The sequence below is a fragment of the Cladophialophora carrionii genome, assembly GCF_000365165.1.
Source record: "Cladophialophora carrionii CBS 160.54 unplaced genomic scaffold supercont1.8, whole genome shotgun sequence".
Lineage (NCBI taxonomy): Eukaryota > Fungi > Ascomycota > Eurotiomycetes > Chaetothyriales > Herpotrichiellaceae > Cladophialophora > Cladophialophora carrionii.
In genome coordinates, this window is record NW_008481833.1 from 72,326 (window position 1) to 1,143,066 (window position 1,070,741).

Sequence of the window (1,070,741 nt, forward strand, 5' to 3'; positions counted from 1 at the left end):
ATAGACGATAGGAGACGATAGACGATAGGAGACGATAGACGATAGGAGACGATAGACGATAGGAGACGATAGACGATAGGAGACGATAGACGATACGATAGGATAGGAGTAGATAGGATAGGATAGGAGAGGAGAGCAGAGGAGAGGAGAGCAGAGGAGAGGAGAGGAGAGGAGAGGAGAGCGGAGGATAGTACTCCGTACCTAAGGTATAATCTGTTATGGTATTATAAGGATTGTATGATAGGATAGGATAGGATTACGCTGTACTCCGTATAGCAGGTATATCTGTCATGGTATCGTAAGGACTGTACTGTACGAGTAAGAACAGCCATGCGCTCCGGCTACCTCAGACCAGTCATCTGGCCAGCTCGGCGCACCCAACTCGATTCCAGTCTATCCTTCCAGCTCACTCACCCGCACGAACATACCCTTCTGGACAAACAGGCCGTAATTCGTGTTCTTCTTGATCGGGACGATGGGGTCAACCAAGCTCCAATCAAACCGCCTGATCATCTCGAAAAAGATCTTGTTCAGCTCCAACCGCGCGATGTTTTCGCCCATGCATCGGAACCGCCCGTTCCCAAACACGAGATGGTGCGCATCCTCCATCGCGGCCAGCCGCTCCCCGGACGCCTCCAGCCAGCGCTCGGGGCGGAAAACCTCGGCATCCTCGCCAAACACGACCGTGTTGTGCCGGAGCATGTTCCACGCGCAGAACGCCACCTCGGTCCCTGGCGGCAGGTACACGCCCTTGTGCGTGTCGCCGTGGGGGCCGACCACGCGGGGCAACAGGCCTGCCGCGGCCGGGTGGTGGCGCAGAGCCTCCTTGATGCAGGCCTGGAGGTAGGGCAGGCGGAGGGCCTGGGCGTACGGGATGATGGTGTCCAGGGGGATGTCGGTCGCGAGGGCTTCGGCCTGTAACTTGCGGTACACGTGCGGGTTGGACAGGATGGAGAGGAAGCCTGTCCGCACGATGGTGGCGGTGGTGTCCGACCCGGCGAGCAGCTGGAAGAGTGATTCGTCGGAGATTTCAAGCTCCGAGAGCCCGTGGTTCTTGAACGACGTGACCATGTCGTGGCGGGTGGATTTCTCAGAGGCGGCGGAGGAGGAGAACCGGTCGGCGATGATTTGTCGAGCGACTCTACATGGTACGTCGCCTTGCGTTAGTTTTCTGTGTCGCGTGTGACTTGGTCACGGTGTGAAGTATGGGGTGTAGGTAAAACAGATATAGACACATATAAGACTCCGGGCATCGATAGGATATCTTGATACCGAGATGATGTGCTGAACTGGGGTCGAGCACTGCACTTACGCTTTCACCTTTCCTAACCCGGTCTTCTCCTTCGGCGACGGCACAAGGTTGGCCTGCACGGTGGGAATCCTCGCGATAGCCGACAGCAGCGGCACGGCCGAAAAGACGTTCATGATGGGGAAGTTGTCCTCCATCGACTTCACGTACGTGTACTTGTCCGTGTCGTTGGCGACGAACCCGAACGGCTCGCCCAGGGACAGGTAGGTAATCACGTCGAGGGTGAAGTATTGAGCGAGTTCGGCCCAGTCGAGCGGCTTGAAGCTAGTCCCCACGGACAGGTATTTGCGCTTGATCAAGTGCACGACGTCCATGACCATCTGGTCAATGCTGGGTTCGCACTCTGGATTGTCCTTGCCCGAGTACTATGTCACCCCTTGGTAAGCAAACACTTAAGTTCTAACCACGTCGAAGTCGGCGTCCACGTACCCCGGGGGACAGCTTTGCGCGCATCAAGGAGTGCTTCTCGTCATCCAGCTGAGTGAAGAGGTTTTCTCGCTCTGCGTCCATCTTGAACGCCTTGTACCACTTCCCGCGGGTGTAGTCATTGATCCGGTGGGCGTTGGCTTTGCGGTAGAGGTCCAGATCCCACGTCACTACCATGTTCGGGCTGATCCGGGCAATCGAGCCTGGAGGTCTTGTTAGATGCATTGGACCATCTCCGGCGGACACGACACATGCGTACCATAGCGATCGCACGCATCTTTCAGCGCAAGATGTCCTCTTCCGGAAACGGCAGCACGGATCCACCACCAGTTCGTGAAGCTGGCGAGTGGTGGCCCGGGGATATGACGCAGCTTGTTGTATGCGATGGCGGTTGACACGAGGTACCATCCCAGCAGGGCGACGGCGAGAAGGACCAGGGTCGAGGTGAGGCTGACGCGCAGCGGGCCGGCAATCTGTTCGAGCATCCTGGTCGAATCTGCTGCGTGGCTTGATCCGGGCAGAGGCGACGACAAAGTACGAGGAGGGAGGCAATATCAAGGGGAATTTGACGGCTGTGTGAACTGTGAAGAGGCCGTCTAGTGCGATGGTCAGTGGGATGTGTTGACGTGACTTTGGTGGTGGAGCCGAGCCTACAGGAAATCCAGCTGTGAGCCCCATCTGAGATGCCAGTTGAGGGAAGCGTGAGTGGCAGGTGAAGGAAGGGTCAGTCGCAGGGACATGGACCAGCGCAGTATGGCCGCCCACCACTGAGTTAGCAGTCGTTCCCAGTCCACACATTGATACTGTCGTTGAAACGGGCGCCCACCCATTGGCGGAATGGACCAGGCGTCTGCCGCAGCGGCAGCTTTGGCGTGATCTTCCGGGCGCCCGCGGGGATGCAAGTTGCCATTACAGGCACTGAGGGCACGGCAGTTGAGCCTTTTCGGGATTGGTTGCTTGACCACTGTGTCCGCCAACCGAGGCCCTCTTCTGATTCTTCGGCGACGAGATGCATGAACTGAAGATAGCGATCGCAAATCCGGCCATGGTTGGGAAGTTATCCTCCACTGGAATGTGGCAGCGGATCGCTCGTGCATGAGAACCGTATGCGCCGAGTCTTCGAGACCTGCATCGTGCTGCATGCATCTGCCACGCTGTCGCCCGCTTTTGACAGTGCGACTAAGAACTGCGATCCGGACATGACATCGATCCCCGGAAGCGACGGCCCCGTAAGATTTTCTTGTTTCTGACCTTTAACAGGAGATCTCGCGGCCTTATGCCATCTGCTGACCTTCGGCGATAACTGAGCTTCTGACTTTTCGTCGCAGACATCAGGTCTCCTGTTCGTTGTGCGCCCTCTCTCGTCCCGATCAAGACCCAAGTCAGAGACCCGACATGTCTTCATCTCAGCCAGGAGCTCGCGGCGACGGACAGATTCGTCCCGCAGATGAAGTGGAGGTAGATCACGGGGTTGGTTCCACACTTCATCCCTGCTGTGCTCAAACTTATCATCGCCACAGTACGACACCGAGGACTCGGGCTTCGAGCAGGATTCTGTCTTGACCCAGTCCGTGCGGTCGAGTATCTATCAGTACAAGGTCGAAAACGGGCGGACATACCACGCGTACAAAGAGGGCCAGTACTTCATGCCCAACGATTCGGCCGAGCACGAACGACTCGAGTTGCAACACCGCGCAATGTTCCTCGCTGCCGGTGGCCAGCTCTTCTACGCCCCCGTCGGCGAGCTTCATCATGTCTTGGATCTCGGCACCGGCATCGGGACATGGGCCGTTGAAGTGGCCGACGCCCACCCCGAGGCCGTGGTCATAGGTGTAGACTTGAGCCCAATTCAGCCGTCGCTCGCTCCGCCAAACACCAAGTGGGAGATTGACGATGTCGAGGACGACTGGACATGGCCGACAGACCACTTCGATCTCATCTACAGTCAATTCATGCTGAGCGGGAGTATTGCCGATTTTCCCAAGTACTTTCGCCAGGCTTTTAGGTAATTCCCCACTCGATCCATGCATCACACCCGCGACACCAATGACTGGTTCTGATGCTTACCATTCCCTGCGTAGACATTGCAGGCCGGGCGGCTACTTTGAGCTGCGCGACCTGGCCACGTACTTGCGGAGCGACCACGTTCCAATCAGAGAAGACAGCGCCGTCGACGAGTGGTGTCGTCTGATGAGAGAGGGCATCACCGGCATGGGGCGCAGGCTTGATCTGGATTTCGAGCAGCTCGGTGATTCGATGCGAGAAGTCGGCTTCGTCGAGGTGGTTGTACGTCCGTTCAAGATCCCCATCGGTCGGTGGCCCTCCGATCCAAAGTTGAAAGAAGCCGGACTGTTTCAGCTGTACGCCATGTTGGAGGGCGTTGAGGCGCTGACATTGGCCATCTTCACCCGCTGCCTCAATTGGGAGCCGGAACGTGTCCAGGTCTTCCTTGCTGATGTACGCAAGGAGTTCAAAGCCACAAAACGCTATACTTACTGGCCGTGGTAAGTGGTCGATCAAGTCCAATCGATGGTGTTGTGCGGGGCTGACTTCCCGTTCGCAGTGCGGTCATTTATGGCAAAAAGCCTGTATCTGCGTCGTAATGGACTCTCACCATGAGCGACAGTAGTGATTGAAGGACCTACCAGGATGGACTAGGTGCAAATCGCAGCTGATAGGTCCCGGAACGTCGTTCTCCAAGACATTGCATGCACATGGGCGATCCCAGATCGAAAGATTGTCAGTCCAGTCGACCTGTTAACGACCACTTCGAGAACTCAATATCCCTGTTGCTCGCCCTAGGACACTGCCAGCATGACTCGGCGAATTTGACCATGTGCTTCAGAAGACCTATCCTTGAGTCATCGATCAACGCATCGGAAGACACATGCTGAAGTCATCGATCATCGAATCGTGGGCTGCCGGCGTGCTGATTCCCCTTGACGTGGCAAACGGACGGGAGGTCTCCCACCAGCCAGCGGTTGGACATGGCTTGCGCAGTCTCCATTGAGGCTAGCACCAAATCCAGATATGGTTCTTGGTCTCGCTTCTGCGGATTGTCGAAATCCCGATGAAGGCGAAGAAGCCTCTTATGAGGGAATACGTGGTAGCTCACCGGAGAACGAAACCACGACCGCCTAAGGTCTGCACAGCCTTCAAGAAGACTCGACACAATAAATCAAAGGGCACAAGCGGTCTTAAGCCTCCGTATGAGATCCTGCGCGGAATACGCCAGCAGGGTTTGTGCACGCGGGACGAGAAGCACCCAACCGAGCAGTTTCGCTTGTACCATTCGGACTGTCGCTGAAATGGACAGCGACATACCTGAGAGTCAGTTTGCCGAGGCAGTCTCATCGAAAGATGTAGCTCCAACGGGGCTCAACGGACTGGTTTGCCAATGTGACAGAGTTTCAGGGAAACAGGTGGATGGACAAGCGTGGCTCGAACGAAGCTGCGCCAAGCTGAGGGAGGCAGCTGACCTTTCCACCTTGAAGCTCATGTCTGAAAGGAATGAGACTAAGCTGTTGTTGCACATATCCGGTTTGCCCTGTTCGATGAGAGTTCCTGTGCAGGGGCGACCTTGTGTTGAGGTTTAGCCAGCGAATTGCATGGCCACGTACAGTCCCTTCATGCTCTCAGAGGGAGAGCTCCTTATCTTCTCAGCACTCCAGATCTCACTCAGTTCAGCTTGCCATGACCGGTAACCATGGAAGGTTGAAGCTGGTCGGAACTGGACTTGCTCCGCAGCTTGAGAATTAAGACTACAGACTTCCCAGCGTCAAGGCGTGCAAAGTGGAGTTTGTTGACAGCTCAGTGACGCCACGGAGGAGGAAGAGGCATGTGGTGCGCGAAGGAGAATGCGGCCAGGGCTAAGTCCATAACGGTCGAGGCGTGCAAAGGCTCGAGATCCCACAATCTCGACATCATCTAATGGTATGGCGATCGATCCTGAGTAACTCGTATGCCCTCTTCCCTTGGTTCGAGGTCGTATTGTATCGTCGGCGCTTTGTTCCTGCGGGGAATCGTCTTCTGCACCATCAGCAGCCAACATTCGGAATACAATGTGGTCGTCGCGGATGACACGTTTTATAAGTGGCACCTCATTCGTGGTGTACATCACGGCGACCACCTCGGGTACCTACTACCTAATAGGCCCATTGTCAACAGACTGTTCTGTGTCGTTCCTGTGGCTGCGCGTCCACAATTCACGGTGAATATCACGGCGACCACCTCGAGCACCTACGCGTACTACCTAATAGGCCCATCGCCACCAGACTGTTCTTCCTCTAGAGTCTTGTGCTCCGGACGAATTACATATTTCACTCCTGGTAAACTGTTGTGTGCCTGCGCTAGGGTTGTTAATCGATTGCCATTCAGCAAAACTTCTGGCAGGTGTAGAAACGTGCCCAACATGCCAACGGAGCGTGGTTCTGGCGCCGCGATAACTAGAGACCCCGCTTACTACTCCGTACCTTCTCTGACGAGGGACATGTAGTTTTTGGCTGCAGTAGACGACCAAGTCCTTCTGAAAACGAGAGTGAAACGTCACGTGCCAGTAGCCATTACGTTTCGTGCCCCCGAAATAAGACTAGCAGGACTCGCCTAATGCAAAATTATAATGGATATATTTCGTAGCAGAAATCTTGTCCAACAATTGGGATCTGATCCTACCAATGCGTCATCAGGACGCGTGGCGAAATGGTATCGCGCTTGACTACGAATCAAGAGATTGCGGGTTCGAATCCCGTCGCATCCTCTCTTTTTTGCTCTTTTTCGTCTTTCTCCTTTTTTCCCTTCTTCTGATCCTGCGGATCGTATATCTATAGCTTTCGACATGGTAAAGGTATTGTTCTGAACCCTAACCAAATACGCTGCAAATAAGGTCTCAGTTGGTGCGTCCGGAAGCCAAGTGAAATACATTCTTCCGCATTCTCTACTCCCAGGAGATATTGCTTAAAGTAGGGCAAAACAGTCGTGGAGACAAGGGGCGCTGTCGTGAAGGTGAAGGTAATTCTCTACTATACATCCTCATGCCAATGATTGTGATTCGTCTCTTTGTTCAAAGAGACATTTGATTGGCAATGAGTCACTGGTCTTCACTTCGACGAAGTTGTCCGGAGCATGTTTGGCGCCCGGATCTACTGTTTTATGGTCACGTAGGTTAGCCAGCCGCGTAAGGGCAGGGGGTCTACCAGACTGCCCGGGATACGAGCTTGAAGGTAGGTGTACACTATAGAGAACCGGTTGCTGGGTGGCCAGCTTGAGGCCCTCCTTGTACGGTATTACCTCAGTTGGTTGTTCGGAAAACGCCGAGTGTGCTTCTACCAAACCCTCGTTGAGCACTATGACTTCGAGGCGGTTCTGTCAACCGGCGGCAAGCTTTTGTGCAGCGAACAACATTGGAACTGTAGCCGAGCATGACCTACGAGCATCGCTTTGGTGGTAAGCATAAAGAACCAGCCAAGAGGCCAGAACGTGTCGCAGTGTCAGAAGAAGTCTCTCTCGATCATCCGGAAGGATTCTTTGGCGAGGTTTCGGTGTCCGCTATTCCTGGGTGTCGAGGTTGAGCTCATCGTCGTCGGGGCATTTCGAGAGTAGCAGTCCAGGATATCAGTTGAGCGCCGATGGGTAAGCTCAACGGCAGACGCGTCGTAGTGTGTCCGGTCGTGAAGGGAGAGCAGGTCGACGGAGGCTGAAGATTCAAGGTGTCGTTCCAACAATTGACAGTGTAGAGTCAGGCTTCGTACGACGTTTTCCAGTTCTTTTTCCACGAGGCGTCTTCCCGTTCTTGTAAAAGTCCTTTGCATCTCTGAGTTGATTGGTTCGGTTCGTCTTGCGGCACTTCCATGTTCAAGAGCGAAGATGAATGCCGCATCGGAAAATAGCTAGTCCAGCTTCTCCGATCTGGACGCACCGCACTCTGCGCCCACGGCATGGAAGAATAGGCACTTCGATATCGATCCTGTCTTTCAACCGGTTCTCGACCAGCTATATCACTGGCTGGCATGTGTCAACCCAGTACAGGGTGAATCAGGGGCAGACACAACAAATGCCGGCGGGGTACCGCCATTGACAGGGTTCTGATTGTCCCATACTGCGATGCTGGAGAGGGACAAGACTGGATCGATGCCAGTGTTCAGGGAATCACCACGGCGGGATTCAACAGAGGCGATACGATACTGGATAAGCCAGGGAAGGCACGGTGAAGAAGGGCACGAAGGGAAAGGTCTGACTTTCAGAATACGGGCATCACTAATCACGTGACTGTCATGTCTATGGCTAGAACCCGCGAAACGGGACATCTCTGCTCCATCAATAGCTCCGTTGTCATATAAGTACCAGCAACGTTCATACCAATTCTGCATCACATCCACAAGGTTACCAGCGGTAGTCGTATGCTCTTACCTCAGCGACTGATGATCTTGGAGATCCAGGTGTGAAGTGCCCCGTATGCTTCACAAAATGCTACACAAAATCTGACAGGAGAAAGACCTGGTTCGAGCCAAAGGATCCGTGACAATGCATCTGCCGACACTCGCATCCGATGGTCCTCGTACTGTGTTCTCGTACGAGGTACAGTGAATCATGGCGCCCGAGGCAAGGCTGAGATCTATGTGTTCCTTTGGGTAAAGCAGACCTCCAATGAACACGGCTGACCGTCGGGCCATCCACCCCACTACTGTACCATGCCCGCTTCCCACATTCTCGAGTGTTTGCTTCCCCGCGTATACTCCGTACTGCGTGTTTTGACACACGGATGACTCGACGCCGCAAAGAGCCCTCGCTCGGATGCTTGACTTTTCATACCGAGGTGGAGCTTGATCAGCGGAAGACTGAGCTCAGCGGCGCGGGCACTCGTACTCATCGAGTACCTCTCCTGGAGGGTGGAGTGTCTGGAACAACTCCCATGATTACTTCATCGTGGAGGCTAGCGAACGAGGACGACCGGATGTGCAACTGCATCACAACGTAAGCTCCAGGCTTTCCCCCAAACGCTTGACCGACATTATAGTCCTTGTTGGCTTCGGTATCGGTATAATTTGTCCCTGCCTTCTCCCACGGCTTTTGAGGAAGCGCCCCCATTGGGAGGGAAGACCGACGACCACAATACAGTACTCGATTTGTTCGCAATTCCCCGCCGTACGCGTAGTCGGAATCTCTCCGTCCACAACTCCAGACCGACGACCGACCGATTCGACCGGAAGAGTCCGTCTATTAGAACTGCCGGCTTCACGGATTCTCGTGTCAATTGCCGAAAGACAGCAATAACGGGATATGCGATTTGCCAGGCGCACAAAACCTCGATAATATCGATCCTTTCCAACAAGTCTGGGCCAACAAACGCGCCGATTGAATTTCAACATCGACACTTACACTATGAAGCTCGAGGTCGTCGACCACTCCGCCGCGGCGACTGGATCAACGACGAGCATCCTGATCCGATATGCCCTGTTGGCGATTCCAGTCCTCCTGACAACCCGCCTGCTCATCTTCGCCTACCAGTCATTAACCTCGCCGCTCCGCTCCGTCCCTGGGCCCCTTGTCGCGCGTTTCAGCCGCCTTTATTACTTATATCGGCTCTCCCTCGGCCGCTGGGAACACGATGACCTCGCGCTACACCGCAAATACGGCCCCGTCGTCCGCGTCGCGCCGGACATGTACAGCATCGACCACCCCGAAGTGGTCAAAAAGGTCTACGGGATCAACAGCAAGTTCGCCAAGAGTGACTGGTATTACGCATGGCAGCATCCAGACCCGAATCGGTGGACGTTGTTCCCCGATCGGGATATGAAGCGCCACGCCGAGACCCGAAAGCGATTCCAGTCAATGTACTCGATGAGTAGTTTGGTCAATTATGAGGGCTACGTCGACGCCTGCGCCGAGATCTTTGGGCAGAGATTGTCGGAGTTTGCAGCCAAGGGGGAGACCATCGACATGGCGCATTGGTTCCAGTGTTATGCGTTTGATGTCATCGGTGATATCACCTATTCGCAACGATTTGGCTTCTTGGACAAGGGTGAGGATGTGAGCGGGTTGTTAAAGGCGTTGCATAGTGTGTTACAGTATGGCACTTTGGTGGGAGTGTATGCCAAGTGGCATCCCTTGGTATTTGCGATTTCAAACCGACTGGGTCTGGGAGGCGGTGGAGGGAGGGTGACTTTGATGAATTATGCGAACCAGAGGATCAAGCAACGGGAGGAGGAGAAGAAGTCTGGCGTCGATGTGGAGATGATGGGCGAGAGAGATGAAACCGCACCCATGGATTTTCTGGAGAAGTTAATGAGAGCGAACCAGCATGATCCGCAGAAGGTCACGCCGTATCATGTGTTTATGATGGGCCTGTCGAACATCATTGCCGGTTCGGACACTACGGCGGTCTCCTTGTCCTCAATTCTCTACAACCTCCTGAGGTATCCGGATACCATGCGGAAGCTCCGGGACGAAATCCAAGAATACGAGGAACAAGGACGCTGTGGCAACCCAGCAGTTTCGTTCAAGGAGAGCCAGGAGATGCCCTACTTGCAGGCAGTGATGAAAGAGGCGCTGCGAATGCACCCTGCCACAGGCCTGCCATTATGGAGGGTTGTGCCGGAAGGAGGTGTAGAAATTTGTGACCAGTTCTTCCCGCAGGGGACCATCGTCGGGCTCAACACGTGGTGCGCTCATTACAACGAAGATGTATTTGGTCCCGACGCGAAGCATTTCCGACCTGAGAGATGGATCGAGGCTGAGAAAGAAGGAGGCCAAAGGTTGAGGGAAATGGAGAATTATTACTTACCGGTAAGTGGATGCCATCTACTGTAAGTTGGCACTGCTAACATCGTCTAGTTTGGTCTCGGGTCACGAACATGCATCGGCCGACACATTTCGTTCCTGGAGATGTCCAAGCTGATCCCGCAGCTCGTGAGGAGGTTTGATTTTGAACTTGAGCAGCCTGATCGAGAGTGGAACACCGTGAACTATTGGTTCGTCAAGCCAACAGATTTTCGAGTGAAAGTCAGGGCGCGTAGCCAACAGTGAGGTGCACCGCGCGAGCACGCAACTATTAGCTGGGCGATTGTGGCCAGTTTTGAAGATCCAGGTCTTTTTGTGACCAAGATGCCCATGTATCCAACTGCGGTTACAACATCAGTGCAGAACAGACCTCGCGTCATGAGCAAGCCACATTGGTGACCCCAAGTTTCGCCGATCTATTCCGTGCTTGATGTAACACGAGGCTGACGCAGCCACATCTGTGCGACCCTGGTCGCCGATGGGCCACGGCTCCCGGATCGCAAGGAAGGGACAGTAAGAGGTCATGGAAGCTTCTGTTTGTTTTCGAGGCAGGCTCGTCCCGCGGCCATGTGGTTGACATGAACACGCCGTAATGTTCAGCAGTCACTTCTAGTTCTGCTCAACACACCCATCCCGTGCCACGCATTTTCCTGCATATTTCACAACTTTACGGGGTACTTAGGGCTGCGTTTCTCAGAGACACCACATGCAGTTAGCGAAGGTCAGGTATCGCTTTGCGAGTACTGGGTATGGCAAATGTTCGACCAAAGAAGAGTCCCTCACCTTTTTCAGTGTGGAAACGGAGGAACTGGCGGCTAAACAGCAAACGGATCTGATCTATCACAAACTAGAACGGCCATTTAGCGTGGGGAGTGGTGACAAGGATAGCTTCCAGCGACCAACCGCCGAAGAGCTCGTGCAGGAGTGGAGGCTAGTGTCAATGAGCACACCCTCCTTATCTCAGACCGTTCTAGCGAGTCCGACAACTCCGCAAGATTCAGCGTTTGCGATTCGTGGGGTTGGCCAGGTGCCGTCCAAGCAATTTCCGCCCGAGCGCCTGTCTTGTGGCTAGTGGGCGCACCGGCTTCACGACGATTGATGCCCAGGTCGGTCGGTACTATCGTTGAGGATCTCAATCCGAGAGTGACAGCAGTGATAGCGCAAGTTCAGCTGTGGGAGAGGACGAGGACTCGGGCAAAAGTGGGTGACGTTGGCAAGACAGCGGCCAGGTACAAAGAGGCAGAAGTCGGAGAAATAGAGGCGACCATGAAAGGTGAGCAGGTCAAGAGGGCGTCAAAACCACGGGAACGTGAGGGCGCCCCGAAGAAAGAACGGGAAGACTGCTCCTGCCCAAGATGGACATTTGGCAGCTGCCAGTATCATCAACACGAGACTCGGTCTACACAATATGACCGCGTCAGCCGTACGGAGTACTTTTAGTAGCTAAGATGTCTGTCGTTCTCTGCAGCACGCCGTCCTTCCGTACACCTGAAGGGAGGAAGCTGGAGATGAGGTGCGCAAGTTGCGCCTGGAAGGCTTCTGGGGGGTCATTAGGGTCGCCCCGAGCGGCCAACAGGCAAGTGCAAAGCCGCCGCGGCTCCCCTAGAGGAGTGGGTGGAGTGTGCCTGCTTGCCGATCGTGAGCCAGTCAAGTCCATCGTCCCGTGGCCTTGAATCCCGATTCCGTCTCCAAAGCACAGCCAACTTCCCTTCACCACCGCTAATCAACCTAGACTAACTGCTCGACCTCTTGACTCTCTCCATCTGAATGTGAAATCGAGCTGTGACCTACTTCATCAACCATCGCTTCTCTGCATTTGCGACAGCGACGCGCCGCTGTCTGCATCTTTAGTCTTCTGAGCGACCGTCGCTTGACCAGCCACCGAGGCTTCCCTTGCCCTTCCCTTTTCCAGTCTCGGTATCTTTGGTCTCGTCATCTCTCTCGCCCCGTTCAGCCGCTTCAACCTCATCGCTAGCCGCTCACTCGACTGCCGCTCTTTCGCGCGCGACTAATCCCCCCATCCATCTCGATAACCTCCCTCAACGTTGCTCACGGTCATATCGCATGATTCTGGAGTGGTCGTATTCATCCGTCGGCGCTCACCCAAGGAGAACAGGCCGCTGGCCATCTGTCGCCCCACATGAGTGGCAGCGCTGCCACTCAGCCCTCGTCAGGTATGGCCACCATCACATCTCGAATCTGTTTCTCCTGATGGCGCACTCCTGTCTCTAACATGTCTCTGTTCAGGCGCCTCCCCACAAGTACCAGAAATCAGTCCCAATGACGCCGCTGTCACCTTGTCCTCCCAAGCTCCTGCCGAAGCTTCTCAACCCACCGAGACCATGACCGAAAAGCCCAAGCAGCCATCGGCGGTCAACATCCCTTCTCGCACCTCTTCGCACCAGCGATCGACCGAGCTGAATGCCGCTGCTCCTGCTGTGCCTGCGGCGCCCGAACCACCTCCATCGCCAAGGCGAGGCTCAAAACGAAGTCTACTCAGCCGAAGCAGAAACAACAGCAGGAGTAGCAGAAGGTCATTAAGAGCGGCTCGAGCGGCAGAGAGCAAGGACCCCGTGCCGCCTCTTCCCTCCAACATCGCTACTAAGGCGGAGAAGAAAGCTCGCAACGGTTTCCTCGCATTCTTGAACTGTTGCAGCCCGAGCGACTTTCCCGATGATGGAAAGTCAGATGATCCCGACGTTGCCGCGAAAAAGATAAAAATCCAAGCCCAGCCGCAAAGGACATCCAGAACACAAGACCAGAATGAAGTTGCGGAGACCGAGAAGGATTTACCGGCAAAATCGACGGAGAATGACACGAACGTACAGGGCAAAGTTGCGAACGAAGATCTATCAGAGAAGAGGGCGCTTGAGATATCCTCAGACGAGCCTTACCATGACAAAGTGACCGTTCCCAGTACGAGTGCAACGCTACCACCCGCGCCACTCTCGCAGCAAGATATAGCACCCCGAGGCGACGAAGATCAAATAAAATCGACTACTGTCGCCGTGCCCGAGCCATCAACAAAGCCGGATGTGAATGTCATTTCCGCAACACCGACAGAGTCCGAGCATCCTGCAGAATCCCAACTACCCGAGGAGGATGAGAAGACGTCGGGGGATGTGGACATGGTAGATGCTCCTCCCGCAGTGCCGGAGGTAGAGGAAGAACCCCTCGACGAACCACCCCAACCAGCTGAACTCCAACCGCAAGTATCACTACCTCCTCCACCTCCGCTGTCCAAACGACATGAACAGGTTGTTGGGAAAGAAGTACCTCCTGTGCCGGACGCATCCCCAGAGAAGCAAACATGGCTTTTACCTCCCGTTGACACTAGGTTGAAAGGCCGAAAATGTCTCATCCTGGATCTGGACGAGACGCTGGTACACAGCAGCTTCAAAATTCTGAACCAGGCGGACTTCACTATCCCGGTGGAAATCGAGGGTCAGTATCACAACGTCTATGTCATCAAGAGACCTGGAGTCGATCAATTCATGAAAAGGGTTGGGGAGCTCTATGAAGTTGTTGTCTTCACTGCCTCGGTTTCCAAGTATGGTGATCCATTACTGGATCAGTTGGATATCCACCACGTCGTCCACCACAGGTTATTCAGAGAAAGCTGTTACAACCACCAAGGAAATTATGTCAAGGTAAGAGAGTGAAGCGCGACTATCCTAGAACCCACTGTACTGACCCAGGATCAGGATCTGTCACAAGTCGGACGAGATCTGAAGGAGACGATCATCATTGACAACTCACCTACGTCTTATATCTTCCATCCACAACACGCCGTTCCGATCAGCTCATGGTTCTCCGATGCACACGATAACGAGCTGCTTGACCTCATCCCAGTGCTGGAAGATCTTGCAGGACCACAAGTACAGGACGTGAGCTTGGTATTGGACGTGGCCTTATAAGGTCGAGGATCCCAGCCTCGCTTGTCGCAATCGATTCTCTTACTGTTCATCTGTTGGTATTAGAAAAGCACATTACGGTAAAAAGTTCGTTTGGCATCATCTAGCGAGGCGTTCTTCATCTCATGCTTTCCACGATTGGGTGCACGAGGCATCCGTGCGAACGGACCTTTGCGCAACGGGTGCCAGGCCGAAAACGGGTTACAAAACCTGCGCAGTCAAAAACAATACAACTTTAATCGCCCAAGACGACTTCACATTGTCAGCTACCTTGAAGCTCTGACAGCCTCTCTGGCAGAGTGCGGGAGGACCCTTTTGCAGTTTCCCTTCCCGGCACGGTTGATGTTCCCTTTGTCGGGCCGGTTGTTTGGGGTGTGAATGGCATTGGCAGGCTTGCATTTGGCTTCAGCTGAAATTACGGGTTGAGACAGAAATGGAGTAAGCGCTGCATGTTTGTTGGAACGTAGGATACCTGTTTTGTACACTGAGTTGGGGCATGTAGTGAAGGCTTTGTGGATGGAGAGGTCCAGGATGCTGCAAGACTTGTGAGGGAAGATTATGGAAGGGAGCCGCAGCTTCGATGCAGGATCATCATGAGCTCTCCGCTTGTGCGCTGACTCTGGAGAATCGAGTGTGTTTTGATATCCACTATCCACTTAGCTGATAACGCATCAGTAGCAGGCAGACATCTGCGTACAAAGACGGGTGATCAGATCTCAATTCAAAATATAGGTATCTTGGACAACCAGCTCCTCATTTCTTGACTCCCATCAGCTCCAGCTAACCCACCTGACGTTTTGACTTGGGGGCCTCGAGTTATACCTGCTTGACTAGGGACATTGCTCGTCGGTCGCGACTTGCTCGGTATCGAGCCTCCAGCAAAGACAAGCTCGATCGCTTGAGCCGGACTCGGACAGAGTTTTGGTTCTTTCCCTTCACGGCTAACGAAGTTCTTGCATACAGAAACACGGTCGCAACGCTCATTCATCCGTTCGAAGGGACTCCTCTTCATTCTACGAGGCTACAACCCCTCCACAAACTCCCGTACAAGCTGTCCAACCTCATCGGGCGCTTCAACACAGTGCCAGTGGCCCACGCCACGCAATACCTCGAGCCGCTTCTTCGCTTGTTCCACGCCCAGGCGCTCAAAGACCAATTTACAGCCCTCCAGCGGTGCCGACTTGTCGACCTCGCCAGCAATAATCAGAGTCGGGACCTTCACGTCGTGGTACGCAGGCGGGGTGGCGTGCTGGATGGCCCGACAGTTCGCGATGTAGCCTTGGGGATCCTGCGCGAGGAGCAGTTCCCTGATGAACGCCTTTTGGAGAGCCGTGGCTGCGGGGCCGGTGGCCGCGTTGGGAATCGTGTTTGCCATGGATTCCATGCCGGCGGATTGTACCTTGGGAACGCGCTGTTTGAATACCTCGGCGACTTGGGGGCTGGGGTGCACGGGACCGATCAGGATGGCGGCCTCGACGCGGGAGTGTGAGGTTGATGCCAGGTGTGTGGGAACCCTATGTCGTGTGTCAGTTGGCGAGGTTCTTTCGCGATATAAAATTCCCTGTTAATTAAGGCATTGTCGTTTTGAAACTCACATCCCACCCATGGAGTAGCCGACTACGATCGCTTTGTCTACTTCCAAATAGTCCAGCAGGCCCAGGACATCTTTACCGATCGATTCGATCGAGGTCTCGGATCCGGCCTTGTATTCTGAGCGGCCGGCGCCGTAGTTGTCGAAGATTATGCATCGATAGCTCGTTACTGGGAGGTTTCTGTCAGTCGGGACGGGGATGCCCCAGCGCAGCGACATATCGTCCGCAGATGGGCAGGAACTCACGGTATTGGAAGATGGGGAAATAATAATTCTGGGTTGAACCAAGCCCATGGACGAAAATGAGCGTGTGTGGCGAGGACTGGCTTGATGACGACGGAGCGATATCCGTGTAGTGGAGGCAGTGGTTGTTCGCGGTTGCAAAGGGCATATTGATGAGGTTGCGATTATTCTAGACGTACGGATTATGTGGTTGTATTGTCCCACTAAAACTTCCCGACTGCCTTTGTACCGGTGGATTGTGGAAATTCAACGTTGCGGATTGACAGTTTCTCTTCTTACCTTCAGTGAGGGGGTGCTGAGGTGGGCTCGTTATTGTAGAGTGATGTCGTCGAGTCCGGATGTGTCGAGGATCACAGGGGCCGGCCCGAACATGCTTCAACGACAACAACAGACATTTCCCATGGCTCGTTATCATAGAACCTTCAAGACAGCTGACTTTGAACTCAGATATCTCGAAGTCGAAGTCGATTGCTTCTCTTGACCGCCACGACAGATCGTGGCCCACGCCACAGCCTTTTTGGACAGTCGAGGTATGTACGTAAGTACGAGTTTGAGTATCACGCAAGTTGCCAAGAGGAACGCGCAACTGAGCCTGCAGCATGTTTCAGACCGAATCAAGAGGGGGTCCCCATCAGGACAATGCTGCGAACCCAGTATGGTGTGATGTCCTGGGAGCCTGCTCTGCGTTTACTGTGTACACAAAGCGTGTTTGTTCACAGGGCACCCCAGGGTCAGCCGGGAGAAGACGACGGACGAATCAGCATGGCCAGACCCAGAGACTGAGTCAGAAGCTGAAAGAAAAGTCGCACAGCACAGGCGGTCCAGGGGCTGAGGAGGCCCATTTGCAGATGCGCCCGGGCCCCGACCCGAGGTTTGGAGGCTTCGATTGCTTCTGTCGTGTCCCCTGAAGTTCAATTTTAGGCATGGATAGGTACCCCGCCTCTGCGTGTGCTGCGTAATCGTTGGACCGCTGTCGAGGCGTGCGCCCAACCAAACGCGTGTCCAGTAACTGACCCACCGCAAGCGCGAAGCCCACTCAACGTTTCCGGTCTGGGCTTCGAGCAAGAGGATCCACGCTGATCTTCGATGCGAAATCGCGGAGCGTGAGCGCTGAGCCAGACACGGCCGCATTCTCTTCTGGCTTCTCGCATCTGCGTCTGGGAGTTGCATCTTTTCAACTGCATCTCGTCGTTGGGCCGAGCGAATCCCCATGCCCTATTCTTCTAGCTTTGATTGAGCTTGGATGGGTTGCAGATAGGCCTTCTTCACACCACCGCGATTATCTACATCTCGCATAATCATTTTCCTTCTTCCTCTCCTTCCTCTCCCCTGTACTTCCGCGATACGGCCTTCGGTGCCAATTCCACTCGCTCAGAGTAGTTCTGGAAACTATACGACATGCCCCCAGACGTCCGGCTCCGTGTCTCCTGGTTGAGCTGCGTGGCCATTTTATTCTCCTCCTTATCGCACGCCTTCTACATTCCAGGTATGCGTCGTCCGCATCAGGCCGACCTGCTCCCGTGAACGGGGCGACTGATATCTGACAGGCGTATCGATACGAAGCTATCGCGATGACGAACACATCCCACTACTTGTGAACAAGGCATACTCGGATACAAGCCAGTTGCAGTATGCGTATTTCGACCTGCCCTTCGTGTGCCCGCCTACGGGCAACAAGCACGCCGGCTTCTCCCACGCCAGTGGACACAGCGTGGCCCTCAACCTCGGCGAGGTCCTTCGTGGTGACAGGATCAAGATCTCCGACTTCGAAATCAACATGGGACAGGACATTGATTGTCGATACCTCTGTGACAGGGTCGTAACCCGCAAGGACGTGCAATGGGCGCAACAGATGATACACGGTGAATATGTCGTGGAATGGATCCTCGACAACCTCCCTGGAGCGACCTCGTTTGTGACAGTCGACCGAAGTCGGAAGTACTACGCATCGGGCTTCAAGATGGGGTACAGGGATTTTGACACGGTTACGGGCAAAGAGATGTATTACATATACAACCATCACAACCTCGTCGTGCGGTGGCGGCAAGCACCTGGGAGAGCCGGCGACAACGGCGGAAAGGTGGTTGTAGGGTTCGAGGTCTATCCGAAGAGTATCGATGGGGGCCACCGCAACGCCACGGGCTGTCCGTCTGATGTGTCTGGAGACGACTTGGAACCGTTAGCACTGTACATCCCAGGAAACACCACCGACCTGACCGAGCAATATGCCAATTCATCCTACATCCCGGAAAGTGCGGTAGACATGGATGACGGGGCAACCATGACAATCCCCTACACCTACTCGGTCTACTTTTTCGAACAGAAGGATGTGGAGTGGTCGAACCGATGGGACCTCTACTTCAACGACCAAGCTGAGAGCACGTTCACCCACTGGCTGGCCATCGTCAACTCATTGATCATCTCGGGGATTTTGGGCGCCATCTGCATTGTCATTTGGGGACGGACCATGCAAGGAGATGTCAAGGGCCGTGGCGATGGCATGCTGGAAGAAGCTCGCCTGAAGCTCGGCAAGCGCGAGAAGAAGAAGTTGAGCAGCGGACTCTTGGAGAAGACCACTGAGCCGAGCCTCGAAGATGACCTGTCTTCGGATGAAGAACCGCTGGAAGAAATTACAGGATGGAAACTGCTGCATGGCGACGTTTTCAGGCCACCCCCGTATGGCGGACTTCTTGCTCCATTGATCGGATCTGGGATACAACTTGTCTTCATGATAGTGGGCTTGTTGGGACTGAGCTGCGCAGGTATTCTCAACCCGAGCTGGCGTGGGGGATTCTGGAGCGTCGGTGCTGGCCTTTTCGTCTTCGCCGGTGGATTCTCAGGGTATTTCTCTGCGCGAGTCTACAAGACGTTTGGTGGCCAGAACTGGCGCAAGAACACAATGATGGTAAGTTCTTTCTCACGTGGGACCGGAAGCCGTATACTGACAGGTTGCACCAGACTGCGCTCCTTTTCCCCGGCCTCCTCTTCACGCTGGTCTTCGTCCTCAACCTTTTCTGCTGGGCGCAAGCCTCCTCTACCGCGCTACCATTCTCGACCCTGCTGGCCCTCGCTTGCCTATGGCTGCTCATCCAACTTCCTCTCGTCCATCTGGGCTCATATTGGGGGTTCTACAGGTCGTCGGCATGGGAACATCCTACCAAAACAAACGCAATACCAAGACAAGTGCCATCCCAGGCGTGGTACATGAAACAGCAAGTCACACTGGCCTTGGGCGCTGGACTCGTGGCCTTCGCTGTTCTCTTCATCGAACTCATCTTCGTGTTTAAATCACTCTACCTCGATAAATCATCCTACTACTACGTCTTCGGCTTCTTGAGCATCATTTCGGCTCTCCTCTCGATCACCATCGCCGAGACAGTCATCATTGCGACATACGTACAACTCTGCGCAGAAAACTACCACTGGTGGTGGCAGTCGTTCTTCGTCGGTGGGGCGTCGGGCTTCTGGGTCTTTCTGTACTCGGTGTGGTACTATGCCACGCGGTTGCATATAGACGGGTTCGTGAGCAGTTTGTTGTTTTTCAGCTACAGCGCACTCGCCTGTGCGGTGTACTCGCTGGCGACGGGGACGATCGGATTCCTCACGGCGTACATGTTTATTCGGCGGATATACGGGGGTGTGAAGGTAGACTGATGGTTCAGTCCTATTAACATATTCCCTTCTCTTCCGAAGAGTGCAAGGAAGACGCTTCTTTCGAGAGATGGCAACGGGCAACGTTTAGATTGTATAGCGATTACCACTACAATGTTCATCTACTTGATACGCCCGCAAGTCGACGAGAGCCCCCGCGAGACCCGTACTGAGGTATGTTCACCGTGACTCCCTGGTTTCATGTTGGTAGCCGTCATTCGGTGGGACGGTCTCAAAAAAAAATTCTCATGCCCCCACCCCACATTTATTTGGGGACCGCAACCTGAACACGTGGGTGGGTTTCGTCAAATGTCAACAATAAGCTTCAAAACTCCAGTGGAACGGATTCTTACTCAGCAGACGAAAACGTGCTTAATCCGCTCTCGGGAGCGCACTGGGACTGGTTGCGCTGACAAACAGAAACTGGAGAGATGGAGCAATGCTAGATCGCAGGGCGTACCCAGGTGGATTGTTTAGGCCGTCTGCCGTGGCTACTTGAGGCTGGGGTGACCAAAACATCCACTTGATTATCGCACAGAGCCTAGGACGCCTCCAGGGGCCACGGGCGGCCGCGAAAGGCCACATGGAAATATCGGCAGGGCATCACAAAGAATGCCCGAGGGAACGGTTATTGGCTCCCACAACGCGGCGAGGATCCATTTGTCGACGTCGTCCGCCCTTCGCGTCATTTGCATACTTACATATACCCATCAAGGGATTCAACGTGCTCAATGACTCACGTTTTAGGGTCCCTCATATGATGTCCCGCTACGCACGCCTTTCGCAACGTCCATTTTGACATGGCCCATACGCCCCTGTTGCCCACATACCGGTGAGTGGCTTACGAGATACAGGTACGAGGTATATGACTCTGGCGGGTCAGCATCAGAGCGCATACCAACATGACATATAAGTATACCCCGGTGTCAGTCTCGTCTTGGCCGTGTTCCTGAGCCTTCCTTTGTCCGTGCTATCCTTTATCTCCAATCAGTCACCGCCTTATCTTTTCCACCTGATCTTCCCCGCATTCTTAACGCTGTCTTGGAAAGCCTGCCAGCGACTCACTGTTCCAATCACGGCGCCCCTCGTTTTAGAGCGGATCGACGAGCTCCTCAGAGCCAATCCCCAGACACTGGGATTATCAAACATCTGCCCACTTTCTGGCCGCACTGACTCTCTCTTCACCATGAGCACGCCCAGTCCTACCATATCCGGCGAGATGCCTTCCTTCCTTACCAACGTCCCTGGCTACACTCGCTCGCGGTCGCTGGCGCTACCTGCCTCCCAGCGACGCGGCTCAGCGATCGCGAATGCCATTGGTCTGCGGAAGAGGAGTGAGCTCGATATCGTGCTGGACGGCGATGCTGATTTTGTGCACTCATATTCCACCTACGACGAGATCAAGGGTCACGTTGTGATCAAATTTGAGAAGGATACCCACTTCGATGACCTCAATGTCACCTTCGAGGGCCAAACCTGCACTTACGTCGAGAAGATCGCTACCGCGGCTCCCACGACAGGTCGCACGACAGGAAGGCACACGTTTCTCAAAGTCCAACAGCCCATTGCCGCCGGCCTGCTACCTGAAAATGGCCTGTTCGAAGCAGGTGTGACCTACACCGTCCCGTTCACCTTCGTCGTCCCCGACAGATTACTTCCTTTCATCTGTTCACACAAGGTCGATACCGAGCAGCTCCGGAGAGAGCATCTGCAGCTACCTCCCAGCTTGGGCGACCCAAGTGTCTCAGGAGATGGTCACATGCTGATGGACGATCTTGCTCCTGAAATGTCCAAGATTTCTTACAGCATTCGAGCCAGAATCGTAAAATGGAACGCCACCGGCAGAATACTGGAGGTGGCGGACAAGTCAGAGCGCATTCGGATCGTGCCTGCAAGAGAAGAAGCACCGCCCGTTGAAGTCGACGACATGGAGTCGAACTACATCATGCGCAAGGAGAAGAGCGTCAAGAAGGGTCTGTTCAAGATCGGTAAAGTCGGCCGTCTGACGGCAGAGACGACCCAGCCGAGGAGTATGCGTCTACCTCACCCACAGAAACGGCAGACTGAGCCCATCTCGACCATGGCCACCATCAACCTGCGCTTCGATCCCGCTTCTCCGGACGATTTGCCGCCACAGTTAGACTCGATTGTTAGCAAGTTGAAGGTCTACACCTTCTTCGGCGCTGCCCCGTACAGAGTTACGCCCGACGCACGGAGGCACGACAACTGGTCCACGCTGCACGGTATCTACCCTGAGAGCGTCTCGCTGTCTTCGCGTGCATTGTCAACCGTCTCGTGGGTCCGCCACGGCTCTGCAGGACGTGAGAGCTTCTCCTCCTCGGACTTGTCCCGACGGCCATCAGGATACTCGACAACCTCGACAACGTCAATCCCCGAACCATCGTGTGCCTATGAGTTCGGCTCACCTTTCTACACCGCGAGTCTTCCTGTCCCAATCGCCCTCCCCACCGCCTCAGGCAGCAACCGGCCAAAAGTGTTCGTACCGACATTCCATTCCTGCATCGTATCCAGGACCTACTCCCTTGAGTTGAACATCTCCTTCCGGAACCCTGGCACAAATGTCTCCAGCAGCCACGTGACCCTCAAGACGCCCATTCAAATCTCATCTGAGGGTGGAATTCCTCCGGTGCAAGTTCAGGAGACCGAAGCCGCCATCGCCGCCGAGATCGAGCAGCAATTCGGGCTCTACGAGGCTAACCAGCTCGAAGAAGCTGGCCTCGGGCTCGAAAGCCCCGTGTACGAAGAGACCGAGCTGAACCCGCTCATCTCGGGTACAAGACACATGAGTCTCGCACAGCCTGTCCCATCACCAGGACGTGCACCAGCACTGCACGCCGGCGTCGACGCCAGCGCCCCACCCGAATACCGAGCTGGCGCATTCAACACGTACAGCTCCAGGGATAGGGTGGGAGGGCCTAGAACCCAAGCTGTGAGTCTCCCTGCCCCCACGGCATAGATCATGCATTTGCGCACCGTCTCACATGTATCTTGTGTGAAGATCATCCCCATCCTGCCGTTCTTCGTGTGAAGCAAAGCAAATGAGGAGAGAGAGAGGTTCCCGACGCTGAGACGTGGTGCTGCAGTTGAGTGATGTTGACCCGGTGTGCGAGACGGAGTCGAGCGGAAGCGAGTCCCCAGAACCTGAGCGACCAGGGCAGAGGGGTCAGGCGTCCAAAAATCAGGACCAGGATGCCGACTTCGACCCCGACGCCGACACGCTTTTCTACAACTACTGTTGATGCCTGCATGTCAGTCCGCTTTTCATCATGACTTACGTGCGCATTTTGACACAGGCTCCGACCTGGCCCTGGCACAGGGGACCACATTACACACGACCACCCTTGTTGGCGGGTTTGATGGTGCTCACTCTCTAGCCACGGGCTGATGATCCGGCGTGAGCGGAGGAGCATCTGCAGCTTCTCCGGACAGCCGGCACCACATCTTGGGTGCATCGGCGCGTTGGCGCTCTGCCGCTGAGAGGCATTTCAATATTTCAACATTTCAGCATTTCCACATTTTGAATCGGAACAGTCGATTCAATTGCGATGTGTCTGTGGTATGACGGCCAAGAGTCGCTCGCAGATAACATCATGATGACACGGCGTGATGACAAGGCGCACTGGGATTTGGATATGGCATTGAATTGAAAGTTCTGGGCTGAGTTGGGCGTTGCACGGTACGGGTACAGGTTAAAAACTGCGCGCAAGATACCCACGTCCGTATTGATTTGATTTGATTTGACTGTCTGTTTGGTTCTTCTGGAGTATAATTGGATTACTCTACATGGCATACATGTAAATATGAATCAACATAATTAATGCATACCTACTAGTACCTAGTTATACCATCACTTTTTATTTTATTTCTTGGGTGTGATCGAAGCAACTTCCTCGCCTTCTTAGGTGAATCGAGGACCTGGCCACCTTGACCTGTAACGCGTGATCCGGGCATGCGGAAATGGCTGGCTGGTGACTGGTGACTTGTGAGGACGTGACCCCGTCGTTCGAGATGAGTGCAGGATTCTAGTGGGGACTCGAAATTCGAAATTTGAGAGCCGTCGACCGGTCCTTATATTCTCCCTTATAGTTGTCAAGTCTCGTTGCGTCACAGTCACCGTCACCGTCACATCTGGGCTCTGGGCTCTGGACTGCGGAGTAGTGCATTAAGATTATAAGTACAAAGTGCCGGCATAGGGAAACGGGGACACGGGGGGGACATTTGACATTTTACAGTGGCGGGCCCAGGATAGTGCCCAACCACGCCGTCTACCGACGTGTCTAGAGGCGGCTCTACAGGCGCCATCGAGTCATTAATGAGTCTGGCCCCCCTGGACATGCATTACAAGGAATGCCGTTTCTAGAGGGCAACTATGGTATCTATTAATGTGTGGGGGGGTGGGGAATATTCAAGGAAAAGCTTTAGAGGGCATAGGGTAGATCGACATGTTACTCTACTTAAAAGCTCTAATAACGAGACGAGACTTGACGAGACGAGATAAGATAAGACGAAATGTAACGAGACAAGACGAGGCGAGACGAGACCATGTAGATGAAATCATTACTTATTTTCTCTTCTTGCTACTCTAGGCGTGGGACGACGTTGTGCAGAGTGCCTTCGCTCGTAATTGGCGTGGGACTGCACACGCGCCCGGTCTTGATGGCCGTCTTCTCATGCATGCATGACCAAGCGGCGGGACCATCTCGACGGTGAGCTACTCAGCGGCGCGGAGGAGCTGCATCTCTCCAAGATCTCACCGGGCTCGGCTTTGGGCTCTGAGGAGGAGAGCAAGGCGCCGCGGGTCGGTCAACTTCGAGCTGAAAGGTCCGGCGGGCAACACGGTTGTTTTGGCATTTCGGTGTTCGTACGCAGGATGGGTCGATGTTCGACTCCGCGGAAGAGAGACAGCGAGGGGGGTTGTTCAGTTGTCAGTGACGTCTTTCCGGAACGGAGGAGACGAACAGGATGGATTGGTGTTCGACTTCGCGGAGAGAGAGAGAGAGAGACAGCAAGAGGGTAGTCACTGGCCATTGACGTCTTCGATGGAACAGAGGAGATGAAAGCTCGTCTGTGACCGTCGATATCCTTCTTGCACGGTTCTTTCTGGTCCGGTGGGCGGCAGCTGCGGTGGCAGGGGACCAGAAGCGAACGATCCGTGCAGCCATGACGGTTCACCTTGACGCGGGTAGCCGCCATCCATCTTTGGCTCGATTCGACTCAGGAGATATATTTGTATATCATTTTATTTTTGTTAGTGTAGAGATGTTTTCTCGTTGAATGCGATCGGAAATGGTTGCGCCACAGCGTCAGTGACGGTTGCCCTATTCTTGTGCGGCCAGGGGTGGCGCCCATATGGCTCAGGGACGGTCGAACGAGACTGGCAAAGAACGGCCTCCACCACTGTTGGGCGAGACAGGATTTTGTTTCACCCGGTGAGAAAGTTGTAACGTCACGGTAATCATGCTCTGCACCGCCTGAAGGTACCTGTCCGGGCAGAGCACGGAGGGAGAGGTCGATAGGACGCGAGAAGCGTGGGCAAATGATCAGTTTCGAGGCGTCCTTTTTGACCGCTCGGTTAGGGTTGGGACCCCAGGAGAGGACAACCGAGAACCACGGCAAGAAAGTGCGAAATTTCATTGAGCCGGCGGAACCCTGACTGGTGAATCAAACCGCTCCTTCAGGCGATTTATGCCTTCAAGCGCCGATGTGGTGATTCTGCTTCCATAGCTTGAGAGAATGTACTTCGGAAAGGCCCGGGCAATCACCATGGTACGACAGATTGCTTCGTCGTGTTTGCGACATACGACCTATCAGCAGACACACTGACGCCACATCGGACCTCTTCATCTCGCTGTTATCGAGCCCAGATGAACCACCGCCGAAGCTTTTGGCCGCAAGGAATGGCTTGATTCAATCGTTCGTTGATTCTATAGATGCGGGATGACCGGAAACTCGGGTACTTAAGTCGGAAGGTCTGGAGAGGTACATCTCTGTGAGATCTGGAACCCGATCAACCAGCTCCGGCGTTGGCTCTACACTCGAGCTGTCATTGTGGAAGACGCCCAGTGCTGCGGCCATACCTTCTGGTGGGCTGAGATCAGTAAGGCTTTGGTATAGCCTCGTCTGGACGCTGGGCGAGAAGCCTGCTGAGAGAATGTTCTGTCCGGAAGGTAAATCTGCGTCTTGACGGTCGAGGCGACACACCATTGTCTTTGGTCGAGGTTGCTTCCTTGACTGAAGGTTGCGGACATTGTAAGGATCTTCGACTCTCGGGTCTGGGAGGTGGTGGTTCACCCTGACGGTGAAAGGGCTTGCAGTGTGAGCCCTTTCCAGGGTCTCACGAGATGAAAAAAGAACCGTCATTTCCAGCTGCTCGCTCTGAGGTGCGCGATGGGGCTGAGGCATCTCCAGCCGAGGACACGCCGTGAAGGAGGCTACATGGCCGAAAGATTGCAGCCTCTTAAGCACTGCAGTTGATTCACCCAAGGTGGCTGGTGGAGGGGAGATGACCAGTCGAGTAGCAATGCATTGGAGCGAGCCTCTGGTGATAGACATGGTAGAAAGAGGGCTAGAGCAGAAAGGAAGAGCTCGAGAAGAGGCGAAGATTCCGTGCTGGCTCCTGCTCGAGTCTCAATCGCGAGGTATTTCGTGACCAGAGCACAATGCGCATGTCATGATCCCAAAATGGATATTGGACTCTACTTTGCACGTGTTCTACAGACAGGGCTGCGCTCCTGCGGTACCGTAGGACGCTCACGTGATCTGATTCCCTACGGTGCGGCAGACGACGAGTTACATTCGCTCCAGTGGCTCCGTTGTTGTTCGATCGGAGCCAAGGAGCGTCAGCACCGCGCCCCAAAAATAGCCTGAGGATTTGGCTCAGCAGCCTGAGGCAGACTCGGGTGTCACAAACTCCCAAAGACATACCCCAAAGAGATACCCCAAAGGAGGTACATGTCAATAGTAAAACAATGCGAAGGTCGCCAGCAAAGATATAACTATGCCTGATGGGAGCAGCGCGGATCTTCCAGTGGTCTACGGGGTGACTGAGGACCCAGACTTGAAGGACATTTCTCGCACGAAACACCGTAACATGGTCGACAAGAACAGTGAACTCAATCAACATGCCACGATACAGCCGTCAAAACGCGCATAACCCAGCTAAGCACAAAAAGGAAGCCTTGGGAAAATTCTTGCTCGGCTCTGGCGCAGTTGCGGGCGACTTCGCCCCCAGTCTTTTTGGCGGGATTGGATTATTCGCTCAGCCCTTTCAACCGTCACAGCGCCCTGTTCGCGTGCTCCTAGTCAGTTAGAGCTGACGAGACGTGCAACTGCAACTGCAACTGCAAACTGCGCTGGGCCCCGATCTTTCATCTCTGTCTGCACTCTACTCCGTACTCTCTCTCCTTTCTTCCATCTCTCGACAACACTCATTGCATCCAACTTTGCACTCGCTCCTTCACCATCGATCAATTGACCGTTCCCCGGCACATTCAGCGAGCCATTCGCCTGCTTAGGTCGCCCACTTGCCCGCTCCAGACCGCGCTCGGAACCAATCCCCAGCTGCATCCCCTCCTCGTTGGGTTTCAGCCGCACCCAAACTGCAAAGTGCCCCGAACCGAGTGCGCCTTCACCTCAGTACCAAGCCTTGACCAAGGCCGCGGACCCCGATCAAGTGACTCTCAGGTCCCCTTATAACACCAAAAGCTTCCCGACCTGTTATCGGTGGTGCGACTATCGTTATCTTCGGACCGTTACACGTCGCTGAGCCCGACCACAACGTCCATCAGTTGTGGAGACCCAATTGCGGAAAGCAGGAGTTCAATCATCAACTCCGCTCGAAGCCGCCAAAATTCGCGCTCACGAGGCTCGCGCTTCCCTCCTCGGAGGTCAGGCTGACAACTATCATCCTCTACCTGGAGGGTTCCACCATCGCGAGGGATATGCTGTAAAGGATTTTGAGAAGAGACGATCGACATCCATCATGTATCGACCCAACTCGAAATGGACATGGGCGTTTTCCATCATCGCCCTGGTCCAGGCTATGGTCGTTCTTGCATTTGAAAGGTGAGCGTTAAACCGATGGCAGGGTCTCAGTACGTCCTCTTCTGACGAGATTGCTAGTTATGTCTTCGCGCATTTCCAGATTCACCTCGAAGGCATCCCCAACAGCAGCGGCAGCACATCCTCGCGGACCATTCCCACCTTCCTGACCCTGTACATCTTCGGTTTTCTGTACCAATTGGTGCTCGTGTGGGATGCACTGCGCATGAAGAATACCATCCAAGTCATCGGACTGGTCATGTACAATGTTGGACTGCTCATCTACGGCGCCGTCCAGATGGACCAGATCAGGGACGCCATTCTGGAGCTAGCTGAAGATGACTATATTCGCAAAGACGTCTGGTCCGATACCGAGCCATACCTCATCGCCATTCCGTGCATCCTGGCCGTGGGAACGGTTCTCATGGCTGGCTGCGCCTGGAAACTCTACGACGAGTTCGCCTGGACCATCTACAAGCGCATCTCGGCCGATCTGAGGATGAAGCGGCGCTACCTCCAGTACCAAATCTACATCACCGTGCTGAAGTTCGACTTCTTCTTTTTCCTCGGATTCACCGTCCAATTCGTCGTCATTGTAAAGGGCCGGGGTGCTGAATTCGCTCTCACCATTGCCGCCATTCCCGTCACCATTTTCATTCTGCTGGCCGCCGCCTGGTTTGTGCGGAAAGAATCTCTGCTCGGCAGCATCGTTGTCATTGTAAGTCTAGCGACTATTGCCTCTCGCTCAATCACCCCGACTAATCTTGCGTTCTAGATCCTCTACTTTGGCGGCCTCGCCTACTTCGTCTTCAAGATGGTCCGCATGTACTCCCCGCACTGGAAAGATCCGTATCTCCCGGCACGAAAAGAACTGACTGCCTTTGCTTCCCTGACCATAATTCTCATCCTCCTTACCATCTCATACGCATGCATCTGCGCACACAACTATAAGACGGGTCTCAAGCCGTACGTCAACAAGCCACAAGCCATCGAGGACGATGAGAAGCCGATGGGAGGAAGTGCATATGCTCCGTATGCCACCGAGATGGAACCGAGTGGGGTTGGGAAGATGCCGGCTCCGCGACCGATGGCAAACAGGATGGAAATTGATTGAACGACAAAATACCGAGTCTTTACTGCTGTGGATACCAATGAGCGGGCGTTTTTGTTATATATATCTTTTGTCATGTTCTCGGAATGGGGGATTTGTGCCAGTGTGTCTGGATCCGGGGCGTTTTGAACCTTGTACTGGACCATGAAAAGGCCAGGTATAAGGTTATGACATATATACCTTGGATGAACCTGTTTGACTGGGGAAAATACGGCAGGTTACGGTGAAGGTGGCGTCAGCCATGGCTCCTGTCCGTGATGAGTACAGTACATTGCCCGAAGCCGGCGTATGGAATGAATGAATGGAACAATCTCAGCCAAGGTTGATATGAAGATTGGACTAGCACCAATCAACCTCTCTGCGGTTTTCTCCATTGCTGTCAAGAGATTTCACTAATCTTGGTTCCTGCCCAGTCAGCGTAGCAGACCTGAGTGAGCTGAGCAGAAAGTCTCGTGTCACTCCTACTGGTTTGCTCACGTCAACCACTTCTTCCCGCTTGAACGTCGCGTCCGTAACTCGTGTACGACGATACACAGAAGATGTGGAGATCCCGGACCATGGCAACTTGACGCCATCAACGCCGTGAAGATGAACATGGATATGACTTTGAATGTGAGCGTGAATGTGACAGTATGCCCTATGCCCTATGCCACACGCCGCGCCACACCACGCCAATCATCCACCGTGACGCCCATGAAGTATTCCTGCCTCGCCTTGAATCATGGATGATAGACAGAGAGGTCCTGTGGGGGTAGATAGATGACCTCATCCGTTCGTTAGGACTGGTCTTATGGCAGTCCATTCCAACCACAAACCACCGTATGTTATCATGTCTACGGCTTCCGCGCGGGCTGCGGCGGCGGTGTTACCTCATCGACCTCACCATCCTCAGGCCGCCTCCCACCTTGCGCAGGACCAAAGTACACAGTAACTGAAGAGTACTAGCTAATATCTCACTCGGCCATGAAGATCTGCAACACATTGGGCACGTCGCGCCTCTTCTCCTCGACCATGGAGTCGCTGATCTTCCAGAACGCCGTGGGACCCGCGGGCCCGTGGGCGTCGTAGTCCTTGTCGAACCAGTTGCCCAGGATGCCGCGGGCGGATTTCAGGCCGCCGATCTGCACGCCCTCGGAGCGCCAGCGTTCTTCGCCGTGGAAGATGCTGAAGCTGGTCCAGCGGATGGCGCCGGCGGCCGTGGCTTGGACGGTGCCTGCACGGACGGACAGATTAGTTAGGAGGGGGTTTTATCACGGTGTGGTGGTGGTGGTGGTGGTGGTGGAAATAAGTGGTTAGGCACCCGGGGGGGGGGGGGGGGTGGTAAAAATAAACATTGCAGACGGGTACTCATCCACAATCACACGCACGCACCCACGCACAGTTTAGTTGAGGGGGATAGAACAAGGTGGGATGATGGTGAGCAGGAGGGAGGGAGAGCATAAACACCGGGGGGGTTTGTATTGAGACGTCGGTGGTGCACACGCAACATACGTACGTACGTACCTCTGATGCGCGAATTCGCGTTCGGATCCCACGCCATAAAGGTACTGCGGCTGGTCCCCTCGAAGTGGACGACCGGTAGCAAAGGCTTGCCGTGCTCGTCGAGGCCGTCCTGTTCCTCGACCCGCGTGACCTGCAACTGCAGCTTGATCAGCCGAAACGCCTCCCTCGTGGAGATGGGGTCGCGCTCCTGGTCGGCGGGGATGTTGGCGCCGTGGGGGTCGAAATTGAAGCGGTACAGGTCGTTGTAGTCGAGGAAGCAGACGATGCGCATCCACGTGCCCGTCACGCCGTACGGGTCCAGCGCGTCCAGGTCCGGGTGGAGCGAGGGTTTCGGTTTCCCGTCCAAGGGCGAGGACACGTAGCTGTCCGGCGCGATCCCCTCGAACAGCCCTTCCCACGGTCTGAGCAGATTGCTCCGCGTGGAACTGACGTTGCGGACGGTGCTCTCTCCCAGCAAGGTGCGGATCGAGTCCGGCAGCCCCAGAGAGTCGGCGCCGATCAGGCCGCGTCGCTCCGTGTACAGTCGGTGGTTGTACGCCAGCACGACCATGATGGCTTGCACTTTCTCCCAGTCGATGCGGCCGGTGCCGTCGTCGAGGAAGGGACCCCACATGTTGGACTCCTTGTACCGGCGGAGGTCGTACACTCTGCTGCGCGCCCAGGGGTGCACGTCCCGGAGCGGGGTGGGATAGTTGCGCAGTCGAAGCCGCGTGTCCTCTGTGTCCTCGGGCGCTTCGGGCTCGGCGATCCCTGCATCGGAGCTGTCGTCGGAGTTGTTGTCGTACGAGTCATCGAAGACACTGCCTGCGCGGGCGGTCACGTGCTGGCAGGTTTGTCCTTCGGGGTCGGGCCACGGCGCGTCGATGTTCATGCCCGCCAGGACGTGTAGCTGGGCGGAGATCTGGCGGAGATCTTCTGTCGGTGCGGAGGGCCATTGTCGCGGTCGGGCACGGGTGAAGAGGCTGGAGCAGCAGAGGATGGTGTTGATGTTGAGGCCCTGTTGGTAGTACTTCGACAGGAAGGACGTGTTTTTGGGTGACGTGGCGAGGGTTTGCGCCGTCAGGGCCAGGGTCTGAGTGAGGATCTCGGAGAGATTGTTGGTCTATGCAGGAGCAGAGGATGTGTTAGGTTAGACAATGTCCCGTCGTACAGCATTTCAACGCACGGAGTAATTCATTGACAGGACAGGGGGACATGACTCGGATGTACCACGTCGTTAGCTCACCTTTACTTCTTCACTGTCCGACTCGAGGATCTTCTGTAAGTTGATCAGACGACTGAGTCGGGCTCTCCACGTCTCTGAATCATCGTCATTGGGAGGATCCTGAGAGTGGGATTGCTGTCAGTGGTCGTTGCGCGGCTTGATATCAAGACACGGGCATCGAGTCTCAAGCGGCGCCATCCTTACAAATAGAGAGAGATAGTGTATCTTCCAGAGCAGCTCATCGGTCTTCACCACACGATTCAAATGGCGGCAAGTCCTCGCCAGCCGGGCCAAGTCGACGGGCTCGACGTGCTGGAAAATATGGTGTAGAACCTCGGGCGCCTGGTCGAGGAGTCGTGCCATGGGCTGTGTGTGCGACGGCGATGGTGAGGCCGAATGTGAATGCGGGATCAGCTGCGGGGATGAATTGTCCGGAGACGGACGGCTCACATCGACTTCGGTGGTGGTTGCGTAGACTGTTGGCTTCCCAATAGCGCCGGCCGATGGCGGCACAGGGACGGAGACTTCTTGCATGGTTCAAATGTATCAAACACTGGACTCACTGATGCACCGAGGGAGATGCAGATGTGAGAGAACGACGATGAGAACGACAATGTGAACATGACGAGCTCGAATCGCGGTCGAATGCCGGGCCGAGTCATTGATTCACTGGCCGGAGATAAGGAGGCGTCATCCGGTGCTCGCAGCATGTCTTTACGAGATATAATAGTATATTGAAACGGATATATGTATGTACACATATATGTGCTATTATCTGCCCGTTTAAGCGGCCTCGAGATGAGTCACCTGCATGGCCGGTTCCAGCTCGTGCCAGAGCTTCGAATATCTCAGCTCATCGGCCTCGCCGGTCCACAGAAACTGGCTCAGAGTCCATCGGAACCGGTCGTAGTCTACTAGTCCATGCTTGACGCACGCTCGACCAAGCATGAAGATGAACGACGCATGCACGACCGGGGACAACGAGGTGGTCACCGCCCCGGTACCCAACATCCAGATGAGCAGCGAGGGAGCGAAATCCAGCTCCGTCAGGTCCTGGTCCATCGCTAGCAGCGTGTCGTAGAGCTGTATTGACAGGACGTTGAAATGCCGGTACTTCAGCGGATTGCCGCGCAAGTAATGGTGGGTGAACAGCAAGGCCGACAACGATACCGCCCTCCATATGGTCACGCTCCAGTGATTGTCCCCCAGCGTGGTATCCCCTTGGACAATGACCCACAACTTTCTCTCGATGCGGTGGAACATGTCGGCTCGGCGCATCCGCCCCTGGTCGTTGGTGAGCCTCAGGGGGCTGATCTGCTCGGCATCACAGAGGTCACGGATGTCGCTGAGGAGACCGACGACCTGGTGGTGAGGAACTCCGGCTGTATCGAGTTCTTCCCGGCTCAGGCCAGGCAATGACCCCGAGGTGGTCTGGCGCCGCTCAAGAGTTCCCCACGACTCGTCCCAGACTTCGATCGGTGGGAAGCGCAGTTTCTCATCAAACACTTCCGAGTATATCAGGTCGTTCCAGCTGATCAGCCGCTGGAGGTGTTGTTGAACGTTGGATTTTAGCGACGAGAGCCCCCCGCGCATTTGCACAATCGCCCACAGACCCGCCATGTGCTTGCTCGCCTCGGGGTAGGAGTCAATGACAAGGGCGATGTTGGTCAAGGCTGCAACCGCCGCGACTGTCTCATCATTCGCCGCCTGCTCCAAGTCGGACAAGCGATCGTTGATGAGTGATATAGCCGCTACCTTGTGCTGCAGTGTCTTCATTTCCTCCTGCGGATCGGGCACTGGTCTGCGGTGCCGGAAATGCATGCCCCAGCTGAACATTGTCGCGTGGAAGACCAACTGGTCGGATATCGCGAACGACGACCAGGAACTCTGGCCATTGATGGGACACCAAGGGTACCGCTCGTATTGCTGGAACAGGAAGAGCGAGGTCTCATCTCCCTGATCCATCTGCACCGGCAAGACTTTGAAAACGTCTATCTTGCGAGACCCCAGCCACGTCACGGGCATGCCTGGCACGAAGCCTGAGTCGGTGGCGACCTGTCGCTCGGTGATGGCGGATGATACATTTGCTGTCGAATCTCCTTCCCGCTCATCTTCGCTCGTGTTTCTTTGCTTCCTCTTCTTGCCGGTGCGGTACCGGTATGGGTGCCGAAGCTCCAATTCCCCGGATCGCATCCTAAATCTCATCTTCTGCCCGCCGCTCATGCCATGTTCTGAATCCCGACCGTGCGAATGCGCAGTGTTCAGCGCCACTCCGCCCGCTTTGTCGGCTTCGCCTTCTTGCTTCCCAGCATCCCTCCGCTCCAGGTAGTTGTGCATAACATGTCCCCGCAGGGTCCGGAGCTGTTGGCGATCCGGCTTCGTCTTGTGGCCTGTCGACGCAATGAACACGAACTGGGCCTGAACACGTGCGTCCATGGCATCCTGCTGGTCGATATCTGTGGCATTGACGACAGGATCACCCACCGCTTTGCTCGAGCTCTCGCGCACGCGAGCCATGGTCTGAAGTAGGTCGATAATTACACGACAGGCCAGATTCGCCGTCTCAATGGCCTACCTTTCATTTGCTGCAGATGCTAGCAGAAGACGAAGGCAATGTCACCTAGATATTGGGTGATAATATATTGGGTGATATCAACGAGAACACCACGACCTCCCAACACTATCCATCCGGCCCAGTTCATGCTTTTAGTCATCACGTATCATGGTGCAGCAAGCCTCCACCCTCAAGGCCGTATTCAACCAGCGTATTGTCTTTTCCCAACGACATTGTCTGGTCCGCTGGCGACAGAAATAAGGCGAAGTGGCTTGTGTAATGCGCCCGAGGATTTGTGGATTACTGATCAGTACCGTCTTAAGCCGAGCCGCCCCTGGAAACAAGCAGATCAAGCATTTTCTGGGCGAGTCTTTCCCTCTCTCCACGTACGTAGGTATCCTTCATACCATAGCTGAGTACTCCTTGGTTTACGGCAGTCCACCATCGGTACGTGCGCAATCTATACTGGGCATAGCTCCCAGGGGGAAAACATATTTCGCGCCGTGTTTTCTCTTGGCCCCGATGCTCGCTCAGCATCGTCAAGGTCTTTGCGAGCGCGAGCGCGCCTTCATACCGCTAGCAGATCGATAGAAGGACCAGGGCTGGAAATCCCTCCGCAGCCAACATACATTCTCGAACCAGTTATCAATCAGCGCGTCTCATAACGTAGCCGACCTGGGGCAAAGACGATGACGCATCCGGCGAACGGTCCATGACTCCGGATGTGAAGATGGCTCCGATTTCGCGTATAGAGGCAAGAAAACCTGTATCACAGCGCCGCCCGTAAAGATGCACCATGAGGGGCACGGCACAAGGCTGGTCGCAAGTTCTTGCGAGTTAACTAGGACCTCATCTTATCCTCACTGCGCGATATCGTCGAGATCGTGTAGGCGGCCATTTCAACATATAAACAGGTCGCTGGAGGAGTGCTCGAGCCCTGAGAGCGAGGCCGAGGGCGAGACCGAGATTCCTGGATGACCTTGTCCCACGTCGACACGTTGCGCGAGAAAGGTCTGGTAGGAGCGATGACTTGGCTACAGTAGGAGCAGAATACTTGATATTCTACCAGGTGGTTACAATACAGGACTGTACTGAGACATTTCAAAGGGACTCGTCAAATACCTGGTATGTATGCCTTTCCCCCCTATTAGCTGGTCGTGCGCGAAAAGTTGTCGAACCTCGATTTCAAAGGTTAAAGGGTCATGATTCCGTGGAGTCGATGCTCGTCAAGTCTTGCTGGAGGAGCCGAGTATTGTGCCACCGATGATCGGTTCATGCTGCGACTGCATGCTGCGACTGGCGGGAGCCTGCCTTCTTCAACCGCCTGCAACATCTCAAGCTTGTCCCTCACCTCCACTAAAGCGGAATCCCTGACATGCTGCGGGCCAAACCGCTTGACCAGTCCAAGATCAAACATGTATTGCAGATTCTCTGTCGCGGTCTTTCCAGTGTTGTCAAGGGCTTTGATGTCCGCGCCTTGGTGCAGAAGCATTGCCAAAAGACCTGGACTAGCTGTGATGGATGCGAAATGAAGCGGCGTCTCGCCGATTTTGGTCCGAGAGTTAACATTTGCGCCGCAATCGATCAATACTCTTGCAAGATGGTTGTCGAATTGCGTGGCTGCCACGTGCAAAGGTGTCCAACCTCCTTTGTCGATTGCATTTACATTTGCGCCAGCCTCGAGTAAGATCCTCGTTGCGGAATCATCGGAACGGTAGCAGGCGGTATGGAGCGGGGTCCAGCCTTGAAGGTCCCGGGCTGCGGTGTCCGCCCCAGCCCTAAGCAGAAGCTGCAGCATAAAATCCGACGAGCGATTTGAAGAAATAGCTTGATGGAGCGGCGTCTTGCCATTATGATCTTTTGCCTCTAGGTTCGCAGACCTTGACACGAGCAACTTCACCACATCTTCTCGATCATGAACTGCTGCGAGGTGGAGTGGCGTGCCAGCAGCGATAGAGGTATTATCGCGTTTGTAGGCGTTATTGACGTGCGCACCATGACTCAGTAGAAAGCGAGCAATCTCCATATTTCCTGACAATACGGCGATCGAGAACGCCAGGCTCAACATCCTGTCGTGCTGCCGGAATAGTATCAGCTTCCCAAATGTTCCGGGCCTGTGCCAATACTTCAGTGCTAGGGTGGAGATCAGCAGTGCTGTCGCAACCATGAATAGCGCGTTCGAAGAATGGAAGACATCGTGCAAGAAGTTCTTGTCAAAGTAATAACCAAGTCGCGACATGTACTCAACGAACCATGACGTTCCGGTAGCTTCCTTTTGACTGAAGAAGAAACTGAATGTACTATGGTTTTCTGGCCCAAAAGAGGGAGAAGCTCGCGCGTGCAGCGGCCAGTATGCGGTAGCATAGCTCAGGAAGGTGACGTCGCGTTGGAGCCGGAGCCGCTCGCAATCCAAAGCATTGCTGAAGACACTTGCGGACGGCCTCTCCTTGCTCAGGAACTCCAGGCATTTTACCGCAATCTCGGAGTTTGCCTTATCTGGGTCAATTTTGTAATATTCAAGGACCGGGTCGCCATCAAGCTCTGCGCGGAGAAGGTAATCTTTGAACGACTGGTGCACCAAAGTCACCGTATCACCATCCAGAACAAGAAGTCCCGAGCACAGTTGGAGTCTGTCTTTGGTTACTTCGGCGGGAGTAAGTGTTGCACAAGAGGGTGGCGCCAAGACCGTGGCCAGTTCTTCAAGCTTCAATGGTCTCAACGAGAGAGTAGCCCATCGCAGCATCGCAGCGACAAGGCTTGAGTTGGCCTTGCTGACCCCCCGCAACAGACGGCCGTAAATATCGTAGAGGCCTGCTGGTAAGGAATCGAGGCAGGCTTCTGTCTCGGAGATGCTGACCTTTCGTAGAATACCCACCGCGAATGAAATCCAGAGGAAGGTCCCTTCTGACCGGAGCTTCAAAGTCTCAAAGACATGTCGCTCCAACTCCAGCGGGTATCGTTTTACTCGAGAGAGCTCCTTGACATTGCTGCGAACGTAGGTGTCCACATCGTTGCTGACCTCTTTCTCAGAGTCTGGGTCTAGCCGAATTGTGGGATAATGGCCCAGCGCGTCTTTTATGCTCCGCGGGAAGTGACGGCTGAGAGCGATGACCTTCAATTTCGGAAGAACGAGATCCCGGAGCTTCGCGAGGAGGGTACCCAGGGAAGTATCTTGTAGTTCATCAATCCCGTCCAACACACAGGAGACGGATGCCACGTCTATCTCACGAATGATGTTTTCGAAAATCCTCCAGAGACTGTCAAACGAATTCTCTTCGAACAGATTGGTTTTTTGGATTTTAAAGTCGGGGAGCAAGTGAGATATCATATCGGGATGTGAGAGAAGGACTTGAAGAATGAGTCCCCTGATCACACAGGAAGCTTTGTTTCTTTTGTTGTCCTTGTTGTCGCAGAAGAAGTATAAGACTTGTTGCATGTTGGTGTTACTTTGCGCTGCAAGCTGTTCCAGTTCTTCTGTCAGGAAGACTGACATGATTGTTTTGCCCTTTCCAGGACCTCCCGATATCCAAAGAAGCGGCGATTGACAAGCCGGGTCTTTCCATGATCGATAGATCGGATGCTCGGTGATCCAAGTACAGGTTCCGTACGAGCGTTCCCCTTTCGTCCGGGTCAACATGGCTCTATCGTCAGCAGAATTCGTGATAAAGAGCTCAGCAAGACAATAATCTTGCCACTGCTCCGTGGTAGGGGCTGAGGTATTATTCGAGTTGCAGAGACCTTGCAACTGGGAAGAAAGGTTCCTGATTTGCTCGCTCTGGACTTGTCTATTCCACACGTTAATCCGGTCAAACACTTGCATATGTCGAAGCGGGAGGGCTCAAGCAATGAGTACAAGTGGTCGCCAGCGTAGCTTTTGAGGCGAAGCAGGTAAACTCACGCATCAATCCGAGCAAGACACAAGGCTAATGTCATTTTGTCCCCGTCAATCTGGTCGAGTTTGTTCGCCACATTATCGGTATTCCAGGTTGAGTTGAGTGCTTTTTTGATAGCATTCGCGTTACTGTCCCCAGGATCTGCTTGGAGCCTAACCAGGATGTCCGATAAGGCATTGGTTTTGGTGTTAATCGATGACAGGATTTCGGCCACCTGTCGAGACTGGTAGGACGGGTTGGCCTCGATGCTTTCCACAACGCTCGTCAGCTGTTGCAGCGAGGCGATGTGCTGAACCACCTCCTTCGGCGCATCTCGAATGGTTTGCACAGATTTGACAATTCTCACCAGCTGCTCAGCTATCTGAGACGCTGCAGCAAACGCTCCGAGGACTTCGAGCCCGCTCGCCATAGATACGGAGTGATCGACTTGGTGGTGGCGAGCAGGTCGTAGGAGTGAATTTTTTCCTCGCGGCCATCATGTTCGAGTGTTGAGTTGGCTGGCAGGCAGAAGATTGCCTGAGGTCGCGACGGTGAGGCTGATCATTGGCAAGGTCGAGTGCGCCTTGCCCCGCACTAAGTACTTCTGCCAGCACATATCGTCCTGGAAGCTGATATTACTGGCTCTGGAGACTTGGCTTGCCTTGACAATTGTGACGACGAGCAGAAGAAGCTGCCGTGACGGGCACAGCGGCTGAATGCTGTGTCTTGAATCCTGAAACACGAAACAGCCTGCCAAGCCGGCACGTTCCGCGCACAAGCAATTCACGTGACGTGGGCTGATTCCTCCCTCGCCTGCGCCGAGTCTGCGTTCTCACCGAATACTTACAGCATCCATCACCCATCACCCATCCCAGACGTCGAGCGAGCAAATCAGCACAGCCTCGTTGCACATACTCCAACTCAGCTCACGTTGGGAGCTTTGTCACCGGCTTCGAGCTTCGTGGCACAAGCATGCGCCTAAGTTAAGCTTAAGGTGCTTAGCGCCAGTCCTTCTGGCTGTCTTCGTAACAGCTCGGGTCAGATTCAGTGATACCTCGTAGTGGACGACGTGAGGCGTCGCTGACGCCCACTATCTACAGCCAAACGCCAGCTATCAACATCGCCCTTATCTGTTTGACCGCCACCCTCTCTCACTCAGGGACTATTCAAATTGCCTCTTTTGCCTCTTTTGGTTGCGAAAGATATGTGACCACCGTCTTAACACGACGCGTATGCGTTCACCTTCTGGACGTGGAGAAGATCCCAGCACCCTATCTGATGGAGGGTGTACTGGGATGCCCAAGGTACGCAACCGTCGTCTCTTATTTATTGGCCCGATCACAGAGTGAGAGTCCACTCGGTGGAATCTTGGATGCAGTACCGAGTACGAGTATTTCTCCGGTTGTATTTGTGTCTCGCTTGTCTCCTTCATGTCCTATTCCCCAGCACGACGAAAGTGTGATCAGGATACCTTCTACGCACCTTGACCGACACTTCCATCTGGACTCGTACACCAGCATGGCCAACCTCGAGAAACAGAAGTCAACCGAGACGCCGGTGGAAGTTCTTACCACTGGCGACCAACAGCCGTTATGTCCTTCGGAGGCGAGATCGTGAATGCCTCAGGTCATGTCGACCAACCTCCCCGCCAGTATGGCCTCCTAAGCATCTGCGGACTCGCATTGACGGTTGACAACGCGTGGGTCGTCCTGGGCACGTCGCTCGCCATATCAGTCTACAACGGCGGCGCCCCCGGGGTAATTTGGGAGCTCTGGGTGGCCACATTCTACTACAGCTTCCTCAACGCCTCGATTGCCGAATTCGCGAGCACAGTCCCTTCCTCTGGAGGCGTGTATCACTGGAGATTCCATCTCTGAAGGGCCGAGATGGGGTCGCCCAGTCGGATTCTTCGCCGGCTCGTTGAACTATTTCGGATGGCCGTTTGACCTAGCTTCCATCGCGTACATTATGTCCGAGCTTGTCGTCCAGATGTACGTTCTGTACTACCCCGACCATGTCATCAAGGCCTGGAATCTGTTTGTGGGACTAGTGTGCATTATCGTCCCGTGCCTGGCAGTCACCTCTGCCTCAACAGCAGCTTATCCTAGCTGCAACGCTTTGGCCTCTTCGTCGTAACGATCGGCGGGATCATCACCATGATCGTCCTCGCCGCCATGCCCTCACACCACGCCTCAAACAGGTTCGTTTGGTCTGACTTTCAGAACAACACGGGCTGGTCCGGCGGCGTGGCGTTCCTGACAGGCGTTTCTCAACGGCGCCTTCACCATCGGCACGCTCGACGTCGTGACACACATGGCCGAAGAACTGCCCAACCCGAAACGAGACCTCCCAAAGGCCATCTTCGCCCAAATCGGCCTCGGCTTCGTCTACGCATGGCTCTTCGCCATCGCGCTGTTCTACGGGCGTCAACGACCTCTCCGCCGTGCAGACCAGCATCGGCTCCTTTCCCCTGGCCGAGGCATTCGCCCAAGCAACAGGCAGTCAAGGGGCAACATTCGGGCTACTCTTCATCGTTTTCCTCGCCCTGGTTCCCTGCCTGATCGGGACGTTCCTGACGGTTGGACGCGCATGGTGGGCACTATCGCGCGACAACGCCACGCCCTTCTCGGGCTTCTTCTCGCGCGTCAACGAACACCTCAGCTGTACCGTCGAGGCCACGCTCCTCACAGGGATCTTGACCATCGGCGTGTGCGCCATCACGCTGGGCAGCAAAACGGCCGTCAACGATCTGGCCGGCTCGTTCGTCGTCCTCAGCAGCATCTCCTACGCGGCCACCATCCTTCCGCACATGCTCACCCAACGAAAATACATACCCCTCGGACCCTTTAACCTGGGAAGATTCGGATACCTGATCAACGGCCTCGCCGTGGGGTTTATCATCTTTTTCGACATCATCTATTGTTTTCCGGTGAGAGCGGCGCCTTTCGCCACATTTTCCTTTTCTCTGCCACCCCTTGTTTTTCTTCTTAGGAGCTATGAGTACATCCCGCGGTCCGAACTATTAACTAACCACGAGTAATTGGGTTTCGATCCAGTTCTCCCTCCCCACCACGGCCTCCACGATGAATTACAACTCGGCCATCCTCGTCGGGGTCGTCGTCCTCACGACATTCTGGTGGTTCGTGCGCGCGGTCCGGAAATACGACGAGCCCGACGTCGCTAAGATGGTCGAGGTGAATATGTCGCAAGCGAGGCGCGCGAGCAGGGTATAGGATAGAACAGCATAGAATAAAATAGAATGGGGGTTGCAGTAACTTAGATAGGACAGTGATACTGCTTAGCTTTTGGCTTTGGCTTTGGCTTTGGCTTTACTCGTCTGAAGGCCGAATCGCACAAAGTATACCGATCCGTGATGTACGGGTAACGACGTAGAGACTAGACACCCACTACCCGGTAGAGACGTCAACCGATCCTTCCATCAACCCATCCAAGCCTCCGCGGGCGTGAAATCCTGGCTAGAGAACTCGGAGACCAGAACTCAAACGACGTAATCCGTCCGTTCGAGGATATATATACCATATATGTACTAGGTATGCACCTATAGAGGAGATACCAGCGAACGTGAAGGTACCGTAATATTCCCGGTCTATCCCAATACCAGATCCGAACCACGCAACCCATTCCGAGGAAGTGGTATGCCCCCCACCCTGAAGCTCGAATCGAGTATCCAATCAATGTGTCCTGCCTCTAGGGTAGACCGAAGGGACATACAGAAAGTATACATAGACACAAGAGAAACTCCTTCGCCTAATCGAAGTATGTAACCCATTCATTTCCTGAACACCGCGCTCAAGTCCATGTTCGAACCAAATCCGAACCAAATCTAACCAAGTGTCAGGGAAAGCGACAAAGGGAAAAACGCCCAGCACGCAAGCTTCATCTCTCGTCCATCCGTTCATTCATTCTCCGGCCCCGTACCTATACGTCCCCACCAGTCCAAACACCCAGCCCGCCTCCCTCGCCCCTGCGAATTGGAGCATATACACCCGCTCCTTCCCCAACGTCACACCCCCCGTGTGTGCAATGACCTCGTCTTCGTTCCACACCTTGACCGCCACGCCGGTCTGCATGACGCGTTCAAAGCAGCTTTCTCCGAGCACCGAGTCGAGTAAGACGACGTCGCGGTCCTTGTTGCGCGTGATGAGAATGCGCTTTTCACGCCCATTCCCGTGGACGCGGTGCGGAGTGTGGCTGGAGCTGGGGAGCCGAGGGCCGCGCGTAGACGGTTGTCCCGCAGGGGTGAGGTTCGAGGGCGAGCGGGAGTGCCCTGGCGTGGCGGGTGGAGAGACTCCTGCGAGGACGGCTGGATGTTTCGGCGTCGTTTGGCCGCTTTGTGGTGGAGACGCCGGTAGCACAGTCAGCCGGGCGGCTCCTAGGTTCTCCCAGTGCTGTCCTTTTCTGACGTATAAACGGATCTTCATGTTGTTGACCATGCCTCCCCCTTCGGCTGCGGCCGCGCTAGTAGATGGCACGTTTGGTCCGTCGTGGCCGGGAATATAGCCAGCCTGGCTAGGGGCTGGAGTACTGGAACCCGAACCAGTGCGGGTGCCGCTGCTCGAAGAGTACAGCGAGCCACTGGTGCCCACTCCGCCATCCTTGCGAAGGACCGATGACCGGTTCAGGTTAAAAGCGTTGCTGACGCTGAATCTCTTGAAGGCGGAGAAAGCGCTTGTCGTGGTACCCGAGCTCTCGACAGAGAAGTCGACCGACGCCGGCGTTGGTGCAGACGACGCGCGATAACTTGACTTCTTCTGACTACCAAAGCTGAACCACGAACTCGACTTCGCCCGGGTGTTTGAAACTTGTCCCACGTTAAAAGTGACTGGCGGCTGCCGAGCCGGACGTGCCTTTTGAAGTTGGATGTAAGTGGGGTTGTTACAACGCGCCCAGTTGATCATGCCGTACAGTGCTTCACACTCCTCGGGATTGCGTGACCGAAACATGACATTGTTGGTAATCCTGATCCTCGAGTTTGGCGTTGGAGGTGACCGAATCGAAATATCCAACGCGGTTCCTCTCCGTAGTGGAACGATGGGAGTCAGCTCGAAAGCGACGAGTGGTTGTTGACTGGGCGAGGACATCCCCGAGTCGGAGTCGTCGGTAGGGCGGCTTTGCGGGACGGAATGGGCTGCTGACATCTCAAAAGCCTCAATTAAACCTGGAGATATGACAATGGAGCACTCGTCAGGGTGGATCTGTTCCCACATGCCTCTATCTGACCACGAGCAGATCAATGCGATTGTCCTCGACTTTTTGTTGGCTGGGACCGTGACAGATGATGGAACCCTGCGGTAAGGCCCTTGAGAAGCTGAATCCGAGGGAGCCAGCGTCCGTGTTCCTGTAGAGGCGCCTGTACCTTGATACGACGATGGAGGCATCGAGGGGGGCATGGATGGTTTGGACGCTCGCCGATCAGCCCCAGTGATTGCAACAAGAGGTGTTGGTACATCTCCATGCTCGGATACCACATCTTCCGACGTGTCAGAAGATGTGTCACTCTCGCTATCGTAATCGGAGTCGGAGGAGCTGCCGGAGCTTGTGGATGGCGCATATTCGTGCTTGAGAGGTGATGACGTCCGCCGTTTCAACGTTTTATCAGACGGGCTCGGTGTAGGCTTTAGGATGAGGTTTGGCTTATTGTTTGATACCGGCAGGAGGACTCCGGAGTGGTGAGGGGGAGTGGATGGAGGAGAGGGAGAAACACCAAGACTCAGTCGCAAGGGGCGATCTTGACGTTGGTGGTGGGAAGGCGGTGTTGGGATATCTTCTGTATAGATCTTGCTCCTCGGTGAGCTCTTCTGGCCACGGCTCGATTGATGTACCCGCGGCTCTTCCTTTGATGACAGCCGTTGCACCTCAGGTGATGATTGCGTTGTTTGCACCGAGGACGGCGTTTGGTGAGCCGGTTGAGTGCGAACCTTGTTGACAGTAGGGAGGTCTTTTGATGGTGTTGATGACAATGCTCGATGATAAGCAGGCCTTTGTGCGGGTGCCCCGGGTCCTGCTTTAGGCGAGGGTAACGAGGTGGTGGGCTGTTGCTTGGGTGTTTGCGACTGAGACTGAGCGGTCGCAGCGGTCGACTTCGGAGCTTGGGGGAGATGAGACTCTGGAGAAGACGGCCATCCGCCAGAGGCGTGCGCCCCTTTTTGGGCCTTTGAGACATTTTTGTTCTCGGTGCTCTGAATCTGCTTCCTTGTCTCTTCGGAAGGTCGTTGTATGACAGGCTGCCGGGAAGATCGAAACGCCTCGGATTTTTCTGTCTGGTCGGGCGGATATCCAGGTCTTGTCGATGTTGTTTTAGACGATGTGGTCAGAATTGTCGCAGAATCTCCGATCGAGCGATTCGAAATGGTGGATCGATCAGAAGACACCGCTGATGGTACAGGCTTTCTTGATATTGTGGTTGGCGGCACCCGATATTGCGGAACAGGCTTCGTGGCCAGTCCGCCTCCTAAACTCAGTCCTGGCGAGGGCCTGTGGACTAGAGGGACGCTGGGCCCAGACCCACGGCTCGGCTTGGTGTGGGCTCCGAGGACAGATGGCTCACCGATGGGGACCTCCAACTGTTCCGCGGTGGTTACCTTATCGGATATCTGACTATTAGCCTTTGCTTCCTCAGGATGAGATTCGACGGTTGCTGTGGTGGCCAATGGCGTAGGAGGATGCACAAAATCGGGGGTACGATTCAGCCTCGGCGGCAAAGGGTTGGAACCGAGCATATTCATCCATTCCGTCACAGCCTCCTTGTCGTCAGTCTTCAGTGCCAGCAGTTCGTGCCATTCCTTGCCTAAGCCGGCCAGGCCCCGAACCATAATGACAAGGTCGAATCCGTCCTCTCCACGTCTCGCGGATATGGAGTTCAGCTCAATGGGAGCGAAGAGGAGCCATTTGCTCGTGTCGTCAACTTCGCAAACAAGCACATCTCCACCAACGGGTTCGCCACGGGCATTGTCGCGAAAGATTAATTCAATACCGCAGTCCAGCCTTTGCCCGCTTGAGTGGTACACAGTGAGGTTGAAGAAGTCCCGCGCTTTCACCCGGCGGGTTCTGTTCACCTTGACTTGGGTCATTGCCGCCATTGTCCGTATGTCGCGCGTCCTTGTGGCATCAACATTCGCCGCTAGTTTGTCTTCTAATCGAGCCTGTTCTTCTTGATTTCGCCTCCCGGCTAGTGCCGTCAAGTCCGCATAGGTAGCCGCCATCTGGACAGCTAGAGGTAGGTCGGACTGATCTTGAATTCGGGTGAAGGCCTTGCTGAACGCCTTGACCCTGACCAGCGGTCTTTTGAGCAAGTAAGCCACATCTGCTTTCTTGCCTTCTCCATCTACCAGGTCACCCGCCTCGTCCCGAGAAATGCCTTGGTCGGAAGGACTGGAACTGTTAATCGGAGCAAGGTTTACCACAACATCCTCAAAGCCAAGTCTCCACGCATGTAAATAGTCCCGGTAGGCCCTTTCAGATGTCTTTGCCCAATTGAGCAGGCTGTCCACGTTCTCGAGGGGGATCCGCTTGTGGAGGGTTTTCAGTCTCTCCAACGCGATGCCCATCTCGACGATGGGTTTTGTCATATTCGGATTGTCCGAGCTACTATCCGACGAGAGGAACAATTCTGCTGCCGCGGCTGAGTCGGTTTTAGACAATGCACATTGAAGAAGAACCGGGATGACACCATCGACAAGGGTCTGTAGTTCTCGTGCATACTTCTGTTCATCCGCCACCAGTCCGTCCAGTATCTCCTGCGCAGAGCTGGAACGCTGTTTAGCTCGTGATCCTCTTGCAGTCCGTGCTGATCGACGGTTCCTGCTTCCTCTTGGCATAGAGAGGACTGACATCAGGTCTTCATGAGTCGTCAGCTTGCGTCTGAGTCCATTACTTTCTGGCGCTACAGTCTGGTCAGGGCGCTGCTCCAGGGACGGCTCTCTCAAAGACTCGGCAGATGCAGTTGCTACGGGCCGATGTTCGCCTACAGAAGGACAAGGTCGGACGGGCGGACTCGTAGGCGTGATTGTCGACTTCTCAAGTGAGGGATTTTCAGCCAGAGGACCAGCTGCTTCCGGGTGATCCCCACTTCTCATCATGTCTTGCCTGGAAATATCGCGGCGTCGACGGACTTTTGCGCCTCTCCGTCGCAGAGAGGATGGAGAGCCATCGTTGTCGTCTTGGTCGGCGGTCCGAGGAGTGCGAAGTCTTGGACCAGAATCTCGATCCCCGTTCGAAGAGGTTACTGAGTCACCATGTTTTGGTGTATCAGGAGGTCCGTGTCCATTAGGTGTGGAAATAGAGTCCCATATGTGATTCGGGTCTGCCAGGATAGGCTTTACCTCCGAGGTCCTCTTTCTGTGTGTCCGTTTCCGCAGCGGCTTGGGCATTTCCACCGGTGGCAGATCTTCTCGTTCACCATCATCCACAAAGGGGTCAGGTTGCTCCTCCAGCCATGCCTCGATACTGGGTATGCGATTGTTGGCCGGGGGTAGACTTTCCGACTTCATAAACCTATCTCGCGTTTTGTTCAGAAGCCCACCTCTTCTAGTTTTCGGCAGCTCCGCGGCTGCAAGTCCATCTCCGCCCCTGCCTAGCAGTTCCGCATATCTGCTGGATTTGCGTGTACTTGGTTCGTCACCGTTGGCGCTGATTGGTCCCCCAGGATACCCTTCGTGATCACCAGAAAATATCGATTGCGTGGTCAGTTGGCGGGCCAAGTCATCATCCGCTCTGCTTTCCACGTCGTCTTGGGACAGTAATTCCTCCTCTGGTGAGGGATCCCCATGGTCCAGCGGTTTTACTCTGATACCGTCGTCAAGAGGTATTGCCGGTTTGATCTCGGCGTCTCTAGGCAGTGGTCTATGCGACCTTGAGCGGCGAGATTCCTTGGTGGTGTCTTGATTGGATGTGTAGGACGGATCATACCGACGCGACTCTGGGCGTCGGCTGCTTGTGGGTTTAGAGCCTTTGTCTTTGGCGTCTTCCTTGCTTTTCCAGTGCTCGTCACTGACGATGCGGCGCCGTGGAGCACTCTTACTCCTGGCTTTGTCTGGATTGCCCTCGGCCTTCTCCCTAGCCCTTCCATCGCCGCGCACACTAGACTCATCACCGTATTCAGACCTCGGTCTCGCAGCGCCTGAAGGACATTCAGACACGGGAATTGATCGCACGCTCACCGCATCTGGAGCGAGAGCTTCTGCAGCGCCCTGGGCCTGCCACTGCCGAATGCGATCCTGGACGGTCGTCGCTTCGTAGGAACCAGTGCGTTGAGAGGACTCTACATTTTGGATCTTGGGAGGAGTGCGCCTGCTCGTGCGATAGGTCTTTGGGGTTTTGCGAGCTGGCTTTTTGGCCGAGTCCGCTGGCATTGACTAAGCTATGAGGGAAGCGTGGTTCAATGATGGCTTGTCTTCTCAGATTGTGGCGGCCGTTCGCTCTATCGAGGAAGTTTGCATTGGCTCCGTAGGTCGCTGCTTGGGCATGTTGGGCCTCGACGTCGATATAGGAGACAGCGACTCGTTCCTTGGAGCGGCGAACGTCTGAAGCGGCTGCAGGGGCGACGATGCACTTCGAGCAAGCAGATCAGATCCGGGTCTCATGCAAGGCGCGGTGGCACAAGTTTCCCGTGGCGCAGGCGATATGCGAGGCGGGTTGCGTCAAGGCGCAAGCTGTGTGGTGGGGTCGGATAAATACACCAAGCGCGTTTCCCAGAGCAACAACCGAGACGCAACAATCTCGGATCTATTGGGCAAGTCCGCAGCAGATGGCTCGATCTGACCTCTAACTCTAACCAGCGTGCCAGGACCCGTCCTTCCCGTCTCTTTGGAGTACGCTGGTGGCACCGCCGGCGTAGTAGCTAATTACGAGTACACTATCGACACAAGATTCTTGATGCTACTACAGCATCCCACTCACCACAGAGTGCACAGCGTGTGATGCGTTTTGGGGATATCTATTCTATTGCCTTCGCAGAGGCAGTTCCCGATTGAATCGATTCGCCCGCCCTTGAATGTCATCCTACTTTTGTGGACGTTTCTTGGGTGTGCTGATATGGCCATTGGCTTTTGGACCGGCTACCGTCCCGTTTCCCGCCACCGATTTCGCTATCGAGTTTAATGCCCGGAAGGCGCTAGCGATCGAGCTCATGCTGCTCGCAAGTAATACTGTCATGTTTCAGCTAAAGATCACCAGTATCGGGAAGGGCACTCACTGGCTGGAATGACGATCCAAAAGAAGTTCATCAGAAAGTAGTAGCCCCAGAAATAGTAGCCCTCCGGCCGACAATAGGTCAAGTTTTTGTGGTAATGGTCAAACATGGACGTGGCATAGTATAGCACGTCGCCGTAAATCTGGCCGAGCGAAACGATGATCTGGAGGGGGTGGCGCAGAGGATGTGAGACAACGACAAAGTATATCATCAAAAATGACAGAGGACCCCAGAAAGCCTGCGTCTGCGTCAGTGGTATATGGCGTATGATCCCGAACTCGATCTTACCGCGGTGATGGTCTCCATGCACAACACGAAAGGGTCCGACGTGAGGTATCTCGAGTCCGACAGCGAGTACTCTTTCCACAGTTGGCCGAATATATCTTGCATTCCGCCCATACGAGTATGGTTATAAGCGAAATAGCCCTCGAAGAAGAGGTGGATGAAGCCGCCTACTGCACATCAGTGTCCGTCCCCTGGCACAGGCAGTCTCTTCTTACACAAACAAAACCACAGCGCAGTCAGCTTGTCCGTCTTCTTCAGGCGTGGTGCAAAGCGGGACGCAAGGAACCATGTCAGGCCGAGAATCACCGCACAGCCAGCCGCGAATGTAGCAAGGAGTTGCGGCACGGTCAGGTCGTTGGCCACGAAGTTCAGGATTTCGATCTCCGTGGGATAGTACGGGTGGACCGGCTTGACGACGACAACAGTTGGTTCGGGAGGTGAGGGGGGCGTCGGAGAGCTCATCATTCTCTTCAAGAAATCCATGGTGGAAGTCAACGACTGGAGAGCGAGAGCTTCCCGAGACTCGGACAAGGAGCGTGTGAAGAGACGCAACAGAACCTATAATGAGGGAAACCCCAAGTAAATAGAATGGGCAATTGAGATCACAGTCCCGGCGCCAAACTCCCTGAACACAAGAATAATGAGCGGATGGTCATGTGTTGCGAGGACGAACTCGTCACCAGAGGTTGGCGACGGCAAGCAAATTGTCGCATCCAAGAATTTTGTTTAGGGTTTGCCCAATGGAAGAGGAGGGTTCCGCATCGTCAGTTTTCTCCCCCAAAGCACCAGAAAGGATCCCTAAGCTCGCCTGGGGCGGCGGGTTAGTTAACTAGCTCGGCAGCTAGGGCTCTCCGCACCCACAACTTAAATCAGAAGTCTCTCAATCGACTTGCCCACCGATTTCTCCCACGTCATGCCCGCCCACACCCATCAAGGTGTTCCCGATTTATGGACGATCGATGTTTGCCCCGAATTACTGTAGCAGGCGGAGAGGCACCGAAGTGTTGTGCAGCGCTTACATCAGTGGCTGCAGCACACTCCCAGAGCACATGCATTTTGGTACCTGAGTTGAGATCGATCGTGGTTCGAGATTTTCCCAGCGTTCCCATTCAGCTTGACCAGCCTTCCGCGCATGACACTTTGCCGTCTGTCCTTGTCTTATCGTACTTGCAGCTCCTACTGAGGACACGCCCTCCCACCCACATGTTCCTGAAAAAGTGGACATGCCGTTGTGCAAAACACCACCCCCCAAACCCTGTGCGTTCCTTCCAGGTTGCGGGGCCGGCCGAGAACTACAAGCGAATCGCGAACCCTTGGCGTCGCTCAGGGATGCCGTCGTGCCCGTCTACTGGCACATGGAGCAATGACGAATTTTTCACTGGCCTCTGCGATTCGTTACGCAAAGTGCCCCATATGATCCTAGTGAAGGAAGCCTTGCTTGTGGCGAGTGCTGAGTACGTATTGTTGCGACTAAGAGCCCGATTCCCGTGGACCGAGTTCCGCTATGAGGATTTCGTTGAGGCAGGTATAAGTAGGATCGATGGCTGAGATGTGTTTTACGGGAGCCATCAGGATATTCCTGAACCACTCCTACCGGTATCTCCACGACCTCGAAATATCTTTCTAGCCGACCGAAAGGGGCTATATCAACTCGGCCCGTTGGCCTTGACGTTCTCTTATCTTAGAGTGACATCAGACTCTCTCAGTTGACTTGTAGCATTGTTGCTGAGGGACAGCGCCATCATGGCCAAACCCATATTCTGTGCCACGCACCCCAGAGCCTGTAGCACGGCTTTTGAGCGGGTAAGACGCCAATTAACCAACCTGGAACCATCGAGCTGACCCCGACAAGGTGTTTATGACCAGGGAAGATTTGACCTCCGTGCACGAACCGTTTGGTGACGCATTTTACTATGGGTGAGTCTCTTCTCATCGCAAGACCTCGTCAGAGCTGACTTGGTGCCCAGTCCAGAGCGCATGAGCGTGCGCTACGAAAATGACGAAGAGACGAGAACGGCGTCAGGGTACGGCGATTCGACCTATAAAATGATCTTCGATACATTGAAAGACGAAGAAGCTAAGGTGAGATACTCGCTAAAACGGCAAATGTGAAAGGGCGTCTACGAATAGACCTTGGCTCACATTCGACTAGGGCAAACGCGTCTTTATCAAAGATATCCTCCATTATCTAGTGCCTCCGAATCAGCAAGCACCCAAATTGGCGCCCTCCCTGTACCCTCACAGGCGTGGCATTGGCACCGAAGCAACCTCGAACGGAGCGAACGGGAGTCATGGTAGGGATCACGCCAACGGCATAAACGGCGTCAATGGTGACCACCATGTCGCCACCAACGGTGTTAATGGAGACTATCATGGCAATGGCACAAACGGTGTCAATGGTGACCATGTCAATGGCACAAATGGCATCAACGGAAACCATGACACCAATGGCACCAACGGCGTGAATGGCACTGGACAAAAGGCTCCCTTCCCCTTCCCTACCGAGGGCGAACCTGGAAACCCGACAATCGTCCCTCGGGCCCTGCTGGAGAAATTCCACTTCACCTTCCTCATCCGTGATCCTCACTCGAGTATCCCATCTTACTATCGATGTACTATACCTCCACTTGAAGAAATGACCGGGTTCCACGAATTCTACCCAGATGAGGCTGGCTACGATGAACTCCGACGCTTTTTTGATTACGCACGAGAGACCGGGTTGGTCCGGGACAGAGACGCAGCTCTGAAGAATGGATCACGAAACGGAGAAATGCAGAACGGCCCTGCAGATATTCCTGAGGTCTGCTTGATCGACGCCGATGATTTGCTGGACGACCCGGAGGGTATCCTCCGAGCTTACTGCGCCAGTGTGGGCCTTGATTTCAAACCTGACATGCTGAACTGGGACGACGAAGAGCTTCAGTCGCGTGCCAAAGTCGTGTTCGAGAAGTGGAAGGGCTTCCACGAGGATGCCATCAACTCTACTGACCTCAAGCCAAGAACACATGTGAGTAGTCTCTTATGGCTCAATCTGGGCGGTGCTGACTAACGTACAGAAGAAGGCAGCAAAATCCGAGGAACAGTGGGACGCTGAGTGGAAGGAGAAATATGGGGAAAAGGCAGCAAAGGTGATCCGGAAGACTGTCGACCAGAATATGGCGGACTTCCTGTACCTGAAGCAGTTTGCCCTTAAGCCAGAGGCTTGAGTTCCCGGCTGTCTCGAAGGGGCTGCTCCTCTTGAACGACCTCCAGAATGTAACTTTCCATAGCACTAGCTCCAGCAAACGACAAAAGGAGAGAATGACCCAGCTCGATCTTGAGTGTACAATGTACTCAATTCAAAGTGTAACTGATTCACGAGTCAAGTTTAGTCCACGTCGCGGTCAATGACTGGTCGGGCACTGCGGAGGCGGCACATTTGTGGTGGATCTAATCGTATCGGCGTATCATTTACCAGCCGAAATGTCGTACAGTCTGCAGAGTACGTCAACAGTGACACCCAAAGGATACTCATGGATTGTGGTCTGATGCGAAACAAAAGGCAATCGACTGATGCAAGTGAAGAGGAACCACCCGGCAACTGCTGGATGACGCATGATTGGTCCAGAGGGTTCCTGAAGTCTCGTGATGGCGCCAAGCATTTCTAGGCAGTTCTGGAAAGCACTATGTCATCGGCCTCATTGGGTGCAGGTGCGATAAGTGCGGGAGTATAACAATCACCTCGCTGTCGACCGCTTCCTCCTCTTCGCGTTTCCCAACACTAGACACGAAATCTCACACGATTCCAGATAGAAAACACCTACCGAACTATGGCAGCGCCTCAGTTCACAGATAGAGCCGCAAAGGCTCTCGGCGACGCAGCAAACCTGGCAGAGCAGTACGCTCATTCCCAGATTCTGCCAGTTCACCTTGCAGTCGCTTTATTTGACCCTCCCCCGGACGAGTCGAAAGACCAACAGACTACAGTCAACGCCTCACAAGCTCACGCCTCAGCACCGCTGTTCCGACAGGTGGTAGAGCGAGCGCATGGAGACGTCCAGCTACTCGACAGAGCCTTCAAGAAAGCTTTGGTGCGGTTACCCAGTCAAGACCCGCCGCCAGAGCATGTCACCATGTCGCCAGCCCTTTCCAAGGTCATCAGATCCGCTCAAGAACTCCAAAAGACACAGAAAGACAGCTATGTCGCAATTGACCACCTGATCAGCGCCTTAGCACAGGACCCCAAGGTTCAAGAGGCGTTCCGCGAGTCCAACATTCCCAACAACAAACTCATTGATGCCGCCATCCAGCAAATACGAGGCACGAAACGAGTGGACTCGAAACAGGCTGACTCGGAGGAGGAGAATGAGAATCTCAAGAAGTTCACAATCGACATGACGCAGTTAGCACGAGAAGGAAAGCTCGATCCCGTCATTGGACGAGAGGAGGAGATTCGGAGAGTCGTCCGGATCTTGTCCAGAAGAACGAAGAACAACCCCGTGCTCATTGGTGAGCCAGGTGTGGGAAAGACGACCGTCATCGAAGGGCTGGCACAGCGCATCATCAATGCCGACGTCCCTGCCAACCTCGCCGCATGCAAACTTCTCTCACTCGACGTCGGTTCTCTTGTTGCTGGCAGCAAGTATCGCGGTGAATTCGAAGAGAGAATGAAAGGTGTGCTCAAGGAGATCGAAGCCTCCAATGAGATGATCGTCCTTTTCGTCGACGAAATCCATCTCTTGATGGGCGCTGGCGCCAGTGGTGAGGGCGGAATGGACGCAGCGAACCTCCTCAAGCCCATGCTCGCCCGTGGCCAGCTTCACTGTATTGGTGCCACCACCCTGGCCGAGTACCGCAAATACATTGAAAAAGACGCTGCTTTCGAACGACGATTTCAGCAAGTCTTGGTCAAAGAACCCTCCGTGGCCGAGACCATCTCGATTCTCCGTGGCCTGAAGGAGAGATACGAAGTCCATCATGGTGTGACTATCCTCGACGGTGCCATCGTTGCAGCTGCATCTTTGGCCGCTCGTTACATCACCTCGCGACGACTGCCCGACTCTGCGGTCGACCTCATAGATGAGGCAGCAGCAGATGTCCGAGTCATCCGAGAATCTCAACCCGAAGTTCTGGACAACCTCGAACGACGACTCCGACAACTCGAGATCGAGATCCACGCCTTACAACGTGAGACGGATCCGTCATCCAAGGAGCGTCTGGAAGAGGCTAAGCGTGAAGCGGCCAACGTCAAGGAAGAACTTGAGCCGCTCAAAGAACACTATGAACGCGAGAAGAACCGGTCCCGCGAGATTCAAGAATACAAGATCAAGTTGGAACAGCTCAAGAACAAGCGTGACGAAGCCGAACGTTCCAATGATCTCCAGACCGCTTCCGATCTGACGTACTATGCCATTCCCGATGTTGCCCACAAGATCAAGGAACTCGAGAATGCTAGGGCTCAAGCTGATGCTGAACAGCACACCAGACTTGGTGCGATGGGTGAGGTCTCACCGACTGACGCAGTTGGCCCGGAACAGATCAACGCAATCGTGTCCAAGATGACCGGCATTCCAATCACCAGACTACGTGCCTCTGAGAAAGAAAAGATCCTCCATATGGAGCAGCAACTCGGTCGCACAGTGGTTGGACAAAAAGAAGCGGTCCAAGCTGTTTCGAACGCCATCAGATTGCAACGTTCTGGCCTTGGCAACCCGAATCAACCACCATCTTTCTTGTTCTGTGGTCCTTCGGGAACTGGTAAGACGCTGCTGACGAAAGCACTTGCGGAATTCCTGTTCGACGACCCGAAGGCCATGATCCGGTTCGATATGTCGGAATATCAAGAACGACACTCGTTGTCGAGGATGATTGGCGCGCCTCCGGGCTATGTTGGACATGACGCTGGCGGTCAATTGACGGAAGCCCTACGACGACGACCTTTCTCGATCTTGCTATTCGATGAGGTCGAGAAGGCTGCCAAGGAAGTTCTGACCGTCCTACTCCAGCTCATGGACGATGGGCGAATCACCGACGGACAAGGTCGTGTTGTCGATGCCAGAAACTGCATTGTCGTCATGACCTCCAACCTCGGTGCCGAATACCTCTCGCGCCAGAATGCACCCGACGGAAAGATTGATCCAACGACCAAAGAGTTGGTGATGAATGCGCTCCGCAACTACTTCTTGCCCGAGTTCCTGAACAGGATCAGCGCGATTGTCATCTTCAACCGGCTCACTAGAAGGGAGATCCGGAAGATTGTCGACTTGAGGCTGAGCGAGATACAGAAGAGGCTCGAGAGCAACGACAAGAAGATCCTCATCAACGCTACTGACGAGGTCAAGGATTACCTGGGTGCTGCCGGCTATTCACCTGCCTATGGCGCACGTCCATTACAGAGATTGATCGAGAAGGAGATCCTCAACCGGTTGGCAGTGTTGATTTTGAGAGGTGCTATCAAAGACGGAGAGACTGCAAACGTCATCTTGGAAGATGGTCGGATTGTGGTCCTGCCAAACCACACTGATAGTGAGATGGAAGATGACGAGGATATGTTTGATGAGGATGATGCGATGTTGGAGATCGAAGATGGTCCCAATGGGAACATGGATCTTTACGAGTAAACGACCGAGTGATGCGTGATCAAGCATGGCGGCATTGGAAAGGATCATGATATTATGAACATTGATTGCATTGATAGCGGAAGGCGTTTGGTCGGTTATGTTTCATGGAGCAGCTCAGCAATGATCTGAGCGATTAATGAGATAGCCTCGCCGACCTTGTGATAGGCAGGGCCTCAATACGAAGATTTAAGAAATTTCCATTATGTGTACATCCTAAATTGTGCTCGTACTCATATGCACCACTCCGAGAACAACCTGGAATTCTTGCCCCGTCTTGGCCCGAAGCGGTCACGTGAAGCGCGTGATGTCCGACGCGTTGCCCCGCGTTTGGCTTCGGAGCGCGTCACGCGAAACATGGGCGCGCTTACCACTTCTATGACCGCCCAGTCGAGTTGATTGACACATACGGAGTACAGTCCACATCATACAGGGATATCCCGCAGTGACAGATTCATCGCCGACGACTTTAAAATACGGGACTGCGAAGCGTCAGCAATTCTCAGTCTCGCCGCCCCCAAAACAACCATGGCACCCACCGCACCATCCAAGCGATCAAGGCCTCCATTCTCGCCTCCTCGACCGGGGATATCCAAAGTCACAAAGTCTACGAAAGGGAAAGCCGTGAACGCCCAGGGTGCAGCGAAGCGGAAATCGGGAGGAAATGGAAACATAAACGCCGACTCAGCTGTGCAGAAGAGTAAATCAAAACCTAACCCGACGCCCACATCCGCGGCGAAAGAGAAAGAAAGGCGCAAGCGGGGGCAGAAGCAGAAACAGAAGCAGAAACAGAAACAGCGTGGAGCGGGTGGTACGATGCGCGCACTTTTCGACCGAGGCGGCGACGATGAAGATGACGATGCCCACAACAGACGAAAAAGGCACGCCGAAGAAGACGAAGACGATAATGATGATGACAATGATAATGAAGCCACTTTGAACGATATCGCCGCAAATATGGACACAGCAAGCGACACCGACGAAGATACAGACACGGACACAGATACACAGAACAAGACGGACGAGTCCGGCTCGGAAAGGGGCAATTTCGACGAAGACAGGGACAAAGATAGAGTCAGCCCGCGCGATGACGATGAAAGGGAAGGTGAGGATGAAGACGACCAAGGCAACGCGCTTTCTCCGTCCGCCGGTCTCGATTTCTCCAGCCCAGAACCGGATTTCATCCTCGCCGAAGTCACACACACGGACAAGCAGACGCATGGTCGGTCCAGAGGCGCCAAATCCTCCTTCTCCGCCTCCGCCTCCGCCTCCGCCTCGGTCTTGGACACCGAAGAATACCCTATCCCGTTACCGCTCGTGCATCGGATAATGCATGCCCATTTCGAAGACCCCGCCACGAAACTCTCCCAGGACGCGAGGGCCCTCATGGGTACGTACGTGAGCGTGTTCGTCAAGGAGGCGATCCGGAGATGCGCCGACGAGAAGAAGGAGCGGGTCAAGCGCGGGGAGGGCGGAGATGCGGGATGGTTGGAGGTTGAGGATCTGGAGCGCGTGGGATGTCAGTTGGTTTTGGATTTCTGAGGTACTATACCGTATGCACCTCGTACACGGCGGGCTCGTGCTCAGATTTGGATCCACTGCTGTACTGGCTGTGATGGCTGTGATAACGAGTCTGTTCTATCGTGGTGCGGATGGGACCGAAATCGGGTCAAGTCAGATCAAGTCAAAATACATTCCGTGTTTTGGGTCCTCGCCTCTAAGGAATGGAATATAATGTGTACGAAGCGGTCAGGATCCCAACGAGGCGCGTTAAGTCAATACCACCTATGAATAGAGAGTGTGTTTCGTTACTCCAAATTGAAGATTGTGTTTGGCTTGCCTCTGTCTGTTTAGTAGTCACCATCTACCATCTACCACCTATGCACACGCAACTCTATACACTTCTGATCGTGCAGTGGACTTGCCAGTACGGCGCAGTCGTCACTTGGCTTGAGGAAAGCAAAGATCCAAAGTCAAACACCCTCAATTGATTCCAAAAGTTTCCTCATTTTCGTCCTCAGGTCATGCATGGGTCATGCCTGGGTCATTGATGTTCTATACTGGCCTGCGATCTCCTGCATGGCGTGGTATCAAAGGGTGGGGGTTCTGCTAAGAGAAGAAATAAAGTACAGAAAAAAAAGTGTGGCGTCCCACAACTCCGGACCTGCAAAGTCCACGTCGACAAAGCTCCAATATATCCTTCGTTTCGGCTTCTCTTTCCATCATGACTGGACTCGACCTCGAAACTCGCGAGGGAGCTTTCCACCATACTCACTTGACGCACTTTTCCCCAAAGGAAGCCGTGGCCTTTTCATGTTGCATGCAAGACTCCACCGACTGGGTATCAAAACGGCTCACCATTCCACCAAAAAAGACATTACCACAGAGCCAAAAGCGCACCGAGAACAAGACCAGCCACACCTGTCGATGACTGAGGCACAAAGCCAGGCACAGCCGCACCAGTGAAGGTTGCAGGAGCCACAGCCGCTGGGCTGGACGGAGGGGTGACAGTCGCGACAGCTGGAGGAGGAGCGACTGACGAAGAGGTCTCAGCTGGAGGAGGTGCGCCGCCGCCGAACGCGGGAGGGGGCGGTGACGAGGCAGGGGGTGCTTCCACGGGGGGTGCTGCTGACGACGGTGGCGGCGGCGGCGTGCTGGCGATCGGTAGTTGGGCAGCCTTGGAGATGTATGCCTCGATCGTGTTAGGTGACGAATCGTTCTGGTTGATAACCATAGCCATGCCTTTTTGACAGTGGTTGGTCTGACCGCAGTAGATCCAGATGGGCTTGGTGTCGTTGATGAGCACGTTGTAGACGGGAGTGAAAGGTTCCATGCCGGTGACCGGGACGAATCCCGATTTCAAACCCGGGCGGGTTGGGCTGGTCAGATTTGAGGCAATGGGCTTGCACGGCTCTGCGAATGACGATTCCGTGATGGTGTGGTTCTATGCGACTGTTAGAACACAGAGCTCCGTGATAAAACGTAGCCACACAAGCATACCTTGGGGTGATATTGGAACTGCACGATTGAGCCGACTGGCGCCGTGATCTTGTCGGGGAAGTACTTCAAAGAGCCATTGGCATCGGAGACCGACACGACTTGCACGATCAATTGGCCTGGTTGAGTCTGCGCTGCCGGAGGAGGTCCAGTCGGGAATGGCATGCAACCAGCCGGGCAAGAAGGCGCCGCCAAAGCAGGAGGTGCTTGACCACCGCCGCTTGGCCAACTACTCCAGCCACCGCTGCCGCTATCGCCGCCCCATGATCCACCGCTGCCGTACGAGGAACCACCGCTGCCGTGGTCTGTCGCGATGGCAGTTGCCACGAGCAGTGTCGAAACGAGAAGAGTCTTGAGAGACATCGTGAGGATGATATTTCACTAATGTTGGATATCGGAGATGGACAGTGAGGTTGAGCTGTGGTACAACGAGCGACCGGCGCAAAGGCGAGAATGGAACGAACTGCAGTGCGTCAAGCAGCAGAGAAAGGAATGTACAGGACCGGTACTACCGAGTACGCGACCACAAACTTTTTGGTATAAGGATGGAATGAAGAGAAAGAGAGAAACAGATTCGAAACAGCAACACGACAGACATATGTATAGGCCAGCGAGGGGCGGGCGGCTGTGCACTCGGAACAGGCGAACACCCGCCATCTGAAAAGCTGAGATTATGGATCTCAACGAGCAGGGAGACGGCACCCACCGAGTCTCGTCACCTTGTCCAGCTTGCCCCTGGAGGAGGGTGAAGACATTGGGATCGAATTGTTACAGACTCGTCTCAGGTGCAGAAGGCCGGATGGGAAACAATAGGCCAAGCGAGCGAAGGAAACTTCGCGGTCGGCGTCAAAAAGGCCATAGCTAGGAATAGAGAAGCAGTCCAGGTGACAGGACGGGGTCGACAAGTGTCGCAGAGTGACAGGCGACAGGAGAATCCGAGGCGCTGGGTGGTTTGGGAAAGTGTTTGAAGAAGGAGAAGGAGACGCTGAGCGGCCGAGCTTGAAACTTCGCCTGTTGCAGGACGCGGCGCCGACCATTCCTTTTCGGGGCTGGCGTCCTTGGCTCCTTGGCGTTTCCTTTGCGTCTTTCCCCTTTGCGCGCTCAGTTCCCTCTCACTCACATCTCGTCTATCAGCCACGTCCCAATCCCAGACACCCGCTTGGAAACAGATCCCACGAGCAGGCCTCGATCTGGCTATGCTCTTCTTCAGGAAGGCTTGTCTCCGGAATCTCCACCTGTGCCTTTATCTGGGGCTGCAACTTCGGTCGTCCATCTTCCGAGTTTCACACGTACAATTCACTGCACGGCGGTGAGCTCAGCCACTTTTGCAGAGTAATTGCCAAAGCGAGTCTGAAGCCGGAATGATCCCTACCGAAATAGGACTGACGATACAGAGAGTGGCTTGCCTGCAGAGAAGTGTCCACAGTGGTCTGGACAACAATAAAGCCTGGAAGTCGTTTACTGCTGCCTTGTACGGAGTAGATGGGGTTGTGATTATCCGTGCTTGTTGGAGTCATGTACCAGTCTGCCACTGGTGCTTGTGAAAGCCTATTATGCCTGCACCTCCCTCCGCAAATCTATGGCTTTGTCGTAGAAATGACAGCATGTATTCATACAGTATCTCTGATGGCCAACTACCGCCAGACAGACCACCGATCCCAACTCCACGCTGCAACAACATCCATGTCAAACTCCAACCCAAGGCATCATGCTACGATCACACCTGTTGTGTTAGGTGATGAACGCCAGTCACGTCTGCAGAACCCTCAAAGCCGCTTTTGCTGCTGGGCTGCCACAACATCCTCCTAAGTCATTGTGTAGCCGGTTGGAGTAGGCGCCATAAAGTCCCATTGACCAGGAGGCAAGTTGCCGCGATTGGGAGTGTTGAAGGTCGGTGGGGTGGTTTGCGCGCCATCGGACATGTTGGTGAGGGCGGGATCGACTTCGTCTTCTGGCTTTCTCTTCTTTGGTCGGCCACGAGGGCGGGAGGTGTTTGGTGGATCTAGCACATACTCTTCCTTGAGTTGCATGGAAACATTAGGGTCGTAGCCGCGTTCGCGGGCGAGTCTTCGCAGTCCCGCCATGACCTTCGGGTCCATTCCGGTAATCTCTTGGATTCTCTCATAGGAAATACTGGCCTCAGCCAGCGCCAATGCTTGAATGCGCACCGCTGTAGTGTGATCCCCCATCTTTAGGACCTTGGGCGCCTTTGCCTCCGCCGACTTCTGTGCCCAGTCGGAGCTTCGGAAGAATGCTTGCGGATCAGCCGCTTGACGGGTGATGGAGGTTTCGATGCCTTGTTCTTTCATCGCGTTGAGGTAGTTCTGGCAGCCAAGGAGGTGGAGGCGCTGGCGGGAGGTGTGCTGTGCCATTTCTCTGCCACAGTACTTGCATCGTACCTGGGCGAGTTTCTGCGCAGCAGAGTCAGTGGGTGAGCGGTGCGCCTCGCGTTGTGAAAACCATAGAGCGCATACCTGAGTACCTTCGGGGTCTTGAGGGATAATATCCCATGCTGAGTGTGTCTCGGTGTCACCCGGCTTGTTCTTGTAGCCACCAGACTGATGTCGAGTTAGCCTGAGGGGACAATAATGGAAGCAAAACAGCCACTTACGCCTGGGCCGCCCATGTTGAGAATCTGCGCAATCAGTCTTGTTTTGGCGGTTGTAATGTCTGGAGGTCAGACTGGTGATAAAGGGACCGTGTGCGGGAGAGGGGGCGGGTGGAGATGGTCATCCAAAAAAGCAGCGTCACAGTTTCCCTTCAATTTTTGTGACTGACAGCTCAGATCCATGGCCAGCGCCGGGACACGTAGTGATCGACAGCACGTGATCAGCCTGTTTTGGGCCGTCTGTCAACACTGTGACCGCGTGAGGGGCAGGACCGCCACAGCCGCAGACGCGTTCGTTGACGTGGTTGAGTTCGTTGTCTTTCCTCCTCGTGCCGACAGACATGGCAGACTCGTCGCAAGCAGCCACATCGCTGCTGACAGAGCATCTCCAGTACACACCGTTGGTAAGTCAGAGGCAAGAAATAGGTCCGGGACGCGTAATTGACAAGTGATAGTCGCTGATCGACGACATCATCAACTCGGTCAACAACTTGGTGTTACAGGTCCTCGGTAGCCTCGAGACAGGACTGTTGACGACTCCTCCTGAGGAACTTGGCTTCCAGCCGGTTAAAAGAAGGAGAGAAGATGGCGCCGAGGAAGTTGAATTTCCTGATGCGAAGCAAGAGATCGAGGAAGGGCTCCATAAACTCGAAACGCTGTTATACTCGACCGTGGACAAGAACTTCGACAAATTTGAAATATACGTTCTGAGAAACATCATGTCCGTGCCGGCAGATTTGGTCAACTGGGTGCGTCTGAGTCACTACGAGGTAAGCCGCCCAGCACAACCTGCGCTGGGCTTCGAGCTGACGGCACAGAACTTGTCCTATCCACCTCCAAAGAACGCCCCGACCCTCGATGGTGTACAAGTAATGCGGAGTAAACTGGCAGCTGGACGAAATGCCTCGAGAGCCCTGCTGAAGGAGTACAACCGCAACCAGGCCATTATACAGCAGTTGCGCAGCCTGCTTGGTCAGACGCAAGCTACACCCGACAACCTCTCCTTCCTCGCAAACAGCACGCAAGCTCAATCACTCACCACCAACACGCATTTCGCGATCTCACAGTTACCTGCCCTCCAAACACTGCTTACGGAGCTGAGACCGAAACTTGCAGCCCTGAAACACGCCCGCATCAATGTTGACAGTGCCAAGGACGAACTTAAAGAGGAACGCAGAGGTTATATTGAGCAACGTACACGGTCACATCTCCGCCGTAACGGAGAGGATCTACAAGAACAGTCAGCTGCGATATCCGGCAAAAGAGTGGAATCGGAAGAAGTTCAAGCTTTGGAAAACGTCGCTGCGATATTTGACCCAGAATGAGACCTACGTGAGCACGCTGTGGATCACCCATTAGGTCTGGAAACCTCAGCCGCACCAGCCGATGGAAAAGCGTCGATCGGAGAGCATGTGACAGGTCATATTGATCTAAAAAGATCGTGGCAGACCAAGCATGCATAAGGTTGCGCTGGTTGACCTGGAATTCCTCCGATATACCGAAACCGGTGTGCAGGTTGCTCTTTTGGGCAAGAAACGAGCAAGTTCGTTCACCAACACATCAGTATGTTATGCATGAAGTGGAAATCAGGTGGTGGACCCAGCAGGCACCTTCGCGTCGGCAGTGAGTTGTCAAGCAGGGAGACGAGGCCAAAACGGTCGATACTGGGGTCTGTTTAAGATTTTCGCCAGGCCAGGAGTAACAGGACCCGTCTGGCCGCTGGTGGTGTAACCCATTCGAGCATGGCCTGTGGGGAGAGTTGCAGAACATGAGAACTGCTTGAAGGGAAGGATGGGCCTGGATCGATGCAGACTTGCATGCTGTGCGGCAGCGAGCAGAGAGGTGAAGGTCTAGCGCCCTGTCTATCTGCTCTGCGATGATTTGAGGTCGCGGGGTGAAGCTAGAACTCACGACGCCTGGGATGTTCAATGAAGCAAGTGAGCCAATGAGAGAGGGGTGTTTCCAACGAGACGCTGAGTCCATGACAGGCCATTCAGCGCCATTGACACCCCACGGCAGCCGCTGCAGTTGCAACAGCTCTGCTGGCAACCAGCCAATGATGGACACGCCACGGCAACGCTTGCGCTGGTCGGCGCGGTGTGGAAGAATTGTTATTGCAGTTTGTGTGAGCTGGCGAGGGAGATCGGCGGAGAGATTCGCCCTGGCTCCCTGGCCAGTGATCATTGACCAATGGCACTGACCACTGCCTGGTCACTAGCCAATGAGGGATTGCTGCTCCTTCCTAAATATACTATAGCGCCATGCGTTTGCGTATTGGCCAATGAGACGGCAGCACGATGCCAAGACACACCTTCCTTAAGCGCTCGGCGATTTCCTTTCCATTTCCAGTCGTGCGTCTGTCTTTTCCTCTGTTAATCCGGGCCTTGACCTCCTTGATGGCCTGTCGTTGTCGCCATCCATCCTGGCCTTTGTTTCATGAAACGATGTAAGCTGTCTAAGCGCCTGATGGATATTACTGGCAAGGAGAGTGCCACGATGATTCGCCGCCAGATGAGCACACAGTTCAATCAGAGGCGAGCCTCATCTCGGAATAGATTTAGGCTCTACTATGGACGAGCCTCACACGATCGAGGCGGGTAAGCAAGAATCACAGGGAGCCGCGCAGACACATGCGTGCGATATAATATACAGCGCGTCCGGAGCGGCATCTGTGATCTGTACGGCCTCTATTATTGCATTCGTTTTCAGTTACTGTTTGTCTGCGCTGGTGCCGCCTTCGATCATCATTACCGGCCGTCTTCATTTCTGCTTGTCCCGCTAATTCGCGCCGTCAGAATCATGGAGAATCATTTTTCTACCTCACGGCCAAGTTCGGAGAAGGAGCATCGTCTTAGCAGCAGTCCTTCGAGGTCACGGTCTAGCACGTCCAAACTAGAACCACCACCGCCCACCCCTGCCTATGATGCGTCGGCTCTTCTTATCCAGCCTTCTCCTCTCATGACCTCGTCCTTGCATTCCCGCAACTCAGCGACATCGGCTCAGGAATCTGCATATCTCCGCCAGGCTGGATCTCTCTGGTGGATTCGCCTATCGTTGACGCTCTTGGCTATCGCTACGGCTATCGCTGCTGTTGGCTGCGAGGGACACGTTTTGCACAGATACAACTCGACCCGCCTCGGAGATGACTTCCACTTGCCACCGCTCTGGCCATCAAATGTGGATGTGCGACCGACACTGGCTATCTTGATCTCAGCTTGTATCATTGTGGCATCCAGCGTTGTTTATCTGGTCTGGTCGCTGATCCCTACAGTGCGGCTTATCCTCTGTCTGAGTCACCCGCGAAATGCTGACTATTAAACAGCCATATTCTCGAACTCTCTTCTACAACTTTCTCTTCCTGGGCACCTCCATTGCGAGCTTGATTCTCACCGTCTTCGCCCTGCCTTTTGCCAACCTTCTGACCGGATTCAAGTCCCACCATGCTCGAGAATCCATTCAGTCCTGGACATGCAAATTCTCCCACGGTGCCTCACAATTCATGGCCGATGCCCATTCTCTACAGATCCCGGTCTACGTACCAAATGGCATGCCTATCCCGGCCGGATTCAAACGAGTCTGTCAGGAGAGCGAGGTTGGCCAGGGCCTCGTGGCTACGTTGTTAGCTTTGGAGGTCGTCAGCTGTGCTGTTGCAGTGGTGGGATTAATTGTCGAAAGGAACATGACGAAGAAGAGGAACGACAGATACGCCGTACACGGCGAGAAGGCAACGGATATGTCTTAGCCGTGGGCTAAGGTTTGGGTCAGGGTCATCAAGAGCATTTCTACATATGCTCTGACAATACCGAGAAAGCGCCCGCGTCACAGGATATATGTGGAAAAATTCTGGTCTGGTGGTAAGAGGAATGACTGGTTGGATGGTTTTAGGCTTTAGTCCCCCAGCGGCCCATGTTGGATTTTGACTCTGGTAATACTTCGCAGCGCTGCTTGTACTGGAGTACACACCAGGGGACTCCATGGCTTTTCGCACTTGAAGAGTTGTAGTGGAGAGGAAGAAGCTTGGAAGAAGCTACTGTGTACATAGTAAATGTCATTATGGGCAACGCTGCGTCATCGGCGACGGCGCTACTTCCACACTTGCTGGTGTTAATAACCCGGCCTCTCTTTTATGAAGGCTTCAGCTCTTACGGAGGACTTGGTCTTCTCTTCCCTTGTCTTCTTCCCGCCTGCTTGCCAAGATCAAGAACCAATCCCACGATGCTCTAATGGGGTCTTCTGCGCCCAGAACGCTGGCGCTGGGCGCAACGCTGGAGAGTCCGCCTTGCTGGTGCCTTGCAGCGCCTGCCAGCAACACGAGATAGACGGGCAAAGGTGCATGAGACCTGCGCCCGATGGGGGTGCGATCCGTCGTGACAGTGCTGATTTCCTCCTCCTGCATCCCAGACTCACTTGTCCCTCTCGAGTTCCCCCACCGTTCGGATTGTTGCCGGTTGCGACACATTCGATGCTCAACGACCAACATGAACACCTCCTCGATCTCAGCTGCTCTCATCTCCGGAAAGCAGCAGACTAACCTTGCCGGACTCGCAACCTTCAACTTTGATTTTTCACTGGTCAAAGTCGAGCCGCCTCTCGAATATCGGGACTTAAGCGCTTGCCTCTCAAAATGAACGACGAAAGGTCGCAGAAAACGGCCTACAACATGTCACCGCAACGAAACTTGGCGCCATATTCCGCTCAGTCCTACCGGAGGTCCCCTATCTCGTCAAAGCCTACAGGGCTCGTGTCTCAAAGATAGCAGAAAGCCCGACCGCCAAGCCTGGCAATAGCAGAGACAACGGTGCATTTGCCGATTTCGTTGGTGCTGATGGCAATTCGATTTGGGCTGCCACGACGTCAGGACGTGATGCCATACTTACTCATCTTCTGGCTTGTATGTTGGCCTTGGGAAGTTCTTCGAATCAGGTCGTTGCACAAAAAGATTCATTACTTCCGAACGGGGGCTTGCTCACCCTTGGGGTCAAATCCGCGTCTCTAACGCTACCTAAAGGGGTATTCTGGTCGCTACCCTTGGCCTATCTGCGATATTATGGAAATTCCGTCACAGTCACTAAAACGGTCAGCGACAACCATGGCTATGGCTCGATGAAAGATCTCGCACTGATAGCCTTGGGTGACCTGTTCCGAGACCGTGCCTTCAAGGGATGAGCCTTTCTCACTGTTGCAAGATTGATCTCCATGCTTGAATCCCATTTTGTGAAATCACATGCCATCAACAGAGGAGGCTCGACAAAGCCGTGCCCGTACTGGTTGCGGTTTCTCGCCCAAGCCGCCAACGAGTTGCTGAGTGTCCGGGAAGACGCTGCCAGAACCATGCTGAAGAGGGTCTCCTTCGGCAGTCGCAAGTGCGAGCAGTTTCTGTCACGGTCAAGTGTCTCGTCATACCCACTCTCCGTTCTTTGGCAGACCGAAACTTACTTTCAACTCCTCGGGAGCGTGGAGCTCAAGATTGAGTTCCTGCGGAAGATCGCCAGCCGACTTGTTGACAAGGGCTCGGACCAACAAATGATAATTGCCTATCGATCCTCACCTGGGCATCCTGTGTCTTTGGCAACGGCATTCCCTATTGCAGCTGAAGCCGCTGCTAAAGAAGATTCCAACACGGCTACACGAGAAGAGGCACAGCGTCGTCGCTGGCTCGGCGGTCCTCTCGAACCTCTGCCATCGATGTCGGAACAGTTCTCGGTACTTGACACCAGCAAGGCTCTTGCCACTTGCCCTTCTGCGCTAGCTTGGGTGGGTGCTCCAGAGCCTTTCACCAGCAATTGCAAGCTGGGCGATGGCGAAGGCTACAAAAGGCACTTCATGTCACCCGTTAGTTGGTCACAGCACGATGGAACATACTACTCTAGTACACACAGTGGAGTCTCCAGGTCCCTGTTCCTAGAAGTTATGGAACGCTATGTACCACTCGACACCATCGAGGACGACTTTGCAATTGTCGAAGAGCTCCCCGGAATAGCCATTTTCCACCGTTGTTTGGGCGACCCTGATTCCGCAGCACTATATTCCAGTACAGCAATTGGCGTCATCAATCGTTTCATCGAGCCTGAAGATCTGGTCGACCTTCTAAAGCGCGATGAGGTAGACACTAATCAGCGCTGCTCCTTTGTTGGTACAGAGAACGTCCTGGATGCTGAATAATTGAAATCAATCCAATGTCTATCTATCGCGTCGGCGCTCTACGACCAGATGCCTGGCGCAAGAGTCAATCTGGACGTCACTCAGCACACGATACACATTTGTCGCTGGGTGCAAGATGGCCTTGGACGCGCACATGAAACGTTGACGCCGTTACTATCGAGAAAGCAGGCGTTTGCATGCATAGCCTGGTTTGAGACCGGAAGCATTGACGGTTCACCGGCCGATTTCGACCAGGCAATGGCGCTTTCCAATGGCAATTCCTTGTTCGTTGCTGCTGAATTGCTCTGCGATCCTTCTGATAATTGCGCCCAATCTCCGGTGGCTCGAGTGGACGGAAATATTGGAAAAGGAGGCTTTGCCATTCTGGTTCCACCACCAGACCCGCTCTCAAAGAACATCAGCCATGAATCTTTCGACGTTGTGAACCACGCTCCGTACGATGGCAACTTCCAGGACAGCTTCGAACACACATGATTGCACCTCTCCTTGACAGATTATTCAGTTCCACTTGCTACAGAGCATAAAAGCTTTCGGGATGTTGAAGCTTGTTTCCAAGAGGCAGTTGTTTCCGTGCTTGACCGCTCCGAGCGGATTGCTGACCTGGATGTGTTGAAGAGTCTGGTCTGAATCAAGCAGTACAGCAGCGTAGCAAAGGGGCCACAGCATGTTTTCGCAGAGTGCAGGCTGTATAACCCTTTCGACGACGTGGGCATCAATCTGACCAGTGTCGACGCCTGGGAGGAGCTTATTGACCGACCACCGGGAGCTGCGGTTGTGCGGGCTAGGGGTAACTGGGTAGGTCGGTTAGCTGCAGCCTGTCTAAGTGTCCAGAAAAACCACGAAGCCTTGGTTCTACCCAGAACGTGGTGTTGCTGGTGTACGACCGCAAAGGACACCCACTCGATGGGGAAGATGATCAAGAGGGCGGCACGCGCGAACAAGCCGATCACCTTCATCCTGTGACTGACGCTGATTCCCAGAGTCTGAGAACTCCCATTCAATCCGCTTCAGAAGCCTTTCTGTTGGCGTAGGGCGCACGAGGCGGCGCGAGGCTGCAGGACGTGGAAATCGAGATCACCCAGAGGAACCGGATACGTTCCGCGTCACGTACTGTGTATGCTGCAAGCCATCAAATTTCCCCGGCGTCGCACAGCAGGACAGGCGCGCCCAGGTTCCCTTTGCAGGTTGCACAGGATAGTACGAGGACTCGTACAGAACACAGCATCATGCCACAAGGTTGGGAGTACAAGATCTCCAGTGCAGTTGGAAATCCGACTGACCTGGCCTGGCCCGCCGTCGGGGGTCAACAAGGCCAGGGGATGGGTGACGTGGGAATCGTGGGAAGCACAAACCACCCCACCACCCGGAGGCACTGCAGAACTGTTTAAATCCAAGGTTAGATTGACGACGCCTGAGAAATGACGAGTCGAATGCTCGGAGACGATGCGTATGTCGATGTAGCAAGCAACGGTTTCGTGGTGGTCAGGAACCCTCAGCTACGGCTATGGTGCACGCTCAAGCTTGAACTTGAACCTGGCGTTGAGTATCGTACTCCGTATAATATAATATAATGTCCTTGTCCGAACTCCGGGTCCCATGACCTAGATGAGTGAGGGTCTCCTTTTCATATCTCATAGCGCCGTCGCTGATCAAATTATAGAATAATGTAACCCAGTATCGCCTAGTGGTCTTTTCGCATATCTCATAGCGCCATCGCTGGCCATTTCAACTGTAATGGAAGGGCAGTGTGACATAAGATACAGTACCATGTCGAGTTGACCAGGAAGAGGAAAAAGAAGACAAAAATCCGATAGCGGCCATCATAGGCGGTGTGCCATATTCGTGAAGGATCAGACTCTGTGTGAAATGCATTTTCAATGGTTGAGGCGGGCAGACTGCAACTCGGTGTCCGGTCCATAATCCACATCACGCGTCTTCAGCGTGTGGTGAAGAGTACCTCTGGGGGCCCGACCCTCGCATACATGGTACGGTGTATGGCGGGTGGTGGCCTCAGTACACTTACGAGTTAGGCAACCAAGCATCAGAATATGTACCTCGTACACAGTACTCGTACGAGAGTCTGACACGAGATGGATGCCGGGCTCCGGGCTGGGCGATTTCGCTGACAGTTCACGAACAACATTCAGTAAGCAATACCCAAGCTTCGGTGTTCGGTTCCTTCGCGTTTCTTAGCAGCCCCCCAGCCGTCAGAAGAGCTTAGTGATGCGTAAATCTGACTTGACGAAATCAATCTCGCCCGCGAACATGGCTCGGTCGCGTTTGACGGAACTGGGGCGGTGAGGCGCGAACCAATCGAGGTTGACGTCGCCGTGGAAGACGACCCGTCTCTGATCAGGACTGACGTCCATGCTGCCGGGGGCGGTGAGTTTGGTGCCGGACACGGTGTCTCCGGTGCGCAGCAGCGTGTGGTGCGGAGAGAGTTGTTGTTTGGCTTTCAGCGCGTCCCAGTCACAGCCTAGGACGCCAGAGTGGGTGTCGACGCCGACAACACAGCTCACGTAGTCGATGCGGTAGTTTGGGCTGGCATAGCATCGGGCGTTGTACAGCAGGTAGTAGGTGTTGTTGCGAAAGACCATGCACGGCCTTTCGACGTTGGGGCCGTCTTCCTTGAAACTCTGCATGTTGGAGAAGAGGTAGACCGGCTTGCCGATCGGGGTGGTGAGGTCCTCCGGGTCCATCAGCTGGAGGTACAGCGGCGTGGGCTGCACGGGGGCGTTCGTGTTTCCGCACGCACCTCCGTGGCCAATGGCATTGCCGTCGACCTTGTAAACGAGGTAGCTCTCATTGTTGACGGGGTCGACGAAGAGATTCGGGTCGATGTTGCCACCGCGAGCGAGCTCACACACAATGGGATCCTCGATCGGCGTATAGGGGCCTTGCACGTCGGGCGAGGTTGCAGCTCCGATGCAGTGCTTCTGCGGGTGAGCACGCCCTACGGCCGCAAAGTACATGACCCAGGATCCATCGGGCCGTTGGTTAACGTCCGGTGCCCAGCTGCCACGTGCATTAGCGTCCTGCTGTATGCAAGATAAGGAGCAATATGGGAATTCACTACGGAGTACTGCATCATAGAAGGAGGCAGCCCTCTGCATAGATAGGTAGCTGAAAACTTACACGCCTGCGTCCGGTGGCTTGCGCGCCCAGGCTGGCAACGTGGGCAGAGCGTCGTAGCCTCGATGCAGCGTCCAGCTGGAAAAGTCTGGTGACGAGGCCATCTGGACGTTGATCTCGCCTGTCTGGGTGCTGAAGGCATACCAGGTGCCATGCTGGGAACCGTTGCCGCTTGTCCTTGTGCTGGTGTCGAGTGCCAGGCCTGGATCTGGGAAGTTGGAGGAGATTGCAGGCCCGATTCCAGCGGCGGATACCAAGGATCGACCGTGTGACGATGACAGTGATTGGAGCGAAAGTAGAACCGTTAAACTGGCGCTGATAGCGCTGATGCTGGTAGGAGCAATCCGGGGACCGAAAGGATTCTGCATCATCTCACTCCTGTCGCAGAAGGCGGAACGAGGTACTCCTCACAGAGTAATGATCACTGAGCAATAATAGCCAGACTATGGGCGGAGCTGAGTCGCGATCGATCACGCACGTGGCAAGGCAGGAGGAAAGGTGATCACACCAGAGGATCGCCTGTGACGCCGGGTCGATTACATTCCGCGAGGGCTCGAATCCTGCGAATTGATCTCGAGCCTCGAGGAAGGAGTTTATGAGTTTTCCGAGATCTCCCAAGACGCGGGGATGAGAGCTTGGGAAGCATTTTCAGCGTCCGGGGCGTTCGTCGATGCGAGCATTAGGTTCCTTGAGGGTGGTTCAGAGATGCCCAGCAAGGCATCGGTTGTGAAGAGAGTCTATTCTTGCCGAGTACTCATACACAATACTTTTCTCTGATGCGAATGTAATCGTCGCAGCGCCAGTGGTGCCAGGTTCATTTCAGCTGATGCAGCTCACGTGACGACTCACCTGCCTCTCACTTGCCGCTCACCCGCCTCTCACCTGCCACTTACCCACTATTCACCCACCACTCACCCACAGTTCCTCGTACGAGGTACTCGTACGAGCTACTCTGGACTTCGCAACTGTGATAACTTTAACGCTCGCATCGGAAGCAGCAAGTGGCTACAGTCAGCATCAGCAGTACGAGTACCCAATTCGTACGAGGTCAGGGACCCCCTTCGCCTCCCTGTGTCACTAGCACCAGGAGGGAATGGCCTCGACCGTAAGCATCCTGCTGCGTGCGGCCAACCGAGGCCTTCTTCCCTCTCGGCTCGTTCTCTGTCGCTCTTCCACACCCACTCGACGCGGCTCGTCTGCATCCGGTTCCCTGTTTTTGTCTCCGAGCCTCTGCTCCAACCGGATGGGCTTATTTTTAGGACTTTCGCCTGCGAATGTCACGACCCGTGACTCACCGCACCCACAGCTCGGAACAAGCACGGCTGTGCCTGCAGCTTCTCGACTGTCCCAGAATTCAGGGGCGCAACAAAAGTCTCCTGCCACTCCTCGCCGAGCCTCCGCATTGATATGGGCAGCGTATTGATCGCGATCCGCGCGTGGCAAGCCTAAAATGATTTCTAAGGACGAGCGTACTGGGTACAATGACGATCACTCTAATGATCCAGTCAACCATTCACCCAATGCTTGTCTCGCTCAAGATTTGGATGACGCTCGGCTGGCTGGCGGGCTGGCAGATTGAGTGGCCTGTTGGGTGCTTGTTTTGGGACAAGCACAAAGCATCCAGGCTAACAGGCCACCGGGCGTTGCGAGGCTTCGCTGGAGCCGGCGATAAATAGGCTGGAAGGAGCAATGGGGCGCACCTCAGCTGAGCGAGAAAAGCTTCTAGCCCCCGATGCTTGACGCCGCTAAGAGACCTTGTGGCGTGTTTGGCGCGGTTTCTTGTGGGTGTCAAGCTTCGCCAAGTGGGCCCGGTCGCGTAACAGGGCACAAACCACATCCCAAGGCTGGTGACACTAGGGTTGTTGTGTTTGTGGTCGCTGGGTTCATCCACCGACGATGGATCACACTGTCATCTCTGATTGAATTGCGAAACGGAGTGCTGCCCCCCCTTTCACACGCATAAGCTGGGCCGGATCCCTGTTTCCAAAGGACGACAAGCTGCCGTCTGTTGGGGCTTCCTGGTGCGCAATCTCAGCCAAACGAGATCGCCAGACGGTCTCATTCACTGAATGTGCTGGTCTTACACGTTTTCTGCAGAGAGCTTGTCCGTGGCGGCCGTTCACCAATTGTCCGTTCGTGTATGCATGCAGTTTAACGGCGCCAAAGGGGCCTCCGCGCTGACATCTTACTCGAGCACTGAGGCTGTCACTGCGTCCTACACTATTGATAAATGGGGAGAGGCTGGTCCGGCTCCAGAAGGCTCCATCTGAGTGGGTAGCATGGATCCCACTATCGTGAATGTGGTAAGCGGCCATGGCGAAGGAGGCTCTGGCGACCCAAAACACCAAACCTTGTCGCCGCCGCATGTTTGCCAGGATGGCTGGCAGGCCCCAGTCCTTCCAATCTGCAGCCACTTCGGGGAAAATAGCTTTGCTGGGCGCTGGGCGCTGGTCGCTGGAGGATGGATGCTTGTGATGCTTGTCTTGCTGGACATGGCTTGGTTCATAAGACGTCCTATTCCTCCCCTGCTGCCTCACTCCTTCTTGCTTGCCTCTTTCACAAACGATAGTTACCTCAGTCTCTCTTTCTTTGCTCGCTAGCATACTAATAATGGCGTTCACACGCCTTTTCAAGGCACTTGCTGCCATCACACTCGCTTCATCCATTCAATCAGTTGCAGCTGGCAGCTCAGACTCTGTCTGCTCGCAAGCCTCAGAATGCGTTCCTTTCGTTGTCGATCTTACCTGGGCCCCGACGGACCCGAGCAAAGGCATCTCTAGAAACGCCATCTTGACCAACGGCTCGCTGCCGGGTCCCCCTCTGAAGTTGAAGGTCGGCGACTGTGTCGACTTCACCGTCAACAACAACCTTCCCAATGTCACCGGCATCCACTTCCACGGTATCCGACAGAACGGCACCCCGTGGTCCGATGGTGTCCCGGGTATCAGTCAATATGTCATCCAACCAGGCACATCCTATCAGTACCAGTGGGCGGCAGTTGAGTCGGGGACGTACTTCTACCACGCCCACTACAAGGGACAGATGATGGACGGTCTCTATGGTGCCATCCTCATTGCCCCCGCCGACGATGCCGAGACTCCTTTCAGCCAGATCGACTCCTCGGCTGTTGATGCGCTGACCGCCGCATACGAGGCTGTTGAGCCGGTCTTTGTCACCGACTGGAACCGATACACCTTTGACGAGTTCTTCGCTGTGGAACAAGCCGCCAACATTGATTGGGCCTGCAGTGACTCCATCACGTTGAACGGCTTCGGTTCCCAGTACTGCCCCACCGCCGACTTCCTCGCCGCTTCTGCCGCTCCTCAAGAGTCCCTGATCCTGAACGGCACGAGCCTGACTGCCAAGGGTTGCGCTCCTCCCAACAACCCGGTCATCCAGGGTGGTCAGTACATTGCCCAGCAAAACCTTGCGGCTCTGCCCGATGATGCATACAACACCTGTATCGGATATGGCGGCGCCAACTATACCACTGTGGTTGACCCTTCCAACGGCTGGGCTGCCTTCAGCTACATCAGCTCTGCCGGCATTGCCATTGTCAAGGTCTCCATCGACAACCACAAGCTGTACATCTACGAGGTCAACGGCAACTACATCGTCCCCCAGGTCGTCGACCAGTTCAGCTTGAGCAACGGTGATCGTGTTTCCTTTTTCGTCAAGCTTGACCAGACACCTGGCGACTACACCATCCGCGTTGCGAACGAGGGTATCAACCAGGTCATTTCTGGCTTCGGTGTCCTGTCGTACAAGGGTGGAAGCAACGCGCCTTTGGGAATTGCCACCCAGAACTACGGTAGCCAGAACACCACGACCGTCGTGCCCTTCAACCCTGGCCTCGCCGCGCCATACCCTCCCAGCTCGCCCGCCGCATCGGCGGACCGAACTTTTGTCCTGGACATCCAGAAGTCACCCGTCGAACCGACCGAGGCCTGGGCTTGGACTCTCTCCGGAACCGACTCGTACGACCAGAGCAACGACGACACCAACCCTCCTCTGCTGTGGCAGGACATTTCTCAGATCCCCGCCAGCGACCTCATCCTGGAGACCTACAGCAATGAGTGGGTCGACCTGATCATCAAGGTTGCCGGCCCCGTGGCCGAGCCGCATCCCATCCACAAGCACGCCAACAAGTTCTACATGATCGGCGCCGGCGTCGGCGACTTCAACTTCACCAACACCGCCGATGCCATCGCTGCCGGCTACCCCATCAACACGCAGACCCCGCCCTACGTGGACGGCTTCACCAGCATGCCCGCTGAAGGCAATGGCACGTGGATGATCTTCCGGTACCAGGTCAACACCCCCGGCGCGTGGCTCCTGCACTGCCACGTCCAGACCCACTTCTCCGGCGGTATGGCCGTCGCCATCCTCGACGGAGTCGACAACTTCCCCAAGCCACCCTCGGACGTCGGCAAGGTCTGCCCTAGCAACGGCGTGAGCAACTACCCCGGCCTCGAGGGCACGTCCAGCCACTCCAGCGGCGGCACATCGACACAGAACGAGGGTGTCTCCACCACGAGCACCACCGGCATCGCCTCCTTCACGGGCGCGGCTTCGTCGGTGCGTGTGTCATTCGCGGGTGCGTCGCTCGGCCTGCTCGCCTTGGTGTTTGCCATGTAAATGCTTTGCTTGGTTTTGGCGAAAAGCGCGACGCCAGGGTCTCCGTTCTCGCACCGTTGTAATGATTTTCCTTGGTTTGGTTTCCCATGTGTGTGGACACAGCATTGGTCGTTCCACCTGGCATAGCATATAGTGCGCAATACAAAGCCTGTTGTTGATTTCATATACTAGTTCTTGTCTGTTTATTTGTACAGATGTGCAATAAGGAATAGCAATTGCAATGAAAAGGTGAAAGTTCGCAGCCAAGCACAATAAGGAGTACTCCATGGGGAAGATGTCATGAGTTGAGCAGAGCATAAGCTAGAGAGCATACCATGTACTCCGTATGTACACATTATACTGCGTATAAATGAAGGAGCTTTCACGTTGAACGTGCAGATACTCCGTACAGTCAGTATACTTTTGCATACTGTAGATTACTTCTACTTCGACAGCGCAGGCAGGAACCGTGAAGATGTACTCCGTACGGAGGAGGAACATAGGATTCGATCCCGAGCTGCCATGCCCGATACATTACGGAGTAAATGGGTTCACAGCGAAGAGACCATCTGCCAAAGGAAGACCCTAATTACAGTACCAGTGAGTGCTTGCCTCTTGGTTACGTTACCCTAATCACACGGAAGCAAGAACAAGAAAGCGACTGTCTTCGCGACCGAGTGTACGGAGTACAGGGTATGGAGTACACAATGTACAGCACGACCAGTCATTCCCTCTCCGTGCGAGCTATGTACGATCATTCGCTCCCTTTGCAATTTACGTAGTGTGTACTCCGTACTCCATAGCCTGCTTGAACCGCTTCGAACCAATTCGTCAAGGGGGCTTTACGCAGCGCGAGTCGTCCGCAGACCTGGTGGTCATCTGTCGAGTGGTCAGTGGCATACGAATCCTCGGTACTTGCGATGCATCAGGAGCGTAGGCTATCACGCCGCGAAAGCGCGACGGAAATTGGCGTCATCCATTTATGAGTACGACTCGACACTCGTTCCGATTATTGACTTGTTTCTACGGAGTGTCGATAGTGAGAACTCCGTGCTCATGAAGGACTGTCTACGTACTCCGTACTGTACCTCGTATGGAGCAATCACACTCCTGTCGAGCGAGGGAGAGGCACCCAAGAGGGTCGTGTCAATATGGCTTGCGTCATGCCCTATCTCGCTTCGGTGCCCCCGGCTCCAGTTGAGAAATGATAGCACGGAGTACTCGCGTGATGTACACTACCCCATGCAACACCAATCTCGTCTGTGGCCGCTAGTAAAAGGACGTCGTCATCTCTGTCGCAAATCTGGGGTTATGGATCGTGTTGTTTCACCCCAACCCACACTGGGAAATTTCTTAACGTCTGAGCGCGCAATCTCCAGTGCTGGGGCGAGTTGGACGCTACTCAGTCGGCGTCTCGGTAGACTTGCGCTGGAGTTGGGACGGCTTCTGTGGTGTCTGTTGGTGGGTCGGAGGCTATCTTCTCCCCAGTACGGAGTACTGAGTACGGCTGATCTCAACCATGTAAGCACCTCATCCTACTGTATGCGTCCCGTGCTATCCGTCTACATCGCAGGCAAGGGGAGGAAACCTCCTGACTGGGAGCAGCAAAGCTTCTACCGCACAACCTGCCGTGTGTTACTGTATGTGCACAGTGCCGTGTACGGGGGACGAGGTCTTCCGTATTGTCCCAGCGTACTGTTTACATTCTGCAGCATGACAACGTGATAGGCGACGCGCGGCTCCTGGAGGACCTCGTCCTCGCCAACCACATCCTCCACCACAACCACGTCGTGGACGCGCACGCGTTCGGGCACGTCTCCATCCGCCACCCGACCGACCCGTCGCGGTTCATCATGTCGGCGAACATGGCTCGCGCGCTTGTGCGCTCCGCGGCCGACTTGGCCGAATACAACGTCGGCGACGCGCCCAACCTGCCCATCGTGACGGGCCCCAAAGGGGCCTCGTGGAACGGTACATCCATTCGGAGCTGTACAAGCGGTACGCGGGTGTCGTGTCGTGTGCGTGATCCACGCCCACGCCGACGACATGCTGCCCTACACGGTGAGTGGCGTGCCGTTGCGGGCCATGGCGCACATGGCAGGGTTCATGGGCTTCCCAGCCCGCGCACGTGTTCGACGTGGAGCGGTGTTATCCGCGTCGTGGTGGTGGTGGTGGTGGTGGTGGTGGTAGTGACGCGCACGAGCACGAGCATGGCGACGCACACGACCTACTGATCAAGACCGTGAGGTTGGGGGCCGCTTTCGCCGGCCATTTCTCGTGGGGCAGGTCACCACGCCGACCTGCCGGAGCAGGCGGTCGTTCTGATGCGCCGTCATGGGTTTACGACGTGGGGGACGAGCTTGAAGGGGGCGATCTACCGAGCCGTGTATGCGACCAAGAACGCCAAGTTGCAGACGGCGGCGACGTTGCTGAGGGGTGCATTTGACGCGGACCCGAAGAATGCAAGGGGGGACTTGAAGGATGGAGGGCCGACGGGGCCCATCCATGCGTCTGAGCCGCTGACGCAGGATCAGGCTCGGGATGCGAACATCATGAACTCGAGGGCCGGAGAGCGGGTATGGGTTGTTTGGGTCCAGGAGGTCAAGTGTCAGGCTTTGTACACAAGCAGCGTATATCAAGGGTAGAATTCGACGGTGACAAGGGAGGGGTGGGTGACTGACCGACCCCCAATATGCTGTTCGCTATGTCTCGCAGTCAGTTCTGCTGTGGCCATAAAATATCCAGAGACAGCATCCACCAGTTTTTGACCAAGTCTTGTGTTGCACGTCCAGACTCTGCGATATACATATACGGGGCGCAGCCTCGTGTAAAACCCCCCTCCCCCCTCCTCTCCTGCCGCTCTCACTGTGGCCTTACAAGAACCCCGCACATGTCGGAATGTGGCCGGATCGTTAGAACATCCCTTCCGGCTCGTTCTGACTGGACATCCTGCAGCTATTCGCACTCTCTGACCAAGATGATGGTGGCCTCACGGAGCTGATGAAGGACGTCCCAGCGTCATATCCGAGGTCGCAGCATATGTAAACAGCAAATACTGCATTCGTCGGTGAGAGCAGTCAGATTGCTACCTACAGTAGCCGGGATTGAACCAAAGCCCAACTTTCTGGCCAGAAGCGTCGGAAGATCGCGTCTCGGTGTAGTACCTCAGCTCTGTCGCCAACATGTCCTTTCCTACTGTCGAGGAATCTCTGCCGAAGAACTGGAGGTTGTTCTTCGGCGGTAAATGGCAAGAGCCCCAAGACGGAGAGTACCTGGAGATCTACAGCCCTGGAGACGGGAAAGTCATCAAGAAAGTCGCCTTTGCCGGGGCCAAGGATACTGCTGCTGCCGTCGAAGCGGCACAGGCAGCCTTTCCGGCATGGCGGGCAGTTCCCTCGCTGGAACGGGGGAAGAAACTCAAGAAGGTGGCCGACATTCTCCGTCAGCACGCCGATGAACTGGCCCTACTTGATGCCTACAACACGGGTAATCCGGTTTCGATGATGAAGGCCGATGCCTTCTTTGCTGCCGACCATGTCGATATGTTTGCTGGTCTCATTCCCGCCGTGCAAGGAGAGACGACACATCTTGACGATACCACATTCAATTACACCTTGCGCGAACCATTGGGCGTGGTTGCCAGGATTGTGGCATCGAATCATCCACTGATGTTCACCGCCAACCGACTTGCGGCGCCCATTGCGATGGGCAACACGGTCGTGATCAAGCTGCCGGAGCAGGCGCCGCTTTCGGGGTTGCGGTTTGCTGAACTTCTCGATGGGATCTTCCCACCCGGCGTCCTCAACATCTTGTCTGGCGGGGTGGATTGCGGGAAAGTCCTTTCTACGCATCCGCTTGTCAGAAAAGTGACTCTCATAGGAAGTGTACCGACAGGAAAAGCAATCCAGAAGGCGGCCGCCGACACCTTGAAACTCACTTCGTATGAACTCGGCGGCAAGAACGCCCTGATTGCATATCCGGATGCAGATCTTGACCGCCTGACCAACAGTGTAGTTGCAGGTATGAATTTCGGTTGGTGTGGTCAGTCTTGCGGATCGACTTCGCGGGTCTTCGTGCACGAAGCTCTCCACGATGAGGTCCTCGACCGGGTCCGCGACAAGATCGCCACCTCCTTCAAGCCAGGTAATCCGATTGACCCGAAAACGACGATGGGCGCCCTCGTGAGCAAGGCAGCACAAGACCGCGTGCTGAGGTATGTCGAAGTTGGCAAGAAGGATGGTGCGCGACTTGTGCTCGGCGGCAAAGTCCCTGAGGGTGCAGACACCAAGGGCGGCTATTTCGTGGAACCGACTATCTTTTCCGGCGTGACTCAAAAGATGCGCATTGCCAATGAAGAAGTGTTCGGTCCGATCTTGTCGATACTCAAATGGACCGACGAGGAGCAACTCTTCAAGGACGTCAATGCGGTCGAGTATGGTTTGACAGGGGCGGTGTTCACTTCAAGCATCAAGACAATGCAGACTGCGGTGCGCCGAATCGAGGCGGGCACAGTCTGGGTGAACACGGTCGGCACACACTTTTTCGGTATGCCTTTCGGAGGCTACAAGCAATCGGGGATTGGAAGGGATGACTGCTTCGAAGAGCTGCGGGACATGACACAATGCAAAGCCGTGCATGTCAAGTTATAGGGAGCGCAGGGAAGCTCATATGGGTTACGCCACAAATTTACCTTGTGGCAGCTCTGGCAAGGAGGAACGAATTTCTCTGGAGCTCACCGAGTAGATAATGGCATACTTCTCTTCGGCATCTTTTGGACCTGGCTTTCCAAGATCTCATGGCGGAAGAGCGCCCATTGACAACAAAGCCACGGATCCATATTCGTGGCTGAAGCATCGTCACATATGATTTTGTAGTCCTGCTATTCTTTCAACATTACTTTGGCTGAAAAGACAAGTGCTGAAGAGTCGTCCCAGTGTCAAGCCCAGCGCCCCAAAAGCGGCATAATTCCCTGTTTGGAAGAGGCTAGCGGGACAGAAGAGCGTTATTCTGGCGAGCCGGTCGTGACTGCGGGAAAGCAACATGCGACCGCTATGAGGCAGCTCTCGTCACAAAGAGCTTCACTAGAAAGCCTCGACCTGGAGGATAACTGCAAACTCGACAGTGCACGTCAAATGACGGTGTGGTAGGGTTTGACAAGCCTTGAGGCGGTGGCAATGGCTCGGCGTGGTACGCCGGAAGGGAATGTCGTTCCATGAGGATACTCCTTCTGATCTACCGAGAGAGCTGCACGATAGAAATGGAGGACAGCCCGCTGGAGATGAAGGCGGAAGCGCCTGCCGCTGATGACCAGAGTGAGAACACCCCAACGTGCTCGGAAGGATGAATTGCTAATTTTGTAGGCGAAGCCTTCAGAGCTCGCATGGCGCAGTTCACATACTCCCCGTTGAAGGAAGCAGAAGGTCTGCGGCGCTCGGCCAGACTCTCCAGCCCACGGTCGGCGATTCTGTCAACGACCTCCAGCGCTTCCCCGTCCCCGAGAAAACGACTTCGGCTTCATGAAGCAAGTGACAGCGACGGCATCAAAGTAGAGGAAGAGCCGGGATCTATCTTGGCGCAGGATGATAGCACATCTACGATGCCAAAGTTGAAAAAGAGAAGAAGCACAACGAAGCAGCGGTCGGCTCAAGATCCACACTATCCACCCAACAACTTGGTCGACAGCTTGCGGCCCGGTCTGACGCTCGTGTGCATCGGCCTCAACCCGGGGCTCATGACGGCAGCAACCGGTCACGCATACGCCCATCCTTCCAATCGGTTCTGGCAGTTGCTACACGACTCGGGCGTCACCCCAAAGAAGCACATTCCTGCCGAGACTAGAGATTTGATGGATTTGTACAGTATCGGGAACACCAATATCTGTGCTCGGCCGACACGGAGTGGAGATGGTCTGAGCAAGGAGGAAATGGCGGAGGGTGCTGTCCTATTGGACAAGAAGATTGCGCTTTATAAACCAGAGGCGGTGGTTATCGTTGGGAAGAGTATCTGGGAGACTATCTGGATGGTCAAGAAGGGTCTGAAGCGCTCCAAGGACCCGGACTTCCGTTGGGGATGGCAGGACGAGGACATGCAGCTGGGAAGAACCTGGAAAGACGGAGAATTGACGTGGCCTGGAGCAAAAACCTATGTGGCCACATCTACCAGTGGCCTGGCCGCTACGTTGAGACCAGCAGAAAAGCTCGCCATATGGAAGCCCTTGGGTGACTGGATGACAGCCAAGCGGCAAGAAGCAAACGCGCCAAAATCTGAGTGAAGAATAGCTCAGCCTTGTGGCGATGCCAAGCCCCTGTAAAGCCTCGCTGCTGCGAGTGGCAGCAAGGGACCTTTCGCACCCCAACATAACCAGGCCAGGTCAACTCTGAGATCTGACTGGATACAGACAGCTGTCGTAGGTGGGAATTCGTATGCCCAAACATAAGCATCGCCAAGACGCACCGGTGTGAAGTTGCAACAGCGATTGGTTCTCACCTGCAGATGAAACATTGGCAGACTTCATCTGTCCCTCACCCTGGCTTCACCTCAGCGTCACCTTCCACGTAACCTCAACCTCGTCAACCTCGTTAAGCCTGCTTGCGGTTACAAAACCATCTCTGTCAATCTAGAAGGTAGCTATTTAAAGCTTCAAGCGTCGTCCTTATAAGTAGAATTTGGCTGACACTTGTGAGAGAGGCTTGAGATCGGCTTATTCCAGCTGTCGACAACCCCGCCATAAACACACCCGACACTGAAGGCTACGCGGAGAACACCATCTCAAATCAAAAGCCGCCATGGCTCTATCTTCCACTCACCTGGTCTTTCTCTGTGCCATTGGCATCATTCTCCTGGCGAGACCAGCTCATGCCTTTGGCGCAGGCAATATCGGATCCACCTCCAAGATCGAGGGGCAGAATTGGCGACATGGTGACCTTGAAGACACCCTACTGACCATCATTGCTTCTCGCGCCATGGGCGGCAAGGAATTCAGTAAACTTGACGTCAAGAGAGTAAGTCATCTCCCTTTACTGCCGTTGACCCAGCTCTGATCTGACATTCCAAAAGGTCTATTTCGGTAACTGGCTGCGGGATTACAGCCAGGCTGTGGATGTTGGCACCGTCAAGTATGTCAGCGCAGAGGCCATTCGAATCTTGCTCTGGGTCCTTGGGTTCATGTCTTTTGGATACGGCTCTGGCGAATTCGAAGTCACCACACAGAGACTCGGTTGCTACAGACCAGAGGAGCACATTGAGTGAGTCGCGTCTTTTCTCGTCTGGCCCATGCTAATCGTAACAAGCAATCCCAAGGACTATGCAGACAATCAAGACGCTAGACAATATGACCGTCGCCTCCGCGGCCCGGTGGATGAACGCCGAGAACTGTCCATAAACCCCAACACCGGCCTCAAGAACTACATTGCGTCCGAAGGTATGGGCATTGACACGTCGGCCGGGCTTGTGCGGAAGCTCCTCGGCCGGAGCATTGAACTCGGACGGCAGTATGCTCGGAACAAGAACAAGAAGGACCTCTACGAAGCGCTTCGCTTGCTAGGCACTGCCAGCCATTGCTTGGAAGATTACGCTGCACACTCCAACTACGTCGAACTCGCTCTCATCGAATTGGGTGAACGCGACGTATTCCCCCATGTAGGCCGCCGTACTGCAATCCAGCTCCGCGAGGTCCGACATCCTGTCTTCCCCATCGTTACAGGCACGTTCGGCGGTGTTGATTTCCTGCACTCGGTCTGTGGCGAGTTCGACGACAAGGCAACGCAATCCGAAATCGAAGAACTTGACAACACCCTGCAGCAATATCAGAATGGGAACCAAGACAACAGTATCCTCCAAGACCTCCTCGATAAGGTTCCCTCGGGGGTCTTTGGCGGCAAAGATGAATCAGGAAAAGCCAACGAGCTGAAGCAGAATGCTTTGAATCATCAAATGCAAAACACCAACATCAGCCCTCGTCAACCAGAGGAGTGGACTCGGTACATTAACGATGTGCAGAAGCAGATCTACCCCATTATCGAGTGGCACGATGAGATCATGCAGTCCATCACTGAAACCATCGAGAAGATCCCCATCCTGCCTGACCTTATTGAAAACATCCAGGAGGAAGTCAACAAATTTGTCTTCTCCCTTCTCGCGCCATATGTTGTCCCGATCATCAACCAGGTCAAAAACGAGCTCAACACTGGCTCGAATGAGATCATCCAGTCCAGCGTGGCTCAACAACATATTGTGTTCAACGATGACCACTCCTCTGATCCCACTCATTCTATGTTGTCAAAGGATCATTTCTCGAATGTGCTCAACGAGCCCGCAGGGAAAGTGGCGCGACAGACGGTGAAATGGGTTGTTCCACAGATCGTTGCATGTTGGGACGACGAGTCTATCGATGTCGAACGCACGCTCAATCGCGTCATTCATGGTGTGCTACATCACCCCGCCCTGCGTGATTACGGCCAGGACGGTGCCAGTGATGGTCGCCGTTTGATGTTCGGCGTGGTCGAAGAATGGTGGCGCAGAAAATCCGAGCGCGAAAAGGACGGTCTTCGCGAACAGCTCAGCCGTCGTGGAGTCGAGACCGGGAGAAACCACAAGCCAGGGGTTAAGGACCATGGTCATGGCAGCAACCGTCCCCTTGGCATGGCAAAGCTGAACTACAACACGAACCAGTCGTCAATTGGCGGTGGCATTGCAGGCGACGCGCTCGGCGCCATCGGTTCGGCGCTAGGAGGCAACAACCAGAGCAATCAGCGACCACCCAATGTCCAGAGAATCAGCGACCAAGCTGGCAGAATGGCGGGTGAAGCATTGGGCGGTGGTGTCCTGGGCTCTCTCGTGGGCGGCATCGCTAGTCAAGTCGGCGGCGATATCCTTGGCGGCGGTCTCAATCAAGGCCAGGAGACCTTTAAGCGAGAGTCATACAACCGCCAAGATCATTCCCGTACCGAGACTGTCACGCAAGTTGGACACTCCCAAGGTGGCGATAGATATGGTCAAGCGCAGTACTCACGGACCTATGGTGACAGCGGAGAGCGCCGGCACGAAGGATACAATCGATTGGAACAGCGCGAGACATCAAGTGGTGGTTGGCAGAGCGAGGTGCATCGTCAGGAGAGAAGTGGAGAGGGACGATATCATGAAGAGACAAGGTACGCATCTCCTCCACCCGGACCAGCTAATCTAACGGAGGTCTTTAGACGCTATGGCGATGATGACGATGAAAGCTCGCAGCGACACCGTCAGGAACACCACCAAGGGCGCCGTCATGATGATGATGATGACGACGACGACGACAACAACCACCGCCGCCACAACCGTGACGAGGAGTCCCACTCCTCCGGCGGCTACGGCGGCAGTGGTAGACGCCAGCAGACGGAAAGCTCCAGGTACGGCGGAGCCTCAGAGGGCTATGGTCACCAGGAACGCCGCGAGCAGTACGGACGACGCGACGACGATGACAACAACCGATTTAGTGGTGGAGACCGACGACGAAATGACAACGACAATGAGTATAGCTCTGGCTACGGACGTCAACAGGAAGGCGGCTTCGGCTCCGGAGGCTACGGTAGCCGTCGCGAAGAACCACAGTCCGGCTTCGGGTTCAGTGGCGGTCGTCGAGAGGAAACAGATTATGGCTCGGGTGGCTATGGCGGCGGTTCAGGTTATGGTCGTCGGGAGGAAACAAGCTACGGATCCCGTCAAGAAGAGGCCTACAGTGTCCCTGGCGCTTTCGGCAGTTCCCAGCAAGACGAGTATTCTTCAGGGGGTGGTCGAGATGATTATGGCCGAAGCCAGCAGCGCTATGGTGGAGGAGACGCGTATGGATCTCGTGGCGAGGAGAACGAGGGGTATGGTGGCGGCAGACGCCGACATGGTGAGGGTGAAGGCGAAGGTGAAGGTGAGGGATATGGCAGCCGTTATGGAAGCTCTCGATACTAAATGAGAGGGCCTTCGCGGTTGCAATGACGGAGTCAAGGAACCAGTCGCTGCACGACTATCCCAGCCAAGGACACAGTGCCACGAAAGGCAGTTTCTGTGCATGTACTGCGAGTGATTAGACAGATAGACATCAGCTGTAAACAGCATCCTACTGGTTGTGGACCGGCTCAGAATCCCGCACTTTCCTGTCGCACAGAACGTTGAGGCAACGTGTACTTTGGGCGGCGAGATGTTCATAAGTAAACTTGATTCTAGGTTTGTCGGACACGGACTCTTTGACCCTGGCTTCAATTCGCGGTGACAAGAAACTACGGCTTTGGGATGCAGATTTTCACGTCGGGAGAACTCGTACTGATTGACTGCGTTAGGCCTGTCGAAACTGATTATTTCCGCAAGACAGGAGTGACAGAGCGAGCCAGCGAGTCCCGCGCCACTGGCATGAGTGGCCGCACTACTGTTCTCGCGATCGGATCAACGACCAAGAGATATTGTCCTGGCGAGGTGATGGCCATGTGCAGTTCGGTACTTTGGGGTCCTTTCGTACCAAGTCCCGCCTTTTCGAGACGCCAACGCTGACGAGATGTGCTCAAGGGCGATCGACGGCAAGCACCAGTGGCTGGTTCCATTCTGTGGCTAGAGCCCCCATGCTTGCAGGGAAGCAAAGATGCTGCGCACGCAGAGTTATGTAAGTGAACGGGTGGCGTCAGAAACTGGTGCTTGAGCAGCCGGATGATCACTGATCGTGGTGATTGGACTCGCTTCCATTGTACTGGGTACGCAAGGCAGTCGCTAGTAGCAAGCACGGCTAGATGATCGCTGCTCCCCGGATTCGACTGTCTGCTGGCCATGTGCGGTGAACAGCGTGCGGTCGGCACCTCGCTACATCATCCTGCTCGTGCTTTTGCGCGCTCAACTCGGCATCCTTGGGCATCTGCGTACATGGAGCTGGACCAGCTGCCTTCAAAAGGCATCACACATGCCCCGTGGGCGGACAGCTAGCCATGTCCCTTTACACAATCTGACCTCCCTCCACCGAGACCGAAACAACGGCGCTCATCCATTAGACCAACCCAGCACCGCCTGCTCGTGGACGCCCACCAACAGGCCACCCTCCTACCCTGACCCGAAGGATGTCAATGCATGCCTCCGGAACCCAAGGCACTGTTGGAGCGCGGCCCAGCTTAGCTCCGGCGCAGCCTGAGACGCATGGGATTCCAATCGACGTCTTCCAGCACTACTCCGAGGAGTGCGAAAAGGTGGGACACAGTAAGGCGCTGCAATCAGCCGGAGAAGTCTTCAGAACAGCCTACAGTACAAATACATATGAGGGCAAACCGTGGGGAGCCGTCGCAGCCAGTCTCTCCGACTGTCTGTTCGACGTTTTCAAGCCTATCATCATCCACGAGTACACGCAGGGTCTTTCTCACAGGGCAATCGTAAAGAACCTAAAGGAGCAGGTCTTCTTTCCCTTTGCGTACGTTCTACCCCTGTCGCACCATCACACGCCGGCTGGCTGACCAAGAGCAGGCCGAGTGCGACATTGGACAAGATTAAGGAATGGGCAAAGGACCCTGTCAATGGCTTTGAGTATCGGTCCAAAAAGAATCCCGGCAAAACCCAACGGACAAAGCCGAAATCGACCCATGTCGTGCCTCCGACACCCGACACTGAGTATGGGAGAAATCCACATGATGCCTGGTCATATCATGCTGGATCAAGCGAGCTGGCCACACAGGAGATTGGTGTGGCAGCCGATCCAAATGTCCTTCTCGGCCTCTCCGATGGGGAACCTGATACATGGCTCAATGTCAACAATCCCTCCTTTTCCATGCACGACTTCATGCATAGCATTGACCCGGCAAGCGATCCTTTCGACGCCCAGCCCTCGCAGATACCCCATCCTGCGATGGACACAGGAGCTATGGGATCGTTCAACGAAACATTCCATTCTCAGTCGACAGCCAATTTCGGGGTGGGTGACTTTCCACTGACAGACCACGGTGATGGCAGAGCGGTTCACCCCCCAGCAACCCAGTTCTCGTCTCAGCGGCAACAGACTACAACTGCTTCTCCGCCCATGCAACAGGGCGAGACATTGGTGCAATCCTTGCAATTGGAAAATGCCCGGCTCGCAGCAGAGGGTGAGAACAACAAGAGGAAGATAGAAGCATTCAAAGCAGAGGCTGAGAACAACCAAAGGAAGATAGAAGCATTCAAAGCAGAGGCTGAGAACAACCAAAGGAAGATAGAAGCATTCGAAGCAGAGGTTGAGACCAAGAACAGGAAGATAGAAGCGTTGGAGTCTCGAAACAACGACCTCGGGCGCGAGAACGAAGACCTCAAGGTCGAGCGTCTCATGGCTGCGGTTCCAAGCTCGGAATCTCGACACGGCCACCCCGGGCGCCAAAGTGAAAGCTTCAAGGTCCCCCGTCTCATGAGCGCGGACGAAAGCGCAGAAGTCGAAAACGCGACAGCGCCAACGACCCCTACGCCCAAGGTCCCCCGCAACAACAAGAGAAAAGCACCCGGCCTGCCCAGGAGCAGCACTACCCACTCGCAGCCCGACCGCATCGCACCCCGTCAAAGTAGTTACCGTGGCGCATCGTCCAGCCAGGCCTCGTTTGCCTCGTGGCAGAACTTTTCTTCTCCAGCTCAATATACATCTGCCGTGGGAGACCAGAGCAGCATGGCTACATCGCCGTACAACAACCACGCAATGTCCTCCCAGGCTGACACACCTTTCTCGCCATTCTCAGACATTGTCCGGCCCCGACGTGACAGCGCATCTTCCACTGCATCTCGCTCAGATGGCGAAGTTGCACGAACACTGCGGCGCCGCCAGGACCATGTCGATACCTGTCTGGACATTCAAGCAGTGGAGAAATGGCGAGATGGCTCGCTGTCCCGCCGGCTGATCCGACAGAGCAGCGCAGACGACGAAAGAGATCTTGCAAAGTCCTTTGGAGGGTTGGGCTTGTGACGAGACCAGGTTTGAGTCGGCATCATGGTGAGCTGGTGGCGGCTTTCCAGTTTTATAGTTTGGCTGGATCGGGGCGTTTGTTCGGACGCGTCACGGTGAAAGATGACCCTATGCTGTTCCGAGATGAGATACGACATGACATGTTCATCGTATCAGTTATTGTCGCGAGACGTTGATTGACTAGATGCTATGACTAGAGAAACAGCGTGGTGATTTGGCGTTTTGGGATTTGGGATTTTGTCGTTTCCTTCCAGGTTGTACAAGGTCCATGGCATATTTGTTCTTTACGATACCCTGAAACAACTTGATACCTAGTATATGTGTATATGCGTATATGTGTATATATATATGTGTGTTAATAGACATCGTGTCTTTGCCACATACATACCCGTGTCAAGTGTCAACATCCAGTCAGCGAATGTCCAGGAGAAACAGAATAGACAATTGCTTCTACCCGAGGATGACGGGTGCGACGCTACACTACACTGTACTGCACTGCACTGTACAAGCAGAGAAGGACAAGCAGAGGAGAATGTAATCACGGGGCACGCATGCCATACACCTAGTAAACCTTTGGAAGCTTCTCAGCAGTACAGTGTACGAGGTACTGTGCGCGTGCGCGTGCGTGTATGATGCACTCGACTCTACCTAAGGTAGGTATACTGTATCTACGCACAGTTGGGGGGCCAGAGTAGCCTCCACAGTAGGCGCGTTCCTTCGAGATCCTGTCCCGTACATAGGACCGTCTTTCCCTCCCTCTCTCGCTTCTATGCTGATTACACCGTAACAGTGACCGTGACTGTAACCGTATCCACCCGTCGTCCTCATTCCAACCGGGAGATTTTAAATGTAGGTGAGCCTTCATTCCACTGTATACCGTGTGTGTCCATCAGTCGTCCTCGTTCACATTGGATTCAACTTTGTAAACGTAAATGTAAATGTCACCTGAAAGTGCCCTCTCCATCCCTCACGCGTAGTGAGTACAGCTCGTGGCGTGCGCAGTGTTGCCCTGCCTCCGGATCGCCTTGTAATCGGCACCGCACATGTAGCAGAACTCGAAGCCACAGCCACCTATTTACAGGCACAGTCAGAGTCAGCCCGATGTTGCGGTCACAGACTTTATAGCCAGGGAAAAAGGAGCGGGATGGAATGAGTTTGGGGATGGGAGAGGAAGGTAATGGATCAATGGTGGTTAAGAAACGGAACGCAACTCACGACTCCTCGCCTGCGAATGGGCGTCCTTGCCGCACACGATATGGTCGCACCCCTCGATCCGCTCGTACGGCGACCTGCACTGCGGACACTTTTTGCCCTTGGCCAGGAATGCGGCCGTGGCGGCTTCTTCGGCCCTTCTGCGTTCGGCGCCCAAGGCTTCTTCGCCGCGCGGACATGGTTCGTCGCGATGCCGATCGTACAGCTGGTTACACTGGATGCAGGTGTCTTTCCCACAGACCGGGCAGGCCACGATGGTGATGTCCTTGTCTTCGTCTTCGTCCAGCCACGCCGCGCCCGTGCAGGCTGGATTGGCGCACTTGAACGTGTTGGCGCCGTCGTGGAGGCAGAGCTGGGCGAGCGAGGCGTCGTACACGGCGAATCTGTCCGCCTCGGCGTACGCCTGGAGCACGCTGTGGCCGAGGATGTCGGAACAGTTGGGCGCCCAGCATTTTACTTTGGTCGAGGGAAATTTGTCGTTACCCTGCGGGAACATTTGTGACTCGAGGTAGCCTCGCAGGCAGTCTGTGCAGATGATGTCGTCGTCCCAGCCGTGGTTGGCTTCACAGGAGGGGGCCAAAGCGGCGTGAATGGCCTTTCGGTCTTCGGGCCTGTCGGAGCATACGGCACACTCTTTCTCTCTCCAAGCACGGCGGCGTGCTCGGATTTCCGGAGCCTCGAGTTCTTCTGGCACATTCACGGCGTCTTCCGGCTGATCTCCTTCCACGGCATAATAAGTCCGCGTGAATTCGAGTTCTTCTAGTCGAGCCAGGAGGTCCACTCGTTGGACGTCAGATAGTGGGATATCATTCCCCTTTTCCACCAAGCTGAGGATGGAAAGCATGAACCTGTCCTGACGGACGAGCGGCAACTCGGCGACTTTCATGGGGTGAAAATCTATCAAGGCGCTGAACATCTCGTAGGGATTCGACCCCAACAATGCCAGAGAAAGAGGCGAAGGCTCTCGGGTCCAGAAATCTGACGGCAGCTCTGTGTCGCACAAAAGTACTGTAAGTGTTACACCGAAGAGATCCTCAGCTATACCCGGGTGGTCAAACCGCAGAAAAGCCTCCAGTGGCGTCCCGTCAGTGAAAAGAGGAGAACGATGGCTGGGAATATGCTCGGCTTTGAGAAGTAGATGCATCGCCTCATGATGCTGCAGGCACGTCGCAATGTGTAAACTTCCATCATTTTCTCTCGCACCCTTCTCGATTAGAGTCTCCATTATATCGAGAGAATTCACAGCAGTGGCCAGGTAGAGGGCTGACCTTCCGTCATGGTCAGTTGCACTTGGATCGGCTCCAGACTCCAAGAGTGTGCTGACCAGCGAAAACCTCTCATGCTGCAGCGACAGAATCAGTAGTCTGTCCAGAGCCTCCTCTTTCAGCGCGAATCCTGTAGTGTCTGACCAAACGCCGGCAGCATTGAGTGCGTCTATCTGTAAGACCCGCAAGAGAACCTCGATTCGTTGCTCAGATCTTTCTCGTTCCAGCCTCGTCTCGTCACAATTCATGATGGCAGCCACAATCATCTGTTCCACATCGTTCTGGTCGTTGTCGCAACAGGTCCGTGGCGCGAGCAATCGGAGACCACCCCTCATAAAGAAGAATGAAAACATCAAGGTGGTGCCAACGCCTCGACCTCTCGGGTTTAACATTGCTCCAAGGAGACTGATAATGTCAGACTCCTCCAGCTCGACACATTCAGGTTCCGACGCGGGGAAGTTGATATTGTACAGACAGGCTTGGTCTAGGTCGTCGTTGGCCTTGGATATGTTCGAACCCACAGGAGCAGACCAATCCTGGTTCCGGAAAAGGTGATGTAGAGCTGAGAGCCGAGATCGCATGGGTGGGTTGCTCTTCGATACCAACGAGTGAATCTTCGGGTTATTGGACAATCTGCAGACGTGATAGAGCGGTGATCCAGCCCCGTCAATGAATCGGGCCCCGTTTTCTAACAACAATTCGATAATCTCCAAGGTATTGGGTTCATAATGACAAGCGCCGTCGTTTGAGTCACGCCGCGCAATCGCATCAAGGCTTAGATTGCGAGATTCCTGCGAGACTTCTCTTCTGAGGAGCGCGCTGAAGACAACCAATGATCCTTCGGCCTGGAGACCGAAGCCATTCTCGCCTCCTCGAAGGTAGTCTTCGCACGCCTTGTTCAAGAGCCCTGTCACGACAGATGTCTTGGTACATTGGGTGAGCAGATACGGGAACAAATGGACATTGCCATGCCTCCATGTCTGTTTCATGCAATCACCCTCCCTGTACTCGACGGATGCCCCACAGCTGACCAAAACCCCGACATGATTCACGGTTGCGAATCGAAGTCCTGAGAGCGACAGAAGAGCGTTGCTGAATGACTCGGCATGATCGAAGCCTGCCATACGGACCTGCTGGAACATAGAGCAAAGATTATCCAGGTTAGCTTTGGCTTCAGCGAGACGCTTTTCAAGTACTTGGTGTACTGCCTGGAGTCCTTCCAACGATCGATTGTAGGGAAGAAGAACACTCAGCATGTCGGTCTGATCGAGTGATGCGGCGGCTTTCAAGGGCTCTAGTCCATATGCTTCAACGGAACCACCAAGTTCCACAAGACCAGTAATCCAGGTAGGGCGGTTGTTTTCCACTGCTTGGAGGAGAGCAAAGTTGACCATGTTTCGCGTTTCGGAGCACGTTGTTGAATGTCGAGTAAGTTCTTTCAGCGCTCTGTAACTTCCGAGAACAACAGTGAGTTCGATAAGCGACTGTCGCCGATACACAAGAGGCGCTCCAGCGGTACAGAGAAGCTTGCAGATTTCCGGTAAATCTAAGCGAACCGCAATCGACAAGCCTTGACCAAGGACTGTGAAATACTCGGTCTCAGGAACTTCTCCCAGCGTTTTCAAGACTGGCTGGCGATTCTGATAATCGAACTCTTCACGTTGCTGAAGGGATCGCGGAGCTTGCCACTGGGCCAGGATAAGACTGACGAGATGCTCGTCATTTCTCCCAATCGCATCCATTAATGTTGCAACAACAGAACTCCCATCAGCACCGGCCTTGAGCAAGATTTCCAGAATGGTGAGGGATTCGCTGAAGTATTGCCGAGTAGCATGTTTCCAGAGAGTTTCAAGCTCACTGCTGGAGAAGCTGGTCGCGCCTAGCAAGGTGGAAACATATCCTAATTCCAGCTCGTCAATGGCTTGTTGCAAGGACGTTAGCACGTCCTTGATGCTTAATCTGTGGCGGGATCTTGTACATAACAGGATGGCCGCCTTGTGAGCATGCGCAAGGCAGGCGTGATTGAAAGCTCGTTGCACAACGTCTAAGAAGAATTCGTCCTCCATACAAGACATCGCTTGGGACTCCAGGAGCACTTGGAGAGTGACAGGGGTAAGTGAAGAGGTTTGGTCCAACAGAATGGAGGAGAGCGTGTTTCTCGGAAGTTGCCTGTCCAGCAGTGATTCAAGGACAAGCCACTGTTGAGAAATGATGGCCATACTCAGACATTCGTTGTACTCTGGCAATGTCACCTCGATTGGCTGAGACAGAAGGTATTGTGTCGTCTGAAGAGGCCAATGTTCGCCTGGCGGGACTGCCTGTGTGCATTGCTCGAGGTGCCGTTTCAGCAGTCTGGTCGCAAGATGACTTTCACACGCATCTCCTAGATGCTGGCGAAAGACTACTTTTAAGGCTTCAGCAGTCTGTGAATCCGAAAAGTCTGCGTGAGGTTGGCGCAAAGGAGGTATGTGGACATTAGAGAACTGATTCGACCGCTCACTGGACTGAAGGTTGACTGCAAGCCTCCGGCTAAAAGTCGACGACTGCGGTGATACTGGACTGCTGAGCGGTTTAGACCTGACGATTAGCTGGAGTCGATCAAGGTCGCAGAAATAAGCCGCCGTCAGGACAAGCTCTGTGACTATGATGCTGTCCATATGCTGCACCCAGGTGAGGCATGCTGATAGGAGCTCAATATCCTCTGCACCACTTTCAAAGAATTGATGAAAACATTCAACTTGGCGAGCGCCATCATGAGCGTCACACAGGCCCTCCGTTGGACCCGACTTGGACAGTATCATCTTCAGGCAAGCCGCGGACACCGCTACATGTTCGTCCCTTTCTTCAACGTGGTGGAAGAGGACCCGATGCCAGCTTTCAAGCCACTGCAAAGCTGAGTCGTGAAGAATTGTTTCTGAGAGACGTATTTTATCGAAAATGCTGGCATCTCGGTGTTCGAAGACTACCGTGAGCGAAATGTCGCTGCATTGGCCACCAGCGCTCACCAACATATCCACCAGGTCGGGGTCTCGATGGTAAGAGTAGTTGCAGAGTTCGCTGTTCAGAGCCTCGTCCAGACACTGCCCTGTGAGACCCTGATTTATAAAAAGCTTTGCGAGTAGACGACGGGGCAGAGTCTCCAACTGACAGACACCCGGGAACGCCGCTTGTAAGCTCCGCAAGGATACTGGACGGGATAAGAGTCGCTGAACGATAGGGATATGACCCAGTGACACAGCCTCCACAAGAGCAGCGCCGTTGTGATAATCAACCGAAGCATTCCCATTGATCAATGCCTCGACCCATTGCACCTGGCCCTCTGAGGCTGCCTTGACAAGTTCCCTGTGCTTCCACACGCCGTCAGCCCCAACAGCAAGCAAGCGACGCAGGATTCTCTGGCGCATCTCTCGTTGAAGTTGCCCCTGCAAATGCGAAATGCGCGTGACTACTTGGTCTGCTCCACGGATGTTACCAGCCAGCAGCGTATCCAGCATCCTCACATCTTGAATTTGACACACGAGCAGAAGTGGCTCGGCTGAAATTCGCACGCCGTAAGACACCAAGAGACGCAGGATATCTTCTTCTTGTGTTTGAACACAACGGCAGAGTGTCGACTGCATCTCGCGATCTGTGTGGGAAGAATGCGCCATGCCATCACCGAGACAGAGCAAAACTTCGAGCATGTCCTTCGCCAGGCAGCGGTCCAGACCCGGAGCCTCTAGAACTTGCAAAAACAGGCGGGCGTCACTTAAAGGCCAGCTTCTAGTAGCAGCAGCAATAGAGAAAAAGGCTGCGGTATCGGGAGAACTGATAGCTGTGGCGAGAAGACTGTCACGATGCCACGGGACTGTGCCATCGCGGAATACCTGATAATCTGAAATGCTTCGGAGGAGTACGTGGAGAGCAGCTGAGTCGCCACGTTGGATAGCGAAGAGACAGAGGTTTCCGAAAGCCTCAGGACGGAGAGGCCTGGGAGCTCGAAGGATCAGCTGAAATAGGCGAAGATCTGTTTCGGCAAGTCGAAACATGCAAGGGTGATCGAGCGTGTTCGGATCGGCGCCATATTCCAGTAGTGCTGTGACGATATTTTGATTGCCGCCGAGGACAGCAGATTCGAGGGCGGCGGTAACAGCCTCTTCCGCCGTGACTGGGGCCAGCAGACGCACCAGCTTGACATTTGCGTTCTTGATGGCGGCCAACAGTAGATCGTCAGGTACTTCTAGCTGCATACCAGACTGCGCGGCATCTATAGAAAGTCTGTCGATATAGATTTGCGCGACTTCAGCACAGCCGTCAATGTGCACATGGTTGCAGAGAGCGGTCAAAGTCACCGCCTTGTCCGGCCTGGTCAGTTTGGATTTCACTCTGCGGAGGAGCGGTTGAGATACCCGAGCCGCCGAAGCCTCTCGTTTTAAGTAGGATTCGGCCAAAGCCTTATCGTGCTTGGTGATAGTCTCAACGCGAAAGCGAGGCTGGAGGTCGATTCGAGGAGGGGCCGGTTCTTCCACATAAACCCCACCCGTCAGCTGTTGGATTCTTGCGCTCTTGTGAACCAGCATTGGGCTCAGATCATCCGTGTTCCAGAAATGCGATATAGGGAGACAGAAATCGCAGGAGCAGGACGCAAATCCGGCTCTCAGGCTGGGGTACAGAAGGGTTTGATATGGCTGCCACTAAGGGCGGTGTCGCAGAGCCTCGACAAGCCATGGTGCTTGTACGGTGTCATTAGCCTTTGCCTTGAGCAAAAGAAATGCAGACACATACGGCAGCAACCAAAAGCCATTGAGACAACGGCTTTAGGTATCCAATGGGCTGTTCCTCCAGCACGACTCGGGCGCAACAAGCGAGGCGTGACCTTGGAAAGCATCGACCCCTTTTCGGTCGAGCTGTGTGCCTTGTGCTAAATCGGGGGTCACGCCGCCAATCAGCGTTCGCTTTGCTCGGCAATGCCAGGGAGTGCTTGAACCAGAGGCGTCCATCTGCTCATAGACTCCGAAGCCCGACCAGTGGAAACTGGCAGCATGTGCGAGGCTGAAAGGTAGATCACAGCTTGTTTCCAGCTTGTCGGTAAAGGCGTAGGACCTCTCTCTCTCGCCACAGATATGTAGCTTGACTCCAGACGCAACCTGTCACGACCAGTGTACACCAAGCAGTTTCGATACAAGTCGAAGAATGTGCGGTGCGATACCTGTGGTGGATGGCTGGTTGGGTTGCTGCTAAAGCCATGATCACGCCCTTAGCGGAATTGTCCCCGTGTACCAGCAGAATCACCACAACCATCGGTTGGCGCCATTGGAACCATTTAGTCAGCCTTGCGAGGCGGTGGATGCCCAACAGGCGTCCCGGTGCAACCCACGATGGTGCATAACGGGGACATCACCTATCTGATCACGCATGGCCGCGACGGCAGACATGAGGCGACAGACTTTCCACCTCAAGATATTCGAGCGATCAGGTCCCGAGGCCGTTAGTTATGACCTTTCAAACGCCGACTGCATGACCATCACCCTGCCGGCTGCCTCCAGATGGACCTCGCAGTTACATTGGCACGAGACTCACACAGAGTTTCTCCAAGTTCTGCAAGGACGCGCATTCGTCCGACTGGGCGATCGAGCTGGAATTCACGGACCCGAGGACGGTGTGATTGAGGTGTCGAAATATACCGTCCATGAGTGGCACCGTGCAGGAGACGGGGATCGCAGCGACTTGATTGTTCGGGAGTGGACAATGCCCGGAGATGGCCAGAAGGAGGTCTTCTTTCGCAACCTGAATTCGTTCTTGACAGAACCTCAGCCCAGCTCTTTGTACGACAAACCCACAGTCATCCCGACGTGGGGCGCGAGGTGGCTGGAAAGTTGGATCATTCCGCTACAGTTGTGCTGCATTTTCCGTTCGTGGGACAATTGGCCAGTTCTGATCGGAGACGACAGCAGGCTCTTTAGTTGGACGGCTACGCATTTGGTACTGGGGTTCTGCTCATCAGTAGGGTTTGTGCTCGGACTGCGAGGGACGTATGATGAATACGTCGATAAGGCGCTGCTGCTAAGAGCCGGAACAGGGAGCGGTGGTAAGAAGACGCGGTAACTCAAGAAGATGGCGATACCGTCGGACCGATGACAAGTCCCTCGAGACGTCAGAGTCCAGTACGACGTTTTGCGTGTTTCGAATGTTAGGCCATGCTGCCTGCAGGCGGCATCAGTGGCCGAGATGAAGCACTCGTGCAATGCCGCAGTAGAATCGGTCGGTGCACGACTCAGGCTCAAAGTACCTAATTACAAGGTGTCTGTGTTGAGAGACTCGGGGCTGTCAGCCCTACAGATTTGGTTAGTGGGTGGCCCGTGGCTGCTGCAGACAGGCACCGTCTTGGGTGCCTCTCGCCTATAAGAGGGCCAGGGCCTTAGCCGGACGCAGCTGGCGCGCATAACACTGCCCTCTTGCGATTTCACCACTGCGCCAGCTTGGCCCTTGTAATACGACCTCGATGTCTTGTGTATGCCCGCCTACCGCAGCAACTACTCTTCTTCTCGTTCATTTCTGGCTCAATTTTCACACATAGTCCGTTTGAATAACTACTGTAGTCTTCGATCTTTTGTGCAGAGCTTACTTTTTGTATGCTGACTGAGCCATCTGTATTACACCCCACTTGAGGCAGTCCGCGCTCGGCAGCCTCGTCACCCCCGGAAGCCGCTACGAAGGACGAGCTCAGCTTCACAAGAATACCATCAGTCCTTAGCCACAGGTCCCCGCCTCGTTCGTGGATGGTCGCGATAATTTCCTCTCGCCTCTCGTGAAGGAGAATGCCACGAAACTACCAACGCATGCGCGAGACCCTCTTTGATCTGTACACCGAACGCGACGCCCTGCCTTGGTATTTCCGAACACTTGCTATCGCGGCCTCATGCCTTGCACTAGGTGGATATATTCTGTTCGCCCTGGTCTTCACTTCAGCCAGAGATAACATCAAAGTGTCGCGGGCCTTCCTGACGGTGCTGGCTTCCGCCCTTCTCGTTGTCGGTTATGCTGCCTCCGCAGTCATTGCATACCTCAGCCGCAGTCTGCTGTTCCTCTTCGACGCTGTTCTTCTCCCGATTCTCGCCTCTTCTTTTATGGGAGTGTTTGTCACGGTTATGAACCACGCCCTTCACAAGAGATTCCCCATACCGACGCAGATCTACATTTATGTGCCTCTGGTCATCGCATGTGCCACCACCCTTGGCGCGGGCGGATTGAGTTACGTGATGTACCGAAAGCTAAACAAAATCAAAGAGCTGGATAGACAAAGGCGACAGCACGTGCAACGGTGGGAAAGAGGCTCCTACGGCAACTATGGGGATGCGACTTCTACGACGGAACTGCTGCCGACGAGCGCCTGGACTGCGAACAATCTACCCGAAGACGAAGCCCAGCGGAGACAGTTGTTGCGGCTGCTACTCAACAGAGAAGCGTCGCAGGAGTCCCCCAATGACCATCGCAACTCTCAGAGCACCTATCACATAAACTGGCCAGCGGATGGCGACGACTCCCCCGGGTATGACGGACTGCAGGTTGTCCAGCCTGGCATGCGGCCTCGCAGTGGCAGCCTACCAGCAAATCCCAACAGGTGGAGCGTCTTGAGCAAGATAACAAGAGACCGGAGCCCGACTGTGGAAAGCCAAAGCTTCAAGAATCCTCGAGAACGACGACGGGAAGAAATCGAGCGTTCGTCGATCCTGCTGACACCCACGCCTGGAGTCGAGCATGGTGCATGGCCACAGACTCCCGGCTCGAGCAAATCTCCATCGTATTTCCCGTCTTCGCAGCCAGCTTGGGCAACAGGGTCGACGAGGTATGCATAGGGCAGGATGTATCTTCAAAAGTGTTTGGAAATTTAGCGAGGCGTCTGGGTCTGGGTCTGGGTCTGGCTCTCGGTATGCAATCTGGCGTGTTCCGGACAAACGAGGTCCGAGATGTATATACGCCTACAATATACGGACCCAGGGTACGGAGTGGATGGTACGAGTTACAGCATTCACAGTGTACGTGCATCATCCGGTGGAATTCGTCTATCGGCGTCCGACGCACATGCGCCATGGCTTCGGAAAATTGACGCGACTGCCTCGGCTCTTCTCGTCGTCGCCCAATCAAATCACGCGCGACGTCGACACACTGCAGTCAGCGATCGTCCGTAACTTCTGACCCGACTCTTGAGCTGATGTTCCGAGATGATGTCCCTGATGGTTGACTGCCCGTCCGACTCGGCGACAATAGAACGCGACGGCGTTAGCAGTCCTCGACCGACTCCCTCGAGCCCCTTGCCGTGCACTTGAAATAGGCCTGTCTTGCCCTGCCCTGCTCTCATCCTCACCGTCACCTCACAGTCCTCGACCTTGGGTCGCACGCGTCAAGATGTCGACACATGCTACCCTGATAAAGCCTCCCAAGGCCCTCCCTCACCACTCGCCGATTGAAAACGTCCTGTCTCTGCTGCCCCTCGTCGACATCGGCCCCGACATTTATACAAATGCTCGCCCACTGTGGCATCCTCCCGGCGCCCGCGGCATATTCGGCGGCGCCGCAATCGCGCAATGTCTGGCCGCCGCCCAAGCCACGATCCCTCCCGACTTCACCGTCCACAGCATGCACTGCTACTTTGTCCTGGCAGGGAACAGCGAGATCCCCATCCTGTACCACGTAGAGAGAGTCCGTGACGGCAAAAGCTTCATCACAAGAACAGTCCAAGCCCGCCAGCGCGGGGCTTGCATCTTCACCACAACGCTGTCATTTATGAGAAAGGACTCCGCCGGCGCGCTGACAGTCGAACACGCGGTCCCGATGCCCGCGGGCGTGATCGCTCCACCGGACCTTGACTCCGGCCGCCACCAACTCTCCGGCGACGATCGCCCGTTCGAATCCGTGCGTGCTCCCGCCGTCCACCGCGAGCCTCCCTCCAACAGGAAACTGCGGCAGTGGATACGCGCCCGCGGGCGCATCAGCAACTGCCCGCCCAACGTGCGCGAGGAAGAGCTGAGAAGTGGCCAACGAGCGAACCAGCCGGGCGATAACCACCAAGCGCACCTCTCCGCGCTGGCATACATGTCCGATTCGTACTTTATCGGCACCATCTCACGGGTCCACGGCTTGCAGCGCTTCGCCAACAAGGGCAACATCGAACGCATGCTCCAACGCTTCCCCGGCAGCGACGCCGAGCGCAAACAAATGGAGGAATATCTACTGCAGATCGGGCGCGAAGAGGAAGAGGAGGACGCAGAGCTCGACTCGACGCGCACGCCGGCCCAGCGACTGGAGCACCAGCAGGATAATCGGCGGGTCAGCATGATGGTCTCGCTGGATCATACCATCTTCTTCCACAATCCGCGGTCGTTCCGCGCCGACGAGTGGATGTTGACCGAGATGGAGACCCCGTGGGCCGGGGATGGCAGGGGCCTGGTCGTGCAGAGGATCTGGAGCAAAGAAGGGGTGTTGATCGCCACGTGCACGCAAGAAGGGGTCGTGCGGTTGCAGCAGAAGGAGAGTAAGCTGTAAGAACACGCGGGCGGTGTCCTTCCTTTGGAAAGACGCGCCTTCTTTGTACCCCATTGGATAGGCGGTGTTGGCGGCCATCTTGTCGGGCATGGCATGTATATGATGATAACTTGTGCTCTGGAGACGCAGCCACCCAGCGCGGATTTGGAGGCGGATGGTGTTTATGACGATCCCACGGCCATACAGAGCATGGCAATGGCAATGGCAATAGCAATGGGGCCAGTTAAGTCAGTCTCACTTTGAGTTCCTTCACTTCCGATCAATACACAAGTCGTGGCATAGTAGAAGTAGCGTGGTAGAAGTCGCCGAGTAGAGGTAGCGTAGCGTAATAGAACAACCTTTGCCCTTCCCTCACACCCCTGGGTGGGCTACGCCTCGAGATTGATCCCCCTCCCAAACCGAGCATACAGATGAGCCTTGAGGGTGGAGATCTCCCCCTTGATGCCCTCAAGCTGCTCCTCCAACGTCGACACCTCGCTCTCGACCTCGCCCGTCTGTTCGGCCAGAAGGTCCTGCGCCTCGCTGAGCGGGACGTGCATGAACGAGTCTCCGATCTTGTACCTAAGAAGCGAATCCACGGATTAGATTAGAATGGAATCGGAATAGAGATGCCGAGGGAGGCGAAATGCAAGCGCGAGCAGGATGTGGTAGAAGAAAATACTAAAAAAAAAATGGCCCAAACACACCGTATCAATTCGTCCTCGTCCGCCAGTTCGAGTTCCGTGGCCAATTCTTCCAGCTCTTCTTTGTCTTTCTGCGAGGGTGGTCAGCAGGGCCAGCAGCCAGCGGACAATACCTAGCCCCTGTGGAATGGAGATCCGGGTGGCGTGTCCTTGTACTTCGGGAAAGACGGACGACGACGACGACGACGACGATGACAGCCCGATAACGATATCCCGCTCGTCCTGTTCCGTATCGTCGCCGTCGCCGTCGCCGTCAGCGGGGATAATGAATGCCACCTACCTGTTTGGCACTCAGTTCCTCTTCGAGGGCTTTGCTCCGATTATGCAGCCGGGAGAAGGTGTTGATCTTGTCTTGGTCTTCCTTTGTGACTTCTGCGTCTGTGGACTCGGACTCTTCTTCGCGCGAAAGCTGCGAGAGTGGAATGGAATCGTTAGGATGAAGTGCGATGTGGTGGCAGAGGTGCTTGTAGGAATGTGGCCATGAATAGACTTACCACTCTTCTTGACAACATCGTGAGTGAGTGAGTGCCTCTAGGTTCGTGTCCGCTAGAGGAGAAACACTGTAGGTGATCGGGTCTGAATCCAAAGACACAAGTGGTAATGGTACGGTCCGCTGTCCAAGGAGGTGGGAAGGGAAATAATAGGACGTGGCTTTGGCTGTGCACGCTGTGCCGAGAGTGAAATTGAATGTTGAAGCGAATCATCCGTCTGAAGGAAAGAAACTGATGTGGCGGCGTCCAATCAGCTGGCGTGATTCTTCCGATTTACACGGGCTCGTTATTTGTCTCCTTTCCACAGAGTACCACTCAACATCTGCAGAGTATGGGCTTGTACACGACGCAATCTCAGGATCTCGCGGACTTGAGCATATTTCGAACGTCACCGCCTACGTTGACACCACTATTTCGACCTGATTGGGAAAAAAACTTCCAAGTGCAGGCAGGCCGGAGAGGGGAGCTCTATTCGAGCGTTCTGAAACAGTACTCTGAAGAGACGGTGATTGTCATGGGCCGCGTCCTTTTCGTGTTCATACCAGTGATAGGTACTTTACATTTGCATGACGCGTGTAGAAAATTCACAAATTCACAAACGATGCCTTGGAGAAGCCTCGGAAAAGCGGTTCTGAATATCATGCGACGTGGTAGACGAGTCTAGTCGAGTTACAGAGCCGCCGTAGTCACCACGGTAAGTATTTTCTCGCAGATGGCGTGCAGCGAGCGTGTCGAACCTCCAAGCTGGTCCCTTGGATTGATCATCGCCAATACGAAACGCGCCGGCAGCGATTAAGGGGACCAACAACAAGGCGGTCAACTGCGGACTTCTCGTGGATTGAGCGCAGCATGCTATATATGTACAGACTCCTCCGAAAGGTAGATTGTCTCTCCAAGCGCTCTACCATAAACTGCTTGGCACGAAAACTCAGTGATTTTTTGAACCTTGACTTCTTGCCGCTCCGGCCGAGCTTGGAGGTCGACAAAGGATATCTACGGCTCTTCACAAGCCAAAGACCTCTCGTCTAGCCATCCATCGTCTTTAACAACCGTGTCTGCAAGCCGGAGCTTGACTCCCCTGTGCTCGCTGAGTTCTCGCTATCCGCTTCCGCTGCCGGTTACTCAGCACCACTACACTTACGTACTTACTTGTGCGCAGCACACGCAGGGGACGAGCCAACATGCGCCTCCCAGGCACGATCTCAATCGGTCGACCACTGCACGATGCTTCATTTGCGCTGTCTGTCCAGTGCCCACTATCGCCTGTCTGACTGACTACTCGCTTACCATATCAGGTCTCTGCAAAGATGTTGCGTGAAGGACACATGTCTTAGTCAGTAAGCCCCTGCTGCTAGGCCCGATTCGGAAGGCCATCGCCCTTTTCATCAAGCCTCGCGACGTTGGATTGGGTTGGGTTGGGTTGAGTCGAGTTGAGCTGGCAGTATCTGCTTCAAGTCTGCCAGACATTGGGTCCTTGACGTCAGGAGCACGGTAAACAAGAGACAAGCAGTCCGTTACATTGCATTGCGTTGGCTTGCATACCTAGGTAAGGTAGATGAAGTGATTGATGACTGTGCGCGTTTCCGACCGTGAGGACCATTGACCAGGGAAAGACGCGCGGACCACGTTGCATCGTATATCTTATATATGTTGCGTCCGGGACTCTCACTCGCTCTCACATCGCTCTGAAGTTGTGCCCATCTCCCTACAAAACCAGCACAGTCCGCCAATACCGTTGTACCAACTGACCAAGGAATCAACTTCTCACCAAACCACCCCCCAGCTACAGTGCCAACAGCACAGCACCATCGCCCGCAACATATTCCTGCGCTTTACAGTTGTACAACGCCCACCATCATCCCTCCATCATGTCCTACGCGTCGTACCCGCCACCCCCGTACCGATTCGAACGGCTCGACAAAGACAAGGCCATCCTCCTGATCGTCGACCACCAGCTCGGCCTCCTGCAGCTCGTAAAGGACTACACGACGGCGGAATTCCGCAACAATGTCCTCGCGCACGCCGAGCTGGGCAAGCTCTTCGACCTGCCCACCATCCTGACCACGTCGGCGGAGAACGGGCCCAACGGCCCGCTCCCCAAGGAAATCACCGACATGTACCCGGACGCGCCCTTTATCCGGCGCAACGGCGAGGTCAACGCCTGGGACAACCCGGACTTCCGCGCCGCCGTCGAGGCCACGGGCCGCAAACAGGTCATCCTGGGCGGCATCGTGACCGAGGTGTGCACCATGTTCTTGGCCCTCAGCCTGCGCGAGGCCGGCTACAGGGTGTGGGCGAACACCGAGGCCAGCGGGACCGCGACGCCCAAGCTGGCCGAGGACGCGAACCGACGCATGGAGAACGCGGGCGTTCATTTGGTCAGTTCTCTCTCCCCTCTGTGTCTTCGGTCGTTCGATCTGATGTGATATGACATGACGTGACGCGAACGCCTCGAGTTTGGCCGAACTGACTGACATTCGTCTCTTTCCGGCTTTGGCACAGACCGGCTTGTTCGGCGTGGCCATGTTCTTGATGAAAGACTGGAGGAACACGCCCGGCACGGCAGAGGTGCTGCCCTTCTTGGACAAGGTACGTCGCGCAGCCACGCATCTCGCCGACTCCTGTCCCCATTATCCTCCCCTTTTCGAATATATGGCACGCACGCGCTCACAATATTCTCAAATAGTATTTCCCGGCGTATGGCATCGTCGCGCGAAGTCATGGCTCGGCGAAGAAGTCCGGCGAGATTGTTCCCGGCGAAGAACAGTTGTTGGGATAACGGCAAAGCGTGCAGGCCGACGACGTTGCTGCTTTGCCATGTGTTTAGAGGCCGCGGGTCTCGCTTCGGCGAGAATGAGAATGAGGACAAAACCGGTTCTCCGAAATCAGATCTCCTCTTGCGTGTGCAAAGGCGGACATTGAAGGACGTTGTATACAACAAAATAATACAGATATGTGGAAGTTCGAGTAAAGTCCAGGCGCCACGCTATGCCTCCCATTCCATGACCCCCTGGTGCCTGATCCCGTTTTAGTCAATACCGGTTCAGGTGTGATGTCGTACTACAGTTGAGCCGAATCTTGTGCTTCCTGCCCAAGTCGTCTTTGTAGCGACATTCAGAGCCGTATGGGTTCACAGGACCTGTTCCGTCTCTCCTATAACCGAATTATACAGCGCTATAACCGCCCCGCGAACCTCCTCCTGCCACTGTGTCAGCCACCTTCCGGGACCAGTCTTTGACCAGGTAGGGGATATCGCGGATGGTGTCGCCGTGAGGCAGCAAGTCCCAGCCACGTGCGCCGTAGCGGTTGTAGTTCAGCCAGGAACCAAAGATCAGGTAGGCGGCGATACCGAGGAAGGCACTGTGAAGTTCATATCAGCAAATGCCTGTAAGACGGATAGTAGGCGCCAGAGCCAGGGCAGGGCCTGCGCAGGAAGCGGACGTACATCAAGACAAACCAAGTAAAGAAGCCCCAGCCGCTCTTCTTGGCCTCGTCACTGTCGGCATAGTCCTCACAGGCATACTTGGTGCGCCAATTCAACCGCAAGACCTCCAACTTCTCTTTGCCCTCCACCTGGCCGTAGCTCACGAATTCTAAACTCGATGTGCTGGGTGGGTCGGCCTTGTCATCACCGTCTTTCTTGTCGTCCTTGTCGTCTCTTTTCCGCCGGCGTTTCTCCTCAACGCCCGTCCTGTCCTTGTCGCATTGTAATTGGATGACCGCCCTCTGTTTCATGTGGTTGTAGTTCCCACCGTTGAGTTCGATCTGTAGACCATCCGAGCTCGAATCCTGGGCTTTTAACCGCGAGACTTTCGGGTCGAGACTGGCACCGGTGCTAGACTCGAAGTTTCCCGCCACGGGGATCACGTTCTCGACCTCGACGTGTTTCTTCTCCGGGTCGTCGGCTGGGTTCCACGAGCGGACGACGCCACATACTATATGCCGGTCCAATGTTAGCGCCGTTGGACTTTATGTCGTCTTCTCTTTTGCTATTGAAATAATCGGCGCTTCGTGGATGCTTACCTCTCGTGCCTGCCGGGCATTGATCCTGGTCCCTTATGCCTTCGAGCTTCTTCAGCGGCGCGCACAGGTTCACTGTCCACGTTGTGTTGTATTCTGCCGGCGGCCTCGACGTGTCGTGGACACTAACGGAGTGTCGACCCGCGAGCTTCGAGAGATCGAACTTCTTGCCATCCACGCGGATGTGATCGCAGTCTATTGATACAGCGGCGGCGAGGTGTGACAGGGATAAGAGAATAGATAGTAATGGGTAGGCCGTTGCCTTCATGGCTGCGGGTCGAAGGTAACGGACGAACTGATAGAGGTCGACAGAAGTGCGGATGAGGTGATGCGCTGGTTGATCGTGCGGCTAACGGGCAAGGTTGAATTAAGAGCTTGAATGAACGGGAAGAAGGGAAGAGGCCCAAAGAGAGGTGGAGGACGAGGATAGCTTCGGGCAATTATCTCCAGCACGGTGCAAAGTACTCCGTACAAGAATGATCAATGATCAATGATCAATGATGCCCGCTTGCTTCGCCAACAGCGACGCAACGAGTAAACTGCATGATGTCGATTCCCAATCCATCTGCCAACGCACTAGCGGCCACCCTGTGGCACTAGTCCCTTTTCGCTACGATTGTACATTGCCGCACACGTGCATAACTGTTCGTCCGTACTCCATCCACAGTCACGACAGGTCATAGAGGCCATAGTACTCGTCCACGCTTGGCGCACCAATGCCATGCTCCTGCACGACCTGCCACTAATGACTTACTGGCTCCTCTCTACGGCTAACTTGCCATTGTACTCCGTACCACGTTCAAGACGCCCTGTTCAGCGTCGTACCTCGTGCCTTGCCCACTGTTTCTGTCGAGGTATCTTAGCCTGTGGGATTGACGCAATCTTGAGCGGGAAGTCTAAGGACTGTTGCTTACTTGATGCGTAGACAAGTGTACGAGGTAGTACGGAGTACATATGGACACTAAGGTTAAGCTCGATCGGGGGCCCAACTTAGGGTTTAGGGCCTAAGGCCTATCTCTACAAGCCCCATGTTCTCACTCCTCGATACCATGTCAACACGCTACCCACCCTTGGCTTCTGAACGCCGCACCGGCCGTGGTCTTGGAGAGCTAAAGTCACCATCCCAGACGGCAGATGGAAACAATGACTGAGAGCAAACAGCCATCGACAGAGGGAGCTGGGACAGGAGCGGGCCTTATCTACCGCCCGGCCGAAGCGCAAGAAGACGACCTCCTCTCAAGAATCCTCTGCAATGCATTTCTTCCGCTATGGTAAGTACGTATGCGACGTAGGCTGGACTACGACGAAAGACCCTTAAAAGGAGAATGAAGTACTCTCAGAGACTATTTACAACATCTAGTTGCACAAACACTGCTAATACTTGGTCCTCGCTCGCAGGAATCACAACTGGTTCCATGGTATATCTCACCCATTGGAGCCCGTCACGATCGGCACGACGGACAGCAATCCACCGATGAGCAGACTGCAGAGATCGCGAGTGCGCTTCTACCTCGGCTTGATCAAGGTGACCAGACTGATAGGCGGGGTTGTGCTCGTCGCGGAAGTCCCGTCCACTGCTACGGGCACGCCCACGGCAGCAGAGTCGGCCGACGCCACGAGCGCGACGCGCGACATCGGCGCCATTCTCTTGTGGCTTCCTCCCTCAAAGCGACTCGGCGGCTTAGACATTCCTACGCTCTGGCGCTCGGGCTTGCTGTCGCTTATGCTACCCTGGCACTATGGGCTGACGGGCTTCTACCGCATCGATCTCGTCTTCGAAGAGAACATTGCCAAAATGTGGGCGCGCACGCTTCCGGACCTCCCGCCACGAGGCTTCAAGGAAAGCGACTGTGGCTTCGTGCAGATGATCGCCAGGAATCCCAAATACGCGCGCAAGGGGTACGCTTCTGGACTGTTAAAGTATCAGATGGACCGGCATTTTGCAGAGTTTCCCGACAGGCCGGTGCTCCTGGATACGACGACCTTGGAGGGGATCAGGGCGTACGAGAGGTTGGGATTCAAGTTGTTGGCCGAGACCCCAGTGGACACAGGCACGGACGCCAGGGGGATGATGTTGACAAAGAATGCGAGCGAAGAGGTCAAGAAGGAAGCACAAGAGATCTGTGTACAGAGGGTGATGGCGAGGCTGCCGGGAGGAGATTTCTGAAGACGGCAGGAGTATCATTTGACCTTGCGACCACGTCTGAAGGCTCGATATGCTCGGGCTTGGGACGCATCGACATGATTGCTGTGCCAAGTCATCATTTTTGCAGCAAGCGATGTAGATGGTCAGAGCGCACGTACCTTTCGGACCCTACAAGATCACGCTGTTCGCCATGGTTGTGCCTGTTGAGGTGCCATAACGTCTTCCTCGGTTGAGTACCACAACCCTTGTTCATGCCATGGCCACCAGTTGCCCGATGCTACAGGTCCTTGCCCGAATCCCATTCCAGCTCGCACGGTCTAATAACTTTCGTCGAAGTATTCTCGATCGCGGCCTGAGTTCGCCATGGTATGGACGTTACAACGATCAATCAGCACAAAGTCTAATCTTCCGCTTCGGGATAGCTGGTATGGTACGCAGTACTAACTGGTATTGACCATGGCGACGGGGTCAACCTGCACTAGTGTCCATCCACTCTACACAGCAATAGCACAGGCCTCATGGCTGATGGGCTGAGGTGGAAAGATTCGCGACCGTGCCAGCCTCTTGATCCATTAACGGCGTGTTTGTCCTCCAACAGGGCTCGTTCCTGGTCGTTGCATTGAGGACCTCTCAGAGGTGAGGAAAGCGGAAAGCCCATGGTACTGGTATGATCACTCGAGTGTACGAGATCCATCCACTTGACGCGGGCGTTAAGGCCCAGGTATCCAGGTAAAGCTACTGGAAAGAAAGTGTTTCCGGGCCGGACGCCTCGACTTGCTATCAATCGCAGTGTTGGCGGGGGTCTGGCAAGTTCTGCGGCTGTCAACGAATGAATCTGGTCTCTGATGTCGAGATACCATGTGATTTGCGACTCGGCCTATCTACGAGGCGCTCTCGGGACGGGCACAATGTATCTGTCTCTGACACGGCGTAGGGTCCAATGACAAGGATGTATGAACCTTTTCTCAACGGTAGCCCAGCTGAAAAGTGCCGCGTGTAGTTGACAAGCTCATAGTGAGCTCCATGAAGTGGTGTGCTCTCAAAAGTCCTCCCTGAGACGGCCTTCAGGCCTGAATAGGGCTGCCCATCTAGTTTCTGAATCATTGGGCGTAAGTTGTGCTAGCCATCCTTGGCTCCAGCTACAGAGCGGGAGGTATCAAGTGCAGCATATGAGGCGCTATCATAGCATGCAAAAGGCCGACAAGGCCCCCCGGAACTATCGCGATCGTTCAAGCCTCCGTGCCTTGGCCACTCGTGCTGGCAGCCTCAGGCCCCCCGGGCTTACTCCGTTGTCGTGAAGTCCACTCCGCAGTGCTCGTAACGACTCACTTCTCATTCGCCATCGACGCTATGCAATGGTTGAACATCCAACCAAGTGATTTGCAGGGACGATGTGCAGGAATGAGACGTTTCTGTTCCGGCATAGCTGATGCAGGTTACAACTCTCTGGGCAGTATGTGGATCCAGAGTAGAAGGCATGGCACGGCCAGGGCGACGTTCTATAAAAATCCCGCATGGGGCAGCACCAGAGCGAGCGCGGTCTTTGCTCATTGAGAGAACCACTTGAACTGTGACAACCACAAACCCGAGTTGCAAAGCACCGAGAGAGAGACCTTTTTCTCTTCAAGTTCAACCGCTTCAACGCCAATCGAGCGTCGAGCTCAATCGGGCCAGATGGATTCCACAAAGGACACATTCGACTACATCGTAGTCGGCGGGGGTCTTGCGGGCTGTACATTGGCTTCCCTCTTGTCCAAGTCGCCGGCGTCGCCATCTGTCCTTCTGATTGAGGCAGGCGCCGACGTGTCGGAACATCCACTGACACAGGCACCTATGGGTGCCTTCGCCGCACATGGCTCTGACATCGACTGGAACTATCAGACCGTTCCTCAACCTCACCTCGACAATCGGAGTCTGTACAACGGGGCTGGGAAGGCTCTAGGTGGCGGTACCGCCATCAACTATGCAAGTTGGACCCGAGGCTCAAGGTTCGACTATGACCGGTGGGCTGGGCTTGTGGGTGACAGTCGGTGGGGTTATGATGGGTTGCTGCCTTATTTTGAAAAGATCGAAAAGGACCATATTACGAATGTGGCGGTGTCGAAGAGCAGTCCAAATCGCAAACACCCCTTGCGCGAAAGGGTGCTGCAGGCATGGCTCGATCTTGGACTGGAAAACATCGCCACTGCCAACAGCGGCGAGCCGATTGGAGTCGGAGAGTTTGTTGAGAATTGGCGAGACGGGAAAAGACAGCTTGCGAGCAATGCTTTCGACTTATCCAACGTCACTGTCATGACTGAAACGGTTGTACAAAAGGTTGTGCTTGAAGAGCGAACGGGAAGTCTCACCGCCAAAGGAGTGCAATTGCACGAAGGAAGGCAACTCTCGGCCACCAAGGAGGTCATTCTCTCGGCCGGCGCATATCGCACACCACAGCTTCTGCTGCTCAGTGGCATCGGACCGGCCGAAGACTTGCAAAAGGTTGGTGTCCCGGTGCATTCGAACTTACCTGCAGTTGGGAAAAACCTGCATGATCACCTTCTTGTTGGCTTTGCATTTCCTCTCAAAGATCCATCAGCCGGGTTTGCGTTGGGCGGCGCGGCAGGTCCATGGGCGGATCCAGCATATCAACTGGGCCTTCCTGGAGACTGGATTGCGACAGAAAACGTCCCTAAGTCTGCTCTGGAGCCAGCTGTGGAAGCCGACGCCGCCGTTGGTCTTGACCAAGAAAGCCGAGAGTATGCGAGCTCTCTCCTGGATTCTCGCGCAGCGCACCTTGAGACGGTTGTTATCTACGTGCCTGGAGGTCCCCCACTCACGAACACGCACGTACCGTTTGATGGCACACATATTGGCGCTGTCGTCGCAGTCATGTCGCCCACTTCACGTGGCCAAATCGGCATTTCGACGGCTTCGGCGTTAGACCCACCAGTCATTGACCCCCAGTACAACAAAACGGAGGTCGACCGAGCCCTGATGCGCTATGGCATACGGCGCTTGCTGAGGCTTGCTCGAATTTCTCTGGCAGACATCGTAACGTCGGAGAATCCTCCACCACCATTCGAGTCGTTAAGCGACACATCTTCTGACTCAGAAATCGACGCACGCGTGCGTTCGGAAGGTCGGACGTTCTTCCATGCAGCAGGCACCGCCAGTATGGGGCAGGTGGTAGACACGGAACTACGAGTTGTTGGCGTCGATAGATTGCGTGTCGTCGACGCAAGTGTGCTTCCTGTGCCAATTGGTGCACATCTTCAGGTCGCAATCTATGCCCTTGCTGCCCAAGCTGCAGACATGTTGGCACAAGCGAGCTCGTAGAAGGTTTCGCTGGAAATATGGACGCAGCCTGAACTCAACTATCCAGCCTGTCCGGCTGTTTTTCGATTGGAGGACGTGAGTTCAGACTGTGGACGCATTGGGGCTTTCTCCGTCTTGTACTTCTGCACATCAAAACTCTCTTCTTCGTCCTGCTAGGCCAATCAGAGGAATAACAACAGTTCTGATTCCGAGGTCCGAGGACTCCGAGGTCTACATCGATGACTGTCCCAGCCCCAAGACGCAGGAGGGGGGTGGAAGTCTCCTTCGCGTAAACAGGGAATGCCATTGTAGCGGAACGCCCAGGAGCCTAGAGCCTCGGTGGCAAGCTCGGTAAGCTTGGCAATCTACCCCGGATTTTTTGACTGAATCGAAGATCGGCAGAGTATATCGGCAGTAGAACCATGGCTCGGAAATCGCTTTGCCAGCCTCGCCCAATCTCCTCCCTCGAGGAAAGGCTGTGTTGATACTCGAGCCTTGGGCGGAGAAATATAGCTCGTATGAGACTTGCCGCCATATCGCCTTCCGCCAACTTGTATACCCAGATTATGTCCCTTTTGAACAGCAATGGAACTCCTTTATTGGCGGGAATTGAATGCTGGTCTTTTGGCTTGGCGATAGCGTGGCAGCTTCATATGATGAAGCGGGCCAAGGTGCCACGATGAGGGGTAGACGGCGGAACATGCTCATCCAGCACATGGTTTGCGAGACAAGGACTGCCAAGTCTCTTGGTTGGACAAGGTGTCTCGTGTTCCAATCCTCGCCATGACCTGGGCTTGCTGAATCATGAGATATAAGAAAGGTAATGCGTCCCACAGCGGTGGAACTTAGCTCGATCAACGCCAGCATTCCGCTTGCAAAAGCATCACAGGTGCTGTCTTCCAGTCCTTCTTCTACCAGATCCGCCCTTTCTTCCAGGCATCATGTCTGGTAGTGACCAGGAGAAATATAGCGGCTCGTTTGAGCAGAAATCGGATGTGGCCGCCCACGAACAGCCTGGTCCTACCGAAGATGCTCCTTACTATGACAAACATAGGGAGAACAAACTCATCCGCAAGATTGACTTCCGTCTGCTCCCAATCCTAGGGGCGTTGTACTCCATTGCACTCATCGATCGGGTCAATGTAAGAAGTTGTCGACTTCTACAGAAGTAACAGGCGCTGACGGAATCAGATCTCCAATGCCCGAGTTGCTGGTATGGGCGAGGATCTTCGACTAGATATCGGTAACCGCTATACCGTCGCCCTCGTCGTGTTCTTTCCACCCTACTTCCTGTTTGAGGTGCGGGATACTCTGTATCAGCTTGGTGGTGATCCCGCTAACCAGGTGGCAGCTGCCGTCGAATATCGTTCTCCGCCGCGTTGGAAGTGCCAACTGGCTGTCTTTCATAGCCTTCTCATGGGGTTGCACAATGATCGGCCAGGTAAGACTTTCCCTGATGGTGACCTGGGAATTGGCGCTCAAACGAAAACTAGGGATTTGTCAAGTCGTATGAAGCTCTCGCTGTGTGTCGCACAATACTTGGACTCTTCGAAGCAGGTACGGTTGAGTGTAAAGCTGCTTTGCGCCGTACTGACCGCATCGTCACCAGGATTCTTCCCCGGGTGTGTATACCTTATCTGTTGCTGGTACGTTCGATATGAGGTGCAGAAGCGGTACGTGACTCAAAGAATGTCCTGAAAGACGGGTATTGACCCCTTCAAGGCTGGCGTTTTTCTACATTCTTTCCGTGCTTGTCGGAGGCTTTTCGAATATTCTCGCCTATGGCCTAATGCAGATGGAAGGTGTTGGCGGCCAGCGCGGGTGGCAATGGATCTTTGTGAGTGCAGAGGAGCTAACTCGTTGATGGCCGGTTGAAACTGATTTGAGGCAGATCATCGAAGGTCTAATGACAGTGGTTGTCGCCGTCATCGCATGGTTCATCATTGTCGACTTCCCCGATAAAGCTGAGAAAAAGGGTCTCTTATCTCACGAGGATGCTGCATTCATCGTGCGACGGATTGAAATCGATAGAAACGATGCCGTTCCCGATCCTCTCACCTGGGCAAAGTTCTTCCAACATCTCCGAGATTGGAAGCTCTGGGCATTGTGAGTTGACCGCCGGACCCTGCGGCAGATGTGTTCTGACAAAGTTAGCGCACTGATGTTCATGTCGACAACTATGCCGGCATACGCCTTCGCATATTTCACCCCGGTCATCGTCCAGGTATGTGTCACTCTCCATCTCCGAGCCTGGGAAAGGCCTAATTCGTGGTAGGGTATGGGATATACCGCAGGAGTCGCCAATCTGCTTTCGGCACCTCCCGTTGTCTCAGCAGTAGGCAGTGCTTTGGGGTTTGCATGGATTGGCGATAAGTACCACGTTCGCGCTCCTATCATTGCAGCCCAGGCAGTCATCGTGATCGTCGGCTTGATGATCACGGCCTACCACAGCTCGAACGGTGTCAGATACTTCGGAATCTTCCTCGGCATTGCTGGATGCCAGGGAAACATTCCGGCCATTTTGGCATACCAGTCGAACAACATCCGAATGCAGTCCAAGAGAAGCGTAGGCAGCGCGCTCCAGATTGGATTTGGCGCGATCGGCGGCATCATCGCCTCCACTGCGTTCACTCAAAATGAAGCTCCTTACTACAGGAGCGGACTGTGGGCCACTGCCGCATTGCAGTTCTATATTCTGGGATCTATCGCTTGCACTTCATGGTACTTCTGGAAGAAGAATAAGCAAGTGGACGCTGGGACACTTGAGAAGCCGATCGAGGGACAAGAGGGTTTCAAGTACACTCTCTGAGCTTGGCCGATGCGTAGGAGAAATTGAGACAGGGTGCAAAGGAGATGATTGTATATTGATGCTGGTGCAGATCTGTGAAGTCGTGAGACGTACATGAGAAGGAGGATTGTATCTCGGACTTCGGAATCAATCGGAGGAAGAAGAGAGCAAAGATGGTGTTCCTGGTCACGTGCCAGGCACTAGCTCGACCAAGGCCCAGAAGAAGCGCGTCATGAGCTTATAATTCACTGCACTAAGTTCCGGCGGAGCAAACAGTCTCCTACCCGCTTATACCACGATGCCACTTTGACTCGACCTTCTATTTTCGCAACTGCAGCGATATTTTGAACCATTCCTCCAGTAGGATTCTGCTTCCACTATGCCCGGACACTGGGGCTGACGCAAGCAGACTTTCTCCGCTTGCGGCCCGGGCTTCCAAGTGAAGTGAAAGTTAGCGCGCGTTGAGTCCGCAAGTCCGCAAGCATGCCGAACAAGAAATCCAAGAATGCCTCCAAGGGCAAGACCACGGCGACGAGCACAACCGTCGCCACTTCTCATATTCCGCAAGTCCCACCTCTGCCTAGCCTGTCTGATGACTTCCGGATCAAGAACGCCGAAGCGAAAAGCCTAATAATGGCAACCCTCGTCCCCGGCAGTGAAGCGTGGAAGATCGCTGAACCCATCCCACTTGCCTCCACCATCATGAAGACGCTGGAGGCGAGATACGCGCCCAAGGACGCGGCCGGCAAGCCTCTGCGCGGCAGGGATCTCATGGCATGGACGGCCACCAACACGAGGAAGAATGAGCTGGTCGGCCTTCTTGGGCTGGATATCTACGACGGCGCAACCTCGACCGAGTTTATTGAGGACTTCGTGGCGGGCAAACCCATGGACAAGTATATGAATCTGTATAGGGAGAAGCTTGCAGTGGCACAGGCCCACAGAGCGAGAATATCATCGAATCGCCTCGCAGCAGATGACCCAAGGAAGACACAAATGGCGTCGATCTATGCGGATCCGTCGAAGACGAAGCTGAAGACGGATAAAGACGAAACGAGGCCGGACTCTAATCTACCGCCAACCCAAGCAATTGAATCACCTACTCCTCAAGCATCTAATGTGTCCCAGTCACAACCGCAAGCTCAGCCTCCCTTGCAGTCTCCAGACGACGCGGACCTTCCCATCCCAGAAACATTCGATCTCCACCCACAGCTTTCAACGTCCCCTCAGACAGCTGGCTCAACCTCCTCAAACTCGAAAGCACATCCTGTCAAACACGAGTCCTACCTCTCCGAAAACCAGGCGACCGGCTTCGCTCATGACGATGCCGGCCGCAAACAGCAAATTCAAGTCGCCGCCGCAAAGGCTCTCATGCAGAAACTCCCTACTCGCGATTTGAGGCTCCTCTGGGCCGTGCTGTGCGGTGGGGAAAATGCAGCTTGGCCTGAGAGTTGTTCGAGCGTGATTCCTGGAGTGGCCAGTTGGCAATGGGGAGGCAAGACTTACGAGATTGATCACAAAACCCGTGTGCGGAGTTGGAATAACAAGGCCGAGGAGAAGGGGTGAAACCAACAGCAGTGGAGGGAAGCATTTTGTCGTGAATATGAATATTCAACCAGTGGCCGAAAGGGGTATCAACAATGACGCTGCAGTACTGGCTCTGCATTCACATGTTCTTTCCAACAACCTCCTACGCCGACCGGACCCAGGCGATCATACAGGACCGAACTGCCCCAGCACAGCCAACACCAAGAACAAAACCAAAACGACAGAGTCCAGACTCGGCTCGTCGAACCTCCAAGCAGCACTCTTCTCCGTGATGTATGTCACATTCTGCGCTATTGAGACAATATCTCTCGTGGCGTGGCCGGTCTGCGCCAGTTGCCTCAATTGATCCCCAAAGGTCTGCAAGATCTTCGTACTCCTCCCCGCCGGGCAGAAGACGACTTCAAACCCTCCACCCTGGGGAATGATGAATGTCGATGTCTGATCATCATACGCGTAGCTGTATGCATCGGGACAGACCTTCTTCGCTTGCTGAGAGTACAAGCTGGGAGTGCAGGAAGCGGGTGTACCGTGCTTACCGGTACAGCAGTACTTAGCTTTATTCCACTTTGCGCAGGCGCTGAGACAGGGGTTGAAGATTGGCCGCTGGATATTGTCGTCCGGGTAAGGGTAGACTCCATCACCCGGTTTGGTGGGTGGTGCGAGTTGAAGGGGCCAGGGGCACCAGTCTTGCACAAAGGAGGATGTGATGGATTGATCGAGCGGTAAAGGGAAGGTTGAGTTGGTGCCGAACTCGGCGTCGCTGGTGTCCCCAACTGGGGCCAGAAGAGAGGACGTGCCAATACACACTGGATTTGTCAGGTTGGGAGGAATGTCCGTCAGATTGGGGTTGCCGCTTTGCCCGAGCAAGGAGATGATGCCAACCGGGATGTTGTAGCCATCCACCAGCGAGATGTCGTAAAAGGCTTGATTCGTGGCTGATGACAAGGTAAATTCGGCGAGCGTCGCTGGTGGTTGCCCCTGTATCCACAGAACTTGATCAGCCACACGCAATCCATCCAAAGTCACGCCAGGTTCGGTCTCGCTGATCACATCAAAAGACCGACCTGGGCAAAGAGTCACTCACCGCGCCCGGACACTGCAAAAACATCCCACAATCGCCCGTCTGGCAGGGAGCACCACCTTGCCCGCTCGAAGGCTTAGATCCCGTACCAGGGAAACTGCAGTTTGTGCGTGCCCACACCCGTCCCTTCCAATCTAGTCCGACTGTCTGCGGATTTGTTTCGCCAGGATTGAGAAGGAAGCCGGAGCTGGCGGGTGGAGTGCCTTCCTGTGTGAGGATGGCTGGCCAAACGGGCTCCTTGCAGTTGTTGGTCACTCGCAGGGGAAGCATGGTCACTGCTTGCGCTGTAGGAAGGTGAAGGATCGTTGAAAGAAGCAGGAGGGTGGGCATGTGAGTTCGGAAAGAGGAATGTCGCCTAAAGGGACTCTTCCCTCCTCGGGTTCGGCTGTCACGGGCCGCGGAACGTTGTGGTGTGAAGATATTGCCGGCCATTATGTGCATGCTGGGTCTGATTTCAGAGTCCGTTGTCGGGACTGTTCCCCTCGACTATCTCGTTGGGTCCAAGCTCAGGAGCCCAAAGGTGAGGGATTTTGTTTGCGTAACCTCCAGGCTATGTATTTGATAGTGCGTAAGGTGAGAGGTTGACGGCAAACGTCCCCTGTCCAGCATCCGTATCAAGAAGCCCTGCAAGGTCGTGCTATATCCCGCGGACCGAGTATTCTGGAAGTTAATGAAGGTGTCTGTTGACGTTTGGGCTAATATGTATGCTGCGATATCTGTATACTCTGAGTATAGAGGCGTATTATGTGAAATGACTGACTCGTTGCATATTTGTCGTTTGAGACAAGTGAGATGGCGAGATAAATATGGGCAGTCGCAATCAGGGCGAGGCGTCCGGAAGGCACGTGCCGCCTGACTGCTTCCCAGTTGAAGCTGATGTGTCTATCTCCAGGGCCAAAGCCACGTCCAACCCAGCTTGAATGGAAGGTGATAAGCCTCAACGGTCAAATCATGTGTTGAAGCACTTCACCCAAGGTTGAGATGTGCACAGGTCCACGCGTTCAGGCAGTTGACCAAACGTGCGTAGCGAGATAGCCACGACAGTGCCATGCTTGGTTTTCTATTGCTCGCTCTTGAAGCCAGCGATCGCCAACGGCTGAATCCTGGCACGTCCCTTGTAAGATCCATCAGAGGCCAGTTAGGTGCCAGTGAGGGACTGCTGAGTGATGTCACTGACGCCCACATGCTGTGGCGGTGCAGCACGTACCTGTACCCACTTTCTGGCACCTTTAACTGCGTCACCGTAAAGAGGCTGATACGACGAAGCATAGACGCCCAGGTACGCAAAACCTCCAGTCGAACATTTCTCGTTGGCGTGTCAGGCAATTAGTACGAGTATCCTTTGAAGGTAGCACTCCTCCTAGTTGAGCGCTGCTCATAGATCCAGACACCCGCGACGTTCGCGCTTGTCCGTGGGGCGGCATGCATCGAAAGGATTCTCGAACCCCAACAGTCTTGTCCATGTCAATCGAACCTCACCCAGCTCTCACCATGTGACAACATCCGTTGACGGCGGGTCTCTTCGACCAAGACAAATGTGTAGGACAAGCAGTATGGCCATGGTTGACCACCTCTGCTTGCTTGTGATCGGGCCACCCCCGCATACCGTCCCGCAATTGTCTCCCCCAGCTTTCTTTAGAGCCCTGGGACCCATCGGTGGGAAGTGGGAATCCCAGTGACAAAGTCCCACATATATAGTGACTGGTAATACTTAAGGTATAAATACCTATGCCGAGACGGGAATGTAGTCGGTGAGTAAAGGCCAGTTGGAACATCAATTTCAGGATGCGTATACTATGGTTCTACACTCTTGCTTTGGTTTCGGTCGCAAGTACCTGCTCACCCGGGCCTCTGATACCGGATCAGCATGAAGTCCAAGGATATATACAGCGCCGAGCCGGGTTAGCCTCTGCCACTCCTACTTCCAAGACTGGACTCCGGAATGTGCACATATTCAATGGACACACCTTCCGCTCGGGCTCGTTGGCGATGCAGGGAGGCAAAATCACTTTTGACTTGCACAACGTGGACAGCTGGATCGATGGCCAGGACGGATACCTCATTCCCGGCCTCATTGACAGCCACTGCCATCCGGCCTCGATCTCAGACTTGGCCACCCTCAGTAGCTATGGGGTCACCACAGCGATGAGCATGGGATGTCCGTCTTACCCGCTGTGTGCTTCGCTGAGGGACCAACCCGGCTTGACCTCCTTCTTCACAGCCAGTGCGGGTATCGTCGGCCCCAACTCGACACACGCCCTCGTTATGCACGTGGACCCGGACACGCTGATACGTTCGGCGTCCCAGGCACCGCAATTCGTGTCGTGGGCTTTTGGGAACAACTCGGACTTCATCAAGATAATTGCCGAGACGAACGGTCCGGATCAAGCCACGCAAGATGCGATCGTGTCTGAGACGCACCGGCTTGGACGGCAGGCCATGACCCACGCTGCGGACATACGATCGTACCTCCAGGCGATTGCATCGGGGACAGATGGAATCCAGCACACTCCCGGGGATGGGAACATCACACCAGCCATGATCGAAGACATGAGACATAATGGTCAATTCATCGTCCCCACCACTACGGTGGTCAAAGCCTTCCTGAACAGCGCAGTCCTCCCACTTTCGTCGTACAACAATCGATCCTGGCCAACTGTCATTGGGAATTTGAAAAGCATGCACCGAGCAAGGTTGCCGCTGGTGGTGGGGACAGATGCTGTCTCTCTGAACGATCCTTTTGCAGCTTTGGTCAAGAACCCACTGGGGAGCACCATGCATGATGAGTTGGAAGTCTTTGTGAATGAGGTCGGGTTTGAGCCTGCTGAGGCACTGAGGGCTGCAACGTCCCTACCCGCACGGCTCTTTGGGTTGGCTGATCGTGGACTGCTAATGGAGGGGAAGCGGGCGGACCTAGTGCTGCTAGGGTCGAATCCGTTGAAGAACATTTCAGCAACTAGGGATATTATGAAGGTATGGAATGGAGGGATCGAATACAATTCTGCCGCATGACCTGTTGCGCGACATGGACACAGCGCACCACTGGGATGAATGAAACACTATACTGACTTAGAGCCAGTTGGTTGGCCTAATACATAGCTGGTGAACCTCCAATAGCAATCTGCATACCTACAAGCCTCCGGCACGTCTATCTTCAGCTTGGAACCAGCCACTGATATGAGTTGAGCGGACCACCATTCAAGCGGAAGAAAGGACATCGTAAGACCCGCACTAAGAGCACACCAGTTCCACACCTAATACGCAATTGAGAATGTGCATAGCAGGAGGGAGAGAGCTGTCCGACAGGTTTCCTCGTCTATGGATGAAGTTCTCAACTCAATGCTCCAATCGCTCGGACTCCAGGTTCAGGACCCTTATATCGTCTAAAGCTTCTCGATTTTGATCTTGGTAGCGTTACCAGGTAGGACGACGTGCCAGTGGTGCTGGTGACGAGCTCGCGAACTGAAGAGTGCTCGACGGGCGCAGGGCGATTGGTGACGGAGCTCTGATGTGGGATCGATGTTGTCGTTCTTCTGACCTGGCCGGGGTCGGGACTGCAAACCTCAGCTGCGGACTCTCAAAGGAGGGGATTTGCATACAGCGGCTCGGTTGTCCCATCACTGGACGATGAGGCTCGTACAGCGGCAGGTGCTGTGGTTGTCGCCGGCATCGATAGGCTTTCAACAAGGCAAGCATGACTGGTGACAGCGCGACAACAACCGCAATGATGCCGGTAATTGTTTCGCTGGAGAGCGGCATCTCAAAGGTAAGCCGCCACGACCTGAATGTTGTGGAATTGAGAAGTCAGCATAATTCGAACGACTGGGAGAGTACACTCTTATGGTTGATCCCCTTTATCATCAAGGCGACTCAAGCTGGCAGGCTCATGTTAACAAGGACTGAACCCGACTGGGCCTTTACCGAAAGAGTCATCAGGGCTATGCTCATTGCGAGCAACAGTTGGGAACACTGATGGCGGGGTCAATTTGGCCACTGGGGTCGAATCCGCTGTGAGAATAGGATTGGTCCATGACAAAAAGTTCACCTGAAGACAGGACGTCCATGTTCGTAGTCTTTGGGACGCGTAGGTCAAAGTGCAAGGCGGACGTGCAAGGCCCATGTCCAGGGTGAAAGTGCGCAGCACGTCTCAATCAAGGCTCATGGAGCTGAGTACGAAGTACGGGGTACACGGGATTGGCAGGTACCGAAAGGATCACGGTCGCTGATGATAATGATCGTGCTGGCGCCGAAAGTGGCGAAGTTCGAAGGGAGTGAAAGATGTTTCGCGTGAACAAAGGGTCAGAGCCCAGTGTGCTGTTGACCTCTCCCGGCGTCATCGCTGGCATCCGCAATCCCAAGTACTCAGTACCATCCCGGCTTGAGGACAATGGAGTCTCGATCGTGTCGAGGCGGAAGGTCAGGCAACACGCAGGACTGAGCAATTGAGTGGTTTTCCACGCAGGTACGTGGGTTTCTTCTGACCTTTTCGGCCCTGACCACTCACATGTCCTGCAGGTTTCGACTTCAGCGGCAGCAACCACCGGTCCCGCCTTCCGCGCTTCCCCGTGGCATATTCCGTATGCATGACAGCCACATCTACAGCACATCAAGGGAAGGCGCGAAGCGACGCCAACGCGCCGCGGAAGCAGGAAACAAATTCGGCTGCTGCACCTTTCGGACACCACCAACCACAATCACTCTCCGAACGCCTCGTTTAACCTGGGAGTATGGTATCATCTGGGCCGCCTTTCCTGCTCGGTTCATTTGTGTGCTGACTGTCAGTCCCCGCTCTCAACCCCATGGTTGACCCAGTCCCTCATCAACATACATATTTGTCCACACGGAAAAATGGCTCCAACCCGACAACTGCCGGGCAAGCGCCCTGCCGGAGTCAACGCCGCGCAAACTCACGATGGCGGCATCTCCTGACACGGAAGACCAGAAGACCAGCGACTTAGATCGGCGCTGGACCAAGCATCGACGAACAATCCAGGACCTCTACGTGGTCCAGCGGCTTCCCTTGAGGGAAGTCCGTCAGCAGCTCCAGGAGAAGTGCTCATTCTCTGCCAGGTAAGAGACGTTACGGAAACAACATACATGTGACTGATAAGTCGGACAGTGACTCCCAATACAAGCGCAAGTTAAGAGAATGGGGCTTTACAAAGAACTTGAAGGCTTCTCTCTGTCAAGCAATTAGCATCAGCCTGGAAATACAGGGCGTCGACCACAAGAATGCTACAGCCATTGTTCGCGGTGTCCCCGTGACTTCCAAGCAACTCACTCGGGCTTTGGGAAGGCATCGACTCACCACGCTGGAACGGAAGAAGTTCATGTCTGGTATGTCATTCCAGCCGGCGAGATCTACCTTGGCTTACAGGATACCAGGGCAAAATCAGCCAATACTCAACGACGTCGAGATTTACGCCAACAACCTCAGTATTGCCGTTTCCCCAACCCCCGATGTCGAAGCTATTGAACAACCATGGTCGGTTAATCGCGTTGCACCCCGAAGTGGCAGAAGTAGTGGAAACTGCTGGACCGAGACCTCTGGAGACGGGGTGGATTCTAGCATCCTGCCACACACCGGCGCCTCCCTGGCTTCTCCTCGCCAACAAACTCCTCTGGTTCCGAGCCTCTTCCCAAATTGGACGGCGCGTTTTAGCAGTCAGGAAACCCTCGAGATCATTCTACCACGCTTAGCTAAAGAAGAAGCTACCACGAATCATATTCGCTGGCTGCTCGCCAAGGGGGCCAATATCGACGCATCGGACAACAAGTGCTGGACTGCTCTGCACTACGCCGTCGATTCTCAGAATGTTCCCCTGGTGCAGCTTTTGCTGAGATACGGTGCATCGCCAGAGGGCGTGAATGGCAATGCCCGTGCGTCCAACGCGCGACACCGATCTACGCGCGACCGAGAGACCCCGCTGGCTTTGGCAGTGGTGCTGGAAAACCTTACCATCTGCGAGATGTTATTGCGGGCGGGTGCAGACCTAAAAATGACGGCCATGAACCGACCCCTCTGCTCGCTGCCGGGGTATATCCACAAATCCCCTGCGGTGCGTCGAACTCCCCACTCTCACCAGCATATCCCGCTGGCATGCTGTTTCGCAAACGCCTTGCAGTACGCGGCAATAGGCAACAGAACCACGCTAGTGGAGCTTATCTTCAGATCCACCTCGAGTCGATGCAACACGCGCACCTACACTCCAGTTTTCCTTGCGATTTGGAAGGGACACGTTGCTATTCTCTCCCTCTTGTTGAAGGACGGCGCTGGCGTGAATGAGTTGTCTTTTTCTCACCTTGGACGGCTGAGTCCATTGCAAGCTGCATGCTACTACGGGAATCTGCAGGTCGTGTCGACGCTCGTTGATGCTGGCGCCGGCCTCAATGCTCGACCCAACAACACTAGAGGAAAGACGGCCCTACAATACGCGGTTGATATGGGCCACCAGCAGACAGTCGCTTATCTACTACAGCATGGCGTCGATGTCAATGCTCCCTGCGCAGAACCGCAAGGGTTGACGGCTTTACAGTCCGCCGTCTTTCAGCGGAATTACCATCTGGTTGAGCATTTATTGCTACAAGGGGCGGATGTTAACCAGCAGCCTGCGAGGACGGGCGGGCACACGGCATTATCTGCCGCTATTGCGACTGGATCGAATAGCCTTTTTCAGCGTCTCCTCAGGGCGGGAGCAGATGTTCAACTTGTCGAATGGCCAAACTGCGACAACCAAAACATTCACCTTGTAACTGCAGTCAGAAAGGGACATATCCAGTTCATCGTCGCTCTACTACACTACGGTCTGGATGTCAACGTGGTTTTGGCCACGGGAGAGAGCTTGGGTGAGCTCGCTCTGTTAGAGGCTTGTCGTCGGCGCTTGTGGCCAGGGGTCAAACTGTTGCTTCAGCACTGCAACATCATCAAGCCTTATGTGTTGTACGAGGTCTGCGACAGCATCGACAGTGTCATGGCTACCGACAAGGATTGCATCCAGCTGCTGCTAAGCAAAGGTGCAGACGTCAACGCTTTGGGCAAGGATGGTTCACTTTTTGAAAAGGTATTTGGAGCGGGCAATCTGAGAATCATTCACGAGATGCTTAGTAGTGGGATACAGCCATACCTCCCCTCCGACCGGTATGGCCAAACAGCACTACAGGCTGCAAGCGCTGCAGGAAACGTGCGCCTCGCAAGATTGCTTCTTGATCACGGAGTTGACGTCAATGCTGTTTCTGAGAGGTTTGGTGGACGAACAGCTCTCCGCGCCGCATGTGAGCAAGGGCATCATGAAGTCGTGGAACTCCTTTTACGGAGTGGAGCATGCATCAACCTTCCCGGCTATCCTCACAACGCATATATTGCTCTTCAGTCAGCGACCAGCAAACGCGCCACTCGGATTGTGCAGATGCTCCTTAGCGGCTTTTGTCTTATTGCAGGGGCAGATATCGCAGCAGCTCAAGCGCTTATCGGATGGAGGACGGCCATCAATATCGCGGCGGCAAGTGGCCGGCTGGATGTGGTCAAAATGCTGCTTGATCATTACGTCCCCAAGGACAACGAGACGCTGCCGGATGTATGTGCTGGAGCAGCTGTGGCTGCGGAAGAGCAGTGCCGATGGAAAGTCGTTGAACTTCTGGAAACTTACCAGAGAGTTGCAATGGGGCCAGAGAATAGCTGCTTCCGATAACCTGCTGAGTGTGGCTGCTCCGGAGTAAGGGGTTTCAGTTGGATCACATTCCATCTACCTGTCTGTGTCTCTTGGCATGAGGTGTTTGGTGGTCAGAAAAGTTTACATGAATATATCCTCTAGGTTAGAACTGGGTATCGCCATGACATCTGGGGCCATTATACGGTCCGCCAATGCAAAGATGATTCTGATATACGCCGTGTGACGAGGTGACTGTACAAGCGCCTCGCCGAACCCTGTCAGAGCGGTATATCCCAGTCTCCCTTGGTTCAGTCCCCCTTGGATCTGTTCCCCTTGGGTCAGTCCTCCCTGGTTCGGCACGCGCCCAGTCGCTATCCTTCATCTCCCGTATGCCATCCACCGCTCCATTCCTGCTCGTGGTGGCTATTGTCTGGCGCCGACATTACCAGGTTAGATGGCGGGGAACGTTCCATGGCGATGTGGCAAGCTCGTGCAGTGACGTTGGGTGTCGAAGAAGAACTGGGCTTGCACGAGCGACCAAGACGCTCAGGTCGTTGTTCGCTTCGGCCACTGCTACATACCAAGGGTGTCAGCGAACGGTGTCGGTGTTGCAATGCGCGTTCCCCTACCTCGGATGGTTCGTCTCGTGGCAGGCCGACGGGCCTCATACATAGGTAGGCCATGTTGCCTCGTCCGGTGTTGGTACGCTTTCACAAGGCCCAGCACGACGGGTGGGGTGGCAACAACGACAGCGATGATACCGACGATGGTCTCTGCGGAGAGATGCATAGCAGGTCGACCATGGACTGGTGGAACTCTGGGCAGACGGTGCAGATGAGAACTCGTGAGCGAAATATTGGGAAGGCGAGGACCGCGAGGCCCTATTTATCACCCATGACCTCTCTTGCGGTGCAAGATATTCTAGACAGGACGTATCTCCTGCCCGCGTGAATACTGACGGTGGATAATCTCAGATTGCATGGTGTCGAAAGTACGGGGTGAACCACGGTTAAGGCTGGGTCTGGCTGGGGTCTGACTGGGGTCTGGCTGGGGTCTGGCTGGGTCATGGTGCCTGGCTTTGATATATGCCCCGGTGCTGAGGTGCATCTGACGACGTCGTGTCTGGATGGCGATTGGAACGTTTCAGAGGTGCGATTCCTTCCAGCTCTTTGAAAACGCCTGTGCCGACTCACCAGAAAGACGTCAGGCTGGCCAGTCGCCGAAAACTAGCCAGGCTGTGAGAGGCCTCATCTGCTTATTGGCGGTGCATGAAAGTTCTCTCCTCCACCAATGCACATATTGTCATCGGATCATTCAGGTAGTGAGGTTAGCGGAGTGGCAGGCACAGAGGCACGCAAGTTGCCCAGATGGTGGCAGTGCGCGCTCGCTTGGCCCATTCTCGCCGGAGCACTTTCGTCCTTAACCAGTGGTAGAGCTCCTCACCAAACGGTGGGTCATAGTGACCTAGGCTTCCTTGGGCTCGCTGGGTCCCCGCGTTCCCTACCGCTCCATGTCCCGTTGATCGTCTCGATGGCCGGCCCGCACGCCCCTTGAACTTAATTAAAGTGCTTGCAGCAATGCAGGAAGCGACCACTGGGTGACGCTCGACACAGCACGGCACACTGCAGCTTTCGGCTTGCAGCTCAGCGTACGGAGTACTTCCGACAACAACCAATCAATTCCCCATCCACCCACGAACAACATCGAACAGCCGCACCGCTGGACGCAACGAAGGGCATTTTTCTTTCGAGGATATCTGAAGTCTGCCCAACCGGCCATTGGCTGAAGTTCATTATGGAGCGCGTCTTTCCGAGGCGACTCTGGTCCATGGTCTACTCTTGTTCCCCTCGAGGCGTTTGTCTTCTTGCACACGGTGACTTCCACACTTTACAGCTTTGAGCATGCGGTGCTTGCACTTCTTGAGTTGAGCCCGCAATGCCTGCAGCTGGACTCACCATCCCACGATCGCAATGGCTGGAACACCAGCAAACCATCCATGATCTCTATGTCACCCAAGGCCTCGAGTTGAAAGCCATTCGTCAACACCTCATCGACCACCACTCCTTTTCTGCAAGGTATGCTTGAGACCAAATCCATTTCTGAAGCCTTCGCTGACGCAACTGCAAAAGCATCCCACAGTACAAGCGAAAACTCAAGGAATGGAAATATGTCAAGAACCTCAAAGCCTCTGTCTGTCGAGCAATTGGGAGCGGATTGGAGCGGCGTGGCCTGACTCACGATACCGCAACCGCAACTGTAGGAGGCATCGTTCTCAGCCCCGAGCGCCTGCAACGTGCTTTGAGAAGACACGACATTCCTACCTTGGGGCGCAAGTGGAGTCTAGGCAAGACGGATCGTGGAATTCCACACTGCTCATACTGACGTGGTTCCAGAACGACGGTCTCCAACTCCAGATGGCGTTCAAATTCACAAGAAACCAGATTCTCCCGATTTATCGAGCTCTCCTGACGGCGTCTCGCCAGCGACGGTCTACTGCCCGCTTGATCTATCGACATCACATGTTACCCAGCTGCTAAGTCCAGATTCAATTCCAAGTCATATCAGGACGGAATTTACAACTCTTCAAGAGCCAAGTACCACCGACGCCTTCGTGTTTCAGGTTGGAAACGGAGAAGCAGACCATAGAAGCCTAGAATCCACCGATACATCGTCCACGCCAAGTTCGTCAAGCTCCAGTGGGCGGTCAGGATCAGGACAGGGGCCTCTGAGCTGTCCTGATTGTCACTATCGAGCAAAGACGCGATTAGAGTTGAAGTGAGTGGTCGCCTCTTCGATACGCCTGCAGGCCGCTAATCAAAAGCAAGTCAGCATCATCTTGAACATGAGACTCAGCATAATTGCACTCTGTCATCCTGCCCTCGGAGCAAGCGAGGTTTTGCTACAATCTATGAGCTCGAAAGACATCTAACAGAAGCACACGTCGAAGATCTGACGGAGGCTTTGTCCTATAAATGCTTCGACAGATCTTGCATCAAATTGAATGAGAAGTGGTACCATTGGAAGAGCTTTGAAGACCATCTAGTTCAAGTACATGGACAAGTTGCTCACCCACATTTTCTTCAGCAGTAGGATTCTCCGAGCTGACCTTAACAAATTTTACTAACTGTGCAAAGGTCTGCCGCCTCGTTTAAACGAACTTCACAGCAGAGGCTCGACACAACGTTCGATGATTTAGACATAACCGTTACTACCTCTCGAAGCACCTTTGAAGAAATTCGGTCAATGCTCGAGCACGGTGCGGACGTGAATGCGATTGGGCAACACGGCTCTCTGTTTGAACGAGCGGTTCTGGCACGCAATCAGGACTTGGCGCGCTATCTCCTCGAACACGGCGCAAGGCCCGAAGTCCCATCGGATCCATTTAAGCGAACAAGTATTCGAATGGCAATCGATTGCGGACTCTTCGAGCTTGCGAAATTGTTGATAGAGCACTGTGTTCGTGCCAACCTTCTACTTCCTGGCGACGGTGTCGATGCACTTGCAGTGGCTTTTCGCACCGGCGACGTGCCGATGGCCAAGATGCTCATTGATTACGGGGTGAATGTGAACACCCCTTCCTCTGATGGATATACACCTCTTGAACACGCCTGCTATCTTCGACCCTGAGTTGCTGGCATGGACCCTGCCAGCTGGCGCCAATGACGTCCTCGTACAGTGCAATTGGATCAAAAGCGAGTGCAGCCTTGACTATCTCGAGTGAAGGGCTGGCAACGGCTTTTACTACAAGCGTCTGATCCTCAACGCATTAGATACTACCCGTCCACGAAGAAACTACCAGCTCCGGGCTGTCAAGATACCCTCATCCTTTCATGGGACACATTGAGCGCAGCAGAACGACGTCGAGACCGAGACCAACTCCCTCGATGGCTTTGTTCATCCCTTGGCACCCCGATGTACCGCAGGGTCTCTCTGGTCCATCTCGCATACACGGACGCCCTGTTTACAGTCCATGTCGGATCTCCACAAAGCGCTACACAGCCAAAGCGGTCAGTCCTGGCCATGCAGCCCGATTTCTACCAATCTCTCGGGTATTTCGGTGGCAGTCGAGGTTATCGTATTGACATACAATGTACCGGCGGTGCATGCTTTGGGGTAGAACCGAGTACGCTGATACACGGAAGCATATACAAGGAGGTGGACCTTGTTGGTATATAGGTATGTAGAAAGACGGATCACTCGGCGTGCTGGCTTTGGATTGCCCCTGCCGTACCTTTTACTGCCTCATTAATTTTGCCCAAGCGTAATCGCCATTTCATCGAACGGGAAGTTCACGGACACAGACGTTCTTAATGTGGATCGAATGAGACAGGTCGGAAGGACTGGACTCAACGAATATTTCAGTCAAACTCTGGGGAGTCGCTCTGTAGGGGACCGACCCACACCACCTGACATGACTGTTGAAGACTGAAGCGAATATTGACAATCAAAACGAATACTCAAGACTGAAAAGAAGTTGAAATCTGACGAATTTAGCTACTATCAAGCAAAGGGGTATCTGTTCGTAACATTTCGAAAGCGGCATCACACGTGTCCTGTCCTGTCCTGTCCTGTGCTTTCCTGTCCCTGGCTCGTCCTCATACCGGCCGGCATTCCATTCAATCCCATTTCATTCACTTCACTTCAATCGACTCCAATCCAAGGTCAACCGAAAAGGTCATCCAACCCGCCCCCATCCCATCCATGTTTCGCGCGCACACTATCAACTCGCTCGTAACTCTCCGAGATCCTTGAATGACCATCAAGATCTCACGACCTTCGACCCCGAGCTCACAACCACAAACTCGACGTCCCGGCCTAGCGACCGCCATCGTTCGATCCCACCGCTGACGAGCCACGGCTGGAGGTTCTTGCATTGGCTGACGTCGAAGAGCTTGAGTTTCTGACACCCCTCGACCACGGACTGTACGCCCAGCCCGGTCACGCGCACGCAGCCCCGCACAGCGAGTTCGCGCAACGACGTGAGATGCAGGCCGATGGAGCGGAGCGAGGGGTCCGAGACGGCACTCCCGCAGAAGGAGAGGTTCAGGTGCGTGAGGTTCGGGCAGCCCAGCGCGAGGACTTCGGTTGCTGTGTCGGAGAGGGCGCAGCAGAAGGACTAGGTATTCAGTCTTGACGTTAGTTGTTGTTTTTTCCATGTCACTCTTGTTCACACGGAGCTGTGTGTAATAGGTGGGACAATTATGGTCGGGAAGAAAAAGAGAAACAGCAACGGAAAACAAACATGCGACTCACCAGGTCGAGTTGCCTCAGCCCGCTGCCCGCGCCGTTGACGAGCCACACAATGCTCTGGTCGCTCAAATACGTGCAGTCGGCGAGGCAGAGCTTCTTCAGGCGCTCGAACTTGACATTGCCCCAGAACTGGAAGCCCGCGTCCGTGATGGTCGTGCAGCGTGTCAGGTCCATGGTCTCGATGCGTGTATGCGCGTGCGTGGCGATATGCGCCATCGTCCGATCGGTGATGTGTTTGCAGTAGCTCAGCGTGATAGAGCGGAGGTCTGGACATCCGATAACGGTGCCTGGCGCGGGCTGCGGAGGGGGATGCGCCGCGTTGTTGCCGAGCTTGGTGTTGACGACGGGTCGTTGGGCGTGCGTTTTCGTGCGGTTCGAAGGAGCTTGAGGTTGGGCGGTCACGACCCAGCCGACGATACGGGCGAGGAGCGTGTCGCTGACTTTGCGGCAGTTGCTGAGGTCGACCTCCTGGAGGCCGCGAGCTCGGGTTGCCATCTCGAGAATCGCCGGCGCAGTCACGTCCCAGACGCTCTTCATACGCCAGCCCTGCACTGTTGCGGCACAGGTGTTGACTAGGGCACCGAATCCCTCGTCGGTGATGTGGAAACAGTTGCTGATGTCGATGAATCGAGGCCGCTGGCCGACAAACGGACATATGCGATTGATGAGCACATCATCTGTGACCCTCCGGTTGTAGCGCGATAGGTCGAGGTGGTGAAGTAGATTGGGGGCACCGTTGACAACGTTTTGCCAGTGCAGGGACACGCCTTGCAGACGCATCAGCTCGTGCAGGTCGAGGTACTCGAGAATCAAGGGCAGGACCTTTTCCGGAACAGTCCCCCGGTTTAAACCGCGGCTCGATCTAGCTCGAGGCTTGGGTCGTCCTCCCGAGGAGAAAGGGTCCGAGAAGGGGAAGCCTGTAAGGCCTTTATACTCGGATGTAGGCGAGGGTGTGCCAGACACAGAGGCTTTGGGCGATGGACTGGCCGTGTTGGTAGGAGACGATCGAGGAGACCGACGCTTCTGATCTTTTGAGGGTTCATCTGGGGGGGGAGGAGCGAGCGATCCTCTTCTTGACCTTGATCTCACTTTCTCTAGCCCCTCGCTCAGGAATGGATCCGGGTCCGACGGCTCCAGTGTGCTGGGCTCTTCTTTCTGGACTGAGGGCGCCGAACTGCTGATTTCTGCTCCCGCATCTGTGAATGTGACCCGAGGGCCATTGACAAGTTTTCGGGTCCTCCTCTCTTTCCCGTCTTCGATCTCTAGTTCGCGGATATCCGGTGTCGCGTCCGCGTCCTTCATGACAACGTCAGCTTCGAAGCTGAGTTTCAACCGATGCTTCGCCGTCTCTTCGATCTGCTGCAGAATGCTTGGTGGACATCGGTTCCAGAAATCGGCGAGCACATTCTCGGAAATCATCAAGCACTCAACTTGTGTGACTGAGCGGACAGTAGCAGTTCGACGATCTGCAAGACCCCGACTGACGACCTCGCCAAAGTATTGTCCCGGCTTGAGTCGGGCCTTGACCACCGGTGTTCGAGGTATTCCGTTGGGTTGGCCGGATTTGTGAAGCTTGGGGTGGGAGACTTTCCTCTCGTCGAGCACTTCCACTTCTCCACGGACAATAAAATAGATTTCACGCCCCCTCGTGTCTTGCTTGACAATATCGGTGAATGGCGCAAAGCTTCTCGGCTGAGCGCTAAGACCGAGAAAGTGAAGAATGTCAGGAGGGAGAGAAGCGAACAAAGGCAGCTCCTTCAACGTTGCTCTGATGTTGACAAGCCCATGTCCCAAGGCACTGGCCGTCGACACTTCGTTCGTCCCGGGACTAGGAGATTTGCGGCGCTTGCTGTTGGCGCTGCCATCACTGCCGGCCATATAGGCATCGTCTCCTAGCGTCGGTCGAGCTCTCTTCGAGCCTCGTCTCTCATGGTCTGGGACGTCTTCGGTTCCTAGCAGAACCTGGGCCTTCTTCTTTTCCAGCTGAGTCAGTCTCTCGAGAGCTTCTTCGCGTATGGCCTGTTCCACATCTGGATATTTCGGCAATATCTTCTTGAGGTCTTCCTTCTTCAGCACTACCACCATGCATCTCGTCCGTGCAACGACCGTCGCGGTGCGCGGGCGTTCCATCAGGATCCCGATCTCTCCAAAGAATGCACCCGGTTTCAGCTCTGCAAAGATGCTTTCTCCATCCCGGGAGGTCACAGCCACGGCGCCCCGAACAAGCCAATACATCGCTTTTGCGTCTTCACCCTCTATCATGATATAGTCATTCGTGTTGTACAATTGGGGTTTGAGGAGGAGGCCAATGTCGGCGAGGAAGTCGTCGGAGGTGGATTGGAAGAGAGGGAAGGAGCGAATGCGGTCGATCAAGTCCAGAGGCATTCCTCCGATTTGAGAGGTCGCCAGAGGAGACTGTCTCGCAGGTCTGGAGGGGTTGATTTTGGAGTCAAAGCTGCGAACCAAGGAGACTTCGGCGGAGGGAGGGGAGGCCGTGCGGCCATGGTAGGGCGACAGTGCTCGGCCATGGTGTCGGCGCATGGCTGTGGAAATGAGAAGGGGAGGGCTGCGTGTGTCTGAGCGCGTGTCCACCTGAATGAACTGCTGCTCGTGCCGGAGTGCCCCTCATCCCATGTTCCTGGACATACTCCGCGACTTTGGTTCTCGCAGCGTCAGGTACCTCTTTCACAACAAGCCGGAAGTCAAGCCCTGGTTCTTGACCAACAGCCGTGTCTTTGCTACGGTTCCAGTAGAGTGTCTGCGACCTGTTGTCTTAGTAACCCAGATTTTGAGATGGCACGAGGGCTGGACCGCACAACAGCAGGGTTCTCACGGATGTGCTGGGACGAGGCCGGGCGGTTGCAGATCACTTGGAGGGCAATGGAGAGCGGATGGATGTGGAGCGTGGACGCGAAACAACAAGCAACCCGGATTGCCGAAGTAGAAGAAAGATGAAGCGGGAGAAAAGTGTCGCGAAGGGTTGCCCGCATCCGACTGAGGATAGAACCTGGCACAGAAGCGAGGGCGGAAGCAGTCCACAGACTTGCATCTGCAGCCGGGGAGGTTTCAACCCTGAAGATTGGGCAGGACTGAACTGCTTGCTCTGCCGTCTGCCCATCAACTTGGTGGGTGGACATGGTGGGGAACCGCGGCCATCTTGGAGAAGCCATGGCTCCCCGCTAACGAGCTTCGAGAAGGGGATTAGAAGACGGCAAGACGGGAATGCAAAGGATTGGGGCACTCCAGACGATCACTGAAATTGAGCTGACAACCAGCAGCATGGGCCGCCAACATCGCGGCAAGTACAGAGAGATGCGCCCATCTGTGTTTCTTCTGGATTCTGCTATGGCCGCCTTGAGCCAGCGAGACACCCTCTCGTGGCATTAGGTATTGCTGCGTCGGGCTTGAGACAGAAGTAGACACACCAGTGACTTTGGTCTGGGAGGAGCGGGAAATGCGCACAAATAGGATGCCAGGATTCTCCCAAGACGGCCTCTCGAGGGTTTCACAACGACATATCTCGCATCCAGTCTGACCGCTTCGAAAGCTCTGCACCACCTGAAGGTGAGCAATACTGTAGATCAAGTCAAAATACCCGTACGTCAGCCAGTTCGAAGAGATGGCGCGATCTTGACAGGCTTGACAGCGACAGGAGTTTAGGTACTCGTAAGGAAGTTGGTGTGCTTGGTTAAGCGACCGGACCCTGCGGCACTGTCACTTTGGGAATCTCAGGGAACGGCCGCCAGACCGGAGCCTAAAACGCCAAACAAGGCGCATACGCCCTGCGCAAAGGGGAGCTTGGACTCCATCAGCCTTACCCGCCCAGCGAGGAGGCTTACCAAATGGAAGCCCTGCGTAAACTGTGCCCGGCTGCGCTAGAAGCCGCCCAGAACCCCGCTAAATTCAGGGACTCTCAGAGCCTAAAGACTGCAATTTTCCAGCCTTGCAGAGTACGTGCTCCGTGGCTCTTGAACGAGTGATGGTCAATGTTCAACATGCCATTTCCTTCCTATCTGCTCTGTTCCAACTCAACGACGATGCAGGGATGTGGGGACACACTTCAACCCGCCTCTCTATCTCGGCTGCCGTTCTTGAATCGTGTCGTTCTAGCTCTGGTGCAACACGCTCAAGGCATGTCCGCAAAGCTGATGCCTCCAAAGTTCCATTCTTCAATGATTCCATTATGGCTTAGGGTGAGGATGGGTATGCACAGTCCATCTCACGGTATCCATCATCCAACCCGCGCGCTTGGAATTCTCAATTGGCGCACGAACCCTGGCTGGTCGCGACTATCCGCTTCGAGGCATAGGGCAGACTCTTCAGCGATCAGTGTCAAATAGCCGAAATGCTCAGCAAGACAAAGGATGGTGTTGTCCTCATTTCGTAACCTTTTTCCTCAACCACAGGATGTATGCAGGGGGATTGCCCCTCAGAGAAGCAGCCAGATCTTGTATTACACCGTAAGCCAGCGACAATCTGAGCGCGCTTCTGGCAATCCCTGCGGCCGCGAAGTGATCGAGCCCTCTCTTCCAGCTGTAGATGCCAGCCACTGTCATCCCAGCAATGACCGTGCTTCCAAAGTCTCTCTGGCCAGTGGCGACATCATCGTCTCCGCGTGCAAACAGCCGAGCTCGCGAAAGATCAACCATCTCTTCTGTGGCCATAAACAGTGTCGCCCAGCCCGTGCAGACAGACCCAAATTTCGCGCCTTCTTTGATGCCGCCGAGCATGGCATGGTAGTTCTTGGACTTTTGATAGAGGAACCAGCCTGTTTGGGTCGTGGGTAGACGGTGTGCATTCTCTGCTCGATAACGATATGCGCCTTTTGTAGCGCCTTGTGACGCTCCCAGGCTGAAACCACAGGCGAAGGATGCAAGCACGAGGGTAGGAGCTCGTAGTATGAGGGGAATCGAGAGTCGTTCGTTTGGCCATCCAGTGAACCTGACCAGTGTCTCCTCCTCTTTCACTACCGGTCCAGGCTCAGGAAGAGGGCCTTGAGCAGGGCTGCCCATCGGTATGAGCGCGCCATCCTGAACCTCATCTTGCTGGCCGACTTGAGCAGATTTAAATGGCCACATACTCCAACCCGTTGTATTTCGCCTGCTCTCAAATTCCGAGTCCGCGGGGACTCTCTCAGCCTCGACTTGATCCCGAATGCAGTCCACAAGCTCCACGCATATTGAACATACGTAGTACAGCCCTGGCGGGAGATACCTGTGAGTTTCCACTGGCAGGACGGAGTGAACTAGGTCAATTACAGCTCACGCAGGTACCTGAATCGCTGTATGTCAAAGTACGGCGGGCCACAGCTCGTCGGAGTGCATATTTACTTTGCTCACCAAGCCGCCCCTCGATAACTATCCCTGGCTTCTGCCACCACCTTCGGTTCAACCACCGTCAGGCCTGTTCATCTGTCCAACCTGTTATCATTCTCTAATGATCCAGCGAAGCTCACTTTCAATGGTGTATCTTCCTGTTAGCGGTCACCAGTCGTGAGTAGGTACCAACGGAACCTCACATCGCTTTCGCTGTTCGAGCTTCGAAAGATGCTTTCCCAGCAGGTCGCTGCGAGGCCTCTGTGGGCGTCAGCCATGCTCAGCCTTATTTCTCAGCACCAACGATTGCTCCAAAGTGTTTTGAATGGTGCTGTTGGTCTTTTCCAGCCGAATGCTCAAAACAAGTCACGGATTTGGATTTGGATTGCTCTGTGAGCTGACAGATTACCATCATGAACCCTGTTCGATGTTTTTCAATACCTCCGTCGAGCAAAGTTACTTCTACGTCTTCTGGATGTCGAGGCCACTATCGACCGCGTTTCAGCAATGGCGACATCGTCAGCAACGCAGACTACGACCCGGCTTGTCGTCAATAAGTTATCTTACACAGACTTTTGTTTCACTCCCTGCCAGTTCGCGTTGGAGTTGGTGTTTGCCGATGTATATGGACAAGCGAGATCTTGCACCTGCAAGAGTGGCTCGACAAGATCATTTCGCGTCCAGCGGTTCAGAAGGTCCTTTAGACGGGTGCCGAGTCTGGTGGGTATTAGTGTTGGCATGATAAGATATGTAGTGGCCCATTGCTTATTGTGTCATTGAGAACAGGAGCACACATCAGTCATATCACTACTTGTTCTACAACCACCCCTGGCTGTCGTTTGTATAGGTACCACAAGTATCTGTGGAATCGGATGGAAGTCAATGATCATCAGGCGAGGCTGCGGGGCAGCCTTGCGTATTCACTTCCCCGCACCGACTTTTCCTTGCCTGCGACGCGCCCAAACGCGCTTCACTTGGGAATTTGACAAAACCATGCAGTCGGCAACTGCCCACCGAGCTCTGCAAGAGAAGTATCGGTCGATTCTGACTTGCTATTTTATCTTGAGCCCACAGTAATTGCCTGCAGACCATCAGCGGCAGCATTAGTCGCCCCGATAAAAGAACTTAGAGATGGCTTCTCATGACGAGCTTGCTACGTTGCCCACGCCGGACATGATTACACTTCTCTTCAAATGCCACAAGTCCACAGTAGCACTTTCGGTCCTCCCAACGACGCCTTTCGCAGAAGTCAAACCTCTCTTGCTTGGGGCCCTTCAGTCGCGAAACATCAAGACCTTGCCCGGTTCCGACACTCCTCTACCTGAAGACCCCGAGGACCTAGAGTTTGGAGTGTTAGCAGACAAGAAGGACGCCAGCAAGGGCTGGGTACCAATGGTGATCAGGGAGCAAGAGGTTACTGGGCCCCGAGGTCCGAAAAAGAAGGTTGGAGGCAAAGACTCGGTCCTCAATCAGAGTCCACGTGGGGCTGGTCTTAGTGATGGGGCTTGGATTGCATATCGGGTGAAGCCAGAGCAGAAAGAGCCAAACGGTGAAGCCGACGATGAAGCCGACGGCACCCCAAACATCGACGTAGAGGAAGATGTCGGCTTTGATGTGGTCATTCCAAGCTTTGAAGACGAGGCTGAGTGACAATCGACGCTTACTCACTGTCATGGACCCCCAATTCTTGGTTGCAAACTGGGAGAACGAGATAATACCTACATCATGAGTCAAATTCATGGTGCGGCCGCCCTCGGGAGAAGAAGCAGAAGCAACAATTTCTCACTTTCGCGCCAAAATGGACGAATGGCTTCAGTCGTATCGTTCGCCCTTTCTCGCATGAGGGCAGGCGTGCTGCAGGTTCGAGACCCGGTGGAAAATGTTGTCATTTCAGTTCTAGGCGAGGAGTTATTGCGCTCATACTGCTGTTGGCAGGATTCCAGCCCCCATCGGGCTTATGCACCCTCTCGCAACTGGGAATCTAAGCGACTGGTTAGTGCAATTGCAAAAGCAGGCAAAGAGCACGGGGCAGGGGGATAATGTGCCTGCCAGCTCGATTACGAAGAAAAGTCACCAGACGAAGGCGAATCCAAGCGGTTGCAAACACTGCGTATGAAGTTGTGTTCTATATCTGGAAACACAGCGGGACGGTTTCCCCGCAGTGTGACTAGAGGCTGACACCGGGTCAAAGTGTGAAAAAGACAGAGTAGCTATGTACTAGGCATTGACAGGTCAGGACTCAGAAAGACAGCAGCCGAGAGCTAGTTCCGTAGAGTGCGTAGCTAGAAATCGAGCCTGAGCGGCAATTGGGCGAGATTCAAGTCATTAAGCGGCATTGAGGAGAGGCTGAACAGGTGCACCTCTTGGTATCTGCCTCCCGCCCATAATCAGTGTTCAATCAGCCCGCCTTCAATCAGGGCGAGCATCTGCAGCTGACTCTTTGTTCAGCCCGTTCGATTGTCTCCGGCTCACCCAGTGCGCAACTCGCTGTAATTGACATCTTGTTTGTCTCGTCCCCTTCGCGGCGGAGGCGGCTTCAATGCAGCGGCTCTTCAAGACCAACAAGTCGCAGGCCTCGATCGAAGACCCCCAGGCTCATCAAGCTCACCCTGATCCACATCTCCATCAGCAACAGCAACAGCCCCCTCCAGGCGGACGCCAGCAGCAACTCTACTTTGACCCCCAACATCAACCCTACTCGCACCAGCAATCGCAACAGCAGCCATTTCCTCCAGACTCTCGCTTCCCAGGACAAGGACAGGGACAAGATCTGCATCATCAGACCCCGTCTCAGCCCGATTCCGGTGCCCCTCCTCATCTGAACCGCAGTCAGAGCAACCGCAACTCCTCCATCCCAGACGTCTATGGACCCCAGCGGCCACAAGTGAACGTTGTTCCACCGCTGTCTCAACAACACGACGCCTTCGTCCCCGAAGGTCCCGCGCCGGTTCCTGGACAGACTCAGTTCGGCAGGTCAACACAAGTCCGCACCATTGAGGACAAAGAACACAAACGGTCCAAGCGTAACATCATCTCAAGTCTGCTGAAAGACAAGAGCAAAGACGACGAAAGACATCGAGAGAAAGAGAAGGAAAACAACTCGGTCGAGCGCAAGCCTCTGGGGCGGTCAAGCTCGGTACATCTTCTCAGGAAATCTCACCCGCCTCCTGAGCAGCCTCCTCGCGAATCGTACTCGACTCAGACATCTCCTCAGTCACAGTACCCGTCCAGGCAGTCCGTCTATTATCCTCCACCACCGACAGAGGCTACCGACCCACGTGCAAGCCAGGCTGCTGACCAAACTACATACGAGCAATACCAGAGGAACCAGGCTCAATTTGACTCTCCTCAGAGTCAATTTACTCACCATTCCATCGAATACACCGAGGACGCGCCTCATTTCAGTTCGCAACAGGAGCAATATCAGGCTTATCACCAGTCCGAATCTGAGAATACCTCGGACCAGTACTTGCCCTACCAAGCCCAATCGTCGAGACCGGGCAACGTAGACTCTGACCATTACCAACATCTCAGGCCCCCTTCACAGACATCTCTGGGCCCACCTTCACCCATCAACACCCCGGCCCAACCTCAGACCGGCGGTCCCGACTCTCGGCCCTCCACAGCTGCCACCAATCGATACTCGGCGCAGTCTCCTCCTCAGGGGCAACAGCCACCCCCATCGGTCATGGCGAGAGGCGACCCTCCTAACGGGGGTATCCGCCAACAGCTGTCCCAGCGTGAGCGAGGCTCCGATGAGCAGGTTCAATATCAGAGCCAAAACCAAGCCGATCCGAGAGCGAGAATGTCCCAGCAGCAGGCCTCCGAACAGGGCCGAAACACGCCTCCTCCCCGGAGCCGAGAGGACATTACGCAGTTAGACTTTGCTTCACTTCTTGCGCGCCATGAGGAATTGCAGGCCAAGTACTCCAAGGTCAAGCGATACTACTTCGAGCGAGAGGCTCAAGTGACCCAGTTGCAGAATACTGTGGCAAATCAGCGCCTATCAATGTCCAAGACTTCTTTAGACGACGCACAGTACACGGCCAGATTCGAGCGCTTGAGTCAAGCCATCAATAATCTCTCCTTCAACATCCGGAAAAACTGGCGCGCAATCCCACCGTGGCTGCGCCATGTGTGCAATCAGGATGCTCACACAGTTGGGACCAAAGAAATGACTGCGGTAGGACGCGCTTGTATCACACGCTGGCTGTATGAGAGTATCTTCCAGCACACGTTCCATCCCGGCATTGAACCGTCGTTATCCGCGCAGTTGAAGCGGATTGAACACAATCTCCGTCGCGGAGGGCAAGCTGGCGCCATGCTCACCGATGAACAGCGAGACGACTTGACGACCAAGATCACGACCTGGAGGCTCACCACTATAGAAGGACTGCATGATATGCTGGGGTCCCAGCAAGCCGAACACTACACCGAGACCATGAACAAGCATTATACCCACCAGCTCACCGAGTCCTTGAAGGCAAACCTGACGGATCCCCCGCCACCGGGACTTGTTGAGGGCGTCGGCATGATTGTCGGACAAGCCATCGGCATCGCCTCCAACATCCCGCTCGAGTCGCGCGACATCTGCATCGAATACTTCATGCCTGGCACTCCTCTCAATGAGGCGTACATGAAGGTGGAGCCACAGATCGTCGCCCTGACCAATCCTGGACCCGACGAACGGATCCTGCAGCAACAGGCAGCAGAGGCGAAAGCACGGACAGAGGCACAAGAAGCCGATCAGATGAGCACTGCCAGCACAGACGATGGGCCCCGTGATGTGGAAGCCGAGATTCGTGAAGCTGCCGGCAAAGCGGCGTCGCAAACCGCCCAGCAGCCTGGCCAGCAAGGACGCAATGAAAGCGTGGCAAGCAACGCCAGTCAGGCAACCGTCAAGGGTTCGGGTGACAAGCAGTCCAAGAAATCAGGGTTGTTTGGTGGTTTTGTCAACAAGAAACCGTCCATGTCGTCGCGCGGTGGTGACCGTCCAGAAGTTGCTAACATCAACTCGGCGCGGGGCGAGGGTGATGATGAGCGTGGTAATGTTAGGAACAGCATGGCCGTTGATCCTGCGTCCATGGTGCCTCCCTCGATCGCGAACGAAGGACGTATCAGGTTTGCAGCTTTCGTGGCTGTTGAGGTCAGGGGCAAAGGACCAGGAATGGCGCCGACAAGTAGTGCAGCCAGCGGCAAGGAACCCGGGTCGACCGCGGCAGCAGCAAGCCCCCAGTCCTCGGTCAATGTCCTTTTCAAGGCGCCTGTCTACGAATACTAGATGAGCAAGAGCGTGTACGGCAGTGGGATATAAGGCATTTGCTAGCGATGGTGATGTCAAGGCAGCGATGCAGTGATGGGTTGGCTGGGGAAGCAAAATGTTTTGGGTATCCAATTGGACCTCTCCTACTTGTTTGAGCCCTTAAGCGAAATGGATAAAGTAGACGAGGACGATGTGCGAGATGACATGGTTTAAACCTGCGTGGGCGTGGCAATCCAGTCCCTGTCTGCATGTGATGTGTGCTCGGGCGACCTTGACGGCAACGCCTTCGGAGCATGCTTCAGGCTCGGGAAGGCCCCTAGGCTCCGCCCGGAGGCCAAGCGAAGGCCACAGGGGGGTGCGGCTCCTCCGTTCAGTGGCTGGTCGGTGCATGGGCTGCCCTTGCGCTCGCTCGTTGGGCCGCTGTTCCATCTGTGAGCATCGCCCTTTTTCAGCTCCCCGAATCCCATTTTCCTTTCCCCTTTGCCGTTTCCCGTGTCTCTTCAGGTTGCAACCTGACAAAAAGGCGGGGTCTTCGTGATGCCTTGCGTGCGCTGGGCAACATCGTCTCACCGATTGGCTCTAGGCCGTTCGTTGAAGCAGCCCTGGTGCCGTGCTTTTTCAGACGCCAACATTGCCATCTCAGTTGCCTCGAGAGCAAAATAGAGGCAAACTTCCCCATTTTGCTCCTTTCTTCTCTCTATATGGCTCTGTAGTGCTCGCCGACACCCTTCGTCTCGCGGAGCTCGTTTCCACCTGGTCTTCATGCCCACGTTAACGAATAAAATCGAGGACCCATGTCAGGAATGTCGTGGTATGTCGTCCCGTCCCATGGCCCTGGGCTGGCTTGTTGACTGATGGCTGCCGAAAGACCGCCACCTCAAGTGTAAGTCGACTGCATCTTCTTGTCTCTGGTCTCATGGCAGCCTCCACACGCTATCACGTCTGGGTGCTGCAGGCGTCGATTTCTGCACGAAGGCTGCGAGACGTGCCACAGGGACCAGCCGTTGCTCACCGCCCCTGTCATTCATTCTCAGCCCCGTTACTACCATCTCCACTTCCCTGGGCTTCCCTTCTTCCCGAGCTGACTTCCCTCAGGCGACGATAGCTATCCCAAATGCAAACAATGTGAACGGTTGGGCGAGAAGTGTCGGAGGGGAAAGGGCAAGCTCAAGTTCCGGGTCGGGTCGAGCGCAAAGTACGACGCTGCCTTTGCCAAAGATCAAACATGGCTGGAGCAGACCAAAAACGGTAAGTGTGTGTAACCTTTTCACAGAGTTTTCGGTGTTCGAGACAAAGAGCCGTGGAGGGGAGCATGAGGTGAAAGTCCTCACCCGTCCTTTATACTTCCCTCATGTACCTCCGCCACCACCGCCGCGCTCCAGCACGAGGTATTCATCTCGTGTCACACCGCCGGAAGCTACGCTGGCAGCTGCTGTGTACCCGTCCACCCCGCTCAAGCGCAAACTCCTACGGGCGGCTGGCCTATCAACTTGGATGCTGACGATGCTCTTTGGCAGCGAAATTTCAATTCGTCGATCAAGGACCCGAACTAGAGAACTATTATTCCCAGGATGATACCGTGATAAGTACGGCCAAATCGAACAGTGACGAGCAAAGACGGGAAGATGCGCCCGGTCTTCCGAAGCGGATAGAGCCTTCAGTTGAGACTGAGCTCTTTCCGACGACTCGCATCCTACCACCGACCGAAGCTTCTACTTTTCTCTCACCCGTCGACATCGCCCACGAGGCTGTGCTGGTGCACTCTCCCATCAAACGGAGGAGGACGGCAGACGAGACCAGCACAGGCTTCCGGTCTAATTCGGAGCGGGCATCTCATGCCGCGTACGACGCCATCCGTTCGCAGTATCGAATCTACGATTTTCCCAAGGTCTTTAACTCGGTCAGTCCGGACGGCTTCACCTATATGCCGGGGCAAAAGCACGTCCCCAAAGTAGTCGAGGCGGAGTACCGTCGACTGGCAGATTCGGCGGCCGCGGCCATTCCGGCGGAATCGCTACTCTCGCCCACCATATGGAAAGAGGAATTCTACTGGCCGAACCAGTTTACCACCATACAATGTGCTTGTTTGATGCGGTATTACATCGAAAATCTGGCGCCCTGGGTAGGCTCCCTGCTTCGCAGATCATGTGGCAGAGGCTGACGGGGCGCAGTTTGACGTAGGAGACCCTGCCAGACATTTTACATTGGCCGTGCCCCAACATGCAAGGCGATGTCCTCCATTGCTCAACGCCATCTTTACTCTTGCCGCCCGACACCTTGCGTCGCTCCCACATTTCAAGACGGCCGATGGAGTGATTGAGTATCAAAGCATCCGACTTCCCAAGTTGACCGAAGAGACTGCTGTGAAATACCATCAGGCGTGTATCGCGTACCTCATCAAATTGGCCACCGATCCCGAGCATGTGCGGGACGAGAACTTGTTGGCGGCTGCAGTCATCCTGCGCTATTATGAAGAGATCGACCCATCCTTGACGGGGGAAGATATCAAGACACTGATCCACACCTTCCAGCTGTTTGTCAACGCTCAAGCCAATCCGTACGCATATTCCATGGACGACGGGAAGCATACCGAGTACCTGAGACCAGGGTCGGCCGTGGGGACGTTCGACAACTGCCTCGCATACTTGAAAAGCTTCCAACATGCATCGTTTCGGGTGGCGCTGCGTCAAGAGATCACGATCGCTTTCTTGAAACAACGGGCCGTCCGCCTCCCACTGGAGACGTGGAGCGTGCTGCAGGGGTTTGACGAAGCCGAGGACTTTGTTTGGTCAGATCGGCACCTCTACCACTGTGCAAAGGTCTTGCAGTTTTGCTTCGGCGGTGATAACAATAGTGGTAAGACGCAAATTGAACGATGGAGCGAGCTTCGAGATTTCGAGACGCACTGGGATCAATCCAAACCCTTGTCGTTCATGCCGATCCATTATCAGGAGCCGGACCGCGCCAAGGGAGAATGTCTACCTCACATATGGTACATGGCCGAGGTCCACGTCACGGGGCTGTTGTCGCTGGACCTGGCTCGGATCTTGTTGACAGTATACAATCCCAACATTCCCAGGATCGGACCTGGAGTCACGGCCGCGCAGAGGCGCATTGCGGACGAGGTGCATGACGTCGTGATACGACTGTGCGGGACGGCCGTGTCACTCGGAGGCACGGCGGCAGCGACCCCTTCTTCCCAACCGGCCATGGTGCAAGCGTACGTGGCCATCGTGGTCTGCGGAGAGTATTTTACGGACCCTGTCGAACAGCGAGCTCTTCTGGGGATTTTGGACAGGTTGAAGAACGATCACGGCTGGCCCACGGCAAGGGCTGCCCTGCGGTTGAAACATGAATGGGGCTGGACTTGACGGGGTCCTGCCTGGACAGGTACCCGGGTTCGGTATTACATACTTTTGACGCACGACCTTGGCAGCACTTGAGCGTTTGACGACTTCTGCGACAGCGTTTGGTACACTTGTACTCATCGCATGAGATACCACGGGACAGCATTGGGATATGGGCGATGGAAAAGGAAAGGCAATGGGACTGGGACTGGGACTGGGATTGGGCATGGAATCAGGATCGCCAAAGGATGATTGAACTGGCCTCATCAGCCCGGAACAGGAACACGCAAGGAATCTACATGCGACGGCTGCCAGTTACGGAGGGGGTGCAGGGGGTGTTGCATTCTCACGCTACCTCTGCTGTGAGTCCCAAACGGTGCCCCACAGGCCTTTTTCTGGGAGCGGGCTCATGCCTACGAATAATCACTGTGTACGGAGTACTAAGTACGCGTATTGGCAGCTCGCAGTTAATACCTACCTACTGTAGCTTGTCGAGGCTTGCCACGCCTTCGGTGGATGATCGGCCGACTCGTGGCTCTCGCATGTTGACTTGATGCCGTCATCAGCAGGGAATGAATGCGACTTCCCCTCCTGGTCGCACCCCCCCCTCGATACCCCTCCCCTCGTTCTTTTGATCAGCGTCATTACTAATTGACAATAGACAGTGAGAAGCCAGACGCAGACTCGGGACTCACTGACGGGAACCAACGACCGGCTATGGCGCAATCTCTCCGTCCATTGATTCACTGATTCATTGACTATTGACTATTGAAGCCGCGTCTCCGTCTTCGCAGGTTCCTTTACTTTCCTCTCACTTCACACTGAGGAACGAACCTGCCCTGCCTGCCCTCATCCTGTTATTTTCTCTGTCTCAAGGAACGAGACCGTACCTGGGAAGCACCACACCAACCAACACGAGTTGGACCACCCTCGTCCACCCACCATCATGGCCAACAACCTCTACATCGCCGAGACGCCCAAGGAAGTGGCAGAGGCCAAAGGCCTGCACCTCATCACGCAGAACACGCCCAACGGCCAGGCCACGCAGATCCTCCTGGAAGAACTGGCCGACAGCTACGGCACGCAATGGACCACCACGCTCATCAACATCATGACCAACGAGCAGAAGAAGGAGTGGTTCCTGCGCCTGAACCCCAACGGCCGCATCCCCGTGCTGGTCGACAACACGCAGTCTCCGCCCTTCTCCGTCATCGAGACGTCCGCCCAGCTGCTGTACTTGCTGAAGTTCTTCGACAAGGAGGACAAGTTCGGCTTCAAGGACGAGTTGGAACGGAACGAGGCCCTGCAGTGGATCTTCTTCTGGCACGGCGGCGGTGCGCCGTACCAGGGACAGGTCAACCACTTTACGCGGGCGGCGCCGGAGAAGATCCCATGTACGTTTGACGTGTTGCGTCTAGCCGCTCCCGTGTGCCTTACCCGTTTGTGCCTGTACTGACGTGAGGTGTGCTCACGCGCATTCAATTAGACGCCATCAACCGATACAAGAACGAAACCCTCCGCGTGTACGGCGTTCTCGAGATCCGCCTCTCGGGCATCTACGCAGACGGGCCGCGCGACTACCTCGCCGGCAAGGGCAAGGGCAAGTACTCGGTCGCTGATATCAAAACGTGGCCGTGGGTCAAGGGCTGGGAGAGGAGCGGGTTCACCGCCGACGAAATGAAGCCGTTCCCGCATCTGATGAAGTGGGTTGACCGCATTGCGGCCAGGGAGCCCGTGCAGAGAGGCATCGGCGACAAATACGTGCAGAAGTAAGTGAGTGTGTGTGTCAGTCGGTCGATATTCTGCTTGCCACATGATCCGTGAGATGTGAGGTGGCCGTTCTGGAACGGTAGTGGTAGGAGAGGGGGGGGGGGGGGAAGACCGACCATCACATCACCTTTACGCATAAAGAGATGTGGGATAGAACAAGAGCAAAAGCAAAAGCAATGACATACGCAATGGCATATCACAACAGCATTGGCGACCGATTGATGAAACCCAGTCCGCGAGCCCAAACCGCGATCGACTGCAGTTCTGTGTCAGTTGCTCAAGACAAAGCATGCATTCTATGCACTCCGTTCTACACCCAGTGGCCCAGGTTTTCCAGTCAATGTTGTCGTTGTTCGCCACGCCTCAAACTATTGTATATCAACCACGGGCTAACATGGACGTGCTCTCTCATTCCCTGGGAGGGCACACGCTCGCTGCTCAGGTCGAAACTCTGATTCCATCATCCGACACGGAGCCTGTCTGTGGCGATTACGGGCAAATCCTGTAAGGCAAGACTGCAAGACGAATTCTGTGATCTATCAGGTGTCTATGTCTATCCCATGTGCTGATCCGCTTTTACATGATCCCAATCAATCGCGATACTTGACCATGACATCCTCTAACAAGCGCGTAATCTCTGCCTTCCTCTCACTCGAACACCAACTCCCCTCGATGGAATTGCGCACAATCCGCTCCCACTCGGCCGTACTCAGCCCAAACGCCTCTTGCACAGCACAGTAGTTATCCAAGATATACCCGCCAAAATAGGCCGGGTCGTCACTGTTGATACTGAACTTGACACCGGCGTCGAGGTAGCGGCGGACGGGCAAGTCGGCCACCCGCTTCACGCACCGCAACTCGACATTCGACAACGGACACATGGTGACCATGATGCCCTTTGCGACAAACTCGGCCATGACCGCTTCATCCTCGACGAGCTTGATCCCGTGGTCGACGCGCGTGACGTGCAGCTCGTGCAGCGCCGCGGCCATGTACGTGACGTCGGCTTCCTCGCCCGCGTGCGCCGTGCGGTTGAACCCGCGGGCCTCGGCGTCGGCGAAGATGTCGCGATACTTGGCCGGCGGGTTACCCAGCTCGGTGCTCGAGAGGCCCAGACCGGTTACGAAGTCGCCTGCCTGAAGATCCGGGATGGCGCGCCTGTACATTTCCAGACCGTCCTCCGGTGGCAGGTGGCGGAGCACGCACACGATCAGGGCGCAGGAGATGCCCAATTCGGAGCGCGCGCGGGTCAGGGCGGCGCTGAACCCGGCCACGACGGTCGCGTAGTCGACGCCCCGGCTCGTGTGGGCTTGCGGGTCGAAGAAGACTTCGGCGTGGACGACGCCGCCGTCGTGGGCGTGGTCGTGGGCGGCGGCGACGCGCGCAAAGTACGCGCTGGCCAGGGCTTCAAAGTCGGCCGCCGTGCGGAGCACCGTCATGCCGATGAAGTAGTAGTGCAGGAAGTCGTCGAGGGAGGTGAAGCGGCGGTAGCGCGCGACCAGGGCCGCGGGGCTGGCGAACGAGGCGTCGTCTTGCGGGAGGGTGATGTTGTTTCGGGCCGCCAGTTCGAAGAGGAGGTCTGGTTCGAGGGAGCCTGCGGACACAAACGGTAAGTATGTATGGGAGTGAGTCAGTAAGTTAGAGAGGAAAAGAGGGGTATTCTACGTATGTATGTATGTTTGTATGTGTGTATCGCCTGATCTCGTCTTGTGTCGTCTCGTGTTGTCTCTCGTACTCTGTATAGGAGAGCATACTATCTTCAACTCACTCTCTCACTCACTCTCTCACTTACTCACTCAGTCACTCACTCACTGACCCGTACACTCACTCATACACTCACTCATACACTCACACACTCACCCTCCCCCGTCAAGACGCAAACCAGGTAAACAGACAGACGGACAGACTCGCACGTCAACTCACCTTCCAAATGCATATGGTGCTCACATTTCGGCAGAGCCTTGAGAAACTCGTGCATCTGCCCTTGACACATCTTGAGACGGGAAGTGGTCGGAGGGAATGAGTAGAGGAGAGTTGATCCTATGTAGCACTCCTCTTCCTTCTTGCTTGGTCGTCGTTTCAGAAACTGTAATCAGTTAATTATGGCGACAGTGCTTGTGCTTCCAGGGTATCTAGGATCTAAGATCTAAGATCCAACCCTCCTCGAGGGTTCTTTGATCTGCCGGCTGGGAGCAGTGTCGTGTCGTGTCGTGTCGTGTCGTGTCGTGTTATACCGCGTCTTGTCGTAATCACAGGACGTCGATGAATTTCGGGCGTCGGTGCTTTGGCGTTGTCGTAATCACAGGGACGTCGATGAATTGAGAGAGTCGGTGCTTTGGCGAACCAGTGACGAGGTGAGGCGATCTCCCGCCACCCAAGCTACGTACGGAGTACCAATGTATTGATTTCCTTGCTTCTCTCTCTCTCTCTCTTTCGGCTAATTATCACATCAGACCAGGTCAGATACCGATTCTCAATAACAACGATTGAACCTCAGGCAGAGAAATCAACGTCGCTTATTGCTGGGTGGTGAGAGGGAAAAATCCTATGGGCAACCCCCGTCCAGTCCAGTCCAGTCCGGTCGGCAACCTCCGAACCTGACTGAGCAAGTACGAGGACATTCCACCAACACGCACTGGAATCCGCAGCGAAGGCTGCTTACATACCGTTCGCTGCTGCGGTCGTCAGATACGGGATATCATGCTACGTTAGCGCATGACACGGCTCGAGAATAGACATCCGAAACAATCGGCTGCGGACGGGACGTTGACAATAATGAGAGAGGATGAAGTGAATCAATTCTGCCTGACTCGACGGAGCCTCTCAGAAGACTCTGTACAGGCAGGCTACCATCGAAGCCCCTAATAAGAACACCACGGCTAGTATTTACAGCGCGTAGACGTCCTCTTGGTAAGAATACTTCTGTACAGCTCGAATGTCATCAGGCATCCAAATTCCGCCCGTTTGCTGCCTACCCGAGATCATCCTTCGACAACGTCGCTCATTTCCAAACTGGTGCGCGCATACTCTTTGCCCAGTCCGACCCCTTTCAATCTGGCATCAATCACAGCCCCGATACAGCGTCCCATTCCTTCAAGATCCCCCATGATCCCAACATGGCCGCGGTCGCTCTCCACTCGGCCTCCTTTGACGCACAGATATCCGTCTGGCAGCTGTGCCGCACTTGCGAGTACCACCCCGTCGCCGGCTGCAAAAGCCAGGTCATCAAATGCTTCGGTGTATTTGATCGCTTCCTTGTTGACCACTCGCACTCCGTACACAGTGGGCACTGTCTTGCCGAAGATGATCGCATGCGGTGGGTAGACATTGCTCGCCTGATGGCTTGGATTGAATTTGAGCTGCTGCTTGAAGACTGAAACCTCGGCCAACGTACGATCCAGATAGTCCATTGCAACGTCTTTCGGAATCGTCACGGCAGTCGCCACGCTTGGTCGCTGGTGTGTCTGCTTCATGGACATCCCAACCATGCCCTCCGCATTGCCCTCAATATCTTGCTCAGCCTCCAACGCCTTGTCGTTCATTCGCTGACCGAGTCCGTCCAAGGGTTCTCTAGCCTCTGCATGTTGCGATAGTTGTCCCTGAGAAGCTCCACCCCCAAGCCATGAACTACGCCTAGCAGTTCCGGTAATGCTATCGGAGAGATGGTCCATAATGCTCTTCCTACCATCATCTTTTCCTTTGATTCTGTGATCTAGCGGAGGATTGATACAGGGAGATAGTCGGTACTCGTCCCAGGTCTGTGGGTCAAAAAAGTCCAGATCGAATCTTTTGTTAGTATGCTTTTCGATGAAGCAACGGCCATCTTCTGGCAGCAGGGCAAAACTGGTCCGAATGGTGAAGTTGACTTGTGCAGTGAGTACCCTGGAACTCAAAAGGACATCGTCCCCGTTCCGCAGAGGTCCTAGGATATTGACACAATGTTGCGGAGTCCCAGCAAAGACCACACCGGCGAAGAGTTCAGGACGCTGATTCACCGCGTGTCGCGTAATCAAACCACCAAGGCTGTGTGCAATAACAATCGCTCCTCGCATTCTCCGTGGCGTCTCAGGATGGTTGGACTCGAGCGATTCCAAGAATTTTATCAATTTCCCACTGAGCAAGTCAGGACTCAATCGCCAATCATAGCCCCAGTTATGGACTCTGAGCTTGTTGTCGCGAGCATTCGGGCATTTTCTCATGTGCTTAAGAAGCCTCCTGCAGATATCAATTGGCCCGATATGTGAAAGAATGCCGTCTGGGATGACCGTCTGTTCCATCCGCTCTTCGTCCTCCCGTGTGAGGCCCACCTCAAGGTCCACTTTGCGTAGGTTGAGGCCGACCTTGATGGGCACCCAGAGTTGTCGATGAGGCGGTTTGGCCGATCTCAGGATTGACCCCCTGTAGCCACCAAGTATAACAATGTCGCCCTCGGCCTTAGCCAATGCCTCAGACAGCACAGGGTGAGCTCGTTGCTGGGGCGTTTCCACTTCGATGCTCTTGGCTGCGTTCCGCATTGTCTTCATTGAAGGATGTGGACGGCCTGGAGCGTGCCCTGGCCCAGTGGCAACATCATCGATTTCGCGTGACGCCTCGCTACTCGCCCGCCCTGGTGATGCCCGCCGTCTCGCACCAGGTCGAATTGCTGGAAGCCGCGGTAACTTTATCGTGGAATTCTGAAAGCTATCTGTGATGGCTTTGAGCCTCGAGTTGGCCAGATCGGTTACATGGGCAAAGGCACTAATATCATCAAAAGCGGACGCTCCAGAGACTCTCCTTCTTATGAAGAGCGAGCTCTCCGAATTAGACCGCGCACGACTGAGGTTCAATGCCGGGCTGGATGGCGAAAGGAGGGACTCCACATTGCCATCCACCTGGCCCCGGGATATAGTAAATTCATCTCGAACTGACGATTGTCCTGGCTGCGTGCTGCCGGAAAAATCGCCTGTTCCCCATCGCTGCAGTGGTTCTCGGATAGAGAACCGAAAACTCCTGGTCATTGGAGTGTTTTCACCGCTAGTTGGGGTTCGCTGGCCAGAGTCCTTACTGTTCGGAAAAGATAGGGAACTTGGACTCTTGTCGAAGTTTGCTGAAGGTAGTTCTGGCAGCAACCTGCGAAGGTTGGCTAGTGGGCCCGACAGACTTCGTCGTCGTCCACTGGCAACTCCGCCAAGAATGCTCTTTGTAATGGACCGCCGCGAAGGATGTGAGTTGTCGTAGCTATCTCCACCGCCTACAAGATGCGAGACGTCGGTTTCGGAGTGTCGAGGCTGCTGAGGAATGTGGTCTCGCACGGGTGGGGATGGCGGTCTCCGGGTGGGTGGCGGTGGGAACCGGTATTGATAAGGCTGAAATGCATGTGAATCTTCCACCTGGATCTGTGAAGGGTGCGTCGCTTGAAAGGAGATGTCAGAATGATCGACAGTTTTGCCATAGATCCGTTCTTGCCGATAGGACGATAGCGACTCTCTTGACCAGGACCTCCTATCCACTGCCTCGGGGGATGCGGAACTCCCGGGACTGCTTTGGAAGATTGCTGGTGGCCTGTAACTGCCTAGCCTTGTACGGGGTTGTGTATCATTTGCTTCGCCTGCGTCACTACCATGGTCGGCATCCTCACCTATGCTGAGCATCCGTTGAAGGTACTCGACCGTCAAGCCTGGGGCTCCCGCCTCCTCGGACGCCAGGGCACCGGTTTGAGTATTGTTTGCTCCGTCTGCGTCGTTATCCTGGTCGCGATCCTCAGCCATGCTGAACATTCTTCGAAAGTACTCGATCGTTAAGCCTAGCGCTCTCGCTTTCTCGGACGCCGGTGTATCTGGCGATCTCATCTGCGTCTGGACGCGACTCAAGCTGACACCGATCAGTTCGTCGCCATGGAGGTCTTCCGTTTGGAGACGCAGCGCTTGGCCATGGTTGCCTGAGAGGGTACCAATATCAACGAAGCCGCCACAGCCGTCGGTCACTGGGGAGTAGTCCTCGGCCGGACCGTGAGCGGAAGTGAGGTCGGCTCTCCCAGGAGCACTGGCTAAATTCATGATTGGACGGCGAACTCATGAAGCATGTGAGACTAGAGCGGGCTGGGTGGTGGAGGGTGCGGCACTTGTCGAAATGGTGTTCCGTCCCGTCTAAAGAAGGAGCCCGCTCGGGATAATATAAGGCTGATGGGCCAGGTACAGCGCGGCTCTTGAGCTGAGATACGGTGCTTGTTATGATTGGAGATGGTCGAAGCGATGTTCTGGGTTCCAAGCTCGAATCTGACAGTTGTGGGACTCGCCTTCCGTTGGTGAGGCTGGACCTGTACGAACAGGCCTGGTGAGACGAGCAAAGCCGATGCCATAAGCGAGCGGCCGAACCATTGGATCGCGAAACTAGATCTGATGGACGGTGACTAATAGTCTTAGGTTGCAGGAAGGGTCAGGTTCCAGACTTGAGAAAGGGCGTGGGGATTCCGCTCATTGCTGGATCAAGGAAAACAAGGCGCGATAAAGATGGACTTGCGAGGTACGATGAAGGCGACAGAGAAGAGAAGAGAGCGAGCGGACATGCGAATGAGCTGTCATGAAGCAGCGCAACCGTCTTTACGACGGCGGGAAAGAGCGGATCAACTGTGAGACGAGGTAGGAGGAAGCTCGTCCCGGAGGTGGTGGCAATCGCTTCGTAGCCATCACCGACGGCCATGACTTGGACCAAAGAAATGGCATGGGCAACAGCAAGCACGTCGAAGGCCTTGATACGGAGTAGCATTGCTACGGTATCTCGTCTCACCTGTATCTCACTTCGCCTTCACTTGTACGGAGTAGTTGAATTGGTTATCAAAGATGACACACTAAGGCTTGGACCGCCCAAGAAAGCAATCGGTCAGTCTGGGGCATCGCCGAGCCCCTAACTAGGTAAGAGTAGGTAAGTAGCTAGAGGGGAGCCCTAAGCTTTGTTGGTGGGAGCCCGCCCCTAAAGTCCACCGCAACTAAATCCCTACTTACCCTGCTGCCCCTGCCTGGTACCTATTGAATGTGGATTCGGTGCTTGCTGTGTATCCACTGTCGGCGGGTTTGCGGCCCTGCGAAGAAAAAAAGCTTGTCCTCTACTTAATTGATACTGGATCCCTCACAGCGGCGGTTAAAGCTCCCCTACAGGGTCCTTCATCCGCCAACAGCTGCTGTAGCAGAAAGTCATGGCAACCCCATGGCAAATAAATGGTTGTGACCTTGAGAACATATAATGCCAGGGAGTCACATCTCAATCTGGGATCTCGTCACGGGCACTGTAACATGAAGACCTTGTGCAGCGCTACAACTTTTCCCGGCCGCCCCTTTCAGCTTCAGGCGTGGACAAGGCTTCCACGGTACGCTACCACTTCGATGAACACGAGCCTGGTTGGTCGGGCACAGATCAGAGAATCGCTATAGCATGATATCTGGTTGACAGTTTCAGGGTGGTATTGCCTACACTTGCTGCAAACACAGGACAGGGCTACGGGCGACTAGATATTGGACAGACCGACCAAATCTTGATCTTGCGATTGATGATGACTGACTGAGACGTCTGGCTTGCAGCGACACTGTTCAATGGGGATCGCCGCGGGTAGGACTCAACCATCACGTAACTGGTACTGTTTGACCGGGCATACTGCTACCCATCCTGTTCTTACCGCGTCACCACATCATCAAGAGTCTGCCTGCCGCTTCTGGCTTGAACTGACTCAGATATATCGGGACTCGAGAGTGGCGGTCCTGGTCTCAAGGAAGGTCCGGAACTTCAAGGGGGCTGCTTCTAGTCACAGCATCCCTACGATGAATTCCCTGGGAACTCAACGCAACTCCAAGATACCAGCCAGGCGCAGCTGGCAGCCTCCGCTTCCCTCGATCTTTGCCTTGTACCTTTCTCAGTCACCTGCATCAACAACGATATCAGTTCGACGGACGGAGCTCGCATCTTCATACACTCTGTGGGTACGACGAAGGAAACAGCACAAAGCAAACAGGGTTATCCACGGTGTGACAAGCAAAGCACATGCATAACTTCTACTGGGCAGGAACGAACCATTCTCGTTCCGTTCACTTCTCGTTTGTTGTTAATAGTCACAGTGGACATATTACTCGTGTTCAATGGCATCCGCATTCTACTCATTATGGACAACCTCGCCATCAGTGACTAGCCGCAACCGGCTCAAACGGACCCAGTATACTGGTATATAGCTCGGGGATGGATCCCCGCCTGCATGGATCTCGTTTCCCACCACCTTGTTTCAAATGGCTAATACACAGATCTGTTCCTCGAAGAAAGAAAAACAATTTCCCGAGTTGAAACTCCGCTTCTCGGGCGGTGAAAACAGCGTGATGGGTGGCGGTCTGTTAGCTGAGGCTCTCTTGTCGCCGAGAAGATATCACAACCTACGAGTCGAACACAAGAAAGCACAAGACGCTAGAAGGGCCGCCACAGCTGCTGATGAGGGCACTACATCCATAAAGGCCGATGATGCTGGTGGTGAAGAGCTAGCAAAAGCCCCAGCCTCCAGGGCCGAGAAGGCTAGAGGAACCCCAAGTAATGAGAAAAGTGAGCAAGGTGAGACATCAGTGGCCACACAGTAAGCGACCTAACGAGACGACAGCATGCGATGCAGAAGCAACAGAAGCCGAGGCAGCTGAGCACAGGGACCTGGAAGCTAATGGTCAGGCACATAAACCAGCCAGGTCAGGTCCTTCAGAAGCTGGATCTGCCAACGGCGCAGGCAGAAAATCCAGCTCCTCATCGCATCACAGCAGCAAGCAGGGTTCAGCCCATGATAGCAAGCAGGGTGCCGCGAGAGACCCCCAAGTCTCTCTCGGGCTACGAGGTGGAGGAGGTCCCCTTCACCGTCACACATCGACTATAATTGCGGATGGCAGTGCGAGAACGGTCCAAACCAGCGGGTCTGGCATCCCGAGAACCCTCGATACTCGTGGCAACGTGGGTGCGCAACCACAACAGCAGCCGCCCTCATTTCGACGTCCATCGCAATCAGTCCCACGGCCTCCCCCGACCAGCGATTCTCGCCCGGCGTTGAACAGACCAAGTGCCCCGCCCACGATCCTCAACGCTTTGCGAGCGAACACCATTCGTCCAGAATCGGCCATTTCACAGCAGCTCACGGCCGATCCTGCGGTTCCGGGTCACGACCGGGCCACCCCCCTGGGTCAACACTGGCAAAACACGCGCGGCAGATGGGACGTGTCTGGAGAAAATGCTCCTAGTGCCATGATCCCGGAAGTGACAGCTCGGCAAAAGATCTCCAAGTGGATTGAGGGCCAGACCCAAAATCCACAGTCGTCTCAAAGCCCAGTCCCTCAGCTCGATATCACTGAACGAACCTGTCCCCGTTGCGGAGCTCGGTTTCCTCGCCAGTCTGCCTCACAAAACCGATCTGGAGCGCGACAACCAGCGCCGTCACAGAATCAGTCCACTCCCAAGAGCCATGCTCCATCTGCTCGCCAGAGCCATAAATCCCCGCAAACCCAGCCTCCAGGTCAGAGCAAATGTCAATGTCCACCAGGCCAGAAGCAAAACCAGAATCAGGACAACAACCAGAGCCCGTCCCAGCAAGGTGAGGAGACTCACCATCAACGAGAGCAGCACCAGCAGCGGGATTCCCATCCACAATTCCATGACAACGTCCACCCGAGTTCGAAGGCTCAAAGCCAGCAGACCTCTACAAGTAAGGCTCAGCCGCCGAAACAGGCCCCGATCGGCCGCCGCGAGTCCATGACAGGGCCACAAACAGCGCAGCAGAGTCGACCTCCGCCGACGTCTCAAAGCCAGCAGGGTTCCAAAACCCAAAAATCGAGCCAGGAAGGGAGAAACCGGAGCAAGAAGACCCTGAGCACGATCACTCATCCTGGTTCCGCCTCTGCTACTGCCGTTGCCTCCACCTCAGCCGCTCGGACCAAGCCATCCAATGCCGCAAAATCGCAGAAACAAATCATCCCCTACGCGCCTCAGCGAAGTCAACCGCCTCCACCTCCGCCTCCTCTGCTGCCGCCACCACCACCACCACCACCACCACCACAGGGACAACCGCAACCGCAACAGCAACAGGCACCTTGCTCTCCCCCTAACTCTCTATCTCCATCCCAACGCCTCCGCCGCGCCGCAGACCACGCCCCAGAAGGATGCTACCTGACGGTCGTACCACCGCACAGCGCCCCTGGCCCTGACCTTGGCCGCGGCCCGACCTCCACCCCACGCCTCCCACCATTCACGCTCGCTGCTAATCTAGCAGACATCGCGGCCCAGCAACAGCAGGATCTCGGCGGTCTGAACCCAGGCTTCGGCGTCAGGTTCGGCAATCTACGCGGCGGGCACGGGATGCCATCCCCACCGTCTCCCTCTCCGTGCCACGGCCACGAGAACGTCACCGACGAGGCCGCGAGAGCGACGGCATATTGGCATTGGAGATGTGATATCGAGACAGAAGTACACTTGGCACGTTGGGGAGAGATGTTTGCGGGATGATGGGTCCTGTTTCTCTTCCAGTTCTTGTTCTTGTTGTTGATCCCCGGTGGGGTGCCAGCGAAGGAAGCCTACCGAGTCTGCGGAGTGAGCACCAGAGCACTGCTGTGGTATGTAAGTCGGGAAGGAGAGGGAGGAAGGGCATGGACTGAAGTGCAACCAGTGCTGAGTGCTGAGTGCTGAGTGCTGAGTGCTGAGTGCTGAGACAAAGCAAGGTGCTCGCGCCGCGATCTCGTCCGCTGTATTCGTGCTTAAGCTCTTCATGTGATAACAGAAAGTACCTAGGTACCTAGATAGAAAGACAAGCACGATCTCCGACATACGAATACTGTACCGGGGAGACGTGACCTGATTCAATGTGGCCTCGGACCTGATCTGATCTGCTCTGAATCACTCACTCACTCACTCTACTGCTCCGATACCAGATTGAAGACATGTATGTAAATTATTCAAAATATTTCATGCACGAATAGACCGAATCTACGAGTCTACGTGCCGACAGTCCATGCCGGAACTGTGATCTTTCACGCCGTCATACTCCGTACCGAAGAGGAATATCCAGTGTGTACTGTGGCCTGTGGACTGTGAACCGTTGGAACCGAGATCCCTGATCGGTCGGCCGGCCATTCAAGGTCAATGAAGAAAAAAGTGGTATTTATCACTGGTAAGTGATGGATTGATGAAGTGATGGAATTCTACACGCGGCGTCTTGTCCATAATCGAATCTTTTGTCTACTCTCGTCTCCTTTCACTCTACTGCACTGAAAGGGTAAGAAGATAGTTGCGGTATCTGCCAGCTATAATCATATCGCTATGCAATTCAGTCATGGAGCCGCCGTCTAGTCACTGGTCTCCTGGACGCTTGATGCCAGAACCAGCACGAGGACTTTTCTCCATTGTATTCACCTCGACCTTGCGTCGTCCGCTCTTCTCCTCCCACATGACCTCGTCCAGTGGATCCAGCAACATGTGTCGGACAGAGTACTTCTGGACAAATACTTTTCGTTTGCCCCTTAGTGGGTCATTCCGCCGCCGTTCGTCGGTTCTGTTGAGGAGAGATCCCATGGACCTGCCCTTGTTTGCCCCAGCACCATCCTGACCCCGTAGGTCTTCATCTTTTGCTGTCCAAACCCAAATATGTCATTCATTAGCGTCGTGGTTCGTTCAGTGTTCCACGTGTATGTGGCAGCAGGCGATAGGCCCAGCCAACGTCCGCAACGGCCTCGGCGGCCGTTGCGTCGTGTCATCATAAGAAAGGGTCGCGCATCCGGCTCGACCTCTGTTATTGCTCCACTCTCGGGCGTTTGGTGCTGGGACCTCCCATCCCCTGAGCGGCACGCTCTTCACGTATTCGAATGGCTTCGGTGCCGTCGTCGACCAAGGTCTCCTTGAACCAGGGATGTTTGAGTGCTTCCTTGGCAGTGATTCTGTTCTTCGGATCATAGACGAAGATCTTTCGTAAAAGGTCGAGTAACTGCCTATTGAAGGACGTATTGGCCGGAATGAACTCCTGTAACAAAATCGTGTCAGCACCGCATTATACCATAAGTAGGCTCACGGGAATGGTAAAACGTACATGAAGATGCTTCATTGCCTTGACGTATTTCCTGGAAGCCTTTGAAGTTTCCTGGTTGGGATATTCCAGTTTGCCTCGGTTGAAGAATTTGGCAGCAGAGTTGGCGTTGGCACCGCGACCTCCCGAACACACTTGCTTGACGAGCTTGGCGTCGATTTTGCTACTGCAGACCGCCTCCATCATTGCAAGGTGCTCAAGATTGTCGTGAGTCTGGAACAGTGCGTCGCCGGTGAAGAACTCTACTAGTATGCACCCTATGCTCCAGATGTCACAGGGGAAACTCCAACCAAGCTGTAGAATAATCTCAGGCGCTCGATAATGCCTTGTTGATACGACCGATGAATGGTATTCGTCGTCGAAAGTGGCAGACCCAAAATCTATCAGGCGGATCTCGCTGTCCAAAAGCACCCTTCGTTGTCGAGCTGTCCTTGACGTGGTATGGGAGGATGACGGTATCGTACGGTTGTAGGTGAACGTCTGATAAGTATTGTGCACGAGAAGGATGTTTTCTGGCTTGAGATCGGTATGGATAAGGTTCAGATCATGGAGGACTGCAGCATGTCAGTGGCAAGTTCGCGCGACATTGGCAGACAACTTACAGGCGACGCTGGTGAACAACTGTCGAGCAAAGTTCTGTATCTGAGAGCTGGGGAACGGCACAAAGCCGTTTCCTTTGAGAAAGTCAAACACACTCTGTCCGAGCAGGTCTGTGACAATGCAGATGTGGTTTCGGAAGTCGAACGAGTCTCGCAGATGGATGCACTTGTTCCGGTTGTTCTTGTCATTGAGGGCCAGCGTAGACAGGACTCGCAGCTCAATCCGAGAGGCATCGCGGTACTTTTGCACTGATCGAATGATCTTGACGGCACATTTTGATTTCTTTTTGGAGTCGTATGCTTCGACGACTTTACCGAAAGTGCCTTGTCCCAGGAGTTTGATGATTTCATCTGTTCAATATGTTAGAACGACCTTGTAGCGTGAAGACTGTTGAACTTACATCGCTCAGCTAGTTTTGTGCCAGGCGTCACAATGTAGTGCCCGTCCTCGTCATCTACTTTCAAATTCTTGTGTTTCTCTGCATCCCGCATCACGGGGACGTGCACATCGGCAGCCTTTTTTAGAGGCTTTGGCGGCGGGATATAGTCAAGGAACGCATCTGGTACAGACTCCTGCTGTTTTCGCTTCGCTTGTGCTCGCGTCTCTTTCTGCGGTTGCACTCTCTTGCGCTTTTGTCCCACCCTGACATCTTCATAACTGTTGCTGGCAGTGTTGCTGCCATACGACTCAAGCGATGTCGGAGCCGTCACCGTCTGAAGGGAAGTGGTTCGATCGCCCGAGTGGTATGAGGCCGACGATGACGCAAACTTTGCTGGGTGTGTTGAGTACGTCGGGCTATCAGTGTACTCGACGTTGTAGCCTTGATCGACTTTTCGTTTCCGGCCCGTGTTTGTTTGATAGGCGGTAGCATCGTGTCTTTGTGGCCGTGTCGTCTGTGCATCAGGCTCTGGACTGTCGTCATCAATCACGATGATTTCTTTGGGAACTCCATTTTTGTAGAATTCATTCCAGTCCGGCTGTCTTCTCAGAGGATCCGGCAACACTGAAGTCGATTGAGAGGGGGCCATTGTGGAAACGTGGGATGGCCCTCTGTACGAGATTGCAGGTGATGGTTGGGGTTGTGGGTAATGAGAGGCGCTGGCGTAAGTCTGATAAGAAGTGTTCAGGCGTGGAGGCGCAGGTACCGTGTTGGTAGCGGGGTAGGTGCGGGTTGTTGGCGAGTAGGGGTTTATGTGAGCATAACCATATTGGCCGTGATGGGCAGGCAAGAGGGTGGTCGCTATCGAAGGTGTAGACATTGTGTTTCAGGCCGGTCGTTCCGCCAGTGGCTCGACAACACAGATGTTGTCGAGTGCAGGGTACGGCATATGAGGCACAGACGAGTGTGAACCCGTGAGATCGGCGTTAAGACTCGAGTCCAGGAGAGGGACGGGTGTTTTGGTGACGGACGAAGGATCAGGGTCGTGGAAGAGGACGATGAGGGTGAGATGGTCGTCGTCGAGGCGGAGTTCGTGGTTCGGGTGAAAACGTGGAGACACACAACCTCAGGCGGGAAACGCCTATTGCTGCACTTCCACGCTCATATCGGCGAGTCTAGCAGGATCATAGGGTGACAGAAAGGACAATGAATGCCGGGGACCGAGAAAGAATAATTTTCGTGCTGGTCAAGTCGAGGCAGGTTCAGTGGGAGAAGGTCGACGATGATGTAGACTGAGGTGTGAAGTGAGGTTTGCACTGTCTCTCTGCCATTAACCAAGCCCGTCGTAGCGCAACTCCAACTTGAACCCTGGACGCTCAGACGCTTCTCAATTTGGGCGTCGGATTGGGGACCGCGTCGTAGCCGGCCGAATCATCACAGTTAAACACCCATGACACCATCCTGACCGGCGACCAGCGACGAGCTGCGTCAGTCCATCGACTATTCGACTCTGTTCGACTCTCTTCACTGCGACCTCCAAAGCGTGCTGCGGCGCATACGCACACCTGACTACGTAGTCCAATTGCCCAACCATTATCGGCCACTGTGTGGTACTGTCACGCTGCCAGTCACTTAGCCGCTGCCCCGGCTTCGTGAGCGACTGCCCCAGTTTTTGCGCACGCGTCCTTGGTCGTCGCTTATGAGGCCTTCCAAGTCCCCGGGCTGCGGCAAATGCGGTAGGCGTACGAAGTATTATCTACCCAGTACGTTCGGATTTACCCAGGCGCTTCTCGTCACGCCAACAGCTTGCGCGGGAAGACGCACCCAGGCACTCACTGGTTTTAGCGTTGCCTTTACATTGACCCTGCTGTATTTATTTCATGGATGGACTGTTTTCTCCCACATGTCCATCTGTGCCATCCTACCGAGATGTTGTTGGGGACGAGATCATGCCGCGGATGACAAGTTTCCGCCACCGGAGCACCGAGTCTGGCTGGCGAAGGCGACGATCCTCCGATACCGTGACACAAGCGATCACGACATGCGACAAGACCCGAATGGCCGATTCGTGGTGCAGTAACGTATTTTGAGCAACCCTTCCGCCAACAAGAGCCGAAGAGCAAGCGGCCCTGGTGATACGAACGAAAGTCGGCGCACAAGCCCAGGCTCCCTCTGACGATGTCAACCCAGCCTGACATGTATCAAAGACGGCTCGTTGGCAATAGATGCGGCACATATGAGATCCTTCATCCTAATGCAGCCATCATGTCATTCTGTGCTGTGCTCGTCTTCCAAATCTCGCAATGAATTGTCGTTTTAAAAGCAATTATCTTACAGTAGGCATGCTTGTCGCCCTGGAGAGCTGCCACGGCATAAAATTCGCTCTCTTCCTATGCAAACTGATGGAAAGAATCTAGAAATGCACATCAAGAATCACTCTTCTCCGGCAAGCTGACTCCTCGGAGGAATGAGCGCGAGGCCCGCCCGTCACTCTCCAATATCAGCAACACGTCTCGAGCCTGGATTCGGGCGTCCTTGTCCTCATCCCAGTGGCCAAACTGATTGTCCTTCGGGGCTGCTCGAGCCCGTTCAGGCGCTGGGGTGCCTGCTGTCGACGTGGGACCTGATAATGGCGGTCTGCCAGGAGTTGCTGCTGGGCTCGCTCCTGCTTTGCCTGCATTCATCCAGTCAAAGGTCCTGCCTGCCTTTTTACGGTTACCCAAGATGCCTGCTACAGCCATCCGCGCGGCTTCATTTGCCGACTTGTGTTGCTGTTGTTCGGTAAATTTGGTCTCAGCCAACTTCCTCTCTTTCTTGGTGGTTTTCTTTTCAGCCTCGAGAGCGGCGCTAGCGGCATCCGGAGTGCTATCACCGGCAGGCGTAGCTGATGCTTCATCCTTCGCGACCGTCCTCCGTTTGACTCTCTTCTGGCGACGCATCTCTTCAGCAGATTTTTCCGTCTGTGACACCTTGTCGAACGTGGAAATCAACCGTTCAGGGACTTGCGCTGGGTCATTTGAGAATGATGGCTCGCTGATAGCTTGCGAGTGCGTGCCTGAGCTGGTCAGCAGTGACAATGCAACGGTAAAAGAGGGACACTCACGCTTTAGGCTGGCGCTGCCTGCTGGACTTGGTGCGCCGTCTAAAGGGTCGGCCACCGCCTTGGATGGCGCTGCTATATCCTGCCATTCATCTGGTACTTTTCCTTTCGAATGCTGCCGCCGTTCCTTGGCCAGTCTTGAAGAAGCACTGAGGAGACCGGTTATTCGAGACTGGGTTGCCAAATTAATAACTTTCATGATGTCTGATAACCGCTCGCCTTTTCCTTGAGTGTCAAGAATAGCTTGACCCTTGTCGATGACACGGGAAGCCCCTTCGAGGCCATTGACCCGCACTGTGGGCGGAGGCATATGCTTCTGGGTGTTCACTAGCACTCCAGACTGCGGATCAACCAGATGTTCGGTGATGCTGATGTTCCGTATCCTCTCGTTAAGCGCTCCTCCCAGCAAAAACATGTCCCATAACGGATGTTGACTGTGTCTTGATGCCTCCCAGTCGGCACGCTCTTCAAGCCTCTGCTTCATCTCCTCCTCAGACGGCTGGGGCTCCTGACTTGGATTCAAACCATCTGTTTGTCCCGATGGTGGAGCTCCTACAACTCCACTTGACCCTGGTTGCGGAAACGAGTTGTTGTTGTATTGAAAAGAGCCTTTTGCCGTCTGTGAATTTGAGCTTCCACCGAAATAGTCATTCTGGACCAGCAATCTGGACTCCTCCTCGATGTTGATTCCAGTGCCCGCCAAAATATCCTCATGGCTTCGATCCTCTTTATCCGGCGGCCGTTGTGGAGGAGGCATCAAAGTGGCCGTGCGCGCAGTGGGAGCAGGAGCACCATTCACGGGGGTATTGCTGGCCGGAGTGCTCGGTAAGCCTGTTGGCGTGCCTGGAAAGCTCTGAGCGGCTGATGGAGACTGGATATCTGGTGAGAGTCGGGGTCTTTTCGCCGCAGGCGGTTGGAAATACTGCTGGGGAGAGAAAGCCTGAGGTGAAGATGAGGCGTAATTCATGGCAATGGGAGGGGACTGAGGCCCAAGCGGGCTGGGTCTGCCGTTCGGGGCGGAGAAGTCGCGTGGGAAAGAAGTCTGAGTCTGGGGAAGAGGAGGCCGCGACGTCGCCGGCGGTGAGTGAGCCATGGTGGATGAGGGAGTCCAAGATTGTGTCAATTCCACCGTGGTGCTTCTCTCCCGCTCCGAACCTGACTCTGGATTCCGAGTGAGCGCGGTCTCACGCTCGACCCCGTTCTTGTCCCTAGCATCCCTGTGTAGGTTCCGACGACATCCAGGGGCCGCGCGTATTTGCTGGAGCCCGTGTATGGATTAAACTGCGGTGTAGAATGGTAAGTTGAGTGATGCGGTGATTGTTGAAAGTGCAAACCGCGGAAAGGATGCCTGCACCATATCGTCAATAGCCGCGGTCACGTGCCCATAATTTGCGCATCCATACGGAGTACTGAAGTCGCCCTCACTTCAGCTTCACTTGCATTTCTCCTTCACTTCGACCATTGCCCCCATCAAGTCAACCACTCGACGTTCGATGAGCGAATGAGGCCCCATTCGTTTCAACCTCCTCCCTGCTCCCGCAGTTCTGCGTCACTCCAAACAAGTCAATGACAGATCGGTATCCAGGATGAATTGCCCTTTCATGATTCTCTAGGGCAGGGACGTGTCATATCATTCTGTCTGCTGATGCACCTTCTACGAAACATCACTGCACTTGATCAGCGCTTGGCTGGGATTCTCTATCGCGCCTGACTTAGTACTGCCCACAACCTGGACCATGGCTACGAAAAGAAAGATTGGTGCCGTTATTGATGCTCAAGATGACGACCCCGTTGATCCCTCAGACGAGCTTGTCTTCACAGGATTGGGAGGTTGTCAAGAAGTCGGACGATCCTGTCATATTCTACAATACAAGGGCAAGACGGTCATGGTAAGGGAGAAGACTCCAAGGATGAACTCTCCGCTAATCAGTGTTTAGCTCGACGCGGGTATGCATACAGGTCGCGAGGGGATGTCAGCCATGCCCTATTTCGACGATTTCGACCTGAGCACCGTCGATATCCTTCTAATCAGCCAGTAGGTCACCCTCTGCTTCCTTTTCAGCGTCGTCTTTGGAGGTTGCGGCGCGAAAGGCGGGTGCAGAAGAAATGAGGTTGCGCCTCATCTATCCAGCGCCGCCATATAAAGGGCAAAGGATCCAGTAAACACCTGCAACAAGATCTTGTACCTATAGGCAGACATCAATACAAATTGTTGAACCACGATCCCACCATTTCTGCCCTTTCCGAATCTCCATCTGGCGTGTTCTGCCTCCATAGCCCAAGAACAAGTCGCTACCCCCAGACCACCTCTCGACAGAAGGCTAACATGGCTATTACACAGCTTCCACCTCGATCATGCAGCCGCTCTTCCTTATGTCCTGGCCAAAACAGACTTCAAGGGCCGAGTGTTCATGACCCATCCAACCAAAGCAATCTACAAATGGCTCATCCAAGACTCGGTTCGAGTCAGCAACACTACTTCGACATCCGACCAAAGAACCTCCCTCTATACCGAAGCCGACCACATCTCGACGCTCCCACAAATCGAGACGATAGACTTCTACACCACGCACACAGTCTCAGGAGTCAGGATAACACCGTACCCGGCTGGCCATGTCCTGGGTGCGGCCATGTTCCTCATCAACATAGCCGGGCTGAATATTTTCTTCACCGGAGACTATTCTCGGGAACAAGATCGCCACCTGGTAGCCGCCGAGGTGCCAAACGTGGCAAGCGTTGGCAGGATTGATGTGCTCATCACAGAGTCGACATTCGGCATCTCGAACGCACCACCCCGGGCAGAGAGAGAAGCTGGACTTCTCAAGTCGGTGTCCGGCATTCTGAATCGCGGCGGTAAAGTCTTGATGCCGGTATTTGCGCTGGGGCGAGCCCAGGAACTGCTTCTTATCCTCGAGGACTACTGGCAGCGTCATCCGGAGCTCCAAAAGATTCCAATCTACTACACCGGGACCACCGCCCGGAAATGCATGGTTGTATACCAGACGTATATCAATGCGATGAACGACAACATCAAACGCATATTCCGAGAAAGAATGGCCGAGGCTGAGGCGGCTGGCAACGCCAAAGGCGTCAGTGCTGGGCCTTGGGACTTCCGCTTTGTACGCAGTTTGCGAAATCTGGATCGCTTCGACGATGTCGGCGGATGTGTGATGTTAGCCTCACCTGGTATGATGCAATCGGGCATGTCTCGCACGTTGCTTGAAAGATGGGCCCCAGATCAACGCAACGGAGTCGTCATGACCGGCTACAACGTGGAAGGGACAATGGCCAGAACCATATTATCAGAGCCTGACATGATCCCGGCCATCATGAGCGGTTCGAACACTGGCCAGGCGGTAGGCCGCAGACACAGAGACGACGACACCGCTGTGATGATCCCTCGTCGGTGTACGGTTGAGGAGTTCCAGTTCGCAGCTCACGTTACTGGGGTGGAGAACGTAGACTTCATTGAGCAAGTGGCTGCACCCCATGTCATCCTAGTCCACGGAGAACGCTCTCAAGCCGCACGGCTCCGATCCAGACTTCTAGACCTGAACTCCAGAAGACTCGCGAGCAACCCCGGCGCCCATCAAACCAAAGTCTACAGCCCCGAAAACGGAGCAGAGATCAAAATTCCCTTCAAAAAGGACAAAGTCGCCAAAGTGGTCGGAAAGCTAGCCCAAATACCTCCGCCATCATCGACCGACGTCGATGAATCCAGAGTGGTCAGTGGGGTTTTGGTACAGAATGGCTTTAAGCTCAGCCTCATGGCGCCAGAAGACCTTCGAGAGTATGCCGGGTTAACAACGACGACAATTTTGTGCCGGCAACATATCACCCTGGCCGCAGCCGGTATCGACCTCATAAGATGGGCACTGGAAGGCACGTTTGGCAGCATTGAAGAAGTCGGCCACATCAAGTCGGAGACAAACGGCGACGTCAAGATGGAGTCGGCCCAGAGCAATGGCATAAATGGCTCCGAGTGGGAAGAAGAAGCCGATGAAGAAATTGTTGCAGAACGACCACGAACACTTCTCATCATGGGCTGCGTGACTCTGAAATGGTCAGGCAGACAAAAACAGGTCGAGCTTGAATGGGAGGGAAATACGATGAACGACGGTATCGCCGACGCAGTCATGGCCGTCCTCATGACAGTGGAGAGCAGTCCCGCAGCTGTCAAATATTCATCAAGCAAATCAGCACATCACCATCACGGCCACGAGCATAAGATACCGAAGAACAAGCACACGAACCTTTCCCCCCAAGATCGGTTCTCGAGGCTCTGCATGTTCCTTGAAGAGCAATTCGGGGACAATATCGCCCCAATCGAGCAGCCGCGTATTTCGTCCGAGCCCGAGCGAAAGGTCCCCACAAAGGGTGGCGAGGAGACCAAGCAGGAGGTCGACATGTCCGAAGATGAATCCGAAGCTGAAGTTGACATGGAAAGTGCAGCGGCTACTGAACGCGCCAGGCTAGCAGCCTTGGGGATCCCTGTTCCGGGGTTGGAAATCCGCTTCGACAAGCATGTTGCCAAGCTCTGGCTCGAGACGCTTGATGTTGAATGCGCCAACACCGTTTTGAGGGATCGGATCAAGGCTGTTGTTGAGCGCGCCGTTGAAACAATTGCACCCCTGTGGACGGTCAGCGAGCAGTAAAAGGCGTGATTGCTATTTCTCAGAGAAGCAAGAGACAAGTTCGGATCTTCGAGGCTGCACGTGCCAATTTTGCACAGCTATGCAGACGAAAATACGCCCTCGTAAGATGACAATAGCCACGACTACACGGCCCCATGGCTCTGGCTCTTCCCGTCGAATAGTCAGGACAGAGCTAGCAGAAGGACGCCTAAAGAGAGATGCCAGGGGACGTCGACGTTCCCCCTCCGCATTGGTTACAGCATGATGACAAACACCCACTTCAAGACTTGCGGGGAAAGGTGTGCTCGAGGTGTACGACTCGAAGTCCGCCTGTCAGAAACCGTTACAGTGCGGCGGACACCTCGGTACGCCCGTCAATGCTTCGGATACACCAGATGATGGTGGATTCGCGACCACGAGCTAGCCAATACTTGGTCTTTCCTCTTCCAGATGCAATACTATTCATGCAGTACTATAAGAGCTTCTGGCCTTCATCAGGAACCCAGCACCAATACATCCTTGACCCTTTCCTTTCCAGCCCGTGTGTATCGGTGTCCAGATTCCCTTCCCTTCCTACTGTCTTGCGCATTGAAACCTCCCAGTTGACGTACTCAGTGATTGATTGTACGTACCACAGTAATGGCAGACAACGTGAAAACAGCAATAGTAACAGGTACGTTCCCCCAGCTCGCACATCGGCGCGTACAATATATAGTATTCATCTCCTATGTCTATGTGGTGCCCACCCCCTCCTCTAAACACCTGCTTTGTGTATAGGAGGCTGCTCCGGCATCGGTCTCGGCCTCGTCCGCCATCTCCTCTCCGCCCCCGACGACCAACAGTGGCGCGTCGTCCTCGCAGACATCCGGCCCGAAGCATACGCCGCCATCTCCTCGAGTCTGGACCCCTCGCGGCACATGTTCATCCACACGGACGTCGGCTCGTGGGACAGTCAAGCTGCTCTCTTCCGCCGCGCGTACGACTACGGCGGCGGGAAGATCGACTTCTTCGCCGCCAACGCCGGCACGGCCGAGCGCGAGCATATCACGCTGGGCAATCCGTTGCATCCCGAGGATGTCGACGGCGAACCGACCCAGCCGAACATGCTGTGCACCCAGGTGAACCAGATCGCCGTCTTCTACGGGCTGAAGCTGTTTGTGCATTACACGCGAAGGACAGCGAAGCGGCTGAAGAGTGATTCTGCTGCTGCTGGTGCCACATCGAACGACAACGACAACGACAACAGCAACAGCAACAGCAACAGCGGTGGTGGAACCTTCACTCCAAAGATGGTGATCACCAGTTCTTGTTCGGCATTGTACCCCTTCCCGGTGGCACCCGAGTATTGTAAGTCGGTCAGTTCGTTACTGAAGTCTCTTCTGCGGTCGAATGTGGTTGTTGTCAACCCGCCACAATACCACCAAGTATACGTTGGGATATACTATACTGCACAAGTCACTGCAGCTAACGAGGCTTTGTCTATCCGTCCAGGCGCGACCAAGCACGCGGTCCTCGCCCTGACGCGAAGTCTGGGCCCCTTGTTGCATGCCACCGACGGGATCGGCTTGAACTGCATCATGCCGGCCTACGTGGCGACGAACCTGACACCGCAGGAAGTCACCGACCTGTGGCCCCAGGAGTGGATAACCCCCATCGAGACGGTGAGTGTGCTCTACGTGCGATGGACTGAGATGGATATCTCGTCCCGTTCAGTCGTACTCGTACACTCGTACACTCGCATACCTCCCCCCGCCCCTCTCTCTCTCCCCCTTACCCTACCGCTACGTCGCAGCCCGACGACTAACATGACGGGCGACCACCACAAAAGATGCTGCGCGCCTACGACGAGTTAACTTCCCCCACCGGCGCGGTGAGAGACGACGGCAAAAGCGACGGCGCAAACGGCACCGTCAAGACGGGCCAATCCGTCGAATGCGTCGTCGACAAGTTATTCTACCGCCAGCCTGTCGCGTACGCGGATGAAAGCCAACGGTTCCTGATCGAGCAGGCCGTTGACATGAACGGTGAGTGTCGTGTCAGTGCCCTGCATTGCCCATTCGTGATGTTTCTCATTTCTTGTTCCTCATCATTTCTTGACACCCTCCATGCTCGCGAGAGTATGAAGTCGAATGCAAGGAGAGAGCGAGAGACTCTCTGGGACTATTTGCCGACACTAGCTGGCTGGCTTCCTGGCTTGCTGAGTGGCTCCCTACATACTTAGCTGCCGTCATTTTCTTTCTCGCTGTCCGTACAAGCGTACACCGTACTTCGCTAATTTAAACCGATCTTCCGCAGGGGTATGGTGGCAAGGCATGCGCGCGCGGATGGAATCGCAGATCAAGCAGGGCAGGGATGGCGGCATGGTCTATCAAGCCGGCGAGGGCGCTTAGAGTTATAACTGTTGGGCTCAAAGTGGAACTTGCGTTCACGAAAAACGAAGCCAAACATCCTAAGCTTTTTTAACACTCGGTGGTAAGAGTAGAGCATGCCACACGAGGCCAGACGCCGAGGATGGGATTATCTATCAATCTATCAAACCGGGCACAGCACAGCACAGCACGGTACAGCATGGCACGGCACGGCACAGCATGGCACAGCAGCGCAGGGAAGCAAGTAGACCCAGTGAATAGATGCGTATGCATCGAGGTATGAATGAAAGACTTTGTCCTCGTCCAGACACAGCTGGAGGAGGTCGCATACATATAGCCCCATGGGCTGTTTTAACCTTTTGGGTCAGATATACAAATGAAAAGAGAGATGAGTAGGTTCCTTGGTCCAACAAGAGCCGGCCTCGCGCGCGCGCATTCGTAATTGTTGCTGTCATACGCGTATGCTACGAGGTTAAGGCCCTCTTGCTTCTCCAGGATATATCAACTAAGATCTTGCTTTTGCTGCCTTTCTCTTCCCTCATTCCGTCCTGTCTTGTTACCTCGTGGCTCTACGACGGATCAGACAAGACATGAGAGTGGCGTGCATTGGATGCTGCACCGGTGTGCCCTGTAGCAAGGACTCACGCTGGCTTGCATCGGCCGATACTCCGTACAAAACTGGGAACCGGTCACGTGCCACTGATGAATCGTCCCAGCGCGGGAATGCTCGACAGCAATGACGAAAAGGAGGCCCGGTTCGGCAGCGGCACCGTTCGTCTTGGCTGAAAACCAATCTTTCAGCTCTCTAAGGGACTATCTTCTGGCAAAGGAGAGGGCCTGGAGAGCACGGGTAATGGTGTGCATGATTCGAGATCAAACAGAAAGCAGAAAGGGTGGAACTATCCCCGAAAGGGTATCATGGCGCTGTCTTGTGTATCTAATCCGAACAATGCCTCTGGTCTGAACATGAATCCTGCCGGGACTGATTAATCTTGTCTCCAGATCCCTGGGGGACGTGGAAGAGGCGCCTTTTCCTGCCAATATCTTTCCTGTTGTACCATCACCTCCAATCCGGTGGTAGCGCCGAGCTGGTATCGGCATCTGGGGAGTCAACGTATCCATCGTAGCTCAGGATGGTGGAAGAGTACGACACATTTCTATTGGCAGCCGGTTGTAATGGTCCTCCTGATGTAGCAAAGTCGCGAATGGAAACGTTGTCAGGAGACCCAAATCCGAGATACTGCTGATGTTGCTGTAACCGCGATTGCAGATCAAGTGGAGGTACAATCGGACTCTGGGTTATGGCGCCAGCCGCGGGAGAAACATTGGGAGCATTCAGGTCGAGCCATTGCGATGATGAAGGCGATGCAATCAATGGGTGCGGGAGGAGGTTGACTACGCGATCGGTGTCGAGACGGGGAGCATGGATGTCACCTACGCCATGCAGGTGGCTCTCGAGGGGGTAAAGAGTGTCCACGTGACCATTCTCTCCATTTTGTGATCGGCCAGGATCCTCATCATCTTCCGGGATTCCGATTAAGGTGTCCGCTTCTGATGGGAAGTGGCCGTTACCTTCACAAATGGTGATCAGCGCTCTGACAGGAGTGGGTTGAAGGTGCTGTGCTGGGGCTGGTGCTGGTGCTGGGCTGTGTGTGGGCAAGGGTGGTTCGGGGCGGCGGTGATGGTGCCGGGGATCGTGAGTAACGCATATCGGGTATAAGAGATACTCTAGCATCAGGTTCATGAGGCATTCATGATAGTACCTTGATGTTGAGTCTGTCGTTTGACTTGTTCTCTTGCCCAACGTGCTGCGTTGATGGTTCGGGGGGTGAAATCGCGCGAGGTTCGAGTTTCCTTGATGAGCTTGAGAACCCAGTCCTGTCGATAGTAGTCGGCAAGCGATCCGCCGGGAAACGCTTCGCTGAGATCGCTGCAGACGGTTAGAATCGGTCAAACTTTGGTAGAGCAGTGTACTCACGCAATGATACCCATGCAGGCGCGAAGAAGACCCTCGTTGTGGTTCATGTCCTGGGAAACAGTCTGCAGGAACTCGAAGATCGGCGGAACGTAGGATTGAAGGATATTAACTGTCTCGAAGTTAGCATCAAGTCATACATGGGCCGGCAAGGTTAGCATACCCTTGTCAGTGCCTTTGAATGCAAGAATCAACCCTGACCAGGCGTCTGCGATACCTGAGCGTAGTGAAACAATGTAGTCAAGCATGTCAAACGAGACATCGTTGGCGACAGACACATTGTTAGCCTGTTGTAGAACACCAGCAACCACTGTGACATAGGTTTCAAAGTGTACACCGATGCTAGTAGCGATGTCTCCAAAGGTCTCTAGAATCGGGGGCTTGAGCGCGTTGGAGAGTTTATCAGACTGCGAAGAGTTGTCAGCAAAAAGGCGCACATCTATCTCGTTGTGGACTCACTCTGAGGTCGTTGAGCAGGTAGTTCATGAAGGTATCGCAGTATGGTCGGGCCTTGTCTTCCAAAGCACGGACAATATCACTGACCAGGCCAATAGCCAAGGAGCACATTTCCGGGGCTTCCTGGTTGCCCAGCGCGTTGTAAAGGTATGGCGCAAAAGAGTCCATGTACTTGAGGAAGTCGGCGGACAAGGCGTTTGCCAAACCGCTGACGATCTGGAAAATGACCTCTGGAACGCTCGTGTTCCCAGTGACGTTGAGCAGTTCCAAGTTGATCTGCATGATGCGATCGGCTTGTGGTCCAATGTTCTGTTCGAGTCTCTGAACGATAGCAAGCAAAACACTGCTAAGGCTGACTTGCAATTCCTCCAGAGTGATCTTGTCATCTATGCTGACAATCTGCTTCTGCATTGGGATCGTACTCTCGAGGCGCTGGATGATGACGTTGGAGAGCTCTGCAACAATTTGCAAGCTGTCATGGGCGGAATTTGTCACGAACCCACTAAGGACCTCGTACGCAGCCGTTCGGAGTTGGTTGTTTGCATCCTGCTTCTCCGTGACTGCGAGGAGTGAGGTGACACTGGCTTGGAAATGAGGTGTCAGCTGGTTTGAGGATGCGCCCTCCTCACCCACAAATCGCTCGGTCAGGTTGAGAAGAGCCAAGCAGCAAGAGGCGGCAATCTTGGGGTTACCCATGAGCCCAGCGAAAAGAGCTAGCATGAGTGGTTGCAGATGTACCGATGGGTCGATACACTCTGAGCAATAATCGCAAATTCTACTCAGGGCGTATGCTGCCGAATCCTGTACTTGCACAACCGGATCTTGCATCATTCCGATCAAGACGGAAAGTGCTTGTTTGACCAGAGGATCAAGGGTCTTGATATCTGGACCATCCATGATTGCGCCGAAAGATGAGACAGCAGCATCCCGGTGGGTCCAATCTTCGCTTCGCAAGTTGGCCTCGACGAAGGAAAGTACGGTCTGCACCACGTCGCCACCAATGGTCTGCGCGTAGAGCTGAAGGCACTGATATGCGGCGCGTGCGACGTTGTATTCCTCATCGGCATCATCTTCGGATACCTTCGTCATCAGCTGAAGGAGGACAGGGACGACCTCACGAGCAGCAACTCTGGCGAAGTTGAAATACGGTCGCAGCTCGGTTGAGCCCTCCTGCTGGGCTTGCTGGTTGTCATCTTCAATGCTGATTTCCTCTTCGCAGACTGTGCACCAGAATTCGATGGCCAGTTTGGCGACATCCTCCTCCTCGTTCTTCATGCCTGCAATAGTCAGACCGAACAAGGCCTTCTCCATGTAAAACCTCATCTTGTCGTAGTAGATGCCCATTATGCGGTTGAGACAGCCAAAAGCGGCAGCCTGGACCCGGGTATCTTGAGATTGTGTAGCCTCACAGACGACTTGCATGATGTAGTTGCGCTCGCCCTCGTTCTCGAAGTTGCTGCGAATAAATTCGGTGGCATCGCTCAGGGCCGACAGAGCCGAGAGTCGCACGTCCTGATTAGCCTCCTCTTTCCGGGCACCCTGGACGACGGCAGTCAGGATGGCGTTGGAGTATCCCACCAAAGATTCTCTCAGTTCGACATCATCCGACTCGCAAATGAAGCCGATAGTCGTCAAACTGGACTGCTTGAGTTTGTCATCGCCGGAGCCGACGTTGTGGACGAGAGAAGGCAACAAATCAGACCACTCATTCCGTGGTAGCTCGATGGCCGCAATAGTCGCAATCAACTGGGCCGCGGAATTCGCGGCTTGCGGTGTGGAAGTGAGGGTCTTGACAGCCAATTCCTTGACCTGAGCCTTGATTTGAGGATCGACGCCCTGTAGCCATCTTGCCTGAACTTCTCGTAATCTGGTGACGTCGCGATAGGTGAAAGCGTTCTTGAGGGCAAGGCCAGCGGCTTGTCGAACGGCAGGGCTAGCCTGGTCGTTGGCGAGTTCTTGGGAGAGTATGGAAAGGTATTCGGACTAGACATGAGGCAGTCAGTGGTTGCGGTTGAACTTGCGTGGAGGCGACGCACGAAGTTGCCCTCACGGGCCTGTCTGAGTTGTTCTTCAGCACCGCCGCGGATGTTTGCATCTGGACAAAGTCAGTACGCTGTCGGAATCTGAGACTGGGGATGACACTGGACATCGTACCTGGCGAGAAGGTGTTCTCTAAGACGGCTCTGACGTCCATGATGGCTGGACCGAGCAGCGGTCAAGGGGGGAGAGCGTGGACAAAATCAAGTCTGAAGACGCGGCACTGGTGAAGCCAAATTGAGTGAAAACCCGGGTCTGGAGTCAGGGAAAGAACGACATGCAGGGAGCTGAATGACCGGTGAGATTGTTGAGGAAGGAGGGAGACAAGGGAAAAGGCGGTTTGGAAGTTGCAAAGCGCAGCAAATTCGGTTTGCGTTTTGCACACAGAGAGTCGTGAAGTGGGATGGATTTGTTGATACAGTAATTACTGGATGCGCTGCGCTGCGCTCGCTCGCTGGACTCGCTGGACGCTGCCGGGCCACGCCAGGCGAGCCCGGCCAGGCACTGCGCTTCCTCGGCTGCCTAGCTAACCCGATCTGCCCCAACCAACCCAGCTAATACCTGTAGTTACTTACTACACAGGCCCCGAACGAGGTTGCAGCTTCTGCTCAACATGCCGTCACATCCCCATTTCCGGTCCGCTCAAGCACGACCATGACCCCGGCCTGGCTCCTTGAGGCTTACTTGGGACTCGCTGAATCTATTGATGCGACTGTAACTTGCTGTCATGGGTGTGTCGTTCCCGGAGGCCCGTTGACGGTGCCTGCAGTGGTTGCGCTTGGGTCGCCGTGGCAGCCAATCACTCCTACCGAGTGGCGCCGCGCCCCGTCAAAGAGAGCCTCACTTGCAATTTGACAGCCTGATCATCCATCATCCGAGCTTGGGAACCACGTGTGTAGAACGTGAGAAGAACTCCGCAGCTTCAATACATCGCCGCCGCCGGCCACTCTTTGTCTCTCTCAACCAGTCATGAACGAGTCCCCTCCGCCGTCCGTCTCTGCAGCATCATCCTCAGCATCGAGATCGAAGACGGCATAGCCGAGACCGTCCCTGTCAAGCACGGCGACCGCTCTCCTACCAACCCGCCCATTGACCTCGAGTCTGGCAGGTCTCAAGCCTTTCATTTGGGTGTTTTCGAAGGCATGGCGCCATCCCAAAGCTTCGTCATCCTCATCCATAATGTCGTGGCTGTAGATCCTCGCATTCGAGGCCGTCTCGACAAGTATGAGAAATTCCTTGTCGTCCACAAACTTCGTGTCCAGGATCCCGTGGGCATCCGGAATCGCAAGAGTGTACGTGTTGACCGTGTGTTTGAAGGTCTTTGCGGCACTCTGCTGTAGCGTGACCACAACCTGGAGAACGCGATGATCGTCTTGCCGGTCTCCAGATAGCGCGATAAGGCGGTACAAATCCATGTCGGTCTGATCGGGGATGACCTTGATGTCCATCTTGCTGCCATCGCACTGCCGCGGCAATGCCGTCAGATAGCTCTCGAGGATGCTCTTCCGGAAAGTCTCTGCAATCTGCGAGAACACCGACTCGCATTGTTTCTGCATCCGTCCAACCAGATCACCCAAGGTCGGCATCTTCTTGTGCTTCCTGCCACGGACTCTTCGTTTGATGTATTCAGCAAAGAACCCTATATCCGGGTCATCGTCGAACGAGGCCGGACCACCAGCTGGTTGCTCTTCCTCCTCCTTGACCAAGTACTTTTTCAACCGGCTTTCATTCATCGCGCCAACGACGTACTCCAGCACCGTCTTCAGCTCGCCTTCACCCGTCCAGCTCTCCCTCAACTCGGCAGCCCGTTCACTCCCCTCCTCCAAAGCCTCGACCTCGCATTCCCACTTCAACCACTTCATAAAGGCCGCAAATTCCCTCATCTCCAAATCCACGTCGATCAAGAGATCCTCGGTAAGAACCCCCATGCAGTCAACCGTCTCCGTAACTTTTGCTATACTTTTCTCGTCCAGACCCAATTTGCTACTCGTCGGCCCAAATCGCGCAAGCCCATCCAGCCTCGACAACACAATAAGACATCTCTCCAGGGCCGGCACAAGACACTCACTTGTCATCCTTCTGACCACTTCGAAACAGTCGCCCACCGCCTTCTCCCATCGCTTGAGCCCCCGTTCCCCAACTTCGTCGACGAGCCACTCCTTCAATTTCGGATCACAATCCCCCGTCACAGCGAGGTGATGCGCCGCAAACACAAAATCCGCACTCTCCTCGGCCTCAGCAAGGCTTTCGTTGACGTTGCGCAGAAACTTGGTTGGTAGATCGAACGCGGCTTTGACCTCGGCAACCAATTGCATCTGCACCTGCGAGATGTACCGCAGCAGATTCCCCAGCTGGGTCGCTTTCTTCGACACAAGCGCGAGGTTCAGACCAGTCTGCGGTATGAAGCTCAAATCCAGCCCGAGAAGATGCAATGACGAATCACCTGCACTGTTGGCAGACGCCATCTCAACCACCAAGAAGATGGTCGAAAGGAACGGGTGACTCTCGATCCTCACCACCCTAGCGGGTCCCCCCTCAGGCAGGACACCTCGCACGTCCACCGTCCCGACCTCAAAAGCGTCAAAGATCCTCAGATGCACCTTGCAGCCACTCTCGTCACTCAAGCCCACCATGAGAACATCCACCCCTCCCTTCCCACCCGGATCACCATCTCCGCCACCGTGGAAGATGACATCCACACTGCCCCTGCTACTAAAGACATCGTCATCAACGCCACCTCCTGTAGGCGGCAATGTCGCGAGTTTAGGCAGAGAAGTTTCAATGTCGACGGTGCTGAGGTAGTGGGGCAAGTCAGCCTTGAGATGCAGTAGTTTCTCCACATCGGCACGGAGCGAGAGGATTTGATCGAGTGACGTTGAGGTTGGCGTAGGCAGATTAGACCGGACTGCACTGGGCGAGGGGTAAGCGAAGTGCGTCGTCCAGGAAATGGAGGTGACTGTTGGGGGAAGGGGCGTGTGGGAGGGAAGTCTGGAACTTCGTCGGCGTGGGTGCGGCTGAGATCGAGACCCAGATTGTTGTGATGACGCCGGGGAAAGTGGAGGCTGCTGCTTGTGGGCGGATATGCGGTGTGCGATCTTGCCTGTAAAGGCATTGATGAGGGATATCGTGCCATCCGAGCAGGCGACGGCGAGAATTTGACCTGAAGCGAAGCAACACCATTAGGCTAATATCGGCAAGAAGTAAAGCGGGAGGACTGATGGTGACAGCAGGCTTCCCATGCCGAATACCTCGGATAAGTGACGGACGAGCAGAAGGAATGGCCATGTAGTGTGATAGTTCAGACTCACCGTCCCTCCTCCACACAACGCCTCTGACATTCGCGTCTTTCTCCTTCTCTCCTTCGGCCTCTCTGACCTCACCATCCTCCTCCTCATACTCCTGTTTGGCGAAATTGGCGCCAAACACTCTCTGCCCATTCAGTCTCCAGACATCCACACTATCCTTCTTCGTCGTTGTTGCAACGAGATCCATGGTCGGACAGTATGCGTAGAGAGCGGGCAGGAATGGCTCGATGGCCGTACGGGCGGATATTTGATGCATCTTGGCTTCTGTTAACCTCGACGTATGTGGTGAGGGTCCTGCCGGATCAATGAACGGAGTAGCGCCTCATCGACGTAGCAGCCAATCGATATGATTTGCGGGAGGAATAGCACGATTCTGCAAATCTGCGGCTACCTCTTCGAAAGCAATGAATGTTGTTATGGCAGACCGCACCACGTGCAACGCGTGAGGTTAAATGCAGAAGCACAACACTCTCTTCTAGAATCCGAGCAAGTCAATACTTGTGCAGAGATCAGAAACAGTCTGATTCGTCATTCGTAGCTCTGTTCTCTGACAGATGCTGGAAATTACTGGGGTATTTCTATGTCTAAGTGTCGCCTGTCCGTCCACTTCGCAATCGGTAGCAAGGTGATTGGAAGGCCATCCCTGCCAAGCCTCTCGCAGCCTCGTTAACAAATGACGAGGCTGTCATCCATCGCACTCGATAAGCTCACTCGTCCATCGAGAGGTAAGTCGTAACCTGAAAACCCACCGTCGATTCCTGGGTACATGATATCCTTGTCTTCGAAAGCTCCATTAACTGCCGTTTCCCTGCACATGCCACTCATACAGTTGCTAGCTGCACTATTCATTGTGAGATCCGCTCACAAACCTTGCTGAAGACCGCCATCACCATCTCAATAAATCGTTGAAAAGGAGTGGACTACAAGCATGTAGACCAAGCTTGTTACAATACAAGGGTCGAGCCCGCAAGGATGCTAATGCTGTTGAATCATATCGCCAAGATAACTCAATTCGTCAAGAAGTTGCTGCATGCTGCTGGAATGAGGAACAGAGACCTCTTGAACCCCACTTACTTGAGGTTGGTAGACACCTGCAGCATGATCATTCACAACAAGAGGGTCGACATGATCGACAGCCGATGTCGGCTTAAGCGTGTTGCCCGAACCGGCTTCTTCGGTTGGCAAGCTGTAATGTTGGAATTTGCTCCAGGAGAAATGTGCACTTTTGGCGCTGCTAACGTTGTCTTGCGAAGCCGGGGCTGTGGAAGAAGCGATCGAGCTGACAGTCGAGAAACTTGAGGCTGATGGGAGACCATCTTGTTTGAGAAAGCCGTACCCATGACGCTCCGACTCCTGCGGATCTTCCTGGCTGTCGAGCTGAAAGTGTAATGTCAGCCCGGGCGGTGGACTGATTGGCTCGAAATCGACAATGCTCGAGGCATACTCTGATTGTGGTGAAAACCGCGTTGGTGCATCTGTCCAGTCTGAGAAATGGCTGTTGTCGTTACGGATGTAACTGTCCGTACGTGGTTCAGTGTCCACGGTCGTGCAGGAGAAATGGCTTCGGAGATTCGCAATGTCTTCTGGTTCACCACCTTGAACATCTTCTTCTACCGCACTTGGCGGATACGCCGAGGACGGTGTATTTGGTAAAGTCGGTAACCTCTTCTCCAAATCGAGAGGCAGCCGGCCATCATCGATCGCGTCGTGCTTATCAACTTTCAGAGCTGTAAGCGGCCAGACAGGTGTATTGGCTGCAGAAGCAACCTCTTTCAAGGTCTCTAGGGGGTGATAGGGGACAGTGGTGTGGCTGAAGTTATTTGAGTCGGGAGACGTGTCCAGCTGTTGGGAATTGCGTAAGGATGAGGGCTCCCGCGACAGGGAGCGCTGTCGACGATGCTGTGCGAAGGATGAAATCGGCACGGCGGCCGAACTCTCAGTGTCGTCACTAAAATCTTTGCGCAACGCAAGTTCGCGTACAGGTGCCAAAGCAGGATTGCCTTGTCCTTCGGTCGTTGGCGGGGTCGGCCCAAGCGGAGCTCGCTTCGGTGTGACGCTTCTTGCGGAGGCGGCCCGTGAGCGAACCACTGGCGATCTGATACCGTCTGTGGGGGTCCGGCCTCTTTCTGGGAACCCTCCCGGGCTCATCAGGAGTGGAGATGCTAAAGCTCGAAGACCGCCAATGATGCCCACAGACCGGTTACTCCCGCGTGATGTAGACCTGCTAGGCTCTTGAGCAGATGGCTTCGGTCGAACGAGCGCTAGGATATTGGCACTGCCAGGCGGAGATGGTGCACGAGATGAGGTGGATCTTCCTCTCCTGCTAGACACCGAGGTCGCGCTAATTGGCGAACTGGAAGAGGACCAAGGTAGCTGTGAGAAAGTTGGGGAAGTCTTCAGACGCGGTAATGCTGGCTTTGCTGGGGCTGGCCGAGGGTTGAGGAATTTGTCTGTAGGATTCATCGTGCGGTACTCGGAGCTTGTCGAGCTCACACTGTCATTTCGAGACCGACCGCTGCTGCTTAGCGCAAAGGGCACGTTCAGAACGTTGATTAGCTGGCCGGGAAGCATAGGGCACGTGGTTGTTGCCGGCTCAGCTGAATTGTGGAATTCGATCTCGTCGTCCAGTGTATACTGTGAGAAAAGGTGTTGGTTGAAAGCACGTTCAGCATAGCAAAGTTCCACCTACATAGTACCAGTACGTCCCGCCCATCTTCAGTCCCCCTTCCCGAGGGGTATTGTTGCCCTCGACATCTCCATCACAGATGATGTTGGAGAAGCTATGACAGCCTGACCAATGTTCGGGGCCGGTACGACTGTCCCGCTGCATGGGATAAGGTGTGGAGAAGTTGTCCCAGGAGCCATAAAGTTGGACTGATCTGGTCGAAGGTGGAGTGCGGCTGCAATCAGTCAGCTTGTGTCAACAGCGACGAAGGGCTTGACGTACACTAAAAAGGTGATCAGAGTTGTTGGAGCCATGTTGATGTGTCTTAGGTGAAGCTGAAGGTCGAAACAGAAGCACAACTTTTGTCTTGTCCGGGCCAAGTCCCAATCGCCTTTGCTAGGGCTTGCTGTCCAGCAGTATAACCCGGGGTATCAAAAGAAGAAGCGCACAAAGGAAACGCTAATAGACCAGACCAATGGAACCGATAGCTCGTTATACAAGGCACCAGGCCACTGGGTAGACAGTATAGGCTCTCAGGGTAGAGAAGTATCTTCAGTGTGCCTTGGATGGGATGAGATATAGTCCAGGCCAAGGAAGGTGACGCCAACGGGATGGAGAGATCCGTAGGGTCCAGAATAGGTCTATTTCTGCACAGACGTTGAAACCGAGGTTGGCCTCAAATCATAGGCATGGCTCCAGCATTGTGCTCTGTAAAGGCAGCGTACTGACGGGCCAAGGTGGAGTATGCCCGTTTTGGAAAGCTGAAACTGGGTGACAATGAGCACCGGCAAGGTGCGCGTATGTTTGAGGATTGGACGAGCGATGACGAGCGATGTTGACTTCGAATCGAGTCCAATTAGAGGAGATGAGGTAGGCGTGAACAGCAGCAAGTCGAGTCTGGTGAGGCGCCTAATGATGGTGATTGCAGGAGAGCAGGAGCGATCAGGGTCCGGCGGTTACTGAGGTAAGAGTGAGGTTGTCTCGACCAACGACGCCTGTGAGTGCGGGGAGAGCAATTGACTGGCTATCGTTGAATGGAGCGAGTACAAGGAGTAGATTACAGTCAGAGAGTAGAGGACAGGTCCCTCCACATGGCAGACGAAGGTGGCTATATCGACAGCGGAGAGCAAGAGATTTGAGAAAGATGGAATCAAGGCGGGAGACGCCAGCTGTCGGCGCAAGGCCGGGTCGGAAGTAAACAATAAACTCGAACACGAAGAACTCATCTGAACACCTGCAGCTGAGGAATAGGAACGTACAGGTGCCCATGTCGACAAACGTCCCGTGTCACGTTGTGAATCTTGACAGGCATGTCACTCCTGGAGCGAACTCCTGCGCCCTCGGTAGCTCAAGCGAGACACCAGTCCTGGTCAACTCGAGACAGAAGTCGATCGGAAGTCAATCCAGGTCAAGCGCAGAGCCTAGGGTGGTCCACGCATTTCTGGAAGCGGCCAACGTGCATGAGAGATGGCCAGAAAAGGCGCATACGGGGTTTGATAGAGCACGACAGGGCGAGGCGGCACTGAAGCCGTGATGAAGTGGATGTCAACAAAGGACAAAAATCAGGGATCCAGCTTCAAATCCAATTTTAGAGCGACGCATGTGGCTTCTTGATTGGCCGGTACTGGTCTAGCGCTTGCCACAAGAGGGTTAGACTCGGATGACGAAGGCCGGAAACCAATGTGACTTTGTGTGCATCCAGCTTTGCCCCCCAGCCTCCATGTGCCCCTAACGCAGCTGCAGGCCGCTGTCACTTAGGCGTTATCGTGGACTGCTGTCAAAGTGCAAGAACAATAGTCACCTCCAGACCGAACAGATGGCCAAGTACAGCGATGAAAAAGGTTCACAGACTCGCGTCTCCCTTTCAGATGCAGGCCCCTATTTCATGTGTCAAATAGTCATCAAAGGGTAGCCGCCGACCTCCTTCCGACACCTCAATTTACCGCGGATCAGCCACTTAGAACGGTCAAGAGAAGGTCGGACCCTGGTGCCTGGATTCGTCCTGGCTCGCCTTGAAGCTTGAATCCTGTCGACTACGCCCACGTGGTTCCCGGTCTCGTCTCGGGTCTACCTCGTACGCAGTAAAGATCCCCCGCGAGTCGAGACCCGCAGCCTGGATAGGATTGTTTGTGCTCGAGACATCGTTTTGTACATACATGTTCTGTGGTTAGACAATCTGTGCTCCTGACGACCGTTGCATAGTGATTATCGCCAGGCGCCATGCACAATTCCGCGGTTGAGATTCTCGACACCTTGGAGCACCAATTCTCAATTTGAAACGCCCAAGACTGTCGCTCAAAACTGTCGCAAAGCGTATACATGTACACCATTCCGGGTGCTCGAGCTTGTCTCATCCTTGATGGGTGATGCAGATCATGCCCGCGGCGTGGATATCGCGCAGAGAAGCTTTTAGGAGAGATTTTGTTCATGAGACGACTTCAGTTGTCGCCGCCTGAAATGTGGAGGAAATTGTCATCTTCGCCGTCTTCTTCTCAACTCAAAGTCACTCTCGTCAAAATCGTATTCTTCCTCGGTGCTCAACTCTTCAGCTCCTTGAGTGATTCCCACGTTCTGAGAAGGAGTGCCTTGATCCTCATTGCCCCATACTGAACGCGGGTCGTCAACATTCTCAATGCCATGATTGCCCAACATCCATCGCCCCAGACCGACCACGCCCTCGTAAGCCTCTTGACCAGTCGGTAGAATGTGTGACCTTGGCAGCAAGAAGCCATATGTCCCGGTATCTCTGAGCTTGATTTGGAATGCGAGTTTCACGTCCAAATCGTGGTAGAAGAAATCCAGGGCCGAACCACCTTGGGCTTCTATCTGGACCCGAGTCTGTTTTGTTTCGCTCTGGAAAGCAACGTCGCCCTCGCAGGCGCTTTCTACGTTGTAGACATGTCCGTTGGTCAGGCGGAGCGATTTTGCGATGCCGAGCGCCACTTCTTCCAGATCCTCGAGATTGGGAGGAGCCGTGTCACACGTGTAGCTGTACGGATACAGCACCTCCTGCGAATAGGAGTGGAAATCGAGATATGACACGAAGGAGACATTGTTGTAGGCTGTCTCATTCCTGGCCCACTCTGTCAGTACTTGAGCTTCGACCGCAGCAAGTGGCTCTGGACCAGCATAGTCGTCACTACAGGCGTTATCCCTGTTCCAGTAACCGTCCCAACCGAAGCGAAATGCACGATCCAGATCGATGCCGGGACAGAATGGAATGAACGTAGATTGTCGGTTCTTGCGCCACAGTCGGTCAGTTGTCCAGGTGTACTCATATCCGTCAGGATTCAGTACAGGAATGAAGACCAAATCGAAATGATCTAGTATCTTGGTGACCTCGGAAAACTGAGGGTGACCATATCGGGTGACGAGACTGTAGGCGATGTAGGCGACTGTCGAGACTGAAATCCACTCGCGTGCATGAGTGCCTCCTACAATAAGCAATGTATGCCTAGAGTCATGAGAGTCCGCTGTGCTAGAATTAAAACGTGAGCCGATCCGTAATGCAGGGATATCGCGACCTTCAGCAGATGTGCCGATAGTGGTCAAAGATGCGTGGGTTGGAAAAAGGGACGCGAGCAGGCGCAGCCAAGGATACATGACACTAAGAGGCTGATAGTCCTGGAAGAACAGGTCATGGGGAGTGTTGCCCTTCAGTCGCCAGTCGGGCGCATCCATTAGGCTCGATATGAGCGCCCTTTCATGCGGCGACGATGAGTCAGGGTATGTGTCGTAGACTGCCCGCGCGATATCTTGTATCAGGGGGACGTATGAGTCGTGTAGCGATGGTGGAAGGAGTCCAATAAAGGAAGGCACCACTTCTTTGGCTATCCGTATGTCCACCCATTCATTCGTTGCTTCCCATATGTCCAAATACAGGATATCTGCTGCTTCCGATATGGCCTTAGCCTCTTCCTGCGTCCTCACTCGGAAGCGCAATACAACATCAGCGCCATAGCGGGCGCGAAAGCCTTCCGGCGCCTTTGGTAGTCTGGAGCCTGGAGAGGACTTGTAGGGTGATTTGCCAGGAACTGACCAAATCCGTTCTATAATGGCGTCACGCAGCCTGCGAAATGGCCCTGCCGGCTTATCTCGGTGTGTAAAGGCGACGTTCGTTTCAAGGGACGTGTGAGGCAGTGACTCGCTGGTCGGAATGGCAACGGTGGAAGTGATGATGGTTGCCAATATAAAGATGTCGCGGAAGAAAGGCGCCATGATGGGCTTAGAGAGACTTTGTTATCGTGTCATGAGAGGTGAGATGGCCAACAGAGCGATGTTAGATAGCCACGATAACTTTCTGAAGGGGAAACTGAGCACGAGAGCAGTTTCACGAAGTGTGGAGCGAGCGAGGGGAAGGAAATTGATAGAATCTGAGTGGTTGGTATCTCGAAGGCTATCGTTTTCCCTCGCAAAGCCGATCGTACTTGCAACACACCTGGTCAGTAGGTGGTGAGGGGAAGCGAAAGATATGACGACTTGGTGAAGAAAGTCTGAATGGGCTCTGGAGGCACCAGTCCGCAGTGCTGGGTATTGTTATGGAGCAGGAAACAGCGTTGCCTGCAACCCTCCGCCTCCTCCTTCGACAGCGACACCCAATCGCATGACGTTGCGTCGGTGGCTGTGGGGAAAGGTATTCTGTGACCGCCAATGGCAGTCTTGCCGGCCAGATCGCTGAGATGAGGTTTCGGCCACCTTGTCTTGCATGTCAACTAGTTTGCGGCTTGCCAATGCAGCACTATCAATTGTCACGGACCCAAGCATGTCGTGCATCTGACGGAAGCTAAGTCACACGTTACGACTCTGAATGTTCGGTCATATGCTTGGACGATAACAAGTTATCGCTATGCACCCACTGAAATTGAAAGCATCCAGCAACTGTCGACGTCTCATCTACACCTTGTATTCCTCGAGGCCCCATTTCCAGATGGTCGCATACGGAGTCATGCCATCCTCCCGGAAGTCGACCAGGACGTACATGCCGTTCTCGTCCATGGATTCACCCTGGTAGATATCGTAGTTTTCCCAGTTGCCTAGGATCTTCTTGGCTGCAGCTGGTGCTTCGGACTGGAACTTCTTGATGTCCTCTTCCGGAGTTCCCTTCTCCTTCAACTTCTCGGTCAGAGCCTTCATGTATTCTAGTGGGAAAGTCAGTCGGTGCCGTCCGGCCGCCTATGGATACCAGAACGTGCAACCTACTCTTGAGCTCAGCTTGGTATGCCTTCTTTGACATGCCGCCTTCAATTTTCTGTAGACGGAATTGATCGGCCAGATCGAGGACTGTCACCTTGGTCTCTTCGGTGCCTTCGTCGGCATCTTCACCTTCGGCAGACGGGTTGGCACCCTCCAGTGCTGGTACGCGACAAGTCAGCACAGGCTTCGAACCGGGAAGGGACGTGTGCGTCGTGACTGACCGAAGTTCTCAGACCCCTTTGTGACCATCTTGCCATCAATCTCCCACAGCCCGTTACCGGCATCGATGATCTTGGAAGTATCAGACGCAAGCTCGTCGCCGCTGATGATGTCCTAATGTGAAGAGCGTCAGTTTGCGACATCAAAGGCGGGGCAAAAATCTTCAGGAGTTTCGCCTGCATCTCCTCCATACCCTGTAAATGATCATTTTGACAGAACGCTGAGCAAGGCAGAGAAGTAGAGGAGGAAGGGGTGCGAAGGAGACGTCGAGGTGTCAAGTTGTCGAAGTGAACTGGCGGGAAAAAAAGATTCAACGCAGGCTGTCAACGAGGGGCTCGAAGATCGAATTCCGGTCCACTCGCAAGTAGTGTGGGGTTTCATTCACTGCCGCCAAAAATTTCTTTGGCTCCTCAATTTCACGTGACCGCAAAGATCTAATCTTATCCGTCACGCTACTCTTCACAATGAAGAGCGATTTGTTCGGGTGGCCAATTTCGCGCATCGTCACTATGCACTTCATCTCCGGCAACTCCTGAAGCCCTGGAGTCCTGGAGCCCTGAAGCCGTGATCATCTCAGCATTTGTTTTCTACATTCAAAGATCTCTCCACCCGCACCACAAGCTTGTCTCCTTCTCACACTCTCTCACTCTCCTTTTCTTCGCTCAGTGCTTCCTTTAGTTCCTCTTTTCGTTCCTCTATCGGGCCACCCGCAAGAGACATCCGTCCTTCGCCCGACATTCCTTGCACCTGCATCCGCGCCACCCGTACACGACTCCTATAAAACCATCGACATACCTGCACTCGGTACAACACGCACCTCGGATCATCCGTGCTCCTGAACCTTGTCTTCATTGCATGGTCAACAACATGGCGAACGTTACTCTTCCGGAGCTGCCTCCTCTCCCATCATATACCCTTAGACCCCGCCCACCAATGCTGCCAGGCATCTCAGACCCGGTACTACAACTGCTGTCGCCTGTCGTCGCCTACTGGGTCGTGTCTGGCTTCTTCCATATTCTAGACGTCTATGAATTGTGCTCGAGGTACAGGCTGCACACTCCAGCTGAGGTCCTCAAACGCAATCATGTCACCAGATACGAAGTGCTCAGAGATGTCATCCTCCAACAGATTATCCAGACAGCATTTGGGCTGCTTATCGCGCAGTTTGATCCAGTCGAGACTATTGGCAGAGAAGAGTATGATATCGCAGTCTGGGCTCAGCGCCTGCGGCTGGCTCAAGGATACCTCCCGAGTGTGCTCAGTGTCGTTGGCATCGACTCCTTGTCCTTGGGGAGAAAGGTGCAGCACAGCTACCCTCAGCTTGCAGGAGCATTATCTGGAGGGATATACCCCACACGTTCATTCGCATTGTGGGAGACAACAGCCGCCAAATTCATCTACTGGATCGGCATCCAGCTTGTGCAATTCACCGTCGCCATCCTGATCGTGGATACCTGGCAATACTTCCTCCACCGGGCGATGCATATGAACAGGTTCCTCTACACCACCCTCCATTCCCGGCACCACCGGCTGTATGTCCCCTATGCCTACGGGGCTCTTTACAACCACCCTTTGGAAGGCTTTATGCTCGACACGCTCGGGACTGGCGTAGCATACCTAGTGACGGGCATGACGGTGCGGCAGGGCATGGTCTTCTTCACTTGTGCTACAATCAAGACAGTCGACGATCACTGTGGCTACGCCTTTCCATGGGATCCATTACAGCATATAACCTCAAACAATGCCGCATATCACGATGTACACCATCAGAGCTGGGGCATCAAGACGAACTTCTCCCAGCCATTCTTCACTTTCTGGGACCGCATTCTTGGCACCGCATGGACTGGCGGAGATGTCTCAGCCCGCTACCAACGCGACAGAATCGCTGCGCAGAAGAAGTTAGACGCTGATGTCGCTTTGACTCAGCCATCAGTGGTTAATTCGCCCGAGATTGACGTACAGAATGCACAGCAACAAGCCCGTTCAAGTCAGAGGCAGGTCCTCGACGACAGACAACATGGCGGTCCTCAAATCCTCGAAGAGGAAGCTAGGGAGGAGAAAGAAGTAAAGTCAGCTTCACGGCGAAGCACCAGACGCAAGAGTGGCTTTGATGCCAAGTCAATATCCGACCATATTGCAGGACTCCATTCCAGAAGTCCTGCGATCCTCCATGCAGACGGCATGCATTGAGGAATTCTTTGTATAAACCAACTAATGCACGCGATTTTTCCATGGTATCCTTTTTGAGTCACGCACGTGAGGCACTGGTTTACGGCTTTCAGGAAAGGCTTATGTGCCTTCTCATGGTCCTTGCAGGGTTTTCGGATCATGATAATGTGTACGATTATGACTGGACCTAGGAAACTTGTGTCCTCAAATGGCATCTTAAAACAAGACTCAACTTCTACTCTATTCTGGCGGTCAATTATCCCTTTCGACGAGCACCAGACCTCAACACCATTACTTACAGTAGGTTCTATGTACGTGCTTGCGCAAACGGGGAACTTTGACCCATTACGCCGGGTCCTGGCTCCTTATCATTGATGAACAAAGAGCTGTGGACTTTCTGTGCTCCCATCCACAATGGATCCTTTGTGTCGTCCTTCAAGACCATCCTAGGGAGATATGGCGTCGTCCTTGTCGGATCTTCTTTGTCTTTTTGTCTTCCGCCACGATATTATCGGTTGTGCCTGTCTATAGTGTCAAGCCTTCTCATATTCTCCTTTACAAATTGCACGACTCAGCAAACACCATTCTGGACGGTAGTTTCCAGACTTGTCGCAATCATATTGAGTTCGAATCCGTCGCATTTTGCTATTCTTCACAATACCAACACCAACTTTCTGAATTACGACCAGGTGAGTGCCCTATAGCCGCTATCCCCGTGGAACATCGCTTACAAGATGCATATTCAAGATATTTCGCAAAAGTTTGTCCCGCCACTCGCCAAACTGTTGCAGTTCCGACCTAATGAGGATCCAGAGGCCCTATCACTGCGAATTGCTCAGGGTACGAAATCCCTACCCTCATCTCTCCGATCAAGCCGACTGGAGAATTTCCTGTTACCTGGCCGCGGCCATCTCTGCTCGCTTCACAAGTGCCTTCATTACGACGTCGTTCGATTAGTACTTCGTCATGTCCAGCTCGAAGTCGGAATTCGCCTCAATAATGTCATCTCCCACAGCGAAATGCTAGCCCCCGAGCTGTACAGTCGTATCAAGAGGCTACGAGAACTGCACGCCTTATGGCTTGACCCTAGAGAGTACCGGAAGACCTTCATGGCTTCGTCTCGGGATCTAAAGTGGAAGTATCAGACTGACGGGTGCGAAGCTTGCATGCTCTCGAAGATCACAAGCGATCTACAGATCCTTCTTGACATGAGGTGGGCGTTCCGCTCACGCGCGACCCGTGCTTTCGTCGCGAAATACGGCAATCCTAGCCTTCAGCAATGGGTTCATGTTTGGATTGCAACTTTGGCAGGATTTGTTGAAGAGACCACCGGTACCACCATCGATCTCGACGCGGTCATCCTGCACAATGATGAGGAAGCTATCCTGATGAAGAAGACGAGGGCTGAGATCGCCGCTCTGAGACAACACACCCATCAGTACCAGAAGAGCGGACCCGCCAATGGAGCATACATGACACAGGTCCCGTACGATTGGAGCTATCCAATCCATTCTGCTCCTCACCAACCGAGCCCGCAAAAACTTCCCGTCACCCAGGATGCGACTGGAGTTCAAGCGGAAGAATTCATTGGAGACACAAACGAAAGCCACCTCGAAGGTATGGACCCTTATGAAGCATTAACAAGCACCCCATATCTCCCCAGAACAACATACTCACCACCCACCAAGCAGCCCACTGAATCAGTTTTGACCATGAGCACCGTTTCCGCTGACCGTTCTTCCAAAGGCCGGAGCCCGTATCAGCAGAGAGTCTCCGAGCGAGAATCAGAGGTCAGTATCCGTGTCTACTTAGACGAGCGTCTGCAGGTTGTCACTGAGGATGAACCAGATGCCGCGCACGAGGTGGCACAGTTGCAGCAAGAATACGTTCACCCTCGTTCGACGTGGGAGAAGTCAACACCTCAGGAGCCGGCACTCACGTCGTCGACACTTCTGCCTCGTCCGGACGCAACTCAGGGCCCAACCCGTCCAAGTTCCGTGGTCTCAACCGATACCTGGGAGAGATCTACCAACTCATCGGGAGACTCCTGGGAGTCTGAACAATTCGTCATGGCGGATTGCGGTTCAAGCGTCTATTCATCCCCCCCGAAAACCCCCGGACTGAATGACTACAAGTCTCCGAGTCAAAGCTGGCGCAACCTCTCAAGCGTCGCTGGGGAACGGAGCACTTCGCGACAACGACGTTTGGTGAAAGCACAGAATCGCGATCCCGCACAGACGTACACTAACCTTCTGCATTCCTCGCCTTTCTCAGAGTCAACGGCCACTCTACGACAACCAAGCCAACAGCAACAGCAACAGCAACAGCGTCCGAGGCCAGTACAGGTACGTTCCCCAACCAACGAATCTAGCTCTCGTCCAGCCTCCGCGTCCGAGCTGTTTCTAAGTTTATACAGCGAGGACAGTCGTCCTCGAGACTCGTCCACTTTGAAAGCCACGTACCTCCGCAATTCGTCAGTTACGCCTTCGAGAGAGGTCGATCCCAGCGCGGATGCCCACCAAGTCCCATTTGAATCCAGATGTGGGCAATCGGAGCGATCTCGGCCAGCACCAGTCGCGGCGTCAACACCCTCCAAGCCAGATACGCCAACCACGCCACGCGCACCTCCCGCACCTCCCGCGACACAAAGACCAAAGTCGGATTCTACAGAACAGTTCCTCAAGCTCTACGATGAAGTTGTCTCATCGTACATGCCGTCGTCAGGTCAAGTGGTGGGGCAACAAGCCTCATTGACGCTCCCACAGTCGACCTCGACCTCCGTCTCTACGATGACGAAGAATCGGTTAGCACCTGAAAGACTCTCCCACCGGTCTCGTCCGACGCAGCAATCCGTGGACATCGACCGTATCGTGCGCAATACCGCCAGTGGCACCATCTCGGATGCTCGCGACGGGAGTCGAGCCAGAAGCATTACGGCGAGGACCGCGATTTTGACTCCATCGCTGGTCTCAGCTTCGACTTTTCCCAGCGACTGCTCTTCGAGTCCAATCCCGTCACAGAGGGGCCCATCATGCACGCATGGTCGTTCCTCCCGTAAGCAGGGAGAGAGGGGCAAGGATGGTAGCGGCAGTGATGAGAGTCGTCAGACGACTTGGAGTTCGGCCTACGCGAGTCAAGTCCAGGACCGGGAGGATCTAGGGTGGTATTACGGTAGAGTCAAGGGGAAAGACAAGAGGTAAAGCTAGAGCCCAGCGCAAGGCGCAGTAGATGCACTCCAGCAGCGTGGATTAGCAGAGCAGAGCAGGGCCGAGGAAGGAGAAGGGAAAGGAGAAGAGCGGCACGGTCTGTGGCAAAGCGAAAGGGAGATCGCCAAAGTACCCTAATGTGAACCAGGAAGAGGAACGAGGTTGACGTCTGCATCAACCTGGTACCTTTGTACTGAACACGTCGGGTTGAAGACCGTCCATACGTAAATACTACACACTTACTAGTCGTGGTAGACCAAAGAACCTATCGTACTCCGTATAATGCGGTATATGTCGTTCGGGTTGGTTCAGTAGCGTCCTTTCATTCAGCCAGGTTGGCAAATGTAAAGGTTGGAAAGGCAAGGGTCGAGATCTCCTGGTCCTTCCTTGGGGCTTCGAGTGTATTGTATTGCACTGTGTGTGTGCGTGTGCATGTTATGTCTTTCAACAGAATGCGAGTGCTCGACTTAAGGTCAACACTTGATACATAGTCCCGCTTGCCCGCTTGCTTGTTTAGATTTATACAGTGTTAGGAATCACGACAGGGCTCACCCCGCTATTTAACTTATATAACCCGATAGACCGATAGAGAGTAGCAAGGGTAGGAGGAGATGGGATGTAATGGGATGATGGCTTCTGACTTTGCTGCCAGTAGACGGACATGTGGAGGAGTCAGACTTCCCAATGACAAAGACATCGGCACGCGGGTAAAGACAAGCATGACTGATTGATCTGTATCATACGGAGTAGGGGGCAGTCTGGACGGGAGTCTTAGCGTTCATACCGAGTACAGTACCTGGTAAACATCGAAACGAAAGGATGCTTGTCAGTAGACGTGGGTGAGCTTGAGGAATTATGACATTTTTTTTAACCTGACGAGCAATTTGGCAGCTACAGTACATACATGACTTGTGAGCCGTGCTGCGTGGTCCATGATAACTATTTACTTATGGGCTACCGACTGAATGAATTAGTTACTAACGAACATTCCAGACCTGCACTGCACTACGCTACAAACCCAGACAATGAGAACGCATGCCGGATCTCTGAGAGACACAAGCCATCACTTCACTTCACTTCACTTCACTTCACTTCACTTCACATCCCTTTTCGTGGTGTGCCTGGACGGACTACACGCCGCCCCCCATCGCGGCTCAACATCCCTGCAGCCCATTGACGAACAGACGGGATACAGTACCACCCACTACAACGGCTTCGGCTGCGGCAACTTCGGATCCGTGACCTTGATGGGCGTCCCGTACTGCTGGACCAGGTACAAAAAGTCCTCCAACCAGAGCTGGAACTCGTAGATGGCCTCGTACGAATCCACGGTGATGGCGTACTCGTAGGTCTGGCGCGCGGTGAGGAGGCGGGCGAGATCGAGATCCTCGTCGTCACGCTTGTGCTTTGACTTTTCGATCGCGCTTGGGCCAGCGTTTTCGCTCTCGTCACGCTTGACCAGCTTGAACAGCCAGTCGTACAGGTTGTTGAGGTAATAGTCGCCTTCGTAGGCCCACAGGCCGTAGATTTCGTACGATTGGCGCGCGGCGAGGGCGGGGCCCGGGTTCGGGTTGGGTGCGCATTGCGTGGTCGTAAGGAGACTCGCGGCTGCGAGGAGGGCGGTGGTGCATAGCTTCATGGTTGGGAGTGCTTTAGACGGTATTACCCCGAAAGAGTGAGAATCTGTGGAAGGAAATGTTGCTTCGGTCGCTGAAAATGCTCCCGATATTGACAGCTCTCCAGTGTTCCTGTGACCCGTGGATCAACGCCTCCTTATAGCCCAGTTTCCTACCTGGCTTCACGACCGAGAGCTCTCCAAGGTCGCATGCTCATACAGACTGACAGAGGGATGAACGGAATAGGAAGGGCGAGACATCAGCTTGCTGCCGGCCCAGCAAGAGGAACACGAGCGGACACGTCCTGTTACAGACAATAAGCTTGTCATGTTTCCGGTGAACACGATGGTTGCTCCCCATCGAGACAGCGCAGTCGCCGCGAGACCAATCCCACTCCTGCGGAGGGAACGAGTCGAGTTGTGCTCGACACTTCAGACAAGTCGTACAAAGTCACGCGCTTTCAAAAGGCCTTCTGCTCGATACTGCCAAGGGTCCGGAGAAATTGCTATCCATTCTGCCGATACAGAGTGTTCGCATTGTTCCACGTGCCAATGCTTGCCAAGTGGAGTTGGATACGGGCACGGTCAGCCTCGTCAGCCGCACCATTCGGAGCGAGCCAGCGTAATTTCCCACCAAGAGAGCGCCGACGACAGCAGTGCCAGCTGGGTAGTCAGTTCATGAAGCCCGTCTTGGTGAAAGCTGGGCGTTTTCCGATTGCTCTCGAGTTGTTGGCGTGAGTCTTAAGCTACTTTCATGAGAAATGTTGGCTTTCGTGATTAGATTCTGAGGAACAGCTCGATTGGAACCTGTGAGTCACGAGACGGCCATTTCCTCCTCTTTCGGCACTTGATCGAGACTTAGCTTGTGAAGGAACAGCTGCAGCTGAGAAACTGGAAGAAGAGCTCGCAAAAGGGGAACAGGGGCGGAAAGTCATTCTGGAGACTATGTCGGGGACAACAGGACACCGCTCTAGACACAGGATGCTCAGCTGTCTGTAGACCTGCACACGAATACGCGGCGATGAGAACTAGAAGGGAACGTGGCATGTAAGAATCATCGTACGAGGTAAAAGCCTCTGCGAAGCTGAGATGCTGTGTGAAATCGAGATCTCGACTTCGGTAGAATCCCGGCTACTGACGAGGCTGCAGCCTCGTCTTTCCTGGCATTTCCCCCAGCCGCCTCTGCGACACCGAGGGAGCTGCTAAACAAGAACCCGGATGTTAACCAAGCTGAAACCCCATGAGGCTCATCGCAGCTCTGTGAAGCTTCCCTCCGGCTTCTGTCCCTAAGTAAATCACCCCAGCGTCTCTCTCCCTGCCTGTCACTTCCATCACCCGACATCACTTGTCGCCGCCGTTTCAAACCAACATTGTTTCTAGACCCAAACGTAATCATCCTCATCGAAGTGAGATGATTGCTTAGGCCGAATCGTCTTCTTCTTTCTTTCGACAACGACGTATTCTTCCTTGTCCTCATTACGGCGGGGTCCAAGCTGCACCGTTACCTGACGGCTCTTGGGCCGTGCAGTTTCCAGTCTTTCCACCGTCCACTGCTTCAACAGGGCAAAGGTCACAGCAGGATGAGTGCTCTCCATGAGATTTCTCTTGCACCACTCCGCCTTGGCTGGTTCAGGGTTCAACCAGGAATGGTCTTCTCTCACTGCTTCAAGGAGCTCCTGCTTTGTCCAAGGATAGCAGTACTTTTGATATGGGGGAAGGTGGCGCCATGGTGGCTCGGTCGGGGGGGAGGTGGCCTCAGAGCTCCGGGCGGCTTGGGTTTCGGGGGCGGTGGGTGAAGCGAGCTCGTTGTCATTGCCATTTTCGATGGGTTCCCAATCCATTGAAGGTGTTCGATCGCTGTTGGTGGCAAGGTCTGGACGTAGATCAGGTACGTGATCAACCATGAGAAGGTGGTGGGAGACTTACCGGCATTGCTTAATACTGGCGATACAGACATGGTTGCGAAAAGCTTGTAGCGAATGTTTCCAAGTGTTCGCTGCGGATGCGAAGCTGTTGGGCTCTATGTGGCTAGGTTTTCCGTTGAGCTCACTGCAAGGTAGGCTGTGTGGTAATTGTGAGAAATGGGGTCTCAAGTAGTCGGCACATTTCTTTGATGCTGAACTGCACTTGCGCAGTCGAATCTTAACTGAGAGGTGAGTGTGAAGACCCGCTCAATTGTGAATAAGTCGGACCTGCCTTAAGCAAGTCTGCGTCTTCAATTCCTTGGATCATTTCGCAAATTCTCGGCAGTTGACCTTTGATTGGGCTCTTCTCTGTAGAAATTGCCCTTCCCTTGTGGCTCTGTAGCTCATTATGATCTGCTAGAGGCAGTGCTTGTTGAGACCGCAGCGGCCACATTTTCCTCCAGAGGCAATAGCGAAGATCTTCGTACAAAAGGGCGTGTTGAAGTCATGCAGTACGTGGTAGGACGACACCTCGTTTCACTCCAACATCTTCTTCAACTCTTCAAACTCAGAAGTCCTCTTCTTCAGTGCCTCATTAGCCTCATCCACGCGCGTCTGGACCCCCAAACCTGACGCCTGCGCCTTCTGTTCCCATGCTTGAGCTTCAACCGCTGCCATATACTGCTCCATAGCCAGCTCCACTTTCTCCTTTGCCTCCCTCAATCTTCGAATGTTCCGATGTCGCTCCAAGACCTTGATCCGCGCAGTGACTCGCTTTTCACTTTCCATATCCTGCAGTAGACTGCGTTCCATGTCGTCAACCACTATGATGGCGTCCAATTCGTCGGTGATGTCTCTGAAGAGCAGGTCGTGGAGGTCGGGATCGGGATCTCTCCGACGAAGAGCAAGAAGTTCGTGGACGAGGGCGTAGATTTCGCCATCCACGATCGCTTGCATGGTTCTAGAGAGCGCGCTTCGTGTTAGCTTCCGAATGCGCTCGCTGGATCGACGGAAATATACTCTTTGTGACAGCCCAGAGTGAATGACGATGGCTCTGGGCGTGACCCGGGCAAATTGAATGTGGCTTCGCTGGATAGTGCAATTCGGTAGTCCGACTCTGTTCGATATGGTCTGGCGGAGTTGTGTTGGTAAGAGCCTGAGATAGAGGAAGTGGCTATACATGACTGCCTCGTACGTGAAGATGCAAGCATTGTGGGAAGACGAGGCAGTCGCGCCATCAATCCACTGCCCGGAGGCGCCTCGCCATCGCACGTTCAACTGAAGACAATTCAGCCTTGCCCTTGAAAATTTTCAATGCTGCAAATCAGTCCCAAGACAGAATGCTAGAGTATATTTGGATGGTTCTGCAGAGGTAGTGGACGGGAGCACATACCGAACCCGACATCCATGTCGAAGATCGCTATGTAGTTGACAGAGTTTCTCCGAGATTTGCGATGGAAACGACGCGCGACGCAGGTGATCGAAGGACCTTGAAACGCGCTGTTGAAGGTCAAGGGCCTCAAATGTAGAACGCGTCTTTATGATACAGTGTGCGGCAAAGCCTTTCCCATCATCAAATCAAAGGGCGATTACTTCGCTCGTCCTCCGCCGGTGCTGTTCCTAGGAGAGTTGCGCACACGACGGTGCTGGCTACGCATCAAGGAGGCGAGTTGCAGCTGGCCTGATTCTCACTCAGTCTTGCGCCGCTTCGCCGGACTCTGGACCTCGTGCTCCTTGACTGCGGTGGCATCATGAGGTTCCCATTTCTTAGGGGCGGAGCCTAATCGGTGTGGATTCTGGGCTGGGTCATCCTGCCTGTTCGCCTTCGCGCCATTGCCAATCTGGACGCCTGTGGCAGTCGCCGTGACGCTGGAGACGGCGTTCTCACCTGCATCGACACCGCTGCCGTTCACGTTCCTTGGCTCAGTGGCACCGTTTGCTATTGCACGCTCACCCTTCTCTCCTGGAGCCTGCGCCTGCGTCGTCCGAGTCTGCTCCGCATGGTCAACTGCTGGTCCACTGGCTTTTCTCTTGGTCTTCTTACTCGTCTTGTTATTTGCCTCCATCTGCTTCGCTCGATTTAGTTCGTCTTTCTTCTTCCTGTTCTTCGACATCGACTCCTGTCTCGCGGCACGTTTCTTTTCTTCCTCAATCTTGACCTGTTCAGCAGTGTCACAGCGGGCCTTCTCTCGTTTCTCCTCCTCAATCTCGAACATCTTGGATATGGCCGGAAAGAGTCTTCTCATGTCTTTAATCTGCGAGACCTTGATGCGCATGAGGTCAAACGCCACAGCAACAGGAAGCTCACGCGCAGCATCGGCTTCAACCCAGGAGGACGACGATAATGTAGGAGCGAGCTTTCGCGGACGCTCATCGGCACCATCATCATTTATAGGGACGGTGCCGTTGGTCATCTCAGCATCCACATCATCCAGAAGATCCTCCTCAGATACGCGCTCGGGCATCTTGACACTGCTGAATACGGGTATCTTCTGGTACCGCTGGCTGAAATGCGTTAGGATGAGATTCTTTGCGCGCATTCTCAGCGCAACGCCGACGGCTTCACCCGTTGTACTGTGTTTCTTGGCCTTTGCATCTCCTTCCATGCCATCGTCAAATGTTGCCTCGTGTACAAGAACATCCGAGTCGGCACCAATTTCGCAGAAATTCTCACTCGGTCGACAGTCGCCACTGTAGGAGAATTTGAATCCATTCTTGAACGTGACCGAGACGGCTTGCGCTCCATGGCAGTGATTAACCTGCACAGTCCGCCATTCTTTGATGTAAGAGTCGTGCTGCCCAATGTCAAAGGGCTCTCCACGGTGCGACAACCCCTTAAAGGAGTTGCAAGGTATCGGCGTGCAAAGTGCGTTGGTTGGCAGCCCCAGCACGGACTGGTACTCATCTACGTAGTCCAACATGTTGATCTCGGAGAGCAGGTAAGGTGGCGATAGAGACACACTCTCCGATCCGGCCAGTCTGCCCACGGTCTTGTGCACCTCTTTCAGCACCGAAAGAGTGCCGAGATGATGATCGGCGTGAAGGTGAGAAATCCATATTGCTCGCAAGTTGAACAAAACGTCGTCCAGTTGTTGTACGTCGTACAGTCTCTTCAACTGACCAAGGGTGCCTTCTCCGCAATCGAACAGGTAGTTCCCCATGCCTTGCGGCATGCGTAAAAGTACTGCTGAGACATTGCGATATTTTGAAGGAGCTGCAGAACCGGTCCCCAGAGTAATGATCTCTGGTTCTTGTAAGTCCGCACCTGGAACGAAAGCCGAAGTTGCAGCCCGGTACGAAGATATATCGTCCTGTAGCAATTCTTGGACCGCTGGTTCTAGAACAGTCGCGAACGAGGCAGAGTCGAGGTTCGAAGCTACCTCTTTCTCGTCGATGGCGAAAGTTGGCTCGATTTGCACTTTTAAGCCTCTTTTTGCCAGGACGACCTGTGGATCGGCAACTAAGGAGCGTAACTCGGCCCCATATTTATCCAGCGCAGGACGATACGCTTTTGAGTTGTCGAAACGAGGAACCGAGAATAGATTTGGGGCGATTTGAGCTAGCTGGCTTGAAGATAAGGCGCTGGAATCATGAGTAATGTGGTCATTGCAGAGGGACGCATCCGAGATGATGTGCCTCATGTGCCCCAGTCGATGCAGTAGACTTTGAAATTGCTCGGTCCCTACGACATCTTGCCGGGTGATCCAGACCGCGGCTTCTACACCATCCAAAAGCTGGTCCGTCTGCTTGTTCAGGTTCCGTACAAGATCATCAAGATGGACGACAGAGGGTACGTCGAACAAGGCAAGACCTCTCCCGGGTCGAGTTGGGCTTAGGACCATCTCCGGAGTAATCGTTGTGCCAGTACCATCATCGCTCTCGACCGATCTACCTGCTGCCAGTTGTGCGAACTTCGGGCCAGGTTTCATACCTAAGGCTATGGCTTTTTTCACATCGAAACTCCCGCGTTGGGGGTGGCCCTTGACGATATACGACATTGCCGCACCACGAGACAGACCGAATGCTGGGGGTAGCTCTCCGACAGTGGAGGCAGGCCAGGGATTGCGATGGAGGACATCAGAGTCTGGTGAGAGCGGCGTCGTATCGAGGTCAAGGACTGGGTAAGAGACTAGCGTCTTTGTCTCTGGATCGCGCACGTAGACAACGGCAGGAAGCTTGATGTCCTTCAGCTTGGATTGGAATAGTTGATCCCGTCTCCAATCCGAATCGAACATGTTATTGACGACTTTCTTCCGAATCTCCTGCTCGATTTCCAACTGCGCTTCATCGATTGCGACGCCATCAATGTTGTTAGAGGCATCTTGAGTCAGAAGTGACCATACGCGGATATTTTCATCTTCATGAATAGGCTGTGGGTCGGTGGTGGTCTTGCGGATATCAACCTCATGCACCGACAACGGCATCCCTGTCCGGAAGACAAATCTCCTCGCACATGCCAGCGAGTGCAATTGCATCGGACCTGCGTGTATGTCCAGTCTCGGACGCTTGACACCGTCTTCATCCAGCTCGGATTGCTGGACATCAGCCAGGCTAAGGATCATGCCAATCAGCCCTCCGTTGTTCCAATGTGTCTTGCCCGCGAGGAAGAGACCTCGAACCTTTTTCAGCCCGACCCCACGTTGTATACATGCCCTCTGTGTCCCCTCGGTGATCTCTCCAAGAAGATATCTCTTCGTCGCGAAGTGCAGAAGTAGGGTCGTGCCTGGGGTATCTGAGGTGGGAGTCGTAACGAGTTCGAAATGGAAGTTGGTGCGCACGCCTACAGAGCCGGCGCCCACAGAGCCGGCGCCCGCCCTCAGTTGTGCCATTCGATCGAACTTGTAGGCGCTCGGTGTAAAAGGATCCAGCGATAAATCCTGATCTTGTTCACCTCGCGAGTGGTAGGATCTCTGCAGCAATTTGGGAGGGTAGTGATTTCGAGGGTCGACGGAGTTCTCCTTCAGGCGGGCTCTAGGGGTATGAGGACTTCTTGCTCGTATGCCAGTCTTTGCTTCATCCCAGTAGCGGGGCCAGTGTAGCAAGGAACGATCTACCAGACTCGGGTCGAGCCGCTGCCACGGCCGCAAGACCAGACTGTGCGAAGGATTCTGAACAGGTTGCACTGGCCAGGACAATCTGATACAGGAAGAAACGGAGATTCGCTCAGAGAGAGCAGGATATCTCGCAGGGAATAGCCTGGCTGTGGGTGCCTGTCGAAAGACACAAGCCGAGATAGCCACGGCGGATCGGTTGAGAAGGAACGTGTGTTACCGCATATCACGACGCAAATAACTCTGTGAAGGAGAAGTTTTGTCTGAGAGCACACGATTACCAAATAGAAGGAGGAGTGACATCAAATGAGTGTCTGACTAAATCTGTCTTTATTGCAGTTCCAGTCTGTCAATCGTGTGTAGAAAAGTTGAGACTTGTGGACAAGGCTGCGATTTTGCCTTGCGTCACCTGGAATCTGCACCATCCACGGCATCCGACGCGAACAACTGAACGGACGATTTCTACATGATCGAGCCTTTTACAATACTTCGTACCCATGCTAAGAGACAACGAATACTTGAAGTGATAAATCATCTATAATTTCAAGAGCTCATCTATAATTTCAAGAGCTATGTACTGGCATCAATGAGATGAGCAGAACGAACCGTTAATGGCTCTTGAATTCCCATCCAGGCCTCAGCAACCGAAAGTATGAATCATTGGGGTAGGTCTTCATTCCATATGTGATGTCAACTCGGCGAGCTTCACACAGCTATCATCCAGATCGTCGCACATTCTTTTTAGGTTCGTCATGCTTTCCTCCTCTGAGAGCTCTGCGGGCTCTTCGGCATGACCGGGGTCATTCCCTTCCGACGAGCAATGATTTTCCGAGGCAGAGGAGTTGAAGTATAGTGCAAATGTGTTCTGGTCGAGGGCTATGGAGTCATCAACCTCCGGGGCTTCAACAGCAGTGGTGGTCATCATCATCGAGGGAGGCAGCTCTGGAAGTCGCGGGACTTGTTTCAACGCTTTTGAGGACCCCTTCTCAGGGTGGGACTTCCCAGAGAGGCTTTCTAGATCGAGCGTGGGGTGTGGGGGCAGCTCGGTCACAGCGTAGACATGATAATCGTTGGTTGGGACTGCGTTCATCCATCCATTTGATGGTTGAAGAACAGAGAAGTCGACGGGAGTCTCGGGTATCAATGCCATTCCAATTTGAGGTGGTTGATTCTGGAGTTGTTGAGAAGCTGCACTGGAGCCGACATCCTTTTTCATCGGCTGAGGTTGGGATTGAGCCTGAGCCTGAACAGGCTTCGGCTGTTGGATGTTCTTCTGGAGATTTGGTGGCGGCAAGCCAGATTGGCTAAGTTCTTGCAAAAACCCAGAGAAGGCTTGCGAAGACAACAGCATCCGAGTGAGGTCGGTAAGACGGTTGTTCTCTTCCCGGAGCTGCTGGTTTTGCACACGCAGATCGTTCGCTTCTTGAACTTTGGTGGCAACCTCTCCTTCGAGTTGGCTAATGTATTCTGTCAAATCAATTAGTACATTGGATGTGATACTTCAAGCAAGAAACCTTACCCTTCCTTCGAGAACGGAAAGCGCGAGCGGAGACCTTGTTTCTGAGCTGTCGACGTTCCTTGCTAGAGAGCTTCTTGCCCTCTTCACTCGCCAGAAGACGTTCGTCCTCGTCCATTTCATCCTCGTCCTTCTTGATCCGAGGCATGTTGGACATTCCACCGGAAGCACCGTCGTCGTCCTCAGATACAGAAGCCGCGCTGGCCTGTCTCATGCGATTCAGGACCTTGGAGATGCTCTCTTCGACGAGAGGATCCTTGGCTGGTTGAGTCTTTGTAGGGGATGAACCGGGAAGAGGCTTTTGTCCCTGTGGACGTTGCTGCTGTTGGCGGGCCAACTGTTCTTGCTTCTGTGCCTGTTGCGCCTTTGCAAGAGCAGCCTGTTGGCTATGCATGCCAGGGTAGATTCGTTTGATAGGAGTAGAAGAGGTATTGGTCGGGGCCACCAAAGTATTTGGGCTGACGAACTGAGCCGGACCAGAAGAGTTTTCGGGAAAGAACATTGTCGGGAGACCGATTGGCGAGTCATCAAAATCCATATCACCCGGATTGCGGGAGAAGTCAAGGTCATCAAGGTCGCTCAACGGCATGTTCAAAGTCTCGGTTGGCATTATAAACCCTCCATTGTTCTCGTGGTATTGCAGCCCAGTGGCCTTGTTGATGTTGAAAGTGCTCGCTAGTGCTCCTCGAGGAATGCCTGTCTGCTGATGGTACAGGTCGTATTGGAAGCTCGGGCCCGGAAAGGTAGGGGTTGTAGTCGATGGAGGGACGGACGATTGGGGTGTCAGCATCGGAACAGGCTTGATGTCTGGTGAATCGATGAGAAAAGAGTCGTAGTCGGTATTGAAGTTGGTGTTGAGTTCAGCCATGCTCGAGTGAGCCGAGTTGTAAGTCATGGCTGGAGAGGTGCGTGGCCTAGATGCCTGCGCGGGTCAATTGTGCCAAAAATAGGCACAAGTCGTTCGGATGGTCTTCAAACTCAATTCCACCTCAATTGTGCCCTTAGAAAATCGTCGTCGAGGCGCTGAGAGGTGGTATGAGGCGTATCGACGGCGACTTGGATATGAAACGAGGGAGTGATCGAAGAGAGTGAGATGCCGGGGAGCAGGGAACAAAGAGAGACGGAGGATAAGGGAGCAGAAAGTTGGCAGCATTGGATGTGAGGAGCCACTCTCAAACCACACACTCGGGGCCGACAGAGGCTGTGCTTCGCGAGATACTACCCACTTCAGCGAGACGGGCGAGTTACGAGGGCGCTGAGGGACATCGGCGGTTTATCGCTCCGTGATCAGCATGTCAGTGCTGCAATCTCCACCAATGATATAAGAAGTTGCCTCCGCCATTAGGCTACTATGATTCTTTAACCCAGAGTTGCCAATGTATTGGCATTGCTCGCCCTTTGATCATTGGCATCCACCGCAGCTGCCTCTTTCACGGCAGAGGCCAAGATAGACACTGTCGAGCCGCGGTCGAGAGCAGAGGCCAAGTAGCGGCCTCGCAGTGCGCAACATGAAACCCTTCTGAACCAGCAGTGAGAGGCGTCCGAGGGTCCTCACGTGACTCCGGTAAGTGTGCGATCAGCCGTTTGCGCGCCTCAAACATCAGGCTCATCATCCGCCGGTCTTCCGGACTGACATATGTTCCCAGTATTGAGGTTCTCTGCGTGTGCCTGTAGCGATTGGGAGTGTCTGGCTGACAATCTTTACCCGGTCGTGGATATTTAGGCGCGCTATATTCAAGAATGTGTGTTATCCACTTGGTCATCTCGTTCTCCTGTGTGCCTGTTTCAGCTGGGGACATTACCTGCACATGCGTTCAGGCAGAACCCGCCAGTGATGCCCGCATCTGGCTCATCTGGCAGAAGCCACGGAGTTACCGAACTGTGGCGCTGAGATGTGGCTGCTCAAGTCATGTGACGTGCCGACCCCCTTCTCCTCGTACTCCGTACCTCGTACGGACCTCGTGCGAGATCCGTCACTGCCGACGCAGCCAGTTGTTTGGTTTGTTCTTTTCCTCCATTTGACCATTTCAAGCATTAGTCACGGCTACAGCACTGCTTGCCTGCGGGGCGTGATTTATTCTCCCTAGCCGTTCAACAGAGGATGATTAAAGTCCATTTCCACGTTCCAGATGTCAGGAGTGTCCAGTGATCCTTCTTCCTCTTCATTATGGCTGAGGCCGGTTTCAAGCAGTTAATGGCGAGTCTCCTGCGCCAGACGAGGCCGCAGTCATTTCGCCACTCCAAACCACCTCGATATCCTCAGCGTCAGCTATCTACCGCAGCCAATGCATCTACGCCGCCTTCTGAGCCAGACTTACCCCAATGGCAGGCGCACAGAGTCGATTCTCCTCGCGCTCGAAGTGATCAAGTACCCGAAGCGAAGCGGCCGCGCCTCGACAAACTTCGAAGCGAGAAGGAGCCGCGACAATTCTCGTCCTTTCTAACCGACAATTATTCCCGCCAACATAATTACCTACGAATATCCATCACCGAGAGGTGTAACCTGCGATGTCTCTATTGTATGCCTGAGGAAGGCATTCAGCTCTCACCGCCAGCCCATCTGCTGACCACGCCCGAAATCGTATACCTCGCAGAATTGTTTGTTGACCAGGGCGTGGATAAAATCCGTTTAACGGGAGGAGAGCCTACGGTTCGAAAAGACGTATTGGATCTCATGCATCAAATCGGGAAGTTGAGGAGTAATGGCCTCAAAGAGCTGTGCATAACAACAAATGGCATATCATTACATCGCAAGCTGGACTCGATGGTTGAGTCCGGCTTGACGGGCGTCAATTTGAGCTTGGATACACTCGACCCTTACCAGTTTGCGATCATGACGCGCAGGAACGGTCACGAGGCGGTGATGAAATCTATTGATCGAATTCTCGAAATGAACAAGCTGGGCGCCGGTATCAAGCTGAAGATCAACTGTGTGGTAATGCGCGGTCTCAACGAACGCGAAATCTTGCCCTTTGTGGAACTTGGCCGGAACCAAGATGTCGAGGTTCGCTTCATTGAATATATGCCATTCGACGGGAACAAGTGGTCGGAGAAGAAAATGATGAGCTTCGGAGAGATGCTGGCTCTGATACGGCAGAAATACCCACATGTTGAGAAGGTACAGGACCACAAGAACGACACCAGCAAAACGTACCAGGTTCCCGGTTTCGCTGGTCGAATCGGATTCATTACGAGCATGACGCACAATTTCTGTGGCACGTGCAACCGGCTTCGAATCACCTCGGATGGTAATCTGAAGGTGTGTCTTTTCGGAAACTCGGAAGTCTCGCTTCGTGACATTCTCCGTGAGTCAAACGATGGCCGACCCATTGATGCGGAAGCCATGGAAGCCATCCGCCAACTGGAAATGGACCGTCGTCAGCAGCTGAGCGGAAGTACGGGCGCTCTGGGATTCTCGGAGAAGGAAGCCAAACTGCTTGATGTAATCGGCATGGCGGTGAAGCGCAAAGAAGAGAAGCATGCTGGCATTGGCGACTTGGAAAACATGAAGAACAGGCCAATGATCCTCATCGGTGGGTAAGCCTTGACATCCTAATCCATCCTCCCAGGTTTTCATGCAGTCACGACGGAATGCGCCATGTGGCAATGTATACGATGGCAATGAATATAGATCTACTGTGAACATAGATCTACCTCATTTCTGGTCCTTGTTCTGTTCAAGGCGCGCGCTTGGTCAGTGATCCCGCTGACTTTGATTTTCTTGTAGATGATGCTCCTGCCACCCAGCAACTGCCAGCTTCGTCGTCCAGGACAGTCCTTTCAAGACACCTCAGCCCAATCTCTACCTTCCGCCAGCCTCTTATACCAACCCACTTGCTCCACCCATCCGTTTCACCTCCTTCGTGGTCTCAAACGCGCTGCTTTTCCTCGCTCTACCCGGTCCTCCCCGCCGGATTCAGAAAGTTCAGTAATTCAAGTTCATTGACCAGAGCACGGTTGAGATATAGTGCATTCCGATATGTGCACGGCCAACCTACACATCGTCATATCCCAACGACGTTGGTAGATGATGTCCCAGCAACATCTAGGCGGACGCCGGGGCCCAGCCGAGAACCAAGGTCGTCAGGAGCAACGCCCGAGGCTGACATTGTTATAAAGGGTACAAAATTCAGGGAATACTTGACAAGCAACGTCGGAGATCGTCGCAAGCTGAAAATCGCGAGGGCTAGGGCTCGGGCTCGGGCTTGGGCTCGACGCCACTCAAGCACTTATGGTCGAGACAGATATCAAACTTCACCAACTCATCCACATCTTGGGAGCTCACTATCGGGTGGAATTTCTTCAGCCAGTGCACCAGTGGCTGTGGCAGACGAGCGACAGAGTGCGGCAACCCGCTCTGACTCGGGCGTGGCCAACGACACTGCAACCTCCACTGAAGGGGTCACAACACTCAGTCATCTTACTGCCGATGGCGAAGCGCATATGGTCTCCATTGCACAGAAGAAACCGACCTCACGCTCCGCGACAGCTACCAGTTTACTGCTCTTCTCGCATGAGGGCACTTACAATGTGTTATTTGCTTCACGGCTCCAAAAAGGCGATGCCCTGGCCGTGGCCCGCATCGCGGGTATACAAGCCGCGAAAAAGACCTCTGACCTTATCCCACTCGCCCACCCTGGGCTCAACATCACCGGCGTCACAGTCCGCCTGGAGCCCTTCAAGAGAGATAACGTGCCGTTTCCTCTCTCTGAAGCCTTCCAAGCGGACGCAGGGCGAACCCCACACGTGGCCGCCGACGTCGAGACCCTCCACGGCGGAGTCCTGGTCACAGCCACGGTCGCATGCGAGGGCAAGACGGGTGTGGAAATGGAGGCCATTACCGCCGCCTCCGTGGCCGGACTGACCATGTACGACATGCTCAAGGGCGTGGACAAATGCATGGTGATGACAAGCACTCGCGTCACGGCGAAAAGTGGAGGCAAGTCTGGAGACTGGGAATGGGACCATCAACTACACCAACGCATTGTCCGCCACGACCAAAAGCCCGCCAGCGAGAGCAGGGGAATGGGCTCGGGAGGTCGCCAACAGGCCACACCCGAGCCGCAGACGACGACACTCTCGCCACATCTTCTCCATCCCACCACGTCTGAGAACCCGAAATTCCCGAGTAAACAACCTAAGATTCAAAGCCTTGCGCAGGAGAACACAAGGACCGCCCCCGTGACGGCGGAGGACATGAAGATTCAACGGCTGAAGCGTTGGAATCAACACCACGAAGCCAATCAAATACATGCAAGATAAACGGTAGTGGCTCCGGGCATCGTTGAGATAGATGACCAGGCGTGATTGATCGCGGTGGTCCTACTGGGGGCAGATTACGTGCCGACAAAACCGGAGTGATTCTTGCGAGTTTCGCGATGCGCACTTTACTATCCTAGGCATGCGTTGTACGGAGTACATAGCAGGCATCTCTATGTATAGTACGGGGTATGTACATATATATTTGTATGTATTGTATGCGGAGGATGCATACCTAGGTACCACGCGTGACACGCACTTGACTATCCTAGGTATGCGTTGTACGGAGTACATAGCAGGCATCTCTATGTACAGTATGTACAGTATGTACGGAGTATATGTACATGTATATTTATATCTACTTGTATTGTATACGAAGTTCTTCGTATATGCCGGCATATCCATGTGTATATTTCCCCCGGTCGATCACGCCTCCTTTCAAATCATCCTCAAAGGCTCAGTACCTAGGCTTCAAAGGCCCAAGTATGCGCGTCTCCAGGAGCCTTTCACGCGATATACTGTACGTTGTACACGGCGCGATTACCTTTCGTGCAGTTTACTGTAATGTACTTACTTCCGTACAGCCGGAGCCAGTCTACTCGCTTGACGGGATTGATGAGGCTTGCCTGGCTGGCTGGCACATGCAGGATATAAGCGACTGAAAGAAACAGCCCGTGGACAAATTGTACGAGACCAGCGTACAGTACAGTACTGTGACTCGAGGCACAGAAAAGGGGGCCGGTCTAGACACGGGGGAGCCCCAGTACTGTGAGCAGCTGAGCAGATCAGAACTTCGCTGGAGGAGGTCGATTTCTGTGTATAATTATGTGTACGAAGTAGTCCGCACGTATCTCTATTCCGACAATGATGAAACACAGCTCCGCAACGAACTGCACTGCACTGCACTGTATTGTATCGTCTTTCCGTCCCGGCAAAAGTACCTAGGTAGTCTATAGGGTATCATATCTTAGCTTGTATATGCGCTGGTTCAAAACAAGAAATGCACGGAAAGGAAATGATGAAGAAACCAAGCGTCCGAGACAAAACGCAAAGGAAAGAACCAAATCAAGTGACCAAACTAGCTGCGTTACCCTCCGAATCCAACCATCATAACTCTTGTACCGAGTAACCAACGAGCAGATGCGAGCAAGTTTCAGATCCGTTGGGAGATGTATGGATAGAATGGAACGCACATGCATTCATTCACCACTTCATTCTCTCGTTGGCTCACTCACTCATCCACTTATCTCAACCACACCTGCTCGAAAACGCCACGCAGGGGTTTCTGCCCTGTGATCTCTTCCATGAACTTCTCGCTCACGGGCGTGATCAAGGCGGACCAGCGGTTGAATCGCGTCTTCGCCCAGTCGAGGCAGAAGTGGTGGGTCCTCAGAAACTCCGGTGGTTGAGACCGCATTGCGGCTCGTGCTTGCGGGGGCGGTGGCGTGGGCCTGTGCGTGGACATATAGAAGGCTGGCATGGAGGCTGTCGTCGTTGTTGTTGTCGTCGTCGGATGCGTGGTGCTCGTATTCGTGGATGTCGTTGCCGAAGTCTGAGACTGAGGCTCTAGCGGCGGTGTGATCTTCCACCTGCTTTCGTAGATGGTAGGGCCGATGGCGAGGTGTGCCAACGCTGGTCGCGCGCCACCGACCCGAGCAGGAAACACCCACTCGATGAACTTGGTCGCGTACTCTTTGATGCTGTAGTCGCCTAATTGGCTGAAGGCCTGATTTTCGGGGAAATTGCGTATATGAATGGTCTTGAGGTGCTGAAGGGTCGGCAGGGCCGTCTTTCTGAGCCGCACCATTTCATCTGTCCAGGGAAATCCCATGCCTAGCTCGACGAGGTTGGGACACAGTCGAGCAATGTCGTTGATGGATTCTTCCCACAATTCGTGGCTGTAGCCGCCGACACCGAACGGGCGGGATGTATCCAGTGACAAGTGCTCGCGCGGTTGGATGCGTGATTCGAAGACGAGGGTCTCAAGGGTAGGACCGTGCTCGGCGATGAATGTGCTAGGCCGCTCCAAGACGGCAGCATTCTCGAACAACAGTGACAGGGTGCGCAGGCCGGTGAAGGAGGTGAGAAAGCGGACCGTCGCGTCTTTCAGCGCAGTCGTGGGATTTTCGTGGCGGAAGAGGAAATGTTTCAGCGAAGGGGTCGCTTGTGGGGTTTGAGGTGCTTCGGGAGCCGTGGTGGCCCAATGGAAGGTACTCGCGATTGATTCCAGAAGTTCGATGCTGCCGGGGCAGGATTCTAGTACAAGCCGCTCGAGGCGGCAGAAGAAAAGAGCCTGCGGTATCGATGCTGGCCGGAGAAGACTCACGTCCAGACCGGACAAAGAGAGCTCGCGGAGCTGAGGAAATGAGTCCAGCGCGTATGCAGATGTGAAGAAAATCTCGCTCGGTTGAGGTATCTGGTTGTAGAGACCGAGTCTGCTTTGCTGGTATCGTTCTATCAGTTGCATCTCTTGTCCCAGGCACAAACTTTGTAAGGTCTTCTTGTTCGCAGATATGATCTTTTCCACCCCTTCTCCATCATTCACGGTGCGAGCATCCAAGCTGCTGAGGGTCTTAGGCACGAGACCCTCTTTCCCGGCTTCGAGGCCGTAGAAGGAGAGGTGTTGGAGCGTACTCCCGTGCCGTCGAGCGAGGAAGTCGAGCACTTGAAGAGTCATAGGTGTTTGGTGAAACAACCTAGAAAAAGATCAGCGACCGCATAACAACCCGACGGTAAGACCTAGCTTACTCGAAGCGTGTCAATTGATTTCTGGGGATCTTCTCCAGGAGGCCATTGACACCGGCGCTGGTGGAGCCTGCGTTGGAGATCCGTCTGCGCCTGTACATTGAATCCCTCCTTTGGGTCCGCCCATTTCGGATCGTGAGCTCTCGTACTGACTGGGTGACTGGCTCGCGGAAAGTCGGCTTGCGAGTCTGGGACAGTTCGAAGTCGACGGTGTGGTACAGTCGAGCCATAACCATGTCTTCCAGAATACGGCATGTTTGGGACAAGTTGTAGAGGTCTCTCCGGTTGTCCAGCTAGTCGCCTGTCAGCCAATCCGTACTCTTACCCGCAACTGCTTGCCTTGGACTTACAAACTCGACAATGTGGAGTTTGACTTCGGCTGGGAGACTCAGCAACCGACAAAGCTGTGGAAACAGGGATGCCTCCATAGTGACGGCCTGATATCAGATAAGAGGTTGTGATGTTGATGTTCACGTCTCCGGCGGTAGAGGACTGGGTCACAGCAACGTCTTCATGTTCCGTGCTTCAGTCAGGAAGATTCCGGCCTGGATGGGACGGGTCGCATTTATCATCAGCGGTGACATAGGGGTGGGTACTTCTGCGTGTAGCCTTGACATCAAGGGGCGCATGCCAAGAGACGGCGAGGCTACTGTAAACTGTCAGCATGCGTTAAATAACGTCTCATTATGTCAGACCAGCCATGTGTTAACGAGACGGCAGTCGGACCGGGAAACGAGCACTGACCCAATGTAAGCAGGAGGAATGAAAGGAGATAAGCGGAGCACTGACGGCGCTTTGTGCATGTTGGCGATGCGATCGAAGCGCATCTCGACCAGTCAAGGTGGCGCAATCATATTGTCCTCAAAACTTGTCAGAAGCGATGCGAGCGCAACTCGGCACCGTGCAGCAGAAACAGCTCGTCGACCATGCTCCCATCGGACTGGACTCGAATTGCCAGCGGAAGATTGATGATCTTCCGTGCAGCCACAGCATCCGCCGGATCTAGCACTGTCTGCACTGTACATTGTAAGTGGGTACATATGTAACTTGTACGTCGTACTGGCCCGGTGGGTACACTGCGAAGACAGCACGCCCTTGTCTATATTCGTTAAGGATTACTGATCTTGGATTAGACCCCAAGGCGGTCATCTTCAGAAAGTCCACCATTCACGTCTGCTGCACATTTCCCCGTTCGATAATTAGCTACTGGGTACTATGTACTCCTTACCTGGCAGGGCGTCCCGTCGTCGTCCTCACGACTGGTCGCAATCATTCCCATCACTGGTCCTGCCGAGAGCCCAGCCAGTGCAACTTCCCTATCAGGTCAATCGGCTAGACCTTTCCAAATGAAAGGGAATCCTTCTACGGAGTAGCCTTGCACGACTGGTGAGGCTGACCGTAGCCGAAGCGAACCTGCTCTCAGCTGGACCTCCGAACCCGTGCCATGGATAGACCTCTCCCAGTTAACTTGCACAGGACGACGAGACTGACCCTTCCACCAGACGCATGTTGAGCTTGTGTCCAGGCTCCTACTGGGCACACAACACTTCAGCTGATCCTTTGATGGAAGGGGAGAGGAGCCACATTCTAATGTTGGCATCTGTTAGCCCCGATGATAGTCCTGGCTGTGCTTCCTGTGACCTCTGCATTGTAGAGCAGTCGTCTCTTGCGTTTGCCCTGGCTCTGCAGCGCAAATTTCGCACTGCTTCGGGATGGTTTGCTCGTACAAGTTCCAAGCTGACAAGCGGTTGCAGACCTATTAAGGAGGGGGGATGGATGCTTCGGAACTGGGAACTCTTACATTCTCCAGCCAGACAGCTTACATTACCACCCCAAACCGAGCATGTCCTTGAGGAAAAGCTTAAACACCCACGAACTGCCCGAATTAGTGGCATAGGAGCATCCACGGTGGTGACCTGGGCATCCACAAGAGGCACACGAGCGGAGGATTATATCCTAATTGTACGACGGATCAAGAACAATTGCCGCAGACAGAGTGATACGAGATGTGTCGAGTGGAGTGACAGAGCTCACTGATTGTGGGCATCATATCAGCCCGTCAAGAGCGTATTCTAACGCACGCTTGGACTTGTGGCTCGGGATCTCAAGACTTTGTCGAAGTAGAGTATTACTTCCTGGCTCCCTGTCCCGTCGATCGTGCATTTGTTTGAGTTTATATTACTCCATACTTGCATTAGAGTTGCAGTTGTATGGTCTTCCCTTTCTCTTCCCAAGACAGACCTGGTCATTCCCGTCCTGGATCTGCTGAGGTCCACCATGCGGAACGGGGAGTATGTTGACGATTCCTCGGTGTCTGGAGCACATGTTGTAGGCTGCTGATCTGATGTTTGTATTCTTAGCTGCTTAGCCCCTCTCCTCTTCGGATCAGATGGACCTGGACCCGGCAAAGCTGAACAATTGATCTCGTTGGTTGCAGCTGTCGTCCAGTCTTGGGACATACGACGAAGTGAACGACATGGATGCAAACTAATTCAATGTTTGGTCGGGGTTTCGCATGAAGTAATAGGTCAAGGTAATTCTGGTTAATGAACAATTAGCAGGTTGATATAGCTGAGGTTTTTTGTTGGAATTAGCGCAAAGCCATTCTTCACGCGAGCTGCTGTCTGATCGAGCAATTCATGTAGATATGCCAGGTAGGGTATGGTGGATGTCCTCAGTGTCTTTTATCACGTCGTGTGCTCTATACCGAGTACTTCAATCTTACAATGGACATCTGAGATCGAAAAGACTTCGTTGTCTTCGAATTCGCCCACCGTATCGTGCACTGGTGTCTTTGTGCGTCGCCGGATTTTGGCTTTGCGGAGAAATATAATTCCACTGCATTCCTGCGCAAAGAGCAGCTCGAGGTTCGTCAAAGGTTCGTGCTACAGACCTACATATCAGGATCTAGGTCTCTCTCCGGCGACAGGCAATAGGTAATCTGAGCAGCAACGCAGACATTGTCGGCAGCTCATGTCGTCCACGCACTTGTTGTTGCTTGTAAGATTTTGATCCATTCGGCCATTCTCGTGCTCTCCGGACTCGAAGTTCTTGTTCGTCTGTGGGCTGAGGACTGTGGCTATCTGAAGCTGTGTTGGGCGCTGGGCTGTCGTCGTGTAGATGCTTGCTCTGAGCCGCTCAAACACTCAAGCATAATGCGCACTGGTTGAGAACAGGACCATGGGGTAGATGTGAATGGTGTGGACACTTGATGAGACCATGTGAGTATACCTCTCGAGACGTGAAAGTCATTGTCAGCTCCAGACTGGTCCCATTCATGTCAGTCCGCAGGAGGTCCAAAAGGGTGCGCAACAATGGGTGCGGCAGTATGCCAGATGCTGGGACTTTTGAGAGGCAGGATGATGTCGTTCCTTCTTCGCGCGCCAGCGACATCATCATCCCCTCGATTAGTCGTCGTCGCTTAGTCGCCAACCACCACGATGTCACGCCGAGGAGAAGACGACGCCAAGAGCACACAGAGTGTCGACAGCCTTGAAGAGCGTCTCAAATTGGCCCAGATCAACAGTCGCCTGAACGAATCCATTCCTGATCTTCCAGAGGCTGACTTTACTCATCCTAGAGACTTCCTCAAAACTGATAGCGACGAAGACCTGGCTCTGAAGGCGCACACTACAGGCAAGCGACCCTTTGTTCCACCGGTCGAGTCTTCTTCCTCTTCTTTACCACCAGAATCATCAACTCCTCAACCCCAGTCTCCGGCCCTACCAACAGAATCTGAGATGGATCGCCGACTTCGTCAAAGCAAGCCACGCTTGCTACTCATGGGGCAGCGCAGGTATGAACTGGTTTCACCGTCTCCTGTCCTCGATCACTGACACAAATTGTAGAAGCGGCAAATCGTCAATCACCAACGTCGTCTTCCACAAAACTCCTCCTCAAGAGACTCTGTTCCTCGAATCCACCACTCAAATCCAGAAAGATACCATGCACTCGTTCATGGACTTCCAGATCTGGGATTTTCCTGGTCAAATTGACTACTTCGATCCGACTTTCGACACCAACCAGATCTTCTCCGAAATCGGCGCGCTGGTCTGGGTCATTGACGCACAAGACGACTACTCCGAGTCGTTGAACCGGCTCACTACCACAATTCTCAATCTTCAGACCACTTTCCCGCACGTCAACGTCGAAGTCTTCATCCACAAAATCGACAGCTTGAATGATGAGTTCAGAACTGAAGTCTACCAGGACATTGCGCAACGTGTCGGTGATGATTTGAACGACGCAGGCTACATCAACCCCAATGTCACCTACCACATGACCTCTATCTACGACTACTCCATCTTCGAGGCATTCTCCAGGGTTGTCCAGAAGTTGATACCACATCTGGACACCCTGGAGAACCTCATGAACACCCTGGTGAACAACAGTGGGATGGCGAAGGCGTACCTCTTCGACATTTTGACCAAGGTCTACGTGGCCAGCGACACGCGGCCGGTGGACATGGAGGTGTACGAAATGTGCGCCGACTACATCGACGTCACGGTCGATATCACCGACCTGTACGGCCATGAGCGCAAGCATGGCGTGGTGTTGGGCGAGCAGATGGAGGAGACGGAGTCGTCCATGATCATTCATGACGGCTCCATGATCTATCTCAAAGAGATGAATCGATATCTCTGCTTGGTGACCATCATCAAGAACCCGGAGGCCAAGGACAAGAAGGGCCTGATCGACTACAACGTCCACTGCTTCCAGGACTCGTTGAACGAGTTGCTGGCGCAGGCGTGGCGCGAGGACAAGACGGGCGGAGAGGGCCAGAATGGCGAGGGTGCGGACCAGGAGGGTCAACAGGCCCAGGCCGAGAATTGAGGGACAGGCGGTAGGCACAGTCAGACGGTGAATAGCACCAGATTCAAGCGCAGGCAGTGAGCCTGCCTCAATGAACAAAACACCATGACCCAAAGCTTCGTCCCCAACTCATGACATTCCGTACTTATGCGGCGGCATTGTTGTTCTTCTCATTCCGTGGGCGCCGCAGGCGTAGGTCATTCCCGCCAAGCCCAGCCATTTTGCCTCGTCTGACGCCCGTCCACGCCACACCAGTAACAGAAGCCTCCATCTACATGCAGGCTCGCTTCTCATCCGAGGGTGAAACTTCTATCAGTCGACTGGGCGACGTTGACGGCATCGGACTACTCGCTGACGAGACTCAACGGAACCAGGCGACTGATAGTGCTGGCACCAGCCTGACCCGCAATTCGCTAAATCCACGAATCCAATTTTTACGCCTTTCCGCCGTCGTCAGAGGACGACAAGGCACGTTGGGGGCAACTCCTCCATATCAGCCGGTACCGCCATCTTTACATCGCCAATTGGATGTTGACGGGGACCAGAGTGAGGATCAAGCGGACACCAGGACGCCGTCGCCGTTGCGCAATCTCGCTCTCTCACATTGCTATTACGGGCATGACTCACAATACCGTCGCATAACCGCATCGCCTACCTTTCACACTCAGCCCGCAAATCCGGTCAGAAGAGCGATCAAGATGCCTCAGACGGGATTTCAGGCTCTCATCCTGTGCGGTCCAGGCATTGGACTCAACACATTCACCAGCGTTCCCGCCGAATTTCCCAAGGCGCTGGTGGAGGTCGCAAATCGGCCGATGGTCTGGTATGTGCTGGACTGGTGTTATCGCATGGGCGTAACAGATATCACTCTCGTCACGCCGCCAACATCGAAAGACACGATCGCCGCTGCTCTGGCCCAAAATCCATACCTCACGAGCCTGCCCTCGCCGTCGGCAGATCTCTTAGCCCCTGCGTCACTAGAATACACGACTCCGACGGCGGAACTACTCAGACTGCCAGAGGTGCAGGAGGTGATCAAGTCAGACTTTTTGCTCCTCCCTTGCGACCTGATCTGCGGTATCCCAGGCGACCAGTTCCTGGAGACGTATTTCACCCGGGTGGGTGGGCCTGGCGGCATCGGTGCAAGCTCCGGCCTGGAATCAGATACGTCACGAACCGAGCTATTGTCACTCGGCGGCGAGAAGCGAGGCCGTCGTGGTGGTCTATCGATATGGTACAACACGGTGGACCGAGAGGAGAGCGTCAAGGGCGAAGAATGCGACTTTATGTGTACCACGAAACTCGACTCCGAGCACAACCTCCCTCTGGCAAAGACTGCCTCTCTACAATCGCAGGGCGTGCTCCGCAAGTTGGTCTGGGCGATGCCCATGTCCGAACTATGGGACCAAGTCGAGGAAGACAAGTCCTTCAAGATCCGACAATCTCTGCTGCGCAAGCACGGCGCCATCAAGTGCATGACCAGGTATCGTGACTCGCACATCTACTTCTTCCCCTACTGGGTCAAGGACTTTGCCAAACTCAACGAAGATTTTGAATCCGTCAGCGAAGACCTGGTGGGGACGTGGGCGAAGGTAGAATGGCGCAAACCAAGCTACCGCGCGCGATTTGGCGCGCGAAAGATATTCGCACCGCCGCCGCGTCTGGAGAATGGGAATATGCACGCGCACGAGCGGCCGATCGAAGAAGAGATCGACCTCCTCTCGCTGAGCAGCACCCACGTCACAGAGCATCCGGCACCGGAGTCTCTCACGGCACCGCGCATCGCTCGCCTCGCGTCCCGCGTACACACCGACGTAGAGGACCGCACTCTCTCCCCCCAAGACGACAACACTCAAGCGGCCCTCATCGAAGATGCGGGCCTTGTTCCCCTCGTGCCCCCGATCCTGTCATACATCCTCCCTTCGGCACCCGAAGCGCCACTGGTCCGCCGCGTAGACAGCACACCGCTCCTCCTCTCGGTCTCCCTGTCCCTGGCAAAACTCCCTTCCCTGGAAGAGCATTCCGCGGCGGGCTCCAGATCGGCGGCCTCCCCGTTCGCGCACGCCGCGAAGATCCACGCCACCGCCACGATCGCCCCACGCGTCACCATCTCCCGCTCCGACACGCTCATCGACAGCAACAGCACCATTGCCACGCAGTGCGTGATAAAGAACAGCGTCATTGGCGCGTCCGTCTCCATTGGCACAGGGACGCGGATCACGGGCTGTGTGATTATGGATGGCGCAACGATCGGCGACAAATGCGTGTTGACGGGCACGGTGGTCGGCAAGAAGAGCAAGGTCGGCAACAAATCATCGTTGACGAACTGTGAGGTTCAAGATGGGAATGTTGTGGCCGACGGCACCGAGGGCAAGGGTGAGAAGTATCTCGTCGGAGGGTTGGAGGATGAGATGGAGGAAGGAGAGGAGATGGGGTTTGATGATGGTGGAGAGGACGGGGGATCAGGTGCGGATTGAGGAATGACCGACCACGAACGAGAGATGTGAGATGAGCGATGAGAGATCGAGGTGGGAGACGCAAGCAATCACCATATCGGCAGCATGACGGCTCAGGTTTCGCAAAGACGCAAACTTCCCTCTGCTACGGTGTTTCTTTTTGAAGAAATGAGTGTAACTCATTATTATCGACACCTAACGTCAATCAAACAAACGACCCCGAACACTAGAACGCGCTCCATCTATTCCGTTCGTACCCTTGGCAGGTTTTGTATAGATGAACCTCCACCGACCAGGATAATTTTGTACAGTGAGTCGACTTACGACTTGCCCTGCTAGAAGTGTTTCCGTACGCTCCTTTCTCCCGTTTCCCCACGAATAAGGCCAACGTCTTGCCATGCCCACCACAGCCTGAACGCCGGGTTGTGGAATGTAGGGCCGATGTTATGGGAAGCGTCGGAGAAGGCGTTGTTACCATCGGCATTATGGGCAGCATTTCGGCCCTGTTTAACCGATGCGTACGGAAATGGTTCGAAGTTGGATCTCTAGATTGGGAGGAACGTGCTAATTAAGTTGGTATGCAATACACCAGATCGATCCATTCCATTCCGAAGAATGATGTAGTTTCAACATTGACGTGAACAAATAGACCGTGGATAGCTATGGAAGCGGAGTAACACAGTACCAGTAAAGGCACAACAGGTCCATGGGAATTAGAGAGCTAAGCGTCCAGACGAGCAAGTAAGGGTGAAGAGGCTGAAACACTGAGAGGGGATGAAATGTTACATATGGCCTTGTTCGAAGCAGCCTTTTCATCGGTCAAGAAACATTTGAAACATGGAGGTGAGAAGTGGTCGAGGTGCGAGGTGGTCGAGGTGCGAGGTGGTCGAGGTGCGAGGTGGTCGAGGTGCGAGGTGGTCGAGGTGCGAGGTGGTCGAGGTAGGGTGAATAATTTCACATGCGCAAGACGCTTTGGGTTTACTGGGAAAGTGGCCAGTGTAAAAACCACCAGCAACTGCAACTGCGACAAGGGAAGTCAAAGGCTGTGACAGTTGAGTGACTGTTAGGAACAGCCTAAGGCGATAGGCAGGGAGTAAAAGTTGAGGGTATAAATGGTATTAGGTGCCCCTAGACCTCTAGGTCAAACCAGGACTCGAAGCATGAAGAGTTGTAGGTGTCCCCCTGGTAGGCTTGGTAAGCTCTAGTAGCTATATCTGACAATGACTTGGGGGTCAACACGCACCCCGCACCATATCAGTGGCGTCGCAGTGGGCGTCTCACAGGTCGCCCACCTATAAGAGCTTTAATCCAACAGATATCTACGACCTATTCAACAATAATGTTGCGATCGGTGCTTTAAAAGGAGAGAGATCCCGAGTACTGCCCAGGTAGTAAGTTATTCACAGATCGTCTATGTAGACAGTTCGTGGAGCGGAAAGTAAGTCTCGCTAGTTTACCTACTACCGAAAAGTAGATACTTAGTATATTCTATTTATTAACCTAATATTTTATATATATTTAACAGACACCTAAACTTCTGTTATATTATAGATATTTCTAGAAGTAACTAATATATCTAGAAAATCAATATATAGTTATTATGAAAACTAAACTAGTTAGTAAGGTAGTAAAATTAGGCTTAGCGTTACTAATAGCTATTTACCTTACTTTCTCCTTCCTTGACTTTTAACCCACCTTCTATCCTATTGTAACCCTCTAAACCCACTAACTAACCCAGGTCGAAGTCTGTATTAGTCGCTACCAAGATCTCTTTCATGCTACATCTCGAATTAGCAATTAAGGATCGCAGACCGGAATCGCGCAGTTCCGTGCCGGCCGCTGCACTAATGGCAGTCGCAGGGCCTGTGATGCCCGCTAAACGCAGGCTGGAAGAGACTGAGAATGATCATTCAGTAAGTGAGGTCCTTTTCAGCGCTTGTCCTCCGTTTTAAACTGCATGCTTCATAGCTATTTTTAACCTATCCGGTTCGCTGCCCATCGCGGTGGCTTCGGCCGGGTGCTGGACTCAATGCACTTACGCACATGTATAAGCATACCCTTTAATGTTGTCAACTTTTATTCACCTCATAACTTACATGTGAGGATAAAGTTAACCATTTTGATCTTGTCTAGCGCCAGGCAAGCCCTGTGGTGATTGAGTTATCTGACTCTGACTCCCAACGCGAGGTGAGCTCGCCAGCAATACGCGACTTCTTTCCCCTTCCGATACCTTCCTGAGCGCGCTAAATCTGACTTGCTGCTTACTTGACCTTTGAATAGACTTCATTCGTTCCTCCTTCCAAACGTCACAAGTCTCGCACGCCTGCTGAAAATGGGACTCGGTCGACCTCACGGTCACGTGGCAAGCCGGAAAATGCCAAGACGATTCGCCTTCCATCACCGGGATCGCGTATTGCGCGACCTGATAGATCTCTCTTCACAGCTGTTCGAACGAAGTTGAATGGAAATACTGGTAGAGTCTCTTCGAGGTCAGCTGTTGACGTACTCGACTTTACAGGCGACTCGTCTCCCAGTCCTTCTCACTCACGCTCATCGTCGGCACTACCGACTAGAAATACCAAGCCTTCTGCCACTGGCCGCAGCCCTCTGTTCGACAAGGTTCAAGAGGTGAGGCAATCCAACAACTACAGGTCACCATATGTCGGTCCAGTGCAATGCGGTTCACAATGGCGACACGGGGATGGCAGTCTCTCAAAATTGTCGTCCGGCACACTGTCCAACGGCATGGCTGTCGACTGGAAATCAGAAAGCGGCGATAGGCAAAGGAGCGTCCAGAAGCCACGCAGTTTCATTCATCCGCCGCTTACGAGTACCGACAAGTCAATCCGCTCAAGCAATGTGACAGTCGAGGTCCCACGCAAAACCACCCTCGACCGTCATCGACCAAGCCAACAATCACATATTGTGGTTGAGATTAACACCTCGCCTGGGAAGATTCTCAAACATTCGCAAGGGCCGCCGCCGAAATCCAAGGTGGAACGTGAGGCCGAGAGGAAGAGACTGTTCAAACAGCTCAAGCACTCTACCCAGCTTGTACAGGAGAACCCAACGTTGGTCGAGCAGTACTTTGGACAGACTGGATATTCGAAAGCCTTCAGCGTGGAAGACGAAGAAGAGCAGGCTTTTATGCAAAGAGCGGCATCTAAGAAGAAGAGAAGGGTGAACCGATCCGATATTCAGCTGGAAGTCGAGTCCTTGACGCAATCTGTGGAAGGCCTACGTCTCAACACAAAACTCATCCACCCTTCTCGTACCGCCAGAGACATTCTCACGAGTCGTTTCGATGAGCAGGTCTGGCCACCACTAACCTTCTTCAACGACGTTGACGATAAGCGTCTTCACGGTAAATTCCAGTTTATCAACCGGTACATCCTTGGCGAGAAAGTCAGACCGGCGCCGGCATCCACGAACAGAGGATGTGAATGCACCGACTGCTCCCTGTCTTCCTGTATATGCTTTACAGAGAATAGGACTTACAGTCGACGACCGGACGGCATTGTCGTCCTCTCTGACGAGTGTATCGAACGCGAGATGGAGCCTCAAGGACCTCACTACGAAATAACCGAATGTAACGAGGTCTGCAGCTGCGGGCCGGATTGCTTGAATCGCGTGGTCAGTAAAGGTCGCACCGTTCCTCTCGAAATCTTTCAAACTCAGAAATGCGGCTTCGGAGTACGTTCATCTCAGGCCATCGTCAAAGGACAGTTCATCGAGCTGTATCTCGGCGAAGTTCTCACGGAGGCTGAGCTGGCGCGCCGGGAGGAGGCAGAGAACGACGATGACCCGGCCTATATCTACTCGCTGGACTGGTTCTCACCATTGTCCAACAACACCACCTATCATGTGGACGGCAAGTACTTCGGGTCAGCCATGAGATTTGTCAACCACAGCTGCAAGCCGAATGCCCGGTGCTTCACAGTCCAGACTCACAAGGAGGACCGAAAACTCTATTACCTGGCTTTCTTCGCGATCAGAGATATCCCCGCGGGTACGGAAATTCGAATCGATTATCATGGAGCAGGTGCTTCGGAAATGCCCTCTCAAGAGGAAGTAGACCCTCAGTCGCTCGCAGCGTATGGCCAATATTCAGACGACCTGACGAAGTGCCAGTGCGGTGAGAAGAAGTGTCGAGGTATTCTATGGACACCTGGAGTCAAGGCTCGACGAAGACGTCGGAAGGGACAATAAACTTGATAGTTGGTGAGAGTCCTTCCGTTGGCCGATCAACAAGTTACCAGCGGCATCCTCTGGCGACAGAGGCGACTTTCAAGCCGCATACGAAACATGAAGTGCGCCCGAGGGGAAAATATCGAGCCTTAACGGACGTCAGTGAGCTCTTCATGACAGGCGGACAGAAGGCAGCTTTATGTGTCAATTATCGGTTTTGCCACATATGGACCGGTTTTATTGGATGAGGTTTCGAACAATCAACTGTGCATTTCTGCCTGTGCCGGACGATATTATGACATTAGCGACGGTGTTTGGGAGCTTAGCTGGATTTGCCAACGGATCCCGGAAATGTCACAGAAATGAGATGAGCATGCCGTGGGTTGGGAATATCGGTGGGAGCAAGTCATTGTGAATGAATGAAAAATGAATTGATTTGGACAAGCCGAGCTTGCTGATATCACGCCGGCTGCGTGGAGGATCTCCAGATCCGGGACATGCTTGAAAACATTCGAGATCGACACCAGGACAGACCAAAGGGGCGGAGACTGTGAAAACCAGATGCACATCATGTCAGCAGTACAGAGTACAGTATCTTGTACAGCAGGATGACCAATCCTCGCCTGAGCGTCCCCCCTGCGAGGAGGTCCATTCGAGGTCACGGCAACTTGCCGACCTCCTCATACACTTCTTGCCACTAGTCCAGGCGAAAGAGGCGCAAAATTCGTATCTTCGGACCTGCATGAATAATAGACTTCCGAGGACTCCGAATGGGAAGCAATGTCGAGGGCCGATATAAAGCTCTAGGGCGTCGCTCAAGCAAGAGTGTATTCAGCAGGTTGCGCACGGGACTCAGTAGGCCCAAGAGTTACGGACGTATGTACTCCGTCCTCGTACCTCGTACCTCGTACCTCGTACCTCGTACCTCCCCGCCAAGAGGACGGGCAAGCTGAGTTCTGTGTGGTGGAAGCTGCGCCTCGGTGAGCAGGCACTCAGGAAACTCTCAGACAGAACCATGATTACTATTCACCACGTTCCTCGTCCACCGTCCATCCCGCTTCTAGCTAGACCTGGACGAGCACAGATGCAAGTTGATGACACCAGCTCCCCAATCGAGCAAGAGTAAGATCCAAGTCCCAGGAGCCAGCTCATTCCTTCCCAGCCGTGCCGGCCCTGGCTCGGGATAATGAGAGGCGCCGTGAGTCCCATCATCACCGGGCTCTCGTCGAGCAGCTGATTTCCCTCACTTGCGTACGACCGTCTGCCTGGGATCTGCTGTGTACTGTGGTAGAGGAAACGCACCGTGACGCACCGTACGAGTCTGGCGCGTATCAACCCACGGGATCCTGACTAAAGCCGTGGTCCAGGCAGTCCAGTCTGGTAAAGCAGCAATCAGCAGATGGACGCCTAGTATTACAGCCACCTTCTCGTTGTTTGGAATCTGTCTTCTGAGAGACTCGACGCTTCGACTCTAGAGAAACTGGATGATTGACCTGCCTCACACTACCGGCTGCTGGCTTGTGAAGGGTTGGCCGCGTCGAGACACTCGAACAATCAGCAGCAGAGGGACTTGCTGGTGGATGACTGTTTGTCCACTCGACGCTGAAATCGTGCTTCCGAGGGTCCTCTCAGTTACTCTGTACCGATTTAGGAGGAAGCAGCAAATCGCCTAAGACGCCCTCGCCGGTCTTTCCAATAATCACCGTTCTTCGACACAGCAACCCAAAGACACCGTATATTGGTCCGACCCCAGCCTTCCCAAGCCTTTCCCAGGCAGGTCCAGTAATCATTCTTCAGACTGAGCGTCTCGATTGGGACCATGTCGGTAGTGATGCCAATGCACGCCTTCACCAAACCCCGATATGGCGATCGAAGATATTCGTCGCTTGAGTCGATCCTGGATAACCCCACGCAACTACTGATGTCCTCCCAGGCGGTTGAGCGACCCATTGGCGGGGACCTGGACATCTTATCTGCCTCGCAGTATCCCCAGGGACTCATGCAGCCTTACGAAGAAATGGAGGCGCAGAACCCAAGGAAACGGAAGGCCACCAGCTCAATGGACCAGCTTTACGGCGGTATCGTGCTGGCTGGCTCTGCCGCGAGCGAGAGCAATCGTTCCTCGTCTGCCGAACACGACACACCTTCGACCCAGAAGAAAGCAAAGTCCACCAAGCGAGCCTCGACCAATGAAGGTGATGAACAGGCCATGGAGAAGAAGCAGAGGGGCCGTCCTAGGCTCGATACCCACGATGAGACGGCAGCAGACCGCCGTCGCACCCAGATCCGGTTGGCGCAAAGGGCGTACCGCCACCGCAAGGAGACGACCATCTCGGCGCTGAAGCAGAAAGTCACAGACCTCCAGAACACCATCGAACAGATGAACAAGACCTTCCTGACCCTGCACGATAACATGGTCGACGCGGGCATCCTGGCCTCTCACTACGCACTGGGCCGTCAGCTCCAGTCCGCCACGGAAGCATTTGTTGCCCTCTCCAAGATTGCATCTCCCGAGTCGGACGATGAAGAAGAGGCCGCCATAGCGGCTCTCACGCAGGGCGAAGGCAAGGCGTCTCCCGAAGCAGGTGAGAAAAGCAACAACAGGCGAGGCAGCGGCTCGAAAGACGCAAAGTTGTCCTCGTCTACTACAAAGCCGTCGGCGAAGAAGACTAATGTACGTCGCGGTGTCAGCTTCAACGACCACGGCTCCCCCGACGCGGAAGCTGACGTGGAAGACTTACCCGCCGCAAGCCAGTCCGTCGGCACCTTTCTCGCACCATCGCAGACAGCCTGGACGTTAGACAACTCCAACATCCACGGCCTGAACGAGGTGCTCTCCTTCGACGCCAACACAACCATCCCCGACGCCATCCTCTACGACGATCTGAAAGAGAAACTCGTCGTCGAGAGACCGCTCAACCCGCCGAACCAGCCGCAAGGCTCCTCCTACACATACTCGTTCCAAGAGACCACGTTCGCGCGCCGGCTGCACCGGATGTGTCTGGAGCGCGCGTTCCGTAACCTGACGAGCCCGAGCATCGACCCGGCGTACATCAAGCGCGTCTTCCGCTTCACGTTCTGCTTCTCCAACCGCAGGCGCATGCTCCAGCGGTTCCAGGAGGTGCTGAAGCGCCGGGCCGGCGAGTCGCTGGAGAACTGGAACGTGCCCTTCTTCCACATCGGCGGCGCGGGCACCCACTTCCCCCGCCGCGACGACGACGGCAACCCCATCTACCCACCCAACATGGTCAGCCCGGCCCGGGCATTCGGCCCGCAGCCGTACGTCGAGGCCGAGACCCCGCGGCTCGAGGCCTCGATGCAGGAAATGCTCGACAACATCGGCTTCGGCGGCATCTGGTTCGACAGCCACGACGTCGAGGAATACCTCAAGACAAAGGGCCTCTATCTCACTGGGCAGAGCAGCTTTGTCGAAGTCGACCCCGCGGTCCTCTCGCTCGTCAAATCCACCAACTCGTCGACGACCACCAACAGTGACGGGGATGCGTCCACGTCGGACCACTCCCCGCTCGAAAACGCGCTGCGGACGCCCTCCCCTTTACTACCCGTCGAGCACTTCACCGACCCGTTCATCGCCCCTGACTTGTCGGAGCTGTGGGGGCCACTCCTCCAGCCCGCCGCCACCGTGACGACCACGGCGCCAGCCACGGCCAGAGTATTCACCCCGGCCGCGTCTAGCGCACAGACGCCCAAATCTACCAATGGCGACGACGACGACAGCAACATCTGGGCGAGTTTCCCGTTCCCGTTCTCTAGCGGCCCAGGGACTTCGACCCCACCTGGTTTCTCTGACGACCTGTTAGGGTCGATGAGGAGGAGGAGGCAGCCGACCCGCCCTCTTCTCACGTTCGACGTGGAGATGTTTCTCGAGCGCATGATCGAGGGGAGTGCCTGTCTCGGGCGGGCCCCGGGGTTCAGAAAGGCCGCCATCGATCAGGCCCTCGTGGCGAGTCTGCAGGAGGGGTTCTAGGTCCTAGGTTGTAGATTCTGCACAGTCGGTTCTAGATGGAGGGGGTGTATGAAATGAAGCATGTGAACCGTATGAAACTACGTGGGTATGGAGTCGTCCTCCCTACAGTTCCGTGCCTCTTGAATAGATCCGCCGAGCCGCGGCACCATGATCGTTGCATGAAATGCACGAAATGCACGAAATGCATGAAATGACATGGCACGCAATGTAAAAATGAATGATTGAATGATTAAATCGATGAATGATTAAATGGATGAATGGATGGATGGATGGATGGATGGAAGGATGAAAGGAAGGATGGAGTAGCAGGACCAGCGGCAATACCGGCAATAGTGGGGAGCAAGGATACGAACGACCGGACTGAAGGGCCTGCGATGCTGTGTCTGGTTGCTGTCTGTGTCTAGTCTGTCTGTGTTTGTGTCTGTCTTGTATGTGTCTGTGTCTTGTCTTGTCTGGCTGGGCTGGACTTTGATCTGGCTGTACACACGCTGATGGTGCAACTGGACCGTATCACACATACATAGCTCGCTGGGATCAGTTAAAGATCGCGCAGAGAACTGCGAAAGCATATCAGTGTACTCCGTAGGTTGTGGTCGGCTTCAACAAGTTCGACCGGTCAAATGATCATCGCATTCCATTCCTCTAGACCTTGTACGAGATTATTAAAGGCTGAGAACGACTTGTTCCGAGACAGAGTCAAAAGCGATGCGATAAATTCCAAACTTGAAGATTGCTCTCCGTGCCTCTGTATTAGCAAAGTATATGTGGTATCATAAAAACGTCAAAGTGCATGAATCTCTGATAGTGATAAGACCGCCCCGTCTCAAGTCCTGCAATCCATCACATCAAGACCGATGCCGTCCTCAACGCCGTGAGAAAGCCTTGAAAAGTACAACCCTGAATCCTTCCCTACTCTTACATGGCGCATCGTAAATCCATTTTTACAGCCCCGAAATCCCATGTCATCGCATCGACACTCCCCCATGGGTCTCCAGGGCTGCAGCTGTTCATGGAGTCAAGGAAATAGCACGATCGAGATGGCCAGACGTAGCCTCTGCTACCGAGACGGTCATGACCTGGAGTCGAATGATCGTGACGCTGCTTATGACCGCTCCATGACATCAAAGATCGAGTCCAAAACCACGGGCGTAACAGCAGTCTCGTTCATGAACTCCATGATGGAGCATTGCTGAGAGGATGCAGTTGATGAAGCAGTGTTTGCTCGAGGCCGGGGCTCAAGAAACCCCAGCCCAATAGTCTCGACCTCATTAGCGTATAATATTTCCTCTTGCAGCGCCAGATCGATGGCTGATGGCTGTCGACGAATCCTATATGATCGGGCTTGGTTGCTCGGAAGGGCTGAGACAGGAGAGAGGATGGCAGAGTCGAGATCGTTGACCGGTGCTTGAACACGGCTTCGACTTCGGCTTCCGAAGCTGCTGAAAGAGGAACTTGGCGAGGATCGGCTCGAAGGCGTGGACGACGAGGTCGGGGACGCCATGTCGCTCGAAGGACTCTTGTTCGATCGGTGGAGAGGGTTGTGGCTGAAGATGGTCTGGAGGTGCAGACGCACTTTGGAGGACGAGATGTGATGGCTTCGAAGGCTCCTGGAAGTTGTTTTAATTGAGGACTCTTGGTGGATTGTCTCGAACAGAGACACTAACTGTGCAACCGCCATGGTATTGTTCTGGGAGATTTTGAAACCGGAGAAGTCAAGGTATCTCTCCCTCTCTTCTGTCTCAGACGTTGACAAGCAAATAGTGTTTTTCTTGGGTTCCCCGCTTGATGTTGGCCCAGCCAGGTTCAAGCTCTTCTTTGGGACGAAGGAATGTGGTCAATGGGTACGAGTTGCTCAGGTGCCCAGCTCAAGCTACAGTATCTGGGGGAGCCCGAGTGAACGAATGTGAAGAAGTGGCAAGAAGAGAAGCGCAGGTACAACTGTACAGGTATGCTAAAAGAATGAATGACCAGCAGAAGGTCCGTGAGAGAATGTGTCTGAAGGGAGTGAGACTGGAAGAGATATGCATCAAGCCGTGTGCTCGGAGACTGAGAATATGTATCGGTTTGAATTGGGTTTCACCACCACACCCAAACCACGGCAGATGATGCAGGTCAATAGTTTCGCTAGAACATCCCGGAAGACAAGCTCTGCTCGGCGTCGAAACGTCAGTCGCTCCTGTCACGCCATGGAGCCTTGTTCCTTTCGTAGCCGTCGCCAGGGCTCCTGGACGGGACGGAGAAGAAGGTGGGGAAGCGAAACTATCAGGATGAGAAGGAAATAAGCTACACGTAAAACGCGAGTGTCTTGCAGGCTGCAGCTTGGGAGGGTTGGGAGGCGTCGAGAGGCGTCGACCGGCATCATTGAGAGGTGGCTCTGACGCGACGCAGAAGCCGGACACGTCTGACTCGTCCTCATCTCTTCTTCATCTTCCGCTGGTCTCTGACTGCGTTGACCTTCACACCTTGCACACCACGAGCTTCTTGCAGTGGCACAGTGGCACAGTTGCTCAGTTACTCGTACTCGCACACAGTCTCTCAGCAAGCTTCGCAACATCCGCCTTCAGCAGACCCTGCACGACCCCGGCAACCTTCAGACGCCATCGTCTGCCTCCACTCTCCATTCTCCACTCGCATCCTTGCACCCTGCAGGGGTGTTTCCAAAAGTGGCTTGCTCTGGCCTGTCCTGACGCGGCCCAGAGGTCCCGAAACACACGCCGAACGCGCGACAGAGATTTCGACACGGAGCCAAGACGCGGGTTGGGTTTGATCCGCTTCGCTGATCTCGCTTTGCCAGACGCGATAGGCGTCGTGAGGCGTTTCAGCCGAGAAATGCTCCGGCTTCGACGACATGCACTTGTTGAGGGGGCCGACAAACAACTCCAGAGTCACGGCCTCCTGACGAGACTCGCTTGCCCATTCTGTCTCGAGACTTTGTGCTTTTGTGTCACATTGGGGAAGTCCGGATTCGAGTCTCAGACTACGCTTGTCAGAGGCCGCAGTGCAACATCTCCTGGCCGTCACATGAGAAACAAGAAGCTGCAAACAACGCTGGAAAGCCTAGCCTCCGAGACGAGCAACTCTAATCCCAACAGGGGCAAACGACTTCACTAGACCGAGGAGCGACGACACGAAGGTGCACTACTCAGACGTCGACCACAACTAAGAGCTCTCCGATCGCTGGAGTCCAGGCGCTATTCAAACATGTCACGTCAGACTTCGAATTCGTAGCATGATAGTGTTCATCCCCAGCTGTTCGTCATCTCTTAGTGTTGACATACCATGTACATGAATGACACTGGGTCTAGCCAGAGTCGTATAGCTTTTCTCAGTCCTCCACCCAGTCGAGACTATTGCACCCGAGACTCAAAACGCCATCGCTATGCTATCATATGTTCAATCCCTTCCTGAAACTTCATCAAGCCAGCAAGGTCATCCTCTTCAAGATTCACAGGTAAAATGTGACGAAGCGTTCTCGTCGTAAAGTCGTAAGCTCTTGTAGTCGCGCACTTCAGCCCCGAGAGGTGTCACTCCGAACCCTCGTCGTAAAGCTCCTGCGTAAACTCTCGCCCCAGGCAGAGTTGTCGAAGCTCTCCATCATTCCTTGCCCATCCAGTTGGCCCGTGTTGCTGGTCTGTCGGCTATGACTCAACGTCGGCGTCGTCGGCGAAGATCTTGTCGCCCCGTGATACGATGTATCCACCGATCCGAGCCTCGTCCGGATCGGGCTGCTCGCAGGCGATCCGTCTATCGGCGATGCACTTCTTAACGAGCTGCCAGAAGGCAACGACGTATCAATGGGCGGCAGGTTGACCGAATGTTTCTTCGGCGTGTAGGACTGTCGTGACTCGGTGAAGTCTCGTGGTTCAGTGAAGCTGCTCCCTTCCATGTTATCATCAGGGTCCTCGATGAAGATTTCAGGCACGGGGAGTGAGGGAGGGGCGGCCAAGCGGCCACTCCTGCGCCTTTCCACGGCTTTTTTGAACTTGCGAGACCAGTGCAAAGTGTCGAAGAAGCCAACCACGGTATTTCGCCGGATCGTCTCCTGCACCCTCTGGAGACGTGCTCGTCGACGAAGAAACTCCTCGAGGCGTAGACTTCGTGAATCCGTGATGACGTTGTAGTGCGTCAACAAGAACAGGACCGCCGTAAAGGGGATACCACGGTCCGGATCAGCCGTCAACATGACCTCTTCGTAGAAGACGTTGAGACGCGCCCGTCTCTGCTGGATCTCTTTGACGGGTATCTGGTTGACGCGTTCGGCCAATTTATCGAGATCCAGGCCGTCCACCACTCGCCCTGGTGGTCTGACAGGGTCGCCTGGCTGGATCGAGCAGTCCTCCTTGATCGCTCTTACCGTGAAATCACCGTCATATATGCGCATTTGCCAGATCCCGGACAGTTCCTGATTGTTGTCAATAAAACTAGACAAAGCCTGCAAGAGTGAAACTTACCCCTAGCAGCCGCGGGAACTGTTCCTTGGAAATAAACCCGGTACTGTTGGGATCGAATTCGGCCCACGCTTGTTTATAGCGCCGGATCTCATCTCGACTGACGATAGACATCCCACTGCTCTGTTGGTAGACATAGGAGAAACTTTCGAAGATCATCGACACAAACAGCGACACGAAAATGTACATGCTGATGATGTTCCAGGCGATAAACAGTGCTCTTGCCCATCCAGCGCTGCCGCAGTCGCTCGCGAAGAAACTATCTTCCCTCACACAAAACGGCGGTTCGATGCTAGCAAAGTCTTCCATGATCTGATTCCAGCCTTCTCCGATACTTGTACGGAAGAGTAGGATTAGGGCTTTCGGGACTGTTCGGAAGTTGACATTGTTGCTCTCATTTGGACCGAAGCGTGTCAGGCCAAATGCTTGGGTCAAGGCAATCGCAAAGACTAGGAACAGGACGAACCAGGTGGCCAGTAGGTTAGCAATCAGCGGGAGAGACGCAGCCGCGGTCTTGAACAATTGGTCCAGCTGGTTATTTCGCGGAATGAGGAGGAATGTTGCAGAGACAAGGAAGAGTTTCTGAAGCTGTTCGAAGCCTCGATTGTCGACAGTCGAGACTGAAATCAACGAGGTAACGAAAATACCTGACACGGAGAAGATCGAATACAAGTCCCACGAGCTTCTTCGGAATCGGTTCCAGGAGAGACCGACGATTCGGATCACGATGTTGGCGATGAGCACGAGTGTGATGGCAAGGAAGATGTACTTCCGTAGTTTGGACCACCACTCAGGCTCAGGATAGAAGTCGACTGTCAGGAGGATCAAATGGAAGACCAGTACCAACGTGATGAAGCGTTGCCAAGCCCCGCGTTTCTGAATCGACAGATCGTAGCACCATTTCTTCCACTTGTTGCTCTCCATGCCCAGAGAGCGCTTAGAAGGCGAGATCTGCCTCAATAGCTTGCGCAGCTCCAGCCATGATCGCTGTTCAGCAGTTAAGTAGGCGACACCGGTTTGCTCCGTGTAGTTCCGCATGAACACGGATATGAACAAGGTCAGGACAAAGACGGCGCCCAGCAAGTTGAAGATGATAAAGTACACGGCATTGCCGCTTGATGCGAGCGGCTCTGGCTGCGTTCCTCTGCCTGTGATACTCGTGCCGGACCACATCACATCCACCCATCCCTCTTGAGAGACGATCTGGAAGAGGATGAATAGGGCACTGCCGAAGTCGTCAAAGTCGAACCACGGGTTAGCGACCTGTCTCGGAGCCAACACTGGCCAATTGAACGGGGTCGAGTTGTACTCTCCGACACAATTGCTCAGTGCACTGTAGCCGAAATCGCCGTCGTTACAAGCTTCCAGTTTGCCGTTGAACAGATTGACTCCCAGTATGGCGAATGGAATGAGCAAGCTCATCGAGACAAAAGCGGCAGCAAGGACTTTGTAGCCGCCCACGATAATGACCGAGTAGAAGGTCTGCCGCGCAGTGTCGCTGATGTTGAGTAAGCGCAAGGCTCTCAGCGCCTTGAAGGCGCCGACAGCACGAGAAACACCATCGTCACGGAACATCGCCGTGATTACATTGATCCAAAGCGTGATGAGCACCACGCCGTCGATAAAGCCCCAGACGCTACGGAAATATGCGTGTGGCGTAAAGAAGAGTCCATCGGCAATTACCTTGATGGCCGCCTCAATGGTGAAGAGCGCTGCGAAGCCCAGATCGGTCCAGACAAACCAGTTCGTAATGCTCAGCGAGTTTTCGAGATAGTAGTCTCGCTGATACAATGGCGTGGTGATGCAAGCCAAGATGACCATGGCCACGATAGCTAGATAGGTGAAGGCAGAGAATGCATACCACGCAGGTTTGAAGGGCGAAACACCCTCCACACGTTCGCTTCCGCGGCCAGGGCCAACAAGGTACTGACACAGCTTTCTGATAGGATTGTCGGGCTTGAAGATGAAGAGGGAAACATTGTACTTCGGATGCTTTTGCAGGTATTGTCGTTGGGCCCGCCGACGGTTTTCTGCTGTTGCCACCACCCTCTGTGCGACAAGCCTAGGATCAAAATCCTCGTTTGCACGAGACACGGTTGCATTCGAGTAGAAAGGGTTTGGTTCTCTGGTGCCAGCAAGCCCTGTGACCTTTCCCCAGTATTTTGAGAGGAAGCCGGGTTTAACCGTGGGTATCTGATCGAGGTGCATGGACGTTGTTCGCCGCGCGAGGCCCTGATCTTGTTCGTCCAGAAAGTCCTTCACAACAGCCTCCTTGAGAAGCTGTTCGACTGCTGCTGAACCGTACTCGAGAGCGTCGCGATGTCTGAGTGACTCCCGTCCCATCTTAAAGACAGCGGCAAGGGACAAATTTCCAGATGCTGAGCCGGTCATTTCTTTCTGCCTCAAGAATGCCTTTACCTGCTCCAGACGCTTCTCGTCCTCGGACACGTCGAAACTTTCCTGGATGACAGCAATAAACATATTCAGGACAATCAGGTTTGACACCACGAACCAGAGAATGAAAAATATTGCGCTCAACCAGGCCGTGTCCCAGATGTTGTTGAACTGGGTAGAGTTGTACATCAGGGTGGTCCAGTTCTCGCTAGAGAAGACCTGGTACATCCCTAGGAAAGAATTCCAAATGTCGAAAAAAGTGACATTGATTAGCTCTCCACCCGCATCTGCTGGAGGAAAATCCCCTCTGAACAGTTGGGAAGCCAGGATGGCGGCCAGAAAAGTGAACAGGAACACGAAGAGGATCAAGTTCAGGAGACCAACGATGTTCCCAAACACGACCATAACCAGCTCTCGAGTGACCCTCACAGCCAGGACGACTCGATAGATACGCGCAATCTGGAAAACCGAAAGCCACGCATAGGCGTGCCCAGAGTTGCGTATTGTCGGGATTTGCATGACTGCCGTGACGATTGCCAGCAAAAGGTCGACGATATTCCTCTTCCCGTGAAAGAAGTGTCTCCAGTCACACAAGAAGCGCAGGATGATCTCTAGCAAGAGAAGGAACGTGACTACCGATTCCGAGTTCATGATGAAGCTTTCTCGACTCGGGCTCTGAGTTGCACTTCGCAGACTCTGCACAACCAAGTCATATACGATGACAAGGACCCAGAAGATATGTGTCTTGTCGTATATTTTCTTCAGTTGGCTTCTTTTCGTTTTCAGATCTTCGTCGAGATGCGGCCCGTCGATCTTATCGGCAGTAAACGCGCTTTGCTTGCTCTCCTCGCGGATGATCTGGAATGAGGATGTGATAACAGCGACTAGCAAGTTGACCAACCACAAGCTCAAGACAACAATGCCTGCGGCAAAGTATAGTGCAGCGGCAAGATAGTCGGAGTCGGTTAGGTAGTATAGGAGATCTGAGAATGTGTTGGAGCTGATGATCACAAAGACTAGCTCGAGCGATTGTGCAATATTGTCAAAGCTGACGGTGCCATTGTAAGGACCATTGCCCGACTCAACGCACAGCGAGTTTTGAGGGCAAAGATAGCCTTTTGCGCTGTTAGCCCCTTGCGAGCCGTCACTCTTGAGCCATGGCATTTCGTCCCCGGTCACGGCATCAAAGTAGCCTCCGCAGAACTGGATATTGTCGGGCGCAATGTTTAGGGTGAAATTCTGGCCTGAACCGTCGTCTCCAACCCAGACGCAAGTGCGCCGTAAGCTCGATTTGAAGCTCTGTACTCCAACGATGCCGAAAATCAACCAGAAGAAGCCAATGAGAAAAGCCACATGGACGAGCAGAGGAGCCGCCTTTTTTAGACTCCGTAGGATGATCGATGTCCCCGCCGTGAGGCCCAGTAACCGCAGGATCCGGAGGCAGCTGAGCATATTGAAGACGTAGACATGCTTCGAGTCCTCGACGCCGCTGATCTGCATCACGAAGGATATCCAGTACGAAACAACGGCTACGAAGTCAAGCCTGTTGAAGGAATGTCTGAGAAAGGCGCGACGTGCCAGGCGTATCCTCTGTTGCTGTTTTGTGTGGCCTGGCCCACCGGGTTCCGGAAGGCCTGTAAAACTGCGGACGATAGATGGCTGAGTAGGGCCATCATTGGCCGTCATTGGCGCCTCTCGAGCGTCCTGCGGGGCAAACAAGGTGTGAGCCTTCTGAAGGACAGCCTTCTTGAGACCGACAGAACGATTGATGGTGCTGAATTGAACAGGATTAGAGATGAACCCCGACACGATGGTGCGAGCTATGAGCTCCAGAGTGTACACCACGAACAAACCAAAGATGGCATAGTCGAACCCAGTGCTGCCCCATCGCTTCGTCCGGGTTTCGAGATACACGGCGTCGGACGCAGCGTTGACTGCTAGCAACACGGTCTGTGCGACGATCAGGACCAATATCAGCGGTTCAGTCAACGGATGAACCAGGATTTCACAGAGCCATTTTCTCAATGCATTTTCAGGTCCGAAAATACCCCACGACCTCCCGAGGAGGGGATTTGGATGATACGCCGGAGTCGAAGGAGCCGAAGGGGTGAAGGGAGTGAAGGGTTCAGCAGTGACCTCAGCGGAAAGTACCTTCTCGAGTGGGGGGGCCTGGTGTGGCTGAGCTTCCTCCTCATCTTCAATGCCTGGTAGAGGCAGTGCGGGAGAGGTCGTGCTTGGGCGTCTGTGCTGTCGCACGGAAGACTTGCGTCGAATGCTCTGTTCCACCATGTCGGAGTCGTTGCTTAGGTTGACCACACGCTGTGATATTTCTCGCAGCATAGAGTTCGCCCGGGCCATTGGGGAGGGAGACGGCGACAATGATCTAGACCGCTCCCCCGACTCTGCACGAGAGGCCGACAAGCGGCTGATGCCACTTCCGGTACTCAATTTGCGATGCATGCCAGCTCCGGTATCGAGGGTCGGGAGGTCGTCTCCGAGGCGTGATGCCCGCCCCCGGACAAACGACGGGGACTCGCCATCGGTCCAATGCACACTGGACCCTTTTCCTTGTCTGTCGTGCCTCTGGCCTCTGGAGATGGAACTCGAGGTCTTGAGAGAAGATGTTAGACGTTGTGACGCCGTCAACGGGGTAGTGTCCGAGTCTGGAGGAGAGAAGGGACTTTCCGCCTCATGAACATCTCCTTCCGCCGCTGTTGTAATTATACTCGGGCGCCGCAATCCAACACTCGGAGGAGTCGAAGGTAGCTGAAGGTCTAATCCCACCGTTGCGGCCGCAAATCCTCCAATGTCTTCGACCGGCGAGTGTGTGTCACTCCCACCGCCGCCTCGCACAGAAAGTCCAACCAGTCGATTTGGTGCACCAGACGGACCCCCCCTTGTGGGAGACTCTTCATGGTCATTCAAGCGCGCATAGTTGGGTGTCCGACGTCCCGCCAACAAGGATCTCGTGCGACTGTGCCGCTTCTTATGCCCGACAGTTGCGCTTCCCAGATCATCTGCTTCGTCTGATCCACTATCTGGAGGCCTGGAGAGATCTCTGAGAGGTATTGACTGCGGTCCGATGGCCTTAGGGGGTGTTCTGTCGCGAGAAGACATCGCGATATCGCGGCCTTAAGAAAGGTAGGCCTTCCGACGGTACATGCTACCTTGTAGAAAGCCACAGCATTTCCATGGCCTTGGGGCACTGGCGCTCCGGTGGAAAGTGTGATTAGACGACGGGGTTCGGTAGTGGAAGGAGGAGCGAATGTATGCGCAATTGCGAAGAACGAAGTCCTCGGTAACAAGCGGGGATTTATTGGCAACGCGACGCAGCCGATACGTGATAAGCGTCGGATTACTGAACGAGCGACGGGATGGGATGTAGTCCGTTTATCGCAGGAGCTGGCAAGGTGAAATGGCGGGTGAGGAAGGAGTGAGAGATCGTTGTGGTCGTCTGTTCTTTGTGAGACAGCCAGCAGCCCCGACGAACCAGCGGCATGTGCACCAAGATTTGGTGTTGAGAAAGTCAAAGGCTCACGCCGCGCTGCTGATGCGGCAGGCAGGACCCGGGCCTCACTAACTGGTTACAGTACAGTACACAGTACCTGGTAGAAAAGACTCGACGCGCGGCGGTGCGGTCCCTTGTGATGTGCCCTCGACACTAAACTGCTTCTGCGGGCTACGTCCCACCAGTCCCCTTGGAGCCTAGGAGGATCCAGGGTCGCCCCGCAAGGCAGACTTCAGCTGCTTCCTTGGACTCCGAAATGCTGACTTTAGCCCCTCAGAAGCTGCTATTTCAGGGGCCGTTCGCCCTCGAACTCCTGCACAACACCCGCACATCCTTGATGGCATGCTTAAGAAACCATCCAGCACTTTCCAATGGCTGTGTTGAACAGTCTCCAGCATCCAGCCGAGGAGCTAGATTATTCGCATGTTCCTGTTCACTCGTCATGAAGGATAATACCGGTCGGTTGGCTTGGTAGTACGGGTTTTGCTGTTCGGGCCGGAACAGGTACCTCTTATCCTTACAGGCCTCCCATCATTGGTGTAGGGGGTTCCTGCTCGGGACACCTATCGGGAAACTTGTACCTCAGTACGGTTAAAGGTGCATTTCTTTATTTTCGCTATCTACCCCGTACAACTGCGGCCCTGGTAGCAGTAGCCAGGGCCGGGAGTAGTGTCTTCCTTCCTTACCACATAACTCGGTGCACCCATTGCCACATCGAATGCATGTCCGCCCAAGTTTCCTGGGTGAACTCAAGTCCAGGCGACTCTCGCATTTCTTAGAAGCCGTCTCACTTGTTCTGGGAGCAGTCCCTTCGTCTTCAGACTCATCTTTCGAAGAGCCTGGAGGCCTTTGCTCTTGCGGAAAACGTCGTCCCACAAGTGTTCGTGAACACACTCTAGCTCACTCTTCTCGTCCGTTGGGCTTAGCATTATCGGCACATCCATGACTTCTTCCTGCTTCTGTTTCCAGCCGTTGTCACCAACGATGCGAGTCAACGGGGCCAAAGCGTCATCCCAGGTCCCGGACCTAAGGCGGCATCGATCAAACTGAAATTCATGCAGCACCTTTCGGTGAGACATGATAAAGGCAGATGCTTGGTCGGCGTCGAAAGTAGCATTGCTGAGATGCATGGCCTTCAGGCGCGGAAACTTCAAAGGTCTGCAGGGCGATTTTGCACTGGAGTCTGGGCAAGCTTGGGAACAATCAAGGGAAGTCGGGCGCGACGTGCATGGCTCGGTATGAAGTGAGAGCGGACACGGGCCTTTTTCACCGAGCCACTGAAACGTGAGGTTCTCAAGACTCTGCAACGTCTGAAGGTAGCTGTGGAGGATTTTCAAGTGGTCTGAGGGCTGGTCGCGACCATACCGGAAACTATCCATTTCGATGTTCAGAGACTTGATGCGCCTCCATACCCGTGCCGACGATGGTAACGAGCCAATACTGAGCTGAGGACGAAGGTAGAATATCGCCGAAGGATGAATTGGCGCAAGCGTGAGCGTTTCGAGCTGACTGGGGTTGGCAGCTTCGATCGCCAACCTCAGTGAGATCAGTGCGTAGTCGACAACATCTTTGCGGTATCGTTGGCCTGCAAGTTGACCTGGACAAGAGACATGGAGGTGCCGTAACCCAGGCATAGCACTGATTGCTTGGAAGAATGCATCTACATTCGTAGCGGCGTGGAAGAGGGGTGGATATTGCTTGACCAAGAGGTCATTCATTTCCCAGGAACCATATTTGGATGTCGATGATGAGGATGATGAGCTGGAGGAGGAATGCGGCCTTGAGTTATCGACCCTTGGTTCGTATAGAAACGTGACTTCGTCCAGTGTGCCTGGAATGAGTAATGGAGGTAGGAAGGTTTCGGTGCTGTGTGGCATGATGAAGGACAGATGTCGCACATGCGGGCCAATTCGATCCAGTGCACACCTACGCGCCCTGCGCGAGAAGGTGTTGGCACTGAAGCGGATCTTCAGGTTCTTGAAGAGAGCTGGGGCAATGTCGTCGGCAAAGACCTTGCAGGCGAGTCGCAGTGACCGCAGATCATCCTGTGCAACATAAGACAGGAAGCAGTCGCGGGTGAGATCTGTTCGCCAAAATTTGACGAATGTGGTGGAAGACATGTCGAACTTGGCGCATGGCTGGCGAGGGTATCATGTGTCTGGTGGTCGTGTATGAATAGTACAAGAGCAATGATAACATCTGTTTTCAAACGTCCATTGAAAAGAAGAGTGGAGATGATTTGGTCAACAACAAAAGGCACTACCTCATCTCGATCGCATTTTAATCCAGCAACAACAAGATAACAATGAATGCAAAATTTCTGATGATGAGGGCAAGCCAAACACCAAGATTGAGAAGAGGGTTTACGACTTACTTTTCGAAGAGATGGGTGCCGAGCAGGAGAGATATAGTTGATAGTCATTTGAGGGAGGCGACAAACCAGTCCATTGGGGGGAAAGAGTCGTTGTGCAGTGTGCTCTCGAGCTATATCACGAATTTTGCACGATCGTGAAAGCGCGAGAGAGGAAAGCAACGTGACTATAGGTTGGAGGACGTGTTGCGGCAGGAGGCTGGAAGAGTCCGAGCCTCGAGGTGCATAAAACCTGCATAAGCGGCTGCATCTGGTGGCTGAGACGCGCCAGTTTCGAGAATTTGGTGTTTTCTGTCCTCTTCGAGAAGCGTCACGCCTTGTAGCGCAGCGAATCGACGCGAAGGATTATCCTGTTGCAGCTTCTTCTCTTTTGTCCTTGCAGGGTCTGCCTTTGCTTTACTGCGTATACGGAGTACAGTTCAATGTGCATTTAGGCGTGTACGAGTACTCCATTCGAGTACCAGGCATGTACGGAGTAGAATTAAAGTGGAAGTGAATATCCGCTGAGATTGGTTTCAGCCTCCAAATCAACAACCATCAGCGGCTCGCGCCGCCGCGTCAGGCCAACGTGTACTTGTATCCAGGGAGTACAACATGAATAGTTTGTTGGCCCGCAGAGCCTGCAATACTCTCCGTGCACTGTATTGATGGAGCACTTCGGCTTCTCATAAGTTGACTCTGAGGGTGGGAGGGATGCGCGGAGGAACGATAGCCACAATGGAAGCATTGTTATCGTCATCGCGTTCGGCTCATTGTTTGAAGAGAGAGTGTCTCACAGAGTGAACACCGAACATGAAACAAGGTCACAACGATCCGTCACGAATCTCTGGGACAAACGAGCGTCACTGCGCACGAGTATGATTGGCGAGCCTCTCTCGACCTTCCCACCGAGCCCTGAAGTGGCTGCCCGGCGTGGCCGGTACGCCCGGAACAACCTGAAAATCCTTGCTTGGACTTCGTTCTCCGGGCAGCCCCAAAATTGCCACTTCAGCCACAGCGACCATGCCCATTCCATCCCATTCCCCGGCTCTTCCATTCGTGAGTGGATGCAAGAGTGACATCGTGACCATCACATGAGCTCGAACATGACATCAAGGTTTGCAGAGTTTGTGTCCCTTCCATCATTCACCATGATTCGACCTGGCTCTATGGGTACCTGCCTATCAGCATCTGCATGCAAGAAAATTCGCAGAACAAAGCAAGTGAGCACACGAGTGATCACCACGTCGCCGCCTGGTATAAGACCAATTTCAGACCCCATGTCGAGAGGCGCTTGGCTAGCCCCTTCTCTGGTTCTTACTCCCCTAGCACTTTGGTGTCACCATCTCGTCTTTCATAACACGCGAGAGCCCACTCTTTCTAAGTTTTGCTATCGATAGAGCCTTTGTACTATCTAAGTAGCCCTGAGAACCTCTTTTGCTCGTATACCGTCCGGCGTCCATAGAGAACCGCTCTTAACTCCCCAGGCACGAGACCACTTGCTTGTTCCTTGATTGCAGCAGTCAGAGCCAGCACCGTGGTCTTCCACGATGATTCCACAACTGAGCCCGGTTCCCACGCTGCCAAAACCCTTTGGGCCGCATAAAGTTGGCACCACAGAATGGGAGATCCCAATCTCAGAGATACCCTCGCCGTCGCCGATACCAGACGAAAAGATCACAACCATAAAATTCCGACTATTCTACCCAACAACGCCCAAGGCCAAATCGAAATCCTCTGTGACATGGTTGCCCTCACCGCAGCGAGAATGGAACCAGGCATACGCTTCGTTCCTTGGAGCGAGTCCTCGGGTGTCGTCGCTCATATCATTCGTCCCATCTTTACTCAACATGACCACTTTGCCGTGCGTCGCCGATGCGCCATTATTACCCAGACAGGCGTCTTCGAAGTACCCTCTAGTGATCTTCTCGCATGGCCTGGGGGGGAATTGCAATGCCTACAGCGCAATTTGTGCAGCACTGGCAAGTTTTGGCATTGTGTGTGCGGCCCCTGAGCACCGAGACCAAAGCGCCCCAATGTCCATTATACGGTCGGCTGATGGGCGCAAAGCCGCCACGGTCCCCTATCAGAAGCATCCACATGCTCCCACGGCCAAAGTCCTCAATGCACGCAATGCCCAGTTGCGGATACGGCTTTGGGAGCTCGAACAGCTTTTCACGGTTCTGACGAGTCTCAATGAGGGCAAGACGTTCTCCAACTACGCTGTTGCGGGCACGAAAACCAAACCGGGGCCGCCGCTGAAGAACGTGCTCGATCTGCGACCCGGGCACGTCACCTGGGCAGGCCACTCCTTTGGCGCCTGCACGACCATTCAATTCGTGAAATCGGTCTACTATCGTCAACATCTTCCTTCATTTAAAAACACAGAGTTCGAAGATGACCCGGACTGGCGACCACTTTACAAAGCCGTTGAAAACAGCGAGCTCGTGCGACAAATCACCCCGGACTCACCCCTTATCCTGCTCGACCTATGGGCCATGCCTCTGCGGGCGGGACTGACCAGATGGCTGTGGGAGCGGCCTCTGCCCTGCTACAACCGCGAAATACCTGATGGCAAGGCTCCTCCTCCCACGAACGTGATCGCAATCGTATCATCTGAATTCTACAAGTGGCCCGAACTGATCAATCGGATGAAGGCTGCCCTTTCCGCAAGGCCTGCCGAGGCCATGTACACGCTCGAGAAGCGCACATCCAAAGACAGTACAAACTACAAACCACGCACGAAATCCAACCCACAAATCATTGCGACGCCCCCTGATAAACTACCTGTCGACGTGGAAGAACCAGAGGAACTAGCCTCACGGCGCGGGTTTGAGGAGAGGAGGGATGAAGACCAAGAATCAGACGCTGGCGACGAAATGTTTCTAACACCATTCTCGACGCCCGGTGAAGAGTTCCCATTTGAGAAGATCATGATGAACAGACGAAGCGGCTTCGAAGCTTGGAGGGTCCGGACAGATACCAAAGAGACGAGACAGGAGAGTGCGGAGGCCGAGAGGGATATGGACACAGCATCTATGAGAGAGGCGGTGAACCAGATCAAGCAGATGCAGCTAGATCTTGAGCTAGAGTCGCAAGAGCAGAGAGATCAGTACAATGAGGATATTATGAAGGAGGCCATCAACCAGCCCCTCCCGGAGTCCGCTGCAGAAGACGAACCAGACGACACAGCCACCCAGGATGGGATCCATACTGCTACTCAAGCGGACGCAGGGGAAGCTGCCATCGGAGTGGAGGTGTCTGCAGAGGATGAGGAAGCCGACTTCAACGCCGCCTCCGCACCGGCTTCACGGTCGTCGACATCCTCTAACCTGACGACCTCCGACTCAACCTCCTCCCTCTCGACACCCGCCTCTTCAGTCCACCTCAGCCGCACACCCTCCCCATCGCCCAGCACCTCGACGTGCGAAAGCACATCTAGCGCCTCGTCGCTGTCATCCTACGACGCAAATACCCTAGAAAACGATTCAGTCAAGACTACCGCCTCGGCCCTCCCCCACCCTTCCGCCAACCAACCAGACGAGCCTTTCACGCCCACATTCAACACCTTCTCTCTTCCACCCCTCGACGTACCCAAGACCCTCATCGCACCTGCCTCAAACACGCCCTCGCCTCTCGACCCGCAGCTCTTCCTGATCCCGAACACGGCCCATCTCTCACAATCCGACTTTGGCGTCCTGTTCCCCAAGCTGACGAGATATCTCATGAACGCCGAGAACCCCGTCGAGACGATCCGGCTCAACGTGAGGGCCATGCTGGCCGTCATGAGGAACTCGGGCCTCGAAGTCGAGGCATACAAGGACGAGGTCGAGAGCGTCAAAAGGAAAAAAGACGATAAGGCGCTGCAACAAGGCGAACAAGCACAAGCACGGGATGTGCACGACGTGGATGATATCCTCACGGAAAACTGCAAGGAAGAGAGGTGGTTGAGGATCGATATCTACTGATCGCTTATCTCGTGTCTTAGTTGTGGCCTGTGGCCACCCCTTTTTTCAGGATTTGGGTTGGCATGAGCAGACATGGATTCGTCTTCTGGCGTTGTTCAGTTTTCGAGCGCTGGGGAGCCTGGGGCAGATGGGCAAGCCAACCGAGCGTAAGGGTAGCTGTCTTGCTTTTTTTCCCGGCCGCTCGGCTCAGGTTGACTTGGGTTGGCTGTCCGTTCGCGACGGAGTCTACGCGACAGAGTCTACTTGTTCCTGCGTCTTGTTTGATGGTTTGATGGTCTGATGGGCATATGCGTTATGAGGAGAGGATTTCTACTGGTCATCCAGCCTGGGTTTTTTTTTAAAAAACGGGGAGCTTCTTGTGGTTTTGGCGCCGCCATTGCCGTGGAAGGATTTACTGTACTTATCTCGACAGCTTCTGTATATACTGTATTATCAATCGAGAAGCTCAATATGACACATACAATGATGCAATCTATTCCAAGATATTAGTGCGGTTCTGATTTGGCTCGAGTGCTACAAGGCGGTCTCAGTCAATGTTCTTTCATGTCGCTATGCTAAACTAGTCTAGAACTCTGAAAGTGTTGCAAGAGCAATCATGTCAAGGTGAAATCTTCTGCACTGTGATTGCCCTTCATACTGCAAACGAGAAGACGCAAGTGTTTGGCCGGTTGCATCTCATCATCTGCCGCGGTTGATGGAGATCTGCTCCTTGAGCTAGACCTTTTTCCGCTGCTCATCTCCGTACCGTCGATGCCACGGCGGTCTCACTCGACGCCCCGAGCTCACACAAGGCCCCTGCGAAGCTTTCCTGTCCTGTCAACAACACGACCTTTTGCCGTCTCGCTAAACCCAAGTTCCCATGCTTGCTAATTTTCGCTGACTTGAAAGACCTATATTGCAGCCGCAGCCTCGTGTAGCGAATCGCTTACAAGTCAGGATCCTCCTCATCTGGCAGGGGCATAGCTGCGGCCTCGGTCATTTCCTTGTGATACTGGTCGAGCTGTGCCTGATCGATCTGAACCTCGGGCGGCGCAAGGGCGGGAGCAGCGACAAATTCGAGTTGAGGGTTGCCAACAAGTTTTCGTGCTAGCCAAAGGAAAGGCTTCTCGAAGTTATAGTTGGACTTGGCGGAAATATCGTAGTATTGGAGGTTCTTCTTGCGATGGAAGGTAATGGTTTTGGCTTTGACTTTGCGCTCCTTGACATCGACTTTGTTGCCGCAAAGGACAATGGGGATGTTTTCACAGACACGGACAAGATCACCTGCGATGTATGGTCAGCACACAGCCCGTATGAATTGCCCGGTTAGTCAACATACGGTGCCAGTTGGGGACGTTCTTGTATGTGATTCTAGACGTGACGTCGAACATGATGATACCGCACTGGCCATTGATGTAGTAACCATCTCTTAGACCACCGAACTTCTCCTGACCCGCAGTATCCCAGACATCGAACTGGATCTGGCCGAGGTTCTGGCTGGCTGTCAGTATCGGATCCGCTTTGGCGATCGCTTGTGACGTACGGTTGAGAAGCCAAGAGGGTGAACCTCGACACCAAGAGTGGCGATGTACTTCTTTTCGAATTCACCTGTCAAGTGGCGCTTGACGAAAGTAGTCTGTCAAGCCAGTCAGTGTTGTCCTTCTGCATCGGCTCTCGCCCGAGCGGAGAAGAGGGCGGACGAGGCATATTGAGCGCATCCTACCTTTCCCGTTCCACCGTCACCGACCAAGACGAGCTTGAAGGTGGGCACGCCTCCAGCAGCTTCCGCCATTGTGATTGTTTGCTTGTTGGGATGATGAGCAGGACACTAACGGGCTAATCTCGAGGCAGATACTGCGATCGCAGAGATGCCACAGTACCGGAGAGATGTGGCAGGCGCAAAGAGACAAGCGGGAAAGAGGACGAAAAGCTTTGTCTGATGGTATCTGAAGACTGCAGGCGCAAGTCTGAGAGCCTCTAAAAGGCGGGAGAAAGGTTGTTGTTTTCACCCAGTGCCAAGACCAGCGTCACTGCCTGAGCAGCGTTGGTGGCGTTTGCATAGTATCACGTGATGGTGTCGATCCCTGCTCAGATCGAGAAAATAAGCAGATGAGTTACATGAGGCGAGGGAGAAGACGCATTGATCTCCGATTGTTGGTGATATTGTTACATTTCCGTTGATGAGGGTCTATTTCAGAACGTCCACAGGTGCAGTTGCAGACCTTTCTCCTAGTGCCCAATCCCATTTACACTCGGGTAAAGAGGATTTGTGTATGGGGCTGCTGGACTTGTTCTTCGATTGAGAATCGTCCGTATCATCAAGGCGCACCTCTCCTAATCGTAATGGTACATTTCGCGCACTCTTTGCCTTTGCTTGTTGGCTTGCAGTATCGCTTTCGAGCAGGCTGGGAGATCTGCGTATTCATCTGCATTTGCTCAACCTTGCACCACAGCCACTGAGAACTTCATATCGGGACAATGTGGCACCCAAGTGTGCCTCTACCACCCCAGTTTTGTCTCGGAGTCAATCTCAATTCTAGCTCTTGCGCTTGTGGTCCTGTGCCCCTGGAGACTTTCACCACGATCGGGCGGCCCAAGTTCTGGCCCACGACCTCTCCAACTTTGCGTAATCTTTCATGATTTGACCAGATTGCGGTGCCGAATCTTCTTATTTGATCGCCAGCTCTGAGACCAGCTTCATTCGCAGGACTGCCAGGCTCGACACTGTTGACTTGAGCAAACGGCGTTTCGGGAACTGAAGGTATTTGCTGCGACGCAGGAGTTGGCTGAGGTTGAGGTTGAGGTTGAGGTTGGTTCAAGGAATTCTTGTATTCATCTGAAGCTTGATATTTAGCATGGTGCTCATGAAGGCCTTTCTCGATCTTGTCCATCAAGGCTTTCCAGTCATTGCGAAGGCTGATGATGCGTGCTCTGGTCACTCGTACTTGTGCCACATCAATATCGGACCTTGGAAAGCCATCGAACGTGGTAAGACTTGTCTGCATGGTGACCCCATGGCTATCCAGAACCGCCCCCAGCGCCTTCAACTCGGCTTCCAGGTTGTCCTTCCGCGCAATTAATTGGTGTAGTGTCAGACCCTCGAACGACTCGGCCTGGTGAATCGAAGTAGGGCCGCTGGGGACATGAATATCTGCAATATTAGGCTCCATTGGAAGTCCCATCATTCGTCAACAGGAGAGGCAGCGAAAGGACGTGGTATGTTGAGAGAATAAAGGTCATGTCAGGCACAGGCAATTTGAACGCGCAGCGCAGCCCAGAAGCGAAGCAGAACGTCAACGAAGGTGAGGCGGGGAGCGTTCCCCGAATTTCGCCGATGTCTTGCCGGACGTCAATCTGAATTTCAACACCAAAAACGCCAAACACCAAACACCAAACCAACCTTAGCATCTTTCGTAACGATCAATGGTTGAAGGCCTTATACTTCTCTGCCTCTGAGCCATCACCCCGAACCTGCAAGCGTCTGGTACGTTAAGACCCGAAGACAGCAGGCGGCGCAGGATAGCATGAGCATGGCAATCCCATCACATGAGGTGGCTTCGACGCCCATGTTTCACAAACAATCTCATTGTAGTTTTGTTTGCATCTTGTCAGATTCTGGCAAAGCTAGCTCAGGTAAGGACAGAGATTTGCCATAGACAACCACCGACAAACCCGCCCTAGCTCTTCCAGGATGGCGACGGGGCTCCTTCTCTTTCCCTTGCTTGCGGGATTCCACCTTCCTCCATCAGCCAGGTTGGAAACCGGCCGACCATGAGCGCTCTCAGACTTCAGCCATCTCTCGGTCTTCGATTGCCAACGTCCGTTGCCATGTCATATCACTCAACTTTTGGAACATCAACGTTGGTCTCTTGGTCCCTCAAATGGGAATTTTGACCATTGGCTCTCATTTCGTTCCCCATTGTTGAGGTTCTATTTTTTGGAGCTTTGCTTATCTTCTTTCAGTACATCATGACGGCTCAGCTCCTGCCTTGCATTATCACCAGTCCGTTCAGCAGACGTTTTGACACGAGCACGAGCATCTATTGTGGCACCAGATTAGCCTATCCTTCTACTACAGAGCCCTGCTCGAACTCCTGGACTCCATGTCGAATCCAGCAAGATTCCCAAGTATATTCCAACTCGGTGCTTTCGGTTGCCTCAGCTCCGACGCAGACAAGCAATGGATGTTCAGACTTCTGGGCGGAGAACAACTTGCCTACATCCTCTCATCAATGGGCGACACACACAGCGTCGAACAGGATCAATCTGCGCTCGGCAGACTGCGATGTATCGTCAGTTCGAGGAAAGACGGGGATTCTCACTCCTCGGCCTGCCCCTGCCTCCCTGCGCAGCGAGAAGAAGCCCACTCCTAAACGTGCCCTTGCTGCAGGTCAGCCTCGTCGAGTGATTGCAGATCTGCTCAATGAAGAAAAGGACACATACGGATTGCAGGGTGGTCACAGCCCAGAAGTCCGAATGCATCATAGGATCGACACCTTCTCATCCACGGATCCGTACTTGACCGAAGAGGGGATGGAGGAGGATTCGCAGCCAAAACCACATGCCCGAGATTGGTTGAGCTCATTCAACCAGTCGCCGCAGGAACTGGATGGGACGTCAGTGCAATTGGGAAGCTCGGCGCATATGCCATATCGCAAGCTACCTCTCGTCTTCCACAGAAAGCGGCACTCGACCACCTCCTCTGGCTTTGTGCACACCATGAAAACTGCAAGCCTCAGTAACGCAAGCTTCAGCCTCGCCGCACGATCGTTGCGCTTCGGTCGGTCCACTGATAGCTCCGGCATATTCAGCTCTAATCCGAGACTTTCGGTTGATAGCGACCGACCGCCTACATCAGCGTCTGTGGACGAAGCGGCCTTCCGCAGAGCTATTAAACGACGGCAAATTCTTCTCGAGCTAGTCTCCACAGAAGAGAGCTACATCGCTGATTTGAAGGCTCTTATCTATCTGTACTCGACTCTCCTAGCGACAGCGGTGACAGTGTCAAACCGAGTCAGGGCGTCCGTGTTGAGGAATGTCCACGATCTTCTTTCTGTCCATGAAAGACTCCTGGAGCGGTTGCATCGAGCCGCATACGACGCGGCGGCACGAAAGTGGGCGGATACCACCTCACCGCGCCATCTTGGCTCACCTCGCTGCCACAAGCGATGGAAGAGTCTCGAGTCAAATGCCGCAGCCAGATTCGGGCGTCACCACCGTCGCACACGCAGCTCAATGGACTCGGCGGAGGTATGCCGCGGTCGGACTTACCTAGGCGGTGCAGAGCCGCAGGACGCTGCCGATGTGGCAGCGGTGTTCAGAGAATTCTTGAATGACTTTCTGGTCTATGAAGAGTACTGTGCCAACCACAGTCTGATATCGCATGAGCTACAGCGACACGCTCCTACGCATTGGTCAACCTACGAGTCGGGCATAGAGTCACTGGCCCGATCCCTTGTCGCCCTCGATCAGAAAACCCAAAACGAGAGGAAAGGACTTACTGTTGGTGATCTCCTCATCAAGCCCATACAGCGTATGACGAAGTATCCTCTGCTATTCGGCGACCTGCTCAAGCATACACCTGTTGCAGACTGCCCGAGTTCTCATTCTGAGCTGGAAGTAATCCTGACATGCTTGAGAGAAGTTGTCCATACCGTCAACAAGGCCACAGATGATCGTGAGACCAGGAACCAGATCCAGCGTCGGTGGGCCCTTCAAACAAGGCTGGCCTACGATAGAGTATCGCTTGGAGCTGATCAGTTACGCATGTTGGGCAATGTGAGGCTGTGCGGTGTTCTCCATGTGACATGGCAGACCAGGAACAACAAGGTTGATGGCCGCTATGCACTCTGCATCCTCTTCGACAGTAGCCTCATCATTGCCCTCCCAACTGGTGCTACTGCGAAGTTTGAGGCGATAGCTTTCCTGCATCTGCCTGACCTCAAGGTGGAATCTGCGGGTGACGGCCGTGGACTCCAGTGTCATTCGGCCCTTCATACCTGGAAGATTTGTTTTGAAACAAGTGGACACCTCCACGAGTTCATCTTGAGTGCGTGTTCTACAGTTGAGGAGCACGCATGGAAAGAGGGTATGCGAACTAAGGATTTCCCTTCGAGGAGGACTGATGAACTGTTCAACCAAATTCCTTCAAGTACCGGGCTCGACCTCAGATCCATTGGTCAGGTGTACAGTCAGCAGAGCTCAACATTGTCCAGGAATCCTTCGGTGCAGAGGGCTGCAACTGTTGGAAATCGAGCCAACATTTGCCAGGTCATCATCCGCAATACACACAATCCGCAAGATCTGGGCGAGTTTCGTCACCCATCGTCGTCGGCTATCAACAGGTCACAGTCACATATGACCTCAACCAGGGTTGTCGTGCTCGCACCAAAGCGATCGGAGAGGGCACGGCTAGAAGCAACACTGGGTGATGTATGGACAAAAGAGAATCTGCCATATCCAGGTATGATCGGATCTCGCGGTGGTCAGATAATCAGAGCCTCAGCCGGATCGCTGGTCCGGAAATTGAGTTTAGCGTCTCTTCAAGGTCCCTTCTCGAGGAGGTCAGGCAGTGTATCCCTTACAAGCCGCAAGTCCTTCGATATGTCCACAGACAGCCGCCGGAGTCGAACGAAACAATCCACACCCGTTTTTGAGGTGCGCAAAGAGAGCTTGGATGAAGGCCAATCCACGCGGGCAAAGACACGCGATATACCTGAAGTTGACACCATGGATAATGTGATCAGTCGGATGATAGGCAGCAGTGTCTCAAGAAAGCTGTCCGCCTCTCATGCGGATCACTTTCTTGGGAAAAAGGGCACGAAGAGGCAGCAGCTAGGCCATGATTCAGAACACGAGCTCCGACCCGAAGATCCAGCTGACGTCTTATATTCGGAAGAGAAGGACATATCGGAGAAGCAAGAAGTCGTCGAAGAAGGACTAGGAGGCAAGAAAAAGCGATGGAGCAACCCACTGGGAATACTGAAAGTCCTGTCGGGTGACGGACTTCGACATATGTTGTATTCAAGCAAATAATCCATACAGAACGTAGCGGTTCAGCGTGTACGTGTGCACACAGGAATGCATGTAAAGGTAGAAAGTGTTCAATATTGTTGCTGCTTGATCGATCAGGGGTTCGGCTTTCGTCACGTGCACTCCGCATCTCTCTTCACCGTTCGCTCACTTGGACTTCGCCAGATCATCAACTGGTGATCGAGAATCGGTCTACATCGAAGACTTGTATGCGAGCACATGTCAGCTGGCCGGCCTTGCGTCAGCGGAACGGGACTCTGGCGCATCGATGTCGACATCAGGTCTTCACTCTTGCTTGATCATCACCAGGGCCTTAATTGCTGACCGAGCCTCCTCTTAATACCGGTTATGGAGCTCCTTGAGATAAGACGAGCCTACACGAGGTGGTCATGTCGCATCTAGGCCTCTACACAGCTCGATCGCGACAAGATCATCAGGTCGGATCAGTTTTCTGAGTATTCTAGGTCGTCAATATGACCGGTGGTGGTTATGCCATCAACGACCCTTTGTCTGTCACGGTCGTCGGTGCAGGGATCGCCGGTCTGTGTGCGGCGGTAGCCCTCCGTCGAGCTGGGCACAATGTAAAGGTATGGGTTTGGTCTCCTCTGGACCGTTAGAGTGGTTGTCAATGGCAGTCCCCGCCAGCTGGGGCCTGCTGGACTCGCGCTGATGGAGGACAGATTCTCGAACGCTCGCCTCTCCTCGATGAAGTCGGCGCCGCGATAACACTGGCTCCCAATGCCGTGAGAATCTTTCGGTCGTGGGGTCTCGACTTTGAGCGAGCGAAGTTCATCCCGCGACTGGGCCAGACGTTCATCGACGGCACCACACTCGCCGAACAGCGTGCCACGGACCGAACGGACTTTGAGGCCACATACGGCGCGCCGTACCTGTTCGCGCATCGGGTCGATCTTCACGCCGCGCTACGAGAGCTGGCGACTGGTGCTGACGGCCTGGGCCCGCCAGCCCAGTTGCACACTTCAAGCATGGTCGTGGACTACGACGCCGAGACCGGCAGGGTCAGGCTTGCGAACAACACGTGGACGGAGCCGATGGACCTGATCGTCGCGGCCGATGGCGTCCACTCGCGCGCGGCCAGCCATATCCTAGGCCGCGAGTGTCCCGCCCACGCGACGACCAGCACGGTCATCCGCTTCCTGATCCCCACGAGCCTGGTCGTCGCCGATCCAACGACAGCTCCGCTGCTCAAGTACGGCGAGGGCCACTGCTCCTTCTACCTGCACAGGGATAAGCGGCGGTGGCTGGTCCGCTACCCGTGCCGGGCCAACACGCTGCAGAACTTCGGCATGTACGTCGACCGGCCGCTCGCTGCCTCGGGCGACACGAACGTCTGGGGTCAGAAATGCGACCACGACGATCTGCGCGCCGTGCTGGCTGGGTTCCATCCCGCGTTGCTGGCCCTCGTCGACAAGACTGCCCGCGGCAGCGGCATTCTGCCGCTGTGGCGATGCGCGGAGAGGCCGCCCCTGCCCAGATGCACGGACCGGAACGGCGGGAGGCTCGTCGTCATCGGAGATGCCTGCCATCCCATGCTGCCTCATCGCGGGTTCGGGGCCATCAACGCGATCGAGGATGCCGCAGCGTTAGGCGCGCTGTTCGAGAGGAACCTCACACATGCGTCTGAGGATGGTGGTGATGATGGTAATGGTGTCGAGGATGGTGATGACGACGCTGCTGACGATGCTGCTGACGCAGGTAGTCCTACTGTACGAGACCTCCTACATGTCTTCGAAACGGTACGCTTGCCCCGCGCGTCCGTGGCGCAGCTGTACTCGCAGGTGGAAACGGACAGGGACCCCGTCGTGGAAAGGCGAGAACAGACCTTGAGGTTATTGCCTGCCGAGGAGTTGCCTGGTGAGTTCAATAAAGTTGGTATTTTGACGTTATTGTTCCTTTCGTATTGTCCTGTCTTTACGTTAGGTACCTTTTCTGTGTACTTGTGGACGGGGAACTACGCTTGCAATTGTACATTAACTGACCCAACTGCACGCTACCTAGGCAATGGAGCCGAAGTCATCGACTGGGTGTTTGGGTATGATGTTGTGGGCCAGGCGCGACGGGCCAAGAAGGATTTCCTCGACGCACGGAAACGGGATTGTAAGCAAGTAATTGGTTGAGCTCCTTGGAGGCTTGACGCATTAAGCGAGACGCAGTGGACTTTGATTTGGGGTACGAGGTATTGAGCTCATGGCTGCCGGTCTTGTACACAGGCCCCCAACAGGACTGGATGAAAGCATGAGGTGCAAACAGAAGGGAACAGCTCAACCAATTACTGTACAGTACCTACGTATGTAGAGAGAGACTATGCAAATGCGACAATAACGACCCAGGAGCCAGCCCAGCCAACCAACCAACCAACCAACCAACCAACCAACCGCTGCTTGATGGATTCTTCTAGGACGGTCCTCACTAATCTATGCATTGGAATTGGACTACATAAGTATGGTAGATGGTAGATGGTATTGACTTCATGCGGCATTTTGAGATATTCACTCCAGTCATTGTGGTAGTTACTACACGCCGAATCGCCTTACAGCAACCCCGATCGAGAGTAATAACCGCATGCACGCATGGACACGTCACGATGTGTCTGGTAACCATTATTCCTACATAGTACATTCTAGAGATAACTACGGTTTGCAGACGAGAAGTGGAACTCGTGTCGCTACTGCTGCCTTGCCTGCCTGCCTATGTACTAGTTAGCCCTTTGAGCCTGAAACAGACATGGACGACAACCTTAGTTGACATCGTCACCGTCACTGTCACCGTCTACCTCTCCCCGGTCCCTCGAGTACCAGAAAAAAAGATCAGCTGTGAGATAATAGTGATAGTGTATTGTGTATTGTGTACTGTGTCCTGTTACGTGTAGTGTTGTGTTATGTTGTATGTGGTGTCGGTGATACGTTGTGTGGAACTTTGCATCCGGATTCCACTTGGGTATATACAAGGTACGTCGGCATAAGTATCCATGCCAGCCAATGCCATTCCTGTCCTGCAATGCGACCCAACCCGTCCCTGTCTCCCTTTCCGATCCAATGGCCGTCTGATACCGAGAGCCTACAGAACGAAAGCCAAGCCAGCAACAGCCAGAGCGCCCAGCCCCATGGCCTTCTCACTGACAGCACCGCCGGTAAAGGCCGATGGCGCAGCGGCCGTCGTACTAGCGGGAGAGATGGGTGGCGTGGTGGTCGTGGCCAGGACTTCCAAAGTGCTGGACACGGCTGTGGTAGGTGCGGCGATCATGCTCGTGAAATTCTGTGCCTCGCTGTAGCTGACTGCCGTGGGGACTTCCCACGTCGAGCTCCCGGAGCTGTATTCCGCGGTGTACGAGGTCGTGTAGAGCCACTCGGACCACGGGGCCGGGGTGGAGACGCTGGAGGCGGCAACCTCGACGGCCGTGGCGGTCGCGTTGGCGACGGCCACATCGGTGGCGTAGGTCGCGGACGTCCAGGTACTGGAGCTGCTGGAGAAGGTCCATGTATAAGCCCAGGTGGAGGACGAGTCGGCGAGGGCGCCCAGGGCGAAAAGAGCGGGCATGGCGAGGAAGCACTTCATCTTGACGGACTTGGGGTTTGGTTGTTGTAGCAAAACTCGAACTTTGAAAGAGTGTGAGACTTTTTTTTGTAGCAAAAAGTCGAACTGTGAAAGAGCGTGGGATGTTTGGTTCTCGTCGGAGCGATTTGTTTAAGCGAATGGATGTGTTCGACTGGAAGACACTTGGAGGGGGGAAAAGAATGAATTTATCGAGCGGACAAGGCACTGTCGACGTGAACTGCGAAGGAGAGAAGCAACCGCGACGCGACGATACTTACGGCACTGGAGCCGAGTCAAGAACTTGACATATAGGGGCATCGCAAGCCTGGTTTCTACCGTGTCAAGCTAGCAGAGCCTCGTAGCAGTCGTATCTTGGTCTTGTGGTGGGTGTTGTTCCACTTGCGGGTGGTGTCGAGTGGCTCCGACAGGGATTGGGAAATTGGCATTGCGAAGCGAAACACTTCGGCGCACCACTTGTCCAGGAAGGCCGCGAAGGCGCAATTTCAGAGTGGACAAGCTTTTGCTTGATCGGCTGGCATTCCCGTGCTGCAAGTCGCCGGCCATGGGCCATGGCATATGCGATGCTGGGAGATGAACCAGATGAGCCCCGGCGGTGGACACTGCGAGCTTGAAATCGTCGAGCTGCCGCGCAGTTTTCGCCGGAGCCAGCCAGTCTCGTACACTGCGGTGTGACCGAGTCGAGTCTGCATGTCAACGATGCAATCGTTCAAGACGGTCGAGCTCGGCGATCTGGCAGCAAGACTCCGTCAAAGTTCGGAGCGTCAAGAGTCAACGAGCCTCCTTCCGAAATCTTGTTGTTGACATGGCGGTTCGGTGGAGCCGGCGATCGTCAAGCGCAGTGTCATTGTCATTGTCATTGTCATTGGCTGACGCAACTGGCTGCGGTTTTCCTCCTGATACATACGGAGTAGCTGTCTGAATATTGTCCGGTGGAACTCAAAGGCATGTCACTACTTGTGTACGTACTCCGTACTCCTTAGGTCCTTCGGAAACTCTGAACGTCCGTCGTGACCGCGTGAAGTCACTATATGGGCCATGTCGAGGACTGCCATTGCCGTCGCTACACCAAGACACCCCTGATCACCTCTTCGCATTGCTCGATCCGTTCATCCAAGCAGCTGTCCCAGGGGATCTTCGACGACATGCGCACTCTTCGCGTCGGTCTGGGGAACATCGCAGTCCCCCTGAGTCCCTGACCATGCCAATACTGTGGATGGTCCCAGCCATCCTCATTTTTCCTCCCGTGCCTTCCAAGACCTGCTCGATACCTTGGCTTCCACATTTGGAGTTGGACGTGAATGGAGCGCGTTTTCGTGTCCCAGTCGGTGATATCTGCGGAGTACAGTGCTGGATGGAATGTTGCTGCAACAAGAAAAACAATGTCAAACCATAAGCAGTATACGAGGCCTCATGCAGAATGGCAGTATCGGCAAGCATTGAAGAATCTTACCCCAGGTACTGTGTCTGGCTATTCGATTTGTGTCGGTCCAACGAGATTTGATGTGGACGATTGTCCCAGGCCAGGCATTAGACTGTTGAGTACCGGCCGTGGAAAGACAGGTTGGACTTTCGGATTAGCCGTTGAAACATTGGCAAAAGCCGCGTAGGCAGCTCTGGTCTCAATTTTCTACCAAGTCATCTGTACGGAGTAGCTTGATTGACCTTCCATGCCGAATCCTGCAGGCAATCCGAGAGGGAGCATTGCCGGCAAATCATTGTCTCTGGTGAGGGAGGAACCGCCCGACCAAAGCAGCATCCTGGCGCTTCGTCCACGGTTCTTCCTCCAAAAGATTCTTGCCAGCAGTGGGAGAGGTAGTAGTTCCGAGTCAAGCTTGCCGATGCCGATGGCAGAATCCTCACACCTTAGTAAACGTGCCAACTTATGCACGACATGGTGCTTGATCGCGTGAACGCGTATTAGGCGAGCTTCGTGTCGGGGGCCTAAACGAGGTTCGGTACACCGGATGGGACACACTAGCAGCAGCCTCGCGTCTTTCCATCGACAACAATGCTTTTCACCTCAGTCGGAAACAGTTCAATCCGCTATTGTACAAGTGTCGATCATGGTATCTTCATTCCCCGTGGCGGGCATAATATCTACACGAACAGCATGCAGCTGTGTTCAAATCTGGTATCTGGTCTCGTCGACGTACATGTCCCGAGCCATCAGCGACTTTGTTCAAACGCCAAAACGCTTTGAAAATGATCGGCAGCACAGCTGGTAAATAGTTCATACTTTGCCAGGTCTGGCTCCTCCCCTCTTCGGTACAGTCCAAGGTTCTGCACATACGGTCTGGAAAGATCCATTAGCATGTCGCTCCATTCGCAGAAGCGAAGGGTCATCTTACCTCGCCTTCCGAGTAGGCCCAGAAATAGATCACCACTCCGACGATATAGTACAGTGCCGCATTGGTGGACTGATACATCAGGACCGCGGCCAAAGCACTCAGAGGATAAACCACCAATCTTGCTTCCATACTTCGATGCAACCCAGGTAACATCTTTACAATCGGTGCAAGCGGCCACTCCCACGCTAGACCCAGCAGCCCCAACACAAGGTTCATGATCTGCAAGACTGGAAAAGGTTTGACTGCTCCATCGAGGTTTTTGGTGAGGAAGTCAAAGAAGATCTTGGGCCAAAAGAAGCCTTCGAGGGCGGCCATGACTTGGTAGAGGGCGGCTGTGAGGACAATCAGGCGACCCCAGTGGTTCTTGATGAGTTTGCCCATGATGTCGAAGAAGGAAATGCTCTGACGTGAGGAGGTGAACGAACGTGTGGTTGAGAATCGAAGCACCAAGAATGCGAAAAGAATGGAAGCTGTCGAAGAGAAAGAGTGCGCAGAAATTGACGACCCGCGCCTGAAGGTCACCGCAGAACCATCTGGGTTGGCGAGGTATATGAGCAGGCTTGGTACGTGCAAGGTTGGTCAACGCTTATTCCCCCTATGGAAGGGAGCAACCGTTGATCTCGGTGGCAGGATGACCCGGTATCAGTGAGACTGTGGGAGCGTTTGGAAGTAGTTGACGGGGGAGTTGCAGTCAGAGAGTAGTTATTAGTGTGCTTGAGAATGGTGGTCCGGGAGCGTCTCAAGGCGAGGGTACTTGAGGGCCGTGGGTTGGCGCGTAAGAGATTGGTCGCAGATGTCGTCCTGTCGTAGAGTGGTTGAGGGGATTCCAAGACAGAAAGTGTTACAGGTGTGGCAGGTGTGGAGTTCTACGTGTCTGAGGTACACGTCTCTCAAAGCACCGCCAAAGTCGAAGATCTGAGTGACTTCGACAGTAATCGATCCTCGAGATAGCTACAGGTAGAAGAAGATTGAAATGTAGAAGAAGTTGAGATACTCACAGGTGTAGTACCTTGTGGGAGTCTGGGCACGTTTTCTGGTAAGATCGCAAGCTTACAAGGACTACAGGGCTTTCTGGCAAGCGACCCTCTGTCGACCGTTGACAACGATGCAGCCGTTGCATTAGCACGAGATGTAGTGCAGCAATGAGAATCGAGAATCAATAGTTTTGGTCTGTAGTCGCCAGATCTGGTGATGCAACTGGTGTTGCTGTGAGCTTGAAGCTGATGATTCGTGGAGTTGGGACGCAGTGCGGAGAGAGCAAGGTGATTGTGAAGAGGGGCGCTGATTGTCTGGCGGAATAAGCGCCCGAAAATAGACATCGACCAATGGTCAATTGCATGGCACCGAGATCTGGAATGCATTATTCCTGCGGTCAGATGAGTGAACCGTGTGGTGGTGAGCCGATGTGCGGTCGTGAGGGAACAACGAATGGAGTTGAAGAATTGACCGCCGACAAGGATGTGATGCAGCAGGCGCAGGCGGGAGCTAAAACCTGGCAAGAGCCTCGGACACACACAAGCGAGTGATTCGAGGGGAAGCGGCCACTCAGACGACGGCTCGGCGCCTGCCCCCCGCCATCGCGCCCCCAGTCAGGGCGCTACGAAACGCTTCCTGATACGCTGGTCAAACTGAGTCTCTCTCACCTCTTTTTCACCTTCCCCTTCAGACCAAAATCCTCGATGATTTCGACGCATTTTGCCCGTTCTAGGTATTATCGAGCCGGCTTTGTCTTCATGCTGGTGTTGAGCTATGTGTGACGGCAATCGATATCACCAGCCTCCACTACTTCGATGAATGTTTCCAAGGGCCCCGTCTTATCGTTGCCACCTGCCACGACTGCCACGTTCCGCTTGTACCGCTCGTGAAGTGGCAGATCACCTCACCATCCCTCGCTCACGCCCGCTCCACCGCCCATTGCCGAGTGATGGATGTGTGGCTGTCGAGTGTTTCCAGCCGTCCCTCATCTTGTTCCTCCCGGCCGTTTTCCTGCGCTCGATTGCTCACCACCCAATAACCGCCCAAGTCTCTGGATCGGGTAAAACGCGGTCGGCGGTGCCTGAGCCAGGGCCCATTCAGATACTTTGTAATACTCCTTGGCTTGGAACAGGACCGGGGTTTCATGCATGTCGACGGTTCCCTTTCTCCACAATCCACCATCTTGCACCCGACCGCGAGTCACTTTATCGAGCCTGCATCCCGCTCGCATCTATCCCAAGATGTAGCTCTTCGATAGTCTTGATGAACCATTTACTCTGCGCATGATCACATCTCTGCGCGTCCTTTGTCTCGCCGTTTCCTATCACCACTGTCCCGGCAGAACCTACTGTGCTCACACGTGGGCTGAGTTTTGCCCCCTAAAACCTCGAACTACTCCTGTTACAGCTCCTGTGCCAGAGTCGTCGGTTCCACTCTCCAGGCTGTTTCGACCTCATCCTACAGCCCATCTGCCATACTAATTCGGTCGTACTCCCTGGCCCGATCTCACCACTACTCCAAACTGTCTTGTCTGAACTCCTGCTTCACCAGCGCAGCTCACTGTAACACGCCCAAGCATTGCCCGGCGCCGAGCTAATCGAACAATTTGCCCTCAGTACCGCGCTTCTGGTATGATCCAACGTGTGATCGGCTGGTCAGACACAAGATCTCGGATACGTTGAGACTCCGGACGTTGAGTTGGTTGCTCCATCCTACCTGGCCTGTCGTCTCAAAAGCTTCATCTCTCGGCTTTACTTTGAGCTAGTTCTCCAGAGCCTCATTCGACACTCATTTGGTAACTCTACACATACACCCATAACCGTCACTCTCACCAAGACTCATCGTTCATTCGACCTGTGGTCACTCGATTCTCCAAGGGCGTACCGGAAATGCAGACGAGATAGCCTGAAAGGAACAGGAACACTTCATTCATCTGCTAGCATCATATCGAGCGAGCATATCCATTCTTTCACATCCAGGAGACTGTGAAGAGTCATGGCTACTCTCAAGTCGCATTTTGCTCCGAGCAAGATTATATTTTATATCCTCTGGTGGGGCTTTCACTGGACAATCTTTGCCATCGGCTGGTAAGTGTTCACACAAGAAACTGGTGGCGAACATTCACGACTAACACCACATTTCAGGTGGAAGCAAGCGGGAGATATTCGGCTGGCCGGTCTCAACACACTCACCTTCTCAGTATGGATGTCTCGAGGAGCAGGTCTCGTGCTGTCGGTGGACGTGCTCATGATTCTTCTGCCCATGTGCCGGAATTTCATGCGGTTCCTTCGCCCAAAGTTCAAGTGGCTCCCACTCGATGAGACACAGTGGTTCCACCGACAATGCGCCTATGCGATGCTCTTGTTCACCGCGATCCACGTGTGTGCTCACTACGTCAACTTTTTCAACGTCGAGGTGAGCCAGATCCGACCCGTCTCCGCCATTCAGATCCACTACGCCCAAGCCGGCGGTATCACGGGCCACATCATGCTCCTGTGCATGCTTCTCATGTACACGACCGCCCACCACAAGATCCGCCAGCAATCGTTCGAGACGTTCTGGTACACGCACCACCTCTTCATTCCCTTCTTGCTCGCCATGTACACGCACGCGGTGGGCTGCTTCGTGCGCGACACCGCCCAGCCCTTCTCGCCCTTTGCGGGCAAAATGTTCTGGACCCACTGCATCGGCTACGAAGGTTGGCGCTGGGAGTTGTTCGGGGGGGGCCTGTACCTCTTCGAGCGGCTGTGGCGCGAAGTACGCGCCCGCCGAGCCACCAAAATTTACAAGGTCATCCGCCACCCGTACGACGCCATGGAGATCCAGTTCCAGAAACCCAGCATGAAATACAAGGCCGGCCAGTGGCTGTTCATCAACATCCCGGCCGTGTCCAGCCAGCAGTGGCATCCGTTCACCATCACGTCCTGCCCGTTCGACCCGTACATCTCGGTCCACGTGCGTCAGGTCGGCGACTGGACCAAGGCCGTGGGCGACGCGCTGGGCTGCGGGCCGGCGCAAGCCAAAGAGTTCGACGACCTCGACAGCAACGGCATCTACGAGATCGCGCTGCAGAACGACCAAGAAATGCCGGCCATCCGCGTCGACGGCCCGTACGGCGCCCCCGCGGAAGACGTCTTCGACAACGAAATCGCCGTGCTGATCGGCACGGGCATCGGCGTCACCCCCTGGGCGTCGGTGCTCAAACACATCTACAACATCCGCGCGGGACCCAACCCGCCCCGCCGGCTCAAGCGCGTCGAGTTCATCTGGGTGACCCGCAGCATCGAGTCGTTCGAGTGGTTCCAGACCCTGCTCTCCTCGCTGGAAGCCCAATCCGCCGAGGCGGCCGAGGGCGTCGGCGGGCCCGAGTTCCTGCGCATCCACACGTACCTGACCGCGCGGGTCGACACCAACACGGCCGCCAACATCTACCTCAACACGGTCGGCAACGCCGTCGACCCGCTGACCGACCTGCGCACCAAGACGCAGTACGGCCGACCGGACTTTAAGCGCCTCTTCGGCGCCATGCGCGACGGTCTCATGGACCAGACGTACATGGACGTCGGCAAGGAGGCCTCCATCACCGCGGGCATGAAAGCCACCGTCGGCGTCTACTTCTGCGGCCCCTCGGCCGCCGCCCGCGAGATCAAGACGGCGTGCAAGTCCACGAGCAACGACCTCGTCAAGTTCCGGTTTTGGAAGGAGCATTTCTAGACGTTGGCCGGGCCGGCGGCCCCAGCCCAGCGCTGGCACTGGATTTCTGGAATTTTCTGCACCCCATCGCATGCCCACGTGTCTGACGATGTTTTTGAAGCGGGACATACAGCAAAAGTCCCAAGGAACAGTCGGGCACAATGCCTGTCCCCAAGTCCGTTTCTCTCCCCCTCCCGTTTGGTGGTTTTGGAATATTCTGTGGGTGGATGGACGGATGTGTGTGTGTGTGCATTTGCGTCGAAGCGATTACGTCGAAGCGATTGATCAGAGACAGAGATACCAAGTGTGTGCGTGACGAAGCGTGCAAGCAAGCAAGCAGCATGGAGAAGAGTCAATTTTTGACTTGTACAACTATCAGGTTTTACAGCCAGCAAAGGCGGCTTGCGAGCCAGCCCATCGCCACGAAGAGATATGATTGTGAAGACTTGTTTTCTTTAGCCGAAGCTTGAATGAGAAGAAGAAAAAAAGGTGAAAAAACTTATAACTCCAGTGCGATGAAGACGCGTGCTATGTCCTCTTGCTCGAGTCCGCTTCTCGCTGAATCCAACCTTTCATATCCGTAGAGGTGCTTTTCCAAGGACGCACCCCGTAGTACGAGCCTCAGCCAGCACTGCAATACCAGGCCGTGCCTCAGGGCAAAAATAACTTCATGCGGGAAGGCGGGGGAAGACGATGAAACATACAGCAGTCAGCCTGCGACACTTTTTGATATCCTGGCCATTCCCGACCTTGTTCGATTGGTATTTATGGCAACTACATAGTGCAGTGTTTGATTTTTGCCTCTGCGATATTCCGCGTCGGCTGAACTCGTTGAGTCCGGTACGTAACCGTCGCCAACTTGCTAGATGGGATCGCTGGCGTGCAGCTACTTTCCATCCCGCGAATATCTCCGAGCACACTGCCCTCCGTCTGCCTATAGCGTGATCGCCAGTGACTTCTTCATCCCCGTGATACTCTGGCGCGACAACGACGTCTTGGGAGAATCGTGGTTCAAAAGACGCTGCGTCCACTTCGCTCTGCTTCTCTATGCAGTGGGATGGCCCTGTCGGGGACCCATGGTTTCGTTACGGTCACCACCTCGTTCGGCGGTCTGTTAACACACTCGAAGTTAGTATACTGAAGTCATCTCCCAGATAAGGGAGTTGAGGGAGACATACCTCAACGGATTGAGCTTGTCCGTCCGTGAGAATCTTCTTGATGACTTCGTCTTCGTTGCTGGTGCCGAACTCATTCTCTAAGCTGGCCTTGCTGGCCTCGTCCAGCTGACCTTGAGCACCGTGCTTGTGTGTGAGCATGATCTTGAAGCTGTTCACTACCTGAGCCAACGGGATCGACTGGTCCTGCTTCCATGCTTTGAGATCCTCTGGAGACTCGACAAACACGATGAAGTCGTCGGTCTGGCCCTTGAAAAAGACTTTGGTCACTTGAGCGTTTCCGCGAGGCATGTTGGCGTTGAGTGTGATGTTTTGATTGGGGTTGAGGAGAAGGTCGGTGCAAACGGTGTGATCACACGACTATTCTGCGAAGAAGATTTTCGGAAAGGTGAGTGTGGTGGGGTTCCAATACTGTTAGAAGTGAGCTCGGGCTTCGGTTGGAGAGGTTGGGGTTCAGTAGACTCACAGTGTGAGAGTGAGGCGTAGCTATATGACGATTTGAGGCAGCTGCTCTTATGTAGGTACGGAGTGGTATTCAGGTGAACTGATGGTTGGGTCGAGTCTGAGGTCGCAGTCAAGGCAAGAAGTAATAAGAGCGCGGGTCGCGATGACGTCAATGCAGTCGAACGCTCAAGGTACGAGTAATCGCCAGGGGCAATGAAGGCGTGACCTGCAAGATTCACACAGCCCCACCAGCAGCAGCCACGAACATTCCAGCAGCTACGTAACTGAAGTGACTGAAGAGGCCACCTTGAGGCCACCTTGAGGCTACCTTGGGATGACCTCTGTCCACTCGCCATGCCAGAAACAAAGTGATCGTCAAAGCAAGAACGGACTCTACCGCAGAGCCTCCGTGGCCTCATACCCGGCACGAGTATCTCTACTCGTAGTCATGCATTAGGCAGGCTTAACTTACCTGCCCAATATTGTGCATGACGTTGATGGGATCGTTTGAGGTGTGAGGTCATGCGCTGGGGAGTGTCGCTAACGTGCCTAAAAGGAGCCAAGGTGCTATGACGGGGCACTAATAATCTAGACTATAAGAACAGCCTTCTGTCCTCAACTTCCCTGAAGGCTCAACAATGTCCAAAGTGAAAGAAAGATGAGCTCGCAGTGTTCGTTGGAGGATTGGAATTTACAAGCCGACCAGTGTGTCTCGCGCTGAATCTGCCGCATCGCAGTTCGAACCTCGTCCTCACTGTTTGTACTTCTGACCGAAAAACAAAAACTCTACCCAGAACCCCCAACGACTACCGGTGTAGTCGAGGTTCTGGCTAGAGAAACCCTCCGGTCGTGGAAGAGGATTTTTTGCTCGTTCTCGTCAGGTTCTCTCCCGCCCTACAACCCCCGGTGGAGTTGATCAATGGCAGAGGGACTCCTCCATCTGAACCAGACAGACACTTTAGACTCACTGCAAGGGAGTGTCAGAGGCAAACAGGTCGACTGTAAGTCGCTTGAGTCTGGCTGGGTAACATCCAATCATACCCACCAAGAGAAGCTGTCTCATACCAGGCGAATCTCCCTCACGCCCTGAACTGTGGTTGATTTTGGCGACCAGTTCAGAACACGGGATGGGCACAAGAATTTGAGGACAAATTTGGCATTTCACCATGATATCCCTTGGTTTTATTTCTGCCGGAATGAGTGGGTCTATTTATATTCACCGCTGTGAGTGACTGACTTCCTGTCGCGTTGCGAGGCTGTCCTTCACATGAGGCACCCACCACTGGAGCTGAGCGTCCACCTGAACTAGGACCCGCTGACCTTCTTGACACTGTCTCTGGCAAGCATATCCCCCAGCCACTTCGAGTAGGCAGGATACTTGGCCATATCGATGGTCTTGTCGCTATCCAACCACGGGACCCCGGCACACCAAGGCACAAACGCCAGGTCCGCGTATGTGAGCTTGTCCCCGACCAAAAACTTGTGCTTCTGCAACCATCCGTCCAGAACGCTAATGACACGCTCCACCTCCCTCACGTACCGCTCGACCGCACTGGGGACCTTTTCAGGATGGTAGTTCTTGAACCAGGCGGCCTGGCCGAAGTAGGGACCTTGACCCGACATTTGGAACATGAGCCACTGGTTGAGTTGATACTTCTCCGGGATGCTAGTGTACGTCAAGGTTTCGTTCTTATCGTACGTCTCAATCAGGTACTGAATGATGGCGCCAGACTCCCAGAGACTGATTCCTGTGTTGGGGTCTTCGATGGCCGGAAGTCGGCCATTGGGATTGATGTTGGTAAAGGGAGGTTGTTTGAGCTCCGAGTTGTCCACATCTTTGACAGTATACGGGAGGCCGAGTTCCTCCAGGATGATTTGCACCTTTCGAGGGCTGGAGAGAGTATCAGTAAGGAACATTCAAATGATCTCCAACCACGCAGAGGTCATTGGGCAGGACATACTTGGGTGTTGGGCCGTGGGCATAAAACGTGATGGGTTTGAGTGACGAGTTCGACATCTTGAGCTTCTTTTCCTCAGTTGAATGGACGATTGGAAGTCTTTGCCATTGCTCAAAGGCGTGCCCACGGGCTCCCTCTTGTACTCTGCGCGGTTCAGTCTATGATGGTGCCTGGAGACTATCGGCCGAGTTTGTTATGGAGAAAGCGGGACGCGTACATTTCGGCCGCCCACTCCACACATCTATCTGCGATGTGGTCATTACCACAGCTTTCCGCATGAAGTCGCTTTCTGCTGACATTCGCCGGCTCGTACTCGTAATCGCGATCGTACTAGTAATCGTAAATGTAATTTTATTTTGGCTTAGCTCAAGACCCAGTTGTGAATCAAGCCTGGCTTTGTCATCCTCTGATCCTCCCTGGACCTGGAAATGTAGGGCCCTCAGACTGTTTGTTGCTCGGTGGCTCTGAGGAATCATTCCGACGTCTTAGTCGACAGCAGTGGCCCCAAGCGGTTTATCATATGTGCACTACCGGACGAAATCTCAGGTTCACGAGAAAACAAGTGCAGAAGCGCACGAATTGGCATACATCTTGTTAGTATTGTGCTGTGCCTACCTTTGCTGTTACTGTTTGTCACGGTTTGGGTGCGAGGCACGCGGCGTATCCCTGACCGCAAATCCGGACTGGTAGATTGTTGTGTTCTGTCTTTTTCGCTATGCTCTCCTTACTCACCTTAGGGAGGAGGGGGCCTGTCTTTCTTGAAGAAGGCTCTGACACGATTAGTCTTTTCTGCCACAAAGAGTTTCACCCGGCCCCATCGGACTCGCGCACTGTGCTCCCAAGTCCAGGTCATCTCGTCGTGAGCAAGCACCTGAGTGGTCTCCGGATACATGCCCGAGCGTTCACATCTTCTGCCAGCCCAATCAAGCAAGCAATACGCCCGACATGGTGAACAGTCGCACGCACAAAACTTGTTCCCACTATCTGATGCTCCGGTCCAGAAGGGCATGGGCGGCTTGAGGCTAGAATCACTGCATGGTTGGCCGACGTACTCAACGAGTCGTTCGGCCCTACATGCACGGCAGAAGCAGTGATTGGCAGTCTTCCGGCTCTTAGGCGACAAAGAACCAGAGCTTTGGACTTCGAGTCCTTCCGCACCAAGCAGAGGGCGTAGAGGCCTCAGTGGGCTGGCATGTTGAAGCTCGGACGTTGAGATGTCAAAGTCAGCATCTGGCATGGCCTCAAAGTCACGGTGCGCCACAGTTCTCAGCCAAGCTGGGATGGAACCGACCATTTCGCTGCGATAGTACCCGTCAACCACTCGAAGGGACAACATGGTTTTTGATTCCGAATTTTGTGACATGATGTCGCGATGGTTAGTCTGAGTCTGGAATTCTTCTTCGCAAGAAGCTTCGGTTACTGTGAAGCGCCATGTGACTCTTTCGAAGTCTGACTGAGCGCTAATTCCAGAGGCAGGCGGAATCAAGTTGAGATGGAGAGGGTCAAAATGCAGCTCAGGATGTGTAGGGCACTTACAAGCAGTGCGAGACAAGGCAATTGCATGAAAGGCATGTCGGCTCAGGGCAGCTTGTTCCCACGTTCACTAGGGATGTGATAGCTTTTCATTGTTTACGGTCTTTGTGTGCTTGACTAGCGGTGCATGAGTCCCTTCGATGCTTTCTCTTCAGCCTTTGTCCTAGAGAGATTGTTGTCGAGCTCCACATTGGTGCACAATGACAGAGAGTCGTGATGAAAGAGAGCCCCGGAACGCACACCCTCGAGGACTGCTAGATTATTGCACGGCGGACAGAATATCAATAGCAGGGACGCGAGCCAGGTGAAATGTCCCGATCTGCGTTTTGCTTGTGGCCATTGCAGTGGACAAGGCTAGAGCAGCTTCCAGAGCTTGTAAGTAAAGTTGGAGCTCAACGTTGCTCAAAAATTCCGTCAGGCGCCTCATAGGACAACAGGGTACCAGAGCCGACCTCTTTGATAGCATCGTAGAGCCGCCGGCAAAGCGTGATGTTGGCCGTTCTCGTTCGGCGTTGGCACCTTTGAAGTCTCTGAAAATATTGGTCGTATATGGCTGTCCATAGGCAGGCCACTTTGTATCGTGCCAGACCGATCTTATCGTCGCATGCAGTAGCAGAGTTTGTTGAGCCGTCCTCAACGTACATTTGTAGACTGATATACAGAATCCAGCCAGCAGTGAATGAACGATCTGTGCACTGTCGCAGGCACTCGGAAGTGGTTTGCGCGTCTGAAGTTTCAAGACTACCGTACCCTTCTACGGTCAAACACAATATCTTCCCACGCATCTTGAATGTGTTTCCTCAGTCGCCGTGTTTGAGCTTCTATCCAGATCCGAGTCTGACAATGAGCTTCAGAAATGGATCCTCGCACGGCAGACCCCGTGCAATCTATATGGCGGGACCTGCCCGAAGATACGTTCCGCGAACACCTGGTCCGGCTTGAAGAGCGTACTAACGCCGTGCCAATGGACGTGCAACAATTTGATGTCTCGACTAATATCAAAAGCCACCGCAGCGGTCATCTGTTGTCAGTTAACGATGAACAGGGTCTCGCAAACGCGTTTGCATTCTTAGTGGCCGTGGAGGAAGGTGCGCAGAGCGTGGCGGCGGTCTGTCTCGAAGAAGACGTCAAGCTCACCACTCTGACCATCCGCTTTGCTGCTGTCGATGCCATCAGCGAAGCCGTCCAGGGGGCATTACGCCACGTAATCGACGTGTTGTCCGTGAAGAGTGACCGCCTGGTTGATAGTCACTTGAAACTTGACGAGCTGTTCCGGCTGGTCACAAAGATGCATTTCCGACGCATCCTCGCCCGCCTCCGCTCCTCGAAATGGACCAAGCCGAAGTTCCTCTCTCGCAGCCACAAAAAGCCATTGTGGCAGGACTTTGCGAATCTATCCCATCGTGTACAATTTCTCTACACGAAAAGAGAGCTTTCTATCCGGCAGTCTCTCGAAGAGCAACTCGAAAACCTGACCAGATTGTATTCGTCATTCGAAATCGTGGCTCTGGACTCTGATGAAGAATTTGCCCACCTCATCCGCCTTGTCCGTACGAGCTACGACTTTTGCACATATGAAGTGGTTCAAGAGTATGCCAGGCGCCTCGAAAATGCCGGACCAACGTCGCAAGTCCGCTCCGCCCTCAAGACCATCCGACAAATTGAGAAAATTGCGGCCTATTATCGCATCTCAAACACTCTCATTCGAATCTCACGTCTCTACCCGCAATACTTTCAAGCCGAGAAACTCGTTCTGAATTTTCTACCGCCATATGCTAGTGTCCCAACAAGTATCGGGTACGAAGACTGGGCGAAGACATGCCATGTCCATGCCGAGATACAGCTGATTGTTTACTACGATATGCACTTTTCGGACACTTTCACCTCCAATTCAAGGTCTCATGACTCACACAACGCCAACTTCCTTCCACCCCGTGTGATTGGCACCAGCAAATACCTTTGCTATCTCTGCTATCTCTTCATGAAAGTGCATGGTCGGTATCCACCCGCCAACACGCACGGGCGTTTGTATGATCAATGGACAATACCCGACTGTGCCGACTTCGGCGATGACCAACGCAATTTCTACAGGTATATCATACAGCAGATAGACAATGAGGTTCTGGCTCGAGCGTCAGAGCCACCCCTTTGGAGGCCGGAACCCATGACAAGCAGAGAAAATCTCCTTGATACCATGGGCGATGAATCTTCCACTGTATTGTGGCGGAGACCGCCACCCGACGGAGGCCGCAATGCTATATCTTGAAACGCGTGAAAGCCTGTTCAGACACAAAGGCGTGCATCACAGCCGTCCTAAGATGGACTCCGTGAGGAGACCAAGCGGCCAACGCCCCCTTGCCCGAGATATTGTGTGTTGTCTTCGACCTTGAATCAGCGCAGTGAGCGACAGTACTAAGAATATTCATCGTCGGAGTGGCAGAGGGAGACATTCTAATCGATGAACGGATTCATGGAGTTGAGGAAGTAAAGGCAAAGTGATTTGAAAGTCAGCCGAAGTTATCCCGACCCTGTGGGGAATGATTCTTCACCCCTGCAATGCTGCCCTCTGCGATCACCACTATCATCCTACACATCGTGGAAGCCAAGTTCTACTTCTTCTCAGTCGACCGCATCGCCCAATATGGACTTCAAATCCCTCATGTCCGCTCAAATCGCCAAAGCGAAGCCCAAGCCCACCCCATCGCCGTCGAAGTCACCCACTCCCGAGGCCGTTGCCAACAGTAAATATTTGCGCCGTGCAGAGCTGGAAGCCGCACGGCAAGCTGCTTATCTCGCCGAGCAAGAGAAAATACAAGCCGAGCGGGAGGAACGGACAGCCAAGAAGCGCAAACTAGAGGCTGAAGAGCAAGACAAGGCCGCGAGGAGGGAGGAGAAATTGAGACGGTTGGCAGAAGAGAGTAAGAGGAGACGGGAAGAGGAGGAGCGAGAGGAGGAAAGAAAGCGAAGGAAGAGATTGGGCCTACCTGACTTGGTCGATCAGAAAGCCATCGAAGACGGCTCAGCAGCCGACGGAGTCGGCGAGGACATACCCGACGATGAGTTACGGTCAAAGCTGCGAGACCTGCACGAGCCTGCCTCCCTCTTCGACGAGGACCATTCCGCACGATTGAGACGATACTACGCTCTGACCCGACAAAAGGCATTGACAAAGGCTGCCAAAAAATTTATGACGAATGGGCCCGTCCCAACAACATTGGAACCCCTCCCAGAGAAAGACCTACTCCTCCCAGAAACGATGCCTGACCGAGCGTCACCCGAGTGCACATTCCTCTACCGACAGATAGCCTCATATTTCACCCTCCTGCTCACCGAATGGAGCCGCGCCTTGAACGAAAGAACCGAAGAAGTCAAGCAGTCATCTTCGGGAAAGCAGGCTTATCAAGCGTACCTGACTGTCTTGCGCGACCTGACACCCCTCTTCCGGCAATTAGAATCCGGCACTCTGGATCATTCGCTGCTCGGGTCCATCTGCAAGATCCTCCGCAGCACGCAATCCCGCCGGTACGTCGAAGCTAACGACGAATACCTGACCCTTAGCATTGGAAAAGCCGCCTGGCCAATCGGCGTTACCATGGTGGGCATCCACGAGCGTTCGGCGCGCGAGAAGCTCCACGACGGAAATGCCCAGGCCCATATCATGAGCGATGAGGTAACAAGGAAGTTTTTGCAGAGTATCAAGCGCTGTATCAGCTTTGCGCAGACAAGGTGGCCGCCTGAAGATTTGGGACAGTTGATGGGCTAAGTCTGATCGACGCGACAAAGCGAAATAATGTTCTCCAAGAACACTGGTGGCTCGACCATGGAATGGTTATCAAACATCTTGATCGGACACGCCCACTACCAACACAGTAAGCTCTTGTGAGATGCCGGTTCTTTCTCCATGTGGTTCTGAACGCATCAGAACGCATCACTACTGGTAGATGCCACCCATCCTGATTCCAGCAGAGCGGAGTAATACTCAGCTTCCAAAGCGGCCTGCATCCATGAATATGTCGAATCTCTGGACTGGATTCGAGGTCGTCCGCTTCTTTTACGCCTTGTCCCCGGGTGGGCAACGACAAGTGCAGAAGAACAGAGGTTAAAACCGCAGCCGTATGAAGTGTGGCCCGGGCTCTACTCTAAACGTTCGTTCGACTTCGGACAGGCGGCCGCACCAATGTATGTCTGCGGTACAGTATATCCTGGAACAGTCCAGGAGACCTGCAAATACGGCGCACATACCTTTGAAGACTTCCATCGTCATGACTCCACAACTCGTTGTGCGAGATGGCATTGTGTCTGTTTCGTGGTCCACAATCGCGGCATACCGAAGTGGCGAGTATCATCCAGACTGGGCCCGATTCGGGTTTGATGATCTGAGACGCAGAATCTTCATTCACGTCTTGCTGTAGGTACCATGCCATACGTGAAGAGTCGTCAGATGGGGAGTTCGCTGTCCGGTCTTGATTGTGTAGCCCTTCCGTCCTCCTGCCGACTGGGAATGTATGGCAACGCGTTTGGACGCTGTCCCGGATGAGAGCCGACGCCCCGGCTAACCTCTGCTCGTCCGGAGCAAGAATTTGACAGCTGTTCGTAATTTGTTGCTAACGAGAATGGACATGTCGGAAGCAGAACTTGCCATGGACAACCTGTCTCATAAATCAAGATACGGATACCGTGAGAATCGTTGCAGATTGAAGCGACAAACAGATCGGGATGCACCTGAAAGGCATAGCTTATAGGTGGCGGTCCCAGAAAGGCTCGAAGCGGCTCCAGACCTCCAGGACGGCGGATGTTGCTCTTGTCAGCTCTGGACCATACGGTCAATCGGCAAGCGCACCGAGGAGACTGTACACAGTGCATGAAAATCTGCTGCAAACAACACCTTCCCTTGCTCGATGCGTGTCCGATATAGGAAGCGTGCCGGCTCCCTAGGGCTGCCCTTTCAGCCGCGATCCTGGCCCTCTTCGCAACTTCGTCATATGCGCACCTTCACACTCGCAGCCGCGGTGGACGGCCATTCCTATCCCTTCCCTTCCCTTCTCTTCCCTTCCCTCCCTAGCAGCCTAGTGCTGGCCCATGAGAACCATCGTACGACAGCCCGGTGCAAAACTCGCGAGCTTCAACGGTCACGAGGCCTTCTACTTCACACGCTTCACACGCCCGGTCCAGCACGGACGGGCTCGGCCTTCCAGATAGGCATTCCAACCGCCTTCCCGGATATTCAGCCGCAGGTCGTGGACTACCTGAGCTCTTTGGTTTGGGAAGCTGGGCAGGATGTTCATGTGAAGCACCATGAGGACAGTAACAAGGGATCTAGGTAGAGGACGGAGCTGAAGAAGGGGGAAATTGAGAGATTCATCAAACGCGACGCCAATCATCGAGCATACACGTATCTAACTTAGCACGTACGAACGAATTGTGCTCAATAACATGGTGAACACGCCCATGTGTCGGGTTATGTACGAGTATGGTACGGAGTGCCCGACTGGAATAAGAAACACTTGGTCAGTCACCAGCGTGTAGTGTATCCTCCGAGTCTAGAAACCATCCTAGACCGCTGAAACGAATTAGCCGCCGACGCCCAAAGATAACGCAATGCCGTCAACCTTCCTGCATTGCTAAATCGACCGGCCACCTGGGTATTCGCTGAATCGGGACAACATATCCTCCCATGCATATACCCATGCTGTATCTCAATTTGTCCTGCCCATTGTCCTCCGTGTTTGATCCAGCCTGTCGAGCGGACGGCCACGTGGAGATGGTTCCTCCACGGCTCCGCTCTGCCACAGGTCGCACCATAAACCCCCGTAGCACGCTGTGCAACCACACCGGCGGGTCGTCCAGCCCAACTTGAACCGTCGTTGGTCTGAACGAGTTACACAACAGCTCACATGTCCTTGCCTTATCACTCGCACGGCCGTCGAGACCAGCGTCCAGGCGTTTTGCAGAGTCTCTTCAGGTCATCTGATCATGATCGAGTCAGTCTGACGCATAGTGACTCTTCATTCCCGTGACGGTCAAGTTAGATGGTCATTTCATGTACTCGTACACCGACTCGGATCCTTCAGCCTGACAGACACGCAAAATCAGGCAATCTAGCCGCAGATAACCGATTACCGACGCCACAATTAGAATGGGGGGCCGAGGTGAGCCAAGGAAGGGATCTCGGAGAGCAGCCTGGCACAACCTCGTACAGGGCTGGGTTGCCCCCAAAGGAACTGTTTCCGAGGCGTTTGCGGTGGACCCCGACTAGAGGGTGGAGTACTCCGTCTGCGACAGCAAAACCCACTCAGAATGTGCTCCAGGCCCAATCTTTGGGGACGCTGTTGGCAACCTGTTCCACCGGCTTGCCCGAACGAATGCCGCTGGAGATCATTCTTCGGTGGCCACTTGCTCCTGCCAGAGGGGTTGGCGGGCCGCTCTCGTGGTTGCTGCCGTCTTCTCTGCTATTCTGGCTGTTCTTGCGACGGATCGACCTAGCCGTATCCCAGCGCTGATACTGACGGTGGCAGACCTCACATGCTCTTGACGGGCTGCCATCGGGGTGGAACTTAGCATACTGGTCCAGAGGGATTGTAAAGGGAGCGTGTGACGAGCAAAAGATATGGCCGCAGTGACGGCAGTGGTGTTTGCGGACAAAGAGACTAAAGGACGATCGACACTGCGGCGAGTCGCAGGTCGGTGAAGCTTGGTCGGGCTGGAGTAGAATACACATGTTAGTATCCGTCTGCATGTCTCAACGCAGGTGGCCGCGTACCTTCCAATGATCCCGTGTGGGAGGACCGGTGACTTCACCCAACTCCTCCTCTTGAGCCCAGTCATGGTCAAACGCGTCCAGGCCCAAGTCATGGTGGGCATCTGGACTTGCTGTCCGAGCCTCGGCCTCTTGTAAACTGTCCAATGAACCATGCAGGCTCTTGGGCGGCGTCATGGGCGATGGGTTGCAGAAGTGCTCGGTCGGTCGGAGGGCGGCAGGGACGTAGAGAGGTGACTTCAAAGGTCGCAGTTGCTTGTACGGGTTCGGCGCATGCTGCTGGATGTAGTCCTGCATGCGAGGAGACGCGGGAGACGTCGAGCTGGCTGGAGAAGGCTGTTGGCTCATGTAGTCTGGGATGGTGAATGGTTGAGCTGGGTAGTTCATGACCGCAGTTCGTGTGGCCACAGAAGAGGCGGCTCGACGGTCGTCTATTCGGATATAAGACGGTAGAGAGTCCGATAGCAGTGCTGTGTCTGCGCCACAGTGCTAGTCAAGACGACAGTAGATGCGCTTAATGTCGGTACCGGATAGTCGACAGTCGCTTATTGACAAGGCGCCGGACCACGAGCGGGCTCCGTAACCACGTTCCCGGTACCGAGAATGACCTCAGAGGCGGTGCGATAGCTCCCAATGGGATCTCCGCGATCAAGCAGAGACAAGGCAACCCGACGGGCGTCGAGGTGAGTGAAACGTGGGAGGTGGGGTGGGCGTGACGGCCAGGTAACGAGCAGGCCACGGGGAGGGTGGGATGGACGAGATCAAGAGAGGCACAAGCGCGGCCAAATCCCAACCGATATGTGACCCAGATAAGGGCGTCGTCTACCCAGAACACGAGCTGGATGACTCTGCAGAATGGGGGCACAAAGTGTAGCTATGATTATTTTCGAATAGTGTGGTCAACAGTAGAGGCAAGAGTAGCTGGCGGGTGAAGGATACAAAAAAGAATAGTGGTCGCAAGACCATCGACCTCATAGTGGGTAGTGAGGGCAAAGGCGAGAAGGGTCCGTACCCATGCCCACCCGTCGCGCGATAGGCATGTGCGTTCCTACTCAGTACTAAGCTGCTGATAAGGACTCGAACGAGCCAATGATAACTGCAGCATTAGGACAAAGGGTTGGCCACTGGGAAATCATGCGCTGTCTGACACCGCTGGGCTAGACAGAACGAGACAGAAGTCAAATGAGGAAATCCATCTGGGCGGAGGAGCATGCCGGGAACTGCGAGGGACCTGACCGATTCGGGTACGTCAGACGGGTTGCACTTATTTCACAAGAGTGCTCGAACAGGTCTCCCAGCTCTCAACTCTCTCGCCACCAGGCAGAGCAGAGTCGCAGGAGGCGATGACGGTCCGCAGGGCCCGGGGACAACGGCCGGAATAGGATTCGCGATAGGCTGGATTAGGCTCTCTTAGGCAAAAACAACCCCAGTTCTCCAGTTAAAGCCCGGCCCTGGGCAGCCTAGGGTTGCAAGCCGAAGTGGCCAACCAGACCGTGTGCCGCCGCAGCCTGATTGCCACCCACTGGTCGCAGTCGCATTGTCATCGGCACTCGACCGCCATTTATATTCTGGCTGGGCCGGCATCCGCAATATCAATGTGCTTTCCTGGTGATCTCCCGATCTTTACCACGCCCACTGGTTATGTACGGTGTACTGTGTAGCGAACTGCAGTCGGGGCACCACGGCACAGGTGCGGTTAGTTCCTGCGCAGCTACAACACAACCCAGTCGACTCCCCCGGGCACGAGGTCGCAGGTTGTACGGTGTCGGCGACCTTCACATCAACCAGATCCATCATGCAGAGGAACGAACAAGTTCGTCCGAATCCATGTATCCATTTAGTCACAAAATAGATTTGGTGGCTCTGGTGGATGCCATGATGAAACCCGGTCTCCGTTGGGAGCGCCAAGTGGGCATGGATGCACATCACTCGAGGCGTGCCGACTCCCAGCGATGTTGTGCATTATTATGGCATCGTGCAGCAGACGACCGCCTGGCGACCCAATGTTCTGGAGGGACGAAGCCGAGCGACCAGCTCAGCTGTTGTTGTCTGGTTGGTCTCGGTAGGCATCGGGAATGGTCTCCGCGGGGGCGTGTCAACGCGCCCGTCAATATCTCTGGCGGCCATCGGCTGCAGTGTTGCGCTGGCCGATGGAAACAAAAGTGGACAGGGATGCCAACAGGCTATGCTGTAACCATGGAGAATTTCTGTCCATCCACGCACCTGTCGGGCTGCAGTGGCACCTCCAGTAGCGGGCTCACCTGCTGGTCGGTAGCCAATTAGGCGGCCGGTTGCGCCTCCCTGGCCCCGGATCACCCCCATCTTTCAGTTAAGGTTTCCAAGGCCTTCAAACTCGGTCAAAGGATTGACACGTTTCCAACCCTCACTTCCCCCTCAATTCATGCTCCTTCTATGATCATCCCTCCTTCTTGATGGCGTTCTGCCAGGCCTGACGCTTCCCCGTGTCGCCAGTCTCGCAGTAACCGTGGGCATTCTGGCACCCTCACCTCGTACGCCCATCACCACCATTCTGGAAGACGGGGAGGCAGCACAGCCCGTAAGCGATGACCAAAAGACACGCCGACTCCATGGCGGATATCTCACCTATGGACCCTAATCACCCGTGGGTGGCGCGAGGCTATCGACCGGAGTTTGCCTACAGTGTGAAAAAGGCGCCTGTGGAAGATCCCCACGGGGAGATTGCGTATCAACGAGCGTTCGTCGAGGCAGCTGAGGCCAAGCATAGTCGAGCCGAGGCGAGATTGTGTCGAGTGCCCGATCCGCTACTATATTACAACTCTCCTTCGGCACGAGACTATATCAAGAGAAGAGACGATGCCATCTTCTCGGCAAAGCCTCGGACCGGGAACACCAGGACCTCGACTCAACCCAACACACCGTCGTCGATTGGCACGCCGACGTACTCCCCGGGCCCGCGTGCCTCGCCCAGCTACAGTGCAAACGCTGGCTCGGCCACACGGAGAACGAGCATAAAGTCCGACATTGAGCCTGCGCTTTCGATAGCCAACTCGTCACCAAACATAAGAACGGCCGACCAAGTGTCGCCCAGACCCTCGAGGCCTCCCGCAGAGCAGTATCAGTCTTACGCTCCTCATGGCCTTCCTTTGACGCTGGAGCCGAAGCTCGATGCACCAGCAGGCCCTTCCAGGATGCTACGATGACGAAGCACACGTTGGATTTCGCAAGATGGACTTGGCAGGGCGGACTATCATTCGAACACCCACAGAGGAATCACTCCAGCTGAGCCATATCATTCGGGAACAGAGTACGATTCTCCCAACACTACGGAGTATTGAGTCTTTACATGAAAAAGTGCATTTCAGCGAGCACTATTGAGTCTTTCCATTAATTGCATGCATGCCACGACGTTATGACGATATCCCTCAGTTTCAATTCCAGCACTGGTTCTTGCAACGGAAAACATACATTTACGGCCATCTAGACGACAGCGGAATGGATCATATCCCAGGATTCTCCCGCATCTTGGGATGAAGACAGAGGAGCCAGCCGATCTCTATACACGTGGGAAGCAACTATCCTTTCAGAGAAGCGCGGCAGGCCGAGAAAAACAGGAAAGGCAAAGACAGACATAGATCGGAGCATCTTCACCGAACGAGTACGGACTACGGCCCTCCTTCTCATCTTACACTTACACCGATCGAGCCACAGCTGCGCACGGTATGTCATGCAGTCCCAAGTTTTGACACCTGCACTGTGGGATCTCTTGCGGCTCACGGAGTCGAGCTTCATGCCGCTTCGCCTCCCATTAGGGGAATGACAACAGGCGGTCACAGATTAGCCAATCACGAGAAGTTCGAATACGAGGACAGGACCAGGACCAGGACCGGGACTTGGACTTGGACTGGATTCAGAAAGGTGGGACTCTCCTCACAGAATTCAACACAGCCTATCTACCTAGCTACGGTACACTGTACACAGTACATAGTACTACTAATCAGCATGCGTGTGTTCCGACCTGCACGTCGCGTCTTCGCCAAGTCATGAGTCACAGCTGTCATTCCGTGCCTCTGCAAGCGACTACATAGTACGTGTGTGATATGTGGATACGTGGACATGTGAACACACTATGTACTCCGTATGTGCGTACACGACACGGAGTATGCGTCCCACGCTGTCGTTCTCGTCGATTCGGCTAAGCATCCCATTCCCACCATGATGCCAGAGGCAGCCCCAATCTACCGGTCGCATTGCCATGCAAGCAGCACGCAGCACGCAGGGTACTGTACTTTGAGAGGATGCTGACTTTTGTACCGCCCAAGCACTCTTTCAATGTTTGTACGAGTATCATTTCCATGTCTGTCTGTCTGCCACCTGTTTACCCCAGAGACGGTACAGCATCGGGACGCTGGACCAGAAGTGCGATTATCGGTGAGAACAACATCCTTGAATCATTTTGGGGGGCTCCAAGGTCTGCTCCTGCTTCTGCTGATGCCTCCGTGCCTGCATCTCGTGGCGCCGCCCTCTTCTTCTTCTTCTTCTTCCTCTCCTCTCCCCGAAGACATCCCAGCTGAGGAGCCGCCCACGTCAGCAGTTCGTGCCATGAAACCCACTCCCATCCCGCGCATTTATTCGGCTCGAGCAGCTTCGCCTCGGGGAACTGCTGGCCTGTCCCTGTGCTTTGTCCCGTGCTCGTACGAGTACCAGCGTTGGTGCCGGTGTTGGTATCGGTGTTTGTGCCGAGACTCATACTCTGCCCTTGTCCTTGTCCTTGTCCTTGTGCGTGCCACCCGCCCCTCACACGAGCAGTCATAAAGATCGTGACATAATGCTTGCCTTGATTTTGGCCGTCCAGGTCACTCGTCGCGCCTGCTGCTGCTGCTGCTGCTCCCCCCCCCTCCGAGAGCATGACATCATTCGTCGCGGTCAAGAACTTCACGTCCTCGATCTCGAGGCCTGTCTCTTCCATGACTTCCCGCGCGGCACAGTCCTCAAAGGACTCGCCGAATTCGAGGTGTCCGCCGGGGAGGCCCAATGTGCCGGCGCCGTGGGAGCCGAGACGTTTGCCGAGGATGAACTTGTACGTTTCGTGGGGAGATGATGATGAGACTGGAGATGGGGACTTTGTCTGGGTCTGGGTCTGGGTCTGTTTCTGGTTGGTGATGTGCTTGCTATCAGTGTCCACGTTCACGGGATGGAGGATGAACACGGCGACGCCGACGCGGGGATGAGTCGTGGACATGATCGCGGTGGTTGCAGTGGCAGTGGTGGTGGGACGATATCGAATATCGATTCAGTGTCCCTTTGGTCGAGGAAGAGACTTGTCTGTGTGTGTCTTGTCCGTCCGTCTATGCGTCTATCTCTGTATGACTGACTGACTGTACGTATGCTCTGACGGGATGACTTCCCTTGTACCTAATTAAATTGTAGGTGTGATTCAAGACCGTCGTATCGCGGAAAATTCAAACCCACGGTTCTTTCTTTCGATAGACTTGATATCACTCTATCTCATGGATGACCATGACAGTTACTGATAGTTGATGATGCCCAACGATCGAACCGCCTTGGATGTACAATTGTCCAGGCGAGACGAGTGGGTTCGAACCGGTATCGACAAATTTGAGTCAAATATTAATGAGTGAATAAACAATCAACTATGTAGTTAGCTCGAAGGTGTGAGTCAGAATGCCTTGAAGCCGCCAAGTCTGAACGAGTTGCGGGAATTTATTTGCCTTTGTCGCCTAAACACCAGTCTAATGTGCCGATGTCAGTGTCAGTGTTAGTTCCGGGTGCCAGTCGGTGAAAAATACGACGTGAGAGGCAATAGTGAAGTGGTGGTAGCAAGAACCAGCCTGCTAGAAAGTAGCGTAGTGGAGTGAGATAGAATAGTGTGATGTTGAGGCCGAACATGAACCTGACCCTGAAATTGATATTGAACTGAGATTTCGACGTGACGAGTCAAGGCAAGTCGAGCTCTCCTGGTCCGGCGCTGTTCACTCGCGCAAGACAAGCCACACTGTCGTTTGTCTTGTTACTCGTAACCACTGGATCCGTGGATAGCCTTGTGAGGCGCCTTGCATTTCTACATATCTCTCTCTGCCCTCTCAATCTCCATTTCCGTCTGTCTCTATGTGAAGGCCACGGAATCCGCCTTGTACATTCATATTCCATGGTCGTTTCTCCCTCTGCGATTGATCAGAGGGAGGAGAATGAATAAGGGAACGCGAAGACATCCTCGAAAGAGACCCTACTTTAATCTACTTCGTTCTGGTCGCGTCTGATATGGTCTCGGCTGGGCTCGTGTATCTGAGGCAGCAGGCGGAATGGTCGGTTAATTATATTTGTCTATCTCTCTGTCTAGATGTCTGCCTGCTGGGCTATGGCACATCTCTACCGACTGGCTTGACCAAGCGTGCTTCGGTCCAGATCAAGATTCGGACATACAGTATTATGCTCCAGCACAGCACGGCACAGCACAGCATCACAGTCGGACGGTTTTGTTCAGTTTCCACCCGTCAATCCATGTCTCGTCAACCATCTCCCATTAACCCACCCACTCCCTCGCTCGCTCACAAGACCTCCAATGTTGCGTTGCTGATAAAGTACAGGCCCGTATCTGTCGCGTTCGTCAAGTTGGTCTGCTTGACCTGCCCGAACTTGACGTAGCCGTTCTCGACCGGCGAATTCACCACTGTGCCATTGAAGCGGTGCAGATGATTCTCCCCCGCCACGACGGTGAAGTTTGCGAGCGAGATTTCATTCGGATTCCGAGTCACCACGGTCGGCATCCCGAAGTAATACGCCTGCACCTGCTGTTGGGTGAGGTGCAATTCGAAGTATCCCCGGTAGTACACCTCCTGCCACTGCAGTTCTCGGTTCGCGCCGACGAGCCATTCAGAGGCCTGCACGCTGCGGGCGATCGAGATGTTGGCGCCGTACGGTGAGGGCGAGGAGACCGCTGTGCCGCCGAACTCGACACCGATCGCGCCTTTGCCCGTGGCCGGGTCGTAGGGGTGGTTGTCCAACCAGACGAGGTCGGACACCCAGTTGGCGTGGCTGTCTCCCGCGATCATGATGTTGTTGGTGATGTTGTTGTCATACAGGATCTGATACGTCCGGTTTCGATTGGCCTGGTACCCGTCCCACGCATCATAGTCGAGTGGATTCACGTTTCCGTACGCGACGGACTCGTTGATGCGGCTGAAGACGGTCTGAGACCCAATCACGCGCCACGTCGCGCCCCGGTTCTTAGAGGAGATGAGTTGGTTATAGAACCAGTTTTCTTGGCGCGAGCCCATCATCGTGCGGCCGGCGTCGTTGGAGATGGTGTGGATGTAGTCGGTGTTCCAGTAGAGGTCGGTGATGGAGCGGTCGTACTGCCGAGTGTCCAGCATGATCAGGTCGAGGAGGTTGCCGATCGAAAACGAGCGCCAGATGCGGAGCTAGGAAGAGGTCAGAGGACAATGCCAACTAAGGGGAAGAAGGGGGGTGCTCACATCATCTCCCATTTCAACCTGCCGAATGGGCATCCATTCGAAGTAGGCGCGCACCGCGTTCATCTTGCGCTGGTCCACCGATACACCTCCGTCTTCGATGAAAGAGGACTCGGTGTTGTTGAGCTCCGAGGCGCCGTCGCGGTAGGTGTTGTCGGAGACTTCATGGTCATCCCAAACGGGGATCCAGGCAAAGTTTTGGTGGCTGGCAACCAAGTCCAGATCGGTTCGGTATGTGGCATGGCGCTTGCGATAGTCGTAGAGGGTGTAGATCTGTCTGTCAGGAAGCGGAACACGCCCAATTGTCTGACCCCAGCCGTATTCGCCGTTGGCGTACTCGTAGATGTAGTCACCCAGGTGTAGAACATAGTCGACCGAGTTCTTGCGGACGGGATTGCCGTAAGCGTTGAAGAAGCCAAACGGGTAGTTGCTGCAGGAGTAGACGGCCAGATTGACGGCAGCCGTGTCATCAGTGGGTGACGGGGTGGTCTTGGTTCTGCCGACCATGCTAGAGACGCTGCTGTTGCAAACCGTAAATTGATAGTAGTATTGAGTGAACGGCTGGAGGTTTCCAGCCTCGACTTTCACAGTGTAGTCGACATCGGAGCTGGTATACACCGTGCCTTGGTCGACGACCTGGGACAAAGCGCTGTCACTCGCTATCTTCCAGTTCAGGCAGACCGGGGCAGTAGACGGCGGTTTGGCCTCATCGGTGTCGTTGTAGATGGGCACTGGATTGTAGAGTGGCACATAGCCGCTGGTGGTACTGTTGCTCCTAACATTGTCGGAGCTCTATCTCACCGTCAGCAGTCGAGGACTAATTGAACCGGATCCAAGTCCGACGATCTTCGCGCATACAGAGCTGGAAGAGCACTTACAGGAGCACACCTCGTCCACAGGATCACGCTGTTTGGGAACGGGTCACCAGAAGCTACTCCATGGGTGAAGTTCAGCTGTGAAGCTGGCGTGGCTTGTCTCTCGACATGTCGCTTGACGACCTTGCGGACAGATATACCTAGACCAGGATGATGGAGAGAAGGAGAGCGATAGTTCAAATTGGCACCATACGAAGCAAACGAGGCACCAATTAAGGTGATAAAGACGACGAGTTGCAACATCTTGGCCCGCAGTGACTTCACGGAAAGGTGCGTCAGGTAGCTCACCTTTTCAACCCTGGACGGAGCGGACAGCAGCTTCTTCAAATAAATCGCAGCTTGCGCACCATGAGAGCTCTAGGATCTCCAACCCGGGCTGGACGCAACCTTTGCCCTGTCATCCCACGCTGCTCTCATACTGTATCCCAAGAAAGCAACCCGGCAAGCTGGGGTGGAGATTCAAGCTTAAGCCACAAGCTTTCCGGTGCCGATGACGTTGAGCCAATTGAAGGCAAGACTGTTGGCATGCGGACGCCGTCTTCAGGGCAGAGTTTGCAAAGCTGCGCCCTGGATCGGCCTGGAAATCTTTGGGAGCTTCCTATCTCATCGTAGTCGTGTAGAAAGAAGCATGTTGGAGCAATCAACGGCCGCCCACGCAGAAGACGTCAATGGGAATTGAGATGGAAGAAAGAGAGTTTGGATCCCGTGGGAACCATGCAGTAGCTCTGAGCAGGCCTGCTCGGCAGCCACAGCTTGTCAAGGCCTGGAGCACGTGGGTGGCCTATCTGTCGAATGGCCGGCGAGGTATTTGAAAGCTGCAGAAGTGAAGACGTCACCTCTGTTTGTCCGCCCGGCAGACGCCCTGTCACCGATGCTGGTACGAGGTGGTTGCAGTTGACCAGGGATTCATGCAGCTGGCATGGACATTACTCGAATCGGTGGCAGAAGTGAACAACGTGCCATCCAAGCGAGTTCAGGTTTGCCCGACTGAGAAAGCGGCACGTTCGAATAGATGACGACCGGCGACGAAGCTGCCTTCCCCAACTCGTCCGGCCAGTCCATCACTACGTCGGATACATGCTTCCGCGAACCGTCACTCTGGTACTATGGAACCCAGACTCCTCCAGAGGTCGCATCGATATCCTCTTCCCGCTTCCCAGTCGTACGCGTTGACAAGCGTGAAATTATTCAGCAACCCAGGTGGCCCGTATTCCGTCAGGTTGCTCTGTATATAGGACAGATTGAATGCAAATGGCGTGCCCCCCGTCACATTAAGATCCATTTGGTACGGCGAGTATACCTTGAAAGGAGGCCAATTCGAAGCGGGACTGCTCATGGTACTGTTTGACGAAGCCCCATTGGCAACGTCGTTCGGAATTGAAGGATTATCCGACGTGATAAAATTGCCCCAGATTTGCATCGCGGCCTTGACAAAATCGGGGCTCTGATTCGGTGCTGCGGGCCCAAAGTACGCAGTCAAGTCTGAACCATGCACAGCAACTGGAACGGAGTACTGATACTTGTATGAACTGCGGCCGAAGTCACTGTAGGCTTGGGCCATCCAGTACGATGGGCATACAAAGGTCGTCTCCGAGTATATTGCCTGGCGCCCTTGTCAGCAGTAGTTCACGTCGTAGCCGGAACACTTCGCTCACAAAAGCTCTCTGCTGCTGTCCTGTAGCAACGCTACTTTGGTTGATGAAGCTGGGCAAAGCAGTGCCTGAAGAAGCATACAACGGAGCTCCGGGATCGGTCGAGCCGTTTGAACTGGGATAGTACAGTAAGACCTTGGCAATATCGTCGTTGCTGAACAGCGGGAAAGTCAGTTGCAGCCAGGCCACAAGGTCGTTCTCCGTCGTGATGTTGGGTTGCGTGTATGCTGGTCCTTCCAGTGCGTTGTTGCTAACGAGTAAGTTCACGCCATTGAGTTCTTTCCGTAGAAGCTGGCGACTTGGCAGGTCCTGGACGAACACACCATCTGTCACTGGAAGAAATGGCCAAGTACCATATTTGCCGGCCTGGGAAAGAGTGGCACTCGCGTTCATCAGTGTGGCTGAATCCTTGCTGACTAGGCATTCGAAAATTGTGCCTGGATTGCCACCATATGGCAGTGTCGGTGCGCAGCCGACCATAGTAGCAAATGCATAATAGGCTTGAGAAGGCTGCCAATCCTTGTAACCGTACTGCATTGGAAGATATGGAGAAGGGGCAATGATCTGGCTGTATCAGCTCCAGTACAAATGTAGACGTGTGCAACTCCTTACGTTCCTGAAGAGCGAAACACCAAGCGAGCCGCCATAAGCCATGCCTTGCAACTAAGATATTGTTAGCGTAACTCGATTTGGCTGACGCGAACAGCTTCAACCAGAGCGCGGGTTGTGTACATCCGAGCAACGACAACTCACCATGACCGACCCGGCGCCAGCTGATTGCCCAGCAATGGACACACGGCTGGGATCCCCGCCGAACAACGAGATGTATCGCTGAACCCACTGCAGCGCCAAATGCTGGTCTAATAGTCCGGCATTGACAGCACCATTTCGGAAGACCTCATCGCTCGCGAGAAATCCAAAGGCACCAAGCTGCAGGAGTTGTAAGTCCTCGTTCTATCCGAAATTGGTCTGTGAGATTTACCCTGTACTGGATTGTTACACCAATGAACGAGTTGTTGTTGGTATTAATGATGGCCGACAAATCTTGCTGCCCATTGCCCCGACCATATCCACCTGAGTTTCACAGGGTTAGCATAGCTATGTGGCGGAGTTCAAGAATTTTGCGACCCGGCTGGAAGGTTTCTAGACAGGTTGATAACGACCCATGGAAACAGAGTCCACTCACCGCCATATATGTAAACAAGGACAGGAAGCGGATTGGGAGGACTTGGAGGTGCGTAGACGTTCAGGAACAGACAGTCCTCGCTAGCTCCTGTAGTATTGAGGAGCACAAAGGTGTTCGTCCTGTCCTGATTCTGAGGACAGATTGGACCGAATTGGTTGGCCTGGATCACAGAATCCCGGTTCATGGGAGGAGGCTGAGGCGCCTGCCATCTGTTGGTGCCAGTGGGTGGAGCTGCAAAGCGTATGCTAGAAGCTGAAGTCAGCTTCGTGGGACCTAAGCCGAGAGACAGCTTAGTTGTACCCCTTCCAGAGATTCAGCCCCGTCGTAGCATTGTTATAGCCTTGATACACCTCGTAGCCCAAGTCAACCTGAAGGGAGGAGTTACTGCCCCCTGACGTCTGACGACGTTCGAATGCCACCGGATATGGCTGAGGATTGTTTCGCGGATGGGCACGAACCCCTGCCACAAGGCACGCGACTGCGAAAACAAAGAGCTGCATTTGACCTTGAGGGTCCTCCGCAAAGCTTGAGCCTGGAAGTACTGGCCGAACCGAACCAAGGAACCTCGCATAGCAGGACAGACCTGCCTTTTAAGCTCATGGTAGAAGTCGGTCTGGTCGCTCAACTCACCGTGAAGCCGTGACGTTCGGACCGTGGCCGGCGCCATTCTCCAGACGGCTGTTGTCAAGCTGGGGTGATATTAGCCGTCTATACCAAACATACCTAGCCTGCGGCCGTGGATGGAGAAGCGGTGCTAGATGAAGACGTCATTGGCTCCCCCACATTCTTCCCTCTGATCTTCTTTCACCCGACACCAGCCGGACTACTCGTACTGTGCCATGTCGCATGAGGCTTGACTCGAAAGAACTCCAACTCCGCACGGCAAATCCATGCTGGCACGGCTGGCAGACAGTCTCATGATCGACACGCACATCCGATCTCGGTTCGAAGCTGCCCCGAACGATACGTCGTACTGTGAACCGCGTAGAATGGAACGACTGGAGAACCATCCCTGTTTCGATACATATGCATTTCATAGCTGTCATGTGCTCGCAGCCGCTGTATCCCAAACACAAAGTCTATTTCCCTTGAGCGGTTTAGCAGAAACCTTGCTTTTGCCCAACCTCACACCTACCATGCGGCCAAAGACATCGTCTGTTGGTGCGCATTACCTCCACCAAGCTACACCAGTATTGCCCTTTCTCGCAATCGTTTCTAGGCCTTTCCCGCCTTCAGAGTAAACACTGGCGGCGGCTCTCCGACGGGCAGAGCTTCCTCTGTCACACTCATCTGGTCTGCCTTAATTGCTCTTCTTGTCTCCAGAGCCAGGGTTCGTCTGGTTGTACTTGACACTCAAATCGTCGTACTCCTTCTGCAGGCCCTCGGCTTGCTTCTTGATTGCCTCAATCTCCTTGTCTTTCTTGCCGAGCTGCTTCTTGAGCTCCCCAATCTGGTCGGCACGGTATCTGCCATCGAGTTTCTCTCCTTCCTTGCCGCCGGCCCGCTCATCACCTTCGTACATCTTGACCTTCTCTTCCAAACGAAGAACATCGAGGATCATGCCGTAGGTACGGTTGAGAATGAGGGAGAGGAACAGGGTGAAGCCCGTCAGATACATGTTGCGTTGGGAGTAGAATTTGCGGGCCTGTACTTCCATGCGCTCAGAGCCAATGGCAGCAGCTCGCCTGGTTCTGTTAGAGATGTTCCTGCAAGGCATGTCGCGTGACTTACCCTGCGCCACTATTATCCTTTGTGAGGGCTGTCATCTCGACCTGGACACGATAGACTCTGTTGACGCTGTCAAGGAAGAGGATCAGAATGAAGATGAAGGTGATCTTTGGTGTCATCAGCCAGCATCCTGGTAATCTTCGAGGGGGTCTTGCTGTACCTTCATTGCATATTGTATCTTGGCAACGATTGGACTTTCGGAAATGAAGTTGAACAGTTTTCGCTTGGCGGTGAACGGCATGGGGATGATGAGGGCGACAAACAACACCATCTCCAGTACCAGGAGCACAAACACCTAGACCTCTTAGCATAAAGACAGGCAGTCAGCAAAAAGTCAACGTACCAAGCTGTAGTAGAGCGTCATGATGGCGGTTCTAGTTCGACAGAGGCTTTATTTTGAGGGGTGCGCAGGCTGAGACTCCACGGTACGACGACGCCAGAGGGAAGTTTGGCAAACAGAAATACTGAAGCAAAGAGGTGGGGTGCGGTCAATTACAGAAAGCGAACTTGAGGCTGTCCAGGTTTTAAAGGCCAGATTGGGCGTGTCACTGCGCAGGCACTTGTTGCGTCACCGTCACCTTTGACTTTTGGGTAAAGTGCAGTGGTCGGGTCGCAAGAAAAGAACTAAGTTACCACCACGTCATAAAAACTGCGCGGCTTGCACAAATACTCCACTGTTTCGCATCACGGTGGGCCTTGGCCCGCGAGACCGGTTATTGGAAACCCAGAACCGCGGACTCTTGAGTACTTATATGAAGCATAAAAGGATCATTAACTGCTGCAGGAGGGCTTTACTTTGCTCCTGAATCAGAGTCTGAGCTCAATCGTCCGCGCATTTACATAACTCATTTGGGCCTCGAGGCATTCGTGTGCGCCTAAGCTGTAACTCTGCAACGACAGCAGCACCAAATCAAAGGCTCGCCTCCCTTTTCTTGAAGCTCGTTGACTGCCCGCGTGGTTGCAGCTCACCAAGCACAACTCCAGGCACCAGAGCAAAAGGGCTGTCAGGGTATCCCATCAAAATCCAGACTTCGCCAGCATACCCATCTCCCAAACGGGCGTGAGATTTAATCTGGGGCGACATCCATCGTTTTATGCAAGGCTGGTATCTTCGCGTATAAGACTCGGTCAAGCAGCGAAGGGGTTTCGTCCTTGAGCACGCTTGGATAGATCGCCTACGACCTGATCGACGATAGACTACTTCACCTCATTCACCACTCGAATTCGCCCTGCCCTTTGTGGAAGACGTATCTGAACAAGGCTTGTCAGTGGTCAAAGCACAAAAGCCATATCCGAGAAAGCACTCACTCGGTCCCATCCACTCTGAGGACACCATCCTTCAAGGTGCACTTCCACTTGTTCTTGACCCGCTGGACCTTGTCGTATGTGCAAAGCATGACTTGGTCAGTATTCTCACCATTTTCCTCGGCCGCCGCTAGATCATCAGGGTCGTCGAGGTCAGAGTTAATAGCGTCTTCATCTTCCTCGTCATCGTCGTCGCCCGTTGCGTCGCCTTGAGAACGTGCAAGGCTCGGAGTCACCGCCTTGCTGGCGTCGCCTCCAGCGCTGCCCAACGCGTTGACTTTTCGCGTAGTTGACTTGTCCGGAATGAGGCGCTCATCCAGTGGCGTTAAGAGACCGCCACCTTCGAGTGATTGTTGCCGGGCTTGAAAATGGGCTCGCATGAGGTTATCGCCTTCTATAGAGTGCGCCGCAGCAAGGGCCTTGCGTTGAGCAAACTCGGTCGACCATGGGTCTCGGGCATCCCCACTACCATCGGTCTGGCTCGCATCAACTGCTCGAGGTTGGAGCTGGAGACTAGGGGAATAGTCCTGAACCCCATCAAAGCCAGTGCTTGACTCTTCTTGCTTGATGTAGGACGAAGTCGGTGCTGCTGGTGGCATCGGCACACGTGGTTGACCGCCTGACTGGAGCTGGGCAATCTGGACCCCGGCTCGCGGACCGTACTGCTGATGGAGGTTCATGGCGGCTCTGTCTCGAGCTGTCAGTGGCTGACCCTGCTGGAACGACGGTGCTTGATATTGCTGAGCCTGAGGCGGCGCCTGCTGGGTAGAATAGGATGGTGCAGCATTGGGTTCGTTCTTGATGACCACCGAGGATGCCGATGGTTGTGGCATAGGAGGGGTGCTGACACTGACCCCATTGCTAGGGAGAGTTTGGGGGGCGGCTTTCACATTGCTGGGGACGGTTGCTTGTTCTTTGATGGCAGGCGCTGGCGGAGGGTCCCATGGAAGTTGGGCAACTTTGAGTGCTGTGAGCTTCTTCTGCCATTCCTGGGAGAAAAAGGTTAGTCCAATCAGTCGACGGCGTGATCTGCCTGGTACGACACGGGGCGTTCCAAATGTGGGTTAGTGCGGCAATTTGGGGGGTGGCCATGCTGGCGGTGGCGTATAAAAAGAGACCATGACTCAAAGCAGGCGCTGCATTCAAGAACCTTCCGATCCCCGCCTCGCCCGCAGCCCTCGCCCACCCGTCGTCCCAACCCAGTGCTCCGGAGCCTGTTTGGCACTCAAAACACCCTTTCAGCGTCCACACATCGCCGCTTCCTTCCCTTTCTTCAACTGCGAGTATTCGACTTGTTGCTCAAGTCTCGTGCAGGCCGGAGTAATGATGGGACTCGACAAAAAGTGATGTGCAGCTGGCCGCAGGCGTGACTTACCGACTTGAGCAGATCCAAGGTTGCAAGCTCTACGCCACCTTCCTCGAAGTCCTGCCGTGACGCCTCGCAGACATCATTGATGACTTTGGCATACACTTCGCCCTGCATCGAGTCAGCAAATGAGCGCCATTCAAGCCTGTAGGAGCGTCGGCGCTGCGTATTCGGTTGTGGCAAGGCAAGAGAAGGACTCCGGGCTGGATGTGACGGCGCAAGACACCTACCACCATGTTCTTTGACATATTGCCGTGTAGTCGGCGTTGTAGAGTCCGGAGATCTTTAATACGCTGGATCTGTCGTCGCTGGCAGGTGATAGCCGAAAGAACCCACGGGAAGAGTTCGATGTAGCTGTAGCAAGACAGGTAGATAAAGGCTGCGGAAGGTGAGAGTGACAGTGACGGGCGATTGACTAGCGCAGTTCTCACATGTCACTTCGTGCCAGATATCCTCAAGCGGAACCCGTGTGTGATATCTAGGACTGTGGAGTTGAGAGGGATGTTTTGCTCCGTGCTGGTGTGGAATGTGAATCGGTGAATAAGGCTTGATGGCAAGTTCATCAGAGCGATGGGAGAGATGACCCCGACGCTCTCAACTCAAGGCTTGGCTCAGGCGCTAGCCACTTATCTGCAGGCACCTGACAGACACCTGGGGGCCCCTCTGGTGCCCCCAGTGCCTCTGGTGCCTCCGGGCCCTTTAATTGAAATCCCTTCACTGTCCCTTCCAACTTATCAAAGCACGTGTGTATTCTTGGATAGCGGCGAGCCATAATTTTCACGCTTGCTCCTCGCAACGATTCATGTTACCTAGTATTCCATCAGGCAATTGAGCCTTGCATCTACTAACCTTGAACTGGCAGACACTTGCATGTAGCATCCGTTCAAAATCCCTGCTCGGCTTGGTCGCGTGAGAACCGTCAAGACATCATGTCTTTCCGACCAGCGTTGATTGTCGTCGACATGCAGAATGACTTCTGTCCTCCGGTGTGCAACTTCCCGCTCTTTCCTAGATTTATATTTGCCAACATGTCATAGGATGGCTCCCTCGCCGTCTCGGGAGGTCGAGATATTGTCCCGCTCATCAACCAACTTCTTGCCTCTCCGCGTTTCGTCTTGAAGGTGCTCACCCAAGATTGGCATCCGGCTGACCACATCTCGTTCGCTACGAACCACCCTGGTCCCAACAACAAGCCGTTCGAATCGTTTGTAGATGTCCAAAACCTGGTGGGCAAGAAGCCGGAGCAAACCATGAAGCAGAGATTGTGGCCCGTTCATTGTGTGCAGGGTTCCAAAGGGGCAGAAATCATCGACGGCCTCGACGTCTCTGATGTCCGTTTCTCCGTCAAGAAAGGACAAGACCCTCAGGTGGAAATGTATTCTGCCTTCTCAGATTCCTTTGGCAACCTTACCTATGGCGCTGGGGGCGTGAGCCACAACCTCGCTGAAGAATTGGCAGCCGAACAGATAACGCACGTCTATGTCGTTGGCCTTGCCGGTCAGTCCTCTTTGAGATAATACCGTGCCGCCCGAAACTTGAGCCTTTGTACCCCTTTCGTCTCAAAAGGCAGAGAGCTGATCAACTTGTGAGAGAACATTAGGTGACTATTGTGTCAAAGACACCGCGCTGGGCTCGGCCAGAGCAGGTTTCACCACATACTTGATAGAGGAAGCCCAGCGATGTGTGGACCCAAGCACGTGGCCTGATATCAAGAGCGCTTTAGCACAGGGCTCTGTCAATGTTGTCAGCATTGACGGCAGCGAAGTTCGGCAGGTCCTTGAACCTTGAGGACAGTTATGACCATCGACGTCGGGCTTTGGCCGAGAAAAGCCTTACGTCTTCCCTGAATGATGCATTCTTTCCACTGACGCTCTTCGGCCGCAACTAACTCCACGACAGTATGCTGCACCCTGTGCTCATGGAGTTCCACTTGAATTTGCGTTAAGCAACACGATCAGTAGGAAATCTTCCTCCGTAATGGCGGTCTTTACCTTCGGGTATACACCCATGCTGCTGCGGCGTCCCCCCAGCGTCACAAGGTTACCATAGACCATAGTTTGACAGGGCAGGCTGCGTTATCTCGATGTGGAGGACCGATTCTCTGCGATCGTTCACGAGTTGTGACCACTCAAAGACACGTCGGCCTTTCTTGAGACCGCACCAGCATCTCAGTATGGCATCGACTGCGAGAGCCTGATCGGCAGCCGCAGGGCGAGCAGGCAGCTCCAGAACAAGGAAGGGAACTGCTACATGAGGAAGCAACCACAACTACAGAGATGGGCAAAAAACCGAGGATATGATGTGCATTCCTCTCCTTAGTCTCATGAGCTGTAATACTTCGCTTACAGTTACTGGACACAGTGAAAAAGATTGAGAGAGTTTGACCTCTGCAGATGCACTCGGCAGCTCTTTTTGTCGTTCGAGATATTCACTCATACTCTTCTTCGAGGCGTTCCACTTGGACACGATAGTACACCTCATCATTCGTCATTGTTTGGCGAACAAACTTTGCCGTCTGAGCAGCAAATGCTCGGAAGTATTAAGTGCAAGGTCTCCAGACGTATTGGCTGTCACGGCTGCCAGACTCCTGCTATCCAAGCCCACCGGGCCTGCGATCATTGCTCAACGGGTGCGGTCCAGCCAATCAGGTATGGACGTGCGGGCTGTTGATTATCGTTACAGCGCGTTGTAGCATCTCTTTGCCCTTTTTGAACGCCGTTTCCAACGCTCGTGTCCGTGACTGAGTGCTACGCTCTCCTGCTATACATACTATACAACAGCGCCTGTTGTCAAGGTGCCTGATGGGATCTCAAGTCAGGGAGAATGCCACACTCAGAGCACCCTACACCGCGAGGGAACACGCCTAACCCAGATGCAGATATTTCGACGTTCTGGTGGAACATTAATCAGCCGCGACAGAAATGGACGTTGGAATGTCCGGCTTATTTGCTGGGCCAAAGTGAGAAGAATATGGGCATCCTGATGAAGCGTGATGATGACTTCAAGAGATTCAGCTGGGAGGAGTGCGAGGAACTGGTCAAAACGAACAATATCCACCACTTTCAGCGGTCATCAAGTCAACTCCGAGGATACCTGCAATACGTTCACCATCTGAAGAAGACGTATGGCTCGGTCCTCACATACATCCAACGAGAACGCCTTCATTGGGACACGGTTACGCCCAGCGCGGATGCACCATTCCGCGATGCATCCGACTATCGAATACTGTACAACGACTGGCCGTACTTTGTTGAGGAGGGTATCAGGCATCTTGTCGTATGGACAAAATTTCTCATCGATGAGAACCCTGAGACAGGAGAAGTGCTTCCCGAAGCTAACCAGCAAATCGAGAATTTCATCAGGGCGACGTTCTGCGAGGGACCAGATGACAAGATGGTTCCTAGAGAAAGGATAGTTTGGTTCAAGAATTGGAAGACTTTGAAAAGCGTTCATGCATTAGGTAAGTCTGCAGGGGCTGCTGAGCTGATGATGAGACTGCAGGAACGGACGGGAGCGTTGCTGACTCTTGAGCTTCCACAGAGCATTTCCACGTTATGCTGTATAACGCGCCTGAAGCACTTCTCGAAGCTGTGACACAGGGAGATCGACCGAATTGTGAAAGTTGGATGGATAGCAACAGTTGAAACGGAACCCGATATGCGACTGTTCCACAGCTCAAGACTGCAACATCGTCTCATAGACTGCAGGACGTGGAGGTAATTTAAGCATTTGGTCAATCTGGTTATCGACCTGGGATAGATATTTGAGGAAGGAATTACACTGTTGGGATGTCAGCCTCGCATACATTCAAGAGCCACCAGCCGTACTCCATAGAAGCAACAGGGAGCGAAAAGGGGAATCAGATCGAGGCACGTTTTCAATTTTGCCATGCGGATGACGCAGCACTGTGCTTCGTGCAGGGGTTCGTCCTTAAGGCTCACAGCTTGCACCCAATTGCAAGTGAAGCGTCCAGCTGGACAGTCACTTAGTTAGGTACCCCGTGCAGCAAATGGAACCAAATCCCGAGGAGAATAGGCGACTGTCTTTCCTCAGGGTTATGACACTTCAAGGTAACTCCAGCTCGCAGCCGTGAGATCAGTGCAGACAGCGCATATGTGCATCTACTGCTCGCGGTGAACGGATGCTGTTCAAGCCGAAACAGCGAAAGACAAGTTCAGCACATCCACCACGCCTCGCGCAGCCCTCACCCCGCTATATCCGGCAGCCCCTCGACGTCATATAATACTGTTTGCTTTTCCTGCTTCGTGCAACTGCGCCCTTCACCACAAAGACATTCTTGCCCTCGTGCATGAGGGTGAGCAATCGAGACAATGAAGCACTCAATAGGAGCTGCGCTGCGCGGTCGCAGTGAATCGAAGAGTACTTTCTCAATCTTCAATGGGCGATGGTTGTCGACAGGCTGACTCCAAAAATTTAGGCAATCGCTCTTCCTCCGAGGAGCAACGGGAAGCTGTCGACGAGGACACCACTGTGGTTGAGCCAGACCAGGGAAATGGTGAAGACCTTACTGTTGCCTTTCGAGCCAGACACATTTTTAACACCGGTGTAGTCCTCTCGCACATCATCTCGCAATTGCGCCCAGGCGCCGACCTCTCCCGAGTCACCCTCCCTACGTTCATCCTCGAGGAAAGATCGATGCTGGAAAGAATAACAAAGTAGGACCTGGGCCCCAAGATGTGAAGAAACAATAACTCACCGATGGCTAGTTTCATGGCCCATCCCGACACACTACTTCCCATGCCCCAGATCGAGGATCCTGTTGATCGATTTGTGTCGGTCATCAAGTTCTACCTCAGCGGCTGGCACATCAGACCTCCGTATGTTGATGTTGTTGTCTCGGTCCGTCGCCGAAGGGGCGCACTGACTGTCCACTAGGGGCGTAAAGAAGCCGTTGAACCCGATCCTCGGAGAGACGTTCACTTGCTACTGGGAATATCCCGACAATACACGAGGCTACTACATCTCCGAGCAGACGTCGCACCATCCACCCAAGTCATCCTATTTCTTCATGGCCCCAGAACACCACATCCGGGTCGACGGCACGCTGAAACCACGGAGTAAATTCCTCGGGAACTCAGCAGCCAGCATGATGGAGGGCATCTCTTACTTGCGATTCATGAACAGAGGCAAGTCGAAGGGTGGTGAGAAATAGTATGTACGAGGCAACATACTGGCTGGACGCATCACTAACCTTAGCAGCATCTTGACGCAACCCAACATGTATGCGCGAGGCATTCTTTTTGGCAAGATGAAATACGAACTGGGCGACCACTCCTTTGTGCGATGTCCCGAGAACGGCCTCGCGGCAGATATCGAGTTCAAGACCAAAGGCTGGGTTGGAGGCACATACAATGCTATCGGCGGTGTCATCAAAAACGAAAAAACAGGCGAAACTCTGTTTGAACTCTCTGGGTTCTGGTCCGGCGAGATGACCATCAAAGACACCAAGACAGGCCAGAAAAAAGTCCTTTTCGATGCGACACACGCGAAGCATGCTCCGCCCTTGGCGCGGCCGATCGAAGAGCAGGGCGAACGCGAATCACAACGGCTATGGAGGTCGACGGTCCAGGCAGTTCATGCGCGAGATCACGAGGTCGCTACCACGGAGAAGGCAAAGATTGAAGATCGCCAAAGAGAGGAAGCTAAACGACGGGAGGAGCTAGGCGTCGAGTGGAAGCCCAAGCTGTTCCGGAGGGTAGATTCTCGACCAGGAGGGACCGAAGAAGGCGAAGAAGATCTGGAGTGGATTATCAACGCGCACTTGTATGTTTCCGTTCCTTTATGTATGACCGTTACTCACACCGTCTCTGCAGGGATCCAAAGGCCAGTCCCCAAGAATTGGTGGAGAAGATTTTGTCGATAGCACCCATATTACCAGGACAAGGTGCACTCACCGAACGTGAGCCTAAGCACCAATCTGAACCTGCCACAGAGTCTCAGCCGCCAGCAGCACAGAAGAATGCCGGAGAACATTTGCAGGCTTCTGGTAATCTGATCGATTTTGATTCAAGGCCACCGAGCACGGCACCGCCTGAGAGCCAGCCAAGTCAAACCTCATCAAATCACCAACAACCAGTGCGTCGTAACGATGCGAATTTGATGGACGATGACGAGCACCTGAGCAACCAGATATCCAAGCTAAAGATGCATGAAGCCATGGTACCCGAGGGCCAGAAGCCGTTGAAGAGAACAGACACGGACACCAGTGAGGTGGATGTGTTTGTTGATGCTGAAAGTTGAACGAATGTCAAAACGCCGCAAGACCTATCAGGTCCCGGAAACGGGTCAGGGCCCCTGGGGCCTTCTTCGGCGGCCAAGTCAAGAGCTCAAGCATGATAATTCATGGTATAGAGTCTGATGAGCCATATCAAGTTAGCAGGCACTGATAGCTTCGTAAAGAGGAAACCAACTACTTAGGAGACGCACAAAATCCTTTACGAAAATTGTGCAGGTGTTGTTCCATCATTGAATAATGCTACGTCCTCCGTCCTTGATAAGTCCTCGTAGGGACGGTACCTGCATCCAGCAGCCCGAATATCGCCGAAGCCTTCAAAAAGGGCTGCCGCTTGAGCAGATCAAATCAAACCGTCGGAATTGGCCCGTGCGAAGCAGAAGATAGCACTAAGCCCGATTGAGCCAGGTCAAGTGTGGAGGATAAGGGGAGAAGGGACAATCGGCATGTGCGGGGGAAAGCCCACCGTGGCCACCCCGGCCCGCCATCGCCCAGCGCCCAAACATGGGGAAGGCACCTGCCGCCAAACAACCTGTTTCATGTGATGGTGGCTGCCGCGAGTCCCGTTGCACACCGGGAAGGTGCCATTCGTGAGGCTGGAGGAGGGCCGAGGAACCACGGGACACGTAAGAAGCACAACTGCACTCCAATTTCGTTTCTCTTCTCTTTCTCTTCTTCTTCACATCGGCTTTGCCTGACCAGAGGTACAGTAGCATACCTTTGACCATAACAACGTGAATCTCCACTCCTCACCTTGCACACAATCTGTTTGGCCCTCAGCAACATCGGCTCATCCTCTTGACACCGCGCCCGTCTCGTCCACTTCTACCGGCATTCGAGCGAAAGTACGACGCTGCCCGAAACAGCGCTTCAACTCACACACACGTGGCATTTTGAAACCAACAACGTCAACTCACCCGACGGTCCCGTACCTGCACTACTAGTAGAGCAGGGAGTCAGCAGGAGCACTCAACAGATCTGTACGCATTTCGAACCTCGACTCCACCTTGCCCTCTCATTCCTCCATTGCCTCCATCACCTTCACCACTGTCAACTCACCAGCACCCGCGAACAACACAAGTGGTCAACCTCCCCCCTCCCGGAACGACACTCAAAATGCAAACTCGAACCATCCTCGGAGCAGGTGCTCTGCTCGGCGTCGGCGCGCTTGCTGTCACCCAGCTGTCATTCCAATCTCAGGACCGCCAATACAAGAAGACTCTCGCCTACATGCACGACGGACGCGAGAAGATCCAGGAACGCATGAATGCCATGGCCAACACTGTGAGTGATACCGTGAGTGGGAAGAAGTAGACGGATACGGAAGGAGCAGGAGTCGTCAGAGAGGACGTGAGGGGGTCGGTAAGGTTGCAGTGTTTAAAAATTGCCAGAGATTGGAAGTGGAAGTGAGAGGGCTACGACAGGACAGCAATGAGTCGGAGCAGAAGACGTGCTCCGCAAAGAAAAGGCATCCATCACGCCTCCTTAAGAACCGGGTGAGGGCACCCACCACTGCTATATCAAGATATTCGACATGAACAAATCGCAAATAGTGCATGGAAGGTGAAGCTGCTGGAAAGTTTGAGTCGGAACCTCTGTCGTTAGCTTGCTTTGCTATACAGAAAGTTACATACCGCAACATCAAAAACTCATCACCACACATCCACGTGCGTCTTCTCCTCCTCGGGACTCGTTCTATGCCTGTATTCTAGGCGACAACATTGGCCGAGTAACGAAAGTACTTCGCGATCAGAGTCTCGCTCAGGGAATCATAACTCTTGTTTTCCAGTCCATGCACATGACATGCCCGGCCCATGCAATCAAGTCGACACCTACCCATCTGTGCCAGAGTAGTTACATTACATTTGATCCCATCCACGGACTCGGCCCACCTACGCTCCAAACTTGGGGAAACTAGGTATGTATGCTTTGCCGAGCCGACACCCACTGCAAGCCCGCACACCACCCCCCGTCAGCCATGCCGTGACCAGGAGGACCATGCCCATCACGCATCTTCGTCCTCGGTCTCGGTATCCGTCTCTGAGGAATCACTGTCGTCGTCGTCTCCCTCGGTGTCGCTCTCGTCGTCGCTTTCCTCGAGGACGTTGCCTGCCACGGCGACGGGGACGCCGCCCTTGCCGTCCTGCGCCTCGGCATGCGAGAGAGCGCGAGTCCGCTTCTTGGGCTTGCGCTTCGTCGTAGGCGATCCGGACATGCCGCCGCTTTTCATTGCCTGGAACTGGCCGGCCAGAGAATCTGCAAGGGGGAAAAAGGGAGTCATGTTAGCGCGCTGCGTGAATGTATAGCATGGAGGGTGTGTTTGCGAAAAAAATGGGGGGGGGGGGGGGGCGTACCTTCATCGGGCTCACTGATCTCCTCGTCACTCTCCACCAGCTCTGCTTCCTTGGGATCGCGCACGTCGAGGACGACGTCGACTTTTTCGTCCAGACCAATATATGAGTCGCAGACCAAGTGCATGGCAAACGGAAAGGCGTGGATCTGCGGGGGTGCTTGGAACGAGCATTTCAACGTCACGACGTTGAATGTGGGCTTCACGCTCCCGGTAGCCGGGTCGGTCGTGAAGATGGGACGGTTGAGGGACGTGAATGTAAAGGGTGGGACGGAGATCCGGTCCATGCGGCTTTCAGCCAGGAAGACGTGCCACCGCGGGGCGTGCTCTGCTGCGAAATATGGAGCGTGCGCCAGCGGAGGCTGGACGGAGCCGTCTTTCGCGTCGTCGTCGACGTAGCTTCCATCCGGCAATTTGCGGCGCTTGTTCTTCGCGGGCTTACGACCGTGCAGGGCGTCCAGGTCGCCTTCGTCGGGGTCGATGTCTTCCAGGTCGAGGGGGTTGATTGGGGGTATTTCACTCGCGGGCGTTCCTGGTGGGATGACGCGGGCTTTGATCACCAGTTGGACGAGACTGCCGGGGGTAACGACACGTTCGCCGACGACTTTGAAAAACGCTTTGGCAACAACGAGGCGTGGGATCTGCGACGCAACACCCATGGCCTGGTTGTATTGCGCGTCAGAGAGATCTGAGCATAGACTGCGACGTGTAGAGGGCGGCAGCTGCATGAATTTTGAGAAAGTGAGGGGCGCACGCTTGGAGGATTTTGAGATTTTGTCGACGATTTCGGGCGTGAAGTTGGGGAGTTGCAGTATCGCTGAACCGTTGGGTGGGACGGCTTGAATGATATTCTGCGAGGTGTGGTAGGATGCTAGGAGGGGCTTTACTGCCCCGAAGGGAAGCGTTATGGATGTGAAGGAGTTGTTGAGGAGCAGGGCCGTGGGAGCGACGTCGTATTTCTCCTTTTCGAGCTCAGGGTCTTCGAGATCGATGCGTGCAAGGTAGGCCCATAGTAGGGCAAGGGTTTTCCGGCGCACGGGGTCGTCGATGCTCTTTAGGCGGAGTTTGTCTGCTTCTGTCAGGACGGTGCTATTGAGCACTTTGCTTTCGACTTTGGCGGCTCCGGCATCACTCCTTGCTCCCTTGAGGGTCTCTGTAAATTCCTGACCCACGCTGGTGGCCGCCACGACACCGCCCTCAGAGATGTCTTCCTTCCATTCGCGGAACAGGTTGCCTGCACTGGCGTGAAGGACTTTGTCTTTTGTGAGAGCTTGTGTGCCGTACCACCATTTCCCGAGCGTGTAAGGGAGGAGGATTCCAAGCAGGATACCGTAAAAGGCAACGACGAACCAGCGGTTGCCTTCCTCGACCATCCACTTGGGTAGCGCGATGCCAATGCTGGTCGACTGTCTTCCATCAGGGTTTCCATACAGCAGATAGTTGTTCCTGATGTCTTCGTCCGTCAACGCTTTGTAGGCTTTTGTCATTTCGATCCAGCGGCTGTTCACGTCGTCGATAGTTTCGTTCTTTGAAGTGTCGGGCTTTGCTTTGTCGGGGTGGTATTTGAGAGAGAGTTTCCTGTAGAACTTGTCGATGTCCCTCTCCGAGGCACTCCTCGATACCCCGAGGATATCATACGGATCCCACATCTTCGGCATTGTCCTCTGAGTGACAGCAATCAGATAGATCATATAGGCCATGAAGGCGTAGCCCAACACCACGGCTATGAGTCTCTTCGTCTTGCGGGTTTGTCTTTTCCGCCGCTTCCTCTGCGCCTCGATAAGGTCGACATTTTTGGGTCGGAAGTCTGATTTTATGCGGGAGGCCGTCTGTTCGAGGTCTGTCGAGGGTTTGAGGACGTTGTAGGTGAGAGGGACTGTGACCAGGCCGGCCATGGTCAGCATAAAGAACGGGAAGAATTGCCCGCCCTCATCGTAGTTGTAGTCAGACATGGCTGCGGTTTGGCGCACGCGCCGTCGAGGTTTGTGGACGGCGTGGACAGTATTGCGGCGCCGATAGGGCTGCGGTAGTGCAAGACAATGGAATGGTACAGAGCCTGCAGAGAAATGCCCGCGGCGGGCAACAATCTGCGTGAACGAGTGTGAAAATAGTTGTTGCCAAAAAGTGGCCGGTGGACCCTGAATAAGCCTGAACAAATCGTGTAAAACGCGAGGTGGCTTCTACGGGTTCAGCCTCGTCGGAATCACACAACCGTGTCGAATCGTCTGTCCGCTCCTACTTGTCATCCACTACACACCGCTTGCTTGAGATTAAGACTGTTATGCTGAAGCAAAGCTCCTGACAATTGCAGCGTTTGGCTGGTTGACCACCTCTATCATCAATGACTGTGTGGTGGCCGGTGATGCAACGGCAGGATCTCAAGGTCCCCTGTTCCTCCGGCATCACTCTGCAAACCAAGTCTTGCCCTCCAATCCTCCTGATGGATGTCTGATGGACGATGCTAGCCATCCATAATTAGTCTCTTGGAAGTGATGGCCCAAGGAAATATCCGCTGTAAGTTCGCTTCGGACTCTATTCCCCGTCTATTCCAGAACTCGAGGTTTCTTCACAAGCATAACCAGAATACGACAGAGCCCCTCGTATCTCACTTATTCAGGCTTTTCTACCACGTCTTGAAGACTCGGTGCGAGCAGGCTGTGGGCGGAGTTTCATCAATCAATGTGGAAAGGTCAGGCTCCACCGTTTTGTGGTACGCCCACCCAGGGTCTACAGGCGATGGTCGCAAAAGTGGGAGACTTTCATAGGAGTTCCTTAAGAGACATGGTCAAGCGGCGAAAGTCATGGCAAGCCCCTTCACCCTGGCCGTCTCATAAGGACCCTTGTGGACAGGAGGATGGACGGTATGAGTGGTTCCGGTCCTCTGAAACTAGGAAATCTCAAGCACCCCTTGGGTGGATTTATCGCCCACATCGATCTTGAAGCACTCATACTTAGTTGGAACAAGGACCGGGTGCCTCCACACTAAAATATTCTTGTGTGCCTGCCACAGATGGATCGGGGCGCTTCGGCTGCCAGATCTGGATTTACGTCATTTGCGGCTTGGCAGATCTGGAGCAAGGCTCCTCATTGCCCCTCCAGGCTCCTCTGGCTTCGGAGATGGCATCCATCAACGCATCATGACTTCAAAGCTGTCATCATCAAAGCTCTCCTTGCGGACATGTGGCCTTGTTCCACCTGAGAAGGCACAAAAAGGCATCTAACCCTCAAGTATGTGCACCCAACCACGTCAGAGTCACTTCCATATTGTCTCACTGCGACCGGATGCGCCTTTCCTTGAGAGTAGTCGGTAACGTAAAACTCAGCAGGACAAGTATCCTTCTTACTGCCAACAAGCACGCAAGACGCAACATGTCATCTCTTCTACCTGGTAGCAACAAATTGAACCCAGACGACGATATTCCCGATCTGTCGGGCAAGGTGGGCAACCTCTCTCCTGTTCCCAAGTCATCTCTTATTTCTGACCCTTCTGCGCAGCACTACATTGTCACAGGAGGAAGTGCAGGAATAGGCTTCGGCATTGCCGCTCATTTGCTTCAACACAAGGCTGAAAATGTCACCATCTTGTCGAACAAGGAGCAACACGCCAACTCTGCGCTTGAGGAGTTGAAGGAGTATGGAGATGTGACGAAAGCCCATTGGGTCAAATGTGACCTAGAGGATCTGAAGTTCACAGATCGGGTTGCCGATGAGCTGGCCCAGTCGCAGGACAGACTGGATGGGGTCAGTGACAATTCATCACTCACATATCCAGCTGCAGTCGCTGACAGGCCCGATAGCTCATTCTAAATGCTGGTCTCGGAGTCGGGGTGTACAATGAGACCAAGGACAAGCTCGATTCACATTTCCAAGTCAACCACCTCGCACAGTTTATTCTACTGATAAAGCTGCTTCCTCGGCTACAGCGCACCCCTGGAGCGCGGGTGGTCTTCGAATCCTCCGAATTGCACAGAGGCGCGGCCTCCGACACAAAATTCAAGGACGAAGCTGAGATCAACACCGACATCGGCCCGACTCGACTCTACAATCGAACCAAGCTTGCTCAAATCCTGATGGCTCGAGCGCTCCAGCGAAGAAAGGAGGCTGGCGAATTGGGCTTCCAACCGGATCAGAAGATCTTTATCAATGCGGTGCATCCTGGAGGTGTTGCCACGGATCAACCGCTCCAGGCCGAGGAAGCCTATGGCAAGATTGGCGTTATCGGCCATAAGCTTGTGAGACCATTCATGAAAGATCCAGTGTCGGAGGGATGTCGCCCAGCGCTGTATGCCGCCACTAGTCCAGAGATCGAAGAGAAGGGAATCAGTGGCCAGTACATTGTGCCGGACAAGAAAGTGACAAGCCCGAGTTCACAGGCACAGGACGACGAGCTTGGTGAGGCTTTGTGGAGGCTTAGCATCGACATTCTCCACGACAGGGTAGGCTGAATGTTGCAAAGCATGAGCTGCTGGGCCAAGGAGTGCCAACTCGCAAGTTGAAAATGCAAGTGGCTGTTGTATCTATAGGATTAAATGTAGAAGCTATTGCTGGGGAAGTATACTATCCTACATCCCCGACTCATATCCTGTGGGCACAGCGGCTCCTGGCGTTTTCGCTCCATCGACTCCACACGCAAACAAGCAGGAACCGCAATGCTTTGCTGTTGCCCTCAAACACGTTGCCGCGCAATCATGCACAATGTAGCCGGAACCTCGAGGGCCGGCGTTGGTGGATTGAATGGCAAGTTCCATCTTCGGCCCGGCAACAGGGGAAATCAGGAGTCTTGTTGTTACAGCAGGTGAATCGGACTGTGATTTTCATCCCGCGGCTATATTGACTTTGGGGTGTTGCTCAGATTCGACGTGTCCCTTGCTTAGTGAGGCAGACACCCACACGACAGCTTCTACTCAAACCAGCAGATCAGTGTGCAAATCCCGACTGGATGCCCTCAACATTGACGCTAGGAACGAGTGCTTCCACCAGCTCACCGGCTACCGCTTTAGGTAAGTCAAGACGCGCACGAATGTAACATGAGATGGAGCCGCAATGCGGAGGTGAGAGGGTGAACCCCTTCCAGACCTCTCGCCGCTTGCAGAGTGATAACAATGTCACTGTAATGCGGATCTCATCTCAACTGCGAAAATGATGCCTACCCAGACTTGAGAGACTAGTGGCAATATCATTATGGAGTAGTCCCTCAAGCAAAGGGTATCCGGCCCGTCACATGTTAGCGAAGGCGCTTCGAAAGTGCTTGCCTAAAGCCTTGCTGTCAGCTTCCCCGTTTCTGAGTTCAGCTAGCCTTCGCTTCCGTGTTTCCCGATTTCAGGTCAAGCTCGTTGTTCAGAAGCAACCAATCAACCTCATTTCGTCGAACCTGGGGAGTCAGCCTGCCAAAAGGGTCATGAAAGCAATACCGTCGTACGATCCCTGTTGGTGCTCATTTCGCGAGAAGAAGATAATGATATAAGATTGCTCGTCCGCCAGCCATTCCTCCGACTGCCTGATGTACTCGCTTTGCGCGGTAAACACCAAGTCTACGAAACGTGGTTGGATCTCGAAGCTACGGCGTACACGTAGACGAAATGTCTACTGTGGGCGGAGTGCACACGAGCGCATTCTTGAACAGACCGCAGGTTCGCAAAGGTCCTGATGTGCCTTACAAGAACGAGGCGAACTCGAATCCCGTCCTTCGCGGTGCCACGCTAGCCGTGCTCTCCAGAGTGTATGGATGGCTGATTTCCTCTCGTGCGGCATGCAACTAACGACATCTTCAGTGTTGCGTCGTCCCACTGGATACAACGCATCTTCTGGACGCTCAATCGCTTCGACAAGCTCAAAGACACGCCGCATCTTGACGAGTATGAAATCCGCCTCGACCCGACTGTCTGGCCTCGCCACGAGCCGGCTGAGCCCCTGGGTGCCTTGACAGAACTTCCAGCAGTGCGGCCCCGCGCTTCCAGCACAAACTATTACACATGCGCCGACTACCATGAACTGTACAAGTCTGGGAAGCTGACACCGTCCGATGTCGTCGAGCAGCTCCTGCCCCTGATACGAAGGGACATCCAGCCCGCCGGCCGATACTCCGTCGCGTTCATCGATTCGAAGGTTGACCTTGTTCGAGCCGCTGCCAAGGCCTCCACCGAACGATATCGAGCTGGGAAGCCGCTCAGTCAACTCGATGGCGTGCCTTTGGCCGTAAAGGACGAGGTAGACCTGGCGGGCTACAAAACAACTAAAGGAAGCAAGCTCGACTTCACCGATAAGACCGGTGGAACAGCATGGTGTGTCCAGAAGTGGCAGGACGCAGGTGCGGTAATTATCGGAAAGACGAATATGCACGAGGTTGGTCTCGATACAACGAACAACAATCAGACATGGGGAACACCGTTGAATCCACACAACAATGGCTATTATACAGGCGGCAGCTCCGGTGGTTCTGCTTTTGCCATTGCGGCGGGCATTGTCCCCATTGCTCTCGGAGTGGACGGCGGTGGGTCAATTCGACTGCCAGCGGCGTTCTGTGGTATCTACGGTCTTAAAACGACTCATGGCCGAGTATCTCCCAGGGTAAGCAAAGACTGGATCGACAGCGTAGCAGTCAATGGCCCCATGGCCAGCAGCATCGACGACCTGGCTCTGGCTTATCGCGTCATGGCTCAACCGGACCTGGGCGCAGCGAGAAGCTCTGGGTTTCCTAGCAGCCTCGTCAGTACGTCATTCATTCCTTCGACTGGGAAGAAATTTCTGGCCATCGACCGTACGTGGGTCGATCGCGCCGACAAGGTGGTATTGGACATGTTCAACGCCGCGGTTGATGCGTATGTCAAAAATCTGGATTACGAAGTCGTCGAAATCAAGATTCCCTACATCCCGGAGGGACAAAAAGCGCATGCTGTGACGATCCTCTCTGAGGGTCGCTGCCAGCTCACCCGCGAGAAGATTGCGAAACTGTCGTGGCAGAGTCAACTGCTTCTGAATATCGCTGGTGGGCACGCCACGGCCCAAGATTTCATGTTCGCTCAGAAGCTACGGAACCTCCTCATGTGCCACCTCGCATGGCTCTGGGAGAAGTACCCGGGCATGCTGATACTGACACCAACGACACCATGTGCCGGATGGAAGATTGGCCATCCCACCGACCTGACCAGCGGCTACGGGGTGAGTGATGGTGACATGAGCTTGCGGAGCATGGAGTTTGTATATCTGGCGAACTTCACGGGCAATCCTGCCATCAGCTGCCCAATGGGCTACACGGATCAAAACGTCCCCGTCGGCGTTATGGTAGGTGTTTCCCCCTCTTGACATTTCTTCTTCTAATCCAGATACAGGCCATGGGAGATTGGTGCAGTGAAGAGCAGCTCATCGCGTTCGCCAGAGAAGGCGAGTCCTTCCTGCCCAGCGCCAACGGCATTCGCCGGCCCAAGGATGAGCAAAATTGGATCGATGTCCTTGCTGAGACGAAGCCTAGCCAGTAGGCTGTTCAATGGCAATGTGTTGTTCTCTCTCTGGTCGTATCTGCAGACGTCTGCCTTGCGTGTTGATTGATCACTTTGCGAACACATTTGACTTCAATCACGAGTGGTGCTGTGTGCTTGTCTATCATTTCCAACCGCGCCTCTGACTGTGAGAGCGCAATTACCGTTGCCAATTCAGTCAGGATTGAGTCGGATTTTCTGATCGGTTCTGCTTTGCGTGACGTTGCTGATGCTCACTGAACGGTGAAATGTCTGTTGGTGCCTGCCTTGGTCATTCTTTGTAGGCCTCAACCAGTCGTCGTTCTCACCTCAATCGCACATCGATCTTGCCGCCACACCTATTCCACTACACCGTATTGATGCTCACGAAGGACAGGCTGGTCTCTTCTGTGCGATCATGACGGTCCAACCTCAGAATGCAGATCGTGTCAGGTTTAGTTCTATGCAGGATGAACAATATCCACGCTGATCTGGATCACACTTCCTGCCTACAAACTCCCGCCTGGTCCTCCTCGAGTTCATTCTTCTCGGTCCTCTCTATTCCATCGCCCAGACAGTACATCTCCAATAACGCAGCCTTTCCTTCTTCTCACCTGCACTCCTGGTCTCGTAATGCACATCTGCGGGCGGCTTTTCTCGTGCCGTCCTTCACATCTGCCTGTCTGCCTTCGGCTTCTCTCAGTCTTGATCTCCCTCGTTGCTTTGCGAACAGTCTATGCGCATTTGTTTGTGCCTATACCTCCATCTTCACTCGCTCTTCACCTCCTCACTCTCTTTCTCATTGGCGCTGTTTTCCAATTCTCCACGTGAATAACAGCCTACTGTTGCTCGCTGCTTTCTTTTCTTCATGCTTCCCATCTTGGTGCATCTTCCACCTTCCTGCACTTCCTGCTCCTTCATTGTTCCATCTTCCGTTCCTCGCCACAAAGCTACCATTGCTGACACCGGCTGAGAGGGCGCTGTCAGCACAGCTTCTTCGCTTCCAATGCTGCTTACCTCTTTGCCAGACAATGCTTACCCACTGCCAGATTGCGTCTCTTTTGCCCCCCCGACATCATCGACATCGGCGAAGGTCGTTGCTGGCCCGCTGCTCTTCTGCTGTAGCAGCTTGCAGGCCGACCTCTTTGCCAGACATGGCTTCCTCCTATCATCATTCACTCTAGTAGCCGCGTCTAATCGGGTGCCTCTGCCTCTCTGCCCCGTCCCGTTCTCCTTCCACGTTCTCCCGTCTCGATCGTCGGCAGAGATTCTCGGCTCGTTCTTCTCCTTTCATAGCAGCTTGCAACCTGGCCCTGGTCGCCAGACGTTACTTCCGGTCTCGCCCATCCCGACTTGCCTTGCTGTTTTCTGCCCCTGCTAGTCTTCTCTACAGTTCACTGCTGAGCAAGTCGGTGTTCATGGTCTCTTGTTGCATCAAATTGCGCGCACGCAGGGTCACTAGCTCGCTGGTCATTTCCCTCCGCAGCTTGCAGCTTGCAGCACGACCTTATTGCCACATCATGCTCGCTTTATTTTGCACTTTTCCCCCTTTTCACTAGGTTTTGAGGGTGGTCTGGTTTTCCCGTCCTCCGGCCGTTACCATCAGAATCGGGACAGCTCTCTGGGTAATCAGTCTCCCTCGATGACAGTTGGCAGCCTGGCCTCCGGCTATATAGCCTGTCACCACGCTGGCTCGTGATATCCTAACATTGAGGAGTTTGTATAGGGAATAACGCGTCAATGCTTGGTGTGAGAGGCAATACTCTGCAGGCGTAGCAAAGCCGAAGGACATTGCAGTTTTGCGATACCGCGGCACCGAAGAGAGTAGAAAAGTCCCGCAATGCCCACACGACATAACGAAGGGTCTGGTGTTCAGCATTCATTCCTGGATGGGTACAATACAAGAAGACCAGAACCAAGCCACGGACTAACTTCAAAATCTTCAAGATCGAACACTGACGACTCGCAGAGGCCTCCGTTAATTACTGGTCTCCAAAATCGTCACCGTCCTCGCCGCCACGTGCCTTCTGGCCCGGGCCAGGAGCCGTGTCCTTGACTTTAGCTTCCTGCTTTCTATACAGCGCCGCGAGAAATTCATTCGTGCTCGCCTCCTCGATGCTCTTATCCTCGCGGACCTTCAGGAATCTGGGGAATCGCATGCTCAGCCCGCGCTCCTCGCTCACCAGCCCAATCGCCGCCGTGTACGTAGGGCTCAGCGTGATGTCCGCAAACGCCATCTCCCAGACCTCGAGCGGCTCGAACCACACATCCGGCGTGGGGCCGGAATACTCGACGTAGCTCGGTCTATGGCGCGTCGTGTTCTGGCCTTCTTCGCTGTACTTTTCCTTGTTGGCCTGGTAGAATTTATCGGTGAAGCCGCTGATGCACTTGGTGACGACCTCGAGACTTCCGGTTTCCGGGTTGCGGCATGCGAGGAGGATGGGCGACCACCACTTGGCCTTGCGGCCTTGGCCGTGCCAGCCAGCCACGGGGATGAGGTCGATCGTGTCGGCCGATTGGGCGTAGTCTTTCTTCACTTTCAGCCACGAGTCCAGCCGTTTGTCGGGCTCGTACGTCGACAGGAGCGCTTTTCGCCGGGTGCTGCTTTTGTCCTTTTCTTTCTCCTTTTCCTTTTCACTGTCTCCGTGCGCGGAGGGAGCCGATCGCTTGGTGGTCGTGCTGGCTCTCTTTTTGCTGGGCGTCACTGGGAGGGAAGGCGGAGCGGGCGAAGCCGTGTCGTTGTCGGCGTCGTTGTGGTCCTCCTCATCTTCGGGGGGCACGAGGTCCGGGTTTGGTAGGTTGTCCAGGACTTTGACCATTATACCCTCGCATTTGATGTCCGTGGCGGACTTGAAGAACTCGAGCACGGTTTCCGAGTCGGCCGAGGTGGCGTCGATGCTCTTCACCCACGTGAAGTGGTGTTCTTTCTCGACGAACATGCTGCGAAGCAGGCCGCGGCGCTCGCGGAAGGGGCGGTCAAGTAACTGCTCGCCATTGAGGTACATCAGGTCGAACGCGAAGAGGCAGACGTCAATCTGGATCGATCCAATGTCGACGTCCTTTTTCGCGCGGTTGGTCAGGGTTTGGAAGGTCCTCAGCTCGCCTGTGTTTCTGTCCACGGCGACGACTTCGCCTTCGAGGATGAAGCTGGAGACGCCGTCGCCGCGGATTTCAGGCACCAAGGCCACAAGATCGGGATACTTGTCCGTCATGACCTCGAGGTGGCGGGAGAAGATGGACACTTTGCCGCGGTCGTCACAATGCACTTGCGCGCGTTGGCCGTCGTACTTGTACTCGCAGCTGAAATCTCGGCCTTGGAGCTTGGTGAGCATTTCACTCAGGTCGCGTGTGATGCTCCCAAGCATGGGTCGGAGAGGGATGTGCAATGCCAGACCACACCGCAGGAGCAATTCATCTGACACGCCGACTTCCAGCAAGCCGGGGACGAGGTCGTTGTAGTTCGGCCGTCGGGCAAAACACGTCTTGACCACTTCTTCTGCTTTCGACCATATCACGGCGAGTTCCTCTTTCTTGAGCTTCGACAGCTCGACGGTGTCTCTGATGGGAAAGTCTGCGCCTGCCGGGCGAGAGAGCTGACATGCCCGTGCTAGCGCAATGAGCATGGTCGTTTTGACCGCGCCGATGCGCAAGTGCTGAACCAATGTTCTCACGATATATCGAGACTCTTCTGGTCCTCGCGCATCCTGCAGAAGACGTTCGACCAGTCTCTGCTTCTGCTCCACGCTTCCGTTGCCCTTGCTGTTTGCGATTTTGACCAACGTTTGATAGGCGCTCTTGATGGTGAGAGGCTTCGGTTTCCTGAGCGTGAAGCTCTGCCTCTTCTTCGCCTCGAATGCGACATCTCCTGCGTCGCCGTGCTTATCGTAGAGTGTCTTCAGGCCTGCATTATCTAGGCCGCAGACCTTCTTCAGTGCCTTTGAAATCGCCGAGCCGCCTAGTCCGAGTTCTAGTGAGATATATGGCGGTGAGATGGAGTTCGTGGCTAGCCACACAGCAGGCAGTAGGCTCTCTGGATCTGCTTCAATGATGGTCCTCAGGCAGTTCACCAGTGTGTCGACGATCTTGATACGGCTCTGGGTAGAGTTGACTAGCACAAAACATCTGGTCAGGAGAGCGTAGGATGCATCTCCTCCGTCCCCGGCCCAGTGCCTCTTCAACTCAGAGACATATTGGGAAGGGTCGTATGTCAACGGACTCTGATCAAACGGCACGGTCAAGGTGATCGTGTCTTCGTCTGAAGCAGTAGATTGTAGACCGAGGACTCCCTTCCTCTGGACACTGGCTGTCTGCTGAGTCTCCGGGGGAGGAGTATCCTTCAGCGCAGCGGCCACGAATTCCTGGCGGTCTTTATCCGCCTTGTGTTCTCTGTCTTCCGCTCTGCCCGGCGAAATGTGGCCATTAGAATCAGGGCGGGTATCTTCTCCCGGTTCGTCCTCTCTTGCCCATTCCTCTTGCAGCTGCCTGGCCAATTCTTCGTCCGAGAGTTGTTCCTTGCCAGCTGGAAGGCCCTGCACGACGTCTTTGCGCCCGATTTCCGCAGATTCGTGCGCCGCGTCCTGCTTCTTGTCGTTCTGCTTGCGGAAGAAGAAGTCGAGATTGCGATGCGGTACCGCGCTGGGCTTCGAGTCGTTCTTCTTCCGCCTCTTGGCTGGGCTCTCCATGACGATTATGCATTGACACTGGCACTGTGGCCAGTGCGACGGTGCCTAGTTATCTCATTATCATTTTGTGGTCTGAATATGTCAGGAGCATTAAGTGAGTTTGCTGTGACTTCATGACACTCAGGTTCGAGACGGTGGTGGCGCGTCTCCAACTCGATGACGCGCTGCTCGCATTTTGGAGAAAAGTGAATCAGGAAAGACACATGTTCCAAGTCACACACACAGCATAGACCTGCTTGCGTTGGCCCATGTCACCTTCGGCTCCAAAACAAGACAGACCGTTGCCCGAGCTAGTCCACATGGCTGAGCTTCAGCGGTCAAAGACTGGAGACGTCCGAACCAGAGTGGACGACTACTTGAATGACAAGATCCAAACCGCGGCGGATCTTGAGCAGGTGGACTCTCTGCTACAACGAGTACAAGAACAACAAGATCTATTGCGGAGACAGGTATGCTCTGAGTCTTTGGGTTCTTTCAAGTCCACAACGCTTACGATGGATTAGCTAGAAGATGCCAGAAAAGACCTTACCGATGCACAAAAGCGGGTTGATGAGCGATCAGACGAGCTGCGGACGAAAGCAGAAGCATATCAAAGAGAGCAGGCGCAGCTGAACGAGCGGCTTCACGAGCTTACAAGGTCATCTGTCAGCGACGATGCCGCGCAAAAGTTCGAGGCTCGTATGAGCAAGGTCCGCAGTTTAGAGATTGCTCAAGCCTACCTTGAAATGGTCCAGCAGATGAACACACTGAATGACGAAGCGAGATCGACCCTATCGGTCAAGGCATACAATCGGATAAGAGCCCTTTGGAAACACGTCCAGGATGCACAGACAGTCGCCGAAGGAGCCGCTCCTCAGCTCGTGTATCTGTTCGAGCAGACGTCCAAGCAGCTATATGAGACCTTGAGAGATGCTCTGGAAAACGAGCTTCGGAAGACGCTAGAGCAGATGAAATGGCCTGGAAAGGAGCTGAACTTCTCGGGACGTCTGCGCCAGGAATGGGAGGAACAGACTCGGCGACTTCTCGAACTTCAAGATCCCGACCTGATTGAAGCATTTGCAGATATCGACATTCGAAGTCGATCTGCCGCTCCCGATCCCGTGGTGCTCCTCCCACTCGCAGTAATGGTCCAACCTCTCGCGGTGAGGTTCCGTTACCATTTCTATGGTGACAAGCCGACCAATCGACTGGACAAACCAGAGTACTACCTTACACACGTCCTAGACTTACTGGAGCGCCACAGCGGTTTCATGAACGACATGCTCGGCCCCATCCTCGATGAAAGAGCAGTGAACTCAGAAACTCTGGAGTCGATCTACACCGATGCCACCTCGGCTTTCATCACTGCCCTGCTGCCCATGGTTGAAGCAAAATGTCTGTCCTTTCTACCACAGATTTCCCAGCAACCACAACTACTGTCCCACTTCCTGCACGAGCTAATGGCGTTCGACACCACTCTTCGCGATACATGGGGTTATGTTCCTATCCCCCGAATGGTGGCCGAGTGGAAAGGGTTGACCTGGAGAATGCTCAACACGCACGGCTATTTCGACACCTGGCTACGAGTCGAGAAAGACTTTGCACTTTCCCGCTACCGAAGCATCAGAGATGCCCCGGATAGCAATGACATTGACTTTGACGCCGAGTCCGGGCAAACGAAGCCCACGAAAGGCGCGATCCGCGTCAACGACCTCCTCGAGACCATCACGGACCGATACCGGAGCCTCTCCTCGTTCAGCCAAAAGATGAAGTTCCTTCTCGAGATCCAGCTGTCCATCTTCGATGACTATCACAGCCATCTCCACGGCGCTCTACAAGCATACCTCGTGTCATCTCACACGGCGGGCCGACTCCTTCAGGGCCAAAGCGAAGCCGAAGCCTTCGGTCTGAAAGGTCTCGAATCCCTAGCCAAGGTCTTCGGGAGCGCCGAATTCCTCGAGCGCAAAATGTCAGACTGGAGCGACGACGTCTTCTTCCTCGAACTCTGGGACGAGCTGCAATACCGCGCCAGAGCAAACAGCGGCCATGACGCCTCGGTGGGCACAGGACTGAGAGTCGAAGACGTCGCGGAAAAGACTTCCACCGCCATCAAGGCGAATGGCACAAAACACGGTGGCGGTGGCGGCGACGACAATGACGATGACGACGACGCTGATCTCGATGGAAGCGGCCTGTTCGACCAGACGGCCTCGGCATATCGCCGTCTCCGTGAGCGCAGTGAAGAGGAAATGCTCCGCTTCTTCGACGTCAACCTGAAAGCCGCGCTGCGCCCGTACGCAAAGTTTGCGCAGTGGTCATCGCTCGCCGAGTCACCCTCGGATCCGGCGGCCATGCCGCCCTCGTCCAGCCTGGACAGTTTTTTCAACACCACAGCCACCCTCCTCGGCTATCTGTCCCGCGTGTTGGCTCCGGCCTCGCAGCGCCGCATCATCAAGCATTACTGCCTGGCGCTGCAGCGCGAAATCTATGACAACGTCCTGATGCACCACACGTTCTCGGCGGCCGGGGCGGCTCAATTCGCCAGAGACCTTTCCGAGATCAAGGCCAGTATTGAGAAGCAGAGTAAATTACGGGCGGCCGCAGGGGGGAGTCTCAGACGGCTTGAAGAGGCCGTCTACCTACTCTCTCTGGACGCGTCCAAGGATGGAGGCAACGTTGAGGATGATGGTTGGGGGTTCGACGACGACGGCGACGACGATGACAAAGAAGGCAGGAGAGTTACGGGCGATGACGGCAACGGGAAAAGTCTAGGGTTATGGGAGGCTGAGCGACTGATTTTCGAAAGCAATGAAGCAGCACGGAAGGCGTTGGCGGAAATGGGGCTGGTTCATCTCAGCGAAGGAGAGGCGCGGAACGTATTGAAGCGGAGGGTCGAGTTGAATGGTTTGTAGTCTTACTAGAAGCAGGTCCTGACATATCACCGCCATTGCGCCTGAGAGGGTAAAAAAACTCATAGCGTCATCCAGCGCCGGAACTCTTGGTCATCAAGCCTCTTCGACCGACCGGCGTTCACGCGAAAGCTCCGCCCTCAGCAGATCAGCGGTCGAAGCTATATCCTGCCGGCTATGCCCTCCCCATATGAGATCCACCATGTTCACCCCGTCGTCGATGCTCGCCACTGCATTCATAACGACCTTGCCGGTCTCGATGTCGCGGGACAGAATCTCACTCACGTCGCCGCATTCGCCACGGTACTGGAACGAGCCAGCCTCGGCAAATCGAAAGCCGAGCCGCTTATAGAAGTGCGAGGACAGCAGGCACAGCGCGATGGACCCCGTGAACCGGGCGTTCAAGTCGACGACCCACTGATCGTCCTGTTCGTCGATGAGGACGTCAACGCCACACCAGCCGACGAAGGACTCGGGCAGGCGTCGCGTCGTGTCGCGGATCGTGTCGCGCAGGAGGTCGCGCAGCTCGTCCTGTGCGCCGTAGTCGATGCTACTGCCCGTCCAGTGCCCGTCGTTGGTGAGGCTCTGCATCGCAACTCCCATGATGAGCGGGTTGTCTCTGTTGTGCGTATCCGAGGGGGCACCGATGACGAAATGCGCGCTCAGATCGCATTGCTTGGCGCGGATGTACTCGGACAGCAGGACGTGGGTACCGCCGCGGGATTGATACTCGGCCATGGCTGCGAGCATGCTTTGGCGGCGCGCCTCGCTGGTGACCAGGTGAGTGCCGAAGCCACAGCCTGCGAGGAAGAGCTTCACCACAAAGGGGAGCTTGCGCGTGCCGAGGACGGAGTCGGCGACGTTCGGGGCAAGTTGAATCGGTTCTGAGGCCGGGGTGCGGATTCCCGAGTTTACGAGGTAGAGCTTCGAGTTGAGTTCGTAGGCCACGCGAGGGGGCACGAGGCAACTGTGCTCCAGCATCCAGCCTTGAGGACGCCAGTAGATCAACGTCCTGCCCTGGCTGAGCCAGTGAAGCTGTTGGTCGACGTCCCCTTGGTCGAGGTCGACATACCGAGCCCGCGGCCGCTGCTCGGGGATCAACTGGTTGAATATGCGATCAACGTTTTCTTTCGCCGCGCACGGGCTGAGAAATAGGACGTGCATGTCTCCGAGGACGAGGGCCCGCCTTACCGGCTTGAGCCCTAAAATGATCTTCCTGACGCGGTTCCTCTCTTGTTCGTCGGCGCTGTATGGGATAGGCTCTTCATCTTCCGGGAAGACCATCTCTCGGGTCCAGAAGGGATGGAGATCTAGGTGGGCGAAGGAGCAGTGTGTTGACGTGATGAAGGGTCCTGTGATGCCGTGGGTACGGTACAGGTCTGCCACTGTGGCGTCGAGTTCAATCAGGGGAGCCATAGCTTTGATTTATCGCTTTTCTCGAGGTATCGCTATCAGTTCGTTGAGACCTGCCGCTGAGATTCACCTGTCGAGTGCGCCAGATATAAAGCCATTTTTGATTCCAGCCGGCAGAAGGCCCGGCACGGAGACGTTGTACAGAATCTTGACGTGGCTGCGGCCTCAATACCACAGCAAGGCTTCCTGAATTGAAATCGCAGAAGCCCTGCAATCACAACCGCGAATCATTGCGTTTCCTGGGGGATTTGCGCTGTACTTCGTAGGTGTGACCAGAACATTTCAACGGCTAGGGATCAAAGCCGGCGATGTCCCAGGCAGGAGATTGAGTAAGAGTGTGATACATTGCCACATATCACGAACTTACTTGGCGGCATATGCAAGGCGGCAGATCGAAAGAAGAAGTGCTAGGAGCATAAGTCCCGTTCTCAGATCTCCGAGTGACCACAGAGCAGCAGCAAGCTCTGGAACGGAGACACAGCAGTAGCAGGACGCTGAATAGGCAGAGGATCAGTAGGCGCCATATCAAGGCCCATCAAGCTGATCGTCAGCATAGGTCTCCCGGGACGCTTTCACCGCCGATCCATGAAACCCTCGGAAGGCTTGCTAGGTACCAGGAAAATGAGCCGGCCGCCAGCGTCAGTGAGTCCAGTTCAAATGAGTCTCCATGGTGGTTGCTACACCGGCCCAGCTCTTCATCCCAGCGCAGGTAGGTCAGACGCCGCAGCATGACGCTGGGAAATGGCTGTCGAACCAGGTTGAGGCTGCCTCATTCTTCCCTGAGCAGGCTCGTGAAGCGCTTCTCTACGGTTCGGTTAACTCGGTCTCTCTCAAGAATGTAGGTGGAACGCCTCTCCCGCAACAAACACTATCGCCAGTGGTCGTCAGTGTCACCGCAGGCTCAGGTGTGACCATAGATGCGAGGAAGTACTCGAGAAGGCTGCATTGTGGCTAGCTGCGTCGCTGTCAGAGCTTGTTGTTACGCGTCAGGAGGCACGTGGGGAGAAGGATGCTGAGGACGCGGTCAGTGCAGCTCCTTGCTGTGCCAGTTCTCTGGTGAGCACGAGTGCTCACTGCTCCGTTACAGTGTGTTGTCCGCCGTGCCAAGCAGGTTCTGTACATCTATTGGGTTGTGTTACAGATCGAGTGGGGGTCTCGGGCGCCCTACCACGCTCTCGTACAGCAGAAAGAGTGTGCGTCAGTCGACAAGCACCGCTCGCTGGTGCCAACCACAAGTCCGGGCAGAGAGAAAGTGGAAGCGGAAGGGGAAGCGGAAGTGAGGCTGAGATGAGCCTCGGCGAATTCCCCATTCATTTCCCTTTCACATGTTTGTCACTGCTGGATGACTTCATGTTTCGGTTTCCGTGTTCGCTGTTCCCTCGACATGCCATGTGATCATTTTCGACTGCGACTTTCGACTTAAATAGGTACTTGCCACTCTCGCAACAGGGTTGCCGACTCGGTTTCGGTGCTCGACACTCTCCGTAGCTGGCACTTACCGCTGTGCAGTTTCTCGACCGTCCCTCCTCACGAGCACGCAGTTACACACAATGTCTCTCAAGAGCGGTATTGTACACCCGACTCATCCTGGCAAGAAGCACCGCTGATGTTTGCTCCTCAGACGCCTTCCCTTCATCGGTGGCTTTTGATGCCATCAATGATGCTCTCTCTTCCAATGAAGCCGAACGTAAACAAGCTGTCAAGCAGGGAGGCGCCGTCTTCACCTTCAAGCTGACCAACACCGAGGGAAATGAGGAGGCGTGGTATATCGATCTCAAGGAGACAGGAAAGGTGGGCAAAGGCGAGGCCCCCGAGGGCAAGAAGGCCGATGGTACACATTCCAGTGCGAAGTTCTGTGAAGGTCTCGGTGGACTGACATATGCCAGTGACGCTCATCCTGTCCGACGAGAACTTTGCCAAGTTGATCACCGGCAAGCAAAAGGCGCAGACACTATTCATGAGTGGGAAACTGAAGGTCAGAGGCAACGTCATGAAAGGTACCCTCACCGTCCCTATACAAGTATTCCACATGGCTGACGAGACCTGAAGCAACGAAGATGGAGCCAATCCTGGCGAAGGCGGGTGGTGCTGCTAAAGCAAAACTATAGATATACCGATCAAGACAGATATGATACACTGGAGCATGGATATACCCAGGTCATCAAAGTTGACATCCACCTCTTTGGCCGTCCTGACGACTTCGACAACGCTGACTTCGACTCAGCCTGGCGTTGACCTCTAACGGACCGTCCGGTGTTTGTCCTGCAATCTCGTCTTCGAGCCCCGTTTGGCCGGTGGACGTGAGCCGTCATGCTTCGCGCTGACGGTGGTCTTGTTCTTGCCTTCCGCAGACTCTATACTGTCTTTCCGTTTCTTACTAGGAGGCTTCCCTTCTGCATCCCCCTTCGTCGCTGTATCGCGAACACGTTTCCGGCTGGCTTTTTTGGGCGGGGAATCTTGCTTGCTGTTGGGCCTCTCTCCCGGGGCTACTTTTCGTGACTTACTCCGTGTCTGCTTGCCAGTTTCCTCGTCCTTCTCCTGCTCTTTCTGCTTCTCGAATGCTTCGTCCTCGTCGTCGTTCGCTTTCTTTCTGGCAGACCTTGCACGAGAGGTATTCGGCACATACTGCTTGCCTGTCTTACTGCCTTGTTGCTTTTTCTCCTCGGTTTCGTTCTTTTCCTTCTCATTCATCGTTTCCCAGGCTTTCTTTGGCAGATATCGCTTCCGGGTGCCATCGTCCTGCTTTGCCTGCCCGCTGCCGTCTTTGGTCTGCCACTCTTCTTCTGTCCACTTGCTCAGATGCTTCTGCGACTCGTCCTGATCCTTTTTGTCGGTCTTGTAGCCGCCGCCTCTGCTCTTGTACTCTTTGGCCATAAACTGAGCCTGGGAAAACTGTCAGCGTGAGATGACAGAGCCATGCCGACATTGGGCCAAACCTTGCGAGCAGACCATTGTCCAGGCGCGCCACCCTTATCGGATTGCTGCACCTCTTCCTTCACCTCATCCCGCAACTTGGGATCCGTGTATTTGTCCTTCGACGAGGGCATTGCGAATTGCGTGTTAAGAGGCGCGAGAAGTCTTTGCGTAAACAGGGCAACCGCGGGGAGACAGGGCTTCACGGGAGATCAGAGCTCTCACACTTCTGATTGCAATGAGCGGCCGCTGGAGCTTTGGGTACCAGATCACGACATGACACAGTGCACGAGTCGCGCCCACAGCTTGATGAGATCGAGCTTCATGTCTGTCGACCAACCTTGACACCTCACCTACGTCAAGACAATCGTCATCGATGTTGCCTCTGTGAAAGCTTGAGCGCGCTTTGGCACATAGGTATTCTGGAGCTCCCAAAAGGACCGCACATGATCTCATGACTTTCTGGGTTCCGAGGCTGAAATCATTCTCACCTTCAAGTAATTAAGTTGCATGCTTCGCATATTAGCCACCGAATTACCGAATCCACCTCCAGAACTTAGCCCGCCGCATCTGTTGCTTGACCAATTCACACATCCCTCATACTCCTGTTACCCGTTCGCGAGAATGATGCATCGTCCTTACGGCCGAAGCGCTGCTCAAAATCTAGCTATAAGAAACGGAAATTCCCCTCGAGGGCAGTAGTAGGCTCAGTTTGAGCGCAATGCAACTCCGCTCGTACCGACGCAAGACCTGACACACCCGGTGAAAAGGATCGCCGACGACTCTGCCGGTTCATCCCCTCGTCGTTTAGTCAGGAATATGCGACTCGAGTTCCTGTCCGGCACGAGCTGAAAAGATGCAAAAACGACATCCAGAAGACGGAGCTCGTCGCTGGTGTGACATCCCGCCTGCTGCAGCTCTTGTAGATTCTATCCAGAAGGAGCAGCTGCACCAATGACCTAATCTTATGTTGATCGCGAGAGAACTACCGAGATACCGGAGAGGTTGCCACAACCAGGCGTGCGCTTGCGACGACATCACAGTCTCTGGACGTGTCCCTTCGCGCTTTACAAAATCCATTCTGGTACAATACTCCTTGCCACATCCTGGGCTCTCACGATGGGCTTTGCCAGCAGACATGCCTTTTGGCAAGCGCACTATCCCCGGCCCATGTTCTCGGTAGAGAGCCTTGCCGGGGCTAGCGAATCGGGCTTGATCCAAAACGACATTTGCACCTTACCAAAGCACGCAGGGCCATACCTTCGGGATCGCCGACAGTAAAGCGCGGAGAACAGTTGACTGCTCTTTAGGGCTAGAGCTACAAGCATTCAGCAAGGGACTGCGAAAAGTGGCCTATGGGACTTCATCTGCGCCCGGAGTCGGATCACCCCGCCCAAAGCGGTGGTGCTCGGGAGCTGAGCAAACACTGGATCGGGCATGGTAGGCCTGGCCGGACGATGAGATTCCACCATTCAGGTGTCAGATTTACCAGGAATATTGTCGGTCCGAAGATCTGGGCCAGCCACGCGACCACCGCTCGCTGGCCCTTTCGCGATGCCTCTCCCGACAACCGTTTATCAACGGCTAGGAACATCCAGACAGCAGTATCAGAAGAAACCCACCTCTTATGGTGATGAGCGCCGCATGGTCTCGAAACGGGAACGTCCGTCGATGTATCATCGCGGATCTGTGCGGGTAATGGCTATAACAAGCGGACAGCTCACGCGCAGGGCTCACGGTAACTGGCATGGGTTTTCGCAATGCGCGCATCCTCTAGAGCGATGAGAGTAATGTTTTCAGCTACAGCGACATGTTGGTCTTGCTATATAACCGTTGCACAAAATAGATTCGTTTTGATGGCCGCACAACTACGCACCGAAACAATCGACCACGTTCCAGCAATCATTCCGCCGACCACCCGCTCTAGCTGCGGATAACGACCTGGCCATTGGCAGAAATGGACAAGAAAAACCCAAACTGGGGATCTGTCCGATCCAAGTTGACGCAGGAAGGGTACATGTATAGGATGAAACTCGGAAATCCTCCCACAGGGAGCGACAAACATTCCTCGCAGCAGCCCCCCTCGTCCTCGATTTCATCGAGCAAGGTACAGCTCGGCCTGCCAGCAGGAGATCATGCTCCCAGACCTGTTCCGAGCAGCGTGTTGGACCCAGACAGAGCAGCGGTGGAGCTTCGTACAATCTCTGGACTCCTCGTCCAGCTCAACCTTGGCCGGGCTTTCAGGAGCGATCATCATCTGGACCCAAACGCCGCGATTGAGTTCTGTGAGTATTTCGTCTGTCCAATACCACCCCATTTAACAATGTTGCTCTAGTGTCTAGATGCTTTGCGCCGTTTGTCATACATCGTCGCAATAAAAGTATCGGTTTTGAGCCCGGGGACTTTCTTGACCCTGTCATGCTCGAAGACAACATGTTGGCGCAAGCTTTGGTCGTATGGACCTCTGAAATGCGAGATCGATTCAGTCCAGAGCCAGGAAGTGCGGGCGAGCTGCTATTGGCACACCGCAGTACTGTGCTTCGCGAGCTCCGGGAGAGAATCTCTTCATCGGAAAGGTGCACCTCCGATCCTGTGATGTGGACCATCCTCATGTTAGCTGCAACCGAGGTAAGGTCCATCCTCAGTTGAGATAACCCAGCTGACTACCAGCGTAGCTTGTGCAGGATAACATGCAGGCCATGGGAACGCATCTTGGCGCTTTGCGGCACATTATCTATCTCAGAGGCGGTGTAAACTCCACGAGTTCGAGCGAACGGGTCAAGCTCATTCTTCTGCAGTAAGCTCTGCTGAAGTCGTCTGCTCAAGCGGTTACTGAGCAACGAATAGATTTGAAAGATTCTTGAACTACCGGCAGTTTGACCATGTTAGGAGTGCAGGGTTCGGCGACGCATCATCAGTGGCTGAACAACATACGCATTGCCCCTTTTCACCAGAGTTCAAGGATCGGATGGCTAAATTGCCTCCGGGATTCGCGGAAATATCTGGCGTCTGTCCGATGAACTTGCAGATCCTAAGCCTGATTGAACGAATACACCAATGGAACCAGCAGCTTGCAGACATTGCTCAAGTAGGTCAAGAAGGAGAGGCTAACCAAAGTATCGCGGATGCGATGTCCTTTGATTCATTTCGAGCCTTCGACCTGCTGCAACAGGGCAGGCTTGGGGCGATAGAACGCTTGCTGGCTCTTGGGCTGTGTGCGTTTTGCATTTATATGAACGGTCAAATCGTCTACTCCGTAATGGAATGGGCTCTCCGGCTCCATTGCATGGCACAAGTCACGAAGCAGATGGATCCCTTCGAGGAAGACGCCCGCCGGAGCATGATCTGGGTCGCAACAGTCCTCATGGCAACAGGCGGAAATGGCTCTCCGTCATGGCAATTGGGAGGACGAATTATTCGTGCATGTCGTGGCGCACATTCGCTCCTGCAGGCCATTGCCCAAAGAAACCAGAGATCTTATTTTTGGCACGCAGATCTGACCGAGAAATTAATGGCTGCCGCTCTGCCCGGATGAACAGAGATACCTTCGGAGGTGCAGTATGATTTGGGCAGGTGTGTGCCGTCAACCGGTCCAATATCAAGGCTCGAGTTAGGCATTTGGAATTCCCGAAGGAGAATTGTTTCCAGCAGCGACGAGTCATATCCCACTCGTTCCTCCTTTCACAGTAGCGACATTGCTGGACGGGCCAGACTGAAGTCGGCACGACCCATATCGCACATTCACCGGATGGCAAATGACCCAACCTCCCGCCGTCGCATTCCCGTACCCTCATCTGCCGCAAGGCGATTCGTACGCACAAGCCACGAGAAATTGAAGAGACGAGAGTATGGCCTTGACGTTCCGGGACATCACAACCACGTTGTCGCCGATTGGCTCAAGAGCACACGCGCAACGAGCGAGGCCTAAATATATACCAGAGACTAGCTTCGTGCCGGAAGAATGCCGTGAACGCAACGCATGTCGAACAGAACGATTCGATAGTCTTACCACCGTCATGGCACGCTGAGCAGACCGCGTGACAGCCGCAGACGTGCCGTTGCCACCATGGCCTTCTACCCAGCATACCGTTCGCGTGTAGGTCTACCGGAGACTGTCGTGTTGCGCAGCCAGGCCATGACCGGCCGGAAACCTTGTGCGGCAAGGCTGCGGCACCAGGGTAAATCACGGACCCGGGCCAAGGGTTTAGGCGTTTTCCAGAGTGCCTGGGCGACGGTGGAGCGCAGAGCAGATCCCCGACTGGGTATGAAGACACAGCAGGGGTGCGCCCACAGGCTGCAAATCGATCCATCGCCTTCACCCTAACCTAAGAGCCTACCTATCCTCTCGAGCACCCGGGGAACCACCATTTTGCAAGTAACCCGGATGGAATACTCCGTCCAGCAGAATCTATTTTCGACTTCGCTCCTTTCCCCAACTGCTCACGTTGCTCAACCTCCTTCCTACCTGATACTTTGTGGTTACGCGGCACTGGACCCAGAAGGATTCAAGGGCTCGGAGGGTTATCTCGAAGGGATCAAGGACTCAGGGGTCAGACTTTCACGTTTCCAATGTGTTTCGTCATTGCTTGTCCAGCGCGTGGCTGGTCCAATCCACCACATCGCGGCTAGCTTCTCTCATCACCAACTTCGGAGAGTGAACGCGGCCACGCGCTGTTTGGTCCTTCGACTTTCCTTCACCAGCGTCCCCTGAACTGACAACTTTACCCGAGTCAACCTCAAACGTGCGGAGTTTCGAGTTCCAGCATGACGCTGATTCGCGATATTGCCGGCTCAGGAACATGGTCGCCACGCAACTGCGCTCACTCTGCCGGCATGGATCGAGCCGTGCTGTTCAAACACTTCATGTTTGGCAGTACTTGACGAAGCCCGTGTTGTGCTTGCGAGACTCCTGCCCCTGACTGCATGTCAAATAGGATATAAAGAGCTGACATTCCTCCCGATCTTGCAAGGGACATTCCCCAGCACCAGCAAACTCCCACAGTAACACCAGAATTCCTCCCGCCTCTCTTCCCCAAGCCAAATACCATTCGATCCCGGTGATTGAACAACCGTTGCTTCTTCTCGGACCCACGCTCCACACATCACCACATCAACCACAATGCATTCCATCCTGTCCTCAACAACGCTGGTTTTCGGTGTGCTGGCCACATCCGTCCTCGCCTCCCCTCAATATGGCGACGGCGGATCAGCGACAACTTCTGCCTCGGCCTCCTCCTCGAGCGCTGGCGTCCACGCGGTGAAGGTGGGCCCAGGCCTAACTTTCACTCCCGATACTGTGACCGCCGCTGAAGGCGACTGGGTTGAATTCACATTCGGCTCCGGTCACTCCGTCGCTCAGTCGACCTTTGATGCTCCTTGCGTGCCCATGGACGGCGGCGCTGGCGTTTACTCCGGATTCCCCAACAATGGCGATATCTGGCGGATCCAGGTCAACAGCACGGATCCACTGTGGCTGTACTGCTCAGCAGTTGGCCACTGTGAGGGAGGCATGGTCATGGTTGTGAACCCTCCGTAAGTTGAACCCTTCAGGCCCCCCCCCCCCCCGGACCGAGACATCACGGACACTGACGATGCGAAACAGATCCAGCGGTAATACCCTCGACGCATACAAATCTGCCGCAGCCAATGCTCAGGCATCGTCGCCTGAGACTGTCCAGGGCGGTGTCTTCGGCGCCGCCTCAGACGATTCCAGCAGCTCAAGCAGCAGCGCTTCCAGCACTGCCAGCGCCACGGGAGATAGTGCCAGTGCGTCGCCGACAGGAAATGCTGGGACCTCGAATGTCATCTCCAATGGTCTGATGATCATGGGTGCCGTTGCTGCCGGCGCTGCCGCTGTTTTGTAGACGGACTTCCAGTGAGGTGGAGAGATGACGGGGCACGCAATAGAATATTTACAGTACTTGAAAGCGATGCTAGCGCATTTGGCAGAAATGCAGAATCACTTCGTACACCGTGTTGCTGGGTGCCGTCGCTCCTGTGAAGACGCCCGCTGTGCCTTTCCACTGACACATGGGCAGGGAGTTACTCGGCCATTACCTTTTCCTGGCCAGGCCCGGCCGTCCTCTATGCTCATCCATGTTTCCGACGCGCAAGGCACGACGAGACGCGCTGTCCGATCTGATCGTCTCTTGACCAGTGAAGGGCTCAGCGAGATGCTCATCGAGGGCCGGGCCCGGATAGCGCAAGCCGCCAACGACGGGGGCCTGATGCCAGCTTCCTTTCCTCCTTTTCCTCCTTATCTCCTATTCTCGTGCGCCTGTCTTTTGGTAGTCGTATAGAGAGCCGTCGACACCTTCTGACCACGGTTGGCCCAACCCCGCTTTCTGCCGTGTGATTGTATACAGACAGTCCAGTTTGTTTTCCCCTTTGGGAGTCTATCCGGACAGGGTGGCCGGCCCAGAAGGGAACGGCCGAGGAAGAAACACGGCGTGACACGGCCTCCAACGGCAGATGCTACCAGACCTGTCGTCCAGCTCTCCACCTACTGCCTCCTTGGGATGATTCAGGCCTGACAACGTCTTGTCCACCAAAAGGACACCGGGTGACGATGAAGTTGAAGGGCTTTCGATACGGGCCGGCCGGCGGAGGTGGTATATAGGCCAGCTTCGAACCAAGCTCTCGGCTGGAAGCACGATGAGGAATTGCGTCTGCGTCCACGACGCCTGACTGCCACGAACATACGATGCCTGTGATCAGCGAGAGACCATACACGGCGGACGACATCCGCGATTATCCGCAATGCGCGCCACAGCCGCTGAAGATCATCCATGTCGGGGCCGGTGCGTCGGGGCTCCTGTTTGCGCACAAGGCCGAAAAGCTCCTCAAGAACTACGAGTTGATCTGCTACGACAAGAATGATGCGATCGGGGGGACGTGGTACGAGAACAGGTCAGACAGATGGGCCGGACCACCCGGGGTTGCGAAAGTCGTGGCGATCTGATCAGGAAAACAGATACCCCGGCTGCGCGTGCGACATTCCTGCCCACACGTACACGTTTCCGTTTGAGCCGAACCCGGAATGGAGCGGCTATTACAGCTACAGCGACGAGATCCAGACGTACATGCTCAACTTCGCCAAGAAGTACGGCGTGGAGAAGTACATTCAGCTGAGCACCGAGGTCGTGGCCGCCACGTGGGACGAGACGCCGTCGAAATGGACGGTCGAGCTGAAGCGCAGGGACGGCAGCACCTTCACGGACACGTGCGACGTCCTCGTCAACGGCACCGGCACGGTCAACAAGTGGAAGTGGTCGGCCATCGACGGCCTGCACGACTTTCAGGGCACGCTGGCCCATTCCGCCAACTGGGATCGCAGCATCGACTGGAAGGGCAAGACGGTCGCCGTGATCGGCACGGGCTCCAGTTCCATCCAGATGGTGCCGAAGCTGCAGGAGACGGCGGCCCACGTTACCGTCTTCACCCGCAACCAGACGTACATCGCCACGCCGTTCGCGTCGATTGCGAACACAGAGGCCGACCCGGAAGCCCAGCTTCCCCAAGCTGCAGGCAAACACACGTACACGGAGAAGGAGAAGCAGAGTTCCGCGCCGACCCCGAGTACCTCCTCAACTACCGGCGCGAGGTCGAGCGGTCGATCGTCAGCCTGTTCCGCGTGTTCCTGCGCGGCACCGAGGAGAGCGCGATGGCCAAGAAGCACCTCCAGGAGGATATGGCCAAGAGGCTGGGCGACCGCGACGACCTCAAGAAGCGCTTCATCCCGGAGTGGAGCCCCGGGTGTCGCAGGCTGACGCCGGGCGAAGGATACCTCGAGGCCCGGATCCAGGACAACATGACGTGCGTGTTTGACGACATTGTCAAAGTCACCCCTCAGGGCATCCTCACCGCCGACGGCACCGAGCGAAAATGCGACATCCTCGCCTGTGCCATGGGTTTCCACGTCGCGTTTCTGCCGCACTTCCGCATCACGGGCCTCGGCGGCCAAGTCATGCAGGACCAAGAAACACCCAACGTGTACTCGTCTGTCGCCGCCCCAGGGTTTCCCAACTATTTCGCCGTCAACGGCCCACGCGGCAACTGGGGCCAGGGCTGCATCCTGCCCAGCCACGAAGTCCACATCGGCTACATGCTGCAGTGTTGCAAGAAGATGCAGGAGGACGGCGTCCGGTGGGGCGATGCCCAAGCAGGACGTCACCACCCAGATGAACCTGTACATGGATGCGTGGCATACCAAGCGCAGCGTCTGGGCCGAGGATTGTAAGAGCTGGTATAAAGTGAGTGGGCGTGCCCCTGTTCTACTTGACCTTCTCACCTTGATGTCGAAACATTCGTCTTGTATGCGCTGCACCCTCCCACAATCTCGATATCCGCGTCTTGCGTCAAGTGTTATTTACCGCCTTACTGAGGCCCGTCGTGACATTGACACAGGACAACAAATTAAACGGCCGCGTGTACATCTGGCCCGGCAGCCTGTTCCACCACATGAAATACATGAAACGGCCGCGGTTCGAGCACTACGAGATGCAGTATTGCGATCCGACCAACGTATTCGCCTTCCTGGGTAATGGGCTGACCATCACCGAGGAGAAGTTCGGCCCCAAGGACTTGCCCGTGCCGTATATTCGCCTGAACGAGGACGAGGAATGGGATATCGAGTAGTTGAGTGACATTCAGAGTGGCGCCGTCGCAGAATAGGTGCGCAAAATGGAATGCCAGAACCCGTCACTGCTGTAGCTCCGGCGTATACTTTCTAGTATCAGACAATATCGCCGGCAGGTCATAAGACCTCATGTCCATATAGCTGGCAATTGAGGCCATGAGCAAAGACGTTGACTAGACATCCTGCGTGTTGTAGATTCCACGTTCCGGGTTCTACATCGCGTCGTTATGTGATTCTCCTGAGGCTCCCATAAGACACGGTTCAGTATGTACCATGCCTGGTAATATGCCAAGCCGGAACGGATCAACCTGTCGGCGGAATTTATTTCCCCACGTTTCTCAACGTTGAAGATTCCATGCTCTCTGTCCACCAATATTGCAGACTGCCACATATGATTCTCGCGCCATAACATACGGTAATCACTTTGAGGCAGAGATATCCACCTAAAGACCTACCTCCCTACATCCCTCAAGCCATACCAGACCGCAATGTCACACGCCCGCGTCGAAGAACTGTCGGACTCGGATCCCGAAATCGACGACCCCTCCAACTTCCTCCCACAAAACGACGACCAAATCATCCGGCCCACAACCGTAGCACAGTCCTCGTCGATACCTCAACAACCGAACCCCACGCTCTTCCGGCCTCCCCCCAACGGAGCCGCGCAAGACTCTCACCCTCACTTTCGCGGACAGCCTCCGGCCGAAGTCAAACACTACCAATGCATCTACCCGATCTACTTCGACTCGACGCGGTCCAAATCCCAAGGGCGGCGTGTGTCGAAAGGTCTGGCAATCCCCAACCCGCTGGCGTGGCAGATACTGTGCGCCATCCGCTTCAGCATAGGCGAGAATGTGTTCCGCGTGGTGTTTGAGCCGGACAAGACACATCCCAAGGACTGGGCGAACCCCGGCCGGGTGAAGATTCAGCTGAAGGATTTCGATGCCGCCAACAAGCCGGTGAGCCGCCACGTGCAGAGTAAAGCCCACTTGTACAGTATTATCGGGAAATGGTTGGTGGAACATCCCACGACCAAGGAAACCCCCTTGGAGTTGAAACTGCCGGGCCTGCCTGTGCCGGAGAAGTTTCTGGAGAGCGAGATCGTCGTTCCGAGGGGGTGGAAGATGAATACGATCTTGCCGGTGCACAGCAATGCGGTGAGTGGTGGCGGCGTCAAGGATAATTTCTTCCAAGAGGCCATGGAGGAGTTGAAGGCCGCTCAGGCCAAGGGGCATTTAGCCGGTGGTGGGCCTGGCGGCGGCGGGGAGGGAGGGATGCCGGATATGGCTGCCCTGCAGAGTATGATGAGCGGGATGGGAGGTATGGGAGGCATGGGCGGACTGGGTGGATTGATGGGTGGTGGTGGAGGTGGTGCAGAGTCAAGTGGCGGCAAGAAGAAAAAGGACAAGAAGAAGGGTTGATGGGGATTGGTTCTACGAGCGACTTGCGACGTGAATCGAAACCGATGATGCGAATGGAAGTCGACAGGAGGATACCAGAACCGTTGTACGATGAGTAACCCGTCGTGCGGGAAGGAATTCCTTGCTGGACTCTCAAACTCCTTCCGGGCGAAACCAGGCCGACGGATCAACTGACTGGTTGGAGAGCTGTGCTCTCTACTTACCAAGTGGCGCGGAAGCCAGCGAACAGACTCCAATTCGCCTCGTCACGCAGTCCGCCTTGCTCGACAATCCCTTCCTGCGCCCGACGAGCAATTGGCAGGGCTTCCTTCTTTCCACGAGGCCCGTATTGTGCCCGTCCGTTCCGGTCACCTCCCAGCCAGTCACCCAAGCACCCGCTGAGGCACCCGCTGAGGCACCCGCTGGGAGAACCACAGATTCCGTGGTGATATCGCAGTTTACGGACCTCATAGATTGCGGATCGTAGCGATCCGCGAGGAGTGCGTTCTTAAAGACCCTGGTGTTCGAGTCCACCAGCTGGGGCACAGAAGTCGGTACGAACGTCGACCTGCAGATTGAATACGGAGTATGATCATCTTGCATCGATAGTCATTAATCGGACGATGCATCAGTCACGGAGCATAACCAAGCATATGCTTTGCTTCGCTTCCTATACGCATTCATCTGCACGTGTGGTTACTGCTGGCTCAGGGCCCGGACCTGGCTCCATCATCGACATGTCCATGTCCCAGACGTGTCGAGGGTATCCCGTAACGCAGTTAGCGCAGAACAGACACATGTACAGATCCAGGTAGGTACACACAGGTTCTAAGGTTACCTCGCGAAGAAAGATCATCCGATGGCTGAAAGGGCCGGAAAGCATTTCGCAGCCGGTGTGGCACCCATGTGAGAATCGACGGACAAGTGGACGTGGATTATATGTACTGTACGGTACAGTAAACACGTGTCTCAACGGTCGCCGGTCGGACGATCGTAGTCGTGCTTAAGAGGTGGGCGTGCTTGTCTTTGATCCATCCGCATTTCGAGGAGAACTGGAAATATTCGGCTCCTTGGGCCAGTCCGTCGTGTTCAGATGTCTCGGGTTTTCCTTTTCTTTGGCTTTTCGTTTCTTCCACTCAGTCCTACATTTCGTGAAGCGGGCCACAACCGATGCGAGCCAGGACATCAATGGAATACTAGCCAGCCAGAATCCGACGCAGAATAGGACCTCATGGAAAGACTGCTCAGCTAACTGTACTACGGTCTACCCTGGAAATCGTCTATTGAAACATGCTACATGGTCCCTCGCCGCTTTACTCGGCCATTATAGTCATGCCACCAGCTACTGCTTTTTATTATGTGGATGCATTTCAAAGGGGTTGGTAAGTTCTCTGTTGTACGTGAAGAGAGTGCCGCCACTTGCAACTTGCATTAGATTTAGCGTGCGTTTCATTGGACGACTTCGAGGGTAGATCGTAGTATAGACTCAGTAGGATACCTTGGGTACTCTATGGAATATGACACACCATCCCGACGGACCAGCGGACTGATCGCTCATAATATACATGTACATTCCACACGTTGTTCTGACTAGAGTAGCTGGACCAGCCGTGACCGGTTTTGCTCTCCCGTTGCTGCTAGATTGTCCACGCTACTGTACATTTTGACGATGGCCTTGATGCTCGTGATGCTCGTGATGCTCGTTTGGGTTGACTATAGCGGCCGTTATATACTTATAGAGTCTAATCAATTCAGGCGCGGTATGACATGGTCGAATTGAACCCTTCCCTTGTATATTGAAGATTGACAAAACCCAGTCTACTCGTCGCTGCAGAGGCTGCAGATTGTCCTGATGTCAGAGCCAACATATAGCAAAGCCACAGCTACTGTAGCTGGACATGGAAGATGTGTCCTCAACTATAGGTAATCAACGACTACAAACTGCGGGCGTATGTCTGGATAACGTACGTGCATACATATATATATACTCGTATATAGCACGATCACCACTATCGACGACGTCAACGTCGTCGACAACAAGTCGTGAAGTGTGAGTGTATAGCGTCAAGTATAAAGCGTCGAGTGTAGAGCGTCGAGTATACAGAGTACTCCGTAACTAAGTGTTGTTTGTGAGCAACGTTGCCGGCACAGCTTGGCGGGATGTACCACAATATGAACAATATGCACTGTATGCACTTCCTCCTTATCACGACGACTGTGTTCAGCAGGATGCTGAGCCTTGCACCTGTTCCTTACTCTTGTCCTTCTGTGTCGTCTGTGTCGTCGGTGTCGTCGGTGTCGTCGAAGCACTTCCGCATTATTAGCCCCTAGAATTCACTGCTTGTACAGACGTGGCTCATGTGAGTATGTATGGTCTCGCTCAAGCTGGAGAGGACAAGTGGATGACAAGCTACGAGTACTACCCGCGCTCATTCCTCCATGATGGCCAACGCCTTTCCTACTACTTGTCTACTCCGTAAGTGCGAGACTTGCAGACAGTCAGCCACTTTTCACTTTTGGTGGCTCTTTCCAAGCACAGCCTAACTGCCCAACAGCCCAACAGCTGGACAATGTGTCTTGTCCTAGCAGCACTGCATAGCCCTCCGTAGCATTCCTCCACTTGCAGCACGTAGCACGAACACACAACACACCTCCCCTCGCAGCACTGGACGCACAGCACACCTCCACCTGGTTTTCTGAATGTAAGCAACGCAGCTAAGCTCCTCCTGAACCCACACAACTGATGTCGGAGCGATCTGCAGCCACATCAGCGCCAAAAGCAACACCATTCGTCCTGTGCGTACCCTCATTCACAAGCATACCGCTTCGCAACACTTTGCTCCTGGGAGTACCACATTCACAAGCATACCGCTTGGCAACACCTTCCTCACGTGCATTCCTGCTTTTTCCCACCCCTTCTTGGACAATTTGCCTTGGTCTCCTCACTCAGATGCTCATGCCACTTGCAATCCTCCCGCTCCGCAGGGGAGACGAGCGTATTCTGGGCTTTCTCGCCGTTGAGAGCATCGACCTTCAGCAACAACTTGTTGACAATCGCCAGGTTGTCCTTGTCGGCGATGAAGTCATTCCAAGCGGATCTGCCGCTTCCGTGATCCTGATCTGATCCTGTCTCCGTCTGGCTGTGTGTTTGGTTCATGAACTGTGCCCACCCCTCCGTGACGACAACATACGCCAAGTGTTCCAGAATGATGTCGAAGCACACGGTAAGCGACGGATGGTTGTCCTGCAAGTCGCGGAGCGTGTAGATACTGTACTGCGCGACGTTGGCCTGCACGGTATCCACCACCACGTTCTTGAGCTTCTCGGATCCTACGAGGTCCGCAAAGACGAGGTACTTCTCTGTGGTGTCGAACGAAAGCGTGTCCTTTTGCAGCAGGTCGAGACGATCATGGAAGAGCAGGTCCAACCAGTCCGCGACGACGAGGAAGTCGTGTTCGGGGAGGAAGACCACGGCGCGCCCGGGAGCCGAGTCGAGGATGATGTTGAAGTAGGTCGAGTTTTCGATGAGGAGGGACTTGCTGACGTAGAAGACGTTGAGCGGCACGGCTGGGTCGTCGTCTCCGAAGACTTCGTTCTCGCCGGCGACGACCTTGATCACGGGCGATCGAGCGTGTCTGGAAAAAATTACCTGGGGTTAGTTTTGCTTCTATCCGTTTCAGGGGTCTCGGTTGGTTACGGTACTTTGCGTTCATCGTTCTAGTCGCCGTCATCAGTGCTTAGTACGGGGTTCTCTAGGGTCAAAAGCACAGGGTCTCTTCGACTTGCTCAAGAAGTGACACCCGAGTAATTATGGGATAGGTTAGATGGAGAAGAGAAGGAAAGAGGAGAAAAGGAAATGCAGTGACAGTAACACCCTCGACGAGATGAGTGATGAAGAAGAGCAGGGTCTGGATGTTGGCCGTAGGGGGAAGGCTGCTTGGTGCTGGCCCTGTAAAAGTGAAGTTGAAGTGAAGCTTAAGCACACGACAGTGCATGAAGTCCTGTTGAAGGACTGTTTGCTGGGGATCAAAGCCATCACACGGAACTCTGCGGACCCGAGCTGGCAGTCTGCGGTTCCTAGGAGACCAACGTTGAGTTTGATTGATGTTGCAACGATCCTTGCAATAGTTGTAATTGCGTGTTAGAATTGGTCTTCGTTGTGTAATGGTGACCTCTCCGTCACTCACGCCTCTTCGACCTCTGGCGCACTTGAAGTCAAATCGCCAGCCTCAAGGATCTGTCAAGGCCTAGCTAACCTACTCCCATCTCTGAAATGGAGATTGTCTGTCAGGTCCTCCCGCCTTTGTGTTGATATCATGTTTGGTGTCTTCAATTTCATTTCCTACACATTCTCCGCAAGTCAGTCGCACTTGTTGGCGTGTGGACAGTCGAAGTCGGACTTTTCGCCAAACTGCTCAGCGTAGCACAATAGTCCACGCTGCTATAGCAGCTCCGTGTTGGTGCTGTTGCGATGTCGTCGGTGGTGCCGTTCACCGTTCACCTCAGCGACAACTGGCCATAATCATAAAATATGTCATGGATGTCGACGATTAAAACAGCTGCTTTTGCTGGCAGGGATTGATCATCCTCTATCGATGCCACGTAGTCGGGATATACTCGACTCCTCAAGCGCATCGTTCCTCGTCACATTATGCCCTCCTTAAAGACCAGAACATAGCGCTAGGCCCATAGACGAGCAATCCAGCCGTCAAAAGGCCCGCTGTAGTGACAAGGCCGGGCTTCAACTTCCACTTGTATCATGCACTGTTTGGCTCTTTTTATATTCGAGCTCAAGCTGCCGCTGCATGTCAAAATCGGCTTGCCGTTCGCGCTTGACTCGTTGTTGTTCCATATCTCGAACCACTCCTGCGTGCATTGCCTAGAAGGATCAAGAAACGTCAGCATTCGTGTGAGTTTTAACAGGCTCCAAAACTTTCTTCCAATGGAAGGAGCGTGGAAAGTCGAGGGCGCGGTGGCACAAAGACTCGGAAGAGGGAAACGTACAGCTTGTTCGGCGGTCTGAGCCCAATGCACAAAGGCTACAATACCGCCTGTAGCAAGGATGGTGCTCAGGAGGGTGACTTTGGAGGCCGTAGACATTGTGATGACCTTCTGATCTTGTTGTACCCGAGCTGAGGAGAAGGGCAAAGCAAGCGGAATCTAAATGTTTAAGCGGACGAGAATCGGAGACGCTCCAGCTCCGCAGCTTCAAGAGCTCGGCGCAGGTTAACGTGCATCATTTGAGGAAACAGCCAGCCTAGAATACACAATTCCTTCTAATATTCCGACTCGCCTCTCCTCTCACTGCTCGTGTCCTCTGTTGTTTTCTCTCGTTTGGTCAAGTGTCCGCTTCCGGGAAGTAAAGAGCCAACATGGTTTGTCCCTCTTACTCGACTTCGCGACCAACTCGTGCTGATATCACCGCAGTCTGCCCAGAACTCTGCTGGCATTCAGACACTGCTCGATGTGAGTGGGAGCTGGATTCTACTCGTGAGCCGAGTCTGACCGCGCTTAGGCAGAGAAAGAGGCCCAGAAGATCGTCCAGAAAGGTGTGTTCGCTTTAACCGTCCGCAGGGAACATATACTGATACTTCTATAGCCAGAGAGTGTATGCCACAACCCTACCGGCTCAGAGTGGCTGGGCTGGGCCTAAGTGACTCCCACTGACTGCCTCTCTCTCTCTCACAGACCGGACGAAGCGAGTAAAAGACGCCAAATCCGAAGCCCAGAAAGAAATCGAGGAGTATCGACGGAAGAAAGAGGAAGAGTTCAAAAAGTTCGAAGCAGAGGTACACTATATTCTACTTCCACCACCTATGCGCCTAGCGAGAGGCTGACAAAGTCCGTGTTGCAGCAATCGAGCGGAAACAAGAAAGCCGAAGACGACGCCAACAAGGATGCGGAAAGCAAAGTCAAGGAGATTGAAGCAGCGGGCAAGAAGTCAGGGAGCAAGGTCGTGGATGACTTGATCAAGACTGTTACCTCGCCGCATCCCGAGGTGCCAGAGAAGATTTCCAAGGAGGACTGATGCGCGAGAAGTGGTGCGGCGTTGTGTTGGTTGTTTAGACATTGCGTGAGCACCTTGTCGCAAAGCACGTCCTCTTGTGGACAGAATGCAGGGAGATCAACCTAGACCGGCGCAAGCACGGTGCTACATCCATCGTTGACGTACGAGGTTTTCATTGCTATGGCAGACGTGCTATGAAACAGCTTGAGAACTGATTTTAAGTAACAATCGTGTCTACAAGAGACTCGGAGCACGAAGCCTCCTTGGCCGCGTAACATAGCACTTACACATCTCCTCGGAAGGACTCAAAAATCATGCTTCCCAACAGCCACGCCTGCGCCTGCGCCCACGCTTATGCCTTTGCCTTCAGCCTCGCAAGCGGGCCATGTTATACAGTTGGTCCACCGGGTCAAAATTGCGGGATGCCCCTGTCCACTTTGTTCGCCTGGGTCACCTGTGAACCTCCCTGCAAAGCCTAAAATCCCTCTTTGGCCAAGCTGTCTGCAACAGCTAAATAGAACGCCTGTGCATTGTATTTCTCCTCGATCAATCCTAACCGTCCAGCCGCGACCTTCAGGCGATTTGTCCAGTTGATCAAGTCCAAATGCGTGACACCCATCAGAGTGCCCTTGTACTCCCCCCACTTGGCACTCCTAACTGAGACAAGCCCATCGTTCGGTCCTTCAATCACATTCATCAGGTCGTGACTCATCCTAAACACGCTGAAAAGATGTGGAGTCGCGCTGGCGCCGTAGGAGAAGTACTTGACTTCGGGATGATTCGGGACCACACGGTTGAACTTGTCACGCATGTACGGCGTCGTGAGCTGGGAAAAAGCGCCATAGTCGATCTTGAAGCGGGAGAGAAGGCGGTAGATATGCGGTAACAGGTCGGGTCCGATGTCTCTGAAGAGCATATCCGCCGCCGAACTGCCCCGATGGGGCGTCGCTATCGTAGTGAGCGAACGGACGCGAAACCGTGATGGAGAGGGGCAGAGCCGGGAGATCATATACCGTGCATCGAGGCCGCCCATGGAATGTGCGATGATGTTGACTTCTTTGCCGTGGCCCCCTTCGTGGGTGGGAAGTTTGGACGCGATTTGATCCATGAGGACTTGAGCGCGCTCGGGGATGGATGCCGTCCTGGGAACCGCGGTGGTGATGCACTGAATCCCGTGCGACTGGTAGGCTTCCCTTATGCCCCGCCAGTAGGCGATGCCGGGCACCAAGTTGCCTGGTAGGAGGCGAAGTTCGTCGAACCCCAGGAGCCCATGCGCTAGCACGATCGGGTGTTTAGGCGCCTCGTACTCGGCGCGGAGGTGGGCATAGTCGGAAACGATCTGGTGGCCCAAGTCGGAAAGAGATGCCTCGTCATTCGGATTGTATGACGGACGGTTGAGCTGGCTGTTCTGGTTATCTACCTGATGTTGCGTGACTGATGGGTTGGCTGAAGTCGATGAATGCCGTAGCATGTGGCCTCTTGTGCGGCAAATTAGGCGTAGTCCGGCATGAACGTGGAGTGCCCTCCATGGCATGCTACTTGTCGTGAAAGCCAGAACGGGATCCGTGTCATCGATATGTTTGCGGTGCCATGATTGCGATTAGAGGTTCTGTTCCAAGAAATCTCCAGAGCTTGACGTTTGGGATTCGCGATGTGGTTGCGTCACAGCTTCGGAGATTCTTTCCCGGCAGCCTTGCTTATGTCACTCATCCATCACTCACAGCCTTGTCAGCCTGTTCGGTGTGCTGTGTCGCTGAAGTGTAGAGCAGATGTGTGCAAGTGTTTTTAGCGTCTTACTGGAAGACACATAGGCAGAAGCACGTCACTCTCTACATTTCTAATATTCGGAACCGGCAGTACATAGTATTATTGAATATCAGCACACCATCCGGGGTCCGTTCAAATCACAAGAAATCGGACCCCGAGCATACATCATCCAGGTCTTTCTGGGCCGCGGTGTTACCGGCGGCGCCTCTATAATTATTTTCGTCTGTCCAGCGGCAAATCTTCTTTGTGCGCCAGGCTCACCGGACTAGCCTCATGACCATCCAAGCCGTTCATAGCTGGTATCTTTGGCGAAGACACAGGGGTCTGATAACGGCTCAAGCAAGCCCTGAGCACGCCATTGCTCTTTTGGTTTTCTACATTGGCTGTGCCATTTGTGACCTGGGCCGAAGCCTGCATGATCTTCCCGGCTGCATATGCACACCCACCGTAAGCGAAGCGTATCAGCGAGTCACCCGTCAGGCTGCCGGTGATGAAGACGTGCGGTGCCAGTTCGAGGTTCTCGTTGGCTCTTTCGCGCAGTGTTTGACCTGATATCATGGGGCCATCTTTATCGCCCGCTGTATCGGCAAATCCAGGGAGGATTTCTCCGAGCAGAGCTGGCGATAGGTACTTCAACGAACCACGACGCCCTACCACGTAAGCCAGACCGCTCACTCGACGTTGAAACGCTGGCTCGGATGTTCCTGCACGTTGTAAGGTGATCGTCGCGGAGAGCACATCGTCTGCAATTTGTACGTCTTTGACCTCGGTGTTAGGCAGTCCCTCGTACGTAGATTGCCAGTGACGGCTCGAATCAAACTCGGATGCCTTGCGACCAGGTCTGAGCCGCTTGTTCTCCGACTGGGATGATGATAGAGCCGCAAGCTTCATACGACGATACACTCCTGCGTACTCCGGATAGGCATGCTGATGACACCCTCGGAGTGGTGAGGGCGAAGTCGACGGTGCCCATTTGTAAATATGAATGATTTTCTGGTCGGACGGACTTGAGATGATCACATCTGCGGCACTAAACCCGGAGCCAATGACAAGAACAGGGAACCGAGTTGGTGCACTCTGGGTATCCTTTAGATTGACCAGTGGACGTAGTAAAGGCCGTGGTGCGATGAGCTCGCTGAAAATCCCAGACGCCAGAACAAGATGCCTGCAATGCATGTTGTGCGAAGCAACGAAGAAGCCATCGCCATGCCGAGCCACTCCCCCTACCTGCTCTCCGTTGTGGATAGAGTCGGAGATACCCACCCGATCGGGATATGCTGCAAGATAGTCGGCCACGGCACGTCTGGAAGGCCTGAGAAATACCGGCAAAGGTCGCCCATGTCGCCTCTGATAGTGCTCGTCGAAACCGTACCCTGGGAGCGACAACATGCCAGCATAGCTCAACGTTCCAATGTCCCAACTGGCTTGGACCGGATTGTCCACCCACTGGCCGCCAGCCTGTTTAGTTTGTCCGAGAACCACATGAGCGACCGCTCGTGAAGGCTCATATCGCCACTTGACACATGTTTTCTTTTGCCCGTCATCTGTCTCTCCCAGGGGCCTGACCAAGGTATCGAGGAGGACGTTCACGGGCAGAGCTTGAGTGGAGTAGGAGAATCTCGAGGCAGAAAATGGCTCGGTCAGGAAGTCTATGTCGATGTCGAGGAGGTCATGGCTGGATCGAAGTAACCTTTCGTGGAGGACGGGATCGGGATGCGGGTTGGATTGGTCGTAGTAGGGGATGTGGCCATGGAGGATGTATGACAGAATCAACGCAGACGGGCCGTTTCCTGAAGTAGGAAACAAAATAGATCGTTAGTCCTCATGGGTCCTTGAAAATTGGTTGGAGGAGCCAGAATGTGCCATGTTACACTTACCGACGATGATGGTGTCAATCTCTCGCGGCGCGCCATGATCCATTAGAAACGCCGTCCTCTTGACAATTCTGGCATCGTCGTGGAGACCAATGCGATATCCAAAGAACTTTTTCTCGAGCGTGGTGGACATTCGACTCGGAGAAGGAGGGGCATCTCCGGGTTTAACCCCAAGGATCGAACTTGTTAAGCCCGAACCATGACTGGTCGACTGTTCCGGGCGCTGCCCTCCCGTCCAATTAGGCCATGGCACGCTTAAACGAGGGGCTCGGGGTGCCGCGCGTGGGCGTCGATGCTGACTAAATAGCAGCCGAGGCAGCCACGCAGCCTACTGTGGTAAGGATTCCGGAATATGCGAACAACCCACGACGCGGAAATCTGGCCACACTGGGAATTCGGAAGGTGTAATGGCTTGTTCAGGCACTGCTGCCGTCCACTCATGGCCACAGATGGATTGTGGTCATTTCACCTCCGCCTGTCATACTGCGGGCCTGCCCACTTGCAGCCTCGTTTAGAATGCCGGGCCCTTGAGCGCATGATGCTGCTGGGGCGGCAGATCTAGCTCATGTCTTCCACGATGGCGTCCTCTTCTCAAAGAAGGCATTGATACCCTCGTTTGCGTCTGCAGATCTCGCGTGCAATGCCATTAGCCTGCCGGTCCAGGACACTGCATCCTCGTAGCCGTCACCGCCATGTGAAGAAGAAGCGCCGTTCAGCCCCAGTTGGGTCCAATACCCCCATTTACCTAACGCCTGGGGTTGTCCTGCGGTGGTCTCTGATATTTGACTGACCATGTTGGCCACCCGCTTTTCCAGAGCTTCCTCATCTGGTACTACTTCAACTGCTCCTCCAGGAAGTTGATCGGCGCGGACTGGCTCCGCGAGCGCTAGCATTCGGTAAGTGAAGGCGTGGCCAAGTCTGCGGGAGGCGGCCGTAGAAGGCGAAGTGCACGGCAGGCCAATACTCGCTCCAGGTAGACGAAACTGTGTAGAAGCAGCAGCAACCGGGAGGTCTGTCGTCAACGCAAGCTGTGCTCCGGCCGCTGTCGCAAGACCCTGAATGACACCAATTACCGGTGCGGGAGACCGCCTGATGAGAGACATCACTTCCGCGCACAAACGGAAAGTCTCCTTCACTTCATCGTGACTTAGCGCTCGGAGTTCGCTCAAGTCGTGGCCCGATGAGAAGACCGTGCCTTCGCTGCGTAAGACAATGACCTTGGGCAGTTTACCTCGATGCTCTTGCCACTTGTCGGTTTCGAGGAGCCACCCGTATTGATTTCGGGCGTCAGGGTTTCCATCTTTGACCGCTGACTCCAGTTCGGTGAGTATTCCTGGCTGGAAGGGAGGCAGAATCCTGAGACAGCCGTCGGCAGGTGATGTGTTGTATGCGTGGAGCTGGCTCCTTAGTTCTCGTAACACAGCTAGAGACAACGCGTTCCTCCTGCGGCCGTTTCTGAGCGCCAAATAGGCAGCGCGGGCTGGCAGCGTCGGCCAAGTCATGGCAAGGGAACTTTGGTCGTAGCCCTCTCCAGCTTTACGAGGGACCTCGCGCCGCACCAGTCGGTGTTTCACACAAGAGCTACCTGTACAAGAAGCTCTCTTGTCGACCCAAGATTTGGATTCTGTGAAGGCTGTCCACGTGTGGTGGCCGGTTCACGACGGAAATTTCCGCGCCGAGGTTCAAGAAGCTTCGCGCATGACGAGGCTTCCATTGCGCCGATCCATCAGGTCTGTACCTCTACGGCGATAGGCGCCATTCTCGACGGGCTTGTTCTTGTCGTTGATAAAGGGTTTCCGTGGCCAGGACCGTGCGATGTCAATGCGCGACCGTGGAGCCCAGAGTTCCAGAATCAAAAATATGAGGTAGTCAATGACCACGCAAAGGCAGAACAACTTGCCAGCCCATATCCCACATCCGTAGTACCGCTTCAACCGGTCAATCAGTGCATAGCCACGGACACGGGAGGCACTCCAAGGCGCGTTGGCATGTTCACCGTAGAATTCTTGTTCGCTGATGGCGCCGGTGATGCCATCATAGACGCGTTCTGTTCTTTGTGCAACATCGGTCCAGGAGTACATCATTTTGACCTGATCGTGGAACCGCTCGGTCTTGACCTTTCCCGACCGCAACGCAGCAATGGCTTTCCCTGTCGCAAGTACCAAGTCATCTTCTTCAGGTTTTGCAAATGTCGTCATGTGCGCTGGAAGGACCTCCGGGATACCACCAACTCTGGTACAGACGACGTAGAGGCCACAACTAGCAGCCTCGACGATGACGGTCCCAAAAGCCTCGGTCAGACTCGGATGTAGGTAGATGTGCCCTCTGATCATCACGTCGCGAACTTCTTCGTGGCGCACCGGGCCCAGAAGCTCCACTTTGTCTTGGAGCATTCGCCGTTCGAGCATCTGCTCCAGGTCAATAGCTTTCGGACCAGAGCCCGCGATGATGAAACGGACGTTGGGATGTGCCGCGAGGATGCGTGGAATCGCCGCAATCAAGAGATCTGTCCCCTTGTTGTAGAATAATCGGGAAATAACGACGATTACAATTGTGTCGCCCGGACCCAGGCGTTGTGGCAGCGGCCGTGGTCTCAAATAGTCCATTTCGTTTCGGGAGTTCGGGACATATGATTTCGGCTGGAAGTTCTCGGCGACCACGGCGTTTGGGATGACTGAGACCATCAAAGGGTCAAGCGACGCTCGAAGCACGGTATTCTCCTTGCACGTATGGCTGACGCAGATGGCATGGTCCACGTCGCTCAAGGCGAACTTTAGAAGCTTGTTGGTCAATATGGAACCGGCGTCGGCAAATCCGAACAGTGAGTGATCGGTGAAGACAGTGCGTAGACCCATTGTGCGAGCGTGAAGAATAGCCTCGTGGCAAAAACTGCTCAAACTAGCATGGCCATGGACAATCTGGATCTCTTCTCTGATGACTATATTGCGGAAGATCGGAAAGAAGGAGAAGACGGTAGGCATGGTCGTCTCTCGATAGATGACCAGGAAGGGGACATGATAGACCTTGAGCCCATTTGTCAGGTAGTGGACTCCCGTTCGACCTTGGTAGGCATGTGTTATCACCACAACCTTGTGCCCTCGGTCGATCAGTTTGGTTGAGAGTTGGTAGATGTGACTTTCAACTCCCCCGGGCTGGGGAAAGAAGAAGTCACTGACCATGGCGATGTTGTAAGGCATCCTGGGTAGCGATTGACAGCCTGAGCTGGTTGCTCCGGACAGCCGCTAAATGCATGATAAATCTGGTGTGTCCATCCTGCGACGGCTCTTGTTGAACATATAGATTTGACTACTGTATCTCGTACACATCAGAGGCGCCCCTGGGAATATCGAAGACAAGTCGCGTCGAGCAGATAGACGGAAAAGGAGAAAGTCCGGAGTCCGCGGGCGGTGAGAGCAAAATGCCCCACATCATCACACTACCTCCAATGAGACAGGCCGATTCTGCCGGCGATATAGTGCGATACAATCCCGGCAACTTTTTTCTCCAATTCAACTATCTCGAAGACTATCATTCATTTACCCTGCAACCTTCAGCATCATGTCGCGTTTCTACGCGCGATACGTGCCTCCTGCGAAGGCGCTATCGACCGAAGCTGTTTCCAGTACAGAGCCGAGCTCTAGTCCGAACAAGCGCAAGCGCGACGAACAAGTCTCTCAGCCAAAGGACAAGAAGTTGAAAACTTCAAAGTCCGCTGCTCAGCCGCATACGACGCCGTCGAACCGACCCCACCCTCACAACATCCCTCCCAGTGAAACATCCTCCGCTGCAACTGGGACTATCATCCTTGATAAGTATCGCGTCACGGAGACCGCAAGGTCCGGTGGCGCCCCAATCCGTGTAAGGACCCGCCGATCGGATAGACCGTCCCAACAAGACGAGCCAGAACTGGGAGTCGAACACGGGCAAGGAGGCAACGAGGGGGAAAGAAAACCCAAGAGGGTATCCGAGAAGACACTTCGAGGAGAAGCTGGAGAAGCGCAAGATGAAACCGAGGTAGCGACCAGCCTCCGGCGTGCGGCAGACTCAGAACGAAGTGGTGCTGTACAACGGAAAGACGGAGGTGTATCGAAGCGCACTAAGAAAGGCGAGAGGCCTAAGCGAAGTCACGCTGCAGAGGAAGCCGAGGGGACAGAGGATGCAGAGGATGCAGCACATGCACAGAAGCATGCTGCTGTCCTCTCAAAATTCGAAAAGGCCAAGCAGCAAGATCAATTACACACAAAGTCCGAGGCGCCGCCTGAGCAAATAGCGCCAGAGCTACATGGCCTTGAGCCGATTCCTCAACCAGAGCAGGTAGAAGTTGTGCGCGAGCTGCCCACCTACTCGATTCTTCCAGCCTGGCAAGAAAATCCTTTAATTATCCCCCCTGAGACCAACAAAGACGATTTTAGCTCTTTCAAGCTTGCAGAGGCCCTGGTGGGAAATCTGAGAAGGAAAGGTCTCCATCACCCCTTGCCAATTCAAGCAGCAGTGTTGCCGTTGCTGCTTAATGGTCCGGGTAAGCATGCTGGCGACCTTTGCATTTCAGCCGCCACAGGCTCTGGGAAGACTCTGTCATATGTCTTGCCTATCATAGCAGCCTTAAAAGATCTTCCCGGCAGAAAGCTCAGAGCTGTCATTGTTGTGCCCACAAGAGAACTGGTCAAGCAGGTGCGAGACCTGTGCGAAGCTTGCGCCGCAGGAACCTCACTCAAGTTCGCGACTGCTGTAGGAAGCAAATCTCTCAATGACGAGCAGCAAATGCTGGTCAAGGAAGAGAAGATCTACGACCCTGAGGAGTACGAGAAATGGCAACAGAGTCCTATCGACTGGTCCAACTTCTCGCTGGCAAGATTGGCCCAGAGGGCGAAGGATGAGGACCCGCTGGAGTCAGTCGGCTACATAACTCGATACCGGTCCAAAATTGACGTGCTCATCACCACACCAGGTCGCCTCGTAGATCACCTCAGATCCACTCCGGGTTTCACGCTCGACCACGTGTCCTGGCTCGTGGTGGATGAGGCAGACAGGTTGCTCAACGAGAGCTACCAAGAGTGGGTTGGTGTGGTCAAGCCAGCTTTAGAGTCTCAAGCGGCCACGGAGAGGAGAGACCGGTTGCTCAGACATATGCGAATGACACCACCAAAGCGAAGAGTGTTGAAGATCCTGCTCTCTGCAACGATGACGCGGGATTTATCCAAACTCAACGCTTTGGGATTACACAATCCGAAACTGGTCGTCCTCGGTGGCAACAAGCCAGGCAAGAAGGGAGACGGGGCAGGAAGTCCCGCGCCCGATACGCAGGATGCGGTGTTGCCGCAAAAGGATGACAAGGAGACATTTCACCTTCCGGAGACGCTTAAGGAGGTGGCAATTCCCCTCCCAGACGGTTCAGAGAAGCCATTGTTCCTGCTAGAACTGGTGAGGAATCACATTGGAATAACCGTGCCATTGTCGAAGGCTGCCACCAACATCAGTAATGCCTTAGTGGACACAGGACCGAGGCCGGATTCGACCCTGAAATCGTCATCTCATTCTGAGGACCTTCCTTCCGACGAAGCAAGTTCGAGTGCGGACAGCGCTTCAGGCTCGGAGAGAACTCCAGCGCCGCTCAAAGATGCCACGAGCAAGCAGAGTGGACAGGCACCCCGAGCTCTAATCTTTGCACGGTCCACCGCCTCCGCTGAGAGACTCGCCAGGTTGATATGTCTCCTCGATCCTGAGCTGGCGACCCAGGTTTCTACGTTGACCCGGAGTACCGCCTCGTCAGCCTCATCCCGACGTGCTTTGGCTTCTTTTCGGAACTCCAGGATATCAATCTTGATCGCAACCGACCGGGCCTCACGTGGTCTTGACGTCCCAGGTCTCGAGCATGTCGTATCGTACGATGTACCCAACAGTGTTTTGACCTATGTACACCGGGTGGGACGGACTGCGCGGGCTGGCAGGGGAGGTCAAGCTTGGTCGCTTGTCGAACATAGAGAAGCGGCCTGGTTTTGGCGAGAGATAGGAGGTAAAGGAAAGCAGCGTGCGCCTGCGAAAGCCGTCCCCGAACCCTCCATCCACAGAAAAGGAAAACTGTCCAAGCTTCAGCTGAGCCTCGAGCACCTAGATCTCAAACAAAAATACGAGGACGCCCTTCGACAATTGGGAGAGGAGGTACTGGCGAAGCCATCATGAGTCGCTGGTGCCAGACTTGAGACTAACGAGCACTTGTCCACCACGGCTCTGTCCTCTTCGGGAGCCACACCGTCGCCTCGGTACACCACCTGCCAGATCTCAATGTTCAATACGTAGCTCACAATTTCACTGCTTCGTACAGAAGCAGGCGAACGCCGGCTCTTCCACCGAGGCCTTCTCCGACCCCATGGTTGGGCTATGGGCTGAATCTTGAGGTTGTAACCACGTCATTGGGCGTTCGACGGATTTGCGGGAGCCGGAAGATGGCGTTCTGGTCCCCAACCAGCTGATGTACTCAAGGCACCCAGAACCCAGTCCTGGCGGCTATTCACTGCATCTGCGCTCAAAAGCAAATTGTCGTCGCTTTTCCCAGCTCCCTTGTCGTGGCTTACTCACGTCGCAGGCGGTCACTCACCTAGTACGAAGCCCCATGCAGGCAATGGATGCATCCACAACAAGCATGGCCGAGCGAGATCCTCGTGGTCGAGGAAATGACCACACAACCTGTTTAACTGGGACCGGCTCTGTTGCTGCATCGGCGGCACGGATGCGATGTGCTGCATGGTTAGCTGAATCGAAAGCTGTCACCGCTTGTGTTCGACGTCGACCAATGAGCCTGGCTGCCCTGCAGACAGGCTAGAGACCGCCTTCATGGTGGGCTAATGCATGGAAATAGTTGGGCGCAACCTAGCAAATATTTAAGAGGCCTCCCGAAGATGGCAATGACGCGGTCTCATGCCTCCTGGACGTCCTTAGTCACCATGCTTGCCGTGGCTTCGATGTCTGGATGTCTAGCGAGCCCCTGAAAGATGGCTTCAAGCCTTCAAGTGCCGAAGAAAGTCTCGGATGGTCATCGCCCTCACTTCGGCCTGATTAGCAAGATATTGGTCACGCCCTTCCAAACCGTATCTGGTAATTGCGTTCAGCGTAAAACAAATGATCACTAGGACGGTTCACCCCAACGAACGATGGGCCTTGGACGCCTCACAGACTTTCCCGGTGGAGCCGCAGACAGGACCACGCAATTTGACCATCCTTGCTCCATATATCCAAGACACCATTGGAACCACTGCTTAAAGTACGTAAACACCTAGGCGTCAGAGCGCCCGGCTCTGCGACATCATTTCCTCGTCTTGACACTTACTCATGATGAGATATTTTGAGACACCCGAGATCCGTTGGCCTCGCGTGCAGGGGAGTCTCTGTTGGGATCCCCCTGGTGGCTCTCTGGTTGGGGGCCTTGAGCACCCGGTAGGTCCTGTGACAGTTGCTTTTGGCGCTCACCCAGACACTGCTATGTGTCACCCAAGACAGATGGAGCCACTAGCAGGCACCTCTGAATTGGCCCGTATATTGTTCGTCGAGCTTTCGCCCGAGTCGAGCAGCTGCCGACCCAGAATGTTAAGGAGGATAATATAAGCAGGACAGTGTTCAGCCTCTAGATGTGGTTCGAGCAGGTGACCACCGACATGAGACAAGTTGCCGCCAGCACCTACGCTTCACGCGCTCGACCATCGCAAATCGGGCGACATCTGTTCTCCGCTAAAGCAGAGATCTCTGCCGTTGAAGCATTGACAAGCAACAAAGCGCTGCAAGTCTTCTAGTCGCTACCTCTGCCTGCTGCATCCGTCGTAGACGTAACCCAGTGAGACATATACGGAGCACGGCAGGAGCTCTCCCTCGACGGACAGCATGATTGTCATCACTCTGCTTGGAAGGACAGGTCCATCCCGTGGCCCTCGAGAAGAGGGCATCACGTCACGCCCGGATCACCCAGGGTCACTTTCCGGCCTCTTGAAACTTTCGTTCCATTTCATATTGTACATGAGGAATGATGCGGCTCCAGAAAGTGTGAGATTGCTTGAAGCGGTCGCTTGTCCGCCTCATCGCTCAACCTTTGGCCCAGTCCCAGCCTGGTCAATCTTGTATTGATTTGGTACTAGCCTTGTTTTCGATATCTCCTGAGGCGCGACGATGGTAAGACTGTCACATAATTCTACTCGTTGGAGCTTCGACCAATCCATTATAGGGGAGCACTCGGTCAGAGTTCGACGGACAGAATCAGATCCATGGCCTACCATTGACATCAATGGTTGGGTTGTCTATTGCTTGCATGTGTCTTGCTACAGAGATTGGCAAGGCGAGAGGACTTGCAAGCACTCACCTCTTGCAGCTCCAAAGAAGACAGTGTCCCTCCAGGGGTTCGCAACTTCCGCTGAAGGAGTATACGACGGGATGCGAAATTAAAAGTCCATGTGTCACGACTGCCGCGTCTGTGGCCCATTCTGTCATGTCACGGCATGAGAAGGCGGTAGAAGCCGACCTCTGGCGATACAAATCTCCCTTCTCAGCGTGAGTTGCCGTGATTAAGCACCACCTTACCATGCAGTTGCTGGTTCAGGCAACTCTGCACCTGAACAAATGTCCTTGGCCAGGTGGTCGTCCTGTTCCTTTCCAAGAAACGTTTAGTCTGTGCTTTAACGGGCAGCCAGAGGAATGTCGGCAATTGAGGAACTGGCCGACGGTTGATGTCGAGGCTGGAGGTAGAGGGACTTGGATTGCCCTGGAACAGTCACACCCAGGTAGCGCTTACGACACGGGCCGTCACAGACGCACATTCATCCGCGTGGCCACAGCTACCTGTACGTGAAGCAGTCTCCATCCTTCTGTGGCCTTCAACAAACACGAAGGTCAGCCGGTAGCCTGCTTTAACTTACCGTCCTACCAGTACAAAGGAGCTGAAGTCGAGGGCACCGGCGTCGAGTCTTTCCGTAGACGGATCTTTCGTAATCATCGCTCCGCATTCCAAATACACTTTTCAGCAGCAGACCAACTAACCCTCTAACGAGCGAGGCTGATGAATAATGCCTGACACTGAGGACCACGGGTGCCCAACCACCGCCTTTCTTTCCCTCTGCTGCGTGAGGCTGTTGCTTCTCGTCACGCCACGAAAAAGGACCCTGCTGGTGCTGCAGCCGCAATTGGACTTCGTTGTATGGATGATCGACGTCGGCAGCAGGGCGGGAAAAGACTGACCCTTGCATGTCGACTGCTTAAGCGAAGGGCCCAGGCAAAGGTTTCCTGTAAACCCATTTCTATCAGACTTCCACAGCCTCATCACATCACACCCCATCTCACGAAGACCAGCATGACCTCAGCCTGCTCACTGTGCTCGGAATCCCCACTCGTAGCGACCGAAGGGGGTCCACCCCTCGCACACGAGCCTTCGGAACATTCTTTCCTTTGTCAGCATTTCCATCGCCATCCGCATCTTTCAAAGTCTGTCCCCTCGTTTCGTCCTGCTTGCATGAGATGCCCTCTCTGGCTGTTGGTTGGGTGTGGAAGAGGCCGAAGACGAAGACCCTGAAGGCGATTGCATCCCCAATGGGTTTGCATATGCCTCGAAGCCTCTCTGCACACGCATCGCGTAGGTACGTCTCGTCAATAATGCTGAGCAAGCCTCGGCACCGCAAAGGTCTGAACGATCCACGTGTCACAATCACTCCCATACAGACTGTAACGCACCGCTGCTGATGGTGCTGATGGTGCCGCCGCCGCCGCCGCCTCGCCTCTCGCAAGCTTGGCTTCCTTAGGCTGCATCCTTCTGCAAGACAAGGTGGCGATGGATATTCGAGGGGATAACGGTGGGGGTTATTCCGCCGGCGGCAAGGTCTCGCCTTGGAAGGACATTGCTCGAAAAGGGTATGTGGCCTATCTCAGTAAGGGCAGGTCAAGTATGCTCGCCATTCGTCCCCAGTATGTCAATGAATAATGCCAATCCATATCTCTCTGACCCCCGGCAAGTGTCAACCGAAACATATTGTCGCACAACAGAGTCGGCCACGGGACTCTGTGCACCGAGCAATGTGCTTCTTCCCAGCCATCTCGTGCAGGTGAAGACATGCAGTGTGACAGGACATTGAGGTGATTAGTCAAATGCAATATTCCTTTCACGGCCACCGAGAATCTCGTGGAGAATGAGTTCCTCCAGTGTCTCAAACTCGCCGCGGAGCCGGGAAACCATCACTGTATGCACGATGGAATACTACACAGGTAGTCAGTAGCGGAAGACCTGTCACTCAGTTTCCTTGTGCATCTCATCTCGACGTCCTTGGCTTTGCCCCTGCTCACAAGAGGTGGCACCGCAGCAGCAGCAGCAGTAGCAGATGTGAATTAGGATAAACAGGGCACGAAGAGACGGTCCCCTGCCGTGTCTCGGACGGCCATGGCATCAAGTCAACGACTTACTGGGAGGTTCAGTCAAGTTCGGTCCATCTACACCGATAGTGACTGTATCAGACGGAGCAGCAGGAGAGGACGGGCCAGGATAGGACAGCATATGATAAGATTGATTCTAGCGAGACCCATGTCCTACAGTGCCGTGGATGTTATCATGGAATACGGTATGTTACCCTGATACATTACACTGTACGATACGCTGTTGTAGTCTGTCGTGTCGTGTGTGCGAGCGCCTTCGTGCGATCTATTTGCTGCTGCTGCTCTGTATCAGAATGAGGATACGGTCCGTCGTCGCGTGTAGGCCACGACACGGAGGCTCGCGTGTGTGAGTTAGCGGGTGAGCCAGCCAGCCAGCAGGCCAGCAGGCCAGCCAGATATATACTGTACCTCAACCTTACGTTCAACCTGAACCTGAACGTTGACCTCGACCTCGACCTCAGCGTTAACCTTCATCTCAACCTCGAGCTTAGCGTCAATGATAAGCCCAATCTCATATGCATCACGCGCAGATTATGATTACCGTATCCCTTTCAGTTGCTGCCTTGCCTTGCCTTGCCTTTGCTTATCTGTCTGCCTCAACTCACCTACTTCGGCAGCTTTCCTTTGTATTCTTCGTTTCGGGTCTGCCGTGTCATTGAAGGAACTGAGTAGCGTTAAGGTCCCGGACCAGATATGTTTCTGACATGACATGACCTGACCTGACCTGACTTATAGCCTGGCTGGTCAGCTAATCGACTAGTCGGTCGGTGAGTAGGTACTCAAAAATCAGTGAGATTATCAGGAACGTTGTAGCAGAAGGAGAAGCAGTCATCAGACATATCAAGGTAATGCGAATCCCCGCGCGGACAAGTTGGGAAAAAAAAAAGAAATCATCGACCACGAATCTGTACACGTGGCTACGCCTGTAAGTAAGTCATATATGTAGGAGTGGTTTACTTCATGCCTTTACATCATCCCTCGATCAGACTGTATCATGTCATGTCACATTCAGTTCACTGTAGGAGAGCAGAGCAGAGCAGAGCAGGGAGACTGTAAGATTGATTAGTATACGGAGTATCCCTTCTTTTCCTCTCGATCTTCCTATATAATAATGTCGTTATGGGGCTTGACTGAGTTGCAGGAAGAGAGAGAGAGAGAGCTCTAATGCTAGAGCTGAAGTAAGTACCTGATTAATCTGTAGCCTTGTACCTATGTAGCTATAATATGTTAGCTAGCCAATGAGCATGCACCGCCACTATGATCCAGGGTGGTTGCATCATTGTATTGAGCAGCGGTACCGCAAGTAGACTGTAGATGGTATATTGGCCATGAGGCTGGCTATGGCGTATTCTGCAAGAGGCTCACGGGTCATGACGGTATTTGTCCTTCACCGAGCTCACCATGTACCGTATCGACATGCCTGCCATGACAGCGGACGGCAAGTGCAGCGACTGAAATGTCCTCGGACGTTGGTCGCGTCAGCGTACCAGGTTGGCAAATCAATGGGTATGTCCTTGCTCTTATTCGTGCCGGCGTTGCAGAGCATCCAAATGTCGGTGGAACCAAGCATGTCGCTGTGGATGGTATCACACAGGCAGGAAGACCGTACCGTGTGAGATGACACATGCCGTCGCCGCAGAAGCTGTCTGTCTGAGCAGGATCCGCACACACCTGATGTGGGAACATTCAATGCCTTTGCCTCCACTGGCTTGCCACGCCACGTTCCAGGGACTGGCTTGGATTGCTTCGCCACCATTCCACTTTCGGGTTGCTTTCGCCTCCCTCCATACTGAGTACATGGCGTCCTCCCCTGGCCCGACATTCCGCAGCCGTGCTTACCCCAAGGGTCGGCAATCCCCCAAGGATGTTACCGACACAGGTATGTTTCATTTCCACATTCGTGGAACTGGTGCAGCTGCCATGGATCCTCGAGAATACTGTTTCTCACCCGCCAATCTGATTCGCCCAAGGCTGAAGGTCGACATCATGTAGCAATGTGTCCTCCTGAGAGAGAGGGTGCGCATCCATCCGCACCAGGTATCCCGTGCCCGATGCTGCGTGGTTGGACAGAATCCTGGACCCCTCCTCGTACCTCCAAAGTAGGCGAATCTTGTTGCTCTGAAAGGTCGACTGAGAGTCGCAATCGACGGAGTGCACGAGCATGTGGCGAGGCTGCGTCTATGGTTGCCTTTGCCTGATCCTGCCCTTGCCTTCCGCTCCTTTTCCAAAATCGATCATGTCGTTTTCGGCAAATGAAACATGCTCAACAGGACGTGAACGCAAATAGGCTATATCTTTTGTTTATACCTCCGGTCAATCCGCAGCCAGGCAGATACGGAAACAAATGTCTTAATAACGCCACGCGCAATGTGATGCAATGGTGTAATGCAATCGTAACTTTCGATTAGGTGAGGCGAGGTGATGAGATGAGCATTCGTTCTTCGGCATCGTGCATGCTCATCGAACTGGGGTGCGAAGTGTCTTGAATGGGGGTTTCGGGCACGCTGAACCTTCAAAGCCCCGGCCCGACACCAGAATGGCTGAAATTGGGTTGACTGTCGGGGCGACAAGTAGGAGTTGACAAGCTGTTGTCCGAATAACGCGACTCGGAAGGCGTCCGCCAAGTCGGTGTGGCGTATCACAGCCCAGCTTGGATAACCGAATGGCGGTGAGACATGCATCTGGTCTCCATGGCCTCGTCCCAACAGCCGTGTCGGACGTAACGGGCAAATGCCCTCATCAATTGAGAAAGCTCCTTCTCGCGTTCCTGGCTCTTTCACTCGAGTAGGCGTCGATCTTGACTCCGATGAAGACGATCTCAAATCCTCCTCGTATCGTATCCTGGGAGTTAGGTTGCACCCGCAGTCGCCACTGGCCGGTGCGAATTGTCCACTCCCCAAGCTCCTCTTGGCTGTTCTGCCGTTTCCTTTTCTTCGTGGATGGCTCAGAAAGTCTGGTCGTCTGGATCGGAGCCACAGGGAGAGATCCGCGCGCTGCACCTGTATGAGAGGGTACACCTCCCGGCGTCTGTCGAGTTTGAGGTCGCCGCTGCTGACCGCCAGCCGTGGAAGGGCCAGGTTTGACCGCTGTTCCTTCGCTCATGACATCGGATTCAGACTCGGATTCGCTGGCCACTGTTGAAGGCCCGTGCTGCATGACCTGCCCTGCCGGACTGTCCCAGTCGATCTCCAAGCTCTCTCCGTCCAGTGTGATGTCCGTTGCAGGTTCAAAGCGCACCTTCACCCGGTCTTCGCTTAGAGGCGTGTGTCCAGGACTGGCTGACTGCGAAGACCTTCCTCCCGACAGCATCATCAGCCCTAGCGGTGCATTCGTCGGCAAATTCATTTTGTTCGCCACAACCTGGAACAGCGAGGACACTCGAGCTTTGGCTAGCCCGTGGAGATCGGCCCTCATGTCGGTCAAATCCAGCACGGTGCTCTCAGCCCCTATCTCCACCACCATTTCGTATGAGGTGTCGTCTACGAATGGTCTCGCGTAGTAAACCCATCCACCAGTGGTCGACTTCTCGCCGAGTGAATCATCACGGGTGTACGAGACGCCCGAGGGTTTGACGTCTTCCAGTCGCAGACAAATTTCGTGTTTCTGGCGCTCTAGATTGTAGCTGATCTCGTGCGCAATAATCTTCTGCTCCAAGCCGCGCAGATGGAAATAGCGGCAGTCTCGTAGTAGCTCAGATCGGTGTGATTCGTTGCGGATATGGAGAGGGTAGCCTCGAAGTAGATGTAGTAATTCTGCAAAGATTTCTGCCGACCGGCCAGGAACATACGGCGGGGTTATAGACGGTGGACGGAGAAGTCCCCGGCGGTCAAGGCCCGGGAAGACCTCGCCGGGTGTCGAGAAGAAGACTGCAAACCCTAGTGAGAAGAAGTTGGGCGAGTTTCCGGGTTCTGAGAAGATGTCTTTCGGGATCTGAAAATGGCGCTCGCCAATCTGAATGAAGATCTCTGATTCGAACAGCTGATCGATTAGACGGGGTACTGTACAGCTATCAGCTTTCGACCACGGCGAGTCCACTCGTACATACAGCTGTAGAATTGAGCATCTGCAAAGAGTTTTACGAAATGGCTTCCGTCGACAGGCTTGACATAGTAACCTCCACAGCAGTCAGTACCACGACGAGCACACCGAGGACAGAAACCGAACCTTGTAGATGCCTGGCCACGTCTCGAAAGGTGGCTGGGTCCCGGTCGATGTATAATGTCCTGACACCACCCGACTCCTCATTTTGTCGGATTTGTTCTTCGAAGAACTGGGTAAAGTAGGACGGGGCTATTCGCTACGTCAGTCTGATCGCTTGTCTGCATCCTCGGCTTGTAGGCTTACCGTCAGACGAGATTGAGGCGCCTGACAAGCGGAATAGATCGGATCCAATCTGGATGGGAAAGACCTTCTCCGGCGGGAGGATGGAAGGTGGATGCCCTGATGATACGCGCGTTCCCCTTCCACGAGTTGAACCTTGCGACGAGGTTGATGGAAGTATTGAGGGTCGCGGGGTCGAGCCGGAAGACTGGCGAGTCCTTCTGTTGCCAGCAGCTGCACCAGGAGCCGCCCGTGAGCCTGCTGGGAGCTCAGAAGAGATAGATCCTTCATCAGGCGACGTTGGACCGACGCCTGACATCCGCTCAAACGTCACAGAACGGTTCGTTGCAACGGCAGTGTCGGGACCAGGTCTGGATAGCACGCGGGCTTTCTTGTCGACGCAAGAATCGGTGGGCGTCGAAGCAGTCGAGCTCGCTTTTCGTTTCAAGGCAGATCGAGGGAGCAAGGGCGGAACAAAGGCCGTGACCGCGCCAGTACCATTTGCAGTGCTGGCCGCGTCGGCCGAGGTTCTCGTGGGTGGCGGCGGCGGATTCTTCGCAGGGGCGGAGACGGCAGCTGGGAGCCTTGAAAGGGAAGGGGCGTCGAACTCGTCAAAGTGGTGAATATTTTCGCGCAGCAACTCACCCGTAGGCTCATATATTGGCTGGGGCGCGAAATCGAGAAAAGGGCCAGAGGGAGCGATCCAGGGCTGCGAACCGAAGCTTGGGGCGCCTAGGGTATAGCTAGTGGCATCAGTGGAGGCAGCCGCTAGGTGGTGTCGAGACTCAAGATCGTACACAATGCTGGTGGGATACTCTAAATCCTCTAGGAGAAAGAAAGGTCGCGTGTCTGGGGGAGGGATAGCGGCGTCAGCAGGCTCGGCATAAGGGTGAGAGACGGTTGTGTAGGCATTGGCTGTGGCACTGGGGTGATTAGTAGCTTCAGACGCTGGGCCGGGGCCATTTGCAGGCCCGGCAGCCGTAACAGCTCGCCCTGTGCTGTTAGGACGGCCATCGGGCATGGACGAAATGGAGATGGCTGGGGAATCCAAGTTGGTGTCAGTAGTCGTATCCGAATAACTGACATGGTTGCGGTCAAGGTCGAGTATTGGGTGTGGGTCCGTCATCACTCAGAACGAAATGACCGTTTTGGGTACTGGAGGCTCGGGACACTCAGCAATCAGCCCGCAACTCCTGCCACGTCCGCAGCACCACGCGCAATGCATGGGCTGTCGCGCAGCAGCGAACTCAACACGGTGCCGATACCAGTGCCAGTGACAGCGCCTACGACAGCGCCCGGTCTTACCGCCAAAGGCCGCGACTACCGGCCTCGCCGGCTGTCCACAGCTGTACGCAGTAGGGAGCCGCCCACGAGGGGACCATCGGCTATGGGTCTCGTCCTTTGTGTCGGGGCGGGCGGTGGGTCGGGGACCTCTTGTTTCTGTCGCTTGGCCCCTCTGGCCGTTGCTGCAAGAGGGAAGAGGGCTGGCGGATGACGAGGGCAGTTGGGATCTGGACACTCTCGGGTAGGTTTGGCGGCAGCAACCAGGAGGATCTGGTGGCTGCCCGAGTGTCTCTGGCGGATTCTTTGCGGCGTCACTGCCTGCTCGAGATGCCAGGAGGGCAAGATCTTGGCTGGACTGTACGATGAGTAAGCCCTGAGTCATTGCACGGGCGGCAGCTCTATTGGCTATGGCCGTCTGACAAGTCTCCTGAGACGAGTCTTGTGACGCACGCCGATTACCAAGAGCCGGCGCCATTGAAGTCAGTGTCGGAGATGTGAGATGTGGAGGGGGGAAAACAGGTAAACGGATGATGAAAGGGATGCTTATGGTGATCAAGCCATACGTACCTAGGTAGTCAGTACGTACTGGAAATACTGTGTTATACTGTGGTAGACATGCTTCTCGCACCAGTGCGGGGCGGGGTGCTTAGGTGCTGCCCTCAACCCTAGGCAGCACGCCTGTCGAGTAGAAGACTCGCCGAGATGGCCGGCCCACGGATAGTCGGAATAAGGTCTGCCGGCTGCAGGTGCCACGTCTAGACCAAGCGAGCAAGTCAGGCTCTGTGGCTCTGTGCTGCTTGGCGAGAAGAAAGACGTTCGAGAGCTGGAATGCTTGCGGGTCTGACGTCTACTGGGACACGGAAGACACCGCCGACGTGCAACGCCAGTGCTAACTCGTAACCGAGGCCTGCGGAGGACGATGACGTGCGTTGTGGTTCCTGGGTCGTTCGTATGTGGCAGACCGCGTCAAGACCGGCTGAGCGCAGTCTTGTTTGCAATCTGGGTTCTTTTCGCACCACTGACGCCGAAAGGGGTTGCCAAAGTGAGAAAGTCAGAAGTCGACAGCAGTGCTGCGGTCGGCGGTCCGGGCCATGGGGTCTCGATGCTGGATGGGACGGGATGGTAGGAGGCTGCGTGGCTGCGAAGCCTGTTCGATTCACACCAGAAACCGTGCGGGAGACCGGGGTTTGTATGCAGGACCAAGTCAAGCTCAAGCTCCAGCTCGTGTTGCTGCAAGATTCGCTGTTCTCGCTTGACGGACCACCGATATGCTTCGTGGGCACGAGTATTGGCAAGCCAGATACCTACCTGCATACAACTTCAATGTCCATATGGGTGTGTCTTATATATCTGCAGGTGCAGACATTACGAGTATCCAAACTCAGCCACCATATTTGATCCTGTATGGCTTAAGCATTGTCTAGTATCTAACTCCGTCGCTTTCGCCCCCGTAGGGTTCCAAGCAGGCGCATCGAATATCACTGGCTTGGCCGTCGTCTCATTCAACCCCAAAACGTCGTTGCGGCTGAATATCACAGTAATCTCAGGCGATCCTCACTCGCGCATTCCAGCCCCAGACCAGATGTGAAACCAGACCGGACGATAAGCGCTGAGGTATACAATGTGCATTGAGGTATGTACTCGCTTGAGGAGCGGGGCCAAACCAGCGGGCGGCTGTTCCAGCGACAGTCCAGCATCCTGAATTCGGACACCCATAGCCGAAAAGGGTAGAAATCTATCGGACATACGACGTCTTCCCGAATCTGCGACCCCAGTAATCCAGGTTCGTATCGGCCACAAATGCTATCATGGCGGGCACAGAGAAGCCTCTTGACTTCGAGCGGATCCGGCTCGATCGCATCGCTGCATGTACTATGTAGCCCACGCACGGATGTTTCCAGCGCGGGTCACAGCTGACAAAGCTGCGGTGTCTACTACCAGAGGAGTCTTTTCTCTACCGTCAAGCCTCCAGGTTGGAGCGAATCCTCTACAGCGTCGTCTTGAAATCGCCTTCCACCTCTATAATCTTGGCAACAGCACGTTTGTAGGCGTCTCTTTGGTGGATTCGATCGATATAAGCCCAAACTTTTGGGTACTGACTCGCCGTGAAGCCCGATCGACTCTGGCCGGCTTCGAGCGGAAACGAAAGCATGATGTCTGCAGCCGTGAGGTTTTTGCCGCAGAAGTAGTCTCCACCATCAGGAGAAGTCGAGAGCTGGCCCTCAAGGAAGTCGTAATGAGATTTGAAGTTCCTTTGCAGATAGCCCGACTCAATCTTGCCTGCGACACTATTTGTGATGGGCTTGATGAAGAATGGTACCGCCGCATTCCGGATACCTGCTTCTGTGAGTGTCAGACGCGACAATGGTCAGGCAGAAGCTTACTCCCCACGATCAGTGACAGAACCATAAAAGGCATGATGCTACCCTCGGCGTAGTGCATCAGCATTCTGTATCGCAGCCAGGACTCGGTCTCGCCTCCAATCTTTCCATCTTTACCTGGCTTGTATCGCGTGGGAACCAGGGCTTTTCCTTGGCCGTCATAGTGGTCGCAAAGGTATTCCACGATCGCTGCAGACTCAGCGAGCACTATCGGGGTGGCAGAGCCCGGGATCTCAATGGTGACAACGGGGGATTTGCCGAGAGGGTGTACTTCTTTCAACTCCGGAGGAGCGAGCCGCTCCTTAGTCCTTTTGTAGGTTTTGAGCTCATAAGGAACGCCGAGCTCCTCGAACAGCCACAGGATCCTTTGAGAGCGAGACACCTCGAGCCTGGCAGATGTCAAAATACATATGTCTTCTCATGAGGGGGAGTAACGTCAAAGAGGGACTGTTGCTCACCAATGAAGAACGATCTTTGGTTCTCCGGCCGCTGGAGCACCTTCACTGTTGCCAGACGATGCCATCTTTCACGTGAAGTCCGGTACGTCAGGTGTCGTTGCTCCTACGGAGGGTACCTCTTGTTGACTGCGGGTAAGCGAAAGACTCTCTTTGATTGGGGCTCCATGTGTAAATTCGGGGACAAAGGAAGTCATGTTCAGCTTCGGGCGAAGGGGCTTACTGAGCGCGGGAACCGTGACAAACGGCGACAGGTAGCTTCCGATACCTGGCAAGGTAGAATCAAGTCCCGCCCAAGAGGTATGCAAGGGGAGATGTAAATGTTCTGATGGTGTTCTGTCAAAGAAACGTGAAAAAGGTCAATCGGTTGATGCTGATCGACACGAGTCCACTATGCTGGTCATATGCTTGGTGAGGCCTGATGCAACATGCCCGTCGTCATCAGACTTCTAATCGCAAAGTCCTTCTGAGATGAGTGACTGTGTAGGAAGCCGCAGATGAGGGCAAAGTGAATGGAAGAATCAGGCACCGCCACGCCAAGCATCACCAGCCACATCTGGGAAACTCAACTCCATCCATCCGCGGTCGACACCTCAACGTCGCAGGACGGTCAAGAGCTAACCACATCACGTCCACTGCCGCACGGCTCTCAATCATGGCCGGGCCAACACGTAAGTACAGAGAAAGCTCTGTTTTTAGAGCCTGCTGAAGATTTGAAACTGACTGCGCCTTTCGACAGCTCTTCGCCATGATCCCGCTCTCGAGAAGATGTACCGTACGTGACCTTCATCGACCGAAGACGATATCCCCCAGCACCTTCAATCTGGTTGCTGTCACTTTGCAGCAACTATCAGACATCCTGGGGGGGAGCAGGCAGGCTGACCGAGTCGCAGAGCTGAACAAGGAACGATGGAGATATTTCCGCTGGACACCTCGAACAGCTTTCATTTCCTTCATGTATGCCATATTCGTACCTACGGTTGTCGGCTATAGCTTTGCGAAAACAGATGTAAGTGCATTGGGAAGCTTTCGTGTTCGAGGCGGTTGAGCTGACGGTGTGGCCTTGAACAGGGTAAATGGGACATGCGGGCGAAGCTCCGGGGCGACACAATCAGCGAGTTCTGAGCCGCGTCAACATCATGAGACCATGATAGACGGTCAAGGACGATGGTGAGAGTGGCAAGAGTTGTACATATGCGGGCTGGTACTTTTCAAGCATACAGAGCTACAGAAAGCCGAAACCAAGCAGTGATTTGTTGTCCTCGAGGACCACCATACTCCATGAGGACTTGCGTTGCTCTTGAATGGGTCTCACATCTACTCAAGCTTCTCTCATCCTATCATGAGGTCTCCTTCACTTCGACCGGCTCCTCTCATTTCTCCTCCGACAACGATGTGCTCACAACAAGCATAGCTGCATCCGCTGGCAACGTAGCAGCACCAGCACTTCGAAATGCGCCGGACAGTACTAACTCGATGGCACAAGGCGCAGGACCGGCAGGTAGGCAGTATTTTTGCAGCAAGGTGCCTTACTTCGTCTATGTCGTGCTGCGGTAGAGTGCAGGTCCTCAGATACATACCAAAGATAGACCACCAATCTGAGAACAGCCTTTGGACCTCATCTCATTCGCATTGGGGTTCTACATGGGAAGGTAGGGGGTGACGCAGCAATGAGAACAAAGGACTGGCGGGCAGCCCGAAGACGTTGGGTACCAGAATGTCTATCCAAAGGAAATCTGCACCCTTAGTTCGACCATCTTTCTTTCAGCAGCAGCGCCGAGGGTTGACTTGAAGGAGACACTTGGAGATAATTGGAACTTGATGCGTACCGTTCGTAAGTCCAACAGAATCGTGCGAACCTTATGCGCCAACTTTAGAGTGAAGCATGCCTACATGGTTGTGAGCCGAAGCTCATCGTCCCCAGCAAGAGTCCACGGCATTCTACGACAAGAGTCCTACGCCGCCGCATCACACTCTCGACAATAACCCGATGCTCGTTCTTCCCTGCCACGCTCACGCTCATCATGAGCACCGAATCGCAGTAAGAACAAAGGTCGCTTTGGCGCCGACAGCGGGGGGCCTCCCCAGTTCCAACCCCCCTCGGAAAGTTGATCACATTTGCAACGTTGTTGGCAGGCTGCACCAAAGGAGTTCAATTGTGCACATACACTCTCGGAGGATCACAGCAGCGTGCTGCTGAATGCTTCCCAGAAGACTATGAGAATGGGCACTTTTGGAATAAACCCCTCCCATTCCGACCGACTGCGTGCAGAGACAGGTGGCCTTGCACAAGTCTAGCGCCTTGGACCTGGAGTCCTCTTCGTAATCAAGTGGGCTGGGCCGCTTAATTTTGCCTGCGTTGCTAGACGGCTACTCAAGCACAGACTGGATACTCTGTACGGTGCTGTGAATGGCTCTAGGCCATGATCCACAAGATGCAACGAGGTGGGCCGACTCTCTACGGACAAGGAATAGGTTAAGTAATCCCTGACTAACGGCTGGGGTTTGGAGGATGAATGACATCTCGATCCGACCTCTTATTTTCTTCACAACGATGTGACGGCTCGAACTAAATAGACTCTTGGAAGCGGCCCTGCAAGGTGAAAGGACCAGGCGGGGCCTAGGTATGCTGATTTATGACACATCTGTACATGTGGTAGACGGAGAATTGCCAAATTTCCAGATCTACCAGCGGAGCACAGGAGACCCTCGATTATATCATGTACAGGCACTACAGCACAGGTAGTGCAAAGTCTATTTTACATTCAGCAACATAGCGTTAGCAGCATGCACGCACCGTCGTCGGGGTCGACACCCATCGCGACAGCGCAGGGAAGGATTGGCCGTTCGGTCCAGAAGGCACGAGCGCCGTGCTAGACGAGTGTCTAGAGTGCCCGGGCACGACATCAGTCTGCAGCCTAGCTCCAACCTCCACGTTCATCCTCTCCACGATGGGCAGGTAGTACCTCGTCACTTGGTGCAGGTGGCCTTTGAGCCATGATGAAAGGAGCAAATTAGAAACTTGCCTGACGGATCCCATTTTGGGGCATGTCCTGTCCGTACGCGACATTTGGAACCGGATATCGAGAATGTCGTCTCACAAACACCTGGAGTTCCTGTCGCTGCCCCTTCATCTGTCCTATCCTCCCTCTGGAAGGAGAGGTCTGAGACGAGTTTCGAATGAAGAAGAGCTGTTCAAGGTAACTGTCGAAGATGCACCGCTACCCCCAGGACCACGTGGCAAGCGTGTGAATACCTCCACCAAACTTCTCACGCCACCTTCCGCCAGGTGAACGCGAAACTTTGTTGCAAATTTTGACTTCCACGTGGAAGCGGCTGACCAAAGAATAGGCAGTCGTCCATGTTAACTGATAGCCCTCAGGTCGGCGTGTGCCATCCACTGAGGATCAAGTCATAGGCTGTATCAGTGCGCAAAGTAGCCTCGCCGCCAGCGTAGTATGTGTCCTCTTTTACACGCGTTTCCACATTCCGAGGTGTTCGATCCCTTCTTCATCCCAGCGGCCCAGTTTTTCGTCGGTGACAAAGCCCAACTTTGCATACATCTTCTCCACAGATACCTGAGCATGGCAAAGAACCAGGCCGTTATAGCCGGCTGCAACTTCATCCTTATGTGCAGCAAGCCACTGGAAAGCCTCCTCGGTCAGAAGCCGGCTTAGTCCTTTCCCTCGGTGGTTGGCCTTTGTTGCGACGCGCCCTAGCTTGACATATGGTTCTTCGTCTGGGTCACTAACGCCATTGGGATGGGGACCATGTGGCGGAGGGACGATCCGGATGACAGAGACAGGCTCCTCTGCGCCCGACTCGGTCCTACGGTAAGCAACCCAGTGCCACGATCGAAGGTCATCCTCGTCCAGCTCGGGCTCCAGTGCACAATGTTGCTCATCGCAGAAGACTTCTATGCGTAAGTCCATAGCATCAAGGAATACACCGGGTGCGTTCTTGGGTCGGGGGTCTGCCGGGAAGCCATTCGGAGCAACCACGTCGCCAGGAGGCGGAAGCATCGCAATCTTGTACTCGGACTGCGCCATGATCTGAAATGAGAGGAAGATCTCCCATGTAGTGCCTGAGCAGCTCGAACTTTGGTCTATCACTTCCTTCTCTTTAGTCCCTCGTAACGATCGCCATGGTGAATAATTTTGATCTGGTCCTCCACCTCACGCGCCTTAGTACTCGGTCAGATCCAAATCCCGAAAGGGCGAAATTTGTCCGAGGCTGAAATCGACGGCTACTGAATCTTGTGATTGGTCAATCCTCAGCCAGATGGAACTTCAACTTTTCCCACCTTCATGGTACCTTCACCACACCTGATACTGGCTCCTTTGTTGCCAAATGTCTCTTTACTACGATGCCGCCACGGTCCTCACGACTACAACGCAAGATGGGTCTCTCACGTCCCGGATTTATAGCAACAAGCTCGGGCTCAAGTCTAAACCCGCGCACGTCTATGCCCTGATTTCCGAGACGGCAAAGTACGACCAGTTTCTCAAGGAGGTCATAGACAATGCGGGTCTGTTGGCTCAAGAACCAAAGGTTCGACAAGCTGTCCCCCGACTTTTCGTGTCACTGCTGACTGACCCAGCCATTCGGCTTCACACCATAGTTGACTCCAGTTCTTTCCTTGCTCCTGGTTCACGATCATATATTCGCCAAAAATGGCCTTGCAGCACCTCCTGCCCATCCTCTCCGTCAAGCAATCGAGAGACATAAAGCCCGCCTGCAGGGCGAGGCTACCAAGGCGCGTTTGCGGAGGAGGTGCGCCTCAGTAGATGAGCTACAGAGGTTTCTTTTGGCTGGGAAGCCGTCGTCACAGCGAGCGCAGCCACGGTGGGTCAGGGTCAACACGCTGAAGTCCAGCCTTGAGCAGGAATTTGCTACAACCTTCCATGGGTACAGAACGGACGCAGGCATTGCAGAAGTTGTAGGTTCGGCAGGAGCTGAGAAGGTGCTGGGGGTTGATCGTAATATTCCGGACCTGATCGCTCTGCCTCCGGACGCTGTCGTGACGAAATCACAATCTTACAGAGATGGGAGGTTGATCCTTCAAGATAAAGCTTCTTGCTTTCCTGCATACATGTTGATTGGGGGCGCTAGCGGAATTGCCTCAGTTGGCGATTGCATCGACGGCTGTGCCGCGCCAGGGAACAAGACATCTCACCTTGCAGCTTTGCTCGCACAAGACAGAAAAATGAAGCACAGGATCTATGCATGTGAGCGGGATCGAGGCCGGTCGAACACCCTGAAGACCATGATGGAGAGGAGTGGAGCAGATACTGTGACCGTGAAGGCAGGTTGTGACTTCCTAACACTTGATCCTCACGATGAGCAGTACAATAAGGTGTCGCATTTACTTCTTGATCCGAGTTGCTCTGGGAGTGGCATCATTGGGCGTGAAGACATTCCCACTTTGGCTCTGCCTGACAATCCAAGAACTCAACAATTAGAACTCAACAAAGGGCTAAGATCCTCGAAAAAGAGAAAAAGAGACCATGTCGGGTCGACACCTGTCGAGACTAGGACACAAGACTCCAACCAAGCCGAAGAGACGAGAGAAGTCACAGTCGACAAGACAAGACTGCAGAAGCTATCAAACCTCCAAACCAGAATCGTCGAGCATGCTCTTCGTTTCCCGGCAGCCATTCGAGTCACATATTCGACTTGTTCTATACATGTGGAGGAAAATGAAGCCGTTGTGGCTCGGATCCTAGCGTCACAAGTGGCCAAGGAGCGGGGATGGCACCTGTTGCGGCGGGAAGACCAAGTGTCTGGGTTGAGCATGTGGCAGCATCGAGGTGTTTCCAGGCCGGAATTAATGGCAAGCGAGGCACAGACGGATGGGCGGGTTTTGACCGACGAGGAGCTCGAAGCCTGCATTCGCTGCAATCCTGGAGACAGGGAAGGAACCATGGGATTCTTCGTATGCTGTTTAACTCGCTCGACGTCTACTGGAGCGGACTCGGGCGATGCGACTCCATCTGACACTACCGAGGGCTGGGAGGGGTTCGGTGACTAGTAGTCTCGGAGGGGCTCTTTTGTAACAATGGATACCCTCAGCCAAACACTGCAAAGATGCCAAGAAAGTCTAAACTGCTGCTAAGCTCAAACGGGAATCGAGCCAATCACCGTACCTGCGTATTGTTCGTGTCGATTCTCCTCGTCTCAAGATCTCACCTCATCTTGTCATGTTACCATCTATCTTACAAACACAGCGAGACTCTATTCCCGAGTTACATTTCCCTGGCAGCAGAAGATTTTTGTCTCGATACTGTAGCACGTGGAAAGACCGCGCCAGCATTGACGTCGGCGTCTCGATAGGATTTGTCAGCACACTCTTCAGTTTCATCCTGACGCCCCGCGAGGTTTCTTGTTCCCTCTTAGACCGGCAAAAGTACCCATCGGCTCATCAGCGGCTTGAACTGCTGCATACTCACCGTCAGTCATGTTCCAGTTCAATGGGAGCCAGACAGACCCCGTCGTTGGCTCATTAGCCAGCCACCGCCGGATGTCGAACTCCACCAAGAACGAAAAGCGTCACATTACGAGGAATCGGACCAGCTACAGCTGTCTCACGTGCCGCCGTAGGAAGGTCAAATGCGACAAAACTCGACCAGTCTGTGGTGGCTGTCAGAAGGCCAATGAGCAGTGCTTGTACCATGATGACATGACCCCGGCTCCCGCTGACTCGGTGTTGACGGAGGACAGAGGTCCAGTCTGGAAGAAGCGAAAGTCAAGCCTCGCTGAGCAGGAATCTCTCGAAATGCTCACAGCACAAGCTGACAGCACGGCGCCGCCCACTGACCTCAAAGCCATTGAAGAGCAGCTGCAGCGGTTGACAAGATTGGTGGATGCTCTTCGCCATGGCACCGCTACTGGAACCGATTTGCGGTGGAAGGAGCTGTTGACACCCGAGCAATCAGCTTCGGACTCTGGGTCCGAAGGACCTCTGCATCGACCAAGTATGGGTCTTGACATGTTCCAGTCTGGAAACCACGGGTCGACAAAAGAACTTGCCGATCTGAGCACGCCCTTGTCAACCTTGAAGCTCAACAATGGGGAAGCAAGGGAGGATCCATTCTGGAACCACATATCTGACGAACTGGACCAACTCAACAATCTGATGCGCCGGCGGGACAATTCCTATGCGATCTCAATTAGTCCAGAGAACAAGCCATGCGATCAAACGCGAGGTTGGGTGCCTCCAGTCGAGGAAGCGACAGAACCTGAGCAAGATGACTTCTGGGTTCCAAATGACTTTCACAAAGAAGCCGGAGCCAAGTCCCTTGAGAGTCTCGACCTGGAAAATAATGATCCCGTTTGTCGCATGCTGGCCTTCAGCAAAGCCAGCCTGCTACAGAACGTCCCTCTCAAATGTTCACCTGCTGTAGCTATAGAGCAGCTCACACAAGGACTTCCGACAAGAGCGCAGAGCAATGTACTGTTCAGGTGCTGGTTATCAGGCGTGTACCCAATCGTGGGAATCTTTCTGCCTTCGGACATATTCCAGAAACATGAGGAATTCTGGGACGACAGGGAAGCAAACGGCACAGCGGAGTCCAGACATCCCAACCTAGATTTCTTGACGGCATTATACGCGATCTGGTACGCTGGTTCACTGAGCATTTCTACAAAAGGGCTGCGACAGTGGTTTCCCCATGCCTCGAGAGCCAGGCTCAGCACCCAATTCCACGACCACACGGTGTTTTGTTTGCTCATTGGATCGTTCAGACGGAATATCAGCCTGTACAAGCTGGCCGCATTGGTGCTCCTACAAACCATCACTATCGCGGAGGAAGACCCTCTGCAAAGCAGCCTCTACCTAGCACTCATTGTGCGCTTGGCGTTTTCGATGGGCTTGCATAGGGAACCTACACTATTCGAGCTTTCCGTGAACGAAGAGGGAATGCGTCGACGACTATGGTGGCAGATCATACAGCTGGACATCTTCAATGTCGTAGCCAGCGGCTATCCATCCCAGATCTCGGAGAAATTCTGTGACACACGGGTTGTTTGCGAAGACAGAGATGCCTTCACACCTGATAGCACCGGTGACGTCGCTTCGTCGCATCCGAATCTCAAGGTTGTGTCGCCTCAAAGCGGAAAGTCTAGTGGAGAGACTCCGAATGCTGCATCATTTCGCACGCTGATGCTGGTGGCAAGGGGGAAATCAATCCTGGCCTGCGCACTCCGAAGCGTGGTGGGTATATACCTGGAAACGAAGAAACTCACAAATGAGGATATCCAGGAGATGAAGAGAATCATCACCGAAGTGGGCGACCACATCCACGGCATCATCAAGGCGATACCGAGCAAGGGAATGCCCGAGATGGGTTTTTTCCCAGACGTGCCCAAAGATGCACAGCACCGTGGATCCGCCAGTGACGCGCTTATGGGCAGCCCCATCACTGCCACCGACATCGCGTACTACATGACGTCTCCCAATGAAACTGATCCCTCGTGGCCCTTGGCCAGCTTTCATCGTCAAAAGCAGGCGGCGTACAACAAGTGGGCTCGAGTAAGCCTCTCAATGTTGGTCGACAAGATCCACTGCGTGGCATACGCACCCTTCCTCAAAAACACCAAGAGCAAGTTGTGGGGACTGGGCAGGCAATGCGCACTGCACAGCTGTCACAGCTTTCTGAGGAAATTCATCTCCATCGCCACTGATCCGGATCTGGAAGCGTTTTGGTGGAGTTGGCCGGCACTTTACGGGCCTCTTCATGCAGTTCTGATCATTCTCGTTGATCTCTACGAGAGACCCGCCAGCGTGGAGGCCCCAAAGTCAAGAGAGCTGGTCGACAGGGTGTTTCGACTAGCCGCTCCTGAATCGGGGATCGTGGGAGGTTCCGATGGTTATACCGTCCAGAGACCGCTAAGGGAGGGTGGCCTGGAAGCTTGGGACATGTTGCGAGGCCTTCGGTCTGCGGCTTGGCAGAGAGCGGGTCTTGACCCGACAGTGTTGTGGACAGAGGAGGATCAGATCGCAGTAGGAGTGGCGACTCCGTTGACAGAAACACAGAAGATCGCGCAGAGTCTCAGAGAAGACTCCATATATGAAGTGCAAACAACGGGCCAGGCCGGAAGTGTCTGGATGGACAATATCAGACCGACGGAGCAAGGTATACGATATATGGTAAAGCTCACACAAGGAGACTTTGACAACGAGGGTGGCGCGTTTGGGGAGTCGTTCCGCTGCACGCGAACTGCGCGTCACGAGTTTTTGCAAGGCATCGAGCGTGACGCTCGCATGAATGCCGGCAAAGGGCTGGCGAGGCGAGAAGGCCAGGCTAAAATGCCTTTCCCACTGAGCGGTAAGATGGCGAAGTGCTCTGGCACAGCAGCTGCGGCCAATGCGCCACCTGTGCACGTCCTTGATATGCACACTCATGTGCCCAGGCCAGAGGGCGTGGCTCGTTCATGCCCCAGCCGGGTATCCTCGTATCTGGCTGAAACGGGGGTGACAAACGGCATACAGTCTCTTCACGAAACGTCCCGCGCACCTGAACAACCGAGCTGGGATCCCTCAACCACCAATGGTGTCACGCACACGCCGCCAGCCACCAGCAATTCACTGTCCGAGAAACCTACGAATGGAGCGGTCCATGTGAATGGCCATACCGACGATTACGGCAGTCAGATCCCGAGCAATCACGCCGAACAGTCACACGAAGACCCAAGCTCGGTGTACGACGGGTTACACCAGGGTGACACAGATATGGACCTTGGCTTTGACTGGGAACGTTGGGATGCCGTCTTTGGGCAATACTCTGGATTCACCGACCTCATGGACGACGTCACCATGTCAGCGTGGACAGAGGATGTCGACGTGTGACGCGCCGCCTTCACGGCTGGATCGTCTGCCATGCCAGTCTAGGATATAAATATAATCGCCTCGCCACAGGAAGTCCTGCGCGCCCGCAGGTTCCCCGTACAGGTCCCACACGAGAAAATGGAGACCGCCAACCAAGACGACAAGCATCAAGCCGAGACGACTAGCTGGGGCGTACCAAAGCATCTATTTGACTAATCGGAAGTTGTGACGTTCCACACCGGCACTGGGCCTCAACGGCAATTCTTCGCCATGCACAGCCCTCGTCTCTGTAAGGAGTCGACGTATTTCCACGAACGGTTGCACGGGGACTACGCAGAGGCCCGAAGCCGGCATTTCGAATTCAAAGACCACGACCCGGCCGTCGTCGCCTGTATGGTACGCTGGTATCGTGGCTGGGACTGTCCTTTCTGCGGCCACCATAGAGGCCACGTTCAGGACGCCATGCTTCTAGCGAGGGAACTGGGCATATCACGATTCAGCGAACATCTGGTCGGGATGATGGAAGCACTCAATGGCGACAGGCTTTCTCGGCCGGATGCAATGCCTGTCACTACTACCGCTACCACTCCCTGATGCGAAAGGACAGAAGCAATTCACTCGTTTGGCTGCGCGCTTTTTTACCCGCTCAATCCACGAGCATGAATGGACTCAGAGATGGCGCCCACGTCTCCCTGCGAGGCCAGGCCAGTCCAGGGCGAAATGAATTACAGGGAGCATTGAACGAATCGGGCTCTTTCCATACGGTGGCACATCTGTATATACATGCTCACAAGAACAGATTACGTACTCCTGGTGGTTTGACATTGTCGACCTAAGACCCTAACTTCCTACCTATCTACCCACCTACCTACTAGTCCAGTGAATCGAGATCACGTCCTCCCCAGAAAGGAAGACTAACATCAACTACACCTAACCCCGACTGGGGAAGCTGAGAAGTCGAGAGAATGCGACGTATGATGTGTGATATACTATGTTGTGCATAACATGTAATGCGAGGCGAGGCGAGGCAAGCCGATGCGATGCTATAGGGTGATATGCCTAGTACGTGCTGTAGGTGCATAGCGAGCGACGATAAGTATCCAACCAGTCCCCAGAGTACGGAGTATGTCGAACGACGTCCTTAGGAATAGGATGACAAAGTGGTTACTCCATAGCCCCTTTCCCTTTCCCCCTTTCCCCCTTTCCCTTTCCCGTTGTCTTTGTCTTTAACTTGAATCTTACTCGTTCTCGATCAGCAAGTATGTAGCGAGCATCAAGACGGAAGTATCGCACGTAACTCTCTCAGACAAGGTACTCTAGTGTACCATGATTACTATACTGAGTATACCATACTGAGTATACTACTGTACACTGAGCATACTGTTCTGCCCCTATTCTGGTGCGGCTGTTCGTTATTCTCCTGTATACTCCGTCCTGCACTCCGTACTGTACTCCGTAACGGGCCACCAATCGAATTGTACTGTAGAGTACAGTAGTACTCTTATTCCAGGAGCGAAATCGGAGCCAAGGCCCGCTGGGACGTTCGAGACGTCTCTAGTATACTGTACTTGTCCACCGAGGTACACAGCCAAAGTTATACATTTCATGTCGTGTCGTCCTATCTATGTACTGTATCTGTCTACTGTGTCAACCAGTCCGTGCTTGCGACGACTCAATGCCCAATCCCCCCCGCCACCCAATTATTCCAATCCGGATCCCCTGGCGCGGGAAACATGCCTCGCTCTCGCTCTCGTCCTTGGGGTTGTGCTTGTGGATGATCATGCTGGTGTTGGTGCTGACGTTGTCCCAGATTCTGATCCTGATTCTGATTCTGATTCTGCTGATTCTGCCCCTGCCTCCTCTCCTCCTCCAGGACCCTCTGCCTCGCCTGCCTCGCGTACACGAGCAAGGCCAACGCCCCGGCCAACGCAATGATAATCAAACTTTCGACTAACCCGTCGTCAAACTCGTCCCACTCGTCCGCGGCGTAGACGTCGCCCTCAACTCGTCGAGCGTCGTCGTGGTCCCGCGTCGCGTACTCGCCATCGCCGGCCCGGTCGGCCGTGTAGCCGAGGAGTTCGTCATCACCGCCGCCGTTTTCGCGCGCAAACTGTTCGGCTTCGCGCGCGTCCATCTCTTCCGCGGCGTCGAGGAAGCGGTTCACCCACTCGGCCCAGCCGCGCCAGCGTTTCTTGCCGTCCTCTTCTTCGTCCTTGATGCCGTTGACTTTGCCGCCGCTGACGCCGTTCCACCAGCTCCGGGCGCGGAGTTTCACCAACGCGAGCTTGACGGGGAGGTACGCTTCTTTGTTCATCTCGAGCGCAAGGTCGTAGTACCGCTTTGCCATGTGGAAGTCCTGCGATACGCCGCCGATGCCGTTCTCGTGCATCCAGCCGAGGTTCCAGAGTGCTTGCGCGGAGTGGTACGATTCTGCCGCCGTGGTGTAGCATGTCGTTGCTTTGTCGAGGTTCGTTTGGGTGTCGTTGGTCTCGGCCGTGGGGAGTAATGCTGGTGATGGTGGGGAAGATGAGGACATGGAAAGATAGTAGTCGCCCATTTTGATCAGAGAATCGACGTTGGCCTGTTTGGCGGACCGAGTGAAATACGAGAGTGCGAGCTCCGGGTCGTTGAGGAGCTTGCTTCTCTTAACGATCGCCGAGTTGCTTGGTCTGAGAGCCGATAAGAGTGGGATGTCTAGGTTGAAGGGCAACGAGATGACCTGCGTCTTTCGGTCGAGGAGGTACGCCACGTTTGCCTGTGCATTTTCGTATCCTTGCTCCGCGGCCATGATGGAGGGAATGAACGCGCGTTCAAAGTCTCCCCTTTCATACGCCGAATTGGCTTCCACGAAAGAGGAGTGCAGGATCTCCGCTCTTTCGGCAACGACTTTGTAGTATGCAGCAGCGAGGCCGCAATTTCGTTCACGGCCCACGCCTTGGTTCGTCAGCTCGGCGAGGTAGTAGAACGACTCCATCACACCTGCACCAGCAGCGAGTTCAAAGTAGCGGGCTGCAGTGTCGATGTCGCCTTGGTCGAGGAAGAGGACTCCCAGGGCGGATTGAGCCAGTGGGAGAGACTGTTCCGCAGCCGCCTTCAGGTACGCACCCGCGCGGACACCATCCTGAGGGACGCCGAGTCCGTCGCGGTACATGACGCCCATGTGGTATTGAGCAAAAGAGTCACCCTGCGCGACGCCGCGCTTGAACCAGGTTAGGGCCTTTTCAAAGTTCTGCTCCATGGCTTCGCCGCGCAGGAACATGCGACCGATATATGCGGCGGCTTTGCCAGCGACGCGCTCAATGCCTTTCGGGGCCTTGGGGGAGACCTTGCCATCTTTGGTCCAGTATGCGCGCGCGACTTTCATGAATTGTCGCTGTGCTTTGCGGAAATTCTTCTTGTACCCTCTCGGTGCTTCGTAGTAGTGCTTGCCCAGCGTGAGCATGGCGTTGTAATCACCCTGTCGCTCCTTGGTGTCCAGATAGTCCAGGATATAGTCGATATGAGCCGTTGTCACTCCGTCTCGAGGGGCATTTGGGCCGGAGGAGCTGACGCTCGCGCCTTCACCGTAGATTCCCCCATCGACTTCAACCCAGCGGTATGCATTTCGGACGAAGGAGTTGCCTCCTGGAGGACCGGAGTACCAGTATTCCATCGCCTTGTCTGCGACTCTTTTGTAGTATCCCACGGCCTGGTCACAGTCTCGAGGACAGCCTATTCCCGCGTGGTAACGGAAGGCCAAAGTCATTTCAGACCGAATGTTGTCCTGCTCCGCCGCAAACGTGTGATATAACAGTGCTTTTGCCTGGTCTCTCTCCACACCACCTATCCCTGTCGCGAACATCAGACCCAGCATGTGTTGGGCTGTAGCATTGCCGTCCAAATCTGCCAGCCTCCCGTACCAATATTTTGCAGCGTGGAAGTCGCGGGGGTGGGAGAAGTTGCCGTAGAAATTCATCTCGGCAAGTAGGTAAATTGCATCGGGGTCGTCGAACGAGGATGCCGTTCTCAGCGTGTCAACCGCCCTTTTCAAATCCCCGTTGACCTTTGGTCCTTCGTGATCGTCCCGGTTTGGTGTGTTCATAAAGAGAGCGCGAAAGATGACTCTCGCGTAATGCCACACTGTCGGCAGCAGGCCCGTAGGCTGTACTGGAGTCACACTGTCCTTCCATGTTGGCTCAAAGTCGCGTAAGACCGACCACACGTCGTGCACAATTTCATTTCCACCTTGGGTCCAGTAATTGTCCCTCTGCTCCTCACTGGGGGGAGAGTCGAGCTGGGAGTCCAGCAATTCTGTTCTGGCGGCCGTAAAGGTTCGATGGCTAGGCAGAAGGACGGCAAAAGCAACGATCAGAGCTGCATGCAGCTTGCTATTAGTCGTTGGTCGAGATCCAGAAGACGTAGACTTACAGAGGAGCACCGTTGAGACGGCGTTCAGTCTCGGAGCCATGACGGCAGATGTACAAGCAGGCGCTATCGGTCACGCATTGTCAGAACCCTATCTCGCTGGGAAAGACCGGAGTGTTATCAAGCTGCCTCAGTCGAAGAGTTGGTCGTGTGGAAGAAGCCAGACTGTCGCGAAGTATCCAGCATGCGCCTCGGTCGAGATAACGCCGATCTTCAGCCTTGCGACGTCAGCCTTGCGTCTTCAGCCTTGCGTGGGAGCCTTGCGGACTAGTCAATTGTAGAAGTCTTAGTTGTTCTACAGTACCTGAACCACAGTACCACTCATCGCACCGCCGGAGAGCATAAGACGCCCACTCCGTCGCTAGTAAGGAATACAGGAGGATAGTTACACGGCAATCTAACATAAGCTCATGACATTCATTGGTAGCTATGTTGGCTTTGCCAGTTCCCCCCGGACAATGTAGACTGCGTTACCCTCAGTCGCTGGACGAATCAATAATATTTCGGATCAGAGTCCCTCTTTCTGGTGAGAAGCGTCCTCTTCCCAATCCCGCTGTCCTGCGATACCTGCTTTGCTCCCCTCAGACCCGTCTTTCGACTCGCGCCACTATCATCGGACTTTCTGTTCTTCCTCCGTCTCAAGGTGAAATCGCTCTCACCGTCATCCTGGTCCTTGACCGAGCTCTCAATAGGGCTCAGCGGGTCGCTCGAAAACGTAAGGTCGACGACAACCTGGCTGTTCGTAGGAATCTGCGAAAGTCTCGGTTCTCTCTGACTTTGCGACTGTTTAAACTCAGGTTGGCTGGAAGGCGGCAATTCGAGGCTGCTTGGGGGAGTTGGATCCCGTATCTTTCTCCTCGATGCATTACTGCTGCGAAGCGACTTTCTTGCTGCTCGAGATGGCGGTGGCGATACAGACTTCTTCTTGGTCGATCGTGTACTGGTTCGTCGGCTGCTCCTTCGGCTCGACCTGAAGTCGCTCAGTGAAGGCAGATCACTGTCCTCGTTGAGGCTGCTATCATGGTAGGAAGAGTCGTTGCCATCGTAGCCAAGTCCGGCTAAAAAAGAGTCCTGTGGCACCGAGGACCCTTCATTGTCGGGGTTCATCGTTTGGGAAGAGATGAGGTCCGAGACGACCTGCGGTAGCGGGCTGTGCTCGATCTCGTGTTCCCTGGGACCAGAGGAATCTGTCTGCGCAGAAATGGGGTGCTCTGACTCCAGCGGAAGGGACGAGTACTTCCGCCGGGTGACTTTACTTACGTCCTCGTCGACATCCAGATCGCCAGCCCTGTCTGCAACTTGTTCTTCCCTTGCTTTCTCTCGCCCTGCGTCTGTAAAAGAGAGATCGACTTCCACAGCGGGCGACAGCTTTTGTGCATCTTGGTGAGAGCTGCTATTAGTGGTGCGAGCAGGAGCCGAGGAGCCAATGTCCATCTGTGATATGTGAGGATACTCCACAGTCGTCTGTGTGGGCGTATACGGAGATGATGTCGCTGGTATGGAGGAAACTCCGGCATCGGTAGGGTCATCTTCAAAATTGAGCTCGTCGTCCACCGCTGATGACGGCTGCTGGTCCGACGAGGTGATGATGACACGAGGCGATCTCGTCCGGAATCTGTGGGCATACTTTCCTTGTGCTTGTCCCTGTGTGTCGTCTTGTCCCTGTGCATTTTCGGAATCGTCGGCGGCTGGATTCATGATCCGCTGCAGCAACTGCTCGTCCAAGGCCGACTCGAACCCGGCCTCTTTGATGATGCCATTGATCTCTCGTTTGCGAGGCGTATCGATTGTCTCCGCTGCCATGACCGGCTGTTCGTTCGCACCAGTCTCAATACTTGCTTGCATCTCAAGGCGTATCTGCGTCTCGATCTCTTGTTCTTGTTCTGCAGACTCGGGAACGACAACTTCATCGTCATCCAGGGATGGGATTGCTGCTTCGCCTCCGCGTAGGCCCACCATATTGCTGCTGTCTTGCACTTGAACCAATGAAGCTTTCGATGAAGGCTTGAGGAGTTTCGGCTTAATCATGCTGGAATAGGAGATATCACGGATTCCGTCATCTTCCTCTGCGTCCTCTTCTACAAGCTCAAACTTGCCATAAACCCTCTCTCCTGTCACTTTATCGATCTGTGGGTTCTGCGAGCCGAACGAGCCTTTCTCCAGTTGCAGGTGCACGACACCGTCTCCGTCTACATGCGATACTCGTCCAATTCGATAAGGAGACACTGCAGGCTGATAGTTCGTCGAGGCATCAACATGCAATTCTTGGTACGCAATCGTCGCGCCAGGGAGGACCTGTTCCTGCTCGAGCGCAGGGAGACTATCAAGTTCTTTCTCTGTCGGCAATTCGTTCGCATCCCGGTTCACCATTACTGAAGCTTCGGTAGCCCCTTTCTCAACTGGGTCATCATCGTAGTTCAGCGTTGCCACATCTGGTGCCGCAACTTGTTCGTCTTCCTGCTGACGATGACCATTTCTGCCTTGATAATACTGACTCTGGTCACGCATTTTCCTCTTGTTCTTGTTTGATCTCGCCCAGCCTTGCTGGAAGGGGAACGGCGGCGGAGGCAATACACCACCAGGCTCCTCACATTCAACTGCTGAAATGATCAATTTCTCCATCCATGAATCATCATGTTCCGCCGAGGTAGTAGACTGAAGAGTTTGCGACACAGTCCTAATGTCTTCCTCCTCCGGTTGCCTGGGTTGCCGAATGCCCTGTGACAATTTCTCTATCGCCTTTTGTCGTTCTTCAGCGGTCCTGGGTGCTCTCACTCCAAGAGAACCTAGGATCAGGCGACGACTACTAGCTACGTCGAGCCTAGATCGCCTCGGGGCTTGCTCCATGATCGACGGCAAATCGACTTGCAATGTCTCGGGAAGTTCAGGTACTGCAGACACTCGCTCTGCCGGTATATCATCCCTAGGAGCTGCCCCCTCACTGATTCGAGGATTCACGTTTTCCTTGTTGTGCTCAGCTACTGCTTCATCAGTGCTCATCTCGTCGTCTCTGTTCACCAGTGAAGCGTCCTCGTTTACCACCACGTCTGTCTCATTGGTCACGATAGCTCGTTGCTGTTCTTGCTGCTGGCCTTCGAGTTCTTCCCGCGCCAATTTTGAATCGTATTCCGCTAGGGCCTTGAAGTCCGCATGAGGAGGGAGCAAGCCTTGCTGCTTCAGGGCATTCAGCCTGTTCCTACGTTTTGCCCGATTGTTGTTCATATGGGTTCTGCGCGTTCCTTCAAACGGTATGCCGCCTGAAGTGGCAGTGGTTGCCGGGAGCTCTGGCACCTTCACTTCTTTTCGGTTCGTCTCGAGAGACTCTTCTTCAGAGTCTAACTGGGATTCGGAAGAAGAGACTGATCCTGATTCACTAGTGTCATCCGAATCAGAGTCAGAACCAGAGTTCGATGTCGTGTCACTGACCTCGTCGTCGCCATGGGTATCAGAACCTGAACTGGAGGTTTCGTCCTCATCAACGCCAGTTTCGGAGCTTGTAATGAGGTTCAACGCTCGACGCTTCGCTTGCTGCATGGCAATTTCGTCCATTGGGCTGTCAGCATCAGAGTCCGACGAGGAGGTGTCCGTGGCAGACGTTGCATCTGAATCGTCAGAATCATCTTCTTCGTCTTCGGGGATATTCTTCATGCGCCTTCCCTGCTGCTCAGCACTGATCTCATCGAGGATGCTGTCTGAACCATCGTCTTGATCTGACTTTTCGTCCGAGACACCATTTGTCTGAACATCAGCCGTCCCGAAGACCAGTCGTGAGGAACTGGCACCGCCAGTAGAGAAACCTTCGAATGTCTCTTTTTCCAGCTCGTGCTCGCCATCATCTTCGAGAGGCCGTTTCCTCTTTAGCTGGTTCTCGAGGACCTGGTTTGCAATAGCGAGGTGGGAGGCTCGCTCCACCTCAGCCGCATCCTGGAGAAGCTGCGCGACTTCCGAGGATAGATCCCCGACCTCTGCTTCGCCGTCTAACTCAGGCTCGTCCTCCGAATCGACGTCGGCATCGTCAAACTCTTCGCGGACGGTGATCCGTCTCCGAGGCTCCTGAGCTCCGGCCTCCTCACTATCCACATAATCGTCGTCATCCTCCTCATCTTCGTCTTCATCGTCGTCCATAAATTGCACCAGTGCGCCAGGATGGTCTTCGTCCTCATGTCCCGCAGGTAGAATGCGCCTGAGATCCACCTCGGCATCCAGGGTACTGTCCTCTCCTGCGAGCAGCCTCCTCCGCTTCCTTGGTGGGATGAGTATATCGGGCCGTTGGATCTCCCTCAACCACTGCTTCCCAAAAGGCACACCATCAAAGAGATGCCTCCCATCTGCTGTGATTTGGTGCCGTTTGCCAAGCCTCCTCACTCTGATGTCCTCATTGCTCAGGGCCCGTACAATGACCTCGTCGTTCTCTCTCAAGACCGATTCGATAGTCTGGAAATGCAAGCATTCATATGCAAGTTCTTGGCCAGCCTTGGCTGCAATCTCCACGGCATAGTCTTCTAGACCCCATTCGCCATCGGCAGACTCGAGAGGAACAATTTCATTGACGTCTAGGAGGAGGTCGGCAACCGTAGCGGAGGGGGACTTGGTGCGCGAGGCCGGGCCTGTGCCTGTGGTGAATATGATTGGGACAGGCGGAAGGGCATGTCGCTGGATGAGAAGCCGAAGCCGCATAGTGGGCGACAATGCACTGCGCACCCCCCAACCAGGTGGTATAACTCAGTATCAGCTGTGCAATGTGAACACGAGGACATTGAACGTGGGATTCGAAGGTCCAGAAACTTGTCGCGTCTCAGCGCGAATCGGGACAAAATGTGACGCCGCCCTATCGTCACGTGCCCACGAGGGTCACACAGATGAGGGAACATCCAGAACTATCGTCTCTCGCTTCGTTCACCTTGAGCCAGTATGTGACTACACGCTTATGGACCGAGCCGAGCTCGACTACGAGATTTCCGATCTGCCTGTACGACTTATACAAGATTGACAGGGTATTTCCGCATACGGTGCAGGTAGATCTCGACGTAAGAAGGGGCCTCGAGAGTCCTTGACGTTACTTTTCTGCCTATAGTAAACTACACGGGGGCCGCACAAGGGCACAAGTGCTGACTCACAGTATACGACAGCTCGACCACGCGCAGACCCATTTTCTTGTTTCGACGTCGGAGATAGCTCTCGCGGGGCTGTCCGGTATATGCACCAGCTTGACGGATCCTTCCGTGAAGGAAGCTCCCAGACCAGCTCCTGGATGATGAAGAGAGGATGAGAGACTCTAGATTTGTACACAGATCGTGACGGCCGGCGATACAAGCCAACTATCATCCACCATGCGGATGCTCTTCGCCCCAGATCGACATCGCTAGGTTAGGCTCGACTTGAACCCGGAGTCCCTTGGCAAAAACGACCTCTGCCTTCGTGTCAGCAGTGCCAGACTCTTTCTAAAGCGCGGTTCTTACTTTGGCGATGGGTGATTGTATCATTCACACCTTCCAATCGACCTCCGGTGCATTGCAGATCGAGGAAGAGGTGATGGGCATAGATGGTCTTGCGAACTGGGACAATTTCGTGCGCTCGTATTTCATCACTGTAGGAGAAAGCTAACTGTGTTGCAGAATGCCTGCGCGAAAACGCGTCCTCCATAGCCGGCAACGCCTATCCCGTACAGCGCATCGCATCGCCCATATCCTATTGTATACACTGGAAATGTCTTTCATGCAACGCTAATGGACATTAAATGAAACAGACAGCCACTCCAGCCTAAGCCGTAGTGAGAGGAGCCTTTGTGAACCCGGACGGGGTCGACGGTGACTTCGGTGGCGTTGGTGAAACCTCGCTGAACGCGATCTGCACGGTCATGCCGGCGAATTTCGTCTCCATGTCGGCTAGTCTGCGTTCCAGGTCGAAGACCTTCTGCTCCAGGGAGTCCACATTGCGCATCTCGCGTACGACAGCAGCGGCAATGGCTGTAGCGTCGTAGTCGTTGGTCCCCTTCTGAACAGGCACGGGGGTTGCCTGGACGGGGGACCGTGATCGTGAGGGAGAAAGGACCTCGGAGCTCTTCTTCCTAGGGATTGCAGGACGGGCCACAGGCGCGAGAGCAGCTGATGGTGGGGCCCCTGCAACAGGTGAAAAGGCAGCCACAGGGCTTGCTGCGGCGACGGGGGCGGTAGGCGCAACGGGCACAGGAGCATGCGTGTAGACTACCTTGTTCCCATCGATCTCCGCGAGGAACTTCATTGCCTCTTTCCTGACATCATAGCCGAAGAAGAATTGGCAAATCGGCGGGCTGTGTGGCATCGACCCCACGGGTGGGAGCGGGCCAGAATAGTATTTCCGGATCTCGGCCTCCTGTTTGGCATAGTTGGCGGCAGCTTGTGGTCCCGGCACGACAGGGTCGGTCAGAATCTGTGTAGCTGATACACGAGGGAGGCGGAATGCCTCAAATTGGGCAAGACGTTGCAGCAGTTTCTGTGACGGAGGGGAGGAGACATCGCCGGTGGCGGGCACGTCGGCGAGGAAGAGTTCGAGAGCAGCAGCATCTTCGATGGACGACGAGACACCCTGTGCGTGCGTCAACAGCATGGGATGGCACGCATCGCCGACCAGGACAGCCTTGCCCCTTGTCATCTTGTTGAGCGGATCCCGCTTCATCTGCGTGTAGACCTTGACTTCGGGTGACTTCAAGAACATCTTCTTGACAGCAGGATGGAAGCCGTCGAGGACTTGCGCCAGTTCTTCGTGGGTGGCGGGGAAATTCCAGTCTTCAATAACGACGTCGTCTTCGCTGGTCGCATGTTGCCCAAGCTTGCGATGGACTGCCAGAACGTTGAGGATCTCGTTGTTCCGGCAGGGATAAGTGACGGCCATAACGCCCTTGGCCGGGAGGGCAGGGGCCCAGAACCCTGGTGCTTGATTCTCGAAAAAGAACTTCGTCTCGTCATCCGCAAGGATATCCTTCATGGGAATGAGGCACCGATATGCTGTTTGACCACTGCGCTTCATAGGGATCACCTTCCCAGTGATCTTGGCATTGAGACGGTCCTATCGACAGGTTAGCGACACCGGTCACGCGGAAAAAGCCTGGACGCGAAGACTGACATGCTGGCCGTCAGCAATGACAACCAGATCCTTCTGCACCTTCGTCCCGTCCTTTAACGAGATGACTCCAGTGTCAGGATCCACATCCATGACCTGATTGCCGAGCCTGATGATGCTACCAGCTTCTTGGGCTTGCTCCCTGAGGCGTCGGTGCATATCGACTCGGTGATAGAAGAACCATTTGTTGCCATAGAGCTGTTCCGCATTGGCGAAGTTCAGCGTTGGGGCCATCGGCTCCAGGGTGTCACCCTTGGGTCGACGGACTTGAATATTCTCAATGCCGCCAGCTTTGACGCAGTCGAAGCCCCAGTGCTGCAGGATTCGAGTACCATTTGGTGTGATCGACACAGCGGCACCATTTTCATTCTTGAACTGAGAGCGCTCGAACACCTACATAGATGTCAACAGATCCGATCGCCTACGTGCAACAACCGGAAACAAGGACGCTCTTCCGAGCCCTCTAGCGACAGAATCATTTCCACTAACCTCGACGTCATGCCCAAGTCTCCTCAGGGCAATCGCAGCAGCGAGCCCGGCAACGCCAGCGCCACAAATCCCAACCTGAAGAACTGCCATACTGAGATATGGGGGGAAAATTGTTCCAGCTAGAGCCGTGTTCAGGAATTGCTCAGAGCGAGAACAAGTGATCTAGTAGCGCGCGACGGAAGACAAAGATGTGCTGAACAGGCACTTTTAGGGAATTTGAATGATTTCGCTCAAGGACCCCTTGGCAGATACTCCGTACCTTTCGCGCACACGGGCCTGAGCAAGTTACTTATAATAACCGTCATATACGAGCACCCGAATATCTGCGTGATCTGAACTTAAAGGAGTTCCGGGCCAAGAGCAGTGGTTTCTCCTGGTTAGTGGCTTCGACACTTGGCTGTCGCAAGGTGGTGTGGATAGCAAGAATGTAAAGCCATTCCTTCGTCCCCCTGACGCCTGCAGTCAGCTATTTGCTTCTAGCCCAGACTTTCCAATCGAGGCTCGGAGACTTGTTATCGATTCGACGCGAGTAAGCGTCAGATTGTGCGTGCAGTCAGCCCCTACCGAGTAGAACTGGATGAGAAGCAAACCACGCGCAACCAATACAGGAAGAGCCAGAAAGTGGAAATAGGAGGAGCCCAGAAGCGAGTTGATTTCAAGCCACCCCAGCATTTAGCGCTGGTGGCGCACATCCAGGAATGGTCGAGAAAGCCCTGCCTTGCAGAGCCGAGGCCGTCCTAGTGAGCGTAAGGCTAGGCGATCCCGGGGCCTGAGTACTGGGGTACGTACCAGGACAGCAGTAGTAATCTTCCGAGGATCCTTCCGCTGATGGTCGCTAGTGCTATACGCTTGGTTTGCTGACCTTTGAAGAGCTATTCGTTCAAATTGATGCTTGCTCGACGACCCAACCCAGGAACTTCTGATGATCGGTTCTGCGCAACTGCGCAGTTGCGAAGATGTGCGGACAGTGTGGCCAAGTGATCCAAGCGTGCCCAAGGGAATGTGTCGTCAGCTGAAGAAAGACAGGGGAGCGCCTAGAACTTCGATAGTCGGCCGATAAGTTCGCTGCGGATAAAGCCAATCTCCACGTGGAGGACTTGGGAGAACGGTTCTGGCGCACGGAGGCCCTTGGCTAGTGGCGCCCGCTGAAACCTGGGACCAGTGCCAATTTAAAGGACGCCTACCGAAGGCTTAACGCCCGGCGCCATTTCACTGAGTGACAATCACAGTAACATAGCCCGTCAAAGGCCGTATAGGCTTAGAAGTAAGTCTCGGGCTGAAGTGTGTTGAACAAGATTTGCGACCGAGCATGTCCCTGACGATCGCGAGCACCTGAAAATGCAACACGAGGTATAGCAACGGTGTGTCTGTCGCAGAAAGCTCGGTCGGACTATCGGATGCAACTGGCGTTCCTGAGTTCGACGACAAACCCGCTGATCGCGATGCATCTCATGTTACTCCAACGCAGGTCTCGGAACGCTGTAGCCCTCGGCCTCCTGGACCTGGAGACGAGAATCCTCCTCTTCCCCCAATCCTGCCCCGCATAAGAGCTTCCGTCGCCGTGCCGGCCTCCTCCTCTCCAATGTGGGGAAGCGAGGTTGACGACGTCTCGAACAGCCATATATGTGAGTGCGCGTCGGAGAGGTGTATAGGATCGTAGGTTTGACGACTAGGACCCGCGCATTTCGCCTTGCCTCCTCGCACCTTTCAAGACCCAACGAAACGAGTATACCGTCTGCTGAGCTCCGGCAGCAGTAGCAAAGAAGCAGTCAGGCTCTCTTGAACCATACCTTCAACTGAGAAGACGCGGGCATTCTCTGCCAAGCTCACTCATCATGGCGCCCAAAACACTGAACGACCTGAAGCGCAAAGACCTCTTTCAGACAAAGGGTTACATTGAGGAATCCTGGGTCGACGCCACCTCCGGCAAGACCTTCGACGTCTACGATCCAGCCACGCTCGACAAGATCGCCACCATCCCCGAAATGGGCGCCGAAGATACCGAAAAAGCCATTAAAGCAGCCCATGAAGCGTTCAAGACATACAAGAAAACAACCCCCCGGCAGCGCGCAAGGTGGTTGCGGAAATGGAGTGACCTCTGCCTCGAACACGCCGATGATCTCGCATTAATCCTGACCCTCGAAAACGGCAAGACCCTGACAGAGGCGAAGGGCGAGGTAACGTACGCAGCCTCGTTTCTCGAATGGTTCGCCGGTGAAGCAGAGCGCGTCCACGGCGAAGTTGTCCCGGTCGCAAATCAAAACCAGCGTATCTTGACGTTCAAACAGCCCATTGGCGTAGCCGCGTGTCTGGCACCGTGGAACTTCCCGATTGCGATGATTACCCGGAAGGTTGGGGCTGCTCTGGCGGCGGGCTGTACCACGGTGTGGAAGCCTGCAGGGGAGACGCCGTTGAGCTCACTCGCTCAGGCCGTTCTTGCGCACGAGGCTGGATTCCCCAAGGGGAGCATCAACGTCATCACCACGCTGAATCTTGTCAATGAGGTCGGCGAAGCGCTATGCAAGAGTAAGTTGGTGCGAAAGTTGAGTTTTACCGGAAGTACCCGCGTCGGAAAACTGCTCGCCCGGCAATGCAGTGATTCCCTCAAGAAACTGTCCTTGGAGCTAGGAGGAAACAGCCCATTCATCGTATTTGACGACGCCAAGCTTGAGACGGCAGTGGAAGCATGTATATTGGCCAAGTTTCGCAACTCGGGGCAGACTTGTGTGACTGCAAACCGAATTTTCGTGCAGAAGGGCATTTACGACAAGTTTGCTGAAGCGTTGGCGACGAAAATCAAGACTTTGAAGGTTGGTCCGGGCACCGAGGATGGTGTGTTTGTGGGACCTTTAACACACGAGCGCGCGGTGGAGAAAGCGTTAACTCATATCAATGGTAAGTTCGGCTGGTGTGAATGCGCGAATTCGAGGGTGAGAGCTGACCTCCATGCAGATGCCAAAAAACACGGCGGTCAGGTGGTCCTGGGTGGAGAACCACTGAAGGATTTCAAAGGATACTTCCTGCAGCCGACGATCATCAAAGGTATGAAACGTGAGATGATAACCACTCGCGAAGAGACCTTTGCTCCAGTGGTCGGTCTCTACGAGTTCGACACCGAGGAAGAAGCCATTGACATGGCTAATGACTGTGACGTGGGCCTTGGCTCGTTCATCTGTACCGAGAACATTCCGCGAGCATGGAGAGTGACCGAGGCCTTGGAAGTGGGCATGGTGGGTGTGAATCTGGGCCTCCTGAGTGCCTGTGAGAGCCCCTTTGGAGGTGTGAAGGAGAGTGGGTATGGTCGCGAAGGCGGCCGTCAAGGGATCGAGGAGTATCTGAGTGTGAAGTCGATGTTGATCAACGTGGCAAACTAGGCATTGCAACGTCGATGTCATTGACGATGCTCGAATGACAGCTCCTATGTTGAAGCTTCCCTGGTTTACTGTTTCTTCTGCTCATTCTTCTCCACTTCTTTCTTCGCATTACTGCCCTTCAATTCCTCGTAGAAGAGCATAGCATATCGCGCCAATAGCATGATACTGATTGCACGGTTCTTCGCCTCAGGGGCTTCCCTACCCTGGGTCGCGCAATAATGCACATCAAGCGCAATCCCAGCTCCAAGTTGCATCCACCCAGTCAGCGGAAGGATGGGCCGGAAAGAAGAAACTCCGCCAAAGTAAGAGTACATCCAAAAGTGGTGGAAGCAGTTAAGGAAGGCAAAGAGATGCCAGTCGGAAGCGTTGAGAACCCGAAAATAGGTCAGGAAAGGCGTGGTAATGTGGTGAAAGGCCATATGAGGGCCGATTTCGGTTCCAGCGGCTACGAGGTTGAAGACATCGGCGTATTCGTAGAACTTGGAGAGGTGGTAGAAGTAGGCCAGATCGGAGCTGTCGATGCCGTCGAGCTCAGAGAAATGGAAGACGTCGTTGAGGATGAGGTAGGCCAGTGCAAGGGAGAAGAGTGCGTAGAGTTGACTGTTCAGACGAGTCAACGGTCGTGCAAAACTGAGAGGCCCATTGCGAGAGACGTAGCCTCGTAAAATGCTCCATAGGAAGACGAAAGGTCCCGTTGTCAAGATGACACTTTGCAGTGAAGTAAGAGGCCTGTCTTCCAACCCCATGATGCGACACTGGATCAATTGATGGCAAGGTCAGGATCAGTTTACATCTCACACCCTCAGTGGAGCATCTGGCGAATAAATGAAGATGACAAGAGGAGAGTTAAAAGTTGGTGAGAGGAAGTCGAGAAACGAGTGAGAGAATTGGGAGGGCGCCATTAGGCTGACTGCAGGTTGGCCGCTTGTAACGCAGCTTGTCGCGCAGCCTGCAGTCGCTGATGACGGGATGCATGATGCAAGAATATTGTGCATGAACTCGTACAATGTACTTGAGAACGACTCCTCTAAGCTATCCAAAAACATGGGTATCTTCGCTTTCAATGCCGCCCAGAAACGCCAAATAATGCTTGTCTGAAATTCTGCTCAAAATTCCGGTTTGACAATAGCCCTCTGACACAGCACGGCCACACGCTTGAAGAATCTCCGCCATTCTAACGGATCCCCGGATGCCTTCACAAACAGAACTCTGACCAATGGCTGCTCGTTGGCCTCTGCCTTGACTATATCCATCGCGATAGTACCGCTCAAAGGACAGCCTCGACTATCTTGCCCTTTCACTTTGATCGAGCAATCGGAGTCTTGCGCTGTGGGTTTAGGTGAGTTTGACGGAGGCATTTCTAGCTGGCTTAGAGCCTCAGAAATGTACGGGGCAAGCAGATCCAGCGTTCCTTCTGAATAGAACATCGTCATGCGTTCAGATGGAAGGACGTCGGCAAATCGTCGAGCCATTTGTGTTCGACTTAGAGGGACAGTGGGGTTTGATTGGAACTGCGACATAGATGGCTCATCCTCAAGGTACTTCGTGGTTGAGATTGACTGCGAGGCGATCGCAAGATCAGCTACCAGCTGGGTACTTGTCATAGACGGATGCTTCGGCCGATCCCAGTCGAACAACATGTCTTCTGCAGGTGTCACTGGTTGTGTCGAAGCGAACTTGGAATTTACGTCTTCGTCGATGTCCATAGCTTCCATCTTCGTGCTCCTTTGAGTCCCCGCAAACGGGTCTGCATCGAAATTGACTCGGAGGGATTCGAACATGTTTGTAGCCACGGCAATGGGATCTATGAGGCGTCCTTTCTTGTCGATGAATTTGTTGGGTCTCGTGAACCAGGGATGCCGACGCACGTCATCCAGTGAGAACCGATTCCTCACATCGACTCTCATCATGCCGCGAAGGAGAGAGAGCACGTGATGAGGTAGACCTTCCCACAGCTCATCTTCTGGTTTGCCATTGCTCTGGACGTATTCGCTGAACTCGTTCAACCTCCCATATTCATCTCGGCCTTCGACTGGTCTGCTCCAGGGAGTGTTTCCCGCGAGCAAGACGAACAGGACAACACCACAAGACCAGATATCTGCCATGTCAGCGGCGTAACCGGTTCCCTTTGTTCCTGCCTGTGTGCTGCAAGACAGCACTTCAGGAGCGACATAGGGTGGGCTGCCACACAGAGTCGTTGCGAGCTTCCTCTTGCCGTGATATTCGAAAAGGGTGGCCATGCCAAAGTCTGCAAGTTTGAGGTCCCCATCGGCCGACAAAAGTACATTTTCAGGCTTAATATCTCGGTGGGCCACGCCTTTCTCGTGCATGTAGCCGATGGCGCTGACGAGTTGGGTGAAGTAGACATGAGCGATGTCTTCGGCGACACCCGCGTCGGCCTCGATTTTGTCGAACAGATCTCCTCCTTCAGCGAGCTCCATTGCTATCCACACCCACGCCGGATCATCACCATGGTCGTAGAATTCAATGATATTCTTGTGCTCGCCGATGTGTTTATGTAACGAGATCTCCATCTCGAGTTGTTTCTGCTTGATCCTGCCATATTTTTGAGCATAGGTTTTGTTGATAAACTTGACGGCGAAGACGGGGGCTTCCGTGTTCAGAGGAGCGGCTTTCTTGATGCTGTGTGCCACGTTAACATACCTTTTCAGGCGACCACATATTGTCCACCTACCATGCATATGCACCTGAGCCGATTGTGGGTGAGACAATGCGAAAGGGTACCTGTGTCGGCAGAGGTGCCAACTGAGAGTGAGGTATACCGTTCATGGCAAAGACTCGAGGGTCACTTCACAGTCTCGAGGAGCAACAATGAAGTTTAAGCACTGAACATCCGTGAAACCATGGTGACTGGTCGGCGCGCCCTGTCGCACACTGACGCGTGGTAGTGGCAGAGAATTGGCTGTGCGAACCCGAGCAGTCGGTGCCGACGTCACTCTAGTTAAGATGTTACTGCGGCGACTCGCGCTGGACCCTTAAAGGTAAACAATAGGCCGTCCCCGACACTTTACGCCGCAGCTGCACGCGACCACATCGATTTATTATTCATCACTCACCTTCACCTCACTCTCGGTTGATCTACTTTTTGGAACCAGTGCCATTCATCCATCTTCATCTTCATCTTCATAAGCTCGAGAAGTCGCGCTTGCGTCGTGCTGCTGGTCTGTGACCTGCTGCGTTGAAGTCGTCTGGGCCATTCTTCCGTTTTCAGCATTCCTCTACCGACCAGATCCCTCCCGTTTGCAATCACAGTTTAAATACCTCTCCAGCCATGAATTTCTCTCTGGAAGACTCTCAGAACGCTGCTCCAGGACTGCCTACCATGGCTGAACAGCACAAGCTCAACGTTGCCACTCGAAAAGCAGACACCCAAAGTGTCACCAAGCGGTGAGCTCGTATCTCTGCCACGAGGTCAAAGCACGGACTCACACGTTTCGCAGTCTCCAATCTGAGCTCATGACGCTCATGATGTCCCCTACACCCGGTATATCCGCATTCCCCGACGCTGATGGGAACATGCTGCACTGGACTGCCACCATCGTTGGTCCCAAGGACACACCCTACGCAGACCTCAACCTCAAACTTAGCTTCGAGTTTCCTGCCAACTACCCTTACAGTCCTCCGGTGGTACTCTTCAAGACGCCGATTTACCATCCCAACATTGACTTCAGCGGCCGAATATGCCTGGACATCTTAAAAGACAAGTGGAGCGCGGTTTACAACGTTCAGACGGTCTTATTGAGCTTGCAGAGTCTCCTGGGTGAGCCAAACAAGTATGGCATTTCCGGTCGTGCAGGAAGGAACAGATGCTGATCTTCAATCGCAGTGCCAGTCCATTGAACAACGAGGCCGCTCAACTCCATCAGAATGATGCCGAGGAATACCAGCGAAAGGTGCTGGCACGTCACCAGGAGATTGACGACTGAATCTCGACGCAGGCATGAGATACACGACCTCGGCTGTTGTTCGGAGTTTCGAGTTGTCATATCTGCATTATACCCGAGCCTCTCCTTGCGTTTGGTAGCGAGCGTTGGATGCCACTGCCAGCCGTTCTGGTCTTCGTCGAGGCGATTGCACATCTCGAGAGCGGGTCCATCCTGCAGCAGGAGGTAGGCAGACGCGCTCCGAGGGACAATTCAAGAATAGCGAAGGTGTCCTGGCGCTGGTTTTGGAGGGAATGGGCATTCCATTAGACAAGTGGTATCAGCACACCTAGACATGCCAACCACGAACTGTATATCACGTCGTCGACCCTTGGTCTTCAACATTATCATGTCCGCTTTCATTCTGTGTGTATACACGCAACCGGTAGATTCTGCGCCACTGTGGGCTTCGTCGCATGACATGACAATCATGCCGTGGTTACGGCTCATCTCCTACAGCTCTTGCTGCACCACAAACCGATTCGTCCCATCATCCAGACCCTCAAACAACTCGACTCCCCATCCCTTACTCGGATTATTGAATCTGGTCCTCTTGTCTTGCTCCATGACCAGTCTCATTTCCTCCTCGGTAAAACTCACGTTCAGACTACCCAGATTCTCTATGATCCTGCCTTCATGGACGCTTTTGGGGATGACGATTGTGCCCCTTTGCCGTCCCCACGCCAGGATTGCCTGCGCGGGCGTCACATTCTTCTTGCTGGCGAGGTCTGTCCAGAATGAGTCCTTCAGGATGGGTGGCAGGTCGGGGTATTTGTTGTCGTACGTGGGGTTCATATTCGCAAGCGGGGAATATGCGATGACCGTGATATTGTTTCGCAAATGCCAGTCGACAAACTCCAGCTGTTGGAGATACGGATGTGTCTCGAACTCGTGCGCAAACGGTCTGATATCAGCCTTGGCCAGCAGATTATCAAGTTGGCGCGGCGAGAAATTGCTGACGCCGATGTAGCGCGTGAGATTGGCTCGCACGAGGTCCTCCATGGCGGACCATGTGTCGTGGATAGAAGTGTCTTGGTCAATCACCGTGCGTCCGTCCTCTTGGTCTGGGAGGAAGGCCACGGGCCAGTGCATCAGGTACAAGTCGAGATACGGGATCTGTAGATCCTTGAGTGTCTTTTCGAGCGCCGGCCGCACGAGCTTCGGTTGGTGATGGTCATTCCATAGTTTGCTGGTGACCCAGTACTTATGTCGAGGCGGGGAGGTGCTGGAGTTGAGCGCCCTGCCGACGTATGCTTCATTGCTGTAGGCGGCTGCCGAGTCGAAGTGGGCGTAGCCGGCCTTGAAGGCGTCTTGCACGGCGTTGCTGGCGTCTTTGTCCTTGGAGTTCCACAGGCCTAGTCCGACGGGTGGGATTTCTGCAATGGGCTTTTTAAAAGAGCATTCGCGGATAGGGGATTGCTCGGCTGGGGCGGCAAGGTATCCAGGCAGAAATATTGCCAGCAGGGTGGCGGTTGTCAGCATTTGCCGAGCCATTGTGATGAAGTCTTGGTTCGTGTTCAGCATTCGAGCCTCGGGAAGTTGCTGTGAGGACTTGTAGAGCCACAACAGAGAACCGAATGAGGGTGAATGTGTCTTACAGACAGAAGGTCGTCGTCAGCGTTGCGATAGAGAAGCACAAGTCCGATACACTCGATGGCGTCACCGTCGACAACTTGGAGTTGAACCATGCGGAGAAGGCACCGTGGGCATCGAGCATCGTTAGCCAGGAACCTGGACAGCCCGGAGACGACATCCGCCAATAGCAGCAACGGGTGACATTTCCTGATCCGAGGATTCCAACGGGCCCATTGCAACGAGTAGATCAGAGCCAGAGCCAGAGTCAAGAGAGACAACAATTCCTTGACGCTCGCCTCTTACAGTTGTTCAGCGAGGCACATTGCCCCATCATGCTTGGCCATGTGTGAGCTCAAGGAGTCAGAGTCAACGACCGACTCTCTGCGATCCAGCCCCATGGACTGAGCCCCAAGGTCCCTCCTTTGACTGAGCGGATCGTTATTTCAGTCTGCGGAAACATCCCGTTCAAGAAATATTGGATGGAGTGCCTGTTAACGCATAGAGGCCGGGTCATGAGCACACAAGATTCATTTCTTCCCAATCAGTAAACCTTCCCAATCCGGAGTCACAGTCCCGTTGAGGAAAGGGTTGTCCGACAGCTTATGGCTCGGAGAGTTGTTCAACCGTTTCGTCGAGTCCAATCCATTCGCCGACGTAGCAGCAAATAAGGCGTGCCCATCGGATAATCATGCAACGCGCTCGAACTTCTGTCCGATCTCACGGCTGGACTGCCAGAGCCTCACCTCTCCGATCTGCTTCATGTGCGCAAGGCCACTCAACCCAGCCCAGCTCAGCCCTGACCACCATGGTTACAGTGACAGGCGGTCGGAGGCACAGGGGTTTGTTACCGCAATCGTGTCGTACACGCGGCTTTGAAGTCACGGAATAAGATCCATCTTCATTCCGTGTATTGCTTTGGCAGAAGAAGGGATTCAGGCAAGTCAAGATATAAACCCCTGCTTCGTCTCCGTGATGTCCTCAACACCCATCTACGCGTCCATCAGTGTCCAGGAGTAAGTACAGAAACCACCAGGTCAGGCAGCATGTCTTCTCCATTCCCATCCCTGCCGGTTTCGCAAATCACCATCCCTTCCAACCCCCTGATCAACGCCGCGTACGCCTACGTCAAGGAGAACTGCAGCGAGTGCACCCTCAACCACTGTATACGCAGCGCCGCGTTCGCTCTCATCCTGCAGAAGAAGTTCCCACCGTTCGCAAACACCCCTGACCTCGATACCGAAGCTGTAGTTTTATCCACACTGCTGCACGATCTGGGCTGGGCGACCACCAAGGCCCTCCTCTCCAAGGACAAACGGTTCGAAGTCGACGGCGCCAACATCGCTCGTGAATTCGTCACACGCCAGGACGGCAAGTGGGACAAACACCGTCTCCAGCTCATGTGGGATAGCATCGCGTTGCACACGACCCCCTCCATCGCGCAGCACAAGGAGCCAGAGGTCTGTGCCACTCAGTTGGGCATCATGGCTGATTTCCTCGGCCCGAATCTCCCGCTACCGGGCGCTCCCATCACCGTCGACGAGTACAAGGAGATCATCAAGGCATTCCCACGCCTGGGATTCAAGGAGGAGCTCAGGGGCATCATGTGCGGTCTGTGTCGAGACAAGCCGGAGACCACGTATGACAACTTCGTGGGCGATTTTGGCAAGATCTACGGGCTGGACGGGAAAGGCGGGGGCAAGGAGCATTTTACCAAGGCATGCGAGGAGAAGAATACCGTGAGGATGCTGGAAGGCGCATTAACTGCTTGTGAGCAGTATGAGAACTGATTGCCAATCTGTTTTACCGTCTATTCGCGTCGAGTGCGCAGGTGCGGGAACACCTAAGGACGATGGCGTCTCAATAGCTGCCTGCCATCTCGAAGCACGAGTCGCCATCCTTCCGCCCCATTACTTGGTGGCGCATTCCATCTTAACTACTCCAGAAATTCCACTCATCAACCCAGACCAGAAACTGTCCCGTCAAGGAATGACCTCGTTAGACTGACACATCGCGCAATAATAGACCTGCACAATGGGGTAAGAACTTGTCAACAGACCTTTCGGGCCATACATAACCTAGGAGGGCCTCCTTGTCCCTGGTCCGCCCACACCCCGCCATGTGATCTGACTCGGGTATGAGATTTCTTTTCCTGCCATTCTTGTGGACTGAAGGAGGTATATACTAGTGATTGATCTGTGAAGCGAGAACTCTACCGGATGAGTTTTACAAGATTATCATTCCATGGTCACGGAGCTCAATGACCTCCGCCACTGGCGAGTGGTTTGTTGGGGGAGGGAAAGGGTGGCGTCCCTCAGTCAAAACCCAGACCCAGACGAGCCGCCGTCGGCCAGATTTATTCTTCAAGTACTTCGTACAAAGGAGATGGACGACGAGCCGCCACATCTCCTTCTAGCATCTACAATGTTGCTGAGCAAACAATCCGCTCAGGGCAGCGGCGTACCGCGGTTTGAACCTCTTGCTACGAGGGCATCAATTAAACAAGAAACGTGGTGACGTCTAAATTTAGGGTGCAGGGCACCAACAGCCCCCCGTCTCCTGACATCTCCACGGCAGCTTGCCCCATAAAGATCCTCATCGGCATACCCAGACGCACCAGGACCGAGTACGCAAGTGGGAATGCTCTGTGGTACGAGTACGACAAAGCTACTGTATGATCGTCGTCCACAAGGCGGAGCTGGAAGCACCGTTGGAGGGCGATCCCTATTACTTCTTCCCCGTCACCAACGACATCTCCCATCCCGTTAGTCATGCGGCGATTCGCCGCCCATCGGCATGGTATCCGGACTCTGATCACAGAGACACACACCGTAATCGCAGTAATTTCCGACTGAAGCGAGCAGGATAAAATTGAACGGCACTGCACTTTTCTACGACGACAATACCGAATCCAGCAGATGGGAGCAGACAGCATGGTTGTCGACGAAGTCGAAAAGGGCGAGAGCCCCGAACCAAGCAACGACCCTCGTCATCGGGACGAAGAGGGAGGTCGTGGTGCGAGCGAGCCGGGAAATCTCTTCAAGCGAAGTGCTTTTCGTGCTCTGGTCCAAGACTTTAGTCCAATATGGTACGCTTTCTGGTCCTGAGCACGGTTCTTGGAAATGAGAATCGCCTCCTCCCCCGATGTGCAAAGCAATACTGTAAGTAACGCGTTAACTCTCGCATAGGTTTACATGGTGCATGAACGCTGGTATCCTGGGCACATTACTCCACCAGCTCCCATATCAGTTCCACGGTCTCCCCGTGCTGTCGACCATCTTCTTCATGCTCGACCTCGTCTTGTACATCTTCTTCTCGGCCATCTACATCCTGCATTTTGCGCTCTTCCGGCGGCGGGCGTACGACGAACTCGTCAACAGTGTCGCCGACTTGTGCCTCTTCCCCTGCTGGTCCATCGCGTTCATGACGCTAGTTTCGTTCGTCGCGCTCACAGTGACCCACGCGTCGTGGGCGGGCCCCGGATTCACGATCCTCGCCTGTGTCATGTGGTGGATCGCTGCGGCGTGGGTGTACGCGATGCTGGTCTTTGCCTTTGTCATCCTCATCCAGAAGCACACGATTCTTGACCGCCAGTTGCCCACTCTGGTCATCATCCCCGCCGTCGGGGTGGCCACGCTGGCGGCCATCGGCGGCGTCATCGCCTGCTTCGCGCACGACATCTCCGCGGGCCTGGCCGTGCCGATCATCCTCATGTCCATCTGCGCCGTCGGCGTGGGCATCATCCTCGGCATGATGCTGTACACGTACCTGTTCCACCAGCTGTTGGCGAAGGGCTGGCCCGCGCCGCCCCAGACAGCCACGCTGTTCATCCTCGTCGGGCCCGTGGGACAGTCGGCCGCGGCGCTACAACTGATCGGGCGCGCGGCCGACACGTCGGGCCACTTCGCAGCCTATGGTAAGGGATTCCTCCTGGCTGGGGACGCCGCCTACTCGCTGCACGTGGCCTGCCTGTTACTCGCGCTCCTGATGACCGGCCTCGGGGCCGTGTGGCTGGCTTTTGCATTCTGCGCCATGATCGACCGCGCGTACCACAGGCAGCTGGTCTGGGCGCCGACATGGAACGCCGTCATCTTCCCGACCGCCACGTTGGCGACGTCGACGCTGCTGCTCGGCTCCGAGTTGGACTCGCCGTTCTTCAGAGTCGTCACCGTCATCCTGGTCGTGTTCCTGGTTTTGGTCTTCTTCGTCAATGTGGCGTTTACACTGCGCGGGATATTCACGGGCCAGCTCCTCATTGTAAGAGACGACCCGCGCGCCAAAGGGCAGCTGGACGAGAGGCCAAAGGCTAGCTAGGGCCGATTAAGGAAGACCTTCGAGTCGTGTACCTGCATTCCTTCTTGTGTTCGCCGTCCTCACTAAGTTACTTGATTGAGTGGAGCGCGTATCAGCAGTCATATACGTGTTGCCCCTTGGTCAGATCCGCGCCGGCCTCTCCGCGAAAACATGCAGCGTCACCATCGTAGCGCCAGATAATATTTACTGGCAAGACAAACGCATAGTAGACTGGTGGCCGATCTACAACCTTAAGACTAAATGCGACGGCCACGATATCGCCCACAGCCGCCGTCCTAACTTGACAGCGCTCGACCCTTGACTGACAGGGTTTCAGGAGATATCGTCCAGCGGAATGTTATCGTGCCGTGTTCGACTCCTGTATGGGAAGAAGCTCTACATGTCTCCTGCGCAAGGAGCGGCCTTGGAATGGCATACAACCATGATTACAGAGCGACGTACCTTTCTAGAAGACGCTGATATCCACCAACAGTACTGTAACTGTAACTGTAACTGTAACTTTCCCGTCCTTCATCGGCCAAGTGTTCCAGCCTCCCACGACATGCCAAAATCTTACCAAAGGAGCGCAAACTCGCATTTGATAAGTGGCACCGCGCGTCTTATGTTCGTCTGATCTGAGTACAGGGGGAAAAGCCAGACTCGGTGGCGCGACATCATTCGATGTGATGCGCAAAGTGGCTCTGCGCGGTTTGATGCGGCCGCGCGGAGCGGAGAGGAGAGGGAGCGGGTGAGGCAGTGGCGCCGGGCAGTAAGAGAGATATTCCTCACTGATCAGACTGCATGTGTCGGAAAGGACCGAAGTAGAGCTGATCAAACAGCAGCTTATTGTTCTTCTACTGTAGCCAGTCGGTAAAGTCGGTCGCTCATCAGCGCGGAAAGATCGTGGCCAGCATTTACTCAGTGGGTGTCAAGTGGCGGGCCCTGTGGAAGAGTCACGGTACGGGCAAAGACACCGACGGTCTGGTCCAGCTTGTTGCCGGTGTGTCGCGGCCGCTATTAGTTAGAACTCGATAAGCCTTAGGCAGGGCCCGTAAGCACGCCTAAGGCCAGGTACTCGAGGTACTTGGGTAGTCGCTTTTAGGCGCCGGTTCCAGTCACTGCTGCAGGCCGGGGATTTCCGCCTGGGTCACAGTCCAGCACTGGCCTAAGCACCATGTCATCCTGTTTTCGCCTGTCTTGGCCTGCTGCCAAGATGCCCACGACGATCTGCAATGACCATATTCGGTCGGAGGCTATCATTGAGCTCCCCGTCAAAATGATTACTGGGTACTGATCAGCGACAAAAGGGATCGGCCTAGCTCACAACTCCTTCTGCCGCAGCTGAACGAAACGGCGCGACAGCATCGTCCCCGTGCCTTGCCCTTGGTCGTGCTGACTCTGCCGTCAAGAGGAGGCAAAGGTAGGTCGAGAAAGTGAAAGTGAAGGCATTCTCTAGGTGATTCTCGAAGCGGTGGTCAGCCGCCGCGTTTGATCCCAGGAACAATGGATACCTTTTTCCCAACGAGACCACAACTTACTACGATATACGAGCATTGCTACAGCCGAATCTCCGACCCAGCAACGTCGACAGATCTTTCCGCTGCTTACTGTGATACCGTGGGAATATGCATGATATGCATGATATGCATGTTGTGGGTCGGTTTGCGCTCAACCAGTCGCCCCTTGAGTCTCAGCTGGTACGCGGTTTAAAAGAGATGTCGTTCTCGAATGAATCGTGTTGTCAGCCTAGTTGCGGTGCTGTGAGCGTGTGTGCTTTCTCCCCTTCTGACGTTCCAGGTGAAACTTCCTTTACACGATGCTCGATATCGTCCGAGACGCGCCGGTGGGCCAGTTTCTCCGCTGGGTCACGAAGAATAGGATACTTCTGTACCCGGAGGAGAAGGAGGGCTTTGTGCCACCGAGATTGGTAAATATGCTTCCCTCATACCCATTTTGGCCATGGAGGTAACAAAGTTTCCGCAGGACTCTGGTGCACCACTCGAGAGGGCTGCTCCAGACCTCGAACAGTCCGGGTCCGAGTCAGAGGAGCCCGAGAAGCCCGTGCTTGAGCCTGAGAAAGACGATGTTCAGAAAATGGAGCCGGCTGAAGGCTCATCGACGCCACCACTCATGACGCGGGACGACGAAGAACCTTTGTCCCTAACAATCTCGCGCCAACGCAGCCTCCCGTGGACTCAGAACCGTCTGTCGCTCGATCAGCAGCTTGGACTGGAAAAGACAAAGAGTAAACCAATCTCCCTCACCAAGTCTGCCGATGGATTTATTCTCGTCGACTGGTATACCACCGCCGACCCAGACAACCCGCAAAATTGGTCCCAGGGAAAGAAGATGTTTGTGCTGGTGCAGGTATGCCTCTACGCCTTCGCCATGTATGGTGGTTCCAGTATCTACGTCGTCAGCGAAGGAGGGGTGATGGCGAGATTCGGCGTCAGTCAAGCAGCATCAGCACTGGGCCTGTCCATGTATGTCGTCGGATATGGGCTTGGACCGCTCCTCTTCGCACCACTCTGCGAGATCCCGGCTATCGGCAGGAGTGGCGTTTACACGCCTACTTTCACGCTTTTCGTCATCTTGTGTGTGCCGACAGCGGTGGTCGACAACTTTGGTGGTTTGCTGGTGCTTCGGTTCTTGCAGGGATTTCTGTGCAGTCCTTGCCTGGCGAACGGAGCTGCGTCCATTGGGGATATGGTGAGTTCCTGTCTTTCGCATCCGACGCATGACCTGTCAAGAGGCAAGCTTGGCCTAACTACAACAGTTCCCCCTCCAACTGCTCGCTCTTTATCTATCTTGTTGGACAGCAGCCTGCTTCTGGGGCCCAGCCCTTGGTCCCGTTCTGGCTGCCTATTCCGTCGCTGCCGAAGGGTACGCCCCATCCCTCCTCCGCTTCCATCTCTTTGAACGATGCTGACGGTGAAGAATAGATGGCGATGGTCATTATGGGAGCTCCTCTGGCTCTGCGCACCAATTTTCGCCGTCTACCTGATCGCCTTCCCAGAGACATCTGCACCAAACATCCTGCGTCGACGAGCCCAACGTCTTCGAAAGCTCACGGGCAGGACAGATCTGCGCTCGCAGAGCGAGATTGACCAAGAACACATGAAGTACTCGGCGGTTTTCTGGGACGCCATCATCAAGCCCATGGAGATCATGATCAAAGATCCCGCCGTGGCGTACACCAATATATACAGCGCCCTCGTGTACGGCGTTTACTACTCATTCTTCGAGGCATTTCCCCTCGTCTATGTCGCCATATATGGCTTCAACCTCGGCGAGCTAGGCCTGACCTTCATCTCGATCGGCGTGGCCACGGTGCTCGGACTCGTCATCTACGTCCTCTACCTGGCACTGTACCTGGGTCCGGACATCGCCAAGCGGGGTCTGCGAGCGCCAGAGCACCGTCTGGTACCTGCTCTGTTCTCTGTTTGCTCTTTGCCTGGGGGCCTTTTCCTGTTCGGTACGTACCCATACTCCGTGTTATTGACCATTCACCGTATTCTGACAGAGCCGTGTCCAGGCTGGACGTCACGCCACGGCGTACACTGGATTGTGTCCCTCATTGGCGTCGTCATCGTCGTCATCTGCAACTTCATCACCTTCCAATGCATCTTCGTCTACCTCCCAATGTCGTACCCTCAATACACGGCCTCGTTGATGGCGTCCAACGCGCTCTTCCGCTCGCTCTTCGCCGCCGGCTGCGTCGAGTTCTCCAGGCCGATGTTCAAAAACCTAGGCGTCGGACCTGGCAGCAGTCTCCTTGCCGGCCTGGGCATTGTCGGCGTGGTGGGCATGTTTGCGTTGTGGATGTTCGGCGCCAAATTACGAGCAAAGAGCAGGTTCGCCGTCGTGGGTGGAATCTGGGCGGAGAATTCGGCCCTGACCACGAGCCAAACCCCGGAACCGCAATCGCAACCGCCATCGCAACCGCAACCGGAAGGGCAGGGGTCGGTAGGTGACGAACAAGGAAGGCTGAGCTGACCTCATCCCGGATACGACCTGATCACCAAGCTCAGACAAGCATTCTGTACCGCTCGCTCCGTCCGGCAGTATGCACAGCGTCAGAAGGGACCATAGCCGGGGGTATAGCCGGAGATTCCATAATCATCTACTGCCCCCTTGTGGGGGAAGGGAATACCCCTGGCGAGCATATTACATACATACGTACTTGCCGTATACGAGGCGGGTGGACCGTGCGTGTTGTGTATTGTGTAAGAGGACCGGGTGAAGCTACCATTTGTGTCCAGCACACTTTGAAAAAGTAGATTACCAGAGACCATAGACCATAGACGAGAGATACCCCTGCGATGGCGAGAACATATTTCTGTCATTAGCATCTACATGCATGTGTTTTCAAAGGTGTGTTTCCAAAGGCGTGATTCGTGAGCAGATTCGGGACCATCGCCAGACTACTGTTGGGTGACTGTGGTAAGGCTGTGTATATACCGACTTGTAGGTATCCCAGCCCAGCCTAGCCCAGTCCTCCATAACGTACTCCGTTTGTGTTTGAACGCAGCAAGATGGCCACTCGTACAGACACTCACCGGAGAGACGAATAAAATAATGGTTGATGTGCGTGGACCGAATTATGCCAGTGTAGGCCAGGGTAGGCCAGGGTATCACCAGGTATCGCCACATGTGTACAGTACATCGCTATTCCCACTGATTCCTCGATTATGTACTGTCCTTCCCACACAGTTCTCCCTATAGTACTAAGTACTACGTACCAAGCACGGCTGTAGCACTGCCACACACTGCCTACTTCCTCCTGTTCCTGCTCCTACTCCTGCTCCTGCTCCTACTCCTGCTCCTACTCCTGCTCCTACTCCTGCTCCTACTCCAGCTCCTCCTCCTGCTCCTCCTCCTGCTCCTGCCCCTACTCCCGCCACTCCACCGATACATACCTAGGTAACTGATATGTGATCCGGCATACCTTAAGATATGTACCTTACACGGGGCACTCTTCCTCCCGGCGCATGTCTATAGCACTGTCACTGTTACTGTCACTGTTACTGTCACTGTCACAACGAAACGACAAGTCTCCCAGCACACCGCTTGCGTCACAAAAACATACCACCACCACCACCGCCGCCGCCGCCGCCGCCGCCGCAAAGGGTCGGCTTGGTTCATTCCTCGCTTACTACATATACAAGTCCCTGATTCTCTCGCACTCGATCATCGCCTCCTTGGGTTCATGAATTCACGGGTTCATGGCAACCAGCAAATCGCGACCGATACGTACGAGTATGGACCCCGCGGCCCAAGCGGCCCATTCAGTCATCTTCACCCCCAGCTTGTAACACAGACGGACGTACGGAGGATGGATAGTAGTAGACACGTCGTCACATAAGGTAGGTACAGTAATAGCTGGGTGATACGGTTTCGTGATCCATACACCTCGAGGGCTGACTAATTACAAGTAGTGCCCCTCTACCCCGTACTCCGTTCTCTGTACTTGTGTGTAGTGGTTAGTGGTTAGTGGTTAGGGGGCCTCTCATGCCTCTTTACTTCAAAAAGTCGTCTTTGCAACCAACCATACCGAGTACTGTATATATTACTGTGTCGACGTGTTCGTTTCACGCAACGTCCTGTCATGTACTCTCTTTATCCCCGAAGGTCGTCTGATGAAACACGCTATACGGTCCTCCGCTACCCTAGACACCCAATACACCGATGTTAATAATACACTCTCCAACACCTAGAGCATGCCTGAAAACAGATCAGGACCTTTCTGATGGGCAAGAAAGAGCGGCCGCCGCTCATACTTTGCATTCTTTTGCGCTAAGCTTCATTTGACGACTTCAGGGATAGATACAGCAAGGCATCACAGCACATTTCTGAAACCTCGACGGAATATACACCACGTCTGATCAACACCACTGGTCGAGCTATAAACACAGCAGCAACCGCTACTATGTACCGCGTGGGACTATATCCAATGGTCACCATCGTCATGCATCGCCGTCAAATATCAGTATATGACAAAGTCTGCTACCTCTCCTCATACAGCATCCCCATCTACGTTCTGCAACGCCACGTACGTACCCCGGTCCCTCTCCGCCGTTCGCCGATTTATGATCCGACCGTCAAATACACTGCCGACAACGTCTTTCATATGTCCAAATACTCCACCAGTCATCCTCCTCTTGAGCTTCCCACCCATCGTGGGCGCAGAGAGAACCTTCGCTTCGCTTTCCAGCCGTACGACGTCAATCCACTTCGGTCGTGCCACCCACCTCAAGGCCAACGAGCTGACTGTGACAGAAATGGAACTGAACATCATTGCCGTGGCACTCATCAGAGGCGGCATATGATAACCAAGGGGTAAAAAGATCCCCATCGCAAAGGGCAATCCGATGACGTTGTACGCGCACGCCCAGATCAGATTCATCTTGATCCGGCGGAAAATCACTCGGCAGAGATGAAGTGCAGTGGGGATATTCAAGAGATCGTCAGCCCGCATAATGACGATGTCGGCGGCTTCGACGGCGATGTCGGAGCCAGAGACGAGACCGATGCCGACGTCCGCGGTCGCTAGTGCCGGGGAATCATTGATCCCGTCGCCAACCATGGCCACCACTTCGCCGGCAGCCTGTAGATCTGAGACGATAGATTGCTTTTCACCTGGGGAAACCGACGCTCGGATGCTTTCGCGGGGGATGCCCACGAGATCAGCGATCGAGAGAGCCGTATTGTATGTGTCGCCCGTCACGAGGGATGTGGAGATGCCCATTTTATGGAGAGCGGTGACCGCCGCGAGAGCTGTCGGTTTCAGCGTATCAGATAGGCCTATATGTCCGGCGTATTGCCCGTTGATCGCCACGTAGATGGTGGTGATTCCGGTCTTGGATTTCGTGCGCGTGGTGGGTGATAAAGCGGCATTGACGGCGTTCTCGATCTCTGGGGGGATATCGATCTTCTTGTTCGCCAAGAACGTGGCGTTGCCGACATAGACTTTGTACTGGGTTTGCTCCCCTGAATTATTGAGCTCGATGATGGCTGAGACGCCCTGGCCGACCGTGACGCCGAAGGCGCCAACTTGGCCAGGCAGGGCGGCTTCGGGTTCGAGCTCAAGCTTCTCCTTGGCGGCAAGCACGATAGATCTGGCAATTGGATGTTCGGATCCTGACTCGGCGAGGCCGACCAGCGTCCACCAGAGTTTGTGACGCCATTCATTTTGGTTCCAGAGAGACGCGTAGCTCGTATCGGCGACGTTGAGCTTGCCAAATGTAAGGGTACCTGTCTTGTCGAGGACGAGATGAGTGATCCTTGTTGCAGTCTCGAGTGCCGCGCCACCTTTAACAAGAATACCTAGCTGGGATGCAGTTCCTGTGCCGACCATGACGGCCGTAGGAGTGGCCAGCCCAAGAGCGCAGGGACAAGCAAAGACGATGACCGAGATGCACAATTTCAGGCAGACCATGAACTTCCCGCCGTTTTGCTTGTCGGTGAAAATCTTTGGTGGATTCGGCAAGATATGGCTGAGGATCATCCATCCGATAAAGGTGACCAACCCGAGCAGGATGATGATCGGGACAAAGTAGCCAGCCACAAGATCTGCCATCCGTTGGATGGGGGCCCGACTCGTCTGCGCTTCTTGCACCAGGTTTACAATCTGGCTCAGTTGCGTGTCCTTTCCAGCTCGGCTGACTTTGAAGTCGATCTTCCCAGCACCGTTCACGGTGCCCGCAATAAGCGCGCTGCCCTTCTTCTTCTGGATAGGCATCGGCTCCCCCGTGACCATGCTCTCATCCACAAAGCTTTCCCCACGGGTGACAATACCATCTGCGGGGATCTTGTCCCCGGGGCGCAGGATAACAATGTCTCCGACCTCGAGCAACTCGGTGGGAATGAGCTTCTCAATCGCCGATGGACCTGATGGACCTGACGCGCCAGGACCGGATGGGATTCTCTTCAAATTCGCATCCGTTGTTGGAGTCTTCTCCAGAACTGGCGAGGATGGAGCGGTCCAAGATTCGGCCAGTCTTTCGGCGTATAGCGGATCGTCGTAGATGGTCGCCATACTGGGAGCCAGAGACATCAGCTGCGACAAAGCCTTGGAAGTCTGTCCTTTGGCCCGATTTTCCAGCCACCTGCCGAGGGTAATAAACGTGATAAGCATAGTGCTGGTGTCAAAGATAGTACTAGGCTTGTTGTGAGGGGGGATCAAAACTGCCACAACGACAGCAAAACAGCTGAAAAAGAATGCCGTGGAAGTACCGAGTACCACCAACACATCCATGGTGGGTGATTTATGTTTTAAACTCTTGTACGCTGAGATGTAGAATCGCTTCCCGACGCCGAATTGCACAGGAATCGTGAGGCCCAAGCAAATAATGTCGCCCAGAAAGAGGCCCGAGATGATTTCAATGGCGCCAAAGTTTATAGATGGTAAGAACATGGGTATAATCATGCTGATCAAAAAGACGGGGATAGCGAAGCCTAAAGATGTGAGGAATGCCCTCTTCCACTCCTGAATTTCCTTGGTTTTGGCGAGTGATTCTAGTTGGGCGTTGTTGTCCTCTGAATCAGCAACTAAAGCGTTGAATCCGGCCTCCTCGACAGCTGCCACGATCATTCGAAGACCAATGACCGCGGGATCGTAGCTGATGGTGGCCCGAGAAGTGGAAAGGCTGATGACTGCACTGGCGATGCCGGGCTTCGATCGTATAGTGTCTTCCAGCTCGGTCGCGGCTTGGCCATCTGGAAGGCCATAAATCCTTAATTGCTGGGATACATTTGTAGAGCCAAGAACATTCGTCTCAGCCTGAGAGGAGATGATCCTGGCATCGAAACCAGCATCTTCAATGAATTCGACAATCTTTTCCGAGGGCAGGGCCACCGGATCATGTGAAATCAAGGCTCGTTCGGCCAGAAGACTGATTTGGAATTTGACCAGGCCAGGAACGTTTTTGAAGGCGCCTTCGATGGAAGAAGTGCAAGCTCCACAGGTCATGCCTTCAATGGCGACCGTGGTAGTCCATGTATGCGACTGGTCTTTGCCCTCCGCCTCGCCATCTGTGGCCTTCCCGGCGTCTTGGAGTTTTGAGTCCACCACCGTAGCGTCAAACCCTCGGTCTTCGATGATCTCGGCGAGCGCATCAGCACTTATGACCTTCGCATCGTGCTGCACGATTGCCCGCTCAGCCAGAAGCGAGACGCTCATGCTCTTTACACCCGGAACATCCTTGAATCCAGCTTCGATGGAGGAAGTGCAGGCGCCGCAGGTCATACCTTGCACCGATATCGTGGTTGTCGTGATCTGAGATCCCACGTCGACCGGCACTGTTTGGATGGCCAGGGCAGGAGGCCGAGGCATATCGGTCGACAAGACTTCGGCGTCAAAGCCACGATCCTCTATGATTTCGGCAATCTTGTCCGGTGATAATTTTTTCGGGTCATGGTGTACCACTGCTCTTCCCATCATTAAGCTGACTGAGACGGCACCGGCGCCATCCACGTCCTTGAACCCAGACTCTACTGCAGATGTGCAAGCCCCGCAGGTCATCCCATCGACTTTGAGGGTGGTCGTGGCCATGTGCGCCGGAGTCGGTTGCGGCGGCAGCATCTGGTCGCTGCCATCGTCGATGAGGCTCATCGTGACGCCTGTTCAACGAGTATGTGTTTTTGTGGCGTTATAGAAAGGGCTAAGGATTATAATCTCATGGTTCCGACAATACGCTCACGAGGACAAGGCGGCTAGGGAAATGGACAAGGAGGAGACCACGCTGGTCGAGGTGGGAAAGGAACAACGCTCAATGAGTGTCGGGAAAGAAAGCGAGAGCGATCTGTAAGCGAGTCATCTAGTGTGTACAGCGGACACCGAGCTGCAAAGAGAGGACGCGAAAGCAAGAGCGAGAGGTGAGACGGGGATGAAGCTGAGAAATACAAGCGATTCGGGGTGAAACCGAATCCGACGCGATCTCCGTTTCCGGCTGTTCCTTCACACTGTCCGTGTCAGCGTCGCGCGATCACCAGCCACAATACGACGGCCACGGGGCTGATCACGCCACCGTAGGGCCTAAATGACTATGGAGCACCGCCTAACAGAATCATAGCCGCTGGACTCGTACGCCGTGGTCGACTGATTCTCGCGGGAAGGACTCACAAGCCGCATTGTGGCTCTGTGCTAAGTAGCCTCCCACGCTTCATCGCCTCCGCGTGCCTGCCAAGAACAACCGCCTGCAATGACAGCCTTGCGCAGCCTTGCCTGAGCTTGTCAAGGCACTCTTCCCTCCATCTCTCTGTCCGCCCTGTGCTCCCGATAGCCCCGCCTCGACAATGGATCAAGTTCAGACAAAAGCCCTGGCAGCGATACAGCCTATCATCTACCAAATCACATCCAGCAAGAATGCCTCACCACGCTTCGTTGCCGAGTTGATCAAGGGCGCCATCTCTGACCGCGGAGCGTATATATTCACAGAGTTGCTGCAACTGCCCACCGTACAGGCTTTGAGGGGAACCGAATTCGAGCCCTGGTTGACACTCTTGGAGATATTCAGCTGGGGCACGTACGAGGAATACAAGGGTATGTCGCGAGGCCCACGTCGAGAGACCACTATAGAACTAAACGACTCTCTGCAGCCAACCCGTCCCTTCCCCAGTTGGACGTCCACCAAACGCTCAAACTTCGCCAACTCACCCTCCTCACGCTCGCCTCCCCCTTCTCTCCGCCCACGCCAGATGACACCACGAACAACCTAACTTACGCCGCGCTCTTGTCCCGCCTCCAGCTCAGCAACCCGGACGAGCTAGAAGGCTTGATAACGGCCTCCATCGACGGCAACCTCCTCACCGCCCGCCTCTACCCTACCTCCTCCCCACCAGCCGTTCACATCATCTCGGTCGCCCCGCTCCGCGATCTCCGCCCACAATCTCTCCCGACTCTCCTCCAAATCCTGCAAACATGGGAATCACGCTGCGTCTCTGTGGTCTCCGACCTCGAGTCCCAAATCGCCACGATTCGCGCCACTGCCCAACAACGTGCGCTGAAGGAGAAGAAACGCCAGGATCTCGTTGACTCGCTCGTGCTGAGCACCGACAAGCCCTCAAACGGCAACGGCGTTGGCGCAGGACGAGCGACCAGGGGAGCTGGACAGAAGCTGGGCAGCAAACGGGATTTGGACCAGCATATCGAGGGTGAAGACGATGACTACGAGGAGGAATACGAGGGAATGGATCTAGATGAGGGCTTAAGTGAAAGTGTTGGATTCCCGGGAAGTGGAACCGGCAGTGGGAGTCGAGGGGGAGGGGGTTCGCGTGGTGCAAAGAGGAATCGTGGACGGGGGTCGAAGTGAGCAATGCGTCCGAGGGCGCACCTCACAATGAGGCGAGCTCCGGCTGGACAGCTGTTGATGAGATGAAATGCGCACGGAGTCGCCTATTCTGGTGGCGTGAACCATGCATCAAAGGGGTCGCCCCATCAGCGACAGGCCGGGACAGACCAGACGTCGCCGGCGAGGAAGGATTCCTGTCCTAGTAGCCAGCCAGCAGGACTGACGAGGAAGGACGCCCATCCCCGTAGCCAGCACAGGGCCCGACTTGCTTCCGAAACAGCCACTTTGTAAACGGCGGAAGCAAAAGCCCCATGGCGAATTATGGGCTCCGCGACGAGAACATGAGTTAATGTAATATTGCACGACCACGAAGAGACCACTACTTCCACATACGGCACCTTGCTAAGCACTGAGCACGCAGAGAACCATGAAGTGAAAAGCGAGAAGAGTCCGGGGCTGAGCGAGAACGACGGGGTCAATGCGCTTGTAATTCCCAGCGACCCAGGCTTACAGTACAGCGGATTGTGGTGCCGACCTCCTGTTCGCTGCTCGAGATAGCATGCTGCCCTTGGTGCTGAGGAAATGAGAAGGAGATGAATCACAGCTCGACAAAGGTTGCTCATGCGCAGCCTCGAGTCAAGTCGCAAAGCCCACAGACCATGTTCATTCCACGTGTGTGCACAATCGATGCATAGCTAACAAAAGTACATATCCAAGCTCGCCCCTCTATGTGCCTTGCTCTTGCATCCGTTCGAATCGACGTTGAGCCACACTCGGTTTTATGTTGTAAGATTTGGTTGCGTTTGTTTCCGCTGGCGCTGTGTACCCCCCGTTTTGTGTAGGCCGGGCTTGTTCTTTCCACAATTGGCTCGAGTCATTGATCTCGTCCAGCTTGTGAATAATGTGTCGACAACCGTCGGTCATTGTCGAGTAAGACCCCGTCCTAACCCTGTACACGCTCGCTGAAACGAAGACAATGAATTTGACACAAGCCAGCCCAATCCCATCCACGTATCTGGTCGTCTCTCCCTTGAACGCCTGCCATTCCATAACAACCAATGGATTATCATCGGGCCTTTCTGGACGCGACCCTAGAACCTCGTCCCCGGCACAAAGATGAAAAGCACACACAGCCCGACCGCAACAGCTACGAACATAAACAGCGCCATGGTCGCCCTCGTGAGCAGTAACCTGCGCACGAAGGGCTCCTTGATCCGCGACCAGTTCATCCAGGTGTATTCACTAAATCCCAGGTATGCGGCGACAATGTCGAGCTTGTATTGGTAGGAGACGAGGAAGTATGAGCCGATGGTGAAGGGGAGGATAATCTGGCAGTCTTATTAGCATACGACAGGAGTCGGAGGCTGGAGGGAGGAAGAATGAACTTACCCAACAACGAGTAGCTCTTGACCTGTCTCTCAAGATCATGTAGTAGCCAGCCCAGAACCCTGCCATTAAGCTCATGAGCCCAACGATCAACCTGATTAGCACACTCAAGGGCACCAGATTTCCTAGGGCTTTGGCCTGCAAAAATCCGGGAAAGGCATCTCTTTCCATCGCCTGGAAGACGTAGTCCTTAGCATCGTCGAACACCTCTGGGTCATCTCGTCCTTCCTCTTCGATAGCGCGGATGATCTTGTTCAACATCGTATCCGGCAGCACAATTTCCCTTTCGGAGCCCGGTAAAACGAATGTGTAGAGAATCTTCTCCGCAGATGCTTTGATGTCGGCTCTAGCGACACTGTGTCCCGGAGAATTCGAGTCCGTCCTCACTTCAGGAGTAGAATTGGCGAAGCTGGGTTGTGGCATCTCCGGCGGTGTTGGTCTGTCACCTGATGGTCGACTCAGATTTCTCGAATTTGCCGAACCCATGCTGTGGGAGGGCGAGCGGTCGGTCGGGCCGCCAGCAGCACCTTCTCTGCTTCTTGGTGTTTTCGGTGCGCCGGAATTGTCGCCCCTCAGAATGGCGGACACTCTGGACTCTTGCCCGTTCTTTCTCGAATCCACCCCTTCGCCAAGGTCAAATTGTTCCAGCAAAGCTGATGACCTTTTGCTGGTGGTCTTTTCCATCTCCGGAGTATCCACGAGCATGGACCGGCGTAGTTCTCGGACATAGTGACGGCACAGAGACATATGCTGGGACACATCGAGCCTGCAGGTGGGTTAGCTGCATTCGGAGCTTCAGATCCACCAAAAACAAACCAGAAGTCAAGGTAGTCCACTGAGCGCTGCTGGTCGCGCATGTAGATGTAGAAGGAGAACAGGTCCACTGGCGCCAGTGTCCTTCTTCCCAGAACCTCCATCAATGTAGGCAGGCGGTTGCGCGCCTCGACGTCTTCGCCTCGACTCCCATGGTGGTGCGCCATTGTTGATGTCTGTCCCGACGCGCAGCCAAGCCACTGTTACTTGCGCTCTAAGCAGGCCGCTGCTTGCAGCAGGTGACCCAGTGGTGCCGGAAAACTCGCGTGATTTCTTTGATGTACTGTCGATGTCTACCTAGACGTGGTGATTCTGGACGCGGAGTGCTGTAGACAATTTCGGGTTGGGCGAGGTTGAAGTGAACGGAAGTGACGTGAGGTTGATGTGAGATCGCTGTGCAAATGGGTAGATCTTGGTTCATAGCGCGGCCATGGTGGTTTGGAGGTGCAGGGGTGGTACCGAGGAGCTTGCAGCGAGCGGCAGCGTGATGTCTATCCCGTAGCGAGAGGCTGATCGTCTATCCCGGTGAGATGGTGTGGACCAACTGTGGTGGACAGGGTGCAAGCACGGAAGGAGAGCACTGGCACCACTGGGTCGGAGGCTGGAATCTGGGAATTAGACGCGGCCCGGACAACGCTACACCCGCTTCTGGTTGGCTGGTCCGCGTCTCTCACAATCTGCACCTCTCCGAACTTATTCTTCACTGCCAGCCAAACACTTTGCAGGCTCCGGCACCTGACGATTAATTGTGAGTCGGACTTCCGTCACACACTCCGTGATTGTGTCTGCTACTACAGAGGACAACGAAAGGGTTGCACTGATGAGGCACAAAGTCGGACTCTGCGAGCCTTGTGCTACAAAGAAGCAGATTGAGGAAAGTCACACTGTCCAATGCTCACTCATGACTTAAGGTCAATTCAACGCCGTGATGCAGTTTGGGTATCATATCGCAGGTTAAAAAAGTCATCAACCCTCCAGTCATGCCGAATCCCCCACACGAACCACCTAGCAGACGCCGTCGATTCTTAAAGGTATCTAGCCATATTCGTCACTCAGCCAAGTGCTGTCCTTCTGTCAGTAAGAAGCACCAAACCATGAATGCTGGAACAGATACATACCGACCACTCAGGGATGTTCTTGATCTGCTGCCACATGAACTTCTCCAGCTTGTTCGCACTCTTAGCGTACGGGGTCGTCTCGTTGTTGTAGCGTCGACAATTGTCGAAGATCAGCTTGGAATCCTTGATGAAGTCCTCTGGTCTCGGATACATGTCGTTCTGTAGACGCTCTTCCATCGTCGACAGGTCCATCGGCTCCTTGATGACTTCGTAGTAGTCGGGCACCTCATCTTTGTTGACCGGCTGAGCAAACGGCCAGGCTGCTGTATGGTTCTGCATGTCGTTGAGCAGATGAAGGAGCTGGTTGTAATTCGGTCCGTGTCTAGGTTGTCTGGACAGCTCATCCATCGATGGGGACCACCCCGATTCTTTGATGGCGGGGATTGACATGGGATCAATCTCAACAACGCCATTCTTCCATGCAGCGGGAGGTGGATGAACGATATGCGACTTGCTCACAGCCCGGATTTTGGCCATTACTGCTTCTTTCTGTTTCTGAAGCATCCGTGGTACTTCGAGATACCGGATCTTGGGAATCATGCTGCACTGCATAATCGTGCCTCCCTCGTAATCTTTGATGTATCCCATCCAGATTGACTTCTCCAACGTGATCTCTTTGGTGAACCCCTGCTTCTTGAAATAGCCAATAGCATAGTTGTCGGCGTAGGTTAGGAAATACATGATTGGAGAGGTCGCCTTGACGTAGTCCTTCAGATGCGCCATCAGATGGGCCCCGTAGCCTTTGACTTGCTGGTCGGAAGAGATGGCGCAGAACACGATCTCTGCAAATTTTCTCGAATTGAAGGGTCGATAGGTGATTCCTCCAACGACTTCCAGTGGCTGTTTGATAATGGCGATGGAGAGATGTGTCTTGTCGTACACGAGTCGAGCAATGTAATCCTTGGGCATCTTAGGCAGTTGTTTCTGGAAAATACATTTTAATCCGGTCAAGATGATGTTACTCTCTCTTGAGTTGTCGTTGTTCACCACTCTAAATTCGATCCGTCCTTGCTTCTCTTCGAGGGCAGCGGCTTTGAGCGGGAAATCGACCGGCGTAGGAGTGATGGGAGGGTCAGAGTCGGACTGTAGAGAGATGTCAGTACCAGTAGTCTGCAGTGCAAATCGCTGGGTGAGAGAAGAGCGACGGCGCATACGGCCATGCTCTTCTATGACCGAGACCGACAGTGTCGTATCTGTGTCGGTCGAGATGTTGGAATCCAAGCGATACAGGGTACTATCGCCCTCGGGGGAGAAACTGCCCCATGGCGGAGGATCAAGAGACATGGCAGAGAAGTAGATTTACCTCTTCGTGCTTGACACCGTCGTGTGAGACGGGCGACTCAGTCCTTGCCTTCTTCGAGCGGGAGGACGCCGCGTCCTCTGAAGCCTTGCGTTTTGTGTCTGTGATCACAGGCGGTCAGTGAACCATGACATACAATGCTGCCGCACCCAGACCACTCACGTTCACCGTTTATAGGCGCCATGATGGCGGGCCTAGTCGATATACTGGCCGTGGTTTGTTCTTGTGGCAATGGAAAGCGTTCGACTCCAGTCTGATGGAAACAAGATGAGGAGTAGGTGAGGAGGGACATGGGGACCGGGTCGGAATTACTTTCCGCCGGCGTCGCGTCTCCTTCGCGAGTGAGAGACCACGTTGCACCCTGCGACGCTGCCCACGTCCTGACCACCAACCTTTGCGCGTATTGAAAGTCCAGTCGCTGTTCAGTCAAACCTGAGATCTCCTGACCAACACGTCAATGTCGCTTTACGAGGTCTGGCAATCCGCTGCGGGCAGCCCTTTCCAGCCCACGGTTGGGAAGGAGAGCCAGCTGTTTGTTGGACTGGCACTGTTGCTCATCGGTGAGCGTCTTCCTCTCGAGCTCTCGGATACTGTACTGATCTTCGCAGGCGTGATATTCACTGGATTGTTCGCCTTGAACAAAAGCCCTTTGTCGTTACCTATCTTCGGAGTACCTGCTTCAGTGGCTTTCGGGTAGGTTAAGATTGAAACAAGTTTACACAACCAGTAACACTTCAGTAGATTTGGTGCTGTCTATGCAATCTGTGGATTTGGGGTATACGTCTGAAATCTCCCCGTCGGTTGTGTCACCGGTTCGCAAAGCTTGGAAACACCACAACACTGCCGCGTGAGCTTGCAACATGGACGGCACTCCGATTTTCACGGCGGTCTCGACCTCAGCAAGGCAGCTGTATCTGCTACTCCGATGCGTTGCCTTCTCCCAGCGAGCAGAAGTCCAGATCAGTCCACATGGCATCCAATTCTCGGTGGAGGAAGCACGGGTTGTCCAAGGGCTGACCTTCCTGGACAAGGCCCTCTTCTCCTCATATAGTTGTAAACTCCCAAACGAAAACAGCGACGCATTGCCCACCTTCTCAATCTCAATTACTGCGCTGCTCGAAACTCTACAGATCTTTGGTACGGCGGAAGCATCGTCTTCGCTTCGGAACCCATATGGTGGTTTCTCGTCTTCGTACGGAAATGCGTTCAGCACTCCTGCTCTGGCTTTGGGTGGCACATGTCGAATATCATACCAGGAGGTTGGTGCGCCTCTCACCATCACAATACAAGAAGGGTCGGTGACAACCATTTGTGATATGAACACCTACGAGGTCTACGGTTCTCAGGGCGATGACGGTGGCGTGCCACTGGACCGAAGCAATCTCTGTTTGAAGGCCATAATGAGGAGCACCTGGTTAAGCGATGCTATCGCAGAGCTCTCTGGGATGAATCCCACCATCCTGGTCGTCAATGTCTCCAAACGCTCGGCTCCGTATTTCTCCTTGGAGGGTGAAGGTGGCCCGTTCGGAAATAGCACGGTAGATTTCACGCCTGAGTCGAAGAACGATTCGACGCCGAACGAAGCAAGAGTGAAACGGCAACCAGTCGTCACGGAGACGTTCGTGGTTAGTGCGCCTGCAGGGAGCCACGGCAGGATCAGGCAACGATACAAATTTGACATGATCAAGAGAGCATCGAGGGCGATGGCGTCGGCCACTAAAGTCAGCATCCGGCAGGATGAGCAAGGCGTCCTCAGCCTTCAATTTATGATTGACCTGAGTGATGGTGGTTCTGGTTCACGTGGGGATGAATCTGCGGCTGCCAATGCGCCACCGAACCCAGCGAATGTCGCCTACGTCGAGTTCAGATTTGTCCCTCTTCTGGATGATGAAGAAACCGAGAGCGAGGGTCAGACCGAGGACGAGGAGTTCGAGGAACAGAATCTGGACTCAAGTCCGTGATTCAGACCTACATGATACCCCGTCACTTATCACATGCCACGTCGTCCCGAGTCAAGATTGTTTCATTCGGGCCTTCTCCCGTCCTTTCCCTGTTCACAAAGTGTCTCTACTCGATCATTTTCAATGTGAACCCGTTTTGTGATCTCTCGTAGAGAGAAGATCATATCAACAGGATTCCTTGCTCGGAAGGTCCAATCCTTGGATAGGCAGTCCTTTCATCCGTCTCATCTCTTTGGCTTACTTCATTTCGACCTTTACCAGTGCTGTCTATTTGCTCAAACATCTCGACGTATTGCGACTCACTCGTCTTTGCGAACAAGACTGGGTACGGCGCCAACACTTCAATTCTGAATCTGTGCCGACTCGCCACATGCAGTTCTCAGATCTAAGGGGTTTTTTCTCACGTCTCTACTCGTCAAGGCCAAACACCGCAACTGACTTTCGAGCTTGCCTCGTCCGAACACGATGGCGCCCCTCGCAAGGATCGTCGTAGGCCCAGTCTCAATTCCCGTGCAGTACAACATTCCGGACGCGCAACTCTTCAGCCAGAAGTGGTGGGCGGAAGCCACCAAGACGAACCTGTTCTGGACTCAATTCAAAAAGTACATTTCTCGAGGTACTATCAACAAGAGAATTGGGTTGGAAATCAAGGCGGATGTCGTGGAAGGTACTCGAGGATTACAGATCCATTCTAATGCCGCAGAACCGACTCGCGGGAAAGGGCGAGGGCGCCCGAAACAACAAAAGAAGAGGATGCGGCCTCAGAGCACATATGTAGCCTCGACACCCACTGCAACGCCAGGCGCAGAAGAGCATTCAGAATTCGAATCTGAGGTGGACACCATGGATGAAAGACTGGAGAGTGACGAGTTGGGCATTGGAGGAGGGGACATGCCGGGCCCGAGACGTTCTGCTCGCCCTCGTCGGAAACCTGCCTTTTCCCCCCAGTCGAATGCACAAAGCGCAACAAAGAATGCGCATTCAGGCGCATTCAGCGACATTAGCGTCCGATATGACGGCACCCTACTCTGCGAGGCATGCAACGGCACTGTACCTGAAGTAGCCGAGGAAAGCATTGCTGTCGAGGTACCCACTCTATCGGGCAATCTTTTTGAACCACCAAAGGACACAATGGCCGGCCCGTCCACGCCAGCGGAATCCTCGATCGTCAAGCTGGAGGACGAGAAGTCCGAACTACAAGACAGGTTAGCCACCACTGTTGCGGCAACGAAAACCAAGCGACGGCGACAGCGACAGCGCGAGGACGATGGACGGATTCTCACAATCAACGGAGAGGAATGGTTGGTCTATGTCGACGAGAAGGGTGACGAGCACACGGTCAAGCTCGGGTTGGCTAAAAAGAAGATCAAGATTGAGCTGGACTAATATTCAAGACTGACCCATGCCTAATTGGGGCGACAGGTACACGATGAGCTGACTACCAGTGGTCGGTACCTGCATCACAAGATGCTGGACAGGATCTGCGTCGGGCGATCCAGAAAGGGCACGGCTCTGCCGCAATATGGGTGTGTCGCTAGGAATCCCGCAGAAAGGGTAATGGCTGGAAGGAAGCATAGTAGCTACAATGCTTCAGGAGCTTTCGTGGTGCCCTATCTGTTCTCTTGGAGGAATCTGGGGCGGCGACTGACTTTGGCTTGCGACATATCGGATAGGTAGGAGAGCTAGGCGGCTGCATGGGCGTCATGATGCCACGAAAGACACACCATAGTCTGCATCTAAAGTGTTCCTGATTTCAATCCTATCTTAACGATCTGTCCTTTGCCAGGATTCTTCGGTAGGCGGTCGAGGTGGTACGCCGCATATCCTCTGGTTTTGCTTCGGAAAGCACCCATCGCCGTCATGGCTGTGACGAGTCGTGTCGAGGTACTACATACTACTATGAATGCGAATGGGTTGACGGCCAGGGATCGATGGTTGCTGGTGGTTGTTTGTCAAGGGTTGAGGAATTTATTCTCGCTACGGAGGAGCATGTCCGCCATCAAGCAAAGCATGTGACCACGGCTAGATGACCGCGACGTTAGTGACTTCACCGAGACATCGCCGACGTCATCGATGAGATTCTCCACAGTCGACAACAGACGGCGGCAACAAGATGCAGAGTCATATCCAGGGTTCTATATCTTTGAACTGCAGAGACATCTCTGGCCTTCTTACGTTCACAGTTTCTAGGCGATGACACGCCCCAAAAGGTTCAGATTACAACAACATCAGCTCCTCATCGCCCCTTCGAAAAGCCCTCAAGTCTTACCCTCGCCACGATGGCGTATCTCGCTGAAGACGACGAGACCCTGATGCAGCGCATGGCATCCAACAACCCAGCAATGACAATGACCGCTCCCTCGCAGATGGCGACACGCTCAGACTTCTCTGCAAGCCGCCTTGGACGAAGCAACACCACGGCCACGAGCCAGAGCCTCGCAAGACGAATCACTTCGAGGTCAGATCCCGCCGGCGATGGTCTCTCGCCCATAACCACTGGCGACTCCGCAGAAGAAGGAAAACCTTCTCCTGCCGATGCCGACACGGACGTGTCGACGTCGAAGTATGATGTCGGTTGGAGAAGGCTTGTTCGTAATTTCAGCCCCTCGTGGTTCTCGGTGACGATGGGAACTGGCATCTGCTCGCTCTTGCTGATTACGATCCCTTGGAAGGCAGCATGGCTCTACTGGTTGAGTGTCGCGTTCTTCATCCTCAACTCCATCCTCTTTAGCCTTGCCTTCATCATCTCTTTCCTCCGATATACCCTCTACCCAGAAATCTGGCATGTCATGATCAAGGACCCCACCATGTCACTGTTCCTCGGCACCTTCCCGATGGGCTTCGCCACCCTGGTCGAGTCTTGGATATTTCTATGCTGCCCCTACTGGGGATACTGGTCCGTCTGGGTGGCCTGGTTGGCCTGGATGCTTGACGTGGTCATCGCCGTTGCGGTCACTGTGTCTCTTCCTTTCCTGCTGATGAGTCAAAGCGACAATCACGGACTGGAAAGGATCACGGCTGCACAATTGCTTCCCATTGCTGCCACCATCGTGGCATCCGGAACCGGGAGCGAGGTCGCGGAGCTGCTATCGTCTCCAGACCACGCGTTCGGCACCATCCTCGCCTCGTACGTGCTTTGGGGGCTGGCTACCCCTCTTTCGATGACCGTTCTGGTGATGTACTACCAACGGCTAGCGCTCCACAAGCTTCCTCCCAGGGAGGTTGTGGTCTCGTCGTTCCTTCCCATCGGGCCCCTGGGAATGGGCGGCTACACGATCATGTACTTGGGCAAGGTTTCTCGCGAGGTCTTCCCGAGAGTCGAGCTCTTTCACGATCTTCTTATTGCCGGAGATATCGTATATGTACTGGGTGTGTTCCTCGGCTTGATCATGTGGGGATTTGGACTTTGTTGGCTTATTTTCGCTGTTGCGACAATCTATTCAACAAGGCCGTTTCCCTTCAATATGGGTTGGTAAGTTCGCCTTGTCCTAGACCTCAGTTACGAGATCCCATCCCAACAGTCTCATTTCTAACTTCTCTACAGGTGGGGTTTTACATTTCCGCTGGGCGTCTACGCCATCTCCACGATGACCTTCGGGGTAGAATTTCCGAGCATGTTTTTCAAGGTGTTTGGGACGATTTTGAGTGTCGCTGTTATTCTACTGTGGTGCGTCGTCGCGACAGGAACAGCCAAGGGAGCATGGAGCGGAGATTTGTTCTACGCGGTTTGCCTCAAGAATTTGCCGCCGAAGAGAGCGAATGGTGATGGAAAGACCGGCGCAACTGTGGTGGATAAGGAGAAACTACCCAGCAGTTAAGCCACACAGGGGGCATTCCGTACTAATTGTACTAATCCTCGTTCGCGTCCCTCCGAGAAGATCAACCCCGAGCTACAGCGACAATCGCGTTGTCCTTCGTGCACACCTTGGTTGTTAACAAATTCCAGTGGGTTGTCTCTGCTATCGGGAAAGCGGCTGATTCCAGCTGTGGCTTACTGGCCACCTTCACCACGACCGTCTTTCTTACCGGCAGTCTTTGGTAGATGGGAGCATAAGTCACAGATGTTGCGGCATGCGTGGGACCAGATCTGGGCACCTTTTCCGACAAGCTATCAACAGTCCACGGCCAACCCGCGGAAGAACGTGACTAACTCGGAGATGTCGTTCCGATCTCTGTTCATTTGCAGAGCTGCACACGCACGCGTACCCCTACAATCGCTCGGCTCAAGTGTCAGGCTAAAATGAGATGGCTGAGGCGGAGGCTCTCCCACGACTTCAAGAAACCGGACCATATTCGCTGGACTTCGATGGGCAAATCTCTATTGACGAACGACTTCTTGCATCCTGATACTGTACCAGGATCGGCCGACTCTGCTATTCGCAACGGTTCCAGCCTGCAGTAGTGATTCCGGGGGCAACTTTCTTTCTCGCTTCCTGCATGGCTGTCCACACGTGCTAACATGGCGTCAGGCCCCTTGCCGCATGATTGTTCGGGAGTGTTGTACCGGTTACCTTGGCCGCGGACGAGCTCAAGTCGAATCGGATCCTAATGCTACGACGCGATGGGACGATTCCCGTCGGAGTTCAACCTGCCCGAGTGCGGACACGCATTCCAATCGAGATGCTGCTGTCAGTGAAGAGGCTCAAGGGCTAGTCCTCACGGATCAGTGGGTCAGGGGATCCATATAGAATGCCAAAAAACTTGTGACAACCTTCCTATACCGCTGTCACCTGATGCCTTACATTGAAGGTAAAGCTGTCACAAAGCTTGCATGGTAAACAGTGTTGATGATTGAAGGAAGTACTTCGCGCAGGGATGTACAGGAATAGGAAAGCTCCTCAAAGGCGTCTTCCGCAGCATTTGGCCAGCCAAGTGTCCAGAGATCGAGTTTATTTCTATCTCGCTGCAGGTCTGACCGAGAGATTTCAGGAGTAACCCGTTTGTATGGGAGCACGGCCTTTCCCAGATGAAATGGAATCGCAAGCTGCAAGAACGACCAACCTGCGTGCACAAATATTGCGAAAGAACCATTCTGCTAAAACGAGTTGAGTACGAAGTACTTAACACAGTAGTCGTCCACGACTAGACAGTCGCGCAGTTGTCGGTTTAGAAATGACCGAAATGGGGTCCTGTGAGCCACGCTCGCAAGCCCAAACCAGAATTTCCGGTAGTAGTCCGCCTCATGACTGGATTAAAAAAATGGATTCCTAGAAACCAGACTTCACCGACAGCCACGGCAAAATAAAAACAATATCATAGCTCCCGTGCGGGAGCAAAGAGGTAGAGGTCGTACCCGGGTTCGAACCGGGGTTGCCGGAATAAATTATGCTCAAAATCCGGAGTGATAACCACTACACTATACAACCGATTTTTGACCGTCAAATTTGAGCATTTGGTATATATCCGTACAATTATTTGTGATGACTAATGCATCGGCCCGGAAGAACTTCAGGTGAAGGTCACCCGAGAGTTTAGCACCTCGGCCTGTTTGTCATAATGGCTGACAGCCGGCCAGCAGGCAGCTATGATTTTGTCTAATGTCAATATATCTAGGTACTGATACCACCAATACTCCAAGTCAACACAAGCGGCGTCATATCACACTGGTACATTGGTATATTCCAACAGTATCGTCGCGACTCTCAGGTGTTTTGGCGCAAAATGTTCTTTCGCCGCTCGTGGACAGTTGAGATGAGAACATTGTAACCTTGGATGACTCGATGTTCTCCCACGGTGTCGCGGTAAGCGAACTCATCAAGCGGACGTTTGCCTTTTCATCATAGTAGTATACAGCCTCGACAGCCAGGTGTCGGCTTAGACATTCTGATCGCGAAAATCTCTGCTCCGACAAGTGCTTTCGGCGTCTTCGGCTGTAGTCCAAGCACAGACAGCGTCCAGCATCTCTTCATGGGCGATGCACACATGCTGGCGCGCCTACCAGCGGTCAGACTGCCTCTGCTTTTGACATGGCAGTCAATCAGGCGTAGGTGCCAGGTCCTTCTCTTGCAAGAATTGAGTCCCCGAGTGAAGGCTCTGCTGCCGCAGTACAGCAGCGGCGAACGCTAGTGAATGCCCATCCCTTGGTCGTCAAGAGCACCCTCGCCCGGATCTTCACAAACCGGATCACAAAGGAAACATGATAAGCACGGCGATACTAATTAGGCGTCCGTCCAAGGCCACAGCGCAACTTGATGGCCGCACCTGATGGCGGTCCGTTGTCGGCCGCTACAGAGCTTCCACGCGTTTCGAGGTTGATGGACCACGGACACCACTCTGCATCTCATACCTTTACATCTTCGTCGAAGGAACTCGACGAATGTACTTTCCTCCTCTTTCACGCTTTGGCTTTTGGAAGTTCATTGGGAAGCCCTGGCCTGTCTTACGAAACAATGATCGACATTATGTGGAACCGCAGTGTTGATTTGATTATGAGTCACGACATGTCGAGACTCCTCCCTGTTGACGTCCATTATCATCCAGCTATAAAACATAGTACCTGTCTTCCCCTTCCGTTGCAGCCCGGTCCAGCCTCTCCTGCATCCAGATTACCACAGACTCAACTCTATATTGTCACGTCACTTCTGTGTGCCCGACACAGCGATCATGACCTCTGTTCCAGACCCGGAAATGCCTCTACGTACCTGGACCAAAGACGACAAATACCTCATCTCGACAGACGTCTCGCTCATCCCCCTCCAGGCACTCAACGACCAGATCTTTGGAGCCAGTGACTTCACATGGGGTGGCCCGTTACCAGAGGAGCAACTCCGGACGTTGGTCCACAGATCGTTATGCTTCGGACTGTATGAACTGGAAAGACCACAAGCCATCACCTCCGAATGCGGGTGTCGTTCGTCGTCGTCGTCGGAAGGATCTCAACACCAGCAGCACCCACACCCATACCCAGAATCATCATGCGACCACCATCACCCGCACGCGCAGCAGCGCACGCAACCGCAACAGCAACGACGACTGATAGGCTTCGCCCGCTTCATCACAGACCTCGTCACAGTCAACTACCTGACGGACGTCTACATCTTGCGTGACCATCGGTCCCAACGCCTGGGCCTCTGGCTGATGGAGTGCATCGACAAGGTCTTCGCCTCGATGACCCATCTCCGGGGCATGATCCTCATCGCCGACAGGGGAAGCCCCACCGAGGGATTCTACCGGAAGTATCTCGCCATGGGAGATCTGGCGGGCGAGGCATTCTGTATGGACCGCAAGGGACAGGGTGCGGCGTAGATTGCATATACACGCACACATACATATATATATCGGCTTTTTGGGTAAAAGTACTTCCCGCTGGTCCATTGTAGATAGGTTCATGCCATGCTCGTATGAAGTAGTGTTTAGTCTGGTCTGGTCGGTCTTATAGTCAATCATTCGACGATTCGGTGGAGGAGAGCGGCTCACACGCCGTACGGAGGGCCTGGGCGCGATATTTCTTCATAAAGAACTTCATCTTCATCTTGCTCTTCGGCTGCACACGAGTGAACAGGGGCAGTTCATGTCCTGCCAGCTTGGTCACTAGGTAGATTCCGGTATCGGGTATCGTTGTTGTACAGTATTATACTGTAGTAGGCCGCACGTGGTGATGTCCTCAGCCCATCCTGCCTAGGTAGCCTCACGGGTAGTAACACGATACGCATGAACTACTATGACTGCAATGTATGAATACCAAAGAGTACTACGTACATGCATGGATGCACGCATGCTTGCAGGACGTGCATCAAAATACATGATATACGCCATGCGACATACAAAATACACACCGTCACCTAAGTGTAAACATATATAGTATCTAGGAAAGGCAATGGAGGTGATCTGTCAGGAAAAGAACGGGGGCCATAATTCGCCAGATAGGCGCTGCTGCATGTCAATGTTTTGCCCACTCGAGGTCATGTCCTCGTAGTCGCAAAGTCGATATCCCCGGGTGCAATGGCTTCCTCAAGCGATATCGCAGCGCAATCACCATTCAGAGCCGCAAGGCATCCTTATCACTTTATACAGCTCTTGTTTGTGATTCACGGTAGATCAGAACACATTGTACAGTACGACCTTAAACCTTTGACAGTCATTCCATAGAGACGTGCGTGCCATTGGCTCATTCATTAATGCAATCATTAAATCATTACGGTCACGCTAATGCCCAAGAGTATCATAAATAGCCTGGTACAAGCCACACCGCCTATCCAGCAAGTCGGTCTGCGTCCGATTCAGCACCGTCAAGTACGGGCCCGACGCCTTCGGTCCATCCTCTGCCCTCACACCGCCGCCCAGCACGCCTGTCGCGTTGGGTCCCTCGGGCCATGCGTTCCAATTGTACGGGTCCTTCGCGAAATTCGCCCAAATGTGCTGCACGTACCGCGACAGTGCTTCCTGATAGACCGTGGCGTTGGCGACCGGGTACGTGCCGAGCACGATGCCGATTTCACTGCTGTGGTAGACTCCTGCGTCTGGGAAGATGTCCGTGTCTGGGGAAGAGAAGGGTAACGTTAGAGTTCGTGTTATCATTATCGTCATCATTAGCGTGGGGGCAATGTGCACCAACAACCAGTGCTGTCGCCACGATGACCAAGTCGAGAGCGGATAGAGGACAGGACGCAAGGGGCATGGACTTACTGGGGAAACTGGCGTTGTAGTAGTACCTCCAACTTGGGATGTCTGCCTGAGACGTCTCCAAATGGACAAGCCGTGCTGGACACTGGAAGATGAAGTCCCCGTACAGGGCGCCGAGTTGTTCGAGTGGACTGGTGAAGGTGCCGGTATATACTCCCGAACCCGGCGGGCCGCCGATCGGGTATGCGGCGAGTAGATCGGAGATCTGCTGGTCCGTGGCTGTTGGGAAAAGACCACGGATGAATGACGAGGAATCATTCGCGCTGATGGAGTAGAGCCGACCTTCGTCCGCGTTGCTGCCGCCGAGGATAGGCACGCGAGCGATCTTGGGATTCTGAGGGGTGGAGCTCAGGCGATTCGAGCGCGCGGCGTACGCACTGGTGACATTGTCAAACACTGGTATCCACGGTAAACGGTTGAGTTCGTTGTACGATTTGATCGTGGTTGCCGGCACCGCACGCATGCAGGCCAGAATGTCTGTGGCAGACGAACAGTTCATTGCAGCAACGAGAGTGTTCCAGGTTGCCGAGTAATTTGCCGGAGCATTGCGGTATGTCCCTGTTCCGGACTGCATGATTGCTGCCCGGAAGGTCAGCGGATCGGGTGGTTGGGTGATCAAGGCATCGACGCTCTGAGCCCCGGCACTCTCGCCAAAGATGGTCACTCTGTCAGGGTCGCCTCCAAATGCAGCTATGTTTCGCTGCACCCATTCGAGTGCGAGTCGTTGATCCAACCATCTGTAACGGAATGTTAGCCATCCGACAGCGTGGGAGCATGCACCGTTCCCGTGTCCTAGAACTCACCCCGGATTTCTCTGCGTAAGAGGTATTTGAGGCGAGCCCGGAAAACCAAATACATTTGTACGCTATCAAGATGAGCAAGTGTAAGCTTCGACAGCCGGCCCCGGGGTAGTGGCCCAGAGCGAACAGAAACTCACGTAGTTCACGACCACAACAATGACATCCTCATGCGCAGCCAGGGTAGACCCATCGTAGTGTGGAAGCGCGTTCGAGCCGTAGAGCAAGCCACCGCCGTAAAACCATACCATTACGGCCTTCGGCTTTGCATTGTCCTTCGCAATGGGGACATAGACGCAGGCGTTCAAACAATCCTCACTTTCCTGCGGTGCAGGAGTGTTGAACCATTGCAGGATCAGGTTTCGGCGAGCGGCAGGATAGTTGAACTGCTGAACGCACGCAGGGCCATATTCGGATGCGTCGAATGGCGTCGTCCACGGCACTGGTGACTTGGGAGGACCCCATCGCACAGGTTGTCCGGCGAAAGGAACGCCCAGAAAGGCGTTGAGTTCCAGCCCGGTAGAGTTCTCATTCTTGGTGATGCCTACCACGACACCAGAGTCAATCGTAACCGTGGGACGGCCATTACTGGCAGGAAGGGTAGAAGTAGTCAAGGGAAACAGGACAAATGAGAGTAAGGTGGCGGTGAGAGCTGCCGCTCGAGCCATTGTGTGACGGTTGTCGAACCGAGTGACTCGACGAGCCCTCCAGAGCTCGGTCGGTCTCAGCTATATAGGAGCATTCCGACCGTGAGGCTTCCCAGGCTTCCTTACCTGTTCCTGACCAAGCTGGTAGCTAGTTGTAGCCTTGGCAGTGAAGTGCAACGCTGCAGGCACCCGTCACCCGGATCCCGGTGGACGGCTGCATTGCATTGTAGATCATTAGAGACGTGCCGAACACGGAGTGCGGGGTATTGCGTCATCGCTTGGAAGCATCGAGGCTGGGTGAACCGGTAAAGGCATCCTTACTCCTTCGCCCGGCCACCGTGGCACCTCTGCCAGGATGTGAATCTCAAGTCAGAATGCAAGCGGTTCGACTATGTGCCTACCGGTATGCGGGATCACAGATCAAGAGAGTCGGATATAGATGTACGCTGTGAGATGAATATGTGCCAATGTACGAGTACACTAGCTAGTGTTCAAAGGCGGACGGATGCGGACAACATGAGGTGTCAGATTGCAATGTCCGAGGCGTCCTCGGCATATCAAGAGCAGGAAGAGCAAAGATTGGGCAGTTATGTTTTCATCCTGGACTTGACAAGCCTCACAATTGGCTTGAACGTCATGAGTAGTGCTGCTCTTCATCCTCGCTATGTACCCCGGTAAGTCACACCCCTCCGGTGGGATGAGTGGGATCCACCCACTTCACTTGTTCAGGGTCTTCCACCGGGACGAGGTCTGGGATGTTTACAGCGACGGCCGAGTCATCACTCCTCATCAGGACGCACTCCAGCTCCTCGTCCTCCTTGGCGTTGATTTCTTGGTGTGGCACGTACGGTGGCACGTAGATGAAGTCGCCAGCCCCAGCCTCCGCGGTAAACTGCAACTTGTCACCCCATCTCATCCGCGCCTTGCCCTTGACGACATAGATAACGCTTTCCAAATGGCCGTGGTGATGCGCTCCAGTCTTAGCATTGGCATGTATTTTCACGGTGCCGGCCCAGAGCTTCTGCGCCCCAACACGGGCGTTCGTGATCGCAGCGGCACGGTTCATACCTGGAGTCTGAGGCGTGTTGGTATCTAAACTGCCTGCGGGGATCACTCGAACACCACTCTCTCTCCAATCATCGGGTGGTTGATCGTCTGGCGAGGTGGCCTGGAAGAGATGAGCAGGCCCGGAATGAGAGTGGTCATGACCATGAGAATGGTCGTGGGAATGGTCGTGAGAATGAGAGTGCTGTTGTTCGGACATCTCCACCGTGGTTTCTCGTTATTCCTGGGAGAATTCTGTCACAGCCTGGGTGCTAAACGTTCTGCTTCGGGTTCTGCAAAGCCTTGTTGTGCCTATTGAGGTCCTCGATCTGTCAAAGATAGGTCTTCTGTCTTTGGTCATAAACCTATGCCACCGCTGTGTGATGATTGCAAAGCAGATCGTGGTTCAGGTTTTTGTTCCGAGGCCCGATGTCGCCATAAATATGGAGATTACTCCGCGCGTTTGATGATTTCAACCACAGTACAAAAATACGGCAACGTAGATGACGAAGACGAGCCGTTCTCAGCCGGAAATTGCCCATGGTGTTGATTGGTTCGTAGTGACGACGTTCCTCGAGCTTTTCGTTGCCTGGATATCAGACCTCACTAATGGTATCAGGTGCCTGGTGAAAGCTGAATGTAAACGTGAAGTGGTGTGTGCCATCTCCGCTGGTTCGATCCCAGCAAAACTCCCGTCTCTGGCTCGTTCGGTTTGATGTGACATGCCTCAAGTGTCCATCCCTACCCTTTGCCGGCAATGTCTTTCCATCAGCTACGAAGGTCAGCTCTGCCTATTTTGACAGCTCTTATTGGATGTGGAGGTCTCATCATCGGTATCTGGAGCTTCGTCTCACCTTCTTCGGCTGCTAACGCCTTTGGCGGGTACATGGTCCGGGTTCTGCAGGCGCAAGCGCAGTCATCGCCAACGCACGAAGGCACCCAGATGTCGAACGGCACTCCCAGTAGTTTCGCATATGTATACCCTCACGGGGTCCGGAACCTTGGTCAAGGACTGTCCATCCTGATCCTCACAGCATATTGGCAGCTTTCTCCCAGGTGTCAAACCTCTCCTCTTGCGCGTCTAACAGTTCAACGATGCCTGGGCGTGGTCATCACTGTGGGAGCTCTAACGCCCGTAGTAGACGCATGGGTGAACTACCGGACGGCGCCGGAAGGTCTGGAAGGGGATTTGGAGAGGAATGCAGCTCGAGTGCACACAATGCGGATGGTCGTCTGGCTAGTCGGCGGTCTCTGGTGCTTGCTCGATTGAAGGGTACTCAGATGTGCTTGCTGCTTTGCGTTTCTGCTAGTATGCTGCTCGAATTCGTTCGCGGACATGTTGACAGGATGTCAAATGCGTATCATTCTCCGCTCGATCTTCTCAGGGTCCCTTGATTCATCTCATTGGACGACTGTCGCCAGAGCTACAGGAAGCTCAGCATGATGACGGTCTTTTGCAGGGCGATGTCGAATCCGTGCAAGCCCATGACGCTTGGAGGGCGACTGCGGTGGGTTCGTCTGCGCAGGCAAGCACCTCGGCCTGCGAGATTGGACAACCCTACCGCAAATCGCGATGGCGATGGCGGCGCGAGGGCTTGACAGGCCTCCTACGCACTGAAGAAACAGGAAAGGGGCATCGGGGATGGCTGCTCTGGAGCCAAAACGACTAAGATGTGGGTGCGACTCACATCCGCGGAGCACGCAGACAGGACGATCAGTCGACCGCAGCGTCAACGTCATTAGCCTACTACGTCGACAAGTCTCTTCTCCAAGGATGAGCATGAAGCCCAAGCAATGATGAAAAGCATGAAAGGCAACGACAAGCAGAGTCTCTGTACACGGTCAGCAGTACAACGAAGGGCGACAATGCTGAGGGATCCCGGCGCCAGCAGAGCTGTAACGCACTCCACCAAACCCACACTCCCAGCTGCCCGCGGCCTTGACCCAGTAGAGCGCAGGATCCAGGAGAACCGGATCCCACTACCTCTACTGGCACGGGGGAGAGTGCACCTCGAGCAATTTTGAGACTTACCTGGGCTTCATCCAGAGACTCCCGAGGACCCGCCACCACCCGGACTTCTGAATCCTGCAGCTACACGGGGAACATATTCTCACTCGCAGAGCCCTGTGTCGCTGTCAGAATCACGCAGTCATGGGATTGATCAGGCGACAACTTACAACTAACAATGGAGATTAGTACGGTGAGGTATATGTTCTGCCGCGAGCGACTGGATCAGAAGTCCGCCTCAGAGGTGGAGTTTGGGGAGAGAAAAAGAAAGAGAGTTGGAAGAGAAGAGAGAGAAGGGGAGAACGGGAGAAGGAAGAATGAGAGCGAGCAGACCTTTTGAGGGCGAGAGAAAGGCCAGCTCTTGGCATTGATTTCACTAGCTGCGCAGTGAATTGCAGCCGCGATTGCTCTTCATCGGATCAGAGGGTGCCCAATGGCAGCGGCTGAATAGGCATGATCTTGATCAGGTTGGTCAGATCCCTGTGACAAGGGCCACGGAGATGGGATCCGATGTCAATTTGCGCAGAGCAGATTTCTCGGATTGAGGACCTGGCGAAATGCAATTGGCTCTGATCTGACTACATTTGACTGTTGCTCGCATTGGCAATCAATGGCACGGTTCTTCAGCCAGGCTTGTCAGCCTCAGCAGGGCAAATCTCTACCACATCGACGAACGATGTAACAACAGGCAGCATATCGGTTTGGACTTACTCAAGTGAGTCTCTGAGCCCTCGACGGTACCTTCCAGCCACGGGCGCCCCTCAGATCAAGTGCAGCATTCGCGAGCGATCAATGCATATGAATCAAGGGTGGGGAAGGCGGAAGATCTGGTCCGACAAGAGTCCTGCTGGATCTGCCAGCCACAATCTTCCAGGAACCAACGCAGGCCACAAGACAATGTCCCCGGGATTTCTTGAACCCATTTCTCTCTGCAACGTAGCTAATCATTTTCTTCTCTCCCAGTCTACTTAGACCCAGTGGTTGCAAAAGTAATCGCTTCAAATTGAGATGCCTCTATCCAAGCGGGATAGGAGACATGCTTACCATTTGCCGGTATTCCTTTCTCCAGCACTTGACGCCGCATTTGTTTCTCCTTGCTCACAACCTGGGTGGAACACAGCAACCATACTAAAGGCCTCTCCAAGTCCAGATGGCAGTTGCGCAGGCCATGGAAAATACAGGGGGTTTAGGAGAGTTGTATGGACAGCGACGATAAGACAGGAGGGGGCTCCGGTATACCATGATTTAAGAGAAGACGTTCAGGCGATCAGGGGTTAGGATGTGTGCCACGGGCAATAGGGCAATACCGGAAGCAGCGAGGATAATGGTTTCGGATTGTGCAAAAGGACGTTATCTGTGCTCGCGTGTCGAGAACGAAGAAGGCAGGCAGGAAATCTCAGAAATACAAGTTGCGCACTTGCCTCTCACATGGCATCAAGTCCTTTCACTCAGAGGTCCACCACATCCACCATCTATACCAGTCCTGAATAAGACCTTGCCGCCCGAGTGAGGGACATGAAACGGTGCACTTTCATCCTCTTCCTAGTATACACGTAGTCGAGCATGTTGAACTTTCTGGCATCACCGGCTACATGGTCTCCAGGATCGGTGAATGATGTTATAATCAATGATGCAGTCAAGAGCCTGGAGCCGGACGCATTTGGGATGGGTAAGTCGTCGCAACAAGAAAGTGAAGACCCTGGCATGTAAAAGGTACGCCTAGCAGTCCTGCCATAGTGGCACGGCACATCGATTGATCGGCCGATAGGCTTATGGGCGAGAGATTTGGTTTTCATGACGGGTCGGACTTTCATTACGTGAAACAGCGCAAAGAGTTATGGGATGGCGATAATGCCGCAAGCCTCGGATGAGGTATGGAGGGAGTTCGAGAACAGAAGGTCTCCGCTGAATCTCAAAGAGTAGAACAAACGATGGCCGAGTCTCATTTCCTTATTGAGACGAGAGATGACTAAGTACATAATAATATGAGTGGACAATTCCAAAATCCTTCTGGGAGTGAATCGATATGTGGCAACGAGGCAACGAGCTCCAGCGCGTATGAAAACAGAGGCACTTGCCTTCCCCTTGATACTGCGCGAGCACCAATCACCGCTTGCCAGTGAACACACCCTCCTCAGCAGTGACGGGTCCAAGCGTGTTGGGCCAATCCAGCCAATCTGTAGCCTTCATTGTTGCGAGCCGAACCTGAACTGATTCCGTTACTGTGAGTCGATGTCGAATGTCGTCCCTCCAAGCATCTTTGCCAGCATCAACCATGGTGTAGTACTGATAAGACCACCAATTCCTCCTCTACTCAAGGGTATCAATCCAATTCATGCCCTCGAACACCTCCATCATCTTATAGCAAAGATCAACGTCGTCTCCTGGCTCACCACCAAACAACTGGATCTGTTCAGCCTCGATCGTGGCAGCCTCTCGCTTTTGAGCCTTTTCTCGGTTCTGCCAGGCTGTATATCTGTTATACCAGTGCTTTGAAGTGACATTGGCGTTGGGGTCTCGTAATGTTGCCGGCAATGGAGGCTGTCTGGAGCCGGTACGGGAGGGCGAGGCTGAAGGGAAAATGGACGACTCGTATAGAGTTGATAGATCGTCTGGTATGTCGAAGGTCGGATTCAAAGTGCTGTGGTTGCGATTGCGGGGACGAAACCGTCTGCGATTGTGCTTGTGCGCCATGACGAGCTGACCGTTTCTGGTTCCAAGGAATTGGGGATAAGGCTGTTTTTTGGGTTGAATGAGCGGCAGCTGGTTGAATTAGTAGGAATACGAATAGGATGGCACAAGAAAGCAGGGTTAGCAAAGGAAAGATATATGTTGGGCAAGCCCTGGCAGGTGTGTCTGGTGGTGCATGCACGGCATGAGTCACATGGAACAAACCTTCAACCACAGAAAATAGGACCACCAAGTCAGAACAGCGTGTTGAATGTTGAGTATGCCTGCGTTTAACGACATCCAAACAGGCACAGCGAGACTTCGTTGTGCGAGGCTTTAGCACGGGTGGCGTGCCCAGGCCGAAGAGAAGGCCGATTAAGTGTCCATGAGTCACGAGAGGTTGAGAGCTCTTGTATGAGCCACAAACGCCTGCATCGCGTGATCCGGCGGCCGGAGAAGGAAGCAGTCCCGACTACTCGTTGGAGTCTAGATCTGGTGCCTGAGCAGGTCGAGCACTCGTAAAGTCCGGCAAACAGGTGTGCTACGGTGCCTGGTTGTGGGAACATGGCAATGAAATTGGTTGAGTTGACGAATCTTTGCCACGCTGCTTGTGCCTGCAGGAAAACCTTCCGCAATCCTGAGGGCAGTAGGGCGGATCAAGGGGCTACATAGGCAGGTACGTCAGCAGCATCACTGGTCCCCCCAAAGCTGGGGAAAGATAAGCTCCACATCCACAGCCGAGGCTGTTGGCCATTTGATCATCATCCTTAAACGGTCTTTTGCCGAAGCCAATTCTAGGATGATTCTCTTTCTAATCGTTCATTACTGTCTTTTCCTAGGAAGAAATCTGGATTCATTTATAAAGCTGGTCACACAGAAGCTCACGTTTGTGTAGGATACCATAGGACAACACCATGACTTCCACAGCAGATCTCCGGGTATCGTCGCTGTTTGATTTTCGCAACCATGTTGTCCTGGTAACTGGAGGAGCCACCGGGCTGGGAGAGATGGCAGCTCAAGGATTCGTCCAGAACGGCGCGAAAGTCTTCATTGCCAGCCGCAAAGAATCAGAATTGCAGAAGACCACGGATCGTATAAATGCCATCGGGCCGGGCAAGTGTGAATACATTGTGGCCGACCTCAAAGACAAAGCTGGGTGTGACGGGCTTGTCAAGGAGATCAAGAAGCGCACCGACCGGCTGACAGTCTTGGTCAACAACACGGGCGTTACATGGGGTGCCCCATACGACGACTTCCCTGAAAGCGGATGGGACAAACTGATGGCATTGAATGTCAAATCCATCTTCTATATGACCGTTGGCCTGCACGACCTTTTGCTCAAGGGCACCAATGCCGACATGCCGTCACGAGTCATCAATATTGCCTCGATGGCTGGAATTCAGACCACCGATGTCACAGCGTCTGGAGACGGAGGTCTTTCAGCTCCAGGCCACGGAACCTACAGCTGTACGTTTGATTCGGGCTTGAGCGATGCAACGATACTGACTTTCGGTCTAGATGGTCCTTCGAAAGCTGCTTGTATACACCTCACCAAGATACAGGCATCCAAGTTGGCTCCTCTTAACATCATGGTGAACTGTATCTGCCCGTAAGTTTCCCCAGGCTCTACAGCCGGCCCTCTCCGCTAATATGCATATGCAGAGGAGTCTTTCCGTCGCGCATGACAAACTTTGGCATCCAGAAGTATATGGATACTTTGTTGGAGCGACAGCCTACAGGACGAGTGGGCAAGCCATCAGACTTTGCAGGGTTGGTGCTCTTCCTTAGCAGCGCTGCATCAGCTCACATGACCGGTAATGTCATCGAGATCGATGGTGGCAGCAACCTCACCGGATGGAGGGCGAAGAGGAGGGATACAAAGATATAGACTCCAAGGACATTGCAGCACTTGGTTTGAGCCTTGCAGAGTGGGAAAATAGACATGGGCAAGGAGGATTTGCAGTCTCGCAGGCTTCGACGGAAGACGGACCTGAGGGACATCTGCGGCAGACCCTTTAAGCGATCCTTCTTGGCAATAGTCGTTGGTTGGTGAGCGGAAGTTTAGCCCCGAGAAGTGACGGAGCGCCGCAGCTTGGGTTTCCTTCTGGGCCGGCCGTCACCCGCTGTGTTTCATCCGCTGCAGCACAGAAGCACCTTCTGTCTGGGCTCCTCGATTCCTCATTGCTGGGTACTTTTCTTCCCCAAGTACAAACGAGAATGGTGGCATTGTGTCTATATTCCCGTCTCGACAGCATTGCACCTGACTGAATCGATCCGTCTAGTCTCATTATACGGGACCCAGACGGTTGCTAGGCGCAACTACAGCACCCAATTCTGCCCTGCCGCAGCCGTCGAACGATCGATTAGGCGACCCTGACCAACCGCATCCCCCGCCTGCGCCATTCGATCCAGACCTGGCATTTCGGCTTCCACATCACCACCTTGCCACCCTTTGACGTCTTTCCAACTTTACCTCGCACTGTTCCCTCTCCTTCCCATCAGCAAGCTCATTCTCTGAGCGATGCGTCCGGGTGCCGAACGGCTTCAACATGAGCTATTCGCGATGACATTCGAAACCGCCCTTTCATCATCTCCTACGTCCATATCCTCAGATCCGACCTCCATCACCTCATCTTCCTTCGCCGATCACGATGGATGGCGGGGAGGTATGCGCCCTCCCTTCAGATCAAATCCTGATGGGTCGCCCACATCTATCGTTATAAACATCAGTGATGGCGGGTCAACAGGCCGGGGGATCCTCATCGGTCTGCTTTCCGCCTTTGGCTCCGCCGGCATTGCAATTCTGGTTCTTGCAGTCTTCTTCTTTTTCAAATATACATCTCGAGGTCGGATCCTGTTAGATCGGATAGGTCGGCCTGGCGAGTTTGACGATGAGCAAGCGTTTGCGCATGAGGAGGCTGAGGCGTTGGAGACGATGGACGAGTTACAACGGACGGAATATCTAAGGGCAAAAGGTAGGCATAATCATTCTGACCCGCTGTTGTTATCGGGAAGTCTTACCTTCGGGCAGCATTTGTTCAAGCGAATCCTCCGGAGTCCGTGCAGACGGATATCTCACTGTCGCAATTCCTCGCCATCCAAGAAAAAGGCGTATCGGCCTGGGAATTCGAACCCGAGCTAGAGATCGCCAACTGTTTCGTCGAGGCGAGGACAGAGATCGAGTTCTTCGACTCCGAATGCAGCGTCCAGAGCAACTTGCCGGTCCCAAAACAAAACGAGGTGTACTATTGGGAGGCCAAAATCTACGATAAACCGGAGAACAGTTTGATCAGCATCGGAATGACCACGAAACCATATCCTCTGTTTAGATTACCTGGTGAGTCGATATGGACGCGTCTATATTGCACGAGCGCTAATCGTGGTAGGCTTCCACAAAACATCAGTCGCTTATCTCTCGACGGGCCACCGTCGGTACAACCAACCGTTCACTCCCAGCACGTATGGCCCTGCTTATGTGCAAGGTGACGTGATCGGCGTGGGCTACCGGCCGCGAACCGGCAGCATCTTCTTCACCAGGAACGGGAAAAAGCTGGACGAGATTGCCCACAACCTAAAGAGCCAGAATTTCTTCCCAACCGTTGGTGCCAATGGGCCCTGCCATGTGCATGTAAATTTTGGGCAGATGGGCTTCGTGTTTATTGAAGCAAATGTGAAGAAGTGGGGACTGGCGCCAATGACTGGGAGTCTTGCACCACCTCCGCCATATGGCAGTGAGCAAGGTAGTATTCTGCTCGAAACTGGAAGAGAAGGGACCCGACAGTCGACATACGAACCCGGTCACTCAAGAACCCGCAGTGGTTTGGCGAGGCTCGGGTTGCCAGCCGGCAGCCCAGGTCCGGTACGATCGCCCACAGATATATCACTCGCACAACTTGCCCATGTATCGACGCAGGACCTACCCAGCCAGGCCACCACCTATTTCGACATCGGTGACATACAGCACCAGCCCGTGGAGAACACGCCGGCGGGTCAACAGATTATACCGCCTCCAGAGTACTCCAGCCCAACTGGCAGTCGGAGAAGCAGCGGTGACGGCGACGATGATGAACGGCAAGGTTTGCTGCAAGCTGGGGGACCTCCGATCCCTACCTATGATGCTGCCATAGGCGAAGCAGCAGGACCCAGCCATATTTGATGAAGATACCCCGAGCATGAATTGATTATCCTTGACGACAGTTGACTTGTATATGACTTCCATCTCAAACTAGAATCCGAGACGAGCCTCGTACGACCAATGCTGGGCTAGAATGTTCCAGATACGGCTGAAACGCAGCAAACAGGGCTGGGTATTATGTAGTCATCAGCCATCAACACGAACTCAGCGTATTCGCACGAGGACAGACGAGACATCCAGAACTCTTTAGAGCTTGTCAACGACATCCGTCATGCATATGGTGCAGGGTGATGCATCCCGTAGCCAATCGATCTGAATGTACGGAGTAACCCCCTGGAAATCCGGGGACTGGATCACTGGTGGGCTTGCTCGCATTTTGCTCGTCTGCAGCTTCCGTTTGAGCCCTAAAGCGCCTCCGACTTGCAGGCTGGGGCAGGATGGGGGTTTGGCAAACACCTGCGAACCACTGGCTCCGGTTCGTCTGCTCGAGCTTGTGAACACGAACATGGATCGCTCAGCACCCGCGCATCATTCTTATCATCATCCTCTGACTCTCTGGACCCAAAAAGCACCAGACTCTGCAACCTAGACAATGTCTGCGTTGAGGCCGCAGCCTCACATACCAATGCGTGTCTCTGTACTGAACCTAAAATGAGCTTACATACCTGTGATTGACAAACAAACTCCAAGGACCATCGGCTGATCTCTGTTCGTCTTCATCGACTTCGCCTGCTCTCACGACCTTGGCCCCAGCCAGAAGCACTTAGCCGAGACCGCTGCCGCACCGATCGTCCAGGTACTTGGGTCCCGGGGCCGCGAACAAAGGGCTTGTGTAACAAGACACCGGCGTCAATGAACAAAGGATCTTGGGCAAAACAACTCAATGAGGGGGAACAATGATGCTTCGCTCGACACCGGCCCTGAGCCGCGCGAACTTGGGGCCAAGGATGGTGCTTCTTTCCAGGTCATAGTGCTGGTGAGTTCCATCGTGACTGTGCCGGGAATGTGTCGCAGCGTCTTACCATGCTCATTAGGGATCTACCGGCGGACCGCGCGAAGACAACATCACCGGCTTGCTTGTGAGAGCGCCACAGACAGAATGGCGCAAGAGTTCCATGATTGCCGTCGATGCAGGCGCCCACCTTGCCAGTATGATTCGCATCCTCCAAAGAGACATGCCATTGAGATCAGACAAACTCCCGCCCTCGGGATACTCGAAGATTCTTGAAGAAGGGCCCTTTGCCGGCCTTCGCTTCCCACATATCAGCGCAAAGGCCAATGCACTCCACATCTTTCGAGAAATCCTTCATGGCTTCTTAATTACGCACCCACATCTCGACCATCTGTCGGCAATGGCCATCAACACCCCAGCCCTCGAATACGGGCGAGAAGCGAAAGCAATTGTGGCGCTGCCCTCGACAATTGAGGCTATCAAGAACCACATATTCAATGACTGGCTGTGGCCAAACCTGTCCGACGAAGGACATGGCGTCGGCTTCGTCACGTACAGACGCCTGATTGAGGGAGGCAATCCTCGTCTCGGTCTAGGCGAGTCGCGTGGTTATGTCAATGTGTGTGACGGACTCGCCACAAAGTGCTGGAGCGTCAGTCATGGCAAATGCCATAGGCGATCACACAGCATTTCGCACCATCACAGCGACTCTTTTGGGTACATGCCCGATTACAATTTCCCGTCTAGAAGACTTTCTCGCATATCGGATGATCATGGCTATTTCGCAGCTGTGGCCCAACAGTCGTCCCAAAACGCCAGTGCATATGTCCCTGCACCAAATCAAATACCGATGTCCGCGGGCCCTGTCACCCCAGGCGTTGGGGGAGGACCGCTCGCCTCGAGTCACATAGACAGCAGCCACATGTTTGAACCTGTGCCGAGCTCAGCATTTTTCATCCGGAACGATGCCACAGGGAATGAGCTGCTCATCTTCGGAGATGTCGAGCCCGACTCCGTCAGCCTCTCTCCTCGAAATCACATCGTCTGGGATGACGCAGCTGGGAAGGTGGTGGATGGAAAACTGAAGGCTCTCTTTATCGAATGTTCATACGATGACAGTACCCGTAACGAGGATCTTTATGGCCACTTGTGTCCCAGACATCTCATCGCCGAACTTGTCTTCCTCGCCAACTGTGTGATTAACAGGCGGAAACAGAGGACCACCAATGGCTCGAACACTGCCGATGGTCAGATCACCGGGAACGCCGTCGACGTCTCGACGAAAGGCCCTGACATGACCATGAGGCAACCCCCGACGTCCTTGGAACTGAAAAGGAAACGCAAGAGAGCCTTGAACGGCGACCTGACAATAACCCCGGAACTGGAACCCACGAATTTTGACACCACACCACCTTCACCAATTGCTAGCAGCTATGTGGGCACCAGGTCTGCCTCCTCTACTCGCAGGAAACAGTCTCACGAGCCGCGTGAGTCTGGCGGCGTGGCCCCTCCCCACACGCCGGCCCGGGGCCGCAATGTGAGCTTCCAGACCGGCTCGGTGGCACCTTCTATTCTGGCCTCAGCTACCCATCAGCGCTCTTCCTCACTCCCAGGCTCAGCCACCTACGCCAAAGAGAGATTGCCTCAGCCGCTCCAAGGGGTAACGGTGCATATAATCCATGTCAAAGACACAATGATGGATGGACCCGCCCCAGGCGATATTATCGTCTCAGAGCTCAGAACATTGAGCGAGGAGATCGGCTTGGGATGTGAATTCAATGTGACGAATTGTGGTGACAGTATATGGATATAATGTGGATGGGACTATTCGTACGTTGTTCCATGCCTGGTGCTGTATCTCGGACAGATGGCAAAGAAAGTCGATCATTCAAATTGGAAAAAGACGTCCTTGGATTATGCAGTCTTGTACAGTACACATGCCGATTCTATTGCCCTTGGCCCCAAGACCGGGATGCTGTCCATAATGGTGGTCCGCGTCTTTGTTGACAGAGTACGGGTATGTGCATGACGGAGTTCCGTGAGCTTCATCATTGGAAACGATCATCCCGTTCTACGTGGATTCGATGGTTTATTCGAGCTGGAGCGCCCACGCCTGCCATCGGATCAAAGAACGATCGAGACCACATCGGTGAGACTCGACGATGCGCCACTTTGGCGACGGTTGGCGTCACCAGCATTGAGATTGGTCCCTGAGTACTACTAGGAATTTACAGTACTCATGTAAGATTCACCAGGATAGCGTGTCACAGGTGTATCGTCCTGTCTGTTTGGTGTGCTGACCTGCGTACTCCACCGCTCATGGAGGTGACGCAAGATGATCGTGGCGTTGCGCCACAAATGACCGGGATGGTGAAAGCTTGACGCAAGCTTGGGATGCTTGTTCTTGCACTGCTCGTCCCAATAACTCGGTGGGCTGGAAGGGTAAACTCGCCAGAACCAGTCAAGAATCATTAGTATAATGTTGGAGTAGGTAGTCCACTGTAGGAACTCTTTGTCATTGTCACCAACCGGTCAGATGCCTCTCTGCGTGCTCCTCCATTTGTTTCCTCCTTCATCGCGATCCGTTCAGACCTCAACAGGCGATCCCTGTAGCAGTGGATGTCACTAGCCACAACTCCACGTCATGCGAGCACGTAGCGTGGGACAAGATTTCCAAGTTTGCTGGTGCGCTGCAGGGATCTGCATTCCAACCCCAATCGCACGTTAGACCGTTGCCAGTTTCGTGCAAGCGACGGGGTTGAATGTCCAAAAACAAGGCAGGGGACTGCTCATTCCAGTAGAACAGTTTCATGAGGCACGCTAGCATAATTCCCACTGCGTCATACTGACAGAGAGCACCGTCGGAGGTAAATACGAGTACTTGAACTCGACCAACGCGCTTGCCTTCACTTCTGCTTCACCTGAGGCAAGCAGGTGCGGCAGTGAGCTTCTGCGGTGAGCCCACATCAAGGCAGCTTCTTCTCATCTCTCTTCGTCCTCATACTCTGTCCAAACAGAAACCACTGCACAATTTCTCCGCTTGTACCTGATAGCGATTTTTATTGTCAAGATGGGCCTCTTTTCCAGACGTACTCATGACACAGCCGCAACTGGCAATACCACGAACGGCCACGCTCTCCGCAACGAGAAGAGAAGCCGGCAGCCTTTCGATGTCGACTCCGGCAACTTCAACCGCAGACCCAGCTTCGGACAATGGTGAGTTACAGGCCTGGTCTGCGAGTGCAAGAGGACGATCTGACAATCGTGCTCTCTAGGCTCAAGTTCACCTGGCTCGATCTCTTGACGATGGCCGCCATGGGCGCAGTCGGCCTGGGTGTCTACGAAGCCAAACCAGCACCCAGCCGCTCATTCCCAGTGACCTTTTCCGACGGAGAGATTGTCTTCCCTGATTTCGCCTATCCCCTCCGTCACGAGATCGTCCCAATCTGGCTTGCCGCACTTCTTGCCTCGTTGATTCCCATCTTCGTCTTCCTGGTGATGCAATTCCGCATCCGCTCCTTCTGGGACGTCAATAACGCGGTTATCGGTCTTCTCTACGCGCTCATCGGAGCTGCCGTCTTTCAAGTCTTCATCAAGTGGCTCATCGGTGGCCTTCGACCGCATTTCTTGGCCGTCTGCGACCCGGACCCAGCGTTGATGGGTGCTCACCCGGGCTCAGGATTTGAAAGCATCATGTTTCAGCGCAATATCTGCCGTGGCGATGTCGATGAGATTGACGATTCGCTTGAGTCCATGCCGTCTGGCCACACCACTGCCGCCTTTGCCGGATTCCTCTTCCTTTATTTCTACCTTAATGCGAAGCTCAAGGTCTTCAGCAACCACCACCCAGCGTTCTGGAAGCTCATTGCCACCTATGCTCCTATTCTTGGTGCCTGCCTGATTGGTGGTGCCCTTACAATTGACGAATACCACAACTGGTACGATGTCTTGGCTGGTGCCGTAATCGGCTCAGTCTTTGCCATCTCCAGCTACCGCATGGTCTACGCCTCCGTCTGGGACTTCAGATTCAACCATATTCCGCTGACTCGCCACACCCCATTTTCCTACGGGGCCGGCGCTGCTGGAGCTGGAGGATTCGAGACTGCTGTTTTCACCAGGCAAGCTGGCTGGGGCTACGAAGAACACTATGGCGGGGCTCCTTTCGATGCTGCACACGGGCTTAGAGGCCAAGCGGCTGGCTTTAACACTGGGCCAATGCAGCACGAGCGTTATATGCACAAGCCTGAAGGCGATGTAGAAGCCAATGCTGGTCTTCATGGAACACACGGCTTCACGAATGGTACCTCATCTGCTAGGAATTCTGATGCTACCATGACCGGAGGGACGCACTACAACACCAGTAGCATTGGCCGCAAGCCTGTCCCTACCACGGTCTGATCGAGCCCACCTCGACGCATACCCATACTGTCTGACGACTGAAAATGTCTTAATGAAGAAACTTGATGGAGGGAGCATATGGAGTTAAGTCGGAGCGAAACAGGAGCCTTTTGCGGCATGCAGTCAACCCATTCGGAAATGGACGTGTGTAGCATCAAGTGAAGCAGCGTGTACCAATAATGAAAAGCACTTCTAATTGTCTCTACGGTTGTCTTTCCGGATTCACTGCCACGTAACTCGTCATGACACAACCGGTCTCTCTGCTTCTTCAGCGTGCTTTGGATGCATCATGTTCCTTACAAGTCGAAACCCCTCCAAGATGACCATTTTCTGTGCCTCATTCGTGAACACCAGTTCCACGTCCTGGGAACCCCTCCTCGTCCGCCCAGCCAGGCACTCTCCTTCCGTAGCCCACACGAAATCCACATGCTCATTGGGATCCAACGTCACGCGGGGCGGCAGGGGCGATGATGGTGGTGGCGGTCCTGCTGTCCCATTCACGTGGACCTCGACATCGACATCGACATCGACATCGACATCGACATCGACATCGACGACAAACTCAAACTTACACACCGCCTTGCCACTTCTCGTCCAAAACACGCGGCCCTCCGTGCTGACGACACCGAGGATCGACCTCGCCACGAGACCGGCTTCCTCCCATAACTCGCGGGCACAGGCGTGCAGGATGCTTGGGTCATCAACGTCGCAGGCTCCGCCCGGGGGTTCCCAGCGGAGGGGCATGCTGTCGTGTGAGGAGCGGCGGAGGAGGAGGATGCGTGGGTCGAGTTTGAGGTCGAGGTCGAGGTGTGATTCTGGGTCTGGGTCTAATACTGGCCCTGCCTCGGAGGGTTGATTGCTGGAGGTGATAGTTGCATTTGCACTCGCGGTAGAATCGACGTGAGAGTCGACGTGAGAATCGACCTGGAAGGGAAGTCGAGGGTCGAACCGAGAAAAGACCAACGCTCCGACTGCGACGTGCTGGTATTCGTACTGGCGTTGGTTCTCGTGTCGGGACGTGGGCGTCGTTTTCGTGGACCGAGCGTTAAGCCGGTTGGCAATGTATGTCTTGTATGGCACGGTGAAGGGCGAGAGTGATGCGTGGGATGTGAAGTTGAATGATGGTTTGACCTCGGACCTGCAGTCTGCCATGTTTTGCATTGTTCCGTTGGGCTTTGCCTTGGTCGTCGTGGCACGGGGTGTAGAGTAGAGAGATTAAGAAGTAGGTGCTGGATGTGGAAGGCTGACGAGGGACTCAAGCGTGTCTAAGCGGTATGGCCTAGGGCAAGGGATTGGTGTCTCTTTCGCGATCAGGATCGAGGAGCCAGTATCTTCGTCGACTAGGAGGCGGGGATCTCGAGCTGAGATGAGCGTGTATTTACCTAAGCGTTGAGAACGACGGCATAACTAGTATGGGTTGAGTTCAATCTAAGATGAGCGTCGATTGCCGTCATGGTGGCTGCCTGTCGCGAGAGAAGCTCTCGACTCGTACTGTAAACGAGGCTTCGCAAGGCTGACAGGAAAGCATTACGTCGTGAAATACAGATACGATAAGCGTAGGTATGTACTACACGCCCTGGACTCCGAACCATGTATATATGTCTCTGAAGTTCAACAACACGAGTCCCGGGCACGGCGAAGGAGCTCAAAAGCAGCGTCTCTAAGACTCTTTTTCAACGTTGCCGTTTCGCCGCCTGGATCCTCCATGCCAGTCCACACCACTGTACCACCCCATCTCTGTTGATGATACGCATAATTGATTAACATATGCATGGTTTTAATCATCGGCAGCTGCTTGGTCGAAAACCGCCGTTTCTCCTCTCACGCAACCGGTGCGTCAGAGTGTCAACTCGCGCCCCACTGTCCAGAAGATCCTACGAGTGCATTGTTGAAGCGGAAGACCCGAACAATTACCACACAGGCCGCTATCTTCCCGTGGCACTTGGCGACCTCTTCAAGGATGGCAGATACCGAGTGGTACATAAGCTTGGAGGGGGTGGATTTGCAACTGTCTGGCTGGCAAGAGACATTCAGTGTGTTGTACCCTACATCCTAGTGCAATGGCCACGACTGACTTGGAGGGGACAGGGAGAAATCGAATGTTGCGTTGAAAATAATCAATGCAAACGCCAACGACCGTGAGCTGCAGATCCTACAGCACCTTTGAACCTCACCCGTCGCCCAGGACAATCTTATACATCCAGGGCGTAATGCGGTGATACACCTTCTCGACGACTTCGACCTGAGCAAATCGCACAAAGGTCTGGTGCTGGATGTCATGGGAGCTGACGTGCAGTCCCGGGCTGATGCTCAACCTGGACACCGACTGTCAAGGACGACAGCCACTAGTGTAGCTCAGCAAGTGACTCTCGGGTTGGACTATCTTTGGAAATGTGGTGTGGCGCACGGAGGTGAGTATTCTCCCGAAACACTACGATGTTCTCTGTTAACCGACAATACTGATATAAATTAAGATCTTTATAGCAGGAATGTTCTCTTCACGGCCCCGGAGATCGCTGCATTGCCAGACGAGCAAATAATATCCCCGCCTTGGAAGGCCGAGAACTGGTCCAGTCAGCAGACGGGATGGCAGTGTTTAGAGCCCTCGATGCCATCATATCTGGTCAGTCCGAAGTCTATTCGGGGGAGTGATAGCGAGATCAAGACTATGGATCTGGGAAATGGTACGACTGGTGCTATGACTGTGAAGCGCGTCTTGGCCGACGACTGACCTTGGCGAAGCATTCTTCCACAACAGCCCACCACGGCTACTCGCCACTCCTTGGCACGTTCGAGCGCCAGAGGCCATCTACAGCCAACGACTAAGCAAATACGTGGACATGTGGAGCATGGGATGCTTGGTAAAACCTGGTTCTGAAGGCGTCATCAAATACTGTAGCTGACAGACGGTGGAATGCAGTTCTTTGAGACAATAACAGGTCGGACATTCACGGATGCTTTTCTGGCGGACAGAAGCAGCATGATGACGGGACTGAAAATGGTTCTCGGCTCCCCACCCGCAAAATGGTTGGGGGACTTGGATACCGAGACGCGAGAACTCGTCAGCCAGGCGCGCACAAGGGATATGACTTTCGACCGATATCTCCAGCTCAACTATGACCAGGATGATGATCAGTTATTAGACTGCGAAGATGAGGATGAAATACCCGTTGAAGAGTACGAGAAACCCAAATGCGAGTTTACGGACGAGGAGCTGCACGCTCTATCTCGTGTCCTTTCCAGGCTTCTGAGCTATGACCCGACATCAAGAGGATCACCGCAGGAATTGCAGAATGCTCTGCAGTGCATCGTAAAGGTGATGTAACAATGGAGGACAGAGAAGTCGGACCAAGCGTGATCGGACAGAGATACAGCACACTCACTACTGTGGATTTGCTGCGAACGAACGGCTTTTCCTGATTTTCTCCAGCTGGCGGTGCAAGACCTGGCGTCCATGACTCCCATCAGGCTGATTTCCTCCATACCCCTCGTTGTTCTCTTTCAACACATCTATACGTGCTCGAGGCCCCTCATGGCTGCGGCCGTAGGCATCTTAGCCGGTACTGTCACCAGTGCTGGGTTGCTCAAAGCATGGATTGAAGCATTTGAGTTCTTCAAAGCATCACTATCGGAGGAACTCAACTTCCTTGAGGCTTTGGTCAAGCCCAATATCGGAAAAGGCAGACTCTACACTTGGGGTGAGGCGATGGGCCTGACTCCACCGCCTGTCCAGCCTCACGCCCAGCCTCGCGCACTCGACACATTTGGTTCTAGAGGCCTGGTCATCACGACGCTCGAAGCACTTTTGAAGCTGTTCTCTGGTACAGAGCAGTTGCGATCTTAGTACGGTTGCTGGAAAGACACGGATGAGACTCCATCGGCAGAGACATGAAGCACGTCCCTTGATGCAGACCATCTCGCAATCTATCGGCATCTCAAACTTCCAACTTAAAGCGCGAAGTCGACATATCAGCCTCAAGAAGAAGTTCAAATGGCTCCTCAAAGACCGAAAGAAATTCCTGGCGCTGGTTTCGAAAGTCAAGGTCCTGATCGTCGGACTGCAGGATATCACGAACCACATCGAACCAGTCAAATTTCAGCTACGAGCCATAGCGTACCCGTAAACAGTGGCTGGATCAGCTTGAGACCCTGCAGCTTGTCGCCAATGACTATGAGGTCGATCACCCAGCTCTATCTGATGCAGCCTCACTCAAACTCGACGTTGTTTCTATGACGAAGACACGGCGGGACGAAATTGAACAATGGAACAACGACGTAGAGACATCGAAGTACGGTTCCTCCGAAATTTAATCTATGACTGTTACCGAGCTGAAGCGCATTGTCTCTCAGCTCCGGGCTCGGGAAGCAACCTTCAACGGTTCTAGACCCATGACTCCAATCCGCGGTTCTACCTGACGGCTGTCCCGAATGCGAGCATCCCGCCTCTAATGCTCACGAAACTGCTTCAGGGATATCAGTAGTTGGCCACCCCGGCGAATTTAGACAGCCCGCGCCCTCAACAGTCACACAAGAGCCGGTTTCCGGATTGTCACAGGGTAACACAGATAGGACGCGCGAGGGGTCAACTCAACCACAAGCAACTCTCTTCACATTGACACCATAGATCTAGATGACGGCAATCCTCCGTAAGCGGAACGTGGATATCCTTGTCGAGCTCACAACCGATAATCAATCACGCCCCAGTTCGACTCTTCACACCTCGATGACACCCCGCCACAAGACTAGATCTCCCTGCCAGCGAAATCACCGGCGGGTTTGCCGAGGGGACATATTAACCTGAACTTCGACCTCCTCGAGGGCCAAAGGTACCTCTGCCGCGACGGCCACATTGCACAGAAGCGCAGCTACTTCGTCCGTTGCGAACACTGCGGAGTCTATCAGTCTATCAATGTGTCTTTAGGTTTTCGCGGAGATGCCCTTTGGGATACATTTCCTAGAACCCTACCGATTCATAATGTTCGGCCGCCCAACAACGAAATATTGTGGACAGTGCGAGCGAGCTCCCTGCCATGGCGATAGTAGTGGGCCTCCATGCCCACATATAGTAGAATGTACTAAAGTATTTCTTCCACTGCATGGGTACTGTATCCAGAAGGTGTTGGTCTCCCAAAAGGAGGAAGCGCGTCCATAGGCCAGTGAGTGGATTCAATTCTTACTACATGACCCAATCGAGTAACAAACGCTCCTTGATTCTTAGGCCACAATCCTCTGGGGGAAGAGCATGCCTTCAGTTCGTCTTCTCACAAAGGTTCCGGGGGGGCCGACTAATGAGATCCTAATCGATAGTCACGGACCAAACGACGAGCGGGTTAATCCTCTGGGTACTCATGTACGGAGTGTATTCTGCAGGGATGCGAAGCGATGCGATACGATACGATGCAATGCAATGTGATGCGATGCGATACAAACAAGGGACACGAAATTAACAGTCATGACACAGCTCAACGAGAAAGGCAGGGCACATCAGGCAGTATGCAACATGCAACATGCAACATGCGGGATATAGTAACGGCAAAACAACGAGCCGTGCCATTATGACTTGTCTCATCGTTACAGGCGTTCATGCTCAGGTTCATGCTCAGGTTCATGTTCAGGTTCAGATTGGGATTTGTGATTTGATTGATGAACTCTTATGTTCGCTTGTGTTTGAAAGGGAGCCTTGGCCGCTCAATCCATGTCTTTGCACCGACCTATGTCGATGCTTACAACCCCGTACCTTCTATCAGGCTGCGTTACACGAACAAAGGGGGTTCATTGCTTCCATGTCCAGAATCTTACGCAGTCCTGCGAACCGGTCCCTGATATTAATCACCAGATGATGAGGCCCAGCACATTGCGTCGGCCTTGTTACTTGAGTTATTGTAGTCGTCATTGTAGTGATTGCACTGCCCAGGAAGAGACGACTTTGGTCTAATTCGACTCTTCTCCTCTGTCCCTTCCTTTCGCTTGCGTTTGCATCCAGACAGTTCTGGAAATGGCGGCGGCGAAGCTGTGCAACATGACGAAAAGAAGATGCTGTGTGGGTGTGTTTTCATCACAACCTTCACCCTTGCTACTTTCCAAACTTCGCCATAACATCCCTCATCTTCGGAACCAGTTCTGGTAGGCGGAAAGGCTTACTCACCACATCGTCAATGCCGCTCTTCAACGTCATTTCGATCTGCTCGGCCCGCGCGTTCGCGGTCACGGCTATGACAGGTATATGCGCCACCAACTCGCCTGTGGTCTGCATCTCCCGCAGTTTGCGCGCACAAGTCTGGCCATCCATTACAGGCATCTCGAGGTCCATCAGCACCACGTCAATATCCACGCCGTCAGAGACGTGGTCGCGGTAGAATTTCGACTGGCGGATATGGTCAATGGCTTCGCCCCCGTGGTTTGCGACGTGGACGAAGCAGCCGATTTTGCGTAGCTGAGCCGCTAGAACCTTTTGGTTGATGAGGTTGTCTTCCACGACCAGGATGTGGAATGATCCGGATAGCGTGGTTTGACCTGTGGTGGGCTTCGACATCGAGTGGTCATTCTTCGACGACGGGGAGAAAAGCTGGGTGCTTAGACCTGTCAACGGTGTTGTTTTGGAGCCCTTCCTGCTTCTGGGCGATGAAGAGCTGTCCTCCGTGCTGCTGCTGTTGCCCTGAGTTCGGCGAGCTTTGACATAGAATGCAAATACGCTTCCTTTCCCACTCTCAGAAGCAACACCAATCTCACCTCCCTGCATCTCAACGAGTTCTCTTGAGATGAAGAGACCGAGGCCTGAACCGCCATATGTGACGTGGGTCCGGGGACTGGCTTGAGAAAACCGCTGGAAGAGTTGTTTCTTTTCCAACTCGTCTAAGCCACGGCCAGTGTCTTGGACGGCAAAATGGATGTACAAGGGTTTGCCTAGACCCCATTCTGCCGCCGCTGTAACATCTTTGACTTTGGAAGATCGGGATGGGATGTACGTCAGTCCCCACCTGTCCTCCTGTGACGGCTTTTCCTCTGAGGCCCCAACGTGCATACGTATCATGCGGTTCTCTTGGGTGGTCGTGAACTTGATCGCATTAGTCATCAGGTTGATCAGAACTTGCGACAGGCGATGGGGATCCAAGCGGACCCAATCGACATGTAAAGCTGTGAAAGCCGGATCGACTCTTAGCTCCATCTTGATATCCGCCGTCTTCAGCTCGGCGTCGAACATCTTCAAAACTCTGTGCACGACGTTGATTGGCTGGGTGTCGACTGGGGTCACCGTCATCATGGCTGAATCGAGTTTTGACAAGGTCAACACATCGTCAACAATCCTCTTTTGGTGCTGGGCACAGAGTGTGATGGTCTGCGCAGAGTCGATGGTAAGGTCGAGAATGTCCATTTGGGGCTTGGTCAAGCCGTTTGCGTCCCGCATCTCGCTCAGAGATCCAGTGATCGAGTCAGCACATTGCAGAATGGCAGACAACGGATTGCGCATTTCATGTGAGGTCGTATCAATGTAACGCTCCTGTTGCCGTTTCATTTCCACAGCTTCCCTCATCCTTCGGGTCTGTAAGTTCTCGGCGAACTTCTGTGCACTGATGTTGGTCATTGATCCAAAGATCTGCTGTATCCGTCCGTCCTCGTCACGCTCCGGCGAAGCACTCGTGAGCACCCAAGTGTGTCCTTTATTGCCAATCCTGTCTCGCCACGGGGTCTTGAACCGGAACTCCAGGGATATTGCACATCTCTTGTCCAACATGGTGCTCCACGTCTCTCGGACCTTCTGCTGGTCTTCCTCAAGTACATAGTTCATCCACTCATTGTTGACCGGGACGTCTCGAGGGTATGACGCCAGGTCATACCACGCGTCATTGACAAAGTTGAGCTGGCCGTCAACACTGCCAATGAAGATACCTACCGGCGCGAGTTCCGCCATTCTCGTGAACCTGTTCTCTGCCTCGGCGGCCTGTTGAGTCCGGGCAACAAGCTGGTTATTGAGCTCGATGCGGTCTTGAGCGGCCAACTGAGCGGCTCGTTCGCCTTTCTTGATCTCATCTTCAAAGAGCACAACCGAAGCAATCGATGTGGCCAGTTGACGTCCCAAGAGCTGGACGAACAAATCGTAGTCTTCATCGTAGGGTCGCCTCGGATTAGTGGCCATAACCAGGAAGCCCAGCGTCGATTCGCCTGTTGTTGGATGGATTGGAGCGATAACCACGACTCGTGAAGGGTCCCCAAATCCGCGCCATTCAATGTTTTCTAACATGTGGGGGTCCAATGTGCCGTCGTCAACTCGAAGGACGATCGGTCTGTCAGTGGTCAACGCTTGTCGGAAAGAACTGGCAAACCCTTTCGTGCCTGTCTTCATGTCGATGATGGGAGGGGCAGCTAGGTGGCCAGCAGGAACGCCCAATGTACCTTCCAAATAGCAGACTTTGTTAGAGGCAGCACCACTGGAGCCGGAAGAGGCAGCATCGCTATCTGCCAAGTCTTCATTGAGGGAATAAACCATCACCATGGGTGCGTCATATTCATTGTACTCGAGGCCCTGAAGCAGCAGACCCCAGAATTGCGACACTTGTCGAGCCGCAGCTGTTCGTTCGCCGATCTCACGGAGCGTCAACATTCGTCTCTCGGCGATTTTGCGCCGCGTCTTCTCAAAAGCTGGGTTGTACAGACCCACCACTCCACCGTCAGCGCCAATCAAAGGGATAATTGACCAAGAGAAATATGTCTCCTCCAGAAAGCCGTTCCGCAGAATGAACAGGCAGTCGTCATCCTTCATGGTCGCTTGTGCGTTCTTGAAGGCATTGTCAAAGACCTCTTCCAGGGCATCCCAGATCTCTGACCACGCATCTCGATAACGAGCACCCATGAGTGCTGGATGTTTCTGTCCCGCCAGCAGAACATAAGCTTCATTGTAGATAGCAATGTGGTCTTTGCCCCAGTACATTGCCGACGGATGCGGACTCGCCATGATGAGGTTGCACATTCCGCGAAGCTCGACAGACCAGTCTTGAATTGGACCCAGACTAGTGTTAGTCCAGTCAACCCCTCTGGCGAACTGAACGTGCGCTGGAAGAGACGGTGACACGGGCAAACGTGTCCAATCGAAGTAGGCTTTATCATCAACAACCATAATGTCCGGATCCGAATCGTTCTTTGCGCTGAATTGACCGATTCTCTGACCGGTGCTTGGTGGAATAGATCCCGACAGTAGCTCCGCATGTTTCATATCTCCACTCGATACCGGGGACATTGGGTCCAGGGCGCTAGGCGAAGCATCTGGTAAAGGGTCAGTGACCAGGCTATGCAGAGCTCGAGGGGCATCGCTGTTCGTGCGTGGGGGAATGTCGAAATAGCTTTGCGACGCGAATTCAACTCGGCTACCGCTTTGGGTGGTGGAACCAGAGACCGATCCGAGACCTTGAAACTGTTGCATGCCGGACCGAGTATTGCCCTCTGCCATCGGCGCCGGCGAAAAAGGGTGTTGGCGTCCATGGATGACCTTCAACCGTTTTCGTATCAGGGCGCCATGCCATAGCCACCCTGCAAAAGGGAAAGTCGATACAATATCTGGTTCTGTCAGAGCGTTGAGAGCCCACGCCTTGAAATCCGAAAACGGCGTCCCCAATTCAAGCAGTACACTCGGATCCTCCGCCCGTCCTTGCACATGTTCCAGAAGAGGAGCGCGAGCCCTCAGTGCTGCATTCGCGAACACCAGGCTGAGGCCAGCTGAGGTTGTGTTGACCTCATCGGCAATGTCCACGACCAAGGTAGGTCGCTCGTCCAGCTGAAGGTATTCTGCCAGGGCCACAGAGTGCATCAATTGGCTCCCGCTTGGTCTTTTTGCATCTGACGGTGCGCGAGCTCCGTTCTCGCTTCCCGCTCGGCTTGCATGAGGAGATGTCCTTACTGGTATTGCACTCCCTGCGACACTCCTCTCTGGTGCTGATATCCGCATGGAGGGCACGTCCTCTCCTTGGCTGAGAGCTGTTGCGGCAGCTTCTAGGAGGGAAATCTTATTCCCTGCTTGAGGGTCCTGCATTCCTGGGCTGATGTTGACGGGAATATCCTCGCCCTCCTCCTGCCCACCCCGTCGACCTCGCTGCTTCTCGTTCAGGTCACCATGGTCTAAGCCCGGCAGCCCACTGGACGACGAACGTTTCGGATACTTTGTGGTAGGGTGGTCGGGTGTGGGGGAACGGATGGCGGAGCGATGGGTGCGCTTCAAGGACTGAGGTGCGGTTTCGGTGGTGGTGAGGGGGTGCTGCGAAACTGAACCGAAGGGGATATCATTTGTGTCCGATGTAGCACTCATTCGCAAGTCACATTCTTGGCCCGAATGCGGCTAGACTCGATAGGCAGGCAAGAATGACACTGGAACAGTGGAAGACTCGATCTAGTGAGGGAGGACAGGGCGGGTGATGGGAGGTGCGCAGGGCCGGGAGATCGATCGAGGTCGCGGGCAAGGGAGCACCGACAGCAATACTCCGTGCCACCAATAAAGAAACCCAACTTGCAGGCAGGATAACCAGCTGCAAGTGTGACCATGGGAAAGCGAGCTTTGCTTGGAACCGCGGCTGATCAGTCCTGCGTTGCGGGAGTGCAGGGTCGCAGAAGCCAGGGCCGTTCAGAACTGCGCAGTCCTTAGTGGCGAATCAGCGCAAAGAGTCTCGAGCGGATCAAAGGTCCGGGTACGAGTATCTGAAGATGGGCTCGGGTCTTGAATCAGGACCGGGTAATACGAGTAATAATAGCCCTCAGGAGAAATTGATACGAGTAGTCGAAGCGATGGGTTCGGATTACAGAGCGGGAGTGAGGAGAGACCGAGGGGTGACTGGGGAATGGAAACGGCTCCGTCGATCAGTGCAGCTGGGGAGAGACTGGAAGAGACAGCGGTGTGTGGACCATGGACGCAGGGGTCGATAAGACCTTGTAACTCGCCCGTGCGGGTTAGTGCATTGAAGGACGTACAGTACGAGTATGCTTCGAGTGGCTTGTGGTAGAACAAAACAGCTTTACTGCAAGTGGTGGAAAGTGTGCGTGGCGGTTCACTCCAAGCACCGAAGCAGCGAGGATCGCCCAGAGCCAACATGGCATTTGTGATTTCCGATGATTCGGGGGGGAGAGGGATGTGAACCCTCCCCAAACGACGGGGACTCGTACCCGGCCGCCGCTGGGGCGTTACAGCCCGCAACAGCCCCAGAGCGTCACAGCAGGGGCAATCACCTCCGTAAGCGCAGAAAGGCCGTGGTGGCCGTGGTGGCTCTATCCCGGGCAAAGTACGGAGTATGGAGTACTGTATCGAGTGCTTTATACGAAACACAGTGTAATTAGGTATGTTCGCAATATATCTACGAGTAGAGAGTCGCATGCCCGTACCTAGCCTAACGTCATACTCTCCCCGTTTTTCAGCTCCACACAAGTCATGTCTTCTATGGTGGCAGAAGCGTCCCCAGACTCCTCCTTCTCTGCAGCCTGGACTCGGTCAATCGCTTCCTGAACTGTTATGATCTTCCGTTGGAGTAGAAGAGCTATCAGCCCAGAGCCTCGCTTCTGTTCGTCATGTGTACCAATCCAGTACTTTGCATGCAGCATCTTTTGTGCTTTTACCGCGTTGATTGCTCCTAAGTTCAACTGTTTGCTCCACTTGATGGAGACGTCATGAAGGCCATGCAGCAAAGCCAAAACATCCACTGGAGGCGACGCTGTAGCAACCACTGACAGGGTCGAGGCTTCCACGCCATGAGGGGTGTATATCAACGCATCCACGGCCTCTGCCGAACAGTCAGGCCGCTGCGCACAGATCATTACTGCTGAATGGTAATACAGAGCGTCAGAGTTGGTGACCAATCGACTTATGCCAATCCAAGAGGGTAGAGGAGGAATGCTGGTTGTTCGCCAATTGGTGCCCGTCGTGAAGTTCGGCATCTCCATGACCGTGTCAAAATGATGCCATGTTCTGATCAGTTGGGCTGCTTTCGTGGTCGCAATGACAGGCACCGCACGGTCGACCTCGAGCAGTGTGGCCTGGTGACAGTGGTCTGTAAACTCATGGGAGATGGCTATAGCATCGATGAAAGAACAGCCTTTCCTCCCTGCTTCAGTGGTGCTCTGGGATTCCGACCTCTCGGCATCGCACAGGACGGCATTGAGCGCGTCGATAGTCCGCACACTGCTCTCCATCAGGTGCCACTGCTTTGAGAACCACGACGCGACATCTTCTTGCGGCCCGTCCAGCCACGGATCGATCAAGATGTTGTAGCGCGAACGACCCTTTGGTGGCGAGACTTGGTCGGGGTATGCGAGGGACAACAGCCAAGATGTATCGTCATTCAAGTGAGTCAGGACTGGCACTTTGCCATCGTTTGCACGCTCGAACGAGCCTTTCAACTGATCACGGAGAAGAGTTGCATCAGCATCAGCACCAGCAGGGGTAGCCATGTGTGTCTAATCGCAAAACCCAGTGCCAACGATTCGGTACGAAATATCAGTGAGCTCTGAAGTGCCGTTTACCGTGCTTGCATCTGTAACAATCTCAAAGACTGAGCAAGATCGAGATGACGCCTTCATATTGTTCCCTGCGTTCCATGAACCGACAGACTCTCCGCACCGGATTTGGAGTCTCCCATGTGTCCCAAAGGGATGCTGCTGCTTGTCCATCCAGATCGTGATGCACTTGTCAACCTGGAGCAAGAGCTTTGCTTCTGATGAAAATGCACATTATTGTGTCCTAACTACCCGGCAGTACTCGTATTCAGGGCACTCGCGGATCTGGTTCGTCTCCGAGCCTGCGGCCAGACCCCACGAAGCCCCGGTCGATGCCAAGCCACAGATGAGAACTTGACCAAATGGGGACTAGTGCGGCAAGATAAGATAAGCCCCAGGCATCTCTTTTTCAGGCTTGCAGGCTGCTCTCTCTCACTTCAGAGCATTGAAAAAGGTCCCCCTTTGCACAGCATCATATACACGAGACCACTTTGTTCTGGGATCAACAAAACTATAGTGCTCTCACACACTGTCCTCTGTATTCCTGCTCCTCTACCACAATCGACTCTGTCATCAACCAGGCTTCTGGAAGAACACCAAGAACTCGGCACACATCATCCGTTAGCCTGACGCGTCCCCCTCAAGAGCAACGGGCGAGTCAGAAACGAGCTTGGACGGCCGACTTGCGGGCTCCGAGCCGTCTAACTCCACTGCCTCGCCGCGACGCCCGTTCACTGGAGTGTTCCCTGATTTACCCAGAGCGCGCCCAGAACTGGGTTGGCCACCGACTCCCACGCTTATCCCACGATTCGCAACGTCTGCGCTCACTCTTTCTCAGGCTTAACTCGTGTCGCCTCCCCGCCTTGTACCCTCTCTTTCGTCCACATCTCTCCGTGACCTGCTTTGAAAGCGAGTCTGTTACACTTTTCATCATTCTCTTGCACGCTCACTCAGACGCCGATGGTCGACTCCGCCGACGAGCCTCCGCTGTCAAGTCGTCTACACTCATGGGCTAAAACCAAGACTCCCTTCACACCGAAGTCCCCTAATCCCCCCCAAACAGAGCCCCAGACTTCGGGTCATTTTACCTCTGCGCCCCATCAGTCAGGTACCCGCCGACAGGATGCTGGGAACAGTCACTCTGCAGCTGGTCCTGCAACAAAAACAGACCACCCTCGAAACGGAGGATCGGATACAGGCCACCAAACTGCATCAGTTGTGGACGAGAAAGGAGAAGGAACGCAATCTTCCGCCATAGGGACTACTCCTCCCAAGGGCAAGGCGCCCTTGGTCAACCGATTCTTCCGCGATGTCAAGCGCATCATCTTCTCCAGCTGGGTCAACTGGCTTCTCGTCTTTGTCCCGATTGGCATCATACTGGGCATCATGGTCGACTGGGTGCACACCGACGTCGTGAGTCCCAGTGCCGTATTTGCCGTTAACGCAGTGGCAATCATCCCTCTGGCGTCGCTTTTGTCGTTTGCGACCGAGAGTGTCGCCATCAAATTGGGTGACACCATCGGAGCTCTACTCAATGTCACCTTCGGTAACGCCGTTGAGCTGATCATTTTCATCATTGCTCTGGCGGCAAAGGAGGTGCGCGTAGTTCAAGCCGCTGCTCTTGGGTCGATTCTCTCCAACCTCTTGTTGATTCTGGGCATGTGTTTCATTGCCGGTGGTCTCCGGTTCCGAGAACAACTGTACAACTCGACAGTTTCGCAGATGAGCGCGTGTCTACTGTGCTTGAGTGTCATCAGTCTTCTACTACCAGTAAGTGCTTACAACAAGCCGTTTTGATCAGCGTGGCGTACTAATTCGTCGATAGACGGCCTTCCATGCCTCCTTCTCGAACACTGACAGAGCCGATCACGTGGTGCTGAAAGTCTCACGCGGTACAAGCGTAGTCCTGTTGTTGGTCTACGTCCTTTACCTGCTCTTCTCGCTCAAGTCGCACTCCTTCATGTACCAGAGCACCCCCCAGCACCTCATCGACGAAGAGTCACATCCTGGAGTTCTCGCCGAGATCCTAAACTCGTCCAGCTCCTCGAGTGACTCATCCAGTTCCAGTTCCAGCGACACTGACTCAAGCTCCAACTCGAATACAACCGCGAAGCGCATCAAACGTGCTCTCCGCCGGAAGCGCCGTAAGTCAACGTCTAGTACAAAGGACAATACCTCTCTTCCGACCTTCACTAGAAGTTCCTCGGTCCTCACCGGGCATGGCGGCTCCATGATGACCGGGATGACCTCTGCCGAGCTAGAGCCAGTCTTTAGTGGTGATGAGGCCGATCTTGATGGTGAAGGAAGATCAGGCCGACACCGCTCACGCGCACACACTGTTCACTCTCGCGATTTCGAGAGCGGAGTGCAGAACGACCAAGGCTCGGACAAATCGAAAAGACGCCACAGGAAGTCGAAGAAGTCCAAACGCTCGAAGAAAGACAAGGAAAAGAGCAGAGACAACGGGAAAGAAAAGGAGACGGTAGAAACCATTACCAAGGAGAATTCTCTGTCGACGGCAGATTCCGTGCAACCCCAAGTGGGTTTTGCTGCAGAAACCCAAGAAATCCCTCCTGACGCTATCGCTAAACGGCCATTCAACATTCGCAATATTTCTGAAGCCGTCAAGCCAGCTTTCAGCTCTGCCAACTTCCCCCATCATGAGGCCACTGGAAGACCGCTTGCAATGCCGATCCGGCCTACGTCCCAGCCACGAGCCCTCTCTCAGCAAGTACGTCGAACTGCGTCAATGCCGGACATCCTACGTCCTACTGTTTCTCACCACGGACTCGCCCCTTCAATTTCTGCACCTCCGCAACATGACGCGTCGACAGTGCAAGCTCCAACTGAGGTACAGACCGATGCTGTTGTTGAGCCCCAAAGTCATTTGTCGAAAACCTCAGCAGTGGTCCTGCTGTTGTGCTCCACGGGTCTTGTTGCGTTGTGTGCCGAGTTCTTGGTCGGCAGCATTGACTACTTGATCGCAAACAGTGGCGTCAGTCAGGCTTTCATTGGCCTGATTATCCTGCCCATCGTTGGTAACGCCGCGGAGCACGTCACGGCCGTCACTGTCGCTGCCAAGAACAAGATGGATCTGGCCATCAACATCGCTCTCGGGAGCAGTATCCAGATCGCACTATTTGTTACTCCGTTGATGGTCATACTCGGATGGATCATCAAGACGGACATGAGTCTGTACTTTAGCCTTTTCGAGACCGTCAGTCTGTTTGCAAGCGCCTTCATCGTCAGCTTCCTGATGATTGATGGGCGTAGCAACTATCTCGAAGGGGCGCTACTCATTGCGGCGTATGTCATCATCGCTGTCGCCGCGTTCTTCTATCCCACCTGTGATCTGAGCTCCGCCAGTGGGCCGCTTGATGGGCCGAACCCAGTCTGCTAAGCTACCGTCGCCATGGACTTTGGGGGAACCGGAATGGTTGTGGAGACAAAACGTGAACAGGAGATGTGGTTGGTGCTGCAGCGGAGGCCAGACTCTGATGCTCAAGGGAGCTGAGCACTTCGATGGCGCACTGGTTCACGTGGGCATAGGTTGAATCCGAGGACACTCGTTTAACGAAATTTGGGATGGGTTTGCTTGATGGCTGCTCTTTAGAGCTTGCCTCGACCGTCGGCTGATGGTCCATAATCACACCAGTGGTACGCACTTGTGGGGGGTCGTATTTGATTAACTGATACAAAATATGATCCGCGTGGTTCGGGGCCTTAACCTGGACACGCTTGTTGACCTCTCATGAATGCCATGGTCGATTTCTGTAAACGCAGACTTACCCATTTCTTTGTCTTCCACGTGCATGACTTACGATGGACAAGGCATTACATTTCAAGCCTCGGCTCTATTTTCTCCTTTGGCCTTCTCTGAATGGCAGCTTTGGGTCCTGCCCACAAAGAGGGATAAGCAGGCATTGGCTGCTTTGGGCCCGGCTAGAGATGCGCCTTATCCCCAGTGCCAGGGCTTCTTTGGGCAAATCGTGTGCCCTGATAAAATGCTTATCCCGAGCTTCGAGACGCTTATCTCGATGCTCATCGACCACTGGCCACCTCCAACCTCACAACCATTCAGCATCAATAGCGCTTTAACCAGCATGTAACGAACCTGGTGCTAATGCGCTGCAAGGACAAGCGAGCACCAGCGCTGTTCTGTCAGTCCATGGCTCGCTCAAGTCCGTCCATCCATGTTGCACCTCGCACCCTTAGCAGATGGCCCCATTGCGATTACAGCTTGACATTCCCGCATCTGCGGAGGAGACAGGGAAAGATTGGCGTGGCCTTCATTAATCAGAGACCCTGCTTAGAGGAAGACGTTGCCCTGTTCGTGATCTTCGTCGCCTACATTTAACGTACATTAATGTTCCCTCCCCCTACGAACGTCCGACCTTGCTGTTTGATGAATCTGTCAGCCCGCTGATTAGGGGTCCTTTCCGATCTGAGAGATCTCTTGCTTCATAATCCCTCAAGCTGCCATGTCTCCGGCAACAGATATCAAAGGCGAAAGCCACAATGCGACGGGTTACAAGCCTCCTTCCGAGCGCCGCGGATCTCTCGTCGTCGATACGACGCTCGCGGGAGAAGAAGATGCCGCTGTCCTTGCCAAGATGGGGTTCGTCGGCTTCCTCGTACAGTATGCTTTGACAGACCGAGTGCTGATCGGCGACAGGTACAAGCAAGAGCTCCGTCGTAACTTCAGTACGCTGGAAGTGGCCGGACTGGCCTTCAGCATCATGGGTTTATTGCCCTCCATCGCCAGTACATTGAGTTATTCGATTCCCGCTGGGCCCGTTGGGCTAGTCTGGGGATGGTTTCTTGCTTCTGGCTTCATCTTCATCGTCGGTTTGGCCATGTCGGACCTGGCAAGCTCGATGCCGACGAGCGGTGTTAAGTGGTCCCGTTCCCATCTGAACAATGGTGAATCTAACGACGTGAAGGCCTTTACTACTGGACGCATTACTATGCATCTCCGAAGTGGCGCAACCCGCTGAGCTTCCTGGTGGGATACAGCAACACGCTGGGCTTGGTTGGCGGGCTGTGTTCCATTGATTGTAAGTGTCTCTGGAAGCTTCGTCCAGTGTCCTAAGGCTAATCAAAACACGCAGACGGATTCTCGCTCATGTTTCTCTCGGTGATAGTAATCGCCCGTGATGGTAACTGGACACCCAGCAATGGGACCATCTACGGCGTCTTTCTGGCCACCGTCGCCTGCCACGGCCTTATCGCTTCAACAATGGCCCGTGTGATGGGCAAGATGCAGACCGTCTTCGTTGTGATGAACTTCGTCTTGATCTTCGCCACGGTCATTGCGCTCCCGATCGGCGCAAAACACAGACTCAACAGTGCTTCTTACATCTTCACTAGAGTTGAGAACCTCACCACCTGGCCCTCCGGATGGACATTTATGCTTTCTTGGCTGAGTCCCATCTGGACGATCGGTGGATTTGACTCTGCAGTCCATATCTCTGAGGAGGCGACTAACGCAACGAAGGCGGCACCGTTTGGCATTCTCTTCTCGATCGGATCGTGCTGGGTGTTTGGGTGGATCTGCTGCATCGTCATTGCGGCCACTGTGGTTCATGATGTCGAGAGTCTACTGGGCTCGCCGTTTGGTCAGCCGATGGCTCAGATTTATTACGACTCACTGGGAAAGAATGGTGCCTTGGGATTCATGGCGCTGCTGATGATTGTTCAGTTCCTGGTAAGCCCCTTTTCCTCGTTACCATTTGAAGAAGAGATCTGCTGATAGGGGTCTAGATGGGCATCTCCATCCTCGTCGCCGCCTCCCGTCAAGCGTGGGCCTTCTCTCGTGACGGCGCGCTCCCTTTCTCTAGCTTCTTCCGCCACATCTCGAAGAAGTTTGGGTATATCCCGGTCCGCACGACCCTTGGCTGCGCTTTCCTTGCGGCGGTCCTCGGTCTGCTCTGCTTGATTGCTCCTGCCGCGGCGTCTGCGCTCTTCTCCCTGGCCGTCGCGGGCAACAATCTCGCCTGGGGAACTCCAATACTCTGTCGCCTGGTCTGGGGCCAGCACAAGTTCTCCCCCGGGCCCATCTACACGGGTCGTGCGTCCATCCCTCTCGCTTGGATGGCGATTGTATTTCTCGTGTTTGGGATTTTGTTGAGCATGTTCCCTGTCGGTGGACCAAATCCGACGGCCGAGACGATGAACTATACTTGCGTAATCAACTCGGCGGTTTGGGGTGGTGCGTTGTTGTACTATTTCATCGACGCGCGGAAGTGGTTCAAGGGCCCGCAGATTACGATCGACTTGAGCCAGTTGACGGAGGAGCAGGAAGCCGCCCTGAGGGAGGAGGGATTGAAGGTGGCGGCCGATGGGACTGCCGTCGTTGGTGGGAACAACATTGATGAGACCGAGGCCGGTAAGACGACATAGGTGGTCTTGATGATGTTGGCACCTGAGTACGTTCGGCTTCGAGCCACAGCCAGCATCGGCAGCAGAAATGAGATTTCTTTCTGACATGCAGCCTCTCATTGGCATGTTTTTGGCAATACTCCTCAGTCATTGTGCCTGTTCCGCCAGCCAGGTCTCGGTCAGCAAACACAGCGAAACCAAACCTCAAAGCAGATCTACGAAACATGGCCACGACGGACGAAGCTGCCCCATCAGAGAGTCACATTTCAGAAATGAACAGCACCGATCGAGACCGAGCCGGACCCTCCACCACCAACGCAACCACTAATGACCACGACCGCTTGCCGGCTCTCACCAACTCATTGTGGGATACTATTCTCGGCTAATGCACCAAAGAACTGCCAGAAGTGCAAGGAATGGTGCGCACCCGAGTTCGATGTTCATGCGTTCATGCGGCGATATTCTGGGACGACCATCCACAAACATGGAGACGGCAGCCAGAGCAATGGAAGGAGAGATGAACGACCCCTTTCGAAAGCTAGCAATGGACCTTAACCACCCTCACAAAGGCGGAACTCTCCAGGTACTCGTACTCTCATCGTTTGTGGTCCACTGTGTCCAGCCTTTTGCCAATTTCACGGGTTTTGTTGTCAACTGTTGGCATGGAAGATCTGCTCCCGAATTCGATCTCGAAGCAGCACGGACCATATAATCTAGAGCTCTGACCGACGTTTCAGAGTCATATTTTCTGACTGCTTTTCCAATGGGCGACCACGTACCAATGCTATATCAGCTGCCCGCCACTGGTGTCAACACAGAATCAGAAGGCTTTTCGACACGCTCAGAGAGATGATGGACCATCGCAACAAGTTGGTGTCCTTATTGTACGTGAAGCAACATGTGAAAAAGCAACAAGGCATCAAGTGGATGACAGTTGATAGCTGCGTAGAGCGAAATACGCATCCACATGGTTGTCGTCCAGGCTCCTTGATGTTCGAGCACCCTGATTTCTCAAGGCTTCTTCGAGATCGGACCACTCCTCGATTGGCATGGACGAAATGCTCTAATCACTCGTATGTAGTGACATCTGGCGGCAGCTCGCGGGACACATCTACTACTCGATCCTCTCGCCTGCACGCACTCTCGACATGGAGCCACCAGAGCTTACCGAACGCAAATGACGAACATGACGCAGCTTGTCCTCCGTGTCTCGTCTTGGCGGCCTCTTCATCTCGCCTCCTTTAACCGTTATTCATGAACTCAGCAGATGGCGATTGATAGCCATCGATTTCCACAAAATAGCCATGATCAAACTCGTGAACCTCGTGGACTGTCTAGCTCCAATCCCGGCGCCCGTTCCGTGCACGTTTCCCGACGGATCAGCGCAGCGTGTCCGAAAGGGTTCATACCCACGCGGCGATATGCAGCCATTTCGCTCACATCGTGACGTATCGGGACAGTCAACCATCACAACGGCCTGGAGTATGACGCCAATCGTACGAGTAGCGAGTAGCGAGTAGCGAATCGGGCATGCCATCTACCTACCTCGTAGATCTGGGGCGGAGGGATGGGTTGCGATTCACGGTTCGAGGATCACAAGTATGAGTAGATATAGGATGCGCCGACCCGACCTCCACCCAGGACAAGAAATGCTTGACTACCTTGCTAAGGCTCACACAAGACATCTTGGCCAGACAGACATGACATTGACTTGACTTGTGACATTGCTCCTATTAGTACGAGAACGAGAAGGAGGACCAGTAGCACTACTCTTCCACTCTACACACAATCGAATATACAGTGTCTAGCCACTTACCTGCCTAGCGACCTACCTACCTACCTACCTACCGAGGCACAAGTACGAGTACAAGTTACTCAAGATCATGTCTTCGACCGGCACCCGATCTGACCTCCCCGCCACGGGCTCGACCTACCAACCCACAAAATCCGAGGCCATCTCCTTTTCGAACAATAACCCGTTCGGCTCGTCGGGAGGCCAGCACCACCACCACCAGCACCACCAGCACCAAGTCAATGGCCCTGACCCTACCACTGGCCCTAACGCTGCCACTGCCACCGCCACGACCGCCACAACAGCATACGACAGCGTGACCCAACCGAACACAGCCATGCGTGGCGCAGGCCCAGGCACAAGCACAGGCACAAGCAGTGCAATCCCCGACCGCCCGAACCCGACCACGAACGCGATCAACCACGCCGACGAAGCCAACCCGCTCCAAGCGCACCATCGGCCTTCTCTCGCCGCCGGCGCCGCCGCCGCCGGTGAGAATGAACACCACGGCGCCCCGGGAGGTCTCGGCGGCGACGAAACCATCCGGAGGCACAGTGTCGCGCAGAACGCGCCGGGCAAGTTAGGCGAGCGGGGAGAGAATATCCTTGGGGCGATTGGGTTTGGGGGCGCCGCGGTCGAGAGGCCCAAGGAGGATCAGGGCATTGGCGAGAAGATTGCCGAGTTTTTGGGGGCTTGATCCTGCGCAGCGCAGCGCAGCGGAGCGGAGCAGAGCGGAGTGTAGCGAAGCAGTGCGTCGCAGTTACTTATACTGTACTTACTTACCTACTGCCTAGGTATGATGATGATGATTATGTTGGTGATGGTGTTGATGGAGGTATCGATGTGTTACTGGCGGGTACTCCGTAAGTGCGTTAGATACATCATGTTCGTCAGGTACGTCGGGTGCTGTGGGCGGTGTGTACCTCCTTTGTACGTCGTGATGCTGTATAGTGCTGTACTCTAATTAGGTGATTGATCACGATCGTTGGACGAATGGATTCATGGACTATTATATACACAAGGTTGCGTCAAAAGAACTTGCGCACTAATTTAGAATGGGAGTTAAGGATCCTCCTACGTACGTGCTGGTGAACTCAACAACTACCTTGACCTAATATTAAAGTCGTAGATGAGAGTTGTATACCTTCTTGAGTGGTATACCTTTTTACGTGGTATAGAAAATCGGTAATTATTACATCTACGAATGCCTCGTCTACTGCAAGAAGTCATATAAAAAAGGGCTACATATGGCTGCATATCGATGGAGAAATGGTGCGTCTCGCGAGAACTTTGGGCAAGGTTTGAGATGTATTGTTACTGTAGGCTAGCTAGGTACTAGGTAGCTAGTTAGTTACCAGCGGGTGATTCACGGTATTGCGCCTGAATATGTACTGTATACAGGACGAACCGTGATACGCATAGTCGTTCGATGAGGGATGATATTGCAAGGGGGCTGATGAAGTCTGTGATTTGGCAAGGCTGCCGTTTCCCTGTACTCGAACATGTGTACAGAGAAGGAAGCAACCTGGCGTTCCAATTGGAGTGGAGCTTTAGTGCAACGCTGCGCTTCTTTCCCTTTGTCTTGCCTTTTGCTTTCGATGGTCCATAGAGAGGACAGACAATACACGCCACTCAGCCGCACCGGTCCTTGAAAATGTAGGGGGTAGTTGAGTGTGAGAGAGGCAGTGCCTCCTGCCGCCGTAGAGGGGTGTCCGCGTTGGCCATGAAGCCTCACCCCAGTTCAATGTTACGAAATAGATGTTTGTTACTGACACGCCGCGACTCCCTACTATCCTTTACCACTATTACAGGGTACCTAATTAGTACCTAGGTCTTTTTTTTTCTTCTATCCCGACATTGGCACTCCGTGCCTTCGATCATGGAGAGCTAACGACCCTTTATCAGCCCTTGTCAGCCCTTGTCAGGCGCAACCAGGCCTCCGCTAACCAATATCTACTTGATGGTTACTACGGTGCGGCGACGACCGGCGTAGATTCACCCAGGAAGTAGGATCAAGGAGGGACCATTCTGAGCCGTGGTGTTGAAATTTAGAATATATATACACACACATACCAGGCTATCATCACCAGACCCATATACATGTACAATGCAACCTCATAAAGCACGCCAACTACCGTAAGTATCTTACAGAGGCCTTAGCGCTTCCTCTCACCTACTCGTCTCCTCGCACCGCCGTTCATGCTTCAGTGGTGCTCTCCGATCCAGGCTTGGCTCTGGCCGCCCTCCTGCCGAGCCAAATGGTAGACCCGATCAACAGCACAGCACAAACAGCCACGACGGCGGCCTGGGTCGCAAACACGGCCGCGACACCGTCCCTCTCTATCCAACTGGGCTGGAAGTATCCGACGGCAAACCCGCCGCAGGTTCTCCACATGTTGATAATGGCCGACACGACGGCCGAGTGTTGCGGGTATTTTTCCAGCACGTACGCCGTGATGGCCACCATACTGCCCACGAGCCCGACGTTGACCATGATCCACCCGAACGCGAGGCCCACCCAGCTTTTGCCGTAGTGCAACGTGAGCCCGTACGTGAGCAGGCCGCACACCATGCTCCCGAGTGGGAACCACACGCCGTGCAGGCGGTACTCGCTTCTCCAGTGAGCCTTGCGTCGCCCGCCGGAGCCGTTGTAGATCCATTCGTTGAAGAAGTATCCGAAACAGAAGCCGAGGAGGGCGCCGATGACGCCGGCAAATCGGATGGACGCGTCTTCCACGTCGTCGAACAGGTAGGGCGGGGCGCGCACAACCGCGTCGACCGTCGTGGTGATGCCGATCGGCCAGGTGAAGTTAATCATGGTGGAGAGGCCGACGAGCAGGATCGGGAGCGTGAACGTCAATTTGATGATGTCGAGCGTCGATGCGGCGAGGGCGCGGGATTTGGGGAGGTTGGTGTTCCCGATGCCGAAGAAGGATTTAATCCTGTGGGGTTGGTGCGTGCCGTTTTTGTAGTATGTTTCGTGGCCGAACGAGAGAATCAGGAGCGTCGAGAGGCCGTACAGCGCGGTCAGGACTTTGAAGCAGTCGCGCCACGAGTCGGTGCCGTCCAGAATATAGCCGGCCAGGGCGGGGAAGAGGAAGGGTCCCACGAGAAATGTGGTGCCCCAGATGTTGATGTATCGTGGCCATTCGGCCGGGCTGTACATGTCGTGGATGATGGGCAGGCCGATCACTTGGGGCACGGTGCCGAAGAGACCTTGCAGGGCGCGCAATGCGGTGAAGACGGACCAGGACTGCGCGTAGACACATCCAAGGACGACGCCGAGGGTGACGATCTGCGGGTATAGCCAGACCGGAAGGCTGAGAGTAGGTGGGAAGTTAGCACAATGCAGGATTGCAGGGGTTCAGGTTTTTGCACAATCGCAGGGAAAACACTGACCGGCCATAGGCGTTGATGAACGGCACCGCCATAATGCCACCAAAGCCCTGCAATAAGATCCCGTAGTTGAGCGAAGTCGCCGAATGGTTGATGGACGTGTTCCACTCGAACGCTTGCGGAACCACCAGTGTTGCGCCCCAGGTCATGCCACTTCCCACGAGATTAGTATGGGATGGACAAGAATGACGGATGGTTTCCACGTACCCGTCAGCGAGGATCGAGCTCGACATCAACGCCAAAAACAGTAGCCTCTTCTTCCACGGGCTCCAGTTCTTGGGATTGCGGCTATCCGTGGAATCTTGTCCCTCCAGGATGCTGGGCTGATCGCAGTCATTGCTGAGAGCAACGACGGTGCTCCGTGCAGGACTGGTCTTCTCAGACATTTCAAGCCGGTAATATGTATCAGAGGAGGAGGAGTGAGTACTCATGGTTCCTTGGCAATATCGAGAGCGATGGTTTGGCTCAAGCAGGGAGGGGGTGGCAGCTATGTTTTATGGATGACGAGGGGAGGTTCGGATTCAGGAGATCGAGAAACTGTCTGTTGAGGCATGAATGCCATGAGCATTGGCCGCAACGTGGTCTCGCAGTAGTCAACGGCTCAGAAACCTAACCCGGTCATCCACGAGCCGTGGTAATGTGTAACGCGGGACGAGCAGAATTTAATCTGGGCTTCCCGGGGATCCATATGGAGTAGCTCGCGTGCTGATTGGCGTTAGGGACGCTCGACAGGAGCAGATGGTGCAGAGATGTGGTGCCGGTACACGCTGCCGAGCTGGTGGCCATGTCTTGATAGCGTGGTCGGTTGCCTCGAAGCGAGTCTGGGGGGCGTTGGCGTCATGCGTGGACGTGGCATGCGACGACTGCCGAGAAAGGCATGAAGCCTCGATTTGTGGCTCTGCATGCCGAGCACGAGCTGCAGAACCTAGGAGCAAGGCCATAGCTGAGTGATCGAGGGAGGAAGCTCAGCAAGGGCCCTGATTGTCAGGGGCGAATTCCCTCATGCAGAATGGCTTCAAGATCAGGGGCTTTTGACACTTGAGAAAGTTAGAAATTCACTCGATTCGGTTTACCGAAGATATCGGAGCCTTGTAGACTGCTGTCATCGCAGCGTTGACAGCGGCACGTTCATGCACTTTGCGAGAGGTTCCCAACCATTGGGCCGTGGCCTCACGTCAAAAGAACCGAACATACAGGATTGACGCAGCTGATCAGTGCGTTGTAGTCGCTGCAGAGATGGCCAGACCTTCAGCAGAAGCGTCACCTGGCCGAAGACAGATCTATCCATGAGGGAGCAAGGCAGTGCTCTGCGGAATCGACGCTTAAAAGCTTCTTCCCTTGTATTCAATTACTGTGTGCGGTGGTGCGGAGGCGAGTCTCGGGCCACGGGAGTGACGGATCCTCGGCGGGAGTTCCCACCGGCGTGTTCCAGGCGGAGAAGACGCCCGAGATCGTGAACTAGGCTCGAATGGCGCCACCTAAGGCCTCTGTTGGGCATGGTCGGCATGCCCATCCAGCCGTGTCTCCTCTTGCTTGATCTTGTCGGCTGAGTCGCCGCGGGGGCGTTGCCGCAGTGGAGTCTCTTGACCTTTATCTTGAGTTCTGTCAAGCGTCAGGGCAATACGGAGTAATTGCGATGCATGTTTGACGTTTCAGGTCGTCCAGTAAACTCAAGCCACTGTTGACGGCCGGGACGCTTCGCTTAGCTTTCGTCAAGTCCATTTCAGTCTCGGCTTCGGGCAAGAGACTTCGGTCGTCCAACATCGATGGTTCGCTGTTGGATGCAAACTGGCCGGCTTGGTTATTCCTTATATCGTGTTTCAGCGTAATAGAACCAATGGCCGACGCAGGAGCAAAGCTGGCCTCCGCGGTCACTGGAGTAAGTGTAGCACACATTCCATAACATCCTCGACCGTATGGAACTGACGGATCTAGGCGGCCGCTCTGGGGTTCGTCTCGGTGGCCATCCATTTCGACTTGTTCCCCCTGATGAACCGCTTGGGCCCGGTCGTGACGGCTCAGGAACTGACCGACGCATCTGACGCGGAAAGAAGCGATGAAGAGAAACGAAGTTCTCCGCTGTGTAAGAAGTCGTTGTGCATCAGTGGCGGTGCACGTAGCTGACTCTCTGGCAAGGTCTGCGGCTGACAGGTCTGAATCCCCGTTTGAACCCAGCGCTATGAGCCTGACCTCAGCAGAGGACACCATGTTTGCAATGGCCGGCTTAGGGCTTGTTGACCTGGTCGATGATACGACGTACCGAGTCAATGAAATCACGGCTCACATGGTAGCCGTGCCCTCGTCGCTCGATGGCATGTTGCACTTGTAAGAGAACCTCCTGCGCCGAACATTTCTTCTGCTGAAATCCCCGAGTTCCACGGAGCCTGTATGGGCAGCCGCGTTCCTGATGAAGCAACTTCGAGATACGAACTTCGAGTACCCATTCCAAGAGAATAAGACACCTACGCAGTACGGGTACAAGCTGATGGGCGAGGAGAGCTTCGCCAACCAGCACACATACTCTATCATGTACTCGCAAGGTCGGATGCAAAGTTTCGCTCGCTTCATGGAGGGCAAGTTCGGCAAGTTCGGCACCATGCCAGACAGGGTCAAATCTCTGGGCTATGATCTGGATTCTGCCATGAACACCAAGGCAAGTGATGTGGTTGTCGTCGACATTGGAGGAGGCCGAGGCGAGATGCTCCTAGAAGTCAAGGCTGCGTACCCTCACCTGAAAAAGGCAAACCTCGTCCTGCAAGAGTTTCAACCGGACAGGGTGAATGAGGACGACCTGACCATCCAACATTGGGACTTCAAGGACGATTCGCCCGAGACGGTCAAGGGGGCCTTGGTATACAGCCTCACCCACATATATCACAACCTGTCCGACCTCGAGGCATTGCGTTTGATGAAGAAGGTTGCCGACGCAATGGCCCCATACTCAAGGATGCTGATCCACGAGTTTGCCAAGAACTCGACTTATGGCAAGATGCATGCTACAATGATCACGTTGTATGCTGGAAGGATCCGGAGCAGTCGCGAATGGAAACAGCTGGCGGCTTTGGCCGGTTTGGAAGTCACCTTCGAGGCTTATCCTGTGGCGGGGGAGGGTCTCGTGGAAATGAGGAAGCTCTCGACTGCCAACGGGGCGGTATAAACGTGCGTGGAGGCCATGCTAGAGACGTTGTTACGCTTAGTGAACACCATCGTCGGGTCACTGCCTCCTGCGAAACACTTGTGCTCGTTTGAGATTCCGCGACGGAGCAAGTATTTAGCTAAACTCCTTGTTCCTGTGGCGGATGTATTGCGTTAACTCTGTCGCACATTCAACACGATGAGGCACGCCTCGATATCAACACCAGCTGTGCCAGAGTAGCCACGGATGTGACTCGGTTTGGATTTCACAAGGGGGCAGACTCACCTAGCTCTTTCTGACGGGGCTTAAAGCATAATGCAGCGATCGGCACGCCTCGGTGGATTCTGCGGCCCGGAGGCAGATAGATGTACAGGGATCCTCAAGACCTTCACACACTAATAGCGCCTTCGGTAATTAAGGTTTGGAGTCAAAAGGACCGTAGCCCATTCGCTGGCCCAAATCAGAGGCACAAGATGCCCTCGTATCTGCATGTCTGCGCCAGCAACTTCGTGTGCCAGAAAGACAGAGAAACCCGGATTTCGGTGGTGCGTTGGACAACTCGGCTCGACAGACTGGCTCAGCCAGGACCGTGATCGCCGCCACCAACTCGTCCTGAGAGAAAGGGGGAGACCGCGGTCTGGCGGCAATGCGCCACTGGCTTCAATTTAGACAGCTGACAAAAAGTACTCCGTAGAACTATAATATCCGCCTGAGCGCGAACCGCGATTGCTGGAACAATAGGTCGTCTAATGAAATTAGGAGTGCTTGTCAAGCATACTTCGGTTCCCTTGTCGGGACCTCGAAATATTACCGCTCTCATGATTCGACGCTTGGCCACGTCAACGTCGAGATGGCCAGTTAAGAGCAAGCGGAAGCTCTCCTGTTCCATGAACGGGATCAGCACCCACTTCTGTGGCGAGACACAGGAGAAAGTTAGAGGGCGCAAACGACTCAAAGGTTAGCCACGCAAGTAGGATTCGTCAAGACATCGACTTCTTCTCCGCTTAACGTGCTAGCAGCCTTTGATTCTCTCTGCAAGTGCTGTCGTAATGATATCAGTATAGGAGCCTGTCTGACCATCCGTAAATGTTGCCGGGTGTCAGGTACTCCATTCATGCGCATCTGACCCCGGATATCACAGTGCTGGTTCGGCCAGTATCTGTAAGGCACGGATCCTTGCCCCGTACGGGCACGGGGCCAAACGTCGAATGAATAAGACGCGCGCGTCCTCACTTTCACGACAGTGTTACTCTTGCCCAGCCCCAGACCCTTCAGTTCCGACCAGATGGACGTCCCAAGACCTGACGGTCCGGACATCAACAAAGGTAACCAACAACCTGGAATGTTCCCCAGACCAAGGCTGATTATCCCCCAGGGACGAATATTTTCATTGGATGCTGGGTGTTGACTGGCTTCGTCTTCTTCGTTCTGCTGTTTAGATTCGGTGTCAAGGCCTGGATAGCATGGCTGCTGCCGAGTGTCTCGAGGCCCGAACGAGTATGGGGATTGGAGGATTTCTTCTTTGCATTGGGGTATGCTTTTGACATTGGGCACATGGCCCTGATCTGGAAGAGGTGAGCTCGAATACCAGCCCGCCTCCTCTTTCCAGCTGCGAATGCTGATTCTCTGTAGTTGGGAATGGGGTCTCGGAAGGCACTTCTTCTATCTCTCTCCGATTGAGAAAAACCGAGCAATGAAGTGGGATTTCATATCCCAGCCTCTGGCCGTGTCTGCGGCCATGTGGTCTCGAACAGGCGTCATCATCTTCCTGTACACTTGCTTCGCGCAGAACAGGAGGAGTTTGCGCGTTATTGTCGTCATCTGCATGGCCGTCCAAATCGTCGCAAATCTCTTCACCATACTGCAAATCTTCCTCCAATGTGGACCGAATCCGTACCGACTCGTCAACCGAGCAAGTTACTTCCATTACATGTGGGACCCATTGCCGGAAGATGGCTCGGTCATCTGTCAAGCGCCCACAGTCCAGGCGATGGTGGGATATGTGCAGGGCGGTAAGTAGCCCCGTGTTTGACCGCGTCTGCAACTGACGACTTGCAGCGTTCAACTGCATCATCGACTTCACCTTGACCTATCTGGCCGGTTTTGAGCTCTGGCAGTTCATGCTCCGAGGCGCACATAGTATCAGAGAGAACTCGTTTCTTACCAGGTTCAAGAGACTCGATCCTAGGATTCGCAGTCAACGAATCTGGCAAACCTTGTTGCTGTGCGTCCCGCTGCTGCTATCAGGCATTGCCTCGATCATCAAGACATACCTTCTCTCAGCCATCGGAAGCAGGCTGGACTTCACATGGAACATCGTTCCCTTCATCCTATGGGTCAAGTAAGCGCCACAATGCCCCTTCCATACCACTCAGAGTAAACTGACTGGGCCGACTCCAGAATCGAGAACTACTGCATTCCCATCGCGACAACAGCGCCAATCCTTCGTCTCTTCATTCGTACCTTTATCGACCAGCGGGGGACCGACAAAGGGTATAACAGCAGTGGGAGTGGCGGGCTCGGCTCAAAACCAGGCGCACAACCCACCGAGTTGAGTAACCTGCCCCATGGCCGGTCACAGAAACAATCTGGGAATAAAGGCTTCATCCACATGCAAGAGACGGATGAGATCAGTGACTCAGCGCCTGGGGGAAGTCTCCACGGGTCTGAACACGCTCTCGTCAACGAGAGTGGGATCACAGTCAAGCATGAGTATGAAGTACGGGTCGAAGAGAGCGATGGGCTCCATATCACAAAACCGGGCGTTCGAAAAGACCAGCGCTGGAATTGAGGCAGCGCTGTCCGAGCTCAGGACTTTCTGGGTAGACAGCCAGACAAGCGCAGGCGAGGACAATCAAACCACTGCTCCAGACAGCTGGCTCAGAATGATGACAATCATCAATATCATCGGCGCAACACCAACTCAGGGTTGTGTTCGAGATGAGGCCCGAAAAGAGAGTGCAAATCTGTTTCATGTACTCAGTGGCCGCCGAAGGACATGTGAAGTCTTGCTGTCTGTGAATTATTCCACAACCGCAATCTGACTTGACGATGACCGGGATCTGATGGAAATGTGTTCTCACGGAAGTATGCGGCGAAAAGTTCTGCCGTGTCAAGTGACACGCAATGCCGAGACGCTACTCCGCACCCCAGCACGTGCCTGATTACGGTAACGCATGTGGTTGTGAAGCGCCGCCTGCATCGAGCTCGAATTGCGCCTTGCTTGATGTTGCTTCACGAGTGCTACATAGTCATCTCTTGGATCTCATTCTTGTGCAAACTGTCTTCGGCAGTCACTGGCCTCATCTCAAACAAGGTCCGTTTCATGTACATCATCTGCTCGTCCATCCACTTCTGCAAGCTTGCCAGATCCACGATGTCCGTTCTGCAATTACCCTTCCCTCCTTCAGTCGCTTGGATTTCTGTGCGGTGCGCAACGTCGAGCCTTTCTGCCTCAAGCCGAAATCTCTCGCTCAGAAGGTGAAGGCGGTAGCTGGACCACTGATAGTATAGTTCAGGCAGTTGAGACTTGTTCCGAACATTCATGAGGGAGGAGCTTTCCAGAAGCAGAGGGTCGCGCGGGCGCAGTGAAGTCACAATGGTGATCCTTTCGGGCATGTTACCCGTAGGGATGGCAATATGAGACACATGCCTGCCCTGAAGAACGACCGCACCGCCCTAGATGCGAGGATGAGTCAGTCACTCCGGTCGCAATCTCAGAAGACGGCACCTAAACCTACCATTTGTGGGGAGCGGACCTTGGTGGTTGTACCGTCACCTCTTTGGATCTCGGTTTCACCGCCGGTCATATACCTGGCATCCGACAACATGACAACGCAGACGAACGGGTATGAATCCCTATGCCAGGGCACGACCGCATGTTTTGTGGCATTGGGTTGAGACCCGACGCTTGTGCCGCTCTCATCGGTTCCCTCAGGCACAGGAGCACTTGGAGGTATAACTGGAATCTGCCTCACCGCTTCTGCATCGTCAGAGTCCAGCTGGATGTTGGTATGACAAACGTCATAGTCGAACACAGGGACCAAGTCAACACCAGCTAGGCCGGAGATGATCTTGAGAACTTCCGGGGACGTCCAGAACCGGTGAATGAATGGCGCATAATACGGCGCCATGCCACGGAGCTGGACCGAGCCTGGCCTTGTTTTGTACATACAATTCTCGAGGACTCGGTCGGAAAGCAGTTCTCGGCGGTGCTCCAGCAATGCCTCCTCGGACAAGAGAGGGAATGGATCCGTGGAAGCGACATTGGACAAAGGCGAAGCCGGCAAGCAAAGGTCATCGAAGGTATGGATCCTCCTGGGCGGCACGTAGGCCAGATGCCTTACTGGGTCGAAGGTCGCTGCTTGTGAGCTCGCCTGATTGAGCTTCGCGAAACCTGTTGGCCCATTCTCTGTGTGGGATTCGACGAGAATGCCGGGCGCCATTATTGGTAGTGGTCCTTTTGTCAGTTTTCGTGCAATGTTCTGTCAGTTTCTTCGACACCTGCACAACTGGACCAAACATCACCGCGATGGGACAGAGGATTCACGGCATGTTATATGACTCTTGCGGACCTCTTGGTGCGCGCCCTCATTGTATGTCCTCATTCGGAAACCATCTCGACTCGGTGACTGTGTACGCTTCTGGAAACCAGGCCATGCCTAATTAAGGCCATACAGCCCGCCACGGAACAGGCATGATTCTATTGGCTGGCAAGCCACTCTACGGGAACAGTTACCTGTAGGGAGGCACATCAAAAGTCTGCTTATCTGCGGAGATATCCTCCGCGTGTCCTCGGGTGCAGTCAAGGCGTAGCTCGGTTTGTCCGACAGGGGATATATTACGCGCGGAAGCCTCTGTCCTCGCCTTCGACTAACCCAGGCGCCAATATCTTCACAGTCCAAGTAGATGCCGTTGCAGTTGGACATCTGAAGATGCTGCCTCCGAACTCCATCCTGCAGCATGGGAACTCCGTCCTATGATGGACATGGTTATGTTGACTGCGAGGCCCAAGAATGGCCGACCCAAATTCCCTGTTCGAAGCTTGACCCGTGATCAACCTCCATGTCAGCTAGGAGAACTGAGGTCCGACGGACGAGAGGTGGGTGCGTGACATGCAAACGAAGGTGGGTGTTCCAGTACTCGAAACGCCCCCTTCTCGGGCTGTCGATGCATTGGCTGAATGTTTTCTATCCCGTTAGAAAGAAGAAGTGCGACTTGACCAGGCCTTCTTGTCGAGCTTGCCAGCGATTAGGGTTACATTGCGAGGGATACCTCTCAAGACTACTCTGGGAGGATGACCCAGTCCGGGAAGGAATCAGACGTAGAGGACCACCTAAAAGCAAGGAGCAAGCGCCGCCTGGGGCTATTGCAGACAACCGAGACATGACCGCGGTGGTTATGGGTGGCATCCAGGGGACGACCACAACGTCGAGGTCGCAAGTGAAGCACGTCCCAAGCACACCATCAGCCACAGCCTCTCTGTCCCACCTCGTCAATGCGGAAGGTTTGAAGTCTCCGCTCGAGTTCCTCCTTTGGGACCACTATATCAATTGCTTCGCAAGAAATTATCCAACATGCTCCGATTCAGAAAACCCATTCCTGTCATGCCTGGTACCGGTCGCCGTGCGCTATGAGCCTGTGCGCTTCGCGCTTCTGGCCCTTTCTGGACTCAACGCCGCGTCCAGAAACTTTCCATCACTGCAGCTGTCAACCAAGGTTTTCCGACTCCGAGCTCTGGAAGGTTGCCAGAATATATGCTCTGGCAGTCGGAGCCGCGACAAGCCCAAATCAGCCGAAGACTTTTTCATATTGTGCTCTCCGCAGGTGTTGCTGACGCTGGACGAGGCGGACAAATTGTGCCTCGTCACCACGGCCCTCATGTTGGCACTATTTGGCAAGCTCTCCGGCCAAGACTACGACAGTTTCCGACCGTACCTTGAGTTTGCTCAATACTACTTCACATGCAAGACGACTGCTGATTCAACATTAGCTGGTGTATTCACAACAACACTTCCTTTCTTCCTCCACAGCTTGGTCACCTACAATCATCTATTAGCGATGATCGCCATAACCCAGCCTCCTTCTATGGTCGACAGGAGACTCCAAGTGCCATCTTTCCTTCCTTTGTCGCGTTGCCCTCCCCAGGATTTTGTGTCTCTCCTTTGGCGTGCCGGCAACGATGTTGAGAACGTTGGCTTGGCCGACTTTGACTCATGGAACGGAGATTTCAACTTTCTGCCAAGTTTCAGCACTAGATCAGTTAGGCCCCTAGATGCACAAGGTTATGTGCGAGGACGTATCTTCCAATCTGCGGCCGGCACAATTCACGCGAATGCACAGGATGAGCAGGCCACCGTCCAGGAAATCTACCGCACCTCAAGCCGTATCTATTTCTTTCGTCAGCTGAGAGATCGAGTCGACCTGATCCATTCGAATACCACGAGAGCCTACCCACCGTTCGTGGCACAAGCGCAGATTCGGAAATTCACTAAGTTCGCCATGGGTATTTTACGCGCTTTGCCTTGCGACTCCGTGTTCAACAGCGCACTACTCTTCCCGCTTGGAATCATTGGTCCTGAGCTTACTTGCGAGAATGATCAAGCTTTCGTCTTGCAAAAGCTGAAGCTACTTCAAGAAACATTATACTTCGATGTCTTCCGGTTGTTCGCTGAAGACCTTGCAAAATGCTGGGCTCAATCTCAATCCCGCGACCACGCTGCTCGTGCGGATGGTCCTCACAAAACAGCAATCAGATTAATTGGCTAGAGCGTTCTCGACAGCATTCTCACAAAACTTGGGGACGCCGCCGAAGGACCAACTCCCGGTCTCAAGAGCTGCTCAGCCCCGCGTGGCATTCATCCCTGCGGTCTTTGGGCAGTGTCCATGCGCAAGGAGGGCTACCAATGGCCATCAGCAGCAACTCTGGGCCCATAGACTCCGCGCTGCAGGCCCGGACAGCATGCAAGCCTCCTGCCGAAACGCTCCAATCAGGACAGGGGAAACCAAGCATCACCGAACGCCAGTTGGCGCTTCCTTACTGGTCGTACAACATGACATTAGCTCCAGGTTCCAGCTCCATTGCGTCCCCGAGTATATCAGCGACAATTCAGTGTGTGCAACGGCTGTCTTTTCCCTCGAAACTTCTATCATACGATGTTGATCGGAAAGCCTGTACGCACAGCGGAACCGAAACGCTCTATATGGAAGGATTTGCCCGAAGAAGATTTCCGCCGGACAGTCATTGACCTGTCGCGAGCTACGGATGGCGTGCCTGACGAATCAAGACATTGGTGGTCGATGTCTAATAGTAGCCAACACCTAGCATCTGCAGCCGAAAACCGAATGCTCCCTTCTCAAACTGAAAAGCGGCTTGCTGACGACCTCGCCTTCATCTTGGCGGCGCAGGAAGGCGTAGAATCGGTGACTGCGATATGCATCGAGGAGGTCCATGATCCCCCTGGCATTATACTGCGCGTTGCTGCCAATGAAGGAGTGCGGATTGAAGTGAGAGACGATTTCGAGCAAATCTGTGGCTGCTTGATGTCATGCGCACAAAATGGTTAGTGGTATGCTGGCTGATATGGCGTGTCCTTGCTCACATCCAACTCAAGAGCTCCCATTGAAAAGCTGTATTTCACGGATGTCGGCCTTGATACTCTCGCTTTCGCAAGAGCGCATCAAGTCACGCATGCGTTTAGCCCTTGGACGGCCGCCTGCTCATAACTTTTCGCGTGGAAGAACAGACGAGCAAAAGCTCACGAACACTTTAACCCGTATGCGAGCCGAAGCCTCGACACCTGTCGCCAAAGATCTCGTGCGAAGAATCTCAGCATTGACACAGAGATTCGAAGAGATATTGGGCCCGGACAAGCCGCTGTCGACACACGAGATGAAAGAAGTTGTAAATGAAAGCTTTTCAATCACCACTTCTGACGGAGCTCTGCCATTTCGAACCACTTTGAAGCACGCTGGTCTCAATTGTCGCAAGTGGTTCAATAACAAGTTTATCATGCAAATCGACAAGCTCGCCGCATACCATCGAATCCCGGATACCCTGGCTCGAGCAGCTTACAGGAAAGCAACAAGGCCGCTCTTTTCCAGCATCAAGATCGAGTATATTGAAGCCTACCAGTCTCGGCTGAGCCCTGTGTCGCTTACCGGGAAGAAAGTCGAGTGCCATGTCCATGCGGAAGTTCAATTGGTCATACATTATCTACAGTCAGCGAAAACGTTGCCGCCCCGGTTCATCGGCAGCAGCAAAGGGGCGTGCTTTCTGTGCCATCTCCTCATCGTTGAACATGGTAGCTTCGCAGTATCGACTTGGCATGGACGTTTATTCGACCAGTGGACTATCCCTGACCTGGCGGAGTATACTCCGAAAAGTGTTGCCACTCTCAGAGCCATCATACAGCGCATGCATGACAAGGCTTCGCGGCTCCGGACGATGCCACATCCACGGCGCCCCTATCCTCTCACGAGCAGACACAATTTACAGAATTTTCCAAAGTTCTCGCCTGCCACGACAATATTGACTGTGAAGCACGCCTCACAACCAAGCGTTATCCAGCCGATAAGTCCCAATCACGATGCCCCTCGCGACTCTCCAGATGTTGTAGACTTTTCCGAACCATTACCGACACTTTCAACCGCGGGGCTTGACAAAGAAGCCACAACTACTGATGGGTCAGAAACACCAATGCAACGAAGCGTCCGGACTCCCACGGAGGACATCGTCGCACCTCCTGCACAGGAACACTCGGTGGCAAGCAACCTAACATCGAGCGATGAGTGGTGGGAGAGCGGGTCGAGCAAGTCAACTATCACAGGAAGCAGCGCGCGTCCAGTACGGCTCCTCCCCAACGTACCTCGCTTTGCCGCGGTAACAGGCTTGGAAATAATGGCGGAGATCCAATCACCTGCGGTGGGAATGATGACCTTGAAGACGAACGACTCCTATGACTCGTCGGGATGCCATGTCATCAGAGTGGAGGAGTTGGATGCAGGAAGAGAGGTGACTTTTGACCGACGCGATAATGAGCCTTCCATCATACTCCGCTTCCAGGAACAAGAAAGATTACTGTGTTGTGTGATATTGGAATGGGCCTGAAAGACGTTCTGGATTGAGGCAAGTCGTGCTTGGCCTCCTTGGATGTTTTACCACTGGCGTGTCTAGATTGAGATCTGTGGGTACAGGCGCATGGCTGACGCATTCTTTCATTGTTCAGTGGAGACGGGGGTTTTCAATCTTCGAACGATCGGAACTGTTATACATGATGCAGATGGTGGCTACCACGCTCAGCGTCAAACGGACGTCCTAGGACCTTATTCAAGCCGCCAGAATGCTGCCATGCGTAACTCCTCTCTGCGTCGGTTTGGACGTACTAAGCTTCACCTTCTTTCGACTTCTTTGGCGCCTGTCTCTTTGGCAGCTTCTGGAACCCCATCCCGAAACTGGTCAGGAATGCTGCTGAGGATGCGCCGACGGCGAGATACTGCAGCAAGCTCAGCACAAATTAACAGATGGGAGATTCAACTTACAAATGTCGTCACGATGGCATGATTGTAGGCATGGAGCACGTTCTCGAGATCGGCTTTTGGCACACTTGACCGGACCGCCAACGCTCCGACGTCAATCACGTCTTGCGGGTTGACACCAGGAGCATAAGTCTTCAATGATGACCGCAAAGTGTTGGTGAAGATGGTCTCGCCAACGGCGAGAAAGGTTGCCCCTCCGAGATATTGCCAGAAGAAAATTTGCGAACTTGCAATGGAAACTTCTTTTGGAGGTAACAAATTCTGGATGGCGGTAATAGGCTGCGGGCGTCGTTCGAGTCAGCCAGATATGCATGAAGATTCTCGCAGGGGGCATACCATCTGGACCACAGTCCCTCTTCCGGCGCCGGCCAGGATCTGGTATCCAATCCAGGCTCCGGCGCCACTGGACCCGGTGAACGTTGTCATCAACCCCGAGCCAACGGAGGTCCAGACGCAGCCGAGAAGGGCCCATGGGGTGCAATAGCCAATGACTTGGACTTTCTTTCAGTGAGCATCCGGCCTTCACAGTACTGTTTGAAATGTCTTACCCAATTTGCCCGCTGTGATGCCCGCGATGGCCTGGGAGATGGCAGTCGGGAGGACCATCACCCCACTCATGAGTGGACTGTCGTCCTTGACAACTTGGAACCACAACGGAAGGTAATAGCTCAGCAACAACAAGGCTCCCACCTGCAGGAATGACGTTAAGCCTCCGAACATAACAAGGGGCTTCCTGGCAATGCTAGGCGGTATCATGGCCTTGTCTCCGCGAAAATACTCCCACGTTGCGAATGTGATGAAGGTGACGAAGGCGCCGCAGAAGAGGCCGATGATAACGGAAGAGTCCCAGCGGTAGTCTTCCCCTCCCCAGATCATTGCCAGGAGAAACATGATGCAGGCGGGCGCGAAGAGTGTGAAGCCGATTAGATCAAGTTCTTTAGTGACAATGTTCGTGAGATTGCCTCTCACCGGCTGTTTCTTGATCTGTTCTGGAACTGCCAGCGAAACGAGAGTGCAGACCACAAGTCCCCCAGGAGGGAGGTTGATGTAAAAGCCTGGTCCTGTTAGCGGGTCAACGCTTATGCACAAGACGAAAGGGTCACTAACACCACCTCCAGGAAACGCTGTGTGTCAGCGCGCCACCGATCAAAGGTCCAATGATCGTTCCGAACCTCAAGATTCACCTCGATTAGCATTCGCCCCTCAGATGACACCAAGGGCCAGAACAGCCTGATCTATAGGGTAGTGGTCGACTGGATTACTTACGATGAAAGGCTGACTGCGATCCCAACGAGCACTATTTGCAGGCCGAAGTCAGTTGTTGTCATCCAAACACCCCGAGATATGCCTCACGCGGTCTGCTCTGTGGTGAGGCTGCAGCAGCAATCACTGCAAAGGCCCCATTGATAACCCCGGCGCCGCCAATGCCCTGAATGGCCCGACCGACAATAAGAGCCTTGGAAGAAGGGGCTGTTGCGCAAACGAGAGCTCCGACTGAGAAGATACTGGCGAAGGTTATGTAGGTGTACTATCGTCGTCAGTATGATGTTTTCAATACAGGAACAACTCTTGCCTTGGTCGGAAAGTGTGTATATATTCTACCCACGAGAGGTTGCAAGGAACATCTGCCGGTCTTTGTTAGGGGTGCTGCCGTTCGGATAGGAAACATGCTCCTCACGTGGAGACCAGATATGCGCTGCCATACCAACCGATGTCTTTCAGGGAGTTGAAGTGCGTGGTGATCTCCGGAATCGCCTGCCTATCCCGTCAACATATATAACCGGATGTGCATGTGGTGTGGTGGGAAGTCTGCGACATGCCGTTGAGATGATTGACCCATTCAAGGCCATCAAGAAGGTGGAGAGGAAGACAGCGGCAAAAAGAACAATCGGTTTCGCAGCAGCCAGATTCGCTGCGGCTTGCGAGTCTGTGTTCTGGGGGCCTGTGGTGGTATCATGGTTTGTACCTGTTGACGTGGACTTGTTAATGGTAGACGGGTGATCCGACGAGTCTGCAACCTCGTCCGGCTCTGCGACTTTGACTGAGCGCTGTGACTGCCCTGAGGTTGCCATATCGGCTGTTGTCTTCGGCCGCTGCTATACCTCGTAGGCATGATTCCAAGCCTTGGCTCTTTAAACCTTCGCGACCGCGTCCAAAGACTGCCTCGTTTTGCCCCGAGCAATGGCAAGTTCTCCTCTAGGGGATCATATCCGCCAAGGTCCTGGCCTGGTCATTGGCTCGCTTAGACAGAGGCCGCGACCGGCGAAGGCTGAATGGGATTCCCGTGTCCGACACGACAGTCCAGTCATTCCCTCCTCCTTGTACCTGAACGGAGCGGTCGGGCTTGCCATTCCTTCCATAATCTGATCGTGTCCTCGAAAGCCGCCGTTAATGCAACAAGCAACGCCGCCCAACGAGCCCGTCGGCATCCGCGCTCCAAAGGCTTGCGTCCCGTGCGCGGTTGCCAAAGTACGATGCGAGACCGATGAGGGGCAGATTATCTGCAAGCGGTACGCCATGGAACGCCCTCGTGGAGAGTGTTTCGATTGACTCTAGCCGACAGTTGCCTGCGGCTCAAAAGGACATGCCGTGCACAGCCGCCGGGGGCGCAGAAGCGCAAACCGAAGCAGAAATCGTCAGCAACCAACACTTTGGGGCCATGAGTATCCGGTTATCGAGCTAACGCACTGACAGCGATGTCTCGCGCCTGGAGCGAAAGCTCGATGGCGTCGCGGCGATTCTGGCCGCCTCTGACAACGTCGGACTTGCCAGGACCTCGAGCGGCCAAACGCCACCCACCATCGGCGGCTATGTCGACCAATTTCTCCAGAGCGACGACGAGGCACATCTGATGCTCGACATCTTCCGGAATGAACTGACACCGCACTTCCCGTTTGTCGTGATATCGCCGTGGGTGACGTCCAGCGACGTACGGGCCAGGAAGCCATTCTTCTTCTTGAGCGTCATGATGATCACCTGCCGCCATGATATCCCCCGGCAAGGAGCAATTGCCAAGGCGATCCGGGAGATTATCAGCCAGAGGATGCTGATCAAGAGCGAGCAGAGCTTGGACATGCTGCAGGGCATGCTCTTCTACCTGGCTTGGTACCTAAGATGTCCTCCGGTGCCCATGCGAATCGCGCCAAAAACTAATCAATGCGACCAGGTACCACACCCATTTGCACCTTGGCACGCAACTCACCAACCTGCTTCATCTTACCATGTCCTTGATGATCGACCTGGGGTTGAACAAGCAGACAGCGCCGAGGAGGTACGCAAAGCCGCAGAGGGAGTATTTCCGCATGGACGGACGCGGAGAGAATGTAGCGCCACGAACATTGGAGGAGCGCCGGACTTACTTGGGTTGCTTTTGTCTGACTGTAGTGTATGTGCCCATCTCGACACTTGTGCCCCTGACAACATGCGCCTTTACTCTAGAAGGACATGCCTGCCCGCTGACCTCCATATAAACAGGATCTCGATGACTGCCCGTGACTTTGAGCCCGTTCGATACACAAAGTACACCGAGGAATGTTGTCAACTATTATCCGAGGAGGCTGAATACCCGACCGACACGTACCTTGTTCACGTCGTCAGGCTTCTCTACCTGGGCGACAAGGTCAACCGCACATTCAACCAACAAGAGTGGGATCCCTCGCCGACCATCTCTGTCCCCGTCGGCGCCGCTGTAAAGTCAATGGAAGCCGAGCTACTGAAGCTGAAACCGCCGGTCCTCCTCCCTCCTCCTGATACCCTCCAGAATGGTAAGTTCCCCTCCCCCCCCCCTCCTCCCCCCACCCCGGGGGTCTGCTCGAGGAATACGGCACTCACTCACTCACTCATTCACGCGTCCGACACAGTGTTGCTGCTCATGCATTACTACGGCGTCGAAACGTATCTCTTCGAAATCGCCCTGGACGAAAAGGTCGAAGCCTCGAGATACGGGTCCTTCTCGCTCACGCGGCTGAGCCTGCTCTTCGCCTGCCTGCAGTCGACCAAGCACTTCTTCGACACCTTCTACGCCCTGCCCGCGTCGACATACTTCGACCTCCCATACTCGACGTGGACGCTGGTCAGCCATCTGAACGTCGTGCTCTCCAAGCTGTCGCTCTGCGTCGTCGATGGCTGGGACCACGACTACGTTTCGCAGACCTTGAACTTCCACGCCGTGCTGGACAAACTGTCTGCAAAGGTCGAGGAGGCTATCCAAATGGCCACTACTACGAGTGGTAGTAATACACGGTCTCCCCACGAGAACGCCCCTCCCCACAACAGTGCCTTGGCGCGCAGTGTCCCCCTCATCTTCGTCACCGTCGAGACGAAGATCAAAGAAGTCAAAGCCGTGCATGATGCGAGGAAGGCTGATCTTGCGAGGAGACAATCTCAGCATGCGACTTTGCCCGGTGATCAATTGCAAGTGCCAGACGAGCTGGCCACGGCTCTACCGGAGGACTTTACCATGATGGACTCTCTTGATTTCTTCAACTTTGGTGATGACACGCTTTGGGGTCAGAATTGGCCTTGAGAGGGCGCGTCGACCGCAATGATCAGTTTTAACTTCAGCCAATCAATACATTGAATATATAGCGAGACAGGAACAGCACCTGCGGCTAACAACGATATCCAGGGGAAGAATTTTCGATCACCTGTTGCCCAGAGCCGTACGTCCTACGCCGTGTCTGTCGCCTGGACCTCGTAGCGGAGACTCGCTGTGGTTTTCGACGAATCATACAATATTAACCGGCCCCCATGTCAATCTCTCCTTTCCAGACCCAATTCCTGGCGCCCGCAACTCTGCCTCTTTCTCCTTCTCCTTGTGCTCCTTCAAGAACTTGATGTTTCCCCAGGCGGCATGGCCTTGGCCTTCACCAGCACGTAAGTTGTAGCATGCTCACTCAAAGCCAATGTCACGATGGTATCGGAGGTGACAAGGGGGCTGGTTGGAGGGGGAGATTGACTCGGAGGAATGGCCTTACCGTTGGAGGCTGCCCTGGGGCGAAAGAGCGTCGAGGCGAATATTTGGATTTAAGAGGCATAGCGGTAGAGATCTCATCAGGCACTCTGTAGACTGGCTGCTCATAAGATTGTGATGGATAACGAATTTGCTGGATCGTGACTGTGCCGGCTCCTGTACTGAATGGTATGAGGTAGGCTAGATATGCGGCATGGGCGCTGGCACCGGCTTGCACATGTATAGTGATCTTCCCGGAGGCTAGATGTACCGAAAGCTGCGGTCGCTGCTTGACTTGTAGCCTGATCGGGAGTGAGGGACGTGGATGAATGCGCAGTTATTGTCCACAGGAGATGACACGGAAGGCGTTCGGTCGTGGCGAGTGGGGGTTGAGGGTAAGTACGTTGATCAGTAGTGGAGGAGTTGCTTCTCCGATATAATGCTCGTCGATGATTTGAAAAGGGAGACAAGTCGAGGACAAATGTCAGTCCCTGAGTAGACGCCCGTCCTCGACCATAAACCGTACGCCGTGCTAATCAATCCACGAGATTTCTCTCAAGCCGTCACCTCCTCGCCCACATACTGATATATATGTGGATAGCCATGGAAACGCTTGAGTTAGCGCCCCTCCGGAGGTTCGAAGCCTTTTGAAGAAACCTCGACGACAATCTTGCCTCTCGCGCGTCCAGTCTTCAGCTTCGTGATCGCCTGCCGGGCCTGTTCAAAGGGAAACGTCTGGTCAATGACAGTCCTCACTTTGCCCTCCCTCATCCAGGTTGTGATCTGGGCCAGCTGATCGGGTTTCGCCTGTGTGAAGAATCCCTGCGACTTTCGCTGGCCGCCACCGAGGAAGCGCGGCCACACGCGCCGCAGGAACGAGTCCCAGAAGTAAGGTAACGTGATGTGTCCGGCGACATTCATGAACACCGCTCCTGGTTTCGTATACTCGTGGCATTTCCAGTAGAGCTCGAAATCCGTGCCCACATAGTCGATGACGTGGTCGAATTTGTGGCCACTGGCTTTCAGTGCCTCGAGGACGCTCTGTTTCTTGTAGTCGATGACGCTGTCCGCGCCGAGGCTCTTGCAGAGCTCCACGTTCGCCGTGGAGCAGCTGGTCGTGACGGAGCAGCCGACCACCTTCGCGATCTGTATTCCGAAGATCCCTGTTCCGCCGGACCCGCCGTTGATGAAAATCTCGTCCCCGGCTTTGACGTAGGGGACGATTGTCTGGTAGGCAGTCAGTCCGGCGACACCCAGTGTGGCGGCGTCGGTGCGATCAATCCCCTCGGGAACAGCGACCACTTGTTCTGGCTTGCAGACTGCGTATTCGGCCAGCCCGCCACCCGCCAAGGGTGATGTGCCCGTGCAGCCATGGACGAGCCGACCCGGTTTCAAGGCTGAGCCTGCTGCCGGTGTGACGAGGTATCCCACGAAGTCGAGGCCCGGAGTTGCTGGCTTCGGGATGGCCAGACGGCTGAGGAGTTGAAACTCCGCGGGCTTGTGGTCGATGGGATTAAGTGCCACTGCAAGCACCTGCACGAGATGTTGATCGTGCTTTGGCGAGGGAATGGCGGCGGACTCGTTGAGGTGCAGGTGCTTTTCGAGGCCGCCTTTCGTGCTAGAATATTGCCAGGCTCTCATGGTTGCTGGCCGAGACATGTTTGGGTCGTGTTCTGGAGTTGCGGAGTGATAGGATGTGGTGAGTATAGCGTTATGACATAGACGGCGATGTTCTGCTACAGGCAATCAGTCGTCGCTATATAGCGAGTTGAGACGGACATATCGCTCCGTGAGGGAGCTGAGAAGCACCACGCTGGAGGTGCGACAGGTGACTTCGTGAAGCCATCGTCCGCAGCTCCGAGGCTATGGCCCCGGACTGGCAGCTCGGAGCAACATTGCTCCGTCGTGTGAGGGTTTGAGTTCATGGCCAACCGCCGGCACAATGATGGTGTGGTTTCTCCTTTCTATCGAACAGGAGCAGTTCTACTCGTCCGAACAGGTGCATGGGTCGATGCTATTTTGGTCAGTGGCAGGCATGATGAAGCCAGGACTGGAGATTGAACTCTGCTCCCAGTGTACTCCGTAGACCAGATTGGACCTCTCCAGCCTGCGACTCTGTCAGTCTTGGCAGTCGGGCCAGATGATCCAGGGTTCCCAATTTATCGCGGTGTGTCGCACTATTTGTGCTGTTCGTGCCAAGTACAGCATGCTCAGGACAGCAGTGGTGGTAGTCCTTTTGGAAGCGCGGAGAAAGCTCAGTGAAAGCTCAGTGAAAGCTCAGTGAAAGTTCAGTGAAAGCTCAATGAAAGTTCAGTGAAAGCTCAGTGAGGAAACTGGTGGGGCGCAACAAACGGTGATGTCGCGCTGTGGAAGTGAAGTGACTAACACGCCAAGACCGCGCTTTCCCTCTCTTGGGCTCATACTGCGACGCGTGGTCGATGTCGTGATTGGCTTCGGACGATCGCCCTGATCTGCGTGTCTGCCTGCGCCTCCACGTTACGGCCGGTGAGTTTCCACACAGAAACTCGACCAGTGTTCGACCCATCCTTGATTCATTCCAGTCACTCGCAAGATGAATACCCGAATAGGCTTGGACCACGACAAGGCCCGCTGCCGTATCATGCTTGGGTCTTTCCAGGACTCGACCCAGACCACTTACAGGTTGTCTTCGACGTATTCGACACCGGGTTCCCAACAAGCACTGAACAGGACCAGAAGGCAAGATGCTGTTCAGCCCTGTCTGCACCGCCTCCTACCCTGATCCATTGGTCCAGACACCACGGCCGGAGACGTACGGCCTTATCGCTAGTGCTGTGATGTCCATGGCGGGATCTATAGCCTTGCCTAATTAGGTGCTATACTGAGACGAGGCCAAGCAACCCCGAGCTCATGCACCACTCGCAGGTATTCATTCGCGATGCATCCGGTCTGCCAGCTAACATTCTGTGCCTTTTCATCTATATATTCGCCAGGAACCCTCGGAGCCTGTCAACCTCAACATCAGCAAAGAAGTTGGCCATCGCAGGCAATCTGACCAACCGACCCAATCTTCACGCAGTCAACCTCCAAATACAGCAGCAATCCCCTTCACCTTTTTGCTACAATTCACTTCCCATCTCAAATCCACCGCCATGTCCGTCAGCCGCCTTCCCGACGAAACCCTCGTCTACACTTCCCCAAGCGGCGTGGTCTACTTTGCCAGCGGCGACAACTCCAATTGCACCGTCTCGGCGTGCCCGATTGAATTGAGCGTCTATGGCTACAGACCATCAATTGCCGCGAGCAGCACCCTCATCGCTCTCTATGCCATCTGCATGGGCATTCAAGCTGTACTTGGTCTCCGCTACAAGAAATGGGGATTCATGAGTGCCATGCTGCTCGGCTGCCTCGATGAGATCCTCGGATACGTCGGACGGATCTTGTACTGGCAGAACCCATGGGGTGAAGCTGGGTTCATCATGCAGATTGGTACGTTGCCTGCACCAGCCTTCTTGTCATGCTCACTAACATGTCCCCAGTGCTGATCACAATCGGACCCGTCTTCTTCTCCGCCGCCATATACGTGCTGTTGGCTCAAATGTTTGTCCTTACTTTCCTCCCCTTCACACCGAGTCTATCGTACCTAAGCTGACCTGACCTGCCTCAGTGTCGAATACATCTGCGTCAAGCACTCCCGCTTCCCCCCCAAATACTTCTACTGGATCTTCATCCCATGCGACATCCTCTCCCTCATCCTCCAAGCTGTCGGCGGCGCCATGTCCTCGACCTCCAACGGAAGGTCCCAAACTGGCGTCGACATTGCCCTGGCAGGCTTGATCCTGCAAGTCATCACGCTCGTGGCCTTTGCCGGCCTATGCGTCGACTATGCCGTCCGCAGCCGTTCAGTGTGGATGGCCGTCCGCTGGCCCCGACGATTCATGCTCTTCTGCGCCTTCCTCACCGCAGCGACGGTCCTGATCCTGCTCCGATGCTGTTATCGGGTCTACGAGCTCAGCGAAGGATATTCACGGGACAGCGAGGCCTTGAGAGACGAGCCCCTCTTCATTGCCCTGGAGTCAGTGTAAGTTACTTAGCCTTTCCCTGCTGATGTTGCTCCTTCCATGCACCTTCCGTTGCTGACGACTCTTTTCGTGCAGCATGGTCGTCCTTGCAGCTTACTGCTTGATCATCGCACATCCCGGTCTCGTCTTCAAGACCGGTGACGAACACCTTGCGTCTGACGAGTGGATCGCCGAGAAAGGCCTGAAGACCGAGAGCAATTCATCTGGACCTTCCTCCAACGAGGTCATCAGGATGTAAGAGAGGAAGTCGACCGGAAATATCAGTTTTTCCAATACAGACGATTCAAGCGTTGCGTTTCCCTGCGTATACTCGGCCGGGATTGGGCCGGGCCGGGCTGGGCCAACTGGGCCGGGCTGTGCTGGATGTTAAAGCGTTTACCATGACGGATTTGCTGTTTCTTGAGCCCAACCGGAAATCATGAGGGGTCCCTGTTGTTGATTAGTTTGATATTTGTTAGCAAGCCAGCGAGGTAGCTGGCACGACATGTAGATAGATCACAATTGTTGTGTTGCGGGGATACCTGTGTTGCTGTCCCCCCTGAGTTCCTGAGATGTGCCTGTCCCGTGGAAATTCATGGCTTACCTCCCTACGTGTCTGCCTGTCAGCCTGTCTGCCTGCCCATCTGTCTGCCTTCGACTCGTTCTGGTCTCGTCTACTTTGCTCTCCTCTGCTGCATCCACACGGCCAGAATCAATATGCGGAACACCATTGGGGCTGATACACTGCGGGACGTGGGTATACCATGTGTACAGTGTAGCGTGTAGTACAGTGCGGTCACAGCATTCCAATCCCAGTTTCGATTTCAACCAATTCACCAGCAGTATCCTTATATTTTTTTTTTTCTTCTCCTTCGGGCCCGTTGCGTTGTCTTGCTCACTCTCGCTTCCTCTTCATATATCATTGGACAACGACACGGGCAAACGAAGTACAGGCCCTTGGCCGCTACTCTCTCACCATTCTATGAATACAAATAATTATCTTATCTCTCAGACTCCAAAACAATCCCGGGCACAATCTCCGTCCCTGCATTCTGCGCCCCCTTGGCGATCCGAAACTTGCCTCGCGACGCGACGGCCTCGAACAAGGCCCGCACCTGTGCCGCCTCGGCCGGACGATGCCGCATCTCCCATCGCAGGACGTTGAGGGGGAAAATGATCCTTGGGCGCAGGTGTTCCGATCGCACTGCACAGCAGAGTTGCAGGTGTCGGAGAAGTTGCTGGCCTAGTTGTAGTCGTCGTGCGGGGGCCATATATTCTGCGAGCTGGGCGAAGAGGTCGCGAGGCGAGTGGCGGGTAGGGTCGTGGCCGAGATCGCGACCGTGATCGTGACCGTGACCGTGGGCGTAATCGTGATCGTGATCGTCAGGAAGGTGCTGGACCAGCGCGGTCGCGAAGATGGAGAATGACAGTTCGAGAGCGAGGAGGATGGCGAAGCTTATGGCTTGAGGATCGTTATCGGCACGCGCGAGGTGCATATGCTGCTCGTCGGTGGTGGTGTCCTCGTCATACAGTTGTTGACTCTGAATCGATGGTGGATTCACGACTCGCAACTTTTGTCTCCGCGTCGCTAACAGCTCGGAGCGCAGGTTTGCGAGGCCGATATAGCACGATAGGGTTTGCTCGAGGATGTCAATGATGGTTTGTCGCTTCGATGCTGATTGGTGGAGTTCCTGGTGCCGGTGCTGGGATGGCACTGATAGTGACGTTGACATCGAGATGGTCTCGCTCCTCTGCATCATGTAGGCCAGTGTAAAACCATAGTCGAACAATCTCTGGTCGAGGGACTTGGACACTCCCGCCCACGGCACAGTCAACCATTCTGACTCCCCAAGAAAGCAGGAGGTGCTCCGCATCAATGACACAATCATCACGTTGTAGCGTATCGACTCAAGCACTGAGCGGGAGATGGGGTCGCGGGTTTGGTGCACACCCCGGAGATGAATGATGCGCGCGATCCCCAGAATGTGGTTCTCCCACGCGGCCATGTCCCCGGACGTGGATTCGAATGACTCGTACAAGACCATGCATCGCGCAGCGACGAGGATATCGTCGTTGTGGGCGAGAACCGGGTCGCGTAGGGCATGCTGCATCAAGCGCAGGCTTTGGCCGTAGATCTGCTGACCCCTGATGATCAACGCTTGGTCATCGTTCAGTCTACCAATACGGATGTACGCAAGGGAAAGTAGCGCTTGCTTGAGCAGCATTGAGGGTGCGGCTGTAACTGTAGTTGGGGTCGTCGCACTGCTAATTGATCGATAGAGCCAGGCCGGCTCGGTTGGAGCTGGGTATCGAGTGGCGCTTGCGCAGTAGGTCTCCCAGAACGAGGAGATCAGCTGGGTTTCATTGGCTTGACGGGGCGAAGGACTGAAATTCAGCGGCGTATTCGCATATTGAAAGCCCAATGCAGATGGAATGCTAGTCGTCGGGATCCTCGCTTCCTCCAGTCGTTCTCTCTTCTGGAGTCCCTGCTGGCCGCGATTGATGAAGACCGCATACCGCTCGTAGCCTTCGCATTGTCTGGCGGACGAGACGCACCGTCGGCAATGTGGCTTCTCGAGATCGCACTAGAGTATATTAGGACGCTTGTTTTCAGTGCATATCTTGGATTGTAACCCGCATACCTTGACTTTTCTCCTCCTGCAAGTGTTGCAGCCTTGAGACTTTCCTGGAACCCCGACCATCGCTTACTTGCCTCGCAAAGGATCGCATCATTTCAGGAGCGGACAGTCCATATCTGTAATTTTGTGACCACGATCCAGCTTTGTTTGAGTGCTGCCTGACGTTGAGATGGTCAGGACGCATGCTGTGGCTTAGAGCCTGATGCATCATGGCGCGCCTGAGACCGAGCAATGATTGCAATATATGGCAAAGGCCTTCGATCCGGGGAGCAAAGCTTGTCCGGCTTCCACGCCTAACTTGAAGCAGGTGCCAAGCTGCGAGACATGCGAAGCCAGACTCGAGCGCGTACGTGCGTACGTAGGAGGCTGCAATGGAAACTATTTAAAGCTTCTTCTGAGGTGCATTTCTTGAATTTCCCATGGCCCGCCGTCAGGAAGACTTCGTCGACAAAGGTGGATTTGGACCTGGACCCGTTCCCGCATCCTGGACGGGCACCAGTGAGATATACACCAGCATGTGGACATGAGGCTTCCTTTTCCTTAACGCGGATACAGCGAGGTCCAATAGCACTGAGCGTAAGGTGACCACAGTATGAAAGATGGGTGAATCCTTTATCAGGTGACGTAATTGGTCAACCCCGCGATGCCACCTGTACGAGTCCTAGCTGACTACCTGACTCTGTACGAGGTACTACGGCCGCATTGTTACTCGTACAGCAGTGAGGACAGCCTAATAGCTGATAACCGCGATCGCCGTTGCGGCTGCCTGCTCAAGCCACGAACGGGCAGAGCGGAGTGGATTTGCGAAGGTGAGGCAACAACGAGACTACTACTGCTGCCTAGACATAGCTGGTACATCTCCCTCTTTGTACAATGCACTGTGCCATTGTATGGCGGTGACATATCTCACTGCCTCATTTACTGCCCCTGCGACACATGGCAAGGTCACTCATGTGAGCCAGAAGCGATTTCTCAACCATGTCAACTATCCGGTTCTTCGACTCGATCCCTCACATCGTCCGCTATGGCATGCAGAACGAGCGCGAGGGCAAGTGCTGGATACTATTCTGGCGCAACGCCGTGTGTTTCCGCGTCTCGGTTTCGCGCGAGGACGTCAATGACACCCCGTTTGCCACGAAATGGCTTGAGCTTAACAAGGAGGGTGCGCCCAGAGTTGAAGGCATGAAGAAGTGGGTTGAGCGATGGAATGAGCTGTGTGACTGCATCATCAGCCAGTGTATGCCCGTGCTGCAAGAATTGGCTCCCCCTACTCGGCAATGGAAGACACTCGAGGACCATTTGCGCACTCCGGCGTACGAGTTGAAAATGGTGGCAGATCAGGAGACCGGCGACGCGGTGGCGAAGATCACGAGTGGCCCGGTAGAGAAACCATCCTACGAACACCACCTGCTACCATTCTCCGACTTCGAGTCGATGCCAGAGGATCTCCCTCGGTACCGAGCGCAAGATCTGCGTGTCCTGGGACAGGAGAAGGATTGGCGCCACCCGCCGGCCAAGGTGCAGACGCAAGATGGCGAGGTGCTATACTTCTTGTCCTGCAACAAACCAACGAGGAACGCGAGAAATGGTGAGATCTCGAATGCCTCGTTGAACAGGATCAATGCATATTCCATACTGCATTCAAAATTGAACGATGGCGTAGGTGGACACATTCCGAAGCTTCTGGGTGTTGTGGTCAGCGATGCAGGTGGAGGACTTCAGCACTGGCGCGCACAAGGCCATCTATCAGCAACCAACCAGTCAGCCGACGCGGAGACGGGGAAGGAGCTGCTGGTCGCCGGCGTCCTTCTCACCTATGTTTCAAAAGCCAGGAGGTGGGCAGTGGTGGAGGGAATGTTTGCGGACCAAAAAGACTCTGCTGAGGTCCTAAAATGCAAAGAAAAATGGAAAAGGCAGATAGCTTCTACAGTCCAACTTCTACATGGACACGGTATCGCCATCGGAGGTCGCTTGGATTCCGACAACCCGTGGTCCTATATTAATCAGCACACCGTTCACATCGCACCGATTGAGTCTGGAGAAGACACAAATGATGTGGCTGGCCTACGATCGACGCTCCTAGCCGCAGACGCTTGGTTGATGCTGCAAGCGAACTGCACAACACTTCCTCCAGCGGATCAACAGCAAGAGCAGGACAAGAAGAACTTCGAGGAGCAGAAGACGATGGACTGGAAGGCTGTTGACAAGTTGTTCAAGTTATGAACCACAGTTCCGCCTTGTTCTGCTGGGTAGCTGGCCGGTGTGTGGCAAGCTGCAGCAATCTGCAGATGGCGTGGTTTTGCAAGCATTGGTCTCGCGCTTGCCGCATATGCTCAATGCAAGTTATTGGCATTGCCGGCGGTATTTGAGCAGTTCGTGATGACCGTAGCTGTAATTCTTGATAAAAAATATCTGTTTGAGCTGCAACACCTTTGCGAAGTAGTAGCTCGTCTACGTGTGGACGTAAAGGAGAAAGTTGAATTTCGAAGTCATCTGCCTCGACCTAGGCTAGTCCGGCGGAGCACTCAGCCCCATCGAGCAATTGCCGTTATTGGGGAGACAAGTGAGAGACAAGCAAGAGAGTGATGAGAGATTGTCCGCTCTCAACACCAGATTTCCCTCTTCTCGTGCTTCACAACTAATTACCTTGATGAAGTTGTGTACCCAATTCTACGGAGACTACATCTGGCAGAGACTCGTGCAGTGGCTGTTTAGGGGGGCCCGGGGGGTGGGGCGCGGTGGGATGGATGAAATCCCTCTGAGGTCAGAATGCAGCGGCTTCGATGGCTGCAGAGCTGCAGCGACGCAGGTGGGAACGACGACGGGTCGTGAGGTACAATAGGTGCTAACTCTATGACCAGGTGGACCCGGCGTCGATGGAGTTCCTTGTTGTCGACGTCGCGGCTGCCAGGACCATCCGGTGTTATGCTGGCCCTTGCCCTTTTGCCGACGTCGCGGGCACTGAGGATATCCAGCAAAATCTTAACCTCTTACCTCTTCGTTGACGTCTCGGCCTCTGATGACAATCCAGAGTCTTGTTGAACTCTTGGCCGCTTGTTGACGTCGCGGGTGCTGGGAACATCCAGCATCATTGTCGTTGACGCCTCGCTCTGTCTCCGCTGCAACAAAGACCCAAACACTGGGTAATAATGGCGGTCCTGGAGTTTGTCCCTATAGTCGGCGAGTACCAGATACTGCTTTGTTCGGTCTATGTTCACCGTCCGAGAGAGGAGCCTTTGTTTCACGCTGTCTACACGATCCGTGCCTTGATCAAGATTGAGACACCAAACAATGAAGTTACATACGCTTTATGTTCAACATGCATAAGTACCGAGCCCTCCATTCTGGCCGGAGACCCAAGTGTTCATCTTCGCCTGAACGGAAAGCAATAACACTTCTTTCTGCAACTGTCACGACAAAGTCGACGTCTTACATATAGCAAGTTATCATTCCCTTGAAATCTCAGCATTCCACTGACTCCCATCAACTTCAGTATATTCAGAAATACATCGCAATGGCCGCTACCACCACTAACACACCAGGCTGGGCCTTTGGAAACGCAGTCCTTGTGGCAATTGATATCGAGATCCATTGTCGAAAACATTACCCGAAGGTTGGATCTCCACAAGATCGTGTCTCCGAGATTGGAGTTGCCTCTTTCGACCCCCGTCGCGTTCGCTTCGCAGATGCCGGCGACCGGGCCAAAAATACCTGGGGCTCGATCAAAGCCTGCAATTTTGCTGTCACTGAGAACACGCACATTCCCGGTGTAGGATCGCATGCCCGGCACTGCCAAGATCGGCAGTGGCTACTCGGCGCCAATGCCGGCGTCAAAGCGACGGACTTCGACTTTGGCAGCCTGTACAACGTGTCCCGATTCCATGTCAAGAAGGCCTTTGTGAACAAGATCCGCACCCTACTGGGCGACCATCCCCCGTACAACAAAGACACACCCTACCACAACAATCGCGAGGTTCTTTTCCTCTTCTTCGATCAAAACAATGATCTCCGATGGCTCCAGGGCCTGGACATCGACCTCTCGACCGAGTTTCCCAACTCGCGGATCGTCGATATCCAACGTGGACCTCTTGCCGCAGCGATTGGGGAGCGCATGCATGGCAAGGCCAAGATAAGTGCCGAAGATATGTACAAGTATCTGCGTTTCGAAACGGTGCACATGCACAATGGTGGAAACGACGCGGTCTGGGAATTGCGAGCATCCCTTGCCGAACTCACGCTGACAGATCCGCAGACTCACGAGACGCGCATTCCCGACGAGGCAACGACGCTGAACAAGGATGGCATCGTCGTCAAGGAGGAACCTACGTACATTGCCGCTCCGGAGGTGATGGTTGACGGAGAGGCATGGGAGTTGTAAGCCGATGCGTTCTGTGCATGTTCTAACCTAAAGTAGTTGTCACATACGGAGTACGGAGTACTCGGTCATGAACTCCGAGCTGTGCTGAAGATCAAATGACCGCGGATAGATTCGGGTGCATGGTAAGCGTTGCGCGACGTACGGAGTATATGATAGCATAGAGCCCGAAGGTATATCGCCACGGAAACATGACAATCGAAGTTAGATCCGCCCTGGACCTTTTCAATCCATCAGTGCTTTCCGCTCCTCTTTGCTTTTCAAATACTCACCTCGTATCCCTTCTTGGCCAGCTAGTGTAATGACAAAGAAGTACTCTGTATTGTCTTTGCAAAAGATGGCAACCTGACGTCTTTTGACCACCCAAATTTCATTGTAAAGCACAGCAGCCATTGAAGTTTCAAGGTGTATCTTGTGCGTGCTTGCGGTGGGCAACCTGCGGTCGGAACTGTCCAGATGTTAAAACTTCCAGTCCTTGGTCCACAGCCCTCTGGGGGATCGCCCAAAAAAGACCGGGATCCTAGCTTATACGCTTGTTCTGAACGCAGGGCGTACGCAGTTTATGACACCGCCCCTCCGTGTGATGACAAAATGCTATCTTCGCTGTATAGTCTGCAAACTGCGGGAAAAGGGGATATATATATATATATATGAACCGGTTTCGTACTGAGTACATACGTATTCTGTACTACCTACGAATTTACGTGCCTACACACTTGTGCACGATCCGATTACGATGCACCACTGCTACTCGTACCATCACCTCGAGAATGAACACATCATCAGCGCCGAGAGGTCCAGTCAGTCAGTCAGTCAGTTGCCAGTCGGTTGTCAAGGAGAGGTCCACAGCCTCTGGTGGGGGGCGATCGCCCGAAAAGAGACGAGACTGAGAATCCGAGCCCTTTCTGTATGCTGGGATTATGGATCATCTATAGCACAATTATGCTTGTTATTAACATGAGGAGGTATGCAGTTCGAGAGATATAACCTGCAGGCCGGGCAGGGCTTTTGTAATTACAGAAATCGCACATCCATGTACGCGTTCAAGTTCAGGTTCAAGTTCACGTTCATGCTGATGGTCATTTTTAATCTTCGTTTTCATTTTTCAAAAACATCATGTTTTCATATATTCCTATCATACATGGACAGACGAGGGTTGGCCAGAAACTCGCGCGGCTGATGCTGTGGTTCGGACCCCAGGGCAGGCAACGGCCAATCGTGCCGCGACTGCGGCAGCGCGGTCATGGTCAGATTCGAGTCCGATCTCTCGCGTTCCCGGTCCCGGTCCCGATCCAGCGCCTCCCTGACTGTGTTTGTGTCGGTGTCGGTGTCTGAAAAGGGGTTGGCAGTCGCTCCCGAGGCGCCACTGGACGAGTACTCGGACTCGGCAACGCCACCACGGACGTCTCGACTGTACACCCGCATGGGGATCATCTTCTTGCCGTCCTCCGTGGGACGGAGTTCGAGATGTCTCGTCCCGTCCCCGCCCGTGGTGGATGTGTCCCCTCGAAACCAACTCTGCTGGGACACGGACCTTTCGTCCCTGGTGATCCAGGTGAGTCGATTCGTCCCCCTGTCGACGTCGGGTCTCTGACGGTTCGGGTGCTGCTGGTGCTGGTGCTGGTGCTGGTGCTGGTGGTGGCCCTCCGTCCCGTACATGCCCTGCTCGACGTCCTTTGCTGGAAGTTCATGCCCGGGACCGCTCGTTTGGCCGTAGTCGCGCTGCCGCCGCGAACTCCGGGCAAAGCTGCTGATCGAGTCGACGAAGAAGTGCTGGAAGAAAGGCTTCAAGCTGGGCGCACTGGCCGCGAAGAGCGCCAGGTAGAGTTCCACCACGGCCCATACCCACGTCAGCCACAGCTCCCAGGTGAAGTCGTAGTCGACGTTCAGGAGTTTATACATCAGCACCGTGCGCACCACGCCCGCTGCGACGGCCATGAAGCCGAGCGCAAAGAGCGCGTACAGCGCGAACTTCTGCCGCCGCGGCAGTTCGAGGTAGTACACCAGAATCAGGGGCAGGAGGGTGCTGTAAAAGTCACCGGCGACACTGAACGCCGAGGACGCCGGGAGGGCGGCATTCTCGGACGCGCAGTGGAAGTGGTGCGTCGCGGCCCAGACGGGGTTGAAGCTGTCCCAGTAGGCGTGCAGCGGGCGGCAGAGCAGCAGCAGCGTGAGGCCAAAGGAGACAAAGTACAAGAAGTTGTAGATGATGCCGATCCACGTGGCGATCAGGAAGGCCTTGCTGAACTTGACGCTCAGTCGGCGGTAGAACAGCAGCACGGAGATCTTAATCAGCGTGATGCCAATCACATAGCACCACAGGCTGGCCCAGATGTTGATGCGGCCGCCGACGAAGCTGCTGGGCGGGATGTCCCAGACGTGCCGGCCGCTGTAGAAGTCTTTGTTGCCTATGATGACGAGGACCGTGAGGGCCGTAAGGAAGCCAAGCGCGATCATCACGAGGAGGTCGTCCAGTCCGGGCGCCTTGGTGATGAACAGTCGCGAATATAGTCTGGCCATGCCGGTTATGATGCCAATGGCGCCGAAAACAATGCAAATATAAATGAGCCCGGGGCCTCTGGTATCGGGATCGACATAGTTCGGTTTCGGCCAGGTGGCAATGACTGAAGGGGGCGCTGATCGAGGGCCAGTCAGGTCAGTACATTCTCGCTACTTATGGAGTCCACGTGTTTGTCGGGATCCTGAGGCGGGACAACTCACGGTGCAAGGTGTCGACCATTCTGACTGTGGTTGAGACTCGTTGTGAAGAGTGTGTGCTGTACTCGTGCTCGTGCTGTCGCTCGTGTTCCGTGCCAACAATGGGCCTTTGGCGAGACCCTGGCCACCGTGGTGCATGTGATAGAAGAAGCCTTGGGCAGGGCGTGTGGAATCGCACACTGTGGACTTTCCGTCACGAGACCCTCATTGCTCGTTGGGAGGGATTAGATGGGATTGATCGATCGCAGACCTCAGTGAATAGAATGCGCGACGGGTAATCCCCTCCAGGATGGAGAAGTGTGTGCACAGTGGACGTGGCGACGGTACTGGTGCTGTTGCTGGTACCGGTACCACCAAGCCTACCACCGACAGCAACTAAAGTCAGCAAGACGATGAAGCAAATATGTGACAAAGGAGGAGAAAAGGAGTGGGAATTGGTGAATTAAAATGCAAACGCAAATGCAATGGCCAGCAGAGAGACACGAACCCTGTGAGAGAAGTCATTTCCTACCTCCAGCCCGTGGACAGAGATTTCCCACACGCTCTCTGTCCCGATAGTCCTGGCAGCCCTGGTAGCTCTGACTAGGGGTTCGGGACTTGCTCAGGCAGAGGTTTTGGGAAGGATTTGCGTTATGGATCCACCGATGCAGGACGCCTACTGCGCACTGGACACGCAGGAACCGTGTACCGGGTACCCGTGTACCCAGTACCCATGCCCACGCCCACGCCCACGAGGACGAAAAGAGCCCTCTTCGACACTTCGACAAGGACGGTTTAGGCTTGAGGTTCAATGCAGCTTGGTTGAGCTTGCAAGGCTGGCCTCTCCCGATCAATCAGTCGTGCAAATTAGTTAGTTCCCATGGAGATCAGAGGACATCCAGGTCCCCGCTCCAAACGGTCGGGAGCTGGCGCTAGCCTTGAGCAGCGAATGGAACCGTCCCAAGCCCCCTGGAACCTGCATGGGGGATCAGCGAGCGTCAGGGATAAAGTCTGCGGGGAAAGAAAAAGCCACCGAGGATCATTGCTGACTAGGCGCGTTCTGCAGTGCCCTAAGAGAGAGTGGGAATCTTACAACGGCTGTGCCTTGCAGAACTCGATTCCAAAACACCGGGCTCCGCTCTTAACCTCGCTATTGGGTTGGAATCCACTCCATGAGGACTAGGTCAGTGCTGGACCAGACGCCATTACGTAGTCGGGATGGGTATATTCCCGAAGGGCTGTTGAACACCTTTCGTGGCTGGCGCATCCTTGATCCACTAACCGCCCCCAATCTCAGGCGTGCAGTGGCTCTTGGAGACTTAGCCTTTCTGACTCGACTCGTCAGGCACGAGTACGAGCACGTAGTCGGGACCGGTCAACGACACGTTGATATTGCGACATCTGGGTCATTCGCCAAATAAGTAGCTCGATAACGTGCCGCGTGCGGATGATAGAAACTGTGAGACATTGATGGTGTGTTAGCAAGAAGGCGTGCGACTCGCAAAAGTCTGCGGCAATTCCAACGGCCCCCGACTCGTGAGGCACTTATCAGCAGTGACAAGGCAGCCCCAATGAGCGCTCCCTCCTCAGCTGCGCGAGCTCTCCACTTTCACAGCTCTGATTTGCCAGCATGATAGCGAAGGAGTTCCATGATCGCTCAAAACGGAAAGGAAAAACGAATTTCGCTCGGGATGGCACGAGTATCCCGCGGAAGCAACCAGTACCTCATTTACATAACAGCCGATGTCGAGACTAGTACCGATCTATCATCCGTAGTGCTCGATGATCCACTCAGGAAGTAATTGAATAGGGTGCCACATTGGGATCCAGTGCCTGCCACACAAACGGCATGCCTTGGGAGAGCCCATTCTGATCAAACTTCCGTGCCGCAACCTGTTGGCTGAACGCCTGCATGCTGCTGTAGAAAGTTGCAGCCGCCGCTTGCGTGGCGGTATTCATGCGGCCTAGCATCGCAGAATCGTCAAACATGTGCATCAGCGTCCGGTCCGTGCCGACGAAGAAAGGGCGCACGAAAATTGCTGCCGTGCTGAGTTGCGTTTCAACCTTTTCAAGCGGCGGTAGGAAATCCACCACGTTAGTGACACCTTTGGCTGGTGGAGGTGGCTGGTAGAGCGATGGGGTATGAAATGGCAGCGTGGAGCTGACAGACAATAGCTCGTTGGTATTGACTGTGTGGTGCGCCGTGGAGACAAGGTGAGCCTGTAGAGAACTTTGTCAGCAGACCCGTCGATTGCTTATGCTCAGGTGAGGTGGCTCTTAGGCTTACCATGTGCGACAAGGCATCAATCAGGGCGCTTCTAGTTGTGATGGACGGGAAGTCAATCGCTTTCGCTGGTCCTTGCGCGTCTTTCACCCACGCTTGCATTTCCTGGTCGGCAGTAATATCTGAGTCTTTGGCATAATAGGAATTGACAAAAGATGTCATGAAAGCATGAATCGCATTGTAAATCGTCGAGGCGTCTTCGTAGAAGGGAAAATGTTTCAAGGCAGGGCCGAAGTCGGAGTTGATCAATCCCCGAGACTGAAGGTCGGTGGTGAAATAGTTGGCTTGGAACCGGCCGCTGCCACTGTTATACAAGCCTGTGGTGTAGTCCCTCGCCGAGCTGCCCGTGTACGCGAAGACCTGATCAACGGCGGCGCCAGGAAGGAACAGAAGAGTCTCGGCCAGTGGTTGGATTGCGTAAACCTCGTACATGATCCGGTTCAGCAAAGCAAGAACTGGATGTTCGTCGCTCAAGGTGCGGATCGCGGCCAGATATGCGATTTGGACAACCTCATGGGTGCTCGCAAGATGATTCCATTGCGCGAACCAGAAGTCGTTGACATTATACATGATCTTTGCGAGCAGCCAGTCGTCCGGCTCATCCATGGGCGTATAGATCAGGTTGGACCCCACGTTCGTGCGAATGGCGAGCGGCAAAAAGTCCCCAGACGTCTGATCGATGTAGAAGAAAGCGTCGCACGCGGCGGAAAATCGTTCCGTTGGTGTGAGATTCTTCTGGTCTCGATAATCGGCGTAGAAAAGGCGACCGCTCTGGAAAAGCTGCTCGAGAGTCATCTCTGTGATATTCGTCGCAAGATCATCGTCGACATTGAACTGTAACGTATCCGAGGAAGGGTTGAGCCTTTTCACCTGGTATGGACTGATCGATAGGCGCTCCATGGAAAACAACAGGTCTTGGGTGTAGTTGGTCAAGACGCCCGGGACGGGGCCGTTCGGGAGGGTTTCCTTCCAGTGGCCATCGTATATCCGGGTATAGTCGTCCAGCGTCTGTAAGCCATTATACTGTGAAGCCGACAGCGTGCTGTCGGCTCTATCGACCGTAATGGCTGCCAGGATAGGCGCCTCATCGAGCTGGATGAGAGCCTGGTCCGCGGCGACCTTGACCAGACCTAACGCGCCGCTTGGAAAAGAAGGACCACCTGCGACTGGAGGGCCATACAAATAGCCGACCTGCTTTGCCGTGATGTCTAATGATCTTGTCAGGGACGAGAGTAGACCATTCTTCGGCAAAGAATAAGGCGGAAGGAGTGAACGGCTCTCCAATGTCGATGGCCTGGGCACCGCAAGAGACTCGACTGGGCAAGTTTGAACGGCGACCAGCGCGAGAAGACACGAAACGAGTGGACGGAGATTCATCAGGAATCGCCAAAATTGTTAGCTGCCAGCAAAAGCTCCGAGGCTGCCTCGCGCGTCGATAGGAATCGCCGCCGCTCTTATGAGTGCCATGTCGCACTCTCTTGTAGAGTCGAGATCCATCGTCTTGATCCGGCCTCGGGCCAACGTCCATGTCGCTGCGACGCTGATATGGGCCTAACGGGTACAAGGGGCAAGGTGATGCAGATTGATTCGGAAGCGAAATTGCACTTGTCGCTGAATCAGGTGAAAGCGGCCCACCGATCAGCAGAATGCGGCCGACATGGACACAGAGGGGCGTCTACCACAGAAGAGGAAAGGAAGACGGGCACCACGTAGGCACCAACTAAGCATCGCCTCGTCCGTTCCTGACAATCCACCTCAAGTCTAGTGTGATCACGTGGATTCCCCCCACCGACTTTCACTTTGGCCTCACCTCACTTGTGTTTCACGGCTCAATTAAACCAGACTGGACGAAGGCATCAAGAGCCCCGAATAAATGGATAGCCTCTGACTCGAGCCCAATGACGCGTTCTTTCCACCCTACTCCGTACTGTCGATCTCACTTCCTCGTACTCACTACGGAATACTGCGGTACGGGGTACACACGGTATCAATTCAGATGCACTCGGATTCCAAGCCTGACTGTCTCGTACTCTCTGCACCGCGATAGGTAATCATGGAACCCTGAGCCAGGCAAATCCTCGAGCGGGTCGTCCCAATGTCAGCACGGCGTTGTTGACAAAGCGATGAGTGTGAGCACCAGTGAGGTCCACCGTTCCATTACGTGAACGGCAAAGAATCGAGACGGGGGATCCCGGACTGCTCAGCGTTCGACTACATAGGTACATAGCACCCCGTCCTAGCCCGTACTTGCTTTCATTTGATCCAGCAGCCGTCACTCACATCCTTCGACCCGGTTTTCCCCGTGCGTTTAATGTGTCTCCCAAGCACAAATTGTCAGAAGATCCCCTTTCCAGACCAGGATCCATCATGGGTTGAACTGGGTTTTCTTCCATTTCAGCACAAAAGCCACTGCCCATAGAGGACACGGAGCGACCCAGCGCTGGTATCAGCCCAAGTGTGAATTGTTGGCCGAGGAGAAATCGAGTGGCTTCGACCTCAGCATGACATCGCTTGGGCCAGCAGGGCCGCGACGATAATTCACCTTGCCACAGCGATTGTCGCCTCAAATAGCGTGTATTCGTTCGATAATATGGGTACGGGGCGACAAACTGACATGGTGAGTCCGCGCCCATCTGGAAGCACGCAAACATCTCGATGTTGACAAGGAGCAGTACCAACGACGATCGAGTTGTGATCACAAAGATGAATGGCGCAAATCTGTAGGAGGTCTCAGACGGGCGAGATGGAGAATCTCACCTTTGAGCGAATTCGGCAAAGGCAACCCATGAAATGAAAAGCTGTTTGGGGACCCCGGACCGCTGAAATGTGAACTGAGGAATCGCTTCATCTCATTGAAATCCGTCGGCATTGCGCCACCACGTTCTGCATTGGTCGAGCGCTGTTGGCAGGCGATGCAGTGCATTTGAGCAAACCTCTAGAAGCAATCAGGCTTTTGCGTCTGATCTGAGAATCTTGCTGATGTTTTACAGGCTGGGACGAATGGACGGGCCTTTCGATGCGGGTGTCCTGCCGGATATCCTCATTGCCAGGATCAGGCTCCGGTGTGTACCAACGGTAGCCTTCTTGACAGATATGGTCAAGTCCGTCGCGACATCTTCCTGGACGTTGTAAATCCGTTTGTTCGGGTGAATTTCCGACAGCTTGTGTGCTGGAGACCCCGGAACCTCGACTAGACTTATCCGCCGTCTAGAAATTTGTGGAGCCCGGTGTAGAGGAGGAGAAACGGATGCGACGTGACGCACGGCTTGCCGCCATTGATATGCTGCAGTTGGGACATTTGCCCTCACACCCGATCAGAGACTCCATCGAGCACTGTCTCTCTACTCCCAAAGTCCTTCTCATCTCCTTGACTGCGTTGATCTCTCATGCTTTGGTCCTGCTCCGTCTGCTCGTTTCCCTCAGCCTCTTTCGCCTTCAGCTCCTTCAACTCCTTGCAGAATCTGCTGTTGTCCCTAATGTGGTCGCCGAACCTGATGAATGCGAACGGTATGATGCACATCCCGAGACTCAAAAACCCGAGCAGACTGCACGCCCACGCGATGCCAAGGTTGGAAAACATGGAATGCGCGGCGAGCGGGAGAACTACCCCGAAGACGCTTCTGGCTGTACTTGCCATGCCTTGGGCACTAGCCGCGAACGTTTGGTAGGCGTCACTAAGATAGTTGAGCAAAGCCATAAAGATCAATGTAAAGCCGGCCCCGAATGTGATCCCAGAGGCCACAGGAGCCAACCAAAAGGTCCCCGGTCTCGCGCTCCAACCGATCCAAAACAGTGAGACGACGTACAATGGCCCACCGATGCAGGCGAGAGGCAACCGTCGGTACTCTTCCTGCTCAGCCCATTTTGCATTTCTCTTTCTCGCTTTTGCCAGATAAGAATCCCACCAAATATATACCGGTGTGGCGAGAACAGACCCCACACCAATCGGGATGAAAGCAAGACCAGCCAAGCCGTATGACCACCCATACACGGAGTTTGGCCCTAGGAAAATAAATGGGTATGCTTCGAAGTAGAGGTAGAAGATGCCGTACGCCAACGCACAGTACGCCGAAATGCACATGACAATGACCTCCTGGAACAGCATGCGGTAAGGGCGAGTCATGACAACGGTCATGACGTATCGAAAGGTCTTCTTCTGGATGTCAGACTTGGCGACGATATTCGGATCCCCTGTCTCTTTGCGCAGTCTCGCTGCTTTGCGGCTCAGGAGCAGAGGAGCGTATGTCTCTGGCATGAACACAATGATTGGTATGGTTGCCACAGCCATGAGCGTCCCAAGAGCAAACACCCATCTCCACGATGTGTTTTCAGCGATAAACCCAGAGATGGCTGGTGCCAGTGCAGGCCCTATGGCCGTGGTACTCATAAAAAGGGCCATTACAAGGCCGCGCTCTCGTGGATCGTCGTACACGTCCGCATATAGTCCGCCTGTGATTGCGATCGGGCCAGAAAATCCAACCCCACAAACGAAGCGAAAGAAAAGCAGAGAAGCCCAATTCGGAGCGACCGCGCATGCCATGCTGAAGAGCGTTCCCATGGAGAAAAAGAGTAGCATCACTCGCTGCCGGCCATTATTCTCGGACAAGGGACCGCAGAGCGTCGGTCCAATGACATATCCGGCGAGGAAACAAGATATAGGAAGAGGTATCTGGACCTTCTGAGTCACTTTGAATTGAGCAGCGATGAAATCGATCGCCCCGCTAGGAAGAGAAGAGGAGAAGGTGCTGTTCATGACGGCCATGATGCCAGTGAAAAAGACGTAGAACTTCTTGCGTCGTGGAAAGTTGTACGGGTTGTCGGGATCCGTGGGGCTGAAGGATATGATCTTCCTCGTGTCCATTCTCTTTTCTTGGGTCTCATCTGGTGCCACGCTGGGCGGCTGCCCGCTTGTGAGAGTGTCTTGGGAGGCATCGGAAGGGTCGAAATCGGGCTTGACGTCTGCGACAATGTCAGAGGTCTGACTCCCGCCAGCACATAGGGGTATTACCCTGTGGAGATTGAGAAACCCTCAAGGGATTTCTTGAGGAGATCTGCTCCTCATCGTGGGTAACAAGACCCATGACCAAGTCCAATCACCTAAAGATCGCACGGTAGCCCCGAAACAACAGGGAACTCAGGACACAACTCAGACACGAGCAGCAACAACAAAAGTCGAGGTGATCAGAAGTGGAAAATACAGACCGTCTTTAAAGGTAGAGAAACTGTGACATTTTACGGTGCAAAAGTCCGCCCACTGAAGCGTTAGAAATGTACATCGGTGTTCTGAACGAGGTGAACCCATGGTCACGCCATGCCGCAAGGAGACTGATCAACGACCAATCCGTCATCGCGACGGACCGCGTAGTGTTATTCGATAAGCCACTGATATTAATGAAGACGAAGCTTGAGATAGAACATACACCTAAAATGGTGGAGAGATCGGTTATGACGGCAAAGGACAAATGGAGAAGTTCATTCAATGGAGAAAAGAAACTCTCGACGGAGCTGACGCAACTCCGATGTTGGTGCGTGCGGAGAAATTCAGACCGAGGGTCAAACGCGACATCGGCATTGAACCCTTGAGCAACAGACATCAGGACCCTGGATTATGGCGACAGATTGGGAAATGTTACAGAACGGATGCTCGATTTCCATCGTATGGTCTATTTGCGCCCGAACGCCATACACAGTATTAAAGGAACCCCAAAGCTTGATCGCAGCACGCATCCTAGCTCCACTTGGCGAACGACTCGATGTTCTCAGGCCATCTTCGAATTGTCCTCAGAACTCCTACGTGGCTTCTCGTCCCCGTCCCGGGCAGTAGAAAACCCAGGCCGCTCTGAGACGACACTTTCATAACTCGGCAATTCGGGCACCTCGACCTGCTGTTGCTTTCGCAGCCGACGAGAACTGACAAGGGCGGGTTTGCCATGGACATCTGAGAATTGTTCTTCGGTGAGGCGTGCCTTCTCTCGCTTCTTTTCTTTGCGCTCGTGAATGGCATGGCCGATAAGCAGGGCGGAGCCGACGATGATAGAGGCCATATCGATAATTTGAGAGAGCTGCAGATACAAGGATTCCCGGGGGTCAATCAAGAAAGAACTTGTGTTGGGTGCTGTTGGTGTGGTGCGGTGCGCAACTGTGGCTTCGGTGGCGCTTGAAGATGGAGAAGAGAAGCTCGACTAATTGCTGTGTGCAAGATATTGTTACTTCCGCGACTCTCGTCCCAGTATATATCTACACGCATCGTCTGCCATGTTCGTGAAGTATTTGTGGTCCGTTGCCACCTATTGGCCAGTCATGAAGTCATGGACGTAGTCGGCTGTTCGGGTTTGCTGCTCCGCCACTTCTCGCTGGCGCCCAAGCCTCCCCAAAATGACAAATGTTTGGGCTCGCCTCTGCTCGCCTCTGCGTGCCCCATCGCTTGCGTATTCGCTTCACTTGTCCCGCTCGAGGACATCGATCATCTTCCGCTAGCAATACGGAGTAGTCTACGCGCCAAGCCGCGTATCTCTCCATGATACACGTCTGCAAAGATGCAGGGCGTGCAACGTAGCACACTTGTGGTGCGTTCGGTATTGAAATTGCACCTGGCTGAAATAGAAGAAGCAACGGAGCCGGGGTCTTCGCTCGATCTCAGGTATTGTACACTGCAATAATGTTACATGCTCGTCGTATCCTGGCGGACACTGATAGTCCTCAAATCCAGGTCCTGTTTCTGGGTCCTGTTTTCCGTCTCTAGTGCCCATGCAAGTCGTTACAAGCCACGACAACTAACCGCCAAGAAAGCTCTCGACTTGGTGTGGCCTCAATGCAGTATGTTGACCCAGTGCAGTTTGCAAGTCGCGGTGCGGCTGGCGTACTCGGACTTATACACCCTGTGGTGCTCCATGATCGCGAGTCCGAATATGTCCACAATTGGGGAATCAGAGGAGAAGTTGGGTTCACCTGAATGGCTGTTAGAATAGTCCTCACCGAAGAGCTGCGATCGAGACCACATCAACTCACCCAAAGCACATGAACTTCTTCCACCCCCTGCTTCCAACCGTCCTCCGGTTTAGGCGTAAGTCGGTGAACCTTTCTCCATGTGGCCCGGTTACCATGTCAAATTGGTCGGTAGGCGGAGCACAAGTCCTTGCAAGCGTCGTCCTATGTTTCGAGTTGACAACAGCGGCGTAAACATGTAGCTTAGCGACCGGGTGGTCCTGATTGCTGCTCGAAAGCGGTAGATCTGGTTGCACGGTGGGGCTGTCTTCGTCGATGGCACCAAGGAGTCTTTGAGGTGGCGTCAGCCGCCGCGGTCGGGTGCCTGAATTGCTGTACATAATGGAAGGCGGGGTTGCGACAGCCGTAGACGGTGGTGACGGAGGAGGCGACGAGTTTGTGGTCGGGGAGCAGAGTGTGCTTGAAGATGATAATGTGCTGTCGAAAGATTCTGATGGTGATGGAGATCGGGAACGGGCCACGCCGGTGGCCTGTATGGGACGTGAAGGCATTTTGAGTTGTTTGTCTTCAAGTCAGCTTGTAAATTGTTGTGAAGATCGTACTCTGTGATCAGAGACGCAATCTCGCTACTGGAGAGGCGGCCGTGCTACAATCGGTAAAGCGGTCGGTACTGGGTATCCCATGTGCGTTCTTCGGGCATTTGCGAAAGTTCGAAGAGCGTACGACACGTCTTACAGCTGTTAGAGCTGCCACCGGAGAAATATGCAGGCCGTTTACCAAACTGCGGAGGGCTGATGGAAGTATACGAGGTAGAAGCAACGGCGTCGACGTGGATCGAAAGCCACTCTTAGGAGATTTAGAGAGGACATCATCTCTCCGCGTAGTTCATCAGTCCGCCCAGTGAGACCGCGGCCGTTGTCGATCATCTCACTATGGGAGCTGCTGGACCTTCGCCAGCGTCATCCGCGGCGCCTTTTCATATTCCGATTGTGCCTGGTCATTGGACCCTGAGATCGTGTAAAGCCCGAAATCTGCAAGCTAAGGACCGCTAAGGACCCCGGAAGCCCGGCAGTGGACGCCCCCAAACTCCGAGTCCGCTAATCGACGCCAGCGGCTTCTAATGGGGAAGCGATTGCCACGCCCAAACTCAATGTGCTCGGGAGACCGCTGTACGGACCCAGGCTTGACAGCGTGCCTGGCAACGACATGACGAAGATGGCTGATATGCAGGGCAATTAACTCGTACATGAAGGGTTCAGCAGGATTTGAGCCTCCGTCCACAAATGCGCCTTGTGCCTTGGAACGTCTGATGCTGATTCCTGCCAGCGAGACCGCCTTGTGAACATGTCAGACTTCCCGCGCCACTTCGCACCACCAGGAAGGTCGTCAGGGAACTGTTTGGATTCCTGCTTGTTCTCACGCGTGCAGCCTTCCATCGTCCGGATGTACTCGTGTCGTGTCGTGTCAATCAATCAATCAATCAATCACGACAGTGGCTTTATCGACACTGGTTTGAGGACGCTGCTGTTACCACCAGCTGCGGTCCGGCCATCTCCGTCGTGTCCCCCACCCTTTTCGGCGGCCCGTCTTTGATACCATTCATTGCTCCAATGGCTGGCTGTAGTCACCTTCCACCTCCACATCTTTATTGCCTCTGATACGGACATCGATCGACGATTCACTGGCGCGACTGTCGAACTTGAAGCCTAAGTTGATACTCGATCGTGGTAGGTCCAGGCCCCAAGAAGAGCAAGATAATCTACCATAGTACACCACATTTGAGCCGACGAACCTAAGCCTCGCCGCTTCGTCGAAACAGAAACACTGGCCAGAGAAAGTGTCAGAAGTGCACGACTGAAGAATGGAAGAAGCGACCGGCACGTCTTTCCCAATCATTGACATATCTCGCATCCACGACCCCGAGTCCCAACTGCAACTCGCCCAAGAAATCACCTCGGCCTGCCAGCAATGGGGCTTCCTCCTGCTCAAAGGACACCCGATACTACCGTCGGACATCGACGAGATGTTCTCCCTGGGAAAGCAATTCTTCACGCTCCCAGAAGACCAGAAGGCTCCCTACCCGATCACCTCTCGGACGATCGGCTACGTGGGAAGTTTTCAAGACAGAGGCAAAGACGATAAGATGTCCATGTGGTTCGGCGGCGGGCCCCCCGGCACGCTTGACGATAACAAGGCCATGCTCCCACCCTTCTGGCACGAGCACACGCGCAAAGTCGAGGCGTTCAAACACCAGTGCCACGCCCTGATCGTCAAACTCCTCGAGTGCTTCGCGCTGGCCCTGCACCTCCCGGACCGGGACTTCTTTGCGACCGCGCACGACGAATCCGCCAGCCAAGACAACTCCCTGCGCATGATCCTGTATCCTGCGCGCTCGGAAATGCCGGCCTTTGAAGGCCTGGGGTCCAGAATGGCCGAGCACACCGACTCCGGCAGCGTGACGCTCCTGTTTCAGCGGGCGCCGGGCCTCGAGGTCCTCTCCCCTTCTGGCTGCTGGGTCCGCGCCCCGCACATCCAGGACTGCATCCTGGTGAATTTGGGGGACACGCTCTCGTTCTGGTCCTCCGGGCGGCTGAAAGCCACGCTCCACCGCGTCACCTTTGGCAGCCTGTCGCACGACCAGGAGAGGCAGACAATGGCCTACTTTGCCAAGGCGAGTCCCGACACGGTACTGCAGCCCATCTTCGGCGAGAGCACGTCCAACAAGTACTTCACGAATGGCGTGGAGCTGAGGCCGGGCATGACGGTTCGCGAACTGAGCACCACTATCATGCGCAACATCTACGGCGCCGCGTTCCAGTCTGCTGAGAAGCAGGTCGAGAGGGCGGACGTAGCGACGAGTGCGAACAGGCAGACTGCTGCTGCTGCTGCTGTCTGAAAATTAGAAAGCATAGTATGTATCTCGCTCGATTAGACATTAATTCCCGATGTTTGTCAGATGAACGACGCTGCGTCTGACTGACTGGAGCACCGCCACGCGCGTGGGAACAGGCGTGGGAATATGTGTGTGCGTGTGCGCGTGCGTGTGCGCGTGCGTGTGCGTGTGCCGATTCGCTTGTATCTCTAGTAACACAGACACCGAGGAGTGTGTTCTTCTGCACACAGTAAACTTGCGCCGAAACATGTAATGGACCAAGTATTCAATTCACCGGCTTGCTCAGAACACCCACTCTGCTACGCACCCCCAGACAGAAGGACAGAAAACGCCGACATTCGCCCCAAATGGTAGACCAAAATTCAAGGGGGACACGAGACCGCTTCCAGGCGGCGAACCAAGGAGACATGAAGGCACCTCATGCGCAAGTCTCAGCAACATCGCCCCCCTCTCGATGCAGGCCGGCGGAAAACATCTTCCCATTCGCCCAAGTTGGGCAACACACCTCTCCTTACCGTCCCGCCCTTTCTTCTCCTGACGGTTCCTCCATCGGTCGTCACGCTCTCCACATCGCCGCCGTCGCCGTACTGGATCCCACTGCTCGGATCGTCCGGGTCGATCTCCCCGAGTTCAATCTTCGTAAGAATCATGGCCGCGAGGCGGTAGAACAGGGTGTCGACGTTCTCGCCCGTCAGCGCAGACACTTCCGCCGTGTATGGAATGAGCGCTTTACTGGCCCACACGGACGCGGCATGTGAAGTGACCTCACGGCCGTCGGCGGATAGCGTGGCGGTCCATTTCTGGGAGGCCAGCAGATTGATACTGTCGCCCCGTGATCGCGTGGTTGCGGTAGGCGTGGAGGTCGAGGTCGCCGATTTGAGCGACTCGCTACCACCTCCTCCGGAATCGTAGGGGAAATAGGATCTTCGACTCGAGGCGCTCGACGCCGCGGGCGTGGCCAACCCCGCCGAAGCGTCGTCGTCGCGGTATTGGTCTCGGTCTCGTGGAGTCCTCTGAGCGTGCGCACTGCCGTTCATGTGAACGCCCTGCGTCCGTCCAGCACCCGACGCAGGCTGCGATGATGCCCCATCCGCCAGATCGGCCTTGTTCCCCGCCAACACGACCGTCAGGTGCGGACTGGCCAGCGCGCGCGCGTCGCTCAGAAAGGTCGGCAGCGCGTGGAAGCTCGCCAGGCTGGCCACGTCGTAGACGAGCACCGCACCCGCGGCGCCGCGGTAGTAGCTCCTGCTGACGCTGCGAAAGCGCTCCGTCCCCGCCGTGTCCCATAATTGTAGCTTGATTCTCTTGGCGCGCTGGCCGGCCGAGCCTCCCACCTTGACGATCTTGGAGGAGAATTCCACGCCGATGGTCTGGGAGGAGAGGACGCGCCATTCTTGGTTGATGAACCGGTGCAGGAGGCACGATTTGCCGGCGCCGGAGGGGCCCAAGAGCACGACTTTGGCGAGGTAGTCGTACATGCTGCTTAACTCCTAGCGCACTCACACATGTCCACGTCAGTTGCTTGCCCCCGGTCACAACAGTAGCTTTGTGGAGAGAGTGATGGGAGTGCGGGTAGCCGGGGCACCTACCTGGTGCTGATCCGGCACTGAGCTGAGGTCTGATGCCGCCGAGGTGCGGCGCGGGCGAGCCATGTCGGCGATGGTGCTCGAGTGAGAAGCCGGCTGGCGCTATGTGCCGTTGTCCTGGATTCTCGCGGTTCCATGGGTGCGGGATGCGTTGACACTGGTGGAGCGCGACATTGAGCAGCCAGATAAGATGTGGATTGGCACGGTGGGTACGAGACGCAGTTGCCGGCGTGGATTATGCCGAATGACGCGGCGCCACTTGGGTGGCTTCCGGGGGCTTAAGCCGCTTAAGTCTGACGTCTACTAGGGCCTATTAGGCCCTATTAGGGCTCATTGGCCCGACTGGGCCTTTATGCTTTTCAGCGCCATGTGTCTACAGTGCCGTCTGTAGCAAGGCCCCGTCGACATCGATTGAGCGTTACAGCAATTTCTGACCTTTTGGAGGGGACGAGCCCCAGCGCAATGGTATATGTACCTGCTCTATCTCACCACCTCGTCTCTCCCATCCTGCCCCTCTCGCACAATCTTCGCGCCAATCTTCTCTGTAATCTCGATGAACTCCACCTGCCGGATCAGATTCTGTGTCGCGCTCAAGGCCTTCATGACTAAGGCTTGATTCCTCTCGGTAGTGGCGGCTCGGAAACTTCTCAGCAGAAATTCGCCGAGCATCTCCACTGACCAGTCATCAGGGATCTCTGCGATGACAGCCACCGGGTCGAAGAAGACCGCGAACTTTCCTAGCAGGTGGGATGTGCGTTCGAGGCGATCTTCGACATCGTCGATAGTCAGGAATTCGCGGAAAAGGAAGTTGAATAGCTCGGTTTGCACATCACGGGAAGGAAGTGTCGAAGGGTCGATGGGATAGGGCGACGAGGATGATGGGCCGCCGAAATAGCAGTACCGCATGGCTGTGTCGTAGTCGCCTAACCCGTGAGTGAGGAGGCGAAGGGCTTCCTTGTGGCGACCTTGGCGAGCATCGAGGATGATAGACTCCGAAACGAGGTATGTTGAGAACGGAGCCAAGCGTTCAAGAACCATGTCAACCGAATAAGTCAGGTCTTTGCCCGCGACTGTTGACACGCCAGTTGCGTATGCGCCACTTCCGAGGAGTTGAAGGAGACGCAGTCGCGATTCCCACCACGGCTCAGGGGGAGCGTTCTGATGGATAAAGTCGAGGTAAGTTGGTTTGGGAGATTCCAGAGCTCGATAGGTCGAATAGCTCTCGGCGAGTGACGTCCGCGCGGCGTCGGATTTCTCGAGCACTGTAAGCACCGAGTCGAGGTAATAGCCGATCAGGTCATCCGCGTACTGGTCGAGATGCTTGCCAAAGACGAGATGTTCCAGATACTGTTGGACAGCACCTGGAGCATGATCTTTGAGTAGTTTGACGACATCCTGGGGACTGAATCTGACGCGAGCGGTATCGTCTGTGAAAACTTGCACGGCCAGCTCTGGGTTGCGTTGTGCAAGCCATAAGGCATAGTCCTGTACGAGGTCGACATCACGAATCATCGTCAGGTAGCGGCGCAATTGTCCCTCCACATATCCGACGTTGGAACTGTAATCCATATCCTTCTCACCATCGATGATCCGTCGCCATGTCGTCAACACTTCGCGTGCCTGCTTTTTACTCTGATACAGGCGACTTAGAACATAGAGTCGACTATATCGTTCCAGTAGCGAGGCCGCGCGATCGAAATCACCCTTCCAATGGTCGACAACGTTGTGAAGCTTGGCTCTGACTGACTTCTGTGCGGGACTTTCCGCCGGCAGGGCTTGGTCCAGGTACAGCAAGACGTGAAGTAGCGCGGCATCGACAGAGTTAAAGACATACTGGTCATCTGTAATGCTACCATAGCCTCGCTTTTCTTGCCAGAGCATGAGAAAGTGCCTTATTGTCATCCAGAACTCGATAGGTGCATCTTCAAAGCCTGAAATTGGACATTCATAGTCATGCAGTAAATCCGCCATGCCTTGGTGGAGCCATATACCTTCAGGCCCGTAGAGGACCTCTGAGAAGAGTGGCGGTGACAGAAGCAGCACAATCCGTGGGTCCAGACCTCCGTCATGCAGCGTATTTTCCACGGCTCGAAGCAGATCTTCCAGGTCTGAGGAGACCGAAACCCGTGTCTGTAGATGTAGGAACAGAATCAAGCTAGCTTTTTGCCTGACATAATTGAGCGTGAGAAATTCCGTTTCGTCCTTGGGTTCGCGACCGTGAATACCCGCCAAGAACCCAAATATATGCCCAGGCTTGACCTCGGCGGCGTTGCCATCCACCAAATGCTGCTTAAGCCGGTATTCCAGCTGCGATATAAGTGGATTTTGTAGAACCATCAGAAGCTGCTGACCGTGCCAGACAACATTTCTCGTGAAAGCTCTGCCGAAGCGACGGGCAAGTGACCTCTCTTCGGCGGCCCGTTTGTCTACGAGCTCCAGCGAAGGCTCGACCGGCGTGGCAAGAGATTGACTATCAAACAACGCGCGCTCCTGCTCGACTTGCTCCACTGCAGACTGCGTCCGCGGGTCGCTTTCCCGGTTGACGCCTTTTCGATGCGCCAGGAAGCCAAGAGATAATGGCACAAGCTGCAGAAGCTCTCCCGGAACCTTGAAAAAATGGTGATGCGTGCTGAGCGTGTGGCGTAGACCTGCGCGAGGGTTGTCCAACTTGCTAGCGGGGAGTGTAACAAGTGTGCGAGGATGAGTCAACTCGGAAGCGTTCTCGACGTGTTGCATCTCCAATCTTCTCTCTGTGACGCCCTCCTCGGTTTGTCGTAGAAGCGCACAGATGATCTTACCTTCATCTTCCGAGTACGGAGCGCCATCATAATCTGGAACATTGAAATTGTCGACAAGCAGATCTTCTGGGTAGCTCGCGAAATCAATGGTACCCCGGACGACATCACCGTCGAGATTGACGAACAGCCCGACACCTGGCTCGGACTCATTCGTGCCAGTGGTGAGCATGAACTCGGTCGGAAAAGGTGAAAGAATATGGGGCTTCAATCGCTTCTTCACATGCCTATTGTCAGTGGTGGCTGCTGATCTGGTCGGGAGGGCTTCGGTTGATGCCCGTGGACGAGCCTTTGGACGAGCAGTCGCCTCTCTATCTCCAGAAGGGAGTGGCAATGTTGGCTGGCCGTCCCTTGCTGCAGCCGTATCCGGTGGCATGAGATGAGACGACTCCTGGCGACGACCTTGAGAAGCGTCTCTTGTAGAGCTGATAAGATTGCCCATGCTGGTACTTCTACCATGGCTGGCAGCGTCTAGAGGTGGAGTAGATCGCGCAGGAGACCTAACTCCACTGTCCGGAACCGGGTCCTCTTCTGCAGGTAATGAGGATATTGGAAACAGGGGGATCTTCTGTTGATGTTCTACTTCCAAGAGGGCATACCCAGTATCGTCAGCCACACAGGCAATCGTCTCCCTCCTGCTGGATCTTAGACATCCCGGGTATTCGATGTTGTTTCTGATAGGTCGTAGCCTCTCGCCCACTCTCACCAGCATGATCCGTTTGGCGTTCGCAATCATGACCACCGGCCCCTCCGGATTGTCCTTGTCCTCATTTTCGTCGATGCCGCCTATCCACTGGACGCCGGTGGGCTCCCTGTTAGGAAAAGCTGGGCTGAATTCGGGCAACGAGTAGAATGAGACGACCCCGTTGCATAAAACGCATGCTTTCAACGGGCCGGGCAGGACGAGTATCTGTTGGATGCCGGGAGCATTGGGAGGGTCAACTGAAGAAGCATGGCCACTGGGCTGTAATCGGGAGGCTAGAATGAAGGTCGGAGAGGCATTCTCATCTCCAGGCTCTGGGGGTATCGAGACGAGGTGCAGAATCTCAGCGGCCGAGGTGCCAATATATAGATTGTTATCTGTTTTGAGTAAGCGGGATACCTCAGCGCCTCGATGGCGTCCTTACCTACTCCAATACTCTACACAGGTAATAGACACTTGGTCGTTCCCGTCCTCTGTCGTCAAGGGTATATCCTCCAAGACGGGACGAAGGACATATGGGCCGGGTTCCGGTGCAGTCAGCCTCTGTCGCTTCGCCGGCCGCTTCTCAGGTTGGTCTGCTTCGTCCATTGCTAGGGCCGAGCTCTGTGGGCTTGGTCGAGCCGGCCGACCATTCCTACGAGCAGAACAGGGACAATCTGTTTGCAACCACTACTTTGTTTGGTGGCCCTCGATCAGGCGGATGGATTCGGGCGGATGATTGCTCTGTGGCTCGGGTGGATCATGCGGCCTGAACCGCAGTCTTATACCTAACGGAGGCCACGTCTTCTTGCCGTCGACTGCAGGTTGACGCGTTTGCGACTGGATCGGCTAGAAAATACACAGCTTCCGAAATACTAATGGACGCCGAAAGTCGCCCGGAGTCAAGTCATTAGGGATCGGTCTCCTGCCGTATGGACGGGCTGGCCGTTTCGGAGGCCCCTGCCTCGACCGCGGAGAATGATGGAATTCAACGAGAGACCGGTGGGGAGGGTGCTATGGGTTCGACAGAGAACAAGTTCCAGAAGGCGATAGCCGCATGGCGGAGTAGGATCTTTGGTGGTGTCATGTATCTGCTGTCGCTGACTTCTCCCAGACATCGATCTTTCGTCGTTAATGCCGCAGTTAGATGCAACGGCCTCAGAATTGGTTGCGCAGCAGAAGGAGGCATTGCTCGAGAGGAAAGAACTAGCTCAAAAAACGAAAGAGTTCCGAAAGCTGGAGGATGCGGCCAAATTGACAGAGTACAAGTCGCTCTTGAAATGTACGTCCCACACATGTTGCGCTCGTACTCGGTATCCTGACTATCTGCAGCGTATCAGACATTCATTGATCTGATTACCGGCCATGGCAAGACCTCGTCGGCCGCCTTTCTTCAGCTATACCAGCCTCTCTCTGAAGCTCCAGATCCGTTCCCTCTCCTCGAAGCGTCTGTCGACTCTCTCGTTGCGTCCGAAGATACCGTGCCTAAGCTTACCACGGAGAACGAGCAGCTGTTGGCCAGAGTGAACAAGTTGACTGCCCAGCTAGAGGAGACGGAACAAAGACTCCAAGACGAGAGCAAGGCAAGAAAAGATGCTGAGGCCGGAAGAGGAAGCCAGGTGCAGGAGGTGGAAGAAAGATGGGAGAAGGTGTTGGAGGAAAAGCAGAGCAACTGGACGGCGAAAGAACGGTCCCTGGAGGAGAAGATTGAGAATCAAGACAGGTTGCTTAAAGAGCTGAAAGCTAGCTACGAAGTATCGCAGAGACTTCAAGATGGATCTGGCGAAGCTGCCTCTTCCAAAGCCGCGGCAGCCGAGTTGGAAATGATGACCTCCGAACTTGAGAAGACAAGTGCTCGCCTTGCTGACATGGAGGCGAGGAATGAGCAACTGAGAGTCGACCTCGCTCACGCCACTTCCCAGTCGTCTCGAAATCACGGTATTGAAGATGATCCTGCCTTCCTTCGCCTCCAATCAGAGAACTCATCACTACTTCGGAAAATCGAGGCAGCAAGGTTTGAGAGGCAAGCAGAAAAACGAGATTGGGACAATAAACTACGTCAAGCGGATAGACAACGCTCTCAATTGGCAGCAGACAATGACGACTTGCGTGCTAGAGTGAGCAAATGGTCTGACTACGAAGACCTGAAGCGGGAGCTTGACACTCTTCGATCAATAGAACTATCCATGGGCGTCGAGGAGGATGGCGACGAGACTCCTGCAAACGGGTCGGCGGAGCATGCTACTCAACACTCGTTGGAACAACTTTTGCTCGCCAAAAACAAAAAGTTGAGCGACGACCTTACCTTGCTACGAGTGTCCCACCAAGATCTGCAACGTCAGCTGGAAGACCTGCAAGAGGAGTTGTCACGCACCAATGCCGAGCTTGAGAAATCTCAAAAACTGTCGTCGACGCTGGAGAATGATTTGATGCGGGTGCAAGAAGAGGCTGAGAGTGTTCTTCCCTCGTCTGGTATGTCAGTTGCCGGGACTTATATCTCTCGACATCCGGCTGGCTCATTACGGCGAGGAAGGGCATCACCTACATCCTCGATCATCTCCGGCTACGACACACAACGGCGGACCAACACTCTTGACTCGCTTCGAGGAGAAGGGGTGGGAGGCGGCTCAGGCATACTCCCCATGATCCAAGGCCAAAGGGATCGCTTCAAGCAGAAAAACCAGCAACTGGAGGAAGAGCTCTCCAAGACTTATGCGACAGTCACGTCGCTACGGCAAGAGATTGCGTCCTTGCAAAAGGATAACCTGAGCCTCTACGAAAAGACTCGCTACATCTCCGCCTACAATCGCGCCCCAGCCACTTCCTCTTCATCCTATTCTGGGGCGCCTCCAAATACTGCAGCGTATGCTGACGATACTACTACGACGAATCGGTGGAAGTCGCAGTATGAAGCCAACATTTCACCCTTTGCCGCCTTCCGCGGCCGAGAAGCTGCGCGTGCTTACAAGCGCATGAGTTTTCCCGAGAGGATCATCTTCTCGGTGACGAGGATGGTTCTTGCCACCAGGCTTTCGCGCAACCTCTTTGCCGGGTACTGCCTTGCACTGCACATGTTGGTGTTTGTCATGCTCTACTGGATGGGCACCGCGGACATCGATCGAAGTGCTGTCCACTTGGGCGAAGCGGCGGCCGCAGCAGGTGTTGCAGGGCTTCGGTCCGGCTCTGTTTCTGATCCTCTGGCCGGAGATTGGAAGCAGGAAGGATTTGGATAGTATGCGCCATAGTCAGGCTTCGGAACCCGGCAGGGCGAACGCATCAACGACCGCGTCCGAAGGTACTCAGCGCGTTGATACTTCCTCTTCCAGTTGCACCAGGTATCCACGCGGATTTTGAACACGTGGCCAACTTCTCGTTCCAAGCCGGAGTGTAGGAAGGAAGACCTCCATATATACTACGATTACTCTTTCGCACAGCAGCGCCGCACAGACATTAGCGTCATCTGATGACAAAGCCGCGTCGTATATAGCATCTAGGGATTCACACTGAGGTCTGAACCCTCGTGGCGGAACACCGTCTGCTTGAGTGTTCTAATTCGAGGCCGCCGAAAGTGGTGGTTGCTCATGACCGTTGTAGTCCAGGGACATGCGCAGCCAGATTTGGCCGCTTGGATCCATAATCAATCCTCCCGACGGACTTTGTTCTAGAACATGCCTCAAATATTGTTCTTGCCCGACTAACCATAATCCGTAGGTCCACTGGTGTATGTTGGACTGTAGCAGCACGTCATGGTCCCGTTCTACACGGTGTGGCTGGCAACGACAGTCGGCTGCTCACTCCGTGCAGCCGCACTCGGGCAGGATGTACTCCTACGGCATCCTGGGTGGCTCGGTGCCCCAGCACCCTATCAGGGGCAAGCTTAAGGCGGACCTTGCGTGTCCCACGCCCTCACTAGGCAATCGCTCGCTCCTCATCATACTTAGGAGTCCGTAGTGCTCTCAGATTCAGATCCATGGTGGCCAACACCAAAAAGTTGCTCCCGTGGCACTCGGTGTATAGTGAGACGACGTGCTCCTCGGCACAGTCAGCGACGCGCTGGGCCAAGCTTCGAATTCGTGTCCGTACGCGCCTTACGCGCCCTTCGAGATCGAACGTTTCCATCTTCAAGCGATCTGGACCTGAGTGGGCATTCAGATAGCCGCCGACTTGGGTTGATTGGACATGAGCTTCTGAAAATCATGAAACGACCACCAGGTCGGCTTTGACTGAAACGGGAGCATCTTGGCTCGACTGCAGACGATGGCGCCGAGAACGAGCTGGGGAATGGGGACCCTGGACAACTCAGAATGAGTCCGTCGCTGTATGCAGCTGCACGTCATGAGTCAAGTGGGTCGGCAGTGACATGCTAACGGTCCTAACTGGCTGACTTGTGGCTTCCGGGCGGCAGTAAGACAGCCAGCCAACTTCCGCAAGAGGCCTGATCGAAGCCGATAGGAAGAACGAGCGCTGGCGTCCAGGCCAACAGCAGCCATCAGGCGAGCAACACGAGCGGGTCGAAACCTGCTTCTCAGGAACAGTGTCGACAACTGTAACACCTGGGACACCAGCGCAATCGTTCCCGAAAAACACTATTTTCAAGAATGCACATCCTCGATCACATCAAATGACCCTAACAATAACAGTAATAGTCGGGCACTCTGTAAATAACTGCATCCTGGGTACCGGGTAGGTACTCTTCCGGCTCTTTTCATAGAGACAATGTCTTGGGTACCTAGGTAAGGATTGTGCCTGGACGACGGTTATTTTGGTCTAGCCGTAGCGGGGGTGCTCCAGGCGTTCTGTCGCTCTCCCAGGCTCTTCAGGCTCTTACGCGCAGCCTAGCCGGAATCGTCATAGGCGCCAAATTCCCCAGGCAAAGCTTCTTCCACGCGCGCCAATAATGGCCCATGGCTCTTCTAAATTTACCCATGCCCCCCCATGTCCGACCCCCCGTCGATAGACACGCAGCCGGGAAATCTCCCTTGCCGCCTCGTGCAGCCATTATGCGATTAAGAGCCTCCACCAAAACTGGCGAGCCAATTACCGGGCTATGGCCTGACTTAGCAACATCGCCTGCTTGCATATGCGCATGTTCCACATTCCCTGCGATCCTATCCCGGGTCAGCATGGCAGGCCATTTTACAAGTGATATAAATGTCGGCGGCTGGTCGCGACCATGGTCACGGAACCCGGTGCATCATCAAATACAGACGTTCTCTCAGCAGCCGCTCTTCAGCTCAACTCACAATCACTTCGCATCGCTCCTTTGCAGTCCAAAGTAGTTGAAGGCCCGGCAATCCCTTCTTTTGACCAAAGTAAATCTCACCAAGTCGATATCGCTTCCTCGCCACGATGAAGTACTCGATACTACTCGCCTCAATGGCCACCACTCTGATGGCTGCACCTACCCCAACCAGTTGGACGCCTGCATTAGCTGGCTATTTCGATGTCGTTTTCAAATACATCCAAGAAGCTAAGACCGAAGGACGAGCATCGGCGACATGCGATCTCTCGAAAGCTGTCATGCCAGTTGCCCCGACACCACTCCCGTTCCCTCCCGGGTTGGTGCTTGAACATGTCGCCCTCGGCAGGGGTGTGCAGGTAAGGCCCCCATATCCCGGGGTTGAGAACCTTCAGTCACTGACAGGCATGATAGAACTATACCTGCGACAACGCCACAGCAACGCCCGCCGCCGCCGGTGCCGTTGCCAAATTCTACAACGTCTCATGTATCGCCGCCGACTACCCAGATCTACTCACGCCCATCACCAACCTTGCGCTGGAAAATCCTCTTCCCGCCGAACCAGCTTTAGTCTTGGAGCCATCAGATCTCGAGCTGTCGGCGCACCACTTCTTCTCCAACACCACCACGCCGGTCTTCGCGTTCGATGTCGAGGGTGGTCCCGACCTAGGCACGGTCTTCACACAGAGGGGCAACTCTTCCGACGCACCAGCAACCGCCCTTGCAGGTCCCGGCGGCGTCGGCGACGGTGCTGTCGATTGGCTTTACCTTACCACTCGATCAACCACCACGGGTGAAACCCAGGCTGTCTACCGATTGGACACGGCAGGCGGACAGCCACCCGAGACCTGCGCGGACATGGGTGCGGAATTCAGCGTGGAATACTCTGCTGTCTACTGGTTCTGGAAGTAAACTAATCATGAGTACTTTTTTTGGGGAAGAAAATCTTCCTATGGTCTTTTTTTGTGGCGTTAGGGAACCATATCGGCATACATGAACTTTCTGATGCCTAGTTAATGGGGTGGCTTTTGATTTGAACCTTCGGGTACACCACTCTAGGCAGTACATATTCTAGATACTGAAGAGGGAGAAAAAAGAGGATCAAATTCAAGACAACCGGCAAACGTTAGACACTCCATCACTCCTTCCACGGGCACCGGTCCCGCCGATCTTGAATCTGTAAATAGAGTGGATAGGATTGTCCGTACGGCTGACACCTCGCGTGATCCTCTTCCTTCCACGGACAAGGCTCACATCCCTGTTGTTCGTCCCCGACTTGGCAACCGCTGGAACAATGTTTTTCCGGTGCTTGTCGCCTTTTTCAATGTGCACGTGCCCCCACCTAACAAACCCCTGTACGAGATACGAGTACGGGGCTACGAGTACGCTGTAGACGATGGCCAGAGATCCGAGCACGGGTACGAGATACGAGGAGGGCTTGGACCCACCACTGGCCACCCAGACTGCAATTGAAACCTCGTTTACTTCGTGCCCTCCTCACACATGTGAAATCAACAGTCCTCCTAAAGCATCGAGGGCAACCTTACTTCCTCTCCGCAAAGCCCTGCGCAACAATTTATCCACTTAGGATCTATCTTCTTCGTTCACCACGTACAGCGATTTGACTACCGAACCTCGGGAGGACTGGTCCCTGCCGTTGTGGGATGCTTCCGCCATGAGCTTGGACGTAGCTTGCGCACGGACAGACAGACATCCACGCGAGCGAACATTCACTCGCTTGACGAAGCTTGCGCACAGACAGACAGACATCCACTCGAGCGAATATCCACTCGCTTGACGAACCTTGTCCTCGCGCATTGTCTCGAGAAGGAGAAGGCAGTCATGACGGACGCCTTCGCAACGCCCGAATGTTCTGGATCTCTCCGTTGCGGGACTTGCTTGCAGGTACGAATTTCTCGTCTATCCCACTAATCGAACCACTTCTAGCTATAGCTGCCTATGGCCGCTGCGAAAGATAGACGCTCTCTCGTGCCGATTGTAGGTCGAGAGAGCTCCAATTCAGGCACTATACTATCGGCATTCAGGATTGTGGTTTGGCCCCTACTTCTCCCGTCGAGCACAGTCCACTACACAACTTTCGCGCGCGCAGTCAAAGCGACAAGGCTACAACATAAAAAAGGAAAAATGAGAAAAAAAGAGAGTAGAAAAACTCAAAACCCAAAACAATAACTCCATCACAACTTCCACTTCGAAGGTAGAAGTTGTGGTCTCGTTATTGTTCATTGATTGGGCTATATCCAGTGGTGGCAAGCCAACCGATCTACTCCCATCTCGCGGTCATCTGTTCGATGAAGTCGCCGATTTGACTTGTCAAGTATGCAACCATTATGTTATTTCTGTGCCTGTTTGTTTTATCCCACCACTTGTCTCTCGTATCGTTGGGAGGAAGTCGAGGAGGATCGGATTTCGAGCCACAGCGGGAGTCGAACAGAGGGATTGGGATTGTGTCACACAATTCGTCTCGAACGCGCCTTCTAGCCCGGTGCTAGTTTGACCTGCGCCCGGGAGGATATTGTGACTGAATTTGTGAATCGAAAAAACATGTGCAGTTAAAACACCGGTGGATTGCGGTTGGGCGATGCTCGGGGAGGAAGCCAGAATACTGCCAGACCTTGGTGGCAGCTGCGCTGCCCTGGCTGCTCGCGCTGTGATATGGGGATAAGGAGGTATACGCCCTCATCAGTATTTCTCTCACTACACGTGGGTCACAGTCCCGCGCCAGGACTTTCCAGCGTTTGCAGACACGCATGATGCATCGAGAAATGAGACGGTGCCATGGCCTACTTGCTGGGCCAGCGGCGGAGTGCTAATGCCTGGCTCTGGTATGTCCTCCTTCGGGCGCGTTCAAATCTTGCTGAATTTACTTAGATATGACTTCGGATGGATATCGATCTCGACTCGACGCCGCTAAACACTGAGCAAGATTGAGTGCTGACGACGGCTCGAGCAGTCAGTATGATGGCCGGACCGCTGGTCAACCCCCTGACTGCGCAAGTCAGGACCGCGATTGCACAACTGACTCCCCCACCCTTCCGCACGGCCACCAGTAGAAAGCCTTCCAAGTCGAAGAATGGCATTGGGACAACCAAAGCTACCACGGAATGCCCTTGCCGACAAACTATCTTCGCCACAAGCGTAGGTCACAAGGCTTGCAACGACACCGGGTGGTCGTCGAACACGACCCCACCATAGGGCTCCGTCCATTGTTCTTGCAAAACCTTCATCAGTCGAGCAAATCATGCTCGGCGGACATCCTCAGATGCAGATCCCTGTTTCCGAAAGTCCACTCTTGCCAATGGTACAGCAATTCAGCCAGGGAGCTGTGGGGACGGGGCACGGACACAGACAAGTCACAAGAGACTCAAAAGTGTAACGGCTCCAGCCAATGTCTGATGGGATCGGCGCCATCTATGCTCAATCGAGAATCACGAACCATGGGTTCGACTCGCGCCGGACCAATCGACAGAGGCTGCCTCTAATTGAACCAAAGCGGTCGATAACCAGATCTAAAGCATTAAGGTGAGAAATATTCTGATCATGCGGAGGTCAGCGCCTTCCGCCATCCGTTTTGCGCTTAATTCTTCCCTCATACAACGCACTTACCAGCACAGCAGCCGCAGCACTCCTCACCATATTCAGCGACATCATATCCACCACATCTCATAGAACACTCGGCAACACAGTTCAGAATGGCATTGGCATTCTGGAATCCCGGAATCAGCATACTCCAAGCCATCCTGTCGGCCTTTCATCCCTCATTACCATTGGAACCACTTCCAGGGCCATCGACGCGTCCAACACCTTCAACAGCACCATCACCATCACCTGCTTGGCGGGAGAACGTCCCACTGTGTCCGCAGCGATGGGGACCGCCTCAATTTCAACCTCTGCAGCCATCCTCGGGGTTTGTCACTCCCGCGAGATGCACCAGCGTACCTCGGGCCCTCAAATTACATCTCATTCATCATCATAGTTGGAGGATGCTCTGAGTACGGTACTATATCCAACGACAACTTTCTTGGGAAATAAGTATATCACAACGGCGACAACAATCAGGTATTTATCCATCAATTAACAAGACTCGCACCCCAAGCTCCAATGCACGTTATCACTGACGTCCTCTGCAGAACGCGATATAATTGGATCAGCGTTGGGGATAGGACCGGACTGGTCTCTATTCATCCTTCTCAATGGACATCAAGATACTGCCATGTCCTTCCAAACCAACGACGACAGCAACGACGACAGCAACGACGACAGCAACGACGACAGCAAAAACAAAGCTGAATATGACCGATGGGTGGATGAACCGCTAATTTGTCTTCGGACCAGCTAGGGACAACGAAAGGAACAGCGTGGATATCCACTTGTCCACGAATTGCTCGAAAAGCATTAAACCAGCGACATTTATCAGAAATAGAGTGTGGCGTGACTGTCCTACAGCCGCCGATACTGTAGCACGGGCTACCCTTCGGTCACAGGGGGCCTTGGAAAGAGGAGGACGCTCCGGAGAGGCACCTTCACGAGGTGCGGGGCGTGAGTAGCAGCGCGAGTAAGAGCCCGAGGAATTGATGCCTTGTCGGGTCCGCGGAGCTGTGAAACCGAGTCCTCTCCTGCTTTGTGTAGTTTCCTTTCCAGTTTGCAGTCTGCGTTCTGTAGTCTGTGTTCTATAATGCGTCGAGTCTATGAACTTCGAGTACAACCCATCACACGCGTACCCACCTATGGAGGAGTGCATCTCAATATTTCCTGGAATGGTCTTACGAACCACGAGACAATGCAGTCGATTTTGCATACACCGCCAGACGCGCTCACTGCTGCGTACTCACTCAGGCGCTCGAGCCTCAATATGAAGAGTGCAAGCGAAGGGGAAGGCCTCTCACTTCTACTTCCCAATCCATCTTGTCCGCGTCCGCATGTCCGCCTGTGTCCTCCACCTCATCGTCGGCGTCGGCGTCGGTATCTTCACCCTGACTGTCTGGGATCTCGAGCTCCGAGAGGACTTGACCTTTGGCGACTGCATCTGATCCAATGTCCACATCCATGCCTGTATGGTTGTTGCTTTCGTTCTCAAACCCCATGCCCTGTTGCGTTGTTGGTGTTGCACCCGCGCCTCTCGCTACCGATATCAATTGCTGATATACCGCCCTCGACATCGCAGACTCGGTAAGCGAGAGGAGCCTTCATGAAGGCTTCGAACTCCGCCTGCTCCCTCAATTGGATACGTTGGACCGTCTGCGCGACCAGCTGATATGACGGATCGCCTGTGTTTCTTCCGATCAGCGTGGTGTGGATGTGTTCGCTGATGCTTTCGACCTTCCTGGGCCCGCACGGCGAGTGTGCCTGTGGAAGCCACCGGCCAACAAACAAGGCGTTCAACTCCTTTGTGATCTCCTGCTTTGCAAGACCCTTGCCTTGGACGTCGAAGTCCGGAATCTTACTCCCGAAGCGGTTGAGCAGAAATCTGTCATCTGCTTCCGTATATTTTGCCAGAGTCGGAGGGAAGTCTGTGAATGCTGGGTCCGCGCTAGGAGATCCCCCAAACAGACGCTTGAGGTCATTGCGCCATTGGTTTAGTGCCTTTATGTGCTGGCCATTGTGTTTCATGAAGGCATCGGGCCTGGCAAACGTGGCTGCAGTCCGGATGAGCCCATCCACCTGACGGGTCTGGAAGTTGAGAATCGCGGGGTCATAGTTCGCAGAAGTGACTTGGGTGGCGAAGCGGTTGGCTGCGCTGTGGCAGGACCTTTTGCGTCGCTTTACGCATCGCCTCGTCGTGGCGGTACAGTGTGATACGCTCATCAGCCTCGCGGTCCAGCGTCGTGGCTCGGAGACCAAATCTCACAAAGTCCTGCAGTGGCTTGCACTTCAGAAGATCATGGAACCATGGCTTCCCAGATGCCGTGTTGGGGATCGTTGTACCTGGAGGGCTGAGAACATCATTTCCATCGACTCTTGTGTCGAATTGCAGAGTGTATAGAGCCCTAGCAGCCGGGTTCATCCTGCGCTTCGCTGGCAGGTCCTGGTCGGTATCGGTCTCATCTGGGTCCCTACCTTGCTTTGAACTTACTGACTGTGCGAAAACGATTTCTGTCTGTGAGAAGAGGAGTAAACCTTCGACGGCCGGGCGCTCAGCAGAAGACCGAAGCGTCAAATCAGAGGAAACCATCTTGCAGGTGAGGACAGGGGGATACAGGTGAGGTCGTATGTGCGAGAAAAGAAAGCTCAAATGGTAGTGCTGTTTTGTTGTTCAATGCCAAAGTTCGTTCGTCTTGGAGAGCTTAGATGTGCAAAAGATGCCAGGAACGAGTACGTGGAGGTAAAGAAAAGCATAGTCCGCCAAAGCAGTAAATTCCACGCAGCGGCAGTTGTCCCATGGCAGTGAGAATTGCGGTATCGCCTCTCGAATGTGAATGCCCCAAGCTGCGTCGGTGATTCTTTGACCACGACTGCCTTCATTGACCAAATGAACAATCAACGACCTCAGCGGCACCACATGACCACTGGGAAAGATACTGCCTGGGTCCTGTACCAAGTGCCTGTGAAGACAGCCAGAATCGGAGCCCGGCTTTTGGCCTCGACAGGAGAGGTATGCAGTGCACCAAATACCCCATGGATTTGATCACCTTCAAGGAGGGACATCACAAAGGCTGGCGGAGTTGCTGTGTATATCTGTCAGCACAGCCACTCGTTATCATTGTTCGGGCATAATAGGTATTTCCGCACGATATGACTTCTGAATGCCGAACCAAAAAAGAATTGGTTGTCCTGTGTACAGTGTCCATGTCGTGACCAGAAAGCTGAACCGTCGCCAGGGTTATGCAATGAGAGTGGTTCGGTAGTGAGGATATCCCTACGATCACCTTCACGCAACGAGTGACCTATGGCCATACGTGGAGACATGCCTTGCACATAGCGGCCGTTATACGAAAGGTGAGATTGTCGTACTTGTCTCGAGCATGACTCCGAAAGTAGATTGCATGTGAGCGGTACTGTGTACTTGAGAGAGGACAGTGAAAATCAGATCATCGAGAATTGAATTGGGTGTCAGGACACCGTACTTGGTACGGAGCTGACTCAAGCTTGTTTAAGGTCATGTGATCTCGCGTACTGCGCGCGGGGCACGACGCGCGTGACATGAATCATGCCACGGCGCTCGCTCCTTTAAGCAACGACGATGGTGCAACAAAGGTCAACGCAAATATCAACAATGAACAGGCGAGCACTTCCTGTGCAGGCAACCGGCATCCTCTGAAAGGTGTGTTAAACATGCGGCAGGGCGCCATGGAAGACGATTGTGTTAGAAATGGTGAGTTCCGCACCATCAACAGCAATTGCGCTCTGGTGAAGAGCGCAGACTCTATTCTCTTGCACTGCCACCTCAGCCAGAAAAAATTCCGCATCCCATTTCATCTTCACCATGCTAATCAAGAGCAATGGCAAAGCTCTCCGGCGGCCTGTGCTGTCGCCAGATGGCAAGTCTTTAGCAGTCATTGCTCCAGATGACCGGATCCACCTCATCAACCTCTCTGAGGCCGCCCAGGGTCGGAAATTCATCAATGGTGTCAGAATCATCAAGAGCGTCCGCCCGTTCATTCGAATGTGCACTGTCCTCCGATGGTCTCCAGAGGTCATGTTCACCACCGGCGCCGACGATCTCGATGTCCTATCGAGCACCACATCAGAATGCGAGCTCGGAAACTCCTGGCTTCTGCTCTCTGACACGAGGCGAGTCATTGCCATGAGCACCGATCTGAGAAATCCGAGAATGATGCCGACAGAGGACAAGGAGGGTATCAAATCGAAGATTCTAGCCGACTACGATCTCGGAAGCCAAAACGGCAAAGTTGGTCTTCTTGAGTTTGTCTTCGACCATCGCCACGCTTTGGTGATTTTCGAGTTAGGCTCGTCAGCCGCGATCCTCAGCCTGTCTCGCCCTCAACGCGACGAGATTCCCCACGTCAAATTTCCTGACGCCAGGAGTCTGGCCCGAGCACCAGATTCAAGATATTTTGCTCTCCTTCGGCGTGACAAAGCACAAGACAAAGTGACGGTGTTTCATTTGGATGACAATAGTCTGCTGTCCTACAAGTCCTTCGACTGCAATACCTCCGATGCCCAGAGCGTAACCTGGTGTCCAACTGGGCAACCTCTATTGGCTATCTGTGACTCACCAGCTTACGGAGTCAAGGTGTCCTTCGTGACTGCTCAAGGCCATGCTCTGAATCAATTCGATATCGGCCAGTCGGCCTTCCAATGGGACCACAGCTTCATTTCTTCACGTCAGTCAGAAGGCGTGGGCTTGACTTACTGGAGTTGGAGAAGAGCGAGCCAATCTGATGACCACCTTAGCCTTCAAGTCCTGGCGAATGGAGAGAAGCAGGTTCTGGTGAGGTCCCAGCCCATCAACAGCAGGGGAGCACGCCCACGAGCGCAAATTGTCCACCCAGACTCGATCGATGGTTCAAAAACTCTTGTATGGCTGGAGTCCACCAGAGCCACGGCGGACAAGCTCACAGAGTTCACGAGGCAGATTGATGCCTTTGAAGTCGCACAAACGTCCCCTGCTACTGCTGACTCGAGGTCACAACCCAGATCTGATGCCCAGGCTCCAGCTCAAGATCCCAACCAGATTGATATCATCGAGCCGAACTGCACCCAGACAATCGTGGCAACACGCCTGCGCTCTTCTCCTCGGATGCTCTTCCTGTGGAGATCACATGATACCACACATCCCCATGCCGTGATTGTCTTTAGACACGGCATACGGCAAATACATTTCCATCCATACCTACCTCATGTCCTTACCATCCTCACGAGTTCCAAGTATCCAAGGATATATGCATGGTGTCAACCCATCTTACCCCCCATCATGGGCTTGATTCCTATCGATACAACTTCATCAACGAACTTCTGTGGAGCCTGGTTGCCTGGATGCGTTAGCCGCACCGACTCCTCCCGGCCCAACAGCACGACCGCTGGTGATTGCCAAAGATGTCCCTTCCTCTTCACCTCCGACACGGCGTTTGAAGCGGGTTACCTCTCCAGCGATCAGGGACAAGTTGTCTTTGAAAGCATATTGCACCGCCCTTCACAACAAGACGGCGACCTGACTTTAGACATGAAGGCCGATGAGTCGACAACAGAAATCATCGATACGCCGAGTCGGCCGAGCAAAAACCAACCTGGAGAGAGTGAGAGTGAAGTGTTCAAAAAAGCCCGCTTCAATATGTATGAGAATTATGAGAAGAACATGCCGGGTGGTTCCCTCCATCAGCAGGCTGGGTACGGCCACGCTTGGTGACGGCGGGCTATTCCGGCCGCAGTGGCTTCAAGCGTGCGCGGCCTGCCGCTTGTCCAGAGCCGAGCAGAGCGAGAACATTGGTGCGCAGATACAGGTGTGGGTGCTCGAGTTATGAGTGAACCACTCAGAAAATAAATTAGACGCCGATTGATGGGATGCAACAGGCAAGTCACTACACTGGAGAAAACCGTGGCCGCCGGTGCTGGGGGCAGACAGATCGGTGAAATGTCGCATGGAGCGAATGCTCATGTCACTGTTTTCAAGATCCAAATGCATTCGAACAGGTCGGAGCATGTTCGAAACCCCCTCTGCTAGATGGCCATATTGACGATGTTCTCAATTACTGATAGCGGTCCTGATCGCAGAGAAATCGACCCTGATATGCCTCGACCAGGGAGCCCCTTCGCAATGTGGAAGGCTCGGCGAAACGCTGCAGCTATTCCACCAAGATCTCCAGGTCATACTGCACAATAGACGGAACACCAGGTGTGGCAAAGAAAGATTATGGACGCGAGCATGAGCTTGTCCTCTGACGATTGCGCCGGCCTGGTCGACCATCAGAACACGTAGGCAAAGGAACATCATCTCCGGGCGAAGTAGGACGCGAAATCTCCGATACAAGGCGAAGCAGATGACGAAATACTTGCTTACGTACCATGTCATGTGGATCTCTTGATGGGCGCTCGAACAATAAAGCTTTGACACAGCCTCGTTGCACCAACAACCTGCCGCGCAATCGGTCTCGGGTATGCGTGATGGCGGCAAATTGCGCCAGATCGCAGGCGATGTTCGGAGGATGGGAAACATCTCTTCCAGTCATTACCACCAGGCAAATAGAACTTGGAGGCGGCGCCTGACAAAGAGCTGAGAGCCAAGTGATGATCAGACGCGGCCTCCCGCCGACAATCTCTCTCGTCGTCACTCAAGGACGCGCCATCTTTGCCTCGCACAGCGCATGGAGGTAAAAGAACTCGGATGCTGGCGCCAGGGTTTGCCTCGATATCACCTTCGCGACCCCGATCGTTGTGCTTTATCAGTGTCCCTACTGCTCTGCATTTCGAAACCCGAGATTGTTTAGAAGAGACTGTTTCGTAGCGTGGAGAAGCCTCAGCGCCGGTGCGGGCAGATCTTCGCATCCCACCCTCCCGCATCTCCAGCATCTCCAGCATCGCCTGCGTTTCCCTGTACAATTTGTGCATCCAGCCCACTGAGGCTCCATCCACTGATTGGATCGCGCTCCAGTCCAGCCTACACATTCAGCGCAATAACTGATTCCCGCACCCATCGCCGCTGGCCTTCATCCTTCCCACACCTGCCCACTCGAACCTCTCCGCCACAACCGGCCGAGGTCGTCGCAGCCAGGTCTCAGAGGCGCGATGAAGAAGCTTCTAGGGAATATCAAGAAGAAGAGCGGCAGTACGCGATCACCAATAACTTGCGCTTCCTGAGGCTGACCTGCGCTGTGCAGGTCCCGATCGCAATGGAAGCCCCAGCCACTCGCTACCACAAGGGGACTCGCCCGAAGCCGTCGTCGTCCGCGAAGTGGTGAGTGAACAGTCTGGACACCCTTGTCGATCATCAGCTGAATCGTCATACAGACATCGTTCTGTGAATCTGGCGCCCCCAACTCCGACGCAGCCGGCGAAGAATATCTCCATCTCCCAGCCATTGTCGACGCCGCAGAGTCGAGTCCTGCCGCCGCCAAAGAAGCCGCTGTGACCATCCGTCGTTATTTGAGCAAGGAACACTACCACCGAGGCTTCGCACAGTACAATGCCATCATGTTGTTGCGCATCCTGACCGACAATCCTGCCCACGCCTTCACCCAGAACTTCGACGCAAAATTTGTGTCGACGGTCAAAGAATTACTGCGCGAGGGCAAAGACACGAGCGTACAGCAGATACTGCGCGAGACGTTGGACTACATGGAGTTTGACAAGGCGCCGGGCAATGACAGCCTTGGACCTCTGATGGAGATGTGGAAGAAGGAAAAAGGCAAGCGTAATGCTTTGCGCCCGACGGTAAGTTGTAGTAGCCAGTGGTTATATTGCCGATGCTGAGTCTTTGATTAATAGCACGGCCACCCTCCTGCTGCCTTTGCGGGCCGCCAGCAGCAGCAGCCTCGACGACGTGACACTCTACCACCACCTGACGAGCTAGTCGGCCGGATAGAGGAGGCCAAGACCACCGCTCGACTCCTGGTCCAGACAGTGCAGTCAACTCCTCAAGCTGAACTGCTCGCGAATGACCTGGTCAAGGAGTTCGCCGACCGCGCCAGAGCGGCACAGAAGAGCATACAGAGCTACATGAATGCTCAGGATCCTGCTCCCGACCCAGATACGATGCTCACACTGATCGAAACGAACGACCAACTGAACATTGCCATGTCCAAACACCAGAGGGCGGTTCTAGCCGCTAGGAAGGCGACGGGTCTGACGACACCTAGTCCTGCTGCTGAGCCTCAGCAAAATCCCATGTCGATGCCACAGCACGTTCCCGGCCAGAATGTGTACGCCGATCACCGTCAAGCTCATCCGCAGCTGTCCGATCATGGTCCTTACTCGGCCTCACCCCCTCGCCGGCAGAACACCATTCCGACACCCGTCAGTCCACTGCGCCGGGAGGAAGACGAGCATTTCGCGCCCCCGCCAGGACCTCCCCCAGGCCGTGCCCCGGCACAGGAGACACAAGCGCCACCACAACCCAACGCCGGGCCCTATGATTTCTCGAGTGCGGCCAACTTCTCAAACCAATTCTCTGCGCCGGCACCTCCTCCTTCACTTCCGACCCGGTCTACCGCCCGTCCGCAGTCACATGTCTATACTTCGAGCGGCGACTTTGGTGTGGCCGAAAACCCCTTCGCGGACGACGCCTATGGACCAGGAACACCCCAGAGACCAGCTGCACTATTCTCGGATCGGAATGCCGATACACCATCACCGCGACCTGCACAGGGACACTCGGCCAATCCGCACGTGCACGAGTTGCCTAGCGAGCATGACCGACCGGGACCGTACAATGCGGGATACCAGCCGACGCCCAGTTATATGCATCGACAGGAGTTGTCAGCGGAGCAGGTCACAATGCACGGTGGAGGCCCATCTCCCGCGGCGACAGTGACGAATGGCAGTTCGTCACACCCGCAAGGCGGCATGTATGGAAGCCACCCTTCTAGTCCGGTCGACGATACGCAGGCAGTGGGGCGGAGAATGAATGATATGCATATTTAAGAGCTACTGGGAGATAGAGACAGGTGACGTGCTTGGGGATGCGGGACACAGATACCCTGATGGCATTTCTTTTGGATTCTCAGCTGGAGCGAGTGTTGGATATTCGTAGCCATAATCGAGAAACACGTGCTTGCTGTTTGAACGCTCTTGAGTGCCGATCTCGGGCATCTTGGCCGCTTCCTGCAGCGCCGTTTGGATGTTTGCTTAGCCTCGTCCCGATGGAGTAAACGATTGACTCACTGCGGCTTGACCTGAGTCTCTCCTAAAGTCCCCTCGATACCTATCTTTTTCCCGCACCCTATGATATCTGCAGAGACCGGGCTACACCTGGTGTAGTAACTCGTCGTATCTCGAAATGACGTCGATCGACTTCCGGCCGCCGTATTCCCAAGACGAGCTCAACAAGCTCTACCCGAAAGACCTCGAGCTGCGACTCGTGCAAGTCCTGCTCCGCCATGGAGAGAGAGCTCCCGTCTCAGCACGATTTGGCAATGTGAGTGCCGCCGATACACTAGGCGGAAGCGACAGGAGGGGAGAGATGTGCTAACGAGACCTGTCCAGGCAGGCTTACCAGCATACTGGCCCTACTGCAATGCGGCGCAACGACTGCGCTCGGTCGCCATGACGCCGGAAGATATGTCGGAGTGGAACTCACTGCAATGGAGGAGACGGCTGGAGATGTTTGGCGAGGATGATGGCCCTGTCATTGCAGCTGGACCGAAGGGCCAAGTTGATGGCGTTTGGTGAGACCATACTCTCTTCGAGGACACCGAAGACCGAGCAACTGACTGACTTGGACTGATAAGCCAACTCGGCGAACTGACAGACCAGGGCCGTCAAACCACGTACACACTCGGCTCGCGCCTGCGTCACCTCTACATCGAGCAACTGCGCTTTATGCCCTCTCTGATCGCTAACGCCGACCTCATCTACCTACGTGCTACACCACTCCCTCGCGCGCTCGAATCCGTTCAGCAGACCTTCTGGGGCATGTATCCGCTCAGCTCGCGCACCGCGGCATTCCCCTCCCCGACCATCGTCACCCGCACGCCCGCGGACGAGACTTTGTTCCCCAACGACGGCAATTGCCGACGCTTCGCACAGTTGAGCAGGGCCTTTGCGCAAAGAACCGCCGATCGCTGGAACGACACCTCCGACATGGCATATCTGACCAAGTTGATCGGGAAATGGATGCCCGAGACGAGCGACAAGCGCGTCGCGGTCGACAGCCACCCGCGCCTGAGCGGCATCATGGACACAATCAACAGCACACTGGCGCATGGGCCCGAGACGCGCCTGCCGAAAGAATTCTACGACCCCAAAGCCCGGGAGATCATCGACCGGATCGGCGTCGAGGAGTGGTTCAGCGGCTACAACGAGAACAGGGAATACCGCATGTTAGGCATAGGGAGCCTGATAGGCGACATCGTGGAGCGCATGACTTCCAAGATCGAGGGCGCTGGTCTCTCCATCAACGAGATTGGAGGCGAGAACGGTCGACTGGGCCGAGGAAGGGGTGGAGAAACGGGGATCCGATTTGCGTTGAGCGGCTGCCACGACACCACGCTCGCAGGGGTGTTGACCGGGCTGGGTGCGTTCAACGGCGAAAAATGGCCTCCCTATACCAGCCACATTGCGTTTGAGTTATTCAGGGTGAAAGGACCCCAGAACCAGGACCGGCAATCAACCCCTGACGCCGACTTCTTGAGTCCGACCACACCCGCGAGCACGGAACCCAAGACCGAAGCCGCGGCTGCACCATCATCGGCGCAAAAGCCAGGCCTCTTCGCCTCCTTCTTGGGGCTCAGGTCGCCGTTCGGGTCGGGATCCGGGTCGCAAGGCGACGACACGCCCTCAAACGGAACGTTCACATCGTCGCGCGACCTGTCGTCCAAGTCCACCGCCACCTCGCGGTCCGATCCACTGAGCACGCCCTCGCTGACCAGAGAGTCCAGCCTGTCCCCGTCAATTTCGCCCGCGGACCTCATTGCGCGAAAACCCTACTCCTCCCTGTCTGAAGACCAGAAACAGCGGCTACAAGGCTACTACGTCCGCGTCCGCTACAACGACAAAGTGATGAAGATACCGGCATGCGCCAAACCAGGAAATCATTACGCGGACGACGAAAGTCTATGCACATTCGAGGCGTTCAAGCGCGTGGCCGACGGGTTTGTGCCCAAGAATTGGAAAGTCCAATGTGGGCAGAATTTAGATGACGGCGCGGGGGGAAAGAGCCCACTGCTCAAGGGCCCGGGTTTGGATCAGCCGCCCCAACTGGCTGGGCAGATAGAGGAGGGGTCGTAGCGTGTGCAGGGAGTACTCTGTACTGTCGTGATGGAGAAATAATGCCGCACGGCGTTGCGATGTTCGTGGTCAAGAATGTTTCCGTACCGTGTTGAGCGTGGTCGAGGTGTCGCAGAGCCTTGGCGATTCGCAGCGGAGCGGAGTGGCGACCAGGGGCCTTCGGTGTGGCTGCCTAAGAAACGGTCTACTTGTGTACCTACGGAATACGCAATAATGTGCTACGAGTGTGGAGTGGGAAGAGATACCCAACCCATGATTGACGACGATCCATTGCACCGTCACTGAGACCGATCTTGCTATGAGAGACTGACGTTGACGTGACTTCACGTCGACGTCAACGTTGAAAATCAGACAGCATCTCGAGTCGAGTCGAGTCGAGTGATGCAACACGCTACCTACCTGCGTGGGCTACAGAGGTAACCAATGCCACAACTAATGGGCAAGTACGGAGTAGGTAGGTAGTTATGCAGGAGCTGTACTCGTAGATGTGGCTGTAGCAGTAGCACCAGCAGTAGCACCGTAGGGATGAATGTGAAGTATGATGTAGTGTAGTGTAGTGTAGTGTAGTGTAGCCTACCTAGTGCCAACGAATATGGAGTACTAGTCACTTCGTAGGCTATCTAGCTGGTACCGTGTCATGTACTCCGTACAGTGCGTCCACATCTCTCGTTGGTCGCTTCGCTTGATCATTTGATCACATCCCCTTCACGGCTCTCTTTCTCTTTTCTCAACCTCCCAGTCAGTCAGTATGCATGTATGTGTTCACTTGAGGACTTGCTGTTTTATGACGGCGACGACGGCGGACAACATCAACAACATCAACGTCGAGATCGAGATGAATTTCAAATTCAAAGGAAGCTCTGAGAACACCCGAAGAGCCGGGCAGGCGTTCCTGATACCATGGCGATAGCGCCAGCGCCTGCTGGAAGCATATCAAAAAGGAGAAAATTGAAATGAGTAGCTGCTGAGATGACATTGGTTGACATGGACTGTGTCAAGGCAAGCGGCTTGAACGAGGTACAGTAAAAAGACACCAAGCAAGGCCGTGGACCGCGCGCCCTTCCACCTTCCAGACCATCGGGACTGTGATCGAAGTGCCCCGAACTGCGACACGACACAGCAGTCGTCAGGTCTGTCTCACGGCCTAAAGGTAATTTGTACCCAATGTGGAGGATCTAATCTTCACGATGGAGGTACTACAGTAGGTGTTCGGTACGGAGTACTCACTTTCCTGTCGAAGCTTGAGCATACTTGGCAGCGAGCTCACGACCTGCACTGAGAGAAACACCGGCGACACTACGAGAAAGTACGTGCGCGAAAGGCGACCATTAACGTCGGGTCGGCGTCCGTCCTGGCGCTGGGAGCGTCACCATCAAAAAAACTCGGATGCGTGAAGTGAAATTATTACGTTGATTCATCATCTCCCCTGACGCTGTGAGCATCACCAGCCGAAACCCGGAAGCATGAAGTGAAATTATTTACGTTGATTCATCATCATCCCAGCTTCCAGCGCCAGGCTATGTACAAGGCGAGTCGTAACGTCCGTGTGAACTTGACTTTCAGGACTACAACCCGCCTACCATGTGAAGCTCTCTTCGTTCAACTCCAGGTTCCCCAGACCAATCCTGCTCCTGACGGCTGCTCGGACTTCGTCAGCCAAAGCCCCAGGCCCACACACACTCACCATAGTGGCTCCAATCCTGGTGGGCAAGATCTCATCAAGCACAGCACCGGGATCGCACCGCCCTTGGATGATCTGCATGGTGGGCTTGCTCTTGCTCTTGCTCCGATCGATCCGTCTCGTCGGCTGACTCACGTGCACCCGGATCATCAGCACGTCGCGCCGGCCCTCCATGTGCAGGATCTCGTTCATCCACGGCTTCACCCACTCCATGCACTCGACGTCGCGGATCGACCAGACCAGCACGATCCGGCGGGTCGCCACCGTTTGAGCCCGCGCGCCGGCCAGCAAATGCCGGATCTGGATCAGATGGTGCGTGATGCCGCCGCCGCCGGCGAACATGACCACCGTGCCGTAGCTGACCAGCGAGTCGTGTCCGGCGTAGGGGCCCTCGAGGAAGCCTCGCAGTTTGAGCTGCCCCTCTGGAGCGGCGCGGGCCTTGTCGTACAGTTGCTTCGTCATGCCTGTGCGTGCGACAATGACTAACGATATACTCGTCGGAGCCTGCCTCACTAGATTCATGACCGATTGTCGTTCTAGGGAGTTTGGCGTGGAAGGTCGGTGGGGTAAGAGATCGTGGTCTGCAATCGGAGGTTCAGACTCGACGTTCGTCCATGCGACCGAGAAGGGGTGGGACATCCACAGAGACACGCAGGGGAGGTATGCGTACATGTGACTGCCCGGTCGGATGGTGATTTGTCGCGGGAGCTGGAACGTCACCCGGCATGCCTCGCCAGGGAGTGCCTCGACGAAGGCCGTGGTCACGCCGCCTGCACGTGAATAGTTGAGGTAGACGATGCGGCCGATGCGCAGGATTCTCTCGCCCATGAATAGCAGCACCGCTGTCAAGATCGAAGGGTACGCAGGCAGATGCATGATGTCCAGATGGACGTAGATCCCAAGCAGAGTGAGGAACGCCAGCGATTGGTGAAGGTGCAGGAATGTCTCATAGAAGGCGTGCCGAATGGGAGATAGTGAATGCAGTGGTAGCATGACGATTGCAATTAGTCCAAGCAAGCCGTAGTCGAGGAACGGAGCATTCTTGAAGATCCGGATTGTCGCCTGATCTCCCTTGGCCAACTTGTACGCGGCAAGCCAAGCGAAGAAGTGGATGAGCGACAAGACAGCCACTAAGCGTCCTATCCATCGGTGGAAGAGGTTGAAGGTGTCAAAGCTGACGCGCAGGATTGGGATTGCGATGTTATTCCGCTGGGCCAGGACAATCAGTGGGATCAGGTTGACCGTGGCGAGGATGCCGCTCCGCCCACGCAGCTCAGCGTAGAGGGCGCCCTTCTGCGGATTGTGCCAGTCGAGAATCAAGCAGTAGACGATGTTGGTGGCGGCATAGAGGGCCAGAATCAGAGTGTGCACTCGGCTGGGCAGCGTGCCGTAGTTGACAGCACCAGAGAGCTGCAACTCTCGATTATGTCGCTTCTTGCCAAGCGGGGCGTAAATGAGGTGCCTCTTCAGCCATGCCCAGAGCCTGGAGCGGTCGACGCTGAAGTAGTTCTGTTGAGACGGCCGCTCGGTCGTCATGCAGGAGATGTTGCGGATGTATGACACAAAGAGCTGTGCCAGTCGGATAGCGAACACGACGAGAACGGCGGCGACGATGGACATCCACAGCATCTGGACGAGCTTCTGGTCCCTTTCGAGATTGACGCCGTTCAAGCCCGTGTAGAAAGGAGCTGAGGTCGGGGGAGTGCTAGGACTGCCTGCTACCGCTGCTGCCACGTACGGTCGACTGACTGTCGGAGTGGTACTCGTGCTTGCAAGCATGGCCGTAGCAGCCCTGTAGCTGATATTGCCGTCCGACAGATCTCTCTTATGATGCGACGGTTTCGGTTGATTCGATATGTGGCCGTGGACGAACTCTGATGCAGCATTGAAGGCATTTCCTAGCATTTTGGCGAATTTACCCATGTTGTTTTCGTTGGTTGGAATAGGTATACAGGTTCGTTGTAAGGGAGAAGGATGAGTATTGCCACCCCCCAACGAGATCCCTGATAGTGATGCCGGTGCCGTTACGTTCCGACTTCTTTGTGCCCGGTCAACAAGGTCCTGTGAAAGGCGGTTTAGCATGCTAGGGTCGGCCTTCGACATGGAGTCAGACAAAGGTGTTCTTTGAGAGGCTGGAAATGGCATGTCTCAGTAGGAGCAGGAACAACGAGGGGAATGAAAGAAAGAAAGGTCCAAAGACAACTGATCAAACGCCGTTTGTATACTCGGAACCATGGTGTTTCAATAGCTGGGTCTGGTGAACAGCTGAATAACGGGCGCAATAACAGGCGGTGTCCACGTGACCCTGAGGCTACGTTCACCTGGTGGACAGAATGAACGTCACATGTTGCCGAATAGGCCGTCGTTATTGAGCGTTATTGAGGTTTCTGGCAGGTGATCCAGGACATGTCACCAAGAGGTCACCACTCGGAGACTGCGAGCAGGACCATTTGGTACCAACGGGCGAGCCTTCGACGAAAGTTTCGCGCATTGCTGATGGAAGGAAAACAACATCATCTCGCTACGTCACTTGATCTTCGGGACTGCGGTGCCGCGGACGGTGCATAGTGTCTTCGAATATCAAGGTCGTATGAGGCAGCAGGTCTCATATCCTTTGTTGATGACTGCGCTCGTTGGTGTCAGATGGTTGAAAGAGCTTTCGATGGTGATGCGGCTCGGTAAAGCTTCGGCAAACCTTCCGCGTGGAAACGTGTAGCTTTCACCGTTGTTCGAAACTCACATATTCGCTTTCTACCAGTAAACCCCCCCCCCCCCCCAAACCAACCAAAAGGACAAAGTATACTCCGTGTCGTCCTCCTCACCGCCCCATCCAGCCTCCATCGATTGTGAGCACCTCCCCGCTGACGTACCTACTCGCTTCACTCGCCAAAAACACCACCGCTCCTTTGAAATCGTCCGGCGTCCCCCATCGCGCCGCGGGGATTCTCTCCAGAATCTGCCTCGCCCGGGTCTCATTCGCAATCAACGCCTCGTTCATGTCCGTCTCGATGTAGCCTGGCGCGATCGCGTTGACATTGATGCCCTCCTTCGCCCACTCATTGCTCAGCGCTTTCGTGAGCTGAGCGACACCGCCCTTTGACGCCGCGTATGCAGGGACGGTGATTCCGCCTTGGAAAGTCAACAGGGATGCGACGTTGATGATTGCGCCCCTGGCACCGGAGGCCGATACGGGCTTGGACAAGAGATAGGCGCCGAAGTCTCGACATAAAGTAAACACCGTAGTTAGGTTGACTTGTAGCACCGCGTTCCAGTCGTCCAGGGGAAACTGATGTGCGGGATGTCGCTTCTGGATCCCTGCGCATGTGATGAGGATGTGCATGTCGTGGCCCGCCTTGACGAGATTGGGGATCAGCTTCGATACGTCTTCCTGGGCGGTGAGATCTGCCGTGGTAATGGTGACTTTACGGCCAAGTTGTTGGATCTGGTCGTGTGTTTTCCTGTTGCTTTCGTCCCTCTGGCCAGCCACCGGTCATCAGCATCCTTGCCGCTCACGAGATAAACGTGCGATATATTGTCCCTCTCGGATAGTGGCCCTCCTTACCTGGACAAGAATGATATCCGCCCCAGCTTCGGCCAAGGCAATCGCCATCGCAGCGCCAATTCCTCGCGTACCACCCGTCACGACGGCCGTCTTGCCCGCCAGGGAGAACATCTTGGTCAGGCTCTCCATCGTGGGCTGGTGTCTAAAAACAAGAACCTTCTTCACTGTGCCTTCCTTTCCGATGTGGTCAAACAATGCAGCAGAAGAACAATCGGTAGCGACGCGACCTGCTTGCAACAACTGCTTGACTCCTGTTACCCAAATCCTTTCCAAGGACTCTAACCTCTATCGCTCGAAAGGTACTTTACGGTGAGACTTGCAGCCTCTGCTGAGCATCAAATGGAATTGGTCTACACCCCACGACCAATTCATATCGGCAAATGAACGATCCAACTTGGAGGACCAAACGCCGATGTGAGGGGAAAGGCGACTGTGGCCCTCGTGCCCTCGTCGCGCAGCCTCGTCCGTCCGGAGAGAATGACGAAAGGCGCAGGACAACAAGTACATAGTATTCTTCTTAATCAACGTATGAGGATATGTTGTTGCGACTACACTCACAGGTCCAACATGTTTTCTTAAGAAGCATTGCTGGCTAAGGCTCCATCTCACCAGCAACCTCAGCGCTGCCCCGCCACGTCACAACAAGCTCGATGCCACGGATCTATGAGACGTCGCTGTCTTGGCCGCTGTTGCTTGCTTGACCGTTTCCTCGCTCAGACTCCGTAAGCTAGGAGGAATACCCTATCCCAGCGACTTTCAGCGAGTGCCTTTACACGGCTTTCGCCCTGGATTGAGAAATCTGGGAACATGTCGAAGCTCAGCCGCACACGAGGATGCACCTGCAATTGGTCAGTTGAGGCTTCTGCCGAGAACAGGACACGAACTTGACGAGCGTCACGAGCGCCACGGACCCTTTCTCCAGATTTCAGGCTCACAAATCACTGTGCTGCCTGGTGAGCTGAAGGAAACAGGCTGAGATCTGGAGTCTGGAGTTTCTCCCCATAGCCTAACCGACGAGCACCTGCATCAGTGATTGACCATCAAACGCCCATGGACAAACCTTGCAAGACGAGTACTATCTCTGTGATTGCGTCGGTTGTCACTTATGAGGGAGTTTGATTGCGGAGTATTACCTGGTCTGGCTGGATCAAACGGATGTCCTCCGGATTTGTGTAACGGCAGTCCAACCGCCCACACCGTCCAAACATATGCAAGCACAGCTAGCCTTCCCAATTTATTGGAAGCTGTCGTCCGTCTACAGACTCCTCAGCCTCCATCTGCTCGTTAAATGCTGAATCCTTGAATCGCAGCTGCGTGATGGCGAGCGGCAGGTGGCGATTTGATGGTCACGCCTGTATACGAGGTAAGACATGTCCGCCTTTTGTGCTCAGGCAGCAGGCTGTCAATCTGGAATGGTCTCTGGGCGGATATTCCCTGCTTGTGCTGTGGACAGGGGGTTCAACGGTGGCACATGCTTGGTTGGCCACAGAGGGAATCGTGCCCAGAGACCCCGTTTACACCAAGCTCAGACCGTCAGAGCACACAGGGACTGCCCCAGACTCTTGACGCCGTTTGCCTATGCTAAGTCCATGACCGTGCATTTGATGAAGAATAGACGCTTCTATGCGAAAGTTGAGTTGACGATCGACGTCACTCTCTACTTCAGCTCACACCTCACCGTGTGACACAGACTAACCTGTCGGCAATTTTGTGGCGTCGGGCTTCCTTTGTTTGCCTTGACGCAATATCAGACATCCAATGGCGAGATACCCCTGTTGGAGGCGTCCAAAGCTGACATCTGATACTTCCCTGCCTACCAAGGGTCTCGTTGGCCAGATCGGTGAGGCTGAAGCTCTGAACCCAGTCACAACTCCTACAGACTATGTGATCAGCCTCAGCTGCGCTACCACAGTCGGTTGGTATAAATCGAGCCATGCTGCCTTGTCTTCCCCCAGCGCGTCCAACAGCTCGTCTCCTCCCGCCACTCATTAATAGAGCCTGCACTCAAGCCGACGTCACGAAAGTTTCCCAAGATGCCGATTCCAGACTACGGATTCTGGAAAGCGAAGCCGGTCTCGTACAAGGTCGATGGGCCAAGCGATCGAACTCCCCATATCAATCTCGTTTTCAAGGACGACGACAACGACAGACTGAAAGCCGCGATCAACGTCAAATCTCAGGCCAGTCCATCTGAGCTCGTGTACTGGTTCGACCGTGACTTCTCACACCCATTGACCCGTGCCCTCGAGAACCAGCCTTACGGTTTCAAATGGATCGAGTCTCGCGATCCATCAGCCCAATCCCTGGCTCTCGACTACCTCCGCACTCCTGTCTTGCTTCACGTCCAAGAGGGGAGGCTGTTGCCTTATGACGAGCACGGGCCCGACAACGACATCCTCGACCAACTGCGACCCATCCTTGATGACGCTATCCATCAGCAGGCCGACATCTATCTGTACGGCTCCCGCTTCGACTCAGGTGATGGAATCCATGACGTGCACATGAACCAAGGCAGTCCAGGCCGCCGCTTCCGAAAAGACAACGGAGTCAACACCGACGGCGGCATCTTGTTCCGCTTTCCAGATGGGCACTGGGAGGCTGTCTTTCTGGCGTTTGCCTCGCAGCAGATTCCGACTGACGATGACGGACATCCCAAACGGGATAGCAGGTCGCTGGCAAACATGCTTCGTTCCGGGGGCCGCGCTCGGCTTTGAGGGGTGTGTACGATAATTGTGTGTCTCCTCAGAAGTTCTCACCCGTTCGTCGCACGCTCAGAGAACTGGACATTTTGGCGGAGAAGACGGCTTTGGCCCAGTGAGAGTATCCCAGACGCAAACAGGAGGACCCGGCTGCCGTGTATGGCGCGAAGCTGGAAACATGGGAGAATAATCGAATCCATCCATTTCACAACTTACACTAGCACACTCCGTCAGTCTTTGTTCCCAATTTTCCACTCTCCTGTCGCTCACTGCTTTCTTTCAAGCTCTTCCGAGCACTGCCTCCAGCATCGTCCTCACAAGGCCGTCTCCATCCACATCTACCACATACAGCAAACGTGCCCAAGGCTATCCATGATGCTGACACTGAGGAGTATCCCTCTGCAAGCACTTTCTCTCCGCATAAGGAGCATGTCCGCTGGTCTGGCCCACCGTGCAAGTCGCACTCATGGTTTCAGCGTACTCCACGCTCGAATGGTCGCTTGACTCGAACGAGTTTGGTGTGGAAATGGTAAGCATGAACTCATTATCAAACCACCACCCATGATCCCCATCGATCTCAATCTCCTAAAGACTTCACTCTGTGGCGGAGAGATCTACGCGCCTTTATCCTGAAGCTTTGGTCGTCCAAGCCACGGTCATGCTTAGAAACTCGAGCATCGCCTTCGTCGCACCGACAGTCAAGGGTCCTACTTGCATGCGTACATGGAGCTGTCATCTCTGCTTAGGCGGGGTTGAACAACTTGTGGTTCTTCTGGTGTGGTGGATATTCGTGGCAAGGCTGAGTTTAAGGCCTGAATAACAAAAGGCGTGTGAGAGTCGGGAATACATCTAGGAAGTACAATATGCTCATACAGTACAGTACAGTACATGCAACACATATGTATTGCCAGGGATCGACTCGCCACTACATATGTTCTTTTGACAGGTGCAGCCGCCAATCAACCATTTCAGACAACTTTTCGAGCGACAGGGCCAAGTATCTGCGGGGGCGAAGAAACCTGCGCTTGCGCTGTACTAAATGCCCATACTCTATCGTTCAGGCACAACATGTTTGCTCAGACAGCCCGTTCCAGCACATACTTACTGTATCCACAGCTCAGGGCTAGATTTCAACGTCTTTCACGGCTCCTGTCTGGGTATCTAGTACGAACCCGAGGAGATCCAGACCATCAAGGCTCGTCTCGTCTCTGAGCTTGCGGACGTCCTCTCTTACCGTCTCTTCGAGGTGTTCCTCTTTCCACATGCCAAAGTCAATCTTGTCGACCACCGCTGCAGCTGCGGGATTCTTGGACTTTGCAAAGGCGCGGACTTCTTCGTCAGTCGCGTGGCTCATTCCACAATCTATGTACTCTGGCGCGTCAGCCCATTGATCTCAAAATTTCGCCACAGGGACACCGCAAGCGGTGGCCATACCGGTATGATGAACGATAGCCACAAGCTCGAGACTAACGACCGCACGCAAGATATTGAGCGACCGTATTACGTCCTCGGTAACTCGACCACCAGCGTTTCGGAAAACTGCGGCTTGCAAGTCCGGACCAAAGAAAGCTTCGGGGACGCAACGGGGATCGAAACAGGTCACTGAGCAGGAAATCAGCACACGTGTGTCAATATCCTCGAGATGAATGTGCTGTGGGTTAAGAGGCGTACGAATGACTAATATTTCTGCCCCTGGTGCTCCTCGCGTGGCCTGTATTTGTGTCATCTGCGGCGCGCCGGGGAAAGAACTTGCGAACTTTTCATTGTTGGCAAGGAGTTGTTGGATCTTGTTTCTGGCTGCGGACATGGTGAGTGATAGTAACAGACAGCGGGTTCCGACTACTCGTGGATCAATATGGTCTTGATTGATATGACCTTGACCATGACTTGACCATGGAAACCTCTCACGGTTCTTCATATGTCTCCCGGCAAGCTGGTGACTGCGGAACAGTCCCTAAATCCATGTCGCTGGAGGCCTTGTGAGCTTGACAAGCTGCGGTCAATCACTAATCATAAGAGATGGCATCAAGGTGAGGTAATGGTCCAAATTCTCAACTTCATTCCAGGTCGAGGTGGTCCCCGACGGACGGTGTAATATCCCTCCGCCAACGGCGTAACCTTCGTCCGCTAATCAAGATTTTCAAAGCTGTAGGGCTGAAGAGTACACAATGCCTTTTTCGGACACAGAAAGTCTCAATCAACATAGTGCAAGCTGCTCGCATGAGGCTGGAGCACAGAAAGCTAATGTCAGTGGACCGTCGCCGCTCTTGCCATAACGAAAACTGTATTGCCGAAGTAGCGCTGGCGCCTCAATAGCCTAGACTATCGCTATGCTTTGTCGGGCATCTCCACACAATAAGGCATCAGAAGTCCTACACTAACTTTGACGGGAAAGGTAAAAGTACCGTTTGAGAGACGAAATAATCCAAATGTCGGGCCAAAGTGTTGGTCGATGTCTCATCGTCTCTGCGGAACATTCCAGACTACGACATTCTGTCCACAAGGAATTTTATACTAATCTTGTGAGTTCGGCAGGTGCCTTCGTGGGACACTCGCCAGGCGCAAGAGGCAACATGGTCACTTTATCGCGGCCGCCGCAACCACTTTATTCCCCGTGGTATGTATGATACGCTTCTCCCGAAAAGTCGACACTGGTAACCAGACCCGGTCGTATCGATTAGTTGGTCAGCCGAAGCATTGCTTGGCGTCGACCTCGATCGTCACGCCGCGAATGTCCCTCGGTGTGGGAATTGGCTGACGCAGAGTTCGTACACCCGGATGCCAATTCCTTGGGTCATCTCTGGAACGTTTCGCGCATTGAGGAGAGCGAAATAGGTTCCCTTCATAGAGGAGCACTGATACAGTGTTGATTTTACTTAGAATCCCGACAAATCTTGGGTTTGCCCTTTGCCATCTTATGCTCATATGCAGCAAGTAGCATGTTGGTCCTTGTGACGTGGAGAGGGTTTTCAAGGGCCAACGCCGCAAGACGACATGAAAGCAATGCTCTCTTCCAAGCCAAACTTGCTGAAGAGCATCCGTCTCTTGATCTCTTTTTGTCCGACGGGACATCAGAAAAGCCGTTGCTTGTACTCCATTCTACGATGACTCCGCCTTCTCGAGGCAGACCAGCCCCACGTTATGGTTGTATCTCTTCATCTTTGGCTGTAGTGTCGACCTTGGACCCCTTTTCAGGGAAGCCTCGCAGCTGAGTCAGCTCCAGATATTATGCACCACATGTGCCGTCCACCTCCGTCCCCCGCGTGTTGGGTGCGTGTTAGTATGGATGCTCGACGTCAAGCGTGTGGGTCGTCAACACAGAGGCACCAGAGGATTTCGCGTGGATTTGGTAAGTCCCTCTCAACTGTCAGTGTCTTGCTTTGTCCGGGGTATGACTTTCATAGACAATAACAGCTTGTGGTTCATTGGAAGCGCCCTCAACCAGGCCCGTCTGGAACTCGAAGCGAATAAAGGGCATCACACAGAGCTTGTCTGCAAGGATGCAATCATGCATTGTGAAGCCGAGAACTTCGACAATATACTCAACCGGTAGACAATCAACAGCGCCAGTCAAAATAATCTTTGTCCTTTGTTGCCAGATAACTGGTCAGCACAAAGCCTGGAGATGAGATGGCTGTCGATTTGTGCAAGAATCCTTACATCCTCTCGACACACCTCGCTTTCCGGACTTTCGAGTTCCTCACCAACAGCAACCACATCTCTTCGAGGAATGGGATTTGAATCCACCTTTCAGGCAAAAGTTCGATCCAAGTCTTGTTCTTCGGCGAGCTGCTACGGAGTTCGTAAGCATTCGATCCATTCACCCACACCTCCATCAACATCTGGCTCTTTTCGGCATCTATGCATCCGCTACATCCTGATGATCGCGGTGCTGCATGCCCTCCTCTCGGCGTTCGGCTTGGTATCTCTGGAAATCTTCACCCTGGACCTCTTGCTGATTTTGGCCCTGCCCGTGGTCGTGACACATCTGCACGCTCATTGAAGTCTGCTGCCACTCGCAGCGCTGATACCACCAACGGAGCCGCTGATGGCGGTGCTGATGTTGAAGCCGAAGCTGATATTGACGCTGATATTGACGCTGATATTGACGCTGATATTGACGCTGACGCTGATGCTGATGCCGGTCGCGACTTCCCCATCGACGCCGACGGCGACGACGGCGACGACCTCGAGAACTTGTTCGACTTCTACGGCGGTCACGACAAACACTTCAACTTGACCTACCGTAGCCGACCCATTCGCCCCTCCCACCATCATCGTGCCGGCGGCAGACCGATCAAAGTCCCCGATAACCGCATGACTGGTCGCCGCCCTCTCATTTGGATGAGTGAACCGAAACTCCGCAAACCTCTCCCCTGTGGCGCCAATATCTTGGATGCCTTGTCCAAGACGCAACTCAAGAAGTTCCCCTTCCGCCTGGTCGATCGAAGCCGTGAGATCGATGCTGTGAAGCAGACCCATGTGAGATTGAAGAACCATCGATCTTGATTACCACAATCTGAGTGCCAAGCACAGCATATGGAAAGGTAGATTGCTTGAAGGGAGAGGAGAAGGTAAGTGGACGAACAGGTAAGTATTTACACCCTTCCGACGCACGACGGCAGAAAGACACAGACAGACAAACAGATAAAACGATACAAATACAAGGTTGTTGGTCGAATGTTATGATTCCTGAGAACCTAGAAGATGCTTACTGCTCCGTTCGGTAGTAGCCATGCTCTCACGCCTTTCTAACGTTGTTCTGTTCAGCTTAGTGGACTGTAAGTGACACTGTGACAGTGGTTCCATCGTCGGCGAGACCTTTCGGAGGCGTGATGGCTGGAGAATGTTGAGACTTCGCTCAGCTCCAAGTACATAAGGTCACTCATTTCAGTTTTATTCGAATTGCACACGCGGTTTGCTTCGTCCTTCATCTCGACCTTGACACATTCGACATACTTGGTACTCGAGTAGAGAATAGTCAATTTAGTCTCCGTTCTCTATATACTTGGAACTCTAACTCGATAGATACTCGATCAGTCTCATCAGGCGAACATTACCTTGAATCTACTCTTTGCGTTTGGTCGTTTTACTGTTCCTCACTTGGACCCCTGCCTCCCTCGGACCTTTCCGCGTTCTCATTCGAACAATCACTCTCACTTGGATCACTCCGTTACTAGGACAATCTCTCTCTTGAACAATATTGCCCTCAAATCTTCTCACTGACAAGCAACCACTTGGACACTCTATCGCTTCCGTTTCTTGGAGAGGAAGTTCTGCAGAATATCCACAGCTTCATCTCTGTCGCCAGCACCACATGCACCAGTGCCATCAGCGGCGTCTGCAGGAGGAGCATCATCATCATCATCGTCGTCGTCGTCCTCATTGCCATCGCCTGCATTCCCATTGTTCGCATGGCCGGCAGCCCCACTACCACTGCCACTACCACTAGCACCCGCGCCAGTGCCGTCGTCGTCGTCATCGTCATCCCCATCATCGTCACCACCTTGGTCATCATCATCATCCTCGTCATCATCATCATCCTCGTCAACAAAGTCCGAATCAGATTCATCGACCAGGTCGATCTCATCCTCAACGCCATAGCTTTCCTTCCACTCATAACTGAACATGAAGTGCTTGGCAAGGTTGAGGATTCTGTGGCGCTGTTGTTTGATGACGGTCGCAGTGCGAGCGGGACGAGGCACGGTGCCAACGTGCCTCATGTCCTTTGTGACCGTTTGTGGCGTGTATCGAAAAGCCCCGGCAGGGAAGGAACCATCCGGTCTCGGTGGCAGGCGATTGCAACGGTAAATGAGCTTGTCGTATTTGGACTTGCCGGCAAACGTGGAGTTGAACCGCTGAGTGAGGTCCTGAACCTCCTGGTCGGACATTCCCATAGGAAAGTTGTTGCCATTCCGGAAACCGGCAGCGGCACCTTGCTGGGCAAGTTGGTGGTATTTCTCTTCAAGGGCCATTGCCTCTTGCTCACGGAGCCAGTCTTGCTCGTACTTGTTGAACTTGTCGCCGACGGGCTCTCTGACGGTGGAGCCGGTGACCTCGGTGTAGGCATTGTTCCTCCACCTGTTCAATTTCGCCAGGTGTTCCTTGTCGTGCCAGTCGAATTCGACCCCTTTGGTGGTGTCGGCATTCTCGTCGTCCCAGAGGAATGGCCAGTCTCTCTTCTGCCCCTTGGCGGCACCCTTGATCCGGCACTTGCCCTCGAAGTAGCGGATTTTGTACTTGCCCTTTGTTATGGTCTCGATGTACAACTTGGTCGGATCGGGGCAGTGGAGTCTAGCAGGGGTGCGATCGGGGTTGATGACGAACCCCGAGGGGATCCGTTTTCGCTTGCGACCACGACCAACATCGGTGTACTCCTGGCCGGGGACTGGAGTACCAGTATCAAGGGGCCGACCACAGGTGCGCGCACCATTTGTCAGTGGAGCGCTATGAGCGTCCTCGACATCCGAATCCACCTGATCCTCGTCGTCGTAGGGTTGGTGGGGGGTTCGGATGGGTTGGTTGGGGTCAGCGTTGTATCGGTCGAAGGCGTCAAGCTCGGCTCTTGACTCCAGAATGGTGCCGTGCATGACACGACGAGGCCAATTGGCATTGACGCCCCGTAGGCCATGGTTAGTGTTGGGGCGTCCGCTTCGGAGACTTTTGAAGGGAGGGAACGCCAGAGGGATCCTGCCAGTGCGGATCCACTCATCAATGGCGACCGCGATGTCCCAGCGATGTCTGCTGAGGAATTCCTGGGCCGCAAACACGCTGTTCGTTGCCGTGATGGAGAGGAACAGAGCCAGACGTTCATCCCGAGCCATCTGACCATCGGGCCGAGATCGAAGGCGGGCAATTTCGTCGACGATACCGTTGTAGTAACCGTTACGGCGGTCGATGTCGGCGGCGGCGTCAGCCCGGTTGAAGCGATGCTGATTGAACATCGTCATCATCACCGCATTGGTAGTGGCTCGCTCTGCGGACAACGGTGCCGGGGCCGGGGGCACGACTTGCTGCCCACCATCTTCGGGCGCGAGTAGCATCTCTTCCGGGAGCTGCGCCGGCTGTCCTCTCCGCAGTCTGCGCTGCATGCGATGAACCGTGCGGCGGCGTTCTCGTTCCACAGTGGAGTCCGTGCGAACCCCAGACCTTGGTCTCGCCGGCGGTGCATTGGCGGCGTTTTCGGTCTCCCAGTAATGCATCACAGCACGATCGACGTCCCAGTTGACCGTGACATGCATCAGATGAAACCGCAGCGTGGTGTCCAAGATGTCAGGATAGCCGATTTGGTTCCTCATGGCCGTGAGGCGCTGCCGTTGCTCCTCAGGGGTCACGGGGAATGGCGCGTGGCGGGGGTTGGCCTGAAACGCAGCCCGGCGATTAACGGGAAGAGCGCTACGTTGGGGCCGCGAAGCAGGAGTCCTCGAGGGATCCATAGTCGCTCCAGGGCACGGGGGAAACTCTGGCACGTCAGCTTGGTAGCAGGCAGCTTTCAAGGTAGAGGACTTACACTGGAAGGTGCGACAACAAGACAGGAAGTACTTTACACTACACCCTGCTGCTGGAGTCCCGACGCTGATCAAGAGTCGATACGGTTGTCAGGACACGCTTCAACCGACCTCGTCGTGCTCGAGGACTTATAGCTGAAGAGCTCTGGCCAGTATTCGGCCATTGAGGAGAAAGTCTTTGTCACGATGGTTGTTTTTCGCGAGTAGCTGCTTGCGGAATTTGCGCACAAACCTGAGTTGAGGTTGAGCAGCATCATTGGCTGTTTTCATTGCATAAGACCATGTCCAAGCAGTTGATATCAAGAGGAATGTGCGAAGCAGGGCACGGTTTTTATGTCCGACGAGAGCCTGGCCCGACGGCAACTGCTTCTGCTTGGCGACATAGTTCACCCTGAGGCGGAACAACCAATTCTGCAGCGTGGATGGAATGCTGCAAACATCGCGGAATGAACGTGAAGATCTTCCTCCAGAAACACTGGGCGCTGGTATATCCATTTGGGGCCGGATGTGTATATAAGTCTGTGTCATGATGTGGGGGACGAAGTCTTCCTCCTAATTATCGTTGAAACAGAAGTCAAAAAGCAATGGATATGCACTTACAATGCTGCGTTTCGAGCCCAAGCAAATGAACCAAAACAAGAAAAAGTCCTGATCGCGCTTGTACAAGGACGGGTATTGCAAGGAAGCTGTTGTTGCGCAAGGGCAGGCAAGCTGGACACCGAACAAGGAAGACATCGTGGCAAGTGACGGTGGAAGTAGCCATTCCCAAAGCATGAAAGCCGCAGACGATTCATTCTCATCAGTCGCTGCGGCATTCCTTCCGGCCTTCCAAGCCATGGGCCGCGCCTCATTGTGCCCTGTGCTGTGCTGAACACAAAACCTGCCTCGAGGAGTTGGCAGTTCGCGTCAGTTTGATCATGGCCGGGCGCGTCGCACGGGACTCGGCCGGACCAGGTCCTTCTATGCAGGAAAAAGCTGCAGGCGTATTCTTCGGGTCAGAATCGTTTGGGTTCATTGTTCATGGTTGGGGAATGCTTCACTATCATCATTTGGTTTGCGTATATGTCGAGGGTCTTTCACCGTCCGCATGCGGCAGACTGTGAGTCGGCGCGTGATCGTACAAACTCATGGGAACTATTCACCACGGAAACAGATTCAGAGGCAAAGAAGCCTTCTCGAGCAGTGTCAGTGGACAATCTTAACCGTGGTCGATTGCAGTCGGTAGTTTGTAATTATTGAGTGTGCGAGCAAGAAGCTGGAGGCCCAAGGCAGCGCAATGCCAAGCTTGACGCACGTGATGTGCCACGTGACCTGCCCTCACCAGCTCCGGCCTCCATCGCTTGTTGTCACTCATGCGACTACAAATCGCTGGCTCGGACATGATGATCGGGCCCGACTCATGACCAGCTTAGATAATGTTTCTAACAGCAGCCATAAGCCAGTCCTTAGGACCTCTCTTCTTCTTTTCCTCCTGCAGCTCCATGATGCTAGCGCGCCTCTCGTCCTCCGACACCCCCATGCCACTGATCCTGCTTCGCTGTTCCTCCCGCATGCCGGTGTAGATATCGATATCCTTGGCTCTGATGAATAACGCGCGGTCTGCCGGCCGGGCGAACCAGCTGTAGATCTTCCAACACAAGAATAGGAAGATGAGCAGAGGACCAGCGAGGTAGAGCTGGAAAAAGGTGTTGGCATCCAGGTACGGTCCGCCGATTGGATACAGCGCGACGTAGAATTGAGCCATAAGGCTGACGACGTTGATCAAAAGGCACAGCCACGAGCCCCAGACGCCCCAAGCGGCCCTGAAGGGAAGCTCGTCCAAGGTGTGACCGTGAGCAGCCCTGGGAGGAGTTAGTCATAAAGGATCGGAGCGCAGAGCCGAAATTGCAGTCTATCACTTACCAGGCCGCGCGGAATCGGATATGAGCCAGAGCGATACTGCCGTAGATGAAGAGGACAGAAAGACCCGACAATGACAGGAGCCAGTTGAAGATCGTGCCGCCGTCCTCGGCCAAGTTGATGAATGCCAGGCACCCGAAAAGGAGCTGGAGAATGACCACAGACAGAGGGCGGCCCTTTCTGTCGACGTAGGCCAAGATCTTAGGACCCATGCCTGTATACCAAGTTAGCGTCGGAAAGAATTGTAGGATGGTGCACGCACCATTCGCTGCGAGAGCCTGAATTGTTCGGGTCGAGCCAAACGTGCATGAGTTCGCAACGCTCATGACAGCGATCAAGATGACAGCATTGAAGATCGATGGGAGAACCTTGATGCCAGCAAGCTGAATGGCAATGACAAAAGGCGAGTGGCGCGATGTGGAACCTTCGCCACTATACAGCTCACTGTTCTCGGGCACGATCAAACCAACGAGGAAAAGGTTGACAATGTAGAAGATCGCAATACGCCACACGACCTGCTTCGACGCCCTCGGGATCTCCTTTTTGGGGTTCACCGTTTCCGCAGCAGCCAATCCGGTCAGCTCAGTGCCGGTGTAGGCGAACGCCGCGGTGACGAAAACGCTGCAGAAGCCGTGAAAGCCATTGAGGAATGCCTCGTAAGGTGAATGCCTGTTTCAAATCGTCAGCCGTGCCGGTAGCCGTTGCGAGGTTGCAATTACCAGTATCTTGCACCAATGTAGCCTCTGTCGTCTGTTGGAACGCCACCGCAGTTGATGATAACTCCAAGGATCATGAAGCCGATACAGGCAATGATCTTGATGATACTGAGGACGAATTCGACCTGTTCCAATGAGCTTGGTTCTCCATAAGGACTGTCGGTGAGCTTGCCTCGCCGTAACCCCTCACGCCAAAAAACTGAATAGCCACCAGAGCGACCAGCAGCGGGACGATCCAAGCACTGTTATTGATCCCCTCGGATCCTGGCCAGTAGTGGATGATATTGCAAGCAGCCGATATTTCAAAGGGAAGGACAGTCAGCCAACTGATGGCGTACTCCCAGCCGCAGGCAAACCCTAGGGAGGGATCCACGAAGCGACAGATGTACATAGTGAAGGCCCCGTTGATCGGATACATGACGGACATTTCGGCGAGGGCCTGCATCATGAGGTAGCTAAATGTTTGATGTCAGCTGAGGACGGAGTCTTCCGATGTCTTGGAAACATACACCATGAGACCTAGGATAACCGTTAGCGTTCACGCCGCAGTGCGTGCACAGAATAACTGACCGATAATCATGAAACCGAGAAGCACAGAAGCAGGTCCACCAGTCTGGAAAGCACCGCCAGAACCAATGAACAGACCAGCGCCAATTGCACCGCCACTAAGAGCCTTGATTAGTATGCTCTTGAGGACTCGGCATTCTGTGGCACCAAACTTACATGGCAATCATTTGCATGTGTCTGCCCTTGAGATCGCGGTGAAGCAGGTTCTGGTCGGCTGTCACCATGGCACGATCCTCGGGGTCGAGACTGAACTGCCGACCGCGCACATGCTCACTGAGCGAGCCCGCTCGATAGGTCGGGACATCGTTAGCATGCTTCTCGCCGAGCGCATTGGTGTCGTTCTTGAGGCTCATCTTGACGACAGACGAGCGGGAGAAATGAGGGGAGAATAAATCGAGGTGGAAGATGAAAGACCGCGGCCAGGGCAGCTTTAAAGCACCAAGCTTTCGCAAGCAATGCGATCACCACCAGCACCCTTGCGCTGCGAAGGAAGTCATTAGCGATATGCAGTGAGAACAAATCATAGATAGGCGTCCCTCAGATGAATCGAGAGTGGTTCGGGGCGGAAGAGATGCCGGACCCGTTCACGACGCGCATTGGTGAATGCGACAGCAAGGTGACATCGTGCCGGCGCGCCCTCATTTGGCGAAACTGACCTGCCCGACTAGGCTTTGGGGAAGGTGGAGGGCCATTTCTGGCTGGACAAACGACAGACGCAAGTCGCTTGGGCCAAGCGATGTGGCGCCGTCTTCGGGATCGAGCTTCGCAGGGCTTCGCCAGATCTTCTTTGCACCACGATGCCATCATCAGGCTCAGGTCTTCATCACCGAGCCAACGTGGGGGTTTCTCACATGACGACCGAAGGCGGGCACACATATAGCAGGAGCGCGGTAGACGACCAGACCCAAGACGAACACAGTGAAAGGGCCGTTCAAGTCGGCCCTGATGAATTCGCCACGCGGGGGCCCTAAGGCCTGCGGGCGTCGCTGCCCACGCGATCGACAAAATGGTTGGCGTGCGGAGCTGTTTCCCGAATGGCTTCCCCAGTGAAATTGTCAGAGATAAGGATGTCGTAGTGGGTGCGCAGTGGCGTGTTGATCAATGCCCGGTCACTCCGGTGCCAGGGAGCTTCGGCGGCAGCTTCCATGCATACGGCCTACCATGGGGGTCGACTGTGTTACGTGGCTGAAATGAGAAACGGCCATCAGAGCCGAACTTGTGACCTGTACTCGTACGAGACGTTGGCTGACCCTACAGTTGCGAGAGAGACCAGCGCATTCGTCGCAGCCATGGTGATTCATCGGCCGAGGTTATTGCAAACACTTGATAATTACTGGACTCTCACAAGACACCGGACCTATCTGCTGGCCCGACTGCAACTAGGCCACTACAACAGCTACCCAAGGATTCAGCTGATGCATCCGACAGCATCGCAACCATGCTCGGAAGGACAGTCGTAGGGGCCAAGGTAAGGCGAACAATGGAATCCATCGCGAGACGCAGGACTTGAACTTGCGAACGCAACCCAAAGACTGGATTCACGGACTCCGCCAGTTAAACGGCACAGGCCTTAGCGAGACTAGAGATAGTGCGTGTGAGATAGTTACAGCCAAGCACAAAGTGAAAGATAGCGCCAGTACTCCGGACTGGTCGCCTACATAACCCAAACCGGGAGGGGGTCAAGGTCATAATGATATGAAATCACCCCAAGGCCCAATCCAATCTGACTGTCCAGAGGAGCCAGAGATAGGCGGTACGAGTACGCTCAACGATACTCGTCATTCCCCTACAGATGCTAATTACAATATTTATCGATCAGGTCACAGTCTGTGGCAGTTGTTTCGTCCGGGTTCGCATTTACCTTCGGGTAAAAGTTCTTGTCTAGTTCTTGTCTAGCTCTTGACTAGGTGCTTGTCTCTTTGCCAACTTTGCTTGTGTAGCGTGCCACGGTGGTGCTGCCTCGGCTGTCTTCGGTCTCGATCTCTGAAGATTGCTAGGATGCCCCAGCACGTGCCCGGGACCCCAAATTCGAGCCCCCGGGGCCCCTATAATTAACTCACTCGCCACCTGCCGTTGTTGGCAGTGGGCACGCGATAGATCAAAGGCACCAGCATTGGCATTGACGCTGCCAGGCATTCATGCTCCTCGTTGCACACTCAGACAATTACCAAATAGCAACTGCAGTTGACCACTGTCTGTCCAACACCATTTGCCCGATCCACCGAAGTGACTGGACGTATGATTACATGCTGGAACTCAGGCGCGGACCGACAACTCAAAATACACACCGTCTAGATATGCTCCAGAGAACCAGCTCATCTCAGCGTGGTGGGCGTATGTCAATCACCGTTGCTGGCAGAGGTACTGATCGGAGAACTTCTGCAGGAGCGGCTTACAGAGGAAGGAGCCTTGTCAGGAATGACTTGTTGCGTTCCATATGCTCCAACGGGGCTCTATGGCCTCTGAACATGTCACCTCTCTTGCCCCTTGCCCCTGCTTTTGCCAAATGTCGAGGGTGAAGCATGCAGAACCCTAGCCGACCTGCTATGTGCAAGAAACGATCGAAACCGCAGTGTCTTTTGTCCAAGGAAACGTTTCGTGCATTCAACGCTCGTTGACCTGGCAGATATCTGATGCGGTAGGCGTATTTGATTCGGACCTGCTGATCATTCGCTGCAAACTTGGCGTCTTGGTGGCAGCTTTTCATTCTCTCGGCGTCGACCCTTGTCTCCATGGCGGCCAGCTTCCACCTCACCACTGCCAAGTATAAGGGATATCTCCCTGTGCACAAAAGTGTTGCAGTCTGGGACTTCTGCTGAGAAGGCGCTTTCCATCAGCTTCTTTATGGGCCTCGAAGAGCCAGCTGTTCTCGGATCGATGGGCTTTTCGCCATTACCAGGTTCAAGAGATTGAGGTCCCGGGAGCGGTCACTAACACTCAAGACGTCACAGCTGTCTCATGAGTAGTCGATCCCACGTTCGCAATTTTCACCTCAGCCACAGACGAGAGCAGGCTGAGGAAGTTCCCTAGAAGTCTGGTCCTTCGGTCGATCCAGGTCCTTTAAGTCATCCGTTCTTCGGATTGGTTGCTTCTCACCTAGAAGCCTCTCTCTCAACTCTGTATTGGCTGTTCTCTTTTTGCTAACAGTCATAGCTCCAACTTGAATCGCTTCCTCAGGTAGACGCCGAATGTAAGGTTGACAAACCCACCACGGCCTTTGATACTTTAGTTCGGTCTTCTTCCTCGGCGTCAATTCAGATTCCGATACTGCATCCGCGGTAGTGGCAATATCCCGGTCTACCTTCGGTGAAGGATCGTACTCGTCGAGGCCGCTTTTTACCGCCGCTTCTACCATAGCCAGGACCTTCTCAAAACCATCAATATCACCAATGATGGTCTTTGCCAGAGCATCTCGAACGTCGGTGTGAACAGAGATCAAAGGCCGCAGCAGCTGGAAGAGGTGTCCTTGCATCGCTCTGATGTTTGGGTCCGACTTCGGTTTCCTTGGCTTGCCGTCCGGCTTTCGCTTGTTGGTAGGGGATTGATCCTCTGATTTCATGACTTCCGTAGTTCCAAAAGAATCCACATCATCGCCTCTGATTGACAGCGGTTGGCGCGTCGGAGGTTCCGTGTCAAGTGAATACCGATAAATGATGTCGAGATATCTCCTGAAGACGGCATCCATGCGGTATCCTCCCTTCCCGTCCGCTCCATACCAGTATTCCCGCGGATTGTATTCTTTCGGAGGCGCTGCGAAAATTGTGGGATCCGAGAGATTTCCTTCGGCGCTCATGATGCCATCGGCACCGGTCGCAGCCAGGCTGGCTTCCAGATCACCAGAATTTAAGATATTGCCGTTCGCGAAAATGACGGTTTCAGGGGGGAGGTTGTCTCGCAGATATCGAATCACAGACCAGTCTGCTAATCCCGTATTGTGACCTTTTTGTTCTCTTCTCCTCCCGTGCACAGTTAATATGCTTGCGCCCGCAGACAATATCATCTCCGCATACTGGAGAGTTTTCTCCTTAGTGTCAAGTATTCTCATCTTGGCCGTCACCGGCACCGACAATTCGTTGTGCAGCTTGTTGATCATCTTGTAGATAGTGTCCCAGTCTTCTTGCAAGTAGGCACCATAGTGGCCCGACCTCGCAATTCCTTGCGGACAACCCAGATTCAAGTCGACCGCATCGCAATACGGAGCCACATACTGCGCCGCATCGAGCAAATCCTCTGGCTTGTTCGCGCAGAACTGCACGAAGAGGGGTCTATCCAATACCGGGTTCCCGTCCAGCCAAGGTACGTCTGAGGATATCTCCTTTGACACCAGACTGCTTCTCGTCGGCATGAAGTGCTCGTCTCGATATCTGGCGCTTTCTCGGAACAGTCGGGCGTGGATCATGGGCGTGTATGCCAAGAGGGACTTCGAGCGCTCGTCATCAAGGTAGGATCGAGTGAGGAGTCTCCAAGCCTGGAGAACGGGTCAACATGAATCGTGGGTCGAAAAGGTGAGAGGGAGGACCGACGAATTCTGAGCGATCGACCATGGGAGCCACAATGTATCTGGGGCTGCCGATGCTTTCGTAGAAGGCTCGGCCTGTTAATTTGCCGGGCGACGGGTTGCCCGTGCCCGCAGGCGATATTTCTGCCATCGTCCTGGAGGAAGATGCGATTTGTCTTCTGGCTCGCAAGTGTGTTGTCGCACGCCGAAGCAACGCCGGCCTGGACATACGTGCCCGGGAAATGAGGTGAGCGAGCAGGCTAGGGTGTTATCATATTGTTCGGATGAAACTCCAGTCACCCATACAGTAGCAGGCAAGTCTTAAGTGCGAATGAATGTATCTGAAGCGACTTGGGCGAGAGAACCAAAAATGTTCTACCTAGGCGCGCTAAGTGCTAACACTCCACCACAGCTGAATACGGCGGAGCATTCGGTTTGCCCTTGTGATTGATCTTTCCAGTCACAACAGTACACTCTCACACCATTGTCACTGTAACGGCAGAATGTTTGCGTAAATAATTGCTTCAAGATCCTCAGTGAAACATTTCGCATCATGCGGTCCCAAGCTTGCCAATTTCCCAGCATTGCTAATTGCACCAAGCAAATCTGTTGGAGTGACCGATGTTCACGTCTTATCTAAGTTGCCCCAACTTTAGGCCACGTTCTTGTGATGATGATACGCTTCATGACACCAGTTCTCTTCTGACGATTCTGCGCGAGACCTCACTTGTGCCCTAGTGCTCTTGAAGGAGCATATTGGACACCAAGCCAATGACCAGACAATAGCCACCATGCTAACACTGCCATTGCCAGTTCGTTTCTTCGCCGACTGAGCAATACGGTGGTAGCGCCGTTGCGGTCGATGAAGGGTTGACATGACATTTGACGCCTCCGAAAGTGCCATTGATGCCCAGCGGGGATAGATCATTCGTCCCTGGATAGGTGACGTTCTCTGCACCCCCACCAGGATCTTTCATCCAGTCCTGCTTCCACCAGGCTATGACTTCGCAGGTCCTGTCTCTGGTGCGGGATTGAACATCAGCTGCCTTCCTATATCCCCTAAAAATGTGGTAAGATGGCAGTAGTCTGAGACATACTTGAAGAGATTGCAGGTACACCCGCGGTTTGGCCCAATTGAAGCGATAGAATGATACTATCCATAGTATTGCGTCAGCCAGCGGAACGCTCAGCTTTAGACAACATCATCCCATGCTGGTGAGAAATGGAGTGATCCTTGGTCAGTGAACACAGAGGGCAGATGCTAGCCCGTGCAAACCTTGACCCGAGCGACTCACAAATTGATCTTGTAGCGGCACACAAAAGTTGTCCAGGAACATGCGGTATTCACACTGGCCCGTGAAGTTCTTTTCGGTGCAGTAGTAAACCTAGTCGTGTCAATCCAGCAGAGTCCGGACGGCCAAGGGGGAACGCACTCCACAGGTGATGTTGAGGGTTGGGATTCCCCCAACCGATGAGATCAAAGGACCTGCGGCAGCTTTTGCTGCCGCCATCAGTGGAAGAAGTCCACGGATACTCATAGCTCTCGTTAGGAGGATTGTAGCCTTTTTGATTATCAGAGTTAAGGTCTTGACAAGGCAGTATTTGTATGCTTCGAGGCGATGGTGGTACAGCTTGGTCCATCTGCTGGTGCTTGTGGTCCGTGACGGCGAAACTCGGTTTTGTGAAGCATTGGATAATTCCGAAGGTGGGACTCGTCCGAGATCTGTCAAGTTCTTGAACATGCCCCCGAGATCTACCTGACTCCAGTGTGACATCGCAAGGATCGCGCCAAGCAGAACCTCCTTCGGGTTGTATCAATTTCGAATTGACTTTCCATTGCGCGCCTTCTGCTGTTGCAAAGCATTCCTAGATCGATCCCGCGTTCGCAGATCAAGGCATCAACCTCACACCGCCATCTTCGGAGACCATATCCACCTTATCATCCTCATCGATCCGGCTCGCTCCCGCACCAGTGCCGAAGATCTTGTCAACCCGCGCTTCGCGATCCCAAACGACGTCGTGATCACCACCTTCACAAATCTTCTTGAAGTATTTGATGCGGTGTTGCGGAATCCACTCTTCGTCGGTGCTCTCAGAGATCCAGTTCTTTGCGGGCATTTCCTTGATCCCTTCGAATCGTTCAAGATAACCGACAACATATTCTGTGATGTCGAGGTCTTTGTCCCACTGGAGCCGGCTAAGGACATCTAGAACGACGAGTGAGCAACGTTGCGGGAGGCAATATTAAGGCTTGACTGGCCTTGGGCGGTCCTCATCTTGGGCAGAGGAGTGTCGTGGCTTGAAGCCGTCGTGCCCTGTTTTCCAGGTCGTTTGTGTTTTGCGTAGCGCTCCAGGTCTTGGGTCTTCCTGAGCCCATCGTGCTGCTCTTGGATTCGTTCCTCGTCGATTTTCCGAAGGTGCTCTTGTGCAACGCTCCTCAAAAGATCGATTGCATTGGACTGAGACTCGAGTGCGTGATCCTCGGTCGGACTGTCGTGCGCCATGGATGACGTTGCCTCCTCTTATTACCTTGAATTTTCGTTGGAACGAGTCCGAAGTTGAGCCAGGGAGGAAGAAGTCATTTAAAAGTGATCGCTGGTGGGTGACTCCGTGCACTGGTATGTTGAGGCGTAGCAACGGCTTGAGAAGGATGACTCACGGGGACACATCGTTTTGAAGTGACTGCGAGAATCGAGCAGGATCACTGAAGATTACATCACTTCAGGGGGGTCGCTGAAGTGCATGAAATTGGTCGGTCATGTCAATGGCTTGCTGAATCCTGACGAGCAGAAATTGAGTGAGTCATCATCCTGATTGCGAGGCGTTCGAGTCACAAGCAGGTTGTGGTGACAACAATCTACCGCGGAGTTTGGATCTTTCATACACCACTGCCAAGTCCAGTGCCAGATACAGCTGTGGTTTGCGATTATAAAACTGCAGGGCCCGAGTAAGCAATAATCACTTCGAAGTTCACGGAGGAGATGCTTGAATCCCAAAAGACAAGAGACCAACCAAGGGTGACAGTATTTCCGAGATTTGGCCGTTGCCTCAGCGCCAGACTAGCTACTCCGGACTAAAATGTAAGACACCACTGAGTCTGCTGTAAGGATACCTGGTATGGCACTTCTCCGCCCATGATACGTTAGACCATGCGGGTACTCCGTGGTGCGGGAAACGCCTGCCTTGAGAGAATCGCATCTAGGGAATTAACCCTTGGAAGGCGTTGGCTGTCCCACTTTTGCGTTATCGAGCATGAAGTGCGTGCGCAGCATACGCGACATTGGCCACGTGGAACAGAAGTGGGTTTTGAAAACGACTTGAAGCTTGCTGTGAAACAATATGTGCCATACAACGAGAGAACAACAACGCTGGGCGATGTCACCTTCATTGCTGCGCATGCGAACGGCTTTCCTAAGGTCAGTATGCAATGAGCTCTTTTCGCTTCCTTGAGCGCGCGCTAAAACATTCTGAGATGGTATGTAGGAGCTTTATGAGCCAATGTTTGACGACCTTTATGAGGAGTTGAAAGCTTTGGGAAGGAGCATTCGGGCGATCTGGATTGCCGATCTGGCTCATCAAGGTCAGAGCTATGTCCTCAACGAGAAGGCATTGGGAAATGACCGTAGGTTCAAAATATTGCATTTGCATGAGAAGTCTCTCGAACTGATCAAGCATAGCGAATTGGTGGGACGGTGCCAGAGACCTCCTCTTTCTTATGAACCAAAAGCAAGATGAGATGCCCCAGCCACTAATCGGCATTGGCCATAGCATGGGAGGGTCACAACTGTAATATTCTCCGATTGTGCGGGCAGGGAGGTGTTGACTCTTTGCAGGGTTCAGCTGTCACTCCTTCATCCTCGACTGCTACAGGGGTTGATCCTTATCGACCCCGTCATCCAGACCGAGAATCCAAGCAGAAGCTTTGCAAAGCCGTCAACTTACCGTCGGGACATCTGGACATCGCGAGACGAAGCAAGGGCGAAATTTGAGAACAGTAAATTCTATCGGGCCTGGGATTCAAGGGTGTTTGAGAAGTGGATGCAGTACGGGTTACGGGATCTTCCCACTGAGATGTACCCAGACAGAGGTGGAAGCAAAGAGACGCCTGTGACGCTCACGACACCGAAGTCCCAGGAAGTCTTCTCATACTTGAGGCCGAAGTATTATGGGACGTCGGGCATTGCTCCGGAGAAGGATTGGGATGTGTACGGTGACATGCACCCAGATGACATTGAGGAAGACTACCCCTTCTATCGCCCTGAGTCGGCCCAAATATTCCGGCGTTTACCAGAACTGAAACCCCCTGTCTTATACATATTCGGCAAAAACTCTGAACTTGCGACGCCAGAATTGAGAAGAAAGAAAATGGAAACAACGGGAACCGGAGTGGGTGGAAGTGGTGGGTCGGCTGAAGGCAAGGTGAAGGAGGTCGTATTGAATTGCGGTCACTTGGTGCCCATGGAAAGAACTACTGAATGCGCTGCTGCGGTGGCATCGTTCGCGACATCGGAGCTTGCTCGCTGGGAGGAGCATACACGTCAAGGACAGGCACAATGGCTGACGAAGCCGAGGAGTGACAGAGTCGGAATTGACGATGAATGGAGACGGATGATAGGACAAAGAGATCTTCGAAATCTAGGTGATACCGCGGTGAAGAACTAGGGCAGCTAGAATTCCGAAGTGACCTTCGAGTTCACCTCACTTTCGTTTTACTGTGTAGAGTCTCCTGTCTCGGGAATATGTTCTTCCGACCCGGAGCTCTAGACGACTTCTGCTTTGCCCAAGAATCTGCACTTCTGAACTCCTGCCTCGTTGCACCACCTCGATCAAACGCTCCACACAACAAACGCGCTTTCGGCTTTACGGCAAAGCATCATGGTATATATGGCCACCGTCGTTCGCGCAAAGACATCTCAACTAATGTGTTGCATAGGTGTACAACTGGGAACCGCACAAAGATGTGTGCTACAAACTCTACATCGAGGAGAGAAAGGTATGTCAGGAATCACCCCACTCACCCTTCTTTCATCGTCGCGGTCACTAATAACAACAGTCCCTCGAGGACATCATGCAGCACATGCGCGACACGGTCAACTTCGCACCTTCCAAGCGCGCTTTTCAAACTCAATTCAAGCGATGGGGTTTCCCGTCCAAACGCAAGCCAACCTTCCGCGACGATGACCTTCTCGAACGTGTGAAAGAGCTTTGGGAGGCCAACTACAGTCAGCGCAACATGCTCCAAACCCTTCAAGCCGAAGGTCACGACATCAAGGAACGTGAGCTAATGAGACTACGCGCCAAGAATCGCTGGCTCATGCGAATTCCAAATGGTGCTAAGCAGGCGCCTGGTGATGACACTGACGCGACCCTCGAAGCGCAGTTACTCCAGGCGGCGAAGGATGAAGAAAGCGGTCCGCAACCTGCTCAGGATGCGGAACCTCAAGCCTTGGACGACCCGCCACCGGAATTCGTTGAGCGCCAGAGGGAGAGACTTCAAGAGCTGCAAACAATCAGTGACCAGCGCTGGGCTGAGAGGAAGCGTCGTCGTCGAACCAAAGGTTATGCCGGGCTCCCAGCCGACCCCGCTGGACTCCCGCCTCGATTCCCTTCCGAGACTACACTCGAGGAGAGTAGACATATTCTGGGTCTCGAGGTGAGAGAGTATCGCGCTATCCGCGATCAGTTCCAGGCCATGTGCGAAGAAGAGCAGATTCTGCAAAAGACTGTCGCTGGCGCTGAGAAGTGGCAAGCCATCAAAGATCGTCTCATTCGTGAGAGTGCCCTCCTGCAGCGCGTGGTGTGGCAGGACACATCCAACCTGCAATCCAAAGAGCTCGCTCTGGATGTCATCTGCACCGATGTCACCAAGCGCATTCGTACCATGGGAAAACGACTCACCATCCTGGAATCCAAGAATGTTCTGGGCCTGAATCCTGACCAGAGTCGCCAAATTCGCGGCGAGTTCTACGACATCCTCGAGTCGGAGCATTACACCAGCAAACTCGAGATGGGCCCCGAGAAGTGGAAAGATCTCAAAGACCGTTGGGTCGCCAACAACGCGTACCTGCAGGCTCTTCTAGCACCAGGCCCAGAAAACGACCCCGACCACAAGAAGAAGCTCGATGCCATGGAACTCTTGTGTCGCGATGTCATGAAACGCGTCCGAGACGATCGCGCCAAGAAGAAGGGAACGTTCCGAAAGAGCAAGCCGACACCACCTTCTGCGCGGGTTGAGGTTGCCACTCCTGGGCCGCCAGCTCCGACTCCTGCACCGGCCGCGAACTCGTACGCAGCCGCCTCGCCCGCCAACCCATTCAGCGAAGTGTCCAATCCTGCGCCACAGAATGATTTGTCAGACCTCCAGATTGACCCTAATCTGCTGCAGGTGGCGGACAATCTTGGTACTCCACAGGTCTCGACTCTGACACCCGTGTACATCCGTCCCCATCCCGAGTCCACCATGTATACGACGACCAAACTCTGGCTGGGGTCCTTGGCAAACCATACTGTACAGGAGCTTCGAACGCTAATTGCCGACAAATATCCAAATTCCACAGCGGAACGGATCGATGGAGTGGAGAAGGACGCTGGTGGCAACGAGATTCCCTATCGCATCGACGAAGACGAGGAGTTGGAGGCATATCTTGATCACGCTCAGACCAAGACCAAGAAAGCTACGTTCGTGGTCCTGCTCAAGCGGGCTTGATCGAACATTTCCAGGATGGCAGCCCCTTACTCGACGGACGGTCGAAAAATCGGAGACCTGGAGTCTCGCCGGGGGGTGGCCACATCTCGCCTCAAGTTCAATGCATATTTAGTCATCGATCAAATCCTAGTGGCATTCGCAGTAAGACGAAAGTCTCTACAGACATGTGCGTCTGAGCTTGTCATGAACGCTGACGTGGTGTTCCGATACGACGAGGACCTCATGTCGGCAAGAGTGAATATGTTGTTGAGCTGCCCATGCAATTATGGGCTGACTACTTGACGGCGCCTTCGATACTGGGCGACGTACCGACGGCGAAGGGTGGGGATCGGGGATAACTGGTAATCTTGTATTATTAACCCAGAATGGATGGCATGCACTGTTGTTCACAATGCTACTCCTGCCAGGCACGGTTCGACGGCTTGCGCGTCTCATGTATTTCCTGCTGACTTGAGACCCATCCTTTGTGGCGTGGGAGCCAGCAGATGAAAAAATCTGAGTGTGCTGGGGATCTGACTCGAACAAAGGCAGGCGCCTGACTGCGCATTCGGCCGCATGAGCACTACGGCAGAACCTTTCACGAATTTCATAGGCCAAGCGATTCCACGTCGCTCCTTCAACTTCTGGCGATACTGGATCATCTACCTGTCTCTCGCGCTCATTCGGCCGCATTACTGTTCATTCGGCAACGCTAACAGTCGGTATTTGGCACTGCTATGAGTGCTTTGACTGGCTGGCACTTCTATCGAAAACAGTCTTGCTCAAACGCTCCGTCGTGTGTTTCTACTGTAGACCATCTTCAGTGACAAAGTGTGGTATCTAGTAAACGATCCTTGTTCAAGGGAAACTGTATCGGGCCCATTTGCGGATTCAACCTCGTTTTTATGCACGCTGCTCCACGTGGTCAGCCGGCACTTACGACGGTAGAGCAGGGATTACGAGGTACACCACGATAGAGTGTAAGGGCCCAAGTACGCGTAGTGGCACTCCTCGTCCTCGGTGATCGTGTATTGCGTGCCAGCCCCTCGTACCCCTCGCTCCCTTCGTCTGACTCGTGCTAACTAATGACTGGAGGGGCGGGGGAGTCCACCTTCATGGTCCCTGTTCTTACACAGTAAGTCGTACGAACACAAGTAACCACTCCACATCGGCAGTGATTAGAACGCGTCTCACGGCCATTATGCACGGGGGTGCCAGTGTCAGCAGAGTCCCGAATCTGGACTCGGTGGCCAGGTCGACAAGGGCTCGATCGTGTAGGTATAAGTAGGGTGAGCACTTTCTTGACTGTCTGCTGTGCTTCTCTCTTTTCTTATCTATCCCGTACGTCGCCAGAGATAAGCCTGAGACATAGGAACGAGGAACAGACGGACCATATCATCCGCCATGGCGCCCTCGAAACTTGAGACGATCGACTTCACCACGTTCAACAACATCGTCGCCGGTTCTCCTCGCAGCTCAAAGCAAAAGTACCACGGCATCGACCCCACCACCAAGCAACCCAACTGGGATGTCCCTGTGGCCACACCCGAAGATATCGAAGATGCCGTCGCTGCCGCCAATAAAGCCTTCGCAGAGTGGAAGACCACGACCTGGGAGTACCGCACTGAACGCATCGCGCGCTTCAAGGACGCCATCGAGGCGTATCAGGAAGAGATGATCGAGCTGCTACTGAAGGAGACCGGGAAGCCCCGCCAATTCGGCGCCGCCGAGGTGAAAGGCGTGTCCCAGTTCATTCAGTGGCACGTCGACATGAAGGAGCCCAAGGGCGAGACTTACGATCTTGAGGATCGGACGATTGTGAACAAGTTTGTGCCGTTGGGTGTCGCCGCGGCCATCTGCCCGTGGAACTTCCCCCTGTTACTGAGCTTGGGCAAGGTGTTGCCAGCGGTGCAGATGGGGAATGCCATTATTGTCAAGCCGAGTCCTTTTACGCCGTATGCCGAAGGAAAACCCCCTCTCACAGAGACGTAACGCTGACGGCCGAGCAGATACACCGCACTGAAGATGGTCGAGATCGCAAACCAAGTGTTCCCTCCTGGGCTGGTCCAGGCTCTCGGCGGCGATGACAAGCTGGGTCCTGCGCTGGTCGACCACCCGGACATCCACAAGATCAGCTTCACCGGCTCGATCGCCACGGGCAAGAAGGTCATGGCCGCCGCTGCTAAGACCGTGAAAAGAGTCACCCTGGAAATGGGTGGCAACGACCCCTCGATCGTTTTGCCCGACGCAGATATCGCAAAGACGGCGCCTCTGGTTGCCATGGTACGTGACCCTATCTCCCCCCTGGAAGTTTAAACCACTTACTCACTTCTGCAGGGTGCATTCTACAACACCTCGCAGGTCTGCATCGCCTCCAAGCGCATCTACGTGCACAGCTCCATTTACGACGCATTCCTGGAAGCTCTTGTCAACGTGGCCAAGTCGTTGAAAGTCGGTCCCTCGAACGACGAAGGCGTCATGCTCGGTCCCATTCAAAACAGCATGCAGTACGAGAAAGTCAAGACGTTTTTCAAGGACACCAAGGAACAAGGATACAAGTTTGCGCTTGGGTCAGGTGACGTCCCCGAGACGAACGGCTTCTTCATCAACCCCACGATCGTCGACAACCCGCCCGATGACAGCTTGATCGTGCAGGAAGAGCCATTTGGACCGATCGTGCCGGTGCAGAAATACGACGACATCGACGAGGTCATCCGCCGGGCCAACAATTCCCGAGCTGGCCTGGGCGCCACGGTGTTTGGCAAGGATGCGCAGAAGTTGCAGGAAGTCGCGGACAAGTTGGAGACCGGGTCGGTCTGGATTAACAGTTACCCAGCTGCGGGACCTCAGGCCCAATTTGGCGGCGTGAAGGAAAGTGGCATCGGGACGGAATTCGGGACCCTGGGGATTTTGGCATACGCAAATGTCAAGGCCATCACGACGATGAAGGAGGGAGCCGTCCTAGCACGAGGTTGAGATGTGAATGACGGGGGACCCGAAGTGTAAAGAAATGTGAAATGAAGCAGAAACCAGCGAATTCCTGAACGTGCCATCATTCGAAGCGTGACCGTGCGTACACTTCTCCCCAGAACTTGCGAATGTCGAGGAGATGCCCACTTGCTTGTACAAGAGACCACAGCCTCCTTGTGCGCGCTGTCCAACAATTACAGCTTAGAGCTTTGAATCTCGGCCCTTGCCAGTTTTCCCACTTCTTCCAGTCCCGTCCTCCCGCTCGCCACCATCCTTTACTGGATCTGTGTCGCTCGTTTCGGCCTTCAAACTGACAGGATCTCCTATCATGGAGCGATTGCCCTTCTCGGCCTGGCCCAGATCCTTCTTCGCGAGCTCCTTCAGACTCTGATTATGCTTGTCCGATGGCTGCAGCGTGGGATTCTGCGTGCTCTGGTTGATGTCCTGCTCCGTGGGCGCGAGTTGTTTGACACCCTGCACGCGACTCGATGGCCCACCGCTGCCGCCGCCGCCGCCCTGAAGCGCTGGATGCTGGGCACTTTGATTCGGCTTGTCGTGTTCGATCGTATTCTCGCCCGTCTTGTTCGGCCGGTCCTGTTCCGTGGGCGAGGTGTCAGACTTCTCGGCCTTCAGCGAAACAGGATCACCCAGGGCTGTCGGGTTCGATGCCGCGGACTCTTTGAGGGATTTGCCGCCGGCCATGTTTGTGTTGCAGATGTGGTGGAAGCAATGTAACTATCACACAGTAGAAGGCGCAGAAATGAGGAGTGATCTGAGGTTCAACACCTATCCGTTCGCTTGAGGTGTGGATGTATACCTCGGTATGATGTCGATGTGGTCATAAGAAGTCCGGGGTATGGTAGGTATTCATGGGCTCGACATGGAGCTCGTGCTTGGACTGACGTCTTTCATTCTGCTATGACCTCAGGAATTGACACGGGAGACGGCTGCGACAATTCTGACAGATCACGCTGCCCTCCACCGTTGAACCCACCAGTTCTCTGCTCGCTCTGATCGAGCACCATCTTCTTGCATAGGAGCCGTTCCGCTGTTGACCAAGAGGCTGAACGAGTGAATCGATGGTGCAAGCTATGCTCGCCGCGCTGCCTCGTCACCTCTCGCCGAGGACAGCAGTTCGCTGACACCAGTCGGCAAGACGTTGATCCTCTCCGGCATTGCGGCGTGGCTGCAAGATTCGTGCTTCACGCGTTCATCTGGCTGCTCAGAGTTTTACACGCTCATGACTACATCCAGCTGTTGCAGAGAGCATACGCCACACGATGTTCTCCTCACAGTGCTGTGAGCAGGCAGACTCTGCGGCTGGTAGGTGGATGGCTTCGGGGAAGGAGAATTCATCCAGACCAGCCATCTTCGCCCCTCGGCCTTCACCAGCACGGCCGATCCCCAGGACACCCGGTCAAACCGCGACTGGTAAGTCTTATCGGAGCCTCACTTCTAATTACGAGCGTTCCAGCCCGTTCTTAAGACTGTCGCCAATCCTGGGCGGAATTATGGCGATTCGTGTCTTGTCAACCTCAGTCCAATGCGAGTGTACGCGTTGCAAATCGCCCGTCAATACGAGGACTAGCGTGCGTCAAGGAAACATCCTCTTCGACAAAGAGAGAAAGGTTATATCGAGTTGACTAACCCTCACTTGGGGTGCACTGTCCACTTTTCGTTTGACCACTTTCTCCGCCTCGCAGCTTGTTCTCGCGCACCAGCGGTAGCACAATGGTATTCCTGGCAAACTTGGAGGGCGAAGGCCTCGTCTTCACGTATGGTCTCTTCGGCGTGCAACATGATAGCCTTACGGCTGAAAAGAAGAAGATAATCTCGGACCTCTACACTTTGCTCGGCAAGTCAGCTGGTAGAATCGATCACTTGCAGGACGAAAGCCACGGTGTCCCTCGGGATGGTCCCCGATCGACCGTTTTCGTGGCATACTGGCTCCAATCCGCGGACTACGAGAAATGGAAGGCAACGGACGAAGTGAAACAGTTCTGGGACAATTTGCCGGATGACGCCGGTGTATGGCGCGAAGTCATGACCGTTCCCAAGTCGCGATACATGTTCGCAGCCAACCAGGACGAAACGTCTGGCCTGGCAACCATGCTCGGACTCAAGCAGAGTTCCGATGAAGGATACTGGGGTGTCTATCGACATCGTTTGAGTGAAAATCCTGACAAGCACACCGACCCGAGCGACACGTTTACATCGCCGCTCGTCACCGTTGCCAGGGCGAAGCCAGACGCTGGGAAGCAAGTGGTCGATCTCGCCAAAGCCTCCACGTCAGCCGATATCAAGCGTGGAAGGGTCAAAATTACCAACATTCCCGATAATCTGTGTTTCTGTCGGGAGGGCCAGAGACAGCCCAACCTGCCCAAGGAGGAGCTCGAGACCTGGAAAGAGGAGCTGGCCCCGCATGCTGTCGCTTGGATGAACCATCTGGATACTGAGCGGAACAAGAACGGAGTAGTCTCATTCACCTTCAACATCGGTCACGAAAAGCCCAAGCCGACCTTCGAGCCGGGCGTCGACTTGGAAGTGGACACGGACGCCGTTGCCGAGACGAATCAGTTGATGTACTTCCTCGACCTTGCTCATTTTGAGTTGGCCGGACGCTCGTTCAAAGATCACGTCAAGTTGCGGCAGACTACGTTCGAGGCCTATGGACCAGGCGGGAAGCATAGCGAGGACGGCAAGCTCTCGATCTGGGTTGAGCTGTGCGTCTTGAAGAAGGGCGATCTGGAGGCTGAGTACATCGGCTGTCGGGAGGGAACAGGGCTCATGCTGCTTGAGAAGCTGTAACTTTACTGTAGAAGCAGCGGGAGCCTTAGGTGGGGAATGCGTGGGTGCTCCTTAGCCCGTCCCTTGCCGGTAAGGACAACACCAGTCAGCGCTCGCAGCTACCTTTCTCGATTCGGTTCTCGTCAAGCTAGCGAAAATACAAGGCGAACCAGCTAAGAGTCCAGTTCTTGCGAGCGGAAATAGCGCCGTGGTTGACACGAGGGCCTGAGGGACTCTCTACCGACCCCGCGTCAAGCGATACGAGAAGCCCGAGTGTCCTGCCTTAGCCCCTCGTCCATGGACCCTTCTGGGTTGAAACGGCTTGACGCCTAGTACACAGGACGCAGGATCTAGACGTTATGGGCTCAGCCGGACACTTATCAGCATGAATTGTACCGCCGGAGAAGGTTGACACGGTGAGCTCAAGCCACAGGACTTACTCTTATCGGGGACAGCTCACCACCTGCCCACCCACCAGTCGTTCGTTCGTTCAATAGCTCACATCGCAAGGCACGCATCCGCTCGGACTTGCGTTGTTTTGCGTCTTACTCTAGCAGACGTCGTGTCATATATATCGGACGTCCCGGAGTCTCCGTGCTTCCTAGGGAGTGCGAACAATCAATCTCCTTGTCACTCACTCACCGTAGCGATCCTTCTTCACAAGTCGCCTTTTCGCAGCCATGGGCAGCGCAACACCCCCCTCGTCCACCCTGCGCGTGGCAGCAGCTCAATACGAGCCCGAGTGGCTCGACCTTGCCGCCTCGGTCAAAAAGACCTGCTCCATCATCGCGGAAGCGGCCGGCAAAGGCGTCACACTCGTTGGCTTCTCTGAGGCATTCATCCCGGGCTACCCAGCGTGGATATGGTGAGTGGCTGAGAGCGACTCTACGTACATGATTCGACAATCAATTGCGCGCTGACCACGTTCCTGCTCTCTCAGGCACCGCCCCGTCGACCCGGCGCTCTCGACAAAATACATCCAAAACTCCCTGGTCGTGGACTCGGCTGAGATGCGCACCATCCAAGCGTGCGCCAAGCAGCACGGCGTCGTCGTCGCACTGGGCTTCTCCGAGAACGACCACAACTCGGTGTACATCGCACAGGCCATCATCGATGCCGACGGCAAACTGCTCATGCACCGCCGCAAGCTCAAACCCACGCACATGGAGCGCACCATCTTCGGCGACGCCAGCGGCAACAGCCTGCTCAACGTCGTGGCCACCAAACTGGGCGGCGGCAAGCGCGTCGGATCCCTCGCCTGCTGGGAGCACTGTCAGCCGTTGCTCAAGTATCACACGGCCACGCAGCGCGAGGATATCCACGTCGCGGCCTGGCCGCCGTTGAGCCCGCACGCCGGGCCCGAGCTGTGGAGTATGTCCAAGGAGGGTAAGTACCAGTATGACGTGCGCGACGCCGCCAGGCGTTGCGCTGCCTACACGACCCCGCCTATCTATCTACCTATCTATCTATTTACCTACACCTGCAACTTTGAACCAATCTAACCTCCATCCTCTCTGTGCCCGATCTAGGCTGTCAAAGTCTCTCACAGACATACGCGGTCGAGACGCAGACGTTTGTCCTGCACGCCACGACCGTCCTCGGGTCCGGGGGTATCGACCTCATGGGCACATCTCAGAGCATGCTGATGAACAGTCCCGGCGGGGGGTTCTCTGCCGTCATTGGGCCCGACGGCCGCGTGCTCTCCCAGCCGTTGGAACCCACGGCCGAGGGCCTCGTGATCGCGGATATCGATCCCAGCATGGCCATCATGGCGCGCAGCTTCCTCGACATCTGTGGCCATTATAGCCGGCCGGACTTGTTGTGGTTAGGCTGCGATACGCGGGAGAAGAGGCACAAGGTCGACACGCCGAGGAGGAAAACGCTTGCAGAAGTGGAGGCCGAAACAGAAGAGGAGAATGCTGGGGCGAGTTGATTTGAACTAGGTAGGTATGATACTTTGCTACGATATGGGGTGGTATGGTATGGTATGGTAGGTACGGTATGAACATGGCATGGCATGGAAACGGATATGGATATGGATATGGATACATGTGTTTCAGTCATGCATGCGCTGCGCCCTTACTGAGCGATTTTCGTGTGTTCTTTACCCAGGACGGAGTACTGCATGTTTTGTATTATTTCTCGCCCGACATGCGCATGATGGTACTGCTACTGCTGCAGCTATTGCTGCCGCCGCTGCCGCTGCCGCCGCTCATTATTACCACACCACCAACCCCATCGTCGCTAGGACGCTAACCCCCAGACCAATCCACCCACTGATCGCAACCTGTCTGTTCGTCAACATCATCCCCGTGTCCCAGATCAGGTGCCTCAAGCCGTGCACGATATGGAAGCAGAACGGAAATCCAAAGACGGCCTTGATCGACAGCCTTGCGGCCTGTGGCAGACACCCGAACCATTCGACCACACTGGCCGTGTCGAGATGCCAGCCCACAAGCGGGGCGATCAGATATGCCGCCCCGAAGATGTATACCGGGGCGGTGATCAGGATGGCCGAGTTGCGCATCAGCGCGCCCGAGTACCATGTGATTTGCGGGCGGTAGATCGAGAGGTGAGGGCTCACGGGCCGGTTGAGGCGTTGGCTGGCGAGATGGGACGCGTGCTCAGCGACAGTGATGCGCTTGAGTTGGGTGTTCTGGGAGGCCGTCGAAGTCGAAGTGGTTGAAAGGAGTGATCTGGAGGGGAGGGGCCAGGTTGATGATTGCATTTGCGCCGGCATAGGTTTCGACCTACGTGCCATGAATGGCAGAGCATGATGAGGTGCAAGTCCCGGTCGCACAAACGACACGATCATTGCTGTCCGTCTTACAGGAGAAATAGTGGACAAATAGACGGTATGACTGTACCCACGTCTCGGTCGTGGTGCTCGTATTGATGCAGATACCCATAGCATGATGGGTAGGGTGACGACTGAACGGCGAACCGCAAGTAGACACACTGTACTGTACTTGATGATCTTGAATCCCTAGTCAGTATTCTTGCGAGAACCTCTCGGCCCCTCGTCGAGAGACGCGAGGGGGTATATGATCGGCTGGTCCTCCACGGAAGAAGTTAGCAGTATAATCCTCCGAGCCCCAGACTCGAATGCCGACCAATCCCGGCGCTGCTACCGTCGGTCCGACGAATTGACGGTCCTGTGGGTTTTATCCCTCGCCCACTGTTACCGTGCTCTGTGCTTCGTCCACAAAAGATCGGGCCCGGGTTTGGCCTATGAATCGCTAATGCAAGGCTCTTGCAGACGCGCATGTGAGTCCTGTCGGGCTCGTAAGTCTCGATGCCTACCCGGCAGCCGTGAGGGGACGTGCAGAAGGTGAGTCTCCACGAGCATACTGTATGCTGGCGGGTCTTTACTCTGATGGAGAGACGTTTCTTGGACTGAATTGATGGCACCAGATGCGAGCGCTCCGGGGTCACATGTGTCTATCATGAAGCGATCAAGAAGACAGCCACTCTGAAGAGGTGAGCACTTATACCTCGTCGCGTCGCACCCGAGGTGGCCGTTTTGACAGTCGCCAGGATTAAAGGTCGATTTGCCCCAAATAATGCTGCCGTGGGAGAACCGCTGTTACTGGAACGAGTCCGGACCAAATCAGCCGGCCAGGAAAACGAGGCGGCATTCGGCCATGGCCTTCTTGTGGAGCTGGGAGTCGGTGCGATCGATCAGTGGCCTGCTTGCAGGGATCTCGAGCTTCAACAGGCGAAGGAGTTTCTTGACCAATATTGCCGGATGGCGCAAGCAGTTCCCTTCGCAATCCAACTTGCCTCTACGCATTCAAATGGGAAAGATGCTACCACGGACACGAACGCGCTGTTGAGCCGTCTGCTCGAAACCAATCCTGTGTTGCTGTTGGCTGCAATACTCACGGGAAGCAGCTCTGATCGAGAGTTTGAAAAACAAGCAGACAACCTTTTCCGGCATGTCCTGGCTGACCGAGTCATCGTGAGAGGACAAACTAGCCTGGAACTCCTTCAGGACCTTCTGACGTATTTGGCCTGGTATCACCGTCGCTTTGAGTTGGAAACCCACCAAGTCTACCAGTTCCTGCAACTCGCAAATGGCATGGTTGCTGATTTGGGATTTCCCAAGAAGTTCTCAAAGGCGAGCATCCCTTCACCGCAGCAAGAGGCAGACTCAAATGAAATCCGGGCGTTTCTGCTGTGCTACTACCTCAACTGTGGAGGTGGTGTCTTGGGGTACGACAGGGCGGAGAACATGCGATGCATCGACAGTTTGAGGAATGCTGCGATGATATTGGCCACCATATCGCAAAGACCGCAAGACAAAGAAGCCCCGGCCTTGGTGGAGCTGCTGCATCTTGTGGTACGCTATCACACTGCTCGCGTTTCGTCGAACTGTGCTGCAAAGCTTCCGGAACCAGGATTCAGCTTGCTCAAAGACTGGCAGACGACGTTCCTGCACCCACAGACATCATCAACCGTAAGATCGACCTTCCACTTTACCGCAGCATACAGTCTGCTCAAGTCCTCGACCGCAAAATCACCGTCGCCCGCGGGTGTCCAAGTTTGTGTCGATCACTTCCAACAACTGCTTTCGAATATCCTCGATCAAGAGTTGTCCTACCTCGTTCGCATGGGCATTGTTGAATGGGCACACTTGATCACGACTTTATTTCTTCTGGCTCGGCTCGGGTGTCTGGCAGCCACTGGTGGTCCTCCCGCCGATTCAGTACATCCGTGGTCAGTGCATGAGTATATTGAACGCTTTCGATCTCTGCACAACAGCTTGTCTCAAGCGGAACCAGAAGCGGACATTGCTCTGCGTGCGCCTCACTTGCTGAGCTGGCTGGACAGGATATTGGTCGCAGTGGCGGAGCGGGCACGGTCTTTCAAAGCACATCAAGACGAATCTTCCACCGACATTGGTCACCGAGGCTCAGCGTACGAGCTTGTTAATTCCTTTCTCGAAAATGACAAATCGGCCTCAACTCGAGCTCTGCAGACTCCAGGTACATCAAACGCGGAGCCGAGACTCGGTGGGGAGGACTTTTGGAGCGAGTTCATGTCAGACTGGCTGAATTGGTAGGTATAAATTGGCGATAATGCGTCCGATCGACGCTGTTGTGCTCGCTCGGTGGGACATTGCCGACTGCAAATCCTGTCTCGTAGCAAGTAAAGACTGCCGGCCTCCACGGGATAGAGCTCCCATTGATAGGTCCGCGCGTGGAGGAGGCAAGCTTGTGTCATTCATAAAGTTGAGATTGTTAGGTACTGTAGCAGGGATGGATCGAACGAACGGGAGCATAACTGCGGAGACTGAAATCAAAGCCTCTTTGCCGCTCGGATTGCGTGACCGCAACCCCACCTGCTGCTTGGTTTTGTTAGTTTGATATAAGATGCAGCAGCAGAAATTCGTGATAAATTCATTACAGAAAATGCTCGGCCGCGGTTAGTTTATCACCACCTCAACGGATTTATCGTCATACTTATAATGAGTTTCTAGTGGCCTAATGGTTAAGGCGCTGGTTTTCGGTTCAGAAAAACACCAGAGATTAGGAGTTCGAATCTTCTCGTGGTCGTCCCCTTTTTGGCCTTTTGGAAAGGTTCTTCTTTTTAGCGGTCAGGTGCTTGTCGCACTGAGAACAGTGGCGGCTGGAGAGGGGCATGGTTGAGATTTCGGCGCGTAGCGCGGGGTATAGCAAAAGTATGCTTCGGGCTACGCATCTGGAAATCTCGAACATGGCAATGCAAAATGTCATGGAACAGGTACCTAGGAAGCTGCAAAAGAAGCTGAGAGAGTGTGCCCGCTAAGACGTAGCTTTACGACAGCTGCTTACATGTTTTATCTCCCCTTAGGAGCGTTTAAAAGACACGTATTCAAGTTGCGCGTTTGGGGCCAAACTTCGCTCACTGCCTTGCAAAAAGACTAGTCCACCCACGCTGACACTGTCTTCGAGGTTATTTTATGTCTTGTCTTCCAGAGACAAGGAGGTCTCATGGATCGCGAAACAAGACTAACCAGATAACATCGACGGGCTTCAGGCGACGGATACGACATTCGCGACCCGCAACGACAAGGTAACTACGGCCTCAGAAATTGATTCGCCTTTGCTTGGAAGCCCCTTTTGAGGTTCTGAGCCTGATCCGGGGACTGTTACCCTTAACTAGACTCTATCGCATGTGCAAGTCCACTACCGCAAGTGGGATGGATCATCTCCAGAGATGACCCTGTGCCGATTTCTGAATTCTTCTCTGACTGTGAGGCTGGTCACGATCACGCCCCTGTTGCAAGGACATGCTGCCTGGTCCGGATTTGATCAGACGCTGTTGGAATGAGATGAACGCGGACTCATGTTCAAAAAGGAGATCGGTTGCAGAGAGGGCGGGATCCTTTCAAAAGTGATTCTACTTTGGATTTGAGCGACCGCCGTTCATGGGCTCTCGGCTTCGGCGAGTATGCGAGCAAGACGTCTCTCGAACGTTTGGGGATGTGATGTTGGAAATACGGTCCAACATGGCATCATCCGTCACTGGCAGCATAAGACCACCTCGTCTAATCGCTACCGCTGTCTACTTCCTCCGCGGAACGACTGTTTCCTACGCAAAAGGTCATTTCTGGTTCGCTCTGGCTGCGGGAAACGGGTTGTCCATTGAGGTCATTCTACAAAGTGCCGAAAGATGGAACACTCCGCCGCTAAAGGACTATTTCGAGGAACGTGGACCGTGCGAGAACGACTTGGTGCGGTTGGAAAATAGTGTCGTTGTCACCGGAAACGTGTACGCCGTGAGGTAGAGCGGGCTGGGAGGGAAACTGGACCTCACTGATTCAGCATGGCATATCATCTGAATTGAGCTGAGAACCTGCAGGGACGATTCTTGTCCTGACGCGTACCTAGCTGGTCCATTCGCAAATCTATGTCGGAAGCTTCAACGATCAATGTGCTGATATGGACTGTGGCTGTGTCGGAATCGGCGTTGATGTTGTTGAAGCCGCCTTTTCTTCGGCCGCAAACCTGGCTGCTTCTTCCGCTTGGTCTGCTCGGATCTTCTTCAGAAGTTCAGGATACTGTTATAGCCGGTCCGGTCAGCAACCGCCTCATTGGCAACAAAGATGCCCGTATCACACTTACCCATCTCTCCCCAACGTCGGGATGACTCTTGATTCTGTTCATCAAGGTCGCCTCGCCTAATCGACTCCACATGCCCTTGATGAAGGTGAACTCTATATCATCGAGCCTCTGGCCTCCCCTCTTCTCCAGGATATCCGCTCTCAGCTTCTTAACCGAATCCGGCACGTCCATACTTTCGAATGTCGCATCGTAACTGACACCCTGGAAGAAAGGTATGCTGTATCTGGCACCCGAGCCGCGTGCGGGACTCTGCACACGATGGGTTGTCGACTGGCACACCCCCTGTGTCAGTGCCTCCATGCCCTGTCCAATGGCCACGACAAACGTGCCATCAATAGGCGGACAATCGACCCACTGACCCTCCGCGTTCTGGACCTGCAGACCGCGATGATGGCTCGCTTGCAGCAGGTAACTCGTTAGCATGCTGTCTTTGTGAGGCCCGACGCCCTGCGCCTCGCCTACGACCCCCAGCTCCTCCAAATCAGGATACTTGACAACTTTCAGCTTGTGTTGCTGCGCGTCGTCGAAGAACTGCGCGAACGCATCCTTCGGCAGGCCGATCGCTTCGGCTATCAGGCTCGTGAACTCCATGCTCATGTCGCCCATCTTGGCCATATACTCCTCGTAGACTTCCCGGAAGCCCGGCAGGGCGTTCGGGTCGGGCCACAAGTTCGGGGCCAGCAGGTTCCGGTACAGGGGATCATTTGGCCCAGGTACGGGATGCGGCGTCGACAAATCAATCTGTTCGCGCCAGTCGGTCTTGAAGCGCGTGATTTCCATGCCTAGCTTGTTGTAGCCGAGGAAGGAGGGCGCGTTTTTCATCTCGATCTCGAGCTTCTTCTCCTCTGGGAGGTCGAAGAAGGCTTTGCCCAACGAGATGACCTCATTGATCAGGCTCTCAGGGATTCCTGTGTTCTTGATGTACAGGAAGCCGACTTCGAGCAGGGCGTGCCGGAGCTCGTTGAGTAATTGTGGCTTGGTTGCGGGGTCCCGCGCAAGCGAGAGGTCGAGGATCGGAATGCTGGAGAAGGACATTTCGACATGCCACACAGGCACGGAGTCTTTCTTACCGGAGTTGCTTCTATGAGCGGATGTTGGCGGCGCGAATTTCTAGAAATTGTGTGTGTTCGTAGGAGGTGTGGATCGAGAGTGTAAGTACAAAGTAAGCCCTGATTGAATGAACGACCATCACGCCATTCATGCGAAGTCGGCTACACCCTCCTCGGGTACGAAACGTGGAAGCGTAGTCATGCGGGGGATCTCGAGGCGGAGTGGACTCGAGTTAGCCATGAACACGCGTGGATCTTGCCCGACGATGACCCAGACTTAGGCTTGCATAGTTCTGGAACGCCAAACTTGCGGAGGTTATGCTCAGGAAACGGGGTTTGATGAGTACGATTTCTGTCTTCCCGCCTCGAGTCGGCCGAGCAGCTTTTGCCGATTTTGGCTCGATTGCGCTTGGGATGAACAGTCTGAGCCTACCTAGGTAGTGAGGAAGACGGTAGCTGCAATGACCAGAGTACTCCATCGATAGACGGAAATGCTGGGGTCGTGCCTTCAACTCTCTACCTTTGGTGAAGACTTCGCTGGCCCCCTTTGGCGTAGGTCATTGGGTGGTGGTGCTCGCCCTGGGTGCAGCGGTAGTCAACAACATGATCTGTCGTCGAAGCACCTGAGCAAGCCGGGCGAGACGTGGACATCACTTGGTTACAACCGACACCGAGTCTCGCCCGGAGACCATAGTACGGGAGCCTCTACTTGAAGCAATGTTGCTCGGAAGGACAGCGAGCAGAGATGCTGTTGAGTCAAAACCGTGTTGGCTTTCCGAGTGCAGAAGCTGAGAAGAAGACATCGCTTGCGACCCTGCTGCACAGTTTCTAGATGAAATGGTGAACAGTCCGATGCATAGAGTCAGGCCACTGGCACGCTCTACCAACCAGCGCCAGAAAGGGTTCCGCGAAGAAGTTGAACCATGCATGAAACTTAAGCCCTTCCCGTTCGTGATGCTGGGTGAGCTTCGGAGTCGTAGCGCACTCCGGTCTTATAGGCGACCACTTGACCATGCGAACAGCCATAGATCATTACACACTAGATCAATGATGGCAGTCGGCTGAGCCAAGCACTCGGACTTCTCAAAATCTGGGGCCAGGCTGCTCGAAGAAACCTCGGGGAAGTCGTCAGTGTGCGTGAGGCCCAATTGAGGTCGCGTCTCCGTCGACAACTGCGCCAGCGTCTCCCACAACTTCTCCGCAATTCGTGCCGGCAGCTCAATCACGGCGTCGCTGCCTCCCGCCGGGTCACGATCCTAGTTATACATTTATAAGACTCCGACAAGATTCAGAAATGCGTTGACGAGCGGCAGAGAACGTTTCGTGGTCGGGTCGCCTCCAGTTCACGATGAATTCACTTTCGCAGCTTCGCCGTCCAGCCAGCTCCCTCCTGCGATGCCTCGAACGGGAAGGCTCCCACCGATCAGCAGTCTCGGCCACCCGATCGTTCCACAGTTCGCCCCTGAGGCGTGAAGAAAAGGGCAAGGATGGCTCGCAAGAAAACCTGTCCTTTCGAGGCCAGCTATATCAGAGCACCGCCGAGAGGCTGAAGCGCGAAAGAGCCTCAGAGGAGAACTACATACGAGCCCAAGCGCAAAGAGGTGAAGGGTCTGGAGGGAGGACTCTTGGGCTCAGCTTTGGTATGCCCGTGGTCTCCCTGGTGTGTCCATGGCGCTGACGACAACAGTTATTCTCTCCGTCGCGGCGGGAGCGTACTATCTGGGCACAAAAGGCGAGAAAGCGCCTGAAGTATTTTCGACCACCCCTCTCTCAAGAGCACAGCCCCCGCAGCACGATACACGAACTTCGAACTTGCAAGCTGCGTGGGTAGACTTTGCTCAAATTGTGGGCAAAGACAACGTCTCTACAGTTCCCGATGACCTCGAAGCCCACTCCGGCTCAGAATGGTCCTCCTATACCACGAAACCGAACGAACGACCCTTTGCCATCGTCTACCCTGCGACGACCGAGGAAGTCTCCAAGATCATGAAGGTATGCCACGATCGGAAAATCCCCGTCACGGCGCTGTCTGGCGGCACCAGTCTGGAAGGCCACTTTGCACCCACAAGAGGAGGCATTTGCATCGACATGGGCAGAATGGACAAGATTCTTGAGTTCAGCCCTCAAGATCTCGATATCGTGGTGCAACCCGCCCTGGGCTGGGAAGAACTCAATGAAGAGCTCAAAGCGCACGGCATGTTCTTCCCACCGGATCCGGGCCCAGGCGCCAAAATCGGAGGCATGGTTGGTACTGGCTGTTCAGGAACGAATGCTTACAGATACGGAACGATGCGTGACTGGGTCGTCTCTCTCACCGTTGTCCTCGCGGACGGAACAGTCATCAAGACCAGACGGCGACCTCGGAAATCCAGCGCCGGCTACAACTTGACTCAGATGTTCATTGGCAGCGAAGGTACACTTGGAATTGTCACGGAAGCGACACTGAAGGTTACTGTGCTTCCCAAGAGCCAGTCCGTCGCTGTCGCCACTTTCCCCACCATCCATGCCGCTGCTGAATGCGTCGCACGCGTAGTTGGTGATGGTATCCAGCTTGCGGGCATGGAAATTTTGGACGACGTCCAAATGCGCTGTATCAACAAAAGCGGCATGACCAGCAGACCGTGGCAGGAAGCGCCTACGTTGTTCTTCAAGTTCGCCGGGACGCCCGACGGGGTCAAGGAGCAGATCAAGATCGTCAGGAACCTCGCCAAAAGTACACAAAACAAGAGTTTCGAGTTCGCAAAGAACGATGATGAGGCGTCTGAGCTCTGGAGTGCTCGAAAGGAAGCGCTGTGGAGCGTCATGGCTATGCGCAAGAACAGCACCGATCACGTCTGGACCACGGATGTAGTGAGTGATATTCTACGCTCCGATCAATTTCGCAACTGACCGAGACAGGCCGTTCCCATCAGCAGACTAGCCGACATCATCCAGGAGACTCACGACGATGTGGCTCGCAGTGGATTGATTGGCGGTATCTGTGGACATGTCGGAGATGGCAACTTTCACAGTGAGTACTTGCCCGCCGGCGTTCGATCTACGTCCTGATGATATGATAGCAATCCTCCTCTACAACGATACCGAGAAGAAGGTTGCGGAGGACTTGGTTCATCGCATGCTTCAACGTGCTATTGCCATGGATGGTACCATCACAGGCGAGCACGGCGTCGGCTTGAAGAAGCGCGAATATCTCCGCGAGGAGCTTGGAGACGACACTGTCGATGCGATGCGCAAGGTGAGCTCTATTGCCCTATCCTCGTTGCTCTCCAGACTGACACCCGGGTGTAGCTTAAGCAAGCTTTTGACCCCCTCGGCCTGCTCAACTGCGACAAGATTGTCCAGATCGAAGCGGGCCATTGAACGCCCGGCTCGGGGAATCTGTCTACCGAAGTACTGTACGTTGCCCTTGGCGCCTCGTCACAGAAGAGGCACTTTCCCGGCGAGGGTTATGTCATTGCTGGCGCCCCCAATTGTCAAGCCCCGCACCAGACTCCTGCGCCACGAACTGGTATTCTTTAGGCTAATATCTCAGTGCTCTGGCTGCGCGACCCCTCCGGTGGTCAGGGAGCGTGTGGATTTGGGGGGTGTTGATTTTGGCATCACGGTTTGGATTTCTCACAGTGGAAGGCGGTCCGCAAGGGACAAGGCCAGCTTGATAGCCGATTTCTGCAGCAAAAAGTCATACCCTCAACCGGTCGACCTCCCTGTCATCTGTGCCTGCCCGCCCTTTTTCTCGCCGATTGACGAAGGCTACGTACGTTCCGGTCTTGCTTGCCTCAGCCATGTCTTCTGAAACACAGACCAAGGTAGGTCGCGCTGTCACGTATCTGTAACTCTACTGTAATATTGACACTGCGCAGGAGAACAACTCCTTCGTCCTGCGGGGCGTCAAGGACGTCCTCTTCGAAGACCGTCCCATTCCCAAGCTCACCCGACCCCGCGACGTCCTCCTCCAAGTGAACTTTACAGGCATCTGTGGCTCCGACGTACACTATTGGCAACATGGCCGGATCGGACATTTCGTGGTCAAAGATCCTATGGTGCTGGGACACGAGTCCGCTGGAACAGTACTCGAGGTTGGATCAGCCGTCAAGAGTGTGAAAAAGGGGGACCGCGTCGCAATGGAGCCAGGTATCCCGTGCCGGCATTGCGTGCGCTGTAAAGAAGGAAAATACAATCTTTGCCCGGACATGGCATTTGCAGCGACACCGCCATACGATGGCACGCTCGCAAAATATTACGTGCTTCCGGAAGACTTCTGCTACAAGCTACCGGAGAACATGTCGCTGGAGGAGGGCGCGTTGATGGAACCTCTGGCCGTGGGCGTACATATCACCAAGCAATCGGGCATCAAGCACGGCGATACCGTGGTTGTTTTCGGTGCCGGCCCTGTCGGACTGCTCTGCTGCGCAGTCGCCAAGGCATTGGGTGCCAGCAAGGTTATTGCCGTGGACATCAACACCGAACGACTTGAATTCGCCCGATCTTTTGCAGCAACCTCAACCTTTGTACCGTCGAAAGTATCAGCGGCAGAGAATGCACAGAAGATAAAGGACGAGAACGACCTTCCCTCAGGAGCAGACATCGCCATCGACGCCAGCGGGGCAGAACCCAGTGTCCAGACGGCCATCCACGTCCTCCGTATGGGAGGCAGTTACGTGCAGGGTGGAATGGGCCGTGATGAAATGACCTTCCCCATCATGGCTGCATGCACCAAAGAATTAACGGTGAAAGGCAGCTTCCGATATGGCCCAGGTGACTACGCTATGGCCGTCGATCTGACCAGCAGCGGAAGGGTGGACGTGAAGAGATTGATCAGTCGAAAAGTCAACTTTGAAGACGCAGAACAGGCATTCGAAGACGTGAAAGCCGGCAAAGCGATCAAAGTGCTCATCGAGGGACCGAAGTAGGGAATCCAGAAATTCGGTGATGTGATATGATGTGATGTGTTTCCGGGAAAAGTCTTCATTACAGTAATGGGAGTGAAAGCTGAGCTGTCCAGACCTGTACCTGTCACTGCACGGCTGCCCTTCGCTTGGTCGACCACTTGACTCAGGTCTTTTGATGAAGTTGTTGGATCTTCCCCCACGTGTGACTCACGGCGATGGCACTTGACTGACGTCTGGACAGTGTCACTTACAATATGCTGGTATCTTTTGGTTCTCGTACCTGTTTGTTGTATATATCCAGTCAGAGACGCCGATCGAGACCCACGGAGTCATCTCGATTTCTTCGTCATCTCCCCAGGACTGAAGGCATGCAACCTTCACTCAGCACTACATGCTTCCCACCAGGAATGAGTGCTTCATGACTGTTCGATGACTCCGATAGTATGTTACTCGGTGTTACTTTTCAAGATGTCTTGATATTGCCCGCAAACAGAAGAAAAGATGCCGCTCTCAGGTATAAGTACCCTGTCCCATCCCTCGCTCGCTTTCTGGTTTCTGGTTGTCCATGCTTTTCTTCTTGTGTGTATCTCTCTCTCTATATATATACATATCTGCGTGTGCGTGCCTGTCTTTCTCACGTCTTTCCAAACGGCATTCCTACAGACCTGACCGGTTCAGGTTCCACGGCCTCGAAACCTCGGTCTCTCCATTGGTTGCCCTCCTGTGTCAGGTACAACCCTTGCCGGTTCGACGCAAGCCAGAACGAGAACGAGAGCCGAAGAGGCAGAAGGACAAGTGTGATGCCTACCCGACTCGACTCAGAGACACTGGGCATTCGTGGTGACTGCACTAGTGCGACGGAACTTCGACATGCGCGTCGTGTCGGAGATAGCGGATGTCGATGCTGAATGCATTACGGGTGATTGACTCTCAATGACAACCTTCGAGAACTGCAGAGCTGACGCGCTACTCGCCATGTAATGGCTCGGGGCGAAACAAAGCCGACTTGATCCTTACCAAGGACCAAAGCAAGATCGGTGCTCGCGACGCCATCTGCACCCCCATCCAAGTCAAGGCTCATCGAAAGCAAAGAACAAGGTGGATCCTTCACGCGACGGCGGAAGTGACAATTCCACCTCACTCGAAGACACCGATAACCCCATATCTCAGTGGCCAGGATCTACTCCCTACAAAAGGCGACTAACCTCTTCGAACCGGAACACATCCCAATGGGACTCGAAGGTGGATTCGCGGCAGCCATGATCGATCCGGACACGAGATATATCGAGGCATACAACCCGCTCCGGAGATACGGCCAACATCACTCGGAAGCAGAGGTTCGGGAACTATCCCAGGCTATTTCTCGAGCGCTTTCGTTATGGGCCGAACCAATTCCCTACGAGCAGGAGTCTATTCGAGTCATGGACCTGGGTTCGAAATTTTCCACTCTCGACCCGCGAAGATGGCTCAACAACACCGTATCTCTCTTCCCATACTGCGCGCTTATCCGACCTGCGGATATCTCTACCTCCTGTGGTCGCCCCGTCGGAAAACCGACCTAGATGAGCATGACGACTAATACCTGTGAAGCTCACAAGACCATGATCGATGCCCATCGGCAAACGGTATATCTAGGCTTGTCGGCCAAGCAAGCTCTCTGCTAATCGTCCACGTGAGTGCCGCACCAGCGTTGCCCTGAGAATGAATTAGCAAGGACGGATCACAATTATGCCAGCGGCGGCGTGAGAGAACACCACGGAGTACTTTTGACAACGCTACATCCTAAAGGTCGTTGTCTCATGCGTGGCCGTGCTCCACGCGAGAGTCGGGAAGCAACGGACCTAGCTGTCGCGCACAGGCTAGGTTACGTGCACGAGAAGGCTCGTGCTGGCATGTTCTGCTCTATAGTCTGGCAGACTGGGTACCCTTGCGCTTGCGCTTGTCCGTTGGCATTCCCTGGATCCATGGATCATATTCTGTACGAGAGTGTCCGTTTCCACGTTGAGAAGAAGGACAAGAGAATATTCATTGGAAGGCCGAAACAACGGTAACCAAGGCGAGGTATCGTCGCTGCGGTCTTCTCTACCGCTGCGTTTTGGCGCTCGAGGACACTATCCCACGGGCGAACACGCGATCATTTTGTTCCGGTCCTTCATACAACGCTACTGGCCAAGACTTTATGCTTGGTCTTGTGGGTCCCAACACGAGCGTTGTGGAGGCTCTGAGAGTCCGAAGTCGGGATTAGTGTCCTGAGGAAGAGGATGCTGTGAGACGCCGGAAAGCCCATGACTTCGCCCCATCTCATCCTTGAAGAGAGAAATAGAAACGGCCACATTCACCTGTCTGTTCCCGACAGCACGGATACACGGACGAGCAAGTCCTCGAGCTCACGAAATGACGCATGCACCCGCCATTGCGGACTCATCCCTTGGTCATACCGATGGATAGCCTGATTGCACCATGTGTGGACGTGCTTTGGTGACTATTTCTACACGTGGGGTGGTGGACGGCTACTCATGAGGCTGTTCTCCGCCTGAAGTGCTCACTACGATCACCACCACCGAAGCCACAAAAGCCTGAGTGATGAGCCGGATGGTTACCGAAAGACTCATACCGGACGAACCACCGTGCAGCCGGAATAGATTCTCAGCGGCACTTCTGGTCGTGGGGTCTTGGTTGGAGGCAAGCTCGTGTTATTATGGCATTATCAGCAAGTCCCTGCGGTCTCTACGATGAAGACGGATAGTTATATGCTTCTTCATCTACACGTCTGCCTCTACCAGAGGGACTCAGATATGTCAAAAAGGACACGGCTGGCAACTTACATGGTGCAGATCCATGAGGCTGGTGCGCTGTTGCCAGAAAGGGAGAAGGGGAGCTAACACACCTGGGCGCCCCGTACGATATCTCAGGGATTCCGAATTCTGAGACACACAATGTCCTTGATACGACTCTCTGACCTCCAGCGCCGCTGCAGGATATTAGCTTGGTCCCGTGGGCCTGGATACCCAGCTCAAGCTTCCAGATTTACTAGACTACGGATCGTGTACCACGCTCGCGAGGCACAGAACAAAGCAAGCATTATATATCGCACTGCGGGGCTCTTGTTGACACTTATTGACTCTTCAAGGTGGACAAGCAAATTGTACTGCTTGGCGAAACGTGCACCAAATGATGCATCTAGGTTTGTGCAAGCTTCTACTTAGCATACAGAGGGTCGAGCGCCCATGAGCTCCAGCTGGATCGAGCCACGATGGTCTCTTACACTCGAAGAGTGCCTAGATACCACAGAAGATATTGCAAGAGTGCAAAGAGATCCTCCTTGAACTGACGGAATAAGTCACAACAATGCAAGATCAAGATTGTCATGGGCAACACCATCGCTGGTGATTGATTACCTCTTCAACAAATGGAACAGTATTAGGCTGGTGCTCCGCCACTGGCCCGCGACACATCCGAATACACCATTCCATCGAGGCCATGGTTTCGGGTGCGATGGGGGGAGCAGTTGGCGCTCGAGTCAGCGAACACGCGCATCCGCGGCACCCTTTTCGTATCCAGACCAATGAACGAACAAACTGCATGGGAATGTGGAAGAGCTCAAGGACAGACTTTGATGGTCACGATTCAGACAGCGCTACCCAGGTTAACCAAGGTCCTGCGTAACGCTTTCGTCCACAACGTCCGAGAGGCGACACCAGAGGGTAAAGGTGAGAACAGGTCTCATTTCTTCAGCGTCATCCACCATCTTCAGCTACTGGTGGGCAATGCACCGGTCGCCGCAGAGTGAACCGGTCTCATGCGGCTTCCGTTGTGGGCCATGCCAGCAACCTATACCTACCCTCATACGGTTAAAGGCATACTGCAGCCATCCAACTCGATGAACGGGAAAGGGTTGGCCTTCCTCTAGCTACTCGTGCAGCGAGCTCAAGTTGCCGGTGTGCCTTTGCTGTCCTCTTCGCGCCAAGGAGCTGTTCGGGTCGGATCTCTTTCGAGACGAAGTTGTGATCTTCCAAGGGACTCCTGGATTCTGCGGGTGTTCGAATGACCTGCGCCGGCAGCAAACCCGCGGCTGTGAATCTTTGACGGCCCGGGTGAGAGAGAAGGGGCATCGGAGTTTTGTCGCTCAAGGTTGGCAGATTCTACCTTAGAAACGGCTCGCAACCATTTGGGACCTGCTAATCCATTACCATCTCTTGTTCCAGTGTGTGCCAGGCAATCCTATGCTCACGAAGTGTGATCACTGCAAGATCCAGCGTGTGCGGAGGTAGGCCAGATTGGGACGGACTGTGTGATCATATGGACCTCATAGCAATGCCGACTGTTCCTGCCACGCAGGTAAGAGCAAGTTGATGCAAACGGAGCTCCTCGCTAGTCTCGGGACGCAATCCAAAGGATCTGGAGCCAACACGATTACTCAAGAGGAAATAGTATTGGGCAGTCACAACCATGTCGATCTGGAGATTGGTAGGTACCCTGAAATGGCACGATTACCGCGACCGACAACAGAACCAGTGCCCAAGGATGCAGAGAGCACTGATGTCAAAGCATATCTGCTGATAGCCGAGGCCGGAGAAGTGAATCAATCCGAATTTCAGGCTCCATGTTGGTGCCCCCTGAAGCCGCAATCCCCCAGTCTGAGGAAGTCGAGATGCCACCCGATGTCTCTGCTACTGAGAATCGGGACGGGGACGACGGAGAGGAAAAGCCAGGACAACCTCTAAGACCTCATTTTGCATGGACGATCAAACCACCGAGCAGGACAGCCATCCGGTTCCAGCCATTCGGTTCGATGTGCTCCCCTAGAAAGAAGAATCCCACTGTTGCCCCTGTTGTCATTCTGTTCATATTGGGGTCTGCCTCTTCTGAACCAGCTACAGCGTCCACCATCAACGACTTTTTCACTCGTCCGGGTACCGCCTTCTGGCGCTGTAGCGGCAATTGACAGATTACCCGAGTGGAGTTGGACAACTTTCGAAAGTCACCTTGTTTCTGGACCGGCGACAAGGATCATTTGCTTTAATCTATTCGATACTTCGATTCAAAACTACAGTGCCTGGCCCAAACCTCTCTTTGCTACCGGAAATAATCACTTCGCTACCTGTTGTCGAAACCAAGAGATACTATTTTCGTTTATAATATAGTATGGGACAAGATCACACAACTTCGCACCGCCAGTCCCACAACCCACTCAATGTTCAGACACTACGACAGTAAGAAGATTCGAGCACTATTCTAGCTAAAGGGAGGTAGAGAGGCGACGACATCATGGCGTTAAAAGGCGATACACCTGGCAAATAACGTGGGAAAGCAGCTGGACAAGCCCGGGCCAGAAGGCTATTGCTGGATGGTAGGCAATGAATCAACCGTCATCTCGAGCAAACTCAAGAGAATCGACCGGTTGGTGATGTACAGGACTTGTCGATGGCTGGCTTTTTAGCTGACCCGCGGACTAGAACTGGGGGATTCCACCGGAGAGCTAGAATGGAAACCAAAGTAGTCGCAGATCCGTTGCCAGGTGTTACAGGGTGCGCACCATGGGAGTCTTGCGTTGAGGTGCATATTGGATGGGATGGTCGTCCTCTTCGAGTCCAAACCCAGGGTCGAGCATCGGTCGAGCGAAAGGTGGTGGGCGACGACTTGGTCGAGGCAAGGGCGACTATGGTTCGAGCCAGGCACCGCGCAGCACCTTGTCACGATGGTCGTCTGTTATCGACCACGGTGCGCAAGTGCAACTTCATGGTCTGCGTGCCCCCTGTGCGGGCCGATAACATCCTCGATCGAGGACACGTCTGAGGGTCTGGTTCGAGAACGGGTGAGATTCCCGACTGTCTAAACGTCCGGTGCCGTCAGGGCTGACTATCCTGAAAACGAAACAGGCCTCTGCCGGTCGCCTTCGTATGGCTGCAGAGACCTTGGAAAAGGCGGAGGTTCGAGCCAAGCTACACAAGTCATCCCCAAAAAGGGTGGTCTTCGGAGATTGCTGCAGCGCCGCCCGCTGTGCAGTGGGCATGGGCAGTGCGAAACGAGAACATTTTGCTCCATGGCTGCAGTGTTTGTGGTGCCTGCTGCCACAAAACTACTGGGCGTGTCGCATTCGCGGGACCAAGACTATCCTTGCGGAATGGCCGGCATGAACAGTTCCTCATGACTAGCGCGCCGCGGCAGAATCCGTACGGTCTCTGTTTTGGCACGGTCCGCACCACGAAGCTGCGGCGCAAACGGAATCAACAACAGGCCCACCGTCGAGCGAGGGACAGGAGGCAGGAGACTAGAAGACAACCCGCCAACATGCATACTCCGCTTAGCGACCATCCTGATGACCCATTTCCGGATGATTGGATGCGAGTCCACTTGTCGTTTCCCTATTTAGAGTCACCTAAGAACAAAAGGTCGCGCAAGTGTAACAAGAGAAGTAGATTCGGTGTGGTCCGTCGAGGTTGGCAGAACGAGATATTCGCTCGAGAAATGGTCGTCGATCCGGCTAATTACACTTGGCAGAGAGTGCGACATGGCGAAGCCATCAGTCTTGATGAGAACCTAGTGATCGAGACACAAGATATGGTCGCGGCTAAAGGTAACGCGCGAAGCACGGTATATGGCCAAAGAACTCCACGGCGCTAGAGAAGGGGCCAGTAAACTCGAGGCCGAACTATCTCACGTCGATTTCACTGAAGGAGCTACACTACTTATCTCGCGAAAGTGGATAAAGTTCACCCCTTTCAACCACCCTCTTGCGAACGTTCAGCCACTTCGCCTGACCGTCTTTAATATAAGCTCAGACGGCTACTTATTCTTCGAGCTAATAGCGCGATACACAAAGTGCTACTACCTGTATTCTTATGTGTGTGGCGGTGGGCAGAGGCCATTTTACTAGTTCGTCTGAAGCTTTTGAAACCGCGCCGTTTGGAACGGTATCCAGGTCGAGGATCGTTCAGTACAGAGCTGAGAGCAACTTCTACCTTACCGATGGGGCTAGGCCCATGGCAAAAGACCGACATGGTGATCAACAGCTCCTCGAGCAGGTAATCCGCCCGACGAAAACAATTGGCAATGGCGAAAGGACCTGCAACAGGCTCCCCGACTTGCCGTTCGAGTTCAAAACACCTATCTTTCAGGTGGCTCGGGTGTAGCTTGTTTGGCAGTAAGAAGTCTGCCCTAAAATTCAATGCCCGTATGAGATCCGCCAAGCACTGTCGTTGTCGATATCCTCCATCCGTCGATACACCGATGGGGCTGCTCTACTTGGCCCATGTGGACCCTGTCTCTTTGTACCCTTGTGCTCTGCGCTTGGAGAGTCGACAACTAGCTAATCGACTATGTTTCTGTCGAAGCCTTCAATTGGGCATTTTGGGCCTGACGTATCCGCGTATCTGGAACTTGGGTCGAACTTTGAAATGGTTCCTGAGAGTGAGCCGCGCAGCTTATCGTCCACGACTTGCCAGTGAGTTGCTACTTTCTCTGACCATTTACGAAGCATGAAGTTGGCATCGATACTTGGCTCCTCGGACTGTGAGATGGTCGTTGTTGTGTCGGCAGGAATAGACCGGCGATGTCTTCTCCCATATCGCGTTGTCTATATCTAGTCGTTAAGTGAGAAAGACATCCTGACGACGCTCTCACCGAGCCTTTACGTATATGGTTGTTTCATGCAGCAAGCAAATGCTGCCGAACCCACCCCGTCAGATTCCAGTCGTGGCTTTTCGCAACCCTTCGTAACCTGCTGACCCGGCAGCCCCCACCACAGAGTATTCTGCCTGGGCCACGCAACTTACTGTCAAGCCGGAGCTTCATAAGCCTCGTGAGAAAGCCGAGAATACTCGCAACTCACCGCGAGAGAGAGAGAACATCCAAAAGTCTGTTTCGACCCTTCCGACGGAGTCCCGGGCGTCCCCAGACAGGGAAGGGTCCAGCCGTCAGTCAGCGCCTGTTGAACTCTCTGGCTTGGAATGGGCCACGATAGGTTTCAATTCGGCGACATGATAATTGCCGCGAGGGATTAACGCCCCACCGAGAACATTCCACTATGGTGGACTCAGAGAGGCCTTGGGCCTGCTTCCTTTGCCTTGGACGATGGTGAGAAATCGCTGGTGGCGTTGCCATATTCGACGCAGCGTCAGCATTGTCTGCTCCAGATCGAGCTGGAACCCGCATACCACAATGAGTCTGAGTGCAGAGAAAGCTGGTATACGTTGGGGGTCTTGGTGCAACGACCGTCCTCCGGTTCATGACCCTGTCTCTACCGAAGGCACGATGATGTGCAGCTGCTCAAGATCATGGCACACTCAAAACATCCTGCAGACGGCACTGCAGATCTTGACAAAAGTCACGCATCCCGTCACCAATGAGGACACCGAGAAGAAGTGTTCTAAACCGGAGAAACAACATATGTTTATTCTTTGGCGACAGCATTCACTGTTGATGTGGCCCTAGTTGGCTGGGAGACAAAAACATGCTTGAGCATGCATATGCAAGTTTTGACGGAGCGTCGAGTCGAAATGTTCGTCTCCTTCGTCTGATTGCATTGATGGTGGGCGGTTATTGTGCTGCCGTTAGCGTTGTGCTTCCTCAATGAAGGTAGTAAGGATGATACTGATACTTTTGCCTGTCTCCTTTGGACCAGAGGACGGTCGCGGAAGGACCACTCCAGACGGCTGGGTATGCATCGACTTCGTTACGCCGGCCAGCTCTTGTTCCTTTCAACCTCCACAGATGATATCTTGCCATCGACCATGGACCCGTATTGAGCAGGAATTGGATCAGTGAAGCCACCACGGACCTATGAATGCTCTGGAATTGGTGACAGGGAGAAGGGCACAAGCTATGCACAAAGTTGAGGTGCCCGACCATCCCTTCCGTTTGTATACCACAAGAGGGGGATGCCGCATGGCACCGGATAATCGTCTGCAGAATCATTTCTCCTAGTGTTGGGAGCATAGGTCTCCCACCCGAGGTGGAACTCACAACGACAAGAGCAAAAGCTTCCACGTTTTGACTACTCACTCATTCAACCCCAAGACGTACCTGAGCCCCTGGGCGATATCAGCCTTGTCATGTGACCATGAACAATCAGACTCTGGAGGTGTCCAATCTACGGCAGATCCAGCCAAGGCAATACCTAGCTTCCCGGGAAACCAAATGATGACCTAACCTGGACCAGGAGCGACTTAGGACGCAGGAATCTCTCGTCATGGACCCAACAGCCGCCCACGATAGTTCACCTCCCGAGCCGCCTTCTACAGACATCCAAGATCCTGAGTCATTGGAGAGGTTCAAGGAAAGCTATGTGCACCTTGCCACTTCTAGCAGACAGCTCCAAGTAGCCTGGCAAGAACCGAAATATTGCCGGTTGATCAAATCCGGAAGGCAGGAGGGGCAGAAGGCAAGGTGAAGATTCCTGAAGCTCTGGTACACTAACCGCACGACGAAGTCGAGGCCCTACGAGTTGATCGCAATGGGGCGTGACCCTACTGGACGAGTCTACGACCAGGTAACAGGATGATATAGACAGGCAGCCATGGAAAGAAACGCCCGTGCTTGAACAACTTTTCCACTATCGCATCGGCGCTTCTGATTCATGGATATATCAGGTGTATATGTAATTGCGTCCCTGCGCAACGAAGCTTTAATCGACAAATCCTGCATAGCTTCAGAAACGAGAAAACCCACTCTGGGAGAGAGATTGGCCCGCGCTATAACTCTACCACTGAGAGACTCTATTACACTGCACCATGGGAAGCTGGAGACAATGGAGAAGGCTCCGTTGTCGCTTCACGGAAGTGCTTTAATCTTAACTCCCCAACTCACTGATGAATTCACAACAGCCGCCTCACTTTCCTCTGCAGTACTACACGCCCGCGCCATCCGCGTCTCCGATGCAAGCCCCCGAAGTCCCTAAAGACCCGGCGCTTGTCCAAGCAAGAGCTTTAATACTCGCTGAGCAGGAAGCGAGTATACAGAGGTCCCTGGCACTGAGGCCGCAGCTTTAGCAAGGAGCGTAAGGGAGATACAAAAACGTGCAAACATCGGCACCGGCATCCCGTGCCAGGTGTCAGACGACGGTGACTTCGCTTTTGAGCGCCACGGCGGCGTCGATAGAGTCTTCCGTAGACTCGACGTAAAGCTAGTCAATCTAAACCCGGTTACTTGGTTCCTCGACGTGTACCTTGAGGACGGGCAGCAACATCGGCACTCGGAGTGCCCCATTCTATACGACATCACTATCTCAAACAGGGCATACGCGCCAGACTACTATATATTATGAGGGCCAGTGGCAGGTGGTAGACGGGCGAGTCATAGCCTGGAGACTGAAGCATAGGCATTAGTCCAAGAAGATGGCTCGTCCGTTGGGAGCCACCGGCAATAGCAACAAGCTTAGAGCACACTGGAACTGAGACAAGCATCCGATGAGATCAAACTATAGACGGGACGCAGATTTTGAGGTCATTCTCTGTCCATATCCTTGAACTGATGCCGGGCAGCTCGGCACGCGACAGCGGTCTCAAGCAACCCATCTTGGGAAGGACACCGGGCCTTCAAGCCGTGGTGTCACGTCTCTTGCACGGTTCCACCTGACCGTCGCCGTCTTCACGATACTTTAGGTGGAGAAATACTACCGAACCTACCATCGTGAGAGCCACAGCAACGTTGCAACGCTTGCCATGGCGTTGTGCTGCATCTTGGCAGATCTGGCAATGCGTTCTACCAACGATAAAGTAGCATTGAAACGAAAATCGTGCCGGAGGACGAGTTCGGTGGCTTTCAGCAGCGCCGCTGAAGAGCGCGCAAGCTGATGCAGTTGGACCTCGACTTTCCCGGATGGTGGAAAAGGGAATATACAAGTCTTCCCACGTGTGGCGGAATACCTTGTGGTGAGAAATACGGTTCCTCAATCGACATATGACTCCGACGTCTCGTTCGTGAAGTACCTTCGTTCTAGGCCCTCCCGGGGAGTCGATGACTCAGCCAAAGATTGGTGGCTAGTATCGCGAGATAGGTCTCACAGACTCATGTATCGTAACCGTGGCGTGGCGTCACTCAGATGATTATTGAACGGCGTCAGTAGCTATCTTCTGATTATGATGTATGACACCAGTGGAATGGACTTGTCTGTAATGGATGGTTGGGTGAGCCGGGAAGGACTGAGTGAACATAGGACCTCGAATACTGTTTCGTGCGGAGTGGGAGCTGCGCGCGCAAGCAGGTCAATGAAGTGACGGAGTCGCTTCCAACCATCACCGCCCTTCAGGATGGTCATGTAATTTGAGTGTGATGGTTATTCGATACGAGGGGTAGGGGCGGTCTTCTGCAATTCCAATCTTGGCCTCAACCGTCACATCATCCAAGATTAGTTGGTCTTGTGTGTTCCGAGAAGCAGACTGGGTTGGCATTGGCAGAATTCTTTGTGTTCCCAACTTTCCGGGCAATCTGCTGACACGGTTCTCGAAGCCGTGAGGCTCTAGGAGCTTCAGCTGTAAACCTGCTGTCCGCATCGAAGGTATAGAAGAACAGACAAGGTAGCAATAGGATAAGTCCTGCCCAGGTCGCCATTGCCAAATTGGATCGAAAAGGCGCAATGCCACGTAGCCTTCAATGGGCTCTCCCATAGTGATAAACTCATTGTGCGCCGCGTCCCAATTATCGCGCGGAGATGGTGCTTCCAGTATCCTGTCGAAGTTTTGTTCTACCGCCTTTATGTTGCCATCGGACTCGAAACGAATGGCGTGATGGCGGCAGGTACGCATTTGCCTTTCGATAGAGTTGGAGATTTTGGACACAATGTAAGCGTCTTCGGTCCTCCAGCGACGTCCGTGCAGGGTTTCGATATACAGAAGACCTGATGCTACGCATTCGGATAGGGGTAGCGAACATCTCACAAAAAGGCCGGGACCAATCTTTTGAAGAACCATTCCGCAAAGCAGCGGCTGAGAGGATTGATAGTGTTCCAGGTCCATGACATAATAGCGAGATTGGGGCTCCCCGAGTGTCTCTGCGATCACAAATCTAGCGTTCGCGAAGTGCACGCCGTTGTTAGTTAGTGCGAAGTCCCGTACGGAACTGGCAGTAAGATGTGACAGGAAAACGTCATCCGACTCAGAGAAATCCCTGGGTGCTGTGGCAAAAAGGTCGCGGCAAGGGTAATCGTGGTGATAGGCTCTACCGCGCAAATCTCCTGCCGACAAGTCCTCGGTGATGTCAGACGATGTCCTCGTAAAGTTGTAGAAGATCGAGAGATCCTTCGAGCGTTTGATGATCTCCTCCTGAAGCCGGATGAAAGCTTTCTCTCCCTCGCCATATAAAAGAGGCATGTTGACGTCGAATATGCCCAGCAAGCAGTAAGCCAGGTCTTCCGTCCTCGTCGTCACACGCCGAGACGCCCAAAACATTCTGCGAGCTACTGGAATCTCCGGTAGGACGGAGGAGTCTTTGAGGACCTCTTGGTCGATTCCAGTGATTGCACACACTGATGACTTCAGCTGAGTTTTAGTGCCAACGTACCCCCAATTCCGATTGTAGAAGCGTAATTTCTTGGGCGCAATGAGTTCCTGTAAAGTCCAGCCACGGGTATACCATCTGCAAGACTTCATCGCATTCCCAACATCAGATCCCGGCTCAAGATCGGCGAGAAAGACATAGCAGACTTCAGCGTCGCGATACCATCTAAACATTGAGTTGATGGCCTCGCTGAGCTCCGCACTGCTGGTTTTGTCAATGCAACAGGTATCGACCCAGGCATAGTTGATCTTGTGTCGGCGTGCCTTCTCACAAGTGGAATGAATCTTACTGTAACCCGCTTTCAATGTAGCAGGGTGTTCTGGATTGTGGCCTATGGCGGTCATCTCCTGAAAGTCTATTTCATCATCTTCGACCCATGTGTGAGACAAAATTGCATAGCCGGGAATAACTTCTCCCATAAAGACCCTCATCCGGAGGGTGGTGGTGTCGAGTAGCCTGATCGGCATCTTGTTTGGGTGAAAAGATGGAGCGGTTCTTGACTCGAACTGGCTAGGCGTAATACCAACACCGTGATATTGGCCGACCGTCCTCCTGGCTACGAAGATGCGAAAGGTTGCGTGACCGTGGTAAAGGAGTGGATAAAGCCGCCTGCGAGGCGGAAAGAAGGCAGCCAGGTGGAGAGGCAGTGACTTTTGAGGCTCATGAAAGTCCAAGTCTTGTGGCGCTTCAATAGCCCCTCGTGGGGCATATGAGCCAATCGGATATGTCCCTTGAGACGACAGTCGGGCTCGCCCACGGGATACCTGTTTGAGGACTTCCTTTGGCAAGCCAGACTGGAATTCAAGGCTGGAAGCCTGTCAGAGCCGGTGACTCTGCGTTGACCGAGGCCGAGCAGTGATTACTTCATCTGGTTCCTCTATGTTGACCGTTGACTGACGAAGATCGTCTAAATATAGAACCTGCTGTGACAAACACAGCGACATTCGCATGCAAGGTGCGACCTGTTCCCGGGGTAGGGACGACTGCATTGTTGTTGGAGCTGGCTTTTCACTGCATGATATGCCTACAACAATACATAAAGAGTGCTGTCCAAATCACGTCAGCCTCTGCCCCGTGATATTCCACTCCACCTTGCTGATGCCATTATTGCCCATAAGCCACAAGGTAGTGAGGTTTTCACCCGTCCAGGCGAAGTTCTGCACAGTATAATTCGTCTGGATCCGAACAAGAAGCTGGCCGACATCATCGAGCACATCGACGCCTTTTCCGGCGCCTGTCAGCACAAGACCTTCCTGGGACACCTTCAGCCCGTCTGGAATCCAGTCTTGCGAAAGGTAGAAGCTACGTTTGTTCGACACTCGGGTGCCATTGTGTGTGACATCGAAAGCATAGACAGCTCGCTTTCCCGTAGTGTTGAATGTGGTGCCCTGACTGCCGAGCCTTGGGTCAATTGGCCCGCTTACAGCACCCGTGTCTGAAATGTAGAGAGTATTTCCATCCGGAGTGAAAGCAATACCGTTTGGCTGCTGTAGGGTATCGTCGATGAGAAAGGTGGCACCAGTCTCAGGGTCAAAGCGGTAGCTTGCGGTGCCCAACTGTGGCGCTGTGTCGGTCAATGCGTTAAACCAGCTGTATTGAGGATCAGTGAAGAAAATATCCTTGGTGATAGGATGAATAGCAATGTCGTCAATGTTGTTGAAGTAGTACCCAAAGTAGTTGTTCAGGAGCACCGTCGAACGATTGGTGGCAGGGTCGACTGTTCGAATGGAGACTCTTTGCTCCCCACCTCCAATACTATTATTGCCGCCGCTGGCACCGAAGACGATGAGACCATTGCGGAAACTGCCGCCGTTCGGAGCGTAGATAGGAGGATCTGGGATGTATTCGCTCAATGTCGGTGGATCCTCGTTTAGGTTAACCACGAGCTGCGGTAAAGTCCCAGCAGGGGGTGCCAATTGCGAAATGAATAGCAAATTCTGTTCCGGGGCATAGACCGGGGCTTCATGCACAGCTGCCGATACCGAGAAGACAAATTCATAGCTTGGATTACTACCAAGGTATTGCAGGCCACGTTGTCGGTCGAACACCACAAAATCCGCGGTCTCGAGGAGGTCAAATGTGGAAGCATTGCCAACTGTGGTATTTCGATAGTCAAAGTCGGCGGCATTGCTCGAAATCGATCGGTTGAAGTGGTATGGCAACACGGCGCCCTGCTAATGGTGAGCTGCCATCCCCTGAGCAACATTGGGGCCCGCGAACATATTTGTTTACGCAAACCACGGCTCCATTGAAACCACAGTCCTCCACGATCGGTGTGGTGACCCCAGACGGCTGAACCTGACCCAAAACCGTGGCCGCCGACAACAGCGATACAAGTGCAACGAGTTTGATCATCATGGAATGTCTGATCCGCGAGGATGGTAGCTTTCTGGCAGCCGATTGAAGCTGGCCAAAAGTGCCACCGTCACCCTTTCATAGTCCCGTCTGTGGGGTATACCAGCTTCTGAACCCTCGGACATTCCCCAGAGCGTGCGGAGAACAGCATATCCTGTGAGGCGTCATAGCCGGCTTGAAGGATTGCTAGCAGTAGATCTGACGTTCTGTACTCGTGTTCCTGGAACGTCAGGCCAGGGACGTGGCGGATCTGCAATGCATTCTCCGTGGGCGGGAGCCTAAACAGCAATTGGCTAGTCTTAGCACAAAATCTGCGGGGAAGCTTGAAAGGGTAGCATCGGGGTACAACTGCCGCTCGGTGTTGTGCCGTTCAACGCCGACTTCACAGGTTGAGATTGAAAACAGGTGAGATTCTTCCTTGTGAGATCTCAAGAAACGGGAAAGACAGGTTCCGAATCAGTGCCGTGCTTGCAGGCCTGTAGCGTCTTCGATGCCGGCATTTGAGGTGGAAGTTGGGTTGAGTGCCTCTCCCGCAATATTGGCGACGACTTTGGCTTTGGCTTTCGCCTTTGCAATCCGATCATCGAATTCCGTTACAGCTTCGTCTGAGTTGTCTTTGGCGATAGAGGAGGCTTCAGAAGTGGCGTGCAAGCTTTCGACGTGCCTTTGCAGTCGGCTACTAACAGACAGTTGGGGAAGAGCTCGGACGATGCCTCCCAGTCGCGACAGATCAGAGGGGGCTGAGATCGGAGATCGCAGTGGCTCGTCTGGTTGCGCAGCTTGAGATCTCCCTTGCCATAGTAAAGCGCGTCCATGGAGCTTGCCGAGGTCCAGGGCTTTTTCATAGCCCTTTTCGACCCCGAAGACTTTGCCCTCGATCATGCCAGCATACGTGCTATCGGATACTCCAGCGTTATAGCCTTCTTCATAATAGTCATTCTCAAGATCCAGAAGGTCGTCGAACGGGTCGGTTGCCATGGTATATGACCCCAACCCCTGTGTTTTTCGCAAGGAGATGTTTGAGTTGGAGATTGGGAAATGTCTGACCTGATTGTTCGCAAGCAGTAATCTACACTTCAGAACAGGGTGAAGGCTGGTGAAAGGGCAGTGAAACAACGCCGAGCAAAATCTCAGAAAAGAGGCTGAAAAATAAGCTTGAATTTTAGCGCCTCGGCGTTTGGCTGCGGGGAGATTTGTGACTCCTTTGCAAGCCGCTTTTGATATGTCCTAAGCCTGAGTCGCGCCCTACACATTTGACTCGGCAGGAAAACACCTGTGCTTGCAAGTTCTCAGTCTAAGCCTTCATCGTCTTCGCGATTCCCTCATCGACAATTACGAGACCGCCTCCCATGGACTCCGAGAAAATCCTGCCGCAAGATGGCAAGCGGAATATCCTCGTAACATCTGCTTTACCATATGTCAACAATGTAAGCGGTGCTCAAGGTTGTGCGTATTTCTGCAACTGACTTCGTCTGTCTTGTCAGGTTCCTCACTTGGGAAATATCGTCGGCAGTGTGCTTAGTGCCGATGTCTTTTCGCGATACAATAAGGCCCGTGGCCGGCCGACACTGTTCGTCTGCGGAACCGACGAGTACGGCACGGCCACCGAGACAAAAGCCCTAGAAGAAGGAGTTACTCCAGAAGAGCTGTGCGCAAAGTACAACAAGATCCATGCCGAGATTTACGAATGGTTTGAGCTGGGCTTCGATATCTTCGGTCGGACACCCACAAGGCAACACACTGAAATCTCACAAGATATTTTCTTGAAGCTCCACAGGAATGGCCACCTGACAGAACACACCAACAGTCAGCCATTCTGCGAAAAGCATGGGAAATTCTTGGCCGATCGTTTTGTCGAAGGCACGTGCCCCAAATGCGGCTACGACGATGCACGTGGTGACCAATGCGACAAGTGCGGCAGCCTGTTAGATCCTTTGGACTTGATCAATCCTCGGTGCAAAGTCGATGGCGCGACCCCTGTCACGAAAGAGACCAAGCACACCTACCTGCGCTTGGATGAGCTGCAACCGCGAGTCGAAGAGTGGTCGAAGCAGTCGATCGAAAAGGGCAGATGGTCTCGGAGTGCCAAAGTCATCACTGAGTCATGGCTGAAACAAGGTCTGAAAGAACGAGGCATCACTCGAGACTTGGCGTGGGGCGTGCCTGTGCCTCTCCCCGGCTACGAGCACAAGGTCTTCTACGTCTGGTTCGAGGCCTGCATCGGATACCCATCAATCACTGCAAATTATACCGAAGAGTGGCAGAAGTGGTGGAAGAATCCAGAGAATGTCCAGTTATATCAGTTCATGGGTAAGGACAATGTACCCTTCCATTCAGTTGTGTTCCCGGCCTGTCAGATCGGCACCAACGAGGAGTGGACCAAACTGCATCATCTGTCATCCACCGAGTACCTCAATTACGAGAACGGCAAATTCAGCAAGAGCCGCGGCGTGGGTGTGTTTGGAAACAACGCAAAGGAGACTGGTGTCCCTCCCGACGTCTGGAGATATTATCTGCTCAAGAACAGACCAGAGTCAGGTGATACTCAATTCGAGTGGCGGTCGTTCATCGATGGGAACAACTCGGAGCTCCTGGCCAAGCTGGGCAACTTTGCCAACCGAGTCATCAAGCTCGTCAACTCACCCAAGGCCTACGCCGGGGTCATCCCAGAGTTCGACCCCAACAATCTCCCCGCGTCGTTTAAAGAGCATCTCGCCGAAATCACCGAACTCTTGAAGCAATACCTCACAGAGATGGAGGCCGTGCATCTTCGAAATGGACTGCTCGTCGCCATGAAGATTGCAGAAGCTGGTAATGGCTTGATTCAAGCCCACCGGCTCGACAACGCACTTATTGCAAGTGATCCTGCTCTTGCAGCTGCCGTCGTGGGAACGGTTATCAACCTCATTTACCTCTGCTCGGCCATCTTCGAGCCCTATCTTCCGGCAACTGGAGCCTCAATACGCAAACAACTCGAGCTTGGTTTTCTGCAAATCCCGTCTGAGGAGGACATTGAAAATGGTTGGCTACCCACATACATCAAGCCAGGCCACAAGATCGGCAAGGCGGAATATTTGTTCTCCAAAATTGATGAAAAGAAGGCGGACGAATGGAGGGATTATTTTGGAGGAAACCAGGCGGAGCGCGAGAAAAAGAAGAAGGAAGAAGAAGCAGTTGCGGCGAAGAAAGCTGCCCAGAAAGAGAAGACCAAGGCAAAGAAGGCGGCTCAGAAAGCTGCGGCTGCGGCCGGGGGTGCAGGAGTCGAACAGAGTGCGAAAGGCGGGCAGGAAGGAAAGGCACTGGCTAACGGTGTGCCTGATGTCGGAGAGGATGCGGCAGTCGAGAAGGTCGTCGATGGTGTCGCACAGGTGACGATCCCGACGTCTTGAATGGCCCGCGTGATGTTAGTTTTTGGGTCCAAGGTCTAACGAAGAAATCGATGTCGTGATGCTATGAGATGTGTAACGATAGAGTGAACTGAAGAGATGCCGGCGGCACTTCAACGGCCAGTGCGGTCTAAGGATACAACAGCTTACGGTAGTGTTGTTGCGCACAGTAGTAGAGAAAAGAAAGACTGCGAGAACTGCAGCCAGCTCCGAGATCTACGCTTGCAACACGACTGAGGCTCTTCCAGAACGCACCACATCCCGTACATCATGCTTTAGCTATTTACTTTATACCTATTTGTCTTCTCCAGCCGACAGAGGCCAAGCATAGCCCTAAGTTAGGTACTAATTTAGTTGAAGGCCCAAGAGGACATAAGCGCAGAGAGGAAGTCCCTCTGCCAGTACTGATAACTGTGAAATCCAGTTTCGTCTACTGTAACAACGAATACCACGTCACAATATATTCTCCAAGAATGGTCGAGCCTCAGCCGCAGAGAGAATTGTTTGCATCTCCGTACATCACCTTATCAATATGCCGGATCATGTGCCTGGGTCGGTGAATTACTGCTCGGGAATCTACGAAATCAGCCGATACGTTCCCCCAAAGGACTTCAGCTTCGAGGTGCTCGAGAACAACCTCTCCACGGTGATGAGAATATTCTCATCGTGTTCTAGGACGTGTGGCTGCTGTACAAGCTCTACAAGCGCTCTGTCCTCTTGCGCGCCCTCATATACATACGCCGGCGATGATTGTGGAGTCTAATTGTCCGAAATGCCTGTCGGGTGGAAATCAACTTCAGGGGCGAAAACGCCGCAGATACGCTCCGTGATCAAATGATGCGGGCAATCCTAATTACAGCGATCAGGATTTGGTGTGATACCCTTCCTGTCACTCAATGGGGACGTTCACTAGATCAAGGTGAGCGAATGCTACCCTCACTCGGCCAGTCGTCAAGCCCAAGGATCGGGTAGTAGGTGTTGTACCTCTCCCGTAAGGCTTGCGCAGTCCGACGCGCACTACTCACCCACACAGGCGCGCCTCGCCTCGATAGTTCTCAGAGTCAGTAATCGCATTGAGATGAACCCCACAGTCCTCCCTGTCAGAAGATCAATCACGGCATCCACGACGAGAAGCCCAAGATACGTGACATCGCCGAGACTGCCACAGTCCCCGATCAGAGTCTCGTCAGGCTTATCAAAGTCCTTGTCGGCAACTCGAGTAAGGCTGCCGGAGAAGCCTTTAGTGCGGCCAAGTCCAACTATTGTTGAGAGAGCTTCATGCCCGGTGTTGGTGCAACCTCATTCTCTACAAGCTATTGGCAATCAATCGCTGCAGCGACCTCAACTCGGACAAAGCATTGCGGTCGATTGCGTCGTATCTCGGCGCGAGGCCGATCCTCAGACTCGGGAACTTTCTACTCAGAGGGCGAACTGGGGCCAGCATGAATCGCCTATCATCCAGACCAGAGATGAACCGACGAAGAATAAGGCTAATGCGACCAACAAGCCTACAACTGAAAATGTCGAAACGAAGCCGAAGCGGGGTGGAGAACCGCGCGAGATCTGGCGCCTCCTCAGGATAGCCCAACCGGAAATCCCAGCTATGAGTTTCGCCTTCTTCCTGCTCTTCATCAGTAGCGGGATCACCATGGCTGTACCCTTCAGCATCGGCAAGATCCTCGACTCAGCGACACGAGTGGACGGCACAGTCTTTGGAATGCAGCTGGAACATTTCTGTGTGGCCTTTTTGGCCATTCTGGCTGGGGGTGCGTGCGCCAGTTGCGGACAGATGGCCCTTCTCAAGATCATTGGCGAGCGTATCATCACCAAGCTCCGGAGCTCCCTGTACAAGCACACGTACGTGCAGAGTGCAGAGTTCTTCGATACTCACCGGGTCGGAGATCTGCTCAGCAGACTCGGCAACGACACCACCATGGTCGGAAGATCGATCACGGACAACCTATCCGACGGTCTGCGTTCACTCGCGTTTGCTACCACAGGGATGGGGATGATGACCTACATCAGCTACAAGCTCGTCGGTGTCCTGGCTCTCGCCTTCCCACCACTGGCAGCAGGGGCATTTCTCTACGGCCGTGCAGTCCGGGACTTGTCGCGTCGCATCCAAACAAACTTGGGCACGTTGACCAGAATAGCCGAAGAGCGGTTAGGAAATGTACGAACGAGCCAGACGTTCACGGGTGAGCGCCAAGAGGTCCGCCGATACAATCATCAAACGCGCGAGATCTTTAACCTGGCGAAACGGGAGGCGGTCATCTCGGCGGCCTTCTTCTCCACCTCGAGCTTCCTCGGGAATGCCACGTTCCTCGCATTACTTTACGTAGGGAACAGCATGGTCAGGTCTGGTTCCATCACCGTTGGAGATCTCACGACCTTTGTCATGTATACGGGCGTCGCTGGGGGTAGCCTTTTTGGACTATCAGCCGCATACTCGGACCTGATGAAGGGCATGGGAGCAGCCAGCAGGCTATTCGAGCTACAAGACCATCACCCGACCATCAGCCCGACGAAGGGGATGGCGGTGGAATCAGCACGTGGAACAATCCAATTCCACGACGTTGGCTTCGCATACCCGACTCGACCATCGACCCCGGCCTTCGATGGGTTATCTCTGAAGATCGGGCCAGGAAGTAACGTGGCTATAGTCGCTCCTTCAGGAGCTGGCAAGTCAACGGTGGCGAGCTTGCTCATGCGATTCTACGCGCTCGGTCGCGGAGCCATCACGATCAACGGCCACGACATCAGCAAGATGAATGCCAGGCAATGGCGCAGAAGAATCGGTCTGGTCGGGCAAGAGCCAGTCTTGTTTTCGGGCTCGATCGCCGAGAATGTTGCGTATGGAAAGACTGAGGCCACGAAGAGCAAGATTTGGGAAGCGTTGCGTCTGGCGAATTGTCACTTTGTCCACGACTTTGTGAGTTTGGCCGTTCCGAATGACCCTCGTGATAGCATACTGACTTGTTGGGTTTTAGCCTAATGGTGTAGACACGCTGGTGGGCGCACGTGGGGCGCAGCTGTCCGGTGGCCAGAAGCAACGCATTGCCATTGCTCGCGCTCTGCTCAAAGACCCTGACATCTTGATTCTGGACGAAGCCACTTCCGCGCTGGACGTCGAATCCGAGAAGCTCGTCAACCAAGCGTTGGAGCCACTTCGCCGAGGACAAAGTACCATCATCACCATCACTCATCGTCTCTCCACCATTCCACGCAGCGACACAATCATATGTCTTGGTGCCGACGGCAGAGTCGCACAGACGGGCACATACCATCAACTAATGGCTGACAAGGAAGGCGTTTTTGCAAAACTGGTGAAGCAGCAGATGAGTGAAAGGTAGAGTTCGTCATTGACAAGTAGAGCTGGAGGAGTCCAAAGGCTGCGTGGTCTTATCTTCCCTGGGGCTGTATATCTGTCAAAATAGAATGCATTGCCCTAGCGTGTGGGTCAAACAGTGGGATTTATGGGGTTACTGCTATCTGCTGTCGAACACTGCTGGACTATTCATGGGATCAGCGAGTATGCCAGCCATACAATCAAGAACTAACTATAGGTTCGCCATAATACCCGGTCGAATCGATTCTAACTTCTCAACGAGCTCGTCCCAGACCCGCTCTTGTGCCAATGCCCCTTCCGCACTCAGGACGAAATCGCTGGGAAGAGCGATTCTGCAATCCGAGAGATACTGGCCGTGAGACTCCGGGCCGGCCGAAGCAGCATGGACGAGCGTTCTGCTTCCGACTTCAGTGCTGCGGGCCAAAACAGCCTTGATGATGACCATGGCGAAACCAAGGTGTCGAGCGAGCTCGCTTGCAAGGAGTTAGCCAGAGAGCAGAGAGACCACTGTGGATATGGTTTGAGATAATACTCACGAGTGGCAGAGACCAGGATTCACGCAGTTCACAGTGACAGGGTATGAGCAGGAAGGATACCGCATCGCGAATGCTCGGACACAAAACACCCCGAGCAGCTTCGACACAGGATACCGCTCGGTCATGTTGGCCTGGCCCTTGTCGGCCAGCGTATTGAGGATTTGCCCCTTGGGCGCGGCCTTCTCGTGGAAATTGGTATGCCCATGCACTTCTGAAGACGTGATGGTCAATGTGGGCCTCGTGTTGAATTTGTGGGCTGTCTCTTTGAGCTTCGGCAGGACGAGCAGAACTAGGAGGAAGGTACTGATGAAGTTGACAGTGACCATCTCCTCGTTGTCGGCGACAGTGTTGAATGTCATCGTGGCAACACCCGCGTTGGCGAGGAAGATGTCGATTCGATCGAGCTCCTCCTTTGCTCGTTCGACGAAACCTTCGATGCTCTTGTAGTCGCCCATGTCTAATGGCCATACTTGAACCGTCCCTTTGGATCGACCCGTGGTTTTGATGATGTCGTCGGCAGCAGCTTGGCCCTTTTCGACATTGCGCACCGCCAGAATGATCCTCGATGCTCCTTGTCGCACAAAATGGCGGGCTGCTTCTTTTCCTAATCCGACATTGCTGCCGGTGACGACCACGGTCTTACCAAAATGAAATTGACTGGGGGTGGGAAGAGACTGGCACAGCTGGCTGTAGAGAAAGCCCATTGTTCCACAGGGCAGGATAGAGAAAGTCTCACTCGATGTGTCGTATGAGATGACAGGGAGTCAAGTGGTGGTAGCTGGAGAAGAGTCAAATGCCGCCGAAGACCTAAGTCGTCTTTCATTACAGACGATGAACCACCGACTCCGTGATCTGCAAAGCCTTATGGCCGAGTGGAAGTAGCCCAGCCGAGCTCACCGTCCGATCAACGCGTGTTGTTACAAATCGCCCGAGCTCCGAACCCTTGAGATGTATCCATCCTTCCGAGAATGCATCGGCTAAATCAGCCGTCGTCCGGTGCACCCATACAACAAGCTGCAGGACCCTGGTACTATATACTCTTCTTCAGGCAGTCACTGGGACGCGACATTCGGCGACAGGGAATGACCAAGTGGACTCACCCTCTCAACCGGATTTACCTCACCAATGGCACCCCCTTCATCAATCACCTCTTACGCCGTCCTAGGCTCGACCGGCAACTGCGGCTCTGCCCTGGTTCAGAATCTCCTCGAGCTACGGAATGTGAAAGTCAACGCCTACTGCCGCCAGCGCAGCAAACTCTATCGACTCATCCCCGCCACCATCGATAACAAAAGAGTCGAGGTGTTCGAGGGCTCCATCACCGATGTCGACCTCATCAGCGACTGCATCCGTGATTGCAAAACCGTCTTCATGGTGGTGACAACGAACGACAATATCCCCGGATGTCGTGTCAGCGAAGACCTCGCGCACTCGGTGATCGCTGCGCTGGAGAAGAGGAAGAAGACGGGCCCGCCAGGACTGGTCATGCCGAAGCTGGTCTTACTTTCGTCTGCCACCATCGACGACCACCTGGCGCGCAGAATGCCGTGGTGGTTCCGACCAGTCATGCTGACTGCCGCGTCCTACCTGTATGATGACCTACGACGGACCGAAGAGTTCCTGCGCGCCCAGTCGGATTGGGTTTCGACCGTCTTCATCAAGCCCGGCGGACTGTCCATCGATGTCAGGAGAGGCCACAAGCTCAGCCTGGACGAAGAGGATACCTTCATCTCGTACTACGATCTCGCGGGGGCCATGATGGAAGCAGCAGACGATCCCGAGGGACGGTACGATATGAAGAACGTGGGAGTGAAGAATGCAGGAAAGGGTGCCAAGTTTCCGTCGGGCACGCCGCGGACAATCTTGATGGGACTGCTGCGGCATTATTTCCCGTCTTTGCACCCTTACCTGCCTTCTGGTGGACCGCAATGATTCAGAAGGGCGGAATAGAGGGAAACTGAAATTGCTTGTGTCTATCTATGTAGTATTGATGAAGTCGCTCGTCCATAGCTATCTCTTCAAGAATACAAAGTGTTTTCACTGCGTGTGGATCATCTTGCCACGTACTAGCGAAATAATGTGTGATTCGAACGACACACATGATAGAACTGTGATGCGGACACACGCCCGTCAAGGCCGAAGTCGAATTTCTCGGAGCCGTAGACCCGAGCATCGGGGCTTATCGTGTGGGGCGTTCAGTCGGAGATGATCCATCCGTACGGGCAATTTACCTCATTCAGGCAATAATAATATCCCGAGCCTCGTCTCCTAGAGAGCAAAAGGCAATGACTTGGCAAGGTAGCCACAGATGCCCTCCGCAGGTCGTCGCAAGACTCAATACTTGCGCACTTCCCCAGCATCCGGTCCCCTTGGTCACGCCGTGAAGGGTTATTCTTCTCAACAGGTCACCAAAATCAGCAGCGGCGGTCATTGTTCAGCCTCAGAATATGGGCTCCATCGCCGAGCCAACAGTTCCAGAGCCAGAGGCAGCGTTGATGAAGAACAAATACCTCTGTCTCACCATCTGCGGCTACCGCAAGCCGGGCATGAGCGAGCAAGACTATCGCAATCACATGGTCAATGTCTCGGCGCCCCTGACCAAGGGACTTATGGTCAAATATGGAGTCAAGCGGTGGACGCAGGTCAGTACAACACATGCTTATCTAGTGGAATCACCGAACCCTCTATTCTATTGTTCATGGCCATGTCCATGCTATGCTCCGTTATGCTATGTTATGCTATTGCCTATTCCCCTTTATTTCTCTTCGCGGGCTGATCTTCTGTGGTTGTCACTCAGATCCACAACCAAAGCGCCACGCGTGCTCTGATGAGCCAATTGTTCGACCACCAAATGGCGAATGTGGCCGACTTTGACTGCTTCAGTCAGGTCGTCTTCGAGAGCATTGAGGATTACAAGCGCATGAAGCAAGATCCTTGGTACAAGGAGCATTTGGTTGGTGATCATGAGAAATTCGCCGACACGAAACGAAGCATGTGAGTGCACCCTCTTGGAGAAGTGGTCGACTCACTGACTGCATGGCTTGTGTGACAGGATGACGATAGGTTGGGTTGAGGAGTTCGTCAGGGATGGAGAAGTGGTTGATGGGTTTGGGAAATGAAGACCCTTCCAAATGTGTGAGACTATTTGCATCCGCGGATAGCGTTCATCTGAGACACGAAGTATTTCAGGAGTTGTTGGACGTTCCGCAGGTTTACGGATGGTCATATATCAACGGAAATATCTCGTCTGTATGAGCACCCGCGAGGGTATTTACATGGGGTTTGAACGCCTCTTGTATGCCCCTAAGACCACAAGACTAAAATGCAGGAGACGATGATTCAAGTTTTGTTCTTGCGTCGGTTTGGCTCTGTGATGAGGCGGCGAGGTCGGTGATTGCCTTGAATTGTACCATTACCTATTGGTGCCTGTGATCAACTATTCCGCGCAGATTCCAAGAGTACATCCAGAGAGGTGGGCAGAAACATCACGACGACGTTTTAACTTGTTGCTTCATTCAGATATGGCATCCCCGACTACCGAAAACGCCGAGAAACAAGGAACGGAATGAGCGGTTCTTCATTAAACCTTCACCTCGTCTCTGACCTTGGCCCACATAGGCTCGAAACCAGCACCCCAAACCCACTTCTTCTCACCCTCGACGTACATGACGGTGGAGTCGTAACAAAGCTGTGCAACCTTCAGCCACAAGTCGCCTTTGATAGGGAGGCTGCTGGCATGGGACTGCTCAAAGGGCGCGGCCACTTCTTGGCCGTTCTTGATGGCACGGACAAATTTGGCCACATGCCCATCATCGTGATGTCGGTTCAAGGCCTGATAGAGCTGGGGCCAACCCATGCCTTTGCTCAACGTGGGCTCGTAATCGACGATGAACTCATGGCGTAGCTCGGGCGCTGCGCTGGCTGCATACCACACCAAGTCTAGGCGGGCCTTCCATTCAACCATGCGAGCCTTGTCTGCGATAGGAATCCAGGACTGGCGGGCGAGGACTGTAACAAAGATTGAACTGGTCACGGCATGCATCAGGAAGAAGTCAATCTTGCGCTCTTTGCCTGGCTTGTGGCTCGCGGCGCACGACCATGCCGCACAGCTGATCATTTCGGCCGTGGCGCGCTCCACGTCTTCTTCGGTGGGATCAACCTGGAACTGTGCCGCCACGCGCACGATCTCGTCCATGGCGCGGCCAAGAACACCGTCACGCACCTTCCATGGTCCATCGGGCATGCGAGGAGCGGTACGAATAACGTCGTTGGCGCGCGTTTGGCGGTACATATCCATGAGAGGCTGACGTGCCACAGAACCTGCCTGGGCAAGCTTCTCGGCCTTCTGAAAGAAGACGTCAATGTACATCGGGTCGTGGCTGGCGGTTTGGGCCAGTCCTTCGGCCACGAGACCTGACAACCCAAACTCGACGCCAAATCCCAGGTGAATGAAGGGATGGTAGAGACCCTCGAAAAGCTGGGCCATCATCAAGTCACTTAGTGGCGTCCGCTTGAAGCAGTGCTCCAGGACGACTGCCTGCCAATCGCCTCCTTTCGCAGCAATCTCCTGTTCGAAGAATGCTAGGAAATTGGGGTACTGGTCGAGGATGTGCATGCGTTCGCGAAACTTGAGTGGATCGCTCATTTCCTGAACGGTCGGGAGGGAGACCGGCGGCATAGGACGTTGAATGGATTCACCGTCATCGTACGCCCTATGAAGCTCCTGCGGACCGCCACCCATGGCGAATGTGCTGAGGATAGCGTGTGGGATGTGGTTGTGCCCAGCCACGTCGCGGAAGTACATATGCCACTTCTCATGGTTCTTCTGCAATAGTTGGGCCACTATATCCACAGAGCCAGCAGGGTTGGCATCGATCCGAGCCAAACCCAGTGTATCATCGAAAGCCGCCGGCTGAAGCCTGATCGTATTTGGCGGAGCGTTGTCATCTTGGACGAAACCTTTCCCACTGAGCCCGGCTGCTGCGTACAGAACTTCAGTTGTGGATGATTCAATAAGAGAACCCATCGTGGATACTGCAGTGAGGATACAGACTGCATCTCAGTTGCAATGCTCCAGGGTGTGCGATGGTTTTGAAGAAAGGGTGGAACTGCGCTCTATCGGGTCATTTCCATCGAGAGAATCACCCGAGTGCCGCCCACGTCTACCCAACAATCCGCGACGGTCACATGGAACAGACCGATGCTATTGTGCTACATATATGTCCCATGGTGAGAACTATGAGAAAGAAATCGGTCGTCGACTTCCGCACTCTCACGTCGAGGCAACATGGCAACTTCGCCAGCAGTCCAAGCTGCCACTCTCAACAAATTCATCGAAGCATGGAGAGACCAAGACGTTGAAGGCACCGTGGCGCTCTGGTCAGATGATTTCTCGCAAACACTCCTCCCGTCATCCCTGGGTATGCCACCGAAACCGAGGGAGACTGCCGAAATTGTCTACAGCAGACTGACACAGAGTCTGACCAATTGGAAGGTTTGCTACCACTTTCCGTATCCAAGAGAGAGAAGCTGATGCACTCGATAGCTGGATGTGAAAGAAATCGTGCATGACGCTGCTCAGGGTACGGCTGCAGTGTACGCCACGTCTCTGGCGGACTTGCCCATGCCAGGCGAGAAATGGACGATGGATTACGCCGTCTTCATGTCGTTCGCGGAGGGTGGAACCAAGATCAGCCGGCTGAATGAGATGGTAGATACTTCAAACTTTCAGCAGCTCTTCCCCAAGCTGCAGAAGTACCTCATGGAGAAGAGCGCAGTGAATGGGACCAAGTAGCTACAATATTGCACTCCTGAAGCCTTGTCTCTGCCGGCTTTCGCCTCCACTGAAAGTGATGTGCCTTGTCTATGCTCCTTTTGTACTCGTCCAGTTCTAGACTATTGCGAGGCGTGCAACCGGACAATGTCATATCAAGATCACCGCACTTGGCGCAGGGTTAGATCGATCTCGGATGGAAAGAATAAGGCATCAGGAGGATTCGGACCTTTGGCTTGAATTGTCCCGGTTTGTCTCATGTCCAAATCCGACAAGACAATCTAATACAATATCCTTCCTTTGCAATCGACCTTGCCTCCCGTGCGTGTCGTCGTCGCAAAACACTCGAGACTGTGTTAACTGATACCAGAAGATGGTTGACACCAACACCTACGCGATCTTGGGTGCTACGGGTAATTGCGGCACTGCCTTGATCGACAACCTTCTGAGGCGGTCAGATGCCGTCGTGCATGCTTATTGCCGCTCCCGCACCAAGCTCTTGCGATCAGTGCCCGATCTGAAAGAAGATGGCAAGGTCAAAATCTTTGAAGGCAGCATTCAGGACGTGGAGCTGGTGGCCTCTTGTGTCTACAACTGTCGAGCGGTGTTTCTGGTTATTTCAACGAACGACAACATCCCGGGATGTCGGATGGCTCAGGACACCGCCACGACTGTCATCGATGCTCTCAAACTGCTCCGAAAACGAGAAATGGGCCGCCACAACGGCGGCGATCTCAACCAAGGTCCGATGACAATGCCGAAGCTGATCCTCCTCTCGTCGTCAACTATCGACAGTCACTTTTCTCGCCATATGCCATATCTATTACGATCCGTTCTCCTTTGCTCGGCATCTCATGTCTACCGAGACGTGGAAGAAGCGGAAAAGCTCATCCGTGCCGAAGACAAATGGATTACAGGAATCTACATGAAGCCGGGCGCATTATCGGTTGACAAGCAACGAGGCCACGCTGTGAGCTTGACCGATCAGGACGGCCCGGTGTCGTATCTTGATTTGGCAGCTGCAATGATTGAGGCGGTGGATGATGAGGGTGGACGCTACGACGGGCAGAACATCAGCGTGGTGAATACTAATGGCAGTGCCAAATTTCCCACTGGCACTCCAATGTGTATCTTGATGGGACTTTTGAGACACTTTTTCCCCACCCTACATGATTACTTACCGGGGAATTTAGGGCCTCGATAGCTGAGCGTTCATTCCTGACCTTGACGCTGTTGACCGAATGAGTATGGATTAAACTGGTGGTCAATGTGAAGCAAGGCAATAGACTAGTATAGCTACTAGAATCTTGACCATGATGAGCTTCGTCGTCCAGAGCGCCTACCACACACGATGAGCTGTGTGGTGTGACTTGCAAGGCACAAAATTCCGTCCCAGCATTGCCCGACACAACTCTCCCGACTCTCTTCGGAGCATAGTTTCTCTACTTGGCGTGCATCGGAATCGGCCTTATGCAGCCCCTGCGGTCGCCGGGGGTAGTGATGCCAGTAGTATATCCTCCGGACTGGTTCGTCTTATCTCCCGATGAGCCAGGTACTCGTACAAATCGTCCACATCGACGCAAAGCTCACTCCCAGACAAGTGTTTTTTAGTTAGTTCAGTCCATTCTCTTTCGTCCTCCAGTAGCACAACATGACATCTAAAGCTGAGATACAAGCCAATACCGTCCAGCGCTTCATCGAAGGTTGGCGGAAATACACACCCGAGGCATTCCTCGCCACCTGGTCCAGTGATTGTACGCAACAGACATTACCATTCGCTTCCGGCACACCCGTCCGCACTCGTCAGCATGTCGAACACTTGTTTCCCATCCTCATGACGGTTATGACCGAATTTGAAGTAAGTGCACAGACGTTCAAGATGCGCACGAGCGAGAGGAGGATGCGGCTGACATTTGCCTAACAATCAGCTTACCATTCATAACGTCATCCACGACGTCCCCCAGGGGCAGTCTGTCATCTATGCCCTCACCAAGGCAGAGTTGCCATTTGGGCCCTACCGTAACGAGCATGCTCTCTTCCTGTGGTTCAATGAGTGCCGCACCGAGATTGTGAAGATCGAGGAGATGTTCGACGCGGTTGTCATGAAGGAGGTCTTACCCAAGCTTGATCAGTATATAGCTCAGCAAAAGGCAGAAATGGCGGAAGCTCGAGGACTGCCACTAGAAGCGCAAAAGCCGGCAATCGCCACTTTTGTGAACCATTGACTGCCAGGCTCATTGAGAATCACGACAAGCCCATCTTGATCACGATCGAAGCAGATCCGCCATTTGTGGCGAGTGTAAATACTCCTAATATCACATGCAGCGTCCCACGGTCTCTATGAAGAATGCATTGTGAATGTGCTGGGACGAGGTCCTCATACTCGAGTCATAAGACAAGGATATCTCAATGCGTCTCTGTCCGTCAAGGCGCTGAAGTGGGTAACGCCTTCGTGCCTTGCGGCTCTCCGTAGTCCATGCCACGGCGGAGCATTGAGTCCCAATATTGTAAATTGCGGGCAATTCTCAACCAACTGGAGCCAATTCATTTCGCCCTCATCGACCTGAATCAGTTGTTCATCACTTCAATCGTCTCGCCATACTCTGGTTGCTAATCTCATACCGCGATAACGAGGCTAATCGCTCGAGAGGGGCCGCTCACGACGGCCATCCGTCTTATCGTAACCTCCCGAATGAGGTCTTCGGGTAATTGCATTTCAAATCGTCCGAACATTCACAGTTCCATGGCGAAGCAAGCGACTTGATACGGACCAAGGATATTGTCAATATAGCCTTTCGATATTTCAAGATGTTGCCGGCTCAACTTCTCTCCAGTTGCTGTTTCCTTATTCCGAGTTCATCCTTACTCCAGTATGAATTCAACTTTGGCAGATCCGAATGGCCTCCTGCTTGGTTCTACAGGCGAGACAGGCGAGTCAGGCTATGGGACGTCAACTTTGTCATACGGCGTGGCTGCTTTCGCCACAACTCTCTTGAGCCTGATAGCTATCGTATCCTATCAGCCTAGGGTTCATGAGAAGTCTCCAGCGTTTACACGTGACACTTCGCCTATTATCGGCTCCTTGGGGTTTCTTACTCGACAATGGTGAGTCCGAGGTGCACTATCGCAAGAGACTCGCTTGTGCTAAATCCACCTACCACAGGTCATTCTGGAAGTCGTCCACGGATGGTTTGACCAAGAACTTCAGCTTCTGGCTGGGGAGCCGACACGTGGTTGGCATCACTGGCCAAGCCGCTCGCCGGATGTTTTATGACAATCCCGACCTGTGTTTCGTCAGTCAGGCAATCATCCAGCCGTTTGGAGTCCATTTCTGGCCACCTGTACATGCCATCTTCAAGGCTGGCTTCCACAGCGGACACAATAATACCTTCTTCCTACGTCGCCTCATGGAATTGATGAAGACCGAGGAGCTCAAGAAGGTCCTCCCGAAGGCCTTGAGTGACGTCCACAATGATCTGGAAAATCTATTGAGCAATGGCAGAAAGTCAAGCGTAACGAGCGCGCCAGATATCTGGCGGACGGTGTTTAAGCAAAATGCCCGCTTGACGTTCTGTGACGAGGTCGTTGATGACGCGAAGCTCTTCGAACGGTGCGCAGAAGACGTCGGCACACTCCTCCACACATACAGCCACTACAACGTGCTGTTCAGCTGGTTGCCGGCGCCGTCGTATATCAAGCGCCGGCTGGCGCGCCGAGACCTCGTGCAACTGGTGACCCAGATGGTGAACAAGCGCATCAAGGAGAAGACTCCATCCAAGGACGACCCATTGCAAAGACTGATCAACAACCGCGACAACAAGGAACACATCATCGAATTCTTCGTCAGCATTCTCTTCATCTCCACCACCAACGGCCACGCCATCGCCGGCCAATTGCTGAACATCATGGCCATCCACCCCGAGTGGCAGGAGAAAATATACCAGGAAATCAAAGCCGCGGTACAGGCCCACGGCAAGTTTCAGGAAGGCACCTTGGCGGAAAAGCTCCGCCTTCTCCCTCTCGAGGCTTGGGAAACGTCGTTCCCGACCATCAACATGTGTCTCAAGGAGACCATTCGCATGTGGACCTCCTTCACCGTGACGCGGCTCAACACGTCGTCCAAACCGATTCCCATCCCCGATACCGACGAGGTGGTCCCGGCCAAGACCTTTGTCATCTACAACTCGACCGAAGTCAACTTTAGCGAAAAGTTGTACCCGAATCCCACCAAGTTCGACCCAGAGCGCTACAACGAGGACCGCGAGGAATTCAAAAAGGAGACCTACGGTTGTAAGTGTTTTGGTCTTCCTGCGTCCCTGCCTGTTCTGCTTTGTCTACCCTACTTACCTGTCATGCACTCCACTCTGACATATGTCAAACTTCTACAGTCCTCGGCTGGGGTCAAGGCTGCCACGCCTGTGTGGGCATGCGCTGGGCCAAGCTGCAGCAGACCATCATCGTCGCTACCGCCTTGGCCATGTACCAGTGGAGCAGCTGTGACGCGAACGGCGAACCCGATCCATATGTCAAACACCGCAGAATATTGGACTCGGACCACGCGTTCCATCTGCCTCCGGCTTATTGTAAAGTGGTGCCTAGAGAGGTGTGGTAGAGAGTGTGGTAGGGGAGATCGAATACAGTACAATGCGGTACATGCATCCATGCTTGCATGGCAGCTGTATATCAGCATCATCATCACGGAAAACCATGGAGGATCAAGAGCGGGACGGGAGGGACGGTGATGGCCATGGTTCAGCTCTGGAAGTCCAGTGTGGAGTATCAATGGAATGACGAGAATGATCGTGATGGCAATGCTTCAGCTTACGATAGTGCGTCGCGCGGCGGCGGACATAATCGACCATATCTCAAGATTATAGCCCTTTTGGATAAACAGAGACGTTGGGACGAAGCATTATGCCGATTAACATACGTAAAAGATCCAAACCTGATACTGGAATACTTGACCAATTGCTGTGAGTGCCCTCGGCTTCGGCTCCGGCTTCGACTTCGGCTTCGGCTTACCTCTCTGGTTAATAGCGTAAGAAGAACAACTGGTCAGCTTTGCGATGCACGTTGTGAACGAGACTTCGGAGACTTCGAGTGGAGAGGAAATGTTAACCCTATCAAACCTGCCTGTCAATTACAGGCCATCAACATGATGTGCGATGTAGTGGGTTTTGTCCTCTGCGTGTACATTGTGACTTCATGGTAACAATAATGCTGCATGCCCTGTACGAAACGGAAGGCGCCCGCCTGTCCAGCTTGGTAACCATTAGACCAGCCGTCCCGAGTCTACGACACGAAGATCCATGTCCATCCGAAGCCTACTTGAATACGACGAGGCTAAGACACATCTCCATCCAAAAGCGCCTCGACTTGATGGCCACTGACTGTACCAATCGCCGCCGACTCGACGACACTTAAGACCAATCTCCATCCAAAAAATCCTCGATGCGCTTCCCTTTCCGAGCATCTTCGCGAACCTCCTCAATGGTCCACGGCTTGAACAGATGCCCCGGCGGTAGATTCGTATTCTGGAACCTGTTCTTCTCCCGCCCAAGCACGACGTGTGCAAAAGCCTGTCCATACTTCTCATACACGTATTCCTCCGGGTCATGATGAAACAGCCATTTCGGGAACCGCACACGGATCTTGTCGGGATGGCGCTTGATATCGTCCATGTCCGCATCACCCAGCGCTTCGGCGTTGACAAAGGCCATCTTCTGCGCACAGCTGACGCGCTCGTACCGGAGGAGGTTGTAGATACGAGTGCCCGTCGGTACGCCTGTCACCCCGCCGCCGCCGCCGCCACTACCACCAGCCGCGCAGGAGAGCTGCAAGCACGCCGCGAGCGTCACGGCGTCTTCGATAGCTAGCGTACCTCCACTGGCCGAAGCGGGTAAGCTGCTGTGCGCCGCCTCGCCTACTTGGACCACATGGCCGCCTTTTGAAGTCCACTCGCGTCGCAAATTGCGCCAGAGAAGCGGCCAATGGATGATCCGGCCCTTAGGGGTCGCGGAGACGAGACCTACGATGGCGGGATCCCAATCCGGCAGCCGTTGAAGCACCTTGATGACTTCGCCGGCGTCGACGTCGGGCTTCCACGACTCGATCGGTTTGATGCCGCCCGTGTGCACGGTGCTGTCGCGCGGCGTGATCCCGTAGGCCGTGAACTCGGGAGACACGACCAGACCCATGTGAATACCCGGGCCGGTCCAGAACTCGTGCGAAATCTCGTTCCGAGCAATTGCAGCGCCCCACCTGTTTCTGAACGCGTCGTTCTGCAGGGCGAGTTCGGTGGGCATGGACGTTCGGTACACGGACATGCCGGCGGACTGGGTCGGTGCGTGGCAGCCCGCGATCAGAAGGGCCGACTTTGTCTTATTCGCATCGGCTGCGACCACCACGTCGGCGACTCGGATGGTGCCGCTCTTGGTAATCACGCCGCCCACTCTGGCCGTCTCGTCCTCGAAATAGCTTTCGACTTGTTGGCCGTACTCGACTCTCAGTTCCACTCGGGCGACCTGGCGCAGCAGCATTTGGAAAAACTTCCTCCGCACTTGATGCGGCGCTGTGACAGGGTGACCCTCTCGCTCTAGCATGTACTTTGGATCGTTGAATCCGAGCTGCGTGGGCCCGAGGATGAGCTCGCCGTCGTGCGTGTAGTATGACATGGTGCTGTCGTGTTGGTCTGCCTCGAGCTCGCGCATCATGTCGGGCCAGTGTCTGAACGTTGCAGTAGCTGATGGTCCGATGACGATGATGTCTCCTACAGGCCGATCGAGACTCATGATGTCAGTACTTCGAGTATTTCTCGCAGATCAAATGGTGATGGGGGGTGAGAGGGAGAAACCAACCCGCGTAGACCGGCCCATGACTTCGCTCTAGAATGCCTACCACGTTGTGCCCCCTCCGCCAGCATTCCAGAGCCGTCATCAAACCTGCGAGACCAGCACCAACAATCAACACATTGAGATCCGTCTTGGGATGTCGCTTTGGCAGCGTGCCTGGTTCCCACCTGTCTGGATCGAAGTCACACGGGTTGCCGTCCACAAAATAACCCGATCCGGGAGACCCTGGAGACCCTGGTGCGCCCAGCGACCCCAGTGAACCCATCGGGACTGGCTGTCAAGTTGTCTGTCTTGAGCAAGGGTCGCTGGATCTCGCTGTTGTTGAGTCTGCCACCAAAGATTGCGGCCAAAGTTGACTCTTGCGTCGAAGCTTGTGGTGAATGCTTACTCTCCTGACGACCGACCTGATGGTCAGGTAAATGCCACGCATAATAAAGACATGCTCGGGTTTGAGCCTGTCTCCGATTGGTCATCCCGACCAAGAAGACCGGCCGGAGGCAGGCCAGCGGAAGTCGAGATATCCCAATTGCCCGACATCCGATGGTCTCGGTCCCGAAGATCTCCAGATTATTTGGAACGTCTGTCGTAGAATCCAAAACTGTTGTCGCAGACATATCCTACTATCGGGAATTTGCTATTTGACTCTCGTTGTTGTTGGCGCGGGTTGTCACGGAGCTCGTATCAGGTCGTGCGGACTTCTCAGACGATGTTCGAGGAAAGGTGGAAGAATCGAGTCCGCAGGAAATAATCAATTACCCGACTTCCATCCGATGTCCATTTGACTCCTGAGTCTCGAGGTCGGTCATCGTCAATTGCAGGATCAAAGCAAAGCCTGGAGACCTGATCATTGCGAGATAGGCCTGCAGCAATAATGTATCCTATATAGCTTCATCTGAGTTGTTCTCAGACGACGACAGAGGAGGCAATGAATGTTCAGTGAACTAATAGTGGTCAATTGCAGTTGGTGTTGTGCGATTAATTTAATCATCTGTGCGAGCACGCAAGATGAAGGTGGCAGCGTCAATGCCGAGCTTGGAACACACGGCTTCTACGACGTTACCACGGCTAGCAACGATTACAGTGCTGCACGAACCGTCGTCTTGCTAAGCCTCGGCAAAAGAAAGCGAAGAAAGGGTAGAGCGGAGAATTTGTCATTGTGCCACTATAATAAGAGACTGACTCGAGTCCCAGATATCTATCTGCTCAAGATATCCCTACCAATTTACACCTCAATCGGCTCGTTCTCCCAGAACACAAGTGACCTAACCTCGATACTCTCTCTCGGCTCGAGTGCTTGGTCATCCGGGTGCGAGAAAGCAGAGTGGAGGGTCCGCCTCGATGACCCATCTGGAGCCTTGTTCGTGTCGAAGATCTGCAGCATCAAGACCTCATCCGGTGTCATGCCCGAAGCGTAGTACCAGGCGTGATTAGGATTGCTCGTTGCTGTCATCGACTGATAGCTCTTGGCCATCTTCTCGGCCGTATAGCTACCATAGTCTCTTGGGGCGCGCGTGTAGACGGGGACCAGGTCCTCATCAGGCACAGATCTCATGTCACACAAGGCCAGAGGATTCCTGCGGACGGGCTTGATAGGGCGCCAGACGTTGATGATCCCCCATCGGGTCTTGCTGAAGCGAGCCGCTTCCTCGGGGGAAAGGGTCTCATCAAAAAGTTGTTGCGCACCCAGAGGACCTTGATCGATGTGGGCAAAGTGTGCGGGCCCAATCTTGCCGACACGGGCGTCATCGGGAATCTGCTTCTCTTCGATCTCTTTCGTGATAGATTCCCATGGCGTGCGGCGGACAATGTGCGAGAAGATGCGAACGTCAGTGGCTCCAGTTCTGTACTTGAGCGTCAGTACCTGACCTCCAGACCGCTGTGGCCAACTTGAGTCGAGATACGTGGGAGCAAGGAAGGGGATGTGGGACAGTCTCACGTCTTCTTCAACAGGTCCGCGACCTCGGGAAAGGCCGTGCCCTTGATTCGGTCTTTGTCCAAGAACTCCTTCTCTTCACTGGTATGCTTGAGCAACTGGAAACCTTGTTCTGCCAAGCTGAATTGGTTCTCTTTTCCGCGAATGTCGTTGATGGTGACTGAAGCAGTGTCAAACTTGCGGCGATAGGATCCAGCCGTGCCCGGAATGACGGTGTTGAGCGTGCCACCCATGCCTGCAGGATGGTAGTTGATCGTCGTCTCAACATCGCCACCCATCTCGGGGACAGCTTTGGCGACAAGCGTAGCTGTCGTGGTAGTCGTAGTACTTGCCATGTTGTCGAGGATGCCGTGGACTAGGAGCGTATTGCTGTAGGCTCGAGTTCATGCGTTTGATCGTGTGTTTATATCCTTCATTCTTTCACCCGATCGTAATGCTCTGCACACAGTTACTCTAGACTCCGCTCTGTTCGGCTCGGGTCATTTACGTGGGATCTGGTGTCGGGTGATTTTGATGAACGACATTTGAGGCAGTCCGTCTCATACAAAAAGCATGTGGATGTCGAAGTCTACTGTTCCTGTCTCAGGTTGCCAATAATTTGCCCGAGTGAAAATCCAGAACCAATTTATCGGACGATTTCAGTTTGTTGTTGAGACATGGACGGCTGGGTTGGATTATGGGTATTGGGACAGCAGATCTTCCTTATCTCCAGACGCATTGTCAAGACTCGTCTCGACCGTCAGCTCCAACAGAAACAGGATGGGATAGACCTGGAATCGGTTCCATCTGCGAGGGACTTGCTCGGCTTGAATGTAGCTGTCTGATCGGCGTGGGAGGTGCTCAATCTCGCCTGTCATGGCAATGGAAAAAGGATTCGGGGCTGTTGTGGGAGACGAGCCGAACGCAGCTCGGGTCTTGGCACCGGCCGAGACTCGACAACGACATCCGCAACAACCAACGCAACCGCCGCCATCACTAGCCAAAACAACATCCACGAGTCGGCCGAGCACCCTCAGCATCATCGCAGCATACTTGTACAGCAGAAGCTCTTGACGTCATGAAGTTCCCCTTTACTGTGTCGCTGTTGTGCAGTGAGCCAAGCTTAGACGAGATGGTCGCATATAAACAACAACGTTTCCTTCTTCACCCCCCAACTCGTACGTAGGAAAGATCACAATAGCATTTGCCAAAGTCACAAGTCAATCCCCAGAATCAAAGAAGTCAAGAGACAACATGAACACCGTCTCAGTCGCTAAATTTGTCGGAGTCCCCGCTGCCCTGCTGCTCGGAGGATACCACCTCTCCCTCTCCCACAACATCATCCCGGTCTTGTACGGACAGCCTGCGTCCGTGGCCATCTCAGCCTTTTCGCCCATCTATATGACGGCACTCACCCAAGTCTTCCTCCCGGCGGGGTTCCTCAGTCTGACCTCCTTCGGCACCTTGACATACAAAGCCGAGAACACCACGGAGCGCTTTCTGTACGGGACGGCTGCCGCCATGATCGTGGGCTTCGGCGTGGTGACCAAATTTGTGATTGTGCCGGTGGCTGAGCGCCTCATGTTCTTTGAGGAGACTACGCCGCTGGAGAGCAAGTTCGGCAGCAATGACGAGGTGGTGAAGCTGTTGAAAGCATTCACGAGTCACAATTGGTTCCGTGTAATCTTTGCTCTCGGTGCTGGGCTGATCGCGTTGTACGCAGTCATGACGACTGTCGAGGAGAGAGCGCATAAGAGTCTCTTGTGATCTATTCAGCACAGTGAGGCAGATATCATACGGGAAGAGCATCTTGTCACGAGCCGGAAGGGGGATCGACTCTCACAAGACCGGGGTTCGGGTTGCATGCATGTACCATTGAATCAAGTCGGTCTCGGTCAAGGCAGCTGGGGATAAATTTCGAGTCATGAGCCAGCCAGAATCCAGAATCATAAACACCGATGCTCATGACCAGTCTCCATCCAACCCAGCGCCGATGTTTACATTGTTGAGAAGATCCATCCTGACCTGTTCGACCGTCCATGGCTTATGCGTGTGTCCCGGTGGGTAGTTGGTATTCTGGAGAGGAGATTTGCCATTGCTGATGACATGGAGGAAACCTTCGCCGTACTTCTTGTATGCATACTCTTCCGGGTCATGCTTCCAGACCTGTCTGAAGTTAGTCGGGCGACTTTTGTGGAGGAATGGCTCAGCTCACCCAGCTCGGGAACCTTGTGCGGATCAATTTGGGGTTTTCTGCAATGGCGTTCCAATCGGTAAAGTGGTGTTGCTGGGTGTTCACGAATGACATCTTCTGGGCGCAAGAGACGCGCTCGTAGCGGAGTCTGTTGTGGACCTTGGTGGCAATGGCCACGTTGTTGCGCCCAGCGACGTGCAAGCAGCTGGCGAGGGAGATGGCATCTTCCAAAGCCTGGGTGGCCCCATTGCCAGAAGCAGGGAGGAATGAATGCGCACTATCCCCCACCTGGACGATGCGACCGCCAGGAGAGGTCCATTCTTGAAGTAGGTCGCGCCATCTCAACTTCCAGTGGACGAGACTGCCATGGACGTATTAGCCTTTGGTGGGTCACCGGCATCAGTCATGACGCTTACCTCCCACGGGGTGTGGTCTTGAGCAGCGCACTGACGGCTGGATGCCAGCCTGGCGCTACTCGCTCCATCAAGCCAACGACTTCCTCGGGCTCAACACTGGCGTTCCAGGACTCTGTGCCATCAGGCGCATACTCATCCTTATGTGTCAAGCCCCAGACTATCATGTCGTTGCTGACCATGGCTGACAAGTGAAGTCCGGCACCCAACCAAAACTGCCATTCCGGCACATCTCCTTGTTTGGTTGGCCACCGCTCCAGAACTTCACGGTCGTCCCTGGTGAAATCGGGTGAATAGCCCGCGCGGTAGATGGACTGGCCGCTGTCTTTTGGTTCGGGAGTATAGCCGGCGATCAACTTGCCAGAGTTGGTCTTGATGCCATCTAGTGCGAAATAGGCGGTCAGAATGTGAAAATTGCCTCGACAAGGATCAGAGTGGGCGGCTTTTTGTGGACGTACCAGCAGCAATCACAACATCTGCTTCCAATTTTTCGCCGCTTTCAAGCACCACACCGCCGAGTCCGACTGCTTCATCCTCGTAGTATTCAACGACGCGGCGGCCCCATGTGACGGGAATACCGCATCGTTTGACTTGACGGAGCAGCATGTTGAAGAATTTGATACGTCCTTGCATGAAGCCCACCCGTGGTCCTTTACGCCCCTCCAATGCCTCTGCATCATTGAATTCAGGCGGTCCGGGACCTACCATAGATCGGCCGTCAGCTTCCATCCCATCGGCTTGCTCTGGGGTATGAGTCTGGGGACAAGGACTTACCATAAATGCGATCGCCAGTGTTGTGCCAGTACGAGATGCCAGCATCGTACTGTTCCTCTTCAATCTCCTTGGACATCCGTGGCCAGTGTCGGTACACTGACATACAACTTGGCTGGAGACAGAACACGTCACCTTCGAATGCATCAGCCACGACAAATTCACCAGGAGGGCATAACAGTTCCTTTACCGGTATTCACCGGTGCATAGGCCCGATCAATCAGCTGGACCGTGCAGCCTTTTCGCCAGCATTCCAGAGCTGACATGAGACCTCCTGGCCCGCATCCAACACTGCCATCGCATGAGTTCCAATCTGAACCGGCCAGTCACGCGGTCAATAGGACACATACATGAGCACCGTGATCCCACTGTCTGGATATCGCTCAACTTCTCCGGCTATTTCCGCGGAGGACAAGTCCTTAGTAGTCCCATTGGAATAGCCGAGCAGGCCAATCTTGTGCAACCCATTCTGGTGCTCCGTTTCGCCATCGTGGACGCCATTTGTTGTCTCTATGGCTGAAGGCATCTTCGATTGCGGTCTGTCATGTAATGCTGCCGCGTGAGACCCATCCCAGACTTAGGGGGTGGATACTGATCAAGTATTCTACAAATTCGAGGCTCATTTTGCGGACGTCGCTTCATTAATTGAGACTACGAGCGATTGCTCCGAGGTCGGGACATTCACCTTCATGGTTCCCGCATGCTCTCAAGCTGTGTACTTCGGCGCAATCGGGTATCAGTAACTGCATCGAAGCTGCCTTGGGCGAAAGGCCGGCTCAACGGACCGTGTTGCGGGATACAGCATGGGCCACAGGATTCTGCAGAACTTGCGGCCATTTCACTCGGACCGGAAAGGTCAGCACCTTGCACAGCTTGTCAGATAGTGGGAGAGGACGAAAATCAGAAGCGCGTGCAGAAAGCATTTGGTTGAACAATCATTGTCCGTAGTCTTTACGGTGGAGCATATTACCTTCAGTAGCAATGGGCTGCCTCACTGAATCCTGAGTCACTGCCATCCTCTGAAACTTTTCTCGACCATCTTGTAGAAGATCGGATGATCGAATGAGTGTCACTCGATCGGCGGACACTATCTAACATGCTCCAGGGTTGTGAACCTTGCGCCACGCAAGAGCCGGTGACAGCTATAATGTGGGCTCGGGTCTACAATCATGGCACGACCCGAAACTTCGGGCCTTGCTGGTGTTTGAGCACCCGAGATCAACCGTCTGCCTTCGGCCCTTTCCTGTTTCACCACCAAAAGATATGACCCGACATCGAATTGCTGGCTGAGAGTCCGTCTTCCTGAACTCGGATGGTGCTATGGCGCATGGCCCGAAGACTCCTCGCGATGTCAATGCTGCGATCTCGAGCATCTCCCTTTCCTTTCCAATCAACATTGACGTTGACGATCGCAGAAGTGCGAATGTGCTATTTATTGGCTTGATCGTGATTGTTCGTTTCTGATCCCGTTCTTATCCTCTCACGGACAGCGAGGCTTCAGATCACCTTTCTCGCCTTGACATTTTTCGAAGCCCTACAGCAAACCATCCCACGATCCAGCCATGGGTGTCGAAGAACCAACAGGCACCACCATGCAAGAGCAGCAGATCCAACACCAGCAGGTGTCCGCAAAATCGTCTGATGAGAGTCCGACGCTCGAAAAGCAACACGGTATAGCTATCGACTCAGCTTTCGAGGGCCGGGAATGGCCGGGCCCAGCACAAGTCGCTGCTGTCATGATCGCCATCTGCCTCTCCGTCTTCCTTGTCGCTTTGGTAAGAAAGATATTGTCTGGCTGTTGTCCCAGCTGCTCCCAAAGTGTCCCTGACCGAGTCTAGGACCGCACCATCATCGCCACCGCCATCCCCAAAATCACCGATCAGTTTCATTCGCTGGACGATGTCGGCTGGTACGGCAGCGGCTTCTTGCTCACCTCGTGCGCCCTCCTGCTCCCTGTCGGCCGTCTCATGACGTTTTACTCCCCCAAATGGGTGTTTCTGACCATCCTGGTCATCTTCGAAATTGGATCTGTCGTCTGTGGCGCCGCACCAAACTCTGATGCGTTCATCATCGGGCGGGCCATCGCTGGTATTGGCGGCGCAGGCATCATGACCGGCGGTACCGTGCTGTTGACATACACTATACCGCTGGCCAAGAGACCCAAATTCCAGGGCTTCATTGGCATTAGTTTCGGTCTTGCCAGTGTCGCTGGGCCCCTACTGGGAGGGGCTTTCACCAGCAACGTCACATGGCGATGGTGCTTTTACAGTACGAACCCCATATTGCTGCATGTGCCATATTACTGACCTGAACTTCCAGTCAATCTTCCGGTCGGCGCCGTCAGCATCATCTTCATCACCTTTATTCTCAAGTCCACACCACCTCCGGGCAAGAAAGATGTGTCATTCCTGCAGCATTTCTTCCAACTTGACCCTCTGGGCACCTTGTTCCTGATTCCGTCACTTGTCTGCCTGGTACTTGCCCTGCAATACGGTGGTACGGTTGATTCCTGGTCGAGCGGCCGGGTGATGGCTCTGCTTGTCGTCTTCGCCGTTCTTGCTCTGGGTTTTATCTTGGTCCAGATCTTCAACAAGAAGAACAGCATGGTTCCCCACGGCGTCATCAAGAACCGCGACATCCTTTCCGGCGCCCTCTACATGTTCTGCCACGGTGGCGCGTTGACAACTCTGGTCATCTATGTCCCCTTGTACTTCCAAGCCATCAAAGGCGTCAGCGCGGTGAAGTCTGGCGTGGATACATTCCCGATGATCCTCGCTCTGGTCCTGGGCATCATCATGGGCGGTGTGTTGACTGGAAAGATCGGCTACTACGCACCTATGGGCTACGTCTGCGTGGTCCTGGCGCCCATCGGGTGCGGATTGATTGCGACCTGGACACGAACCACCAATCATAGCAGGTGGATTGGTTACCAAGTCATCGCCGGCTACGGTCTGGGCATCGGATTTCAGTCACCCATGACGGCGGCTCAGACGGTCCTAGCCGATTCTCTTGTTCCGCTGGGCGTAGCTTGCATCCAATTTGCTCAGGTGATGGGTGCGACAGTCTTCGTTGCGGTCGCCCAGAATCTTCTTACCACTCGGTTAACGTCCGGCTTGGCGAAGATCCTCCCGAACTTCGATCCCAACGTCTTAGCAAACACTGGTGCCGTTGAATTGAGAGACCTGGTTCCGGCAGCTCAGTTGGATCAAGTCTTGGACATCTATATGCACGCCCTCCGTCAAGTCTTCTTCCTGTGTGCTGGGTTGGCGGCTGCCATCATCATCGGTGCCGCAGGCCTGTCATGGAAGAGCGTGAAGGTGGAGAAGCAGGAGCCGAAAAAGCAGGAAGAGGGATCAGAGAAGAGCAAGGACGAGGAGGCTCATTCCGGCGAAGAATAGGCCATGTGAATGGAGGTTGAGAGATGATGGCGTACGAATGAGAAAGACCGAAGGGGGTAATGCAACACCGGGAAGGACCAGGTGACAGGCGCTTTCGGGGCCGAATCGGGCTTTTCTTTCCTGTCCAGACGACAGATGTTCGCTGCGGTGTTGGATTGTGATGGGCATTGCAGTGGAGTCTGTCAGGAGCTCAGTGCAGGGACGATATCCCCGTATATGAGTGAATGATCATTTACACAAGAAAGCCATGTCCGCTTCATTTGGCGATTCACCATGTGATCTTACAAGACATAAACCAAATCGACTGAACAAAGGTAATGCTTCAACTGGTCTGAGACAAACCGAAAAACACTTGAACTTGATTGGAAAATCCTGACGTTCCTATTCTGAGTGAAATATCTTATCGTAATCGTGCTCCGCCCAACGAATATTGGGCTCGAGACCAGCAAACTTCCATACACCATCGATCTTGCGATACTGGACGGTCGCCTTGCCATGAGCATGCCCCTTGTAGAGCACTTCGGACAGTTCATCGTCCTTGTACTTCTGATGAGCCACCCGCATCTGGTGATAGCCCGTGACCTCGTCTTCACCGGTCTTGATCCACCTACCCGCGCCAATGAAATGCTGCGTCTTGATGCGCGGGTTCCCCAGAAATCTCCCGTTGGACGCCATGTCGATGAATTGGGCGGCTGGCATTGATTCCCACAGCATGCCCATTACAGCACGGTAGTCAACCTGTTTGAGAATCAGAAGGACGGCCACTCTTCGCGGACCATCGTCCCTGAACGCGGACAGGAACAGTGGGATCTGTACGCACATATAGAGTCGGCGCAACGATTTCTGCGAGTCGAGTCCAATCCTTGGTGTCGAAGCTCTCGGCCCATTCGAAGATAGCGGCCTGGCAGGCTATGACCTCTGGCATAACAATGGATAAGTGGTCAATCTCTTGAGCTTCGTCTCGTGGGGAACAGACCTTCAGCAGAAGCGGACTTGTACCCTAACGAGCCCATGATGGCAGTACTTCCCGATGGAACTGGACACGGAAGTGGAATCTCGAGCTGTGCAGCAGAGGATACATCACCACTGAGCTTCACCAGAGCTATCGAGTATAGTAAAGAAGGTGTCGGATGTTTGGTGGGCGTATCAGGCCTGACGAAGAAAATGTCCCGATGAGCCCGAATGCCCGATGCGGATCGGAGGGCCAAACACCCCCCTTTTGACTCGGCATCCCCGACAGCCTGATCGCAAATGAGCCGTTATCCTCGTCCTGGAGATCAATCAAAAATGCTTAAGATCTGCAGTCGCAGGCCAGAAGACGATTCCACCTGGCGAAATTTCACCACTCAAAGTCCAGCATTCCTCGTCCCTCTCTACCACGTCCTTTCTTGCCCTCTAGCACAAATCAGTCATGACCACTCCATATATCCCCGGTCGCCTCGACGGCAAGGTTGCCGTCGTCACCGGCTCTGGACGAGGTATCGGCGCCGCCGTTGCAGTGCACCTAGGCCGCCTCGGCGCCAAAGTCGTCGTCAACTACGCCAACTCGGCCGAACACGCCGAGAAGGTTGTGGCCGAGATCAAAAGCCTAGGCTCCGACGCGATCGCCTTGAAAGCCGACGTCCGCCAAGTGAGTCAGACTGTGAAACTCTTCGACGACGCCAAAGCCCACTTCGGTCACATCAACATCGCGGTCAGCAACTCGGGCGTCGTCAGTTTCGGGCACCTGCAAGATGTCACCGAGGAGGAATTTGACCGGGTGTTCAGCCTCAACACGCGCGGCCAATTCTTCGTGGCGCGCGAGGCGTACCGCACGTTGGAGGAGGGTGGCCGCATCATCCTCACCTCGTCCAATACCTCCAAGGACTTCAGCGTCCCGGCACATTCGCTGTACTCGGGCTCCAAGGGCGCCGTTGACTCCTTTGTCCGCATCTTCTCCAAGGACTGCGGGCCCCGGAAAATCACGGTCAATGCCGTCGCGCCCGGTGGGACTGTGACTGATATGTTCCATGCCGTCTCGCAGCATTATATCCCTGGTGGGGAGAAATTCACGCCCGAGGAGCGCCAGCAGATGGCTGCCCATGCGTCTCCTCTACACCGGAATGGATACCCTGAAGATGTGGCCCGCGTTGTCGGCTTTCTCGCAAGCAAAGAGGCCGAGTGGGTTAATGGGAAGGTGCTCACTCTGGATGGTGGAGCGGCGTAATTGTTTTGAAGCTTGGGTCCGGAGGGACGTGCAGTTTGACAATGAAAATAGACTCAATGCGGAGAGGTAAAATCTTTTGCGTGAATCAGAGGAGCAGAGATTTCATACAAATGCAATCTTCCGACTTCTTTTCTCGCCCTCGCTGTGAATGTTCCTATTCCGTGACCACCGCAATGATGGGCCCGTATTCTTTTGTTAGACGCTCACTGGTCAACAAATCAACCATCTCTCGAGACATTATCTTCATGAAAAGCGTTCGGTTATGGGATTCTGCCCGGTGCTGTTTGACAATGGAGCGAATTGGACTTTCTTATGGGCCTGCGGATCCGGCACTTGATAGGGGAATCACTGATTTACTTTTCGGGAAGTAATAGGCATGGTTGTTCGATGCCGGAAAACTGCAACATCCTGAATACGATGAGATAAGTGGGAGGGTCCGCCCATATCTCTTACTTGAATTGCAAGGAGATTCGATTGCAGAAAGAACAAGAGGCAGTCACCGCGCTTGATGCAAGATTCGATATGATGCATCTAATGAACGCCTCCGGCAACCTGTAGACCCCTACTTTGACTGTATCTCTTGCCGCTCCCATTCACGCACTTCAATCAATCTTTGGAACACTCGATCCGAACCTCTTCTGCAGAGCCGCTTCCAACTCCGGCTTGGCCACCTTTCCACTGCCGTTTCTTGGGAAATCCGTCAATCCAAGCTGCTTGAGAGACACGACTCCAGCTAAGAGGTATGTCTGGCCGAGGACTGTCGTCACATGCATCATGATCTCAGGCCCCGTACGACGAGCGTACTCCTTCACGATTGCCACGGGCATTTGTCCTCGTGTAGGATGTCGGACGGAAAGTATGGCCGCCTACGGGAACGAATTAGCTTGAGTTTTCTTAGTACTGGTGGCAGGAGGCTCGTGTCTGTACCTGTGCACCACCTAGATATTTCTGAATGACCGTCTCAATGGCCACAGGGACGATGATCGCGGCGCAACTGACGATCATGTCCTTGGACCGGCCGAGAATGGATACCAAGCCGTCCTGATCGATCATGGCAGTGTCGCCTGTGACTAACCAGTGACCACAGTCATCGTCGTGGAACGAGCCCGGCGAGCGGCCACCCATGTATTGACGCAGCAGACTGCCGCCACGGATGTGTAGTTCGCCGACCTCACCTCTCTGCACGACGCGCCTTGTTGATGTGCTCCAGATGCGCACGGCCGATCCAGGAGCCACGGCGCCAATGGGACACAGCTCTCCGAAGCGGGGGATCTGGTCCAGTGGAGTATCGAAGAAGGACCAGTAAAAGGAGCCGCCCCCTTCGGTCATGCCGTGGTTGACACAGACCTTTGCGGATGGGAACAAGGCCGAACATTCTTCCATGGCGCCGATGGTGACGGCTTCTCCTCCAACCTGGACGGTCTTGACCGAGTCTGCAGTGAAAGGATCCCTTGTCATCTCTGCTCGAATCGCCAACGCCATGGATGGAGACACTGCGATGAATGTCGGTGCGCGGTGCCTCAGCGCCTGCGTCATCTCTTGGATGTCGCAGCTCTTTGCGATCATCATCACCGCGCCACCGGCTTTCCACGTCTGCAATGTCTGAAAGGCTGCAATGCCTCTCGAATTGTGCGCCGCTTGTAGTGCTCGAGCCGAGTTTGATTCGTTGACGAGCCAGGACTGAGATTCTAGAATCTGACACATGCTGGCTACACGCAGGGGACATCCTTTAGGCGTACCTGACGTCCCCGAAGTGAAGATGATGGAGTTGATACGGTTGGGATCATCGTGTGCCGCTGCTTCACGAAGTTTGGATGTGTCAATTGCTGCTCCGGGCGAGCTGCCACCGATGATCAGGTCCCTAGGCGATCGCCAGCCTTTGGGAAGGTCGTCATCTAATGACACCCGGATGGGTGGTGCGAGATTCAGGTCTTCAATCGCGATATCCAGCGCTGCTGCTTGCGTGACTCCCACAGTCACCACGATGGACGGCCTGACGCTTCTCATGATGTCTTTCAGTCCGCGGTAGCCGGACACGCTGACGATGTCTGGGTCGACGCAGACATAGGTTATTCTCAGCAGAACACAGCACCACGTCAGAAGCGCATACTCGACCCCGTTCGGGATGAGCATCAACAAGGTAGATGCTCCTGGCCGAGCATGTGCTAAAACCAGGCCGGCTGCCAGCTTTTGCGCTGTTCTGTCGAGCTGCTCATACGTGACGGCCAAGCAGCCTTTTGGGCCAGGCACGGAGGTGTCCTCCGAATTACCATTTGTGAGGCATTTCTTGCATTTTGGAGGTTCTAGAATGTCAGACAGATGGTGTGCGTTCTGGTGCAAGCAAATCACCGCCCAGCCGTTTGGATTCCTGCTCAGCCCTTGCTCCAAATGCCGAAATACTGAGTTCATCCTCGGGAGATATCCGCCATTGATCTCTGCAAGCGAGACTTGCGCCTTTTGTTCGCTTGAGGGGTTGAGACTGTTCACTGGGAACAAAAGTCGCCTTAGACACATAGTAAATCGCCGGAGCAAGGCAAAGAGGATGAGCATGAACTCGGTGGGACTGGGTGTTCCTTTCGCCATGTCCGAAGCTTCCTTTGTTGACTTAATGTTGAATGCGTCTGATGAGGTCTCTGCGATGAAGACTGGCAGTATAACCTTGTGCTAATCCAGTCGCCTTCGTCATGGATTTGATAGTGTGTAGGTAGTGAGAGTGCAGGCTGGGAGGAGCTGAGCGTGTCCTGAGACAAGGTCCACGACAACCGTCACTCGTCAAGTCCCGGTGGCCCTCCCGCAATCGATATCCACGAAAATACCGACGGGAACACCGAATAAGGCATTAGCGGCCCGAAGGTTTAGAACCGCGCGGCGGAGGATTTCGAAGAATATGCCGACCTGAAGCGGCTCGAAATCCGAGAGCACTTGTATCGATCAGCCAATGACCGGTTCATGATTACAGCTGTACCCAGTTGGCAGCTTGCAGACTACAGTCCGATCCAGCCGAAATTGGGGCCCTGCACTGTATCGAGCTAGTAGCCTCAGGCTGGCGAACGTTTGCCTTGTCCATGATCTACCCAGCTCTTCATCTTTCGGCAGCGCAACGACAGATGCTGCAGTGGCTACACAACAGTATTCTCACGTCGCCATACGGTCGCTTACATCTTAACCTCATCCACCACGGCAGTGACCCCAATCACCGTCCCGACCAAAGGCAGCATCGAGCGCATAAGATGCAATCGACTCCACCGAGTGACAAGCTCCTTTCCGGTCTCGATATCGGTGGTAACCAGCCCCGCCACCCTCGCATCCCTCTCCAGCCCGAACAGCGTATTGTTCGTCGAGACCATGAAGATCAGAGTGAATGGCACGATGTTGACAGTCACGATCCCCGCCAGACCATATCGAACCCAGGCGTCGTTCCTTGTTCGTCGGGTGAACGCGACGCCGAGATAGATCAGGCAGGTGACGATCGCGAGACCTGGCAGCACGCGATGGCCGTAAGCGTACATGGTCACCCACTGGTGCAGCAGTTGCGCCGGGAGAGATGTCGTTTCCAACAGGACGGGCACTGCCATGAGGGAGAGGGCAGTCATGGCTCCTTAACAGTCACAAAGGACGGGGGTGTTAGTTTCGATTGCACCGAAGAACGTATAGAGTACGTAAATGTGAGGACGAACCGCAGAGAATTGACCCGGCGGCTATGGCCACGAGTGGCATTGTGATATCTTTTGATTGCACTTGCGTCTTTGCCATGGTGCCACGCTTGTTCCGGTACATACTAGTAGTAGTACTTGAAGATCAGGATGCGTAAGTACTTTTGAAGACAACGCGTTGGGTCCTGTTGTTTCGCATGCCTCTGGCTGCCAACAGAGAGGGGAGACACACTCGAGGATTGAGATAAGATGTGCAAGTACCAAATATCACGTTCTATGCCCCCTCGGGCTATTTGCGTTTTCGGCATCTTCTTACTTGGACTCTACTCCGCAAGCTCGGGTGATTTGAACCACGTGCATAGAATGGGAATCCTGCGATTGGACCAGGGGCGAAGCTAGGCCCTATTGAGTATGCTCTACCGAATACGGCTAGAATGACTTAAAGCTCCGTAAGGCTGATAAAGCGCTGCTATGATTGGCTAGGTCCTTGCTTTTCCTAACTCTAGTTCTTGGTCGAAAGAGCTGCATTTCGATGGCGACGAGGACTGTACTCTGCAGTGAAGAGTATGGCCTGGCTGCGAAGGACAGGACTTTCGTCAACGATGATAACGACTTGATTTTTCGACTTTATCATTGTTCTATCTCCCGCCTGTCCCATCCCGATGTTGCCTAAAGACTCGACCACACTCGAACAACTTTGAACTTCTAGGCCGCCACTGTTGCAGCGATGGGAATGACTGTCACAGATACATCCGCTTCATTCTTCAAAGCCATACGGGTCATCACGGCCGCCGTAGCGTCAGTCTCAAGTTTCGAGAGATCCAACCACCGGCCCAGCTCAGTCTTCAGCTCAGTCAGTTCGATCTGGTCCGCCGATGCCCAAGCAATGACGCCGTCCGGTCGGACAATCAACGCCTTCAGATCAATGGCGTCCTTGGGTTGAGATCCAGAGTACCTCACCGCCGACCCTAGAGACTGGACGTAATTGGCCACGGCGTGGTTGTCGGTAAAGTCGAGCACCAAGAACGGGGCCTGTCGCATATTGGCCCCTAAGCGCGAGCCGTCGGCGAATTCAAAGTCCGGAGCACTGTATCCGATCGCAGGGTGCGCGTTGCCGAGATTGTAAAGCTTCGCAAGGCCCACGATGTGCTCGATGAAAAACGTGTTTCCGTCCTTGGTGGCAATCAGGTCCTTCATAAGCTTGGCGGTCGCCAGACTATACGGGTTGGACCGCAGGAGAGACAGTTGCACGCGAGCCCATTCGAGTTGTCTCGCTCCCTCCGGGTGACGCTCTTGATTGTACGAGTCGAGAAGCTCCGGAGAGGCAATCCCCCGGACAGTCGCGGCCAGTTTCCAGCCGAGATTCATCGCGTCGCCAATGCCGATACTCAAGCCCTGGGCACCGAAACTGGGATGGACGTGGGCACTGTCGCCGGCCAGCAGCACCCGGCCCTTGCGGTACGTGGTCGTCTGTTTCAGGTGGGTGGTCATGGACATGGCGCGGTGGAGTTCGGTGACGACAATCTCGGTCTGAGAAACACGGCGAAGAACGCTCTCGAAATGTTCGCGCGTGATGGCTTCATCGCCGCCCTTCAGTCCCAGTGTCTCAAAGTCCGTAACATACAGATGGCCCGGCGCAGGGAAGATGTACATGCCGGCCGCGGTACGGCAGAAGCCTCTCTGCAACACTTCCGGGTTGGCAAGATCGCAGTGTACGACATATCCCCTGAATTCGGCCGGTGTACCAGGGAACTCGAACTGCGCGGCTTCGCGAACCTTGCTGCGCTCACCATCACATCCAACCAGCCATTTCGCCTTGAATGTCTGATCTCTAGCCAAGACAGTGACGGTCTCACTCTCTTCTGTAAAGTCGGTGAATTCCGCACCTCTCAGGATGCGGACACCCAGACTTTCGGCACGCTCGGCCAGGGTCTTCTCCAGCGTGTCCACAGAGGTAGGGGCGGGATAGAACAGCTTGGCCTCTGCAGGCTGGGGCAGCGGCAGATGGTACTTCCAGCGAGCAAAGTCGGCGTTTTTGGGATCCAGACGGATCGAGGCAAAGTGGGCGGCGAAGTTCAAGTCGTAGCCAGGGACTTTTGCCACATGGCCGGGGACGTCGATGTTGTGCAGCACCTTGTCGAGCAAGCCACGGCGGTAAAAGGCTTCGATCGAGTGGATGTGAAGGCCGCGAGTGCCGTGCAGTCCAACCTTCCATGGCGACTCGGGCGATTCTTGTTGCTCCAACACAAGCACCGAAACACCGGCTACGGCCAACTCGCAGGCAAGAAAGAGGCCCACAGGCCCAGCGCCGGCGACAACGACATCGTAGGAAGTATTCATGGTTGTGATGTCGATGTGGGTTCAAACTGAGTCTGCTGTGATGGAGGTAAAATAATTGTTGGTTTGCATTTGTGATCATACATATATATCGCTGATCCATCTATCATTGGGTCGTAGGCATGTACGTGCTCCGAGAAAATCGGTATTCCGAGCTCCCAGAAGATACCAAAGGAGCTTCGGGGTGTTTCCTAATGGCCCGGCTGAGATCACTCCGTACGGTGATCCCTTCCACAATCATCGTCTAGGCTTGCTGCTCTGGACAGAGCTATGCCGTAGATTCATGAATATTAACAGTACCCTTTTGAAGCACGGTTAAGCTGACTTAACCGCGGGAAATCGAAAGGGATGTAGAAATCCATTCATGTTTCGGGCCAGGTTGAGGGAAGGGATTGTTGGGCGGGAAGGTGACTGAACCAGGCGTTACAGGGTCGTAAACATTCAGTCTAGCCAATGCGAATGCCATTGGGAGATGAGGCGGCCTGGGCAGATGCCCGAGCAATATTTAAGTGAACCTCCGTCACCTATACAGTAGGACTGGTAGACGGTCACCCTGTTGTCATGGCTGACCATTATTCGTATCTCGAGATGAGGATCCTTTGATTGATAGGTATAACCAGGAAGAGAAGCCTCGAGCTACAGTAGAGAATCGTCAACAGCAGGTGTAAAAAAAGGATATCATGTCACGGATCAGCCTATTAAGCATCACAAGGAGCAAAATTGACGCCACTCTATCCAGCAAACTGACATGGCCTTGTTACTTTGTGCATGCGTCCCCTCTCTTCTCCCTCCTTGCCCACCTACCCATAATACTCCTCCAGCCATTTGCACAAGTCCCCGACCGTAGGGTAATCCACAAACAGGCCGCCACCAACCTTGATATCAAGCTCAACTCTGAACTTCTCCGCGAGCACCAGCGACATGAGACTGTCCACGCCGAGGTCTGCGAACCGGACATCATCCTCCAGGTCAGCGATATCCAACGCGCCCTCATTGGCAATGAGCTCAAGAGCTTTACTGACAATGCTGTTATCGTCACTGCACGTCTCGGAGGCGGAGCTGCTCGGGGAGACTTCCACGACAACAGCGGTGGCGGCTTTGAAGTCCTTCGGCGGTCCAGGCATGGCAGTCGGATGAATGACATCGTCTTCACGCAAGCGTGTCGGTTTTGGCAGTTGCTGTTGTGTCTTGGTCTCTGGTTTTACTTGAGCCGGCGCCGGCAGGGTGCCTTGCGGAGCCGCAGCTTTTGCCGGTTTGTCCTCCATCGCCGCCATCTTATCCGGCGGGGAGAAGAACCGGCTGAGCAGAATGCGTGGGTAGCGGCGGAATTGAATTCCACCCACCATGCCCATGATGGCACTATCTTGCATGATGTACACATCGCCCAGGAAGACGGTGGGGTCTTCCGCGGTAGGGATCATCTTGACGTAGGACCGATACTTTGCTCCCTGTGTGAGAGGCTTTGCAAATTGCATGGACTTCCACCCGGGTGTGACGCAGTAGTTGTTCCTGGCATCCATCGCGTCGGAGCAGTTCATGATGAATCCAGCCAGATGTGCCACGCTGTCGATGAAATAAGGCGCCGCGGTCCAGGTGCCGCTCTCCTTCGTAGTCAGCTGCACGTCAGCAAACGCCTCCAGGTCGTGCATCACGACGGCTTGCATGCCGCGATACTTGTCGGCATAGTCGACGAGATTGGCGGCGAAGAGCGTGTATGCCATGTTCCGTGAAAACCGGTTGGCTTGACCTCTTGCCGCCATCTGCTCCAGCGCCTCGATCCGGCTGTGGATCAAGTGGGTAAGAGGGAGCCAGGAGCTGAGCCAGGCAGAAGCATCGCCATAGATGATCTTGGCCGTGGCAAATGGCTCATGCACGTCGCCAGCGTTGTCAACGTTTTGCCAGGTCAACTCGACGACACCAGATTCGATGTTGGCCGTGGCGGCGGTGACCTGGATTAACTGGGGCAATTTCTTGTTACTTTGGGCGACGAGGCCCTTGGTGACCACGAGATCGGCAATGTTCATATTGACGTCCTTTGACTTGGGATAGAGTTTGCGGTACATATAGCTACCAAGGGTATAGGCGATATCGGCATGGATGGACTGTGATCAAAACATCAGAAACGGCGTCTCGAAGGGCTCTCCTTGCAGCAAAGCGACGGGATTTACTTACCGATGTCACAACACCACAGTCATTCATGCGGTGTCCATGAGCTGCAGCAAGGAAATCCGGTTGCATGAGATCGGATTGCATGGTCACCGTACCAGCGGAGCCATTGATGGCCTCCCTGATGATTTGCTGTACTGTCGAAGTCTGCAAATCGCTGACAGGCAGGGGTTTTGGTATTTTCTGTCCTGTTGCAGCCTGTTTCTCGGCCTCGTAGAAAGTATTGCCTTTGGTCAAACACCAGTCACCATTGTACTGGAGCCAGAAGTTCTTCTCGTTCCAGGCGTATGTCGGCAAGTCGAGCAGGCGGAGTCTGCTTTCGAAGGGGTGGTGAAACTCAGTCCAGCCAATTGTGACACCCGCGAGGTGCAATGCAGCCATAGCTTCTGCCATGGTCGCCCAGTTGTCCTCACCGCGCCGAAATGAAGGGACGGCGACAGCAGTGGATGGGATGGAGGTCTTCACGAAATTGGTGCAAACCGGATGAGGGCCAATTTCGACCCAGATAGTTTCGTCATTGATGGTCGAAAGCTCCTGGGCGTTCTCCAGCGCAGGGAAAAATCTCACGGCCTCTCTGGTGGCCCGGCGGACATAGTTCGCATTGAACGACTTGTCATCGAAAACGACTCTGCCTAGCAGGGGCGAGATGATTGGCACTTTCGGCTCCTGAAAGATCACACCCGTCTTCACTGTTGCCTCGAACTCGTCCAGGATAGGGTCTGTCTGTTCAGAGTGGAATGCAAAAGCCACATCCAGCTTAATGCAGCGCAATCCGGCTTTCTCGAGTGGCGCAGCAACTTCATCCATCTGCTGCTTCGTGCCACTGAGCACCGTATCAGAGGGTCCATTGATGCAAGCAATGGTATACGGCTTGTTTGCCGAGTTCTCCGCAATGGTGGCAAGAGAGGCTCGGACGGCCATCATGGTGTGACTCCCAATCGTGCATTTTTCTTGTAGCATCTGAGCCCGGCGGCCTACCATGAATATCGTGTCGGCCGCAGAGACAACGCCGGCCACGTGCATTGCGGCGTATTCGCCCAAGCTGTGACCGAGGACTACATCTGGCTTGACGCCGAGAGCAGCCCAGTATTTGGCCAGAGCCATCTCAGAGCACACCAAAGCAAGCTGGGTCACGACCGGAGAGTGTGCATGATCCTTTGGATGTGATCCATCAAGGGCCGGAATGAAAGTTGGGAAGCCTTGGCCTTGAGCCAGACGATCCAAATGCTGAATCTGCTCGCGGAAGATCGGAACGTCGCGGTACAGTTCAAGGTCCATGGACTTGTTTGAAGCACCTTGGCCGGTGAAGGTGAAAGCAATCATTGGTGGATCGGACTGTGCCAGCGCCTTGACTGAGTCAATCTTCGCCAGGCGCGAAGTGAGCTGCGACCTCAAATGAGCGGCGTCCGAGGTGGTCACTGTCAGGCGGTTGCGGTAATGGTAGCGACGTGCGGTGGTTGTGTATGAGAGATCGGCGAGGTTGAGCTGTGGGTTGGCATCGATATAAGCGATCAGGCGCTCAATGTTTCCTGCCAATGATGCCTTGCTTTTTGCCGATACGGCGACGACATGAGTAGGGCGTGGGTCTCTCTCTGTCGTTGTGCGAGTCGGTGCCTCTTCCAAGATCATGGTCGTATTGCCACCAGCAGCACCGAAATTGTTGAGAGCGACGACACGCTTGGTGCCAGCCTTCTGCTTCCACTGCGTCATCTCGAACGGGATATGAACGTTGCGCTTGTCAAAATCCTTAGGAAGCCGAGGGTTGATCTCCGTTTTAATGCCGATATGTGGTGGAATGGCGTTCTTCTGTAACATCAAGAGCACCTTGATCAAAGCTGTCGTCCCTGCAACGGACTCGCCGTGGCCGACATTTGCCTTGACAGCGCCGATGTGCAGCGGCTGTTCCTTGCTACGCCGCTTGACGAGCGGGGCGTATACGTCCATGATGCCTTGCATCTCCTCGTAGTCGCCAGCCTGGGTGCCAGTGCCGTGGAGCTCCACATAAGAAACATCCAGGGGGTCCACGCCAGATTGACGAAGCACCTGTCGGGCCAAGTATGCTTGATGGCCGGCGTGAGGGTGAGTGATAGAAACGGCCTCAGCAGAATGATTGGTCCCGGCACCGAGAATTACTCCCAAGATGTTGTCGTTGTCGGCCTCTGCGTCTTGAAGACGTTTGATGACGACAGATCCGACACCGTCTGCGCGGCAGTATCCATCAGCGGTGGCATCCCAGGTTTTGCATGCATTATGGCCCTTGGTCAGGAAATGACCATGGCCCAGGCCAGCAAAGCCATCAGGATTTGTGAGCACATTGACGCCGCCCGCGACAGCAGTATCGACATCCCCTTGCCAAAGAGCTTGACAAGCGACCTAAAACAAGATGTCAGCACATTTTACTATCCCCGTTTTGTTAGGGTGAAAGAGAATACCTCAATAGCTGCGAGTCCAGACGAGCAGGCCGTATCTATGCTGTAACTAGGGCCAGCAAACTTGAAGAAGTAATTGATGCGACCAGGACCGAATGCACGACAACCCCCTGGAATGTAGTAGGTGCTGACCTCTTGGCCTTGATTGACCTCCCGGTAATCGTCAGCAGCCTGCCCGTAGTAGGTGCCGATGCGCTCTAACTTGGTGGACGAGGTGCGGTTGCCGACGTAACCAGCACGCTCGAGCGCTTCGAATGCCGTGACTAAAGCCAGACGCATCTGCGGGTCGGCGACTTGGGCTTCACGTGGAGACATGTTGAAGAAAGGCGCGTCGAACAAGCCAGGCTCGTCGATGAAGCATCCGTACTGCGTCATGCTCTTGTTCATCTGCTTGCCAGTCGGGTCGTAGTGCGTGTCAATGTCGAAGCGGTCGGCGGGGACACGTCGAGAGACATCCAAACCCTGTTCGAGGATTTCCCAGAACTTCTCCGTGTTTGTAGCTCCGCCGGGGAGCCTGCATGACATGCCGACAATGGCGAGCTTGGATTGCGCCGAGCCTCGCGGTGACACCGCGGCGGGCGCAGCGTCGGAAACCCATGATACAAGATTAGTGACGGATGCTTCAAGTTGGGGAAGACTGGATTCCAAGGACACTTTGAGGTCGTTGATGAGAATTGAGTTGCCGAAGCAGGAGAGCGCCACCTGGCTGGCACCAGCACTTTGGAATTGAGTGACCACGCCCTGGATAACCTGGTCCCAGCAGATCGCCTGCGTGAGTAGCTCTGAGATAACGCATTCATATAGCTCTGCCGCATTCGAGGCATTGAACGGCACACCGGTGCTGGTCGAATAGATCGGCACGACAGGCCCGGGTTTTGCGAGGTTCGCGTCCAACGAGCTACCCCGGACAATACTCTGAACGTCCCGAGAGCCGTAGACATGAGGCGCATGGCAGAGACCACCATAGACGGGCAAAGCGATAGATCTGGAGTCCCGGAAGAATTCTGACCGAGTGAATAGGGCCTTTAATCTCGAGGGCGGTCCACTGACGGTGACTGAGGTTCGGCTGACAGCACTGAGGAATATCTTGCTGGTGCCAGGGATCTTTTCTCGCGACTGGAGTGCATCGAGCGCCTGCTGTGTCGCGACAGGATCAACGTTGTGTATCACGTAGGCCCATGTCTCTGGAGCTGCTGCGAGATCGCGAGATTCCAAGTTCTCGGAGACGGCGAGCACGTGGCAGCCCATGCGGAAAGCGAGACGCACAGCATCTGCACCGGCCCGTGGCAAATCGACCACGGCGGAGGACAGCGACACGGCAGTCAGTGCCAGTAAGCCGATGCCTAGGCCCGCCAGAGATGTCTGATCCAATCTCGCCAGCTCGTCCGGATGATTCTCCACATATCTGGAACGGGTCAGATCTGGACGTCTTCATCGTCTCCGTTGATGGAGATCACCTACCCAATGTATATCGCAAGCTGGACAACCGTAAGCAGCACTCCATCGACGGCACCACATATGAGTCCCTCCCGCAGCTCAGTGTTCTCAGCCCACGTAAGGATACTGTCGAACGGTGGGATCAACTGCTTCAGCTCTGTCGAGAGGTGCCGGATTTCATCCTTGATGGCGAGTGTAGCCTCGTGGATAAACTGAGCGAGAATGGTATGTCGTCTGTCCTTGCTGTGGTTGTGGAGGCAACGAAAGAGGTGCTGGAGATCCTCCTTTGGAAACTCATTGCTGAAATAGAGGAGCTTCATGTTTCCGATGTCGGTCTCGAGATTAAGCCAACCTTGGCAGACGCGGCGTGCCAATCGACATCAGTGAGGAAGGAGGAATATTCAGACAAAGACCTCATGTGTCTCGCTTTCACTGAGCACATTCGATGCTTCAAGAACCAGGGATAGCCATCTTGTTAAACCCACGCCGGGCTTGACCGTCCCATCAGTCCACCGGAACTCCGGCCCGCGATTTGACAATCGGGTTGTATCCGCGCGTGGGAGACCTCTGAGGACGATTTCAGTCCGTGACCTCCACGTGGGAAGTCCCTCGACTTCGGATGAAACCCTTCATGCAAGCTTTGGAGAGGACTGCGGCTCGATGGATTCACCGTGGATCAGTCTTCTCGCCGACCCCCGTCTCTGCAGGGCATCAGTTAATGACCCGTTCTGAATTGACCCGAGTGCTGACTGGTTGATAATGAAGATTGCTTACTTCGACTTGTGGATATAGCTCCTTGACTAATCTAGAGATGATGTGCTCATGGAGACGCCTGGCGGGTAATCGTGAAAGAACCCGTTCGCAGCAGTTCTATTCGTGTTGAGCGCCGACCAACGGGACTTCTACAAACTTTCCAAAGACAAGATGATACTCGATGGGCTACTGTGCACACCTCCCAGAAGATGGAAACCTAAAAGAGAAGTCGACGGGGCCATCAGGAGGAAGGTAGCAACCTCCCACGAATGCACAGTTGCGGACATTGATTCGCCTTGGTCTGTGAGTAACGGCGCAACTCATTGCTAAGCAGATAAGCAACAAGACTCAGCACAAGGCAAATACCCCGAAGACGGTCAGCACCAGGATATAACCAATGTTAAAGGACCGACGATTTGTGAGAAATGGCCCGAGACGACTGCTTCGTCAGAACAATCCTCTTGATACGCCACCGTCTCAAGCATACATCATAAAAGAGTCCCTGAACAAGGAACACGATCTTTGCATCAAGCTCTTGTGTGGCTTCCACTGACTTTTAGGTCAGCCACCAGCTCCTCTCTTTACTTGTAGCTCGGAGCACAAAGGAGGGTCTGACCCAGTTAGCTAATATGCAGGACGAGAAAGGAGGCTACAAGCAGATCAACAAGGCGTTGAATATCTGTGTCTTCGAAGATTATCTCAAGGGTCAGACCGCAGCACTTCCGCATGTACCAGACGTCGAGCAGCTCACTGACAGAGTCATTCGCATATTGGGCCAGAATCCAGGAAAGGTAGATACATCCTCGAAATGGCCTCCAATCGACTGACACCCTCGTACAGTTTACCTTTCAAGGTACCAACACATACGTCGTCGGTACTGGTAAACGCCGGATCTTGATCGATACCGGCGGCGGTGAGCCAAAATGGGCGAGGCTTGTTCAATCCACGTTGGCGTCAAGCGGGATTAGTCTGTCCCACGTCCTCTTGACTCACTGGCACGGTGACCACACCGGTGGAGTTCCCGATCTGCTCCACATGTATCCTCATCTCCGGCACTCCATCTACAAGAATGACCCGGATCAGGGACAGCAGGATATCACCGACGGTCAAATCTTCCGCGTCGAAGGCGCCACTGTCCGTGCCATCCACGTGCCAGGGCACTCGGAAGACCACATGTGTTTCATATTGGAGGAAGAGCGGGCCATGTTCACGGGTGACAACATCCTGGGACATGGCACCAGCGCGGTAGAAGACCTGGGGGTCTTTATGGCTAGCCTCCAGAAAATGTACGACCAAAAGTGCCTCGTCGGTCACTCTGCTCACGGTGTCACCATCCAAGACCTCCCAACCAAGCTCAGAGGGGAGTTGGAAGGGAAATTACGTCGCGAAAGACAGGTCATGAACGCTCTCGGTCGGGTCCGTAGCCGTGGCGAGAGAAGTGTGGCGGTCAAGGATCTCGTCACGGAGATCTACGGCCGTTCTCTCGACGAAGAGACTCGCACTCTGGCACTGGAGCCATTTATCGACGAGGTGCTGCGGAAACTCGCCGGTGATGGGAAAGTCGCCTTTGAGATAAGAGGGCGTGTGAAGAAGTGGTATTCTGTGGCTGCGGCTCGCTTGACGCCGAAGGAGGTCAAGATGCCTTCAGCTGTTGTGGTTCAGGTTCAGGAGATTTTAGTAGAGTGACAAGAACCCCTTTGCCCTCAGACTGCTGAATACTTGCCCGGTGCTTCTCGTCGTTGTTGCCACCAGACCGAGTTGATGTTGGACCATGTCTTCCCATCGGGGAGGGGCACAGTCTGGAAGTTAGTCTCCAGGACAGTATTCCTGCACAAACGCTGGTGAACGAGGGCAGCGTCGATTTCTCTATGGACTGGTTGCCCCCCAATGAGAACTGCTCTATGTTGACCATTTCAAAGGGCAAAGCCCGGCGATTATCATGGCAGTGGTTGGAGATGTCTTGGTCGAGCAGGTGATTGACGCCTGCTGGGTTTCGCGCCGCCAGACCGTTCGAGTATATGCTGGCAGTGGTGCTACGTCTCCTGACCCTACGGAGTACGGAGATACACATGCGAATTTAGGGTCTTCGGGTCTTATCGACGCCCGGGCGTCGGAAATTGCACCCGAAACGACCCCCCAGCCTCTCCGGTCACTCCGGGCCTTTGTCCCGTCTTCTGGCCGGCCGGTGCTCCCCTCCCATTTGGTAGGTATGGGACATTTCGGTCTTTCGGACGCCCTTAACGGCCGCCCAAGTCGCGAGGTCGGGCCCCGTTGTCCACGACCACGGCCGACAATTCTTGTTGCACGCCGAATGTCCCCCATTACCGTCAGGGCTTAATGAGGTGGGGGCGTCGAATGGCCCGATGGGATTCAATCCTCGCGCACTCCGCCTAAGGCCACTCCCTACGCATGTGCACGGTCTACTGTAGTTAGTCGAACGCGATCAAGCCGAGACATTGTGGATTTGGCCCCGGTGATTACCAAGTGGGACGTCAAAACGTTCCTGTTCAGTCGCCGCGGACATGGACACAGGCGTACTGACTACAGCAGACAACAACCCATTACGCAGGTCCAGGAATGAAGCACCACCCGCTGCGCCGGCTCCGTCGCTCTCTGTCGGTCCAAGCAACAACAATAACAAAAACAACAATGACGACTCGACAGAGACGACTATGCCATATACCTGCCAGACGTGTGGCAAACGGAAAGTCAAATGCGACAAGGCGAAACCAGTCTGTTCGAGCTGTCATAAGAGCAAGCTGGAATGTGTCTATCAAGCGCCTCAGCCCCGGCGCCGCAAACGAAAGCTGAGCGACATTGTCCATCAAAGGCTCGATCAATATGAGCGCATCTTGGCGCAGCATGGCCTCCTGCCCCACGACACGACTACGTCGACGCCAAATGACGAGCCACTACAGGCGCAAGAGCCGGCCCCTTCCACCGGGCAACCAGCGTCTGATTCCGGCGCGTCGAGAATGGGGAAGCTGGTAGCTGGCGAAGGCAAATCAATCTACCTCGACAGTCAGCTTTGGCGCAATCTTGGCGGGGGTCAGAAGCGAGGCGTAGCTGACGACGACGACGACGACGACGACGACGACGACAACGACACCGAGGAAGAAGAAGGCGAAGCAGGAGAGGCAGAAGGAGAGGATCCATCAATGTCTGCCGTTCTCGGCGATTTTGATTTTGCGGGCGACCCGTTGACCGGAGCGTTCATGGGCTCGAACACCAGTTTGCCGCAGAATCTGACGCAGTATCATCCCCGCCACGCGGAAGCCATGATCCTATGGCAGACGCATGTGGAAAATGTCGAACCCATCTGCAAGATCCTCCACGTTCCAACGACATTTCAGATGCTGGACCGCGTGTCACGAGAACCCGAGACAGTGTCGAGAGCAGACGAGTGCCTGCTGTTTGCCATCTATCACTTTGCCGTCTTCTCGCTGACAGAGGATGACTGTGCCAGGAAATTTGGCCAGGCGCGGAACAAAATGCTGCAGAGGTTTCACTTTGCGACGCGGCAGGCTCTGGTCAACGCTTCCTTTCTGCGAACCACCGAGATGTCCATCTTGCAGGCTCTCGTCCTGTTCCTCATTCCCGGTCGCTTCATCTACGACCCACACACATATTGGATCCTAACGGGAGTGGCGATCCGCATCGCCCAGCGCATGGGTCTTCATCGTGATGGCGAGCAGTTGGGCTTGCATCCATTCGAGGTGCAAATGCGCCGCAGGCTGTTCTACCAGCTCCTGCCGCTCGACGGCATTGCCAGCAAGATGTCCGGCACGGGGATCGCCACCATGACAGACCCATGGGACACCCAGCAGCCATCGAACATCCACGACGACCAGATCTGGCCCGGCATGACGGAGCCACCCCAGGAGCGGAAGGGAGCCACGGACATGATCTTCTGCCTGACACGTGCATTTGTCGGAAAGGCCATGGCGCGAGCGGAACAATCAAAACACGACACGCAGAGCGAGGATGATGCTGAGCTCCTGATTGCCGAGACCGAAAGCCAGGTCGAGGAGAAGTATATCCGCTATTGCAACGTCGTCGACCCCCTCCACTATCTGACGGTCTGTCTGGCGAGATCGGCCATCACGGCCATGCGTCTCCGGGCGCGACTCCCCAAGGATAAGAACCAGGCCATCACGGACACCGAGGCACGGGAACTGTTCCAACTGGCACAGGACATTCTTCAGACGGATCTGGCCGCGTCGGCGAACACGAGCTTGAGGAGATATCGATGGCATTTGAGATCCTTCTTTGTATGGGGCTCGTGGGACTCGCTGATCTTTACCATCACGAGCCTGCAGAAGCCCGACCTGCTTTCGCCCGCGACTACGGACGCCGCCTGGAGGAGGGTAGAGGAGCTGTACAACAACCACGGCGAGCTCCTCGAGTCGAAACAAGCCCTGCACATCGCCATCAGGCGCATCACGCTCAAAGCCTGGGCCGCGAACCCACCCCAGAACCGAGTGCCCGAGCCGGCCTTTATCACCGAATTGCGCTCCCTCCGTAGAATGGGCCGCAAGGGCAGGCCAGACAGACAAGGTAGTAATGTAACTCCCACCCCCGGAATGGCGGATACAGTCGATCAGACGCCTTCCAGCGATGCCAACGCCCTCTTGAACAGCCTGTCCGGTGTCCCCGGGCTTGATATAATGGATGACTTCAGCCTCGACACGGTCGATTGGACCTTTTGGGACCAGCTGATTCAAGGCTATCAGGCGCAGGGTGGCCAGTAAAACGCTCTGCATGCGGTCTTTATCTTGCATCCTCTTGTTTCAGATACTTGGGACGGTGCTATGACAAAAGTGCACATCGCTCGAGTTGGAGGATGTACTGTATCGGTAATCGCGGAACGAAAAGCACATGCACGTGTTCATCGTCTCCTTGGTTGTTCAGCCATATTCCACAGCCGTTATTTCCATTCGGTACACCGCTTGCATGCTTGATGAGACCATCCATGCTGACTTACCCTGCGACGACGGATCTCTGGGCGTATCTCTCACTATCCCGGACGAAGATTGCCCATGTCCTGGTGCCTCGGGGCCGAAGTATCCGGTAGTCATAGATACCGCGCTGTCAGTGGGCATCATGTCGGGCCCTTCAACGGCCGAGGAAACACGCAAGAACATCGCCCGAGCGCCCGGACGGTTCGAGAGGGGAGGAGTGTCGACCGAGTGTATAAGGTGCAGGGAGGCGGTGATAACGAGGACCCGGTCTCTACCATCCCCATCGATCTGCCCGAGTGAGCTTATTGCCGTGGCTTAATGCCATGGTCGTTGAGAGTCTGATGAAGGCGCGAGAGAGCCGGTGTACAGTGCTATCTCCTGTTTGGCGTTAAAATGTCGGCCGAGGTGGGAATATGATGCTGTGGATGCCGGCCTTGGGCCCTTCTTCGTCTCCGGATCTTGAATGCCCGAGGAATCGGGTGGTGTGAAAGGCCGTCGTCTTCCTTTGCTATTCAACATCCGGGCGATGCGCCGGCTTGTTCGCTTTCTTCTCTTACACCATAGAGCGTGTTCGTCCGGAAGGCGAATCGCACGCAACATCCGTAGCTTTGAAGGTCCTGTGGCACGGTGCTGTCAACAATAACAGCTTGCCGGGTGTTTCACGCGCTGTTGGTTCCCCGAGCGCTGTTTTGTGCAGAACTTAAGGGAGAAAGTTAGATCTCCTGTAGATCGAGGTTGAGATTGGGTTTCATGCTTGTCGTCTGCAACTTGCCACTCGGATCTAAGTGTCCTCACGGGTTACGGGAATGATCTAGTCACCTGGATGCTGATTGATGACAACGTAGCAGGCGACGTCTAATAATGTTGCCTTGGTCTTCCTCAGGGTGTTCTAGGACCCGGACCCCCGGGTGTTTGTCTGTCTCCTCCCCCGAAACCCTGTGGAGCGATCAAGGTCGAGATCGGCTTACCAAAGCAAACCTCGTTATTCATTCAAAGCCGGGTGGCGATCGCAGTCCATTTCGCGGTAACGGGGAAGATGGTGATTCGACAAGATCAACGGTCCGTTGGTGTCGCGCGACACAGTTCCTCGGCCGCTGCAAAAGTCCATGATCTCATGACTACTCTTCCCGTGTCCTTTCGACCAGGTATATTTAAAAGAGCAGACCTGAGTGTCTGGTAATCCAGTCCTGCTCTCCTGGTGTTGCCACACACCCTCGGCGGAAAGTCCAGAGCCAAGACGTCAAACCAGCAACGGTCAAAGCATATAATCCATTAAGGACCAGACCATCTAACGGCAGACCTTAGCAGAGAGGTAGTCCATTCATTCTGATGTTCAACTGGTGCGGCTGTCCCAACTCTTCCCGGCGCCGTTTCAGCTCGTCTACATCCCAGTTGGCCCACAGATATTTGTTGCGAAGAAACTTGGCCTCCGGACTAACTGCCCACAAGACAAACTGGCCGGCAAGGTCAGCTGAAAGAGAGATTTCAGTCAGTAAACCGTCCTGTCCCGAGTTGCTGCTCTGGCTCTGCCAGTAAATGAGATCCAACTCACCTGAATCCATCGCCGTCATACCAGCCTTGCGACTCAACTCGCTACGGACCACTCCGGGATGAATATAAACGACATGGAGACTCTCGTTTTCAGCCGCGACTGTCTCATACACCTTCGTCGCCGCCAGCTTGGATGAAATATAACTGGAAGCACCGGGCTTGGCTGGCATGTGGACAATGCCTGAAGAAATGTCCACGAGATAGGCTTCCGGCGCCGCCACAGCCAGAAAGGCGCGCGAGGTGTTGAAGGCCCCCTTTGTGTTGACCTCGAAGCCTTTCCACCACTCGTCAGGATCGGCTTCTGGGATTGAACTGAACCTGGGGAGATATCCTGCATTGGCGACCGCGACGTCTACCTTGCCGAATTCTCTCTCGATGGTTGCAAAGGCACTATGGATCGAGGGACCATCTGAGATGTCGCCGCGGACGGCCAGCACCCGCGCCCCCAGGCATTCGATCTCTCTCTTGGCGTTGCTCCAACGGTCAACCGAGCGGCCGACGATCGCAATGCGTTCGGCGCCGGCACGAGCAAAGGCCCTGGCCACAGCTATGCCGATACTGCCTTCTCCACCTGTGATGGCGATGACTTTACCCTTGGCCGATAACTCCGGTCGAGTTGGATCAATGGACGGGTAAGGCTCCGAATGCCATTCTTTGGTCAGTGATGGGAAAGGGGCCATTTGCTTACCGGCCGGGAGGAGTGTGGGGTGGTTGCTCAGTGGTCCTTGTGTCAGTTCCGCTTACACTTGTCTCAGGAGAGGCCAGACATAAATCGTGGCTCAATTGAACCAGTCCCACCGGAGACCCCTGGGCGCCGATCGGGCCGGGTCATTTGGATTGGATTGAAAAGGATGTTGAACAGATCCCGAGATCAGCCGCCGGCTATTTCAGCCAGAGACTTGCTCATTCGAATACAGACCCTCGACACATTCTGGCAGAATCATGCAGGCAGGTGTTGGCCCTGCATTGGAGGTTAGCTAACATTTTCTTATGCTGTTCCAGGGCCTGCTACAGACGAATCGTTTTATTCTGCCACAAGCGAGGGCGAGCATCTCGCCATCCATCAAGCCACATATCTACAGGGTACCATTCCCAGAGCCAGTCATTGCTTGTTATTGCTTCTGTTGGAACCCTATCAAGAAACCTTCCCCTACTGACCCCCTTGCCTCATCGGGATAGAGGATCGTCCTGCAAGCGATTACGCCCTGCATGTCTTATCGGGATTAGTGCAATGTTCGGCACATTCTCGACAGATCGGTGGCGTACGGGCTATAGCGTCGGACCATTCCATGAGTCGGCTACGAGTACGAGGTACTCAGAGCCCAACGACTTTTCGCTTGCCCATCGAGTACCCTGGCAATTGCAGTTCGATATGTCGTTGACGCGGGAATTGTCTCCATGTGTCACGGCCCGGGTCGACGACAACTGTACGAGCGGATCTCCGTGTCCCTGGCGCACTGGATTGCTGTGGAGCTGTCATGCCGGTAAGTCATCTGGTTCGGCCCCCGTCGGATATGGATATGAATATTCAGAAACCCATCATCAGCAGGAAATATCAGCCGATGGGAATTTGCGAATGAAATCCCATCGGCTGCTATTTCCTCGGGCTCGACTGTCAATCCTTGCTTACACTAGGTGCAACGACCAACTAGTATTTGTGCTAATGCGCAGCCTATCTAAGACAGTCGCTTTTCCTGTTCTTGCCGGATTGTCAGACTGATCAGTACAGGGGTGCAAGACTGTGAGTACCTCGTACTGAACAGGATTGATCAGGGGGATGACCACAGGCCTAGCGCAATCTGTTGCGAGAGCTCGCACATGCAAGGCTTTGCTAGTCCTCGCAACACGGCGCGCAAACGGAGGATCGTGCGGTCGATCCCTTATCACTGCCGTATGTCTGGACACTTGACTGGTACCAGCGAGTACATCTCCCCCACTCTCCCCAAGAGCATGTTGGAAACATGAAGGATCTCGAAGGATCTCGTAACTGCAAAGACATGCAGTGGCAGGGATCACAAAACGAGACTTGACAAGCACTACTGGTGTAAAAGGTTAGCAGGGGCCACGTGGGGCGAACGAGGACTGATGAGAAGTTGTACACGTAGATCTTGCCCATGGTGTCGAAGGTGTGTTGTTGGCGAGCATGCGGACACAACTGCCCGAGGACCCTCCAAGGCCTTAGCGAGGCTTGTCACCTTCCTTTCGGGTGATTACTAGAGGATAGCACCCGAACTCGGGTGATTCTCAGCCGGCCGATGTTGACGGCCCCCCGAGCCCCATAATCCCGCCGAGATTCCCCACGATCAAGATGATTCGGTCGATCCGCGCGTTTGTGGGGAGCAAACCTTATCGAGCCCGCGGCGCCGGAGCGTCAAGCAAAAGCTTGAACGCCTTGCATGAGCTTAACATTATTTGGCAATGGGGGTCGCTGGTCCCAGAGGTCCTCGACGAATCAGCTCGCTCTGGAGCTGTGAGGGCCAGATTAGATTATCACCAGCAAGCAGGATGTTTCCTCTATCCACGGTGGATGAAGACCTCTTTTGCTGGCTGGCGTCGTGGTTAGTGCTGACCACCCATACGGCTGCTCGTATTGCATGATCTTGATTACACCGGTTAAATAAGAAGAGACTGTTTGCATCGGTGAAGTCTCACCTGGATCTCGATCTCTTCTTTGCCCAAGCCAAGACCTTCCGCTTTGATACACTCTAACATGGCCGCCACCAATCCACCTTCAACGGCCCATGCCGCCAGCGCCGGTTCCACTGTCTCGCTAGAACTCCCGCTGCGTAACAGCTGTGATGCTTGTGCTTCAGCCAAGTTGCGGTGTACCAAGGAGAAGCCAACCTGCCACCGCTGTGCCAAACGAGGTCTTACCTGTGAGTATGTGGCCATCAAACGAGCCGGCAGGAAGCCTGGCAGTCGGTCAAGTGTCAATGAAGGCTCTACCAACTCCAGCACGGGCCGACCACGTCCACCGCAAAGAACGCAGTCTTTGCAAAGCAGCTCCGTGCCCATCCCTACAGACAAGCTGAATGAACAGCTGGCCATGCTGAACCAGTCCCTTCCCACGACTTTCGTTGACCTGGATACAGCCTCAGATGTTTCCTTCACCATCGACGGACCCGAATTCAACTTTCTCAACACGGCGGAGCTCTTGTCAACCCACGTCGACGGAGGGGCCAGCAATTGCAGCTGTAGCAGTCTCAGCAGCACCAGCGCGAGTTGTGATAGCAATGATGGTGGCGGGTGTAACAGGCATGACAGCTTTTCGACTGCTTTGCCCAGCCTCGAGACTACCGTGCCAGAGTTTTTGGCACTCTCGTCACCCAACGCTGCCGGTTGGAATTCCGCATTCCCGGAGCTGGATCTGACCGAGACGTCGTGTTCCTGCCTGACCGAAGCCACAAGTTTCATCACACAATTATCCCACTTGTCATCGACAGTCTGCAATACCTGGGCGATACTCGACCTGGACAACGTCACGATCCTCCGAGTGGTACTGGACGTGGTCGAACAAAACAAGGTCACAATCAACGCTGTGAGCGCCATCTTGAACTGCCCCAACTACCACGACGGATGTCTCCTCGCCATCATCTCATTCGTCATTTTCAAAATGCTGAGCCTGTACGCCGCCATTGCGTGCAAGGACCCTAATCTCCAAGACCTCCGAGAGCCCGGTCTTACGCGTCCGACACCGCAGTCTGAGTCTGCGCTCCCAAGCCCTGCTGGCTTCGTGGACAACTACAGCATGGAAAGAAGTGATCCTCAACACATGGCCCGGCGCATTGTCCTTGGCGAGCTGCATCGCTTGCGCCATCTGATTGCGCAACTGGTGGAAAAACTTAAATCTCAGTCAGTAACACAGGAGAGCGGGGAAGGCGCAAAGACACAGGAGAGTATGGATCTGGACTGCGAGATGAGAGCGCCTCTGTCATCAGTCATGTACGAACAATTAGACCTCGATCTCCGACGACGACTGAAAGCACTCTCATGGGCCATCGTGGATCGTATGACTCGACTCTAGAGCTTTGTGTTTTCTATTTCGGACTGGCGTCCGGGAACGGCGCTGGTCTGAGGCCGTTGGAGCGGCTCGGCGCAACCCTGCAGGGTGCCAATGTTATCGGGCAATCTTGCGGCAAAGGCGAACACCGAGACGACAAGAGAGCCACGCACGATACCCCTGTCCTTGGCTCGGTGTTTGGAGTTTGGCCTCCGCCACGTTTAAATCTCAGCAGATTGATAGTGGATGCAGATCCATTCGGGTTGGATCGGTTGGGTGACTCTGGCTAGTACCCAATCTGATGGCAAGCCCTGTGTATAGGTTCTGCGGGACATTTATTACACCATGGTTGATTGAACAAAGTCAATCGGTGCACACGGATAGCCCACACTTCCAACTTGAGAACCCTTCAGCGTTTAGCTCTGCTGGAAAATGCTGTGGCTGACAGTCGGAAGCGAAGGGTCAGGGAACGGTTATCAACAGCCGGCTGATAGAGGGTACGCATCTGGAGCGTCCAGGACGACCCGTCGGCCGGAGAATTGCTGCTGGTCAATGGGCATGTTCATGTGCTTCCAATGTCGAGATTCGGATCCTTTAGAGCTGTATTGCAGTCATCAATGGATAAGGTAGGGTGGCATTCGCGTCGATGAATGATTTTCAACTTCTGCTCCTGACCCGAAGCATGCAAGACGTGATGCTTCACAGTTCGGTAGATTTTCAAAAATTACTTGTTGTTTATGACGTAACTGTCTATTACGTGCAGGGTCCAGTGCTCCCCCGAACTGACTACGGTGAGATATACACCCACGTGCGACATCGGCTCTCGAACACCAGGAAATCAGCGGAATGATCGTCTACTGTACAGTCCCACACGCGGTAAATGAATTGCTGTACAGGACATTCAGCTCCCAAATCCCTGTTGTACAGCGTGAATGACTTTATGCTTGGGAAGAGGTCCTCACTTCCCAGGCCTAGCCGGCAACATCAGGGCTAGTTTCAGCGATGATACCTCACTCAACATGCTGTAATTACGCAGTACCATCGCTGGTGATAAAAATGTCTGATAGAACCCATCACGTGATCGTTGCACTTGACTTCACTGGTGCTTCGAAAGCCGCCGTGCGCCCTCTGCTTGTCAGACTATGGACATGCCATGGCCATGAAGCCTGACCACACATAATCATCTTATCAAGAGCAGGTCGCCATCCGCTGTCCTGCACGAACGGCTTCTGCCCCAGAGGAAGTTAATCTTCCTTCGGCCAGTTTGAGCTGGCCAAAGTGGTGTTCTCGATGTACCCGAGGTGAATCCAGAGGGTGTAGACAATCAAACTGTAAAGGGCTTGGCTTGGTAGGCCAGGAGTAGCACGGGCGGGAGACTGTATCACTTTGTCAAATCACGGCCCCTAGTGCAGTACACGGGACAGAGGTCGAGTTGCCAAGTCCAGCCGAGAAACGTCTTGCAGCCAGATTCGTGGCACCGTAAAACGACGTCCGATAACCGGCGAGGAGACATTCATTCCGCAACACCACCTCTATTACTTACCACTTGAGAACTTCATAGCCGCCTGGTTCTCTGGCACGGCCCGAAGATCTTGATACTTATGAAAGATGACCCGCTGCACAAGCGAAAGTGTCAGCGGCCCAGCCGATTGCTGTGGTGGCTCCGTGGAAAACCCATCAACTCTGGATGGTTGTGGTGGTGATGAATGTTGTAGTTCATCAGCTCAAGGAGGCGCGGGAGACCATTGCAGCGAGGATGATCGATGCGATGGTATTGAGCCAGCACTTTGCAGCGACCCTCTGCTGACCGAGACCTGCAGAAACCTGCATCAAGGCCGCAGCAGCCTTGGAGTGCTCCATGGCGTGCGTCGACCAGCAAGATGCGTGCCCCAGCGGCCCAACCGGCACCGAAATCGAGAAGAATACTCGACAGGTGGAGTGTAGCTCTGCTCATCTTCATGTTTCCGAGCAGAAGTCGGGGGAACATTCCCGCATCAACGCACCACACGATCATGCTCATGGAGAGGATGGAAACCATCTTCATGAGCCTTGCACCGCCCACCTGAAGGCTGCCATGGAAAAATATGCTGCATACCTTGAATCAGCTCGGTGCATCTGTCGCAATATTCTTTTATCGGCTGCGCGAGTTGAGTCGTGCTGCCCCAGGTCTTCAGTTGGCGGCGTAACTGCACTCGGAACCTTGCGCAGACATCATCTTGATTCGAGGGGCTTGGAGTCCGTCTCGACTCGCTGCTGTCCGAAGAAGCCATCTGTGCAATCAGCATCAGCACAGGCTAAGATCAAGTGCTCTGACAAGAGTCAGGATGTCGATAACATTGTACGTCAGCCTAGGGCTGATGCGGAAGTGACTGCATTGGATATCGAGAAGGCAGGAGGCCTGTCACATGTCCTCCTCAACGTCGCAGGAATGGACTGTTCCGGCTGCGCAAACAATTTGACACGAGCGCTTCACGATGTGGCGGGTACCAAGAACGTCAACGTGATTTTCATCAACGGGACTGCTGAATTTGACCTGGACACCGAGGTCAACAGTCTGGCCAACGTGATCCGCAGTGCCCAACAAGCCACTCGGTACAAGCTGACGCCATTCTCTTCCGACACGCAAAGCATCGTCGTCACTATGGACGCGAGAGACGCAGACAAGTTTTGCGGCCACTTACCTCGAGGAGTCGACCACTGCGAAAAACTTTCGAAGACAACTTATGAGATCAGCTATGACCCCTGCATCGTTGGTGCCAGAGAAGTCCTTGCCGGCATTCATGCGCAGCTCGGACCTCCACCCAGCAAATCCGTTGCCGATACAGGAAAGCGGAGGCTGATCCGCGTCTTTGCATTGACCGCCGCGGCCTTCGTCCTGACAACGCCGGTTGTTGTACTCGAATGGGGACGTCCTTCCGGTATTTCCGAGCATACTACCTTGATAATTGCTGTGGTCCTCGCCACGATGGTTCAAGCAATTGCTGTGCCAGAGTTTTATATGCCTGCCATGTCGTCCCTGATCTACAACAAGATGGTAGAAATGGACATGCTCGTCGTGATCAGCATTACCGCCGCATACTTCTACTCCATCATTGCAACTGGTTTCTTCTTCGCCGGTGTCGAGCTAGAGACTAGACCATTCTTCGAAACAAGCACTTTACTGATCACCTTGATCTTGCTTGGTCGACTGCTTGCGGCCTGGGCTCGAAAGAGAGCAGTGGAGGCAGTCTCCTTGAGGTCGCTGCAGGCGTCCACGGCCATGCTCATTGACCACAGAACAGGCGGAGCCATTGAGATCGATGCTCGTTTGCTTCAATATGGGGACAGCATTGCAATATTACCACATTCCCGGATTGTCACCGATGCTGAAGTGCTTGAAGGAACCAGCGAAGTAGACGAGTCGATGCTCACAGGCGAGAGCCTTCCCGTGTTCAAGACTCCTGGAAAATCCCTCGTCTCAGGCACCATCAACGGCGGCGGCAGGCTGGTAGCACGGGTGTCGCGCTTGCCGGGAAGAAACACCATCGCCGACATCGCCAACTTGGTCGAGAAGGCGCAAGGGTCCAAGCCGCACGTACAGGACTTGGCTGATAAGGTAGCCGGATATTTCGTCCCAGTGGTTTGCACGGCAGCCGTTATCGTTTTGATCATCTGGATCGTCGTTGTGCTGAAGCTACGAAAACAACCCGCTGGTGATGCCATCGGAACCGCAGTAGGCTATTGTATCGCCGTTTTAGCCATTAGCTGTCCTTGTGCGCTGGGGATTGCAGTGCCGATGGTCTTAGTGGTTGCCGGAGGTGTAGCCGCTCGCGGTGGGGTGATCATCAAGACTGCAGATGTCATCGAACGCGGCTTCAGAGTTACTGACGTGGTTTTCGACAAGACCGGCACGCTCACTGAACCAAGCCTCGAGGTCGTCGCGGAGATGATCATTCCCACGAACCAGGCTACCGAAGAGGTCGTGCTCTCCATCATTATGGCCATCGTTAGGGGTACCAAACATCCTGTATCCGAAGCTGTGGCAAGAGCCCTTGACGGACGTGGGATACAGAACATCGAGATCCATGGGCTAGCCTCCATACCGGGGTGCGGGGTCAAAGCGCAATGGCAGGGACTGACAATTCGTGCCGGCAACGCGAAGTGGCTCAATCTCGGCGAGACACCTTTAGTCCTCGAATTTGCAGCCCAGGGGTTGACCATGCTGTGTGTCATGATTGGCGATCATCAGGTTGCACTTTTTGGCCTCAAAGCCAAGCTTCGAGAAGGTGCGGTAGGGGTGGTTCGAGAACTCCAACGCCGCCACATTGCTGTCCACATCGTGAGTGGTGATGCGGGCAGGGTTGTTGAAGACGTCGCCGCGGAAATTGGCGTTCCTCGGGAGAACGTCGCGGCAGAAAAAACACCAGCGGAGAAGCAGGAGTATGTGCGCCAGCTCATGGAAGCCGGAAAGATCACACTCTTCTGTGGAGACGGAACGAACGACGCGGTCGCCGTGGCACAGGCCCATGTGGGTGTTCAGATCGAGTCTTCATCAGACGTCACCCGTGCCACAGCGGACGTTGTTCTTCTTCACAGTCTCGACGGCGTGGTCAGTCTGCTTGATGTCTCGAAGGCGGCCTTTCGACGGATCACGTTCAACTTCGCATGGTCAGCTGTGTATAACGTGCTAGCGATCTTGCTGGCGGCAGGAGCTTTTGTCAAGGTTCGCATTCCGCCAGCATACGCGGGTCTTGGGGAGATAGTGAGTGTGTTGCCGGTCATTGTTGCTGCTTTGACTCAACCGAAACTCAAGGCGAAGAAGTGAAACGGCTTTTCGGGGTCAGGCGATCAGGAGAGCATTGTCTCCGGAGAGTGTGTGACGGCTGTGTATGTTCCAACCACGTGTCGCTCATTTCATTGGAGGCACTCATTCAAGCCTCTCTTTAGTAGTACTGTGTAGTCACTCTTTCTAAACACATGCAAATTGGAATCAGAGAGGACAAACCTGGTGCAAATGGTCAATAGCCCGTGTCTACGCCGAGCCAAATTGAGGACCTTAAGAAAGTGAGTAGCGCCAACCGAAAGGAGAAGGCAGGCCGGCAGCCACGAACGATGTCTTTGCTCCGCCGAAGTGCGGTGGAGCCGGGTACGGCAGGCTGTAACCACAGCCACGACATCAAACTTGCGAACTCACGCGTCGCTCGCTCAGACGGAGGCTGTTTCTGCCTGTCGCAACTGCCTCTTCCGCGCCTCAAGGTATCTGCGACTCAGTTCTTTGCGCCTATCTCAGTGACCTCAGCGGCTCTGCTTCTCCTCTGTCCCCTAAGCTGAAGCCTTACAAGAGGAAGTCTAACCCTGGCAGCATGTCTGGGCTCTTCGGTACCGCGGCCCCATCCACTACGACAAGCACAACCGGAGACCTTTCGAAGGATGTCGCATTAGTACAACCACCCGAAGACAGCACCTCGCATCTTGCGTTCTCCCCTACCGGCGACTTTTTGGCAGTGTCATCATGGGACAAGAAAGTGCGGATATACCAGGTCAACGAGCAGGGCCAAAGTGAAGGCAAGGCCTCGATGGATTTCGAGGCGCCGGTCTTGAATTGCGCCTGGTCAGATGTACAGACGATGGCCATTCAGCCTACGAAGCTAAACGCTGACTTGTGTGCAGGATGGATCCAAAGTAGCAGGGTGCGGTGCCGACAAAACCTTCCGCCTCCTGGACCTTGGCTCTGGCAACACGACTCCCACGACCCTCGTCGCTCACGAACAGCCTGTCCGATGCTGCCGCTTTGCCACGATCAATAACTCTGCCGTCCTAATAACCGGTTCTTGGGACAAGACGGTCAAATACTGGGACCTACGGACGCCTAATCCCGTCGCAACGCTGCAATGTCAAGATCGAGTCTACTCCATGGACGTGAAGAATCAGTTGCTTGTCATCGGCACAGCGGATCGCTACATCAACATCGTTGGCTTCAACGACCCTTCGAAGTTTTACAAGACAGTCCAAAGTCCACTGAAATTCCAGACGAGGGTTGTTAGTTGCTTCACCGACGCGACAGGTTTTGCAGTGGGCAGTATCGAGGGTCGCTGCGCCATTCAATACGTCGAAGAGAAGTCCGCAGACAACAATTTCAGTTTTAAATGCCACCGAGATACACCAACGACAGGTCCCAATCGAGACGTCGCAAATGTCTACGCCGTCAATGCGATTTCTTTCCACCCCATCCACGGCACATTTTCAACTGCGGGAAGTGATGGCACATTCCACTTCTGGGATGGCAATGCGAAACACAGGCTGAAGGGATATCCCGCAGTGGGATCGCCAATAACGGCCACAGCCTTCAATCGACAGGGGACCGTGTTTGCATATGCAATGTGCTATGACTGGAGTCAGGGTTACCAAAAGAATACACCCCAAACGCCCAACAAGATCATGTTACATGGCGTGCAACCCGAAGAGGTGAAGCCGAGACCCGGTGGGAAGAAGAGATGATAAGCTCAGTGCTCAAGATCAGACAGTATTGATCTTACGTTGGCCCATGAACAACGAGCCGCGGCCTTCGAGGCTCAGGGCTGAAGGGGCGCAAGAGGCCAAGTGAAACGTAAATCAAAGCATCCGGAGGTACCAGGACGCGAACCACGATGAACCCTTCTCACTCCAGAAAGCCACAAATCCAAGGAGCAAATCGATTTCTGTTCTGCACCAGCATTGCAGGAATCAAGAGACGCAATTCCCACCTGGATCGTGCCACCTAGTTCAAACGATCGATAAGACTCTGACACGAATCCGGGAGAATGGACCTCGAAGCAAAGAACCCTGGGACTCTCCTTGTGAGCTCGTTTCATGTGTCATACCGGTAGACTTGCGCCGTGGGCTCGATAGACGGGGGTGGTGGCTGGAAGATCGAGACACATGAGACACTGTATGTAGCCGCGGATGTCGACGGCGAAACCGTGGAAATCGATTGATGAAGCACGATCAGGAGGCATGAACACGAGATCGAAGAATCCCGACCGCTCCACTGATAGAAGCATCTAATCAATTTCTGAAGTTTTGATACATTCCACGCCCATGCTATCATGTCAAGCTGTACCTTCTACACGTGAAAATGCTCTCTGCCCTGTTTTTCTCATTTGTTCTTCCGTGCCTGACCGAGAACGCGCACCGCTAATCCGATTGTCAGACCCTAACATTGTGATCGTGAAAAGTACGAAGCCCCATTCCAGATACGCCGGCCCGCTTACACATTGTAATCGACAACTTCATGCTTCGTGCTGTGCTGTGCTGTGCCTCGCCATGCCTTGCCATGCTATGCTGTTCCTGCGCCTCAACCAAGTGTAGTGCATTTTCCGACTAGGAATCACGTTGCTGATTCACTTCCATCTTCAACTTCCCAAATAGCAGATTAATCGGACAACCAGCCGCATGTCTTCACCTACAACTCCGAGTCTCCCCATGCCCTGTGGGACCCCGGTCTCTGCTGTAGACTCAGGCAAGCCTGGCTGTCATTGTCTCGATTGTCTCAGTTCCCGATCTTAAAAAAGTGTCAACTCTGCTGTCCCTTCTTTCGCCGGGTCTGAAGCACCGTGAGACTGGAAACATCCGGAAACTCAATTCATATCCATGCCATCTTCATCGTCGCCCTCGGTCTCCTCGGCCTCCCCGCTAGGTCTGTGACTCCGGCGGCGATACCTGCCCGGCGCACCAAGCATGCTCCCACCCTCGCCTTCTTCCATTTCATCTCCGTCCACGACACGGCCCTCCATGCCTACGACCTCGCAAAGCTCCATCAGGCTCGTGCGGCTGAGAGACCTGAAGCCCTCGGTGCGCACGATGCGGCCCCAATTCATCAGGCAGAACCGGGCAGCCCGGGCTTTGAGCCAGTCTTCCTCGGTGCGGCCGGCACGCTCCCAGATCACGGCCGCGTGCTCGATGTCAATTTCGCGGGACAGGCGGTTCACGCACAGGAGGCGCAGCTTCGGCATGTCGTAGAGGTTCGCCATAACGAGCATGCCGGCCACGTCTGTTAGGTCACGGCAGAATTCGGGGTGCGGGGCGATACTGTCGGTGTAAAGGTAGTAGAGGAACGCACGGACGACAGAATATGGTTCCGGGATGTGCAGACGGGAAGTCTGGTACTCGAGCATTTTGGATGCGTACAGGCGTTTGAAGTGTGGCCAGCGAGCTTGTAGGATCATTTTGTGCACATAGATGGGTTGGGAGACCGGGGAGTTCTCGGACACAAAGACTTGACTACTAGTCGTGTTAGTGGAGAAGCGGAGCTGGGAATCGGCTTCGGAGATGGCGTCATCGTCGTCTTCGGTGTTGTTGGCTGTGATGGTGAAGTCGCTCATGCTGCCGGATTCAGGGGCTTGGTCGAAGATGGTGGCGAGGTCGAAGCCAAGACCAGAAGCGACGCCCCCAACTGCGTGGGTTGTCTGGCGTTCGGAGGCAAGGATGCGGTTCTGCTCCGAGAGTGTGGCATCCAGGTTGCCCAGCAAGCCGTATCGCTTCAGGTCGACGGCCAGGACTTCACTCAATTGGAGCTCCTGGTTAGCGCCGGCGGTATCATCGCCAGGAGAGCCGAGGAGCCAGACCTTGGTGCCGTCCTCGTTGATGGTGCAATAATGCCATTTGTACCCCGGTTGGAATAGCTCAGGACCTTCTACCAACCTCTGCCACCTCAAAGAGTCCAGCTCTAGAGATGACAAGTTGCATTCGATATGACGGATCGTTGACGATGGAGTGATAAAGTCAAGTAGAGCTCCAGACGAGCAGACGTGGAAGTGGGTCCCCGAAGACTGTAGTGGGACATGCGGACCTGAAACGAACTTGAGTGTCGATATGGCACCCGGGGCAGTGGGCTTCTCCCGCCTGGTGGAGCGAATGTGGACGCTTCCTGAGTTTGCCGTGTATGTGTCAATCCGGTCAGCCCTGGTAGGGTGCAACCAGGGATCGTGTCTAGAAGAAGGAATCCGGCCGACGGTGGAGTACTGTCTGCCTGAACCCGATAGAGCAGGGCTTCCCTTGAGGTCCAACCAGCAAATCTCTGACGGGCGCTCCATATCCGCCCCGAGTCCACCGAGCACCCATAGTCGGCCACCCCATATCCATGCACTGTGATCAAACCTCTGGACAAATGACCATGTTTTTGACCACGTCCATGTCTTGAGATCCAAGTAGCAAATATCATCGAGTATGTAGTTCGCCTCGCCGGTCAGTCCACCAATGACGAACAACTTGTCTTCGTAGACAACGGCAGCATGTCGGGCTCGGCCTTTGGGGATGGGGCCTTGAACATCTGGTTGGGTCCAATGATGGTCTTTCAGGTTGAGTATGACCACATCCGACAGATACTCCCGATGTTCATTCTCTCCACCATAGACGAGCAGCTTGTCGCCTTCGTAGAGGGATGCTGAATGCCCCATACGGACTCCGGGAATGTCTCCATAATTATCCACTAGAGCCCAATTTAGCGTCTTGAGGTTTAGCCGCAGCACGTGATTGTAGACTTCATCCGTGAACTGGTCGAAACCGCCGAAAGCGTAGATCTGGTCATTTCCACAGTAGGTAACCGATGCATTGACGAGACAAGCTGGTTTCTGTCCGGTCGTCTTTGAAATCTTGGGTTTGGAGCCCTCCTTCATGCCGGCCGCATGCTTGGCCGGACTGGTGGGCATGAGATAGGTATTGCCAGTGGGAGTATTTGCGCCGGATCCCGAAGTTCGAGTCGAAGAGGTGAAATGCCACAGTGCAGCGGCGTTCGACGGTATGGATGAGTTCGGGGAAAGAAATGGTTGTGGAGTTAACGGTTGGGCCATCCCTGGGGCAGATAAATGCACGGCGTTTGCGGAGGAACGCTCGACACTAAAAGAGTGCGCAGTGGCCGGCTTTCATCAAAGGGACAATAAGGACCGGGGCCTGGAAGACCCTATCAACCTACACATGTGGTGGAAAGCAGACACAGGATCTCAGGGCTGGATGATTCTGCAATTCGGTCTGTGAAGAGTGACAGGGGAAGGGAGTGAGAGAGAACGAAGTGATCGACGGATGAAGTTTCACGTTGGCGCCAGCGTGTTCGGGGACGGAGTAACGATGTTCCGGGTGACCCAAATCTGTGGCTGATGCACGTCAGAGTGACACCCCCCGGGCGCCTCCAGCCCCGAAACGGCATAGTCTGGGTGGAGCCGTGGTTGCTGTGCAGCTGCACAGGCCAAACATCAGAAGTACTTCAGCTTCAACTTTGGTGGTTGAGGTCGAGATCTCTTCTTCTTCTCTACATACCACAACTCCTCTACCTCCTCCATTACCTCTTTCTCACTCTACGCACACATCCTTGCACGTGCATAGCATACAGTCCATTAGATCATACTTGCATCAGCTAGATTTGGTCGAACCCCCGACTGCATCGCCATCGCCGTGCACCATTGCTCGGTCATCCAATCAATCCAACAATATCAGCGACCACTGAGAGACATACTAACCACCAACCATTACCAACAGCTATCTCAGGATCCATTCAGTTGAGAATCTTGAGACCATCACTGAATTGCTGGATTCCAAGGCACAGATACATTCTCGACAAGTTCTGATTGCTTAATCGACAACCACTACTAACCCCTCCGAGGCCTTCATTGATTCTCGGTAGAACAGCAGACAGAGATCGAAACATTTAATTGTCCATTCGGTCAAAAATCACGACACATCAGACACAATGGCCACAGCGTCAACATTGTCTACACCTCTCAAGAGCCATCATGGCCTCTTCTCCTCAAAGACCGCAGGTGGCCGCATGCCACTAACGCCATCCCCCAGACAGAGAACCGTCAGCGTGTCCAATGTCTCGACAACCTCATCCCCCTCCACTCCGCTGCGGAAAGAGCAGTCCATCCACAAGTCAGATCCTACATTCTTCTCTAAGTCGATCTCAAGATCGGTGTCCAAGTTTGCGTATGCCAACTCGCCAAAGTCCAACATCGCAAAGTCACGTCAATCTCCCAAGCAGCTAGAGCTCGGCGTCTCGGACTGGACTCTCACTGGGACTGGGCCAGCCACAACTGCCACCCCGTCAAGAGAAAAATCAAGGAAGGAGACAGCATTGAGATCAAGAGTTGGAAAGACAACCATCAGACTTCCACACAACACCGCGGACAGATTCATTCCTAACCGGACTGCCAGTGCTGGTCTCGCAACTGCTGGCTGTGGCAAGCCTGATGAGAACACTCGACCTCGGACTGCGGATGGGTCCATAGTCCTTGCAAATGCTGCCAGTGCCAGTGCCTTTGATATCTCCGCTCGGGGTGCCGATACGGATATCGCCACGGCGCTGGAAGGTCTTGGTCTCGAAGATGACAATACTACCTCCTACACCCGGAGCAACCCTGACGCGACCGCTTATGAATCATCACTAGCATCTGCATGTGGAATTTCCACCAGTCAGCGCATCCTCGAGTTCAAGCCTGCTCCCCCCGAGTCCTCCAAGCCGATTGATCTTCGTTCACAGTACAACCGACCTCTCAAGCCAGCTAATGCTCAATCGGCACAGTTCCGTCGACGGATTCAGTCTGCACCGGAGCGAGTGCTGGATGCACCTGGCCTGGTGGATGACTACTACCTCAACCTGCTCGACTGGAGCTCGGGTAACCAGGTTGCTATTGGCTTGGAACGAAACGTTTACGTCTGGTCTGCCGACAGTGGCACAGTCAGTTGCCTATTGGAGACATCTCCCGATACATACATCAGCAGCGTCAAATGGTCGGGCGATGGCGCCTACGTTGGTGTGGGCCTTGGTTCCGGCGAGGTCCAGATCTGGGACGTTGAAGAAGGCACTAAGCTCCGAAGCATGTTCGGCCATGAAAGTCGGGTCGGTGTGATGGGATGGAACAAGCACACCTTGTCAACCGGGGCGCGAAGCGGTCTCGTCTTCAACCATGACGTGCGGATTGCTCAACACAAGGTTGCCGAGCTCGTCTCTCACACGTCAGAAGTCTGTGGCTTGGAATGGCGCAGTGACGGTGCGCAACTAGCGACGGGTGGAAATGATAACTTGGTCTCAATCTGGGACGCCCGCTCATTGGCCGCGCCCAAGTTCGCCAAAAAGAATCACCGCGCTGCTGTCAAGGCACTTAGCTGGTGCCCTTGGCAGTTGAACCTCCTAGCGACTGGGGGCGGCTCCTACGACCGACACATTCACTTCTGGAATACGACTACAGGAGCACGAGTCAACAGCATCGATACCGGATCACAAGTGACCAGCCTCAAGTGGAGCAACCACTACCGCGAACTGGTCAGCTCCAGTGGCTTCCCAGACAACTCATTGAGCATCTGGAGCTATCCCACCTTGGTCCGCAATGTGGAAATCCCAGCACACGAGACTCGGGTCCTGCACAGCTGTCTGAGCCCCGACGGACAGATGCTGGCAACGGCGGGTAAGTCGGCGAGAATTTTCCAACCTATGCGATCCGAGCTAACGAGCAATGCAGCGGCTGATGAAAGCCTAAAATTCTGGAAGGTCTTTGAACGCAAGGCAGGAGTCAGCGCGGCAGCGTCCAGAGAAGGCGGCGTCGGCAAGGGAGGAGCTATGGCGAAGCAAATGACCATCCGATAACATGCCCCGCAGGTCATCCGGGTTTGCGGTTCTGTTCTCGCATGGTGTTGGGGCGAAATGCACTTTGGAGTGAGGTCAATAATGATGATGAGGCTCTTTCTTCCTGGAGCGGGTCTGGATGTAGGGACGAGTCTCCTTGGATCCCGGCAATTCTCGTGCCGCAATGCTCGCAATCGACGAGCGTGCCTCGCACTAGTTGGTGCTACGGCTATGAGAAATCTTCATTCTGATGTGTTGTTCTCTTCCTGGCCTTTCCTTTCCCTTGACGTGCTCCCCAGCTCGTCGTGTTCCGTGGGTAGTCCAGCCAAGGCACTTTTGCATTGACCAGTCATCATTCGTTCCTAGTCGTTCAGCTGCAAGTAAGCGCTGAACCAGCTCGCGTGGGGATGTGATTGGCGGGCGGTCATCACCTCCAGCAGCCTCCCTGCGACCTCTTTGGCTCAGCTCCATCCTCCTTCTCCAATCTAGGTTCCATCCATTGCACCCGAGCCCGCCGGCGCCATATCACCCGCACCCTCTTTTCCCTTCAGTCGGCGCTTATCTTCTGTTCAACCCGCGCATTGTTCATCCACTCTGCCTTCAGATGCCGTCCTCTGTCGAATCACGCTCCGCCATCCTCTCCTCCGCCGGTGATCGTTCTGCACGCTTCTGCAGCTCTGTCTGCACCTCACGTCCCGTTCATCACTCAAGCTACTCTCCGTCGCGTGGCAGACTGGGGCATTTCCTCTGCAGTCCCTCCCCTACTGGTCCAAGTCACCTCCGTCCCCATCGTGGCTTTATCTGGGTCCAAGCTGCTGGATCAGAAATTCCCCGGCCGCCTGGCGACACTCCCCAACCAAGAATGAGTGGGCCGTCTGCCCTATTGCAGAATCTCGCATCCGCACCCGCAGTCTCAGTCCTCTGTCAAGTTCCGCTCTCCTGCCAGTCACAACGCTCCCTCGACGCGCTGCTCCTCCTGAAACCGCGGCGCCATCTGCCACAAGCGTAAAATCACACTGCGCCGTTCACCTCACAAGCTAGGCGCGGCGCGAGTCTGACTCGGTGAAGTCTGGCGTCTTGGATCCAAACCTCCGCCAGTTTTCGTTCCAACTGCCACATCGATATTGTCTTTGCAGCTATACTTCTAGTCCAGCACGGGCATAGCTGGCCATGCGGGCCTGACAATGCATGATTGCCCAAATCATATGCGAGACCCCAATACCCTGGCAGGCGGCCTGTTATGCCATCCGCGCACTCTGCACATCAGGCCCCCACCACGACCATCAGGTACCCATTTCCGCCCTCCAACTCCCCTCCTCTCCGAGAGCCTCTCTATTGACATACACTACCTTTCACCCGTATGCTCGTCTTCCAATTACTCTCAACCACGTTCTTCCCAGCTCGTTGCTTGCCGACTGCGTGCTCTCCCGCGTTTGCTTATCCATGATCTGGCGCGTTGTGGCCCCTTCCACTCCCCCCTCTATACCACCCTCCTCTACACTAACATCCCTGTGCCAACCTGCATTGCCGCACGCGACCGTTGCGGCGGCCGCAACAAATCCGTGCGACTGTTTGCGGCATCCACCAAAGGTCTGGCAGTCTAGCAGCGCTCTACAGTAGTCTGCCTTGTCCGTCGCACTCTGGTCCTCTGTTACGCCTTCTCTCTGACTCGCCCACCTGCAAACGAAAAGGCATCTTTCCATTTTGCTGCTGGCGCACATTGATCTCGCAATCGCCGTGGTCGAGTGTGCCGCAGGCCGTTGACGTCTGCAGAGATGATGGCTGTCAGGGCTCCTCTGGGGTTCAGTCCTTCGACAAACCCATTGTTCTCTCCATTTTCGCCCTTTGCAGACCATCCTGACTCGCCTCGGCCTCGAGCCAACGCAAACACGGGGCTCCCTATGTATGATAGATCTGCTTTCACTTGTGTGCAACATGTCTAACTTGACCCAGGTCCGGGACCGACAAGAGCCATACCGCGAATGACAACCAGCTCAAGCCCCCGCCTGCGAACTATATTACCTCGCCGCAGGACCCTGTAGCCCCTTCTCCCGTCGCTTCAGACGTCACCAACTTCGAGGACGTGGATGAAGAAGTAGAAGAGGAGGGAACAGAGCGAGGATCGGTGGCTGAGTTTGCGGCAGCATTCCATGCGCAACAAAGACCTCCGGTGACGTCCCCCTTAAAGGAGGGCTTGCAAAACATCACAACTCCGTTAAGAGTATGACAAAGTGATCGATATGTGATCTCTTGCTGATGCCACGTCTAGGTCGAGACGGGTGCTGTTCTGGACGAACAGTTCCGCACAAGGTTGGAAGAGGAGAAAGAGCCTCAGTCGGTCATCCACATACCAACTGGGTTTGGGAAATTTGTATATCACGCCTGTCTAGAGTCCTCCACGCCGTACTTACGCACTCATAGCCGAACCTAGAAGCCTCGCAGTCTCTCCCTAGACAACAGGAGCCGTCCCAGCCAGAGGCCGAACCTGAAGACAGCCAGACAACGGAGAGCAGAGAGCTTGAGAGGGCAAGAGCCGACTCTACCACCTCCAAAGCCTCCGAGGCAACTGTCACTAAACCGGCTCCGCCTGTCGCGAAACCAGCTGCTAGGGTGAGCTTTGAAGGCTGTCGTAGTGCTCACATTGGCCTGACCTCGACAGACTCATGACGGCCCCATGCCTCCGACCCCATTACAAACCAGCCTGCCTTCCTTTCCACTCCACGACTGGTCCCGGACCCCAAGAGCACAGACTCGACAAGATTTAGGTTCCTTGAGCCGTCCTGGCTCGAGCCTTGCCAGTAAGCATGACGTCGGACGCTGGTTCCAATGTGACTGACACATAGCAGGTATCCTCGAGGGTGACGACACCGATCATCCCAGCAGCGACGAGACAGGTGCCGAGAGTCACATAGGCCAACGATTCCTGCAGGACGCTGAAGCTGAAATCAATGCCCTGCGCAATGCTCTCTCTGAGTGTTGGACTCTCTGCAATACTCTGGCCAGCTTGAGCCACATCCATCGTGAGAGGATATTCAACTTCTCGGGTCGTGGTGACATGCAGGAACAAGCGTGGAAGTCGTGCTGGAAGCTGTGCCAAAATCTCTACGATACCAGGGACGATCACGCGTCACAAGCGTTTTCTCATAACTCTTCCCGACCTACCTTGGATCTGTGTCGTGATTTCTGTCAAGCCCTTTTTGAAGTCCGAGTCCGAGACAACGAGACGGCCGACTCGGTGCTCAGAGTCAGCTTCGAACTGAACAATCACCTATTCAACACTCATGACCGGAGTCTGCCCGAAGCATTTCGCGAAAGGACTCTGGATTTCTATATCACACTATGTCACCGGCTGATGAAACAGAAGTCGAAAATGGCCGACGAGACGGATTCCTTACTCCGAGCCTGCTGGTCGTTGGCCGAGATGCTGTTCAGTCTCCGGCAGAACCGGCGCGAAGGCAAACGACCCGACTCGGAACTCCTTGGATCAGCGATCCAAGCGTGTTGGGAGCTTTGCGACCTGTTCAGGGAAGGCTGGACCCAGATTCGCCCCGAAAGAGGGACCCCGAGACCAAGCCAGACCACCTTCACCCAGGCGTTCCATCAAGCTAAACGATCTGGATTTGCCCCCCTTGATGAGAACGGCAACCCTAGACTGCTTCCCGAGACACCTACCACTATCTTCGAGGACACCGTAACCACCATCTCGCCAGACGAAGCACCTATCCCCAACATTCTCGTCCTTGGGGCAGAGGAAGCTTCCAGGATGTCCTCCGCCTCGTCTACTTCTTCCACACCCGCACCGAATCAAAGCAGACAAATCTCCCCCAACCCTCCCACTCAACGTAATCCGCATTCTGCCAACCCTGCGATCAACCACAGATGGTCTTCAAGCTCCTCGGTACTTTCTCTTCCGGCGTCCGCCGTGTCGGAAGGCGGTCCAAACCCCGTGTCTGCTACTACGGTATCAACAGTCCGTACGCCGGGTGAAGATCCCACGCTCATTCTCTTGAAAACGCTGTTCGTGAAAGCTGCGATTGCGACCGGCCGAGGTTTCACGCGCCAGTCAGCGGATCCCAACGTGAACTCCTTACCCAATTTCGTCCGGAACTTACCAGACACGGCATTCGGCACACAAGCATGGCAGATTACTCTACTCGACAACTACCGGAAAACCGTGGGCAACGACTCGTCATTTCGCAACCTGGGCGTTGCAGGTACAATCGCCGAGCAAGGCCGTGTCAACGCCGTGGAACTTGCCCGAGCCGTGCGCGGCATGACCAGCTGTGTCTACGGCTTTGGCTGGCTTAGAGACCTCTACCGATTTGTGTTTGGGTATTATATCGAAGAGGCGCTCAAGGGCGCCAGCTCCCAGGTTACTGGCAGTCGAAGGGCGGTGCGGCAGCATGGCCCTGCGGCTAGTCTTGCTGCTGCGCTTATGAGCAATACTGCTCCTGCCTCGGCTGGTGGGGCGGGAGGCGCCAGCTCCGCAGGAGGGAATGCGGGTGCGAATGCTACTGGGAACGGAAATGGAAACGGAAATGCAAGCGGCAGTGGAAACGGTAATGGCAGTGGACATCCGCACGGAAGACGGACTACGAGTCAGTAAGTGAGTCGGACCTAGCACTTGCTTCGTTTCGTCTGGTCGTCTCCAGATCACTGTCGCGTTATTGCCTCACAGACTTGTCCGTGGCATATAGCTACGCACCATCCGTTCTGGCCAGACATAGAGTGGCCATCTCGCGCTCCACACGGGCAAGTGTGTTGCCTGTTGTCACGCATCATGATGGTATAGCGAGCATCGGCGTTGGGGGTGTATTGCCATCTTTTCAAAGTAATGGGCTTCAGATACCCATGTCACGTCTCCGAGCTGGATAAAGACCTTCCGGCATGGAAGTAGGGTGGTCCAAGTGAAGGCGTTGAATGCAGGAAACTGTCGTTCGCAATCCCCGCCGAAGGGCTTGTTGGTGCAGTCAAGCGAGTGCTCCTCTGCCCACTCCTTCTCACTGTCCACGCCTTTCTCAAGGGTAGTGTGAACTGGGCAGAATCAGTTCTCAGACAATGCCGCCTCGCCGCCGTGACCCCTGCTCATACCTGCGCTTCCTCCAAGCGCGTTCACCAATTCCGCTATTCAACCAAATCTCCGGAGTATCGCCGTACGTTGTCGGCGGCGCCGTCGTAGCGAGGCACAGACTGACTAAACCACCGATTGTGGCGGCCCCGGACAAACAAGCTAACCGGGGCTGACTGATCGATGCGTCAATCGAATCTCACGCCCTCGAGCCTCTTCAGCTGCCAAGGCACCTCGAACATGTCAATCTTCACGATCATCCCGATGCCACCACGGAAAGACCGTCTGTGGGAGTCTAGCTCCAGATCAAGAGCCGTTGTATAGTCTGTAAGGGCAGACGAGATGGTGCCCTCCATGAAGCCTCTCGCCAATCGCAGCAGGGCCATACGCTACCCCTTTCGGCTTTGACTTTGAACAGCTTGTCATTGCCCTGGATTGGAGTCCTTGGCGAGAGCCGCGAGGTCGATCCGAGCACGACAGCAAGCCGGTAAGCCATCTATACGACCGGCATCAATATGTCACAGGGAGAACGTCCCACGTCGAAAGTCATGTCTTGCACAACGGTCAGTGGTACCGCTTTGCCTCTCAATACAAAGGATGCCTTCCTCTGTGATGCTTCCAAGAACGCCGAACCCGAGCTGCGTCGCTGATGAAGTATGGCGAACCCCGAATTCTTGTTCCTTGTCAGGACGCCAGCTACGTATCCTGGATTGGGCAAGTCAAAGCCGAAACTGTTGACTTCCGAAGGACGTTCACACGCTGCAATGGCATATCACCGCAAAAGGATGTCGGAAGGGCAGCCCAAGGACCTTGAACACAACCGAAGCCGTCCTGTCAGAGCCCTCGTGCCGAAGTTCAAAAGTGGCGGGAATGACAGAACTGACGGGGCGCATCTCAAGACTTGGGTGACCACAGCAGAAGACGCTCACACAGTGCAGCAGCAATTGACACCTCTCTTCTATCCAGTCGATGTTCTTCCAGGCACACCGCACCGCAGTGTTTCCGGCTTTGCTGCGGCGGCCGAGTTTCGTAAGTGCTCAGGGGCAAAACGACAGCGATCTGCTAACAGGCAGCTGGGAGGTAGATCGCGCCATCGACCCAGCGTTTGTTCATGCTCCGGTCTTCCATATCTTCGACGTGAGCAACACGTTTGGAAAGGCAAGCTCTCTTCTACGTCTTCGCTGTCCACGTTGAACAGGACACATCAGCTGCTGGCTGCCATCCCGTCGCCAATCAACATCCTCTGGCCCCCAACCACTGACAGTCTGCACCAGTGCTACTACGAGCTGACGGCTCACGAAGTTGGCCTGCACGCGGGAATCGCTGTTGTCAACATGGTCAGGGATGTATTTCGGCCAGATTTTCGCGCCACCGGTCCGTCACCGCACGTGCTGCGATTGACGCAGGTAGCAATCTCCAAGCTGCGCCAGCATCTGTCGACGGCAGAGTGTCGAAAAGCAGGACGGCAGAACGGCTGTGAAAGTAATGACGCTGCAGTCATAGCGGCGGTCTTCCTCGGGCACATAGCTGTAAGTGGTACTGTATATTCCTTGACGCCAGTCCGACTCCCAACAGTGGCATAAAGCTGTTCATGGCGTGGCCGCGTCCGGGAGAATGCCTCGCTTACTGAAGTTACCGGGGCACTAGAATGGCTTCGGCGACGTTGACGCTTTTCACACGCACCGCCAGGGCATCAGGACAATGATCGACTCCCGCGGCGGTCTCGATACCCTGGGCCTGGACGGAATGGTGAAGTCCTCAGTCTTGCAGTATGTGGATCACTGGCTGACCGATCTATCCATTGCTACAGTATACTGCACTTTATACCCTAGACTCACAGATCGCTCTTCTGCAGGTTTGAATCTTGGTGGACACATCTGTACAACGACACCTCTGCCTTCGACTCGTACAAGCCAGCATACAACCCCACGTATCTCAGTCTTTCAGCATCGTCGTCCGCGAACGAGCTCTCGCGGCTTTCTCGGCTCCCACCGGGGTTCCGCCAGCTTGCACGGGCGGGTAAGATTGCAACAGACATTCTTGATGTCCTTTCCAATATCGTCTCGTACGGCGAGAGCACCAAAGCCATCGACATCACATACAATGGATCGGGCAACACCACACCCGATGGATCGAGCAACTCTATGCGCGACGGACCTCGACAATCTCCCCGGATCCGAACGCACGTCCACATACCCTCTCCAGCCGTGCTACGCGCCAAGAAACGCCACCACGACTTCTGGCAAGCATGTTCCTGTCTCCTGGTGTCTGGGCCACACTTTGAGAAATACCTCGTGTTCGCGCTGCTTTTGTTCGCAAGCACGGCATTCGCCCCAGGGGACAACGGCCGACGATACCTGGCCTGCAGCCACACGGCGTTTAGGACGCCACGGGCGTGTCTGACGAGGGAATTACCATTGTATGAGCTCTCTGATGATCTGTCCTGGGTTTCACCGCCACATGGGGTGGGCTCGGCACCGACAGATCAGAATCAAAGGCCCGTAAAGGAGACGATGCAAGAGTGTCTCTTTTGGATGTGGCTTGTTCTGATAGACAGCTGGAGGGCCACTGATGGGGATGAGTCAAGAGAAGCACAGAAACTGCAGGACATGCTTGGGCGGAAATTCGGACCGTATGCCGAGTGGGAGAGCGTTGGTGCTGTGCTCGGCCGGTTCTTCTGCACTGAAGATATGATCTGTAGTTTGGGGAATTGCTGGGGAGGTTCAGGCCCGAAGTAGCCTCTGTCTCTGTCTCTGTCTCTGTCTCTGTCTCTGCGCTCGAGCGAGAAAGTCAGGAGGAGGAAGACCGAGACTTACCCAGTATCCCTAAGTGTAGAGGTTCTCTTGCGATCGGATCATCAGGGTGATTCGATTCAGATCTAATCCATCTATCTACTGTAGCAGGAAAGGCATAAGATAGTGTACTTAAGTGAACGCCCGTCCTCTCGGAAAAGGGAGCCCATGTCCGGTTCTCCGGACTAGGCATCTTTAACAGGGCCGTGGTGTGGTACAGCACAGTAGATGATGAGAGTAGAGTAGAGTATGTAGAATAGGGTAGAGTAGAGCATAGTAGAGTAGAGTAGAGCAGAGTAAAGTACAGCAGAGTAAAGCATAGTAGAATAGAGTAGAGTATAGCAGAGTAAAGCAGAGCAGAGTGAAATCCTCCAGGGCACGCTTCCCACTTCGCACACTGCCCAACATGTCTTCTGCAGTTCCTGTATGCGTTGTTGATGCTGCAATTCCGCCGTTAGAGGGGGCGTTCAACGTACTGTACTTTGTACATTGGTTTTCATCTATACTCTACACCCTACATCGATGTTGGACATTCGACACTCGACATCTACACTCAATATGCATAGAGCGAGCAATGTACGTGCGTATACGTATGCGTAGTGGCCATTCGTAGATCAATGTATGGCATGCAAGTACGTAAGCCACTTCATCTTCATCTCCGTCTTCAATCTTCGTCTTCGTCTTCGTCTTCATCTCCGTCCTCACCTTCATCCTCATCTTCGTCTCCATCTCTATCTACATCCACGGCCACAGTCAAACACACCGATCGTGCCCTTGGTTCACGTCGAGGATTGTATTTTCAATTTCCTATCAGCTACTTAGCTGCCTGAACCAGAAGTCTAGACTATGGAGGGATGATCCTGGCGTTTCAGTTTCGGCACGATTGGCTCTGCAGGACAGCAGGGCGAGACAGGCGAGGCGACGCCAACGCCAACGCCAACAGGACACAGCAGAGGCACTTCTACCGTACGTGGAAGATGAGACTATCATCCTGCCGTAGGGATGAGAGCAAGGCTGAGAACATCGCCAATGTGCTGGGGTCCATCCAAGCAAGGCTCGTGGACACTGTTGCAACGCAATGCAATGCATTTCACGAGCAGCTCACGGAGTGACAGTTGGGTCCGCTCCTCACCACTCCCACCGCCATGCCAATGACATGCTTGGGATGAGACAACCGCAGCGTCAGCGGAGATAAAATCCACTCTAATATATAGATTTTGTTCAGAGATGGCCAGTAGGTGCACTGCCCCCCCGGGGGATCCACCCCGGGACGTCTTGGGACTTTGCAGTACGTAGTAAGTACCTCGCCTCCCGCCTGACGCGATAATATATCTGTTTCATGGGATCGTTCTGTCGTCCGCGACCACTCACTCGGAGGAGGCGACCAAGCTGCCAACCTCCTCGGGAGGTAATTACCTTCCATCTTCGAACATGAGAGCAACCGTCAGTAGATCTACTCGCCTGGCAGACAAGAACGGAATGCCCTGGAGTTCCGATATCCTTCGTGTCCTGGTAGAGGCAATACACCATGGATGGGACGGGGATGAAGACGAAGTTGACGACCGGGAAGACGACGAGAGTCCACCGCCACTCATGTCTCGAAACGAACTGGGCGTGTTCTTCACGACCACGACCACGACCACGACCATCCAATTCCACGTGCTGGAAGTGACCATGCACCCTTGTGCCGTAGCGGGGTATCTCGTCGTGTTGATCTTCGATGGATAGAATCAAGGCACGGGCAACCATCCGACGTCATAGACCAGCTGAGAGACAAGGATAGAGGCCGCGGCGGCGGTAAGAGGTGGCCTTGGATCCGACGGAACAGGATAATCCAGGCCATGACGAAGCAAAGGCACAGGGCCTGCCCTCGCTGTCATGAGTGAATTAAGTTGCGTCGGCGCAAGCGGTTCATCCCGGCGAGGGACAGCGCCAGGACAGCGCCAGGACAGCGCCAGGACAGCGCCAGGACAGCGCCGGAACATCGAGATATATGCATCCGCTTAGGATGAGGGACACGTGGCCCGACAGCTTCATCTCGTTCTAGTGTGTGTCGGGGACGTGGTAGATGAGCACGTTGAATCCGGAGAGTTGCTGGCCGGCTTGGATCGAGATGGTGACGAGCAGGCGGCGCAGTCTTCGTCTTGTGCAAGGAGAACAACTCCCTCGAACGGGACGCCCGGCCTTTATGTTCCTCCGCGGCGGCGGCGACGACGCCGACGAAGTAGGTGATCAGGGAGCCAGCAGCACAGCCAAGTGGTGGGTGCCGAGTATACGTGATTTACAGCCTATCCATGTGCAAACAGTACAATACGCTCCTGCTTGTGTGATGCGACGGGCTCAGCGCATCCAAAGCTGGGAACTTACATCGTAAAGCGCGGTGTTATCTCCTCGTACTCGCATGTCAGCCATCTGGGCGGTTTGAATTCGACACCGGACTTATCGCTCGCTTCGATGATACATTACCCACGGCTCCTGGTCAGTAATTAGTGCTCGTGGTAGTGGTGTTGGGCTCCATCTTCTCCTCTCAGTGGCACAATAATTAGGGTGTCGATGATAGGCAGACCTTGATTGATCGTATCTCGACAACAAAACCGCCTGGCTTGGATGTGGCAGTCGCTGCGAAGTCGTTAGTAGCAGTAAAGCTATAGTATGCTTCCAAAGACACCTGCCGTGCTGTCGAGGTAATTATTCGATCCAATCAATTCATGCAGCTCGTTATCCCGAATGGCTGTCGCTTGCTCGCCAGCCGGCACTGTTGCGCGCGAGATACACATGGACAGTAACTATTCATTCATCAGAGCGAGAGAAGCTTCAAGAGCCAAGTAAGTCATGTCGAACTTGATCTTGAATTTGAACGTCCGGAAACATTGGCATTGAATCAATTGGCTCTTCCACATAAAGAGCCGGAATATGCTCCCACGAACATCCTATATCCACGGGGAAAACATTGTGCAAGGATGGGGATTTCATCTGGCCAGCCAGCCAGCCAGCCTGGCATGGATCTCGCGGAAGAGTCGAGCGAAGTGGCTGCAAAGTATACTTACAGTGATCGTACTCGTTGAGCCCACAGGAGGTGCGTCGAACCGGGACATCGGGCACCTACCGACCACTTCCTCGCAGCTCGATTCGCTGACGAGATCGAGGTCGATCTCGAAGGCTTCTGCCCACCGTGGCACAGCTGAGAGCAACGCGTCAGTGGGACGAGATCCGAGATCGGAAAGACAACACTGAGTGTTACAACCAAGGCAGAACCACTTAGTCTTCCCTCCACCCACGGCGTGCTCAGATATCATGAATATGCAATATGCTCTCATTGTTTGGAAAAAAGTCTCATACTGGGTATGGTATGATGGTAGGGGGATGCTGAGGTAGATGGATAGCCCTCAGGCCCGTAGATGGCAGCCTTGAATCTCCTTTAATTTTGTGCTTCTTCGTGTGTGTGTGTGCGCAAGCGGCCGTCGGCAACGTCTATGGCCACGCTTCACCTCCCAACCAGGTCTATGTGCTCTCACTCAGATTTCTTTCCTTCTGCTTCACTCTCACATCTCTCTCTGCCTTTCGCCCTTTGTGCCGCTCTGCTTCTCGATTGATGTCCACCCTCGCTTCGCTCCAAATGCTCCGGTCGTTCAGCTAGTCGGTCGGGTACGTAAGAAAGCGTCATGTTCGCCTCCCCTCCCACCAAGAAAGTTTGCCGTCCTGGATTTTCCTGGTTGGAGGCGAGACAACTAAGATCGTGTCGACGTGTGTCATGAGTAAAAGCAAGATTCGAGATGCCTTGTCAACAAAACGCCGGATATGAAACCGTCAGAAGGGAGTCCCGTGTACGATCCCCAGCCATGGTCGTGCAACCTGTTGCAAATTGAAAATTCGTCCATTTGCCTAGCGTCCTTGTTTTGATCAAGTGTCCGGTGGCTCTTGCGTCTGCGAATCTGTGCGTGCAAACTTGCAGTAACTGGTCGTCGTTCGGTAGGTCGTGAAACGCCAAAAGGGCGTGGATGATTCGATGCAATTGTCAAAAAAAAGGGTCAAAGCATAGCAGCCTCGGTGGTATCGTTAACATGATGGGGACTTATTCCAGGTGCTGAACATGATGAAAGCGTATGAAGCACGTGAAGGATGCAGGGTGATGTCATCGGAAAAGACTGTTTGAGCGTCGCTAGAGCTCCATCCAGGAGTTAGATTCAACAGGTAAGGAAAGAAAGGGAAAATTCGAGCTAATTTGCTCTGGTGCTTGGTTTTCGGTGCCGAGATTCTACGCAACCGCGGCAGCAGTGGCAGCAGCCTCGGTGGCATCGGTGGCAGGAGCAGTGGGAGCACTATCAGCTGGAGCTCCGTTGGTGACTGGCGCGGCCGGACCATTGGCTTCAGCGTTCTGAGGACAGTCCTTGCTGATGTGACCGGGTTGGCCGCACTTGTAGCAGGTCTTGCCTGCAGCGTTCAATGGCCCGCCATTTGGAGCTGTACAATCACGAGAGATGTGGCCCTTAAGAAATAGTCAATCAAACGTCTGGGACACAGATTGCAGTGTACATACGAGTTTCCCACAAGCATAGCATTTCATAGCCTGAGCTTGGCAATCTCGAGCATAGTGGTTGGGTCCACCGCATTTATAGCATGTCGCCGCCCGGTTGGTGGTCACACCGTAGCCTGGGCGGAAGCCACCATACCCCCCACGACCACGACCGACCGGTGGTCCCTGGATATTGGGAGTGGGGCAGTTGCGAGCTAAGTGACCAATCTGCCCGCAAGAGTAGCATCGACCTCCAGTGGGGCCACCGTTGATGCGCAGGGTAGGGCAATCAGCCTGGACGTGGCCAAGTCCCTGGCAATGGTAGCATTGTTTTGCTGCCGCAGTCTCGGTTAGCTTCTGGATCTTTGACATACGGCTAACATGTCACTCACTTTCGGTTGTGCGCGGCAAAGGGCACTGATTGGATTCATGGCCCGGCTGCTTGCAGTTGTAGCACAATCTCTCCGAGGACGTGCAGACTTCGGCGTAGTGGCCAACGTTGCCACACTTATAGCATGCGCGGCGAGAAAGGGACGACATGCTGAGTAGTTGGTTTGATCTTGACCTCAATCCCTGTTATGAACATGTCAGATTTCATCCTCTTAAGGGCGATCTGTGCGACAGTGGTCGGAGCGCAATCGTGTCGGTCGGAGCAATGTTCGATAAGGCGAGGGCGCGGGCGTGGATAGAGCCAATACAGCGACATACCTCACAGAATGAACCTCGTGCAAGTTTCCCTGTCCCGCAACCTCTGGGTTGATGTTAGCCGCCGCAGGATCGAAGGCGTCGGATACGTGCAGTTGTGGACCTCCTGAGCGAGCGCGAGGAGGGGTACAATTGAGGGTGAGTTGAAGCAGAGGTGCAAGAGCAGAAATGTGCTTCACTCACAATTGGCGCAACTTCCCACTCGACCTTTCCAACGACTTCCAGCCTCCGTGAGACCCTTACGACGTCCGAGCAGCACCGACTGATGGAGGAGAGAAACGAGCTGCGCAACAAGGACCTCAATTTGTCTAGAGTCGCATTCAGAAAGAAACGAGCCAAGGCCGACACTAAGCCAGGATCAGACTAGCTGTCATTTGTGGCAATCTCGGTCATTCTGTCACTACTGGAGAAGTCTCGTGGCCACGTCGCGAACAACGACTACGGCCATAGTTAGTGATGGACGAATTGCGGCAGGACATCCTCCGAGAGGTGTCTCTAGTCTTCTAGAGCAATACCAACTCTTGGTTGGCTCTGAATTTGTAACTCCTAAAGTGGTATTTGGCAAATACAGTGGGTGTCGCTGTTCTATTTCATAACCGTCGCGTTCAACATGGCGTCGTGCCCCCGATCGTCTATTCCTGTGGGCTCTTTTCAATCACAGCCGGGGCTTTGATCTCCCTACCCTTCAGATAGCCGAGTCCCTCGCCGCCCTGTCGCCATTGTTAGCACAGACCTAGAAACAGACTGGACGAAGAGCACCACTTACATAGCTGATGAGAGGGGACACCTCGACACCCTTGGCAGTGCCTTCAGACACCACCGTAGCCCCTGCAGCTTGGAGCCACCGAGCTCCCTGGTTCATGATGTCTGCTTTGCTGGTGTCCGGGTTGTCTTCAGCCGAGCCACGGGCATTCTTCAAGGGCGAGAACTCCTCTTTGCGGTCTACCTCAAGGCAGGCAAACTTCTCCATAGGAACAAAGGGGAAGACGTCGAACACAAATTGCTCCAGCTTGATACCATTGGGCTTCTCAGGCTTTACCGTTTCGCCGGTCTCGGTGTCCATGAAAGGAATTTTCTTCTTGGCAACGTGGTGAGGAAGCTTGTGACCCCATTCCTCGATTGCTTCGAGGAATCTGAATGAGTAATAGTGGTTGACAATGTTGGCGGCTCTGAACTTAAGACGGTCGCCGGTGTCCTTGGCCTCGGCCATCTCTTGGTCGATCTCTGAGTACTCAACCACGTCTGGCTTGCCGTTCTTCTCTACGATTAAACCAACAGGTTCGTTAGCAGCTCGCTTGCGGACCACCTTTGTTCCAATGTCAACGCCCTTGCTAGCGGCGAACCCAACGAAGACTGGATCCGCTACCTTCACCAGACAGTTGTCCACACAGTAGGCGTGAACATGCTCAATGCCACGCTTGCGCATGTCCCCGCGGGCTTCGGAGAGCACCAAAGCTTGATAGATGCCGCCGTTGCCGTCAGGAGCAACAGCAACTTTGAACTTGCTCTCCATTAGGATCTTGCCCTCGTTGGATATGCATGGTAGCACCCCTTGCTCGAAGATGACGACGTTCGCTTTGTCCAATCCAAAGTAGTTGTGCTCCTGGAAGAACTTCTCCGTGGGCGCTCGCGTGGGCCCGCTGGTCATGACATACCAGGGTACAACAGGAGTCGTCGAAGCAGAAGCGTGCTGCTTGGCGAGTTGTTGCACCTTCCAGATGCGTTCTGCCTGCATCTGAAACAGCGACTTGTGACTGGGAAGACCAATGTCGAAGCATCCCTTGGGATCAGAGCTGCCCAGTCTTGTACCCTGTCCTCCTGCCATCAACACCACCGCCACCTTATTTTGTGCAATGAGACTGAGGCCCTCCTTGTACCATTTCTCTTTCTGCTCCTCGGTGCTCTCGAGGAGGGAAGCCGTCGCTGACTCGGGCAGAGGGTTGATGGAAGGGGTTTGTTCAGAGTCCTTGGGAGGATGTAGAGCCTTGTCCGCGAGGATATTGATACGATCCGGATCGAAGCCAGAGAGCTGCTCGAACAGAGCGCCTTTTCCATCTGTGTCTAGGTCATCGTAGAATGCAAACACGTGTCCTTGGTTGGCCTTTTCGTATTTCTGCCGCAACGACTTCAGCTCTTCGTCGGTGGGCTCCCGAGCTGGTGCACCGCGATCCTTGGACGCCAAATTGAGCCTTTCGAGCATCTTGTTCACCATGTTCGCGGCCATTGTTTGGATTTGTGTTTACTGTCAATTCAGGTGGGGCACGGCGAGTTGGAAATCTTAGAGAAAGGGGAAATACGTGCCAAAGAAGGAGTGTACCACCTTTGAGAGACAAAGACAGCTGCTCACTGCACTTGAAACAGCAACTGCCAGTAGGGGCCAACTGTTGAGCTCTCAGCTGTAAGGACGGGAGCGGACGAGCTGATGGAATGTCTGGCTGCGACGGTGAGACAGCAGCGTTTCAAAACATCTCCGCATCACCTCCAAGATTGACCTACACACCCACACACCACACCACATGAAGCCTTAGGGTGACGTATGATACGGTCTCAATTCCTTGCCTGTACTAGACTGATCTGAGGTGGGATATACATTCTACGGCACTAGCAGACTCATACCAAAGACGGCGGTTGAAATGCGAAAATTCCCGCCGGCCGCATAGGTCACCTGCAGGAGGGATAAGGGGGTTACTGCGCTGGGGTTGTTATTGTACAAAGACATGGGCTAGGTCTATCTGGGGAGGTGTCTGGGGCAGTCTTGTCACCGGTCTCTATCCCTTCTTGATGAGCGATAGGACTCTCCTCTGCTCTCGCGTGGTCTGTCTCTCTCTGAACCTCTGCCACTATCCCTACCTCCGCCCCGGTAGTGGTCTCTTTCCCCCCGATCTCGGCCATCATACCTGTCCAGGTCTCGTGTGCGGCGGTCATCCCGTGTTGAGGCTCTCTGGTGGTGATATTGCGGGCTCCTACTCCGTGACCTTCGGGATCCCATCTCTGGACGGCCGTCCTCCTTGCGGCGCACGTCATCCTTGTCGAAGACCATTCTGTAACCCCGTCCGTTCTGCTCGCGGGTAGCTTCATCTCGGTAATGTCGTTTCTTCTCGAGGCTCGCGATCCCGCCGAAGCCGCCCGCCTGTCGCTGTCTTTTGGAATTGGTTGCATCTCTCCACGTGTCTGATAGCTTCGAAACGCTTTGCGAGAAGTCCACATGGATGCGATGATCATCTATGAGCACGCCTTGCATCTTGAAGTACGCCTGCTCACAGTCCTTTTGGTTCTCGAACTCAATAAAGGCATACTGTAAACTGTCGCCGGTGCGTTTGTCCCGGATCACCTCGCATGAAAGAATCTTGCCGAAACGGCTGAAGATCAACTCGAGATCCTCGTCATGGGTGACGGGATTGAGCTTGCAGACAAAGAGAACATTCTCCGGAGGCTTGACTTCTGCAAACGGGAGGTCACCAACCATTTCGAGAGTCAGAGCCTGTGCTCTTGCCTCTCGTTCACGCCGAAGCTTTTCCATAGCTGCTTCATCAACTTCTTCATCAAGATCCTCGTCGTCAGCAATCATGACGGTGGCCAGCTGCGCTTTGGTGGGTGCCGGACTCGCATCGGGCACAACGAGTCCTGGAGGGTCCGGGTAGGGATCTTCCAGGATGATCGTGTGGCGGATGCGGATGTCCTTGAGCGGCCTCCCGTCGGCGTTTGTGAAGGCATCGTTGATCTTCTCCAGTGTGTCAAATCCTTCCACGACCATTCCAAAAGGAGCGGCCTTGCCATCTAAGTAGTCAATGTTCTCCCCGAGAGTGATAATGAACTGGCTTCCAGCAAGACGCTCGTCGGGATCACGTGCAGAAGGCACGGTCGCCATGCTGACTGTCCCACGCTCAGTGTGTTTCAGCTTCGGGTCGATGTCGGCAACGAAGCTCTTCTTCGAGGAACCGGAGAGCAGGCCCCATATCGAACTACCTCCATCACTTTCGGGTGAGTCTGGCCCGAGTGGATCTCCGGTCTGACAGGTGAAGCCTTTCTGCACGCTGTGAAATGGAGAAAAGTTATAATACTTCACTTTGCATAGTTTCAAGAAGCTTGGTAGAATGTCAGCGTCCCTTCCAGGCGGGAGAAACAGCGTCAAACTCACTTTTCACAGCACTTTGGCGCGCTGTTGACTAGCAGGTCGATGACAATCTCGCCTAGCGATGTTTCGAGTAACACGCTCATGTCGAATGTCTCTCAGACGTAGCGAATGCGCATCTGCACAGTCTCAGCTGACCAAGTCCACATTCTATAGCTTCTGCGTGACGACGGTGAACGGTGAAAGGCTCCGAGATCTTTGGCGGGAAGGTGTCCTGGCATGGAGGGTGTCAATCCTCCTAGCAGCTGCGCTATGAATCTGAGACTTTAAATGACCGTCATTTAAACCCATCGCCCGGGCTGGCTCTGCCTGGCGTGCCTACAAGGTAGCCACCAGTGCCACCTATTAACTACCGTAGCAGCTAGCTGCTACCTGGGAGCAGTAAGGAGGTACTCAACTTCACGCCTAGTCCTGATCGGGCTCACTCCTTTCAGATGGTCGAGGCGTTCGATCTGGGCTTCACTGCCGCCTCAGCGTCGTCTCACCCCGTCTTCACCTCCTCCCCAGGTACGATGCACTAACTGCTGGGTTGTGAGCTTCAAGAGAGATCATCTGCACTCCACTTTTCGAGTGGGCGTTCAACGCCTTCAATCTCGCTTCCGCCTTCTCACCTTGATGCTGTAGCCAAGGGCAAGCTCATTTTCCTCAGGCCATTATCAACACTTATGATGATGGGCTCCCAACAGACAGCAGACCATGAGCATGACACGCTTGTCCAACAGAACGTGACAATCAACAACAGAACTGGGAAGACTAGCTCGATGTGACCTCCATCTTCGCTTTTGCGAATGAACGCACGCACCAACCAGCCTGAGAGAAGGATACTGTAACAACGCCCGCCCTGCAATTATCCACGTTGCCAGTCTTTCTTTACACAGTCATACAGAAATCCCCCGATTCTGTCACGAACCGTCGTCTTTCATGGCTTCCACCCGTGCTTCGATGACAGGTCCAGCCGTGCTGCCCTGGTCTCACCGTCAACCTCCATCTTCTGATCGGCGCTGTTCTGCACAACATGAGCTTGCACAAGGGAGATAAGCATCTGGCATGGACCGTTTTCGAACCGCAGCTGAGCATTCATATCCATGATCCATACCCGGTATCTCGCGAGAGACATTCCTGGAGACGATCCCCGGCCGTCAAGGAGCCCACCATGATGAGTTGTGCAGTGCTCCTGGGAATCGTCTAGTAAATACGCCACTTCATGCGTACGGGCAACATCCGGCCAAACTGAGTCGGTAGTATTCGGGGGTTGCTTCTGAGGGCTGCTCCCTGCTGCAAACACCCGTAGAGGAGGGTATCCCTGTCAGCCCTCGCACGAAGGTGGCGGCAGCTCAGGCTCTACTAGGGCTTCGTTCTTGGTTCAATGCACCTCTGTGTGACGAGAACGGACCTGAAACTCATTCTCTGATTTGTCAGGTCCTCTGTGGGTTGGGCTTTGGAGGGATGGGGCTGACCTCTCGACATCTTGTGTTACCAAAGTACCCTGTGATGTTCCGCAGGCTCTTTACAGCAACGGTGTACGGGCTGACCTTGCGCACAGGGTACAGGCTATCACGGGACAGCCCATCTCGGCCGCTCAACTACACTGCTGCTTCTGTCATGTGCGCCAGTCCTGTTGCCAGTTTTCTGCTTCAACTCTTCCGCACGTCCCGGGTCCTCCAAGCGTCGAGATGGCAGTCCTGTCGGCCAGTGATTGTGCAAGAACAAATTCGCCTTCCGTACCCAACATGTCAGGGACATCCTATCGCTTCTATACCGTTGTGGACGAAAACGTGGGCTGTAGTGCTCGACGAGGCTGTGTAATCGAGAGGCGGAAGGCTGGGCGTGGAGGCCGCTCCTCTACGCAAAGAGTCCACCCGTAACGATACTACTCCATACCCGGCTGATCCTTCCAGCTGCGAGTTTGCTTGAAAACAAATGGGGCATCTTATGCCACGTTCCTTGCAAGGATTTGGGCCGAAGTTCGCAGCCAATCAAGCTCGTTGGACACTGATAGCAAACAGAGCCCGCTCCTAAGCTGCGTTTGAAGCCGCAACAACACGATGTCGATTTACATCCCGCCCTCTTCAACATTTGCCTTCCAGAGACGTGCGTCACACGTCTTGGAAAGGTGTGGCTCAGAAGGATGCAGAAGCTGTCTTGATTACCCACATGGAACCCATCCAGCCAGGATCCAGAACCAGTCCTATGTGCAGTCATTGCTCCAAAACGGTTTGCAGGTTGGCCTCTAAAGATACATGGGTCTCTGATTGGTTTTCTGCACCGAATTTGTTTCACGGCTGATATGGCAGGCATCCCATAAGATCGTCGACGACTGGTTAGTCGTAGTGTCCGCTGAATCAGGTTCTTGCAATGGACCAAGCATCAGCGTCACACGGCCGGATGCCTGCAGCAGGCCGTTACAAGGGAATCTTACGACCTGGTTTCAAGGACAACTCTGAAAGCGTGACTTTTCGGTGCATGTCCACAGTGAAGCCATTCGGGTCAACGTCGCTCATGATATGACATATCTCGTCAATCTGGTGTGGACCGCCCTTGGGAATATTTGATCTTTTCTCCTATTGGAGTACATCCTGGACGTGCTTCTGTTCGACTGATCCTGGCTTTTTTTCCTTATTTCTCCGCCGATGCTCATTGCTCAGGCGCGATCACTGCACTAGTCGGAGGTTCTGGCACGCTCAAATAGGACCTGGTGCCAGCTTTCAGCCATTGGTCGGCGAAAGGCTCAGCCCTCTCGACGCCGCCGATTTTCATGCCTGAGTACTTTTGTTTGCTGGTTCTCGCTTCGGTTTCAGGCGTATTGTGCATTATGGTGGGCAAAATCTCCCGGATGTTGTGCATGTTTCGGTTGACGGACGAGCTAGATCATGACACGGCCGCTATACTCGGACCTTGAGTTCTTCAGGCGCACCGATCGAGGCGTGCACATGCCGTTGAGCCAGAGTTCTCATGTCCACGATCAGTACGAGGCTGGAAGCCACCTCAGCAGCCGCACTACACCGTCATCAGAGCCCGATAGCAGAGCGTCGAGCGGCTCGAGGAAGCGTGTGCCTGTTGCTGTACGTTCTACATTGGTCATGTCATACACCTTAGATGGCTCACTCACACGGGTGCAGTGCGAACGATGTCGAAAACGGAAAATCAAGTGCAGTGGCAATGAAGGCGATAGTCAAGCTTGTGCTAACTGCAAGAACTCTGGTTTGGAAGTCTCGTGCCGATTTCTTCGAGCAAGTGCCTCCTTGCCGTCACGGACGCACAACTGCTGACTTTGTCAAGGTCCAATCCGTTGAAACCACGCACCTTGGCTTTCCGCGGACCTACGCACCTCGATACTCTCCGTACGGACTTCCTACACACCATCGCCTGAATTACATGTCTATGCCGTCAAGGTGCTCTCCGCCCAGTACTCTGCAGTACCACTCCCTTCCTAGCAGCGTTGAGTACAGTCCATACACTCATCAAGCCACGAGCGTCGACTGGAGGCCACCATTTGTTGGACATATAAATCCGTATTCACCATACCCCGACGACGAAGAGTCGAGCCCTCTGGTTACACAACCGCCATCCTACATGCTTCCTAACACAGATCCTATGGCAACGACCAGCACCTTCTACATGCACGGACATGGAGTCCGACCACATCCTAGTTCACTTTGGCCAGAGCCTCAGCCCTATGTGTCTCAGCCGATTTCGCTGCTGACCGGCATTCCATACACAATGCCCCATGAGAGTTCACAGTCCTTCCAAACAATTGGGACTGCTGGAAGTCTCCCTTCAGACCGTATCTTACCACAACCCATCACGGCACGTAGCTATATACCAACGCCAGCCAGCTCGATTGACATACCTGTTTCCACCCCAGGTCAGCGAACGCACAACCTCTGGCACAATGACACCGGCACGCCTGTTCCCCAGCTGCCGACTCCAGCGGAGGTGAACTCAAGGCAAGAGCAGAACACGGGAAGGGAAAGTATCCCTTACAGATTACAGGACATGACATATGGCCAGACGAACCTGAATGAAGGACTTTCAGGGACTCCTGCATCAACTGGCAACTATCTTGCAATCAATGAGGCTCGGCCTTCTACCACGACAACTCCAAGAGAAGATGCTACCTCTCAGCAGTCGAGCTTATGTCTGGCCGTTCCTGGGAGCCAGAGACCAAACGCGGAAACCTCCGATGTTGCATACAACTACAGTTCATTGGGCAGCCACATTTCACAATTAGGGGGTGCATCTGGCGAGCTCCGCCCAGGTGCGTTGTACTGCCAAACGACGATGCTTACTCGACGGGAGGCTGGGTCTGATGATTGCAGCCCAGACTGCACCAGCTGTCAGACCGAGTCCACGCGAACGTCGTTTACGTCGATGACCAGCACGTCCTCTGGTTGCTAAGCGGAAAATCACACCTTTCCCGGTGTTGGTCGGTCTCATTACCGATTTGTCTGACTTGTCTGACTTGTCTGGGCTGCATCAAAAGCGTTCTGTCATTCTCTCCCTGCATTAACATCGTGTGGCTATACCCAACCCTGACACAACAGCATAACTCTAATCCTGGACATAGCCAATTCTCACGGGCCTCTGAAGGGCACAGGACTGCACCGTTATAAGGGGTTTGGCATGTATTCTCGGGACTCATGATAGTGGAGGTGATATTGTGGCTCTACTTTGCTCCTTTGTCTGGTTATCTTCTGTGTGTTATGAAAAAAGCAGTGGGAGAGCCGCGTTATGGGAGATGACAAAATGAATACGAATCATCGATTGATGTCGTCGGGCCGCATGTCAGGGGGAAAAGTACTCATGTTCCAGTCGGGTCTCGTGTTGGATGTCATTGAATCCGCTGTTTTCAGTGTCAAGCTTCGTCTTGAGCCAGGTAATGAATGTGCCGCTGTGGCGGTGCCGGAAGAGGGCTGTGGGTGACGAAGCCCATCATGTACTGCAACCTCCGTGTCTCACTGAAATCTCGGATGACGAAGCTCAGTCCTCAAGCAGCCGTGGGGATTCCGGTCTTCACATGACTTTGTAACATTAGTGAAATTGAACGAATGGCTTCCGATCATTACACTGGAGAGGCTGGTTGCAACTTGGGAAGGCGTCTTCTTCCGCGAGAAATGAGACTCAAGACCTGTCCTCGACTGAGTGAGCGAATCCGCCAGCCACGTCCGCTTTGATGCAATTTTCATATTGTTGTCATTTTGCAATGCCACAATGCTGGGCAATGGTGTCATTCTACCAAACCATTCGGCGTGTAACCCACGAGGAGGCCGACTTGGAGAGTCTGTTCAGGCTGACAATACTTGACCACCATAGTCGCTTCTTCTTCTTCTTCTTCTTCTATCCGCGCAAAGGTTGTGCCACCTGTGTTCCCTTCTCCTAGCCACACCAGGTGAGTAACCACAGAATAATTGCGCTCTCGCACGTGAGGCGTTTCACCCACAGTCACCAACGCCGCCACTGCCACCGCTCCACGACAATCACTTCCACTACCACTTGCAGTTGCCCCCTCCAGAACGTGCCGCTTACTTGCTCTTCTTGTCCTTCTTCGCGCCTTTCGTCTTGGCAGTGCCTCGGAACTCCTTACTCCTATTCTTCCGCTGCTTCCTCTGCTGTCGACTGGCCTTCTCGACCTTTGTGGCGTGGCCCACTCTGACCAACCGATAGTGCGGCTCGAATTTCTTCATGGCCTCGACGGAATCGTAGATGAGTGCAAACCCGGTGGACTTGCCACCGCCGTACTGGGTGCGCATGCCGAAGACGTTGATCTGGTCCTTGTTGGACTTGTACACTTCGGCGAGTTTGGCGCGGAGGTCGTCTTTGCTGACGTTGGGGCGGTTGGGGTGCAGGACATCGCTGGACAGGGCACTAATGTCAGCTTGAGACTCGATGAGTGGGACAACCGAGAGGTATGAGTATGGTGGCATTGGACTAGGCTTGACTTTGACTTGAGCGCACTTACACGACAAACTGCTTGCGCGAGAGCAGTCTGTTGGTGATGAACTTGCGGGTTCTGATCGTGACCGCTGAGTCGGCCATGATTGCGACGGGGTGGGACAGAGTGATCGCAATCGAGGTTGTCGAAACGGAGGGAAAGGAATTAGGGAATGTCGAGTGTCTTTGTCGCTCGGATCAAACGCAGTTGGATGTCGATATGCAAGATTCGGTCGCTGGCTCGCGCCAAAATTGTGGGCTTGGCACGGTGAAATCTTGGCGTTCGGATGAGCTAGTCCCGATCGGTATGGGCAAAATCAAAAACACTAGCAATTCATTCTTCCTCTCACTCACCCCTCACTCTTCGCGGGATCGATGGATGTTGTGCAGAGCCGAGCAGCCTGCTAGATACCCCCGTTTGGAGTGTTTGATACCTCTCGTGGCATCGACAGCGGAACTCCCACTGGCGGATCCATCAGCATGGATATTGCTCGAGCTGGTGTCGAGCCTGTCGTGGTCAAGTTCTATCGCCAATACATGCAGCAGATCAATGAGCTGAGCTATCCCCCCGGCTCGCTGCTGCTCGCTCCAGACATCCAGACGTGCTTGTACAAGTATTTTTTCGATGTAAGCCAGAACAAGTTTCTGCCTCCACCACGGTATCAGACCAAAGTCCTGCGCCAGATCATCAGGGAGATTGAAAAGACAATCAAAGACCCCGAAGAAGAAGTAGGCCTCCTGCTTTTCTGACTTCCGCGTCCCTCCATTCCTGCCTGTTTGTGTGTTTGTTAAGTTCTGTTGCCTCATTTTCCAATATTGTGTTGGAACAACTGACTTCTAGCCTCTCCCCAACAGCAAGTGTCCGACCAGTTATATGAACACCTAGGCTACCTCTCCGCGATCCCGCTCCAGGACCCGTCAGAAGAGGCTCAACAACTTCGTGTTCACTCCTACTATCCACCGCTTCCGTTCGACCAGCCTGGCGTCCAGCCCGTCCTGATCAAAGAAGCACACAACCTTCTCTCCAAGGGTAACAACGTCGGACTCCGCACCTGGGAAGGATCTCTCCATCTTGCGTGGTACTTGACGGCCCAGCGACCCGAGCTGGTCAAAGGGAAAAACGTGCTCGAGCTTGGCGCGGGGACGGGCCTTTTATCACTTCTTTGCGCCGGACAATTGCACGCTTCATCCGTCCTGGCAACCGATGGCTTGGGCCACGTATGCGAATGCCTAGAAGCCAATATTGAACTCAACGTGCAGAACAATACCCTGCAGAGCGGTCGACCGCCGCAAGTCCTGCAATTGGACTGGACGGACCGTGAAGCCATCGATGGGCTCGTGCAGAATGTCAAAAGCTCAGGCGCGAGCTATGACCTGGTCATAGGGTCGGATATCACCTACCACCCGGACATTCTACGACCGTTGGCTCAAATCCTCAGCACTGTGAAGGACTGTTCTCCCGACGTGGTCATCCTCATCTCGGCAGCCATCCGCAGCGACACGTTCTGGCAATTCACGACGATCTGTCGCGACGAGTTCGGGTTCAGCGTCGTGGAAGAAGACGTCCACATCCCTGACGGACTCCAGTACTCTGGCTTTTTCCACTCAGTCATCACGCCCATCAAAGTCGTCTCTCTCCAGCGGTGATGGTGGTCTTAGTCCTAGTACCCAAACGTCGCCCAAGCCAGTCGGCGCAGCAGGCACGAACTAGCTATCTGATTCAACTCGATTTAGAAGCTTCAGGTGTGAAAGAAGTGAATATCAGAATTCAAGGCTACCAAGCTGGCGATTCTGTCGCGCGTGATTGCTCAGGTCAGTCTAAAGTAGGGTAATCACCTCGGACAGTCTCAGCTACGCGGGTAAATACCAATTTTGCAGATATTCGACCCATTGCACGGCCAGTAAAGCACGCAGTTACTTCGTACTCAAGCAAGTCCATACTGTGGTCTACTGCATCCATTTGACAGATTCGACTCTGCTTGACTCGCCGAGTTACCAGTCCCATGGCGGATGATGTCGAGCATACCAAATCATATCCATACATTGCAGACCCATGGAAACGGCCTTGGGAAAACCTGCACACCCACCCAGACCGTGGGCGCTATGGCGGCAATATCCGAGTCTCATGTCCTCACATACCAAAATACCATCATGGCATGATGGCTTTCAACGTCGATAACACCGGCTTTCGACAGGGCTGCGTTTCATGCGCGGTCACGAACGGAAGACCGTCGCCCTACTTGTCGTCCTCGACGCCGTCTTGCCATATCGTGTGTAAATCCCGGAGTATGTATTGGCATTGTATATTAACTAGTGCTGCGCGTGTGTGTGGTCTGTCTGCACAGTCCCAAAGTATCTACAGTAGGATGCTCGTGAATTGTATTATGTGCGTTTGTATTTGACCCAGTGAGACGATGTAGCGCCCCTGTTCCACGTCCAATGTGAACGTACTTGTCCATCTCCTACGCGGCACCACTGCCGTAGCTGTAGCTGTAGCTGTAGCGGGATGAAGCCAATACCTACTTACCTCCTTATCCACTTGCGTACCTATGTGAAACCGTCTGGCTTTGTCCTTGCAGAGTATGCCTCCGGATGCTGAATCCCTTCTCTTGTGCTGTATGCGTATAGTGAAGCCCCGAAAGCCCGGGCCCACGACGGGCTTGTCAATGTAGTTCCGCCGAGGTGAGGCTATCTTACTTGAGACTCGAGACTCAAAGCTCAAGAAACCTCCCTGACCAACGGCTTGTACTGGCCCAGATCGCCACTGCCGCCATCGTCATCTTCATCCTCATCGTCACTGACATCAAAGTCACTGGGATGCGCCAGACCACCACTCTCGCCAGACTGCAGCTGATCCATCAGAACATTGACGTCCATCTCCGCGGCCGTCATGCCGACGCCGTGCTGATCCGTGCCTCTTTGGCTCCCATCGAGTACAACGCGCCGATGCTCCTCGGGCAACGGCGTCCTCAGGAACATGATCAACAATCCTACGTCGTAGATGATCTTCAGGCTCGCCGCGATTTCAAAGGGAACCCACCATCGCTCCTTTGACGCCACCATCCCCGTGACGATGGGCCCCAGACAAGCGCCGAGAGTGCGCACAAAATTCAGCGTCCCCATGACTTGGGTGCGTTCCCGGGGAAGGAACACCGCCGCCACAAACGCCTCGCGGGGCGCTTGGTCCATGCTTCCGAACACGGCGTCGCCGAGGAGCAGGAAGATCAGCAGACGCCAGCCCGAGACTATCAGCCCGAGCGGGACAAGGGCAAGGAACACGGCGGAGGGGAGGTGCGTGCAGACCATCGCTTTGACCAGCCCGAGCCTGCGTGCTACTGCTGCCGAGAAAAGGTTCGACAACGAGGCGGCCAGCCACACGAGTGACAGGGCGTAACCAATCCGGTGGGTCAGAAACCAGTGGCTCCGCCAAGACATGTACCAGGACATGACTGTCAGGGGGAGCATGCCGGAAGCGAACGCGTTGAGGCCAAAGAGACAGGAGAGGCGCAACAGAATGGGCAGGGACGAGCGGGAGACCTTCCAGGGCGAGGAGAGGGAGGTGCGCAGACGGCCGAAGAAAGAGTCTGACTGTCTTCGTTGAGGCTGAGAATGCGACGATCCAGAACGTATGCTGGTCGTCCGGGTGATATTGGGCTGTTTTGCGGTTGACGAGCGCCGAGGCGTGCCGTCGAGCAGAGGTCTTGTTTGTTCTGATGGAGAAGCCACTTCTTCGTCTACCTCGGTCATCGACGCCGTTGTTGCGGCCCAGGAGTATTGTCCTGCGGCCCTTGCTTCGATATTCTTGCTCAGGAGGAGAGTGACGAGGAATTTGATTAGGCCAATTATTGCATACATGCCGAAGACTGGAGGATATGTTTCTTTCCAGTCAATTTTCAGGTATGTCCGTTGTGCATAGGTAATCCACCCCGTCACGAACAGGCCAAATGCCATGGCGAGGGTAGAAGAGACGGCGAACCAGGCGAATATATCCGTGCGAGCTTCCAAGGGGGCGAGTTGTGCAAGAATACCTTCCTGTTGAGGCACCAGTCAGTCCAGGCAAGGCTGTGCCTGAGGGATGGGGGTAAGGGGAACATTTGAACATACCTCCACAGCGCGGAATGGTCCAACTTCGTGTGCTCCAGGGGATATGACCCCGAAGACCGCAGCGAGCAGGAGCACATAGTAATTCTTGCTGAACGCAAACACTGTGCCGGAAAGTGTCATAAGCAGCGACCCGATCAGCAAAATCCGTCGTCTTCCAACTTTATCCGCTAGGATTGTCAAACTATAGCTGATTGCGGCATCGCCCAGTAGAGTCAAGGTCATGAATGTCCCCGTCTGCTTCCAACTAACACCAGCCTGCGTATACAGGAAGATTGCCAGGACGAGGGCGGCACCGCCATAGGCAAACATGCGGAGGAATCGAGTCACCAAGATAAGGTAGATGTCTCTGTTGCCATATTCGCGCATAGATTGAAGGCCCGTCTCGCGGTTGAGCCAATGGAAGAAAGCGGAAATGGATGCCATGGTGAAAACCAGATGTCGCCGATAACGAATATCGCAAGGCTGATCTGGGCAGCAGTGTGCGGAGCGCTGCTCACGCAGATGGAATAAAACGGCTGTCGAAGTGAAAAGAGCAGGAACAACAGAAAAGACAGAATCGAAGCAGCAGCACGGCCGTCAGGACCGCATGGTGAGGTCAAGGGACATCGCCGGACATCTTCCAGAATATATCGCGCGGGCTTGCAACTTGAAGCTGCAACCAACCGATCACTTACTCTGCCTGGCATTGTTAGATAGGCAGAAGTTCCCCGCATCTCGAGCAGGAATTGCGACGATTGGAGTCGATGTGCGGGATGGCAAGGAGATGCATATGCGTGAAGGGGCCTTACTCACGATAGCCGGCACCGTGGTTCGTCGCCGTCAAGGATGGTGTAGGAGCGAAACGGGCGTGTTCAACGAACGACATGCATGCTGATCGTCATTGACACCAGAGAGCCTGGGGCCTGAGAGGTCGACCTGTTGCTCTAGCTTGAAGCTCGAAGGAAGTAACTGCCGCCATCGCGAATCCACCAATTGAAGAGGGTGGTTGGTGCTTGTCGAGCTTGGCTACAACGAGAGAAGAGCTGCCGTTTATCCTTGTCCGGAGTCATGATGATAGTGGTCACATCAGTCCGTATAGTTTGCCGTAGTCCCTGCGTGTATGCTTCACCGTAAGTCAGCTCCCCACGTGTCTGTTGGTTCATTCGAAATTGTTATCTTTGTTTGTGGGCGACTCGTGTCTCCTTCGGACACAAGCCTTTCGAATAGGCTTCTGCCCTAATTATGGTTCTCTGGGCTATGCGATGCCAATGCACGGAACGTCAGGTCGACTACTAAGACTATGTCAAGCAGGTAACGGTTGTTGACCTGGGGATAACAAAAGTTTTTAGGGCGCGATCTCACAATGGACACAGCCACTGCCGCAGCTGGAGCGCGAGGACGCAGTCGCTCATGTCTGCAGTGCGAGGGATTTTCTCGAGATTGTCGGATTCTGATTCATACGGGAGTCTTCCCGGGTAGAAGAACTTGCAAAGCGTCATCGAGCCGCGGACTGCGAGTCCTGCCGTGCCATGGGCGAGATATCCTTCCTTGTGATCTCGAAGTCTCGATTTGTTCACCCTGCATCCTCTTCACCATGTGGCGAGAGATGTGGCAGCTGATCTGGGTCTTGACTCTTTGGCTGACTGATCTGAAAGATGCTTGGTGGCATACGCCGCCTTTTTTTTCCAGGCCTTGACTCAGAGACTTGGTTTCTGCAAAGCTGAACTGCTTTGGCTTCTTCACGGACCTGTATAGCTGTCACTCCGCCAGAGACGAACTGAGGAGCGGACCATGCCTCTTGTACTAATACCGCTGCGAAGCCTACCAGGCAGACCCGAGCTGTACAACCGTACCATGTGCCAGCCGGGTGCTTATGCTCAAAGCTAATGCTCAAGGATGGCTTCAAAAAATGCCATGAGAAGACGTTCTCTTGGAGACCGCAAGCTGCGAAGACCCAACCCACATGTGACCGGTGAAAACATAGATTGTCGACCTTGTATTTTGGTAGCATGTGTAGGTTTGACATTCCCGATTCCAATACGTCATGACTTCGGATCGTGGTGATTCGGTCCCTGGCTAGCGACAAAGTGAGTGATGTTACTCAGGTATGTAACGCATCAGTGTCCAGGGCGTGTCTCTCTGGAGGCGGTAGTTTCTTTCATTTACTATACTATCTCTCCACTTTAATCCTAGAACAAACCCTCCGCGCACAGATCAGGCCAGAACGCTGCCCGATTATACGGCATGCCCGCGAAAAAGCCATCGAAAGCAGAAGCAAGAAAAGGCGGCTCCAAAGTACCGTCTCGCAAGAAGAAAGCAGTCCAAATCCCATCGGGAGACGGTCAGCATACCAAAGAAGTGACTGAGGAAGAGACTACCGGAGAAGACGACAATGAGACTCATACAGAGCCGAGTCGTGGCCCCAAACCGGGCTCCAAGCATCCACAAGCAGACGCCGAAACCGAACCTGGGCAAAACTCCAACTTCAGAGACAAGGCTGCAGCTCGCGGAGGTCATAAGCGCAAAGAGCCGCCAGATGCGGCTGCGGAATCGAGGCCCGATGCAAAGGCACCACGACAGGGTTCTCGATCGTCGGCAAGACACAAGGACAATCGTGCTTCGCCCAAACAGCTTCTAAATTTCCTTCTGTCAGCTGCCGCGCTGCCGTACTGCTTCCCGGAAGATGAGTTGGCGGATGCGAAGAAATCTACAACGTATAAGTCGTACTCCTTGACCTCACCAACAACTCTGACGCCTTTTGAACACCTACTCTGCTCACACATGCTCTCCAAACCCCTCTCTCACAAGCTGGGCATGAGAAGTATCCGCACGCTGCTCAATGAGCCATTCAGCTTGAATAGCGCCGAGGCGATCACTTCCGCAGGGAGGGAACGCGTCTGGGAAGCACTGGAGGCGGCAAGGACCCAGCATCGGCAGAAGACGGCAACCTACATCTTCGCCACGGCACAGTCGTACAGTGACTCCGAGACCATGTCCCAGCTAGCGGATGCGGCGAACAGGAAGGGACCTCATGCTGTGATTGAGCATATTAAGAGCACCGTAGCAGGGCTGGGCGTGACAGGAGCCGGTATATTCTGCCGGAGAATACAGTGCGTGGACGGGTGGGGTGATGCTCTGTGGCCATACGCGGATGGGAAGTCCATCGACGCCTTGAATGACATAGGTATCCCTGTCGAGCACGCTGACGACCTGCAAACCGCGATTGACCGGGAGGTGGATTGGGATACCGTCGGGGATATAGGCGTCCAAGAGCGGGGCCGGAGTAAGTCGGAGCGTGCTGGCGAGGAACAAACGCGGGTGCGAGCGGCATTAGTTATCGCTCTAGAGAGAGCTGTGGGTTGCGTGCTAGAAGGGAACGTCCAAGAACTGAGGCAGGCAGCTGCAAATGCCGAGGAAAGATGAATACTTGGCCCTCCACAGACTGCTTCTCGACCCAAAGTGAAGCTCAATCGACAACGAGATCATCAGTCTGAAAATTTGGTGAACTAGAGAGAAATTCCATGGTGTGAAAACACGCACGGCGGAGGCACGTAAAGTGGGAATCACAGCCTCATCTGCCTTTTCACCATCAGTGACTTCAGAATAGAATAATGGATCCTCGAACTTTGATGAGATTCCTGTCGAAGTGATCGAGGGACATTATCCCTCTCTACAAGCCACACAAAGTCAGGAGCATTATACTTGCACCTCTCAGCAATTCGACTCGGCTGTTCGGATGTGAAAGGCCCGAATACACAGAGCGGAAAACTCCCAACACCATTGCCATGAGGTATGTTCATGCCAACTCTGTACTCCTCAATACCATGATCCACGATGCGTCTGCCCAGTTCTCCCTGCCACCAGGCTAGAATATCCAGTCGAGCCTCACAACCCAGGTACCTCCACCACGAGTCTACGCACGAGAAACGCCACCTTTGTGAAGTGATGGTCAAGACGAAAACGTTGCTTGCAGATTGACGAAAGCAGCAGGGCCGCCCTCCTCGCTGAGCACATCAATCAGCGCCTCGGTCTGCTTCCATGCCGTCTCCAGCGCAGCAGAAGGCGACCGCCCCAGAGAGACTGCAACCAATTAGCGAAACGGCCAATATCGAGATTGGGAGGAAGCCAGACCTAAAATAGCCGAGTTCAGCTCTTCGGCAACTGCTGTCCTTCCAGATGCGTCCAAGAGATGCCCGTGCACACTGCCTTTGGGGTCGTTGTAGGCTACCAGGCTAAATATGTCCTGAAGAGCCTTTGCATGCTCGCCGTCCTCATGTTGAAATTCTCTATGCAGTTCCTGGCCATATAACATGACTTCCTGAAGCAGCTGGTCATGCTGTAAGCCACTATGGTCGGCGGGCAACTTGCCGACTCCATTAGTATGATTGTCAGGATCGAGTTCCATGTCGTGAGCAAGATCGTCGTCCACACTGTGAGGCTTGTCGACACCATTACTGGGTCTACGGTCATTTCGTGCCGGCGGCTTGCGCGTGTTGAGGTCAGTTGTCTTGCTGATAAGCTCGATCCATTTCCGACATTTCAGCCGGAACACTATGTCCGGATTTTCCGCCAGGACAGTGGGAAAATGTGCATGTGTGATTTCGAGAGCTTGATCGATATCTCCGGAGAGAATGGCACGCCGTATCCCTGTATGATTAGCGTGACATTCTGCAGAAAGAGGCCAGTCAACTTACTTTGGCGGTGGACAGCGTCGGTGTCATCTTGGCCTGCAACGGTAGGTGTGTTTGCTGGCAGCACATTGCTTAAGGACTGTTTTTCTCTTCGCGTTTCCTCCGCGAATGCTTTGGCGGTTTCAACGTAACCATCATGACCCAAAAACTGCGCCACTAATTCCTGGATGAGACTGTTTTCGTCTCGTTGACGCTGTAATGACGTGATTCTCGCCTTCGAGATATCTCGTGAAACGTTAACCTGTTCGGACAGCATCTTGTCGTTGATGAGGAAAGAAAAAGGCCGCTGCCCAAAGTTCCCGGTCACGAGAGCGCCAGAGTGTTTCTTCATGCCGATTGTCGGGTAAAGCTTCATGTCTTTCTTGAGTTCTTTGAAGCAGATGCCGAGATCCTGACCATTCTTGGTGAAGAATGCCTGCCAGGTGTTGAAGTTGATACCACAGCCGATAATGTCTCCGGCTCCGAAAGTCGGGCCATAACTTCGACCCGAATGCTCACCAAAAAACATCTTCCCGTCGTCGCCGTGGTAGCCCCATGAGTGCGTCTCCCAGCCAGGTAACCGCTCCAGCGAGGCCTCGCCTGTAGAAAACCCGACCGCGATAGCTGTGTCCTTACTCTTCTGCTCGATTTTCACCTCGAAGTAGTACATTCCGCATGCGGGGGGGATGGCGTGATTTGTCCTGACCGACGCCGCTTCGATTTCCGCTTTACTCGCCGATCCACTGTATCTTAAATCTTGTCCGTCATTCATTATGTCAAGTCCCGGGTACTTGTCCTGCTCACTCCATCTGGATGGCAAAGGTGGCAAAACCTCCTCTTCTTTTGGAGGGTTGCTTTCGATGATGTCGTATGTCATGCCACGATGCGAAGGCGCTAGTCTCGTGTTGCCGGGGCTGGTAGAGAAGGAGCCCAGCGTAGGAGCGCCTGACGGCTGCTCACGGTCTCGCTTTAGCTTCGCCTTGTATGCAGCCTCCAATTTCGCCATGTATCTAGAATGTCTGAGGTAGGAGGGGACGAAGAACGGATTTGGAGGCATCGTGCCTGTTCCCAGAGACGGGATATTGGCAAATTTCCTCGAATAGGACGGCAGTGGTGTGGGCTTTCGCCAGTCTCTGGCTGCAAGGGAGTCTTGATCGTGTTCTGAATATCGTCTCTGGTATTGATGTTCTGCTTGATATTCAGGCGGATACGTGCCACCCGGAGTGGTCGCCGCGAGATGGGAGAACGCACCAGACCTGGTAGGATGGTGAATGTTCTGTGACGTTGCGCCTGAAGCCACTGAAGCATACGACAATCGTCGAGGCGCGTTGCCACCAAACGCACTCGGCCGGCTGCTACTGCTTGATCCAGTCCCATCCGTCATGCTGGTCGAGGAGGGAATCGCACAGGAAGGTACAAGGATTGGTGATCGGGGTCACGAGGGATGTGGTCGAATCGGTGGCTTTGGGTGATGTCGGTGCTGGCTGGGAAAGTCAGGTTGACGTGCTGAATTCCGCTTTACGACATGTTTGCTGCCCGCCGGTGGCTAAGGAATGGCGGGTCTAGGGACTGAAGCTGCTCTTCCTTGGTTGGGACGGATGGGAGAGCATGCTTGGTGTCATTATCGTGCTGATACCGGGTTATGCTAGGTCACTGAGGGCAATGCAGATCTTATTGGGCGGGCTTTTGGGGGTGGCAGGTGGTCGTGGCAGCCCTTAGTTAAGCGGCTGCGGGGACCGGAAGGAGTTGTCCATCCAATTCCGAGGCCAGCACTGTCCAAAGCTCCATGGACGGTTACTTCCTTGAATGTACAACCACGCCACAGTATTGCACCATTTAGTAGCGGCGGAGAGGTGTCCATTTGGTCGAGGACACCGGACTTGCATTTACGCTCTATTGTTACAACATAGTCCGGGCGATAGTACCTGGGCATTGCAATCTCAAGAACCCAATTCCCTTTTGACCATATGCCCAAGGGAGCTTGTCACCCCAACGCATGATGTAGATAGTACAAAGTCGCCGATGCCGGTATCGTGATCCCTATGCCATGCCCACGAACCGCCAGAAGGTAAAGATGATCCCACAACGCCTTGCTGTATGATTAAATACACTATGTCTGGGTTTTACCCGGAATGTGTCGAGCGTGTCTGGCATAGTATGTTTCGTACAGTCCCGAAGTATTTGGAACTTTTGTCGAGATAGAGAAAAATCGAGGTCTTCCTCCGCATTTTGTGGGTGTTTATCGTGACGGAGTTTGTGACGATACGCGGCTTTCGCATCACCGTGTACTGGTGATGGTAATGATCATGTCAGCCCTGGGCGGTAATGACAGTGCTCGGGGGTGGCATCGGTGCCGGTGAACTTGCTGGAGGCGTGGACATGATCGTCGTATCTGGTCTGTCACCGGCGTTGCTGTCCAGAGCGACGTCGCTTCCATTGGGTTTGGCCTCACTGCTGCTTTGCTGTGACACATCCTTCGCATCACTTGACTCTTCGCCGTCGAGGGACGAGTTTGGTTTCTCTCCGCCTCTCCATGAAGGTATTTCCCATACCACACCAGTGAAACTTTTCAGTGTGAACGCCTTCTTTTTCCACTTCCGACAGGGGGCACCGGATCGGTCGAGAGCACGCAGGCCAGCGTTGATAGCGCCCTGGTTGGCTTTCGGGCCCAACTTGTGCGAAGCCCCAATGCCACCGGTGTTCGTTGGCTTGTTGGCGTTGTGGTCTATGGTGCCATCTTCTCTGTAGACACTTAGTATCATAGAATTCAGCATGTTAGAGAGACCAGTGATCTCCAATCAGATACTTACAGTCGTGGCTTCTTCTTGGGGCCTGGCTTGCCCCTTGGTTTCGGTGTGCCATTTGTCTCGGTCATCTGTCCCAGACTTCTTTTGGTTCCTGCAAGTGAGCCTCCTTTACGTTTCTTGGAGCCGTCGCCGTTGGCGCTTTCGGCTACTTCTATTCCAACAGGCGCTGGCGTTGATGCGGACTCGGAAGCGTTGTCGTTGACCTCTGGGACCTTCAGAGTAGATTGGTCGTCGGGTGCAGCAGGTGATGAGGCTACAGAGGGTGATGACTGATCTTCTGACTTGACCGGAGGCTCTTGGAAACGGCGTAGGAGTTTCGCTGATAGCTTGAGGACAATTATCTTGGTCTGCTTTTTATTCTTCTCAGTTCGAGCCGAGGACGAGGGCGAACGTGTGCTTGAAGACGACATGGTCATGTATTGATTACGGTGTCGTTGAAAGAGGACAGTGGGCTTTTGCTGGTGGTTAGCGTGGGAGCGTGTTGTGCAGTTGGGCGTTCAGCTGACTGCGGTTCGTGTGGTGGCAGTTGCTGGGCGGTTGGAATTATTTGCGTGTTCCGTGCATCGCTGTCAGGAGAGGTTGTGGTGGGCGGTGAGTTTTATGATTGTAAGCTATTCAAGTCTGTGGCATCGGCAAAGGTGAGATTCTTGTGGGCTGGTGACAAATGTTCATTTGGTGGGAGCAGAGTGGTGAGAGTGTGAGGCGATGATGAGTAGTGGAAAATTGAAGGAGAGGTGGGCATGATTGCTGAAGGGGATGAGACAAAGACGGTGCTGGAGCTGGACCTGGCGTGTGATTGTGTGGCCGGATCATTCTGGATGGCATGGCTTGGATTTTTGCGTGGTTATGCTTTGGGTTGGCTCAGATCAGATCGCAGGTGCAGGAAGTGAAATCGGGCTGATGGGTCACCGTTGCGAGGCGCGTGTGACGGAGAACGGAAGGGAGGCAGAAGCGATGACCAGGCAAGGTTGCTGCTCTCTTGTCGAAGAGGCAGACGAGAGAGACTGGAGGAGGGCAGACAGGGTTCGTTGAGTCGGAACGAACTAAGCTAGCTCAATACATTCCGCGTGACTGGAATATTTTGAAAAGACAGAAACAAATACAGACTCTCTATGCTCCGGCTGCGTAACATGAGAGTAAATATATATCGATATTCAATGAACAGGGGCCACTAGTCAGGCCCCGGGTACGGAAGCTAAGCTCAATTTTTCATAGTGTTTCTTCTAGTGCCCACCTGTCAGTCATCTTGCCTGCTCTCATGATTCTTGCTTGCCAGTCACTTCCCGCTCACTTGTCAAACTCTCGTAAAAACTGAAGAAATCCTTGACGCATCTCTCGGGGGCTCCTGCTAGGGGTCATTGATCCAACCAATTTACTCCCACGCCGTCACCAAACCACACCCGCGTAGCTGGCATTCAAACCATCCATCACCGTCTTCCTTCTCCGCGCGTTTCCGCAAAAGTAATGCAGTCAACAAAATTGGCAATAGGAAGCTGATAACGCAACAGCATTGACTCAGCGGGCTCTTCTCCACCTCAAGGATATGCATCCAGCCAAGAGAAGGAAGCTGGATCAGCCTCAGCCATTCCAAAACAAACCTTTCCGCTCACCGCTTCGTACAGTATCCAAAGTCCAGGGACAACCAGCAAGGGGACAACCGCAAAACCTAGGCACACCCGTTGGTGTCACACCTCAGCTCACGCCATTGGTAAACAGTGCAGACGGGCTGAATTCTCCTCAAAAATCTCATCAGACGACTGCCAATCTTCATGTAGGGTCCGCCCGTGGTAAACCTGCAGACCTCCAGAAACAATACACTGCATTAACCATTCGACTCATTCAGCTGCGACAGTCTCTTGAGAACGCAGATCAAGCTATTCAGATCGAGGAGTCTGGTCAGGGTGCCGAATTGAAGAGGTTAATCACCAAATGGCGAACGGTCGCTCAGGAGGCTGCGGACGAGCTTTTCGCCGATGCAAAGGAGAGGATCGATGGAATGGGTGGTGTGGCTGCCTGGCGGCGGCGGGCCGAGCAAGAGTCACGACGATGGAATCGCGACGAGAAGGGGCTTCTGCCACAGAAACATGAGCAAGTGGCAAACAACGTCGCGTCCCTGGAGGACTGCCTGGCGACTGATGAGAACAAGCCGTCCCAACCTGAGGAGGAGGACGACGAAAATGTAAGTCAAGGTCAGGTTGCTCCTCTCCTGAGCGCACTAATTTTGCATTCCCGCAGTCATTCACAATGGAGACGATGCTACAACAGATGAACATTGATTTGCAAGCAATCGGCTTTGATAAGCAACTCGAGAAGTGGATCGAGTGAGAGTATCTTGTGCGCCTACCTCTCTGCTTTGAAGGCCATTCCACATCACGCAATGTTACTTGCTCGGCACAGCAGATGTGCTACCGAAAGGGGCTCTGACAACACTGCCTGTCCTCATATGGCAACAACGTCTTGCCGAATCCAGTTGTCTTCCAATGGGGATTCGTCCCAAGGCTGACAAAGCGTATTCCCCTGCTATTGGCTTCCTTGGCTTTCATGCCCTCGGACAAATATTGCATGCGAGAATTCAGACTTGCATAGTCGCGCTGCTGTCGGGCCATCCCAGAATCCTCAAAGCCAAACAATGACAAAATATGAAACCTGTAGGTATTCCGCGCTGATAAATATTGCAGAGAACCCTAGGTCAGAGGGTGTTGAGAACGGCCGTATGGAACAGGCATTGAAGCAAAAGCGAATATAACGGTTGTAACCTCAGCTTGAAGCCAGCATGGATCGTCACAGCACTCTCCCTACTTTGATCATCTCACATAACACATTAGAACCGAGCCTCGTTGTTCACTGACGTTGTGGCCTTCCCTCTTTCCTCGCTGACCGACCAGCTCTCATCCCATCTAGCATACTCCTGCCGAATCCATTTTCCCGTCATAATCTTCCTTGATCCAGCAGATCTGGTCCAAAAGCCGGGACACAACCGACAAAAAAATGCCCACCACCCTCGTCACCGGTTCCACAGGCTTTGTGGGAGCCAGCGTTGTCGATGAACTTCTCCGCCAAAGTCACTCCCTGATTCTGGCTGTCCGTTCCCCGTCTTCCGCCAAAGCGCTCATTGAGAATAACCCCTCCTGGCCAGCGTCTGCCCTCACAGTCTTCGCCGTCCCTGATTTCACCGATCCAGGAGCGTTTGACTCGGTCTTCCAAAAACATCCGGAGATCGAGTACATTGTGCACGTGGCAGCCCCGATGCTTGATAACCCTGCTCACACGGACTTTGTCGAGCATTTTGAAAAGCCCAGCGTGCTCGGAAATTTGGAACTGCTGAAGAGTGCGAAGGAATATGGCAAAAACGTCAAGGCGATCAGCGTTACGGGGAGTTTGAATGCGATCACGACGGGGAGTCAGGAGGATGTGAAGAGCAGAGTGTTTGGGAACAAGGAGTGGTTACCCCTAGGAAGGGAAGACGCCATCCAAGCCAATCACAACTATGCAAGTCCTTTCCTCATCCTTTCATTTTCTTCTATTCCTCTGTTTATGCGGCCAGAAGACGAAAAAAGCTTTGATCCTTCGGGCAGATACTGACCACTCTTGCCCGTCGTCTTACAGATCTCCTACTGCGTCGGGAAAAAGCTCGCTGAAGAGGCGATCTGGAGATTTGTCAAGGAGGAGCGACCTTCATTCACAGTCACCAATTTCATGCCACCCTTGATCTGGGGACCGATGCTGCAGCCGGTCAAGGATATTGGGAGGATCAACTTCAGCAACTCGCTGATTAAGGCGATCATGGACAGTAAGAGCTCGGAAACTGGCAAAGTGCCGAACTCTGCGTTCCCGGCATGGGTGAGTGAATCATGCCGCCTTTTTTAATCCGCAACGATGTTTCAGATGGAGCTCTGGAAATTGACCAGTTTTCTGTACCGTGCTAGATCGACGTCCGTGACCTCGCCAAACTCCAGATTCTGGCTCTCACCACGCCAGGAGCAGCAGATAAACGTTTCCTTGTCGGGCGAACCATGATCTTCAACCACGTTGCAGATGTACTTCGAAACGATGCGCAGCTGGGTCTGGCTGACAGGGTCGGTGAGGATAACGATGAGGCGAGCACTTTGACTTTGCCGAGGTTGGATATCAGCGAGGTGGAGGAGGTGTTCAAGTACAAGTGGACGCCATTGTCCGAGACGGCGCAGGATGCGGCTGCTTCTCTGCTGGAGATTGAGGAGAGACCTTGAGAAGACCCCTTAAGGCCATAGCGCTGTTCTGTCGTGGCCAGCTCGGGTTATTAGTTTTGGTAAACAGCAGCTCGATAGCTTTTCGGTTCGATTGCATCGCACAGGTCGTATATGGTCGGGGCCTCAACTTTAAGATCTTCATCTCATGACCGGAGGACGGGTCTCTTTGTTCCACACGACCCGGCTCTTGACCCATTCGACGGCTTCCTTGACCCCGGTGCCTTTCAGCGCACTGACCGGCAGCACTCGACTATCTCTCACCATGCCTCCCTTCTCCCCTTCAAACACTTTCTTGACGAACCCTTCCTTGATCCGCACAACCTCGAGACAATCTTCCCTGTCCTGTTTATTCGCCAGGACCAGGATCGGAATCCCCTGTGTGTCGTCGTTTTCCAGAACGCTTTCCAGCACAGCTCTACACTCATCCAAGCGTCCCTGCGCGGGTGCCGAGTTGAAGAAGCCCGGCGTCATGGGCGTCATGGGCGTCCACGGTGTCTCCGGCACCTCGTCATCCCCAACTTTCCCGACATAACTCTTCTTTCGCCCATGCCACATCGCCCCGGGCGTCTTGGGCGCCTCTTCAATCTCCCCATTCCCTAGATCCGTACTATCCACCACAAATACAACCGCGTGACAGCTCTTGAAATAACTCGTCCATAGTCTTCGCAGGCTCATCTGTCCGCCCACGTCCCAGATCTTCAAGTACATGTCGGGAAGGGAGATCGTGGCCACGTTTTGGCCCACAGTGGGGACCGTGTTGCCGGCTGTGGTGGAGGCGGGGGCTTCACCGACTGCGCCATTCGTAGGGTCGACGGTGGTGTTGAATAGGGCTTTGATTTGTGTCAGAAGCGTGGTTTTGCCGGCGTTGTCGAGGCCCAGGAGGAGGATGGAATATTCTGACTAGTTATCAGCCTTGCACAATCAAGTCGTGGCTTGACCGCGGACTTGCCTGGCTTGCTGGTGGCGTAGAGATACAAGGAACGGGCGAGGTGATACATTTCGCGAAATTGCAAGTGTGTAAGAGTGAACAACCAGATGTACCTCGGACGAAGAGATGGAATCAAGGAATGAAAGAATACTGCTGATGGCCTGACGGGAATCCTGCCACGTATATCATCGTTGCAACGGGCCCGGTTTCCACATTGAACCGTACTGGTATACAGCGAGAGCAAAGTGCAACAGGTAGCGTCCTGTAAGCTGCATCCACCTTGCCAGTCTTCAATCAGGACTGTTGTGTCTTTCGAAGGTCAGATCCCATCGCGATGATCATGGGCGCAACATCAGTCGGCAGCCGGAATATGATTCTTCCGGACGGTACTCGTATCTAAGGCACGTGGGCATCAGCCAATTCTCGCGCCCTGCTTTGACCTGACTAGGCCCTCCGGCTACTTCCTTCCTCTTACCTCGCCAATGCAGATAGCCCCGGGGATAGGACGCACGGTTCGACGTCTACAAAGTCCTGTACCGCGATGCGCCACTGCCTGCGGACTCGTAATGTCGATAGTATGCAAGCCAAGGTCGTACAGCAGTTCATGGCGTCCTTACTGGGATGAAGGACGAGAAGGCCTAGCGTTCAAGATCAATTGGAGAATGTTTGGACACGTAACGACCACTCCTAAGCACCACCTGTTCGCGGATTTAGTTCTTACGGCGTCGATCGAAGTGCTGATACGGAGGCTCCAGGGTCGTCTGATAGGGACGTTATCTGAAAGGGGGGATATGTCTCAACGTGAGCTTGAGGTAGGCCGAGAGCACAGATTTGAATCAATCGCCTTGATTTCAAGCGTCCACCACTCCAGGGCTGCTAGCGGAGCCTTGCTGTAACCTTGTCGGCATGCAAGGCAGCTTGGGTTCGTGGAAGCATACATCGGAAGTGCGCCTGGCTGAACGTTCGAGTCGTTTGCAGGACACCATTCTCGAATCGTTTTAGATCTGCCACGGCTGCAGCAGGTAATATAAGGAGTTGACACACGCCTTTGCTGGTGTAATTCCACTTAGTGCACACGCCATCCACGTTTTGTAAAATAGTAGTCGAGGATAATTTTGGGTCGCGATGTTTCCCCCACAGTCAGGCAAGCACAATGTCCAGCTTCATCTCTCTCAGTACGTCCTGCCATTTCACGTCCGTGTCATCCTCGACAATCGTCCGTCTCCGCCACACCTCTCTTGCTATATCTTTGCTCATTTCTAGGTTCATAAACCCATGCCTCCTCTTGCACATATACCAGCTCAGCATCTTCTGCTGAGTCCCCTCGTCGACACATTCGCACGCCACGATGAATGGCGGCCAGACCAACGTGCAGCCTATACTCTCGCCGCCTAAGGTTTCGATGTCTTCGAGGTGACCGACCGCGCTGGCGACAAGAGCTTGGATGGTAGGCGAGCCGGGAGGGAGATGGCGAATCGTGCGGTGGAAGTGGATCAGGGAGGCGTAGTAGAAGACGTAGGCGTGGTGAAGGGTCAGGCTGTGCGCCAGGGGCGTCAGGTCTTGGGACGAGAGATCGAGGGTCAAGGGGGACTGGGCGTAGAGTTGGCTTTCAAGCTTGTCGATCTCCTGTGCGGACGGTGATCTTGATGACGCCGTGGAGATGCGTTTGATGAGCGAGTTTGTCAGGACTATGTGTTTGAGTATGGGTCGCGTGAGGCCGAAGAAGCGGTCAAGCACGTAATGCCTTGTGTCGGCGAGGAAATCTTCGCTCTCCACATCGATCGTGGATGGGAGATTGATATTGCAGAGTGCCGCGATGGCAAGGTATCCCTGGTAGACCATTGACGAGGATTTGTCTCTGTTCCAGGCGCTGTCTTCGATGGTTGAGAGCCAGGATGCCCCACCTTGCAGATGGGTGCGCCATTCATTGGACCGACCGGTTATCATGTCCATGGCCGAGAACATGGTTATGGTGGCGAGGATCGAGGCTCTTTGGAGGTCGACTTCGTGGGTGCTTGGATGCTCTTCGAGACTTGCCAGGCTGTGTCTCAGGTGCATGATTGCCAGGTTGTAGTGTTTCATGGCAAGAGTGAGTGAGTTGGTCTCGTGGTTCAGCAATTGGCCTCGACTAAATGCCGCGGTGGCACAGAGGGCGTGGAACAGCGCGACCTGCCCATTGGACTGGTTCGACGGCAAGGAAAGCCCTGCAAGTGCCATGGGCGTGAAGACGCTTCGGAATGGATTGTCCGGTCGGTCGACCGGAACCAGGTGCCAGCAGACGAAGTTCGTCCAGTGATGGACCAGCGCGCGTTGCTCAGAGGGACGTGGGAGAAGATCAAAATGGCGTATTGAGAGTGGCATGACATCGCTGGGACGCCGATGTTGCAGCATGGAGTCGTAATCCTGTACTGGGGATGAGGGTGTCACGATAAATGGCGAGACTATTGTCTCAATCTCATCGTCTGCTCCGGAACCACCTCCCACACTCACATCAATCTCAAACGGGGAAGCCGAGACGGGTTCGAGACCATGATGGTTGATATCGTCGACGAAGCCTGCTGGATAAGCTGCACTAAGGGTTGCCTCATCAATATCTGGCTTCGGCCGAGAACCATGTACGGCGAAGACTGAGAACGGACCACGAGATAGGCAATTGCCCTCTGCGGAGAGCTGCTCTATCTCCTCGAGAGCCTCGTGTACGTCGACTTGTTTGAATGGCGACTCGTCATCATAGATTGCTGGATTGCCTATCGCGCGTCGGATGTTTTGCTCGCGTGCTGGATTGTCTGGATTCCAGACCAATCTGACGCCATAGCCCTGGCAGTCGAACCCGCCCCTCAAACACCTGGCGCAAGCAGGACGCGCTTCATCGCACTTGACATGGCGTGAACGACATGTCCAACAGCCGGAGAATGTCTTACTGTGCTTGATGGGAGGTCGGTTCCTGGTCGCTTTCCGCCCTGGCTGCTGACCCGGCTTCATCTGCAGGCAGGATGCATATTGTTGTTCACAATCGGTCGAGTCGCATAAGACGTTCACTTCGTTGCCTAGACACTTTCGTCCATCGCCAGAAGCTAGTTCAAGGGTCCGCTGCAGTCTACACTTTCTATTGCAGCACATACACAGCAAAAAGCTGGGATCGATGGGGCACGCGCCGAGGGTGTCACTCGTCGAATTACTCCGCATTATATGGATGGCCGGCCGGAAAAGCCTTTTTCCGCTCCCCCACCTTTGATCGACGTCATGGCGGCATCTCTCGCTGCTCAGCCATGCGCCGTGCTAAGCCTCACTGGCCTGTCTCAAAAGTGCAGTCACGCAACCAGACAATGAGATCCTTCGTCTCCGGAACACCCTGCCCTTCTCACTGACACTTGGTTGCCCTGATGCCTGGTCCGTGTTGGATCCATGTCGGTCCGCATTCAGTTTGATCAGCCCGAACAAAGTTGCTATACCAATCTCGACTTCGTCTCGGGCAACGTTATCCTTATCCTCCCGCAAGATGCGACCATCGCTGCGGTCACCGTCAAGCTCGAAGGCGAGAGCAAGACGCGACTCGCCGCCCCAAAGTTTCCTGACAATGAACGCTCAGATAAAAAGAGGAGTGAGCTAGAGGTACACAAGGTTGGTGAGGGAGCTGTCTCGAGACTGTCACCTCCGCTCATGCACAAGGCTGCAGCTTCTGTACAAGGTCGTTACCGTGTTTCCAGCACCTGAGCTTTTGGAGAATAGTAGCGGCTCGGCGTTCACGCTGCTGGCTGGCCAATATCTCTATCCTTTCAAATTCAAGGTGGGCCATGCCTACTCTCCCTGTTGCCAAAGGTGATGTTTAATGTGGCGGACAGTTCCCGTTCAATAATGATTGTCAGAAGAACCCCAGTACCTTTAAAGACCTGAAGCTCGGCCATGTGAATGTGCAGTTCGCGCCGGAGACGTTGAAGCATGTGAAGAAGACTCTGCCGCCGTCACTGAGCGGATTTCCAGGGGAGGCGGAAATAAGATACTATGTCAAGGCAACTATTGTCCGGCCAAAGTTCTTCCAGGAGAACATCAGAACAGTATGCCCTTGCTGGGCCGAGCTGTGGTGCAGGTACTGATTCTCGTTTTTCCAGATAGCCGATATCAAGTTCTTACCTATTGAGCCCCCGCGGCCGCCAACCCGTCACGAGGAGACCTTTGCACGGCGGAAAAGACAATTCCAAAGATACCCTGCCGAGCCACAGAAGAAAGCACTCTTCGGCAGGAAGTCATCGACACCATTATCCGCTGAGGACGAGCCGCCTGCTTTCCAAGTTGACGCACGCCTTCCGAGTCCCGCCATCATTACATGTAATGAGCCTCTGCCAATGCGGATCCTGGTAGAAAAGCTCAACGACAGTGCGGCAACTGCCTACCTCAAAATGCTCCAGATCGAGCTTATAGGATACACTCAAGTGCGAGCTCACGACTTAGACAGGACTGAAACATTGACTTGGGTTCTCATGTCCCAGGCCAACATGAACATGCCTCTTGGAAACCCGACAGACAAAGGCTGCAAGCAGTGGAAACTGCCGTCTCGGCTGTGGGATGACATCCCCATCCCAAACACCGTTTGCCCTTCCTTTGATACCTGCAACATCTCTCGGCGGTATGAGCTGGAAATTCGTGTCGGGCTCGCACATGGCATGGCCGGCGGCGTCCGACCAGAACTCATCGTCCTGCCGTTGCGCTTGCCGGTGTTGGTGTACTCTGGAATTGCTCCGCCGCCGAAGCTTCTGGAAGCAATGGCGAGCAGCCCGCGTCCCCAACCCCAACCTGCGCCGTCAGGTTTGTTTACACCGCAAAGGCCGTCGGCGGCGAACGGGTTACCTTCTCCATCCGACACACCCCTGGACACACCATTGGAGACACCATCGACACCAATCTCCGAAATAAATTCTTATCCGGCGCAAATTGGTTCTTACCACCCTGCGCAGGAGTCCGATATCCCCGATGTCGCCCCTCCGTCGTATGAGGACGCCATGGCTGAGGATATAGCACCTGTGGATGGTCCACGTCGAGATTATCAAGTCCCATCAGAGCCCGAAGTTCAACGGCCAGGCTTCAATCCTGATTCAAAAGGGAGTGGACTTGGTAGGAGAGTTAGCGAACGGCTGTTTCCGAGCAGTGCAACGTCGACCCCTACGAGGACAGTATCGATGGCGAGCAGCATGCAGGGCCTGACTATCGCTGAGGATGATAATCCAGGCTCTCCGAGCTCTCCAAGCTCTCCGCCAACAGAAAACCTGGGAAAGATGGCGAGCTGGAGGAGGAGCTTTAGTGGGAAGAAGGAATAGGGGGGAGTCCTGTGATCTAGGCACAAAACGTCAACCCAGGAAGTCAACAAGCGAGGAGTTGGACATAGGCCGCATTTGAACTTAGTACACTGAAAATCCCGCAATTCTGAAGGGTCATGGATGGAGCATCGGGTACCTTCGTACGTCTTGAACCCTGTCCTCGCATGAATCATATTTAGATGGGGCGAATGAGCCTGGACAACGCCTGGAAGTGGACTCGCCTTGTCGCGGGCCAAGATCCGTGTGCGCTCGAAACTGACTGACGTCACGCCGTGACGCGAAGATGAACAGCTATTGGAGCCTGTTCTCTTTGATGTCGATTAATGCTTCGTTCGTCCTTCCACCACTGCTATAACCAAAATTGTGCGCTGCCATTAAAGACAATATTCTCGAGCCCCTGGCTTGCCAATCCGTGGTCTCTACATCAGATGGTCGACTCTTCGACGATTCTTTGTCGCCGGTGTTAATGCAAGGTTGAACTGGTAACATGGACTTCATGAAGGACAAGGTAAGAATTGTTCGGGTTTGAACATTTCCGTTTGAGCTAGATCCTCCGCATTATCCCCCGAACTACAATACAAGTAGTTGTTCTATGCCCCCCAGTCGCTCAGTGGCTCTTTGATTTTACTACGTTCGCCCATGTTCTGGCTGCCGCAGTCAGTCAAACATAACCGGGGAAGTTCATGTGACTAACGCGCTTTCAAGAACACAGGTTCTGGCGGCCATCGCAACCCCCAGTCAAGCTCGTTCGTCGCCATCGCAGCAGCTCTAATCCCCTCAGCAATTACTGCTGCCATTTTCCTGGTTGCATTTTCATCTCTACGCTGGAGGTATCGAAACATTTACACGCCAAGGACCTATTTCCGGACAATCAATCGCAAGTCAGTATTCCACTTCCCCTGAGTATTCCCGGTTGACAGTCCACAGGGATCGGACCCCCTCGTCCAGCCACGCACTCGTGTCTTGGTACCATGACTTCCGCGTCCTCGATGACAAATTTGTTCTGCGCCATTCCTCGCTGGAGGCATATCTCTTTTTGAGGTTTCTTCGCATGGTTGTCCTGATCTGCGTGGTGGGCTGCTGCTTGACTTGGCCCATACTCTTCGCTGTGAATGCTACCGGAGGTGGCGGAGCTACACAACTCGACAGGATATCGTTGAGCAATGTCGCCGACAGGAAACGCCTCTACGCACACGCTATCGTAGCATGGTTGTTCTTTGGTGTGTAGAACACAGTCCCGCCCTCATTTACCTGCTGACTCGCCCCTAGGTTTCATCGTCCTGCTCATTACAAGAGAGCGGATATTCGTCATCGGGCTCCGTCAAGCATACCAGACAATTCCTTTGAATGCAAGCCGACTCTCCTCTCGAGTGGTGTTGTATCTCAGTGCTCCGACTGAAGCACTCAAAGAAGAGAACCTTCGTCAGTTCTTCGGAGAGCACGCCGTCAGGTCATGGGTCGTTTCCGATTACAGCCATGTGGAAAAGATCGTCGGCAAGAGAAACAGCAAAGTTGACCACCTGGAAGGCTTGGAGCTGCAGCTTTTGAAGAATGCGAACAAGACCAAAGAGAACGGTACAGCTAGCAGTCAGTCGGCAGATCACCGGCCGACACACAAAACCAAATACCTTGCTGGAGACGAGGTCGACAGTATTTCCCGGACCCGCCAGGAACTTAAGGACATTCTGACTGACCTGGACCGGGTTCGACAAGCCGACGCAAGCGGTCCTAATAGGCATACAGGGGCTATATTCGTCGAGTTCAAGGATCAACGCAGTGCGCATCAGGCTTTCCAGTTGGTGCAGCATCCATCTCCGCTTACCTTGCAGCCAAGGTACGTCGGGGTTCAACCCCGGGAGCTCAACTGGCAGAATCTCAACCTCGATCCAGCCCTTCGGATCACGTATTCGTACCTGGCCGTGGCACTTGCAGTAGCGATCATCGTCTTCTGGTCCATTCCAGTCGGACTCATCGGGACCATTTCCAATATCAATTACTTGACGGACAAAATCAAGTTCTTACGGTTCATCAACAACCTACCGGGTCCAGTTCTCGGGTTGCTCACAGGGCTGGTGCCACCTTTGCTTCTCAGCACTGTGGTGTCTTACGTGCCATATTTCCTCAAATACGTGGCCAATCTATCAGGTCAGCCGACGACGTTCGAAACCTCCAAATGGGCTCAGCAATGGTATTTTGCGTTTCAAGTGGTGCAGGTCTTCCTCATCACAACCTTTTCGTCAGGCGCGGCCGCGGTTGCTACCAAGATTGCGAACCAACCAACATCAGTACCGACTCTCCTTGCTAAAAATCTCCCGAAGGCTTCGAATTTCTACCTGACCTATTTTGTCATCCAAGGGCTGGGGACAGCATCGAAACAGCTCCTCAATTACAGCGATCTGTTCTCCTTTCTGTTCTTCTACAAAGTGCTGAGCAAGACGCCGAGACAGAAGTTCAACACATACACGCAGATGAAGGGAATCAGTTGGTTCAATGTGTATCCTAAATTCACCAACCTGGCCGTTATCGCAATAGCTTACTCGTGCGTCGCACCGCTTGTGCTGGGGTTCGCAGGCACTGGCGTGTTCCTCTTGTACCTGAGTTACCGCTACAACTTGCTGTATGTGGTTCAAGTCAAGACTGAAACACGAGGCGAGAGCTATTCCCGAAGTCTGCAGCATCTGATGACGGGTGTCTATCTCGCTGAGCTGTGTCTGATCGGTCTTTTTGGAGCTAAGAAGGCTCCTGGCCCTTCAGCTCTTACAACGGCCTTATTGGTCGCCACAGCGCTCCATCATTACACCGTGAACAAATATCTCAACCCTCTTGAGAACTATGTGCCACTCGACGCATTCTCGGACGAAGATGAGGAAAGACCGTTGCTTAGAGGTGATGAGGACGTTGACGGACCGCACAGGACACAGGTCGAACGCTCACGGATCCACAGACTGGGTTCGGGGAAAGTACCGGCCATTTTACTTGACCCACTAGCCACCTTTCTTGAGCCACGTATCTTTGCTTCTCAGGAAGCTCTTCGACCATGGCTGCAGGATCCCGAAGGTGAATCAGAAGAGACGATCACGTACACCGACGAGCAGATTGAAAATGCATATTTGAACCCGGCCATTACGTCAAAGACGCCGAAAATATGGCTACCCAGAGACAGAAAAGGGCTGTCCAAGACTGAGGTCGAAACCAATGAGAAAGAAGGCTTGCCCAGTACGGATGAAGGCGCTGAACTCGATTCCTCCAACAGCATTCAATGGAATTATGAGGATTTCAGCACAGTGCCTATTTTCAAAGAAGCGACTCGTTATTGAGCCGGATGGTTCTTGCAGGCCCTGCTGGTCATATGAAGGGCACGCAGCTGTCATTTCAGAACAGATGTACGATCACCTGGGAGATCCGGGAGCAGGAGAACGAGTCCGTTCTCTAGCCCAAACTTCGAAACATCTCCGCTGATGCGGAGTCCCATGACTCCTAGAGTTTGTCTTGTGGTGGCTACTGTACCTGGGTTGTTCAGTCCTGCCTAACAAGGCTTCTGGGAGCAATGCACTCACACGTGCGTAGCATGATCCCGCTGGAGATGTTGAGTATCTCCTCAGTCAGAATCCGTCCCTTCAGCCAATTGTCCCGAGCGACAGCATAGATGGCGGCCCGTCCTGGACAATGCAGTGGTTTCAAATGGGATTGGCGCATATCTAAGGTCTTTCGGTTCGAGCTGAAGAAGTCTTGGTCCTGATGCGGCCTTCCTGCGCCAAGCCCGGTTGCTCGTCGAAGCTGTCGACTTGTGGTTCGGCCATGCCAGATGCTCAGCCCTTCCGGAATGGAAGTGCAATTCCAATTGGTCCGGAGGACTCCAATGAGGGCCATCGGCTACAATATATCCTTTCCAGTTCAAATCGCATTACCGGTTTCATGCTGAGTGGTCACCCGGGTGTACTACCACCGTTTGAAGGCTGGCTGAGCCTTTTGTAACATTTGCCTTTCCCACGGCACCTTGAGAAACCCCCAGAACCCTTCGCCACCAACCCCGGGCAGTTATTTCCCAATAGGTTGGTTCGTGCCGACGTCGCCAGTCGATCCTACATCCGGTTGGATGTTTCTCCACTGCCGACTCAGTCTGGCTTTCACAGCCCTCTCTAGATTCACCGTGTATCTTCGTGCTGTGAGCTCGGTTGCTAAGTCTGCAGATGACCGGTTGGAAAGCAACAACTACTGCCAGTCGGTGAGGCCGTCAGTGCCAAGGAAGCATACTAGGAACCGTGTCAGAGGCGGTAATTATGTAGTGATCGAGGTATAAGTTTGGATGCTTTTCAGACCGTCTCCATGGCAGCAGCATTGTCATCGCCATCTTCCATCAGGTCGATACGGCCCTACCCCCCTCTCAATCACCCAGAGCGCTCAATAGGAATAGGCATATCGCTACGAACCATCTTGTTCCAAACAAACACCAGCACAAGTAAAGCACACCACCCACCGTTCCTTATAATGTCCACCACCGCCGCAACAAAGAGACCTTCCATCATCTCCCGCATCTCTTCACTGGCTGCCATGCGCCCGAGCGCTTCCTCTTTCCTGCCGACAACATCGTCAACCACCCCAAGAGTCTGCCGCGACTACACCCGCCACACCAAGGACGGGCAAAGGCCACAACCTCACCCCGACATACCCCTGCAGGAGTAGCTCGCCTTCAAGCATCAAATCCTCGACCCAGTCCGAGTCGGCGTCGACATCAACGTCAATGTCCGACATTTGCCAGTCGACGCCCGCGACTTCAAGCTCCACCCGCGCAAAGGACAGCAAGGGCCATGACTTTAACTGCAGGACATATGAGGACGCTATCACGCTTACGGGATTATTATCCATGGTTCTGAGCGTTTGTATGGACGGTATGGGTTACTGTACGTGTATGTCGTGTCCCCTGCGCCTAGCGGGTGGTAAGAGACTTGGCCAACATGAACGTGAGGTGTGCGTGGCGTCAGGGTAGACAGACGTTTTGATGTTAGGAAGGCAAATTCCGGAGTCCTTGGTCTCGCTGCGTGCAGATTGCTACATATGTGTTCAGACTCACCGGTTTCATTCTTGGTTCTTCACTTGATCCTTGGTCCTTGGTCCTTGATACCTAGTATTGGGTTCTAGCCCTCGCGTTGATATTACTTATATGATACGGTGCCAAAGTTTGGTGTAAGAGAAAGGGAGTCAACCTGGGTCGGGTCGGGTCTGGTCAGGTTCGGTAGCGTTTCGCCGCATCGAAGCGTAAAGTTACACAGTGTTTAAGTACTCGGCAACGAGTGGATATCACATCAGTACGTATTCGTAGCCAGCAACCTAATTTGCAACGATCAACTCTATTGCTCTATCACGATCATCATTTCCAGCGTCATCATACCGTATTGTTCATCATCGTGGACATCGTAGCTCATTCGGCACTCTATTTGCAATGAAGTCAGCGTTCCCCATCCCCGTGACACAAAAGATACGAAAGAGAGACCGCTTGCTCGACTTGTTCCTTCCTTGCTCGCTGCGTAACGACATTGGCGCCGTCCGCCAGCCGGTGGCCACGGCGTCAATCAAGTCCGAAACGCGACTTCCCTTCCCTTCCCTTCCTCTGCAATTGACATCCCTCACGCCGAGGGTGACCGTCAGTGCCAGTGCCAGTGCCAACGCGCCTAACGCTCACAAACTCACAGAACGCCCGCCGGCTCAACCGCCCGGAACTAATCCCCCTCCATTCAAGGAGTCTTGCCGTTAGCCTGTAGCAACGGCTGTCCCTCCTCGTCCATGACGACCTTGACATCACGGTCGGTAGTGGTGGCGGCGCCGTCAACGCGCTGCTTTCCACCGCCGTTGGCGCGGAGCCACTCCTGCACCACGCCGCGGTAGTCGGGCGCCATGTAGGGGCTGAACACCTCGGCAAAGATGTTGGCCTTGCGCCAGTACGGCAGGCCGAGGTCCTGCAGCAGGGAGTCCATGTAGGGGACCTGATCGAAGACCAAGTCCGGGAAAAAGCGGCCGTGGCCGTACGGCGCGCGGTGCCGGGCGTACTGGGCCAGCAGGGCCGTTTCGTCAAAGACGGTGGCCGGGTCGGGACGCAGGGTGAGGGCGTCGTTCAGGTACGCGTAGGCCCACAGGCATTGGAGTTCCATGCGCGGCGTGTTGGCCAGGTTGCTGAACATGGAGACGAAGGCGAGGGAATGGTCGCCCGCCTGCGTGAGCCCGGGGGGTGCGATCGCCCGGTACAGGCGGAAGGGCGTGTAGTTGGCTTCCTTGTCCATGCCCGGGTTGAAGGGCTGGATGTCGCTCGAGGTCGGGCTTTTAAATGGCCCGGCGAGGAGGCGCGGGAAGGACGCGCCGATGGTAGCGTCGGCTTTGGCGTTGAGCGCGTCCCAGAATTGGTGCTGCGACGTCGTGTAGGTGCTGGACGGGACGCCGAGGGCCGAGTGGCTTGTCTCGGGGAGGAACTTGACCGTGGGCTTGGCGGAGAAGCCGGTGGCCGTGACGATGGCGTCGGCCTTGATGGCCACACCGGACTGGAAGGTGATGGTGTGGTCGGACAGCTGGGCAATGTCTTCACGGTGCACGCGCACTTGGCCGGTCTTGACCATGTCGTAGATGTCCTTCTCGTAACTGTAGATGCCCGAGGCCGTGCCGTACCAGAAGGGACTCTGCTCCGGTTCCAGCACCTTGGTCCGCTCGTCTTTGCGCATGCCGCAGTCCTCGAGCGTGGCCTTGTGCAGGTTGATCCAGAATTTCTGCGCAATCGTCTTGCCGATGCGGGTGAAGTGGAGGAAGTGACGGATCCAGCCGAAGCCGTCGTTCCACAGGTTCGGGCTGAAGAACGACACGATCCGTCGGGCGGGCAGCTTCTCGCGCACGGCCTGCAGCGGGCCCATCGTGCGTGCTGGAAAGACCCATTCCGGCCCTTTGCCTGATTTGCGGATGATCCATTCCACCTTCTTGCCTGCCTTGCCTGCCAGGTGGACTGTGTCGTAGGCGGATTTCCCCCCTCCGAGCACGGCGACGGTTTCAACTTTCGCGTTGTCGGTGAGCGCGGTGCCTTGCATGCCCAGCTCGGCAGAGTGCATGATCGGACCGCCGAACTCTTCGGAGCCACTCAGCTGGGGCTGGTTTGGGGCATTGGTGACGCCGGTCGCGACGATCAGCTTGCGCGTGTGAATTTCTGTGCCAGCGCGGAGTTTGACGTTCCAGCCTCTGAGGTCTTTGAGCTTGGAAATTTCGGCGACATGCGATTCGAAGTCGACCAGGCTCAAAAGACCGAATTGTTCGGCGTAGGCTCGGATATACTGGTGCATCGCTTCGCCGGAGACATGTTGACCTGCCGGGACGCCAAAGCCATCGTGCATGGGAAAGTCGGAGAAGTCGATGCCGCCTCGAATATTGTTCGTTTTCAGGCCCGGGTAGATCTTCTCTTTCGACCAGACGCCGCCAACGGTTTTATTCTTGGTGGGCCCAGCATGTCAGTATCGTTGTCATTTGACGGGCGGCTCGTTTCGCTGGCCACAAGGACCTACCGAGTCGAGGATTTTGACCCGCGCATCAGGTTCACACTCGCGTATCGTCTTTGCAGCACATAGCCCCGATGGCCCTTGAAAGCGGTAAGCCTATTGTGCACGCACGGGTCCGACATGGATTTCATTGTCATACCAGCACCGACTATCAGGTAGTCATACATCTCCCCAGCCGACATGTCCAACACCGGTGCCGAAATGTCGTTGCGCTCTTGGTTGTTGAAAAGCTCAGCACAGGTGCAAGAGAGCGACCAAGTCTTCCACGGCCATCTTGTAGGCAGAAGCTGTATGCAGTAGTCGGGCTACCAAAGTGATGGATTGTCACTTAGGTCTGGCAGTGAGCAGTGGCGTCGGCATCGTTCCAATCAGGTCCAGCCGCCAACAGGTGACTTGTTCATCTTCGCGCAGTGCTGGGAATCCTGTGAAGTCCCGGCGCGTGTCGGATTGGCCGGAGTAAGCCGCAGATCGGTAAGCTGATGTTGAAGCGCAGTCAAAAGGCAGTCGATTGTTGGCCGGTCGTCTGTGGCCTTCCAAGAGCGCCCGGCTCTCACGGTCCATGTCTTCAGGTCGCGTGCATTGATTTGGTGGGGTTTCGCCTATCGAAGCCACATGGTTGGATACCCAGACATCTGCAACCACGTTGCCTCGAAACCACGTTGACTGGAGGTTCATGTATCGGCACCGAGTTCGACACGACCGCCAGGTCTGGCCTGATCGGCCGATTGTATCCGAAGGATCGGCGGCGTCACATTGTCTGGAATGCCCAGTCAGAGACCGACAAGGTGGCGTGGCAAGGGAGCCAGGGCTTACATTATGCTTACCGGGTACTCTCTCGTGTCGACCTCAGCCGCAGATGGTCTCCATCTCGTCTCACCACTCGCGGCTTTCCAGCTCCTGCTCTAGTGGCGTTGAGCGACTGCCGTATTCGGTGTTCAGGACGTTGAATTCCGAGGCTTACTTAAGAGCCCGATGCCCTCCTGCAAAGAGGGTTCGAAGGTTTGAAGGTTTGTAGGTGTGGGGAGTTGTCCTGTGTGAACACGGCTGTTGTGAGCCTGTGAAAGAGGCGGCGCACATGAAGGACAAACATCCGACACATGGTTCAGGACCAGTTCTCCCCTGTGTATGCAGTACGCAGTACGCAGTACAGGCTGCCTGCGCCGTGCAAACATGACAAACGTGCCGGGCACGCGATAGATGGGCAGACGGACGGCGTGGGCTTCCGGGCTGCGGGCTGCGGGCTGCGGGCTGCGGGCTGCGGGCTGGTCGCTTGTTAGGCGAAGCCCCAAAGCGACTTCGACAGTCCTGTATTGACTCCCTAAGCAATTAATTACTGCCCCCACCAGATTCCGCAAGACCGGTCGCGAGCATGTCAGCCACCATCCTCCAACATGATTGCACAGAGCTATCTCGGCAACAGCGCGCTCACATCTGCCAGGCATAGTCACGTCGAGGCATAGTCACGTCGAGGCATAGTCACGCCCCAAGATGCAAGCTTCCGTTCTCGACGACGTTGTGATCATCTGGTACTGTATGTGAGTCGAGGCCGCCGGACTTTTGAGCGCGAATGCCGTCCACCAGACGCTGACATTTAATGCATTCCCGGCTTGCTCGATTCACCCCTTCTGTCAGGCAACTTGACCTTTACCGGAGAATGTCGGTTGTGCCCGTCTCGACCCCGGATACAGCATACCGCATACAGCATACAGCACACGCTCAAGGCTTCAGAATGACGAGAGCGACGCGGCGCTGAAAATGAATATCCAATACATACATACATCTCCAGCTTGTCGAAACGTAATACACCAGAACTGCAGACCAAGAGGGAAGCCCCTCAGCGACCACTTTCGCAAGAGCGGCACTACATATCGGAGTCGACCCAATCCCGCGCTGGGGCCAAGTCAAGCAAATTGTCGACTTGGGGTTTTTCCGAGATAGAGATAGTATCCCGGAGCGTGTCAGTTTGCGACAACATCTCTGCGCGACATCATCACGTGGGAAGAACGAGGATGGGAACGAACACGTATCAGAGTCTTTACATTACGAAACTGAGCAAGCACACGGGGACACCGCACTGTTGAGTCCTACAGTCTACAGAGGACTGAATGCCGAATACCGACCCCGATGCCCCTGCCACTGCTATGGCTACTTACCACGACCACTGCTTTTCCGGGAGAGCAGTGATCTACCTTCCCCCTTCCTTTCCACTGTTCATAAGAGTCTAACTAGAGTCTAGAGTCGTCAGGTTTCCCCCTTTGCACACCCAACTCAGTCAGAGGATACTCAGTTCGTCAATAGTCCATTCCTCTCACACAGGGATGTTTGAACAAAGTACTCCGTACATATCACGCACTGTTCGGATCTGTAACGGTGCGCTGTGCGCCATGACCACTGAAAGAACCTTATACACGAAACGGTGCATTACAGGACAGTGCAGTACTCCGTACTCGGTACATGAATGCTTTGTACTCGTAAGTTATGACAATCAATCACTGTGGATCATTCTCGTCCGCAGACGAACCACGAATTCATCCATCCATTACGACTAGCGGTACCACCACTTTACCCGATCGCCACGGCAGTCTCGACAGCGGCTTTCTCATTGCCAAGAATGACTTCCCTGTGAGTGACGTTGCCGTGTTCATGCTCCTTCTCACTGCCTTCACTTCCATCCTCCTTTGCAGCCATGGCCACGGCGGCGACCGATCCCACGCATCTGTACGTCCGGAATTTGCGAGCAGGGAGGCGGGCTTCGAACTGTGAGGGGGAAAGAAGTCAGCAAATGGAACGATACACGGAATCTTCTTTGGTGTTGTGTTTTTCCTCTTCTGGATATTCTTGCAAACACTGACTTGTCACTCACCATTTCGTCAATCTCCTCGAACGTCCGGTTCTGCACCTCAGGTAGGTAGAGCCACGTCCACAGTGCGCCGAGAAGACACGACGGGAACCAGATGTACCCGTACTTGGGGCCCCAGTTGAGCGAGTCGGGGTTAATGAAATAGGGGGCTGTGAAGGTCGCGAGCCAGGCACCCAAGAAGCCGATCGAGGCTGCCAAGCCGAACGTGTAGGATCGAAGGCGCTGGGAGGGGAATTCACCACCGCAAAGCCATGCGTATGTCGCGACCATGCCGTTGTAGCCGACGATGTAGACAACCGAGACGCCGACGATGACTTTTCCGGTCGACGTGCTGGCGCCTTGCTTGTCATAGACGATTGCGACGATCAGCTGCGTGATACCGCAGAGACACATGCCGACCGTGAGGAAGACGCGTCGGCGACCCCATCTGGTGATGACGGCGCTGTTGATCAGGATGGCGACGACGCCCACGGCAACGAGAATGCAGGAGTTTTCGAACGCCGAGCCGACTTTGGCCATCTCGAAGAAATACGTGCCGTATGCTGTGCACATATATCAGTTGGGGATCCATGCATGAGGGACCTCTTTGGGTACTCACAGATCATGTACATGGCACCAGAGGCGGCTTGGAGAGACACGGCACCAACGGCGAGGAGCGTTCGTCGCCTGTCTACCGGGTTTCTGATCATGTCGAGAACTGCTGCACTCTTGGCCAAAGCATGCTCGGCTTCGATGGCCTCGGTGATCTGGGTGACCTCATCGTCGACAGTGTCGGGATAAGGTCTAAGCCAGTTGAGCGCTTTGCGGGCCCTTTCGGTCTTGCCCTGAAGAAGATACCACCGAGGGCTCTCGGGAATGAATAGCAATCCGATAGATAGGAAGACTGGAACGATGTAGATGATTGCCAGGGAAACAATGTATTGGTTTTTCCCGTCGAGCTTGACCGTGAAGTTGTCGATGACCGTCCCGACCAAAGTACCGATTGACGTCCAGGACTGGAACAAGCCAATGACCAAACCTCGGTATTTCGCGGGGGCACATTCTTGAAGGTAGAGCTGGGAGAATGTCATGAGCATGCCGTTCGCAATACCGATCAGGAAACGGGCGAAATAAAGTGCTCCAATGCTCGTCGTGACCATCATGACAATGTTGGCGACAACGCAGAGCAGAGCGGCAATCCAGATCGACATTTTGCGGCCGAGGAATTTCGCAATTGGACCGGCGGTCGAGGAGCTAATGAAAGCTCCGAGGATCATCAGCGATGAGATGAGCTGCTGTCGTGTGTGATCGATGTTGTAACCAATCGGCGAGACAGACGTGGGAACCTTGTGGCCAAAGACCTAGGAATTGTCAGAACTCGTCGTCGTGTTGACCTCCAGCACCGTGCAACCATACCTCCAAGAAGCCAGGCATGGCCTGGAGACCACCAATAATGCCAAAGTCGACACCATACTGGAATGGACACATGCTGACCAGAGTACATGCTACCATGCACTTCCAGTGGGCTTTCAGCGTGTCAGGCCGTGAGGTCGCCATGATGGACGGTTTCGTGATTGCTGACAGGTCCAAGGCAGAGGCTCAGGTGAGGTCGAAGGTGATATCGAACTGCCCGAGACGGACGATTGATATATCACACCGTTGGTCCCAGCAGCCGACATGTTCAAAGCTGGTTGGGATGAAATGACCGGCGGCGACCAGTACGATTCTGGCATCGGCATGAGGAGAGAGCAAATAGCCCCACGACAGAGGCAAAATGAGAGCGCATCGCGTGTCTGTGATTGGCAGGAACTCTGTCGCAAAGCACCTAGACTGTTGGCATGACTAGGAATGTCCGGGGTAATGCTGGAGCGAGCTAAGCCAAACGTCGACAATGACCCACCGGCTGATAATGGGCAGTCGATGTTGACCAGGCTTGGCCCAGCCTCCGAGACTTGCGCTTCAACCAGCCTCGCTCGGACAAGATGGGCGGGCAAGAGCGTTGATCCATTGCCTCATCAGAGACAGACTGGTGATCTCCATCTTCGTTGTTGATGCAGATGTCAAGCTTTTAGCCGTGGGCAACGGCTGGGTGATTCCCGCCGTCTCCTCACACGACCTAATGTGAAGTGACAGAACAATGGCATAGTTTTGAGTGTCTGGAGTATTCTACAAGGTCCCTTAGGAAAGTCGTAAGCACTCGCTGTGATTGAGTTTCGCCTGCGTGATCGAGGAACCTCGCATTGGAAGCGCCGGTAGGAACGCACTTCCGAAAAGCTTGTCCTCGTACGTGAAGACGAGCTCTGTGGCCAAACTTCGCGTGTATTCCTTCTGAAAGCAGCAGTTTCGAGCTGCTCCAGGATCTCCACGATTTGATCGTATGATCTGCAGATCTCGAGATTGATCCTTTCGACATGCCCATCGCTGCTGGCAGTCTTCTCCGCAATGCTGGAGCCCCTGTGCCCAGTTGTTGGGGAGTCGGCCATTTGTTTGTAGCCGACGTGCGGGGGCAGGACGGCTTCGGCTCTGGCGCCTTTCCCAAACAACCAGTTGGATGAGCTGCGAAGCTGCAAATTCATTTTCCTAAAACGGCGACTCCGACTGTAGTGCAAGCCACAAGCATGTCCGAAAGGAGATGCACGTGTTGTCCCCGGAATCCCGGTGTTGAGCTAGGCAAGCCGAGAACGTCGTGGAGGTGTCGCGTAAACTGTTTCCCCATACGCCTACAGAAAGGCTCAATGTCGGTATGTCTCAAGTGCCTGGTACTTTCCCCAGCCTTTCGGGGACCAGGCACCCACTAGGGCCGGATAAGTTTCGATCACGGCAAGGTGTACGGAGTACAGCATCCAGCATTTGCCATAGCTATATTGGTTCAAACCGGATTATAGGGTATCATCTGACTGGATAGTCACAGAATCCACACCAAGTTGGAGATCTTGTCGACCATGTTCAACAGTCATCGCCACGGAAGCGGTTGTCTTCCTGCGTTGACTTATACCTCTCACAAGCGTACAGTCTTTCTGAATACCGAGTGCCCTACAGAATTGACCGGAATTACAGGACGGCTGGCTGCCATGGTCCGGCTCAGAACTGTCGTAAATCTCGGAAGAAAATATCAAATCGTCGCGCCTCCGTCTGATGCATTGATGCAAGCTAGGGCCCAGCAAGTGTGGGGAGTAGGTAATGGAAATCGGAAGACTCTGGGACGGAATGTATGGATCCCAGCACGAACGTTGGGTGTAGGTTGCGGCTTCTCACTTTAGCTCGCAGACAGGTGAGGCGGCTCTAGAAGGTCCTGACCCCTTGCCGATGTGCCATGAGGGCATTCCCCATTTGCGGCCAAGTGCGATTGACATTTCCCAGAACTGGAGCACGACTCGGCTGCCTGGGCTTGGGCGATCCCTCTTGGTCGAGTAGGGTCGTCAGCGATCCGTGTACCGTCCCGGCCTTCGAGGGTCTCTTGGTGCGGATCTGAAATCTAGACTCGTCGGTGCACAGTCTGGTCAACCAGGCTCTTCGACACTGCTTTGGTGGACCAATGCAGGTCTAGGCTTCAGTTTATCATCAATGCTCTTTGGACCTGACTTATTATTCTGCACCGAAAGCCCAGACTGTGGCATGCGCCATGCCTCACGGCACCGGGCGGTCCCCCAAAGACTTGGATCTTCGGCGGTCAAGCAGAGATGTCGCCGTTGATGTCGAGAATTGAGAGGAAGTCACTGGCTTCAGGGTTTGGGGCGGATGCCTCTTGTCAGAGCTGATACCTCACCAGCAGAGCAGGCTCAGGCTGATACTTCGCCGTGCACATCTTACCAACTATCAGCTTGCCAATATAGATGACCTTGCAATTGGGACAGCCGGTTCGACGACGCTAGACCGTGGTAGGGAGAATCATCGCTCAGTAAAAGGGAGGGTCACTTGCCCGGAACAGAAACTGAACTCGTCTTGGGCACCTAAATTGTGCACTTATCAGACCTGCTGGTGGCGCAGTGCCTTAGGTACTGCTATCAAAGTGCGGTGGGCTTGGCCATTGAACGAGGTCGAGAATCCGGTGTCTGTTACTGTCGTGACCTTGAGCCCGTCAAGGCATTGTCATGTAGAGGAGCAGCTGGCAACCCCGCAACGCGACTGAGCACCGACGACTCCCGCGCGCCAAGACTGTGCTCGGCACCATCCCGAATGCAGACTAGCGGGAATCTCTCAGGGACTGAGCTTCATGCCTTCTCAATCAACACTTAATTAGTTTACACTACGGAGTACTCGCTCCGGCAAACCGAAGAGTGCGTTCGAGCCCGCAGCTTGCTTGCAGTAGAGAAACCTGTCTATTGGCAAAGTCCTTTCTGGTTCCTCCACGGACTACACTGATCAACGCCGGTATTCTCCACAGTCACCCTGTCCTCCCGCATCGCGACAACCTTCGAGCAACCTTGCAAGGACAACAGACGAGATCTCTTTCAGAGCTGCGGAGTACAATTGAATTTCTATCACACAATCCTCACTCACTGGCAACATCCTTCAATTTATGATCGTGAATAGGTGATTTGGTTCTCTCTTGGTCCGCGACCAGACTCGGGCTGGGGCATGTTCGAGTGTGGACAGTGCTGCCGGAGCTCTCAAAAGTCCCTCCTGAACAACTAACCCCGCAGATACTTCATCAAGAGGCCCAAACGCACGTGGACCCTATAGGAAGACGTAAGGCTGCGGTTTCTGTGGCGGATACTTCACGAAAAGGACAGCAGCAGTGAGCTCTGAGACCGTAGCGGCCAACACCGCTTTTCCAACCTGCATTCCGCACCACCGTCGGCAAGCCCTTGAAGGTCACGAGGAGCCTTTGTTCCGGAACAGCACAAGAATGATCAAGTTGGGTGGCATAAATCCACCGAGCGATCTCATGGATAGCACGACGTAAATAACAGTGAGATCCGCGGCAATAGTACATAGTCAATGATCTTCAACGGTCCAGCCAACAGCGGGAACATGTTGTTTGCTGTGGACCGACGTAGCATGATCTCAAATTCAGATTCTTTCTTGGGAGACCGCGAGCGCTGCTGAGCATACACTTGCTGACTGCGTGGACGGAGACGTACGATACGTCAATGAAGGAGTATGTGAGTCTATTGTGCTTGTAAGTCTTTGCAGGAATAACACCGCAATGCCGGCTAATCATGGCAAAGACGCCATGCAAAGGGTCGCCGCACCCACGCGATCGACGCTTTGCCCGTTGAAACCACTGCGCCGCCCCAGATGCGGTCCTGCAGTAGCGGAAAGCTTACGAGGTAACTACTGCGGACTGTGCGTAAATGACCCTACACGCATCAGGCGTGAGCGACCGAGTACACGTGCCCGAAGGCGGCGAACACGCAACGGCTGACCACGGGGCTGGAGTGGGCCGTCGTCGGCCCCCGCGATAACACTGGGTCCCAATGCCATGAGAATCTTTCGGCCGTGGAGTCTCGATTTTGAGCGAGCGAAGCTCATCCCGCGACTCGGCCAGATGAAGGTTCCAAGAGACACTGAAAGTCTGTTACGAACTCACTTCCGCGCAAGCGAGGGCGGCCGTTTATCTGACCTCGTCTCATTCGTTTCGAGCTCCGGGGTTGAGAATGCACAGTTGAACACCCCGTGGTTACGCACAAAGTACAGACTGTGTCGCACCATCGCCGGGGAAAGCTGTGCACCGACTGTAGCGTTACAAAGTACGCATACCAATTCGGGCCAAGGTTGCAGTTCAGGATGCAGGTCCACCAGGCTGTATCTGTACTCGTCATCTCGAGCATTCCGGGGATCCCCTGGCAAGTCGTTATGATCGGCGGGTTGGCTCTCAGCCACTGTTTCAGGTACCAACCCTTTGTCGACGAACCTTCAGCGTCGTGACCGCCGTATGTAGTTGATCGACGATTTTAAGCTAGCCTGTAGATGAAATGATAGATATTGATAATAACGTATGCACATAGATATTAGACAGTGTTTGTAGTATGTACAATCGAGGCGCTGCCCCGGTTCGCTCATTCACTGTTGTCTCTGGGCGCGTTCAGACGTATCGTGGCCGTTCAACTCATCTCCTCGTTCTCCCAGCTATAATTCTTACAAAGAACTGCTCGTGGTCAAGCCAGGCATCGTGCAGTAAGTCTCATCCATGTCATTAGAACTCTGAGACACGGACAGTTGTGGTCTTCGTGATGGCGCCGTGGACAGGTCTTGCAGTCCACTGACTGTCGGTGCTGACGGCGTGGAACTCGTCTTCTAACATGATCTTGTCACTGTTGTCATCACCCGCAGTCACCGTGCTGGTAAAGCCTCCCAGTTTTGTGCCGGCTCCGCGACGCAGGTCCCCTAGCTCCGTCGACTGCCGTGAGCCAAATTGATAGTACTGACTTGCTGGTTTGCGGGCAGAACGCTTATCGGTCTTGCTTTTGCCGTACGCGAGCCCGTCAGGATCGTAATACTGGCCGGGGTTGCGGCTGTTGTTCGAAGTGAATCTTGCCGTTGCGCCTAGGATCTTCGCAAAAAGCGGTCGTAGTGTAGGCAACGACGCTGCAAGAATTCCAATGTTGAACTCAATATTGTTCCACATGAAGAACGAATCATGGTATGTCCAGTCCGGATCTTCGAGCGCATGTGCCTGCTTGACTGTTTTGATGATACTCGAGATGCATGCGAAGATTCCCAAGCTCAGAACGAAACACAAGGTGAGCTTCGTACGCAGATTTGCCTGGAGCTGCCACACGACCGGGATCGGCAGGAGCGCGAACAGCACATCGGTCGCAATGTTGACGCTGCTGTTGAAGATGCCAATGTTGGTAAATGTAGTGTTACTGAAGCACTTCGCCTGGCCAGTCGCGCGTAGTGCGAGGTTCCAATTGGCGTCGACCTTTGTGCCGCAGTTGAAAATCAACGTTCCCGCACAGGAGATGGTAAAGGCGACAAGGAAGACGATGCAACCCATCAGGAAATGTTGGTAGATTCTGCCCTGCACGAATCTGCGCAGGAAGAATGCGATTGAGATCTTGACCAGACTGATTCCAATCATGATGATGATCGAGTGGAAAAACCGCCAGTGTAAAAAGAGGCCAAAATCGTCTGGGCTAACGAGCGCTGGATGTCTCCCCAAGGCGCCGGCTTTGCTTTCTCCCACAAAGCAGGTAATGACGCCAATTTCGCAGATCTGGATGATTTCAGTGATTGTTAGTCTGAATCGCGCCAGAATTGTAGGTTCAGGAACTCACCGCAGCAGCGAGCATGATGTAGTCGTCCGCCCCCAGGCTCTTCAGCATAAATATCCTCACGTAAAGCCTGAGTAAAACTGTGAGGACTGCTGCGCCGCAAAAGGCGCCATGTATGGCCAAGAGAGCGCCTGAGTTATTTGAATTTTGGTACTGCACTGGTGCAGCAGTAGTTTGCCGTTCAAGAAGCTGAAGGAGTTCCGGGATGACCATGGTATTGATGGGAAGCGCAATCACTTCACATGATCCGGAAGTGCTGGTGACAGGCGAGCTGTAACGCTCCGACCGTGTTCGCTGCGAAATATTGGCGAAGGAGTCTTCGACAGTGTCGGCTGTCTCGAATTGTTGTTATGACCGGGCCCTAACTACCTGTTATGAACTTCCTTGATATGAGTCTCCATCCCCTCTTGCACAAGTTTCAACAAATGCTGAGCTCCTAGCAGACAAGGAGCGGATACGGATCCTTAGCGTCCATTATCCTTACTCCAAGCCCGCTGGTAGATCCCACAAGCGGCTTTGGGTAAGGTCATGTCGCAGATTTTGCTGGTGGTACGGATTTCGCGCCTCGTCTGCCATTTAGTTGAGCGCTAATTCTTAACTGCTTACCTACGTGGACAACCTGGCCTCGGCGCTGCTAGCCATAACAAACCCCGGTGTTGAGTAGCGCCTGCAGAGTAACTACCAATGCTTCGACCCTCAAAGCCGAGGCTGTTTCAATGAGATTAATACCGATTGCAGGACTTCCAACATGGCTAAAGTGTTCGACGGTTTCCTCCGGGAGAGACTGCGTTAGACTGTACACAGTACAAGAAGGCTTTTGGCAGGACCAGCACGATGGGGGCGCCGAAATTGGAAGTGCTTTTCGGTGAACAACCTGCATTGGGACATGTCGTTACCACCAGGATTTGCACTTTTAGCCGGTGCTGGGGTAAGGGACCCGCAGTCTTGCTCCTAGACAAGGATCATGCCGGAATCTATTGTGGAAAACCAGGCTGGAGGTGCTGTAACCCAGTAAGTACAGGAACTGAGAGCACCGGGGTACCTGTAGACTTGTACTCCTAGCTTCACAAACCCTGACTCGCAAACGAAGGAAATGCAGGGAAGCCAAGGATGCCCCAGCCCTCGATGCACGACGCCGAGAGCTGGCCCCTGAGACGACTCGCACATGCAGCCGCTTGATGCTCATACCATGGTTGGATTTCAGAGCTTATCGCAGAGGCGTCCGCGCTATTCGGATATGATGAAGAAACTGGCTTTGGTCGTCGTTATTAGGAATGGATGCCGCAGCAGGCACAGTCGGGCAGAGTGACAGGCAAAGGACGGACTAACGAGCAAAGGAATCGACAAAAATTGAGTTGTGTACTCCGTACGTAAGGTGATGGGGACTGGGGTCAAAATTAGGCTTTGGCGCCAACGCCTCTAAGCTTCCCTAGCCCTTTTCCAGGCTAGCCTAAATTTAATCCCCTCAGCCTAAGCAGCCATCGTGTGGAGTGCTGCGCCGGTTCCCCGATCACGTCAAGCATCCTGCTCTTTCTCACCACCGCAACCAGCACGAACAACTGCCCTTCCTGGTGTCGCTCTCTAACCTGAGCTGATCATTGCGCAGAGCTTCATCCACATTAGAGGTCGTCAACTCAGCCTCCCCGCCTCCTTCCAGTCACATCTAGCGTGGATGCACTATTGAAACCCCCAGATCCTGGGCTTCGAGGGCTTTCGAACATAGACCGACCCTTGTCGCATTGTGGGTGCGTACCGTTACATGAAAGCTTGTCACCTCACCAATTCTATTGAGTACGGAGAACAGATATGCCGAAATCAGCCGATCCGATACGCTCTCAGAACCGAAATGATCGGCATGCGGTTCGAAAATGAGAAGACTCCATCACACTGCATGGTTTCACCGCAGTCTCTGTACACGACCAATCTCATCACGACTGTCGAGCTAAGCTCCCCTTGAGTGGACGGTTATTTAACCAGCTAACTGACTGGACTCATCGGCGAATCTCGGTAGGTGCTCGCTTGGGCTACTGACGAACATTGCGGCAGTCGCTAGATGTCTGCGATGCCTCCTACACGCGTCTCTCGAGGGACTATCGATTCCCTAATGCTCTGTCAAATCCACCTCGCTCTCCTGCCTGGGATCTCACGTGGCTAGATAACAACCTCGTGGCAGTTATGGGGGCGCGGATGGGAGGTTTATAAAGCGACCGAAGATCCCAGTGATCAGCGTGGCACTTCCCTGTCAAACAATTCGTCTTCGCGACACAGCGATATCTTTTGGTGTGATCCTGGCTTCAGGCATCTACCTTCCACTCCCTTGTTTTCTTTAAGAGACCTTTAATTTCTCATTTTGATCTTATTCAGAATCAGTTCCAACCATGCATCTTCAACTCCTTGTGCCAGCCCTACTGGCCGTGTCGGCGGCACACGCCGCTCCAGCGCCTGCGGACCATGGCTTTTCCGAACGGGATGCCTCCGTTTCAGCCGCTTCTTCGGCGTTCTGGTCACCTGCGTCGACGATCCAGACGGATATCATGGCCGCGAAAGGTCTTGTCAACCTCGCCTTTTATGAGCTCACGAATCCACCGAGCGGGGGCTGCAATCTGCTCAACGCAGCAGTCCGCCGAGAGTGGTCTACCCTCTCCAAGGACGAACGAAAAGCGTACATAGCCGCCGAGTTGTGTTTGCAATCCAAGCCGACCAAGGACCCCAGCTTTGCACCAGGGGCCAGATCTCGATATGATGACTTTGTGGCAGTCCATATCAACAGTACTCTGTTCATCCACGGGACTGCCAACTTCTTGGCGTGGCATCGCTACTTTACATGGGCATTTGAACAAGCCCTTCGAAACGAGTGTGGCTACACAGGGTACCAACCGTATTGGAACTGGGGAAAGTATGCCTTCGACCCTCTTCACTCGCCTCTCTTCGACGGCAGCGACTCTAGCATGTCCGGAAATGGGCAGTACGCACCACACGGGCCGACAAATGCTCTGCCTACAGGACTGAACCCCATTCCTCCTGGGCAAGGGGGTGGCTGTGTCAATACCGGCCCATTCGCAAACTACGTTGTCAACCTGGGCCCTGTCGCTCCGACTTTGGATGTTCCAGGCATTATCGACTATTCAAGCCCGGACCCTCTCGCATATAACCCCCGCTGCCTCCGCCGAGATATCTCATCGTGGGTCTCGTCAAACTGGACCAAGGACTCTGACTCGTTCGACCTGATCTCAAACTACAATGACATCCTCTCCTTCCAGAACCGCATGCAGGGCGACTTTGGAAGTGGCTTCTATGGCGTCCACACGGCAGGTCACTTCACCACTGGAGGTGACCCGGGTGGTGACCTCTTCGCTTCGCCAGCCGAGCCGACTTTCTTCCTGCACCACGCACAGATTGATCGCACGTGGTGGATCTGGCAGAACCAAGATCCGAAAAACAGGAAGAGTGCTTTCGCTGGTGGCACCTCGACTCTGGACCCGGTCAACAGCCCTCCTGGAAAGCTGACTGATCCTATTACCATGGGGTCGCTGGCGCCGACGATCCAGAACAAGGACGCGCTATGGACCACGGGCGGGCCATTCTGCTACATTTACGTCTGATGAAGGGGAGGGTGCGAATTTCTTCGGTACATGATGACCATTCTGAGCACGCAATAGAAATATGTAGGACCGCACCAGTCGAATACTGTAGCATAATGTCTAATGTCAACATCCTTGAAGTCAGCCTCAACCTCGAATGTGTCTGGGACCCTCTTCGGCCCCGTTTCGCGACACGAGGCTGACACGCGAGCCGAGAGCGCGTCTGTCTTCGCACCACGACCCGCAACCGAGGCGAGAACCTATTGCAGAGCGTAGACGGCTGGCGCCGCACAATTCTCCGAGAGGCTGAAACCGCAAGGCTGACATTGAGAGCAGCGCCTATTTGAACGGAGGATGTAACAGCACGGCACTGCCTCCTCGCGAGCCCGCACAACCACCCCATTGCAGATCTGACGTATCACCCCGTCGTGTGAAGTCTCTTTCGCAAAAATAGGGAGCAGCGAAACACAGCTTCTGGGGTTGGTGAAAAACGGGCGCCTTGATCTTGAGATCAACAGCACTGCCACCTCCCGATCTTGCAGCAGACATGATGTTTCACAACCAGACCTCAAGATCTCTTCTCTACCACCCAGCTATTTCAACGCATTGCTTGGTCTCGGACTGCACTTGATTTAATGCTGCAACTTTTCAATTCTTGTGGAACATCTTCACTGTTGCATAACCCTGACCGCCGCACTCTCATCATCCTCAGGACTCCATCGATAGTCAGGTGAAAGTGACCGCCACCCCCTCCCCCCCCCCCCCCCCGGGGGCAAAATGTTCGACCCCATAGACTGGTTCATGCTCATGTGCTGCTGGTGCTGTGACCGTAAAGATAAGGATGAAGAAGAATACGAGGTCTCCGAGCGCGAGCGCGCCCGCCAACAACTCAAAGCCGACCTGACCGACGGGGCCGCCACGCCACACGAACAACCGAAGAAGCCGCCCCAACTGGCCCACGCGCCGCCAGAACTGCAATGATGCGCCGAGCGCCCTTCATCAACGGCTGAACATCGGAATGGTCGAGTCGGTGTATACATCCCTGGTGTCGGGAGAAGACACTGGTGAAGCCGCCCAGATAAGCACTCAAAACATCTTGCTCACTTACTCTCTACATATGTAGAGACCGATCACTCCTCTGCGAAACTCCCACCCGGCGGCTCCTCCTCATACTGCTCCACACCCTCCGGAATGTCCACGACCGCAGATTTCGTCCAAATGTGGATGGCCTTCCTCATCATCTCCTTACTCAACCCTTCCAGACAACCTGCCTTGACGCTCAACATGGCCGCTGGCTTGACCGTGTCCTCGCGGCTCTCCCCATCCTGAACGTCCTGAGCAGACATGGACACATGTACCAGACGACTCCCGCATTTCGTGCAAAAATACCCGTCTGTGCGCCCTGTGGAGTTGGCCCGACTGTACATGCCTATGGCGTCGGCAGTGGGTGCATTCTGCCGAATGTCAAAATACGGAAAGATGGCAGTCATGCCGTACGTGGAGGACGACTGGTGGCGACATTCCGTGCAATGGCATATGTACAGCGCGAGAGGCGCGGCGAGGGGCGTCACGAAGCGGATCTGTCCGCATTGGCAGCGTGCTTCCATGTCGATGTCGACCGAACGGAAGGATGGCAGTGGTGTGCGAAGCTGTAATCGAACCTGTTTCCTGTCTTCCTCCTCAGTCCCGTCGACTTTGTGCTGTATCTAGGGAATGTGATGTGCTCGTGGGCTGAACTCGGTACAGTGGACAGTAGTGGTGATAGCGAGGACGTCACAGATACAGTACGAGTACTTTGTAGCTTCAAGTCACACTGTGCTCGTCCTTCCTGTAGCTACGTGGGATGTATTGCAGTGCACACAGTGGTGTCGACCTTTGACGTGGTGGACAACGGACAACGCTTCTGCAGATACGAGTACGAACACGAACGCCCTTCCCAGCCCCTCCCCCTCTTCACCGGCCCTCCTCTCATCTCCACCACAGTGACCGATGAGAGTCTGCGGACATCTCAATCATCTACCCAGTATTCGGATGTTCGCGCCCGTCGTCTCCGCATCCACACGCATCCCATCCCATCCCATCCCACGCCTCAAGCGGCCAGGCCACGAACGGGCTCCCAGACTCCTAGGCTTCCAGGCTCCTAGTGCGTGACGATCGCGCGATCGTCATGCCACCTACCGCAATGGCACTCTCAGCGTGCTGCATCGAGACAGATTCGGGCTTTACTACCACATAATCCGCACCCCTTCGCCGACCACGCTCAAATCTGGCGACCCGCGGCTCTTTTTAGGGCACGGTTGCCCATGCTGCGCATTGAGGGATGAACAATTAGGTCCTCTGCGTTGCAGCGCCCGGCGTCCAGCGTCCAGCCTCGGCGGTGCTCATATTGGACCATGTTGGGCACCATGCGCCCAATGCACGCGTTAATTACTGGTAGTTAGCTGCGAGCTACTCCGTACGAGTAACGACTTCATTGAGCTGCTAACAAATCAAGTGGGGTAACTAGCTGCTAGGTGGCCGTGGCCGTTGAGGCTTGGGCGCTATTCAGCCTGTCCTCCAGCCCGCCAGCCAGTCAACCACTCAACCAGGACAGTTGTTCGTTTACCAGAAAGTTCCACTACGCCCTAGTGGGTAGGACACGCTGTCAAACAACGATAATCCGTACAGCGCCTTGATTGGGTGATTATGGAAGCTCCAAGCCGTGACCACCCCTGCGTGCTTCCGCGGTGCCTTCTCACACTGTCCATGGTATACATATGGACGTGGAGGCCCCGGGACGGCCTCACCCCGCACACCACACAGTACACGCTACATTTCTTTCGCGGACTTCAACTTGAACTTCAAAGCTACCGTACTCATCTCTTCTCCTGTCCTGCAATCCATACACGGAACTTAACGTACATAACGTGGTCGAGGACCCGGTATCGGTTCCCAACGGATCATCCCGACCATGCCGACGGCAGTCACGGATCTGCTCCCGTCGAGACAAAGGCACGACACCCATCGCTAGCGATCGTAGTTCATTAGCAGGCTATTTAGCGTTGGCCTAAAAAAAAAGGTGTCACCGGCGAAATGCCCAATTTCAACCCCTACACCGCCGATACGCCCAGCACCGAATCCTCAAGCGACAGCTTCGACACCTCCGAGGACGAACAACAATATGCTCCCGCACAAATTCGGAAGTCGCGGTCTCGCCAGCTGATAAACTCGCCGCGTCGACCCTCCAGCTCAGCATTTGCCTATCCCGTGCCCAAACCCATCTCGGCGTGTCTGGTCGACCCGTTCTACACGCTCCCGATCGAGGTGGACACGACGACGAACAAGCTCCTCCATTTCTACAGCCAAGACAGCTACTGGGCGACGGCGTACGCGTTGTCCCCGAAGATCAAGCCCTCGATTAAAGGCTCGTGGGAGTACCAGGCCGGGGCATGCCTCTCGCACTTCCACATCTTGATGGCGCGGTCGGCGCTGCATCAGCTGCGCATGAATGAGAAGTGGGGCGGCGAGAAAGCGAGGCGCGAGCTCGAGTATGCGGCGTTGAAGCACCAGACCGAGGCGATCACGCTTCTGCGCGAGAACGTGTCGCGGGGCCAGAATGCCGATTTGAAATTGATCCTCACGAGTATCATTTCGCTGGCGACGTTTGAACAACGGTACGGAGACCGCGAACGGGCGGTGCTCCATTTCCGGACCGGCCGGGATATCATTCGCCAGATCGGCATGCAAGATAACGGGTTGAACGATCGGCTGAGGGAGGAACAGGCACTCTGGTTCGAAGGCATCTATCGCGATCCGGAGGCGAGCTGGATGTGGGGAAAAGAAGACGCGAATGAGCGGTTAGGATGGTTGAAGACGCTGCTGGGAGAGGTCGATCGCATGTGGAGGGATCGCCAGCTGTTGCCATTACGGGACAAAGCGCAGAGCCGCGTGCCGGCCGACAGCAGATTACGCGAGTTCATGTTCAGAGAAACCACAGGCCGCAGCGTGAGCGTGTATGGCGACATTGACGAGTTTGTGGCCCAGCAGCGGTGTATTTTGGTCTTCGTCTGCATCATGTGCGCGATATACGAAGAGCTGGGCGACAGCAGCGGCGGCCTCAAGACGGTCTCGAAAGCCATGGCCTTGAACGTGGCAATCCGCGCGTATGCGGCCTTCCTCGAGGATCTGCTGGTCGAGCATGCTTTGGGCCCCGACCAGGCCGTCGCGGATCTGCTCTGGATGATGTGTCAGAATTATCGCGATGTGAAGGTTCACCTTGTGGCTGCTGGGCCGGCGGTGCCCAAGGGAGCGCTGCAGCGACTGGATCTCAAGGACTGCCATTGGCGAGCGAGTGGCATTGCCAATGTGGTCAAATACCTGCCGGAGAAAAGGCAGTCAAGTCTTCGCAACATGTTGTTGGATTTCATTGATGGCAAGCCCTATACCGGCAAGGTGCGGGTCAATGAGTTTGAATTCAGTTATGCTGGCTTGTGACGTTCCAAGGGGCGAAAGGCGTCCATGTGCATGGCGAGGCGTCAACGAGTGTTCGACGCCTCGTTGTTCCGTAGACCGAAGTATCTAAAATACGGGTAGATCATGGCGAACAGAAAGACCAAGGAGCCAAGCTTGCCACATAGTCTTGGACTGGACGCTTCCAAGGAGGAAAAGGATCCACAAGATCGTGCGGTGACGCGAACCATGCGGGACAATATGCAGATGGGATGAATTTCTGACAGCCGCATGCGGTCACAAAAAGGATTGGGCGGTCGCACGTCGGATATCGCGTGCGTGTTGTATGGAAGGAAGACCCTGTCATTGTCTTGTTGATCTCGTGGACCAAGGATCCACGCGAACACGAGGCTTGGCCGACCATCTCAGCAGAACATGGCACACGAGATCCAAAAGGGGTATTTGAGGCGTGCTGCAGTCTTCGCGGGCGAGACCAGCGGATCCAGCGACTGCGGCTCGGAATTTACTGGGTACAAGTGGTGAGCCATGCTCAGAACTACCACACCACAGCAAGCGACCTGGACCGCAATCGCTGTTTCCACGATTCCCAATGGCAATAGTCTGGGACTGGCACAACCGGGATCCCGCATATCGGGCACGGCCAGGAAATGCGGGAAACGGTCTGAAATTCGGTTGGCTGGCAAACGGATTCGTGTCTTTTGGATTTCAAGAGCCAAGGAATTCGAAAAAGCTTGGTGCCAGCCAAAGGCAACACTCGTACGGAGTACGGAGTATGTACTGAGCAAAACCGACTGCTGGGCAACTTCTCACGGTTGCAGATCCAAAGCACTAGTGTGCCAGCCTATCCTCGGCTGTCCTCGGTCCCACACTTGACACCAGTACGAAGTACAGACGATGCTCGACCTTGCAGATCCACAGAATGGCTGACCAGCCGAGCCAGCCTGTCGCCGAGCCCTCAGTCAATAACTGTACAGGCCAAGCAGTCCTTGTCCCATGGAGTCGTGCTCAATTCGTTCCGGACGGACAGGGACATTGGATGTCCGGCTGCTCTCCGTCTCAGGATCTGTGTATATTAAGCGGCGGTCCCCTCGAGCATCATGGAGCAAGTTCATCATCATCCTTCGAGAACTGCGTGGCTTTGCTTTGGTTCAACGACCCTACTGTGCCAGACTCTTCTTGCTTTACTTCTTAGACAGCCATGGGCCAGGCCGTTCGTTCGAGTCCAGACCCGACCAACCTTCCATCAGACTTGGAGACTGTGCCACACTCTTCTTCAACCGTCGCCGCAATGACTGCGCCTACCATTGCCCATCATGCATTCCCGCTCCATCATACTCTTGCTTGGCCTCTGGATGTCTATAGTGTCGACACCGTCGAGAGAGAAAGATATGTCACGCCTACCCAGACGACGCCTGAGACCGAGGTACACCACTTTCCTGTCCTGACCAAGCCGTTCGACACTGGCATGGGTATGACTGGTGAAGGAGTGACTCCGCCTGCACAGGAGGATGTGGTCTCCAACTTTCCCCCACACCTGTAAGTAGGCAATGCTGTTGCCGGGTGGTGTGCTGGGGACTGACAGTGAACAAAGCTTGACCATCCCGCCGGCCCCAGCTGGCGACATGCCCGGCCATCCAATCTTAGCACTTGGCGATGGACCTCACCAAAACGGACAGGAACCGAGGGTTTCAGCGGCGCGGACAACAATCGCAAGGACCAGATCATCTGGAGGGAGCAAGTTGGAGCAGTGGTACACCAGTCCCACTGTGACGGACCCATTCCACCTGATCAGGCTTGAGCCTCACAACATCACCTGGCAGGTTCGACGTGAGGTCAACTCCAAGCCCGACCATCATGTTGACGATGGTACAAGTTCGGCAGACCAGTCATCCGTCCAAGAGGATACCCAGAGCGACCATGCTGGAGATGATGTGGAGACGCAGCCCACCTCGAAGATGTCGTTTTGACCGTGCCACAGGGGCCAGTCGATAGACAGGTTCGCATTGCATGGCGTCTCAGCTGGCCTAACGTCGCTGCCGTGTCCAAAAAGTCAGGAGACATGCTTGCAGCCTGAGGCTGTAGTACCAATTGACTCAAGGAGATCTGACACCCGTGCCTATGATGTTACGCTGCTGGCTGTGGCTCGAAGAAGCCGATACACGTGTCGAGCCAGAGCATGGAGTCCGGCTTACTTGCGAAGGGGAGCAACTGTGTGGAATCATGTCCTTAGTGGGTTTATTGGGGAAAGGGAGTAGAAGTGCAGAGAGTCATGATGATGCATGTTGCTATGTACCTGACGTCTTCAGACCGTCGGAGATAAACTTTCAACCACCCCTGATCTTGGGCCCTTCTCCGGCCTGTCGTATCACCCGGATCATTGTTCCTTGTCTTCCGCAGGGATGGATCCGGCAGCTGAGTGGACCTTCTCCACGCTGCCGGTAGCCGACGGTGATATCCGACTTTTCCTCGGCGGCGCGTTATCTTGGAACTGCGCACCCACCTGTGCAGCGCGCTGTGTCGGTGTTACTTTTCGCCGGATTGCATTCTCCAACTCCAGCCTCGTGTAATTAGTCGTAGCCTTGCTGGCCAGTGCGCATCCATGGGACTCTCCCGAATTAACAACATATCTGTACGGAGTATTTCTGGCCCAGACACGAAGTTGCCTGTACACTGAGATGGAGGCCACGTCAAGATAGACTCTTCAATTCACCTGTCGATATGGCTGACAGTGCGATATCGCAAGCGTTCTCCCTCGCGGGATGGACATTCTTGCCTGCCGTGAGTTAGTCCAATCCTCCCTGCGAGGGCCACACATATTAACAATGTCACAGTACGCCACTAACATCTTGCAAACCGTCTACTATCGGGTGACCATTCCTGCCGGGCAGCGACATCCGCAACCGGGAGAGCCGCTCTTTGCATATCACCATCGACGGATTCGAGTCTTCGTCCTGTCACTGTACCTCGTCTATACCCTCGCTCAGGCGCTGTATGATATCACGTTGGCTGGCGATTTTTACACACTGCTCGGCGTGACGCCATGGTCAGGCGAGAAGGAGGTCAAAAGCCGTTTCAGGAGACTCGCAGCGAAATACCACCCTGACAAATTACACGAGAATGGGCAGCCGTTCCCTGGCGCCGACGCAGTGTTTGTTCGCTACAAGCTGGCGCACGATACCATATTGGACCCTGCAAAGCGGTTCGCATATGACCGATTCGGGCCGGTCATTGTGCAGGTACAGCATCCAGGACTGAAGAGCATCAAAGATTATGTCTATGCTGGCCTGCGCTCAAAGGTTCCCGAGTACCTGTCCAATGCAGGGGTTCTTGTGCTGTTGAACTACATCTGGCTGCCGAAATGGGGGCAGTTCTGGCGGTATTTTGCAGTCGCCTGTATGGCGTTCCTCGAGCTATACTTCCTCACACACGTCTGGGAGCCCCCGAAACTTGCATTGCTCTGGGCCTCGACAGCCCAGAAGCTGCTGCCAGACCTGCTGCCGCCTCACCTACTACCCTTTCAGGTATTGGGCTTGGCCAGGCGGATGTCCATGTCCATGAACATATTCATCTCCCAGCTTGCACCACCCAAAGCAAGAGACCCGGCCATGCGTGATAGGCAAACACAACAGCAGATTGCACACCTTGCTCAGGCAGCCAGCCGGCTGGACGCAGAGACAGGAGGGTTGCTTCACTTAGCCATGAGTCCGTTCCGGGGAGAGGGCGAAAAGGCGGAGGTTTTGAGGTCTGGGATGAAGGAATCCTTGGTGACAAGTGCCTTGAGGAGACACCCTGAAGTAAGAGCGGCTGTGCAACGAGTCTTGGACCGCAGGAGGGGAGCGGCGATCATGCAGGAACGCGGCCAGTCGGTCTTGCAATAGCACAACAAACACAGAATTTTACTGAAGCCATCTCTCAAGAAACCCAGCTAGTTGCGCTGTCACCGTCTATTCTTACTCCTGCTGTGACCCTCGTCCGAGTTGCGCGCATCCCGTTGGTGCTGTCCTCTGCCCCACCTTGACTCGAGCCTTCAGGTGTGGTTTCGACGGTCTTCCTCCTCTGAGAATCTACTTGCGGGCGATGAACCAAGTGTTTGGTGTCACGAAGGCGGCAGGACGTCAGTGACCGATCTGGGGGCCTGGTGAAGAACGAGGTTGGGCCAATCATTGACTGATCGCATTGCCGGCGAACTGAGTGCGACGTTGGATTGACCTTGGCCGATCTTCTCCACCATTGAACGCGACTCTCCTGCTCGCAACCTGGTTATCGCACTTCACTTACCAACCACTGTCCCGACCTTCGTCTGACTGGCTGTCGATATCTTCCGCCATGTTCTCGATATGTCCTTACCTATTAACACGACCGCACTTAGATTTCAATCCTTCTGCGATAACAATGACCCTCCCGCGCGGCCAAACACAAGCATGGACACGCGCACTGGCCGCATTCCGGACCACGACAACACCCCGATCATGACCCCAGCCAATGACCCGCGGCCCTCGAGTAGTGACGGGAAATTGCAATGTTGCTGTGGACGGCTAGATTGCGCCTACCTCGAGAACAACAGCACTATACTTGGTGGCATAGAAAGGGATCTTGAGACGGCCGCCAGACTTGGTCAGGTACGTGCACCATCACATGAGTCGGCGTGTCGGAAGATGTTGTGTTTTGCTGTTTGCCTGTGATTGCTCTTGGGCGCGATACAATGCCGCGACGATGCAGTGACTTCTGGGAAGGAACATTCAAGAGTCACGAAATACAGTCTGCATTCTTCTTGCCTCCCGCTCATGAGCTACCCCCACTGGCGCCCTGAATCAACACGACAAGATGGAGACTACCTTGCCCTTAGCACATCGTCATAGCACAGTGGACACTATGCAGACAAGTAGCGGGCTAACGTTCGCTCTCCAGGCCCTCCTGACTCGCCATGAATCCTATGTCAGTGAATCGCAACAAGAACACCAACGTTTCACAGCCTATATCAACGACCTCGAAAGAGAGAGAACACATCTGCAAACGGCAAATGAGAAGATAGTGGAGGAAAATCGACAACTCTTGAATCAGCTTGAAGTCGCCAATACTTCGCTCCAGGACAGCGATAGCCATGTCAGGAGCCTGGAGGCATTGCTCCGCGACTGCGAGGTGGAATGCAGACGGCTGAACGGTCTCAATCGACGGACAGAAGAGCTGGAACTCCAGATACTGGAATTGGAGAAGGAACGAATAACACTATCCCGGCAGTCAGACGATGCGAAGGAGGAATCCAAAAGCACAATCAGGCGGTGGAAGGAAAGCGAGACGAGAGTCCGGCAGCTCGAAAGTGAACTCCAAAGAATCGAATGGGACGCCAAAAAGGACAAAGAACGATATGAGGAGATCATCGCCAGACTGCAGAGAGAGCGCGTGCTTGAGAGAGAACTAGGCGGTGCCGAGGGCCGACTCAAAGGTGCCGCTGCGCTACGAGGTCTCAACGCAAAAGAGAGCGGCACCAATGTTGTCAGCCATTTTGTACGCGACATCCTTCAAGACAATGCGAACTTACAAGCTGGAATTGTCGAGCTGCGCGAACTGCTTCAAGCTTCAAACGAAGAGGTACAGAACCTCAGGGAGCAGATTCTGCAGCATCAACCTGTGGAAAGTGGCGACATCCAGGACCTTTCCAGGTCAGTTCCTTTGAGTGAACAGATTGATTGGGCAGAACCGTCTCCAAAGGTGCAGCAGTCAGTTCATGTCCATCATCACTACCATGCGAAACTCGGCAAGAGAGAGCGGGCACCGACTATACGAAGAAGCTCTCGAAAACGCGCGGTCATCGGACCCAGCATGCTTCCGTCTACCCCGGAGTCGTCTGCGCCTTCAACACCACTCGTCGGACCCCATCGTTTCGTCTCAAGCCCGATTCTACCCACAAGCCTTCACCAGCCGCAGCCATTGCGAAATCGATGGTCGGTGCAGTCGACCGCAACAGCATCATCCATGGCGTCCAGTTTTCCTAGCTCTCCGAGGTCGTACTATGAGCAACCAAACTCTATCTTCGACCGGCTCGAAGCAGGCGAGGAGTCGTCTAGACCCACAAGCCCAGAGTCTGCGGGCTTCGCGACCTCACCGCTGAAGTTTGATGACACACCTGGCTTCGGCAAGTTGGATTATTCGACAGCGGAGGAAGCCCGGGTTGCGCCCGACCACGAAGCTGTCGAGCATGACATCTCACAGCCTGAGGCCAAGTCCGAGGCCGACACACGGAGCCGAGAAACAGGCCAGGAGCCAGGCTCTCAGGAACTGACCCCGAAACCTTCACAGATACTCGTTGCGCACGATAAGATAGAGAGTCACATCCATCCTGAACCGCCAGACCCTGGCACCTCGGACGAGCAACCACCAACTACGACAGACCCAGAGCCCCCGAATATTATTGTCGAGCAAGATCCTAAGGAACAAGCGGACGCTCTCGAGCAAGCATTCGCGGATGATCTACCTGCTTCCTTGGCCTCATACGACGGGCCCGGGCGCATCACCGGACCAAGTCTCCGACGCACAGCTTCTAATGACTCTCTTGTCTCTATCTCCGGCATGGACATACACATCGCCAAACGACCGAGCTCTTCAACGTCACAATCGTCCAGCCTTCTCAAAGGCAACAAAGCCTATTTTGCCCTCCCGCCTTCTGCGGCTCGCAGATTGCCGTCAGCTCAACCACTTGCCACTGTGACAGAATATACAGCTTCGAGCTCGGTGAGATCTTTCAGCTCAAACTCCTTGACTGTGCCTTCGGCCGAACTTTCACTGCCACCGCGGAGTGTAAGCTCGAGTGTTGCCGCTTTGAGCGGCCTTGCTGGTCTTCCACCTTCACAGCACGAAAATCAACGGTCGTCGACGTCAAGCGGGTTTACTGGACTCGTTGGTGGTTGGGTCCGAGGCAAGTGGGGCATCGCGCCTGTAAAGTCGAGTGCAGACTTGCGCTCCTCTGCGGCTTCAATATCGACATCTTCCTCCACTGAGTCACAACCACGAGGCCCGTCGTCGTTATCGCTTCCGAGTGGAAGACTACCAGGCATCAACCAGAAGGGGCCCATACCTGGACTGAGAGCACCCCAGAAGATTAAGGCGGTGCAGGTAACATTGGTGAACGAAGCGGGGCTCAAGGAGAGCTTAGCAGAGTAATCCAGGGGAACTCTCCGCCCTTCCAGGAACTGGTAGCAGTTCTTTGATCATAAAGCTTGACGACAGCATAGGTGTACATACTGGTGGTTGACGGGATTGTTTTGGGTGCATTAGCACGAGATGATACCCCTTGAGTTGGCTGAACGCGCATAGGTACATAGCAGCGGAGATCACGGCATCGAATTGAATAGTTGAAGGCCATATACGCTGGCACGTGGCTGGGTACGAGGTTGCCTCGTACGCCTCTTTACAACCCATGCCTCCCTGCCCTGCAATCTTAGCGTGGATGAAAGGAAAGGGTCAACCGCCTGTATCACGATCCAGTCGTCGCAGTGTGCTGTGGAAACCATGCTTGATCGAACGACTACAGACGCGTCTCGTAGCACAATATCTCGATCAGAGCTCTCTGGGACGAGGCGTCTTCCCATACCGCATCAGCTTGCCGTACCGGGGCAACAGCATATGAGTCGAGAACGAACCCTTCAGGGTCTTGCGACTGCCGGACGTTATCCTGCCGACATCTACAATCATTCCTACAGATATTGACAGCTTTGAATCCCCAGCGTCGCCCCTCCATTACAGGTTGGCCTGCAGGACGTCCTGTTCGCTGTGGATCTGACTCTTGCTTAACATCTTGCCCCTCCTCATCAACTCCGCAGTCTTGGTCATGATGGGATCCATCATCATACTGGCCATTGCAACCACTGTATCGCCTTTGCAGTAGAATGCGGCGAATTTGTTGTTGTCGGGTTCACCCTTGAGCAGCAGCTCATCCCATCCATTCGGCGTGGCGCCACAATATCTCAACTGTGATCCCAGTGCAGACCAGAAGATAGGGGTGAAGGGCTTAGGTTTACTGCCCGGCTGCGCGATCAGTTGGCCGACAGTGCGACCCATGTTCTGCGCGACATTCCAATGCTCGATGCGTATCGGGGTGCCATTTCCTCCGGGACCGTGGTAGGGATAGGTTGCGATATCGCCAAGTGCCCAGACGTCCTGCAACCCCTTGACGGCAAAGTTTTCGTCCACGGCTATGCTGCCGTCCTTCTTGAGGTTCACTTTGTGATTCCCCTTCAAGTACGATGTCTCTGGGCCGACGCCGATACCCAAGATAACCAGGTCAGCCTCGAGTGTGGGGCCGTCCTTCAGCTTTACAGCCCCTACGGAACTCAAGCCGACAGCGTTCGCGACTTTCGATGCCGGCAGAGCAGCTTCGACGCCAGAATTCATGTAGAACTTGGCTCCGTTCTTCTCCAACATCCGCTGGAAAATCTTTCCCACTTCCGTGCCCATTACTCGTTCAAGCGGAGCGGATTCCATACCCACAATGCTCACGTCGTTCTCCTTGGCAAGGGCATTCCCAACTTCCATACCAATAAAGGATGAGCCAATGATGACGATCTTCTTACCCTTGTCTCCCACCGCATTCATGATATTCTGTACGTCACTGACTTTCCGGAGCAGGAATATATTGCCCAGTTCATTGTTCTTGAATCCAGGGAGGGGTAGTTGACGCGGTGTGCCGCCCGTGGCTAAAATGAGCTTTGTGTATGGGTACGACTTGTCCAACTTTGTACTGACTGTCTTGCCGTCGAAATCCACCGAGGTCACCGTGTCCGAGACGAAGTCTATTGAGCCTTCCTTGTACCACTCCTCGGGCTGCAGGTAAAGCTTTGTTGGGTCAGTGATGAGGGCCTTGGAGAGCTTCGTGCGGTCGATGGGTAGGCCTTCGTGGGTGATGACCGTGATGTGACCTTGGTAGCCGAGTTCTCGGAGTTTGAGGAGGGCTCCAAATGTGCCGGAGCCGCTGGGAGCTGCGTCAGCCGGTTGCTCATATCTCAGATCAAATGATAGTGTGGCTCACCCTCCGACAATAATCAGCTTGTCCTGGGAAGAGGGTGTGGTTTTGATGTTGACCGTTTTCTTTCCGCCCTTGATGTCTGCCTCTTTGCCCTTGATGTAGACACCGCCCTCCTTCTCAACCACGTCGAATTTGTTCAGCGCTAGAGGTGCAGGGGCGTCTTCGACATCGCCGCTCTTGACATTGAAACAAGCTGTGTCGCTTATCAGCGCTTCGTGTCTTCTTGACCTCGTTTCGGTGCTTACCTCCGTGCCATGGACAGGTCAGTCTACCCTCTGGCGTGAGGACGCCGTTCTTCAAAGGTGCGCCAAAGTGCGTGCAATTGGCATTGAGTGCGTGCACCTGGCCATTGACATTGCACAGGAGGACCTTCCCGCCTTCTATCCCCTCGACTTCGTATTCGGCCTTGTCCAGGTCTTTCAGATCGAGCTTGTCGACACCCTTCAGCTTGAACTCTTGAGCCATCTTGATGGTCTGTGCGGAGAAGGCTCTGGCGCCGTGGTTACTAAACAGAGTTGATACGTCGAGACGGACTACAGTGCTTGGAGGAATAAATCGGCTCGAAAAACGTGGTTTACACGAAGTAGAAGTGAAAGATCCGGCCAAGAAGCGGGTGGAGGACCGCGTAAACATGAAATCTGACGGCGACAAGAGAGAGCCGTTTCAGCCAGGAGACCAAACTGGTTGCAGCCGAAAACCACCACAGCCACGGTGATAAGACAAGCACTGAGAAGACGAGTAGGAGTTCGATGTATGATGCGTGCAAGGGCAGAGGTGAGCACTGGTGGCACTGGTCCTCCTTCGCACTCCCCCTCTGCGGAGAGACTCCATTGGGATGAGAAGTGTCTTGCGTCATCGTTTGTCGTTGCATGCCCAGGGCGGGTACTGCCGCTCAAAATCCTCCAATCAGCCGACGGTGATTGTTAACACGCCATGCTTGCCTTCTTGATACGAGGTACGAGTACAAAAATAGCCTGATCAGATCCATATTGGGGTTGTCGGTGGGTGTTCATTACGAGTCCCCAGTACGGAGTACTCGTACGAGTATCATGGGAAGTACTCGTCCCTAATATGCAAGTCTATGCCTCGGCGGCGCCGGCCCGGATAATCTTGACGCAACACTTCCTTCGCGACTTATCGACCGCCCAACGCTCCGCTCATCACCACATCACTCAGGCCCGGGGATTTCGATCGGCTTCGCTCCTGTGCACGTTCGAATTTTGCCCGCTCTTCCTGCACGACGTTCTCTTCGGCTTCCGCATCTAGCAGAGTGCCATGGATTTGCAAAGACCACTTATTTCTGTCATGTGCTGGAACGGCTTCAGTATCCACGACCCGGAATTTCAGCGTCGACTTGATCTTGGCCCCGTCCGCGTCTGCAAAGTATCCGCCGTCTTCACCGAGGGGTATCTGAGAGGTTGACTCTTCCACAAACGTTGCCTCTGTTTCCTGCGTATCCTGCTCCTGTGGACCGTCTCCACCATCTTCGTCACGTAATCGGCCCTTTCTGCCTTTCTTGCGGCCTTGTGCCTCTTCTCTAGTCGGGCCGTTCCACTTCCAACCCTCCGGTATTCGTGTCTTTCCCACAGCTGTCTGAAAGTAGTTGTAACTCACCAGCCCCACGAATCCTTCTGAGGTAACATTGGTCCAACCGTAGAGCTCGTCCCCTTTCTGGGGTCGGAAAACCAAGAATGTCACCGTGAGCCATGCCCAACAGACGCCAAACTCGTCCGCTGTTCCTGCGAGGATTTCGGTGAGCGCCTCAACGTCACCGCTTCGTGGTGGTAGGAGAGGTAGATTGAGGCCCGAGTTAGGTTTTGCGGAGAGGACGGGGGCGGAGAAGCCAAGGACGATGCCTTGCGCAGGCGGGAAATATGTGAGTATTAAAGGTGCCAGGTGTGTTGCGAGTAGCGAGGAGGTGCTGGACTCGAGGGAAACTGCAGGTATGGGGAGGTAGAGCGATGATCGTGTCGAGTAGAATGAGCTGGGGTCTCCGGATTCAAGCAGCCTCAGGACATCTTCCTCATTCAAGCTTTCTTCTGCGCCATCTGCAACGCTTTTCAGTGACTGCGCATCTGCTGGTTGATCTGGTTCTTCCTCCCGCGCAGGCGCATCGGGTAGTTCGATGTCCCGTGAAGATTGCGTTTGTGCACCAGGCGTTGCTATTTCGCCGCTGTCTTTTGGCTTCTTATTCTTCTTGTTCTTCTTCTTCTCTATGCTCTCTTGTGACTGGTGGGATCCGGTGGCTGAAGGCTTCACCCCGTCTTCTGTCCTGGACCTCTTTTTCTTCTTCGAGGATCCTCTATCATCGGCGTCGTGCTTGCGCTTCTTTGTCGTGCTCAAGGTGTCGGCACTCTTGTCTGTTTTTGGGGCCGCATGATGCCTGTTTTTCTCCTGCACTGACATGGTTGGACTTTCCACGGCCTGAAGCTCCCACTGAATGTGATCGGAACGATCGCTCACTCGCGCATTCTCGTCGAAATTTCTTGACGGAATGCGGAGCACGGGATTTATTTCCGCCGATAGCCGGCTTGGCAGCGCGTGCCTGACTCCCGGCGTCATCTCGAGCACCTCCCCCACCATTTCACCCAAGTTGAGTCCAGCCTGCACGCCCTGCACCTGCTATCACGCATGGAGTGATTACTATGCTTTTGGATTGGAGGGAGAGCTGTACGCCATAATAAATGATTGGCCCGTTAATTCGAGAACCTAAGCCGCTATGGTGCAAACAGTGACAGTGCAGGCTTCAACCTCTCCTAAGCATTGTTCACCAGCTGCTGAAAATGGACGCCGGGAATATGTCTGATGAAGACTCGTCCGGTGCCACACCTGAGTTCGATAAGTTGTGTAACATTTGTGCAGGTCTATTTGATGAGGACACTATCTGGCCAGAGGCTCAATATCGGCCTCATCATGAAAGCAGGCTGTCACTTGTTCAGCTTGATGCTTAGTCGGATACCTCCCAAAGATATCCTCCATTTGGAAGAAGAACTTGAAGACTCATCTCCGACATGTTCTCCTTAGATTGAAGTCAACATTCGTGGCGTCGAGGCTCTCCCGCTTTGGGTGGCTGCTCGCAATCCTCGAATCCGTCGAAAATGGTGGGATACATGTAAGATGGCTGGGTGGGAATTACAAGATTTCGGATCCGGACACTGAGACATGACTATAGCTGTCCCAGTTCCAGCAGGGTATTCCTCTAAGCGATCTTCCCAGAACTTTCCGAGACGAAATTTTTGTGACCACACAGCTCGACCTTCATTTTCTGTGGATTGATGCCCTGTGGTGAGTCCCCCATATTCGAAGGATTCTCCAGCTTCACAAATTGAATAGTTTTTGATGCTTTACCTTTCTGTCTACTCATGGTGCCAAAATATGCTTTAGCATTATTCAAGCTTGGGTCGACGATGCAGACTGGATACAGGAGGCTTCCACGATCGGAGATGTCTACGTCAACTCCCATATTACTATCGCAGCAACCACGTCTCGCAACTCGGAAGGCGGCCTGCTCCACGGAAGAAATCCACTCTCGGTATGGCCCTGTAGACTCACGGCGACATGGAAGTGTTTTCAAGCTGGTGAATTGATCATCTCTACCCCTGAGTGGGCTGATGAGACAGATCTCAAACCGCTTGCAAGTCGATCCTGGGCATTTCAAGAATGGCTGTTCTCGAAGCGACTCTTACGTTTTGGCAAAGACCAAGTGCGTTGGCAGTGCTTCTGCTTAGCTGCGTCTGAAGTCTACCACGGCGGTGGTAGCGGCGATGATGGCGGTCTCGATGCATATGGAATCCCGACGAAAGGCATCATTGTACGTTTGGCAAAAGATCCTCGGAGAGCGGCTGATCTGTGGTTCCAAATCCGAGAAGATTATTTGCAAAAGGCACTTACCAATGCGACTGACAAACTTCCAGCTCTGACCGGTATCGCGCGCATGGTATACAGGATTCTCAATCCCCCGAAGACGACTACCTCGCCGGGATCTGGAAACCACATTTGCTTCAAAGAGTCGCTATGGCGGAGCGCGCATCACACCCCCGCGTCAGCTGGGACAGATACTTTGTACATTGCACCGTCGTGGTCATGGGTCTGTCTCGTCGTTGAGTAGTTGCTGAATTGAAGCGATGCGCCAACAAGCAGGAAATCTGCAGGGCGAGTCACCCCGCTCCGGGACTAGGGTGACGCCGCCCTGTGCTCACACCGGCTCAACTTCGGCTCATCCCGACCGGGGTTTGAACTGAGGTCGTCGCGCCCGTGACTCAGGCTCGTCAGGGCGTTTGAGGAATACCAATGATAATATGCTCCAGGCTCGTCGGCAGCACGTGAAATCTGGAAAGATTGGGACAATAACAAGAGACAACTGGTCTTTGCCACCTGCGAGCGCTCGGCAGAAGTCAACGTGTAATGGTATGGTGCAGACAGCTACATCCTAGGTAAGTGACCAATGCGAAATACTCAGACAGTGATGGTGATGACTTTCGCCGAAATTGGTGATCTGGACCGATTTCGCCGAAATCGTCGAGCATTGTCCAATGGGCAAATACGGAGCATACCGGGGGTCATCAAATATGTTGAACTGGGTGACCAATCTGGGTTTGCCCTACCCTTAACTTCAGGCTTGTTCTGGTCGACAGTTACCAAGGTCTGGACGCCCTGCACCTCTTTGCTTTGGCTTGAGGAAGCCAACTGCGTTCGCCCGATGGATGCGAAGTTGTTACGAGAGTCCGAGCCCTTGTCAGATGGGAATGAATGACGGACTGTGCGATCTCTTATAGATTCTCAAGACCGGGCAATCCTGCAAAGCATTCCAATATACCTAGTACCTAGTACCTAGTATCTATCTCAACAGAGCCATCGATCCTTTCAGCCGCAGATAAATCTAACACGAATGACGCTCGGTTGGAATTCTGTTGGTCAACTCCAACCACAACAATCAAGACTTATTGACGATTCCTTGCGGGGTGATCAGTGCAGTAAAAGGCGATGCCCGGGGTGCCAGGGTCTCACACATGCCTAATGAAGAGAATGATGCCCACCAGGCCTGAAATTGCGGGGGCCAGTCAGAGAACCGCGTCCCCAAATCTGTAGCTTGTAGATCCACGAATAGAGTCGGGACTATGCACGAGGCACCTCGGCAGCCTAATGCGCCTCTAGCAGTGCCTGCCAAGCTCTGTTCCCCAGGCGCTCCAGAGGCCAGAGGCCATGGGACCCCAGCTCGCCCAGATACAGTATTAATAAGGCAGTCGACACCGTAGACCTTGATTTGGCTACCTTTGCTCTTGCCTTCGATGACGGTTGCGGCTTCGGCTTCGGCTTGATCGCGTCGCACAGTTCAGAGAACTCAGTCAACCTCGCAAACCAAACGTCAATCGACTTGAAGTCCTCATTTCCGCAATGATGGAGCAGACCTCAAGTCGTACGTACCGTCGACAGAAGCGTAAGATGGCCTGCAGGTATTGCAATACTCGCCACATTCGATGCAAGACCCCAGAGGACGCCGACCCGAATGACAAGCCCGCTGGCCGAACCCGCCAGCGTCGGTGTCAAGCTTGCTTAGATGCCAACGAGGAGTGCGAGCTCGAAAAGCCCACAAATGCAAAGTAGGGACATTTCTTGCCCAGCCCCCATCATCAGAAAATGCAATGCGCAAGTGCTAAGACTCGGGTATTTCAGTGGTTCTTCCAGATCGCTCAAAGCCCGTCAGGCGGAGACGCGCAAAACAAACCCACGACAGTCTTCCGCGATTCCGGAACTGTCGCCCACACGACCAACAGATCAGCAAACGGACTCCAGTCCGCAGAACGATGCTTCCAGGCTGCCAAGAGTGGACTCGGCTCACGCGCCCTCCGCCAGCAGGAACCTGGCCCACGAAGGCTCAGAGATGCTTCTGGTCCGGCTGACGGACATACGAGACAACGATCAAGTTGAACCCCGTACCAAAGTGACCAACAAGGTCGTTTATTTCGGGGACGAGTCCATTTGGTTTTATAGCCTTCGAGAGGCTCGGAACAGCAAGTCCAGATGTTCTGTAAGTCCACAGTCTTTTAGCGCACAATCGGTGGACAGGAACATCCACTATAAGGTGCCTCAGACACTAGATGATCAGCCTCGAGATGTGCCGGAGGACGATGCTGGCCTAAAGCAAGAAGAAATCCATTTACTCCAGCATAAAGGGGCATTTTCTCTGCCGCCTCTGGGCATCCAGAGGGGACTTCTTGACGCATACTTTTCATGGCTTCATCCTCTACAGCCGATCATCGACAAACAACAATTCCTTTGTGTCTTCAACTCAGGTCAGGCACCCATAATTCTCCTCCAAGCACTGTTATTTGCCGGCACAACCTGCTGTGACGAGAGTGTCATCTTGAAATATTGGCCAAGTCGCCGATCTGCTCAAGCTGCTCTATACAAGCGGACCAAGGCTCTTTACGACGCCGACCAGGAACAGAATCGTGTCACCATTGTTCAAGTTCTGTTCTTGATGTGTTTCTGGTGGGGCAGTCCTACGGACAACAAAGACTTTAGTCACTGGCTGGCGGCATCCATACATCTGGCGCAAGTGATGGGCATGCATCGATCGTATGAGCACATCCACAGTTTGACGATGAATTCAAAACTAAATCCTGAACAGAACAAAACACTCTCAGCTGTCCATCAAAGATCGAAAACTCTGGAAACGGATCTGGTGGACCTTATATGTAGGCACAAGCCAAGCACCGCCACTGCGTTCATGACACCTCAGTCGTTGACGTACACAGGTCCGGGATCATTTCGACGCTGCATCAGTCGGCCGTCCAATGATGATCGACGACGACGATTGCGATGTTGAACCGTTGCGCGAGACTGATTTCGAACACGGAGAAGACGAGAAGCCGCCACTCGGAGCGGGTCACTGCATTGAAATGACGAAATTGGCCGCTCTGAGTATGCGTTCAACTCTCTTGCCAAAAGCGAATTGGGCTGATCTCAATAGTTGGTCGAGCAGTTCGAGCCGTCCGCGACGGGCAAAAGAATAAAGACCTGGCCGACTCTTGGAAAACGATCGACAACGACCTTTCCGGGTGGGAAAAGCAGCTACCGGAGCAGTTCCGGTACCACGAGGGAGAGCGCAGTCCACAATTGAAGTTGTTTGCATCCATGCTCACGTTGGGCCTGCAGTATGTGGGATCCGCTGCATCATACCTCTATGAAACCCCTAACCCTCTCACTAACGAATGTGCCAGTTTTTGCAGGATTATACTGCACCGAAAAATCTTCTTGGACTCGAAACCTAAAGCCGATTCCATCTCCATGGCCCCAGCATCTGCGAACGCTGTGACACGAGTCGTCGAGGAGCTAGTCACCGAAGGTCTCCTACCGCGTACACAAGTACATTTGTATGTTGAAAGACGCTGTGTGCAGTGCTTCTGTGCATCTCTTTGCACCCGCTGACATTTGATCGTTCTAGGATAGCAGTTATTTTCGCCTCTTTTACAATCCACGTTATTTCTATGGAACAGAGTCTAGGGGCACGAAGGCGAGTGTTGCAACACAGAGCCGAGCTCTGTCTCTTAGGACTGGGCGAATTTCGTGACTATTGGCCTTTTGTGGATTGGATGTACCGTCTGTTCAGTAATTTGTTGCCCAGGCTGGGGCTTGAAGACGGTTCATCTGAGGCATCCGACAACAGGGAGCTGTGGAACAACCAGCCTCGCCCGGAAAATATGATTCTGCAGGATGACCTGATGGACAGCACCCCCGAGGTTCCTCACGATAATCAGCCGACGATATCTCTACCCATGTTCGACCAGAATGCAAACTCGACGGCCGATGTCCAGCCAGAATTTGGCGCTCGGCAGCAGTTCATGTCCGGCATGTTTACATCGGAGAACTTTTTGGATCCTTTTATGCCTCTTGACAATCTCGAATGGTATGATTCGAACACGGCGAGTTTAGCCTACCTGGGCGGAAGCGGAAATACCATGCAATGGACTGGCGATCCACCATCAGCGGCGGAAAAAACATCGCTCTCCTGAGTAGATCATTATGTCTTGGCTAATCCATTGAAGAGACTTCGTTCCCACGCCCCAGGCTTACTTGTGCTCTACCCTTAGGACCAACCTAGATCAGGTGAAAGCGATACAGCATCCCACTGTAACCCCTGAACAGAGCCTTACCAGTAGAGCCAGAGTTCTAGGTCAAAGGTACGTTTTGTGGCACATTCAAATAGGTATATAGTGTAATAGGGCTGATGAAGCTGTGGGTTGGCAAGGCTGCCGTTTCCCTGTACGGAGTACATGTGTACGGAAACAATCTAGCGTTCTGATCGGTGGAGCTTTAGCGCAAGGCTGCCGCTCCTTTCCTTTTGTTTTGCCTGTAGCTTTCGACAGTTCATAGAGAGGACAGACAATACACACAACTCAGCGGCAGACATCCTTTGAGATGTAGTGTATTTGAGTGTGAGAGAGGCAGTGCCTGCCGCCGCAGAGAGGTATATCTGTTGGCCATGAAGCCTCATCCCAGTTCCAATAGCTATAAATTCAAGATGTTCACTTCATCAGTGAATATCGCGAAGCCGAGAACATGGCTACGGAAACATCTGATACCACGTGTTGCCCACGAGGCGACATTCCATCCTGATTGACTGGGCCTCTTTGCGCGCGCGCATGTTCCGTTCTCATCGTGTCACGGTTTCTCAGCAGAGAAGTTATCCCTTTCATTTTTCCACATACCAAGCCAGGTCATTCGCCTTCTGCAACTCATACTGCAGGAATCCGTTGCCCAGAAATCGAAATCGGTTCTTGGTTCTCGGCTCAATGTCGAAATCTTCCGGGCGCAGATCTTGAATGAGCCGCTTGAAAAGCAAGGCACTTCCCGCAAACGTCGCCGTCACTCGCCCGTCGATCGTGTTGTTCTTGTACCAGCTCCGACACGCCCCGGTCCAGGTCAGTATCTGGTGGATCTGGTCGGAGTAGACGATGAAATCATCCACGACGCTCTGCTTGGGGACGACCGCATTGATGTCTTCCGACGCAATCTTCCTCATCCATTTGATCATGTACTCGGCACTCCACCCCAGACTTTCCATCAAGGAGCCGTGGCCGATCAGTGCGTTCGGACCGGTGAACATGAAGTAGTTGGGCATGTCGGGCGAGGCGAGCGATAAGTATGATGAGGGTTCCTTGGCCCATTTGTCTGCAAGACTCACTTTGCCACGGCCAACAACAGGGTATTGAGGACGATACGAGACATCGAATCCGGTGGCGCAAACCACTTTTTGGGAGTGGCTTTGATTAGCTTGCTGATGACTCGGGGGGGTTGCGCGTGGAGTCAAGCGATCCTGCCGGACATTGAAAAGGAAACTTACCGACATCGACCTTGTAAACCTGACCATCAGTTGTGTGAACGCTGTCGGCATCAATCTTGGTGATGGGACTTTGAGTGACTCCAACATTCTCACGCAAGAAAGCTTCAAGGTATCCCTCTCCGGGAGTAATTCTTCGACACCCTAGCTCCCATTTTGGAATGAGCTTTTCGCACAGTTCGGGATTGTTCTCCAACTTGGCCGCCATTTCTTGTCGGGCAAGATCATAAATCTGCTTGTTGAGTTCCGAATTCTTGACGAACTGTGGTTTGTTTATTAGTCCGTCGTTAAGTACCGAGTACCCGGGCTGTGGTTGATGACTATACGTACCATCTTAAAACCGTCGTTGATACTGTGAATGATCTTCTTCCGGTATTGATGATGCTTCTGAGGGTCTTGGAGGAAAGCTCGTTTTTCCTCCTCCGTGTACTCCGGATTATACGCCGGGTCGTCTTTGCCCAGGAGCGATGCAGGGCTCATGGTGCTGACCACCCAGGTTGGGCCCCGTTGAAAACTCGTCACTTTCGTCCCTGGTAGCTTAGCCAACTGAGGCAGAATTTGAATCCCAGAGGAACCATTACCGATCACGGCGATGCGCTTGTTGCTGTAGTCGTAATCGTGGTCCCAGCTGGCCGAATGGACCTTTTTGCCCCGAAAGTCTTGCAATCCAGGAATCAACGGCCAATTCCAGGTGCTGGGGGAAACTGATCAGCCTTGCCCTTTCCACTTTCCACGCGACGGCGAACCCATTTTGGATGGATCAAGGGTGCCGGTAGCTTACTTTAAAAACCCCTGGGCTGAGATCAGGATGTCGGCATAGTCTTCGATGACCGTGTTGTTATGCTCGACCATGACCCGCCACTGGCCGCGATCTTCTTGCCAGTACGCACCGGTGACACGATGGTTGTATTTGATATCACGCTCCAGATTCCATTTCTGAGCCGTTTTCTTCATATACGCCCAAATTTCTGGGCCAGTCGAGAAGAAGCGACTCCAGCCAGGATTAGGGTCGAACGGAAATGCCTTTTGCTTGTTAGCCGTTTGCCATATGCACCCTTTTCAGCTCCTTTGGTGGTTCGAGAACCGTACATACATAGATGTGTGAAGGGACATCGCAGACCACTCCTGGGTAGGTATTCACCAGCCAAGTTCCTCCTAGTTCGGACCTCGCTTCATAGATGGTGTGATCAATCACATCGCTCAAGTCGCTGTGTTGATGCTGCAACTTGTGGGCCAGAGTGAGCCCCGAATACCCAGCACCAATTGTCACCACCCGAAGCTTTCGGGATGTGTATGCTGGTACATCGTTCAAACCGGTGCTCACTTCTTCTAAATGCTGGGCATCGCCAGCATGTGCACTAGGGTCAGGAGTTGTGTCGGTTGAGATATCGACGGCATTGGCAACACCATTGGTCGCGCCATTGGTCAAGCCATCGACGATGCGTTTGGCGGCATATGTTCGGTGAGTGTTTACCTCACTAGAGCCCGCCATGGCGATATATCTGACGGGCGTTTTTGAACAACAGTGGGATTGTATCACGACAAAGATACAGATAGCACGTTGGCAACGATTGAGAAAGTGGCATCGGCTTTAGAGATAAACCCTCCCCCAAACTCGTCCCATGTTTGACATTCACACACAGCCTTGCCAACGGCTGAGCCAAAGAATGCGATGCGGACATCAGCCCGTCAGTCCTGCCTCGGAGTCGAGTCTCGAACTCGCCAAACGGTAAAATCGTGTGTTTTGCTCGAGAGTGGCGTGTTTCAACTCGGTCCAGCTCGCAACATGATTTCGGCGAAATCGGCCAACCACTGCAGTTACTCAACGCTTGTTTGCCCTAGTAGGAGAGAGTGGTAGGGTAGAAGCCATCTTGAAGTTGGTTTCGAGCTGAGGCTCTTCATCGCCGAAAATCGATCGTCCAGACTTTGGTCTGGACAGGTCCCTAGCACATTCTACGCTCCGGGGAGTGCGGCGAGAGCTCATGACGCCAGGGGTGTCAATTAGAGATAACGGTCTTGGGACAATTCTGTTGGAAGTGGTCAACTATTGTCAACTCGTTCTGCAATTCCCAGGACCATATAGAGGCTGCATTGGTTCCGTTAAGGTTAGATCTCAAGCATTTGAAAAGCTCACCACCGGCGGCGCATAGTCCCAACCGGCCATGGGTTCCATCAGCGAAAATCTCGAATACGATGCCGTCCTCATCGGCGCCGGTTTCGGGGGCTATACTATGCTTCCCAAGCTGCGTAATCTGGGGCTTCGCGCAAAGATTTTCGAGCGAGGTTCGGGATCTGGAGGTGTCTGGTCAGTCCCTTCTGCCGAGGAGATGAGAAAACGATGGTCCCCTTGACTGACACGTAACGTATTGCAGGCATTGGAATCAGTGTAAGTGGACAGATCCTAGTAGTGGATCAGACCCAACAGCGAGCTGATCATGGGTCTAGACCCTGGTGCTCGCGTTGATAGCGACTCGCCGGCTTATCAGTTCTTCGACAAGGAGATTTGGGAGGATTTCGCCTTCTCCGAACGCTTTCCTGGATTCCGCGAGCTGCAGAAATACTTCCAACACGTCGAGAACAAGTGGGACCTACGAAAGGACATCGAGTATCACAAAAATGTCATCTATGCGTTCTGGGACTCAGACAGTCGACGATGGAGGGTGCGTTGTTCGGACGGAACCGAAACAAAATGTCAATGGTTGTTCGCAAACGTGGGCTTTGCGGCCAAAGAGTCAGTCACCGGCTCTCTCTGAATCTCCTCTTCCTCTTCACTCTGCAGCACGACTAAGGAAGAGACAGGTATATGCCGGATCTCAAAGGCTCTGCCGATTTTCAAGGCGAGATGTATCACACGGCACATTGGCCGCACCATGAAGTCAGTCTTCGAGACAGAAGAATTGCCGTCATTGGAACAGGAGCGAGTGGCATTCAGGTGATTCAAGAGGCGGGAAAGGTCTGCAAGCATCTCACAGTGTGTCAACGCACGCCCAATTTCTGGTAAGGTGCTGTCTCTATCTCGTCGGATGCAGTCTGACACATGGCACTGATTAGCCTCCCCATGCAACAGCGTGGCCTAGATGCCAGAGAAGAGCAGAAAAAGAAAGATGACGGGACTTACGAAGCCGCTTTCAAAGCGTGCGAGAAGACCGATGCCGGTGTTCCATACCAAAACAACGGACGCAAGACCTTCGACGACACGAGTGAACAGCGTGAAGCCTTCTGGAACTCTCTCATCCAAGACGGCGGCTTCAAATTCTGGGTCGCCGGCTATGCGGACATGAATGTCGACCAGAAAGCCAACGACGCCGCCTACGACTTTTGGCGGCGCATGGTACTGAAACGCATCAAAGATCCGGAGAAGGCCCGGCTATTGGCACCGGAGGTCCCACCGCATCCGTTCGGTGCGAAGCGTCCATCCCTGGAGCAGGACTATTTCGAGGTCGTCAGCCAGGAGAACGTGGACATCCTCGATTTGAACGAGTTCCCCATCGAAGAGATCAACGCCACGGGCATTCGTACCGCGGCAGGGCAGGTCGATGTCGACCTGATCGTTCTGGCAACGGGGTTTGATGGTTTGACGGGCGGTTTCATGGATATCGACCTTCGGGGCGTGGACGGACAGACCCTCAAGCAGCACTGGAGCGACGGAGTCAAGACTTCGGTGGGCGTGGCCGTGCCCGGGTTTCCGAACATGTTCTTTCTCTTCGGACCGCAAGCACCGTCGACATTTTCGTATGGAGGTCCCTGTTGTTGCTCCTAGGTACTTCCATCGTCAGCTAACATTTGATCTCCAGCAATGGTCCATCTTGTATCCAATTCCAAGGCCGATGGTTCGAAAAGCTGATCAAACGAGCGCTGGCCGAGGGCATGGAAACCATCGAGGCGACAGAAGAATCGGCCAATGACTGGGTTCGAAAGATTCGCGAGAGGTGGGAGGCAACGCTTCTCCCCCAGGGCAAGATAAGTCTACTCTTTCCTGGTGATATCTCCGTTCCGTTGCTGACGTCTCTCCACAGCTGGTGGACCGGTGCCAATATCCCGGGCAAGAAAGTGCAACCTCTCAGTTGGGTAGGGGGTCTGCCCTCATACATGCAAATGCTGGATGAGACGTTGGACAACAATTACCAGGGCTGGATCGTAGGACGCGAGGAGGCATCTAAGCATGGCAGTGTGTTGGAGAGATAAAGCATGCTTTATTTTCTGGCCGGTGCGTTCTTTGGTCCCCTTTGAAGCTCCAGTCTCAGGTGAAGCGATGTGCTCAATGGAATGGAGCTCACATTGAAGACATCACACGAGTCCGACCAGAGTCTCAATTGCGAAGGAAAATGAGACCATGTAGATGGAACTCTAAACATTTAATTCTAGGCGATACTAGGTCTTTCAAGACACTCCCCCTCATGTGTTGCACGCTCGGACCCAAGCACCGTCGACCGGCAGTTCTACTCCACTGACATAACTTGCCCGTTCACTTACCAACCACACCGCCGCTTCCGCCACTTCTTCTGGGTTACCCATCCGTCTAAATGGGATGAGATTGACGAGTTTGTGGTAATCTGCACCGGCTGCCTTGGCCTGTGCCACGAGAGGTGTGTCGATGAAACCGGGGCAGATGGCGTTGACTCGAATCCCATCTGTCGCATAAGCCACCGCATCCGTCCTTGTTAGCCCCAAGACCCCGGCTTTCGAGGCAGGATAAGCTCCGGCCGTTGGGTGAGCCGTGATGCCGAAGATACTGCTGATGTTCACAATGGCACCTCGCTGGGTAGGTATTGCTTCGGAGTGATTGCGAGTTTTGAGCGTGGCGGGTTGCTTGAGGAACTGGCGGATCTGCGCCCGTTCGCACAACCACAATCCTCGAAGGTTGACGTTGATGACTCGATCGAATGCTTCCGTCTCCATTTCGTGCGTCCGTAGCCGGGGTTTACTGGTCACGCCCGCACTATTGATACAATAGTGAATGGCTCCAAATTTAGAAACCCCGGCTTCCACCATCTGCTCGACGTCGGGTTCTTTGCTCATATCACCACGGAAGAGAACCGTTTCCACCGTCGTGTCGATGTCTTTCAGTTCCTGCGAGACCTGCTCGAGGCCATCTTGAGTCAAATCCGAGAGTACGAGCCTCGTACATCCTTCGGCGACGAGAATTTTCGCACAGGCTCGCCCGATTCCCGAGGCAGCTCCTGTGACAAGGCCGACGCTTTTGTTCCGGTCAGTACCAATGCTTTGTTTCGTGTAGACTAGGCCGCGTCCTTACCCTGTCATCAACATGGGTGCCATTACTGCGACACGACGTGTTGAACAAGGCGCTGATCAACGGAGACAGAGTGTCGTATGTAGGAGAGCGATCAACAAGGAGGCCGCGATAGCCAGGAAGCAACTGTAAACCAGTTCAAGGTTGTTGAATGCCTCGGGCTGTCTCTGGTAGAGTATTACAAAGGGTACTTTAAGTCCCGTACCTTGTACTCCGCACAGGGGCGTGCCGAGGTGCTTAAGCGGAGATATGAGGCACTAGTGCTAAACAGGACTAGTGCGTTACCCGGCATACCTGCCTGATGTGACACCGAGTCACAAACACGGCAATCACTGCATGATAATTTTCACTTCTTCACCACAATTTGTCCGGACCAACAATCTCGAGGTCGTTTATTATGAGGTACCTATATCTTTCAGTAATGTTTCGTGGTGACCTTTCACCGTGAAACCCAACCCTACAGTACTGTCAGTGGCATGAATCCCATTGTACGAGTACGTAGCTGGGAGGTGTCAATCCGAGTCACAAGACACCGGCCAGAGTGAAATTGGTGGTCGATCGTTTCGCCGAATTTGGCTCGACACAATCAGGTGAGCCAAAAAATGCCGGACCCGCACTTGGACGACCGTGAATCCAGTTTCACAGGGTTCAAGTGTGTTCAGGAGACCCTTGGGGGCTAACCTGCATGTTTCCCCGTGGATGCCCCGACTTGCCCATGCGGAAAAGTCTCCAAGTGTCAATACTAGGTACTTTCGCCGGAGATCCCGGATCAGCCTCGAATTTGGACCACCAGAGCTCTTTGGTCGTCTCTTGACCGTCGACGCAGAGACCTAGACCTCGGCGAACGTCACTGACCATCCAGTCCGGATGCTGATCCATTTCGGTCGTCCAAGGAAGGCTCTTGTCGCTCATTACTCTCGTTAGCACGTAACCAAGACCTTGCGTTGTTCTACGCGCAGGCATGGATTAGCGATAGCAGTGGCAGCCGGATTTCAACTTGAGACGCTCTTCTCTCAGCCTCACTTCCAAGCCTTTTGAAGGCGAGTCCATATTGCAATCAAAAACTACACTGGCCTTAACTTGCATTGCTGTATTTGCTGTGTTGGTACTTGGAATCATGACAGGACGCTTTCGCGATAAAGTGATATTCGTCACTGGGGGCACTTCTGGTCTCGGAGCACAAACATGCGAGCTCTTCTTAAATGAAGGCGCAATTGTCTTCGTCACGGACCTACAGGTACTGTCTCATCGTGCATTCAGATGTTCAGCATCCATTGGGATCAGATCAGGCTTACCCCAAGATCGTTCCAGTTCGCACCCAGACAGCGGTTGCTGGCAAGCTGCTGACGAGACTTGATCGAACAGGAACGGAACGCATCGCAGCGCTTTGGTCGAAATGCCCATTTCCACCAGTGCGACGTCTCGGGTTGGTAACCTCGTACCTAGCATTCTCACCATTCTCGACACTCTTATGGGCTCGTGGCTGGGTCTTTACACCACCACTCCTATGTGTGGATCATCGAACTTCCCATTGACAGATGTAATTCCATCAGATCCAGTGTCTTGCTTCGCCGCCGTTGATGCATGCATGCAAAAGCTTGGAAGGATCGACGTCCTGTTCCACAATGGTGCCATTCTGAGTCCGATAGTTCCCGTGGTCGACCACGACATTGACGTTTTCAACAAAGTCATCATGACCAATCTTTGTGGTGCGTTTTACCTGGCCAAAGCCGTAATCCCCCACATGAAATTGGTGGGAAAGGGAGTGATCGTCAATACTGCCAGTATTTCCGGCATTGGAGGAGATTACGGTCTTTCTTCCTACAATGCGGCCAAAGGAGGATTGATCAATCTCACGCGGACGATCGCCATGGACCATGCAAGAGACGGAATTCGTGCCGTGACCGTCTGTCCTGGGTTTATGGATACTCCCATGTCCGAAGGAACACTGCAAAACGAGAAGCTCCGGGAAGAATTGTTTGAGAGCATACCGATGAATCGCGCGGGGCATCCAATGGAGGTGGCTCAGTTGGTTCTGTTCCTTGCTTCCGATGAAGCATCTTATATCACTGGACATCGTAAGGAACCCCACCAAGAATTTGTCCTCATTCCGTTCTCTGCTGACCACATGCAGCTTTTGTTGTAGATGGAGGATGGATTGCTCGCAACCCCAGTCCAAACTGGTGTAAGTACATTGGAGGCACTGTGAAATGATCTCTCGTGTGCGACGAGGAACACGTGGTGGTTTCGCTCAGGATCCCAATGTCGGTAATGGCCCATGCTATCCCTCAGCTTGTTGAACTGGATTGTAGACGTGTTAGATGAATTGCATCCGGCCATGAAGTGATCCGAACCCCCGCTATCGAATGTGACCCGTTGACATCAGTGATGGCTTATCCTGCGCCTCGAGATCCAGTCCCCCGAAAAAAGAGAAGGTTACACTTTTCTCCCCTTGTAACATTCGTGCTTTGACTGGTGATCTGGGGCGGAACTGAAGGACGAGGACACATGCTGTCAAATTCGCCGAAAGGCAATGGCACTACTTCGTACTCTTGCCCCTGGGCCCTCATCATCTCCACATTTCCAGATCCCGTGCAATCACTATTGAGATTGAGGCTGCCAAAGCCTGATCTTGATGGAGATTGTAATTCTGCAAGTGCTCTTTCTTATACCTAGTATCTGGGAGGTCGTGATTCCATCGATACATCCATTATCTCAGGTATCATGTCGGGCGCAACGAGCAAGATGTACCAAGGACGCTCAGAAGGGATTTTCCACGGATTGCCTGTTCTAGATCCCGCTTTGAAGGGTCTGAGAGCCATCGTCGTGGGCGCAAGCGGTCAATCTGGCCAACCCGTGGTTGATGTGCTCAGTGCCAATCCGAATCGATGGGAGAAAGTCTACGCGTTGTCAAGGAGGCCGCCAACCACAGATGCGGAGAGCGTCGAACATGTACCGGTGGATCTGCTGTGGGAGCCTGAGAAGGTCGCCAGTATCTTACGCAAACACAAAGTCCAAGCGTACGTTGCTCCAGGTGAAAAGCTGGAGATCGCCCGGGAGCAGACATTGACCGTTTCTGACATTTCCTCTTCTCCAGGGATTATGTTTTCTACTTTGGCTATGTACAAGTTGCGAGGCTAGATACTGAGTCGGAAGTATTTGGTCATCCCGATCACTTGGCCGAAATCAACGGTGAGACAATCGGTCTGGGTGGTACGGTCGACAAATCGTCTCACTCGCTGATCGCGCATCGTGTATACAGGACGGCTCTTTGAGAATTTCCTTCTCGCCTTGGATCAAGCCAATGTTCAACCCAAACGTATCGTCCTCCAGACCGGAGGCAAGAATTATGGTGTTCACCAAGGCCCCGTCAATGTACCACTTACCGAGGGCGCGGCGAGGGTGGAACTGGGACCCAACTTCTACTACACTCAGGAAGATTTACTGGCGAAGTACATTACGACACACCCTGGAGCGAGCTGCAATGTCACCATGCCGCAATGGATCCTGGCAGCCGTCGCCGGGACCGACATGACCATCTTCTACCCGCTGGCAGTATACGCTTCCATTCAGCGAAAGCTCCTCCAACCTCTGAAATATCCCGGTGACCTGACATCCTGGGACAACAACCATCCCATTTCCTCCGGATTCATCCTCGGGACATTTTATGAGTGGCTGGTCGTGACCGAAGGTACCGCAGGCGAGTCTTTCAACATCACTGACGGATCGGAATTTACGTTTGGGAAACTCTGGCCCATACTGGCCTCGTGGTTTGGCTTGGATTGGATGTCGCCTAAAGAAAATGGCAGCTACCACGAGGTAGAGCTGCCATTCGTGCCCCGGGGGTACATCTACCTATCCATCATCTCCGGCGTTTCTCGGACTGTGCTGATCATGAATGCGACGACAGATACGGTCCCAAAGGCAAGCTTCGGTCCACATTCAACTTCATCGAGTGGGCAAAGGAGCCGGCAACTCGACAAGCTTGGGTCGAATTGAAAGAAGAACACCAGCTCAACACCGACCCACTGCAGAACCCGGAGAAAACATTTGCGTTCCTGCAGTTTGCGCTCGAGCTCACTTGGTCCTGGCAGACTAGGTAATGACCCTTTCTTTTCGACATCTGGCCTCTCTGGCCAGCTGAAGAAGAGGCAATGCTAACCCGATGCTGATAGTATGAGCAAAGCTCGCAAGTTTGGCTGGCACGGGTACGTGGATTCGATCGAGTCGATACACTCGGTCTTCCAGAAATTCACGGATATGAAAATGATCCCGCCTTTCTGAAGTAGAGGCTGGTGGTATTGGGCAATCATTTCACCTCTCATATGCAGGAATGACGGGATGGGTTCCTATTGGGAGTTGTTGTTTGGGCTTATATCAGATCTTGTAAAGTACTAGTACCTGGTACCTGGTACATGGCCACTGGTTGGAGCATAAGACCACTGGCCGGTGACTCTGCGCAAATTCATCAAAGATCGTGAGTCGTCGTGTCTGAGTTTGACGGTTTGGAAATCGAGGAGAACTGGCTTCTGTTTCTGCACCAGCTCAAAGTCATTACTGTCCGTTTATGCCATGGAAAGGCATCTCCCGGGAAGCCCCTCGGCCTTGGGTAAGTCGCCCATTTTCGCCGGGACACTCAAGCTTCGCCGAATCGTGCGTCGGCACGACTGAAGAACTTCACCAGGCTTGTGCGTGTCAGAAACATCAGGTCCATCGAGTGATCTTGATATAAAGAAATCTCACAATGGAAGCTGTGCAATGTACACCTTTCCTTGGAGCCGATATTGGATCGTCGTGACATGATTCGATACCTCCCGCAAGCCACGCATTGTTGACGGACGAACGCACGAGAACAGCAAATCGATCAACATGAGACGCGTCCTTTTAACTGGTGGTTCGGGCTTCATCGCTGCACATGTACTGGACTATCTCATCCAAAGAGGCTACAGTGTGGTGACGACGGTGCGGTCCACGTCCAAGGCTGAGAAGATCAGAGCCGCATACCCCAAGATCGGTAAGGACCGACTGGACTTTGCGATTGTGGAAGACATCGCGCAAGACAATGCCTTTGACGACGCCGTTGTGTCAAACCCGCCCTTCGAAGCGGTGATTCATACGGCCAGTCCATTTCACTTCAACGTGACCGACGTTCAACGAGATCTCCTGGATCCGGCAATCAAAGGCACAACGGGCATTCTCAAATCCATCATCCAAAAAGCACCCACGGTTAAGCAAGTCGTCATTACTTCGTCCTTTGCCTCGGTCGTCAACCCTTTCCAAGGCTCGTGGCCAGGGCACACCTACACCGAACAAGATTGGAATCCCATCACTCTCGAGCAGGCCTCGGAAAACGTGGCCAACGGCTACCGGGCCAGTAAGACATTCGCCGAGAAAGCTGCGTGGGAATTCTTGCAGCAAGAAAACCCCTCCTTCTCGTTAACGACTCTCTGTCCACCGCAAGTATTGGGACCCGTGATCAGCCACCTCAGCAGCCTCGACAATCTCAACACCAGCAACCAAGTCATCCGCGATCTGGTCCAGGGGAAATTCAAAGCCAAGATCCCGCCCAACCCCACCTTTACGTGGGTCGACGTGCGTGACCTCGCCCTCTGCCATGTCCTGGCACTGGAGAAGGCCGGAGCGGCAAATGAGCGCTTTCTGGTTACTGCGGGCTATTTCTGCAATGCGGAGCTGGTGGACATCGTTCGGGAGCATCACGTTCAATCAGGAGATCGACTGCCTGCCGAGGGAAGTGATGGCGGTGGATATCCAGAAGGCGGGTTCTACAAGGTCGATAATTCCAAAGTCGTCAAGATCCTGGGAGTATCGTGGAGGAACCTGTCAGACACGGTGATGGACACGGTCAAGTCACTGCAAAACTTCCAAACGTAACAGGACGTAGGCAGGTCACCGGAGAGATATATACATTCTCTCTGGGAGCAGAGGGTGCACCCTGACTCGTGAAGTACCTACTACCAGGTAGTATTGCGATTACTTGACCAAATGCCCTGGACCAATTCAACAGTACCGTATGCCCCATTAGATCTTGCTTGCCTGCATGATAATTACTGTATTCTCCAAATCTCCTTTCCGACTGACTGTAACAGGATCATTGACAAAGTCTCACGAAGTCTGCTATAGTGCAACGGCTTTACAGACTGGCTCACCAGAAGGCCAGAAGACGGCCAGAAGGAGACCCTCTGGTAGTCTCGCTCAAGCAACCTCCACATGTCAGGCGCAATAGTACCTTGGATGAAGCAATCTGTCGGCTCGCCTCAAAAGCTACAAATCACAAGGCTACATCCCTTCCTCCACAGCCCCGGTTGTGGCCGGATCCTAGGGACTCGTGACACAAATTGGCCGGGAACTGAGGAGGAACAATGTTCGCCGCCGTCGGGTCCGATCGACAAAGGGTTGGTGGCTCTTCGCGACATACAGAAACCACAATGTAGAAAGGGGGAACCGGCTGATGCGCCACCTTTTTTCTCGACGCCCACACGTTCCCTGTTCAGAGCGTCTCCCACGCCAGACGATCCACAGTTGAGCAGCCGACGACAAGTTTACAGACTGATGGCAACATCCGGCCCACCGGAATCTGGAACAAGAGAAGAAAGCCTTCCCGTCATCCCCTTTTGGCTTCAGCAATTTCGGCGAATGTTGTGCATTGCCTCCTCAGGGCATCCATACGAGGTACCTCGTACTCTACAAGTCTGTCCGTGTCAATGTACGCTACAAGTGGAGGACGGAATGAGCTCGCACCCGGCCGGGGAATCTTCCCTATTCTCCATCATACGTCCCCGTTCCCCAGAATTCCCCCTTGCTGGATAGACTCTGACCATCGAATGGGCATCGATTTCCCCACGATTGACGTTAGCGTCTACTTATGGTAACCTCTCCTCGAGGTATCGCGTCCCGCCAAATCAGATACACCTACTACTTAAATCCAGCACTCCTTGGTCTACCACGAGTTCCTCTGTTGACCTGTATCGTCGGTACAGGCCCTCGTATTGCTGGCTTGTTCACCACGTCTCAAATCAGTCTGACAATATGGCCGACGAAAAGATGGAAGCTCAGAAGGTGGAACACGTCCCGGTCCCTGAGCAATTCTTCCAGGGTATGTTGCTCCAGAGCTTCTCGTTGACATGCTCATGTTTCCTGGCTGATGTTTACCATGACTACCGTATCAGCTGAGCCTGCCTGGTCCAAATACATACCCGGGGGATATTCGCGGTCAAGATGCCTGAAACTCTCGGGTATGCCCATGGTGGTCTGCATTCTGGTCCTCGCCGGGACGTGTCTGCTTTTTTTCGGCTATGACGCTGCTGTGATGAGTCTGGTCAATATCAATCCAGACTATCTGGAGCACATGGACTCCGCCGGAGGAACCTCACACGATGCGGCACGAATCGGTGGCATTGTGAGCTTCTGGTTTCTCGGCTTTCTCGTCGGTAGGGACCCTCCTCTAAGATCCAACACTCACCCGCGTGGGATCCTGAAATATACTGACAATCGTCACTGCATAGGTGCCCTCATGGCTGGTGGCTACGCCGACAAGGTTGGGCGACTCAAATCCATTCAACTCGGCTGCGTCTGGGGCATCTTTGGCGCGTGTCTCCTGGCTTCGGCTGAGAATTTCTCCTGGATGGTCTGTGGACGCATCATCAGCGGAATCGGGTGCGGCCACCTCAACACCATCGCGCCGATCTGGACGTCCGAGCTTGCAGACTACAACTTGCGAGGCGCGTACGTGTCTGTGCAGTTTACCATGTGTGTTGCGGGGGCGACGATGTAAGCCCCGGAAAAAAATGTCACTGAATCGAAAGGGTGATACTTACTGATATTGATCAGGACATACTGGATGGAATATGCCGCGCTCAAGACGCAGTCTCTTCAATTTGCCTGGCGGTTCCCACAGGCCTTCCAAATGGTATTTTTGCTCTTCATCGTCGTCGTCGCCAATTTCCTGCCCGAGACGCCCCGTTATTTGGCCAAGACAGGCCGAGTGGAAGAGGCTCGAGAGATCCTCGGTCGTTGCCGCCTTCGGCCTTCCGCACAGGCGATTGAGCAAGAGTTGGCGGAGATCCAGGAGGCCATCCGGATCGAGGCGACATCCTCGGCTCATGGATTCATTTCCATGATCTGGAAAAAGGATGCTCTCCATACCCGTCGCCGCGTCGGCCTCGCCATGGGGATTCAAGCGATGGAGAAGCTCTGTGGCCCGGACGCCATCGCAGCCTATGGACCCATCATCTTCGGTCTCAGTGGATGTGAGTACCTCGCACCTTATTTCACGTCGAATACATGACCCAAGTGACTGACCGGATTGTTACTGCCTGGGCTTTTAGTCAAGGGCAATCTGCCAATGCTGCTGGCCGGGTTCAACTTCATCTCCTATACCTGCAGCGTGCCGATCGGCATGTACTTTGTCGAAAGAGCCGGACGAAGGAAACTCATGTTGATTGGTCTGTTGGTCATGGGTGGCTCTCTGCTCATCGCAGGCCCCCTGGCCAGAGAGGCCATCAACACGCCCGAAACCGACATGACCAAGAAAAGGGCATATGGTGCCGCGGTGGTGGCCTTTGTCTTTCTGTACACCTGTGGCTTCGGCAGTACATGGATCACTTGCTGGTAAGTCCAACTCGGTCCTCTGCTCCCTTGCGCCCCCGACCACTGGGCTCGGCGCACTTTCGACTACTAGTACCAGTCCGAGTCCGATTTTGCTTACATTCCTTTGTCAAATAGCTGGGTCTACCCGACCGAGGTGTTTCCTCTGGCCACACGAGCCAAGGGCGTCTCGTTGTCCATGGTGTCATTTGCCGCCTTTGGCGCCATCATCAACGAGGTGATCCCCTATGTCATCAGCGCCGTGGGATGGTGGGTCTTCATCATGTTCGCCGTCATGAACTTCCTCCAACTCATCCCCGTGTGGCTGTTCTACGTCGAGACGGCCGATCGGCACCTCGAGGATCTGGACATTCTCTTTGCGAGTGACAGTCCCTTGGCCTATCGGATGGAACGCGAATTCGCCGAAAAGAAGCGTGCACTTGGCTTCCACCCAGATGCAAATGCACCACCGGAGATTGTGCACACCGCTTGAGGTGCTGGTGTGGCGGCCAGCCAGCCAGGAGTACGACCTTCACTTCCTGGCAAGACACCGACGACACCAAAAGTCGAGGGACCAAGGTCTTCTACAACGATTGGGCACCCGTCAGCCTCGTTGACTCTGGTGTCGGTACACGGAAACACAGAACAGGGGCTGCACATTGAACACTCAATCCACAGTCCCGGCGTGCCACTGTCAGGCGCGAGAAGGCGGTAGAGACGCATTCAAAGGGCATGGCCAATACCTAGTACTCTCGAATATGAGACCCGCGGCATGTATGTACCGGTACCTGATACGAGGTACTTTGCGGGAGTAGAATTGTAATACATACAATGATTTGCCCCGAAATGGAAAATCGCTGATGGTTCCTCCGGGTCCGCGTTGTGCCAGCTCCAAGGAACTGGAAGCGTTCACCCACTGCTCACTGTCAAATGCAAAATGACGTCTAGATGCTCGAGCGGTCCAGCACAGAGGCATCCGAGTCTGTCGTCTCGGATATCTAAACAAGGGCTCGGGCTCAGGTTGGTCCAATTCGGCGAAAAAGGAGAAAGGTAATTGTATATCTCTTGCATGACAATTACGAACCAACTGCGAGAGAGTCATGATTCTCTATGGAACAAACTTAGTCGACTTGACTGATACCTGCCTGGACTTTTCAACTCAGATTCATCCTAGGGGTGAGTCCGGCGTATAATTCTTGCCTCTGAATGACCATGACTTGTACCCCTCGCGCGATATCTCACAGTTCCGATCCTGTAGAGCGCCGGGTGCTGAGACAGGACGACGAGGACATGGAGATCCCACCAGAGGGATGGGCAGGTGTGGTAGTGCGTGTGAAATCGTCACCATCTGTTGGAAGCTGCAACTACAACCAGAAGAACTTACAGAGACGGGGTGTGACAGAAAAATGAAGGTCCCGATTTCTTTGTTTCCGGGGAGAAGGTTCCAATTCCCAGCATCGGTCGGTCGAACTACTGAGTCCACAGTGTCTGTGCCATCTTCGATGACGGATATTGATAGCGATGTTTGCCAGGGCCTTTTGAAGTTCTCATCAAGCTCAATGTTGGGGCTCAAAGCTGGTGACTGGGCTGGTTTCCCCGGGGGAGGCGCTGGTACCGGAGTTCATGGTGTTCAGCTGGCATGTGCCATGGGCATAAGACTCGTGGTACTGGATACAGGAGAGGATCGCCAAACGCTGGCACTCAGTCTTGGTGCTGAGGAGTTTGTTGACTTTCTGAAGGAGCGAGACCCGGTCAAGGGGATCTTGGAAATCACCGATGGAGGTGCTCACGGGGTGTTTGTCAGTGGTATGGACTGTGAGAGAATCTACAACACCTTTCGCATCCCGCTGACTTTGGCAGCTGTACAATCCTATCCGGTCTCGCTTGATTATCTCGGCTCACGTCGCGGCGGCGTGGTCATGTGGTACGTAAGACGTTGCGCAACTCTCACCTCTCACCTCTCACCGCTCGAGAAGAAGCGAAGAACAAGGTATTGACTAGGACCAGTGTTGGGCTTCCCCCGAAGGGCAGCTACCACATCGACGCAGCCCCCGCCCGGCTTTGGTTGAGAAACCAGTCAATCAAGGGCATGTTATCGAGCGGTCGCGTTGATCTAGCCGAGACATTGAAATTTGCGAGACGAGGTGAGGCACGAAAGAAGGACGGGCGAAGCCCCTGTAATTGTGCTGATTCTTGGTGACAGGAAAGCTCCAACTGGAGCCGACGGTGGTTGGGAGGAGCAAGTTCAATGAAGCTGTTCAAAAGCTAAAGAACGGACGAGTCGTAGGGTAAGTACCGTGATTCGACACGCGCACAAGTGTGTTGTCGCCCACTAATGTGGATGGGTGAAGGCGAATGGTTGTAGACTTCAATCTGCCCTGATCGTGGAGGGATCGAGGTAGGGTCGACTCCTCCAAAAGTCAACGGTCGAAGCAATGTTTGAAGCATCGTAACAGATACGAAGAGGGAGCCCATCGAGCTGCCTCGGTTTTGCTGCTGTCATAAACCTCCTACACTCCCAATAAGCAAGTGTGGGTGGTTTGATGGACCGGAAATCACTCTTTCCCCCTTTCTAGTTCCCATCTCTCCAATCTTCCCACACACATTTCGCCGAATGCTCTTCCACGATGAGGATTTCTGAGCAATGGCTCAATTGCGGACAGAAGCCAAGTCAAATCTACCTCAGCTACTTGAAGCCTCTGTCAGTTTGGCGTGGGCGCTCCCAGTCCCCATCCTCTCCCCATCCTCCTGCTCAGACACGACGACCACAAACCCCTTTTCTTTTAAACGTCAATTCCTGATTCCTGGTGGTGGAAGACTCTACCTAGTATGGACCTCCGCACAATATGTTCCAGATACGCACTCTGCATAAGCGTGCAGAAGTTTGAACAGCTGCCAAATTACGTTCACAATGACGTCCTTTACGACTCGAAGCCACCCATGACCGCCCACGAATTTGGCCAAATGCTTGATGGTCTGATTCGTGACTGGGTCGATTTCCGTCTTGACGTGGACATGTTGGTTGTGGAGCCGAGTGGCGCCTCGTCGCATCTAAATGGCATGGTTTCTGCAAGATTCAGACTGAGCCATGAAACCCCAAGCGAAAAAGCGGCAGAGGGCCGTGTGGTCTTCTACGAACACGTATTTTTCAATTTCCAGGAAGGCAAGATCGCCCAGGAGGAGACAAATGCTAGAGTGAAGCTTTTCCATATTTGCGAGCCTCGTTGCTCAATCCTACCTTATATATCCAACTTTGGCGGTCAGATTCTGTGACTGAACGAACCAAGCGCCGGATTCTAGATTGGAGCACAGCACCTGCTAGACTCTCTCACGCACACATCTCAACGTCGATGCAAATCGATTTTCGGAGACCGGGGCGCATATCTGTCCGCCTTGTTTGGGCATAACGATTTGATCTTCCTCGACGTGTGCACCTAACTGGTAGCCATCCGCTTCAGCGAAAGCCTATTCGTCCTCGAGCGTCCGCTGCCGACGCATGGCTGCCGGATGGTGTGAGCTCTCAGCGCTGGGGGACACGCGGTGTGAGAGGCGAGAGGCGAGAGAATCGACCGCCCGCCCACACTGCAACGGACCGGGCTGGAGAAGAACCATGCGAGAATCTCGGAGCAGGTAGACCAGGACTTGGGATCGTTTGGGAAAGGGAGGGGGGGTCCCCCATTTTGTACGGTGCGAGGAAACATAAAGGTCCGAAGAAAGGAAGAGTCGAACGCGAGAGGACGCCGGTGTGGGCCACGGATTCCCATGGCGGCGGCGGCGGCGGCGCGCATATTGAATCAGCAGACGGGTACAGATTGAGCAGTCTATGATGTGCTCAGTGTACGAAATGCATGAGATAAGTGAGAGGACGCTGGACGACCTATTCTCCTACTGCGCCTAAGAACCTGGTAGCGCTTGGGCCAGCCATGGCCCGATGTGTATGCGATGAATTGAACTTCAGAAACCCCGTTGCTACCTCTATCTTGAATGGATCATGAAACTGTAATCGACACTTCGGCACAACACTCGCATTTTCTAGTCGACTCACAATATCGCCTCTAGCTCTCCACCTCCGGGCTCTGGACGCCGGAAGTGGCCGACTGAATGCTTACTGTCGCTGTCAATTTTAGGTGCTTTATCGAATCGCCACTGTCCTCGCGAAAGCGATGTCATCTTGTTGGAAGTATAAGTTGACCGGGATCTGCTTTCGATGCCCGCATGCGTGGTAGATGTCCAATGGCGGTTGTGCTTGACTTGCGACAAGCATTCCAGCTCTCGACGACTTCCCACAGGGGCAGCAAACCACTGCATGAGACCGCTCACACCACCGCAAAATGGGTCGAACCGAAGGAGGACTGGTTTCGCACCGCTGCGGGGAGCTCCCGGACACTCTGATCCCTGCCTCTTCGAGAGACCCAGTCTGCGCTCAACAAGAAAGGTACGCGCCAGCTTCGCATTGGATGAATGCGATCAAGCAACTGTGTGGAATCGAGGGCCGTCCCGTAGTTGACATCGCCGTCAACCTAACCGTCCAGAGAAGTACCGGCCACTCATCAGCGGAAGCCTGCAGGGTCCTTTGAACCAATGACTCCACCAATTCGTCTTGTCCACGCTCGTTTTAGAGAGCAGTCGTCCCCGGCTGAGGTCTTTCTTCATCGGCATTGATATTGAATGCTCTGACCTGCCCATGGTGGTAGTTGAAGGTCTTCGATGCACCTTACGAGTACAGTCAATACCATCCGCTAGCATCCAGGGTCTGGGGTGGAGGAGGGGAACGGAGCCAGCTTCGGACTATTTGCTTTGGCATTCGACAAGCTTTGTCGGGGGTTTGATGGATGTGGTTCGACCACAGCCGCGGATCAAAGCCAGATGAGGTGAGATGCTCGGAAGCGAGCCGTGACGGCTGTCCGCCGAAGTGACAGCTGGCATGGACGAATAGCCCATCGCAGCCTTGCAGGGCTGGCTAGGGGATCCCGGCTTGCTGAGACGATCACGGAGTTTAGCATCGTCGGGGATGGATGAAACAGCTGAGCAAACCATGATCGTGCACAGCGAGCGGAAGTCGCCCCAGTTTCACTTTGCTGCCCGCAACAGCGAGTTCGGGGCCTGCCAGTTTCGGCGTTAGTGATTGCAGTGAGAGTCGGAGAGATATCACATGCTGCTTGTAGCGGAGGAAGACGCCATGGTGAACATGTTGTTAGTCGCTTTGACACACGAACCCGCCATCCTGGATGTCTACAGGAGACGCTTGTCAAGAGCCCTTAGCACGGAGGCTGTCTTTCGGATAATTTCGAGTTGCCATGGTTGCTTCGGAAGCGCTGCAGAATGGATTTCATCCTTCCGGTCGATCCTCTCAATTCTCCCAGTCATCCAGGAACCGTGATGAACGAGTGAGAACAGATGCGAACCAAGGTGGCCACAGGGCATCCATGCCGAGCGTCGAACGCGGGCGCAAGCATGGTGAGCGTCCCTTGGCCGCGCTGACAAAACGAACAGGTCAGCAATGGACGATGGCTGGTAGACGACGAACATGGTTCATGCTCAACAAGCAGGAGCGAGGAAGCGAGGAAGCATCTCGCAAACCCCTAAATCCCTTCCGAAGCCCCCACCAACCACCTCCTCTGGGGTTTTGGGTCGACGGTGGAGCCATAGTCGCTAACTTTACTCGCATCATGCATGCGAGTGAGCCACTTGTGCTGATGTCGTTCAGGCACTTCCGAATTCCGGACGCCCAATCACCCCAGATGTGACAGTGCAGTCATCTGGCAGAACTCCCCGAGACCCTGACGATCAGAAAAACTCCCGGTGCAGACCGTTCCTACCATTCCACGATGTCGAGAAGTGAGCCTGCTGGAGTGTGCGGATGAGGTTTCCAAGCGAGTCTGTAAAATCGTGGCATTTCATCATCGTCGATAGGGGAGACCCTGTCGAGACTGGGGCATATCGATAGCCTTCAGATCGGCAACCATGGCTATCCACTGAGCTGGCAGTGCGGAAATTGGAAAAGCCACGGAGCAAAAAGTTGGGGAAAATTCTAGCGACGGTCGGATATAGAGTCACGCACGAAATAGGCTTAAGCAGGCACGGGCAGAAAACAGATAGAAGGAGCGCCCGGGAGTTAGCCCAGGCATGCCCGCGGGCTCATTCAGGCACACCCGTGCATCTTGCACCCCTGCACCGACCACTGCACCTGGCATGCACAGGCATCTTCGTCGGGTTGCCTGGGTTTGCCTGGCGACGCAGAGCGTCATGGTTGTATGGCGCGCTTCTCGCTGCTATTTTCGAGCCAGCTCACCGGTGACGCGGACGAGCACGAGTACAGTACCAGGGACTTGCAGACTGCGCAGTACGGCGCACATGCAGCTGGTTCGTCCGGGCTCCATTCTCGCGTGCCCACGATTATCCCTTCCCAATCGACTGGCACACAAGTCCTGGCTAAATAAGCCGCTGAGCCTTTTGAGGCTTGCCAAAAATGTGCCTGGAGCCGCTTCTGCCTTCGTATATTGCACGCCGAACTCCACCATGATTGATATCCCATGCCAATGCAGACGTCTTCTCATCTCAGAGCCCGTGTTTTTGCTCCATGCCTGTCCCTGGTCCCTGTCAGAACTGCAGACTTTTTGACTTTCCATCCACAATCCAGCATCCCACTTCGTCCCATCCCAGCTCGACATTGGCGGCTTCCATCCTCAAGACTTCCCGCCCGTCTCTGCCTACCCAATCATGGATCCGATGTCTCAGCTCTTCTAAATGAGTCTCAATGTACCGAGTATCAAGGGGATCAATCCCAAACTCCTCCTTATCATTGTGGTCTAGATAGTTGCATTGTTGGCCTGACCTAGCACGCTGTTGCGAATTTATCCAAGCATTCCAGCACCGGCGGACGGACCTTCTCCCCTCTCAAACTGCGATACAACGTTTCCCCGGCCCCGCTAAGAATTCCCGGTAGACGCAGCGCAGACGATCTGGCGAGAGCAAACCAAACGTGACGGTCAGAAACGATCAAAGAAAGGCGGGACCTTGACGGAACACTCCCGGGCCTGGATACCAGCGGTGGAAGAAGAGACCTAGTATTGCAAGGGAACGATTGCTGCCGATCGCTCAGTCGGAGACTAAGGTCGACGGATGTCAAACGTATTGTTGCTCATCCCGCACAAAGACCTTGCTGACGATTCCATACAGGACTGGTCTGCCTGACTGCCTGCGTGGGTCCGGAACTATTCTAGAGACAGACTCGAGCACGAGACGTTATATCGCTCCGACCCCCCTTCGAAAGTCAAGAGGCATCCTTGACAAGAGCGGGTATCAGACTACAACGGACGAGCAAAGAGTCGATCGGCAAAGGAATGACACAGAGGCTGAGGGCACAAGGCTGAACACTGGCATATCCATCGGCACAGGGCTGGATGTGAAGACTGCATTGTGACCTATCAAGACCACCGTGGAAGCTCTGTGGTCGTGCAATTACATCGACAAGGACATAGACACCCCATATTTTGCGAGACCCTGCCATGGCTTCGAATCAAAGAGCCCCAATGGGACCTCCAGAAACTCCTGGCAGATATCTGCAACATCCTTCCCCAGGCCTTTTCCCAACACTTCAGCTGTCCCCGGACATTTATGCTCACCAGTTCTCGACGGGCCCGGCCACAGCGCCGGCCTATTCCAATCAAAGGTTCTTCTGGGATCCTTCAAATGTCGACTTCCACGACCCTTCATTCTGCCAGCCATATCAAGATCACTTCCAATTCAGCCCGGTGACACCGACTCCTCCGTTCACCTCCTCATCGACAGTCCTCCCCAGTCTTGTGGCCACAAATCCGGCTCTGGAAGAGCGGCCTTACGAGTTACCTGCCCTGCCCCGTTCAGCCAGTTACTCCCACAACGACACCTCTGCCTTCCCAGCTCCCTTCACAACGTCGCCGAGAGTTCCTGCGCCGCAGATGGAAAATCCAAGCATGTTCTTGAGCTCACCGGCACGAAGGTTTGGGACTGGTGACCCATATGCGAGCCGTTTCCCACCACACCTGGTCCCTGAACGGCCGGCTTACGCGCATCAGATTGAAGAGTCGAAGCGAGAAGAGGAAAGCAAGCGACTGCGACGAGGAGATTCAAGGAAGCCATCCATTACTCGCTCTGTTATGGAAGCCTTGAGACGCCCCGTCTCTCCGAAGAAGGATGGCCGACCGGGTCTGAAGAGAAGCTTGACAGACACAGGAGTGCGGAATGAACGCGGCTTCAAGCTGCCGAACCTAGGCAGCGTCGGAGGCCGCAATTCTCTCATTCCGCATGACCACAACATGCATAGACCGGGTCGCTCTTCACCGCTCAAGTTAACAGTCGACCCCGTCTCGCGGACGCTGAGCACCAGTAGGGACGCGCTGCGAGGGTCTATGTCTCTGGCCATTGACGAGAACGGTGTGGCCAAAACAGTCATCACAAAGGTCGCTGACGATATGGACCTAGATGGGACATCCGAGAGCGAGGTGGAATCTTTTGACGAAGAGGACTTTCACTTTCTTCACAGCCAAGGCAACTCTTTCGCGTACTGCGGGAACGATGAACCCACCCAGCCTCAGACGATCCGGCTGCATGGTCATTCCAAGACCGATTCCCACTCTACAACGGCCTCGGCCAGCTCTGCCAGGCAATCCTCGTATCAGGGTTCGTCGTCAAGCCTTACAAACACCAGGAGTTCCGACGGACAACAGGGTCGAAGGAAGCGGCCCGTTCTTGGCTCAAACGTTCATGATGATACGTTGATGGAAGAAGAGCCGAGTGGTAATGCCCAACAGGTCCTACGAGCAATCATACAGGACCGCTCTCGATCCACATCCTCGCATGGGGACAACAATCAGCTGCATTCCTCGCCTCCCCTGCACCAGGGCCAATATGCTTCATATAACGCATCGCCGACAACGATCACGGATCCGGATCTCGCCACACCGAGCACCGATATGGATGGTCTCGCAAGCAACCTGAGTCTCCGTTGCCTATGCAAGTCATCTACCCCGGACGGCTCGGTGCCCATGGTTCAATGGTAAGTCATCAAGCCTCTTCTGAACCTGTGGGTTTCGGACTGGCCTGTGTGTGGCCTGCCATTACGAGTACTGACCAGGCCATTTTAGCGACTCGTGTACCAAATGGTTACACAGTACCTGCGTGGGCATCGACCACCGGCGGAGGCCCGAGCCATACATCTGTGTTTTCTGCATGCAGACCCCTCTCCGCTCAGGCCATGCACCGTTACGTCCGTCGGCTTTGCCTTCGACCGCCAGCCCGCTGGCCCACAAATCAAAACGACATCGCTGATTGTGAGCCGTCATTGAAACGGCAGACCTTCGACTCTACCGCCATGTGTTGTGCCCTGCCTTCACATCGGTCCTGTGAGATCGAGCAATACCTGTCTGCAGGAACGCTTCCACGCGTCGATGCCTTGTCTATGTAGAGGGCGCTTGATGTAAGGGGTGGAGGCTGTCAATACATAGATACCCCTTTGCAATGACTGATTATGTCCCATAATGTCCGCACATACGAAACAATTGTTGGAACACGGAACTCGAGCGCCAGCAAAATACACAATCCCATTTGCGTCGACTTTCCAATTCCAGCTCTTTGCATGCCAGTGCGTCCTTTTCCAAACTCGGCTCCGTGCTCCAAAAGAATGTCGGCAGACGGTGACACAAGAAAGCTCATCCGGACTCGATTGTCTCAGATACCTGGCAATCTTCAGCCGGTCGCCCTTGGCACAAGGAGATCGTGAGGGTTAGTACTTGTATATAAGCGCATACCCGCGAGGAGTCGTTGCCACTGGTTGGCATTGATCTTCAGGTTCTCATCCAGCTTCTTCACGATCAGCCATGATGTGGGCCACGGGGATCATCACATTGCTATTTTTTGCGTCGTCTGCTTCGGCTGCTTACCTGGGACTTCTCGGCAGAGCCAACAGACTGTGTCCAGCTGTCGTTGATACCATCGCAGTGACATCGACCGTCAGCGTCACCGTTCCGGCCGTTACCGTCACTGTTGCGCCGACCCTTCCTCTGGCCTCGTCGGACCCGGCTGTCGCTGCGTGTCTGAGCGACGCCCAGGCAACGAGCATAGTTGGCCTCTGGAAGACCGTCCTCAGTCACGCAGACCGCAATGTCGCGGATTCCACAGCTCAACAGCTGATCACCGACGAGTTCCTAGGGACAAGCGATTCCATGAATTCACTCGCTGGAACTTCGGTAAGCCCTCTGATCTCCGTCCTTGAATCCGCAATCTGACCATGCCATCTGGTGCAAATAGTTGGGCAACGCCACGTTTTCCGGCAAAGACGCTTTCATCACGGCTACACTGAACGCACCACCCATCTCACTCCTTACCATACTGGACATCTTCCACGACTGCAGCCGCATTGCATTCTACTGGGCAGCCACCGGTGTGGCTTCAGGCGCCGAAGAGATCCGAGGCATTGACCTGCTATATCTGACGGACGACCGCAGTCAGATCAATATGGCCATGACCGAGTTCAACAGTCTGGCGTGGGCAAAGGACATTGGGTGGAAGATGCAGAGGACGGACGGGACGCAGTATTAGCGGTGCCAGCACGAGAAGTCTCAGCTTTCGTCCCATCGACTCTGCCGGGGGGGTTGTGGAAGAAGTCGGTGCTGGGTAGAAGGGAACTGCCAGGCTTTTATCATCCTCCAGTGTCCCGGCTAGACGGAACAGAGGGAAAGTGGAGCTGCGAAGGTCTTGCACAGGATCACTGAAGGACGCGGCTTCGCCTGTTGTCTTCCTGCATGGCGTAAGCGAGCTTGAAAGAATAAAGAAGCCTTCCCCCAGATCATCCTCGTCTTCTATACTCCGTACTTCGCTTCTTACGGTCACTCGACCTCCATCACGAGGCGGTTGTGACTTCGGCGCCCCGCCTCAGCCAGCTGGACCCTGGGCGCCGAGCGATGACCATGCAGGGATCTAGATCCTTCAAGTGGAATTGCGTGCTCGGGTGATGCCCTTGACCGCCGACATGGACAGGAATGTGACAGGCAGCCATGTTATTCTCGGCAAGACGGGCAACCGCATGTGACGAGATTCTCGCCTTGGGAAGCGCATTGGCACAAGCCACCGGGAATGTCGAGAACCTGCTCATCGTATGACCTTTCCATGCAAGATTGGCCGTGACCGGGCACTTCTAGCTGATCATCATTGGCGTACCAAGCACCAAGAACACCCCAGCCGACGCATCTGTTGTCCGTAAGGTGCCGTTCCAAGCCCTCACTGCCGTCTGTGGAAGCATCTGACCGCCATCGAAGTGAGTTTAGCTGAAGTCAGTCCCAACCTTCGCAACCTTCAGGCATCAGCACGCTCTCTTCAACCAACTCTGGTCTCATTCTTTATCTTGCGCTGCTTCGGCTGGTCCGGCGCGCAACTCAACCTCGACAGACGACAGCGTCGACCAACATGGCTACCGCTACCGTCACCGAATTCGTCACCCGAACGGTGAATGCTACCGCAGCCACCAGTTCCGCCGCGAACCGAGCAACGCCCCAAGGCGGTGTCTTCGAACATGTCAACCCGAGTCACTATGACCCTAAAAACCCCATCATCCTCTTCATCATCCAGGCCGCCATTGTCATTATCATGACCCGCATCATTCATTGGCCTTTGGCCTTACTCCGCCAACCCCGGGTCATTGCAGAGGTCCTCACGGGCATTCTTCTGGGCCCCTCGGTCATGGGCAGAATCCCTGGGTTCACGACTCACATCTTTCCCACCGAGTCCATGCCGGCGTTTACCTTGGCGGCAAACCTCGGCTTGGTGTTGTTCTTGTTCCTCGTCGGCCTGGAGGTGGACTTGCGGTTCTTGGCGAGCAACTGGCGGATTGCCCTGAGCGTGGGTGCGCTCGGCATGGCTATTCCTTTTGGACTCGGCTGTGCCATCGCATGGGGCCTGTATCGGGACTTCCGGAGCGACGCAGGCCTGGCTCCCATCAGCTTTGGTGTCTATATGCTCTTTATCGGCGTTGCCATGGCCATCACGGTAAGTTTGATCGTACTTGCCCGGTCTGCCCTTTGAAATCTACGGCTCCTCTGACAAGATCCAGGCTTTCCCGGTGTTGTGCCGTATCCTGACGTCGTTGAAACTGCTCGGGACGCCTGTCGGTGTGATCGTTCTCTCGGCAGGCGTGGGCAACGATGTCGTCGGCTGGATATTACTTGCCCTCTGCGTCGCCCTCGTCAACTCCGGCGCGGGTCTCACGGCTCTATGGATTCTGCTGGTGGCTGTAGGCTATATCCTCTTCCTGGTGTTTCTGGTCAAACCTATCATGATGTGGTTCCTGCGAAGGACCGGGAGCCTCGCCAATGGACCGACGCAGACGGTCGTGGCCCTCACCATCCTCCTTGTTCTGGCGTCGGCGTTCTTCACGGGCATAATCGGCATTCATCCCATCTTTGGCGCATTCATCATCGGCCTGCTGCTTCCCCACGAAGGAGGCTTCGCCATCAAGCTGACGGAGAAGATCGAGGATCTCGTCAGCGTCCTATTCCTCCCTCTCTACTTTGCCTTGTCCGGCCTGAGCACCAATCTGGGGCTCCTCAACAACGGCCTGACGTGGGGTTACGTCGTCGGTGTCTGCGCAATCGCCTTTTTCGCCAAAATTGCTGGTGGCACGTTGGCGGCGCGGCTGAATGGACTGGTCTGGCGCGAATCCTTCACCATTGGCGTACTCATGTCGTGCAAGGGTCTCGTCGAGTTGATCGTGCTGAACATCGGTCTGCAGGCCAAGATCCTGAGTACGCGTACGTTCACAATCTTTGTGGTAATGGCCCTGATCACCACCTTCGCGACCACGCCGCTCACCGTGTGGCTCTACCCACCATCCTACCAGCGGAAGCTCGAGCTTTGGAAACAAGGCAAGATCGACTGGGACGGGAACCCGATCCAGCGCGCCGACGACGATGACACCGATTCTGGCGAAGCGGACAAACTACGCAAGACCGACGTCGCCCGACGCATACTCGTCTACCTGCGTCTCGACGGCCTGCCCAGTCTGTTTACCATGGTGTCCCTGTTCGCGCAGAAGCCGGAACCAGCAGAACCGCCACACGTGCCTACAACCGCCACTGGGCACGGGCTAGACAACAACCCTCAAGACGAGCCGCCCGTGATGAAGAACGCCCACGCGCTCAGCTCGGTCGCGACGCTGCGTCGCCCGCTGCAAGTCCACGGCCTCCGACTCATGGAACTGACGGAGCGAAATTCCAGCGTGATGCGCGTGGCCGAGATTGAAGAGTTCGCCGGGCGCGACCCCGTCATCAAAGCGTTCGGCACGTTCGGCCAGTCGCGCGACATTGCGGTCGGCGGGCAGATCGCCGTCGTGCCCGACTATTCCTTCTCCGGGACGCTGATTTCACGGGCAAGAGACCTGGCCAGTGACTTGGTCCTGATTCCCTGGTCCGAAACGGGCACCCTGTCCGAGTATCCCAGCCTGTTTGACACCAAGCCGGGGGACCCGCTGGCGAACAAGCAGTTCTCCACGCTCGCGGCCGAAATGTTCGACAAGGCCAGGTCGTTATGCCACGTCGGCGTCGTGCTCGACAAGAGCATCCTGTGCACGCCGCCCGGCAACGGTGCCAATGCCGGTTACACTTCCGGTTCGAAGCCCGAATCGCCCGTGGCGGAACGGCCGAACCGTCAACTCAGCAGGACGCTCACGGGCATCAGTCTGGGCGGCGACTACATGAACTCCACCGTGCACTTCAAACTGCCAGACAGCGGACGATACCGACTGGTCGCACTATACCAACCCGATGGCGAGGACGACCTGTTTGGCGTGCGCCTGGGCCTTCAACTGGCCAAAAACGACCTCGTCGACCTGAAGATTCTATGCGTCCGCAGTGGTGATTCGGACGTCGACGTGGACCCGCCTGCCCACGACGACGACAAGAACCACCACCACCACGACCACCGCCGCCACCACGACGTGAATAAAGTGCGCTCACCCAAGACGCCGACAGACTACGAATTCGACGTATTACGATCAAGCATCTCGACCAGCGAATCGAGCGCCCGCGTCACGGTCCTCGACGTCGACGTCCCCGCGCTGGAAGCCCTCACGACCGCCCTATCCGAGCCCTCTTCGGCCGAAACGCTGCTCATCCTCGGTCGCGGATCGCACTACGCAGCAGCAGCCGCTGGACCCGCCGCGAGGGGAGGAGGAGGAGGAGGAGGAGGAGGAGATACGGGTGGCATGTCCGGGTCGGGTGTTCTGTCCCCGTCAGGCCCTTCGACTTTGTCCTCTTCCTCCTTTTCTCCGCGCGAGGACTCTCGCACCCTGGGACCCTTGGCCACGCGAGTCGTCAGGTTGATTCGAGACCGACAGATCGGCGCGAGCGTGCTGGTCGTGCAGGCGAAGAGGGACGTCGAAGCACATGCCGCCGAGGCGTTCGGTGGGTTTGGTGGGTTTGGTGGCCCGCCCAGCCTGAAGGATGGTAGGGGTTTAGCTCTGACGAGAAAGCTGACGCAAATGAGTGAGGATTAAGGGGAGCTATTTTATTGCTATATGGCTATAGTGATGGTGATGATGATGGTGATGATTGAACGGCAGGCCTCGATGCGACTTTATTATGATTGAGCATTGATCAAGGATCAAGGTCTGGATCAGGATTAATCACGCTAACGTGTAGGCTACTCTGTAATACGTGTGCGGGCGAGATACAGATTGAATTGGACTAGGTTAGAAAAAGGACGTGATGGGATAGGATGGGATAGGATAAAGACCACGAGGATTCTACAGAGCAAAGTAATGACAGTACAAGCAAGGACAACGGTACAAGTACATTAATCGATTTATTGATCAATCGAAGCGATGGGAATAATGCTCCAACAGTAAACGTCGCTTGAAGAGAAGACGATGAGCTTGTTTGCGTTCCATTACTGGCACCCAGGACTTGCTCGCTTTTTGCCTTCCCGCTCGCAGTGTTCTCCTCCCGTTCGTACCGGACTCTTGCGACCCCCCTTTTCCCACCTGTTCCGGCCTAATGTTTCGAGTAATGTTTCGAGCTTTCCAGGAAAGACCTGCTCACTTATTCTCGGGGCCAGAGAGTCCAACGCGTTGGCTATGAGATCAAGATACTAGGTAGCATTCCGAACCGGCGCATGTCTTTTCTTCGAGATCTCTCGCGGTCGTCTCTCCATCTTCACTAGTGGCGCATCTTCTACCGCTACAGTGCGGCCGGACCAAAAACAGGGACAGGGCAGCTCGATCCTCAACCTGTCAGGTCATCCATGACGTCTACCTCCCAACACGGATAACACCTGCGGCGATCAATTTCTGGATCTTAGAGCGAATACCGGGGTTCTTCATGTGCTCGTTCAGTGCCGCAGGATCGGATTTGGCTTGTTGGAGAATCGATTGCATGACCGGTTCGGAGAGGATTCGCACTGCAGACGACAGGTCAGTAACGATGGACATAGAAGGAACACCCTAAGAATGGTTGCAAAGGATCGAGAGAACTGGCTCTCCCAGGCAAGAAGTCGGATACTTACTTATTTCCGGATCCCTTTGGATTCTGGAGCTGGTCTCTTCCTCCGTCTCGCCCTCTCTAGCCTTATACATAGCCTCCAACGCCTTCTGTTGCTGCTGCTCGATTTCGCGGGCATTCTTGCCTTCGGTGTCGTGCTCCATCGCCTCCGTACACACGTCCAGGCACTTGTTGTATTCCTTCATGCCGAACAAGGCCTGTGCTTTGCGGAGGTAGGCTTTGATGAAAGTCGGATCTCGGCGGATGGCTTCGTCGCAGTCTTGGATCGCGGTCGGGAAGGCGAGGAGCTTGATCAGGGCGGCGGCGCGGTTGGAGTAACCCCTCGGATCGTCCGGCGCGCGCTTGGTGAGTTCCGTATATGCCTCGACGGCGCCGGGCCAGTCAGCGTTCTTGAATTTCTCGGCACCTAGTAAACGGGCTTCTTCTGCTTTTTCGGGGTCGATGTATGCGTCCTTTTCCGCTTTGATCTGTGCTTTCTCAGCGGCTTTGAATTTTGCCAGGATGTCGGGAGTTCGGTGTTCGGTCAGGGATTTCTGGTAGTTGATAATGGCCTTGGGTAAGTCGCCGAGTTTCTCGTACGCGGAGCCGATACGTCCGAACGCTTTGGCGATGATCTTGAAGTCGGCCAGCATCGAGCGGCCTTCTTCGATCGCCTTCTCGCAGGACTCGATGCAACCTTTGTAGTCGCCCTTTTCGAATTGGGCGGCGCCGAGGTTGGTGAGGTACGTGATATCTTTGTGGAGGTCCCAAGCTTTGGAGTAATGTTCGATTGCTTCGTCAAACTTGCGTTTTTTGTAGTTTTCTGTGCCAAGGGCTTTTTCTTTGTCGGCTTCCTCTTTGGCCCTTTTAGCCGCAATAGCTTCTTCGTCCTCCGGCTCGGGTTCGGGTTCTGGTTCGGGGGCTTTCGTCTCTGCTTGTGGAGGCGGTCTGGATTGAGGGCGAGCGTCAGGCATGGGGACGTCTTCTTCTGCTTCAGTCGGCCTTGCTGAGGATCCGTCTTCGGGTGGCATTCCCATCTGCATGTCGACGCCCAGTAGCACGCCCATAACCTCCAGGAATCGTGGGTCACCTAGCGCTTGGCCCATGTCCTGAGGGTTCTTCGCGAGTTGTTGCAGTTTGCCCATGAACTGCGGGTCTGCTAGATATCTCGCCGTCTTTGGATTCTGGGCCAGCTTCTGAATCAGTTGAGGGTCATTGAACATGTTTCCAAGTCCCCCCATCGGATCTGCGCCATCGGCACGTGCTTCGGCTTCGATGGCCCGATTGACCGCCTGCAGACCTTGCTGAGCTTGGGCGTTGGACGGGTCGAGTTTCAGGGCTTCTTCGAAAGCATCTTTGGCACCGACCAGATCACCCAGCCCGTGCTGGGCGGCGCCCTTTCTGCCCCAGCCTTTCGCCCAGTCAGGCTTGAGCTCTGTCGTCTTGTTTGCGTCGTCGAGAGCTGCTTGGTAGTCTTTGAGAGAGGCATATGCGCCGGATCGGTTGGAGTAGAGGACGTGGTTGGTCGGGTCTAGTTCGATGGCCTGAGAGAATTTGTCGCTTCAGACCATAGTCAGCAGCCGCGTTAGAAATGGTATTCATGTCCAACTTACACTGCGGTCTTGAAGTCTTTGGCCGCAAAGGCCTTGTTGCCCTCTGCCTTGAGAGCGTCGGCCATGTTCGCAACAAGGATGAGACTAAGTGTAGTGGCAGGTGATGAACAAGTGTCGAGCTACAGGTCGAGAGGAACGGTGGTGAGAAGCGTCGCTGTTAATGGTCTGCTGGTGAATTGAAAGTGAAAGTAAAGAGTTGGAGAAGCAGCCTGATGTACATCCAGCACCACGCGATGCGGGCAGCCACTTGCAGTGTCTAGAAAATTCGGCGCACAGACCACCTACGAGTAGCGCAGCCTTGCCAGCCTCGCCAGCCTCGCCAGCCTTGCCCGTCGCCGACCCCACTATTTACCTATTTCCCTAGCATCCGCCAAAATTTACGGGGATCCATAGTGGGCTGCATTTTCACACTCATATTTCATGCTGCAATATTCCTCCCACAACTACTCCGTACAAATCCTCTTTATCATGTTACGGTGACTCAAACCGCTCTGTTCAAACTCGCTATCACGTCTGGGTCGGCAGGTTTCTTGCATGGCCATGATGTTCACACATCTCTATCCTCATCGGTAGCACACACTCCTCCAAGCCATCTTTGAACATGGCTCCTCCGAAGAAGGCCACGGCCACGGCCTCGCCCACCCCAGGGCCATCGTCCGCTCCTGGTGGCCGGAACCTTGTCGGCGATGCCCTGTATGCCTGGGCCACCGAGAACTACGACCCGGGCTACGTCTTCTCGCAGCAAGAACTACTGAGCGCCCCGGTGATCCCAAACGCAGATGTCACTCTGCTCCTTCCCACCGTTGACTACCTGGTGAGGAAGTCCCTTTTTCGACTCCACGACAGAGCCGGAGGCGGCATAGGCTGGGAGCTGATCGACCTAGAAGTCGCAAAAAAGTATTGATCACACCATGAAACCACCTGCACTTGGGCCTGCTACAAGTGCTGACTAGATTATTCTGAACGCAGCTATGCCGGCCTCAGCCGCAACGAGCAGATTGTTCTCCAGGTCATCGAAGGCGCAAAGAACTCGGGAATATGGACAAAGCAGATCCAGACCAAGACCAACATCCACCAGAACACGGTCGAAAAGGTGTACAAGGCGCTGGAGTCCAGAAACCTGATCAAGCAGATGAAAAGCGTCGCTCACCCGCAGCGGAAGATGTACATATCGGCAAGCTTAATTCCCTCGGAAGATGCGACCGGTGGTTCATGGTTCTCCGAAGGTGTTCTTGATCAAGGCTTGATCGATACCATCTCCGACGTTATCGAGGCCTACGTCTCCACCAGCAGCTGGCAGGAGGTCATGCCGGACGAACACGAGGAGACCAGCTTTGGTCAAAAACGCAGGCGACCGTCCGACGGCTTTGAAGAATATGGCAACGACAAGGTCAAACTCACAAAAACTATCGATGGCCAGAACAAGGTCAAACCCGTCAAGCAGCACGGGCCCTCGAAAGCCTATAAGCCCTTCGAACCGGGGTACTTACGTTATCCTACTCTGCGCGATATCACACAGTACCTCCTCGAGGTCAAAGTCACCGCCTCGGCCCTGCCTCAAAACGCCATCGCCCAGCTGCTGCAAGTAATGATCTACGATGACCGGCTTTTCACCCTGTCCCGCGTAGCCCAAGCCACCGAAGTAGCTGATGACTTCACCAACAATACGGTAACAATGTACCGATGTTTCAAGACGCCGCTGGATCTGATCGAACAGCGTTCCATCGCCAAGCGCAAGATGAGCAGCGACGAAAAGATCCGTTTTGCCGCCTACCGTCATGAAGAACTGGAGGCCCTTGGCCCGGGAGGAGCGAGCGAGGTTCCCTGCATGAGGTGTCCTGTCTTCGACATCTGTGGCGAGGGGGGGCCTGTCAATGCGGTGACGTGCAAGTATTTTACGGAGTGGTATGACAGTCTTGAGCAGGCGGATAAGGAGAAAGAGCCAAAGGAGAAGAAAATCAAGGAGAGGGATAAAACCTTGGTGGATAAGGGGAAGGGCAAGGCGCAGGAGCTGCCCATGGCCACCCATGATCGAGGGCCAAGTATCGAGGTCGAGCTGGAGGAGGTGGAACCCTTATAGCATTGGGTCCTTCTTCTCTGGTCATGGCCTAGAGGCCTCTGCGAAGTCTGCAGAGAGAGAAAGCATCGCGACGGCGTTGGCAGATCTACGAATCGAGCGTGGGCTTGATCACTGAATCACTTAACAGGATCCGGCATGAGAGGAATGAACTCTGTACTTATCTCGCTGTAGCCCTGCAAAGATACCCCCACCTCCGCCTTTGTTTCCAGAGCGTCAGCGGCAGAGCCTAATAGATTTCATCGAGACACCGCGAAATCACTGCTTGAACTCGATCGGACGGCGTCTGAGGTCCATCGCTAGATACCAGCCGAAAGATCTCACTCCTTTCACAGCTGTACCTGTTGCATTGGCCGCTCTTGCTGAGTGGTCGGTCAAGGCTGTCGTACGCAGTTCCAAATGGGTGTCTCGGTGGTTGACAAAAGCCTGCCGCAAATTGTTCATCTGATTACTCGATCATAAAGACCCGAGCACTACTCTGTACTGCCAGAGATGGGAAGTCTGGAGCTGCTCGAAAAGAAATACTAATCAGACGGGCATGTTCGAGAATAATACAAGAGGGTCAAAGTCCCATCCACAGTTCGTTCTTCATGGCTCATGTTCGCCGGTTTTATCTCACTTGCTTGGAATCTAGTAAAGTCAACAATTACACATCTTGACCCATTCTGAATGATACTTCCAAATTAACTCGAATGGCGTCGATGCGGGAAGCGGCAACTCTGAATTTGATATTGTCGCCCAGAGCCTCCGCTGCAAAGATGCTGGTCTGACAGACACCACAGAGACCACCAACGCTGGAGGAGGAACACCTGGCGTCAGACAACGAGGACTTTTCTGTGCTGTATTCCGCGCACCCGCACACTCGCTGCTTCGGCCTTCAGGAACGAGCGCTGCGACTAAAATATGACAGGAGGCCGCAGTGTCGCCCATGCCGCCAAACAGGGCGTTCCATTCCAAATCATGGGTCTACCGCTACCGCCGTCAGCTTTGATGCAAGCGATTGGAAGCCCCCGCCGTTATGGCAGCTTTCGAGAACAAGGTCCACAGTCAAGATACTACTGTACCGTGGAGCACCCGAAACCGAAACCGAAGAGTCTTTGAAGACCGCCTTCGGTCTGGCAGGCCGCCTCGGAAGACCAAGGACACATCTCAATGCAGCCACTCGTCACCCCTGGTCATCTCTACACAAATTCCAACAGGGGACCATCAAATACTGCCCCTCTTGAGCTCCTTAGCTGCCCCTCGTCGCTGACAAGTGGTGACGCAAATCATACCAGCCAGGGCATCAATCGGCGAGACGAGCATGATACCCAGAACCAGACCGGCGGGGGCTTTTCCACGCTTCCGTGCATGACCATTCCAAATACTGGACTCCAGAGCAACAAGCTATCCTGTCGAGCCTATTTTGACATCTCTTTGGTTGCCTAAACGGGAACAGCGATGTAGGTTTATAACAAGTCCCTCCCCCTCCCCTACTATCGTGTTTCTTCCATCGCACAGCAAGATACGAAGCACGGCTCGACAACAGCGAATTCCCATCATCCACAAACAATCCTCCCATCATGCCTGAGTACAAGGGACACTGCCACTGTGGCCAGACCACCTGGACCGCCGAAATTCCAGAAGAGAAGCACATCCTCTGCCACTGCGGTGCCTGCAAACTCCAGGGTGGCGGCGAATTCACCCTCAACCAAATCATCCCAAAGAGCAACTTCCACCTGACCAAGGGAGATTTGAAGGTCTACACGTACAAGGGCGACTCTGGTAAGTCTCGTCTTGACAATGCGACGCCCAAAGTAGTGGTCGGCACCAAAGCTGACGGCGAGAAACGTGAACAGGAAACACTGTCGACTGCTTCATGTGTCCCAACTGCGGGAGCTCACCATATCACCACCAACATGTGATGGGTAAGTCGAAAGTTCCCCTAACCCCTTCCACGTCCTACTCGATGTATATGTCCACATCTCTTCACCCAAGTGGCTTCCTGCACCTGAACGACCTGCTCCGTCATGTCAAGCACAGTCCCTTTACTTACTCGAAGACAAACAGGCGATGACAAGATTGTCATCCGCACGGGCCTGCTTGAAGGCTCCGAGAAATGGGGCAAGCCCGCCGCCGAGATTTACGACAAGGAACGGCCATCCTGGCTGCCGCAGACGGGCGAAAACAGTTTCCCCGAAGTGCCTCCTTCATAGTTGAGACAAGCCAGAAGGGTCGAGTCGGGAGCGACAATCTGACATGCCATACGGACCTGCTGTAGGACAAGCCGGCATGCCAATCACCGGTGTCGAGGAGGGAAGCAAGCTGATCAAAGTGGAAATTATGCCGTGGTCGTACGTAGTTGGTCTACTGTATAGCCGAGAACATACGGAGTACGAACCGTGGAAATACATCAGATCGTTCACTTGTACAGAGACTAGAGACTGGAGACTGGAGCCCATGCTCAGTGCATCGCGCCGCCGAGAACGTACCCTTTGTTTGTCGCTCCTCGAATAACGAGGTCGCTTTCACCCATTCTCCGGTACAGTACATGCACAATATTCGAGCATCGTAACGCATCGAGCTCATCAAGGATAGCATTAAGTATTCGATACAGTACAACACGCATCCCCTATACTCTTCTCTATTCATTCCCTATCCACATCCCTATCCACATCCCTATCCACATCCCTATCCACATCATTTGCCTACCTATCCCTACCTTCCTACCTGCTATCCCTCGCCGCGTTTCATCTTCATAGTCAATAGCCCATAGCCCATAGCCCATAGCCCATAGCTCAAGGCCCAAGGCCCAAGGCCCAGCCCCCGGCCTCGTCTATAGCCTCATCGCCCGTATCGCCCTACCCACTACTAACAGGCGGAATAATCCCCACCTCATCCCCCTCTCGTATCAGCATATCGAGGCCCTCGCCTTCGCTCGTGCTCTCGCTCTCGCCCCGGCCTCGTGACTTATCTCCCCCTTTCGCTTGTTCCCCGCCCACACTTTCCCGGTTCTCGTCCCGTCCCACGTCCCTACCCAACTCGAACTCGACCAACCCATCCGGGTCAAAATCGACGTACTCCAGATTGACAGTGACGGCGCTACTCCGCAAAATCTGCTTGGTCATGCCCGGAAACCGGCTTTCCAGCGTCCGGAACACGCCGCGCAGGGTCGTCGGCGCCGGGAGCGTCAGCGTCTCCTGGTCGCCCGCGAACGTGCTGGCCGAGGCGAAGAGGAGGAGGGTGAATGTGCCGGTGGACGCGGACGCGGACGCGGACACGGACGCAGACATGATGACTGTGTGTAATGTGCGTGCGTGTGTGCGTGTGCTTGCCTTGCTCGTGGTTGTCGGCGTGGTCGTGGGCGTGGTACTACCGCCACTGCTCCTCCTCCTGTGTCTGCTGCTCTGGGCTGTTCTCCTCCACTCAGCTCAGCTCAGCTCGGTTTAGCTGAGCTCCTCTCCTCTCCTTCACGTAGGATTCTCTAATCTAATGTCCTACTGGCCTCCTTCCCTTTTCTTCCACTTCTCTTAGGTTTTCCAAGCTTCAATGAAATATCTTGCCGGTGCAGTCGTCGCTGGAGCCTAGGACGTGTGGATGCTCGGCCCTTGACTTTTCGAGGCTATCACCACTATTGCAGTTTACTCCGTCTGTTACTCCGTATGTACCGAGTACATTCTCTTCGACTTGATCCCTGCTTAAGAACCTGCTTGCGTCTTCCGTTTTTATTGTGTTCTTCATGCAACGATAAAACTTGACCATCCGGTACGTGTCAAAGCTCTTCCACTCTGCCACGGCGAGGTTTCGCGTCGCCCTTGTGAGACCTCAGCTTCGTCCCCACACTCAGATTGGTGTCTCTTCCGGCTTGAAGCGGAAAGGGAGAAATGGTTTATCCGGCCTTCACACTCACGTATATTGTGACCTATGCTATGACGTCGATTGTTTACCAGGCACTTCATTCTCGGTAGACTCGACGCTCCCAATCCATCGCAGACGGTCTGAAGCGCACTGGACAGGAAATATACCCATGACGGTGCTTATGCTATGGACTTACAACTCGTATGATGTGCTGCTACCCTAGGTCCAATTGACCTGGCATATGCGCTCGTTCGTCCCCCGGATTTTGGCTTTCTGTCTTGTTACTACGTTTGGGAATAGGTTGATGATCTCATCTATTTCTAAGCACCTTGTGGCACCTCCCCTCCATGCTCGAACCCACACTCAATTATGCCGTTGTACATATTTTCGTAGGAGAATCGTCAACCACAGACACCACATCAGCGGTTATAGATCAATGTGGATCCAAGGGTGACCTAGTGCTCGAGCAGTCTCAGTGATCCCTGAACCACGACGTTCTCCAAGACCGACCCAGGTGGGATATCAATGGTACTATTCTCGGTTGCAACAATTATGACAGTACCTGCAGTAGGATTAGTAAGACCATCTTATAAGTTCAGCGGTTACCAAGCTCACCTTTGAGGACGATGCCGCGGCCAAAGTTGACATCACCAGTGACAGTCAAGTGATCCAGCTCGACAATGTTGGGGATGCTGCTGATTCTCTTCTGGAATTGGGCCACCTTCTTGAAATCACTGCCCAGCTTGATCAGGGGGGCGGGGCCGAATCGGTTCGGGTCGATGACCAATTGGCCGTGGCTCAAAGTGTACAGGTTTGACTTGACAAGCATCAGGTCGGAGCACGTCTTGACCGGCAAGAATCGTCGTCGGGGGACGTTGACACCGTGAGAGTTCTTGAAGTGCTTGATAGCAGCGCCGACGGCGGTTTCAAGTTGGATGATGCTGATGTCCGCTTCACCCTTTTTGTCCGCAGGGATCGACTTCTCGTTGGGGATGATCTCCATCTCCAATTCGTTGTTCTCGACCACACGTTTGATAGCTCGCAGGTTCATCCAGATGTTGTTGGTGTTGAAGTACTTGAACTTCTTGATCGACTTGAATTCGTTGACGTACTGCTTGGGAACCTGAGCAATTTCCAGCAACCGCGCACGACCTTCGTAGTCAATGATGGTACCACCCTTGACATCAGCTTTGGTCTTGTCTGTCAACTCCATGATATATTCAGCCCTGCTCTCGACCATATGTTGCAGGATGCGGAGGTCCACGACGGCACCGAGGTTGTCAGCGTTGGACAAGAAGATGATCTCAATGCCACGTTCTAGTAGTTGGTCGAGGAGGCCACTGTTGTAGAGTGATTCGAAGACGTCACCGTGGCCAGGTGGGTACCAATCAGACAATTGGGAGTCGTATGATTTCGGCGCAGGGAGGAGAGAGTCCTTGATGACACGAGGATACCTGGATTGGTTGAAGGTGAGAATGTCGATGTTGTGGCCTTCGTATTTCTTGATGATGGATGCCGTGTCCTCGTCGGTGTTGAAGCTGTTCATCAGAACAAACGGCACATTGACATCATAGGTGCGGTTGAGGTATTCAATCTGTCGAACAGAGAGATCGAGGAACGACATGCCGTCTCTGACTTCAATGACCGATTTGGGACCAACACAGCCCATGGAAGTACCCAGACCGCCATTGAGCTTGACGACAGCGAGTTTGTTCAAGAACTCAACCGCATCAGTGTTGGGGAGATCGTCGTAGGCGACGACTTGATCGGGGTTGGGAGGGTTGATTTTGGCCCAGTCGATGGTGTTGCCCTTCGCCCGGTCGTTGAGGTATCTTCGGAACAGAGCAAAGAAGTTGTCCATTTCTGCCTCAAATCTCTTCTTCTCCGCAGGGTCCTTCACCGTGTCGGCGATGTTGTTGAGGGCATTGCGCATCTGGCTGGCGGCCACATTGGTGGACGTGTTTTCGAAAGCCTGCATTGCGGGAGATTTGATTAGCGTGAGATCAGAGTGATGCGGGGAGCGCTTGATAGAGAGAATAGGCTGGCGTAGGTCGATTGGAGGAGGTGCTTCGAGATGTGGCATTTTGAACAAGGGAAGGTGCTGAGCTCAAAGAAACGGCAGAAGCAATCGACTGAGTCGGTTAAATAACAACAGCCGCGGCCACGAGGAGATTACACCAAATCGAGAGGTGACGAATATGAAACAAGGTATCGACGCCGCGATTTGGACCGTGGCTGGACGCGTCCATAGTCATCTCGCCGGGAAATGCTTTCGGACGAGGCGAGTGGGCAGCGCAGCCCAACGGTGCCCAAATCACGGGGTAAGGGAAGAGGGTGGCCCGTGCCAGGGGAGGAACCCATCTCTCGTGTCTTTATATGTTTGACCGCATCGGGAAGTGAGGTGGTACAAAACTAAGGAGGAAATCAAGAAATCTGCTGCTTACCACATGGGATTGTGTCTTGCCGTGGTGTCTTTTCTCAGACTGCGCCGCGCCATTGGAACCGTTGGCTGCGCCCGAAGGACGGAGGTGGGATGGGATGGCTTTGGAGGCCATGGCTGTAGCTCTCGGTTGCGAAACAACAGGACTGGAAATCCGGAACAAGATCTCAGGACAGACTCAGGTCTAGCCGGGTCTCTGGAGATGAATTAGCGACAGTCGAGTCGAGGTTCGACGAAGTAGTCGAGCTCAAGAGAAACGCAAAGTGAGGTGAAAGTGAGAGTCGAGAAAACCGGCAGACTGAAAGTGGGATGAGGAGGTGATGAAAAAAGCGGAAGCTCGAGCTGCCTCATGGAGACCTGGAGCTTTTGCAACAGAATTTCATCACTGCATGCATGTGCATGGGCAGCAGGCAAATGACGTCGGGCAGTCGCGACAGCTCCGTGCTGATGCCGCTGCAGCGAAGAGGATATGCAATGGGATTCGGAAGCCTCATTTGGCGGTCAGGACTCACTTAATAGTGCAACGGTTTAATTGGGCCTGCAGCCGGGTTCGTGATGGGTCGGCGAGTAAACGAGTGGTGGTTTGAGTCGCCAGAAGATGGGTTTACTGACCGGCTGAGGCAAAGATGCACATCAATATATGGCTCGTCCCTCTGCGATCAACGAAATTGTTGGGCAGAGCCGTCCATCAGTGTTGTATCGAGCGGTATTTTCCTCGCAATCGACGACCATCTGGACGACGACGATCCCCCTCCATCACCAGTTTCACCCCACCTAAAATGGCCGTCCGCCCACGTTCGCCCCCCCCGTCGATCCGCCAACAGGGAAAGGTTCTCCTTTGACTGAACCTCTAAGCCCGTTCAAGCCTAGAGGGACCGCCAGAATTGCCATGTTTCACCGGGTCTTCGAAACCGCGGTGGTGCAAGCCGCAGTTCAACTGCGTCGCCGCCATCCACGCTCATCATCCCTTGCAGTTTGTGCCGAGCCAGACAGAGAGAAGGGAAAAAATTTGCCGGAAAAAATATCTCGTTGTTGTCGACAACTATCAGCGACAAAAGCGCACCAGAAATCACCTGTCCCTTGACCTCGTGCTCACTTCCCGCTCATTCTGGTTACGAGTACTAGCCAACTCTAGCTGATGTTGTGCCTTGGAATCGAGTGGCGGTGAGCCTCGGGAGCCCCTCCGTAACAACGGAGCAAGATAAGAAGACACGGTATTCCGATCGAAGCATTCGCTTTGATGCATCTAGCCCGGGTTGGCTTCATGTAATATGACCTTTCTGTAGCACGGCCCGTCTGCAATTAACAGCCTCCCCAGCCACCGCAAGCAGAAGTCGCCCATTAAAAGATAACGCAATATCTACCTGGTATCACTGATTCAAGTACAAGCATAGTCTTGTCACCCCAAAGGGGCGCAAGAGAAAAGCGCCGTCCAAGCCCCTCGGTTCGCGTGAACATATCGGGCTTTGTGCCGTGTTCCTTTGGAAACGCCCACGCTGAAAGATAGAATAGTCGCGATGACCCTTTTCGGGCGTCTTCACGACTCGTGCTTCCCACTGAAGCCGCTGAAATCTCTTCGTGCGAAGAAGCTTCGTCGTCCTTCTCGCTTAGAGTCTGGTGAGTCTCGTCCACTGGTCGCTGGCCGCAGACCGTCGGTGGAGACTCCATTGTTCGCTGCGAAGCTGCTGCGGATGGTGACTGTCCCAGAGCCAGCTTTGACAGATTGCTCGGAACCACTTCCTTGGTCGGAGACGAAGAACATGGCCTCGCCGAGGTCTTTGGACCGTAACATATCGTGGTCTTTGACTTGCAACACGAATTGCGTATCTGCCGAGCACGGCACCTTGAAGCTCTCTTGGTTTTCATCGTATTCGACCGTTCCTGAGGCCGATCTCACGGCCTTGGTCTTGTGCACTTCTTTCGACCCTTTGGGTCCAACCATCTTCAAGACGACCTGGACATCGGCCTTGGGAGCATAGCCAGCCGCAGACACAATCACGAAATTCGCCGTGCCGGTCTCTCCTCCTTTGGCAGCCGTGATTGTTGAATGATTGCTCTTGGTACGAATGTGCATCATGGGCGAAGGCGTAGCTGGAGTCGCTGGTGTGGTAGCACCATCCGGGCTTAAGCTGTCTTTGGCTGGACTGGCCATGGTCGGCGTGACTACCCCTTCTGCAGCGTCCGCTGTGCCATTTGTACCGTTCAGACTGGACTGTGTTTCCTCTCTGCTGCTTTTCCCACGAGAAAAGCCATGTTTGATGAAAGAGGCACCCTTCACCACCCCACCGCCGACTTTGCCGATTCCCTTCACCGGCGCACCTACCACTTTGCCTGCTGGTGCAAATGTGCCTGAAAAGGTTGACGTTCCTTGCCTTGTTCGGACGACGTAGTCGGGCTTGAACAACATTCTAAGTCGAAGAACACCCGACTTTCCGTCCAGGGTATATGAGAGCTCTTGAGGCTGGAATGGCTCCAGCACCTGTAGGTTAAGCACGGCGGAGCCCAGGTGGTCGGCTTTGTCGCCAAAGTCCCAATCATAGACGTCGACTCGGAAGTCGGCTGCTGTCCGGGATGGGACCTGCACCTCGAAGAATTCATTCCAGGCTGGGTGAAGTGTCTTCTTCTGCGTTTTGGTCTTGTAGACCTCCTTGCCGTTTAGCTTGAATTTGCAATATGGATCACTATAGCCGTTGCGATCAGCTGACGGGAGATCTGCCGCATCCATCACGTCAACCCTCAAAGTGCCCATGTTGTTGATGCTTTCGCTGGGGTCAAGCTGCATCTTGACGGGCAGATATTTGAGATCGACCACGACCTTGTTGATACCACCGTTGTTGCTCCTCAATGTGAGCTCGGTGGGCTTGTACAAGCATTGCTGCAAGGTAGGCAGCGTAGGACCAGTCAACTTGGCGACGATATCGTCATCGTCTGTCTTGCCTGTCTTGTCGACCTTCTCGGTCAAGCGAAGAGTGATCCGAGACATATCGATTTCTCGAACCATGGCATCGCCCGTCTCACCGAAGTGATGATCCTTCTGTCGAATCTTGGAAGAGGTATAAGCTGGGAAGGCGTGATCGTCCATCAACACTTCGAGCTGCACATCCGTCTGCGCGAAATGACCTTCGACCAGATTGAATACGATGAGACCGGATTCTGCACGAGATCAGCGTGAATACATTCGAACTTTGATCAAGCTTACCGTATTTGTGGAGATCTTCTGGCGTGATTTTGACTTTGGGAGCCTGCTTCTTGGCCGATGCGATAGACTCTTGGATGGATGGCGCTCCATTTGCGAGGCCGCTAAGCCTGCCAGCCTTATCGAGGCTCTTTCGCAAGTCCCCGTTCTGTCTGGCGACATCCGTCGACGGTCTTGCATCAACGGACGACTTCTTGCTGTGGCTGGGCGTGGCAGGCCCATCTGTAGCTTCAAGCGCAGCTTGCGCCTTTCGCTCTTCTTCCTCTTCTTCTGGGTCCATCACATTCAAAGTGGGGAAGAAGGAGACGGTGTATTGGATGGTGCCCTTTGCTTCACCAGCACCGCCCATCCGCAGTCCGTCCGATAATTCGGCTTTTGTATCGTGGACTTCATAGCCGCCCTCCTCAGCTTCTTTCATGTAATCGGAAGCTGCAATTTGGACCAGCCCTAATGAGCGATCTTTGCCGAGCTTTTCTTCGTCCATCACCTCGAGTATCAGCCGTTCACTCGGTGTATGTATCGGGACATAAATGACCTCGTCCCACGTAGGATTGAGGTCGTTTTTGTAGGTAACAGTCCGGCCTTTCATAATGCTTGACAACAAGACTCTGGCGTACGGGTCTGACTTGCCCATGGTCTCGTAATTCCGCAGGTTCTTCGCACTCTGGACATGGATACGCATCACACCGACCGGCGTAATATAACCACCTGAACCAGTGATGCCTTTCAAGGCGACTGGCTTCCAGTCCAGGTCCAGCTTGACCTTGGACCCAGTCGAGGTTCCGTGCAAGTTGTACCACTCCTGGCCGCTATCAACGAGCTTGAGCATATCATCTAGTTTGATCTGGTAGGTGCCCAATATAGGGTCTGTTGCAAGGTCGCGGCTGTCTTTGATCACCAGGCCGATCCGGGCCTTCTTGCGATCTGTGATCAGCACTGACTTTGTATTGTCAGAGAAGACCGGATTGTTGGTGTGCTTGGGCGTGTTGGTCTTGTGGATTTCCTTGCCGTTGAGGAGTAGCACGGCGTAGGGATCGAACGCACCAACCATACTTTTGCTGCCGTCCAGATCCTTCGCTTGTTCGATTGTGATTCTTGCAATACCCGTGTTAGATTCTGGCGGCGGCAATATCTCTCCGGTATCGAGCTTTTCCGGCTCCAAGACTGGGAAGAAACGAACATCGCAAGTCAGAACTCCGCGGTGCTTCCCATTTGCGAGGACATCGATGGACAGATTTTCGTGCTCTGTCGCTCCTTCCAATCGGTCCAAGGCGAATGTAGCCGTCCCCAGATGCTTGTCCTTACGGACGTCGTTGTAATCATAGACCTGCAATGTAAGGGAATCCGTAAAATTGGTAATGATGACGTACAGAGTCTCGTTCCAGCGGGGGTTGTGGTCTTCATGGATTGTCTTCGTACGTGCAAGCTCCTTGGAATTGTTCAGGGAGACAATCACATACGGATCTGGTGTGCCTGAGAACTTGTCGGGGTTCTTCAGTCCGTGTGCGTTGTGAATCGAAACGGCAACAACTCCGATTGCCAGGTCGATCGGATTTCCTGATAACAGTTTCGCCACTTCGATCGGAAAGACGTTGGGTTCGTACATGATCGGCGCAAGGTTTCCGTGGATCTGTTCTTTGATAAAGTTCTCCAGTCCAGGGATGAAATTGATGTCGAAGCCAAATGTCTCGCCACCCAGAGGTTTGCAAACGTAGTCGATGGTCGGCCGGCCGAGGAAGCAGATGTCCACACGCTCGATATGAGGGTACGGGATCTGCAGCTTCATCTTGACTCGCATCAAACCAGAGAACTCAAAATCCTCGACAATGACCTTCATGGACTTGCTGACGAGCCCTTTGCCGATCCTAATTTCAAGAACCACTTTTGGATTGATCTTGGTTTTGAGCTGGCGAGCAGTCATATCCATGGTGTCCGTTGGAGTGAAGCTAAACTTCCAATCCATCATCACAATGTCGTCCTCCGCCCTAGGGTAGGTCTTGACGTGTTCAATACGAGGGGGCTTGGTACCCAGAACGAAAGCCTCGAGTCTCATGCTGTCAAGGAAGGCTGGAGTAGATGTGCTGAGAACTTGATCCACCGACATGATAACGGCCTTTGCCAGCTGAGGGGCGTAGATGGGCCAGAATTTGGCGAGGAAGCTGTTCATCCACTCGAGACTTTCCGTGTCGGTCTCCAGGCGTGCTTTAGCCATTTCCCGCGTGATGTCGTCTCTGAAGTTTCGCCTCACACGTCTGATCGAGGTCCTGTAGTAGGTGCCGCACGTAGCCATGACGATGAGAACCCATGCTAGGCCGCCCCCGAGGGTAGCAATCAGCCATGATGCGATGCAGGCAAAGACGATGACCGCCGTGTTATGGTACCAATCTGGAAGGCTTAGTGATCCGGTATGTGTCGGCGAAGAGCATATACACACCACCAAAGAATTTCTCATCCAGCTTGCCCTCGAGGACTGTCTGGTGGTCTAATAAGTTCCGTTCGTCCAGATCTTCTTCCTTCTCACCCGAGCCAAAGCGCGGAGCCCAGCCGACCTTGTGCCATTGCTCTTCTTCCTCCGGTGGCACTCCATTGGCCTCGCCAGGCTGGGTTGTAGGGGCATTTGCTTTCGCGGCAACAGCTGCGGGCTCGGGCGGAGGTAGATCGTACTGGTCGGGCTTTCCATCGTCCTGTTGCAGGGTCTGGGTCAGTGATGGAGATATAAGCGAGTCCGGGAAGAATGCATTTACTCACAATGTCAGTGGCTACTCCGATGCCTTTTGGTGGGCGACCGGTAGCATACTGCCGCTATGAGTTTGTCAGTGGTGTACGGTCCAACCGCGCTTCTCCAAGTCTCACCGATCTGGCTTGCGCGGCCTTTTCTTCAGGCGAGGCATTAGGATCAAACTGCAGGGCAGCGGAACCAGCCTTCTTGCTCTCGTCCAGAATCACCCGTGCCGCATCGTCGCCGGTCACGGAGCTGTTGGGGTTCTGGGCAGCCTCGACCGCGCCTTGAGACTTGAGTTCGTTCTTCTCCCTCTCGGAGCTCATGGTGATTGGGTGTGGAGACGATCAATCGACCCTGGTCCGAGCTGCTTCAGCGTCTACTGGTCATGCGGAAGAAGGGAAACCAGACACAAAAAGAAGAATAAGTCAGGGAAGAAACGAGCCGACAGTCACTTGTGCGACTGCTACGCTTTTCCAGCCGCACCAAGAGGAAATAGATTGGACGCGAAGAGATGAACCCGCTGAGGAGAGCGCCTGCGGTCGATGGCTTCTTGTTTGACCGGCGACTGGTGGTGAGAGACGACAGATGCGGAGAGCTCCAGCTTGGTTGCAGGGGGTTCAGCTTGGTAGGCGCTGCTTAGGCTGGAACGCGCCTCGTTAGGCACGTTAGGCTTGCTGGAGCCCGTCAATTACTGGGCAAGCCCGGTCACTAGCCCACCTCGGAACTCGAGTTCTTGACACTCGCCGGCTTCGCCTGCCCGGCAGCCGGAGTGACAGGCATCAAGCAAGCTGATCTTCAAGCGTGGCCACTGCTGGCGCCCGATAATGCGTCGCTTTTATTCGCTGAATCTTGCGATCGATCGTCCCCTCCCGCGGCCTCGTAAGCTACGCCATTCGGCAAGAGATAATGCACATCGTCTTGGTGGCTCAATTTCTTATTTGTGAGGCCCGGTCAGTGCGAACCCGGTTTTTCTTCTGCTACGAGTTGCGTGTACACCGTCGCTGGTGCCACGTGAAAGAAAAAATCTACCCTTCCGCTTGACCGCAGCTGGACCTCAGCGCTGCCGGGATGTCAAAACTCGGGGATCTCGGCGCATACCTCATACACTGGACAGATACCTCGTACATGTATCCATCCCATCCATCTTCGGGAAACTTCCCACACAAGTTCCTCTGGCGTGATTAGGAACGTCGCTTAAACCACCGTAACTGCATCTTTCCCGCTCGGAAATATCCTTGTGGGACCCGTGAGGCAAGTGACGCTCCAGCTCGGGAATGCTCTCTCGTCAACCGGCTACACAAGCGTTGTTGGTTCCACCTGTCATTCCCATATGACGGCACACCGCGTGCACGCCTAATGGAATGCATGTTGTGGATTGGCGAAAGCAGATCGGGTATCAGGAACCGCCATGAAATCAATACAAGATACTGGCGAGCCGGCTCGCAGCCCGCCATGAGATATGTCCATCCTTACTTGACGCCAGTCTGCATTTTCCGCATAACCTTCTCGATGATGGCTGGCTTTTCTCTGCAGTTCGGACAGTACCAGTCTTCATCTTCATCCGGCACTTTCTTCATGTTCAAGCACCCTGTATGGAACCATTGGAAAGGACAATCCTCGTTCTCGCAAGCCACCATCTCACCGTAGCTGCGCTGGTGGCAGAAACAGTAGACCTTGTCGTCTTCTCCGTCATCATCGTCCATTTCATCGTCCTCGCCCGCTTCAGCATCAGCGCCCTCGGCCGCAGGTTGTTGATGCTTCTTGTTGCCGCGTCCTCTTCTCGACTGTGAGGCATCAGTCTCTGAGGCATCTGCTGATGACAGGGCCGAGTCTGCATCTTCCGAAGCTGCCGTTCCGCCGCGTCCCCCACGCACTGACGGGGACTGGCCCTTCTTTCGCCCAGCAGATAATCTTCCCTTATTTGATGCCTTTTGCTTGAGCTTGTTGACCTGCTGATGTGAGATGACTTTCTTTGGAAGGCCAGACTTTTTAGGGGGTGCCGCGGCCTGTTGGGAACCAGTGGTTCGAGGAATGCTGCCCGCACGGCTTGTACCTGTGGGGGTTCCAGCCTTTGGAGTACCTGGCCCAAGCGAGGACTGCCGTAGGCCTGAGGGCTGCGCAGGGAGATTTGCGCCGGCTAGTGGATTTCCGAGCTTCCGTCGTTTGTTCTCAGCACCGAGGGAATGTTCACGCTCGCGTTGACGTTGTTGCTGGACAGCCGAAGCAGGTGTCGCGGGGGCCGAACTCCGTTGCGCTGGGGCAGTCACGGTATTGATCTGTGGCACCGGTCTTGCTTGCGTCTGCTGGACCGTCGCCGCCGTCTGCGCGTTGGCCCTATGTGCATTTGCGTTGAGAGCACTGACAGATGCATTTTGTAGAGGGATGTTTGTGGGCAACTCGAGAAAAGGCTTTTGCGCTTCTGTCTTGCGGTTGAAAACACTAGGTAATGGCGGTCCATCCTGAAGTTGGCCGTCATTTTGCAGTTCTCTGATTTTGACGTCGAGCTTTTTGACCTGGCGCTCGAGGAGCATGCACGCTTTTTCACTCAACGCGATTTTCTGGTCTTGGAGCGCCAAGCAGAGATCATAGTTCTTCTTCACCAAATCGGCGTATTCATTCTCCTTTGGATGAGGTGCCAGCACCCCATTGGTCTTGAGATGCTTCTGAATGTTGGCATCTTTCTGGTTCACCACGGATAGGTGTTTCTGAAGGTCTTTGTCCTTGGCCTGGATTTCCTCCATCATGTGGGTGATCTCAGCAGGCAAATTCGCCGCATCATGAATGAATTGCTCCAATACGGAAGCGCAGTCTTCATTTGATGCCATGGCGGCGGACGCAGGACACCGAGACCCAAAAAAGCGGAGGAGTCTCAACCTAGAGTGAACGGGCTGTTGACTTTTGCTTTACTCGCGTGTTGCGTGTTCAGATCACCGCCACAACACCAAAGCATCAACAGGTCGATTCTTGGCTGTCCGGAAATATAAACGTCCCTCACTCCAAAAAGGTCATGATGACTGACGCGGTCGTTACTGCGAACTTGATGACAGATGAGAGATGCAAGGGGAAGGTGAAGGAAGAACTGAGCCTCGCCCCTTTGGCTTTGGCAGCGATATTATCACCTAACCTCTTTTGTCTTAGTGTCTAGAAATTGTGGCTGCATTTACGCCACGCCACATTCACTTAAGATCTACCCAGCCACATTTCTGCGTCAATGAACACTCCTCGTACAATGAGAATTTACAGTAACTGTAGCCATCAACATCTGTAATTTCCGAACGATAATCACTTCACCCTACTCGATAGACGAAGCTGGGAGAATGCGCCACCAGAAGGTATCGAGGAGTCTTCAACAACAAGGCACGTAATGCCATCGAAACGGCCGTATCACGCGCGCAGTTATTCACAGTGCGATCAAATCACTGTCTCGTTGTAGCATGAAAGATGGCCATCGTGCAAGAATACCATGAATCATCCATCGCCGACCCGGTCCCAACATTCACTCTCTCAAGCGGCCTTCAACGCGAGATTGAACAGAACGGCATCGCACGTCCGAAAGGCTACACAGTATCATGGCATTACAACCCCAGTGTAGAAAACCACCACTTTGGACAAACCCATCCCATGAAACCATGGCGCCTCACGCTGACAAAGTCCCTGGTTCTGTCGTACGGCATGCACCACGCAATGGACAGCTATGTGTCCCGCGCCGCCACGAAAGAAGAACTCGCGGAATTCCATAAGGACGAATACGTCGACTTCCTCTCTGTGGCGACGCCGCAGAACATATACGAAATGTACCCGGAACTTGCCACCGGGACGTTGGGCTATTCGTCGCACATCTTCGGTGTCGGCGACGACTGTCCCATCTTCGACGGCTTGTTTGAATTCTGCTCCACCTACACAGGCGCCTCCATCGACGCGGCTCGAAAACTCTGCGCCAAACAATCCGACATTGCGATCAACTGGAGCGGCGGCCTCCACCACGCGAAAAAGGGAGAGGCGTCCGGGTTCTGCTACGTCAATGACATTGTGCTCGCGATCCTCCAATTACTGAGATATCACCCGCGGGTTCTTTACATCGACATCGACGTCCACCACGGCGACGGCGTAGAACAAGCCTTCTGGTCGACCGACCGAGTCATGTGCGTCTCGTTCCACAAGTACGACAAGGAAGTCTTCTTCCCCGGCACTGGTCCGCTCGAATCCACCGGTCCCATCCACCCGGACAACCCGGGCAAGAACTACACGATCAACGTCCCCTTGAACGACGGCATTGACGACGAGTCCTACGACTACCTCTTCCGCAATGTCATCGATCCTGCGATCAAGACCTTCCACCCAACAGCCATTGTATTGCAATGCGGCGCCGACAGTCTCGGCCACGACCGCCTCGGTTGTTTCAATCTGAATATCCGCGGTCACGGCGCATGCGTATCGTTCGTAAAGTCATATGGTATTCCTCTCCTCGTGGTCGGGGGAGGCGGGTATACGCCCCGAAATGTTGCCCGTGCGTGGGCGCATGAGACGTCCATACTCATCGGCGCAGACCGCAACTTAGACCCAGCACTGCCCGAACATATGCCCCACCGCGACGCCTTCAGAAAGGAAGGCTTCACACTGTTCCCCAACCTGGGCGGCTGGCGGCGCGAGAATCTTAACTCTCGCGCCGACATTGAGAAGATCATCCGGCATGTCAGGGAACAGCTGGCGGGGATTAGAGGCGCGCCGAGCGTGCAGATGACTTACATCCCCCCGGACATTGCGGGCTGGCGGGACGACGTCGAGGAGGAGCTGAAGGCAAGGAGGCTGGAAAGGGAGGAAAAAGGCGAAGAAAGGGATGGAGCTGGCGGATTATTAGCCAAGGTCAGCAGGAGGAGGGAGCTTGAGCGAAGAGACGGATTTGGGGGAAGTGTCGCGTTGGCTAGTGGGGCAGCAAGTCTGAAGCCAGGGGTAGGGGGAGGGGACGGGAGTAGGGTGTCGACCAGTGAGGACAAAATATGACCACAAAACTGGCACCGCCGGGTCCGTGGAGCGGCGCATTAGCACCAGAAGCAGCACCAGCAGAGGCCACGGTGCTTACCCAATATTAGGGATTTTCACGCCCTGGACAATTACCGAAGCACGCGCGATGGTGCTTGCTGGCTTCAACAAACAACGCAATACGGAGTACGGAGTACGGAGTACACTGGTCCTTACCCTCGACGCGCGTGCCACCCTTTGGCACCTACGATTACTGAGACAGCATCTGACCATATCCATCCCCTACAAGCCCTAATTATCCCGGAGGATCGTCGACGGTCTACATGATACGAGCTGCGGGCGGCGAGTCGTCCTTTCTTTCGGTCTCACGGTCACTACCGTGTACGTACTGAGCACAAGCTGTACCCTTGAGCCACAGAGGACTTTGTGTACTAGCACACGGTACTGTACCGACGACCTCTCGTACTCCACGCCTACTGTGCCCTAGGTCCCCGTAGGAAGCCACATCCTCTAATGTAGGTAACCCTCGAACGTCCCCTCGCCACGCAGCACGAGCTACTGTACTCTGTACTCTGTATGTAGAAGCATACCTATACGGAGTACCCTGAGAGTCTTTTTCAGCCCGGCACTCTGGGCAGACCCCCGTTGTACTTGTACTCGTACGCTCCACGCCTCGCGCTCGCCTGTGACGTTCCGGCGCGTTCGACCTGCCTTTTTTACTGTAGAGAGACTGTGTCATCCATCGCTCAAAGAGCAATCAGTGCCTAACATAAGTACTCCGTACTCACGCTACTGTGGGTGTGAAATTGCCCATGTCCCTACTCCGTACTCCGTACTCTCTACAGTAACATCATCAGATCCTCCCCCGAGATGCGAAACAGAGTGCCCTCGACTGCCCTGAAAATAGTTCATTCCTTGCTGTTCCCCTTCCTTCCTTTTTCCTTCCCTCGTTCTCCCATCGATTCACCCCAACGCTTCGCTTTGCGCCATCCACACAGTATGACACTGAAGAGATAGATGACCGCCTGACATGAGACTTACCAGCTCCCTTGTTGCCGTGGCAGCTATGCCCAGGGTCACGGGTGGTCTAGAAGATAAACCCTGGAGTGTCCTTGTCCTCGGGGACCTGGGTAATCACGACGCCATGGCTTACACGGTTCGAGAAACGGACTGGGTGTGGTCATAAAGGCCACTCATTCGCAGGTGTCCACGGTCTCAGCGGCGACGTTACTTTGGGTTTTGCCTCGAAGGCACGCGGAGCTCGTTTTGTTGCCCAACATAATACTTATTGAGTCGACAAATACACGCACCAGCCGGTGTTATGTGTCTGACTTTTGAGATTACTTTCTTCGCCGGATAGAGGCAGGGCGGATTTGTCCTCATCTCATCATAGGCGGGGCGTGTAATTTCATCTCTGCGGTTGGAAAGACGTCCGAAAGATGGCCTATCATATATCGGCCACCAGGGAACATGTATGGTGGCAGAGATTTTTGAATCGAATCGAATCAATCCTTGATGGGGTTCGCAACTTGGTTGAGAGCCAACAAATTCAGCCGAAATTTCATTTGCGTGTTTGATTTCGGCATCATGTCTCATAATCGTCTCTATATCGGGGTATCCAAGCACAATCGTGATAGTGTCAGTCGTAACCTGTCAGCAAGACATGATACGGACCGTTAACCCAGGATTGTATAGCGGAATCCAAAATGGTTGGTTCAAATGATACGCTCAAACACCCGCCCTCAACAGGTCGTGAAGTCGTTCGTCATAGATCCATCTGCATCGGTGAACTACAAACATTCGCTCGTCGTCTACAGGTCCCGGGGCCGCCCAATGGTTGTATAACATTGCTAAAAGTCATGTCTCGTGCGACACTCCCTGGTGTCTTGTGTCTGAACCACGCTCTTTGCTTGATGTGCAGCGGTGCACCGCAGACTGGCGTAATTCATGCCTGGTTTGGGAGGGTTGGTTGTCCACGGCGGGTCTGGGCCGTGCTCGGGAGATTGAGAACGAAAGGAAGTGGTTGATCAGGGTTTTCTTCCGATGACAATGACACTGCAGGACTGGTTAGCATTACACATCTGCAAGGGGGTCAGATGAGGGCTCGAGGGCTTAGCGCGCTTACAGTGGGAAGTAGTAACGGTATTGTCGGGAATTGATCTCCTGGAAGGCTTTGGCGCACCAGCCGTTAACTTCTTCCGGCTTCTTCTATATCAGGTGTCAGTGGCTGACTGCGGACAGGAGTCGATATCGACTTACCCCCAGGAACCGGGTGCATATGTGCATGAGCCAGCCCTGCAAGCCTGTCTTGTAGAAGCGTTCGAAGAATCGCCCGATGTCTTTGAGCTTTGGGTCGCTGGCCCAGGGCCCCAATGGCATTTTGACCTTCTGCTCTTGCACATCCACAAAGCCAGCTTCCTCAATCAGATGTTTCATCTTGGTGGAGATCTTGAAATCCCTTCCAGTGGCCTTTGCCATGTCTTCGGCGATGCGGCTGAGTTTCACGATCTCGGTGTCTGGTGGTTCGTCCGGGTCATCTGTCCTCGCATCGATCTCCATTTCATATTGTTCAATCCAGCCGCCGGACCTCATTTTCCTGGTCACAGTCAGTACATGTGGTGTGAGAGAGAAGAAGAAGCAAAACGCATAGGTGCGAGGCAGCGGTATTTGCATCACTCGACTCACTCAAAGCATTGTTGGTAGACAGGTTTCCAATCTTTCACGCCGACAAAGAGGTTTCGGATATGGACGAGGTCGAACAGCATATCAGGGTTGTTGAGGACCCAATCATCCGTGACATCCTGTATGATGAAGGAGCAATTCGGCTCAATTGAGAGGTCGTGGTGAATTGTATCGAATCCGATGACCTCAGCGTCAGGATATCTTTGGGCTACACCTTCGGCCCAGAAGCCCGACCCAGTGCCGACATCTGCGATACAGCGCAACCTGGACTCATCGATAGGCGACAGGAAGTACCTGTCGCCAAGAAGAAGCAAGATAAGGTGGTGAAGCGAGGCCTCATTCTCCTTCGAGACTTCATCGTAGGGGAACGGGTGACCCTCCTTGTACTCGTGATAACGACGACCATGCTCAACGCGGAAGTTGTGGATCGATGAGGCCTGGGAATACGCCGAGTCTGCGACATCTTCATCTTCAAGTACCTCGAATCCCCCATACTCGGAATCAACCGGAATGCCACCTGGCAAGTTGAGATCCTCCATCTTCTTTTCACTATCAGTCATCACCAAACTTGCATAGTTCTAGCAAGAACGAATCCAACCAGCCGTAGGAGAATATCCAAGGGAAAAAATAAGACGAAAGGATCTCTGTAGGATAATGAACTAAATTCTCGGGCGTCGCGGTGAACAAAGAAGGAGATATCAGATGATCTAGTAGTGGGAGAAGGGAGGCAGCAAAGCATAATGGGCGAGCCACTGCGAGAACAGCCTGGTTAGCGAACTGGAGCCCTTAAAGCAATCCTGAAACGAGGTATTTCGGTGCGAAAGTGGGGAGGAGACGGACCACTGCTAGGTACGATAGAATCATAGCAGGCAGACCAAGAGGGTCGTAAAGTTGTGGATTCGACCTTTGCGGTTGGATTGTCATACCGACTAGCTGGAAAGCATAGGTTTGAATGGATCTTTCTCAATCTCGGATCAACCCACTTGGCATTATCGCTGCCAATGTGCGGCCGCGTACCGAGAATGAAGGCTCGATTGCTGCATCGTACGAGTGGGGGGAGGAGATAACGACTGATTTGATGGTCCGAGACTCTCAGTCGGACAATGGTCAACCTGGGACCTTCAAGAAGGGCGGACGAGGCAGGGTCAAGGAAAGCGGACGAAGGCGCCCGGAGGAGAAGCCTGAAGGTGGTGGATTGAGTGGAAGGGGCTCGGACCGGATAAGCGACGATAGTCGGTGGACTGACTCGACGAGGAGATAGTACCGGGCGTTCAAGAGCTTTCCCACAAGCGAGACAACGAAAGAGGGGATTGGGATTTGGTCGAGTGGGAGCGCAGCGTTGGTTGGTTTTCACTGCTCGCTGAAGGCAAAACTAAGTTAGGGAAATTCCGCAAGCCACGATGAACGGCGTCTGAGAGGCCAAGTGCAGGCGCGAAGTTGCTGCTGGAGCCCGCGGGTGTCATCAGAGTGCAGGAGGAGTGACCAGCAAGTCATGGTTACGCAACAGGATGCAAGTGATGCAACCGTCAAAACCCCGGAGACGTTGAGCCTGGAGGCCTGTCAGTTGTCTCGGACCGTCGAATCACAGGGGCGTCCAGTCTGTCGGCGTCACTGTGAGTGCTGCGTCAATGTCACCGGTGCACAATCTACCGAGTAGGCGCAGTTCTCACCCTGGCTGTGGGCATTCCTTCGGGCTCAGCGCACGAGCAATGTGTCGGCAATTGGCGCCCTTCCCCCTTGAAGCTCGGCTGGCCTCGTACATTGCAGCTCTCCGGCTCATTGCACAGTAGAGTACGAGGTAGGGGACGCGACGGGTCGTCAGACCTCGTGCGGACGGTGTCTTTTCCAGAAGGGTTCCCAACAACCCGGCTCGTGGGATCCCTGATCAACGAACCCAGAACACCGGGCTCGTGTTTCGGCATCGACGGACCCGGCGGCTAAACCCAAGGCGTGCGGTCGTCCCGTCTGTCCCTCCTGCTAGGCAGCTTTGGCGTCTCTCTAGGCATCAATGGAGAAGGACGCCCCGACACCGCAGAATAGCCTTATTGGTACCTAGAGCGCGAGCCCATCAGCCGAGCCCATTATTCGCTTCACAACCCACCGGCCCGGCATTCTGGTACCAGTCTAACGGGTCACGGATAGGAGCCATCCACCCGCCAACCGTTTTCTCACTCCCTCCCTGTCACCTCAGTGCTGGCGCCATCATCGTTGCTCGGGTTGCTGCGTAGCAGGATCGTTGATGGAGGCAGAAACCAGATTCAGGTATATTTGTGCTGCGAGGCAATTGAAGATCGAGTCATCTCACGGGACTTGCTTTGGTCACTGTCTTCTGCCAGTTCGGCCAGGATTTTCCTTTGTTCTGCAGGTCCTAACGCACTCGGCTCGCTCGGATTTCTGCCGTGTAACATTGGCAAAGCTACAGTAGAACTGATCGCTCGTTGTGATCAATAGAGCAAGGTGCCAATCCACAGTACGTAATCTAGCTATGAGTGTGCAGGGGTGCAAAGAGGCCAACCCCATTCTTACTGGACGTCCCCAGGCCCTCGACGACGTGGCTAGCACAACTCTCTCTGAGCACCTTCCAGCACCGAGGGAGAGTGAGGGCCAAGGACGATCGGCTCATATCGTTCCTAAACACGAGTCCCCCTGTGGGAGCACGCGGTATCCAAATATGTGAGATCAAGTCCCATCTCGAGGAGCTACAGCAGCTCAGGAACTGCTCGAATGCTGTAGTCAGATATCGCTTAGATTTCTCAATTGTGCGGACTTGCTTTCTCCTTTTTCTTCTGACGACGGCTGATGGGCATCCTACAGACCAATTTTGATCAGACTGGCTCTTTTTCCTCGGGATGAATCCATGGCGATCGTGGGCGATCCGGCTTGCGATTACTTAGCACCTGCGTGCACTACAGCACACGTCCGAACAGCGGTGGAACTCCTCGTACCGTTCTTTCTCATGCTTGGGCGATCTGCAAGAAGCCGAAAGTTGATCCCTCGCCTCCAGAAGGCAACCTATCGCTACTTGACACATCTTCCACTGACTGAGCTGACAGCTCAACTATCCACAAGCTGCATGACCTGCCAGCCACCTTCTACGCGGGACTTCCGAGCTCATTAATGCGACAATCCAAGTTTACACCCGAATCCTGCAAATTTACGCAAATCAAGGCCGGCCAGGGCCAGAGACCGTTCCCGAACCATCCTGGCAAAAGCTCCAAGGAAGCCAAACCACCCGCCGGTGAACTCCACCCATCCAGGGAGATCGTCCCGCATCTAGCCTGCCTAAGTGGGCGGTTTTTGTGCTCAGGAAGCAATGTGTTTCTCGAGGATAGGGCGATTGCTTCATGACAGTATTAAGCTTCGGACTTGTCGGCAGGAGCCTGCTTGGTTCTCTTCCAGAGACAGACAGTGCTCACGGCTGAGAAAGTGAACAGAATGCTGGGCCGTACTGTCAGAAGTGCAACAAGAATGAGACGTATTCAGCTCAAACGTACCAGAGCGCAATGCTTAACCCCCAGATTGATTTCATCTCCAGACACGTGGCTTTTGATGTTCCGATCCATTGGGAATAATTGACAACACCACTTTTGTTCAGGCTGTTGCCAAGTGCCGAAGTAAAGTCATACGCGCTCGAAGTGGCGTTCGATATTTCGTCAAGGACCGTGCAGTTGAGATAGGAAAGCGGCTTTCCTACCACGACCGAGACAACAATAAGGGCAATCAGGAAAAGAGCGTCGATGGCGGAGCTGATCAGGAAAGGAAGGATGCCATCGAAATAGAGAATGACGGTGATGGCGCAGTACAGCACGGCAATGCAGACCTGCGGAACAGTTAGTACAGGTAACACGACCGTTTCTGGAAGCGCTTACAATGCTTAGGATCGCAACCAGGACTGATGGGGGAGTTGCACCAGCGCTGACCATTTCAGAAATGAAGTTGGCCGTAATGCCAATGACAGCGATCATCGAAGCCATTTGAAGAGCTCGCGTGGCTTTGAAGGTCGCCCCGAGAACACCGTGATCGGGACCCATGGCTGAGAAATTGTTCGAAGACAGCGGCAATTATACAGTCGAAGTAAGGAACGTGGCTGCAGATTGAGGTATAGGAAAAGAACGTTGTTTATGGCGTCGTGCCGACTGATCTACAGGCTGACAACGAGGAAAGAATATGATGAAAGCAGCAGAAAGGAATGGTCAATGAATGCTTTTGCCTAAAACTCGATGCTTTGACTTGAAGGAGATTCGTTGCAGCCGGCTGAAGAGATGATGAGCTGGACAGCAACAGGACGTTGCAGCTGGCTTAAGTATTTCCGACTGTTTCATGGCATACATTGCGCTGGGAAGCATTGCTGGCTGCAAAAGCCATGTGGCCGTGGTCGTAACCAAGAAACAAAGACAGAGACTGTCTGTGCTCGGTCTCGGATGGACTGAGAGTACCTCACACCGGATGGCTGTTGTGTGCCCTCAACAAAGAGGAGGCTGTTTCGACCCGGGCGCCAAGAGCTATTTGTGGTCGACCTTCATCCACACCTGGGCGGCTATCTTCGCTAACATCGTCCGCAGCCGCCAGGCCTGACGGCCATTCCAGTCTCAGCCTCGAGATTCGCCGGCAGCGCGTCTGATCGAACAAGGCTGTGCTGCACATGCTCTGGTTGATGTTTCATTGGGTTTTTCTTCACGACCAGCTTGGTCGTCAAATTTTTCGGTGCAGGTGGAACAATGTGGAGATGGTCGCGAGACGCGCCGATGTTGTTCCACAGTCACCGTGATCTTCAACTGCCACTCGAGTTGACCATGGGTTTCTGTTGTCAAACAACCGCGTCAGTACCTAGGTATCTGTTATGCTCTACTTGTACTTCGGTCAAGCGCGTTCAGATCCAGGCCGCCTCACAGCTGAATGATGGCCTCCAACTCTGAGGAGTCTTGGGCGTCGGAGGCTGCCACCTGTTCTTGGCTCTAGCCGATGTCCGGGCGAGCTCCAAAGGAAATTGATCGGCTTGTGCCAGCCTCCTAGCCACCCAAACCACCAATGGTTAGCTCCCGGGGCCTTTGCTAGTCCTCTAACCAATAGGCGACACCGTTGCCCGCCCAATTTTTACCTGCAGTTTTCCAGCTTATCGTTATCAGAGCCTGTGCAAAGCTCGGTGGCATGAAGAGCACAATAGTATTTTTTTCCCCTACCTTATCACCTAGGTGGAGGGAAAGACTTCAAACCGTCGTGCTGCTGGTGAGCTCTTCTCCCCCCAGCCGTCACTCCTATATACAAGGTATCCGTCTGTGTCAACTCGTCATCTCCGGTCTCACTGTGACTTGACCCTCTTCTGCTGCACGAGTCACCTGTCACTCAGTTCCCCACAGCATCCCGTCATCAAAAGCACTCCGCATTTTGCTGCACAACATCCCCACTTCACCTCCGGCCCAGCCAAGTTCTGCTCGGCGCTGGAGAGACACAGGTGAAAACAACATGTCTCTCACCCGGGTGGCGTCCGTCGATGGCTTCGAGCGAGAGAGGAGAGGCTCGAATGCCTCATCGCATCGAAGAATGAGCTTCAATCCTTTCAACGACCCGATGCCGCCCAAGGACCGCAGGCCTAGCTTGGTGCCGACCGTGATGTTGTACGATGAAGTCTCGAAGCAAAGGCGGATCGGTAAGTGGTCCTCTCCCTGCTGTGTAACACAAGACGACTCGCTTACCGATGGAAAGCCCAGGTCGTCGTTGCCATCATCTACTGTCTGTTCGCGGCTGGAATAGTCTTTGGCTATGCAGCTATCAAACCCGTCTTGATCGATGAGGGAGTCTTCAAGGGCCTGTGCACCGCAGAAGAGGTGGAAAAGCAGATATCACCTTGTTACCAGCAAGAAATCCGTCTGAACTTGATGTTCACGGTTGCAGCAGTCTCGACCAATGTGGCTGCTCTGCCCATCGGCACCATCCTCGACAAATATGGCCCTCGGGTATGCGGCATCATAGGCAGCATCTTCCTCCTCATCGGCGCCCTCCTCTTCTCTTTCGCCTCACAGGTTGGCGGTGACTTGTTCACACCAGGCTACTTCTTCCTCGCTCTTGGTGGTCCTTTCGTCTTCATCTCCTCCTTCCAGCTCTCCAACACCTTCCCACAAAACTCCGGTCTCATCCTCGCCCTTCTCACAGGAGCGTTCGACTCCTCCTCGGCGCTCTTCCTCTTCTTCCGCCTCCTCTATGAATCCACCGGTGGTAGACTGAATACCCAGCGCCTCTTCCTCATCTACCTCGTCGTGCCGGTTTTCATCTTCATCGTCCAGGTTTTCATCATGCCGCGCGAATCCTACAAGACCGTGTCGGAAGTTGTCGAAGATGTCGAGGAAGAGATCAACGCGCCTACACCTCCGGAAATCAGCGCCGAAGAACAAACCGCGTACCGCGAACGCAGAGAGTCAACTATTCAAGAGATTACCGCCCTGCTGGATAAGTCGACTAACAAGAAGCGGCAGAAGAGGGAGGAGAAGAAAAACACCAAGTCCGGTGTATGGGGCGCTATGCACGGATATTCCGCATGGCAGCAAATCAAGTCCCCCTGGTTCGTACTCATCACGCTCTTCACAGTCGTACAGATGACGCGGATCAACTACTTTGTCGCCACGATCCGCCCTCAAGAGCGGTATCTCCTAGGATCGGAACGCAAGGCTAAAATCGTGAATGATTTCTTCGACGTGGCTTTGCCCGTGGGCGGGGTATTGAGTATCCCCTTTATTGGCTTGTTGTTGGACAACACGTCGACGCCGTTTGCACTGGGATTTTTGGTCGTGACGGCCACAGTCATTGGGATCTTGGGCTGTTTACCATACATGTGGGGTGCCATTGCCAACGTCTGCTTATTTGTCGTGTACCGGCCTTTCTACTACACCACCGTCAGCGACTATGCGGCCAAAGTGTTTGGATTCCAGACGTTCGGCAAGGTTTACGGCCTGATTATCTGTTTGGCGGGACTGTTCAATTTCTTGCAGTCTCCTCTCGATGCAGCCACGCACAAGGTCTTCCACAACAACCCTATACCCGTCAATGTGATTCTACTGTCCTTGGCAGTTGTGGTTGGGTTAGCCCTTGTGGGTTTTACGGCGTGGAAGGCTCGGACGATGCATAGAGATATGTTGGAGGCTGAAGCGGAGGGCGCGAGGGAGACGTTGATGCCCGATCCGAATGGGGCGTCGAATGGCTACGGCACCTCAACCTGACGCGGCCAGGTATGGAGGCTGGACGAGCATGGTATATGTACAGATTTCACAGCATCGGCACGACGTGCTGGCCAGGACTGGGGAAGGAGTTTTGGATCTAGTCGGCCACTGTACGACATGGGGATCATGAAAAAGTCAGGGATGTCTGTGTGAAGAGTCGGCTCGGGTGGCACTCCTCGGTTTTCCACGATATGGACTGCATCGTATGGCGCTACTCTGGGATGGAGTTTGATATGCATCAGTTTAAGAAACTAATTCCCATCACGTGGTGATGGAATCTTATGTGGGACGCAGGATGTAGCGGATCGTAGGAGACGACCAGCAAGAGTCACCAGCAACATTAACAAGACAACCACCGGCTCAGCAGTGAACGACTCGCGATGCCTCAAACAAAAGTTCGGGTATTGAGGCGGGCTTGTTGAATTTTGATTTGGAGCACAGCTATTAGCAGGCGTTGAGCCCTTGTTCACATTCTGCTCACAGAAGGTCGGCTTTCGGCATATTCGAGATTCCATCCCTCCAGCCCAATAAAGGTGCAGGTCATCATCAAAGGCCGACTGTACGCTCGGCGTGCGGCTTGGACGTCGCGGTTTCATGTTCCACTCTGCATGCCACGAATCTGAAATCTTCCCCGACCGAACCGGCTACGCTCAGGTCCATTCCATCAAATCGGGACAGCACAACAGCCATCTACTCCGTCCCAGTCGAGATGTTGTACATTTTCCTGTTGATACACAGACAAAGCCGTCGAACGGCCCCCGAGTCGTCCCCGCAGGCGATATGGGAAAAGCCTGCTTCGAACCGGCGCAAGGTGGAGAGGAGTTGAGGATGTGAGAAACGTAGAGCGACTAAAATCCAGGAAGGAGCATCTCGCTCCATTCTGAATTGAAGAACGCAATGGCGGCCTGCAGATGAGAAAAGTCAGCGAGAGTTTGATGCAAAGTTATCCAAATACCAGGCCAATTGACAACGCCGATCTCGTTACGTCGCGATGAACTTGACAAGGCTGCTTCCACCAAAGGTCCAGTAGACTTGAGACAAGATTCGACATTCGCCGCATTGCATTGCCTTCTGAGCCAAGCTTCAAATGGCCAGAGAATTGAAACAAAAACTCGAAGTGATGGATGTACGCAGTTAGACCTACCCCGAACATAGCAACACTGATGACCACGCTGGCGTTCTCCTCTGATGTCAAGGTGTGATATATCTGGCCGAAGTAGCCCTGAGGCTGGGCTCTGCGAGCGGGCTGAACTGCAATACGCTTGGGAGGCATTGTAGGGCGTTGATTCTGGAAGGTAGTCGAGGTATTCACGGGTAAAGGGTTGGGTATCGGTCACAGCATGAATGGGAGATATGCAATAGCCAACCATGTCAATGTCGAGCTGGGAAATTTCTGGTACGGCGAAGTCTTAAGCCAAGCAGGTGACCTGCTAGGGCGGATCATTAAATCTCTATGTGCTTCCCGATTCCAAGCGCCCGCCCGCCAGGCCTCCCTCACCTCCCTCACCTCCCTCACCTCCATCGCCTCCCAACCCAACTACTACCTCGACACTATCAATCTTTTCTTCTTCTTTCGCTGCAAAGATCAGCCTGATTCGCGCTTCTCTGTCTTTTTTCGCAACATGCCATTCGGGTGTGTGTCCTACCATCTTGTCCTTGACACCTAGACGCTCAGCATCCGCGTTGACCCAGTCAACGAGGTCCTTTACATATGCTTCTTCAGCCCCTGCCGCCTTGAGGCTGTGGAACTCCCTGCCTAACCCCTTGGCCCTCACTTTCTCGTTGTACTCTCGGCGCATCTCGTCATAGCTTGGCAGTTGAGCTTTCCCACTCAATACTCTTGCTGCGACCTGACCTTGGAACTCGAAAAGCGAGAACGTTGCGATGTGGTACGGGGCTCCGATAAAGATAAGCGACGGATCCTCGATGTAGAACATGTCCTTGTGCAGATTGTGGTTCATGTTCCCCTCTGCCGTCACGAGCACCGTCTGATTTGCCTGCTGCGCAGAGATGTCGTCGCGGTGCAAGTGCCGTAGGAAGGGATACGAGGTTATGTAACCTGTGCAGAGGATGACGGCGTGGATGTCGGACAGCGTGTCTCCGTTCTGCAAAACCACCTTTCCGGCAATGGGCTCGGAGGAGTCGTCCCGTAACCCACACTGTCTTGCCTCCAGCTCGAACGATTTGATGGCACCTACTCTGGTGACGCCTTCTGGTAAAAAGCTTGCCGGGAGGTCGAAAAGCCCACCTCGAGCACTCTGATATATGTGCCTGGCAACTCCTATGGACTCCTTCGCAATATCCGCCGCCGACACCCCGGCTCCGACCAAAAGCAAATTCTGATCCCTGCATATCTGAGGACTCCGGTATCTCTTCGAGTGCCAGACTCTGTCCGGATATGCACGTTTCCACTCGCTGAGGCCAGGATAGTCTGGTATCCGAGGCATGTGGTAATGGCCTGAGGCCACTACGACTGCATCAAAAGCCCAAAGGCGCTCTACCAGTCGCCAGCCCGGTGTCGCTGTCTGCTGCAAGCGTGTCGTACGCACTGCCCATCGGCCTTCATGTTTTCTCACTTCCTCGACACGAGTGTGATAGTGTGTGACCGCATTAACACCATGCTGCTCTGCGATACCCTGGATGTACTCCTCCAGAACGTTTTGGGTGACAAAATCCGCGGTTCTCGGCGGCCACGACGCCAGGCTGACTTTCATCTCTCTCGTCGAGACATTATTCTTGAGTCCCGCATAACATGGCCCGGGCGGCGCATGGATGATCTCCAGCTCGTCGGTAATCTCGTCTTCGGGCGGAGGGGTACTATATGCAAGCCCCGGAATTGGCTCATAGTCACCTCTCGACGGGATCTCGCTTGGATATGGCGACGGATCATGAGCCACCCGCTTGTCGAAATGCCACACTCCGCCCGCAATACCCGACCGCTCGAACACGACTACTTCCAGGCCGGCCTTGAGAAGATGTGCTGCTGCGCATACTCCGCTGATTCCTGCTCCGATCACTGCTACCCTTTTAGGAGCGTCTTTGGTCATCTGGGGCATTGTTCTCAACGGACCGACGAGCTCTTGAACTCTCCTACGCAACATTCGTAGAAAGAGAACGGGCTATACTGGCCTCTCATATCAGTCGGCTCGTCTGCGATCGATCGCATCCGGAAGCCTCAGAGCTACCGTGATTGGCTTGATGTTCGCGGCACGTATGAGCGTGGAAATCAGCAAATATCCCCGTGTAAGCACGCAATATTGGGTACATATTGCCTGCGGGATGTCACGATCTTTCACGACGTATAGCAGGTGATTCATGCATGGTTTGGATGCATTATCTCCGTTCATTTTCTGTATGGCTGGAAAATCCATGGATCTAGTGGACCGATGCAGCCTCTAATCCGTTTGATGCTTATGTGGATGTTCCCGCCTGCTCGAGACCGAGGAGTGGCATTGATGGACTTTCGTCTCCCTGGAGCTTGTTACGGCACCGCTTGTGAAGCTACGTACAAGTCAGTTTACGAGCTTGCCAGGCCTGCGCACACCATCAGAAAGCACCCCGCGGTCGAGCACCGCCAGATCTGTTTGATCGTATTCAAGCAATGGCACCCACCTTGGCCTTCTTCGCCAATTCTCTCTTCCACAGCACTCTGATCACGAGAGAGGTGATAATCATGCCAGCAGCGAGGCATGCAGAGGTTACGAAGCCCTTGTGATATCTTGGTGCGTCGATTTGCTGCCAGACCACCAACGGCAACCAGGCTTGGAACACATACGCCAGCTCGTTCATGGTTCCGACGACAATCGCCCTTTCCTCATTGTCATCCGAGCAGATCTCATGCGCCCAGGCCATGCAGAGTCCACTCAAGCCACCGCCGCACCCGGCGATGATATAGCACGCCCAGTGCCAACCCGTTGGAATATCCCAGACGGCCAGACTGGCGTAGGCGATGATGGAGACCACACCGCCGAAGACGATTGGTGGCCATCTCGCGCCCCGGAAAACGCTGTCCGATGTCCAAGCGTATGCGAGTGTACTGACGATCTGCACGGCATAGGTTGTCGTGGGATATGTGTTGATCTGACCAACGGTGTACTTTGGGTTGTCTGAATCCTTGAGATACTGTGCGAAGGTAGGTTGGCTGACTCCCGAACCCGCGTTGTTGAAAGTCATGTACAGAGTTGCCAGGGCGTAGATGTGCCAGGAGGTGAAGATCCTCTTGAACTTCGCTTTCGTATATGGCGCGCGCTGTGCCCGGCCCTCCAGTTGCATCCGCTTCTGTGCAAACAGGCGCTCTTCAGGTGTAAAGTACCAAGCCCGGGTAATCTCAGGCACGTCTGGGAGAAGGAAGAATCCTGATATGGCGATCGGCAGAGAAATGACGCCGTCCACAATGAACAGCCACTGCCATCCGCGGTAACCCCCTTTGCCTCCGAGATGGTAGACGGCCGCCATGAGGTATCCGGAAAACATCGACCCGATGGCAGACGCGGTGTGGAAGATGCATGACCGCTTCGCTAGCTCGTCACGGCGATACCACGATCCGATGATGTACTGCATTCCAGGGTAGAACGTTGACTCAGCCAGACCGATGAGAAATCGGAGGGCATATATCGAACCCGCGGAGTTGCATTTGCAGAGGCAAAACGTCAATACCGTCCATGTTAGTTCCATCGCAGGAATCCAAATGGAGGGTCGGACGCGAGTCAGGATCATATTGGCTGGAAACGACATGTCAATGCTCATTCACCAGGTGTTTTCCGGGACAAGCACTCACAAGGTACCTCCCCGATCACATAACCCACAGTCCAGCACGTTTGCATATAGTTGAGCTGATTCTTGTATAACCCCAGATCCTCCTTCATCCCCGACACGAAGGCATTGTTGATGTTGATCTGATCCAGGTACTTGATAAAGTATCCCAGCGTTGCGAAGGTAAGAACCGCCGCGTCGAGCTTGAACAGGAGGCGGCGTTCTTCAGGTGACTTGTCTAGCGTGTCCCAGATGTAGGACTGCCACTTGCGCTTCGGCTTCGCTTGAATCGGATCTGAGAGGTCTTCTTCCGACCTGGTTGTGGCTTTCACAATGCTTTGCGGTTCAGCTTCGAAGCCTTTGACGTCGACCACCTTGCTGTCCGCATGGAATGCCATCTTTCCCAACCGCAACAGGTTGGTTCCTCTTGGCTGCGATACTGATTGAATGGTCTTCCCGGCTTCTACGGGTGGCTTTTAAAGCTTCTCTCACCTGAACTCTTGACCAAGTCGGTATGACATTCTTGGATGCAACACGACAAGATGGGTTCCGCCCACTTGATCGCACCTTTTGCTTTATGATTGCGTGCTGCACATCCTTTCCTCTACCACCTCCCCTCCTAGGCGCACATGCTTGTCAATGCTTGTCAACAGCATGTTCGAACCATCCCTCCAACGTGCGCCATTAGTCACGACAGCGAGACAATCCGCCCCTTTCAGCGTCTGACCACTGAGAATCCTCGAAATAGCGGCCAATGCAGAAGTACCGCGGCATGTACCATGTTCCACGCCAGGTCCGTGAGATCCTCGACATGCCACCTGCCCATCCTGCTTGTCTTGCATGGAAATCCTACAATCATAGTTGGATGAAAGTGGACAAATAAAGGGGTACAAGCACGCCATCATGCGCATGACACGTGACTGTCGAGGCGCCCATATTGCACCACCCCTGCGATACATCAGCTTGGAATATCGGCCGAATCTCGACCACATGCGACCTCGCCAGCTGGACTGATAAGGAGCCTGTCTGAGCGGGGTAAGATGCCGAAATCGACGACAACGCGGCACCATGCTAGTATCATCTCCCCCCGGCCTGTGGTTCAGGCTCCTCGCATGGTAGGTCCATCCTGTATATGCAGCTAGGTGCTTGATATTGTGCCGACTGGACAGACTCAACAGCCTGCAAGTGCACGCAATAGAGAGGTGTGATCTCGCCATCTTACCAGCGTGGGGGAAGGAGATATGTCGACGTGGATGGGTAAGCAAGCCGTGTTCACCAAAAGGTCTCGAATGCACGCAAGGGACACGACGAGCGGCGTGTTTCGTGATTGGAAAAGTGACACAAATACTCAGCAGCCCGAACTGGTTTCTCGCCGTGACTCTTCTTCTCTACCCAGCCACTGCTACTTAGGCATCACAACAGCAGACATGGCACCTGCTCTGGTCGAACCTGCCATAACCGACTTTGTGGTCCCCAAGAAAGACACCCTGGGACTCCCCGAACCGGCGTACGACCGTTTGAAGAAAGCCGGCATCGACCTCAGCGAAGGCTACCCTTACCGTCCCAACCGCCCGCTCTACCTCCAAGACGTATACAACATTCGGAATCAAGACCGTCCGCATAACGATGCTGGCGCCCGTGCGGACAAGTCCAAATCCGCGCTGCTGAGTGCCGCGACGAAAGTCACAGATCTGACCGCCTATATTGGCACCGAGATCGAAGGACTGCAGCTGAAGGACTTGACGGACCAGCAGAAGGATGAGCTCGCACTGTTAATCGCAGAGAGGAGCGTCGTATTCTTCCGCGGTCAGGATCTTTCGCCCCAACAGCAAAAGGATCTAGGCGAATACTACGGCGAGGTGGAAATTCATGTACGACTTCACCGTCCTTCCCACGCCTCGTGTTTTCACGCCATTCTCTTCCTTCCCTGATACGTATTAACGTGGCCTTCCTCTGTCCTTCACAGCCCCAAGTGCCTCAAGTCCCCGGAGTGCCCGGCGTGACGGTGATCTGGCCCGCGCTCCAAGCCCAAGAAGTCGCCGCGAGCTTCCGCAAACCCGGCGGCGCATCAAGGTGGCACACGGACCTCGTGCACGAGCGCCAACCGGCCGGCATCACGCACCTGCACAACGACACCGTGCCCCCAGTGGGCGGCGACACGCTATGGGCCTCAGGCTACGCGGCCTACGAAAAACTGTCCCCGGACTTCCGCAAGATCATCGACGGCAAGCACGCCGTCTACCGGTCCGCGCACCCTTACCTGGACAGAGACAACCCGACGGCCGGGCCCAAGTATATCGAGCGGACGCACCCGCTGGTCAGGGTCCACCCCGCGACGGGCTGGAAGGCGCTCTGGGTGAACCGTGCAATGACGGACCGCATCGTCGGGCTCGATCGGGCCGAGAGCGATTTGATCCTCGGATACCTGTACGACGTGTATGAGAGGAACGTGGACATTCAGGTGCGCTTCCGATGGACGCCCGGCACGAGTGCGTTGTGGGATAATCGGATCACGGTGCGTCTTTCCCTCTCTGCGTGTCTGTGTGTCGACATATACTGATATCACCTTTCTGTCGGCCACCCTCAGATCCACAACGCGAGCTGGGACTATGCAGGCGCGTTCCCCCGGCACGGCACGCGCGTGACATCTCTCGCCGAGAAGCCTTACTTTGACCCGAACGCCCCGACGAGAAGGCAGGCGTTGGGCCTGCTGGGTCCGGACGAGCAGCAGGTCGATGGGATTCTGGTGGATGGATAGTCCAACTAACTACTGTAGTTAGTCAATGGTACGCTGCTGCTACTGTAGCTACCTTGTCTTGGAAGGCGAGTAGGTAGGCAGGTAGGCAGGTAGCTAGCTGGCTCTCGGTTCTTGTGCCGCCCTCCACCTTGATTAGAGTATCAAACGGAGAATGATAGTAGTCACTGTAGTAAGTATCAGGTCCATTTCCATACGTTGGTTGGTGGTTAGAATTAGTAAAGGACTGCGTCCGCTTCGGGAAGCCTCTTTTTTGTTTGGTGCCTTGTGAATTTTAGCCCTCGTTTTCTAGTCACGGCGTCTGGCTGTATGGACAATCTTGCGGGCTGTTGACACCTCGCCAATATATGTTTATGTTTATATCTCAAGGACTATCCGAGACGGGGAGCAGACCGGCGTGCGCACGTCCTTGTCATTCCTTGGCGCATGTGCTGTCTGGGTCTTCTATGCATGGACTGTCTGGGTCTTCTATACATCGACAGACGCTTATCAAGCGCTGACTTCTCTCAAGACCACTCCCACACATATGAAGAGGACGTTGAGGCACGAGGGCGAGCATGTGTCTTCATGTGCCGAATGAGCCGGTCTCTCCGATCCCTACGTCCATAATGGCAACCCAGCCAGAAGCAGCAAGATTGGAACGTCCCATTGGCTCGACGCCCGACGTGGTCACACAGGTGTTCCTAGAATACCGCTTGTCAGCCAGAGGTCACTGTCGAAAAGATGGATGACAACTCACGTAGATGGCAACGGCGGTGTCGAAACTTCTCCCACAGTCTTGCCATTTGCAGGGGATGATGGTCGTCGCCACTTCGTCTCCATGCTCACTTGCACTCTCCTCTCTCTCCTCTTCATCGGTAGTGGTGACTTGGCCATCGTGGCAGTGCCAGGCTGTACTGTGCGAGTTGACCGACCAGACCTTGTGGCCAGAGTCGTGTCATACGGGTCTTCTTCGTGTACTATGTCGCCATCAATTTCATCCTCTGACATGGTATGTCTAGTGACAGGTTGTGTTTGTGGGTTTGATGGAGTGCCATCCACGAGCGTCGTGGATAGGAGAGCGGATGTGGTTGGGGACATAGTTGAATAACCAGAATCAACGAGTGCTCTACTACCGCCCTCCAAGGTCGCAGGAACGTAGCGATCGGAATAGGAACACGAAACGCCTCGTCTTACACATCTCCTGCAGGGCAGCATCTGCAGTTTGGTCAGGTTTCAACCATGTCATCAGTTGGACTGGATACTGCTTGAGGCTCTGGCGGCATGGGTAATGAATTTGGGTTGGACTCACAGCATCACAGGGGCAGTGGCACTTTGCACACCCATCGCAAAAGACCATCCTTGTCTCCTCTGGGTCGGCATTCTGCAATCGGGCCCTCTTCACGTCAGAAAGGCCATGTGCTGAGGTCACAGATGCCGAACGAGAAGCCGTGGGAGCGCCCAAGCCTGCCAGTGCTCCTCTGGCATCACTTGAACTACCTGCTGCAGGAACACAGCGTGCAGAGTAAGAACATAGATGGCCAACAGGACGCCGAATATGGCGACCCCGGACATCTCCCAGTCGACACCGGCTCTCTGGGATCACAAGTGCTGTGACATTTGGTGCACTGGACACAGGAGACTCTCCTTGTATCAGATGCGTCTGCGTTCGTCATGCGCATTCTGGTGCTGCGCCGGTAATCGGAAAAGAAGGAACCGGAGTTGTATGTGATTGTGGAGAAGACTTGGGAAAAGGTTCAGCAGAAGGGCCTCCTCTACCACGAGGGGCCGTGTAAGCGCATTTCGTGCCTTAGCCGTGGGTGACGCAAGCCGTGCAGAGAACCATACCATCGCAATCTCGGTGATTGAATGCACATAGTCGGCGATCAAAGGGTTGCCTCTGAGGTTAATCGGGAACATCAGAAACATCTTTTGCCGTCTGCTTGGAAGCATCGCGAGAAGAGTGAGTCGAAACCGGCGCCTTTGCAGGGGGAGGGTAGAAATTCTTGCCTATGAGAGTAGGCACTGCGTCCACGATGCCCCATTGGAGCAGGAGACGCCATGGATTTTTCAGTGTTGAGGTGGCTGGCTCCAAATTCAGGCGTTGTTTGATCTGGCTACTTGTCAAGCCTTGTCGCTTCCCTCGTATCAAAGCGTCATCGTACGGCTTAGGCTGGTAATTTCCATGAGCTGTTGAAGCAAGGAAGGGATGCAGCTTCTCAGAACCGAACTCAGAGCCATCTGAGTCTGTCTCTTGCATGGTTTCTTCGGGTGAGTCAGGGGCACATGGCTCAGTCTGGTGCGAGTTCCGTAGCGAATGGGCAGGTGCCTTTTCTTCGTGAGAAAACGCCTGGTTTGTTGGTACCCCGCGGATGGGCTTGCTTCTCTTGGGCCGCCACTTTCACATGATTGTGCTTTTTCAAGTTAGACTGTGACCGACGTACTGGCGGCTTCGTGTTGGGGTCGTAGCAGCGTTTGCTGTATTTGAGACAGTACCGGCAAGGTCGCCTACCATTGCATCTCAACCTGCTCGTCTTACAGTGTTGGCATTTCTTTGGAGGAGGAGCCACAGTACTGGAGTCAGAATCGCAGAGATCCAGATACTTCATGGCGCGGGGGCTCTTGGGAGACGGGCCTTGCTGTACGTTGGGATCGTCTCCAATATCCAGGTCGGGAAGGACATCGCAGAAGACCAAGTCCTTGCTGTGCGGTGAATCATGGTGGGAAGTGATATCGGTGTGGACCAGGTCGTTATAGGGCTCTATCCTCTCGGACTCGTCATTAGCCGGCGTCAGCCCACTCTAGCCTGAAGCATGACCAGGAAGAGGCCCTTTAGGCGTAGCTGAGTCGGCATATCGTTGTGCTGGAGTGGTGTATCTGGTATCTCTAAGGTGTCTTCCTCTCCATCGCTTCCCTCAAAACAAAGCTCGATGAAGTGGGGGTGCAGACGAGGGGAAGGACTATCGGAGAAGGATCGTGAGTCGTGCTCAGACTCTTCAGAGTCGGATGCTTCCAGATCTGTCCAGGTGCCATCGCCATAGTTATCAAGGAATGGGTTAAACGGCATTCTTGCGGTGATGGAATGTGGACGGTATCGATCTCTCATTAGATCATGCGTTGCGTGGAACTCTTCGGGCTGCCGCGTCCCAGTAACTCAGCGGAGAGGTGGAAAGGCATCACGGATAGATGCGAGGACGCGTGCCGTGTGCTGTAGAGCCGAAACGTCGTCGTACATGTAGAATGGCACCTCTACAGGTGGACGCGCTGGAACATGTCGAGTTCCGTGCGTGAGAAGCGTGGACGTTCCCCGCGTTGGCGAGGCTACGCGAGGCTACGCGAGGCTACTGGTACACGAGGCTACGCGAGGCTGATGCTTGGAAGCCCCGGCCACGGTTCATACCGTGTTAAGTTGGTTGTCAAGGTCTAAGACATCGTCCTCTTAGTCTATTGCCACTCATGTAGCCAGAAGCAAGTCTAGTCAAAGGAGCATGCGCTCATTCATCTTCCGCTTCGTCTTCATCCTCAACGATAGGCTCGACGATCAGGTTCGCCCCCTTTCCCACCCTCTCCCCTATCGAGCCTCCATCTTCGAGTTCATACACCTTCCGAGGCATAGGTGAGACGAGACGGAATGAGTATTCGTGCTCATACCCTTCCGGCTCTTCCACGGCCTTTTCGTCTTCCGCTTCCTCCATTCGGGCCTTGACGACCTCGTAGCATTCCACAAAAGCATAAAGTTCCTCCATCTCAGCCTCGGCGCGGAATTTCCATATTACCCTCTCGCCAGAAGGCATTCTGATACTTACACGTATGGCATCGCTGTCATTTGCGGGTGGCTCAAGAGGAAGGGACTGAGCGCGCCACCTCCTCCACTGGTGCATGTCGCTCTTCTTCTTCTCCGCTAGTCGTGTCTGTTCCCGCGCCTGCTCTTCCGCTCGCCTGGCTGCTTCTTCCTCTTCCCTCTTCCGTCTCGCCCGTTCTCGGTCCTGGGCTAATGATCTTTCATAAGCAGAATCTTGCTCTCTCCTTAGATTTTGAGTCGCTGTGCGCTCGGCTTGCTGGGCGCGCGCGGCAGAAAGGGATGCTTGATGAGACGTGATTGCTGTGCCGAGTTTGGCGATCAGTTCTGCTGGAGGCATAGGTCCTACGGCACGCAGCACCACCGTCATCTGGCCGCTTGAGCCCGGCTCCGACGACTGACAGATTAGTGCTGCAAAAGGGAACTTTGTGCACTGTAGATTTGCCGACACTTGGTATGCTTCCGAGTCCCGGACGTTGCCGCCCCATAATATGAGGTCGGGCTCGTGGGAGTCGAGGAACGATTTGAATTGGGGTGAGAGTAATGTCTCGCGTACATAGGTTGCATTCTCGTCGTGACTTGGGGACAGAAGCACGACGAGGAGGAACTTCAGGTCTTTCTTTGCGGTGTCGAGGGTCAGGTTAAAGCCGGACTCTGCGAAAGGGAGGAGTGGCGTGGAACTCTCTCCATTCGTGCCCTCGTCGTTGTGATCGCCAAACTCTTCACTGAACTCGCGGATAAATCTCCTGGCATTTTCTGCGGGCGGAAGAGCTCTTCTCTCGATCCGTGTCTGTGTCTGCGATTGGTAGAGTAACCGGTGGAAGAGGCGGGAGAGGAAGGTAGGCACCAGAAAACCAAACGGCGATAGGATTGTGCTGAACACCCGGTAGAGGAGGTTGACGGGTGTGAAGATGATGGAGAAGAGTGGTGACGGCCGGTACATCTGCTCGGGAACTGCGCCACCTGTGTCGACCCTGTGGACTATGTCTTCGGGCTCGATCCGCGATGCCCTGTGCGATGGCCGAGTCGCCGCCAGCAGGTTCTCATATTGTAAGTTTGCGGTCTGGCGGGTGGACGTTGGAGGTATTTGCGCCTGTGCCTCTGCCAGAGGATCTGTGGCGGGCTCACCATCGAAGAAGCGGGCGATGGCAATCTGTACGTTCCACTGGCATCGTTGCAGCAGAGCGATTGCGGCGTTTGGATCTGCTTGGTCGGTGACGGCGGTGTAGGTTTGAAGAGCTTCTTGCTGAGCAGGTGTCAACTGGGAGATGTCCGGGGTCGCCATATTCGGAGTCCTGTCGAAGGCGAGGGAAACGGCAGGGAGGAAAGTAGTGGTTATCGACGCGCTGACATGGACATGTCTGGCCTCTATTGTCTTCACCTTCTGACACAAGTATTATATTCCCAGAAACAATATCTTTGGTTGGTTGACGACGCGATTTGGGAGAAGGACGGGAAGGCGTATGTAATCCGCGCAGCTGCGATTATCCTCGTCTCCATCTCCCTCCCACTTCCACCTCAACTGCACGTACCGAGCAGCGGACTCGAACACGGCGGCCCTGGAAGAGCTGTTGCGCTCGGCCTGTCCCCAATCTTTGCTTCATCTTGCAGCTGGAGACTGTTCCATCTTCTTCCCACCTTCGATTCACTGCCCCATTTTGGATATCTGTAGAGACATGGACATTTCCCTCGCTCACATCCAGCCAGCCGCACCACGAGCCACATAGTATAGCAACTGCACCCCTGCAGCGACCTATTTCTACTTCTTGTCGCTTACTACCGGAATCCACCTCTCTTTTGCGCGCCTACACGATGCGTTAGGACCGCAGACCTACTTCTGAGCCAGATGGATCACACCATTGCCATGATCCATCTCAGCCAGTAACGACTATGGCCGCTGTGAGCAAGAATAATGCAGAAGATACAAAGCAGGCTGCTTTGTCCCCTAGAATCAAAGGCAGGGGTATGTCGACCACAGTTGTCAGGAGACGTCGTGTTGCTGATGGTTGAGTGACAGAGACCGCGAAGGATACTCTCTGTCGCAATGTCACAATCTATGGAAAATGCCGCTATGAAGACAAAGGTACCTTGAACCACTCTTTATGAGGGTATGGTACAATGGTGCTCACTCTTCGGCGGTGTAGGGTGTGCCTTCAACCACACGATAGAAAAGCCCTCCTCCGATGCGGGACAGATGGATAGGTATCATCAAGATGCGCTGGCTCGGATGCTGTTTTCTAACACCCTTCGACAGTCAATCCAAAAAGGTGCTCAATGTCGATTCTCCCAGCTTTACCCCCTCTTTCCTGTCACCGAATGGCGCCGCAACTGTGGTAGCGGCGGCGAAGAAACCAGCCGCTGGCATTTCTCCCAAGGCAGCAAGCGCGGCTCCTTTTATGCCAAAGGCCATTATTTCCAGTGAGCCCAATCTCAGCCTTCACCGAGTTTGGCGGCTTACAACTCTCGGCAGGGTCTTCCAATGCAACTCCGCTTCGTCAAGATGCCAGGACTCCCGACTGGGCCGTGGGGGACGTCCAGGAATTCGTTCCAAGACGAGTCCAGGATCCCTCGATGGTGAGCTGGAGACATGCGACTTTTCTCTCAGAAGGCTAATAAGAACAGACGAATGAGAACGAAATACCCGTCTCTCATGCTTTTGACACGTTCCAATCCGGCCATGGTACAAATCCCTACCTCGATCATAGCCTGAATGGGGCCGCTTTCTTCCCGAGCGCCAGTGGCTTCCAGCAACCGGTAGGCAATTGCACCGATAGTGACTGGCGAGACTTATTGTGATAACAGGTCCAATATCATCAATACGCGCCGATCGGGCACTATAATCCCAATCTCGCCCAATATCAACGTACTGTCCATGACCTATTCATTCCCAACGATCTGCGAGAGGACATTCAGAAGAAATCCGCGGCTGCCCTGCAGACTCTACCCAGTACGCAGTATCGACCCGTGTCGCAGTCTGAGCTGACCACATCTATAGATTCACAGTTGCCCAGCCACATCGAATGCTACCACTCTTTGGTACCTCTCGACACGAATCACAAGAACTCCAATCTCTTGGGGGGCTACACCACGTGGGTCTACAAGGCTCAGTCAAGCGCCAACGGCCACTTCTTTGTCCTTCGGAGAGTTGAAGGCTTCCGCCTGACGAATGAACATGCCATTCGCGCCGGTCAAGCATGGAAAAACATTGTTAACGCCAATGTCGTCCGCATAGTCGACGTCTTCACGAACCGCGGGTTTGGCGATTCTTCCCTCTTCGTAGTCACTGAATATCACCCGCTTGCCAAATCCCTCCTCGAACACCACCACCTCGGTGCCCACGCGTTCAATGCACGCCCATCTCGGTCCTCGCACGGTAAAGATCAAATCACCGAGACTGCACTGTGGGCGTACGTCGTCCAGATTGCCTCGGCTTTGAAAGCTATCCATAGCTCAGGTCTGGCTGCACGAGTCCTGGATCCATCGAAGATCCTAGTAACAGGGAAGAATCGCGTCCGCCTCAATGGATGCGCAGTTTTAGACGTGGTTCAATTCGAAGCTAACTCTCACACGCCTCTCGCTCAAGCTCAGCGTCAGGATCTCGTTAATTTCGCCTTAGTTATTCTAGCAGTCGGATCCGGGACGCTTGACGCAGGCCAGAATTTCGCCCGCAGCATGGACGCCTTCAAGCGTTTTTTCAAACCCGAACTACAAAACGCTGTTGTATGGTTATACTCCGCAATGCAGAACCCAGAGAAGACGATTGACGGCTTCGTCACGCTGATCTCGAATCAAATGATCACGGCCTTCAACGCAGCTTTGCATACCGACGACGAACTTTCTTCTCAACTTGCGAGAGAAGTTGAGAATGCACGCCTCTTTCGGCTGATGGCCAAGTTGAACTTCATCAATGAAAGGCCCGAGTACATGAATGACCAGGCCTGGTCCGAAAACGGCGAGCGCTACTTCCTCAAGTTGTTCCGCGATTATGTCTTCCACCAGGTCGATAATCAAGGACGACCTGTGATTGACTTGGGACATACGATATTAACACTCAACAAGCTGGACGCAGGCACGGAGGAGAAAATTATGCTCGTCAGCAGAGATGAACAGAGTGTGTTTGTGGTGACGTTTCGGGAACTAAAGAAGGGCGTCGAGAGCGCCTTTCAAGAATTGGTTAGCAAGAGAGGCGGGTTGATGAGATAGACTCTCCCACGAAGCAAGCCACGAGAATTGTGGCGCGCCCGAAAACAACAACCATCTGCTGCGAGACGAGTTTCGCGCTGTTGGGCCAACAAAAACGCACGCACTGGAGGACTTGAATGCTTCGGTTGAAGATCAAGCACTAGTGGAGGAGGCACAAACGCAGAGAGAAAAAAGGAAGGGCTGGTCAGAAGAGAGCAAAACAGGCGGGCAATGGGATGCGGCTCAAGGAGTGGAAGGCTACAAGGTAAATATGCTGCAAGGTCAGACAGCAAGCAGGAAAGCACCTAGAGCAGAGTTGATCGGACCAGCAACCAGGAGAGATGCGATCATAGAGAAATTGAGGCACAGATCAGAAAAAAATCAGAAAGCAAATTTGCACACTTGATCTCAGCTTCTCCATCACAAGTCCCGTGCTTACCGAGTCTATATGACAAGGCAATAATAGAGTGCAAACAAACGCAAAAACAACCGAACTTCGAGAATCTCAGTGGGCGTCTCTTGTTATGATGATGGAGCCTGCTCCGAGGAATGTCGGCGCCCATCCAGGTCTGCAGGAGCCTGTATACTCCGACATAAGATGTCCTGATCGTGAATTGATACAGAGCCCCAGCATTGCTCAGTAAAGTGAGGATCTACTCTCAAGCTGAATTGGTCAGTGGTAGACTATTGTCGATGCATCGAGCCTTTGCTGCCGGGCTTCATGGCGTAGCTGTGATATTTGTTGATAGCATCCTAAGCGACCAAGCAGGACATAGGTGGACATCAAATTTCGCAGAAATCGTGCATTCATAACTCCGAATTTACTCTTCCGCCTGCTGTTGGAAGGGGTTTTCGATCTCTTCGCTTCCGTCGACAGGTGATATTAGCACGAGTAACGTTCCGCGGGCAACTATGAGCCCTAGAGGTCGTGTTGTCTCGTTGCCCTCGTCGTCTGCAAGAAAATAATATCAGCCTAGCTCTGTGTCTACGATCGCTAGATGACAACCAAAGCTCTAGGTTTTGCGATGAGCTTACCTCTCATGGTCTCCTTGACATCATCCAATACCAGGTTCATCAACTGATCGTAACCCTTGAGCGTGCCGACAACTAATTCGAGAATCGAGCGAGTCAGTTCCATACGTCCCCGTGCTGCGCTTTCAGACCCGAAATAATAATGCATAGGTGAAGATACATACTTTCTCTCCCACCGTTGAACTTGACATTGATCTGCTTGTCGACATACTTTGTCAAGTCGAGAATGTTCTCCTTCTTGGGCTTCTCCTGAGATCTGTCGGACTGTTGCTGGGCGCCACCGCGGCCACCGCCGCCGCCACGTCCACCACCTCTGCCGCCGCCTCCCCTGCCGCCGCCGCCACGAAAATGACCTCGCTCGGACATTTATTCTTCACGATGGTTTTGTTTATTGGCGGGAGGAACAGTTTGCAGTAGTTGGAAGGCGACTCAATCTCAAAATGGTTAGTGCCGTAAAAGGCGCTGTAGTCACCTGAAAGCCTGAGCCCGACCAGTCAGAAACAGCAGGCAAGATGTTACGGTTGGCGAATCTGTCCGAGTACCTGAGTTTTGGGCTGCGCGGTCGGAGCTCAATCAAGCCGAACGATGTGCCTCCCAGTATGTGTGATGTGACGTGAGGGAGAAAAAGGTTAGGTGCAGCTTTCCGCCCGAAGCTGGTGCCGGAACATCATTGGGCGGAGCGCCGCTCTTGACGGTCCCTCGCCTCTCCACCTCCCACTTTCTTCCCTGCACCACTCATCGTGGCCTCCTGCCTGTGCCACGAGTCCGCGATGGCGCGGCCAGGGCAGCGGGACGTCTATAAACACGTGAAAAAAGGTGTATCATGCGGGTGGTCAATATCTAGTCAAAGCTGAAGGTGCAATGGATTGCTCGGAGCGTCCAGCACCTGGGGGCTCCCTTCCTGCGCAGCCCTGGCCATCCGGGTGCTCATGCTCACCCCCGACGGAGGCGGCTTCCCGCCCACGGTCAGTAGTTGGGGGAGACGCAGGGGGACAGTCGCGATTTTCGACCCCGCGCCCCAACCTGAACTAGCAATCACCACCACTACCACTACCACGACCACCACCAATTCACGGCCGCCGCCCGCATCTGACCCTGAGGCTGCAATCGGAATGGTAACTGTTGTTCTTCCCGCGCCCGCACTGGTGTTTCGGGACCGTCCAATTCACGCGCTTCAAGCGTCCATGTTCGCATCCACGCGTCCTCTCCCTCCCGAGTGGGCGACTGTGACTGGCAGACGGATCCCTAGCCTTGACCTAGACTCAGCGCCAGTATCCCCGCGATGCCGCAAGGCACTGTTTGGCTGCCGTGGCTGCGCGCTGAAGCGGGCGGGCAAGGGCCGGGAGACGATGCCTCCAGTTCCCGAAATGGTTGGTTGCCGCACCTCCTTCAACAATCCGCTCCTTCGCCGCCGTCTGTGCTTGCTGCTCCTCACCTGCCTTCTTTGCCTTGGAGTATCTGCTCTCGGTGGCCTCAGCTTCTGGTTCCGCTCATCGGCCCTCCTCACGCCAGACCCTGAACCCGTGCCCAAGCTTTCCCACTCTCACCTTTTCCACCCTTTTCTTCTCACTTCTCATCCTCCTTCGCTACGAGCGTGCACACGGCCTGGTTTCTGTCTTCGCTCACGGCGCTGCAGCTTGCGAAATAGCTCTGCCCATCTCGGGTCGACTATTTCAAGCTGATCCACCAGCTCCCTCCCCACTTTGACCTCCCTCCACATCTGGTCGGCCACCGCTCTGCAAGGCTCCCAGCTGAACAAGCACAGCCCGAGCGCACCACGAGCGACTCGGGCTTCACGATCGTTTTGCAGGACACCTCTATGTCGGAGCTGTGCAATCCCAACATCCTCTCACCATGAACGTGGAGCAGACACCCTCGCTCAAGCGTCCGCGCTCGCCGACCGAGCCTCACCCCATTCCAGTTGCAAAGATCCCACGGACAGCTACGAACCACCTGCAGATCAACTATCTCGTCCGTCAGCACAAGGAGGACATACCACTCGTCACGGTCAATGACACGCTTGGAGAGATAGCTCGGTTGCTGAGCGAATACGACGGAGTCCTACAACGCCATGAAAGTCTGGCGGGCAATCTTGGGGCTCGGCCTGTCGGACCCATCTTGATCAAACGCTTCGAGAAGATGTTCGATGGGCCACCCAAGATCCTCAAGTCCCATGCGAAGGACTCACATGTAACCTGGTTGGATGTCGCCGAATTTGCTCAGAATAATCCGAAACAGTTCAACCTGGAGAGAACTCGCAACGGCATAAGAGTTTGCCAATTCTACACAAAACAGTGTCGCGTCGAGATATCCGAGGAAGACTACGTGCTCATCGCAAGTGGTCACCCTCAGAAGCTGATCCCCCCGCAGCCCATCAAGGAAGACGAAGACAAGGAACTCGGTGTCATGGATCTTCTGGATCGTAACCTAGGCCAGGTCATCCAGCTTGCTGATCAAGGTATGAGAACCTTTGTTCCTTCATAGCTAGAATCTAACCGTGGGCAGTCTCCGGCCGTGCGCGGCAAATGATTCACAAAATGAAAGGTCGACGGACTGCAATCCTGACCAGGCGCGAGCAGGAACGAGAACCGCGAAGACAGCCAACAAGAACCGAAGCCTCGCCCACCTCACCAGCAGAGATCAACGGAGTCAACAATAGCAGCGCCGGCAGGCCAGTTAGGAGCATCGAGGTTTCTCAGTCACCTCCTGTCGGCTTCACAGCTGTCAATCTGCGGCAGCCAGCTGCGGAAGATCCAGATCGACGCCCGCCCTTGACAAATGACGCCCTAAGGAGCATCGGCGATGATGCATTTGGCACACCAAGCAACGTCACCATCATCAACGGCAGATCAGTCAAGGACACCTCGCCAAGCGAGCGAGCTGAGCTGATGAAGAACTTCTTAACTCCAAGCGAGAGAGAAGCTGGCCTGACCGAAGAGACCATCCGGCGTACCTCGTTGGGTAGTGGTACTGCGCGGACTCAAGCCATGCATGCCAACGCAGCAGACAAGCCACGTTCCCGTTCGAATGAATTGCCGGGTGGAAGCTCCTCGACAGTCGCCATACCGAATACCCCTGCGTCGTTGATGCCGCAGACGAAGCCTGCTCAGCCAGAGAGGGACGATGGCGGCCCTTTCAAGGCGGAGATGGTTCGCAGAATGGACAACATGTGGAAGGGAGATCGGGTGATTCCTCCTTGTGATCGTTGTAGGAGACTACATATGGACTGCCTGAAGAACCTCACGGCGTGTATGGGTTGTACCAAAAAACACGCCAAGTGTTCATGGAAAGATGTTCAGGCAGGGGAATTGGATATGACAGCACCACCTCCACGCGACAGGACACCAACACCATTGGCCTCCCCGCCGGCACCTGCACCACCTCTCTCAGCCGGATCTACGATCGAGGTCAACCAGCAGCCGGATGAATTGAAGCAAATGTCTCGCATTGGTCGAGCCTCATTAGACTTGGCAGGTGAAAAGACGGAGAAACCCAAAGACGATGACTTGACGGAGACACGAGAAGAAGCAAAGTCGGAGCCAGCTCCATCGAACACCTCGAGCGGGAGATTTGATGTGCGACCACCACCTTTGGTCCAGCAATTGCAAGATGCAGCGAACGGACGAGTGCCAACTGGGTCGACGCCGTACGAGACAAGTTTCCCGCCTCGCGAAAAGGAGAAGCCATACGAAGATGATGATGAGGGCGACCGCCTGCAGGCACTTGCTGCACGAGTCTATCGGTCCGCCTCCCAGGGAGGACATCGAGCTTAGGAAACAGGACCCATCAACACGAGTGCCACCATGAGAGGGGAAGATACATGGTGATAAGCACAAAGGCGATCGCATACAGGCACTCTTTTCCCGGGCTTGTCACGATGTCACTTCAGACCCGACACAGGAGCAGGTCGGAATAGTCCGGCGAGCGCCCTGCGGATCTGAGCAATGAACGGACAATAGGAAAAGTGCAGGGAATAATTACGAGAGCGGCGCGACATATGTTGCAGCATGATCTGGCGGAACAGATGAATTGTTTCAAAAGTTTCGAGGTCGAGCAGCGGGTTTACTTTTTACGCATAGCTTGTATTGGTAGGGGCATTTTTGCGTCTTTTGCGCAGAAGGCTGATGGAACAGGCCGGAGTTGTGGCGGAATAGATTCCACTGCCGCCGTCCGCCGGCCATCCAATGTACGGCGAGGCTTTGTCAGAGCGACAGGCGGCATGGTACTCGTACTGTGTACGGAGTACAATGTGCCCCTCGATTGTGGGGATTGTTCCTCTGCCGATGCATGTTCCGCGATGCTTGTATTCGGATGCTGACCTCGCATGGCCTCCACCATCAACATCCCACTTCTCCATGTCATCACTGCTGTTGTGCGTGTGAATCTACAGTCGCCATGGCCTGACAAGCGACTGACAAGCGAATCGGGGTCCACGGGTTTGCTTTGTCCTTTTCTGTAACTCGGACAGCCCTAAACTGTCTTGCTGCGCATTTGCTGAGCGTCTGCTGATCTGCTCCTGGTCTTCGGATACTCCCACCTGCATTTCTGCATTACCCCACGATCCATCTCAGCTGTTCGGAGAGAAATATTATTTCACTTGTCCTCGCGTCTGCGTTTTGGGACCGTGTTAGTCAACCGCCTGGCTTGACCTGTTCCCTACTCGTACCCAACTCGTCAACCCGCACTCAGCCTACAATGGATCCCTCCAAGGTCGACATCCCTCTGCTCAAGGATCTCACGATCGACAACATCACCGAGAACGTCATTGCGATCAACTCGAACAACCCAGACCCGCGATTCAAGTATATCCTCGAGAGATTAGTGGTGCATCTGCATGACTTTGCGCGGGAGACGAGGCTGTCCACGCAGGAATGGATGGCCGGCATTCAGTTCCTGACCAAGACCGGACAGATCTGTACGGATGTGCGGCAGGTAAGTAACCCACTAAGCAAGCCCTCACCTTCTCAGCACTGTTCGCGAGCCCGCCCGACAGAATTTCAGAAACTCGTTTTTCAAACCGTGACAAAGGAGGAATGGGACGTGGTGTAATAGGATGGCATGTACTGATGGGACTACTACCCAGGAATTCATCCTCCTCAGCGACATCCTCGGCCTGTCCCTCCTCGTCGACAGCATCGACCACCCCAAACCACCCAACTCGACTGAAGGCACGGTCCTTGGGCCCTTCCACACGCACGAGGCCGAAGTCCTCTCGCACGGCGACCTGATGTCGCACGACGAGAACGGCGATCCGCTGCTCGTTTTGTGCACCGTCAAGGACGTGCAGGGCCGGCCGATCGAGGGCGTCAAGATCGATATCTGGGAGACCGACTCGTCGGGCAAGTACGACGTGCAGCATCCGAACCGCGACGGGCCCGACGGGCGGTGTATCCTGAAGTCGGACGCCGAGGGTGTCTTCTGGTTCAAGGCCATTGTGCCCGTGCCGTACCCGATCCCGCACGACGGGACGGTCGGCCAGCTGCTCAAGAAGCTGGGACGTCATCCGATGAGGCCAAGCCATATGCATTTCATGTTTGAAAAGGAGGGTTTTGACCATTTGATTACGTGCGTATACCTTCATCGACACCTACGCTTGATCATCTTCCGGTGGCGGAGGTGGTGATCTTGTCGTCGTCGTCATTCCTACTGACATGATGTGCGCGTCAGGGCTCTTTATTTGAAAAACGACCCCTACGAGACCAGCGACGCCGTCTTCGGCGTGAAGAACAGCCTCATTGTAGAACTGTCGACCGTGTCGGCTGACCAGGCCGCGAAGTACGGTGTCAAAGAAGGAAGCGCTCTCATGACGTACGATTTCGTGCTGGTGACGGAGCAAGAGAGCGCGGATTTAAGGGCCCAGAATTCGCGGACCGCGCTGGAGAAGCTGGGCAGACGGGTCAAGATCGTGAAGGGCCTGCCGGTGCCGGATGTGGACTGAGCGGGAGGGGAGGGACGGAGTGGTAGGGAAGGGTTCGTGGGGTGCGACGAAAAGAGGAGGAAAAAGCACTACACGGTAGAAGCGACGGGCGGGACACATGCATGTATATATGTTCTTGATATACTCCGTATCTCTATGAAAATTAGGGAAGAAACCAAGCCTAGGAGTGGTGAAGTTGGTCTATTCGCCCGCCGAGGCCGCAGCCCTGTCACTCTGGGACTTTTGGCCTTGCTGTATCGAGCATTCGGCGGCTCCCCAGTGATCCCAGTTATTTGTCAAGCTTGAGGCGCAGTAGCAGGACACCCGCAAGGCACCACTGGCACCTACAGTACGAGGTACAACGACCATGCTTCTGCTGATTACGGAATCATGCAGGGAATTCGTCCCTAGGAGGGGTGCCAGGTGCTGATAGGTGCGCTCGCCCCTCGGAACGAGGCACGCCCGCCACGAAAACTGTCAGCGCGCTGTTGCCTCTGGTGCCTTTTGGTGCCTCTGGCGGTCCCCTTCCCCAAATGACGTGCTTGATTGATCGATCGCCCGCGAAACTTCGACGACGAGAGCCTAACTGGGGATTCCATTCGCCCTGCGTCAGATTCTGGGCTTCGATATATAGCTAGTATTTTCCTGCTGCCATCGACTCCGATAGCATACTCGTACACAGCAGTGATACTTCACAACCCGTCCTAAACACAACCGCCAGCCGCCAGCCGCCATCCTGCAGATCAACGTCACCGACGCTTCCCTCGTCGCCCTCCTCATCCTCGTGCTGACGATGGCTTTCTCCATGCCTTCGTTCCTCACACGATTTCTCCGCCCCTTCTCCTCGACCCAACTGTCCCTCCAGCCAGATGCCCTGTCAGCGATGCAATTCCCGCCAAGCTCCCAGCGGGCGATCTTCGCGGGCGGTTGTTTCTGGGGCCTAGAAGAGCTTTACCGCCATCACTGGGGCGGTGGCAAGGGCTTGCTCGACTGCCGCGTCGGATACACCGGCGGCACCACGAAAGCGCCGACCTACGAGGACGTGTGCTCAGGCCGGACGGGCCACGCCGAATCGCTGCTCGTCGTCTTCGACCCGGACGTGGTGACGTACCGGCAGTTGGTCGAGTTCTTCTTCCGCATGCACGACCCGACCACGCTGAACAGACAAGGCGCCGACACGGGCACGCAGTACAGGTCTGCCGTCTTTGCCGAGAACGACGACCAGTTGAAGATTGCCGAGGAGATCAAGCAGAAGGTCGGCGAGCAGTGGTATAAAGGCAAGACTATCACGACGGAGATCAAGCGAGCGACACAGTGGTACGACGCAGAGGGCTTGCATCAGAACTACTTGTTGAAGAATCCGTCCGGGTATCAGTGCCCGGCTCACTTTGTGCGACCACACCCCGAGTTGAAGTGATTAGATGGCTTGGCCGGGAGATGGAAGGTCGAGGGGAAGAAGAGTGTTGTTATACAGGAATGATTTGACGGCGTGGAGCATGGCGCCAACAGCACCCAACTAAATGGAATGTCTTATGTATGCGTGTATGAATTGATATGCTGAATGTTGTTTGCCATACCAGCTCGACGGATACCTAATTACTCGGACCAAGCGACCAAGTTCGCTCAGGGCCCAAAAACCGTGTCGTGCAAGAGATGCGATGCATTCATGTTTTCACACCTATTCGCGAAGCCGGACGACCTTTCGACACCTCTCACCGGATATCGGCACACTCGCACGCTGGATCAGTCACGACTCGTTGAGATCATCAAGGAATGATCCTCGTCGAAAGCGCTACTTAAGTTACTCCGCCACAGTCCTTGTAACTAAAGCGGGGTTAGGTCGCCGGCCTGAGGAGACACAGCCTTATCGATGATTTGAGTACAGTACCTAGGTGCGGAAGGTCGTTAGATACGTATGTGCGTACTGTGTGCTGTGTGCTGTGTACGAGGTACAGTCCAGAGACAAATACCTTAGCCAGTGATTCCTGAAGCTGCTCAAGGTGGATAGTTACCTCAATCTTGCTTGTGACTCTCTAAAGAACTTCTGGAGCTAGACGCTAGAGCTTCTCCCTCCGACGAGTACTCCGTACAGCGCGGACCACTGTTTCTTGAAAGAGATAGTCCGTACTGCGTGGTATTCCTATTCCTATTCCACAATTGGAGTATCTACCCTGTAACTCGGTACTCCGTACATCCACACGACTTGGGACGTTCGAACACACACTTCCTTTCCACAAGACGGCGACGCGGGTTCTCATGATCCCCCAGAATCTTGGTCGGTCAGCGTCAGATATACCTACCTACTCGTACCTCATTCCCAAACACGACTTTACTGCTACAAATGCCCGACTTCGTCCGCGTGGCCGGTGGTGTCGTTGCGAAAGACCGCGTCGCCGAATCGGAAGCCGCCCAATTCGAGGCTCTCAAGAAGGGTGTCCTGGCCGAACAGGCGCGGAAAGAACGAGAGGAAAGGCAGAGGAGGATAAGCCAGGGTCTCCCTGCCGAGTTGACGGCCGAGGAGAAGAGAGAACGGAGGAGGCAAGAGAAAGCGCAGAGAGAGGAGGAAAAGCGGAAGAGGAGAGAAGAGCTGGGCAAGGGGAAAGCAAGTTCTGGGCGAAAACGCGAAGGCGAAGGAAACAGAGTCTTGGGCTTGTTGTGCTTCGGTGCTCGATGAGTCTTGATTCAAGTCGATAGTGCTGCGACAAAAAGTTCATAGCCGACTGGGCATCCTCACTGCGCCGTCGAGTCGAATGACAAACCCGTTCAGCATCGGGTTCTCCACCATCTCCTTGACGAGCCGGGCAAATTCATGCCCTTGGCCCATTCGCATGGGATATTGGATCATCTCTGTATTCATGCCCGCTCTCGCGCCTGTAGCTCCCTTTTCTTTCTTGGCTCCTTCTTTCTCAGCTCCTTCTTTCTTGCCCGGTTGCTGCTCTTGCGATGGTGGTGGTTTCTTCTTCGGCGGAACGGTCATGCCGGTCTGGAACACTCCCGGCGCGACGCCCATGACTCTTATCCCGGCCTTTTGGCCCAACTCCCGTGCCAGCGGGAGAACGATGCTTCGGACGGCACCTTTACTGGCGCTGTACGCCAATTGACCGACCTGACCCTCGTAGGCCGCCACGGAGGAGACCACGACGATAATACCGCGCTCGCCGTCCGGACCCCATGGTTCGTTGAGCGCCATATGCGGGATCGTCAGCCGGATGAGGTCAACCGTGCCACGCAGATTGATTGCCAACGTCCGGTCAAAGCCGGACATGTCCATATACTTGACTGTTTCGTGGGTTGCTGAAGGATCTTGCTTGGGTAGGGAGAGGGCGGCTGTACCGATCCCTGCCGAGCAGATGACACCGGTAAGAGGTGCAGAGATATCTTGTTTGATCCATTTCAGAGTGTTTCGCAAGGCGGTTTGTATGGACTCGGTGGACGCCACGTTGGTCTTGGTGAAGAGGATGCGCGAGGAGTCAAGCTGTGAGTCTGAGGGAGGAGGGTTGAGGTCGAGGATGGAGACGTATGCGCCGGACTGCACAAGGAGAGAGGCGGTTGCAAGGCCGAGCCCACTGCTTCCGCCCGAAACGATGAATGTGCGGTCCTTGATCTGCATGTTTGTTGAGCCTTCTCAATGTCCTGGCGGGTAGTTTCGAGAGATATCGTTACAAAAGAATCGGTGGCTTGAGCAGCAGTCCTTAAGACGCCGAAGAACCTACCTCGGCCCGGCAGGGGGCTTTCATGTGCTTCGTGAGATCAGGCGAGCATCATGAGGCTGGTTACGTACTTCCCTTCAATAAACAGAGAGTCCTAATTGGTTTCATGTGGTGTGGAACTCCTAGCCTGGATGGTAGGTTGTGCGCCGTGTGTACTTCACTGACCGGAATTTGCGAGAGGTGTGTGTTTCTGAACTGAGCAGGTGCTCGTTGAGCCCAGTGACACGTGACATTGGTCTCTCTAGGCGCTGGGGGCGGCTACAGTCGTCATAGGTGCCTATTTTAGCCCACCACACATGCCCCTAGAGCCTTGCCGGCGCCACCATGATTGCAAGCCGACGCCCGCAGTGCTGCTTCGGGCAAATGTCTGGGGTTGGGCTTGAAACATTATTGATTCTGTCACGAGTCACTCGCTGTCAATTGATCACGGGAGATTTCGCCGAGCTCAAAAGCACATTCTGGAAGTGAACAGCGTGTGTGTATGACTGACTCAACTTGAGCTGCAGGTGATCCTTCGTCAGGAGGTGCCGTACATCCTCACTGCACCGAAGTTCAACTACACGAATTGAATCTTTCCCGCCCCCAAGCCAGAGACACTATTCAACGCACGCTGATCGGGTCCGTCCACGTACATCGCGGGGCCACAACGAGACTGGGCCGCCATACGAACGTAACCTGGAGAGCAATAGATATCCGCCTGGCGTTGGCCTACTCGGCTTCTCTGCAGCAACTCTCCATGACCACCGCGCCATATGTCCCTATCCTCCAGTCGCTCGAAACCGCTGCCCACCCGGAGCGTCAACAGCCTCAGAAATGGAGGAGCCAGATCCCGAGACTCGTCGAAGCCGCGCAGTAGATCTATTAGCGCCAATGATGCGTATCTCTACGCTTTGAGGGTGGCGTATCTGGCATACCTGTTACAGCCCCGCAAGACGAGAAAGAAACATGTCGAGACCAGGCCCGCAGTCAGTCGCGCCGCGACCTCTAATTCTTTCCACGATCTAATGAACGACTTCACCGTGGTGCGAGACTCAAAAAGCACAAGGATCCCTCATGACTTCATCAGGGCGCTGGAAAAGAGACTGCAAGGCATCCTCATGGGGAGGGAGAACCGGCAAGAATACCAGGAGCCAAATGTCAAGAGAGTGTTTGCCATCTTCCTCAACACGCTGTCCGACCCGGCTTTCAAGAAACGCATGGAGGCAGACCGGAGGGCCGAAGACTTGGTGCTCATCTTCTTCTCAACAGCCACGAAGGAGTTACAGAGGAGCCACCAGCCAGGAGACGACGGGGTCAAGCGCATGGTTGACCGCCACGTCGCGCTCTTCGTCCGGCTGATGTCGCTAATTCTAAAGGACAAGGACTGGGCAAAGGATAAGCCCGATCTGGCCACCCGATTACAGACGCTAGAGTCGAAGTTACTGAAAGGAGACGAAAATCTGGCAACTTCTCAGACAAACGGAGAACTCAAAACCGTGGACGAGGTGGTGCCACTAAGCTACGAGGTCAAGGACATGCCGCTGGTTCTGGCGGTCGGGCGGCTCTTCGGCCTGACTCCCACCATGGTACAATCCGACATTACCAAGCACAAACCGGTGTGGACGGAGAAGGCAGCCCTGCAAGATCTGAAGACATATCAACAGCACCTTACTCTGGGGACCAAAATGGTCCTCAACACTAACGATTTCGATACCCACGAGGCATATAAGGCCTGGAAGAAGAGCGAAGGACCCGACCTGTCCCAACTCATGCTCGCCATCATGCAGTCAAACCCCGAGTTGGCCAAAAGCACCCCTGGAGGCGCTCTGCCTCAATTCAGGGACCAAGCCGAACCGACGAGTCCGTCCGACGCTCACTATGCTGAACTCTCTCGAGCCATCTCGCAAGGGGGGGAACCGTCCTCTTACGTGTTGGATCTGCCGGCAGATCTAAGCGCTCTCAACTTGAATGTGAATGATTCTTCCCAACGTAACGATGACGCAGCCCAGCTCTATACCTTCATACCTCCGGATCCCAGATCCATGTTTCGATATATTATGCTTCAAGCCCTTAATCATGACCTAAACGATAAGACGAATGAAGGAGGGGGCCAACTGTTCTCCAAGGAAACCACAGAGGTCCTGAACGAGATCGCCCTGAGATGGCGAGTACCAAAGTTCACTCGCATTGTCCTCTTCCTGGATGTTGTCCGCGAGAAGTTTGTCGAAGGCGCCATTAGTCTGGAAATGCTGGATGCGGCCTTCAATTACGTCAAGGAGCCTCCGCAGGAGGAGCCGAAGAACAAGAGGAGCTCGCTGGTAATGAGCTCGACCCTATACGACCGGAACAATTGGACCATTGCCGACTTCGCCCTGATGGGTAAACTCTTGAATGCCATCTACGAATACCTGCTTCGCGATCTGTACGAGGTCATCTTGACCTCTTACGCTGACAAGGCGCAACTACCACGGCTGGGAGCGATCATGGCCGTGATAGACGAGCACATTCGGAGCGATCCCAGTTTCCGTCAGAGCCCTGAAGACTTTGAGAACTTCAAGGCTGCCGCCATTGATGGTTTGGCAACCGAAGCTCGAAAAATGTACGACAGTCTTCTGGATCGAGAGTTGCCTCACGAGCAGGAAAAGTGGGAGTGCTATCACATCATGCAGCTCGCAAAAGCCGTGTTGAAGCTCGCAGAGAAAGTTCAGAAGCGGTTCAAGAAGAATCCCGAGATTCTCGGCATCAATCCACTCATGATCTTGGTCAACTCTACGCTACCTGCATTTGCGGAAGACTCAAAGGCTATGCTGGAACAAGTCTTGGACAACGCTCAGAGAGACGGGCTTGAGGTCCCAATCCAGGACGGGTTTGATCTGTATAAGGCGTTGAGCGACTTTCGCCGAGTGCATGCCGACGCCTTGCCTCATGTCCCCTTTGCCTACAAGATTGAAGATGTGTTGGGCGATTTTGTTTGGCGATGGATCAGGTCTACCGAAACACAAGTCATCGGCTGGGTGGAGAATGCGGTAAAGCAGGACGAGTTCAAAGTCAGAACGGAAACACCTGGTCAGAACCCTACTGAAGATGAGCGTCATTCCACCTCCGTGCTCGACATTTATAGCTCTTTCAATCAAGTCATCAACCAGATCGGCGAACTGAACTGGGACGACGACCTCAGCTATGCCAAGTTCATGACGGCTCTGTCAAAGGCAATTGGTCAAGGCATCTCTCGATATTGCGATTTACTGGATCAGATGTTCAGCAAGGAGATGGATAGGCTGACTCCGGAGCAAGAAGCTGCCGCCAGCATGACCAGACAGGAGAAATGGGTTCAGCTTGCCAAGGACACCTGGAATCAGAAAGAGAGAGTCGAGCCTTTCAATTTCTATCCTCAGTCGTTTGTCAAGCTCAACGACATATCTTTCGCCATCCAGCAATGGGACAAGCTCGAGTCTGAGGTCAACGTTGACGCGTGTGCTGAGGTGATCAAGAAACATGCTCCTCCACTGCAGCAGCGACCAAAGAAGACATCCAACTACGTCTTCACCATCAAGATCGTTGAGGCCGAGGATCTTAAGGCTTGTGATGTCAATGGTCTTAGCGATCCGTATGTCGTGTTGACCGACGAATACCAGAAGAGACTATTCAAGAGCAGGATAGTCTATCGAAATCTGAACCCTCGATGGGACGAGTCAGTGGATATCACCACGCAAGGGCCCCTCAACCTCATTGCGACTGTCTGGGACTGGGACGCCATGGGGGACCATGATTACGTGGGTAGGACTTCGCTCAAGCTTGATCCTTCCCACTTCAGCGACTTCCTGCCACGAGAATACTGGTTAGACCTCGACACCCAAGGACGGGTGATGGTTCGTGTCAGCATGGAGGGCGAACGCGACGACATCCAGTTCTACTTTGGCAAGGCGTTTAGGAGTCTTCAGCGCACTCAGCGAGATATGACGCGCAAGATTACCGACAAACTATCTGCCTACATCAACCACTGCCTCTCTCGACGGGCACTGCGGTCACTACTCAATAGGGGCATCTCCATGGCCAACGTCTCTGCCAACGTCTCGTCCTTCTTTGCTCGAAATCGAGTCTCCGCAGTACCACCTACGACGACCATGCCCACTGACGCCGAAATCGTCAACGCTATCAAGCCACTGTTCGACTACTTTGACGACAACTTCGCCATTATGCAGCAGACGCTTACCTCTGACGCAATGAAAGCCGTTATGACTCGTATCTGGAAAGAGGTCCTCGTTACGATAGAATCGCTGCTTGTACCCCCACTTTCCGACAAAATCTCGCAACAGAAAGCCCTAACTCAACAAGAACTTGATGTTGTGTTCAAATGGCTTCAATCGCTGTTGGAATTCTTCAACGCCGTGGATGAGGATACAGGGGAAGCTAATGGCGTCCCACTCAACGTGTTGAAGAATCCGAAGTATCACGAACTGCAGATGCTGAATTTCTTCTATTTCGAACCGACGGATTCACTCATCCGCGAATCCGAACGCATGGCCAGCGCCACTGCAGCTTCCCAACAACAACTTTCGCGGTCTCGCTTCTCTGCGCCGGCAAATCTTGGTAATGCGAACCTCCTATCTGCAGGGAACCTTGCTCTCGGCGGCGGAGCACGACGAGCTAAGAGCATCATGCTCTCCCGCAACCTGGGGACCAAGCGGAAAGCCAAAGAGGAGAAGTGGAAAGCCGCGCAGGCGGAACCGAATGATGATATGATTCTTCGAATTCTGAGGATGAGGCCGGAGGCGGGCACGTATCTCCGAGATCGCAGTAGGCAGAAAGAGAGGCTGGCTGCGGCGGCGGCAGCGGAGATGATCGTGAGGCAGAGCCTTCTGTCTGGTGGCGGGAGAATGACCGGGCCCAGTGTCGTTAGACGATAACGTTGGAAGATTGCAAGCACATAAGCCGGGGCTTTCCAACGATATCCTGCATTGTGGCTTTCTCATCGGTTCAGCAAGCTCTCGACAGGATCTATGGCCCGTTTGGTTCTGGGCACACTTGTTGTGCAACGACGGATGTGCAGGTTCGAGAAACCAGGCGCACAAGGGCGCATCCTCCATTTCACAAAGATGCAGTAATTAGCGCATACGGCACGGGATGTGAAGGCGTTGGTCCAGTATACCCCATCTATCATCACGCACACTTTTCTCTTCAGGAATTGCTTGGTTTTAAACTCATTGCTCGACCTTTCGCATTGGTCTCATTCCCTTCTACTCTTTAAAGCTTTGATCATCATCAGGAGAACAGTGACACAGTCGGCACAGTCGGCCCAGTCGGCCTCAGCGAATCAGCGCGATTCGACATCGTCCTTCTATCCAACGTCCCACTGTTTGGGTCTTCCACTGACATTAAAATGCCAGTCAGCACGGCTTTACTCTTCCCCCAGAAAAACCTTTTCTCCCAACGTGATCAAGTTGGTCTTCCCCCCATCCAGCGGGCGCGAGAGAGCAATGCTCTCAAGACCAGGTATTCGACGCTCTCAATCTCTCTCTCCGCGCCCACGTGGCTTCCAGGCCGAAGACCGTCATCTCGATCATTACTCCTCCGCCCTCTTCGCGTCCCTGAAGGCCACACCAATCGAGATAGGCGCGGCATTTTCGTACCGGACAGGGGAGGTTGAGGCCACTATATGAGCGAGGGGGTTGGGCAAATTGTGGTGGAGATACGAGTACCGATCCTTGGCTCGAAGGGGGTATTTGGACGAGTACCGATTCTTCGCTGGAGGGTGGTGTTTGGACAAGTACTGCTTCTTCGCTCGAGGGTGGTGTTTGGACAAGTACTGCTTCTTCGCTTGAGGGTGGTGTTTGGACGAGTACTGCTTCTTCGCTTGAGGGTGGTGTTTGGACGAGTACTGCTTCTTCGCTCGAGGGTGGTGTTCGTGGTGACGGCTGAGACGTAATTGAATGCCAGGCCACCCTGCGGATGTAGGCCATCCGTTCGATCGCCAGGAGCAGATTCTGTTCCGTGGCTTATCCGTCCCAAGCTGCAGTGTGGACGATGGTGGGAGGGTGAGGTTCTCCACGCGCCAGCCCTTGCTTGCCGCCTCGGTGTCGGGCGCGAGGATGTTGTATACGTGTGGTCAAGGGCAGGGGGAATCGGAGCGCGGACATCCTTGGGACAGAGCTTGCAGAGGCGGTTGACCTGGAAATTTCGCAGAACCAGTGTGTATGTCGTGCGAGACGTCAACGCGAGGCAGACCACAGAGGGGGCGTCGAGGTGGTCGACGATCTCGAGGAGGATCTCTGGGGCCAAGCCAGCGTGAAATCGTCTAGTAGTGGGATTGTTACTGTTGCGTGGCTTCGGACGAAGTGATGGTGCGAACAGCGACAGGACCAGGGAGGCATTGAGGCAGACTGAGATTGGCGGCATGTTCGTCAGCATTGTTCAAAGTGTCTTCTGCTGGAGGTGCTGAGGCTGTCATCGGCTTTGTCTCTAAAGGGTCGGTGGTCTCGTTCGGCGGCTCCCACGAAGCAGTCGTATCATCGACCGTGGTGACCATTGTCTCTTAGACTCAAAAGGTCGTATGCTGCTTCGAAGCCGTGACGGCCAGGTGGTCCGTAGGTAGGGTAGAAGCACAGAGACACATCTTGTGGACTTGCGATATTCACCGCGTCGCGCTGGAGCTGGACGGCAGACTTCTCACCGCCCGGGTGTCCGACTGCCTGGCGTAGAATGAAGGACGTAGATGTCCAGACCATTGTTCAAGATGAAGACACGCCATTGTCCGCGACTGTGCGTAGTGAAGCGCAATACAGTATCATAGGGAGTGAACATCGAAGAGTCGCAGGATCGTGCTATTTCAGATTATACATACCATGCACACACAGAAAGAAGTAAGGAGATAACTGCTGTTGGGCTCAACCGAGATACAGCTTACCAGAGACACGCATCAACAGCCGTTGATCTGGATGTGAGAGACCGCTTTGGATCGACTTCAGCAACTCGGTGCCATCAATCCAGGCACAGAGAGTGTGCAGATCCATTCTGTCACCTGGCTAGAGAGTGGCCCACGACGTGCTCAGAAGAGAGGAAGTCACACTCTCTTTAATGCTCCTAGAAGTGGGTGAGCAATGGCTGAGCGAAGGGACAGGTAGTGGCCGGAGACTGCTATAGTCTGGCAGGTATAGCAGTTCTGTTGGAGGCCCATGCTCTTTCGCCTGTCCATTCGACGATTCCCATCGACTGCCTTACTGGACGGTGGTCGATGGTACCAAAGGGCCAAAGAAGCCCTAGAGATTATCACTGGCGTGGATACGGTAGCTGTAACGATGGCTCGGGTTTGTCTTTCGTTCTTGCTGGAATATGTAGTCCGCCAGACTCTGTGTCAAGGGCTTAAGTTGAAAGAGGATCTCTGCTCGCAACCGTCGGATGATGGACGGTTTTCTACGCTGACTCGACCCGGCTTCCACCTGGGAGGAGGCTCATGATACACTTTGTGGTGACTGATGTACATCCGGCGAAACGTTGCGACGATCCAATGCACTGCCCACTGCCATGACAGGACCACTAATGGGTGACCAAGGCCAGCATCACTACTGTGTGTGTGGCTAAGTACGGAGTACGCAGTATAAAGTGACAGAAAGAGCCCCGACACTTCTACCCATCCACTCCACCGTACAGTATACCTCTCCGGCAGGCTTTTCGCAAATCAGCGCAATATCTTGGCACACATCCACTACCGCCAATATCGAATTTCACTGCGAAATTTCCCCACTCGCGTCGTCGACGACATTGAAACCGCCTGCAATTCCAATTCCCACGTCCACGAGAGTCTCCTCCTCTTCATCCCGCTGCCGGTCACCGCTCACAAAGGACTCAACCTAGCAACAAATAACCCACCACCACCACCATGGAGAACGAGAAGGGAGAAATCGTCGATCTGTAAGCCCATCGCCCTCGTCCCTGTTCCAAACGGGCATCTTCTCTAACATGTTCTCTTCTTCCTTGCTACCAGCTACGTCCCCCGCAAATGCAGCGCCACCAACCGCATCATCAAGGCCAAGGACCACGCGAGCGTGCAGATCTCGGTCGGCAAGGTGGACGAGAACGGCCGCTACACGGGCGAGAACCAGGTGTATGCTTTGTGCGGGTTCGTGCGGAGCCGAGCCGAGAGCGATGACAGTCTGAACCGCCTGGCGCAGAAGGACGGGTTCTTGAAGAGCGTGTGGAGTGCGCAGCCTACGAGATAGGCGGGCGTGAGGGGTGTGAGAGGGTGTGAGAAAGTGTGCGCAGCGAGCCAGTCAGTGGGAGAGGGAGGAGAAAGCCTGGTCAGAAGGATACCATGGCCTGCTTTGCCTGCCTGCTTGCCTGTCAACGATGTAGCCCGCCGTCGTTATTGGCCTCGGTATTCGATGTTGTTGAAGCACGGTGGACTGGACAGTGGAGGCCAGGACATTTGCGCTATTGTGCTTGCATGCCCGCTCACCTTCTATCCGTCGGGCAGACACGGGCGAGGCGAGGCGAGGCGAGGCAGTGTCCTGCGATTCAAGACGCACTTCGACTATTACAACATTAACCACTGCAAGTGTGAGGTGAAGGTTATGGCGAAGGGTCAGGATGATAGAACGTCAATCAAGCATGGCTCAGTGCGACTTATCTGGGTGGGAGAAAATTACAACCCAGCAAGCCAAAATGAACAGAAACAAACAGCTATATATCTCGTGTTTCACTGTCCTACGCTGCGCCATGATATACTACCGCTATGCTCGACGAGTTCCAAGGATGATATCCAGGGTCTGCGAATCGCTCAAGTAGAGAAAATGTGCTACCCGTATCTGTGCTCTGACTCTCAATCTCGGAATTGTCACAGCTCTTCAGAAGGCGGCTCTATAGTCCATGTCTTGATGTTCGGCTGGTGTATGTATGTATGAATTTTCTACCTCCCCAGTCATGGTGGTAAGTCTGGGGAAGCCTTGATGTGCCGGTCACGCCTCGCGCAGCAAAGAGAGGGGGAGATCAAGGGAAGGAGATACCGCTGAGCGTTGAGAGTCAGAAGAATCCAAATGGGTATCATTTCTAGTTCTTCTTCGAGTCTTCGAATCTACCTACAGGGTAGAACGTGCCGTTGAACGGACTTGGCATGGTCTTGCTGTGACGACGCGTGTCCGTTCGCAGATATGGGTCAGTAATCAGGTCTCATCCTTCATACAGTCGTATGGTCGATAGGGACATCTCTTTCCTTCTAGTCTTTGTGTAACCGCACGGCCGGGTTAGTCTCGATGAAATTGAGGTCGACTTTGTGGCCCAGCAGTTCTCGGATGTTGTTGACGCCGTACCTTTTCGACGTCAGCACTGAGTAGCATGCAAAATCGAAACTTCAACCAGGACTTGACTTACTTGATCATGGTCGGTCGCTCCAAGCTCAAACCCCAGCCGTAGATCCGCATGTCCTTGGGCAGACCCATGGGCTCGAGCATTTCCGGTCTGAACATGCCGCTGTTTCCGATCTCGACCCACTTCTTCAGGCCTTCGTGGTAGCTGAAGATTTCCATACTAGGCTCGGTGTAGGGATTGTAGGCCGGCTTGAACCTCAGATTCTTGATGCCCATCTTGCCGAAGAAGACCTCCATGAAGCCTATCAGGCCTCCCAGTGTTAATCCCCAGTCCGCGATGACGCCCTCCACTTGGTGGAACTCTGCCAGGTGTGTTTGGTCGACGGTCTCGTTTCGGAAGACACGATCGATGGAGAAGTATCTTGCCGGTCGAGGATTGAGTGCTAGCTTATGCAGCATGTAGGTCGAGATGGCGGTGGTGTGAGTCCGGAGGACCAGCCGTAGTGATTCCTCTTCAGCCCATGGATACCTGTAGCCTATGGAGCCGAATTTTCCGTCCTGGTGAACCGCTCGTACGTCGTCCCAGTACTGCTTGTAGTTTAACGTTTTCTCCTTCGACTTTGTTCGCTTGTGCGAAGTCGCTGGGGTATGTTTCTCGCCAGGAGCGGCAGGCTCTGGATCTGCGCGGGGTGGGTCGGCCTTGGCGGGATCTGAGATATAGAAGGTGTCTTGCAGGTCGCGGGCTGGATGTTGTTGAGGGACGAAGAGAGCGTCGAAATTCCAAAACCCTGTTTCCACGTATCGATTCGTGGGCATCTCCTCGAATCCCATTTCAAAGAAGATCTCCCGGAACTCTTGGCGAACTTTGTTAAGAGGATGTAGCGCACCAGACGGCGTTATGGCACCCTTCGCCTTGAAATTGTATGGCTTCAGCTGCACTGTCTTCCACGCCCCAGAAGCCAACATATCTGCGGTGAGGTCTGTTTCCTCCTTGACGAACTCGGTCGAGAATTTGGGACCTTTTGAGATCTTGAAGGTGACAATCTTCTCTTCAACCACATACTTCCTCTTCCTGAAGTCGGCAAGGGTCTTTGGGTTGTCTAATGTCTTTGTTGACTGAATCTTCTGTAACTGTTCTTGTACCTCATCCTGTATCTTGTCTGTTGCGGCCTTGAGGGTGTCACCTTCCTTCGTGACCCACTTGAGCTTAAAGGCATCCCCTTGACCGAACTTCGCGATGTTGGCGTCACCAACAGCGGCAGACAGGTCCTTGATTTTCAGCCCGTCGAGTGCTTTTCGTACGGCTTCAAACACTCTTGCGCCATTGCTTCCATTCTCGGCGATGTCTTGACCTTCTCTTGTGAGAACGAGTTGTATCCGGTCGATCTGCTCAGCTTCGATGAACTCTCGTGACCGCAGCTTATCGACAGCAGATTTGACGCTGACAAAGGTAGCATTGGGAAAGGCTTCGGAGGTGAGAACTGGCCCGTCGGAGGAGTTGAGGACTTGAAGCACCTGCGGCGTTAAGTCCTCAGCCATGGTTCAGTCTGCGAGAAGCCGCCTGCACGCGGCAACAGAGAAATATGGATTGCGAGGCGAATAACCAGCAGGATAGAACAAGCACTGGAGGGAAAAATGATTGTGCCCTCGTCGCTTCAATGACTCCAACCGCCTAAGGAAAATGACTCCAAAATGAAAGTGGGTCTGATGTGCTCCAGCCTCGTGGTCGGAGCCTCGCCGATTGGAGCGGGGGAACTTCATCACCAACGCCGCTCCGACAACGTTGTCAACCCATGGACAACAGGTTGACAAACTCCCGACACCGAGGTAGATTAGAGGATACAATGACACACCAACTCTGTTTGTCGTCCCGACATGTATTGGTTCTCCCATATCTAACGAAATCAAAGTACAATTTGTGGTCCATCTCATGCTCCTGCCCACGTCTGCTCATCAGTTGTCTCCTCAAAACACGCCAAAAGAGACTATGGAAATGCAGCGTTTTTCCTATTGCCTTCTTGTGGCCCTGGCTCCCATATCACCCACCTTGCCTTCTTGTCCAATGCGGCGGCTCATTTGTGTCCGAAGAAGAGCGTTAGGGGAATCAGCACAACAACGATGAAGCAAATCCTCCGTAGATGGTCAAGAACCAGAAGACAGACCTCCACCCGAGCTTATCCCCGAGTAGTCCACTAACGACTGGGCCGATGGCAACAGGCATGAGAAGGCCGGGCTGGAAGAGACCCCATGTACGAACCCTTGTCGTCACGTTTTGTGTTGTCTCCGATCACCCAAGCTCCAATAACAATTGTGCTGGCACTTCCAGTGCTCTGGACGCAGCGAAGTACGAGTAGTTGTGCATAGGCTGGGGCTTCTGCCAGTTCTATGCATGCTCCAAGGAAGATAGCGAGGGTGCAGCAACATGTGATGCGGCGGCCTTTGGTGTCGGAGAAGGAGCCCTATATAGTAGGTGACAGTCGGAGTGCCTGATACAGGGAGTCTGTCCGACCGAAAGCTTCGTTCCTCAAAGGCTCAAAGGAAAATGACCACGAGAGTGTGCGCTGTGTCCGTCAATAGTGCTAGGGGTTAGAAAACCACTGCCCTTGAAGAGCAGCCTGAGGTTGGCCCGCTGGAGAGACTTGACGGCATATCGAGCTGGTGATGGGACAAAAGTTCGAGAACCTGCTCGGTCAGACAGTGACGCTTCGGTAATCAGGCTATACTGGAACCATCTCACCACAGTCTACGGGGTCCTCGAAGAAACTGTAGCCTCAAAGAAAAGCTTCAGTATTCCGTGGTCGTCACAGCGAGGTGGAGTCAAACTTTCTACTCACCTCTTGAACAGTCAATGATGCTCACAACATATTTTAGACACTGGGTGCATCGAACAACGTCGCGGTACGAGAGTCTCACCATATTCACCATAGGCATTCTGTCTAATAGCACGTCGGTATTATGAAACGAAGAACTTACTGGCAGCTAAAAGTAGAGGTGAGGGAGAGGTGAGGGAGAGGCGAGGGATGGGTGAGGGATGGGTGAAGGGCGATTGAAGTGAGGCGGGGTGAGCGCTGGATAGCCAGAGGAAACTTTGCCGAAGAACTTTACAACTCGTAGTCAGACAGTTTCCGCATCATCCCCCAATACTCCATCCTACTGCCGTGGTCCATTATGCCAATGTATAAGACGTCTCCTCTTCATCTAGCTGAGTAAAACTCGCTGCGATGAGCCCGAAGGTGACGATTCCCAGGAAGAAGTCCTGTAACAATTGTTTCAAGTCGAAGCTTCGGTGTGACCTTCGGAGACCCCCTGCTCGAGATGTCAAAATCGCAAATTGGATTGCGTCTACACTACTCGCGCCTACCCTCCCAGCGTGGATCATGGAGCTGAAGAAGTCGATCCGCGTTCCGCCACATCTTCCTTTGCTTCAAATGCTGTCCACCTCGACCCATATCCAAAGCCCATCAACCAGCCAGCAGATTCCCTGTCCGATGAGCCTGCCAACAGCCATCCCAGCGCCAGCTCCCACATCAAATCGACTCAACCTAGTGAGACACTTGACTTCTTTGGCGTCCAGCTGAAGTGTACCGTGGATGCCCACCGGATCCGCGTTCGTTGGCTCGAGAGTCTCCTACCCTCTATCGACCAGAGACCAAAACCATTTCAGCCGGCAACCATGTCGTTCGTTGCAAGCATCTTCAAGTCTTACCCCAGCATGTTTGTGAACGGCGGCTGTCCTCCCTTTATTCACTAGTCGCAGGTAACAGGTGAGGCCGCATGTCAGCCATTGGAAAACTGTATGAACATTTCTCGTATGTGGACAGCTCAAACCTTAGGTAGCGCTGATATGGTCCAAGAGGTCATTTTACAAGAGATGGCAAGACTTTTCGAAAAGGGAAGTACAATCTGCCCTTGGGTTGGCCTCGTGACTAACGGCGGAGTTGACAGCGTGTGCACTGCGGTCACTTGGACCTTCTGGCAACCTTTCAGGCCTATCTCCTCTATACTATTATGCTCTTCTCGAGCACGAGGTCGGCTGGCATTATCGACCAGGATATCATGATGCGACTCCAGGAATTAGCAGGAGACGCAGCAGGCAAAGGAACTATTTGCCACGGGGAAACGGAGGGTACGCGCCCTGACTGGGAATCGTGGATTATCGCATCCGCCAAACGAAGGACACTTTTCGCTTCCTCACTCTTCGATAACTTGGTCAACTTTTCTCAAGGATCGCCGTCCTTTGTCGCAGTCGAATTGGCCGGTCTTCCTGCGCCAGCAGCCAAGAACCTATGGAATGCACGGACACGTCAATCCTGGAACCAGGCTTATAATCTGCAGCTGAGCCATTTGGGAGACGGTGAATTGTTGATTAGCGATCTCTGGCCACAGTCTGAGGCAAATTCGGAGGTGCTACAGCCGAAGATCGACCGTTGGTTGTCATCTGTTGACGAGTTTGGGATGATGCTTTACGCCGTCACAGCTCACACTTATAACCACAACAGTCTTCGTACTTGAGCCTGGTGCTACCGGGCCGCTCTTTGAGCTATGATGTGGAGCTTCATGGTTAGTGTAATGCGTGGCCGGGGCTAATGTTCCGATCACTAATCTATGCTATATACAGCGCCTACTCGACCGCCCGATCACTATTGTCGAACTCTTGCACAAGAACCCTCCTGAGCTTAAAAAGCACGACAGACCCCTCTGCTATGAGGTGTTGAGGATGCAGATCACCAAGTGTTTCACCTACCAATCTCAGCTGAGGAGACTATCTCCACCAGGACTTCGGCGGACAGCTCGAGTCTGAGATAGGACTTCCTGTTGATTTTGTATGGTCGGCAGTAGCGGAGATAATCGAAGTCTTTTGAGGATTATCGAGCACTGACATGGCTGCGGTCACGGTCAAACCCCTGCTTGTACAAGTCCCAGGGAGCCTTGCTTTTGAGACTGTCCAGATCTAGGACAATGATCTGCAGTGATAAACTGCGGCGATAAACCGCAGCGATGCTCTGCCTGGCACTTAAAGCGGACGAGAAGGTTCCTCCTGATGACAATGTACGTCTTGTGCTTCAAAGAGTGTACGCGTGGCTGATATGTTTACAAAACAACCGCGAAGAGCCTGGGGTATGGCTGCACAACGTCGCTATTGTCATCGCGAAGACCAAATACCGCAAGGACACCTGGGTCCAGCCACTCGTGAAGTCGTGGAGACCTTTCTGGGCGTTGTGGCAGAAGTCGATAAAGTAAAAGGCTGGCCTCAAGACCAGCCACGAAATCTCGGCTGCGAAAACACCCTGCGAAAAACTGGAAGCAGGATGACGCTTTCGGTCGTCCAAACGTCTGAGCTGGTGTAAACCGGCTCGAGTAGGCCTTCCTCTGAGTCGGCTGTAGCCGAGGTATTCCAATCATAGGATTCGGGAAAAGTCCTGCTTCTCATCGAGAGGCTCCAGCAAATGCCAGAATACCATCTGTGGGCGCCATTTCCATATATGCACAGAACAGGCTGGTTTCCGGTGGTTCTTCGGCCGGCCATGGGCTTTCATATCCCGAACCCTCGCTCTGGAGACGTTGCCCTTAGCACGGCATGCTGAGAAGTTATCGAGCTTTTAAGGGCGCCGATGACCCTCACGGCTTTCACGATCCCATCACTTCCGCCTCCGTCATGCAAGCTGGTGGCAGCTTCGCTTCCTGACTAAGCCTGGGCTGGACCAGATAATACAAATATGCCAACGTTTCACCAGCCAGCTCTGCCATCCAACGGACTCAGCATCGCTCATATCTTTGCCACCGTAAGGCATCGCGAATCGGCCGATGATGTCTCGGAACACCTCGAACGCGAACGCATTTGACCGGGCATGGTTCGAAGCGAAGAGATCCACAACTATTCTTGCGATGAACGGAAACACGAGTCTGATAGGCAACAGGTTCGAACTGCGTCTATTTTTGCCTAAGAGCGCCCAGTCTCCCGTCCCGACTGCGGCCGCGCCGGACCAGAAATTTCCAGAGCCGTGATCATTGATACCGAAACGTTGATCCGGAAGCTCTGTGAGGAGTGGATTTGTTCAGGGGACGGTGTGGGCTTCTAGAACGCGTCATCGACAATGCATTTGTTTATTCAGCTCTGCACACCCGCCACGATATATGAATATCAGCGATCGGATTCAAAGTGGTTCTCTCGCCAGGGACTCATTTTCCGGCATCTCGGCCAACAACGGTGTCCGCGTCAAGTCGACCTGCCAGTGTTCGGCGACTCCCAATGCAGTAAAAGACATTCTTCAATGCAGTATCTCGTTACCCAGTTAGGCAATATGCACTCGATGCCAAGGACAACTACCTCTTACTCTCCCCTAATAGGCCCGAGGTAAAAACGGAGTCGGTGCATTCCACACCTGCGGAGTGCCGTCTGTTATCGCTTCGAATTATCAATCACTAATCATGACAAAAACCCACTTCAGATCTCGAGCCTCAATAATCCCGACAAAGATCTCTTCGCAGATTGGGATCCACACTACTTCAATTATGGAACTCAGGGGCCACCGCGTACAGGTAGGGCAGTTTAGGTGCACGGTACATGTAGTCCTGGACTGAAGAGCATTCACCATGCAGCATGCAGACTTCCAACAAACGAGTTTCACATACCCAACTGTGTGTTGGCCCTGTTCGAAGCCATGGCCGCCGTTGTCGTCGACGAGGCGAACAAGCCCCAGTTCACCAGAACTCAGGGCTTTGTGCTTGCAACCACGATTGTCATGACACAGTTCGTCCAGATGGCTCCCTTTGGTGCGGGCATCAATGGTGCGCTTGCGATTGGAAAGCAGTTGGGAGCAACTGAATACAGCTCAGCATGGATTGCGGCCAGCTATCCGCTCACTCAAGGGGCGTTCGTGCTCATGGGTGGGCGGCTCGGAATGATATTCGGGCACAAGAACATGGTGTTGATCGCGGGGGTCTGGTGGGTGATATTCTCACTCGTATCCGGGTTCACGAGGAACTTCATCGCCCTCTGTACGCTGCGAGCGCTCACCGGCATTGGCGGGGGCATGATGGTGCCCAACTCGATCGCGCTGTTGACCATTACTTTCCCGCCCGGGCGAATGCGAAACATTACGGTCGCTCTTTTCGGTGCCATGGCTCCGTTGGGCGCATCGGGAGGGTGCGTGCTTCCGGGGCTGCTTGTCCAGCTTGTGCATTGGAAATGGTTGTTCTTCTTTCTGTAAGTCAGGCCCCTTTGGGCGCAGTCGAGGGTGGAATATCAAATTCCAATTCTAACCGTTTGCGCTAGAGCAATGTTCGGAGCAGCCGTATTCACGTTGTTTTATTTCGTCGTGCCTTCCGAGGGCGAGCCCTTTGACAAGCACGGATCATTCGACTACCTTGGGGCTTACTTGGCGACGACGGGCTTGATAATGTTCAATTTTGTCTGGAAGTAGGCATTCTGATTACCTTGGCCCCTGCCGCAGTCCGTGACTCACAATATCACAGTCAAGCTCCTGCTGTCGGATGGGACGAGCCCTACGAGTACGTCCTCCTCATCATGTCGGTGCTTCACATTGTCGGGTTCTTGATCTGGGAGGCGAAATTTGCCAAGCACCCAATCCTGCCGTTCGACATCTGGAAGGCGCCATCTTTCCTGGCCATGATAATCGCCACGTTCTTCACCTTCATGGCCGTTGGCGTCCACGTATGGTACACCACGTTATGGAACAGCAACATCCGGGGGTTCAGCATGCTACTGGTCGCCGCGGCGTGGCAACCGCTGACCATCTTCGGGACCATAGCCGCCTTTCTAAGTGGCAAGATCGTGAGATACATCTCCGCCCAGTGAGTGGCCCGTCCTGTCTTGTCGCTAGAATTCTTGAGACCACGATTGTGGTTGAGCCTCTCCGACCCGCCACGCCCCAGTGCCTCAGCTTTTTTAGCCTGGAAATCAGGTCCCTAACTCTCGACTAGCCATTATATTGAGCTAACGTGTGAATACCACCAGGTACATCATGGCAATGGGCTCCATTGCCACGATAGTCGCCATGGTCCTCATCGCCACCCAGCCAATTCCCCAGACCTACTGGGCACAGTGCTTTCCCTCAACCATGATCCTCTCGTTCGGACCCGACTTTATCTACACGGCCGCACAGATCATCGCCTCCAATGCCGTCAAGCGCAAACATCAAGGGATAGCTGGCTCGTTGATCGGCACGGTCGCCTCCTACGGCTTGAGTACGGGACTGGGCTTCGCCGCGACGGTTGAAGCATACACTAATGATGGAGGAGGGAAGCCCGTCCAGGGGTATAGACACGCATTGTGGCTTGGCGTGGGGATCGCTGGGGCGGCGACGTTCCTTGCGCTTGCATTTGTCCGGATCCCCAAGGATGAGAGGGATGGGTGGGATGAGGATGAGACGGAGACTGAGGTGGGGGTTGAAAATGCTAGGCACGTCGCAGAGCCTACGCAGGGAGAAAAAGCTGTCCCGCCATCTTGATAGTTGTTCCGGCCGAGAATACTGGGGATCACTGGGATGGAGCGGGTGAAAGTACACCTGTACATACATCCATGCCTGCCGCGCCCCTCACCCCAAAAAGCCGACATGTCCAGCCTGTCGCATTATTGGAGTATTTTCCTACTGGCCACTTGGAGGGATAGACAGAGGCTATTGGCGTCTTACGGACCGTAACTCGGTTGGCCATTTTCGTGTCAGACTGTGAGAGGTATGAAGTTGGCTGGGATCTAGAGAGACTATTGACAGGGCAAAGAGCGGAGGCGGCTATACACAATGGGATCATCTGTGTAAATGAGATGGGTGGAGCGCGCCTCTGCCTCTGCTCCCAACCGTTCGATGCATAAGTCTTCCAACAGGCTTTGCCTACTGACATCCGAACAAATGCAAGGCGAGTTCTGTGCCATGTCCCACAAAGGGGAGAGCATGGAACCTGAGGATCAAGCACGACAAGAAGGCCAACGCCTTGCGGTACGCGGACGACTGACGAACCCGGTCAGCACGGCATGCCCGTCCAAGGTGTTCAGAAATAGCCCACGTGGCTTCTCCTAGCTGGCATGCAAGCCGAGTCGAAGCAGAAGAAATCCACCAGTCTCAAATCGTAGCCGTGTCTCCCTCAGCCGATCACGCTTTGCCTCTCAGCACCAAGATCGAGCGCTTCGAACCTTTTGATCGGATCTCACCGGCAAATTTGTCTTCGGAATATGCTTCGAGGAATGTATTCATCTCAGGCGGGGGTTATGGGATAGGAGCGTCCATTGCACGTTCATTTGCAGAGGTTCATGTGGCCAGCATTAGTATCGCGGGCCGCACCGAATCGAGGTTGAGAGCCACCACCGAAGAGTTGAAAAGGGATTATCCTAGAACAAAGGTCGAGTACCGTGTGGTGGACATCGCCTCGCAAAAGTCTGTCGAGGATTTGTTTGCATCCATCACGACACGACTCGATGTCTCCGTCAACAATGCCGGGTACCTCCCCAAGCTTGAGAACTTCGTCCACGCTAATATGGAATGACGGCGGGCATTCGAGGTCAACGTATTGGGGACCGCCATGGTTCTGCAGCAATTCCTGCCGGGCCGGTCGAGACAAAACGCAAAGGAACAAGCTGTGGTTATCAATTTCAATAGCATCGCTGCCTATAACGTCCTTCTGCCAAATCTCGTTTCGTCACACGTTGTAAGCAAGGCAGCGATGTGGAGAATGATGGAGACTATCTCGATGGACATATTGGACGAGACGGTGCTGCCTGGTGGCGCGAGACTGATCTCCATCCACCCGGGTAACGTCAAAACTGGCATGTACCGGAAGGCTGGTCTCGAGGGCGTCGCGCAGGTCAAATCCACCGGCCCTGGGCTTGCTGGTGACTTCGTCGTCTAAAGTACGAGTCAAATGGCAGCTTTTCTGGCTAACAGGCTGGTTGGGGTGAATTGGGATGTCGATGAGCTTGTGGCAAGGAAGGACGAAGTTGTGGACAGGGATATGTTTAGAACTGCCATGTCTTGATTTTCACATGCTTTCCAAGTAGGCTGTCGAGGTAGTAGAGGACCGGCAGACATGGCCACACGTTTCACAGCCACAAGGGATGGGCACATGGCAATCGAGGGACTGAATGTTGGGAGTCGCTAGAGTTTGTCTCCCTGTTCTGCCAAGCCACTAACCTTTTTCCGCATCAGGTGGTGGCCTCTCGGAAAACATTCCTCTTCAGCTTCTTATCGTATCGTTATCGCTCAACCCCGCCCGGAGTTTGTCGCCGTCGCTTTCTGCATTGAGTCAAAAATAACCCAAAAAAAGTTGTTGAGCACTTTCCTACACAGGCACATAGGATCCTTCCTCTCTCCTCACTGCGTGATTCAGTCGTTGGAATCTCGCCGCAACGATGGGTACAGGACTCCTCGTCGCTGTCGACCCTGAGGCTATCCTCCGAGACGAGATCAAGGGCCTGACCCTGCAGCAGGTGTCATATCTCGGACATTGTCTCGTTCAGGTCACGCCAGAAAACTTCCACTCGAGCCTCGCCTTCCTCAGCCAGAACTTCGCCAAGCTTGATATATACCTTGATGTTAGGAAGCTGAAGAGCTGGGACAATGTGGTTGACGTGCTTAACAACGGGGCGTCCAAAATATTTGTCACCTTTGAGCAGTTGAAGGTGCTGGCGCAGGAGCCGACCATTTCACCCGATCGTCTGGTTTTGACAATTTCACTTGTCAGTCCAAAGACCGATATTGCGAAACTCAAAGCGTTCCTTCAGGACAATCCCAAGTGGAAAACTTCGGAGTGGGCATTTGACGGCGACAAGGGCAACGAGCTTGTTGATACCGTCTTGAAAGAATTGGACAATTATCCCCCAAGTCAGGATCAATCGATATACATCGCAGTAGCGAGCGAAACTGATGGAAGGAATCTACTCCATGAGTATCCTGGCAATGCGCTCATTGTTTCGTCCACCAACTTAACGTTCGATCCATCTCTGCCATCTGGCAAGGATCTATTACCGGCTGCGGAGTTGATCGTCGCGGGTGCTACTCCAGATCGGAAGACGGGCCTCTATGCGACCACGGTAGTGGATGAGCGTGGGGTCGCCCTGGGACTGGTATGGAGCAGCAACGAAAGCATTGCCGAGGCTCTAAAGACCGGCACAGGCGTGTATCAGAGTCGGAAGCGAGGACTCTGGCATAAAGGAGCCTCGAGTGGTGACACCCAAGAACTCATCAGCATCGGTTTCGACTGTGACAAAGACTGCTTGATTTTTAGAGCCCATCAGAAAGGCCGGGGCTTTTGCCATCTCGGAACAATGTCATGTTGGGGTAGAGTTTCAGGTCTTTCAAGGTTGCAGAGAACTCTGCAAGACCGCAAGGTCGATGCCCCTGCAGGTTCATATACTGCTCGCCTCTTCAATGATCCCAAACTTGTCAATGCAAAGATTAAGGAGGAGGCAGACGAGCTTTGTGCAGCAAGCTCAAAAGAGGAGATCGCCTCCGAGGCAGCCGACCTGCTTTACTTCGCCCTAGCTCGGTGCATAGCAGCCGATGTGACCCTCGAAGACATTGAGAGAAACCTCGATCTGAAAAGCCTGAAAGTCAAGCGTCGGAAAGGCGATGCGAAACCACAATATGTCGAAGAGAAGCCTGTAAGTGAACAAGGGTCCGCACAGCCCGAGAGCAATGGAGCCAATGGCCACCAAGACGAAGATGTCAAAGAAGCCGCATCTGTGCCTAAAGCTCCCTCAGATACCGCCGGCCAAAATGACTCGCGTCGGATACAGATGACGCGTTATTCCACCTCACAAGCCTTCTCAGAGGATGTGTTAAAGGCAGCTTTACAACGACCTTCACAGAAGTCAAACGAGAAGATCATGTCCCTCGTTCAACCTATAATTGCCGATGTCCGATCGAAGGGTGACTCGGCAGTCCTGAAGTACACGCACAAGTTTGAACGGGCCACGAGTCTAAAGTCACCAGTATTAAAAGCACCATTCCCTGAATCTCTCATGCGACTACCTGAAGAAACCATCAAGGCAATCAATGTCTCATACGATAACATCCTGAAATTCCATTCTGCCCAGAAGCCGTCGGCGCCTTTAACCGTGGAGACCATGCCTGGCGTGACATGTTCTCGGTTCTCAAGACCGATCGAGAAAGTCGGTCTCTACATTCCCGGAGGCACCGCGGTCTTGCCGTCAACGGCACTCATGCTAGGAGTACCCGCGATGGCTGCGGGATGCAAGAATATTGTACTCGCGTCACCCCCACGATCGGATGGTACAGTCACGCCAGAGATCGTGTACATCGCGCACAAAGTCGGAGCAGAAGCCATAGTGCTTGCAGGTGGCGCCCAAGCTGTTGCGGCGATGGCTTACGGCACCGAATCTATCACCAAGGTGGACAAGATCTTGGGCCCCGGAAATCAATTCGTGACAGCTGCAAAGATGATAGTGAGCAACGATACCTCCGCCTCGGTCTCAATCGACATGCCGGCTGGTCCTTCGGAAGTGCTCGTCATCGCAGACCATACTGCCGACCCTGCCTTTGTGGCGAGCGATCTTCTCAGTCAAGCTGAGCATGGAACAGACAGCCAGGTCGTCTTGATCGCAATCGATCTTGATGAGAAGCAACTCCAAACGATCGAGGATGAAGTGCACAAACAAGCATACGAGCTTCCTCGTGTCGACATTGTCCGAGGCGCAATCGAGCACAGCGTAACTATCTCCGTTGGCTCTCTCAAAGAGGCACTCAAATGGTCGAATTACTACGCTCCAGAGCATCTCATCCTGCAAATTGCAGATCCTCGAGCCGCTTTGCCAGACATTCAGAATGCAGGCTCTGTGTTCCTTGGCGGCTGGACACCAGAGTCGGTTGGCGACTACTCTGCAGGTGTTAATCATAGCTTACCGACGTACGGCTATGCGAGACAGTACAGTGGCGTCAATCTTGGGAGCTTCATGAAGCATATCACCAGCAGTGAAGTTACCGAACAGGGCGTCGGTGAAGTGGGTTATGCTGTTATGGAGCTCGCTAGATGCGAAGGACTTGATGCTCATCGACGGGCTATGGAGCTTCGTCTAGAGAAACTCGGACTCGTCCCAAGAAAATCCGTGCAAAAGCAGGACCCCTCATCGCCGGAGAGTGAAAAACATGTGTCAGCGACATGGGTCGATGGGAATGAAAGCCTTACAGCTCCAGCAGCTCCCTGAGCGATATCTTGTGGAAGAGCGATTTTGTCGAGCCGAGGCGTCAGCGCAGTCTGTCAAATGTGTCATGTCGATAAACCAATCCAGATTTCAGGGATATCATGGGGTATAGATTGGGTACAAGAAGAAAGATTAGAGCCCCGATGACAATCAGACAGGCTTGGGTCACTCCTACGCAGCCTTGTCGAGTGTTAGAGTGACGAGGCTGAATGGCTGACTAATCGCCATTGCGGAACAATATTATTCCGCCCCTCAGGCAGCAATTGACACTAATTACTCTCTGGCTTGATTTTCAATGTAGAGAATATTTAATATATCCCCCTGAAATATCGCACGCCGCAAGCAAAAGGCCGTCTCGAGGATAGCAATAGGTCTTGTTGTCTCCTAGCCAGCGTCCGTCACCATGAGCCCGCCTGATGCACCTGATGTCCACAGCGACGGCAGCGACGACAGTGACGATGCAGAGCAATACAAGGGCACCACTCTCAAAGCCAAAGCCGTCAGATCGAGTCGTGCATGCATAACTTGCAGACGGATGAAAACGAGATGTGAGATCGATGAGGCACTTGGAAGTGCTTGCAAATTGTGCATCAGGACACGACGTCAATGCATTATGCAAGATATACCCCGACGAAGGAAACGAAAGACGACCGAGAGAGTGGCAGACCTTGAAGAGAAGATCAACATTCTCACGGCATTACTTGCATCGAAAGAGGCTGGTGCATCGACCACCGACAGTGATGCCATCCCTACTCGCCCCAGCCCTGACCAGGAGTCGCCAGTAACTCCAGAAGAGAGCCTCGTTGCGGAAGCGTTGTCGCGAGGCCTCTTCGATTGGGAAACTGCCTGCGTGGCTTTTGAGAGGTACAAGCATGAAATGAGTCACTACTTTCCGTTCGTGGTGTTCCCACAGGCCACCGACGCCAAAGCTCTCAGAGAGCAGCAGCCCCTGTTGTTGTTTGCCATTATCACCGTCTCTATTTCCCGGCTACGGAGCAAGGTTGATTCAGAGCTCTGCGACATGTTGATCAAAGACCTTGCGCTACGAATCGTGTACAAGGGCGAGAGAAGCCTCGAGTTGGTGCAGACTCTGCTTGTCCATGTCTGCTTCTATTCAAGGGCGCTGCAGATGCGTGACCTAAACTTCAATCAGATGACACACATTGCCGGCACTATGGCCACCGATATAGGCTTAGGGAGGCGTCCTCATAAGGCGACCTCGGAGCCACGCAACGGTCCGTACCAATTAGAATCTCTTGCCGCACGGAGAGCTTGGTTGGGATGCTACTATATGGCCACGAGGTGGGTCATAACTAAAGCCGTTGTGACACTGCTGATATTGCTGCAGTATCTCAATGTCCCTCCGCCACCCTGCCTTCGTCCGGTGGTCGGTGTACACTGAAGAGTGTCTGGATATCATCTCAGCCGAACCACCTGCATTACCAAGCGACGTCTGGTTATGTGACTTGATACGCATCCAGCGCATTGCTGAAGCTGGGTCGCTTGCCTTCTCCATGGATGACCCGGGCGCAAGTGTTACGCTTCGGGACATCAGAATTCAATATCAGCTGCGAGGCTTTCGTCAGCAACTTGATTACTGGCGGCGACATGCGAGAACGGACTTAAGCCTACGTAGGTCTCCGGCAGAGCGCTCCAGGAATATCTTGTGGAATGCTGACTTCAGCCATGTGAAGCATACGCCCGGCACGTCGCGGCAAGTACCGATCTCTTCATCAACGAGATAGCTCTCCATCCGGAGCACGACATAGATGACCTGCGATCGCCTCTCCGCATTCCTCAGACTACGGGACTGGACGAGCTTGCCTTGAAATTCAAAGACCTGCATTTCATCCCTGCCAGAGAGGAGGCACTCTTTGCATGTCTTGCCGCAATACATGAATGCTTCGATGCTCTGCTATCCACAGACATCGCTACGGCTTGCACATTACCCAATCTCTTCTTCGTCCGGACTGGATACGCGGCTCGAGCGCTGCGCAAGTTACTTAACATATGTGACAGCCAGGCGGAGTATGAAGGCAGATCCCACATCGACGTGAGGGACTTGAAGTTCGAAGAATATTTGAACTCCATCATTGCTTTACTGGCCAAAGTTCACTTTGAGAACAACTCTACCGTTGCGCGAGCCTTCGGGTTGGTCCTTGCGCAAATCAAGGCACAAGCTTTGGAATCTTCCAAGCTGCTCTCCACGATCAAGTTGCCGGACGACGGCAGTGGCATCGACCTGAAACTCGAGCCGGACTCAACTTTTTCAATAGGTACCAAAGGGCCGTACGATCCCTGCCTTCGACTCGTGGCGGGTGAAGCAGTCTCCCAGCCAGGTTTTCCCACTCGGACGCCATTTACTGCTCCTCTTCCCCTCCCCCTCCAGCCTCTGCCGGTTGCAGGTCAGCTACTTCCGCAAGCTCAAGTTCACACGAACCCATGGCAACAGAACGTTCCAGACGATGAATTTATGACGGGAATCGATGTTTTGCAGTGGTTCGAACAAGATTTCGCCTTGACGTCCGGAGCCTTCGACTACGACGGCATGGGTCTGCAGCCTGCAGATGGACACTGGCAGTACTGAGGCCGTGCTCGACGAAGGTGCACAAGCACGATGATTCTAGACACACGTTGCGGGGAATCTCGGCGTCTATGTGCGCTATGATTGCCATCTGCTATTTGAAAAGGTGGCCCCTGTAGGAGCAAGTTCCTGTTGACGGATACCTCTTCAGCTCGTTCCCGCCACGATATGCACTAAACTCAGTCTTTGAAGGTCATAATGGATGCTCCTTGTATGACGCTGTTCGCGGCCTCTTCCACTTTCCTCTCCGCTCGCATCCTTCCATACTATTGCTGAGATCTTGAAGAACTGTTTCTCCGTATACATGAAGCTGACGAGGAGTGCCAGAACTTCAGCAGGCTGGTGGAGCCCAAGAATCCTCTGGCTCTGTCTGAGGTACAACAAGAACCACGGGTGCTCTGCAAGACCTATTGACAATTCTACGCCATAAAAGCATGCCCAGAGTATCAGACGGACAACTTCGTCGCCGAGGTTGGGCAGGTCGCATAGATTCACTGCCCGCAATGCGCCCTTTAGCTGCACCGACAGACGGGGGACGAACAACGGTCCTGAAGGCAGCCCGATAAAGGCGGCAATGTCGCCGATTAGCAGCACCAACCGGACCAGATTCCTTACCGGAGATAGCTGAGTCAGGTGTGGGAGCGTGAGCAGATGGTAGTCTGCACGATGTACCATGCTCGATGAGATCCCGTAGTCCTCCACGGTCATCTTTCTCCAGGTTCCAGCATTTGCCAATTCCTTCATCATCAGGAACTGTCTTTGCCACGAGACATAGCACAATATCTGAGGCCCCAACAGCTTCGTCGTTGTCGACCCGTCAAAGCCTCGAGCCAGACTCGACAAGTGCGATAAGCGGCAATTGTTCAGCGCTCTCATCACTTCGTCGGACATTGTGGTACTCGCATAGGGTACAACAAAGGCGGCGACATTGCGCACGATGAGAAGTTGTCAAGCACGCCCCGGTTTCCTAAAATCTTCCGCAAGTACACGCAGATGCATTCGGACTTCGACCATGGTGCCAGTCAACAGCTGCGCCATGGTCAGTACAAGCACGGTTGAGGACTGAAGAAGTCCACTCACTTCCATTTTGAGCAAGATGATATGGTCAAGACTGTGGAGGGGCATGTTTGGTTCGCAGGACTCAATGCAAGCGTCGACCTGAGGCCCTTCAACGTTTGCATTTTGAAGAAAGCGATGTCAATTTCGATAGTCTTCATCTTCTGGTCGCTGTCCTTCCGATCCTGACCAAGTGGCAGCGGACCACCTGCTGTTTGGAAGTGTGAGAGCGACTTAGCCATCAGTGCGTTGAAAAGGGCAGGCTTCCGGAGGGCTAACGAGACGATGTGTTTGTTGTGGTCGGCGACTTGCGAATCATTCCAGTATATTCGAGCCGCATGAGTGGTTGTGACTGCAAGCATTCGTCAGCAATCTCACATCCATGGACGACGTACAATTGCCTCGATAGCCAACGCAGCCTCAGAGCTCTACTGGACGGGCTCTGATGGACACAGTCTTACAAGATCGAAGCAGGAAGTCTGTCTTCTTATCCAACGATGTGGAGACCAATGGAGGAAACATCACGGGCCTCGTCGATGTGGATGAGCTCCTTAACCGGTCGAACCTGGCAACACAGCAGCGCCTTCGGCTAAGTTCCGCATCCGACGTATCTGTCATGGTCTAGTCAGTGTCAGTCAGGCTCTCTTGCAGGATGTCTTCGCAACTGACCGCCTTTGCAAGTAAGAACTTGGGCTTCTTCCTCACTCCTGCCTTCTTCTTAGGCCCGGGGCAGGCATTGGCCCTCGATGGCAGCTGTTCCGGTAGCCGTCCAGGGTCCATCGTCATGTGTGCGCGATATATGGCTGGCGTACCTTTGCAAGGTAGCCGGCTCTAGCGGTTCTCTCATGAATTTCCTGGTGTGACAATCTGGCAGCTTAGTGAAAGGAAAGATCGAGGGTCTAATGGATAACACAGGGTGTTAGCCACCTTTTTTTCCGCCGCGACTTTCTCTCCGTCCCCGGATCCCTACAGCGGGATGCAAGCTCAATAGCTTACCCGAAAGAAGCTTCGACAAGGGGAGGGCACCACTCATACGTTGGGCTAGCTGTGACTAAGCGGATTTCCACCTGAATCAGCAGGAGTTCTCGGTTGAGAGCTGACTGGACTATCCCTCATTCACGGCAGGATCGCTAGTCTTAAGTCAAGGGCTGCCAAACAACGGCATAGAACTCGTCTATCCGGCATGTCGCCAGGCCCTGAAGACCTGGAAGCAGGAGGAGCACGATGCTGGCCCAGAATTCGGCAATCATTTCACCTTGCCAAGTGCATCGCCTACACGTATCCAAAGAACTACAGCAACCATAATGGGCGTGGCATTATACGGCATTGCTCAATTCTGTCTGGGAGAACTACTTTGTACTCGGGAGCTCGAGTGACTCTTCATCTCCATCATCTGCGTCTCGAGGTCCTCATACAGCAGTCTGAAATAATCACGCTGCGCCCGTGTCTGCTTCAACTCCTCATTCATCGCCTCAACATTGCGCATCGTTTCATGGAGGAAGCGGTTTCGCTTGTCTCGGTGTCGGACCTGTGCGGCCCTGTTTTGTTGCCTTCGACGCTGGATTTGCCAGTTAGCCAAGGTACAATATCACTATATTTGGGCTATGGTCTACCTCTTTCCTGGTGGGCACAGCTGGTCTCGAGTCGTCCCGAATCTGTGGCTCGGTCATAGAGAAGGTGGACTCGGGGTTGATCAAGTCTCCACGATCTTGATGCGTTGGCGGCTGGTGGGAATAATCGCCCTCGGGGACGAAATCCAGCGAAATTGGAAGACATGTGCAGTATGTGTCAGGAGATGCTCCGCACACACAGCTGACCAGGGTGTCTCTGCTCCAGAAGGCGAAATGTGAGCCAAAGCCCGTATTCCAACCCGGTGTTGGTCTTTCTTGCTCGGGATCAGAGGAGAACGCGGAAGCCACTTCGTCAATATCGTTCATCGCTTCCATCATTGCTGACGGGCATGCATGAAAAGATGGATTCACACGAAAAGAGTCGACCGTTCGTTTGCCGGGCCGTTGTACCGCAGGACATTGAGATGGTCTAGTTCCAAGCGAGTCAGATGTGACTGCTGCAGAGGAGCATGTATTCTTTCTGAGCAGGCTTTGTGTGACAGGAAGTACTTACGGTTTCGACGTCGCCATCTCTGTCCCTCCACCATTGTACCCCGATTGCAATGCGACAGACTCTGCACTGATACGGCGTGCCATGAGGGATTCCTCAGCCGACGAACGCACACATGGCCACCACACGTGGCTATATCAAGGTCGAGCCCCAGGCGTTCAACTCCGGCAGCAGGGTAAAGTGGGAAGGGATCGTCGAGCTGCCACAATTGATCCTCCAGTGGTCGTGGCCATCGGAACCGTTGGTTTTGGCCCCCATTCACCGTCTAGTACCAAGACGTGATAGAACAAATGCACGCGGAAGCAGGCTGGCGTCACCATTATGCGTTCGAGATTCACCGGTCGCCACGGTTGCACTCCCTTCTGGCACGGCGACAAGGCCTTTTGTACCTGCCTGGCCACATTATCTCCGAAACATGGCTTTGGGCGACCGTCCAATTGCAGGGACATGGCTGGCACAAGCTTCGATTTTCAACGCCCTCGCGACGAAGGGGCTCCTCAAGATCTGTCATTTGCTGGACAATGCGAACCCGAACTGTTGCTTCATTCAGGGTTTCCCTGGAGCCAAGGGACGGCCGGATCTAGCCAATCGGCTCCTGTATCTCGTCGAGTCCGTCTAGTCCCGCGGCCCTGCGCTTGCAGGGGGGCAGCATCTTCTTGTATTGATTGGCCTAGACGCTCCCGACAGGCCGTTTCCGGAGACGTACAAGCATACATGGCTACTGTGACTGCGTACCGAATAGCCCAGGACGGCAAAAGCTTCAGAAGGGATCAGCAACAAGCCCAGCCAGGCCGTTGCTTGACTGACTACTGTGGACTCCGTACTCATACTTTGGACTATGACTATGCAGGCACGGCAGGGCCACGAGATTTCTGGATCCACCATCGTGAGCCCAGCCCAGGGACGCCACTCAATCCTATCCAGGGTGTCGGCACAGCTGCTGTGAACTCGACACAGGCCAACCCCTTACCTACAGTAGTTAGTGCTGCCCACGGCATTGTCCTCCGCATTGTCCTATGCTATCCCATGTACAGTATGTACTCAGTACTATGTAAATACCTGATATGTCCGCAGACCATGGAACAGCACATGCAACGCCCACGCCACGCCACGCCACGCCGCACATGGCAGATCCGCAGCGGCTCGTGGCTCTTTATCTACTTTCGTCTCGAAAAGGGTCTTCGACCTCGTAGTCGTACCGTACTGAAATTAGTATTGCAGTGCAAGAACTAAAGCGTGTAAAGAACCAGGTTGTACGTACAGTAGGCCACGTGTGTTACTCCGCCACATTCGAAGCCACCCAGCTGAATTGCGTAGAAATGGAATGGGACCTGTCTACTAAGCGAGCGAGCGAGCAGACAGGCAGGCAAGCAGGCAGGCAGGCAAGCAAGCATGAAAATGAGTAAGCGAAAGAAGCACAACGACTTTACGGGTCCGGAGTGTGGGAGGACTAGAGGTGCCTCACCGACAATTATATCCTTGCTGGCGAGCCATGGCCCATGAGAGACAACACTACTCGTGAAGTCTAGTATATGTATATGCATATGCATATGTATATGTATATGTATATGTATGTGTATACGTATGCGTATGCTATGATGGATGAAGATGTACGAGGGAGTCTGTATGCCAACCATCGAATGTCGAATGTCGAATACACGAGTATCGAATATACGAGTATCGAAGATCGAAGATCGAGTACACGACTGTTTCGCGTCTGCGTCGACCGTTGAATATAAAAGCAGCTTATCATAGCTACTGTGATTGTATCCTATACCCCATATCCCGTATCTTGTTGATAGTACGTTTACTCCATAGAGGCTCTGAGACTTGGGATTCGAGAACAGCATGCACGTACACATGTAGATTCGACTCGCTTCCGTCCCCAGGTGTGTGTATCAATTAAGCCACCGGGGTAGGTATCTACTTACTAACTTACTTACGTACTTACATACACACGTACATACGTACATAAATGCAGTTCCCACGTGTCGACGACTGAGACCAGACAATGCCTACCGGGTCGGTTTATGCTAATCCATTTGCCGTATGCGGAAGGATCAGATCAGTGGTGAGTGGTGCCGGTCGGCTCGGATTACGAGGCTCGCACGCTCGGGGGCCGGGGTTGAAGGTTGAGGCTCTCTGATCTCTGATCTCGAGGGTGAATCCTACTCGTATTGCGCACAGATAGTCACATACTGACTGACTGACTGACTGGCATACAGTATCTTGTACTCGCACTTGTCGGCTAAGACCTGCGACATATCTACATGCATACATGATACTTGCCGGTTAGGACGCTGCGTTGTATCGTTCCTATCAGCTTTTATCATGTTCCTTTAGAGTACACTGTGCCCTACAATGCCACGCTAGGCACAGGATAGACCATCTCGGAGAAATGCAGGGCTTCTTCGTCGCGCAGGGCGAGCACCTCGTCCCAGAGCTCCTTGTGTTGTTTGTCATCCTGGTATTCGTGCCAGATGACCTGTTTGAGACTGGCCCTCATGTCCTCCCACGAATGGATCTCCAGATCGGTCGCCACGTCGGCGAGCTGGCTGACGAACCATTTGTGCTGGGCGGGGCCGTAGGGGCACGTCCCTCCCACGGAGAGAAGCCACAGCAGGAGCTTGGTAGACACGTGACGCTGGTCGGTCAACGGCCTCAGCGTCAGGAGGAGATTGTGCTGCGCGGTGCTCACCAGCAGGGACGGGTCCGGCTGGTGGCCGCACCACTGGGCGAAGACGTGGATGATCAAGGCGTGCCGGCATGCTGTGGTGATGGCGCTCTCGTAGCTGCCTATGCTGTTGACGCCGAGCAGGGGCTCGTGCACGGGGAGGGGCAACGTGAGGAGACGCTGGAGAGTGGAGCACAGGAAGGTCAATACGTCCTGGTACTCGCGGGCGGAGCTGCAGTCGTTGGCCGTCTGATAGGTCTTTGCCAGGATGCGTAGATTGAGCATCAGTTCAGAGTACTCGGGCGAGACGCCGTGGGCTTGGAAATCCAGCGCGTGGTTGGCGTTCGCGCTCGGGTTCGGGACGAGCTCGGCAGAGTTGGACTGGCTGGTTGTCCCGCCCGAGCCACTGGGGAAGGGGAAAGACCTGTCGAGTTGTAGGCTGTGGTAGAACCAAGGGGGCCGCTGGACGATCGTATCTGCATCGCAGGTGGGGAAGTCCACGTCTGCTGCGGCCACGAACATGCTATAGTTGGGTCCGCCATGTTAGAAATCGCTGTACTGGAAGGGTTGAGTGGAGGGGTCAGATGTCGCTCAGAAAGTTCCACTCACCAGAAGAGCACGTTTGCAATCGTGGGGTTCGAGATGCGGATTGCTTCCAGCCCGCCTCGCACCTCCAGCATTCGTCTGAGCCCGGTGACGTGGATGCGGGAGAGACGTAAACTGCCCTTCTCGTGCTTTATAGTAGTAGTCAGCGTCCAGCACCTGAGGGAAACGGAGACGATGAGTCGCACCTCTATAACGGCAAGCCCTGCCACGGCCGCCAGCGTCTCGTCCGAGACACAGATGGGGAACGGTTCGTTGATCCTGTTTTGAATCAGGTCCATGCACATCTTCGAGAGTCGTATGCATCTCACGCGTTCGTTCGGCGGGAGGTGCTGCTCCATCCGAAAGGCGCTGATCAGGAGAGTGACGTGAAAGAGCACTGTATCCTTTGTTATCAATGGGGCGAAGAATTCCAGCACCGGGTTAAGCGTTGGGGTCGGATACTGTTTGGTCTTCGTTAGTCTCCGGTCTTGTCAGTCACGACCACGCCGCGATAAGCGGTGCTCCCAGGGCTTGTCATGGAGGCGCGTGAGTGGTTCTTACATAAGGAAAGACGTTGAAAATATGCGATGAGAAATCTGCCACATGGTCAGTTGGGGCCCGTTCCCGTCCCTGCCTGACCGGTGTGAACTGACAGGTCCCCATCAGAAGGTTGACGTCGGGTTCCACTGAGGGTGGATGCTGCGTGAACGGATCCCAGTTCGACGAAGCAGGCCTGGCCAGGGTCGAGAACCCGACGTCCTGGCGATGGCGAGACTTCGGCAGGATTGGCACCGCCTTCAGCGCCCTGCGCAGTTTCTCCGCTGCAGGCTTCTTCGTCATCGAATCCTGGCTGTTGGGACTTTCGTCGCCGTAATCGCACTTCCGGATGTTGGCATAGTGAACGGCGCATTTGTCGCACACGGGACGCTTTTCATCGCACTGGTGGTGATTTGATCAGTCAGGATGAAGGGGTAGATGGGTCAACTCGACTCGACTCACCTTGACCTTTCTCAACTTGCAATTCCGACAGCCCGTCCGACTCTTCTGGTGGACGCGTCGCGGTACCGGGTATGGCGTCTGCTCGGCTCGTGATTCCTCCGACATCTGGTGAGGAGGCTTGGGAGATTGTGCGGGAGGAACTGCTCACGTTCGGCTTCGTATCGGTGGGACGCCTCGAGGCTCATATACCTCGCGGCCTGCCGCCTCTGCGCCAGTAGCACCATATCGATCGACAAGGCTGTGATGTAAAGGGAGAGCCTCTAATCCAATCCAAGCAGTGGAGCCGCTCAAGGCTGGATGAAGTGCTAAGTCAGCTGCAGAGAGAGAGCAGTAGACGCAGGAGGGGGTTGTTCCGAGCAGGTCAGCGGCGTATCGACAGCCGTAAGACAGGGACGCATTATGTCAGCACACAATATGTAAAGACGAGGCAACCAACCTGTATTTCAGGCGTGCTGGGGGCCGTCTGCTGAATTCATTCTCGGGTTCGGCTTGTTCCCTCAATACATCTTCCGGGCTGCTGCACTTGCGGATCAAGTTGCTTCCAGAACACTGGAAGCTTCTGCTTGCGAGCTTCAGATGGAGTTGATTAGGAGCCAAGATCCCGCGTTCATGACGCGTCGAAACCTGGCGAGCTTGCTCATCTCACTTTCAGCTTCCATAAACAACGACCAGAACTGTCTCCAGCGTTCTTCTACGTAGGACTGCCTTCACACAGGAATTTTCCGTCATGGAGGCATCGGAGCTTCACAAACATTGTATTATTCGGCCACCATTTCCGCCGTGCCCTCAGTGCACACAGCCAGCATTGCATGCAGCCCCTCTGTGACGAGATGCGCCACATGCATAACTCCCGAGGTCGCTGACCGGCCGTCACACGCCATGAATCCTGGGGGTCTTTTGTGCGCTCCGGACTCTGACCGCTGGAGAGCCTGCTGGCTTCGAGAATTAGCATCCGTCTGCTTGGAGCATCGAGTGGACTTTTTTTGAGTCTCCTCATCGCTCGTTGCAGTTCAAGAGCTTTTGGCTCGAGACATGCATCCAGTCAGACGCGTCTGCCATTCATAAGTGAGCGGAAGCCGTCTGCTGTGGTTGAAGCCCATCATGCGACATTCCACTGCACTGCCAGCCGCCCGGGTTTCAGAAGCGCCTCGCCGTGATCAAGCTATTCCGAATTGATCGTGTCCGCAGCGGGTTGCATATACAGTACGGCGCGAAGACACCTAGCGGGCCTGCATGCTGCTGAATTGGTACCGAAAGACCGCCGTGTCCCGGTACGTAGAGAAGACCGAATGTCTCATTCAAGGAGACCTGGTCATATGTTGACCAGGCATACAAGACGGTATCTGCGGTGAGTAGCCCGAAGCGTCAAGTGAAGCGCCTCATTGCCTCAGCCTTCTTTCACTTTCTGATTTTGCTCGCCTTTGATTTATCTCACCTTTGACTTATCTCACATCCGGATGTCCCCGCCTCCCCATCCAGACATCTTGAGACGCCGTTAACCACCTATCATGGCCATTGCGCTTGGCCACGAGGTGTAACCGAATCTCGGCTTCTTCCGGCCTTCGCCGATTGTCTGTTTTTCGACGAGACAGATCAAGGCAGAAGCGACGCTCAGAGCCTTTGACTTTGTCGACCTTTTTCAGCTCAAGCTTAAAAACAGCTTCATCAATCTCAACCTCAGTACTCGCTCTATCCATCTCAAGCTCAGTACTCGCTTTATTCATCCCCAGCTCAACGACCCGGCTCCTACAGGAACAACAGATGCTCAAGGCAAACTGGTAGCCGCGCACCCTGACATCAGCCGCAAAATGTCCGCCCGCGACGGGAACGATATCCAGTCCTCCGACGTTGATTACGAAACTGATGATCAGAACCACGACTTCAAAAAGCGCAAGACCGTTCCGCTAGCGTTCACCAAGGCGTACGCCCGTGACTGGACCGAGAAAGACGCTTTTAGAGAGTTCTATCAAAACTGGTACGGAAGCTTGTCTCTACTTGGCTATTTGCACAATATTGACCTTGAATAGGCGAGATGGCATTATCGAGTCTTTCAATCTACGACTGGACCAAGTCCGGCCGATCTTCGTCCGAAACGACCATGATGAGATTCACATCACCGCGTCAACCGCAGGCACATCTACGCCGAGATTACTTGGATATATCATCTTCAAGAGCCAGCAGGGAAGCCTCGAGATGACCAATTTCGAGGCTAAACTGGAACGCAGACATCTTTACCTGGGAGAGTCGAACAAAGGCAGTGATTCTCGCTCTGCAGGAGGTCACGGTGAGGGCTTCAAAGTTGGAGCACTGGTTTTGCGTCGAAGCGGCTATTCCGTAAGATTCGAGACAAATTCTCTGTATTGGAACTTCGGCTTCGCAAAAGACAGCGCCCTTCTCTGTTGCGCCCTAGCCAAACCACAACAGTCAGTGCTGGACAAAGAGGCGGAAACACACCGAAATCAGCAAAGCACGCTAAATCAAGGACGAGGCCTTGTTGCACGAATCCGAGAGGACATGACTGTCAAAATCGGGAAATCGACGGACGACAAGCATGGCATCAGACCCAAGAAAAATGGTATTTCCGAGGCGACTTTCCGTGCCTGGCTCACGGTGTCGCTCGATCTGGATCCGCCCAATGCGGCGCAGGTAATACACACCCCTGCTGGTGATCTGATTGGGGATCCTCGGTATCGTGGCCGGGTCTACGTCAAAGGTCTTCTTGTTAGCGAATATCGTGTCGACAAGTCTGGTGGGAAGGACTACCGATTCAGTTACAATTTCAATAGCGGAAACGTCAACCGCGACCGGCAGAGCCTTCTGGACCCGAGAGAAGAGGCAAAAATGTTAGCCAAGATCTGGGAATCAGCCATCGCCATGAAAGGGGTTGCGATTGTTAATTCTTATATCGAATTGTTCAACCAAAACGAGGAGGTTCCGGACATAGCGATGGCATTGAAGATTGTTTCGCACCTTACGGCGAAGAACATCTGCAAATACCTCAAGATGTTTCATCCAGAAGCGTTCTTCTACTCGGAGCGAGAGGAAAGCGAGCAAAATCCGACTACGGACGTGAGTATCTGAACTTGCCAAGAGATCTACGTATACTAACGACCGCGAAGGAAGACATTATCTCGCACGAGCTAGAGAAGAAGCCCTTTAAGTTACCGAAGAAGCTTTGGCAGATCATTCGCAAACATGAAGACCGACATGGCCGAAAGTTGATGCTTACACCCCTTGAAGAAAGAAGGCGCTTGTTCCAAATGTCACCGCGGATTGGCCTACCCACTGATATGTTTGGCCTCAACGTAGTCCGGGCTTTGAAAGGATCATTTTCGCTCGATGTCAAGTTGGTCGATTTGCACTTCGAGTTTGTCGATGGTGCCCAAACAAGCATTGATCTCCTCTACGACCAGAACCTCGAAGTCCTCCACATTCATGGGAAGTGGCTGAACTTCACGCATATGCACCGAGGGTCTAGCTGCGAGTTCTTCAGAGCCATTGGACAGCGACCAACCGATAGTGATCGCGGCTTTGTCTGTGACCACGTCGTCCAAGATTTGCTCGAAACAGCCTTTGATGAACTCCGCATGCCTTTTGGCTTAACCCAGGAAAGTGCCTCTTGCCTTCGACGAAACGCAGTCGAATACCTACGACAAATGCCCAGGGCAGTCACACTCGAAGCCCCGGAAGCCGCTAAGACGCTAAAGGTGAGCTGGATAGGAAATGAGAGCGCGATCTTGGTCCGGCAATTCGGTGCAAATATCCATTACTCGGTCACTCTTCACAAGGCAAGCTCATGCGAGAGAGAGATGGGAGTCGTTCTGAACACAAGCAGTAAGTCGCGCATCTCTTGTAAGCTTGATTCAACATTATAACTGAGGTCAGCTCCAGAGACGGATATCTCAGACACACCAACCGAGGCGGACCATGCCCACAAGGCCTGTGGCTGTCCCACGCAAATTATCGCACGGGCGGATTCTAAGGCTGTTTTCACAGAACTTGATTACACGGAGGCTTATTTCCCGATGGTATCGAGGGCAGAAGGACCATCCTTTTTTGGGCTGCCCCCTTCGGCACTGAAGCCTAGAGAATCCATAAATGCCACGGCGCAAGCATCTGATGGGCAACATGACACGGCGATGGCCCCAACGCAGCGAAAAAAGACACATTCACTCCATTCTAGTGCCTCCGACAACCTAACAGACACTCCTTGTGGCTATTACGACGACTTGCCAGAAGGTCCTCGGGGTGACTTCGACGACTCTCGAGCAGCCACATCTGGTGCCCCTGGGGACACAATAGAGCCGGCTGCAGTCCCTCTCCGTGACTTCCACAACACAATTGCGCAAGAAGATGAGAATACATGGGCCGAATGGCACGACCAGCACCTCCCACAAGCTTTCTCTGGGCTCCTTCCGCCACGAAAAGGCAGTATTCAGGTATGTCCTTGTCACTAGCTAGTTGTTAAAACCTTGTTCGAGGCATTTTCACATACTCACAGTTGCAGGTCCGCAGAGCTCCTCTACGAGCACCCTTGCACGACCGGGATCTCAACCATACCTTCGAAAGACGTCAGTATGCGTGGGTTCAGCTAAGTGGAGAATCAGGAGAACAGCTCATTTACATCCACGATATCTTCCAGCAGGAGAACCAATCCGAAGTCGACTATTATTTGCTCGCCACACTATATTCATCCTTCAGGTCGATCTTTCCGTCTGGCAACGTAGCGACTAATGGACGTGGAGCAGAGCGTGGAAATGAACTGATTCTGCACTTCAGTGACTTCGACAAGATGAGAACGCCTGAAGACGCGGCCCTGATCTTGCTTGCCGACATCTCTGCAGCACGATATCTTGACGATGGTAGGACCGCAGTCTCTCATGTGTTCCAACACCTTCCAGGTACGTCGCAGTCACGAGTGGTGCGACTTCTGCTAACGAAGGCTCAAAGCCGACCATGGGGACCTCTATTGCCGTTTTGCCATCCGAGATTCCACTGCTGAAAATACCGCATCCCTTACGCCTCTGGCTGCGCATTTGTTAGAAACTCAAGAGGAGCTGTGGAGCAGGCCCAAGTTTTGCAGCCCGTCGACACCTCTGGCATTCGACCTGAGCCCAGAGGTCCTTGGGGTTTCCGAAGGGTTTTCTCAGGCAGGCTTCGTTATCCAAGCAGCGTTCGGCATTGACGAAACCCAGCCCAGCACATGGAAGGTATGTCCCGTAGAGACGCCACTCCATTGCGCGCTTTGCTTCCGCTGACTCTCCCAGGACCGACACAACTCCGCTCAAACATTTGATGGAGCCATCCTAGATACTTTTGATGACCTCAACACAAGGAAGCTTTTGCCTATACAACTCCCGGATCCGGTGCCCCCTCGGATTGTGCTTCTTGCTGGCAAACACACATATTTCAGGATCAACAAGCTGAACAAGCAGATGCCACGGTTGGACCAATTTCTGCACGATCTCGAAGTTATCGACACGGCAGCTGCGAAAGAAGGTCCTAACTTTCTCGTCATGTTTATGTCTCCCGCCCTCCTCCATTCGTCTGCATTCTCGAGGTTTTCCGAAACCATTCTCAGACTCATGAAGTTGAGGTACTCCGTCCACATGAAGATTGTCCAGGTGAGACAATGCGGCTTGCCGCAAGAACGAAGCATATTGGTTATTGTGGCATCGCCCATTTGTGCGCCGCTACCCTGGAAGGATGAGAGATACACTGTGCAGTCCACGGACGTTGGTACCCTTGGCGAACTACTCGCAGACTTGAATTTTGGGAACGAACGGATGGCCAACAAGGAGTGCTCCGGATTTGTGTGCTCACCTCCCCAGGATAATGAGAGGACAGGAAGCTCCAGCCTCGTTCACGTCTACAATCATTACACCGGAATCAGTGTTGCTGATGGCCGTGGGCATATCGATGTGGAGGCAAATACTACTTTGAGACTGGCCAATGGCCCGAAACCGTGGAAGCACCCAGGTTCGTGTTCGGCGATAAGTCCACCCGGCCTTGGCTCTCTGCTAACCGTCCATCACAGATAGGCCTGACAGACTCACCATTCGCGAGCTCGCTCGCGTGCAGGGCATTCCGGACGACTTCAAATTCTGGGGCCCGATAGAATCTCAATACGAAGCTGTATGCAAGGCAATACCTCCCGTCATCGCGAAGATGGTAGCAGACACCATCGGCCAGGCCATCCGGAATACCTTGCCAGTTACTGTAGACACAGCTAGAAGAAACAAGAGGCCGAGAGTGGCTATTGCCGAAGAACGTTGCTGAAGGTAAGATGAGGTTGCGGAGGCCCGGTAGCAATGCTGGAGTCCGAGTTGCGTGCTCATTGCCCATTTGCGCAACGATGACGAAGCTAAAGCTGACCTCACGACTTGGAAAGAAGGACAGCTATTGGACAGGGTCTGGAACCGGAGCACGGGTTGGATCAGGAGGCGCTGCTCATCGGCTAAAGAGGGGATGTTCGTGCTTCGGCATGAAGCTCACACCAAGATACCGCATTGGAGAGATCACATTGGGTACAGCGCAACTACGTGCGAGAAAGGTGCATAATAGCACTTCCCGGTACTGTGTACTGTTCTACTGTGTACCTGACTGACCAACTCGACATGTGCTTATCAATAGGAGTTAACGAGAAGGCGAGGACAAACAAGCCACACACGACAACATGCCAGAACGAACACAGCAACGTCGAGCTCTGCTCCAAATCCCGTACTCACCCTTTTACGGGGAAGCCACGCACAAGACCTCGGATACGGAGGGGTCTGACCATCGTGGTCGCGCTCGCTCGCGCTCTCTGTTCGATCCAGCGTCAGATTTGGAGATGGGTGATTGACTGATTGACTGATTGACTGCTTGACTGATTGACTGCTTGACTGCTTGACTGATTGACTGATTGACTGACTGACTGACTGACTGACTGATTGAGTCACTGGCCGGCTGACTGTCCGTGGAGCGCGCGACAGCAACCTCTGGACCGAACTCCTCAACCCCACGATCTCACTTCATTTCTCTTCCCTTTCCTTCCCATCTACACAGTACTGTGCAAAGTACCGTCCCGTGAACCGAGTCGTCGCACCCGCACGAGCATCACACAGCCGTAGCCGTATCGCTGATTCCCCAGCACCTCACAAGAAGAGGGGTAACCAAGGCCTGGCACGGGTGTGCGCATTCGCCAGACCGAGCGCTGACGATGAGGAACGCTGACGACGATCATACCCCATGCAGATCTGCCATGATGGTATGCACAGCACGAGTCAACGAACTGTGTAGACAAACCACACGACGTCCCGTGTTAGCGCCCTCCAAGACACGAAGCTCGGGTGTTAATGGGACCCCGTGGCGCCAATAGGGACATGCCGCTTCGGGAGCCGCGAGTCGGCGTCCCGTGCCCATTGGAACCGAGACGTCCTATTCGATGGGTTGCCCGGTTGTGCTCGGTTTGCCCGGTTGTGCAGTTCCTTGCTGTCCTTGCCTTGTGGGGCGACTCCGCTGGGCGCCAGCGAGGCGGCTACCAGGTCGATGATATTGCGGGGAAAATGGATCCCGGGTGTGCGCTTGCTTTGTGGAGCGCAGTCTTTACATCCGCCGCGTGCTGGGCTGAGTGTGTGACGTGGGACGGTAAGCTGGCTTGCGTATTCATGGAGTAGACGTGTACGAGTAGTCGGAAGGAGGGTCTTATGTGCCGGAGGTGTGATGGACTCGTGATTTCTGTGTGTGTCGTTGATGATGGTGGCCGGTTTATATATCGTAACTTGATTGTGGCCGGCTGGTCGGCGACGAGACCCCGATTGAGATTGGAGACGACAAGGTGCCCGGCTGTTGCATGTCGGGCTTGAAGGGGAGAAGAGGGAGACGTTGAAGGGCTCGGTCGTGTAGATTCAAGACCTACACATACATGTTTGCTTACCCACCGACGCACTCCCGGGACAGATGTAGGCACACACACACACACACACATTGTACTGTATGATCAGGGAGAGGTAGATCAGGAACGGCAGCGCAAAGACGTCGGTATTTTATCGGACAGAATAAGCATGACAATCATGATATGCATTTCCAAGGAGACTCCCTCGTGGCGATGAGGTCCCCCGAGGCCCGGTCCCTCGTAATCCACTCATTCTGTACGAAATCGACAAAAACATAATATCGTGACTCCTTCAAGCGAGGCACTCATGTAGTGAGTACCGGGTTCTTATCATTCCCACCTGCACACTGATACACAACTCCAGTAATATGCAACACAACACAAACTATCATGTCATTCTGTTAAGACACGCTGGATAAGAAAATCGTACAAAGCCACCCTCTGCCGAGGTTGACTCGTTCGCTGGAATCAAAGTTGGTCGCCGACATCCCTCTACCAAAGCTCAAACGTCTGAAGGAAAGCTAGTTGCCCAATTTCAGGAATTTATGGGCGACGACCTCGGGTGACTTGACACCTTCAACAGGAGACTCGACCATGTCGGAAGCGAGAGTAGGATCTTCGACGGAGGAGGCGGACCCGGTGGAAGTGGTGGAGCTGGATCGACGGGTCTTCTGAAGAGCAGGGACTAGTGATTCGTCGACGGCGGGACCATCAATAGGAGATGTGAAGGGGGACATGGTAGCGACACGGTGAGTGGCCGGAATGAGGGTTAGGAAGCTGTGAGTCGGGTTCGACATGTTGGTAACGTGGAGGGTGGTAAATGTCCGTGAATATCGTGTTCGCAGAGCTTCAGCAAGTGATGTCTGAGCGGAAGGATGGAGTGCCTCTATATGAATCTTCTTTGTCTCGGGTGACGCAACAGGGGCGGCTTTTTGTTCGAGATTGCCTGGGATAGCGGACGTCACGAGGTGAGATTTAAGGCTTTGGATTGTTTCGTTGAGAGAGAGAGTTTCTGCTGACAGAAGCGGGAGTGGGCTGGAACTCGGTGGACTCGTGATGAGATATTTTGATAGAATGACACAGGCAAGAAGTGAACAGTCGGGGTTGAAGACTTGTCGAACAGAAAGACAAGGTAGTCCTATCGAGAGGGGCTGTGGTGTTTTATAGACACACCCGCGGCTCCCACATCCATCGTGCAAGCGGCACACCCGAGATTGGGTCAGAAAGACACGACTCGATATCGGTCGTTGTCAAGAGCGTCCCTAGCCCTCTTGCAGTCGAGGGCTTCGGCGACGAATTGGATGCCTGCACACAGCGGATGAAACCGGCAAAGTTGCTGGGTGTTGTCGAAAGTGTTTCGATGGACATGAGATCGAGGCATGGATCTCCCGAATTGGGAGCTGTCAATGGTGGGACCGACCCAAGCATCACGAGCTAATGTAAGCCCGGCAATGACCGCGGTCAACCTCGGTTAGTGTGGTGTGATAATCAGGGCACAACTATGCGCAAAGCATGACCAAATTTGAGGATTGTTGGCCTACAGACCGCCCCCGTGGGAAGATCGGGGTTTCTCAGTTCCCCATTGCTGAAGAAGGCCATTCTTCCCGGATTGTGGTTGGCTGCAGTGCAAGTCATCTGTGCTGGAGCGGTGTGAAACGTCAATGCTTTCAGAAGCCTTGTGTATGCTGGAAGGACAGATATTGTGCAAGGTACCGCTCGTGGGAAATGGTCATTTCAGACAACTGGATTGGATGGGGGTCCCACGCTATCGTCCGTTACGAGAAGGAGTATTTCCAAGATCGTGAATGTCCCACGGAAAAGTACGGAAAGCGACTAGGCCCCTCACGCTCGAGAAATGGGGGGAGAAGCTGAGAGCCACGGGCTTAGCAAATGTGATCTGTGACAGCTTGGGTTCCTTAAGCCCGAAGCAGGATCGGGGCTTCGGGACGAATGATCCGAATCGTAGTGTACGCAGAAACTGAATATACGATGCGCGAGTCAGGTCATGGTTGATGAATGCAAAACATAGCTTTGTAGGGGTCGAGTGTCTGCCATCCGCCTTGAATGCATTGACAATTCACTTCCTGTGATACGATAGCAAAAAGAAGTAAGTGTACGAGGCAGAGTGGGATGAACAAGATGAACCGAACATGAATGTGTGCTCGGTGGGCTTGGCGTACGTCATCGATGTGGTGGCCGCCTCGTCAGACCTGCCTCGTTGACATTTGCCTGCGACTTCTCTCTGCTGTACAGTATTATGCTTCAGGATGCTGCCATGTTGAGAGCGACACCTGAAGACTGCGCTCACCTATACAAAGCACAATTTCCCGACATCTCCAGTATCGTACGAATGACACAGAAGCTATTGTGTCCACCAGAAGTCCTTGAACTGGTGCTTTCGAGACCTAGTAGCAGTGTCCGTCGTCACTCTGTTCGTCCAAGCACTGACCACAAAATGAATCTCGGAGACGGTGATAATACACACCCATATCTGTGCTCCCAGCTTCACACTATGATGGCGACCATGGGCAAGGCAGGGATTTTGAGAGCGACGTCTCGCTGACATGCATTGTTGCTCGACACGCAAGGAGGCTAATCTCCATGAGGAGTCAGCTTTCCATGGCCTCAGCAATTATACGTGATAGTCATGTCCAGCTGCTTTGGTCACTCTTCTAGAAATTTAGGCCTATGGCTCACGCAACAGTGGTGTATCATAAGGACCCGACCGATCAGATCTCGCAAGCCTCCTGGTATCAAGTCAAGTCTCGAGGTAGCTTGTTAAACTGCATGCAATCTGACACGTTGACTGCTGTGACTTGGCATGAGTGATTCGCTGCACTGAATTCAAATAAACGAGGCCTTCGAGAATGCTTCCTCGGATGCTTTCATCCTTGTGTGAGACGAGGATCAAATCGGCCTCACTCCACTGGGGCGTCGCCAAGACTCAGCCTGGCGGTGCATGACCCCGAACTTTGCTACATGATCCCGCGTAATTGTCTCCTTGAAGATTAACACTGTGTTCAGGCCTCTGAAATGATCGTGCTGGCTCGCACTGCAATGACAGAGCATGTCGGTAGACATTGGATGGGAAACCATCACCTCAGGCCCTGACGGTGCTGCTCTTGCCGAGCAGGTTCGAGCCTTTGTACACGAGAAATTCCAGCAGGTGGCGCTGCCTCGCTTCATCAACGCCGTTCACGTTCATTCGTTCGATCTCGGGACCGTCTGCCCGGAGATCGAAATCAAGGACATCTGCGATCCGCTGCCTGACTTCTACGAGGATGACGACGATAGTGATGATGACGGAGACGAAGATGAGATCCGCGGCGGTAACGATGGAGCTAAGACGGCGAAGAATCAGAGCTTCGAAAGCATGCGTGGCAACGAATCTGAAGACGCTGCTCTGAGTTCTCGGCGGCCACGTCCGACACCACAGCTTTCCAATATCTTGACGAGCTCGGAATTCGCCGAGTTTGCTGCGAGGGGGTCGACCAAAGCAGGGCAGAGTGCAACAAGCGCCCATCCGTTCAGCGGGCCGTTTCCACGAAGCACAACTCCTGGCATTCCAGGAGGGACGTCGAACCTCAGCTACTTCCATTTCCCGGGCAGCGGTCTTTCTGGCACTCAGACTCCGCTGGCGGCCCTTGCCAGCGGAACTCCCTTCACCCCGAGACCCTGGTCGCACGACCCGACAGACAGTGACCCTTTCCAGCACACGGCTCCCCATGGACCGATCCAAGGAGGGCAGTTGCAGCGAGACCTATCAGGGCATTATGATCCATCCACCAGACCGTCGACGGCCAACAGCATCTCTTCCCCTCGTGAGTCTGAATCAGGGCTGTCATCGTCGCCCCCATCACAAAGCAAATACGCTCCAGGCGCCGACAGCAGGCACGATTCTACGCTAGATGATGTGACGGCACTGTCACCTGCCAGACTACACAGCAGACAGCCCTCCGACCTGCAGGTGGTTGCCAGTGTCAAGTATGCCGGGGACGTGCGCATGACCCTGACAGCAGAGATACTGCTCGACTATCCCATGCCGAGCTTTGTGGGGATCCCGCTGAAACTCGCCATCACAGGCCTCACTTTCGATGGTGTCGCGATCGTGGCTATGATTAAAAGGAAGATGCACTTTTGTTTCTTGGATCCCGAGGATGCTGCCGCGCTAGTCGGAGAAGGCCAGACAGGTGACCAACGCACGGAGATCCGTGGCAGGGATGGCGTGGGGACTGGTGTGCCCGGTCTGCTCCAGGAAATCCGCGTGGAGAGCGAGATTGGGCGGCAAACCGATGGGAAGCAGGTCCTCAAGAATGTTGGCAAGGTGGAAACGTTTATCCTTGAACAGGTCAGGAAGATTTTCGAAGAGGAGTTCGTCTTTCCAAGCTATTGGACGTTTCTAGTGTGATGTCGACAACCACCATGACGGTGTCTCTAGATGTTGGCGGTGGCCGGCTTTCGGAATGAAGAAGGACTACTGTACTTGAAACACTGTGATACCACCAGCATTGGTCAGTTCTCGAACCTGTGTGTGTACCTGCAGATTGCGCCATCCTACGACAGTGGAACTCCTCTTGAGGCCATGTCTGATGACAGCCACGTCACACGCTACGTGAATACTCCCGACTGTGACACAGTAACCGGGAATCAGGCGATCAAAACCTTGGTCACTCAGACCGCTCGCCTGTCAGGTACGCAACCAATAGGAGATAATCGAGCCCTGTCCAGGATCTGTTTGGCCTGCCTCGGCTCGTGGTTCGTGCCACGTTCCTCTCTGGTTATCAGGATGAAAGTCCCTGGTTCCCAGAACTCCTGTTCATCTCGCCGCGTTGATTAGCAAATAAGAATCTGCCCGACGATGAAGCATCGCAGTTGTCACTGTCGTTGGCCCGGCCAAAGAGCATCATGTCTCGACGCCAGGGCCTGATGTTCTACTTGATGTTCTGGCACCCGGCATGACGTCGACCATTCGGGCGACAAGGTGGGTAGGTGGACAGGTGGGCGAGTAGAAGCATATGTATGGGCGGGCGCCATATGTCTGTCAAGCCGACGGTGGCGTATCTCCAGAAAGTCAATCAATATCGGTCTCCCATTCTTACCTCTCCGCTCCCGTTGCTTCGAGAAATGCTATCGAGAATCATGCGTCGTTTCAAGAAGGTCCTTCAACGTGTCAGATCGAAAGGCTCGCCTCCGCCTCCGCCTCCGCCTCCCGCTGCCCAGGCCGCGATTTCCGAGCAACGCGGCCCTCCGCCGTCGCAACCTCCAGCACCCGGACCAGCAGCAGCAACAGCAGCAACAGCAGCGCCGACACCCCAAGCCACCGGCTCGATGTTAAACATCGCCCTCCAGAACCAGACGACGTCCCAGACCGTGTACGCGTACGTCACGGGCCGGGCGCTCGACCGGGGGAATGCGTGGTTCCTCCTCTCCGCGGACGGCCACACGCCATACTATCCCAGCTCGCCGTCGTCGGTGGGCTCTCCGATCGCGCAAAACTGCGCCATCCCGCTGGGACGGCCGGGCAACACCGTCACGGTGACGATCCCGCACATCGCCGGCGGACGGATCTGGTTCTCAATCGACGCGCCGCTGACCTTCCTCCTCAACCCGGGCCCGGCGCTGGTCGAACCGTCCGTGACGAACGCGTCGGACCCCAACATCCACACGAACTGGGGCTTCGCGGAATTCACGTTCAACTCGGACCAGCTGTACGCGAATATCAGCTACGTCGACTTTGTGGGCCCGCCCATCGCGCTGACGCTGACGAGCGCGACCCTCCCGCCGCAGCACGTCGCGGGCATGCCGAGCGACGGGCTGGACCAGGTGTGCGCGGGCCTGCGCGCCCAGCACGCCCGCGACAACCAAGGCTGGGACCAACTGATCGTGACGACGACGGCGGCGCAGGGGGCCGGGCAGCAGCCGCGGAACCTGCGCGCCCTCTCGCCCAACCAAGCCATGGTCACCAACCCGGCCCTCTTCGCCACGTACTACGACGACTACGTGGGCCGGGCGTGGCGCAAGTTCGCCGCGCAGCCCATGTCCGTCGACACGCAGGCCGCGTTCGGCACCGTCGCGGCCCAAGTCGACCACGGCAGCGGGATGCTCAACTTCCGCGTCGTCGACGGGGCTGCAACTGGCAATGCCGGTGGATCCGCCACGCTGCTGTCCTTCACCAAGCCCTCCACCCGCGACATCTTCTCCTGCTCGACGGGCCCCTTCGCCACGGGACCCGACCCCGCGGTGAACGCCATCATCCCACGCCTCGCCGCCGCGTTCAATCGCTCCACGCTGCTCGAGACGGACGTCTTCCCGGCTCCGCCGGCGCTGTATTACAAGGACGGGACCACAAACCACTACTCTCGCATCGTGCACGCCGTCAACCTGGACGGCAAGGGCTACGCGTTCCCCTACGACGACGTGCAGCCGAGCGGAGGCGCCGATCAGAGCGGCGAGGTCCACGCCGGGGATCCCGTCTTGTTCACCGTCACCGTCGGGGGTGGGAATGCGGCGGGCGCGGCGGGCACGTCGCCTAGGAGGGAGCTTTAGGCGATGTTGTTGTTGCCTCTATTTGCAATTATGCCGCAACGTGCTCGGGGTTGTCTTTTCGGATCCGCAGTGCTTGTTCGTGTCATTGTAGTTCGCTACTCGCTCAGTCACTACCTAACTTGCTTTCAACATAGATCTGGGTGGGATGTTTGGTGGCCGAATTCCTTGTTGGACGTGGATGGATCATTGCCCATCGTCATCGCCCTGACCAGTCAATAGAAGGATGGATGGTTGGATAGATGGATAGATGTTTGTTTGTTTGTTTGTTTGTTTGCTAGATACCCGCAACGAAATGATTGACGATCATTCATCTACAGTTCGCTTTCTCCGTCGCAAACGAGCGTTGTCTTGTTCAGTTCTTTAAGGGCGCAAGGACGATGGGTCTTTTACATCCACGGCAGATCATGCGAGGGCTCAATCCCTCCCTGTCCCTGCGATCCTGGCCTCATGTTTATGTTTCTCTCGGGTCTTCTACTGTGGCGCTGCATTCAACCGTAAGATCAGTCACCCGCTTCAGAACATTCGCTCACCTTCCTCTATCCTTCTGCGCGATCAGATGCAGATGTGACGTAGAAATGGGTATGGAAAAGACAAGAGCGACTGCGAAGACATGAAAGTGTGGTGTCACCAGTGTGATCGGGAGTGATAAGATAGCTCCCAAACAACGTTTTTGCCTCTTCCCTCTACCTCGTACGGAGTCAATCTCACGGCGGTGGAACTAAGTCCAGCCCCTCAACAGTCAAGTGAAAGGCATCAGGCCGGGAATAATGCCCCGTAACATCAAAGTCCAGATGGCCCCTTTCACAGTCCTCAAAATCCACGTCTCGCCAAAGCAGGGCGTCTTGTTGTTCCCATACAGGACCGACCAGAGTCTTTCCCATGGGATCCACGACGCAGGCGCCGCCTCTTGACAGGAATTCCTCGCCATCAGACTGCTGAGTCGGTGGAGGATGTGCGGATGCGGACCGGGCGGGCTTGATGTCTTCGGCATGTTTGTCTTCTTCTCCTTCCTCAATAGCAGCAGGGCTGGTCGTGTCTTTGCCACGCCAGGCTATGGAATGGTTCTCCTCGGTGCGTGTTATGGAGAGGCGGCGTCCAAAGCCGGCACCATGCTGATCCGGGGACGTGCCGTTTGTAAGTAGTGATCCTTCTGGCTTTGTCGTCGGTCCGGACGTCCCCGCCGCAGGGAGTGATTGTGATTGCGATTGACCTGCTAGCCACTCCTTCGGATCGCCTGTGATCCACGCCGGTAAGTCCTTCCGCTTGATGCATTGGTTCGTCGTGAGCACGAAACACCGTCCTTCCGCGGCAATCGTCCTCATCAGTGGCTCCCACGTATCCCGTCCGTCCGCTGTGGGTGCCAGCCAAAGATTCACTCCCTGACTGTACAGGCTGTACCGCAGCAAGGGCATGAAATTCTCCCAGCAGATAGCGCATCCCATGACGACCCTAATGCCTTTGATCGTGGTGGCGACGGCCTTCAATGTCGACGGCGATCCCTGGCCCCAGACCAGCCGCTCAGAGGCAGTGGGCATGACTTTCCGCCGCTTCCCTATGATCCCCCTCTTCGGGTCAACGTACACTGCCGTGCAGTAGAGACTCCCGCCGGCTTTCTCAATCAGCCCCGTCACAATAAACACACCCGTCTCTCTGGCGACATCCTCGAGAAACTCCCTGGTCCCATCCCCTCTACGGCCTGTTTCTTTGTTCACCGGCAACCGCCGATCGATCCAGTCTTGCTCAGCTCCCTGCGGCGTATCGCCCAAATCCACCGCCCCCTTGGTGTATGCGAGGAACTGATCTCGACCCCAATCCGTGCGACCTCCCACCGCTGCGCCGAAGTTGCATGTCCGTGGGTAACCGCCTAGGTAAGCTTCGGGGAAGAGAATAATTGAGATATCCTGCTGCGCGGCACGTTGAGTGGCTTCTTTGAGGGCAAAGAGCGTCTCCTGCAGGCTTGAGAGGGTGTGCGATTGGGAGACGCCGATCCTGAGGAGCTGCGGCATTTTGTCTGGTAAGGTAGAGAATGAGGGAAGCTGTGAGCTGACCGAGAGGAATGTGCAGGATCTGGCTGCTACCTTATGGTCCTTCTGGTCTTATAGCTGCTCCTGCACCAGGTGAGAAGATTTCGAGCCTCGACAAAGCAGAACACAAGGAAGATGTGGAAGCACGGACATCAGCGAGCTCGTCGAGCAATGAGAATGCGGGGAGATTTCCCCAAGCTCGACGGTACAGCATTCGCTTACCTGTAGTGCCTGTCTGTACTTGCCTCTCCGAGCCTAGGCATGGAGAGGTGATGATGTTGGAGCAGGACATACGTAGGCATGCTGGGTGCATGCAGCAGCGACCTCACCTTATCACGTGACAAGCACGTGACAAGCTTGTATAGTCACTGTTTCCTCTTCATAGCCTCTCTAAAAAATGGGAAACAAATTCATACCTCTCATTCTGACAGATGAAAGCGACCGACAGCCCAAAGAGGCGACCTTCAAGGACAGCAGCAAGTCTTGAACTTGCCTTGCGAGACTTCCGAGTCATGGTTTCAATACCATAATGTATGCATCTTTGGCCACGAAATTACACATCCTTTAATCTCGAAGGCCTTAGGTACGACACATACCCTGATGCGCAACCGAAGCACGAGACAATGTATTGCTGGAAAAATTACAATATCCACCGTCGAACAGAGGCGAAATCGTACTCAAAATCAGCAAGTTTGATCTTGTCTCGTACGCGCACCGAAGTGGGCATCCAGCTCAAGATCAAGCAATAGAGAAATGCAGACCGAGCGAGGCAAGAGACGTCTCCTAGAAGTGATACTGCAAGCACTGTTTATAGCGAGGTAAGCATCAAATCAAAACATGGCGAATAACGCTGGATCCCACGATCATGTCAAAGGACCAACGCTGCTTGGAAGCTTGGACGCGGACCTGGACTCGTACGGCGGGCTCTCGCGTCTTGGTCCATGGGTATCATTGACTTCACTTCTTCTGCCTGCGAATTGAGGAATCGCTTTTCTAACAAGACTTTTCCCAAAGACGTTGTGTCTGCGCACAAGATCTGGCTTCCCTGCTAGATCAGTACGCCACTCGTGTCCTCATATCCGAAATCTTCCTTTCAATCTCTCGGATACTGCGATCCAGCTCGGCAGCTATGAGCTGTTTCTTGTCACCTGACAGCAGAAAAAACGTCTCGCATAGATCGCCATCAATCGTGCCCTTCGAGGGTGCATAGTATGATCGGTAGATCAAATGATCCCTTCCCAGCAGTGGGGGGTTGCCATTGCTGGAAGCGAGCTGTGTTTCGAGACTTTGGAAGAAATCGACATCTTCACGGCTCAGAAACGGCACGAGGATGCCCAGCGTGCCTTGAAATCCAGTCCAGAAGACAACATCACGACCACCAGCCACAAGATTCGTCTTTTGGATACTGGTCGGAATGTCGCCGGGGAAATAATGCGCCATGAGACTAAGGCGGTTGGGTGCGCCATTAAGGTATTGTCGTTCGTGAAGAAGATGCGCACCCGAACCATCCTCGTCGGCCTCTTCTGACGCCTTTTGTGGGCAGCGAAGCATCCACAGGTTACCGAACTTGTCGCCGCCGGCCACGGTTTCGTAGTCAACCATGGTGCAGCAAGTCGTCCAGCGAGCAATCACATCATCCACAAAGGGGATGAGTTTGTTCTCCTGATATTTGTACACGCAGTATGACACGCTGTCCTGTATGTCACTGACAATGATTCTGCTCCCTTGGGTTTGCAGACCAATGATGATGTTGGGAGCTGCCTGCACTTGACACTTGCGTAGCATTTGTTTCATGCCGAGATCGTAGATTCTCAGATCGGTTCCAATGCCCGCCAAAAGTCGACCCTGGAATGCGAGGAGAGCGGTGGGGGGGTGTTCCACCTTTGTCTTGTGGATAAACTCGAGCTCCTTGCCTTCTTCGTGGAATCGATACACATGAATGTATCCAGCAGCAAAGGATCGGGGGCTAACAACAAGATCTTTCGCCGTGCCGACGATGAGGAATGTCTCGTCATCTTGACCTGCAAAAGGAGCTGCCGTGATGCTCGTTGCGCATTCATTCTCTTCCAGTTCAAGAGTGAAAACCACAGACTTGGAGCTCACAGGGTCGATGACTTGAATACATGATGCCCAGTGCCCGGTGCCTCGAGGATATCCAAACTCTTCGGCAGGTAGCTGAACCGCGTCTCCATTGACTGCCGTCGACTCCGTGAGGAGCTTTGTTCTTGTGGCTGGCGCTAGGACGTTGTTATCTGCTTCGATGACGTAGAACAAGGGATGCTCTGGATGTTTGATGAATTTTCTGGGTGTGTATGGAAGTGGGATGTTCTCTTGCAGGAGGTTTCTTGACAGGTCCTCGATGGTGAATATCCTGTCCCAATGTCAGTGGGGACCACGAACGTGATCGAGAGCGGTTCGGGGCACGATGGGTCAGAAGGAACAATTGGTTGAGTTTGGAGGTCCGCATAATGAGCTCGGAAAGAGCATAGATCAAGATTCATCATCAGGAACAGGGGAGTAGAGCTTCGACATACCTTAGATTTTGTCCTTGGATGCCCACCATTCCCTCTGGACACTGTTCACTTGTAAAGTTCCAGACGTATTGTAACCCGACATAATCGAGCGGCGTCAGCATGAAACCGTTCGTCTGTGTGTCAGTGTATCCTAGCCAAGGACGAGAACTCAACGCCACCACGGCATTCTGGCCCTTCACTAAAACGCGGAAAAGTTTGGCCGGCTTGATCCCCAGAAACCGAGTCCGAGTATCTGATAATTCACCAGTGATCTCATCCAGCACGGTCCGCAGGTAGACGCCCGAGTAGAGACCGATGTGGAGATATAGTGTGGTTCCCCCAGATGTAGAATCTGCCATGGGCATGATGCACAGAGCTGAAGGTGCCGACGTCAATGCCTGCACTGATTTGTTCTCCAGCGTCGAGTCGGGGTCAAGGCTCAATATTCTGACAGTTGAATCGTCACACCCAACAGCGAGGAATGAACTGCGGACGCGGCCTTCAGGCACATCTCCCAGAGAAAGACAAGTGACAGTTCCAGTCATTTCTCGTCGCTCGTCGTACTCTGCCAAAGACCCATCCGAGTCCATCTCAAAGTAAACGATTTCTCCCGAACTCAGAGCCACCGCTACTTGCCGCTCGTTGGTGGTGGCAGCCACTATTGATCGATGTTGGGGCGCAGGCCATTCATTGACTCGTTTATCTGCTCGAATATGCCGGATGCCTTTGGGGTGTACTTGAATCAATGCATCGTCACCCAGCTGCTGCACGGCCAGTGTCGGAGCCCCTGAGAGAAAGCCGGTATCGGTGACCTCCTCGACGGTCTCTCCAATGCTGAGCACAAGGGTGCCAGTGCGGAAAGACAGCACGATATATGCATCATACTCGTCATCCCTTGCCAGCTTGGTGGTCCACACAGCTTCAGGCTTGTCTGGTAGTTCTGACTCGACAATTTCCGAGACTGACAGACCGTGCTTGAGAGTCTTGAAACTGCTCCGAGCGCCTGAGCCACAGATCGAATATATCTGCGGAGCGTCTTCATCGAGGAGGTTTGCGATTTTGCAGTCCATCAAGGGATTCGCTGAATCAATGCTCTGGACCAGGTTGAGATTGGAGAGAGGCCGAACACGGAAATATGCTGGGGAGTAGTCCTCCGCTGGGTCTGATGGAAAACCGTCGCTGTTGAATTCGGTCTCGTCGTCATCATCTCCAAGCTTTTCAAACTGGTAGAAGTGATGATTCCCGCTTTCACTGCTCACAAACAGGAATCCGCTCTTCAAGATGAGTAGACTGTTTGCCACGGGCACCGTGTCAAAGTATTTGATCTTCAGAGACTTGACCTCTCCAGTTGGTTGGCCATTGTCATCATCCACCATATCGATCGTGACTTTGAATAGATCGCCGTCTTCTGTCTGCAATAGTAGAAAAAACTGGCCTTTCATCTTGTGCATCACACCTGCCACAATATGTCTCTTACGGTCGGGGTTCTCGAGTATGCCCCTTCTCCGTGGGATAGGCACACGGAAGGCCTCTTGATTCGAATGTCGATACGTGACATTATCTTCTCCGCAAACTAGGACGCCGCTCGGACCATCTGAACCGCCAGGGACCTGGAATAACTTTGTCGCGCTTCTCGCCACGGGTTCGGCCCACTTGCGAACGACATGGTTCAAGCCCAGGTCAAGTTCGTAGAAGACGAGCAGTTTTTCCACCTCTTCGAGTGCTTGGCCACTAGGATCTTGATCCACCTCGGTATAGTCAACCTCGAGGGCGGCGAAGATAGGATTCTCGTAACCGACGTCAAGGGCTATCATATCAAAGACCAGAGTCTGGGGTTTGTGCGCCTCGAGCGGCGAGGAGATCGTAAGCTCTGCCTGAGCATTTCTGTTCAAGACGTAGACCAGTTTATTCTTTTCGACAGACGCGATCATACACGCTCTTCCCTTTGGGTCGGCTGCAAGGTACTGGCCGGGAATGACTCTTCGGATGCCCGATTTGCCATATGTTTCGAGGTGGACGCGGTTGAAGCGGTTCTGTTCTCGAAGGTATTCGAGAATAGTGATGCGCCCGGAATCTGAGCCGACGATGAGATAGTCTACACACATGTCAGCGAGGACTTCCGCTGGAGATGAGCGCACCTACCTTTACTGCTCCCTGCTAAGCGAAAGGCAGCAAGCGATCTGATGATGCCGAAGCAATCCTGGGTGAACAGAGGGGAGACTTTGCCCTGAGTGGCATCGGGTCTGTGGATGGTGAGCCTGGAGCCCGATGCTGTGATGATCTGTTGCTCTTTTGTACCGGCAAACTGACCCAACACTGCTTGAGTAATGGCTGACGGCGGCTGTATAGTCAAGCTATACATGAACATAGAGCTTGTCGTCGCCATGGTTGGCTATTTCAAAAAGGGTATTTCTAGGTCACTTCCTGCAAGATACTGAGTCGCATTGTCGCCTACAGCAACCCTGAGGTACGTGAAGGCCTATTTTGCTCGTTGATCAAGCAGGAACAACAGCTGAAAGTCGACGCACCTGTGAAGCCGAACGCAAGTTGAAAAAGTTCACAGCCTTGCCAAGCGCAAGCGAAGAGCCTCGTGGTGCAGCAACCGAAGCGGTAACTGGGCCGATACTGTATCTTGGTGCCATGCACAGCCCGGGGAGCCCGAACGCCCCTCGGCGCTTGCCCCTCCGAGCCGCAGGGGTGCCTGGACTGCCGTGACGCATGCCCAAGAGCGCCTGGCACCTTCCAACCGGCCCAACAGTCAAGTTCGTCACTCTCTCAATCGAGATCACCGGCCAGCTTGTCCACTGGCTTGCTCACAAGATCTTCTTCACTACAGCACATCTCGTGGTCAATACGACTCGCCATATCACCCCTGGGATTGCACTCGACACCGTATCCCTCCGTCTGCGCTGCGTTCGAGCATCTCACCTCCACCTCATTGCGATCCCAAATCCGTCATCCATACTCCGTGCACCCTGTGCAGCTTCTTGATAATGGCCGATACTGCGGGGGCTGAAGATGCCAGCGTCACCTTTTCCGTCAAGTCCTCTGGTGGTCAGAAATATACACTGACGGTCCCTCTGTCCATGACAACGATCGATCTGAAGAACAAACTCGCCTCGGAGGAGTACGCCAATGTCCCAGCTTCGGCTCAGAGGCTGATCTACAGTGGCAAGGTGCTGAAAGATCACGAGACTCTTGCATCGCACAATGTCAAGGACGGCAACACGATGCACCTGGTGAAGAGCGCCGCCAGCAATCAGAGACAGAACCCCGCCGTGCAATCCTCCGCGCCATCTACTCCGTCTTCTGGGACGACCTCACAAGGCGTTGCTGGAGTGCCCCAGAACCTGGCTTCGGGTACAGGAAATGACCCATTGGCTGGGCTCACTGGTGCCAGATACGCAGGCTTTGCTCAGCTGCCGAGCGCCGCCGCGTTGCAAGAGAACCTGAGCCCCGACGACTTTCTGCGCCAGCTGGATAACCCCCACTTCCAACAGATGATGCGAGAGGCCATGGGCAATCCTCAAGTCCAAGATATGATCATCAATCAAAATCCTCATCTAAGAGCCCTGGGCCCTCAAGCTCGGCAAATGCTTAATTCAGACTACTTCCGAAACATGATGACCAACCCTCAGATGCTGCGCAACATGATGCAAATGCAGCAGCAGATGGGCATGGGTCCTTTTGGAGGTGCTGGGGGACAAGAGGCATTTCCGGCTCCTGGCGTGACCAATACGACCGAAGGCACGACGGGCAACACCCAGAACACGTCCAACAACCAGCCTGGTCAGCCGCGGCAGCAGCAACCCCAGCCCGACCCGTTTGCGCTGCTACAGACACTTGGCAATCCCTTCGGCAACTTCACTGGCGGTCAGACTGGAGAAGCCACCTCACAGGCTCAGGCTGGAGGCCAACAACAGAATCAGCAACCATTCAACCCCTTTATGGCGTTGTTTCCCCAGGCAGGAGGCCAGGCCGGTGCTCAGCCGGGTGGAAACGCCGGCACGACTTCTCCTCCTCCTTCTTACAATCCCTTCAACCCTCAGAACAACCCCTTACTGCAGAATCCAGAGGCCATGCAACAGATGTTACAAGCCATGACTGGAGGTCAACAAGGCGGCACAGGAAATGATATGGGTGGTCTGTTCGATCTGTTTGGCGGTGGTCAACCGGCAGCACCAGCCGATAACCGGCCGCCTGAGGAGCGATATTCCCAGCAATTACAGCAACTTAACGAAATGGGCTTTTATGATTTCGACCGGAATGTTCAGGCACTCCGACGAACTGGTGGGAATGTGAATGGAGCAATAGAGTATCTCCTTAGTCATCCTACGGACTAGAGCTTGAGGGCTGAGGATTCTGTTTTTCCAGCATTATGATTATCGCCAGTGGAGGGTTCAATACGCGAATATTATGTTATCGAGCACACTAGGTTCGACATGTACAATGTGGTCAAGACACAAAGAGACGTTTCCTTTGGCCCCCCAGATTGTTCTTCCTCAGTCTGCTCCTCTCAAGCGTTATGTACTGTCCCTGTTGATACCCGAGAGGCTGACCGGCTCTAGCTCTTGTCTTGCCTCGATAAGAGTCCCGATGTTAGTGGCCTTTTGCAGTTATTCATCGCCCGGAGTTCACCTTCCGCCAGGCTTGGCTCTTTCAGAGCAGAATTTTCGACTGCTCCCTGTGAGCTCCGTGACAGCGAAGGTGGCGTCAGAGGAGCCGGACAATGATATCAGTCAATTGACCTCTCAGATTACGAGACATCTTCTCCAACGAAGTCCAGTCAACCTCTGGACTCGCACTTCCGGGCTCGAGCCTCACTCCAGAGTCAGGTCAACGCGTAGTATTCTACGACCCAGATCATCCTCCTCGATGAATCCCAGGGGCGTCACATCCAACAGAGGCCCAACTCCCTCACATTTCAACGCGCTTCGAACAAAGGCTCCACACGAAGCTTCTGCCTCCTTCAACAGCTCTCGCCCGCGGTACTTGTCCAATGATTCTGCTGCAACGTGGCCAACATAGAGATTTACTCGCACATGTTTAATCCACTGGCGGTCTCTGTTCTTGATACCCAGAAACAGGTTCTCCAAACACAGTCCACCGCAGACGACAAACTGCTTCGGCGAACGGGCGAGAAGATCCTGGACCTCGTTGTGGATCTGGCGGTTTACTCGCAGTATACGGTTGTCGAAGGCTTTGTATGCGTCGAAACTTTCACAACATCCACCCGGGTGGTTGAATGTACAGGTGCCTGGTGTCGAAGGGCATTTGCAAGGCTCCACTTCGACGGGCCCAAGTATGAAATCCCATATCTTCAGGCGCAGCTCGGATGGCAGACGGAGTATGAAGGGAACCATGGTAGGAGCAAAGCAGGGCACAATAGCCGGACGAGAGAGGTTCGTGGCAAGAGCCAGTCCATCGTCGAACCTGTGCTTGGGTTTCATGAGTGTATAAGCTCTACATGAAGCTAGGACCGACCCCGTGTCGGATTTTGCAGGTCAGATATCCGAGTGCCACGGCTCGTGAATTGACGAGAATGGGAAAAGGTGGACTGGGCGAACTCGCCGATTCCACAGCATGACACTTGCCGTGATGCTACATTCAACCCACTGTTTCCGCGTTCCCTGACTCAGATAGGAATTGCCTCCACGCCGACTCGGCGAGTGACATGGCGTGCTCAATCACCTTCAACGGTCAATACGCACGCGCATACCGGAAGACCGGGTGTTTTGGCGATTTCAGCCTTGCAGTTAAACGTATGATTACTCATGATATACAGCGGGTCGAGGCGTTGAGGCTTTGAGACTGGCTGGTGATTGCACACCAGAAACATTAGCTCCACCACATAAAGCTTGGGTTAAAGCGCCGCGGCATAATTCTGGAAGAGCGATACCATATACCCACCGATGAGTGGCCTGTTCTGTATCTACCAGAGCATCAGCTCAATGCTGGGACCCTCACCCGGCCGATGCTTACAGGGCGAATCCCATCTCTCTCGCTCTAACCTGAAGGGGACTATACGCTTTCTCGGCGTACCACGCCCGCCATGTCATCTCATATCGCGCTGATCGTTCTCTTCTATGAATCGGGCAGGCGCTAGGGAGATTCGACATTGCAACAGGTGGACCGGGTGAACACGCCTAGTCAGCTGAAGATGGTCCCCGGACTTAATGTATTCCTCCTCATGAAGATGACAGCCCATGGCCTTGAGTCGGGGGGATTCTTCGGGCCGAGGATTTCGACGGGATAGGAGCACGTGACCGTGTGTGTGACACTGTTTTCTTGGCATCAGGGCCCGCTGCGGCTAACTTGCCTCGGGAATCGATCGTGTCTCCTCCGCTTGCCGTTGCTTGTCCATGTCGATGCTGCCGAGGCTGAACGAAGCTGCCACCAACACCTCCAATTCCCCCATTGATAGATTCATTTACTGCGATCACCTTTTGGGAGCTCTCACTTCAAGGAACCTTGACCGAGACTTTCTGCATAGGAGCTTCACCATCCATCTTTTCGTACACCATCGCCCGAGACTTACCTGGATATATCCAAAACTCCCAAATATGAAGACAGAACATGTTCTTCGACGTGCTTGTGGGCTTTGCAACGCGTCAACTGGCCTCCCAACAACAAAAGTCTCTTCACTGATAAACACGAGGCATTTGTTTCGTAGCCAATGCTCGAGTTGGTTTTTCAAAGGGGAACGACTAGAACCCCGGTGGAGAAGGACCTTCGGTCGACAATATTCAACGACCAGGGCGTCGTCGTCATCTCGTGACATTTTCTCCAAAGTCTTGACAACGAATTTCTATGGTGACGATGGGTCTGGCCGAATACGCGCCGAAGAAATAGCTCTGGGCCAGGACGGCCATAGAATTGGAAAAGTCACGATCCAGAATAGCGCTGTGGGCAATTCATTGAATGTTTCCTTACTTCAGAACATGACGACGGCCTTTCGCGATCTGAGCCTCAAGGACGATCTCCGATGCGTCATATTGACCGGCGATAAAGGGTTCTGTACTGGCATGGTGAGTTGAGGCCTCTGAATAGCGCGATATAGCACGAAGCAAGCCAGCAACTGATTGTACCCGTGGCATCACTACAGCATGTGAACGAACTTGCCAATCTGGCCACCCCTGACCAAGCCAGGAGCCTGATTCTGAAGGTCTGTGAAGCAGGCCAAGCTATTCGCGAAACAGCCGTACCCACTATAGCACAAATCCAAGGACGTTGCTATGGTGCTGGACTCGAGCTGGCCGCCTCGTGTGATTTCCGCTATGCTCTGGAGGGTACTCATTTCGCCATGCCAGAGGTTGTGCTTGGAATACCGTCCGTCGTCCAGGCGAGACTCCTAGCAAACATCATTGGGTGGCAGAAAACAAGGCAACTTCTCTTGGTCGGCAACAACATCGACACGGATCTTGCTTCCACCTGGGGTCTTGTTGATTCCGTCTGTCCCACAGCTGACAGCCTCCATTTCAATGTACTTGAGACGGCGCAGAGCATTTGTGATAATGGCCCACTCGCCACGAAATCTCAGAAACGCCTGATCAATTATTGGGAAGAGAATGATCTTAAGTCGGGCATCGATGCTAGCGTGGATGCCTTCGCGGAGGCTTTCGAGGGAGGAGCTGCCGAACCCAAGGAATACACACAGAGATTCTTCGCAAGGAAGCAAAAGGCTAAAAAGGAGCACGAAGCAAGACAGGCGACAAAGACCACGGACGGGACAGCATGATTTTAGAAGGCCCATCCAACGCTCAGGCCGTTGCCTCATCCCAAAGTGCTCAGCAACGCGAAAGTGATACAATCCAAGAAAGAAGCTCCATCACACTTTCCGGATGCAAGACGACATGGGTGGGACCGCCGACTGTATCGGTCCGGGAGTTGTTCTCTTCGAGAGTATAGAGACCGACTTACCACTTCGGCCCACGGCATCTATCAATGGATGAAAGATAGGCAATCTCGGACTGCCCGGGGGAAATCGCCACGAGCCACAGATAGAACAGAACCATTCCGGATGCTTCAACTGCCAACTTACCACTTTTACGCGGACACAAAGATCCAGCAAGGATAGTGAGTGAAGGGAAGAACGCACCTGATTCTCAAAGGAGGATCGCCCGTCACAAAACCCAACATTATGCCTTGAGGGTGACGTGCAGGCATAAACGGGTGCCGATCGAAGCCGGACGCGATGCGAGACGAGTCATCTCACCATCAGCGCACATCAAAGGAAACTTTGGCGGTCGAAGAATACATATCGCAACGATGGGCCGAATATCTCCCACGGACGAGAATGGTTCTCTCAACGCCCCATGCTGCATGCTATGACTCTTCGACCATCGACTCTCTGTTCCGTCTCTAACAACTCCGGCGCGACCTGGAATCCAATTGTCAGATAGACAGCCATCGATCCATCAACTTCCAGCCCGTGAGCCATGCTAGAGGCACAATATAGTCACGACGTCCAGCAATGTCCCCAGCCGGCATTGTCGGCGAGAAGCGGACGGAAGTTCGGTACCAAGACACGACGCTGCACTTGTTACACTTAACCACCGCTCAGGCCGGAGCATTGCGCACATCTTGATTTGATCTATTCACAAGGAAGGAGCGCAGCAGGTCAAGCTGACGCTCATTCTATTCAACCCCGTGCCATGACACTGACGACACGCTGGAATAGCTCTGCCGGACTGGGCGCCATGGCTGACGAAGGGAATCGCAGGACGGCATCCAACCCTCCTTCTACCATCTCAGTCTGCGGCCGCACCTGCATCTGCATCTGCTCCGCCGTCGTCTCTCCCGGTGCCGCCAGGAGACCCCTCGTAGTGGGTGCTCTGTCAACCGCAGCTGTGTTCTCCCCCTGCGGAGTTGAAGCAGGTCGGCGACCAAAGATCGAGTCGAAGCTCCTTGTGACCTCCTCGGTCTCGGCGGCCCATCTTCCACTGACATTTCGTGTAACGGTCAATGCTCCCTTCGCGGTGCCGGTCTGTCTCAATACCCTTGTCTGATTGCGTTCATCGATCATCAAGAACCCTGCTCCGCTGGTCAAGGCGAGTAACCCTTTCAATACCCCGATGAATTGCCCTTCATACACGACTTTCACGCTCACTCCTACTCCTACTCCTGCACCTGCGTCGGCAGCCACTCCAACGTTAGTCGCGTCGCTGAATTCCAAGACCGAAACCGTACATCCTCGAGGGTACTCGCTCTTCCCAACCCCAACTGCAACGGTTCCATCGTATTTGTTTCGCGTCAGAAACATCGGTGCGTTGCTCTTTGGTGGTATGTACGCTTCTCCAAGCTTGAGTGGGGAAGGAACTTCCTCGCACCTTATGGTGTCGAAGATCCTAAATTTCGATGACAAAGCGAGGAGATAGCGACCACTGAAGAAGAGTTTCGCGTACCCAGGCGACAGGAGGGACGGAGCAGAGAAGGCGATGCTCCCGGAGGAGGGGTCGATCAGGTGGACAAAGCGTGTATGCGTCGAGGATTTTGTACCGGAGTGAGCGCCCGGCATAGGAAATGACCAGGAAGCAGCTATGGCAGAGCCGTCTTCGGCGTAAGCGAGTGCTGCGGACGTTGCCGTCTCACCTCGGGATAAGGCGTCGTCATTGCAATGGATGACTCGTGAACTTATCCACGTGTATAGCTGGTCATTCGCGTTGTTGCGCACGGATACGCCGTCTCTATGACGTGCTTTCGCGGTCCAGATACGGACGGTCCCATCTGCTCCAATCGTCGCGAGTTCAAGCCTCACAGGGTTAAAATGCAAACCGAGCACGGCGTTTGGTCCCGGCTTGTGAGGCTCGTCAATTCGGGTAACTTGTTCGAAATTGTCGGAGGATTCGTTCCATAGCCAGAGGCGCAGATTCGTCTCTGTCGCTCTACCACGGAGTGTCTTGTCGTCAGAGCTGACATACATGGCCTCAAGATCTTGTTCATGAGGCGTCCACTGGTCAATCGTGGCAAGCCATTTCCCATCATGGCTGAGATCCATATACGTAACGCTCGGTTCCCTTACGGGTTGACCAGATGGCGCCACATTCGAGGCGGTGACCATGTTTCGTGTCAGGGCTTGCCTGGTCAGTTGCAGAGAGGAATCGAGGTCGTAGATTTGGAGAAAGGTAGAAGGTTTGCTGCGGAAGGAATCACACGAGACGGCCGCGAGGAGACGACTCGGTGCACGGGGATGGAGGAGTAGTACGGAGGAGGTTTGAGAAGGCCGGCCCAGTGCAAGGCCTGTGACATTCGTAGAAGGTAGGAGGTCCGCTGTTGAGAGGATCATCACCGAGTTGTCAGCCAGGCGGAGAGCGTACGCCGAACCAACAGCGGAGACAGTGAGGTTCAGAATCGCCGTAGACAGATGCGGTAGGTACTGTCTCTGGTTCGAATCTAGCTGCCAAATGACGAGGACAGTCTCATTGCCCCCAGAGATGATGTAATTTCCGTCCCGAGAACATTTCACGGTGTTGACGGCTGTCCTGTGCCAATGAAGCCTGCGCGCAGTGATGTCTCCGGCACTGGTCTTGTTCTTTTTCTCCATTCCGATGAGCTTGAAGAGAATGTCTTCGTAGTGCATGATGACACCATCGTTCAGACCAACAGCCACATCAAGGTAGGGCACTTTTCGTGAGGTCTTGGACTCGCCCGAATTGAGCTGCGCGTCGAAACTCTTGATGTGTGCCGGAGTAGTGAGTTCTCGCCATGTGTAAGAGAACTCCAACTGTCGTTCCTCCGTATTTTGTGACTGGCCAAATAGGAGTCTGTCGGCGACACATGCCACAAGGACACGTCCGTGACCATAAGATCTCACGCAAGGTGACAAGGCGGATCCGCGAAGCACCGTCTGCTTTTCGGAAAACGTTCCTCGTGATATATCAGCCAGATAGATGACGAGGTTCCGCGTCCCTAGGCCATCATCTTGGAGGAGTAGGACTGCTTCATTTGCCTCCTCAGACTGCAAGGGCAATATCTGACGCACACTCTTGCCGTTGTTGAACTCCGCTATTCTTGTGCCACTAGTCCAATCCCAAAGAGAGATCAGTCCGTTCGTACCGGACACGTACAATCTATCCCCGTCGAGTGTTGAAAGAGCGCAACTCGTGATAGTCGAATTCGGATCAAGTCGCAGACTGCGGACACGAAGGGACGTCTTGGTAGAATAGACTTGAATCTCCGAGTGTGTCGGCAGGATCAGGTGCTGGTCGTCATCCGTCAGAAGAGGATCTTGGTCGATGAATATGCCGCTGCCGGTAGCGGCAACTGACCATCCTTTCTCGTTGACCTCTGCCTTTCGTGGCCTTTCCCGTCGTGATTTCACCACTGCCGTAAGTTTCTTCTTTTTGTCTCTGACTCCTTTGGGTGACGGCCGTTTTGTCTCTCCCACATGTTTCCCGGGCACTCGGTGGGGTGCTTCTGCCATTTTATTCGAGGCAGCCTCGGTCCGTTTCTGCTTGAGCAACTCATCACGTTCCTTGAGCCTCTTGGACAATTCCAAATCTCTTTCCTGCGGAGTCAATGACTGTGAAGGTCTTCGTCTGGCTGCTTGGAGCGTTGTATCCGAGTTCTTCTGCGAATCATTCTCCTTGCTGGTTTCCGCTGGGGGTATCTCCTGACGTTCGGGAGGTGGGGACCGCTCTGTCTTCTCTATCGGAATCGCTTTGTTTTTCTTCCGTCGCTCTTGCCTGGCTTGTTGCTTTGCAGCACGATTTTGTTGTGGCTTCTGTGACAGCGCTTTCTCGTTCTCCTCCCGGCTTATGGCACTCGCAGTTTTCTTTGGTGTCGTTTCCTGCTGCTCTGGCGCCTCGGTCTTTTCAAGGGCAGGAGATGGGTCATCTTGGCCAAGCGCTGAGGCATTCTCTTGCTGGCGTTTCAGGCTCCTCCGGCTTCTCTGTCTCTTTTTCGGAGGAGTAGCACTGTCGGTAGTACCGTCGAAGGCAGTCACCGCGTTACGCTTTCCAGAGGGTGACATGTTCGGTGAATGGCCTCCCAAGGTCGTCGAGGCAGGCTCGCGGTTCGGTGAAATACATTTTCAGAAACTTTTTCTCCGCACTTGGGAAGGCAAGTCGGCCGGGACCAGGTCACGTGTTTGAGTGAACTGCGGAGAAGAATTTATTCTGTCTTGCGATCGACTCCTTCTCGCGCAACAACAGGATTGCCCATCTATCTACCACCGCTATTGACCTTCCGTTGCCTTGGTCTTTTGCCCTCCGACTCGAGATGATCATCCCAATCCGGTGCTTCTCCTGTGGCAAGGTATGTGCTAATCAGCCAGCGCCTGGCGCGAAGTGCCGTAAGACGGGTCACTAACGCGAGATTTCTATCAGGTCATTGCAGACCTTTGGGAGAAGTATACGAAGCTGCTCCAAGATGGAGTCTCTGACGGGTAGGGCTAGTCTCGCTCCTCTGCGCCTGACGACGAGTCTGACAAATAGCACAGTGAGGCAATGGATCAAGTTGGGGCAAAGCGATATTGCTGTCGCCGCATGCTGATGACCCACGTCGATTTGATCGAGAAGTTGCTACAATACGACCCTGCGGAGCGACGACAGAATAGAGTCCAGTGATTATCATCGCCTGAAGACGGCTGCAAAATTGCTATTGCGACTCGGCGTGGCTTTAGTCGATTCCTCTTCGAGCGACACATTGGGCATTGGGACTACCGGGTCACGTCCTGCTTGCATCGGACCAGATAAGTCGGCGGAAACAAAGACTGCGGGGAACAAAATCTCAGTTTGCCATGCACTCTGCGTTCTGGCGCTGACGTCCCGGTCGTCATAAGTGGCTACTATGGGCCCTCTCGAGGCAGATCTGTGCAGAAGTCTGCCACAGAACAACAAACATTATGAGCTTAGCGACTGTGGAACGTTCGGCTTCCATATGCTCCACCAGCAAGTCACCTCTGCCGGACTGCCGTCTCGGCCATGCCAGTCATCATGTCCAACGTCTGTCCCTTCAGAGACCAAGCCGAAGTCCAACCCCTCCAGGATCATGCGCAAGGCGCGCCGCTCCTCGTCATACCTATCTCTGAAGGGGAGTTCGACGATGAACCTGGCGTCCGTCTCCCAGCGAATCCAGCGACGCACGGTGCTGACGAGCATTTTCGGGTGGTCGGCGGAGTAGATAGGATCCGCTGCAAGAATAACTTTGAACCTGTCCTGTTTGCTCCCGGGCGTGTCTGTCTCATCTGCCCAGTCTAGTGCTCGTGACTCGACACTTCCGTGATGTTCTTGAATGACCTCTTTATTCTGCTCGAGATTCTTCTGAAGATTGGGCACGATCTCTTGGAGGTCAGTCAAAAGTACATGTGTCTCCCAGATACAAGCGGCGGATATGCCCACTAGGCCGGTGCCAGCACCTAGCTCCAGGACCCGGTCGACAGCGCCAGGGATCAGCCTGCGCACCTCGCGAAGCCGCCGAGAGAGCATGAGCGACGACGTCCATGTCTTGAGTCCAAGACTATCTTCGGTCAGTGTCGGTTCGTGCAGCTGGATCACGAGATCGTCGCATTCCGGACCTTGGCTGATGACGAATGATCGAGTCATGGTGGGCATTGCATTCCTCCCCGACCGCTCACTCAGCCGGGCACTGGCGGCCGTCCAAATTGACTCCTTCGCATCTTCATCTTCGATCCAACGCAGACTGGAGGAGACGATGGAGGTGAGGTAGCCCGGTGCACCCTGCTCCGCGACCCTACGACGGCCAGAGGCTCCTGTTCCTGTGCTCGCAAAGCTGGTCTGCCCCGACAAGAATAAATCTAATGCTTCTAGGAGAGCTGGGGCCGAGGGTTGCTGGTAGAGCTGGGGTAAATCATGCACTGCGTTTCCGAGTTGGAATTGAGAACTGAAAACGCAAGAATGCTTCCATCGGACCTACCATGTACCACCGAATCCACCGCATCTGAGTCCGGATCAGGAGTCTTCTTGCTGGCCGAGGTGTTCATCTGATCGCGTCGCGGGATCCGGCACGGCGGTTGCTGTGACGTAGGGGAACAGAAATGGCTCTCCTGAGAAGGATCACCTGGGTAATTTTGGATGCGGCCGTTCTAGACAGCAAGCCTCATGGCCTCAGCCGCAGAAAAAAGAGAAAATGGGCTTGTCAGTTACACGCTTCCAAGTGTCGGAAATTGCGAACAGAGCGAAGTGCGACGGCAGCTCTGGGCGGGGAACAATCCGCGACTCCTGATTCGCTGTTGGAAATCTTGGCTTTTCCACTAGTCGCTGCTTAATGCTGAAGGTCGTAATGCCACCAAATGGCACATCGTAATTAGATGGTGAACCCAAAATCAAGAATGGCCTTCATCCCACCATCGAACCTGCAGCTGTCCTCAATTTACTTGATGTCGAATCTGACGGCGGTCCAACGCTCGGATCCTTCGAAACTCACAGGAGCGCAGAAAGGGGCAAAATCTGACAGCAGCGCGTGGAGTTTCAGCCGCGAGACTCTGAAGTGACGAAACCGTTTCTTCGCCCGGGTGCCACACTAAACACCGTGGCTTCCCCTGCTTGGCGCTACGCTCACCTCCAAGATGCAATTTCCCCACCCCTGAGCGAGCAAAGGTACCAAGGATGCCTGTTCGCTTGCCCGCAAAATCGAACATTCTTGGATCGGCGCAAGGAGGAGGAGGATGACACACTAGAATCCTGGCTGCAAGAGGGTGCAAAACGGTGACCCAACCCGGGGATGCTCAGTCGGGTACCACCATGCAAGCCACCAGAGACTGAATGTTACGTGGAAGACGACTTGATGCATGGCTTTGGGCTGTGTCACACAATCATCTGTGAGGCGCCGATGGCGACGTTTGACATGTTGATGCCCCAAAGCCACGCGAGGGCCACCCTCGTATCAAGGCTCTCATACATGCCACAATCGTGATAGACACGCAGAAGCACACGCAGAAGCCTTGTCGGGCGGGATATACGAGTACAGTGAGATTGAAGCCACGGGGCAACAGTAGAAGAGGCTTGCAGGACCTCAGCCGCCATCCCCGCAGAATGACCGTTGATTGGCCTCGAAGCTGCCTGTTTTGGCGTGGTGCGCATCCTGGTTGAGCCATCCGGCACCCGAGCCCATGGCCAGGTGCGCCTCGCGTTAGTCTCTCCTGAGATGCGCTCCACCCTGTTTACCCCTGGCATCACAAATTCCCGCTTCGAGATGTCGACGCAGGAAGGATGATTCGGAACGGTAAACACAATTTCTCGAAAGGGTCCTTCACTGACTGAGGCGGCGAACCCTAGAGGTTGAGACATGCACCATCCGGGCGGTTGTGCTCCTCCTATGCAGGAACAATCAGGAGGCACAGATCCTCCCGTTCTTACTGCTGACATGTCGTCGTGCATTCCGGATATGTGCACCGCTTTAGCATCCAACATCAACAGCAATTTGCCGGGTGCAAGCTGTCATTGGGCGCCTCTCCACGAACTCCAAAGTTGAGCGCTACCCATGCGGTCACGACCCATCGTCCTCGCGACTCGGCTGGGAAGACGGAGGAGCTCCTTTTTCGGGCCTCGCCCATCGAGAGTGTCGCTTGTGAAATTAGCTTACTGTTTCCACTCTAGGGCCACGGTCTCAGGCCGCCCTCGTGGCTAGCTGGGGTTGATGGAGCACCAAAAAAGGCACTGCCCACGATCCACCAAGGCGCGAGTCGCGACAGCAGGGCTGGCATAAGTATCTTCTGCTTCCTCGTCCATCTGTCTACTATTCCTCTCAAGCTCGTTACACCGCCTTCTAACTTCGATTGACATTTCAATCGTCCACTCTTTTCAGAGCTCGTCGTATTCCAAGGTCATTTGACCTGTTCCACTCGTTCTTAACAATTACACTCGTTCTAATCCTCCAACATGCAATACATGTCCGTCGTCCTGCCGCTGGCCGCCATGGTCAGCGGCGCCCTCGCCAACCCTACCTGGGGTGACAAGGCTGGTGCCTGCCAGAACAACGCCTGTCTCGCCGCTGTGACAGGCAAGGCTGCACTGGGTGATGGCAAGATCCGAGCCTCCCACTGCGCCAGCTACCTCGCCACGACGGTTACACCTATCGTCACCGAGACCGTGACCATCACCGGCAAGGGACACGATAACTGGAAGCGCGCCACCGTCGCCCTCTGCCCCAACGAGGTCCCCAACTACGCTAGCGCCTGCGACGATGCCGCGTATACTAGCGCGTGCTCATGCTTCGGCTACACCGAGATCAAGACGACCACCGTGGCACCCACCACCACCACCAAGACCATCTGGGTCAAGCCCACTGGCGGTGCTGAGTCCTGCTCCGCGTCTACCGTCACAACCACATCCGTTGTTGTGTCTGGCTCAACCTGCCCTGCTGCTAGCACCACCACCTCTACCAAGGTGATTGTGACCGGAACCACCGTAACCAAGACTGGAGGTGCCACCACTGTCACCGAGACCAAGACCGAGACCAAGACCGTCACCAAGGACTCGCCCAGCGCTACCTCATCTGTGCCAGCCTCGTCTTGCAGGGTCGATGATGCTTTGGCCACCACGCTGGTCAACAACTTCGTTGACTTGCTTCAATTCACTTCCTACGCTGGCGACCGGGGCCCACCTGGCCGCGGCTACCACCAGGATGTCTCAGATGCCACGCTGGCCACCGACTTCATCGACATCTCCGACTCGATCAACTTCATGGCTGGCTTCCCTGTAAGTTTTTGTGGAATTCTTTCTGTCCGGCTTCCTTCTAACTGTGTGTCTAGCTTGGCTCTATCACCTTCAACAGCAAGCAAGCCTTCGATATTGGCCAGGGTGTCATGCAGCCTGAGGTCACGGTCAAGGTTCTCAACATCTGGCACGACTGCAACACCGTCACCTTCAGATGGAGAATTGTCTCCCTTCCGTTCCCCGTCAACGGAATCAACCACATGGAGATCAACAAGGATGGCCTGGTCCAGAAGAACTATGCTGAGTTTGACAACGGTGCTTGGCTCCAGTCCTTCGGCCAGAACTGCACGACCAACCAGGCTAACCCCCCTGTTACGGTGGCCCCGTCTGTCGCGTTGAAGGCTCGTGACCTTTTCTAAGCGGATCGAAGCAGCGAATAGGGAGGCAGGTGTAATGTCAACTGGGATGCGCGAAGTCTCGGCGTCACACGGGCACACACGACGCCAGGGGATATTCTTTTCATGTATGAATGTTATTTGCATCTTCGGGGCGATTTTGACAACGTGATCGATGAACAGCACCGCCTTCCCGCATACGGATTATGAATTGCATTGCATGACCCTGGCTAGAGCATACTTTGGTGTACATGCATGGTTTAGCTGACAAAGTTCTCCCCCAACTGTACACGCCGCTGTTCATCAATCCGTCCTGAAGACATCACACTTGAATACATGAGTCTACTGTTAAGTTGTGTGGCTGAGTTTCACGTCGGCGTGCTTCTCCCAGTATCACCAACATCGTGTATGCATGACGCATTGTCTTGTCACGTGACTCTCGGAATTCCGACAGATCTCGGACTTCCATATCGAGAAATGCTTCAGGTTCAGCTCACGAAGAGATGGAGGTTATTTCTTAGCCACTGTTCTCGCAATTCTCTGTCGACTTCTCTCTTCTCTTTGCTTCAATGTGTGAACATTCGTTTGTTCTGGAGTGTACTTTCCCACCGCTCCTGCGTGACTGGTTTTGCCCTCGTAATCATCACCCTCACCATCACATCAGTTCGAGTCTACGACAAATACTAGCCAGAAGGAAGCATTGTCTCCACCAAACCAACAGACCATGAGCTCAGAACCATCAGAACCCATTTCAAAAGCCTCAGCCTCGTCCGGCTACACCCAGGGACACAGCGCCGCAGTCATTGCCTCACATGCATCCCGAACCGTCCATAACTCTGCTGCCTTCCTCCTCCCTCATCTCAAGCCCGACTTCACAGTGTTGGATCTCGGGTGCGGCCCTGGCACAATCACACGCGGCTTCTGCTCCTACGTCCCCCAGGGCAAGGTCATCGGGATCGATGCAGCAGAGTCAGTCATCGAACAAGCATTGTCCTCCGCATCTACGACCGAGTATCCGAACCTCTCGTTCCAAGTAGGAGACATCACGGCTCAACTACCATTCAAAGATGGATCCATCGACGTCGTCTACACGAGCCAGACCATCCTCCACTTACCGGCCCCCGTCGCCGTCATGAAGGAAGCGCACCGTGTCTTGAAGCCAGGCGGCATGTTGGCCATGCGTGAAACCGATTCTATGGTCTGGCATCCTAGTAGCGCTGGCACGGAAGCGTACTGTGTAGCTCTGGGCAAGGCCGTCCCGCCTGGTGCCCAGGGGTCCGGTACTGGACGTCGGCTTCATGTCTGGGCGAAAGAGGCCGGCTTCTCTGCGGCAAAGATGCAAGTCGGTACCGGCGGGATGTGTTATGCCGCGCCGGACTTGTCGAGATGGTGGGCGGATGTTCACGTCCAAAGGCTGCGTGGTGAGGTGGGGAAGAAGTGGTTGGAGGATCTCAAGCTCGTGCGCGACCAGAACGAGATTGACGGAATGATTGCCGGTCTCAAGGCCTGGGGGGACAATGAGCAAGCCTGGTATGCTGCCTTTCAAGGTGAAGTGATTTGCTGGAAGTGAGACACGGTGGCTTAGGTGGGAGGTCCGAAGTCCCTGCGAGATCAGCATATAATATATCATGAGACGCAGGCATCTGACGGGGTGTGCTCCAGTTCCCACACGCCTTGAGCATATATCCGACTCGTCGATCTTCGTCATCTCATGCAGCAACCAGCACTCAGCACTCAGCACGCAGCATTCAACACTTTTCTCCTTTTCGCCTCAACATCCATATAGTTTCATCACCGAGCAGTGAGTGAGGAGCGCGCCGTATCAAGTACCTCGAGCATGGAAACGCACGAACACGATATATCCACCCCAAGACGCAACGCCGGCCGCATCCTCGTGACCCGTCCAACAGGCATGTTTGGCCTAGGCCTACCTCGTAATCTCAACAACGTCTACGGATGGACCTGCTCTCGGTTGTGGTCTAACCTGACTCCATCCGTATGCCGTCTGTCACTCTAAGCTAGGCTCCAGGCTGCGAGATCCGAGATCAAAGACCCTGTACATATATACACATCTAAGGAGTTTCACACGTGAGGAACGTCTTTCTCCGTAGGGAACTGGATTACCACATGCACACCGCTGAAAGTACTGTATCCTTGCACGATTGTGTACGGAGTACACGAGATACAAATCTACCTTTCATTGTAACTTGTTTGTACCCTACCACTTCGATCACGACCTCAATCTCGTCCAGTCCAGTCCAGTCCAGTCCAGGGCCAAGCAGAGAACGAAGTACATAATACATGCGTGCCTGCTCCACTTTTCAGACCTCTATATCTTACAATCTCAGAACACCGACCACCTCGTCTCACCTCACCTCACCTCACCTGCCTTGCCTGTCCTGCAAAAACCACAACCCTCACTCGCGCCATCGGCCTGTCCTCCCACCCTGTACTGACGGGCGTACCTCTTTTTGAGATACTGTAGCCTGTCCATTCTCTTGACTCTTGACATCCTTCGCGACATTGAGATGAGATGCGATGAGGGTAAATGTCCTTCCTGCATTCTTCTCCTTCTTCTTCTTCTTCTTCTTCTTCTTCTTCTTCTTCTTCTTCTTCTTCTTCTTCTTCTTCTTCTTCTCCTTCTCCTTCTCCTTCTCCTCCTCCTCCTCCTCCTCGCGATACGTATATGCACGGATGATCCTGTGTCATTGGCGTGGATGCGTGTATAAGTACAACCCTCGCCGACCCTCGAGCTGCGGATTCCGACAACCGCGGCGCGTACGTCCCACTGGGGCGCAAGCGAGGCTCGTTGCATCGATCTCCCATCCTGAAGCTGAAGCTGAATCTGAATCTGAACACGGCCGTGGTCGTGGCCGACTTTCCACTTTCGGTCAGACCTTTTCTCGATCCGTGCGCGGGATTGGCGATTGGATCGTCTGTCCATCGCGCGCGATCGATGTGCGACAGATCGTTTCTTCGTGTTGCCGATGCCGATGCCGACGCCGACTTCACCCGCCGTCTGTTGACCACAACCAAAACCACGACACGACAATGGGGCGTATACGGCTGCCCGTAATCCCGTAGTCTTATGCGCCGTACATGCTCCCTCTGCCGGAAATCATGTGATATCATTCGCTGGCATGACTGGATGTGTCGGTCCAGCTTGATACGTTAAGAGCATATACTCCGGGCTCGGCACTGCGGGTGAAATGATACCCCGAGATCGTTGGGGGAGGTTTGGACGAGCGATCCGCATATCATCGTGGCGGGTTCGATGCAGACAAGGAACCAGATGCTTAAAAAGGCCTGGATGGAGAAGATGGGGTTGTCGTTTGTAGAGGGCGGAGCCGGAGTGGCAGCTTTGGGATTGGAAGAGGTCAACCAGAACGACAGGTTGGTCTCCTGAGGGCAGCGCCTGAGATGGTATACTCGGATTGATCATGCTAGCGCGATACGATTTCGGTATCGTGCAGGGTTCGGTCGTGCCGATCAGACAGTTCGGGCGCTTGATGAGTGGCTTGCGTGATGGAGGGATTTGAAGATGAACTCCATTTCTTTCGTAAGGCTGTGTGCCATTGCACGTGGCAAGGACCAAGTGCTGTCAAGGAGACATTGACGCGTGCAGCGATGTACTGTAGCAATGTAAAGACTGTGTCACTGTGATGGCATTGCACTTCGCTTCAGTGCTAGTTCACTGAAGAAGCATTGTATATTCGCGGGCTTGTCTTATTGTAACCGACCCCTCTTTGACCTTGGAGTAACGTAGCAATATGCAGGAACAAGATTGACATCGAGAGCGAAAGATCTAGCGATATATATCGACGTGTCTTGTGGTCCATCAGCACAGGCATGGATATTGAGTCGTTCCGTCAGCATCAGCTTGACAGACTTATCGGCCAGATTCCGCATCACACTATCCATCATGTCGAAGGGTTGGAAAATTCGATGCCGTGATATCAGAAGGTGGCGAATCAACTGGTGTGCATTGGAACTGAGCAACCAGCGTGTCGAGCCGCGTCGCTCCTGCAGCTGCGTCTGGCTGACTCTGTGGATAGAAAGCCGTCCAATGTCCCATGGCGGACAGCGGGATGGGGGAGGATAAATAATATCTCGCAGAGGGTATGCGGAGAGTAGGGCTGTGCTGATACCACACCCTCTCGTGCCATCATCTTAAATCGTTGTAGACCCGGGGTCTGGCTGGCCAAGGCTTCATCGACAACAGACTTACAGCATCGCAGCAATGCACCCTCGACGGAGTATGCTCGATGTCGTAGAGAGGCGTATGTCGAAAGGGTCGCCCGCAGTCTACACCCTCATACGAGAGCCGAAATCTGAGAGTCCTGTACTTGCGAGGGTTGTCTTCCTGGGTCATCAACTTTCCTCCTAGATCCTGTCTGGTTCATTCTCTGTGGGCGTAGCATGGCTCGCTCGTCTTGCACGGATCATGCTCCCCATCTTTACCCGGTAGTGGCTTCGACTTATGGCGCCTTCAGAAAATCATATTCGGAAACTCTTCGAGGTTTTCGGCATGGTACATAGTTGCAAAATCCGCTTCGGTGGCGGTACCATACGCAAACGCATCGAACGCCGTAACTGCATTGAAATCCGCCACACTGTACATATGATGATCAGACACTGCTTGATGTGCGTGCGGCTGACTCGGTGGCTGAAACTGGTCGCGGTGGTGTTGCTGGTGACGATGTCGCGGGTTCCGTGGTTTGGTTGTTTGGACGACATGAGTATGAAGCGTCTCGACCGGAATATACTGACCTCCTGCGGGCGACGGCTTGGCTTCCTCTTCTTCCCCTGCCTGATCGATACGTCCAGTCTGCACCGTTTCAGGAGACAAGGCTGGCGGTAGCAGCTTCCGCTGCCGCATTCGCGTGAGCATTGTGGTCTCACCAGACGAAGGCGTCTGCGGAATATGATTCCAGCTGGGCATGTCACTGTACAGCTCGGGAAACCTTTTGAAGATGTCCGGGCCCATCGTCCAGCACCTAATATCCGACAGCCGCTGATCAAACATCGGTGAGACCTTGTACAAGCCCGTCTCGATCTCTCGGGTGTAGCAGTCGCGAAACTCGTACGGCCATAGGAGCTTGAAGGACGTGGTGAACAAAGTCCAAAATTCATTGCCACAATAGTCATGCTCGTTGAAGATGAATCGTTCCCGAACGCCGGGCCAGGCGAAATAATCAATGGCATAAGAATGAGCAATCTTCTGTGATGGGCGGCGCATGTACCACGGGGGGAGCCGCACGTAACGTTCTGAGGTTGATTCAGTGTGGAACTGTAGTAAAGTGTGCATCGCCCGTAGGATGGCGAGACGCTCGACATTGGGGCACATCGCGAACAACGTCTCGTCGATCCGACGCAAGATCTGCCACGATGGGTGTAGGGGCGCCCGACTTGCCACTGCATCCCATCCCTCGAGCAGGGCACGAATGGGCACGTCGTCGCACAAGACATCCGATTCTGGGGCCACGTCCTCTGTCCAGTCAAAGCGTTCGCTCAGAACCTCGTTTGCATATCGCCAATAGTTTCCTCGCCAGACAGAACGTCGACCGGGTTGATGTTGGTGGCAGCTGACGCAGGAGCATGAGCTGAGAGGAGCTGTCCAGTTCTCCGCATAATTGCAAGGCATAGGATTCGGCTCCTTGGAGCACTTGGCCTGAACCAGGACTTCGGACGGAGATTGCCCGTCCCCAGGTAGCGGGACAACCTCTGGAGCGAAAAGCTGATCTTGTGACCGCAAGGGCAAGCTGGGAGCAGGCGAGAATACCGCCAGATCAAAGTTTCGTGAAGGGCTCGTCCTCTTGTGCAACTCTGCGTGATCCTCTTGCAAGGCTATCGGTGGATCGTCCGCCAGTGGAGAGACGCTGCTAGAATTCCGGTCGCGTCGAGTGCCTTCATGGCCTAACCCTCTCTTGCCCTCCATCTCCTCCTCGGTCGTCAGATTGAACGACTTGTGTGTTTCCATTGCCTTTTGTATATCCTTGAGTGTCTTTGCCATCATGTCCCTCTCGGATTCCATCTCCTTCAACTGCTTCAGCAACGTCGCGAGTTGCCCGCTGGAGTCCTGGCGTCGAAAATCCTCTACCAGCCCTTCGAGGTAGGCGATGCGAGTCTTCGTCCGCTCACGAGCCTGGCGTTGACATCGTCGGTCGATTTCCCGCTTCTTCAACCTGCGGGAGGAAACGCCTTCGGTGGGTTCGATTGACTGAAGAGTACTGGCACAAGCTTGCTGGCCGGCAGCGGGGGTGCGCATGGCCATGTTGGATACTATCGCCGCTGCAAGCGGTGCTGCCGCGTGAAAGGATAATGAGGCCGTTCAGGTTTGATGAGAGTACGGAGTGGTTGAGAGCACTCTCTCATGGCCGCGATCTCGGGCTTTACTCAGGGACAGCCACCTTGAGCCAAGGACATGACCGCCGGTTTGAGGGTCCAGGTAACAAATAGTCGACAGCGCCACTGTCACTCGATTGAAGACAAGCTTCAGATCTGCGGGGTATATACGGAGTACGGAGTACTGCCTCAATCATTGCAAATTGTGTCCTCGGCCCCGGGGCCCTGGCACAAGACTAGGGGCCACGACCCAGGCGTGTTCCAAGTTCTAGGCGTAGCCCAATCCGAGTTTAGGTAATGCTCCAGGCATAATTTGTGCCTCGTAGCATTGCGCGGCGCTCGGCTCCCATTTCCCCAGACTTCCAGGTTGCATCCGCAGTTTAGACTCGATAATACGAGGTTCTGGGTACGAGCATGGCCTCGTAAGGTTCCTCTCCACCGCAGCTGATCGATCAAATGCCCCCAATCCGGTCTCAAGAGGCGCGACAGATCGCTCTTTGCTATTGGTGATCGGTTCCGCGACAGCGACCTGCCCACCCAATCCTCCGATCTGTTTTCGATGATGCCTTCTGTGAGCCGAGGATGAGCACAGTACCTGTCACGTATCGACGGAGTGCACGCTGTCAGGCTTGCCACTGACACTTTGTCGGTCTTTTTGCATGGCACGGCTCGCCGTCGCCGAAGAGAGATCTCTGCGGGCACTAAAAGCTCGCCCATCAGACATGCTGCACATAATACGTACCCAGTACTGCCAACTAGGTGACAAGTCATATCTTCTCAGTCGTTGCCCGTATTCCCCTTGGTCACGTCGGCCATTCACTCGTCGTAGATCATGGTCGGCTTTTGACTTCCCCGGAGCGCAGGCTTGTTCGATACTTCGGCCACGCGCACAATGACAAGGAGACCTCGCTCACACAGTCGAAGTACTTGTAGTGATGTCACTATGGTCTAGAGCTGGTGGAGCGAGAAATCCAGTTGATTCCCTCATTTCGGAGTAGTAGCAAAGCACAAAATGAGCATGTTCACAAGAGCTGCCTTACTCAGCTGCTTCTTGCTCGCTTGCTAGCACATCTCCGTGTCTGCCCAAAGGCCCAGTCTCTTGTCCCTCCACACGGAGAATGTGCTGAGGAGAATCAGGATCAAGCATACATAGTATTCAGCCAATAAGTGGCCGCACCGGCAACTGGTGTCTGTAAGATTACACTGAGTAGACGTCGCAACACCATGGCTGCTGGGCTGAATCTCCAATACATATCACCCACCATTCGCGACTTTCTCGTCCTTTGTCCTTCCGGCATCCTCATATCCCTCTACGTCGTAACCTTCCCCTCTGAAGCTCGAATTGGTATTCCTGGAATCCATCGTGGTGCCGCATCAGAATGTCCCTCTCTTCATGCTGCGCTACCGGCTTCCGCTGGGACGGCACCCCCAAGGGCAAGGAGACCACGCTTTCCAGCAACAAGGCCTACGTGACGGGCACGAACAAGGAGGCCGCGGTGCTCATCGTGCACGATATCTTCGGCTGGACTCTGACGAATGCGAGGATGTTGGCCGATCACTATGCTGAGGAGGCGGATGTCACGGTGTATCTGCCGGATTTGTGAGTCTTCTACGCCCCCGCGGCTGTTTCATTATTGTCATTGGGCGCTTTGATTCGATCTGATATGGATGTGATTATGTGCGTGGCGGGGTACTGTAGGGGGGGTGTGTGGATTGTAGGCGCCCGAGAGGGAAATCTCCGGTGTCTCGATCGACCCACGCCGTCCGGTTCTCCACGGGTCCCATTGATCGGATCAGAACCAGAGAGCCCTTGCGCTGTACTCAGTACGCACATACTAACCTCTCGCTGCGCGGCAGCTTCGCCGGCGAAATCGTCGCGCCAAACCGTCTCGATCCTGCATACGCGGGCGAGCCATTCGACATTAACGACTTCATAACCCGAAATAACAAAGATACCCGATGGCCCGAGATCTCGAGCTGCGCCAAAGCACTCAAGACTGAACTTGGGTACAAGAAGGTCGGCGCAATCGGATTCTGTTATGGCGGCTGGGCTGTGTTGAAACTCGGTGCCAAAGGTAGTTCATCCCGTTCGCTCCTTCTCACTGTCCTCTTCTGCCCGATTTATCTGATTTGGCATCCCCAGAAAATGCCTTCGTCGACTGCGTCTCGACCGCTCACCCGGCTCTGATGGAGAACGCCGACATCGACGCCGTCGGATGCCCGGTCCAGTTCCTCGCACCCGAAGAGGACAACACCTTTACCCCCGAGATGAAGGAATACACCTTAAAGACACTGCCGACGCTCGGCATTGACTTTGATTATCAATACTTCGCGGGCTTGAAGCACGGGTTCGCCACAAGGGGCGATTTGAACGATCCGAAGCAGAAACATGGTCTTGAACGAGCGAAGAATGCGGCGGTGAGTTGGTTCAGAGAGTATTTGCACTGACGTGGAGAGAACTCAAGATGGTCTTCTTAAAATGTTGCCCAAGGGTTTTCCTAACACAAGAACTCCGAGGAGACAGCAAAGTCAGCGCAGGTCATGTGTTTTGGGTCCCCTGAGACCGCGCTCCGCCGATTCACATCAATATCCTATTGCAGGAGCGTTTGTCCACGTTGCTCTCACTTCGTCGCTACTTTTCTCTTCTTGCCAGGTGGTCCGTCTTCATGATGCCCATTCTCCGCCTCCTTCTCAAACACCTTCTTCATCTCGTGAAAGAACTCCGGCGGCTCCAGTGGATGCTGACCCGTCACATCGTGAAACGCCGTTGTGGAGATGTAGTTCGTCTTGCCGTCGCGGACAAGGGAGTAGTACTCGAGCAGGTACTGTATTTCAGACGGGTCGAGGGACGATTGTTCCTGGAGGACGGAGCGGGCTTCGTTTCTAGTTAAGAAGGGGTCAACATGTGCACATAGTCGACGGAAGAAATGAGCATGGGGCAAGGGAGGCCGTGAATCGTGTCGATACGTACTCGGAAATGTCCTCAAACTCGAACTCCATGTCCAGAGCTTTTGACGCGGCTGTCGCGAGCTCCTCTCCCGCACAGAGCAGAGGTCCTGTGCCAGGTCTGTCAGTTTTGCCCCAACCACGCCGTAGACATGCTAGGGTCTCACCGGTAAGCACCATCAACTGCCCACGATGCTTGTCGCTGAACCCATGCTTCCCTTTCCCCGTCAAGACATGAGCCGCAACATGCGCGAGATCCTGCCACAACCCCGTCAGTTTCCTAGAGCCATCGTCCCCCGACCAGCGCTAGGTAGTTGTACGAGTCACTCACCTTGATACCCATCGGCGCAAATTTATGCTTGTCCCCGATCGGCAACGGAATGCTCTTCTCCTGCTCCATCTGCGGCGCATACAAGAGGAGGTTCTCGGCGTAGAACCCGGGCCGAATCACCACGGGCGAATGACCCGTCTCGGTACTGGGATCGCCCTTTGCAGCCAACACCAGAGCCTCCAGCTCAATGAACTCTCTCAGCCGGGGCTGCTTCTGCGGATCCGCCAAGTCGCAGCCCGCGGAGCTGATGAAGCAGACATTCGGGATCCCCGCCTTCTTCGTCGCGTCGACCAGTTCGCGGGTGATGTCCATCTTCTGCTCCGCAGCTGGAGGGATGAGACAGATTGTGTCCGCGCCCGTCGACTTCAACAGTTCAACCATCTGCTTGACGCGGCCAGGCTTGTGCTGCACGATCTTGACTCCCAGCTTTTGGACCTCTTTGGCAAGTGGTGCGTTCTGGTTGAGGGCCAGGCCCGTGATCGTGCCGACCTTCTTTTTGAAGTTCTCGTGCTCGAGGACATATTTGGCGATGCTGGAGCCAGTGTTGCCGTCGATGGCGGTAATGCAGATATTGCGGTGAGACATGTTGGACCTGGGCAATAGAGTAGGATAGAAGTATGTCGTAAGATGTGATGAAGGCAACGGAATCAGGTCAGGAAAAGCAAGGGCTGTGTGTAATGTGCAGAGCGTAGTACAGGATGGTAAAGGAAGAGTGCAGCCAGTCTATAACCTCACCCTTCCTCTCCGCCTCTGCCTGTCATTTTTGGGAGTTGAAGCATCTTGCAGCGTCATCGGCCGAGCAAGTGAAGCACAGCAAGGTGGCAGACGGCCGGGTAGCTGTGCCGCAGCAAGGTATCAGGCTGCCGGCTGGCTACATCATGACATCGTGCCGGCCTTTTGGTCGCTGGTTCCGGTGACGGTGACGGTGACGGTGACAGTGAGACAAATGTGAAGCGGGGCTTACATCACGAACAACCTGAAAGAAAAGAGACATGTCCGGCCTGACGCACATCACAGGGGAAAGGAAGAGTCACGAGAGAGCGATCCGATGGAGTCCGATCCATTCGATTTTCTGACCTCGGAATCTCCTCCCTGCTATCCATCATGCACGGAGCTTGCACTCTCGAGACTCTCGTGCGGTACCTTGCATTAGCCCCGACAGACGGAACGACCAGACAGCCAACCTGATGAGAGTATCCAATCCTGAAGTCCATGCGCCCCTGGGGAAATGCGCGCTTGCGGGGAAAGACTTGTGCAAGCCTCCGGATGAGTATTCCAGGACGACTCAGTACTACCTCAGTATATCTTATGGAGTCCTCAGCACACTGCACACAGTACGCAACTCCGCAGGCACAGTACCTGAAAGTCTTGAATCCTCTGATCTTAGTCATTGGTCGGAATTGGCATCCATGACCATGACCAGCCAGCCTTGTCAGAGTTGGTTGACGGGTGGCCGAATGCTTTCTTACATCATGCTGCCGTTTGTGTCGTGAGCAATCGAGGCCGAATGTCTCGGTCTAAGCCTGAACGGTCATGGCGGGATCGGTGTATGCTCTGCAACGCTGCCAGGGTTGATCACGTACAAGTACTCCTACAATACTCGATCTCGGCGAGTCGTTCGTAATGGAACAACTTCATCTGCCATACATACGGAAGAGTCCGCAAGGTACATTTCAAGGCCAACGGTGTAGAAACATGACAAGTGTCTGTATTCTTCTGGAGTCTAGGTTATGTACGATATAAGCCCAGCTCTCACAAGCAACGTGTCCAATCCCTATGGTGGAGGAGCAGGACTCTCGCCAGTGGCAATCTCGCCGTTCGCTTCTTTGCTCGCAGATGAAGTAGACGCCGTAGACTCGACCTGTCCCTCAAGATCGCCGGTCCTTCGCCGCCGCATTCCACTCCGGCCGAGCGGCTGCACCAACGGCTTGGTCGCCTCGAAAGTGACAAACAGATCGTCCAGCGGCGACGAGCTGGTGAAGAACGCCCACGGACTCGTTAGCGGCGTTGGACCCGTCCTAGCGACCTCGTCGATCGTCTCGGCCCCCTCGCTCTCATCCACCACCACTTTGCCCTCTGCAGGATCTCTGGCGGGCGAGATTTTGGCACCAAGATAGCTGACCACGCGCCTCGTCATCCAGAATGTGCGCGCCCAAGGCCAGAAATCGGTCATCCCGCTGGCCTTCCAGCACGCCAGCACAACCGCCGCGTACACGACAAACACCCAGAAGGCGAGAGACACCGCCGTAGCCAGGAGGACAATCAGCCTCCCAACACGCGGCATCAAGACATCAGCGACTAGGGACCATGACGGGAGCAGAATGCGGAGGATCGCGCGTCTGGCCATGAATGTGCTGGAGGGGGACGAATTCGGCGCGACATCCCCGGACGGCCAGATTGCGTGTTGTAGCTCGCGCTCTGGGTCTGTCGGATCAACCACCAGACTCAGCAGCGGGACAGTACTTTGCTGCCGCGAAGCGAATTCCGCGTGTTCCTGGTCGAGGTGTCAGCTCGTGATTCCTCCGTTGGGGGACTCATGTAAAGTAGAGCGCCAGCACCGGCGCCAGTAAATGCACCCGTACAAGCACAAGTTAACCGTACTCACCCAAACTTCACTGTCAGGAAGGACTTGGATATTTCTGTCCCCATGCGCCCGCAAACGCAACGGAACCGGAACTACCTCCTCGTGAATCTCCCAGAACAGCAGCGTGGCGTCCGCGGGCGTAAACCACGGCAAGTTGATACCATCGTGGTCCCCCGTCTTGACATCCACACCGAAACTCTCCGTGAGATATACATTGTCGTCTTGGTACGACGCAACCTCCAGCAACATGCTGACATTCCACACCTGCGTATCGTAATACCCGCTGATCGCCAGCCGGCGCGAGCTGGCATTGTACGCGAAGTCCAAGGCGAAGGACAAGCGCTGGGAGCGCCGCGCCGTCTGCACATAAGGCGATGAGTCCGCGTGGGGGAAGAAGTCGTCGACACTGGAATGCGTGGGTGCGTGTGTTAGCTGTGATTGCGCTTGGATTGCGTGTGAGGATACCGAGGCGGGCCTTTTCATCGTGGCCCACCTCTCAAAAGAAGGGGAGGAGGAAACACATACTCATATACCCGGGTGATGGTGCCGCCGCGCCATAGATGCTCCGCGGCCTTGCCTACGATGTCTGTCCCCCACGGCACTTCGGGCGATGGCAGAGCCGCCCATAGCAGGACGAGAACGGCGTAGAAGACCGGTATGAGAAGGAGGATCCGTAGAGGTGTGATTCTAGGCATTGCCGCGGGTGGGCGAAGGGGCAGCTGTTGTTCAGGAACCAAGATTGCACTCGAGGCCCATCTTGAGGGCGACGGGTTCAGATCCCAGTCGCAGAGAAGGCAGAATCATGGTGCGAGGAGTCATCGTAGCCGAGCTGCGGTTTCAGGTTTCATGTCTAAGGTCGAAGACGTGCACAGCCTCGTTTCCTCGGTCGGATGAAGCATGGCCAATAGGGGCGTCCTCGCGGGCTTACTTCGTACAAAGTTCATGCAGCCTTGACATACTTCGTGAGATTACACGACTACATATGTAATTACTCGTAGAGTGAACTCGCGCGAGAGGAGTTCAATCCATTCGCGAACGTAGACCCAAATGCAAGCTCTGCTTGCTAACGCAGGCAGGGTCTGATACTTATTTTCGAATTGCTCGATCGTTCCTCATTGCCTACTCATCAAACACGTGGTGCGAAGGATGTGATGGAATGACTGCCCTACGTGAGCACGACAAGAATGTCCAGGAACAGAGCCCAAACAACTCTGACTGTTGTTCAATCCTGTTCGAGGCTGACCGCTGAAACAGTTTCGGAGCAGCCAGAATTGGTCTGTACTGACGCCGGGTTCTATTTCCAACCGAGGGTGTTCGCGAAGCACAATCAGAAGGCGGCAAAGCCGACGGTAAGTATCGAGCAGCTCTTACTTTCTTAAGAGCCGGAGCATGTTCCGGTTTGCATTCTCTCAAGGGCCTGGTCGGATTTGGTCGATCGCCTGGACGCCATCACTCTGGCTTGCTCGAGCGGCAACTGAAGCCAGGAAGCCAGGAAGCCGGGAAGCCAGGAAGCCATAAATACATGTATATCTTACATGCGAGATGTTTCCGCCTGATGTATCGGGACTCATGCTACTTGCTCATTGCACTGCATCATATGAGGTTCGGCGGAACGCGGCGTTCGCGAAACGTTAGGGCACACTCGATTGAAGGGTACTTCAGGACCGTCGAGCCGTGTGAGAGCAATATGCGAGATCGTTCGGGTCGAGATTCTTCTTTACTTCCCTCATTCAGTTTCCAAACATCATCATATCTGTGCGATGATGATTGGTCAACAATCAACGTTGAGGCGGTTTGGTGTAGTGGCCCAGCACGTCCTCACAATACAAGTTCGTTTAGCCTCTGTGAAGCCCACATTCAGCTATCCCCTGACGGCGGAACCTCCTGCAAAGTCTCGCGGTAGACTTGTGATGTCGCGTCGAACAGAGCTAATATGTCCCAGATGGTACTGGCAGAGAAAGACCTTGGTTCGAGTCCAAGTACCGTCATCAATTTCTTTTTCTTAAAATGATGGATCGATCGATCCGGTCCCTCATACTCTCTTGAGCCTCTGCGCGCGCGTGTGTAGGTGATGCGTTCGCTCGTTCGTCACTCCCATCTTCTGCCTGTCGAATCACTCGGTTCCTTACCATAGACTTGCTAGATCAAATCGCGCCGATGGTATAAAAGCTCCCCCGTGCGGATCTGGCGACGTCTCTTTAGATAACAGGGGATGTGAATAGGTAGTGTTTACTTTTGCTCTGCAGTTTGAGTCCTGTCCACCACCCATGCTCATACTTCGTTCATGACACCAAGCTAGGTGCCACACCTGCTTTGCTCCTTTTGTAGCGAGGGCCCAGACATTCCTTACCGGTGACACACCAGAGATTCTCCTCCCCGGTTTTCATTCGTACCTCTCGAACCAGCAGCAAAGTCATCACTTGATTTACGGATCTAAGGTGTATCGTTTGGCCTTTCGGCCGAATAAATACCACAGTTGATGGGCCTGTAGGTATTGGAATGTGACGAGCCTGATTCGATAATGGTTGGATCCAATTTGCTGCATCTTTGTGCTTGAAAGACTTTGCGTATGAGGTTCTGTTGGACTTGATGCTGTTTGTCTCACCTTACAAGATCAGGTAGGCTAGGTCTTACTGCTCGACGTTATTCCGGTTTGAATTTCTGTACCAGTCCGTTGTGACTTCAGCGAGTCTTGACTTCCAGAGGTCGTACCGCAGCATTGACCGTATAAATTCCCAACTAAGCGGGACATGCATCCTGTACCTGGACGGGAGAGCTTGGTTCGTATCGAAGTCGCCAGCATGATCAGTCTTCTCTTGTTGCAAGGGACGATGGTGGCAGACGGCCATATTTTCGCACGGTTGTTGCTTGTGTTCAGATGGCGCGCTATGCCATTAGTTGGAGCTGGCAGGGCTTGCGGGTAGCCAGCACATCCTGTTTCGACTGCCAATTGCGATAAAAGTTGTCAAAGCAGGGTGATGATTCCTACGGCTAGGAGGTAGTGCAATAATTTGAACAGTAGGGATAGGCATGGTCAATTGATGGGTCGACCTCACGATCGAGGGAGAGACATCGAGGAAAGGAACTGAGTAAGATGAGGATGAGGAGACAGCTCTAGCGCCACCTCATCAACCATGGCACCTTCCGCATAAGGCATGGAAGGACACCTGGCAAGCGCAAACAGCTCTCCATCCCTCATTCAATGCTTGCTCATAGTCCCCAGTTGTGTCTGCATCTCCATCAATGCGCTGGTATCAATGCTATCAATTCCCACTATGGACACATCGACCTGCCATCGAATGCGTCCGCTTCGCCTCCAACGCCCCGCTTGGCTACCTTGGACACGGTGTGATATACGGAGTGCTGGATGAGTGCGATGAGTGCAATGAGTGCTCTCGGCCACAGTGTGTACAGAAATATCTTTTATGTCGGAGCTCTGCCGACAAGGTTCCTCCCCAGTTCATCGCTTTCGCTGGACAGTCTGCCAGCCATCGGGATCGGTACCTTTCCTGGCACGAAGGGCCGCACCTGGTATAAACTTGGCGGCGTTCGGATTGTAGGGACGTCCGCTTGATGCTGATTTGTTGCTATCGCTACGGTCTCTGGACGCGCACCCTGGGTAGGGAATTTGAGTTATCAAATTCATGGGACGCTCGCAAGGATCGTGAGAGAAGCCAACCTGGACCTCCTGGTAGGGTCCCGCCCTCCTGGATCGGCGGATAAATTCATCCCGGACGATGCGGGCGACAACAGTAGAAGAGAAGACGGCAGTGGCTGGAAACCCATGTCAGTCGCGAAGAAGGTAGAGCAGAGCTGACTTACCATTGCCGGTATTGAACAGCCAGACCAGCTCAAGATTGTGGCGTCCGACAATCTCGATCAGGTCCCTTCTAAATCTCTCCTCACTCATGCCATTGGTGAAGAGTTGCTGACGAGCAAAGGTCAAGCGGCGTCGCTCATTGAGAGGAGGTTGCATCCGGAGCAGGTCTTCATTGTCCGGATAGGCTTCGCCAAATTTGACTTCATGGCCTTTACCGAACAAGCCGACGCCGTACTCGCGGATCAATTGACTGTCTTCCTCACAGAAGAGCATGGCCCCGCCAGCGTACTGGAAGATGACACACACCGCACCATATTGTTCCACGTAGGCCATGGAGAAAATGGCACCCGTGCTGATTCGCTCTGTGACCATGCTCATGGGCTTGTCTTTGGTCCAGCCATAAATCCAGACGCAACGGAAGTCCTCATCTCGTGGTTGCACCTTGTTCGGCTCTTCCTCTGTGATATGTCGCTTCAACCCATCAGATGGTCTGAACTTGACCAACCGGTTGTTACCCGCGATATCGGTGGCGGCGACTGCTGCCCAAGAGGAGGCGTGAGGTCTCACGACAGGACGACTTTTGGTGCCATTTTGAGCCATAAACTCAGTGTTCGACGCCGGCGCAGGCTTCATGTGGAATTTTTCGATGGACCAGGGCGCTGTGGTCTGATTGAACGTGTCCAGCATCGAGTGGACATCGCGTGCTATGCCATTCGCTGCCTCATTTTCACCCTCGTCTCTGAGCTGCCCTATGATTAGTCCAGCGAACCTGCAGCTCGGGGGGAAGTCGCTCTTACATGTTCCACCACGCGATTCAAGTGGCTAAGGGCATCCGCCATCACGTCGCTGACATGGAGAGGGTCGTTTCCAATAGCCATCATGTCCTGCGTTGGTGCCCGATCAGTATGGACTTCACCTCGCGAGGATCGGGATTCTACTGAGAAGGGTCAACGTACCTCTAGATCTTCACTGCTGGCATCACTGTAGTACGAGGGTGGAGTAAACGGATCAGTGGGAGAATTGGTGAGAGTGCGTTGGGTCGGTGAGGAGGTCATCGATGAAGATGAGGAAAAGTATCTGGGCACCATGGCGCCGAAAAGCGGGTGTGAACAGGAGGGTCTGGCAGAAAAGACCGAGTGGAGAGCATGAAATGAGCGATGGTCCCAGGCAGTCAGTCAGCCTTTGCTGCCCCTTCACTCCCCCCTCGGAAAGCTGTGTCTGGGAACAAAGGACGTGAAGGAGCGTTCCCGCCACAAGACAGAAACAGGAGCCCGGGTTGTCTGGGAAAATCTTGCAGGGCAGCAGCAGCTACCCGCGTGTGCAGATGACAACTTCTCAAACGGCAAGATCGATGGACTGGGTTCCTAGCTTTGAGAAAGACGCAGTGTTTGCTCTCCCAGTCCATGTGGGAATCTCTCCCATTTTTATGCCCGATCAAACACCCGTTGCTCGCTTCAGGGACGCCAAAGACCACGCAGACCTCGCCGCATCGATAAGGGCAACCTGCAGATGGGGCAAAGCAATAAACCTCCCAGATCATGCACCTACAAAGCATTTGATGTCCTTTGATCGTTCGTTCATTCCGCATCCAATCGTAGCAGTGCACTCCCGTCAAATCGAGCGCCAGAAAGCAGCCCTGATGCCCAACTCCCGACCCAATGCGCGCCTTGCCTCAACTGTCCTGCTCACAGCGTCTTTGTTCTCATGTGCTCGTCGGAGGAGATATTTCATGCATTCCCCCATCCTGCCCCACACCAGATACTTATATGCCTTGGGAACCTCCACGTCAGGGTTACTGCTGTGTGACTCTAGGCGGGTCCTTGCTGTCTGAACCACCTCACAGCTAACGTTGTCTGCCATCCCCATCAACTGGCCATAAGCCAACTCGATTCGCTCTTCACCGTTGCGCGCTTGTTCGTCCCGCAGTTCTCTGGCAAGTCTGACCGACTCTGCATTGTGGGTTGCAAGGACGAGACTCACTCGGGGGAACTCCACAGAGGCACCTTCCACGGGCTGGAGAATGCCTTGGTATCGTTTCTGCATGATGGCTCTGGCAATGTTGTTGTAACACTTGTGAGTTTCGTCGATTGTTCCCCAGAACAGCTCTCTCGGATCGCTGCCCAAGTACGCCCCTCGGACGAGCTTGATTCCCAGAACAAAGCCCTCCGTTCGAGCCAACTCAAGGTGCCGTGCGATGTTTGGCGGAGTCCGTTTTGCATATGCTTGGTATGTGCCATATACCACCGCCTTCTCTTTGTTGTATAATTTGGCGAAGTACATGGTCCAGTTGTCGATGCCTTCTTGCAGTGACGCCTGTTCGGCATCGAAGAGAAGCCCAACGCCTCTTTGCGCAGCACGCTTGCAGATATCGTGGACAGCATCTTCAAATTCAGGTGAGCAAGAGACCGTGGCTTTGAGGCGCCGCAATGCTTGACGTCCTGCCCCACTGAATTTGAGGGCCACGTAGTCGCCTCTCTGTGTGAGTTCGATCGTGCTGATGGTGTTCTCTTTCCAAGTCGCAACTTCGCCAGCGTCCACCTGAGCTTGGTTAATGGCAGCGGGTTGCGCACCGAGGCTTTCCGCCTCTTCCTTGCTGAGGACCACTTCTTTGGCATGACCCAGAATCACCCCTTCAAAGCCAATATTTTTAAGATCTGCGATGGTTCTGCGAACCTCTGACGGCGTCTCTCCTGCACAAAACTGGGCATAGAATGTTCGTTTGAGGAGAAAGTGCAGGAGAGAGTTACGGTCCGGGTTGAAGAGGGGCAATGTCGTATGAGCAAGAAAGTTCATGGCGGCTAATGAAGGTCGTAAAAGAAGGGGTACCGAGGATATCGAAGTAATGATGTACGATCGGAGAAGGGACGAAAGAGGAAGGCATGCTAGTGGCCTGGACGAGGGTATCTGCGGCGCTTGAGCATCGGACTCTTGAACGTCAATAGCTGTGGATGTTAGGGTCCGCCGCGTATGCGTTTTGCGATGTTGGTTTCTCGGTCGGAGTATCCGGGTCTTATGATGGATCTGTTGCGATTCAAGGCACTTATCATGCCACTGGACTGGGGAAAGTGCGAGAAAGGATGGCGCACGAAGGTGTTGCTTCGCTGATACCTGGGAAAGCAGCCTGGCATGCAAACAGCGATCCATCGTGGTGAACAAAGGAGCCGGAGCAGTAGTAGCTAGCAAAGCACGGAGAACTGACGAATAACATATATGCTCATCTCCAAGGTGGCTTTGGTGGGCAGATATAGGATAGCAGAGGGGTGCAGTACGTCAGCGGGCATCCCCGCCTTGGAGATAAAGATGCATTGAGCCGCGAGTAGCCGCTAGGTCGTGCCCGAGTATGGGTCGACGGTCTTTGAACTTACACATTACTCCGTACAAGCAATTCAAACGCAGATAATTCTGTGGAGCAGCGCAGAAAGGTCTCCATTAGTGGCGATGTGGACGCCTTGTGACCAACACCTCGAATTAGTGATGCCTGTACTCGACAGTCCCGTACTGTGGTGGCCGAGAAGAGAGCACAAGATAGTGGCAGTGCCCACAGATTGCGACTGCTCTTGCTGTGTACGTGGTCATGGTCGAATTGACACGATATTGGTGGATAGGTTTCTCACTCAGCATGAATTGAAGTGAGTATGAGGTGAGGGCGAGTTAAAGCTGAAGATGTGCGAGGAGGTCCAAGGAGCTGGTTGCTCGGACAACACAGGAGCCAAGCCTACTAGAGCCGATTCGGAGAAGTCGCAACATTTGAGCTTTCCGTCATTCACACTCCACACCACCTTCACTTCAACAGCCACGGCCACGCCTGACAGCCGTATCTAACGCGCCACTCGGCTTCTTCGACTCTTATCGCCTCTTTCTCGGTGTGGAAGACTGTCTGATATCCTCTCATGGTTTCTGCGAGTCCATGATATTATTCCTTTGGCAACCTCACTGCAACAATGACCGCTGACGGCGCCTCCTCGATCTCAGTTACGGTGCGAGTGAGGCCATTCACAATTAGAGAAGCTGCCCAGCTTACGAAATGCGACGATACAACTATTTTTCTTGGGGATGGCTCCCTGGCCGCCGCCCCGACTCCAAAACTGTCTCAGAAAGGCCTTCGTCCAGTCATCAAGGTCGTCGACGACAAGTGCTTGTACGCATGTGCGAAAACGAGTGGTTGTTCCAGTACTGACCCTTTCTACAGAGTCTTTGATCCTCCTGAAGATAATCCAGTTCAAAAGTTCTCCCGGTCCGTCGTCCCGTCGGGCAAGCGTGTCAAAGATCAGACCTTCGGTTTCGACCGCATATTCGACGAGAATGCATCCCAAGGTGAAGTTTATGAAGCCACAACAAGACCGCTGCTTGACAGTGTGTTGGATGGCTACAACGCTACAGTCTTCGCCTATGGAGCCACCGGTTGTGGAAAGACCCATACAATCACCGGGACCGCTCAAGAGCCAGGCATAATCTTCTCTGCTATGAAAGAACTGTTTGAAAGAGTGCAAGAGTTGTCAACAGAAAAGGTCACGGAGATATCGTTGTCGTACCTGGAGATCTATAACGAAACGATCCGCGATTTGCTCGTCCCTGGCAATAATAAGGGTGGACTGATGTTAAGAGAAGATTCCAATCAAGCCGTTTCGGTTGCCGGTCTTTCCAGCCACCACCCACAGAATGTTGAAGAGGTCATGGAGATGATTGTGCGAGGAAACGAGATGCGAACGATGTCGCCCACGGAAGCCAACGCCACTTCCTCGCGATCACACGCTGTCCTCCAAATCAATGTCGCACAGAAAGACAGAAATGCTGGTGTTGACGAACCTCACACCATGGCTACCTTGAGTATAATCGACCTTGCAGGTAGCGAACGAGCAAGTGCTACCAAGAACCGGGGTGAAAGGCTGCTGGAGGGCGCCAACATCAACAAATCCCTCCTGGCACTGGGCAGCTGCATCAATGCGCTTTGCGATCCGCGTAAACGCAACCATGTTCCCTATCGTAACTCCAAGCTCACCCGTCTCCTGAAATTCTCTCTTGGTGGTAACTGCAAGACAGTGATGATTGTCTGTGTCAGTCCTTCTAGTGCACACTTCGATGAGACACAGAACACCCTCAGATACGCAAATCGAGCAAAGAACATCCAGACGAAAGTCACCCGAAACGTGTACAATATCAATCGTCACGTCAAGGATTACCTGGTCAAGATTGACGAACAAATGGCACAGATCAACGAGCTGAAGGCCCAACTGAAGGAAGCTGAAACATTCGCCTTCACCAAATTCAAGAAGCAGAATGAGAAAAAGGAGAACATTGCCCGGGAAGGAGTGCAGAGGATCAGAGCAGCATACGAAAACTCTGCAACAGAGCGACAAGAACGCATCAGTAACATGATCAAGCTCAAGCAACTCGGGCGTCGGATCGCCATGCTGAACTCTTGGATTACCGCATTTGACGCTGTCTGTGACATTCTCGAAAATGAAGAACCAATGCCAAACATGCAGGGAGTGAAGAAGACCGCCCACGGGATCATGATCGAGCTCGAGAGCGGTCGACATCACTGCCATCAAAAGGTGTCTAAGAGCAGCTGGGATCGGTCCATGAACACCGCCTTAGAGCATAGCTTGAAGCAACTCAACGAAGTCGATACGGGCGATATGATCGACGCTGAGATGCTTCGACGTGAGGTTGAATTGCTCAAGTCAAAAGCTGAAAGAGAAGCATTCGCAGCTGTGGCTGAGCAAGACAAGAACGGAGATGCAGGCACCATTCAGATTCTGCTACGGGCGCACTTTGAGACCATTTCTGCTATAGAGAGGTTGAACAATATGAGCGTCGACGACGCGGTTGAAGCTGCCACACAAATACTTGGGAAGATGTTGTCCTCAGCTTCGAGCGCAGCATCTTATGTCGTCAAGCCCGACGGCAGTCTGGCTCCTGTGGAAGTATTTGCTCCTTCCAAGACAGGTACACCCAAGCGGCGGAAACAGAATACGGGCATGTCCTTTTTGGAAGGGAGTCCAACGCGAGCGAGACCTACTGTCACCGCCGCCGTGGCGCCTCATCTCACGCTTTCTCCGGCTCGACCTTCCCCTAGGCGTAGAGGGTTGCTAGGAAGTGCAAAGAAAGGTATCCAGGTATCCTTCACACCCAAGAAACGGAAAACCCCTGCGAAGAGTGCGAAACGAGCAGTAAGATGGCGAGATGACACTGAAGACGGGACACTGGCCGAGTTTGAGAAGACGCCCCAAAAGTTTCCTTCAGCAGACGAGTCAGCCTCGGAGATCACTCTTCCTCAGATCTCGGACCTTACATCGTCCCTCTCGGCTCTCGCGACGCAATCGCCTGACTCGTCTCCCATTCCTCTTCCGCCCGAGGCTACCCTCAACGTGCAACACAAAGGCGGTCGCTTCCAGGCAGGCTTTCTGTCCAAGAAATATGACGGGTCACCATTGTCTTCAAACCTACTCCCCCCCAAGATGACACCGCTATCATCCTCCGACAGCGACTTGTCCCCGCTAAGAGAGCTCGACGCAGGGAAAGCCTCGAACCGCGGCTCACTGATCCCTCAAAACAAGGGTGCTGCGACATTCGATTCCTCTGTCGACGGAGGTAATATCTCCTCTGGCACCAACTCTGACACCGAGAACCATGCGGCTGGGGCGAACAAAGAGGAGGCTCTTGTGATCCGCAATGCAGTCAGACGCTCATCATCCTTGCGCCGCTCGGGTGTCCACGCCTCACGGACCCAGCGTCGTCGATCACCCACAGCCGCAACAGCGGCACTCGCCGGTTCTCCACCTTCAGAGGGTATGTTCGCGGCCGGCCATGTTAGGAGAATGGTCCACGCCGGCAAGAGTGATAGTGGACTGCTGAAGGAGAATGATCGGGAGTGGAAGGTAGGCGTGCTTAGTCCGCGTGTCCAGGGCATCGTCAGTCATGGAAGAGGGCTAAGTGCGTCGGCGAATCCATTGAGGAGAACGACCATGAGTGGCACGGACGTCAGAGGGACACCAAATGGAAACGGTGAACGAGCCGCGGGCGGAGGAGTTAGGTTGTCGAGCATTAACCAGGGTCCGTCGCAGACCGTGTCAAGGGGGAGTCTAATGCCTGCGGGTAAGGCTGTTTGGCGTTGACCCAGGATGAACATGACATGAAAGGAACTACCGAATTGTGCTCTCGAGCTTCTTGTTTTGTTACTTGTGGAGTCCAGGCTCGTGGTAGGGGCTTCGTCCCGATCAGAGCATGGGACAGGGCATAAAGTGGTGGGCATTGAGCTGGAGGCATTCAGGCCGGCTTGGTGGCGTTTGGATGTGGGTGGAATGGCGCAAAGAAAGCTCATCCGGGGAGTTGAGCTGGAGTTTTGGATCTTTCCGTCCACACAGTCGACTCTTCGGCTTTTGGATCGGGGCTAGAAGAGGGGAATTACCAAGCCACGACCTTATCTCAGTGGTTTGTGACCACGACGCTGTGCTTGTACAGCAGATAGGGACATCAACGATACGAAATCATGTGCTGTATCTCGTGATGCCTAGACTGCTCCTCGTGAGCTACTGGGGCGGTCCTTAACCTCGCGCCCGGATCTGGGAGCGCTTCTCAAGCCAGATGAGCCATGGACAAGTTCTTCGCTGGATGGTATGAGTAAAGCATTCTTATGACTGATTGGAGAGATCCTGCGCTTAAGGAGAGATGGTTCCCAGCAAACGTTTCACCGCAAGGCACAGAAGTACACACCTCCAGGTTAGGCTGCCATCACTGAAATACCACAGCCGGAGACACGTTCCTCTCGACGAAATGTGCAGTGGCATCGCCGAACTTGACCCAGACCATGTGGATGGCCTGGCAAGACGCGCCCTGTCTGTGTGGCCGCCATTTGGTCGATCTCAATCCCAATGAGCCCTGCTAGAGCCCACGCGTGGCGCTTGAAGCCATCAGATATTGTAGTCGTGTCGCCGTTGCATCATGGACGGACAGTCTAAAGAACTGCTGGTTTAATTGGGGACCTTTTGTCGGGTTTCTGCCAGCATAGTTAGACTTGTACTGCCTCAGGCTAACCTTGGATCCTGAATCATTCCCGGTCCAAGGGGATCACCATGCTTCGACACGCGGTCTTCGAAGCAGTGGGGAACAGTAGTAACAACGCCGATCAAGAGAAGTCGTTTGATGTGCACAAACAGATGAGCTGTTTTGGATGCCCCGTTCGTTTGCTGACGAAAGCTGGAGAAAAAAAGCATAAAGCCCAATCGTTGCGTCCAGGAAAGATGAAATTCATCTTCCCATAAGATATCTCCCTACAACATCCCAGCACGCGTCTTGCAGGGTCTCAGAGCATCGTACACCTCCTCCACTCACATTACAGCTGAATCGTAGCGAAGACCAAGCGCCACTTAATTTGTACAATGGGCGACGACGACGGGGCCAAGATCTGGGTGCCAGTAACAGTTGTGGGATGCGTCCTTATCCTCCTGCTCATCGTGTGCTGCACACCCTGCGGCGGTGGCGGCTGCGGCGGTGACGACTACCTCTTCGAATCCGGCCCTAGACGACGGATACCATCGCGACATCTACCAACAGGGTTGCCCTGGGAAGAGATCACCACATTCAGCTCGTTTCCGACGCGACCTGAACCAGTGCTCTTGGGTCCGCGGGGAGGCCGACGGGAGAGAGCGGACAGAGACGCAGGATACTATCCCGGGGTCAACATAATAGAGAGAGAGCCCATCTTTGGGCGGAGATGAGCCACGACGGAACAGAGCAAGATCAGTCGCGCAAACGCATGAAACATCGGGATTTGGTTGGGCGAGCAGCTTGCGTGTGAGGCTGGCCGTCTGCCACGTGACTATCCAGGAGCTGCCCGGTCACAGTCACATGACTAGGGGAGATTAGCTGAATGAACGACGTGCACCCGCGTTACCGTGCGCGTTAATGCGCGTGATACCGCGCTGGAGGAACCACGGAATAACTATTTTCCGTCTGAAATACTGTGAGCACGTTTAGAGGTCAAGCCAAAGGTCTTTTGTGCTTGGAGGCTCAGCCACAGGCTATGCTAAGAGCAGGTAACCTAAGCCGGCAAGCTCGCCGCGTAAGAGCCCCGGCGATTTTCGTCAGCCAAGACTCTTGCCTAGAGGAGGCCTATCAGGAGGCTGTGCCTTACTACTAGCTATGGCTCCCTTAAGCTCATTAATATGGCCTCTTTGTACGGAGTATATTTCCACAACTCCAGAACTTACCTATGATGTGATATAATTCGACCATTTCTTCAATCAAAAAGTCTAGATTTTGCGAAATGGCGTCCATGATGCTCCGGGGAAAACGAAAACTGCGACCCACGGAAGAAGAACACACAGCTCGTGCCGAACACTCTTCCGTCACCGATCATTTGCCACGTTTGAAACGATCAAAACGGAGCATTCCATCACCACAAGATCAACTTTGCAAGAGATGCGCCAAGATTGACCTTGATGGGGTTTTGTCGAGGCAGCATAAGACATGTGCGGGTTTGCTTGTGAAGAGATTACGCCCGGTCTCGACCTGGGCTATCGACTCCTGCCCTTTATGTAGCTTACTAGCTACAACTCTACCTCCTGAAACTCGTCAACAAAGCGATCGTGGACATATGCTCCTATCATATTCAAGCATCAGGTCGCGCCCAAGTGGCTTGAAAGCTATCGACACGGGCATGATAGGGATACTTGGAGCCGACAAATATCTAATTGCTCAAAATCAAGGTTCTACCTGGTTGCGAACACTTAGTCCGAGTCATATCGACTTTGAAATCATAAAGGATTGGTTGGCCCTCTGCCGTGAGATGCACAAAGACGGCTGTGCCTCCAAGGCATCCTCGCTCGTGCCTTTTATGAAGCTGATCGACTGCGAGACGGGCGACATCGTTCCGGCGGCGAATTATTCATACGTGGCCCTGAGCTATGTTTGTGGAGAAGACATGAAAGCTTTTGGCAACTGTGCGTCGATTCCCAAAGACTTGCCGGCCACGATCGAAGATTCCATTGCTGTCACACGGAAATTAGGTTTTCGGTATCTCTGGGTTGATCAGTTCTGCATTGATCAGAAGTACAAGGAGGATGTTACAGCGCAGCTACTCCAGATGGACTCAATTTACCGGAACTCTGATCTGACTATTATTGCCGCCGCAGGTCGAGATGTGACCTACGGTTTACCCGGGGTGGGCAAACGATATCGGTCCAAGCATGACCATTCACGCATCAAAAATCAATCTTTGGTCTCCTCGCTGAGCCAGCCACAATCTTGGATCAATGACTGTTGGTGGACAACAAGGGCTTGGACATACCAAGAAGGAATCTTGTCCAGACGACGGCTGGTATTTACCGACGAGCAGGTCTATTATGAGTGTTACGGTATGTTCTGCTGCGAGGCGTTTGATTTGCCGCTCCGAGATATGCACATTAGGTCTCAACAACGTCTCAAGGCAGACTTTTGTGCCGGCGGCAACATCGGAATATTTCCTCGAGGAGTTGGACGAGGCCCATGGGAGGTCCTCCAACGTATTGAAGAGTACTCGTGCAAGTCTCTCACAAACCCCCAAGACATCCTCAACGCGGTGCTTGGTATATTGAGAGCATTCGAAGAAGGCCCCTTCAAGATTCGCCATTGTCTTGGCGTACCTTTCTTGCCTCAATCAAGCGGCAAGTTGCGCCGGCCTCCCGAAAGATCTAAAACAACATCCTGGAAACCTGTCCTAGGCCTTCTTATGGGACTTTGTTGGAGAGGAACTCTTCCGTCACCTAGACGACTCGGTTTCCCTAGTTGGTCCTGGACAGGCTGGACGGCTCCAGTCAAATGGGATGTGGCTACGATGGCAATACTTCAGACGGACCCTAACATCGATATTCATTTTGAACTCAATGATGGCCGCATTATCGATTATGATTCGTTTCAGGATTCTTACAATGACTTGAACAGAAGCTTGGCCTTGTCGAATTACATTCACATTTCGGCCTGGACATCGACGATAGAATTGCTCGGATATACTTCCCATGATGATAAGTATTTTACAGCAAAAATAGACCTGGAAGATGGTTGCTATTCACAAGATGGATCCCGCTTATCAGACGGATCCTATTTACATTGGGTTTTCAAACCGACGACAACCAGAGTATTAACACCGGACCTGACGTGTATCGCCATCCATATGGGTTATCATTGCCCTGGAAAGAGGCACAGACTCGGTTACGGACTCATGGTTGTTGCGGATTTTGGCAGTGGAATGGAAAGGGTCGCATTTGACTGGGTGAAACAATCCAACCGTAAGATTTTTGAAGCGGATGGGGCGCAATATAGGCGCTTAGGGGTATATCCAGCGGAGGCTATCCGTGCGAAGTTTAAGAAGTCGTGGCGCCAAATTCGGTTGCGGTAGAGCTAATATGGCAGGTTATAACGCAGACGGAAGGATGTGTTATGAATCGCTCCACGTGAGGCGGTATGCGGTCCAAGTAGGTTTACTTGTAGGGAGTAACAACTGTATGTCTGCTGAGGGTGACGGGCACGCGGTCACTTGCACCGGCGTGATAGTAGAACAACACTCTTAGTCCAAAGGTAAGGGTTAGAGTATTAACGAAGTTAACTATAGTGCCACATAGGTGGTTCTAGCTGTAGCTATATACATAGGTAGGTTTCCTATCTAGGTAGGTCTAGGCGCTGCATGGCTGCACTCGCTGCATTATAGCGATGTAGTATATATAGCGAAGACTTCCCCTTTAGGAAGTCACCATCACTTGGGACCAGAAACAGTCCACTTTCAGAAACAGAACGGACTCCATCCAACTCTTCGAAAAGATGGGCGCCTTTGACTGCACCACCCTGGCCATGGCGCCTCGAGGACCTGGAGGGACGGTCCCTGTGGATTTCCTGACACTGCCACACAGAGAGAGGGCGTTCGTAAACTCGACTCGAACTACGTTCCCATCTCCCATCTCCTCGTGCATTCCTGCGGCTCTACCCAATTTTGATGTCTCGACCGGAGCCCGAGATTCTTACTATTCTGCATTCCATGAGGAATTTCTCTTCCGACCTTCTTCCCCTACTTGCCAGCGACTACTTCGCATCATTCAACACTATCGGTAGACGGAAGGAGTTTGGGAAAGAAAGATCTTCCCAGAGGCGGTATGACCCTACAGCCGCTTAACCAGAGGCCAGCGGCCCAATACTCGGCCGAACATTATCGAAGACATCGTCAACGACTTGCTGAGAAGGGCACTGTGAAGAAGTCCCATGCAGACTCCACAAAAGAAATATTTTTGGAGTGATGAAAAAATGGATACGGTAAGGGTGTACACGGTTTGCAAAATTCGCGCTGGCATTCTTCAATCATGCGCTGCAATCCGTTCTGAACCATCTGGGCATATCCTCGCTGGTGCCCAATACCAAGATCCTGTTGACGATCTGGGATATCCGGTCTATTACCAAAGCTGTACTGAGGAGCTGGTGGTGCACTTGTGGATGGGTGCGCACCTTTATTGATGACGTGGTCCTAAACAACGCAATCCAGGTGCAATACCGCCACACGGGAAACCGCAATTTTCCTTTCAGTTAGGATGCTCGTTTGCTCCAATGTCGACTGTCCTCGTTTGACGACGAGATCGACCAGAAAGTACTTGCGGAATCTGCGGTGTCTGAACCTTTGCGCCTCCTTCTTGAGCAGTCTCTAAAAGTGGTCAAGCAAGGAACCCCCCATCCAGGCAATGGCTGGTCTTGCCTCGACACACTGGACTTTTCGGATGATGAGACCTGGGACATAGATGAGAGGTCAAGCGAGGGGCTTCGTGCGTGGATCGCAAGCGACTACTACTTGTACCCAGAAGACTGCCCGTTCGCGATATCACCCCACGTATACCGGAGAGCTGCGGTCCAGGACATCTGAGTCGATCTAAGTGAACAGCCTGGCGACACAAGTACGTACGCATTACTCTATGTCGCCCATCTCTTCGACATAGATCCTCTGTCTCTGCCCCTCACCGACCCGATCCTGCTCAAATGGTCGGCGTGTGCTAAGGAAGATCTTGAGTTCTACACACAGCAGTGCATGGAGTCGAGCGGCAACTTACCCAGGACTGCCACTTCCCAGAGGAGTCAGGTCTGGGAAAGAGACCGGCATGCTCGAATCTGATCAACGTTCCTGTACCAGATGCATCTAGAAGTCATGCGCTATATCACCACCGGACAGCTGGACCCTGGCTCCAAGGGACGATCTTTTGATCAGAATGGACGCCTGAAATGTTTCGAAGACGGAGAGATCATTGACGAAGAGCACACTTCCGCTGGACCACTGGGAGGTGATCAGGATCTAAGGTCAAGAGGTGCTACGCCTCCAGAGGATGAAGATCTCTCATTCCTGCCTCCTGAATTCTCGGATTCGGAAGTTCATTGCCCAGAATTCGAAGCCCAAGTGAAGCGGCCCACCTATGACTTCGATTTCTGGTATCAACGTCCGAGCCATTCCTATCCATCTGTTAACAGAGACGATAGCCCTTCGGACGACTACTATTATCCAAATCGAAACGGTTATTCCGACATCTCGGAAATACCATTACACCACAGGTGGTATGTCGACGTTCCCACACCTTACTGCGTGAACTTATCCTCAATGTAACCAGACGCAATGCCATCTACGGAGACATGATGGCTGTGTTAAAAGGACCCCGATTCACCCGGGTCAACGGAGTTCTCAAGGGAGTCTCCCAGATACTGAAATTTGCCATTTCCAGTCTGCCATGGAATCGAAAGGGCGTCGCCACCGAGCGGGATCACGAGGACGAGCGGGGATCTGGAGCCCAACCAACATCATTGGGTCGTATAGCAACAAGGGCAATAAGGGTACTCCTTAAGGTGAAGACCAATGCTCTTGCCCCACCTTAGACACCACCGGTCGTCCTGCCCCCCTCCACGGACTGTCGCCCAATGCACGGCATACTGTCCAAGACGATAACCGGTATATCAAGCACTTCACGGACCAGTGGATGGTACCCGATCACTCAAACATGCTCTGACCGTCTCGCACGGCGAGCGTAGGGGCTTCTGGCTTGCTTCCGCGACCACGGCTTGGACTCCATGTCGATGACAGTGCTCTGGATGATACCTCCCTATACGGTACATCGACCTCTGCGACCCCCTCAGAACGGGGTCGAAACCGTGATGATCTACCAGCACGGCCTGGTGCTCTTTCCACGGAATTAGACGTATCTCTCGAGGTGGCTATGTCTGAGACAACTCGGAGAGCGTTTGGCGAAGTCCCACTTCCACGAAAGGATGAAGAGAAGGGGACCCTCCTTCAGCTGCAAAGGCACCGTGCAGTGTGTCTGCGGTGTCTGACTCGAGCTCACCGCACCAGCAAGAGCCGATATTGCAAGGACGAAAACCCAACGTTGCTCTTCCAACGACTCAAACCCACGCGGTTCACCTCAGCCGCTGGCGTTGTCCAGGCTATGCAAAAGTTCATGATACAATAAGAAAGTATGCCCATGAAATAGGCGATGACCTACTAAGTGTTTAGACTGGTTGTGATGGGAATTGGGCATTCAACCCGTCTACATCGACATCGACATCGACATCGACATCGACATTCGCAGGACACGTCATACAGGATACGGGACAGGAGGTATTTGGTGCTGCCCTAGATCGGCAACGACGAGGTACATACCTAGGACATACATACCACTAGTGATACGCATATACCCACACAGTTCAGTATTTCAAGTACATTCACGCGGAGGCTCCCCACTGTCGTTTAGACAGTCTAAGTTTGACACAAATCTTCAGAATACGCACGTAACTCGTACATGGCCGATCTACTAGTATTGGTACATACCGCCATCTTCCACACGGATAGCGAACACTTCGACGAACATGGGACATATGGACATGGGAGACCTTGAATCTCGGTCGCCCTATTGTTGACATAACCTGTTAAGCATTCCAGTCGGATGGGCCGCCAGGCTCACGATAGAGGCCCTCAAAGACAGGACGGGTGCAGATGTGGATCTTCTAAAGGCGAGGGTTGTTCATACAACATAGTTTTAGTGGCTCTTGGGTACTAGTAGTAGTATACTAGCACACTGCCTGGGTACTTTACTGGTATCATTGACGGGTCGTCGCGCATGTAGTCCCAGACGACAACATTCCTCGTGCTTAACTCCGGTGTTGACACTCTCATCTTCGCAACGACCCTGCCTTTCTGTGTCTCTCCTTATCCTACATACCGCCCTACACGAACCCCTCCGGGATCAAAATGGCGCCCACCCCTTCAACACCCCGCTCCATGACAAGCAAATTGTACGCGGCTGCCGCGTTCGCCGTATCCATCACATCGACCTTCATGCCCAGCTCCTCGGACAGATAGCGTCTCGTGTCCTTTGACAGCATGTGTAATTGACGACCCGTGCCGAAGATCAACAAGTCCGGCTTCGGGTACAGCAAGGTGAGCAACCCGAAGGCCGAGGGCGGGAAGTCCAGGACAGAAGAGCGAGCGTTCAGGAACTGTGAGAACTGCGACGCCGTGGGGGCCCGTCGCTCCTTGCCCGAGGCGGGTGGTGTCGAAGAGACTACTGTCGCGTCACCGACCCCGGCACCCGTGCCAGCCCAGGGACTCCACACGAATCCCTCACCTCCCACGAGCATCACGCCCCGGCCTCCGGAGGTTTGGACGCCATTGTTCAGGTGGAAGCCGTCGTGCGTGCAGGCGTCGATGGACGTTGCGGGCTCCTCGACGCCCGCGGAGGCGTAGATGTCCAGCTTTGAAAAGTCCGTCTGCGTCTCTTCTTTCGAGGCCGGCCCTCTGTCCCTGCTCTTCGAGGGCGCGTAGGGGTTGATGCGAGGGGAGCCAGGACGCGCAGGATTGGGAGGAGGCGCGGTCGGGCGCGGCGGGATATTGAGCGATCGCGCGGTCGAGGTGGGCGGCGGTACGGATGGTGGACGGGCGGGAGATTGCTGATGGTATGCAGGATTTGTTGAGAGGGCACGGAGATGAGTTTGTGGCTGAGATGGAGACACTTGATGACACCGTAGTTGGGCCGCCCGCGACGTGTACACCACAGGGGAGGATGTCGTCGCTGCAGCTCGACGCAGCGCGCGCAGCAGGTCTGTGGACGGAGCTCGCATGCTGGGGGATATGACCTTGTAATGCCTCTCTCTCAAACAATTTTGGGCTGCTGCAAGAGGAATCAGTGCAAACCCTAACCGGAGAAGAGAGCTTCGGAGAGGTCACAGGAAGGCTCGTCTCCTGCGCACGGATTCGGTGATGGAGTGTCCGTTTAGTTGATCACAGAGGTGTATCTCGACTCTGGTGTCACCGGTGCCGCTGATTTGACTTGCCTGGATATTGGTCGTCTCTCGTTCGTATCAATATAAATTCAGAGTCTAAGGTATGCTTCAACTGAAAGGTTAGGAAGGGGTGATTGCATTGAGCATTCGAAAAAGTCACTGACGCTCTGAGATCACACGCATGACTTCATACTCCATCGGACATGGAGAAACATTTGGCCGCCACTGATCTTCAGATCCAGCTTGGGAAATACAATGATAAACGTCCTTGAATATGAGCATCGAGAGACACCAAATGCTTGTCTAGCTGTATCTTACACAATCTGGAAGATTCGTTCTCGTGCCCCGCAACCGGCCGCAATGCAAGCAAACTCGAGTTCAAACAATCCCCGTGTTGAACACGACTGATGATCACCATTCATTAAAGCTTCTGCCATTAAATCGCATTCCCATGCTTGCCAGAATCACATAATGCAAAGTCCCACAATAGCAACAATCGCAGCAAACAAGCTGCCCTTGAGCAGACTCTCACTGTTGCCACCGATTGAACCGGCGCCGTTTGACGAGCCGTCACCGCCATCGCCCTGAACGAAGCCCGTGGACGCAGCCCCTGACGCGCTCGCGGTTGCACCTGAATCACTGCCCGAGCCTCCGTTAGAGTCACTGCTGCTGGAGCCCGAGCTGTTGTCGCCTCGGTCGCCATTGGAACCGGTGCCGCCACCAGAAAGACCGGGAATCGTTGCGACCTCACTGGTCTTCGAAGAGCCGCTTGAGCTGGCGGTGTTACTCGGGTAGTTGGCGGACATGTTTGTGCCAGTGCCGAGGAATGATTCCAACACGGTGTTGTCATTGGTGACCTCGACGGAGAGATTGGTCATGCTCGGGTCAGTGAAGATGTAAGACTTGCTACCTTGAACATTCGCACCAGAAGGTGGATCGTAGCATTCCACCGAGACAGAGTCGAATTGGGCAAAGTAATATCCGTTAGTCATGTACGGTGAGTCCCATTCCACGAGGCCGCCCGCCCACTCGATGGTGCCTTCGCCGTTGGTGGGAAGACCGCCAGGCCAGAGTGACAGCTGCACTTGACACGGTGTCTGGGGGTAGTAATAGCGGTTTGCGGTCGCGTTCCAGGTGTCTTCGCGGTCAAGAGTACGGACCACCTTCCCATCGATAGACCAGGTGATCGAGTCGGGTTGCCAGTCGATTTCATAATCGTGCATATTGGCATGGACGTCAGAGAGGCCAGTGGTATTGCCGCCGTTGGTATCTAGGACCACATGTCAGCTTCAATTCGTCGCCTCGGAGTATTCGGCTCCCCTTACAAACTGGCACACCCTGAGAGTAGAAGTTGGTCTGCGCGTTCTCCAGCTCGACCCCAACGAACTCAAAATCTATTTCGTCCTTGGAGTTACCGAGCAGAATAAACGCCGTGACCACACCAGCACCAGCAGAAGTCGCGAACCTGGCGCCGACTTTGCCGTACCAGACATGTCTTGTGCTGGTCAATAATGTTCCCACCGTCCCTTCGGCCATAGTCAGGAGCACAGAGTCCTGGTATTCCAAGGGGCTGCCGGACGAAACCCAGTCGGCGGTGGTAGGGTCACCCAGGTACTTGGTGTTGGGAACGATGCCGTCGAGGTTACTGAATTCATACGTTTTGGACTTGCACACGGGTGCCGGTACGCAGGAATCGAGGCCGAACGAATTGACGGGATCGCATCCTCCGAGGCAGTAGGCGCCAACGCCACATTGGCCGTATTCTAGATGTCCTCTTGTCAGTCTCTCTCTCCTATCTCAGAGCCTCCCGAGTAGACATACGCGAACAGCATGGTGTGTCCGATGGGCATGTTACACCTCCGCCACACTTAACCTGCGCCAGTACTGAGGGAGCCAACGCGGCGAGGAAGAGAAGGGAATGCAGGATTGGGCCTGCCATCGTGGTTGCTTGGTGCGTCCTATCGGTTGGATGCGTGTGCAGGCGTCAATCAAAGACGCGACGGCCTGGTGCACGCAGTACGGTAGAAGGAGAAGACGGGTTCTCTGCAGACAAGGTGTAGCACACAAGCGGGGCACTCCTGGTCGTACAAAGGAACAACGTTCGTGAGGGTCAGATGCTGGTGAGCGACAGATTGCACAGGCTGCTGGGTTGGAATGTGACAAAGAAAGAGCCTCACAACCGCCAAGTGACCTGTGGCAAACAAAACTCAAATGAAAATGGAGACAGCGAGCGTGAGAATGAAGTGACTGTCGAAGGATTACAATGGCTTTTTCGGATAGCGAAAGTGTTGGAAAAGTGAAAGTGAAGTGAGAGAGAGGTGATACGGAGTCAAGATGGCGCAGGCGAAAAAGACCTTACTGGGTACGCCGTACTTGCTCAGCTGTTACTATGCTTGGAAAGACGCACCTCTGGAGCCTGTCAGGTGCTCGAAAAGGCCCCGAGTCCAGGTCCCTCCAGGCTTTGACTGGCCCGTTGGGGCGTTGAGCCTGCAAATGACGCGGCGCGTGAAACAAGGCACGTCGCTTAAACCGCATGCAGATTAGAGTTGGTGGCTTCTGAGACTCTTCCATGGCTTCTAGATCCAATCACGCGCCGGCTGTGGCGAGAGATCCCCAGATCTTCTTACGATCCCTTTGATGGGCGTCTGCCACCCGTAACGAAGCTGTGTGGTGGGATGCATCGTGGGAGGGCATCGCATAACGACTGTGCGCAAACGTGTGAAGATGTCGTCCTGGCGTCCGGTTCTGTGGTTTGGGTCCCAGGGACATGAGGATGCCACTGGGCGTCTGAAGGTCTCTATCGCTACCTAGGTAGCTCGCACTGATGTACGAGTATCCAGGAGACTTCGATACCATCAAAAGTGTTCTTCGCTTTCGGAATTAATCGACCAGATGCCGGTTTCATTGACTTAATCGTCAACCTCTGTCAACGATGGGAAGAGGAAAACGTTCCGCTGCACTGTGATGTGCCCGCTGTCCTTTATTCGCTCCACGTAAGCACAACGTCCCTCGCGCCAATCGTGGGGAAACCGACGACTTCAGTGCGAAACTTCGAGGTTGTCGTCGTCCAAACAACTCGGGCAAACCCCCATTGAGCCATCGAATGGACATTTATTGTCTCCAGGAGAAGACATACGCTTCTGGAGGACTGTTTCCGTCTTCATGCCATCTCACCTGAGCATTCTGGCGGCATCGTTGCGCGCATTCTGACCACAACGTAAGACGGAACATTCCGTGTTGCCATCCATGTCAGCGTATACGAAACAGTATGAAGCTTTAGATACTTATATCACGACGAGAGACCTCTTGCTACTTGATGCTCATTCGTTCTGAGTTTGCAAGTTCGTTCAATCCGGTGAGAATGGGGTCGGTTGAGCCAGGAAAGCCGTTCGAGAAGGTGAGTTGGCCTGGCCTGGCGTCGATGGGGCCTAAACGCACCGCATCTGCTTCAGGCTCGCCGCCCGCTTTGCTCTTGCTCACCAACATGCACAGATCATCATCGTCGGAGCCGGTCCGGCCGGGCTGCTCCTCGCCCTTTTACTCTCCCAACACAACATCCCCTCTCTCGTGCTGGAGTCATGGGACAGACTGGACGAACGCCTGCGGGCGACCCAGTATGGCGTGCCGGCGACAAGGATATTCCGCAAAGCGGGACTCTTGGACGACTTTCGGGAAGCGAGCATCACCAGTTTTCCCAGCATCTGCTGGCGCCGAGTCAGTGATCATCAACGACTGGCGGGCATTGACCTCTCGGTGGTCAGAGACCATCCGGATCGCATGACGATTCTCCCCCTGAACGAGATCATCAAGATCATGTACAAGCATTGTCTGGAAAGGGGGAACGGGCTGATCGACATCAGATTCAACCACAAGGTTGTTGGCACAGGCCAGGATGATAGCTCTGCTTGGGTGGACGTCGAAGCTGGGGCCGAAGGGGAGGTCAAGGAGAAGAAGCGATTCAGCGCCGACTACGTCGTGGGTTGCGATGGAGGTTCCAGTACGGTCAGAAAATCATTGTTTGGCCGTGAATGGCCGGGCCAGACGTTTGATTTTCGCCTGTTGGTCCAAAATGTCTGTTTCTCTTCCGGTGGGCTCCTTTCGATAGTGGACTGCACGGCTGATTTGACTTCCAGGTCTGGTACGACGGGTTCGAAAAGCACGGCTGGGATGGTGGGAACTACATGATCGACCGCGACTATTGGGGGCTCATCGCGAAACGTGGCAAAGGTGGTCTCTGGCGCGTCACGTACGGAGACAAGGCGACGGGTCTCACAGATGAGGAGTACCTAGCACGGCGAAACACGGCTTTCAAGAAACTCCTCCCCGGCCATCCCGATCCAGGACAGTACAAGATCACACAGACCGACCAATTCCGCATCCATAACCGGTGCGTCGAGAAGATGAGGGTCGGACGGATCCTGCTGGCGGCTGATGCTGCACACGTCTGCAACCCCTTTGGTGGCTATGGTTGCATGACGGCGGTCTTGGACATCGGCGGTCTCGCGGATTGCCTGGTCGGCTTCTACGAGGGCAAGGCGGACGAGAGCATCCTCGACCTGTACGCCGACATCCGCCGTGAGAAGTTCCTGAAATATGTGGACGCGAGGTCGATGAAGAACTTGAACAGAATCATGAACACCGACCCGGACACCGCGTTGGAAACCGATCCTTTCCTCCAGCTGCTCAAGGGGTTGGAAGGTGATGCCGAAGCAACCAAGGCATTCTTGTTGGTGAGTAGGCGTCGCGTACGACGCGTCGTCATCCCTAAGCTGTTTCAATCAGAGCTTTTATGGCAGGACTGACCCATATCCTCTCCAGAAATACTCCAGCATCGAGTACGACTTCACGCAACACTACAAACAACAATGATAGGATGATTATCTGTCGTCGGCAGGAAAGCATTCTCTCACGATATCGTCTCTCCAGCTCTCCGTTATGTAGCTCTGGACAATCTGTAGGCTGAAAATGCCGCATTTGACGGTTGAGGTGTCCCGAGCGGGTTCGAGGCTGCCCCAGCCTTGACCTGCTGGAGAGATGTTGTTGATCGGGCGACTCCCTGACCCAGGGTGGTACTCGTCCCCGTACCCTCTGACATAGCGTAGCTTACGGGATAGGGGAAAAACAACCCTGGCGAATATATGAGGCCTGCTTCCAGCTTGCAAAAGAATTTGTAGTTCTCGGTACACCGCACTGGCTACTGTGAAGCCCATGACTTGAGCCCGAGGTCATTCTGTCATTTTCACCTGGTGGCTCGCCCGCGTCGTGATTCGTGTCTGGCCGTATCCAATCAAAATTCAGGAGTGCTCACAAGTCGGATGGCGGGAGTTGCCGCTCCACTAGTCCTGCTTGGGATGTGCGGGGCAGCAACAGTGTGACACCTGACGCGCTATGGAGATACGTAGAAAGGTAACGGGCAGCAAGTGTCCCGGTGACAACCTTCCTCTTACATTGGTACCTAAGTTCCAGCACTGTATGTCAAAGATGAGACAAGTAGAGGTGTCGAAGCCTGCACGGTAGCCTCCCACATTCGCGTTATTGGCTTGCCTTTGGAAGTGCCAGGTTTGACGCGTCAGACCGATACCGACTTCGAGATTGACATTGCGCTTAACAGGCCTTTGTTGTTACCCGGTGATGAGCGCTGTTCCACAGAGAAGTGCGAGAACCACAAGCAACCCTGTATGTCCCATGGAGCAGGTCCGAAACAAACGGGTTGACATTTGGGCGGCTGGGAGCTGGCATTTCACAACGCTATGGTTGTTTGGTGGATGGAAAGCGGGAGGATGGAAATATAACCACACAAGGCGGGTACAGCCACTGCCAACCACTAGGGATACCAGTTAAATGACGACGGCATCTGGCGGAACATGGTGTCAATTCAAATGTCGGCAAGCTCAGAGGAGAGACAACAACACTATCATGGAGGACTGTAGAGAAGCGAATGCATACTCATCCACGGTGACTTCTAGTAAACGTCCCTTTGTCGGAGCATGGCCGACCCTGTCGTGCTGGAGCTTCGAGAGCTGTCACTGCACCGGAGCTTCTTTCTTTAACGCCTCATCGCCTCTCGGTCGTACTTGGACGATCCAATCTGGGAGGAAGCCCAGGTCAATCAGAACTTGGAGAAGGATGTTTCTGGTCCAGCATCACATACGACGTATCGCGTCATTTGACTTCACCCTGGCCTGAGGTCTCAATAAGAAGGGCTGCGAAGGGGTAATAGACACTATTCCAGGAATCGTAGAACCTCGGGCCTCGGACAGCGTCAGAAGCCGGGATGTGAATAGACTCGCAGGTCTTCTGGCTGGGCAGTGACAGTCTGAGTGGTGCGAGTACTGACTTTCCCGGTCACGATACTGTCAAGAAGATGCTCGTTCAGAACGGGGGCATATTTCGGGGGCTTTTCTCTTTCACAGCCGCGAGACAACAACTCCAGCAGGTCCCGTTTCCTGGTGGTCGCACAAACTTCTGGACGATCACGAGTATCAGAGGTGTGACGGCTGCTCGAGTGACGACGCTTTGGTAACAGTCATGGAGTGATCACTGCACCGTGTCGCTTTTGCATACCCCGCCATTCGAACATCACATGGTGATGAATCCACAGTCCATATTGCCTCCGTGAGGTGTGAAATAGCGGCGGTTCTAGCACCGAGGCTATCATTCCTTCTCCTCTCGCAGGTCAACAAGGACCGTATGGTGGCACTATTGGTGAGCACGAAAGACGATGGCAGAGCAACCGTGCCCGGCAGGATTGATGTAGAAGGTCGGTGTTGTCAGTACAGAACATACACAATTGAAACCGACGCAAGAGAATACTTTCGTCGTTCGTATGTGTGTCGCCGTATACCCTCGAAAGCACCGTCTCGGATCATATCATCGACGAGATATGGTGCAGTCCAAAGCACATGCTGACCGCGTATTCCATGAGTGACAGATGCGCAGGTGATTCACACGCTTGTCGAAGCCCAAAGCTACATACCTTGATGTCTTACGTACCTGGACCGAGAGTGCTGGGGTTTTGGCGGTCGTCTTCGTGCTGCTCCTCGATTTGAGCTTTATCATCCAGACGTTACCATCATGCCAGTCGATCTTTGCCCATGAATCACAATCTCCGACATCCGACACCCGCGTTCTCGTATTGTGAAGTGGATGAAGCCCCGTGGCTTGCAGCCACATGTAACGCATGACGGGATATTAGTTACTAGGACTCCCCGACGCAGCGAGTTGTGAGACAGAAGAAGGGCCACATCGAGAGAATCTGCGCTACGGAGCGCCTGTGGCGTAGACATGCGGTACTGGTGCAGGATAGTGCGACATGAAACTGCAGAAACTCCGTAGCTTGTGCAGGTTTGGGCATTGACGGTGCACTCCCTGGCGTGGCACGACGGTGCGTGCCGATCGGAGTCTCTGCAAGCATCTTGATCTGCTGGAGGGGGTACGGTTCATGGGTCAGGATTCCCCTGGGCCTGGCGGCAGCAGACGTTATCGCGAACGGAAGGACGATCGAGACCTCGGCCGGCGGGTCTCTGCGTTGCGTTGTGGGTTTCCACTTGCTCTGCTCTGCGATGGACTTTTGGCGGAAGAAGGCTACCTGGGAAACGATGGCTCATGGTGCAGTAGCGAGCCAGAAGAGGAGTTTGCACAGTGCATATCTCGAAGATAGGCACAGTCATGACGAAGAGACACACCGAGGGCAGAAGACCTCTGCGGACTCCGTACGGAGGACGGAGTACACACTGCTGTCTTCACCCAGTGTACTCTGTACAAGACTTGCATCCTTCTTACCCGACGAAAAGGTCCATGGGTCTTCTGGTCTAGGGCCGGCATGAAGCTTCGGCGTCTGGGCACGCAACTACTGTTGCTTAGGCACTCGGCCAAGATCGGGGCTCGGGATCGGCGAGATTAGATCCCACACTCCCTGCAAGGTCACAGTCACAGTCACTATCCTCGAAATGTAGCTCAGCGTCTCCAGAGGACAGGACAGGCGTGTGAGCAAGTCCATCACTATCACATGTCCGCGTCGCTCCAAGTACCGGACAACGCACAATACTGCAAACGTACTGTACGTTGTCGCGAGTGCTATGGAGGGTGTAAATGGTACTCGATCGGTAGTCCGACTATAAAACTAAATGTCCGCAGTCCCAGGTTCGCAGACTCGAGGTCGCGAGGACTGGTTCCTCCTCCCTTGCTCCTGGCAGCGCGGAGTCCCATTTACACCGCCTTGGACGTCATGGTCATGCAGGACCGGGTACTCCGTACGGCACATATGCATGTATGGGATGTGTTACATCGACGAGCCCGGATCAGCAACGCGAGTTGCCATCCCTTGATCCTGGGGAACGAATGAGCATCTATATTGAGGCCACGACCGAGGATGGTCTCTTGCTATTCCGAGAACCGGTACGGAGTAGCTCCGCCTGTTCTGCCTCTGGTACTGTTGCTCGACATACTACGTACTACTTCTCGCGGTATATGCACCACCATGGAGCCGGCAGCCCTGCAGTGAAAACGCCCTACAAGGTCCTGTGTCCTCAGCAAGTGGGAGGTATTTCCGGTTCAAGCACAGCGGCTGCAGTCAACATGGTCGCACGATTCCATGTGAGCACTCCGTCGTACAGTACTGGATGCCGGCTCTCGGGGTCGGAATCATCACAGTCCTCCGGCCTGTTACGGTACACAAGTCCTCGAAGCAGGGAAGGTAGGACTCGATAGGGAGTGTATGTAGGAGTCGCAATTTCGCCGAGCAGACTTCCGTTTTCTCTGGGATACTGTAATTCACCCCCTATGATTCCATATTCCCGGACGTTCTAGGCTTTCTATTCCTATGGAGCACCCCGTACTACGTACTTAGATAGCACGATCGAGAATAGAAGATCCACGGTAAGCACTAAGTCCCTTTATATTCTCCAGGGGTACACCTCGTCGTGGAACTGCTGACAGCAGGTCCTGGCATCAGCGTGTCAATACGTCCATCTTCTTCCATTGCCTCACAAGACGTCCAATGCAAAGGAGCAGGTTCGGACATTCCGGCCGCGCAAGGCATAAGTCGCTGGTGGCACCGCGCACACGGCGTCTTGTCGGGGCGGATCCTCGTATATAGATAGTACCCGTACTGTAATTCTATGCAGCACGGTCAACACGTCCTTGTTTGGGCCTTTGACACGCGAATGAACGGGAGGGGACGGCGGGTCCGTGATAGTGTAGGCACGCGACTCCAGACTTCCTACAGTCAAGGGAAGGGGACTCTGGTAAGCCTCCCCTCCCCCCTTCGATATGCTTGTTTGTGGATCGTGAGATCATCCCGGCTGCTTCAGGCCCTCTCTCTCTCATCTCTGGAAAAGGCGTTAATAAGCGAGTTCTACATACTATGTACGTTACGGGATAGTGTGCCCCCCTGATCCATCGCACCTTGACAAGGCGACCTACCAAGTCACTCGCTACGAGTACCTCGTACTCGGACACAGACACAGACAGAGATGTTGGAACACAGCTTATGCACCGACGGCGACGAAGCATCTGTATCACGTGTGTTATATTTGGATGCTGCTTCGTTGTTTTCCGTGTTCCGTACGAGTACCACGGTCCTACATCCGGAGTTATTGTTCGTAGGTTCTCAGATTGGCCGAGGTGGGCTCGGAGTGGCGTTGCCGATCGTGAACGTGGCTTGTGCTAGGGCAAGATTGGGTACCAGGTCATTATTCATGACGGTTTTCTCGGTCAAGATTAACCGTCCAGGAGCTGCACGGGCCTAGACCCTCCTCGAGCCAAGATCGTTCGGGGGCCGGCTGTCGGTCGCGCACGGCTCATTGCGGTCATAATTCACCCGTCTACTCGACTCAGTACACAGACCGGTCCACGGTCTCCGTGATCACGAGGAGGACGATGTAAGATGTGCCACCGCAGCCGTTTGTGTATCCGTTGAGCCGGAACGATTGGGCACGCTTTCGCGACGGAAATGCGGCCGCGGTGGAAAAGGGAACTGTGGTCGGGGTGAAAAGGAGAGATGGGCGGCCTAGGGGATATTTGTATTCCCCTCTGACAGCCAAAGCCCAAAGTCAAAAGCCCGACTCAGATTCGCAGGACTCGCAACGCCGCCTGCCAAGTGCACCGCCCGCCGCGTCCAGTCACCACAGGGACTCTGTCCGCCCGTATTGCGAACGTGAAACGTGAGATTGGGGAATATCTAACCGGGTTGATCTGGTGAGATTTGGTTACAATAGCTCCTTTGGTAGTCGGGGTGGGACTGTGGTTGGTTCGTCACGCCTCTCCTTTGTCTCGCAGCAGCGTCTCTCCTCCGGCTGTCGGTGCTCGCTTGTTGCAGTCATTGGATGCGCGGTTCCCTGGTCGGCGCGCCCACTGTCTCCAGCCTCATCAAACACGGTCTTGTTGTTGGTGTTGGCGCTAAACCTGCAAATCGCGGGTCCTGGCCAGTCACACGCCCGCATTCTCCAGGCAAAATGCCCCGCTTCAGTTTAGCGGGCCCTGTGGCTGCCCTGCGATCATCATTGCGCGCCGCTGTTTGATCGTGCGCAATTTCTGGGGGCTTTCCGCCCATAACCTTGTAGAGATTGGCAGTGCAAAAAAGTTGCGAGGCCGGCCGAAGAAGTCTTGGAGTTCGTATCTCGTCTTCGGCCGCGGCTGCCGTATGGAGGTCACAAGACATGGCGATGAATTTCGGGCGTCAGAGTCGCAACCATGTTCGTAAAGAAGAGCGCGAAGCTGAGCCTTGGCTGGCCGTTGAGCTTGCGTGCATCAGACTTGGTCGCCCGAGGTATTCGTTCATCGACCCTATTTTGCTTGGTCGGCAAATCATCAGCAAGCTTTATCCTGTGGGCCACAAGTACGGCAGTGGGTAAGCCGCCATGAGATAGTGTCGCCTTACCAGAGACACCAAGATTGCAAGGACACTTCCGGAGTGGTCAATCGATTTCCGCCGTGCTCATGTGGCATGTAACCGTTGACCGATTTCCAGACGGTCTAACACGTCGGGATCTTAGCAGGGGCCAAACACGGTCAAATGTGGGTACGCTTCGGTGGAGGGGGAATCTCGTCGCCCTGTCTCCTTCCTTCGTGGATGGCCCAAGGAGGAAAGTTTCAACCCTTCAGCGAGGCCGATTTTCATCACCACCCATGTCAGAAAGCGCCGGGTGCTCCCCTTGGGGGCCGGACTGCAAATTGAATTGTGGTCCTCCGGCTATCTGGACGACTCCGTAGCTTCGCGCGGCGAAAGAAGCATAAGTGCTGCCCTGGTCCCTCGTCAGTCCGATCGATACCCTCCCATTCTTTTTCCTCGCGCCGTCTTTCTTGAGAGTCCCCTCCCACTTGCAACTGCCAATACCGTCGGCGATTTGCTTCTTTCCCATAGCCTCCTGCCAAGGTTCTTCGACTCGTCGTCACCTGCTTCTCTCCTCCCACACCCCACCACCCACAACCCATACACACTGCAGGATGGGTCAGACGGCGTCGCAGCCCGAAGGGGGCAAGACCCTCAAAGTCATCGGAGCCGGTCTTTCGAGGACGGGCACCACCTCGTTTGGTGCCGCGTGCTCGTACCTCCTCGACGGCCCCTGCTACCACGGAGGCACCCAGATGCTCAACTCCCCAGAATCCCACATCAAGCGCTGGATCGACATCATCAGACACACCCCGGTGAAGGGCGAAGCGGACCGGAAAGCGTTGCACGAGGGGGTCAAGGAGATGCTCGACGGGTACGTCGCCTGCACCGATCTGCCCTCGAATGCCTTTGTCGAGGAACTCATGGAGATCTACCCCGACGCCAAAGTTATCTGCACCGTCCGTGATCCCGATAAGTGGTGGAACAGCTTGGCGCCCATCGTCGAGAAGGGCAACCTGACCGTCTTGTCGTGGATCCTGGCCCCCCTACCGACCCTGCGGTGGTTCCGAACATACCATGACGCCCTCGACGAGGGCCGCGTGGGAGAGCTGTACTTCCGACCTGGAGAGCCCCAGAGGCCGACGCGAGCCATGTGGGACCGACATATCGAGCACCTGAAGAAGGTTGTCCCCAAGGAGAAGCTCTTCTTCTACGACGTCCGCGATGGCTGGGAGCCCCTTTGCGCCATCCTGGGCGTGCCTGTGCCCAAGGATGTCCCCTTTCCCAAGTTAAACGATGCTGCCGCCATGGAGACTTTCATGAAGAAGAGTGCCCAACGGGGCATGATGGCCTGGGCTGGCATCTTCCTGTCGGTCGGCGTTGCCGCCTATACCGCCGGCAGATATGCCCAAGTGTTTTAAAGAAAGTGATGTGTAGTGAGACTCTTGGCGTGGTCTCATAGGTCTTGTTGCGGTGTCATGATACGGTATCGAGTTCGATTTCCTGGGCCGACTGGAGTCCAATGGCTGAATGAATGGGATGGCATTGATCATGGGATTTGAGGTCTGAGAAATTTTGTCGGGGCCTGTCGGACGTTGCTCGACCACAAAAGGGAGAACTTTGTGTGTACAATCATGGGAGCCTGCCAATGGGCGCAGTCTTCTGGCTTTCAGCATGGGCGTTCGATAGGGCAGTCCGAGACATCCTTGTGCTCGACTCGCAGTACGGGTTGGTGTTCGGTCACGGAAACTTCTTTTGCGGATATTCTGGTTAGATCCTCTTGTAATACAAGGACTTTGATATAAAGCCTGGGTGTAAGCACCCTACAATAAGCAGTGACGCACTCTTGAAGCACCGCCCGCGTCCTTTTGGTCCCAGCCTTGCAGCATGCGCAAGGCTATAAAACTCTAATGGTTGTTTGTGACCGGGAAATGAAGATTCGACACTTGACGACCACATTGGCGGGAAAACAATCATGGAAGTCGTCAAGAGAAGTGCGACGGGCTACAGACATGGTTGATATAAAGTTGGACATGATATCTTACTCGATCCACCCAGTGATGGCGCCCGCATCCCTTGTGATTGCGCAATCAGCGCCAAGCGACGAGAGGCGGTGGTGATAAATACAGCGGCATCCCCTGTCAAGGAAGATTCGGTTCTGCTGCTATCTGGCATTGCCACATGCGGTTCACTTCGATAATGGTAGGGGTCAGCACGTATGCACCAGTCAATATGGCACGTTTGGTTTTGGGCTTTGCGTAGGACGATTTTCGTCCATGCCCCTGATGTGGTCGAGACTTCCACGCTCAGCCAGCCACAGTCTGGAGGCGCCAATGATTGCATCACAGTTACCCCGTCGCTGCCGGACGAGACCTCCTTGATTAAGCCGCCAAAGTACCCAAGTATTGGCGTAGAGTGGCATCAATTCTCTTCGCGAGAATCTGTCCCAAACTCCTGTTCCGTTGCCGTACAACCCTCTCAACGTCGATTGGGAGGAAGCTCATTAACGTCCATGCCGTACCTCTGGCACGGCGGCCAACTCGATCGGTGGACGCTGCATCTGTTCCCAATCTACCATTCTCCCATCTGCTTCGTGGTATACCTGTTGGTCAGTGGCGCCAGGGACAGCGTGGTAATTCTGCTGATAAGGACGTATGCATACTCGTGGAGTCATATGCTGCTGCTGGGGCAATTTTTGTCGTTGTCAAGAATCCCAGACACAGCCTGATAAGAGAGGTGCGCGAGGTCTTCCTTTCATACGCAATCTCAGTGTAACCCCCATCGTACCTTGTCATGCGCCATACTGTCGTCAACATCGATAGGGGTCAATCGTGCATCGGCCGAAGACATCGAGCTGCCCAAGCACGTCAACGACTCTCGTGGATTATCTCTTGAAGGGGACGCTAGTTGGAGGCTCCCCCAACAACCTAGTCTCAGAGTCACCAGCGCCGTCGTCGACTCACCTAGATTCTTACCAGTCTTCTCAGCATTTTGCTCGAGCGCTTGACCAGGCCTTGGCCGTGAAGGACAAAGGCGGACAGAGCGAAGAGGGCAAAGCACCCCTCGTTGGACAGAAAATAGACGGAAGGGCTTTAGTGCATCTCACCGAATGATCAGGTCCACCTCCAAGCACGCGGCAGTCTCATGGCTGTCTAGTGTTCGATCTCGTGCAAGTGTTCGGCGGCAACAGGTCTGAATCGTTGTTCAATACTTGTACGTGCGTAGTCTGTCGCCAGTCATTACCGGATTCGATGCAGCTCCCAGTGCATGTTGAGTTGCCTGGTGGTTGGAGGCGTATGTAGAACATATCTAAAGGGCTCGGTTCATTCGTTCGGGAAGCCCTACACAACCTGCCGCCATTGTAGCATAGAGATGTGATGAGCGAGTATCCCGTAGCAGCCAGGAGGTCAAGCCAAAAATCGGGTGACGGAGAACAGTTGTTGGAAAGTGAAAGGTAAGTGAGTGCTGGGTGAGGCACGAGTGAGCGAGTGAGCGTGAGCAGTTCTGTGAAGACCGCGGCACGTGACTCTCCTCCACAGCCCCGAGCCCCGAGCCGCGTCCACATGCCCTTGGAGCAGTTCAGGTCATTTGACGACAACCACATACCATATGGCTTCACTAGGCTAGGAACTGGCCACCCTGCCCTCGCGTGTCGACAGAACGCCTCCCATGGCACGCGAAGAACCTCTTCTCGCGCGACCAGCGTCTCCAAACTCATCCACAAACGACATCGAAGAGGAAGACGCCCTCCTCACAGGCCAACCAACCCATCGAGAACCCGCAAAGAGACCCCAGAAATGGCGAGAAATTGGTCTTTTCGTCTGGGCCCTGCTCGCGACCGTCGCTGTTATCATCCTGGCAGTCATCTACCAACATGAGTCCTCCATAGGCCGCACGAGGCCGCGGACTGGAGGCTGGGGACCAGACGGGAAACCTTCAGGCAAAAGAAACATGATCTTTATGGTATCAGATGGCATGGGACCTACATCCCTATCCATGACAAGGAGCTGGAGACAATACTCGAGCGGATTGTCATACGACGACGTCCTCATCCTTGACAAGCATCATATCGGCAACTCGAGGACTCGGAGTTCGAGCAGCCTGGTCACTGACTCGGCTGCCGGCGCAACTGCCTTTTCATGCGGCTTCAAGAGCTATAATGGCGCCATATCGGTGTTGCCAGATCACACTCCCTGCGGTACTGTTCTAGAAGCCGCCAAAAAAGCAGGCTACATGACCGGACTGGTGGTCACCACTAGACTCACCGATGCGACTCCTGCTTGCTTTGCAGCCCATGCCAATCGAAGGGAATACGAAGATTTGATCGCAGAGCAAATGGTTGGCCACTATCCTCTCGGCCGTGTTGTTGATCTCATGATCGGAGGCGGAAGATGCCATTTCGTCCCCAACACAACCGAGGATTCATGCAGAGCAGATGACAAGGACATCGTCGCCATGGCCAAGGACAAATACGGCTTTACCTATGTGGACAATCGCAAAGACTTCGATGATCTGGACCCTAACGGCGTCAAGCTCCCGCTTCTTGCCCTCGTTGCTCGAACCGACATCCCTTATGAGATTGACCGAGTTCACGTTTCGGATGTATACCCATCCCAGGCTGAAATGGCGCGCTTTGCATTGAAAGCTCTCTCGGCAGCGACGAAGGATTCTGACCAGGGCTTCTTCTTGATGATCGAAGGCTCTCGAATCGACCACGCCGGCCACGCGAACGATCCTGGTGCCCAAGTTCGCGAAGTTATGGCTCACGACAGAGCCTTTGGTGAAGTTCTGGACTTCTTGGAGAAAGACGACACCGAAGGCGTGTTGGTATCGACATCTGACCACGAAACCGGCGGATTGGCAGCAGCAAGGCAATTGCACGAAGCATACCCGATCTACCGATGGTTCCCTGCGGTGTTGGACAACGCAACGCATTCGACAGAATACCTCGCCGCCGAATGGTCACAATACCTCTCCTCATCTGGAACAGCCGCTTCACGAAAGGACCAGTCCTCCAGACTTCGCGAGCTAATCACCTCAGGACTCGGGATAACCGACACCACGGACGAAGAGATCGAAGCTATCATCGATGCCACTCCCACGTGGCCACCTTTTTACCTTTTCTCCGATATGATCTCCCGACGCGCGCAGATCGGTTGGTCCACGCACGGACACTCGGCCGTCGATGTGAATATCTACGCTTCCCACCCTTCCCACGCTCCGCAATTGGTCGGTAACCACGAGAATATCGAGGTCGGGCAGTTCATTGCCGAGTATTTAGATCTAAACCTGGAAGTGGTAACCAAGGAATTGAAGTCGAAGAAAGTCAAGACAGAGAGTGACGACGGGGCCCGCGAATGGGGTGAGTGGATGGGCCCGGAAGGACTTCCGGTCAACGAAGATGGCAGTCTCGTGGCATTAGACGCATACCATGGCGATTTCAAGCATCGGAAACGCGAACTTGAAGAATGTGGATGTGGAATGAAGCATTAGATGTGTCAAGAGTAATCATCGGTACTGTACTGGATAGAACAAGAACATGGACGGCACAATTAGCCATTGCTTGCTGACAAGCTCGCCGGCGTTTGAGGCGTATGGGGGAACGAGCAGAAGTGAGGGTCTTGCCTGCGGACGGCATGCACATGATCATACTGTGTTATCCGGTCACGCTGCAGGCTATCAAGGAGATCAAGAAGACAGAAAATAATCGATGATTCGTCTGCTGGGCCTGAGCCACCCCGCGCACCCCGTACTGTGTATATACTCCGGTCGTCGATTTGATATATTGACCGACCTCTATCTCGCTCGAGGCTGCGTTGAGGAACTGCCTTGCACTGCCCTTTCACAAAAGGAGTCCACCGTATACAAGCTTGGTACTGTAACGGGTGGTAAAGTAACGTTTTCCTCGGCAAGATCCTTCTCTTCCCATCACCCGCTGTTTCCTTCCTTTCATTCCGTGTGGTCTCCTCTCTGATCTTATTCCTCGACATTGTGCATGAACGATCATCGCCTTGCACTCTAGTCCATCGCCCGAATTTTGAGTCATGTGTATACTGTACACACTGCGTATGCAATATACAATATACAGTATACAGTAGACCCGAGTGTCGCAGGCGGAGAATCTGACTTCCCACTTCTCACTTCTCACACAACAACAGTAGCTACGTCCACTTTCCCGTCCGCCAAGAAATTCGCATCTCCCACTTATTAGTTCCTATACTCGTGCTTATACGGGGCAGAAGCCGCTCAAGGCAATGAAGGTCGTGTCTGTGCTTCGTCTTCTGCGGCGGACTTCAACTCCCACTTCCAAGCACTCCGTACATGCTTTGGCGATCATCGGAGTGCCCTGCCTCCCTCAGCTATCTGGTTTCCTTGACTCTGTCGCACTCGTCGCTATTAAGGGCACTGCGGTATACTCATGTGATGACAGGGTGGACAATCACCACGAAGATAGAAACCTATTCGATGCATGTTGATTCGACCAGTCCAGACATTACATTTTCGTCATAGGGATCTCTCCCGCACACTCACCATCTATTCTGGAGGAAAGGACATTTCAAACCCCGCTTATGCTCGACATTGTGCTGTACTCTGCATGGTTCTGTATAAACAATGACATAACATTACGCCCCATCTGTGCGAGGGCTGCGTGATTCCCATTACTCTAGTTTCTCGAGACGAACCGCAGGCTAATGCGACATGATGATGATAGATACAATTCCCATACCGGTGACTTTTCCCTTTTCCCCTTGCCTCTCTCGTGTCTCACGACCATTTCAACCCCATTTAAGCGAGGGCCGGAGGAGCAGAGGGGGGAGGGCAAGAGCCACCAATGTCGACGATCCAGGCGGCCGAGTTGAACTCGGTGTGGATCTCGGCGAGCTGCCAGCCGGTGGGGCCGACGACGGCGGCGTCACCGACCTTGATGGCCTTCAAGATGGTGATACCTTGGGCGGGTAAGGTGTTCAAACCGACCTGGCCGACCCATCGGAGAGCGATGACACCGTCGCAGGTGATGGCATCAGTACCCAAGACGGTGAGACCGATGGGGGGTTGAGCGCCCTGACCTTGCTCATATGCTTCGGCTGACGGGAAGGTGGGTCCACCAAGCGGGATACCGGCGATGTAGTTGATCGAGTCGGAGAAGTCGACGAGCTGAGGGTACAGCAGGTTTTCGGCGGTTGCCTGGTCGTAGTTGGTCAAGGTGGAGATCCAAGTGGTTTCAATACCGATGGCGACCTCGTAGGGAATGCATGAGGCATCACCGTCAGCACGGGCCTTTAGAGATGGGGCCGCAGAGGCGACGGCGGCCAAGGCGACTGGAGCGACGACGGTTGAGAAACGCATTTTGATGTGTTGACTTGGTGTGGTGTCTGAAGAGACGGACTTTGTGCTGGATTAATTAGGCTGTGCCTGATATTGGTGGTATTGATTATATGAGGACAACGAGTGGCCTTGGTCGTAAACGAAAGTGACGTTTGCTGTTGCGGAGAGCTGATTGATGATCTGAGCGAGAGAAATGCTTCTTGAGACGTGGGAGGCCAGATGCTTTATGCGATCGAGTGTGAAGCTCGAGCCTCCCTTCAGCTGCGCCTTCGTGACCGGTCGGTCTTGCTGAACATGGTCGCCGTCGGAGCTGGAAACCGTCTGGAGTCTGCGGTGTTAGCGTCAAGATTTGGTTAAGCTCCTGCCTTGATTTGTCTAACAGTCCAACGGGGTCCGGCGACCGGCATGACGTGTTAGGCTAAATGCAGGAACAGTCCCTGGCATGGGTCTGATGTGAGCCGTCAATTGGGCGCAAGAGCCGTCAGCGTGGACAGCCTTATACCGGATGAGGTGAAGATTCCCAAAGCCCGAAGGATTTCTGATGGGACGGGCGGTCAGTTGCGACTGGCGAGCTCATGACTTGGTGCTGATGCCAGAGGCGCAAGAGGAAGGCTGGGGCTCTAGCAAACGAGCCTAGACCATTTGAGGCCGGCGCAAGGCGATGCACGTTGATATTCTTGGACGCCGCTGAGTGATCATTAGCTTAACCCCGTCCCTCGAGGCGTGGATGTTGGAGCTTTGGGTTCAGGGCTGGCTAGTCGAGCTCGAACTTCGTAACCTTGGCTATGCTCTGTAAAATGCTTAGTTCGGCCCTGTCCACGAATGAAGGACCGCCCATCTTCGTGGCCGCGACGCAGGTCAGCCGCAAGCCGCGCAGGCCCGATGAAAATAAACCCGGTATGGAGTACCGAGAGTGACGGTGACTCGTGAAGATAGGGCTTGTTCTGTTCACGACACCATCAGAGGGTCTACGGTGACGGCCTTGGTTGGCTGCCTGTCCACCAAGAATGACGGGCTTCAGGCTCGTGGCTGGCTTATCTGCCGAATCATGTCGACTGAAAGGCCCGTCCTGATGGACTCAGTACCTCGTATTCTTGGACCGGATGTAGGAATAACCAGAAATGTCCGAGGTCAAAGATGAGCCGACCAAGAGATGCGTTGTGCAGCTTGTGATCGTTGTGACCTTCACGTCAATGGCGGTTGTTTGGGGAGTGAGCATGGGTGAGCTGGGAAACGATTGACAGGCACAGTGGGATGATCAGCGAAGCAACCGTTCGAACGAGTAGTTCCCACATGTGATTAGAGCAAGATTACCAACAAAGTCTACGAGCTAAACAGGTGCCATGCAGCCATACAGTCAGCGGTCACAATGGGTCGTCCTTGTAACATGACCTCAGAAGTATTTCACCGCCACCTCACAAGGACCTCACCCTCACTTCACCTACAACTCACCCACACCTCACAAGCGATTAATGGCCCCACACTCCGCATGTAAAGTCGGGTTTTGTACTCCGTACTCCGTACTCCGATCTGTTATGTATTCGCTGCTTCGGTGCGCGCCATTCAATCGCGCTATTTACGAGTTGGAGTACATTGATAATCACCCTGTCTTGCAAGCGGCCGCTATCGCACTATTCGATTCGGCAGTCCGGGGTTGAATGTCCATTGACGCCATTGCTACACCGTTTCATGTGTCAAAGGCGCCGCCGCCGCAACGGTCAGATAATTCTGGCCGTGCAGTTGCTAGCCACTCAAGCTAATGCAGGCCAGCTCTTCCGAACCCACCAGAGGTGAAGGCGACCCCGACAATTCCACCCACTCACGTCTATTCCGCTTCAGCCAGATCATTGAGGTGCTGAGCGGCACCGTCCTCCCAATTGCCCACGCGAGGCAACGCTTCATACTCATCGGATAGACGGATGAGGCTGCCTTCGGGTCGAGGGTTCGCCGCAGGGGACATAACCTGCAGCCTTCCGTGAGCTGACTGCTTTGAGTTCGGCCTAGACCTTGGCAACAAGCAATGAGAGGATGCACTAGGCGGAAGGCTTGATATCACACCTCGCCGGAGGGCAGATCGAGATGGCGACCCGTGGCGTGGCTCGGGGAAGAGATCTTGAGCACCACTGTCTTCCACTCCCATGATCTGGACTACGAGTGTCCATCTTCTTCTTCGCCTGGTGTAACGAGCCGGACACTCTTCCGTGAGCTACTAAATCCCGACGTCCGTCCCCGATTGCTGCCTCTCCTATCGGGCAAGTTCCGCTCGTCACCGCTTTGCGTTGTCCGCTCTGCTGCAAAACTGTTTCGCAGAGCTGCTCTCGCCTTGTCGACCGCCGGGCTTGGCGTTGCCTTCAAGGGATCTCGCTTGGTTGAGCCGCTAGCGTTGTGCCCGGGACTCGTGCCTCGGATGAGCTTGACTTCGTCCTCCCGTTTGATTTGCCACTCGATACGGCGTTCTCGTGTCAGACCAGGCCCGCAGTCACAACCGCAGCCGGGCGTCGGACACCTCCCTTCGCTGAAGTGTTGACTGAACCACTCCCTCAAACACCGGACATGACCAGAATGGCCACAAGCATGGCAAGACATCCACATACTGTTCTTCTGGCCCCACAGTGCGGTGTGGCCGGCCGGGTTCGTATCCGGATCCCTTTTATAGCCATCCTCCAGTGACTCGCAGATCGGGCACACTGCCCTTGCTTGCCGGCACCGCTCACACGTGTTTCTTCCCGCTGGCATTGGTGCCTGGCAGCTGCCACATACGACCGACAATGTACTGTGATCTCGGTCGGGGAGACCGCTGGCAGCCGGCTTCCCTGCTGGTGATGACTGATAGGGCTGGAGATACTCAAACTCCACACACACTTTCCTCAGCAGTGCCGCCGATTCAAAGAGCCCCATCTGCGTCAAGAATGACAAATGGCCTTCAAAGATACTGCCGATGATCCGATGCCCGAATTGCGGAGTCATCAGTCTGTCAGCAAGATTGTCCACAGCTTTGCCTGGCGTTGCCTCCATGCTGCGGAAGCTTGGGTGGAAAAAATATTGATGGACATGCATCAAAAGGTGGACCGAAAACTGTGCATATGCAATGCCGCTTTCCAGATCGAAGCATATGCATTGACATATCAATGGGATCGACGACCATGCAAATGGCCGTTTTGGCTCGTACCTCGACAGGTCGATGGGACGGAAGTCTTGAGCCAAGTACGTCGGACAATCCAACTCGTCCAGTGACAGAGTCTTCGATAGTTCACTCTCGTTGGGCCGGATGTTTTCACCATTACTGTGGCGCAAATGATCGGATCGAAGAGGGTTGGACGTGTGAATTCGTGGCTTGGGTACTGAGGTGCCTGCCTCGAAATGAAAGATGTCTGGTGATGATGATACTGCTGTGCCTAGCTGGGATGGGAGGATAGGCTCATGCTCTCGGCTTGCATCCCAACTGTCTTTGACCTCTCTAGGAGCACGCCATGTGCCTTGTCCTTCTGAAGAAGGAGTCTGTCCGTCGAGCCCGAATCTCATCTGTAGCGATGGCTCAATCGCAGAGACACTGGGTGAGGGTTCATCAAACGTGTCAATCACTCTCTCATCCACCGTTGTCCGATCAAGAGAGCGATAGGAGTATGTTCCGTCAAAATCATCCTCGTTAGCCGAACTGAGGTCGCTCGGTTGACGCTGCATAGACGCCCTGCCCGTATCACGAGCAGATTCCAAAGACCGTCCGACGGACGGTACTCTGTGCGAGCTGTCTGTCGATACAGAGAACATGGGAAAGCTCTCTGCAGAATCATGTCTGGACGCAGAAGCTCCATGGTGAACGGAGTCACCCAAACTCAAAATTGGCCGCGCATGGGCCCGATAGTCCCGCAATGCCGCTCGACGGTCCTCCTGAGACCTTCTTGGACCTGCCGCATGCTTCTGCTCGACCAGCGAATTGGATTTTGGCCGTTTGACTGGGGATACCGGCGGCCCGGTAACGGTTGCCGGCTTCTTCGAAGTCTCAGTGGATTTGTGCTGTTCAGGTGAGGATATGTCCGATTTTATAGCCTGATCTGACGAGTCCATCAAAGCTCGAGCAGCCGCAGCTGCGGTGGAATGTGAGCTTAGCACCGAAGGTGGTAATGGTGGAAGGTTATCCAATCTGTCGTCAATGTTGGCTTGAGCCCATTTCTTGTCATCGGTCAGAGGTGAGTTTGGTAAAGGTTTCGCTAAGGGTGTAGTCATATTCGAGGTGCTGTCCACATCAAGACCAGCACGCACACGGTCGCCTTCCGCCACACCTCTGAACAGGCTGCTGATCAGCTTGTGGCCCTTACTGTCATAATGTGAGTTGTGCCCACGGTCCGGGAGACCCGCCAGTGGCGAAAGGGCTGGGCGGCGTGCGCCCGATCGGAAGCTCTCCAATGTTTCTTTTCTTCGAGCAGCGTCGGCTCGTCGTCGGGCGCGGTTGGCATCTGCCCAGTCTCTCAATTCCGGTACAACCACTGCGCCTAGGATACGCCAAGTTTGCGCTGTGCGATGCATGCCAACCACGTCGCAAGCAGCTGCATTTTGGTCGAAAACCTCCTGGAGGCGGTGAAGGATAGTGTCGGGGCAAGACCGGTTCAGTTCGACCGTCGCCGGTGTGGCATAATGTGAGGCTAAGTATTCCACGACTTCTCCCTCAACCGCCACGCCTGGCACGTACCCCCCAGCACCAACTTGATCGTTGTTGAACAAGTCTGGACGGGTGAGGACGGCTTCGTCAAGTGATAAGATTGGCGGTTTCTGATCCATCGATTGCGGGCTATTTGTCTGAGACTTATTCGATCTCGAGGGCACGGTTGTGGTTTCACGGCGACGAGAGCTCGTTCCCAGTGTCGACTCAAGCCCGCCCTCGTCGTCAGTGAGACTCCTGCTTGCCAAGCCGTCATCACCACTGCTCAATTTGTCTCGTGGCACGCTCAGAAAGCCGACGGCGGAGTCTCCGTGAGAAGCTGCATGTCGCACTTCTCTGTCCTCTGAGAAGCTGTAGTACCGCCCATCGGGAACAAATTGCGCAATACATGGCGCAAGCTGGTTATAAAAGGGTGTGTTATGCCTAACATCCCACTGGGTGAAGATGCCGTCGTCACCGACCGTCCACAGTAGATCCTTGTCTGCCCACAAAAGGTCATTAGCCGGCGAGGTGTACTTGTCGAGTTCACGAAACGGTAATAAAGGCCGTCGAAGATCCCAGATGTGCACCCGAGGGTCATCATGATGGTAGGAGACAGCAACCTGGGTACTCTGCCATAAGTTCGTTTCCTCTGATTCCAAGATACTACACGCAGGTCGCCATCTGATGTTCTTGATGGCATGAGGGGCTTTGAGCTGACGAACAGGCTTCTGGCGTTTCTTGTCACTCTCGAAGTCCCACACGCGAATATACTTGTCAAACCCTCCAGAGATGACATGTCGGCCGTCTGGATGATAGTCAAGAGAATAACAGGCTTTTTCGTGTGCGTTGATGCTTAGTTTGGGCAACATAGGGGCACGAGCGTCCCATTTTTGAACGAATCCGCCATCAGCGCAGACGGCGAAGTCAAAAGGCTCCACGGGGGACCAGCGCACGTCTCGGACAGCACTTCGGACCTCAAACCTTGTGCGCGACTTGTCTGGCTTGGGGGCCCTCAAGTCCCACAGCCTGACCGACTTATCTTGGCTGGCGGACAGCAAGAGATAGCCAGCATGAGGATCGATGTCTAGCTTGTTGATCTGTCCAGTGTGTTCATGTAGCCATGCCCATTCCGTCTTTGCGCTTGGAGCGTTCAGGTCATAGAGCGCGATGCGGCCATTCGTGGCAGCTGTTGCGATTATGTGCTCCCAATTCCCTATCGACCACTTGACATCTCTTGCCGGAAGGTACTCCCTGCGCTTCTCGGCGCTGTCTGAGTGGGGAGAGATATGTGCCGAGGCGTAGGAGCTGATGGAAGCGCGGAGATTGAAGTCTTCGGTGATCTTGCCATCGTGGATCCGAACCGTCTTGAGAATTTCCTTTCCGGCCAAGATGGCATGAGTCTTGCTCTTGTTGATGTCGAGGGCAGCGATAGGGATTCCGGTGCGATGGGTTACGGTTCGAGACGAGTGTGGACTGGCGACGGTGCTTGTCAGTCAGCGCGGCGACACCTTGCAAGCAGACGTTCATACCTGTACGTGTGGATGCCGCCGATTCGACCCAGGCCGCCGTCCCTCTCGCCCTGTGCTGGGCTGCCATGCGCTTTGGAACCAATATGCTTGCCCCAAGGCGCGATAATTCTCTGCAATTGGCCAAGCCGGCCTGGCGGTAGGGGAGGTGCTGGTGGAGGGGCAAGATTTTGAGACTGCGAGGTGGACGGATCAGACATGTTCTCTTACCGTGTCAACGCCCTCGACGCATATGCTGACTACCGAGGACGACGGGGCTGCAACCATGGCTGTTAGCAAGCGCCATCATTGGAACGGATAATCAGCGCCTGAGTTTGTGGTCCTGCACGGTAGCTGCACACCAAGTCGCCAGGTCCAATGCACCAGAGAAAGGGCAACGAAGCAGCATGGCAGAAAAGGATGGAGGTGGGAATTGGAGCAGCGTGACTGGCTTGCAAGGCTGGACGTGAGAGTGAGTGGAGCAGAAGCCTGACTGCGCTGGCGAGGCTTCGAATGTCCGGGGATGCGGGACGCTGGCTGCGGCCCTTAAGCAGTTACCTAGCCAGGTGCCTAGGCGCGCATAACTGAAGTCAGTATGCCGAACTTCGGCTGCTGCGCTCAGTTAAGGCTCGCCGGTGAGATGCCTTCCGCTCTCAGCCTCAGCAACTGCGCCGTCCTTTGCCTTTTTGCTCGTTTGGGACCCAAGCTCGTCCCGCGCGATAGTAATTAGCTGCCTCGACAGCGGTCCTAGCCCAATCCCGGCTGGTGGTCGACGTGCCCTGGAGGGACAAGTCAGCGGACTATTCCCCTTCCAGGTATCATCCATCCTGGCGGGTTGGTAAAGCTAGTGCCGGCAGTCAGGACGTCGACCGGGGGCTATACACGCCAGATGTGCATCCGGGCCAGTCACTGGGGTTTGGGCATGAAGTCGTTGTCACTGGGATGCACGATTCGCAGCTTGTCGTCGCTAGAATCGACAGGTGGCAGCAGCTACTGTGGCTACATGCATTCCGCTTCTGACGCCCCCTTCAGCGGTGAGCGAATTTCGACCTCCTTGACGCTTTTTGCATCCATTCCCATTTGCTTCAATTCGTCCTCACCCGCTCTTCAAACGCACAAAATCGAGGTGCCGACTCGTCATGATGCGACACGGTTCCCAATGCAGCCTCGAGCCAGACGAGGATACCATCAGGAGGCATGCACCTAGGTCTCTAACTCGCACTTGTGTGCTTCTCCCGTACCATGGCCGTGTCTAACTCGCACTTGTGTGATTCTCCCGTATCATGGCCAAGGGTTTGTGGAAATCTCTATATTTCCTTCGCAGCGTCCATCGGCACCGCCCTCTTCCTCCCTCCTCTTCCTGCCTGTCGAACAAGACCGGTTGCGAATGCCAGAGTGATTCGCCAATGCGCCAGCTGTGAGCTCACGGCCACTTGCTTCGCTCTTGTGCCTTCCACAGCATCTCTTCTTCGTCGTCTGTCTCTCCCGCATTTACCTTTTTCTGTCTCCCGTGTCACCACCGTGAAGACTGCATTCTTCTGGCCACCCCGCACTGGCACCTGACATCTAACACGCTGACATTTGACATCTGTATTTCTCATACCCGCGGAGGGAAGGTCACCAGGTACGTACCCACGTATCACGTACTTTGCGCTAGGCACGGCACATGGATTCTCACATGTCCAGTGACACCGTTTAGCTGCCACCCACCTGCCTCGTTCCGCACTTCCCCTGGGGCCTAGGCCAACTGCAGCGCATCTAGGATCGAGGCAGCTGTCCCCGCTACACACACTACCACGACGCGCCCGCCGAAATCGTCCAGCCCCAACACCATCTCAGGTCAGAGTCTGCGCTTCGGACTCAGCTCACTAGCCAGTATCCGGCCACCACCACAGCCCAATTATTTCCTTTTTCCATCACGCGACAAGAGCGCGATCGCGGAAGGCCAACCTTGATGAGCGGCTCGATTTCAGCTTGACCTGCGCAGGTTCTGGGCTTCGAGCGGCGCCCGAAGTAAGGAACAAGACTACTGCACACCATCACTCAATCTGAACCAGCAGCAGGCCAATTTTGTCGCCTCCAGATCGCCTTCCCCCCAGTGCGATCGCCACCCGAAGGCCTCCTCTCCAACTTACGTCGTCATACAGCCAGCACCTTCAACTTTTACACTTCCAGACACCACTTCTCAACTTGTCCCACGATCGCTACTTCACTACCAAAGCCGTCTTTTCCTTTCGTTGTTGTAATAGCTCCTTCTGTCCCTCGCTCAATCACCCGTACACCAGTTTTATCTAATACGAATCGACTTTCGGTCATCAAGATCTGAATCAATCTCGGCAGCCAACCGAGGAAGACAGACAAGCGAGGTGTCCCGCACTCTTTTTTAAGTGGATGTGAGGGCAACACGCTCGACCGACCTGCGCTCTCTCCTGGCCGAAAGCCGCTCAAGATCGAGTCCGTCACATTGGGAGGCTTTTTCATCCTTATACTGCGGGACCGTTTGCTGGTGGCAACACGTGGAGGAATATGCCAGCTCAGCCAGACTGGAATGCCATTCAGACCTCTCTCAGGGTGCTGAACGTGACCAAATCAGCCAGTCCCGCCATCCTTCTTGTCGTCTTCGTCGCCGCGTTCATCTACCATGGCATCAGAACGTCGCCGGATGATGGCAAAGTCACCATCCAAGCCATGCGAGGTCCTGGTGGACGCCCACTTCCGATTCGAAGGAGATCCGCCAATCAGGTCAAGGAAGCTGCGGCCATCAAAGACCTACCACCCGGGATCAAGGCTGTGTTTAAGATCAGTCATGTTGTTGTCATGTTGACATTCCTGGGCAATGCGGCTATCCTCCTCTTTGAGATCCTGTTGAACCGCAAAGACGAATGGTGGCCTGGTAAGAATGCTGTGGTAGGTTGGGGGCTCTTGCGTTTCGGTGCCTGTAATTCCACTGACACTGTCTAGATATACGTAATCGCTTCTACCTTTCTCTGGCTGATCGTTTTCATCTCTATCCTGGACACGAAGCCCTCGCCAAACAACGCCCATTTTGTCACGTGGCTTTGTGCTCTCCCCTTGGAGGTCGTCATTCTAGGTGCTAGCCTGCGCATCTACACCATGCCCCATTATGAACCTCGAGTAGGCAACCAGCAGGGTGGCAAGTACAGAGAGAACATCACAGGCTGGGAATCACTCGAAGTTGTCGTCAACCTGGGCCGGATCGTTTTCCTCCTTGGTCTGTGCATCCTCTTCATTGCGATCAAAATCAACTGCCGGAGACACAAGACCAAAGCCTCGGGCACTGAGAATGAGAGAACGCCCTTACTTGGTGGAGACGTCGAATCTGGCAGACGCCCCACTGCTGACACCCGTGCCAACCATTCAAATGCTAATACTCCGTCCACCGAGCCCAAGGAGCATGTCGATGCGTGGGCCAAACCGACGGAAGTGCCCAACATAACCTGGTACGCCTACTTGCGAGGATTTGCCATGCTGATCCCGTACCTGTGGCCCAAGAAGTCACTCAAGTTGCAGCTTCTCGCAGGATCCTGCTTCCTCATCATGATCGGTCAGCGAGTCATCAATGTGTTCGTCCCTGTAATGGTGGGCAAAATCACTGACGCCCTGTCCGGCGATGATGATGGCGGGGTGCGAGCTCCTTGGCTGGATATCGCCTTGTATATCCTGTTTAGGTGGCTTCAGGGCTCCCAAGGTATTCTCAGCGCGGCCAGGTCAATTCTCTGGATCCCGGTGGAGCAATATTCCTACCGCGCCATCTCTACGGCGGCTTTTGAGCACGTTCATGGTCTGAGCGCCGAATTTCATACAGGCAAACGAACGGGAGAGCTGATTTCGGCTCTGAACAAGGGGAGCTCGATCAATAGCTTTCTTGAGATGGTCACCTTCCAGGTGGGACCCATGGTCTTCGACCTCGTTGTCGCCGTTGTCTTTTTAACCATCAAATTCGACGCATACCTGGGTTTGGTGGTGGCCATCGTGACATTTCTGTACATCTATGTCACCATTCGGCTTGCCGCGTGGCGAGTTACATTGCGCCGCAATTACGTCAACGCAGACCGAGAAATGGAAGCTGTCAAGAATGACTCTTTACACTCCTGGGACACGGTCAAATATTTCAACGCCGAGGGTTATGAATTCAGCCGATACCGAGCATCGATCAAGACCATGCAGAGTTTCGAATACTGGGTTGAGGTGACTTTGGCTTATATGAATACGGTGCAGGGTGCGCTCTTCATGATTGCCTTGTTGGTTGCTTGTTTCATCGAAGCATTTGAGGTGGCGCAAGGTGATCAGACCGTGGGCAAATTTGTCCTCTTGATCACCTACATGGCACAGCTGCAAGGACCACTAAACTTTTTCGGCACCTTTTACAGAGCTATTCAGACCAATCTCATCAATGCCGAGAGAATGCTGGAACTCTTCAAAGAACAGCCGCACGTCGTCGACCGAGAGGGTGCCGAAGTTCTTGAGGATTGTCAAGGTGATATTGTATTTGACAACGTGAGCTTCAGCTACGATAAGCGGAGACCAGCCTTGGACCGATTGAGCTTTCGATGTCAGCCTGGGTCAACAACGGCCTTAGTGGGTGAATCCGGAGGGGGAAAGAGCACGGTCTCAAGGCTGATCTTCCGCTACTACAACCCTGACTCGGGCCAAATCAGGGTTGACGGGAGAAATGTTCAGGATATCACCATCGACTCGCTACGGAGGTTTATTGGTGTCGTGCCGCAGGATTGCAACATGTTCAACGAGTCCATCATGTACAACCTGCGTTACGCCAATCAAGATGCGACGGATGAACAAATCTATGACGCTTGCAGGGCAGCCTCAATCCATGACCGGATCATGGAGTTTCCCAATGGCTATGACACAAAAGTTGGGGAGCGCGGTGTGCGACTCTCGGGCGGAGAGCGTCAACGAGTCGCCATTGCCCGAACATTCCTCAAAAATCCGCGCATCACTATGCTTGATGAAGCCACTGCTGCCTTGGACACCGAGACCGAAGAGAAGATTCAGGAGTCATTCAACTCCCTTGCAGAAGGACGAACCATGATCATCATCGCCCATCGACTTAGCACCATTGTCAACGCCGACCAAATTCTGGTGCTTTCTCACGGCACTGTGGTTGAAAGCGGTACGCACCAAGAACTTATTGCACTCGGAGGCAAATATGCAAGCATGTGGCGGAAACAGTCCAGAGCGCAGAGGGCTGCTGCTGAGGCTGCGGAATTGCATACCCGAGCGCGAAAAGCACTGGAAGAAGCCGAAGCTGATAGTGCGAGTGTCAGCGAAGAGGAGCTCGAACAATCAAAGAAACGAGACCAATCTCAGTGGACTCGAGGCCACAAAAGGGTCAACTTTAGCGAGAGCAGCCATCTGCGGGCCAACTGGACCGTGAATGACCAGGATCAAGATGGGGATGCTCAGTCTGAGAGTTCGCAGACGGGACACACCAACGGCACGCACGGGCAGGGTGGAAAACCACCGGGTCATCCTTGACCTGAACGGATATCATGTGCGACAGACGCCAGTTGCTGTACAGAACGTGGCCGACAACCTAGCTGATCCTATGGATCGAAATTTCGGCGCAGCGGCATTTTCTCGTCTGCGGGATGCTATCACCTATCGATTGTCCATTCTCTGTCCTTTTCGCGTCCAGAGTGGCTACGCTTCTGGCAAAATTGACCATGATGAGAGTCTTATGTGGTGACGACGGATATGCTAGACGCGTGGGAATCAGTTCCAGTGCTGAAAGATGTGTCCAGCTTGAGGGAAGACACAGCGTGGCAAAAGTTAGTCGCCTTCTTCCGTTGGGGGATTTGGTAACTTGGTATTTTCGGGCTCTCCTGCTATCAGAGCAAAGAGCATTGGCCTCGCGGCTTGGAAAGGAACACACTTTGGATGCCTGTATTGAACATGAGGGCGAACGAGGACAGGACATGTGCCGCTTGCTGCTTGCCAGCTGCAACAAGTTTGCCGAGCGGGCGAAGATTGAGAGCAATCGCCCTGACATTTGGATTTAGAGCACATGATCCCCACGCGGGCTTTACGTTTACAAAATATATGTGGAATCTCAGCGCTCGAGTCCAGGCTCAGAACCTCCGCTTCTTCTTCCCCACCACACCCGCCTCGATCGTGCGTTTCAACTGCATCCGCCGACGGGACGCTGCTTCTTCGGCCGTCTCCTTTGGTGGCGAAGGTTCAGCTGATGATGCGCGGCGTTTAGTCCGAGACTCCGATATAGACCGGGACGGGCCCGCGTGTTTGGGAGGTTCCGAACCGCGTGGATCGGAATCAGCATCGGCATCGGCATCGGCATCCGGGCGCGTCATCGGCGGAGAGGACGTCTCATCCCCGTGTGGTTGTTTCCTCTTCCGCAGGGCGCCGAGTTTGCGAATACCTGCTTTCCGGACGGTTTGCGTCTCGTCGCGTTGGGAAGAGGGCGGCGGCTCTTCGTCAGAGGCTGAGGCTGAGGCTGAGGCTGTGGCTGGATCTGGTGTGGGCTCTGGCGTCGTGACTGTCTTGCGCGCGCCCAGGCGACCTAGACGGTGGGATGGTCGTGCTGTCGCGGGCGTAGGGAGCTTGAAGGATTTCGGCTTGTGCTCGGCAGAGCCGGAGGTGTAGGTGGAAGTGGGCTGGTCGCGGTCGTTGGCCTTGTCCTTGTTCTCGCCCTCGTCCTCATCCTCGGTTTCGGTTTCGGTTTCGGTTTCCCCTTCGTGGTCTTCTTTCTTGCCCCTTGGGAGAGAGGCCGGTGACGAGTGTTTGGGATGTGAGCGTGTGGGCAGGGGCGACGGAGAAAGCGAAGGCGAGGGTGTTGCTGATGGTGAGCGCGTCGTGGCTCCCTTCTTGTTCGCCCCGCGTGGTTTGTGCTTCTGGGCTGGTTGGGGAGATTTGGTGCCTCGTCGGGACGGCAATCGGATGTCTTCGTCGTCCAGATCTACGTCTTCGTTTTCGTCTTCTGAGGCTGTTGCTGTTGCTGTTGCAGTAGCTGGTTCGCTTGACGCGGGTGATGCTCGACGCACTGGTGACGCCGTTCGTTTAACGGGCGGAGATGCCTTTGCTGGACCTTTAGAGGCGCCAAATGCTTTGGTTGCGCCTCGTCTGCCGAGACCACCGATTTTGGACGGTTTGGGACTTTTTGGAAGAGTGGACTCTTCGTCCTGGGTCTCCTCGTCGTCGGTGGTGACGGCGGGCCGGGTTACCCTCTTGGCTGTAGGACTCGTGCTCTTCAGGTGCGGTGGGGTTGGTTGACGCTCGAATTCATCGTCCGTAGACTCGTTGTCTGGGCGGGACTTCATCTTAGCCGATGTCATTGGCGGCGACTTGCGCTGCGCGCCGTCCTTCACGCCTCGCAGCATTGCAGTGGTCGTCGGTAAATCCTTGACCCAGTTGTCGTGCTCAGACTTGCTGTGCACGAAGCACTTTTCACACCCGCGAACAAGCTTACTCAACCCTGTCCGATCCGCGCCCTCGTACCCGTCGTCGTTGGCGAACTGCTTGATCCAGCCTTCCTCGTCAAATTCTGCCATCCCAGGAACGCGCTTCTTCGCATCCGCAACAGAGACGTGGCTACCCTTTCTCGACGCAAGACCAGCAATGCCAGGGAAAACGAGGCTCAAGTCAACAGCCGAGTTGCCGATCCGATCGAGCAGTTTCGAGATTACGTGATCTTTCTCCCTGACGATGCTGAGCAAGGAGTTGATTTTGCTCTGCGAGACGGCGACCTCGTGCAGGCTGGGACGGAGGATGCGTTCAGCAAGTTCTGAGCTGGTCTGGGGTTCTAGCGTGAACGTCCAGTCGAGCGGTTTTAGAGGGTGAGGGAGATCGATTGTCGTGCGGAGGTGCAGCGTCTGTGAACTTTTCTCCGATCCGCGTGTGATTGTATTGTCGCCATCGCTCAGGCTGTGGCGGAGTTTGGAAAGCAAGACCTCGAACTGGCGGGCCGAGGCCGACGGGTCGATTGTCGTATGCTGCCGGGCAGCTGTCGCCTTGATGTCGTAGCTGTCCAAATTAGTCTCCCAGATGGATATCAAGTCGGTGACGAGCAGCGTCAGGGATTCGCAGGTGGTTGAGAACTGGTAGAACAGCTTGGGACATTGGCGGCGTGAAGAGGTCTGGAGTTCTCGCCATCCCTCGCTGCCTGGTTCCGACATGGGTGAGAATCTTGAGCAGCAGTCACATCTTTCATGCAGGGGATTCAATCCCGGTGATAGTGATCGGCGTATAATCAGCAGCTTTATATAGCTACTATACGGTCACCAGACGCTTCGCGATGCAAGCACGGTTCGAGGCCTAAGGGACCGGTAAAGGTGATGGAGGCGTCAACAGCCCGCAGTGACGCCCTCAGTTCGACCAATGAGCACCTATCTTGGCATTCATGATCTGATTGGCTGCAATCCGGGCCGTTAGTCATCATTTCTTGGCTTCTCGCTCACGTGTCTCTCACCCATTTCTCAGGTGTCTCTTCTGTCATCGAGTCACGTGACATGGCAAGCATGAGCACCCTTCATTAACTCTTTCTACTTTCTGAGGATCGACTTTTGACGCAACAGAGCCATGCGGGTTATGCATGCCAGCTATGGCCTTCGGAAAGCCACTAGCGGTGCAGCGTGCCCTGTTATCTTGGTCGTCGACGCCTTAACATAACCCCTGGTACCGGATATACGTCAGAATCACAGCCAGTGGTGAACGGACAGCCCCCCTCATAGCGCGATCGGGCTACCAATATGCTGCATTCGCTATTATCTAGCATTCTGCGAGTCTGTGAAGGTCAATCTGTATATATACAGTCCCCATCTCCACCCTGTTGTAACACCTTTCTTCACGTCTGCCCCAAACAACCGCGCACAGGATACTCCGTATACCCGTCAGATGCACTCCGGAACCATACAACAGACCCTCGTCATTTGCTATCGGTATTGGTCAATCTGTGCCTCTTAGATCGTCGGATTCGAATTGGCGTTATCTCTCCTTCAGCCTTTACGCCGCTAAGTCAGAATCCCTCCGCCCTTGCTTTGCATGGAAAACACCACTGAACCGTCCTCTCATTCGAGGCAAACGGCCTTTCCCGCCTCGGCCACATACTGGCGTGCCCCAGTGGTCATGAGCGTGGGCTTCCTTCTTGGGATCATCCTCATGGGCCTTCACCACGCTCTCTACCAAATATTAGGCGGTGAACCAGCCGACAACGCTCTTTTGCAGCTCAATGCTAATCTTTCCGGACAACCTATCGTTCGATTACGGAGGCGACCTTACGGCGTCCTACCGGTTCAATCGTATTCCTAGTTCTGCTGGTGAGGCTGACGCGCAGATGATGACCTGCAAGTTGTATAACCCATCTTATGCTACACATTTCGAGGTCAAGAGCACTGGCGCCCAATTCATCACCGCTGCTCCTGCGTTCAAGAACTCTATGCCGGCAGTTTCCACGATGGGAGGCGCACCCGCGGACCCACTAGTCAGTCGATGGATGAACATGCAACCCGGCACGGAGGCCTTTGCCATGATGGTCATCGGTCCGATCAAGTATTCGAATAAGGTCAACTTCCCCACGACCAACTCGGTCTACTCTCTGGGGATGAATCAGGCGCTGTTTCCCTCGAAGCCAGGACTGACCCGGCCTGAGACAACAACGAGGCAAGCGAGGCGCAACGAGACTTTATTCCAGAACACCAGGTTAAGTATGCGGTATAGTGTTATCTCTGGGTATGTTATCGTCCCCAATTCTGACTTGGCACATTTTTGCCTGGTTGACATCGGAGCGGGCTTATCAGACAAGACGGCATGACCGCTCTGGCAAGTCACCCGGCTATTTGTCTATGAGCCGCGCACGCTGCTGATAACATATGATATCAGCGCGCTGTTCGCTTTGACGTGTGTGTTGCTCGGCGTCCATGCGCTGCTTCGCAATGATGCGTGCTGCACGGATTCTTTTCCGAAATCGTGCGAGTCACGCGAGATCCGGCGTTGTCGAGGTTGATCGCCGACGAAGGGGATCGTCAGGGCGCACGGCCTGCGCCGAAGCACATTCGCAGGGCTCGAGGGCGGTTAGGCAGAAACGCAAAGTCGAAATCGCAAATTTATGCTTCAACCTGGATTTGAGGGTATTTTTACGACATGATGCGCCAAAGATACTGTCTGGGTAATGTATGGCTGCTGCAAATATACCTTCGGATCTGTCCGTAGTGAGGTTTCGCATATGTAAATAGTCAGATGAACAGACAGAGGATATACATCCAGTTCCCGCACGCTGAGCAACGCTGGTCTCAGGATGATCGCCCTGCCAGCTCGCCCGGCTTCATGGCTCGTCAAACTGTGGCGGCACGTAAAAGTCTCCGAGTTCAGTGAACAGGGAATCCCAGTCGATAAGGTCGCCTCCGTAATCGAACGATAGGTTGTCCGGGAAGATTTGCATTTCCGTCCCGTTGGGCGTTGTCTGAGTCTGGCCACTCGCAGCGGCAAGTCGTTCGCTCAGAGACTGGGCCGGCTTTTCCAGGCCAAAGTGCTCCTTGAGACGTCTGATCGTGTCCCACATGATACTCGACGCCATTCTGGACTTCGTCTTTAATGCAAAACCGTTGCCCTCCCTCTTCAGCGGATGCTGGCTGAGGTATGAGATGGTGGTGCACGTCCGGCTGAGGTAGTCGTGCTCGGTGATGATGCAAGCATGAAGTGTGTTCCAGGCTTGGCCGATTGCCTTTCTCGTGGCGGCAAGGTCGACCAGAGGGTGTTCGCTGTCTCGCAGCATCAACAGGAAGAACGTCGCCGCAATGAGAGACTCCTTGGTGTGGACGCTCCACGAGCTGATTTCACCCTCGGCATTGTTGGCGACGTCGATGAGCTTCAGGCCTGTTGCGAGTGCGGGTCCGATGAACTCGTCCACATTTGAGTGCCGGCCATTCTGAGTGCTGCTAATGTTCGAGGAAGTTATTGCGTAGATGTACAGATTCAGCTTCGACCCAAGAAACAGTACTTCCTCGTGAGGCGACCACAGTAGGCCGGACGTGGATTCCATCAGGGAGAATTCCTTCTCGAACATGTGGATGGCTGATATGGAGCTCTGGAGGACACCTGCCGGGCTGAGATCGGAGTTGCCTAGGGTAGTATTCGTCCTGTAGGACAGATAGGCGATTTGGAGCTGTTGTTTGAGCTTGACTGGGATGGTGGATGCTGGGGATGAAAGGGCTTCGAGGATGGTATGGTCGATGGGGGCGGTGCATGGAACGCCAATTCTGCGGCTTGCCCTATTTCCAAATGTCAGCAGACAGACCTAACAACCCCTCGAGAGAGGGAGGGGGGCACATACATCTCGTTCTCGATGAAGCAAGCAATCCATGCTTTCCTCCGAGACAATATGATCTCATCGTCGAATTTCGAGCCATAGATGAAGTCGTTTGCATATTCGGGTCGATGTAAGCCCATCTGTAGAGCTGCGTGAGTGGCGATGCCGCTGTATGTCCACGACAGGTCGGTCCAGCTCCTGTCGTCGCCCCCTGCCCAGGTACAGAGCAGGAGTAGCGCCTGGATCATCTCAAGCGACTGACTTGAGAGGTACTCCGGACTGAGGACGAGCCTTTTGAGCGGCTGGCTGAGCTTGGAGTACAGAGCAACATGCTGCCGGCATTTGGCCGATACGAGAATTATGCTCCAGAACAAGGGTGGCCATTTCCTCGACGACCGGAAGGTAATCGACGGCGAGGACAAGATGGGGAACCGCAGGTGGTGGTAAAGGTAGTAGCTTCAAAACGGGATTAGGCAGGAACACATAACAGAGAGGGCACTGATTTCCTACCGCTCAAATAGCTCGACGATTGTCTGGGGCTGTATCGTGATGTCGTCGAGAGTCGTCGGTTGCAGGTCTTCGAAGAACTGGGCGAAATCGAACGTGCTGAAGTCTTCCTCGACAATCGAGGGGCGGTGTCGAGCTTCGGGCGACCCAGCCGCAGGAGCAGATGCTTCTCGTGGTGTGCCTTCGAGTTTCTGCTTTGCCTCGAGCAGTTGCTCTTCCAGCCTCTCGATCCGTCTAGTCAAAGAAAGTCAGAACTGAGCCGGACATTGGCATCCATCCACCTTACTCCTGGCGCTTCTCTCGTCGGAAGTGAGAGTCGATCAGACACTTGGAGCCAGTTCTGGTGCATCTTGTGCACGGCGCCGGAAAGGTCTGAGCCGAGTCACATTTCAACTACACGAAGTCAGGAAAACCGATACACAAGATATAGCCGGAAGCAGTTGCGCTGAAATCGACTCTTCCGCATTGGCCTACCTTCAGCTGGCGGCATTGAGTACAAGCCGGGCCCTTGTTTCGGGTCTTCTGGACCCGCTCCATCTTCTGCACAGTTCGAGCCTGCTAGGAGAAAGGCACATCCCCTGATCCGCTGGCCAAGGCGGCAAATGGACCCTGGTCATAGTGGTCTGCGCTGGCCTGTAGTGAGAACGAGCTTCACATTCAACTGAGACGAAGCTTCTCGTGTTTCTAAGTCCTGGCGCCGAAGTTTCCCCGGTGCCACTTTCTGCCTGGCATCTTTCTTGCGGCATAGTGAGAATATCATGCCTACGCAAAGTTTACTACAATTGATACTGGGCGCTGCATCGTCCATCCTCGCTCCATCCATATCGAAATGAGCGATGCCGACTACCCCAACAAGCGGCGGCGGTCGCAGTCCCCTCCGCGGCGAAAGCACGATGGCGACCGTCAGTATCGAGACCGCAATGCGCCGAACAGACGCGAGAACGGTCAGCCTCAACGATGGTCTCACAAAGACCAGATGAGGATCAACCAGATGCAGGAAGACGAGCGGATGAGGGAGTGGGTGGCGCAGGAGGATGACTTTGTTCTCAAGCAGACCAAGAAGAAGGCAGACATTCGAGTCAAGGAAGGCCGCGCAAAACCCATCGACTGGCTGGCCGTCACTCTCCGCGTTGTCGACCCTACGAGGAACCCGCTGGATGATGAAGTGGACGAGAAAGATCTGGACTTCGTGGACCCTGACAGTGTGTTCGACGACCTGTCCGAGAGTCAGCTCACCGAACTGCGCAAGGATATCGAAACGTATATGAATCTGGAGAAGAACAGAAAGAACAGAGACTATTGGAAGACCATGCAAATCATATGCAAAGATCGGCAGAAGAAGCTGCGTGCGTCAGGTCCCGAGGGTAGAGCAGTCAGCTCTGTGGCCGCGGATATTGACAAACTGCTGGGACCCAAGACGTACGAGCAGTTAGAGACGTTGGAGGGCCAGATCAGGGCCAAGCTCGATTCAGACGAGCCGATCGACACCGACTATTGGCAGCAGTTGTTAGACAGCTTGCTGGTTTGGAAGGCCAAAGCAAAGTTGAAGAGGGTGTATCAAGACGTTCTCGGTTCTCGCTTGAAGAGCCTAAGGCAGGAGAACGAGCGAAGAGCAACTCTTGCACAGCAACACTTCCGCAGTGCCGGAGTCGAGACTACACAGACCGTGCAGTACTCGAAGGTCTTGGACCCAGAGCCATTGTTGGAGATCGCGGCAAAGGACAAGTCCCTTGAAGTCCAGGACGAAAGCACATTCCTGCAAAGCGTCGCTGCTAGTAGACGAAAAGTGCTACACATGGGCTACGTGCCGGCGCCAAAGATGAACGCCGCCGCGTCGACACCCTCTTTCTCAGCCCAGCCACGTCCAGCATCACAACAAATCAAGCCTACCGACCCAACGGCCCGCTTCGACACATCCTCCCACGACGATTCCTCCAGCACGAAAGCGCTCTTCGACCGCGAGGTCGCCCGCGGCGTCAACGATGACGAAGAAATCTTCGCCAATGAGGACGAGTCGGCCACCTCTTCGCAGCAACCGGCCTGGCTTTCGCAGTACGGCGGGAAATACCGGCCTCGAAAACCTCGGTACTTCAACCGCGTCCAGATGGGCTACGAGTGGAACAAATACAACCAAACGCATTATGACCACGATAACCCGCCCCCGAAAGTCGTGCAAGGCTACAAATTCCATATCTTCTATCCGGACCTGATCGATCCGACCAAGGCGCCGACGTACAAGATCATCCGCGAGGGCGGCAGGAAAAAGGGACAAACGATGGCCCCGGCAGGCGAGGAAGACACCTGCATCATCCGGTTCATGTCCGGTCCGCCGTATGAGGATATTGCCTTTCGGATTGTGGATCGCGACTGGGATTATAGTGCCAAGCATGAGAGAGGGTTCAAGAGCACGTTTGAAAAGGGCGTGTTGACCCTGCACTTTAGTTTCAAGAGGATTGTGTACCGCAAGTAGTTGGAATCCCTCGAGTGCAGGGCGTGCGGCCCGGTCGAGGTCGAGACATATGTGATCACGACATGAGCATCAGGACGGGGTGTGGTCAAATGAGGTGCGCAGTTTGAGTAGGCCGAGCTGAGGCTGAGAGGCTAAAGGGCCTCGAGTGTCAGTGTCAGTGTCAGCGTCAGCACGGCCTGCCAGCATTACTAAATCGCAAAACCTTCCGACCACCGTCTCACCAGGTATGCACATGTGATTGACCTTGATGACCACGATACGCTTTCCTCGCATCCACATGTTGAGTGTACCCTGTGTCCTGTTACCTAGGTACTTAACTAGGTAGTCTACTCGGCCTGCGTATGCTGAGATTTTGTCGTCCCCCGAACCTACATAACAGGCAACTCATACGTTTAACAAGTTGACCCAAGATTACCTTAGTCATCCCTGTACTGTACTGTGCAGTCGACCAGTTATGGACAAAGAGTGAGCCGGTATGACTGGACCCCATGCAGCACACGCGAGGCGACAAAATCGACCGGAATCCTGCGGGCGCAGTGTTTGTAAAGCAAGGCCCGAAGGTACTCGCTGCTCTTGCTCATCTTGTAGAGATTGAGCAGATCCTAGGTATGTAGATGTAGGTACAAGGAGAACCTAAAAGGGCCGCAGGGGAGTCTCTTGTCGAGATGACGAAGCCCCCTTGCTTGGGCGTTGAGCGCGAGCTTGACATAGGGGAGCCGAGGAATCACTCGGCGGCGGCTTCCTCAGGGAAACTCCATCAGATACGAGTAGAGTGGTACATTTGTCGAACGAAAGAGGGACGGGACAGCGAGTCTACGCTCGGCGACGATCGAAAAGAATAATCGGATTTTGTCATTAAGATTCCCTGGTTATGACTCTGTTATATATCTGCCCTTGACGCCGTGTTCTTTCATGCCAGATATGCTGATGGGATATCCAATGCTTCACGCTTGAGTATATAGACGAATCGACGTAGTGAGGACCAGCTTGAACGCGGGCGGCAGATGGTAGAAAGTTGGCGCTGGCAATCCAACCAAGCGCACAATATCACGTAGTATGTAGCGACAGGATAGAATGGTTGTACAAAAGCTGAACGAGGCTCGAGCGCTCATCATGGTTCGGGCTGCGGCACTGGCTCCTTTGGCGTTTCGCGTTCGGAATCCGTCGGCTCGAGTTGAAGTTGCTTCTCTTTCTGGCGTGTGCCGGGTGCGATGCCACAATCTTCCTCCCAAGTCACTGTTTCCTTGTGCATATCATGCCGGACCCAGGGAATGGTAATGACGACCCAAATCCCGATGAAAACGAAAGGGACGCCCCAACCTGTAGGTTCCGAATTAGCTATTCGATTTTGACTTCATATGCCCTGGGGCGGTACCTACCGATACCATATGCCACGTCTTTTGAAACAGGGTGAATGCACACAACCACAGTACACGCAATGGCGACAATCAAGGACGGGATAGACCAAAACAGAGACTGGACCTTGATCATCCTCCGGAAGCGTGGGCTCGCCTTGTATCGAGCCGCCAGAGCTTCGCGGAAAGGCCTGCCGGCGTTGGCATTGACGGCAACGACATCCTCGATGAGATAGTACACTCCGGGATACACCTCGCCGCCTTTCTCGGTCGAACTGATCCGGAAGGGCGCTCTTTTACCGGAAAGACTCCACATGGTAAGAGCGAAGACGCTGCCGCCGATGCAGTACAATATCGCAGGGGCAGGCATGGAGAGCACACGGAGCCACACAATGTGTGGCGCGCTGCCAACAATCAATAGTGCCGTGACCGCCGTGATCGTCAACACCGAGATCCAGTGCGTAATGTCGAAAGCCCACTTGTTGTTGGAACCAAGAGGTCGGAAGAAGTTCTCTTTCTTCCACAGCCGCAAGCTCCGTACTGCGAATTCCACGTAGGTCGGACCACCCCAGATGGTAGCGACAACTGCGAAGACTGGGCACAATGATCGTCAGCAGGAGCGTGCGACAAGCGACGGGGTAGGTCTTACTGATCCATCCTTCGATGTGGCCTATGAATTTCATGGTATAGAATAAAACGATCGGGATGACACACGCGTCGACAATGATCAGGAATATCGTGAAGAACAACTTCCATCTCTTCCAGCCGTGTCTCCAAGTGAAGGGTAATTGCGGTAGTAGCGTCGGATTTTGTGCATAGTATTCTTGCAGTGTGCTCGCTCTCCGCCGGAACTCGCGTTTCGTGGCGGCACGACTGTCATAATATGCGTCTCTTTCCGGCTCAGTCTTCCGCTCTTTTCTTGCCTGTTCTCTGCTCTTGCGGCGTTCGGTGCCAGACATGGTACTCAGTCCCGTGTCAACTGCCCTTAGACCTGGCGTGGGCGTCTCTTCCCGATTGAGCCCAGGGCTCTCTGGCCCGAAGTGGACATTTCGAGCCTCTCGCACCGGCGATGAGGGAGCCAGTCCATCCGGGGAGCCAAGTGGCGGCCGGTCCACTTGGAGACTGGCACGACTGCCTCTCACAACTTCGGGCATGGAGACACGTGGTACTTCCTCGGTTTTGGGAGCTTGCGCGAGAAGAACGAGGAGGATACAGTGGTCAGGGTATCAGCCGGGGCTGTGGGGGGGAAGTTGTATGATCGAGAGTATTCAGACCCTCCGGCCTCAGGAAGGCCGCGGAAAGGGTTGACCGCTTCTGTCACCCGACGCTAGAGAGTGGTAAAGGATGATAGAGGGCACTGCCGCTGTAGGATTAGTCTTGCGGCGTCGTCAGGCGGGAAATCGACAGTCAAGAGCTTGAGAAAGTGAGAGTGTCTTGAGTGTTTATTGGCGTTGCCCTGAAAAGGCTGCTCCGGGCATGACGGCTCACTCAGCAAAGTAAGCTCGCATGCATTGACGTCGCCCTCAAGTGCCTATGATGTCGATTGGGCGATCACAGGAATACTGCGTGAATACTGGCTGGCCCGGAAGTGAAGTCTCCGGGCGCGGCGCCTCACAATGCCCGCGCCAAAAGCTTGTCGCACTTACCAAATCAATCATCCGACGCGCCCATCACAAAGCCACACCTAAGGCTAAGCCGTTTACGCCGCTCTGGCCGTGGAGGGTCACGGGACCACAGCTGAAACTAACACCTTGGCGTCTTCTCAGAAACCTGCTTCAGTTAGTCGTGGGTGATGTTCTATTTGCTGCTTGAGTGGGCGACATCAGCGATATCACTGATGGGCACGGCCGACGAGAATGCCGTCTTCTCACCAACGTACTGGGTATCAATGAGCCATGTCGAGAAGTGGTGTTTTGGTTGAATATTTCTCCTTGCCATCTCATCTTCTTCTCACCTCGCAATATCATGTCACATCACTGCGTCAAACACATCAAAATCCTTTCATCGATCGTGTTTCTATGTCTCCTCAAGCTCATGGAAACTAGCAATACCTAATTCCTTCTAACCTGCAGCCTGTCCATGCTGGCAAAGTTGACGCTCAGTCGTCTGTCGGCCACCCAAGTGAGGGAAGATTGAAGACATTCTCAAGCAGCACCAGTGGCATGCAAGAGCAGTTTTCTGCAACAGATCTCTTGCACTTACTTTTCCTCACGGCAGTGTCTGCGGCCTGCTGCATCCGGATCAACGCCAGCAGGAATTGAGAATTTTCGATATGGGGCGGGATGGTGTCCGTCGCGACGCGATGCACTGACCCTAGTGACTTACAAAAACAACCCGGCTGAGTATCTCTACACTGCCTCCGTTTCCTCCAGGACGCGACCACCGACATATCCAGCAGCCTTGTCCCTGAAGATTGATGCGGGATCCTCTCACCTCGCACCTCGTCAGCTGACCTCTTCCCTCAAGTCATTGACAACCCAGCATGACTTATCTAATCGTCACGCCTCGTATCATCCCACAAGCAAAGACGAAAACACAAACCAAATTTTCCTGCTGCAGGATGGGCGTGGACCACTGCAGGTTGGCATTTGAGACCAAACTAGTATGCACTTTCCCGACATGACAAGCCGTTGAGCTAATGGGCGTTGTACAAAGCTCCGCATGTCGCTCATCTTTTGATTGGACAGGAGATTCTTCAGGAAGCCCGGATTTCTCTGGAAAGAAGTGATACAGTATTGTACTGTACTAGCATGCAAAAAATGCTTCCAGGCGTCTTCTCCCATGGCGCAGAAGCCATATGAGGTCGGTTCAGGAACGCCCTTGTTTGCATCTCCCGGCTCCCGCTTCTCCCATCCCTTTCTACCCCTGCCTGTTTGCGTGATCCCACATGGTACAGACGCACTCCAGAGCCAATTGCTTGCTCTAGCATAATACCATTTTGCCTCTGCCTCTTTGTTTTGCTTCCAGTCCTTAAGCACAGGTTCTTTCCCCAGTCACTCATAGTTCGCAAGCCAGACATCATATTGTCATTGTTTCATCTTGGTTGTGACAGTGTGGGCGTTGAGCGTATTTGCTCCCTTTACAACGGAAGCGCCTGGCATATTCACCTCCGCCAACATCATCAGCGTCCTAATGAGCGACATGGCAGGAATAGATGCTGAACTTCCAAGCCATCACTATGCCTCTTACGACAACCCTGTGGACCTTGAACTGTCGAATATCATGACCAGAGCATCGTTTAGCCATCAAACCTTGCACACATTGCCTCCATCCGTCTCTCAGCTGCAGGCGTATCACGCACAACAACATCAACCAGACATCCATCCCCTGCTCAAGCTTGAGACTCAAGGAGATGTATCATTCGAGCTTCTGCACCACAGCCAATCTCACATCATGCCCTGCAATACACAGCTTCAACTGTCGGATTTCGATTTGGGATCAAACTGGGCGCCTTCCGTCTGCGCATACCCACAGCTCATTAATGACGGCGTTGAACACACTCCAGATACGAGTGGTCTTCCTTTGTTCCCATACTCAACTTATCCCGCCTCGCTGCCTCAGCCAGCAGGCCAGTATTTCGTCGAGGGCAACATCCAATGCCCTTGGTCCTCGTCACCAGAATATGTCAATTGCGCACCATCAGCGAGCGTGGAACATGAAGAGGATGCCTCCGATGACAAGCCTTATGCTCGACTCATCTATGAAGCTTTGATGCAGGCACCAGGACATAGGATGATGCTCAGGGAGATTTACGAATGGTTTCGCCATAATACTACAAAACCCCAGGAATCCGGATCAAACGGCTGGCAGAACAGCATTCGGCACAATCTTTCGATGAACAAGGTTGGTCAATCTCCACAATGCCCTGTGTAGCCCACTGACACTGGCATAGGCATTCGAAAATGACAGAGACAGTGCACGCGGTAGCTCTCGAAAGGCCACCAGCGTGTGGATCTTGACCAAAGATGCGATCGACAATGGCGTTCAGTCCACCACGAGATACCGCAAGACTGGAGCAGGGAAGAGACCGTTGGGAGGCCGAATGCCCGCCATCCAACGCCAGAGAGCCGGGGCACGAGGTGGACGGGCAGCACGAAATTCAGCCAAAAGGAGACATCAGGACCTCTCTGCGTTGACTGACCCGGCGTCCACGGCCAGTCCATCGACCACATCGTACTCGGACTACGGCGACTACCCAAGCTTCGACTACCACGAGTTACAACCGGCCGTGAGAAGCTGGCCAATGACGCCAGTGGAAGACAATCTTGCAGCCGACGAGAACAACTTGTTCAACTCGTTATCTCCGCTGAGCAAGCTGGACCTGAAGTCGCAGAACCTCGCTTATGGGGAGGAAAACATGCATGTTCAAAATGCACTGTTGCAATCGATGCGAGCCCAACATGTCGGGGACTTGGTCAGATTTTCATGCTGAGTGAGGCCGGACCTCGCCACTTGAGATCCGGGGTTGGAAATCATCACATTGGATACCACGTTATTATGACCCGTCTCCCGAGCGTCGGTGGTGAAAGCATGCACGAATAGGGTGCCTGGGCAGCCCAAGGAAGTGGGCAGAGACGAGCAGTGGACGGGACAGTGGCTTCTCTAGGCGGGCATTTTGGTGTCATGATATCAAAAGAGGGGTTCTCATAGCAAATGACCCTGGGTGAACGTGCATTCTGTTTGACTACAATGCGACTTGGAGTGACGTTAGTATATGGATGTACGATACCCCTGTAGCAAGAGAACCGCTATTCCGATCCAGCTTGCAGCTGCAAGATGTCAGAGTCTAACGCCTCATGCTGGTGCTCGCGGTGATACTTGTGGGCAGGCCATCAACGACCTGCCAGGTGCGGCCTCGCCTGGGTTGTTTGCCTTGGCCGAACGAGCTGGTCTAGACGCTTTGCCTCGCTGTGTCCTCTTGCTTCCCTCCGAACCTCCCACGGCCTGTCTCGATCTTGAAGATAACGATTTGATTGACTCGTTCATCGGAAAGCCAGCAGGCGCTGCTCAGCACGCTCCTTGCAAAAAAGCCCCTCTTTGCCCTTGGCTCGTTTGACAGTTCGTAATTGATCTCGCTACCGTTGATTTCCTCGCTTGGAAGCGTCCCTCCCTAGTACGGCCGGGTTGTGCGTTGGCAGGCTCGCCTCTACCTGAAAGCCGATCATCTCGGTTCCAGCTTCTTCACTATGGCACTGGGCTACAGCAGCGTGTTCCCGGGATGGCTTCTACCAACGGTGATGGGAGCCTCCACCAAGGTTGACAACCCAACTGCAGCTTGGAAATTATGTTGTCAACAACCCGGGGTTGGCGCACAAGACGTGTCAGGAATGTCGAGCAGATACAGGATCAGGCCCGACCGTCGACGATTTCTTCACACTACTGCACCCCCTCGTCGCGCGGACAACTTCTCCCGCTTCCCCGTTGATCGAAGGTTCTAAACATGCTGACGATGCACCGTTGGTGGCGTCACGGTACGGACCGATCTAGAACAACAACAGACAAGCATCGCTCAACGCAAAGGACGTGTAGGGGGGCCCTGAGGGATTCCTATCCAGCAATCCAACAGCCCCAACCTCGTGCTCAGCACGCACAGAATCTGCAAGACCACACCCCTCGACCGTTCCGATTTCCAAGCTCGATGTCAGAGGTATCCTCTGAACACGCAGGACCTGACGCGAACGTAGAAGCAGAGCTCAGACCGAATTCGGGTGTATTGCGCTTTCGTATCGCCGTCTGATGATGGGTCCGATCATCTCAAACAGTCGCAAAGAGCTCGACTCCACCAGTGGCGCATCACTCAGTCACTTCGTTGGTCTTGAGCTTGCCACGCTTCAGAATCGTCCCGCGTTGCGTTCAACAAGGTGAATCTCGGATCTGAGCTTCTGCCATGTTTCAGCGAGAGAACGGGATGGTGACAGATCGAGTCGAGAAAATGACGCACTCTCGACAACCCTGTTGTTTTCGGTCTGTAACCCAGAATCTTCCGCTGATTCTTCCGACATGCATCTGACATGGACCAGCTCCCTTGACACCCCTCAGTCTGTGCAGTTGACGGAGGCGGCTGAGCGCTCGATGCTGCAGACATGTTAGCTGAGATTGACTTGCAGAGGTACGACCAATTAGCTGACCAGCCACCCTCATATCGAAGTGAGACCTGGTCTCGGTCCATCTCATCTCTGCAGCATTGCACGGGCATCCCTAGGACCCGAATTTCTTCATTTCCCAAATGAGGCGTTGCTCAGAATAAAATGGAAAGCCCTAGATCAGCCCCTTGCAAGGGCACGAACACGACGTTCCTATGCGCCCTGGATCCTCCCAAGCCCGGCCGCTTTCGACGGTTAAAGCTGCCGAGCTGTCGGATCTGACTTACAAGCATATGCTTACGATGCTGAAGAGGGTGGACTATCATTTCAATCTCGATTGGCGAGGATGATACTCGATCGGATTTCTTAACTCCCGGGACGAGATAACTTGGCCTCGATCCTCGACTCTTCTATGCTCCACCATCTCGGTCGACCATAACGACAACTTCCTTGGTGTCATTTAAAATCGAATCTGACCATTCTGCCGACAGCGAGACGGCCGCTTTGCCGTCAACCCGTCATGCACATTCCCGAACATCCGTATACAAGTCGGTCAACCACAACGTGCTTGACATATGCCGCGTAACGTCTGACGCACAACCTGCCGCTGAACAAATCGAAGATCTGTGGCAGAATCAGCAGCTTGTTACTGCTCGGATTCACCTTGCGTCGTATCACTGGCATCAGACAACCTCGCACAGGCGATGCTCATCAGGACACTCCCACGCCAATTTCTTGGCTTGTCAGTCGTCGAGGCAAGTTTCAACATGAGCATTGTCTGGCCATTGACATCCCAGTCCATAGTCCCCACACTATTCGCTGGAGACGGCGGTTGAAGCCAAAGACAGCGCTCCCTTACCACTCTAGAAAGTTCGCGCCTGAGAGGGACGCGACGATTAACCATACTGCCTGACCTCCTGCTACTCACTTTGCTCATGAAGCATAAATGATCCTGGCACTTCCCTGAAGTGGTGAACGACAGGTGCGTCGGACGTCTCCATTTCGCCCGTTCCCTCGAACGGAGCATGATTTGGGTGCTCGTCCCTTAGACGGTCGAGCTTGAAATAACGAAGAGCTTACAGAGGGTAGGGTCGGCTTTACTGCCAAATCAACCGGATAACATCCGCTCTACTGACATCCGCTCTACTGGGCGTCTACTTCCTGTCGACATTGCTAGAGCATCTAAAACAGCAGTATGGGTTTCGAAGTTTCCCTTTCGGTGACTAGAGCAAGCATCATGAGCGAATAATCTCCTATCGTGCAGATACAGTGGTATCACCAGATGGGTCGCCCCCACAACAACCTCTAGCCTTCCAGTACCAGTACGATCTCTGCGGTCGCAAGAGCTGAGCACTGAACGGCTGTCCCGCGGCGGCACGTCCACTGTCTGTGTACACTTCAGGCCGTGCCTGGCATCGGAGGCTGGCTGCCGAACAGCCAACGGCACCTGGTTCAGAATTTCACGGTGCCCATCACGGAGTAACTCACATGCTAGGCAGGTGTTCTGACAGCTTGGTGGCACAAGGTTGGTTCCCGGCCAGTACTAAACCCCCGATGGGTTCTTCGAGGACTCACCAGCCTGGCGACCCGCAGATATGACAGATTTGACAGCGGCACTGTACCACAACCCCAGTCAAGGGCAGAAGGCTCGCGTTCCGGCATCACCTGCTGCCACGATTGTTGCCGGAGACACCTCTCAAATACCCCGTCCCTATGGTCCGAAGGCTGACTTCCCAACGGGCTGGCCGTGAGAAAGAGCACTCAGGTGTTTGTAGCCTGTGTGGAAAGCGATCTCAAGGAAAAGGTGAGTGGAGGCCAAGGAAGTTTTGCCTCAATCCCGCCCTGGTAAAGCGTCGTGAGCCGTTCCATGGTGCAACTACGAGCCTTAGCCAACAGAAACACCGCTGCAGGCGAGGACAATGCGCTTTTTGGTCGGTCGCGCTCGCCCAGCGCTCGACGTCTGTGGCGACTATGACAGCTCCAAGGGTGATGTTGTGCCACGATCCATCTTCTGTGGCCCGTCCATCGTCATGGCAGTACACGATGACCGAGGAGAGCCATCGCCCCCCCGGCATCGCCAGGATAGGACGACCTGTCAAACACGTGTCAATGATAATTCAGCTGCTTCTCGGGTGCCGAGTCTGTACTCCAGTCCCCTTGAGAGCCGAACACCCGAGTGACTGCCTGGACCATCCGCCGCCGCAAGTCAGGGGCAGAACCAGGTCGCCCGGTAAGAGGTAAAGGGTAGCAGGACCGACGCTCAAGACACAAGGTAAATGAAGTGGATGACGATGCCAGAGGAACAATCATGGTAAGACTAAGATCACTACACGGGGCGACACACGAGGATGGACGGCGAAGCTTGCACATCGGTTCATCTGTGTCACGACGAGCACATACTCGATTGACCAGGTTAGGATGAACGCAACCGCGACTGGGTCGCGGGAGAACACCAATATCACGATACCTGAAATAACACTGACAGATAGTACCTTGAAATCTGCTGAAATCTGCTCGGCCGAGACGGTCGATTTCTGTTTCATTCGTGATAACTTTGTTGGATGAACCAGCCAGATCGCCCTGGCATCACCTTCGACACATCGTACCTTTTTTCGCCGTGAGGAGTTTTGGGCATCTAGGAGAGTTCCATAGGCCAGCGCATTGAGGTTGATTCTCCAGCCGTCCCTCTCAGGAGTTGGAAAGCAATGCCCAATGCCTGCCCTTGCCATGCCTGACCATTGGTCGGGATACAGTCCTCGATTGCAAACCTCGTTGAATCACAAACAACCAGAACCTTTGCTGTCGATCGACCGATCATTTCTTTCCTCTCTTCTTATCCTCAGTCTCCTTGAGCACCTTCTTCACAATCTTCTGCTCCTCAATCAAGAAAGCACGGACGATCCGGTCCCGCACGCAGTTGCCGCATCTTGAACCACCGTATGCGCGTTGCACGGTCTTCTGGGGCCTGCTGGTCGTGGCGTATGCTCTCGGTCGGAGGGCGGGAATCTGTGGCATCATCGTCAGGAATAGTCCAGCCAGCCGGGCACAGCATCTGTGTCGGGAAATTGTTCTTTTCCATAGAATGCGACTTACACCTGGGAGTTTCACACCGCAATCGCCGCATTTGGGGGCTGTGCCTCGCTTCTTGATATGTAGGAGTCTGAGTTTGCCGCCGGGAGTCTTGATCACCCGGACATTGTTGGAGCTGGTGTTGTAACTGTGTAGTGCGGGTTCTCGTTAGCCATCCTCGACCGGTGTCCAACTTGGGGCATGGGCAAACATACGGGTTTCGGCGACGGTATTGGAGTCTGACGCCTGCCATTGCGACGGTGTTGATCTAGCAATGGAAGGATAGAGGGAGCGATATTATTGTCGTTGTCGAGACTTTGAAGTCGCTCGTGAAAATTGCCGCGATCGTGGCTCCGATCGCAGTTGTGTGCCAAGAGTTTGTGACTATTCCAAATATGGATTAGCTTGAGTTGACCCGCTTTGGCGGGCAACTTGATCCTGCATCGATGAAAAGTTACAACCAAGGCATCAACCGCGCCGACTGTCAACCTCGCCGCAACGCCTTCTCCTTCCCACCAGGAATATCGCGAGGTGGAAGAGCAGTTGACGCGCTGCAATTGACATAGCTTGCTCTCTTGGCCGAAGCAGAGGGCAAGCCGCGCCTCATAAATGGTAAGCGACCTGCAATCCAATCACGACCTCGAGCAAGAACATCGAGTTCATCCTCTCTATTAAAGCAGTGACTGCCAACCTCCTCCACGCGAAATCATGGCCTCGGTTCCGCCTCCGCCTCCCCCAGGATGGGGCGCTGGTGCACCTCCTCCCCCTCCCGGTATGGCCCCTCCTCCTGGCATGGCACCTCCGCCGCCGGGCTATCGGCCACCAGTCGATCCTCGGGTCGCCAAGTTCGCGCAGAAGAAGAAAGAGTGGCTTCGGACACAGCGCAATCGATATGGCGAAAAACGCAAGGGTGGCTTCGTCGAGACGCAAAAGGCAGACATGCCCCCGGAGCATCTGCGCAAAATCGTCCGGGATATTGGGGACGTCAGCCAGAAGAAGTTCAGCAGCGACAAGAGAAGTTACCTGGGCGCGTTGAAGTACATGCCGCATGCCGTCTTCAAGTTGCTGGAGAATATGCCGATGCCGTGGGAGAGCGCCCGAGAGGTGAAAGTGCTGTACCATGTTAACGGATGCCTCACGCTCGTCAACGAGACGCCGCGGGTTATCGAGCCCGTCTTCCATGCGCAGTGGGCGACTATGTGGGTGTCTATGAGGCGGGAGAAGAGCGACAGACGACATTTCAAGCGCATGCGGTTCCCTCCTTTCGACGACGAAGAGCCACCCCTGTCCTGGTCGGAGAACATCGAAGACGTGGAACCTCTGGAACCGATACAGATGGAACTGGACGAGAACGAGGATGGCCCCATCTACGAGTGGTTTTACGATCACCGACCTCTGCTGGACACACCACACGTCAACGGGCCAAGTTACAAGACGTGGAATTTATCGTTGCCGCAAATGGCGACGCTGTACAGATTGTCGCATCAGTTGCTGAGCGATGTGGTGGACAAGAACTACTTCCACATGTTCGATCGCGAGAGTTTCTTCACCGCAAAAGCCCTCAATGTCGCCATTCCGGGCGGGCCTCGCTTCGAACCGCTGTACAAGGACATCGACCCTAATGACGAAGACTTTGGCGAGTTCAACGCCATCGACAGAATCATCTTCCGTGCTCCTATTCGGACCGAGTACCGAGTTGCGTTCCCCTATCTGTACAATTCCCTGCCGCGCAGCGTCAAGCTTTCGTGGTATTCGCACCCTCAGATTGTGTCCGTCAGGGCAGAGGATCCGAACTTGCCGGCCTTTTATTTTGATCCTGCCATCAATCCCATTTCATCACGCTCAGTCGCGCCAAAGAACATCACAGTCAGCCATGAAGACGAGATTTTTGGCGCCGGCAATAATGAGGACGACGAATTTGAGCTTCCAGGGAACGTCGAACCATTCATGGCCGATGAGGAGCTGTACACAAGTGAGACCGCTTCCGCTATTGCTCTCTGGTGGGCTCCCTTCCCCTTCGACCGGAGATCCGGAAAAATGGTTCGGGCCCAAGATGTGCCACTCGTCAAGCAGTGGTATCTTGAGCACTGCCCTCCTGGCCAGCCTGTCAAGGTTCGCGTCTCATATCAAAAGTTGTTGAAGAGCTATGTTTTGAATGAACTACATCGCAAGAAACCTAAGGCGCATAACAAGCAAGATCTCCTTAAGACATTGAAATCCACCAAATTCTTCCAGCAGACCACCATCGACTGGGTTGAAGCCGGCCTACAGGTCTGCCGGCAAGGCTTCAACATGTTGAATCTCCTCATCCATCGCAAGAACTTGACCTATCTACATCTCGACTACAACTTCAATCTCAAACCAGTCAAGACTTTGACCACAAAGGAACGCAAGAAGTCAAGATTCGGCAACGCTTTCCACTTGATGCGTGAGATCTTGAGGTTGACAAAGCTCATTGTCGACGCCCAAGTTCAGTATAGACTTGGCAACATCGATGCCTTCCAGCTGGCTGATGGTATTCTGTATGCTTTCAACCATGTTGGCCAGCTTACGGGTATGTACCGCTACAAGTACAAGCTCATGCATCAGATCCGCTCTTGCAAAGACCTGAAACACTTGATCTACTACCGGTTCAATTCTGGTCCTGTGGGTAAAGGGCCTGGTTGTGGCTTTTGGGCACCAGCCTGGAGAGTCTGGCTTTTCTTCATGCGAGGAATCATTCCCCTGCTGGAGAGATGGCTTGGCAACCTGCTCTCTAGACAGTTCGAAGGCCGGCACAGCAAGGGCGTTGCGAAGACCGTCACCAAACAGCGAGTTGAATCGCATTTCGACCTCGAGCTTCGTGCCTCTGTCATGGCGGATTTGATGGACATGATGCCCGAAGGTATCAGACAGAACAAGGTCAACACTGTACTCCAACATCTCTCTGAAGCTTGGCGATGCTGGAAGAGCAATATCCCATGGAAAGTGCCTGGTCTACCTGCGCCGATCGAGAACATCATCTTGCGGTATGTCAAGAGCAAGGCCGATTGGTGGATCTCCGTTGCTCATTACAACCGAGAGCGGATCAGGCGGGGTGCGACTGTCGACAAGACCGTGGCAAAGAAGAATCTTGGCCGATTGACAAGATTGTGGTTGAAGGCTGAACAAGAAAGACAGCACAATTACATGAAAGACGGTCCATACGTGTCTTCTGAAGAAGCTGTTGCCATTTACACAACCACCGTTCACTGGCTCGAATCCCGGAAATTCTCCCCTATTCCTTTCCCCAGCGTCTCGTACAAGCATGATACGAAGATTCTTATCTTGGCTCTGGAGCGACTCAGGGAGGCTTATTCTGTCAAGGGAAGATTAAACCAGAGTCAGCGAGAAGAGCTTGCCTTGATTGAACAAGCCTATGATTCTCCAGGAACAACGCTCGCCAGAATCAAGCGCTTCTTGCTCACTCAAAGAGCGTTCAAAGAGGTCGGCATTGACATGAATGATAACTACAACTCCATCAATCCAGTCTACGACATTGAGCCCATCGAGAAGATCACAGATGCGTACCTTGATCAATATCTCTGGTATCAAGCGGATACGCGACACCTTTTCCCGTCTTGGGTCAAGCCTTCAGACTCAGAAGTTCCTCCTCTTCTGGTTTACAAATGGGCACAAGGTATCAACAACTTGACCAATGTGTGGGAGACGGCTGATGGAGAGTGCAATGTGATGCTCGAAACTCAGCTGTCCAAAGTCTATGAGAAGATCGATTTGACTTTGCTCAACCGACTGCTTCGACTCATCATGGACCACAATCTGGCGGATTACATCACTTCCAAGAACAATGTTCAGCTCAATTACAAGGACATGAACCACACGAACAGCTATGGTATGATCAGGGGTTTACAATTCTCTGGCTTTGTCTTCCAATACTACGGCCTGGTTATCGACTTGCTTCTACTTGGCTTGCAGCGAGCTTCTGAGCTTGCTGGACCGCCTCAGAGCCCGAATGACTTCTTGCAATTTCGTGATCGAGAGACTGAGACCAGACACCCCATTCGACTGTACACCAGATACATCGACAAAATTTGGGTCTTCTTCAGGTTCAGTGCGGAAGAGTCGAAGGATCTCATCCAGCGCTTCTTAACCGAGCAGCCGGATCCCAATTTCGAAAACGTGATTGGATACAGGAACAAAAAGTGCTGGCCTCGAGATTCCAGGATGAGGCTGATGAGACACGACGTCAATCTCGGTCGTGCCGTGTTCTGGGACCTGAAGAACAGACTGCCTCGTTCCATCACCACGATTGAATGGGACGATACCTTTGCGAGTGTCTATTCGCGTGACAATCCAAATCTGCTGTTCTCCATGTGCGGTTTCGAAGTCAGGATCTTGCCGAAATTGCGTAACCAGAACGACGAGTACCCGGTCAAGGACAGCGTCTGGGCTCTTGCAAACAATGAGACCAAGGAAAGGACCGCCTTCGCATTCTTGCAAGTGACCGAGGAAGACATTCAAAAGTTCAACAATCGCATCAGACAGATTCTTATGTCGTCTGGAAGTACTACTTTCACGAAGATTGCAAACAAGTGGAACACTACCTTGATCGCTCTTTTCACATACTACAGAGAAGCTGCTGTTTCCACCGTCAACCTGTTGGACACGATTGTCAAGTGTGAGACGAAGATCCAGACTCGAGTCAAAATTGGCCTGAACTCGAAGATGCCTTCCCGCTTCCCGCCTGCTGTATTCTATACACCAAAGGAACTGGGCGGCTTAGGCATGATCTCCGGTTCTCACATCCTGATTCCGACAAGCGACAAGCGATGGTTCAAGCAGACCGATACCGGCGTCACGCATTATCGATCGGGTATGTCTCATGATGAGGAGACCTTGATCCCCAATATCTTCCGGTACATCATTCCCTGGGAAGCCGAGTTCATCGACTCACAGCGAGTATGGACGGAGTACTCCCAGAAGCGAATGGAAGCAAATCAGCAAAACCGCCGTCTGACGCTCGAAGATCTCGAGGATAGCTGGGACAGAGGTCTGCCCCGAATTAACACGCTCTTCCAGAAAGACAGAAGCACCTTGTCCTTCGACAAGGGGTTTCGTGCTCGCACCGAGTTCAAACAATATCAGCTGATGAAGAGCAACCCCTTCTGGTGGACGAGTCAGCGGCATGATGGGAAATTGTGGAACTTGAATGCGTATAGGACGGATGTCATCCAGGCGCTGGGCGGCGTCGAGACCATCCTGGAGCATACCTTGTTCAAAGCTACGGCGTTCCCTTCATGGGAAGGTCTCTTCTGGGAGCGCGCCAGTGGCTTCGAAGGTAAGATATCATTGCTTCAAAGGTACCCAGCATCTGTGGAATGACAAGCTAACCATCTGCTCAGAATCGATGAAGTTCAAGAAGCTTACCAACGCGCAGCGCTCTGGTCTCAATCAGATTCCGAATCGACGGTTCACTCTGTGGTGGTCGCCAACAATCAACCGTAAGTACTGTCCTTCCCTCAACATTGTCTCGGTTTGAAGTCGACGGTTGCCTATCAATCTCGATGGACAAGTGCTAATGGACACCCGCAGGTGCAAATGTCTACGTTGGTTTCCAGGTCCAGCTCGATTTGACTGGTATTTTCTTGCATGGCAAGATTCCAACCTTGAAGATTTCTTTGATCCAGATTTTCAGAGCCCATTTGTGGCAGAAAATTCACGAGAGCGTCGTCATGGATCTGTGCCAGGTCTTCGATCAAGAACTCGAACAGCTGGGTATAGAGACTGTCCAAAAAGAGACCATTCATCCCCGGAAGTCATACAAGATGAACAGCTCTTGCGCGGATATCCTGCTGTTTGCCAGTCATAAGTGGAACGTCACACGACCATCTCTGCTGTTCGACACCAAGGATCAGATTGAAGCAAACACCACGAACAAGTTCTGGGTCGACGTCCAGCTGCGCTACGGTGACTACGACTCCCACGACATCGAACGATACGTCCGAGCCAAGTACCTCGATTACACGACCGACAGCATGAGTATTTATCCCTCGGCGACGGGGTTGATGATCGGCATTGATTTGGCATACAACCTCTATTCCGCCTATGGGCAATACTTCCCTGGTCTGAAGGCTCTGATACAGCAGGCCATGGCAAAGATCATGAAGGCCAACCCTGCTCTCTATGTGCTGCGCGAACGCATCAGGAAAGGTCTTCAGCTCTATGCTTCTGAGAGTACACAAGAGTTCCTGAATTCTCAGAACTATTCGGAGTTGTTCAGCAACCAGACCCAGTTGTTTATTGACGATACCAATGTATACAGGGTGAGTCGAACAGTCTCTTGGTTGATGCACTTCCAGGCTGCTCTCCCAGAGCTCTAGTCCACCAATATGCGTACTAACATGTCTGTAGGTGACTATCCACAAGACTTTCGAGGGGAATCTGACAACGAAACCGATCAACGTAAGTCGCCCCTTCCGCTGAGAGAGTGTTTAGTTGTCAAGGATGTGGTTTTTATGAAGCGCTAGTATTCAAGCTAACAAATCCTCGCAGGGTGCAATTTTTATATTTAACCCGAAAACTGGCCAGCTGTTCTTGAAGATCATTCACACCAGCGTCTGGGCTGGTCAAAAGCGTCTTGGACAGCTGGCCAAGTGGAAGACTGCCGAGGAAGTAGCAGCGCTCATCAGATCCCTGCCGGTCGAAGAACAGCCCAAGCAGCTGATTGTGACACGGAAAGGTCTCCTCGATCCGCTGGAGGTTCACCTGCTGGATTTCCCCAACATTTCCATCCGCGCTTCCGAACTCCAGTTGCCCTTCCAGGCTGCAATGAAGGTCGAGAAGTTGGCCGACATGATCCTACAAGCCAAGGAGCCACAGATGGTGCTCTTCAACTTATATGACGAGTGGCTGAAAACGATTTCCTCGTACACGGCCTTCTCAAGGTTGATCCTGATCCTGCGCGCACTGCACGTCAACACGGATAAAACGAAGCTGCTTCTGCGACCTGACAAGACCGTCATTACTCAGGCACATCATATCTGGCCCACGCTGTCGGATGAAGACTGGATCAAGGTAGAAGTTCAGCTGAGAGATCTGATCCTCAACGACTACGGCAAGAAGAACAATGTCAATGTCCAGTCTCTGACCAGCAGCGAAGTGCGTGATATCATCTTAGGTATGGAGATTTCGGCGCCATCCATGCAACGACAACAAGCTGCCGAGATCGAGAAGCAGCAATTGGAACAGCAACAGTTGACTGCTGTGACCACCAAGACGCAGAACGTCCGAGGTGAAGAGATCATTGTTACCACCACGTCTCAATACGAGCAGCAATCCTTTGCGTCGAAGACCGAATGGCGAACTCGAGCCATTGCCACCTCGAATCTCCGAACTCGTGCGAACAACATTTACATTTCCGGTGACGATGTTCAGGAGGCCGAGGAATCGTTCACTTACATCCTGCCCAAAAACATCCTCAAGAAATTCATCACCATCGCCGATTTACGTGTTCAAGTGGCTGGGTACCTCTACGGCTCGTCTCCGCCGGACAACGACCAAGTCAAAGAGATTCGCACAATCGTGCTGGTGCCTCAAGTCGGCTCTACACGTGAAGTACAACTACCACAGCAACTTCCTCAGCACGAATATCTGAAGAACATGGAACCTTTGGGCATAATCCACACGGCGTCAGGAAATGAGACATCTTACATGCCGGCCTCTGATGTGACCATGCACTCTCGTCTGATGGCTCAGCATTCGACATGGGACAAAAAGACAATCACCTTGACCGTCAACTTCACACCCGGCTCCGTGTCCCTCAGTTCGTGGTCTCTCACTCCACAGGGTTACACCTGGGGCGCCCAAAACAAGGACACTCAATCCGACAATCCCTCTGGATTCTCTACTTCATTTGGCGTCAAAACACAACTGCTGCTCTCGGACAAGATCCGCGGCTACTTCCTGGTACCCGAGACGGACGTGTGGAATTATAGTTTTATGGGCGCACAGTTCTCGACTGTAGAGAAGAGACCTGTCTATGTGAAGATCGACACGCCGAAGAGGTTCTATGATGATTTGCATCGGCCGGTTCACTTTAGCAGTTTTAATGAGCTGGAGGATATCTGGGCGGACCGGGAAGATGCTTTTGCTTAGTTTGTCGCTGGCGGTATCGCGGGGAGGAGGAAAAATTGGTGTTTGTCAAACGGCACTTGGTGCAAAACGTGGCAAGCAAAGTAACAGAGTAAGCATGATGGGTTGGTCGGAGCGGGTATTTGTGATGACCAGTATGCCTCCTCGGTGGTCGTCAGGTTTGTACCATTGTAACACCATCGTGGGAACCAAAAAGAGCTTCAAGAGCTTCTACATACGAGGCGCGTCACTCCATCTTTCACTCGTAAAGCAGAACTCGATGAGGAGGTGGGACGATAGCGAGCGACAAGAGTACAATGAAAACAGATTTCAGAACTTGGAGGCTCCGCCTTACTGACAAGTCCAAGCAGGGTGAGAAGATGTAGAAGATTCTGCCCTCGTATTGACGAGCATCGGAGAGCTATCGGTGGAAAGACACCGTCTGAAAGAGATGTGGGAATTATCAACGAGCAAGGTGGCAAGAGAAGAAGTGTGCGGGATATCAACACCAGGGAGCCAGAAGAAAGAGTATAAAAGACCCAGTGACCATCACCTAGCGGTCGAGAGTATTCCCCCCGACAGGAGTAACGGCAGGCAAACAACAAAAGCATTCCTCTTGCCCATCTGTCTCTCCCGCTTTTTCTCTCACCTGAGTTCATCCAAAACCAACCACAGTCCGTGCATGACAAGAGCCGTGTAGAAAGCTGTCGAGATGCTCTTCCGGCACGCCATTCTCCTCGGCCTCACCGCCACCACTTTAGCTGCATCAGCCAAGGAGTAGGTTGTCGACTCCCATCAACACTCTGAATCTTGCGCCCCTTCTCTTTCCCCTTCCCCCTTCCCTTCTTTTTACTAACGGGTCACAGAAATTAACTGAGAGCGAATGTGCAGCAATTACAGCCATGCGTGCGGCCTCCTCACCTACGGCACATACCTCAACTCCAGTCCGTTGGCGAGCCCACTCCGGAAGGCACGGATGCACCCTCGACGACGAAGATCAAGCGCGACGAGATTATGGAACATTTCATGCGTGAGCTGCAATACTTACAGCGCTGCCTGCGGTCTCCTCGACTCCGAGACCTACCTCTACACCGTCGAGCCTGCTCCTGACGCGAACCCCGACGAGCAGATCTTGAAAGCCAATTACTTCATCGACGAGGATTTTATGTAGATCAAGCAGTCTTGCGAGCAACACGGCCTTGGCTTGCGCTCTCCTCACCTCCGTTGAGCCTGTTCCAGATGCGACTACTGCTTAGGAATCAAAGTAAAGCCGGCGGATCGAAAGACTCTTGGGGCTTGTGTTGACGCAGAAATGGCTGGGGCTTGTATCCCCGATCGCTCTGTCCTCTCCCTCAGCTTCAATCCGTTCTATTGTTCCAAGACGTTGCGAAACCGATCTTGGGAAAACAGGGGTGAACAGCCTCGCTGGCAAGGCTGTGACTGGGAAGGTTACCCGATAGGTGGCTAGATAGCGTCAAGGGGTGTGTTATGGACTATAACCCCCCTGTGTGAAGTGCTGTATTGTTCACGTAGGCCTCTGTAACTATATATTCAGGTCTACCCCCAGACCCCCTTCGGATTCATCATGTCCTCTGAACAAGAGGCAATAAAGTCACGTGATGACAGGCGAGTTCTCAGAAGGGAAATAAATAGGGACATTGACGCATTTGGTGTGCTCGAGAGCAATGCAACAATGTAACAATGCAGGAGACATTACTACTTTGAGGATGAATGTAGAGGTACACACCAGGGCCCAGCCCACTTCTATACCACCTTCGGAGTCATACTCCCTTAACATTGCGCTCAAGCTGGTATTATACTGCAAGTAATTACAGTAGTATATCACGTCTCGCCGCGTATCGACATTTACAGTAAGTGGTGAAGTCAAGCCCAGCTGACCTACCCACCAACGACCCACGACCACGATTACGCATGGAGTGCCGCGACAAGTCCGACATTTACATTCTGGCCTCCCTGCCCGACGATCCGTCAAAAAGTTCAGCTGGGGTACAAGTTCACGATGCTGTTCCGGTCGATCGTCGGGCACGAGCCCCGCGACGGATTCTCCTACTGACGCTCGTTCTCCTGACAAAGACCGACGACTTCGTGTAATGGTTGGATGATGTGACGAGGCCGGAGCCTGCAATCTCCGGGTCCGAGACCGCGTGGGCGATCTCGGGCACCTTCAGCTTCATCTTTGGGGCGGCTTGCTTCATTTCTCGCAGGAAATTGTCGATCTGTTGGATGTGGTGTATGATCGTTGGAGTAACATTTTGTAAGAATACTTGCTCAAAAATTCCGAATGCGCTCGAGTGGTGCGTGAGGAGGCCATTTCGAATAGGACCCTTGTCCAGTGGGACAAAGTACATGACTCTGAGGTCGTGGTGTGCATTATTGGTATCTCTATCTCTATGTGTGGGTTCAGTATTATACTAAGAGGTAAGTACGTGGGAATGTCGCTGCCAACCGCCATGAGACAGGCTCTACAGCTGGGCCGTGTACCTCTCAATCACAAGGTATATTTGAAACCTTCTAAGTTTTCAATACACTTCCCCCCGGCGTCGACCCGTCGGTTTGCCCGGTAGAACTTGAACTCCAAGGCCAAGGTGATCACGGCGGTCAGCGCCGCGGCGATAATGCAAGTCAGCATCCCCGGCCTGTATGCAGGGGAGTCTTGCTGCCGGAAGACTGCCCTCTCGTTAGCATCCAGAACTCGGTGGATTCGAAAGTCTAGACGACATGAAGGCTGGGTGGACCCTGGTACGGGGCCGGGTTACATAACCACGCAGGGAAGTCTTTACGTACCTGTACTGCCAATGATGCCGCCTATGCCACCGAAGCCCACTAGCGTTGCTGAGCAGAGAGCGCGCTTCCACTGGCCTCGAATGTTGTTGGCCTGCCATGCCATGATGCAGGGGATATTGGCGTTGCAGCCGGTCGTGGCGAGGAAGACGCCGAAATACCGCGCCCCAACATTCTTGGCGTATCCTAGCAGTGGGAGGCCTGGAATACCCTAATTAGCATGGATGATACAGGGCCTGTAGGACCGCCCAAACTCACCGATAAGAAGGATGGCGGTATTCAGCAACATCAAGGGACCGCGGACGTGATATTTATCTCCGGCCCAAGCGACTGTGTACATGACAATGGCGGCGAGGACGTACGGGGGTGCGGTGAGGCATTGAGCTGCCGCGACGCTGAATCCCATGTCGCCGTTGAGAATGATGGGAAGGAAATACGCAATGGCATAGGCACATGTCGTCGACAACATATAAAGGACAGCGAATCCCCAGACCTTCAGGTCAAGAGCGTTTCGCAGGTATGCTCCTAAGTGAAACTCTTCAGGTGTAACGTCCCGTCGGTCATGTTCGATGCGCGCCACCATAAAATCAGCTTCTTGCTGATTCAGGAACTTGAGACCAAAGGAGGTGGTGGCGGAAAGCTCGGGAAAGTCGACAATGGTGATGTAAGATCCTAAGGCCAGGACAACAGTGATTGCGCCCTCGATCCAGAAGATATATCTCCATCCGGCTATTCCAGAGAGGATACCAGAAGGGGCATCTGGGTTTGCTGCCGTTGGACCGTAGTGTTGACCCCACCAATCCGGGCCGCTACCGCGGTTTTTGAGCTCAGAGCAACCATAGGCGAGAATTCCGGCGAAAGCAGAGGCACAAGAGCCAAGAAGGTAGAACACAGCATACCGCTTCTGGAGGTCGTAACGCGGATACCAGCAGCTGAGGAGATAGGCGCAGCCTGAACACAAGAGCCACTATGTCAGCAATGTAGAAGTAACGGAGACGATACGGAATCTTTACCTGGGAAGAAACCAGCTTCGAAGAGACCCAAGATCAGCCGGAGAGCGACCATGTCAGTCCATTCTCTGACGAAGCCGAAGACCAGCAGGGTCAAGCCCCACAGTAGTGTAATGGTCGGCAAAAAGATTCTAGGTCCGATCTTTCGGATCACAACAGTTGAAGGCGGTTGCAGTAGGACATAGGTGAGGAAGAAGACAACAACAATAATCGAGTACCGGCTGTCGACGAGTTGTAGCTGCACATCTCGGTTAGCATATATTTGGCATTGGAGTCGACAAAGCGATGGTGATGGCTCCATCAGAAGCGGCATCGTCTTGCATGAACGCAAGAAACTCACGTCGACGCCCATACCAGCGACAATTGCGTTCCCGAGATTCGTACGGTCCATCAATGAGACGGTGTACAAGAAGCCCAGGGTCAGGACCAGGCGTCTGTCGACCCGACGGATGATCCTCTTTTGTTCCTCGGGGGTGAACTGGGTGAGGCGAGGGTCGTTGAGATCGTCAGAGCCATCACTAGATAGCTTGGTCGAGGTTCCGCGCTCGACCTCATCCACAGCGACTTCTTTCGTCACTGCTTGCTGGGTAGCCATGGTGTCGACTTTGCAGGTAACAAAGAGTCGACAATTCCGAGAGAGACTTGACAGAATAGAATGAGAGGGTTTGAAGCTGAGTAGACGCGTCCGACCATCTGGAGCAGATTTGGGTATTTATCCCATATCGTGCGCCTACCTATACTGGCATCTGTTGTGGCTTTAGTGGTAAGCCCTACGGTAGGGGCTGCTCCTCGATCGCTAGCGGGGGATTGCGGTCATGGCTCCGGTCTGGAATGGATCGGGCCTTACGGGGGCGGACCAGGGGCGAAAGAATCCTTGTAAAGAATTGTAAGAAAATACAACGTGTGAATGAAGTGCCAACGAGGTTGGTGCCATGGATCTGCCTCCAATGTCTCTGATCGATCCACCACACCCCAAGCGGGCGGGGGAGCAACATGGAGGACCTGTAGAGCCCGTAGAGCATGGTGATCTCTGGGTAGCTGAAGACCTCACCAGAAGCTGTACTTCAAATTCTCCACGAAGGTCCAGCATAGCTTCAAGGCCGAGTCATGACGGAAGGATGAACCCACTGTCGCGCTCCAATGTCAAAAGAGAACGCGGCTCTGGCGAAGCTTTGGCGACCAGGACCAAGTCAGGCTTGACACATCAGCGAGTGCTATTTGGTGCTGAGTGAAGGTCAAGTGAAGGGCGTGTAAAGTGAAACAAATTGGACAGTCAAGAGATGCTGATCCGCCAAGACGCTAAGAAGCTGCACTATAGAAACTTCCGCCGCACCAGTTAGTCATCACCCACTCACCCCACCACCCCGAGCATTCCCCCAGTATGGGTGAATATTACCCCTGTGAGTAAGACCTAAGCAACCAGTCACACGACACTCCGATCCGTCGGCTTTACTTAGCTCCACATGAATTCGCCTGGGTTGAGATATCGAGACGCTACTACGCACCCGAAAGCCACTCGTCAAATAGCGACCGCTCTGTGCGGCCGCCTGGAGGAAGATGCAAGGCCCAACAATCCTCATCTCAACAAGCCACATCACAGGTCAATCATTCATTCAATCCTTCGTCCGTCTCCTGACCTCTACCTATGCGTACATATGTTCCTGCGAGTGGACACCAGGACAATTGGAAACCCACACGTGTAGAGAATCCTTCAACGTACTGTGGGACTCAGGTCTCCTCAATAACCCCACAAACCCTTTATTCATTCCAGTCAGGCGGCATTGCTGCCTGAACATCAACATCCGTCTCCGAAGCTGACACCGTTGTTTTGCTCCATGGCCTTTGACCCTTTGGAAAGTTGCGCATCGCCACCGTCCATAGTCAAAAGCCAGCGCTCCGCGGGAAGGCGATCCAATGGTGGCTGAACAGGGTGGCATCAGTGTGTTCTGCCAGCTTTCCAGCATCATCGGTATGTACACGCTCCAAAGGGTTCGCCTTTTTGGCGACATCTCAGCGATAGGACGAGACCAACGCAGACTCTGCATTGTTCTTAGTCCACAACACGGCCTTCGTACTTGACAGAATGAACCCCCCTCTTTGATAACTGGTTGCAGATAGTTACGGCAGTTCCCTTGCTTGTGCGTCCGATATGACCTGACCGATAGATGGAATCTTTCCTGCTTCCTCCGCCGGCATTCACCTCAGCCATCGGGTTCTTTTACACGACGGGCCTCGGGGTTATGCAGCTCGTTGACAGTCGCATTCTAGTCTTAGGCGCGTCAGATCCAGCTGGGCCACGAACAGAATCAGTCCCCGAGCTAACCGCAGGATACCGCGACAGGGTGGCTCACCACAGCATGACGCTCTCGACTCTAGCGCCGACAAACCATTGCCGAATCAAATTCCCCAGCCTGTCATCAATGCCACCAGTCGGTCTCCCGCCTGTGCCAAACCGGTTCAGAACTCGGTCTCTCGTATTGGCCAAAACCTTGCCCGGGCGAAGGGAGCTCTTTGCAGACAGCTAGAACAGTCGCAAAAGCCAAAGTTATGTAAGGGACTCGATAGTCACAGGTATCGTGCACGTCAAGAAGATATTCGGAACCCCTTCATCTCGTGGATCTAGCCCACTGTGTCGTTATCATCCTGCAAGTCATGGCACTGTTCATCGCAGGACAGCCCGCTCATGATGTCGGTGGATGGGTAAAGAACTTGATCTTCCGTGCCAAGTCCAAGTCTTTCGGGACGTTGTGTCCTGCGCCTCTCACCTACTTCATACTGTATCTACCAAGTTGACTAATTCCAGGATGCAGTCTTCGGTATCCCTTGCAAGCGACAAGTCATCCTTGCCAGAATACAAGCGACAAGTCATCCTTGCCAGAATACTCCAATGCCATCCGGCGACGCAGGCCATCATGCTTGGCTTCGTCAGGCTGGGCAAGGACATTCATTATCTTTGCTCCGGGTTCCAGCGCGTGACGATGAGCCAATTCGAGCGCGCGCAAAGGGGGTCCTCGCCGACAACATGCTTCGCAGAACATCACGATCCGATGGACACGATTAATTCAATGCTGCTGTCGATTCCCGTTTTTGGCATCGGATCGGTCGTGCTCTGTCCCTGCATGGCAGGAACAGTATTTCCTTCTGTGACGGGGTGCCTACGCCAATCCAGTCCAAGCACTTAGGCACTCCTGGCGTGGTATGCAAATTGAGTTGACCGCCTTTCGACCACGACTGTTTTACGAGGATAGATACGCAGCCTCTACCTGACCACTATTATCAGAAAAATTCTCTGCTCCGCGATCCGTCTTTAAAAAGCAATTGCCCTGGACCCCGCCCCGACTGAGCGCGAGGGTAATATTGGCGCCGTAAACGACCGCCTCACAAGGCCCACCGGCAACGTTGTATGCAGCACATTGGTCGATGCAAGATTCAATACTGTACGCCACCACGGCAGTGATGTCGGCTACGGTTCCTCCGCTGAAGCTGTCGACGCCCAGCGGCCAATCCGTGTCGCAGAGGATAGTCCAGGTTGCTGTGCTGAGCAGAGACGAGACGTAAGATTTGTTGTTGTCTGAGGGGCAGTTGTAGCTTCCTTCGGAGGAGGTGGGTGTCGCGGCAGAGGAGGTGGAGGTGGAGGTCGCGCTCGTGGGTACCGACGAGGATGAGACGGTTGTGGCGGTCACTGACTCGGTCGTGCTCGCTGTAGTCGGTGTTGTGCTGGTTGATGTTGCGGTGGTCTGCGTGATGGCTGCAGACATGCTGCTCGACTTCAAGGCAGGAGATATCAGTACACCGTCAGTGCGAGTGAGGAGGGAACAAATCCATCTCACCTCCACAGCATCAGCCTGAGAGCCTCCCGAGCTATTTCTACTGGCAAGTACGCCTCCCACGCTGCCTCCGATGATGGCAGCCACAGCCAAGGCCGTCGCAACTGCGATCACAATTATGAAATTCTTTCTGCTGAGCCCACATATCCTCCGTTTTGGATTCTGTTCGGACCATGCTGGCGTCGCCTTATCGCTCGCAAATAAAGGGTGGACGACCTCAAGACCGCCGTCTCCCTCGCCGCCTGTCGAACCATCGTTGTTGGTATTGTTGGGATTAGCATACGCGTATGCGTCGGGATAAGGCTGGGCAGTTGCGACAACTTCTTTGCCATGGTCCACGCTCGACACAACCTGTTTGTCGCTGTAGGAGGACCGAGCATTAGTTGATGGTAATGAAGCCATCCCAGCTCATGCGCCCAAAGGCATCAACGTGAAGGAGAGAGGTTGAGAATGAACGAGATCGCCGAGGTCCGCAACTGCGAAATGTCAAGACTTGACCGTTCGAACCGGGTTTCCAATCATACGAACGGCATCTAAAGAAGTGGATCCTCCTCTCCCCAACTTAGAGCGACCTATACCATAAACTGAGGCGGAAACGTCTCGCAAGCATGGCAGAAAGACGAAACAGTGGAGATCTGCATAACAAGCGTGGCAGCAGCGACACATGCTGCGTCGACGGGAAGCCTGAAACCAGCCACATGGTGCTATAAGGGGCACTCGGCGGTTAAACAGGGAGGCACATGAAACACAGAAAACTGTAGCGAGAACAATTGAGCGTTAGCACATCGGAAACTAAATGACTGGACCGGTGTGGTGGCATCCATGCTTCCTGCACAGAGATCAAAGCCAGAGGGAAGAGACAAGAAGTGGCTCGTCACCAGAGAATGAAATCTCCTTGCGCCTCGGCGCCAAGCTTGCAGCGTTGTGCCAATCAAACTTAGAATCGGCTCAAGCACTCTTGGGCTTGATATTGGTACTGGGTACCCCGGTACATAGGCGAACCCGAGTGGAAAGGGTATACGTCGCAGTCCAAGTCCAGAACTCTCTCGATGAATTCCGAGTGAACGTCGTGTCAAGTAAGGGTAAAGCGAGCTGGGCATAAGATGACGTTAGATGGCGAGAGGGGCCGGAATGTTGCCAATTCTCATCGCTTTGAAAGAGCTGACTGAGAGCTCATGTTGAGAGTGACGAATACAGGCAAAGAATCGTCTGGTGTCGCGGCGTAATGAGGTGGGAGTCGCACAGCAGAGCCGCATGACTGGTATGCTCAAGAAATCGTGGCGGGAAGCCAAGTGACGAAACCCTCCGTGGTCGTGAGGCGTCCAAGCGATAAGAGATGTGGCTGCCGCGTTGGGACCGGTGGCGGTGGCGGTGATACACGAACCTCATGGCTAAAAGGAGCAGGGACGACAGATACACACTTCTGGAAAGGCGGATATTAGAAAGAAACGGGCGGGATTTGCTTAATATATTGATGATATCAGTCTATACACTCCATGAAACTAAGCCTCCTGTTCAGCTATATCGGTAGCCTACAACTACATCCATTCCTGGGCCGTCAACCGGGTCATGGCTTGCAGATCCTTTTGATGACTCGTGTTGTGGATGCGGACGCTGCCGAGCTGGAACGTTCGCAGCCGATAGCATGATCGAAGCACAATCGTGTGGCAAGCTAGGACCGGGGCAGACCAAGGCCTTCTCTTCTTCCCGTGGACGCAGGATCGAGATATGGCCTTTCGCCTATACCCGAGGCGCGCACGCCAGTTCTGTTTCCATCCACAAGGTGTGTGTCGGGCTAGATTGGAAGAATCGGTTAGCAGTGTTCTGGAAGATCATGGATTGAGATTATAGGGATCAACGCAGCGAGTGAGCGGACGTGGGGACATACTGTCGCGGCATGCAGTGTGCACGCGTTGCTCCAAATGGCACAAGCCTGCTTTGTCCAGTGCATTCTTGCTACACAGTCGTGGTTCCTCGTGATCAACCTGAGAACGTAATCCCGGATCATCTGATCTTCATAGGCATAGACATCATTGATCCGAGAGACGTGCAGCCCAACACCGGCGAAAAGGGACTTCCAGCCAGTCACTGGGTGAGTACGGATGACCGGGTGCACAGGGGAGAAATTCATGCCATGATTCAATGGCGAGCCGCGGGGCGAGGTGATTTCGTAACCACCGGCTTTGGTCGCAGACTCGAACACTGGTTGAGCACAGGTTGCCGTCAAGGACTCGAGGAAGGCTTGCATCGGGGGGGAGAGGCGATCGTAGCTGGAAGAAAGAAAGCATGTTAACAACCGCACGGCGAGCACGAGTTGACGCAACCTACAGCTCATAACCAGAGACCCAGAGAGTGTCTCCGCCACTCGGAGGTGTATCTTGCATGCGCAAGAAGCTGAAATCGGCGGGGCATTCTTCGAACAGACAGTCACTGTGCCACTCTCGGCTCAGGTCTTTTGGCTCGGTCGAGCTGTTGGGTCGGTTCTTCATGGTTGCATATAGTTTCTTCATGGCTTCTGAGTTGATCACATAGCTTCCTGTACGTCAGCACTGTAGTTTGCGCTTCCCAGGGGTGACTGACATGTTCTCATCTGTCGTGCCGTCCGCCATGGGAATGTTGTTGGGGTCATTGTACAGCGGGTGGACGTGCAGTCCATGATCTTCCGGTCTGCCCGTCAACTTCCCTAGTAGATCGGTGATTTTCTTCTGCTCCTCAACAGTCAGGTCATCCTGAGGCGCACGGAAGAAGACAACGCCACGCTCGCAGATGGTGATGGCGAGGTCGCGAAGCTGAGCCTCAGCGTTGGAGGCATTCAGCATGTCCTTGAGTTTGGCCGTCGGGTACTCGCGCCCAATAATCGGCGTTACGTCGACATATTCGAGATGGTCGATCGCCCCGGAGTTCTTCAGCGGGGTGCGCTTCAACTTCATGTGTGAGATCGAACCCATTGTTGGTTGGTTGGTACCGCTGCTCTATGGTGTTGACTAGCAGTTTCTCGTGATGCCAGAGGATTTTGATGGTCAGAAGTCGCAGCAGCAGAGACGACGGAGCTTCAAGATATCATGAATCCTCTGATGCGTGGCAGTGCGATCGTCGTCGTGGGGCCTCCGAATTGTGCTGGCATGGAGATGTATGCGGAGTCTTCCACTCAAGGTCGGCAGTGGGGAAGTCTGTTGACCAGCGTGCCAGCGTGAGATTGGAGTAGAGACTTCCCCATGGGGCCTAACAAGTATTCGCTTGTCAGGATCTATCTGCCGAACCCGGGATGGGGATGAACAACAGGTTCGGACCCGATGTCGAGGGTGTCCAAGGCCGCGTGCACAGTCGGACCGCGAGTACTCAGAGGTCGACAAAGAGTGGAGTCGGCCAATCCCAAGACACAGCGAATGATTGACCTATATCAGGACTGTGTAGGGATGGCTTTACCGGATGGGCTCCCACCAAGCCTCGGGCCAAGGTGGGCGTCGTGGCTTACTGCGAAAGCTTCAGCCATGGCAGCTGTGACGGCCACTCTCCGGGTGTAAGGTGGGATACAGACACAACTGCCGACGGGATGCGACTTGAGTGTCTCTCACGTCTGCGACTTGGCACGGGATGTCACGGTGTCAAGTCACAGTTGATCTAATTAGATGTTGGAGAGATTGGAGGAAGCGGGAAATTCCCAAATTGAAGTACAACGAGATGGTCACGTGAAAGCGCGTCACCGAGTTACCGGAAGATTGTCGCGTTGCCACGCTTTCACTGCCCACAATTGCCCCTCTTTGTGGTTTTTGACTGCGGTTATCCAACAGGTTCGTTACTACCTCTCGCTACTAGGTATGTATCATCCCACTCGCCAATCACCAAGACGATGGTGTTCACCGATAGCGACGATGATGATCTAGATGCCCCCCGCGTAAGACAAAAACATGCTCGAGCCGATTCATCTCTTGGAAAGGTGGACAAGCCACATGTCGATGTTCCCACGATCTCAAAGCTCAATCCTGAGACTCCGCGCCGATATGACAGCCCTGACATCACACTCGATGCGGATGGTCACAGTTCAGGGAAGCAACCTCAGTCTAGCCCCCATACAATCACGCAGACCCACTACGACTCAGCCGATGAAGAGCTTAATCGGCTCGAGCGAGAATGGGAGGAAGATCATGAACGGTCAGCAGAAGACACGAAGCAAAAACCCAGGGCCAGGGCGAAAAGAGGCGCGACACCACAGATACTCCAAACAATTGACGAGGAGTTGGCACCACGTTCCAAAGCCAGAAGGACACAATTGACCACGGGTGTCGGAAGGCAGGGACCTGCCAGAAAGCGTCGAAAGGTGTTAGTTCACGGAGACACCGACGATGACCAAGATCTGATGGAATGGACCGTGCCTGAGTACATGAGGGATCGAAGAGCCAATTTTGACGCGCGCCTAAAACAGCTCAAAGAAGGTGGACTGGAACTGCCTCCTAATTACGACGAGGTCTACTTCTCTGACGAGGAGCACTTGGAAGATTTGCTCGAACGACCAGACTTTCCGCTATCGACCGCCACCAGAGGCTACAAGGATATTGAGCTCCCTCACTCTTTGGGCCTCATTCCAGCACCAATTGCACAGTTCTTGCGCGACTATCAGGTTGACGGCGTGAAGTTCTTGCATGAGCTCTTCGTCTATCAACGAGGTGGCATTCTCGGTGACGATATGGGGCTGGGTAAGACCGTCCAGGTCATTGCATTCTTGACTGTGGCTTATGGCAAGACTGGCGACGAACGTGACAAAAAGAGGATGCGGAAAATGGCCCGGTTAAGACAGCGGTACCCCAAAACCCTCATCATCTGCCCAGGAACGCTCATGGAAAACTGGAAAGATGAGTTCCAGCGTTGGGGCTGGTGGTATGTTGAGACTTATCACGGCAGTCCAACACAGAGGCATGATGCCCTCCTGCAAGCTGAAGCGGGGATGCTCGAAGTTATGATTACCACCTATCACACCTATCGAGCTCACAAGGAGGAGATCAACCTGATCAAATGGGATTGTGTTGTTGCCGACGAATGTCACATCATTAAAGAACCGAAATCCGCAACCACCATAGCCATGAACGATATCAACGCACTCTGCCGCATCGGCCTGACCGGCACCGCGATACAGAACAAATACGAGGAGCTGTGGACCCTCCTCAACTGGACGAATCCTGGTAGGCTAGGACCGATTGCGACGTGGAAGAAATCCATTTGCGAACCGCTCAAATTGGGTCAGAGTCACGATGCTACGCAGTATGAACTGGCCATCGCCCGAAAGACAGCGAAAGCGCTTGTGCAGAACTTGCTACCCAAGTTCTTTCTTCGACGAACGAAAGCTCTCATCAAACATCAGCTACCCAAAAAATCAGACCGCGTCGTCTTCTGTCCCCTCACTCCCACTCAGGCAGAAGCCTACCAGAATTTCCTCGATAGTGACATCGGCCAGCTGGTCAAGAATGCCACTGAGTTCTGTGACTGCAACCGAGTGCCAAAGAAAAAGGCGGGCTGGTGCTGCCACATGACACTAGAGGATGGGACTCCTTGGCAAAGTTGGGTCTTTCCTGCAATCAACGCTTTGCGAAACTTGTCAAATCATCTGGCCATCCTTATTCCTCAGGGTACTGACCCTAAAGACAAGCAAGCAAAGGATCTTGACATGCTTGAGATTTGCATGCCTGACAAGTGGCGGGAAATCTACCGGACTCGTGACAGCATCATGCACACAGGCAACCCAGAGTACTGCGGAAAGTGGCGGGTCCTAAAGAAACTCCTCAACTTTTGGCATGACCAAGGCGACAACAAAGTCCTCATCTTCTCTCACAGCGTTCGCTTACTCAGGATGTTACAAAACCTGTTCATCAGCACCCAGTTCAACGTCACATACTTGGATGGGAGCATGGCGTACGACGAGCGTTACAAGGCTGTCAGAGACTTCAACACCGATCCCTCTCAATTTGTGTTCCTCATCAGCACCCGGGCCGGAGGTGTTGGACTGAATATCACCTCCGCCAACAAAGTGGTTATCGTCGATCCGAACTGGAACCCAAGCTATGACTTACAAGCTCAAGATAGGGCATATCGAATCGGACAGACCAGAGACGTAGAGGTATTCCGCCTGATCAGCCAAGGTACGTTGGAGGAAATAGTCTACGCTCGGCAAATCTACAAGCAACAACAAGCCAATATCGGATACAACGCGACAAGCGAACGGCGATATTTCCAAGGCGTCCAGGGCCGCCAGGACCAGAAAGGTGAAATCTTTGGCCTGCAGAATCTGTTCGCATACCAAGGCGAGAATCAAGTACTACGAGATATCGTGAACAAGACAAATATTGCCGAGTCCAAAGCCGACGTTCGAGTCGCAAACCTGGAGCTCGAGGAGGATTCTGACGACAACGGCTATGAAGCGGGTGGAAATAACGAGGATGACAACCCACGTCGAATCAGGGCAGAGTCCGACACGGAGGATGCAGCACTGTCCCAGCTTGCTGCGGAGATAATTGGCGACGATAGTCGTTCGTCTCGATCCAGCTCAGGGACGCCATTCCGATCAATCAAGAATGCAGCCAAGAAACATGACCCAATACAGGCGATTCTGTCTTCGGTTGGCGTCTCGTACACTCACGAGAATAGCGAGGTTGTCGGCTCTTCGAAGGTCGAAGCGCTGTTGTCGAAACGTGCTGAGGAAGCCGCAGCCAGCAAAGAGCGTTGGGGCACACAGGAGCAAAAAGCAAAGGTTTTCGAGGACGAGCCGTCACAGCAACTGGTACACAGCGATGAAGACGACGATCTGTATGAGAATGTTTATGACAATACCTTCCATGAACGGCAGCGGGAGAAGAGAACCGACACACCTGATGGCGGAGTCAAATACAAATATCGGCCGCCTCAGGCTGTCAGGAAGAGGCAATTCTGCAGTATGGCAAAGTGGGCAGGGTATGGCGACGACGTTGTCACTTTTGCATTGGTAGTCGAGAACTGGACGCAGGCCGAAAGAAGGGAGTGTCTTGATCGGTTTTACCAGTATCGAAGGGATGTGCTCCGTGGACGTGTCAGGAACAAGGATCATGAAACGCAGGAAGGGTATCCGAAGAGTGTGGCAGAGCAAGTAAATGAAGTGGAAGATACTCACGTCAAGATGGAGAAGAGAATCTCTATGAACCTGGAGACCAAGGTGCAGCTTGAGGTCGAAACGGAAAGCGAAGATGATGAGCTTTGATTGAGGTTCAGGTCAGATTGGAATGGCGTCCAATACTATGCGACGGACACGAGATGATGAATTGATGGTGGCACGACTTACGAACTAAGATACCCCTTGTATGAATATGTGATAACATTGGGAGAAACAGCAATGAGCTATTCAGCTTGGAAGTGATCGCCATGTCCACGACTTGTTCCATCCATGCACATGTTTATTTCCATGTCTTTGACAAGTCCAAACGAGGCACAGAGGAAGAAAGTGTGATTATTCTTCTCATCCTCCGTCCTGCTTCCATGCTCCCGTCGCCGCCTTCGCTATCGTCGACTGGCAGAAGTGCGCATCGCCACGCCGCGACTGTGCCAAGGGCTTCACCGCACGTGCTCTTTTGAGAACGTAGCAAGTTTTGGGTACGAACAGTCAACGGAGGGACAGGGTCGAAACCAAGAAAAAATAATGAAAAACAACATGTTTCTGGTTGCGGGGCATTGGCTTGTGGTGAGAATGGCGGTGTCCCTTGATTTTCCTTGTTGGAATCACTCGTCGCAGATGGAAATCGAGCATGAAAGATGCCGTGGTGCCGTGGTTCAGACGGCTTCGTGCTTCGAGGGTCACGTATGTTGGCACTTGTACGGGGGCTCAAGGGATTGCTCTCCAGGTTCTTCGACTATCATATATTTGGGAAGAATTAGGCAAACATCTGCTCGGTATCAGCCGCCACCTATTGTGCTCACATCCCAGATATATCATTCCTGAGACGTGACTTGCCTGTTGCACAGAGCTGGGTGGCTGCCGATGGGTTTCCCTTCTTTACTGTACAGATGGCGGACCCGTGCTCGTCATACAAGTCGCCAGATATAGTTCGCCGAGGTGGCAATGTCCTAGACCTAACAAAGCATCTAAGCCTAGCCCAACGTCTGACTTCCTGCACGAGTTTCCAAATCAGAACGATAGGCGAATGGTGGTCCAGGGGTGCACGGGCAACGCATACGCGCGACCCTTTTGCGCAGTGACAAAGAGAGATATGAAGTAGAACTCAGTATGTCTGGACATGTGTTTCGGCACTACCTGTCATTAGACATTAGCAGTGCCTGAGAGAAAGAAGCTGCGAGAAGCAGGTGAGACTTCGCAAACGAAACACAAACGGTGCCAAGACGCGCTAACCACCTTGGGCCGAAAAAAAGCTTGGCAAGAGTCCAGCGAGTCACGCATTCTTTCACATGGACTGCGACTGCAACTGCTGCCGCTGCCGCTGCTGCCTTCAGGTTCACGTTCACCTTCCGCTTACACGGCAAACCATGAGATGATTCAAAAGAGCATGCACCGGCATCAGCAAAAGTGCAGGCTATCTTTGCTACTCGCTCTACACGCTCGGAGCCACAGCCCTTAGCTTCCTGAATCCACCATTTCCGAGTTGTTCACGCCCTTTTGCATTTGAAATCACCGCCACTCCCTTCCCAGACACCGCAATCGCAGCCGCATCGCTGGTCTATAGGCAAGACACGGGCGACAAACTACGTCAAGGCGCAAGGTCCTTTCCACGCTACCATTTAGGCCTGAGATGACGGCAATCCCTTCCTTCGCAATTCCAGACATGGACGCGTCACACCTCGACGACAAGATGGACGTGGCCTCGTCGCCATTTCGGCACGTTGACGATATCGACATCGAGCTTGACTCCGTTCGTGAATCTTCGGTGATTGGCTCCGTGCAGGACGAGATGATCGATGACGCGGCGGTAGCTGCCGACGCGGTCTCCGATGTCATGCAAGACGAGTTCGATGAGGCTCTCGCCGACGATGATATGTTTGATGACACAAGACAAGGCCCACCTGAACAGCAGGATCCCGACTACAACATGGATGGCTCAATTGAAGAGGTGCAACGTGATGAAGATGAGGATATCTTGTACGAAGATGAAGATGACATTACATCAGGACCTCCACAGAATGATGCGATAGTTGAGTACGACAGCAATCAAACCTCGCAAGGCTATCTGGAGGCTGCCGCTGAGGTCGTCTTAGAAGACCTTGACCACCAAACCGAACCCAACGAACGGCAAGACTTCCCTACTAATGAGTCAGAGAGCCTTCCAGTCAGCGGCAGTACCGTTACCGGGGATCAACTCGCCAACAACCTTGACCAGGACCAATCACTAAACGTTTCCGAAGAGTATCTAGGAGAAACCCGCGAGGAGCAAGCTCATCAGCAACACGATGCTCTCCCACGGAGCCCAGAAGACCCTAACCAAGTTGAGCCCGCGGAAGAGCAAAACGAACCTCAAGGTAGCCTTGAGGAGCTACACGAGCCCCAGGCAAGAGCCGAACCCGACGAGTCCCTAGTATCAGCTGATGCCGGAGAACCGGGACAGCAGCAACATGAGGTATCGGCCAAGAGCAATGCAGACACCGAGGTTCCCAAGACTATGCATCCTATAACTCTTTACTACCTCGAAGAAGAAATGTCGCTCTTTCCGCCTATGCTTGGAGACGCGTCGAGCGTGTATTTCCTGTCTGACTCATCGCTAGCCTTCGAGCCGTTGGACAAATTGCTTGCGGCATGTCGTGAGATTTTGGTCGGGACTTTGGATCATCACGATGAGCTTGTGCTGGACGTGCCTGGGCTCGGTCTCCACATTTGCGAAGATTCGAAATATGCTGCTCAAATCACCCTAGCTCAGATTATCGATGTTTATCTTCGCCTTTGCCACAACGACGAAGGCCAGGAGGCCCAGCCTCTATATTGCCACCTGAGCAGCAGAGTTAGTTTAGCATCCCAATACGCCTACCTCGCAGCTGCGAGTGGCGAAGGCAAGACGTATGCCGAGATCGCTGCAGATCACTCGCATAGTCCGGAGTTGGAAGACGAAGAGACAGCAGTAGCGGATCAAAAGCAGGCAATGGACAGCAGTCATCCCTCGACCGGTGCAGAAGCACTCGCCACCGGCGACCAGACAGACAATCTTCTGTCTAAGGATATCGCTGAAAACAGTGATAAACCAGACCTCTTTGATTTGGAAGACCAAGCCCAGAATGACGCTGCTGCTCAGATCACAGCTACCACAGTGGATGCACCCCCTCCAGATGCGGACAACTCGGAAACCCTTGCAGGTACCGACACATCCGAACAGGTCGGTCTTCATGGGGATGATTATCCTCGAAATGGCGAGCAAGAAGATGGGTATGACGAGGTTCCAATTCCCGAAAGTGCTGGTGATGAGCCAGAGCAAGGACCTGGGGAAACTGATCGCTCGTATGAGGATCGTGATGACGAGACGAACAGTTCACACACTGTTGATGGCGACCCGGACGAGGCATCTCTCCAGGCTGACGGTGCCGGTAATTCTGGCGCAGAGATCTCCGGTAGCGGCCATGGTCCCGTACAGGGAGACGATGTCTTCCCACCAGAAGATGGCATTGTTGAGCCGGACTCTGGGTACGGGCCTTACGATGACGAGGAGCTCTTTCCCGCTCCACAAGACGATGTTGGAGTCCGCGAACCAGATGTCACCGCAGATATCCCAGCCGGAGACCAGAATACGACCTTACAAGACCTCGCTGCGCAAGATCCACCACAGGATGTCGTTTCGTCTACGAACTTTGATGATCTCCATGGTCAAGAAAAGCCGCAGTCCGCATCAACAGCCAGCATTCCCACGCTGGACAACCTCAGTCCCCCCATAACACCCAAGCAGGCCAAGCGAAAAGCTGAAGATGCTGACGAGCTTCTGTTCCTGGATCTGGACACCCCGGACCCCAAACGGCGACGGTCTTCGTAAATACCTATTGCTGCCACGTTGCTACCGTCCTCTCACCGTCGGTTGGTTCTGGCCACAGCTCCAAGCCGTGGATTTGACTCGCCCTAACGACTGAGCGCGACGATCGAGCCGACAAGCTTGCACCCAGACTACTGACCACACTCGCCCTAATTTCCCCAGGAACTCTCGTAGACCCCCTTGCTTTTGTTGCTCTTTGTGACAACACCCTGCGTCTGCGTTTCCAACGTAACCGGATTGTTTTATACCCCTGTGTTACTAACCTTAGTTTTCTCCGGTCAACATTGCCCGTTCGGTACTATTATCAGCAGACATCCTCGGTTTCTCCGGTCGTGGAGCACGAATTTCCAGTGTCGCTGAGCATCAGATCTCGGTTGCCGACAGACAATGACACGATCGTATCCTCGTGGCTGCAACGGTTGGGTGGGTGGGTTTGCAGCCGCAGTAAGTAGTATGAAGGAGGAGGAGACAAAGGATGGACTGGAATACGGAAAAGCGATCTTCATTCCTGCCTTTAACATATCTGTGCTACAACACTATAGCTGAGAGAAGGATGGTCATTGTACTGCTATTCTGCATGGGAGAGAAGGGAATCGCTTGTGCAGGACGAGGAAGTCGAAGATGGCCTAACGAAAGGAGAGGCATAGTCAGGGTATTGTGGTTCACGGTGATGCGGGATATCGGAGCACAAATTATCAGCATCAGTTTCCATATGACAACCCAAGTTCGACACTGGGACGCTCATGTAACGTACGGGGTCACCGCGTGTTGCAGCTCGTTGGTGTTTCGTGTGTCCCATAATTGCCCAGTTTTGTTATACTTTGTGACGGTGCCGTGGGAAGGCACGATCACGTGACCACAAGTCATGTGACTGGGCCAATCAGAGGGTCCATGTTACGCAGCCAATTGTGTGACGCGTCGCAGAAGGTGAAATGAAGGTGAAATGAGCAGCACAGCTCGCTGAGGGCAGCAACAATCGTGGCCACACTCTTTTCATGTCTCATTCTCTCTCCCTGTCTCTCGCTTCTGTTAACTATCACTGCTCCCAAACATCGGCAGATTGCGATGATCTTCCTCCTGCAGCGGCAGAGATATTACCGGACAAACTATCAGCGAGCTCCCACGACGACACGATGACCAGCAACTCGACCCGTCACAACCTTCTGGCCTCTATTCCAATATCCAAGACGTGCTGCTTCCTGTGTTGCTTGCCATGGTAGGAACGCGCTGTCTACTGGACACGGACGCCTCATGCATGGCTATCGACCTCCTTGCTCTTGCCGGCCAAGCCCTTCTCTTCCGCGTGACCAACGCTGCTTGACTCGTCGTCACTCGTCTTCCTGTCAATCATGGCTCCGTCACCGGCATTCTTCTTCATAAAGGGCAGGTGTCCTTTCTTCTCCTGGAATCTCATCACGACGAATCCGGTGATGGTCACAATCCAGAAAACATTGTATCCAATAACACTGCCATAGGTCGCGCTGTTCTGCCACCCAAGGAGGGCGTTGAAAATACCCCAACCACCTCCGCCGTTCAGCTCCGGGTTGCAACAGTTGACGTGCCACACACTCTTGCGGATGTCGTACGAGCCAGGCCCAGAGCCGTTCTCTGATGCGTCGCCACCAGTCGCCTTGTTCCAAGCATCGGTCTCGAAGTACCAGATACTGCGTGAGAACAGACCGGCCGCCACGAGATAGAGAAAGCTCGTGCTGGCGATGAGGAACAATTGCAGAGGAGCTTGATTGCCACCCTTGTAGATGAGGAAGCCGACGGCGCAGCCCGCGAGCAGACCGCAGACAGTTGGTAACGGGATGGAGCTTGCCTGGACACCAAGGCTCACACCACCAACGAAGACGATCGCTTCGATGCCTTCACGCAGCACGGTGATGAACGGGAGAAGAAACATGGCATATTTCTCAGCCCATGCCTTGAAGCGGTTCCCGAATCTGGCATGTTTGTTGTCCTTGGCCTCCAGTGCCTTGGCGAGCTTGACCTTCCACTTCGCCTGCATCTTGGAAATGCGCAGGAGAGCAGCGCCCATAAGAGCAATGATGATTGATGCGACTAGGGCGAACACACCCTCCCAGATGTCCTCGGCCGAACCCCAGCTATCGGTGCCAATACCATAGAAGGCCCCGATCATGCCGCAACCTATAATCAGACATATCACGAAGCCGACGAGGACGCCGTACCAGACCTGCAGGAAAGCACAAGGTAAGCGATGGAGCTTGTTGACAGAGTACAATAGGAAGGTACCTGGTTGCGCAGCTTCTTGTAAACACTCCGGTCTTTGTCCGGTCCAAGTTGCTGTTTGAGAAACGAGAGCAGAACCGACACAACGATCGTGGTCTCCAATGTCTCTCTGAACACGATGAAGAAGACGGGAACGGCGAATACGTCGGGCATCTTGAAGGATATCTGGGTTCTCGCCAGGTAAGTGCCTAAGAATGAGGCTTTCTTCGTCAACTATTTCCGCGCTCCAAGCAGGCAAAGCCTCTGCCTAAGGTAGTCGGGTGAAAGAATGCTGCAGGAGAAGGGGCACGAGGGGAGACGGAGGAGATTGATCAGATAAGATATCCTCTCGGGAGGGAAACAGCAGAGTGCTGGGAGGTTGCGGTCTTGGCATGGAGCATTCAGCGCAGCGGAAATAGCAGCAAGAGCAACAGTCGACTAACACCGATCAGTTGACGCTAGGATTCTCTTGCGGTCTTTCCACGCAGAAAGTCAAACTTCGCCGATGTCGCTCTTCAGCAACATCAGCCAACACGAGGTTCCACAACATGACTGCTCAAGTATGACTTCTCCCTGCAGCCTCCGTTTGCAGCAGGCATTGGAGAAGCCCGCCCGTCCATGCAGTTCCGTAGCGCGGAACGCACGTCTTGATTGGCCGACTGCTAGTCCCCCCAAGTCGGCTGATGCCCGGTACGGCAAAATTCCTCTTCTCGGCCCGCCCCAGCTGGAGGATTTTTGCAGCTTTGCTTGCACATGGGCTTAGTTGAGTCGATCTGCACTCCATGGCATGCATCAACCGAGATGTGCTCGAGCGACTACGGGTTGCCTACTTTGGTACCGACATACCAAACACAGACACCGGGACAGCGAATGCTTGGTGTTCGCTTGTTCGAAAGCTTGAACCGGGCTAGATGTTCACATGCTCGAGGCCTAGCTAATGTCAAGCAAAAAGCAGGTGAAAATTCTTTGCGGAGTAGCTAGGGGTGTGTCACGGAAATGGTGGACGAGCTCCGCCCCTGCTCACCGGCTGCTGACCAGTTTTGATCAGATAAGTAAAAAGCACCGACCATACGAGGCTCTCCCCTTCGCCTATTGGTTCTAGATCTTGATAAGATCAGATGCTCCGATGTCGACATTTATCTGATCCGCTCAGACCACCGCAACCAACATACTTGGCGTCGCTCCCACCCAAATCCGATTCGATGCCGTTGTCTGAGAGCTTGAAAGCAGTGTCGCACCACGATCAGGCAATAATCACGCTTCTGCCAAGCAAGGTTGGCGGTCGCCAAGCATCACCTTGGCAGTGCTCTCGCTTCCTCTTCACGCCTACCAGACCCCCGCAGCATGTGGGCCTATCCGGGTGTCTCAAGGAGTGTATGCTCTGTCGTTGAATTCCCGCCGCGCGTGGCCCCTACCTTCCAGGCTGTCAAAGTCTGGTAATCCCTTACGAACTGCATGCATCTTGTCACACCCAAATGCACGACCCGCATGTCTAGCCCATTTCCCGCGCAACGTGGTTCCCGACTGATGGTCTTGGCTCGCTTGAGTGATCCTCCTGATCGGGCAAGTTGTCTGATCATCTTATCACATCGCGCACCTGATCCTTCAGCTTTTTTTACACATCGGAGGAGTATCGGAGGCGGCCGCTGCATCGCAACGATGGATCGCGAGGAATTTCTCCAGCGCCTTGCTTTTTCCAGGTAGGTGGCATTGAACGACCTTGGGGTTGAATGATCTTATCTGATCTTGATAATCGATATCCCTCCTCTCATCCAGCGACCAAGTTTCGTCTGTGTCTGCCACATTTCCTAAGGGGAAGAGCGGAGCAATGGCTCTCTCACTGTCCTACTTCCTAGTCATATGTGCAGCTTCCTTCTTCTCCTTTTCTTCTGCAGCAACGCGCGTGTACAACTTTACAGCTGGCTGGGTGACTGCAAACCCAGATGGGCAGTTTGAAAGAGCTACCATCGGAATCAATGGCCAATGGCCCCTGCCTCGCATCGAGGCCGATGTGGGCGACCGAGTCATCGTCAACTTGAAGAATGACTTGGGGAACCAGTCTACCTCGATCCATTTTCATGGACTGTTCATGAATGGCACGAACCATATGGACGGTGTGGGCAGCGGTACTCAGTGCCCTGTGCCTCCGGGAGCTACTTTCACATATGACTTCAACGTATGACAGCAGGCAACCCTGTGTGCATCCCTTCAGTGGCTGACTCCCGACCAGATCACCCAACCGGGCACTTACTGGTACCATTCTCACGTCGATGGCCAGTATCCAGACGGCATGAGAGGGCCACTTATCATCCATGACCCGGAGAATCCATATGCCGACCTCTTCGAACAGGAGCTCGTGTTGACCCTTTCGGACTGGTACCATGAGCAGATGCGGACGCTGGTCAAGCAGTTCATGAGTGTGACCAATCCTACTGGCGCTGAACCAGGTGAGACAAAGATAGCCTTTGATACGAATTTGTGGCGACGCTGACTGCTTGCTTAGTACCACAAGCGGCACTCATGAACGACACACAGAACCTTCAGATCCCTATGCAACCGGGAAGGACGTACTTTATCCGCATCATCAACATGGCCGCATTTGCAGCACAGTACTTTTGGATTGAGGGCCACACTTTCCGCATCATTGAAGTCGACGGCGTCTACCATGAGCCCACCGAAGCCAGCCAGATTTACGTCACCGCTGCACAGCGGTACGGCATCTTACTCACAGCGAGGAATGACACAACAGAGAATTTCGCCATTGTAGGATCGATGGACCAGGATCTGTTCGATGTCATCCCCGATGGGCTAAACCCAAACGTCACGAGCTTTTTGGTCTACGATGCTGAAAAGGCCATGCCTACGCCTCAGTTCATTGATGAATTTGATCCTTTTGATGACATGACACTCGTGCCTACTGATGGCAAGGAGCTCTTGGAGGATCCTGACTTGGTCGTTCAGCTTGATGTGCTCATGGATAACCTCGGTGACGGTGCTGTGAGTATCTCATGCACAGGTGACACTTTTGAGCAGGATATTGGCTGACTCGACGTGCAGAACTACGCCTTCTTCAGCGGCGTCACTTACGTCCGCCCCAAGGTACCCTCCTTGTACACGGCGCTGACGACGGGAGACCTCGCTGTGGACCCGCTCGTTTACGGTGTTAATACAAACGCCTACATCCTAGGCCACCAGCAAACCATCGAGATCGTGGTGAACAATCATGACCCTGGCAAGCACCCTTTCCATCTTCACGGCCACGAGTTCCAAGCTATTATACGCGGGGATGACGACTCTGGTGATTACGATGCCAATGCTGTGATTAACGGGTCGGTGGTACTTCCTCGGAAACCCATGCGGAGAGATACGCTCTTGGTCAGGCCGAACGGACATATTGTGATGAGATTCAAAAGTGATAACCCGGGAGTGTGGTTGTTCCACTGCCATATCGAGTGGCACGTTGATTCAGGACTTGTTATGACTTTCGTGGAGGTATGTTGTTGTCATTGCCCTAGACGCCCCCGTGCTTCGTCATGTGTCCTTCACGTCTTTTATTTCACCGATGCTGACTTTAGACACAGCAACCGCTCGTCCTCCAAGAGACTCTCCCTAGCCGCATTCCGGCCGACCACTACGCCGCCTGCGCCGCCATGGACCCACCCATGCCGACCCTCGGCAATGCAGCCGGCAACACGGAGAATTTCTACGATCTTACCGGTGCCAACGTCTCCCCTGACCCACTACCGGATGGGTTCGAGACAAAGGGAATCGTGGCCATGACATTCAGTATCCTTGCAGGACTGCTCGGCGTGGGCACTGTGATCTGGTACGGACTCGGCGAGATGGGCACGATCGAGACCGAGAGGGAGAAAAGGAAGATCGCGGCGATCGCGAAGGAGAGGGGCGTCGTGGGCATGACAAATACGGGATCCAGTGGCGTTGCGGAGGTAGCGAACGGTAGGACGGCCGGGCAGGGCGAGGAGATTTCGAGAGCGGGATGAGATGAGACGGGATAAGACGAGATGAGATGAGATGTCATGTCGAGACGAGCTCGATTCTGCCATTGTGGAACAACGGGAGACTGCACGCATCAAAAACCGAGGCCGTCCCTCGCGTCTCCTGCGACTCCTATAAATGGTGGTAATAGCTCCGCTACGTTGCGTCGTTGCGTCGTTGCATCGCACGCACTATATAGTTCCCAGGGGTATACTCTGTAATTCCTAGAGGTATAATTCCTATATAATTCCAGAGGTATACTCCGTAATCCGCACAGGTATAGACCGGTAGTGGTGCGTATCAAGCCATCCGCGGACCAGTCTCTGTGACGGAACATGCGCCAAAGACAGATACTGTACTTAGGTTCCACCTCATATTGAATAAATCATAAAATTCGACCCATCAATGCACTACGTAGGTAGGTACCACTGGTGCCAACGACGAATGATCCGATTCGGACTGATAGTATTATTCTTTTTGTTGTTGTATTCCGCCGACATTGGCATCGGGACGACACAGGGCTATATCCATACATCCATCGATAGCTATAGATAAATACAACTTGGAAGTGAAGTGAAGTGAAGTGAAGGCGAGCACCTAACGAGGAGGTATAGTTAATCTCATAAGGTACCAGGTACCTAAGTAGGTATCGTAACCACCTAGATTATTAGTGTTCATAGAGTACGGAGGACTTTTTTATTATATGAATCTCGGGTTTGCAGTTCCACACACTCGCACTCGCACACACGCACACTCACACACGTATGTACCGTGTACGCACACGACCTCCGAGTCAACGTGAGAGAGCACTGGTCAGTAGCTTGGAGTACAGGGGTCTTAAATAGTATAGGCCACTGCTACGCTAGCCTCAGCTGCGGTGCTTTTCTGTTTTGTTTTGGTTCTGTTCTACCTCGACGTGCCCTTGCTCTCTCATTATATTTCCACAACCTCTACGAACCTCTACGAACCGGTCTCCTGGCTCAGCGTGACCTGGTCCGTGACAAGCATGCCCGCGATACTGGCGCTCGTCAACGTCGACAAGACACCCGAGAACAAAGCCGAAAGCGCGACGCGGGAGACGTCGCCGGCGCGAGAAGGAGCGATCTGTGACAACACGCCGATCTGCGTACCCAGGGATCCGAAGTTGCCGAACCCTATCGAGCATTGAATTAGTCATTGTGTGATGCGGATGGATGGGATCGAGCTGGAAGGGAAAGCATACCGCAAAGAGCATAGGTCGCAATCAGCCTTGAGCGCGGGCTCATGTTGATGTATTGCGCCTCGCTGGTGAGACTGTTATACGCGACGAACTCGTTCGCGACGACCTTGATGCCGATGAGTTGACCGACCTGGAGGAGATCGCCACGCGGGACGCCGAGGAGGAAAGCGACCGGATAGCAGATGTAGCCGAGGATAAGCTGCAGGGTGAGATATGCTTCACCGTCTTGGGTGATGTTGATGTATCTGGTTCGCAGTGTTAGTGCGGGCCCCAATTTTGAACAACAGATAGTCATGAACTCACCTTCCCCACCAGCCGAGCAGGCCGTTGATTAGACCGATGAGTGCGATAATGCAGAGAAGTGTAGCCACAATCATGCCCGCAATCTTGATACCTAACCAAGCGCCATTGGCAAACGCGTGAAGTGCATTCGTCGCGCGGTGCTCGTCGTCGTCAGGAATAACCACGCGTCCGGACGTGATCGTCTCCTCTGTTTCGGGATATCGCATCTTGGACACCGCCAAGGAAGCCGGAATGGACATGATACAGCTCGATACCAACGCCTGGGGGTTCAGCCCGAGGCCGATATAAGCAACCAACACGGAACCCGCAATAGTGGCGAAACCAGAACACATGACCTGATGGATTTCGGCGAGCGTCAAGTGAGGCACGAAAGGTCGAATCAACATGGCCGATTCACCCTGTCCGATGAACGGCGACGCAGCAGCAACGACGGCCTCGGCACCAGACACGCGCAAGCTCCAGAAGAAGAAGACGGCGAATTTGCCGATGAACCATTGCAGAATGCCCAAGTAATACAGCACCTGCACGAGAGCGACGAAGAAGATGATCGGGGGCACGACACCGGTCAAAAACCAGTGCAGATCGATCACGCTGTCTGCGGTCAAGAAGGAGGTGCCTTGGTCGGCGAATCCCAGGAGAGCGCGCGCGAGGAAGGAGATGAAGTTGAAGATGTCGTAGCCGGCTTTGGTGCGGAGGACAAAAACGGCGATGACGAACTGGGTCAACATGCCGCCGATGACTGTGTGCCAGCGTATCTTCCTCCTGTCGCGCGACGTGATCCACAGCACGGCGATCATGACCGCGAGACCGAGCAGGGAAATCGCACGGTTGCCGCGCGTGTTGTCTGCGGATTCCGCCGACACGAAAGAGCCGACGAGAATGGTGGCCAGCGCAACCAGTGCAGCGAGCCAGATGCGGAGTTTCTCTGGAATGGCCTGGTAGACGCGCACGCCAGTGTTGTTCCAGGCCCAATGCATCGGACGGGTGACGGTGGTGATAGGAACCCAGAAGAAGATCAGACGGAGGGTGATGGCCAGCCACAGGAGGAAGGGTTTCAGCCAGCCCAGGTTGTCTGTGCGGTGCAGAACGAGGCCGGCAATCCACCACCTGTCACGAGTCAATGAGTAAGGGTTTCGACGCCAACGGACCCTATCGCACTTACCCGGTGAAGAACAGCCAGATGAAAATGTGCACGAAGATCTTGTATTTCGCGTAAGACCGCGAGATGCGATGTTTCTGGCCATCGTCCGAGCCGTTCGTCATGACCCGCGTCGGGTCGACGGTTCCCTTCTCGGCGTCGTCTGAGTTGCTGAAATCCTTCTCGTTGATCTGCTCCGAGGGCTTGCGAAGCTGATGCTTCAGGTAATCTTGAGGGTTGTTGTTGACAAAGGCCATGTGGTTGTCGGCGGTAGTGCCCTCAGCATAGAGGACCTCATCGCGCTTGCCGGACAGTGAGGTACGACCGTGGTGGAGGTGCTGGTGCTGATGCTCATGGGAGTAGCGCAGCGTCAGGTCGGGGTTCTCGTCGACGCTCTTCTGCAGCGAGAGGTTGTGCCCGTGGTCGGGGAGGTCGTGGTGGGTTCGTCGTCGCTCACCGCCCTGCGCAGGAGCATCGATCGGGTGGGCGGCGTGGACACCGTCGTCTTGGACCCCCCGGGTGTCTTTGGGGTCAATCGAGTCTGGATTGGAACTCATCCTGGAGGCTGTCTGCGCTCGTACTTGTCGTCGAGGTACTTGGACAAGACGGTGGACCGCAGGAAGGAGAGTGCCAACAGAAGGACGGGCACAAATGCGACGAAAGTGATCAACCAGGGAGACATGGTGGAGAGGTTATGTATTTTGCAGCGGCGGCCAGTGAGCAGCAGCGCTGGACGGTTATCGTCGACATGCCGTAAAGGGATGGCAGCTCCGACGAGCTTGACCAGGGCTTCACAGCGCTTCAACTGTCGATTGTGCGAACGTGAATTCAAAGTGGATCGCGATGGCAGTGGATGATCTGCCCCGCCAACCGCGGCACCCAGACTTCCAGGCCTGTGACTGGCGGGATCGCGGCGGATAGGCGTCGCCCAAACGCCACTGAGGGCTCAAGGGTTGCAGCGCTAGAAGCCTTGGCTCTGGATTGGGGGCATGCCCGGAGGTCTGGCTCGTGGACGCTCCAGGCGATGCATCATGCCCTCGCCAGCAGCGTGTCTATCTCTCGCTTCAACCCCCCCGAACCGAACGGTGGTGATAAGTCACGGATCTGACTTGCTGAAGCTGGCAGTTCGACCATTCGGCCCAGCAATCGACCCTCCGTGCGCCCTGCCAAGTGATAAGGGCAAAGTGCATATTGATCCCACAAGGCTCAAATGGCCTGCTCCCACTGCTTCCCCTTCGCGGTCACCGGGCGAATGCAACCTCGACTCCCCGTGCTGACCTGCCTTCTCCTCCCACGGGCGAATCGGACACGGCGTCCTCGATCTCTTCCCTGTCAGCGCCGGTTATCCATTTCCCACGCTTCGGTCGCCTCCGCGTTCTGGGCAGCTGCAAGCAGTTTGAGGCCCGTGACAGTGGGTAATGAGGGCACCAACGGGCGACAAGAGATAGACGAGATATCTCGAGTAGACCACTCACAAGCACACGACATTCCTATTGCCCTTTGCCACAATCTCTACGTCGCGTGCGTGACGCCCCTCCACCTGCGCCCTGCTGCCACCTGCAATCTGCGCGCGAACTTCCAGAAGTCGCCCTGGCGTTGCCGAGCACAACTGGGCTGACGATTGCCAATAATGCACTCTCGAACTGCACAAGCAAAAGAAAGCGACGTGTGTTAATGCACGTGGAATGGCATGACGCCGTCCTTCCAACTCCTCGCTACTAGTCCAGTTCGTCTAGATGATAAACAAGATACCCAGTGCATCCGTCCACGTGGGCACCGCTGACCAGTTCTTCATGGCTTAGAACACGTTGCTTGACAACGTTACGTGCACGGCCTGTCCATCCTTGGCTCCACCTCCTCGCGTACTCAGCATTCCAAAGCGTAGGAAGACCTCACTGCAGGTCACGAGGATGGAGATGACAATAAGCACTATGATAATCCAGTTGATCTGGGACATCTTGTTGTCGGAAATGTAGTCTGACAGCACTTCGGCCAGATCGAGGAACACCCGACACCGTTCATTTAGCACTTGGATCCGAGGCTTAATCTCGAGATACTCCCGGACTGCGTTGTACAGTGGATGCAGGGTCGGCTCGCTATCCCAAATCAGGTTCGGGACATCCAGCACATTCGAGGCTGCAGGTAAGCATCGGTCAGCCACATATAGCCGAGCAAAGAGCCAGAGCTGACTTACACAAATTCACATCCACTCGACTCTTGAACAAGCCGCCGAGCAGTTTGATGACCTCTTCTCGTTTCATGCCGAGCTCGCCCGTTTTGGCGAGCTTGCCGGGGACGTCTTTGGCAGCTTCCATCTGAGCCGCCATTGCTTCTTCAAAGAAGCCCAGTTTGGTGCTCTGCGCGATGGCGTGGCTGATGGCCAGCTTGATCATGTGATCGCCAGTGCGCAACGTGATCATGTCGTTGTAGACCCGAGGCCGCGAGATCTCGTTGTTGTATTCGAAATGGAACTCCTCCGTCTCGAAATCTTCCTCCTCCAAGGCGTTTGTTGTGAGAGTCAACGGAGATACGATGTTGGTGTTCGGGTCGACAATGGTCGCGAAGGCAAAGTCAGCCAGCACATCCTTTTCCTGCCTCTCGCTGAAATTCCAGAACACCACCACTCCATAGCTGAAGACGAACATCTCGGCGAACCGGTAGGCGTCAAACGACTGGCCTCCACCTGGACTGTTTGACCTTTGTGAATGGTTGCTGTCTCTGCGCTGGCCGTTGAGCCGGGGTGGTTCCAGCTCGTCAGCATTACTGCGATCCAGGTCGACAGGCTGCTCATCTGGCGTGTAATTTCCTCTCACGGAATGCTGCTCCTCCTCTTCGGCATAATACGGCTCTCGATAGTCTCTTTGCTCACTACGCGCAATGGCCTCATCCAAGACCGTCCCACCTTTCGCGCTCTGAACCGGCGGGCTGCTTCGAAGGCGGTATCCATCGTTGCCTGGTATTAAGGGTAGGTGATATGCGCAGTATAAGCAGTCGTCGTAGAGTTTCGCTCGGGCGCCATGGCGTTGGCGGACGAAAGTTGCCGTGGATTGCAGTTTGTATGCTTGTGCCGTGCAGTAGGCCGTGACCCTAGGGAGCTCCTTTTCCGTCCGTCTTGACTTGGGCAACCTCTCAGCGTAGCTCTTGAATCGCTCCCCCCCCGGTTTGCGGTAGTCTTCGTCGTCCCGGGGAGGACCTTTGTCGGTGTCGGCGCCAGGGCCGAACTCGCCTTTCTCGTCGTCCTCCTCGACAGCCTCGGGAAGCAAGACGAGCTTCTCAGATGTCTTCGTGGAGCGAGCTGGCATTCGGGGGCCAACAGGACCAACGAATCGGCCGGTGAGTCTCGGGTCGACAGGTCTGCCTGAGTTCGTTCTGAATGGTCGAGGTCGCTGAGGCACGCGCATCTGAGCCGACGGAACATCGGAGACATGCTGCAAGACGCTATCGACAGTGATGAATCGGGACGGTTGTCTTCGAGGCGGCGGGAACGGCCTGGCTTCTCGAGAGTCAGAGACCTGGCCGAGCTCAATGTTAGTGGTGTCCAGTGGCAGCATCGTGATTCACATGGGAGCGACTGACCAAGACACTGGGGCCTCTCCTCGCAGTTTTGCTGGGGCGAGACATGTTACTGATGACCCCTGCTGCAGGTGTGACACAGATATTGTTCCGGGCAGGAAGTATTCAGGTCAATTACATGGACATCTTGAGTGCTTCGGACCAACCAACAAGCTGCAACGCCGTTGGTGCTGGGATGGTCGTCATAGCCTCGGTAAAGTTGCCCTAGAAGTATACTGGTAGTACGAGGTACGCCTTTAAGCCGCTAGGTCTCGTATACGAAGCAACTTCCGTACTCATCGACCCGAGCTTGCCACCTACCAGATTGCCACGATGTCAAACTATACTACTTTGTTGAGTGAGGAGAAGACTGAGGAAACTGTAGAAATGCGGCTTCCAGTCGACGGACCGGCGACCACAACCAATAAAAACTGCAACATGTGTCGAGCCACCACGGGCCCCCAGACAACTCACTCGTCCCTGCAGTATTATCAGAGCTCATGCAGTCGAATTGCCGCAGATGCGCCGTGGCGGGAGGGATTGTGCCCGACAGAGCATCCCATGCGGCCGCCAGGAATCCTGACATCCGATCTTACTGTAGCAGATAGCGAAAAATTTCTGTGGATGCTTGTACGAAAAGGTGTCGCCGCTCTAATTAGAATGACCCTAGCCACCCAGTAACAGACGAGTTTCTGCTACTCGCACAACGTTCTAACATGTACTGCGTACGAGTACTGTGCACACAGCATGGGCTGCACAGCACCGTCCTAGGCTCAAAGTACCCAACTAGGCGTAGTGGGCAAACAGCCAATCGGAACTACAGCGTCTCCCGAAAGCTTCGTCATTCTTACAGACGGCTTTTTGTGTACGGAGAACGGCACCTTATGATGCTGGCATTTCTCTGCACGTTCGGAGCAGGTGTAACAGATTTACATCGATCTACATTGCGCAACTTCTTATGCGTGACTTGATCTCCATCTTCTCGCTGCGGTTTCGGGTGGGTTCAAATACCGGTTCCTCTTCGAAATAGCGGTTGTACAAGGCACACTCGCAAAACATCTTTAACTGCAGTGTATTGTAGTACGGCGGGTGGCGCCCAGACCGGCCCGGTATAGAATACACCGAGTAGTTTCTTTGAGGGCCACGTGAGAGCATGTCCAAGCTTACGAGATGCTCCAATATTATAGCTGCTGATAGCCACCGCAAAGGAGCCAGAAATGTCCCGCCAAGCACGTTGACCGCGCCAACATGCTTGATATATAGACAAATGGCGTCATCGCTGCGCCGCAGGAGTGGCTCAAGTGCTTCTATGTTAGGACGTGTCACGTGCGAGGTCACATGCTGTAGCTCTTGGCAAAACGCTGCGAGGCTTCATCCGCCTGTCGCACACAGATATTTACAAAATGACAAGTGCGATTGACTGCGGTAGTCCTGCACTCCGCCGTTGAAGTGACACCCTTCACAAGCCGACAGCGTGTTGGCAGGCTCTCCGGCTTTGGCATCGCCATTTCTTAGCTGGCAAAAGCCCGAAAATCCCTTCATTATCGGACACTGTCTTAGGCTTGTCAAATGGACAGGCGGAGTACGAGGTAGCAGTGCTCCAATCTGCGTGCAGTCTCCGCACTTCGAACCACAACGGATTGTCCAATTAAGGCATGCCGACCCCGAAGACAGGGAACCTGCGCCGCCGTCTGGTCATAGTGGAGTCCAAAACGCCACGACACGATGCTGCTTGTCGATCACGGAATATGCCCGCAACCGCCGCGGCCAATGATCATGAGGAAGGGATACTGAAACTGCTGTTTCCCTCCCCGGTGTGAGGATGAGGCGAAAATGGAAATATCCCAGTGGAAAGCAGTGAACGTCTCTGCTTCAGAGACCATATAAGATGTGGTCCTTTCTCCCTACGGGTGTGTCGCGGTCTCTACCAAAACCTGCAACACGCCTCCAGGTTTGCAAACATTTGTGGCCCATCATGGAAAAGCTCAGCAGGTGGAACGTTGCCCACCGGCTCCAGAAGCGAAGCCTTCTGATTGCGTATGTGCACTGTTCATCTTCCTCTGAATGAGCGGGGTGCTGACATCTCTCCTAGCATCAACAGTGTCGCCGGGCTGTCAATTCTATTCTTCGGCTACGATCAGGGTATGATGGGAGGAGTAAATACTAGTTTCGACTACTATACCCGGATGGGCTTCGGTCACCGCGGAGCAGATGGCGGCCCAGTCGTAACCAACACTTTGCTTCAGGGAGGGATTGTCGCGGTCTACTACTTGGGAACACTTGTAGGGGCCTTGATCGGAGGCACCATTGGCGACCGATTCGGCCGTGTCAAGTCAATCTTTATCGGCGCAATTATCGGAATCGTTGGTGCTTCGCTGCAGTGCTCGGCCATGAATCACTCCTGGATGATCTGTGCTCGTCTGGTCAACGGCTGGGGCACTGGTATTCTCAACGCTATTGTTCCTGTTTGGGCTACGGAGACGGCAGAGCACAAATCCCGCGGACAATTCGTCGCTATCGAGTTTACCCTGAACATCGTTGGTGTTGTCATCGCGTACTGGCTCGAGTATGGATGCTCGTTCTACGGCAACGGCGAATCTTCCTTCATCTGGCGCTTCCCGGTGGCCTTTCAGATCCCCATGCTTATTGGCCTGGCAGCGGCGGTTCTGTTCTTCCCAGAATCCCCCCGTTGGCTAGTGAAGATGGGCAGGGAGGACGAGGCTCGTTACATCCTTGGCAGACTTCGGGGTGATTCACTTGCTGAGGAGAAGGAGCTAGCTGAAGCGGAACTTCAGGACATTATTCAATCCACCCAGTATGAGCGCAACAACTTCCGCAAGCAATCGTACCTCCATATGCTCTTCGGCGCCCGCTCCGGTAAGCTGCATATTGGCAGGCGAGTCCAGCTCGTCGTCTGGTTCCAGATCATGCAAGAATGGATCGGTATTGCGGGCGTCACCATCTACGCGCCCACCATTTTTGGCATTGCGGGGATGAGTCCCGAGAAACGCCAATGGATTGCCGGACTCAACAACATCTTCTACATGTTTTCGACTTTGATCTGTGTCTTCACGCTGGACAGGATAGGTCGTCGATGGACCTGCTACTGGGGTTCCATCGGGCAAGGCATCGCCATGGCCCTTGCTGGCGGGTTCTCCAGACTCGGTCAGAATGCCCGTGTCGACGGCGACCTCAGCAGGGCCAGCAGCTACGGGAATGCCGCCGTGGCCATGGTCTACATCTTCACCTTTATTTTCGGTGCCACTTGGTTAACGGTTCCTTGGTTATATCCGGCCGAAATCTTTCCCCTGGAGATTCGCGCAAAGGGCAACGCATGGGGTGTCATAGGCTGGTCCATCGGCAACGGCTGGCTGACGCTGCTGTGCCCCATCATGTTCCAGCAGCTCGGCGAAAAGACATTGTACATCTTCGCTGCTTGCAACGCTATCACCATTCCCATGATCTGGGCGCTCTACCCGGAAACCTCTCAGCGCACGCTCGAAGAAATCAATCTGCTCTTCGCGTCAGACAGTATCTGGAATTGGGAAGCGGAGAAGACCCTTGCCTTGCTTAGGGAACAGGGGGAAGTCCCCGAGAGACGCCAGTCTGTCCTGTCGGCCAAGCGCCTTGGCTCCTCATCCGCTGGCACTCCGAGGGCAGGCCCTCACCAGTCCGACAAAAGTCCAAATGTCGGTGTCGAAGGCAGTGTCTGAACACCCATGCTGGTCGGTGACGACAATATGACGCTCTTTTTGGTAGTAGACACGAGTGAGCAATGATTCATGATGTGATATGCTCATCCAGGCGAGGCCTCGCGCAATTCCGTTGCCAACAGACCGAGTTCCGAAACTGCCCAAAGGAGAAGAGACTCAGCGAAGGACAGTACAGCATTGTTGCCTGAAGCAATACGCTGGCGTTTGTCGATACGTAGCTAGTGTACTCTGTACACACGGTGTGCCAACCAGGAAGCTATGCTACTTCAGCAGCCTCATTGTGATTCCTGTGCCGCCGTTCTGGCAGGTAAAGTCGTTTCCTGTGAGCCTGAGATCGTTCAAAATACGGCTCAACCAACGTCGACGAACACGACGGTGGACACCAGAAGATGTCGCATGTCCCGCTCCTTTGCCAGAAGTACATTATTCTCCGACCGTCCGATCCGGGGATATTCCTCGTTGCACCTCCGCCAGGCCCAAAGACACATGCCTTCATATGTCTAGGAGGCGAGAGTAGACCGAGTGGCACGACCAGACTGAGCGGCTAGCAAAGTTGGGCGGCGTGCGGAAGTACGTAACATCTTTGTTCGGGCCGCCTCATCATCATCCAGCAAGGTCATCCCGCTGTACCTGAACTCCACGAACGTTCCAAGCATTCATGAACTCCCGCGACCAAGAATGACGACAAGCAGCTTGACCAGATTGTTATACACCAGAATTTTGACCGAGACGCAAGCGACACCAACAACGAATAGCTGAATCGTCAAAGTCAAAACCGCACCGCATGCCTCAAACGCCTGCACGCGGAGTGGTATCCCCTCCGGTAACCAGCGAGGACGGAAGACGTAGACGAAGAATCTCGCACAGGCACTGAGCGCGTACAGAAGCCAACCAGCAGTTCCCAGAGGCATGATCAAGTAAAACCACCAATATATCAGAGTTGTTTGGTTGCTAAGCTGCACTACCCAAGTGAAACTGATCACCCGCCACAGCATGTAAAGGAGAAGAATGGCCACGACTGCTGCCATGGTGCCATAAGACGTGTTCCTTCGCGTTGCTGCTGCTGCTGTGTTGTCATCATGAGGGTCGCCGGAGCCGTGGTTGCCAGTGCTGAAATGAGGTTTGGGGTCTTTGCGATCGAACGAGCCTTCGGCGCTATCGTCATGGACTGGCTCTAGGTCTCTCTGCTCAGATTGACTTTCCGGGTCGACGGTGGCGCCGTCTTCCTCGTCGACGAGTTCAAGGATGTGAAAAGGGATCTCGCTCACGAGGGGTGTGGCTATGATCCAAAGGAGGTACTCGGTAACAAGTTGCATGTCTGTCAGTAATGGTTTCTACTATACACGAGACATATGGAAACGACAGAGAGCACGGAGCATGCGCTCTTAAGATCAGTCACTCTCCGTCCAAAGAGCTATACGGAGCTGCTGCAAGGCAAAGGCCGGACTGCAGATGTAAGCTCTGAAAGGGCTTGAGCACAGCCTTGCCGCCTGAGAATGGCCTCCTGGTCAGGGCTGATTTACGAGACTGTCCAAGTTGCGGCCGGCGGGTAAGCGGGCAGATTCAAGCCGATGCGCTCATGCGGCAGCCTTCGGCCAGGTCGGGACCAGGAGGACAGTAATTACTGTATTTCAAGGAATGTCAGGTTGTTCCGAAGATGCCGCCCCGAACGCGACGAAGGTGCCGGCATGACTACATGGGCCATTCAATCTATCTACAGCATCCTCAAACAGACAAACACAACACAGGTAGAGTGTCGCAGACTGGTGAGGCTGCCGCTCGCCTGCAACAAATGGTGGAGATGAGAGCCCTGATAGAAGCCTGATCGCCGTTCCGCGCTCATTCATCAGAAATGCCGAACCTTGCACAGGGCGACAGTGCCAGCGTCAATACCCAGGGGAGGGGCATTGATGAAGCCGCACCAACTAACGGACTGTTCCTCGCGGAGCATCGGGTCTCAAGCAGTTGGGAAGCGTGGAACTCATAAATTCGAAAAGGGACAGTTTGCGGCATGGTGCTGCTCTTGCGGAATGGAGCTATCCGCAAGGCCTTCAGCACGGTCCCCTGCTGACCCGCTCGTTGACCTGCTTCTCCCCGACTCAAATAAGCGGCCCATACAATTCTTTGAGAGTCCCTGTCTCCACGAGGCCGAATCATGACCTGCGTTCCCGAAGACCAAAATCTCCCAATCGAATGGTGGCAGCACAGTATGAACGGGAGTACACAGAATCTCGTACCTCGCCGAATTGAGCTGGCAACGATCCACGATTGCTTTACGATGCTGGGTTGTAAAACATACTCGATGCTAGGCTGGGTCGACCTTGGACTGTATCACGATGATGTGCCCCCCACACCGGTGCCCGGGTACCGATGTCTGGGCACCCGCAAGTTCCGTTGGATGTGTGTCGTCGTCGACGTCGGCGGTCGGCCCCTTCGGCTGCCCTCGTTGCTGCAAGGCCCTCGTAGCTCAGGCGTTTCTGCGGCTTCTAAATCTCTCCTGAGATCTTCTCCGTCTTGCTCGCTGATTTCAAAGCCGTAGTCGACTCAGCCGAATGCACCGCCGTGGTTTCCATGCTTCAGTTCCCAATTCAAAACGATCTCGGCCTCCACCTCGTTGATGTCCAAGTCAAGCATCGGCCCTTTGTGGATTCTCGATGCTAAAAAGGCCATGAAGTCTACTCTCTTCCTTGGGGCAAAGTACATCAAGGCGATAAGTTCGATCGTCTCCCACGTCGTCAAGGGACCTGCAGTCCGTGCGTGCCACCAGCCCATGCGTTCTGCACACGAGCAGAGCATGAAGAATATCGCCACAGGAGCGAGCTTACCGGTCCCTCGGCTACCGCTCGTCATCCTCGTAAGGTTCTCGACATACTCTTGGCCATCCTCCTCGCTGCACCTTGAAAGAATACAGTTCAAGATGTGTAGGCACGCCAACTGTGGTCCCCACTGCGGCCTTGTCGGCAACGCAAGCTCGGTGATCAAGCGTCCAGGCACTGTTGCCCCCTGCATCTTCTCACTCTTGAGCATCGACGTCGTTGTTCTCCATCGCTCCAAAGCACCCGCCAGACTGGCCGATGTCTCCAAGATCGGCAATTGAAGACTCGTAAAGGCGTATAAGATAATCACCCCCTCTGTAAACTCCATCTCCTGGATGGTCATCAACCCACGCTTCCGCTCCAACAACCCAGTCGCCATGGCCAGGTGCTTTTTCGCCACTGACGCGTCTCCTGCTCTGAACTCCGATATCGCAGCGACGATCAAACTGAAGACGGTCGAGGTCCGGTCCCAATTGTCAGCGTCCGCCATCATCCGGCGCATAAGTCTGTAGTTCGTGGCGCGTCGCGCCGCGATGGCCATCTTGCCGGTCAGAGTGTCGGTTTTCGTCATGGAAATGGTCATCATCTCGGCCACGAAGGCCAGCCACCGGACGTAGACGGCGTTGGTGGCGAGTTGCGGGACGGTGCAATCGCGCGTGGGGCAGAAGGACGGGCGATCCGACGTGCCATACTGGGCGGGACCGGTAGTGAGATCTTCGAAACCATCATCTTAGTCTAGTCCACTCACCTTACCGCCAGGTCTGAACTTGGAGGTCGAGACTTGAGACAGAACGGGGCGCAGTAACAAAACACGGCCAGGGAACGATAGAGAACGCAGCACACGGTAAAGTAGGGTACTCGTAGGCAAGAGCAGGATTGAGCAGAACAAGCCACTCACAAAAGTGGATTAGATCACGATCCCGCCTCGACAGGTCATCCTCTCCGGCGAGTCGAATGAACGGGTCCAACCTGCCACTCTTCCCGCGCTCAATCACGGGGTAGGCGACCTGGACTCGCAGTGCCGTGTCTTCCTGAATCGGGCCTGGCCGGTTTTCCTTGTCAAAGTGCCGCGCCGTGAGATGTCGGGACCTTGCGCTACGAGTGCGACCACCGGTCCTCTTCCCCTTGCTGTTTCGGCCCTTCGAATCAGCCAGCGACTCTGGCGGCGCCGCATATTGTCGCCATCTCGAGGAGACCGTCGCGGCATGAACTCGCGCCTCGGCCTGGTCGAGCTCGACTTCTCGCTGCGTCGTCTTCACGTTCGGCGGTCGTACCGGCAGGAAGTGCACGCGCATTTGGCCCCTCGTGCGTCGCATATCCATCCGGCTAGGAGGGCGAGTGCGTCGCTTTCGTAGCGATCAGTACAGTGTTATCTGGATCGAGTCCGACTGGCTTAGTACATTATGTACGTGTGTGTGTACACAGCATGGAAGTCCGAGTACTCCGTATGTTTGTACTTTGATACCCGGGCTACTCCGTCCCTCTCGCCTTTGTCTGCCACTAGTCGCATTAGAGACGTTTGGTAATAACGACTGAGCCGCTAAAACTTGGCCCCACCTTCCCTTTCTAGGTATGGTGTCCATTAGGGGGATGCTGTTTAGTGGACGAATCATTTATACGGTACGTACTCCTCACTCTTAAGTACTCGTGCTTGATGCTTGACCTCATACTCTGGTATTGCCCATTTGCGGAAGCGAGCCGGATCATCCGTCTAACGACGATAACGCCCAGGCAGACAGAGTGCGCCGCCTCAGCCGTCCGGAATGCGGGCCGGTACGCTCATTGCGCCCTCATCCGGCGAAGATGGTTCGTACACCAATCTGGGTCCGCTGAAGTCGGTGCGCGCGGACAGCCGGCAAGAGGTTGTGGCAGTAAGAGATGACAAGTCTACAAGAGCAGGATACTGACAACATGAGAGGCTGGGAGAGGCTGGGAAAACACAACTGGTACCCGGCGACCTATACCGATTCGTGCGTGCATGTGGCCAGGATGGACTCACTACCGACTATGATGCAGCCTGCTCATCAGCGCCCCGATTCTCTGCGTCCGCGTGTTCTATTGGATGCTAGACTGCCAACTCAGCCGATACGGGAAGCATGGCATGACCCGTCGCATCGACAGCGGGAGCCTGAGGTTGATGGGTATGACACCAATCGACAGCGCATCCTGTCGAATAGAGCACAACTCAGCCTCAACCTGCGAAAGCTTGACATAGAGACCAGCCCGGCGTCATAATCTAAGACTTGCGCAGAGACACCACCGTTATTTACCCAACCAGGTTGCCCAGCAGGGCCGAAAAAAGTCAATCAAGCCCTGCATTGCCTCGCATGGAAGCGATACCTTTTCCCCTCCCAGGACTCTCTCATTACCTGTCATTTCTCCCACCGTGCATGCTCGAGCTGGCGCGGCCATCTCCAGGTGTCTCTGGGTGTTACTCCGGAAATCGTGCATACCCTGGCGAGCTCGATGCTACGCGCAATCTGATTGGCGAGACGATGCCCTCCTCGCACCTCTTAAATGAGGGGTTTGCAGCATAGTCCACGCGATCGCACGCATCGAGGACTTCAGCTGAGCGCCACATTGGGCCAGAAGCGTGCCCACCTCGTCTCTGGATGCCAGGGTCGCGCCGTGGCTCCCCAGAAAGTGGACATGGTGGACACCGGGCCAAACGAATGGACCCTCCAGCCTGAGTGCCCTGAATCCATTCATGTCTTCACTCCATGGGCTGGTAGGTGTTGAACGGTGCCGAAATGCGAGATCCATGTATATTCACCATCCATTGCCCTACAAACAGCGACTGCTCAATCGCCGACAGCTTGAACGCCAACCGTGTGCACGAGACGTGCTGAGAGGGTCTGCTGGCTGGCTTATCACCACGCAATCATGCCGCATCCAGCTGTTGTCGAACCACCAATCATCTCCATGATGTAGCCAGTGAGTCACACCGGTCTCGATTTGGCTCCTGGGGACCATCCGTTGATTAGGTACGCTGCCCCCCAAGCTAGGGATGGAGGCAGCCATTCCAGCCGCGCCCCATGAGCAGACCCTGTAACTCGGGGCCAAGTCCTTCGCAAATCAGGTAGCGGTACAGTATCTTAGGGCTTGCAGCGGTGTGGTGCAGCTGCAGCTACATCCCTGCCAGGGCTGCTTTTGATCCTAGACGGTCAACACCTGGAATGCTGCAGAGCCTCATGCCGGGCCGGGCATGGATTTGCATCGTGGAAGGGCGAGCCGTTCCCTGTGGCCCGCCTGCGTGCTGCCTGCCTTCTCATGATTCTCTGCATGCCCAGTTTCTCATTTCCTCGGCGCGTACACCAGTTTATCCATTCCACCCCATCCTTTTCGTATCAAATGTCGTTGCTAGACGCGACACCCCTCAACGGTCTCGACTCGAGTCTGTCGGCCGTCATGAACGCCGTGTACGGGTCCGAGAGTGCGACGAACAGTCCCGAAGAGTCTGACAACGAAGAGCCAGCCGAAAAACAGTTACGAGGGCTACTTTCCGAACACATGGTCATGAATCCTCTCGACCACAAAGATTTCTTGCCAGAGAGCTCGTTCAAGCAACTGATCAATAGAGACCGCATCAGAATTTGCATGCCGGGTGTGAAGGAGGACTTGATTGAGTTCGTTTCAGACCATGCGCCGAGGCTTTTTGCGATCGTGGTATACATTCAAGAATTTGGAAAAGAACTGAGTTCCGCTATGACCAGGTTCAGGAAACACGGACTCACAGATGGACACCTTCCTATTCCGAACATCAATGAGAAGGGAGTGTGTTCCTACAACCGGAGCAGTCCGGGACGAGAACAGCACTCTCGACTGACCGCAGTAACCCAGTGCTCTCACAGTCGTGCATTGGATGCCCTCCACCACAAGCAATGGAAGCATGACAAGATTCGCCAGCTCTACAGCGATCAGTGGATGTTCTTGTCCCCGGTGTTCACAAAAGAGAAGTTCGAGCACAACCTCGATCCAAGAATCGTGTTGCCCTTCACCAGGCGAGGGGGCGGTTCCGGGAAAGGCCACTTCAGCGAAGTGCGAGAGGTATATCTTCGCGCAGATCATCAACGGATTTTTCCCACGGTAGGACCGCCCCTGCTCATGCACCCACCTGTCTGACTGAGCGTAGGAAGAGAACAAAGAGATCCGCATCGCCATCAAGGAGATCACAAATATAGCTGGCAGCGCACATGAGGCTGAGAAGGTCTGGAAGCGCGAGGCCAGGGCTCTGGAAATGATCAGCTACCTGAACCACCCCCATCTTATACGTCGCATCGCTGCGATATCTCGCGCGGAGAAGTACTACTTCCTTTTCGAGTGGGCCGACGGTGGAACTCTTCGGGATTTTTGGGAGAGTGAAAGTCGACCGGAGCTGACGGCCGATCGGGTCAGGGAGATCGTTGAACAGCTCCACGGTCTGGCCAAGGCTGTCGAGGCTCTACACAAATACGTCGGCAACCAGACCTCCCCAGCTCGTGTCAGCCACATCCGCGATGCCAAAGAAGATCACAATGGTGCTCTTCCTAGCAATGCTCCGGCCATAACACTCAACGATGCGGACTCTCTTGTCGAGAGCGAGGAGGACGATGATAAACCTTCCCGCACCGGCCATTTCCGTCATGGCGATTTGAAACCTGACAACATCCTTCGTTTCAACAGACACGGCAGCTGGCTTGGGACTCTCCAAGTTGCGGATCTCGGATTGGCAAAGCAGCACCGAAGAGACACCATTCAGAGAAGGCAAGCAACAACTCAGAAATATGGAACGATACAGTACGAGCCACCCGAAGTGGTCACCGACAGATACGGGCCAAGGTCTCGTCTTTATGACATGTGGGCAATGGGTTGTATCATCCTCGAGACCATCATCTGGCTGCTCTATGGGCTCGATGCGCTGAACAAGTTCTTGAACACCAAAATTTCAACGCAGTCGGAAAATACACTTTATTACACGATCCGCGGTGGAAGGGCCGAGGTGAGCGGGCTCGTCACTAGCCTAATGAAGGATATACTGGAAAACGACCCTGAATGCAATGCTTCCTCCGGCTCCGCGCTCGGCGATCTCATCAGGCTGGTCGCCGACAAACTACTTCTTGTCGACCTGCCCGGCCCTGGCGTCAACTCCGAGTCGACATGCCGTATCGACGCCGAAAAGCTTGCCGAAGCACTTGCTAACATCAAACGCAGATCCCGTGATATGACATACCTATTCACCGGCCACAACCGCGCCAATGTTCAGATTCCACGCGTGATAACGGCACAGGATGTACCGCTACCACCGACGGCCCACTTGTCGCCGCGTGCAGCATTCCAACACAGGCCATATCGTGAACCAGGCGTAGTCCAACCCATTTCGATCAAGGCTGTTCAGGGAAGTGGGTCGATGGAGATGCGGTTTTCACCAGCAAGTCCCAACCACCCTGGACGAAGCAAAGGGGACATTGGGGACAAACACTGACGTTGCCCCTGCGTTATCCAGGATGTATGTGCCTCCCAAGCATCGATTGTCTAATGTCCGAGCTGACCAAAGTATTGTCGATTTCAAAGACCGTAAGTGGAAAAGCTCAGATGCCGTCAAAGCCTGGAAATGCTAATATCGCCAGCAGTATGTGAGTGCAATTCCGAACACAATTGGTGCAATGGCAGCTGACGCTGTCGACCCTGTTTCCACAGAGAGTAAGCGTTGTCACGCTCGCTCGACCGCATCCTCGCTAATATATCCCCAGCATGTGAGCCGCGACCCAGCATATAATCTGCGCCAGCTGTAGCTAACTTGGCGTGTCTTTGCTCTTGTCACTGCAGGAGGCAAGTCAGAGCTCTTTCTGTTCCGAGATTTGCCTGAGCCCGCCCGCGTCTAACCTAGATTACCTGCTGTTTAGCCAGTAAGTACCAAGGGGGTCCCTTCCCGACCTTCTGCCTTCCTCTGTCTGTTCTAACTGAGTTGAAATGAAAGCTGAGCCAAGACGACTGGGAATTTGTGGACGATTCTCGGTTCGCTCTCCAAGTTTTCAAAAACCTGGGAGAGGCTTATGCATCCGTCTTCCCCGGGAAAGCGTCGGATCTTTGCAGCCGCTGTCGAGAACATGATTTCAACTCCGGGATTTCCATACGAGAGCCGTTAGTTGCGCTAGAGGCAAGCGCATCCAGCTGCGATCTCTGCTCAATGCTCCTCAAAGCTTGGAAGCGATGTGGCGACGGTGGCGACACGTCCGCCACTGTAGAATTTCAAAAGGTAGGCTCGGGCCTGAGTGTTGAGCATTCGAGCGGACGAATGCCCATTTTATCGATACGCAGAGGGGTCGGACGAGGTACGTACACATCTCATCACGTGGATTCATGCAAGATCGGGCATTACTGACACCATGGGACTGTGCCTTCAGGCCATGGATGGACACAGCCAAGCAGCGGCCTCTCAAGAGTAACGTTGGGATTCTCCCAACTTCCCACCATCGGCAGCTTGGAGTATTTCCACGTGCTTCGACAATGGCTTGACGACTGTAACAAATACCACAGCCACTGTCGTCGAGATCCACACAACCCGAAGGGCACACCGACCCGGCTCATCGACGTCGGGACTGATCCGCACGCTCCAACAGTACGTCTGCACGAAACCGGCAAGCGTACGACAACCAACGAGGCCGAAGACTTGACGTACATCGCATTATCCCATCCGTGGGGAGACCCAGCAGTCCACAGCCACTTTTGCACAACGAGTCACAACCTTGACCAGCACTGGCAGGCGATTCCGATTACAGCGCTCCCTCGCACATTCAGCGATGCCGTCATCGTGACGAGAGCGCTAGGAGTGCGATTCCTGTGGATTGACAGCCTCTGCATCATCCAGAACGACCGGGGCGACTTGCAGAACGAAATCGAACGAATGGAAATGGTGTTTAGCAATGCCTACTGTGTCATTGCTGCATCCCGTGCCACGGGGATGTCGGATGGCTTCCTCGACGATCGGCCCACGCGAGAGGTCGTTCGGATCGACAGCCGACGGGACGAGGGATCCCCCGTCTTTGTCTGTGAGGCCATCGATGATTTTCAAGGTCATGTTATCGAAGGTGCCTTGAACAAGCGTGGGTGGGTCTTGCAGGAACGCGCTCTAGCACGTCGGACAATCTATTTCACTGCCCAGCAAACTTACTGGGAATGTGGCTGCGGAGTGCGGTGCGAGACGTTGACCAGAATGCACAAGTGAGTTTCAGCCCTTTCAGGCTTCCTTCATCATGGTCTGTCTTGTTCTGGGGGAGGCATGCTAACAAACTTTTTTACCACCGCACCGCAGCAACCAAGCAGACTTCCTTGGAGATCCGAACTTCCCTCGGGTCGCAATGGAATCTCCCAAGGGCGCCAAGATCCGGCTATACGAGTCTCTGTACAAGCGGTACTCGCGGCTGGAATTCACCGCGTTGGAGGACAAACCTGTGGCGATCGCCGGACTGGAGCAACGACTGATCCGTGTGTTCGACACTCACGGCGGCTTTGGTCTCTTCGAGCAGTATCTGGGCCGTAGCCTCCTGTGGCAGCGGGACGCGCAGGTGCGAACCATGACACGAATCCATTTCCGCACGCAGGTAGTGCCGTCGTGGTCTTGGATGGCGTACGAAGGAGGCATCACGTTCATGGACCTCCCATTCAAAGGCGTGGACTGGGAACGAAAGGAGATCCGCTCTCCCTGGAACCATCAGCCGGCGTCGGGTCCGACGTGGCTTTCTACCGGTCGTGGCTCTTGCACTCATCTGGAAGCCGTCGCAAGGTCCTTCTGGGTGCAGTCGTGCGGCGACGGCGACCAGCTGTCCGAGCCTCTGTACCAGATTGTGTTCGATCAAGATGAGCCACCACCTGGGGAGCATGCCTTGAAGTGTGTCATCATTGGGCGGAGCAAATTGGGGGCTGATGGCGACGCGCGGAGACACTATGTTCTCATTGTGGGACAGCAGTCAAATAGAAGCCGGTACGAAAGAGTGGGCGTTGGATTCATGCCGGGGAACTGGATTGTGTTGGATGAGCCTGGGCTCAAGGTGTCTGTGTACTAGACCATGCATGGTCTTTGAGACTCGGCCAACGCGCCGCTATTGTGATGATGCCTCTTCGCAAGACCTTCCACAGCTTCGTGCAAGCTCCACAGCCGGCGATGCGCCGTTGTTTGCAGATTCCCCAATTATCTGGCACGAAGGCCTATTCGCTACGTCGGCTTGTCTTGCTCAATCCCATCCGCTACATCAGCCACCGAGGCCGACGGGGCATGTTCGTACAACTTCTGTCGCGCCGTGTCCGCGAGCGTCCCCTGCGGCCCGGTCTTTTCTTCCCGCCTGTTCAGATATGAGAGATAGGTCTGCCACACCACGGCAAAGAAGCCAGAAAATGCAAATCGAAGGTGTGCCGGGATTACAGTGAAGTTCACGGCCGTCACCGCCGGCCAGAACTTGGCCGAGCTCACTACACTTTCCGGCACAGCTGATACCACACGGTGTATGACGACGGAGGGCGGTGCGCCCGACAAAAGCGCTTGTATCCCGAAGAAGTAAGTGTTGAAGATCGGGGCAAAGAAGAACTGCTGGATCAGCACCTTGACCGTGATCGAGGTCCACCTGGAGGCATAATTGAAGTGACTTCCCAGGAAAAGAAACCTGTAAAACACCAACCCCAAACAACGTCCCGTCAGTTACATACATCCAACGTTGAGATTGGGCTTTTCTTTACGCAGGGTAGTAGGCCCTACCATTTGTACCCTGGTACGGCCGCCATGCTGCCCACCACTATCATTCGCGCGGTCCGGACGGGATCGTACGGTTCACCGCCGACCTCTTGGGCCAGCAGGTCTCCGCACAGATATGTCGTCATCGACGTCGCCGCGGCCGTGGCTAGAGGTCTCCGCCGCTGTATGCGACTGAACCAGCTGAAAAAGTCCTTGACGGGGCTGAGACGGTGGTACCACAGCGGGCTCGGCACGTCGATAAACGACGGTTCCGTCGAGTGTGGGACTTCGGTCACCACTTGGTTCGGCGTGTGAGGCGTCTTTTGCAGTTCGGCCGTCTTGATCTGGTCTTTCGTGAAGACGGTCCTGCTGAACCGGCGGTGTCGCGGGAGGAAGCCGCGCCGTCCGACGTGTCTCGAGAGCTGGGCCAGCATTGCTCGGTGTGGCCCTGGGGAGAAGGGCTGATGCCGATGCAAGAAGGGGCTTCACATGGTCGACGGCGGGGAGGTGGTTCGATTTCGACGTTAGCAGCTGAGCGGGATGGAAATTGCCGACATGATAGGGAGAGGTCCGGCAAGCGCTGTGACTCCGGAGCGACGGGGTGGCGCTTGATGAACGTCTTGTAAGTATGGGCATTTGGAAGACGGCATCAAGAGTGGTGACTCCGAAAGCCGGAAGCGAGAGCAAACGCACGCGAATCTCGGTGACGTCAGCGGCACAAATAAATACGAGTAGAATCCTCGACACGCAAAAAAGTCCCGCAAACTTGCTGAGCTATACCCAGTACTGTACCTCGTGGACTCTGTAGAGGCTGGTTTTGCCGGCAGCCGTAATGCCCGGACAGCAATCGCAGAGGTTCACCGATATCTTTCACTCCCCACACGAGTACTTTGGAAACAAGTGTAGACGCATATCTTCTTTGGTCGCCCGCCAAGTTTGTGTTGCAAGTATCGCTGCGCAGCCATTCAGATTGCCGTAATGCGGGGGGAAAGTACGGTGGATCACTACTGCAGACCATGACTGCCAATGACGCACTTCCCGTTTCTGGTGGGGCTCGCCGGGGCCGCTGATGTGCCAATGCCGTCGCCTTCTACGAGTAGCGCCGTCGTTCCTCTGCATCTCGATCTCACAGGCACCGATCAAGCAGTACCGATCATCTTCTCTCTTTGAGTCCACGCAGTCTGACCCGTGGCCGCTAGTCTTCGAGATAGACTCTGATTCGATCCTTGTCAGCATTGAGCGCTGTCCTCATCTCCGGAATAGGCGTGCAGTCGCTGCTGGACGCAACAGCCATGGACAGACTCCCTGCAGAGATCCTTGTTGATATCCTCGACTACATCGATGCCGAAGAACTGGTATCAGTCCAGCGAACTTGCTCGGCTTTGTCCCACGTGGCATATTCCAATCCTCTGTGGAGGTACAAATGCTTCGAGAAATCGCCAAGCGCGTCGATGAGGCAGACCAGTAGTATCTTGAACACCCTGACCAATGCGCTGGAAGGTCTGACTCTCTCAGAGCGACCTGCCCAACCCCGACACTCCGCGGCAAGCAGCCATGGATCAGAACGAGTGGCTGAAAGTGCCCGAGCCCGTGCCGTCAACCGGTGGGATCTGTCAGCGGAAGGTGAAATAGTCGACTGGTACTCCGAGTACAAGGGCAGATACGCCCCGTTGAGCGCGGACTGGCTTGCCGACGATGCCACAGCACACACGGAGGTCAAAGGCATATCGTTGCTCCCGGGGACCGAACTAGTGGTCGGATACCTGGAAGACCATAGTGTCTGCGTCTGGGATCTTACCCGGGCCTCGACTCGACGGAGAAAATTCCGGGAACTGGGACGAAGCAAACTGCAAACGTCTACGCTACCTGTCGGCCCTCGACACACGGGCGATAATTTGGTCGTTGACTGCGTGAGCAGTTTCGCCTCGCAGCAGAAAGCTTATGTGGCCGTCGGCAGCGTTGTGGAGGAGATCGACCTCAACACTCTCACAGTGCTGTCGCATTCGAGTTACCCATACCCAATCACGGCTCTGTCGCAACCAGGGCCGCTGGATCTTCCGCTGACCGTAGGCACCCAATGGAGTCTCCATGTTCTCGATCCGCGAGTGCCTGTCCACCACTCCTCTCCATCTTCGGAAGAACGCACGGAAGAGATATCAGCCCAGCCAGGGAGGCTGACGGCCATGCTCCCGGACATAGTCGGAAAGTCGTCATTGCTGCTCACCGATATACCGGGGGACTCCTCGGTCCTGCCCGCCATATTCAGAAGGTCGTCGCCCTTTTCATCCAACCCTCTCCCTTCCGCACAACTCTCCAGCTCGCCAAGCTGGCTACCACCCCAAAGCCTGCGAAACCCATCATGGAATAGCTTTGCTAAAGTCGAGCCCGGCCCGCTCAACATCCTTCATCAGGCCGAGAACGAGATCCTCATCTGCGGCAGATTTCCCAGCATCCTGTCCTACGATCGCCGGTTCTTCCCTCGATTACAGTACGTCATCCACTCCAGCGCCAGTCTCTCCGCCATGACATCCATCCCCCACCCTCCGGCCGGATCATCCTCGAACGTGACCGGCTTATCCACGCTCGTCGCATGCGGGGAATATCGTGGTCGAGGCTCCCTTGAACTCTACTCCCTACCGCACGTAAAACTAGACCAGCAGCACCATCCGCCCCCTTGCGACACCCCGTCAGAAGACGATGATGTCGACATTGGCAAATCTCGCTCCCGCATATCCACGTCTCCGTCGGACGCCGGCCTGTTCAGCTACAAAAACCGGCAAGACGCTGCGAAATCCAAGATCCTCTCCGTCGCCGCGCAGGGCATGAGGATTGTCTTCTCCGACTCTGAGGGCGGGTTGAAGTGGGTGGAGCGGGACGGCCACAGCCTGGCACGCAGGTGGAACATCAACGCCTTTGAGATAGGGAACGCAAACGGCATGGCCACCTCGGCCTTCACGACAGGTGACCTCGTCGCTCGCAAGATCATTCCCCTAGCCGAACCTGATTCCGAAAGAGGCGTAAGAGGTGATGGCGACCTGCTGATCTGGACGGGCGAGAAAATCGGCATCGTGACCACGAATCCACAGTACATGAACCACGAGGACATGGTCAATGAGATGGAGGGGAATGCGGACGAGAAGAAGCAGAAGGAAGAGCAGGAGAGGAAGGAAGAAGAGTACTCCAAGACTATGCGGCAGGCACTGGAGCGCCAGGCCGACGAGCGACGGTGGATGAGTCAATTCAGGCTCAAGACGAGGAATTGGTGACGATGTGAGGCGCGCCGGATACCGTGAGCTAGCTGCATTGCGTAGAGCTATATTCGAGTAGACAAGTGCGTTTCGAGTCGAGCCATGTACGTTGCCATCCTTGTCTCCATACTGTATGGATATCAATAGTTATAAGCAATGAGTGCCATGCCGTGTCGTGTGGACTGATCAGCAAGAAAGCAAGCAAGTAAATAAGGAGGCAAGCAAGTAAATAAGGAGGCAAGCAAGTAGGCAAGCAAGTAAATAAGGAGGCAAGCAAGTAGGCAAGCAAGTAAATAAGAGACTAGAAGAATCGAAAACCTGCCAACAATACAGCAGATGCGGAAGAATCTCAAGAACAGCGACACGCGTTGGTCGACACGGATCACAAATATGTCCTGGCTTTTTACACCTAAACCTGGAAAGACGTTTGTACAGAGTACATACTTATGGTATGCACTGGACGTGCACACACCTACACGAAAGCGGACTACTACTGTAATACGGGGTGTACGAGGTATTTAATTATTGCCTCTTCATCTTCATCTGCATCTGCATGCATTTGCGTGTCTCGAGACCCTCCCCCCATCGCTTCCTTCCTTCCTTCCTTCCGCGTCCGCCGTCCGATTCCGAATCCATCCCGCTCGGCATGAAATGAAACCATGATTACTTGTACATACATGTGCGTCGCCGTGCATGATCCTGCAATCTCGTCCCGCGCAGCACGACTTCCCGCTCCCTTGCCCAACGCCGGTGACGCCGTAATGGCAGCGCCGTTTGAAAACCCCAAAATCTGTGAAACCAGGGACCGTGGCAATGCTTTGACATGGGGTCGTCGTGTCGTGCTGTTTTGTCGCGTATTGCGCACAGCGCACAGCGCACAATAATCAATAATCAATAATCACACTCGCATGCAGCTGAAGAGGTGTCACTCCACCTCGCACAAAGGAAATTCGAGAAGCCCAATGCAAAGGAAGGTAGGTAAGTAGGAAGGAAGGCAGCACTGTTCCAATTAAATCGCAGTACAATACACCCTGACATTGCATGCTTCCCACCAGGTGACGTCCACGACCTGCTTCATCCAATCACGCTATCGTACTGGTAGCAGAACGGCCCGCCCGTCGTAGAAATCAGCTCCCTGACTTTGATGGGACTCAGCTGGAAGTATCCCCAGTCGGGCTCGACCGAGTCGAGCGTGACCACGGCGCTGGGCGGCGTGTTCAGCGCCGTGCCCGTACTGCCATCGAGTTGATCCGCCAGTTCCGGGTAATTCTGCTGCCATGACCAGTACACCTTGTCGATCATGGTGTGGAGGGGATACCAGACCGGGTCTTGCGCACTGACGTGGATCGAGTCCATCTGGCCGCCCACGCTGAAGTGGGCGCCCGAGTGGATGCCGAGGCTTGACGACCCGATCACGCCGTTGAGGAGGAACTCGAAGTTGGACGCGTTGGTTGCGTGCGCCGCGGCCACGAGTTCCGTGCCGTTGGTGTACGTCTGGGAGACGTAGGCGTTGAGGTCGCGCATGAGACAGATGTCGTTGTACGCGAACGCGTCGGCAGGGAGGGTCCCCTGAATGAGTTGGCTGGGGTCGATGAATTTGAGGGGTGCGACCTGGTTGGCGAAGGGACCCGTCGTGACACACCCGCCGCCTGTGCCGTGTGGGATCGTCAACTCCGCACCGAGCGTGATGGGCCCTGTGTCGTTGTAGACGCCGTCGCCGGACATGGAGTATTCGGAGCCGTCGAAGATGGGGAAGGCGCGTGGGTCCGATGCCGTGGAGGCAAAGTCCCAGTAGGGAAAGGGGCCGCAGTAGCCGCACGATTGTTCGAGGTCGGTCTCGTACAGCCACAGGAAGTAGCGGTGCCAGGTGAGGAAGAAGGCGTCGAGGTGCACGTATTGGGTGCGGTTGACATGGATGACGGCGTAATCCATGTATCGATTGGTTGCCGCAGGGTACACGGCTGGGTCGAGGTTAGAGGGCTTGTCCATCAGGCATTTCACCGCGTCGGTGTAGGCCTTTCGCCCGTCTGGGGGCATCTTGTTGAAATCTACCCTGGCCTTGATCTTGTCGAGTGTGCACGAGGAGCCATCTCTGGCAGCGTGTCTTGCAGGAGCGGCAGAGACAAAGAAATTGGCAAGGAGAGCGGTGATGGCAGCGAAGGACAAGAGCGAATGAAGCATCGTGGGCAAAGTATGTGACCCTGGACAACGCCTACAATTCGACAGTGAATGGGCAGTGTCCAACGTGTCCTTTGTCCCTGTACGAGAAGTTAGAGGTCACCTCCTCCAGAGAAGGGATACACCAACCTAATTAAATACTGGGCAACGGGACCTCCAAGGCGGGAAGCAAGGCGCGCGAACGAGCGATCTTTATCTGGTTGGCCATCCTCGTCTGCAGCATCTAGCCGCATCTGTGAGGCATTGTCAGGCGGAATGCATGTGTGGTTGCATAATACAAATATGATTTCGTGGCAAGGCGATGGCAGGTTGGCGAGGGAGGTGTGGTCTGCATTGGCCGTGGGTCTCTCTGCGCGGACTGACAGGGGTATGCTGAGGCACGGGAAGTCGGTATGACCACTGACAGCTCGCCATCTCCGAGCTGGATGGCCTGCCAAATGCCCCGAGGCCGGTCCAGGTTAGGTCGCTCAGCTAAGAAATGAGCTTAATGGTGCTTCACTAGAACTCGCAGTTTGACCAGCGCCAATTCTCCTCGTGAGGCCGCATTGACAATGCGGGGAACCGCATCCGAAGCTTGTTCATGGTTGCTTTATAGGCTGCAACCCCGGCTGGTTCGGGCAATCAGCCTTCCACTGAAATGAATCTTGTCCATATTGACCTTCCTTTTCAGATCTCCATGCTGCGCCTTCGAACGCGGCTCGGATAGACCATCTCGATCGTGTCTCTCGGTTCGCTTTTGGCGCTTGAGATCATTCGTAACCGCAACCCGGAGCTAGTTGTCGCTCCGAGGAAGCGACTTGTGAACGGAGTGGTTCGCTCGACGAGCCTCGTGATTTCACGACGCAGACCACCCCACTCCCTTGTCCGCTCATCTGTGGCACAATGGCGTTGGCACTTGTGAATGCCCTGGTCCGGATCAGACTACCCTCTTCGCTGGCTGTGGGACACAATTTTGACTTACGCAGATCCTAGACACGTATTGACATGGTGGCATGATGATACGGAAAGCTGTATGTGTGCTGGTACTGATGACGAGCGCAGGTAGGACTCCAAGCGAGGTCGATGTCGGTGCTTTGAATTGGAGTACTGTCAATGCATTGTGCAAGGCCCGCTAGAGCAGATGCCGAGGTTGAATCCTCTTTCCCGCAGCAGCGGATGACTTTCAGGTGGTGCTTGCTTGGGCCAGACACCAATGTAGGCCTTCATCCGCAGGTATCATTCTTCGCCACGTGCTCTCTTTCAACTGTGAAACAGTAATTCAGCTGCGCAATCACCGCCAGTTTCATTGCGAATACCTGAGATTGGGGTGCAGCTCGGAGAAATATGCCAACCGGCCTCGTGTTCCACAACCTTGGAGCTAGCCCTTTCGTGGCGTACGTATCAATCTTCATAGTGAGATAGCATCAGCCTCGTTTGCATCATGTGGACTTTCGGTGTTACCTCAAGACGCTTTGTCCATACTGACTGTTCTCATTTGCCTGAGCCTAAGGGCAGTGTGGCGAAATGCTGTGGAGGTCGGTGAGGTGTCAAATGTCAGCCTATGTACTGAATACGAATCACCCGATATCGCTCAGACCATGATCAAGCATTCGCAATTCTGATTCATTAGAACAAAAACAAAGGAACATGACATACACGCGCAATAGAAGCTGAATTGGGTGCTGAGTTCAATAAGGATCCCTAGACTGAAAGAGATTCCGAAACGATGTCAATTGACAAGGAATCCTCCCAATAGCAACCGCGAACAATAGCTGGAGACGGCAGTGGCTAATACTTTGACATTGAGACTCTACAACAAAACGAGCCCCGTTCGGCAGGCAAGATTCTGGAGTCGGGATGTTTGTCTTGCTAGTAAATTGCGCCGTATGAGTTCGGAAGAAGAGTCGTTGCGTGTGGCGAAGGGATGACCGTGCGGCGAGACAACAATCAGCCGTGATTGAGCAGGCCTATAGCCTTGTCGATCGCATGGTGATGTGTTGAAATATTCTCCGAGCCTTCGAACAAATGCTGTCAAGATATGCTGTACGGACAAGTAGCAGAGTCAAAAAATGGCAGGGCGCGGAGGTCGAAGAGAGGACATCTTCGACTCAGGTAGCCACAAACAACAGTAGCAGAATTGAGACTTGTGGAGGAAAAAGTATCTTGAGGGCCCATGCGATCAATATAAAGAGCGCTGGCATTGCCACCACGAGCCATTGAACTATTCGGCAACTGAATAGTGAATGAACGGTGAATGAAAAGTGAGGCAAAGGACAATAGCAAATGATGGAGGGTTGACGCCAAGCTGAACGCACGTGACTGCCCCCGACCCCGGATTCAACTTCTACTGCCCAAAGAAACTCGACCAGCAGCAGCAACAATTATTTCATCGACTCGTCCATTGATCGAGGTCGTTTTTTCTCCAAAACACAGGGACAGTCGCAACAGAAGCTTCGCCGACGCGTTCGTCTCGATGGTACAGCTTCTCGGACCTCAGCTCTCTTCGTCCCCCTCTTCTCGGCCGTCTTCAGTCAACCAGTAACATGCCAAAACGTGGTCCATCCGAATACATCACAAAGGAACACGGTTCTATAGCGAACGAAGAAGACGATAAACCGAGAATGTCGACCGCCGCTCAGCAGGCCAGGCGCAAGTAAGTCATTCATCCAACATCTCATCTGCGCGTTGATGTTGTTGCCCTCCTGAGATTGAAACTCGAAAATCGCCAGTGGCTCCGTCGCGATTAACTGCTCCGGCTTGCTGGCTGCGGCTACCCGTCTTCCACTTCACCAGTCTCAATCCCACACCTGTGCCTATGATGTGCCCGAAGTGACTAAGGACCAAAACACTAACTGCCTGTCAGGATCGCGCAGCCTCGAGGCCGGCTAGGCGCAAATCGATCTCACACACCCTCCTCCCATGCCGTCGCGAATCCTTTCTCACAAAACCCTCCTGCAGCACAACAACAACAACAACAGACCTTTGGCGCAATGAATGGCGGTGTGACTTTCGGCGCGAGCCAGTCGTTCCCTCAACCATCGGCCGGAAACAACGGTGCTTTCAACTTCCAGCCCCCTTCGTCAAATTCCTTCACCTTTGGGGCCCCTTCCGATGCCCCAAATCCTTTCGCGAACCTGAACGGAACAAGTGACGCGCAAGACATATCGATGGAGTCGCCCCAGAAGAAAGCAGCATTTGGGAACACCTTCGGGTCGAACAGTTTCACATTTGGGCAGCCGGCACCACAACCGTCAAACCCGTTCGGTAGCCTCGATGGGAATCAGACGGCGAAGACGAATGGCAGCATCTTATTTGGGCAGACGACTACGACTTCTGCGCCCTCCAATCCATTCGGTCAATCCGCTCAATCAAATCCTTTCGGGGGCTTTGGTGGTTCGCAGCCTCCCGCATCGCAGGCTCAAACATCAGGTTTCGGCGGTTTTGGTTCAACCACAAACAACTCGTCGGCCACCACAAGTGCTTCCTTCGGCAGTTTCGGTCAGAATAATCCAATCACTGGTCAAAGTGCACTGCCGGCCTTTGGAACTCAGCAAGGTAGTGACACGCAGACTCAATCCCAACCTTCTAAGTTCGTCTTCGGACAGGCGAGTTCCAGCTCTCAGCCTCCGAGTAAGGGTCTGTTTGGCTCGTCGGCCCCGCCAGGCCAAAGCAGTGGCAGCAACCTCTTCGGACCTACGCCGTCTCAACCGTCTTCATCAGGTTTCACATTCGGCCAATCCTCGAACCAAGCTGCACCCACAACCAACCCATTCGCAAACCCCAACGCGTCGAAGCCCGATGCTTTTAACTCTGCTCCCGCCTCGTCTGATAAGTCTGCGAGCATCTCACAACCAGTGGCGGAGCCAAACCCAGCCTTGAAGTCCCCAGAGAAGCTAGAGACTTCAGGGTCTGATGCACCAGCCGTTAATCCTTTTGCCGGCCTCTTCGGGAGTGCAAGCAGCACAGCGCAGGTCGCACCAGCTTCGAAGCCGGTGTTCAGCTTCAGTACACAAAGTCAACCACCCGCGCCTGTGGCTGGGGAGGGGCAATCTAAACCGGCATTCGGCTTTGGAACAGCAAGCAACCCCGGAGCTAAAGTGACAGATGATGCATCAACACCGATGCCAGGTAATTCGCCATTCACATTTGCTTCACCAAGTCGATCTGCAGCTCAAGCATCGGACAGCTCTGAACCGAAGACCTCCGCACCCACTTTCAAATTTGGCTCAACGGCTTCTCCGGGAGGTTCGACGGCATCAGGGCTGTTCGGGAAGCCTGCTCAACCAGAAGATTCAGAAGCTACCACTGACCCGCCGACGACTGATGAAGACAAAGGAAATGCCAAGCAAACCACTTCGACTCCGCCTTTCAGTTTCAACCGTCCCTCGCAGTCAGTTTCTAGTGGGGGGCTGTTTTCCCCAGCGAAGCCGTCCATTGACAACGGCGCACCTTCGGGCGGATTATTCAGCAAGCTGAATAGTGCTGTAGAGACGTCTGCCAAAACGCAGCCGCTGTTTGGTGCCCAAGCAAAGTCGGCGACCCCGACATTCACGTCCGCGTCCGAGGTGGGGACAGAGAGCAGCACGGGTGCAGCAGAGGCGCTTAAGACTGCGCCACCCACTTTCGGTGGTGCGTCACTTCAAGCGTCCGGACAGTCTCAGCCTGCGCTGAAACCGCAGTCCACCGCGGCGAGGTCTGAGGCCGCATCTTCTCAAGTCAGTAAGTCTCCTGCCGCGAAACCAAGCTTTCCTGCACCTGGCCCGGCCACTCAAGCTCAGAACACCGCCGAGAACACACCAGACTCTGCAGTAACGCAGGCACCCAACAAACGACCAGTTTATACCAAGGGCCCAACACGCGTACCTGGCCATATCACTGCCCAGCAGTTCCAAGAATATGATCGCGACTATCGCCTTCATTCGTTGAATCACGGTTTCCAACAGAAGCTTGCCTCCCTGGACCCCCGCTCACATGACTTTGACAACGTTATCCGTCATTATGTTGCCGCACGTGACAACATCGGAGCTTCGCTGGGGATGTATATACGTAATGTTGCAGGCACAAAGCGAAAGGGTGATCAGGTTGACGATCACGAGGAACCGGGGCAAAACAAGAGAAGCCGAGAAGAACCTGCGCAAAAGCCATTCAGCTTCGGTGGTACCAATTCCTCGCATTCAACCTCATCTGCAACCAACAACGCTGCCTCTACACCCTCACAGGGGACGAAACTGCCCGACGACGGTATTCCGAAATCAACGTCCGCCAGCACAAGTGGTCTTTCACAATCCACATCGGGCTTCAAGCCAACCACAGCCAATACTGCAGGGTTTGGCCCAACATCCAGTGGAAGTACCAACGCATTTGCCTCTCTCAATACAGGCTCGACTTCTACCACATCTGCGCCATCGACGACTCCAGTCAAGTCACCACCAAAGAAGCCTGGTTTTGAGATGCCTAAATTTGGTGGTGGAAGCAGCACCAACTTTCTTGCCGCATTTGGTCAGCAAGCGAAGGAAAGCTCAGCTAAGTTTGAAAAAGATCTCCTCGAGAAGCGCAAGGCTGAAGAGTTTGACTCCGACGAAGATGACGAAGAGCAGTACCGTAAGAAAGTCGAAGAGGACAATCGGGCCAAGCGCGCAAAGATCGATGCCATTGCCAAAGGTGGCTTCAAGCCTTCATTCGGGGCTGCTTCAACGGAGAAGGCGGGCAAGCCTGCTTTCGGCGGCTTGGGCACTGCGGCTTCAGCAAATTCTTTCGCCGCTCTCACCTCAACACCGATATCTGACGGACGATCAGCAGCTGATGATGATGACGACAATGAAGATGGCAGTTACGTCGACGATAAGGACGAGGACGAGGACGAAGCCAACTCATCCAGCGATGATCGGACTGATGATGGTGAGGATGGAGAGGGCGGTGACGCCGATGCGGAGGAAGAGCAGCGCGAAGAGAGCCTACCCGAAGACGAAGTCGTTCAAGAAGGCGGAGATGAAGAAGACGACGACAACGATCTACAGGCTGCCATGGATCGAGCGAGAAAGAATCCCAATGCTGGCAAGAGCTTGTTCGAGCGGATCGAGCCTAACCCGAACAAAGAGAAAGCCACCCCAACTACAAACGGGAACAAGAAGGAGCCTGAGGACGCAAGCCCTATCATGCAACCGACGAAGAACTCCTCGTTCCCTCCTGCGGTCTGGGGCTCCCACATTGGCAAGACAACGCCTGAGCAGCCTTCATTTTCTCCTTTGACCCCTACTACCGGTGCTTCGACTGTGAAGCCAGCCAGCACCTTCATCTTCACTCCGGCGCCTACCACGACACCTACTCCAGCTCTAGGCGCCTCGATCTTCTCTGGCGGCGCTGTCAGAGGCGGTCCCGTTCCAGGAGAAGGTTTGTTCGGCTCAAGACCAAGCACACCCAGCAATGCAGAGAAGAATGGCAATCTCGCCAAATCAGTCCTCACTTCTCCAGCGGGAACTGACAACACCTGGAAACCAGGCAACAGCATATCCTTCGCGAATGGCGACAATGCTCTAAGTGCTCCTACCTTCAAGTTCACTGCGGCTTCGCCTGGGGAGAAAGACAAGAATACCTCCAGTCCCTTCGGCACTCTCTTTGGAACTGCTGCTCCTGGCTCAAGCGGTACTGTCACACCTAATCTCGGGTTTCAATTTGGTGCTCCTACTTCCACTCCGGCACCAGGCTTTCTAGGTGCGGTTTCCCATCTTGCAAGCGGATCTGCAGCCAGCTCCGCGGCCTCCTCTCGGGCTACATCGCCGGGTGTCTCAGAAAATGAATCTGTTGCTACAAACGAAACGGAGGATACCACCGAAGACCCGCAGACATCGTTGATGGATTCTCGCGCCGGCGAAGAGAACGAAACCACTCTGTGGGAAGGCCGCTCTAAAGCACTCATGTTTGTCAATGCCGAGACGGCAAAAGGCACGAAGTATACGCCCAATGACTGGAACTCTGTGGGCATTGGTCAAGTGCGCGTGCTCAAGGACAAAACCAGTAACAAAACTCGCCTGGTCTTCCGGGTCGAGCCATCCGCGAATATCCTTTTTAATTCTCATCTCGTGGGCAGCACGACATACGAAAGCGTACCGAGCAACAAGAGTGGTGCGGTGCGAGGAGCGCTCATGTACAAGGGCAACCTCACACGATTGGTGTTCAAGTTAAAGACGGCAGAGATGGCCAACGAGTTGGCCAAGGTCTTGGAGGAGAACAAGAGTGTTTGATTGAATTGCTTATGTTGCGCTTGGATGGGTTGAACAGAAGGTTCTTGGCCGCAGGTCTCTTCTACTATGTGATTACTTAATGTGGAATTGGGTTGATATGGGCTGGACGGGCAAATGCATGTAGCAAAGGTCAAGAAGAACAGACACGGAGTTCTTGCACAGCGATGGAGTTCTTGGGAAAGGATTACTTTGCCAAATGTACAGTGACAGACGGACAGTTGGAGTGTGTGGGTGCGTGGACGCGGGTGAAGAGGTGATTCAGACTGTCTGATTGCATGGCATCATTGCAATAGTGTTGGCCGGTCGTCGATGTCGATCAGGTTGCCTTGGTCTCTGCAGAGGCGCGGCTCCTTGTCCCTCGGGCAAGTTGAGCTCCCTCGTCAGCAGTGACCATCCTGGTGCGCGGCAACCCGACTGCAGCTCGCAGCAGAAGAGGCGCGGCTCCTCGTTTCTCTTGAGAAATGGGTTGAGCTCCCTCTCTTGCCGCTTGAGCTCCTCGGTCCACGACATGCTGGAACACTGCAGGCATTGAAATGAGATAACAAGGATGCACCTAGGAGAGCTGTTGGAAAGTGGAGGAATCAACGTTGCGGAGAACACGAGTAGAGGGACAATCCAAATGGCAGGAGTGCAACCTAAGAGTGATTCTCATAATATCTTGCGTGGTCTCCGCATCTGCCGCAGGCGGGTTTTGGCTTCCTGGCAGTGCTTTTTCACCAGTGCGTGCTTTGTGAACGTTCACCACCACGGCACCAATGCCGATCACAGGCAAAATGGCGAAGTGGTGGCATCGTGTACCATCGCGGTCTACCGTCCGACAGTGTGGTGAGGCGGATCATATGGACATGGACCTCCTCCACCGAGCATCTCTTGATGGTGGCGGACAAGCGAGTACTTCACCTCTGCATCCATGCAGACACTATCCGCTCTATCCGCATTCCCTTTCAGCGGCCAGCGTATCTATGATTCTTCCACAACGACGGTGTTCAACCCCTTGGCCTCCCGCTCCTTGACATTGACGGCCTGCACATAGGAGTACAGCTTCTCCTTGGCGCCCTCCTCGTCGTTTCGCTTTCTCGAGATGCGCACGCGCAGCCGGAAGGGGACGCCCTTGATGCCGGATTCCCAGACCTTTTTGTTCAGTTGGGGGTCGAGACGCACGTCGCTTGTGCCCTATAGAATACGGTGGAAGAGCCAGATGTTAGAAGACTTTGGCTGCAAAAGACAGGAGCCGATAGAACCCAACAAAAAATCCGCGCGGCAAAATGCAGCGGGATGTAGAAAATAACGCCAAAGGGCATACGTACCATTGCCAGGGTAGCGAACTTTCGAATCTCCTTGATAGCGCGGGGGGCTCGCTTCTTGAACGATACGCCGTGGACCTTTTATTCCCGATATCATCAGTCTTCCGTCCCAATGCTTGACATTACTCAGGGGAAGGGGTGCGCAAGGCAAGCCATTCGGGTGGACTTCATAAAACTGATTATTCTTTGCGATTCCTTCTCTTCTTGCTCTTGTGGACCTTTTCCCATGTTTCAAGGCAGGGTACGTACGCGCTTGTGGAGGTGAATGGTGTATTCGCGGGCCACGACATCAGTGATGGCGGAGCGGGACTTCTTGGGCGTCTGCGTCGACTTCTTGGGTTGGGTTTTGGGGTTGTTTTTCACCATTGTGACGGTATTCTGCGACGGGTAAGGTTAGAGACTTTTGTGATTCGAAACGTTCGAGACGGTCTGTCAATAAAAGTGAGGATCAGCGCTATACGTACTGTCTTGAAGAGCTGCGGAGGAAAGGGGAGGTCGACGACGTGCTGGATGTCTGCGAGAGAATCGACCGTCGATTATTTTCTGGGGATGTGGGAGCGCACGTTGCTCGAAAACGGAATAGTTTGCCAAGATTTCTGTCATCACGTGAAATATTTCAAGAGCTGGGCGAGCTCATCCATCACACCAGTGGGCGGATCCACAGCCCATAATTATGGTCGCGCAGTCCATTATCAGGCTAGAATGAACAGCGAGTGAATGGGAACTTGACGATAATTTGCAGGCTTTGGTAGTTGGTGGAGTCTCCAAGAGCCATAATGGAAGCTCACGCATAATTGACGAGGAGGGGTGCAGCATGGTTTCATATCACGATATTCTCATTGACCCTCGTTGTTCCCTATCTCACCTCAATCATCAAAGCGTACCTTGCCGGCACTCACGTCAGGATACACATCAAAACGCCTCTGTGTATAGATGGGAATCCCCTTCCTTGTCTCCTCAATTTTCGCACCGTCAATCTCAGCGTACACAATATCCTCATGCTCTTCAGCTTCAGCAAGAACCTCCGCGTTTGGATTGACAATCATCGAGTGCCCATAGGCATGATAAGTTGCCTCAGTATCCCTTGCGGGACTGCACATTGCGACGTAGATCTGATTGTCCATTGCTCTCGCCCGCGCTTGTAGTGTCCAGTGCATCGGACCTGTTGTCGTGTTGAAAGCCCCAGGATAAACAAACATGAATGCACCCTTTCTTGCTGCAATCATGGCAAGCTCGGGAAATCGGACATCGTAGCAAATTGCTAGTCCAATCTTACCATAATCTGGGATATCGATTATAGTCACCTTATTTCCCGGAGATAACACGTCACTCTCCTTGAACTTGATCTTCCCAGGTATATCGATATCGAACAAGTGTGTCTTCCGATGGGTTGCCAGCAATTCCCCTGTTGGTGAGAATACTAGCGAGGTATTGAAGTACTCCTTTGTATCTGGTACGAACTCCGGTATACTCCCACCGATCAGGTATGTCTTCGTCTCTGCTGCGACTTTCGATAGCATGTGCCATGAAGGCGACTTCTCTTCTGACGGCGGCGAGGGTAGTACGGTCTCGGCATATTTGGGGAAGTATTGACAGCCATAGGGAGAATTGAAGCATTCGGGAAGAACAATCATCGAGGCGCCAGCCTTAGCAGCCTCAATGACTTTCGACCGAGCATGATGCAGATTTGCTGTCTTGTCCGCGCCTACTAATGTATTAGTATGATTTCGTGGCATTGCTCAAGTCAAAAATACTCACCACTTACCTGATGCAAGCTGCACGAGGGCAAGTTTGAAGGGCTTCTTTAGCAGGCTTGCCATGACTGTGGCCTCAAGTTCCTCGTCAATCCCGGAAATCTTGTACAGGTGCAGTTCAGAAGAGGTGTTTGCTTCCGCGCGGACCTCGTCTCTCAAAAAAAACCAGATACAGTAGAGCTCATCTGGACAATTGGAAGCGAATTCGAGCAATCCGCAAGTAATGATGAAACAAGTCAGTTCGGAGATGCGCGGCACAGCAGGTTGGCCGAGCAATATCCTCAGCTCCTCTCACTTCCAATCTTCCATCAGGCAGTGTTCTCGTAGGCGGCAGATGTAATGTTCCCGTCGGATCAAGTACTGACGAGCAAGTGAAAGCAGCGTCCACATCAAAGGGCAGGACGCAGTGGTCTTTCTAAGAAGTTAACCAATCCCACCAATGAGACACTGACCGAATAGCTTCTGACGCTGGAGGTGGATCTGGCTGGATGATGAAGGTGTGAAGATGAAGATGCTCAATGACTACGGTACTGAACATGCCTGGCTGCGATCATCAACGAGTTTGTGCTGCCAGACCTTCGGTGCGTCTTGTACCGTCCTTGCCAGGCTCCGCAGCTTGTGCGCGGGTAGGTGCCTTCCTTTGTCTCTGGTATTGTGTCAAAACAGAATGAAGCGAATCCGTCCCAACTGTTCATCTTCGCTCTCACCTTGTCTTGCAGATTTCTTTGCCTACCGCCCTTCTCTAACCTCTACGCACTTCTCACACCAACACTGCTACGAGCCCAAAGCCACCCATCCTCAAAACCCTGTGACAGCATATTCCCTCAGTGAGTGAGTGCCTTCCTCATCTCATCAGCTCTGGAGCACTGACTGCCGCTGGCCAGAGGAACCATGGCCGATGTCTCTTCTCCTAACGTCAAAGCTGAGCCCGCTCCCATGAACAGCGCTGGGAAGACGGCAACTGGCCCAGAGTCTGCTACTTCCCAGAAGACTGGCTTTGTCAATGCCACAACCCCTCAGTCTAGTTCAACTGAGGTTGCATCTCCTGAGGCCCATGACAATAACCACAACAAGATCTCCGCACCAACCAGCAAGCCGATTCGCACGCCCCCAAAACTCGATGCTATCATGGAAGATCATGTCCGAGACATGATGAACAAGGCTCGCAGAGTTGCAAATGGTGGAGACAACCCGTTCAAGTCGGAACAGGACATCAAGGAATTGACCCTGCTTGCCAACAACCTTGTCAAGCTCATGAATGCTGCCTACATCGTAAGTGACTTTGGCTATAACAACCTGCTCTTACTGATGGTCGAGCAGGCTACGGACACTATTGTTCGTGGTGTGGCCTACATGCAAGGAGGAAGTCAAGCACATCCCAAAACCGCCATGAAATTCGCTAGACAAGATCGCCGTGCACGTCTGGCTGCGGAAAAAGCTGCGGAACCTGCTGTTGGTGGTCCTCCAAGTCAAGCTGCGGCAGAGGCAGGTGCCAAAGACACTACTCAAGCTGTGACCAACGGACATGGTGCGGAATCGGTTGGTGACAATGGCTCTAACAAGGAGAATGCTGCACCCAGCGCTGAAGTCCATCACCAGAACCCAAAGTCTCCTCAGAACAAGACCAGCAAGAAGAAGGGATATTGGCGCAGCCGCCGCGCCCTCCGAAAGCGCACGGACAGTACTATCTCCAAGACGCCAGAGAACAAGATCAAAGGTCAAGCTGAGTGTGTGGATGATGCGAAGGGCAGTGTTAACGGCAAGGGTACAGTCATGGAACGAAATCCTAAAACATCTAGCTCAGACACCACTGTTCAGGAGACGGTTCTGGGTCAAGGTGTCGATATTCCTGTCACGGTCTAGACAGCTTCTCATCGATGTGCTCTCCCATGGTGTCGGTGGTCGGGAAAATGTCGAGATGATAGGAAGTGACAGCTGGGTGGCACGTCACCAACAGATAATGAAGCATCGTAGTAGCTGTATGGTCTGGGAGATGAGCTAGATTGAGAGGTGATCGAAGGCGGTGTGCATGGATGGTCCGACAGAAACAGAAGCGTGAATTGACAATAGTTTCACCTCTCAGCCTTTGGGCACTCTCACTTTTACAACACTATGAAGTCTTGCATGTAGTGTGAGGTCAACTTGAAAACGCGCCAGCAAGCCGATTGACTTCTCAAAGGTAAGTAAATGCCTCCCACACTGGTCCTGGACCCCGTCGACTAACATGTTATAGCCTACATCTTTGAGCGCCGCTGAATACACCATTTGTGGTTGCATCGATGACTGACCGTCTGACCATGCTTCGAGAACTCAATCACGACATCCTGACACACATCGTCTCCTTCCTCGATGCGCCCTCTGCAGTCTGCTTGGCATTGACCTGTCACCAAAATTACGAATCCATCCTCTCGATATGTCGCCGCTCACTGCTCGAAGATATCTGTCCCAGAGATGTTGGCAAGCCACTGCCTAAAATCATCGATGCACAATCATACAACACCCTTGCCCTCGATACAGCAGGCGAATCCAAACCGCCAAACGAGATACCCAACCGCTGGATGATCGACAAGGCCCATGATGGCCAAACATCTAGCTTATATTAGACACGTGGAGTGGCACCACAAAGCTGAGGGCGACGCGCAACCGTCACACCAATCTCAACTGTCGGTTGTGCAGGGCATCTATCCTCGTGCACAAATCTCATTTGACACGTCTCCAGATCGTACCTCAGAACCACATTTGATTTCAGTCGACGTTTTGAGGATGTGGCCCGCGAATTCATCTTGATGCTGGATCTCTGGAATCAGCAATGTATTGAGAGCATGGACTTCATGGCGTTGAGGGAAAGACTGGGCGATAATTGGATCAAGACGAAGCCGATCTCGGTATTGAGATTGAAGCAGCGCCAGATGCGTCGTGAGCGGGCTCTGCGACGCCTCATCCAGCTCGCCTCCAACTTCCATGCGCCAGCACCAAGAAGGGCAGGCAAACTTCGACGAATTGTGCGGAAGGTCTCTAGAGAATTTGGATATCACGGGCATGCCTACTCAGCGTTGATTTGGATTGAGGAGCGAATCCGATCCATTCTGCACCAGTAGCATCCGCCACATGGATTTCCTGAAGGAAGGATAAAGAGCAAGGCCGAACGGTCTGGAGGCGAACCCGCTCAATAAAGTCATAGCCCCATCACTCGGCACATGATACGGGGACGATCTCACGGTCTCAACCGGAGATTGTGTGTCAGGAGGCTATTGTCCTCGGAACTGCTGTTGAAGACCAAATGCGATGGGCGACCTACTAAATGTACGAATGGCCGTTGCAGCAACGAGCTATGTTTGTCAAAGAAAGACGTTGCTTCACAAACAGCCTGTGCACTCAGGTCACCCTTCAACGGACTGCCTCCTTAGAAACGAGTCTTCCTTGAGCTGCTCCTCAACTTGCCTTCGTCTGCTTCACAGATGCGTCCGTCTTCACATTGATTCTGCTTAGCCCCCCAAAAGGATCGCAACTCTCGCAACACGAAACAAGCAACCACGACTCCCTGCAGGCACCGAGATAATGCCGAATCCGGTACGGACCATTGAGGCCAACGAGGCGGATGAGAAGGCCGGCGAGTTTTCTTCTGTTCAATCTGCCGACACTGGTCCTCATGCGCAATCCTCAACATCAACCTGTACGGCTTCTCATCTTCAGCACCTGAGCACCGAACTCGTCCAGAGCATAATCTCTCATATTCGCTACCTGCAGGACGCGCAGTCGTTCGCATTATCCACCCGTCGACACTCTGTCGCAGTTGTCTCACATTTCCATGTCCCCTGCCTGGCGCAGATTCCACTCGAGCCACGACCTCCTCTCTTCGGCTTGCCGCCTGAGCTGCTCAACCGGATCGTGATGGATCTTGATGGGAAATCAGCCCTCGGTCTTGCGGCCACCAGCTACGTGGGTTATTTTGTGGTTGTCGCAGCGGGAGGGGGATGGAGTCGTTTTGGTCAATTGCATCCTGCTGGGTATTAGCCCGTGGCGCTGAGGGACTGTCCGTACTGACTGCGTACTGTTCGCAGGGGACTGAAGGCCGGTCGGGGTGTGGGTTTGGCGTGGGTTGTGGTCTCAGTTGCCACTGAAGGAGCGAGCCGTAGCTGTGAAAGGGTGAGGCAGTTACGTCGGACAGCGCACAGTTGAAGGGAGCATTTACGGCAAAGAAGACGGGAACGAATACCCAAGGGCAGGGACACGAACAAGGACGTGGTCGCAGGGTGAAGAGTGCTTGCGTGACGGATGGGGTAGTCAAAGCTCGAACGACTGAAAAGGTGGTGGTGGTGGTGGTGGTGGTGGTGGAGGATGATGATGATGGTGAGATAATGCCGCACGCGCACACACATATCAGATCGAGCAGGCGAGATGATGTCTGGTGTCTATTACTGAGGTCCCGTCTTCGAAGGCAAGGAATACATTGCCAGGTATTCCCCCCTCTGCAGGCAAGACGGCTTGCCTGCCACGCCATCAACCAGAGGAGAATCAGATGGAGTATTCCCCTCGGTCCCTGTTGGTGGTTCTATCGAGCTGATCCATACCTTTGTCACTACACATTCAGCTACGAAGCTTTGAAGGCTGCTGTTTTTGGATACCATCTGAAGGGGTGGTCTGTTGAGAAAGGTGTCCCAATGGTTATTTGTTTGTCCTGTCTTCCCGTTTCCAAATTTTTCATGGGTGGCATACCTACGCCGGCGGTGAGATGCTCTGCTTGTGGTCTAACCCCGCCGAATATCCACGGTGGCCTTGTTGCGACAAGACGGCCTGCTGGTCGCTCCGCCATTGTCGGTACGCTTGCACTGCGTTCGAGGGGAAGGCCAGCAGTTCGTGACTGTGGTGCGGCTCACTGCAGACGTCGCAGTCGATCGTTGCGACGGTTTGGAAGTGCCGCGCCAGTTCGTCCAGCGAGTGGAGACGAATGCCGATGAACCATGCCGTGTCGAGCTCCGGGTACAGCATCGACAGGACGACCAGCGCGCTGTACATGTGTGCGAGGATGACGAGGACAAAGGGGTTCGAAGCATGGATGTCCGTGAAGGATATAGCTTCGCGGTTGGTGAGTTCGCAGAAGGGATGGGCAAGCCAGAAAGCGTCGCGCTTCTGGCCCGCAAGGTGCTTTGCGTGGGCCAGGCGAAGCATGTCTGCGAGACCCCGCGCCGTTGTACAGAGTTCCTTCCGGTCCCTCGTGCATGTTGCGAGTCGGTTCAGAGCGGTCACGCCTTGGTCGAGCAGGAACTCGACGGCAGCCCCGACTGATTGCACGGTGACCATCGGACACGTGGTCTTCCGGTCGGCGGGTCGAGCTGCATTCTCCTCGCTCTTCACGACGGTGGTTTCGGCGGCGTGGTAGATGTGTTTGAGGACTGGCCAGTGCGAGGAAGTCTTGATCCACGGTCCCATGGCCTTGATCACGGCTGCGGTGCCTTGCGTGACTCTCTGCCACTCGGCCGGGGTTTGCTGCTGATTCATCAGCGAGATGGATGCTCCAAGGACGGCATCGGCGTTCTCTCTCGAGAACGAGGCGAGTGCCCGGCGCAGGCCCTTGATCGCCAGCCCCTGGTAGTGCTGTGCATCCTCCATGACGCTGGCCACTTTTGTTACTCTCCCGAGCCGATTGGCCGCCACGAGGATATGGGCGTAGGCGACGTAGTCGATCTTGGCCGCCATTTGGAGACCCCTTAGCCGACAGTTAACGATTGCCACACGTTTGGTCGAGGGGGTTCCGGGATCAGACTCACAGGTCGTAGCCTATCCACCAGAGGCAGAAATGCCGACTGTTATTCCGGTCCAGGACGTCCCCGAGCGAAGCGATGAAATAGAAATATCGGAGGCCGCGAGCATCAAGGCCATGCCAGTCGAGGGACGACGGAATCATCAGTATCGGGAAAGGCGTCTCGCCGGTGTCCCTCCATGCTTGACAAGAGCCGTCGATGGCGTCGAGCCATGCCATCGAAGTGGCGTGCTCTGACACTGTCTCTCCCGGAACGCTCGCGTAGATGCATTCACGCCCGCTGCGTGTGCACCGTTGACTTCGTGTAGCGGTTAGCGGTTGAACAGCACTGGACAGATGGTGATCTTCACTCACCACGCTGGCCTGGCCTGATCGCACCTGATCCTCCTGCCAACGCATGTCTTGCAGCCATTCTTCGACTTGCCGTGACTCCGTCGAAGGACGGTCGAATGAGCAGCCATGCTCCCGCACGACGTCGTCCGCGTGTCAGTTTATCGTCGATGCTTGGAATGCTGAGGAGTCTCTTTGCCCTTGCAGGATGCCTGCCCTCGAGGCCACTCCGCTGCCTTTTTAAATGGGCTTCATCCTTCCCACCTAACCATTTTGGTAGAAGGGTTCAACTTCCGCAGATTCGTCCGATCCAGGGGCTCCGCGACGAAAGTTGCCTCGAGGGACACGTACAACGGGGCCCCCGACGACGTCAAGCCCATCGGCAGTGCGAGCTTGGCAGAAGCTTCGAATTACTGCACTCATGTGGCATCTAGGTTTTGCCGCTTCACAAATGGGCTGAGGCTGAGGCTGATCATGGTGGTATTGAGCCGAGCTCAAGTACGAAGGGCAGAAGTCGCTGTCGCCTTGCTGCGCGCACGTATCTGCCACTTACATAATTGTGCATTCCTTTCGACGAAGCTTTTTATCAACGGCTTTTACTTAAGCAGCTGGGATTCTCTCGCTAAGGGTGCGGCGCCTGTGAGTGGCCAGCTCTTCCGTGGCTCAGACTTCCCACACCAACGACTTGTCTTCCCTCGACGGCGACCTCTTGGCGTCCTGCATCGTGTCACTTTTAGCTGCTTGGTGCTGCAGCCCTAGATTCGCCTGTGTTCAAGCCTTCTTCCGCGGCCCCCAGCAGATCTGGGGAAGCTAAGGGTACTGCAACCGAAAGCGAGTGGCATGGCGCAGAGCGTGAGCATGAAATAGGCAAGTGCCACTTGCCCGCCATTCGCTGTGTACCTTTGCTGCGAGCGTTTGCTGACTGTTAGAGTTCTTCGTCTGGGTGTCCGTTGCGAGGTGCATGATCTTATGTAACACGACCGGCCATATCCTGCTGGCTGCCTGTGCATATGCATATTTGTGCAGATCAAATTCCGCATCGATTGCAAATCTCCAGTTGTGCATTGAGGCTGTCACGGAACCAGCGAGCAGGCTAACATCTTCGCCCTGATGCAGCATAAGGACATGCTGGCCCGATACCCTCTGCCGTGGTTTGCAATGCCATAATTTAGCCGGTGAAAGGGACGACTTCGGGTTTGGCACATTACATCCTCCCTGCTTCCTTTGCCTACGATATGAGGAGAGATGAGCGCATAGGGTACTTATGGTGTTTTTCCGCCTGGGTATCAAATATCAAGGACATTCACGCAGCGATGTTCTCCGTTCAGTCTCGCCGCCGTTGATCAGGCCCAATAATTATACCCAACACCTTCACTTGCTGGACTTCGCCAGTGTACGAGAGGTGCTGGCTGATATCACACCTCGTCAATGTAGTGCGAATCTGGAACACGCTTGCCGTACCGCGATTATGAGGTGTGGTTGTACATACGCATAAAGTGGTCGCGGGCGAAGCCCGACGTCAATCGAATCGAGTCAAACAACTAGGTGCCAACTGTTTGACGTGTCGAAATGAACCTGCCACAACCCACTGCTGTGGTCCGATTCGAGCATGAAAGCTGCCGGCACAGCTATCGTGTGATACTCTTGATGGACCTTGCTGATAAGTTCGGGGGGAAGGGGACAGGGAAATTGAGACCAGAAAGACAAAGAGGCTCCGGCCACAGTATTAGGCTAATCCATCATGCACATCTACGTGGATAGTTATCTGACGAGGGCTGTACCGCAGCCGCACTAGGACGGCTTGCAGATTGGTGGTGATGTCGAGCTCGTCCGTTGCAGCTCGACCAGGCGAGTGAGCTATTGTTGATGAGTAGAAGATACAGCACTTACACCCACGACAGCGTAGATCCAGAAAGGAAGGACTGCCGAACACGTCAGCCTCGCCCGCAAGGCTACGGCTGGCACGTGATACTCACTCACAAGCACCGCACCCACCTTGGCGCTCGACTACCGCATACGGAATACACACCTGGCCTCAGTTCTCCCTCACTGTTCCTGCCCTCAGCTCACAAGAACCCCAACACCGCCACCATGGTCGTCCTTGCGGCGTCGATAATCACAAGAGGCGGCAAGGCGTTACTGTCTCGCTCGTTCAGAGAAATCCCCAAAACCCGCATAGAAGCCCTGCTCGCCTCGTTCCCCAAACTCGCCGACTCGTCAACCCAACACACGACGGTCGAACAAGAAAACGTCCGCTTCGTCTACCAGCCGTTGGATGAACTCTACCTCGTCCTGATCACAAACAAACAATCCAACATCCTGCAGGATATCGACAGTCTCCATCTCTTTGGCCAGGTGGTCACCTCCATCTGCAAAAAGACCGACGAACGGGAAATCCTTCGCAATGCCTTCGACTTACTCTCCGCCTTTGACGAGCTCGTCACCATGGGCTACAGGGAGAACTTGTCCCTCAGCCAAATCAAGACATTCCTAGAAGGCGAATCCCACGAGGAGAGAATCCAAGAGATCATTGCACGGAACAAAGAGTTAGAAGCCTCCGAGGAGCGCAAGCGCAAGGCCAAACAGCTCGAGGTGCAGCGCAAAGAAGCCGCCCGCTCTGCTGCATACGGACGGGGTGTCCCTCCTCGCATGCCCAGTCAACCTACGTACACACCTCCAGTACAGCCACAGACGTCGTCGTACGACACATACGAGGCCGAGAAGAACAAGCTCTCCAACAAGTTTACCTCCCGCTCCACCAAGGGCATGCAGCTGGGCAAGAAGTCCAAGACATCCAACGCCTTTGCGCAGGTGCAGCAGGAGATCGGCGCCGAGGAGCCCCCTGCGACAGAGACAGCACTGCCCGTCCGCAGTGCCCCCACGGCGAGCACGCACGACACGACCCTCTCGTCCTCGGCCGCGACTCCAATCTTAATATCCATCACCGAGACCTTGTCCGCGAAGCTCAGCCGCGAAGGCGCCCTGAAGTCCATGGAAGTCAAGGGAGATCTGCAGCTTCGGATCACCGACCCCTCCCTGACCAAGCTTGCTCTGTCAGTGCAAGCAGTCGAGGGCCCCTTAAAAGCACAATTCCGGACTCACCCAAATGTCGACAAAGCCCTTTTCACGTCCCAAAAGCTCATCCAGCTTAAGGACACATCCAAGAGATTCCCGGCCAACAACAGCATTGGCGTCCTCCGCTGGCGGGTCACGGCGCCGGCAGACCACCCTACCGACATCCTCCCCGTGACGTTCACGGCGTGGGTAAATAAGTCCTCAGACGGCATGTACACCATCACAATTGAGTACGAGTTGACGAACCCTTCGGGCACGACCCTGCGAGACGTGTCCATCACGATCCCCTACGTCTCCTCGGAACCTTCCGTGTCGTCCTTCGATGCCATCTACCAGGTCACGGGCGACAGTCTGGAATGGAATATCGGGGTGATCGACGCGGACAATCCGAGCGGAAGCTTCGAGTTCGAAGCTCAGGCGGAGGATGACGGCGAGTTCTTCCCCATGACTGTGAGCTTCGAGATGAGCGGCACGTTTGTGGACGTGGACGTCAGAGAGGTCAGGATGCTCGAGGGGAGCATGGAGGAAGGAGTCGACTTTGAGAAGGTCGTCAAGGCGAATGCCGAGGGCTTCGCCATTGAGTAAGCCGGTCGTGAGATCACGATTATGATCATGAGCGCATAAGACGCACATGGCCATGTTCATGATGACGATCGACGAAGATGGCATGTGTTTCATGCTTTCTGGGTTCTAGAGCGATTTTATCGGTGTTTCGTGGTCTTTGTAAGTACCTGGGTTAGGCTACGCTACGCTACGTCAGGCACGGCTGGGCTGTAGAACGTCCTTGCTACAGTACAGTACAGTTCAGTAGAGCGGAAGAGCGAGCGCCTTCTTGGTGGAAGCAAAAAGTCATGTCATGTCGCACGCATGGATGGCACAAGACGATATGATGAGAGCCTTTCAATGCTAGACTGAGTGATGGATCTCTCTACCTTCGAGACCCGCCATTATGATTACCTCGTAACGCGCCTATACTATGTATGCATAATACGCTATGCTATTCGTGCTATGCCGTGGTGCCGACACGTTCAGCCAACCTTCGACCTTCCATCATAGATGTACCAATGCATGCCAGCTTTGCCCTTCCTGTTCCATCCAGTATGCGAGCATACTCTGCGCTACGCAAGAGGGAAACCCTTCGTTGAAACGCTCATCCCGCTCGTTTGTCCATCCATTACGCCTGCATGCCTTTGCCCTGGGGGTATCAAATTCGAAGGAAGCGCAATGTGGCCAACGCGGCAGTATGTAGGCGACGGATGCCATGCAGCGAGACGACGAAAGTCTTGGAATTATAGATCAATGTCATGATGGATGAAAAGCCCAACCATCAGTAGTGAGCGTGTGGGCGACAGGGAAATAAAAGCCGAATTCTGACGACCTCTTCCCATCATCGGGCAGAGCGATTAAACCAGACTCAACTCAGTCACATGTCAGGCCAGACACCAGCGTCAATGAGCCTGAATAGATCCCATTCGGCCGTTGCTTCGGTCTTGAAGTTCCAGAAGAACCACCCCTGGATTTGGTTCTCAAAGACATCCAGCTGCGCGCGAATGTAAGCCCTTGTCGTTGTCTTGTTGTAATCGCTCCATTGGTCGATGTAGTTGATGGTGTCGCACGACCCGACGTACGGGGAGGTGGTGTAGCTGCCGTCTGCGTTGGGGGTCGAATAGGTCCCGTCATACCGCGCGCCGACGCCGTAGCCATTGATGGCTGGGGCGCAGTCCGTCATGGCGGCGGTCCATTCGCCGGCGATGACAAATTTATCTTGTCCTTGCGCCCACGAATCGGCGCTGGAGTAGACGTAGTTGACATGTTCTTCGGGGGTCAATGCCACGAGTTCGTTGGTGAACATCTGGTATTCGTGGTGATCGACGATGGCACCGGAAGTGCCCTGACCGGTAAGGAACCCGTTCCACGACGACGGATCGGTGAAGCCGTCCTGGAAGATGACTGGCGCCTGACTTTTGCTCCGGACAGTCTCGAAGCCTGCTTGGTAGTACCCTTCAGTGGCGCCTCGCCCGCCAGGTAGAGCACCCATCCTGGGTTCATTCAGCAACTCGATACCCGAGATCACGTCTGCATAGTCTGCGCTGCCGTACTTGTCGGAGATCTGGCCTATGACATCGAGCGTGGCAAGGATTGTGTTACCAGACGTCCAACCTGGTGCTGAGGTCAATAGGCCGGAATTGTCTTGTCCGTTCTGTGAAAGCGGTGCGCCTGTCAGGAGGAAGTCAGCCCTCGATCCCTGCGCTCTTGAGACAGTGCCGCTCACCGTGCAGGTCAATCCAGACTTTGAGTCCTGTCTGACGAGCCCAATCGATGGCCTTGTCGAGATAGTCTGCTGCGCCTTGGATGTAGGGATCGCCTCCATACTTCTCGAAGGCCCAGTATCCTATAGGGATCCGGACTGAGTTGAAGCCGTTGTCCGCAAGTTTCTGGAAGTCGGCCAGCGACACCCAACTGTCCCAATGGTTGCGAAGGATGTCCCTCGCATTGGGCACTTGTTGGGTCAAGGTGTACTCGTCGACCACCCCACCATCAAATTGCTTGAAGATGGACGGCGTTATCCATGGCTCCAACACCAGCCAGCCGCCGATGTTGGCGCCTCTTACCGGCGTCGATCCATACGAGAACTGACGCCTTGCCAAAGGAGCACTGGTCGCAGATGTCAGTACCCGAGAGCCATGCCTTGGAGACTGGTCGCTTACCTGCTTACAGCCGTAGCTGAGAGAGCGACGAGTAAAGCCTCCACAACCAGCATGATGCTATACGAAATGGGTGAAGACAACAGGATGACCAAGAGCTCGGGCTCCGGTATAAATAGCTGAAGCGTTCCCAGCCGGGACGAAAGGACCAAATCTGGAGGTCAAACAGCGCCTTCCCGCGTGTAACCTTTTCTCTCTGGCCGCGGAGGATGTGCAAGCGAAGCAAACGTTCAATGACGATCTTGCTGTCGACTTGGTTGGTTCGGACAGCGGTACCTTAGAGAAGGTGAGGGGGAAGCTGCTAGAGGATGTCACGCTGTGGTGTCATGTGGTATAGAGAAAGTCCCGACTAGGAGAAGCCGAACATGTTGTCCTCCGGGGGCATGGCGATGAATGTAGTTTTTATGGGTACGAGCACCGACAATGACGGTCGCCATGCCGCCGATCGAAGAGATTCGCATTCGACGGGTAACTTTTTTTGACGTGACTAAAGGGAGCTTGTCAGCTTGGTCTGTCTTCAGAAGCTGTGGGTATAGAATGCTGGAGCGCGCAGTTTCCACTGGCTGGGTTCAGTGGTCGTCTATTCAAGCTGTGGGCAGGCGGAGGAGGAGAATGTGTGGGCCAGCTGGGAGCTGGTGATGGACACAAGGGCCACTCATTTGAAGCTCGGTGCTCGAACACGTATTACAACTGGACGACTGGTATGTGATGCAACCTTGAGGGTGATGCTTGTGGGGAAGCACCGAAGGGAGGAAGGGAGAAGACGAGGCCAGACAAAGGTTCACCTGAGACCCGTGACCATTGACCGCTCAAAAGAGTGCCGCAGCAACGACCAAGAGGACAGCGAGGAGAGTTCCAAGTGGGTGCAGCTAAGAAGGTTAGCTATCATTTCAAGTAATCGACGCTGAAGATCAGTGCGAACTGGGAAGCAAGGCGGAGGCGATGCCCACAGTGAGCTGTGTTTGTTCACTTGTTGTTCACCTGTTGTTCACCTGTTTCTCAGATTCGTCATCGCTGCCCCGTCACAACCAACCACCACCGCGCAATTCGGTTCATACTGGGCGAACCCGCGAACCCGCAGGCCCGTGTCGGGTGACCGCAACGCTGCTGCTACTCGTACAACATGCTTCGCAGCATTTGCGTTATTTGCTTGAACAACTCAAGCCGAGGTAGGACAGAGGCATTCAGGCAAAGGACAATTACAGCTCTACGTCGAGTTCCAGTTGACAGTGGCAGATCCTGCCGCTCGTGTTGCTCGGAGCAATGAATGCCTCGCTTACCCACCCAGTGTGATGAACCTCCACCAGGCGCCCCTGGTACCTGGGCGATGGTCCCTTGCAGAGTCAGCCATGGCGCCGTCGGCCAGCCAATGCCAGCCCCCAGCCGCCAATGTGGCTTCCAGCCCGACACTCTAAATCCACGTGCTGGCCTTGCCTGAACAGCTGACAACTTGAGCCCTGCAACGCAGCAACGCCTACAAGACTTCGGCGATGCTCTGTCGCTCAATGACCGAGTTCTGCGCCGCATCTCTCGAAACCCGATAATACGTCCCTGTGAATTTGGAACATTCCATCTGCCGCAAGAAGTCTTCGTCATGCGTGATCACAATCAGCTGGAAGTTCTTCTGTTGTTGTCGGTATTCGATGATCTCCTTCAGCGACTGCGCCAGACTTTCAATGTTCTCGCGGTCGAGATTCGTGGTCGGCTCGTCCAGCGCAATCAATCCACAACTGGAGCTGAAACACTCCGCCAATGCCAATCGAATAATGATGCTGGCGAGGACCTTCTGGCCAGCGCTGCAGCGTCCTCGCATGTCCATTTCCGCCCCACGCTTGACCATGACGACACGGTAATTGTACGATCGATTGCTTCGCGCCTGCTCGTTCTCCGCTTTGATCATGATGGTGTCGACATCGGTCCCGCGATACGTCTTGCGCCAGAGCTCCTCGATGATGGCGTTGATCTCGTCCATCTTGAGGCCATGGTATTTCATGATCGCCTTGTCCAAAGCTCCTCCGTAGCGTCCCAGGTCCTCCACAGCCGCCTTGGTGGCCTCGACCTTGATGTGTGCCTCTTTGTACCGCTGGGGTGCGTCTCTCAGGTCTTGATGATACTCTTCTAAGATTTGCTTGAGCTGGACGTCCATTGACTTCATTTCGCCCATCACCCCCGCCTGCAGCGCTGTGAGTTTGTTGTACTCCATGCTATACTTCTGCGACTCCTGCTGAAACCGATTGCGATCGACCTCGGCGTTGTGACTTTCGAGCTCTTCGATCTCCTCCCGAAGACGAGCAAGAGCCCGCGTCTCTTGCCGATGCCGAAGAATGTCAGAGTAGCGTCTCCGGGTGGTCTCTCCGTCTTTGATCCGGTCGTTGATCTTGTTGATCTCGCTAGTGAGTCGTTTCTGCTCGTTCTGAAGACTATCGAATTCACGCTCCATATCCTTCAGTTCTCGATCGACTCGTGCCAGCTGATTCGGACAATCCCGATCAAGGTAGGATTGGATCTGGTCGTTGAGAATATCAAGATTGTTGATGCTGTCACCCAGCCGGGACAGCTCGTCCGACAATTCTCGTTCTTGGGCGGCGGCACGCCGATCAATGTCGTCGTACTTGGCCTGAGCCGTCGAGATCTGAGGGTCTAATTCCTCTATTTCCTTGGTGAGAGTTTCCATGATATCTTTCTGTTTTTCGTTCATAGCACGGAATTCTTTCACCCGGGCAGCCAGAGAAGCCTTCTTCTCGAGTTGGAACCCAATGTTTTCCAATTTGCTCTTGAGATCGCGTAACTCGAGCTCCATGCTGGAGATGCTTGTTCGAGATTGTTCTTGCTCGTTTCTCAACCGAGTGATGACATTTTGGGCGCCTCGGATGTTTTGAGCGGTGGTGTTGAGCTCCTCTTGAATCTCTTCCAAGGTCCGCCCGGCCATTTGCTGGCTCTTTTTGGCGGTAAGCTCTTCAACCTGGCCATCCAGATTCCCGATTTCCACACTGCATTGACCGATGGATGCGACCGTCTGGCTGATTGACTCAAGATCTCGCTTGACTCGCTGGCTCTGTAGGACTGCCTTGTCATGATGCTCCAGCTTTGAAATCAAAGATTGTCGCTCTGAATCGAGGTCTCGCAGTTCCTTTTCTGCTGCCGGGATTTCAGATTCAACAAGCTTCTTCCAGGTGTCGCGGACTACGCCCAGATCAAGGACCCGCTTGTAGTCGGCTTCGGCTGCAGAGGGATCGAACTGCTTTGCCTTCTGTTCCGTATCCGAGATGTAGTTTCGAATGCGTTGTTGAAATTTGGCCAAGGCTTCGCTGTTAGGCGCAAAGGCCCGCATGCACGTCCTGCAAGCTGGCTTGTGCTCATGACCCGCTGCCTCTAGGACACTTTGGAAATAGTCGTGCAGTCCACTCCAACCTGAACTGTTGACTCTGGCTTCATCCACACTTTTCTGGGCCTGTTCGAGTGCCTCATCATATGCTTCAGCACCTTGTTCGACCACAGCGCGGATCTGCGTATCGCACTTGCTCGCGTCAGCCTTCTTGCGGGAGAGATCTCTACGGACAGTGTTCTGCTTGAACTGCAGCTGCTCCAAATCCCGGCTTATCCCGTCTCTCTTGCGCTCCGCAACTTGAGCCTCATTTGCCGCGCCTCTCAGGACCTCCCGATGGACCTCTTCGACACTATGAGCAGCCCATTGCTGATCACTACCGAGAAGAGTGGAAATGTTATCCCGGTGAGCAGCCATCAGAGTCTCCAGGCGCTTCTGTCGCTCCTTCAACTCTTGCTTGAGATGGGACAATCTTGCCAATTCCGCAGCCTTCTTTGTCGACTGGACCAACTCGGCGCGTAACTTGGAACTGACTTCCTCATGTTGTCGGAGCTCTGCGTTTGCGTTCTGAAGCTTGTCGTCCCAAGCAGCCGCTTCTGCAGCCTCACGAGCCCTCTCGAGCTCTTTGGCGAGGGTCTCAAACCTTGACTCGGCCACAGCTTTGTTCCCCTCGTCGAATGCAATCTGATCGACTTTCCGCTGGAACTCTCCAGCTTCTCGGTCGTTCGAGTCCATCTGCTTTCTTGCGCTCGCTCTCTGGTCCCGGAGTGCGGATTTCCGCTCAGTCAATTTATTCACATATGATTGAGCGTCTCGTCGCTGTGCGGTATGTTCATGTTTCTCTCGATCGAGGGTGTCCTTTTTCTGCTTCGAGATTTTTCTGATCTTGAGCAAGAAATCGCCCACTTGACTCTCGTCGTCAAGATACTCGTACTCACGGATGTGATGTTTAGCGGCGACTTCCCTGACCATTTCCTTTCGTCGCGCGAGTTGTCTCTCATGTGCGTCCTGTTCTTCTTCATATTTGCCCTTTAGTCTCACTTTCCCCTCCCGCTGTTTGCTGAGCGCTTTCATCTGATCTTCTTGCTCGAGGTAATCTCCCTTCTTCTTGCGCACCTCGTCCTGCAATTCTTCCTGTCGAGCATCAAATTGCTCTAGAGTGGTTTGTAGCCACTCATCAGTCTCATTGACTTCTTCGAGATGCCTCTCAAGGTCGTCAATGGTAGACTGTTTGCCTTGGGCCTCGATGCGTTTTCCCTCAAGCGTTCCGAGAATCTTGGCATATTCCTCTGCTTTCCTCCATGTCTCATCTGCCATCTTTCGAGCATGCGAAATTCGTCTCTCCAAATCCTCACTCTTTTTCCGCAGTCCATCAACGTCTTCCGCGAGCTTGTCTTTTCTTTTTTGAGTTTTGATTGCTCTGTCTTTGTCGACCTTGGCTTGGTCCTCCAGGATCTTGTACTTGTCGAGTTCTATCTTCTGCTTCTTCTGGATGTCTTTTATATTGGCAATCGCCTTTGTGTATTTTTGTGCCTCGAAGATCTCGTCGAATTTCTTCTTCAGAGTGCCTGGCTCACTGAGGGGCCAAAAGCTTTCGTCTTGATGGCAGAAGATGACATTGTCAATAACCGCCGTGGACACGCCAAGATACTGCGGAAGGATGACGTCCAAGTTGGCCACCCGGGACGATAGGGAAGTTTTCTCACCCCGCCTACTCACAGAGAGCGACGCTTCCAAGGTTTGAAACTCACGCCTGGATCTTCCCACTTTCAGCTCCAGGCGTCGAGTGACAGTAATAACTGAGCCGTCGGCCGACCTGAAGGAGGCTGCAACCAGGGCCTTGACCTGAGTTTCGCTGTTCAGCTTGGGGTCATGCACAAAGGCGCCGCCTTTGGTATTCGGAGGCTGCATTCCAGTAAAGGCATATTTGAGGCATTCGATGATGGTAGTCTTGCCAGAGCCATTCTGGCCGACGATGAGAGTCAATGGCGTCTCAAATCTGATGTACTGCCCGGTGCCTCTGTTGTCAAAGGAGCGGATACCTTGTACCTTCAATTGATGGAGTCGTGACATCTTGGCCGAAGAGAGAAAAGGAGAGCAGCTGCTCAGGCATCGATGGACACGCCAGAAGCGGTCATCGGAAAGGGGCGACGGGGGCTCAAGGAGACGCGGATGAGATGATCAAAGACAAGGGAGTGGAGTGTTGGCGCATGTCAATCCGGAGGTCGACTTCTCGTTCCAAGCCAAGTACGGACTATAAAGCAGATAATGCACTGTGACCGTCCGCGGCTTGATCGTCGCCTCATATCAAGATGGAGGAATGCGTGGAGCAAACTCGGCAGGTGAGGCGTGGCTGCCTGCGTCATTTGAATTTAGCGCGTCGGCGCGTTCTGCTGCTCGAAAGCGACTGTCCCACCGTATTCTGCTGCTCTGCGCAACCACCTCACCGTACGGTCACGTGGCAATCGAGAGATCAGTTGTCATCGCCAGATCTTGATCCCGTCGTCCACGCAACTATCAGACTTTCGATCGAGTCATCGCCGTCGTATCCGATTATTCGCTCGCACGGTCCTCCGGCTGAGTTTTCCGTTGTGCTACGCTTGTACGTGTACGCCGTGCGTTTTCGGCCCTCTATTGCCAGTTTCGCTTTCAACCAAGCCTGCTCGGCTCTTTCGTTGGTTCAAGCACGGTGTCTGCCTCCAGCAAGGTCCCCTTGGCGCAGACACCGACGAACTGTTGGTTATCGAATTGGCAGGTCACGAAAAGGCTGCACACAGCCGACAATACGATCCTGGGACCCACAGCCATTCGGCTTGACCTTGCATAATGGGCACGTTCCAGACCGACCCCAGTCCCATGTTGGATCCCACATTCAGCCTCCAACCAGGCCTGTTGGATGCGTCGCTCGTCACGAATCCCGACATGGCCGTCTACGATCCTGCGATGTCTCTCGATCTGACCTCGATGCCGCCTCCAGGTTTCGATCAGATGGAGTCCGCTCAGCCAAGCTTGATGCCTGATCCTCCGAGCAAATCTGAAACCCCTGAAAGTAACACGCCCGCAAATGGCGTCGGTGCTGGCCCCTTACCAACTGACTTTGCCCTTCAGAACACACACTATCCGACTAGCACGAGTACGCTGACCGAATTCACCAAGAGACGAAACTGGTCCCAGCGTGTGGTCGAAGAGCTCAAAGACTTGATGTACATTTTGACTCCCGACGGTCGGATCCTCTACGTGTCGCCCTCGGCCAGACAGCTCACAGGGTACAACCCACAAGACCTGATAGGAAAATCAGTGTCTGAATTTGTCCACCCAGACGACTCTTCTTTGTACATTCGAGAGTTCAACGAGAGCATCGCCACTGGGAACGCTCTGCGTTTCTTTCATCGCTTCCGCACCGCTGAAGACAAGTACTGCATCTTTGAATGCCATGGCCATCCACATCTCACCAATGAGGCTACACTGCTTGAGCAGAGCGGGCCCCCAGTCGGACGCGCAGGCTACTGTCGGGGCTTCTTTATGATGGCAAGGCCTTATCCGACACGAAACTCAGAATTGCTCGATTCCTTTTTGGAGCACAAGATCGAGAATGTCCGACTACAAGCCAGGATTGCCGCGCTGAAGCGCGAGGAAGCCGAAGATGCGGACGGGTTGCATGAACACTACCACAAACAAGCATCTGGTGTTCAGTCCCGTACATCCTCAAATTCAGCGGACCTACCGCCGCGTTCACCGTCGCTGAACTCTACACCCGCTTACCCGGAGTATGGAAGCATGCCACCGCCCGCCAAACCGACCGTCTCCAACATCGCCTTAACTCGGGAAGCTCTGGATGAAGCCAACGCCTCTGCGCGTCCAGATAGCATCCGCGACAAAATGGCCCGCTACGAAGGCTCCTCGCACGTTGACTCTATCGAGATGCTGACAGGTCTGCGTTACCGTGAAGGCGAACGTTCACACGGCATCTCGACCGGCGGCACGTCACCGGCTCTCATCCGCGGGGACGCGGGAATCCACATTCCTATCGACAAAGCCGACTCGCGGTATTCTTACATGGACAAAAAGCACAAAAAAGTCAAATCCGCGGACGAATATGTCTGCACCGATTGCGGTACGCTCGATAGTCCCGAGTGGCGGAAAGGGCCTAATGGGCCAAAGACTTTGTGCAATGCATGTGGACTCCGCTGGGCCAAGAGGGAGAAGAAGAAGAGGAACAGTCTGGCAGCTGTGGATGGTGCAGACGACAACGGCGCAGAGGCCACTGCAGCAGCAAACGAGACTGCAGAGGAAACAACAGTCAAGGCTTCGAGTCCTAATCCTCATGGGCGTCCGACCATTAAACAGTCTAGCTCGGCGGGCTCGACATGAGATAAGGTATCAGTTAAAAGTACCCCGACTGGGCCACCCGAAGGTGGTTTCCAAGCCTCCTTCGAGCTGATCCCTGGCCTCCCGTCACACCCAAGAAGTCGGCTTCCTGGACCCGATGACATCAACCTTGGTCGTTGCAGGTGTGGCTCGACTTCCCCTATCATCATTCTATTGCTTCCGATCTCGATTTCACATCGTGGTCCCAGCATACATCTTGGTATCGGAACTGCACAATGCAATTCTCGTGGAATCCGGCTCGCTTCTCGAGCCCCGCCGCATCGTGGTTGAAAGCTGCGGATTACTTCACTATCCTGCTCCTTCGACGACTGCCTTGCCGACATTCAAGGATCCGACTTCTAAGGATCTTCCTACCAAATCTCCAGACCTTGGCATGTGGTCAGACCTTCATACTTGCCAACTGAACCTGGGAGATCTCCGAGGATCGGCGGATCCGCCATCTACCGTTCAGCTAATCAAATGATCTTTCCTGCGAGCAACCATGTCATCATCGCCATCATTGCATACGCGACACCGAGGCAAAGTTCACAGTCGGAAGACATGCTGTGCTCAACCAGAGCGATCCGTGGTACGCACCAAGACCTCATTTCTCCCGGGAGCGCGGAAGCCTAGACTTGCTAGAATTTACCACCGGGATGCCAATGACCAACTTGCTGTTCGGCACAGTTCAGGACAGAAAGGGATCTTCTGCCTCATCAACTCCATCTCGCTAATCCGTGTTCCTGGCCATCACAGCATAAGTAACACGTCGGCACGACCTCGTGGAACGGAAGTCCTCGACCGTGCAAGGTTGTGCCATGATCTTGGAGGGAATGCGTAGTATACTCGACAAAGATGACAGTTGCGAGGTGATAGAGGCCATAGCGTGCTGTGCGAGGCTCGTATGTCCGGCTTGGGACGATGGGTGAGGAGGAGCATTGAGCATGCTTTTGTTGTACGAAAGGGATGAAACACTGAGTCTTCGGCTTCGGCTTGGGTAGCAACAATAGACCATTTCGGAGCTTGCTTTGATGTTAGATCCTGTGCCAGGCTTCGCGGATGTCATGCCTTGGTCTACGGCACCCACTCCGGCAGCATCAGGGGCCTTTGTTCTCCCCTGAGTTCTCGTCTTCGGTCTTCCCGTCTGCGTCAACGAGGACTATATCCACATCCTGATCATCTGATGGCTGTTGACGTTGAATGTCTTGCGCTTTCGTATCCGTGTCGTCTAATTGCATTGCTTCCGAGTCACCATCTCCAACTGCGTCTTTGAGCACGATTTCAAAGTCCTCCGTATCGGCCGTGGATGCTGCTCCGCTGGAGGATGTCTTCGAGTCTCCAGCTGGTCCAATAGTTGGGACATTTCCAGGTAGGACAGTCTGTGCATCATTTGCATCAGTCTCCCGCTTGCCATCCTCGCCCGGCGGACTGCCAATGCGAAGTTCGACATCTTGACCGTCGACACGACCCATGTCGACTGAGCCCACCAGATCAGGTCCGCGCGCATGGGGCACCATGTCTGCGTCTTCGGGCAGCGAATTCTCCTCCGACGTGCCGCTCACGTGGGTATCGGGAGGATTCCGCGTCACAGGCACGACGCCCGCCTCTTGCTCTAGCCGAATCAGCTCCCCTTGCGTCACAGCTCCGTCCGGCCGTTCAGGAACGAGGGTATCTCCATTCATTCGTGTGACTGGCATTGCCAATGGGTCTTCCAAGCCATCGGTGCTCGCACTAGCATTTGAGTCCAGAAGTCCGGAATCTTCACTGGAGTCTTCGCTGCCGGGGCCCCCGTTCCGTAACCATGGTATAGGTGTGAGGAGTGCTCCGCCGAGACTCTCGTCGCTGCCTAGAGAGGCACTATCGTAGCCGTTTCTTATATCGCTATTGCTCCAAAGGATTCCTCCTCCACCGTCGCCATTTACTCCGTTCACGAGGGCCGGGGTCTCAGAGAGGGGAAAGATGTCCGCAGGGCTGCTGACGCTGACGACTCTATCTATCGCGCGCAACCACGCAGGAAGTGTTTTGTAGTGCGTCGTAGGGTATAATATGAGTTCGGCGAGGCGCTGGATCGTGTGAGGCGGTCTTTTGGAGAAAGAGGAGCGGAGGTTATACGTCACGCTGTTGAGAATCTGGAGCAATAGGGCTGGAAGCTCGTTGACGATGTCAATTGGTGGATCTTGTGAGGGGGGCAGAGAGTCGGGAACATGGCTGGTCGTGGTAGCGGATGAGTTTGGGAATGGTGGCACAGGCGGGAGGTTGCGAGCAGGAGTCGATGGCGTTTGAGATACTGGATTAGAGTCTCGCAGAGTTGGAGGCTGTGTTTGGGTCGGTGAAGACGGCGCAGGTCGATTGACAACGGGATATGGTCGTGGCATGGGGAATTCGGTATATACAACCTGGTTCAATCGCTGGAGGAGCGGTTCGATGATGGACGGCCACTTCTCACTGTGGCAATCTTAGTTGCCGTGTCACGTCAGGAGAGGAGGAACGGGCATACTAGTCCATCTCGCCATTGCTGGCCACTTGCTCGAGAACCCGCTCGTCTAATGGAAGATGCCGAGTTAGTATTCTCAATGATCTGAGCTTCAACTGATGTCGAATACACAATGACGGGCTTACCAAGAGACATTTTGACCGCGGAAGGCACACTGCCTTTTCATTGATGTCGGAATCCTGCTGCGGTGTCTGCTCTTAGAGCATGCTCGTCGACGAGGCTGCATGCGACAGGCTTTCTCCAGAGTCTGGGCTAAATGAGGCGCGCAAACCCGAGATGAGAAATTTGGCGCAGCCACGCAGCCTAAGCGCCTGACTATGTGGCAGAGTCACGGCCCCGCATCATCCCGGATCACGGAACTTGAGATATTCCGGGCTTGGCGCCGGAAATAATGAGCTAGTGTGCTATGTTCTCTGGAGAAGGTCTGCCTTGCTCGTGCGCATGCTGCTGCAGGGTGACGGAGGAAATGCAACAGCGTTATTAATAACGCCTCGTTGTGTCTGCTCCCCGGTAAGCACCCCATCAGCATCCATTCGACGCAGGAGCATTCGTCGTCGTAACTTCTCCAATGATATCACCATCTGCTGCTGAATTTCGAGCATCGAGCCACGCCGTAATACGAGTACTCCAGGACGGAAATTGGAGAGAGCCGCCAGAGTTTCGTGCAGGAAGATTTGCCTTCCGGGCGCAACCAAGGGGTCCCATGTCTGTTTGTCCTGTAGTTCAACCTGACATTTCAGGTACCGAATACAGTGCGTCAGAAATGTCCGGGATCCCACGAATCTCCATGAGACTCTTGAACAACATCAGATGTTCCTGATCCTCTGGTGTCTGCACTATCGATTCAAGGTAGGCAAGGGGTTACGTGCATGAACGCAGGATACAGCCCGTCAGCGTGTCCATAGTAAGATCTTACAAAATGTCTTTGTGTTTGGTCACTCTGGGTGGTGGGCGTGGGCCCGGCGGTGCATCCTGCGGTTCTATCCGTCCTCGCCGTAGACCGGAACCCGACACAAGAGGAAGTAGCCTCTCTTGATCAGGACGACGGGGTTGCTCATATTTGCAGCCCGTACGTTTCAGAGCACGGCGCACCTTTTGAGTATCAAGTCTGGTACTCCGTACCGGCGTCTACTTCGTTTGATCGACTGGTATGACATCGAATGCAGCATTAGATTATATGCACTGTCGACATGTACACTCAGGTCCTGACACGTTGCCCGTGAAACGTTGACGTCTGGCTGTACCTCCAGCGGATTCAAGACTCTTTCAGCTTTGGTACACAGGCGAAAGTCGTCAGTGGCGAACCGTTGCCGATTCATGCCCGCCGGATCCCTCCATCCACTCAAATCTCTGGGTTTCGCTGTTTCAAACCCCTTTGCTCGGTCGGGCTCGGGATTCCAAAACTCTACAAGCTGAGCCCAGCCGCTGCCATGGTCCTGAAACACCCTCCATGCTTCTTCCAAGTGCAGGCACTTCTGATCTATTTTCGAGCTCTTCTCGCTATCGAGCCAAGGACGGGGTTGCAGTGCCGGAACTAGGCCGACTCTCCCAAATGGCTGGCTCACGCAGAGCTGATGCCTGCGCGTGATGAATGAACCTCTTCACTCGCTGTTCCCGTGCTGACACAGCGCCAAATGACAACCAGAAGAGCCCCGGAAAGGCGGCAGTCTAGCTACTGCGGGAGTAGACCCGAAGAATGTGGCTCGCGCCTACAAGTGGGCAGCCATTCAGCGGCCCCAGAATTGCCGAAGATGGGCTTAATGGCTTCGTACCCCGGTTCGTCAACTGCCTTGGGACGGGCCTAGGGTGTTGTTGGCTTCCCTAGGACCTCGCTGTTTCTCAGGCGGCCCAGCCAAGTCGAGGCTTGATAGCAGTGCACCGTTTCCCGTGCGGACTTTCTTGCCCGCACAAGCAAATCGCAGTGGGCGG

General features: G+C 54.2%; 389 protein-coding genes, 2 non-coding genes and 1 pseudogene across 392 annotated transcripts; 210 read left to right on the forward strand and 182 right to left on the reverse strand.

The window, feature by feature from the left end:
- Window positions 1-393: 393 nt before the first annotated feature.
- G647_08675 (uncharacterized protein) lies at window positions 394-2,220 on the reverse strand (the record flags this gene model as incomplete). The annotated part of the gene is made up of 4 exons (XM_008732983.1): window positions 394-1,141; window positions 1,313-1,674; window positions 1,739-1,938; window positions 1,995-2,220. 4 exons carry the CDS (start codon window positions 2,218-2,220, stop codon window positions 394-396), a joined length of 1,536 nt encoding a protein of 511 aa, XP_008731205.1.
- Window positions 2,221-3,130: 910 nt separating this feature from the next.
- Window positions 3,131-4,243, forward strand: G647_08676 (uncharacterized protein; the record flags this gene model as incomplete). Its single annotated transcript, XM_008732984.1, has 3 exons — window positions 3,131-3,205; window positions 3,256-3,740; window positions 3,817-4,243. 3 exons carry the CDS (start codon window positions 3,131-3,133, stop codon window positions 4,241-4,243), a joined length of 987 nt encoding a protein of 328 aa, XP_008731206.1.
- Window positions 4,244-6,419: 2,176 nt separating this feature from the next.
- G647_08677 lies at window positions 6,420-6,491 on the forward strand. The gene has a single exon. It is a non-coding gene; the product is annotated as a tRNA-Arg (tRNA).
- A 2,621-nt stretch (window positions 6,492-9,112) lies between these two features.
- Window positions 9,113-10,756, forward strand: G647_08678 (uncharacterized protein; the record flags this gene model as incomplete). Its single annotated transcript, XM_008732985.1, has 2 exons — window positions 9,113-10,516; window positions 10,565-10,756. The coding sequence occupies 2 exons, from the start codon at window positions 9,113-9,115 to the stop codon at window positions 10,754-10,756; spliced, it is 1,596 nt and encodes a 531-aa protein (XP_008731207.1).
- A 2,096-nt stretch (window positions 10,757-12,852) lies between these two features.
- On the forward strand, window positions 12,853-14,427 carry G647_08679 (uncharacterized protein; the record flags this gene model as incomplete). Its single annotated transcript, XM_008732986.1, has 2 exons — window positions 12,853-14,160; window positions 14,215-14,427. The coding sequence occupies 2 exons, from the start codon at window positions 12,853-12,855 to the stop codon at window positions 14,425-14,427; spliced, it is 1,521 nt and encodes a 506-aa protein (XP_008731208.1).
- Window positions 14,428-15,445: 1,018 nt separating this feature from the next.
- G647_08680 (uncharacterized protein) lies at window positions 15,446-16,406 on the reverse strand (the record flags this gene model as incomplete). Its single annotated transcript, XM_008732987.1, has 3 exons — window positions 15,446-15,938; window positions 16,020-16,185; window positions 16,262-16,406. The coding sequence occupies 3 exons, from the start codon at window positions 16,404-16,406 to the stop codon at window positions 15,446-15,448; spliced, it is 804 nt and encodes a 267-aa protein (XP_008731209.1).
- A 1,250-nt stretch (window positions 16,407-17,656) lies between these two features.
- G647_08681 (uncharacterized protein) lies at window positions 17,657-19,912 on the forward strand (the record flags this gene model as incomplete). Its single annotated transcript, XM_008732988.1, has 3 exons — window positions 17,657-17,744; window positions 17,806-19,163; window positions 19,217-19,912. The coding sequence occupies 3 exons, from the start codon at window positions 17,657-17,659 to the stop codon at window positions 19,910-19,912; spliced, it is 2,142 nt and encodes a 713-aa protein (XP_008731210.1).
- A 1,183-nt stretch (window positions 19,913-21,095) lies between these two features.
- G647_08682 (uncharacterized protein) lies at window positions 21,096-22,886 on the forward strand (the record flags this gene model as incomplete). Its single annotated transcript, XM_008732989.1, has 1 exon — window positions 21,096-22,886. One exon carries the CDS (start codon window positions 21,096-21,098, stop codon window positions 22,884-22,886), a length of 1,791 nt encoding a protein of 596 aa, XP_008731211.1.
- Window positions 22,887-25,959: 3,073 nt separating this feature from the next.
- G647_08683 (uncharacterized protein) lies at window positions 25,960-26,178 on the reverse strand (the record flags this gene model as incomplete). Its single annotated transcript, XM_008732990.1, has 1 exon — window positions 25,960-26,178. One exon carries the CDS (start codon window positions 26,176-26,178, stop codon window positions 25,960-25,962), a length of 219 nt encoding a protein of 72 aa, XP_008731212.1.
- A 1,733-nt stretch (window positions 26,179-27,911) lies between these two features.
- G647_08684 (uncharacterized protein) lies at window positions 27,912-29,084 on the forward strand (the record flags this gene model as incomplete). Its single annotated transcript, XM_008732991.1, has 3 exons — window positions 27,912-27,994; window positions 28,052-28,688; window positions 28,746-29,084. The coding sequence occupies 3 exons, from the start codon at window positions 27,912-27,914 to the stop codon at window positions 29,082-29,084; spliced, it is 1,059 nt and encodes a 352-aa protein (XP_008731213.1).
- A 950-nt stretch (window positions 29,085-30,034) lies between these two features.
- Window positions 30,035-32,322, reverse strand: G647_08685 (uncharacterized protein; the record flags this gene model as incomplete). Its single annotated transcript, XM_008732992.1, has 6 exons — window positions 30,035-30,294; window positions 30,585-31,027; window positions 31,106-31,308; window positions 31,405-31,686; window positions 31,810-31,908; window positions 31,993-32,322. 6 exons carry the CDS (start codon window positions 32,320-32,322, stop codon window positions 30,035-30,037), a joined length of 1,617 nt encoding a protein of 538 aa, XP_008731214.1.
- A 249-nt stretch (window positions 32,323-32,571) lies between these two features.
- G647_08686 (uncharacterized protein) lies at window positions 32,572-34,305 on the reverse strand (the record flags this gene model as incomplete). Its single annotated transcript, XM_008732993.1, has 1 exon — window positions 32,572-34,305. The coding sequence occupies one exon, from the start codon at window positions 34,303-34,305 to the stop codon at window positions 32,572-32,574; it is 1,734 nt and encodes a 577-aa protein (XP_008731215.1).
- Window positions 34,306-35,534: 1,229 nt separating this feature from the next.
- On the reverse strand, window positions 35,535-38,644 carry G647_08687 (uncharacterized protein; the record flags this gene model as incomplete). The annotated part of the gene is made up of 2 exons (XM_008732994.1): window positions 35,535-38,127; window positions 38,241-38,644. 2 exons carry the CDS (start codon window positions 38,642-38,644, stop codon window positions 35,535-35,537), a joined length of 2,997 nt encoding a protein of 998 aa, XP_008731216.1.
- Window positions 38,645-39,806: 1,162 nt separating this feature from the next.
- Window positions 39,807-41,447, forward strand: G647_08688 (uncharacterized protein; the record flags this gene model as incomplete). The annotated part of the gene is made up of 4 exons (XM_008732995.1): window positions 39,807-39,971; window positions 40,048-40,263; window positions 40,538-41,143; window positions 41,271-41,447. 4 exons carry the CDS (start codon window positions 39,807-39,809, stop codon window positions 41,445-41,447), a joined length of 1,164 nt encoding a protein of 387 aa, XP_008731217.1.
- A 687-nt stretch (window positions 41,448-42,134) lies between these two features.
- On the reverse strand, window positions 42,135-47,585 carry G647_08689 (uncharacterized protein; the record flags this gene model as incomplete). The annotated part of the gene is made up of 1 exon (XM_008732996.1): window positions 42,135-47,585. The coding sequence occupies one exon, from the start codon at window positions 47,583-47,585 to the stop codon at window positions 42,135-42,137; it is 5,451 nt and encodes a 1,816-aa protein (XP_008731218.1).
- Window positions 47,586-48,234: 649 nt separating this feature from the next.
- On the reverse strand, window positions 48,235-49,192 carry G647_08690 (uncharacterized protein; the record flags this gene model as incomplete). The annotated part of the gene is made up of 4 exons (XM_008732997.1): window positions 48,235-48,380; window positions 48,428-48,662; window positions 48,713-48,876; window positions 48,925-49,192. 4 exons carry the CDS (start codon window positions 49,190-49,192, stop codon window positions 48,235-48,237), a joined length of 813 nt encoding a protein of 270 aa, XP_008731219.1.
- A 1,260-nt stretch (window positions 49,193-50,452) lies between these two features.
- G647_08691 (uncharacterized protein) lies at window positions 50,453-51,915 on the forward strand (the record flags this gene model as incomplete). Its single annotated transcript, XM_008732998.1, has 6 exons — window positions 50,453-50,512; window positions 50,562-50,626; window positions 50,677-50,791; window positions 50,862-50,997; window positions 51,076-51,716; window positions 51,766-51,915. 6 exons carry the CDS (start codon window positions 50,453-50,455, stop codon window positions 51,913-51,915), a joined length of 1,167 nt encoding a protein of 388 aa, XP_008731220.1.
- A 603-nt stretch (window positions 51,916-52,518) lies between these two features.
- On the forward strand, window positions 52,519-55,308 carry G647_08692 (hsp98-like protein; the record flags this gene model as incomplete). Its single annotated transcript, XM_008732999.1, has 1 exon — window positions 52,519-55,308. The coding sequence occupies one exon, from the start codon at window positions 52,519-52,521 to the stop codon at window positions 55,306-55,308; it is 2,790 nt and encodes a 929-aa protein (XP_008731221.1).
- Window positions 55,309-55,833: 525 nt separating this feature from the next.
- G647_08693 (uncharacterized protein) lies at window positions 55,834-56,847 on the forward strand (the record flags this gene model as incomplete). The annotated part of the gene is made up of 1 exon (XM_008733000.1): window positions 55,834-56,847. The coding sequence occupies one exon, from the start codon at window positions 55,834-55,836 to the stop codon at window positions 56,845-56,847; it is 1,014 nt and encodes a 337-aa protein (XP_008731222.1).
- Window positions 56,848-57,682: 835 nt separating this feature from the next.
- Window positions 57,683-58,665, reverse strand: G647_08694 (uncharacterized protein; the record flags this gene model as incomplete). Its single annotated transcript, XM_008733001.1, has 2 exons — window positions 57,683-58,249; window positions 58,306-58,665. The coding sequence occupies 2 exons, from the start codon at window positions 58,663-58,665 to the stop codon at window positions 57,683-57,685; spliced, it is 927 nt and encodes a 308-aa protein (XP_008731223.1).
- A 1,442-nt stretch (window positions 58,666-60,107) lies between these two features.
- Window positions 60,108-60,611, reverse strand: G647_08695 (uncharacterized protein; the record flags this gene model as incomplete). The annotated part of the gene is made up of 1 exon (XM_008733002.1): window positions 60,108-60,611. One exon carries the CDS (start codon window positions 60,609-60,611, stop codon window positions 60,108-60,110), a length of 504 nt encoding a protein of 167 aa, XP_008731224.1.
- A 640-nt stretch (window positions 60,612-61,251) lies between these two features.
- Window positions 61,252-62,235, forward strand: G647_08696 (uncharacterized protein; the record flags this gene model as incomplete). The annotated part of the gene is made up of 3 exons (XM_008733003.1): window positions 61,252-61,314; window positions 61,366-61,680; window positions 61,729-62,235. 3 exons carry the CDS (start codon window positions 61,252-61,254, stop codon window positions 62,233-62,235), a joined length of 885 nt encoding a protein of 294 aa, XP_008731225.1.
- A 1,474-nt stretch (window positions 62,236-63,709) lies between these two features.
- On the forward strand, window positions 63,710-64,663 carry G647_08697 (uncharacterized protein; the record flags this gene model as incomplete). The annotated part of the gene is made up of 3 exons (XM_008733004.1): window positions 63,710-64,180; window positions 64,233-64,502; window positions 64,586-64,663. 3 exons carry the CDS (start codon window positions 63,710-63,712, stop codon window positions 64,661-64,663), a joined length of 819 nt encoding a protein of 272 aa, XP_008731226.1.
- Window positions 64,664-65,534: 871 nt separating this feature from the next.
- Window positions 65,535-66,076, forward strand: G647_08698 (uncharacterized protein; the record flags this gene model as incomplete). Its single annotated transcript, XM_008733005.1, has 2 exons — window positions 65,535-65,620; window positions 65,647-66,076. The coding sequence occupies 2 exons, from the start codon at window positions 65,535-65,537 to the stop codon at window positions 66,074-66,076; spliced, it is 516 nt and encodes a 171-aa protein (XP_008731227.1).
- A 165-nt stretch (window positions 66,077-66,241) lies between these two features.
- On the forward strand, window positions 66,242-67,072 carry G647_08699 (uncharacterized protein; the record flags this gene model as incomplete). The annotated part of the gene is made up of 1 exon (XM_008733006.1): window positions 66,242-67,072. The coding sequence occupies one exon, from the start codon at window positions 66,242-66,244 to the stop codon at window positions 67,070-67,072; it is 831 nt and encodes a 276-aa protein (XP_008731228.1).
- A 48-nt stretch (window positions 67,073-67,120) lies between these two features.
- Window positions 67,121-67,546, forward strand: G647_08700 (uncharacterized protein; the record flags this gene model as incomplete). The annotated part of the gene is made up of 1 exon (XM_008733007.1): window positions 67,121-67,546. The coding sequence occupies one exon, from the start codon at window positions 67,121-67,123 to the stop codon at window positions 67,544-67,546; it is 426 nt and encodes a 141-aa protein (XP_008731229.1).
- A 1,733-nt stretch (window positions 67,547-69,279) lies between these two features.
- Window positions 69,280-70,572, reverse strand: G647_08701 (uncharacterized protein; the record flags this gene model as incomplete). Its single annotated transcript, XM_008733008.1, has 2 exons — window positions 69,280-70,087; window positions 70,208-70,572. The coding sequence occupies 2 exons, from the start codon at window positions 70,570-70,572 to the stop codon at window positions 69,280-69,282; spliced, it is 1,173 nt and encodes a 390-aa protein (XP_008731230.1).
- Window positions 70,573-72,814: 2,242 nt separating this feature from the next.
- Window positions 72,815-74,842, forward strand: G647_08702 (uncharacterized protein; the record flags this gene model as incomplete). Its single annotated transcript, XM_008733009.1, has 1 exon — window positions 72,815-74,842. One exon carries the CDS (start codon window positions 72,815-72,817, stop codon window positions 74,840-74,842), a length of 2,028 nt encoding a protein of 675 aa, XP_008731231.1.
- Window positions 74,843-75,366: 524 nt separating this feature from the next.
- On the forward strand, window positions 75,367-77,466 carry G647_08703 (uncharacterized protein; the record flags this gene model as incomplete). Its single annotated transcript, XM_008733010.1, has 5 exons — window positions 75,367-75,421; window positions 75,470-75,514; window positions 76,427-76,461; window positions 76,534-76,792; window positions 77,069-77,466. 5 exons carry the CDS (start codon window positions 75,367-75,369, stop codon window positions 77,464-77,466), a joined length of 792 nt encoding a protein of 263 aa, XP_008731232.1.
- Window positions 77,467-78,003: 537 nt separating this feature from the next.
- On the forward strand, window positions 78,004-79,470 carry G647_08704 (uncharacterized protein; the record flags this gene model as incomplete). Its single annotated transcript, XM_008733011.1, has 1 exon — window positions 78,004-79,470. One exon carries the CDS (start codon window positions 78,004-78,006, stop codon window positions 79,468-79,470), a length of 1,467 nt encoding a protein of 488 aa, XP_008731233.1.
- Window positions 79,471-80,078: 608 nt separating this feature from the next.
- G647_08705 (uncharacterized protein) lies at window positions 80,079-81,092 on the forward strand (the record flags this gene model as incomplete). The annotated part of the gene is made up of 2 exons (XM_008733012.1): window positions 80,079-80,133; window positions 80,182-81,092. The coding sequence occupies 2 exons, from the start codon at window positions 80,079-80,081 to the stop codon at window positions 81,090-81,092; spliced, it is 966 nt and encodes a 321-aa protein (XP_008731234.1).
- Window positions 81,093-81,606: 514 nt separating this feature from the next.
- Window positions 81,607-84,760, forward strand: G647_08706 (uncharacterized protein; the record flags this gene model as incomplete). Its single annotated transcript, XM_008733013.1, has 3 exons — window positions 81,607-81,822; window positions 81,878-82,065; window positions 82,111-84,760. The coding sequence occupies 3 exons, from the start codon at window positions 81,607-81,609 to the stop codon at window positions 84,758-84,760; spliced, it is 3,054 nt and encodes a 1,017-aa protein (XP_008731235.1).
- Window positions 84,761-85,890: 1,130 nt separating this feature from the next.
- G647_08707 (uncharacterized protein) lies at window positions 85,891-87,740 on the forward strand (the record flags this gene model as incomplete). The annotated part of the gene is made up of 2 exons (XM_008733014.1): window positions 85,891-86,234; window positions 86,288-87,740. 2 exons carry the CDS (start codon window positions 85,891-85,893, stop codon window positions 87,738-87,740), a joined length of 1,797 nt encoding a protein of 598 aa, XP_008731236.1.
- Window positions 87,741-88,932: 1,192 nt separating this feature from the next.
- Window positions 88,933-92,292, reverse strand: G647_08708 (uncharacterized protein; the record flags this gene model as incomplete). Its single annotated transcript, XM_008733015.1, has 1 exon — window positions 88,933-92,292. One exon carries the CDS (start codon window positions 92,290-92,292, stop codon window positions 88,933-88,935), a length of 3,360 nt encoding a protein of 1,119 aa, XP_008731237.1.
- A 749-nt stretch (window positions 92,293-93,041) lies between these two features.
- Window positions 93,042-94,776, reverse strand: G647_08709 (uncharacterized protein; the record flags this gene model as incomplete). Its single annotated transcript, XM_008733016.1, has 2 exons — window positions 93,042-93,179; window positions 93,223-94,776. 2 exons carry the CDS (start codon window positions 94,774-94,776, stop codon window positions 93,042-93,044), a joined length of 1,692 nt encoding a protein of 563 aa, XP_008731238.1.
- An 853-nt stretch (window positions 94,777-95,629) lies between these two features.
- G647_08710 (uncharacterized protein) lies at window positions 95,630-96,301 on the forward strand (the record flags this gene model as incomplete). The annotated part of the gene is made up of 1 exon (XM_008733017.1): window positions 95,630-96,301. One exon carries the CDS (start codon window positions 95,630-95,632, stop codon window positions 96,299-96,301), a length of 672 nt encoding a protein of 223 aa, XP_008731239.1.
- A 713-nt stretch (window positions 96,302-97,014) lies between these two features.
- Window positions 97,015-98,052, forward strand: G647_08711 (uncharacterized protein; the record flags this gene model as incomplete). Its single annotated transcript, XM_008733018.1, has 1 exon — window positions 97,015-98,052. One exon carries the CDS (start codon window positions 97,015-97,017, stop codon window positions 98,050-98,052), a length of 1,038 nt encoding a protein of 345 aa, XP_008731240.1.
- Window positions 98,053-98,602: 550 nt separating this feature from the next.
- On the forward strand, window positions 98,603-99,739 carry G647_08712 (acyl-CoA thioesterase II; the record flags this gene model as incomplete). Its single annotated transcript, XM_008733019.1, has 1 exon — window positions 98,603-99,739. One exon carries the CDS (start codon window positions 98,603-98,605, stop codon window positions 99,737-99,739), a length of 1,137 nt encoding a protein of 378 aa, XP_008731241.1.
- A 368-nt stretch (window positions 99,740-100,107) lies between these two features.
- G647_08713 (uncharacterized protein) lies at window positions 100,108-100,934 on the reverse strand (the record flags this gene model as incomplete). The annotated part of the gene is made up of 4 exons (XM_008733020.1): window positions 100,108-100,300; window positions 100,426-100,493; window positions 100,703-100,831; window positions 100,917-100,934. The coding sequence occupies 4 exons, from the start codon at window positions 100,932-100,934 to the stop codon at window positions 100,108-100,110; spliced, it is 408 nt and encodes a 135-aa protein (XP_008731242.1).
- Window positions 100,935-102,781: 1,847 nt separating this feature from the next.
- On the forward strand, window positions 102,782-103,692 carry G647_08714 (uncharacterized protein; the record flags this gene model as incomplete). The annotated part of the gene is made up of 3 exons (XM_008733021.1): window positions 102,782-103,291; window positions 103,416-103,502; window positions 103,600-103,692. The coding sequence occupies 3 exons, from the start codon at window positions 102,782-102,784 to the stop codon at window positions 103,690-103,692; spliced, it is 690 nt and encodes a 229-aa protein (XP_008731243.1).
- Window positions 103,693-104,077: 385 nt separating this feature from the next.
- On the reverse strand, window positions 104,078-105,201 carry G647_08715 (uncharacterized protein; the record flags this gene model as incomplete). The annotated part of the gene is made up of 3 exons (XM_008733022.1): window positions 104,078-104,273; window positions 104,359-104,848; window positions 104,937-105,201. 3 exons carry the CDS (start codon window positions 105,199-105,201, stop codon window positions 104,078-104,080), a joined length of 951 nt encoding a protein of 316 aa, XP_008731244.1.
- An 875-nt stretch (window positions 105,202-106,076) lies between these two features.
- G647_08716 (uncharacterized protein) lies at window positions 106,077-107,100 on the forward strand (the record flags this gene model as incomplete). The annotated part of the gene is made up of 2 exons (XM_008733023.1): window positions 106,077-106,204; window positions 106,332-107,100. The coding sequence occupies 2 exons, from the start codon at window positions 106,077-106,079 to the stop codon at window positions 107,098-107,100; spliced, it is 897 nt and encodes a 298-aa protein (XP_008731245.1).
- A 1,653-nt stretch (window positions 107,101-108,753) lies between these two features.
- G647_08717 (uncharacterized protein) lies at window positions 108,754-110,397 on the forward strand (the record flags this gene model as incomplete). The annotated part of the gene is made up of 1 exon (XM_008733024.1): window positions 108,754-110,397. The coding sequence occupies one exon, from the start codon at window positions 108,754-108,756 to the stop codon at window positions 110,395-110,397; it is 1,644 nt and encodes a 547-aa protein (XP_008731246.1).
- Window positions 110,398-111,317: 920 nt separating this feature from the next.
- On the forward strand, window positions 111,318-113,185 carry G647_08718 (uncharacterized protein; the record flags this gene model as incomplete). Its single annotated transcript, XM_008733025.1, has 9 exons — window positions 111,318-111,518; window positions 111,568-111,675; window positions 111,728-111,817; window positions 111,870-111,933; window positions 111,986-112,049; window positions 112,099-112,213; window positions 112,268-112,482; window positions 112,531-112,600; window positions 112,652-113,185. The coding sequence occupies 9 exons, from the start codon at window positions 111,318-111,320 to the stop codon at window positions 113,183-113,185; spliced, it is 1,461 nt and encodes a 486-aa protein (XP_008731247.1).
- A 462-nt stretch (window positions 113,186-113,647) lies between these two features.
- On the forward strand, window positions 113,648-114,730 carry G647_08719 (uncharacterized protein; the record flags this gene model as incomplete). The annotated part of the gene is made up of 1 exon (XM_008733026.1): window positions 113,648-114,730. One exon carries the CDS (start codon window positions 113,648-113,650, stop codon window positions 114,728-114,730), a length of 1,083 nt encoding a protein of 360 aa, XP_008731248.1.
- Window positions 114,731-114,877: 147 nt separating this feature from the next.
- G647_08720 (uncharacterized protein) lies at window positions 114,878-116,063 on the reverse strand (the record flags this gene model as incomplete). The annotated part of the gene is made up of 2 exons (XM_008733027.1): window positions 114,878-115,776; window positions 115,826-116,063. The coding sequence occupies 2 exons, from the start codon at window positions 116,061-116,063 to the stop codon at window positions 114,878-114,880; spliced, it is 1,137 nt and encodes a 378-aa protein (XP_008731249.1).
- A 1,515-nt stretch (window positions 116,064-117,578) lies between these two features.
- G647_08721 (uncharacterized protein) lies at window positions 117,579-118,805 on the forward strand (the record flags this gene model as incomplete). Its single annotated transcript, XM_008733028.1, has 1 exon — window positions 117,579-118,805. One exon carries the CDS (start codon window positions 117,579-117,581, stop codon window positions 118,803-118,805), a length of 1,227 nt encoding a protein of 408 aa, XP_008731250.1.
- A 1,900-nt stretch (window positions 118,806-120,705) lies between these two features.
- On the forward strand, window positions 120,706-123,481 carry G647_08722 (uncharacterized protein; the record flags this gene model as incomplete). Its single annotated transcript, XM_008733029.1, has 3 exons — window positions 120,706-120,863; window positions 120,913-121,130; window positions 121,179-123,481. The coding sequence occupies 3 exons, from the start codon at window positions 120,706-120,708 to the stop codon at window positions 123,479-123,481; spliced, it is 2,679 nt and encodes an 892-aa protein (XP_008731251.1).
- A 1,896-nt stretch (window positions 123,482-125,377) lies between these two features.
- On the forward strand, window positions 125,378-125,979 carry G647_08723 (uncharacterized protein; the record flags this gene model as incomplete). Its single annotated transcript, XM_008733030.1, has 3 exons — window positions 125,378-125,517; window positions 125,572-125,698; window positions 125,836-125,979. The coding sequence occupies 3 exons, from the start codon at window positions 125,378-125,380 to the stop codon at window positions 125,977-125,979; spliced, it is 411 nt and encodes a 136-aa protein (XP_008731252.1).
- A 2,222-nt stretch (window positions 125,980-128,201) lies between these two features.
- Window positions 128,202-131,233, reverse strand: G647_08724 (uncharacterized protein; the record flags this gene model as incomplete). Its single annotated transcript, XM_008733031.1, has 2 exons — window positions 128,202-128,558; window positions 128,696-131,233. 2 exons carry the CDS (start codon window positions 131,231-131,233, stop codon window positions 128,202-128,204), a joined length of 2,895 nt encoding a protein of 964 aa, XP_008731253.1.
- Window positions 131,234-133,068: 1,835 nt separating this feature from the next.
- On the reverse strand, window positions 133,069-133,704 carry G647_08725 (uncharacterized protein; the record flags this gene model as incomplete). Its single annotated transcript, XM_008733032.1, has 1 exon — window positions 133,069-133,704. One exon carries the CDS (start codon window positions 133,702-133,704, stop codon window positions 133,069-133,071), a length of 636 nt encoding a protein of 211 aa, XP_008731254.1.
- A 1,434-nt stretch (window positions 133,705-135,138) lies between these two features.
- On the forward strand, window positions 135,139-135,657 carry G647_08726 (uncharacterized protein; the record flags this gene model as incomplete). The annotated part of the gene is made up of 1 exon (XM_008733033.1): window positions 135,139-135,657. The coding sequence occupies one exon, from the start codon at window positions 135,139-135,141 to the stop codon at window positions 135,655-135,657; it is 519 nt and encodes a 172-aa protein (XP_008731255.1).
- Window positions 135,658-136,546: 889 nt separating this feature from the next.
- G647_08727 (uncharacterized protein) lies at window positions 136,547-139,288 on the forward strand (the record flags this gene model as incomplete). The annotated part of the gene is made up of 1 exon (XM_008733034.1): window positions 136,547-139,288. One exon carries the CDS (start codon window positions 136,547-136,549, stop codon window positions 139,286-139,288), a length of 2,742 nt encoding a protein of 913 aa, XP_008731256.1.
- An 836-nt stretch (window positions 139,289-140,124) lies between these two features.
- On the forward strand, window positions 140,125-142,641 carry G647_08728 (uncharacterized protein; the record flags this gene model as incomplete). The annotated part of the gene is made up of 5 exons (XM_008733035.1): window positions 140,125-140,153; window positions 140,265-140,308; window positions 140,366-140,518; window positions 140,788-141,392; window positions 141,442-142,641. The coding sequence occupies 5 exons, from the start codon at window positions 140,125-140,127 to the stop codon at window positions 142,639-142,641; spliced, it is 2,031 nt and encodes a 676-aa protein (XP_008731257.1).
- A 922-nt stretch (window positions 142,642-143,563) lies between these two features.
- Window positions 143,564-144,390, forward strand: G647_08729 (uncharacterized protein; the record flags this gene model as incomplete). The annotated part of the gene is made up of 2 exons (XM_008733036.1): window positions 143,564-144,011; window positions 144,104-144,390. 2 exons carry the CDS (start codon window positions 143,564-143,566, stop codon window positions 144,388-144,390), a joined length of 735 nt encoding a protein of 244 aa, XP_008731258.1.
- A 587-nt stretch (window positions 144,391-144,977) lies between these two features.
- On the reverse strand, window positions 144,978-146,380 carry G647_08730 (adenosine deaminase; the record flags this gene model as incomplete). Its single annotated transcript, XM_008733037.1, has 2 exons — window positions 144,978-145,981; window positions 146,311-146,380. The coding sequence occupies 2 exons, from the start codon at window positions 146,378-146,380 to the stop codon at window positions 144,978-144,980; spliced, it is 1,074 nt and encodes a 357-aa protein (XP_008731259.1).
- Window positions 146,381-147,368: 988 nt separating this feature from the next.
- Window positions 147,369-150,422, reverse strand: G647_08731 (uncharacterized protein; the record flags this gene model as incomplete). Its single annotated transcript, XM_008733038.1, has 1 exon — window positions 147,369-150,422. One exon carries the CDS (start codon window positions 150,420-150,422, stop codon window positions 147,369-147,371), a length of 3,054 nt encoding a protein of 1,017 aa, XP_008731260.1.
- Window positions 150,423-152,636: 2,214 nt separating this feature from the next.
- On the forward strand, window positions 152,637-154,875 carry G647_08732 (uncharacterized protein; the record flags this gene model as incomplete). Its single annotated transcript, XM_008733039.1, has 2 exons — window positions 152,637-152,949; window positions 152,996-154,875. 2 exons carry the CDS (start codon window positions 152,637-152,639, stop codon window positions 154,873-154,875), a joined length of 2,193 nt encoding a protein of 730 aa, XP_008731261.1.
- Window positions 154,876-156,154: 1,279 nt separating this feature from the next.
- On the reverse strand, window positions 156,155-158,304 carry G647_08733 (uncharacterized protein; the record flags this gene model as incomplete). Its single annotated transcript, XM_008733040.1, has 4 exons — window positions 156,155-156,382; window positions 156,449-156,999; window positions 157,048-157,395; window positions 157,446-158,304. 4 exons carry the CDS (start codon window positions 158,302-158,304, stop codon window positions 156,155-156,157), a joined length of 1,986 nt encoding a protein of 661 aa, XP_008731262.1.
- Window positions 158,305-159,850: 1,546 nt separating this feature from the next.
- Window positions 159,851-161,617, reverse strand: G647_08734 (uncharacterized protein; the record flags this gene model as incomplete). Its single annotated transcript, XM_008733041.1, has 1 exon — window positions 159,851-161,617. The coding sequence occupies one exon, from the start codon at window positions 161,615-161,617 to the stop codon at window positions 159,851-159,853; it is 1,767 nt and encodes a 588-aa protein (XP_008731263.1).
- Window positions 161,618-162,260: 643 nt separating this feature from the next.
- On the forward strand, window positions 162,261-165,179 carry G647_08735 (uncharacterized protein; the record flags this gene model as incomplete). Its single annotated transcript, XM_008733042.1, has 3 exons — window positions 162,261-162,413; window positions 162,462-162,559; window positions 162,866-165,179. 3 exons carry the CDS (start codon window positions 162,261-162,263, stop codon window positions 165,177-165,179), a joined length of 2,565 nt encoding a protein of 854 aa, XP_008731264.1.
- A 618-nt stretch (window positions 165,180-165,797) lies between these two features.
- Window positions 165,798-167,548, forward strand: G647_08736 (uncharacterized protein; the record flags this gene model as incomplete). The annotated part of the gene is made up of 4 exons (XM_008733043.1): window positions 165,798-165,831; window positions 165,936-166,819; window positions 166,987-167,182; window positions 167,454-167,548. The coding sequence occupies 4 exons, from the start codon at window positions 165,798-165,800 to the stop codon at window positions 167,546-167,548; spliced, it is 1,209 nt and encodes a 402-aa protein (XP_008731265.1).
- Window positions 167,549-169,267: 1,719 nt separating this feature from the next.
- G647_08737 (uncharacterized protein) lies at window positions 169,268-172,152 on the reverse strand (the record flags this gene model as incomplete). The annotated part of the gene is made up of 6 exons (XM_008733044.1): window positions 169,268-169,457; window positions 169,506-169,614; window positions 169,666-169,909; window positions 169,962-171,941; window positions 171,995-172,053; window positions 172,113-172,152. 6 exons carry the CDS (start codon window positions 172,150-172,152, stop codon window positions 169,268-169,270), a joined length of 2,622 nt encoding a protein of 873 aa, XP_008731266.1.
- An 802-nt stretch (window positions 172,153-172,954) lies between these two features.
- G647_08738 (uncharacterized protein) lies at window positions 172,955-175,487 on the reverse strand (the record flags this gene model as incomplete). Its single annotated transcript, XM_008733045.1, has 2 exons — window positions 172,955-175,155; window positions 175,304-175,487. 2 exons carry the CDS (start codon window positions 175,485-175,487, stop codon window positions 172,955-172,957), a joined length of 2,385 nt encoding a protein of 794 aa, XP_008731267.1.
- Window positions 175,488-176,275: 788 nt separating this feature from the next.
- Window positions 176,276-178,279, reverse strand: G647_08739 (uncharacterized protein; the record flags this gene model as incomplete). The annotated part of the gene is made up of 3 exons (XM_008733046.1): window positions 176,276-177,934; window positions 177,990-178,200; window positions 178,248-178,279. The coding sequence occupies 3 exons, from the start codon at window positions 178,277-178,279 to the stop codon at window positions 176,276-176,278; spliced, it is 1,902 nt and encodes a 633-aa protein (XP_008731268.1).
- Window positions 178,280-180,437: 2,158 nt separating this feature from the next.
- On the reverse strand, window positions 180,438-182,183 carry G647_08740 (uncharacterized protein; the record flags this gene model as incomplete). Its single annotated transcript, XM_008733047.1, has 1 exon — window positions 180,438-182,183. The coding sequence occupies one exon, from the start codon at window positions 182,181-182,183 to the stop codon at window positions 180,438-180,440; it is 1,746 nt and encodes a 581-aa protein (XP_008731269.1).
- A 675-nt stretch (window positions 182,184-182,858) lies between these two features.
- G647_08741 (uncharacterized protein) lies at window positions 182,859-183,585 on the reverse strand (the record flags this gene model as incomplete). Its single annotated transcript, XM_008733048.1, has 4 exons — window positions 182,859-183,103; window positions 183,165-183,317; window positions 183,380-183,491; window positions 183,571-183,585. The coding sequence occupies 4 exons, from the start codon at window positions 183,583-183,585 to the stop codon at window positions 182,859-182,861; spliced, it is 525 nt and encodes a 174-aa protein (XP_008731270.1).
- A 659-nt stretch (window positions 183,586-184,244) lies between these two features.
- Window positions 184,245-185,567, forward strand: G647_08742 (uncharacterized protein; the record flags this gene model as incomplete). Its single annotated transcript, XM_008733049.1, has 1 exon — window positions 184,245-185,567. The coding sequence occupies one exon, from the start codon at window positions 184,245-184,247 to the stop codon at window positions 185,565-185,567; it is 1,323 nt and encodes a 440-aa protein (XP_008731271.1).
- A 713-nt stretch (window positions 185,568-186,280) lies between these two features.
- G647_08743 (uncharacterized protein) lies at window positions 186,281-188,746 on the forward strand (the record flags this gene model as incomplete). Its single annotated transcript, XM_008733050.1, has 1 exon — window positions 186,281-188,746. One exon carries the CDS (start codon window positions 186,281-186,283, stop codon window positions 188,744-188,746), a length of 2,466 nt encoding a protein of 821 aa, XP_008731272.1.
- A 1,210-nt stretch (window positions 188,747-189,956) lies between these two features.
- Window positions 189,957-190,391, reverse strand: G647_08744 (uncharacterized protein; the record flags this gene model as incomplete). The annotated part of the gene is made up of 1 exon (XM_008733051.1): window positions 189,957-190,391. The coding sequence occupies one exon, from the start codon at window positions 190,389-190,391 to the stop codon at window positions 189,957-189,959; it is 435 nt and encodes a 144-aa protein (XP_008731273.1).
- Window positions 190,392-191,743: 1,352 nt separating this feature from the next.
- On the reverse strand, window positions 191,744-192,324 carry G647_08745 (uncharacterized protein; the record flags this gene model as incomplete). The annotated part of the gene is made up of 2 exons (XM_008733052.1): window positions 191,744-192,240; window positions 192,294-192,324. The coding sequence occupies 2 exons, from the start codon at window positions 192,322-192,324 to the stop codon at window positions 191,744-191,746; spliced, it is 528 nt and encodes a 175-aa protein (XP_008731274.1).
- A 484-nt stretch (window positions 192,325-192,808) lies between these two features.
- Window positions 192,809-193,228, reverse strand: G647_08746 (uncharacterized protein; the record flags this gene model as incomplete). The annotated part of the gene is made up of 1 exon (XM_008733053.1): window positions 192,809-193,228. The coding sequence occupies one exon, from the start codon at window positions 193,226-193,228 to the stop codon at window positions 192,809-192,811; it is 420 nt and encodes a 139-aa protein (XP_008731275.1).
- A 731-nt stretch (window positions 193,229-193,959) lies between these two features.
- On the reverse strand, window positions 193,960-197,100 carry G647_08747 (uncharacterized protein; the record flags this gene model as incomplete). Its single annotated transcript, XM_008733054.1, has 1 exon — window positions 193,960-197,100. The coding sequence occupies one exon, from the start codon at window positions 197,098-197,100 to the stop codon at window positions 193,960-193,962; it is 3,141 nt and encodes a 1,046-aa protein (XP_008731276.1).
- Window positions 197,101-197,995: 895 nt separating this feature from the next.
- G647_08748 (uncharacterized protein) lies at window positions 197,996-199,733 on the reverse strand (the record flags this gene model as incomplete). The annotated part of the gene is made up of 2 exons (XM_008733055.1): window positions 197,996-198,789; window positions 198,842-199,733. The coding sequence occupies 2 exons, from the start codon at window positions 199,731-199,733 to the stop codon at window positions 197,996-197,998; spliced, it is 1,686 nt and encodes a 561-aa protein (XP_008731277.1).
- Window positions 199,734-201,005: 1,272 nt separating this feature from the next.
- On the forward strand, window positions 201,006-202,379 carry G647_08749 (molybdenum cofactor biosynthesis protein A; the record flags this gene model as incomplete). The annotated part of the gene is made up of 1 exon (XM_008733056.1): window positions 201,006-202,379. One exon carries the CDS (start codon window positions 201,006-201,008, stop codon window positions 202,377-202,379), a length of 1,374 nt encoding a protein of 457 aa, XP_008731278.1.
- A 902-nt stretch (window positions 202,380-203,281) lies between these two features.
- On the forward strand, window positions 203,282-204,100 carry G647_08750 (uncharacterized protein; the record flags this gene model as incomplete). The annotated part of the gene is made up of 1 exon (XM_008733057.1): window positions 203,282-204,100. One exon carries the CDS (start codon window positions 203,282-203,284, stop codon window positions 204,098-204,100), a length of 819 nt encoding a protein of 272 aa, XP_008731279.1.
- A 1,240-nt stretch (window positions 204,101-205,340) lies between these two features.
- G647_08751 (uncharacterized protein) lies at window positions 205,341-207,270 on the reverse strand (the record flags this gene model as incomplete). Its single annotated transcript, XM_008733058.1, has 4 exons — window positions 205,341-205,548; window positions 205,657-206,793; window positions 206,846-207,135; window positions 207,193-207,270. The coding sequence occupies 4 exons, from the start codon at window positions 207,268-207,270 to the stop codon at window positions 205,341-205,343; spliced, it is 1,713 nt and encodes a 570-aa protein (XP_008731280.1).
- A 3,012-nt stretch (window positions 207,271-210,282) lies between these two features.
- On the forward strand, window positions 210,283-211,675 carry G647_08752 (uncharacterized protein; the record flags this gene model as incomplete). The annotated part of the gene is made up of 2 exons (XM_008733059.1): window positions 210,283-210,638; window positions 210,691-211,675. 2 exons carry the CDS (start codon window positions 210,283-210,285, stop codon window positions 211,673-211,675), a joined length of 1,341 nt encoding a protein of 446 aa, XP_008731281.1.
- A 254-nt stretch (window positions 211,676-211,929) lies between these two features.
- On the forward strand, window positions 211,930-214,131 carry G647_08753 (uncharacterized protein; the record flags this gene model as incomplete). Its single annotated transcript, XM_008733060.1, has 1 exon — window positions 211,930-214,131. One exon carries the CDS (start codon window positions 211,930-211,932, stop codon window positions 214,129-214,131), a length of 2,202 nt encoding a protein of 733 aa, XP_008731282.1.
- Window positions 214,132-216,855: 2,724 nt separating this feature from the next.
- G647_08754 (uncharacterized protein) lies at window positions 216,856-218,319 on the forward strand (the record flags this gene model as incomplete). The annotated part of the gene is made up of 1 exon (XM_008733061.1): window positions 216,856-218,319. The coding sequence occupies one exon, from the start codon at window positions 216,856-216,858 to the stop codon at window positions 218,317-218,319; it is 1,464 nt and encodes a 487-aa protein (XP_008731283.1).
- Window positions 218,320-220,117: 1,798 nt separating this feature from the next.
- Window positions 220,118-222,286, forward strand: G647_08755 (uncharacterized protein; the record flags this gene model as incomplete). Its single annotated transcript, XM_008733062.1, has 1 exon — window positions 220,118-222,286. One exon carries the CDS (start codon window positions 220,118-220,120, stop codon window positions 222,284-222,286), a length of 2,169 nt encoding a protein of 722 aa, XP_008731284.1.
- Window positions 222,287-223,388: 1,102 nt separating this feature from the next.
- On the reverse strand, window positions 223,389-223,964 carry G647_08756 (uncharacterized protein; the record flags this gene model as incomplete). The annotated part of the gene is made up of 1 exon (XM_008733063.1): window positions 223,389-223,964. The coding sequence occupies one exon, from the start codon at window positions 223,962-223,964 to the stop codon at window positions 223,389-223,391; it is 576 nt and encodes a 191-aa protein (XP_008731285.1).
- Window positions 223,965-225,794: 1,830 nt separating this feature from the next.
- G647_08757 (uncharacterized protein) lies at window positions 225,795-232,245 on the reverse strand (the record flags this gene model as incomplete). Its single annotated transcript, XM_008733064.1, has 2 exons — window positions 225,795-226,688; window positions 226,738-232,245. The coding sequence occupies 2 exons, from the start codon at window positions 232,243-232,245 to the stop codon at window positions 225,795-225,797; spliced, it is 6,402 nt and encodes a 2,133-aa protein (XP_008731286.1).
- Window positions 232,246-233,385: 1,140 nt separating this feature from the next.
- On the reverse strand, window positions 233,386-234,756 carry G647_08758 (uncharacterized protein; the record flags this gene model as incomplete). The annotated part of the gene is made up of 1 exon (XM_008733065.1): window positions 233,386-234,756. The coding sequence occupies one exon, from the start codon at window positions 234,754-234,756 to the stop codon at window positions 233,386-233,388; it is 1,371 nt and encodes a 456-aa protein (XP_008731287.1).
- A 1,780-nt stretch (window positions 234,757-236,536) lies between these two features.
- G647_08759 (uncharacterized protein) lies at window positions 236,537-238,954 on the forward strand (the record flags this gene model as incomplete). Its single annotated transcript, XM_008733066.1, has 1 exon — window positions 236,537-238,954. One exon carries the CDS (start codon window positions 236,537-236,539, stop codon window positions 238,952-238,954), a length of 2,418 nt encoding a protein of 805 aa, XP_008731288.1.
- A 925-nt stretch (window positions 238,955-239,879) lies between these two features.
- G647_08760 (GTP-binding nuclear protein GSP1/Ran) lies at window positions 239,880-240,725 on the reverse strand (the record flags this gene model as incomplete). The annotated part of the gene is made up of 4 exons (XM_008733067.1): window positions 239,880-240,217; window positions 240,273-240,426; window positions 240,477-240,569; window positions 240,657-240,725. The coding sequence occupies 4 exons, from the start codon at window positions 240,723-240,725 to the stop codon at window positions 239,880-239,882; spliced, it is 654 nt and encodes a 217-aa protein (XP_008731289.1).
- A 673-nt stretch (window positions 240,726-241,398) lies between these two features.
- On the reverse strand, window positions 241,399-242,115 carry G647_08761 (uncharacterized protein; the record flags this gene model as incomplete). The annotated part of the gene is made up of 1 exon (XM_008733068.1): window positions 241,399-242,115. One exon carries the CDS (start codon window positions 242,113-242,115, stop codon window positions 241,399-241,401), a length of 717 nt encoding a protein of 238 aa, XP_008731290.1.
- A 1,294-nt stretch (window positions 242,116-243,409) lies between these two features.
- On the forward strand, window positions 243,410-245,968 carry G647_08762 (uncharacterized protein; the record flags this gene model as incomplete). Its single annotated transcript, XM_008733069.1, has 1 exon — window positions 243,410-245,968. The coding sequence occupies one exon, from the start codon at window positions 243,410-243,412 to the stop codon at window positions 245,966-245,968; it is 2,559 nt and encodes an 852-aa protein (XP_008731291.1).
- Window positions 245,969-246,438: 470 nt separating this feature from the next.
- On the forward strand, window positions 246,439-248,103 carry G647_08763 (uncharacterized protein; the record flags this gene model as incomplete). Its single annotated transcript, XM_008733070.1, has 4 exons — window positions 246,439-246,552; window positions 246,646-247,615; window positions 247,682-247,840; window positions 247,985-248,103. 4 exons carry the CDS (start codon window positions 246,439-246,441, stop codon window positions 248,101-248,103), a joined length of 1,362 nt encoding a protein of 453 aa, XP_008731292.1.
- Window positions 248,104-249,043: 940 nt separating this feature from the next.
- G647_08764 (uncharacterized protein) lies at window positions 249,044-249,541 on the reverse strand (the record flags this gene model as incomplete). The annotated part of the gene is made up of 1 exon (XM_008733071.1): window positions 249,044-249,541. The coding sequence occupies one exon, from the start codon at window positions 249,539-249,541 to the stop codon at window positions 249,044-249,046; it is 498 nt and encodes a 165-aa protein (XP_008731293.1).
- Window positions 249,542-251,771: 2,230 nt separating this feature from the next.
- Window positions 251,772-252,270, reverse strand: G647_08765 (uncharacterized protein; the record flags this gene model as incomplete). The annotated part of the gene is made up of 2 exons (XM_008733072.1): window positions 251,772-251,834; window positions 251,890-252,270. 2 exons carry the CDS (start codon window positions 252,268-252,270, stop codon window positions 251,772-251,774), a joined length of 444 nt encoding a protein of 147 aa, XP_008731294.1.
- A 2,589-nt stretch (window positions 252,271-254,859) lies between these two features.
- Window positions 254,860-256,578, forward strand: G647_08766 (uncharacterized protein; the record flags this gene model as incomplete). The annotated part of the gene is made up of 2 exons (XM_008733073.1): window positions 254,860-254,951; window positions 255,009-256,578. The coding sequence occupies 2 exons, from the start codon at window positions 254,860-254,862 to the stop codon at window positions 256,576-256,578; spliced, it is 1,662 nt and encodes a 553-aa protein (XP_008731295.1).
- Window positions 256,579-257,602: 1,024 nt separating this feature from the next.
- G647_08767 (uncharacterized protein) lies at window positions 257,603-258,023 on the reverse strand (the record flags this gene model as incomplete). Its single annotated transcript, XM_008733074.1, has 2 exons — window positions 257,603-257,668; window positions 257,736-258,023. 2 exons carry the CDS (start codon window positions 258,021-258,023, stop codon window positions 257,603-257,605), a joined length of 354 nt encoding a protein of 117 aa, XP_008731296.1.
- A 1,458-nt stretch (window positions 258,024-259,481) lies between these two features.
- G647_08768 (uncharacterized protein) lies at window positions 259,482-260,193 on the reverse strand (the record flags this gene model as incomplete). The annotated part of the gene is made up of 2 exons (XM_008733075.1): window positions 259,482-260,067; window positions 260,138-260,193. The coding sequence occupies 2 exons, from the start codon at window positions 260,191-260,193 to the stop codon at window positions 259,482-259,484; spliced, it is 642 nt and encodes a 213-aa protein (XP_008731297.1).
- Window positions 260,194-262,523: 2,330 nt separating this feature from the next.
- On the forward strand, window positions 262,524-263,933 carry G647_08769 (uncharacterized protein; the record flags this gene model as incomplete). Its single annotated transcript, XM_008733076.1, has 1 exon — window positions 262,524-263,933. The coding sequence occupies one exon, from the start codon at window positions 262,524-262,526 to the stop codon at window positions 263,931-263,933; it is 1,410 nt and encodes a 469-aa protein (XP_008731298.1).
- Window positions 263,934-264,308: 375 nt separating this feature from the next.
- Window positions 264,309-265,430, forward strand: G647_08770 (uncharacterized protein; the record flags this gene model as incomplete). The annotated part of the gene is made up of 1 exon (XM_008733077.1): window positions 264,309-265,430. The coding sequence occupies one exon, from the start codon at window positions 264,309-264,311 to the stop codon at window positions 265,428-265,430; it is 1,122 nt and encodes a 373-aa protein (XP_008731299.1).
- Window positions 265,431-267,959: 2,529 nt separating this feature from the next.
- On the reverse strand, window positions 267,960-268,811 carry G647_08771 (uncharacterized protein; the record flags this gene model as incomplete). The annotated part of the gene is made up of 2 exons (XM_008733078.1): window positions 267,960-268,367; window positions 268,428-268,811. 2 exons carry the CDS (start codon window positions 268,809-268,811, stop codon window positions 267,960-267,962), a joined length of 792 nt encoding a protein of 263 aa, XP_008731300.1.
- A 2,201-nt stretch (window positions 268,812-271,012) lies between these two features.
- Window positions 271,013-271,606, forward strand: G647_08772 (uncharacterized protein; the record flags this gene model as incomplete). Its single annotated transcript, XM_008733079.1, has 1 exon — window positions 271,013-271,606. One exon carries the CDS (start codon window positions 271,013-271,015, stop codon window positions 271,604-271,606), a length of 594 nt encoding a protein of 197 aa, XP_008731301.1.
- Window positions 271,607-272,781: 1,175 nt separating this feature from the next.
- Window positions 272,782-273,645, reverse strand: G647_08773 (nudix hydrolase 1; the record flags this gene model as incomplete). The annotated part of the gene is made up of 1 exon (XM_008733080.1): window positions 272,782-273,645. One exon carries the CDS (start codon window positions 273,643-273,645, stop codon window positions 272,782-272,784), a length of 864 nt encoding a protein of 287 aa, XP_008731302.1.
- Window positions 273,646-274,972: 1,327 nt separating this feature from the next.
- On the reverse strand, window positions 274,973-277,014 carry G647_08774 (uncharacterized protein; the record flags this gene model as incomplete). Its single annotated transcript, XM_008733081.1, has 3 exons — window positions 274,973-275,845; window positions 275,900-276,688; window positions 276,775-277,014. 3 exons carry the CDS (start codon window positions 277,012-277,014, stop codon window positions 274,973-274,975), a joined length of 1,902 nt encoding a protein of 633 aa, XP_008731303.1.
- An 850-nt stretch (window positions 277,015-277,864) lies between these two features.
- Window positions 277,865-280,109, reverse strand: G647_08775 (uncharacterized protein; the record flags this gene model as incomplete). Its single annotated transcript, XM_008733082.1, has 7 exons — window positions 277,865-278,374; window positions 278,427-278,987; window positions 279,036-279,086; window positions 279,177-279,353; window positions 279,406-279,497; window positions 279,610-279,854; window positions 279,910-280,109. 7 exons carry the CDS (start codon window positions 280,107-280,109, stop codon window positions 277,865-277,867), a joined length of 1,836 nt encoding a protein of 611 aa, XP_008731304.1.
- An 800-nt stretch (window positions 280,110-280,909) lies between these two features.
- G647_08776 (uncharacterized protein) lies at window positions 280,910-281,701 on the reverse strand (the record flags this gene model as incomplete). The annotated part of the gene is made up of 4 exons (XM_008733083.1): window positions 280,910-281,294; window positions 281,341-281,444; window positions 281,498-281,632; window positions 281,681-281,701. 4 exons carry the CDS (start codon window positions 281,699-281,701, stop codon window positions 280,910-280,912), a joined length of 645 nt encoding a protein of 214 aa, XP_008731305.1.
- Window positions 281,702-282,548: 847 nt separating this feature from the next.
- G647_08777 (uncharacterized protein) lies at window positions 282,549-284,125 on the reverse strand (the record flags this gene model as incomplete). Its single annotated transcript, XM_008733084.1, has 3 exons — window positions 282,549-282,588; window positions 282,646-283,631; window positions 284,018-284,125. The coding sequence occupies 3 exons, from the start codon at window positions 284,123-284,125 to the stop codon at window positions 282,549-282,551; spliced, it is 1,134 nt and encodes a 377-aa protein (XP_008731306.1).
- An 812-nt stretch (window positions 284,126-284,937) lies between these two features.
- On the forward strand, window positions 284,938-285,796 carry G647_08778 (uncharacterized protein; the record flags this gene model as incomplete). The annotated part of the gene is made up of 3 exons (XM_008733085.1): window positions 284,938-284,994; window positions 285,046-285,505; window positions 285,609-285,796. 3 exons carry the CDS (start codon window positions 284,938-284,940, stop codon window positions 285,794-285,796), a joined length of 705 nt encoding a protein of 234 aa, XP_008731307.1.
- Window positions 285,797-286,831: 1,035 nt separating this feature from the next.
- Window positions 286,832-287,708, forward strand: G647_08779 (uncharacterized protein; the record flags this gene model as incomplete). Its single annotated transcript, XM_008733086.1, has 2 exons — window positions 286,832-287,468; window positions 287,683-287,708. The coding sequence occupies 2 exons, from the start codon at window positions 286,832-286,834 to the stop codon at window positions 287,706-287,708; spliced, it is 663 nt and encodes a 220-aa protein (XP_008731308.1).
- Window positions 287,709-288,727: 1,019 nt separating this feature from the next.
- On the forward strand, window positions 288,728-290,269 carry G647_08780 (uncharacterized protein; the record flags this gene model as incomplete). The annotated part of the gene is made up of 4 exons (XM_008733087.1): window positions 288,728-288,846; window positions 288,905-289,180; window positions 289,229-289,792; window positions 289,843-290,269. The coding sequence occupies 4 exons, from the start codon at window positions 288,728-288,730 to the stop codon at window positions 290,267-290,269; spliced, it is 1,386 nt and encodes a 461-aa protein (XP_008731309.1).
- A 1,108-nt stretch (window positions 290,270-291,377) lies between these two features.
- On the forward strand, window positions 291,378-291,575 carry G647_08781 (uncharacterized protein; the record flags this gene model as incomplete). Its single annotated transcript, XM_008733088.1, has 1 exon — window positions 291,378-291,575. The coding sequence occupies one exon, from the start codon at window positions 291,378-291,380 to the stop codon at window positions 291,573-291,575; it is 198 nt and encodes a 65-aa protein (XP_008731310.1).
- A 691-nt stretch (window positions 291,576-292,266) lies between these two features.
- G647_08782 (uncharacterized protein) lies at window positions 292,267-294,563 on the reverse strand (the record flags this gene model as incomplete). The annotated part of the gene is made up of 2 exons (XM_008733089.1): window positions 292,267-292,517; window positions 292,616-294,563. 2 exons carry the CDS (start codon window positions 294,561-294,563, stop codon window positions 292,267-292,269), a joined length of 2,199 nt encoding a protein of 732 aa, XP_008731311.1.
- A 1,417-nt stretch (window positions 294,564-295,980) lies between these two features.
- On the forward strand, window positions 295,981-297,056 carry G647_08783 (uncharacterized protein; the record flags this gene model as incomplete). The annotated part of the gene is made up of 3 exons (XM_008733090.1): window positions 295,981-296,049; window positions 296,107-296,352; window positions 296,409-297,056. The coding sequence occupies 3 exons, from the start codon at window positions 295,981-295,983 to the stop codon at window positions 297,054-297,056; spliced, it is 963 nt and encodes a 320-aa protein (XP_008731312.1).
- Window positions 297,057-298,190: 1,134 nt separating this feature from the next.
- Window positions 298,191-300,086, forward strand: G647_08784 (uncharacterized protein; the record flags this gene model as incomplete). Its single annotated transcript, XM_008733091.1, has 3 exons — window positions 298,191-298,330; window positions 298,383-299,892; window positions 299,940-300,086. The coding sequence occupies 3 exons, from the start codon at window positions 298,191-298,193 to the stop codon at window positions 300,084-300,086; spliced, it is 1,797 nt and encodes a 598-aa protein (XP_008731313.1).
- A 1,961-nt stretch (window positions 300,087-302,047) lies between these two features.
- On the reverse strand, window positions 302,048-304,747 carry G647_08785 (uncharacterized protein; the record flags this gene model as incomplete). Its single annotated transcript, XM_008733092.1, has 1 exon — window positions 302,048-304,747. The coding sequence occupies one exon, from the start codon at window positions 304,745-304,747 to the stop codon at window positions 302,048-302,050; it is 2,700 nt and encodes an 899-aa protein (XP_008731314.1).
- A 299-nt stretch (window positions 304,748-305,046) lies between these two features.
- On the forward strand, window positions 305,047-307,638 carry G647_08786 (uncharacterized protein; the record flags this gene model as incomplete). Its single annotated transcript, XM_008733093.1, has 2 exons — window positions 305,047-305,196; window positions 305,251-307,638. 2 exons carry the CDS (start codon window positions 305,047-305,049, stop codon window positions 307,636-307,638), a joined length of 2,538 nt encoding a protein of 845 aa, XP_008731315.1.
- Window positions 307,639-307,731: 93 nt separating this feature from the next.
- G647_08787 (uncharacterized protein) lies at window positions 307,732-309,051 on the reverse strand (the record flags this gene model as incomplete). Its single annotated transcript, XM_008733094.1, has 1 exon — window positions 307,732-309,051. One exon carries the CDS (start codon window positions 309,049-309,051, stop codon window positions 307,732-307,734), a length of 1,320 nt encoding a protein of 439 aa, XP_008731316.1.
- A 1,547-nt stretch (window positions 309,052-310,598) lies between these two features.
- Window positions 310,599-311,095, forward strand: G647_08788 (uncharacterized protein; the record flags this gene model as incomplete). The annotated part of the gene is made up of 3 exons (XM_008733095.1): window positions 310,599-310,614; window positions 310,670-310,879; window positions 310,935-311,095. The coding sequence occupies 3 exons, from the start codon at window positions 310,599-310,601 to the stop codon at window positions 311,093-311,095; spliced, it is 387 nt and encodes a 128-aa protein (XP_008731317.1).
- A 191-nt stretch (window positions 311,096-311,286) lies between these two features.
- On the reverse strand, window positions 311,287-312,095 carry G647_08789 (uncharacterized protein; the record flags this gene model as incomplete). Its single annotated transcript, XM_008733096.1, has 2 exons — window positions 311,287-311,931; window positions 311,985-312,095. The coding sequence occupies 2 exons, from the start codon at window positions 312,093-312,095 to the stop codon at window positions 311,287-311,289; spliced, it is 756 nt and encodes a 251-aa protein (XP_008731318.1).
- A 1,823-nt stretch (window positions 312,096-313,918) lies between these two features.
- Window positions 313,919-315,496, forward strand: G647_08790 (uncharacterized protein; the record flags this gene model as incomplete). Its single annotated transcript, XM_008733097.1, has 4 exons — window positions 313,919-314,246; window positions 314,297-314,589; window positions 314,637-314,758; window positions 314,809-315,496. The coding sequence occupies 4 exons, from the start codon at window positions 313,919-313,921 to the stop codon at window positions 315,494-315,496; spliced, it is 1,431 nt and encodes a 476-aa protein (XP_008731319.1).
- Window positions 315,497-317,080: 1,584 nt separating this feature from the next.
- G647_08791 (uncharacterized protein) lies at window positions 317,081-317,825 on the forward strand (the record flags this gene model as incomplete). The annotated part of the gene is made up of 2 exons (XM_008733098.1): window positions 317,081-317,493; window positions 317,564-317,825. 2 exons carry the CDS (start codon window positions 317,081-317,083, stop codon window positions 317,823-317,825), a joined length of 675 nt encoding a protein of 224 aa, XP_008731320.1.
- An 839-nt stretch (window positions 317,826-318,664) lies between these two features.
- G647_08792 (uncharacterized protein) lies at window positions 318,665-320,598 on the forward strand (the record flags this gene model as incomplete). The annotated part of the gene is made up of 4 exons (XM_008733099.1): window positions 318,665-318,870; window positions 318,935-319,435; window positions 319,489-320,196; window positions 320,346-320,598. 4 exons carry the CDS (start codon window positions 318,665-318,667, stop codon window positions 320,596-320,598), a joined length of 1,668 nt encoding a protein of 555 aa, XP_008731321.1.
- Window positions 320,599-321,087: 489 nt separating this feature from the next.
- Window positions 321,088-322,020, forward strand: G647_08793 (uncharacterized protein; the record flags this gene model as incomplete). Its single annotated transcript, XM_008733100.1, has 1 exon — window positions 321,088-322,020. The coding sequence occupies one exon, from the start codon at window positions 321,088-321,090 to the stop codon at window positions 322,018-322,020; it is 933 nt and encodes a 310-aa protein (XP_008731322.1).
- A 2,866-nt stretch (window positions 322,021-324,886) lies between these two features.
- Window positions 324,887-325,712, reverse strand: G647_08794 (uncharacterized protein; the record flags this gene model as incomplete). Its single annotated transcript, XM_008733101.1, has 2 exons — window positions 324,887-325,634; window positions 325,702-325,712. The coding sequence occupies 2 exons, from the start codon at window positions 325,710-325,712 to the stop codon at window positions 324,887-324,889; spliced, it is 759 nt and encodes a 252-aa protein (XP_008731323.1).
- Window positions 325,713-326,740: 1,028 nt separating this feature from the next.
- On the reverse strand, window positions 326,741-327,099 carry G647_08795 (uncharacterized protein; the record flags this gene model as incomplete). The annotated part of the gene is made up of 2 exons (XM_008733102.1): window positions 326,741-326,878; window positions 327,004-327,099. The coding sequence occupies 2 exons, from the start codon at window positions 327,097-327,099 to the stop codon at window positions 326,741-326,743; spliced, it is 234 nt and encodes a 77-aa protein (XP_008731324.1).
- Window positions 327,100-327,371: 272 nt separating this feature from the next.
- On the forward strand, window positions 327,372-328,027 carry G647_08796 (V-type ATPase, G subunit; the record flags this gene model as incomplete). The annotated part of the gene is made up of 6 exons (XM_008733103.1): window positions 327,372-327,374; window positions 327,427-327,465; window positions 327,515-327,548; window positions 327,599-327,607; window positions 327,688-327,788; window positions 327,854-328,027. The coding sequence occupies 6 exons, from the start codon at window positions 327,372-327,374 to the stop codon at window positions 328,025-328,027; spliced, it is 360 nt and encodes a 119-aa protein (XP_008731325.1).
- Window positions 328,028-328,481: 454 nt separating this feature from the next.
- On the reverse strand, window positions 328,482-329,477 carry G647_08797 (uncharacterized protein; the record flags this gene model as incomplete). The annotated part of the gene is made up of 1 exon (XM_008733104.1): window positions 328,482-329,477. One exon carries the CDS (start codon window positions 329,475-329,477, stop codon window positions 328,482-328,484), a length of 996 nt encoding a protein of 331 aa, XP_008731326.1.
- Window positions 329,478-329,986: 509 nt separating this feature from the next.
- Window positions 329,987-331,693, reverse strand: G647_08798 (uncharacterized protein; the record flags this gene model as incomplete). The annotated part of the gene is made up of 2 exons (XM_008733105.1): window positions 329,987-331,563; window positions 331,651-331,693. The coding sequence occupies 2 exons, from the start codon at window positions 331,691-331,693 to the stop codon at window positions 329,987-329,989; spliced, it is 1,620 nt and encodes a 539-aa protein (XP_008731327.1).
- A 517-nt stretch (window positions 331,694-332,210) lies between these two features.
- G647_08799 (uncharacterized protein) lies at window positions 332,211-333,149 on the reverse strand (the record flags this gene model as incomplete). The annotated part of the gene is made up of 1 exon (XM_008733106.1): window positions 332,211-333,149. The coding sequence occupies one exon, from the start codon at window positions 333,147-333,149 to the stop codon at window positions 332,211-332,213; it is 939 nt and encodes a 312-aa protein (XP_008731328.1).
- Window positions 333,150-333,329: 180 nt separating this feature from the next.
- On the reverse strand, window positions 333,330-334,844 carry G647_08800 (uncharacterized protein; the record flags this gene model as incomplete). Its single annotated transcript, XM_008733107.1, has 1 exon — window positions 333,330-334,844. The coding sequence occupies one exon, from the start codon at window positions 334,842-334,844 to the stop codon at window positions 333,330-333,332; it is 1,515 nt and encodes a 504-aa protein (XP_008731329.1).
- A 361-nt stretch (window positions 334,845-335,205) lies between these two features.
- Window positions 335,206-337,827, forward strand: G647_08801 (uncharacterized protein; the record flags this gene model as incomplete). The annotated part of the gene is made up of 1 exon (XM_008733108.1): window positions 335,206-337,827. One exon carries the CDS (start codon window positions 335,206-335,208, stop codon window positions 337,825-337,827), a length of 2,622 nt encoding a protein of 873 aa, XP_008731330.1.
- A 6,957-nt stretch (window positions 337,828-344,784) lies between these two features.
- Window positions 344,785-346,684, reverse strand: G647_08802 (uncharacterized protein; the record flags this gene model as incomplete). Its single annotated transcript, XM_008733109.1, has 4 exons — window positions 344,785-346,043; window positions 346,091-346,159; window positions 346,210-346,335; window positions 346,390-346,684. 4 exons carry the CDS (start codon window positions 346,682-346,684, stop codon window positions 344,785-344,787), a joined length of 1,749 nt encoding a protein of 582 aa, XP_008731331.1.
- A 2,952-nt stretch (window positions 346,685-349,636) lies between these two features.
- G647_08803 (uncharacterized protein) lies at window positions 349,637-350,553 on the reverse strand (the record flags this gene model as incomplete). The annotated part of the gene is made up of 3 exons (XM_008733110.1): window positions 349,637-349,986; window positions 350,034-350,419; window positions 350,489-350,553. 3 exons carry the CDS (start codon window positions 350,551-350,553, stop codon window positions 349,637-349,639), a joined length of 801 nt encoding a protein of 266 aa, XP_008731332.1.
- An 887-nt stretch (window positions 350,554-351,440) lies between these two features.
- G647_08804 (uncharacterized protein) lies at window positions 351,441-351,610 on the forward strand (the record flags this gene model as incomplete). The annotated part of the gene is made up of 2 exons (XM_008733111.1): window positions 351,441-351,494; window positions 351,557-351,610. 2 exons carry the CDS (start codon window positions 351,441-351,443, stop codon window positions 351,608-351,610), a joined length of 108 nt encoding a protein of 35 aa, XP_008731333.1.
- A 2,345-nt stretch (window positions 351,611-353,955) lies between these two features.
- Window positions 353,956-354,534, reverse strand: G647_08805 (uncharacterized protein; the record flags this gene model as incomplete). The annotated part of the gene is made up of 1 exon (XM_008733112.1): window positions 353,956-354,534. One exon carries the CDS (start codon window positions 354,532-354,534, stop codon window positions 353,956-353,958), a length of 579 nt encoding a protein of 192 aa, XP_008731334.1.
- Window positions 354,535-354,835: 301 nt separating this feature from the next.
- Window positions 354,836-356,516, forward strand: G647_08806 (uncharacterized protein; the record flags this gene model as incomplete). Its single annotated transcript, XM_008733113.1, has 2 exons — window positions 354,836-355,036; window positions 355,107-356,516. The coding sequence occupies 2 exons, from the start codon at window positions 354,836-354,838 to the stop codon at window positions 356,514-356,516; spliced, it is 1,611 nt and encodes a 536-aa protein (XP_008731335.1).
- A 426-nt stretch (window positions 356,517-356,942) lies between these two features.
- Window positions 356,943-360,332, forward strand: G647_08807 (uncharacterized protein; the record flags this gene model as incomplete). Its single annotated transcript, XM_008733114.1, has 1 exon — window positions 356,943-360,332. The coding sequence occupies one exon, from the start codon at window positions 356,943-356,945 to the stop codon at window positions 360,330-360,332; it is 3,390 nt and encodes a 1,129-aa protein (XP_008731336.1).
- Window positions 360,333-360,527: 195 nt separating this feature from the next.
- G647_08808 (uncharacterized protein) lies at window positions 360,528-360,842 on the forward strand (the record flags this gene model as incomplete). The annotated part of the gene is made up of 1 exon (XM_008733115.1): window positions 360,528-360,842. A coding segment is annotated over one exon (315 nt), but the record flags the coding sequence as incomplete, so codon positions are not given.
- Window positions 360,843-361,983: 1,141 nt separating this feature from the next.
- On the reverse strand, window positions 361,984-364,758 carry G647_08809 (uncharacterized protein; the record flags this gene model as incomplete). Its single annotated transcript, XM_008733116.1, has 2 exons — window positions 361,984-364,664; window positions 364,719-364,758. 2 exons carry the CDS (start codon window positions 364,756-364,758, stop codon window positions 361,984-361,986), a joined length of 2,721 nt encoding a protein of 906 aa, XP_008731338.1.
- A 449-nt stretch (window positions 364,759-365,207) lies between these two features.
- G647_08810 (uncharacterized protein) lies at window positions 365,208-369,392 on the reverse strand (the record flags this gene model as incomplete). The annotated part of the gene is made up of 2 exons (XM_008733117.1): window positions 365,208-365,803; window positions 365,894-369,392. 2 exons carry the CDS (start codon window positions 369,390-369,392, stop codon window positions 365,208-365,210), a joined length of 4,095 nt encoding a protein of 1,364 aa, XP_008731339.1.
- Window positions 369,393-370,475: 1,083 nt separating this feature from the next.
- On the reverse strand, window positions 370,476-372,392 carry G647_08811 (uncharacterized protein; the record flags this gene model as incomplete). Its single annotated transcript, XM_008733118.1, has 3 exons — window positions 370,476-371,759; window positions 371,817-372,206; window positions 372,303-372,392. 3 exons carry the CDS (start codon window positions 372,390-372,392, stop codon window positions 370,476-370,478), a joined length of 1,764 nt encoding a protein of 587 aa, XP_008731340.1.
- Window positions 372,393-374,137: 1,745 nt separating this feature from the next.
- On the forward strand, window positions 374,138-375,676 carry G647_08812 (uncharacterized protein; the record flags this gene model as incomplete). The annotated part of the gene is made up of 2 exons (XM_008733119.1): window positions 374,138-375,197; window positions 375,255-375,676. 2 exons carry the CDS (start codon window positions 374,138-374,140, stop codon window positions 375,674-375,676), a joined length of 1,482 nt encoding a protein of 493 aa, XP_008731341.1.
- A 65-nt stretch (window positions 375,677-375,741) lies between these two features.
- On the reverse strand, window positions 375,742-376,422 carry G647_08813 (uncharacterized protein; the record flags this gene model as incomplete). Its single annotated transcript, XM_008733120.1, has 1 exon — window positions 375,742-376,422. One exon carries the CDS (start codon window positions 376,420-376,422, stop codon window positions 375,742-375,744), a length of 681 nt encoding a protein of 226 aa, XP_008731342.1.
- A 360-nt stretch (window positions 376,423-376,782) lies between these two features.
- On the reverse strand, window positions 376,783-378,466 carry G647_08814 (uncharacterized protein; the record flags this gene model as incomplete). The annotated part of the gene is made up of 2 exons (XM_008733121.1): window positions 376,783-378,319; window positions 378,372-378,466. The coding sequence occupies 2 exons, from the start codon at window positions 378,464-378,466 to the stop codon at window positions 376,783-376,785; spliced, it is 1,632 nt and encodes a 543-aa protein (XP_008731343.1).
- A 502-nt stretch (window positions 378,467-378,968) lies between these two features.
- On the forward strand, window positions 378,969-379,623 carry G647_08815 (uncharacterized protein; the record flags this gene model as incomplete). Its single annotated transcript, XM_008733122.1, has 3 exons — window positions 378,969-379,084; window positions 379,138-379,470; window positions 379,524-379,623. The coding sequence occupies 3 exons, from the start codon at window positions 378,969-378,971 to the stop codon at window positions 379,621-379,623; spliced, it is 549 nt and encodes a 182-aa protein (XP_008731344.1).
- A 450-nt stretch (window positions 379,624-380,073) lies between these two features.
- G647_08816 (uncharacterized protein) lies at window positions 380,074-381,114 on the reverse strand (the record flags this gene model as incomplete). The annotated part of the gene is made up of 1 exon (XM_008733123.1): window positions 380,074-381,114. The coding sequence occupies one exon, from the start codon at window positions 381,112-381,114 to the stop codon at window positions 380,074-380,076; it is 1,041 nt and encodes a 346-aa protein (XP_008731345.1).
- A 1,124-nt stretch (window positions 381,115-382,238) lies between these two features.
- G647_08817 (uncharacterized protein) lies at window positions 382,239-382,982 on the forward strand (the record flags this gene model as incomplete). Its single annotated transcript, XM_008733124.1, has 1 exon — window positions 382,239-382,982. The coding sequence occupies one exon, from the start codon at window positions 382,239-382,241 to the stop codon at window positions 382,980-382,982; it is 744 nt and encodes a 247-aa protein (XP_008731346.1).
- Window positions 382,983-384,393: 1,411 nt separating this feature from the next.
- G647_08818 (uncharacterized protein) lies at window positions 384,394-385,506 on the forward strand (the record flags this gene model as incomplete). The annotated part of the gene is made up of 1 exon (XM_008733125.1): window positions 384,394-385,506. The coding sequence occupies one exon, from the start codon at window positions 384,394-384,396 to the stop codon at window positions 385,504-385,506; it is 1,113 nt and encodes a 370-aa protein (XP_008731347.1).
- Window positions 385,507-387,301: 1,795 nt separating this feature from the next.
- On the forward strand, window positions 387,302-389,481 carry G647_08819 (uncharacterized protein; the record flags this gene model as incomplete). The annotated part of the gene is made up of 5 exons (XM_008733126.1): window positions 387,302-387,412; window positions 387,460-388,194; window positions 388,262-388,368; window positions 388,428-388,960; window positions 389,021-389,481. 5 exons carry the CDS (start codon window positions 387,302-387,304, stop codon window positions 389,479-389,481), a joined length of 1,947 nt encoding a protein of 648 aa, XP_008731348.1.
- A 2,020-nt stretch (window positions 389,482-391,501) lies between these two features.
- Window positions 391,502-395,098, reverse strand: G647_08820 (uncharacterized protein; the record flags this gene model as incomplete). Its single annotated transcript, XM_008733127.1, has 1 exon — window positions 391,502-395,098. The coding sequence occupies one exon, from the start codon at window positions 395,096-395,098 to the stop codon at window positions 391,502-391,504; it is 3,597 nt and encodes a 1,198-aa protein (XP_008731349.1).
- A 683-nt stretch (window positions 395,099-395,781) lies between these two features.
- G647_08821 (uncharacterized protein) lies at window positions 395,782-396,797 on the forward strand (the record flags this gene model as incomplete). Its single annotated transcript, XM_008733128.1, has 2 exons — window positions 395,782-396,028; window positions 396,085-396,797. The coding sequence occupies 2 exons, from the start codon at window positions 395,782-395,784 to the stop codon at window positions 396,795-396,797; spliced, it is 960 nt and encodes a 319-aa protein (XP_008731350.1).
- Window positions 396,798-397,867: 1,070 nt separating this feature from the next.
- On the reverse strand, window positions 397,868-399,142 carry G647_08822 (uncharacterized protein; the record flags this gene model as incomplete). Its single annotated transcript, XM_008733129.1, has 3 exons — window positions 397,868-398,104; window positions 398,166-398,928; window positions 398,979-399,142. The coding sequence occupies 3 exons, from the start codon at window positions 399,140-399,142 to the stop codon at window positions 397,868-397,870; spliced, it is 1,164 nt and encodes a 387-aa protein (XP_008731351.1).
- Window positions 399,143-400,023: 881 nt separating this feature from the next.
- Window positions 400,024-401,377, reverse strand: G647_08823 (uncharacterized protein; the record flags this gene model as incomplete). The annotated part of the gene is made up of 2 exons (XM_008733130.1): window positions 400,024-400,038; window positions 400,094-401,377. The coding sequence occupies 2 exons, from the start codon at window positions 401,375-401,377 to the stop codon at window positions 400,024-400,026; spliced, it is 1,299 nt and encodes a 432-aa protein (XP_008731352.1).
- Window positions 401,378-401,850: 473 nt separating this feature from the next.
- G647_08824 (uncharacterized protein) lies at window positions 401,851-402,180 on the forward strand (the record flags this gene model as incomplete). Its single annotated transcript, XM_008733131.1, has 3 exons — window positions 401,851-401,953; window positions 402,002-402,086; window positions 402,135-402,180. The coding sequence occupies 3 exons, from the start codon at window positions 401,851-401,853 to the stop codon at window positions 402,178-402,180; spliced, it is 234 nt and encodes a 77-aa protein (XP_008731353.1).
- Window positions 402,181-402,253: 73 nt separating this feature from the next.
- G647_08825 (uncharacterized protein) lies at window positions 402,254-403,354 on the forward strand (the record flags this gene model as incomplete). The annotated part of the gene is made up of 1 exon (XM_008733132.1): window positions 402,254-403,354. The coding sequence occupies one exon, from the start codon at window positions 402,254-402,256 to the stop codon at window positions 403,352-403,354; it is 1,101 nt and encodes a 366-aa protein (XP_008731354.1).
- Window positions 403,355-403,819: 465 nt separating this feature from the next.
- G647_08826 (uncharacterized protein) lies at window positions 403,820-404,740 on the forward strand (the record flags this gene model as incomplete). The annotated part of the gene is made up of 1 exon (XM_008733133.1): window positions 403,820-404,740. One exon carries the CDS (start codon window positions 403,820-403,822, stop codon window positions 404,738-404,740), a length of 921 nt encoding a protein of 306 aa, XP_008731355.1.
- Window positions 404,741-405,633: 893 nt separating this feature from the next.
- G647_08827 (uncharacterized protein) lies at window positions 405,634-407,172 on the forward strand (the record flags this gene model as incomplete). The annotated part of the gene is made up of 2 exons (XM_008733134.1): window positions 405,634-406,826; window positions 406,899-407,172. 2 exons carry the CDS (start codon window positions 405,634-405,636, stop codon window positions 407,170-407,172), a joined length of 1,467 nt encoding a protein of 488 aa, XP_008731356.1.
- A 1,466-nt stretch (window positions 407,173-408,638) lies between these two features.
- G647_08828 lies at window positions 408,639-408,720 on the reverse strand. The gene has a single exon. It is a non-coding gene; the product is annotated as a tRNA-Gln (tRNA).
- Window positions 408,721-409,957: 1,237 nt separating this feature from the next.
- Window positions 409,958-410,599, forward strand: G647_08829 (uncharacterized protein; the record flags this gene model as incomplete). The annotated part of the gene is made up of 2 exons (XM_008733135.1): window positions 409,958-410,204; window positions 410,262-410,599. The coding sequence occupies 2 exons, from the start codon at window positions 409,958-409,960 to the stop codon at window positions 410,597-410,599; spliced, it is 585 nt and encodes a 194-aa protein (XP_008731357.1).
- A 900-nt stretch (window positions 410,600-411,499) lies between these two features.
- On the reverse strand, window positions 411,500-413,441 carry G647_08830 (uncharacterized protein; the record flags this gene model as incomplete). The annotated part of the gene is made up of 4 exons (XM_008733136.1): window positions 411,500-411,831; window positions 411,980-412,713; window positions 412,780-412,841; window positions 412,914-413,441. The coding sequence occupies 4 exons, from the start codon at window positions 413,439-413,441 to the stop codon at window positions 411,500-411,502; spliced, it is 1,656 nt and encodes a 551-aa protein (XP_008731358.1).
- Window positions 413,442-414,099: 658 nt separating this feature from the next.
- On the reverse strand, window positions 414,100-414,684 carry G647_08831 (uncharacterized protein; the record flags this gene model as incomplete). Its single annotated transcript, XM_008733137.1, has 1 exon — window positions 414,100-414,684. One exon carries the CDS (start codon window positions 414,682-414,684, stop codon window positions 414,100-414,102), a length of 585 nt encoding a protein of 194 aa, XP_008731359.1.
- A 537-nt stretch (window positions 414,685-415,221) lies between these two features.
- Window positions 415,222-416,134, forward strand: G647_08832 (uncharacterized protein; the record flags this gene model as incomplete). The annotated part of the gene is made up of 2 exons (XM_008733138.1): window positions 415,222-415,440; window positions 415,811-416,134. 2 exons carry the CDS (start codon window positions 415,222-415,224, stop codon window positions 416,132-416,134), a joined length of 543 nt encoding a protein of 180 aa, XP_008731360.1.
- Window positions 416,135-418,782: 2,648 nt separating this feature from the next.
- Window positions 418,783-419,166, reverse strand: G647_08833 (uncharacterized protein; the record flags this gene model as incomplete). Its single annotated transcript, XM_008733139.1, has 1 exon — window positions 418,783-419,166. One exon carries the CDS (start codon window positions 419,164-419,166, stop codon window positions 418,783-418,785), a length of 384 nt encoding a protein of 127 aa, XP_008731361.1.
- An 890-nt stretch (window positions 419,167-420,056) lies between these two features.
- Window positions 420,057-421,030, forward strand: G647_08834 (uncharacterized protein; the record flags this gene model as incomplete). The annotated part of the gene is made up of 3 exons (XM_008733140.1): window positions 420,057-420,609; window positions 420,661-420,751; window positions 420,805-421,030. 3 exons carry the CDS (start codon window positions 420,057-420,059, stop codon window positions 421,028-421,030), a joined length of 870 nt encoding a protein of 289 aa, XP_008731362.1.
- A 675-nt stretch (window positions 421,031-421,705) lies between these two features.
- On the forward strand, window positions 421,706-423,298 carry G647_08835 (protein SSH4; the record flags this gene model as incomplete). The annotated part of the gene is made up of 3 exons (XM_008733141.1): window positions 421,706-422,117; window positions 422,174-422,479; window positions 422,529-423,298. 3 exons carry the CDS (start codon window positions 421,706-421,708, stop codon window positions 423,296-423,298), a joined length of 1,488 nt encoding a protein of 495 aa, XP_008731363.1.
- An 862-nt stretch (window positions 423,299-424,160) lies between these two features.
- G647_08836 (uncharacterized protein) lies at window positions 424,161-426,042 on the forward strand (the record flags this gene model as incomplete). Its single annotated transcript, XM_008733142.1, has 2 exons — window positions 424,161-424,253; window positions 424,312-426,042. 2 exons carry the CDS (start codon window positions 424,161-424,163, stop codon window positions 426,040-426,042), a joined length of 1,824 nt encoding a protein of 607 aa, XP_008731364.1.
- A 1,257-nt stretch (window positions 426,043-427,299) lies between these two features.
- Window positions 427,300-428,627, forward strand: G647_08837 (uncharacterized protein; the record flags this gene model as incomplete). Its single annotated transcript, XM_008733143.1, has 2 exons — window positions 427,300-427,445; window positions 427,505-428,627. 2 exons carry the CDS (start codon window positions 427,300-427,302, stop codon window positions 428,625-428,627), a joined length of 1,269 nt encoding a protein of 422 aa, XP_008731365.1.
- Window positions 428,628-428,867: 240 nt separating this feature from the next.
- Window positions 428,868-429,779, reverse strand: G647_08838 (uncharacterized protein; the record flags this gene model as incomplete). Its single annotated transcript, XM_008733144.1, has 1 exon — window positions 428,868-429,779. The coding sequence occupies one exon, from the start codon at window positions 429,777-429,779 to the stop codon at window positions 428,868-428,870; it is 912 nt and encodes a 303-aa protein (XP_008731366.1).
- Window positions 429,780-430,587: 808 nt separating this feature from the next.
- G647_08839 (uncharacterized protein) lies at window positions 430,588-432,751 on the forward strand (the record flags this gene model as incomplete). Its single annotated transcript, XM_008733145.1, has 8 exons — window positions 430,588-430,667; window positions 430,716-430,765; window positions 430,832-431,038; window positions 431,102-431,311; window positions 431,370-431,488; window positions 431,548-431,937; window positions 432,058-432,448; window positions 432,582-432,751. 8 exons carry the CDS (start codon window positions 430,588-430,590, stop codon window positions 432,749-432,751), a joined length of 1,617 nt encoding a protein of 538 aa, XP_008731367.1.
- A 1,949-nt stretch (window positions 432,752-434,700) lies between these two features.
- On the reverse strand, window positions 434,701-438,921 carry G647_08840 (uncharacterized protein; the record flags this gene model as incomplete). The annotated part of the gene is made up of 1 exon (XM_008733146.1): window positions 434,701-438,921. One exon carries the CDS (start codon window positions 438,919-438,921, stop codon window positions 434,701-434,703), a length of 4,221 nt encoding a protein of 1,406 aa, XP_008731368.1.
- Window positions 438,922-439,985: 1,064 nt separating this feature from the next.
- G647_08841 (uncharacterized protein) lies at window positions 439,986-441,047 on the reverse strand (the record flags this gene model as incomplete). The annotated part of the gene is made up of 1 exon (XM_008733147.1): window positions 439,986-441,047. The coding sequence occupies one exon, from the start codon at window positions 441,045-441,047 to the stop codon at window positions 439,986-439,988; it is 1,062 nt and encodes a 353-aa protein (XP_008731369.1).
- Window positions 441,048-442,052: 1,005 nt separating this feature from the next.
- Window positions 442,053-444,492, forward strand: G647_08842 (calcium/proton exchanger; the record flags this gene model as incomplete). The annotated part of the gene is made up of 2 exons (XM_008733148.1): window positions 442,053-442,862; window positions 442,918-444,492. The coding sequence occupies 2 exons, from the start codon at window positions 442,053-442,055 to the stop codon at window positions 444,490-444,492; spliced, it is 2,385 nt and encodes a 794-aa protein (XP_008731370.1).
- Window positions 444,493-445,573: 1,081 nt separating this feature from the next.
- On the forward strand, window positions 445,574-447,494 carry G647_08843 (uncharacterized protein; the record flags this gene model as incomplete). Its single annotated transcript, XM_008733149.1, has 5 exons — window positions 445,574-445,710; window positions 445,768-445,997; window positions 446,036-446,149; window positions 446,204-446,799; window positions 446,856-447,494. 5 exons carry the CDS (start codon window positions 445,574-445,576, stop codon window positions 447,492-447,494), a joined length of 1,716 nt encoding a protein of 571 aa, XP_008731371.1.
- Window positions 447,495-449,356: 1,862 nt separating this feature from the next.
- G647_08844 (uncharacterized protein) lies at window positions 449,357-449,962 on the forward strand (the record flags this gene model as incomplete). Its single annotated transcript, XM_008733150.1, has 1 exon — window positions 449,357-449,962. One exon carries the CDS (start codon window positions 449,357-449,359, stop codon window positions 449,960-449,962), a length of 606 nt encoding a protein of 201 aa, XP_008731372.1.
- Window positions 449,963-451,462: 1,500 nt separating this feature from the next.
- Window positions 451,463-453,047, reverse strand: G647_08845 (uncharacterized protein; the record flags this gene model as incomplete). The annotated part of the gene is made up of 3 exons (XM_008733151.1): window positions 451,463-452,585; window positions 452,665-452,814; window positions 452,869-453,047. 3 exons carry the CDS (start codon window positions 453,045-453,047, stop codon window positions 451,463-451,465), a joined length of 1,452 nt encoding a protein of 483 aa, XP_008731373.1.
- Window positions 453,048-454,876: 1,829 nt separating this feature from the next.
- Window positions 454,877-455,818, forward strand: G647_08846 (uncharacterized protein; the record flags this gene model as incomplete). The annotated part of the gene is made up of 2 exons (XM_008733152.1): window positions 454,877-454,986; window positions 455,035-455,818. The coding sequence occupies 2 exons, from the start codon at window positions 454,877-454,879 to the stop codon at window positions 455,816-455,818; spliced, it is 894 nt and encodes a 297-aa protein (XP_008731374.1).
- Window positions 455,819-457,082: 1,264 nt separating this feature from the next.
- On the forward strand, window positions 457,083-458,588 carry G647_08847 (uncharacterized protein; the record flags this gene model as incomplete). The annotated part of the gene is made up of 5 exons (XM_008733153.1): window positions 457,083-457,122; window positions 457,173-457,371; window positions 457,430-457,809; window positions 457,856-458,138; window positions 458,198-458,588. 5 exons carry the CDS (start codon window positions 457,083-457,085, stop codon window positions 458,586-458,588), a joined length of 1,293 nt encoding a protein of 430 aa, XP_008731375.1.
- A 452-nt stretch (window positions 458,589-459,040) lies between these two features.
- On the reverse strand, window positions 459,041-460,242 carry G647_08848 (uncharacterized protein; the record flags this gene model as incomplete). The annotated part of the gene is made up of 2 exons (XM_008733154.1): window positions 459,041-459,475; window positions 459,538-460,242. The coding sequence occupies 2 exons, from the start codon at window positions 460,240-460,242 to the stop codon at window positions 459,041-459,043; spliced, it is 1,140 nt and encodes a 379-aa protein (XP_008731376.1).
- Window positions 460,243-461,182: 940 nt separating this feature from the next.
- On the forward strand, window positions 461,183-462,565 carry G647_08849 (uncharacterized protein; the record flags this gene model as incomplete). The annotated part of the gene is made up of 1 exon (XM_008733155.1): window positions 461,183-462,565. One exon carries the CDS (start codon window positions 461,183-461,185, stop codon window positions 462,563-462,565), a length of 1,383 nt encoding a protein of 460 aa, XP_008731377.1.
- An 874-nt stretch (window positions 462,566-463,439) lies between these two features.
- On the forward strand, window positions 463,440-464,906 carry G647_08850 (uncharacterized protein; the record flags this gene model as incomplete). Its single annotated transcript, XM_008733156.1, has 1 exon — window positions 463,440-464,906. One exon carries the CDS (start codon window positions 463,440-463,442, stop codon window positions 464,904-464,906), a length of 1,467 nt encoding a protein of 488 aa, XP_008731378.1.
- A 274-nt stretch (window positions 464,907-465,180) lies between these two features.
- G647_08851 (uncharacterized protein) lies at window positions 465,181-467,406 on the reverse strand (the record flags this gene model as incomplete). Its single annotated transcript, XM_008733157.1, has 10 exons — window positions 465,181-465,291; window positions 465,338-465,613; window positions 465,671-465,831; window positions 465,883-466,389; window positions 466,442-466,506; window positions 466,601-466,631; window positions 466,688-466,862; window positions 466,902-466,959; window positions 467,013-467,093; window positions 467,171-467,406. The coding sequence occupies 10 exons, from the start codon at window positions 467,404-467,406 to the stop codon at window positions 465,181-465,183; spliced, it is 1,701 nt and encodes a 566-aa protein (XP_008731379.1).
- Window positions 467,407-467,918: 512 nt separating this feature from the next.
- Window positions 467,919-469,859, forward strand: G647_08852 (uncharacterized protein; the record flags this gene model as incomplete). Its single annotated transcript, XM_008733158.1, has 5 exons — window positions 467,919-468,004; window positions 468,029-468,439; window positions 468,501-468,719; window positions 468,809-469,098; window positions 469,195-469,859. 5 exons carry the CDS (start codon window positions 467,919-467,921, stop codon window positions 469,857-469,859), a joined length of 1,671 nt encoding a protein of 556 aa, XP_008731380.1.
- A 1,044-nt stretch (window positions 469,860-470,903) lies between these two features.
- On the reverse strand, window positions 470,904-471,944 carry G647_08853 (uncharacterized protein; the record flags this gene model as incomplete). The annotated part of the gene is made up of 1 exon (XM_008733159.1): window positions 470,904-471,944. The coding sequence occupies one exon, from the start codon at window positions 471,942-471,944 to the stop codon at window positions 470,904-470,906; it is 1,041 nt and encodes a 346-aa protein (XP_008731381.1).
- A 1,472-nt stretch (window positions 471,945-473,416) lies between these two features.
- G647_08854 (uncharacterized protein) lies at window positions 473,417-474,584 on the forward strand (the record flags this gene model as incomplete). The annotated part of the gene is made up of 4 exons (XM_008733160.1): window positions 473,417-473,753; window positions 473,804-473,864; window positions 473,932-474,345; window positions 474,422-474,584. 4 exons carry the CDS (start codon window positions 473,417-473,419, stop codon window positions 474,582-474,584), a joined length of 975 nt encoding a protein of 324 aa, XP_008731382.1.
- Window positions 474,585-475,326: 742 nt separating this feature from the next.
- G647_08855 (uncharacterized protein) lies at window positions 475,327-477,027 on the reverse strand (the record flags this gene model as incomplete). The annotated part of the gene is made up of 2 exons (XM_008733161.1): window positions 475,327-476,910; window positions 476,968-477,027. The coding sequence occupies 2 exons, from the start codon at window positions 477,025-477,027 to the stop codon at window positions 475,327-475,329; spliced, it is 1,644 nt and encodes a 547-aa protein (XP_008731383.1).
- Window positions 477,028-477,942: 915 nt separating this feature from the next.
- On the forward strand, window positions 477,943-479,187 carry G647_08856 (uncharacterized protein; the record flags this gene model as incomplete). The annotated part of the gene is made up of 1 exon (XM_008733162.1): window positions 477,943-479,187. One exon carries the CDS (start codon window positions 477,943-477,945, stop codon window positions 479,185-479,187), a length of 1,245 nt encoding a protein of 414 aa, XP_008731384.1.
- Window positions 479,188-480,478: 1,291 nt separating this feature from the next.
- On the forward strand, window positions 480,479-481,342 carry G647_08857 (uncharacterized protein; the record flags this gene model as incomplete). Its single annotated transcript, XM_008733163.1, has 1 exon — window positions 480,479-481,342. One exon carries the CDS (start codon window positions 480,479-480,481, stop codon window positions 481,340-481,342), a length of 864 nt encoding a protein of 287 aa, XP_008731385.1.
- A 1,119-nt stretch (window positions 481,343-482,461) lies between these two features.
- Window positions 482,462-484,079, reverse strand: G647_08858 (uncharacterized protein; the record flags this gene model as incomplete). The annotated part of the gene is made up of 2 exons (XM_008733164.1): window positions 482,462-483,975; window positions 484,061-484,079. 2 exons carry the CDS (start codon window positions 484,077-484,079, stop codon window positions 482,462-482,464), a joined length of 1,533 nt encoding a protein of 510 aa, XP_008731386.1.
- A 1,748-nt stretch (window positions 484,080-485,827) lies between these two features.
- On the reverse strand, window positions 485,828-487,697 carry G647_08859 (uncharacterized protein; the record flags this gene model as incomplete). The annotated part of the gene is made up of 2 exons (XM_008733165.1): window positions 485,828-486,256; window positions 486,324-487,697. 2 exons carry the CDS (start codon window positions 487,695-487,697, stop codon window positions 485,828-485,830), a joined length of 1,803 nt encoding a protein of 600 aa, XP_008731387.1.
- Window positions 487,698-489,624: 1,927 nt separating this feature from the next.
- G647_08860 (uncharacterized protein) lies at window positions 489,625-491,401 on the reverse strand (the record flags this gene model as incomplete). Its single annotated transcript, XM_008733166.1, has 2 exons — window positions 489,625-491,279; window positions 491,329-491,401. The coding sequence occupies 2 exons, from the start codon at window positions 491,399-491,401 to the stop codon at window positions 489,625-489,627; spliced, it is 1,728 nt and encodes a 575-aa protein (XP_008731388.1).
- Window positions 491,402-495,126: 3,725 nt separating this feature from the next.
- G647_08861 (uncharacterized protein) lies at window positions 495,127-496,161 on the forward strand (the record flags this gene model as incomplete). Its single annotated transcript, XM_008733167.1, has 1 exon — window positions 495,127-496,161. One exon carries the CDS (start codon window positions 495,127-495,129, stop codon window positions 496,159-496,161), a length of 1,035 nt encoding a protein of 344 aa, XP_008731389.1.
- A 428-nt stretch (window positions 496,162-496,589) lies between these two features.
- Window positions 496,590-497,810, reverse strand: G647_08862 (uncharacterized protein; the record flags this gene model as incomplete). Its single annotated transcript, XM_008733168.1, has 2 exons — window positions 496,590-497,648; window positions 497,748-497,810. 2 exons carry the CDS (start codon window positions 497,808-497,810, stop codon window positions 496,590-496,592), a joined length of 1,122 nt encoding a protein of 373 aa, XP_008731390.1.
- A 414-nt stretch (window positions 497,811-498,224) lies between these two features.
- G647_08863 (uncharacterized protein) lies at window positions 498,225-501,830 on the reverse strand (the record flags this gene model as incomplete). The annotated part of the gene is made up of 2 exons (XM_008733169.1): window positions 498,225-501,619; window positions 501,671-501,830. 2 exons carry the CDS (start codon window positions 501,828-501,830, stop codon window positions 498,225-498,227), a joined length of 3,555 nt encoding a protein of 1,184 aa, XP_008731391.1.
- Window positions 501,831-502,153: 323 nt separating this feature from the next.
- G647_08864 (uncharacterized protein) lies at window positions 502,154-504,454 on the forward strand (the record flags this gene model as incomplete). The annotated part of the gene is made up of 3 exons (XM_008733170.1): window positions 502,154-502,286; window positions 502,336-502,503; window positions 502,554-504,454. The coding sequence occupies 3 exons, from the start codon at window positions 502,154-502,156 to the stop codon at window positions 504,452-504,454; spliced, it is 2,202 nt and encodes a 733-aa protein (XP_008731392.1).
- A 2,116-nt stretch (window positions 504,455-506,570) lies between these two features.
- G647_08865 (uncharacterized protein) lies at window positions 506,571-507,372 on the forward strand (the record flags this gene model as incomplete). Its single annotated transcript, XM_008733171.1, has 2 exons — window positions 506,571-506,819; window positions 506,875-507,372. The coding sequence occupies 2 exons, from the start codon at window positions 506,571-506,573 to the stop codon at window positions 507,370-507,372; spliced, it is 747 nt and encodes a 248-aa protein (XP_008731393.1).
- A 3,953-nt stretch (window positions 507,373-511,325) lies between these two features.
- Window positions 511,326-511,526, reverse strand: G647_08866 (uncharacterized protein; the record flags this gene model as incomplete). Its single annotated transcript, XM_008733172.1, has 1 exon — window positions 511,326-511,526. One exon carries the CDS (start codon window positions 511,524-511,526, stop codon window positions 511,326-511,328), a length of 201 nt encoding a protein of 66 aa, XP_008731394.1.
- A 2,375-nt stretch (window positions 511,527-513,901) lies between these two features.
- G647_08867 (uncharacterized protein) lies at window positions 513,902-515,785 on the forward strand (the record flags this gene model as incomplete). The annotated part of the gene is made up of 1 exon (XM_008733173.1): window positions 513,902-515,785. One exon carries the CDS (start codon window positions 513,902-513,904, stop codon window positions 515,783-515,785), a length of 1,884 nt encoding a protein of 627 aa, XP_008731395.1.
- A 1,376-nt stretch (window positions 515,786-517,161) lies between these two features.
- G647_08868 (uncharacterized protein) lies at window positions 517,162-519,015 on the forward strand (the record flags this gene model as incomplete). The annotated part of the gene is made up of 4 exons (XM_008733174.1): window positions 517,162-517,201; window positions 517,254-517,330; window positions 517,384-517,806; window positions 517,861-519,015. The coding sequence occupies 4 exons, from the start codon at window positions 517,162-517,164 to the stop codon at window positions 519,013-519,015; spliced, it is 1,695 nt and encodes a 564-aa protein (XP_008731396.1).
- Window positions 519,016-519,370: 355 nt separating this feature from the next.
- On the forward strand, window positions 519,371-521,319 carry G647_08869 (uncharacterized protein; the record flags this gene model as incomplete). The annotated part of the gene is made up of 3 exons (XM_008733175.1): window positions 519,371-519,508; window positions 519,577-519,758; window positions 519,822-521,319. 3 exons carry the CDS (start codon window positions 519,371-519,373, stop codon window positions 521,317-521,319), a joined length of 1,818 nt encoding a protein of 605 aa, XP_008731397.1.
- A 1,576-nt stretch (window positions 521,320-522,895) lies between these two features.
- Window positions 522,896-524,923, reverse strand: G647_08870 (uncharacterized protein; the record flags this gene model as incomplete). The annotated part of the gene is made up of 1 exon (XM_008733176.1): window positions 522,896-524,923. The coding sequence occupies one exon, from the start codon at window positions 524,921-524,923 to the stop codon at window positions 522,896-522,898; it is 2,028 nt and encodes a 675-aa protein (XP_008731398.1).
- An 895-nt stretch (window positions 524,924-525,818) lies between these two features.
- On the reverse strand, window positions 525,819-526,691 carry G647_08871 (2-deoxy-D-gluconate 3-dehydrogenase; the record flags this gene model as incomplete). The annotated part of the gene is made up of 2 exons (XM_008733177.1): window positions 525,819-526,475; window positions 526,563-526,691. The coding sequence occupies 2 exons, from the start codon at window positions 526,689-526,691 to the stop codon at window positions 525,819-525,821; spliced, it is 786 nt and encodes a 261-aa protein (XP_008731399.1).
- A 1,904-nt stretch (window positions 526,692-528,595) lies between these two features.
- Window positions 528,596-529,276, forward strand: G647_08872 (uncharacterized protein; the record flags this gene model as incomplete). The annotated part of the gene is made up of 1 exon (XM_008733178.1): window positions 528,596-529,276. One exon carries the CDS (start codon window positions 528,596-528,598, stop codon window positions 529,274-529,276), a length of 681 nt encoding a protein of 226 aa, XP_008731400.1.
- Window positions 529,277-530,384: 1,108 nt separating this feature from the next.
- On the reverse strand, window positions 530,385-531,068 carry G647_08873 (uncharacterized protein; the record flags this gene model as incomplete). The annotated part of the gene is made up of 3 exons (XM_008733179.1): window positions 530,385-530,623; window positions 530,696-530,863; window positions 530,933-531,068. 3 exons carry the CDS (start codon window positions 531,066-531,068, stop codon window positions 530,385-530,387), a joined length of 543 nt encoding a protein of 180 aa, XP_008731401.1.
- Window positions 531,069-533,122: 2,054 nt separating this feature from the next.
- On the forward strand, window positions 533,123-533,812 carry G647_08874 (uncharacterized protein; the record flags this gene model as incomplete). Its single annotated transcript, XM_008733180.1, has 2 exons — window positions 533,123-533,743; window positions 533,798-533,812. The coding sequence occupies 2 exons, from the start codon at window positions 533,123-533,125 to the stop codon at window positions 533,810-533,812; spliced, it is 636 nt and encodes a 211-aa protein (XP_008731402.1).
- Window positions 533,813-534,507: 695 nt separating this feature from the next.
- Window positions 534,508-536,559, reverse strand: G647_08875 (uncharacterized protein; the record flags this gene model as incomplete). The annotated part of the gene is made up of 1 exon (XM_008733181.1): window positions 534,508-536,559. The coding sequence occupies one exon, from the start codon at window positions 536,557-536,559 to the stop codon at window positions 534,508-534,510; it is 2,052 nt and encodes a 683-aa protein (XP_008731403.1).
- Window positions 536,560-538,177: 1,618 nt separating this feature from the next.
- On the reverse strand, window positions 538,178-540,304 carry G647_08876 (uncharacterized protein; the record flags this gene model as incomplete). The annotated part of the gene is made up of 7 exons (XM_008733182.1): window positions 538,178-538,610; window positions 538,672-538,882; window positions 538,931-539,337; window positions 539,388-539,509; window positions 539,542-539,839; window positions 539,951-540,049; window positions 540,108-540,304. The coding sequence occupies 7 exons, from the start codon at window positions 540,302-540,304 to the stop codon at window positions 538,178-538,180; spliced, it is 1,767 nt and encodes a 588-aa protein (XP_008731404.1).
- A 2,639-nt stretch (window positions 540,305-542,943) lies between these two features.
- Window positions 542,944-544,600, reverse strand: G647_08877 (uncharacterized protein; the record flags this gene model as incomplete). Its single annotated transcript, XM_008733183.1, has 2 exons — window positions 542,944-544,419; window positions 544,475-544,600. 2 exons carry the CDS (start codon window positions 544,598-544,600, stop codon window positions 542,944-542,946), a joined length of 1,602 nt encoding a protein of 533 aa, XP_008731405.1.
- Window positions 544,601-546,339: 1,739 nt separating this feature from the next.
- On the reverse strand, window positions 546,340-546,953 carry G647_08878 (uncharacterized protein; the record flags this gene model as incomplete). The annotated part of the gene is made up of 2 exons (XM_008733184.1): window positions 546,340-546,636; window positions 546,678-546,953. 2 exons carry the CDS (start codon window positions 546,951-546,953, stop codon window positions 546,340-546,342), a joined length of 573 nt encoding a protein of 190 aa, XP_008731406.1.
- A 645-nt stretch (window positions 546,954-547,598) lies between these two features.
- Window positions 547,599-549,111, forward strand: G647_08879 (uncharacterized protein; the record flags this gene model as incomplete). Its single annotated transcript, XM_008733185.1, has 4 exons — window positions 547,599-547,865; window positions 547,933-548,071; window positions 548,127-548,235; window positions 548,283-549,111. The coding sequence occupies 4 exons, from the start codon at window positions 547,599-547,601 to the stop codon at window positions 549,109-549,111; spliced, it is 1,344 nt and encodes a 447-aa protein (XP_008731407.1).
- Window positions 549,112-549,517: 406 nt separating this feature from the next.
- G647_08880 (uncharacterized protein) lies at window positions 549,518-551,155 on the forward strand (the record flags this gene model as incomplete). Its single annotated transcript, XM_008733186.1, has 1 exon — window positions 549,518-551,155. One exon carries the CDS (start codon window positions 549,518-549,520, stop codon window positions 551,153-551,155), a length of 1,638 nt encoding a protein of 545 aa, XP_008731408.1.
- Window positions 551,156-552,538: 1,383 nt separating this feature from the next.
- Window positions 552,539-554,110, forward strand: G647_08881 (uncharacterized protein; the record flags this gene model as incomplete). The annotated part of the gene is made up of 3 exons (XM_008733187.1): window positions 552,539-553,089; window positions 553,144-553,417; window positions 553,472-554,110. The coding sequence occupies 3 exons, from the start codon at window positions 552,539-552,541 to the stop codon at window positions 554,108-554,110; spliced, it is 1,464 nt and encodes a 487-aa protein (XP_008731409.1).
- Window positions 554,111-554,305: 195 nt separating this feature from the next.
- On the reverse strand, window positions 554,306-554,806 carry G647_08882 (uncharacterized protein; the record flags this gene model as incomplete). The annotated part of the gene is made up of 1 exon (XM_008733188.1): window positions 554,306-554,806. The coding sequence occupies one exon, from the start codon at window positions 554,804-554,806 to the stop codon at window positions 554,306-554,308; it is 501 nt and encodes a 166-aa protein (XP_008731410.1).
- Window positions 554,807-555,835: 1,029 nt separating this feature from the next.
- On the forward strand, window positions 555,836-556,912 carry G647_08883 (uncharacterized protein; the record flags this gene model as incomplete). Its single annotated transcript, XM_008733189.1, has 1 exon — window positions 555,836-556,912. The coding sequence occupies one exon, from the start codon at window positions 555,836-555,838 to the stop codon at window positions 556,910-556,912; it is 1,077 nt and encodes a 358-aa protein (XP_008731411.1).
- Window positions 556,913-557,571: 659 nt separating this feature from the next.
- On the forward strand, window positions 557,572-558,824 carry G647_08884 (uncharacterized protein; the record flags this gene model as incomplete). Its single annotated transcript, XM_008733190.1, has 3 exons — window positions 557,572-557,756; window positions 557,832-558,277; window positions 558,421-558,824. 3 exons carry the CDS (start codon window positions 557,572-557,574, stop codon window positions 558,822-558,824), a joined length of 1,035 nt encoding a protein of 344 aa, XP_008731412.1.
- Window positions 558,825-559,109: 285 nt separating this feature from the next.
- Window positions 559,110-559,631, reverse strand: G647_08885 (succinate dehydrogenase, cytochrome b556 subunit; the record flags this gene model as incomplete). The annotated part of the gene is made up of 1 exon (XM_008733191.1): window positions 559,110-559,631. The coding sequence occupies one exon, from the start codon at window positions 559,629-559,631 to the stop codon at window positions 559,110-559,112; it is 522 nt and encodes a 173-aa protein (XP_008731413.1).
- A 1,008-nt stretch (window positions 559,632-560,639) lies between these two features.
- G647_08886 (uncharacterized protein) lies at window positions 560,640-561,956 on the forward strand (the record flags this gene model as incomplete). The annotated part of the gene is made up of 1 exon (XM_008733192.1): window positions 560,640-561,956. One exon carries the CDS (start codon window positions 560,640-560,642, stop codon window positions 561,954-561,956), a length of 1,317 nt encoding a protein of 438 aa, XP_008731414.1.
- Window positions 561,957-562,366: 410 nt separating this feature from the next.
- Window positions 562,367-562,449, forward strand: G647_08887 (annotated as a pseudogene). Its single transcript has one exon. The product of its transcript is annotated as a tRNA-OTHER (tRNA).
- Window positions 562,450-563,804: 1,355 nt separating this feature from the next.
- On the reverse strand, window positions 563,805-565,035 carry G647_08888 (uncharacterized protein; the record flags this gene model as incomplete). Its single annotated transcript, XM_008733193.1, has 2 exons — window positions 563,805-563,936; window positions 564,001-565,035. The coding sequence occupies 2 exons, from the start codon at window positions 565,033-565,035 to the stop codon at window positions 563,805-563,807; spliced, it is 1,167 nt and encodes a 388-aa protein (XP_008731415.1).
- Window positions 565,036-566,397: 1,362 nt separating this feature from the next.
- On the forward strand, window positions 566,398-568,409 carry G647_08889 (glycolate oxidase, subunit GlcD; the record flags this gene model as incomplete). Its single annotated transcript, XM_008733194.1, has 5 exons — window positions 566,398-566,689; window positions 566,737-567,899; window positions 567,948-568,059; window positions 568,109-568,284; window positions 568,338-568,409. 5 exons carry the CDS (start codon window positions 566,398-566,400, stop codon window positions 568,407-568,409), a joined length of 1,815 nt encoding a protein of 604 aa, XP_008731416.1.
- Window positions 568,410-568,831: 422 nt separating this feature from the next.
- Window positions 568,832-569,959, forward strand: G647_08890 (D-xylulose reductase A; the record flags this gene model as incomplete). The annotated part of the gene is made up of 2 exons (XM_008733195.1): window positions 568,832-568,855; window positions 568,910-569,959. 2 exons carry the CDS (start codon window positions 568,832-568,834, stop codon window positions 569,957-569,959), a joined length of 1,074 nt encoding a protein of 357 aa, XP_008731417.1.
- Window positions 569,960-581,172: 11,213 nt separating this feature from the next.
- Window positions 581,173-582,900, reverse strand: G647_08891 (uncharacterized protein; the record flags this gene model as incomplete). Its single annotated transcript, XM_008733196.1, has 1 exon — window positions 581,173-582,900. One exon carries the CDS (start codon window positions 582,898-582,900, stop codon window positions 581,173-581,175), a length of 1,728 nt encoding a protein of 575 aa, XP_008731418.1.
- Window positions 582,901-583,488: 588 nt separating this feature from the next.
- On the reverse strand, window positions 583,489-584,788 carry G647_08892 (uncharacterized protein; the record flags this gene model as incomplete). The annotated part of the gene is made up of 2 exons (XM_008733197.1): window positions 583,489-584,604; window positions 584,654-584,788. The coding sequence occupies 2 exons, from the start codon at window positions 584,786-584,788 to the stop codon at window positions 583,489-583,491; spliced, it is 1,251 nt and encodes a 416-aa protein (XP_008731419.1).
- A 456-nt stretch (window positions 584,789-585,244) lies between these two features.
- On the reverse strand, window positions 585,245-585,766 carry G647_08893 (uncharacterized protein; the record flags this gene model as incomplete). Its single annotated transcript, XM_008733198.1, has 1 exon — window positions 585,245-585,766. One exon carries the CDS (start codon window positions 585,764-585,766, stop codon window positions 585,245-585,247), a length of 522 nt encoding a protein of 173 aa, XP_008731420.1.
- A 371-nt stretch (window positions 585,767-586,137) lies between these two features.
- On the forward strand, window positions 586,138-588,177 carry G647_08894 (methionine-tRNA ligase; the record flags this gene model as incomplete). Its single annotated transcript, XM_008733199.1, has 2 exons — window positions 586,138-586,215; window positions 586,273-588,177. The coding sequence occupies 2 exons, from the start codon at window positions 586,138-586,140 to the stop codon at window positions 588,175-588,177; spliced, it is 1,983 nt and encodes a 660-aa protein (XP_008731421.1).
- A 1,645-nt stretch (window positions 588,178-589,822) lies between these two features.
- On the forward strand, window positions 589,823-591,527 carry G647_08895 (uncharacterized protein; the record flags this gene model as incomplete). The annotated part of the gene is made up of 2 exons (XM_008733200.1): window positions 589,823-591,106; window positions 591,165-591,527. The coding sequence occupies 2 exons, from the start codon at window positions 589,823-589,825 to the stop codon at window positions 591,525-591,527; spliced, it is 1,647 nt and encodes a 548-aa protein (XP_008731422.1).
- Window positions 591,528-591,734: 207 nt separating this feature from the next.
- On the reverse strand, window positions 591,735-592,763 carry G647_08896 (uncharacterized protein; the record flags this gene model as incomplete). The annotated part of the gene is made up of 2 exons (XM_008733201.1): window positions 591,735-591,996; window positions 592,060-592,763. 2 exons carry the CDS (start codon window positions 592,761-592,763, stop codon window positions 591,735-591,737), a joined length of 966 nt encoding a protein of 321 aa, XP_008731423.1.
- A 421-nt stretch (window positions 592,764-593,184) lies between these two features.
- G647_08897 (uncharacterized protein) lies at window positions 593,185-593,991 on the forward strand (the record flags this gene model as incomplete). The annotated part of the gene is made up of 1 exon (XM_008733202.1): window positions 593,185-593,991. One exon carries the CDS (start codon window positions 593,185-593,187, stop codon window positions 593,989-593,991), a length of 807 nt encoding a protein of 268 aa, XP_008731424.1.
- Window positions 593,992-594,506: 515 nt separating this feature from the next.
- On the forward strand, window positions 594,507-595,178 carry G647_08898 (uncharacterized protein; the record flags this gene model as incomplete). The annotated part of the gene is made up of 3 exons (XM_008733203.1): window positions 594,507-594,701; window positions 594,857-595,053; window positions 595,112-595,178. 3 exons carry the CDS (start codon window positions 594,507-594,509, stop codon window positions 595,176-595,178), a joined length of 459 nt encoding a protein of 152 aa, XP_008731425.1.
- Window positions 595,179-595,639: 461 nt separating this feature from the next.
- On the reverse strand, window positions 595,640-597,085 carry G647_08899 (uncharacterized protein; the record flags this gene model as incomplete). Its single annotated transcript, XM_008733204.1, has 1 exon — window positions 595,640-597,085. One exon carries the CDS (start codon window positions 597,083-597,085, stop codon window positions 595,640-595,642), a length of 1,446 nt encoding a protein of 481 aa, XP_008731426.1.
- A 261-nt stretch (window positions 597,086-597,346) lies between these two features.
- On the forward strand, window positions 597,347-597,853 carry G647_08900 (uncharacterized protein; the record flags this gene model as incomplete). Its single annotated transcript, XM_008733205.1, has 2 exons — window positions 597,347-597,553; window positions 597,605-597,853. The coding sequence occupies 2 exons, from the start codon at window positions 597,347-597,349 to the stop codon at window positions 597,851-597,853; spliced, it is 456 nt and encodes a 151-aa protein (XP_008731427.1).
- A 352-nt stretch (window positions 597,854-598,205) lies between these two features.
- Window positions 598,206-599,036, forward strand: G647_08901 (uncharacterized protein; the record flags this gene model as incomplete). Its single annotated transcript, XM_008733206.1, has 1 exon — window positions 598,206-599,036. One exon carries the CDS (start codon window positions 598,206-598,208, stop codon window positions 599,034-599,036), a length of 831 nt encoding a protein of 276 aa, XP_008731428.1.
- Window positions 599,037-599,483: 447 nt separating this feature from the next.
- Window positions 599,484-600,057, forward strand: G647_08902 (uncharacterized protein; the record flags this gene model as incomplete). The annotated part of the gene is made up of 2 exons (XM_008733207.1): window positions 599,484-599,690; window positions 599,761-600,057. The coding sequence occupies 2 exons, from the start codon at window positions 599,484-599,486 to the stop codon at window positions 600,055-600,057; spliced, it is 504 nt and encodes a 167-aa protein (XP_008731429.1).
- Window positions 600,058-600,704: 647 nt separating this feature from the next.
- G647_08903 (uncharacterized protein) lies at window positions 600,705-602,444 on the forward strand (the record flags this gene model as incomplete). Its single annotated transcript, XM_008733208.1, has 3 exons — window positions 600,705-600,937; window positions 600,996-602,122; window positions 602,221-602,444. The coding sequence occupies 3 exons, from the start codon at window positions 600,705-600,707 to the stop codon at window positions 602,442-602,444; spliced, it is 1,584 nt and encodes a 527-aa protein (XP_008731430.1).
- Window positions 602,445-603,252: 808 nt separating this feature from the next.
- Window positions 603,253-604,623, reverse strand: G647_08904 (uncharacterized protein; the record flags this gene model as incomplete). The annotated part of the gene is made up of 1 exon (XM_008733209.1): window positions 603,253-604,623. One exon carries the CDS (start codon window positions 604,621-604,623, stop codon window positions 603,253-603,255), a length of 1,371 nt encoding a protein of 456 aa, XP_008731431.1.
- A 1,282-nt stretch (window positions 604,624-605,905) lies between these two features.
- Window positions 605,906-606,951, reverse strand: G647_08905 (uncharacterized protein; the record flags this gene model as incomplete). Its single annotated transcript, XM_008733210.1, has 2 exons — window positions 605,906-606,524; window positions 606,620-606,951. The coding sequence occupies 2 exons, from the start codon at window positions 606,949-606,951 to the stop codon at window positions 605,906-605,908; spliced, it is 951 nt and encodes a 316-aa protein (XP_008731432.1).
- An 898-nt stretch (window positions 606,952-607,849) lies between these two features.
- G647_08906 (uncharacterized protein) lies at window positions 607,850-608,362 on the forward strand (the record flags this gene model as incomplete). The annotated part of the gene is made up of 1 exon (XM_008733211.1): window positions 607,850-608,362. One exon carries the CDS (start codon window positions 607,850-607,852, stop codon window positions 608,360-608,362), a length of 513 nt encoding a protein of 170 aa, XP_008731433.1.
- A 195-nt stretch (window positions 608,363-608,557) lies between these two features.
- On the reverse strand, window positions 608,558-610,499 carry G647_08907 (uncharacterized protein; the record flags this gene model as incomplete). Its single annotated transcript, XM_008733212.1, has 7 exons — window positions 608,558-608,761; window positions 608,811-609,150; window positions 609,206-609,584; window positions 609,661-609,903; window positions 609,977-610,108; window positions 610,164-610,264; window positions 610,324-610,499. 7 exons carry the CDS (start codon window positions 610,497-610,499, stop codon window positions 608,558-608,560), a joined length of 1,575 nt encoding a protein of 524 aa, XP_008731434.1.
- Window positions 610,500-611,535: 1,036 nt separating this feature from the next.
- G647_08908 (uncharacterized protein) lies at window positions 611,536-613,371 on the forward strand (the record flags this gene model as incomplete). The annotated part of the gene is made up of 3 exons (XM_008733213.1): window positions 611,536-611,748; window positions 611,812-612,241; window positions 612,293-613,371. The coding sequence occupies 3 exons, from the start codon at window positions 611,536-611,538 to the stop codon at window positions 613,369-613,371; spliced, it is 1,722 nt and encodes a 573-aa protein (XP_008731435.1).
- Window positions 613,372-613,752: 381 nt separating this feature from the next.
- Window positions 613,753-614,296, reverse strand: G647_08909 (uncharacterized protein; the record flags this gene model as incomplete). Its single annotated transcript, XM_008733214.1, has 2 exons — window positions 613,753-614,109; window positions 614,192-614,296. The coding sequence occupies 2 exons, from the start codon at window positions 614,294-614,296 to the stop codon at window positions 613,753-613,755; spliced, it is 462 nt and encodes a 153-aa protein (XP_008731436.1).
- A 486-nt stretch (window positions 614,297-614,782) lies between these two features.
- Window positions 614,783-615,577, forward strand: G647_08910 (uncharacterized protein; the record flags this gene model as incomplete). The annotated part of the gene is made up of 1 exon (XM_008733215.1): window positions 614,783-615,577. The coding sequence occupies one exon, from the start codon at window positions 614,783-614,785 to the stop codon at window positions 615,575-615,577; it is 795 nt and encodes a 264-aa protein (XP_008731437.1).
- Window positions 615,578-616,179: 602 nt separating this feature from the next.
- Window positions 616,180-618,160, reverse strand: G647_08911 (uncharacterized protein; the record flags this gene model as incomplete). The annotated part of the gene is made up of 2 exons (XM_008733216.1): window positions 616,180-616,443; window positions 616,505-618,160. 2 exons carry the CDS (start codon window positions 618,158-618,160, stop codon window positions 616,180-616,182), a joined length of 1,920 nt encoding a protein of 639 aa, XP_008731438.1.
- Window positions 618,161-618,732: 572 nt separating this feature from the next.
- G647_08912 (uncharacterized protein) lies at window positions 618,733-619,170 on the reverse strand (the record flags this gene model as incomplete). The annotated part of the gene is made up of 1 exon (XM_008733217.1): window positions 618,733-619,170. The coding sequence occupies one exon, from the start codon at window positions 619,168-619,170 to the stop codon at window positions 618,733-618,735; it is 438 nt and encodes a 145-aa protein (XP_008731439.1).
- A 765-nt stretch (window positions 619,171-619,935) lies between these two features.
- Window positions 619,936-621,570, reverse strand: G647_08913 (uncharacterized protein; the record flags this gene model as incomplete). Its single annotated transcript, XM_008733218.1, has 1 exon — window positions 619,936-621,570. The coding sequence occupies one exon, from the start codon at window positions 621,568-621,570 to the stop codon at window positions 619,936-619,938; it is 1,635 nt and encodes a 544-aa protein (XP_008731440.1).
- Window positions 621,571-622,367: 797 nt separating this feature from the next.
- G647_08914 (uncharacterized protein) lies at window positions 622,368-627,919 on the reverse strand (the record flags this gene model as incomplete). Its single annotated transcript, XM_008733219.1, has 4 exons — window positions 622,368-623,669; window positions 623,740-626,106; window positions 626,166-627,567; window positions 627,624-627,919. The coding sequence occupies 4 exons, from the start codon at window positions 627,917-627,919 to the stop codon at window positions 622,368-622,370; spliced, it is 5,367 nt and encodes a 1,788-aa protein (XP_008731441.1).
- Window positions 627,920-628,981: 1,062 nt separating this feature from the next.
- Window positions 628,982-630,038, forward strand: G647_08915 (uncharacterized protein; the record flags this gene model as incomplete). The annotated part of the gene is made up of 2 exons (XM_008733220.1): window positions 628,982-629,143; window positions 629,193-630,038. 2 exons carry the CDS (start codon window positions 628,982-628,984, stop codon window positions 630,036-630,038), a joined length of 1,008 nt encoding a protein of 335 aa, XP_008731442.1.
- An 836-nt stretch (window positions 630,039-630,874) lies between these two features.
- Window positions 630,875-633,103, forward strand: G647_08916 (uncharacterized protein; the record flags this gene model as incomplete). The annotated part of the gene is made up of 1 exon (XM_008733221.1): window positions 630,875-633,103. One exon carries the CDS (start codon window positions 630,875-630,877, stop codon window positions 633,101-633,103), a length of 2,229 nt encoding a protein of 742 aa, XP_008731443.1.
- Window positions 633,104-634,614: 1,511 nt separating this feature from the next.
- G647_08917 (uncharacterized protein) lies at window positions 634,615-635,544 on the reverse strand (the record flags this gene model as incomplete). The annotated part of the gene is made up of 2 exons (XM_008733222.1): window positions 634,615-634,784; window positions 634,866-635,544. 2 exons carry the CDS (start codon window positions 635,542-635,544, stop codon window positions 634,615-634,617), a joined length of 849 nt encoding a protein of 282 aa, XP_008731444.1.
- Window positions 635,545-637,574: 2,030 nt separating this feature from the next.
- Window positions 637,575-638,888, forward strand: G647_08918 (uncharacterized protein; the record flags this gene model as incomplete). Its single annotated transcript, XM_008733223.1, has 1 exon — window positions 637,575-638,888. The coding sequence occupies one exon, from the start codon at window positions 637,575-637,577 to the stop codon at window positions 638,886-638,888; it is 1,314 nt and encodes a 437-aa protein (XP_008731445.1).
- Window positions 638,889-641,292: 2,404 nt separating this feature from the next.
- G647_08919 (copper-translocating P-type ATPase) lies at window positions 641,293-643,668 on the forward strand (the record flags this gene model as incomplete). The annotated part of the gene is made up of 1 exon (XM_008733224.1): window positions 641,293-643,668. One exon carries the CDS (start codon window positions 641,293-641,295, stop codon window positions 643,666-643,668), a length of 2,376 nt encoding a protein of 791 aa, XP_008731446.1.
- A 538-nt stretch (window positions 643,669-644,206) lies between these two features.
- Window positions 644,207-645,341, forward strand: G647_08920 (uncharacterized protein; the record flags this gene model as incomplete). Its single annotated transcript, XM_008733225.1, has 2 exons — window positions 644,207-644,461; window positions 644,514-645,341. The coding sequence occupies 2 exons, from the start codon at window positions 644,207-644,209 to the stop codon at window positions 645,339-645,341; spliced, it is 1,083 nt and encodes a 360-aa protein (XP_008731447.1).
- Window positions 645,342-646,459: 1,118 nt separating this feature from the next.
- On the reverse strand, window positions 646,460-648,670 carry G647_08921 (uncharacterized protein; the record flags this gene model as incomplete). Its single annotated transcript, XM_008733226.1, has 1 exon — window positions 646,460-648,670. One exon carries the CDS (start codon window positions 648,668-648,670, stop codon window positions 646,460-646,462), a length of 2,211 nt encoding a protein of 736 aa, XP_008731448.1.
- An 893-nt stretch (window positions 648,671-649,563) lies between these two features.
- Window positions 649,564-651,456, forward strand: G647_08922 (uncharacterized protein; the record flags this gene model as incomplete). The annotated part of the gene is made up of 2 exons (XM_008733227.1): window positions 649,564-651,277; window positions 651,332-651,456. 2 exons carry the CDS (start codon window positions 649,564-649,566, stop codon window positions 651,454-651,456), a joined length of 1,839 nt encoding a protein of 612 aa, XP_008731449.1.
- Window positions 651,457-653,213: 1,757 nt separating this feature from the next.
- Window positions 653,214-656,041, forward strand: G647_08923 (uncharacterized protein; the record flags this gene model as incomplete). The annotated part of the gene is made up of 6 exons (XM_008733228.1): window positions 653,214-653,338; window positions 653,389-653,656; window positions 653,705-653,806; window positions 653,857-654,045; window positions 654,095-654,233; window positions 654,282-656,041. The coding sequence occupies 6 exons, from the start codon at window positions 653,214-653,216 to the stop codon at window positions 656,039-656,041; spliced, it is 2,583 nt and encodes an 860-aa protein (XP_008731450.1).
- Window positions 656,042-658,204: 2,163 nt separating this feature from the next.
- G647_08924 (uncharacterized protein) lies at window positions 658,205-659,241 on the forward strand (the record flags this gene model as incomplete). Its single annotated transcript, XM_008733229.1, has 2 exons — window positions 658,205-658,272; window positions 658,359-659,241. 2 exons carry the CDS (start codon window positions 658,205-658,207, stop codon window positions 659,239-659,241), a joined length of 951 nt encoding a protein of 316 aa, XP_008731451.1.
- A 4,309-nt stretch (window positions 659,242-663,550) lies between these two features.
- Window positions 663,551-664,348, reverse strand: G647_08925 (uncharacterized protein; the record flags this gene model as incomplete). The annotated part of the gene is made up of 3 exons (XM_008733230.1): window positions 663,551-663,781; window positions 663,833-664,143; window positions 664,201-664,348. 3 exons carry the CDS (start codon window positions 664,346-664,348, stop codon window positions 663,551-663,553), a joined length of 690 nt encoding a protein of 229 aa, XP_008731452.1.
- Window positions 664,349-665,145: 797 nt separating this feature from the next.
- On the reverse strand, window positions 665,146-666,737 carry G647_08926 (uncharacterized protein; the record flags this gene model as incomplete). Its single annotated transcript, XM_008733231.1, has 2 exons — window positions 665,146-665,223; window positions 665,280-666,737. The coding sequence occupies 2 exons, from the start codon at window positions 666,735-666,737 to the stop codon at window positions 665,146-665,148; spliced, it is 1,536 nt and encodes a 511-aa protein (XP_008731453.1).
- Window positions 666,738-667,271: 534 nt separating this feature from the next.
- Window positions 667,272-668,731, reverse strand: G647_08927 (peptidyl-prolyl cis-trans isomerase-like 4; the record flags this gene model as incomplete). Its single annotated transcript, XM_008733232.1, has 2 exons — window positions 667,272-668,598; window positions 668,652-668,731. 2 exons carry the CDS (start codon window positions 668,729-668,731, stop codon window positions 667,272-667,274), a joined length of 1,407 nt encoding a protein of 468 aa, XP_008731454.1.
- A 3,289-nt stretch (window positions 668,732-672,020) lies between these two features.
- On the forward strand, window positions 672,021-673,043 carry G647_08928 (uncharacterized protein; the record flags this gene model as incomplete). Its single annotated transcript, XM_008733233.1, has 1 exon — window positions 672,021-673,043. One exon carries the CDS (start codon window positions 672,021-672,023, stop codon window positions 673,041-673,043), a length of 1,023 nt encoding a protein of 340 aa, XP_008731455.1.
- Window positions 673,044-674,167: 1,124 nt separating this feature from the next.
- Window positions 674,168-674,681, reverse strand: G647_08929 (uncharacterized protein; the record flags this gene model as incomplete). Its single annotated transcript, XM_008733234.1, has 2 exons — window positions 674,168-674,498; window positions 674,605-674,681. The coding sequence occupies 2 exons, from the start codon at window positions 674,679-674,681 to the stop codon at window positions 674,168-674,170; spliced, it is 408 nt and encodes a 135-aa protein (XP_008731456.1).
- Window positions 674,682-675,056: 375 nt separating this feature from the next.
- G647_08930 (uncharacterized protein) lies at window positions 675,057-676,223 on the forward strand (the record flags this gene model as incomplete). The annotated part of the gene is made up of 2 exons (XM_008733235.1): window positions 675,057-675,305; window positions 675,432-676,223. The coding sequence occupies 2 exons, from the start codon at window positions 675,057-675,059 to the stop codon at window positions 676,221-676,223; spliced, it is 1,041 nt and encodes a 346-aa protein (XP_008731457.1).
- A 1,071-nt stretch (window positions 676,224-677,294) lies between these two features.
- Window positions 677,295-679,103, reverse strand: G647_08931 (uncharacterized protein; the record flags this gene model as incomplete). Its single annotated transcript, XM_008733236.1, has 2 exons — window positions 677,295-678,608; window positions 678,681-679,103. 2 exons carry the CDS (start codon window positions 679,101-679,103, stop codon window positions 677,295-677,297), a joined length of 1,737 nt encoding a protein of 578 aa, XP_008731458.1.
- A 1,800-nt stretch (window positions 679,104-680,903) lies between these two features.
- On the forward strand, window positions 680,904-682,082 carry G647_08932 (uncharacterized protein; the record flags this gene model as incomplete). Its single annotated transcript, XM_008733237.1, has 1 exon — window positions 680,904-682,082. The coding sequence occupies one exon, from the start codon at window positions 680,904-680,906 to the stop codon at window positions 682,080-682,082; it is 1,179 nt and encodes a 392-aa protein (XP_008731459.1).
- Window positions 682,083-682,608: 526 nt separating this feature from the next.
- G647_08933 (uncharacterized protein) lies at window positions 682,609-684,713 on the reverse strand (the record flags this gene model as incomplete). Its single annotated transcript, XM_008733238.1, has 3 exons — window positions 682,609-682,739; window positions 682,791-683,306; window positions 683,354-684,713. 3 exons carry the CDS (start codon window positions 684,711-684,713, stop codon window positions 682,609-682,611), a joined length of 2,007 nt encoding a protein of 668 aa, XP_008731460.1.
- A 925-nt stretch (window positions 684,714-685,638) lies between these two features.
- G647_08934 (uncharacterized protein) lies at window positions 685,639-686,546 on the reverse strand (the record flags this gene model as incomplete). Its single annotated transcript, XM_008733239.1, has 2 exons — window positions 685,639-686,071; window positions 686,140-686,546. 2 exons carry the CDS (start codon window positions 686,544-686,546, stop codon window positions 685,639-685,641), a joined length of 840 nt encoding a protein of 279 aa, XP_008731461.1.
- Window positions 686,547-687,679: 1,133 nt separating this feature from the next.
- G647_08935 (uncharacterized protein) lies at window positions 687,680-688,461 on the forward strand (the record flags this gene model as incomplete). Its single annotated transcript, XM_008733240.1, has 2 exons — window positions 687,680-688,315; window positions 688,372-688,461. 2 exons carry the CDS (start codon window positions 687,680-687,682, stop codon window positions 688,459-688,461), a joined length of 726 nt encoding a protein of 241 aa, XP_008731462.1.
- Window positions 688,462-689,124: 663 nt separating this feature from the next.
- On the forward strand, window positions 689,125-690,365 carry G647_08936 (uncharacterized protein; the record flags this gene model as incomplete). Its single annotated transcript, XM_008733241.1, has 3 exons — window positions 689,125-689,629; window positions 689,777-689,976; window positions 690,063-690,365. 3 exons carry the CDS (start codon window positions 689,125-689,127, stop codon window positions 690,363-690,365), a joined length of 1,008 nt encoding a protein of 335 aa, XP_008731463.1.
- A 138-nt stretch (window positions 690,366-690,503) lies between these two features.
- G647_08937 (uncharacterized protein) lies at window positions 690,504-692,229 on the reverse strand (the record flags this gene model as incomplete). Its single annotated transcript, XM_008733242.1, has 2 exons — window positions 690,504-691,265; window positions 692,191-692,229. The coding sequence occupies 2 exons, from the start codon at window positions 692,227-692,229 to the stop codon at window positions 690,504-690,506; spliced, it is 801 nt and encodes a 266-aa protein (XP_008731464.1).
- Window positions 692,230-692,433: 204 nt separating this feature from the next.
- Window positions 692,434-694,275, reverse strand: G647_08938 (uncharacterized protein; the record flags this gene model as incomplete). Its single annotated transcript, XM_008733243.1, has 1 exon — window positions 692,434-694,275. One exon carries the CDS (start codon window positions 694,273-694,275, stop codon window positions 692,434-692,436), a length of 1,842 nt encoding a protein of 613 aa, XP_008731465.1.
- Window positions 694,276-694,698: 423 nt separating this feature from the next.
- G647_08939 (uncharacterized protein) lies at window positions 694,699-696,605 on the forward strand (the record flags this gene model as incomplete). The annotated part of the gene is made up of 4 exons (XM_008733244.1): window positions 694,699-694,914; window positions 694,970-695,080; window positions 695,136-695,348; window positions 695,403-696,605. 4 exons carry the CDS (start codon window positions 694,699-694,701, stop codon window positions 696,603-696,605), a joined length of 1,743 nt encoding a protein of 580 aa, XP_008731466.1.
- Window positions 696,606-697,092: 487 nt separating this feature from the next.
- Window positions 697,093-699,922, forward strand: G647_08940 (uncharacterized protein; the record flags this gene model as incomplete). The annotated part of the gene is made up of 4 exons (XM_008733245.1): window positions 697,093-697,113; window positions 697,311-697,486; window positions 697,533-697,825; window positions 697,875-699,922. The coding sequence occupies 4 exons, from the start codon at window positions 697,093-697,095 to the stop codon at window positions 699,920-699,922; spliced, it is 2,538 nt and encodes an 845-aa protein (XP_008731467.1).
- Window positions 699,923-702,337: 2,415 nt separating this feature from the next.
- Window positions 702,338-704,313, reverse strand: G647_08941 (uncharacterized protein; the record flags this gene model as incomplete). The annotated part of the gene is made up of 3 exons (XM_008733246.1): window positions 702,338-704,065; window positions 704,138-704,227; window positions 704,281-704,313. The coding sequence occupies 3 exons, from the start codon at window positions 704,311-704,313 to the stop codon at window positions 702,338-702,340; spliced, it is 1,851 nt and encodes a 616-aa protein (XP_008731468.1).
- Window positions 704,314-706,693: 2,380 nt separating this feature from the next.
- On the reverse strand, window positions 706,694-708,527 carry G647_08942 (uncharacterized protein; the record flags this gene model as incomplete). Its single annotated transcript, XM_008733247.1, has 4 exons — window positions 706,694-706,888; window positions 706,995-707,533; window positions 707,590-708,331; window positions 708,387-708,527. 4 exons carry the CDS (start codon window positions 708,525-708,527, stop codon window positions 706,694-706,696), a joined length of 1,617 nt encoding a protein of 538 aa, XP_008731469.1.
- A 4,582-nt stretch (window positions 708,528-713,109) lies between these two features.
- Window positions 713,110-714,403, reverse strand: G647_08943 (uncharacterized protein; the record flags this gene model as incomplete). The annotated part of the gene is made up of 2 exons (XM_008733248.1): window positions 713,110-714,132; window positions 714,194-714,403. 2 exons carry the CDS (start codon window positions 714,401-714,403, stop codon window positions 713,110-713,112), a joined length of 1,233 nt encoding a protein of 410 aa, XP_008731470.1.
- A 2,165-nt stretch (window positions 714,404-716,568) lies between these two features.
- Window positions 716,569-717,792, forward strand: G647_08944 (uncharacterized protein; the record flags this gene model as incomplete). The annotated part of the gene is made up of 1 exon (XM_008733249.1): window positions 716,569-717,792. The coding sequence occupies one exon, from the start codon at window positions 716,569-716,571 to the stop codon at window positions 717,790-717,792; it is 1,224 nt and encodes a 407-aa protein (XP_008731471.1).
- A 756-nt stretch (window positions 717,793-718,548) lies between these two features.
- G647_08945 (uncharacterized protein) lies at window positions 718,549-718,752 on the forward strand (the record flags this gene model as incomplete). Its single annotated transcript, XM_008733250.1, has 1 exon — window positions 718,549-718,752. One exon carries the CDS (start codon window positions 718,549-718,551, stop codon window positions 718,750-718,752), a length of 204 nt encoding a protein of 67 aa, XP_008731472.1.
- A 149-nt stretch (window positions 718,753-718,901) lies between these two features.
- G647_08946 (uncharacterized protein) lies at window positions 718,902-719,378 on the reverse strand (the record flags this gene model as incomplete). Its single annotated transcript, XM_008733251.1, has 1 exon — window positions 718,902-719,378. One exon carries the CDS (start codon window positions 719,376-719,378, stop codon window positions 718,902-718,904), a length of 477 nt encoding a protein of 158 aa, XP_008731473.1.
- Window positions 719,379-720,843: 1,465 nt separating this feature from the next.
- G647_08947 (uncharacterized protein) lies at window positions 720,844-722,244 on the forward strand (the record flags this gene model as incomplete). The annotated part of the gene is made up of 1 exon (XM_008733252.1): window positions 720,844-722,244. One exon carries the CDS (start codon window positions 720,844-720,846, stop codon window positions 722,242-722,244), a length of 1,401 nt encoding a protein of 466 aa, XP_008731474.1.
- Window positions 722,245-723,508: 1,264 nt separating this feature from the next.
- G647_08948 (uncharacterized protein) lies at window positions 723,509-724,187 on the forward strand (the record flags this gene model as incomplete). The annotated part of the gene is made up of 2 exons (XM_008733253.1): window positions 723,509-723,756; window positions 723,812-724,187. The coding sequence occupies 2 exons, from the start codon at window positions 723,509-723,511 to the stop codon at window positions 724,185-724,187; spliced, it is 624 nt and encodes a 207-aa protein (XP_008731475.1).
- Window positions 724,188-724,938: 751 nt separating this feature from the next.
- On the forward strand, window positions 724,939-726,098 carry G647_08949 (uncharacterized protein; the record flags this gene model as incomplete). The annotated part of the gene is made up of 2 exons (XM_008733254.1): window positions 724,939-724,998; window positions 725,052-726,098. 2 exons carry the CDS (start codon window positions 724,939-724,941, stop codon window positions 726,096-726,098), a joined length of 1,107 nt encoding a protein of 368 aa, XP_008731476.1.
- A 543-nt stretch (window positions 726,099-726,641) lies between these two features.
- On the forward strand, window positions 726,642-729,378 carry G647_08950 (uncharacterized protein; the record flags this gene model as incomplete). Its single annotated transcript, XM_008733255.1, has 2 exons — window positions 726,642-726,839; window positions 727,129-729,378. 2 exons carry the CDS (start codon window positions 726,642-726,644, stop codon window positions 729,376-729,378), a joined length of 2,448 nt encoding a protein of 815 aa, XP_008731477.1.
- Window positions 729,379-729,954: 576 nt separating this feature from the next.
- On the reverse strand, window positions 729,955-731,704 carry G647_08951 (uncharacterized protein; the record flags this gene model as incomplete). Its single annotated transcript, XM_008733256.1, has 3 exons — window positions 729,955-731,185; window positions 731,243-731,432; window positions 731,485-731,704. The coding sequence occupies 3 exons, from the start codon at window positions 731,702-731,704 to the stop codon at window positions 729,955-729,957; spliced, it is 1,641 nt and encodes a 546-aa protein (XP_008731478.1).
- A 669-nt stretch (window positions 731,705-732,373) lies between these two features.
- G647_08952 (uncharacterized protein) lies at window positions 732,374-733,645 on the reverse strand (the record flags this gene model as incomplete). The annotated part of the gene is made up of 1 exon (XM_008733257.1): window positions 732,374-733,645. The coding sequence occupies one exon, from the start codon at window positions 733,643-733,645 to the stop codon at window positions 732,374-732,376; it is 1,272 nt and encodes a 423-aa protein (XP_008731479.1).
- An 869-nt stretch (window positions 733,646-734,514) lies between these two features.
- Window positions 734,515-734,826, forward strand: G647_08953 (uncharacterized protein; the record flags this gene model as incomplete). Its single annotated transcript, XM_008733258.1, has 2 exons — window positions 734,515-734,524; window positions 734,624-734,826. The coding sequence occupies 2 exons, from the start codon at window positions 734,515-734,517 to the stop codon at window positions 734,824-734,826; spliced, it is 213 nt and encodes a 70-aa protein (XP_008731480.1).
- A 2,006-nt stretch (window positions 734,827-736,832) lies between these two features.
- On the forward strand, window positions 736,833-739,254 carry G647_08954 (uncharacterized protein; the record flags this gene model as incomplete). Its single annotated transcript, XM_008733259.1, has 6 exons — window positions 736,833-737,818; window positions 737,871-737,937; window positions 737,998-738,211; window positions 738,258-738,396; window positions 738,463-738,615; window positions 738,687-739,254. 6 exons carry the CDS (start codon window positions 736,833-736,835, stop codon window positions 739,252-739,254), a joined length of 2,127 nt encoding a protein of 708 aa, XP_008731481.1.
- Window positions 739,255-739,934: 680 nt separating this feature from the next.
- G647_08955 (uncharacterized protein) lies at window positions 739,935-742,074 on the reverse strand (the record flags this gene model as incomplete). Its single annotated transcript, XM_008733260.1, has 5 exons — window positions 739,935-740,491; window positions 740,586-740,844; window positions 740,913-741,276; window positions 741,364-741,605; window positions 741,676-742,074. 5 exons carry the CDS (start codon window positions 742,072-742,074, stop codon window positions 739,935-739,937), a joined length of 1,821 nt encoding a protein of 606 aa, XP_008731482.1.
- A 670-nt stretch (window positions 742,075-742,744) lies between these two features.
- On the forward strand, window positions 742,745-744,767 carry G647_08956 (uncharacterized protein; the record flags this gene model as incomplete). The annotated part of the gene is made up of 5 exons (XM_008733261.1): window positions 742,745-742,891; window positions 743,012-743,313; window positions 743,382-743,579; window positions 743,634-744,314; window positions 744,377-744,767. The coding sequence occupies 5 exons, from the start codon at window positions 742,745-742,747 to the stop codon at window positions 744,765-744,767; spliced, it is 1,719 nt and encodes a 572-aa protein (XP_008731483.1).
- Window positions 744,768-744,977: 210 nt separating this feature from the next.
- Window positions 744,978-745,859, reverse strand: G647_08957 (uncharacterized protein; the record flags this gene model as incomplete). The annotated part of the gene is made up of 2 exons (XM_008733262.1): window positions 744,978-745,779; window positions 745,837-745,859. 2 exons carry the CDS (start codon window positions 745,857-745,859, stop codon window positions 744,978-744,980), a joined length of 825 nt encoding a protein of 274 aa, XP_008731484.1.
- Window positions 745,860-747,229: 1,370 nt separating this feature from the next.
- G647_08958 (uncharacterized protein) lies at window positions 747,230-747,979 on the forward strand (the record flags this gene model as incomplete). The annotated part of the gene is made up of 1 exon (XM_008733263.1): window positions 747,230-747,979. One exon carries the CDS (start codon window positions 747,230-747,232, stop codon window positions 747,977-747,979), a length of 750 nt encoding a protein of 249 aa, XP_008731485.1.
- A 578-nt stretch (window positions 747,980-748,557) lies between these two features.
- On the forward strand, window positions 748,558-750,117 carry G647_08959 (uncharacterized protein; the record flags this gene model as incomplete). Its single annotated transcript, XM_008733264.1, has 5 exons — window positions 748,558-748,853; window positions 748,931-749,025; window positions 749,096-749,678; window positions 749,744-749,932; window positions 750,009-750,117. The coding sequence occupies 5 exons, from the start codon at window positions 748,558-748,560 to the stop codon at window positions 750,115-750,117; spliced, it is 1,272 nt and encodes a 423-aa protein (XP_008731486.1).
- Window positions 750,118-750,702: 585 nt separating this feature from the next.
- Window positions 750,703-751,725, forward strand: G647_08960 (uncharacterized protein; the record flags this gene model as incomplete). Its single annotated transcript, XM_008733265.1, has 1 exon — window positions 750,703-751,725. One exon carries the CDS (start codon window positions 750,703-750,705, stop codon window positions 751,723-751,725), a length of 1,023 nt encoding a protein of 340 aa, XP_008731487.1.
- Window positions 751,726-752,880: 1,155 nt separating this feature from the next.
- Window positions 752,881-754,930, forward strand: G647_08961 (uncharacterized protein; the record flags this gene model as incomplete). The annotated part of the gene is made up of 6 exons (XM_008733266.1): window positions 752,881-752,947; window positions 753,021-753,281; window positions 753,357-753,621; window positions 753,682-754,100; window positions 754,179-754,461; window positions 754,576-754,930. 6 exons carry the CDS (start codon window positions 752,881-752,883, stop codon window positions 754,928-754,930), a joined length of 1,650 nt encoding a protein of 549 aa, XP_008731488.1.
- Window positions 754,931-755,996: 1,066 nt separating this feature from the next.
- G647_08962 (uncharacterized protein) lies at window positions 755,997-756,819 on the forward strand (the record flags this gene model as incomplete). Its single annotated transcript, XM_008733267.1, has 5 exons — window positions 755,997-756,243; window positions 756,298-756,361; window positions 756,445-756,581; window positions 756,641-756,725; window positions 756,789-756,819. 5 exons carry the CDS (start codon window positions 755,997-755,999, stop codon window positions 756,817-756,819), a joined length of 564 nt encoding a protein of 187 aa, XP_008731489.1.
- Window positions 756,820-757,266: 447 nt separating this feature from the next.
- G647_08963 (uncharacterized protein) lies at window positions 757,267-757,710 on the forward strand (the record flags this gene model as incomplete). The annotated part of the gene is made up of 1 exon (XM_008733268.1): window positions 757,267-757,710. The coding sequence occupies one exon, from the start codon at window positions 757,267-757,269 to the stop codon at window positions 757,708-757,710; it is 444 nt and encodes a 147-aa protein (XP_008731490.1).
- Window positions 757,711-761,969: 4,259 nt separating this feature from the next.
- G647_08964 (uncharacterized protein) lies at window positions 761,970-763,746 on the forward strand (the record flags this gene model as incomplete). The annotated part of the gene is made up of 2 exons (XM_008733269.1): window positions 761,970-763,474; window positions 763,563-763,746. The coding sequence occupies 2 exons, from the start codon at window positions 761,970-761,972 to the stop codon at window positions 763,744-763,746; spliced, it is 1,689 nt and encodes a 562-aa protein (XP_008731491.1).
- Window positions 763,747-764,297: 551 nt separating this feature from the next.
- G647_08965 (uncharacterized protein) lies at window positions 764,298-765,015 on the forward strand (the record flags this gene model as incomplete). Its single annotated transcript, XM_008733270.1, has 2 exons — window positions 764,298-764,663; window positions 764,725-765,015. The coding sequence occupies 2 exons, from the start codon at window positions 764,298-764,300 to the stop codon at window positions 765,013-765,015; spliced, it is 657 nt and encodes a 218-aa protein (XP_008731492.1).
- An 864-nt stretch (window positions 765,016-765,879) lies between these two features.
- G647_08966 (uncharacterized protein) lies at window positions 765,880-768,961 on the forward strand (the record flags this gene model as incomplete). The annotated part of the gene is made up of 2 exons (XM_008733271.1): window positions 765,880-766,458; window positions 766,523-768,961. 2 exons carry the CDS (start codon window positions 765,880-765,882, stop codon window positions 768,959-768,961), a joined length of 3,018 nt encoding a protein of 1,005 aa, XP_008731493.1.
- Window positions 768,962-769,714: 753 nt separating this feature from the next.
- Window positions 769,715-771,621, reverse strand: G647_08967 (uncharacterized protein; the record flags this gene model as incomplete). The annotated part of the gene is made up of 3 exons (XM_008733272.1): window positions 769,715-769,863; window positions 769,969-771,503; window positions 771,557-771,621. 3 exons carry the CDS (start codon window positions 771,619-771,621, stop codon window positions 769,715-769,717), a joined length of 1,749 nt encoding a protein of 582 aa, XP_008731494.1.
- Window positions 771,622-772,157: 536 nt separating this feature from the next.
- Window positions 772,158-773,636, forward strand: G647_08968 (uncharacterized protein; the record flags this gene model as incomplete). The annotated part of the gene is made up of 2 exons (XM_008733273.1): window positions 772,158-772,453; window positions 772,526-773,636. 2 exons carry the CDS (start codon window positions 772,158-772,160, stop codon window positions 773,634-773,636), a joined length of 1,407 nt encoding a protein of 468 aa, XP_008731495.1.
- Window positions 773,637-775,195: 1,559 nt separating this feature from the next.
- Window positions 775,196-775,828, forward strand: G647_08969 (uncharacterized protein; the record flags this gene model as incomplete). Its single annotated transcript, XM_008733274.1, has 3 exons — window positions 775,196-775,397; window positions 775,472-775,540; window positions 775,683-775,828. 3 exons carry the CDS (start codon window positions 775,196-775,198, stop codon window positions 775,826-775,828), a joined length of 417 nt encoding a protein of 138 aa, XP_008731496.1.
- Window positions 775,829-776,473: 645 nt separating this feature from the next.
- G647_08970 (uncharacterized protein) lies at window positions 776,474-776,905 on the reverse strand (the record flags this gene model as incomplete). Its single annotated transcript, XM_008733275.1, has 1 exon — window positions 776,474-776,905. One exon carries the CDS (start codon window positions 776,903-776,905, stop codon window positions 776,474-776,476), a length of 432 nt encoding a protein of 143 aa, XP_008731497.1.
- A 1,020-nt stretch (window positions 776,906-777,925) lies between these two features.
- G647_08971 (uncharacterized protein) lies at window positions 777,926-779,448 on the reverse strand (the record flags this gene model as incomplete). The annotated part of the gene is made up of 2 exons (XM_008733276.1): window positions 777,926-778,032; window positions 778,086-779,448. 2 exons carry the CDS (start codon window positions 779,446-779,448, stop codon window positions 777,926-777,928), a joined length of 1,470 nt encoding a protein of 489 aa, XP_008731498.1.
- Window positions 779,449-781,447: 1,999 nt separating this feature from the next.
- On the reverse strand, window positions 781,448-786,151 carry G647_08972 (uncharacterized protein; the record flags this gene model as incomplete). The annotated part of the gene is made up of 4 exons (XM_008733277.1): window positions 781,448-783,063; window positions 783,110-785,491; window positions 785,541-785,802; window positions 785,960-786,151. 4 exons carry the CDS (start codon window positions 786,149-786,151, stop codon window positions 781,448-781,450), a joined length of 4,452 nt encoding a protein of 1,483 aa, XP_008731499.1.
- A 1,146-nt stretch (window positions 786,152-787,297) lies between these two features.
- On the reverse strand, window positions 787,298-788,653 carry G647_08973 (uncharacterized protein; the record flags this gene model as incomplete). Its single annotated transcript, XM_008733278.1, has 1 exon — window positions 787,298-788,653. The coding sequence occupies one exon, from the start codon at window positions 788,651-788,653 to the stop codon at window positions 787,298-787,300; it is 1,356 nt and encodes a 451-aa protein (XP_008731500.1).
- A 616-nt stretch (window positions 788,654-789,269) lies between these two features.
- G647_08974 (uncharacterized protein) lies at window positions 789,270-790,829 on the forward strand (the record flags this gene model as incomplete). The annotated part of the gene is made up of 1 exon (XM_008733279.1): window positions 789,270-790,829. The coding sequence occupies one exon, from the start codon at window positions 789,270-789,272 to the stop codon at window positions 790,827-790,829; it is 1,560 nt and encodes a 519-aa protein (XP_008731501.1).
- A 2,100-nt stretch (window positions 790,830-792,929) lies between these two features.
- On the reverse strand, window positions 792,930-794,050 carry G647_08975 (uncharacterized protein; the record flags this gene model as incomplete). Its single annotated transcript, XM_008733280.1, has 3 exons — window positions 792,930-793,016; window positions 793,068-793,404; window positions 793,494-794,050. 3 exons carry the CDS (start codon window positions 794,048-794,050, stop codon window positions 792,930-792,932), a joined length of 981 nt encoding a protein of 326 aa, XP_008731502.1.
- Window positions 794,051-796,843: 2,793 nt separating this feature from the next.
- Window positions 796,844-797,521, reverse strand: G647_08976 (uncharacterized protein; the record flags this gene model as incomplete). Its single annotated transcript, XM_008733281.1, has 3 exons — window positions 796,844-796,928; window positions 796,985-797,310; window positions 797,360-797,521. The coding sequence occupies 3 exons, from the start codon at window positions 797,519-797,521 to the stop codon at window positions 796,844-796,846; spliced, it is 573 nt and encodes a 190-aa protein (XP_008731503.1).
- A 1,432-nt stretch (window positions 797,522-798,953) lies between these two features.
- G647_08977 (uncharacterized protein) lies at window positions 798,954-800,701 on the forward strand (the record flags this gene model as incomplete). The annotated part of the gene is made up of 2 exons (XM_008733282.1): window positions 798,954-799,137; window positions 799,194-800,701. The coding sequence occupies 2 exons, from the start codon at window positions 798,954-798,956 to the stop codon at window positions 800,699-800,701; spliced, it is 1,692 nt and encodes a 563-aa protein (XP_008731504.1).
- Window positions 800,702-801,797: 1,096 nt separating this feature from the next.
- On the reverse strand, window positions 801,798-801,974 carry G647_08978 (uncharacterized protein; the record flags this gene model as incomplete). The annotated part of the gene is made up of 1 exon (XM_008733283.1): window positions 801,798-801,974. A coding segment is annotated over one exon (177 nt), but the record flags the coding sequence as incomplete, so codon positions are not given.
- Window positions 801,975-802,152: 178 nt separating this feature from the next.
- Window positions 802,153-803,757, reverse strand: G647_08979 (uncharacterized protein; the record flags this gene model as incomplete). Its single annotated transcript, XM_008733284.1, has 1 exon — window positions 802,153-803,757. One exon carries the CDS (start codon window positions 803,755-803,757, stop codon window positions 802,153-802,155), a length of 1,605 nt encoding a protein of 534 aa, XP_008731506.1.
- Window positions 803,758-804,295: 538 nt separating this feature from the next.
- On the reverse strand, window positions 804,296-805,851 carry G647_08980 (uncharacterized protein; the record flags this gene model as incomplete). The annotated part of the gene is made up of 2 exons (XM_008733285.1): window positions 804,296-805,422; window positions 805,479-805,851. 2 exons carry the CDS (start codon window positions 805,849-805,851, stop codon window positions 804,296-804,298), a joined length of 1,500 nt encoding a protein of 499 aa, XP_008731507.1.
- Window positions 805,852-806,880: 1,029 nt separating this feature from the next.
- G647_08981 (uncharacterized protein) lies at window positions 806,881-808,211 on the forward strand (the record flags this gene model as incomplete). The annotated part of the gene is made up of 3 exons (XM_008733286.1): window positions 806,881-807,324; window positions 807,420-807,968; window positions 808,041-808,211. 3 exons carry the CDS (start codon window positions 806,881-806,883, stop codon window positions 808,209-808,211), a joined length of 1,164 nt encoding a protein of 387 aa, XP_008731508.1.
- Window positions 808,212-810,093: 1,882 nt separating this feature from the next.
- G647_08982 (uncharacterized protein) lies at window positions 810,094-810,447 on the reverse strand (the record flags this gene model as incomplete). The annotated part of the gene is made up of 1 exon (XM_008733287.1): window positions 810,094-810,447. One exon carries the CDS (start codon window positions 810,445-810,447, stop codon window positions 810,094-810,096), a length of 354 nt encoding a protein of 117 aa, XP_008731509.1.
- Window positions 810,448-811,681: 1,234 nt separating this feature from the next.
- G647_08983 (uncharacterized protein) lies at window positions 811,682-813,271 on the reverse strand (the record flags this gene model as incomplete). Its single annotated transcript, XM_008733288.1, has 1 exon — window positions 811,682-813,271. The coding sequence occupies one exon, from the start codon at window positions 813,269-813,271 to the stop codon at window positions 811,682-811,684; it is 1,590 nt and encodes a 529-aa protein (XP_008731510.1).
- A 605-nt stretch (window positions 813,272-813,876) lies between these two features.
- Window positions 813,877-816,189, forward strand: G647_08984 (uncharacterized protein; the record flags this gene model as incomplete). Its single annotated transcript, XM_008733289.1, has 8 exons — window positions 813,877-813,949; window positions 814,004-814,069; window positions 814,131-814,188; window positions 814,241-814,404; window positions 814,457-814,560; window positions 814,609-814,740; window positions 814,789-814,933; window positions 814,982-816,189. 8 exons carry the CDS (start codon window positions 813,877-813,879, stop codon window positions 816,187-816,189), a joined length of 1,950 nt encoding a protein of 649 aa, XP_008731511.1.
- An 800-nt stretch (window positions 816,190-816,989) lies between these two features.
- G647_08985 (uncharacterized protein) lies at window positions 816,990-817,566 on the reverse strand (the record flags this gene model as incomplete). The annotated part of the gene is made up of 3 exons (XM_008733290.1): window positions 816,990-817,120; window positions 817,204-817,275; window positions 817,365-817,566. 3 exons carry the CDS (start codon window positions 817,564-817,566, stop codon window positions 816,990-816,992), a joined length of 405 nt encoding a protein of 134 aa, XP_008731512.1.
- A 1,488-nt stretch (window positions 817,567-819,054) lies between these two features.
- G647_08986 (uncharacterized protein) lies at window positions 819,055-820,973 on the forward strand (the record flags this gene model as incomplete). Its single annotated transcript, XM_008733291.1, has 2 exons — window positions 819,055-819,658; window positions 819,706-820,973. The coding sequence occupies 2 exons, from the start codon at window positions 819,055-819,057 to the stop codon at window positions 820,971-820,973; spliced, it is 1,872 nt and encodes a 623-aa protein (XP_008731513.1).
- A 922-nt stretch (window positions 820,974-821,895) lies between these two features.
- G647_08987 (uncharacterized protein) lies at window positions 821,896-823,138 on the forward strand (the record flags this gene model as incomplete). The annotated part of the gene is made up of 3 exons (XM_008733292.1): window positions 821,896-822,132; window positions 822,284-822,765; window positions 822,868-823,138. The coding sequence occupies 3 exons, from the start codon at window positions 821,896-821,898 to the stop codon at window positions 823,136-823,138; spliced, it is 990 nt and encodes a 329-aa protein (XP_008731514.1).
- Window positions 823,139-823,910: 772 nt separating this feature from the next.
- Window positions 823,911-824,534, forward strand: G647_08988 (peptide-methionine (S)-S-oxide reductase; the record flags this gene model as incomplete). The annotated part of the gene is made up of 1 exon (XM_008733293.1): window positions 823,911-824,534. One exon carries the CDS (start codon window positions 823,911-823,913, stop codon window positions 824,532-824,534), a length of 624 nt encoding a protein of 207 aa, XP_008731515.1.
- Window positions 824,535-825,458: 924 nt separating this feature from the next.
- Window positions 825,459-825,791, forward strand: G647_08989 (uncharacterized protein; the record flags this gene model as incomplete). Its single annotated transcript, XM_008733294.1, has 1 exon — window positions 825,459-825,791. The coding sequence occupies one exon, from the start codon at window positions 825,459-825,461 to the stop codon at window positions 825,789-825,791; it is 333 nt and encodes a 110-aa protein (XP_008731516.1).
- A 36-nt stretch (window positions 825,792-825,827) lies between these two features.
- G647_08990 (uncharacterized protein) lies at window positions 825,828-826,727 on the reverse strand (the record flags this gene model as incomplete). Its single annotated transcript, XM_008733295.1, has 1 exon — window positions 825,828-826,727. The coding sequence occupies one exon, from the start codon at window positions 826,725-826,727 to the stop codon at window positions 825,828-825,830; it is 900 nt and encodes a 299-aa protein (XP_008731517.1).
- An 852-nt stretch (window positions 826,728-827,579) lies between these two features.
- On the forward strand, window positions 827,580-831,713 carry G647_08991 (uncharacterized protein; the record flags this gene model as incomplete). The annotated part of the gene is made up of 1 exon (XM_008733296.1): window positions 827,580-831,713. One exon carries the CDS (start codon window positions 827,580-827,582, stop codon window positions 831,711-831,713), a length of 4,134 nt encoding a protein of 1,377 aa, XP_008731518.1.
- Window positions 831,714-834,682: 2,969 nt separating this feature from the next.
- On the forward strand, window positions 834,683-835,022 carry G647_08992 (40S ribosomal protein S21; the record flags this gene model as incomplete). Its single annotated transcript, XM_008733297.1, has 2 exons — window positions 834,683-834,714; window positions 834,788-835,022. The coding sequence occupies 2 exons, from the start codon at window positions 834,683-834,685 to the stop codon at window positions 835,020-835,022; spliced, it is 267 nt and encodes an 88-aa protein (XP_008731519.1).
- A 992-nt stretch (window positions 835,023-836,014) lies between these two features.
- G647_08993 (phenylalanine-tRNA ligase, alpha subunit) lies at window positions 836,015-837,644 on the reverse strand (the record flags this gene model as incomplete). Its single annotated transcript, XM_008733298.1, has 2 exons — window positions 836,015-836,108; window positions 836,170-837,644. 2 exons carry the CDS (start codon window positions 837,642-837,644, stop codon window positions 836,015-836,017), a joined length of 1,569 nt encoding a protein of 522 aa, XP_008731520.1.
- Window positions 837,645-839,533: 1,889 nt separating this feature from the next.
- G647_08994 (uncharacterized protein) lies at window positions 839,534-839,683 on the forward strand (the record flags this gene model as incomplete). Its single annotated transcript, XM_008733299.1, has 1 exon — window positions 839,534-839,683. One exon carries the CDS (start codon window positions 839,534-839,536, stop codon window positions 839,681-839,683), a length of 150 nt encoding a protein of 49 aa, XP_008731521.1.
- Window positions 839,684-842,767: 3,084 nt separating this feature from the next.
- G647_08995 (uncharacterized protein) lies at window positions 842,768-844,576 on the forward strand (the record flags this gene model as incomplete). Its single annotated transcript, XM_008733300.1, has 4 exons — window positions 842,768-843,312; window positions 843,382-843,525; window positions 843,582-843,920; window positions 844,084-844,576. The coding sequence occupies 4 exons, from the start codon at window positions 842,768-842,770 to the stop codon at window positions 844,574-844,576; spliced, it is 1,521 nt and encodes a 506-aa protein (XP_008731522.1).
- Window positions 844,577-845,642: 1,066 nt separating this feature from the next.
- On the forward strand, window positions 845,643-845,969 carry G647_08996 (uncharacterized protein; the record flags this gene model as incomplete). Its single annotated transcript, XM_008733301.1, has 1 exon — window positions 845,643-845,969. The coding sequence occupies one exon, from the start codon at window positions 845,643-845,645 to the stop codon at window positions 845,967-845,969; it is 327 nt and encodes a 108-aa protein (XP_008731523.1).
- A 499-nt stretch (window positions 845,970-846,468) lies between these two features.
- Window positions 846,469-849,282, forward strand: G647_08997 (histidinol dehydrogenase; the record flags this gene model as incomplete). The annotated part of the gene is made up of 1 exon (XM_008733302.1): window positions 846,469-849,282. The coding sequence occupies one exon, from the start codon at window positions 846,469-846,471 to the stop codon at window positions 849,280-849,282; it is 2,814 nt and encodes a 937-aa protein (XP_008731524.1).
- Window positions 849,283-849,682: 400 nt separating this feature from the next.
- G647_08998 (uncharacterized protein) lies at window positions 849,683-851,866 on the forward strand (the record flags this gene model as incomplete). The annotated part of the gene is made up of 3 exons (XM_008733303.1): window positions 849,683-850,581; window positions 850,628-850,911; window positions 850,974-851,866. 3 exons carry the CDS (start codon window positions 849,683-849,685, stop codon window positions 851,864-851,866), a joined length of 2,076 nt encoding a protein of 691 aa, XP_008731525.1.
- A 144-nt stretch (window positions 851,867-852,010) lies between these two features.
- G647_08999 (uncharacterized protein) lies at window positions 852,011-852,754 on the reverse strand (the record flags this gene model as incomplete). The annotated part of the gene is made up of 1 exon (XM_008733304.1): window positions 852,011-852,754. One exon carries the CDS (start codon window positions 852,752-852,754, stop codon window positions 852,011-852,013), a length of 744 nt encoding a protein of 247 aa, XP_008731526.1.
- Window positions 852,755-854,249: 1,495 nt separating this feature from the next.
- On the reverse strand, window positions 854,250-854,865 carry G647_09000 (uncharacterized protein; the record flags this gene model as incomplete). The annotated part of the gene is made up of 2 exons (XM_008733305.1): window positions 854,250-854,477; window positions 854,533-854,865. The coding sequence occupies 2 exons, from the start codon at window positions 854,863-854,865 to the stop codon at window positions 854,250-854,252; spliced, it is 561 nt and encodes a 186-aa protein (XP_008731527.1).
- A 2,531-nt stretch (window positions 854,866-857,396) lies between these two features.
- G647_09001 (uncharacterized protein) lies at window positions 857,397-858,658 on the reverse strand (the record flags this gene model as incomplete). The annotated part of the gene is made up of 2 exons (XM_008733306.1): window positions 857,397-858,237; window positions 858,324-858,658. 2 exons carry the CDS (start codon window positions 858,656-858,658, stop codon window positions 857,397-857,399), a joined length of 1,176 nt encoding a protein of 391 aa, XP_008731528.1.
- A 2,448-nt stretch (window positions 858,659-861,106) lies between these two features.
- On the forward strand, window positions 861,107-865,577 carry G647_09002 (uncharacterized protein; the record flags this gene model as incomplete). The annotated part of the gene is made up of 8 exons (XM_008733307.1): window positions 861,107-861,273; window positions 861,326-862,367; window positions 862,418-863,132; window positions 863,184-863,737; window positions 863,806-864,199; window positions 864,249-864,508; window positions 864,566-865,277; window positions 865,336-865,577. The coding sequence occupies 8 exons, from the start codon at window positions 861,107-861,109 to the stop codon at window positions 865,575-865,577; spliced, it is 4,086 nt and encodes a 1,361-aa protein (XP_008731529.1).
- A 2,118-nt stretch (window positions 865,578-867,695) lies between these two features.
- Window positions 867,696-867,971, reverse strand: G647_09003 (uncharacterized protein; the record flags this gene model as incomplete). The annotated part of the gene is made up of 1 exon (XM_008733308.1): window positions 867,696-867,971. One exon carries the CDS (start codon window positions 867,969-867,971, stop codon window positions 867,696-867,698), a length of 276 nt encoding a protein of 91 aa, XP_008731530.1.
- A 2,270-nt stretch (window positions 867,972-870,241) lies between these two features.
- On the forward strand, window positions 870,242-871,582 carry G647_09004 (uncharacterized protein; the record flags this gene model as incomplete). Its single annotated transcript, XM_008733309.1, has 1 exon — window positions 870,242-871,582. The coding sequence occupies one exon, from the start codon at window positions 870,242-870,244 to the stop codon at window positions 871,580-871,582; it is 1,341 nt and encodes a 446-aa protein (XP_008731531.1).
- Window positions 871,583-872,208: 626 nt separating this feature from the next.
- On the forward strand, window positions 872,209-873,720 carry G647_09005 (uncharacterized protein; the record flags this gene model as incomplete). The annotated part of the gene is made up of 1 exon (XM_008733310.1): window positions 872,209-873,720. The coding sequence occupies one exon, from the start codon at window positions 872,209-872,211 to the stop codon at window positions 873,718-873,720; it is 1,512 nt and encodes a 503-aa protein (XP_008731532.1).
- A 704-nt stretch (window positions 873,721-874,424) lies between these two features.
- G647_09006 (uncharacterized protein) lies at window positions 874,425-875,726 on the reverse strand (the record flags this gene model as incomplete). The annotated part of the gene is made up of 1 exon (XM_008733311.1): window positions 874,425-875,726. One exon carries the CDS (start codon window positions 875,724-875,726, stop codon window positions 874,425-874,427), a length of 1,302 nt encoding a protein of 433 aa, XP_008731533.1.
- A 1,071-nt stretch (window positions 875,727-876,797) lies between these two features.
- On the reverse strand, window positions 876,798-880,643 carry G647_09007 (pre-mRNA-splicing factor rse1; the record flags this gene model as incomplete). Its single annotated transcript, XM_008733312.1, has 3 exons — window positions 876,798-878,115; window positions 878,279-880,352; window positions 880,400-880,643. The coding sequence occupies 3 exons, from the start codon at window positions 880,641-880,643 to the stop codon at window positions 876,798-876,800; spliced, it is 3,636 nt and encodes a 1,211-aa protein (XP_008731534.1).
- Window positions 880,644-881,250: 607 nt separating this feature from the next.
- G647_09008 (uncharacterized protein) lies at window positions 881,251-882,600 on the forward strand (the record flags this gene model as incomplete). Its single annotated transcript, XM_008733313.1, has 1 exon — window positions 881,251-882,600. One exon carries the CDS (start codon window positions 881,251-881,253, stop codon window positions 882,598-882,600), a length of 1,350 nt encoding a protein of 449 aa, XP_008731535.1.
- A 2,598-nt stretch (window positions 882,601-885,198) lies between these two features.
- On the forward strand, window positions 885,199-885,995 carry G647_09009 (uncharacterized protein; the record flags this gene model as incomplete). The annotated part of the gene is made up of 2 exons (XM_008733314.1): window positions 885,199-885,285; window positions 885,363-885,995. 2 exons carry the CDS (start codon window positions 885,199-885,201, stop codon window positions 885,993-885,995), a joined length of 720 nt encoding a protein of 239 aa, XP_008731536.1.
- Window positions 885,996-886,898: 903 nt separating this feature from the next.
- On the reverse strand, window positions 886,899-890,228 carry G647_09010 (uncharacterized protein; the record flags this gene model as incomplete). The annotated part of the gene is made up of 1 exon (XM_008733315.1): window positions 886,899-890,228. The coding sequence occupies one exon, from the start codon at window positions 890,226-890,228 to the stop codon at window positions 886,899-886,901; it is 3,330 nt and encodes a 1,109-aa protein (XP_008731537.1).
- A 248-nt stretch (window positions 890,229-890,476) lies between these two features.
- Window positions 890,477-890,823, forward strand: G647_09011 (uncharacterized protein; the record flags this gene model as incomplete). Its single annotated transcript, XM_008733316.1, has 3 exons — window positions 890,477-890,512; window positions 890,584-890,642; window positions 890,697-890,823. 3 exons carry the CDS (start codon window positions 890,477-890,479, stop codon window positions 890,821-890,823), a joined length of 222 nt encoding a protein of 73 aa, XP_008731538.1.
- A 276-nt stretch (window positions 890,824-891,099) lies between these two features.
- G647_09012 (uncharacterized protein) lies at window positions 891,100-892,199 on the reverse strand (the record flags this gene model as incomplete). The annotated part of the gene is made up of 2 exons (XM_008733317.1): window positions 891,100-892,073; window positions 892,133-892,199. The coding sequence occupies 2 exons, from the start codon at window positions 892,197-892,199 to the stop codon at window positions 891,100-891,102; spliced, it is 1,041 nt and encodes a 346-aa protein (XP_008731539.1).
- Window positions 892,200-894,096: 1,897 nt separating this feature from the next.
- Window positions 894,097-895,292, forward strand: G647_09013 (uncharacterized protein; the record flags this gene model as incomplete). Its single annotated transcript, XM_008733318.1, has 2 exons — window positions 894,097-894,915; window positions 894,969-895,292. The coding sequence occupies 2 exons, from the start codon at window positions 894,097-894,099 to the stop codon at window positions 895,290-895,292; spliced, it is 1,143 nt and encodes a 380-aa protein (XP_008731540.1).
- A 700-nt stretch (window positions 895,293-895,992) lies between these two features.
- On the forward strand, window positions 895,993-896,838 carry G647_09014 (uncharacterized protein; the record flags this gene model as incomplete). Its single annotated transcript, XM_008733319.1, has 1 exon — window positions 895,993-896,838. One exon carries the CDS (start codon window positions 895,993-895,995, stop codon window positions 896,836-896,838), a length of 846 nt encoding a protein of 281 aa, XP_008731541.1.
- A 2,919-nt stretch (window positions 896,839-899,757) lies between these two features.
- Window positions 899,758-901,542, reverse strand: G647_09015 (uncharacterized protein; the record flags this gene model as incomplete). The annotated part of the gene is made up of 1 exon (XM_008733320.1): window positions 899,758-901,542. One exon carries the CDS (start codon window positions 901,540-901,542, stop codon window positions 899,758-899,760), a length of 1,785 nt encoding a protein of 594 aa, XP_008731542.1.
- A 1,450-nt stretch (window positions 901,543-902,992) lies between these two features.
- Window positions 902,993-904,061, forward strand: G647_09016 (uncharacterized protein; the record flags this gene model as incomplete). Its single annotated transcript, XM_008733321.1, has 3 exons — window positions 902,993-903,213; window positions 903,471-903,688; window positions 903,757-904,061. 3 exons carry the CDS (start codon window positions 902,993-902,995, stop codon window positions 904,059-904,061), a joined length of 744 nt encoding a protein of 247 aa, XP_008731543.1.
- A 173-nt stretch (window positions 904,062-904,234) lies between these two features.
- On the reverse strand, window positions 904,235-905,475 carry G647_09017 (uncharacterized protein; the record flags this gene model as incomplete). Its single annotated transcript, XM_008733322.1, has 4 exons — window positions 904,235-904,496; window positions 904,585-904,669; window positions 904,727-904,817; window positions 904,891-905,475. The coding sequence occupies 4 exons, from the start codon at window positions 905,473-905,475 to the stop codon at window positions 904,235-904,237; spliced, it is 1,023 nt and encodes a 340-aa protein (XP_008731544.1).
- Window positions 905,476-906,664: 1,189 nt separating this feature from the next.
- On the reverse strand, window positions 906,665-908,169 carry G647_09018 (uncharacterized protein; the record flags this gene model as incomplete). Its single annotated transcript, XM_008733323.1, has 3 exons — window positions 906,665-907,384; window positions 907,496-907,880; window positions 908,000-908,169. 3 exons carry the CDS (start codon window positions 908,167-908,169, stop codon window positions 906,665-906,667), a joined length of 1,275 nt encoding a protein of 424 aa, XP_008731545.1.
- Window positions 908,170-910,934: 2,765 nt separating this feature from the next.
- G647_09019 (uncharacterized protein) lies at window positions 910,935-912,172 on the reverse strand (the record flags this gene model as incomplete). Its single annotated transcript, XM_008733324.1, has 3 exons — window positions 910,935-911,248; window positions 911,297-912,038; window positions 912,092-912,172. The coding sequence occupies 3 exons, from the start codon at window positions 912,170-912,172 to the stop codon at window positions 910,935-910,937; spliced, it is 1,137 nt and encodes a 378-aa protein (XP_008731546.1).
- A 733-nt stretch (window positions 912,173-912,905) lies between these two features.
- Window positions 912,906-914,087, reverse strand: G647_09020 (uncharacterized protein; the record flags this gene model as incomplete). The annotated part of the gene is made up of 1 exon (XM_008733325.1): window positions 912,906-914,087. One exon carries the CDS (start codon window positions 914,085-914,087, stop codon window positions 912,906-912,908), a length of 1,182 nt encoding a protein of 393 aa, XP_008731547.1.
- A 1,148-nt stretch (window positions 914,088-915,235) lies between these two features.
- On the forward strand, window positions 915,236-918,412 carry G647_09021 (uncharacterized protein; the record flags this gene model as incomplete). The annotated part of the gene is made up of 2 exons (XM_008733326.1): window positions 915,236-915,432; window positions 915,484-918,412. 2 exons carry the CDS (start codon window positions 915,236-915,238, stop codon window positions 918,410-918,412), a joined length of 3,126 nt encoding a protein of 1,041 aa, XP_008731548.1.
- A 2,480-nt stretch (window positions 918,413-920,892) lies between these two features.
- G647_09022 (uncharacterized protein) lies at window positions 920,893-922,671 on the forward strand (the record flags this gene model as incomplete). Its single annotated transcript, XM_008733327.1, has 1 exon — window positions 920,893-922,671. The coding sequence occupies one exon, from the start codon at window positions 920,893-920,895 to the stop codon at window positions 922,669-922,671; it is 1,779 nt and encodes a 592-aa protein (XP_008731549.1).
- A 1,782-nt stretch (window positions 922,672-924,453) lies between these two features.
- G647_09023 (uncharacterized protein) lies at window positions 924,454-924,903 on the forward strand (the record flags this gene model as incomplete). Its single annotated transcript, XM_008733328.1, has 1 exon — window positions 924,454-924,903. The coding sequence occupies one exon, from the start codon at window positions 924,454-924,456 to the stop codon at window positions 924,901-924,903; it is 450 nt and encodes a 149-aa protein (XP_008731550.1).
- A 1,610-nt stretch (window positions 924,904-926,513) lies between these two features.
- On the reverse strand, window positions 926,514-927,407 carry G647_09024 (uncharacterized protein; the record flags this gene model as incomplete). The annotated part of the gene is made up of 1 exon (XM_008733329.1): window positions 926,514-927,407. The coding sequence occupies one exon, from the start codon at window positions 927,405-927,407 to the stop codon at window positions 926,514-926,516; it is 894 nt and encodes a 297-aa protein (XP_008731551.1).
- Window positions 927,408-928,033: 626 nt separating this feature from the next.
- G647_09025 (uncharacterized protein) lies at window positions 928,034-929,508 on the reverse strand (the record flags this gene model as incomplete). The annotated part of the gene is made up of 3 exons (XM_008733330.1): window positions 928,034-928,839; window positions 928,895-929,332; window positions 929,391-929,508. 3 exons carry the CDS (start codon window positions 929,506-929,508, stop codon window positions 928,034-928,036), a joined length of 1,362 nt encoding a protein of 453 aa, XP_008731552.1.
- Window positions 929,509-930,930: 1,422 nt separating this feature from the next.
- On the forward strand, window positions 930,931-932,438 carry G647_09026 (uncharacterized protein; the record flags this gene model as incomplete). Its single annotated transcript, XM_008733331.1, has 4 exons — window positions 930,931-930,966; window positions 931,062-931,640; window positions 931,703-932,299; window positions 932,352-932,438. 4 exons carry the CDS (start codon window positions 930,931-930,933, stop codon window positions 932,436-932,438), a joined length of 1,299 nt encoding a protein of 432 aa, XP_008731553.1.
- Window positions 932,439-939,014: 6,576 nt separating this feature from the next.
- G647_09027 (uncharacterized protein) lies at window positions 939,015-939,821 on the forward strand (the record flags this gene model as incomplete). Its single annotated transcript, XM_008733332.1, has 1 exon — window positions 939,015-939,821. The coding sequence occupies one exon, from the start codon at window positions 939,015-939,017 to the stop codon at window positions 939,819-939,821; it is 807 nt and encodes a 268-aa protein (XP_008731554.1).
- A 2,248-nt stretch (window positions 939,822-942,069) lies between these two features.
- G647_09028 (uncharacterized protein) lies at window positions 942,070-943,893 on the forward strand (the record flags this gene model as incomplete). Its single annotated transcript, XM_008733333.1, has 1 exon — window positions 942,070-943,893. One exon carries the CDS (start codon window positions 942,070-942,072, stop codon window positions 943,891-943,893), a length of 1,824 nt encoding a protein of 607 aa, XP_008731555.1.
- Window positions 943,894-945,186: 1,293 nt separating this feature from the next.
- G647_09029 (uncharacterized protein) lies at window positions 945,187-945,747 on the reverse strand (the record flags this gene model as incomplete). The annotated part of the gene is made up of 1 exon (XM_008733334.1): window positions 945,187-945,747. One exon carries the CDS (start codon window positions 945,745-945,747, stop codon window positions 945,187-945,189), a length of 561 nt encoding a protein of 186 aa, XP_008731556.1.
- Window positions 945,748-947,874: 2,127 nt separating this feature from the next.
- On the reverse strand, window positions 947,875-952,091 carry G647_09030 (uncharacterized protein; the record flags this gene model as incomplete). The annotated part of the gene is made up of 2 exons (XM_008733335.1): window positions 947,875-951,838; window positions 951,895-952,091. The coding sequence occupies 2 exons, from the start codon at window positions 952,089-952,091 to the stop codon at window positions 947,875-947,877; spliced, it is 4,161 nt and encodes a 1,386-aa protein (XP_008731557.1).
- Window positions 952,092-954,396: 2,305 nt separating this feature from the next.
- Window positions 954,397-957,387, forward strand: G647_09031 (uncharacterized protein; the record flags this gene model as incomplete). Its single annotated transcript, XM_008733336.1, has 2 exons — window positions 954,397-954,777; window positions 954,832-957,387. 2 exons carry the CDS (start codon window positions 954,397-954,399, stop codon window positions 957,385-957,387), a joined length of 2,937 nt encoding a protein of 978 aa, XP_008731558.1.
- Window positions 957,388-957,980: 593 nt separating this feature from the next.
- Window positions 957,981-960,041, reverse strand: G647_09032 (uncharacterized protein; the record flags this gene model as incomplete). Its single annotated transcript, XM_008733337.1, has 1 exon — window positions 957,981-960,041. One exon carries the CDS (start codon window positions 960,039-960,041, stop codon window positions 957,981-957,983), a length of 2,061 nt encoding a protein of 686 aa, XP_008731559.1.
- A 1,160-nt stretch (window positions 960,042-961,201) lies between these two features.
- On the forward strand, window positions 961,202-961,675 carry G647_09033 (uncharacterized protein; the record flags this gene model as incomplete). The annotated part of the gene is made up of 1 exon (XM_008733338.1): window positions 961,202-961,675. The coding sequence occupies one exon, from the start codon at window positions 961,202-961,204 to the stop codon at window positions 961,673-961,675; it is 474 nt and encodes a 157-aa protein (XP_008731560.1).
- Window positions 961,676-962,185: 510 nt separating this feature from the next.
- On the reverse strand, window positions 962,186-964,213 carry G647_09034 (uncharacterized protein; the record flags this gene model as incomplete). The annotated part of the gene is made up of 5 exons (XM_008733339.1): window positions 962,186-963,131; window positions 963,194-963,625; window positions 963,680-963,910; window positions 963,963-964,069; window positions 964,151-964,213. The coding sequence occupies 5 exons, from the start codon at window positions 964,211-964,213 to the stop codon at window positions 962,186-962,188; spliced, it is 1,779 nt and encodes a 592-aa protein (XP_008731561.1).
- Window positions 964,214-964,505: 292 nt separating this feature from the next.
- On the forward strand, window positions 964,506-966,146 carry G647_09035 (uncharacterized protein; the record flags this gene model as incomplete). The annotated part of the gene is made up of 1 exon (XM_008733340.1): window positions 964,506-966,146. One exon carries the CDS (start codon window positions 964,506-964,508, stop codon window positions 966,144-966,146), a length of 1,641 nt encoding a protein of 546 aa, XP_008731562.1.
- Window positions 966,147-967,257: 1,111 nt separating this feature from the next.
- Window positions 967,258-968,655, reverse strand: G647_09036 (uncharacterized protein; the record flags this gene model as incomplete). Its single annotated transcript, XM_008733341.1, has 3 exons — window positions 967,258-967,466; window positions 967,526-968,095; window positions 968,151-968,655. The coding sequence occupies 3 exons, from the start codon at window positions 968,653-968,655 to the stop codon at window positions 967,258-967,260; spliced, it is 1,284 nt and encodes a 427-aa protein (XP_008731563.1).
- A 1,987-nt stretch (window positions 968,656-970,642) lies between these two features.
- G647_09037 (uncharacterized protein) lies at window positions 970,643-971,933 on the forward strand (the record flags this gene model as incomplete). The annotated part of the gene is made up of 2 exons (XM_008733342.1): window positions 970,643-971,344; window positions 971,394-971,933. 2 exons carry the CDS (start codon window positions 970,643-970,645, stop codon window positions 971,931-971,933), a joined length of 1,242 nt encoding a protein of 413 aa, XP_008731564.1.
- Window positions 971,934-976,398: 4,465 nt separating this feature from the next.
- On the reverse strand, window positions 976,399-976,906 carry G647_09038 (uncharacterized protein; the record flags this gene model as incomplete). Its single annotated transcript, XM_008733343.1, has 3 exons — window positions 976,399-976,590; window positions 976,678-976,801; window positions 976,869-976,906. The coding sequence occupies 3 exons, from the start codon at window positions 976,904-976,906 to the stop codon at window positions 976,399-976,401; spliced, it is 354 nt and encodes a 117-aa protein (XP_008731565.1).
- A 455-nt stretch (window positions 976,907-977,361) lies between these two features.
- On the forward strand, window positions 977,362-984,786 carry G647_09039 (pre-mRNA-processing-splicing factor 8; the record flags this gene model as incomplete). Its single annotated transcript, XM_008733344.1, has 5 exons — window positions 977,362-981,970; window positions 982,035-982,133; window positions 982,225-982,955; window positions 983,044-983,094; window positions 983,185-984,786. The coding sequence occupies 5 exons, from the start codon at window positions 977,362-977,364 to the stop codon at window positions 984,784-984,786; spliced, it is 7,092 nt and encodes a 2,363-aa protein (XP_008731566.1).
- Window positions 984,787-986,777: 1,991 nt separating this feature from the next.
- G647_09040 (uncharacterized protein) lies at window positions 986,778-987,131 on the reverse strand (the record flags this gene model as incomplete). The annotated part of the gene is made up of 1 exon (XM_008733345.1): window positions 986,778-987,131. The coding sequence occupies one exon, from the start codon at window positions 987,129-987,131 to the stop codon at window positions 986,778-986,780; it is 354 nt and encodes a 117-aa protein (XP_008731567.1).
- Window positions 987,132-987,271: 140 nt separating this feature from the next.
- On the reverse strand, window positions 987,272-989,169 carry G647_09041 (uncharacterized protein; the record flags this gene model as incomplete). Its single annotated transcript, XM_008733346.1, has 5 exons — window positions 987,272-987,450; window positions 987,568-987,765; window positions 987,823-988,515; window positions 988,578-988,812; window positions 988,915-989,169. The coding sequence occupies 5 exons, from the start codon at window positions 989,167-989,169 to the stop codon at window positions 987,272-987,274; spliced, it is 1,560 nt and encodes a 519-aa protein (XP_008731568.1).
- Window positions 989,170-991,810: 2,641 nt separating this feature from the next.
- Window positions 991,811-992,803, reverse strand: G647_09042 (uncharacterized protein; the record flags this gene model as incomplete). The annotated part of the gene is made up of 1 exon (XM_008733347.1): window positions 991,811-992,803. One exon carries the CDS (start codon window positions 992,801-992,803, stop codon window positions 991,811-991,813), a length of 993 nt encoding a protein of 330 aa, XP_008731569.1.
- A 1,270-nt stretch (window positions 992,804-994,073) lies between these two features.
- G647_09043 (uncharacterized protein) lies at window positions 994,074-995,349 on the reverse strand (the record flags this gene model as incomplete). The annotated part of the gene is made up of 4 exons (XM_008733348.1): window positions 994,074-994,196; window positions 994,290-994,671; window positions 994,730-994,933; window positions 994,982-995,349. The coding sequence occupies 4 exons, from the start codon at window positions 995,347-995,349 to the stop codon at window positions 994,074-994,076; spliced, it is 1,077 nt and encodes a 358-aa protein (XP_008731570.1).
- Window positions 995,350-996,251: 902 nt separating this feature from the next.
- G647_09044 (uncharacterized protein) lies at window positions 996,252-999,623 on the forward strand (the record flags this gene model as incomplete). Its single annotated transcript, XM_008733349.1, has 1 exon — window positions 996,252-999,623. The coding sequence occupies one exon, from the start codon at window positions 996,252-996,254 to the stop codon at window positions 999,621-999,623; it is 3,372 nt and encodes a 1,123-aa protein (XP_008731571.1).
- Window positions 999,624-1,001,196: 1,573 nt separating this feature from the next.
- On the forward strand, window positions 1,001,197-1,003,380 carry G647_09045 (uncharacterized protein; the record flags this gene model as incomplete). The annotated part of the gene is made up of 1 exon (XM_008733350.1): window positions 1,001,197-1,003,380. One exon carries the CDS (start codon window positions 1,001,197-1,001,199, stop codon window positions 1,003,378-1,003,380), a length of 2,184 nt encoding a protein of 727 aa, XP_008731572.1.
- A 1,246-nt stretch (window positions 1,003,381-1,004,626) lies between these two features.
- G647_09046 (uncharacterized protein) lies at window positions 1,004,627-1,005,783 on the reverse strand (the record flags this gene model as incomplete). Its single annotated transcript, XM_008733351.1, has 2 exons — window positions 1,004,627-1,005,574; window positions 1,005,634-1,005,783. 2 exons carry the CDS (start codon window positions 1,005,781-1,005,783, stop codon window positions 1,004,627-1,004,629), a joined length of 1,098 nt encoding a protein of 365 aa, XP_008731573.1.
- A 1,654-nt stretch (window positions 1,005,784-1,007,437) lies between these two features.
- G647_09047 (uncharacterized protein) lies at window positions 1,007,438-1,009,610 on the forward strand (the record flags this gene model as incomplete). The annotated part of the gene is made up of 5 exons (XM_008733352.1): window positions 1,007,438-1,007,785; window positions 1,007,840-1,008,056; window positions 1,008,113-1,008,606; window positions 1,008,667-1,009,101; window positions 1,009,191-1,009,610. 5 exons carry the CDS (start codon window positions 1,007,438-1,007,440, stop codon window positions 1,009,608-1,009,610), a joined length of 1,914 nt encoding a protein of 637 aa, XP_008731574.1.
- A 955-nt stretch (window positions 1,009,611-1,010,565) lies between these two features.
- Window positions 1,010,566-1,012,822, reverse strand: G647_09048 (uncharacterized protein; the record flags this gene model as incomplete). The annotated part of the gene is made up of 4 exons (XM_008733353.1): window positions 1,010,566-1,010,759; window positions 1,010,828-1,011,069; window positions 1,011,128-1,012,234; window positions 1,012,290-1,012,822. 4 exons carry the CDS (start codon window positions 1,012,820-1,012,822, stop codon window positions 1,010,566-1,010,568), a joined length of 2,076 nt encoding a protein of 691 aa, XP_008731575.1.
- Window positions 1,012,823-1,014,063: 1,241 nt separating this feature from the next.
- Window positions 1,014,064-1,015,816, reverse strand: G647_09049 (uncharacterized protein; the record flags this gene model as incomplete). The annotated part of the gene is made up of 2 exons (XM_008733354.1): window positions 1,014,064-1,014,401; window positions 1,014,460-1,015,816. 2 exons carry the CDS (start codon window positions 1,015,814-1,015,816, stop codon window positions 1,014,064-1,014,066), a joined length of 1,695 nt encoding a protein of 564 aa, XP_008731576.1.
- A 1,976-nt stretch (window positions 1,015,817-1,017,792) lies between these two features.
- Window positions 1,017,793-1,019,530, forward strand: G647_09050 (uncharacterized protein; the record flags this gene model as incomplete). Its single annotated transcript, XM_008733355.1, has 2 exons — window positions 1,017,793-1,017,854; window positions 1,017,910-1,019,530. The coding sequence occupies 2 exons, from the start codon at window positions 1,017,793-1,017,795 to the stop codon at window positions 1,019,528-1,019,530; spliced, it is 1,683 nt and encodes a 560-aa protein (XP_008731577.1).
- A 2,544-nt stretch (window positions 1,019,531-1,022,074) lies between these two features.
- Window positions 1,022,075-1,023,641, reverse strand: G647_09051 (uncharacterized protein; the record flags this gene model as incomplete). The annotated part of the gene is made up of 2 exons (XM_008733356.1): window positions 1,022,075-1,023,060; window positions 1,023,245-1,023,641. The coding sequence occupies 2 exons, from the start codon at window positions 1,023,639-1,023,641 to the stop codon at window positions 1,022,075-1,022,077; spliced, it is 1,383 nt and encodes a 460-aa protein (XP_008731578.1).
- A 2,056-nt stretch (window positions 1,023,642-1,025,697) lies between these two features.
- G647_09052 (uncharacterized protein) lies at window positions 1,025,698-1,030,388 on the forward strand (the record flags this gene model as incomplete). The annotated part of the gene is made up of 5 exons (XM_008733357.1): window positions 1,025,698-1,026,432; window positions 1,026,479-1,027,714; window positions 1,028,303-1,028,647; window positions 1,028,747-1,029,546; window positions 1,029,638-1,030,388. 5 exons carry the CDS (start codon window positions 1,025,698-1,025,700, stop codon window positions 1,030,386-1,030,388), a joined length of 3,867 nt encoding a protein of 1,288 aa, XP_008731579.1.
- A 149-nt stretch (window positions 1,030,389-1,030,537) lies between these two features.
- G647_09053 (uncharacterized protein) lies at window positions 1,030,538-1,031,484 on the reverse strand (the record flags this gene model as incomplete). The annotated part of the gene is made up of 2 exons (XM_008733358.1): window positions 1,030,538-1,030,982; window positions 1,031,075-1,031,484. The coding sequence occupies 2 exons, from the start codon at window positions 1,031,482-1,031,484 to the stop codon at window positions 1,030,538-1,030,540; spliced, it is 855 nt and encodes a 284-aa protein (XP_008731580.1).
- Window positions 1,031,485-1,032,342: 858 nt separating this feature from the next.
- G647_09054 (uncharacterized protein) lies at window positions 1,032,343-1,034,316 on the forward strand (the record flags this gene model as incomplete). Its single annotated transcript, XM_008733359.1, has 1 exon — window positions 1,032,343-1,034,316. The coding sequence occupies one exon, from the start codon at window positions 1,032,343-1,032,345 to the stop codon at window positions 1,034,314-1,034,316; it is 1,974 nt and encodes a 657-aa protein (XP_008731581.1).
- Window positions 1,034,317-1,035,372: 1,056 nt separating this feature from the next.
- Window positions 1,035,373-1,036,479, reverse strand: G647_09055 (uncharacterized protein; the record flags this gene model as incomplete). Its single annotated transcript, XM_008733360.1, has 1 exon — window positions 1,035,373-1,036,479. One exon carries the CDS (start codon window positions 1,036,477-1,036,479, stop codon window positions 1,035,373-1,035,375), a length of 1,107 nt encoding a protein of 368 aa, XP_008731582.1.
- Window positions 1,036,480-1,039,445: 2,966 nt separating this feature from the next.
- Window positions 1,039,446-1,043,696, forward strand: G647_09056 (uncharacterized protein; the record flags this gene model as incomplete). Its single annotated transcript, XM_008733361.1, has 1 exon — window positions 1,039,446-1,043,696. One exon carries the CDS (start codon window positions 1,039,446-1,039,448, stop codon window positions 1,043,694-1,043,696), a length of 4,251 nt encoding a protein of 1,416 aa, XP_008731583.1.
- Window positions 1,043,697-1,044,656: 960 nt separating this feature from the next.
- G647_09057 (uncharacterized protein) lies at window positions 1,044,657-1,045,366 on the reverse strand (the record flags this gene model as incomplete). The annotated part of the gene is made up of 3 exons (XM_008733362.1): window positions 1,044,657-1,044,869; window positions 1,045,004-1,045,078; window positions 1,045,250-1,045,366. The coding sequence occupies 3 exons, from the start codon at window positions 1,045,364-1,045,366 to the stop codon at window positions 1,044,657-1,044,659; spliced, it is 405 nt and encodes a 134-aa protein (XP_008731584.1).
- Window positions 1,045,367-1,045,866: 500 nt separating this feature from the next.
- Window positions 1,045,867-1,046,820, reverse strand: G647_09058 (uncharacterized protein; the record flags this gene model as incomplete). The annotated part of the gene is made up of 2 exons (XM_008733363.1): window positions 1,045,867-1,046,708; window positions 1,046,766-1,046,820. The coding sequence occupies 2 exons, from the start codon at window positions 1,046,818-1,046,820 to the stop codon at window positions 1,045,867-1,045,869; spliced, it is 897 nt and encodes a 298-aa protein (XP_008731585.1).
- An 825-nt stretch (window positions 1,046,821-1,047,645) lies between these two features.
- On the forward strand, window positions 1,047,646-1,048,617 carry G647_09059 (uncharacterized protein; the record flags this gene model as incomplete). Its single annotated transcript, XM_008733364.1, has 2 exons — window positions 1,047,646-1,048,026; window positions 1,048,075-1,048,617. The coding sequence occupies 2 exons, from the start codon at window positions 1,047,646-1,047,648 to the stop codon at window positions 1,048,615-1,048,617; spliced, it is 924 nt and encodes a 307-aa protein (XP_008731586.1).
- Window positions 1,048,618-1,049,033: 416 nt separating this feature from the next.
- On the forward strand, window positions 1,049,034-1,049,357 carry G647_09060 (uncharacterized protein; the record flags this gene model as incomplete). Its single annotated transcript, XM_008733365.1, has 1 exon — window positions 1,049,034-1,049,357. The coding sequence occupies one exon, from the start codon at window positions 1,049,034-1,049,036 to the stop codon at window positions 1,049,355-1,049,357; it is 324 nt and encodes a 107-aa protein (XP_008731587.1).
- Window positions 1,049,358-1,051,470: 2,113 nt separating this feature from the next.
- G647_09061 (uncharacterized protein) lies at window positions 1,051,471-1,052,734 on the reverse strand (the record flags this gene model as incomplete). The annotated part of the gene is made up of 2 exons (XM_008733366.1): window positions 1,051,471-1,052,461; window positions 1,052,523-1,052,734. 2 exons carry the CDS (start codon window positions 1,052,732-1,052,734, stop codon window positions 1,051,471-1,051,473), a joined length of 1,203 nt encoding a protein of 400 aa, XP_008731588.1.
- Window positions 1,052,735-1,054,936: 2,202 nt separating this feature from the next.
- Window positions 1,054,937-1,056,505, forward strand: G647_09062 (uncharacterized protein; the record flags this gene model as incomplete). Its single annotated transcript, XM_008733367.1, has 1 exon — window positions 1,054,937-1,056,505. One exon carries the CDS (start codon window positions 1,054,937-1,054,939, stop codon window positions 1,056,503-1,056,505), a length of 1,569 nt encoding a protein of 522 aa, XP_008731589.1.
- Window positions 1,056,506-1,057,343: 838 nt separating this feature from the next.
- G647_09063 (uncharacterized protein) lies at window positions 1,057,344-1,058,681 on the reverse strand (the record flags this gene model as incomplete). The annotated part of the gene is made up of 3 exons (XM_008733368.1): window positions 1,057,344-1,058,137; window positions 1,058,193-1,058,575; window positions 1,058,629-1,058,681. 3 exons carry the CDS (start codon window positions 1,058,679-1,058,681, stop codon window positions 1,057,344-1,057,346), a joined length of 1,230 nt encoding a protein of 409 aa, XP_008731590.1.
- Window positions 1,058,682-1,060,099: 1,418 nt separating this feature from the next.
- Window positions 1,060,100-1,064,023, reverse strand: G647_09064 (uncharacterized protein; the record flags this gene model as incomplete). The annotated part of the gene is made up of 1 exon (XM_008733369.1): window positions 1,060,100-1,064,023. The coding sequence occupies one exon, from the start codon at window positions 1,064,021-1,064,023 to the stop codon at window positions 1,060,100-1,060,102; it is 3,924 nt and encodes a 1,307-aa protein (XP_008731591.1).
- Window positions 1,064,024-1,064,776: 753 nt separating this feature from the next.
- Window positions 1,064,777-1,066,321, forward strand: G647_09065 (uncharacterized protein; the record flags this gene model as incomplete). Its single annotated transcript, XM_008733370.1, has 1 exon — window positions 1,064,777-1,066,321. The coding sequence occupies one exon, from the start codon at window positions 1,064,777-1,064,779 to the stop codon at window positions 1,066,319-1,066,321; it is 1,545 nt and encodes a 514-aa protein (XP_008731592.1).
- A 1,094-nt stretch (window positions 1,066,322-1,067,415) lies between these two features.
- On the reverse strand, window positions 1,067,416-1,068,947 carry G647_09066 (uncharacterized protein; the record flags this gene model as incomplete). Its single annotated transcript, XM_008733371.1, has 3 exons — window positions 1,067,416-1,068,763; window positions 1,068,816-1,068,861; window positions 1,068,938-1,068,947. The coding sequence occupies 3 exons, from the start codon at window positions 1,068,945-1,068,947 to the stop codon at window positions 1,067,416-1,067,418; spliced, it is 1,404 nt and encodes a 467-aa protein (XP_008731593.1).
- Window positions 1,068,948-1,070,741: the final 1,794 nt, after the last annotated feature.